General features: G+C 36.7%; 1 protein-coding gene and 1 pseudogene across 4 annotated transcripts; both read left to right on the plus strand.

Annotated features, from left to right (window-relative positions):
- Positions 1 to 19,459: 19,459 nt before the first annotated feature.
- On the plus strand, positions 19,460 to 824,175 carry TMTC2 (transmembrane O-mannosyltransferase targeting cadherins 2). 4 transcript variants are annotated; one of them, XR_010835847.1, is made up of 14 exons: positions 19,839 to 20,611; positions 179,004 to 179,574; positions 220,693 to 221,521; positions 244,929 to 245,043; positions 280,407 to 280,492; positions 280,958 to 281,142; positions 282,222 to 282,300; positions 302,216 to 302,337; positions 335,091 to 335,172; positions 355,339 to 355,453; positions 366,906 to 366,969; positions 451,425 to 451,519; positions 772,038 to 772,103; positions 823,370 to 824,175. XR_010835847.1 is itself a non-coding variant. In XM_059080819.2 (13 exons), the coding sequence occupies exons 2-13, from the start codon at positions 20,529 to 20,531 to the stop codon at positions 423,160 to 423,162; spliced, it is 2,511 nt and encodes an 836-aa protein (XP_058936802.1). In that variant the 5' UTR covers positions 19,460 to 19,677; positions 20,502 to 20,528; the 3' UTR covers positions 423,163 to 425,627. The 4 variants fall into 4 exon arrangements, 3 of the variants coding, with proteins under 3 accessions (XP_058936802.1, XP_066865933.1, XP_066865932.1); XM_059080819.2 differs by lacking the exons at positions 451,425 to 451,519; positions 772,038 to 772,103; positions 823,370 to 824,175 and adding exons at positions 19,460 to 19,677; positions 422,983 to 425,627 and having other exon boundaries at positions 20,502 to 20,611; XM_067009831.1 differs by lacking the exons at positions 451,425 to 451,519; positions 772,038 to 772,103; positions 823,370 to 824,175 and adding an exon at positions 422,983 to 425,627 and having other exon boundaries at positions 19,839 to 20,367; positions 20,502 to 20,611.
- On the plus strand, positions 325,481 to 325,581 carry LOC131767494 (U6 spliceosomal RNA; annotated as a pseudogene).
- Positions 824,176 to 1,153,433: the final 329,258 nt, after the last annotated feature.

The following is a 1,153,433-nucleotide window of genomic DNA, read 5'->3' on the forward strand; positions in this document are numbered from 1 at the left end:
GAATTACCTGCAGCAACCATGACAGGCTGAATATGAAGAGTTCCCCTCCCATTTCTGTCAAACACATGAGTCATGGGATTCCTCAGAGAGCCCAGGGAAAAGAAGCAGTTGGCCACCAAATGACTGTTTTAATCTCCAAATAATCCAGTGCGGTAGGACTCCAGTTAGGTTTCTTTTTTATTTGAATTATTTAAACAAGGTGATGTTCCTTACATACCTTGTTTGGGGAACTAAGATTCTCATCCACCAAAATAGCATTGGAGGGAGAGACAGGAAGGAAGAGAGATTTATGCCAAATGTGATAGACCATTGGAAGAGGAGCAAAGTCTTCATCTGAGAGAAGGAGAGAATGCCAAAATATGCCTGAAGAGCAGGAGGACTGAGGGGTTAAATGCCAAAGGGCAAAAGTCATGAATTCCCATTAATCCTTTTAACCCTCCTGAGGGGAGTTACCATAACTTCTGCATAATAGTCACCTACTGGACAACAATTGAGCAAGTGCCTATGTTCTTAGAAGACTGGCTTAAGCAGTGGCATCCATGGCAAACTACCAGAAGGGCAATGATAGCCACCTCATTTTTGCATTCCTTGATGATAGGAGCTGTGTCACATCATACTCATCTTTATACCGCTAGCATCATGTAAAAGAATGTTCTCAAAACTTCCCTAAGCACACGGTAGGTTGAATTATCTAATGAATCCCACTTTACACAAGAACTTTGGGACATCTCCTACAGATACTTCACTATAACATTAAACAATGGTCCAGGATTTGTGTAGCAGAACTAAATGGGCCGAAACTCCCACTATTATTTTATATCTTTGATAATCTGAAGTTGTGTCTTGCTCAGCCTAAGTGATCACTGTTTACAAATCCAAACTCAGAGAATACAGATTAATGTTTATTTGCTTTAAAACAGTCAGCAGGACCTAGAACACATAATCACTCTCCATCTGTTTCTTGATGATCACACAAAAAAATAACAAGCGTCCTCCTTTTGAGCCATAGTTCTTTTATGTGCATCTGGTGGTAGAGAAAAGGAATGTGTTGCCCTCTGGTTTATGATTCCATTTTAGTAACTGAAAAAGAAATAAGAAGTCTGTGTATAAATAAGTAACTATAGCATGTTTCTCTCCACTGTTGGTACTCATCACTTTCTAATAGAGTTAATGATTTTTTTTAACACATGCTTTTATTAGCATATGGACTTTATCATAGAAGCCAAGTGTTTTAGAAAAAAAAAAATCAATGCTTAAATTGATACATTATTTTAAACTACCTCTTGTAGAGATAAATGCAGGGAAAGGGTGCAATAATTCAGTCCAGTGAATACTTACTATGTAACCACTGGGTGCCAGCACTATTTTGGGAATTTGCCTTTAACCATAATAAGAGAAGAAAATGTCTGTGTTTTTTTCAGTCTACTTGGATATTTGCAGGCTGTTTGAATTTTTAAAAATCTTTATGCTCAATGTAGAGGTGGAGGAAAAGGTAAAAAAATATGCATACTTAACTGGTCAGAACATGGTTCTGAACATGGATCACAGCTTCTCACACGTCAGACACAACAGCTGTTTTAACTGGCACATCAACACGACCATTCCTGACAGAAAGTGCATTAGGACAGTGAACGTAATTGAAGCTGCAGAATTTAGAGAGACAGCATACCATTGACCAACTGGGAATGTGGCCAGAATATTGCAGGTAACATTTTTCTTTAGAAAAATGGATATATCGCTGCTCAAAGCCACCATCAACTCAGCTGAAGTCCTTCTCTCCCAGGCAGTCCTCTGTCTCTCCTCATAATGCCTTGTCATGGCCTAGGATTGTTCAAAAGTGCCCTGCATGATCTATGAATGCCATCTTCTGAAAATGTACATTTTGCATACAGCCATTTTCATAGTTTATAAAACCAGATGTGTACAGGATACACAGGGAAAGATAAATAACAGAACAGATCAAATAGTTGGGTTATAGTATGCTGAAAGGATTAAATAAAATCTTTTTATTTTACAAATTAAAAGTTTAAAACAGATCACTTGATAATTGGATGACTTACAACCTTAGTCGAGTGATGAGAATTCATGGAGCAGGTGTTATGCAAAGGACCGGAGCAGGAAATGAATGAAGCTGTCTTTCAACATTTTTACCTCAAGGGAAATCTTACAGAACAAACAGCAGATATGGATACTGAGCCAACGGATGACAAGAGGACTTGCTCCATTCTCTGGAAAATATGATGATAAGAAACAGATTTCAGCTGTTCCTTAAGTTTTCCTTCTATTGGACAACAAAGCTGCCAAGAAATGAGGATACACAGATTATGACACACACGAAAACCCTCCACCTGCATCACCTCCTGACAAGTCACAGTATGTCTTTGATTCAAGTACGGGAGACCTACCCATAAAGCGAAATCATCTTCTCCTGTGAAATACTGTATTCCGTAGAAGAATCAAGCAAAACTAATGAGTATTTCTGTGACATTCTTTAGAAAGCAGCTCAAAATGCCTCTTAACATCAGTAATCAGAGGCTCACATAAACACTACTCTAGAAAGTAGAATCCCACTGTCACCTCCACCAACAAAAACAGACAAATAACAACAACAACCAAAGCTAAGAGAAGTTAGGTACAAAGTTTTGTCACTCTATTTTAAGTACATACTATTTTTCAGTTCTTCTGATATAAAATGGAACTTAGGCCTGCCCCTAACATTCGCGGAACCCAAGGCAAGAGTATAAATGGAGAATAAACACATACCATCTACCTCTTAAATCAAGCAAACAGTTTTCCTTTTGCAACAAATGTACTTTCATATCAACAAAATTGAAAAATATGTGTAAAGTTCTGTTTTTCCATATGACTGAAATTTGGCAAAATACCAAAGCTGAATGAATTTAATTACTATTGCTCACACTGGGTGTTCACAGTGATGTTTTTGTAAGTCATAAAATAAACAATCGTAATATATACATTATTATATGTTTTCTATAATATTATTTCCTTGTATTCATGTTTCATCCCAGCAAATTCATTAATTATGTTTTTGAAATCAAGATTTTTACATAATTTGTTTCCTAATAACAGTAATGATCTAAGGAACTAAATATGCAATTATTATTATTTTTTTTTTTTGTGGTACGTGGGCCTCTCACTGTTGTGGCCTCTCCCGTTGCGGAGCACAGGCTCCGGACGCGCAGGCTCAGCGGCCATGGCTCACGGGTCCAGCTGCTCTGCGGCATGTGGGATCTTCCCGGACCGGGGCACGAACCCGCGTCCCCTGCATCGGCAGGCGGGCTCTCAACCACTGCGCCACCAGGGAAGCCCTGCAATTATTTTTAAAGTGTACAAAATTTGAATGTATTTTCATCAAAACTATACATTTCTGTAAAACAATAAATACAAATGATTTTGTTTTCAAAGTAAATGATATTTCTTCTAAAATACTCATAAGGAAAAATATAAATTATAATTAGTAAATATAAATACTTTAAATCAAAATGATTTAAATAAATCTCATTAAATAATTTTATAAAAATCCATCAGTTAATAATCCCACCATTCAAGGTTCCTGTGGCTGCCAGTGTAAAGAGTCAGTATCACATTTTATTACTAGACTTCAAATATAAATATAAAAGAAATGAATTGTTTACTATTCCACAACATTCTTTAGCTGCCATGTGCAAGAGTTGAGACTATCACACTAAATTTGTGAGAAGGGACAGAATGGCAAATGGAAATATATAAAGAAGCGAGGTGCACTGGGACCTAATCAGCACAGGAAGATTGAAGGTGGTGAAAAAACTGTTACCATGAAACAAAAATTTCCCCCAGCTGTTGGGTGACTTCATAAGGGGACTCTCTTGTCCAATACACAGAGTCCAAAGATGTTTGATGAACTTGGGCTTGATTCCAGCAGGTATGGTTATGCGAGGAGACCCAGTTCTGCTGAGTGGGAATACAGCCAAAGGAGTCCATAGGCATCAGGCTCTACTAGAAGTCAAGAGACGGACGGAACTGTGGTTTCACATGATATATAGCAGAGCCTCCTTGAGTAGCGGGAGGGTCCAGGTAACAGAGCTCAGCCTCCAAAGACAATCCTGTCAAAGGTAGGCAGGATGTCAGGGCTCCAGCCAAGTGGGCTTGGGTGCAGGGAAAAGCTCTACATCCGGATGGGTTTTGAAATGATGAGAGAAAACCAGAACAGAAGTCTGGATATATACATAGATTCAACCAACACAACCAGGGTGAGGGGCAAAGCACTGATTCAGTAGGCAAATAGAAGGGGTGAAACAGGAAGCATGTGGACCCCAGGTCCCCTCCACTTGCTGATGCTGCAGTTGTATTTTCTGCCATGGTGAGAATTGTTCCTGGTTTTGGTTGAGGTCAAATCTGAATGGAAAGGGCATTTGTGATTATCATTGAGTGGAGCTCAAGAAGACATTGGCTGAATAATTTTAAAGTAGTGCCATGGTATGGCATACTCTTTTAAAGTGCATATATGTGATTGTTCAGGAAATTATTTATTCTGGTTTTAATCTATAGGTTCAATATATTAGTGAAAATTAATTTATTTTTTATTTTTTAAAATTAATTTATTTATTTTTGGCTTCATTGGGTCTTCATTGCTGCCTGCATGCGGGCTTTCTCTAGTTGTGGCAAGCAGGGTCTACTCTTTGTTGCGGTGCACGGGCTCCTCATTGTGGTGGCTTCTCTTGTTGCAGAGCATGGGCTCCAGGCACGCAGGCTTCAGTAGTTGTGGCACATGGGTTCAGTAGTTGTGGCGTGCGAGCTCTAGGGTGCTCGGGCTTTGTTGGTTGTGGTTCACAGGCTCTAGAGCACAGGCTCAGTAGTTGTGGTGCACGGGCTTAGTTGCTCCACAGCATGTGGGATCTTCCCGGACCAGGGATCAAACCCGTGTCCCCTGCATAGGCAGGTGGACTCTTAACCACTGCGCCACCAGGGAAGTCCCATAGAGGTTTAACTATGATGACAGTTTGACCTGATATTTATGAGTAAATTTCCTATTAAAATATTATACACATTTTCATTAATTTAAGTGAATGTATATTATAAAATCAATTTTGTAAAATCTTTATTATACATCTTAAGACTCTTGAAACTGCTTTTCCCTATGAGTCAATCTGGGGTCTCATGAGTTGCAATTTCCTTAACATGGATGGCTTTTTTGACAACGTTGAATGGCTGAAATTGTGTGCTGCGTTTTTAGTATCAACTATAAAAACATATCTCTATTATGAAACTAAGCTGATCCATGGATCAGCTCTGTCCATGAAAATGCAAATTTCTGAATACAAGATCTTTAAAGAAAGACACGGTGTATTCTTTCATGTCCTGAAAAGTAATTCTAGATTACATTCTAAAGATGGCTTTCAATTCTGTCAGTAATACTGATGTTATATGAGATTTCAAAAAGATCTTTGGATTTGGAATTTGGACTTCAAGGTACTGGCAAGGAGAGTGGAGTATTTGCCTGTTCTCACTGACTTTTACGTTCCAAAGGCTTTTTTGTTTTTATATGACACAGGAGAAGCATAATCAAGGAGCCAAGCCACTTAGATCTGGAGGCTCTTCACTCTAATAACAAGTGGCAATTAGTGAATCAGAGGAAATGGAAGCTACTTTTATTGATGTTTTTCTTGAAAAGGTCCTATCTTAAATAATATTTTAGCTCCACTGACTGATCTGAGATAGGAAATGACCTCTCCTAAAAAACCACTTGGGTGGTAGCTCTATCTGATATTCAGGCAAACACTTTGATTTTAACTGTAGTTTCATATTATTTCCTGCTAAATGCATTAGAAAAATAGTAAACAGATTAATCTTCCTCTAAATACATGATCTATTTTGCTGAAATAATTCTGCCAACAGTTAGCTTATTGAAATAAGTGTTGGTATTACAGAGATATGCTGTAATGTGTACTTTAAAAATATATTTAGTAGGGTAACATTAAAAAACATATACAGTGAATAGTAATTCTTAATTCCAATAATATCTGACAACTTGAAATGGCATTAAAAGAGGTACTCTATAAGTATTCATTAATTATCACTTAAAGTTGATTTCCCAACATCTTTCTTTTTTTAACTGTGGTAAAAAACACATAACATGAAATTTACCCTCTTAATAATCTTTAAGTGTACAGTACAGTATTGTTGCTTCTATGCACACTGTAAGACAGCAGATCTTCAGAATGTTTTCACCTTGCGTGACAAACTCTGTACCCATTGAAAAGGAACTCCTCATTGTCCCCTCCCCCCAGCCCCTGGCAACCACTCTCAGCATCACTTTTTATGAATGATCCTTTATTTAATATTATACAGTTCTAGAATTTTCTGAAAGTATCTATACATATTATTAAGGATTTTTTGGTTGTTGTTTTGAGTCACTTTTACTGAGTAATTGTTTCCAGAATCTTGAATGCTTTCCAAGGATGGATAGTCAAGTTTTACTTCTTTGTTACCTGGTGTTTCTGTTATAAAAATTATTTTTAAGAGGTGATTTTAATAAGATGAAGAGATAAGAAATGTGATTAGTACATCTTTGTGTATATGTTGTATTCTGTAATGTCTGTATTGGGCCTCAAGGTAAAAGGCTAATTTTTCTCTATAAAAGTGTTTAAATAGGTATTTCTTGATGTCTTTCTCTGCAGAGTGACATATCCTCACTCGGCTCTCAATACTAGATTGAGAGATAAAACTTTGAACAGTGAGAGTTGGTCCATTCTCTGCCTGAAATGGCTTCTTCTTTAAAAAATATTTTGGGGCTTCCCTGGTGGCGCAGTGGTTGAGAATCCGCTTGCTGATGCAGGGGACACGGGTTCGTGCCCCGGTCCGGGAAGATCCCACATGCCGCAGACCGGCTGGGCCCGTGAGCCATGGCCGCTGAGCCTGCGCGTCCGGAGCCTGCGCTCCGCAATGGGAGAGGCCACAACAGTGAGAGGCCCGCGTACCGCAAAAAAAAAAAAAAAAAAAAAAAAAAATTTGGAAATCCCCTGGCGGTCCAGTGGTTAGGACTGGGCACTTTCTCTGCCATGGCCCAGGTTCAATCCCTGGTCAAGGAACTAAGATCCTGCAAGTGACACAGTGTAGCCAAGAAAATAAACTTTTTTTTCTTCTAGTTTTTTTTGAGACATAAATGACATACAGCACTGTATAAGATTAAGGTGTACAGCATAATGATTTGTCTTACGTACATTGTGAGATGATGATCATGATAAGTTTAGTGAACTTCCATCATCTCATATAGATACAAAATTAAAGAAATAGAAAAAGAATTCTCTTTGTGATAAGACCTCTTAGGGTTTACTCTCTTAACAGCTTTCATAGATAATATACAGCAGCGTTACTTATATTATGTTGTACACTACATCCCTACTGCTAATTTATCTTATAACTGGAAGTTTGTACCTTTTGTCTGCCTTCATCCAGTCCCCACTTCCCCGACCATTTGCCTCTGGTAACCACAAATCTGATCTCTTTTTCTATGAGTTGTTTGTTTGGTTTTGAAGTATAATTGATTTGCAACACTATTTTAGTTCCTGTTATATAACTTAGTGATTAGATATTTCTATACATTTCAAAATGATCACCACAATAAGTCTAGTTATCATCCATCACTATACAAAGATATTATATAGTTATTGGCTATATTCGCCACATTGTACATTTTATACCCATGACTCATTTATTTTGCAGCTAGAAGTTTGTGCCTCTTAATCTCTCTCACCTATTGTTCCCCTCCCCCCACCACTCTTCCCTCTGGCAGCTACCTGTTTGTTCTCTGAATCTATGACTCTGTTTCTGTTTTGTTCGGTTTGTTCATTTGTTTTGTTTTTTAGATTCCATGTAAAAGTGAAATTATACTGTACCTGTCTTTCCCTGTCTGACTTATTTCACTTAGCATAATACCCTCTAGGTCCATTCATATTGTCACAAATGGCAAGATTTTATTCTTTTTTTTAATGGCTGAGTAATAGTCCATTGTGTGTGTGTGTGTGTGTGTGTATGTGTACGTGTATATACATTCCACTGTGTATATATATACATACAATGTAATATTATTTATTACATTATTATATTATTTATTACATTATTATCACATATTTTATAATATATGTAATATTCCATCATGTATATAATATATATCACATATTATTACATATATGTGTACATATATACACAATGGAATATGTATATATAATATATATATAAATATATCTCACATCTTCTTTATCTATTTTTCTGTTGATGAGCACTTAAGTTGCTTCCATATCTTGGCTATTGTAAATAATGCTGCAGTGAACAACATAGTGGTACATTTGTCTTTTCTAATTAGTGTTTTTGTTTCCTTTGGATAAATACCCAGGAGTGGAATTGCTGGATAGTATGGTAGTTCTATTTTTAATTTTTGAGGAATATCCTTACTGTTTTCCATAGTGGCTGTACCAGTTTACATTACCACCAACAGTGCACACGGTTCCCTTTTCTCCACATCCTTGTCTTTTTGATAATGCCATTATGACAAGTATGAGGTGATATCTCATTGTGGTTTGATTTGCATTTCCCTAATGATTAGTGATGTTGAGCATCTTTTCATGTGCCTGTTGGCCATCTCTATGTCTTCTTTGGAAAAATGTCTATTCAGATCCTCTGCCCATTTTTAATTGGGTTATTTGGATTTTTTGATGTTGAGTTGTATGAGTTCTTTGTATTTTTGGACATTAGTGCCTTATTGGATATAGCATTTTCAAGAATGAATCTTAGCTTCTTGGTGTTCTCTGTAGGAATTCACTCCCACTAGTGTTTCTATCTTTTATATTCCAAATTCTTCATATCCTGCCCCAAATTCAGTAGCCATCTGGACTTGCCTTCATTTTTTTGTTTGTGCAAAACCTAAACGTGGTTGTGTTTGCATGGCCCATGAGTCTGTCTCCTTTGATTCCATTATTTCACAAAAATCTCAGCAGAGCAAAGAAAACACTTTGAAGTCCTCCCCAAAGATGTTCTTCATCATCTTACAAAGGGCTTAAAGAAAGAGAGAATCTGAAAAAGTCACTTCATTCTGAAGATGGTTCTCAATATTGTTAATAAAATGGACATCGTATACAATTAAAAAAAAATAAAGGCTCTTGGAACAAGAGAGACATGGTATAGAATCCTGGGTCATCACTTACTATTTGTGCCATCATCTAGCGTAAGTTATTTGATATCTTTGACCCTTAGTTTTGTCATTTGTGAAAAGACAATAACAATACCTATCTGGTGAGACAGAGAATTAAGCTACCTAGTGTATTTTAAATAGCTGGCATAGTGCCGGTAGACCGTAGATGCTCCACAAATATAAACACTTTTTTTTCTCTGTCTCTACATCAGAAACCCAGTTTAATTTGACAGTATGTAAGAGAGACAGTAAGGGAGGTGGAGAGGAGAGATAAAGAAAAACAACGTATTCAAACAAGGTAGAAGCATACATGTGGGCAGCCACAACGCTTGGCTTTTAGTAGTGTTATTTGGGCAGTGGAATTGTCACATGTACCCAGAGCCAGGTTAAAAGATGGGTCAGCAGGCAGTTGCCCAGTGCTCTGATCCATTAGGGATACAAAATCACAACTGAAATAAATTGGAAATGTAGTGCATATTTGACTCCTTTCATAACTGGCAAGCTGTAAAGATGATTGATCCCTTGAATTGCAACTAAAAAATCACTTTGGGTCAGAATCAGCCCATCTCGAAATGCGTATTTTTGTAGCCTGCTTCTGTAAGTAGGGGGCCTGGTGCAATAACCCTGAGACTGAGGTCTGTAGTTCCTGTCAGCTGAAAGGGTAAAACTGACTACAAAACATGACATGTGCTGTTCGCTGAGAACCAGTGATTTACAACTAAAGTTTAGATACTGTAAGATGTTTCCAAAGATGTCTTGTTCTGAAACCTCACAAAAGTAAAACTGATGATAGAACAGAAACCACAGAAAAATGGGAAATGTTTTGTTGGCCTGAAAGCGTGAGGGGGGCAGGGAATTTAAATACTAGGGGAAAAAACCTTGTAACTATATCCATTAAATCACTTATCTCTTGTGAAAACTGGTGATTAGTGCAATCCAATGACAGGATAGATATGAGTGATAATCCCAGCTAGGTTAAAGTGTTGTATCACTTTCAAAGTGTACAATATTTTTTTCATTTGGAACACAGAGAAAAATACATGTTGAACAAATATTTTAAGGATATTGGTTAGAAGGAGTGATACCAGCATATCTTTTTTTTTAAGTTTTAAAAAAATTATTTATTTATTTATTTATTTTAATAAATTTATTTATTTTTTGGCTGCATTGAGTCTTCATTGCTGCTCATGGGCTTTCTCTAGTTGCAGTGAGTGGGGGCTACTCTTCGTTGCAGTGTGCGGGCTTCTCATTGCAGTGGCTTCTCTTGTTGTGGAGCATGGGCTGTAGGCATGCAGGCTTCCGTAGCTGCAGCATGCGGGCTCAGTAGTTGTGGCATGCGGGCTCCAGAGAAGCAGGCTCAGTAGTTGTGGTGCATGGGCTTAAGTTGCTCTGCGGCATGTGGGATCTTCCTGGGCCAGGGATTGAACCCATGTCCCCTGCATTGGCAGGCAGATTCTCAACCACTGCGCCACCAGGGATGCTCGATACCTGCATATCTTAATCATGCGCTGCCCATTTTACTAACTGGTATCATAGGCCATAAATATTCACTCTAATTCTCATTCAAAGAAACTCACTCAGGAAACAGATAGAGTTACATTTATATACCTAAATGCCCACATATACATAATCACATACTAACATATAAATATAATTAATAAATAAATCAAGAAGAAGCGAGAGAAAACAAGAGCCAAATTATAAGGGCTCATAATAACAAAGGGAAACACAATGAAAATTTTCGTTAAATAGAGGTAAGGAACAACTTTGAGAAGGAACAGTTGTAAGAACTACACTAGCCAATTTCAAGATTTATAAAGCTTCAGTACTCAAGACTGTTTGATATTGGCATAAAAATAGACAGAAGGATCGATGGACAGATTATATGTTCAGAAAGAGACCTACATATATGTCAGTTAACAAAGATACAAAGGCAATTCAGTGAGGAAAACAGAATTTTTAACAAACTGTGCTGGAACAATTGGATGTCCAAGGGACAAACAAAAAACAAAACCCCAAAACAAAAAAACCCAAAAAACCACCACCAACAAACCAACAAACTTTGAGCCATACCTCATCCCATATATAAAAAGTAAGTCAAAATGGATCATTGATCTAATTCTAAAACCACAAATTACAATACTTCTAGAGGAAAACAGGCGAAAATCTTTGTGACCTTGAAATAGGCAAACATTTCTTGGATCCAACCCCAAAAACAAGATCTAAAAAAAAAGAAAAGAAAAGATAAATTCAACTTAATCAAAATTAAGAATTTCTGCTCTTTGAAAGACACTGCTAAGAAAATGAAAAGACAAGCCACAGGCTGAGAGAAAATGTTTGCAAGTTATTTACCTTACAAAGAACTTATATTTTAAATAAAGAACTCTCAAAATCCAATATGAAGAAAACAATGTAATTGTTTCAATGGGCAAAAAAAAAAAAAAAAAAAAAAAGCAGAGAGATTTGAAGGACATAAAGGACCCCAAGCACCACTGCTGTTTTGCAAATTAAGAGGTCCTCGTGAGAAGGAAGGGGATAGTCTCTAAAAGCTAAGAGGTAGGGAATTCCCTGGCAGTCCAGTGGTTGGACTCCCCGCTTCCACTGCAGGAGGCATGGGTTCGAACCCTTGTCCGGGAACTAAGATCCCACATGCCACGCGGTGAGGCCAAAAAATAAATAAATAAATAAAAATAAAAGCTAAGAGGCAAAGAAATGGGGACCTCAGTCCTACAACTGCAAAGAACTGAATTCTGCCAACAACTGAATGAGTTTGGAAGTGGGTTCTTCTCCAGTGCCTCCAGATGAGAGCTCAGCTGTCTACACCACTTAATTCCCATCAAATGAGACCTTGAACTGAGGACACAGTTGAGTCATGCTGGACTTCTGACCAGAAAACTGTGAGCTAATAAATTTGTGTTGCTCAAGCAGCTAACAACAATGAAGAAGAAGAGGAGGTGGAGTAGGGGAAGAAGAGGAAATGACTTTGAACAGACATATCACCAAAGATGTATGGGTTGAAAATAAGCATATTAAAAGATGCTCAACATCATTAGTATTAGGGAAATACAAATTAAAACTTTAATGAGATACTACTATACACTTAGTTGGATGTCTAAAATTAAAAAGACTGATCCCATCAAGTGTTGGCAAGGATGTGGAATAAATGGAACTCTCTTAAGCTGCTTGTGGGAATGTAAAATGTTATAACTACCTTGGAAAAAGTCTGGCAGTTTCTTAAAATATTAAACACTACCAGTCAAATGACTCAGCCATCCCACTCCTAGGTATTTATCCAAGAGATATGAAAGTTTATGTCCAAACAAAGGCTTCTCATAAATGTTCACTGCAGCTTTGTTTGTAGTAGCCAAAAGCTGGAGACAATTCAAATGTTCATCAACAGATCTATGGATAAACAAATTGTGGTATAGCTAGCTATACAAATAGAATATTACTCAGAGAAAGAGATGAAAAGAAATGAACTACTAATATGCACAAAACATGGAAGAATTTCAAAACAATTACGCTTAGTGGAAGATAGCAACCCTCACCCCTGAAAAAGTACATAGTGTTATTTCCATTTATGTAAAATTCTAGAAAACGAAAATCCACCTCTCCTGACAGAAAGCAGATCAGTAATTGCCTGTGTCACACGTTTGCAATATAAATTGGGGGAGACACTTGGCCAAAATTATCAAAGGTAGTGGATCATAACCTTCCAGCCTAGCACTGGCATGTGATTAACTTCAGGCAGGAGGTGTAGAGGAATGAGAGGCTCCTGACCCAGGTTCCCATTGGTGCTCAGCTTGGAATTGATTAATTCAGTGTTGTCATCATTTGTCCATTTCAATCCAAGGACTGTCCCTCTGGAACTGACTGCCAAGAAAATAAATGTCTTAACTTCGAATCTACCATTGCAGACAAACTGTTTTCTTATTAGTTTATATATCTCAGGGCAAGATCTTCACATGTGGGAGGGTGACTTGTTTTGTGCACTGAGATTTAAATCCTTTTGTTGGAGCAAAATATGCAAAAATGAAAGAATAGAATGAAAAAGACAAAAAGAAAGATGAAAGAGATAAAGAACCTTTGGAAAGAAAAATACAGGATGGTGGAAGGCTATATGTAAGGCCATAAATATATCATTTATTTGTAATTATTAAATAAAGTATTATAAATGTTAAGAAATTTATTCATTCAAATGGGCAAGTTAATTAAATCTATTGCAAAAGTTTTAAATGCATTGATTTTTCAGTCATTTATTATTAGATGAATAGGCCAAACTGCAAAAAGACTTTCTAATCATTTAATAGGAATAATAAGTGGATTAAACATGCTTTATGATGTGCAAATTTGTAGTGGTGTTTTTAACATAATAATATTAAGTCACTTTTATAAATGCTTTACTTGATTTTCCAAATTTTAATTTACATGAATACTTTCATTATTGTGTTGGAATTTGGGTTCTGCCTATCCTAATTATTTTTCTCATAAATGGTGTGGATTATGTTAGGAAGAAGTCTATGCATGCTTTGAATACATTTATTCTTAAAAATGTGTGTGTGTCTATTTTATGGGGGAAGGTTTCTATCACAGGTTAGAGTATAGTGTTTGCAGGTATCTATATCAGATTTGGGAAAAATCATCAGGCAAAAGTGGTAGACAAAGAAAGACTTCCACGGCATTTTATCCTGAATCTTCTGAGGGACAGTAGAGCAGGAAGAATATGAATTTGATCAAAGCACCTTGGTTCTAGCCAGGAATTCCCTTTCCTGAAATAGATCCTAATGGGGATGTGGCCTTTTGAATGGGAGACTACACTGAGTAACAGTTGAAGCATAGATTTTGGAGTTAAAGGACATATATTCAAATGTCAGGTCCATCACTTAGAGACTGTAAGACTACAGACAATGTATCAACCCCTCTGAGCCTCCAGTTCCTTATCTGTAAAAGATGGTGGTAAAGGTACCTAACTCCCAGGGCTATTGAGAGGATTAAATGAGATCATGAACATAGATTGTGCTCTGTAAAATGCCTAATACCTAAAAAGTGTATTTTATGAAATAGCAGGTAGCTATTTCATAAAAGTAGGTCACATGTGGGTGTGGAGGAGAACAGAGCAAGAGGTTCCAGGCTAAAGCTTTGACCACTGGGAGGAGTAGGCTTTTAAGTGAGCTCATTGTGTAGTCCAAAGTAGTAGTCACTAGCCAATGTCACTATTTACATTTAAATTAATTAAAATGAAACAAAATTTAAAATTCAGTTCCTCAGTCACAGTAGCTGTACTCTACGTGCTCAGTAGCCGCATGTAGCTGATGGCTACCACACTGTGGGTACAGGTATAAAACCGCCTTTGCAGAAAGTTCTACTGGATGATGCTGGCTCTGAAGAGTCCATGTTGGGCTAAGCATGAAGGCAATGTTCATGAATAACTGGTTCATTTACCTAAGGTCCACCTCAGAACTAGTCTTCTACCTACTATTTGATTTATCTTTTATTTTACAGAATCTGAGGCTTATCAAAACTCTGTTACTCAAATTCTGTGCCATTTTCAAGCCGTTAGAGTATTTTTGATCACTGTTTATACCAGTGCATGTGAATGCGTTCAGAGAGATTCTATGAAGGAGGCTGTCCTTGCTTTTCTTGATTGAGTTTCTGAATTCTCTCATTAGCCTCATCATCTCTGCAATTATCCATATCTGGTTATCAACATGTTATTTCCACACTCTTCTTCCTCCTCCTCTCCTCCTCCACCCGGACACCCTGTGAATTGGAAGCTGGGAGACTGGGAGATTCTTAAAGTGATCTTTATTTTAGTAGCAGCTGGTTCTTAACAGCCCTGGTTTTGTGGCAGAGGCGACAGGATCTCTTTCCATGGCTGCATCATCCTAATTATACTCCTTATGTATCACAAGTTTGGGGATAAAGCGATGTTACATTTGTAATGTCTACAGGGTAGCATTTTAAGGTATGCTGGGAAACATCGAAAGGTAACATGTATACCCGATGCATTTACTGTCATTAGTTAACCAAGCAGCCCTGGTGCCTCTTTCAGCTCCCTGACCCACATTTCATCCACGCTCTGCTGTTTTTCTCCTGCAGGGTTATTTCCTGAGTAAAGCCCAGAGCTTATGAGTCCCACAGCAGACAGCTCTGTTCTGACCTCCCTAAACAGGCAGTTTCACCTGCTGGGCTAGTGCTTTTCTGCTTCCTAGTCAATCTGTTAAGATTTTAGCAGGAGATTCTTGGATACCTTTTCACAAAACATATGGGAGATTGTAATTACTTTGGCCTGGTACATTTTTAGAATTGAGAGAGCAAGGAAGAGGTGCAAATCTTCTGTCCATAAATAACCAAATCTGTGGGCACTTTAAAAGGCATTCTAGGCAGCAGGAGAATTTATGTGCCACATTTCACCCTTGGCACACTTTACAAATGAGTTGTTCAAAGAGAAATTATATTAGGACAAATAGAAATGACGACCAAGACCAGATGTGGATTTTTAGTTAATATTTATGCAACACCCAAAGGGAAGAGAGTATTGCACAATAAACTAAAAATGTCTTAGGCAAATAAGGATATCTTTACCCCAAGGAACTGGCACTGCAAGGGTATGAATTGTACAACAAAGGGCTGGAAATGCAGAACAAATGCAGGGTAGGTCGGGGCAACTATAAAATATAATTCACTGAGGAAGTGGTGAGGTAGCAGATGTGTGGAACCTACCTGGGGAAAATAAAGGCTTAGCACATTTTTGGATAGTCTGGTGTCTAAGGTAGAAAATTCAACTCAGTCAGCCTAATTTCCTTCATCTGTGGAGAGAAACAGTAGCTTTACATAGAATATACGTGTGTGTGTATATATAAATATATATATATATATTTTAAATTTTAAAAATAATATATATATATATATATTTTTCAAAACCCAGGCAGCAATCTCACAATGGGTAAGTATACCTTAATAAATTAAGTAGAAATGTCCTCAGGTTTGAAATGATCTGCAAGGAAAGTGATGACATCTTTACTTTTTTTTTTTTTTTTTTTGGCGGTACGCGGGCTTCTCACCTATGTGGCCTCTCCCGTTGCGGAGCACAGGCTCCGGACGCGCAGGCTCAGCGGCCACGGCTCACGGGCCCAGCCGCTCCGCGGCATGTGGGATCTTCCCGGACTGGGGCGCGAACCCGCGTCCCCTGCATTGGCAGGCGGACTCTCAACCACTGCGCCACCAGGGAAGCCCCCCATCTTTACATTTTAAATCTGATTTCCCCCCAAAGTTGTTCAAGGAAGGTCAAAAATGCAGGCAATGGCTGCTTCTCAGCCCTTGGAGAGCAGTGTGAAAGAGACCAAGGCTTAATGCCCTGGAAGAATATTGAGACCCATGTTAAATTATAGTAGGAAAATTTGTTACAAGCAACTGGATTTCTCAAACACAGCTGGATTTTCAGCCTTCCATTCATCAGGGATGGCAAGACGTGCCCCTTTGTGGCATTTCTCAGTCTCCTGTGCTTCGAATTCAGAGGAGTTGGGGGGTGGGGGGAAGAGAAGAGGAGGAGGTGAGGGAGGAGTGTAGAAAATATTTCTTTAAATCTGTTGGCTCCTTGAGAAAGAAGACAGCTCTGGAAAATGCTTACAAGCTTTCAGCAGACTGAACCCACATCTCTCTCATGCTTTCTTGCCTCTGACTCCTTCCTCTTAATTACTAAAGGGAGCCGCCTGTGACTTCCCACCACTCCCACTTTCCTGAAGAGTCAATGCATTCTTAAGAAGTTTTAACCTACTTCCTCCCTCGCTCCTTTGCTAAAACTTTACTATCTTTAACATTGACAGTTAATCCGTTTACCCTATTCCCTCATGATGAAAATTCGTGGATTTTCAGCGGTTCTACAGTTTCTGCTGAGAACATTTACTTCTTCATTAACTGTGAACTTTTTTTTCTTCTACCTGTCCAGATGTTTATAGGTGCTGGGCATTACATGGAAAACAAGACTGATAAGGTCCCTGGCCTCTTGGGGCCACAATTTGGGTGGTGATTCCAGATACTAATGTGTACTATGAAGAAAATAATGCAGTCTGATGGGATAGACATTGCTGGGGGAGAGGCTACCTCCTAAAGTGTGGGCTGGAAAAGCCTTCCTGTGATGACCTTTGAACTAAGACTTGAATGCTGAGAAGGAGCTGGAGAAGGTCTGGCTAGAAGGCATTCCACGTGTGGGGGAAGAAAAGTGTAGATTCCAGAGGAGCAGGATGTCTCTGTGGCTGGAACACAGGAGCACAGTGAGACAGGCGAGCGTCATTGGGCCAGACGAAGGGCTGGCTAGCTGTGGTAAGGATTCGAGTTTTATTTTATGTATAACAGGAAATCATTGAACATTTTCTTTTAGCAGGGAGATCATAGGGTTTCAAAAGCATCCTCTGTCTAATACCTGAAGTTATGACTAGCGAGGGGTGGGAATTGCAGGAGTAGAAGTAAGGAAAGCACTTAGAAAGCTTCTGCATTTGTCCGTGTAGGGAACATGGGTAGCTTGGATTCGGGCTGGAGCAGCGTGGATGTGAGGGGCGTATGTTTTGGGGGTAAACATCTAGGTGTTAGTTGACAACCTAAAGGATAAGAGGAAGTTGGAGAGAATAATAATAATAGTAGTAGTAGTAGTAATAAATAACAGCTACCACTTCTATTGCATTTAGGACGCTTCTAGGTGCTTTACACATGTTAACTACTTTCATCTTCATAATAATAGTGCCCATGGATAGGTATTATTATCATCACTGTTTTATAGGTGAGAAAACTGAGGCACAAAGAGGTTAGGTGACTGGCCTAAGGTCACCCAGATGGTAAGCAGCAGAGTGAGGACACAAACTCAAGCATCTGATTCTAGAGCAGCGTGCCCTTCTTCCAGTGTCCTAGGATCCAGTATCAACATGTAAATGCAGTGGAGGGACACAGAGGACCTTGATGGGCCAATTGATATGATTTTAAAAACTTTTTGACATCAGAGATTACGGGGTTAAAAAAAAAAGGTAAAAGATCAGTCCCTGCCTTTAAAGATACAGTTCAGGGGCTTCCCTGGTGGCGCAGTGGTTGAGAGTCCGCCTGCCGATGCAGGAGACACGGGTTCGTGCCCTGGTCCGGGAAGATCCCACATGCCGCGGAGCAACTAGGCCCGTGAGCCATGGCCGCTAGGCCTGCGTGTCCGGAGCCTGTGCTCCGCAACGGGAGAGGCCACAACAGTGAGAGGCCCGCATACCGCAAAAAAAAAAAAAAAAAAAAAAAAGATACAGTTCCCTCTTATGTGCGTTTACTTACGTTTTTCCCAGGGCACAAAAATGGGCCCTTCGTGCATGGCATAATAGGTATAATAAATATTCATCATTTCACCTGTGAATACATAGATTTCCTTGTGAAATCAGGAAAAGATGTTGCTTTGTTTTGCAGACACCCAAACCACGGTATTTGCTTTTCAGGCCACTGCCAGACATCCGGGGGGCTCAATTTCTTGCCGCCATTTTGGAGTGCTTGCTGGTTAGGTGCTGCCTTTGCAGCTACGGCCGAGGTATGGGCGGAGTGGGGGGAGTCAGCCCTCTTCGGGTCTGTTTTCCATGCATTGTGGCTGCCATGCAGCAGGGGGCGCTGCAGTAGTGTTCATCGCGGTCCTGGGAGCCACTCGTCCAGCCAGAAAGGGGCCAAGCCGGGAGATGTGGCAGGCAGCCCACGGTCCTCTTTGGTCTTGCAACTTTAGTATCCAGAGCTCGTTCTACACAGAACATTCTTCTACACCATATTTCATTAAGTTGGACGCCTTCCATCCAGTCCCGCATCCGGGCGGAAAGAAAAGGGCATTAGCTTCCCGCCTTCCTAGGTGTAAGGGTAGCGCTGTACTCGGTTGTACAGGCGTCTCTTCTCCGTGTTCTTGGGGTCAGCCTGACAGTTCCCCTGAAACCACGAAAAGCTCCTGCAGCTGCGGGGTATGGATGTGTGTGCGCTAGTCTTTCTTTCCTCTTCGGGGGTCCTTTCCTTTTAACCTGACTGCGGGAATATTTCCCTCCCCACACGTCTCTCCATTGACATTCGGGACAACGGTCGGCTCGGAGCTGAAATCTCTCCCTCCTAAAACACCCCTCAAGCCCTCCCACTCCCCCCACGCCCCCCGCACCGTTTCGGTTCACGCACAGTGAGGGTGTGTGACAGGTCGCGTGTGTTTTTGTGGCAACCAAGTCTGCAGCACTCGCCAAACCTGTTCTTCCTCTCCCAGTCCCCAGAAGTCTCTCCAGCTGACCGGACCTACGCCTGGCAGCGCTTGGCACACGCAGCGCTGGGGTTGAGATCCAGTCGGTGCTAGGCGCCGCCAGGCAACAGCGGAGCGAGCGACTGCGTCCTCCTCGGTCTCGTTCCTCCTCTAGCTGCCCCGCCCAGGGCTCACTCCAGCTACCTCTTTGGGCTGTCTTCCAGCCGTCGCCCCTGGGTACCCTGGGCTTCCCAGAGTGAAATCGAAGGTGAAAGAAACAAGGGGTTGGCGGGAGGTGGGGAGGAGGAGCCACCGGCCGGGGGAGAGAGTAGGAGGAGCCTTCAGCCCAGGCGGTAGCGTGGGCGGCACCTTAGGGGCGGATCTGGGTGGAGAAAGGGGCTGGGCAAACCCGGTGGAGGGTTGGCCACGCAGGCGCGGGGGACAGCTTCGAGAACCCCACGCGGGAGCTTCTAGAGTCTCCAGCCACGGCTTCTCACTTCATTGGAGAAGGGGCTGGGGCCGGGAGGGGAGCTAATAAAGAGTGAATGAGCTGCAGCCGCTGTGGCGGCCGGAGACCGCCCGAGCGGCACCGGAGCGGTGCGACCGGGAGGCGGCGAGGGGAGGCGGTTCGCCTTGTCCCTCCCACCCGCCCTTCTCTCTCTCTCTTCCTCCAGCTGGTCTCCGAGCCCGGCTCGGTCCGGTCCCTCTGTCCCCACCCCGCACTCTTCCACCTCCTCCGAGTCCCACTCCTCACCTAGGGCGCCCTGCACTGCCATGGGTTAGGGTGGGGGCGCGAGCCGCGCGAAGGACTAGCCCTGTGCATCCGCCGGGGGGCGCGGAGCCCGAACGCCGCTCGCCGCTCGTCGCTCGTCGGCGCAGGGCATGGGGAGCGCGGTGTGAACCCGCACCGGGGGAGGACGCAGGAGCTGTGGAGACGGGCGCGAGGAGGAGGAGAACGGTGGATTGGAAGGACCCGAGGGAGGAAGGGAGGGTGGGGAAGCGAGGGAAAAGTGAAGCTGGGAGGAGAAAGCGGCGGAAGGTGGGGATTGATGCTTCTGTTTTTTGTTGCCGCTGTTGCCCTCGCGCTGGTAGCCGAGCCGGAGGGAAGGCGGTGGAGAGATGATTGCAGAGTTGGTGAGCAGCGCTCTAGGGCTCGCTTTGTATCTCAACACCCTGAGTGCGGATTTCTGCTACGATGACAGGTAAGGGGGTGAGAGGAAGGGGTGGCGGGCTGCTTGGGGACTCCGCGGTAGCTCTGAAGCTTCCTGCTTTAAGGTTCGAAGTGCGTCTTGGGGTCCAGTACCTGAAGGTTTAGGAGACGCGTAAACATCAACACCTAAAGCAAACGCCGGGGACGCGGGCGCACTGGGCGGGCTGAGGGAGTTTGGGTTCCTAGTTTGCAGCAGGTTCCTCTCCCTTGCTTCTAGGCTGTTGGCAGACGCTTAAGTTTCTTTGCGGAAATCACAGCAATTTGGGAAACTCTTTAATGAGCGTATTAAAAAATAATCTTAGGTATTCCATGGTGCAACAAAAGCACATTGAGCGATTTTACGTCTGGACTGCAAGGAAGCTGCTCCCCGTCCCCTAATAGATCTTCCCTGTAATGTTTCCTTTTATTGATGGGACACTTTTATTTCCCGAGGTTAAAACACACGTTTGACAGTTGCCAAAATAGTGGAGAAATCGCACTCTGTTTCAACTTTCCCTTTTGACGTATGGTGTACTTTACTTTGAGCCAGGATAATGCTGCTCATCTCTTCCCTTCCCCCGCCTCCCTCGCCGATCGATGGGGTAGCACTTTAGTATAAAAGCCTGGGTTTACCTTTCTGTTTGGGAGTTTTACATTAGACGTTAGCGATTCTTTTGTGCTAAATGGGGAAGAAGACGCCCCTAGAGACTGAAGTTGTCTTCTGCGTTTGGGTTAGTTTGGGTGGCTAATGAGACCTGAACTGTGTTGTCAGAGAAACTGCATCGATTTCTGGGAAATGTGACAGTTGTGCTCGTGTCTCTACCTATTTTTTAAACGTTGTTAGTGTTTCAAAACTGATGAAAAGCTCTAATAGCCATTAGGGAAAATTCCAATTTGTGCCTTTCCGGTGACTTAATCTGATTACAATTAAAACAGATGCATAATTAAAATATATTGGGGAGAACAGCACGCCTGGCTAAACTTATTAACCGTCCTGGGGTGTTTCATGCTCCATTGAAATTAAACCATCCAAAAAGTGAGCACAGATTTACTTTGACAGCTTTTCAGCAGCCTCTCTGGGTTATGGAAAGTGAATGGATCCTCAGGGTCAGGGCGAGGCAGTGAGTGAACTTAAGCAAAGTGGTTGATAGTTAGGGGAGAGGAAGGCAGAATTTTCTCCTGGTGGTGCTTAGCCATATTCTGTATCCTCTTGTGTGCCCACCCTCCAGCTAAAAGCATGTTAATGGATGTATGCCTTCAGTCAGCAAATCTTGGTTCACACCAACATGTCTGTTATGAAATCCCCTGATAATAGGTACAAGAACATCCAGCAAACCCTTCTTAATGCAGTTTATGTAGTGTCTATCAGAGACTAGTTGATAGGAAGCCACTTTTACACATAAACTTTTCCTCAACTTTTAAGCAGTGTACACATTTCAGCAGTTTTGCTACGTGCTTCGAGAAGTAAATGGTCTGTGTGTAAGAGTGAGGTGAGCTGCTTCTGTACCCTCCAATTTTGTGTTACTCTGCACCTGCTATTTCTAGAATATTGGCAGATAAAGCTCTTGCTTCCAAAGTTGGGTGACTTTTCACTAAAGCGAGCTCAAGGAAGAATCTGGGCAGTTACTGGCACTGTTGGGGACAGTTTGAAGAGTAAGCATTTAAAGCAATAATTTAGGACTTATATAAAAAAGTAACTTACTGTAATACTGTAAGTATTGTAGAACACTGTGCTAAATCAAGCAAAGAGCATGGTGTGGCTATTCTTTATTGCTGTCCAGTTCTTTCAAAAGTACATGTCAGAAGAAACTATCCTAATAAAGATTAAGGCTGTAACTAAACTACATTTGCATGTACATATGTAGACTTAATGCTTATTTTGTGTTCTTTAATCATCAGCCAGAAGTGTTGGTGTTGTAACGCGGCAGAATGGTGTGAGTGTGATGATAAATTAGTTGTGCTTTGGTAATTGGCAATTGTTATAAGTTCTTTACCTGCTATAGATTGAATGGAGCGTCAAAATTCCTGAGTTATACCTAGCTGCAGAGATGAATTTAATGTGATGATTTGCCCGTATCGTCTAATTGATAGCATGCCCAATGTATGACATATAGACAATATATACCATTATGATGTTGAAGACCTGTAAATATATATTATACTTAGTTACAATTTGAAAACTATATTTTACTCTAATTTTCTTGGTAGCAGAACTGCATATGCAATCACGTACTCTTGAGAGTATGAAATCTTACAAGTGCCACACTTGGTTTTTATGAATCCTAGAGATTATGAAATGTGTACTAATAGGAGCATGGCACGTATTTGGTGTCTGCATAGAATGTTCAGGTGATTCAGTGCCAAGGTTTCTGTCTCACTGCTCTAACTCGCTTGTGTGAGAAGCAGGGAAAAAAGCTGGGGAGTCAAGTGGAAACTGTAGAATGATGATAATGTGTTTATTTCCACCACTCCATTTCATACTACAAAGACTCAAGTGTAACACTTTGTTTAAACTACATCTGTGGCTTCTGCCGCAACACCACCCACTCCCTTTCACCCCTCGCCCCCCCACCCCAGGAACTTTTGTGAAATATGGTTCTGCAAGGAGAGGGCAGTGCTGGGAGTGAAAGGGCAGCTCAAGGAAGGGAGGTGGCTCTTAGCTCGACTTGCTTAACTAAAGCAAGACTTCGCATTTTAGCTGAAGAATCTGGCATTTACTGTAGGAGGGCTTTCTATTGCTTCAGCTTAAACATTATTGATGTGGTACTTCTCCAAGTTATCATTTCTTTTAAATGTAGTGCTCAGGTTTACTTTATAAACTATATATGTAATTATATTCAGTGTTTGATGTAGCTTGGTTGAGATTAAGTGGTAATCTGAAACCTTCTTCTAGCAAAATCAATTTCCCTATGGTAAAATTGAATATTTTACCAGTGTTTCTGTGCTAAATGTAAGACTATGGCTCTGATGTGATGAAACAAACAGTAGAAGAGTAGAATTCATCATATCTGATGAAAAAGCATATACAATTTCAGCTTCTTCCTCTCTCCCCTTGCCTTCAATCTAGTAAAGACTGTACTGAATCTTAAATTGTGGTTAGAGTAAAATTGGAATTATAAATATGCAGTCTTTGCCAAAGTTGAAGTCATGCTGCGTGTGACTTCGTGAAGGACGGTCTCCCTTTCTGGAGAAATTTGATGTTAGGTCAGTGGGAAAAATTTGCTGACCCCGAATTCTCTGCTTTCTTACATATTTGTTGAGGATAACATTGCATCACTTTCCCTGCATCCTCTTTAGAAGTCCTGCTATGTTCTGCACAGAGATAGCGCTAAAAGAAGAGTCAGTTTACTTCAAAGCAACAAAAGTAAACTATAACTGCTGTTTCGTAGTGTGATTTCATTTGGCACATATCATCTAATTGACGGCATGCCCTTTGTGATAGATAAGTAAGAACATAATGCACCGAATACATCTTTTTAGTCTCATCTGAGTAAAATAATGCATTAGTTAAAAAAAAAAAGAAAAAAGACAATTTGAGTTTTTGAAAGTGGGAAATGCGTTTGTGGCTGCTTTGAAAATTTTTTTCCTTATTGCCCATTCTACAACTGTTAAACTCACCCATGATCATTACCATTACCTTTAGGTTCCTTAGTTATGGGTGTGCAGTAATTTTGTGAAACTTGGAGAAGCAACTCCACAGCAGGAATTTCTACTCTTGAAATCAAACCTACTCCAAACTTTCAGTAGCACATCCCTAGTTTAGTTATTCATTTAGGTGTAAATGTAAATCTCAGTTTTATAGAAACACTTGTTAAGGTTTTTTTTTCCTTAATGTTATAAAGAGTTTGGTTAACAGTATTTAAAATGAAGGAATGGAGGATTTAAGGTATATTGACAAGCTTTTTAAAAAACCTTTTTTTTTTTGTCCCCTGAAGATATTCAACTATACTTTCTACTTGGTCTTTTAGTGTTATTATCAGTTTGGTTTTGACCTGGTATAAGAATAGCTTGTGAAATGATCAGTCCCTCTAACGTCTCTCTGAAAAGTTCTCTCTAATAAACTTGCCTTGGACCAATCGGGGTTTGTTACCTTAAAATTCTAGTATGTTTAACCACTGAAGGCATGTCTGGTATTTAGTAAAAGCATGTTTAGAAAGAATTACTATAAAATCAAAGTAAATAAGGGAGAAGTTTGCTTTGCATCCAAGGTTGTCTCTTCAGATCTCTATTGGAAGAAGGTAATGTGTACAAGAGTGTTATTTTACTCTCATTTCCTTCCCAGTTGATAATGTACTAAAAAAAAGACCAGTGGGTACAGTTCATAGTTTATGAAATATTTTATGTGACATTTTATTTTCTAGCTAGTTTGATTGTTTAATCAAATCTATGTGGAAAAGGTTCATTTTGCTGTTTGAATAAGTACATCTCTTAACAGTAAATTAAAATTAAAATTTGGTGAAGCCGGTATGGACCACTTTGCCTTACCTCCAACGAGCTTGTCACATGGGGTTTATCCTAGCAAATGACCCAGATACAAGCACTGAACGGACATGTGCAAATGCCATAGGGGAAATTGCTTGCCAGCCATCTGTCTCTTAGTTTTTCTCATTTATAAATACACTATATTTGGCGGAGGGGCTGCATTTATTGCACATTATTAGTTTACATCATCTCATCATCTGCACTTAGTTTTTCCGAGCTAACGTGTCCATACGGTAACACTGAATTCCCTACTGCTATAGTTCTGAAATAGCTACAACCTTTTGGATTCCAACATGAGTTAAGAGCAGTTTGTCTTCCTAATCTCTTTGTTGCTGTTCAGCGCGCTAAAAGCACTTGTTTAAAATGCCCTTGATGGTGCAGCTGTTTATCATAGGCGAAGGGTATGTTTTCTCTAAAACAGGCACCTTCATAATATTAGGAAAGGACAAAGTTTACCCTTAAGGCGCTCCGATAAATCTGTGGCTGACAAACCTACTTTCTTATAACTTCATTATTCTCACCCAACATGCTTTCAACTCAGTAACATTCGTCTCTTAAATTTTTTGGTCCTCTCTTGCAAGCTAAGTCTTACATGAGCTTTGGGTCCTTCCTTTAATGGCTTCACAAAAGTGACAAGTGTGGCAGCCTTGATAGAAAGGACAAGTGGGTTGCTGAATGTAACAACATTCCCTCTATGAATAGCTGTCCTCATTAAGAGCCTAGCTGAAAAAAGTGGAGGCCTATCACCAGGAGCTTCATCCTATTTTTCATGGGATGAAAAAGGCATAATATTTTGAATCATTACAGGTGTAATTATGCACAACGCTAGGTGGTTTCTTTGAAGATTGATTTGTATGTGCTTTTTTTTTTTTTTTTTTTTTTTTTTTTTGCTGTATGCGGGCCTCTCACTGCTGTGGCCTATCCCTTTGCGGAGCACAGGCTCCGGACGCACAGGCTCAGTGGCCATGGCTCACGGGCCCAGCCGCTCTGTGGCATGTGGGATCCTCCCAGACCAGGGCACGAACCCGTGTCCCCTGCATCGGCAGGCGGACTCTCAACCACTGCGCCACCAGGGAAGCCCTGTATGTGCTTTTGAGGAATAAAGGACTACATTCATTAATTCACTAATTATGAACACCACTAGACATGGGCTTCCCTTATATATGGTGCATAATACAAACAGCAGCTGTTCTCCGTTGTCAGTAAGCGTCCCTGTCTGTCTTTTCCTGCCTGTACTTTACCAGGTACTATATAGTGTTTGAATCTGGGAATCTGATGATAGACATAAAAAATGCTGATAACTTGTCCTTTAGCAGAATTTCACTTGCATTGACTCATGTTTATTTTGATTGATACTCATATTTTTAAACTTTTATTGGGATTCTGTTGGCTTCTTTCCCAGAGCATCTCTGCTGAGGATCCATGGTTGACGGTTTGAACTGGACTTTTTCTTGATCTGGTGCTCATTGGCACTTTATTCACATCTGTGGAGGCTTTAGAATACCTTTCCCAAATGGCTCCTTCCTAATTGTTCAGGTCAGTTGTTTTCCTTGGAGGTCTGCAGTGGCTGAACTCTTTGAGTTAACTAGATTTGCCTTGACTGGTCATAGGAATTGAAGACTTTTGCCTCAGAGATTATTTTGGTTGTATTTTCTAGGCAGTTAATTCTAACAAGATGCAGCACTATCAAATTTCTATTGATCTCTTTTCCTCCACTCTGACAGTTTAGTTTTTCAGTTACATTTGTCAGTTTCTCTGGTACTCAAGGTTTCTTAGAATAAAAGTTATAGATGTTCGTTTCAGTCTTTTAGAAACTTCTGGGAATTATAATTTTGGGTTCAACTGTGAGCTTTTTTCTTTACAGGTAAGTAGGAAAGAATTGAGTAAGCCTATCTATTCAGGAGAAATTTGAAGAAGGCGGGAACACTGAAATGATTTGTTTTCAAGATTCTACATTAAAAGTTTCTGTTTTGTTTTTAAAGTAATTTATTTTATTTAAGGGCACTTCATAAGATACAGTTAATTTGAGTAACTAGAAATGATTGTTTTAAAGATGAGATGGAGAGAGATTTTGACTTGCTGATGTCTAAAAAATTAATTTGGGAAAGAGATTAGAATTCAAAACCCTAACTCCACCTTTAGATTCCATTTTATCATGGAAATAAGTGATATTATATGTACATTTACTTATTCCAAGGCTGTAAACATGCCACATTGCTTGAGGGCAGTGCTACTGTATTTGTTTTAAAAGTACCTTAGTACATGGCAGAGGAGATGCTGTTTGCTTATGATAAATTGGTGTAAGCTTTTGCTTCTTGATTTCTTTGCTGGGGCATTTTGTGATATCAGGGTGAGGCAGGGTCTGAAGTGTGGCACAGCATATAGTTATTGTCAAGGAGACTGACTAAATTACATGATTTGTCAAATGAAACACACATCGGTGCCCTTGGAATAGCAGCTATGTGGTAGGTACTGTGTCCAAATAAAATGTGTCTTTCCCTTTGTCTTTGATGACTACTCTGTATTTCTGTGGAATTTATTATAATAAATGTGTGATTATTCCTCAGGAGCATCAAGTTAAAAAAAAAAGCAAGTTCACTATAGTCTTTTGATTATGGTTTAACTAGGAAACAATTGTATATTGTCATTACAGAGCCATTTGGGAAAAGGGGCATAAGGCTGGCAGCTGTGTTGTTCCCCTGGGACAACATTGTTTTATAAACTATCTTTTGTGTACCTCTGCCCTCCTATCTTCAGGTTTTTAAAGGTATTATAAATACTGAGACTGCTGCTTTGGGCTGTAAAAGATGTCTGAAGGTAGAATACTTGGGTCCGAATAGTTTGTCAGGTGTACTTTTAGAATAGGATGTTTCTCTCCTCCTCCAAATAATTAACTACAGGACTGCTCTCCCAAAGAAATTGAAAAGAGCTCATTTTGACAAAGCAAGCTTCTAATGGTAAATTTTCCAACTACAAGTTTGCAGAAGAAAAGTTCTCCGATGATGAAGAAGTTTAATCAGGCAAAAAGACATTTTTATTTGCAGAAATAGGCCCTTTAGTGGGAGGAAATTACTTCTAACTGATGTGAAAAACTAGTATACCTGAATTCATTTGATAAACCATATTTAAAATAGGAAGGTTATTCTTGTTATTCTATTGAAAGAAGAAAAAATGGAGCTGAGTTGTGTCACTGAATTTATATTAAAGAAATAAGGTTTTACAATTTAACCCACTCTTATAGGGATATGTACTGACTTGACCAAAGAAAATGAATTTGAGATTTGAACAAAAATGTATTATAAAGACACCAGAGTCCAGCCTGAAATTACCAACTGTAGTTTGCCACAGACATCTAGCCTTCTATTTAAAATATCCTATTGAAATGATCTCTTTTGGTTTCCTCCACCTCTATATTTTTAAGAGTCTTTGTATTTTTTCTTTTAGAAACAGTGGTGTTTTTGGCTTTCATTCCATGTTGAACAGAAAATGAAGTTTCACTGTTTTAAAACCTCTTGTATGTCATTAACATAAAGTAAACCATTTCTGTGAGAGAGTATTTAGTAGCTACTTTTAAATTCAGGCCTGATATGATACTGAGGATGCCTGTGGTAGGTCAGGGGGCTTTAGACCTGGTCCTCTCTCATAACCCCCCACCTCTACACCCTACCTCATCGTTTGATATGGATGGTTACCTTTTAGAAAATCTTTTAAAATGCAGTTCAAATTCTCAGTTTCTTTGAATCAGACGGATATTTTGATACCTCTCCTAAAAGGACATTTTTGAGCTGGGCTTCTTGTTGGATCTCTTTCCATCTATGTATATGTGTATATATTTCTAGATCAGCTCTTCCCAAACTTCAGTCTACCTGCACATCACCCGGGCTTGTTAAAATGCAGATTCTGCCTGGAGTGGGTCTAAGAGTCTGCATTTCTGTCATTCCCAGGTGTGATAGATGCGGCTGGTTCATGCAGTGTACACATTAGTTCAGTGTGTTTTACAGATATTCGGAAAAAACTGCCTAAATTCCTGTATTAAAAAAGATTTAGGATAATCTTTTATATCTCAGAAGGGTATGAGTTTAGCCATTTTATTTAATGTCTCTGTTTTGTTTTATATTTGTTCAATCGTGACATCTTTATTGTTTTTTTTTTTTTTTTTTTTTTTTTTTTTGTGGTACGTGGGCCTCTCACTGTCGTGGCCTCTCCCATCGCGGAGCACAGGCTCCGGACGCACAGGCTCAGCGGCCATGGCTCACAGGCCCAGCCGCTCCGCGGCACGTGGGATCCTCCCGGACCGGGGCACGAACCCGCGCCCCCTGCATCGGCAGGCGGACTCTCAACCACTGCGCCACCAGGGAAGCCCCAATCGTGACATCTTTAAATTGATCTTAAGAGTTTAAGATACTGTGTACATTTTGATAAGGTAGAGAGCCTGCTAAAATCTAGGAGATGATCTCTATTGAAATAGCTGTCACCAACTTGTATTACAATATCATCTTCTTTGTAGTTACTATGGAGACAGATGTTGGATTCTGAGTTTTACAAATAAACTGATAGGCGGTTGCCTTAGGCTTATGGCTTGAATAGATGCTGATGCCTAAACTGAGTCTATAGTCAGTGCCTTGATGAGTTTGTACTTTTGTTGAACAATCCCTTGTAAGGAAACTTGGCTTACACTGAATGAAGATTATAGACGTCAGGCAGGTGGCAAAATATAGGCATTAGGCAGCTGAGAGTAGAAAAGATAAAGATTTATTAATGATATTCAGGCACGGTGATGCTACTGGGTAAAGGTATATCTACATAGTATTAGAAATGCTTGGGCCCCTTTGATTTTTTTAACCTGGTACACTATACCTCAGCCTTTGGGCACTTTGGTGGATTTCTGAATAGGTGAATATACCATATATATGTGAAGTTTTACATTCTTACTTAGTAGAAATCTTTTTAAAGAACTTATTCTAAAATAAGTTATAATTATTTCTTTCTTTTAAAAACACTGTACTCTGTACTACAGGCAATATTGTGAAAGAACACTGGGCTAAGATAAAAGAGGAGAGGTCTTTACTCTCGGAAATAACACTTTATTAACTAGTACTTGAGCTACTAAGCCTCTAAAACTTGGTCTTGTAATGGGTCAGGAAGTGCAAATGATGGTAACAACTGCCAACCACAGAGTGAGGGCCGAATGGAATAGTCTGATGAGTGTTTTCTGTGTGTTTAAAAAGCTGCATGATGTTACAATCAGATGTGGACGGTGTTGGACCAGAGGATGAATGACTCAGTTATCCCCGTACATTAGCATCTCACTCCCTTCTCCTCTGAGAACAGAGCTGTGTTCTACTCCATGTCCTGGCTCACTCGGAGTCAGTGGTTGAGCTCCTGTTGTCTCAGCTTCTATTGCCTGCCCCATCTCTGCTTCTAATCTCTGTCCACCCTTTTGGTCAGCTGTCCCTGGTCTCACCGTAGAAGCAGGTTTTGCTTTCCTGTATTTCTTTTCTGCTGCTTTCCCTTTGTTTCTGGTCTCTGTGCTTATTTTGAATAGATATTCTGGCCAATCTGAGCACTTCTTTCCTTCTGCAGGGTAAAAGGACCAATTGCAGTGCATCGGGTGTGAATAATCTTTGGTACTCTGGTTCTGCTTGGCAGGGTATATTGTTACTGGGTACTCATGATCTCTCTCTTCAATGAAACCCCTTTTCTTTAGGGAGTATGTTCAGATTTAGAGCAGTTCTGGCAGCCCAGTGATTAGGAAAGATAGATGTCAGATAAGCTGAAGTTTTTCTGCATTGAAGTGTTTGTGTTAATCAGTGGTGTACTGAAAATCTGTAGTAAGTGTGCTTAGCACATGTATTAGATGGTGACATCTAATATCTAAACCTGGTGATACATTTTTGTAACTAATTAGAAAATGTTTTTTTCTTTTAGACCTTTCCCAGCAACAAGGTGGCAAAAAGTAAAAAGACCACAAGAGATTTGGAACCAAATAAGTTAGGGATCTAATCCCAGAACTGTTACTTGCTAATTGTGTAATTTTGATTGTGTTACTAAAACTCTTTTAGCTTCTGTTCCTGTTCTATAGAATGAGGATAGTAATACCTAGAGTTCTTGGGAGAATTTAATAAGTTTTATAAAATGCCTGGTACAGTGGTGTCTGGGATACTTATTAAGTATTTCTCTTGATCAAGAAATTATTCATTAACTTTATAGCTGATATTTAAAAATCATTATATAATAACATCTAAAAATATTATAGAGCACTTAGGGAATTTTCTTTAAAGCCAATATTCAAAATTTAAACTTATTTCCAATAATATTTAACTTGGTATTGCAGATAGATTTAGTGTCACTGAAAAGTTTGGTGAATTATATTAAATAATTACTAATTTATAATTTTAATTTTCATCTTGGGTTATAGGTTTGGAGAAATGATGTTGAAATTTAACCATTTTATATACACACATATGTGTGCATACACACATACAAATTTTGCCAATAAAATGTTTGTGGTATATACTTGATTAACTGTATAACTGAATCACTTTGCTGTATACCTGAAACTAACACAACACTGTAAGTCAACTACACTCCAATAAAATTAAAACATAAAAAAAAATTAATTGAACAACCAATTAAAAAAAAAGTACATGCGAAAACCAGAACTCAGAATCTCCCATCTTCTTCACTTCAAGTGACTTTCTTCTTTAGATTAGATAATACTTACTGTGGGTAGGAGTGTAGGCAAAATTATGATTTCTTAGCATCATATAAGAATTGTTTCACTCTCTGATATGTGGCTTAGATTTTTAAGGAAAATCATTGTTTAAGGACAGATCTTACTATTAAGTTATTCCTTATTAATAAGAAAAAATCTTAATGAAGATATGGAGTTGTTTCAGTTATGTTGCAATAAATAATGTTGAATAGACAGTTAGCCCAAATCCCAGGAATACTTTTTATATATCTTGTTTTACAGTGAGTAAATTGTATAGAAAAGCTCTGTTCTTTGAAGCCTTTTCTGGGAAGCTTTTTACTCTCTAACTTGCTCTCTCACCAGGACCTACAACTCACATTATTTATAGGTAGTTCTGCATTTAGGAATATTGATCTCTTTCTTGATTAAAACAGATCTTTCACATGTTTACTTACCATTTGACACTAACATTTCTGGCTTTCTCCCCCACTCCCCCCCCCCCCCACAAAAAAAGAAAATGCTTTCCCCCTCAAAGTCCAGGTAAGCTTAGCATGTTGAAGTTTACTGTATTGATAACATGGTTTCCTCTTTAAAGTCAGGGTGATGCTCTAATGATCTTCCAGGGTCCTTCCAGCTTAAAGCAGGTCACAGTTATAGAGTTTAGGGTTTGGGCTCATTTGCCTAAGAAATATATATGAAATTGGCCATTTGGAGGCAATTGATAACGTTTTCAGTAAAACATTGGGCATTTTGCTACACATACCAGATCAACTAGGGATCTAATGTTTTACAGTGAAAATGAAAATGAGGCATTAATACACCAAACAGTATCAACCAAAGATGTTTTTACCTCAGCCATGATCATCATTTTATTTCTCATGTGTTACCTTCTTATTGGTTGGAATATTTATTACTCTGTTCCTATTGATAACTAAATTCTAACAGCAAGTGGCAAGCTCCAAAAAAGGAGAGCACTTTTGGTTCTTATTGGGTAGCAGCCTAGTTTTCTCTAGTGCACATCTGTTCCTTGGAACATTTTTAGAATGTTCAGGTGGAAATTCACCCCGTATTTTAATAAACCAGATTCTGTTACTGATGGGTTAAACAAAAAATCCATCATACTGTTTTAATTTATTAAAGGGAAACGACAAATGGTTTCTGTACGATGGCTCTCAACTCTCTGGGATTAATTTAAATGAGTACAAAAACCAGTAATTCAGGACCTTATTAAACATGCCTCAGCAGCTGATTTTTAAGACTAAAGAAAAGACCAACAGCTGGATTTCTCCAGGGTGAGGAGTTGGCTGGAAAGGAAGGGTTATCTACTATGAAGGAGAAGGTTAAGTTTGACATCCCTATAAATGAACTTTGGTGAAATTGAGAGGAGTTGACTTGAAGAGTATTTTGCCCCTTTCTTGTTTATGATACAGTGCTTTCCTTTTATGGTATAGAGGAGGGATCATTCTAGAGAAATCGGGATGACCTTTCTTCGTGAGGGGAAAACAGAGGCACTGCAATGGAAGATGGGTCATTTTGATTGGTACCTCTGTGGATTGGAACCAGAGCAGCAACTGATTGACAGCTTCTTGAGGTTAAATCAAGACAGTTTGTTAGAATGGAAATCCTCTGAATTCAGTTGTATTTGTGGAAAGTAGGTCTTTGGTGCTTCAAAAAATTCTGTGTAGATTTTGATTGCATGCTGAATTTGGGGTGTGTGTTATAAAATAGCAGCTTGTTTGTATTTTTTTTAAAAGGCAGTTATCATAATAAATACCCAGGTGTTCATCTTTGTATACTTAGAATTTGCATTCTGCGAATTTATGATTTTGGGGAGGGGGTTGGGTTTATTTTTCAAACTAAAGCCTGAGAGAATTAGCAAATTTAATGTTAAAATGGACACTTTATTCATATATGCAAACCTTGTAGATTTAAGGTAGACCATATATGATATTTAAAAGTTAATATTGTTTTCAATACTAAGAATAATCTTAAGTTTAGATTTTCACTTTTATTTCTTTTTATGTCATCATTATTTATGAAAACTGGTTGAAAATGAAGATGAAAGATTTCCTGTAAAACCTATTCATATATGCAAACCTTGTAGATTTAAGGTAGACCATATATGATATTTAAAAGTTAATATTGTTTTCAATACTAAGAATAATCTTAAGTTTAGATTTTCACTTTTATTTCTTTTTATGTCATCATTATTTATGAAAACTGGTTGAAAATGAAGATGAAAGATTTCCTGTAAAACCTAAGATATGACAAGAACGTTATTTACTTTAAAGTTTTCTCTAAACCGGAATAAAAACTTAAACACAAACCAGAACTTAGCCAGAATGTTTTTTCTTTGAGCATCACTGGGAATCTCTATAAAAATAGAGTAAATGCTTTGCATGCAGCTTACCTACTGCATTTGAAGAAGATCTTTTGTGTATGTCTGCAGGCTATTTGTGGGTTCAGAAAGAGTTTACCAGAATCAACTGAAATTGGTAGAAAGTGGCCAAAGTAACACTGTAGCTATAACTTTATTGAAAACCAGAATGGTATTCTCTGTCATAATCTTGAGTAAATGGAAGCTAATGAGTGATTTCTTTTGTGAAATATTATCAGTTTTCCTTCACTTTAAAGGAGATTAATTTTATTTTAAGGATTTTTTTTCCCAAGAAAAATCATATCAGTTCCTGCTAACTTCTATCAGCATTGATTTTAGAAAAAAGGAGATGAATAGAAATTAAGAAAGCAGCAAAACTGGTAAAGAGATAATTTCCTCATACACATACCAACCGAAAGATTTAAGGATACTTAGTAATAACATTGTAAATTGTTTTGTGTATTCTGGTCACTTACCTCAGAGACCAGAAACAGCTGTTGTTACTAGAAGTGATGGAGAGAAAGAAAAGGTAAGGGTATGTTGACCATTTAAGTAAACTGATTTCTGCAGATTACAGTATAAAAAGATGATAATTCTATTCAAAGTTTGGGAGAAAGATTTGATGTGGTTTATTTTAAATTCAGGAAATCCACTCAAATAGACATTCGCCTTTGATTTAAAAGTGTTAAGTCATTCTTATCTAGAAGTGTGTTATCTCCCAAGAAAGCATCAGTGTGGGATGCTTTCAGCTCCTGTCATTCCTGTGTTCCTTTAGCAAGCATTTGTAAATGCTTAGCTGTGTCAGGAACCATGTTTAATATGGGGGGCACTGACCCTGAAGAAGATGTGGTCCATAATCTCAAGGATCTTAGAGTCTGGTGGGGAGACCAAGTAAACAGACAGTTTCCCTAACAAGGAGACATGCTTATGATTGTGAGTACGTAAGAGGGGCACTTGACCCAGACTGGGAGGGAGGATGAGGGAGGCACTTGTGAGAACTGATTCCTGAAGAACAAATAAGAAATAGCTTAATAAAATGAGGGAGAGGGAGGATTATTTGGGGGAAAAAATGTGCAGAAAGAGAAAGGCATGGTGTCCAAAGAGCAGGGCATAAAGCTAGAGTAGAGGATAGGGAGCGGGAGGGAAAAGAGTTGAATTGGCAAGGTAGGTGAGAGCCAGATCACCGAGGGTCTTGTGTTCCCTGATAAAATTTGGAGAACTGTCTGAAGAAGGGTGAAATCCAAAGCAGAGAGACCAGAAAGGGGTCCATTATAGGATTATATTGGAGGATTTGTATTTCTGTTCGCGATGAGGGCTAAAATAAGGTAGAAACAGAGGTGAAAAAAATTGGGGTGAAATAGAAAGGAAAAGGTGAAGAAAAGTTGATGTTACTTGGTAACAAGCTGAATGTGGAGGGTTGTAGGAGAGGGACTATTCTCAGGTTTCTGTCTGGAGCAAGTGGGTGTAAAAGGAAGCAGACATGTAGATCAGTTTGGGGTGAAAGATGGTGGAGGGATGTGCTTTTTTTCCTCAGTGAGTAAGAAGAAGCAGTGAGATGTCACAGCATGGAGATGCTGTGGGTGTTTTGGAGTTTGGCATGTCTGGACTGCTGCTTTGAATTGCTGCTAAAACATTGTCATCACCCTTTATTTTTGCTAGCATGTTTTATTTTGATAATAAGGTTTCAAGTGCCCAAAGCCCAGTTCAGGAAAGGTAGAACCTCTTGCTTGTCTGAACCTAAGAGCCCTGATGAGGCCTGAAGACTTCGTTTCTTTCTCCATCTCTTGGTATGGCCATCTTGGTGGGCATTGTGGCCAGTGGCAGCCTAAGATCTCTTCCTTAGCTCTCCCAGAATGCTCCAGAGGGGATCTTAGTTATCCTGACTCAGGTTACAAGCTCATCCATGAAATGTACTCTGTTCTGGCATCGGAGTGAAGAGGAAGCAGGTTTGCCTAGCCCATGCCATATGCAGTATAGGAAAGAGGGCGTTCATTAGAAGGAAGGAAAAGGGATTCTGCGAAGAGGGGGAGACCACAGATGTCCATGGAACCCGTGATGTCCACTTCCAGTCTGTTAGTACCCTTAACCATTTGAGTAGTACTCTTTGGTGCCAACTCGATCATAAATGCAATGTCAGAAGTCATGTGGCCTTACTTAGTTATGAGGTGGTCACACATATGAGGTAGAACATTCATTCATACGGGTGTGTGTGTGTGTGTGTGTGTGTGTGTGTGTGTGTGTATTCTGGACTATCATCTAAATTGGGAGTAGGCACTACAGCCTGTGGGCCAGTGTACCCTGTAGCCTGTTTTTTAAACAGCTACACCCATTTGTGTACTTGTTGTCTCTGACTGCTTTCTCTCTACAATGGCAGAGTTGAGTAGTTCCAACAGGGACCTTGGGGTTCGCAAAGCCTGAAACATTTACTGTCTGGCCCTTAACCAAAAAGTTTGCCACCCTCTGATCTAAATGGAAACACATGCCTTTAAAACTCTTCCAGCAATGATCTTACTGGTCCCTGAGAGCAGGGGACGATCTTACTGGTCCCTGGGCCCTCTCAGGGGTTCCCTGACATTTGGTGGGAAACACAGGTCTAAAAGATACACTTGTTAGGAGTTAAAACTCAAGGTCAGTCTTACAGATGTGAAATGTTACTGACTTCCCTTTCTCTTGGATGACACTATAGTGAGTCCTCACTGGTGACTTTTGGTAGAACTTGGCAAACCGCGGCCTGTTTGTCTAGAATAGCAGTAAGTGACTAGATGGCATGGATGCCACATGGGCTGCAGTCGTTTATGGGTTTTGTCCTAACTCGTCCCTGGATCCTGAGTGAGTTCGTGAGCAGTGGGTTTTCAGGCAACAATATGTCTTTGTGAGCTGTGCAGCCTGGCAGTCCCGTTGGGCCTCAAGGAAGCGCCCGCTGCTTTCATCTCAGAGCAGCCGCCTAGGGAACGCTGCCGGAGCTGTTTGTGAACCTGGCTCCCCTGCCTCTGGAGCCGCAAGCCTGCCGTTTCCCAGCAGTTGTTGCCCAGCTGTCTGCTGCTTTGTTACATTGTTTCAGGCTTTGATTCAACCTGCTCTCCGAGTGTTTTGCTTGACCTCCCCCCCCCGCCACCCCACCCCGGGTCGGGGTCTGGGCCTGGCTTTAGCTCAGCCCTAAGCAGCTGTTTGATATTCTTCTGGTATCTAGTTCTCACAGGGTCGGCCCACTGGTCCTGATTTTCTGTGATTGAGCTTTTGGCACCTACAGAGTGCGTCACTGCTTGGTTGTTGACAGCCTCGTCTTGATGCTTTTTCATTCTCTGGGCTCCCCAAGGGGCACCCTTGATAAAATGTGTTCAATAATGTGCTGTTTTTTTTTCTTATTGGCAAGGAAAAAGGCCGTATGTTTCTGCTTTGAACTGGATTGCCATTTTACACGTTCTGTTGAGTCTCCGCTTGTCAAATGGTTGCGGTTCGGATGTGGTTGTCCTCAGGTAGAAAAATCGGTGTCAGGACCAGGACTGCCTACTGCAGGATTATATCTGATTCTTAAACTTTTCAGGAGTCTTGTTAACTTGTGAGGCTAGAAGTGTAAGATTTACAAAGCAGGCGTACCTGGCTTTTCAAAATTTGTACCTCGAAGGTTGGTTTGCAAATTGAAAATAATAGATAGATTAATCCTTACCGAGTGGAAAATGCTGCCTTTGGTATTATTTTCAATAGTTAATTTGAACGATAACTAATTATGTTTGCATGTGAAATGAACTTGGGAGGCCTGATAAGTAGAATACATTTTAGCCAGTAGCCACCTGTTCTGCTTAAAAGCAACACCAAATAACCTGTTCATTTGATTTTCAATAAGGGCCTATTAAAAATTCTTAATTCATAAGCCAGGTAATAAACAGTTCCTGTGAAAGCAGACATTTAGGTAGAAAGGTTTTGACCTGGAGCTAGTGAAATCAATTAAAAAACATTAAGCTAGAAGAGACACATTAAATCAAACATGTATTGTAATACTTTGTTTAAAGGGTATCACAATATTCTGAGTTTGGGGCAAGTTCAATCCTAATGTTAAATTTTATGAGTAGATATGTAATATAGATGCATTTATATGCAATTCTCTACTTGCCATAAGCCAAAGAAGAAACAATCAATTTACAAATAGCACAGAGGCAGTAAATTTGTTGGCAGCAGTTCTAGGCCTGTGGTAATTCTGTAGTTTTTTCAATATGCAAGTGGTGAATTGATGTTGCTCTGAGCCAAAGATATGGTGATATGTGAACGTGTCCAAGCACTTACATTATGTAAGGCTTGGAGGTATTTAGATATCAGTGAAATACTTTATGGGAGTAATAGGAAAATGTGTACTGTTGAAATCGTATCCGTAAAATCAGTGTTTATATTGAAGTTACCCTCCCAACTCACATTTCAAATTTAAGGGTTTGGCTTGGTGCTGTGTGATCAATTGAGACACAGTTCCCCACTGGCAGGGGTTCATGTCTGAATCTAGACATCTTATTGGCTCTGCTCTAATCACATTGATCATTTTGAGCTACATCAAGGAGAATGTGGCTTCCAACATGGGTACCCTGTTTTCTTCCACAAAGTTCAAAATACATTACAGTCTCCCTTTTAATTGTTCCTCTTTTGATCCGGCTGTCGTAGCTTGGGTTCTTTCTTCTTTTGCTTGGATTCTTGCTTTTGCCAGCATGCTTCTTTCTTTTCTAGGCAGTCCAGTATTTCTACCTCAAGTCATTTCCAGCTCGCCTATTGTGTACTTAACTCAAGATCTGAATGAATCATGATCATTATGAACATAATACCTGAATAATGCATTAAAAAGGGAAATATTTAGAAGTTGTATATTTAATTCTCCAGGGGAATAAGAAATGGAGAAAATGGGCTAAATATTTCTGTTAATAAAGGGAAGAAAAATCAAGTATGATGGATCATTGACTAGTGGGAGTCCTTGAGTTTATTCTTCAATTTTTTTACTCTCTGGCAGTGTTACAGGCGGCAAGTCGTGCCTTGTCTGAACCTGGGCTTGCTCATTTATGAAGAGGAGAGTAATTCCTGATCTCATAGGGTTGTTACGAGCATGAAATCCAATTCAGCTTCATACACTTTAATTTTCTGTCTAATCTGTCAGGTGCTCTGTTAGTGGAATGGCATGCAAATGGTGAATCATATGGATTCATGGAGGAAATGTCAGGTTGTTAGAATGATGGAGACTTCAAAGCTGTTACTGCAGAGTTTTGCATGTGTCTTCAGCATGGATAATGATAGCCCAGGATGATGATCAGGAGGGAGTAGGCAGGAGGAAGTAGTGTGACTTAATGTGGGGCTCAAAGATGGACTTATTAGTAGTCTGAAGATGGAAACTAGAGTCAGGGCCACGGTGCACTAGCTGTTACCTTCAGATCTTCTGGGGCCATGAGTTCTTTTGAGAAGAAAGTAGGCCCTGATTTTGAGGGTTATGTGGAGAGTGGCATCATACTGTAAAGTATGTAAAGTATGTTTTACAGTAAAGTTTTAGAGAATGGTAAAGCTATGTGGGATATAAATAGTATTTTGAAAAACTCCATAAAGATATTTAGGCGTGAAGTAGATTATTATATCTTGTATTTTAAAATTTTTTAAAAATTTTTGGTTGTGTTGGGTTTTTGTTGCTGCACATGGGCTTTCTCTAGTTGCAGTGAGAGGGGGCTACTCTTCCTTGTGGTGTGCAGTGGCTTCTCTTGTTGTGGAGCACGGGCTTTACGTGCGTGGGCTTCTGTAGCTGTGGCAGGCGGGTTCAGTAGTTGTGGCTCACAGGCTCTAGAGTGCAGGCTCAGTAGCTGTGGCACATGGGCTTAATTGCTCCGCGGCATGTGGGATCTTCATGGATCAGGATTGAACCCATGTCCCCTGCATTGGCAGGCGGGTTCTTAACTGCTGCACCACCAGGGAAGTCCCTATTATATCTTCTTAATAATTAAATTATGTGCAAAATATCATAGTAAGCTCTTTACATATTTCATTGCAGTTCATCCTCTCAATCCAATAAGGCAGTTATTATAAACATGGAAACAGGTTCTGTGAGGTTAAGTAACTTGCCTGAGGTCATTGGCCATTAAATGATGAATCAGATTTGAAACCACACATGTCTGTCTCCGAAGCTCAGGCTCCTGACCTTCTCTATGAAAGCATCGGAATACATGAGAGTTTGGGAGATCTGAAATTGATTCCTGTTTTTCCCTCTAACTGTGTTAGATTGCACGATTTACTCAAAGAAGCACTTACTTTTTATTACCCCATCTTGTTATTGCAGGCTACACCGAGATGCATTTGAGTGAATTTTGCTTTCAAAGCAGCTTTTTTTGTGTGTCGTGGATCCTTTCGTCCATCTGTTGAAACCTATGGACTTCTTCCTTAAAAATTGTATTTACTTGCATAAAACAAAACATATAGAAGCCCCCCAATTGAAATATATTTCTCAAAATACTAAAATACCAAGTGATTGTATAGTGAAATATATCCTTCTTTATTAATCTACTTAATAACAAAAGCAGGTGGTAGATCCATTAACTGCCATAATATCGAAGTGGTGATGAGGGTAAATGATTTTTTGAGAAATTTGCAACAATTGTACTGTGATAGAAAAGCATCTGTGATTCCTACTGGTGATGAAATCACTGCTGTGGTTAGTTGCCTTTATTCAGAATTAAAGGCATTGCTAAGTTTCTTTACGACTAGTGAAAGCTAAGATGTACTTTTTTTCCATCCAAGTTCATGGACTCCTTAAATTCTCTTTGTGCATTCCAAGATGAGAACAAGATAAGAAGACACTTATTAAGGTCCTGTGAAGAAACATTGCAGAAAAGAAGGATCATCAGCAGTATTGAGAGCTCTAGGATTTCTTGGGCTTTCACCTCTCTAAACTTGGAAGAGTTTGGCTGTAGTCAGTAGCTTGAAGCCTGGGAAGGGACATGGAAATTCACAATCAGAATCTACCATCAACTTCCATTAAAACCGCTAAGCTTGTAGTTATCCAATATGGGATCGTATAGGCTAACAAAATGTTGAGATTTTGTTTTGTCTTGGGTTTTGATCAATAATTATATAAATTCAGAGGTCTTAGCACTGAGCAGCTTATGTTTGTCAGAAAATCTGATTGTTAGCTTTGATTTTTGGTTAATAAAATTGAAAGCTGCTTTGTGAAAAGACAAAGTTAGGTGTAGAAACTATTTGAAAGCCAGGCCTTGGGTTGAGTGCAGGTGGATATACTTAAAGGGGCCTGTGGAGAAAATATTGGAAACTGCTGATTTGGATAACCTCTAATACCTCTTTTAACTCTGATTCTTTCACCCAAATATCCTTGATATTTATGGCGTATTGAAATAAGTCTAGTTTTCCATGGATTCTGATGAAAGAAATGAAAAAAATGAAAACAGATGGAGAAGCTGAAAAGTAACTCTTGGTTGATTGACAGTTAATGTGGAGAATGCTTTAGAAAGGAAATGAAATGTTGTCTCCAGCAGATGGAAGTGTGTAAATTTTTCCTCCACTTTAGAGCTAGAATCACTGTGAGTGGTATTGTTTCAGAATCAGAAAAATAGAAAGAAAAATGGTATGGTTATCATCACAGGTAGGGGGAACAGAAAGGGTTCACATTGTTACTAAAGGCTCATGCCCAAAAGAAAAGCCTCCCCTCAGAGATGTGGGTCTTACCCCTTCTTCCTCTTTCTCCTCCAACATCCTTTGTCCTCAGGGAGCACGCATTACCTTTATCATCTTCCATTTTCCCTCCTCCCTTCCTGTCCTTTCATATCCTATTTCTCTTTCCTCTCCCCATTTCCTCTCTCTGCTTCTCCTCCCTTTCCCACACACCTTCCTCCCTCCTCCATACTTTCCCCACCCCTACCCTTCACCAAAGTCAAGGGATGCTGAACTGGGGCTCAAGAAGAGCCACTTCACTGATTTGATGGCACTGTGAGAGCTTCTTTTTGAGTATTACCTCATTCAACTCTGGACAGAGAAGGTATCTCCAAATCATGCTTGGTGATTCATGACCTGGAATCTGATTAACAAAGTGACACTTGAGCTGAGCTTTGGGAAAGGCAAATGGCGTCTCGGGGGTGCTGTGAACTGACTAGCTTGCCTGAAGCCCTAAGACTGTCTCACACATTGAGAAAACCGCAGGTTGTTCAGAACGACCAGTACCAAGGGCATATTTGGGAGACTGGCCAGGGATGGAAATACAGAAGTAGGTAGAAATCAGTTTGTGATGGGCCCTGGGTATCATGTTAAGGAGCTCAACTGTAAGCTAGGGGGACCCTTGAAGGAGAGAGAGATGATCAGACTTGCATATTAAGAGAGAATCCTCTGACAGAAGCAGGATGGATTGGAGAAAAACACCACTGAAGGTAGAGAGAACAGGTAGGAAGCTTTTGCACTAAATCAGGGAAAAAAAAATGAGAACTGTGACTAAAGCTCAGGGAATGAAGATAAAGAGGCAAATTCAAGGGAGGAAAGAGGACTCTAGAACTTGCTGACTGGATGTGAGAATGGGTAGGAAAGAATGAAAGAATTTATGGAAGTTTCTGATAACTGTCTGGATACTCAGTGTTCTCTGTGTGAAGAGACTTAGGAGAAAAGCAGTTTTGAAGGGAGAGTTCATTTTTGGACATGTTGAATTTGAGGCTCTGCTGACATAGAATCTGTAGTAGACAGCAAACCATAGTAGGGTATTAACTACTTTAAGTTAGTGTATTGTTCCTTTGACATGAGCCAGCCAGGGTTCTAAGCACTTTACATGGATTATCTCATTTATTCCTTATAATAGCTCTGTGAGATATAGGTACGATCATTGTGAGGAAAATGAGGCATAGCAAAGTTAAGTGATTTTACATATTTAGAAAGTGATAGAATATTGTGTGATTCCATTCATGTGAAATGCCCAGAAAAGGCAAATGTCTATAGAACAGAGAAAGTAGATTAGTGGCTTCTTGGGAGTGGGAATGGGATTAATGCAAACAAACATCAGGGATCTTAATAAGATTGTGGAAATATTCTAAAATTGATTTATCATGATGGCTGCCCCACTCAGTAAGTTTACTAAAAATCATTGAATTGTACACTTGAAATAGGTGAATTTTATGATATAAAGTAAAACTCAATAAAGTTATAAAAGAAAGTGCTTGGAGTTGGGATCATTATAAATATTTTATTTTAGCTGTTGTTTTCACTGGACTGTAAGAGAAAAGTGCTCTTAGAGGTATCAAGGCATGTCAGAGTGCTTCAGAAAAGGCGCCCCGAAAATTGTGCCTGGACTTTAAAAAAAAAAAAAGATGTTTTTGTCTTTTTTTTTTTTAATGCCAGTCTTTCAGCTGTTTGCTTGTTTAGGATCTGTGAAGCATTTTCCTTTTGCCTCTTGTGACTTGCTGTTTCTGGTCTCCTTTTGGATAATGTGCAAGATGGCTAAGCTGGCTTCTACCTCCCCCAGATTCGCTACTTGCTCCCTTCCTTCTATATTCAAGATCTGTGTTAGGGACTAGGAATTAAAAAAAAAAAAAAAACAGAAAAAGATAATTAAAATATTTTCATAACTGGCATTCTAAAGTTAAATATTAAAAATGACTCAGTGGGACTTTGAGTCTTCCCTTAGAGAAACCAGGAAGGATCTTTACAGGATTGCTCCTCTGTTTATTGGTCTTGGTTTGTTTCTTGGATCATGGGACTTGAACATAAGTAGGACACAACCTTGGTTAGAAAGTTCACATTCTGTTACCATCAATGCAAAGGGTGCCTCGTGACTGTATTAGTGAAGGTACCTCTAAAAGATAATGATGACAAAAGCAATTACTTCCTCCTCTCCCCCTCCCCACTCCCTCCCAAATCCGATCACGTTATTATCATTTAGTTATATTTTTGTCATTATGAAATAGTGAAAATTAAATTATCCAATATTATGTAAAATTGAATAGGAGAGGGGTACTAGGTGTTTTGGTTCTTTTGCTTTATTTCTTTTGGAAAACTCAGTGTGTAAATAATTTTTCTTTTTTTTGTTGTTGTTGTTGGTCAAATGAATCCAGTTTTGAACGCAATAGACTTTTCTGGTAAATCTTTGGCAAATCTGGTACATCTTTGGGCAAAATGTCAACTTTTCATTATATTTTATTACACAAAATGTAAATATTGTGTTCTAAGGAACAAGCTTTTACTTCTAATCATCTATTCTTATTTGCGCCATCAGAGAATGGCACAAATTGCTGGTGGTAGAATTAAAAATGGTAGTGGTGCTATTATCAGAATTAGTGGACGCTTGCCAAGTTTTAATGGTGCCTTCATATTTGGATGCTTTGGAATATTTGGTAAATTGTTTCTGAGTGCCAGTTAACTGTGGGGACAGACATATGTCAGGTGTCTGGATTTATCATTGAATCAAGTAGAGTGTTCTTTAAGGCTGTGCACCACAGTACCCTGTGTTGCATCATTCATTACGTAGAAAATGAGGAGGTTTATACGTAAGACCAAGGCTTAGTTATTGAAATGCCCATGAGCCTTTTCTGCTTCTCATATACAAGCATTGTTCTTTACACAGTCTGCTGAGAAATTAACATATTCATATTTAAAGCATCACAAATGTAAGGGTGGAAGATGAGAGGGTGATTTAGAATGCTGGGGTGTTTGTATCCATGAGGAATTTATCACCCCTACCCTGGTATGCCTGGAAGTTGAGCACCTTAAAGCAATTCAGTGATAAAATTCTTCACCACATTGTGAACCTGCTCCCAAGGCAAATTTATTATCTGCTGATTTTACTCCTAAGAGTAATAGGTGAAGGGTAATTTTATATTGTGTACTTTAAGAGACTTATTTTAGGCACCTAAATTGAACAAATAAAAATCGGCTCTTTTAAAAATTAGAAACAATTGGAAAATCCAAAGCAGGAAATGAACAACACAAAACACCTTGAAATCTTCAAGGGACCTCTTTTAATTATCCAGAGGGCATTCATTCAGTAAATTGTTTAGCACTGACAATATATCAGGCATTTTGTACATTTCTGAAGTTGTAAATTGGCAGCCTAGTTCTTTGGTTATTCTGCATTGTGTTACAAAAAAATAAAAAGCAAAGGAAAACAACAAAACAAAAAAACAGTAGGTAGCCAACATCTAAAAATTAGGACACTTTACTCCTCTGTTCATATTTATACCTTTCTTAATTCAAAAAAAATTTTAAAAAGTTGACAACCGTGGGCTCATATTCCTGCATGGAACCAATTATCAGGAGCAAAACAGTGGCTGCCCGCTCCTTACCAGTTTTATAGATGAGACAATTTAAGGAACACTGTTAGGCAGCATCCCCAAGGACACAAAATGGGTTGTTGTGGAGTTAGATTTCAAACTTCATCTAATCCGGTTAAAAACCAAAAAAGTTCCTCTACTCTTTCATGTTGCAGAATATTGTGGAAGTTGCAAAGCAAAGCAAGATAGAAACTAATATTCCCTACATGTGGCAGTGCTTTAAATCTATGAAATCTGAGCTTTCCTAGTATATCCCAACAATAAACCTGTAAATCCAGGCCGATGTTTTAATTCCCAGGTTTCAGAACGGGGAACTCTGGAGGCTCAGGGCATAATTTACTTATGGTTACAAGTCTGTTAAGTGACCGTGTTGGATTAGAACTCTGGTCCCCTGGACTCTGGTGCTGGAGCTCTTATACACAATGAAGGTTAAGAGTTGGCCAACAGTTTGAATATAAAGCCTGAACTCAGAAAATGTGTAATTCTTTTTGTTTGTTTGTTTTGCAGTATGTGGGCCTCTCACTGTTGTGGCCTCTCCCGTTGCGGAGCATAGGCTCCAGACGCGCAGGCTCAGCGGCCATGGCTCATGGGCTCAGCCGCTTTGCGGCATGTGGGATCCTCCCGGACCAGGGCACGAACCCGCATCCCCTGCATCGGCAGGCGGATTCTCAACCACTGCGCCACCAGGGAAGCCCAGAAAATGTGCAATTCTTAAGTGTAGTATGAACCATATGGCAGTGCCATTTTGTCTGTCCAAGAATGGTCAAAGATCAGCAATTTCATGTGGTTTAGTGAGTAGTTCTAAAGAGATCCACCTATTTACTGTGATTTTTTTTTTTTTTTTGGCTGCATTCAGTCTTCGTTGCTGTGCATGGGCTTTCTCTAGTTGTGGCGAGCGGGGGCTACTTTTCGTTGCAGTGAGTGGGTTTCTCATTATGGTGGCTTCTCTTGTTGTGGAGCACTGGCTCTAGGTGCATGGGCTTCAGTAGTTGCAGCATGCAGGCTCAGTAGTTGTGGCGCATGAGGCTTAGTTGCTCTGCGGTATGTGGGATCTTCCTGGACCAGGGATTAAACCTGTGCCCCCTGCATTGGCAGGCTGATTCTTTTTTTTTTTTTTTTTTTTTGACATCTTTATTGGAGTATAATTGCTGTACAATGATATGTTAGTGAATCAGTTATACATATACATATGTTCCCATATCTCTTCCCTCTTGCGTCTTCCTCCCTCCCACCCTCCCTACCCATCCTCTAAGTGGTCACAAACCACCTAGCTGATCTCCCTGTGCCATGCGGCTGATTCCCACTAGCTATCCACCCTATGTTTGGTAGTGTATATATGTCCATGCCACTCTCTCACTTCATCACAGCTTACCCTTCCCCCTCCCCCTATCCTCAAGTCCATTCTCTAGTAGGTCTGTGTCTTTATTTCCATCTTACCCCTAGGTTCTTCATGACCTTTTTTTTTTTTTTTCTTAGATTCCATATATGGAATCTAGCACACAGTATTTGTTTTTCTTTCTGACTTACTTCACTCTGTGTGACAGACTCTAGGTCCATCCACCTCACTACAAATAACTCAATTTCATTTCTTTTTATGCCTGAGTAATATTCCACTGTATATATGTGCCACATCTTCTTTATCCATTCATCTGTTGATGGACACTTAGGTTGCTTCCATGTCCTGGCTATTGTGGATAGAGCTGCAATGAACATTTTGGTACATGACTCTTTTTGAATTATGGTTTTCTCAGGGTATATGCCCAGTAGTGGGATTGCGGGGTCATATGGTAGTTCTATTTGTAGTTTTTTAAGGAAGCTCCATACTGTTCTCCATAGTGGCTGTATCAATTTACATTCCCACCAACAATGCAAGAGTGTTCCCTTTTCTCCATACCCTCTCCAGCATTTATTGTTTGTAGATTTTTTGATGATGGCCATTCTGACCGGTGTGAGATGGTATCTCATTGTAGTTTTGATTTGCATTTCTCTAATGATTAATGATGTTGAGCATTCTTTCATGTGTTTGTTGGAAATCTGTATATCTTCTTTGGAGAAATGTCTATTTAGGTCTTCTGCCCATTTTTGGATTCAGTTGTTTGTGTTTTTGTTATTGAACTGCATGAGCTGCTTGTAAATTTTAGAGATTAATCCTTTGTCAGTTGCTTCATTTGCAAATATTTTCTCCCATTCTGAGGGTTGTCTTTTGGTCTTGTTTATGGTGTCCTTTGCTGTGCAAAAATTTTTAAGTTTCATTAGGTCCCATTTGTTTATTTTTGTTTTTATTTCCATTTCTCTAGGAGGTGGGTCAAAAAGGATCTTGCTGTGATTTATGTCATAGAGTGTTCTGCCTGTGTTTTCCTCTAAGAGTTTGATAGTGTCTGGCCTTACATTTAGGTCATTTTTGAGTTTATTTTTGTGTATGGTGTTAGGCAGTGTTCTAATTTCATACTTTTACATATACCTGTCCAGTTTTCATAGCACCACTTATTGAAGAGGCTGTCTTTTCTCCACTGTATATTCTTGCCTCCTTTATCAAAGGTAAGGTGACTATATGTGTGTGGGTTTATGTCTGGGCTTTCTATCGTGTTCCATTGATGTATATTTCTGTTTTTGTGCCAGTACTGTACTGTCTTATTTACTGTAGCTTTGTAGTATAGTCTGAAGTCAGGGAGCCTGATTCCTCCAGCTCCATTTTTCGTTCTCAAGATTGCTTTGGCTATTTGGGGTCTTTTGTGTTTCCATACAAATTGTGAAGTTTTTTGTTCTAGTTCTGTGAAAAATGCCAGTGGTAGTTTGATAGGGATTGCATTGAATCTGTAGATTGGCAGGCGGATTCTTAACCACTGCACCACGAGGGAAGTCCCTACCATGATTTTTGATATGTTTTTCTTTATGTTTATAGAGATTTAACCTTACATAGGAAAATAGAAATAGGAAGTTTGGGGCAAGTTTATTAAGATCCAGTTCTAAGTTGTGGATCCAAATAAGCATACAGACTTAGGATTTAGACCTGCAAATACTGCATTCATAACCCTTCTGGATTCTGGAGAGTTTAATCCTGTTGATTACAAATAGGAAGCATCACTTTTCTATTTTGGCATATATATTTAGAATATTGAGTGCTTACTGCATTTGGAGTGATATGGAGCTTACTACATTTCTGTGGCTTTTTGATGATTATATTTGAAATAAGCCTGAATCATAAGATACATTAACAAGATAAATAAACAAAGACTGCAAATGAATAAAATATTCATTTAAAAAGGTTTTACAACCATCTCTCTATTTTGCAGATAGTAGACTCTCAGGAAATTCATTTAAAGAATGAATGAAAATATCATGTAATACAGGTACAATTAACACTGGGTGAATGCTTTTTCCCTTCTTTATACCTAAATTACTCATATAGTAGTTTTCTTTGGGCCTGATAGAGAGAACATGATTCTGTCTCTTTTAATTATGATGTCATAATGTAGGAGAAAGAGCACAGCCTTGGTGTCAAGTAACCTTGGGTACGTGTTCTGGTGCCATTGGTTTTCTAACTGTGTGACCACAACTTATGCTTTCTCTTAGATTCTCATTTAACTGCATCATGGAAATAAAAACATCTGAACGTTAAGAAAGTTTGAGATGAAGTGTGTAAGGTTCCCAGCAAATAGTACATTCTAGATAAATGGTAGTTTTTATTATTATTTTTGTTGTTTGTTGAAAAGATTTTTATAATGAAATTACTACAATTAAAGTGATTTGAATTTTGAAGTACAATTATTAGTTTACCTGATCTCTAAAATTGCATACTTTCTTCTCTTTTTTCTTTCTTTCTTTTTTTTTTGGCAATAGCTTTATTGAAATTTAATTCACATATCATACAATTCACCCATTTAACTTGTACAAGTAAGAGTTTTTCCCATTTCTGTATTTTTAATAAAAATTGTATATATTTTATGTGTATAATATGATGACTTGATATATACATACATAGTGAAATGATTACTATAGTCAAGCCCACTAACATATCTCCTCATATGTTACCATTTTTATGTGTGATAAAGTACATTTGAAATCTACTCTCAGCATTTTTCCAGTGTTCAGTACGGTAGTAAGTATAGTCATCATGCCTGTACATTTGATATCTACACTTATTTGTTCTACGTAACTGCAACTTTGTACCGTTTGACCAATAAATCCCCATTCTCCCCACTACTGCAGACCCTGGTAACCACTAATCTACTTTGTGTCTGTGGTTGGATTTTTTTCTTATTTTTGGATTCCATATAAAAGCAAAATCATACAGTATTTGTCTTTCTCTGTCTAGCTTATTTCACTTAGCATATATTCTCAAGGTCTATCCATGCTGTCACAAAAGGCAGGGTTTCCTTCTTTCTCATGGCTGAATAATATTTCATTTTATACAGATATATATTTTTCTCTATCCATTCATCAGTTGAAGGGCATTTGGGTTGTTTCCATATCTTGGTTACTGTGAATAATGCTACAGTGAACATGGGAGTGCAGATATCTCTTTGAGATCCTGATTTTATTTTCCTTGGGTATATACCCAGAAGATGGTTTTTAATATATTCACAGATCTGTGCAACTGTCACCACAATGATTAGAACATTTTAATCATTTCAAAAAGAAACTCCATATCCTTTAGCTATCACCCCCTATGCCCTCATCCCCCCTGTCCTATGCAATCATTAATCTTTTTATATAGATTTGCCAGTTCTAGACTAGTCATATAAATGGAATTACATAATATGTAATCTTTTGTGACTGACTTCTTTCACTTAGCAAAATGTTTTCAACGTTTAACATGTTGTAGCATACACCTTCATTATGTGTAGCAAGTACTTCATTCCTTTTTGATGGCCAACTAATATTTCACTGTGATTCCATTGTATGGATACACCAAATTTGTTTTATTTCACTGTGATTCCATTGTATGGATACACCAAATTTGTTTAGCCATGCATCAATTGATGGACATTTGGATTGTTTCCACCTTTTGGTGATCATGAATAGTGCTGTTATGAACATTCCTTTACAAGTTTTTGTTTGAGTACCTATTTTCAGTTCTTTTGGGTATATTAGGAGTGGAGTTGCTGGTAATGTGATAACTCTATGTTTAACCAGTTAAGGAACTGCCAGACTATTTTCCTAAGTGGCTGCACTATTTTACATTCCCACTAGTAGTCTGTGAGTGTTCCATTTTCTCCACACCTCATCTATACTTGTTATTTTCTGTCTTTGTCATTCTTGTCATTGTCGTGAATGTGCAATGGTTATCTTGTGGGTTTGACTTACATTTTCTTGATGACCAGTGCTGTTGAGCATCTCTTTATATGTCTCCTTGTCATTTGATTATGACTTGTGAAGAGAGCAAAAACCGAATTTTTGTCTTGTCTTGTCCACCTCCCAATGGCTGAGGTGAGGGTTGGAGGGGGAGAAGGATTTGTTTGGATCTAGAAAGCTCAGCAAAAGATAATTTAATAAATGTTTCTTACCTCTGCTGTATTTTAGCTGTAAGTAGATCAGGAAAGGAAAGCAAGAATAAAACTAATTGCTCATCAAGAGAAGAGTTAAATATAAGCGGTTCCGATACGCATTTAAATTAGATTACATTTAATGAGAGGTTTTCTAAATGGAGTTAATTTGAAAGGACGCACAAGTCATTCGGTTTAATCTGTGTACCTTCCAGCAAAATAGCTAAAGTCCCTCCTCTCCCCTCCAGTTTCTGGTAAGTAAAAGTTACTCTTCAGAAGATCATTTTACTTCCTTGTTTCCCATGCTTTCTGTGAGTGGCAGTGCTGGGTGGGTTCACTAGTGTATGCCACCCAGTGAGAGAAGAAACTCAAGCTTGTTTAGTTTTCATCTGGACCAGAAAACATGGGCATTTTGACAAAGTAGCAGAGAAGGTTTAAAAAAAAAAAAATTTCTACTTACTTCAGTCTTCATAATAGCTTCAATTATGTTTTTTTTTTTTTTTTTTTTTTGTGGTAGGCGGGCCTCTCACTGTTGTGGTCTCTCCCTTTGCGGAGCACAGGCTCCGGACGCGCAGGCTCAGCGGCCATGGCTCACGGGCCCAGCCGCTCCGCGGCATCTGGGATCTTCCCGGACCGGGGCACGAACCCGTGTCCCCTGCATCGGCAGGCGGATTCTCAACCACTGCGCCACCAGGGAAGCCCTTCAATTATGTTTTTTATTTTCTGTTTTTTATTTTCTGAATTCCACAAATTCTCTTTTGGTGCTTTGAGTATTAACATTTAAAGAACTGAGAAATGACTTCTTTATTATAGTTTCCTACTGAATAGAAACTATGTCTACAATTTAGAACTGAGAAATGACTTCTTTATTATAGCTTCCTACTGAATAGAAACTATGTCTACAATTATGCAATGAACCCATTGTCTGAAAAAGACTCTGCATCCAACAGTTGACTATGAGGTAATTTCTAAAAATTGTGAAGAGGACAATTGATTGATTTTAGCAAACTCTGCAAAAAAATTTCCAAGTTAATTTTGGTGAGAGTGACAGAAATAGAGTTTAAAATATCCAAGCTATTTAAAGATTTACTGAAAAGTCATTGCCTTGCGCTAAATTTCTGAGATTTCTGTGATGATATGTGTGACCATTTATGTACGATGTATTTTTTTCAAAGTGCTTTCCCATCCTCCATAGTGTTTGACTCCTCATGAGAACTGTGTGATGTAAATAGGCCAAGCAGTTTTTTTTTTAAAACATCTTTATTGTAGTGTAATTGCTTTACAACGGTGTGTTAGTTTTTGCTTTAAAACAAAATGAATCAGCTATACCTATATCCCCATATCCCCTCCCTCTTGCATCTCTCTCCCATCCTCCCTATCTCACCCCTCTAGGTGGTCACAAAGCACCGAGCTGATCCCCCTGTGCTATGCGGCTGCTTCCTGCTAGCTATCTATTTGACATTTAGGCCAAGCAGTTTTATCCTCACTTTGGAGATGAAGAAATTGAGGTCTCAAGATGGTAGTGACCTACCCAAATCTGTCTTCTGGTTACAGGAAGGATTAGAATCTGGGTCCTCTGACATCATCAGTGCTTTTTCTCACACATTCTGTGGCTGTTTTCACTTGCTGGATTGCTGCTGGAAAAACTACAAGGTTTTTTCCTTTGTGTATTTTGCAAATTGGTCACCAGCCCTCCCAACCCCTGCCATTATACTCTCCTAATGAATTATGCATCAGCATTTGACTTAAGAAAGAAAAATCAAAGGACTTGGATTTAAGTAGTATTCTCACATGGAAACATACTACTTCTTACATGTTTTTCTTTTCCCCTAAAATTGTTTGTGAAAGAATGATTTAAATACCAATGTGAAACCTCATATAATGTTGCCACCTCAAGAAGATGTGATTTACTAAGCTGTGGAATAGAGATAGTTTCAAGAAAAATTAACTTCAGTGGCATTAAAAAAGTCTATTCTAGTTCCTTCACCCTGATTTTATCAAGTGTCAATAAAATCCATCCTAAGAAACAAAGCACATTTTGACAAGCATCCCTCACTTTTTGCCTCTTGTTATAATCCTTTGAATTTAACATGTTCCATCTAGCTCATCTATAAGGCTGTAGGTTTTTCATGGCAGGTGTTGTACATTGCATCTTCATAGCACCTACCACAGAGCCTGATGCATCGTAGGCACTCATTAAATACAGGCTGCATGAGTGAATTAGGATTTATAGCCATAGAATTGAAGAGAAATATATAACTATAGCAATTATGACACCTCAAGTCTTATAATTTGGTGCAAGAGTGGGTTTGAAGCTGAGAGTTAACTGGTACAGTTAACTTACTCAGAAGCGGGATCCTGCTTGTGAGGGGAAAGCTTGTGGCATGGAGGTTTCCATTTGTTTCAGCTTAGGAACTCTCACTGCAGTTTTCTGCTCCCTATTAGCTGTGGCTGTGCAAGGCCTTCTGGGAGATAAGATCTAATATGGCCTTTTGTGCCTTACCAAACCAAAGCACAGGCTGGAGTACATTACAAAGCATCCTAGGACTTTTGAAAACACACCTAGTCTGCTCAGTGCACTGAAAGGTGGAGTATAGGCTTTCTTGCCAAGTAACCGTCTGAGTGCCAGCCTTTGCCACTTACAGCCCGAGATATTTCAGTTAATTTCTCTGCGGTCTGATTTCCTCATCAGTAAAATGAAGACACAAAGAACTTCTGGATTTGTTATAAGAATCAATTATTCTTATAATTTGTTAGGAGAATTAGTGATGATAAAGGTTAATTGCCCTGGGGAAGGAAAATCTTGTCCAGTTTCCTTTTGATGTAGCTCAGTTTTGAGCATTGAGACATGCAAGCTAGACTGGAAATTCAGAAACAATCATTCATTAATTTTGGAGTCATATGAAAGTGCCATGGTGTGCATTAAGAATCTGTCATTACCTTAATGAGGATTGAAGGGAGATTGGCTATTTAGTCAGAGCCTGTCATCTGTCAGTCTTAAATAGGAAGGACATAACAATTATGTTACTTGTTAGACTTGAAGGAAATAAAATTGTTGGATGGAGACTTGGAAAGATACTGATAATCAATTGTCAGGCTTATATTCCATCATAAATCTTTTAGAGGTAGAACTGGTATGACTGAGAACATACGACTATTGTTGAGTGACGTTATTATCTCATATTTTGTTTCTTATAGATAGCAGTATCCATTTATACTTCCCTAGGAAAAATATTGAGTGACTTCATGACCTTTGATGCTATTATGCTTGTACAATAAACATCTCTCTGCTCTTGGTGTTGAGGAGATGATACCTGTGAACCATAGGGAATCAGGAAAGGCAAAGGTCATTTTAAGCTAACCGCCTTGAATTTTTGAGAGCTCTTCCTATTAATTATCCAAAATTTCAGAATGTTCTTTTCTAGTGTAGCAGAGCAGGAAGGGAAATTATAAACTAGATTTAGAGCAAGAAGCCATTTTCTTTAAAAAAAAATGTTAATAAAATGTCTTTTTTAAAAAACCATCACTAGAAAATATTTTTGGAATACATCCAGATTTAGAAATGGAGTTAGGGGGAATTATTTTTTCAAAAGATGTTGCTAATCTGTGTATTCAAAGTAAGTTTTCTTTCTACCAGTCACTTTTCTAGACTTTTTAATTTTCTGTCAGCTTCCTAATAGCTGGAGGTGTTTTCAGTAAGTGTGAATTTATTTGTTCTGAACATTAATTTTCCTTTGATCAGGTTGCTTTAGAAAACTGAAATTATGATTTATGGATTTCATTTTTTTGATGAGTAGTTCACAAGGTTTGTCAAGAAAAACAGTTCTGGGTCTCTTTGCCCCTGACTGGAAGTGGTCCCCAATTCTTTATAGTGCCCACAAATTGAGATTAAAAACACAGAGAAAGCCATAGATGACTGAATAGTATGTGTGAAGCCTACCTCCCAGATGATGATAGTGAGATAGTAATGACAGTGCAATTCTTTTTCCTAGCAAAAAAACATTGTTTGAGTTTTTCACGTGTGCCAGGTATTGGCACAGGCACTTTACTAGACTTCCAAATGACCCTGGCAAGAAGGTTCTGTTGTTACCTGTATTTTACAGATAAAGAAACTGAGGCCACCAGATGTAATGTAATTTGCCCAAGGTCACATAGCTAGAAAGTTGCAAAGGTAGGATTTGGGCTCAGATAGTCTTCTTTTAACCAATTATACCATACAACCTTTGGATTGCTCTATATCCTTAGGAAAGTCCCTTTTCTTGACTGATACACAGTTGAGTGACCTGTTAAATAAGGAAAGTCTGATGTTTTCTTTGTTTGCCCTCTAATTCTGATCTTTTATGTTGGTTTTCTTCAAACAATTTTTAAAAAGCACTTGTAACATTTATTTTATTTTTTCCCAGTCATAATGCTTATTATAAAAAACAAACAAAAAAAAGAGGAGTTAAACTGTAATTCTACCACCTCAAGCCTATCATCATTCTTAACCCTCTGTTATATTTTCTTCTAATCCTTTTTATATGTCTTGATTTATCTCTTGTACTGAGATTAAACTACGCTACTTATTCAGAGCCATTTGCATTTTTGTTGGGCCTTTGAATTTTCCAATTTGATTCTCTTTTATTGGTGTGAACGAATCTTCTCCAGAAATGACTGTCTCATTCTCAACACAGGGGATACACAACTTTAAAAAAATCTAGTTTTAATTCAAGACTTTACCCAGAAATCTGATGGGTGGGGGAAGAGATCACTCCATAACACAGCTCCACTTGAAAGCACACCAGTGACAGGGTAGTACAAGTTAAAAAAAGGAAAAGAAAAGGAAAAAGAGAGAAAGGGAGGGAGAGAGGGAGAGAAAAAACAAAGTGGCAGAACAGAATATTAAGTTGCCATACAAGTTATAGCTGTTAAGCACTTTTATGTTTGTTATTTTGGCGTCTCCTTTTAGCACTTGAGGTCGAGTTTTGAGAACCTAAATCAAGAATGTAAAATACCTCACATAGTGGCAGAGCCACAACTAAGGATGTGGTCTTCGTTTTCTTTTGATTCCTGGTGGTACTCGGAAGTCTCCAGCATTTGGAACACACACACATCAGAATAACTGGAAATACCGGGCCTTCTTGTCCCCTCGCAGCCACCATTATCACTTCGCTAACTGGAGTGCCTGCTTCTGTGCTGGCCCGCTGGTTTTGAGAACTTTGGTAATAGAGATGGAGGTCCTGCTCAGTTTCCTATTTTGTGTACCCCTGGAGCCTGTTAAACAGTAGGAACATTATTACTTAAAACTGGTTTTGAGATTATTTGACTTCCTTAATTTTTATAACAAGTTTGTTTTTATTAAAGTAATCCTTCTAATTTGAAAAGTCAAAGATACTGTAAGACTTTTAATGAAAAACAGATCCTGCCTCATCCACTCCCTGTCTTAGAGTTGTGTTTCCCCCAGTCAGCTACTTTCATCTCTTCGAGTTCTTCTCCTGGATGATTATCTGTGCTGAAAAAATAAGAGGGTGGCCCCAGGGCCACTTCTCAGTTATGTGCCCTAGGAAAGAAGTGGTGATGGGTACCCAGCCCACAGCTCTGTCCACTTACACAACATTGTTTCAGCAGCGACAGATTTTTGAGTCTCCAGTAAATGCTCTTGACTATCGCCTGTTCTCTTCAACTCATGTCCACTACAGAGATTAACAATCTTAGCCTATTAATTGTATGGTTTTATATATATCACATAAATATTCTTCAGTGAAGCCATTAGTTTAAGAGAGAACTGGTTAAGTAATCTCAGAATCAGAGACAACGGGATGAGAAAAATTTAGGAGAGACATCCTGAAAAGGAAGCTGTGACCATACCTCAGTGCCCTCTACATTATTGTAGCCACCTTATCCTGTAGAATTCTAATGGGCACACTTGCAAAGTGAGATCTGCTTGGAAAGAGTGGAATAAAATTTTCTAGGGAGGTAAAAAAATGAAGAAGTGCGGTATACAGATATCTATATTGCCTTTCCAAGTATATAAGTTGTTCTGATTAATGTGTTTGCACATGGAAAGCTATTGCATTCCGAGTAGCTCTGCAGCTATTTCTAGTAGCTTGTGGAGAAGCAGCCATCTTCAATAAGGTAATTATTTTAAGTGTATCCGTAGCTATGTAATGCGCACATGTGTTTGTAATTACAGTTGGCAAATTTAGAATCAAGTGCCAGAGCTATCAGTGTTTATATATTCAACAAATGAAAAAAAAAATCTATTGAATATTGGCTGCTACCTTTACAAATGTGCATTGTTTCAGAGTTTGCAAAGCGTAGTACTTGATAGTTGTAACCACTTAAATTTGCTGTGTAATGTGTAGCACAGAAGATTGTGTCAGGCAACCTAACAGGCTTATCGCTGAACTGAGTGAATGTGACTTTGTAGGTTGCCAACGTGGGGCTCCAGAGTGTCTGGCCGTGTGGTGGTAAGGCTTGGCATGTAGGAGTTCAGGGTTTTTCGTCATCTTTTTAAGAAAGAAAATTATATGTTAGTGAGTACAGTAATATTTTCAGTAAGGAGAAATAACATGCTGTCAGGATATAATTTGTGAGAAGTATTTAGTAGGTCATATACAAATTTTAGAACAGTGGGAATTTAGGGCTAAAAATTTATAGCTGTGTGTTCTTAAAACTGTAGGCGTCAGAAGCCTCTATTTAAATAGTTGGTATATGTATTAATTTGTTTACTTATCAATTTGTTGAAAGTTTCAGGCTTGAACTATAAATAATAGGCTTTATTTTTGGCCAAGTCAAGAAAAAGAACAAATGTGGGATTTGGCAAAAGTAATATCTTAGCTATACAGTTTAGTAATGCATCTGTACCGCAATTAGACTGCTGTGTATTCAGGAACTAGTAAACCAAGTTAAGTGTTTAGCTGGCAAGGTTCTATTTTATGAGGAATAGTGTGTGTAATAAATGACTAAATGGCTCGGCTTTAGTTCTTGGATCATGCTAATATATGCAAAAACAACATAGAGCCAATTCCTGATTAATAGGAAGTTTAATTTGTAACTCATGAGGGCTTTCTCTTTTTCTTCCTTGTTCATTGCCTTGCCCCCTTCCCCTCTTATTTTCATGTCAACTGGGAGGTAATGATTAGAAATGTTGGGGTGGGAGAGCAATGGAAATTTATTTGGTAGCGATTGTGGCTGGTATTTTTGGAAGCTAAGAATTGTTAAAATGTTTTCCTGGTGTTAAATTTCAGGATTTGTTTTTTATATATTTGAAAAATTATTCAGCCTTCTTTACCAAAGGCAATTTCAAGTTGACTCTGGCTGTGTAATACTGGTTCTGGAAGTTTAAAAATCTCTATCATGCTTTACTATCGATTTTTTTTTAACATCTTTATTGGAGTATAATTGCTTTACAATGGTGTGTTAGTTTCTTCTTTACAACAAAGTAAATCAGTTATACATATACATATGTTCCCATATCTCTTCCCTCTTGCGTCTCCTTCCCTCCCACCCTCCCTATCCCACCGCTCTAGGGGTCACAAACCACCTAGCTGATCTCCCTGTGCTATGCGGCTGCTTCCCACTAGCTATCCATACTACGTTTGGTAGTGTATATATGTCCATGCCACTCTCTCACTTCGTCACAGCTTACCCTTCCCCCTCCCCATATCCTTAAGTCCATGCTCTAGTAGGTCTGTATCTTTATTCCCATCCTACCCCTAAGGTCTTCATGCATGACATATGTTTTTTCTTACATTCCATATATATGTGTTAGCATACGGTGTTTGTTTTTCTCCTTCTGACTTATTTCACTCTGTGTGACAGACTCCAGGTCCATCCACCTCACTACAAATAACTCAATTTTGTTTCTTTTTATGGCTGAGTAATATTCCATTGTATATATGTGCCACATCTTCTTTATCCATTCATCTGTCGATGGAACTTAGGTTGCTTCCATGTCCTGGCTATTGTAAACAAAGCTGCAGTGAACATTTTGGTACATGACTCTTTTTGAATTATAGTTCTCTCAGGGTATATGCCCAGTAGTGGGATTGCTGGGTCGTATGGTAGTTCTATTTGTAGTTTTTTAAGGAAGCTCCATACTGTTCTCCATAGTGGCTGTATCAATTTACGTTCCCACTAACAGTGCAAGAGTGTTCCTTTTCTCCACACCCTCTACAGCATTTATTGTTTCTAGATTTTTTGATGATGGCCATTCTGACCGGTGTGAGATGATATCTCATCGTAGTTTTGATTTGCATTTCTCTAATGATTAATGATGTTGAGCATTCTTTCATGTGTTTGTTGGCAATCTGTATATCTTCTTTGGAGAAATGTCATTTAGGTCATCTGCCCATTTTTGGATTCAGTTGTTTGTTTTTTTGTTATTGAGCTGCATGAGCTGCTTGTAAATTTTGGAGATTAATCCTTTGTCAGTTGCTTCATTTGCAAATATTTTCTCCCATTCTGAGGGTTGTCTTTTGGTCTTGTTTATGGTTTCCTTTGCTGTGCAAAAGCTTTTAAGTTTCATTAGGTCTTATTTGTTTATTTTTGTTTTTATTTCCATTTCTTTAGGAGGTGGGTCAAAAAGGATCTTGCTGTGATTTATGTTGTAGAGTATTCTGCCTATGTTTTCTTCTAAGAGTTTGATAGTGTCTGGCCTTACATTTAGGTCTTTAATCCATTTTGAGTTTATTTTTGTGTATGGTGTTAGGCAGTGTTGTAATTTCATTCTTTTCCATGTAGCTGTCCAGTTTTCCCAGCACCACTTATTGAAGAGGTGTCTTTTCTCCACTGTATATTCTTGCCTCCTTTATCAAAGATAAGGTGACCATATGTGTGTGGGTTTATGTCTGGGCTTTCTATCCTGTTCCATTGATCTATATTTCTGTTTTTGTGCCAATACCATACTGTCTTGATTACTGTAGCTTTGTAGTATAGTCTTAAGTCAGGGAGCCTGATTCCTCCAGCTCCATTTTTTGTTCTCAAGATTGCTTTGGCTATTTGGGGTCTTTTGTGTTTCCAAACAAATTGTGAAATTTTTTGTTCTAGTTTTGTAAAATATACCAGTGGTAGTTTGATAGGGATTGCATTGAATCTGTAGGTGGCTTTGGGTAGTAGAGTCATTTTCACAATGTTGATTCTTCCAATCCAAGAACATGGTATATCTCTCCATCTATTTGTATCTTCTTTAATTTCTTTCATTAGTGTCTTATAATTTTCTGCATACAGGTCTTTTGTCTCCTTAGGTAGGTTTATTCCTAGATATTTTATTCTTTTTGTTGCAGTGGTAAATGGGAGTGTTTTCTTAATTTCACTCTCAGATTTTTCATCATTAGTGTATAAGAATGCCAGAGATTTCTGTGCATTAATTTTGTATCCTGCTACTTTGCCAAATTCATTGATTAGCTCTAGTAGTTTTCTGGTAGCATCTTTAGGATTCTCTATGTATAGTATCATGTCATCTGCAAACAGTGACAGCTTTACTTCTTTTCCAATTTGGATTCCTTTTATTTTTCTTCTCTGATTCCTGTGGCTAGAACTTCCAAAACTATGTTGAATAAGAGTGGTGAGTGTGGGCAACCTTTTCTTGTTCCTGATCTTAGTGGAAGTGTTTTCAGTTTTTCACCATTGAGGATGATGTTGGCTGTGGGTTTGGTATATATGGCCTTTATTATGTTGAGGCCAGTTCCCTCTATGCGTGTTTTGTCGACGGTTTTTATCATAAATGGGTGTTGAATTTGGTCGAAAGCTTTCTCTGCATCTATTGAGATGATCATATGGTTTTTCTCCTTGAGTCTATTGATATGGTGTATCACGTTGATTGATTTGCGTATACTGAAGAATCCTTGCATTTCTGGGATATACCCCATTTGGTCATGGTGTATGATCCTTTTAATGTGCTGTTGGATTCTGTTTACTAGTATTTTGTTGAGGATTTTTGTATCTGTGTTCATCAGTCATATTGGCCTGTAGTTTTCTTTCTTTGTGACATCTTTGTCTGGTTTTGGTATCAGGGTGATGGTGGCCTCATAGAATTAGTTTGGGAGTGTTCCTCCCTCTGCTACCTTTTGGAAGAGTTTGAGAAGGATAGGTGTTAGCTCTTCTCTAAATATTTGATAGAATTCGCCTGTGAAGCCCTCTGGTCCTGGGTTTTTGTTTGTTGAAAGATTTTTAATCACAGTTTCAATTTTAGTGCTTGTGATTGGTCTGTTCATATTTTCTATTTCTTCCTGGTTCAGTCTTGGCAGGTTGTGCATTTCTAAGAATTTGTCCACTTCTTCCAGGTTGTCCATTTTATTGGCATACAGTTGCTTGTAGTAATCTCTAATAATCTTCTGTGTTTCTGCAGTGTCCGTTGTTACATCTCCTTTTTCATTTTTAATTCTATTGATTTGAGTCTTCTCCCTTTTTTCCTTGATGAGTCTGGCTAATGGTTTATCAATTTTGTTTATCTTCTCAAAGAACCAGCTTTTAGTTTTATTGAACTTTGCTATAGTTTCCTTCATTTCTTTTTCGTTTGTTTCTGATCTGATCTTTATAATTTCTTTCCTTCTGCTAAATTTGGGGTTTTTTTGTTCTTCTTTCTCTAATTGGTTTAGGTGCAAGGTAAGGTTGTTTATTCGAAATGTTTCCTGTTTCTTAAGGTAGGATTGTAATGCTATAAACTTCCCTCTTAGAACTGCTTTTGCTGCCTCCCATAGGTTTTGGGTCGTCGTGTCTCCGTTGTCATTTGTTTCTAGGAATTTTTTTATTTCCTTTTTGATTTCTTCAGTGATCACTTCGTTATTAAGTAGTGTATTGTTTAGCCTCCATGTGTTTGTATTTTTTACAGATGTTTCCCTGTAATTGACATCTAATCTCATAGCGTTGTGGTCGGAAAAGATACTTGATACCATTTCAATTTTCTTAAATTTACCAAGGCTAGATTTGTGACCCAAGATATGATCTATCCTGGAGAATGTTCCATGAGCACTTGAGAAAAAAGTGTATTCTGTTGTTTTTGGATGGAATTTCCTATAAATATCAATTAAGTACATTTTGCTTAATGTATCATTTAAAGCGTGTGTTTCCTTATTTATTTTCATTTGGGATGATTTGTCTATTGATGAAAGTGGGGTGTTAAAGTCCTCTACTATGAATGTGTTACTGTCGATTTCCCCTTTTATGGCTGTTAGTATTTGGTTTATGTCTTGAGGTGCTCCTATGTTGGGTGCATAAATATTTACAATTGTTATAGCTTCTTCTTGGATTGATCCCTTGATCATTATGTAGCGTCCTTCTTTGTCTCTTGTAATAGTCTTTATTTTAAAGTCTACTTTGTCTGATATGAGAATTGCTACTCCAGCTTTCTTCTGATTTCCATTTGCATGGAATATCTTTTACCATCCCCTCACTTTCAGTCTATATGTGTCCCTAGGTCTGAAGTGGGTCTCTTGTGGACAGCATATATATGGGTCTTGTTTTTGTATCCTTTCAGCCAGTCTGTGTCTTTTGGTGGGAGCATTTAATCCATTTACATTTAAGGTAATTATCGATATATATGTTCCTATTTCCATTTACTTAATTGTTTGGGGTTTGTTGTTGTAGGTCTTTCCCTTCTCTTCTGCTTCTTGCCTAGAGAAGTTCTTTTAGCATTTGTTGTAAAGCTGGTTTGGTGATGCTGAACTCTGTCAGGTTTTGCTTGTCTGTCTGTAAAGGTTTTAATTTCTCCATCAAATCTGAATGAGATCCTTGCTGGGTAGAGTAATCCTGGTTGTAGTTTTTTCCCCTTCATCACTTTAAATATGTCCTGCCACTCTCTTCTGGCTTGCAGAGTTTCTGCTGAAAGATCAGCTGTTAACCTTATGGGGATTCCCTTGTGTGTTATTTGTTATTTTTCCCTTGCTGCTTTTAATATGTTTTCTTTGTATGTAATTTTTGATAGTTTGATTAATATGTGTCTTGGTGGTGTGTTTATCCTTAGGTTTATCCTGTTTGGGACTGTCTGTGCTTCCTGGACTTGATTAACTATTTCCTTTCCCTTATTAGGGAAGTTTTCAACTATAATCTCTTCAGATATTTTCTCAGTCCCTTTCTTTTTCTCTTCTTCTTCTGGGACCCCAATAATTCAAATGTTGGTGCGTTTAATGTTGTCCCAGAGGTCTCTGAGACTGTCCTCAGTTCTTTTCATTCTTTTTTCTTTCTTCTGCTCTGCAGTAGTTATTTCCACTATTTTGTCTTCCAGGTCACTTATCCGTCCTTCTGCCTCAGTTATTCTGCTGTTGATCCCTTCTGGAGAATTTTAAATTTCATTTATTGTGTTGTTCATCGTTGCTTGTTTCCTCTTTAGTTCTTCTAGGTCGTTGTTAAATGTTTCTTGCATTTTCTCTATTCTATTTCCAAGACTTTGGATCATCTTTACTATCATTATTCTGAATTCTTTTTCAGGTAAACTGCCTATTTCCTCTTCATTTGTTAGGTCTGCTGTGTTTTTATCTTGCTCCTTCATCTGCTGTGTGTTTTTCTGTCTTCTCATTTTGCTTATATTCGTGTTTTTGGGGTCTCCTTTTTGCAGGCTTCAGGTTCGTACTTCCCATTGTTTTTGGTGTCTGTCTCCAGTGGCTAAGGTTGGTTCAGTGGGTTGTGTATGTTTCCTGGTGTAGGGGACTAGTGCCTGTGTTCTGGTGTATGAGGCGAATCTGGTCTTTCTTGTGGGCAGGTGCATGTCTGGTCATGTGTTTTGGGGTGTCTGTAGCCTTATTATGATTTTAGGCAGCCTCTCTGCTAATGGATTGGGCTGTGTTCCTGTCTTGCTAGTTGTTTTTCATAGGGTGTTCAGCACTGTAGCTTGCTGGTCATTGAATGAATTTGGGTCTTGGCATTTAGGTAGAGATCTCTGGGAGATTTTCACCGTTTGATTACGTGGACCTGGGAGGTCTCTTTTGGACCAGTGTCCTGAAGTTGGCTCTCCCACCTCAGAGGCACAGCACTGACTCCTGGCTTCAGCACCAAGAGCCTTTCATCCACACGGCTCAGATTTATCAGAGGGGACTTTCTGGCTCTCCCTCGGGCTCAGGGTCGGCAAGAATGGGAGTGAAGCGTAGAAGGATGCGGAAAGACTGAGGTCTAGAATTTTGATTCTCTTTAATAAGAAGTGTTCTAAAAAGAATTCTTGCGAATTCCCTGGTGGTCCAGTGGTTAGGGCTCTGCACTTCCACTGCAGGGGTCATGGGTTCAGTCCCTGCTTGGGGAACTGAGATCCTGATGGTAGCAGAGATGTCAGAGAAAACAAGTAGCTAGAACAAGCTTGAATTTTTCTTGCAAAAAAGAAAGCCTGAGGTGTACTATTGATTTTTATACAGATCTTTGTCAGAGTAAATGTCTCCTTGGGGCTTTAAAAAAAAATTTATTCTGGCTAGTGTTTTATTGAAGGGCAGCTATAAACTCTTTGCATTTTGGTTCTCTTGATCTTAAAGTCTCAGTGAATAATTGAACATGGTAGTTATTCACAGATAGAAGAGCACTAATTTAGGTTTTCAGCTGTGTGGAAGCATGGTTTATCTGTATTTCTGTAGGTCACACAATTAAGTAATTTTTTAGTTCTAATTCAGAATATTTCAGCATCTACCTAAAACACTGTTGGCTGGAGCTTAGGGTATGCTAAAACATAGATTCCTCTTGTGTGCCATCCAAAAAGGTTAATTGCCCTAAGAGGGCCTTATAAGGGAATTTCAAAGCATGGATACTAATACCAGAATCATGATAGTGGGCTATATTCACATAATTATAGCAATTAAAGGCTTTGCCTAATATATTAAAATAAATTTAAAAGAAAATTTTTTTTTTTTGAAAATCACTTTTAAGATAGAATTTATAGTAATGGTCCCTTATATTAAGGAGCTTTGGTCACACTGTTGGTGGGAATGTGAATGGGAACAACGTTTTTTCCTTCTTTCTTTTTTTTAAAAATTAATTTGTTTTATTTTTGGCTGCGTTGGGTCCCTGTCGCTGCACACGGGGTCTCCCCCGTCTCGGCGAGTGGCGGCCACTCTCCGCTGCTGCGCCTGGGCCTCCTATTGTGGTGGCCTCTCTGGCTGCAGAGCATGGACTCCAGGCGCTTGGGCTCCAGAGCGCAGGCTCAGTAGTTGCGGCGCACGGGGCCCAGCTGCTCTACGGCACGTGAGATCTTCCCAGACCAGGGCTCAAACCCATGTCCCCTGCATTGGCAGGCGGACTCCCACCACCACGCCACCAGGGAAGCCCCCCAAATTTTTTTATTTTAATTTTTCTTAGCATCTGTTTAGTTGCTTCACAATACTTTCCACTGGTGAAGCACTTTCCCTATTCATTATGTTTACATAAATGCAGTTAAGAAAGCAAGTTGAATAATAGAAATGCAGTTAAGAAAGAGTGAATATTGGAAAATATAATTTGTTTTAAGCCTGCTGAATTATAAATAGTGAATTCATTGCTGTAAGGTGATGGTAGCATATATGTTTAAGGATACCCAAAATCATCACAGATTTTAGTGCTATTTGAGTTCAATAAACATGAATTGACAGCAATTTCACATCTGGATATATATCTGAAAACAAAAACAAAAACAAAACCACTAATTCGAAAAGATACATGCACCCTAGTGTTCACAGCAGCATTATTTACAATTGCTAAGCTATGGAAGCAACCTAAATGTCCATCAACGGATGGATAAAGAAGATGTGGTATATATATCTATATGTAGATATACACACACACACACACAGACGTGCGTGCACACTGGAATACTATGCAGCCATTAAAAAGAATGAAGTTTTGCAGTTTGCAGCAACATGAATCGACTTGGAGGGCATTATTCTAAGTGAAATAAGTCAGACAGAGAAAGACAAATATGGTATGATATCACTTACATGTGGAATCTAAACAACATAACAAGAAAGCATCAGACTCACAGATACAGAGAACAAACTAGTGGTTACCAGTGGGGAGACGGGGGAGGGAGGTACAAATTGTCGAGTGTAAGATAGACTACAGGGATGTATTGTACAACACAGGGAATATAGCCAATATTTTATAATAACTGTAAGTGTAGTGTAACCTTTAAAAATTGAATAAAAATAAATGAGATTACACACATTTTCCAAAAACATGTATTGAGTACCTACTATGTTACTAGGTATCACAATAAGTATTTGGGATTAAAAGATGAATACATACACAGTGTTCATGCCAGCTCCCTCCTTTGTGTAGAATTTAGGGTTATGGATGGAAGTCAACATTAAGCAGCTAATTCAGTGGTTTGAGTTTTTCTTTTTGTGTGAGTGTGGCTTTACCTTTCTAAGGACTGCTTATGGGCAGTCAGTCTAAGTTATTAGCTTTACTTTTTACTTTTTCCTTCTTGTAAATGACATGCCTTTGAACGTACTTTCTTAGAAAATAGAAGTTTTTCTTTTTCTTAATTGAAGTAAAGTTAACATACAATATTGTATTAGTTTTAGGTGTACAATATAGTTATTCAACATTTAAATACAAAATGATCACCACAATAAGTCCAGTAACCCTCTGTCACCATACAAGTTATTACAATATTATTGACAGTATTCCTTATGTTGTATCTTACATCCCCATGACTTACGTATTTTATAACTGGATGTTTGTACCTGTTAATCCCCTTCACCTATCTTGCCTCCCATTCCCTCCTCTACCCTCTGGCAACCAACAGTTTGCTCTCTGTATCTATGAGTCTTTTTGTTTTGTCTGTTTGTTTGGGTTTTTTAGGTTCTACATATAAGTGAGATCAGATGGTATTTGTCTTTCTCTGACTTATTTCACTTAGGATAATACCCTCTAGGTCCATCCATGCTGTCAAAAATGGCACGATTTCATTCTTTTTTATGGCTGACCAGTATTGCATTGTGTGTGTGTGTCTGTGTATGTGTATAAAACATCTTTATTCATCCATCTATAGATGGACACTTAGGTTGTTTCCATATCTTGGCTATTGTAAATAATGCTGTGATGAATATAGGGGTGAATATATCTTTTTGAATTAGTGTTTTTGTGTTTTTCAGGTGAATACCCAGAAGTGGAATTGCTGGATCATATGGTAGTTCTATTTTTATAGTGGCTGCACCAATTTTCACTCTCACCAACAGTGCACAAGGGGAAGGTAGAAGTAGTTTTGAGGGAAGTTTTTTCAGAGATTATGATTTTGGGTGTCACCCTGATGGCAGTGATGAAGCTGGAAGGCAGGGCAATTGGAGTGAAGAGAAATAAGGAATGTGGTGACATTAAGGATATTTTGTCTATCTTCTTTGTGGGGGATACAATGCAAAAGTCATTCTATATCTAAACTTCTGTAGTTCTTTATAGATTATAAATTGAAGGTGAGATTATATCCAAGTAAATATCCCAAGTTTGCATAGTTGTTGAACTGGTCTTCGAAATGTGTGTTCCTTCAGTTATATAACATGGTATGGAATGGCAGTTTAGCCCATGAATACTGATTGAGGGCCCATGTTAGATGTAAGTTGCTTCTTTTTCATCATTACTGTCAATACCTTAAATCTTTATTGAAGAACTAGTGTGCACATTCATTCATCTCTTCAACATCAGCTGTGTGCCTCTAACGTGTCTGGCCTTGGGCAAGTCACACCGGGGTGTGTGGGTTAATCCCTAGGCCTTGATAATAAGGAGCTCAGATGAACAATTATCTAATTGCCATGCTTTGTAATATTATGAAGTTATGCAGGGGTTGATATATAAGTTCTATTGCTGCATAAACAATTACTGTAAGTCTTAGCAGTCTCGGCTGTGTTCTCTGTTCACAGTCTAACAAGGGTAAAGCATAGGAATCAACTGGATTTTTATCTGGAGGCTCTGGGGAAGATCTGCTTCCAAGCTCATTCTGGTAGTTGACCGAATCCAGTTTCTTGTGGTTGTGGGTCTGAGGTTCCCATTTCCTTGCTGACTGTCAGCCGGGGGCAGCGCTCTTCAAAGCCAGCAATGGTGTGTTTAGTCCTTTTGTTTCAAATCTCTCTGACATCCTGTGTCACCAGCTAGAGACACTCATTGCTTCTGAAGGAAGGGCTCATGTGATTATGTTAGTCCCACCCATATAATCACCCTTTTGCTGTGATCACAGCAGTGACACCAGGGGGCAAAGATTGTGAGGGTCATTTTAATATTCTGCCTACCACCCTTGTTACTGGAAACAGAAGAGGAACACCAAAATCCAATGAGAGAGGTTTAAGAATGGCTGTATGCGGTTGATGATTGCTGAGCCAGAGGAACAAGTACTTGGGTTAAAGTCTAGGTCTCTGTGTTTTGCCTTTGTCACTATTATCCCACCAATATTTACTGGGGGCCTGTGTTAGGAGAAAGTCACTGTCAGAGACTTGTTTTCCTCAGTCATAAAATGGGAAGAGTTATATTTACCTTGAAGGGTTCTTGTGAGAATTAGAGGTAATATAAATAAAGTACCTGACAGAGGGGTGCTCATAAGCGGAGCTATCAAGAGAGTATATTGGAAAGAGTCTGAGATTTGTTGCAGGTGCCAAGGAAATATTGACATAAGTTAATTCACACATCTGTCCTTCATTCAACAGTTATTTATTGAATCCTAAACAGCAGGCTGGAACTAGGAGGAAGTAAGGGAGATATTTGCCTCAAGCACAAAATTTTAGGGGCAAGAGGTAGTGCCAAAAACTCAGTAATAAGGTAAATTATATGCTAAAGTAATATTTTAAAAATCAAATTAATGCCAAATCAAAATAATGAACCAAATATCCAAATAAAGGCAGAATCAGTAACCACTTGTGCTGAGCCATATTTCAGTCTGAGGCAAAAGAAGTCAGCAATGTAATACTGTTACCAAACCAAACTTAGGTCTGCTCACCCATGTGCAGTAAAGCCAATCTACTGACACCAGGTTGTGGTGAAGGAAAGAGCAGCGTTTATTTTAAGGCACCAAACAAGGAGTCTAGGCAGCTGATGCTCAAAAATCCTGAACTCCTGGATGTGTTTCAGGGAAGCATTTTTAAAGGCAAGGTGAGGGAGGGGTGTCACAGGGTGTATGATCATCTCATGCACAATTCTCTGCTTGGCTGATGGTGGGGTAATAACGTGGTGTCATAGGGGTTAACATTATCAATTCTTGGGCTCTAGCAGGTCTGTGGGCTATATGCTCATGGTCATCATGTAGTTAACTTCTTCCATTTGGTAGGAGTTTCAGTATCTCTAAAACAACTCAGGAATGTGTATCAGATACTGTTATCTATGTACTTCAGGGAGGAACTAAAGATTCTGTGATTGCCATATGGAGGATTTACTATTTAAATTGTTACCAGTTCTCCTGGCCCAACTGCTTTTTTTGTTACTACCTGTTCATATCCTTTCAATCATTAATTCTTGAACCAGGCTGTTGTGACTCAGGGAAGCCCTGGGCAACTAGCTTTTCTGCAAAAAGAGACAGGCAGAGGATATAAAGGGGGTCTGTCCTAGGAGGGTCCCATAGGGTCCTGCTCAGTTACAATATTGATCCTGTGTTTATTTAAACATTTTTTTTTGCATTAACTTGATTTTTAAAATATTGTATTAATTCCTTTATCTTGATTACTGAGTTTTCAGTTTTGCACCTGAGAGGAAAGCCTTTCTCACCTAACCCTAGCCCAGGCCCTGCTCACTCAGTATAAGTCTTTTCTTTTCCATTGAGGCACCTCGGAAGTGAGTGATAGAACATAAATGGTGAATAAATGGTACTGAAAATTTAATCAAAGTTAAACTTCACTTTAAATATTATTTTGACTACATTTAAATATTATTTTAGGTTAGCATTCTGGCATTCTCAATATTCTCCCATTTCCTCATTTATTAAAATAATTATCAACAATTGTCCAGGTGATTAACTTATTTTTTGACAAACACGTCCTGTGTATACAAATAGAATTTCTTTTGTCTTGGAGTTGCTTTAAACATCTTCCAGTATCAATAAACTACCATGAGAATGTTCATATAGTAAAAAGTCTGCTAGTTTTGACTTTTAAAATTCATCTTTGATTTCAGTGGCTTTATAATCGTTATTGTTTTTAGCTGTTGCATTCTATTTATTATGCATGCTTTCCAGTAATATAAATGGTGAGGGCAACTGCAACATAATATCAGAATAATTTTTTTATTACAAACCTTTACTCCATTGCGCTTTTCTTCCTTGGCCTTGTCTGAAGAGGCTAACATTTTCTATGGTCTGGGCATTATTCCCATGATGCATATTTAGTCCCATGATTGCTATATTACTGCTAGCTTTTTAACATTTCTGGGAAGTACAAACCAAGATTGCCACTTGCTGTTTTGAATGTATTCCAAACAATAGACTTTACCTAAGAGTAGACAGTTGGAAAAGGTAAATATTGGTTGCTTTCAGCTAATCCAAAATGAAATGAAGTCTTTAACTTTAAGGAACGTTCCAGCTACACAGCTTTTAAGATCTAGTAGAGAGATTTATTAATCTCCCTTTTACCTTACAGATGAACAAATGCTCCACTTTTATACACTAATGTATCCATGATTTGAGACATTCTTAAATCATATGAAATGTAAGCAACTAAAGATTAGTTAGAATTTACGACCATTAAAAGAAAATGTCCAAGGGGAGGTAATATTGATTGATCCATTTAGAAATTGTGCTGAATGGTGATAAGCTTTGAATGACTAATGCCGTGAGTCTTTTCCCTAATAAAATTTTGACTAAAGTTGTAAAATTATGGTATTGTTTAATCTCCATCCTTTTGAGAAACTTAAAATCACATTGATGTAACGATAAAGTTGAATAACGGTAAATATAACACTAATTTAGCCAAATAATTTCTTCCTATGTTATGTCCAACTGAACAGTCTAACGTGTGTTTTTTTAAAATGTCAGGTCTGAAGTGACACTACAGGGAGAGTCAAGTTAATAATTAAAATTGTTATGTGCAGCTCTGTTTAGAAATGAATTTGAACCTACACTCAAAGCATCCACACTGGGAGACTAGACAGTTCTGTTTACTTCTGTAGAGCAACCACTCTGTGGGAAACTTTTAAAAATAGCCATATATGATTAATATATTTATTTAAAATGGCAGGCAGCTCTGCCTACCCCAGGAAGGGAACAGGAAGTAGATGCCACTGTATGCAACATAATAGGCTTGCCTCTAGGCTTTGTTTATATACATATTGCAAATAGTTCAGGAAGTAAAAATGGATAAATAGTCAGAAGTTAAAGATTAAAAAAACACAGAACTTTCCAACTACAGATTTGATTGATTGTGAAGAAATTTGAGGTTGATTTAAATCTGTGATGCTCAAGCTTCCTAAGAGTAAGCCACAAGCACCCTATTGAGCTTTTCTGTATGCATTTTAAAGAGGGAATATATTACTCTAAATACCAGCGCCCAAAGGAAGACTATCCCCTGATGTCCTTCAAAGGATCACATTCAAAAGAAAGCATTTTAGGCAGTGATGTGGAATAATAAATATATGTTGGGAGAAGGGAAGAAAGTGCATTGGTGTGGAAAGCAAGCTTTCAATTCTCAGCTTTCCTAATAGTAATTTACAGGAGACATTGAGTTGCTGTGGTATTTTTCTTTTTGCCTCTCTTAGAAGTTTCTAATAGTTCCAAGTTAAATAAAATACTCTAAGTCATTTGATCTAATATAATTAAGTACTTTCTTTTTCTTTTCTATCCATTTGCAAGTTTGCAAAGGACAAATGGCAAAAATGATTGTGTTCCCTTAAATTAGTATGCCAGGGACGAATCTATATTATCTTTAGTGGGTAAAGGGGAGTGTCTTCTTTATTCATAAAACTACATGTTTCCCCAGGGTGAGTTGTTGGCCTGGATGTCATGGAGGAACTGATTTTTATCCTGTGGTTTTAGCTGCTTTATCAGACTTTCTACCTTTCAGTTAGTTTATGAGAGTATTTCTTGTGATTTTGATTAAGAAGGGTGATCTGTTGCCTTTTAAATTTTGTGATCACTTGCTGAATACAGAGACATTTGCATTCCAAATCAACATACTAAGAATTGTTAATAGTTACTTATGTTCTCTCTTACATAGATATAAGCAATGGGTTGGCTCTTGTGTTCATTTTAGTTTCATAGTATGTTTCAAGTTTTAATGCTGTATGATGAGTTTTATTTAAGACTTGGGAACATTTTCCTCTGACTCACTTGGAATAAATTGTCTTTTGACCTAGTAGGAAAATGTAAGAGTTGAATATGTTCTCATTCATATGGAGTGAGAATTCCAGATCACTCACCACCAAATATTTAAACATTTTGAGGCTATTGTGGCAGAGCAGAACCAACTCTTGTTGTTAGTTATTTTAATGTCAGTGATAGCTGTTCTGATCAGTGATGAAAAAAATTAGTAAAATGATCCTTAGTAAGTCTTCACTTTAGTTAATTAAAAATGATACATAAAAAGTTGTTTAATAAATGCTTGTTGTGTGAATGACTGTGGCAGTGATTGTAAAAATCTTAGTGGCCAGTGTCTTAAACAGTGTCAGTTACATGTTGAACACTTAAATAAGACACATCTCTCTGCTCTGTAAGAGCTCAGATTCTCCAGCCTCTTTGTGGGTAGATGTGGCCGTATGATTTTGTTCTGGCCAATGGGATGTACGTAGAAGAGATGTGTGTAACTTGACAGGCCTCATTTTCTTTCCTTTTTCCTGCTGGCTGGAGTGTAGGTGTGGTGGTAGGACCAAGATGGGCCAAAAAGCAGATGTTTTGAGTTGAATATTGCAGAGCAACAAGATAGGATTCTGTCTGGGTCCTGTATTATCAGGAATCTGCCGTTTCTAGCACTGGACCATATATTTATGTAGATGGAATGAAATCCCATCTTGTGTGCGTCACTATTATTTTGGAATTTCTATTTATTTTTGCTGAACTTAATCCAGTGTTAAATATGAGACAAATTTCTTAATCATTGGTCAGGAAGCCACATAGGCTAAGTCAACTGAATAATGGATGAAAGAGCCATCTGTTAGGAATAGCTGCGGTGTAATTAAGGCAAGTGTCCGAGGTTATCTATCTTTATGTGGATAGGAGAGGCTAGATAGGGATCCAGGAGGAATGGCTCAGAAAATCTTAAAGGAAAACAGGGGGTGTACTGGAAAGAGTACAAGAGGTGGCTTTACAAATTGTGTATCATAGAACCAGTATTGCTGCTTACTGTTCATTGAGCCCTAGTTCCTTAAACTATGAAAGTGTGATGGATTGATATAAAGATGAAATGGAACATGTGTGGCAAGTTGCTTTGTAAACCATTTCCTGGCTAATTAGTATACTGAACACATATAAGTCATGGGATGAAATCATAAGGCAAATTTAAATTGTGCTTCCTACTATCCATTTAAAATGTATTCATGGGACTTCCCTGGTGGTCTGGTGGTTAAGACTTTGCCTTCCAATGCAGGGGGTGCGGGTTCGATCCCCGGTCGGGGAGCTAAGATCCTACATGCCTCGCGGCCAAAAAACCAACACATAAAACAGAAGCAGTATTGTAACAAATTCAATAAAGACTTCAAAAATGGTCCAGACTGAAGAAAAAAAAATCTTTAAAATGTATTTAAAGGGCGAAGTTTATCCCCTGTTATTAATCAAAATTCTAGCAAGTCCTCTGACTTTTCTGGTACTAGAAAGCCTTATAACCCCTTTGACTTGCAATAATAGTCTCATTTGGGAAATAAATCCTCTGCCTTTGGTGGACTTTGCTATGGAAGGGAATCTGCATTTGGCACAGGGGGAGTGTGATGGACATTCATTCATTGCACCTATTAGTTCTAGGCTGAGGATACACAGTAAGTAACAAAACAGAGAGGAACCCCTGCTTCTTGGAGCATACTTCTTCTTTCTTCCTTGCTGTTTCTTCTCCTGTCTGTCTTCTGTCAAAGACTATTCTGAAATAGAAGAATCGTGTAAAGCGTCCACAGGAAAGTTCTTTCTGTGTGTGTTGTGGATTCACACTGGCTTTGCATACTTGAGACCTAGCAGATACTCAGAGCTGAATCATTTTCTTATGGGTGTGTCTCTGAATCCATCAGAGCCTTCCCTGCTGGGATCTGCCGACCACAGCTCCCCTGGGGTGTTGTGTGTTTCCCTCTGGCTGACACTTGCCCCTCAGCCTTTGTTTTTTGATGGTCTGAGTCAGTCTCTGCTGGTGACCCTACCATGTGGACTTCTTTTTTTTTTTTCTTTTTTTTTTTTTTTTGCGGTAAGCGGGGCTCTCACTGTTGTGGCCTCTCCCGTTGCGGAGCACAGGCTCCGGACGCGCAGGCTCAGCGGCCACGGCTCACGGGCCCAGCCGCTCCGCGGCATGTGGGATCCTCCCGGACCGGGGCACGAACCCGTGTCCCCTGCATCGGCAGGCGGACTCTCAACCACTGCGCCACCAGGGAAGCCCTGGACTTCTTAAGAAAATGCAAAACCGCTCCAAGCTGGCTCTTCCTTCTGCCAGACCTGCTTCTGATCCACAGGGAACACTTGCCCATCTGTGACCTCCCTTTGGAAAGGGAAACCATTGGTGCTTCCCAGGTACAGCACTGTCATGCCGCCCCAGGCCACCTGCTGTTTCTCAGGTTAGGGACACCACTAAATGGTGACTTCCAACCCTGAGACAACATAAGAAGCTTTGAATGTGCCCTTGAGGTTCCTCTTTCTTGAGGTGAAGGAGGTATCGCTTTTCGCCTTTTTCTCCTCTCTATTACCCGGGACTTTTGTGCCCACTACATCAGGGACGGGTCAGGTACTTCTGTGATGCACACTTTGAAATTTGCATTTTAGTTTGCACCTCCCTGTGTATCTCATATTTATCATTGGGGGCCTTGACCAAAGCTTATTTTAATATCCAGTTACACAAGCTTTTCAAAAGTTATTTATTTGTATTCCCTCAAGAGGGCTTCCCTAGGGGTAGCTTTGATTGCTTTTTTTTTTTTTTTTTTTTGAATTTCAATGCATGGTTAAATGACTCAAACTCAGTCCAGATGTGCAGAGAGCTATTTTATTACTCTGTTAACTGATCTGGCCTTCCTTGCTTCCTGGATAGTAGGGAAGGGAACCCACTACATAGTCAGGTAGAAGAAACTTAGTCCAAAGCAATTAAGTCATATCTTTAGGTAAAATGGGAGGCTCTAGGTTTTGCCTTTCTATATCTCTTCTCGTCTTCAAGAAGTCATTTGGGAGGCTTCCCTGGTGGCGCAGTGGTTGAGAGTCTACCTGCCGGTGCAGAAGACACAGGTTCGTGCCCTGGTCCGGGAAGATCCCGTATGCCACAGAGCGGCTGGGCCCGTGAGCCATGGCCGCTGAGCCTGTGCATCCGGAGCCTGTGCTCCGCAACGGGAGAGGCCACTACAGTGAGAGGCCCGCATACCGCAAAAAAAAAAAAAAAATTGTGATATCCAATATTTACATTGTATGCCATCACTACATGGTAGATTGGAACATGAAGCAACTGGGTAGTCCAACTGAGAAAAAATTAGTTTAGAAATAGCTGACTTCTAAAGAGGATGACTTTCCACTTTATCCTGTACATTCTTCATTCTCTAGATCCAGTCTATTTTTATTACCACTCGGTCATCATCCATACCTCGACCATGTGACCACCTTTCCTCTAGTATTTACCCATTCTAGTGTATTGTGCTTGCTTCATATGTAGACAGTTACCTTTCTATGACTATTTTGACTGTCTATACCTTTTCACCATCTTTCTTATGAAATCTGTTTTGCCGCTACAATAGTTGCTGTGTGGCATTTGGCTGGTTAATTCTTTCTGAGCCTTGGTTTATCCATTGGTGAATAAAGGTAATAATACCTGCTTCATACAATTATTGTGAGGATGAAATGAAAGAGCAGATATATAGCCTTTAGCACCATGCCAGGTAAGGACTACCAGGCGCTCAGTTAGTGGTAGTTTTTATTATTCCTTTTCATTGCTTCCCAGCACAAGCCTTCCCTTTTAGCCGGGGTGGTAGTGTTAGTGTCTTAAACATTTTGTGTCCCACTTTGCCTTTAGAATTCATTGCAAGTCTTATTTATTTTACTGGTGCCTTTCTGATAGTTTTATTTCCCAATAACCTGCCTGCCCTTTTAACTACCTTAACACTATAGAAAACATAACTCTCATAGCACCATAGAAGATAGGACCCCTTAGTCACAATGCATTGTGACTTATGTATTTCAAGTGTATATTTTGTATTTTTTCTCATTGTTTCCAATTATTTTCCTGTTTTCCATGGTTTTCCTTAGCTGTTTCAACTAGATAGTATGCTCCTGGAGAGAAAAGTTTTGTTGTCTTTTTGCCCTTTTTTTCTAATTAAGCAAGCATATATTAAGTGCTTGGTAACCAATTGTTCCATAATATTTTTTGGAAATTTTGACTTTGACTACTGTTGACCAGCAATAACTATTAAATGACACGTGGTAGACTTCCATAACCTTCTTTATGGAATATCTATCAAAAGTAATATTTGTGTGTTTGAGAGAAATATTAACAAATATTATGACAACCTTCTGAAGTGTGAACTTTTAGTACTCTCATCAAAGGGAATAAGAGTCAAGTACGGTTTCAGTTTGAAATGCTTTTCTTTGCGAATAATAGGAAACCTATCTCTGGAGACTTTAAACACATAAGGGGTTTATTTTCCCCAAATAAGAGATTCGGAGGCCAGTGTTGGGGGCTTCTCCACACTACATACAAGGGCCAGCCTCTCTCCTCCAGCATCCTTGGCATGTTGCCTTAGATCCTCACCATGTCACTTCATTCTTGCATGGTGGTTGTTACACTTATTCTTTTTTTTTTTTTTTTTGTGGTACTGCTGTGGCCTCTCCCGTTGCGGAGCACAGGCTCCGGACGCGCAGGCTCAGCAGCCATGGCTCACGGGCCCGGCCGCTCTGCGGCATGCGGGATCTTCCCGGACCGGGGCACGAACCCATGTCCCCTGCATCGGCAGGCGGACTCTCAACCATTGCGCCACCAGGGAAGCCCGGTTGTTACACTTCTAAGGGTCAGGTCCATATTCTGGGCAGAGAGGAGGGAGCAAAGTGTAGGAAAGGGCATATCTGCCAGGTATTTAAATTTTATTTTTATTTTATAGAGGCGTCATAAACTTTTATGGAACTTCCACCTGCATACCTCTACTTACGTTTCCTTGCATGGACTTGTGTCACATGGTGACCCTTCACTGGAGGGTGGCTGAGAGCAGGGAGCTGACGGGGCTTGGGGCAGACACCAACAGTACCCCACCCAAATATTAAGCAACAGCTTAAGTAGTTATCTTCCCAACTAAAGCCCCATTTTGAAAGTGCCCTCTACTAGGTATCTCTCAGAAAAAGTAACTTTTTAGGCTAATGAAAGTATTAATTTAACTTTCTGAAGGGGCGTTTATACTTTTTTTGGGGGGGGGATTCTGATGCTTGTTGGCTTTCTTTTTATTGTCCAAGACTGTCTGCAAAAGATATTGCAATCTCAGGTTTGGATTGGAGAAATGCTTAGAATATAAATCCAGTTTTATTTCTGGAAGGAAAAAAATAAAACAGTAAGGCATCAGTGATCATCTTGAAAGACACAACAGGGATTTATTTTCCCTTCTGTTCATGTGTGTGCCCTTTAATTTTTTCATTCCTCAAGCAGAGCTCAGGCAACCCCAAATTAAAACAGTTCATGCCGTGCTGCACATGATGATTAAATCTGATCTGGCTGTTCTGGAGATGGACAGATAACAGTTGTTGCAGAAAAACCTTTTGTAGAATCTGAAAAGACGACTGTCACAAAGAATGCTCTAACTCCCCTGTGTTACAAGATAAAGTTAAATTAGATCAGCTGAGGTCCTTTGCAGGTAGCGATCTCTTTAATAGTATTTGATATGTGTCGACTGAACAGAAATCAATCGTGTCCTGAGTGAAGTTTCATTATCCATGGGAGCCTGTTGTAACTACCAGAGTGTTTGATGTGTGTTTAGCTAATTTCATGTCCTTTTGAAGCTGCTCTTCAATAGCTCGAAATGCTTATTACCAGTAAACATTGTGCATTAGCACACAAGAACCTAGAGAAAACACCACTTGCCCTTTGGTAATGGACAAATAGATAATAGCGGAAGATGGGAATTAATTATCTTTATGCAGATGTCACATCAGCCTGCAAAAGAACAGGATTATTTATGCTTTGGAAAAAATACCATTTTGTTTTCATGAAGATGCAAAGCAGGCAAGTAGGGGCTCAAGAATAAATTATTTGGGTTGATATGAATTCCGTGGCTTATTCAGAGCATCTAGGAATATAGTGCATACTTTTTAACCTTCCCCCTTTTTAAATTTAAGAAGTACTGCAAAATGCTTCAGCCTTCTGAATTAGGAACTGTGGCTGAGTGATTTGTTTCTTTTATCCTGCTCTTTACATGGGCTGTTTGCTTGTTGGCACTATTCAAGGTATCGATTCTAAATTGTATTACTTATTGGCCCTGGCTGGAGAGGGCACTACTGTGCTACTGAAAACATTATGAATCTTTGTAGAGAGGTCTTGCTTTTACATTAGAAGTTTCTTCTGGTGAAACAGAGTTTTTATTATAACGTTAGAAAAAGATATGGGACACTGGAGTTTTGGAAATAACCAGGAATTGTATGTTCATTTTATTTTTAACATCTTTATCGGAGTATAATTGCTTTCCAATGGTGTGTTAGTTTCTGCTTTATAACAAAGTGAATCAGCTATATGTATACATATATCCCCATATCCCTTCCCCCTTGCATCTCCCTCCCACCCTCCCTATCCCACCCCTCTAGGTGGTCGTAAAGCACGAAGCTGATCTCCCTGTGCTATGCGGCTGCTTCCCACTAGCTATCTGTTTTACATTTGGTAGTGTACATCAGTCCATGCCACTCTCTCACATCGTCTCAGCTTACCCTTCCCCCTCCCTGTGTCCTCAAGTCCATTCTCAATGTCTGTTTTTATTCCTGTCCTGCCCGTAGGTTCTTCAGAACCTTTTTTTTTTCTTTTTAGATTCCATATATATCTGTTAGCATATGGTATTTGTTTATCTCTTTCTGACTTACTTCACTCTGTATGACAGACTCCAGGTCCATCCACCTCACTACAAATAACTCGATTTCATTTCTTTTTATGGCTGAGTAATACTCCATTGTATATATGTGCCATATCTTCTTTATCCATTCATCTGTCGATGGAACTTAGGTTGCTTCCATGTCCTGGCTATTGTAAACACAGCTGCAGTGACCATTGTGGTACATGACTCTTTTTGATTTATGGTTTTCTCAGGGTATATGCCCAGTAGTGGGATTGCTGGGTCATATGGTAGTTCTATTTGTAGTTTTTTAAGGAACCTCCATACTGTTCTCCACAATGGCTGTATCAATTTACATTCCCACCAATAGTGCAAGAGTGTTCCCTTTTCTTCTCACCCTGTCTAGCATTTATAGTTTGTAGATTTTTTGATGATGGCCATTCTGACTGGTGTGAGGTGATACCTCATTGTAGTTTGGATTTGCATTTCTCTAATGATTAATGATGTTGAGCATCCTTTCATGAGTTTGTTGGCAATCTGTATATCTTCTTTGGAGAAATGTCTATTTAGGTCTTCTGCCCATTTTTGGATGGGGTTGTTTGTTTTTTTGATGTTGAGCTGCATGAGCTGCTTATAAATTTTGGAGATTAATCCTTTGTCAGTTGCTTCATTTGCAAATATTTTCTCCCATTCGAAGGGTTGTCCTTTCGTCTTGTTTATGGTTTCCTTTGTTGTGAAAGAGCTTTTAAGTTCCATTAGGTCCCATTTGTTTATTTTTGTTTTTATTTCCATTTCCCTAGGATGTGGGTCAAAAAGTATCTTGCTGTGATTTATGTCGTAGAGTGTTCTGCCTATGTTTTCCTCTAAGAGTTTGATGGTGTCTGGCTGTACATTTAGGTCTTTAATCCATTTTGAGTTTATTTTGTATATGGTGCTAGGGAGTGTTCTAGTTTAATTCTTTTCCATGTAGCTGTCCAGTTTTCCCAGCACCACTTATTGAAGAGGCTGTCTTTTCTACGTTGTATGTTCTTGCCTCCTTTATCAAAAGTAAGGTGGCCATATGCATGTGGGTTTATCTCTGGGCTTTCTATCCTGTTCCATTGATCTATATTTCTGTTTTTCTGCCAGTACCATACTGTCTTGATTACTGTAGCTTTGTAGTGTAGTCTGAAGTCCGGGAGCCTGGACTTCCTCCAGCTCCATTTTTCGTTCTCAAGATTACTTTGGCTATTTGGGGTCTTTTGTGTTTCCATACAAATTGTGAAATTGTTTGTTCTATTTCTGTGAAAAACGCCATTGGTAGTTTGATAGGAATTGCACTGAATCTGTAGATTGCTTTGGGTAGTAGAGTCATTTTCACAATGTTGATTCTTCCAATCAAAGAACATGGTATATCTCTCCATCTGTTCATATCATCTTTAATTTCTTTCATCAGTGTCGGATAGTTTTCTGCATACAGGTCCTTTGTCTCCTTAGGTAGGTTTATTCTTCTAGGTATTTTATTCTTTTTGTTGCAATGTTAAATGGGAGTGTTTCCTGAATTTCTCTTTCAGATTTTTCATCATTAGTATATAGGAATGCAGGAGATTTCTGTGCATTAATTTTGTATCCTGTTACTTTACCAAATTCATTGATTAGCTCTAGTAGTTTTCTGGTGGAATCTTTAGGATTCTCTATGTATAGTATTGTGTCATCTGCAAACAGTGACAGCTTTACTTCTTGTTTTTCGATTTGGATTCCTTTTTCTTCTCTGATTGCTGTGGCTAAAATTTCCAAAACTATGTTGAATAATAGTGTTGAGAGTGGGCAATCTTGTCTTGTTCCCAATCTTAGAGGAAATGGTTTCAGTTTTTCACCATTGAGAACGATGCTGCCTGTGGGTTTGTCATATATGGCCTTTTGTTATGTTGAGGTAAATTCCCTCTATGCCTACTTTCTGGAGGGTTTTTATGATAAATGGGTATTGAGTTTTGTCGAAAGCTTTTTCTGCATCTATTGAGATGATCATATGGTTTTTCTCCTTCAGTTTGTTAATATGGTGTATGACATTGATTGATTTGCATATATTGAAGAATCCTTGCATTCTTGGGATAAACCCCACTTGACCATGGTGTACGATCCTTTTAATGTGCTGTTAGATTCTGTTTGCTAGTATTTTGTTGAGGATTTTTACATCTGTGTTCATCAGTGATATTGGCCTCTAGTTTTCTTTCTTTGTGACATCTTTTTCTGGTTTTGGTATCATGGTGATGGTGGCCTCGTAGAATGAGTTTGGGAGTGTCTCTGCCTCTGCTATATTTTGGAAGAGTTTGAGAAGGATAGGTGTTAGCTCTTCTCTAAATGTTTGATAGAATTCGCCTGTGAAGCCATCTGGTCCTGGGCTTTTGTTTGTTGGAAGATTTTAAATCACAGTTTCAATTTCAGTGCTTGTGATTGGTCTGTTTATATTTTCTATTTCTTCCTGGTTCAGTCTCAAAAGCTTGTGCTTTTCTAAGAATTTGTCCATTCCTTCCAGGTTGTCCCTTTATTGGCATATAGTTTCTTGTAGTAATCTCTCATGATCCTTTGTATTTCTGCAGTGTCAGTTGTTACTTCTCCTTTTTCATTCCTACTTCTGTTGATTTGAGTCTTCTCCCTTTCTTTCTTGGTGAGTCTGGCTAATGGTTTATCTATTTTGTTTATCTTCTGAAAGAACCAATTTTTAGTTTTATTCATTTTTGTCATTGTTTCCTTCATTTCTTTTTCATTTATTTCTGATCTGATCTTTCTGATTTCTTTCCTTCTGCTAACTTCAGTGTTTCTTTGTTCTTCTTTCTCTGAAAGCTTTAGGTGTAAGGTTAGGTTGTTTATTTGAGATTTTTCTTGTTTCTTGAGGTGGGATTGTATTGCTATAAACGTCCCTCTTAGAACTGCTTTTGCTGCATCCCATAGGTTTTGGGTCCTCGTGTCTTCACTGTCATTTGTTTCTAGGTATTTTTTGATTTCTTCTTTGACTTCTTCAGTGATCTCTTGTTATTAAGTAGTGTATTGTTTAGCCTCCATGTAGTTGTATTTTTTACAGATTTTTTCCTGTAATTGATACCTAGTCTCATAGAGTTGTGGTCAGAAAAAATACTTGATACGATTTCGGTTTTGTTAAATTTACCAAGGCTTGGTTTGTGACCCAAGATATGATCTATCCTGGAGAATGTTCCATGAGCACTTGAGAAGAAAGTGTATTCTGTTGCTTTTGGATGGAATTCCCTATATATATTAATTAAGTCCATCTTGTTTAATGTATCATTTAAAACTTGTGTTTCCTTATTTATTTTCATTTTGGATGATCTGTCCACTGGTGAAAGTGGGGAGTTAAAATCCCCTACTATGATTGTGTTACTGTCAATTTCCCCTTTTATGGCTGTTAGCATTTGCCTTATGTATTGAGGTGCTCCTATGTTGGGTGCATTTACAATTGTTATAGCTTCCTCTTGGATCAATCCCTTGATCATTGTGTAGTGTCCTTCTTTGTCTCTTGTAATAGTCTTTATTTTAAAATCTATTTTGTCTGATATGAGTATTGCTACTCCAGCTTTCTTTTGCTTTCCATTTTGCATGGAATATGTTTTTCCATCCCCTCACGTTCAGTCTGTATGTGTCCCTAGGTCTGAAGCGGGTCTCTTGTGGACAATATATATACGGTTCCTGTTTTTGTATCCATTCAGCCAGTCTGTGTCTTTTGGTGGGAGCATTTAATCCATTTACATTTAAGGTAATTATCTATATGTATGTTCCTATTCCCATTTTCTTAATTGTTTTGGGTTTGTTTTTGTAGGTCTTTCCCTTCTCTTGTGTTTTCTGCCTAGAGAAGTTCCTTTAGCATTTGTTGTAAAGGTGTTTTGGTGGTTCTGAATTCTCTTAGCTTTTGCTTGTCTGTTAAAGTTTTAATTTCTCTGTCGAATCTGAATGAGATCCTTGCTGGGTAGAGTAATCGTGGTTGTATGTTTTTCCCTTTCATCACTTTAAACAGTCTTGCCACTCCCTTCTGGCTTGCAGAGCTTCTGCTGAAAGATCAGCTGTTAACGTTATGGGGATTCCCTTGTATATTACTTGTTGTTTTTCCCTTGCTGCTTTTAGTATTTTTTCTTTGTATTTAATTTTTTTTTTGAATCAGACATGTTTACATGTATATATTCCACACCATCCCTGAAACCATTTGTTTGTAGTTGGGTAGGACCCCTGCCCTTGCTGTGAGCCTGCAGGAGAGTCATTGGGTAGTCTCTTTCAGATTTGACAATGGCAGGGCAGCAGAAACATGTCTTGGAACTACAGGGTTTTTCAGTCTCCTCAACTTCTGATATTTCTGCCCTTTGCACTCTTGAATAGCCAGTGGGCAGCATCGTTTACTTTCCCTCCCTCCCTCCCTCCATCCCTCTGTCCCTTTTCTTTTTTTCTTTTGAAGGCCTGGTCTCCTCTTTCCTGTAACCCTCGCCATCTGTACTCTTCCCCCAGTAACTGCAGTATGTTTCAGTATTGCACTATGCTCCCTCACTCTCATTGATTCTCACCCTGGCCCTCTGAACTGCATCCCCAGAACTGTTTTGATAATTTGATTAATATGTGTCATGGTGTGTTTCTCCTTGGATTTATCCTGTGTGGACTCTCTGTGCTTCCTGGACTTGATTGACTATTTCATTTCCCATATTAGGGAAGTTTTCAACTATAATCTCTTCAAATATTTTCTCAGTCCCTTTTTTTTTCTCTTCTTCTGGGACACCTATAATTCGAATATTGGTGTGTTTAATGTTGTCCCTGAGACGTCTAAGACTGTCCTCAATTCTTTTCATTCCTTTTTCTTTATTCTGCTCTGTGGTAGATATTTCCACTATTTTATCTTTCACGTCACTTAATCCATTCTTCTGCCTCAGTTGTTCTGCTATTGATTCCTTCTAGAGATTTTAAAATTTCATTTATTGTGTGGTTCATCATTGTTTGTTTGCTCTTTAGTTCTTCTAGGTCATTGTTAAATGTTTCTTGTATTTTCTCCATTCTATTTCCAAGATTTTGGATCATCTTTACTATCATTACTCTGAATTCTTTTTCAGTTAGACTCCTTATTTCCTATCATTTGTTTCATCTCGTGGGTTTTTACCTGGCTCCTTCATCTGCTGTGTATTTTTCTGTCTTCTCATTTTGCTTAACTTACTGTGTTTGGGGTCTCCTTTTCGCAGGCTGCAGGTTTGTAGTTCCCGTTGTTTTTGGTGTCTACCCCCAGTGGCTAAGGTTGGTTCAGTGTGTTGTGCAGGCTTCCTGGTAGAGGGGCTTGCTGCCCGTATTCTGGTGGATAAGGCTGGATCTTGTCTTTATGGTGGGCAGGACCACATCCGGTGGTGTGTTTTGGGGTATCTGTGACCTTATTATGATTTTAGGCAGCCTCTCTGCTAATGGGTGGGGTTGTATTCTTGTCTTGGTAGTTGTTTGGCATGGGGTGCCCAGCACTGGAGCTTGCTTGTTGTTGAGTAGAGCTGGGTCTTAGTGTTGAGATGGAAATCTCTGGGAGAGCTTTCACCATTTGATATTACGTGGAGCTGGGAGGTCTCTGTTGGACCAATATCCTCAACTTGGGTCTCCCACCTCAGAGGCACAGGTGTGACACCTGGCCGGAGCACCAAGTCCCTGTCAGCCGCATGGCTCAGAAGAAAAGCAAGAAAAAAAGAAAGAAAGAAAGAAAAATAATAATAAAATAAAGTTATTAAAATAAAAAAATTATTAAAAATAAAAAACTTAAAATTAATTTAAAAAGAAAAGAAAGAAAGAAGAGAGCAACCAAACCAAAAAGCAAATCCACCAATGATCACAAGTGCTAAAAACTATACTAAGAAAAAGAAAGAAAAAACGGACAGACGGAATCCTAGGACAAATGGGAAAAGCAAAGCTATACAGACAAAATAACACAAAGAAGCATACACATACACAGTCAAAAAGATAAAAAGGAAAACAAATTATATATCTTTTGGGAAGTCTGAGGTCTTCTGCCAGTGTTCAGTAAGTGTTCTGTAGGAGTTGTTCCACATGTAGTTGTATTTCTGATGTGTTTGTGGGGAGGAAGGTGATCTCCACATCTTACTCCTCCGCCATCTTGAAGGTCTCTGTATATGCATTTTTAAAATTCTTTTTCCTCATTTGCTCAGTTATTTAGCTTTTTATTCATACCTGGCATTTTCCTATTGAAACAACTAATACATAATCAACATTTTATCCATCTGGCTAATAAAGTATCTGCTTTGAGGTAGGTACATCACATTTCTGTTTCATCATGAGTGCTAGGGCTCAATTAATGGCAGCATTTAGCAGCATGTGTGTTTTTGTCTACAGGGTAGTATTTTGCTGAATTGAACAGATATTTATGGGACGCATCATATTTCAGCCCTTATGTGTATAATGGAGATACAAAAAATGACTGGTTTCCAGCTTTGTGAAGGGACACACACATGTATATATCAACACACACACATTGTAGGTGAAATTCTAAAGATGGCCCTCCTAGGTTCCCATCCCTTGGCTATTCAGTAAACCGTGAATCCAGGCACTAGTGTGAAGGGATTTTGCAGATGTAATTAAAGTCCTAAATCAGTTGACCTTAAGATATGGAGATTATCCAGATGGGCCTGACCCCAGAAGGTGAGCCCTTTAAAAGCAGAGAGGGCCTTCCCTGGTGGCGCAGTGGTTTAGAATCTGCCTGCCAATGCAGGGGACACAGGTTAGGTCTCTGGTCCGGGAAGATCCTACTTGCCACAGAGCAGCTAAGCCTGTGTGCCACAACTGCTGAGCCTGCGCTCTAGAGCCCACGAGCCACAACTACTGAGCCTGTGTGCCACAACTAGTGAAGCCCGCACACCTAGAGCCTGTGCTTTGCAACAAGAGAAGCCACCGCAGTGAGAAACCTGCGCACTGCAGCAAAGAGTAGCCCCCACTCGCACCTGGAGGAAAGCCCACATGCAGCAACAAAGACCCAATGCTGCCAAAAACCAATTAATTAATTAATTTTTTAAAAAAAGAGCGTTTTCTCTGGCAGTGGCAAAGGAGGAAGTCAGAGAAATTCAAAGCCTGAGATAGACTTTACTCACCTGGCCATTGCTGGTTCGAAGGTGGAAGAGCCATGTGGAAGGAGGTGTGGATAGCCTCTAGAGGCTGAGAGCAGTTCCCAGCTGACAGCCAGCAAGGAACTGGTCAGTCTTAGAATAGCCAGGAAACAGAATTTGTCTAACAACCTGAATGAGCACAGAAGTGAATTCTTGCCTGGACCCTCCAGATAAGAGGCCGATGTAGCCATCACCTTGGTTTTGGCTTTGTGTGAGACTCTAAGCAGAGAACCTAGCTGAGTCATGCTGAACTGCTGACCTACAGAACTGTGAGCTAATATATTGGCCTCATTATGAGTCTCTGCAATTGTGATAATTCATGCAACAATAGAAAACTAATACACATACAGATAGACAGGGTGGTCCTCTCCTCTGTGCTAGGAGATGTTAGCGATACCGAATTAATTTCAGTTTTCAGGACAGCAAAGAAAAAGTGTTGGATAACATTATCAGAGTTTTATTTAGATTTACCATCAATATTCTAATTGTACACATGAGAAAATAGAAGTCCAGAGAAGTTATGAGTTTGTCTAAGGTTTTAGAACTAGCTAGAGGCAGAGCTGGGACAGGCACTCATATCCTGATTCAAGGTTCAATGTTGTTTCCATTATATCTCACTGTGGTGCGTAATAAATTCTAGCTTTAAATTGGAACCAAAGTGCAAAGTCAGTTAATGGCATTTACTCTGTCATAATGCCAAATGTAAGGAAGGAAAGGAATAGGACAAAAAGGTAATTTCAGGAAACCATTGTTATTTTTTTCCCTAAAGATTCTAAAGCATGGAATGAAGTACGGTGTATATGCTTGTGACTCGTTTGTAAGCCAGCAGAACATTGACTCATTCAGTGAATGAGTGGAGTAGTGTTCCCTTCCAAACTGAGCCATGGCTGAGCTCTCCCAGTGATTCTGCAGTTATTTGATGTATTTTTTTTGCTTTAAACACATTTAGCACTTTCTTTTGAACATTCTCAGTGATGGCAGCTGCTTTACCCTTGAGGGTTTATTTGATATTGTTTCCAAATAGCTTTTGTATTGGTTCTAATATGACAAATCAGATTTGGTAATCTAATGAAAATCAATCTGGGTAATACATAAGAAAATTGGTCTGGGTAATATAAAAAAGAAAATACTGCTATCGTGTATTAAGGTGGACTTTCCTATTTGTTTCTTAAATCTAACGGACCACAGTTTTAAAGAAAGTTTAAAAGTTGTTTGCAACAATGTTCACATGATTGAGGTAAGTACCCAGTTGCTTCTGGTAAGTAGTTAAACAGAACATGTGCTTTGGAGAGAGTTGAATCCTGACTTGACAACTTTCTAGCTGTAGGATCCTGGGAGAGGTAACCTCTTCAGACCCTGATTTTTTAATATGTAAAATGCAGACAGGAGCATCAACTTTATGCCTGACACAGAGGAGATACTCAAGAAATGAATGGATTAAATATTAGTTATGTAGAGCTCTTACATATAAACCTTATGCATAGTTTGTGCTTAAGCATAGTTTGTTTTTCAAAATGTTATTTTTAGTGAAAGTTAAATTATATGTTCAGGTTTGATGAGTAAGAGTAGCTTCTTGTTTTACTTGAACCCAAGAAATAGAATTCCCCAGTGAATTCCTTTCTTTGTTGATTTGGTGCTGAAGCTGTGTAGAGCCTCTTTGGTGGTGGCCTGCTGTGTGTCTGCTCATTATAGGAGGTAGACTGGGCTGTTCTCTGTTTTTGTAACCATCTTTTCCCTCTTTTCCAGTGGACCCATGTTAGTGCGGGATCATTCTGGCTTCTCTTGAGTGTGCCAAACTCTTTTTTTTTTAGATTGAACTATATTTAACATGCTACATTGTGTAAGTTTAAGATGTACAACATACTGATTTGATGTAGTCATAGTGCAATATGATGGCCATTGTAACGTTAGGTAACGCCTCTATCACATCACATCATTATCATTTCCTCTAGTGTTGGCAACAATTAAGATTTGCCAGACTCTTTCAACTTCGACTTGCTTCCACTTTAGACACAGATATTCATTCATTTATATTATGCAGTGAGAAAATAACATCTTTGTTGGCCTCCTCAACTTACATTCTAGTGAGAGAGACAGATGAAAAACCATTTTTTCTTATCACAATCTACCTGCTCAGCCTTTCTCACCTGAGTCTGAAATGTGGGCACAGCTCCACCTTGTACACCTGGTGCTTTTTTTGTGTATGTATAGCTGCTGAATTCCTGACTTTGAGGCCCGGCTTCAGCACAGACAACTCAGTGTCTCCATTCCTTTCAGCCAGTTCTGATGCTTGTATGACGTCACACCATACACTTATTTGTACTTTTGTTTTCCTTCCCTTTAATTGTATTTGGTTCAAGTTATGAGGTGCCTCCGAAGTTTTATATCATTGAGCTCTAAAAGTTAAAACCATTTTTTTAAACAAAGAATGACAGATGTTAAATACTTCCTGTAATACTGACCCAATCAGGCAGGCTTCTGTTAGGGACCAGCATGCATGATTGAGAGGAAGGAATGCGATGGCCCTTGACATCCTTTCCTCATGTTTTTGAGAGGTAACCTGACACAGCATGGGTTTGCCTTTTTTTTTTTTTTTTTGCGGTACGTGGGCCTCTCACTGTTGTGGCCTCTCCCGTTGCGGAGCACAGGCTCCGGACGCGCAGGCTCAGTGGCCATGGCTCACGGGCCCAGCCGCTCCGCGGCATGTGGGATCTTCCCGGACCGGGGCACGAACCCATGTCCCCTGCATCGGCAGGCGGACTCTCAACCACTGCGCCACCAGGGAAGCCCTGGCATTTCTTAAAGGACTTGAAAGACCCTCCTGGCAATCATCACCCCATTCTCCCCACCTACCACCCCCAGTGAATAGAGATTATATTAGAAGTAATCATAATGTTAATTATTTTATAATAATAGGTGGTATGCATAGAGATTTTTTTTTTTAACCTAAGGCTAACTGCTTTGTATGAATTAGCTCATTTAATTTTCACAACAATCCTGTGAGGTAATTATAGCTATCATCAGCCCAGTGAGATAATAATAACTATTATCAGTCCTGTGACTTTAGAGCCCTCATCTTTTGAGTGTATACTTGTTTCTGACACCACACAAAGTGCTTTATCTGTATTATTTTTCTAGTTCCTCACCATAGCCTTCTGAGTTATTATCTCACCAGTGTATAAGCTCTATGAGGTCAGTGACTTTGTTTTCTTCTTCTGGGCTAAATCCTGGGACAGCAGCTATTATAGTGCCTGGCATACTTAGTAAATAGTTAATGAATGAACAAATTTGTAGTTTTTGGATGAGGAGACTGTTAAAGAAAAGTTAAATAACTTGCCCAAGGTCAAGTGGTGAATCTGGGGTTTGCACCAGGCAAGTATGACTTCAGAGCTGTGATCTTTACCTGTGTTCTATGAGAGTTATTTTTTTGTTAACAGATTTCTGGGATAATGTTAAATTCTGAGGGACAATGTTGCATAATTCCAGGTTTCTGAAATAAAAATAAGTATAATGTTGTTTTGGAAACTGTGCAAAAATTTATTTTGTAACTGTCGTAAATCATCTCTTAATGGAAAAGCTGTGGGTTTAGAATGACTGATTTTGAAGAAATCATGAAAAATGTGTGTATTGCTTACTTATGGGAAAATAGGAATGTATAGGAATATACTAATATGTATGTGAATGTATATGACTATATCAAGATTCTGTGACACACTCAATAATGTTTTTAGTCTGTTTAAAGAAGGAAAATTTGAAAGTATAGTTTCAGCAAATTTGCCAGTGTTTTGCATAATTAAATATGGATTTTCAAAATTTATTGATTTTAGCACCTACCATTATTCCTAATGCTTTTTTTCCCTTTTAGAAAAAATATTTGGAATTATGAACACTTACATTATATGGAGTGTGAAATATGTTTTTGAAACTTACATATTTAGGGCATCTGCAGTTTTGTGTTAAAGGGTGAACAGAATTGCAAGGTATTTCAGAAACAGATTGCACCAATTTCCACTGCTTCTAGAATATTGTGAACATATACTTTATTCTAACCAATATTATTGGCTATTGGTTTTCAGAATTATTGCAGTTTTTACAGGGGAAAAATGGCATTCCATTTTAACTTGCAGTCTGTATTTTTGATGAAGTTAAGTATTTTTCCAAATTGTTGTTAACTAAATACACTTCCTTGTAGACTGTCAATTTTTTCATTTATTGGGAGTTCCTTTTTTTTTTTAAACTCTAGTTGGTTACCTTAGTCAACATGAGTAAACATCTAGTATGTAGGACTCTAAAGAAACTAAGGACTACAGTAGGGCTTTGCTTTAAATAGGAGCAACGAACTTCATAAATAATAATCTAATACTTTGGGGAGTAGGTTTAGCAATATATTAAGGTTTATCCCTCTGTCTTCTCTTTATCCCTCTTTGTAGCTGTGCTGTGGGATAGCACAGCTGGCTCTGAAATCTCCCACGTCAGATGCTACTGTCTTGTTGTCATTAGACACACAGGTTCCAGGCACCTGGATCATTTGTTCCTGCTGTCCTTGAGGGCTTCGATAGTGAGGGTTTCTCTCTCCAGGTATTTTCTTCACCTTTCTGAATGCGCTCTGTTCTCTTAAGCCAACAAGTTAGAGCCCTATACCTACCTGGTTGGCCCCCCTGGCTTTTCTATTCTGGTAGCCCGCAGCTACAGATATACAGTTGGTCCTGTAGGCAGCTTATCTTTTCTACTCATTACTCTTGCCCTCCTACCCCCAGGAGCCAAGTAACTCCACAGATTAACTGTGTAGAGTTTTTTTGTTTTTTAAACAAAATGTACGAGGAGGAAATCACTTACTGGTGCAGTCTTGATATTGTCATGCCAGTTTGCTCCCTGAAAACAGAATAGCTTTTTTTTTTTTAAATGAAGGAAAGAAGGGAATTTCCTGGCAGTCCAGCGCTTAGGACTTCGTGCTTTCTCTGCTGTGGATGCGTGTTCGATCCCTGGTTGGGGAACTAAGACCCTGCAAGCCTAGTGGAGTGGCCAAAAAAAAAAAATTAAAAAAAGAATAAAGGAAAGAAGAAGTTTTGTAAAAGTAAAAAGACCAACCATGTGTAAACATTCTTTAAATGATTTCCTCATTTGTGGCTTTACTGAGTTGAGTGTAGGGTTAAAGTTTAAAAGTAAATATGATGTTATTATAACAAGTGTTTATGACTAGTTTTATGTATTGGCCACTGTTTTATATATTGAGTGGCTTAGTAATTTTAACTGGAGGAAACTGACTAGGAAAATAGTCATTCATTTCTGTTTGCTGAATTGAGAAGAATCTATAAAAAACTGAAACTTCAAGAGCTCATTTATTTTAAAGAAGGTTTGAAAACTTTACACATAACTTCTGAAATTTAGGTCTCTCATGTGAGACAGCCAAAGGCATAATACATTCTCTGTGAGACCCAATTGATTGTGTGTAAAGCTGTTCAAATTTTCAAAGGTCTTCTAAAATGCATTTCTAGTTTTTAGATGCAAAAGTTAATTGATTTCAAATGTCAACCTGTGTCTTGTGTCGATGAAACTGGCCCTCCTAGGAAAATATAGGTAAAAATAAATTGTACTACATTAATTAGAAAAGCTTGATGGAATTAGAGCCATCATTGAGCAGATTCTCTCAGGAGTCTTAGTAGGTCATGTTTTGCCAGGCATTGGGACATGCTGGAATCCTACAGTCACATCTGTGAAAGGGACAAATGGAGATGTCACCAGAATGAGGAGATTGAGATTTATGCCTGGAGTCCACCTGTTTTTCCAGGAGATATCCTGAGAGAATGACATCTGCTCATATTTCCATTATTCTGCCTTTTGTTTATCAGATAAATGGAGAGATGATTGAGAAACTAAGGCATTTCTTTGACAATAGTAATCAAGAGTAATTGCATTGTTTTAAATGCACTCCTTTCTTAGTGGCTTCTAGAAACAAATATTCTGTTATTGATTTTCTCACCAGTAGTTTAATTCACTGAGTTCAGAAAACTGTTATTAAAAAAACCCCCAAAACCCATGGGGCATTAGGCTTAGTAACTTTGTATTATAAGAAATGGACGGAGCTTCCCTGGTGGCGCAGTGGTTGAGAGTCCACCTGCTGATGCAGGGGACAAGGGTTTGTGCCCCGGTCTGGGAGGATCCCACATGCCGCGGAGCGGCTGGGCCCGTGATCCGTGGACGCCGAGCCTGTGCGTCTGGAGCCTGTGTTCTGCAACCGGAGAGGCCACAACAGTGAGAGGCCCGCATACTGCAAAAAAAAAAAAAAAGAAATGGACAGCCCTCAGTTAAAACAATAGATAGGCTTTGCTAATTTATTTGTAGAACAAAGCTTTGTAAATTAAGTATTTGGATTGTACTAGAGATACTTTAAAAAAATACTTCAGCTGAGTTAGTTCCTGCAATGCTGTATCATTTTGGAATGTAAAACACTCCTGAATTTATGTGGCCTGGAAGTTGGATTTTCTTGTATTTGATTTTCTCAAAGTACAGTACAATTGCACTCATCTCCTTGTGAACAGGAATGTTTGAGGATGGGTTAAATGAGCTATAGAAAGCATCCCAGAAAAAAATGTCATGCGAGGCATAATTATTTTCCAAGTACTATCTGTAAGCAGCTTTCACAAATCAAAACTTCCTCGAAATAAGAGATTACAATCAAAGTTCATCTGTATACTATTGTATTTGGAGTGCCTACCAACATTCCAACTTGCAGTCACTTTGAGGGGAAAATTCTTCAGATTCATCAGTGTTGTAAGCAAATGTAATTTAAATTCTGATTACAGAGGCGTCCTTAGGCAGGTAAGTTGAGCTGCTCAGTGCCTCTGTTTTTCCTTTGTTCTTTTAAGGTTTGGAGCAGTGGTTGATTATGGTGGGTATCTATTGTTTGTGCTTTTCCAGCATCAACATCAGTTTCCCTTTCTCCTCCTTATAGTATCTGGAATTTCATTTGGGAAACATCTCCTTGTATATTCTGTGTAGTTCAAGAGGGGCTTCCTGCACCCCTCCCCTTGCTATGATGGACAAGGGACCCATCCACTACCCACAGAGACTAATTGATGGCTAAGTAACCAATATTGGTCAAGTGAGACTCAATTCTTGGACTTTCTGTTGCAATTTTTGGAAAGGAGACTTTAACTTTTTCCCCTGGAATTTCTTAGCATATAGTAAAGCAAGATAGTCAGGTGTTGGTGGGAGCCCCCATCATTCCTGAGGGGAAGGCAGAGCTTGAGCTGGAAATACAGACTCCTGACAGCCCAGCCTGAATATCTTATCAGTTATGTGAGTCAATGAATTCTCTCTCTCTCTTTTTTTTTTTTGTAAACCAGTTTGAGTTGGGTTTCTGTCACTTGTACCCCAAATAGACCTAATTGATTCATTCTTATTAATTTAATGTTGGATCCACCTTCATCCTCAAAACAAACTTGGTGTATGTATTGTCAGCTGAAGAAAAATGCACAACCCTAAAGGTGCAAATTGTGTTTTATTCAGTACCTTACTGAAGACTATAGCCTGGGAGATTGCCTCTTAGATAGCTCTGAGGAACCGTTCCAAAGAGGTAAGGGAGAAGCCAGGATATACGGGAGTATTTGCTGGAAAAAAAACCCCAAAAAGCAAAAAACCAAAACAACAAAAAGAACAGAAAAATGTAGTTGAACATCCAAAGATTACTGCGAGTCACAAAAACAGACATCTCAAGTTAATGATTTTATTGCTTTTCTGTGTATGCAAGAGTCTGGGCTCATGGAAATTATTCCTTAGATATGCATCTTAACTCTCTAGGGCCAGTATACTGGGGTTTTTTTGTTTTGTTTTTTTTTTTGGTCAGTAATTTAATTTTTCTTAAAAAATAAAAATGTGGTTTTTTATTACAATACAAAAAGTAAATTACTAAAGGTAAAATGGCATAATAGAAAAAACCAAAACTCTTACATCCATGCTCACAAGTGACATAGGTGGCCTTTGTCTAGTTTGGGAGACAGGGTTACAGTAGCTCCTAAAATGAGTGGAGGAAGCATTTCCTCTTCTATTCTGCAACATAAGTTGTGTAAGAGTGGAATTACCTGTTCTTTGAATGTGTGGTAAAGTTATCTCTAAAACTACCTAGTCACAGCTATATCATTTCCTTGTATTTTCTTTGTTTTTTTGGTCTTATTTTTCTAACTTCTTAGGTTGGATGCTTGGTATATTTTCTCTGTGTACTAATAAAAGTATGTAAGATTATTAAAAAATTGAACAACCCAGCCCTCCATGTGCCTCCCATCTATAATTATTTACAATTCCAGGACTTTGAGGTATATGAAACACTTCCGAGGACAGAGTAGTCCTTGATTAACAAGAGTAGCTGGGTTATTAGTCTGTGTCAAAAAGTTAAAGGGAGGGCTTCCCTGGTGGCGCAGTGGTTGAGAGTCCGCCTGCCGATGCAGGGGACACGGGTTCGTGCCCCGGTCCGGGAAGATCCCACATGCTGCGGAGCAGCTGGGCCCGTGAGCCATGGCCGCTGAGCCTGCGCGTCCGGAGCCTGTGCTCCGCTACGGGAGAGGCCACAGCAGTGAGAGGCCCGTGTACCGCAAAAAAAAAAAAAAAAAAAATTAAGGGGAAACCCTGTGTTTTCTTTATAAAAGAAGAGGTTGGGTGTGCTTGGGAGCAATCATCCTGCCAATAAAGCTGTGGGAGGATTTCACCTTACTGATGTGGCCTTGCTGTTTTTGGCAGGTATTACTGCTTCCAGATTTGGTCACAGCATGGGACAAAGGAATATACAGACCTCCTTCCTGCCTTTGAATAATTAGCTCCAGCGTAGTAGTATCCTGAACAGTGATGGGATATAAATAAAGCAAGCAGATAGAGAACCTAGAGAGATTTGGCTTTGGGAAATTATTTAGCAATCATCACCAGCTCCATTGAATGTGGAAACATTTGTGGATTTTGATAGTATTTTCCTTTGGCCTAACAGCTTTTGGGTTTTTTTGTTGAAGGGAATCAACCACATAGCATAAGTGATAGCCCTACTGCTTGTACACACAGATGGGCAGCTACCAATCCAAATATCACACTGTTACAGGAGGATTCGTGCAAATGGCTCTAAATTAGCCCTTTGCCTTCAAGGCCTTTTCCTTCTTGTGAAGAAAATTTGAATCCTTGTGTTAGCAGTGGTAATAAAAACATTGCTATTTTAGAAGCTTTTTTTAACTTAACACCTTGTGTTTTTTAGTCCAGGTTCTTTTCTTAAAACAAACCCTGATTTCCAGGGATAAAAAGAAAACGCATGACAAAACCTAAATATTCTCAGTTTTGTCCTGGCTTACAGTATGTAGATGACCTTAACTTTATCTAATATAGGTATGTTCCTACAAAGTTGAAAATAAGTCGATCCGATTTTCCACATAGTTGAAGAGCTTGCAGTTTCAATAATTTTACTGGGACTCTATTAGGAAGCCAGTGAGAGCCTCTTCTAGTGAAAGTTGGGACATGCTTAGCAGTCGTTGTCTCTGGGTATCCACTGGGGATTGGTTTTAGGACCCCAGATGCTCAACTCTCTTATGTAAAATGATGTAATATTTGCATATAACCTACACACATCTTCCCTTGTACTGTATGTTAAATCATCTCTAGATTACTTACAATACCTAATACGATGTAAATGCTACATCAGTAGTTGCCATTGTGGGGCAAAATCAAGTTTTGCTTTTTGGAACTTTCTGGAATTTTTTTTTTTTTAAATATTTTCAGTGCACAGTTGGTTGAATCCACAGATGCAGAACTTGCGGATACGGAGGGCTGATTTTATTCCTTTATTATTTGTTGTGATGTACTTTGTTCATTTGGTTCCAAGTTGAAATAAACATTGCTTCATTTGTGTAATTGCCTTCTCTGGCAATTTGCTCATGAATACAAATCTCTTTAAAATATTAATATTTGATTAAATGTGCTTGAATGTTTACAGAGTTTTTCATATAAATTGCCTCGCCTTCTTTATAGCAACGTTGAGGGGCCAGCAGTTTATTAATGTTTCCATCAGTCAGTTCACTGAAGAGCAATTTGAGGCTCTACAAAGGTTAGGAAATGTACTCAGTGCTAGGAATCCAACTTGTACAGTGCTTATTATCATAGTTCCTACAGGAATGAGGTTGCTTTCCAAACCAAGAAAATATTTATTAATAATTTGTCATTAATAAATGACTCCTTATTCATGGATTCCTCTCTGCTTAATCCCACCAGCATCTCTGCTCTTTGGCATCAAGTCGATAAGTCTTCTGCTATCTTCTGTGAACATCTCAAAATCGCATGCAGACGCAATACAAAATGCACACAAATTAGACATCTTGCAAAGTACTTGGGATTCCACGAAGTTAGTGGAAGTGGCTCAGTAAGATCTGAGTTAACACGTAAACCCGTAGATAAATGGGGTTATAACGGGATTGGATCAGGCAACTATCACTACGGATATGACAAGAGAGACCCCTCAAAAGAGTATGATTGAAATACCAAAGGATTAGTCAGGAGTCTCTAGAAGATCCAAATTCTTGACAACTTCGGCAGAAATAGTGTTTTCTAAGATTTTACTGTAATGTAAAGTAAGACTTGTATGGTACTGTTGTCACTTTAAAAAATACAAATTTTGATAGGTAAGCAACAAGGTTATACTATATAGCACCAGGGAATTATAGCCATTATCTTATAATAAACCATAATGGAATATAATCTACAAAAATACTGAATCAATGTGCTGTACACTTGAAACTAACACAATATTATAAATCAACTATATTTCAATAAAAATACAAATTTTACATGATTTTATACTTACAAAGGAATATAGTAAAATATATTTAATTACTGCACCCAAATCCCATATCCCATATTTCTGCTTTCACCAGGAAGAAAACCCCATCCAGAATTTTGTGTTTATTCTTCTGCTGTTTTTTTTTTTTTGCGGTACGCGGGCCTCTCACCGCTGTGGCCTCTCCCGTTGAGGAGCACAGGCTCCGGACGTGCAGGCTCAGCGGCCATGGCTCACGGGCCCAGCCACTCCGCGGCATGTGGGATCTTCCCGGACCGGGGCACGAACCCGTGTCCCCTGCATTGGCAGGTGGACTCTCAACCACTGCGCCACCAGAGAAGCCCACTTCTGCTGTTTTTTGAAAAGTAGTTTTATTATGTATATCTCTCTATTTACATTTTTCTGGTTTTGAGCTTTATAAAAATGATATTGAGCTCTATAAAGCCTTTTGTCATTTGCCTTTTAAAAACTCAATGTAATATTTAAAAAATTCATCCTTGTGATACGTGACTCTCTTACTGATTTATACTACTGTATAATATTCTGCAATATTACTGACAGTACTAAGATTTGGTATGGATCCGTGGGAATTAATATATTTACAAGTGTGAGTATAAATTGGTATAAAACTTTGAAAAACTATTTAGCATTAACTTATTAAACTATTTGTATAGTTCCTTCCTAGGTATAGATCCTAGATCTAGAATGATAAATTTGAATTATAAATTTTATAAAATTATCCATGACAGTGTTAATAAGTGTTATAAGTGTAGTATAGAAGGTTAGATGTGTGACTTATAACTAATATTGTTAATGTGAAAATAAAACTGTGGAATAATTATTTTCTATTCAAACACCAATTTAAACTCAAAGCATATTATCCCTTATAGTAAAAACAGATTTTAACAATAATAAAACACTGAAGATTAAGGTAATTTTGGTTAGTTTAGCATTATTTGATGTAAATATATATCCAGTAGAGCTTCCCATCTGCTAAATATTTACCATGAACTTGACTTGAGAAATGCATACCGTTGTATAAGATGTCACTGTAGGAGATAGCATAGCCATAAGGGATGAATCCTGGATTGGGTGTCAAGAATTGGAATCTATACAAGTGCTTCACCTCTCAAGCCGCATCTGATCTTAACCTTTTAACATCAGTTTCATCATTGGTAAAACAGGCGTGATGATATCAGACTTGCTTCCATGGCTGTATGTCAGTTAAGTGAAATGGAATATGGGAAAATTCCTTTAGTGATAAAGTACTGTGTAAACCACTTACTAGTATTGTTACCATCACTGTTGTTTGAAGAACCCTGCTTTAGGAAGCAAATCCAGATCACGTATTTTGAACATTTATATCAAGAGAATATGTCTCAGTGGCCCAGTGTATATTGAAACAGGCTTATTTAAAGAATGTCTTGAACCCTGCTTAATACCTAATCTTGCTTTTATTTTGTTACATAAAATGAACAAGAGCTGTCTTAAGAATTTAAAGTAACTTTTCCTCCTTCAAATGGATTTTTTTAAACTTATCTTAAAGGAGAGATAAGATTCCATTGTAAATTTTGAATAATTCTTGCTCTTTAGGGAAAAAAGTCCCAAGGATTATACAAAAACACTTTTATGTAATGAGAATGTATTGTAATATTGAAATCTTTATCCTATGTGTCAGTAGCTATCTGATGTGATTAGTATATATGCACTGAGTTCTACTCAAGTACTGGGAAAATTACAGTACTTGATTGATATATTATAAACTTTGTTAATAATAATTTTAAAATGTTGCTGTGTGAAAAGCTGGAAATATAAAAAGGTAAAAAAATTGACAATTCTTCCAAGCTCTGGTAACAAATAAGAACCATGCCCTTTTATAGATGACAACCCCAAAACTAGTTTGTAAATTCTAAATGACTTGTAAATGTCAACTCTGGGTGAACGAGTGCCTGTGGGTTAGAAACCTGGGAGTTGATAGATAAAGTGATTTAGATAAATGTGAAGGTGTTTAAACTTTTGGTGCTCCTCTAAGCTAAATGCAAAGAGTATTATTTTAACAGATTTTGGGGTACTTCACTAACCTAATTTTTAGAGAAGTATATCTAAAATAACTATATGGTGAATGGTGATGCCACTGGATTATTTCTTGTGTTTTGTCCTTTCCTAACTCTAATTTCTTCATTACTCAAGTCATTCTATCACTTCTGTCCAAAGTTGGGTCTCAGAATTAGAAAAACAAATTATTAACCAAGTTAATTTGGGAGATAACTAATTTATATTTTAAAAAAAAACACAAAAAACCTAGGTTTTCTAGTTTTTCTAAAATGTGTAGTCAGCATTTTTGAGGTGTTCTCATTTAGTTGAATCTCTACACAGACATTTGTAGCATCTTCCTAGCAAGATTTCTGACATCTTTTGGCATTATCTTTTCATTTGCAGCCAGTGTAAAAAACCGCACAAATGCATATTCTCAGATTTTCATTCAATAACTATATTTTCTTAGCTTTAGGAGAATATTAAATCATCTACTAAAATTATTCCTCACTGGGCTTTAGCCTGCACTGTGCCCCAGGTTCCTTTGGAGAGCCTTCAGTGGCAAATTGGTAGTTTGAAGTCCAGGATTCACCTATAAAAGGGACATCTTAGTTTGAGGATACAGTACAGGGAGCAGTAAGGAACATGGTTTGTCTCAGGGAGATGAGTTCAGGTTTTATCCTTGCCACTTAAGCAGCAATGTGATCTTGATCAAGTTTGGTAACTTTCTGAGTCTCCATTTTCTAACCTCTGACAGAAGGGAGTGTATTTTTCACTGTACTAAATGTTAAAGGAGATGCTGATACAAAGTGCTTATCTGTCTGCCTGGCATGTCATGATGCTCAGTAATGGTTCATGAGGCATGCACCTGATCAGGTAGGAGAAATTGCAGAGCAGTGAGGGGTGGGGACAAGTATTGTGTTGGCTGAAACGGAGATGGCTCAACAGGGAGAAACGTGCAGTCCAAGCTGTGGCTACCCCATTCTCAGATTCAAATAAGTATTAACTTGAATCCCTGTCCAACATAGGTTGGAATTCCCTGTGACTTTACTGTCTGTAGGATTCATAGAAGGCTCACATTTTCCTAGTTGCTGCCAACTCTAAGTTTCTGCTTTCGCTGTGATCTGGATCGCATTACCCATTGTGTCTCCTACTCGTGGTGTCTCTTTTCCACCCCCTGGCAACCCGCTTAGGTGAAGTGTTCTCTTTATTTCCCAGAGCCCTGCTGATGTTAGTGCTCTGGACCTCGACTTAAATGAAGGTTTGATGTGAGCAAGGGGGTTTACACTACAATGCAGCAACAACTTAAAACGGACCCTTAGAAATATCAGTCTTTTAAAGCCCCTCAGTGGTTACTGCTTTGGGAAATGTTCATTCATTGCTTCTTTTGGCTGTGTGCTCAGGGACTGGCCATCTACCAGATTGCTGGCCATCTTCTCTCTCCTGATGACCTCAGTCATCCTCATTCTCCCAAATGCTTGTGCAGGGCTACTGCAGAGCTCCTTAAGTGTTTTGTCCCAAAGCATCCTGGTCTTCACCACATACATCGCACCAGCCTTATTCCCCAGACAGTGTCCCAAGGGGAATGCTGTGGCCACTTAACCTCTTTATTTCCTTTGATAAGACTTGAGAGATTGAATATAAGGGACAAAGAAGAAAGAGTCAACAATGAATACAGAATTTCTAGACTGGGGGACGAGAAGAAAAGTATTGCCTGCAATGCAGAGGGATAACTGGTAAAGGAAACTGACATGGTATCTGAATATTCAGGAACTCTTTGCCATGTTTGACATTTTCATCAGGCTAGATTTAGAATACATAATTATCTTTATAAGAAGTAGGCGAAAAATGCAACTTTGGAATGGCAGGTAGCTGTAGAACCTATTTGCTGTTAATTGTGGTTCCTCTAAGAAGGAAATGAAGTGCAGGAAGTAAGTCTAAACAGTGTAAGGAGAGTGATCAGTCACCTGGCAGATGTTTGTCTGCTCTTCCCGGCTTAAATAAGGATCATCACAGGAATTGGCACTGAGTCTACACCATCGTTTTTCTTTGGGGCTTTTATTTGTTGAAAAACAGGAAGCTGGGAGAGACATAGTAACTTGGTTGGGTTTCTTCCCAGCAATAGGAGTGTGTAGTCACAGATAAGAATACACGTTTGTCCGGATGTTCCAGGAAGCCTACAGTGTAAAGTGTGCAGCCCGAAGGCAGAAGGAGGGGGTGGGAGAACATCTGAAACCTCCTCAGCCCTGTGATGTAGGAAACTAGTGGAAGGCTGGAGCATTTTCTGCATCAGCACTGTAAGCCCAGACACAGAGAAACTTCTAAGCCTTCATGATCCAAAGCAGCAAGAGGCTTTTAACTCTAAAGCTGTCACAGAGTCCTAGGCCACCAGAACCTGGGCCAGGACCTGAAGCTCTTTTAGCTTGGCTTACAGTGCTAGTCTGCATCCAAAGGAAACCTCACCCCAAAGAATCCCTGTCTAGTGAGAGCTCAATGATATTGAGACCCACTGAATTCGTGAACATTTTACAGTGTTTGCAATTAAAAATCTGAAAAATCTTGTTTGATAATCTCTTTTTTGAGTGCTTTCTTTTGCTAGTTAGATTCTAACTTTTCTTCCATTCTTTTTTTTTTTTTTTGACAAATACTTTTTTGAGCCCCACTGATATGACCAGGATGAGAAAATAGTGAACACGATGACAGGGTACCTGCTTTAGGAAGCTAATAATCTGGAGGAAGGAGAGAACACCTAACATGCTATCTGACACGGACTAAAATTTAAAACATATTTATTAAGTGAATGATTAAATACCATGATACAGAAAGTTGCTGTGAGTATGTGGGCAAAGTGTGGTCTTTCAACAAAGTGTCCTTGAGCATTTATGCCTCTTTACTGTTGTTTCACCGGGGTTTTGTGAGACAGCAGAGGTAAATAATGTGTTTTCACTTTGCTGTCTTTAACAAACAGCCTCCATTAAAAAAAAAAATACATACACATCTATTTTTCTACCAACACGTGTTGATGTAAAAACTATGCTAATAGTTTTCCTATAACTAAATGAATATTGTACCTGAGACTAAAACCAACAAAGTACAGGGTGATATATTCATACATTGCTAGAGTCTATATGCAGGTGGTTTTTGTATTTGTTTTCATGAGTGAGATCAGACTGTGGTTTTCTTTTTTTAAGCCGTATTTGTCAGGATTATGCTAGCATCATAAAACCATTTGGGAAGTTTTTATGTTCTCTGTAACGTTTTATATGACACGAGTATGTGTCCTTTGGGTTTGTATGCATTTATCTATGTAACCGTCTTGGCTTGGTGTTCCTCAGAAGGTATTTCATTGACAGCTTTTTACTGCTTTTGTGGCTATTGATATGTTCAGTTTTATTTTTCTTCTATAATCATTCATTTTCTTCTTTTTTTCCTGGAGAGTAATTTATGTCTTTGAGTGTTTGAAATTTATTAGGATAAAATGGTGAATAGTGTTCTCTTATACCTTGAGATATCCTTGCTGTATTTTTGTCTGTCTCCTTCTTTTTATTGAGTTGTTTTATTATTTTATTTATCTTTAACAGACCTGAGCTCTGGGTATAAAGCATTTTCTTAATTCTCAAAGGGGTGTCCTCAGACCACAGGTATCAGAACCACTGGGATGCTAGTTTAAAGTGGACAGTCCTGAACACTATCCTTTGCAGGTGAGTCTATGTACTTTTAATAATTTCTCCAAGTGATCTGTAGGTGCAGTAAATTTTGAGAACTACTGATCTAGAGGGTTTTCTTTTTCATACTTTTTTTTCATAACCCTTACTCGTGGTTGTACTAATCAGTTCTACAATGTTTTTTCTATATTCTAATGAATGTCTGACTTGATTTTTATGTTAGTTTTTTTCTTGTTATGTTTCTAATTTCTGTAGTTGAATGCTTATTTACCTTTTCCTACTTTAAAGTGCTTAGAAATGAAAGCTTTTTGTCATAAATTTGCCTCTCACTACTACTTGGCAACAAAGCATAGGTGTTAATTTTATCATTATTTTAAAATGTTTTTTATTTTTATTATTTAATAAAGTAATATTTAATTTACAGATTTTTAATTTATACATCTTAAGGCAATTTATAGTTTCAATTCATTGTGATAAAGGAAAGACTTCTTTTTTCAAATGTGCTGATTTTTTTTCTGTTATAATACAGGATTAGTTTTTAAAGTACTCCATAACAATCAAAGGTATACCTTTTATAGCATATAGAACTTAATATATATTTGTTAAAGCAACCTTATCTGTTCTAATATTCAGATTATCTGTATATCCATTTCTTTTGCCTGTGTAAATGGAAAAAGAAAGAGGTCCCTTAATATTTCCTTCCCTCCTATGTTTCTACATTTATTCTCTTTTATTATGTATTTTTCGTACTTTAGTTTTTGCTATGTGAAACCTCTCTAATTTGCAAATTTTTCATTTACATTTACCTACCTTTAGTAGGTAATGCCTACTGCACAGATTTTAGTCATGCTCAAATGCCCTATGTAAACATTCTTGTCAGTCTTTACATTTGTTCAATAGGATAGATTATACATATGTACGTTCTCCCTTCCTCCTTCTCATCTTACTCCATCTGTACACACACATCCCTATTTACCCATCTGTGTGTATGTGTATCTTCATTTGTATTTTATCTTTTCATTCTAAGAAACTGTCTTTAAATATAGGAGTATAAGTCACATATATTGCCTTGACTAAATCTGTGTCTTTTTCTCTCATGTAGTTCAATGCTCTTGATGGAATTTTTTTTCTTTTTTTTTGGCGGTACGCGGGCCTCGCACTGCTGTGGCCTCTCCCGCCGCGGAGCATAGGATCCAGATGCGCAGGCTCAGTGGCCATGGCTCACGGGCCCAGCCGCTCTGCGGCATGTGGGATCCTCCCGGACCGGGGCACGAACCCGTATCCCCTGCATAAGCAGGCAGACTCTCAACTGCTGCGCCACCAGGGAAGCCCGGATTATTTTTTAAGTTATTTGAGAGGAATGGTCATCTTTTTTAGTTTCCATAATACCTACCTTAAGTTTTTAAAGCACAGGAACATATATTTTTGTATTCATTATTAATATAAGAAAAGATACATTGGTATCCTCTTTTAAAACTGGCAATATTTACTCAAATTTACTCTTTTACCACTCCTCACTCTATTTCTTTTTGTCATTTTATTATTCTTTTTATGTTTTCATGTATTCATATTTGTTCTTTAACATTTTTTGTGTTTTTGCATTCTCTTTTTTTAAAAGATTTATTTTATTTATTTTTGGCTACGTTGGGTCTTTGTTGCTGTGCATGGGCTTTTCTCTAGTTGCCGCTAGTGGAGGCTACTCTTCGTTTCAGTGCGTGGGCTTCTTATTGTGGAGGCTTCTCTTGTTGCAGAGCACGGGCTCTAGGCACGTGGGCTTCAGTAGTTGCAGCACACAGGGTCAGTAGTTGTGGCTTGCGGGCTCTAGAGCACAGGCTCAGTAGTTGTAGCTCACGGGGCTTAGTTTCTCTGCGGCATGTGGGATCTTCCCAGACCAGGGATCAAACCCATGTCCCCTGCGTTGGCAGATGGATTCTCAACCACTGTGCCACCAGAGAAGCCCTGCACTCTCTTTCATGACCACATTTACAATAGCTATTTTTTCATCTCTCTCTCGACTCTGTATGTGTATGACTACCACCTTTATATACAAATATCTAAGGTTCTTTGCATATCTGTCACTTTTTTTTTTTCTCATCACAAATGAACAACTTGTGTATTCTAATCTTGAGTTACATACAGTGTTGCTTCCTTGGCTTCTGGGAAAGTTTGAAGCCAGTCTATTGGTAGTTTAAACATTTTTCTGTCTTGATGCTTTTAGGATTCTTTTTAAATTCTTACACCTCAAAGATGAACTAGGATATAGCTAGACCTTGGTTAGTTTTCCTTAATTTTGCTGGTGTCAGTCATTACCTTGTCCTGAGTCCTCAGCTTTGTATCAGCCTCTGAAAGTTTCTTCCTCCCAAATGTTTGATATTTTCTTCCTTTTTCTTGGTTTGTCCCTCCAGGGTTACCGGTAGGTTGGTATCCGTTCTTTCAATGCCCTACCCAGCTTTCCCTTCTTCTTCTGATTTTTCTTTCTCTTTTCCTTGGGATGGAGGAAGTTTGTTTTCTACTGATTGATTCTGTTTATTTCATCCTGTGAGGATTTAAATTCTGGTATTGAATTTTTAGTTTCAGTAAACTACTTCCTAAAGAAACCCAACCACCTTTAAATCCTGCTGCTTTCCCAGCCAGTCCTATATAAACTCTCATTCTAGACTCAGATCTGGTTCATAGAGACCATGTTTTTTCAAGTGGTATTGAAAATACAAAGGTGAGTTTAAGAATTTGTTACCTGAAGTAATTCTGTTTCAGAAATAAGTTTTTCTTTATGTTTTAAAGTTACTTTGTATATATATTTTTCCTCCTACATTGTCTTTGCAAATGGAGAGGTCTGTTCAGAGCCATAGTTTACCTCACTGTCCCGTCCTGTAGGATTTCCATGAGGCTCCTTCTCTGAGAACTTGTGCTGGGGAGCAAGGGGATAAAAATTAACAGTATAGGATGAAGGTTTTAGAAGTTAAAGGAGAAGCGGAGAGGAAGGTGGAGCTCTACATAGTCCAGCAGAGGAATGTTGTGTCTCCTTTTCCCTCTGCTGTTTTCTGTGTCTATAGTGTCCGAATGCGTACTTAGTATCTGTATTTTTGCTTTGACCTCAGAGCCAGGTTTGAACTATGGCTGTGTCTAACCCACTTCCTTGTACTTCAGCTCTTTGTAGAAGGAAAGGCCCTAGGATACTTGTTTGGCTGTGCGAACAGTGGGCCTCCCAGCACAGCTGCTCTGTGTTACACTGAATAGTGCGTGCCCCATCTCCCAGGGCCTGTCCACACTTCCAGCTCCCAATGCTGCAACTTAAGATGCATCAATGGAATTCTGCAAAACCTGCTTTGTGTACTTCCTACAGTACTGGGTGGTTTTCTGGTGGTGTGGGCAGTTTTTTAGGTCTTTAATGTCTTTTTAATTAGGCCTGCTTGGCCACTGAAGGCTTAGGAGTTCAGTACCCTTGCTTTCAAACCAGTCCTTAATTTCATTATAAATAAGAGCAAATAATGGTTTGGCTTAAATGCAATACCTTTGCATTTGACAGCAATACAAATTATATTGAGAAGGGTAAGACAAAGATAAATAATTGAGTAGGACAGAGAGGTTATAAATAAATAATGAACAATAGAAAGTGATAAGCACTATTTTAGTGGAACTCCATTACCTGCATTTAATTTGCATGAATTCAAACATCTAGAATGGTTGCAGAATAGAGAGAGGGAGGCTGGAAGGGAAGTAGGTAGTTAAGGAAGAAAGGTAGGTAAGCTTAAAAAGGGGAGTAGCATTAGATAAGGAAAGAGGAAGAGATGCTGTTGCATGGGTTCCTCTGTACTGCATTCACATTTGCACCAGAATACCTGTGATTCTCACCTTAGTTTCATTCACATCGTGTCTCTCCCTCTGCTGCTGTCAATTGGATATCTAAATGTGGATTGCTCTTATTTTGCGGCCCTTAAATGTAAATCTGCTACTGCATTTGGTGTTTAACAAATCAGGAATGGTGTTGAACAATTGGGAATGTGTTTCCAACTTGGGAGAAAAACTGGCTTAGGAATTACTGGTCTTCTTTTTTCGGGATTCTTAATCATTTTGATTAAACTAAATTTTTGCCTTATTTGCTGACCTAACCCATGCAACTTCTCTCTGTATATTTAAATTGCTGTGGCATACCAGAGGAAAGAGGGCTAACCTCTAGGCTGAAGGATCTGGAAATATTTTGTAGAGGAGATAGTGTTTGAGTGGAGACTTGAAAGATGGTGGAAATGGAACTCCATCTGGACTTGTGTTTCCAGTACGGTAGCCACTGGCCGAATGTTCCAATTAATTCAAGACATAAAGAATTCAGTCCTCATTGCACTAGCCACGTTTCCAGAGCTCCTTAAACTCTCTTGACTAGTGGCTTATACAGTGCAGAACATTTCCATTATTGCAGAACGTTCTACTGATGGTTCTGCTGTCTAGTGATGGTAGACATAGGAAGTAGTTTACATCATTGCAGGAGGTAGAAAATTTTGACTTCTGTTAAATGAACAGTGAATAATTAATTTAGAGTATTTCCTGTCCCCACCCTCCCTACCCTCAAATAAACTGAATTCTTTTTCCCCTGGAATCAAAAGCTAAGCCAAATAATGCTAATTCCCCAAGAAATTGTGGAATTTTTTAAGTATTCAGATTCTCTGTTGGGTCTTTGTTTTCATTAATCATCTGTTGAATTATTCAGCTATTGAAAGTGATGCTGGGCTAGGTGAGGATATTTCTCTCCTAGGTGTAAAACAAAGAGGCAGGGTAATTATTGATTACTTTAGAAAATTGTCCTTGTATTTCTTTATTGACATAGGTTGGAAAGAAGGTGGTTTTTTGTTTTGTTTTGTTTTGTTTTAAATGTAGTTTGGTATTCTGATGTATGTGTAGATTATAGTTTTTCTTCATATCATTTATATGCCACGTTGTTTTTTTTTTTTTTGAAGCAAGAATTGAGCCCAAGTGAAAATGTTATATGTTGCTTGGTTGTTTCTAAACTCTCTCCCACACGCTTCTCCCACAGTTATTCCTGAGTTAGTTATATTGGTTGTCACCAGGGACTACCAGCTTCTATGTCTTTTTGGCAGTTTTAGAGTCTTGTTTCAAATTATATACAGTCCAAAGCTTGGCAGTGATCTGTTACTGCTCGACTTAACGTTCTCTTGATTGTATTGCAGATTGTGATAAAATCTCTGTTGATTTGTGATAAATAATGAATATTGTTTGGACTGTTAGAGTTTCCTAGGTAGTGGTTGATGTGCGGAGGAGGAAAGAAAACTTTTCTAGCATGTAACTTACCCACAGCAAAATGAAAAAGGATATTTCTTTAGCCAGAACATTAATGCTTGAGCCCTGAAGTGGCCCCTGGAGACCTTTTTTTTTTCTTATTCCATTTTCTTAAAGTAGATGTTACCTTTTCTTTTTCCCAGGCAATTTCAGAGATGAGAATTTTAGGGAAGATGTTTCTGTGTCAGAATGAAGAGTAATCCCTTGTTGTGCTGTTAAACGTAAATGTAGTTTTTAAGTGTGAGAATTGCATTTTTTTAGAATTGGTATTGCCCTGCCAATGGTTAGGAAGGATATTTCTTTCATCCAGGATATCTTTACCTTTTTCCTCTATTATTTTACCTAGAAATGAAGAGACATGAAGAGAACAGTTGATATAGTCATCAATTTATAGATTGAAGGTGCTATTTTATTTTATTTTATTTTTTAAAAAAGATCAATTTATTTATTTTTTATACATTTAATTATTTATTTAATTTTGGCTGCATTGGGTCTTCACCACTGTGCACGGGCTTTCTCTAGTTGTGAAGAGCGGGGACTACTCTTCGTTGCAGTGCGCGGGCTTCTCATTCTGGTGACTTCTCTTGTTGCGGGGCACGGGCTCTAGGCATGCGGGCTCAGTAGTGGTGGTGCACGGGCTTAGTTGCTCTGCAGCATGTGGGGTCTTCCCTGACCAGGGATCAAACCCGTGTCTCCTGCATTGGCAGGTGGATTCTTAACCACTGCTCCACCAGGGAAGTCCCAAAGCTGCTATTTTTAAAATAAGCCGAAGTAACAGTGACCTCAGGGTGATAGAAGTTAATTTTGCTCTCACATAAAAATTCCAATCGAAAGCTGATAGAACTCCTTCCATCCATCCTCAAGACTGGGCTTTTATCTCATTTCTTATATGGCTGCCATGCCCTCTAGCACTGTGTCTCCACTCAAGGCAGTACCGGGGAAGAGGAAGTGGGTGGCACCACTTTCCTCCAAAGGCAGGACCTGGAAATTGTCCTTATCAATTCTACTGGGTCCCCTTTGCTAGAAATTGATCACATGGGCACAGCTAGCTACCAGGGAGGTTGAGAAATAGTCTTTGAGTCTTCATGTCCTTGGCCCAAACCGGGTGTTCTGTTGTAAAGCATTAAGGGGAAATATATCAGCAACAGCATGGTGTTTCTGCCACAAACCCACTACTTGATTTCCTTTCAACTTCCAAATAAACTGTGAATATTGCGATTGGTAAGATTGACCCCAAAATGCCATTAGTAAATAAGATTTTATTTTAGCGTTGATTTTGCTACTAATGAAAATATTAATTTAACTGTAAGGAAAAAAATTAAAGCGGGGCTGCCTATTTTTTAGGGCCTGAATCGAATAGTTAGAAACAGGATTCCCATACTCAGGAGCCATGGGTGAGGGCCTAGAAGAGTAAACCTTTTGAGAGGTGCAAATGAAGGGAAACTGAAGAGAGAACTTGAGCTGTGATTATAGCTGATTTTAGGTCTCATGAAGTACATGGAGTTCTAGGTAACTAATAATGGTCACTGAACTCTTTCGCAATCTCAAAAAGAAAAATATTTTTACTGGAGAATAAAAATGTTCTGCTTGAGGCCAGCCTTAGTCTCTAGTAGCAGTAAAAGCCTGTGATGTATAATGATGCTCATATTTCTTCCTTTTTTAATAACACTGTGGTAGGGAATGTAAATGTACCAAGTCATACCTAGTAGAAGGAGACAAAACTCAGCCCATTTTACTTTTATGCTTGATTTGATTTGTCTCTGACACATTTATAATCTTTCAGTTTCTTTAGTCTCAAGTTGAGGGCTTGGCAGATTTTTCTTTGAGAGGATCGTGTTCTTTCCTTTTAAGAGGAAACATAATTTAGGAAAAAACTGGAAATGAGTTGTCTGTATGTGTGTGTGTTAAACCCTGTTTCTGGTTTTACCAAGAAAATTAAGTATGTGTATGTATAGAGTATCCCATTGAATTGAACCAACTTTTATTGAGTTTCCAGTGATATGTACATAAATATCAATATTAACTAATGTATGTTAGGAATGTCTTGGCTTATTAATGTTAACCTTTCCTATAGTACCTGTTTTATGTTTAGAGTGTTTTTTTTTTTAACATATATATGCTAAACATAACATAGCACGGAGCAAAGAGAGGAAAGGACCAGTGTAGGCCTTCCTGATGGTTCCTGGGCGTTACCAGTTGTGATGGATACAAGTCTCCAGGGAATGCTAGTGTCCTGTTTCCACTCTGGGTGTATCCTAGTTTTGAGGTCACCTGCACATTTTATTTTTGTTTGTTTCCTGCTGGGGATTTAGTTTAGATACTAAAATCTGTGGGACAAAGGTGTGTCATGTAAAATAAGCTTTGAAAAGTATACCTTAAACTGTTCTGAAGGTAGGAGCCAGCAAGCATGCTTTGATCTCTTGGTTCCCTCTTCCTCTGTGTGACACAGCTCCAGGGGTGCCATATTCATAGATTTCAGTATGAATGGTGCCCCTTAGGGTTATGTAACAGGAAGTCGTCTGTCACAGCCTTGAAATTGCTGTGTTCATTGTAGCATCTTCTAGCCAGAAAGACTTTATCGTTTATTGTCTAAGCTAGATTTTGAGAGTGAAAGGGGGCATAATTAATAACTACAGCAGAATAGCAAACACGGACTCAGATTTTTCTAGAAAACCAGGCACTCACGGTTCTCCTGCTTGTAGCAATCAGTATATACCACTTGGTTGGTTATTAAAATAGGTTAAATAAGTTGTTCTGTTTGAAACATTTCCGTTGACATAATAAGGCAGTGAAACAAAGGAATCAAAGTGAAATATCCTAAGAATGCATTCCTCTTTCCATACTGTGTAATGTCTAAAAGAAATCTTTAGAGGGTGCATTTATTTTTTTGTTTTGCGGCCATCTTTACAAAGGATGCAGGATGTTCCACTCCTTTATGTGTTTAAGTCCAAGTTTCTCCAGCTGTTAAACTGTTAAATTCATAGTGAATCCTGGTGAGGTTTTCCCAATGAAATGTATTGGAAGCAATTATTTAAAATGTCTTTCTCAAATTTTTAAATCTGATGTTGACTTGCTCACAAACTGCCAGTTGCAGACTTATATACTATCTCATTCCAAATGCTTTTTCTTGACTTTGCATCTCTTTAGGTACTGGTTCCCAGCTGAATGTTTCACTCTTGCAGATTGCTCTCTTCACTGTCTCCAAAATTGTTGACGTTCATACTATTTTCACTGTTCTTCCATAGAAAAGCTTAGCTATTTTCTCCCTTTCCAGATCCTTCCCGTTCTCCAAATGGTCCCTTGTATCAGGGTCCCTTTCCTCTGTCTGCTTTCTCTATGGGGTTGTACCATGTTGAGAAAGTGAAGTGAGAATGAGTTATATTAGAATCATGTCCCAGATCCATCCTAAAAAGAGTTGTATAACCTTTTGACTCATTTTTACTTTGAGTAAGTTGGATATAATATAAAATCACTCCTTCATTCAGTTACAAGGATTAGATTTGGTAATATATGGAAATTACTGTATACATTGTAAAATAGTATATACATCTTCATCATTCTTATTCCTATCCCTTGTTTTTCGGTCACATTTGTTAGTGTCTACTAATTATTTTATGTACAAGAATCTTACTGCCCCGATGGTATTTTACATAGTTTAAAAGTGGAGATGGTATCTTACAGTGTTTCATTATCTCTCAGCCATGCCTAGAGAGCTGTGATGGGCACGTTATTAAGTATTGAGCGTTCTAGGTCTGTCCAAGGTCTTCTCTCTTCTTCAGCTTCATCTTTCTGAAGAAGTTTGAAATAAGGCTTGCTAAGTATTAAACTGGAGAGTTCCTTTTATTGTGGTTGTCGGTCACTTAAGAATGCTTACACTTCAAGGCTGAGTAGCTCTCCTGGCAAGCAGTGTGGCTGAGGACATTCCAGACAGAGAACATAACACGATCAGGCAAAGAATCCTAACATCGTGGCAAAGTGGAAAGTGTAAGGAAGTTGGAAATGGTTGCAGTGCTGCATAATTATGTTGGTAGTGATGGGGGCGAGGTGGGAGAGGTTGGCAAAAACCAGATGCTGATGGGTTTATGGTGACCTTGCCAATGGGGAGGTGCTGAAGGATTTAGGGAGGGGACATAAAGTATCAAATAGGATCTATTAAATAGATTATTCTAATGTAATCACTCATAGAAGATAGCAAATAAGAATATTTCACATAATAAGCCTTTCAGATGTAACTCAAATTTATTACAATTGAGAAACTTAATATTCAGGGCCTAGCTGTACATTGTAAAACCTGCCAGGATGAGCTTATGATGAAGATCTCTGTTATTCAGAAAGTATATACTAGCAAGTATAGATTGTACTGTAATCAAGAATAGTGAAGATGTGACAATAGAGGGATCTTTCATCAATTTCACTTAGCATAGCAATGAAACAAAATAGCTAGCTACATTCTTAGGATGTTACATGCAGTAGTTCTAGCATTAATGGAATCTCACTGATCAGGTTTCTCCTCCAGGGTAGGGGCTGTTCCTTCAAAGATGGATGTTTTGTTAAGTTCCTTTCTGAACCATTTATCTGTAAATATTTAATTACAGGAAAAGTTATTTTGAGTAGTTATCTGCTCTCTGTCTTTTCTGTTTCCCTTTTAGCACATCCACACCCACTGTAAGATCATTAATGAATTGAGCAAAGCACAATATAAGCATTTGCCAGTATCTGCTTTTTAAACCTTTAAGTGTTTAATGCAAATCTGCTGCTTACTTGTCTGCCTTGAATAATCTTAGAGTGAAGGAGAATATCTTACTCATTTTCATTAATCAAATGAGTTTAACTGATCATTCTAACATCTAAGAAAAGTAGTTTTCTGTAGCTTCAAAGAGCAATAAAATGACTTTATTTCATTTTTCCCTTTTGTGAAAAATATAGAGTAGATGGCTTTGAGATAAGTTCCCTAAAATATCAGACTCAGTGCTGTTTTTTGACAGCAATCCCTACCTCTTTTATTGAAAGTTCGTATAATACAGATACTATTGAATACATGGTATAAATTCTATGTATTATACTGATACCTTGTGATATGAATATATAAAAAGCATAAATAGCATATAAGGGAAGTTCATAAAGTTAATTTGCATATTCTTTCACAGTCAAATGGAATGATGGAGGACGATTAGGAAATGTACTTTTTAAAAAGTATCTTAAAAATATAAACCAAAAAAATAGTGTTTTCCCCAAGAGAAATTTGAACTAACACTTTTCAGTTTTGTGATAAGAATGTATCTGTGTTCTCAGAGAATGCATGGGACACAAAATGTACTTACATATTCGAATAAAAATGTTCTATCTCATCTTCCTTTTTGTTGTTGATTTTTCAACATATCAGAAGTTTTTTTTTTTTAAGTAGAATTCATGGGCTTTCTGGCTGCAAACACTTGTTCTTAAGTTGCTGACTAGTTGGAGGAAAAGTTTTAGTAGGGTTGTCTCATTTGTTTTTGTTTTAAAAACAACTTTCTGTTTTAGAAAGTAGGGCTAGAATAATGAATGACTAACGAATGTTACATTTTATTTTGAGTTTTCTGAACTTCTGTTTCTTTTTGTGTTATCTTGGAAAAATTTTGCCTTTGCAGTTATAAATATTTTCTGACCTTAAGCAACTTGATGGCTGATATAAAGTCTATTCTCATTCAGGACAGCTAAAACTTTCCCCAAGTTGGCTATGAACAAAAGGATTAAAAGGAAAAAAAAAAAAAAAACCCCAACAAATCAAAACTGGGCAGGGGATTATGGTTGATGATCAGATCAAAGTTAACAGGGTTCCAAATGTTGAAAATATCTCTCTCAAACTTTTCCAATTCAAATTCCTGTAGTTATCTTGCAGTAATTTGAAGAAAGAAGGGTTTTTACTGCTTGGAGAATGAAAAAACCAACAGTCCCACAGTACATTTTGAAAAAGGGGTTCTTTGTCACTTTTGAATAGAGGATGTGTGTGGAGTTTGTTCTTTATTATTTTCTTCAACGGAAAAAAAATTCAACAAGTTGGCAGTTAGCGGCACCGATTTCCTCTTTGTGGTAGAAATACTGGGATGTTGTGGGAGAAAACTGCCGCCCATCTTAACACGGATGCTTAATTGTATTCTCTAAATCTTCTTAGTTACCATTGCAATGTTCTTAGCTGCCTTTTATTTGTTGTTTCTCCTGGACAGAAGTGATTACTAATTATTGCTGCACCGAAGAAGTGGGCCATTTGGTTTTCTTTTCTTTTCTTTCTTTCTTTTTTTCTTTTATTTTTTAGGAGACAAAGTGAAAGGAGGATTGGAGGTTTTCTGTCCAATTGCTCATCCCCTACATGCTTGGGCTGCTTCCCTAATTTGCATGGGTACCTTGGGCATTGTGCTGTGGGACTGGGGTACCTTGACCTCTCCTTTAGTTTAGTGACCCTTGTCATCTTGCTGTTCATTCGTGGGGCCTGTTTAATGCTAATTAGTCCTTCAACCAGTTGCTGTTTACAACTGTGTGCTTTAGAAAGCAGGGCCCTCTCCAAAGACCACATTGGTGGTCTTAAACTGAACTACTAGGATTGAAGGCCCACCACCCCCGGAGAAGAGCCTCTTAACATTTCTATTTATTTCAAAATAAGTAGCAATCACATCATTATCATAAATAAACAAACAGTGAAGAACTGAATTTTGGGCCTCAATGCTTCTTAATGATGGACAGATGCTCCTTAGGAAGTTGCTTTAATCCTTAATCTTTAACTCTGGGTTCCTAAAAAAATAGATGATCTCAGCCTCCACATTAACACTGCGGACCATGAATATTGGATAAAGGTATGATAAGAGTGCTGAAAAAGAGAAAGCAGGTTCAATGACCTCAGGTTTAGGAAATATTTACAATATGGTTATCTACTATTTGATGAAACTGATTGAACAAAAAGAAAAAATTCTGTGGACCTCATGCTTGGTGTGTGTTTGACCTTGGTAAATATAGGCCCCAGAATTTATTACTAGCTTTATTTGAAAGACACTGAATCTGCATTTCAGCTGAGAGTTCTGTGCGCCTTCCTGCTGTTTGGCTAATGGAAGGATCAGGAATGCGTTACAGACCTCTTTGACCAACACTGCCATTCTCGTCTTACGGACGTGTTGACTGAAGCCAGTGCAAGTCAAAGGCCTCTCCTGCCACCACTTTGGGGTGCTGGTTACAAAGCCACATTCTGAAACAGAACCTCTGAGATCAGTGTTTGGCATAGTCACTGAAGCACACTGTCTCTGAAAAGAGGACAGTGGAAAGAAATCTGTGTCCTGTGGCCATTGATATTCTTTATCCTTTCCTGACGAAGTATGATGTAGATGGCTGTTTAAAGGGTTGGGATTCAAGGCTTGTGTGATATACAGTACCTTTGAGTTACTTCTGAGTAGCCTCTTTATTCCTAATTTTGATAGTGTGACATATTTATTGCAATGAAATTAACAAAAAATATTGACTGCCCCTTTATGTACAGAAAGAGTATGTGGAGTTTAGGGCGGGGGGGGGGGATGCTTCCACTTCTTTCATGGGCGCAGTAAATCTCATGTTGACAGGCTAGTTGGCTTGATAAGCTTGTTTATGCAATTTCTTTTACAGTGAAGATTGGTAATGCTTAATTGAAGCATTTTTGATTAGAAATGCTTCAATTAAGGGCCAATGAGATTGGATGGTAAATGGATTTGAGTAACTTCCTGGATTTGGGAGAAACTTAATAGGCCGTAAAAAGTAAGTAAGGCAGGTCATGTATTAAATAAAAGTCCTTACTTAGTTCATGGCATGAGAAGACAAACCTGTTTTCTAGTTGTAGGGCAGGTTTTCGGCTTTTTTTTTTTTAGGTTGGTTTTTTTTTTTTGCGGTATGCGGGCCTCTCCCATTGCGGAGCACAGGCTCCGGACGCGCAGGCTCAGCGGCCATGGCTCACGGGCTCAGCCGCTTCGCGGCATGTGGGATCTTCCTGGATCGGGTCACGAACCCACGTCCCCTGCATCGGCAGGCGGACTCTCAACCACTGCGCCACCAGGGAAGCCCAGGTTTTTGGCTTTTAAGTAATATTTTGGTAGCTCTTTCTACAAGAAGTTGGATGTGTGAGTGTGTGAGTGTGTGCGTGTGTGTGTGTGTGTGTGTGTGAGAGAGAGAGAGACAGAGACAGAGAGAGAGACAGAGACAGAGAGAGACAGACACACAGAGACAGAGAAAGAGAAGGGAAGGGAGAGAGAGGGACAGACGGACACTGAGTGGTCCTAAGATCCTCCCTTGCCTCTTGCCCCTCTGCTTTGTCTCCTTCTCAAATACAAACATGAAGCGGGTGGATGGAGACAGACCTTCTTTTTCATTGGCCGTGACCTGACAGTAGGGTATTTGTAGCTCAGAGAGTAGAAGTGTGTCCCATCTGTGGAATTATTTTTTTTTTCACCTGTGGAATTCTGATTGTGCACTTCCTTTAGTAGGTCACTGATTTTTTTTCTCTACCTAAATTTACATTCTTCTCAGTGAGGGACTGACCCTCGTGATTTTTAACCTGGCTGGAAGAATGGTTATGTTGTTGTGAAAATCTTGGGGAGGAAGGCTCACTACCAAATTATCATTTCAGGAGGAGTATATTTTACTGTTGTTTTTCCAGCACTTGAAGGATCCTCAAGGAGGTGATTTTGTACAGGAGTACAAACCTCTAGCAGAGGAGTGAAGGAGCAGGCTGGGGAAGAGGACCGAATCAACCTCACATTGTTCTTCTCATTTCTTGGTTTCCTCACTGTTCAAAACTGGGACTGCACCCCATCTACCTGCTATGTACAGAGTTGAGAGAAGTTGTAACGAGATAATGTTTATAACAGTCCTCTGGAGACTTTAGAATGGAACATACAAGGATGAGGAGAATTCTGACTACAGCCATTTTGACATTAATTACCCTCAGCTGACAGGAACATATAGAGTAGGCCTGCCTGTATGCTAGTAGTTATTCTTCCCTTGTTTTGAAATATTTTGGAACACATGTACACTATAAATATTTGGAAAACACATCATATACATATAATACTGTAGTAATAAATCTTGTATATGACAAGCCTATAAAAATGGAAACTAAGAGATACAGATAGAAGCCTCAGTGTATTTCTCCCATACCCCAGTTGATTATCTTGTACCAACTTTCCTCCTTGGGAGTATGAAAACCCCCTTTAAAGGCATTGGTTAGGGCATTGTACCCAGGAGAAGACGGGCTGTGTTGTAGAAGGACTGCATATTTAGAAAGTAGAATGAAGTTGACATGGTACGTTATTGATAAGTATACCCCCTAGGTGGATTTGGGTGTTAGGTCTGATGTAATTGCTATGCTCCTGTGGCTTGATAAAATTCATGTTTCCTCCTACCCTGTCAGAAATTAATAGAGGGCCACAATTTGTTCATGTGCCATGGTGTCCTGCTTCACTACCAATGGCCTGGCTAATTTGGTGGACATTAAAAGGAAGCAACACTCTAGCCTTTCTCTCTCTCAGGTATCCTAAGGCCACCTCACTTCTTTCTCCCTCCAGCTGTAGACCAAGGCTGACTTCCTTTTGGATTCTATCTGGAAGTTCAAAAGTGGTTAGGAAATGTGAGGTTAGCATTTTGTCAGGGTAATTCCATGCTTCATTTATTGGTTTTTGGTCTTTAATTTTCCCAGCAAATATTGAGCTAGAGCTAATAGCATATTAATTTCCTTAGTGGAGAACATCAGCTTTATTGCAGAATTCTGCCCTGGAGCTTTCTGTGTGTCATCGATTCATCTTCTGTGTGTGTGTGTGTGTGTGTGTGTGTGTTTTGTTCCAGTCACATTAGATTTTTCAGAAAATAACCTATAATTTTTATGTCTTCTTTATTTTCCATTTCCATTTAGGAATGATAAGAGTGAGTAGTCGAAGGCTCTTACCTGGCACAGAAGGGAAGAAATTTACCCTACCTTCCTTGTGGTTTTTGTTTCTCTTAAACCTACAGCGATGGAGGATTCATCAAGATACAGGTCAATGGGAAAGGACTCAGTTTTACTTTGCAAGTTCTCCTTAGGGCCTGAAGCTGCTGGAGAATTTCTTGAGCACCAAAACATTAGATGGGGAAGATGTAGAGAACAAATTCCATTTTGCTTTGATTTTTGTCAGAATTGGGAAATCTATTGGAAAAGGAATTCCCCTGTCCTGTGCTTAATCCTGAGCCCTCTTCTTCTTTCTCTTTGTATCAGCTATTTTAATTTTTAATCTAAAAGAAAAAAATTAAAAACAAAACAAAACAGAACAAATCAGAGCATGTTCTTCTGCACTGGGATGTGAGAATTTAACTTTTCTTTTCTTTGTGTCTTGTGAATATTAGTTGGTTTACCAAGTCACTGGCAGTAAAGCTCTTTGCTTTCAAACAGAGCTGGTTCGTTTCTGCAGATGTTTGTTTACTCTCTGATAGGTGGAAGGCCTTGGGTAAGAGTTTACATCTCTGTTTCAATTTGAGATTTAAGTAAATACTAAAATTCTGAGAGAAGGCAAGACTGCTTTTTGTTGTATCCTCTCTGATTTTTAGATTTCTTTCCAAGTTTTGGTCACTGCAGAGACAGTCTTTAAGGTGTTTCTAAATTTTTTGACTGTAGAACAATATAGAAAATTAAGCTTCCCTGATAACCTGACTGTTGTTTGGCTGATAGCTTCTTCTGATTTCCTTGTGTTCTGTTTGCTGAGGTTTCTGTTCTGTTAAGAAGCAATAGATCAGATGGTTCTATATGTTTCTATCTCTATGTGTGCAGAGTGTTAGGGGAAAAAAAAATAAGCATCTAAATTTCTACTTTGCTTCTTCAAAGGAATTATAATCTAGTTGAGAAATTATGACATATACACCTGGAAAGGTAATTATATCCCCCTCCCCAATTTTAATTACAGTATATGGCAATAATGGAAAGATGTCACAAGGTGTAATACACTAGATATTGCCCAATAAATTGTAGTGGTTCTCACAGTTCAGAACTGAGGATTATTTTATTTCTTTCATTGCCATCATTTTATTCATGTTGACACTGAGATCAGTGATACTGAATTAATTTCCTTCAATTTGTACTTTGAGAGTCATTTTCACCAGCTGGTATTTCTGATGGGGAAACAGATTTTGGTTACTTTTTTGGGGAAAAATGAGCCTCTGTCATTATTTTGAAGTAGTGCCTATGATGAGTGTTGAAATGTGGACTTTGCTGACTCTCGTTTACTGGGGATTCCTTGATTAGAATATTGCTTGCTACATCTCTTCTTTTTGTCTCCAGCAGTGACTTATTCCATCACATTTGAATAAGATGTCTCAGGCCCCTTAGAGCTCTTCCTGAGAGATTTTCCTCTGTCTCTGTGAAGACCTTGGAGAGGGAACAACACCAACTCCAAAGGATCCTGTAGATTTTTTTCTTTCTAAGAACATTTTTACTCTTCAGTTATGCTGTAGTTGATTTTTGTCTATAGCATTTAAAAATGAATTCCTTGTGCAGTTTTCTTATCCCAAGCTAGAGAAACTGGAAAGTGCTTCATTTTTAAATTTTTATTTGTCTTTATTGTGCTGTAGAAGACTATATAACAATAGAGTTTGTGTTTAGCTCTGATGCTGTTTTGTTTGCCCAGTGATCTTCATCTGGCTGTTTCTTTCTAACACATGTTATGTCTTGGTTCGATGGTGGGTTTGTACATTTTAATGATTATACCCAATGAAAACCGGTAAAAATGTTTTTCCTTTTCATAGTTTTCACTATCTACCAGGCGAAGCAGTTTTTATCATTTTCTGTATTCCTGTGTTTTTTCCTCCCAGAGTTAATTTTAGGTGGTCTGAGTTAGATGGGATGGCTGACAGGTATTATTTATGAAATGTCATTGGACTTATTTTCTGAACGGAATTTTCACTTTACGTATAATACCTTTTTTGCTATTTAACTGTTTCTGAATTGGAAAGGAGATACTATTAAGGAATTGTTTATAATGATGTTTAGACTTTCACTCTAAAAGGGTTCGAATAATACAGAATCCATCTGTAAATGTAAGTGAATTTATATTTTTCCCTGTAGTGTTAGGATTTGCTAAACCTTCCGAGACGGCTCTTTGCTACATTTACTTCTTAAGGTCTTTATCTTTTATAGTTATCTTTGAGCTAATTTATTTTATCATATCGGTACAGGTTTGTGTGTATATAATTCTCTTGTCTGATTAAAAACAGGCATTGAACATTAACATATCCTTAGAGGAACAGTGGGCTGAACTTTTCTTTCCTCGTTCCCTTCTGATAAAGTGTGTTTCCTTTTTTAAGAGAGTTAAATGTGCTTTCCCAAAATGGCATTTTGGTGTGAGATAGGAATAGACTAGCCAGTATCCCAATAGTGTTCCAGTGATTTCTGTACAAAAAGTCTGTCATGGGTTTCCTTAAAAAAAAAAAAAAAAAAAAAGTCAGGTCTGCTTCTGTATTTCAAATATGACTTGATAAAAAGAACCCCCCAAACCCTTATATTATTCTGTAACATTTTAGAAGCATCTTTTGGGTAAAGTGCTTTTTATTTTATTTATTTATTTATTTATTTGCGGTACGCGGGACTGTCACTGTTGTGGCCTCTCCCGTTGCGGAGCACAGGCTCTGGACGTGCAGGCTCAGCGGCCATGGCTCACGGGCCCAGCCGCTCCGCGGCATGTGGGATCTTCCCAGACCGGGGCACGAACCCATGTCCCCTGCATCGGCAGGCGGACTCTCAACCACTGCACCACCAGGGAAGCTGTAACGTGCTTTTTATTTTGGGAAAGAATAGTTTATAGCAATATTATTCTGGTACAGAGATGACATGACAGGACTTCTTCTGACCCTTTATATAGATATTTGGAATAAGAAAAATAAGTATTTTCCCACAAATTCAATGGAAATATTCAACATTCTTACATCATTGCAGGTACCTGTATCTACTAGCAAACTTGAGGTTAGATGGCATATATTTATTGAGGACGCAGTTCTCGGGGTTACGGTGTTTTTTTTTTTTTTTTTTTTTTTTTTTTTTTTTTTTTTTTTTTTTTTGTTTTTTTTTTTTTTTGTGGTACGCGGGCCTCTCACTGTTGTGGCCTCTCCCGTTGCGGAGCACAGGCTCCGGACGCACAGGCGCAGCGGCCACGACTCACCGGCCCAGCCGCTCCGCGGCACGTGGGATCTTCCCGGACCGGGGCACGAACCCGTGTCCCCTGCATCGGCAGGCGGACTCTCGACCGCTGCGCCACCAGGGAAGCCCCGGTGTTTGTTTTTAATAGCAATATTTGGTAGGCTGGGAACTGCAGGAATGTGCATAGCAGGGTTGCCAGGGTGCGGGATTGGCAATGCTGGGATTGTAAATATGTACCCTTTCCCTTTGCAGTCTACCCCCACCCCTCCCACCAATAGTTCCCCTTCTTACACGCTCTTTTGTGTTTTGCATATGTCTTTTTACCTTTTTACAGTCTGTTCAATTGCAATCTTCCTAGTGTAATGAGAAAAACATGACTAGCTTAGTTTGCTTTCCTTTCTTTCCTTCGCATCTCTATCAGAGCCTTTTCATGTTTAAGAACTAATGTCTCCATCTTTTCCAGCTGGCACTTTAGGGACTCTGGAAAATGTATGCTTTAATTATGCTGTTAACATCTCACACTGCATTAACCATGAGCACTTAACTGCTCTTGGGTTCTTGGCCTATTCTGTGTCTCCTTTGCCTAGAATTCTGAAGTTCTAAACCCCACAGCTTTTCCCTCTCTTCACTTTCAGAACCAAGGAGCTTTGAATTAACTTTTAAAGGAAAGCCTGTTTCCTATTTCTGTCTGTCACCAGATGTTCCTAACTCACTGAGGGATGCTCCTTTCAGGTGATAAAGCATTTCCTTTTGCCAAATGGCTTCCTAAAATCTCTAGATTCATTCCTTTTGTCTTTTTGAAACCAGCCACTGAAACATGGGATAAACAAAGTTAAGCGTTTTTTTGTTTTTAATCTTCTGAATGGCAGGTGTAGGAAGTAGCGTTTTGCCAAATGATCTAGAGCATCCAAAACAGTCTGGGGAGAAGAACTGAATCCTGTAGGCTCTAAATATGCATATGCTGAATTCCAGAAGTTGTTAATAAAGAGGGAAGATCCAGTAGGTTTACATATACTATTATGGTCAAGAAACATTTGAAATAAGAAATAAACACATGTGGACCTATAAATAAATATTACTATGGAATATTAATGGCATTAGCAACATGAGCAATGAACAGATTCGTTAAACAAAGTTTGTCTTTCCATCTAATACGAACAGTATTGACTTGAAGTGCAATGCCATACCTGATTCAAAAGTATGTAGAAATATTGACTGAGTCAGTCTCTCTACTAAGATATGCAAACAACTCTGGTTCTTGATCACCTCTGAAGAAACAGCAGTGATGAAAGAAGCCAGGGAATCTAAAGAAATTTGTGCTGTTAATACTATAGAAAGAATTCTGACTGATGGGCATTTGATTCATCCTCCCTTCTTTGAGTGTAACCTTGAGTCTTTTGTGAGATCCTGATAGGAATGCATAAGAGTCTGTGATAGATTATGCTTTCCATTTGCTTTCTATGTTGCATTGTATTTGCTTTCCACGTTTAACCTGTGGAGTAGGCAAGGCAAGTATTATTAATATTATCCTTTATTTTACAGAGGAGGAAACTGCTCAGAAAAATGAGTCAACTACCCAAGGTCATGCTGTCAGGGCCAGAGTACTGTGCTTATTGATGTTGAGCCCAAGACTTTGTCACATTTGTGGCGGGATGGGTTGGGCTGGTAGGAGTTAGTTTTCTCTTTGGCTGTAGTTTCCTGTTCCTGTTTGAAAGATTCAAGATTTGAAATTTCTCTAATGTTAGTAGCTTGTTTTGCTTTGGTTTGGAATTGTCATTTGATAACACTTTATTTTTCCTCCTCTCATGGATTCCCTTTAGAAGAAGGGGATGCTGTGTGACTACAGGTAGGTAGTTCTGTTTCCTTTTTCTCTTGCATTTTTCCCCTTCTTTCTTGAACCTTCCTTCTTAAGACATTGAAAATTGAAAAAGAAAGGAGAGAAAAAAAATCTCAACAAGAATAATTTCGGTGACAAAATGATGTGAGTCACTGGGTGTGGCAGTCCTTTATACAAATATGAGTAAAGTAAGGAAGTGGAAATTAAGCAAATACCATCCTGTTATCATTTGCTTTATGCTTATTTTTTCTTGAGGCTGTCAGGAAGGGTGAGTATATCATTACGTACATTCTTACGTAGAATGTAATTTATCTTCCTCTCCAAATGGTAGGGGCTCAAGAGGGAGAGATTAGTCTATTCATCCATTTGGCACTCCAGTGAAACAACACCAGAAATTCTACCTTTCAAATGGCGCTGGAGTTTTAAAGTTTTTTTTTTTTTTAATAAAATGATAAAATACTAAAAAAAAAAAAAAAAAAAAAAGAGAGAAGAAAAAAGAAGGGGATGCTGACTTTGCTGAGGAGAAGGAAATTACTGGACCAGGTTCAGTGTGTTTGAAAAAATTCCTTCTTTTCCTTCCCTCTCTGCCTTTCTTCCTTCTTTCCTTCTTTAGACAGACAAGTCAGGAGAGGAATATTATCTTATTCATCTTTGATTTTCTAAAGATGCAGAGTGCTTGCCATGTAGTATATGTACAATGCATCTTTAAATTACGATAAATTAAAATGTGCTGAGTATCTGAATCAGACCACAAAGCATGGTCTATTTTTTGTCAAGTGAAATTAGTATATGTTGTGCAGTCCTTATAATCCCTTTGTGATTTCTGCAAGTGTGCTGTATGTTTATCTTTCCTTTAGCAGGGCACCTTTTGACTGAATAGATACAAACATACATAAATTCACACAACCATTTCACTGTTTAGTACAGGATAGCTGTATGGGTTAATAATTCTGAATAGTTTCCAGGATGTCCTCACTACTTGGTATTTACACAAATCTGACTAATGGTGTGTAAAGGATAAAATACTATTTTCTTTTTTAGAATCCCTTCTCTTTCACCTTCTAGGTCCTGGGTTCTTAAGTTCTCAAAATAACATTTAGTATTTGTAAAGGACTGTGTATTTTGTATAGTTCTTTCATTTACATGTCTCATTAATCTTTATCCCAGGATAATAAAGTGATTGACTCAGTCTTTTTTTTTTTTTAATTAAAACACAGCTCCAGTTCTAAATTTAGGCACATATTTACTTTGAAGATAATAACATCTAAGAAGCATTATTTAATTAATGGTGATGGAGTTTTCCAATGAAATGATACAAATTCAATTTATCCTTAATATTTTAGATGCAGAGGAACGTGCTTTCATTCTAAATGACTAAATTAGTATTACTGCCTCAAATGACACTTGATTTCCCTTTAAACGTATTCATTGTAATAAGGAATTAACAGCATGAGGATTGAATTTTTACACGCCTTCTTCCTGCTCCCCTTGGAAATGACTTAGGAGTTAGTAATATGGTGTTGGGGTGGGCATGGGAGGTTTTCAAGTTGGAACACTGGAGCTCATTAGCATCTTCCAAACCCCAATGCTGTTTTGTTTCAGATAGATTTATTACACTGTCTTTCTCCCCAATTCACTGCAGTGTGTGAAGGCTCAATGGGAACAAACAAAAGCGATATGTAACCCCTGAACCAATTAGCATCGCTTACGATGTTCTTAATAGGCTTATCTACTGTATATGAGACTTGGGAAAGTGACTTGACTTTTATGCTTGCTTGATCTCTTGGGAAGTTTTTCAGCGTCAGCTGCTTTGTAGCCACAATATAAATTTCACGTGTTTGATTTCCAGCTTTCTGATAGAAAACCTTCTTTACAATTTGATGGCTCCAGGGTGCCATAGTCACTCACTTGCAGCTGTTCACTTATTTGCACAGGGTCTGTTGATGCGTGAGAAGAAGGCACATGTGACTTGGTCCTGGGGCAACTGTCTGCCCTCGGCTGGTGTGTGGGACAGGGCACAGCCCTGCAATTTGTTCAGCTAGTGCCAACGCCTGGGGCTCACGCCTTCTTTCTAGCTCCTCCCTTTAATCTTTGTCCTCTCGCTTTGGTTCCCCTTTTGTTCCCGAAAAGTATAAATGATTCACGTTTCCCCTCTTCCACTACATCTATCCACTGACACATAAAAAGGGGAAATAAATTGAGGTATATCGTTAGTGACATTTCAGGGAACGGGCCAAGCCCTGCCTTGCCTACCTAGAGAATGTTGATTCCACAGACAAATGGAGGACTGTACCTCCTGTGAATTCAGCTGTTTTACATTTTAAGTAAAAGTGTCTACAGTTTTATTGTGTGTTATGTCAAAAGAGTTACTTGTGTTCCTACTTTATATAAAGGATTATTCTATTATAAAGATGTGAAAATGATCCTTCAATTACCATAATATATGATATTCCAATTTGAGAAGGTGAATCTAACCACCTCTTGACAGTATATTTGTTACAAGATTAGAGTTGGAAGACATTGCCTTAGTTACCGACTGGTTGACTTTAGACACACTACTTAACTACTCTAAGTTTTAGTTTCTCCATCTGCAAAAAAAAAAAAAAAAAAAAAAAAAAGACAGTAATCATGGGATTCTCGTGAATATTCATATAAAGCTACTGGTAAGTCTCTGCCTTGTAGTAAGCATGCCAGAGAAGGTAGCCATAATGCCAATAGAAATCTTTTGGAAAAATAAAGAAAAGGAGCCTAGGATCCTAAGAAATGTAAGGCAACTTGGAATAGTTCATTAATGAATCTCTTGAAATGGAAGAAGTTGAGAAAATTATATGGTAAGGTGGCCTGTGCATTCCACAAATTCTCTCTACAACTCACCCACACCTTGATATCCTGGTCCCGTATTCAGCCTAGTGTAGGGTCGAGATTGGGTTGCCTTACATGAATGTTGGCTTCCGCAGGTTTATAGCTGGGGAGCATGATTAAATAATTTCGCCTGCTTTCTCCTCTTATGTTGTATCCATAGATACAGGTTTGTGTCAGCGATTTTGTCCTTTCGGAAGTAATAAGATGTGCTAGAATACCAGAGTGTTCTGAGCACCAGAGCAGTGCCAGCCACACAGAAGACACCAAGTGTGTGTATCTGAGATGAGTATGAGAGGGCTCCTATGACCATTTTAAGTTGTTGGATTTAATAAGATAGGACAGAGAGGGTGATTGTTGGAAGGAGAGGGTGTCTCTAGCCAAGGTGACCTGGCCAAATTCTTTGCCAGTATTTTCGTGAAAGCACTGAGCATCAGAGAGGGGTAATGCTTACTAAATAGAGCTGGTTACCAAGGTATCTTGAAACAAGGCTGAAGAATGATTTTATTTGCTATTCAAAAAAAGGACTTTTATAGCAGACCGATACCAGCTGAAGGGGCTGGTGGTAAATTGAACTCTTTGGCTTCTGGTTTTACTAGTGAAAAAACTTCAGGGAAAGCTAGTGGGGTTTACTTTAATACATATAACGACCGTTTATTTACAGTCCTTTACATATATTTTAACTTACTCAATGGCCTCCTTTATCTTTTGGTGAAAAAAATTGATAAAATTAACTTCAGCCTCTTCTAGCAATTTAAGTAGTTGGTCTAAGAATAACTTTTTTGGGGTGGTTAGTTTAGGGGAAAAAATGTATTCTGCATAGCACATTTAATAAAGTTGTACTAAGTGACAGATGTGTTCAATTTAATGTGTTTTTCTGAAGTTAGGCATAATTCTATATATCCTAAAAACCAGTATTTTAAGAAGCGATATTTGTAATCTATGCAACCACTGGAGAATAGACTTTAAAATAGTAGCTGGCAAAACATCAAGGTCCTAGTGTATAGCACAGGGAACTATATTCAATATCCTGTGATAAATCATGATGGAAATAATATAAAAAAGAATGCATATATATACTTATGCTTGTATAACTGAACCACTTTGCTGTACAGCAGAAATTAACACAACATTGTAAATCAACTATACTTCAATTTTTAAAAAGTAGGTGGCAATTGTAGAAGAGTAGCATACATTTAGTTGATAAGGCAAATTTAATTTTGTGAGGGAAAAGTGGCAAATCTATTTGTGTTTAATTTTGAGTATACCTTAGATACATGGTTTAGCTTTCATTCTTTATCTTTCTTTACTAGGGCCATGTTAATGTAGTATATTTGAATAATACAGTATTATTTGAAAAATATGGCGAATTTATGGGTTAGAGCCAAGGTGATGGGGTGTGCAGGGGTTAATTGAAATCTCACAGCAGTCCAGAGCCATTTCACGTCCTGGGTAATCATTGTGTTCTCTTGGTGTATGGCACAGTGGTGTAATGAAGTCCAGGTCTGGGTTTAGAGCCTGTGCTCCTTAGTAGCCCTGTGACCCTGAGGAATATGATTAACCTCTGAGAACCTCAGTATACTTATTTGTTAACTGTTCATCATAGTACCTGGCACAAAGAGATCACTGGAGAAAAAAAAGTTCCCTCTATTTCTACTGTATTAGATAGTGTATTTGAAAGTGCTCTGTTCAAAATTTAGCATCTGACCTAACAGATGTAGATACATAGATGTACATTGAATTCATTTAGTGTCTTACCTTTCCCTGTCATCACTGCCCTCACACACCCTTAATATAGCTAAATACCTATATTAACCAAGAATATGCATCCCACTAGATTGTCAGAGATTTTGTTACCAGAAATAGAAAAACAGCTTTGGAGTCATGGGAGGACTCCTGCCCTGCAATCCTCTCTTCTGCTCTCTAGTTGGGGTGTCCCTGGCTGACTCAGGATGATTCCTGTATCTACTGAGGATATGGCTGCTTCGGGGGGTCCCCCACTGTTCAAAGCCATGCTAAGCCCAGAAAGGCTACCCAGGATCAGTTTCAGCATTTTCTTCAGAGACCTTATCTGAGGTTGTAAGTATCATCCTCTTTGGTGAAACCTTGGTTGAAACTTCTGCCCAAGCCCCTTTCTTTCTAGGCTATGTCTGTTAAGAAGCAATGTGGCCTGAAAATCCAGAGCAAGTTAACTTGCGAGCCTGGGATGTAAGTGCAGGTTCTGCAGCTTGCCAGCTACTAGTTATGACCTTGGGCATGTTACTCTACTCCTCTAAGCCTCAGTTTCCACACCTGTAAAATAGGGATATAAAAGTTTCTGCTTCACAATTCTGTGAAATTCAATTTAAATCATCATCTGGTTAGCTATAATCAGATCACAATAAAAGTTAGCTTTAATAATAAATTATTATTTAAGATATGTCTGTGTCATAGAAGGCTACATGTTGGTTCATGCTATGATTTAGATCAAAAGAGTATCTGAAACAATCGATTTAGTTGCCTTTCAAACTCAAACTGTTTACACTATACTGTTCATGTATTATATTGTTTATTATCTTCCCTGCTTTGTTTTCTGCAATACTGATTGCCGTTTTTCATAACATTAGAGATGTTTTGCAAGTGATTATGGAGTTTTTATTTTTACCGTTGGAAAATAATTTGATGAAATATTACTTCCTGTAAAAAGCCTAGGTGCTGCTGTGATGTTATGTGTTGCTAATTATGATTTCAGTAAAAGGGGTGGAGGCTGTCTTCTCATTCGTTGTTCTGTTCACGAAGGCAATCCTTATACTTCTGTAGCATAATGACGGAGATAGTCACTCTTACGGACTTCAGAGAAACAAGCCTCCTTAACCGGATAGGTTAACCATCCTAACCCATCTCCTTAATAGGTTGTTAAAGTGAATAGGCTGGCCGAATTTCTCATAGAAATGACCATGCGGTAGGCTGATACGTGGTTGTTTCAGTATCACTATTTTCTTCAAGTGCCATCATATACATTGGTTGCTGTGTGAAATAAGGTCTACGGAGACCAAAAAAAAAAAAAAAGTCATGTCAGAAACTTATGTGAAAACATACCTCAGTACTTTTGTTGTCCACTTCTGCGCATTGGACAGTAAATCCACTTTCTAAGATAATAGGCTGTAGTTCATCAGCCTTTGAAGTATCTGACCATGGTTGCTGACTTATTCATACATTTAGTATATGTTTTTGAAGGGTTTTACATAGACAGAACCAGGACAATATTAAGTCATTTTAGGCTCGGTGGGAAGATTGGATCATGTGATTTATATGAAATGCTATGAGCTATGACACTTATAGTTCCTAGGTACTGTGGATATCTCTAAATTTTTGTTTGCAGAGCATTTTTTTCAAGAGTAATTCTTCATATAACTGATCTAATTTTTATCATAAAAGATGTAAAGGTTTTCTACTTAGAGAAATTGAGACTAATGAACAGCTAGAGGTAAAGAAAATATACATTTGAAACAAATGCAAGCAATGATGATATTTGCAGGCAAAATTTTGTTTTCAAGAGCAATGATCTCGAGTTGAGACACTCAGAAAAGCCCACATTGCATTCGTAACTCCAGCAACAAATATCATTCCTCCCCGTTATAAAACATGAGGTCACTCCCTTCTGCCAGCCTGTGCATCAGTCTAGCTGAAATTCGAACTTATAACATATTTCCATGGGAGAATTACTACCAGGTAATTAACTTATCTGTAGTAGCTATCTGTAATTTTGAAACTTACCTAGACTTACTACATTCTTGATAACACCGATTAGAAATACACTCAGTGGTGAAAAAAGAACTCAGTCCTGCAAACCAGAGTGCAGATTGGTGCAGACTGATCATGCAAAGCCTACCTTGTTTGGGAATCACTTGGCTCTCCCTTCCAGGGTGCCTATTGCAGGAAGAGAGGCTGTGTCCTGCCTTTTCCCAGAGGTGAGAAGTGAATTTAATATACTAAGAGGCATTTTCTAGGGAATACTGCAGAGGTAGAATGGAAATATGGTCTCTTATTTGCTACTGTGGCCACATGTCTTTTAAATTTTTGGAAGCGAGGGGGGTGTATTAGTTTCTTAGGGCTGCCATAACACAGTACCACAAGCTGGGTAATACAGGAAAAAGACACCTAGTTCTAGAAGACTGAAATCAGGCTGTCAGCAGGGTTGGTTTCTTCTGCAGGCCGTGAGGGAAGGATCTGTTCCATGCCTCTCTCCTAGCTTCCAGTGATTTGCTGATTAGCTTCCAGTGATTTGCTGATTTGCTGGCAATGTCTGGCATTCCTTGGCTTGTAGAAACATTACTCTGATCTGTCTTCATCTTCACATGGCATTCTGTGTGTGTATGTCTGTGTCCTGATTTTCTTTTTGTATAAGAATAACAGTCATATTGGATTAGGACCTACCCGAATGACTTCATTTGGGTTGAACTTGATTACCCCTGTAAAGACCCTATCTATCTTCAGACTGGGTTGCATTCTGGGGCACGAGGGGTTTGAACTCCCCCATATCTTTTGTGGAAGAAAACAGCTCAACCCATAACAGCAGTCTTGCTGGTGAAGTCCTCAATGTTACTTACTGGGGCATTGTATCACCGAGGAGCATGAAGTAGCATCATGGCAAAGCTTTAACCAGCACACGTGCCTGCAGTCAGGCTTGTTTTATTGTCAAGAGTCTCAGGTCAGGTCAAGTTCTCTGGCCTTTTATGAGACACACATAGGAATAAGTAATAACATAATAATGATAAAACAAATAAATATAAACAAAAACTAATATAATCTATGTTTGTAAGTATGAAGCAGAGAGGTTACGAATTTAACATGGCAACTACTAGCTGTGTGTGATCTCAGGCAAGCAGTTAACTTCTTGAGCATCAGTTTCTTCATCTGTAAACCAAAGGTAGTAATAGTATCTTCCTCACTGCGGATTGAATCAGATAATACTCTTAAACTCTAGGTACAGTGCCTGGCCTGTAGTATGAGCATACTAGAGGACAGTTCATAAGAAGGCAAACAAAAAGACTCATGGCCCCTGAGGATGCTGGGAAACAGGCATTTCCCAGAGTGGAAGGAAACATCTGGCTTTTTACCTCGCAGCGCTGCTCACCTGCGTCTACTACAACTCCGACTCTGCCGCGGTCTCTGTTCTCTTCAACTGTGTGTCTGGGCACTTGATCTTAGCACTTGGCACCCAGCTGGACAGCAGGCTTCCTTCTTCTCTTTCAAGTTGTTTTCTTTGTTGTGTTTTCAGAGCTCATATTTTTGTCATTAAAGCAGATTATTGGAGGAAAAGGGGGAAAAAGTATAAACGTCAGAATTCACTTAAGCTCTTAAAATAGTCAAAACTAGTTAACACTCCCCTCCCCCAGATTTTAGTAGTTTTAGAGTTTCCACACTTGAGAACTTGGAAATGTATGATTCTCATTGATGAAATAATAAAGATGTCATGTCCACACTTTTTGCAGGGGTGAGGAGAAAACAGGGTTTGTCCTTGTTGAATTTTGATTGGTAGAATCAAATCATATACAGACACATTTTTCCTGTTAGCATTTACTGGGAAATATGGAATGTGTTTGTGTGTAGTTTAGAGCTGTCCCAGTTGGTTGTAGATCATTTTTAAACAACAAAGAGGGGGTTAAATCATAAACACACGTTGGCATGCTTAGAAGGCAAGTGCATGGAAGTGCTGGGTACCAGGCTATATTCTTGTAAATTTTGTGTATTTTTGTATCGCTGTATTTATTTTTAAACATTTTAAAGGGGAAGCAAGGGTTTTGACAACTTTCAAAATATTTGACCATCATTTTTTTTTTTTTTTTGACCATCATTTTTAAGAATGTCTTATATGCAAGGCTCTATGTGCAGGGTGGGGATGAGGACAGCTTCCAATGTAATAAGGGACATAAGGCAGTAGGCTGAAGGCACTTGAAGGAGAAGAACTGACTCCCAAGTGGGGAATTCAAAGAAACTTTTAAAGTGTTTCTCCTTGAAGGATGAAACTGATTTTGACGAAGAAAATAGGATGAAAAGGAGGGAATTCCAAGTAAAGTGCATGACGTACAGAAAAGTGAATTGCTTGGTTTGATGAATAAATGTTAGAGATAATGTTGGAAAGGCAGAATGAGAATGGATTATGGAAGCTTAGAGTGGCAGGCAAGTGGGTTAGACCTTGTGGTAAGGAAATAAGGAGCAACCTCTTTAAGGAGGCCCTGCAGTAGGAAGGAAGTCTGACAGTGTAGGGTACATAAGAGAAGATGGTCTGGTGATGCGGAAAGCCTTTAAGGAGCTTCTGTAGTATTCCTGGCTTATAGCCATGAGGGCCTGAATGTTGTTAATGGAAGCTGGAACGTAGAGAGAATGGCAAGGTGTGAAATACTGTAGAAGTATTATCAGCAGGACTTGATGCAGGTTAGAATATGAGACAGAGTCAGAGGTAGCCCCAGTGTTTTGATCCAGGGTGTCTGGGAAGACTGGGTACCATTAGCAAATGTCAGGAATATAGGAAAAAGATGTTAAATTGTGGATATGTTGAGTTTGAGTGGCCATGATGACATCATGACATCCAGATGCATACATCTAACAGGTTAGAATTGGAAATATGAAAGAGACTCTTTTGGTGGAAAAAATATTGGACTCATTCTCATTGACAAGATAAGACCGTTGAGTTCTATGTGGTGGTAAATCAAAGAAAACAATATAGTTAAAAGCTTTCTGGTTTAAAGGAGGGAGTGGAAACAGATGAGTAGAGAAAATGAGCTTCTGAGAGCAGAAAGGAGTATAGCTTCACAGAATAGTAGAGGAGAACCTTTTAAAACGAATATAGTAGACGATAGCATTAAATGTTTTTGTGAGATTAAGGATTTACCCACCTTTTAGAAAACAGTTTTGGCCCAGATGGGGGGGGCGGGTCCAAGTCGAAGTATATGGAGTTAAGGAGTCTGTAAATGTTAAAAAAGTAAAATAAAAACTGCTTATACTGACTTTTTTTCCCTAAAATTTTCAAGAATTTCTTTGGTTGAAAAATCAACCCCTTTCAGTTCAAAACAGAGCCTTAATACATAGGACTGATTGAGAGGCTGTTTGAACCAAACAGGAATGTGAGGGTAGATCTTCAAATTCTAAATAATTAATAGAAATATTCTAAGATACAAATGTGTGCTGCCTCACTCAACATACAATTTTGAAACCTATGAAATATCATGTAAGGAGGTGATTGTGTTCATTGCCAAATGATTTTCCTTTTTATAAAAGGATTTACCCACGGTTCCTTTAATTAGGTATTTTACCCAGTTCATTTAAGTGTTGGTTTCCAGACCATTAACTCCTTGACAGAAGACTGGAGGGGCAGAGAAGCTTAAACCGGAGTGTTAGGAACAAGCCTCTAAATTGTATTGTTCATATGGAGCAAAACAGAGGGATAGCTAGTTCCCTTTGGCTCAGTGTTGATTGGTGGGAAAATCTTTCCTTTTCATATCATGTGTGAGTGCTACCTCTATGAGATAAAGTAGATATAGTTCAGTCTCAGTTTCATCTGTGACATATACACCAAATGTAGACTTAGATGTACCAGAAGGGTAATGTGAGGCAAAGCATATTTCTGTGACTCCATGTAAATAATATTCCTTAAATGTGTTCTTGGACCTTAGATAAATAATATATGACTTCTGAATGTGTGGCCAAATTGAATGAGGGTACAGGAGCAGCATCATATGAGGCAAAATCCACCTCCCCTGGAATAACTAACGAACAGAAAATATCCAGACTAATTTATTCTAGGAGATCATAAATAGACCAACGACAGAATATTGGTATACTAGGTGTTGGAGTCACCCTAATACATAGATTTATATTGAGATTTAGGCTAGAAAGGAATTGTATGAATTTATGTGAATATATGAGTGAGTAAAAGTAAAACTATTTAAAATATAGATGGATGATTGAAAGCAGAATTATCCAATTTATATGTGTAGCTATCTGAAAGTGAGTAGCCCATTCTTATAATGGGCTCTAAGAAATGTCAAGTTTTATTTGATAAAGACTTGGGTAAAATTTAATTAGATGTGGAAATTGCCATCTCTAGAGTCAGTCTTCAAAAAATGGTTATGGCCTCTTTTCTGGCGATTAAAAGGCAATAGAGGGCTTCCCTGGTGGTGCAGTGGTTGCGGGTCCACCTGCTGTTGCAGGGGACGTGGGTTCGTGCCCCGGTCCGGGAAGATCCCACATGCCGCGGAGCGGCTGGGCCCGTGAGCCACGGCCGCTGAGCCTGCGCGTCCGGAGCCTGTGCTCCGCAACGGGAGAGGCCACAACAGTGAGAGGCCCGCGTACCACACACACACACACACACACACACACACACACACACAAAAGACAATAGAAATTATTGATATAAATTGAACTAAAATTTTATTAAAATTCTAGATACCTCAGAGAAGATTAAATTACCTAAAACAACATGAACTTTTTTGAAACGCTTCAGGAAAAGAAGTGGATGGTAATATAAGTAGTGTACATGTATCCTTAAAATTTTTTTTTCCAGAATTTTTTATATTATGCTTGCTTGAAAAATAGTTAGCAATATAATTTTATTTCTACATATAGTAAGATAAGTTAATTACAATAAAATGACTTTTATTTGTACATTGCTTTGTAGTGTTAAAAGCTCTTTTATGTTTATAATCTTATTTAATCTCTAAAATTCCTAGATAAGGAAGGAATTTTTGCTTTTGGTTTGTAGATATGGAAACTGAACTGGAAGATCAAATACATTAATCATCAAACATTATACACTCTCATTCCTTTCTTTGTTTACTTATTTATTGCTCAGATACTCACTGATCACCCTCTGTGTGCCATGAGGTCCTTTTTCAGTACTGGAGGCAAAGCTTGTACTGAGTCTTTTATCTAGTCCAGTGTTCTTTTCTGCTGCTATTTGATGCATCTCAAAGGTATTAATAATTCAATATTATAATTTAAGTAATCCCTTCTTGTCTGTTTTGTTCAGATAGTATAACAAACCTTTTTACTAAACAGAGTTTCTAATTAGTTTTATTTTACAATAGATATCTTTTTTCTTTTCTGTTAACACTTTTGCATATAGGTGTTCTATAATCAACTTTTTTCAAATGTAAATTTGTATAAGTCAAAAGTTTTGTCCATTACAATATCAAATTATACTTAAGCTTTTATATAATCTCTCCCTCCATTTGGTATTAGCCACCATTTTCAAGATTTTTTACTCTCTTTAATCCATTACTCATTGATTTATTTTAATGAAAGAAGAAAGATATCTCAATTAACTTTCTACCCTGAATGAGAGAAAATGATTGACTCCGAATTATTCATTTATAAATCTGCCAATATTTAGAAATAGTAAATGAAAGCATCCATGGTGAGAAATAAAGAATATTAACAGCTAGTTATCAGTAATATACAGTGGCATAAGTAATATACATTGGAAGAAAATTCCAAATCTGGTTCAATAGATTTTTCTTGAATGTCTACTCTGTATCATGCTAGGTACTTTATAAGATAAATAAAAAGAAAAAGCCTCAGATCTTTCTTTTAATGTCATTATACCATAGCTGGGAAGAGATTCATTGTATATTATATAGCTAATATTACAAAGGAGAGTAAAACCAGCACAGCAAGCTTTTTGACTGCACAGAAGAAGGAATGCTTCAATCTTCTGGGTGCAGTTTTGGTAGGTTTAAGGAGAAAGTTGCATTGGAACTCGTTTTCAAGGAGATTTTCTGTGGCGGAAATGGACACCTTGAGGTGGTACCACAGAATGAAAAAAAGCACAGAAATAGTATAAAGATATATAAATGGATCTAGAAATAGATTTAAAAATCAGTTTTATTGCTTCTAGACCTTCTCACAAACACTTACTCATTTGCATTATTTCTTACTTTTTGAACCCATGGTCTCTGGGCATAGATAGAGGCTGCAGGTAGGAGTGGATTCTATATATGTAATCAATCGCTCCTTGACAGTTGCCTGGAGCCTAGTGGTTTGGGGGACTGGAATGTGAGAGAGAGTCAGGGATTCATGTCAGGGGTGAGTAATAGACAAGAAGTAATCCTTCTTACACACATTCTCTGGATTGGTGACTTTGAGAAAAAACATAGGAATCCCATGCCTGGGATGTACAGAATTTTCTTCAGCTGTCTTTTGTATTGTGTAGAAATGTGTGTGAAATGGGTTTGTATAATTTGTATATTATCTAAATTAGGCCAGTCCTTTCCATGTACTTTACCTTAATCTCTCCATTTTGGAGGAACTGAAACTGAGAATTTATATGCAGAGTCTTTTTCTGAAGAAACTTGGAATGCTTTGGTCGTGTGTAATGATATTTACCTTTGTATACGAAGAGAAAATGTTGCTCATAATCAAAATCTATACCTGTTTAATAAGAGAGAAGTGAAGTATAATCAGTTGTTCTTACATACCACTTTCTTTAAAAAAGTAAAAGTGGATATTTTTTCCCTTTGCTGTGGTCAAAGGAAGCTTATGCTGATTACTGTCAAATGTTAGAAGATTTTGATTTTCCTTAAAGTATCATGGATGAGATTTTAAATTGTCTTTCATGTAAAAAGTGAGGGTACCATGTACAAATGAGTTCCACATTACAAGCTGTTTTAGTTTTAAACAACGTAGAAATTAACTATAATTTACACTAATAACAGAACTATTAGGGAAAAAACTCAAACATTTCACACGTAACATATTGATCTCCAAATTGGGTCCATAACATCTTCTTTAAAGCATGGGAAATTTTATATTTTCCAACAAGACTTTTATAGAATGGAAGTCAAATGTTTTTCATTCATTTTATGTAGGAAATATTTATTGAGCACCGACTGAGTACTTCTACACATTGTGGTACAGAAAAATCTGTCCTCATGGAAATTATATTCTAATGAATTAGTGAGGCTTGGTCAATTTCTTTTATATTTAATAAGAATGATTTTTTTTTTTTTTGGCCATGCCATGTGGTATGTGGGATCTTAGTTCCCCTACGAGGGGTCAAACCTGTACCCCCTGCAGTGGAAGCACGGAGTCTTAACCACTGGACCACCAAGGAAAGCCAGTATTTCATAAGAATGATATTAATTTGGCTGCTTACTATACATATTTCTTAAGCTAATATTATATGTAAATTATAATCAGTGTTAGAAACAATACAAATAGGAAAAATCAGTGTAAATGGATATGTTATAAGGAATAGTCAGGGAAAAAATTGTTTAAATTATTATTTTCTAACAAAGGACAGGTCTGAAGTTTCATGTTTGCAAATTATTTTAGAACTCAAAATACAGTTTTTTTAATTGCAGTGGTAAGAGCTCGTGTACATTTATCTGAATGAAGGAACTATTTACACAATGATATTAGGTCCTTGCTATAGAAAAATTACTGAATGTTTTTTTTTTTTACTTTTATTTATTTATTTTTGGCTGCATTGGGTCTTCGTTGCTGTGCTCGGGCTTTCTCTAGTTGCCGCGAGCAGGGGCTACTCTTCGTTGCGGTGTGCGGGCTTCTCATTGCGGTGGCTTCTATTGTTGCGGGACACGGGCTCTAGGTGCACGGGCTTCAGTAGTTGTGGCTCGCAGGTTCTAGAGCGCAGGCTCAGAAGTGGTGCATGGGCTTAGTTGATCCACAGCACATAGGATCTTCCTGGACCTGGGATTGAACCCGTGTCCCCTGCATTGGCAGGCAGATTCTTAACCACCGTGCCACCAGGGAAGTCCCACTGAATGTGTTTTGTTGAGGTCTATTTGAAGTTTTCTGTAGCATGCTCTGCTTCCTAAGCTATTTAAACATAGATGAAATTTTAGGAGATTGTTTGATGTCTTAATTTTTCTTCCTCAGTGGCTACTATATCTCACTGAAACATACTAGAAACAAAGTCAGTTACTGTAATTGTCTTAGACTCTCTGTCATTGGATGTTATTTTAGCTGCATCTCTCTCAGAGTGATTATATGGAGAAAAATGATTCATGAATCCTTAAGTTCCTTGAGAATTAAAGAGAAACTCCATAGGAGGTAAGGAATTACTTTAAAATAATGGCCAAACTGGAAATCTGCATGTGTTAGAGCTAGTCTGTTTAATGGAAAATGTCAACAGACTTAACTAATTCTTTTGAATGGAAGGGGCATTTAAAGTGACATCAAATCGATGTGAAATGTAGTCAGAACTAAAATCAAGTGGAGTTTTATTAGCTTAATCTATTGGATATTTTTCTGTATCATGTGGAATAGCTTTGTCAAAGACAGTTATGATAAAATTTTTGAGGCTGTCCTTTATATGTGATAAAAAGTCATCTCTAGGCTCATTGAAATCAATGAACACATTACATTATAAATCCTTGACTGGCTTGGTCTGTTTCCCTCCCTCCCTTTTTTGCTTTCTTTCATTCTTCCTTATTTCTTTTAAAAATATCTTGTGAGCCTGTAGAAAAATATTGAGAATTAGGTGTTTCTTTTATGAAAGAAATGTGACTGATTTAGAGCATGATTTTTTTGTAATTAAAGACAAATTTTAAGAAGCAGTGAAATCACTTATAGCCTCTATCCCTAGAAAAACAATTCTCATTTTTTATTAGATTTAACTGGTATATATAATTTACTTGATTGCAATCATATTGTATACCCAATTTTATCATTCTGTGGAAACTCAAAGTTTAACAGACATATAAGACCAGTACATTCATTTATTCTCTAGCCTCAATGTAATAATATTTACTAGTATCTTTTCCTTAAAATGCCTAGGAACTCAACTACATAGTACTTAGGGCAATATATATATTTTAAAATTTCCTAGCATTTCTGGCAGATGCTATCTAGTTTCTGCTCGAATGCTTATGTTTATGGAGGACTCACTACTTTGTAATAGTAGGCTGATATATTCCTGGGCATCTTTAATAGTTCTATTTTTATTAAGTCAAAAGATTGTTTCCACTACATTTTCCCTTATTAAGCTTTTCCCTGTGAAGCCACACAGAAGTCAGCTATTCCCTTTTACAAGTGACAGTCTTTCAGATATTTCAAGGCAATGGTCCTATCTGCACTTGAGCTTTTCACTTTCAGTTTAATTATTCCATTTCCTTTGTTCAGAAGTTTCTTATTTGGCTTTATTTTTAAATCCTTAACCATTCTGGTCACCTTTCTCTTGACATATTCCATTTAATCAGTACCACATTTAATTAATATGTGGCCCTAGACTGAGCACTATACCATGAAACTACTACTTCCCTTGATTGATCAACTATGTTTTTGCAGTTTCATAAGTTTTTCTGGCAGCCAGTTTACACTACTGGGCTTGGTAAAATTTTTTCCTACCAGTCCTACTCTTTTAAGCTGTATTTCCTTCTATTATCTTATCTATGTGCAGCTGTGTTTTTAACCATCATTTATTGAACTCCTATGTGCCAGGTCTTCTAGTAGGTGCTAGGAGATCATGATGATCAAGATGTAGTACCAACTGTATTTCTTCTGGTGTCACAGTACATTGATTACACTACCAGAGGGAATGGGGAATGGTGATGATGATGATGATGATGGTTGGCAATTATGGCTACTTCCCAGGTGCTGGTACATTTAACTCTCACAACAATCCTTAAAATACAGGTATTATTATTATTCCCATTTTACAGATGAAGATACTATGGTTTAGAGATAAAGTAACTTGCTGATGGTCAGCTAGCGGTTGGCAGAGCTAACTTTAGAATCCAGATGATTCACATGCCAAATCCATTGTCTTAACCACTCTTCTAGAACTCCTTGTTTCTGTCTTAGCAATTTAAGTAAGGGGAAGATTTTGTTTTTCAGCATGAATGACCAAGGCTTCTTTGAGGAAATTAGCTTTTGAGGGAGATGTTTCTAGCTTAGAAAGTTATCACCAGGTAGAGCTACTAAGATGGGAGAGTACAGAGCATCGAAGGGGGTATCCTGTTTATCTAGTTTGGCTATAATGTGACATACGTATAAGCATGTTGAGGACAATAAGATAGAAAAAAGAATAGAGATCGATTGTTGAAGACCCTTCATGTCAAGCCAAAATAAGTGTGTTTTGTTGGCAAGTAAAAGGAAATTATGTATGGTTTTTGAACAGGTATGTTCCATAGTCATCTCATGCCTTGACAATATAATCTTGATGTAGTCTTTAGGGAGGAGTAGAAAGGAAGCATGTAGAGAACAATCAGATGGGAAACAAATTAGGGCTATTTCAGTAATCATACTAAGAGGTAATGAGAGCCAGAATTACCAGTTATTACTGAAAGGAACAGAAAGTAAAGAACAGATACAGAAGACAGGGCATTGTTTGAATTGTTTGATTTTGAAACCAAATCAAATTGGAGTCAGCGAGAACTGAAAATGAAGATGCTGCTCACAGAACTAGTCATACGTGGTTGAGGAATATGAGGAGTATTTTAAAATGTTGAGTTTGAAGTACTGCTTGAAATCCAGATGGAAAGATCTAATAGGAAATTTGAGAATCAGTGATATGGAAGAAAAGATAAAAGTGAAGATGCAGTTAATGAAAAAAATTCAATTGAATAAATTTACCGATCCAATTGGCTTTATTCAGTGATTCATGAATTGGGCAGCATCCCATCTAGAAAGTAGAAAGGTGGTCCTAGGAACTATACAAAATGGAAGACTTTTAGGGATAGAAGACAGAAGGAGGCTGAAAAAGGAAATTTCTAACAAAAAGTGGATTGTTTCAGACAAGGTCACTTTCCTTTGGGGGAAGGGCTGGGGTCTGTCATGCAGATTACTTCACTAGTGCTAATCTGTTAATTCCAGATTACCTGGTTATAGGTCACATTTCTGGGATAGGCTGAAACTGTAATTAGATTAGATATTGTCCTGGTTTGTTGACCTGGGGCTCAGCACAAGTGACTCCGTTCGGGACCTGTTATTTGTTTCTTTTTTTTTAAACATGTAAACCACTTTTATTTATTTATTTATTTATTTTTGCGGTACTCGGGCCTCTCACTGTTGTGGCCTCTCCCATTGTGGAGCACAGGCTCCGGACGCACAGTCTCAACGGCCATGGCTCACGGGCCCAGCGGCTCCGCGGCATGTGGGATCTTCCCAGACCGGGGCACGAACCTGTGTCCCCTGCATCGGCAGGCGGACTCTCAACCACTGTGCCACCAGGGAAGCCCAGTAAACCACTTTTAGATGTAAAGGGGTAGGTGTGAAACAATGTATGAGGGCATGAAGGAGGGAGGGGACATGGCAGGTGCTCCTAAACTTGAGATGACCAATGGGATTTTCTGAGAGTAGTATGTGACAGATAACAGCGTGGCCATTTTCTTAAGGACTTTGTATGTACTTTCAATTAAAGCTGTTCTTTCATTCATTTCCTGATTTTTATGCTTCGTTCCATGAGTGGGTCAACCTCAAACACTTCATTATGAAGACCAGATGCTAATTCCATTATCTTTGCCAATGTTTCAGATTTTAGTTTAAATTTAACAATCAGATCCTTGTCTTATTATCATTCCTTTCATCACTTGGCTGAAATTTGTCATGGTTATTTCTCTGAACTCTTAACTTTTGTAACCTGTAAATTCTATCGTCTCTTCTGATTCCATATACTAAATGCTTCCTTTCTGGTTAGCGTCTTGTAGCCCACAGTCCTTTGTATGGTTTACCATCAGGTAGGCTGCGTCTACTGATTTCACTGAGGTTGCTGTACATGTAAAACATGGTAGGATATCCGTATGGCAAAATGTAGCTTGATTTATATTGTTTGGAAATGATTTCTTTGGGATTTCTTGTGTGGTTTTCAGAGTCTTAGAAACCCATGGCCTAACGTGCCTCTGGCAACCTGTCAAATTTATACTGATTAGTGGTAAGGTTATTGTACTGGAAAATATTTAAAACCATACTCTTTTAAATACTATGTTTTTACTTTTTCAGTTTTTAAAGACACAATTAAGAATTCCCTTGAGGCTTGATCCAACCTTACATTTAACATTGGAGGGAAAAATGTAACTCCTCTGACATTTAGGGTCAGGAATTGAATTCTCTATTATCCTTGAATTTTTAAGGGATCATAACAGTCAGTCCCCATTGTGGGAAATCTCTCTTTCAAGTTGTATTGATGTTGGCAAGCGTTCTGCTGAAGATAAATACGTTGTTGCTTAGTCTAGTCCAAGAAGAAGCAGGAGTGAAAGTTTGGAGGCTAAAACATTTAATTCATTGCACAGTGAAGGTGTGACCCAGCAAATGTGAAGCGCCCCATATGCTTCAGAGTGACATGTTGAATCAGTCTGAAGGATAATACTGCCCATTCCCAGGAGAGAGTATGGGCTTCATTAGCTTCCATAATACAGGATGATTCTTCTCAGGTGCCTGGGTTGAGGTTGGAGTGGGAGTGGTTTAATTTGAGCAAATCTTTACCTCCCTTTACTTCCTTAAGGATTCTGATAGACCTATATTAACTTCATCTCTCTTCCCTCTGTAAGCAGATGGTACTCATCTTTATTTCCATAACTGAGCATAATACTTGATATAGTAGGTATGTATTAAATTATTGTATATATGAATGAACAAATTTTGTCCAAAAGGAAGTTTGCCCCTTTAAAAAATTTTGTTGAGTTGAATGTGCTGGTTATGCTTTCTCTAATTCTTCATTTTAGAAGTGAACATGGAAATTTTCCATTCTAGTTGCTAAAAATTTATAAACCTTAAGACATTAAAATGTTAGGACATCAAGAAAACCTAAATCATTCCAGAATGACCAAACATAGCTCAAGTTCTTTTAGTGAAATTAAGCTTTACTCGTGAAGAATTTATTTAAAATTGAAAGGCATTTATTTGATGCACATATGCAGTCCACATACTCTATTCCCATCACCCTAGAATCAGGGGCTCCTTTAATACTCATTGACTCCTTGAGGGCCACAGAGTTTTTAAGAGTCCACCAGGAAACCTCCAAAAACCTCTTGATTAGATAGTGCCCTGGTGATGGTTTTAAAATGTTGAGACCTCTGAGACCCAGTATGAGTTTGTAATAAGTTAGAGTGTATGTCCAGTACGATAGACTTTCATCTTCCTGCAAGTGTGTGAAGTGGCTCTGTTACCTCAGGACTACTAAGAACCTGCTGGCTTTACTTCAAATAACATTAGGCTGAGGTTAAGACATGTTAAAAAAATGATTAAAGAAGACCATTTAGGTGATACAAACTTTATTTAACACTTCATGACGTGGACAGTCTCCTTTCATAGAACTGTAAAATGGGGCAGAAAGTTGGTAGCTTGTATATGGGATAAAGAGCAAAAAGCAGGAAAACATAGAAAATATCTGATTGGCTGAGGTCATATAGTCAGGCTAGTCTGGGGTGAGAAGGCCCAGAATTGGCCTGGCATTTGGGGATTGACTGACTGGATATACTGAATTTCTGGTCAAGAAGAGCATTTACAGGAACACGCAAGTTATCTAAGTTTGGGTTTGCTGACGTGGCACCCTGGGCAGGAATGGCTCCATCTTGGGCCTAGAAATTTATTTCTACAGATGAGAGGACTGTTTTGACTGTTTGTTGTTTCTAAGAATGGAAACGGCAGGCTTGCAAGTTAGTAAATTTCCAAGTACTGGAAATATTTAGTAGAGATAGGAAAAATTAGAGAAGATTCTAATTGGAATCTTCTCTTGGAAGAAAGATTGGATAAGATTTGTCTAGGCAAATAAAAATTTTCTTCTGCTTATTCCAATCCATACTCTAGAAATAGTTTAGGTTGAATTGTTGAGGTGGACAGAGAACAGTATATGAGCATAGGAACACAAGTTAGAAGAAATAAGAATTTTTCTTTCTTCTATAAAAATCAATTTTGTCCATTTTACCTGGTATCTAAGAAGTTTTCTCCCTTTCCTAAAACCGTCTTGTATTTATTTCACTGTTATATAATATTCTTTTGGGAATTGAGCCTGTAGTTCAGTAATTCTGTATAATACAATTTGGCCTATGTTATGTAATAATTTTTGAATGTGGGTCTCTGTACATGGAATGACAAAAGGCCATTTGTGCTGTTAAACTCTATTGCCCTTGTCAAAGGAAAAATGAATCACTGTGTGTGTGTGTGTGTGTGTGTGTGTGTGTGTGTGTGTGTGTGTGTGAGTGTTTACTACCAGTGACTTGTTTGAATCAGATTCTTCACCCTTATTCATTAGGTCATTTGTGTCTTTAGTCATTAAACTTTGTTTTATTCCTCAATGAGCATGCACACAGTGAGGTAATAAAAGAAGAAATTGGCATTTCAGTTACTCCATAATAAGGACTCCCTTATTTCCAAATGAACCAAGTTGATTAGATGACTGTGATACTGTTAACTTTTTAAACTCCCGATCAGTTAGTTGCCTTTTGCCTTTCTGCAGTAGAGAAAATAGAAATTCAAGTCTAAAATTTTTCATTATCACAAAGATCAATGAATACATCCAAGAACCACTGGCATGTGCCACCAGGCTTGAGCCTACCAGTGAGAAAATGCAGAGAGGCAAAAGGCAACTGATTCTGGAATTTTAAAAAGTAACAATTACTAGGGTCAACTAATCAATTCAGGCTCGTTTGGTAGTAGGGGAGTCCATATTATAGAGAACAAGTGTCAGTTTCTTCACTGGTAGCTTCAAGTTTGGTGGCATATGCCAGCCATTCATGGGTGTGTAGGTTGACCTTTGTGATAACAGAAAATTTTAGGACTCTAATTTCTATCTTCTCTGCCTTTGGTAGCATTTTCTGTATTGTATCAAGCAGCACATTTTACTTACATTTACACTTTAAAGGAAGAAATGAACTGGAGCTTGATTTTAAGATGCAAGTAAAATTGCTAATTTTTCCTTGTGTCTCATCATTCAGTACTTGTATCTCATCTTTTCTTCTGAAAATAATTTAGCATTTCTTATAGAGTCTTAAGTTTTGGACTTCCTGGACCTAAGTTTTAATTTTTTACTTTATTCTACTAATTTTCATAGACCTGCTAAGTGGCTCTTTTTTATATTTTAAGTTAATCAATGAAGGAAAGTAGAACTCCAAATACTTCCAGATGATGAATATTATAGAAGAGTAATTTCTTTTGTCCGTGTTTGTGTTGTGGTCTTTTCTTCTCAATATGAGTTTTCCGTAGTAAATCTTTGCAAAATTAAAACTGTTTCTTATTTATGGGAGGTCTAAAAAAAAATGATGGATTGCTTAACTTTAACGCTTCCATTGTTTTCAAACATGTAACAAAATTTTGCCTAACTCTTCCCATGTGCTTGGCCAGATGCTGTAGACCATGATCCAATAGAAAGGTTAATTGCAGGGTTCTCTAGATCACTGGTAACAATGATCATAGATGTAGGTGAAGTATTTCATGTGTAAGTGTATCGAGAGAAGGATATCCCCCTGTTTGATTGTTAGCATTTTTAGGGTTCTTTGAATCTCTGTAATACTTAGTATGGCAGTGTTCACTAATATCTGCTTAATGAATATGATGTTATATAGTGTTCTGGTGTTTTCAACCATCATTTATTTGCTCTCTCATGTTTAGCCTCTTAGAATTTTATGATGACAGATCCTGAAAAGAGATCTGTTTTGAACCACATGAACTGCAAGCTAATTTAATTTAATTTAATATGAAAATAAAAAGTGGACCATTTGTTGGCTAAATGTGCAGCCATAGACTTCATCTCAAATCTGAAATAGTTACAGTGGATAAGCTTTCTTACCACTATCATGCATTTTTATTATTTTTCATTGTGCTGTATAAAAATAAACTTACAGACCAAATTCACAGTAAGCGTAAAAAGTGAAGATCTAACTTTTTCTAAATAATTCATAAGAATTAGTCTAGTGGGCATCCCATAGTATTTGGGGTGTTTTACATAGTTTTTAGGATTACTTATATTTCATTCTAAATGTGAGGAAAATGCTAGAGTTACAGCATCTTCAGTATGACTTAGAGATGGTCACATAGCCCCTGTTTGAATGCTTTCTTTGGAAGGAAGAAAGGAAGATTACTATTTTAGGACACAATTTTTTCCATTCTTGAACAACTCTTAATTATTAAAAATTTTTATTTCAATTCAAAGTTAATTTTCTTCCTCATTACTTTCAACGTTAATTTCTCATATGACATGGTGGCTCTTTTATCAGACTTATCTCTCATTTTCTAACCATTTAGATAACATGGTTCCTAGATCCTTTATTCTTCTGTTATTCTTTTAGATAATCTCCAATTTATCATGGTTCCCTTTTTTTCTCGTATTTATTAAATGAACTGATTAAAAGTGGGTATATGAGTGTGTATGTGTGCTTACTTATTTATTTATATTTAACTTATACTGTTTCTAGGGATGTAAAAAACACTGGGTAACCTTGGTTCTTTTTTCTATTCTGTTTTTTTCTCTTTTTTGGGGTAACTTTTTTTAGTTCTTTTTTTTGGTCCTTTTAGTAACATTATTGGCTTTTAAGATACTTTTAGTTTTTCTTTTTTCTCTTTAGTATTTGAATTTTTCCTTTATAAACATTCTTTGATATACTATTCTTAATAGTGGCTAAAATTTAACTAGTTTTCTTCACTCCTTTGTCTCTAGTTTCCTAATTGAATTTAGTAGAGGCTATAGAAGATGAAATTTACCCTGCTTAGCGCCCTTCAGAAAAGTAGATATTGCAACCCCCTTTAATAATTCTTACCTTTGTTTAACAGTTGTCTCAGTAAAGTTTTCCTCATTTCTTTTTTTCTTCTAGTTTTATTGAGATATAATTGACATACAGCACAGGTTAAGTTTAAGGTATACAGAATAATGATTTCACTTACATACATCATGAAGTGATTACCACAATAAGTGTGTGAGCATCCATCACCTCATATAGATATAAAATTGAAGAAATAGAAAAAAATTGTTTCCTTGTGATGAGAACTCTTAGGATTTACTTAACTACTTTCATATGTGACATAGACCTGTGTTAATTATATTTATCATGTTGGACATTACCCCCCTTGTACTTATTAATCTTATAACTGGAAGATTGTACCTTTTGACTGCCTTCCATCTAATTCTCCCTCTTCCCCATCACCCCCCACCTCTGGTAACTACAAATCGAATCTCTTTTTCTATGAGTTTGGTTTTTTTTAAAGTATAATTGATCTACAACACTGTGTTAGCTCCTGGTACACAACAACGTGATTTGATATTATGAAAATCTCCATTTATCATCATTCGTTTTGAAATGTAGTATTCAGAACTAGACACTGCTGATGGCCTATTACTAAGAAATATTATTTTTTACATTACATATGTTTTGTATTATATTTATTACTATTTAGTTTTAGTAATTCACCTTATGTATGTAAACAGATTATTTTTGCAAACAGATTATAATATAGATTCTTAATAACCTTGTGAATAATTAAAACACTCATGTTTTCTGCTATTAAACCAGAGCTCCGTTGTCCTTTACTGGTGCATTTGATTTGTGGATCTGGATTCTAGGTTTTTATATTCAAGGACATTAAGTATCATTTTGCTTGTTTTGGTCCTTTTTACTAGTCTGTTGAAAACATTTTGGATCTTGACACAGCAAACAGGAGAGTGAGAGCCTCCTTAAATTTTGTGCCTTAGGTGTCTTACCCTAATTCTGGCCTTGATTTCCTCTTTCCTTCACCATTTTATTTTCCTGGAACTAAAAGATTCATGACCCCAAATTGAAAATATTGTTTTAGTTAAGTCAATTCATGACAATAGTTGCTATTGCTAATAACTCTTTTAAAGGTATTCTTCTAGTTTTCATATAGCGTTATGAGAAACGGTATTAGCCTCTTTTTACAAGAAATGAAAATGAGGCTTAGCAAGAGTAAGTAACTTCATTTGCACATTCATCTAATCAATAATATATTCATTAAGCAATTCATTTACTGGATACCTGTTATGTGATAGGAACATGGAAATTTTTTTAAAAAGTAGATGTGGCCTCTGCCTTGTACCTCTTTCAAGGTGCTATAAAATTTTCATCTGAAGTGCTCTAATACAATGGAATGTTATTCAGTGCTAAAAAGAAATGTGCTATCAGGCCATAAAAAGATATGGAAAAACCTTAAATGCAAAAGTGAAAGAATTTAATCTGAAAAGGCTGTGTGATTCCAAGAATATAACATTCTGGAAACAGAAAAACTGTGGAGGCCATAAAAAGATCAGAGGTTGACAGGGGTTAGGGAGGAAGGAGAGATGAATAGGCACAGCATGAAGGATTTTTAAGATAGTAAAACTATTTTATATACTGTAATGGTGGATACATGTCATTTTACATTTGTCAAAACCCATAGAATGTACAACACCAAGAGTGAACCTTGATGTAAACTATGGACTTTAGGGGATAGTGATGTGTCAGTGTAGGTTCATTGACTGTAACAAATGTACCACTCTGGTGCATGATGTTGATGTGAGGGGACAGTAGGGATATGGGAACACTGTACTTTCTGCTCAGTTTTGCTGTGAACTTGAAACTACTCTAAAAAGTAGTATATAGCCTATATTTCTCCCTTTTTTGGGGGGAGGGTCTGCAAAGATCATGAAAGATTTATGAAAGACTAAAGCTCAAATGCCCCCCTGACAATGTATTCCCTGTGTATACAAATCTAACCTTATCAACCTGTAATACCAAGGAAAATGTTCCTGGATTATTTTGTGACAAACTTGATTTCCAGTGAACATCTCCTTCAAATTCCCAGTAGCAAATGGAAAATTTGACAGTGTTACTAAAAATAGGTGACATCTGAAATAGTTTTATTAAAATGCATGTGGCTCTCCTACTGTGGTGTCACTACTTTGTCCTTTGTACAGCAGAGCACCTTACAGAGTGGGGTGTTTACATTTTCCATGTGGTGGTCTAGCCGTGACCAAACAAATTAGCCTCAAAATCCTTACACAGCCTGAGAGCGATCCAAAGTCTAGAGGTAGGTGTGGGAGAAAATGCTAGAAAAAGACAAACAAGAAGGAGGATGGAGGGGGCATCCTAAAAGCCTTCTTTGAAATGATGTTAAAAGAAAGCCTAGAGTATTCTGAGCATTTTTAACTTTTACTTCAGTGTCCTTTTATGGAACTGAAATTAACCTGTTCATCTACGATGTTGTTGATTTTAGGAAATGATATATCCATAAATTAATTCTCTTATTAATGTTAGCTTTTTTTAATTCTGAAACATTAGCAAATTAGTGGGAAATCCTTACAAAATATAGTCCATACTTTCCATCATAATTGAAGTATATTGGATATATTCTTTCACATGACTCAATACCATCATTGTGATCATTGCATATTGTTTTTTGTTTTAATATGTAGACACATTCAGAAACTCGTTATATGTATAGGAAAACTTTTCACTACACAAAGTGACCCCAGACTGTTAGTTTGATTTTGGTATTTAATTTAAAAATCCTTAATATTTTTCCTTCCTAATTATGCTGCCAGCTGTTACTTACTGCTCTTCGTATGAGTACTCTACCAGGCTTTCCACATTTCCTGATTTGTTAAAACCAAATTGCTGTGGAATGAAAAATAAAAGTATTTAGTTAGTATTTTTAAAAGTGAGTGGATAATCAGTAGCATAGATATTTTCCTTGGCTCAAAGAAGAATGGGTAAAAATCTGCAGTGGGAGAATATACAATTATTTGAGGATTTGGACCTTTGATAGTTGTAATGTTGGTTCCCCATCATTATTTCCACTGAGAAGACCCACGTAGCCCTGGCCCTGAGTAGGGGAATGGGTAGCTATTTCTTCTTTTGCTCTGATGTTCTAGTCCTGAGTATCTTCTTGTACCAAAGAAGATGGGTAGATGTTTCTTATCTTTGCCTGTGTTCCAATCTTGAGTGTCTTCTAATTTCCTTGTTCCTCCACTCTGTTTCTCTCTTCCCCCTGTCCTCCCCCAAAAAAAGAGAGTGAGGAAGAGTAACGTGTAAGTATTAAGTGCTGGTCTAGGTACTGGTTGACATTCCATTTCTTAAATAACGGGTATTCTGTCTGCATCTTATAATTTCTGTTGCAGAGACTTGACCTTTAAAGAGAGAATACATAATAATTATGCAACAGGCTGAGTACATTAGCAGAGCCCAAGACCTTTTGCTAGTGAGTTTGGTGGCCAGACTAGGTCAGAGTGTGACCTTGATACACTAAAAGTGTACATTATTAATTATAATAATTTGGCTCAAGATTGTTCTATAACTCACCTGTTAAAAGTGTCTAGCACATAGTAAGCACTCAGTAAAATGTGTGAATGAATAACAGTGAAATGCTAGTTAGGTATTTGGGTGAAAATCAACTTCTATCACATCTATCAGTGTCTGCAGAAAAGGAATGCTGCCAGTATTTGATAAAGTGAAAAGATACAGAACGGATTACAAAGAAATTCATAGGACTTTCATGCCTGTAAAAATTTGGTGAAATTAAATGGCCTGAGAAATCACTTTTCACTAGGATGTTAGAAATGAATGGCGTGGATCCTATGTTTTGTGATCGTTGAAATTTGCTTTTGAATTTTAAGTTTTCTAGTTAAGTGAGAGGGAAGCTCTCACTTATTAATTATTGATGAGATTGTTTTCTGGAAATATACATTAAAAATAGATGGGTACTTTAGAAGCCACTGTATGTGTTTCATTATGATTCAGCCCTTCCTTTGACAGAAGAGACAGGAAACTACAAAAACTTTATTTCTTACATTGAGTCAGAGTCGTTTTCTGAAGTTGTTTTATTTTATTTTATTTTATTTATTTATTTTTTTTGTGCAGTACGCAGGCCTCTCACTGTTGTGGCCTCCCCCGTTGCGGAGCACAGGCTCCGGACGCGCAGGCTCAGAGGCCATGGGTCACGGGCCCAGCTGCTCCGCGGCGTGTGGGATCTTCCCGGACCGGGGCACGAACCTGTGTCCCCTGCATCGGCAGGCGGACTCTCAACCACTGCGCCACCAGGGAAGCCCCTGAAGTAGTTTTATTTGAAAAAAGTTTGGATTTATTAATAGCACTGGAAATGGAAGATATTTATAATGGGACAAAGACAGTTGGAAACGTGAGGTGGGTTGTCCTCTTTTCTTATTTTCCGGCTGAACCTGAATGGGGAGGGCAGGCAGGACTCCCAGATACAGTTAGCCATGGGAGTAGAGACTTGCAGTCAGTGAAGAACCAAGACACATGGGGGAACAATGCTGCTGTTTTTAAAGTGATTTCAATTTCTCAATTTAACTCAGTGTTTTCAATGCTTCACTGTTAGTTTCTCTTGTCACTGGTGCTTCCTTTTCTGCTTTCCATGCATTTTCCACATAATTGCTTCCTTCTCTAACCCCTTCTCTTCTGAGAGTCTATCTCTCCAACCTGGTAGGATGAAAAAAACCCTATTATGTATTTTAAAAAGAACCACCACCACAACAAAAGAACTCTACCAAATAGATGGGTATATTTACATATGCTATGAAAACATAGTCATCCAAATCGTCGGGATACTCTGAGAAAGACATAAAAAATGGAAGTTTTCCTATAATAAGAAATTTTATTTTGAGTTTTTATATTTAACTTTCCTTAATAAGTCTTCCAGTTTGTTCACTCTGTAATTAAAAAACCAAACCGAACCAAACCAAACCAAACAACCCCCCCCCCCACCAGGTTGCTGGAGATAACCAGGTTTCTTCAATATTTAGTGAGAGAGTACACATAAATAAATAATAACTAATTGAAAATTTCACCACAGGTTCAAAAAACTTTTTTCAGATTGCTGGTTGTAGTAAGTTGAGAGGAAGCGGCAGATGATTCTGGTTTGGGATACATTTACATATATCAAGTTGATCTTCAAACTCCATTTAAAAAAAGATGTTTAAGCAAATTCATTAATCTACCCTGAAATAGAATTTGAATGTCTTTTCATCCCATGAAGGAAATTGGTAAATGAGTACATGTGTCATTGTCGTTTGAGCTTTCATTACAGTACTGTATATCTTATACTCATCCTGGTGTAGCCTTCCTTCTTATGAAGTTTATAGATTAAAAGGATAATTATGAAAGGAGTATACTGACATGCTCTCTGCTTCCGTAGTTAGACCCTTGGAAGACCGTGCTAATGTTGTCCCAATAATGGCTTTACTAAATATGTAATCTTCTGCTTTTTAACTTTGTGCTACCTTTTAATCTTTTTACTCCACGTCTCTAAAGATTTTTCGTGTTCGCTGCTAAGTTTTAGAGCCCAGAGTATAATTTTAATGGTCTGCTTAAAAAAGGTATTTTAAATTTTGCATTCCATTTCAAATCACTTACTCACATAAAAAGACTTGCAGAAATGGAGAGCCTCAATTATGTTCATATGTAATTATACAACAACATTTGCTTCAAATCGTTGCACATCTTTGGTGGGAGTAGAAAGTATTTCTTAATTACTGGATGGACTGATTTTTTCCTCTGGTTGAATATAGGTGGCCTTCCTGATGAGCTATTTGAAATTCTCTCTTACATTGGCCATCTAACGTGCAATCTTGTTTACTGGGGTTTTGAATATCTTTTTGGTGACCAAACCTGTAAGAAGCTTTCAAGCCTAACGCCTAAAGCCCTGTGTGTATTTGTGAAGTATTAGTGCCTGCAATTTGGCCTCCTTTTTTCTGAAAATTTACTTATTAGATCAACATATTTCATCTTAAATCTTATGTATCCATTTTAGAGCTAAAGAAGAGTTTAGCAATTCCCAATTCCCTTATTTTACTGATGCAAAGATTCAAGTGTAATGATGCTAAATGATTTGCATAAAGCAATTCTTAAAATGGCTGACATTATGACTTGAATCCAACACTGAAATTTTATTATGTGAAATTATAAAATAGCTAGGTCTAGTAATATATCAAATAAATGGTCAAAAGGAATATTAGGAGTAAGATGTAAAATATCAAAGACATTGGAAGTTAGCTAACCATGATGTCTTAATTAAGGAACAATATCAAGCTGGTTTGTTTTGTATAGAGTTAAAATTTGTAAAGGTGTAATACCTACTTCTTTTCTCTCTTCTGTAGGGAGGAGGGCAAGAAGAAGGTAAGTCATATTAACTAACTGCTTACCCTTTGTCAAGCAGTTGAGGAAATGGTTCTCCGTGAGTTAAGGAAATGGCCCAAGTTCACTCAGTTAGTAAGGGACCAAGCTGAGAGAGGTCTCGTGCTTGCTGGCTTTCAAACTTTTATTGTTCCTTGCATCAAATATTATGGCCTTTAAATATAAGAGTGAAATATGTATGCAACTTTTGTGAATTTTGGAGGTATGATTTAGTTTGAATAACCCAGGTTAAATTTTATCCTATCGTATTATAGGAGAATAGATCAGAGATACAGAGTTTTATGAGAAGGTGGGGAAGTTTCTTATGGGGGCAAGATCAACTAGTAACCATGCCTTTGCTTGATATAGTGCAAGGATGAACATCTCAAATGCTTTCAATTTTGGAGGGCCTTGATATACTCTAGGGAAAAATATTCTTTGTAAAATAGGCAAATATTTAAGCATTTATCAATATTATGAGTGATAGACTTTACTAGGTTGTTTAGAGAAAAAAACATTATAAAGGGTTTTATCTGTCCTCAAAATGTTTGCAATTTAATTGGGGTACAATATCAGCACCCATAGAACCCTTGGACCATGCATGTAGCTGCCAAACAATGCTAAATTAGCTAATGCACATCATGATACCTGTTTCAACTTGAAAAAAAAAATTAGATGTTAAGATAAAACAGTCAAGAGACTGAAATTCAGAAAGTTGCTATTTTCAGGGGCAGTCATTTGGGAAGTTGTGTACTGCCTAATACAGTGATTAAAATACATGCAGAAGTATTATCATTTATTGAAAAGCAGTAGTGTTGTCAGTAATCTTCAGGAAAACAAAAATGGGAAAAGTAATCAGAACTTGTTATAGAACCAAATTATAGTCATGTGAATACTTTGATGAATAAAGTGTTTAATGTGCAGTCCAAGGGTTTATGTTATTTTGACAATAATATTTTTTAGGTGGCATCAGGATTCTCCAGGAAAGGCAGTACTTTTTTTTTGCAGTATGTGGGCTTCTCACGGGCCTAGCCACTCCGCGGCATGTGGGATTTTCCTGGACCGGGTCACGAACCTGTGTCCCCTGCATCGGTAGGCGGACTCTCAACCACTGCGCCACCAGGGAAGCCAAGGCAGTACTTCTGAAACACTTAATTTCCTGGCTGCACTATGGTTTCATTAACCTTCTTTAGTTTTTGTTATTTTGTTTACAATTGAGAAGTCAGAGACCTGATTCAGATAGGCTTTCAGGTTCCTCACATAAATCCACGGTCAGAACCAAACCTACTTCCTAGTGTCTGGCTTATTTTCATGATAATATTGTAGAAATATAGAGTGCTAGAATTTGAAGGAGACTCAAAATCAGTTGTCTTGATCTCAAAATCAGTTGTCTTGATCCCTTATTTATATAAAGATAAGAAAAGACCTTTTCCTACACAGTTCGTGAGTAGCAATCCAGGGATTATCTGCTGAAGTTTTGTTTATTTGAATTTTGTTTAATGAGTGGTGTTTAAAAGAGAATTTATGCCATCCAAGTTTTTGGTTTTTGTGAATATTTTTAAAAGTATTTTACAAGTGAAGAGATCATTCACTTTAAGAAAAGAGACATCAAAGCAATCCTAGCTTGGTAATAGAAATCAGTACTAGTAAGCATGCCATCAGCTAATTTTGGCAAATATCACCCCTAATTGATCCATATTAGTTTGAAAAAGTTATACATAGACAACTTGGTGCTGTTTATATATAATTATTATTATTATTATTTGTTATTCAACCTCTTAAACCTTAAGATTACATGAGTTCTTATTTGTAAAGGTAGAGCAGTGCCTGGCACATACCAAGGCATATAAAGCCTTTGTTAAATAAATAAGTAATTCTGGGCTTCCCTGGTGGCGCAGTGGTTGAGAGTCCGCCTGCCGATGCAGGGGACATGGGTTCGTGCCCCGGTCAGGGAAGATCCCACACACCGCGGAGCGGCTGGGCCCATGAGCCATGGCCACTGAGCCTGCGCGTCTGGAGCCTGTGCTCCGCAAGGGGAGAGGCCACAACAGTGAGAGGCCCATGAACCACACACACACAAAAATAATAATAAATAAATAAATAAGTAATTCTGGATGTTAACTAGACTTACTGTGGTGATCGTTTTGCAGTATATACAAATATCGAATTATTATGTTGTACACCTGAAATTATATCATGTTATATGTCAGTTATACCTCTGAATAAATAAATAAATATTAAGTATATAATAGATGGTGATATCTATGCTTTCTAGTTCTTTAGGGAGAGGAGATAGGAGAAAAAATTTTAAATCCCAATGTTCTGAATTGCCAAATTAAAAAGTGTAATTTAGAAATAGTAAAGGGTTGCTCTTTTATAATGTACATAGTTACCCTTAACCTTTATTCTGCCCTAATTTATTTAAATTCAGTTTATGTCATTTGCAAATAGAATAAGATTAACTGTCAGTGGAAGTACAGACTGTGCACATATCAGGACAGAATAATTATAGAACATTCACGTCTGTGAATGAGAGTATTTGTAAGTCATTTTATTTAATGATGATGATTGTCATAATGTTATATTCATGTTTCTGAGAAAGAAAAGACCAGAATGTGTCCTGCAGAATTTGTACTTTATAGAGGTGCCAACGCTACATTTGAATTTAAAATTGTGTCTTACTTGGCACTTGGTGTTGTTTGAGATTTGTTTACTCAGCCAGCATTTACAGAGTGTCTGCTGTGTCAAAACCCTTGACAATTTCCCTTGCAGTATTTTTATTGGTTTTGAGAAGTTATTTGAGCACCTAATATGTTTCAAGCACTCTTCCAGGATATAGGAATATACTGGTGGAAAAACAAAGCATAGTCTCTGCCCTTCCAAGCCCATTTGGTCTAGTGGAGGAGAAAATCATTAAGCAAATAATTATCATTGTGATGGGTGTTATAAACGTAAAACAAAGAGACTTCATCTACTCAGAAATGTTAGGAAGGTTTCTGAAATCAACTTTGAAGCTGAACTCTGAAGGAGGAGAGGGAGTTTGCAAGGTAAAGGGATGGGGTTAAGATAGGAAAAGCTTTAGAGGGTCTTTAGAAAGATACCTAGGGCATTATGAACTCTGTTAGAGAAGCGATAAAAGTCTGATGTGGCTGAAGGTTTGATATTAAGGGAGAACTGGCCTCCGATGTAGCCGAAAAGGTGAGTAGAGGCCGTGTAATCCTGAACTATGTAGACAATGTTAAAGGTTTTCTTTTTTACCCCAAGAGCAATGGGATGCATTTAAAAATATTTTAAAGCATGGAGTTAACAGATGAGGTTTGCAGATCTGCTGCAAAAGCAACCTGACAGCTTTTTTTTTTTTTTTTTTTTCCCCTCTAAGGGGAATCTGTTTGTTTCCTAAATGTTGAATGCAAGATTGGAAGATTTGAAACAGCATTTTCACAAGCTAAACTGTATGGTCTCAAATTGAATTCTATTGTGTTTTTATAATTGCACCTTTGTGCCTCTGCCTAGCACAGTGGCCTTAAAGTGTTTATCAATCTAGACTTCCCTTAGCCAATATAAATGTCTGTAGCGTAGGTGAACTAGCTGTTTAGGGCCTTATTGAGGCACATTATATCATGTCCTTCAGTGTTGAGAACAGTGTTTTGGTGATACTGACACTAATTTAAAAAATAGCTTAGAGATAATGTTAGTAGAACATCAGATAACAGTGGTGCTTTCCTAAAGAACAGTATGTCCAGTAGCCTTTTTTTCTTACCATGCCCTAATAGTCTCCCAGGATATGTACTGTGTGTTTTCAGGTTTATTTTTTTCCATATCTAGTGCATAATTGGAAGGCTAAGCAATAGCTTTGAGTTTTATGTGTTAAAAAACCATGTCAAGCAAAAAAATTGGAAATGATCTAAATGTCTACCAGTACTCTTGGGTTGTAGAATCTTCATTCATTGAAATACTCTGCGTAGTTAAAATGAAGAAGTTGTATTGATATGGGGCAAATCTCAGACACCTGTTGGTTGAAAATGTACGTTGCAGAATGAAGCTTAGTTTGTAATATATTTCAGTAAGTTTTAAGTGTACACTGAACAATACCATCTATTTTACATGGAAAATATTTAAGTGGTAAAAATATAAAAACACAGAAACATGGGGTAAAGAATCATACTGACTTGAAGATAGTGGTAACTTCTGAAGGGGAAAGTAAGGAATAGGCTAGGGGTAGGTGAAAAAGTAAACTGTAATTATATCTTTTTGTTCTAAAAGAAAAGCCTAATTGAAATAAATAATACAAAAATTGAATATTTGTTAGTTCTAGATGGTGAGAGATATATATGAAATATCGAATAGATAAATAAGGCTATTGTCAGTTGCTTTGACTTTGGTAACCAATAACAGCTGATTAAAAGTGAATTAAACTATAATAAGTTTATTTCTTAATTTATTAAGAAGTCTGGAGGAAGGTGGTCTCAGGGTTGGCTTGGTGACTTAACCATAATATCAAGGATTCACGGTCCCTTTATCCTCATAGTTCATCAGTTCCCCTCCTGTTTGTTTTTTTTTTTTTTTAATAAATTTATTTATTTATTTTTGGCTGCATTGGATCTTCGTTGTGGCACATGGGCTTTCTCTAGTTGCAGTGAGCAGGGGCTACTCTTCCTTGCGGTGGCTTCTCTTGTTGTGGAGCATGGGCTCTAGGCGTCCAGGCTTCAGTAGTTGTGGCTCGCGGGCTCTAGAGCGCAGGCTCAGTAGTTATGGTGCACGGGCTTAGTTGCTCTGCGGCATGTGGGATCTTCCTGGACCAGGGCTCGAACCTGTGTCCCCTGCATTGGCAGGTGGATTCTTAAACACTGCGCCACCAGGGACGTCCCTCCTCTCCTGTTTTTAAGGTGGCTGCAGCTCCACACATCACGTTCTCATAAGAAGTCACGAACCTGGGAGGGGGAAGGGATGAGGAGTGCTTTTCTCTCTTATCAATGAGAAAATATTTCCCAGAATAGTTTATCGTGTCTCACTGACTAGAGCCTGGGCTAAGTCCTCTCATAGTACAAGGCCTGGTGGATTGTAGGTCCTTAATAATTGGATGAATGGATTTATCTTTAGTAAAGGGTAATGGGATTGTCACAGTAATTCTGTGAGGTGTGGGTTTGTGTGTTATCTTTATCTTTAGGCCAAAGTCTTTATTGATGATCTACTTTTTTTCTGAAATGCTTAGTATAGAAATGTTCATAGTTTTTTTTGTTTGTTTAAATGAGCCAAAAGGGAGTTGAGAGATCACTGGTCTCAAACTTTTTTTTTCCTACATGAGGGAGTAGATGTTCAAACAGGTTATGGTAGTACTAACACTGAAAGTCCAAGCCTTTGATTTCTGCTCCAATGTGCTCTTTCTACCTCTCCCTCCCTCCCTCTCTGTCTGTCTGTCTCTGTCTCTCTCTGTGGACACTCAAAGAATGTAACTGGCACCGTGAATCTCCTAAAGGATTGTACTGAGAACTTTCGGTGAGGCTGAAAGATGTGGTAAGAAAAGTTTTGAAATGTACAGAAGTCCTCTTGGCTCCGTACTATTATTGTGTCATCACTTGCCTAGAATTGGACTCGTAGCTCAGGATCGCCTTTATCATTGATAGGAAATGGCTTGTATAGAATATTTTATGTGTGCAGTACACAACTATTAACATTTTGAAGTGACCTAAAGATATGGGTGAGCTTCTCAGGCTGGATAACCAGTTTAATAACCACTTCTCTTCATGGAATCAAACTTGCTTGGTGTCTTAATTTTTTTTTGTACTCGCCATCTAGCCAAATTCATTTCAAGTGTGACGTTACAAAGAAAAAAATATCCTAAAATGTAACTTTGCAAGCTGAGTTGTCACACAGCAAAATTTCTTGCCAGACTTGCTCCATCATTCCTTCTTTTTCACCCTACCCAGACGTGATGTACATTTGATTTGAGATACAGTTGCTGTTTTTAATTATGTGTGCAATTCTTTTATAAGTGGAACTTGTGCTATACATTTTCAGGCTGAATAAATAATACACTACTGTAGACTGTTTCAACAGTTATTTTTATTGCAAATGTTATCTTTGTAAGTGGCTTAAAGTACCTCTGTGTTTTGTCCTGAGTGATAATTTGTCCTACATTATTGCCTGGGGTATATCTTCTATAATCCCAACAGCATTTCTTTTGCAAAGCAGTGGTGAAGTTTTATTAAACTCTTATTAATTTATGAGGCTTAGACAAAAAAAACAAAAAATCTACTGAAAGGCACAAGTCTTCACTACAAATAAATGGCATGCCAGTGGCAGCTACTAATTCAAAGCAGCTTTTGAAGCCTAGCAGAAAGTTTTAAAATTCTCTGACTTACAGCTTTAACTTAATTTGTCATTCAAAGAAATGAAACCACTTCTTTAAAAGGAGGAAAGAGGGGTGGAGGACAGAGGAGATGTAAAAGGTCTATCTTAGGAAGCAAATGTTTTAGTTCCAGATTTGCAGTGCCAGTTCCCTGCTGTTCCCACCCCCATTGGAAATAGAATATAAAGTTTGGGTCATGGTCAAGGAAGGCGCTGTCCAAGAGATTTAATGCCATCCAAGGACTATCCAAGATGGCTTCAGTCTAGCACAAAATTCCGTCTAATTGTAGTTAGACCTGGCTGCTTTCTCTTAGTGGAGGTTTTCCTCTTACCTTTTTGTCTTCTTTTCCAAAATGTCAATAAACTTTATGGAGTAGGATGTATAATGCTGCCATATTTTCTAAAGTGTTTTTTAATGACCAAGTTGTTTATTTTCTAAGGTAGCAAGGTGGAAAATGTTTTGTTCCACCACAGCATAATAAACCAGGAAAACCAGCTGGACAAACATTTGTCAACTAAAGTAGGTGCTAAAGCTGGGTGAGAATCCCCATTCAAACCTTGATCATGTGTGAAGAGCCTTTTTTTCAGTTTATGGCAGATATTTTCAAAATTGCTAGTGAGACTACAAAACAGTGTCAACTAAAAGTAAGTCTACTAAAAGCTTCAGTGTTTTAAAATATAGGTAGTTTGGGCTCTGAGAAGTCTCTGCCGTTTGTTGAGTCCCTCAAGGTAGTTGTGGAAGAAAAGCAGTTAGACACATCTTATTTCTTTTTCTCAAAATGCTTCTTTATTCATTGAGCTGTTTCACTCTTACTAAATGTATGGGATATTGCCAAATAAGTCTGTAAGGAAAGCGAAAATCCCAAACAAATATGCCAAATATACAGCTGTTAATCTGTTAGCTAATTGGAATATTGATAAATTCAGTAATGTATTCAAGACTTTTGACTTCAACTTTAAGAAAAGTTAATGGTGACCAGAGCTCTGTCTTGACATTTAAGGCTGTTGTCCATTATATGAATAATTGGTTTCCAAAATGTGAGGCAAATACAGCCAAGTAAGTAGGAAGCCTGGGAAATGTTTTTCCATTGTCCGCTCTTAAACAAAGCAAACAAACACAGCAACAATACCAAAACTGTACCAAAATATGATAATTACCCACCAGGTCTCTTAAAGGGGATTTTCAAGGCTTAGAGATAGGGGGAAAAAAATCTCTAAGTGGAAAAATGTATGCACTTTCGTAACTGAGAACTTACAACAGTGTGTTTAAGCGTGGTATGTGTGCTTCTGATTTTAGGAGGTATTCACCTAAACATTTGATTTTAATGTTTATTTGAAGGGTTTTTATTAAAAATATGATAAGCATGTCATATAGTACATGGATACTATTGCTAAGAACAATAATATTACTATTCTAATATTAGCCCTCATCTAATATTATTCTGTCATGACCATGTCACCTCTGTTTTTGGATTTCTGTTCATGGAGAACTCACTAACCCCTAAGGTGGAGTGTTCTATCACTAGAGATATATCTAACCGTTCAAGTTCTTCCATGTAGCTCAACATCAAGCTGTTTGTAATTCCATGATCTCTGTCTGTCTTCATGGTAAGTATAGATCAAGTCTAAATTCTTCTTTGGTGTGATGATAATTTGAAGAAATTCATTCTCTCTCTTCTAAGTTGGATAAATAAGCCTTTTCCAAAGGCATTTTTACTTGGGTAAATAAGTCTTTTCTAAAGTTCCCAAAGTGACATGGTTCTAGGATCCACATGTCATTTTGTTTGCGTCTTTGAATGTTTTCTGGTTTTAAGGTCTCTTCCTAAACGGTTCCCTAAAGTTAGGTAACCTTGGGTAATTGACTTAATCATTCTGAAGATGAGGATATTAATTTAAATCTTACAATATCCTATAAAGTAGATGGTGAATTTGACTTCTTCTTTTATAAAGTCTGTCACAAAAACTAATTAGTAAATATCTCTCATCACTAATTGTTTTTATTTTTTCTTTCAAAAAGCATTTTATTGAGATATAGTTCACATACCATATGACTCACCCATTAAAGTATACAGTTTAGTGATTTTTAGTTCATCATTCTTATTTTTATTGTTAGTATGTATAATTGCAATAGTCAGTAGTAATAGTGATAATAACTCCCTGTAATATATACTAATACTGAGATGTTTTGAGTTTATTTTATCCTTGTAGGTACTGTAGCTTTTGATTATGTATTGTATTTGTTTTTACTGCAGTCTGAGTTTGCATTTGATTTCTTTTTTCTTTGGTGGCCACATTACACTGACTCATTGAGTTTTCCTTTTTTCTAAAATCTCCAACTATTTTTCCATGCATATGTGTAGCTGACTCACCTCTTCCCATCCTGTAGCTCCTGGCTTTGAGCCCAACTTTAGGTCTTCGGATCTAATCCTTATCCCTATTAAACTTCACTTTGTTTATTTCAGTTGGTCATCCATTCTATCAGGATCTGATTGGATACTGCACTCTGTTAATCTAATCATCCCCCTGCTTAAAATAGTATCAACACATTCTTGTTTTTAAAAAATTAGGCATTCTTTTCCATCTGACTTTATTACCCTCATTAGGAATGGTAGGCATACTCATTGTGGCAATCATTGGCCAACTAAATCAGTTCTGTTGAAACACTAATATTTAGCCAGTTATCACTGGTTTGACAGTTGCAGTTGATAAATAGCTATTGCCTCATGCCCCCCTGAGGCTCTTCTCTTCCTTGACCATCTTGTGCCCTCACCCGAGATCACCTGGACCTCCCCAAGGACCAACTACTTAAAACCCTGTTGCAATACTGCCCATTCTCTAGTAGTTGATAATATTTTGAATATCCTCCCTGGGCATAACATAACATATGTGAAATCTACAGCCATGAACTGACCACTTACCTTAATTACAAAGTCTAGTTCTCCAGATTGTATTTGAGGCCCAGGAGGGATTTCAGAGGGAGTTTTGAGTGATGAAAGCTGTGTGGAGCTTTGCAATGAAAATTGTTCCTCTCCTTCAAATCAGGAAAAGCTTTGGGATTTTCTTTGTTCTAACCTATCAACTTATTTTCCACTTTACTTTGTCTTATCAGAGTGCTGCTCCAGCCATTTGTATCATGTTTACCTTTGGTTAGTATAGAAAATAAGAAATGCTGGTAATTTTTGTCAGTTTGTGTGCACATGTAGTCTCTTGCTCCTGTGTGCCTATGGAGATGGAGTACCATGTGTACTTTAGTCAGGAAATAATTTTCATCACCTTGTTAATATGCTGGGTTAAGCCTAGCTAAGTGGGACACCATGGTAGGCAGAAGAAAGGCATCCCCAGTATAGCCACGTCCTCATCCTCAGAACCTGTGAATATGCTGTCTTACATGGCAAAAGATCCTGTAAGGATTTTAAAATGGGAGATTATCCTGTGTTATCTGGGTGGGCCTGGTGCAGTCATGAGGGTTCTTGTATTGGAAAGAGGGAGGCAGGAGAGTTCGAGTCAGAGAAGAGAGTATGGAAGCAGAGGTTGTGTGATGGAATAAATTGCTGGCTTTGAGGATGGAGAAAGAGCCCATGAGTCCAGGAATGGCTTCTGTCAGCTGGAAAAGGAACTGGATTCTCTTCTAGAGCCTCTAGAAGGAGCACAGTCCTGATGTTGATTTCAGTCCAGGGCAACGCCTTTTGGACTTAAGTCCTCTGGAACTGGAAGATGATAACTTTGTGATTTTTTTTTTTGCCCCCAAGTATGTAGTAACAATAGGAAACTCATAATCACATTACATTACAGTAACAATAGGGACATAGTACAGACACCGATATCCCCTTTTTTGCCTATAATTAAGGTTATCTAGCTTCAGCTCTTATACTAATAAGTACAAGCCAGAGGACAGAAGAAACAAAACCTGTTGACCTGACTACCTTCCTCTATCATTGTTGAGACGGGAATGCTTGAGATTTTGTGTGGCTGGTGTTCTCTCTCGCAAATCTACTCAAAATTTTCTTCTACTCTGCCACCTTTTTTTTCCTTTTTCTTTTTCTTTTTCCTCCTCTGATTACTTAGTTTCTAATGTGTGCGCTATATACATTAGTCAAAAGGGACAACAAATAAGACCCTGTTAGATTAAAAATAAAAATAGAAGTCAGTTTTCAGAAGGATCTTTTCACAAAAACTCTAATACCTATTCTTGAAGCCCCCTCTTGAGATGTGATTTAGATGCTGTCTGCTTGTCACAAAAGCAGCTTTTATTCTTCATGTGAGTTATACTTGGAAGCTAGCTTGCCTTGGGGTAAACCATCTACAGAGGTCTGCTTGGTGCAAAATAAGTATTAAGGCTGAAGCTCAGGAAATAGGAGGGATTTAAAAATTAAATGACTTGATTCAAGAAATGTACAATAGTGACTTCTCAGTAGAGTTTAAAAATTCAATTAATTTTCATCAAAGTTGAACTCTAGAAGTGGAAAAACTATAAAGAATAGTTTGGCATGATTTTAATAGTCTGTTTTTGAAGTTGTTATTTAAAGACTGGAAGTCTTTTTGGTCAATAGAAAAGTCAATAAATGCAGGACGCTCCATGGTGAAATCCTTTCTGTTCCAGACAGCTTTCTAGTATGTTACACTAATTCAGCATCATTTAGACCTTTTCATCAGTGCCGTGAGTTGCAAAATAAATGGTGTTGGCCAAAGGGAATTGACTAAAATGCAGTTGTGCTGCTTTATTGTACATTATTATTCTTCAAGTATAACACAAGTTTTTTAAAAAATTTTGATTGGTTTTGTGTGTGTGTGTGTGTGTGTGTGTGTGTGTGTGTGTTTAATTGTAAGTGAAATGGGGGCAGCGGCCTCCCCTGTGCAGAAATTTCATGACTGGAGACATTGGAGTTGCAGAAGTAACACTTGAACGCTAGTCCAAAGATCTGATTTTTTTTCCTAATTCTGCTCCTTCCTCACTATGTGATTTTGGATGGGAGTCTTTATTTTCTTCACTAAAAAGATGGGAAACGCATTTGTGACATCACATGATGCATATAAAAATACATTGAAAACTAGAAAGCTCTATACGTATGTTAAGTCATGTTGGTTCTTATGTAAACTTCCTCATCATTCGTCTCACCTCCTTTAGCCACTTTGGGGATCCGGAGAGTCACAAGCTAAGACAGGATGGTGCGACCAGTATTGACTTTATTGTGGTGGCAGCATGGATGTCACGATGTCCACACACTGGACAACCATGGCTTTGTTTCTTTGTTATTGCATCACTCTCCTAATATCATTTCCACCCTCAACACTACTAATGCACTGTAATCAATGTAAAAACAGTGTTAGTCCCAGAGTAGTTGTGTGAGCATAATGTAGATAATGAAACTCTGGTTTGGTTTGAAAGTTAGGCTTTTGGTGGAGTGTACTTCCTACCATGATGATCATTTTCAGCATGTGGAGCCCATTAAGCAGTGTTGGAGCTGGATTCACAGTTTAATGTGCTAACACTGCATCTGTTTCTACCCTGATGATAACACCTGGATCAGTTTAAAACTGATGTAGAAGTTTAAGATGTGGTGTAGTTAATTTCTAAAACAACTGTTGGTCTTTATACGTGTGAACCCCATGGTCATTTACATTCCAGACGAATTCACTGCCATTTGAATTGATACCTGTGTGCGCTTTCAGAATGGGAAATAAAAAACACATGCCTTCCCCTCTAGAAGCTTTATTTTCACTTAAATTCTGAGAGGTGACAATGATGAGATTATTTTTTTTTTCGTTTTTTGAGGGGGATGGAGAGGAAGTTGCCTTTATGTTGTCCTTCTGTAACGTATTTCAAATGTTCATCCAAAATTAATAGGTGGTGCGTGATTTTCCTTTCTGCTTTGTCAAAATGCATGCATACAGATAGTCTAAGACATTGATGATGCCATGAGTAAGTCATTGATTCCTCTTGAGAGCCCTGAAATGCACAGGTATTAAAAATTAAAGTAAGGTGATTCTGTTGCTGAGACTACATGCCTTATCTCTGTGACTGGCTAAAAGCAGAGTGCCAGTTCACTGGAGCTTTGAAAAATGACTTTTTCCAATGACCTATTGCCTTTTAAAGACAGCAGAGTTTGGAGTTCCTTTTTAAAGTGGTAAATGCCCTTGGAGGGTTGTAGTACAGTTATATTCTCATTAGAAAGATTGAACTTCTCTCCAGGATGCCCTCAAAAAAGAAACCATTAGAAGGAAGGACCGATATAGCACTTGGGGATGCCTATTCTGTTATCCTCCCCAAGGCAACTTTTAATGTTAGTTTTTCAATGTGAAAATCCATCGGCTCTGAGTGGAGTGACCATGACAGAGTGTGTGACATTGCTTTTTTTCACAAGGTGATTACATTTCTGATCTTAAACTTTTCTAGATTGTCTTCCAGGCCATCACAAATTACAGACAATTTACTGCCCACCTGCCTAAGATTGGCTTATATGAAGAATATAAGGAGGACTTTTTCAAATACTATGTTGACTTTTACTTTTTGTTAGCAAAGATATAAGTGGTTTAATATATATTGTCCTGCTTTTTAGAAGTTGCTATCTTTGAAAACATAATGATGTGTGTGTGGGGGTGGGTGATTAGAAATGCCTGGAGTAATCCTTTTCCTACTTTGTGCAACAAAAAATAGGCCTTGGGTAGCTTAAAAAAAAAAAAAATTCACAGATCACATTATAGTTTTATTAGAATTGATGATCTTTCTGTCAAAAAGAAATACCCAAGCCTAGCTTCTTTGATGATATATAACGGTTGTCCTTCCTATGAGGCTGCTTCCCAGAATATCCTAATTAGGCTGTGCACTATGACATATGTCCCGTGACTCTTTTTCTTTCTGTTATGCTTTTTGGTCCCCTCACTTAACCTTGATGTCATCCATTCTTCCAGACAGTTAGACCGCTGTGACCATCATTCTTGAGCTCTTAGTTTGGCTAATGGGCTTAACTTATGATGAATACTGGCACAATTTCAGGTGGCTGTGGTGGGGAAAGAGGAACAAAGGACCTGAAGAATACGCTAAGAGAAAAGATAAACGATACTGAATGCTAGATGGAGTGCTATGTTGTTGAGTGTATGCTCTGGGGTCCAGGAAGGCAAGGGACGTGATTCATTGTGGGAACAGTCATTTGTGAATCAACTACTATGTGTCAGGAGTTAACCTCCTCATCTTATTTAATTATTATTTTATCTTCACCAGGAACAGCAGTTTATAGAAGAGAACACTGAATCATACAGTTAGTATATTCAAGAGGAAGAATTTGAATTGAGATTTGGCTGACTAAAGTGTGTGCGTGTGTGCGTTTTATACTGAACATCGATTTTAGGAGTTGCTTCAGATAAAAGATGTAGATTATTTTTTTACAGACTGGAGTGAAAAATTAGACCCGTTATGCTTAGATTCCTCTGATTTAATACTGTCTCCCATTCTTACACTTAGGTTCTGCTTGTTCACTTCATTACTTGTGAATTTAATTAGCATGGATACTTATGAGTTGAAAAAAATTTTCTTTTATTGGCAATGGACAGGGTGACAGAAACTATGTTTAGTGAAGGTTTTGGGATTTCTAATCTTGTGGAGGATTTAGCAGTCTTACATACAGAGGGCTAAAACTGACCCTTCTCATATCCATCTCTTCCACGTTTGAGGATTGGGGTGCCAGCAAAAGGGTAAAATATAATACCATGCTTAAGAGTCTTAAAGGGCCATGTTGGTGCTTCATAATTTGTCTGCTTATAACAAAAGATCTGAGAGAGCTAATAGTTTCATTATTCAGCATAAGTATTTTGAATGCCTACCATTATGATTTCTTTAAAGGGCCACAGAGCAGAAAGTGTCAGGGCTTCCTGAAATTTGATTTATTTCTTGATAATTAGTTTGGTCAATGAATGACATCTATATTAGAAAGTACTGTATTTTGGAATGCCAATAAATTTTAATGGTGGGGTTAATATCTTTCTCTCCTCCTTCTGGGATGAAATATCTCTTGCTTTCCGTGTCAAATTAGAGGCTTGCTGGTGGTTTGTGGACCAAATGTTTGGGTACTTTGTGTAGGCTCATCTGTGTTAGTTTTAAATTAGAGTGTTTTCCCCCTTGCCTATCTGTTTTTCATCAGGTCTCGTGTATTCTTGTGTCCAAAAAGACTCTCTGATTTAGCTGTGAGGCTGGTTTTATTGTAGGGATGTCTGTGTATCCTGTCATCACAGGCAACCCTGGTGAAACTTCCCATGTTGTGTGTGTGTGTGTTGCTGCAATATGTTTAAAGTCTGATCTTTCTCAGATGTATGTGTGTGTATAACTATTTTATGGCTGAAAAGGGATGCAGGCAGCAACATTTCTGCCAGAGTATGTTTTCTATTATATTTTGTAATATGAAATTATAGGCTAGTTTTTGGCTTTCATAAACCTGCCTTTTTCACCCGTCACTGGGAGACAAGTAACACCTTTCTTTGACTCACGTTTTCCAAGACTCCTTAGTGTTAAAAGAAGACTTTCTTTTTGAAATGCAGAAATTAAAAGAATATGGCACAAAAACATTTTTTATAGCTTTATTGAGTCTCGAGGGCAGATATATGGATTCCAGACAAAATGCCATAATAGACTAGGATTTTACTTTCAGATCATACAAACACTTCTCGTGGGAGATTTATTGTCCATGTGGAGGAACAGGGATGCTTTGAAGGTTAAATGGAGTAGTTTGGAGAACAGTGTTCAAGGTCTTTCTCTAACTCTCCCCCACCCCGGTACGCGGGCCTCTCACTGTTGTGGCCTCTCCCGCTGCGGAGCACAGGCTCCAGACGCTCAGACCCAGCGGCCATGGCTCACGGGCCCAGCCGCTCTGCGGCATGTGGGATCCTCCCGGACCTGGGCACGAACCCGCGTCCCCTGCATCGGCAGGCGGACTCTCAACCACTGCGCCACCAGGGAAGCCCCCCTTCTTTAAAAATAAATTTATTTGTATTTATTTATTTTGGGCTGCATTGCATCTTTGTTGCTGCATGCGGGCTTTCCTTAGTTGTGGTGAGTAGGGGCTGCTCTTTGTTGTGGTGGCTTCTCTTGTTGCGGAGCATGGGCTCTAGGTGAACGGGCTTCGGTAGTTGTGGCACATGGGCTCAGTAGTTGTGGCTCATGGGCTCTAGAGTGCAGGCTCAGTAGTTGTGGTGCATGGGCTTAGTTGCTGTGGCATGTGGGATCTTCCCGGACCAGGGATCGAACCCATGTCCCCTGCATTGGCAGGTAGATTCCTAACCACTGCGCCACCAGGGAAGCCCCTCTGCCTTGTATTAAGTATGTGCTCTTCTTTAACTAGCTTAAGCCATCCAGCATGGTTTTCTATTTTATAGCAGTATTGTGAGGATAATATGAGATAACATGTGTGTGCTTTGTAAGCTTTGCAATCTCAATAGCACTTGTGTTTTATTACATGTGTTTAGTTAGAGTTAATGCCCCATTGGCATGATCAGGATTTTTTTTCCCTCTGGTACAGCATGTAGACAAATCCTGGCAGAACTAAGAATAAGATACCTCTTAAAGTCCTATTTATACTCACAAGGCAGTTCAACCCCTGTCATCAAAAACAGAGTTACCAGACATAGTATTGGACAGATACAGCTTTTGTGTGAAATCTAGTTTCTCTGTAACTCTGAAGGATAAACAGGAGAGTGTATATAATTATGTACGATGGTCGCCATGGTATAGTAGTGTATTTGTTTCTTAGGACAGCCATAACAAAATACCACAGACTAGGTGGCTTCAACAATAGAAATTTATTTCTCACAGTTCTGGAGGGTGAAAGTCCTGGATCAAGGTGTAAGCAGGTTTGGTTTCCCCTGAGGCCTCTTCTTGGCTTGCAGATGGCCACCTTCTCGTTGGTCTGCACATGGGTTTTTTTCCTGTGCACGTGTGCCTCTTGTGTCTCTTTGTGTGTCCAGATTTCCTCTTCTTATGAGGACACCAGTTAGATTGCATTAGGGCCCAGCCTAAAGGCCTCATTTTAACTTCATTACCTCGTTGAAAGCTCCGATTTCCAAATACAGTCCCATTCTGAGCCACTTAGAGATTCAACATAGGGCTTTTAGGGGGACACAATTCAGCCCGTAACATAGGGAGGTCAGTAGACAAGGAACTGAAGTTTGGATTCCAGGGTGGGCGGCTCTGATCTGTACTGATGCAGTTGTCTCATGCAGGACTCCTAACTTGTCACGTCCACATCTGCTTACTCACGGGGCGGTGACAAGGATTCAAGACAGTCGTGAACATGAGCACATTTGGTGAAATTTAAAAGCATGATACAAATGCAAGGTGGTATTGTATCATGGATACCTGTGAGGGATACATTGGCAACATGTGGAAAATTTTAAGTAGAAAAGACAAAGGATCATTGCAAATATTTGGCTAAAGAAGCCTCTTGGCTAGTCTGTTTGGCTGAAGGAGAGGTGTGAATAAAGAAAGGAGGTGATTTGGTTAAGACTTAATTCAGAGAAGACAGGAGTTAGGCTTACAGATAAGCCAAACATCTGGATGATGTGGGTGAATATCTTCCCATCTCCCAATGGAGCCTGTTTTCTTAAAGGCTGTTAGTTTCTTGGTTTAAAAAATTTTCCCCTACCTTCCATGGTCTGGCAGTGAGAACTCTTAGTGGGTTTCCAAGCAGTATCATAGCCAGAAGGCACTTTTCCTATTCAAGGATGTGATTTTTTTTTTCAAGGTAATGCTTGAGTAGTTGGGAAAACTTCCATGTACTTTAGGATATCTCTTCTGAAATTTGTACAGCATGTTTATATACATAGGCAAGTATTTTAATTGAAAAATTGTATTCTCAGCTTTCCATGCCTACCTATTTAGAATGCATTTGTATTCTTAAGCACAAAGCACATCATCTTCTTTTATTCTGTAAAAACACATAGAACAAGACCATGCACAAAATAGGTGTTCTTAGAATCTCATGGTTACACCTGTGTTCTCTTTCTTGGACTCTGGTGTCCAATAGAGCCCAGTCATTTTTGAAAGCTATAATCTCATTCATTTCTCATCTTAAAAAAATCAAATATTTGTAATATTTTAAAAATAGAATTATAAGGAACCAGTCATACTTTAAAACATATCACTAGTGCTCAAGACCCCATTGTAAGGGAAACATAGTATGAAATGTAAGAAAACCAAAAATTTTTAAACACTTTTTTATAGAACTATGAATTTATGAAAACCTATGAAACTGATTGCAATTCATAAATTATATACAGCAGTGTACTAAAGTGGTTCATAAACTTGGAGTTTATGGAGTGAAAAACTTTTGGAGTGAAAAAGCTTCATAGTACCTCTTCCATTGGTTGCTAATTTCAAGTCTGGAAAACTAGGAATAAAGATATTTTCATTAAGCTTTTAAGTTGAGACTGATTCAATTTAGTACAGCTTGAAGGAGGTGAATTGTAAGTCTAATATTTTATGTTAGGGTGGCATGATATGGATATAGTGAATAAATACTTATGTGGAAAACATTAATACTGTTTTTCATTATGCAGATTGCAAGGTAATGAAAAATATTTCAAGTTGTTAAGAGGCTAATATTAAGGTAGAGGATTGGTGTGTGTGTGTGTGTGTGTGTGTGTGTGTGTGTGTGTGTGGTACGCGGGCCTCTCACTGCTGTGGCCTCTCCTGTTGCGGAGCACAGGCTCCGGACGCGCAGGCTCAGCGGCCATGGCTCACGGGCCCAGCCGCTCCGCGGCATGTGGAATCATCCCGGACCAGGGCACGAACCTGTGTCCCCTGCATCGGCAGCCGGATTCTCAACCACTGCGCCACCATTGAAGCCCTAGAGGATTATTTTTATCAGTGACATTAAATGCTTGGAGTACGGTTTTCGTGATTATCTCATGCTGTTAGTTTTTGCTTTAATCTTGTCAAATGCTTTTCATATTAATACTTAAAAAACATTTTTAGTAACAGAAGTGTTAATTGTATAATTCTTTAAAAATAATTTTTTATTTTTTTCATTTTTTTTGGCCACACCGTGTGGCATGTGGGATCTTAATTCCCCCACCGGGTACCGAACCCATGCCCCCTGCAGTGGAAGTGTGGAGTCCTAACCACTGGATCGCCAGGGAATTCCCAGAAGTTTTCATTTTAAATCATCAGCTTTCTTTTAAATAGATTATTAATTTGTTTTCAGGGTTACTTAAAGTTTTTTCTTGACCATTTCCTGTAGAAACTCTGAAAATGGCAGCATTGATTTATTTGGGGAACTAAAGACACTTATTTAGCCAAGGTTCATCCTTTTCATTTTCTCCCACTAAGACAAGAATAGTGTCTGGGCAAACTCTAGACTTGGGAAGCTCTAGAGAGTGAATCCGAATCTCCAGCAGCTTAGTTCAGCTTAGTTCAGCTGCAGCTGGGGCCACATTTAATCAGAAGGCTTAGTTTTCTTTGTTTGCGGGTGGGGGGAACTGGAGAGGGTTGCTGTGTCAGATGTAGCTCATAAAATTCTTTTATTGCTTATAGGAAAAACTCCTAAAGGGATGGAAGAGGAGTCCACTAAGAATATTCCTTTAGTTACAAGGCTGAGCATTCTCAGACTTAACCTTCTCACAAAGCGAGCAGTTACTCGGGGGCCCTGTTCCTTGGATGTCTGACAGCAGGCTCCTTGTTACTCCTGTGGCCTCTTTTCATTCAACAACTAGACAGTGACAATTCACATTTTTTAAAAAGTGCCAGTTGCTTAGGAAGTCATCATCTCTGCCGTTGAAGGGTTTACAATTTAGTAGGAGGAGATCAAGATGGAAATAAGTTTAGGAATGTGTTACATGCGTAATGATAATTTCATGCCTAAAGCATAGTGCCTTCCATTTCTGCAGGGACCAAGAAAGCTAACACCGAAATTTATTTGCCCTACCTGACATTCCTCTTTGAATCTGAAATGCATTGCTTCTGCCAGACTAAGACAGGCTGTAAGATGTTACAATATATCTCTCATTTCCCTACCCTGGTAGCTAAGTATTTGCATATTTACTGGAGCTTTCTAAATATAATGGCTTATCCCTAAAGAGAGACTCTAATGAAGGGATTATAGGTTAAGTGGGAAATGTGTGCCAAAGACATTTGGGTAAGCCAATTAACCTGATGGTTTTTCTCAGTTAATTATCATTGAGAGAACAGAGTTTAGTGCCCAGAGTGAGAGAACTACTTTTAGATGCAAGTGATAATTCCCTATATACTTAAAACAATGTAGTATTTTTCTCAAAGGTGAGTGCAGCTTATCAATACCAATCATTTCTAGTTAGAATTCAGTTCATCAAATATATACTGAATGCCTACTATGTGCAAGGCTCCAAAAGATAAATAAGAGACTGTTCTGTTTCTTAGGAGTTAACAGTGCATTGGGGAGATAAAGCAAGTCCTAACAAGCTGAATCGGACCTGAAGACCATTGCGGAGCTTGCTGTCTAGCAACATTGCTCTCCATCCCATGAAGGACAATAGTACAAGACAGAGTCATGCCAGTGATTCCTGCCACTCCATCCCTCAAACTTCACTCCAGCCAAACCAATCTGTTGCATTTTTTTCAGGCCCCAAGCACATCCCCTTCTTCTCTCCTGCCTCATGGTCCTTGAAAATATTGCCCATCAGTCTGGCAACATCCTAACTCCCTTACTCCTTTGCTTAACCCCTGCCGTGTATGTAGACATGCTTTCCTCCAGGAAGCTCTTGACCCGCTGACTGTCGCAAGTCTGTTCTGTTCTCCCAGGGCAATCAGGATTTCGTGTCAGAGTGGTATTTATCATATTGCAGTGAAATTGCCTCTACACATCTCTGCCTCTTCTACGAGGCTGTTTCTCGAAGTTAGTGCATCTGTTTTACTCACCATTCTGTCTGCAGTGCCTTTTATAGTGTCTAGCCCATCACGGAATGAATGAATGAATGAGTGAGTGAATAATTTTCTTAAGACAGAATCAATCCATTTTGTTGAGTTGTGATTTTCAATAGGGTAGAGAAGAGGAACTGTTAAAATGCCCTGATTTCAATGCATATATTTCCTCCTACTCCTTCTGCAATGTCTTCCACATCTCATCCCATGTAAGATCACTGATGATGGTAGTAAGAAGTCACTGTTATTAATGGGAATGTGTCAATGCGCAATGTTAAAATCGAGCCGATTTGCAACAATAACTAGGAGAGACTTTAGGGGAGACTGGGGCATCACAAACCAGCGTTGGCAGTTGAAGTGTATCTGGACAGATGTAAACTGGTCGAAGAACAGCAATCCAGGCAGAGGAAGGGAAAAAATGATCTGAGCGAAAGCCTAGAAGCTGGGAAGTTAGGTTGACATTAGGATGCATATAGAGAAGTAATGGGAGATTGACCTAGAAGTCATAATGGGGTTGGTTCTGAATGCTGGGCTGGGAAGGGTGTTTATTTTGGTAAGAAATAGGATGTGATGAGGGATTCTTGTGAAGCAGAGTGATGGTGTTAGGGTTATACTTCAGGAGTTATATTTCAGGAAGTTTCTCTATCCACAGCATGTATAATAGATCAAAGGGGGAATGAAAGCAGGCAGGGATGACTATTTAGTTCAGTTTTACAAATATTTGTTATGTGCCTAATATGTATTGGGCATTGAAGAAAACATACTCTTTCCATGAGGGGACTTTGAGCCTAATGAAAGAAACAGAATAATAAACAGGCACTTTTAGTAAGCCTGCTAAGCAATAGAGGTAGGAAATGATGGAAGCCTGAATGGGGGCGGGGGAAAGAGAAAAGAGAAGTTAGAGGTGAATTTAGGGGAAACTTGTGAGTTGGATTTGTCTCTGAGATCCTGACTGCCGTCAGCATATCCATAACCAATTTAAAAGTAGATGTAGGAGCAAAGAGAGAAGGACCCCTCATGCACAACCTTGGTGTCAGTGGGGGAAGAATGATGGTGCTTAATGAGGGCCTTGTATGAAAAAGGAGGTGGTGTGTAAGGAAAATTATTTGGATTCAGTTTATTCAGCTGAAGATACTGAAAGGGCCACTAACGATATTACTTGATAGTTACACAGTGCTATTTTATTTAGCATTCTTCTGGTTGCACATGTCAGAATAACAGTTCAAACTAGTGTACTGGCTTATTGGCTTATTGACTTATTGGCTTATTTAGCAGTGTTAACTTCAGGCATGACGGGATCCAGCTGCACTAAGAATTGCCTCTGTCTCCTTGATCTGGGTGTTTTGTGTTGGCTTCATTCTTAGGCTCTGTCTTCAGGGAATGCTTTAGTAGCCCTAGGATTTCATCTCATTCTTAAAATAAGATGTCCTTTCCCAGTAGATTGTTGGAGCTGTTTTGACTCCGACTGACCTGGCTGGCTGCTAAGTCAGTTCTTGTGGCCGGAAATGAGGATGGAGGGATACAGTATGCTAACTGGCCAAATCAAATGATAACCTTCCATCAGGAGGTGGGGATAACAGCTTCACTCTATGCGCATGGACTGAGGGTGGATGTGGCCTGTTCTCAGAAGGAAGAACAGGACACTGTTAACTAAGAAGAAGGGGTCCAGAAAAACCAGTCTGTGACACCAGGCTAAGTAACTTTTCGAACATTTTAAGTTAACATTGCCTCATTTGATCTTCAGCACAACAATTTGTGAGAAGCGTTGTTATCTACCAACCGTAGGTAAAGAATCTGTGCTTTAGAGAGGTTAACTGGCCAAAGGTAAGACGCTGGTGTTCATAGAGGAACTGGGATTGCAGCATTCAGGTGTGGCTGTCACCTGGGGCAGTACAAGTGTAGGCTTGTGAGCAACACCCAGGCTGAAGGCATCGATGGAGAAAGCATCTCTTGAGTTGCAGGTGTCAAAGATCATGACCACAGAGGTGGAAAGTGTAGAGAGAGGGGAGGTCAGGAGACAGAACCTAGAGAGAAACATCCACATTTGGGAGAAAAATCTGAAAGAGATGCTAGCCAAGGAGAGTTGGAAAGAAGTCAAAATGATAGGAGGGGAATGGGAAGAGTAATGTGTTCAAAGACCCAAGGGTAAGACTTCATAAATGTTTATTATTTTGTGCTGAGAGTGTCATAAAAGCTCAAAGGCATTTTAAGTGAAATAGGACCGTGGTACTTAGATTTTTGAAGGCTATATATATATATATATGAAGAAAGAGCACTGATGTTGCATTGATGGCTAGCACTAGTTGTTTGGTGTTAATGGTGATAATACTAATAATGAGAGCAGCTAACGTGTTACATACATTACACATAACAATGAGCTTTTTGCTTACTAACTCCTTTACTCCTCAAAATGGTCCTATAAGGCAAGTACAGTTATTATCCTTATTTTGCAGATGAAAAAACTGAGGTACAGAGAGGTGGAGTAACTCCGGTCCAGTTGGCTCCAGACTCAGTTTTCTTAACCACTGCATTTCACTGCCCTTTCTGGGCATAGATAGGCATGCTTGGGTAGCACTGAAGCAGGGCAGGTTAACAAAGGCCATGCTCTTTCTTCTCCTGCAGAACAAATTTCAACCCATCACCTAAAAGAAAAAAAGAAATTTTTTTAAAATATAGAGTTTGGCCTTTACTTACTTTTTAGTAGAACAATTTGAAAGTACTTGGGAAGAGTGTGCCATTTGATGTTTGGAGAATCTAAGCATCATTCCTCCTCTGAAGGACTGATGGCCATCAGTTTTGTGGGTGCTCATGACTGAAAGGGTCAAAGGACAGAAAAAATAGTAGTGAGAGAAACCCACACAAGGACAGTTGGGATGGCTGTGTCATATCATTCATCTGTTTTACGTTTTACAATAGCGTTGGCCTTTGTCAACATTTTTTAAAGGAAAAATCATAATGCAGCAAAAAACAAAGAGCCATAAATGAACAAAACTGAAAACAGATTAAGACCTCCTTGAAAGCTTGAGAGACTGGATCGTTTTGCTTTAAAAGACAGTCTCTTGGGCCTGTGTTCTCTGGAGAATTCTGCCTACAATTGTTTCTTTTCCACACCTGCTGCTTCAATGTTCTTCACCTTTCCTGGAGTGGAAAATTTCCCAATTCCTTAGTGTCTTTCTGAAATTTCAATACCCATTCACAGAAGTAACATCAGAAATTATATCAGCATGACATTTTGTTTTGAGTTAAGCCTTTTCATTGACTGAGAAATAGCAGGTTTCTCTCTTTCAGTTTTGGACTTGAATAAGAAAATGCAAATAGATGAGAATCTATTATGTTGAGTGTTGAGCGACCACCTTTACTTCTCATTTTGCTGGCAGATTATTCAGATTCCATTAAATCCCTTTTGGTCTGTATCTTTCTTAATATGATGTGAGGGATGTATAATGCATCCCTTATCACTGACTTGCATATGTGACGTGACTTATGTACTAAAGCCCAGTGCAATTTAGTCTTATTTCATGTTGTTTTGCCGTAACATTTATTGAGTAAATAAAAACCTGGCTAATAATAAGATAACGCCCATCAGAGAATTTTATCAGACTGAAGTCTTCCTTAGTGCAGTATATTTTGAACATGGGTGGGATGTTCCTTTGCTCTTCTATTATTGTTTTATTGACACTGTTTGCCTTTAATTCTTTTTCTACAGTGTAAATTTAGGGCTGTGCCGCATCAAAGGTTTTTCTCACAATGAAATTATGAGATTTGTTAGTTTTATTCTTTGTTTTGAAATTCTTGTTTCATGAGAGTTAGACATAGTATATCTTGTTGGCTGCTGCAGATTACTCGATTTATTGCTACGGATATAAGAAATTCTGGCAGCTTTGAACAGATTTTTAAACGTGTGTTTCTTTTTTTTTCCTTTCCCTCAAAAAGTCTTTACAGAGTTAGTTATGGAGCTGAACTAATAGCATGTAGAAAACCTGGTTTAGGGAACATGTGTCTCCATTCTGTAAGAATCTGCCACTGGAAGGGTGAAGTATTGTCCTAAACAAAATGTGCTTTTCAGCTTTTCTTGCTAAATTGGCCAAGCCTTATCCCACAGTTCTTTGCTGTTGAACTTTCTGCTGCCGTGACTTTGATAGTATGAACGTTTCTGCATTGATATTAGAGAAATTCACATCAATATCTAGGTTAATGTTTAGTGGAGGCCAGTTGGCTTTTCATTCTCAATGGCTTGAAATCAGCTCTAACAACACTGGCAGTTTGGCAGTTTTTCATATTTCTTTAAAATTTTAATTATAACCCATCAAGTCTTAAGCAATTACTTCTGGGGTAGACTCTTGATGAATGTCATAACAGGGTGTTTTAGTTTAATGGATCCAGACTAACATCTGTTTCTAATATTTTAAAAGCCAATTTATATGGAAATTCATTTATACACAGTCAATACACGGAGCCTTGTAAAAATCAAAATCAAAATGGAAAATCAAACCACTGTGATATAGTAGGTCTTCTGTTAACAAAGGATTTCACTGATGAGTAGATTCAGCTGTGCTAACACCCAAAATATTGCAGCTTAAACAAGATAGCAATTTATTTCTCATACTCAGGTAGTTTGCCAAGGGCTGGTATGGTCTACCATGACAGGGACTCGGTTTCCTTCAGTCTTATTGCTCTGCTGGCATGACTTCTAGTCCTAAGGACACCTTATTAGTCACGATGGCTGCTGGAACTCCAGCTATTACATCTGTGCTCCAGCAGGAAGGGGGTAGGGGTAGAAGAGGGAAGAATACTAAGCTTTTTCCTTTTAAGGATACGTTTTTCTAGTAGTGCATAGCACTCTGCTTATGTTCCACTGACCAAATATTAGTCACTGGCCAAATACTAGTCACATGACCATATTTAGCAGCAAGGGAAGATAGGAAATGATAATTTTTTGTCCAGAAGACATGTACCCAGCTAAAAACTAAAGGTGTTTTGAGTATGGGAAAATGGAGAATATAGGCACTGGAGACTGTCTGTAACATTGAGTACTTTTTAAAACCTGATTTTGACAGACTTTTCTGCCTTTTATTGAGCATCTAGAAAAGTCAGCTCATTTTCATAAGTAGACAATATATGCAGAAGGACTAGCATAGTGTTTGGCAGAGTAGATAACCAACTACTATTAATGTATGTTGATGTCTGTTTTAATTCCAGCTCCCAGATGCACCTAATTTCAGAGGTTGTGGGTCAAACTGAATTTTATAAGGGACTTTTTGTAGATTAGAGTACAATCTTTGTAGAATAATAATAGCAGCAGCTCACAGGGCCAAGATGTTCTTTGCACTAGGTCTCCAGAACTCTCATGTATCTGCAAAGCAGTGTTCTTTGCTTTTTTACACAGTAGATAAATGAACAATTACAAGGGTTAGAAATGTGGAATCTCAGGCTCCTCCCCAGACCTACTGAATTAGAACCTTTACATGCCTGTTAATGAGATCCCCAGGTGATCTGCATGTATGGGAAGCATTGCTCTGGGCACAGATGTTCTACCAAAAATTTACTTCTGCTAGCGGGGGGCTAGTCCTTGTTTTAAGTGTATCCCCTGCGCCAGTATCACCTGAGACTTTGCTTTCTTAAAAATGCAGATTCTCAGGCTTCACATCAACCTGGCACCTGAAATCTGGATTTCTAGCCAACATGCCACACGCGGGCAGTTGTTTGGTAACTGCTTTATTGAACCTTAAGAGTTAAGCCTATCACTCTGCATTTATTCTTCAAAGGTATTTGCATTCAAACAAGGAAGAAAGCTTTGGAGGGAGAGAAATACAGCCCTAATAGCAGATCTAGTAAGCATTAAGGGGAGGATCTGAATTCAATCTACCTGTTAAAGCCGGCTCCAAGGCTCATTTGCATTAATCGTGTATACCTGGAATCCCATCATAAAGCCACGTGATGACAAAGCCACGTGATGACAAAGCTATGAAGGAAGGCAGTGTTTTAGCAGTATATTTTAAGTGTATTTTCTCCTTTCTTTCTGTATTTTACATTGTTTCGACATTTTATTTTATAGCCGTGCTATCAAGACTAATCAGGACCTTCTCCCAGAAACCCCATGGACCCACATTTTCTACAATGATTTTTGGGGGACACTGCTAACCCACAGCGGCAGCCACAAGTCCTACCGGCCACTCTGCACTCTTTCTTTCCGCCTGAACCATGCCATCGGAGGGCTGGATCCCTGGAGCTACCATCTTGTCAACGTGCTCCTGCATGCAGCGGTCACTGGTCTCTTCACAAGCTTCTCCAAGATCCTGCTTGGGGACGGATACTGGACCTTCATGGCTGGCTTGATGTTTGCCTCTCACCCCATCCACACGGAGGCGGTGGCAGGAATTGTGGGCCGGGCCGATGTGGGGGCCAGTCTCTTCTTCCTCCTCTCCTTGCTCTGCTACATGAAACACTGTTCTACAAGGGGCGCCTCGGCCAGGACCTGGGGCTGGTTCCTGGGGACAGGACTGTGTGCCGGATGCAGCATGCTGTGGAAGGAACAAGGAGTGACGGTCCTGGCAGTTTCAGCCATTTATGACGTCTTTGTCTTTCACAGGCTGAAAATGAAACAGATCTTACCCACCATTTACAAAGTAAGTGATTGTTGGTGCTTGAGCATTGGATTACTGATTCCTCTCCTTGCTTGGTCCCTTTCCCCCATTTAAAAAGCAAATGTGTTCCTCTTCAAAGAGAATTTAAAGTAAGTTACTTTTTGATCTTCGGGAGGTGGAAGTGTCCTCTCTGACCTTTCCCTACTAACTGGGTGTCAGTCACGGATTATTTTATTTCTCAGGTTTCTTATTTTCATGATTTCCAAGGGGGTAGAAGGACAATTTTGCCTTGTAAAGAATATGCATCTTTATTATTTATTTAGTTTTACTCCTCGATTTCAGCCCAAATTCCCTGTAATCCAATAAATTGCCTCTAAAAGGTGTTTGAAAAAAATAACACAGCTGATCATAGAGCTAGATGCTCGACTCTGTCAAGAGGAAATCCTCTGCTATTTGTTAATATTACTTTTCCTGAGCTGACTTTGGAAAACAACCCTCTCTGCAGTGCACTGGGAACTCACATTTTTAAATCATGAGTCATATTCACCTTTTACTGATGTAGTGTATAAGAATAGAAGAGTCAAAGCAGAAAGTGGTTATTGTTAAGTTTTGCCCTGAGGCCAATTAAGACCTTTGCTTCAGGGCTTAATATATGTTCTTCTGTATTCCCTTAGTGGATGCAAATGCAGTGTCGTCTGAAGGTCACAGAAGCACTTTCGGATCCCATATACTTAAAGAGAACTGAGCAGTTTTCTGCTGGTGTGTTTGGGTGGACCAACACCTCGTGAGAAACTGCCTCCTTCCCATCTCCCCATCCTCCCTCCCTGGCAATAAACTCACCCTTGCTTTAACTTAAGTATAAAGACGGAACTTCGCCAGTGTTTGCAGACCTCAGCTATTTTCTAAATCATGGACCACAGCCAGCTTCTCCATCCTTTTGGATACTCTTAAGCAAGGAATTATGGTTTAGGATACTGACCCTGAGAAAGCTGTCAAGTTTTCTAGTTTTTACCACTTTTTTTCCTCTCAGTTCTTAATTTTACTTAAAATTCAATTGGGGAGAAATTGAAATAAAGAACAAAATTGAGGGAAATGGAAACATTTATTTATGTTATTTTATTTTAAAAATATATTTATTTATTTTTGGCTGCATTGGGTCTGTTGCTGCGAGCGGGCTTTCTCTAGTTGCGGCAAGCAGGGGCTACTCTTCATTGTGGTTCATGGGCTTCTCATTGCGGTGGCTTCTCTTTGTTGGGGAGCACGGGCTCTAGGCGTGCGGGCTTCAGTTGTTGTGGCATGCGGGCTCAGTTGTGTCTCGCCGGCTCTAAAGCGCAGACTTAGTAGCTGTGGTACACGGGCTTAGTTGCTCCGCGGCATGTGGGATCTTTCCGGACCAGTGCTTGAACCCGTGTCTCCTGCATTGACAGGTGGATTCTTAACCACTGTGCCACCAGGGAAGTCCTTGGAAACATCTATTTATTTTTAAATGACTTTTTTTTTTTTTTTTTTTTTTTTTTTTTTAAACGTAGGAGGCAGAGTAATTACTGCTGTGCCTCTGCTCTGCAGGGAACTCCAGTATCAAGTGCTTAATGAAGTTCTTTTGTGATTTCGGTTAAATGCTGAAACTTTAAAAGAAAACTCTGGTTGGAGTTTGATGCTTTGCAAACAACATATGGTTTGAAAGTCAAGCTTTTAATTTCAAATCAATTTTAATTAGTCTCTCAAGGAAATTTAGGGAAAATAATCTTTTTCTTTCCTTTGAAAACCATGCCATCAACAATAGCCAGTTTTCTTGTTTTACTGGAAATACAAATAGAGTAAGTATAAGTCATGGTCCTTGTCCTGTGCAGGGTGAGAACTATTTGGGGATGCAGACTGGGTGTTTTAAGACCTTGCATTGATAGCCTGTGAGACACTGTGGTTTCTCCTACAGAATTTTCATGTTACCATCTCATGAATTAGGAAATTACCTTGGTATGTCAATTCAGGACTTGCTTTTAGGACCTTTGAAGTTCTCTTCTGAGAAATTTTCAGGTCTGTAAGCCTGTTTTCAAGGATTAAGTTGCTGATTGATCTCCTTACTATAAATATGTCCCATGCAGTATTTGGGACATACTTATAATAGAAGATTATTCTCTGTTCATCTGAAATTAAAATATAACTGGGCATCTCGTATTTTATTTGGCAGCATTACTCATGCAACTGCTGCTTCAGAAAACGAGAAGTGCCACTAGTGCAGGGGAGAAGAACTTTTCTCTCCATCTAAGTTCTTTGGCTGACCTAATAATCAAATTGCCATAAGACAGATTAACAGGAGAAAAACAAATTTAGTTTTGTATATACAGGACCCCCTCAAAGACAGGAGAAGCTCCTGAACAGTTAGGCAGTTGAGGTTTCTATGCCATCCTGAGCTAAGGAAAAGGGGGGAGGAGTCTGGAACTTCAGAGGGAGGAAGACAGGAGGAGCAAATGTTTGCCACGCCAGGCCAAAGAGTCTTCCTTATGTAAAAAAGTTATCTTTGGTAATAACTCTCTTCCTGGCACAGGCTAACTAAATTGTTTTAGGCATTTAAGAGGGAAGTAAAAACTTCTTCGTGAGTCTGTTGGGCCTTAATTGTCTTCCGTTCCATATAATCCACATGCCAAAGTGGCACATTTTGCAGCAGCCTGCCCTGAACCCCATCACTGTGAAGGAATTCATAAGAGTAGAGAGTGTGAAGTCCCCCGCACTATGGGAAAGGACTTAATGGCTTTGAATGTTCAGTGTCTTGAGAAGTTTTCAAATGGAAACTTGCCCATGCTGTCTGGAAGCCACTGCTTGCGGACCAGGGAAGTGGTCAGGGCAGCCAAACCCTTCATCTGATAGTTGCTATCTCAACTTAGCTTTTTCTTTCATTCTTAGGTTTTGGGCCAGTGAGCTTAATGAGGACATTGGGATAACAGACTTTACAGATCTGTAAGGAACCCTGAGACCATCTATGCCAGTCCCCTTGTTTCCAGCTGAGGTGTAGAGAACCAGAGAGATGTGAAAGTCACCCAGAAAATGGTGGAATCACTAGGACTAGAAGACATATTTGTGACTGTCTAGTGATCTTACACTGTGAAGGTGTGAACATGAATAAAGAACGTAGTCAGATGACTCCACAGTAGAGAAGAAAATAATAGGCATTGAATCTTAACGTGCACTGGCTGAGTCACCTGGGACTAGTTCAATGACCTGTTTCTTCATGTAGAAATAGAGATAATTAATGTTCTCTCCTAGAGATGTTAGGAAGATTATGTGAAACTGTAGAGTGTTCATTGTGAACTGGGTGCCCAATATTTGGAAGTCACTTAATGCACATTAGTTGAAGGGAAAGAAGAAATATCAGTGGAAATTGTAATTCTTTATCTCAAGAAAGTGAAGGCCAAAAGATAAATTTCTACTAGTCTTTAAACTTGCAGTGGTTTGAAAGCATATGAATTAGGAATCAACTAAAGCTGAAGCATGAATATTTAAGCAAAAACTTTCATTTAGAATTTCATGATTATGGGGCTTATAAACACTGGCATAGATTACATATGGAAGTTATAGAAAAATTCCATATTCTGTCTTTAAAATAAATAGATTTTTATGCCTGGGGTGAGTTAGAAGAGACTCTGAAGGAAGTGGATTAAAAGACTTTTCAACCTTAAACGAATAATCGTCTTAAATGTCTTACTAATTAACTCTGCATCAGAGTTATCATAGTTGGCCAGATGAAATAAACTTCCCTGCCTTATTAAAACATAACTTATATATAAACAGAAAAATCCAGTGCACAAATGTTTACCTCTATTAGGCAAACTAGAGAACCAGCCAAACACTCAAAAATCTAAAGATGGTGGTCCTCCTCAAGCTGGAAATTATTAAAACCAGAGGGGCAAAGCTCTCCAGTTTTATAGTTTTGTCCGTAATGTTTTTCTCATAGCAGTCACACTCAGCTTCTCCCTTCACATTTCTTCAGAAATGTCAGAAGTTAGAGGCCTATCAGATCCAGGCCCCAAAGTCAAATGCACACCAGGACCAGGCAGAAGGGACTGTGGTGAACTAGAGGTTATGCTCTCCCACTTGTACTTCTCTCCATCCCATTATTGCAATAAGCAAATACAGTTTTCAGTTTGGTAGAGGTTAATGTTTTTCTAAGACAGACATCTGGATTTTCTGTGACATCTCCTGTTATTTATTATTGGTTACTAATTTAAGAACAAATATGCCCTGTTTGGGCCAGACGATATCCCTGGGATGACTGAATTTGGCCAGAAGTCTTGGCTGCCATTTTTTGACTTCAAGATTCATGCAGGGGATGCCCATGTCCATATGACATATAAATTTTTTGTAGTTCTGAAAAAGAAATATGAAAGTTTTTTCTTTGATGAAGTGTTTGAAAAACAGTAAGTACCCAGAAAATCATAGATATTTTATTTAGTATTTGGTAACCATGTATATAGTGTTTATATCTGCCAGGCACTGTTCTGAATATGTCAAAAATATTAACACATTTAACTTATTTAGTAAATGCTTATCAAGAGAGTAATATGACTTATGAAATAATGTGGTTGAATATAATATGAAATAATATAGTTTTCAATAGTTAGGAAGATTTCTAAGAAAACAATATAAAATCTTCAGGAATGTGTATGAACAAAATTAGAGTTCCTAACTATTTTTTTGAAAATTGCTAAATGTTTTAGATCTTTACTTCAGCATCTATTTAATATGTTTCCTACATTATTCTTGGCATCTAGTGCACCATTTGGCACATAGTTGGTACCTAGTAAATTATTGAATTCACCCTTGTTTAAGATTGACTTTTGAAAAGGATGTGCCTGCAATGGTAAAGTGGAATCCTGTACTCTCTCCCCTTTCTACAGTGAGGATTTCATTACTGGTTAGTGAGGTCTGGAAGGTAGGATTGGAAGAAATGCATGTCAGAAAAATGTTGAAAAATGAGTTTTCTTGACCTCTCACCAAATGATTATTTTAGCCTTTCTTAGATGATTTTCACTTACTTTTTGACAACATAAAACTAAGTAAAGGGAGTGGGGAACACTTGAGACACACTTACACTAGCCTTGCAATTAAATGCTAGACTTTTATCTGTCCACAAAATATTTTACAAGTCTCCCATGACCCCAGGAGGTACATGGGTAATAAAATCAGTAAAGACAACATTTTTCTTACTTACCCAACATCAGTCATTGCTTGCCTAGTGGCCATTTTCTGTGCTTATTTAACATCTGTTAACTGTTTTAATGTGGAAGCACCCCCCACCCCTTATTAGCCTCATAATCACTTAGTTAGAGGTGGGGGAAAAAAAATTTAAAAAGGAAGGAAAACTGAAAGTGGGTGTAACAATTCTAATTATAGCCCAAAATAATTTGGAAAAATGAAGCCCTTTGAGTTTGATCTTTTTTAAGACTTTCTCTAAAGATGACTGCATTTAATTTTGCTGTAGTTGCTTCCAAGATGTGCATTATCTGGACAGCCTCCTTCAAATAAAATCTTGTGGCTCTATTTCATGTAAACAAGATAAAGAGACTATGTTATTAGAGAGGGAAATGGGAGGCATTGCCACTTTCAAAAAACAAGTCATCTCTGTCTAGAAATAACTTTATTTTAATGCTAAGCAGGATGTGTTTGATGGAGGTTGCCTTTGTTGAGCAAGTTTACCTTTATCTTGGGTATTATGTAAGCTGGGCTCTACAGCCGGGTGCAGTGATCAGACCCACACTAACAAACAGTCCCATATTTCCAAACCATTTACAGGGTTTATCTTGAGAATGGTTTCCAAGGGTTGGGGCTTATGTTCTGTTGAAGGTTTGAGTTTGTCGCTGTCAGAACACTGAAGACATTAAACGTAGTGCTTCTTTATATCAGACTATTTTGTGTGACTCCCCGTGTACCGAAGAGCCAGAGCATAGCCTGCAGGTATTTGCACATGAATCCACATGTGTTTTTTTATTTGATTAGCTGCTCGGATGACATTGGTGGAATCTTATCATTTATGTCTCTGTCCCTTTTCTTTCTAGACCAGGTTGTGGTTTTACGCAAGATGTGACCCTCATATCCATTGCCTTGAATGAAATAGGATATGTTTGCTCTTTCTGATGGTCTTTAATCACCATCTGTGCCACTCCAAGTAGCGTTCCTGCTTTCTGAGGATTGTCTTTTCCCTCATTTGCCTTACACTTGACTTTGTGAGAATCCAGATATAGCAAGCGATTCTGATCACAGTATTTCCTCGCATTATTGAAACTGGAGGACTGTTTGTCATTCACTTACAAATGAATCTGGATTTCCTCCAAGTAAACTTGTTGTAGCATTTAATATTCATGACCTGTAGTACTTTAAAACTTTGAACTGCTGCCAAGACTGCTAACCAGATAACACCACAAATAAAGTCGAGGTTCAGAAATATTTTACAATTCAAAAAGTCAAAGATTAATAGGGCATTTTACTCCTGCAGGTTGGCTTCCTCGCTCAGCTGACTTCAGATGATTCTGTATTCTAGTTGTGGTTTAGGTTCCAGTTATTTAAATTTGGGAAGCTGACTACCCTTGCAGCTTTCTGTAATGCTTGCATTAGAGTGTTAATACCTGGGACAGTGATCTATTCACACATTATGATTGTTTTCTTAAAGATTCATCTTTGTGCAAGGCATTGTGTTAGGTGATGTGGGGAATCAAAGGTGAATCGAAAAAATCCTGCCCTGAAGGACATTTGAGAGCAGTAGGAAGTGGAGAATAGTGCCTGCCAGTGTAGAACTGAAATTCAAGCTGGAGAGTGGTGAGGGCTGGAGGGGAGGCCCTGGGCGCACTAGGGCAGTTTAGAGGAAAGGGAGGTGACTTTCAGCTGAAGTACCTTCAGGAGCAAAGGTGTGTGAGAAGGACCCCGGAGGATTCTTGGGATATGGGCCTTTATAATGGGACAGACGAGGAAGAGCGGAGCCTGAGCATTACACAGAGGGACGCTCAGAGGAAGTTACTGAGGAGCACTGAGCAGTCCTTTTGGCAGGTACACAGAACACCAGAACCTAGAGAGGAAAAGGAATCAGGAAAGGAAGACTGAGACAGCTACTGTGTCTAACGACGTTGGGGCCTTTTAAGATAAGTTGTCACCCCGACAATGATGGGAAATGATGCATGGCTTGCAAATGTGCTAGCCCTTGGACTGGTCCGGGGGAGAAGCCCGAGAATGTATAGGCCAGCTCTTCTTGCCTCTTGGAGAACTTTCTTTTTGGTTCTTCCCCTAAACCTGAGAGAGGGTCCCTTGGGTGATGAGATTGAGGATCAAACTCAGGGGTAGAAGTTGTATCTCATTCAGTGAGTGTGTCTCCTATCAGTGTTTATTTCGTTCTTTATCATTTAAAAGAAAAGCAGTTATTTTCTGAAGGCTAATATTGTCCTACTTTTTACTCTGTAATATTTGGCATATTATTATATACTCCTAATGAGAAAAACAGGGAGTCCTGAAGGGCTCTCTCCTATCCAGTATTCCTGAAATGTGTTCAGATATTACTGTGAATGGCCACAAATACAAAATCCCTCTTTGTTTTGTACTCTTTCACAAAGGAAGACAGAAAAAACATTTTTTACAGGACAGAATAAAACACCCTATCAGCACTCAGTTTCAACCAGTTAACTGAGTACACTGTCAGTGAAAATGACACGCAAATTGGACCTTGTGATGAATAAATAATGAGTCTCATTGAAATCATCTCTGCTGTTCTCATAACACTGTCTGGGATGCACATTACATCACTTGGCTCAATTTTCGATAACCTGCTGCCTCAGAGGAATCAAATTGACTGACGGGATCTCATGACTATCAGGTTACTCATATTCAGCTGGGTTCTGTCAATTTCACAGAAAATGATGTGGTTTGCACAAATTTGAAATCCATTGTCATTGCCTAGAAGTCAGATTCCTGTCTTAAATGCATGGAACAATGGAAATGCTAATTTAGTGTTGATTTCTCAAATGAAACTTAAGCTATAGAAAGCTGGATTTCCAGAGTACATTAGAGATTCCTTAAAAAGGTGTGAGCAGGGTGGGAGGTAGGTTGGATAAAACTGAATATTAAATCAAATTCATTGATCATTAGAATATCTGTGATATATGATACTGTGGTAAAGGTTGCATGGTGTGATGTTTTATTCTTTATATCCAGTTTCATACCTATTGATCACAGTATTCCTTTCTTCAAAAAGGAAAATAAGAAATCAAAAGGGAAGAACAGCACTTTCTAATACAAAAATCTGCAGTGATTTGGTGCTAGGAAGGTCGATGTGCCCTTGCTCTCAGGGTTTGTCTTTACAACTCTGCAGTACCCAGATGGCTCCTGTATGCTCTGTTGGTCTGATTACAACTCTTGTATCAAGTGAAATAGCATGAATTCAGAATTTAATACATGTTTCCTCAGTAATTATGGCCTTGATTAGTGAAGTCAGTGTTTCTGTTCCAGAGCACACTTTCTTTCTTTCTCCACATGTTTATTCATTTCATTTCAGGAAATCAAATAAAATGCAAAGATCATAATGCTTCTCTTTGGTATAATAGGGGAATCTGCATTACCTGCCTTTAGGTACGTGGATAATTAATATAAGATTCAAAGAAAACATCAGGGACAATATGAGAAAAATGAAGGACATGTAAAAACAAATAAATGACTCTCAGCTTTTAGTATATGAAGAAATGGAAGATAGATAGAATTTCCATTAATGTATTGCTGAAGATAACTACATACCAAGTACATTTAATAGTCTTTGATTATATGCAACATCATTTGTGCCTACTTAAAAATAATTAAATTTTATGTATTTAAAAACAGCAAAAAAGAAAAAACCTTAATATTTTAATTTTATGAATTTTGAGTCATTATACCTGTTAGCAGTACCAACCAAGCCTTTTGAGGGCATTATCTTAGTTTTTAACATGTAAGACACTGAGTCTCTTCCCCCTATAAAAGGGTGTGTGTGTGTGTGTGTGTGTGTGTGTGTGTGTGTGTGTGTGTGTGTGTGTTTTGTCTGTTCTATCAGAATACATGTTTATGTAATGTAGTCGGATTATACCAAAATTATACATGAATGATTTGAGTGTATTTCCATAACTTTTATGAAATGGAAAGCTCCAAATTACATAGGATTATTTTTTCTAATTTGAAGATTCAGGCAAAAATTTGCCAGTTTATGTGTTCCATCGAGTGAAGTTTCTTTCTTAAAATCTCATGACATAGTGTGATAAAAAGTTAAATATATCTAATACTATAAAAACAAGTGATGTTCACTTTGAAGAACGAGTTGGTGATTGGCTAGTCTTCTCACGTGTAGGTGCAAGTAAGGCTATTTTGGAAAGGCTGTAGGACTGGAACATGCAGATTTAGATTTAAATGATATGATTTTAGATAAAGTACTAAATGTATTGAACATCAGTTACAGGGTCTGTGAACAAGGAATATAATATTTGCCTTGCTAAGTTATTGCCAGATATGAATATAGTAAGTGTACACTCTTCAGCCAAGTTCCTTTTCTATAGTACATATCATGATCATCAGCATTTTACTGCATTTCCACAGCATTTCAATAGTGAACTTTTTGCCTGTTGTTTTACAGAGCGCTCAATTAGCATAGCTCCGGCTTTTCTAGTGGGATGCAGGGTGAAATGTCAATCAAATTGTTTGCTATCCTATTCACCAATGCTGACAATTTAAAGAATATTGAGAAGAAGACCTTTTTTAAGGATAATTTTTCTGAACAATACAATTTGATCATTTATCTTTTGTTTGATTGAAAATAAGTATACATACTCATTCCTTAATTTTTCTCTGTTGATATCTTGCCACCATCTCATACTTTTATAGCCTGATTTTTCCCCTTCAGGCTCAGGATGGTGCTGTTGCTTATATATATGAAAGTGGAGGGGAGCCAAGCCTTTTCTGGTCTGCCTCCCCCCACTACCCTGTTTCCTTTATATTTCCTTTTGGTAAGGTTTATAGTAAGGAAGATTAGTTGAGTAGCTGCAATAGCTTGCAGCGTTCAAGTCTCATTCTTTGGAGAAAGAGGAAGCAGTTATCACCTAAGGGTGAATGTGCATCTCTTTCCTCCTCCTATTCTTCCCCAGCCTGGCAGCCAATATTGTGGCACCTGATTCCAGAATCTTTTATAACAAACCTTTTCAGGGAAACATTGAGGCTGCTTTTTACTGTTGTTATTGCTGCTGTTCCACAGTTTAGTTTATTTCCCTACCTCCTAGGGAGAGCAGAGTAAGCAAAAAGTTTTATATTTAAAGCATTACTATTTTCTGGCTGCCAAACATTTTATGAAATATTTCAGACATCTTAATAACATTCAGACCAAATTATTTTTACGGAAACTTAAATCTGGTAACTTGGGCTTGCTGAGAAAAGTCTATAGGTAAAATTAGTTTTTGATTTCAGAAAATTCAGTATTTAAAAATCTGGTTTAATTGACAGGTAGTAACAGGGGTGGGTGGGGGATGGTGACTAAAGATTAGGATTCATTATGGGTTTCCAAACTGGGATGATCATCAGCCTCTCCTGGGGAAACTATTTTAGACCAGAGATTATAGCCCCAAACTGGAAGCTACTAAATAATAATATTTTGCTCTACTTATTTTTAGTTTGTTTTTGAGGTGTTGAGGGGGAGCTGGTGGAGAGGTAGCAGGAAAGAAACTACCATTTATTATTTACTTATGGCCGCACCTCACGGTTTGCGGTGCACGACCTTCAGGGTCCTAGTTCCCTGACCAGGGATTGAACCCAGGCCCATAGTGGTGAAAGTGTCGAGTCCTAACTACTGGACCACCAGGGAATTACCAAGAAATTTCTTTTTAAAAGTTCCCGCTGGGGCTTCCCTGGTGGCGCAGTGGTTGAGAGTCTGCCTGCTGATGCAGGGGATGCGTGTTCGTGCCCCAGTCCAGGAGGATCCCACATGCCGCAGAGCGGCTGGGCCCATGAGCCATGGCTACTGACCCTGTGCGTCTGGAGCCTGTGCTCTGCAACGGGAGAGGGCACAACAGTGAGAAGCCCATGTACCACACACACACACAAAAAAATTTCCTGCTGTTGTTACCAAACCCAGGTTTGTTTACTTGCCGTTCCTAAGCCAATAATTCAAGAGGCAAGTGTCAGTAGAAAGCAAAGGTGCTCTAATCAGAAGAACTGGGAATCTGGGGAGAAGGTTGACTCGTGTCCAGAGACCAACTCTGAAGATCCTGCTCAGCCATGGCAGTTTTTATTTATTTATTTATTCTTAATTTTTAATTTTTAAAAATTTTTTAATATTAGTAATTAATTTATTTTTTGCTGCATTGGGTCTCCGTTGCTGCACACGGGCTTTCTGTAGTTGTGGCGAGTGGGGGCTACTCTTTGTTGTGGTGCGTGGGCTTCTCAATGCTGTGGCTTCTCTTGTTGTGGAGCACTGGATCTAGGTGCACGGGCTTCAGTAGTTGTGGCACGCAGGCTCAGTAGTTGTGGCTCGTGGACTCTAAAGCGCAGGCTCAGTAGCTGTGGCTCACGGGCTTAGTTGCTCCGTGGCGTGTGGGATCTTCCTGGAGCAGGGCTTGAACCCATGTCCCCTGCATTGGCAGGTGGATTCTTCACCACTGCGCCACCAGGGAAGCCCAATGACAGTTTTTAAAGGGAAAAAATGAGAGAGTCGGGGAGAATGTCAGTGAATCGTCAAGGCAGGAGGTTGGGTTCTGCATCATTCTTCATTGCGTACAGACTGGGTGGCTGTCTCTTCAGATGTTAGACCTTGCCCGTGTGATCTGTCTGAAGGATTGCTAAGGGGGCTATTGCGGGTAGAGTGCTAATCATTTTTTAACAGATTAATTCTTCATTCTTCTTTTTAACTAGGAAAAAAATCAACAGGTTAAACAAGGCATGGTGTGCATTTAGGAGAGCATAAGTCAGGGTTTAGTTTCAATTGCTTACTGATCTCATTCCTATAATTAGATTCTTTAACTGTTAAGAGGGGAACAGAAATGGGCAAACAGGAAAAGGGCAAAAGAGCTGATTTCACTGTGATTTTGATGAATAGCTGGGTTTGGGACCCACTGGTACACATTGAGAATCTGATACCCCATACAATATTATTAAACATTTTAAGATATTCATAAAGACACAAGATTTTGTGGCTGGAGAAGGATATTAGAAATTATCTATCCATAAGCTACCCCATCTCTTTTCACAGAATTCAGGGCCCACAGAAATTAGTCACAGGATAAGTCAAGCATAGAGTTGGCATGGTACCTCCTCCTCCAGGTCCAGTGCTTTTACCACTGTGCACATTGCTTCCCTGCCTTTAATTTATAAAAACTTGTTACTATGGAAATACTTTTCTATTTGCCACTTTAGACTAGAGACTTGTCATGGACTGCTATGTACCATCCCTCAAGTATGTCATTAATTAAGACTCTGCGCTTCTTATTTCACCCTAGGTTCTTTCTCTTTTGCTGTGTTAATAATTCCAGGGCACCTTTTGAAATTGAGTTGGTTTGTGTTTTGTTATTGTTTTCCTCCCTGCCAGGCCCATCTTTTTCCTATCCCTGCCCCTTCCTCCCCCACCCCCCTGAACTAGCTTCACTTAAGGGCTCAAATATTTTTCTGTTGCTACTTTAGGGCTCCAGCTTGATTTAAGCTTGCTTTCAATAGGAACATATACTTTTGTAGCTACCAGAAGATGAATACAAAGTGACTAAAATCGAGTATTTTTCTTCCTGATTTGGTTAATTTCCTTTACTAACAGGATATTATGTTTGGAATAGTTTACCCCTCAATAGAGGGATCTTCTCTTTGAGGATGCTGAGTCTGAGATTGGTCTAGAGGTGGAGAAGTAATAAATACTGGGGCACCTCCTTTTTTACACCCTCTTCCAACTCTCCAAGGTACCACGACTCAAACTTGGAGAAGAAAAATTTTAGGCATTAGCAGTAGACTCATCAGCTTGGTGTATCATCATTCACCCTGGCACTTGCAATTCCAGGAGTGTGGTGGACACCACTTGTGTCTTAAAGATGCTTAAAGTTTCTTCTGACCATATGATATGACTTTAGTTTCTCACTGTTGGGTGAATATTCGAATGAGCGACAACCCTAATGTCAAAAGTGAGGATGGTTCCAAAAATGAAGGTAAAATTGCCAGAAAGGAGAAAATGCAGAGGTGCCAATTGAAAAATGGGCAGGCTGAGTGAGAAAAGGGCTGAATTTAAGCTGTCAAAGCAACAGCCGAAAGTTTCTGGTTATTGGACAGGGTAATTTGTAGTCTTTGATTCTTTTGCGTTCTGTAGTATAATCTTCTCCTTGGCTCTGCTGACTTCCATATTCTTTAAAGAGGAAGAGAAATACCCAATTTGAATTCATTAGCCTTCATTTGCATATACACAGAGCTGGTGGTAATTATGATAACAACCGCCATTGATCAAGGCTTACCCGTGGTGTGCTAGCAAAATGTCTTCTGTGCATTTCTTTGTTCGATTCTATGAGAGTAGGTATTATTAACCTCATTTACAGATAAGGAAACTAAGGTTTATAGGAGTGAAATAATTTGCCCAAGGATTCAGAGAGTGCCTAGGGGAGAAGGGATCTCCTTCCAAAGTTTTGACACCAAAGCTCATGGTCTTTCCATTATACTGTTTTTGTACAAGTTTGGTTAAAATGGAAGATGCAAATAGGATGGTGAAAGAATCAACCGCTTTTGTATTACTTGGTCTTGGGACCAATGCTGTTTACCTGGAACAGCTTTAAATACAAATAACCTGCACTTCCACATGCAATAGCTGATTTTATGTGTGCTAAAAATACAAATATGGATAAGATATTATCCCAGTCCCTGGGAAGTATAAGACGTGTACAAATGCTATCACTCTGCCTTAATGCTAATAGAATTTCATATAAAGTGCAAACGTGTCTGACAAATTTATTTAGTCGGGTGAGGGAAGAGTCTTGAGTGACAGAAAAGCAGTGGCATCTCAGTAGCTCTGCTCATCCAAGATTTTGTTCTGTTTTTAACTATTTTTAGAAACATTTCATGTGGGTGCATTTAACTTGGGTTCAGAGTCAACTTCCATTTTTTTCCTCCCTCAATACCTGTCATGTGCCTAGAAGTTTGCTAGATGGTTTCTTATTTTTTCATTTTTTGAAAGATAGGTACTGAGTATCTTCTAGGTATGAGGCACCTTTCTAGATGTCAAGGATAAAGCAGTTAAGAAAACAGACAAAATTTCTGTTCTCTTGGAATTTACATCTGTTTTCTAATTTAACCATCACAGTAACACTGTGGGGTCATTATTTGTACCCATTTTACAAGAGATTGAGTGAATTCCCCTGAATTGATTAGCATGCAGTGAAGCTGGATTTCAAAGACAATGCTAATTGTAAATCCAGTGATCATTTCCAGTGCAGCTCATTCTTTCAGTTGAGTTCCTTCACGTAAAATGTGGCCTGATTATTTATACTGATTGTGTGTGTGTGTGTGTGTGTGTGTGTGTGTGTGTGTGTGTGTGTGTGTAGCTGGTTTAGAAGCCTCCTTTAGAACAAGGACTGGATACTCTTTTTCTTTTGCATCTTCCTGTCCCAGAAGAGAAATAGTCATTGAGTATTTTGAGCTTGATCATCAACATCCCATTGGCTTGCAAGGGCATAGCATGTCCACCATGGCTTTGTCCTACACTGAACAGATTTAAAAGAGTGGCCTTGTGCATACCTCCTTTGAGGTTGGACTGGGTTAGATTTGCTTCTGAAGCTCCTTACAGCTCCTCTCCCTCCTCTGAAATGCATGGTGTTTCTCAAAAGCATGCAAAAAAGAATTATCTGGAGTCAGTTCACAGTGAAACATTTGGTTTGGCTCCGAATTTCATATTGCCGCATCACTGCTAATCAACCTTATTAACTTATTTACGTGTATAGGCAATGCATTCCTAATGGCTTTATAAAAGAAAAGATGAGTCTGTGATACAGTGGTTGTCTTATAATTCAGTTTAAAAACTTTTTCCTGTAAATTTCATTAAAATTATAAAACAGCTTAGAACAACTAGCAATGTTGTGATGCCAACAAGTGCCTATGTGTCTTAGTGGGTCCTACCCTGCACAGGATGTCGGGTCTTGTTGGATGAGGATTGTAAAGAGTGTTTTTGGAATCTGAGCTTTCCTCTATTTCTATAAAGAAGGGCTCTAAGTTCCTTGATGCAATACCCATAACCTTTGAGGCCAGATGTAATTCTGTTTTTTAAAAAATTATTTGGAAGTAATGGTGCATAAACTCTGTATTAGATAACACCCCCAATGTGGCAGCATTTCAAGGTAAGAAACTTTTAGTATTTCTGAAGGGAAATATGTGAATATTTATAATAAATGGCATAAAGACTGTAAAGAGCCTCATGTCAGTTCAGGTTGGGCTTTTTTAAAATTTTTTTGACAGTTTTATTGAGATACAATTTGCATATCATAAAATTGGTCTATTTAAAGTGTATAGTTTATGTTAGTTTTGAGTGTGTTTACCGAGTTTTTGCAACTATCACCATAATCTTAATTCCATATTTTGAAATTAAGAATGAGGGAGTTTGGAGCTGTAGTTACTGTTTTTAGAAGATGTAGGGTTGTTGTTGTTTTCCCTTTTTAAAAAAAAAAATGTTCAAGTTTAATAAGATCTGTAGAAAAAAGTTCTGACCTCAATCCACGTAGTTGGTTAAAGTCTTACTGAGACTCCTGCATGTTTTCACTGGTGTCTTTAATATGCTTGCCTGTCTTATTTACTGTTTAACAAATTGGTTATGGAGTTTGGGTAATCAAGGTATCTTCCTTGGGGTTATGTTTAGGTCAGAATGCTTGGATCCTTATTTTGTTTTTTCAAAATTATGATAAATTGTAGGCCCCTACATAAATGCAATTTTCTGCAGTAAGAATCTGACATCAGTATTTGATTGCTTTCTTGACTGTGTTTTGTACATGCAGCCCTTGGTTCTTGAATGAGTAATAACGGCTTATAGTGTAAATAGGAATCGAGGTACTTCTAAGTCTTTTCCATATATTTGCCTCTCAGTGTGTATTACATATGTCTTACACATGCAGAAATAATTGTGTTCTATTTAAGTACATGTTATTGACTTTTTTTAAAGCTGTGACCAGGGGTTTTATCAAAGTGTAAAGGTGCTTTTAAAATCTAAGATAGACCTAATTTCCGTACCTTTACTTTTTTCTAAAAAAGGAAGCATATTTTTAGACAAACTAAACATATTTAAAGATGGAACAGAATTTGGAGTATTTCTTTATCCCTTTAAAGAAATGGCCATCCTAAAATATGTCACAGCTTATTTCCTAGAGGTAGATTTACTTTTGAGCAGCTTTAAAAGAGAAATTACATCAAGTTAATTATGGGAGAACGATTCTATAAAAATTTAATATGCCATTAAGACATTTGCTGATTTACATCAGACTTACATAAAGGTTGTTTGAAGCTACACCTTTGCATCCTGCTGGTGGCCTTTTTCTAGGTTAATTATACTTGAGCCTCTGAAAAATGTTAGATATTTGAGAGAAGTGATTTCAGAGAAAAGGGAACACGCTGTGAAAAGTATGGCCATGTGACATAATGACATAAATCCTGCGGTTCTAATCAGGAGGCCTGGGTTCTCACAGTTTCTGCCACTACCTGCTTGTGTAATTGTGACAAGTCATTTAACCTCTCCAGGGGTTATTTTCCTAATACGGGGTTTCTGGGGATGCTTCAAGAACCAAATTTTATCATACTATTTTTAATCATAATTTTAAAAATAATTTTTTTTGCTAATCTTTTTTTAGTAAAATCATAACTTTCTCTGTCTTTGAAATAATCTGATTGGAAAAATGGAATTATTATGCAGATATTAAGTTCTTCATTCATTGCCAGAACAGAAGATTAGATCCCCAAGTACTTATAATAATATTTTTTGAGGACCAAGCATTTATTGCAAACTGAAGTGGGCTCTGTGTTTTGTTTCACCTTTCAGAGGAATCTATTTGTATTAAAATATCTTTATATCTCCCTTTTATCATGATGATTTGAAGTTATTTTTTTCATGATCTTCTAAACTCAAATACAGTTAACACTTGGTTTTCTGAAATGGATTCTCCTAGAAGTCCATCATACTTTCTAATTCTTAATTCCCTATTCTAGTCCACATAATTGTTTCCTTATGTCATTTCACATGAGCAGTACTGTCATTTTAGGCCCGTAATTAGAAATTGGCTTTGATCCTTTTTTCCGTGCAAGAAAAAGAGCATGTTTTCTTGAAATACCAAATTGAATTTGCTATTCTCTATAGGGAAATTTTAAAAGAAAAAAAAAAAAAACTAAAAGAAATAATATTGTCAAGTGTCAAACAGTGATCTAGACTGAGAGCTTGCCATATTGTATATTCTCTGTCTCAGAGGTCAGCAAACATTCAGTGTCAAGGGCCAGACAGTAAATATTTTCTGTCATTTGGACTCCATGACAACAGTTCAGCTCTGCTGGATTACTGCAAACAACTGGATGTTCTGTGTTTTAGTAAAACTTCACCTGAAAAACAGGTGTGCACTAGATTTGGCCAGTAGGCTCTAGTTTGCTGACTTTATCTAGAACCTTAGCTGATACACACAACCATGTGAGTTAAATCATACAGGCTCTCCAGAGAAACTATTATCCAATTTTGGGATAATATCTTTATAGTAGTATCATTCATTCAGTTTCCTACAAGTCACATGCATTTTACAAAGGAATTTCACATTCATTTTTATTTTTATCTGGATCTTTAATACTTCTGTCAAGAGGATATTAATCTTCTTCCTTTATAGTGGAGGAAATCTAGAGTGGTGAAGTTTGCCTGAGGTGACCCTGAGAAGACAAATCCTCTCATTTCCTGTTCTGTATTTTATCCAAGTACCAGAGAGCTCGCGGAGCAGATATCTCCTATCCTACTTTGTGTTGGTGGGCTCTCCTTTACCCTATATTTTGAAAGTAAATTCAAGTCCAAATTTAGCACTCTGACTATTCTCTGGATACCAAATTCATTCAAAATAATCATGCAAAGTAAACTTTGGTAACAATTCTCCCCTAAAGGAAGCCCAAGTAAGCAGAAGGTGGTTTCCAAGAATAACCAGCTATAGAAGTTCATAGCAGCTGTAAAAATATATCTTCAGTAGAAATTTAGCTTGTAATATAAGGGTACTTGAATTTTTCTTTTTCTGCATCTTTCTTGATTTTTTTTTTTTTTTTTTTGCAAATTATTTAGAAAGAGATGTTGAGGATATTTATTTATTGCTCTTAATACAAAGACCGAGCACTTTTATCGTGAAGGGGAGCTGTCACTGGAAGAAAATTGAGAAGTAAATACCGGTTTCCTAATCTCTTTTTCTTGGCTGGTGTTGTTACTGGTGGTAGTGGAGTGATGGTGTATGTCTTACTGTGTTTACGTCACTAGTAGATAAGAAGTTATTTGCTTTGGCAGTGATTTTTGTTGTTGTTGTTAATATCTTGGTGATCTATGTGTTGGTGGCTGTGACATAGTTCAGTTGGGCGGTAGTGGAAAGTTTGACAATGTTATATTTACTGTGTTATAATTCTCTCATCCTGTCTTTTTGAAAACTGGCCATTTCCTTCTGTCTGAATGAGAAGTACTTGGGGCAATCACACATCATTAGAAGTACTGGTTGAGAATTTTAAAAATCCAAGATAACTAAATATGTAAGGATCCATGTGAATTTGGCATCTCTTTTCTTTTCTTTCAAACTCATCAAGCCAAAATCTCCAGTTCTGAATGTTCTGTAAATACATTCTAATAAGTAACGTTTAATTGTTCTTTTTGAATGCAACGTTACATTTGGCCCTTTTCAAAGTTATTTCAGATTTTTTGGCGATGATTTGTCATATTTTCGTCCCTATCTTAATGAGGCAGCTGGTTGCATGAGGGAATTAATAAATAAAGCCTGCTCTTTTAATAGTGCCCTGACCTGGACATTCCGATTCTACCTCTTTGTGTCTCAGTACACCTCAAATCTAGGGTTTTTTGATGATTAAATGAGTTACTATGTAGAAATCTCTGAATGCCTAGCACACACTAAGTGCTCCATTAATGTGAGCTGGTTTTATTTTTATCCGTTTTAAGACGGTTACTCTTCTCTGCAAATTGGCTAATTTTAAAGTATGTGCCATAAGAACATATGTATGGCTTTTCCTGTTATTTTTTAAAATATTTTTTTAGAAGTCAGAGTTCATTAGAGAATTGCAGTAAATGTGAATATTCTGTTACTATTATCTAACATTGCAAAGATGTTAGTCCATTTTTATATTTATCCTTTGCTAAATTTTGTTATTCTCTATGTATGACACTAAACTAGGAAGTGACTGCATTTTCAACAGGAATGTTTAGAAATGAGGTTAAAAATAGCTTCCTCCCTAGAACCATAGTCTCCCCTCACTGGGAGGTATGCAGTTACCTAGAAGTTTCTCACATCCCACAATAGCATCCTTTTGAAGGAACTAACATTGCTGTTTCAAGAATATCCATCCCTCATACCTGTAATGCCTTACGTTTGTCCAGCGTTATATTTTTTTTTACAAGCCTTCCTAATACTACAGATCACTTCCTGAAGACCTCAGGAAGGGAAGTGGATATTTTAAGGCTCTTCATTTAGAGCTGATGATGCCCAGAGGCTTTTTTTGTAATTTGATTACTGTCATCTTGTTCAGGTGAACTTACAAATCTAATGATTAAAAGTCTTGTCTTCCTGACTCCTTTTCTCCCTGCCTCCTCCTCTCTGTCTCTCCCTCTCATTTTTTCTTTTCTTTAAGACACTATATTCTTCTCCTATTCTTCATTGGTTAAAAAGAGCCCTAAAGATTAGGAACTTGACCTGGCTTCATGTTTCAAATATATTTAAAACACATTTGAACTTTTTTCTACAGTAAGGAAGACAGGTCTTATTAGCTACTGGGACCTTTAAATGCTTTACCATTGTTCTGACTCCTGAGTTAATATAGTACCCACTATATTAACTATATTAAAAATAAACGATTTGTTAAAGAAGGTATGGACAGCGACATAAAATATGTAAGTTAAAGAAATGAGGAGCTGCATTATCACCTAGCCATGTAGACTTCAAAAAATCCCGGGGTAAAGAATCTCCTCTCTGTATTGTCCTTTATAAGTATGTAGACTAGAGAGATCAGATTGGACAGTTCGATCATTGTATCAAGATTCTGGTGTATCTAATACTGCACTCAAATCTGCCCTGCAGCTCCCTTCTAGACTGCTGTCCTGGTTCATTGTTCTTTTGTTCATTCAGTCAGTCATTTACTCAATCACTCATGTGCCCATTCATCCATCTAGTGTTGAGTGCCTGCCCTGTGCCAGGTGCTGGTCCAGTTGCTGTGGATAGTTTACTTCAGTGAAGAAAACAGACAAATCCCTGTCCTCTAGGAGCTTGTATTCCTGTGGGAGCAGTGAGACTTATTTCTGAAGAATGTGATAATCATTAAGATTATATATGCTTCGTGTCACTTTGGGCCTCAACAACTTAGACTTGACCTTTGCAATATATCTTTCACATATGGTATAAATTTGTAAGACTAGAGAACTTTGAGAAGTCAGGGATTAATGTAGCCAGGAGAAGTTGGGGATGTCTTGTGGAAGAACTGGAATTTAAACTGGAGGTGACAAAGAACATTTAAGATAGTGTAGACATTTAAGACATTAGGTAGATGGATGCAGATTTGTTTAATGAGACTGATACCTGGGGGAATTTTGAAGTTTTGAACAAACAAAAAACAGATCGGTATTACTTAGGGCGGGAGGAGTTAAGATGGTGGTGTGGGAAGATATGGAGTTAGTATCTCCCCACAACTAGGGCACCTGCCAGCCGCTGGTGGGGGACTCTGACCCCCAAGGAGACAGGAGGAACCCCAGAGTGAACTGGTAGGACATAGGGGGACTGAGGGGGGAGGGGAAGTGGAGGCCAGACAAGACCAGTGCCCCCAAAGGGCGGGAGATCAGGAGAGGTAGGTGGGAGAGGAGTGGAGGGCGATTGCCTTGGCCCACTTGGGCCCAGGGAGCCTGCTGAGCACCCAGGCTGATCCCCTGCCCTCCAAACCTCCCTCCAGGCCATATGGGTCCTTGAGGGCATAGGAGGGAGGCCGGGGAGATCAGGAGGGACAGGCAGGAGGGGGCCCTCTGGGAGGAATGGGAGAGGAACAAAGGGCTATTGCCCCACCAACTCTGGCACGGGGAGCCTGCTGAGCTCCCAGGCCGGTGCCCTGCCCTCCAAGTCCCCTTCTTCCCTGACCTCCCAGCTGCACTAGTCCTGGGAGCATAGGAGGGAGGCCAGGAAGATCAGGAGAGGCAGGCCAGAGGGGCTTTCCCAGACACCAGACTGGAGAAGCAGGAGAGGAGAGGAGGGTGTTTGCCCCACCTACTTGAGCCCAGGAAGCCTGCTGGGCTCCCAGGTGAGGTCCCCTGCCCTCTGAGACCAGGGGTGGGGTGCATGTCAGGGCCCCTTCTGTTCCTTGAGGCTAAGCCCCAACTCCACAACCCCCAGGGCCTTTTCCAGCCCTGTGGGTCCTGAGCATTGGCCCTGCCCACCACCCAAACCTCTCCCTTGCTTAGGTCCCGCTCTCCACAGCCAAGGCCTCCCCCCCTCCCCCAGCCGCACTCTTTTTTCTTTTTTTTCCCCACTCCACCTCTTTTTTACTATTGTGCTACTGATGTATCTTACAGTTGTTGATTCATCTATATTTTTATTTTTACATTCTTTCTAACATATCGGTAGTTTCCTAGTCTAATTTTATTTTTTACTTTATTATTGTTCTCTCTTTTTTTTTTTGGCCACCCCATGTGGCTTGTGGGATATTGATTTGCGAGCCCAGGGTCGGGCAGAAGCTCCTGCCATGGGATCTCTGAGTCCGAAACACTGGACTAACAGAGAACCTCCGACCCTAGTGAATATTCATCGGAGTGAGGTCTCACAGAGTTCCTGATCTCAGCACCAAGACCCATCTCTAACCAATAGCCTAGACTCCAGTGTTGGAAGCCTCAGACCAAACAACCAGTAAAACAGGAACACAATCCCACTCGTTAAAAAAAATTTAAAAATAAAAAAATAAAAATGCGATGGCAAAAAAAAATGTCACAGATGAAGGAGCAAGGTAAAAGCCTACAAGACCAAATAAATGAACAGGAAATAGGCAATCTACCTGAGAAAGAATTCAGAGTAATAATAGTAAAGATGATCCAGAATCTCAGAAATAGAATGGAAGCATGCATTGAGAAAATACAAGAAATGTTTAACAGAGATCTAGAAGAATTAAAGAACAAACAAACAGATGAACAACACAATAACTGAAGTGAAAAATACACTAGAAGGGATCAATAACAGAATAATGGAGGCAGAAGAACGAATAAGTGAGCTGGAAGACAAAATGATGGAAATAACTGCCGAGGAGCAGAATAAAGAAAAAAGAATGACGAGAATTGAAGACAATCTCAGAGACTGCTGGGACGACACTAAATGCACCAAGATTCGAATTATAGGGGTTCCAGAAGAAGAAGAGATAAAGAAAGAGTCTGAGAAAATATTTGAAGAGATTATAGTGGAAAACTTCCCTAACATGGGAAAGGAAATAGTCACCCAAGTCCAGGAAGCACAGAGTCCCATACAGGATAAATCCTAGGAAAAACACACCAATACACATATTAATCAAACTAACAAAAATTAAATTCAAAGAAAAAGTATTAAAAGCAACAAGGGAAAAACAAAAAAATAACATACAGAGGAATCCCCATAAAGTTATCAGCTGATTTTTCAGTGGAAACTCTGCAGTCCGGAAGGGAGTGGCAGGATATACTTAAAGTGGTGAAAGAGAAAACCTACAACCAAGATTCCTCTGCCCAGCAAGGATCTCATTCAGATTCGATGGCGAAGTCAAAAGCTTTTCCGACAAACAAAAGCTAAGAGAATTCAGCACCACCAAACCAGGTTTAAACAAATGCCAAAGAAACTTCTCTAAAACACAAGAGAAGAAAAAGATCCACAAAAACAAACCCAAAACAATTAAGAAAATGGTAATAGGAACATACATATCGATAATAACCTTGAATGTAAGTGGATTAAATGCCCCAACCAGAAGACACAGACTGGCTGAATGCATTGAAAAACAAGACCCACATATATGCTGTCTACAAGAGACCCACTTCAGACCTAGGAACACATATAGACTGAAAGTGAAGGGATGGAAAAAGATATCCCGTGCAAATGGAAATCAAAAGAAACCTGGAGTAGCAATACTCATATCAGATAAAATAGACTTTCAAATAAAGACTGTTACAAGAGATAAGGAGGGAGACTACATAATGATCAAAGGATCAATCAAGAAATAACAATTATAAATGTTTATATACCCAACATAGGAGCACCTTCAATACATAAGGCAAATGCTAACAACCATGAAAGGAGAAATCAACAGTAACACAATAATAGTAGGGGACTTTAACACCCCACTTATACAAATGGACAGATCATCCAAACAAAATAAATAAGTAAACACAGGCTTTAAATCACACAAGAAACCAGGTAGATCTATTGATATTTATAGGACATTCTACCTAAAAGTGACAGAATACACTTTCTTCTCAAGTGCACATGGAACATTATCCAGTATGGATCACATCTTGGGTCACAAATCAAGCCTCAAAAAATTGAAGAAACTTGAAATCATATCAAGCATCTTTTCTGACCACAGTGCTATGAGACTGGAAATCAATTACAGGAAAACTAAAAAAACACAAATACATGGTTGCTAAACAGTGTGCTACTAAATAGCCAAGAGATCACTGAAGAAATCAAAGAAGAAATTTTAAAAATACATAGAAACAGATGACAACAAAAACACGATGACCCAAAACCTATGGGATGCAGCAAAAGCAGTTCTAAGAGGGAAGTTTATAACAATTCCATCTCACCTCAAGAAACAAGAAAAATCTCAAATGAACAATCTAATCTTACACTTAAAACAACTAGAGAAAGAAGAACAAAGAAAACCCAAAGTCAGTAGAAGGAAAGAAATCATAAAATCAGAGCAGAAATAAATGAAATAGAAATTAAAACAATAGCAAAGATCAATAAAAGTAAAAGCTGGTTCTTTGAGAAAATAAAGAAAATTGATAAAGACTTAGCCAAACTCATCAAGAAAAAAAGGGAGAGGGCACAAATCAATAAAATTAGAAGAAAAAGGAGAGATCACAAATGACACTGCAGAAATACAAAGGATTATAAGAGACTACTACAGACAACTATATGCCAATATAGTGGACAACCACAAAGACATGGACAAATTCTTGGAAAGGTACAATTTTCCAAGACTGAACCAAGAAGAATTAGAAAATATAAACAGACCTATCACAAGTTATGAAATTGAAACCATAATTAAAAATCTTCCAACAAACAAAAGTCCAGGACCAGATGGCTTCACAGGCGAATTCTATCAGACATTTAGAGAAGAGCTAACACCTGTCCTTCTCAAACACTTCCAAAAAATTGCAGAGGGAGAAACATTCCCAAATTCATTTTACAAAGCCACCATCAACATGCTACAAAAACCAGAAAAAAGTATCACAAAAAGAAATTATAGACCAATAATCACCAATGAACATAGATGCAAAAATCCTGAACAAAATACTAGCAAACAGAGTCCAACAACACATTAAAAGGATCGTACACCATGTTCAAGTGGGATTTATGCCAGGGATGCAAGTATTCTTCAATATATGCAAGTCAAATCAATATGATACACCACATTAACAAATTAAGGAATAAAAACCATATGATCATCTCAATAGATGCAGAAAAAGTTTTTGAGAAAATTCAACACCCATTTATGATAAAAACTCTCCAGAAAATAGGCATAGAGGGAACCTACCTCAACATAATAAAGGCCATATATGACAAACCCACAGCAGGCATCATCCTCAGTGGTGAAAAACTGAAAGCATTTCCACTAGGATCAGGAACAAGGCAAGGATGTCCATTCTTGCCACTCTTATTCAACATAGTTTTGGAAGTCATGGCCACAGCAGTCAGAGAAGAAAAACAAATAAAAGGAATCCAAATTGGAAAAGAAAAAGTAAAAGTGTCACTATTTGCCAGTGACATGATACTATACATAGAAAATCTTAAAGATGCCACCAGAAAACTACTGGAACTAATCAATGAATTTGATATGGTTGCAGGATACAAAATTAATACACAGAAATCTCTTGCATTCCTGTATACTAATGATGAAAAATCTGAAAGAGAAATTCAGGAAACACTCCCATTTACCATTGCAACAAAAAGAATAAAATACCTAGGAATAAACCTGCCTAAGGAGGCGAAAGACTTGTACTCGGAAAACTATAAAACAGTGGTGACAGAAATCAAAGAGGACACAAACAGATGGAGAAATATGCCATGTTCTTGGATTGGAAGACTCAATATTGTGAAAATGACTATACTACCCAAAGCAACTTAGATTCAGTGCAATCTCTATCAGGCTACCAGTGGCATTCTTCACAGAATTAGAACAAAAAATCTTACAATTAGTATGGAAACACAAAAGACCCCAAATAGCCAAAGCAATCTTGAGAAAGAAAAACGGAGTTGGAGGAATCAGGCTCCCTGACTTCAAAGTATCCCACAAAGCTACAGTAATTGAGACAGTATGGTCCTGGCACAAAAACAGAAATATAGATCAGTGTTACAGGATAGAATGCCCAGAGACAATACCATGCACATATGGGCACCTAATTTATGACAAAGGAGACAAGAACATACAATGTAGAAAAGACAGCCTCTTCAATAAGTGGTGCTGGGAAAACTGGACAGCTACATATAAAAGAATGAAATTAGAACACTCCCTAACACCATACACAATGACAAACTCCAAATGGATTAAAGATTTACATGTAAGACCAGACATTATAAAACTTTCAGAGGAAAACATAGGAGAAACACTCTTTGACATAAAACACAGCAGAATCTTTTTTGACCCACCTCCTAGAGTAACAGAAATAAAAACAAAAATAAACAAATGGGACCTAATGAAACTTAATAGCTTTTGCACAGCAAAGGAAACCATAAACAAAACAAAAAGACAACCCTCAGAATGGGAGAAAATATTTGCAGTTGAAACAACAGACAAAGGATTAATCTGCAAAATATACAAACAGCTCATGGAGCTCAATATCAAAAAAACAAACAATCAAGTTAAAAAATGGGCAGAAGACCTAAATGGACATTTCACCAAGGAAGACATACAGATGGCCAAGAGGCACATGAAAAGATGCTCAACATCACTAATCATCAGAGAAATGTAAATCAAAACTACAATGAGATGTCACCTCACACCAGTCAGAATTGACATCATCAAAAAAATCTACAAACAATAAATGCTGGAGAGGGTGTGGAGAAAAGGGAACCCCCTCTTGCACTGTCGGTGAGAATGTAAATTGATACAGCCACTATGGAGAACAGTATGGAGGTTCCTTAAAAAACCAAAAATAGAACTACCATAAGACCCAGTAATCCCACTACTGGGCATATACCCTCAGAAAACCATAATTCAAAAAGAGACATTCACCAGAACGTTCACTGCAGCACTATTTACAATAGCCAGGACATGGAACCAACCTAAATGTCTGGTGACACATGAATGGATGAAGAAGATGTGGCACATATATACAATGGAATATTATTCAGCCATAAAAAGAAACGAAATTGAGTTATTTGTAGTGAGGTGGATAGACCTAGCGTCTGTCATACAGAGTGAAGTAAGTCAGAAAGAGAAAAACAAATACCGTATGCTAACACGTATATATGGAATCTAAAAAAAAAAAAAAAAGGTACTGATGAACCTAGTTGCAAAGCAGGAATAAAGAGGTAGACATAGAGAATGGACTTGATGACATGGGGTGGGAGGGTGAAGCTGAGGCAAAGTGAGAGAAGCATCGACATATATACAGTACCGAATGTAGAATAGTTGGCTGGTGGGAAGCAGCAGCATAGCACAGGGAGATTGGTTAGGTGCTTTGCAATGACCTAGAGGGGTGGCATAGGGAGGATGGGAGGGAGGCTCAAGAGGGAGGGGATGTGGGGACATGTGTATGCATATGGCTGATTTGCTTTGTTGTGCAACAGAAAGTAACATTGTATTGTGAAGCAGTTATACGGCAGTAGAGATCTATTAAAATATATATATTTTTTACTTAGGAAATTTTGAAGTTTACATAGTAAAGATGGGCCAAATTTTGGACAGCTTTGAATACTAGGTCCACGACATTGGAGTCTGATTATGCTTGAATTATTTTAGTTTCTTGTTACAGAGTAGTGATTAAAAATAGAAACAAAGGGGTCAAGTTCCTTGCCACAAACACAAAGGCAGATGAAATTTGTGGTCCTGACCTCAACCAAATAGCTCTCTGTCCTTGGGGAACACATTTAAACTCTATGGACATCCATTTCCTCACTGCAAAAATAAACGTTGAGGAGATAATTTCCAAAGTTCTGGGATTTTACAAATAGAGATTTCTGATCTCTAGACCTCTTCTAGCATTTACCCATCTGTGGTTTTATGAGCCTCTCCTGTGGAAGTGATGGTCTTTTATGTTGGATAACACCTGGAGGTTGGAGAGCGTGAGAGCAGGTTAAGGAACCTGGCTGGTGAAGGACTGCAGATGGTGGTTGAAGAGTGGGAACTGTGTGGTTTGGTTGGGGGGAGAGGTAGGGCATAGCACCCTGGACTTTTAAAGGACATAACTTTGAGTCCTAGTTCTTCTACCCATTAGCTCTGGGATTCTGACCAACCCATTTCGTCTCTCTGAGTTCCACCTACCCTTTTTAAAAAAAAATTTTATTATTATTATGTTTTTATTTATTTTTGGCTGCGTTGGGTCTTTGTTGCTGTGTGCAGACTTTCTGTAGTTGTGGTGAGCGGGGGCTACTCTTTGTTGTGGTGCGCGGGCTTCTCATTGTGATGGCTTCTCTTGTTGTGGAGCACAAGGCTTCAGGAGTTGTGGCACGCGGTCTCTGAAGCACAGGCTCAGTAGTTGTGGCCACGGGATTAGTTGCTCCGCGGCACGTGAAATCTTCCTGGACCAGGGCTCGAACCCGTGTCCCCTGCATTGGCAGGTGGATTCTTAACCACTGCGCCACCAGCGAAGCCCCCACCTACCATTTCGTAAAATACAAATTCACAAAGTTTACAAACAAGGTTTTAGAAAGAATCCCTTGAGATAATATATGTAAAAACCTCCTGTAAAATGTTTACTAAACCTTCATAATTTGTGTTACTCCTACTAATAAATGATTTTGCCCTGCATTTCACAGTGACATATAATGACAAAATAGAATGTTGTTTTCTAGGCATTGCTGTCTTCACTAGATGCAGGGGCCTTATCTGGGAGGGATAAAATGACTTAACAGGTGTTTGAATTCATTAGGCAGTTACACACAATTCTTTTTTTCCTCATAATATCTGGTTTCTCATGGAAAAATAGAATGGAGCTTAATTTGTACTCACGTTAGCATATCATTTGGATGACCTGCATTTGTTTAGATTATTGAAGGAACAAGATAATGTGGGTTGATTTGATGGTCCAGAATAGAACAAAAATGGATTTATTGAGAAATATGATCCTCATTGTAAAATTTTGGGAGTGTTTAGTTTAGGAGTTGTTACGGAACCTGTTCGAGAATGGAATTTCCTGATACTCCTTAAAAGGGAATGCTTGAGTCACAGAGGCTAAATAAAGACTCAAGCATATCCTGTAATTTTTATTATTTTCTGGCTACCAAAAGTTATAGCACAGTGGGTTTTATTAATGTTCGATTTGCTGGTGGCATGGGTTGCATAAGTTTGTACGCTTCTAAGTGTTGCTGGTTCGTTGCTGTATTGAAGGTGCCTAACTTGTCACATTATGCGGGGACAGGGATAACTAACATTTTTGAACAAGGGCATGTTAAGTATGGCGCCGGAAGACGGAGCAGCCCAGTCAGGTATTTTAACCAGTCCTTTCCACTTGCCCTTTGCTTCGTCCACACTTACTGAGTACCAGTCACACACCTGGAAAAAAGCTTCTTGCTTGTCTCCCAGCAGGGTTCTTGGGGCCAGGAGCCAATCAAAATGATTGACAGTTTAGTCCGGGAGCATCCACTAAACCACAACTATTAAAGCAAGACAGAATTCCCATAAGACGAATGCTTTTTGGATCTAATCCAATGATAATAATCTATTAAACCAAGTTGTCTAATCTTATGAGTTAACTTGAAAAGAGAAGTGGATGCAGGGTGAATTGCAAAATGTTTGCACGTGGAAGTTCAATTTATTTAATTTTAAATAATTAGGGCATGGCAATGATTAGTGCTAATTGGAGCTGTGTTGGACTGAAAGAATTATCCAAATATGTTTTGAAGACTCATTGAGAGATTTTTGCAGTAAATCTTAACTCTAGGATTTTTTTAAATTGCTAAAAATCAAAGATCTACATCTTAATTAAAAAAAAAAACAGATTTTAACCAGATTTGAACTCTAGTACTTCAATGATAGCTACAAAGGCTGGACATGCTTAAAAAGGAAGATTAATGGGGACAGTTTTAATGGTCCTCAAAATAGGTATTTAATAAATGCAGAATTCTTTTTTTTAAAACTAATTTGAAGTAAGGTCAAACTTTTGGGTTGTATTGAAATCTTATTCAAGTGGAAGACAAATACTGCATTAGTTACATGGGTTTCACAGTTGTCAAATTCCTTTCTGTTTCAAAATCTTCTTGTGAAGCTGCCTATGAACTTTCTGAAACACCTTAGACCACATATATAATCTTTAAAAGTTAGCATATGATTAAAATTGAATTTCAAATCTCACAATAAAAGGGGAAAGAAAAGAAATTAGGTAGATAATATCTACACAAAAATTCCATCTGTTTAGATTGGTAGCCACCACCAGTGGGCTCCCCAAATTGCATTTTGCTAAGTTGCTTCTGGCAAGAAGACACACTTGGAGAGGCCATCAGAACAGAAACTGAACTGAAAACTTGCTAGTATTTTTGTGTGTTCTCAAACATCTGGCTCATGGCCACGTGGCAGCTATATGAATCATTTCTGTGTCTGCATAACATGCAACATGCAACTAGTTTATTATTCATGAAGTCAGTATAATCGGGGGTCACCCTTTTGATGATTAATTTCAGCTAATAAAAGCATGCATTTAAAATGCTTATTTGATGGTACAAATATTACTTGGTGCTCTTAGAAAAGATATCCCACTTCTTTATAATAAGTATTGCCATCTAGGTTTACTATTTACTTTCCAGAAGAACTTCACTTTCAGAGTAATAAGATGCATAGACGTTGAGAGATGACTGTTCTTTTCATGAGAACTCAAATTGTATTTTCTCACATCACCTCATCCCTAGACTCAAATTTTGTTTTTAAGCTATTTTCAAATAACTAGCCTTAGGTTACCGCTGATATCACTACTTTGCTACTCCTCACATGTCTTTCTATATTCAAGGGAACAAACCAAATAGTCCACCCAGAAAAGATTTGAATGTAGAGGGGTTTTTTTGTTTGTTTGTCTGTTTGTTTTCTGTAGTAGATTCTAGTAACCATAACTTCCCTTCCTCCTCGGATCACTTGAAAATCTGGCATGGGCACTTGTTTATTCTGTTTTCAGTTAGGCAAGGATAAAGGGGCGGGGAGGTGATGACCCCCGTTCTCCTTGCTTAGTAAACCCAGAATGTTCTACTCAGGTGTTAGGTGTTATTGATAATTCCAGTTCTGTTTAATTCTGCTCTGAATGGCTAATAATTATAATGCCTAAGTATGTGCCAGAGTGTTGTCTGGGAATTTCTGAATGGTTGTAATCACCAGATATTGAGAGACAAATTTTAAAAATTGATGGATGTTTTCCCAAGTGAACATTTTCTTTCAAAGACTCTAATTACTCTACCTCAGTTTCCCAATCAAAATAAAAGTGTTATTGTATACATCAGTGGGTATTTTGCAAATATAGACAAAATCCACATGAGAATTATATAGATACAAGGCTACATTTTTAACCCTGAGAGAAAGTGAATAATCATTCATCCATTTTGACATTGAATTTACTCTTCATATTTAGCAGAAGACAAGTGTAATTATAGAATGGGAACACATTTATTTCCATGTAAAGACATTAAGCATTAAATTTATGCTTATTAACGAACACCTATTAGGTATGTATGTTTTATATATATATATGTATATATTTATGTATATATATATATACATATATATATATAAAATCTTCCTTTTCTTATTGGTGTCTTTTGTGTCTTCACAGGAAAACTCCCACACTCATTAAATAGCTGTCTATTCTCTTTGAGAGAAGATGGATGTCTCTTGGCCTCCCCACTGAGTGAAGTCTCATTATAATTTGTCTCTTTATGTTTCCAAAATGCTGGACTCACATGCTTACCTCATTAATGAGACTGGAACGCATCTCATAATGGCTGGTTTGTCTCACTAAAGCCACACAGAGTTAAAAGAATGTTGCTGTTTAATCCATTGGTGCAGGAAATGCATTTGCAATGCAGTTGCCCATTTGAGGAGAAAAGGATAGAAAAAGGGGTCCTTTTCCAAATTCAGTTAATTTTGAGCTCTTTTATTTTGATTTCTCCCCCTATTAGGTGTCATCTTAAAGTATAGGCAAAGGAGCCTAATAAGAACCAAAAGTGTTTTGCTAGAGAGGTGTCTTCTTTGGTTTAAAGCTTTTTTTGTTTCTTAGGTCACGAAGGCTATTTTCTTCACATATTTTCTTCATAAAGGCTGGATTGTTTCATGGCTAACCTGATTTGACCATAGCGCACTGCCTGGTGGGAAGTGTTAAACCCCTTATTTTAAGCTAAACAAGATTACTCTGAAGGCTGGCTTTCAGAGGCTAGCTTTTAGTATAATGGGATAGGGGCTGTGGCACACCCCTTGCAGTTTCAGTAATTGAACTCTTTGGGTACTTCAGTTTCTAATAGTTAGCTCTGGAAGCAGCTTGCCATGGGTACACAAGGAATTGCTAACTGCTTGATTTCCCCGTGTTAGCTTAATGAGGAAGACTGGGTCACCATGCCAACCAAAACACCCTAGCTATGTGTTCAGAAGCGTCCTTTCCTTGATATTTGCTTCTTGCTTGGGGGTTTCTAGTAAACTACAGAAGCTGTAGAGTGTCAGACAAAACCCAAACAGGATTTGAAATTGGTATATCAGCTCTCATACAATCCGTATAAACAACTGTGGTCATTTAACCTGAATTAAATGGTCATTTACTTCATTTTGTTGTTCTATCCTTTTAATTGTGAAGACATGTAAAATGTTAATAGGCACTTATGTTGGTGTTAATTGTCAGTTATTAATATTTCTTGGCTCGTAGCTTTCAGATATTGATTTATCAAAGGCCATCTATTTAATTTTGTTTGGTTTCTAGCAGCTTTTATTCTAGTAACAACTGTTCTTTAAAGTAGACTTTATTTTTTAGAACAGTTTTAGGCTTACAGAAAAATTGAGTAGAACAGAGTTCCCGTATATTTCACATACAGTTTTGCCTATTATTGACAGCTCACACTAGTATAGTATCTGCGTTACAATTAATTAACCAATGCTGATATGTTGTTATTAAATAAAGTTCATAGTTATTTCAGATTTCCTTCATTTTTACCTCATGCACTTTTTCTCTTCCAGGATGCCACCTAGGATAGCGCATTACATTTATTTGTCATGTCTCCTTAGGCTCCTCTTGATTGTGATGGCTTCTCAAACTTTATTTTTGATAACCTTAACAGTTTCGAGGATTCCTAGTCAGATATTTTGTAAAATGTTCTCTCTCTATTAGAATTGGCTTGATGTTTTTTGCATGATTAGACTGGGTTTATGGGTTTTGAGAGGAAGCACACAGATAAAGTGACATTTGTATCATGTAATATCAAGTATGATAAGTCATGCTATCAACATGTCTTATCACTGTTCAGGTTGACCTTGATCATTTGGCTGAGACAGTGTTTTTCAGGTTTCTCTACTGTAAAGTTATTCCCTCCTGCTCCCCTTTTTTCATATCATTTTATTATATCATATATTTATCAGTATGGACTCATGGATATCTTATACTTTAGGTTATAACCCAATACTACTTATTTTACTGCTCAAATTGTTCTGGCTTTGGCCAGGGAAGCTCTTTAAGTAAGCGCCTGTGTCCCTTTGGCACTTTGCAATATCCCATGGGTGGGTGCGTGAGTGTGTGTGTGTGTGTGTGTGTGTGTGTTTTGAGCACTTTCTTACTTTCTAGCACTACAAGATGCTCCAGGATCATCTTGTATATTTCCTGCTCCAGTCCTAAAATCAGTACATTTCTCCAAGGAATCTTAGTTCCTTTTATTGGAAAACGGTATTCGAAATCAAGATGTGAACACTAGGTAACACCTTTTAAGGAATACATAAAACAAAATTTTAAGTAAAATTAAGGAGGTGTTTTCAAGTACGCTTAAATGAAAGAAGAATAGATGGTTATCTTAGGTTTCTTCTCTTTACATCACATTTAAAAACTATTCTAAATGTCCATTTTTACCAATGTTAGCTAGTATCATATATATGAAGAAATATGAGAAGATTTCAACTAGGCTAATAGTTGTGGTTATAATTGAAATAAGAAAAAAAAATCCTGTTGTTTCTGGTGGCTTTTTACTACCAAATCGATCCAAATATATTTGATTTTAAACTTCAGATAAATATCCTGTGTCATTCCTTATATCAGATACATGAAACATGCTTCAACACTCTTTGGATTTTTATATAACTATACTCTCCCGTGATGAAAACCTTGTTGGATAAGTTATAATCTGGTCTAAAAAAATCTGTACATTTTCATCAGTGAATTTCAATCTATAACTGATTTTATTGAGATGCTAAATATTTTTCTGGATATGTGAAGTACTTCCTGATAGATGGCCAAACTTAACAAAGTATTATGGTGTATTGTAGAGTCAGCTTGAATAAATGAAAAATTCCTTAAAATCTAAAGTGTTAAGTATCTCACCAACATATGTTCTTTTAAATGCCCTTAGTTTTTAAATTCTTTCCTCACAAAGACTGGATATGCCCACCCATTGAACCTCTTTATAGCTTTTGAAATACCAGACATTAAAATTCTTTTATCTTGTCTGTTAGTTGGTATGGAAAAAAGTTTCTGATGTTGTATAGAGGGAAGGAAACCCATTTTTCCTTTGAAGGGAAACAGAACTACCTGACAACTTGGTTATGGCAAAGCTTTGGTTATAATCACATGAATATATTCTAGAAAAAAATGTCTAATTATACTTTTAGCCATGCATTCCTCCTTGTCACATATTCAGAAAAATCTGCTTTTGTATTCATGTTTTGGAGTGAGTCTCCAGTGAGAACTATTTCAGAAAGGAGGACAGCGAGGAGAAATCCTATATTGTTGATAAAGTGAAAGCTTATGACTTCAGTGATGAATGGTGGATACAAAATAGGGAATGCTCAATTTTTGTTATGTCTGGATAGCCTTTTCTCTCAGTTATTCTTATAACTTTCAGATACTGATTTTTATCTACGTTATTATTACAACTCTACTATCATTGCCAAGGGCTTAATTTGGAATTAAATGGGCGTTATGTTTAAGTAATTTATTTTCATTAGTTTGCCAAAAAGTGAGTCTCATGATGGTTTTAATACTCTAAGGCAGAATGTTTACATTTTTCTTTCATTGAGTGTAAAATCATCCTTTTCAGTTTCCTTTATGTCTCACAAATTGTGAGAGCAGAAGACAGTATTGAAGTTGCCATCATGAGTGGCAGTTTTCCTTGAATAATAGAGAGGGGAGCTGTTGTAGTTGATTTTTGCTTTTCTCTTGTATTATTTCTTTAGTCAAAGACTCCCCATAGGAGAAAATCACCACAGGGCTTCTATAAAGACATCACCACTAATTAATATGGCAGGGTCTTCTCATCAGCTTTGCCTTCATATTTTAGGTGATGTGTGGGAAAGACTTTTATGTTCTATGATAAATTTCTCATTATTTGCTTAAGCTGTAGCTACATTCTTGTATTCGATTAGTGTGTCCAAAGACTAGAGATAAAATTGTCAACCATGACCTTTATATTCTTAGCTGATTTCCTATGTTTGACAGTTCCATAAAAATCCCTCTAAGATTTTGTGATTAGCAATGTATAATTCTTTAAAATGAAATGGAGATTAGATCTGATTTCCCTTTTTATGTTAAAGAAGAATTTTTTAAACGATGAATATTTGAACTTTTAGAGAAATTAGACTTTCATAAAGCAGATATATATCATTTTGTAAGTAAATAGTGAGTTAAACCATGAAGGAACCCTGTCCATTCAATAATTGACATAAAATGTGTCTGATTGGAATTTTTTTAGGTATGCAGTCAATTTCCCATTTCTAATTCTACTTTTGGAATGAAGTTGTAGTCAGAAAACTGTTCCTCCAGAACATATGTCATTGCTTTTGTGTGTACTTTTCATGGAGAAAGATTGAAACAGGCAAAAAGTGTTATGATATAAAGGTGACAAGGCCAAGTTTCTGTATATGATGACAACAAGCTATTTTTAAATAGCCTTGGAGTTGTGTAATATTGTTTAATTTATGAGGCTTCATAAGGGATTAGGAGTGAGGATTTCTCATAACAAGATTCAAAATGTGTGAGATGATAGGTATAAACATACTTTTGGTTTGAGGGTCAGAGTTAGTTTAAGAATAATTTATTTGAATACCTACAAATGTCAGAGTGTGTATTAGCTTTTGGGGATTGAAAGATGTGTCAGTGATTATACCCAAGATATAAAAGAGTGCTTTGAGGTAATATTATCATAATTTTGTATCACAACTAGGGTGCATTGTGAAATTAAGAGATTTTCTAGCAAAATTAAGATAAGGATCACAAAATAATTGTAGATAGATTGAATAGGGACATGGAAAAGTATTTTTTAATTAAACAATTATAAAACTATAGCTACAGTAAATACTAAATATAGAAAATTATAGGAACTAACACATCAGATACTTAAGTACCTATGACCAGAATTTAGATTTGTTAACATTATGTGCATATTTCAAAAAAATATTTTTTTTAACCCAAGAAATATAAGTTTAGGCACATTGAATTGTCAAACCTTGTTTTTTACAATAAATTTTGGGAGGCTGTGAATAAATAGCAACTACTCAGAAATTTGAAGCCCCCTTTGTCTCTTATCCATCAGTCTATCTCCCTGCCCTATCCTGTCCCAGAGATTTCTCATCTCATGTTTGGTATAATTATTTCTAGACTGGGAAAAAAACAAAAACAAGCTGACAAAAAGCCTTTACATATATATGTATGCATTTGTGAAAAATATTTTTTTCACAAATACAAAAAAAAGTATTTTTTCCTGAATAGCCAATATGGTTTTATGATATGAATATTTTACACAATGATTATTCACTAGTCATGTTACTTTAAAATGATTTGGTTTGTTTGTCTAAATTGCTATATAGCATTTTTCATGTTGATATATATGTATACATATATTTAAATATTTGTATCTATTTATATCTATTATATATAGTTTATATATATGGTCTTCCTTTTAATTACCTTATAGATTAGATTATATGGTCATACCATAATTTATTTTCATTTTGCTCTATTGAAATTTTTAGCTATTTCCTTATTTTTGCTTTTATAAATAGTACTGCATTAGATGACATTGTATTTAGATGTAAGAGGTTTTGTTAGAGTGTGTAACTAACTCCAGATTACCAAATGATAGGGAATACAAACTATTAATTTTCCTAAACACTTCCAAATTTTCCACCCAAATTGTACAATTTATGTTCTTCACAATGTGCGATAGTTGTCATTTCAACACAATTTCAGGGACTTTAATATCCAGTTTTTTTGTTTTTTTTTTTTCACTTAGGTTCATTTGAAATATATTCTTTTCACTTCAACTTTCATTTTATTAAGCAATGAGATTGAGCATCTTTTCAAATGTTTATTGTTGTCTTTTCTCTGAATTTCCTGTCAGTAATTTCACATCTGTATTTACTATTGGATTATTTGCTTTTTGTGGTTCATACTTAGAAGTCTCACTTTTTTTTTTTCTCAGAACAAACCCCGTCTTCGAAGGTCACAATAAGACTTGAATATTTCAACCCTGAATTCTTTATTCCAAAGACCTCAATTTCTTTATAGCCTGACTTTCATTTATTATGCTGAGTTCAATTTGTCCCAGAGACTGAAAGAAAGCATTATTTATGTTTCATTATGGTTTCTTCATTTAGAATGGGGAAAATATGCCTTAGACTGTGAAATGAAAGCCAGAGCCCAACAGTATTTTTAGTGGTAGTAATAAGAATTAGACTTGTGCAAATATGTGATGATTCTCAGCCTTGCCTATGTTACAATCTCTTATGGAGATTTTAGTCAGACTAGGGTATCAGTATTTTTAAAAGCTCACAATTGATATTGATGGTCCTTTAGGTTTGAAAACTATCATTGAAAACACTAGGATTTTTCTCCTTTCAAAGTGTTTTTCTAGGCAGAGTAGAATACACAAAGCTCCTAGAGCACATGGGCTCTCATTTCTTCTTACAGGTGTATGTCCAGCACATAGAAGAAGAGTGTCTGCCACATAAAGCAGCCTTAATGATGTGTTGAATGAACTGATTATTTTTATGCTATTAAATTTCAATCATTTTCTAATGCTCCCAGTCAAAGGTTGTACTTAGATCACGTTTAAATTTCCCAGACTTTGGAATTCATCTTCTATATGTGGTTTTTACTAGTTTTGACTTTCAAGTCTATGGTGGCAGTTCATCAGAACTCTCATGCCTTATCTTGGAAATAACTGTGTTGAATCAATTTGACGCACCAAGCCAAGAACAAAACAGTGCAGAACTGTTGAGGCTAATTGTATGGTCACTTGGCTCCTAGTTGTAGCTCAATAAAAAATTGTTAATTTGATTTAATCCATAAATCAAAACGTAAGGATTAAAATTAATAAATAAAATCTTTTCATGCTTTTTTTTTCACCTTTTATGGCCATCTCCACAAGAGTAGTGAATGTGAGGTTAGAAGAGAGATTTGGTTTTAGCAGAATCCCATTTTTATAGGTGATAATTTTAAACAAAATTCTACGAGAAGGCATTAAAGAGACTTGAAAGTTGCAATTTCAAACTTTGGCTACCACTTTTTTAAAGTATCAACCTATCACAAGGCTTTAGAAACTCTTCTACTTTAAACATTTAAACATCAATTTTCTTTTACCTGTTAGCTCAGTTTTCCTTTAATAGTGTAATTTATTTAGCCCTTGTAGACTTCACCATTATGGCAGAATGAGTGTATGGAGCATCTCACTTTATGCAACTTTATGTCTCTTGATCTTAGTTATTATGTCAGTTGTTTAAATCAGACTGTATGTGAAAATGTTTTAAAATGTAAAGTACTTCATGCTAGTATTTTATTTTTATGCTTTTTCATTTTTCTCATTTTCTCAGCACTTAACCTTCTTATATAGTATTTATCATTGAATAGTTTTCATTACTCACATTTTTATTTTGTAGTTTAGTATATTTAAATATTCTTCCAGCATTATTAAACTAGAATCATTTTATCATATCTTAAATCTTGTTTTATTTTGATAGTAATTTATTAAAATTTAATATAATGATGCTTTTATTAAAAATTAATGGATAAGGTAGGTTGGGCTTATGACATTTCTATCTTTAGGAGTCACATAGAATTATGTAGTTATTAAGGCTAACTTCTTCTGGAGTTTCACGCCAGCAAAGAAACCTGAATAATTTCCCTCCCCAAGGTTCTCTTACTCCTTTGCTTTTCTTGCCTGATTACAGCTTGTTTTTTGTAATACCTTCTTCCTTCTGGTCATCCTCTCCGCTTACCCCCACCAGAAGATTCTTTAATAGAGTGGCCCTAATTACACTTAGAACACTTGGTTAATACTTAGTTACAAAATGGACTTCTGGTACAAATTCAAAGTTGAATTGTTTTCCAAGATCTGTCTCCTTTATGATACCTTGATACCTGGCCTCATTTGTCTTTGTCAAATGATGTGTTTGTTTTTCTCTTGCATAATCTAAGAATACTCAGTTTCGTGATTGATCCAACAAGTTATTACAACTTTTAACATATGGTTTTATGTGTTTTTTCCCCTAAAATCAAGAAATTTTAGGACTTTTGCTAGGTAGAATTTCAGGGGAGCCAAAGAATAGTTTGCAAAAGTTATTCTTAGATGAAAATGAGTCTTCAAACATTGCATTTTGATAGGGCAGACCTGAAATTGAAAGCTTGGTGATGAATGAACATATTATTCCCCCAACCTTTACAAATTCCATATAACATTACATGAATTAATTTTGAGCAGAAGTCTGCCACAGATGTTTTTTAAAACACTGAGGCAGTTAATTCTGTGAATTCAGTGTTACTGTGATACGATGTTAATGAACAATTTCTATTTTGGGCATCTTGAGTCTGAGGTACCTAAGGTGTCTATGACTGTGCCCAACAGGCAATTGGATAAATGACCACGGAGATGAAGAAAAGTTAAGGTGGTGTCATTAGTATTTACTAATAAATTTTAAAATCACGATCCTTGCTGAGATTATTCGGTTCAGAGTAGAGATAGAGCAGATGATCCATGATCATCAAAGAATATTTGGCATATTCTTTGCATGGTTCCAAGCACATTTCTGAATGTCTTTGAGGAAGATAGTTTTATATAGTGCCAGCATGTGTGCAGTAAGAGATCACATTAGCAATGGATCATTAAAGTTGGGATATGGTGTCCATCCTTCCCCCTTCCCCACTGCTTCTTCAGGACTTAAATTATTTGAGGTCACTAAATTCTTATTCAGGTTGAAAGAGTTTGCCAGAAATTTCTGATTAACAGGGATGCCCTTTGGCCTCCCTCTCACAATTTTCTGTCTTTCTCTTGAAATAAGTCCATTATTAAAGTCATTTTATTTTTAAAAAGTTATCATCGACATGAACATTTTAGGATTCACGAGGAGTCTAATTAGATGTTTATTGTCACTGATGTCACAGAGAGCACAGGGTAGCAGATGAAAACCCAGTTTATAAATTCTGCAAGGAGATTCAAGACAATTAAATGGGGACTGGCATAGACATACCATGGTTTTTACTATCCAAAAGTAGATTGTTCCTGTGAAACGTTTTGCAAGCGGAAATGGCTTAAAGCAAATAAGCTATTACCTGAGGGCACATCTTGCTAACAGGATGTACCAGATAAATCAAGATAAAGTGCAAATGCTCACAGAAACAGTTTAAAGCTATGGCAGCTTGATGCTGAGTATAGCTCCTCTGCTCACTGGGGTACACACTGCCTCTGTAGATGGCTCCCTGCAAAAACAAATGCTGAACCTATTTTCACTTTTCACCTTTTTTGTAAAAGTGAAAATCCTCTTTGCATGTTTGTTGTTGTTAATGAAAACAGGTACTAATTTAGGTCTTTTGTAAAAGCAAGGTGGCATAAAGTGAACTTTTGAAAAGTGGGGTTACCTGTAGCTAAGTGCGATTGAGCCATGCAGAATCCTGTCATACTCCATATTTTTTGGCATGTCTGCTCTTTGTTTTCCCCAGAATCCAAACTATAAAATGAAAGAAGACATTTATTAGATGTCTACTATATCCCATATACAGTGCCAAGTACTTCCACTTTGTAGTGTCATTTTGACTTGACACCAGTTTCGAGAGGGAAATGTATTCAACCCGTTTTACAGGTCAAGAAATTGAAGCTTTGGTTATTGGTATTTAGAGAGGAACAAGAAGAAAAGATACGCATCAAAAGTTACATGCAGAGCAGAATTCCATAGTCCATTTTTTTTAAGCTTACAATATCTGTAAGCATGTTTAAAGGAGATGGAAACGAAGTCACGTATTTGAAACCTAATGCTCTGTTTTTAGTTGTCCATTTAAAGTATTTTTCATCTCTAAGTGTTGTATTCCTATGTTGTCTTGATGATGATCTTAATTTTTATCCCCCTCTCTTTTGGTTTCAGAGGAAGAACTTGTCTCTTTTTCTCAGCATTAGTTTGTTAACTTTCTGGGGAACTTCCCTTTTGGGTGCCCGTTTATACTGGATGGGAAACAAACCACCAAGCTTTTCCAACTCTGACAACCCAGCTGCTGATTCGGATAGCCTCCTGGCTCGCACACTCACCTTCTTCTACTTGCCAACCAAGAACCTTTGGCTGTTGCTCTGCCCAGATACCCTCAGTTTTGATTGGTCAATGGATGCCGTGCCTCTGCTCAAAACAATTTGTGATTGGAGAAACCTACACACTGTGGCCTTCTATACTGGAATCCTCCTCCTTGCCTACTATGGTTTGAAGAGCCCAAGCATAGAAAGAGAATGCAACGAGAAATTTGTAACAAATGGCAAGCAGAATGCAAATGGACATAGCTGCCATTCAGAGGTGGAGTACCGGAACTCAGAGATTAAGCCCAGCTTTCCATCCAAAGTAGAAAATGGCATTAAAAATAATGTGTCGCAGAGAACACGGCTTCCTTCTACAGAGAACATCGTTGTTTTGTCTTTATCTTTGTTAATAATACCCTTCGTTCCTGCCACGAACCTGTTTTTCTATGTTGGCTTTGTAATTGCAGAGCGAGTATTGTATATTCCTAGTATGGGCTTCTGCCTCCTCATTACAGTGGGTGCGAGAGCCCTTTATGTCAAAGTCCAAAAGCGGTTTCTCAAGAGCTTGATTTTTTATGCTACAGCTACGTTAATTGTTTTCTATGGACTCAAGACGGCGATCAGGAACGGAGACTGGCAGAATGAGGAAATGCTGTATAGGTCAGGGATAAAAGTAAACCCAGCTAAAGGTAATATTTTATTTTATGCTTTTGCCTGGACGGTTTACTTTTTCTGCCTTTTTATATCTTTGCTTCTTGCCTTAAAACACACAGTATTGGGCTTCCCTGGTGGCGCAGTGGTTGAGAATCCGCCTGCCGATGCAGGGGACGCGGGTTCGTGCCCCGGTCCGGGAAGATCCCACATGCTGCGGAGCGGCTGGGCCCGTGAGCCATGGCCGCTGAGCCTGCGCGTCCGGAGCCTGTGCTCCGCAACGGGAGAGGCCACAACAGTGAGAGGCCCGCGTACCACAAAAAAAAAAAAAAAAAAAAAAAACACACAGTATTAAGGAAGAAGAGGTTCTTTTACTCAGTACTTATAATTTTTGTTTTTTTTTTAAGCGAGGGAGCAGTACCATTATTTTAGAAACATCCAGCATTCCATATTTGGAATAGGGAAGTGTTTTCCTATGTTTCTGACTATACTTGTCCAGAGGAATTAGAGCTCCTATTGTGTAAAAATACTGACTGTCGTGAGAATTTAGAAAAAGGCTTGGTTTCCACGTTCCAAAATGCTGATACGGACATCATCTCTTTTCATCATGCAGTGAAAGTCAGGTTATCCCCCCATAAGTATAGTTTAGCTCTTCTGTTTTCCAAGCACCACCTGAGGAAATACCACGAGGCTTACACTGCTATCTTTAAAAGGTTTGGAGGTAAGGCCACCTCCGAACCTTGACATGGTGTCTATAGGTATCAGTGTGTGTGCATGCAAGTGTGAGTCACCCTTAGCTTTGCAGAGACTAAATAATCTGGGTATTGCCAAGCAGTGCTCATATTCTTATTTGAAAGTCCTTAAGTCACTTAAGGAAATGAACTTTTCACTATACAAGGAGAAGATGGAGCATATTTTTCATTACTGCTTTTGATTTTTAAAATTATTTTAGTAAATCTTAGAATCTATTGCTTGAGTAGAAAGTAGCCTTTAAAGCATAAATGAATAGTCAAAAGCTGTTAATTCAGTGATCTCTCTGGTTTAGGCAATGAATGATGAGAAAAGCTAGAGAGCAGTTGAATGAAAATAAGTGTACATTTTAAGTGTAGAAATATATCATAGTAAATAGTGCCAAAGAGTCTTGTTCTTCATAAGGCATTTTTTAGTGTTTTATCCTTTAAAATATGGTTGCTTGCATAGCATTTGAACTGGGCTTTTTCCACCACATTTCTGTACCAGTTATTCAAATACTGAATGTGTGCAACTGTTCCTAATGAATGGAATGGCCTGCTGATACATATCAGGATATATATATGCAAAGATCTAGATGCCCCAGAAATGACTCTGGCATCCCTATCGATTACCAGTTAAGTCAAGAGTTCAGTGAACCACTACTCATTTCTTTCAGCCAAGGGACTAATTGTTGGTACTTATTATGCGTAATAGATTGCAGAGATTTTAATGGGAGCAGAAACATTAAAATTGAGCTAATACAGAGCATAGAATTTCTCAATTCTCTTGGAAAATTCTTTACCATGTGGCTTTTTAGATAGTGAGTGCTGCACAGTTCATTGAATGCCTGAACCCCAATCTTGCTGTAAAAATTGTTGCAGTCAGTTCTCACAGAATGCTTTTCAGCTAGTTTTTCTTCACTGGTACATGTAAATATATAAAACAAGCCTATGTTGCTAGTTTATTTTCCTGCTGTTTGAAAGAGATACACAGTAAGGAATTAAAAGAAAACCCCTGCATATTAATTTCATCACAGGGCTGTTGTAAGGATTTGTTAAATGTATTGGTTAAGTTTCAGGTTAAGCTACTGTAACAAAGAGCCAAGATAACAGTGGCTTAAATAAGATAGAAGCTTTATTCTTTCATGTAACAATCTAAGCCTGTGCAGTCCAGTGCTGATAAGATGGCGCCATGGGTTTTCTGGATCCGTGCTCCTTTGCTTTTGTTCCCTTGCCATCTCAGTAGTGTCACCCTCTCCAAGTGGTCCAAGATGCCTCAGCATCACATCAGCACTTCAGCTAACAGGAAGAGGGAGAGAAAGGCCAAATGGTGGGTGTTCCCATTCTCTTTAAGAGCATATCACAGGGCTTCCCTGGTGATGCAGTGGTTGAGAGTCCGCCTGCCGATGCAGGGGACACGGGTTCGTGCCCCGGTCCAGGAAGATCCCACATGCCGCGGAGCGGCTGGGCCCGTGAGCCATGGCCGCTGAGCCTGCGCGACCAGAGCCTGTGCTTCGCAACGGGAGAGGCCACAACAGTGAGAGGCCCACATACCACGTACTGGGAAAAAAAAAAAAAGCATTGCTCCCAGACTATTGGCCACACCTAGCTACAAGGAAGGCTGAAAAATGTTATCTTTATTTTGGGAAGCTAAGCACCCAGCCAAATTTTATTACTCTTGAAGAAGGGGAGGGCAGATACTGAGATGCTAGTGTAAGTAGCAGTCTCTGTCCCAGAGTAAGCAAAAGCATTTTGTAAACTCCTAGATATTTTCCAGCATTAGCTACTGTACTGCTGACTCTTATGATACGATTTTGCTGAAGTTATTTTGGTGACATGGTTAAGATGACTGATCATTTCCTCATTTATCCATTCACTCAGTAAAACTATTTTTAAGCATGTCTTTGGTTTCTGATATATTTCCGTGTCTCCTTAGTACTTAAGAAGTGCTATAGTATTTAGGTACTCCAAATTTTATTAGTTAAATGAGTACACAGCTGACCAATAGTATAAATCTTTTGAGACATCAGAAATTAAATTCCTGAATAATGCCCCCTCCCCAACCTGCACCCCAGCCAGCTGCTTTACTTACAGCATTTACCATCTCAGTTGGTGGCAACTCCATTTTCTCAAAAGCTCTGACCAACACTTAGGAGTCATCCATACCTCCTCTTTTTCTTCTGCACCCTACCTGCATTTCATCAGCAAATCCTCTCTGCTCTGTCTTCAAAAGTACATCCAGAACTTGACCACATTTTACCACCTCCACTGCTAACATCCTGGCCAAAGTCACCATCATCTTTCATCAGATTATTACTAAAAACCTCTAACGTAAATATCCTTGCTTCTATTTTCTTGCCTGTTAGCATGCTTTTGTGAAAGACATGTTGTATCAGGTAATTGGAACTTAGGTAAATAGGCTTAATGTGAGTTTTAATGTTAATCTGGCTCTGAGTTGGGCGTGGGTTTAATGTTTGCTGTAGCTATAGGTTCCAGAGGCATTGTATTTCCCTGGTGTCCTTGTTCTTGTCTCTCCTGTTGTCTTTGGGCTTCCCCAAGAACTCGGAGTCTGTATTTTGCATCTCCTTCCGCTGTAAATTCACCTTTTTTTTTTTTTTTTTTTTGCGGTAGGCGGGCCTCTCACTGTTGTGGCCTCTCCCGTTGCGGAGCACAGGCTCCGGACGCGCAGGCTCAGCGGCCATGGCTCACGGGCCCAGCCGCTCCGCAGCATGTGGGATCTTCCCGGACCGGGGCACAAACCCGTGTGCCCTGCATCAGCAGGCGGACTTTCAACCACTGCGCCACCAGGGAAGCCCCACCATTTTTATAATGGAGCCCTGTAAGTGCGTTGGTTAAATGTAGGAGAAGGGAAGTGTCCTCTTATTTGGTGATTAAATCCTAGTGCCTCTGGGCTGTAACCTTTATGAGAGTTTCTTAGCTTTCCCTGTGTCTCCTAGTTGGGACAGGAAGGCCTGTTTCTTGGCTCTTCAATGTGAGAATGGGGGTCCCTGGAGGTAAAACCCACAAAAGAGTAGAGGCCCCTAAAACCGTGGCCTCCAGGAGTTTCTCCCTCTTACTGAATGAAGCTCTTCCACAACTCAGCTTCCAGCAATTCCTCTCAAAATCACCAGTTACTTGTTCCTGTCAGTTTCTGCTCCAGGTAATCTCATGTCTGCATGACTGGATTTTCCAGTCTCTCCAGATTTCCTGGTGCTGGGTTTGCCCAGTGACCTCAATTCACTGATGGTTCCAAGAAAAGTCGTTGGTTTTGCAGTTCCTTTAGCATATTCTTTTTTTTTTTTAATTTTTATTTTATTTATTTATTTTTTGGCTGTGTTGGGTCTTCGTTGCTGCACGCAGGGTTTCTCTTGTTGCGGCGAGTGGGGGCTACTCTTCGTTGTGGTGCGTGGGCTTCTCATTGCAGTGGCTTCTCTTGTTGCGGAGTACAGGCTCTAGGCTCACAGGCTTCAGTAGTTGTGGCATATGGGTTCAGTAGTTGTGGCACGCAGGCTCTAGAGCGCAGGCTCAGTAGTTGTGGCGCACAGGCTTAGTTGCTCCGCAGCATGTTTAATCTTCCAGGACCGGGGATTGAACCCGTGTCCCCTGCATTGGCAGGCGATTCTTCACCACTGCGCCACCAGGGAAGTCCCCAAGGAAAGCCATTGTTTTTGCAGTTCCTTTACTGTATTCTTGTTGTAAGAATGGGAGTGATGAGTTCCAAGCTTTTTACATGTCTGAGCTGAACTCCTGCTTCCATTTTTCCATCCTTAGCATCTGCCTGTCATCAGCAGCCCTAATGGTTCCTTTGAAACGTAAGTCAGAGTATGGTGTTCACTGCCCCCAATCCTCTACTGGCACCCATTTCTCCCAAAGTCAAAGCACACAATCAGAGACTTGACACTGTACATCTCCCAACCTTGCCTTCACTTGCTTCACTCCAGCCCTACTGGCCCCCTTTGATGTGCCTTCTCTATTCCAGATAAGCCCCTGCCTCAGGGCTTTGGCACTTGTCATTGCTTCTTCTTGGAATGTGTTTCCCAGGACAGTCTCACCTCTATCTCCCTCACCTCCTCTAGGTCTCCAGTACAGTGTTGCATTATCAGTAAGGTGCTTTATGTAAAACTGTCTACCTTTTGAAAAATTGCAACTACCCCTCTGCTTCTGCCTTGTCTAACATTCCCTATCCTCTTTACATACTTTGTTTTTCCCATAACACTTAGGACCATTTGATGTACTATATTTACCATGTTTCTATGTTTATTGTTTGAATGCATTGTCAGTGTCCATTAAAATGCACGACACAAGAAGGCAGGGAGTTTCGCATTTTTTTAATGCTCTATATGTAGCAACTAGGACAGTGCCTGGTAGAGAGAGGGCATTCAGTAATGAATACACTGACGAATAAACTTTAGTCATAATCCTTCTCCTTAAAGAGTTAAGAGAACCTGTTTAGAGATAAAATGTACATTCATTAAAGGAAGTGAAAGTGTAAAATATGCTGTTGATATACCAGGTACAGAGTCATGCTCCATAATAAGAGGGATAGAATTGGGAGTGGAGTTAGTTTTGGACTCCACGAGTGCCTTGTGTGACATACGTTTCCATTTTGATACAAGGCAAAACTTTTAAAATCCAGGTTCCTGATTTTTTTCTGTTTATAACATGCTAATAACTATAGTTCTGGCTACAGTGACTTCTTTAGCAGTTATGAAACTGGTAGTAATCTTCCTTAAGGTAGATTTTTCTAAGTCTGTGATGTTATTTGAGCCTAGCCAAAGATTAGAAACCCTTTAAAGCCAGTCTTATGTAAGGTTGTCTGAGATTATGGTTATTTCGTTGAGTTAGTTTTTCTTTCCCTCCTTTGAAAGCCTTTGCAAATTTTGGAGTACTTCAGGCTTCCGTGTACTTTAACAGAAGATGATTTGAAGCCTCATGAAGCATTATACATGAAAGCTGCTGCCTTCAGTAATTGGTCCTGCAGACAGATGCCAGTCATTAACTGATTGGATGCAAATGATGATGGGTAGAGCCTGTCATAGTGACTGTGTTGCTAATTTATGGTTTAAATCTGGATAGTGGAGAAATGATAGCTGATTTGGACTATGTAAACCACAAGTCCTATCTCATTATGTGGTTGATAATGTCAGGAAAGTACTAGACATAGTTGATTACCATAGTTTGCTGATTTCACAGTAACTCTTTGCATTTTTGTACTTAGGAAAAAGGAAATTTTCTTTGATGACTGCTTTAATGAGCAAGCCACATAATATTTAAAAGGTTTTTGGGGGGCTTCCCTGGTGGCGCAGTGGTTGAGAATCCGCCTGCCGTTGCAGGGGATATGCGTTCATGCCCCGGTCCGGGAAGATCCCACATGCCGCGGAGCGGCTGGGGCTGAGCCTGCGCGTCCGGAGCCTGTGCTCCGCAACCGGAGAGGCCACAACAGTGAGAGGCCCACATACCACCACCAAAAAAAAAGGTGTTTTTTTTTGTTTTTTTGGAAGCGTGTGTTTAACGCCCCGTGTTTTATAAACTATTGATTAGCATTTGCTTGAAACAAGCGTTTCTTAATTCATTACAAGATGGTTCAATGTATGATCACTTTCGTTCTTGGCCTCTGGCCTTGTCTAAATCCCTGTGTGTCTTTGGCTCTTACAGAATTTGGCACCACTGGTTTCTGCTCTCTGGCTTTCAAGGCCACTACACAATTTTGACTGTCTTCCATTTTCCACAGCTGTCTCTTGTATGGATTTGTCTCCTCCCCAAACTGATTCATTCTGCAAGGTTCTGTCCAAAGACTGCCTTCATTTTCCTTCCTGTATAGAATCCAGACCACTACCTGGGATATAGTGCGGGGTCAATAAATGTGTCATTGAATTTCTAAATTACCTTCCCCGTGACTTCCTATCTATGTGGGACTTCTCCACCTGGGTGATTTGTCCACATCTCAAACTCTTCACCAGTCTTCCCGAAAACCACCTACTCGCTGACTTCCTTAGTGATTAAGGTCATAAGCAGAGACTAACAAAGTTATTATAGAGAAACAGATCAGTGGGCACATATACATAAAAAAGAATGCTAACATATAGGCAGCATAGCTGGTGTGCTAAAAGGCATTTACATTTTTTCAAGTTATAGATTAAAAATCAAATCAGCTCGGGCTTCCCTGGTGGCACAGTGATTGAGAATCCGCCTGCCGATGCAGGGGACACGGGTTCGTGCCCCAGTCCGGGAAGATCCCACATGCTGCGGAGCGGCTGGGCCCGTGAGCCGTGGCCGCTGAGCCTGCGCGTCCGGAGCCTATGCTCCGCAACGGGAGAGGCCACAACAGTGAGAGGCCCGCTTACCGCAAAAAAAAAAAAAAAAAAAAATCAAATCAGCTCTTTAGAATGGTTGGTTTATTAACTCTATCAGTTTGCTTTAGAGAACATGATTATGCTTTTTAATTGTTTGGAAACAATTTCTTAAAATAATTAGGAACAATGAAGCAGGGTTCATCCAAGGAAAATTTAACAAGAAAACATTTATTTTAATGCCTTTTTCTAATGTAAATATGTGAAATGATAGATATAAAAGATGTGTATATAATGATACACGTATTTGAAACTCTAAGGGTGATTGCTCACACATCCTGTATTTGACGCCTCCTTATGCAAATGACAAATATTGCCCATTTAGATACAGAAAAACAGAAACTAAATAGTTGTTTCAGCCATGCAACATTTGACAATTTTTCTTTTTTCCTGGATTTCTGTAAAATTGACACTTCAATTTCAACTTCACATGGTTGCAGATTTCAACAAACAAGTATGTGGAAGGAATATCATTTTATGAAGGAAAGAATTCATAATTTAAGTGAAATCTAAACCTCTAAGTCATGTGAAACTTGACTAATTCCTTATGGATTTTATAGTCTAAGTTTTTGATTACCTCTAATTGACTGTCTTCTTTAACTATGGTAAATTGCAATTAACCAGCTAGCTTTGAGATTGTGTAATAAATCTTATTATATTTCTTAGCTAATTTGTCATGTTACTTCTGAAGATGAAAAACTTTCAAAAGAGGTACAGATATTTATGAAAAATAACATGAAGCAGTTAAGTCAGGAAGGAAAACCAGTGTAATATCTTATCAGATTTGCTGGCCTGAGTTAAAAAGCTGTAAAATACAGATTTTCATTTTTAACAGATGTGGTAGGAGATAGCTAGCAAAAAGCCCCCTAAAAGGCTGATTGAGAGAAAAACAATGCAAAGTGGAATCAGGTTTCCAGAGGGTAAAGAAATTCAGTGTTTCTTCTCAATTTGTCTCTTCTGAGTAGAAAAAAGAAATATAAAATAATGGGACTGACAAGAGTGAAATGAAAATGTCTCATTGCCTCTACCAAAGGAATTAAACAAGTAAATCTGCTAAATTGTTAAGGCCCCTTTTAAACATTTGATTCTTGAGGAAATCAATTACGGTCGTTTCTCAGTTGAGATAGACTAAGTCACAGTAGTTCAAAAGCACGGGGTTTCCTTGCCACTAAGAATGGAGTAACACATAAATCTTTTCTTTGGTTCCAGCTCTAATGGCTGCAAGTACAGTTGTGTAGGGAAGAAGAAAACAAACAAACCAAAAAAACAGACCACAACAGACTCAGTGAAAATGGTCCTATGGTGTATTACCAGTGAAGTAGGTGACATGCTGCTGTTTCTTTGGGATTATCCGTAACAGAACTTTTAGAATCTTTATGGGTTTTTGAAAACCCTCAAACCTAAAATTAGTGTTGCCTTAGATTGAATATATTTACTAGTGGTTATATTTCAAAGGAACTGAAACTCATATAATTAAAATAAGTGTAAAGTTACTTTATTCTGATTTCCATATTAGTTTTGTATTTGATTCTTAAAATTCTCTAACATTTCTTTGCTTTTCTTTTATTAAACATATATGAAATATTTCATTCATTGAGAAATATATACACATACCTCATATTTGAACCGCTTAAACAATGCTACTAAAACATGCATTTTGCAGATTAAGGGAAAGCTATTACCACAACAGTTGATGACCTCCCCCATACCTCTTCTTATTTCACAGTTTTGTTTCTTTCATTTGTGTTCTCTTATTTTATGCTAGAACCCCCTTTACAATCTCAAACAAGAGTGATGACAGCAGGATTTTTGTCTTATTCTTGTGTAAGAAAGAATGTTTTAAATATTTCACCATTAATTAGGTGTATTTTATAGGTTTTTCAGTAGACAGCTTTTATCAGTAGAGTTTTCCTCTTATTTCTAGTCTAAAATTTCTTTTTAGGAATTAATGTTGATAATGATAGTGATTTTCTCCACTCAATCTATTTATGTTATGGTTTATATTAGTAGATTTTCTAATGTTGAACCTACTTTGCATTCCTGGAATAAGCCCCAAAATTACTTATAATGTTTTATCAAATTTATATTCTTCTAAATTTGTTTTTCACCCATGTCCCTGACTGAGACTGGCACTTCCCTTCAGGGGGTTTGAGTTTGGCTTCTCCAATCTGACCTCCCTTTTGAAGCCGACTAAACCCCAAGCCCTGTTCCTCTTAGTTTCACAGATGTATGCAAGGTGAATACCATCTTCAGAACCGTTTAACCTTCTGGATTCCTGCTTTCAAGCAGTTTCTAAGCTTAGCGATTGCCTTTACTTTCCCATCAATTAATACATTCATTAACAAATATTTGTAATTTCTGGCTAGCATGTGTTCTGTACTAGGAGGCAGTCTCTGAACATCGAGTTTCACTGTAGTGTCGGAAAGAGAAACACGTAAGAAATATCCTTCAATCTAGCATCTATTAAGGAATGGGTTAGCTACGTTAGAAGTTAGAGTTTGAGAATAGAGTTGTTTGTTTATGACATAGAAGATATTTTTGAAATTTTAAATTCTCCTTCGACAAAAGAGAACCAAATTGCCTAAGTAAGCTAAAAAGTGTATTAGAACACTGTCTCAAGCAAAATCAAATTACAGGTATTTGACCCTTATAAAACACAGAGAGGTAATGTATATTTGTTTTCTGCTGTAATATAAACTTGCAGATAATGTCACAGATATAGCAGATTTTCAAGAAGACAAACACATGTTTTTTAGTTTTACCCTTATTACACGTGCACACCTATTACTGGTGATGGTGGAAGTAAAAGAAAATTACAGTTAAGTCTCAAGGATTATGGAAAAATCTTAGATGTTACAAGTTGTATAATTATTGAAAAAGACTTGGATGTAGCAGACTGTTTCTATATAACTCTATGGGAGAAACAAAGTGTGAGCCCTATTTTTATGCATATGGGTGTTAAATTAGAAATCTCTCCTCCGTTTAGTTTTAGTTTTTAGTTTAGTGTTACATTTATTTCTGATTTAAAAATAGGAATATTACCATCCAGGGGGATCTAGTGGAAACATACATGTGCTTACTAAAAAATAAGGACCAAACACTAAAAGATGTGATTTAAAAATAATATTATTTACCAAGTAAGACACTACAATCCAACTTGATTAAATAGTAGAGAGAAACAAGCACAAACAAACAAACCACCTTGCTCGAGGGCTGGACTCTATTAGGGGCTTTGTTGTTTCTTGTATTTAGGAGTCTAAATCCCAGTGATGTTAGCTGCCGCTCTGAACATTTATTCGGTCACCTTAAACAGCATAATTCAGTTTCTCTATGTAAAACACCATTGGGTATTATATTAAAATATCAACATTAACATCTTTTGGGGGAGTAGTGTAGGCATACATTTTAATTGGGAGAACTTTCTCTCTAGGAGTTGGAAGTTTAGAAAGAAGGAACTGGATTAGATATGCAATACAATAGCTGAGAGTCAAATTTTGACAAGAACAGATAACTGAGGTGTCAACAAACTTTTTTTTCAGCTCTTTCCTTGGATGGCAGAGGAAACTTATAGTCTTATAAGTTGGGGCTCTGCATATTACAACTGGGAGTTGGTATAATAAAGAAATGTGATAAACTTTCTTTCTTCTCTTCCTCTCTCTTCTTTCCTTGGGAAAAGAGAGTAAATTTCTCAAATTATGTATCGCGACACTACCAGGAAGAAGCAGGAGGTCTGAGATATGTTGAGATAATATCTGGCTTTACTTTCTCAGTTGGCTTATTCTCTTTGAGTTTTACAAATAAGCTTTGGTGGTTTGCAAAACTGGTATAGAATACCTCATTTCTCTACTTAGTCTGTTTTCATATTATCTGAATATTTCCCAAGGACAGCTTCAAGTCGTGTTCACTCTAGTGGTTAAAACTGAATGCTTTGTCCATATTCACGTGAGTGTTGAAAACAATTTTCAAGTAGAGATAAGTTTCTGGGTTTATATAAAGAAAACATGAGCATATTAATTAATGATATTGTACAAATCCATGTGTTGTGCATTTTTCTTATCTCCAATCACTATTTGAAATTACTTTTGCTCTTGCAATTCTATTGTTAGGAAGCAATGGCACAAGATTTTAAAAATCTCTTTGGCTTTTACAGTTTAGGACAATGATTTTGAGAAGGTTTTTTCGGGCAGGTGATACAGTCACTAAAATTCTTTCTGTGTGATACCTTTGGGCTCTGTGGTGCGATTCTAGAACCAAGAGTCTTAAGTGGTACTTTGATCAGAGGCCTGCCTTGCTTTGATCATGGCTGTTGGTTCCCAGCTCATGTCCAAATTGAGCCTGGAGGTTTTTAAGTTAAAAGTTTAGACTTAAAGAAGTAAATCCTACCCCCGATCCTAATGATTTTATAGGGAAATACAGCTTCTCTGTGGGTTTTAATCAACCTAAAATGTAAATCCTCTGAACGTCAACACCACTTAGGACTCATGGATGGAATATAGGGGTTTATGCCTCTAAAACCACATATCTAGTCATAATTTCTAGTTGGTAATATTTATTAAACACTAATATGTATCCAGTAGATGTGTTTGGTGTAAAAGAGCATTTAATGGCCTCTGAAAATTCCCTGTTGGGATCCAGTCCAGTTAAGATTAGAGCTTCAGGAAAATGGGCAGCCCTTCTCTTTCTCATAGTGCTCAACTGATGTGAGAATGCCATTTTAGTGCATTTGCCCTTCTGGTTCTTCCTATTTATTCTACCCGTCTATGTACCAGCTTCCTTTCGCTGTTTGGAAGTAGACTTTCTGAGTTGTACGTTTAAGGCTGTTAAATGAATAACATCATCCTTTGTTTCAGTATTGTTTCTCAAGTGATGCAAAAATGCCTCATACAAGTACTGGCTGCACAGCCTTTGAAGAACCCTTATCTGTCCTGTAGCAGCAAAAAAGGCAAAGAAAATTAACCTCCCTCTTTTTTTCTGTTGTTCGTAGTTAGCTGAAAGTATAGAAGAAAATACATTAAAATGATAGTTGCCCAAGATTTGTGCATATAGAAAGGTAATTGATATGTTTGTTTGCTTATTTATTTATTTATTTTTGCGGTACACGGGCCTCTCACTGTTGTGGCCTCTCCCATTGCGGAGCACAGGCTCCGGACGCGCAGGCTCAGCGGCCATGGCTCACGACGGGCCCAGCCGCTCCGCGGCATGTGGGATCTTCCCGGACCGGGGCACGAACCCGTGTGCCCTACATCGGCAGGCGGACTCTCAACCACTGCGCCACCAGGGAAGCCCAATTGATATTTTTAGAAATTTATTTATTTAATAGCTAATTTTTCTTCTCATTAGCATTCATAAGTAAACATTTTTCTATTCACATAAATATTTTATTCTTGATATTTGTTTTTACTGATCATTTTTCACTTTTTAAAATGCTGTTTTCTCTAGTTATTAACTCTACTTTTTCCATGTTCAGCACTAGCTGCTGAGTTAAGAGTGACTGTCAAAAATTAATATACTGGACTTCCCTGATGGTGGCACAGTGGTTAAGAATTTGCCTGCCACACAGACCAGTACCAGTCCGTGGCCCGGGGGTTGGGGACCCCTGCTATAGTGGACTTTTCGTTTATAACAGCCCCTCCCAACTTTCCCTTCTCCTCAACAAAAAGTTTCCTCTCCTTTTTTTGCTGGACTCACATGTGGTTTGCTATAGTTGCATGTCTCAAATTGCAGTTGTTTTCTGCTCCCAAATTTGCTTTTGCTTTGCTGGTATTAAAAAAAAAAAAAAAAAAAAAAGAATCTGCCTGCCAATGCAGGGGACATGGGTTTGATCCCTGGTCTGGGAAGGTCCCACATGCCGAGGAGCAAATAAGCCCGTGTGCCGCAACTACTGAGCCTGCGTGCTGCAACTACTGAAGCCCGTGCACCTAGAGCCTGTGCTCAGCAACAAGAGAAGCCACCGCAGTGAGAAGCCCATGCACTGCAACAAAGAGTAGCCCCCGCTCGCCATAACTAGAGAGAGCCCGCGAGCAGCAATGAAGACCCAACACAGCCAAAAATTTTTTTTAAATTAATATATTGAATATATTAATGTAATATAGCGTATAACATGGTGTTCTGATGGATATTTGTGATATACTGCATGTTCATCTTAGGAACTGATTTTTTTTTATTAAAATGTAATCTTTGATTTTTATTATTTTTCTCTTCTTAAAACTGGCTTTGAGAGTATTTAATGTTGCTTTGAGATTTGTTTTTCTTGGCCTGGATTTGCTTGGTAATGAAATTCTCAGTAGCATGACCATAGATTCTGAATACAGGAGATATACTGTTAAAATGTATATCTAACTGGTTATGTTTTTTATGGATGATCTATTAATGACATATTATTCCTTTTCCATAGTAATGTACTTTGCAGAGTTCTATTTTCTTATTTAATTATCTCAGTGTTGCTGGAGTTTAACTTGGGCAAGCATTGTTACATCTGTTTTACAGATGAGGAACTAAAAGAGAGGTGGAATGCTTAGGGAGAAAAGGCATGGTAAGTAGGGCAGATTTTACAGTAAGGTAGATCAGGGTCCTAATCCTAACCCAGACCATAAATAGCTGTTATCATCGTCCTTAGAGTGTCAAGTAGCTGATCTGTATAGTGAGTATAGCAATACCACTGTGTGGGACAGAGTGTGTGTAGCACCCTAGCCCAGGGTTTGGCCCATATTACATGTTTATTTACTACTGTTAATAAGAAATAGGAGAGTCCAGTAATTTACTTCAGTGTACCCAGATCTAATTGTTAACAGAACTAGAACTAAAACCTTAGGTTTGGGATATTTTGGTTTATGTTTCCACATCAAATTTCCTTTTAGTGACACATAATAGGAAACTAACCTGGGGCCATTCGATGGCAGGGACCCATCCAAATGATGACAGGATTCACTGTGAGATAAATTAGTTTATGAGATTGGATTGTAAAGGAACAAAAGAGAGAACTAAAAAAAAAAAAATCACTTCTCTCTTTTCCCCCTTGGAGGTGTTTAGAATTCCTAAACTCTTGCCTTTTCTAAAGGTTGTTCATCTTTTAGAGCTGAGCCAGATTCAAATGATACCAAATAAGTTGGAGACAAACTCTAAAAGATTCTTTGGGTCTATTATGTTCCTTATATGAAATCAGAAGCAACTCAACTACTCTGTAGAATTTACAGTCAACCTATGGTAATGGTTGAACAGCCTCATAGGCTAAGAGATCAGCCAGATGTGAGGAATTTCTGATGAGTCTTTACTGAATTGGTATGTCTTTTGTATAAATAGGGTCACTATATACCAGTTATATATTCACCAAGTGTTTTAGATTGACAGTGTAATAGGCAAAAAAAAAAAAAAAAAAGGGTCTATTGGTAAGATTTGAGGAGAGCCTCAAAGCTCAGATGCTTCTAAATTCTTCCTCCTTGTCCAGTCATTATATTTGCAAATGCAATTGTATTTACTGTCTTCATGTATAATGCTGTGGGTTAGTTAATCAGAAACTTCACAGAGAGCACATTGCTATTAGAAAGGAACATAAAGAGATTTGTTTTGTTTTGATGGAGAGGCAATGGGAAAAATTTTGAGCACAGATGGGAAATTAAAGAGTGAAGGCTTCCACAGGTGAGACCCAGCTTCACAGACCATGCGTGGTACTGATAGCAGACCCTGAACTGTGGACCTGGGGGTGGCTCATAGTTAGTCAGAATACAGTAGAGATCGCAGATGGTAAAATGCTAAGGAATAACCCTAGGTGTGTTAAAACCAAAAAACCTGCACTGAACTGTATATGTGGATATTACAATATCCACATAGATAGCGTAGTGACTAACAATGCTGTCAAGACAATGTTAACATATCAGTGGAATACTGAATTTTATCTTTTCATTTTTAATACTTTTTTCCCTTATTAGGAATAAACTTATTTTCAGGTCCGTGTGAAGTAACCAAAGGTAGGGAAACGAGAAATAATTGCATATTATAAAATTGCTCTAATTAGAGTGTAAAAGTGTATAGTATATGTATTCCAGTATCATATGAATCATAATCTTTAAATTATGTGTACTTTTTCCACTTAACATTTTAGCCAGGCAGTTTTTTTTTTACCCACTTAACATTATGTTCGTTTCTGTAATAATCCAAGGTATAATTACTAGGAAAAATAAATTATTGTAGGCTTATAAGGGCTCTTATTTCCCTGGAGTCACTATCATACAATTAGTAAAAAGCCCAGGCTACAAATGCTGACTCCCTTACAATGTTTGCTAATGGATAGAATGAGAAATCATTCTGGTTAACAAGAAAAAAAAACACATTCACATTAATCTTAAGTTTCATGCAATTGAGTGGCTCTTTTTTCCCCTCCTACTTTCTTTCTCTTTTTTCTCTTTTCATTGAGATTAGAAATTTTAACATAATTATCCTTTATATTTTAAAATGACATTTATTTAACTTATATCTTTAGTAACACCATTTTGGGAACACATCTGAAGTCCAAGTTTTCCATAGTGATTAAAACAAGGGCTTTGGAACTGAGCGGACATAACTTTTAGCTCTGTTAGCTTTTAAGCGTCACTTTCTCTGAGGCAGTTTCCTCATCCAGTACAGGTACATTAGGCACTCCTGTATTTATTTTCTTTTGCTGCTGGCCTGCCTTAGATAACTGGCAAATTTCAATGTTTAAACCTTTTTTGGGGGTAGCATTCTGATTTCAAACAAGTAACTTAGAATTGGAGGAAGCAAAATTTAGGATTTATCATCTTATTTAAAACAGTATTAAATGTTTCAATTTTGCCAGATCTTTACATAGAACTTGATGTTGATATAGGGACTAAAGACATATATTAAAGTTCTAAAGTAAAAATAAATGACAGCTGAGGGCAGAAGTCAAAAATGGAGTCCTTGCTGATTTTGGTGGCTGTGTTCACTGCACCAATGAAATGGAAATGCTGGTATGATAACCGTGAGGCATGACTGCATGCCTGAATGTTAAGTAGCTAAAATTTGAATATTAAGAGTTTCATTCATCTTTTTTTTAAACATCTTTATTGGAGTATAATTGCTTTACAATGGTTTGTTAGTTTCTGCTGTATAACAAAGTGAATCAGCTATACATATATCCCCATATCTCCTCCCTCTTGCGTCTCCCTACCACCCTCATTCATCTTATTAGCTAATTTTTCAAAGAGTAATGCATGCTGTAATCATAAAATTATTTAAATTTTTTAAATAATCAATGAATATAAATATCTCCAAACTTTTAGTGTAAAGTAAATATATCCTTGAATGGCCTCCCTGGTGACGCAGTGGTTGAGAATCCGCTTGCCAATGCAGGGGACACGGGTTTGAGCCCTGGTCCGGGAAGATCCCACATGGCACGGAGCAACTAAGCCCATGCGCTACAACTACTGAGCCTGCGCTCTAGAGCCCGTGCTCCGCAACAAGAGAGGCCACCGCAGTGAGATGCCTGCGCGTGGCAACGAAGAGTAGCCCCCCCTCGCCACAACCAGAGACAAGCCCGCGTGCAGCAACAAAGACCCAATGCAGGCAAAAATAAAATAAATAAAATTAATTTTAAAATATATATATCCTTGAAAAAAAATGCTCAAATCTCCCTGCATTGATTTTGTGAAATATATCAAGTGCTATGAAATTGCAGTAGTTACTTCACAGTAAGTTTGAATTAATTTATGAACTTAGAACTGCTGTATTTGCATGAGGGCTTTGAAAAAATTTTGGAGGGATTCATTGCTGTAGATCACTTAACATTTCCAGTAGGGGCTCACATTTGATTTTCTCTTTAGAAGAACTTTTGCAAGATGGGAATATTTAATTGTTTTTCTGCCTTTCAAAGAACATAAAATGAACTGTGGCAGATTGTGGAAGAAGTACAAGAGAAGCTTTCCTTGTGAATTAAGGTCAAGTTTCTTAGTAAGTGGATACCTTTTAGATGCAGTTAAATACCAGTGTGAAGGGCCCTTGAGATATGAGTTATTCTTGCTTCTTTGCTTCCTGATTTTGCTTAAAAGAAAAATTTCGTTTTCTTTTTGAAAATAAAATAACTTTACAGATGAGATTTCCTAAAGCTTATCCAGTGATACCTAGAAGCATCTGTTTGCTTTTCCTTAATGTAATCATCATATATGCTTAGTCCTAAGAACTAAGTCATATACTTGCTAAACAATGCTTTTTAAATCTCTGTCACATGCATATTCAGGGCACTTAGGAGTCCTTGATAAATGTACCTAAATCCCCAGTATCTTTGAGCAACAACCATTTATTTACATAGGTAGACTCTGTTCTCTTTCCATTGCATTAACTAGAAAATGTGACTTTTAAAATTCCATTCCCAAAGAAATGTAAAACACTTAATATATTGTTTGGCATTAATTTTTCTGTGGTATAGAAAATACATTATGAAATATGGGTACTAGATAGCTTTAGTGTGCTGTTGCTGGAGTATTTTGTCTCTACCAGTTCTGAAGGGATGACTCGTTTGGATAATTTATCTTGGTTCTGTATTATACTCTAGTCCCTCAATTAAATATGTGTAAATATTGAGTACTATAATATGTGATCTACTTTGTATTCCAACTCAGTATTGAGAGGGTGAGATTTCGATGCCTGGAAACAGATCTGGTTCTCTATTGTCATTAACTTTGCAATTTAAAAAGTTAACCAGTTTATACATCAATGAAATGGGTATAGTAATGGACCTCAAAGGTTATTTTTGTGTTAAATAAATCCTGGACACTGTCAAGCATATAGTAAACTTTAAATAAATGAAAGCATTTATTTTTATTATCCCAATATACATACATTTTTATTCCTTCTCCACCTCCCCTTCTCCCTTCACCTTTTCTTTCTCTTTTTCTCTACCTAGGCTTGTAGTGGTGCACGTTAAGCCCATGAAATGGGACAGTATTCCCCCAACAAGAGCAGCTTCTTATAGTATAAACTGTGTCAAAAATAGGAATAAAATGAGTACTCTGAATATTTTGAAATGCTGTTTGTTGGGAAAAACTTTCAAAAATTACATTGAGATTTTAATATAAACTGATTACATTTTTTTAAAACTTCAAATAAGTGCTTTATTATCTCCAGTGCTTTAATGTGTGAATTGGATTCATCTGGGCACACTATTAAAATACAGACTTTAAAAAACTAGATATTTAGGCTTCACTCGCAATTTCTTGGAAGAATTTCAGGGATTTTATTCCAATCAAACTGTAGTTTTAAAGGTCACTGCAGTGAAATAAATGCATCAATAAAATATATGAGATTAAAAATGTAAAAAGTGTAAATGACATTAAATATTAATGAAAATACAAGGTCTTTATGTTGGTCCAAAGTATAATTACCAAGTGAAAATTTGAAGATAATCTCAAACATCTGTTTCAAATTGTCTTAGTACAAGAAAAAGTTTAGTGAATGTTAAAACCCTTTATTCCTGAAGTAGGATATAGAATAACCCCATCTCTATTTTAAAAGAATGTGAAGTGTGACCTTCATTTTCCTTTTGTCCCTCTTTCCTGTCCTCACCTCGCCTCCATTCTCCTTTTCATCCCCTGCTACCCAGCTGCAGAAGTTAATTATATTCCTCAGTTTGCAACCAGATTTCAGGGTGATCCCTATAACTTTCCTCTTTTATTTATGTATTTATTCCCTTTTACCTCTATTCCTAACTTGAATTTCCCTTTTGTATCATAGCTAACTGCTCTAATGTACTTGATTTGCATCCTTAGATTTATAATGTACCCTTGTAAAATATGTAGTGATATTTTGGATGGGAATGAATTTTTAATATTTTTAAAAGAATGCATTAGATATTTTGAATCTTTGTAGGCTTTTCAGGGTTCATTCATGTTACAGTATTACACAGAATTTGCTGGTCCTCACTGCTGTATCGTAATCCATGAAGTTTATGTCTCACATGATACTCCCATGATGGACGGGTTGATTATTTCCTACTATTAGCCAACACTAACAGGCTTGCATTAAACATCCTCTTAATGTTCTCTTAGAATTTCTCTGGGAGTGGGATTGCTGGTCAGGGATTATTCATGACGTAGTCAGTAATATTTGCTGATTTGACAGAGTAAGTATTGTCAGATGGCAGAACACAGTGGTTTCCCCAGGCTACAAGGCCCCTGACAGTACACAGGGTCCATTCCCACATCCCCACCAGTATTTGGCCTTATCCAGTTTTCTAATTTTTGCCAATCTCAAGTCTCATTGTTATACTTTGCATTTCTCTGGGTTACTAAGGAATTTGAGTATTAGTTAAAATTATTTAATGTATTCTAGAATTTATTTTGGTTTCCCTTTTTGTAGATTCTTGTTCATATCCTTTGCCCAGTTTTTTCCCCCCCGCTGTTGGGTTTCGTATTTTCTTATTGCTTTGTTTGGAGTTCTTTTTATTTCTAAGTACAGTTCCTTGTTTGTTTAGATGTTTGAAATATCTTCTGGTGTATTAATGCATGTCCATAGTGTCCTTCAATAAGTAGAAGTCCTTCATTTTGAGATACTCAAATTCATCAAGTGTTTTACTTTTTGAGTTCTATTTGGAGGTCTTTTTAAGAAGCCACTTTCCCTTCCACAGAGATAATCTATATATTCTTCTGTTAGCTTTACTTTTTCACATTTATCTTTTAAAACCATCTGGAGTTTACCTTTGTATATGGTGAATATGCTATTAAAGACCCAGTTTCATTTTTCTCTTCTATTATGGTTATTAGAATACATTTTTTGAGTTTGTTAATAAATTATGCTAAAATATTGATTGGAATTATATAGAATTTATAGATTAATTTTGGGAGAATTGACATCTTTATAATGTCAAATTGTCCCATCCATGAGCCTTGGAATATTTGTCCATATTTTTTGAGTTTTGGTTTGGATACTTTCAAGTCATCAGACCAGCAAGGTGTAAAAATTGATCTGATATAAAACAGTTGACTTGGTTGATATGATCAAATTTGTCAAGTAAAGGAAAAAAAAAAAAAACGCTAAAGCTACAATGATTAATTCTATAGGTTAATTATATAGATTTGAAATCATCACATTAGCCCTTTTTATAGTTTATTTTAATGTATTTTCCTTTAAACTATAATATATCTGTAAAAGCTAGATTTTAACTGGTTTATATGTCAACAATGGATTTTTTTCCTACTTTTTGTTTTATCGCTGAAACATGAACAACTTTTGTGAAAAGGTTACTATTTAGTTGACTACTAATAGGATTTTTAATCTTAGGTTATATTCTATAGGGTAGCTTTATATTTTTAGAAGTAATCTTTAGGTTAGCATTGGGTTCTGGTAGCATTGAAGCAAAAATCAATAGTATTTAAATTTAAAAGAATGGAATAGTAACAATTAAAAAAAAGTAGGCAAAAATTTTAGGCTTAGTCTTGTCAGCTCTTACTTAAAAACCTAAACTCTCTTTTGGTAAACACAGTACTAAAGAGCAATTAGGAAGAAGGGATTTTGAAGAATTGTTTTCAAATTTGAATGTGATGAAATCCTCTATGTCGGTGCCTTTCAGGCAGAGACCAGCAGGAACACACTGGTAGTAAGGAAGCTGGCTTAACTACTCCTTGCACTGAAGGAACACTGCACCATTTGGGGTCTTGGGGAATCTCATTATATGTCCTGTTATTGGATTTGGATTTTGGTTGGGTGATTTGGGAAAGGGTCTAAGGAAACAGGGGAGTCCTCTAGATTGGATGCTAGGACAGTTCTATCTATGCCTGGTTAAAGAATTCATTCATTTAGCAAGAGAGGGGGTGTGTGGTATTTTTGTGGGTTGTACAGTGTGCCCTTTTTCTTTTTTGTGTTTGGTAAAATGAAGTGATCTTGCTTGGTGTCATTTACCATGGTCTCAAAGTAACCTTGTCTCCAGCTGGTTTCCTGTTGTATATGTACAACAGGAGAACAGAATGGCCTGTTGATGAGTGTCAGATGAGTTCAGGACATCAAAGTCTCCCCTTTCTTTCCTCTCTCCCCTACTCCGTCTTTCACCCATAAGCAATTAAGATTGTTTAAAAAATACGTACTTAATTTGGAAATTTTCTTCTTTTTGTCGTTACCTAGGGCAATGACTTAATCATAAATACGTGAGTGATTTCTGTTTGGACAAAAGAAACTTAGTCACATGCTGTGGCTTTGCCACAGATAACTTTGCTGATGATTTTTAATTTATAAGTTGTAGTCTTACTTTGAAATAGCCATCTCCTCTGCTGACTTTCCCTGTGGAAGGCATCTTAGATTCTTTGCTCTTACTTTTCCCCCTACCTGGAATCACTGATCTTTGCAAGACTGATTCTTTATCCTCAGTTTTTAGAGATCACACCCATTTCCCTATTTCTAAGATATCCCTGTTTCAATTAGCCTCATTCCCTCCATCTTACTTTGTTTTATATGGTTTGTAGCACTTATCACCTGAAGTTAATTCATTTCTTCTATTGTGTGGTCCTCCCATCCCCACTCCACTCCCCATTTCAAACATAAGCTGTGAGTGGGTGAGAACTTGTATGTATGTATGTACAGTTGTGCCAGCCCCCGGTAATGTTTCTGGCACAAAATAGGTGCTTAATAAACAAATACATTTATGAATTAATAAATGAACCACTAACCAAATGAGTAAATATATATTCTAGACATAATTATGTATTTGTTGACTATTAACTATTAATTGGGCTACAAGTACTTGAAAAAATGTCAATCAAGTTCTCTGGAAATATGCCTTAATATTCAAAGTAATTTCCTGCTATAATTTTTTTTCATCATCTGTGTTCAAAGACTATGGGTAAGATGGTATCCCATCTTACCATTATAATGATGTTTTCCTGGTGCTTAAATTACTAGTTGGATGCATTTCTCCGAAGTGATTCCAGTGTAAATATATTTTCATTTACTAATGCCACAATCAAAGCACAACTTTGGGAGAGGTGAGGTGGGTTGAAAAACAGCCTGGCTATTAGAAGTTTCCATTGAGCCATACTTTGTTATGTTGGTGGTGGGATGGGGGCTTGGATATAAAATACATATGGTGTTCTGCCTATTAAATTTGAAGATAATCAATTTATTTTACTATATGTTTTTCATACTTTGTATTTTTGTTACTTTTATCTTTCAAAAAGATAAGGATTCAATTTTCTATGGACTCATAGTGCCAAGGCCTATTCGTAGCGTGTGAATGTTGGTTTGCAGTGAAAGATGAAACTTGGTGTGAAAATATTTATTGAGTATTTGCCACATGGCAGGCACTGTCTTAAACGCCCTACGTATACAAACTCATTTAATCCTTGTCAACACACCCAGGAGATATTATTCTCCCCCATATTACAGATGAGTAAAAAAAGGCACAGAGTGTTAAATTACAGAGCACAAAAGCAAATTTGGGATTGAAAGAGGCTACACATTTTTATGCATTAAAAAGTGATATCTCAAACCCCCTTTCATTCTTCATATACAGCTATTAATTACCTAAATAAATAGATCTTGACACACATGAGCCTTCTCATCCTCATCTTCTAGTTGGGAGAGACTCTGATTTCAGGACCTGACAACCCATCTCCTTATGGGAAAGAAAGAAGACAAGAGAAGCATCCAAGTTTGAGAGATAGGTCTGTTTGAGAGCCATGCTGTGTGGGCAGCTGTTAATGGGGTGTCTTATAATATTGAGAAATCATGATTATTTGTAGTGAAACATAAAGAGTATACAGAAAGTGTCGATTTTTAAGTGTGACTGTGTGAAAACACTGTTACTGATTTTCCCATGTATGAATTTATTAACAGGAAAGGTATAAAAGAACATTATATGTGAATAAACCATATATACTTAACTGTTTTAAGAAGCAGTGTTTACTGATACATTCTGATGACTATTAAGCCTTTTTATAGCTTTGATCTACTTAGTTACCTTCTTTTTTATTCCCAGTTCTTCTATGTCATTTATCAGTGTTTTAGTATTTGAATGAAGTCTTTAAGATGATTTCTTACAGTTTCTGGTTTAGTAAGTATACAATAATTTCAGTCCATGAAGACCCCTACCAAGATTTGAAAGAGCTTCAAGTCTCTGTAGGTGATCTTAAGATAACATAGTTCTTGGCCTTAGGATGAACTGTACATGTATATCAGCTTTGAGACATAAAAATTTTTGTTTTAGGCTTTCATTGTATTTAACCCCCTAGTTTGATGAAATGTTGGAGTATAAAGGAAATAAATTTGCTTTCTTAAAAATGTTTTAAGAGAGTTTTTTCTCTCATTGTGGTACTTCCTGACGGCCTGATATTATGTCATATATAATTGGAATGACACTCAGCCTGAATACTTCTTTTTCTTTTTGGCAGCATGGGGTAACCTTGGAAATGTTCTCAAGAGTCAGAGCAAAATTTCTGAAGCTGAAAGCGCATATAGAAACGCTTTGTATTACCGAAGCAACATGGCTGACATGCTTTATAATTTGTGAGTATGCATTGCTTTCTCTGGTTTGGTTCATCTTTGAAACATGTGGCGAGAGGGGCTATTGATTTAACTGCTGGAAATGGAGATGATGGTAGCTGATATTCTGAAATAGTCTTTTCATGAATCATGCCTCTGAGTTTAGTAAATGGATGGTATTTGTGATTTCTGTTTTGGGCCACATATTGCTATTCATGTGTATTGATATAATATGGCTGAGATTTTTTTTTTTTTTGAAGTACTATGTCATATAACATAAAAATTGGTTTACATGCTTTAAGCTTTTTTTTTTTTAAGTTCACATCATTAGTACTTGGTTGGGCTCATCAAATAAGGCTGCTATATGTGATACTCAATGTAATTGATATCTTGATTTTTAAAAATAGATTTTATCCTCTGTTAAAGAATTGGTGGTGTCAAAGTATATATAGAACATGTACTAAACCTGGGGAGTTATCAAATAAGATAATGTTTTTCTTTTATTTTTCCACCCCCTCCTCCAAAGGTAGTGACAATTAGGTTGGGATAATGGGATAATTTAGAATGCCTGTGTATGTTGGGTTAGAAAAATCCCTGGGGAAAAATCTGTTCTGTTATTTGAATGGAAAGCCCCGGGGGCGGGGGGGGGCGGTGCAGTTAGATGTGAGTGGATAAAAGCAAATTAAACTGAAATCCTTTTTCTGTTTCTTGTATTTATGACACTCTTTTATTTATTAGTAATAGAAACTTAGTCTAAAATTGCTTAAACACAAAAGAGAATTTATTAGCCCCCCATAACTGAAAATTCCTGGGGTTGACTAGATGAAGGCACAATTAGATCCAGGTGTCTTATTATGTTTCGGGTATTTGTCTCCATTTTGTGTCTTTGGTTTCTTTTGGGTTCACTCCTTTCTCTGTGGGACTCTAAGTTAATGAAATATCTCATGCACCTTTATGCATATAGACTCTTCTCAGTCTCTGAAGGAGTTGTCTTGGTGTCTCTATTAATCCTGGAAAAAGATCTCTGACTGACCTTTCTGGGATCATAGGTCGTTTCTTAAATGAAACTTTGGGCCATGTGTCCAGGGCTATAATAGCCCTGACAGTGCCTCTGGGGTTGGAATAGAAAGGAGGAGGACCAGTTCCCTGTAGGAAGGGACCAGGCATATAAGATGTCTACTACTTGTGTTTAATGACTGCTATGTAATATTGACAATATTAAACTAATTTGTCAGCTTCATTTTTAATGTGCATTTGTGTTCTGGTTATGTCTAATCTTTTGTACTGGCTAAATCTAAAATACAGATGTAAAAAAAATTTTTTTTAAAACCACCAAAATATCTAGTTTTTTTTTTTTTTTTTTTTTTGGTGGTACGTGGGCCTCTCCCTGCTGTGGCCTCTCCCGTTGCGGAGCACAGGCTCCGGACGCGCAGGCCCAGCGGCCATGGCTCACGGGCCCAGCCGCTCCGCGGCATGTGGGATCTTCCTGGACCGGGGCACGAACCCGTGTCCCCTGCATCGGCAGGCGGATTCTCAACCACTGCGCTACCAGGGAAGCCCAATATCTAGATTTTTTAGGGAAAGCAGACGAGATGAGCTCAGTTTAACTTCCTCTTTGTACATTTACCTTTTCTTTAACTTCCTAGACTTTAACCCTGGGGTCTCAGTCTCCTGGCCTGTAGTCTAAATTAGGTCAGCATGTGTTTTGTGTTGACCTGCACAGTGTTCAATTTTCTCTTTTTTACCTGGGATGCCTTCAGGTGGAGCACTCCCTCTCCAGTTTACACACCCCTGATATTCACTCTCTGCTGTGTTTCATACTTCGTCATTTTCCCCGAAGTAATTTGAGATTGCATCTTTTTCTTTATTTGAATGGATATATCTAGATACAACTACAAAGGCTTTCCCCCCATGTCTTCTTCATCTAAATAATGTGATGTTCCTATATTACTGATTAGTATTGATTATTGAATAGTATTTTTATTTCATGAAAAAGAACCTTATCAGTTTGACAAATTTACACATTCTTTTTTTTTTTGCCTCTGAAAGTAATGTTGTCAAAGGGAACTCTTGCCTTGCAATATGGGATGCCAATTTGCTTCTGGTGCCCATTCTTCATAGGTTGTCAAGCGAGAAAGTAGCTGAACAACCAGCATCTCTTCTTTGAACTTGTTTTTCTCTCTCTCATCTATAGCCATTGGTTGAAAAGTTACCTACCTTCTGGTGTTACTTATTGGGCAAGGGTTGAAAGAAAAAGGAAATGTGTCCAACCAGGCTTATTCTTTGCTGAGAGGAGAAATTTATTCAATTAGATGAATATACTTTACATGTAATTTAAAAGCTGCATCTTATAACTTACTCTGTGGATGCATATGTAAACTGTGAAAGCATATAGATACATCTCCCTAAACCCTAATGAAATATTCTTGCTGAAGAAGTGGTTATTAACAAGATTTGGTTTCTTGCCCCCTATTTGTAGGAAAAGGGATATGGCATAATGCCATTTATAGTTTCAAAATAATTTTACTACTGTGACAGGTGTTTTTAACTATACTTAACTGTTAGCTCAAATGGAGGGGCCTAAATTCCATAAGAAATGTCGACAATAATTTTGAAGGATTACATAACCCATGTGGTTGACAGAATTCTGATACATAAATAATTATGTTTCAAAATAGGTGAGTTATTCAATGATTTTTAATCAAATATTAATAAGACACACCAAGATAGATACTTTACAACCTGTAATATCATAAATATGTCTGGCATCATATGTCCCTAGGAGCAATCTTTTTTTTTTTCTGTTTAATTATATAGTTAGGAAAAAAGCCAGGTTTTCTCATGAACAGTTAGAGACTATGTGGCAAATAAATTTTTTTTGAGATATATATATATATATATGCTATTTTCATCACAATTTTTTAAAATTTATTTTATTTATTTTTATTTTTGGCTGCGTTAGGTCTTTGTTGCTGTGCACGGGCTTTCTCTAGTTGTGGCAAGTGGGGGCTACTCTTCGTTGCAGTGCATGGGCTTCAGTAGCTGTGGCATGTGGGCTCCGTAGTTGTGGCTCATGGGCTCTAGAGTGCAGGCTCAGTAGTTGTGGTGCGTGGGCTTAGTTACTCCGTGGCATGTGGGATCTTCCAGGGATTGAACCCATATCCCCTGCATTGGCAGGTGGATTCTTAACCATTGTGCCAGGGAAGCCCTCATCACATAATTTTTTCTGACATACAGAAACTGCTCCTTGTTCTGTTTCAAATCCTGAAAGAAAAGGAGTTTGCTTTGATCAGTTTTACCAGTAAACTTAACCCAACCACATTCCTTTGTGGTAGCAGCAGGTGTTAATCACATTTCATATTATCAGTTAAAGTTAAGTCTCTTAAAGATGTTTTATAACCAAAACCTGAAACTAATGAAGCTATTATGTAAGTTAGCATGAAATACTCATATTTATTAATGAGTTTTAGAAGCTGTTGAGAATCATAAACTCCTGTTAGTTCCTCTACTTAACTTTAAATCAGTAACCTAGATTTTCTTGAACACATTCAATGTTCATAGATCTACGTGCTTTGTAAATTATTGAACAAAATTCCTATTGCTAGAAAATTTTATTAGGAATATAACTTGGAGACATGCATCATTATGTAACTTCAAAACAATAATTACTAAAGAGAGGTACACTACCACTGGCCAGACACAGGATGATTCTAAGAGGACAAGGGTAATCTTTAAATTAATCCCTATAATTTTATATTTATGTTTATATTTTAAAAATATAACTAGCATGTCTAAATATTCTAGGAGAGAATAGAGAAAAAAAGAATGATTTGGAAAAATATTAAATAGGCAATAGTACACATAATATGTGGTTATATCTGAAGTTTAGGAAACATTGTATTAAAAGATTTTAAAACTGAGGACTTTTTTTACAGGATTAATACCAAGTTGTATCCAAGAGGTACATATAAATGGTTATATTTCTTATTTATAAAACGATGGAATAATTTTAACTTTTTTTCTTTCAGAGCAATTACTTGAATTACTTTTATGTGCCAACCACTTTTCTTAGTTCCTTACGTATGTTATGACAGTTTATCTTCACATGAAATCTACAAAATGAGGAAAATGCAGAGGTAATTTGTGTAAGATCACCCAAACAGTAGAGGAACCAATATTTGAGCTTAAGATGTTCTGACTCTATAACCCTGCAGCAACAGTATTTTTGCTCAAGCTGGCAGAAGTAAACCAAGGGTATGGGGGAAAAAAATCACAGTATACAGCTGTCAAATTCAGAAAAAAAATTAGTTCAAATCACTTTTCATATAGAAATAAAATACTCGGAATTAAATCTAACAGAAAGTATAAGTTAATTTTTTTTATGATAGTTTACTGAACTCATGCTGTAGAATTTTGAAGATACTGCAGAAATTGTTTTTAATTGTCTAAATCCATTAATTATCACATTGTTTTAACATCACTTCAATCCATAGTTACAGATTATAGACATATAAAGTGAAATTTAAAACAGTGCTTAGGTTCTACTTTTCTGTGTTGAGGTATAATTGACATAAGATTTTATTAGTTTCAGGTATACAACATAATGATTCAATATTTGTAAATATTGCAAAATGATTACTACAGGAAATCTAGTTAACATCTGTCACCATACATTGTTACACATTTTTTTTCTTGTGATGAGAACTTTTATTTAGCAACTCTCTCTAAGGAACTTTAAAATACGCGCTATGGTGTCATTAACGAGTCACTATGCTGTATATAGGTTACATCCTCAGGACTTATTTATTTTATAACTGAAGTTTCTACCTTTTGACCCCCTTCACCCATTTTTACCTACCTCCCCCCAGTTCTACTCTTAATAGCAATAGATGTAGTACATTTATTGCATAGCCTTATATTTAACCTTTTATTCATATTATCAAATTTATTAAAATTCAGTAGTTCCCACAAGTAATTTTAAGACCAGGTTTAACAGATCTGCCTTATGATGTTGATTTCTCTTTTCAGGTATAATAAATTTTCAGGGACAAAGCAGATGGACCACCACTCAGTGATTTACACTGGCAAATCTTATAAATACTTAGTCGACTTTCAACCTTTTACCTGCACCACTCACTGCCATTTGAAATACAATTGATTTCTCGTCTGAAAAATGCTCTGTTCTTTCACTGTTATAGATTTGTCCCAGTCAGTCTGTTCCAATTGCCACCTAAACAGGGAATTCAATAGAGCGCTGAATATTTCATTAGGCATTAGATTTCAGAATGCAGATGATAAATGTAATGTGGTTTAATCAATTCTTGATTATCTTACGTAACAGAGGGGATTATTTCTGTGCATAATAGAGATTTTGTCACCATAAGTTAGTTGTCATTTTTGTTCTGTAAGCATCTAAGTAATCATCTAATCTGAGAAGCTAGGAAAGGAGCAATACAATAAACTAATAAGTTTAAGGGAAGTAAAAAGAAAATGTTAATGAAGTAGAATATGGAGAAACAGTGGGAAGTAATGAATAAATGTAAGAGCTTGTTCTTTAAAAGATCAACAATATATGGCAAAGGTAATGGGCAAAATAGAAAATCTCAAATATACAGTACAATACTGAGAATGAGAAAGGGCCTGCATCCAGATGTATGGAGGCTTAAAATAACAGAATATTAATTATGTATATGAAAATCTTAGTAATATGAGTACTTTTCTGGGAAAACATAAATGATTAACATTAGTCCAAGAAGAAGTAGGCAACCTGAATCAAAAACCTGGGAAAAATTTGAAAACCATATTAAAGAATTTTCTCTCCAAGGAACCAAGTTAAGGCATTTCACAAGTAAGTTCTGTCAAGTCATTAATCAAATGGTATTTCTTGCATTAGTTACACTTCTCGCTTATTTTTTGTGAAGCTAGATAAAACTGATAGCTAAAGGTCTGATGATATTTAAAACCAAAATACAAAAGAGAATAACAAAACTCAAAAAACAAAACAAAAAGCAAACAAGCAAGAACCAATAACAGAACCAAAACAGGCCAATAGACTTATGAATATAAGTGTAGACATATCTTAAAATTAATATAGTGGATGCAGCAGCATATTAAAGATTAAAACACCACTATCAGATGGGATTTATTCTGAGTTTTATAGTGGAGTATTCAGCACCACAATTCAATTGCTATACTCTTTAAATTTAAAAAGTCAGAAGAGGAAAAAAATTATGATCATTTCCAGAAGTGCCAGGAAGGCTTTCGATCAACATCTGCCTCAGAAAACAAGACATAAATAAACTAGGAATAAATAAATACTTCTACAACATAAAGATTATCTGTCTAAAGTTATAGAAATACCATATTTAATATTGAAGTACAATGGTTATTACCATTCATAGTCAGCTTCATGAAGTAGTGGCAATTTCTTATTGGTCATTATGTCTCTCCAAATCTACAGGAGTTCTGACTATATTTGTTGCTTTTATAAGTGAATTATGAAATTCATATCAGAGCAGAGGAGATTCCATTTGTCACTATAAGTGGTAAGATTAGTAATGGGTATTAGCCACATTCTTTGAATTGTGTAAGTACATGTTGATCATTGTCATTAAACAATTCTGGGTTATGACAGCCTTCTTGAATTAGGTGTCTAGAGTCGTTATCTTGAAGTTTCGGAAACAAAGACACTTATGTTAGCGATGGTTTGTGTATTAGTTTCCGTAACAGTACTGCAAATTAGGTGGTTTAAAATAATAGAAATTTATTATGGCACAGTTCTGGAGGCTAGCAGTTCACAGTGAAGGTGTCCACAGGGCAAGCTCCCTCTGAAACCTTTAGGGGAATCCTTCCTTACCTCTTTCCTGTGGTTTGCTGACATTCTTTGGCGTTCCTTGGTTTGCAGCTGCATGACCCCAGTCTCTGCCTTTGTCATCACATGATGATCTCCCTGTGTAACTTTGCCTTCCTCTTATCTGGATACCAGTCATATTAGGTTAGGGGCCCACCCTTGTTATCACATTACAGCTGCAGTGATCCTTTTTCCAAGAAAGGACATATTCTAAGGTATGGGTGGTTACAACTTCAACATACCTTTTTTGGGAGAGACGTAATTCAACCAGTAGCTGCCTACTGGGAGCTTCATTTTAAGAGGCAAAGTGACACATAGTGGTACCATTCTATCTATCCCCAGTACCAAGCACAATGCCAAGCACATGAGTTTTTAATGGGGGGTGGGGATTGAGGAAGCTAAAAATTTGCATAGAATTTCAACAAGTTTATATATCTCATGATGCCTAGAACTCTGTCTTCAAAGGAAGTCATTTAGGAGGATAGAGCAGTGAGGGAATGCGGGGTGCAGAGTGGCCACCATAGATCTAGTTCTAATGAGAGATTTTTTTGTTTGTTCAGGACCAGCTTTTGAGGACCCTTGAGAGGTTAGAAGGATCAGAGATTACAGAATGGAAGTGGTGGGACTATCTGATAATGGGGCTGAGCCATTCCTTGAATCCCCGTTGAAAACAAGGCATGAGAAGCCTGTGGAAGTGAGGTCTGTAGAAATGAGGGGGAAAGTAACCCTTGGCCAAAAGGCTTGAGTTCAGGGCAGGGTTTCCTGTCAAGTTCCATGGATGTGTGTATGTGTGTGTATAAAGGATGGAGGGAGGTGTTCAAAGGATACCAGGTAAGCAGACTGGTCTCCCAAAATAGACAATTCAGGAGAGGCTATCAAACAGGAGGGCCAGGAGGTGCTTGCCATATCTGATATCAAGTGAATGGGACTGAGAGATTTTGGTGAAATTCCGTTGGCTTGGGGTCACCAGAGATCTGGATACACAACTCATCTGGCCCTGTAGTGATTCCTGGAAGGAGGTGAGACAGCTTGCAGGTACCTACCTACCTGTTCACACGGCAAGAGCAAAGCCTAACACTTACTACATACTTTGATTTTGTTTTAATTGATAATTTTTACCACTTAATTTATACTCAAATAGAATCTCGTTGAAAACATTGAAACAGTACTGAAGAATTAGGAGTAAAGCATAAAAATTATTATTGCATCCTTACACATCTTTTTCCCTTCTCTAGTATATATCTTTTCACTTTTTTCATAAGCATTTCTATATGTAGTTACAACATGTAGTTATACAAGCATACTTTTAACTTTTTACCCTGTGTATGTACATCACCAGTGATTTTTTTACTTCTGGATGTATATACAAATGTGTCATAATTTTCATGACCGTCTCTGCTTTCATTAACATTACATTGTTTCAATTGGGGCTGTTACATAGACAGCATTAATAAATGTCCAATGGAATGGTTTCAAAACTATGTTGCTTCAAAACCATGTTTCCGTACTTACCAGTGGAGTTTATTTTGTTTATTAGCTCTTTGTAATTTTCCTGGGATTTAATTGTTCAGGTTTCTTGCCTAGTTCTTTATTGAGAAGTTTTTTCTTGTTGATTTGTGGGGTTTAAGGTGAAAATGGGTCCCTCCGCCGCACTTACATGTATAACACAAACATCTTTTCTGCAGGTATTTTCTCCTAGTTTTTGCTTGTATTTTTACTTTTCTTATGATAATCGTTATTGTATATAACTTGAATCTCCCTCTATATATATCTAAAAAAATCCACAGACCCTTTCCTTTAAAACCTCTGTAATTTTGTGTCTCTATGAAAACCATTCATAGGCCAATATTTTTTAAAGTTATTGTCCATTTTTTGAATAGTTTTAGAATTTTTTTTTTTTTCTTTAGGTATTTAGTCCACGCTGGATATATTATTTTTTGTATTAAGGTATTCTTTTTTTTCCAAAATGAAAGCTAATGTCCCCATAATAATTTATTGAATGCTTCTCACCTAGGCTAACTTTGTATGTAACACTGGAGTCATTGTCATGGGCTTTATTTTGGTCTTTTGGTAACCCACGCCAAGAACAATTTGTTTTATTTACTGTAACTTCTAGTATATTTTATATTTTAAGGCAAGTTTCCCATTCTTCTTATTTATTTTCAAGCAATTCTTGATTATTCCTCTGTGTTTTCTCTTTAATATGAACATGATCATAGCCTTGTTAAATTGCATTAGAAGTCTGGGCTTTTAGTTGGTTTTCCAGTGACTCTATGTTCAAGTGAGGTAAACTGACATTGTTATACTCTTCAAGTTTCCCTTCTAGATATGTGTATTTCTACATTTATTTCAATTTTTAAATTTCCCATATTGAAAATACTGTATTTTGGTTCAAAAAGGCCTCACATATTTGAGGTTGATGTATTCTTTTTCTTTTTAACATCTTTATTGGAGTATAATTGCTTTACAGTGTTCTGTTAGTTTCTGCTGTATAACAAAGTGAATCAGCTATATGCATATGTATATCCCGATATCCCCTCCCTGTTGCGTCTCCCTCCCACCCTCCTTATCCCAGTCCTCTAGGTGGTCTCAAAGCACCCAGCTGATCTCCCTGTGCTATGCAGCTGCTTCCCACTAGCTATCTATTTTACATTTGGTAGTGTATCCATGTCAGTGCTACTCTCTCACTTCGTCCCAGCTTACCCTTCCCCCACCCTGTGTCCTCAAGTCCATTCTCAACATCTGTGTCTTTATTCCTGTCCTGCCCTTAGGTTCAGCAGAACCATTTAAAATTTTTTTTTCAGATTCCATATATATTTGTTAGCATACGGTATTTGTTTTTCTCTTCCTGACTTACTTCACTCTGTATGACAGACTCTAGGTCCATCCACCTCACTACAAATAACTCAATTTTGTTTCTTTTTATGGCTAAGCAATATTCCATTGTGTATACATGCCACATCTTCTTTATCCATTCATCTATCGATGGACACTTAGGTTGCTTCCAAGTCCTGGCTATTGTAAATAGTGCTGCAGTGAACACTGTGGTACGTGACTCTTTTTGAATTATGGTTTTCTGAGGGTATATGCCCATTAGTGTGATTGCTGGGTCGTATGGTACTTCTACGTTTAGTTTTTTAAGAAACCGCCATACTATTCTCCATAGTGGCTGTATCAATTTACATTCCCACCAACAGTGCAAGCTGGTTCCCTTTTCTCCACACCCTCTCCAGCCTTTATTGTTTGTAGATTTTTTGATGATGCCATTTCTGACTGGTGTGAGGTGATACCTCATTGTAGTTTTGAATTCCATTTCTCTAATGATTAGTGATGTTAAGCATCTTTTCATGTATTTGTTGGCAATCTGTATATCTTCTTTGGAGAAATGTCTGTTTAGGTCTTCTGCCCATTTTTGTATTGGGTTGTTTGTTTTTACGATATTGAGCTGCTTATATATTTTGGAGATTAATCCTTTGTCAGTTGCTTTGTTTGCAAATATTTTCTCCCATTGTCTCCATGTTTTTTATGGTTTCCTTTGCTGTGCAAAAGCTTTTAAGTTTCATTAGGTCGCATTTGTTTATTTTTGTTTTTATTTCCATTTCTTTAGGAGGTGGGTCAAAAAGGATCTTGCTGTGATTTATGTCATAGAGTGTTCTGCCTATGTTTTCCTCTGAGAGTTTTACAGTGTCTGGCCTTACATTTAGGTCTTTAATCCATTTTGAGTTTATTTTTATATATAGTGTTAGGAAGTGTTCTAATTTCATTCTTCTACATGTAGCTGTCTGGTTTTCTCAGCACCACTTATTAAAGTGGCTACCTTTTCTCCACTGTATTCTCCTGCCTCCTTTATCAAAGATAAGGTGACCATTTGTGTGTGGGTTTATCTCTGGGCTTTCTATCCTTTTTCATTGGTCTGTATTTTTGTTTTTGTGCCATTACAATACTGTCTTGATTACTGTAGCTTTGTATTATAGTCTGAAGTCAGGGAGCCTGATTCCTCCAGCTCCGTTTTTTGTTCTCAAGATTGCTTTGGCTATTCGGGGTCTTTTGTGTTTCCATACAAATTGTGCAATTTTTTGTGCTAGTTCTGTGAAAAATGCCAGTGGTAGTTTGATAGTGATTGTATTGAATCTGTAGATTCCTTTGGGTAGTATAGTCATTTTCACAATATTTATTTTTCCAATCCAAGAACATGATATATCTCTCGATCTGTTGGTATCATCTTTAATTTCTTTCAGCAGTGTCTTATAGTTTTCTGCATACAGGTCTTTTGTCTCCTTAGGTAGGTTTATTCCTAGATATTTTATTCTTTTTGTTGAAATGGTAAATGGGAGTGTTTCCTTAATTTCTCTTTCAGGTTTTTCATCATTAGTGTGTAGGAATGCAAGAGATTTCTGTGCATTAATTTTGTATCCTGCTACTTTACCAAATTCATTGATTAGCTCTAGTAGTTTTCTCGTAGCATCTTTAGGATTCTCTATGTATAGTATCACGTCATCTGCAACAGTGACAATTTTACTTCTTCTTTTCCAGTTTGGATTCTGTTTGTTTCTTTTTCTTCTTTGATTGCTGTGGCTAAAATTTCCAAAACTATGTTGAATAATAGTGGTGAGAGTGGGCAACCTTGTCTTGTTCCTGATCTTAGAGGGAATATTTTCAGATTTTCACCATTGAGAACAATGTTGTCTGTGGGTTTGTCATAGATTACCTTTATTAATGTTGAGGTAGGTTCCCTCTATGGCTACTTTCTGGAGTTTTTATCATAAATGTGTGTTGAATTTCTCAAAAGCTTTTTCTGCATCTATTGAGATGATCATATGGTTTTTATTCTTCAGTTTGTTAATATGGTGTGTCACATTGATTGATTTGCACATATTTAAGAATCCTTGCATCCCTGGAATAAATCCCACTTGATCATGGTGTATGATCCTTTTAATGTGTTGTTGGATTCTGTTTGCTAATATTTTGTTGAGGATTTTTGCATCTATATTCAGTGATATTGGGCTGTAATTTTCTTTTTTTTTTTTTTTTTTTAGTATCTCTGTCTGGTTTTCGTATCAGGATGATGGTGGCTTCGTAGAATGCATTAGGGAGTGTTCCTTCCTCTGCTATATTTTGGAGGAGTTTGAGAAGCATAGGTGTTAGCTCTTCTCAAAATATTTGATAGAATTCATCTGTGAAGCCATCTGGTCCTGGGCTTTTGTTTGTTGGAAGATTTTTTTTTTTTTTTTTTGCCTCTCCTGTTGCTGAGCACAGGCTCCGGATGTGCAGGCTCAGCGGCCATGGCTCACGGGCCCAGCCGCTCGTGGCATGTGGGATCTTCCCGGGCCAGGGCACGGACTTGTATCCCGTTCATCGGCAGGTGGACTCTCAACCACTGCGCCACCAAGGAAGCCCTTTTGGAAGATTTTTAATCACGGTTTCAATTTCAGTGCTTGTGATCGGTCTGTTTATATTTTCTGTTTCTTCCTGGTTCAGTCTCTGAAGGTTGTGCTTTACTAAGAATTTGTCCATTTCATCCAGGTTGTCCATTTTATTCACTTATAGCTGCTTGTAGTAATCTCTCATGATCCTTTGTATTTCTGCAGTATAAGTTGTTACTTCTCCTTTTTCATTTCTAATTCTGTTGATTTGAGTCTTCTCCTTTTTTTCTTGATGAGTCTGGCTAATGGTTTCTCAATTTTGTTTATCTTCTCAAAGAACCAGCTTTTAGTTTTATTGATCTTTACTATTGTTTCCTTCATTTCTTTTTTATTTATTTCTGATCTGATCTTTATAATATCTTTCCTTCTGCTAACTTTGGGGCTTTTTTCTTCTTCTTTCTCTAATAGCTTTAGGTGTAAGTTTAGGTTGTTTATTTGAGATTTTTTTCTTGTTTTTGAGGTAGGATTGTATTGCTATAAACTTCCTTCTTATGACTCCTTTTGCTGCATCCTTTTGCTTTGGGGTTGTTGTGTTTTCATTGGCGTTTGTTTCTAGGCAGTTTTTTATTTCCTCTTTGATTTCTTCAGTGATCTCTTTGTTATTTAGTAGCGTATTGTTAGCCTCCATATATTTGTATTTTTTTTTACAGTTTTTTTTCCTGTAATTGATATCTAGTCTCATAGCGTTGTGGTCAAAAAAGATACGTGATACAATTTCAATGTTCTTAAATTTACCAAGGCTTGATTTGTGACCCAAGGTCTGGTCTATCCTGGAGAATGTTCCATGAGCAGTTGAGAAGAAAGTGTATTCTGTTGTTTTGGGATGGAATGTCCTATAAATATCAATTAAGTCCATCTTGTTTAATGTGTCATTTAAAGCTTGTGTTTCCTTATTTTCATTTTGGATGATTTGTCCATTTGTGAAAGTGGGGTGTTAATGTCCCCTATCATTATCCTGTTACTGACAATTTCCCTTTTTATGGCTGTTAGCATTTACCTTATGTATTGAGGTACTTCTGTGTTCTGTGCATAAATATTTACAGTTGTTATACCTTCCTATTGGACTGATGCCTTGATCATTATATAGTGTCCTTCTTTGTCTCTTGTAATAGTCTTTATTTTAAAGTCTGTTTTGTCTGATCAGAGAATTGCTACTCCAGCTTTCTTTTGATTTCCATTTGTGTGGAATATCTTTCTCCATCCCCTCACTTTCAGTCTGTATGTGTCCCTAGGTCTGAAGTAGATCTCTTGTGGACAGTATATATATGTGTCTTGCTTTTGTATCCATTCAGCCAGTGTTTGTCTTTTGGTAGGAGCATTTAATCTATTTACATTTAATGAAAGTAACCGATATGTATGTTCCTATTACCATTTTCTTAATTGTTTTGGGTTTGTTATTGTAAGTCTTTTCCTTGTCTTGTGTTTCCTGCCTAGAGAAGTTCTTTTAGCATTTGTTCTAAACCTGGTTAGGTGGTGCTGAATTCTCTTAACTTTTGCTTATCTGTAAAGGTTTTAATTTCTCTGTCAAATCTGAATGAGATCCTTACTGGGTAGAGTAATCTTGGTTGTAGGTTTTTCCCTTTCATCACTTAAAATATGTCCTGCCACTCTCTTCTGGCTTGCAGATTTTGTGCTGAAAAATCAGCTGTGGACCTTATGGGGATTCACTTGTATGTTATTTGTTGCTTTTCCCTTGCTGCTTTTAATATGTTTTCTTTGTATTTAATTTTTGATAGTTTGATTAATATGTGTTTCAGTGTGTTTCTCATTTTGTTCTTCCAGCATGTTACTCTCTGTGCTTGTTGGACTTGATTGACTATTTCCTTTCCCATGTTAGGGAAGTTTTTAACTATAATCTCCTCAAGTATTTTCTCAGACCCTTTCTTTTTCTCTCCTCTTTTGGGACCCCTATAATTCAAATGTTGGTGCGTTTAATGTTGTCCCAGAGGTCTCTGAGACTATCCTCAATTCTTTTCATTCTTTTTTCTTTATTCTGCTCCATGGCAGTTATTTCCACTATTTTATCTTCCAGCTCACTTATCTGTTCTTCTGCCTCAGTTATTCTGTTATTGATTCCTTCTAGAGTATTTTTAATTTCAGTAATTGTGTAGTTCATCATTGGTTCTTTGCGCTTTAGTTCTTCTAGATCCTTGTTTAATGTTTCTTGTATTTTCTCTGTTCTGTTTCCGAGATTTTGGATCATCTTTACTATCATTACTCTGAATCTTTTTCAGGTACGTTGCCTATTTCGTCTTCATTTATTTGGTCTTGTATGTTTTTACCTTGCTTCTTCGTCTGAAACATATTTTTTTGTTGTTTCTTTTTTTTTTTTTTTTTTTTTTTGATGGGTGGGGCTGTATTCCTGTCTTACTGGTTGTTTTGCCTGAGGCATCCAGCACTGGAGTTTGCAGGCAGTTGGATAGAGCTGGGTCTTGGTGGTGAGATGAGGACCTACGGGAGACCTCACTCTGATTAATATTCCCTGGGGTCTGAGGTTCTCTGTTAATCCAACGGTTTGGACTCGGAGCGCCCACCACATGAGCCTGTGCCTGACCTCTGGCCTGGGAGCCATGATCCTGCAAGATTTGTCATGTGGTTAAAAAAAAAAGGAGGAAAGAAAAAAAAGAGAAGTACAATATCAAAGAGGAAAAAACAAAATAGAATTAGAAAGATAAAAATTATATTAGGAAAAATAAAACTATAATTGAAACAACAGCAACAAGGTAAAATTAACCCACAACAGAAAAAAGAAGAAAAACAGTGGGTGGGGGGCAACAAGCCAAATAGAGAGAACAATAACAAAGTATAAAGAATAAAATAAAATTAGAAAAATAGGGCTTCCCTGGTGGTGCAGTGGTTGAGAGTCCACCTGCTGATGCAGGGGACACAGGTTCGTGCCCCAGTCCAGGAGGATCCCACATGCTGCGGAGCGGCTAGGCCCGTGAGCCATGGCCACTGAGCCTGCATGTCCAGAGCCTGTGCTCCGCAACGGGAGAGGCCCACGTACCACCCCAAAAAAAAAAAAAAAGTTAAAAAAAAATTAGAAAAATAAAAGATTTATTAGAAAAAATAAAAATATAAAAGAATCCACAACAACAAATCAGCAAGGTAAAACAGAACTCCAGTCTAAAAGTGGAAAAAAGAAGGAAAAAATAAAAAAATAAGCCTTGGCTATGGGGGCAGAGTTTAGGGTGGGGCAGAAGTTAGGTGGGTGGGGCAGGACCTAGGCCGGTGGGGGTAGTGACTGGGGGTAGTGACGTTTGAGCATGGGGCGGGGGCCTTGGCTCAGGACCCAGTAGACTGGAAAAGTCCCTGGGGGCAGGGCCTAGGCTGGGAGACCTTCAAGCATGGGTTGGGCCCTCTGCTTAGGATCTTTGTGGAAGGGGAGAGGCAGCATTTGGAAAGGAGGGCCTCTGGAGTGTAGAGTTCTGGCGTTTGGAGGTAGGGCCCTGAGTGTGTGCGGGTGGGGTTTGGGCCCAGCTTGTTGGGAGGGGGTCTCCGAGTGTAGAGGTGGGGCCCTGGGTGGGGGTGTAGGGGCGGGGCTTGGGTTCTGCATGGCCAGAAGGAGGCTCCGAGGGCAGAGGATTAGGCCTGGGAGCCCAACAGGCTTCCTGGTGCCTAAATGGACAGGGAAATCTCTGGCCCATTTCCCTTTGCTCCCCTACCCCACCTTCTCCCCCAGAGTCTCCCCTGGCACTGCTGGACCCCTAACCGTGAGTGGGTCCCGCTGGGTGTAGGAATTACTCCCTTACCCCAGCCCCCCTCAGGGGTTCCTGTCCCCAAGGTCTGACCTTTACTTTTGCTCCCCCTTCCCTCCCTCCCACTCCCTCAGGACCCATGTGGCTGGACGGGACCTCGGTAGGCAGAGGATCAGGCCCAGGATCTCAGCAGGCTCCCTGGGGCCCAAGTGGGCAGGGGAAACCTGGCCACGCTCCCTTTTGATCCTCTGCCCTCCCAGTGGTTCCCCAATTTCACACTGCAGGCATGTGATCCCTTCCCCTCCCCCAGCCATCGCTCAGGGCTGCCAGTCTCATCCCGCCTCCACTTCTCCTCCCCCTTCACTCCCCCCATGCCCCACATCCTACCTGGTTGCTGGGGGTTTTTCCCATCCCTTTAGGTGTCCACAGTCCCCCTCTGGTGCCTGGTAGGTGCCCTAGTTGTGAGGAGATGCGAATTCTGCGTCCTCCTTGTATGCCATCTTGACTTCTCCCTGAGGTTGATTTATTCTAATTTTTTCAAAAAAGTATTTTTGCTAATGTGAATTAGATCCTTTTTTTTCCCCTCATTACACTTTAAACTGGTTGAACCTGATTATTTAGATTTTATTTTTTCAAAAGATGCCTGATTCCAAATTTTGTTGTTGCTCTATCATAAATCTGATTTTTAGTCGAAGGTTCTTTCTTGGAATTTTCCTAAATATGTTATATTCTTATTTGCTGGAAGGCCTCTGCACATGCTGTTTGTTTTGCCTGCAACATTCTCTACTGTTTTCTCCTCTTATGACCTCTTTAAACCCTGCTCCCTATCCTTTTAGCCTAGCCTGATACTTATACATACCTATATACTTCTCTGGGAGGATTTCTCGATACTTTTCCTATTTTCAGAGTTGGAAGAAAGATAGTTGTTACCAATTGTCACCATAATACTAATATCACCATAAAACTAATACTTGGCTCTTTTTAGTGTGGATCATATTTACATATGTAATCCCCTTAATCACAGTGTAATCTCTTTAAGGCCAGGGATTGTTTAGGTACCATTCCATCCCTAGTACCAAGCACAGTGCCAAGCACATGAGCTTTAAATTATATATATGTTGAGTAAGAAAGTAATAAGTCAGTTAAGTTATGATTAATAAACTAATGAATGAGTTAATAAACTATTAAATGAGTTGATTAATGAATTCACTAATGAATGAAAATCAACAAAGTTCAAGTTTGCTGGACAGCATTTCCTGCCCATTATATGTAGCCAATCCACTTCCTTCTCAGCTCATGTTACTGGCCATGTTCACATGCTTGACTCTTCATATTAATTTATTCCACAACTTTTTCCATTATACATATCTATGAAAAAAGTCACTGTCCAAAAAACATAAGAATAGTAAAATTCCCTCACATTGAGTATGGTTATTGTATACATCCTGATGTGGGATAAGGATTCTGGAATAAATCATCTGGTATCAAGACTTGAGTTTTCTTTCCCTTTCTCCCACCAAACCCAAAATATTTTCTTTGTTACAAACATATTGAAAACTGTTTTTCAGAATGGTAAGAGAAGATAATGGATGTTACATAATTGGATAACCAACCAAGGGATGTTTCAGCACAACAAATTCTGATATTTTCATATGTTAATCAGAAAAAAATTAAACAGTAAATAATGAAGCCTATACTTCTATTCTGATTTATTAAAACTGTGGTGCTTCATGGTTCTTAAAATAGTAATAGTCCCTTTAAAATCCTACTTGAGATGTATAAGTGGCTATGCAACTGATTTCTCTTTATAGAAACACATTATTTGTGTCTTTTAGTAATATTCAATTCTAATTTGTAGACTTCCTGTAACATTACCATGTCTACAGGAAAAGTGGATGAACCAAGTATATAAGTGTAGCCTTTATTGAGAATATTTTCAAAAGTAAAAATTAGTGATTATTTGAAACTAGGGCAAATTAACCATGTTTAATGATTTCATCAACCATTTATATGCATTTGTACATGTAAATTCTTGAGTATATTTTAGAATTAAATTATCCTTTCTTGAGTTTTGGCCATGCTACACTATATTCAAGAAATTTGGGAAAAAAAAAGAAATTTGGCCAACCCTGTCTTGTCAAGATGCCAAGATAGATTAAGGCAAGAGAATTAATATATGATGACCTAGACATCTGTAGGATGGTAAAGAGGAAGTCAGAAATAATTTAATTTAATAACCCATCCCGGTCAATTAAAAAAGAAAAAAGCACAAGATGAAAGATTTTTTTATTGCAGGTTTTATAGTATAAAGCATCATATGTAATCATTGGTTCAAATTATAAATTGTAGGTATCATGAAGGCTCATTTTACAGCATTCAAATATCTAGTGAGTTTTTGCAAGTAGTTTGAGGGAAGAAACAATCAGTTTAGGTGCATGGGTGCTTGGTTGCCTGCGGTGATCAGTCCCAGAGCAACCTACTTATATAATAAAAACACACAGAAGAGTGACAGAGTTCCCCTGTGGTAGTAGTGTTTTCATGGGATTTCCCCCACTGTACTGTCACAGGTACTAGAAGGTCTCAGAGTCCAGTCAAATCTGCGTGAGAATCATAAGTCTGTTCGGTAAGCATATGTTTCCATGTGTTAAAAACATTCAGTTTATAAGAACATCAGGCTAAAGAGTATTGGATGGATTAATTTATAATGACATTAGTCTAAGACAGCCTGATGCTATGAAACCTCTTGGCTGAAGCTCTTCCTTCCTTGGAAAGTGCTGGAATAAGTGCTATTGGCATTTGCCTCTGTAAATCCCCATTTACAGACCTTTCTTCCAAGTCACGCCACCTCTCTTTCATGCAGACTTTTACATTTTGTACTCAGTGGTTGTGTTAATATAGTTAAACAAGTAAGTGCTTCATACCTGCTAGCTTCATAGCCATCTTCTTTCCACAGTTCATTTTTTGAACACTGGTTCTCTGATTCATCGTGAGTTGATTTTACAGTTTAGCTTTCAAGGTGAAATCTGTTTTCTTGCCACTCTAAAATCCCCAATGCTTATAACACCTATGTCAAACATTACTAATTTTCACCCATTTATGAGATGTAATGACCAATTATAAAGTTTGATTAATACTGATTATATTTTCTGAGTACATTTGTATATATGAACACATTTGTAGTTCGTGTATTGGAAATAAGGATTCATTAATTCATTCAACAAATATTAGTGCCTTCAGAGTGACAGATATTCTATTAGATGGTAGGAATAAGCTGACAAAGAAAGTATAGTTTCTACCCTCAAGTAGCTTGAAGTTTGGATTTAAAAATATGTTAAGTAATAAAGTAATATCTCTTCTAAGAGAGAGATGCTTGTATTATTAGAAGGCAGGGACTTAACTCAGGCTGGAGAAAAAGGAAGAATAATAAAGAGAAAGACAAGAGGAATCACACTTGAAAGACGAATGAACAAGGTTGTTTAGGGGGAAAATTGTACAGTTTTGGCTACGTAAGTTTCAGATGACTATTGGGGCATCCACTAGGCAACTAGAACGTGTTTCTACCACTCATGAGAGCATTCTGAGGTAGAGGATGTGGATTTTGGAGTAATTATCTAAGTGTGTAAATTGAAACTGACTGTCAATAATATGTGTGTGTGTGTGTGTGTGTGTGTATGTAATATGTATAAGGATAAAGTAAAGAAGGACCATGGATGGAATCCTGGGAAATACCAATACTGAAAGAGCTTGGTAGAGAAAGTGGAAGCATAAAGTATGCTCAAGGAGAAGGAAAGAAGCCCAGGGTACTTTGATGCCATTGAAGCTGATGGATAGGACAGTAAGAAGGGAGAAAATGGCCAAAGATCATGTACTATAGAGAAGTTAAGTATTTCTATGAGGTTTTTGTGTCCCTGTGGGGGAGAAAAATAATGGCATCAATCATGGGTCTAGAAACTTGGAAATATTATTCACTTCTGATTGTAGTAGAGAATAACATTTTGCCATCACAAAGCTACAAGATATCCTAGAGAATAATTTTATCCTATTAAATCCATGGACACAATGACCAAAGAATTGAAATTCACACTAGGAGCTCCTTAGGGACTGGGGATGTAATTTATTTATGTCTTTATTTCTAGCACATAGTGAAGTCCTTGACACCTTCTTGGTACTAACAAGTGCTTTTGGATAGAATTGAATTAAACCACTTATTATTTCACACACATTTCTTTTATAGCAATGGAAACTACACATTGTGGTACTGGTGTCTAGGATTGCTTGCAGGAACTAACTGTTAAACTTTGCCCTCCCCATTGCAACCCAAAGTAAAATTGAGGGCAATCAGAATCCTTTTAGAAATTGGAGCCTGGCAAAGAGAAAGAAGGAGATTAAATCATTCTTATGCTTGTTTGTGTTATAGGTTTTCTATTACAAATGTAGTTTTAAAATGGCATTATATGGGTCATGCTTTTCCATGTAGAAATAATCATTCAAAATTAACTGTATAGAGAGAGTTAAACTATTTTCCATGTTGGAAAAATGATGAAAGGCATTTTTCTGCAATCGCATTAAAATGGCCTTTAATTTCATAGTCATTTTTATCCAGAGCACTGCAGGTAAATTTGAAGACATGTATTAGAAAGCCTATAAAAGAGGTTTATAAAGAAATTCAAATTGCATCCTGTTTTAATGCCTTTTGTTTGGTTTAACTTTAAAACTGATTGAAAGTTGCTCAAATGGTCAGAAGCATTTTTGTTGGTGTTCCTAAAATTATGTTCATATGGAAAGTGCAGGCTGATAGGCAGCAGAATTTCAAATAAATTAATTTCAGTTTTCTCAGGAGGTTTTGCACTATGAAAAAAAAGTGTCTTTTTTCCTCTACTTCTGAAAAAAATGAACAGACGTAAATTTGTTATTTGAGTAGTTCCAATCAGTCCTCTGCAGATTTCCAATTACTATGACTTAAGAATTATTTCCTAGGTACACCAGGAAATATAGTAATATTGTCTTCCATTTAATTTATTTTTTCTCTTACACAAAACGTGACTGATTTTGCCTGTGTTTTGGAGAAGTTGCTTAAAGCTGATAAAGCTTATAATTGAAGTTGGAGGCCATCTGGGTATTCAGATGATGATGAATTTTAAAAATTAATATCTTGTCATCTGCTGCTTATTTTTCTCTTATATGTTATTCATATAAATATGTACTAAATTATTACTGTGGCTAAATTATATCTCATATCACTCCTTTCAATTCTTTGCTCCAGACAATTGCATGGGGGCTCCCCAGATGCTCTATTTAAACTGCAGCCCCTCCACTGCTCTCACACTCCTGTTCTCCTTTACTTAATTCCTTTTTTTACATTACATTTATCACCTTCTAGTGAACTTTATAATTTCTTATTTCGCTCTATATAATGGTATTAAAATAAATACAAATGTATAGTTTATTTTGTATATTGCTAACATGTAAGCTCCCTAAAGACAAGGTTTATATATATATGTCTCCTAAGTGCCTAGCACCGTGCTTAGCTCACAGAAACAAGCTCGATAAATATATGTTGTATGTATATTTATATGTGCTTTCCATGATTTAGGTACATCCATTTTCCTTAAGCTCTTTGTGTGTGAAGAGTGCATCAAGGATTTTTTCAGAGACTTGCCTCCCTGCTTTTTCTTTCTTCCTCTGTCCCTGTTTACCTCTGTAGAATCAGAGACCGAAGGATGCCCTTTCTCTTTACTCCTCCATTGCTTGCAGTTACAGTGCCCCTAAGTTGACTTTGTCCCAGGCACCCTTGTAGTTGGAACTGACTAGATAGGGGTTGGATGAATGGCAAGAGGGAGGAGTGATCCCATCTTGCAGTTCTGATAATAAGGAGAACACTGTGAGGAAATGCTCGCCAATCATCTAGAGAAGAACAACCAGATCCAACCTGGTCAGTGTAACCACATCTCATCATGAGACTCAGAAAATGACAGGCAGACACTTTCTTAGAGAATAGAAATTTCACGTTAGGGGATTAATCTGAGCTGTTCTGAAGTCTAAAGGTAGTCCAATTTTGAACGCCATTTATATTCTCTGAATAGCCTTTGGTTTTTCATTTTAATGACTCTGTGTGCGTGTGGGGGGGTGCGCGCACGTGTATCCCCTGTATCTTTGCCTAATTCATGTAAAATTCTCTAACTCCTCCAAGACCAGATTTCGGGGTGGGTGCAGACCTGGGATGCCAAATGAGTACTCAGTCTCCTGAAACTTAGGGTTGAAGAAGAGAGTGGAACTGTAACCAAAAGCAATAAGTGACATCGAGGAAAGATGAGCAAGCTGGCCAATTTCTAGACTCTGTTCTAAAAACAGTAATGGGAAGCATTCAGAGGTGAGAAGTTTCTCTGGGAAGGGCCAGTACCTTTATAAAATATGAGGGTGGAGTCAACAGAAAAGATAAGAAAATAAAAAGCAAGTGGTGCTGAAAGTATTCACCCATTTTTCTCTTCATTAAGCACCTCAATCCCCAACTTTCCATCATTCCGTTCAAATCTTCTGGCGCTCCTCCAGCTCTTTTTCCTTGTCTCCAGCCACTAATTTGCCTCTGGTTCCCACTGCTAGGACCTGTAAATGATGACTCTTGACACAAATAGATCCTTGCTCTCTTGACCCTTGAGTTGGGTGAAGGGACATCTCTTCTCAGCACCAAAATTAAACCTGCAAGGGCAGTTTTAGGAACACTGTTATAAATGGTGTTTTCTTTCACTTCTTCGAGTACTGCAGGATAAACCCTGGAGTGAATTGTTTCTAGGTTGTAAAATCTGTTCCAGGCCAAAAGAGATAGGCTAAGACTTTCAGTTTGGGAACTGCTCATGCCTGTTCTGAAGTTAGAAACTGCTGGTTTGACCTAACACCTATTCCTGCTGGTCTGTGAGATACATGATACCTTTTCCTCTTTCATAATTTATTGCTTCAACAGCAGACTTTTGTTAGAGCCCTGCTGTTAAGGGACAAAGAAAACACCCACTTTATTGAACATTTATGTTTAAAGTGAGTGCATTGCACTAAATCACTGTGTGCCCATGGGAACATCTCTAACCCAAATTATAACCATATCTGTGATGGGATCAGGCCCTGATTTTTTTTTTTTTTTTCTTTTTTGGTAATATTTTTTTGAGTGTGTTGATTCCTGTGGAATTCACAAATGTTCGTTATTTTTATTTTTTTTCCCAGTGCCTGAACACAAACTAGTTTTAAGTTAGGTTTCCTTCTGTGGACTTCCACAGTGTATCAGACTGTATCATGGTACTCTGTACACAACTTTGTTACTGCTTTTTAAATTATCTCTCTTTTCTGCCAGTCATTAAAATCTCTATAATGGCACTTTCAAAATATATTTTGAATGAATGAAGGAACAAATCAAGAGTCTAATTACATTGACTTTTACTGAGCAGGTCAAGGTTGGGCCTACTCCTGTATCCCAGCTTGGGGTTCCTCCACAGTGATTGTACACCATCCAACTGATAAATGTCTCTCCTTCAAAAAATGACATAATAATTAGTCATCGATTTTGGATAGCCCCTGTAAATAGCAAAGAATAAAAGCAAGTCTGTATATAGGTTTAAAGTTCCATCACTGGTGGTCAATGCCTTTAATTTGTGTTAGGTATGCTTTAGTTCTTAATTTTGCTTGTTTTAAATCACAAAATCCTCTTAGAGAATGAGGAAGTATTTGAAAGAGATTTGACTATGGTCCCAGAAAAAATATATAGACCTACCTGAATAATATTTGTTTTTGTGGGGAGAAAAGGAGTGGGGAAAAGGGAAAAGTTTCATTTAAAAAAAATTTTAACTCTCACCTTTTGCACCATGGAGGCAGCATTGTGAAATATTAAGGGCATGGGTTTTGGAATTAAACAGACTTGGATTCAGATCTCCCGTTTATTGGTCCTGCACTTGGTCAAATTGCTTAATCCTTATTCTTCATCTGCAAAATTGAGCTCTGATATCACCTAGTGTTGTAGCAAGGATTAAATAAAGTTCCTGGAAACTTGATATAATTGTATAATAATAAAAGCTAAAGGGGCTTCCCTGGTGGCGCGGTGGTTGAGAATCTGCCTGCCAATGCAGGGGACACGGGTTCGTGCCCCGGTCCGGGAAGATCCCACAAGCTACGGAGCGGCTGGTCCCGTGAGCCATGGCTGCTGAGCCTGCGCGTCTGGAGCCTGTGCTCCGCAACAGGAGAGGCCCGCGTACCGCAAAAAAAAAAAAAAAAGCTAAAGAGTTTGTTAGCTGTTCATTTCATTCAGTTTCTAACTGCTCACAGCTCTCTTGTGTGAGGATATTGCTTACACTCACTGGTAAACATTTCCATTAAGAGAAGTAGGTCTTGAGCACAAGAATAACTCAGGGAAACCCCGAAACCCCTTTATAAGTTGTATTAAGCAGAGTCTCCAGAGAAACAGAACCGATAGTGTGTGTGTGTGTGTGTGTGTGTGTGTGTGTGTGTATGTATGTATATAGTAAAGAGATTTATTGTAAGTCATTGATTTATGAAATTATGAAGGTTGAAAAGTCTCATGATCTGCCCTCTGCAAGCTGGAGACCCAGGAAGGATGGTGGTGTGACTCAAAGACCAAGAGCCTGGTGTAAATTCCAGTCTGAGTCTGTAAACCTGAGAGCTAGGATTACTGAGGGCAGATCAGTGTCCCAGCTGAGACAGAGAGAAAGAAATCTTCCTATTCTCTTTTTTGTTCTATTCAGACCCTCAACAGATTGGATGATGCCCACCTACAATGGGAAAGGCAATATGCTTTACTCTGTCTGCTGAATACGATGCTAGTCTTCCTGAAACATCCCCACAGACATACTCAGAAATAGTGTTTAACTAGTGTTCTGGGTACCCTATGATCCAATGAAATTGACACATAAAATTAACCATCACACCAACTATCTTGGTTATGATGCATTTCTTGGTGAAGTTGACTTGGCATTGGAGGCTGTAGTTTACCCACCTTTGAAGCAAATCCAAGATGTTTATATATTGGGATGGGCATGTATAAATACAGAAAGAGAGAAGAGAAATTTGTTGATACAGGAAATGGAAAAGCACTGGGTATATGAGCAGGAGAGAGAGGGCAATTATCAATGCTTAAACTAAGAACAGGTACATATTCCCAGTGGACTAATACGGGAAAAGGCATGGAAAGACATGTGAATTGAAGCCTGGCAGCTCTGAATTTGAGTCTGATCTTAAGACTTTCCAGTTGTGTTATCATGGGCAAGTTGTTTAATTTCTATCTCTGATGTTTTCATATCTCTAAAGTAAAAAGAGTAATAATATTTGAAATTGCTAATTTTAATTATGAAAAGAAATAATATGGAAAACACACATCGAGTGTTAATTCTCTTTCTTACTTCCTATTAAGTACTGTTTTTTAACTAGGAAAGTATATTCACACCTATTATTATTGTATGACATGTAGAGGAAAATATAGCCTTAATTATATATTCAGAAGACAGGTATAAAGTGAATTATGCATATATTAATATACAATGTAGTCTATGTATCCCAGATCCAACAAAAATTAGCTACGTGGATTTGAGTAGCCATTCTGACTTGGGGGCTCCTTATTTGTAAAATGGGGATTATACCTTTATAGATTTATTGAGAGAATTACATAAGATAATAATCGTGAAGCATTTTGTTCAGGACCTGTTGCAGAGTAGAAGTGGACTTATATGGGATAAAGGCTTATTTAGATGTCATAGTCCAGGCTCTAACTCAGAAGAAGTATCTTCGTAATGAATGCTCCATTTAACTGAGACTTCATCTATTTTTCAGACTAACTGGTACTATAGTGAGGATACATTTCTCTTTCTTTAGACCCTAAGCAAAAACTAATTTTAAAACAAAAAAGTTAACAAAAGCTACAACTTGTTCATTTTCCCCCTAATATGAATTGATGAGGTTTTTAGTAATGTGTTGGAAATATAAAAACAGTTTTTTGATTGGATGCCTACTGCCCCATATTTGATAGGTTAGAATAAAAAATAATCATCTTTATGAAATAGGATGTCATTACTGTACTTTATTCAGGTGTCAAAGTCTAAACAAAATCCAATTTAGAACAAATAAACAGGTCTGTATCAAAAGAAAGATACCAGAGAGGAGGCTTAACTGTCTTTTCTGAAACTGTATTACTTGGCAGTTTTGTGACACTTAGAAGTGATACCCAGTGAAACGGGTTTTAGCTTTGGGGAGCTATGTAATAGAATCATGTGTGTGCATCTGTCTAGTTCATGTCACATGGTTGTTGTCTTTTTCTCCATCTCCGTTTCCATTCTTCTTCATGTAATAAAAGTATGGAGTGGGAAGACAACTTGCTCACTACTCTGCTCAGTGGGATTTAACCTTTTCAAGAAGTGACATCTTTTTATTTTGCTCAGAGTACATACAGTATATAATTATCATGTATAATAACAGCAGTAGATTAAAATTAGTATCCAATTAAATTATGCTTTTTGTAACACACATATTATTATTCCAATAAATTGAAATTGTGTGTTTTAAGTAAAAAGTTAACTGTTTATATTCCCTTTCTCTCTAGTGCTTTTCTAGTTTAATTAAACGAAAAGGAGAGAAGGAAAGTTGAGTTTATGATTTGAGAAAAAAAAAATATGAATAGAGAGAATTCTTTTCCGTGCTCCTCAAATACAAAATCTATTATCCTAGGCTGACCTGAAAGCCATAGATGTGCCGTGTGAGACCAGAAAATTTATATAACTTTGTCTCTGGAATCTCCCATGGAACTCAAATTCAATCACTTATATCTCACTTACATCTTTTTTTCTGAGATTAGAATCCTACCTATTTCTATTTCACGTGATAATTTCTATGAGTCTTCTTCTTTCTAGTTATTTGAGGATTGAGAGGATTAACTAAAATGCTTTTATATTAAAAAATGCTACTAATGTCATCACTCTTTTGGGCAAAGAGTGATAACTCTGACCACTCTGATGTCTAGACATTTAATTTAAGAGTTCCAATTTCATGCCCCTATTACACTCTAAAATTATATAAGTTTAATTGAATATTTTAATTGCAAATTTCATACTTGGCAAATTGCCTCACCTGGTTTTCACTCAAAACCAGACAACAAATACTTTGTATTCATTCAAATATAATTAATAGAAGTTTTCCTTAAAATTCTCTATAAGAGCCTTACTTGATATTACATATTTTACTTGTTTTTTTCATATTTTAGTTTTTAAAAAAACAAAAGAAAAACTAAACAATGCATGTGCTTTTATATATATTTTTTTTAATTTTTAAGTTTTATTTTATTTTTTTATACAGCAGCTTCTTATTAGTTATCCATTTTATACATATTAGTGTATATATATCAATCCCAATCTCCCAATTCATTCACCACCAACCCCCACCACTTTCCCCCCTTGGTGTCCATACGTTTGTTCTCTACATCTGTGTCTCTATTTCTGCCCTGAAAACCGGTTCATCTGTACCATTTTTCTAGGTTCCACATACATGGATTAATATACGATATTTGTTTTTCTCTTTCTGATGTACTTCACTCTGTACGACAGTCTCTAGATCCATGCACATCTCTACAAATGACCCAATGGAATAGTACTCAGCCATAAATGGAACGTAATTGGGTCATTTACATGTGCTTGTTTATCAGTAAAGAAAAGATAAGAAAGTAAGTGATAAGAAATCCCAAATAACATTAGCTTAAACTAGTTAAAATTGTATTCTCTGTACAGAGAAGTCCAGAGGTGTGCAGTCCCAGGATCATGGGAAATTTTTATAAAGGGCTTAGTTTCCTGGGCTCCTTTCAATTTGCTCTCTACTATCTTCAGAACAGGGCTTTTCTCTACCATCCTCAGAACTGGGCCTCCACCTACAGTCAGCAGGACAGAGGAAGGGTAAGGGAGAACATGCTCCCTCCTCTTTGAGTACTTTTCCTAGAGGTGTTCTGGCTACTGTGCTTTCATTTCATTGGATAGAACTTAGTCACATGACCGAGGCTCCTATACTGATTGATTCTGGTTCTTTGTATGTATTCAGTGGCTTGTGCATATTAGATACTTAATTTCTAAGGTCTTGTGTCACCCTAAACCTTGGCATTACTGCAGTTGATTCAAGTAGTAGTAATTTATTCATTTTACTTACAGCTTCTGTTTTTAAAAAGGACTTTGAGTTTCATTCCATTTATTGCTGGGATAGTCACTTGAGATTTTTGCCTGATACCGATTTTATCAAGCAAGATTTGGGGGCATTTGTGTGTTATGAGTTTGACATGCTATTAATTATCGCTTCTGTCTGATAATAGAGATTAATGATTTATGTTTCCAAATATCCTATTATGCACATAGACTAAAACTAGGCATTAATCTTGGAAAAACAGAAGAAATGCAACTGTAATGCTATTTCACAATTAAATGATATAAAATCTCATTATTAGAGTCATTAGCTAAATTAGCAAAATCAATTATTAAATTTGAATTAATGCAAAGTTTGAATATGATGCCAAGCCAATGCCAATTAATTTCATTTGGAAATTTCAGAGGCATGAATACCTCAGGAAAACATTGAACATCTAAAACATACAATGTCTTATCTCTGAGGGAAGAAATCTTAGTTTCAGAGTACCTACATGTGTTAAAGGATAATCAAACAAAATAAAATTCAGAAAAAAAGTCTCAATTTAACATGGACATGATGTTTTTGTTAGTATTTGGACCTTAGGGATTATCAATTATTTTGTGAACCATTGTTTGTAAACATTAAGCTATCTGATTTATTTTGATGACTAAGAATTTTTGCCCAGGGAATAACCAAACAACTTATTACTGAAATATTCTCGATAATATAATCTTAATTTTAAGTTGTTTTAGCTTTTCAGTTCCCAGAAGGCTTCTAACATAGATCGTCATTTAATTTCCATGATGCTTGTCGTTACTGCTACTGGTAGATTAAAATACTATCCTCTGTAACTTTGAGTTTTCATAAGCATGGTGGCCTGATCTGTCTGGAACTCCGTTCCCTGCATGCTTGCCTTCTCTACAAACCTCACCTGATCTGTAATTGTGGAAAAGTATCCCTTTTGTGGGTTCCCAGAACACTTTATGCTTCATACACTGTATTCTGAGTGTTTGATTGTCTGTCTTCACCATGAGATAGTTCATTCAAAAAATATTTACCTATTGTTTGGTAATCTTATTCTCAATGTTTAATATGGTGTAGGAGTGCCATAAATTATGCTTTAATGAAATTGAATAAAGAAAGAAAGCTGCTATCCTTTAGTATTTCCCTAGTCTTAACAGCTCATGGCTGTGTAAACCACATCCTGTTTCACCCATGTTCTGAGTAGATTTCTGCTTAGTTTACTGCAATTCATATTCTTGAAAACTATGCTTTTCTTCTGTTTAATGCAGTATATATTCTTGAAAAGTATACTTCTGCTGATGTGCTTTATTAATACCAATTTTCAAACATGTCAGATTTCAACGATTTTTAAAGACCTTTGTTTGAACCTGAGGCAAAAGGTAGCTTTACTTGAAGATTTGTGTGTTTTGACAGTTCTGTATTGAGGGCAACCTTCTACAAAGAGCCACTGACATTTTGTTTGGATGTACTGACAGCAGTGGGGAAGGGCATGCTTTTTAAAATAATTTAGAAAATGTATTTTTTTGCCTTTTTAAATGAAAAGTCAGTAGAAATGATGATAGATTCGATTTTTATTGAAAAAAATAATTTATTTCCTGTAGTTTGCTTTTTTACATTCTATATTCTTTACATAGTTCATGTATGTAGTTGGCAAGGACATGAGGACCTTATGTTCTGAACAAATATGTTGCAGTTAGTATGTATGAAATGTTAAATGTGGTTTCTTAACCTCAGCACTATTGACATTGAGGGACAGATAAATCTTTGCTTTGGGGGGCTGTCTTGTGTCTTCTAACATGTTTACATATTTAATGGCATACCTGGCCTCTACCCATTAGATGCCAATAGCATCCACCCAGTTGTGACAACCATAAATGTCTCCAAATATTGCCCAGTGTCCCCTGGGAGACAGAGTCACCCCTGGTTGAGAAACATTGTATTAAAAAATGCTCCCCTTCTGTCTCTGTCAATATTTAGAATCAGCTAGGGATTTGTATGCCTATTTACACTTAATGTTTGCATTTAACTCTGTCCAATCCACTGTTACCATGGGTTTGACTGGTTTTCATTTATCAAGTATCTGGAGTATTGTGATTTTTTTTTAATGGTATTTTAGAGAAAGGGTTGTTAGGGGAGACTGGGGTAAAGATGGGTAAAACTTTTACAAGAAAAAGAAATTCTACACACTTAATGGTAATTCCTAGAAAATGGTCAAAATCAGGTTAAAAAAAACTGAAAGGATTTAAGGGAGGGCATTTTGTTGCTTTTTTCTTGAAGTAAAGTGGTCTTCTGGAATTTAAGTGTTACAGTGAATAGTACTTTTTGAATCCAGATGTGTTTTCTTCCTTTGACTATAACAAGTATTCTTTCTGTTTCTCCAATTTGTATTCTTCACTGGCTGCTTAATTTCAGTGACTGTGGTTATGAAAGATAAATCACTGGGGGAGAAATATGAGAAGTAAAAGATTTGAATCTATTAAAATACACTATAATATATCTACCTATACACAGATACATAAAAGTGACCCAACCATTTATTATTTGGAGATCAATAACATTTTTTCAATTTCTCCCCCAAAAGACACTGAATTCACATTAATGTATAGCATGGGCCAGTTTCCTAATTGTAAAGCAACTTCACATAATATGAATGAAACTATTTATTAGATTCTAGCTTGATGGTATATTAAAATGTGTTGTTGTTTTTAACATACATAGAAACCAGAAGATTTTATTGATAGGATCAGCATGTAAACAAACTGTGTCATCAATTTTAAACAGCTGTGGAAAAGCCCTTGTTATGAATGGTCTATTAAAATACAGATCCTCCTTTACAATTGGATTGCTGGCCTTGAACTGTGGCACACTTCTTGCTAGTTGTGTGTCCTCTGGTATGTTGTAGAACTTTTACTTGCCCCAGATTCATTATCTGTAAAATGAGACTTGTAATAATAACCTACCTCATAAGATTATTGATGAGTAATAAGTTAATATATGTAAATTAAGTTAATATATGTAACACTGTAAGTGCCAAATAGGTTTAGCTGTTGTTGTTGTTCTTATTATTACACCACAACTATTACAATGTGAAGGGTTTCTATCCAGTCTTCAGTAAAATAAAGAATGGGTTCTATAAATGTGGAAAACAGCAATAATAGAAGCTTCGTTGTTACAGTGCTAGAATTGACCCAAATTCATCCTGAACTGTCAAAATGGCATTTGGATTCCTTTTCAGAGCATTAATTCAAATTCATATTATCCAAAATCTGAAGAATTTTAGAGCAAAATGAAACATAACCTAGTACATATGCATCTAGACTTGAATTATCTTCTCTCTCCTCTTCTTTTTTTTCTTTTAGAAAGAGCATGGGATTTAGTATCAGAGAAACTGTGTTCCAGTCCTGGCTTTGCCTCTTATTAACCATAAAACCTAGGGTTAATTGGTAAATTCTCCGTGGACCTCGCTTTCTTCCCTTGTAACATGGGGCTGATGATGACACTCTTTACTGCTGGCTAACTGCTGCTTACTTTCAAGCCTCTGCCCAACGGCACTTGGACTCCATGAACCTTCCTTTGTCCATTCCTGAGCTAGAGTGGTGTTGCTCCTCTGTACCCTATCATAGTAATTTTCCACACCATTTATTTTCTTATTTGTCTCCCTCAATAGATCATGCATCCACAGGAGAGTGCATCTGTCTTGTTCACATTTGCAGTGTGTATACTAGAGCATAGTTGATGCTCAATTAAATCCTTAGCCATGAGAAACTGGTCACAATAGCCGTCTAACTTGGACTCACTCCATTGCTAACTTTATTCAGATGATACAGAGGATGATGTTCTCTAATTCAAAGAGCCACTTTATATATAATCCTGGAGACTTGGCTGCTCCATCCCTCTGTGTGACTAGTTTCTTCCAAAGAATGAGGCAGGCTGGACAGGATTGTCTAGGTGTGGTTATCATGCTGTATTTTATGAGGTGGAAAATGACAGGGCTGTAATACATCAGTATTGGGGAGCCCATGAGGCTGAATACATCATTTTCAAGGTTTATGGGCTTTAGGTACAGTTTCAAAGATATGCATTCATCTCCTCATGTTCTTTTTGTCTAGCCTAACAGCAGATTTGTCCTTTAGAAATGTAATTAAGTGCAGACTAATTAGTGGGCGATTGCAGTTATTTAGGTGACAGGAAAGGTAAAAAGGGCTCTGCCAGATCTGTAAAAGTGAACCTTGAGGGGCCAGAGTAAAGAGCCTTAGAAAATAAAATAAGAATTGGTAGGCTTTGGAGACTTTTTAAACCTGGGATTTTGAGGGTAAGTGAAAAGTCACGAGTGATAACCAGGTTTCTGATTTTAGCAACTGATGTAAAGGATGGTTCTAATTGTTGAGGAAAGATTTTTTTTCTTCTTTTATCTCTTTCACTTATCTCTTTAGTTTTGAGTGGGAAATATTGCTTTTGATTTTTGGATGTGTTGGTTTTGAAATTCCAGCTAATAAGCACCTAGATTGATGTGGTTGAATAAGCTGTTGAATTTTCAACAGATCTGGATGTCAGGAGGGAGATCACTAGTTTTAGAATTGAGAACAGTCAGCATATGAGCTGCATGTATGCATGTTGTCATGCAGAGACAGTACTTACCAAGAAAAGGAGAAAAAGACAAAGACCTGGGAAATACCGACTTCTTTTAAAGGAATACATGAATAAAGATACACTTTTCTTCATTCTTGGAAGGATAGTCTCAGGGATAGAGAATAAGGAAGACTGGTTTTCCAGAAGCCGAGGAAACACAAGAGTTTCAGGAAAGAAAATGGGTTTAATAGTCACAGATGCTACAGTTGAGTAGATGATTCATATAAGCAAACTATTTTGGGAGTTTGATAATTAGTGGAAATTCGATTATGACATTTCAGCAGAATTCTGGGAAAGAGCCTACACTGAACTTAGGGGTAAATGGGATTTGAGTCATTGGACATGTGCACCACAGACTTTTTTTTTTTTTTTTTTTGGCGGTACGAGGGCCTCTCACTGCTGTGGCCTCTCCCGTTGCGGGGCACAGGCTCCGGACGCGCAGGCTCAGTGGCCATGGCTCACGGGCCTAGCCTCTCCACGGCATGTGGAATCCTCCCGGACCGGGGCACGAACCCGTATCCCCTGCATCGGCAGGCGGACTCTCAACCAGTGCGCCACCAGGGAAGCCCAACCACAGACTATTCTTAAGGGAAATCTGACTTTAAAGAGAGGAAACGACAGTAAGAGGTAGTTAAGAGGTGGATGCAGGAATAAGATGGTAGGGTTTTATCTTCCGCTCTATGCTAAGAGGCACACAAACATTTTTGTAGTCTTAAGGGAAAGGAAATCGCAATGGGGAAAAAGATTGAAGATATTGGATAAAAAGGGGCTCATGGAAGGACTTTAGTTCCTAAGGAAAGTAGAAAGACTCGGATTAAGAAGGATTTCTCCTCTGATGACATTGGCCTTGTATCAGAGAAGAAACACCTCTTTATCTGAACCTCAAAGGGAAGTGACAAAGACAATTAAGGTTGTAGATATGTTTCTGAAATGAGATAATGTGTATGAGCTTAGTTAACTGGAAAGCATTTTGTCAAAATTATTTTTATAAAGAATATTATTCCTTTTTGGAAAGTATGTGAGTGTTCTTTCTCTTTATCAGTTTTACTTGCTTTTAAAGACAACCAAACTTTTTCACAGACTCTTGAATACCGCAGGAAGCTTTGTTTGTCCTTGTTCCTAGCAACTGAAAAGTACACTTAACAACAAAGCATATCAATTTCATTATCAAATTGTTGCTCTAAATTTTCTACAGATATGTACATTTCTGTGTATATGTAACTGTTAATGTGGTTTGGAACAGTTTCATTTATTCAGATGGCTCTTTTAACAAATAATAGAAATAATGAGGTTAATATATGCTAATGACACAAGTGAGCAAACTTTAATTTCAAAATGATTTACTTCATTATTTTTCAATCATGCCCATTAAGTAAAAAGCTGAGTATATTAAAATACTCTACAGGGCTTCCCTGGTGGCGCAGTGGTTGAGAATCCGCCTGCTGATGCAGGAGACACGGGTTCGTGCCCTGGTCTGGGAAGATCCCACATGCCGCGGAGCGGCTGGGCCCGTGAGCCATGGCCGCTGAGCCTGTGCGTCCGGAGCCTGTGCTCCGCAACGGGAGAGGCCACAACAGTGAGAGGCCCGCATACCGCAAAAAAAAAAAAAAAAAAAAAAAAAATACTCTACAAAATGATAAGTATTTTTATCAGTGGCCTTCTCATTTTGCAAACCTCCATTTTACCGCCTTTTGGAGGCCTCAGGAGCTGGCAAATGGAATCTGCAATTTGAGGTTGCTGACAGTAGTACTCGGGTCCAAGAGAGGTGCCAAATGTCTGTAAGACACTTGCTGATTATAAGAGAATAGGGATAGGCCAGAAAGCCCTCTATGAGAACTTTCAGAACTTAGTCCAGTTCCTTGACACTGTATTTTCACAGACATGATTATAATTGATTCTCACTTGTCATGAGGGCAGGGCCTGGAAATGCTGGGATAATCCATGTGGCCACGCACTGCCAAAGGAGCCTCCTAGGGAGGCCCAGAGTCTGAGGGTCTGTAGACAAAAGCATGTGTCACAACACTGAACTGAAATTCGCCCAGTGTTCTGAAATTGAAGCTTATTTGACCAAATCCAAATAATAAAGAAATAACAATGTGGTTGGTCTTCAGTCTTTGATGGAATCTGATAAGATTCTGACTCTGTACTATTGATCCAGATTACCTTTTGCCTTTCAGGCAGTCATGGGCCAATATTTCCCAAGCAATATGGCCAGTGGGAGAGGCGTCTCAGGCTTAAACATATATGTGTATCAGGGCCTTAGACAGGTTTCCTTTCTGAAGTGATGAAAAACTGCATGCTCCAAGGAGAAATCCAGGTGGTTTGTAATTCTAGTGGGAGAGAAAAGATTGCTGGAAAGGGGAAATTTCAATGGGGGGTAAAGAGCTTTTTGAAAATACTTCTTAATACTTTCTAATGCAACATAAATGCAGCTGATCCCTCTCTAGTATTTTCTCTCCTGGGTAATCATTTCCTTCTATTTAGAATTTATTTTTATAGTACCTCGTCATTTTTATGGCCCCATTAACCATTTTTATTTTTGAAATATAAAATGAAAATTTGATTTTATGTATAGTAATACAGTCTTGTCTCCAAATTTCTATTTTGCTTGTGCAGAGGGTTACTTCTACAAGAGAACAGCAGGTTTGCAGAAGCACTACATTATTATAAATTGGCGATCGGGAGCAGGCCTACGCTGGCTTGTAAGTAATATTCAAGTCCTTTTAAAATATCCCTCCCTCCCTCCCTTCATGAAAATGGTGACTTAAAGCCTCACAGATTAAAAAACATGGTAACTCTATTTCTGAATACTTGCCAATCAAATTATGAGACTTTAACAATTACATCTCTCTCAATTTTCATATTTTGGTGCCTGTTTATCATGTTAATATATTAAGAGAAATATAACTTTTATTCATCTAGATATTAAGCTCAAAATATTCTGACTCCTTGAAGGCAGAGACTATTACATATTTTCTTTCAGTGATACCTGTACTTCTTACTACGTTGTTGTTCTTTTGTATATTTGTTCCCTGGGTATTTATTTCTTGGTTTTCTTTTAAAATCAGAAATAATGCACAGAAACAAAACTGAAGTAAAGATAACTTTATTGTTTCCATAGTGTACATCATCTTCGCACATTTGTATTTCCACTTGTCTCCCCTCAGCTGCATATTTAAACACCGGGATTATTCTAATGAACCAAGGAAAGACAGAAGAAGCTCGACGCACGTTCCTGAAGTGTTCTGAGATCCCTGACGAAAACCTAAAGGACCCTCATGCCCATAAGAGCTCGGTCACCAGCTGTCTGTACAACCTGGGGAAACTCTATCATGAGCAGGGACACTATGAGGTCAGGCCAAAACCTCTGCCTTATTCCTCCTCCTTGTTCTGATCTAGTCTCAATGTTTCCTACCTGCCATCTCATTGTAGCGACACTGATCATTGAAGAAGCTAATAAGTGTTTTTATTAAAAGAGTTTTATGGTGAAATTCTTTTGGAGAAAAACTCTGCTTAAGCAAAACTTAATGGATTTCTTCACTGTGAATTTCTCAGCGTAATTATGTCTCAGGAAAAGGAAATAACATGCATTGCAGCTCAAGCTTATTTGCTCACCATCCCTTTGATTTTACAATTCAAGACACATTATTATTTTTAACTATGTCCATTTTTTGATGTTAAAAAGTACATTTTTGTACTCTGCGTATTGAGTAAATGATTTGATATAAATCCTACTTGTTTCTTTTCATTCTTTTTAAAACAATAATCCAATGAAAACTAATTTTATTGTGTTTTTGAATTGGGGAGAGAGGAAAGGTGATGGAGACAGGGTCCTGTATGGGAAATTGGGCGATTGGCCCAGTCCTGTGTTCCCTGTCTCTCACACGAAGCCTGCCTGCATGGGTTTCTTCTCTCCCATTCAGTACGGCTCCTCCGTCTCTCAAATGACACCCCCACACACTCTTACACGATGTATTAGGAATGCACCGTGAGGGTAAAAATAGAATTTTTAAAATAATTGCATTTAATGATCTCAGTAGGTCTCAGTAGCTAGAAGATTCGTTAGTTGATGTTTTATTTAGATCCTACTTGATCGCCTGACTTGAAGTTCCTACAGATTTTAGATGACTGCGGGTGACTTCTGGTTATTTTATTGCATAATCTATGGGAACTGAAAAATTTATATTGAGAGAACAATGGTAACATCTGACTCCTTGTTAAACTGATTTTTATATGACCTTCTTCACGGACTGGGTTGAATATTTTTATTCATGAAATGGAGGCAGTATGATAGCAAAGGACAGCTTAATTATTTTCCTCCAAATACCATTTAGAAAGAGCAATGGAAGATTTTAATTTTGGAAGGATGTTGTTATTTTATTTTCAGTGAAGAGCCCTGTACTTTAGCTCTTTTTCTGTTTCTTAAATTAGGATGCGCTTAGTGTATACAAGGAAGCAATTCAGAAAATGCCAAGGCAGTTTGCCCCACAGAGCTTGTACAACATGATGGGTAAGTAAAATAGTAATATGTTAATGGATATTTCAGGGACCTGTGGAAAAATCGAAACCTATAATTCTGTTAAATGGAATTCTAATAAATCATATTGTTAATCCTCACCCTGTTCACAATTGAGTGTCACATAAAAATTTGCACAAAGCATACTTATTCTAAGAGAAATAAATGTGTTAACATAGTGATTTTCAGCAATTGGCTAGATCCCAGAGTTGTTCAGAAGGGGCTCAAAAACTGAAGTGGGTATTGAGTGTTAGCGAGACCCTAGAGATTGAAAATGATGAATAAAGTACAGGTAGATTTTAATGAATTTATCAAATTTGTGATAATATTTGATCATGTTATTTTCTTAATCATAATGTCCTCCTTAAAAATAAACATTGCTATGATGTAGAGATTCATGGTTTTGATGCTTATAAAAAAATGTGAGCAACTGAGCCAACTTGTATGGTTTTCACTGATAAAGGATTGGATCTCAAGAGGTTTTTTTCAGGGTATTATTTTAGAGTAAAAACAATACTGTGAAGGGTATAAATATCCTACTACAATCATTCCTTTTTCTACATTGAATAATTAGCTTAATTTTCTTATTAATCAGAAAGTATATATGCTAGGGCATTGATTTTTCTAGGTACAAGAGGTCAAGAACTAGAATTCCTAATAAAATAATCTGCCTATTACCTGCAACTGATCCGTGGCAGCCTTATAGGAAATTGTTACCACAGCTATTTTATGGTGGACACACCTGAAAATTGCCTATTTGGTATGTGATTCTTGAAAAGAATCCCTAAAGTTTAAGATGTTCTGCTGATTGATTAACTCTGCTGTTTCCAGATAAGGGGTTACTTTTGTCCTCAAATCAAATATTTCTTTTTCTCCCAACAACAAATCGCAAACTCAGATTTTCCTTTTTCATTAAACTTGGTTAACTTGCTTAGTATTTCTAGGCCTTCCTCATGCATATAAGCTAAATGTGACTACATGATCTCTAGGATTATTTCATGCTATTATATTCTGTGATTTGAGACATGTGATAGTAGCTATATGGCTTTGAGTACACATATAAAATCCCGAGTCCTCCCAAACTAGAAAATATATGCCTGGCAAGGACACTCACTTCTACTTTGTTTTAAATAACAGAAAATTCAGAAATAGTTTAGAGCTAGAACAAGGCACAGGTCAGTAAATAGGAAAAAAAAAAAAAAGATTTGGGAGAGGTTTATTTTATATATTCATTCCCTGTCTCTGGGAATCCTGACAGTTAGCCTGGACAGCAGGAGGGTGATTTAATGCTCGCGTTAAAGAGGACACTGGAGTAGTTTTAGTTGCTGTTTCTTTTTCTCTTTGGTATAATTACTGAAAGGTAAAATCTAGCTTCCTTAAATGTACTTTTGTCTTACCCTCTTATGAATTAAAACCGCACCTTTTACTATCTAACATTTTACCATCAATCTATCCACTCAGGTGAAATGTACATGTCCATAAAGTGTGTACCTAGAGTATGTAGATTTATCAGTTGAATTAACTTTGTGTTAGTGCTGGATGGTTATTCATTTCAAAATGAATATTGAAAGAACTGTGTTCTCTAGTTTTGTCTGAGGAGGCACAGTGGTTTTAGTTTATTTTATTTTTAATGCTAATGCTTGGGAAGGACTTTTTCCCAATTTTCCTCAATTATCAGAGAAGATATCTTTCTTTAAATTAGGAAAGGACTCAGATCTATGGCAGCAGACTGCATATGGCATCTTTATTGTTAATAGGAAGTGTGGTATTCACTATAGTTAATGATTTGAGAAAATTCATTTAATTATTTTAAGTAAATACATTTGATTGAAAGTTCAGCTGGTACCTTGAGATCTGTGTCTCATGTGGTTACACAGATGCTGAGCACACACAGGCAGCAAAAGATAAGTGTATCCCTGGGGTGATTGCTTAGTCCTTTGTCTTATTTTCCATTATAGAAGGAGGGAGCCGCTTTGCCCAGACTCTGCAAAGCCCTCTAACAATTTGCAAGGGGAGAATCCCAATATAATTTATAATTCCAGATTTCTGCCATAATTATAGTGGCTGCCTTCTGTTTAATTTTATGTGACGGTCTGTCAGCTGACTAGGTTTTGTAGTTTCAGTTGTTCACGAAACTATAATTTTCTCCAAGAATGAGTTCACCTCCTAATCAAATGGGTGATATCCTCTGAGTGTTGGCTTTAACTCCTAATATATTTTGATTAGCCTCCATTTGACAAGAAAAAATTGGCCCAGGAGATAAGCTGCCCTATCAGTTCATCATTTTCATTAGTCTGTCAGCATGTGCTGATTATCCTATCAAGTTTATCAACAGCCTTGAATGTGTTTTCTAATTCTCACATTTGCATATTATTGGTGCCCTTTAGGGATCAGTGATGGATTATAACGTCTGGCTAGATTTAGCCTGCAAGTATTCATTTTTCTCACAGCTCATTCATTTACCCCTTCAAGACCACTGCCCCCAAGCACTTGCATGTATATATGCAAACATTATTTATTTTCTTTTATTTGGAGGTTAGGAGACATAAAGGAATATGTACAAAAAACAACAATTATATTTGAATGTTATTATTACTTTAATAATTCATTGCAGCTGCTTAAAAAAACAAAAAAAAACCAACACTCCAGCCTTTTGCATTTTCTCTTCCCTTGAACATTTTATGAAAAACATATCACTCTATGCTGCATGCCAGTAGTTGACTTATCCTGAATATCAAATGAGCCTATTTTTCGCATTTGTGTATTAATAGAAAATAACAAGTTTGATTATCGATTATTACTTGCTTCCCAACTTAAATTTTTCTATATTTTATCATAAGACTTCATTTTTATTGTGACAGTTTATAAGTAAACTTAAAAATCTATTTAAAAATACATGCTCGGGCTTTTCTGGTGGCTCAGTGGTTGAGAGTCTGCCTGCCGATGCAGGGGACACGGGTTTGTGCCCCCGTCTGGGAAGATCCCACATGCCGCGGAACAGCTAGGCCCGTGAGTCATGGCCACTGAGCCTGCACATCCGGAGCCTGTGCTCCGCAACGGGAGAGGCCACAACATTGAGAGGCCCGCGTACCGCAAAAAAATAAATAAATAAATTAATTAAATTAAATTAAATTAAAATACATTCTCATTATTCTCTTTGATTTCATAGGATCAAGGTGATTGAGTAACAATAATTGAGGAATATTGTCCCATCCAAAATTAAGTGAATTTACGAGCATGTACAAATCATATTTTAAAAGATACTATATATCATTTTTATAAACAAAAATTAAAGTTTCACCTAGGTGGCAGTTATAATAAGTAAGGTGTGAAAATACATGAAATGTTAAGAGGCCAAATCACACAATAACTGTTAAAATTGCTCCTAGCCAGTTGTGGACCTCAGTTTTCTCTTGAGAGAATGGGTTGGATTCAGTGGAGATTTAGTATAGTGTGAAGTCAAATAGCCCAGGTTCAAATTATGGCTCTGACACTTAACAGCTGAGTGACGTTGGGCAAATTACTTAACTGAAGCTTCAGTTTCCCCATCCATAAGGTGCTTGTAATGGTAGTGTCAGTTTGAGGATTGATTGAGATAATGAAGGTAAAGTATATTGGACCGAATGCCCAACCAAGTAAGTGTTTCATAACATTACCTTCCATTGTAATCATTGTCCTTTCTGTGGGCTTTAAGCTTCAGAAGTCACTGCTTGTATTCTCTCTGGCAGTTCTTTTTGTATTTACCAATATAAATCTGATTTCTCTATAGATAGTTTTGACGTACTGATGGCCTTGGAGTCACCAAAGGGGATTCTGTTTAGTTCTATGCTGTCTAGAATTGCTGCATTTTCTCTCAAAGTCCATTTCCCCTTATCTCTCAACAACCACAGTCAAAATCCATCTTTTATCATTAACTGCATTAACCAAAAGTGAAACAGCATACTTGGTTAATGCCCAATTAAGTTAATTCCATTAATAGAGTATTCCCTTTAAATTGAAATCATCATATTTAGGTTAGAGTTTCTTCTCCTTTTCCTGTCATGACATATTTTTCCCCTAGACTTAGTCAAAATTATTAATTATTCTGACACCTATTGTAGGACTTTATTGAATCTCAATTTCTCCTCTTGTCAAATTGTAAGTGATTTTTAGAATCATAGAATGTTAGAGATGGAAGATTCATATCTTTAAAATCCTGCTAACATAATCTTTTATTTTACAAGCTAGAAATTAACACTCAAAGAGTTAGGTTGATCTGAGCCTGAACCAAGATGGCAGAGTAGTAGAAGGATGTGCTCTCACTCCCTCTTGTGAGAACACCAGAATCACAACTAGCTGGTGGACAGTCACTGACAGGAACACACTGCAACTCACCAAAAAAGATACCCCACATCCAAAGACAAAAGAGAAGCCACAATGAGAAGGTAGGAGGGGTGCAATCACAGTAAAATCAAATCCCATAACTGCTGGGTGGGTGACTCACAGGCTGGAGAACACTTATACCACAGAAATACACCCACTGGAGTGAAGGTTCTGAGCCCCATGTCAGGCTTCCCAACCTGGGGGTCCGGCAACGGGAGGAGGAATTCCTAGAGAATCAGACTTTGAAGCCTAGCAGGATTTGATTGCAGGACTTTGACAGGACTGGGGGAAACAGAGACTCCACTCTTGGGGGGCACACACAAAGTAGTGTGCACATCGGGACCCAGGGGAAGGAGCAGTGACCCCATAGGAGACTGAACCAGACCTACCTGCTAGTGTTGGAGGGTCTCCTGCAGAGGCCGGGGGTGGCTGTGGCTCACCATGGGGACAAGGACACTGGCAGCAGAAGTTCTGGGAAGTAATCCTTGGCGTGAGCCCTCCGAGAGTCGGCTATTAGCCCCACCAAAGAGCCCAGGTAGCCTCCAGTGTTGGGTCACCTCGGGCCAAACAACCACCAGGGAGGGAACCCAACCCCACCCATCAGCAGTCAAGTGGATTTAAGTCTTACTGAGCTCTGCCCACCAGAGCAACACCCAGCTCTACCCACCACCAGTCCCTCCCATCAGGAAACCTGCACAAGCCTCTTAGATAGCTTCATCCACCAGAGGGCAGACAACAGAAGCAAGAAGAACTACAATCCTGCAGCCTGTGGAGCAAAAACCACATTCACAGAAAGATAGACAAGATGAAAAGGCAGAGGGCTATGTACCAGATGAAGGAACAAGATAAAACCCCAGAAAAGCAACTAAATGAAGTGGAGATAGTCAACCTTCCAGAAAAAGAATTCAGAATAATGATAGTGAAGATGATCCAGGACCTTGGAAAAACAATGGAGGCAAAGATCGAGAAGATGCAAGAAATGTTTAACAAAGACCTAGAAGAATTAAAGAACAAACAAACAGAGATGAACAATACAATAACTGAAATGAAAACTACAATAGAAGGAATCAGTAGCAGAATAACTGAAGCAGAACGGGTAAGTGACCTGGAAGACAGAATGGTGGAATTCACTGCTGCAGAACAGAATAAAGAAAAAAGAATGAAAAGAAATGAAGACAGCCTAAGAGACCTCTGGGACAACATTAAACGCAACAACATTTGCATTATAGAGGTCCCAGAAGGAGAAGAGAGAGAGAAAGGACCCGAGAAAAGAAGAGATTATAGTTGAAAACTTGCCTAACATGGAAAAGGAAGTAGCCACCCAAGTCCAGGAAGCGCAGCGAGTCCCGTACAGAATAAACCCAAGGAAAAACACGCTGAGACGTATAGTAATCAAATTGTCAAAAATTAAACACAAAGAAAAATTATTGAAAGCAGCAAGGGAAAAACGACAAGTAACATACAAGGGGACTCCCATAAGGTTAACAGCTGATTTCTCAGCAGAAACTCTACAAGCCAGAGGGAGTGGCATGATATACCTAAAGTGATGAAAGGGAATAACATACAACCAAGATTACTGTTCCTGGCAAGGATCTCATTCAGATTCGATGGAGAAATCAAAAGCTTTACAGACAAGCAAAAGCTAAGAGAATTCAGCACCACCAAACCAGCTCTACAACAAATGCTAAAGGAACTTCTCTAAGTGGGAAACACAAGAGAAGAAAAGGACCTACAAAGAGTTAGGTTGATCTGTTTAGGATTACACAGTTTGTGTTAGAACCAGAAGTGTAGTTTACTGATTTAAATTTAAATGCTTTTTGTATTCAGTCCTTCTGTATTGCTAAAACTGGCACATTCTTCACTATGTCAATATAGCTTGTCTTTACCCATTTAAAAACCAGCATATATATCTATATGTAGATATAGATATATAGATATATGGATATAGATATCATTCCTTGTCCAAATATATATTAAAAACCTTTTCATCTTAAAAGAATGAAACACCTACAAAATTGTGCTTTCATTACAGATGCATGAAATGTAGGATATTAAAATTCTTTTAATGTAGGTTAATTTTTAACCACCCTCGTTTTTTCTCTTCTTTCTCTATAATTGTTTATTTCCCTTACTATGTATACTTAAGCATTGCTTTTGAATAATCCTAAGAAATTATGGGAAACTAAGATAGGCTGTAACTTTCAATTTTATCAGTTTGAGCCCTTCCAATCCCAAAGGTCATTTTAAGCCTATTTACTATTTAATATAAAATTACTTGGCTTTCTCAGTGCAAAGTGATTGTTGGGCTTAATTATAATATATAAGCAATTTAGGCCATTTCATCTTGGTAATATATCTTGAGAACAAAAAGCCACGATGTATTCATGGAGTAAGAGTCTAGAGTTACAGTCTTGTTGTTGCAGTCTGCAGTCACTATGTTTAGAATAACCTCTGTGTGCAGAAAAAAAAAAAAAAAACTTTAAGTCACAGGTCCTGAGTTGGGGGGGCATGTAGTGGTGGTAGGATGAAATGGAAATAGTCCATGTGGTTTCTGCTCTCATAGAACTTTGTAAGTGATTTCACAGTTGGTCTAGTGCTCTTTAGTATCTTTCCTTAATAAGTAAGTAAATGCCTATAAATAACATGGATAATTGTATTACTCTAGCCTCGAGAGTATTTTGTTTATAACCATGTAGCCCTACTATGTTGACTAGACCAAACAAACCAAAACAAACAAAAATCTCAATCTTTTTTTTTTCCTTTTTTTATGTGACAGTAGTGTCACAATTTGCATATATATTTATATATCCTTGTTCTTTAAAAAATATGTGTCTGTGGGTAACATGCTTTTATCTTAGGGAGAGGTTACATTCTTCCAGGGGAATTCCATGATAATGATCATTGCTATTATCTCATTTGCCTTTATTTTGATCTTACCATTCCCATTCTCTTATTTCTGATAATTCCTAGATCTTTTTTTATACACATCCCTGTTACTTATGAAATCCTAGCTCAGTATTAGAAAATATATTTTCCTCCATCAGCCTGCAACTAACAAGTCTTTTATTTACATAGGTTTAAAATTGACAAGATGCTTTTTCCTCACATTCTCTCATAAAAAAGAAGGAATCTTTTGACTTAATTTTCAGTTTCGTGAAAACAGCTCTTCAATTATGAGAGATTTCCCCAATTTCATTGAGCTAGTTAGAGAGAATGGTGAAAGAACGAATAAATAGGAAACACAGTTAATTTATTATAACAACTTTTGGAGTAAAGAGCTTGTCCAAATTTTAGAATTTGTATTTTTGAGAAAGAAACTTGTGGAATGAAAAAGTTTTGTCATAAATGGCTACCAGGGACCTTTAGATTCCTTACTTTCATTTAGGTAAGAACTGACAAAGAAGATGTCAAATGTACCTCCTGACATCAAAACACAAAAATTCTCACTTGTAAATGTATCCTAACTCTACTCGAAGGATGTATACTCTATGCTGAATTCAATTTAGTAGGTTGGCTGTCAGAGAAGTCTGTTTTTCTCTCAGCCTCTGTATGGTTGGTTTTTTAGTGCATAATTTCTTTTTGTTGGATTTTTCTAGTGTGCACATTTGCGTGTGTGTGTATGTGTTGACCTCACTTTGTTCCAGAATATATTTAGAATAGAAAAATTCAGAGTAAATTTTTGATAGGATGGTTCACATGCTTAATGTTTTCTTCTATGACTGGTGGTTCTTAAGTGGATTGCTCAAGGCATTTAGCATGCTGACTGTGAAAGAAATGGTTTTTAACTGTGTGAGATTTGAACTTCACATCTTTCAAGTGTGGGAGCATTAACACTCCAGTAGTGTTAAGCTTTTTATACCACCTGCTTCCCCTATTTTGAGTTCTGGTGATTTTCCTATGATTGCTTCCATTGGCACTCTTGAAAATCTGTGAGTCAACCCTTCAAATATGATACGACTGTATAACTGGATTAGCCATTGATCTGTGTACCTCTACAAGAATATTAACTTCTAATTTTTAAGATAAATCTTTTCATTGCATTTTCATTTTTCATTCGTCAGAAAGGACAAGACCAGGAGAAAGGATAAGACCAGGGCCAGGAGATTTTAGAAATTCACTTTGTAAGATATGGAGCCAATAAGATAAGGAAATATGAGCTTTGGGTTGTGTATCAAAAAGAATAAATTGGGGGCTTCCCTGGTGGCTCAGTGGTTGAGAGTCCGCCTGCCGATGCAGGGGACACGAGTTCGTGCCCCAGTCTGGGAAGATCCCACATGCCGCGGAGCGGCTGGGCCCGTGAGCCATGGCCACTGAGCCTGCGCATCCGGAGCCTGTGCTCCACAACAGTGAGAGGCCCGCGCAACCGCAAAAAAAAAAAAAAAAAAAAAAAAAAAGAATAAATATATGAAATGTATGTGCATAGTTTGCTCCTAAAAGTTCATTTCTCATTATAAAACTAGTGGTTTATTTTTTTTTCTTTTTACCATTCACGCTTGATATAAATTCTACATTATGTACTATGGTTACAGACATTAATTTGCTAGGCATTAGTCTATACACTACAAAGGCCAGCCTCCAGTTCAGCTGCATTAAATAGGTAATATATTTTGTTTAAAGTTTCAATTAAACCCAGGACCAGAAGATATATGGTCCCTACGGGGAGTTTGAACATTTTCATGCCAGTGCTGGGATTGCCTAAGGGTCATACTTAGGTCTAGATGTTGCTTGCTTTCCTGGAAATATGATATGAGACAGTTGATTATATTTCACTGCTCTTAAAACCACACGCGCCCACCTGTTACATTAATTCATACTTTTGCCAGTTTAGTGGTAAAGGAAAAGACTGAGACTTAAAAACTTTATTTTTAAATTGAGTTATAAGGAAATGAATATATTCAAATTAATACGTAGTTATATCCTTATTTCTCTGATTCCCAAATAATTTCAATATGTTCTGCTTGAAAAATATGTTTTCTGAGGCTTCAGTAGAAATAAATGAGAAAAAAAACTGTATATTTTACTCTCTTACTGGGCACTATCCACGGAGTGGATCTTTTACTCAGTAATAAATATGGGTTGGATTGTTCTCAGAAAATTAAAGTGATGCTATGTTATACTTGGAAAATTAACTAAACTTCGAATTCTGACATTCTTAAAAGATGCCAATTTTGATGACATTTGGATGAAATGGACATAATCATGAGGAAGGAGAAAATCTTGTATGAAGGATACAATCTTGAAAATCAATGTCAAGAAAACGATAAATTGTTGCACATATTTAGAATAGGCCAGTAATACAAATGAAGTTAAAAATTAAATGCATTACTAATTGTACATACTTTGCTCTGTGTGTATTTATATCGGCTTTTCTTAATAGGTAGGGAAAAGTTGTTTCCTACATGAAAATCTTATTTAACTTCCCCATGAACTGTTACTTAGTTGTGATTTTATTTACACTGAGTGAAGCTATTGTCATATTCAAATTGAAAAAAGCATTAAAATAGAACATGCAAAGTTTTGTTCCAGATTACAAGTCTTTTTTTTGCCAACATGTAAATTATGAGTATGGGGTTCTGTGAGCTATTATAGAATCTTATTGTTAAGTATTCATTAAAAATAGAATGAATTTTTAAATTTTTGATATATCTTAGTAATTAACATTAATATAAAAATTTATAGTATAAAATAAATTATTCATTACATATTATAGAGACATATTGCTTGATCCGGGAATACATATGAAATGTAATCCTAATATGTGTATAAAACTGAAAATGCTTTTATTCTCTTCTGATGTCTTCCTGCAAATATTTATATCCTATTTCTCTGAATACTATTATTTTCATTAATTCTTTCCAAGCTAGTACAACATTTACTCATTCTTTTTTCTTTTTTATGGTGTAAGCTTTGGGTTTTTCTAAACACAATTTAGAAATTCCTTGCATATATTTTAAGTATTCCCTAAATATTTCAGTTGTATTAAGCCGTTTTATTTTATTGCATTGTAATTCTCTTGACAACAGTATTATATTTTGGGGGAGCAGATCATCACCTCCAACATATACAGACACACACAAACACACACAGTCTCACTTTCTCTTTTTTTTGAAAATCTGAACATTTTATGGGATTGTCTCCAACATTTGTTGATTGATTGATTGCTCTTAGTGATTTATTTCCTTGAAAACGTAAAGGAAATTGATTAGCCTAGAGAACTTCAGGATCCCCAGTTGCAAAAAGAGACATAGTAACATAGGCTCCTGGCTATTTTCCAAGTTAAATTTTGATGACACATCAGATGTTACCGGTATGTAACACTAGACATTAGCAACCTTTTTAACTTTCACTGAAGTTTAACCTCTTTCTTCATGATTTGTGTTTTTACTTAATGAAACACATTTTCATTTTTTTCCCCTGCATTTCCTCTCTTTGCTTTAAAACTACCCTTTCTGGCTTCAAGCGTTTCCCCTTAAGTTTGGTGCTGTAAGGACTTGCTACAGAATTACGTATTGAACCTTTTCATAACCTTCAGTTTAAGACTTGGATTATATTTCATTTACTTCCAATCACTCCGCCCCAAAGGAAGAAGTTATAATTGTTAAAGTCTGTTGTCAGATACTAAGTAGCCTTCCTAATTTCTGTAATCATTTTAATTTTTGTCTTTGTCTTTGCCTGCTCTGTTCACTACCTCTTAAGGATTTCCAATCAGGACTAATATATCTAAGGTAACTGGACTCTGTCATCTTTATGGTACCATAAGGCTGAGGAAAATATTAGGATGGAAATACAAAAGATTCACAAAATTTGACAGCCAGTAGTTACAGCAAGTTTATGACATAAATAAATAAAGACCAGACTCCCTAATGTTTCTATGTTAATGCTAATACCATGAAGTAAAAAGTGAGAATTAAAATCACAGCAAGTTAAACTCTTGACACAGTAGGCTCCTGATGTCATGTGGTTCTGTCCGACCCATAGATTCTAGAAAAAGAAGTTACTTGGAAATTTTTCTTTAGTGACATACTGGGCAAAAATGCAACATCTAAATTCAAGTTGATACATAATGTGATCAATTATTTCTCAGGTATTTATCAAGACTCTGTGGAGCCACTTCTTTTTTTTTTTGGAGCCTCTTCTGAACTTAGGTTGGAGGACAGATAAAGAGATGAAGTGTCTTCTCTCTGGCTCTACACATCTCATAGTCTAATTTAAGATCAGAAAGATTATAATTGGTGAGGTAAGTCCTATAGATACATTAAAAAGATGGGGGACAGACAGGAGTTGGAATAAATGAAAAATTGAGTATAATCTTAAATAAGAAAAGTCAATTTTGTAAAAATTGCCATCTTTAATTGATCCCTGGATTATAATTCAGTAGCAATAAACATCTCAAAAATTTATCAAAAATTTAACAAAATGATTCTAAAGTTTATCTGGTAGACTTAACAGGGAAATAGAACCAAGAAGGTTTAGAGAAGAATAATGGGTGAGACTCGCTCTACTTGATATTAAGACATTAGTATCAATAGAAGCTACAGTAATTAGAGCAGTGTTGTCCTGGCACAAAAACAGAAAATCTGACTAGTAGGACAGAATGGAGACCCCAGAAACAGATCAAAATGTACTAAATCTTTATAGATAATAGATGTGGAATTAAATATGATTGAGGGAAGGGAGTTTTTGTAAAAGCTGATCTGGGAGAATTGATTAAGCGTTTGGAAACAATAAAATTAGATATCTGCCTCACACCATATGGTAAAATGTATTTCATGTGGAATAAGTAGCTAATTTTAATAATGAAACTATATAAGTAGAAGAGAATATATGTCCCTATGATGGAGAATAATTTTGTGCAAAATAGATAGTGATTAAACTACAGAGGAAAAGTCAACTTGATTTGCATATGTAAAAATTAAAATAGTCTGAAATGAAAAGCTATTACCATCTTTTGCCTATTATAAGGAAAAGATAAATGTCTTAATTAAAAACTGGTTTTTAAAAATGGTTTAAAACCATTAAACAGTGACCCACAATTTTTAAAAATTGCTGGTTAAAATTTTATTTAAAAAATTTGTGAAAATATATGCATTTTCATTAGTTCAAGAATTCTACTGCTATATATGTATTCTAAGATAATAAGATACAATTTTTTTTAAAAAGGTAATTACAAAGAAGGATGATAATTGCTGAAGTAGGTGTTGCACCTGCAAAAAAATTGGGAGGGGAATTTGAATACACAAAAAAATTATCTTGAATGAGAAGATATAATTTTGGAAAATTTATCATATTTTTTAGTATAGTTTTAAAATGCTAGAAGGAACATAAATATTTAAAACTAGCAAAATATTTTACTTATAATTGATTTTTTTCAAAAAATAAAATAAATTCTGGAAAAACACCAAAATTTTACCAATCACTATCTATGAGTGATGGGATTCATCTGATTTAATAAAATTATCATCTTTCAGATTTTCTACAATGAGTAGATATAATGTTTTTAATTAGATAATAAATATAAATATTAAAAAAAAATTTTAAGGATTAATCAGGACTTGGGCTAGTCAATCTTGAGTAGATCATCTAGAAAATCCATGAAAACGACAGTTCCTTTTTAAACTAACTAGGATATTGCCACTGGTTTATGAAACGACTATGTAAATTACTGGACAGTGATGAATCTACAAATGATTATATCATTTAGGGGATTAAGTAGTTATTTAGTCTTCGCCCCTCATTTTGTGGATGATAAACTAAGATCTTGTCAAATAACCTTTTTGTCTATAACCATACAGAGTTTTAATGGAAAAGTAAGAATTAGAAACGCAGACATCTAATTACTCTTTTGGTATATAATTCATAATTCTGTGCTACATCATAATTATAAATAATTTCAACAGGTAGATGGACAAACCAAGTTAATCAGTCAATTAATTAAAATGTGTTTATTTCATTTTAAAATTATGTGGCAAAATTAGTTCCTAAGGAAAGAATTAAAAGTAACATATAAAAATAAATCATAAACTTGAAGATGGGTAAAGTGCTCATTAAAAGAAAAATGACCAGCACAGAAAAACACTACTTATAAAAACCATCAATATAGGACTTCCCTGGTGGTGCATTGGTTAAGAATCCACCTGCCAATGCAGGGGACACGGCTTCAAGCCCTGGTCCAGGAAGATCCCACATGCTGAGGAGTAGCTAAGCCTGTGCGCCACAGCTACTGAAGCCCACGCGCCTAGAGCCCGTGCTCTGCAACAAGAGAAGCCACCACAATGAGAAGACCGCGCACCACAATGAAGAGTAGACCCCTCTCACCGCAAATAGAGAAAGCCCGCGCACAGCAACGAAGACCCAATGCAGCCAAAATAAAGAAAGAAAACAAACCTGATATCTTAAATGGAATAGAAGCATTTCTTAAAAATGGAATGATTATGTTAGTGACCAGCCAAGTCCTTAAACTGGGAGAGCTTAGAAATTAGATTACCATAGAACGCCTGACCTTCAGGCAAAGTATCCTAAAACACTTGCAATATTGACAATCAGATGCTTTCACCATATTAGCAGCAGAAAGCCTGCTAGAAATCATGTAGGGCTATTTTCTGATGCTCCTATTCTTTACAGGCCAGAAAAATGCTATAACCTACGTGAGCCCTTTTAAAAGGTAGCATTTCTCCCCAGTGTGCTGGTGTCTCTGTATTTTACAAACATTCTTCTGAAACTTTTAGAACTTCTCAACTTATAGCTAGGCACATGCAATTCAGTGTTGTTCGCACCTTTTGCACTCATGTTCCATTGTTCACTCTGATTTTGCTCATAACAACTTAGCATCTGTTTTATTATTTACTTGATATTTTTCTTCATTCCAAAACATCTATGAAATCACATTTTTAAACACAGATTAAATGAAACGTATAAGTACTAAATTAAAAAAAAAATTTTGTGTTGTTTCATGTGCACCTAAAAATCAAACTTTGGAAAATACTGATAAATATATTTCTCTCAGAAGATTGTTAGTACCCTGAAGGCAGGAATGAATGCTACCTCATTAGCTTTTAGGTTTACCATCACATGCATTATCCATGTTGGCTAACCTAAATTGATATGCAAGATATGTATTTAAGAATTTTTTTTTTTTTTTTTTTTTTTTTTTTTTGGCTAAGCCATGTGGCATGCAGGATCTTAGTTCCCTGACCAGGGATCAAACCTGTGCCCCCTGCATTGGGAGCATAGAGTCTTAACCACTGGACCACCAGGAAAGTCGCTATTTAAGAATTTTTTAAAAGAGATTTAACAATTACTGTAAGAATTGAGAAAGGGGTGATTACTTTTGGTACATGTGGTCAAAAAAATTTTTTTAAGTTGGGGAGGAGGGATAGATTGGGAGTTTGGGATTGACATGTACACATTGCTTTATTTAAAATAGATTACCAACAAGGACCTACTGTGTAGCACAGGGAACTCTGCTCAATATTCTGTAATAACCTAAATGGGAAAAGAATTTGAAAAATAGATACATGTATATGTATAACTGAATCACTTTGCTGTACACCTGAAACTAACACAACATTGTTAATCAACTATACTCCAATATAAAATAAAAATTTTTAAAAATAGGGAATTTGGAGGGTGGAGGTATTGCATAAGGTGGTCAAAAGATACAAACTTCCAGTTATAAGACAAAGACGTACTAGGGATGTAATGTACAACATGATGACTGTAGTTTACACTGCTGTATGATGTATTTGCTTAGGGAGTAGATCCTCAAAGTTCTCATAACAGGGAAAAGAGCATTATTTTGTATCCATATGACATGATGGGTATTAACCTTACTGTGGTAATCATTTCACAATATATATGTCAAGTCATAATGCTGTACACCTTAAACTTTTACAGTGCTGTATGCCACTTATATCTAAATGAAGCTGAAAAAAAATAGGGAATCTAAACTGAATCTTAACATAGAAATATATTCTCTTGTTCAAGGGCAGGAGAAACAAAAGGTAACACTAGCAGATAGGGGTAGTATGCACCCCTACATGCTCTATTCTTTATCTGGTAGCTGGAGCTGTCCAGTAACTTGAAACATGAAAATTAGTGAGATCTGGACTCTTACATCATCAATAATCCAGCATTCCTTCCTTTGAGGAGTTAGTCTTTGCCTGGATTATTTAGATTCAGGGCTTTTTAGGGAGGAAGAGTGACATTATTTGTTCTACATCTGAAACTGGTTTATATCTGCCTGAAGCCAGCCTGGAGACATCAAAATCCTTTTTGTCTGTGAGTGAATTGGAAATAAATCTGGATGATGAACCTGATCACTACATCATCACACTGCAAATCTTTGAATTCTTATGAAAGTACCTCTATTATGTCATTTTTTTGTGTGTGTATGTAGGGTGAGAAAGAAAAATAGTCATCATTGCTTCTTTCCTCCTGGGTAGTATAAACATTCTTTTTCTATTATTGTAAGTTAAGAAGAATTATAGTACCAGAGAAGATGACTTAACCCTCCTCCCTCCACCCCATTCCCAATCAAGTATCTTCATTCCCTTCCTTATTGAATTTACTGAACTTTCTTTTCCTGTGGCCATTTCCTTTATGGGATTTTTATGATTTTAATATTTTAATCAAGCTTGAAGGATTACATGTATACTATTCTCTCCTAATACTGAATCCACTGATGGTACTTTATGCAGTTATTTTATCCCTTCTCCAATTATTTCTTTATAGGATTTGGACAGAGTGGAATAGTAGAAAGAAAAAGAGAGAATCCAATCTGAATCCTGAATCTGTCATTTGCTTGTTTTTGAACACTGAGCAAGTTGGTTAAGCTTAATGACCCATAGTCACTTCGTTTGTAAAATGAGACCAATACTAATTAGAGTGTAGGCATAATATAAAAAGTATAAAGATAATGGGGGGGGAGTGGGAGGGAGGCCCAAGAAAGAGGGGATATATGTATACATATAGCTGATTCACTTCATTGTACAGCAGAAACTAACACAACATTGTAAAGCAACTATACTCCAAATATATATATATATATATAATACTTTAGTAGCTATTCAATAAATAATAAACTTTATATAGTAGGTAGCTTAATACATTGGCAAAAAGTATGGGCTTTCAAGGCATTCACACCTTTTAAGATAGGATTATTAACTATTCAAGTCACTTATTATTCCTGTACCTTCTTCCACATTCACAAATGAGTGTTCTAACTCCTTGTATGAATTAGAAATGAGAAATATGAGGCTCCTACCTTGGCAGTGCCAGGGATACAGCAAGTACATGGGCTTGTATTGTTTGTTGCCTGAATCTTTATTGAGTTGACTTTTAAACACATTTAAATTCATCCATGATCATTTTTCTTGCATTTTAGATTTTGCATCTTGATTTTATGACCACTTTTATGGGTGGTTTTGTGTTATGGTTAACCTTAGAACTAAAGTACATCTTATATGCTACATATTTCCCTCTTAATAATTGAATAAAGTATGAGGCAGAAACGTTTTTAAAGGTCAGCTATGGATTATTATTACTCTTCCTTATTCCTTGAATTCAATAGAGAAGCCCAAGGCAAAGTGAAATGAACTTGATGGCCAGTGTATCATAAGCTAGAAAACAATTTTCCGTGAGTGAGGCAGAGTATAATTTTCACCTGAGCTGGAGACTTGGAAAGTTTGTGATTGTTCACCACCAACAGGTTAGCAATGCACTGAGGTCAGGTCGTCCTGGGTTTGAATTGCAGTTTTACCACTCTCTACATTTATGGTTTTGTGTGTTTGATTTAGCCACTGTGCTTTTCAATTTTCTTATCTGTAAAATCCAGGTAATTAAGGATGTTCCTTAATTTAAAAAATGAGATACATAAGCAACTGATGTAGAGATTGGAAAATATGTTTCATCTCATAAACCTAATTTGAAAAGTTAGTTGGTACAGGCTGAATGAGGGTGATGCGTTAAGACCCCTTGTGGGGCTAAGTGAGAAAACATTCTGTGTGCCCAAAGGTATAGAATGGGAGGAATGGCTGCATGTAAGTCAGACAGTTGCTCCCTATAGCTTGCTACCCTATTTTGTAATAAACATTCAATGAATGTTATTGTCATTGTTATTACTGAGATGCACTGAATGGTTCCATGAAGTTTTTCTAAGTTGTAATGAGTAGTACCTAAGTAAGCTAGTTATTTACATTTTTCATATACTTGCCAAGATGCATTATGGCATTATATTTCTTATTTGTGGTCCTTTGGTATTTCCCCACCTCACAAGCTTTATAACTTAATAAGTTGCTTATGAGTTCTTACTGAACAAAATGGTTCAACCTAAGTAGTTAGCAAATTAATAATATTTCATTTCAAAGTGGGTTTTAATAATGACAGATTTCTGACTTGGAAAAAAACAGTGTACTTTCTGAAATGATTTTTAAAAAATCAGACACTTAAATATAAAGATTTGAATCTCGAAAGCACCCTGGAATTGGGGTTCTCCTGCACTCTCTTTCTGTACAGGTAACTTACCTGTTACTATTCTACAAGTTAGTTGAATTTTTAATAAATGAAAAGTAGAAGCCATATTAAATGTAATGATTGTAGAACCTCTAAAAAGTGATCTATGAGCACTTGAAGACCCAAAGTAGGATTTCAGGTAAATTCCAAACAGAACCTATAATGCAGACCCATCTTTCAGCTCTAACTCTGAAATTAGTATGTGTTTTCTTCTGGCTTTAGAATCCCTTTTAGAAATAAAAAGTTGGATTTGGTTTATCATTAATTGCTTTACAATTTTTAATATTCAGGATTGTACATCTTTTCTGTTATATAAACCATATCTAGTATCGTTTTAGTATGAAGGAGTGGTTCACTCTCCCTAAGGAAAATTACTATTTGTTTTGTTTGGAAATACTTATTAGTTCAACATGCCAAAAAGAAAATTGTATGACATTGTTTCACTTATTAGGAGATATTATAATTAAAAAATATAATTATAGCAGAAACATGTAAAAATTTGTTTAAATCCATGCCTAATCCTACCACTCTAACAACTGTGAGTATTTTGTATATTTTATTCTAGTGTTTGGTCTTTGCTTCAGGAATTCTTGCACCTCACCCTGAGCATTTGATTAAATCTAACCAAATTCTTCTTAAATGCGAACACATTTTAAGCTTTAGGAAAAAATTTTTTTTTCGAGCTATCATTTTTATGATAATATAGTTTAGTGACTTCTCTCAGAACTAGAAACACATAGATGTGTGTGAGTGGTACCTACATTTTTATGCATGTTACATATAATTTGTCACCAACATTTTTACTAACCGGTCAAGAGAAGGGCACTCAGAAGGTCAGGAGACGCAAATCAGTTCAATTCATCAGACGTATTTCTATTGACGATGCTGCGTTAATGCAAAAAGAATTTGATTAAAATAAAAGGAAGCTAGCTCTTCTTTTGAAGCAAAGATGTACAACCAGTGTGGGTAACACATTTAGGAAAAGCCTCTGATTATTCCTCTAAATGGAAAAAGCCATCATAATTATGATTAGTTAAGCTATAAAAGTCTGCTTGAAAAATAATGCAGGTCACCAGTCTGTTGCCTGGTCTCAGAAATTAAGTAGCTTCAACATTTACAGTGTTTATTATAACTATAATATTTAACTTAAATACACAAATCATCTTAAAATATACTTTTACCATCAGGTGAATATTCTTCCATACTATGAGCATAGAAGGGAGAGGGGGATGATAGTAAGCAGGCAACTGATACAATTTTGGCTTTATTTCAATTTTTTCTCTTGCTTGGCTGTTAGTGAAATGCTATTTGGTGGGCAAAATTTGTGTAATTTGAAAGTAACAGCTGATGGCTGAAGGGCCTTAGACTAGCTTTGCACATGGTGATGGGCATGCTAAATAACTGTCATATTCACTGGATTTTCCAAAGGAAACTGGTAAATTTTATTTACTTATTAAAATATAAAATGCAAATAATTTCTGAAAAACACTAAAATCTAGCACCAATGCTTAAACCCAAATATTTTTAACTCTTTCATTTAATCTTACTTTTCTCAACAAGGTTGTCAACCTTAGAGAGTAGGACCTTGAACTTCTGTTGTCTAGGTCTTGCATAACACTCTCCAGTTAGTAGTTATTCTATAAATACTTGAGTGTCTGAAGGAATGAATGAATGCGAATAAAAAAGAACAAATGATTGTACATAAGAAAGACCCAACCTTAAAAAAAAAGAAATGATGACAAAGCACATATTCTTGGGAGTTAGATGTTTCTAAGTTAAAAAAAAAAAAAAAAATCAAAGCTATATCATGTACTACATTTTTTACTTTTAGGCATTTCACTTAATTTCTCCAAACACAAGTTTTCTCATCTATGAAATAGACATGATGGTAACTTTTGGGGAATCAAATGAGGTAACGGATGAGAGTACTTGCCACAGAATCTGAAAATGTGTGGCACATAAACATGCTGATGTGATCTGTTGCAAATGTTCTTGGAAAGCTGTATCCTCATACTGATTTTCATGATTCTCTTGCCAGGTGAAGCGTACATGCGACTAAGCAAGCTCCCTGAAGCAGAGCATTGGTATATGGAATCACTGAGATCCAAGACCAACCACATCCCTGCTCATCTCACCTATGGGAAACTGCTTGCTCTAACAGTGAGTAACTCCCTTTCTCACCCTTTAGAAACTGCTTCTGCCTGTGCAGACTGAGGCAGATAAGGTTTGAGGTACTGGTTCCTGGCCAATTAACCCAGATGGTTAGGATTTAATGATGATAATACTGAGTTAGAACTCTGTACAGAAAAATATAGAAAAATGCATTCCTTTGGCTATGGGGTTTGCCATAGATAAAATATGATATGTATCCTTGATGTAACTTAATTGAAATGTATAAATGGAAAACTCCAAATGTGTGATTATATAATAAACTTGTCAGAATAACAATATTTATATAACGACTGTGTTCTCCAAGCCAGTGTTAACCCCAGATTGGCTGTAATGTGGAATTAAGTCTGATTCTTTCCAAAAAGCCAGCATTATATGAGATAACTGCGTGTGTGTCCATCACTGTCACCTAGAATTCGTACTACTTGGAAATCATTCTGTAAGAGACGTGCAGCCATCATTTGGCCACCCACTATGTGACAAGCTCTCTTGGCCACATTCCTGTGAAAGTGGTACTATTCGAAGCATAAGAAATTGTTGATATTCTACCTTTGTGACTTACAAAAACTAATTTTATGTGCCTCAAAGTAATATTAATGTTTTTATTTTATACAATCAGGGATTGTTCAAAATATTTAAGTAACTTTTCACTCAGCTAGTAAATGGTACAACTAGCCTCAGTCCTAATCTGAATCTATCTGTGTTATTTTAGTTATATCCCTTAATCTCTCTCCAATATTACTAAAAATAAATGAACACTAGCAAAACGTAGAGCAAATGGTCAGGAAAGTGATTTCTAAGTGAATTCGTAGAAGGGTGTCTTATAATTATTTAAAAATAATAACATTTTTATTTCCCACAGATGATAAGCTAAACACTTAAAAGTATTATGTATCCATTCTAAGATACCACTAAAATGTTACTAAAGAAATTATATAGGCAGACTAAGTAACCAGAAAACATCCCACTAAAAAATATCTCGATATGTCTAATAAACTACAACAGATATACTCTTAATGCATGGCTGATCTCAAGGTGTAGAAAGAGAATTTCCCAGGGATGGAAATGAAGCAATAACTAAACACTGGAACAGTAAACAGTAGGCTGTTCCTACAGCTGATTTGGGATAGTTTACCAGTTTCAATAACCCATGGGAAGGAGCTTATTGTTTGTTTTCCTTCTTGTTGGAATAAGAGTCAAAACCTTGGACCAACAGAAAGCCAGGAATTAGACGCCTAAATAAAACAGGAAAGTTCATATCCTCAGTGAAAGAATAATGTAGAAAAAGTTCACATACTGATACAAGAGGGCAGCATGAAAGTTTGTCTGTCTCAGCATGGAATCTGAAATCTTTGCAGAGAATTTGTCACTATCATCCTCCCTTTACCAGGCTTTGGGTTTTGAATTTACTTTACTTGAATGATCAGGGAATTCCTAGGCCAAGAAATTGAAGTCAGTCCACTAAAATCTCTAGCTGAAGACGTTACTGAAGGTGTCCTTTGAAAAAACACAGTTAAATCTAGAAGGAGTTACTAAGTGGGGCGCAAAAAGACTGGTGAATAGGGGCTTCCCTGGTGGTGCAGTGGTTGAGAATCCGCCTGCTGATGCAGGGGACGTGGGTTCGTGCCCCGGTCCAGGAAGATCCCACATGCCGCGGAACAGCTGGGCCCGTGAGCCATGGCCGCTGAGCCTGCGCGTCCGGAGCCTGTGCTCCGCAACGGGAGAGGCCACAACAGTGAGAGGCCCGCGTACCGAAAAAAAAAAAAAAAAAAAAAAAAACCCACAGACTGGTGAACAAAAAAATGGCGATTATGTGGGTAAATCAGAATAAACTTTTACTGAATAAAACTATTCAGAAGGAATAACCTCACAGGAACAATCAGAATGGGAGGGGAGATGAAATTGAAGCTGATTTTTGGAAGTCAGAAAGTAGAAAGAGGGCTTCCCTGGTGGCGCAGTGGTTGAGAGTCCGCCTGCCGATGCAGGGGACGTGGGTTCGTGCCCCCGTCCGGGAAGATCCCACATGCTGCGGAGCGGCTGGACCCGTGAGCCATGGCCGCTGAGCCTGCGCGTCTGGAGCCTGTGCTCCGCAACGGGAGAGGCCACAGCAGTGAGAGGCCCGAGTACCGCAAAAAAAAAAAAAAAAGAAAGTAGAAAGAGGTATTACAACTGATTCGTCAGAACAGAGTAAACCACCATCTAAAGGGAGTTTGGAACGGGATAACAATGTGAAGAAAGCTGGAGAGACTCGACGTGGCGGCAGCTGGCATGGAAGAGAGTGAGTTAAGGAGTATAAAACAGGGTAATCAGTTCTAACTTACATATGCGGCAGTCAAGTTTCTCCCCATGTGCACCGTGCTAGCCAGCAGGCACTCACCTCCAAGTGGGGAAGGGTTGCTCACAGTGGTGGAGCAGTTGGGTGAGAGAGCTCCATAACTCAGGAACAGCTTGCCCAGTCAAAGGTGGAATGCAGTGGGCACTGAAAAGAGGATTGAATGTTTTCCAGTGGAGTACTCAGATTGTCAGTACTGCTTCCCTGCCACCCGCAGAACACAGGCTACACAAAGTTCATACCCCTTCAGCAACGCATATACACACACCTCCCCTCCCAAGAAGTGGTTGCATTCTTATCTGGAGACACTGAATCACTGTAGGGAAAAGATTTCCATATACCTACCTTTGGAGGTCCCTGAAAATGACTAGCTCCCAAACCAGACAAACAAAAGTGACTCCAGTCTAGAAAGCATACTTATGCCTAAGGAGTTCATTCAGCTTTTATTACTTTTAAATAACAATGGGCAACCAAGGATCATCAGTCATATTAGGAAAGCCTCAAATGTAAAAGATTGGAACGGAAACAAATGATTAACAAAAGGAAACTGAAGGAAACAAAAGAAAAAAAATCCTTAGAGATGGTAATATAGCATTTTGTGAAGTGCAGGATGCCGTAAAAAATAAATAATGAAAAAACAAGAAAGAGCTTTTAGAAGTTAAAAAAAAATGATGCCAAAACAATTTTCATTTGAACGGAAACAAATGATTAACAAAAGGAAACTGAAGGAAACAAAAGAAAAAAAATCCTTAGAGATGGTAATATAGCATTTTGTGAAGTGCAGGATGCCATAAAAAATAAATAATGAAAAAACAAGAAAGAGCTTTTAGAAGTTAAAAAAAAATGATGGCAAAACAATTTTCATTTGAAGGATAAGAAAATAAAGGTGAGTAAATGTTTCCATACATAAACATAAAGATGAAGAAAAGATATATGAAAGAAGAAATTATGAAATAAATTAATATGAGGGCCCAACAAAAAGAAGGAACAGAGAAAGGGAAAGAACATTACTTAGAATTGGAGGGTATAAGTTGCTGTTTTGGCCATCGATAGGATCATAATATGTCTAGTTTAATCAGTTAGAAAAAAATTATTTTACCTTATGAAAACCTGTTCCATATCCTATTCTGATAGGCTGATAATTCACACAGCTCCATATTAAAATGGAATTCATGTATACTTTGGCCTCAACTACTGTCTTTGAGATATCCTTATGGAATTCAAATGGAAACATTTTTAATTAGATTGAGAAATGGCCACCTTCAAATAATCTAGAAGTTTCAAATGCCTGATTTACCTCCCTGCCAAAAATATCATTTAGAAAAAAAAAAACCTGAATGCTTAAATGTACTTAATTCTGATTATACCTAGATTGTGACACTAGTTTGGATATAGAAACTACGTGTCTTTAAAAAAAATTTTTCCTTCTTATTTTCACGCCTGAATAATTTAAGTTTCCTGTACCAAAAATATGATTTTACAGGCTGCTTTATTTTTCAGAAGGTATTTTTAAAAACAAGATTTAGCAGTTTTAATTTACTGAAACATATGGAAGGAAGGGAAGGAAAGACATGTATTACAATCAAATTTGAATCCCCCCCACATCAAGAGAACTTTCATAGTTTCCAACTTGCTGATTAGATGAAATACAAATCCTATTATGGAATGGCTTAAACTCAAAGTGCCCAAAACTCCACAACCATCCTTAACAGTCTCTTTTTGAATTATGAAATTTGGCAAATTTCTGATCCCAGTGGATTGCTTTTGTCTGATTTTGGTTTTCTTGGCCTGGTAATATGCCATTGACTTAACATGGAATTGGCAAGGTAGAAAATGCCACACATTTGACTTCTGAATGCTTTAAATATAAAATATTATAAAATGGAATTGGTTATTACTCTCAAGGGAAGAAGAATAGAAATGGAATTCTATTCCATCAAAACTGACCAAAGGCAAAATGTGTAAAACTGACATGCAACAAAATTAATCTTAGGCTATAGAGTAGGACTTCATATAAAGAATTACATTTTTCTGAGGCAAATTAGACAAAAAATTGATTATTGGTGCTTTTCTTATAGCCAGTGGAATGATTCACTCAAAGCATTTTTGTACAAAATTTTCTTTAAGAATTTGTAGTATTTACAAAAGTTCAGAAAGATTTTGAATTTCCCAGAATGCTCTGACAAATTCCATAGATCAAATCCTTTTTTATTTCTCTGACAAAAATGTCCCTTTCCTCTCTCTACCTGTTCAAATTTTATTTCCTCTGTGAAGTCTTGTCTGAGTCTTTCAAGCAATTATATTTTTCCTTTCTCTATACTTCCATGGCACTGGTTTCAGTATCTCTATAATAGCACATTTTAGATTGAATGGCAGATATAAAATCCATGTCTTTTGACCCTGGACGTGGGACAGGGACTAAGTCTTAACTTATCTTTTTATATCTTTAGTATATGGCATTTCAGTATCTTGATAACTATCCCTGTACCCTCCTTTTGCATTTCCCTTGTTAAGTTACATAAGGGCTGGGCATAAGTCATTTTTTCTTCCCAGTTTTATTTAGATATAATTGACATATAGTACTGTATAAGTGAAAGGTATACAGGGTGCCTGACTTCTTAATATTTCTGTTTCCCTAGCCTGATTCTCATGTCCTCATTAGTCCCTTCATTTTGCCAACACATGTATTAAGATTTGTTAATCCATGCTAGGCATCACTCTAATTCCCAATGATATAAACTGAATAAATGAATGAGAGTAGCATGATTGTAGAGTGAATACAGTGTAATCTTCCAAGACCCTGGAAGGGGAGGGGTCACAAGAGGACTGTACATCTTTTGAGTGCCTGTGATTGATATATGTTATTTCATGAAGCTTTACAACGAGTACTGTCCTCTTTTTATAAATGAGGAAACTGAGTTTCAAAGATTTAAGGAATGTCCCCAAGAATAAATAAGCTACTAAATAGAATTGGATACATCCTCAAGGATTTCTGAATTAAGCATCATTAATTTTCATTCTATATTAAATAATTTTGTGTGGAGTTTTTTCCCCCCTTTTATACTTGATCAGAGATTCTAAAAGGAAGTTAGTGCTCCTGCCTCCCCATTTTTTTTTTAATTAAATTTATTTTTTGGCTGCGTTGGGTCTTTGTTGCTGCACGCGGACTTTCTCTAGTTGTGGAGAGCAGGGGCTACTCTTCATTGCAGTGCGTGGGCTTCTCATTGCCATGCATGGGCTTCTCATTGCGGTGGCTTCTCTTGTTGCAGAGCACGGGCTCTAGGCATGTGGGCTTCAGTAGTTGTGGTGCGCAGGCTCGGTAGTTGTGGCACACGGGCTTAGTCGCTCCGCGGCATGTGGGATCTTCCCAGGCCAGGGATTGACCCTGTGTCCCCTGTATTGGCAGGCGGATTCTTAACTACTGTGCCACCAGGGAGGTCCCATCCCCGTTTTTTATAACTTATTTTTAGACATTACCTCTAAATGCTAGTTTAGTTTGAATGGGCAAACGCATTTTTATTATTAGGCATTATAGGTCATTAAGAGTTTCGGCTATTGGCAAAACTTTTAACTTTTAACATTAACTTTTGGCTATTGGCACTTTTGGGTCCTACATTACAACTCAAATACAAATATTCCAGGGTACCCTAGAGAATAGTTAGTTCTGCTTTAGGGTCACTGGTAACCTCCATGGTTACATATAGTTGGGCCTGGCTGACATCTCTTTAGAATATATGGAACTTTCATACCAATGTCATATCCAATTAAAATACTAAACACAAGCTCTCTTTAACATTGATTTATTCCTTGTTTGAACTTTGTTACCTAGGGCTAATGCCATGAATTTAAAATTGGGCATGCATTAAGAGAGAAAAGAAGGAATAACATTTCCGTTATTATGGTGTTTCAGATGGTTTTATAGTTGTTTCTAAACCCGTGTGTGTTCTCTAGTTGTGTGTACATCCTTACTTTGATTTTTTTTTTTTTTTGGTCCTCCTTCCTTTTGTCTTTGTTCAGTTTATTTCAGCCAAATATTTTGCAGTTTTTGTGAGCCAGTAAAATTAATATTGACTTAAATTGTAGTAAAAGCATCTTGGCTGTTAGCTTATTTTCCAGATTTAGGTTAGTAAGAGAGAAGGAAGGATATGGGAGACTCTGACAGTAATTCTTGATACAGCAAACCTTTATTTTGGCTACTGTATGAAAATACTGAGCCAGATTTCTGTGTCTAGCCAAAGTTAATTGGGCTACATAAAACTCCAGTTGTGAAAGTACTTGAAGTTCCATGGAAAAGTTCCATACCCCAGGCTAAAATGGTGTCAGTGTAGTCTATCTGGAGCACAGCGCTGTGTGTTTCCTTGGGCCTTTTGTCATAATCATTACTATTTAGAGCTGAGATTATTTTTCCATTTGCTCCTCTTTAAAGCAAAGCTCTTCCCATTTTACACGTTCACTAACATTTAGGTTCCTTTGTTTTATTATAATCACTGCACAGTCAAGTTTAGATTGGAGGGAGCAGGGAACAAAAAATTTTCCTGTGACTCTTACTGAATGATTATTATGGATATATACCATTGAAGTTGCAAACTTATTCCGTGAAAAGGGAAGGCGTATATCACATGTATCATGCTACTGAAATATTGGATAACATATAGAAGAAAATTTAATTTAATATAGTGCTCAGCTAAACATTTTATATGAAATTGCCTCATCTAAACTTTATGATTTAGCATTGTGGAAGTTATCATTGTATTATTTTTACTCTGAAGCATAATGAATCTGATAGTTCTTTTTTATGCATTTTGATATACAGAATCAATTTTTTTTTAATTGAGGTATCTTTATAGAATCGATCTCGTAATTATGCTATTTGTTGCCATTGAGTGACCTAGGAATCCAAGTATCTCCAAAGTATTCCAGAGTTTTATTCTGCTTTTTTATGTCAGTTACTAAAAGTCATTGTTACAGATATTTTCTTTTGCCAGAAGTAACATTATTCTCAGAAATAATGTTCTCAGAATAATAATATTCTCAGAAATAATAAAATCAAAATACTCAAATTCTCAGGCATTGAAGGTCATGTGGAATAATTCTACCTGCTTTATATCTACATATCATGATGCTATATGTTTGAAAAGAAATGTTAGCTTTTTACTTGGGGGTAAACAGGATGCTGCTGCTTTGAAACTAACTTAAATTTCATTGTTATTTTGTTTGCTTTCTATATTTGGTCTGTAGTTAACATTTAGTGCAATTTAAATAGCCCAGCAAAAATAAATAAATAGCCCAGCAGCCTCAGGCCTCAAAATCCCCCAGGACTCTGCTATCCCATGTTATTGGAGGGATGCAGATGGAGAAGCCGTAAGCCCTTAAATATAGCTTGGCTTTCTTGCAGGACTCTAAAAAAGCAATCCTTTATAAAAACCTGAATTCAGTATACATTTTCTGAACCTGAATGTTGTGTCATGTTCTGTAATAAACGGTGGTGATACAAAGACCAGCAGGGCATTTCTTTGGTCTCAAGAAGACCTCAGTGTATTCTCTTTAGGGGAAATTATAACAACTATCTATAGTTGCTTCAGTGGTGGGCTACCATGCTTAAGACTGGTGGAAATGGTTTTTGTTTCAGAAAGGACGATTATGTAGGTACCTTAATCTTATTTTCTTTTTAATTTTTATTAGAGGCATGGGATTCCACACCACTTAGTAGGTATTTTTCTCCCACTTTGCAGTCCTTTAATTTGTTACATGAGCCTGTTAACACACGAAATGACTTGGCATCACGATTTCCAGCTTGTTATCCTTTCTCCTACATCATGTTGACTCTCCTGTCGTGTAATCAAGCATGAACACATTTTAATGTGTTTTAATGTGAGTTAGTGTGAGTTAAACGTGAGTTAAACTGTTTTTAATTTTAATGTGAGTTAAACTCTGTTTGTAATTTATGTTTTATATTTTCGTAGTTTGATCATTGTTTAATAGAAGAAATTTTGAGTATCTTTCCTTGTTAAAACAGCATCCTTGTCTAAGCCCCTGTTTACCTTTGAAAAAGGTGGTACTGACCGCATACATTTTCAAAAGCAAGTATCTTTCCTCCCAAGGGGTTGGATCAACACTTCACAAAAAAAAGTTGCCTATTTTTTCCTGTAGCCTCTGGATGTGTATACATCTATTCATACACACAGATATACACACACACACACACACACACACACACACACACACACAGAGGCATATACATAAAGGAAGCCACGTCTGTTCTAAGATGTGAAAGTTTTCATTTTTGCAGCCTCGTAAATAGATTTATCAGCCCATCCATGAACATGTTTACAAACCCATGACATTTTGGTCATTCCCCCTTATATTCATCTACACTGCATATGAGGCCACTTGAGCCTCAGCAGCCTGAAGCGTGACATCTGCAGACTTGTAGATTTTATCCTTAGTTTTTTATTAAAATTATACTTCTTCCAAACAATAGTTAATTCTGAGTTCAACTTTTTTTTTCCCCCAAGTCCTGAGCTTCTAGGACCGTCTGAACTTCTCATTCATTTCTTATCCCCCTTGACATCAATCTTCATCTCTTGCTTTCCTACCTACAAAGAATTAAATATTACCAACAGGGTGGCCCCTGCCTCTGCCGCTTCTGTGATCAGGTTAATCACAGTACTTCCTGTAGTTAGCTCGTACTCTTTATCATGCAGTAAACTAGACATTGTGAATATGCTATTCTAATATTTCTCACATAATCCCACGATTTAGGTACCTACTCTAGAGATGAGGAAACTGTGGTTCACAGAGGTTCAGACCTGTGTCCAAAGCCTCTTGCATTATAGTCGGCTTTTCTGAGAGCTGTACTTAAGTTTCTCTTTAACCTTTTGTTAATTATGATCAAATATGGATATATGGTGCCTTGTGCTCATAAATGCCTAACTTCAAAATATGTAAAAATTGATTTTTAAATAAAATCTTTATTCAGTTTTTAGATTTTCTTATAATGCAGTTCTGAAGTGAAAAGACAACTTCTATGTATATCATTAAATTAAAGAAGAATTTTAACTTGGGTAATTGAAAAAAGGATTTAGGTATCTATATATGTGAAGTAACACGAAAATAGTAATAGTGAAGTTGAAAGTTGAATTTTTAATTTAAATACAGTTTATATCGTGTACCTTATATGGTGTATAGTTTCTCTTGTACTTTAAGTCTTGAAGGAAACATTACGATATTCCAAACTGAAGGGGAGCACAAGGTCAGATGCCTGAGTGAAGTGATTGCTGACCTTTTCCTGGTTAACTTTCAACCGATAGATAGTGAGTTGAAGCCAGAGCACCTGAGCACATACTGGCCTACAAATTTATTTAATAAATGTATTTATTTCTTCTCACAGTGAAAAGCATAATTCCTTTAAAAGACTTAAAATTGCGGGACTCTTATTTCTGAGATGTAATTGAGGCTCTTTGTCAAAAGTGACAGGATGGTGTACATTCTTGTGCTGACACTAATTCAGTGTGCATTGTAGTAACAGTACTTTAGGTGGAAGATGGTAACATGCAGAAGGATTGACTCTTAATATGACCTTTTGGTCCCTTTGACATTAACCATGTGGCACTGGGTTTAAGATGGGCACTGGCCATTAAATAATGCCATGTATTATAATGCCATATAATGGAAAAGTAGGTAGTGTAATTGGTAGATGTAATGGTCAGTCTGGGAAAGTTTTGTCCCTGAGCAATGGAACTTAAAGATATTATCCACTGTAAAGTTTGTTCTATTTCTCATTTTGGGGGATGAAACAACACTAGCTAGAAGAAGAACAGAATTTCCATCTGCTTGAATCAGAAATTTACTCACTTTAAGCAGAAAATTACTGATCAGGAGTATTTTATTTTAAGGTATCTTTGCATATCTCAAAGAGATTACCTCAGTAGAGGTAAAGGATTAAGTTGAAATCTATTGCTTTGGCTAAAGGTAGTTTTCCTGAAGGTGTCTGTTTTTCTCTTTCCACCCAGGATGCACATTTACCACAAGTGGTAATTATCTTCTCCACTCTGTTTCCACTTGTGTGGAAGAGGGGTCCTCCATCCTCTCCCCCTCACCACTTCAACAGTTCTCAACTTATTTATATAAATAACTGTGTATACATGGCACTTATTAAATTTGATACCTTTTAATTATAACAAAGCTGATTCAAATAGTAATGCTACATGACAAGGGTTGCTTTTACTTGATTATAAGATGGGGAATTTCAAATACGGTGAAGTTTAAGGGTACCAAGAAGATTTTACCACTGCCATTATTGCTTTGATAGTTTCTATTAAAGCAGTATTCCCAGAAGGTACAAAATACATTCCCCAAGTGTATTCCATAGACATTAGCACGTCTAGGTGTTCCCTAGAAAAAATTAAGTAAACAAATAGTGTGGGAGATACTGTAATAATTTTCCTAGCTCTGAAGTCTCCTTTGTCTGAAATTAATACTCTAGCTTTCTTTTGATTAGCATTAGCCTGGTTTATCTATATCTGTCCCTTTGCTTTACCTATTAGAGTCTTTATATTTAAAGTAGATTTCTTGTAGACAACATATAGCTGGGCCCTTTATTATTATCATTATTCACTCTGACAATCTCTATCTTTTAATTGGTACATTTAGACCATTCATATTTGAGTGATAATTGATATATTTGAATTAACATCAACCAGGTTTGTAACCGTTTTCTATTTGTTACCGAAGGCTTCTTCCTTCTCTGTTTTTTTCCCCTTATTTTTTTTATTGTAGTAAAAAAAAAACACACAAAAATTTCTATCATAACCATTTCTAAGTATATAATACAATAGTGTTAACTATGTGCACACTGTTTTGCAACAGATCTTGCAAAACAACTTTTCATCTTGTAAAACTGAAACTCATTACTCATCGAACAAGTTTTCAGTTTTTCACTGTTGAATATGATGTTCGCTATAGGTTTTTCACATATGGCCTTTATTATGTTGACATAATTTCCTTCTATTACTAGTTTCTTGAGTGTTTTTTGTCATGAAATGTTATTGAATTTTGTCAAATGCTTTTCCTGCATCAATTGAGATGATCATGTGAATTCCCTCAGTTTTTATTTGTCCAAAAAAATCTTTATTTCTACTTCACTTTCTAAGGAAAATCTTGCTGGATATAAAATTCTAGTTTTGTAGTTTCTTTCTTCTTTCAACATTTTCAGTGTTTTACTCTATTGTCTTCTTGCTTGATGGTTTCTGATTAGAAGTCCAATGAAATTCTTAACCTTGTTGCTCCATTGGTAAGGTGTTCTTTTTTCCCCTCTGACTTTAAGATTTTCTCTTTGCCTTTAGTTTTCTACAGTTTTTACATACTCTGCCTAGGCTTATTATTTTTGGAATTTATCTGGCTTAGTGTTCTCTGAGTTTTCTGAATCTATGGTTTGGTGTCTATCATTAATTTTGGAAAGTTCTCCATCATTATTACTTTAAATATTTCTTCTGCCCTCTTGTCCTTCTTCCCTTTCTGATATTCTAGTTACTCATGTGTTACGTTTTGAAATTTTCCTATAGTTCTGGGATGTTCTGTATGTTTCATTCATTTTTCTCATTACATTTCAGTTTGGGAAGTTTATATAGACCTATCTTCAAACTCATTGATTCTTTCCTTGGTCATGCTGAGTCTTCTGATGATCCCATCAAATGCGTTCTTCATGTCTGTTATGATTTCTACCATTTCCTTTTAATTCTTTCTTAGAACTTCTCTCTGCTTACATTACACATCTGTTCTTGAGTATTGACTACTTTTTCCATTAGAGTCCTTAACATATTAATCATAGGTATTTTCAATTCCCTGTCAGACAATTCCAACATCTGTTTCATATTCCAACATCTTATTATGGTTCCAATGCTAGCTTTGTCTTTTCGGACTATGTTTTTCTTTCCTTTGGTCATGCCTTGTAATTTTTTTGTTGAATGTTGTATATGTTGAATTCATAATAGGAATTCAAATTATTAGGCCTCTAATATGAAGATTTATGTTAATCTGGCTGGGATTTCATCATTGTTTAGTGTTTGTTGTAGCTATTGGTGCTAGCAGCTTCAAATTTCTCTAGTGTCCTTGTTTTTATCTCCATCTTGGTGTTAGGCTTTCCTTAATCCTCTTTCTCAGAGAGACTGTGTGTCTTCGAAGCTGTTTCAGGTATACTTCAGTATTATCATACTGGAGCCCTGTCATGGGGGTGTTAGGTGTGGTGGAGGGGGAATGTTCTATAATCGTTCAGTTAAATCTCAGTCTTTGATTCAGCCTGTGTCTCTGTGCCATGACCTTCACACGTTTTTCTGCTTGTAGAGCTACCCGCCCCTCACCACCTTAGATGAGACAAGAAGGCTAGAGGAGGATGAAGTCAGAGAGTGCCTTTTTGCCGCAGCTCTTTAAAAGGCTCTAGTAAAGTCTTTTACCTTGGAGAGTCAGGCCTTTGTTATTGAGAAGGCTCTGCATATATTTCACAAGGATTACTCTTCTTCCCTTGCCCTCACCACGAGGGGATCTTTTTTGGTTCTCCACTATGAGAACCTGGTCGAGTTCTTGGAAATAAAGGCCATGAAAGAGTGGGACCCCCCCCGCCCCCTCAGGACTGGCCTTCAGGAATTTCTCACTCTCAAGCTAGTCCACGGTCCACCTCCAGCGAGTCATCAAAAGTACCACTTGAAGTATGCCTACCTGTTCATGGCTCCATTGGTTTCTGCATCAGATAAGCAGATCTTGACTGTAACTGTCTCTGTTTCTGTTTGTTTATTCAATCTATGTCTGAATATACTGGGAATTGCAGGTATTCATGGGACGTGTTGTATATTTTTGTTTTCCTGTGGCTCGAAGAATAATGTATGTAGTAAATGCTCAGTAGTTATTTTCTTAGTATTTCAAAGGTATAGAAACAGATGTTTAGAAAAATATATTTAATCACATAGCTTGCCTCTCTTCTCCATTAGCACTCCATCACCTTAGAGGGGATGCATCCGTAATATATGAACACTGGCTCCAGATTGCCTGGCATATTCTACCACTTATTAGCTCGGTGATCTTGGTTATGTTATTTAACTTCTCTCTATCTTATTCTGCCTGTTTGTATAATGAGGGCAAAAGTATTTCCTTCTTGAGAGGGTCCAGAAGTTAAGTGAGTCTAAATGTATTACAAAAGCATTTAGAATACTACCAGGTATGTATGTTGTAAGGACTCAATAATTGTTAGCAATTAACAGTAAGAACAATATCATGATTCTTACTCAGTAAAATCTTTGTCTTTGTGTGACATGGAACATTGTTTATTATTTGGCCACAGCCTTTCTCATTAAACCTCATCAGCCATTATCCCCCCACAATATTAAACTTCTAATGGCTCCCTAAGTATGTTAAGAAAGAACATTTCATTCTTTGTCTTTTCCAAGCATGCTGCTTGCTGCCTTGACCTAGAATATCTTTTTCCCTTGTCTCCGCTTGGCAAAGCCCTATCCTTCCATCCAGTTTCATCTTTAACACTTGTTCCATAAAACAGGGACTGATTCTTCCAGGCAGCCTTCATGCTTCTCTTCCAGGGTTCTTATTACACGTGAATATCTGTGATAGCTGAATACTAATGTATTACTATTGGTTGCTTTTTTTAGGCAATGAGAGTAGAGACCCTGTCTCTTCATTACTATTACTAGCTTGGTGCTTGGCACATAGTTATTCAATAAATATTTATTGAATGAATGTAAGTGAAATGACTCGGAAGCAGAGATTGACTGAATTCACATAAAATTTTCTGTCAGGGCATAGCACTGATACATCACTACCCTTCCCCACTGACTCGATTCTTCTGTTATCTGTGCTCTCATGAAGGTGGCTCCATAACCTTCTGTTACTGTTAGTCATTTTCATGTCTGTCTTCCCCACTAGACTGAGAGCAGCTCGGTCTTACTCATTTTTTTCAGATGCCAAGGGAGGGTCTCGTACAGCAATAACTATTTGTTGGACACATTATTTCAGTGTTGCATGGTGGAAGGAGAGGGTGAGAGAAAGGAACAATAAAAGTTTGAAGGAATAAACGACAAGGGGGTTATACAAGTAATTAGGAAAGAGAAGAAAAGTGATGTTTTAAGTAGGTTCAAGTAAATAAAAAACATCAGAACTTATTTTTTGTTCTGTTGGTTAAAAATGTCAAGGTCCTCAGCATTAAAAAGGGATTGAAGAGTGAATTTAAAGGGTCAAATAATTGGATAAGAACATTTTGGGGAGTGAAATTTCTTTCTTTTTTTTATCTCAGTAAAAATGATATGGTAATCCCACGAATATAGAAATCCTGATTACTACTATTGAAAGATAGAAATGGAAAAAACACAAAATTGCATATATTCCTTTATTTTTTTCTGTTTGGTGACGTAGCGAAGCATGATCTTCTGGCTATCTGTTTTGCTCTGATAGCCTTGGAATGTAATCTCAGCAGAGTGCATAATATAAATCATTCATTCATAAATCAGGGGACTTTGTAGAATTTCATGAACAGTGATAGTGATGATAATGAATATGTGCTCTTCTGACAGGTACCATAAAATACAGATAATCTTTTGGTTTTTGGGTTTTTTTTTTTAACTGTTGAGTATCATGTATGGCAGCCAGGAATAATAATATCTTTTATATAAACTACCATAATATCTGTAATTTTACTTGAAGAGTCAGCTTGATACATGAATTTGATTGGGCTGGAGAGCAATATGAAATATTTTCACTGGTAGTGATTAGGTTGAATTTACACTGATGATGACTATAAAAGAAGCAAGCTTTTCTTTTCATGGTTTTGCTTTAGTTTTGCTGAACTTCATTTGTGATGTTAGAAAGTATTAACACAATCTCACTTACTCAATTTGAAACAAATAGTAAAATAGCTACTGTACTAAAAGACATTTAAGAAATCTTTATTTGGAACTCTGAGGAATTTTTCTTTTCATAATGACATCTCAGATATCCAAATATTTGTGAAATGAATGGATTACTGTTATTCTTGTAAGCCGCCCAAATCTAAAACAGTCACTATCCCAGAAAGACTGAATATTTCCTGTTGTATAAAATCTTTCTTAAAGGTAATATGATTTATTTTAAGTGACTCTTGTTTAGGTACTTAGCTTAGTCTCCTTATGCTTTTCTAACTTCATTTGATCATTAATCTAGTAAGTCCAGCAACACCAAAAACTGCCTTTTCTACTCTGTTTCTTGCTTATCCTTCAGTACAAAAGCTATTTGCTGAAAATAATGTCTTCTCTGGGTGTTGTCTGTACTTCCTTTTATTTTCCCTCCATTGCCTATCCAGTACTTCTTATTTCATTATTATGTTTTTAGAATCAAAATTTTAAAATATTAATATGATAATCTTTGGCATTTACTTTGAAAAAGAAGTGTGAAGAAGGACAGATCTGAATAAAATGATATTTTGATTAACTCAAGTTTTGCTTCCAGGAAATACCAGGTATCGGAATATTGCAGTAGTGAAGAGTCAGCTATAATTCTTCTACTTTCTTACTGTTCTAAGATTGGTAACAGCTTAAGCCACACTAACTAGTTCAACATGAGCTTGCCAAATCATGTCAAGATTTCAAAGTGAAAAGGGACCTTTTGGAAAGTACATATTTCTGAATAAGGGGAAATATATTCTTAAACTGTTGCCAGTATTTATATGTGTTTTCCAGTTTGATCAGAAGTGGTCGTAAGTACTTTTTACTGTAACTTCAGTTTCGAGCTTTGGTATTTTCCCTGTTTTCTCTTTTCTTCAAATTCTCAGAACTCAAAGGCAATTTTTGCCTGTGATATTCTAAGACATTCAAGAACAAGAGATAATATGGTTGTTAGCAAAGTATTTGGGATCACAAAGTTCTTAATGTGGGTGTGTTACAAGAATGCTGCTTAAAATACATGAAAAATAGTCATCTACTTCCATGAGCCACCTTTGAGTAAATGGATTTAGGTATAAGAGGTCTAGTTAGGAGGAGAACTTTTTCCTTGAGTGCTAACAATGTGTTGCTGTGCTATGCTTTTAAAAATGTATTTTACTTCATTTAATCCTTTTAAGATATTGCATGAGACCAATGATGACTTCCCTGAATTGAATTCCATTTTTTAAACAGAGAATTGTAACCAGTAGAGTTCAGTTAACCCAGGTCCTATTGCACAGTCATCATGGCAGTTAACATTTGTTGAGCACTTATTATATACCATGCGCTGTTGTAAAAGCTTGACATGTACTGTCTCAGTTATAAACCTTATCAGGAGGTATCATCTTATCTCTATAAGGTGCTGAATTTCTGTAGACATTAAACAATTTGCCCACGTAGCCTGGCTATTTTAGGGATCGTTCTTAAGGAGATGATCAAACTCAGGCCTATCTGATTCCTAAGCCTGCAATCTTTCCTCTATGCTGTTGCTTCTCTTTTTATAACATATCTATGCTTATTTAAAAAGTAATACCACTTTAAATGATTTAGTAATTTAATAGCTTATATTTTCCCCCAAGTCTTCAAAGTGCCATGTTTGTGTTTTTCATGACATGGCACCATATACCCCAACATGCACGTGTATTCCATTTTTAGAAGTTGAATAGGTAAATATGTTTCTTCCAAAGGCTGCTTTGTATTTATAGCAGTCATGCAAGGAGTATTCCACCACCCTCCTATAGACCTCTGCATGGCTTTTAAAGATGCTCTTGTGATTGGGAGTGTCAATTCAGCCCCTCTTGAATCTCACAGATAAACCTGTCGACTCAGGTGTCAATTACACAGCAGACTGTGACGAAGACAATTTGGGAGGTTGCTGTCTAATGAGTTCTATTGCAGCCTTCATGGCACATTTTCCTACTAAGGTCAGGAGGGTCTGAGATGTTGACAGTGATAATTTAGCCCTGAGCCAAACCACTATTAAATTTTCTATCTAGAGGAAGAGAAGTTCAGACTTTCTATTTTCCATCTCCATGTCACCTCTGTATTCGATTTTTTCCTGTTAGTGACCCCATCTTCTTGTGACATTATGCATTTTCTCTTACTGTAAGAAAAAGAGAGAATCTTATTCTGTGCTAATGCCAAAACCCAAGTGTGTATGCTTCTTACTTGCACACTATTCTGCTAGGACTTGGGAAAGATCCAGTTCGGCGATATGCTTGTCATATGTATTTATACATACTAACTTGTTCTGCTGGTAATGTGCCAGCTTCTGACCATTTGCTGTGTGTGTTTGTGTGTGTGTGTGTATTTTTCCCATTTTTGCCTAAAGTTTCCTGTAATTGTATATGTACTACCTCTGGTCCCTTCACACTCTAGAAACGAAAGTGAATGAGCATTGCATACTAAACAATGCTGTTTTCAGTAGATCTTTCTTTCTTTGTAAGTCACAGATAATTATTATTCACAGAAGGTGGCTCAAGAATCATTAGACTAACAGAGGGTAGAAATTTGGTAACTGGAGTTGTTAAATAACCTTATTTTCTCAAATAGATGTGTTTGGAGTTGGTTGATATCAAATGAACCTTTGTAAGCTATAGGGCCTTTGAATGTTGTTAAAACAAGGAACATTTTCTCCATTAGACTGACTTTCTAAACAATATTCTTAATTTGGATCTTGTATAGAGAACTTGGAAGTCACCAGCACTTGGACTTAGCAGGTAGTCTGTTGTCTTGATGCTTGGCCAACTTTTCCTCCATCTGTGAGCCAGCTGAAGTATGCCACCTCTTTTATGAGACCTCCCCGAACTCACTCAGGCACAATAGATGCCTTGGTCTCTGTTTTCTCCCTATGTAGGATGCATATGTCTAACGAGCGCCCTTTCAAGTATGATCTTGCAATTGGTAAATGCCCACTTCCAGAGTTAACATATTATTCAGTCTAAAGAGCAGGAGTCCTTTCGTTATCCAGTGCCTGACACAATGCTAGGCATATGGAAGTTACCCTCTGAATACGTGATGAGGGATGGATGGGTGGGTGCATGAATGTATGGGTGGACCTACTCCATAAAGCTCATCTTTAAATAATGTAATGATTCCTGGTGGTAAACTTCTGAACCAAGTCGATAATTCAGTACCACAAACTGTGAAGCCAGCTTGTCTCTGTTTGAACCCCAGCTCTGCCAAAACAAGCTTCTGTACCTTGGGCAAGGTACTTAACCCCTCTGTCCCTCAGTTTCTTATTCTGTAAAGTGGATAATAATAATATCTCAGGTGTAATATGAGGATTTAATGTGATGATACAGAGAAAGCTCTTGGAACAGCGCCTGGCACATAGTAAGCTGCGTTTATAATGTTTCTGTTCTTATCATATAACCTGTAAAGACAAAGTAAAATTGCAATGTGCTAGGACAACAGACACCCAGAAAAATCTGTTTTGGGGAAGCAGAGATGAATGGAAATTTCATTACTCTCGACAAAGATCACATGGTCTTGTGCTGTGAAAGGATGTCTTTGTTCATGCCTTCTTTGTTAGGAATGGGACCGGGATAGAACCTCCTGGTTTCATCTGCTGGGACATCTCAGTGTCATAAAGCCATCGTTGGACTCGTCTGATTTAGGTGAATACTTGTGAGAGGGAAACAAGAATTAGGGTAACTATAGAATATTTGTTCAAACCAGGAATGGGGTGCTGTTATTTTTCCGCTGGAACAGTGGACATAGAATAGTTTCAGGCAAACCAGGATTACTTCCAAGAATTACTTACAAAACCCAAAACACAGTATACACTTTCAATATGTATGTGGTCTAATTGGCGTAAGAACCTTTCTAGGACATTCTGCCTTTGATAGGCATCTTTACCTTGAAAGTCCTTTCAGAAAAAGATAAATGGATCATTTATTCCAACTCCGTTTAGTTTCATTTGTTAGTACATTAAACTACAGTTGATTTTAGGTCTCAGCTACTATCCCCAATCTCAGTGTCGGCTGGCTGGATCTGGGGGGAGGCCAATTCCTTTTCTCTGTCATGGATTGGAAGGCAGTGGAAGCAAAGGAGTATGACATGAATTAAGAGCTTAACTTTGCTTTAATCTGAATTTTTAACCAATGATGACTTCCCTGAATTGAATTCCATTTTTTAAACAGAGAATTGTAACCAGTAGAGTTCAGTTAACCCAGGTCCTTTGATTGGCAAAGGAGAAAAATGAAACCTATCCAAATTAGGGGTTTTCTTTGGTGGTTCACCTTCTTGGTATCAGAACCAGATTAGAACTCAGGTTTCTGTGACTGAATCCAGTGTTTTATTCAGCACCCTGGTTCAATCATCAAAGAATTTTGCATCTAAATAAATTAAATAACCCTCTATGTCCTTTACTGCTGAAGATTTCTACCAAAAAAAAAAGTATAAAATTAGGGAATTATTTACATCTGGCTTTATCCTCTTGTGAGTGCATTTGGATTTGAGAGCCAGTGGCACCCTGCCAGTGACAAATGGAGGCACAGAGATTGCCTTCCCATCGTCTGCTACCTTTTATGGTGTCGAGGGATTTGCTTGCTCTCCTTTGTGACCCAGCTGCAAAGCAGCTGTTGCTGGGGCTCCTGCTTTTCCACTCTCGCAGTGCAGCTTTCCTGACTATCCCCATGGGGTTTAAACTTCTGCAGCACGAGTGTCAGCCCTGAGCTCTGTGAGCCAAGGCCAGCTCTGTGGGGACCAATCAGCATAGCCGCTTTCCAGGCTGTTGCTAAGCAGTTTGGGCTGGAGTGATCCCGCAAACTCTCATGACAAGCAAGAAGCACCCATTTGCACAAACAGCGCAAGAAAATGGTTGGAGTTGTTGCTAATAGCTCAGATTCGGGGACTTTCCCATGGCACTAATTCCCTAAATGGTGATCACCTGGACCACTTTATCCATCTAAAGTTTCCTATTGGAAACTATTTTCTACGAACTTGTGGTGCCGTCTTATGGACCACAGAAGGCTGATAAAAATTGTGGCTTCTTTTTTCCCCCTTGTGTAGAGGAGGTGTTGACAGCAGTCCCAGGGGTGACATTCTGGGTATCACTTGGGCCTCATGATGTAATCATATTTACCCACTGAAACCTACGCCCTCATTAAGGCAACTGGACTTCCCAATGAGAGCGTGCATTCATGAAATGTGTTTTGAGTGTTTGCTTTTCCAATATATTTAACGTTTTCATGCATTTATGACCCCCTACTATGCATCTGGCCCTTAGCAAAGTGTTGACTAAACAATTCCCCTAAAGTGGTTTACAATTAGAAGAGATTACAAGTGGTAATTAGAGTACATATGGTAAGTGTCACAACAAAAGCAGGAATCAAGTGCTGTTTGGGCACCCAGGAGGAACAGACACAGTTTAAAGAATTATGGACTGGTTTAAATTTGGCCATGACCAAATTGGAAAGTTACCTAAGAACTCTAGAAATGGAATTTTGAGGTTTTCTCTTCTAATTTTCAGTTAAACTAAGGGGGGAAGAATACGCATTAATTTTTATGCCCAGTTGTAATTTATGTTTTGACTTTCTGTTTTCTTTTTCAAAACACTTAATATTCCCTTCTGCTGACATGGTCACTTTCCCTCCCCTTCAGAGCCAGACTATTGACTGAGGGTATCCATTTCCTTGCTCCACTCCCCAAATTCCCCCCCACTCCTTCTGGCTTTAAGACCTATTATGCCATAGAAATACACCTTACTGAACTTACCAATGATCTGTGTGTCATTAAATCCACTGGTTATTTTCAACAATTGACATAATTGACTCCTTCTGTCTTCTTGAAATACTGTTTTACCTTACCTCAGGCCTCTTGAGTCAGCCTAACAAACCACATCTTTGACAGCTCAGATGTCTCAAAGGTACCTCAATCTCTACACTTCTCAAAACTGAGCTCATGATCTTACCCCCTTAATCTGGTCTTTCCTTTTCTGTTATTTACCAGCTTTGTCTCAGTTTCAGAATCAGAAACCTAGAGGTCATCTTTGTGACCTCTGTCTCACACCCCATCCCTCTCCTATCCATCATGTAATCCTATCTGTATTACCTAAATATCCCTCCTGTCAGTCCACTAATCTTCATCTCCATTATCAGCCCCATCACTCTCTTTTAAAAGCCTAGATTAATCTGCCTGCATCCCTTCTGTTCCCATTACAACCGTTATCCACACAACCCTCAAAGCGATATTGACAAAACAGATAAGGACAAATTCCTTCATGTAATCTATTGGCCAGGTGGCCTCTACCCCTCTGACCTTTTCGCATGGCCCACCTCTACTCCTTCTCTCTTGTCTCCCTCACCCTGGGCTCATGCAGTGTTTTTGCTACAGAGATTTTACCTTTGCTGTGTCTCTACTTCAGATACTTTTGTCTACCCTTCAACTAGATCATACAACTAGTTAATCATACACAGCTCTCAGATTGTTAGAGCAAGCAGGAGTTCTTTTGGAAACCTTTTCTGAATACTTCAGCTAGTTCTAAGTGAAATGTACAGCCCTTATTTGTGTTGTACTCCTAACAGCTACAGTTTTGGACTCTTCATGAGGGCAAGGGTTATGTCCTTATTCACCATTTTCATCCTAGTGCTTAACACAGTTCCCAATAAATATTTGTTGGATTAAGGAAATCAATGAATAAATTTAATGAACTGTTAAAAGTTCATTGTTTTAATTACAAACAGATATTTTTCTATTTAATTTGTGAGTCAAAGATAAATTCTGTGTATTATTCTGAAGTCTAAAAATAGCTGATTTTGATATTTTAAAATGATTTGCATAATTTTACAGTAAATTTTAGGATACATTTATCTGCAATTTAATTATACATTTGATCCAAACAAAATTTCTACTTACTTCACTGCAACTTCCTTAGACATTTTAATAAAATATCTGAATTCTCTTCTCATAAATTGATATTATGAGTGGAGAAGAGTTGTGGTAAGATATTGGCTTTAACTTGACTTTGACTTTAGTACAGCAATGCAATGTAACAGCCTAAGCAATTTCCCCAGATGGAACTTAAGATGTGGTTGTAGTCTATCAAATTAATTACCTTCCACTGAAATGTTATTACAGTGTGTGTGGATGACCTCTTTAAGCTTGAAGGGAAAATATACAAGTGAACAGATGTAGAAAGGAAGTAAAAACTTGTTATGTAACAACAAATCTGACTAGGTTAAGCACCTTCAGTTATATAATGTTTCAGAAATTAGCTATTTGTGTTTATACCTTAAAATCTAACTTTAAACTCCTAATGTCAAAGCTGTGTAGAAAGCAACATAGAATTTAATTTTTATTAATCAAACATTTTAAATATTTATGGAAAGCAAGCTACTTATTTTAAAGTTATTTAAAATCTTATTCTTCTCTTTTATTGAAAACATGATTGAAATAGAAGAGTTTTTTGTTTTTGTTTTTGCCCTTTTTTTGCTTTCCTCTTGGCGTTCTTCCAAGTTTTCTTTTACTTTCTTCTCAGAGAAGGTACTAGATATCTGGTGTTCTTGCCAAGGCTTGGTCTGTGACCTCCTTTCTGGCCAGTCTTTCTAAATTAGTCCTCCATACTCTCCTGCCCTAGCATTTCACTCAAACTGAGCATACCCGATCCATCAGTCACCTATCTGCGAGATATTCTGAATCTAACCACATCTCACTGTTTCCACTTATTTCACCCGTCTTAGCCATGGAGTATTAATAACCCCCTACGTGGTCTCCCTGTTTTCTGTGCCCCCTACAGTTAGTTTTCCAGCCAAGATCTCCAGTGTTTTTGTAAAAATATGTGAGATCATGTACCTCTGTTTAAAATCCTCTTGTGTTCCTTCCTAGTCAAAAGAAATTCCAGGGCTTGCCTCAGCAGCATGTACCCTAAAACTGAAATGACACAGAGAGGATTAGCATGGCCCCCACGCAAGGATGACACAAATTGATGAAGTGTTCCATATTTTGTGCAGTTCCCAGAGGCTGTTTGATGCTTTGCTGGTTAACAACAAGGAAATGAATGAGTCAAAACTACGTGTGGCATCTGATGTTGAAACTGTGTTTTTTTTTTTTTTTTTTTTTTTACTACCAAAAAAGAAGAATTAATTCCAAACTCTTACAGTGCCTACTTTGCTCTATACAGTCTGGTTGCTCCTGTTCCTCACACTCATTTCCTGTGATTCTTTGTGGCATTTACTCCCCTGTCACCATATTGGTTTTCTTGTTAGTCCCTAAAATTCCAAACATGCCAGATCTTTGCATGGTTCACTCACTCCCTTTACTTAGGTCACTTCTCCAGTGTTACCAGAGTCCTTTCTTGACCACTTTATCAGACATCATCCCACCCCACTGTGTGTTGCTCTCTTCCCTTAGCCTGTGTTATTTTTTGTTTTTTTTGGTACCACCTACTTTAGACAGACAGCGTCACCTGCTCGTGTGTGAACTGTCATTTCACCACCAGAATGTGAACCTGCAAAAGGGCAGGAACTTCGTCTTGATTACCAGGATCTGGAATACAGCCTGTTACATAGCAGGAGCTTAATCCATTTCTGTGGAGTGAAAGTCACATCTCTGAAGCATTCTCTTTCCCTTTTCAGCGGACTAAGTTGTTCTGTGTTCTCAGGACACTTAGTTTGGCACTAACACAGCACTGTTTTTTAACAGTCTAATCTAGAAGTGTACTTCCCTCCCTGTCAGTCTTGAAATACCAAAGGACCAACCCTCTCATTCACCTTTGAAATCCTGCAGTAAAATGAGCCAGTGATACAGGTAGTGCTAGCCTCCTTTTTATTTATTTATTTTATTTTATTTTATTTTTTTGTGGTATGCGGGCCTCTCACTGTTGTGGCCTCTCCCGTTGCAGAGCACAGGCTCCGGACGCACAGGCCTAGCGGCCATGGCTCATGGGCTTAGTTGCTCCGCGGCATGTGGGATCTTCCCGGACCAGGGCACGAACCCGTGTCTCCTGCATCGGCAGGCGGATTCTCAACCACTGCGCCACCAGGGAAGCCCTAGCCTCCTTTTTAAAGTATTCTGTTTCTTAAATGTAATTAGGACATAAACAGAAACTTGCAACCTGCTTATTTCATTTAGCAATAGATCATGGAAATCTCTTGTAGTTTCAATAATTTCTACAAAATCATTTTAGTAGATGCATAATATTTCATTGAAATGACATTTGGTTAACCAAGTCTATGCTGGTAAACACTGAATTTGTATAAACAATACTGCAGTGAAAATAAATAGCTACCTCGCAGTATTTACAGATATTTCCTTAGGACAAAGGCCTAGAGATAGAACTGTTTGGCCAACATGTACCTATGACTTAAGAGCTTTGATGCATATCAAATTGCTCCCAGGAAGATCTTATTATCTTTCACTATATTGTAGCTATGTGTTAGCTGAGTGCTGGTTTTTATGAACCCTCAGGAATACTGAGTTCTATAATATTGGGGCAACTTCACGGATAGATGATTAATAACATCTCAATGTATTACTTTACATTTTAGGTCAACTGAATATTGAGTAAGTTTAATATGTTTTTACAAGGATATCGAACATTATTTTTTGGTATTTGCAAACTGCTTATTTGTGCCTATTGCTCAGGTAACATGTCTGACATTCGAGCCAGAGCCCCAGCTGCATGCAGATGATCCACTTTAACTTCTCTGAGGGAAATTCAGTCTACTGCAGTCTTTCATCCCACTTGGTCTGCCATTTCATTTCAGCCAGTTTTGTGGCCTCCTCCCCTTCCAAAAGTTCACCTAAATCTGGGAGGCTTAATGGTGTTCAGAAAGCTGGGAAGGAGGCTGCCCTGGGCAGCTTGGTCTGAGCAGATTTCTTCACCTTGAAGTCTGATGACTCTGCAGTAGGACCCAGGACGGGTTTCAGAGAAGCTTTGCTCAGGTTGGGAGTTGTGGTTCTGGGGTCCAGCCTTGCTCTAGGTGTACCCCAGAGCCATGCCTCCCTGCTGAGGTCTCAACACCTACTCTGGATGCAGCCCCTGGACACTGAGAGGGCACTCCCTGTCACCACTAGCTGCCCTGAATGTCATTTGACATGCCTTTTTCGTGAGCTTAGGCTTATGACAGTATACTCCAGGTATCTTTCAGGCAGCTTCTGCTTTGGGACGTTTAGGAAAAGAGATCAGGAAAAGGCCTGACATTTATAGAAAGTGAAACTTGAGGGACATTTCAGGGAGGAGAAACACAAACTATTATCAGTAAGCTATTTAGCCACATTCATTTTTGTTTATGGTAGCCTTATTCTGTTATATTTTAAAGCTTTCCAGAAGAAATGCTATTCTGTCCCTAAAAAAAGAATGTCATGGTCAAGTTTTAGGCCCCTGATAATTTGATGGGAAATATTTTAGTAGTATGGAGATGAAGTATTTCATCATGAAAGTTACCACTGCCCCTATCCCTTCACTTTGCCTCTAAGGTTATCTCTGGCTGATTATATATAATGACTTGGAGGGACTTTAGAACTAAATGGTTTGATGTAAATCATCTTGATTAGTAAGAATTGGTTCAACTGTTAGATTTTTTTTTATGATATTTTTCTTGTGATAAGGAAAACCTTTTTTATCCTGAAGACACTTCGCATACAAACACTGTGATGTTAAGATAGACCATGAAACAACACTTCTATTTGTAAATGGTGGCCTTCACAAATTAATTTTTCAAGGCTATTTGACTGCTTTTCCTTTTGCACTCATTAAACTATAATGCAGCTGTAGACCACACATTTACCAAACTACATATAAGCTTTTGGACCCATTTTATTGGCTGCTTCTCTTTCTTATTTCTTATCTGTGTAGATACACTCTTGAATGTGAAATGAAGATATGATTTTCATTGGTTGTGAAAAATGACTGACATTCACCATGGTCAGACTTTCCCCAAAAGTAGACACTAAATGTATGGGAGTGACTGCTGGATACACAATTGCAGAAGGAGACACTTTACACCAAACTTACAGCAGCCTCTAAATATGAGTAGGGCCACCTAAGGGAAATCCTCTGGTTTGTTCTTTATATTATTCTAACTGGTGTTCCTACCAATGCTGAAGACACAGGTAGTCCCCTATTAGTATATAAATATTTGGTTGAGAATCAGGCTAGTTCTGAGGAACACTTCTTATAGTTTTATAGACCTTGGTTCATGTGACAGTTTCCAGAAGTAAAGTGTAGAAATCACTGCTTTATTCAAAGCTCTGTAGTTTACTGAAAACATGGAACCATGTGAACTAAATAACTAAGGAGTAACTATATGCTGTTAAGTTGTATACAAGAAAATGGTGGTAGCCTGTTCATTTGTTGACTGGCAATTATATTTATAGAACACTTGGATGGCTATAGATGAAAAAGTAAAGTCTTACGGGAGTAATCTACTTTAGAGGACAAGATTAATACACTAATTATATTATATATTATATATTTATATATATATTTATAATGTAATGCAACAATGTAAAGTCTTGATATTTTCAGGTCATTCAATAAAATAGCAGTTCTGAGCTGTGGCATCAAAACACACTGTGTGTAGGGTGGTAGGTATAATAAGTGATTTGTTACCAAAAATAAGTACAAAATTTGGTATATGGTTAACTTTTAAAAATAAGACAATTCAAGCTGAAGCCGTTAATAGTATAAAATTTTCTCATGTTTAATATTCCCGAGTGCTTCCTTAAGTAGTAGCTCCAGGTTTGTGTGTGTGTATATAAATATATAAGTATCTATTTTTATATTTCTTCACTTCGTAGTTGGAAAAAACGTTGATCAGCCCTCAGAAGAGAAACTGTTTGCCTTGTATACCCGCTCAGGTGGGCACCTCTTTCTGAACAAGGGCAGTAGCATCCAGTTTAATTATAAGACAGAATAAATGTGCTGAAAACTAATCTTATGCTGTGGAACAGGCTATCTAAACTTTACTGAATATTTATCTTACATGTGTATGTTTTATTGCTGCCAGTCAGAAGAGGACCTGACCAAGCCTAGTCCTGATTGAGGATGCTTTTTTTCATGAGTTTAAATGATATTAATCTTGAATCTGTTTTTAATATTCAGTAGAGTGCTACAAATATTATATGAATATAAGGATAAGTATATTGATCATCTCAAATCCCTAACCCCTAGTTACTCATGCAGCCCTTGCCAGGAATATGTCTCTGCACTGGTTCCATTCAGTTCTCCTCTTTTCTCATCTTTCTAGCTCTTTCCCTTCATCCCATAGTCATTTATGCTGCTTCAGATCCAACCAGTTAATTATTCATATCAGCACTAATATGCTAACTTCAGAGAATGTCTAATCTAGAATTGTTCGAAGTTCTGATAGTAACATTTCTAAAGTATTTGCCAAGTATTCTATAGGTAGGTCTGTTTGAGATTGACTTTCTAAATTTTTCCACTGTCAATTGCTCTTTGCTTCCACATACTGGGTTTTTGCAGTTTTAACTGACTCCTGCGTGAATACACCAAATTGTTATATACAAACTGTAAATACTTTCTGAGAATTACAGTTCGCAAATCTGAAATTCTACTTGCCAACCACCTTAGTTTATAATGAAAGCCCTTGGTCTAGTATTTTAGGGTTCGAGTTGTGTGACTCCAGTGTGATAGTAATGACTCCAAAAAAATAATCATATAAGCACAATTAAAAGAAACTGGAAATTACTGGGAGTTGGAGCCATCACAGAGGGCTTTATAAAAAAGTGGGATTTCAACCAAGGCTTGAAGCATAAAATATATATGAATGAATGAAAAAAAAAATAACATTACAGACCAGAAGAAATAATTCAGGAAGAACATAGGAGCTACAGTTAAGGTACATAGGAAATTGGCCTGATAAGGTACAGGAATTTATCCAAGAAGATTTGAACTAGATTGTGAAATATTTTTAAAATTAGACTGGTTATTAAATAAAATGAGTGGAAACAGGGTGCTATTAAAATAGTTTTGAGGGCTTCCCTGGTGGCGCAGTGGTTGAGAGTCCGCCTGCCGATGCAAGGGACATGGGTTCGTGCCCCGGTCTGGGAAGATCCCACATGCCGCGGAGTGGCTGGGCCCGTGAGCCATGGCCGCTGAGTCTGCACGTCCAGAGCCTATGCTCCGCAACGGGAGAGGCCACAACAGTGAGAGGCCCGCGTACTGCAAAATAAATAAATAAATAAATAAAATAAAATAAAATAAAATAAAATAGTTTTGAGCAATGGCATAACATGAAAACAGTTCTGTTTAAGTATTATTAAGCTGGTAAAAAGAAGTTCAGTGAGTCAGGAAATCTGAAATCTATTGTAGCATTGAAGATGTGAGCCGGAGGCTTCCCTGGTGGTGCAGTGGTTAAGAATCCGCCTGCCAATGCAGGGGACACGGGTTCAAGCCCTGCTCCAGGAAGATCCCACACGCCACGGAGCAACTAAGCCCGTGCGCCACAGCTACTGAGCCTGCGCTCTAGAGCCCACGAGCCACAACTACTGAGCCTGCGTGCCACAACTACTGAAGCCCGTGCACCTAGAGCCAGTGCTCTGCAACAAGAGAAGCCACCGCAATGAGAAGCCCCCGCACTGCAACAGAGTAGCCCCCCTAACCGCAACTAAAGAAGGCCTGCGTGCAGCCACGAAGCCCCAAAAATAAAATAAATAAATAAATTTATTTTTTAAAAAAAGAATATTTAAAAAAATGATGTGAGCCGAAAGAGCCTTTTATTGGGGGAGGGGGAAGTATTGTGAATGAGAGACATTTTATAGGAAAATCGTGAAATTTAGTTTGTACCATGACATAAAATTCTGCAAAGGATTTTTGAATTTTGGTAACTGGGAACCAGACAGTGGCATTCAAGGTGGAAAGAATAAAATTTTTTTGAGGAGATAGATGGAAGAAAAATCAAAGAATGTCAGAGCTCTCTATGCCAGGTCCAAAGCTAGTTATTTCCCTTTGACTTATGATTTTAGCAACCCCTCAAAATTGGTATTATGTTCATTTTTCCAAAGGAGACTCAGAGTCACACAGCTAAATAAGTAGAGGCAGCAAGATTCAAACACAGGCTAGTCTGGCTCTGGGCCGGTTCTCTCAATGAGAATTGAAGAAATTCATTGTTAGCCCTCAGTGCTCTATGACTGATCCCCTTGCTTATTGGGTTATTTGTTTGCTATGTGCCTCCTGCAAGTAGCACATGCAAGTGAGCAGTCTGTGTTGTTCAGTTATATGGTTATATCCCCAGTACTTAGAACAGCACAAGGCATTCGATACAAGTTTTTTAACCTACAAAAACAAGTGAACACCCAAATAAATCATAGACCTGGCAGTGGAAACCGAGCCTCTCCACTCACATTTCCCTATTTGTCACAGCTGACCACAGTCTCTTTTTCTTGGTTTTCTCAACCACCACTTGTGTCCAAACATCCCAACCAATATACAAAATGAGTAACCATGCTTGATGTGAGAAGTTCATATAACCAGAGACTACTCCATAACGCTTGCTTGTAGAAAATGCTGATATAATCTAAAAGACTCCAAGAAAAACCTGCTGAGACATGATGTTTTTCTTCTTCTCCACTTTCTTAACTGCTACCTACCCCTCTATAACAATAATAGTGAAAAGAGTAAACCTGATTAAACATAGTGTGACCTCCTTACCACCCTTCCTAGGACCCAGTGATGTGTGTGTTTGGTTGGCTTATGCATCTGCTTGAATTAATTTTATATAGTGTCCTGAGAATTTTATTTTCCTCATAATTTGGCACTTGACCAAATAGTGGTCAAAGTAGAAAAATGGGCCTTTGCATGATGGTTTGATACTTCCCCCAGAAAAGAATGTTCTGGCCTTTGATGTATTTGTTTTGTATCTAGGAGGTGGTGGGACTCATTGTCTTTAATAACCTGGTTCATTTGAGTAACCTGAGACTACTGGCCTTTGAGTTCTGATTTATTTTTTAAAGCTATATACTATTGCTTTGCCAGTGGACTGCACATAAGAATTTTACTACGTTGTTTACTGTGACATTGATGAATGAGCCAATTTCTTCTCTTCTGTCCTTAAAACTGAAGTGGAAGAAAGTTCACAGACCCTTTTATATTTTTGCATATAACATTTGTACAGACTCTTTACCAATGATAGTTTTCATTTTGCATCTTTTCTTTTATCATTTTCTGCAAGTTCTTTGTACAATATTTTCCATGGTGATTTAAAGGCTAACCATGTGTTTTGAGGCTGTGTATATAATAAAACATATTCTTTGTCATTCAGAACTCTGCATTCTATTGCATACTATATATGTATATGTATATAAATATCTACATATAAATAATAGTTAACATTTATTATAAACTCAGAATATGCCTACGTACTGTAATAGCTACTTCGTGTGTATCCTTTCAGGTAATTCACTAATCTTATGAAATAGATTTTATTATCCTCATTAAAAAATAATAGACTTTATTTTTAGAGCAGTTTTAGGTTTACAAAAAAAATAATGAACAGAAGTACAGACATGGCATATACTCTCCTACCCTCCTATACAGCTTCTCTGGTTGTATTAACTTGAGCTCATGTTGTACGTGTTACAATTAATAAGCCAATACTGACACATTATTATTAATTAAAGGCCATAGTTTACATAAGGGTTCACTCTTTGTGTTGTATATTCTATGTGTTTTGAAAAATGTATAATGACATGTATCTGCCATTACAGTATCATGCAGAATAGTTTCATTGCCCTAAAATTCCTCTGTTCTCGGGGCTTCCCTGGTGGCGCAGTGGTTGAGAGTCCGCCTGCCGATGCAGGGGACACGGGTTCGTGCCCCGGTCCGGGAAGATCCCACATGCCGCGGAGCGGCTGGGCCCATGAGCCATGGCCGCTGAGCCTGCACGTCCGGAGCCTATGCTCCGCAACGGGAGAGGCAACAACAGTGAGAGGCCTGCGAACCACACAAAAAAACAAAAACAAAATCCTCTGTTCTCCACCTGCCCTCTTTTTTGTAACAGAGAAAATTATAACTAGGAGATGAAATTCTTTTCCAAGGTTCACATAGCTACGTAAGTGTGAGAGCTGCTCGGCCTCCTGGCATCTGTGCTCGTAACTGCATGATCATTTAGTGAATCCTAACTGGGTAAGATTCTTGTTAATTCTTACTAACTTCATCAAAGTGTGATATGTGTAGCAAGTATTTTGCCTGTGCTTTCCTTTGAACTTAAAGTGCTGTGAGAAATATCGCAAGAGATTTTTAATTTTTAATTATTGGAAATTTGACAAACCTTGTGAATTAAAGAGGAGTTATTGACTGGAGTAGCATTATTAGTAAAATGAAAGAGGGCAACAGTGAATTTTTTAAATGAACGACTAAAAAGGAGAAGTCATATGGAGAAATGAGTCAAAGTTGCATGAAATGTAGAATATTAGCTTAACCATACACCTCTATCTTTGGAAGAATTATCTCCTTAAAAGTGGTTTTAAAAATATATGCGAAGGGGAAAGAAAAACATCACCTGAAGTTTATCTGGTAGATGCGTTTAAATTAGCAGGAACAGACAGATAAGATTGTTTCTCTTTACTCTAGACCCACAGCTTCTGAAACCACCCCGTGCCTTGCTTCCACCCAGTTAGCATAGATCTTCATTTTAACCTTGCAGGACGAAACAGAACTGTTTTAGGAAAGGTCTTCTTTGGGTTGTCCTCCTACCTTGAGTCACCCCTTTTTGTTACTCTGGAGTCAATTTTGGTGCAGAAGCTATAGCACAGCAAAGAATGTCTAGTTTTAGAATCTGCCTGGATTATGATATTATTTCATGAAAAATCAGTTTATTGCATATAAGCCTTTGCCCCTACTTTTTGCTTATTTTTTTCTGAGGATTACGGTGATGTTTACTTAAAACTGTAGCTAGGGAGAAGATCTAGCTTTAGATTAAATCCTGATTTAGTAGTATTGTAGTCCTGAATGACAGCAGCAAGGATAAGCAGTAGTTGCTTGAGAGTCAACAAATTGTGACCTAGTTTCTTCCTATATAAAGTGAACATTAAGAAATAAAATAAAGTGAACATTAAGACAAAATCATCTCAAAGCTAAAGTAGTCATCATTCCTTATAAGGAAGAATGAATGAATGAAGAGAAACAGATCAAAGGGAGAAAATAAAATAGAAAATGAAAATATGTTTCCCACCATTCCTGAAAACTCTCTTATCCTTTTGGTTTCCGTGAAACCATTTTTTCCCTTTTTTCTCTTGCTCTCCTGGTCTCTTCTCTTTGACGTCTTTAATGAACTCACTCTCACTGTCTCTTCTAATTTTGATGTTTCCCAGGATTCTGACCTCAGTCTTCCCTCTCAACATATTCTCTTTGATCATCCTCGTTTAGATAAAAACAAAACACTGTTTTTTGACAATGATTACTAAGTAGACATTAGTCTACTTCATTTGGGCCCAGGAGGTGAAGAATCCCTTATGATCCACTGCTGAATCATCCATTTTCTCTGTTTTTCAAGGGTCGTAAGAGTGAGGCTGAAAAATTCTTCTTGAAGGCTATTGAGCTGGACCCCACCAAAGGAAACTGTTACATGCATTATGGTGAGTGGTTGATAGTTTTTTTTCCATGTCCCCCACATTTACAATGAATGTTGATATGAGATTTAGGTTGTGCTACCAAAGAACATTTTGAGAGGACATTGACTTTGCTGTTGTAGATGTAGCCTCATGCTATAGTCTTGCCTTCTTGTTCAAAGCAGTCACGTTAACAAGGGCTATGCCTTATGGTTACTTTTAGTAATTTTCATAGGACTTCAGTGGGGAAAGGTATTTTCACAGTTTTTTGTTTTTTTTTTTTAAGTTCAGTTTGGAGTTTAAATGAGGTCTCGTCAGAAAATCATCTTGTTCCTTGCCTGATGCGTGGTATATAATTAAAATATTAGCTCTCTTTTCATTCTAAATGATAATGTATTGCTCACTGAATATATCATTTTGAAGTTTTAGAGGCTTACATTTTGGCCTCAGAGTCTTGCTTTCTGGAAGGTATGGAATTACCCCAGCCTGTTCTCTAAATGCCTGAGATTGAGGTCAAGGATAAAAACTGTAAAGGCTGTAAAGGATGTGTCTCTCACTCGGTTTATCTTAATCAGTCTGGAATGAAGTTACATAACAACTCTGTCACACTCCATGCTGTCATTAGTAGTGAGTCATGTGTTCAGTCAGGCGAAGTATGTAGCTGGTTTGGTGTCGGGTAAGATGTGCTGATTTCTACCATATTTTCATTTGGACTGGCTTTCAAAGAGCCTAAAAGCATTTACTTTTGCTGATCCCTTGGAAAAGAAAAACAAATTTTTGACCACTGTTGGCTTTGATGTGTTTGTTTTATCAAGTAGTAAACTTAAAGATGGATGGAAATGAAAAATCTTAGGAAAATAAAGCTAATATGCTTGTATAATATTAAATTTCTTCTTCCATTTCCCAACTAGTAAAAATAGATCAGTGACAGGCTATGAGTGTGGAAAATGGAAATTAAAAAATGGAGGATACACTTAACAAACCACCGGTCCATTTGTTTATATTGTGTGTATATGTTTATAAACCTAGGGTTGTGATACTTTATCTTTCCAGCATAACATAGCATGTAATTTCACACAACTTATTGCATCACCACTCCTGATTTTGTTTCACAATGCAGTTTTATTGCCATGTTAAAATAGTAGTCAACTAATTTAAGTTTGCTGTAGAATTTAGTTTACTTCTTCAGGTTTTCTTACATGAAATATTTTAAATTAGGATTTTCTCATGCATATTATTTTGAGTGCCCCTACTGAGCTAAAGTAATTCCCTGATTATTTTCTATGAGTGCTAAAGAACCTCTTGTCATTTTATGAAATAGGATTTTTTTTATCCTGTCTTGCTGCTTGCATTTTCTGTACCTCAAACTAATCCTACTTACTGCATCTTCTAAGCTTGTTTCCCATAATTTTATTATATGCTTTAGATTTTTCACATTCAATTCCTTTAAACTTCATCATTGCTTCATCTGAAATGCCACTGAAAAAAGTCACTATTTATTAATTTTAAGAGCCCCTTATTTATTATTCTGACTTGTCTATCTTTACCCACTTCTATCTTTTTATTTATTATTGTTTTTTATGTTACAGTATTCTCCTGAAAATATTTTTTTTTTCCAGTGGTAGTAATAGGGAGTATTACTCCAATGAGAAATTTGGGGATTTAGTTTTAACAGAAAGCGAAACAAATTCTTTATTTTGTATGTTATTTGGAAAACAGTGATAGATGTTCTGTAAATGCATGTGTATAACCGATTCTTCTTAGTACTCGGGTTATTTTAATTTGGGGGCATATACCCATTATTAGAAGTACATTTATTTTCCAAGGGAGGAATGAGTGCATAATTCAATATATTTTTATGAAATAGTTTCAATATTTTTTCCCCACTCTGGAATAGGAAATGGAAAGGACTGAAGCATCAAAAAGTAGTAGTTAAGGCAAAATAACCTACGAACAGACAGGAAGCCCATAGCTGAGGGCCTCATATTCCTATCTCACTGTCCTCAGGTTATTTTAAAATGTACATTTAAAGGAATATTAATGATTTTTATTTGGAAAAAGTCTGCTTCAAATGACTAAAATTTAGAACTGAAAAGTTCTTTTAAAATTATCTAATATAATCCCGGTTGTACAAATAAGTAGATTGAAACCAGGAGAAATGAAGTTGATTTGCCCAAGTTAGCTATAAGTAACTAAATTTTGGGTCCCTTGATAACCATCATTGATTTTTCTTCTATAATATATATTCCATTTCTTTCACAACATTGTAGATAGACAAGTATGTAGATAGGTGGCTGGGTAGGTAGATAGATATTTTTGATTAGTCAGCCCTTCTGTGCAGTTTTAGAATGTCAAATTCATATAAATCATGACTTAGCTTAAAATTCTTAAGGAAGGGTTTTTATTAATTTTAATATGTATAAGATGCAAAGCACTGTTCTGTTTTCAGAAAGTGAGTCTGTGCAATGTAGGCAATAAATAGGATGATGTCATTTTTAGAAGGTGATGTGGTGGGCAGTAGGGTACTTCTTGAAACCAAATAGTCAGGTTAAGCATCTTTGAGGAGGTGATATATGAAATCTTAGCTTATGCCAACTCTTTGAAGAGCCAGATAAGAGCGTTTCAGACGAAAGAAACAAAGTTCAAAGGTCGCAGGCAAGAACTAGCTTGTGTTCACAGCAAAGAAAGAGGCTAATGTGACTGGAGCATATTAAACCTGACGGGAAAGTGGGAGGAGATGAGCTTGGAGAGGAGGCAGGGTTAGATCCCAGGGGCCTTTGTAACCAAGCTAAGGAGTTCGCATTTTATTTTAAGAGCAATGGAAGGGACCATGTGGCAAGACAGGATGAGAGAAAGGTCAGAGTAGAGCTAGGGGAACTCTATTGCTGTCTCACAGACAAGAAAATGGTGGTGGCTTAGGCTGGGGAGTGTTGTGGGAATGCAAATATTTAAATTGAAATTATACACTTACCTTCCTTAGAAAATTCTAAGGTAATTAATAGGGAAGACCTATTTTCCATTTTTGTACCATCAATATCTAGCATATTGCCGTGTCACAGTAATGTGCAGTAAACGTTGAGCTCAGATATATTCTTAATTTTAGAATTGGATGGAGGTTCCAAAACTGACTGAAAGTTTGTTCCGTTAGAATTTGTTTTACTCTTTCTCCAAGAAGATGCATACTATGATTTTTATATCAGTTCTTCTCCAACTTACTGGTTATGGATATTCTTAGGGTATTTATGCCCATGGATTGAATGAATAATAATAATAACACTTCTTCAGCTTAAAAATAAATGTTTAAATGAAATGTTAATGTTAAATGAATGTTTATATAATATAAATGAAATGGTAAATGTTGTTTTGAGTTTTGTTGTTTTTTTTTTAATGCTTTTGCAAAAGCCAATGAAAATGCCAGAGTCGGTGAGTTTTGTTCTATTGGAAATTCACTCTGCTGAGTGATTGTGTGCTTTTCATTTGCTTGTTAATGATACAAGTGACTTGGAATATGCCATTCAGTTGGGAATAGACAGGAAATTACAGGAATTTATACTGGCTGCAATGGCAATTAGAAGGCAGTACTTAAAAGTACTATTAGTTATTTTTGTTTTGAATCCACTAGTTTTATGTCTTGGGAGAAGGTATTGCATTAGAGATTGCCTTTTTTTCTTCATGTGGCTTGCAAGAAAGAAAGCAAGGCAGGTTTTTTTAAACTGGTTTAATAAGTTGGTTAAATGTAGGCCTCTGTGGTACCTATAGTCTCTGGGATTAAGATTCCCCATCTGTAAAGTGAAAGGGTTAATGTGGGCTTCCATAATGTTTTCCAACTCATATTTCATGTTGTGGCTAATATATACTTAATTTCTCACTGGTCTTTCATCAAAAGTTTTAAGGAATGTATAAAAAATAGGTTTTAAACTATGCTATCAGTAATAGTATGATGTTGTATTCATATCTCAGCAAGCTTACAGTGTACTCCCATGTCCATAAAAAACAAATCATGTCTAGTCTTTACAGAATTGAATTTATAAATGTCAAAGGTGAACATTTGGTGCCCTGATGTCTCATGTGGGCCTGTTATTCAAGGGATTCTCCATGAATTTCCTTTTGGCTCCAGTAGAAAGCTTCTGCCAAAAGAATGAAAGTCAAGACAAGTCCCTCCTTGTCTCTTTGTCTTCCTTTGTTTTTTAAAGAATTACTGGAAAAACGACTTTTTTGGAAAATGTATATTATAAATCTTTTCTTTATATGCATAATAGTAAATTTGATATAGACTGAAATAACTAAAACCAATACATATTTGTTATAAGGTACCTACTATGCATAAATCTGGGGCAGATGGAAAGTCATTAGATATTAAGCACCAAAGCATAAAAAGTTAAAAGGGAGCAGGTTGTGACAAATGGTAATGAGTAGAAGTACTCTTTTATGTAGATGTTGGATGGTTCTTCTTTTCCCATCTACCTCTTAACCATATGTTTCTAAGAGCAAAGACTTTATTGTCTTTTTCTTCATTATTGATCTTCTCTCTGGGTGATGTTCATTTCCAACAATAGTGACAAGTCCTGATCTTCTTCCTCCAGTTCAATATTTAGCAAGCAGTATACTAGATGTGTTACCAAACTCAGGTCCAGCTGCTTGCTGCTCAAGAGGCAAGTATTGGTAGAAAGGAAAAGTTGCTTTAATCAGAAGCCTGGCAATCTGGGGAGAATGTGGACTCATGTCCCAAAACTAACTCTGAAGATTCTGCTCAGCCATGCTAGTTTTTAAAGGGAAAAATCTCAGTGAATCATCAAGACAGGCGGTCAAGCTCTGCATCATTTTCCATTGCGGGCAGGATGGCTGACTCCTCATGATCTTTCTTCAGATGTTATCTTGCCCATGTGGACTGCCTGCAGGATCGCTAAGGGAGCTGCTGGGGGTGAAAAGCTAGTCATTCTTTAACTACTTAATTGTTCATTCCTACTTCTTTTTTTTTTTTTTTGGTGGTACGCGGGCCTCTCACTACTGTGGCCTCTCCCGTTGCGGAGCACAGGCTCCGGTCGCGCAGGCTCAGCGGCCATGGCTCACGGGCCCAGCCGCTCCGCGGCATGTGGGATCTTCCCAGACCGGGGCACGAACCCGTGTCCCCTGCATCCGCAGGCAGATTCTCAACCACTGCGCCACCAGGGAAGCCCCCTACTTCTTTTAATTTAGGGAAAGAATCAACAGGTTAGGCAAGGTATTGTGCACATTCAGTAGAGCATAAGTCAGGAGTTAGGTCAAATGTTACCTAGTGATCTCATTTCTATAATTAAGGTTTAAGGGGAACCGAAATAGGCAAACAGGAAAGGGGCAAAAGAGCTGTTACAAATCCCCACTTGTCAGACATCATTCCATTTCTGTGGGATTAGGGATGAAGGTCCATTTTCTATAACTTCTTCATGCTGACATAGGGCACCATCTTCTCAGAGTAGAAGATGTTGACATGGCTCTGTAGCATCTCTTTGCTGACAATTTTAGTTGCCTGCTTACATATACGGGCACAGCAAGCTACAATTATTTTGATGCCCACAAAGATATAGATTATTATGAGCAACAGTGTTAATCCCATTCACTTGAGGCCAGTTCTTGGAATTGTGCTACTCATAGATTCAGTACTGCTCAAGATGGAGCAGCTTATGTCATGGCTACAATCTGGTCATCGTGCAGGTAGCTTTTTCCCCTCTGGTAGTAATTATCGTCTCTGTAAAACAACTCAGGAATGTGCATCAGACACTGAAAGATTCTGTGACGCTATTGTCCTTATCATTAACTACTTGAGCCTTCTCTTTTGTGACTCAGGGAGGCTTGGGAAACTTCAGCTTTTCTACAAACAAGAGGCAAGGGACATGGAGGGACCTTTGTACTTGGGTAGGAATTGGGGTGGGGAGCCACAGGATTCTGCTCAGTTTCATGGAGATACCACAGGGAACAAGACAGGTTCCAGTGTAGACTGCAAACTGAAGAGGGAGGCACAAACTATAAAAATAATAATTTAATTACAATTACAATTCGTTTTTAAAAGGAGACACTATCAATTAAGGGGCCTTGACCCGGGTGTCTGGGGTGCAGGAGAGCCGTGCCTGGTGCATGTAAGCTTTATTTAAATGATGAGTAGAAGTTCTCCAAACAAAAGTGTAGAACTGAGGGGATACAATAAAGAACATTAAAGCAGAGAAAATGCTTGAGGCAGAAGGCACGGCATGTGTCTGGGGACAGAACTAGGACCATAGTTAGATGCTGAGAGAAGATACATAGAATGTACATCCAAATTGAGGAAATCCAAATTATGAGAGATGATCATTTTTCATCTTGGGCCCACAGAGAAGTGTGGACTTTTTAAAACTATAATTTTCTTTACTATTTTTTAGAAGTATTACTATCAACAAGATTAGAATCCTGAAAACTTCTTACTACATTTATCAAACAATTTGTGATCTAACCCAGTGTTTTCAGACTCTGATCTTCTTTGTTCATTATCTAACCCCTGTGAGGTAGGAATGGGTCCCAATACATTTGACTAAGATAATAGAAGTTCAGAATTTTCAAGTGACTCTCCAGATCAGAAATTTTCAACATATGTCTGTAGTGGGAGAAGAACTTGAAAATCCATCTCTTTCAACTTTTTAAGTCCAGAACTTTCTGCTAATGTTGTAGTCTGTTTTTCTCCAGCATGGTTTATATATTAAATTTCATTTTAAAAAGTAGTTACTGGAGAAAATTGTTAAAATATTGGGTTTGACTTTTCATCAGTGAACACTAAAAGAAGAAGCTTGAAAACTATGTAATGGGTTGAATTGATGAGAGGCCTATGGTTTTTATTATTTGTAAGTAAAATAAAATATGGCAGTGAACTGAGGTTGGTTGTAACATTTCATTTTTAATCACTTCAGAAATTGTAAGAGTAATTTAAAAAATTAAATAATGACCTAAATAGTGGTATTTCCTTGATTAAAAATGGAAATATATTTTTGGCCTTTGCAAAAATTACATTGAGATTTCAGTTATATTCAATTCTTAGGATGAAAACATTTTGCTAAAATATTAGTGCTTTGTGTGCTTTTACTGCTCCAAGGACAGTACAGATAGTCTACAGGGGTGTAATTAGAATTGGATTTTTCTAAATGTTGTTCCAAACTATTTCACTTCTTGCCTAGGATTTTTTTATTTTTAAATTCCCTCTTATAACAATGTGTTTGGTAATTTAATTTAAACTTGCTACCTGTGTGTATTTTATATGAGATACTTTCCAGAGACGTTTAGAGTTAAAACTTTCCCATGAGTAAAATGGGAAGAAATAGGGAAGGGATTAGCTAAGCTTACAAAAAAAAAAAAAAAGATAGGTAAACATACAATTTCATTAGAAATCAAAGAAATTCAAATTCAAGTAAAGAATTCAATGAATTCTTTTCAGCTGCTCTAGCACTTATTCTCAGTAATTCTTCTCTTGGTAATATACCTTAAGAAAATATAATTTTTTTCTATGTTTATCAATAAAGATAGTAATCAGAGCACAGCATTGCTATTTATTAGAGGCAAAAATTTAAAAAGCATCTAAAAGCCCCAAAAAGGAAAATAATTAAATAAATTATGGTTATCCCCTTTTGAGGAAATATTATAAACCCTACTTTAAGTTTATAAAGAATAATAACAGAGGCAACTATCTATGTTATGGTACATGAAGAATGATTAAATTATACAAAATAGCTATATCATTAAAAAAGCAAACTAAAACAAGTAAACAGTGTTAAGAATGGATATTTTAGCTTTTTGGACTTTTACAGTCAATTTTTTTTTTTCCTGCGGTACACGGGCCTCTCACTGTTGTGGCCTCTCCCGTTGCGGAGCACAGGCTCCGGACGCGCAGGTTCAGCGGCCATGGCTCACGGGCCCAGCCGCTCCGCAACATGTGGGATCTTCCCGGACCGGGGCACGAACCCATGTCCTCTGCATTGGCAGGCGGACTCTCAACCACTGCGCCACCAGGGAAGCCCCTACAGTCAATTTTTTGGGGAGCGGGGGACGGGCTTAATGTTTTCTATTTTATGTTTTCTTTAATGAGCATATTAGTTTTGGAAGGACTAAATTCTTTAGCAAAATGTGAAAGTACAAGCATCTTAATCTATTGCTCAAATAGTCTGTAGAAAAGATAGGAAAATTATCATAGTAACCAAATAATTATCCAAAAAGTATTTAACAGAACTCAACATGTAGAACTTAAGACAGAAATTAAGTGAGAAAGGAATAAAAAGTAGAGCAAGGCATCTTGTCTGAATTCTCTATTAAATACTGTATTTCCATGATGAATTCATCAAATATAATAACAGTACAAACATTTACTAAGTGCTTTTGTGTCCTGAGAAATTCGCATTTAATCCCTACAAAAGCCAGGTGATTAGTTATGTGTCTCCATTTTACAATGAGGAAGGTGAGGTCATCAAGCTGTAAGGTAGATTACCTAAGATTTCAGTGCTGCTTAGTATAGAGGCAGCATTTGAACCAGAACACTCCTGACTGTTGTGTTGCACTGTCATCAACTCTATGTCAGTGTAAGAAATGAACACAGATATTTTACATCCATGGATGCTTCATTGGTGGATGATGCAATATGTATCAAATACACTGAAAGTTGGGAATCACTCACCTTTTATTATCATTCAGGACATTTAGAGGTAGAAGACTATTTCTATTTATCTTGTCAAACATGGACAACTCATTTAAGGTCCAAGCTTCAGTGAATGATGAGGTGGTCTTTGTTCTTCTGTTGTTTTTTACCTTTTTTTTCTGAAGCCATAAAAGACTTGAAAATAAGAAGGAGAAGTCTTTATGGAATTCATGCATTTATGATGAATATTCCATTCTTGGTTCCATCTGAATTTTCTTCTGAGGAAGGAGAATAAGTAAGAATTTTGTATACATATAATATTTATTATTTTGAATCTACTACTTATTGGCCTTTTAAATTTCATTTCCAATAACCTTTTATAGAAAGTATAATATAAAATACTACTTAAAATATAAATACTTTATATAAAATTTTAGTTTTCACAGTACAACTAAAACTCTTAATATATTAAGCACATAGTATATCAATCTATATCCCCTATGCAGTGTATACTTGACCCTTATAAGCATTTTTCATAAAACATTTAAAAACCAACTCAGTGTGGTGATAGCAATCAGGCATCACGAAACCTGGTGCCATTGTCATACAAATGGCCACTTGTTAGTAGTACAGCTGTAAGCAAATGTCTTTACCTCTCAGCATTCCCATTTCCCCGTATGGGAGATGCTCATAATACCATGCTTCTGAGATTCCAAAATGACATAGGTCTGACTCACTGTCTTAGTCTATTCAGGCTCCTATAACAAAATACCACAGACTGAGTGGCTTATAAACAACAGAAATGTATTTCTCACAGTTCTGGAAGCTGGAATTCTGAGATAAGGGTGCCAGCATGGTCCGGTGAGGGCCCTCTTCTGGGTTGCAGATTTCCCCTTGTATACTTGCACGGTGGAAGAAATGAGGGATCTCTCTGAGGCCTCTTTTATGAGAACACAAATCTCAGAGCCCTCATGACCTAATCACCGTCCAAAGGCCCTACCTACTAATACCCTCACCTTGGGAGTTAAGATTTCAACCTTTAGACCATAGCACCCACCAAGTTTTATTATATTTATTATATTTCAAAAAAGAAATGAATACTGTTGTTATACAATATACAAGGATTATAAGATGCTTCACAGTACTAGAATGATTAAATCAATTCAAGTAATATGGCATGGCCTGACTCCAGAGTTTTCAGAATTTACATAAAGGAAAGTGCTTGGTATCATGCCAGGCACATATGTATCCATTAATGCTAGTACTCTTATTATGGAATCTCAGTGTCAAACAGTTACATTTCTGACCCAGTGCTGGGTGCTTTTATGCACAGTTTGTCACTCCAGTAATCTAACCCTGTTAGATTAAAATAACATTATCCCTGTTTTACAGGTGCAAGATTTAAGGTATCAAGAGTGTAAGTGACATATCGAAGGCCTTTACGCCTAGTAACTTGGAAGAGCAAGGATTTGAACCTTGTCTGATCTCCCGCCCATGATATTTTTATGGTTTGCCTGGTGCTTTCAAAGATTCACTCTTAGGAAATATGAGCCTGGTGGGTCTTCAAAGGTGACACAGATCCAGAATGCTGAGATTTTGGAGGACTGCTGGGGGAGAAACCCACGGAGCTCTCATAATCATGTACTTGAAAGCCCCAGGGAGGTAGGGCAGCTTGAGGTCATCAAGGCAGAGAAAGAGCCTGAAAGGGGCAGATGGAGGGAAGGAGCTTAAGTAGAGGGGAGTGAAAAGAAAAGACAGGAGACAAGGCACCAACCCCCACCCTGGGCAGTTTTATTCATGCTGCCTTGTTTATTCCTTCTGATAACACAGTGAGGTTATCCTTGTTTAAAAAATGAGGAACCTGAGGCTCAAAACCAGAGAACCTTGAAAATAACCAGGTGGCCTTTCTCCAGCACTGAACACAATACCTCACACAAAGAAGGTGGTCAGTCAGTATTTTGTTCAATAAAAGAATGACTAAGGGAGGATAGACTAGCTTTCAGCTAGTTTTACTCTTTCCTTTTCTTATCTCTGCTTCCATTTTTTGCATGGGAATAGAATCTACCTTGTTTAAATCATTTGTGACTAAATCTGGTTTTGCTAAGAAAAAGGTACAGTTAAGTTCTTGTCTTAGTCCACTAGGGCTGCTATAACAAAATACCATAAACTACATGGCTCATGAACAACAGAAATTTATTCCTCACAGTTCTAGAGGCTGAAAGGCCCAAGATCATGCTCAGGTCGATTTCATGCTGGTGAGGCCCACTTCCTCATTTAAAGCCATCTTCTCTCTGTGTTCTCCTGTGGTGGAAGGGAAAAGGGAGCTCTCCGAGGGTCTCTTTTATGTGGGCACTGATCCCATTCATGAGGGTCCCACCCTCACGAGCTAAGCACCTCTCAAAGGCCCCACTTCCACATACCATCACTTTGGGGGTTAGGATTTCAGCATATGAAGGGGAGGAAGGCACAGACTTTCGGACCATAGCAACAATTTACATATATTCTTTTGACGATTTTGTATAGGACTCAAACAGCTATAAAAGCAAGATGACGAGAACTGAATTAAGTTTTGGATTAGGGCACAGAAAATGCACTGGATTTGGGACAGCAGATCATGGATTTTAGAATGAGGCACACCCAGCCCTACTGCTGATTATCTCCTTGAGCATGTTCCACCTTCTGCTAGCCTCTCCGCTGCTCAGTATCTTAATCTGAAGATGATTGCTACTGCCTCAAGTTGTGAGGATTCACTTACAATTTCATAAAATAACTGGCATGTAATAAATGCTCAGTAAATTGTAATAATGGCCATTTATTCTTTTAAAATTGTACTGGAAACCATACTAATGTCCTGGAATGAATGAATTGTATAGAAAAATTTTTGAATAAGATATATAAATAAGGGACAGAAATTAGGGGAAGAGGAGACAGAATAAAAACCTAGGAATTAAGAAAAAGAATAAATTCTTACCTGTCAACGTGCAGACAGGACCAGAGAGAAAGGGAATAATTGCTTATAAGAAGAAAGAGTATAAGTTACAAGTAATTGGGAACAGGGGAAGAAAGGGTAGGGAGGAAAGAGACAGAGACAGAGACTGTTTTTCCAGTCTTAGCTATTTGATTTAGTGACTGAATGCACTTGGGAGATTCTTGTTTGCATTCTGCCTCTGCGTAATTAAAACAGTTGTTCGCAAAGGTACGTTCGTGTACCCTGCCACTGACTCCTCGGTGCCTTCGTGGATGCATCTGTAAGTGAATACCTCCACAAAGCCCTTAGAGATGGTGTGGAGCACAGTGAGAAGACTCTGAGCTCTTCTTAGGAAGAGGATGTAAGCTCTTTGGCCACCTCTCTCCATTCTCATTACCGCCTGCCTTAACTTAGTCTCAGAGGCATGTTCCTTTTTGTAGTGACTTCGGTGTCTGCGTTTGAGTCCTCTGTCTGCCTCATCTCTTTCCTTACAGCTGCTTTGTCTCAGGTTACACAATATCCTAGAACAAAGTGAGGCTGCTTACCTCTGTCTTTGATTAGGTTGTACCCCTCATTTAGTTATGTCTTTCTCTTCATCTTTAGGTGATGAAACTCAGATTGTTTCAAGTCTTAACATGAATGTCTCACTCTTGATGAAGCACACCTGATCTCTATTGAATCTATGTATTACTTAAACTTATAATGGGATTGAGTTGCTTCCCCCTCCGTGCCCCTTCCCCCACTCCCCCACTCTCGCTGATCTCTTCAACTCCTCCCCAGTCTCCTCTCTTCTCCTCCTTGCTCCCCGCTAATTCCCCTTCCCCATCTGACAGTCTTCATAACTCCATCAGTTTCGTAACCCTTCTGGAAAGAGTCAGGGGAGAAAGCAATGCAATAAAGCAATGCTAACCTTCCTGGCCTCCTTTTCAGGTGAGCACAGAGCCCTGGCCTGCTGTTCTTCCACTCTCCTTTGCACTGGACAGCTTTCATGCCACCTGTCCAATTCAAGGCAAATTCTTGGCCTCATCCATGTCCCTGCATCTTAGGGACGGATCCAGGGCCTTCAGCCTCAAAGTGAGCAGTCCAGATTGATCTACTGGGTGTCCTTTTCCTTGTTTCCCTGGCCCACCTGTTTTCTTAGCCAGTAACTGTGGCACATTTATCACACTGAGTCTGTCTCAGTAAACCAGAGCTTTTATTAACTCAGGCAGCAAACACACAAAAACATAAAGCAACAAAACTCATAGAAGGGCAGGGGAGAGAGATTGGTTTGAAGAGTGAGAGCATACCTCACTCAGACATTTCAGCAAGCTTCCCTTCCAAGAAGCAAGAGAGAAGATTCTCCTCCATAATTTTATTTCTCCCAGGCATAATGAGCGCACATTAACAAGTAGCCTGTCTTCAGCAGACTCTCTTTTCAACAGCTCATCTAAATCCTGACCATTGGGTTATTACCCACGCTGTCTTACCAGGAATGCATTACTCACCTCCCCTAATAGAAGCAGCCCATGAAGGGCTCACCTCAGCTCCACTTTACCCACTCTTCTTATCGTTAGATGTCACCAAAAGCAGTCCGTCGAAATCCTTCCACTGTGGCTTTTTCCTTGTTCCAGTCATCTGAATCTTTGGAAAAAGCCCTCAGGTATAGATTGCTTCTGGATACTAGTAATGTTCTTTTTCCTGATATGGCTTCTGATTATATGATCATAGTCACTTTGTAAAAATTCACTTACTTGTGCCCTTTATGTATATTTAAATTTGATTATAAGTTGAACAAAGCCAAACATTCCACCTCCATCCAGAAATGATGCACTTAGCTTGATACCTTGCACACCTCCCTTTTCAAATTTATATCCATTTTATAGTTAAACTAGTTAAACTATCTCCATAATCTCCTCTTTCCTCTGCTAGATGGGAACTATTCCAAGGATAAATGTTGCATTTATCTTCATATCCCCCATATCTTGTACAAGGCACAATGTACATATCTTGGGTTGGATACTTTAACCTACAGTTCCTTCTTTTCCCAAACCGTTCAAGTGATTCCTTAGTACAATGGAATATAATAAATTTTAGCCACCTTAGGTAGTTTGAACTGTTCTGGAATTAAGATATCTTTGAAGGTATAATTGATGTCTGGATCACTTGTTGTATTCCAAGGGAAATTCAAAGCACTAAAACCATGGCCACAGGCACCATGTTGCTTAAGTCCAAGAGACACATTCATAGAGACATCATTGTGAATGGCACCCTGGAGAATTGTGCAGTGCCCAGCGTGTGTGGCCATTCACTGCAGCCCTGCCTGAAAATCACTGTGAGATGAGAGGCTATGAATAGGCAAGTGCCTGGTGACCTGGGCTAACTAGGTTCTAGCTTGCTCTGGAAGATTAAGCAATCTTAGTTAATTCAGTCCTGCCATTAAATATGTATTTATTAAATCCCCACCATGTGCCAGGAAGTAAGAGAGTGAGCCACTGTGATACCTGGGCGAAGAGCATTCCAGGTAGAGGGAATGGCAAAGGACTGTGGAGCATGGGTCTTTGTTACTCTGGTGTGTTAGATGAACAGCAAGGGGCTAATACAATTAAGTAACCAAGAAGAGGGAGAGTAGTAGAAGACAAAGGAGATGAGGTCAGAGAACTGATGCAGCAGTTGCGGGGAGAGCCCCATGCTGGTCATATCAGGCAGTGTAGTCCAGTGTAATGACTTTCACTTTCCCTGGGTCAACTGTAGAATGACGGGATGTGACAGGATCTCTTTGACTGCTGTGCTGAGAATAGCTTGTAGAACCAAGGGCAGAAGTGTGGAGACCCATTAGGAAGTTATTGCTATAATCCCGGGGGAGAAGATGGTTTGAGACAGGGTGGTATCAGTAGAAGTAAGACAATTCTGGATACATTTTGCTAATCTGATGTCCTCTCTAAGGGGAACTATTTTAACGCAAATGCTATGTTTTAACTGTTATTTTATAAATAAGATTTTCATTTGCCTTTGACCATTTTTAAAGCTATATATGAATAATTTTTTACTGAAGAGAATTGGATCATTATGACACTTATTACAGATCATTTTAGCTCCTTAATTTAGTAGCATTGATCATAAGAGTGACTTTTTCATAGTATTTTAGTAAGAAATGACAGTTCCACTAAGCTAGGGAGTTTATATGCAGAACTTTTAAGCAGTATTTCAGCCTACGGCTTAAGGCCAGCTTACAATTTTATGGATTTCTACCTTTCTGACAGCTTTTTAAATCCAAGAATTAATGAAAGATTGATCTTCACAGGCTTGTCATATTGATATGTTGGTAAAACTCTACCAAGTAATTTAAGTTGTTCAGTTAGAGAATTGTCCAGAGAAGAAATGGTATCCCTTTAATACTGAAACAGTTGAATCTAAAACTGTTGACTGCTTTTCCCCTTTTCCCACGTTAGCCTGTGAGACTTACACTCTTTGTATCTGGACCTCTAGAGAATGCTTTCTCTTTTTGTATCCTCTTCTGTTTTTCCCTATTCAAACGTCTTTTCTTTCTTTCTTTCTTTCTTTCTTTCTTTCTTTCTTTCTTTCTTTCTTTCTTTCTTTCTTTCTTTACAGTTTCTCATCTTGTTTTTTTCTCCCTTTGATTGGAGAAATGAAATAAGATGATAATAATTAACTTGGGTAAGACAAATTACAAACCAAAGAAATAATGATAAAGTGTGGTAGCACAATACACCTCGGAGAACAAAATGTATTTTACTTAAATTTTTGTGGTTTCTTTATTTAAAAGTCTACTCAGGTATCAAACACAAAGAATGTGTTTGTCTACTATATCTGAAAGAAAAGTGATATCTCAGAGATCTAGTCTGCAAATGAGGGATAAAACTCTTAAATCTCCTTATTTTGAGTTTGAGAGAGTAAACTTATATGTAATGAGTATATCTTATTCATACACATATGTATTTCTAGCTACACATGTATGTGTAACCTGGTCATTATGCCTGTAATATGAGGAAGGGTGTGCCACATGAAGTTGATTTCCAGAAAAGTTCAGTCTAATTGGTAGCCAATCCCAGACGTGGAGTCCCGAGTATGGTGCAAAACATTTATTTTCTTGTTCCCATAAGGCAACTGGTTCTCAAACTGTGGGCACTGGACTGGCAGCATCAGTTGGAAACTTCTTAAAATTGCAAATCACAGGCTCTGCCCCAGACCCGCCACATCTGAAATTCTAGGGATGGGACCTAGCTCTCTGTTTTATCAAGTCCTCCTGGTGATTGTGATGTGCTGTAAAGCTGGGGAACCACTGGGAAAGGCAACCTTTCAGGTCTTACAGAATCCACCAATGGGGACGCACTCCCCAAAGTGCCTGCCCTTCTCAAGTTTTCTTGCTTTCCTTTTCTAACACCTCTCACTCCTCACAGTGTCCTAGCTCCATTGTGTCTGAGACTGAGGCACCCTCAATCTCAGAGCCCCAGTAGCGGCTCCTACCCACAGAACTTCAGGATCTGGCTCGGTCTTGGTGGGCGTGACTGTCGACCTTTATATTCTTCAGTGAAGAGTGCCTCTGGCTCACTTGCTAGTATTGATCGCTTCTCCTAAAACTGATTCAGTGCCTTATTGCGTAAAACAGTTCACTTCCCAATAGTGATCAAGCCAAGAGGACTGAGATCAACAGCCTGTCGCATATGCTGTAAGTAGGGCAGCGGTATTGGGACAATTCTAGTTGATTCCTCCTCGTTCCAGCACAGTTGACAATACCATTCTCTTTCACTCTTTGAAGTACTCTAGTTTAGATGGATAGTACAGTGAACTTAAATCATAAGCAGTTCTACCACTATTGGAAAGTGGTCAAAGAAGGATTCACCAAGAAGGAAATGTTTTAGGGCATAAAAATGAAAGATGTCCAAGAGGTAGGCAAGATAGGCCTGGAGCTTGGGGTGGGACAAGGCAGAGAAACCTTAGAGGCTGGGGGTTCAGGACAAATAAGGATGTGAAGCAGCAGGTTACACTAAGGGAAGCGGAAGTAGTTCAGGGTCTGGAGCCAGGGTCTGGTAGGAGCAATAACAGAAGAAGCTGGTGGAAGAGGAGCAATTAAGGTCATCTTTTTGTTTGTTTGTTTGTTTGTTTCTTATTCCCCCAACAATGTATCAATTTAGGCTCTTTGGATAATTATTTAGAAGAAACCTAGTATGTCTTTGTTTCCTTATTTATGTTGATTCTATGTATTTGAAATGCTTATTGCTCTATTTTCCATCAATTCTGGGCCCTCTTTCAAACAAATGATTACTATATAAACAGCATAATAATAACGTACTTTCAACTTTGGTTCAGATTTTCAAATTCACTTTAAAAAGAGATACCAAATGATTCACATTCCATAATGTTTTATGGCTTTATCATAGTAAAACACTAACCCTGGACTATTGAGATCTATGGCCTGTCGAGAACAGAGTGCAGGGAATTATGCAAATACCTTACTAATATGCTGTGTTATTGTTTTTCTGAATGTTAATATGATGATTGAATCCTCCTGTTATAAAATGATCGTATAGGAATTCTTTCTGTCACCATTTGCAATACTAGAAATTTATGTATTTCGTGTAGTTTTGTGATCTTAGAAGCTGCTTACAAAGTCTGTTCTGTGGCAAAGCTTACCTAAACCATAAGGAAATGTTTTTAAATATTTTTAAAATTGTATATTTGATTTTACACAATTAGTTAATGTTACTCTTTTTTTGTTGTTGATGAACACAGAGATGTGTTCGGCATTAATAGACCTTGCAAGGCTTTGCCCTGGACATTGCATATCAACTGTCCTCTCAGGCCATTGAGTATCATTGTCTTCATCACATAGACTTCTTGTCACTGTCCGTCTCTGTTTATGTATAGACAGTATAGATTTCATTCCCTTCCTTCTTTCTTTTTTACCAGAGCTAATATTATCTCCTTTTCCCTCTACCATCTGGAGTAATAAAGTTTAAGAAAATAACCTTCATTGTTCCATTAATTATTGCATTTTCCTACTATTCATACAGAATACATTTCAGGATTAATAGCTGTCTAGAAAGGAAAAAGAACAATTAATAAATTCCTACATTATCCTTTGTTTAAATATCACATAAGTAGTATATTTATTAATACATTTCGTTAGGTAAATAGGCCTTGAGGACAGGTAGCAATTAATATTATGGCTTTTAAAAATCAATTTATTTATTTTTGGCTGCGTTGGGTCTTCGTTGCTGCGCACAGACTTTCTCTAGTTGCGGCGAGTGGGGGCTACTCTTTGTTGCAGTGCACGGGCTTCTCATTGCAGTGTCTTCTCTTGTTGCAGAACACGGGCTCTAGGCACATGGCTGCAGTAGTTGTGGCACTCAGGCTCAGTAGTTGTGGCGCACGGGCTTAGTTGCTCCGCGGCACATGGAATCTTCCCAGACCTGGGATGGAACCCATGTCCCCTGCATTGGCAGGCGGATTCTTAACCACTCTGCCACCAGGGAAGTCCTAATATTATGTTTTAATTTTTTTTTTTAATCTGTAATAAGTACAGCTAACTGAAATATGGGTTTAGCCTGGTATCCTGTACTAAGATATATGTGAGGAGATATTAATTATTCAGTACGCCACAGATTGTCTAATTTTTGTTTTACTTTTTTAAAACCTCGTATACTTTAAATTGTATCTCATATCAACATATCTGTAGGGTTAGGGTCTACATGAATTTCATAAGTAATGTGTTTTTCTGTTTATCAACATAACCATTTACAACTCTGTTTTCTTAATATTTTTCTGATCCAACAATTATATTTGTTTTGGGAGATGAGAAAGGCGCCAAATGTTAGGTGGCAAACTAAGAAAGTGATGTAAAACTTTTTGTAGGAAGAACTGAAGGATCTCCAACTCCCGGTCTGAAAGTAGGATTAAAATCCTAGGCCTATCTTTATGCACCACTCTTTACCGATTGAAGTTTAGAAACGGTTAAGTACAAGCAGTGGCTGTGGTTTATTATAAATCCTTAAAAACAGAAAACTTCCCTTGTATTTTAAGAACTGGTCCTTTTAGTAAGGTCAGAAGACAATTTGTAATATTTAGTAGATAAACAGTAAGCGAGGGACGCACAATATTTTAAGTTTTTCAGTTTCCATGTATGCCTTAGGACTTGGAATCATTTTTGTAACTATTTTCATGTTGTTAAAGTCTTCAACTTTAAGCAAACAGGAATCTGAAAGCAAAGAGAAATAACAAATAGAAAACAATTCTATAAGCCTGTCAATTGCACGGGTGGTTTCTGCATATCTCTGTCCTCCCTTGATTTGGTTTTCTTTGATTATCTGTATCAGACAAGGCTTAACATCATTACTTTTGCTGCTAATAAATCCTTAGCTATGAAAAAGTAGCCTGCTCTCTCTGTTTGCATGTTTACAGCCTTAAAATTGGGCCCAATTTTTATGTTGTTTTCTTTGCCTTTACAATATGATTCTAGGATAGCATCATATAACAATTCTCGAGATACAGTTTTGAAAAATTGTGTGGCTATATCTGCAATAATTCTAACCTTGCCAAGCTGACCTGAAAGTAATCTCAGAAATCTGTATTTGTTCATATTCGTTCATGTTTATTAGTCAATCTCTAAGTTAATGCTAACCCAACCTTTCTACGTTCTTCCATTAATTTTAGTGTTACTTAAATATAAGAAATAAATATATCTTAATATGGGTAGCCCTGTTTGTGAATATGCATCGGAGACAAAAACTGTTTTAAAGGACCAATAATTAAAATCAATTCAAGTCATATTTGTCATATATCTTTTTTTCCTACAAAGCAACTCTCATCTTAGGATCTCAGAGGTTTATAGCTAATAATTAAATTTTATACTAGTGATGCAACATAATGATTATAGTGACTTACATCGGTGAAACAACTAATGTTTAAACCAGTTGATGGGTGACTTACTGAAATATATTGCGCCCGAGCTGTAGATTCAACAGAACTAATATAGGGCCTTAATCCCCAAACTCTTTGACCATCAGAAAACTAAAATCTCCCCAGTAGTCTTTTTTATATTGCTTTACTTTTTAAAAACATTTTTACATATCTGTAGTATATCTTTAAATTTGTTCATTTTATTTCTTGCTTCAATAGTCTTTGGAGGATTTTTAAGAAAAAAAAATTGTTAACGTACCAGATTAGGTGCGCTGCGATGCCCTGCAATTAAGGGAAAGGTATACAAAATGTGACTAAATAATGAGCACAGGGCTTCCCTGGTGGCGCAGTGGTTGAGCTTCCGCCTGCCGATGCAGGGGACGCGGGTTCGTGCCCCGGTCCGGGAGGATCCCACATGCCACGGAGAGGCTGGGCCCGTGAGCCATGGCCGCTGAGCCTGCGCATCCGGAGCCTGTGCCCCGCAGCGGGAGAGGCCACGACAGTGAGAGGCCCGTGTACCGCAAACAATAAATAAATAAATAAATAAATAAATAATGAGCACGTAGATGCACGGTACACATAAATCTTAGCTTCGTATCACCCTTACCACTGTTCTTACGTTTTTCTCTATAGCAGCTTTAATTGTTTCACAGGATTATTATTTTCCAATTTTCAGCTCACTTGACTTCATGCTTTGCAGGTCAGTTTCTTCTGGAAGAAGCTCGCCTCATAGAAGCAGCTGAGATGGCAAAAAAAGCGGCTGAACTGGATAGCACAGAGTTTGATGTGGTCTTCAATGCTGCCCACATGCTCAGGTTAGTTTTTGCTACTGTGCCTGAGAAGACCAACACTGTAGCTTTATTCTTATTAAATTAATATAATATAATTAAATCAATTATACTAATTCCCCTTATATGTCACCTTATTCCATATTCTAAAAGTGAATTATACTGCTTAACCATGTTAAAATCAGTCAGGACTATTTAATTCATTACAGTTTATGTGCATAGTAGATAAGGTATATGAACTTTTATGACTCTGAAAATTATTCAGGCCCCTTTTCTCTTTCCTTCAAAAATTATTGGCCATAAAATACAAAAGGAAAATTGCAAAATTGAAATTAGTAACTGTCTAATTAAATGTTTCCAAGACAAAACATTATGTCAGTTAGTCAACTGCATCTCAATATTTTTGTTTTTGTATTAATTATATTGAATGGGTCATGTGGATACATTTTATTATGCTTGGTAGTAGAGAGGATTATCAAATACAAATATACTTAAGGCCTATCAAATTCTCAAAATGGCCCTATAATTAGCACTGTTGCTGCGTGTTAAAACAATATATGTTTTTAGACTGTTAGTGCATCTGTTTTCAGAAAGACTATTTTGAAGGCTAATTACAATAATAGCAAAACAAAAGGCAGATGAACAGTTTTTTGTGTGACTATAAAATGAAAGTCAATGCATTAAAGGAGGATGTTTTTAAGAAACTCGAATGATTTATACAGTTGTTTAAAAAGCATTGTTTGTTCTGTTAGCCATACGTATACCCCTTCGCACCTGCTGTTACCTGAATTTCACTCTATTAAATCTCCATGTAAATGCTTCCTTGGGTGACATTCACACTATGGGCTCTGAACTTGGCTTCTAGGGGCAAGTTTCTAATTATGTAGATTACTCTTACATGGGAAGAAAAATAGCAGAGAATTGGTCCACATTTGGATGGTTTTAAAACATGGACTTTTTGAGAAAAGTAGAGGAACATTAAAAAAAAATTTTTTTTGAGATCATTGTAGATTTGCATGCAGTTAAGAAATAATACAGTCCCTGTACCATTTATCCAGTTTCCCCAGTGGTGATATCTTATAGAACTACCATACAGTATCAAAACCAGTATTTTGACATTGATGCAGTCCACTGGTTTTATTGGGTTTCCCCAGTTTTAGTTGTACCCCTGTGTGTGTCTGTGTGTTTTTAGTTTTGTGCACTTTTATTACATGTATAGGTTTGTGTATCCATCACTCAGTCAAAATACAGACTATTTCCATCACCACAAGCATCCTTCATATTCTCCTTTTATAATCACATACCCTCATCTACCCCTGTCCCCCAGGAACCAATATTTAAAGCAAGTTTTGTAAATTACCTTGGATTTATAATTTGAGATTATTACTATAACTGTATCTTAGTGGTTTCCTCCTTGGCTTTTAATAAGTTTTAAATAAGAAATTCGAAGTCTGTTTGAGAGGAAAGAGTGTACTGTGAGGTTTCAGTTGAATACCCTCATTCCATATCAATGCTTAGCGTTCCTAAAGCAGGTACCTACAAAGAGAAATCGGGATTCAATAGACTATTAGGAACCTTCAAAAGAAGGATAATTTTTAAAAGATACTTCAATTTGCGTGACAAGGTTAGGTGCTGTGATGGGAAGAGGACTTTTTTGTTCTTCATGAATAAAACACTGTGCTTTTAGTTACAATAAACCATTTAGAATGTGAATGCACAAGTTTCTAGAAACTAATTTATCTTAATCATAATAGATACTTTCATCAACAAGGCATTTTCCTATATATGAAATCAGTATCTGAAATTCAAGGTCTACCAACAGAAACTCGGAAAGTCGTTATAAGAACATTACAAAAAACGTCCTTGTTAAATATATAGCTTGTAACTTTTCCTTAGTTACCATAGTGCTAGAAACCAGTGGAAAGTTTTTGTTATACATTGGCGACGTGGAAATCTTTAGGACTTATTTTTCAGAACATTCTCTCTAGCTTTCTACAGTCTGCATTCCTCATTAAGTTGCGTTCAGTCAGCGCTTTCCTATCTTGATTGCGAGTACAGCAACCTGGTCATATCCTTATTCAACTTGGTGGCAGTCCTTATGAATGTTTTCACTTATTTTTTTAGCTCTGTCAAATTCAACAATTTCTTGAATGCCTGTTGTGCAAGCTGAACACCAGCCTCTTTCCTTATTAATCAAGAGCATGTAGGACCTTGTTTGCTAAAAAGAATAAAAATGGTTATTGGTTTTCCCTTGAATGCAACCGTATCAAAGTGGTTAGCTGTCAAGATTTTGCTTATTCAGTGTTACATCTAACATTTCCCTTGGGACTGACAAATTGTTGTAAATTGAGTTTGATATTAATTTTTTTCCTTCAAGAGCTCTGTTCTTTCTAAGATATTTAGGAGACAAAATTGGCAAGGTTTGGTGATCAATTCGATGGGAGGGAAAGGGCAGATGTCTCCCTGGCTGTGTCTTGGTTAGCTGGATCAATGGTTGACCTAATATACAAAATCAGCAATTTAGGAAATGTTATAGTTCAAGATATAATTTGAAGCATACTTATTTAATTTCCCTTTCCTTGGGTAATTCCCAATGAATTTACACAAAGAATCTATTAATAAGGAAAAAACTGCTTATCACAAAAGCCAAAAAGAAAAAGGAAAAGAAAAATCATTCCGCCAGAAGAGACTAGTTTGGAAGGTCCCATCAAGGGGCAAATCTTTAACTTATTAGGACCTTCAAGAGGCTTGAAATTGGAGAAATGTCTAACAGATCCATTTTATTTCTCAGTAATGGATAAAGATCTTTTTCTATAGAATTAGAACATTTCTAATGCCTGTTGTCAAGGTGATTCACCAGAACTCTGTGTGGGGTAGAAGTATTAATGCTGTTCACCAAATCTATTTGCCCTTCCCACTTCAAGAAATGTAATAGGATTGCACTTTCCTGCCTTCTTCCAAGTTGAAGACCTTCCTGGGTCTTATTGGGTCGTTGAATGTGTCTGAATGTGATGTATGTTATTTCTGAGCCCAAATTGTAAGAGTCAGTGCCTTTCCCTTTTTCTGACTTGGAAATTGTGGAAATAGATCCAGAAATAAGCAAAGGGAGACAAACTTCCCTTCTCACCTGCATTGGATAGGATGAATGAATGCAAAATAAATTTTGTCTTAATTCACTGAGATTTAGGATGTGTCTGTTATCGCAGTGTAATCTAACCTATCCTAACTGATCAGAATACATCTGTGAAAATAAAATACATAGTTGGAAAGAGGAGCCATATAACATCAGAAAAGATTAAGCAATTAATAGGATCTCTGAGTTTATAACGACAGTGGAGACAATGTAAAATTGATAGATTGAAATTTAAATAGAAATTATAGATATTTTCCCAGAACTTAATGAAAAATACTAAAGACATGAAAATGATGACTGAAAGGATAAAAGATTGACAAATAGATTGAGAATAGTATATATACACTAGTAATTTTATTTATATATGTTTGTATAATTATTTATAGTATACAACTATGTATATATAGTTATATATACATGTATGGTATATAGGCGTTATTTATGTAATATGTGATACTTTTATCTCTGTATATATAAATATATATAATTATGCTGTATGTATGTGTATGTAGTTAGATATGGCATATATACATATTTAATTTTATTTGTTGTATAAATGTTAATATAAATAGAAAATTTCTGAAGGAGAACATAGTGCAGATGAGCAATTATCAACAAATAGAAAAACTGTCCAAGATAGGATGGAGGTCTTTAATCATCATTATTAAAACCAAAATTAATGAAAATAGATGTACTCCTAAACTTGTCTTCTTTCATGGGTCACCATTTTTAGTTGCAAACTAGAGAATCCACTCTTGCCAGTTTAAGCAGAAACAGAATTTATTGTAGAGAATTATATAGCCCACAGACTCTCCCATAGGCTTGAGAGTGCTCTACATAGCCAGAAATAATTTCCACCACCTAGCTTTCCTTGGGGCTCAGCAGCTTTTAGAATCCAGAGCTCTGACACCATCACCCACAAGGAAACAAGAAGAGGAAGCACCACATTCATTAGAAGATGAGTCTTCTGAGTGCAGCTGCCTACCCATTATATGCACTTCTGATTTTGATTCTCTTGAGGTTGCATCTGATTGATGGAACCCGAGTCATGTACTGATACCTTGGCTGGAAGAAAGTTGGAAGATGGGGGAATTTTCAGCTTCTGCCTTGTTTGGGAAGACAGGATGCACACTGTGGCTAATTACTAAATATATTTCCAGGGAGGGTGATCACAGATGTTGAAGGCCTCACATAATGAATGGTTGACTACACGTGTTGACATTTTTAGTACTTCAGATAAAATGGAAAAAGTACTGGATATTTCCAGATGAGAGCATTTAAAAAAAGCAGATTGGTTATCATCAAAGGAAAATATCAAAGGAATTTAAAATACTAAAACTCAGTGGAGTTATGTCTATAGAGTTGTGAGAGGAAAGTATTGAATCAATTATTCTGTTAGAAACACTTTGTATGAATGGATTTATTCAGTGTTCTCTCAGACCTGGAAGCTAGAAAGCGCACAAAGGTATTTGACACCTGAGAGGAAGTCTTGAGGCACTGAAAACAAATTTAACTCATTCACAGCATTCATGGGCTCTGGTGGAAAGTTGTTTTTTTTCTTTTCTTTTCTTTTTTAAAATTCATTTACAGGGTAATGAAGGAAAAAAAGTAGCATTTATTCAAATATCTCCTGTCTACCTAGCACCGTATTTTGCATTGTATATGTCACCCTCTTAATTATAATTTCACATATATGAAATAGACACTAATATTCCTGTTTTACAGATGAAGGTGCTGAGGCTCAAAGACAGTTGGTATTTCCCATACTTGGTAAAGCTGGGATTTAAACTTAGCATATTCTTGCCAAGTATAATACTGTTTTCACTGTGTCACATTGGCTCCCTCATAGCTTTATAACTGGGTGATTACCTAGAAGCTGTGATTCCTTAATTTATTGATGGAAAAAGGATTTATAGTGAGTAACAGGTTTTCAAATGTGTAAATCCTAAATAGTAAGATCCTTCCAGTATTATTAGATTATCCCTCTGAGGTAAATTTCAGAAAGTAGGTATATAGTCATAGGAGAGAGAACTCCAAGTTTGTATTCTCAAAGGAACATTAAGTTTATAGACATACCATCACGGTGTATTGTCTGACGAAGGACACACTGCTGAGATAAGTGTGCAGTTTCCTTTTATCCAGGCCTAAGGGCCCAAGTTGTCGCTGCTTCCTAAGGTAGTAAGAAAAGCACAACTGTACTGTACCAACTGGTTCCCAATGCTTCCCTAATATCTAGAGAGCAGAGTGAATATATGAGAAAAAATTATCTTTCAATTTTCATTCCCAAATAATTTCACTGGAAATAACATAAAATAGACATTATTAAGGAATAAAGGAACAAAATCAGATTATTTTCTCAAAACAGATTGTGAATGTATACATACACACACACACACGTTGGATATTGGAGATATATATATATATATATATCTCCAAGACCCTGTAAGTAATATGCTTTCTTCTTTAACACTCCCCAAATTACCAAAGACCACTCAAAGAGTTATTGGGTTTTCTACTTAAAAATTGTACATTACTGCCAACTTTTGGTCAAGAGAGGCCTATTTCAACTAGGCTATAGTGCGATGTAAGGTCTTTAGAGCAAAGGGGTGTGGCAGATGAGGTTAAAGGTAGGACCTTCCTACTCTGTGCCTTTCCAACATTAAGGTTCATGTGAATCACCCAGGGATCTTGTTACATCACATGTTCTGATTTAGTATGTGTGGGTGGTACCTGAGGTTTTACTCTTCTAACAAGTCACAGGTGTTGCTTATGGTGTTGGTTCTTGGACCACTCTGGCAAGCAAGTTCTAGTTTGCCTTTCCTCGTTATCCCTCTCAACCCCTGCTCCCCACCCAAGCATTACAACTTGAACATAAGTAGTAATTTACTATATAGGAATATTATAGTGGACATTACCGATACACATTTCCTTCCTTTTAATCTTTCCAGTACATTTCATTATGTAATCTTCCTAGATATAGGCTTAACCTGTCCTTAGCAGCCCTCAAAGATTTGAGGCCATGAAACAATGGGCTCAAATTCTTACGGGACATAAAGAAATATCTAACTTCAAGGAATCATATTGTAAAACTTATACCGTCAGCATAGTCTTTTCCTCTGTTATTGCTACATTTCCACTATGCCTCTCTATCCTTTATATTTAGTATTGAGACAGATGCCTACAGGTCTGGAAGCCATTTTTGATATCTTGGTTGAGAAGTTTTCATTTAAGAAGCCTTGATGATCATAAATAATTTATTCTAGGAGTTTCATTACAAGGTTTTTTTTCTACTCCATTATTTTTACCTATATGTGACTCTGGTTTTGCTATTTTAAGATTTTCAATACATTTTTATGTCCTTGTTTATTTCACTTCTACTTCTATTACTACTGTACAGTTTATCAACTAGAATTAAAATTTACCTCTGCTTTGAGTAACTTAAAGCTAAGTGTAAGTTTAGCAGGTTGGCAAGAACACAGGAAACATCAGCTACTGTTTCACCTTATTTTCATGATACAGGAACAAACGGCTCTCTGGTTAAAAAAAAATCCTCATAAGTTATCCTTGAAAATGATCACCAAGACTTAAATAAAATATTGTCTTTCGTATGAGTCAAACAGTGGTTATCATCCATATTAAATAATTTTAATTCAAAACTGACAATTCACAACCATTAATAACTGTAGTTAAAGAGAGTCTTCTAAATGCTACTTGAGTTTTTATTTCCTATATTTTTTCAAGGAAGTAATTTAAAATTTACCAACCTTTAATTTTATAATTCTCACAGAATACATAAAAATGTAGGTAATTGCAAATGATTCTTTTAATCAGAGTCTCCTCAAACATTTTACGGGGTATATTTAGTTGTTTCATAACGTAATTGATTCCCAAATTTCTTTTTTTTTTTTTTTTTTGTGGTCCGTGGGCCTCTCACTGCTGTGGCCTCTCCCGTTGCGGAGCGCAGGCTCAGCAACCATGGCTCACGGGCCCAGCCGCTCCACGGCATGTGGAATCATCCCGGACCGGGGCACGAATCCGTGTCCCCTGCATCGGCAGGCAGGCTCTCAACCACTGCGCCACCAGGGAAGCCCCCAGATTTCTTGTATATATCTTTTCTTGTAAGAATATTGGGCCCTAAACCTGTGTTCCAAAAGACACTTTTATGTCATAAAATAATACCAAAAAGAAGAATTAGCTGTATGAAATATATTTCTATATTTTTAACAGATGTAAGTTTCATAGTCCCATGTGCAAAAATGGAATTCTGTAGTAATCAAATGATGACATTTGTTTGTGACTTTTGTTACTATTTGTTTTTACTCTGAACCTACTTTTCACTGATGGCAGAAAAACTGAATCTAAAGACTTTAAAAATATAATCAGCGCAACCCAGTGATTTCTTCAGAAGTCAAAGTTTACTTCATAATCTAGTTTACAAATACCATCTGGCTGTTTCTACCTCCTTACCTTTTGTGGCCCTGAGAGGCCACAGATAATATGCAGAGGGAGAGGGCCTTACATATGTGATGGACAGGAGTTAATAAGAAGGGAGCCGCTGTATCAGTCTCCAATTGATGTCTATTGTTGGCATGGTGATTTAATCTTTATTCTCTATATAAGGGACATAATGCTGACTCAGGGTGACATGTTAGATGAGGGCAGTCACCCATCTGGACCCAGTGTAGTTTCCTGGTAAGAGTAATTTTTCTTACCATCTCATTCCTGGCTTTTGTAAAGTATATTGTGTCCAGAACACAAGGTTGTCTACATACGGCCTGGGAGATCTCTTGGCAGAGCCAACTACCCCTTTACTCACCTTCTGAGTCTTCTACTTGGACACGTGAGAAACTTACAGTCCCCTTCTCTGTCTAGTTGTGACCACCGCCCCCTAAAATAGGAGATTTGGGGGGTAAGAAAGTAAGTATCCAAATACTTTTCTTGCTTTTTCTCATTCCTTATTTCCTTGCCTTTTCCCTGAATTCCTACTCTTCCCCTCCTTTATGGGAGAGGGTGAAGTACATGCGGCAAAATATTATAGTGCATTTCCCTGTTTGTTCTAAAACTATCCTCTGCTCAGCTGGGTCTGGTGAAGTTCACTTCTATCAGTTTGGGAGTTAGAATTGGAAGGATGTAAAACCTGTCACTGCAAATATTCTCCATATTCTCCCCTTTTCTTTTTTTCATATTCTCCCCTTTTCAAATCTCATTCCTTACTTTAAATCATCACTTTTAAGCATAATAATCAAGAAGCATGTTTTATTGCTTTCTTAGTATTTGATGTAAGAATTGTTGTGGTCATCTGCCACAGAACAATGTACCACATGTCATTCTGATACATCCGGCGCTCACAAAGATAGCAGCATGATCCTGTGATTCAGATATTTTATTTTAGAGCCCTTGATTCTGAGCTCAACCACTTACCAGCTGCGTTGCCTTGTGGGACTGTCAGCTTCTCTAAGCCTCATTTTAACCATCTTTGAAATGTGGTTAATAATAGCAATAATAGCAATAGATTCATAATATTGTTGAAACTGGAATATAGAGTAATCAATCCATGGAATTTTGTAAGTGATACATAGAGAATTTACTGTCTCAGAAAAGAAATAGCGAACAAAGAAAAGAAATATGGGTATTCAGGAAAAGTATATTTTATCAGCTTCTTTAAATAGTTTGATCCCAATAGTCTTTGGAACCTGAGTCCTGTAATCAATCTCTAACAATCCAGTGGTTGAGGTTCTAGGGTGTTTACTAGAATCCCCTAAGCAACTGGCAGAATATTGCTAATATCCTCAGTTTTCAAATGTTGACTAATGATTCAATCATTTTTGCATTAAGATTTATTAAGTACTCCCAGGATACTTCTTGCAGAGGGGGGAGTATGCAATACAGCTTACACCATAAAGTAGACGTTGGACAGCTCCTCATGAGTTTTCTCTGTAGAGAGTAAAACAAGGATATACAGGAAGATTCAGTGGGTAGAACTGACATACTCTTTCCCCTACAGTTTTCCATGTGTTGCCCTAAGTGCCTAGTAGTCAGTAAAAGACGTTTAATATTTGAAGAAAAGGCCTAGAGTCAAAATTAATTTTCACTGTTATATGACAAATAAATTCTATTTGTATTTTCTTATTTCATTAGAATATCATCAATTCTACTTTTAGCTTAAGAAACTAAGTCTTCTAAACTAGATATTTCCTTTGGGAATTAAAAAGACTGAAGACAGTGAAGGCTTGAAAAACTAATAACCTTTTTAGGGGGAAAAAACCTTTTTTCAATTGCATTGATTATTTTAAAGGCATTTTACCTAGTGAATTCCTGAGTTTCTCTTTTGATCCTTATCTACTTCATGAATCTGAATGTCCATAAAGATGAATATTAATGGTCACCATACTTTATATGTTAGATTGGTTGATCTTGCTTCAAAGTAACTTACTTCTTTGTAGAATTAAGTTACTCTAATTTCCTACTGCATGCCTTTTATTTTCCTCTGGAGAAAACCTTTCCAGGGCATGACCTAATGAATTCTGGTTCAAATTTCAAAATGAATCTGAACCAAAGTGATTCTATAGTTTGGTTTAGGGAACCTTCATTAAATACCCTAGTGAGAGAATTTTTACTGTTTCATACCAGACTGAAGTACTTTTCTTGACATAGTGAAATTGAACTTCAACATTTATGAGAATATAAATTGCAACAGCACTTTGTAACATGTCGTAAGTCCAGTAGAGTCTTAAGTCAAGGACTTTTACTTTCTCTATAACCCCATTAAAAATAGCAGTGTTTCTAATTATTTTTCCTTTACAAATTAAAAAAATATGTCCTGCTCTCCAGAGAAACGTTATCTTCACTTATTCCTGTAGTTTATATGGTTGCATGCCATATGTCTTTATAGTTTTTATGTGGCTTGACCAAAGTGCAAATTCAATTTTATAAGTATGGCTAGTTTGCCTTCTCTTTTAAAGAGAGAAGTGGTTTTCTAATTGAGAAAGTTAATTTTTGTTTCTCCTCTTTATTCCTGACCTCTTTGCAATCTTCTTGTCTCAAAAGGTTCTTCACATCACAGTTTCAAGAGAAGACTCCATGACCGCACGGCTTTAACTACTGTTGTTTACACTATAGTTGTGCTATACACATCATCTGAAGTTGAATTTGTTCTTCTTCTCTAGCATTTCTTTTCTACACAAATATGGTCACCAGACTACAGTGTAACCTGCAAGAGTTTCTAGCTTTTATTATCTACCATCTTGGAAGGTTTTCAGAAAGCAGCATGGCATGATCAAAAAGCATAATGTTTTGATGGCTAATTGTCTGGGCTTCTTCAAGACTCAAGAGATTTGATTTCTTCTGTTAACCAGTTGGCTGAACCAAGGAGTTTGCTGTGAATTGCAAGAATAGACAGTGCACAAACTTATCTATAAAGTTTAGTCTGCATCTTATTTGTATAAGTCACCTGTGCCACTCATGGTATTAGGTAGTAATTAAGAAAAACTGACTGTAGCTATTTGAAGGCTATGGGAACTACAGAATTCACTATAGACTGGGAGACATAGCTTGAACTGGCAGGAAGTAAAGTAGCCCCAGACTCTTTCTGCAAAGAAGCAGGACAACCAATAGCAGTTCTTTACACGAAGACTCTGACCAGGATAAAGCCCTGTTGCCTCCACCACTGTCACTGTGAGCAAATTCTAGCCATCCTCTCCTCTTTCTGTCATTTGCTCAGGAATGAAAGTCCTAAGCAATAACATCCCATTAGCTGAGGCTGCATCATGTGCCCACCCTGGTGGGGCGAGAGAGCAAAGAGAGGGAGAGGCTGGCCTTTTTTTTTCTTTTTTTTTCCTGGTAAACTACACACAATGGAAAGTTTCCCTCCTGGACTGTAAAGAAAGTAGCTTTCTAGATAGATTTTTTTTTTTTCTAAAACCTGAAAATGTTTACTATTTTCATAAAACAAAAGCAACTAAATAGTAATCTTGACAGTTTATTTTTAAGAGTTAAGATTTTTCTAGGACATCATGTTGAAGCAGGAGAATTCCAACCCTGTGACATACTATCTACATTAGCTTGGAAAAGGAAAATAACATTTCGAATTCCTAATGTGTAAATTTAAAATAATGCCTACTAAGTAGGATTAAGTTGAGGTATTATTTACAGTGCCTTAAAGATCATGACAAGTACATTTGTGCATTCAATTTTTACTGATCTTTTTCTGCTTAGTCACCTTATTATTTGATTGGCATGATTGTAATTTTTTAAAAGTTAATATTATTTTGCTACATAGTGATTCTGTTCACCTATCTGAAATTTTTAAATAAATGATATAGTTTTTGTTTTTGTTTTCTTTAACAGGCAGGCTAGCCTCAATGAAGCAGCCGAGAAGTATTATGATCTGGCAGCCAAGCTGAGGCCTAATGTAAGTACCTTCCTAATGAGAAGCATTATTCAAAGGGATGGACTCACAGCATGTGAGTTTTAGACATAGAAGCCTTGTGATACTGGTATTTTTCTCTCTGATCTCTTGTTTTGAATACGTGTTAGCTGATTCAACCATCAAATATGCCTGTCTCAAGCTGCTTTCTTTTTCCAGAGGTGCAAACTGCTATTTACTCTACCCTGTGTGAAGCACCATACGTTTTTATCATTTGGACACAGGTTTTAGCATTATTAGATATTTTGCATTTGGATGACTTTTTAAATGAGGTCTTTGAAAGTATTTTTGCTGTGGTGTTACATACCTTTGGACTTCCTAACAACTCAGTCATTCTTACGTGTTGTCAAACCTCAAGCTGTGAGCCTCTTCCCTATTCCACAGTCCTCATTTCTAGTAATGGTGCTTTTCAACTTTATCAAGTATTTTTTATTAGAATTTTTCCCTGGGTAGTCACACTTCCATAAATTAAATCGTTGCTATTGAAATAGAGTAACCATTTACGAGAGAATAAGAACTGGTTTTGTATCTGTCTTCTCAGCACTTTTTTATTCACAGTACATCGTTGAATTCCAGGGCGTTGCTTTCACTCTCATCCACACTGCTCTGCATCACTCTGCAACACTAAAACCTCTACCCTGCTCTCTAGATCTACACCGTCTATGGAGAAATGTAATTTTCAAACAGTAATGAAAGTGCACGTGTGATGGGACTACAAATAATGGAATCAGTCCCATTTCTTTACAGTAACTCATTTATTGGACAAAGGTCTATAGAGTACCTGCTTTGTGATAGGATACAGAGATTTCATACCCTAAAAGACCACACAATGTAGCAGACAAGACTGAACATAATCAACTAATTGAAATACAGTGTGGAACAAGGGGAGGATTAATGCTTCCTGAAAGCAACCCACACAGGAAGTAGCGTTTTGATCAAGAGACTCAACCACATGTAACCTTAGCCCTTGAATCTAAATGTCCCAGTTTCGGGCTTCCCTGGTGGCGCAGTGGTTGAGAGTCCGCCTGCCGATGCAGGGGACGCGGGTTCGTGCCCTGGTCCGGGAGGATCCCACGTGCCGCGGAGCGGCTGGGCCCGTGAGCCATGGCCGCTGGGCCTGCGCGTCCGGAGCCTGTGCTCCGCGGCGGGAGAGGCCACAGCAGTGAGAGGCCCGCATACCGCAAAAAAAAAATAAATAAATAAAAATAAATGTCCCAGTTTCATTAATTATGAGGTACTTTAAGAATCGGTAAGCTGTTTGCAACAGAAGAAAATAATTTAATAGTTGTAAGAAGAATAATAAGCACTAAAATTTATTAAACACTTGTTATGTGTCAAACATCATGCTAAGTACCTCAAGTGAATTCTCTCATTGATTTCTCACAACAACCCACAGATACTTCTGTGATCCTCGTTCTGCTGAAGTTCAGAGAAATGAATAACTCACCCACTATCACAGCTAATAAGTGGAATCACATTGTAACCCAGGCTGCTGTGTGTATAAGAGAAAGCTTGATGGAAAAAATGCAGTTGTATCGTAGAGAGAAAATGCAAGCCAGAAGTCTAGAAAAACAAAATAATAATGGTCCTCTCATTCATTAAATATTTACTGAGCATCTACTAAGTGCCAGACACTATTCCAGGCACTGGATACACGGCAGTGAACAAAATGGACAAGAGTCTCTGCCCCTTAGGAGCATATAGTCTAGTGGTGAGGAGACAGAGCAGAAGCAGTTAAATAAAATATATAGTGTGTCTGACAGCAATAAGCGCTTTGGAGAAAAATGGAGCAGGAAAAGGAAATTAGGAGGTGAAGGGGGAGGTATGCAGGAGGCACAGCTTTGTAAATGCCCGAGTTGGGCATCTTGTGTAGCATTTCTAAGAAAAGGGTTGGACTTGAGACCTTAAACTTATAAGTTCTGAAGACAAGAATCAGAATTTTTTTGTCTGACTGACTGACTTCCCTCCTTCCTTCCCTTTCCTTTCCTTTCCTTTCCTTTCCTTTCCTTTCCTTTCCTTTCCTTTCCTTTCCTTTCCTTTCCTTTCCTTTCCTTTCCTTTCCTTCCCTTCCCTTCCCTTCCCTTCCCTTCCCTTCCCTTCCCTTCCCTTCCCTTCTTTGATTAATAGAATTGATTGATAGAATCAATAATAGAATGATTAATAGAATGATATAATGCTCTTACTGTATATACTAAATGATGTAAGTTCAACCTTTATTCATCAAGTAGCAGTCCCTTGAGTGTCACTTTTATTTTTGTTAAGTGGTTGATCAGATGGCCGTCTTCAGCACATTGTAATGGATTAGGGAGAAAAGGGCTATCTGAACTCTCTGACGTGACCTCAAAAATGAAAAAGAAAATGAGGCACCACAAGATTTAAACCTGACTTATAAGATTATTTATTTTAAAGACTGACCAAATCATAAAATCAATATTTAATCTCCAACTCGAAGCCACTTTTTCTGAAACCCCAAAAAGTTTCTTCATAAACATGTAGCAGATTGCTTTTGAAAACTGCATCTATTCAAATGATATTTCTCTTATCTGGTAACAATAAATTAAGTATTTTATAGACTTGGATAAGATATGATGTCTATATTTAACAATAAGTAAATGATGTTACAGTTGATAATCAACAAATGTGATCTTTCCCTAATCTTTTTATGAATTGTGTTTGGTTTTCTGTACACAATTTGGTAAGTAAGATGCCACCAAGACAAGACTGATAAAATGTAAACCTTAACAATAACACAGGTTTCTATTCTGAAATGAAGAGACCTATTTAAACAATAGCCCCATGTCATGAATTATTAGCAGTTAGCATGTGATCTAAATTAAAACATGCATCTGATATTTATCTTGCTCATAGCTGTTTATTCCCTTTGTCATAAAAACATTCTTTGTTATTTCTGTACTTAATAAATTTCAGTTACTTGTTTATATGAGAACATGGTAAACAGACCTCAACTCTTATTCCCTGTTTAAGTAGTTTCACTGTCTTTTCTATTTTCCTTGTCTACATGGTAATCTAATCTTATTCTTATTTTTCCTAAAGCATTTTCTTCTGTTGTTTAGTTTCAACTACAACAGTCTGTAGCTGTAAGTCGGGATCCTCTGTGGATTTTTCAGCAGTGCTCATGTCAGATCATGACTATGTGAAGTAAAATTTTTTACTGCAACCCTGTGTACTACCCACTTACTGTATTAAGAAGATTGCTGATTATCTGTGAGATGAATTCCTCTCTTAGTAAAATGCCTATTCCATTTCTTCAGTATGTCCCATGATGAACTGCTTTTTTTTTTCTTCTACAAAAGTCTTATTTTTCCATACAACTTACTTGAAAACTATTAATTGACTTTTAGGGTTATTCATATTCAAAGAATTCCAGTGACCAAATGCTAAAATAAATCTAAATTAGCAGGCACATATAACTTTATTTATTTTTTTAACATCTTTATTGGATTATAATTGCTCCACAAGGGTGTGTTAGTTTCTGCTGTATGACAGAATGGATCAGCTATACGTATACATATATTTCCACATCTCCTCCCTCTTGCATCTCCCTCCCACCCTCCCTATTCCACCCCTCTAGGGGGTCACAAAGCACCGAGCTGATCTCCCCGTGCTATGCAGCTGCTTCCCACTAGCTATCTATTTTACATTTGGTAGTGTATATATGTCCATGCCACTCTCTCACTTCATCCCAGCTTACCCTTCCCTGCTCCCCATGTCCTCAAGTCCATTCTCTACATATGCGTCTTTATTCCTGTCCTGCCCCTAGGTTTATCAGAACCATTTTTTTTTCAGATTCCATAAATATGTGTTAGCATACGGTATTTGTTTTTCTCTTGCTGACTTACTTCATTCTGTATGACAGACTCTAGGTCCATTCACCTCACTACAAATAACTCAATTTCATTTCTTTTTATGGCTGAGTAATATTCCATTGTATATATGTGCCACATCTTCTTTATCCATTCATCTGTCGATGGACACCTAGGTTGCTTCCATGCCCTGGCTATTGTAAATAGTGCTGCAGTGAACGTTCTGGTGAATGTCTCTTTTTGAATTATGGTTTTCTGAGGGTATATGCCCAGTAGTGGGATTACTGGGTCTTATGGTAGTTCTATTTTTGGTTTTTTAAGGAACCTCCATACTGTTCTCCATAGTGGCTGTATCAATTTACATTCTCACTGACAGTGCAAGAGGGGGTTCCCTTTTCTCCACACCCTCTCCAGCATTTATTGTTTGTAGATTTTTTTGATGATGTCGATTCTGACTGGTGTGAGGTTATACCTCATTGTAGTTTTGATTTACATTTCTCTGATGATTAGTGATGTTGAGCATCCTTTCATTTGTTTGTTGGCAATCTGTGTATCTTCTTTGGAGAAATGTCTATTTAGATCTTCTGCCCATTTTTGGATTGGGTTGTTTTTTTGATATTAAGCTGCATGCGATGCTTATATATTTTGGAGATTAATCCTTTGTCAGTTAGCAGGCACATATAACTTGAAATGTTAGACTCTGATATTGTTTCTTCATCAGGGATATTGAATACATCGTTATTTACTGAAGTGCACATTTAGAGAAATATATTTATTTAAGTGCACATTTAGAGAAACATTTTTGTAGTGGGAAAACTCTTTACCAAAATTGCCATTTTAAGTTTTTCCACTTTCAGTTTTCCATTTTTATAAATAAAATTGTTCTTTCTGTGGAGGTTACTTTAAAAAGACAACACCTTTCTCTGTCTTCTCTCCCATTTATGCACATCAAAAACTGCTGACTCGGGCTTCCCTGGTGGCGCCGTGGTTGAGAGTCCGCCTGCTGATGCAGGGGGCACGGGTTCGTTCCCCGGTCCGGGAATATCCCACATGCCACGGAGCAGCTGAGCCCGTGAGCCATGGCCACTGAGCCTGCACGTCCGGAGCCTGTGCTCTGCAATGGGAGAGGCCACAACAGTGAGAGGCCCGTGTACTGCAAAAAACAAACAAACAAACAAAAAAAAAAACTGCTGACTCTTGAGGACTAGAGAGAACATATTATGAAACGGTTTTGTTCCTCCTGTGGGAAGTGAGCCAAATTCTGCATTAATTTATAGGTTTTTAAATTTTCCGTAAAATGCGAAGAATGGGGAATTTGCATAGTACAAAGTCACCCAGTTCTACTTGGCTTTTAGTAAATTCCAAAGTTAGAAGAGGGTAATTCCTAATAATGAGGAATTATATTTCTTTATATTTTGTATTTTTCTGCATGTAATTGTTTTTGGTCTGAATTCATTCAACTTTTTAAAAATTATTATTAAGTTCTAACATTGTATAAAATTCTACGCCAAGTGCAGTAGGATTTCCAACTTGTGTAAAATTAACCCTGACCTTGAGAAATGTACTATCTAAGGCAGGGGGAAAGTGGGGGAGAGAAACAGGGATCCAAATCGTCATACTTCAAGGCAGTAAAAGATGCTGTATAATAAGTGCTCTGTGAGTGATAGAAGCTAGGTGCTGGAAAAGTGCACAGGAGAAAAAAAATACTTTCAGCTGGACTGATCCTAGAAGACATTGAGTCATAGTTGAAAAACTTAAGATTGAAATGATTGGAGGTTTATAGGTGAAGTTTTTAGCAGGAAGAGGAGAAAAGAGAGAATTCTGGCAGGTAGAGACATATGCATGAACAAAGACATGAGCTCAGAAAGCATGAACTATACCCAAGGAACAGTAAGCAGATGTGGTTAATATTGCCCATGGTGGGGGGCAGAGATGAAGAGTGGGGGAAGATAGAACTGAAAAATAATATAAAACCAGATGAAGGGCATTGAATACCGTACTGAGAATGAGGAGTTTGTATTCTAGGATTGTGTTCAGCAGGATGACGTAATGAAAGTGGTAATTTAGGATGGCCATTTATCTGATGTGATGAAGAATGTGTATTTCGGGCTTCCCTGGTGGCGCAGTGGTTGAGAGTCCGCCTGCCGATGCAGGGGACATGGGTTCATGCCCCGGTCCGGGAGGATCCCACATGCCGCGGAGCGGCTGGGCCCATGAGCCATGGCCGCTGAGCCTGCGCATCCGGAGCCTGTGCTCCGCAGCGGGAGAGGCCACAACAGTGAGAGGCCTGCGTACCGCAAAAAAAAAAAAAAAAAAGAATGTATATTTCATTTGTCATTTCGATAGAAATGACAGATGCAGCTTTGAGAAAACCAAAAGGTCATTGAAATAGTATAGGCAGGACTTACCTGGTGGTGCAGTGGTTAAGAATCCACCTGCCAATGCAGGGGACACAAGTTTGAGCCTTCGTCCGGGAAGATCCCATATGCCGCGGAGCAACTAAGCCCATGCGCCACAGCTACTGAGCCTGCGCTCTGGAGCCCATGAGCCACAACTACTGAAGCCCATGCACCTAGAGCCTGTGCTCCGTAACAAGAGAAGCCACCACAGTGAGAAGTCCGCTCGCTGCAACTAGAGAAAGCCCACACGCAATAACAAAGACCCAATGCAGCCAAATATAAACAAATAAAATTTATTTTTTTTAAAAAAAGGCTTCCCTGGTGGTGCAGTGGTTGAGAGTCTGCCTGCCGATGCAGGGGATACGGGTTTGTGCCCCAGTCCGGGAAGATCCCACATGCCGCGGAGCGGCTGGGCCCGTGAGCCATGGCCGCTGAGCCTGCACGTCTGGAGCCTGTGCAAAAAAAAGAAAAAGAACTTGCCTTCTCTCTTTAAAAAGAAAAAATAATAGTATAGGCACAAGGCATAACATAGATCCTAAAATACAGAAACACAGTAGAATGGAAAAGAACATGCAGGGAAAGTAAGCATATTATTTGATAGGATATGAGTAGGAAAATTAATTGGCCCAATTAGTGTTCCAAAATTTTAAATTTAGGTAACTTGGGAAAAAAGAAATCCCCTAAACAGAAATAGGACAGGAAAATGTGTTTATTTCAAGAAGAAAGTGTTAAGTTTGAATGGAGCAGATTCTAAGTGAGAGGGAAGATATTCTAATTTTTTACAGGACATTCCTATCAAGTGGGCAGTTGGGGAAAAGGCCACCATTAGGCATAGAGGTGCAGGAATCATTTACAGAAACGGCATAGTACCAAAGGAGAGGTTAAGATCACTGAGGGAGGGAAAGTACAAAAGGAGAGAAGAGAGCCCACTTCACAGCCCTGAGCCTCCCTCCATTGGGAATATAGGGTAAGGAAGGCATAAGACAACAATAGGACGTAGAAATCAACATTGGTGAGCAATTTCCACTGCTGCTAAACAGTAAAGAAAAACAGGGACTGAGAAAGTCCTTTGACTTCAAAGGATAAGATGAGGAGCTACCTTCATGAGTTCAATTTCATGCAAGTGATATGGGTGGAAGTTGTTAAGGTGTTAAGGACATGAGAATTGGGAGCAGAGCGTGTAAAGTGAATCTGTAAATAAGTGTGGAAGTAAATGAAAGAGGGCAATACCAAAGAAATATTAAGTATGTGTTTATTAAATATTAAACATAGGTGTTAAAGGGTATGTGTATGTGTGTGTGTTTAAATATGAGATTTAAAATGTGTCCAAGTAGAGGGGAAAGCAAAGGAAATATAGAAGATCTTAAGGGATTATTTCCTCCCCAGGGACTGAAAAAGAAAAAGTAGACTATGAAGATGTAAGGAGAAAAAAAAAAAAATTAGAAATTGAGCATGCATAGGTAGTAATTTACTACTGTCATCTTTATTTGGCTGTCCGTTGGTCCTGTGGCAAAAGGCAGAATTTGAAGCCAAAGGCCTGTGGATAGAGTTGAACATGCCAGGCCAGGCAGTAGAAAATATTTGCCATAGGTCTGTACCATCTATATATGATCAGTTAGTGCCAGGAGAGAAATTCTGGCCTTAAGCCCTTTGTCATCTTGTGATAATTCTCAGTGAAGTTCTGAAATCACTGGTCGATTGCTTCTAGCTTTAATTCAATTCTTGACTTTTACACTGATTGTTATATTCACCCTTTATATTTCTAGTATGTATAATATTTTATAAATGTTTCCCAGTGCACATTCATTACATATGAATTCAAGGGGAATGTGTTCCAAGGATTGGACTGTCCAATAGAAAATTACATATATGCATTATACCTTTCCTGGGCACTTAGAACATAAATTATTTCAGAGTATTATTATAAAATCAAAGCTGATATTATGCATTTAGGGCTCTTTGGCAATGATTATATGTCAAAGAGCAAATGAGAAATATGAGATTCAAAGAAATGAGCTTACTGTAAGAGAGTGCAGCTGTGTTATCAGCTAGTACATAGATTCTACAATATATTCCTTTCAACTTGGACTACCCTTTTTATGGTAAATATGGTTGTGGGATAGGGTAGGGAGAGATGACTATGCAGTAGAAATAACCACTAAGACTAGAATCTGGGGGGAAAGGGTAAGAATTAACTTCTGATGGAAGAGTTACCTTCTGGTAGAAGAGAGAGAAAATATTCTGAGTTATAGTTATTTTCTGATGGGGAAGAATATTCCTCAACCCTAATTAGAACAAGAGACCATGAAATTCAGTTAAACAGGACAGATTCAGATTTGACCATATAGGGGGTTTTGGTGGGGGAAATTGCTGAGATTGCCATCTCACTGGGGAAAAAAAAATGGTAGGGTAAATAATAATTTGTCTGGGAAGCAGTTAAACCACATTTCTGCTTGTAAATGGAGGAAAAAACATATGGCCTTTTCCAAAACTTTCCACAAGCCTCTGTGATGTGGGAAAATTACATACCATGTGTCTCTTGACTTTCAGGCATTAATAATATATGGATCCCAGAATCACCAGATTGACTTTATGAGTAAAATGCATTTTAATATTGTAAATATATTTCCCACTCTCACTAGTCGTTTCAGTTTCAAATACCTCTATATATTTTACAGTCAAAAATAGAGTAAGTTGACAAACCCGGGATAAATAGGTTTCCATCAAGAGAGAAATTGCCATTAGTTTACCTCTATATTTTATCTGGTTGTATTAAAAGGGCCCAGACATATCATTGAAACAAAAACTGTTGGTTATTCACACATACCCAATTAAGTCAGCAAACCCTAATTCTACTTCAGTTCATAAATAGGCTTAATCCTTTTGATGTTATGGACATTTATTTCACACAGCTGTAGAAATCAAATATCTAATTCTTATGTCTGATTTCAGCAAAATAGGTGCTTACTTCCCTGAGAGCTTCAGTTATGCCAGGATCGATTTTAGCCCCAATTTTAGATATGAGAAGACGTTCATATCTGTCTTCAAACTCCTTTCTACTGTAGATCTTCTTTCCAAATTATTTAGATGTTGTTTTTCTTCTAACAAGTTACAAAGTCGAGTTTCTGGTGCATTCATTTCTCTCTGCTTACATTGTTGTTGCTTTATGTTATACTTCTATTTCGAAAATGTGAGATAAACCAGAAAAAATGTATTTCTGAAGTGATTACTGTTTTGTATATCATCTGTATAATTCTTCATGCTTAGAAGACAAAGATGGTTAGTATAATCCACTTGTTTACTAGCTGTTGATGTGGGGTAGTTGTCGCCTAGACTGGGATCAGATATTTGGGCTCAACTAAGCTGAATTTACAGGTTTTCCATCCTTGGGATATTGTTATTCATCACAATCCACATGCAATCATGTTTGAGCACCATTTTTTGAAAATATATGTATGTGTTGTGTGTGTGTTTTAGATTCACAACCAGAAAACGATGAGGGGGTGTGAGATGTGGGCAGGAACTTAGGTGGCTCTTGGCTATAAAGAAAATGAGCCTGAGTGCTTTAGGGTTGAGGAACATCAAAAACTTTGGGGGAATTCCACTTAATTATGTTCTCTGATTCCAAACATGTTTATTTTTACTCACATTTCTTTGTGAGGGTATCCTTTGCATCAATTTATAGCTATAATTGTTTGAACTGTGGGACCACACACTAAAATTACTTTTAGTCCCTTTTCTTCCAGAGAAACTAGATTCCTGTTTTGTTTTGTTTTGTTTTGAACTCAGCTAATCTAACCACACTGGCCCATGTTCCTACCTGGGAATAGCAACTAAGGTGGACCAGTAGCTGCTACCCTGAGAAGGATATGACCTTCCCTCACCCCCAGTTACCACATTCTTCATAATCCCCTTTGGTTATTTCCACAGCTGGCCTCTCTCATTTCTTTTTTTTTTTTTATTTTTTTTAATTGAAGTATAGTTGATTTACAGTGTGTTGATTTCTGCTGTACAGCGAAGTGATTCAGTTCTATACATATAGACTTTCTTTTTTATATTCTTTTCCATTATAGTTTATCACAGGATATTGAGTATATATGCTATATGTATATTGAGTATATATATATATATATATAGAGAGAGAGAGAGAGAGTATATATGCTATACAGTAGGACCTTGTTGTTTATCCATTCTAAATATAATAGTTTGCATTTGCTAGTCTCAAACACCCAATTCATCCCTCCCCCGACCCCATCTCCCCTTTGGCAGCCACAAGTCTGTTCTGTATGTCTGGGAGTCTGTTTCGGTTTTGCAGATAAGTTCATTTGTGTCATATTTTATATTCCACATATGAGTGATATCACATATTTGTCCTTCTCTTTCTGACTTACTTCACTTAGTAGGATAATCTCTAGGTCCATCTATATTGCTTCAAATGGTATTATTTTATTCTTTTTTATGGCTGAGTAATATTCCATTGTATGTAAAATTTCTTCCCCATTTCTATTTCAGACATTTATGTTTCTCATCCTTGATTGGTCTTATGGGGCCACGTTTTTTCTAAATATAACTGAAACATTAACAAAAAGCCATGTTTGTGTATGATTCTTTATCCCCTCCCTCTTCTCAGTTTCCTGTAACATTCCACTCCTCTTTTTTCTATTTTCTTACCTTTCTTCTACTCCTAACTCTTTGTTATCTACCTGAACTCTCATTTACATCTACAGATAAAATTATATTTTACTTTACCCTAAAGACAAGTAAAAGTTGGGCAGATCCTGAAAAAAATAGTAGATTGATAGATTAATTTCTTCTTGAAAGTCCTGTGTCTTTGTTAAAGAGAAAAAAAAAATATTCCAATGCTTCTTTTAAAAAAAAAATTTATTTATTTAATTTTTTGGCCACACCATGCGGCACGCAGAACTTCCCCACCCAAGGATCGAACCTCTGCCCCGTGAAGTGGAAGCGCAGAGTCTTAACCACTGGACCACCAGGGAAGTCCCCAGTGCTTTTAAAAATAGTAATGAAGACTTTATTCAGGGCTATTGTGATAAGTGTCTTGACTATGGAAATAAGGGAGACAGATCAGGTTCAACCTGGCATACAGCAGAGACAGCAGGGGGTGGTCAGTGGATGGAAAATTACTAAGAAGAGACCTCAAGGTAGGAGGATTCTTGGTAAACCAACTTACAGAATTCTTGCTGAAGACAAGCCAGTATGATCACATAGAGAGGGTGGGGGGATTCTCGCTAAATTAACTTAGCAGAATTCTTGCTACAGCTGGGCTAGGCAGGCCTAAGGCCCAAGGATGAGGCCTAGTCAAAAAGAGGACTCAGAGGAATGTCTTCTTTGGTCAAGGAGAGTCTGTGTCATTCTGGATGTTATTTTCCCAGACTGAGTTGTTATAATGTTAAAGTTCTTTTCACTAGATAATGTCAGAATCAGGAGTTTCCCTTTATCAACTTGAGAAGAATTGACTTAAATATATTGCTGTAACATCTTTGCTAACAAACCCTAGAAGAGAGCTGAAAAGAATGACATCTTTAAGAGAGGGAAAAAAAATGTGTATGCTACAAAATTGTCTCAGTCTTTGTCTTATTATCAACTGTTACTTCCTTAGATACCAAGTGCCAACAAATGGCCACTGTGGTATGGTTTTCATAGTTTTATCAGTTGTCTGAACCTGCATTGTGATTACAGCAAAAAATAAAACTACAGAGAACTCAATTTTTTAAGAATAGGACCTTTATATTTTACTTACTCTCATTATTTCTGTGTGGTTTTCATCTCCGTTTTGTTGTTGTTGTTGTTGTTTTTGTCACTTTCTTAAATGAGATCTGTACTGAAATAACTCCCAGAAATGCAGCTTTAGCACATACTATGACCTACTGAGACACTGCCCTTTTGAAGAGCAAATGGCAACTTAAAGAGGGCAAATGTGGTGCCATTAAAGGTCTTGTGACCAGAGTTTGAAATGGTCAATTCACTGAATTGGTTTCATTTTAAAAGTAACTTCTTCAGATTAGGAATACTGAATTTTAAAGAGAGAAGCAATTTTGAAAAGATTTGTTAGAATGATTTACGAAATATATATTTATATATTTACATATATGTATATATACATATACAATTTATACTAAAGAAAATAATTGCTTAAATTACATGTGGAAATAATCAACTATGTTTTTGATAGTATCATATGATAGATCTCAACAAGCTCAAGAATGGATAGATGTAGAACATTTACTGCTACTGTTTTCAAACACTTTGTTTTCCTTATTCTCCAATCTAAGTTACTCTATCCTTAACTGTTCTACTTAACTGTCTAATCCTATAAAAGATAGCTGGGGGCTTTCCTGGTGGCGCAGTGGTTGAGAGTCCGCCTGCTGATGCAGGGTACACGGGTTCGTGCCCCGGTCCGGGAAGATCCCACATGCCGTGGTGCAGCTGGGCCCGTGAGCCGTGGCTGCTGAGCCTGTGTTCCACAATGGGAGAGGCCACAACAGTGAGAGGCCTGCCTCTGCATACCGCAAAAAAAAAAAAAAAAAAAAAAAAAAAAAAAGAAGATAGCTGGATCTTCCCCATAGAATCTATATTTGAACTACAGTTTATTTCTTGATTCCACCTGTAATTTTTACTGGTTGTTTATATACAAATCCTAATAAAAGCTACTAAAACAAATGAATAAAAATCCTCAATATGTATTAATTTAGTTTGCCTACAAGACAAATTATTTTTCTTAAATATATAGTGCATTTTCCACTATTGGTTTACAGAAACCAATGGTAGTTTTCCCTTTTTCTTAACAAGGTTCAACTATCTTTTCCCAAAGAGTCAGACTATTTGTTAAATTTTTGTAATCATAGCTTTCATCTGTTTCAACTAGCTGAGCTTTTATTTGTAACCACAAGTATGCTAATGTACATATCTATCAGAAAATCAAAGCTACTATAATAAATAAATCCTTAATATGCCCTGATACTTTTCTTTATCCATGATTACATGCATTATTAAAATGATACCAGAAATTGTGAAAAACTGTATTTGAAAAAGTGTCAATAAGAAAATATTGAAAGAACAAAGAATTTTTAAAATGCATGTCTGTAGGTCACTGTACTTAAATGACACACCGCAGATACATGGATATCTGTGCTTATTTTCGAATTTTCTTATGGAGAAAGAGATTCCTACGTTGAATTTATAATTTCTCACTTATGTTTAGTTGCTTTTCTCCACTTGAATATCTTCTTTTTGATATAGTTTTCTTAGGCTAGCATTGAGAGCAATAGATTCCATAAATCTGGAAGATGGAATTATTTTGCTGCCGAAGGAAGATTATGTACTTTGATTAGCCTTGGAAGTCTTTACTGGATACATGCACATATGTTTATTTTTCCTTTCATTGAGTAATATAACATTATCATTTTCTTTTCTAGTGTGCTGATTGACACAGTAACTCCTAAACATTTCCTACTTGTAGGGAACTTTTATGGTGAACAGATGATGGATTATACCATAAGCACTGTAGTACCACATGATTGCTTTAAATCCATTGTTTACATTTGAATTTGTTTAAACTGTGTCTCCATGTTTGGAAGTTAGGAACCTTTTTTATACACACTTAATGATGTAAAAAAGAGAGCATTCACCTAAATGGAGGTGATAATATTGAGTGGGTTAAAAGTTGATAAACAACTGTTATAGGTCCATATTTCTGCTTGTATCTATTATGAATTATTACCAAAAAAATTTTGTCTCTGTAACTTGTAGAAGAATAAACATGATAATATTGAGACCAGAAAAACGTCTTTTTTAAAAAATTAGGAAGTATCAGCCTAACAATATCTACACTAGTTAAACATTAAAAGTTAAATTCTACCCCACTTTTACAGATGGAGAAACAGAGGCAGGGTAGTTTGTCTGGGACCTCACAGGTAGTGGTAGAGTCAGAATACAAATCCAGGCAAGCAGAGTGCCTATTATATGTCAGTATCTAAAATGAATACCAGGGGTATAATGAGAAACAAGGAAGTTGTGATTCCTACTCTCTCAGAGATGTAGCTGATGCAGGCTTAGCATTTAATTGTTTCTTAATTTTTTTCATGAGTGGTTTATATAGTTTATGAGTCTTGAAAGTTTGCATCTTCCACACCTTATACAACAATTCTTAAAAATTCATGAACTCACTGTGTTATCTTCAGAGAATATTCAGGGACTTCAAGAAACATAGCAAACAAATTGCTGTTTTTGTATTGCTTGAAATGTGTTGATTACTTTGTCTTGGGCTGACTCATACAACCACAGTAAATCTCATTTTTTCATAAAGGTAATTTATTTCCTTTCCTTTAATAAGCTGAAGCAAGCAAAATGATTTAGTGAAATGTTGGTTTAGGATTTGGAAGGCCAGATACTTTGGACAGTACACTCTTACTTACCTGGCAGTTTGTTTGTGAAGTTTTGCTGTTAACTGAATTTGTGTTCTTTAAATGACAGTTATGGTAGAATGACCTGCAGGTATCATGTCAGATTTTATTTCATTCCTACTATATGTGTATTACGGTCTAGAGATATATTTGACGAAAGTTCGTATGTTAAGGTTATTGTGATTTCGAGTACAATAATGTTTAAATACACAGGAATCTAAAATTCCCTCACATATAAATAAAGTAATATTAACATTCTCCTTTAAAAAATCCCTAGAAGAGAAAAAAAAACTACTTAGAAATATGCTAAATTGATTGTAGGTTTTTAATCTGTTCAGTGATGTGTTATGAATAGAGTATTACAGCAAAAAGCTTTTTTTGAGTAATTCAGAATTGATCTTTTTGTTCTTAATTTATCCAATCCTAGTACTTCTCTTACATGTCTAAACTGAAGCTGCTGGATATGGTGAAGATGTTTATGTAAAAGGAACTACAGCATGAAGATACTATATGACTCAATTCCTTTTAAAACTTGGTTTGAATTTTCAACTCTGCTCTAATGGAAATTTATTACCTCCTCAAATATGTGCGTGCTGTAGCACTTAAAGTGTGCTAGAACATGCTAGGCTCTGGGAATAACCAAAGGTCTGCCAGATGCGTGTTGGCAATAGCCTCAGAACGAGTCAAGATCCCTAGTGAAGGCAGGAATGGTGACAAAACATGATACACACCATCAATAAAGTTGATAGTCAAAGGGCAATTGATGACTGCAGGTTTTGAAAGCCTTTTTTGAACTAAATGTTTTCATAAAATTACAGTGTATAGTGCTAAATGATCCTTGATATAGTTTAGATTTTATTTAGTGTAGCACCTTCAAATATATATCAAGTTTTTATTTTAACATGTTTTCCAGAACCTATATCTATTCCCACCCCATCTGATCTGGCTTATATATGCTATATCTCAAAAAGTGTAGCACGTGATCATGAATATATATTTTGTGTACCTTAATGGCATCAAAACATTTTTAATGTTTAGGTGTAAAGTGTATTCCACTCATATGGTGGCAGTGAAAAAACAGATAGCTACTTCCAGCATGATATTTCACAAAGAAACTTTGGGTTTTGCTTTCCTGACTGTACAGAGACATGGGTAGCACATAGGTTTGTCTTTTTACTAGATGTTGCTATAAATAGCATGCTTCAGTGACTTCACTGGTTTGGGAAGAGCAGTCTCTGCAGTGAATTTCCAGTGGAATCATGCCATTTTCACAAGCCCTTGTAGGCCACATAGCTTAGCAGTGCAGGCTCTGGAATTACGTGGCTTGGGTGTACTAAACAGGGCTTCACCTGCCTCTGGCTCTGAGATCTTGGGTGTGTTGCTTACATCCCTAAGCCTCATTTGCTCACTCTGTAAATGGAGGTAATAATAACTACCTCAGAGGGTTTGTTATGGGAATGCAGCAATACATACAGAGCACTTAGAATACTGCTTGGTCCAGAGCTACTGCTAAGTTATTTACATTGCAGGAATTTGTCTATATATTCTTTACACAGAGAGAATAATTTTTTTTTTTTTTTTTTTTGCGGTACGCGGGCCTCTCACTGTTGTGGCCTCTCCCGTTGCGGAGCACAGGCTCCGCACGCGCAGGCTCAGCGGCCATGGCTCACGGGCCCAGCCGCTCCGCGGCATGTGGGATCTTCCCGGATCGGGGCACGAACCCGTGTCCCCTGCATCGTCAGGCGGACTCTCAACCACTACGCCACCAGGAAGCCCGAGAATAATTTTTAAATAAGTCAATTCCACTTGCCAGGTTACATAAACAATGAACAAATTGGTGTTGCCTGTCACAGACTCAAGCATGCTCCTTCCTCCAGGCTTTATAATCATACTTTTTCCTCCAGCTGCTGTGCTTTTCCTCCGTATAGCAGCATGGCTAGCTCTGGCACTTTCTTAAATATCTGCTCAAATAGCAAATTGTATCAGTAAGATTTCCCATCCTGCTTCATAGGAAACATCTCTGTACTAGTAATATACCTTACCTCTTTTATCTTGTCCTGCTGTACATTTTCTGCTTGGTTTTTATCACCATCTACAGCCTATGTATTCTCTTACCTATGTGCATTATCTGTGTCCGCTCTCCAGACCATGAGCTCTGTGGTGGCAAGGACTTTATTTTCTGTACTTCTGCTTTCCCCAGCACATGCGGTGGTGCCTGGAAGACAGTAGGTGCTCGGTCAGTGTTGTGAAGGGATTCACAGGAAGCTTCTGTCCTCTCAGTCTGTTTTGCCTTCCTGTCCTTTCCTAGCGTGGACATCTTGCAGCGCTGAGTATGGTTCTCGTGTTTGAAACATGTCGTGTTCAACATGTCCCCTCCCCCAATGAAATTCAGCCTCTAAATGCAAGCCAAGCACAACATGGGCTGCTCAGCACAAAACACGTTGATCTTTTACAGTGCTGGAAATAAAACCAAAAGCAACGAGACTGGCTGCCAGGAACACACTGAGAGGCTGTACTGTAGTTTACTTCAAGAGCCATCCAAGTGATTTTTTAAGAGAGATGTTTAAGAATAATGTTGATTTTTTTTTTTTTTTTTTTTTTTTTTTTTAACTCTCACTGAATGGAGAACCTTGAAATCTTCTCTGTCTACCCGCAACTTGGACCCACCCTGGGTCTTTTGGTTCTCTCTACCTGAGTCTCAGGAGACAGTGATCACAATGAACTGGAACTCTGTCGAATTTTGAATGACTTCATACTCTCAGGAAATGCAGAATCACTCTTGATAAGTGTTCATATATTCAGATTCTGAAACTCAGCCTGTGGTAGAAATGACAGCCGATCTCATAGAATGAATAGCTATAAACCTTTGGAGCAGCTGCTATAGTGCTATAATCCAAATAAAGTACATTTGTTATTACCTAGAAAAGCAGTATAACCCTTAAACTTCTTTGTTTGACCTAATGGTACGCCTACCTCCTTTACAGGCCTCACTTTCCTCTGCAAAACACAAAGTAAACCATAAGGTAGAAGCTGATTTTATAAATCCATTCAGACCTTATTGAAAACTGGCCAGTGATTTTCCAAAAAGTAGCTCCTTTAAAGGGCATATCTCCCTCTCCACAGGTAATTTACCTTATATAAGATTTCCTTTTTAAAAAACAATGACAAATATTTCGATGCTAAAAATAAGAAGGGTATATGAGGAAACTTAGAATAAGAATAATAAGCCAGAGCTTCCCTGGTGGCGCAGTGGTTGAGAGTCCGCCTGCCAATGCAGGGGACATGGGTTCGTGCCCCGCTCCGGGAAGATCCCACATGCTGCAGAGCAGCTGGGCTCGTGAGCCATGGCCGCTGGGCCTGCAAGTCTGGAGCCTGTGCTCCGCAACGGGAAAGGCCACAACAGTGAGAGGCCCGCGTACCAAAAAAAAAAGAATAATAAGCCAAAAAATTTTCCTCCCCATTAGTCAATTTTATGAAGGAAAAAAAAAAAGACTGGATTTTGTGGTTTATTTCCCTGTGCTGTTGTCTATGGATGACCTATTTTGATATTGGGAGCCACAATAGGAGGAAAATACCAGTGAAAGGGGAAATGACAAGCAAACAAAAAAAAATGGTGAAGCACCATACAGAGAGGGCAACAGTGCCAAAACCTAATATGACAAGCCGCAGCCCTGGGGATCAGTGGTTTGTGTCACCATAAGAATGAGCAAAAGGCCAATTTTTCTCCAAAAGAAAAACTGCCTGCATTTCAAGAAACCTGCCTGTAGTTAAGAAATAATTTTAAAGACAAAAATAACAAATTGGCTAAACTAGTATGTGTGCTTTCCAGAGAGAGGTTTTTATTTTTCCCCCAGACTCTTCCTGCCATCACTGTGTCTAGCCTGGTAGTGAGTCTCTTGGAACAGGAAGCAAGGGCCCGAGTGTTGACCACACGTCCTATGTCGCGATTTGGTGGTGATGTTCTGTTTTCGTTTTTATTTTTTAACATCTTTATTAGAGTATAATTGCTTTACACTGGTGTGTTAGTTTCTGCTTTATAACAAAGTGGATCAGTTATACCCATACATATGTTCCCACATCTCCTCTCTCTAGCATCTCCCTCCCTCCCACCCTCCCTATCCCACCCCTCCAGGCAGTCACAAACCACTGAGCTGATCTCCCCGTGCTATGCGGCCGCTTCCAACTAGCTATGTATTTTACATTTGTTAGTGTATATATGTCCATGCCACTCTCTCACCCTGTCACAGCCTACCCTTCCCCCTCCTCATATCCCCAAGTCCATGCTCTAGTAGGTCTGTGTCTTTATTCCTGCCTTACCCTAGGTTCTTCATGGCATTTTTTTTCTTAGATTCCATATATATGTGTTAGCATATGGTATTTGTCTTTCTCTTTCTGACTTACTTCACTCTGTATGACAGACTCTAGGTCCATACGCCTCATTACAAATAACTCAATTTCGTTTCTTTTTATGGCTGAGTAATATTTCATTGTATATATGAGCCACATCTTCTTTATCCATTCATCCAATGGTGGACACTTAGGTTGTTTCCATCTCCTGGCTATTGTAACTAGAGCTGCAATGAACATTGTGGTACATGACTCTTTTTGAATTATGGTTTTCTCAGGGTGTATGCCCAGTAGTGGGATTGCTGGGTCATATGGTAGTTCTATTTGTAGTTTTTTTAAGGAACCTCCATTCTGTGCTCCATAGTGGATGTACCAATTCACATTCCCACCAACAGTACAAGAGTGTTCCCTTGGGCTTCCCTGGTGGCGCAGTGGTTGAGAATCCGCCTGCTGATGCAGGGGTCACGGGTTCGTGCCCCGGTCCGGGAAGATCCCACATGCCGCAGAGCGGCTGGGCCCGTGAGCCATGGCTGCTGAGCCTGCGCGTCCGGAGCCTGTGCTCCACAATGGGAGAGGCCACAACAGTGAGAGGCCCGCATACCGCAAGAAAAAGAAAAAAAAAAAGAGTGTTCCCTTTTCTCCACACCTTCTCCAGCATTTATTATTTCTAGATTTTTTGATGATGGCCATTCTGACCAGTGTGAGATGATATCTCATTGTAGTTTTGATTGCATTTCTCTAATGATTAATGATGTTGAGCGTTCTTTCATGTGTTTCTTGGAAATCTGTATATCTTCTTTGGAGAAATATCTCTTTAGTTCTTCTGCCCATTTTTGGGTTGGGTTGTTTGTTTTTTTGTTATTGAGCTGCATGAGCTGCTGGTAAATTTTGGAGATTAATCCTTTGTCAGTTGCTTCATTTGCAAATATTTTCTCCCATTCTCAGGGTTGTCTTTTGGTCTTGTTTATGGTTTCCTTTGCTGTGCAAAAGCTTTTAAGTTTCATTAGGTCCCATTTGTTTATTTTTATTTTTATATCCATTTCTCTAGGAGGTGGGTCAAAAAGGATCTTGCTGTGATTTATGTCATAGCGTGTTCTGCCTATGTTTTCCTCTAAGAGTTTGATAGTGTCTGGCCTTACATTTAGGCCTTTAATCCATTTTGACCTTATTTTTGTGTATGGTGTTAGGGAGTGTTCTAATCTCATACTTTTACATGTACCTGTCCAGTTTGCCCAGCGCCACTTATTGAAGAGGCTCTTTTCTCCATTGCATATTTTTGCCTCCTTTATCAAAGATAAGGTGACCATATGTGTGTGGGTTTATCTCTGGGCTTTCTATCCTTTTTCATTGGTCTATATTTCTGTTTTTGTGCGAGTACCATACTGTCTTGATTACTGTAGCTATGTATTATAGTCTGAAGTCAGGGAGCCTGATTCCTCCAGCTCCGTTTTTCGTTCTCAAGATTGCTTTGGCTATTCGGGGTCTTTTGTGTTTCCATACAAATTGTGAAAAATGCCAGTGGTAGTTTGATAGGGATTGCATTAAATCTGTAGATTGCTTTGGGTAGTAGAGTCATTTTCACAATGTTGATTCTTCCAATCCAAAAACGGTATATCTCTTCATCTATTTGTATCATCTTTAATTTCTTTCATCAGTGTCTTATAATTTTCTGCATACAGGTCTTTTGTCTCCTTAGGTAGGTTTATTCCTAGATATTTTTGTTGCAATGGTAAATGGGAGTGTTTTCTTAATTTCATTCTCAGATTTTTCATCATTATTGTATAGGAATGCCAGAGATTTCAGTGCATTAATTTTGTATCCTGCTACTTTACCAAATTCATTGATTAGCTCTAGTAGTTTTCTGATAGCATCTTTACAATTCTCTATGTATAGTATCATGTCATCTCCAAACAGTCACAGCTTTACTTCTTTTCTGATTTGGATTCCTTTTATTTACTTTTCTTCTCTGATTGCTGTGGCTAAAACTTCCAAAACAATGTTCAATAAGAGTGGTGAGAGTGGGCAACCTTGTCTTGTTCCTGATCTTAGTGGAAATAGTTTCAGTTTTTCACCATTGAGAACGATGCTGGCTGTGGGTTTGTCATATATGGCCGTTATTATGTTTAGGAAAGTTCCCTCTGTGCCTACTTTCTGCAGGGTTTTTATCATAAATGGGTGTTGAATATTGTCAGAAGCTTTCTCTGCATCTATTGAGATGATCATATGGTTTTTCTCCTTCAGTTTGATTGATTTGCATATATTTAAGAATCCTTGCATTCCTGGAATAAACCCCACTTGATCATGTTGTATGATCCTTTTAATGTGCTTTTGGATTCTGTTTGCTAGTATTTTGTTGAGGCTTTTTGCATCTATGTTAATCAGTGATACTGGCCTGTAGTTTTCTTTCTTTGTGACGTCTTTGTCTGGTTTGGTATCAGGGTGATGGTGGCCTCGTAGAATGGGTTTGGGTGTGTTCCTCCCTCTTCTATCTTTTGGAAGAGTTTGAGACGGATGGTTATTAGCTCTTCTCTAAATGTTTAATAGAATTCTCCTGTGAAGCCATCTGGTTCTGGGCTTTTGTTTGTTGGAAGATTTTTAATCACAGTTTCAATTTCAGTGCTTGTGATTGGTCTGTTTATATTTTCTGTTTCTTCCTGATTCAGTGTCAGCAGGTTGTGCATTTCGAAGAATTTGTCCATTTCTTCCAGGTTGTCCATTTTATTGGCATAGAGTTGCTTGTAGTAATCTCTAATGATCTTTTGTATTTCTACAGTGTCAGTTGTTACTTCTCCTTTTTCATTTCTAATTCTGTTGATTTGAGTCTTCTCCCTTTTTTTCTTGATGAGTCTGGCTAATGGTTTATCAATTTTGTTTATCTTCTCAAAGAACCAGATTTTAGTTTTATTGATCTTTGCTATCATTTCTTTAATTTCTTTTTCATTTATTTCTGATCTGATCTTTATGATTTCTATCCTCCTGCTAACTGTCAGGGTTTTTTGTTCTTCTTTCTCTGATAGCTTTAGGTGCAATATTAGGTTGTTTGTTCCAGATGTTTCCTGTTTCTTAAGGTAGGATTGTATTGCTATAAGCTTCCATCTTAGAACTGCTTTTGCTGCATCCTGTAGATTTGGGTTGTCGTGTCTCCATTGTCATTTGTTTCTAGGTATTTTTTGATTTCCTCTTTGATTTCTTCAGCGATCACTTTGTTTTTAAGTAGTGTATTGTTTGCCTCCATGTGTTTGTATTTTTTACAGATCTTTTCCTATAATTGATATCTAGTCTCATAGCGTTGTGGTCGGAAAAGATACTTGATACGATTTCAATTTTCTTAAGTTTACCAAGGCTTGATCTGTGACCCAAGATATGATCTATCCTGGAGAATGTTCCATGAGCACTTGAGAAAAATGTGTATTCTGTTGTTTTTGGATGGAATGTCCTATAAATATCAATGAAGTCCATCTTGTTTAATGTATCATTTAAAACTTGTGTTTCCTTATTTATTTTCATTTTGAATGATATGTCCATTGGTGAAAGTGGGGTGTTAAAGTCCCCTACTATGTAAGTGTTACTGTCGATTTCCCCTTTTATGGCTGTTAGTGTTTGCCTTATGTATTGAGGTGCTCCTATGTTGGGTGCATAAATATTTATAATTGTTATATCTTCTTTTTGGATCGACCCCTTGATCATTATGTAGTGTCCTTCTTCTTCTCTTGTAATAGTCTTTATTTTAAAGTCTATTTTGTCTCATATGAGAATTGCTACTCCAGCTTTCCTTTGATTTCCATTTGCATAGAATATCTTTTTCCATCCCCTCACTTTCAGTCTGTATGTGTCTCTAGGTCTGAAGTGAGTCTCTTGTAGACAGCATATATATGGGTATTGTTTTTGTATCCATTCAGCCAGTCTGTGTCTTTTGGTGGGAGCATTTAATCCATTTACATTTAAGTTAATTATCAATATGTATGTTCCTATTACCATTTTCTTAATTGTTTTGCATTTTTTACTGTAGGTCTTTTCCTTCTCTTGTGTTTGTTGCCTAGGAAAGTTCCTTTAGCATTTGTTGTAAAACTGGTTTGGTGGTGCTGAACTCGGTCAGCTTTTGCTTGTCTGAAAAGGTTTTAATTTCTCCATCAAATCTGAATGAGATCCTTGGTGGGTAGAGTAATCTTGGTTGCGGGTTTTTCTCCTTCATCACTTTAAATATGTCCTGCCACTCCCTTCTGGCTTGCAGAGTTTCTGGTGAAAGGTCAGCTGTTAACCTTATGGCGATTCCCTTGTGTGTTATTTGTTGTTTTTCCCTTGCTGCTTTTAATATGTTTTCTTTGTATTTAATTTTTGACAGTTTGATTAATATTTGTCTTGGCTTGTTTCTCCTTGGATTTATCCTGTACGGGACTCTCTGTGCTTCCTGGACTGATTAACTATTTCCTTTCCCATATTAGGGAAGTTTTCAACTATAATCTCTTCAAATATTTTCTCAGTTCCTTTCTTTTTCTCTTCTTCTGGAACCCCTATAATTCGAATGTTGGTGCATTTAATGTTGTCCCAGAGGTCTCTGAGACTGTCCTCAATTCTTTTCATTCTTTTTTTTTATTCTGCTCTTTATTCTGCTCAGTAATTATTTCCACTATTTTATCTTCCAGGTCACTTATCTGTTCTTCTGCCTCAGTTATTCTGCTATTGATCCCATCTAGAGTATTTTTAATTTCATTTATTGTGTTGCTCATAGTTGCTTGTTTCCTCTTTAGTTCTTCTAGGTCGTTGTTAAATGTTTCTTGCATTTTCTCTATTCTATTTCCAAGATTTTGGATCATCTTTACTGTCATTATTCTGAATTCTTTCTCAGGTAGACTGCCTATTTCCTCTTTATTTGTTAGCTCAGGTGGGTGTTTATATTGCTCCTTCATCTGCTGTGTGTTTTTCTGTCTTCTCATTTTGCTTATCTTACTGTGTTTGGGGTCTCCTTTTTGCTGGCTGCAGGTTCGTAGTTCCCATTGTTTTTGGTGTCTGTCCCCAGTGGCTAAAGTTGGTTCAGTGGGTTGTGTAGACTTCCTTGTCAGGTTGACTAGTTCCTGTGTTCTGTTGGATGAGGCTGCATCTTGTCTTTCTGGTGGGCAGGTCCACGTCTTGTGGTGTGTTTTGGGGTGTCTGTGGCCTGATTATGGTTTTAGGCAGCCTCTCTGCTAATGGGTGTGGTTGTGTTCCTGTCTTGCTAGTTGTTTGGCATAGGGTGTCCAGCACTGTAGCTTGCTGGTCGTTGAGTGAAGCTGGGTGTTGGTGTTGAGATGGAGATCTCTGGGAGATTTTCGCCATTTGGTATTACGTGGAGCTGGGAGCTCTCTTGTGGACCAGTGCCCTGAAGTTGGCTCTCCCACCTCAGAGGCATAGCACTGACTCCTGGCTGCAGCACCAAGAACCTTTCATCTACACAGCCAGGTACGTGGGGAGTTTCTTGCCTTTTGGGAGGTATGAGGTCTTCTGCCAGTGTTCAGTGGGTGTTCTGTAGGAGTTGTTCCACGTGTAGATGTATTTCTGATGTATCTGTGGGGAGGAAGGTGATCTCCACGTCTTACTCTTCAGCCGTCTTCCTGCAGGATCTTGGGTTTGTTTTTGTAGGTCCTTTTCTTCTCTGTGTTTCCTACTTAGAGACGTTAATTTACCATTTGTTGTAGAGCTGGTTTGGTGGTGCTGAATTCTCTTAGCTTTTGCTTGTCTGTAAAGCTTTTGATTTCTCCCTGATGTTCTGTTTTTAATGGGGCTGTTGAATCAACATTTCATCATTGGAAAAGAGCACTCAGTTTGAGTCCCCTCCACAGTTTACATTTGCTATTAATTCTTCTGTGAGTTCCATCAGTTGAGGAAAAGTAAAATAAGAGTGGAAAACCAAGGAATACACTTACATTTTTTTTTAACTATGCCTTTGAGAAAAGGTCTTGGTGGGGCCAGTATTTGTCCTCACTTCCCTCAACAGGTAAGGTTTACCAAGCATTATCCTTTTTCTACCTTGCCTTTTTCTCATAGCCTTTCGCTTTGCCATGGAGAGAGGACACAGTTTGTTTTATTTATTTTTTTAATGGCTGTCCATAGACAGTTTCCATCATGCTACAAAAAGTTTTGCATCCCAGATTTCTCTTTGGGACTTCATTTGTTGTTTGAAATCCTATTCATAAAACAGTAGTAATATAGTGGTATGTATTCACTTGGACTGAGAGGAATATTTCTTATCCCTTGAAAATATCGCCCTCTGTGTCTATCAGAAATAAGTGCCATGAAAAATGGAACCCACAGAATGAAATTAACACTTTAGAAATTAACCATCTATTTGAGCCCAATTGAAAAAAGATCCTGCAAGGCCTCTCCTAACATGGTATTCCTGGACTGTTTCTGGAAACAATAGAGTGAATTTACTTTCCAATTAAAACTGATAAGAAAGTCAGCTTTGACATCCGTTAAATAAACCCAAGATTCTGTTTTCACTCTAGGACTCTGTTTTAAGTTATCTATAATGTTTTTGCTTACGATCAATGTTACGATCAATGTTAATAATTTTCTAACACAGCTAAGGCAATAGTTCTATTATTTATTACTGAGTTTTTAATCTACCTCCTGCCATTGACCTTGAGCTCAAATGTTATTTTCTGAGAATAGAAATAATAGTCTTGACTTTATGTTGTACGGTGGTTCTCAGCCCCAGCTGCATTAGAATCACCTAGGGAGCTTTTACAACATCCTGAGGCCTGCGTCTCACCAGACCCTCTGATTTTAATTGGTCAAAGACAGAACCCCATCATCCTAGTTTTTAAAGCTACCCAGTTGATTCTAATGTACCATGAGACTGTGGACCCCAGTTTAAAAGCTAGCATTCTTTTCTCGATTGGCTTTACTTCCATCAGCCAGTTCCCACTAAACCATTTACTTTGTGACCTCAAGTATGTTACTTAACCTCTCTGTCTTTCAATTTCCTCTTCTGTCAAATGGGGGTATTAGTAGCACTTAAATCATAAAATCATCTTGAGAATCCAAGGAGTTATAGATTTTAAGCATTTAAAATAGTGCCTAAAACATAATAAGTGTACAGCAAAGGTTAGCTGTCATCAGCATTATCATCTGTTTTTAAAATTTAAATGATAATAATGAGCCTTTGAATTGCTTCCTGCTGTATACTTCCTAACTTGGGCTCTTAAGGAACATCTGCTCCTTTGTGCTTTCACTATATTATAAAACTGAGTGAACCCTTTGTTTTTCTTCTGGTTCAGCCACTTACATGTTGCATTGCCTTATACAGATTAACTCGAATTCCTCATTTTATTTTTCGCATCAAGTTGGTGGGAGAATTAAGTTTAAAAAATTGAAGGGTACATCATAAGCATTCAATGAATGTCAAAGTATGGCACGGTAGTGAGCAAAAGAAGCTCCTTTCAACTCCAAGTGCTGACCTCTCAAGTCATGACCTTTTTGTAGGCAGTGCTGACTCTGGGGGTTTTCAGTGATGCATCTTGACTTGATAAAGGCAGAGCAAGCGGTTGGCTTGATAGTGTAAAAACCAAGAGGCAGATTTTTATGTTCTTTTTTGTGCTTCTGTGCATGTGCTTTCTGCTTCCTATATTTTGCAGAATTCAATGCATACACCCTAGGATTACAGTCAACATGGGCTCGTGGGCTCAAATTTGAGTTGTGATAGAGGACATGGAGAGAAAAAAGCATCTTCCTGTACCCATGTTTAGCGTTTTTTATGCCTTTCTTTTCACATCAAATCCCTAATAAGTTGGAAAGACTAGGCATAGTCATAATATACTGTAAGATGGTTACCATGGTTTAGATGTTTTAAGTGAGGCATTAAAACATCTAATTTTCAGAAGCATTAGAAGAGAAAGATTAGATGTAGATATATTTTCCTGGATTTAGTCTGTGTCTTGAAAAAAATTACTTAAATCCATGTGCTGAGTGAAGGAGAAAAGAAAGAAACGAATTACAGTTGGAGAAATCAAATGAAATGTAATCACTAAAGTACTTTATTCTATCATCATATCCTGCTATGAGTGTCATGTCCATGCCCTTTAGAGAGAAAACTCATTTGTACTAATTTAATATTGAAGGTTCTATTTCCATTGTTATGCATTAAGAGTCATGCAACTGACATATCACAGGTGTCTGCAAAAAGTTAACTTCTTTGGATAAGATAGTTTTCTGAGATCAGCTTTTATCCCTGAATTCCCAGAGTATATGAAGGGTGCCATCATCTGCCTCAGCACTGAGCAAGAGACATAGACAGCAGCAACAAGTCTTCCCTTTTGCTGGGCATTCCATCTCTCATTTCTCAAATCTGTCTTCCCCCCTTTCCATCTCTTCCCACATTGCCCTTGTACAGGCCCTCAGAATGATCCTACCATTGCATGAGTTGTCTGCTTCCTTCTTAGATCCATTTCCTGGGTTGCTGCCGAGTGATATTTCTAAAATGTAAATCTGTTCCTATTACCCTCCTGAATGAAGTTCACACTTGTTAGGTTCCTCTTACACCCAGCACTCCAAGTGTTCCTCTTGTGCTCTACTCCACTGAAACATTGGTAGATCAACTAATACATTCAGTCATATCAAGTATAACCCAGATACCCCCAAACCTCAACATAATGTGACTGCCAAATAAAGTCACATTTCCTTAATATACAGATTTCAATTCTGAACTTAACCATTCATATAATTTTCAGGTTTTCCCCAAAGAATGGCTACATGTTCTATACAAGTGTCTGGGTGGTTTCCTAGTCACCACAGAAAGCCTTTCTCTGTCCAAACCCCCTTTGTTCTAAATCTCAGCACATCATCTTTGCCTCTCTTCACTGCTCTTCTCCCAGCATACTTTGCCCCCAATTCCCTTTTTAAACTACCCTTTGCACAGGTGACACTACTATGTGGCTTTAAACATTTTAAGATGCTAGAGTATAACTGAAGGTCATTTTAAAGAAGGGTAAAACTTCACTAAGGTATTGCCATCAGTTTGTCAAATTTTACCCTATTGATGAACATTTCATTTGCTCCTTTCTTGTCCCTTTCTCTAAATGCTGTTATAAGCAGTGCTGCAATGCTCCTTTTACATAGCTCCTTAAACAATTTGTTTTTACTTCTCTAAGATAAATTCCTAAGAGTATGGTTGCTGAGTCAAAGAAGATGAACATTTTAAATGTTACTAGTTGCTATACTGCCAGATTATTTTCCAAAAGAGTTACAGCAACTCACATTCCTACCAGCCCAGTGGCCAGATCGGAGTAATAGCCATCTTTTATAATTATTAACAACCTGAAGACTAAAAATTGCTATTTTGTTGTTTCAAGTTGCATCTTTCTGCCTATTCTTGTGGTAACACAGCTTTTCAAATGTTTTATATATTAATTATTTGTTAAGCATCTTCTGTGAGACTTGCCTGTAATATATCTTTTGCCCACTTTTCTACTAGATTTTCTTGTTACCAAGATGTCTATCTTCTCCACTATGGCATGTGAGTTTACACACACATAGAGGAAGGGGGATGAAAGAATATGTGTGAGAGAATAAGTACCAACATGTGTATGTTGGTTTGGATGGAAAGGAAGACATGGACATTTTGACCCTCCTTTGGAAAAGTACATTTGTGTGCCTTTGAGAACCATGCTTCTGCTAATGGGGCATCCCTAACTGGCCTACTGCCTTCGTGGTTGCCACTGTGTTTTAGAGATGATCTTGCTTTTCCCCAAAGGGTATACTTTTGCAGTATTCTCGCCTAGACAGAAGCCAGGCCCAACTCCTCCCAGCCTCCAAGAGAGTCTAAGGGACTCCTCCTTGCATTCTGTCCTGCCATCCCAGAGAGCATTAGCCTCTTCTACAGGGTCGCAACTGATTATAGGCACGGCTCTGTCCTCATGTGTTGGAGAACAAAAGAAAGGAACTTCAGGGTAAGGATTTCCTTTTACACAAGTTACACACATCCATTCTGCTTGCATTTCATTGGTGAGAATTTAATTGCATGACCAAGCCTGGCCACAAGACAAAGTGGGGAATATTGTTTCTAGCGGGTAGCGCTGTACCCAGAAAGAAGAGCAAACTAGATTGTACTGGGGAAGCAATCAGCAGTCTTCATCATATTATTTATATTGTTTTCATCATGTACTCTTACCTTTCTAAATACAAGTCTCTATTTATAATAGGTTGTTTTGCATAGTTCAGTTAAATAAAAATAGCTTCCATGTTCTTGCTATCCCCATGATTAAAAATGAACCTTTATCATAGGTCCCCTATCAGGCATCCCTCTATCAAGCAGTATCAAGTTGTATTTACTACAACTATAAAGAGACAAACAAGGCGTGGATGTCCCTTGTCTTGAGAAATAGACAAGTGGCAAAGTTAAATAAAAGCATACCATGGGGCTTCCCTGGTGGCTCAGTGGTTGAGAGTCCGCCTGCCGATGCAGCGGACACGGGTTTGTGCCCTGGTCTGGGAAGATCCCACATACCACGGAGCGACTGGGCTTGTGAGCCATGGCCGCTGAGCCTGCACGTCCGGAGCCTGTGCTCCGCAACGAGAGAGGCCACAACAGTGAGAGGCCCACGTACCGCAAAAAAAAAAAAAAGAGCATACTGTGTTCTTCCCCCTGTGGTTATGCAAACATTAAATTTGAAATTTAATGGTGGAAATGTGGAACATTTTTAAGATACGATGTGTTCAGTATTGAAGTACTGTTATGCTTCAGAGATCCCCATACTGTCTCTTGGGAGGCATGCAAGGAGCTCTGTTGCCCATTCAGGATGTCACTCTGTGTGTGTGTGTGTGTGTGTGTGTGTGTGTGTGTGTGTGTGTGTGTGTGTGTACACATTTCTCTGTCAGAGTATATTACTTTAGCATGTGGAATAGCTCAACAAGATAATGAGTAACAACGTTAGAGAGGAAAATCCTTGAAAAGGTAAGATACACAGATAAATTTCTTGTGATCAAGTCTGTAAGTGATATTTTACATATTTTTATATTTTCTGTCCTGGCTGAACTTCACCAAAATAAAGAAGGAAAGAAAAGGAAAAAGACAGACATCTGCAGACATTTCCTTTTTCTTTGTGTCTGCGAGTTACAACTGCCAAGTTCAGTGAATGAGACAGGAACTCCAATGAATTCCCAAAGGTATCATATAAAACAGGGAAGAAGAGGCACCAAAATATTTCTTTAACTCTTGCTTCAGACTTTTTTCTGTGTATTAAATAAGTTGTCAGCTTGTTGGGTTTGTTTTTGTGAGAGTCTGGAAGGCAGCGAGGGATTGCAGTAGCTGAGTTTATACTAAGCTTGTACCTACTACATCTCTACAGAGGAACCTCCTCTCCTGCCCTTCTTGCCTGAACAAAGGACATAAATTGAGGTCTAGGAAACGAAGAGAACACTAATAAGCTCCCTTAAACTAGGGCATTGGTAAGTAGGAGAGGGATAAGAGGCATATTTGAGAAATATTTAGGCAATCAAATGGGCAGCATTTGATTATTCCTTAATACGGACAAGGAAGTAAGGAGGAGGGAGGAGTCTGTGGCTTGGGTGATCAAGTGGATTCTGCCACTTGTTATTTAAATAGGGAATCCTGAAAGATGAGCATTCTGATAGGCAAGACAATGCATTGACGTTGACTGCTGGATGTCCTTGATGCTTATCAGGCAACTGAATGCAAGCCTGAAAATTAGGGGAGAGATCAGGGCTAGAGATACAGGTGTTGAAGTTATTTTTAAAACCCAGAGAGAACAAGTAGAATAAGTGTTTTAAACCTAGAGTCCATGGAAAGATATCAGGAGGGTTTGTGATTCCCAAACTTGACATATTAGTGCCAATTAAAAGTGAAGTTTAGGGCTTCCCTGCCCATGAGCCATGGCCGCTGAGCCTGCACATCCGGAGCCTGTGCTCTGCAATGGGAGAGGCCACAACAGTGAGAGGCCTGCATACTGGAAAAAAAAAAAAAAGTGAAGTTTACAAAGGTGACTAAGAAAAAATTCTTGAAGAGGTGGGATGATTGTGGGTGTGTGTATGAGTGTCTGTCTGCGTGTGGCTGATGGATTTGATGTACGGTGTGAGAGAGAAAAGTCGAGAAGATTCCATGGTTTTTGTCTTGAGCAACTTTCATAAGGATGGAGTTGCCATATCCTGAGATGGGGAAGACTCCCCAAGGAGCAGGTCTAGTGAGTGAGTGAGTGAGTGAGTAAATGAGTGAAAGAAATAGAGAATGAATGAATTTTAATAGAAAATGCAGCTTTATAACTTTATCATAGTGACTTAACTAATGATAGTGCATTTCTAAGCCTTACGAGACCATTGTAGTGAACAAACTAATTTACATTTTGTAGCTTCTCATTTGCATGTAAGCCATATATTGTAAAGTAGTTGGCCTTGCAGGTAGGTTAAATATCCCTCCAGGAAACCCCCTCCACAATATTAATTTGCTTAACAAGCTCTTTCTTCTTAAATATTAGAAATGGAAATTTACACTCAGATGAGGAAGACTGCTCTAGATCTGAAGTCATGACTGATGATTTCTTTCTATTATAAAAATTTGACATCATGAGCATGTATGTGATTGAGAGCAAAATCTTACAAATGGCACAGATGCATCCCTTTTAACCAACACAAACCAAGTTGCTTTTATTCAATTCACTTTACAGATACTTTACACATTATTCAGATATGCCTTCTGTATATGTGGAAGAGTTTATGGTTTTTAGAGACACTGTTTGGAATAGTAAGTTTTCGGGCACATTCAGGAAGTTTACTATACCTACACCAAAGTATTCATGGTGTTATCAGTGGGAGAAGCTACCAGGGAAAGGCAGCATGTGGGAGCCCTTCATTCACTAAGCCCTTAAGATGGCCTTTAGCCCCTCATGATAACAGTCTTGTGTGATCTTTTTAGTCACATCTCACATTTCTCTCTCCTTTGCTCTCTGAGCACTCATCAGACTGGTTTTCTGTCAGGTTTTTACACGTGCCATGCTTCATCCCAACTCAGGAATTTGGACTTCTACCCGTTCCTCCCTCATCTGCGAATTTCTACTCATTCCTCTGATCTCAACTTGGCAATCATCATCTAGGGAAACCTCTTCTGAACTGCATTTGCCTCCTACAATTTGCTTCATATTTATAGTTTGTATCATAGTTGATCTTCATTTAGTTGTGTGATGATTTGATTGTTCATTACCCCCGCAAGAGTATAGACTCCATGAGAGCAGAGTCCCAGAGTATCTTTCCACAGCGCATGCTTAGTAAGTAGCTATCAAATAAATAGATGAAGATGGGTCATCTGCCTGAAGTCATACATCTAACTAGTAGTGGAGCCAAGGTTCCGATTCAAGCTACTAGCTATTGAAAGAGAAATCAAGGAGAGATGAGTTTTAGTTTGTTTCTGAGTCCTGGAAAGGGTACAATGAAGTTACTTAAAAGTAATTATTATGGGGATGTCGTTCTTTTCAAAAACGCTCTCTCTCTCTCTCTCTCTCTCTCTCTCTCTCTCTCTCTCTCTCTCTCTCTGTCTCGCTCTCGCTCTCTCTCTCTCTCTCTCTCAGTCTTTCTCTCATACATGCAAACACAAGTAGTAACTTAGCCTACAAGATGTAAATCAATCATTGTACAACTGTTCCTAATCCTTCTAGCTGTTTCTCTAGGCTTTCTCTTTCCTCTGGGCTCAAAACTACTTTCGAGCTACTATGCACATAGCTGTGCCACGGGGCACTTCAAGCACACCATCTATTCTTTCATTTACCAAATATGTATTGAATATCTGTTCACAGTCAGCACTGCCCTAGGCCTTAGGAATGAACAGTAACAAGGGAAATACAGTCCCTTTTATTTACAAAAAGGATTTTTATTCTGGTCGTGGAAAGGACATAAAAACATGAAATATTATTGAATGATGCATGTTATGAAAAAAAAAAGCATAAGCCATAAAAAAAATAAGAGCAATTGACAGGCCACATACTGTAGTTTGGATAATCACTGTTTAGTATATCTAAAAAGTGAGATGTAATCTGGGACTGAAATACCAAGGAGCTAGTCATGCAAAAAAGTGGAGAGGAACAGCTTGTGTGAAGGCCTGAAGACAAGATGGGAGGAAGCCTGGAGCAAAAGGAAAACCCTTGTGGGCAAGGAGCATCAGAGAGATGGGGAGGGAGGGACAGGAGCCGAGGGTGGAGAGATAAGTACGAGGGTGGAGAGATAAGTACGGGTAGGCAGGAATGACTTTGGTTTTAAGTACAGAGGGAAATCTCTTGGGTAATTTAAGCGTGAGGAAAATAATTTTATTTATATGTTACAAAGATGTCTGGCGTTACTGCATGGAGAATGAATTATAGAGACCAGCTGGAAGCAGAGAGACAGTTAATCAGCCATTGGAGGAGTCTACTCTGTAGACGGTGATGGCTTAGTCCTAGGTAGAGATGGGGAAAAGGGACATATTGAGAACAACTGATTCCATCCTGCCATCCCAGCATATCTCTTCCTCATGGATTCTTCACATCAGTTATTACATTTACCCTCACTCAAGTGGCCAAGCTAATAATTTCCAAATTAGCTTCACCTTTCTTTGCTTTTTCCACCCCCCTCCCCAAGGAGATCACCAGATCCTATCAGATAACAACCAAAGTGGCTCACTGTAATATCTCTTCTTCATCTCTCTTTTGACCGCCTTAGCTTAGGGTTCCACAATTCCTGGCATGGCATTTTCAAGAGGTCTCTAACGGCTCTCTCTGCCTCAAATCTCAGGTTCCTCAAACTGATCCTCTAATTTAGCCACGAGAACTGCATCTAAAACACATTTCTTTCCAATTACCAATATAGATAGTCTTTGACTTCTCATTGCTGATCATTTTTCCCACATTTTTTTGGGCAGAAACAAAATCCTTTTTCTAACAAAAGTTTTATCAGAAACCAAGGATGTAAAAGATGAGCTCACCTTAGCAAATGTGCCCCTACCCAATGCCGGCAACCCCGGTACTACAAGGCACCTTTTACTACCTCCCAATCTCCCAGTACCGCTGCCATCCACGAACGCAACATGCTGTGAAATTCCATGCACTTTACCCTTTCATTCCCCTGAAGTTCTTCTCCTGCCCATAGGTCCTGCCCTGTTCTTCTCCCTGGCCCCAGGAATTCATCCTTGAAAATCTATGTCAGATGCCATCTCTGGGTACTGCAGCATTGTTTCTAACAGCAAAGAAAGTAGAAACAACCTAAATACCCACTGAGAAGACTTGTTAGGTAGATTAGGGTATGTTATACCCTTTTAAGGAATTTAGAATAAATTAGAGTAATGTCATATCTTTTTAATGAATTCTTTTAATGAATATGCTATACTAAGAGAGAAATCTATCTCTGTTGCTGGAAGAGAGTGATTTTTCTCCATAATCATCAGTTTCTCTTAATGCCAATATCCTCCTATAAAGGTCCAATATTTTTTTCAGGCTTTCCAACTTTGCAAAAGAATGAAATATGATGCCTCCTCCTTTCCCAGCTGTTTCCCAGGGAGCTCCTATTTTCTTGATTAAAAGCTTAATTTCATTCTTTTTTCTTACACCATAGGTGTTATTCTTTAGCATTTATGGTAAAGATTTATAGCAGGAATGAAATTTTCCAAACTAAATAAAAACAACCCCATAGGCAACCAGATGAGTTCAATTTAATTTTTTTTCTCTAATAAGATTCTTACTGTACACAACGTCCACAGTCCCCTCACACTGGATTTTAAATGTACGCTTGTGATTTAGAGCCAAAGTTTAACCATATGCTGCTTTGAATTTCCTTGTGCTACCATTAGTATAGTTTGCTTTTTTCCCAGAGTCCAAATTCCTCCAACGTTAGGAAGGAGATGAAGTATACTTGTATATATGCTCTATGCACATACATTTACATCTCCTCACATGCCTCTTGAGAATAAGTGAGATTAAGAGATTCTCCGAGGCTTATTATTGTTCTTCTTCAACTGAAGAATTTACAAAACCGAATTTTCCCCCACAAATTAAAACAAGAAAAATGTTAATTTTCTTTCAGTTTGGGGTTGGTTACCTTACCCTTATAACTAATGTATTTTCACCCTTGATCTAGTTTTTTTCCTACTCAGACAGTACCATCTGGAAGTTTGCACATTACCACTGAAATATTACAGCTTTTCTTTTGGTAACATGCTGTACAATAATATCTAACATTTCTGTAGGGTTTTATAAATGTGCAAATTGCTGTGTACCTACTTTATTATTCCTCATAATATCTAATGAGAAAAACAACAGCTATTTTTGCAGGGTTTTTTTTGTTTTCATTTAGGAAACTGACTTAGCAATTTTGGGTAATTTTTCCAAAGTCATATAGGTAGGAAATGCTAAAGTAAAAATTAAAATTTGGATTTTCCTACTATTAATCCAGAACTGTTCCTACTTGCCATTTCGGAGATATACATACATGTATATTGTTTTGGTATATTTGTCTTAAAACATTTCCTCCTCACTGGGGAATAACTATATCAACACCTTTATAATTTGAGGTCTGTTTGTTATTTTCAGCAAGAATGATCTGTCTGAACAAAATATAATTATGTAGATCAGACAGCTTGGGAAAAAGCCCCACTGTAATGCATCTTAGCCTAGATAATGTACATGGCGCTAATTCTATATTTTACATGTCTAGAACAGTATTTTTTTTCCACTAACAAATACTAGCAAGAATGGCTGCAGTTAAGATGATCTTTCTACTTCTAATACCTAATAAACACTGAAGTAAGCATTATAAAATCTCTGGAACCTTCTCCCAGAAAGTAAGTATGGCACTACCAGCACATCCTAGATGCTTCTAATTGATTCATAGTTATTTTATTATTGAATTGCTTTGCAGTTCGTGTTTTATAACTAGTTTTCCCTGTACTTTGGTGGCTAGCTAAAAACAATATTGATCATATTTTTAATCAGTCTTCATTGAATAGAACTTGATAAATGAAAATTAAATTTATAAATCAAGTAAATTAAAACAGGCATTTAGCATGATTGCTCGTGACACGATTTTGCATTCAAAGATAAAACTTCAATAGAGTATTTGGTGTGATTAAATAATCTTGGACAGCAGTGTTTTATTTTTAAATATCAAAGCATTATAATTTTAACCCCACTGTTTGTGAGCAGTAGACCAATTATAAAGATATAAATGTTGTCTTTCTTCAAGTAGATAGTGATTTATTTTCACTCTTAGAGTGCATGAAGCAAGAAATAAAGGCTAAATTAAGAATAATTTCATTGACCCCAAATACTGTTTAGTGTTTCAGGAAAATCATAGAAAATTCGTGCTGGTGCACATAGATTCTCTGTATCTGTCAATACCTCTGTCTCATTCTCTCCATCTTCCAGTTACCCTTATACCCTTAAATTATAGTTACAGGATATTGTCAGTGCAATCTATCCCAATGTTTGTGACAGACATTGTGAATCACTGCCAGTGTTTACCAAAATGAAAACAATCCCCGTATCATCATCATGATAAGTTGGAATAGTAGATTGGAAATAGAGTGGAGAGAATTGGGTTTTGGACCCCGTAGTACTGATCACTAGCTGTGTTACTTTGAACAACTGAATCCTTCAGGATGAAACCATGTAAGTATATGTGCTTTGAAAAATTTTAAAATAGCAAAAAAAAAAAGTAAAGTACCTGTAGTATAAATAATGGAAGACAGACTTTCAGACCCATTAAGACACTAAGACTAAAAAAAAAAAAAGATCTGGGAGCTTTGTATATACAATACCTTTGAACAAAAAATTGCACTGAGGATGAAGTTGATTTGTCATGCTTAAGGTGAACAGTGGGCTAATGCTGTTTTCACTAGGGAAATTGTACTAGAAAGCAGGTGACAAATTCATATTACAAAGATAATTCAAAAACTTGCAGTTGACAGCAAAGCGTATGTGACTAGCTTATGTATTGACATTAGCTCCTTGCAACTGGGTAGACCTTTGCAACTTTCAGGCCATTAGGGTGCAGATATTCCTGTAAGTGAGTTTGTACCCACATGAGAAAAAGCTTGATTTTGGATAGACAGCAAGAAAAGTAGATACATGAGTCCTTCATCCATCCCGTGAACATCAATCCTAGCAGCATAGAAAGTATGCCACGTCTTACTTTGTCTATAAGTGAAGAAAGGAACAAAATATATTTGGTCACTAGTCTAATTTGCTACTTAATGATGAAAGGAGAGAATAGAGGAAGGAAAGCAAATTTCTTCTCATTTTGTGGGGATGAAATTAGACTTTATCTTGGCAAGAAGTCGAATTGCTCTGCTGACAACACCATATCAAACTGAAATATAAGAAAAGGGTTGTGTCACAATGCAAATCAGTCAGTGTTCTTTATAGGAAAGGCACTTACATACTTCTGATAAATAAACTGTGGGTTGTGTAGTGGTTCTCAGTAGTAAGCTGAACAAGGTGGAGTACTGCCAAAAGTGGTTAACATTCCAGGAGGATGTCAAAGTGTTTCATTAGATGTCTGTGTGCTTTTATCTGTTTATGTTGCTTGTCTGTATCTGCCACTTCCTCCCTTCCCTTGAGTTTGAAAGTTTGAAAAACATTTTGAGAGCAAGATCCACTTTCCTTTTTACTCCCCGTTACTTGGAATGGTCTTCACAAGATGCAGACTCCGTAGTTGTTGATAACTAACTTCATTAATATGACACCTTTGAGTTTTGAAGCCAACTCTTAAAATTTCAATGACTTTTATAATCACAAAGACTTCCACTTCAGTCAGTATAGCAGAGCATAGAGATTCTCTCTTCTGGTAGAGGATAGAATAATGTTCTCCTTCTGAAATGCTGTTGGGCTTTTAAGACGGAGATGAGAACCACTCTTCTGAAGTGGGGAGGGGTAAAAGAAATAACTGCAAACTGGAGTTGGAGATTAGAGAAGTGTGGTTACCAGGAGGGACGGGTTGGGGGGAGGGATAGTTAGGGAGTTTGAGATTGACATGAACACACTGCTATATTTAAAATGGATAACCAACAAGGACCTACTGCATAGCACAGGGAACTTGCTCAACATTATGTAACAACCTCAATGGGAAGAGAATTCGAAAAAGAATAGATACATGCATATGTATAACTGAATCACTTTGTCTGTACACCTGAAACAAACACAATATTGCTAATCAACTATACTCCAATATAAAATAAAAAGTGAAAATGAAATAAAATTTTTAAAAAGAAAAAAAAGTTATCCTAACTAATTGCCCCTCCTTGCTAGTATTTGTTAACAAAATTGTTGTGTCATTTTTTTTCCTTGGTACCACCGGGACAAATCTCAGTCATGTTTTCTATCCCTGTTCACAGAAGTCACCCCAAAAGGCCCCGTCCTCACAAGTCGCCCCTCTTCCCCAGAATCTAATTCCCATAAGATTCTATTTCCCTCCTTTGCCTGCATCACCCATCAGTCACTCCCCAACTCTTAAAATACTGTATTAACTTTGGTCTGTCAAGAGAGCCCTCTTAACTAGTTGCTCTTTTCTCTACCTCCATGATCTCATTTCAGACAGCCTAGTACCTGCCTACCATCTCTAGCTCTGGCACCAATTTCCCAAATGCTTCAGCCACACCCATGACCTACAGTCCATTGAAATCAGGAGTGTTTCAATCTTCTTGACCATTATACTTCACATTCCTCTTTATTGAGATTACATTTCAAGGTCAATCATTATCACTCCCTTGCATGCAACTTCAGCTCCTTTGCTTATTTTTGCCCATCATACTTTTCGGGTGCAATCAACACCTGGTTAAATCCATTGCCTGTTCCATATCTGCATCTTGAAGCTAAATGTAGCTCGAGAAGAAGATAACACACTTTAAGCTCAATATCACGGGCTTCCCTGGTGGTGCAGTGGTTGAGAGTCTGCCTGCCAATGCAGGGGACACAGGTTCGTGCCCTGGTCTGGGAGGATCCCACATGCCGCGGAGCGGCTGGGCCCGTGAGCCATGGCCGCTGAGCCTGAGCGTCTGGAGCCTGTGCTCCGCAGCGAGAGAGGCCACAACAGTGAGAGGACCACATACCACAAAAAAAAAAAAAAAAAAAAATTAGAGTAAGCTCAATATCACTACTTCAAGTGCAACCACAGTGCTGGGTGGCAAACCTACTATAATTTTCTTGTCTGTTCTGTCTGACATTTTTCTAGATTACTGTTCACACTTTACTGTCTCATCTGAAATTTCCAACAGCTCTTCTTCCATCATCACACTCAACTGATGGCCTTGCTTCCTCTTTCACTGAGAATATAGAAGTAATCAGAGAGAACTTCCACAGAATCCCATCACAAAATCGAACCATCTATTTGCATCTGTGCCTTTAAATGCTACCTTTCCTCCCATTATTGTGGATAAACTGTCCATACGTGTAGCTCAAACCAACCTCTGCATTTCTTCACTGAATGCCTCTGTTCTTGACTGAAGGATGTTCCCAGTCCCTCTTCCTCTGTCTCTCCTCCCTCTCTCCGTTTTTGTTTCTGTATCTCTGACTCTCTCTTATATTAACAAATTTTTTTTCTCTCGACCAGGTTTTCTCCATCAGCATGTAAACATGATATTATGTCTCCCAAAATTGAAAAACAAAAAGCATGTCAAGCCCATTTCTACCTCTAACTACCACTCCATGTCCCTCCTTCTGTTTATAGCAAAACTTTCTATGTTCATTAGGACCTACCCCATACAGGCTTTTTCCCCAATGATGTCACCAAAACTGCTCCTGTCAAAGTTACTAGAACAGCACAGAACATCATTAAATCTGTTTGTTCTCAGTTTAACGTTATTTGTCGTATTCATCACGTTTGACACAGATAATTACTCATTCCTCCTGGAAGCACTTTCTTCACATGGTTACCAGCACACCCTCTCTCTGCTACCTCCTAAATCTGGTCCGTCTTATCACTCATTCCCTTGGCTGATTCCTTCCCAACCATCCAGTCTCTTAACCTTGAAGTTCTTCTCTTCTTGAACAGTTTCACTCTTCTCTGTATACTCAGTCTGTCAGAGATCCCAACCTCTCTCGTAGTTTTAAATACAGTGACGACTCCCAAATTTATATCTCAAGGCTGAGATCACTTCTTTGGACTCCAGACTAATCTATTCAATGTGTACTTAGTATCTTCACTTGCAGGGACCCCCTCAAGCAACTAGTCCAAAACTCAGCTCCTGATCTTCTTCCCACACCTTCTTCTCACATGGTCTTTCCCACTGCAGTAAATCATCTCATTCTTCTAGTCACATAAGCCAACTTCCACTGCAACTACCCTTGTCAAAGGCAACAACGTCACTACTGACCTATAATACTAAACTTGAGTCCTTCATTAGTCTACTTTCAGCACAACATTCAAAGCATATGTCAGATCATGTCACTCCTTGAGAAGCTTACACCTTCACCTCCTTCAATTCTTCAGTCAAGTGCCATCTTCTCTTAAGACCTTTCCTGATCTCCCTATTTAGTATTGGCAAACTTTGGTTGTAGCAGACCAGATGGTAAATATTTTAGGCTTTGCAGTCATAATGTCTCTGTTTCAACTATTCAGCTCTTTGCATGCCTTTGCAGCATGGAAGCAGCCATAGACAATAAATACATAGATGATTGAATGTGGCTATGTTCCAGAAACATTTTATTTATGGGCATTGAAATTTGAATTTTATGTAATTTTCATGTATCATAATATATTATTCTTTCTTTTGAGTGTTTTCAGCCATTTAAAACATGTAGGTTTTTAAATGGGCCAGCAGTGGGCTGGAGATGACCCACCGACTGTCGTTCATTGACCTCTTTCCTTACATACATTCCTTAAACCCTTTGTTTGGTATATTTTTTACCCTATCATATATCGCAATATAACATGCTATATATTTTACTTATTTTTGTGTGTATGTCTTAGAAGTAGCATTTAAGCTCCTGAGGCCTGAGATTTTTGAGCTGTTTTGTGAACTGCTGAATCCCCAACATAGGTGCTCAATAATTGATGAATAAATTAGTGAATGAACAAATTTCATTAATAAAGAAAGTAAAGGGCTTCCCTGGTGGCGCAGTGGTTGAGAGTATGCCTGCCGATGCAGGGGACACGGGTTCGTGCCCTGGTCCAGGAAGATCCCACATGCCGTGGAGCGGCTGGGCCCGTGAGCCATGGCCACTGAGCCTGCGCGTCCGGAGCCTGTGCTCCGCAGCGGGAGAGGCCACGACAGTGAGAGGCCTGCGTACCAAAAAAAAAAAAAAAAAAAAAAAGAAAGTAAAGAAATTTGGCTATAATGGATGAGATCACTGAAGAACTCAAACGTATTTTAGAAATGATAGTCATAGAACTACGGGAGAGATATTTTAACCATTTGCAGCTTACAAGTCTCCTTTAGTGACTTTTTTCTAGAAATTTTAATTATTTCATTGTTATAGATTTTTTTTTCAACCTCCCTAAACCCCCATTTATTTAGTAAGAGATACTTAATGCAGTGATCTACTTACACTTGTGATGGCCATGCTTCCTGTCCTGCTGTGGTTTGTCGACTGTAAAAAATTACACAACCTGAAAGTAGAGAGTTATGTTTTATTCAATGGACGTTCTGAGGACTTCAAGCCTGGGACACAGCATCTCAGATAACGCTGAAAAACCGTTCCCAAAGAGGCAAGGGGGGATCCAGGATATATCAATATATGAGATTTTGCAACAAAAGACCAGGTAGTCTAAACATTTCTTTTATTAACATTAGTGTTAATAAAAGAAAACCAGATATCTCAAGTTAAAAATTCAGCACTTTTCTATGTATAGGAAGATGCAAGAGTCAGGGCTGACTGAAATCATTCCTTTGATATGCACTTGAGCTATCTGGGGCCAGTATCCTGTGTTTTCTCATCCTGAGTTGCCTCAGGGTGCATCGTCAGAGGTGGTTGCAGCAGCTGATTTCTAGATGGGCTTGGCAGTGGGCAGCCCATTTGTCTCCATCCTGAGTTCCCTCAGGGCTCACTCTCTGGGCAGCTGTAATGTGATGGCTTGATGGCTACAATATTCTTTATTTACTGATATGGCAGGCGATATTTTAGTTCACGGGTTCTTCAAGTTCTGGCATTAAAAAGACCTGTAGGGCTTCCCTGGTGGCGCAGTGGTTGAGAATCCGCCTGCCGATGCAGGGGACACGGGTTCGTGCCCCGGTCTGGGAGGATCCCACATGCCGCGGAGCGGCTGGGCCCGTGAGCCATGGCCGCTGGGCCTGCGCGTCCGGAGCCTGTGCTCCGCAAGGGAGAGGCCACAACAGTGAGGCCCGCGTACCACACAAAAATAAAAAATAAAAAAAAAAAAAAAAAGACCTGTAGATTCACCACATGCCCTCCTGCCTCTCTGCTGGAGGCTGCCCTTTCACATGGCTGTCTTGTTCACTTAGCATCTAGGACTTAATTTTCTAAGAATATTGCCTTCATAATTACTACTTAATTTCTGCTTCTCTTGGATGAACCAGCTTCTGTCTTTGACTGAAGTAAATAAAAGTGTTAAATTATAGGCATTAGAGCATAGCTTAATTTCTATGAGCCTTTTCAAGTTACTGAAATTGGATTTAGTTATTATATGTAATGGACATTAAGCATTTATGAGACAAATGGCCTTTAATTTAATTAGATACTTAGTGGAGTATTCATAAGATACTTTAAGACTAGCTAATATGTAATAGCAGAAAAGGATCTTGCCTCTAATTTCTTACATGAAATAATTGAGATGTGCCTCTCATACTTCTAGAGAAGGTCTTTTTGTTTTCTTGTTCAGATACAAATCATAGGTAGAGATGAAATGTAGCCAAGTTTTTTCTGTAGTCAAATATCAAATCACTGTTCAAGGCTGTTGCATTGTCAATACAAAATTATGTTTTTTGAGTAGGTGAAAATGTATTACTTTGTGATTTTGTAGACATATTTGACATGTATCACATATTCATTATGGTTTCCTAACTCAGTATTGAAGATGAGTCTATAAGAAATCAAAGTTGGCATATGAGAATTAATCATTGGAATAATTTATTTTGTTCTACCTTCCTTTTCAAGTATTTTGGTTGTTATTTGTGAGTATGGGTGAATAAGTATTCAATAAATATATTTGAGGTTCTCAGTTGCTTGGACTCTTGGTCTGTGCATTTGCTTTATTGATTGCTTATTATTTGATCGCTTGCTCACTTGTTTTACATTAATAGGTTAGACCAAGGAAGGGAGTTAAGAAAATAAGTGTGTAGCATTTTCAAAAATAGAGTTGCTCAGAGAAGAGATAAGATTAGGTCAAGGTGATACAAAATCTGTTTTATTTACAATTTTGGAAGCTATTATGCAGAAAAGTGTCATCAAGCCAGTATTTAATGCCTTCCTATAATGTGCTGACTGTACAGGCTTTAAGTTAGGTTCAGTCTGAATGTGACAATTTCAGGTGACGAACGTTTCAGAAATAAAGACCAAGTGTGCAAATGAATGCAGAGATCTTGAGGGGGAGATGTGAGCTTAGACTACGTGAGTGGCAGAAGTTCTGCCATTTAGCCTCCCTTGATTTGCCATGAGTGTAGATACACACAAGCCATGTTTATTTTTACATTTTCAGCAGGTGTGACACTTTGGCCAGTATAATGGCTTGGAGTACAGCATGGCTTCACCTTGATTGGTGTGTCCTGATGGAATATTTTCTGAAATGATGTGTGAAGACCTTGCATCATTATTTTTACAAGCATGTATCAACAAAGTCTAGGCCCTAGGAAAGTGCAAATAGAATGCCATGCAGCAGACAGTGTGTTTACATTTTATTTTTAGTCCCTGGAAAGATTTATAGTTTCTGGAGGAATTGCTTTGCTCCTGGTCGTTACGTTTGATCTGGTCATCCTAACTTAGAGCATGCGCAAAACTTTCCACTTGCTGTGTGCCTGAATTCTCCCAGGGAAATGTGTTTCTTCCTATTCATTCAGTGGATGTACAGTTGCTGCCTTCTAATGTCATGGTGAAATGTGATTGCTCTGAATGACACTCTCAACCTTGCATTAATCCTGCTTGTTCACACCAGGGTCCCCATCTGCTTTTTGAAAGGGAAAAAAAATGTGTTATCCATCTTTAGAGAGTGTATGCCTAACCTAAATTTCATCTGAATCCACTGTTTTAAGGTCTCTGACATGCTTATTTCCATAATTAAAAAGTGAATATTTTCAGTTAGTCCCATTCAGGAACAAATCTGTCATTTCCCCAACTTGCAAACTACTGTCTCTCAGTTGACCTCCATCAGATCAAAGCTATTTATTGCAAACATAGAAGTTAATTATGAGAAGTGATGTACATAGTTAAAAATAATCTCCTGGACCTGTTTGTGTGGCATCTGTCAAGTCTCTATTCCAGTATAACTTTGATTCTGTCAGTGTGGTATGTCCATACCTCTTGCTGTATTGTATTTTTTTGATCAGATCAATTTACCCAGCAAAAAAAAAGGCCAGCCGCTGCTGCCACCGCCCCCCCCACCTCCCGCCCGGCAAAAAAAAAAAAAAGAATTAGCTCTCTGCTTCCATCTTCCATGGCAGTTGAGTTCTTAAATATTATAAGTCTAAATCTCAACTTCCAACATATCTCTGAAAATACATTTTAATAACAACATGATTATTCCAGTGACATGTTTCAACTCCTTGGAATGAGCAGTCATTGTATTAGATATATTCAAACTCATGCTTCACACATACACACTTGGATGGCCTGTACAGCTGGAAATCCTTCTGTGTAATATGACTATGATTGAGAAAGCATGCACGTGTTCCTCCCTCCCCTTCTTGCTAAAAAGAAACGAATAAAGTGTAGAGTGAATTATGTTGCTTAAATCATATTTGGACTAGAAACAGGCAAGGACTTTGGTTCAAAGAAAAGGAGAAGATGCTATGGGCTTTTGTAGCAGCTCTCTAGATTAGTAAGAGAAGACAGCTCTTGGTGTTTGAGAGACATAATGTTTGCCTACCGTGCAGATCTTTTTCTAAATTTCTTTCCTTCATTGTTTTTAACCTTCAATAAATTCTTCTTACTTTCATTTTTCTAATCTTCATGCACTTTAAGTCATCGTATATTTTCTCACATAGGTAGAAATTTATTTAGTCATTTTCCTTCAGATGATTAGCTACGTGCTTGTTGCAAATCAAGATAAAGTGTGCCAATTGCAATTTTTAAATTTATTTATTCATTTATTTAATTTTTGGCTGCATTGGGTCTTCGCTGCTGCACACGGGCTTTCTCTAGTTGCAGTGAGCGGGGGCTACTCTTTGTTGCAGGGCACAAGCTTCTCATTGCGGTGGCTTCTCTTGTTTCAGAGCACAGGCTCTAGGCACGCGGGCTTCAGTAGTTGTGGCTCGCAGGCTCTAGAGCGCAGCCTCAGTAGTTGTGGCGCACGGGATTAGTTGCTCCGCAGCATGTGGGATCTCCCTGGACCAGGGCTCGAACCCTTGTCCCCTGCATTGGCAGGCAGATTCTTAACCACTGCGCCACCAGGGAAGCCCCCCAATTGCATTTTATAAAAGCTGTGAGTGAGGGATAGGGGGAGAAGAGGGTTATTATGGGACTGTATGAAATCATGTGTGTGTGAAACTTTTGAAAACTGTAAAGCACTATACAATTTAAAGAATTTTTTCATTCAATTAAAAAAAGTTTAAAAAAAAAAAAAGCTGTGAGTGAAACTTAGGTGACCTGGGATCAAGGTTTTCCATTTAGATCATGTGAGAGACTTCCTGTGAAATTAAAGACATAAGGAAAACCTATCTTTGAAATAGGATCATCCTCAGTGAAGAATAATTTCTGAGGTCATATCCTTAATTTAGTAGATATACTTTAAAATCTCTTAGAAATTGCCACCACCTTTGAAATGACTTTTTTACAGTCACTGTTTGCTATCCCCCAAACCACAGCTGTTGGCATTTTGATTGCTATTGAAATGAATAGCACTCCACATTGTGGCAATCACAACCATCATAAAAGTTAAATGAACATTCTTGTAATTCCCGCTGGGATGGGACAGAGGTAGGAGATAAGGATTGAGCACACAGGATAAAATATGTCACTGACAGATTGAAACTACTGCCTTAATACAGTGTCATATCTTGCTTGTCGCCTATATCTGTTTTGTTGTATTCAAAGCTATTTCAAAAACACAAATACTGTGTTGAAACTGAGAATCAGAATGAATCATTTCTGTTATCTGTCAGAATTTGCCTTGCCATTGCTAGACTCCCTGTGTTGTTTTCCCTTGCTGGATGTACAGTTTGATAAATCTTTTTGCAGAGATGCTTTATTCAAAATATGACTGTAGTCAGAATGTGACTACAAAGAACTATCATTTCTGAATTGGGAACATTGCATTGCTTGTGGGTTTTTTTGGTCATAAAATTTTGTGAAAGACCTTTCATTTGTTGTATTAATATTTCATTTTTTAGTAAATTTGTTTCCATTTTGGTTTGGTCTCAGAAGGGTTAACATCATGGCTGTCACTACTAACATCTGAATCTCCAGACTAATTGAAATGCAGACCCTGCTCTGTGAGGGCTTCTCTCCATTGCACGCTCTGCTCTCCGCAGTTTGCTTTAAAAAGTAACAAGGGCTTCCCTGGTGGCGCAGTGGTTGGGAGTCCGCCTGCCGATGCAGGGGACGCGGGTTCGTGCCCCGGTCTGGGAAGATCCCACATGCCGCGGAGCGGCTGGGCCTGTGAGCCATGGCCGCTGAGCCTGCGCGTCCGGAGCCTGTGCTCCGCATCGGGAGAGGACACAGCAGTGAGAGGCCCGCGTACCGCAAAAAAAAAAAAAAAAATTCTGACGATTTGAAGCAACCTGATCATTTATCTTGTCTAAAAGCTTCACACCCATAAGGAAGGAATCTCCCTTTACCCCTTAGCTCAGTCTTCGTATGTCCTTTGTAGACATGTCTGATTCTTCTTTGGCATAGAAGAATTTGTATCTATGCCCTGGACTATAAACTCCTTGAAGGGTGGTGAAGCCCTCTTCTGTACAATCCCCTGTAGTTCTTAAAACAGGGCATGGCTATCAGTTTTGCCTACCTCACAAATTTCAGGAGCATAAATGATATATAATAGAATGTACACCTTCTAATAGTGATAAATGCCAAATGTGCAATTAAAGTGAACTCAAGACACATACAGACCAAAAAAATATATTGTTCTTTTTCACCACTTACATAGCATATCTGGCAGCAACCTTGATATATAGTAAGTGCTTAATAAATGTTTGTTAAATTACGCTAAGATTGGAATAGAATTTACCTCTCCTAGGTCGCCTCTTTTTGCTAAACCATACAAACTTTCCTTCTTTCAGAAAGCATTCACTGAGAGTTTCTTTCACATGCCAGAGCCTGGCCCTAGCACTGTGAAAACAAAGTAAATTCACTATCTTACCTTCCAGCATAGAAGACAGACACAAGTAGATATAATTCATTGTGGTAAGTGTTGCAATTAATGTATGTAGACAGTACTGTGGCAACATAGAAAGTAAGCTGTGAATAAGAGATTATTCGGTTCGTTTTTGAAATGAACAGAAGTTTGTAAAAAAAAAAAAAAGAGAGTGGAAGAAGAGCTTTGTCAGAAGAGTAGTTTGATAAGAAATGGATGCTCAAAATAGCTAGCACATGGCAGAAAAAGAAGTTTCACGTGGCTCATGAAGAATGTATATGGAGGGCTTATTTGGGGTGCCAAGTTGTAAAGGGTTTCTTAGTACTGGGAGGAAGAGCAGATTCTTTTCTGTCGGCACAGGCTGACCCTCTAAAACCCCATTACGCTTAAGAAGGACAGATGGTCAGGTGGAAGGTATTGGAGTAAGGAAGAAATTGAAAGTGGGGAGAATAGGAGGCTGATAGCATTTAGGAATGCGATGAGATGCTAACCCACGCAGTGCCAGTAGAAATGGAGGACAGTAAAGAGAGGAAGAATATGAAACATATTGTTCATCTTAAATTTGCTTGTTGCCCCTGGGAAAAGGAACTAAGAAGCCAGAAAGCAAGGCATCTGAATAGAGACAGAGAAGGAGGCCATAAAGAAAAGTCTGTTCTGCATGCTAGGAGCACCGGCAAAAAGCCATCCTTCTCCCACATACAGTGGTTCAGGCTTCCCATAGTCACTGTGACACATTTTGGTGGCTCCTGCTTCCCTCTCGCTGCCCAGATTTCTGTTATCCTCCTCTCACCGCATTGAAAGTGCACCTATATCAAGGATTTTCCGTTTTGTGTATAACAGATTTTTCACCTTAGAAACAGTGGTTATCTAGTTGTTAGTCTTGAGAAAGTGACTCTGACCAGGAAAACACCAGGCCAGACAGTCTTATTTACCAGCTTTTCTGAGGTGATGGGAGCCCTGAGTAATTACCTTTCAAATATCACCATGTAGTTGACAATCCTTACAGAACGTATTCTGTCCAAATGTTAAAGAACAGGTGGATCGGGCTTCCCTGGTGGCGCAGTGGTTAAAAATCCGCCTGCCAATGCAGGGGATACGGGTTCGAGCCCTGGTCCGGGAAGACCCCACATGCCGCGGAGCAACTGAGCCCGTGTGCCACAACTACTGAGCCTGCGCTCTAGAGCCTGTGAGCCACAACTACTGAAGCCTGCATGCCTAGAGCCTATGCTCCACAACAACAGAAGCCACCGCAGTGAGAAGCCAGCATGCCGCAACGAAGAGTAGCCCCCGCTCGTCACAACTAGAGAAAGCCCACGTGCAGCAATGAAGACCCAACACAGCCAAAAATAAATAAATTTTAAAAAAAAACAAACAAGTGGATCACTGAAGAGGAAATGTAAAAAGCTAGTAAGCTTCTGAAAATATTATTAACCTCTCTAGTAATCAGGAAAAAAAAACTAAGCACAGAATAAGATACTGTTTTCCAACTCTCAATTTGCAAAACTTAAAAAGCCAGACAATACTAAGTGGTATGAAGGATAGGAAGCAGAGAGACCCCTGTTACATGTTGATGCTAATGCATTTTGCTACAGCCACACAGAAGAGCAATTTGGTGATACCTGGCAAAGTTGAAGATCCCCCATGTCTAACAACTCCAGTCTTAGAAACTCTCCCATAAGTATATGCAGAGATATTCACAAGAATATTGATGGCAGCCTCCTTTTTTTTTAAGATGAGGGGTTTTTTTAAATTGAAGTGTAGTTGATTTACAATGTTGTATTAATTTCTGCTGTACAGCAAAGTGATTCAGTTATATATATATATATATATATATACACACACACACACACACACACATACACACACATTCTTTTTTATATTCTTTTTCCTTTATGGTTTGTCATAGGCTATTGAATATAGTTCCCTGTGCTAGACGGTAGGACCTTGTTGCTTATCCATTCTATATCTAATAGTTTGCATCTGCTAACCCCAGCCTCCCAATTCATTCCTCCCCCATCCTCCTTCCCCTTAGCAACCACAAGTCTGTCCTTTATGTCTGTGAGTCTGCTTCTGTTTTGTAGGTAGATTCATCTGTGTCATATTTTAGACTCCACATATAAGTTATATGGTATTTGTCTTTCTCTTTCTGGCTTACTTCACCTAGTATAATAATCTCTAGTTGCATCCATGTTGCTGCAAATGGCATTATTTCATTCTTTTTTATGGCTGAGTAGCATTCCATTGTTTATATGTTCCACATCTTTTTTATCCATTCATCTGTCAATGGACATTTAGGTTGTTTCCATGTCTTGGCTATTATGAATAATGCTGTTATGAACATAGGAGGGCATGTAGCTTTTTGAATTATAGTGGCAGCCTCTTTTAAATAGTCTGTAAGCCAATCCTTCAGAAAATGGGTAGTCATTCAACAGAATTTATGTGAAACAACAAAGCCTTACATATATCAATAAGGATAAATCTGAAAAACAAAAAGATGAGCAGAAATTTCAAGTTCCAAGTGAGTGCTTGTCAAGATGACATCCCATGATGGATAATGACATATGTATAAAATTAAAACTTATAAATATATAAGATCATGCATTTGCTATGGGTACACAAAAAATAAAAGTGTGAAACGTACATGGGAATGATAAATACCAACTTCAGGATAGTGGCTTTCTTGGAAGGAAGGGGGGTTATTTCACTGAAAGATATTTGGGGGCTTCAATTGTCTTTATAAAGTTTTATTTGTTAGGCAGGTACACAGTTCTTATTGTATTCTCTGAAATTCTTGTATGACTAAAATATTTACAATAAAGAAAAAACCCTGCATGTGGTTTTACTTGTGTGTTCATTCATTTAACCTGTCACCCATCAGTCTTTTCAGCTACCCATTCATTTATTACTCTTTTCTATCAAAATAATTTTATTTAAACAATCTCAGAAGTTGATCACAGCTTAAACCAAGTTGAGAGAAAGGAGCATAATTATAATTGAAAGACAGATTTAAGGGAGATTTGAGGGTGAAGTTGCCAAGACTAAACGACTGGATGAATGTATATGTGTGCATGTGGGGGAATGTATTCATTCCCCAGGAATCAAGGGTAATGTATTGAGGTTTCTAGCTTGATATCGGCCCACTGCGCATGCCAGTGGGACCAAGGAGAAGGAGTGATATTGGAACCGAGGGGAATAGGGTATCTAATTTTGTCTCAGTCCGTGTCACACTTTTTTCCCATAAATCTGATAGATAATCCTAAAAACTTTAATTTGGTAATTATTTATTAAATATTTGCCATGTACAAGGCACAGTAAATATAAAGAGAGCCCTTAAATGTATGCATAAATACTCTTTTTCATGAATATGTTTCTTTAAAGTTTATACCATTCATTTTTAAGCATCATGTACAGTTACTGCTCCAGTGAAATTAAATTGGCAGTAGACAGCCTTCATTAAGTTATAGGGTAACTATTTGAAAAAGAGTGAGAAACCATTAAAAACTTCAGACTGTGCAAACTCATTTAAGTTTGCAAATTCCGAAGGGAAGTTAAAGGTGGTTATCTTGAAAACATCCCCCAAATGTGTAGTGTATTAACTGAGTAACAGCTGGGTAAGGCTAACTTTAGACATTCTTTCTTAAAAGTTATTTAGTTCTTACAACAGTAAATGTACAACTATATGGATAATTTCAGCAACACTTTGAGTGAAAATTGATATATTTATAAAACTAGAGCTATTGGTCTGTTATCTCTGTCTTCATCTTTTTCATAGCTTCTCTTGCCTGTTGATTTATTTTCAGAAAAGGGAAGTGGTCTCAGGGACTAATGGGATACAGAGAGGCCAGTTACTGTGTGGGTTTACAACTCCAGAACATTTCAACCAAGTCCTTCTTTTCCTTTTCCTAGGCCTCACCCACGTCTTCTGTTCAAAGTTCTATATTTTAGTCCTGTTCCCAGTAGAAACATGGATTCCCAATCTTAAATCCCTTTATGGTCTCACTATTCCTCTTCCATAGATATCTTTCCAAGACTATGTAATAAGCAAAGGCTAGGAAGATGATTCTGTGTTCCAGTGCTGTGTGATCAGCTGGGTTCCTTGCGAGCCTCAAGGGCATTAGATTAGAATAAGGCCTTCATAATCTTAACCTTTGCTGTACCCCATCCCAATATACATCTACATATATATTAATTTTAATTTTGCTTATTGCCTCCAATGTTAGAGAAGTAAGCCAAAGACCACAGTAAAGTAACAATAAAGCCATAATTCCCTAGAGACTTGGAAAAGACATCATTCGTTGCCTCATTATGGCTGTTAGTCAGCCCCTTTGATGTAAAGCATCTGTCCTCTTCAAGGCAACGAGAAAGGTCTGGTTTTCCTTTCTAGTCTGTGAGGAGCCACAAGCCCCACGTTACTGGGTTGCAAGCTGCTTGACTGCCTTTGTTAACATGCTGAAAATTTCATCGGCTGTCTTTAATAAAAGAGGATGTGTGTGAGGGAAGACATCAGCAGATGTGGTTGGGTTTCTGTTCCCCAGTCCATGAGTCATAGCTGGCAGAGAGCAATGACACCACTATGTAATCAGACAGCCAGTCAGTCACCTGGACTTCTTGCATTTCAGTTATATAGTGAGGTAGTCTTTAAATCTGTTTAGAAACCTTTACATGCTCATATGAAAAGGCTTTTCATTCCCTCTCCTTCTGTCTAACAATATTTAGTCATTTATGGCTTCTGTTAATAAAGCTTCATTTGAACATTTATTACCTTAAATAATTACATGGCCAAGAGAAGAATTCTACTTTATGGAAGGATAGACATGTGATCTGATACACTTTTGTTCTGTAGGAACTTCATCTTCTTATAGGAAACTTCATCTCAAAAACCCTAAAAGGGGGCTTCCCTGGTGGCGCAGTGGTTGAGAGCCTGCCTGCCGATGCAGGGGACACAGGTTCGTGCCCCGGTCCGGGAAGATCCCACATGCCGCGGAGCGGCTGGGCCCGTGAGCCATGGCCGCTGGGCCTGCGTGTCCGGAGCCTGTGCTCTGCAACGGGAGAGGCCACAGCAGTGAGAGGCCCATGTACCACAAAAAAAAAAAAAAAAAAAAAAAAAAAAACCTAAAAGGACGTAATCTAGAATCTGGAAATAACCTCTAGAACCATGCTTCTCCAATTTTAATAAGCATACAAAGCATTGGGAGATCTTGTTGAAATTCAGATTCTGAGTCAGTAGGTGGCAACTGAAATTCTGCATTTCTGTCAAGCTCCCAGGTGATGCCAGTGCTACTCCTTGCAATTTTTGTAGCAAAGCTAGAAGACCTGAAGGCATTCAGTCCAGTGGGCATCCACTAAGCTACCCTGGTCATTGCTGTGGAGGAGAGACATGACAGGCTTAAAAGATAAAGAAGCCCTTGTCTTTGAAGAGAGAAAATAACCATATAAGAAGAAAGTTTTCTATATCTAGTTTTATTCATAAATGTTTAAGAAACACATGACATTTTTTATCATAATATTGGTTGATACTATCAAAGCAGTTACCTAAGGCAGTGATACTCTTATGTCACCTTTGAGCACACCAGTATGTAAATTTCATCAGTTTCTATTTATTCAAATAAGAAGCTATAGCATTACATAATGTATGTCCATAGGCTTTTAAAATTTTTTTAAAAAACTTTTTTTTTACTCTATTAAAATAGACATATCTAAACCAAAATGTTTCATCTGAATGTAGAAATCTATAGCTGCTTAAAAATATTGAATGATGTCCTTAAATATGCACATTTTTAGTTTATTTGGATTTTGACTCTTTAGGGGACACAGTTAATGAGTATATGTGAGCTTTCAAGAGATCGGTTATCCCACATCAACTTCATAATGTCAATTCTTGATTATTTTTGTTTAATGAATAACACTAACACGGATAATGCAAAATTAGAATCATTCCAAACACCATTATAATTAGCATTCCGAACTCATTTTGATAACAGATATAACTTCCTAATTGTGTTTTCTTCAAATAATATTAACTTTTTTTCATCACTTGATAGCAGAAAGTTGACTTCAAAGTAGTCTAAGGAGAGAGATGGACCCCAGGCTTCAATTTAGTAACAATAGTAAAGCCTATTTATGTGGCTTGGTATGTACTTCACCATCTGTTTTCACAGCTGTCTTTTCCAGGTTTAACCTAAGAAAGGCTACAAACCTAGTATAGGCAGAGCCAATTCACAAATCCTCAGCATTTGGACTCAGGGGTCATTCAGGCATATTGACAAGAAGATCCTACTTTGTGTGTTTGAGATGATGAGGAGACAGAAAAGAAGAGGGAAAAGACAATCTCATTAACAACCCTGTGAAGCAAGTACTGTTCTCATCCCGTTTCCAGAAGAAACTGTGGTCTCAGTGCTTCCTAAGTGCACATGTCACTGGAGTAGAACTGGCATTGGAACCTAGGCAGTGTGATTCTGTAACCTCTTGAGTTGTTTTTAATAATCCCCTTGAGTTGCAATTATAGTTAGGTACAGACCTGATAATAAAGTGTTTCAAGAAATAACCACTACCCCACAGAGCCATCTGGTTTCTCTCAGACCCATCACTGGGCCTTTTCTATTTCTGGTTAGTAGGGAATGGTCTCCAGCCGTGGTTCTCCCTCCCCATTTCCTCTCTTCCCACTCAGGATAGCAGGCAGTCTGAACATTTTATCTACTTAGCATCTCCAGTAAGGCAGTCTGTGAACACACTTCGCCTTCAATTTAGTAGCTGTTTTTTGACAGTCATGCTAAGCTCTGGGAGTGGACATAATTCAGAAAAGTGTCCCAGCATCAAGAAACTCAGTATAACAATGGGTGGTATGATAACAAAGTTCTTTTAGGAAGACAGAGTAGGTGGTGTTATTTTAGGTTTCCAATGTGGAGCTATTCACTGCTCATGTAATTTAGAGCTATGTTTATTTGGATTGGTGTTTAAAATTAGAAGTTGACCATCTGTATTTTTCTTGATAAGTATGGAGTTATCCTGACCCAAAGGTTTTTGAAGGTCAAGAATAGCTTATATTTGCAACATTATTTTTGGAAAAGAAAAAAGGATACAGAAGAGTCGGAAAATAATACCCAGCAGTTGAAGACTTAAGACAACTTCGGTATACATCCAAAGAGACATGTTATGCAGCCATTGAAATAAAAATTATAAAGTATGTATAACAACATAAAAATCATAAACATGCATGTGCTAGACCTCAAGCAAAATGAGACAAGAAAAAGTGAACTTGACGTTTGTAGAGTGTTTATTATGTGCATGTATCAATACTATGCTACATTTATTTTCTCATTTTATCTTTCTAACAACATGCAAAAAAAGTTGATGTTTATTCAGTGTTTCATAAATGAAAGAATTGGGACACAGATATGTTAAGCGGCCTCACCAAGGTCACAGCCGGTGGTCGAGCAAGAACTCAAATCCAGATCTCTTCAAATCCAAATCTGATCATCTTTTCCCAGCTGATTTGCTCTGAGCTCTTCATCCCTCCCCCCAGCATTGTTTTTGATTCAGAAATAATTGTATTTACAGTAAAGAATGGAGTCAAATGAATTCAGCTGAACAAAATGCTTGCATTGTGAAAACACTAAACCATAAAAATAATTGTGAATTATTTTAGGCTGTATCATAGTTGCCAAGACAATTAATAGTTGACACCATCTATAAAATGAAAATATAATCTTAGCATAAACAATTTTAGTTTTATCGGATGTTTGAAATATGCATTTATGTAACTGCCAAGGTATCAGCTGCCCTTTGTTAGCCAGAAAGTTCCAGGGACAAGACAAGAAGAGAACAGCCCTTATTCGTAGATAACAAGCAAAGTGTTATTTCCTTTGGGAAGGCCTTGTTGTTGTTAACTAATGTTTGAGAATTTGGGGATGGAAACCCTTGTATTAAACTAGTGCTACATACTATATTGCTATATTGATTGTAAACATCGACCATTACAAGTTTAAAAGCTGTTTGACTTAAAAATTAGAACTTTATCTCATTAAACTACATGAGTTAAATTTGGAAAGCATTTTAGCGGTTACATTTAAATTTTTTTCAGGGTTTTCACCCTGAAAAACATCAGTAAAATTTAACAATATATTTTACTTATTTATATATGTTTGCAGAAATGGCCTAGAATATTGCTAAGGAGAGAAAGCAAAGAATGGGTAGGCATAGGTTTGTTAACTTTTCCCACTTAATTTTTTATTTCTTGGCATTGAGTTGAAAAAAAGTTCAATTCTTTCCATCTAAAATTGTATCCCGTTTAACTTTTTTTTTTAGGAAAGTAGAGTGTAACTAGGTTACTAGGTCTCCATAGGTAACCTATACTTTCTCATTAAAGAAAAAGCTATTTCCCTAACTGCCTGCCCTCTTTAAAGCACAAAGTACACAGCAGCTGTTTGAAAACCATTTTTTCCCTTCCTGTTTTATCTATTTGTATAAATTGCTACGTTGCTTCCATAAAATGCCTCCAGACATAAGGGAGCCATTTGCATAAATGGATGAAGATTTTTGTCTTCCATGAAGGAAAGCTTCCCATGGCCTCTTAATCGTTTTCCTTCCTCTCTCTGGTTCCAGTATCCGGCTGCTCTGATGAACTTGGGAGCCATCCTGCACCTCAATGGACGACTCCAGAAGGCCGAGGCCAACTACCTGCGGGCGCTGCAGCTCAAGCCGGATGACATCATCACGCAGTCCAATCTCCGCAAACTCTGGAACATCATGGAAAAGCAAGGCTTGAAGACTTCCAAGACTTGACACAGGAGGGCCGTATCTCATCCTCCTCCATATTTGAAAGCCAGCTTCATTAACGAACAGAACTTCCCAGCAGTGCTATGACAAGAGCTAGTTTGGACTTCAAGACAGGGGGCAGAGGTCGCTGAGGTCACTGCCACTTCTGGGAGTATCCACTTTGCTGTGGGCACAGCCGTGAACACCAAAAAGAGGAACATTGGAAACCTTCTGCAGGATGTAATTGTTACCCATAGAACTGTAAACCAGAGCACTTAAAACAGGATCTTTTGGCATTCTTAAAGGGGGGAGGGGAGTCTAAGTTTCAAATTTTGTTCAATTTTGAAAGCTAACTTAGAAATTATACTATTCCTTAAACACTGTGAGAGGAAGTCAGAATTTCTGTTCAGCCACGGTAAACTATTACAGTCAAGTGTTCACACGCAGTGATTCAAGTGTCGTGTGAATCCTGGTGAGCTGGCCGGTTGTCCTGACGCTGCTGTCTTCCCTCTTTGGGACAGCCTGCTTATCAGTGTCTAAAACTTAGAAAACTTTTTTTTTTTTAATACTGTGTCAGGATCTGTCAGAGTCTACGTTTGTTTCCTGACTAGTGCACATAAAGTTTTATTATTTAGATGTCACCATCATTTCATGTTCTGAAAAGGGTATACAGAACAGAGCAACCCATGTTTCTCACTGGTGTTGTAGGAGGGACTGGGGAGGCCTTATGCGTTCCAGGCAGGCATTTTTTACTTTGACGTCACTGACGTTTTCCCAAAACTGCCTAGGAGGATTCATTGTATCAATTCTTAGGCTTTTGAAATTGCCTTTTAAAATGGCTATTCCTGGTTAACGCTCATGCTAAGGCAGTAAATCAAAAGGAAGCTTAACAAATGGTCTCGTTCCAATAACTAACCAGCAGCTATTAGACAAAAAGGGAAGATGCTTTGTGCCTTCCAGATGCTGCTGGGTTAAAAATCAAGTCTGTGCGAGGGTGTATAATGATGGTTGCCAACGATTTTATATTTTGAAAAGAGTTGGTATGAAATGCTAATCACTTTCTAATAGGTACCTAAACAGCAGTGCTGATAAGTTTTTGAGGAATTATTTTTAATCATACTTTGTTCTTCCCAAAAGACATAAAAAATGACTTATTTTAAGCTGCAGTAGACTATAGCATTAGCCCACGTGATTCTAGGTCTCCTGCCAAGTGCTTTTCACAGTTGAAAACTATTTTTCACTAGCAAATTTGGCATTTTATTTCATTACCTATTAGTAACCACTTCAGTGATAATTTCACAAGTAAAAGACTATAAGGGAAGTAGAGAGAAACATTTACTGAACATTTTTTGACTTGCAGTCAAACTTTGCTACTAAAAATTAACTTTGTAAAAACAACAATCCACTCTCAACTTCTTCCTAGAGAAAGTAGCTATACAATACCCAACATATTTATTTATTTATTATTCTACCATAGCAAAATAACAAAACTTGATTCATTAAACCAGTTCTTTGCAACTTAAAATTAGCTTTTTTTCTTGTCCTTTCACATTCAGTGTATATACGGTCAGCGTCCCCATTTCAGGGAAGCTGGACATGCAAATAGATCATATTATGTTTTCTTCATATTTTATATGTTTTGCTGCATATCTGAATAAGGTGGGATAAAGAATTAAAGTAGTGTTCCTATGGCATTAGTGTTTTGCTGAGAAGGGCAACATAGTGAGATTTGTTGATGGCATTAAAAGAAGGCCCTCCTAATGTGTATATTATTTGGTAAACATTTCATTGAAGGGCCAAAAGTTAAATTATAATGAAATCACTGTGTTTTCAGAATGATATTTAATGTTTAACAACAAACACGTGGTCAAACCAAAAGCATGGGTTGAAGTATATTTTTCATCTTCTAGTACATTGGCAATTGCAAAAAAAGAATTAAAGGAAAGAAGGAATTTAATATAAGGATATAGAGGTGAATTCAGTGTCTAACATTTTTATTTATTTAAATAGTTATTGACCTATGATGACTTCCTAGTCTTAACATTTTGTGTCTTTTTATTGTTATTGTTCTTCTTTTCACACACTTGGTTCTTGGTAGGTTCGCTGATGGCACAGCAGAGGCACTTCATGTTGACCCAATTCCCAAGTAGCATTAATAATTGGGCCTGTGTCATAAAATGCATGGATCATTAACAACTAAATGTCCCTGACACCTTTCACTACAGGGCTGGGCTTAGTAACTGACCAACTTGGGGGGAGGGTTGAGGGGGTCTATAGAACATGGTCAAAAAATGTCTCCGCTCAGGGATTTATGGTGGATTATTGCAGACAGTGCTAAAAATATAGAGCACAAGTTTACTAAATTAAAATTTTATTTTTTGAGAAACTGTTGTTTGTATAAATTATCAAGATTTGTAGGCTTTCCTTTTGTAGAAATAACTGTTTTATGTGCCAGAGAATTTCGATTTTGTTTTCAACAATAAAGCATTGATAACAAATACGTTTATAAGCCTTTTTAAAATCGTCTACAGCAACAACACTTATACTGTCCTGGATTTTAACAGACCGATGAGAAAGCTGGAAATCTCCAGAAACTTTTCCCAAACACCATTTTAGATATTAACTTTGAAGATTCCTTTAGGTTTTATTTAATGACCTCATCAAGTTGTCTCACATATTTGGAACTTTTTCATTTGGTCCACGATTTACTTGCTAAACAAAAGCTCTTCACTCCACTCTTTGGAAGTAGACAATGAACTAACACAATAACATCAGAGAGCAGTTGTAAGAAGTTGGGGGCATGTTTTGGAAAACTTAAGAGAAAAACTTTACAGAAATTTCAAGTGAACAAGAAGCTTCAAATTCCAGCAGTACCCCCAGGGGGCAAAATACATCTCAAATCTCTATGGAATAACAACATCAAGAGGTCAATCAATATGTGGTGAAGTGGCAGAGGGAATGAAAGCCAATTCAAAGTCTTCTCTGATTGCATTCTGCAGGAAGACCACCCAAAATCACACTGGAAGAAGGTTAAAATCCTGGTACGCACCTTTCTCCACTACAAAACTAAATATAAAAAAGTTACCCTGGTTGCATTGCCATTTCAGCTTGTGGCGGTTCCAATGCTTAAGCCAAGTTTTCTAGCAATACCCCTTCATTAAACTGAGTTGAGTGTTAAATAGTACGAAGCAAATTCTATAGTATTGGAAATAATACTTAAATTAAGTGAAAAATCATATTCCAAAGGTACATAGAAATGAATTGGAATGATTACAATTCGTAAATTATCCACAGAAACCCAGTTTTTCCCTTGTAGGAGAATAACCAAGCCTTAGATGCATTTCCTTTCTTTGTACTGGAAATGTATGCTATGTGAAAACTGTCATCACTTTCATTTGTGAAAGCATCAAATGAAAAGTCATTGGATCCCCAAATCTCAACTTTTTAGAAAGTGATTTTCAAAAATATCATGTTGATCATGAGCAAATAGTAGATGTAATTTTCATTTATGGTCTATTTTATGTTCTACTCAACAGTGTGCCAGGCTAGAAAAACAATGTGAGAAAAGAAAGACGTGGCCCCTGCCTTCACTGGTTTCAGAGCGTAGTGCCTCAATCCAAGGTAAAACTCTACCCTGATTTTAGAATAGAATCAGTTATGCAATTATTTCATATACTAAGACAACTTAATATCTAACATTTCTGTAGCCTGTTGTATAACTGCCACTAACTAGTTTTGGGAACTTGGTTAAATCACTTACCTTGGGGACCTTATACTCCTCAGGTGGAAAGTAAATGGCTTTAGTTACATGTTCACTGAAGTCTTGTTTGGCTCTCACAGTCTAAATTGTTCAGATGTTTTTCATGCCTTACCTGTCTAGTCTGTCTGGATAGCTATAACAAAACACCACAAGCTGGGTAGTTTATAAATAACAGAAATTTGTTTCTTACAGTTCTGAAGGCTGGAAGTCTAAGATTAGGGTGCCAGTATAGTCGAGTGAGGGCCCTCTTCCAGGTAGCAGACTTCCTGTGCCCCCTCACATGATGGAAGGGGTGAGAGTATAAGGGCATTAGTTCCATTCATGAGGGCTCTGCCCTCATGACCTAATCACCTCCTAATACCATCACCTATGGGTGTTAGGTATTCAACATATGAGTTTTGGTGGAATGTAAATATCCACACCATAGCAACCTCCTTTCATCTTCATGATCAATCTGTAGTAAGAGAGGTAGAGAAGGTGATTTGTGGGAGATGGAATAGCTAGAGAAATACCAAAGGGGGTGGAGAAACCACCTCCGGACTCAGGTTCACTGCCTGAGTGCTCTCATGACACAGGACATGTGAGCATAGGGCAGCATGGGGACAGGCTTGCTGCTTGCTAGCTTTGGGACATGGACAGGTTATTTCATACCTCTGAGCCCTGGTTTCCTTAACTGTGAAGCTGGAACATAACCTCACACATCCACAGGGTGTTTGGCATAAAATAAAATCCTTATAGCTAAATTTTATCCTATACTCAAGGAATTAGGCAATGTATAATTTTGTTATTATATAAACATTTTAACAAGATAATCGAATTCTCTGTCAGTTTTTTTACCTTGTCTACTGTATTTTATGTTCTACTCAACAACAACTCAAGCTTTCCTTATAACTGACTCCTGAATGTGCTGTACCCATGTCTCTCAGCAGAATAGAGTCATGCTTTTCTCCAGGATCAGAACTAGAGAATCGGGGTCTTCTAAATATGGCCATTTTTATCAGAACAGTGGTTGAAGTAGGGAATTTGGCCCTGCTTGGGATATTAACATTTTTCTATAGGTCACCAATAAAACAAAACTATGTCATCTTTTCTGTACACAGAAAATCTGATGATATCAGCAACCCTTATTATAACTACTACAAATTAATGATTATTATTGATTATACATTAGCCACAATGTGTCTCTATTTGACCTTCAAGCTCTACATTTTTGAGAAAGCCAAGGTGGAGAGAGAAAGGATGGGCACATGGGAAATGGACAGTTAATTGCCATTAGAAATAATTAAGTTTTTGTTGTAGAAGAAGAGAATTTGATTGGAACAGTTTGTGTCCTTTTTGGTTGCTTCATAACCTGCCAAGATTGAGCCACTGTATTATAGGGGGGAAAACATTTAACAAAGAAGAGAATGGACAGAACAACCACAGGAGAGGTTGGAAAAATGTTCAACCAATTTGAAGTTTAGTCTAGAACTGTCTGTCTATTCTGATTTGAAATATATTTAATTTCTCTCCTACATCCTTTGGATTTGACAGGAATATCCCTCATTCAAGACAAAGCTATCAGCCATTCTCAAGTCAGATGGAGAGAATAGAGTTCTATATTTCAGTAATAGCTCAAGACTCCTAGAAGCACTTTTTCTAATAATTTTCTATCATGTATCTTTCTTTTCCATCCCAGAAGACTCAAAATAACTCCTCTGAGAACTTTCTCTTGGCAACATCATTGAGCAGCTAGAGACTATAATGAAAGTTTAAAAAACATATTGAGAGAGAAATCAGCAAAGTAATTTCTTTCCAAAAATACTAAAAATGTCATAAAAGAATTAAAATGCCTTGTTTTTTTCAGCTGGACACTCCTCTAGTATTGTGTAAAAGATCATTTGCTACCAGAGAATCAGAATTGGTGAGGGAGGAGAGGGGTGAGTTTGTGTGTGAGGAATAGAAATAAATGATTACCTTTTATTTTTTTTTAATTTATTTATTTATTTATTTTTGGCTACATTGGGTCTTCGTTGCTGCGCGCGGGCTTTCTCTAGTTGCGGAGAGCGGGGGCTGCTCTTCGTTGTGGCATGCGGGCTTCTCATTGCGGTGGCTTCTCTTGTTGCAGAGCACGGGCTCTAGGCACACAGGCTTCAGTAGTTGTGGTGCACAGGCTTCAGTAGTTGTGGCGCACGGGCTCTAGAGCGCAGGCTCAGTAGTTGTGGTGCACAGGCTTAGTTGCTCCACGGCATGTGGGATCTTCCCAGACTAGGGATCGAACCCCTGTCCCCTGCATTGGCAGGCGGATTCTTAACCACTGTGCCACCAGGGAAGTCCCTACCTTTGATTTTAATGTAGGCCCTTTTCTAATCTCATTTAGCAAGTAATGGCCATATTGACTCTGGCAATAATTAGCTTTTTAATTTTGCAGACATCAATTTATTAAATTACATTAAGCCAATTAGTAATCTCAATATGTTTTCATTTTTAGTTCTTTTTGTGTTATTTAAAAAATGTTATGCTTAATGTCTGGATATTTTGTTTCCTTTGCAATAGACTATTATTCTGTAAATGTTCCTTTGCCTATACTTTGTGATGATGGCTGTTTGGGAAATTTCACTGGAATTATGATATTTTAAAGTATCTTTTTAGAAATCTGTCCTATACCACCAAGTATTTAGCTGTTAATACATAGTATTCTATTAAGTTTCAATTGAATAATTTTGCATTAAATGATAGAGAAGGGTACATCAATATTAGGTTTTATTATATCCCATTGGGTCTATTCTCCCAATTCCCTACTGATGATATTAATAAAATGTGATTATACTGGCAAAGCATATCTTTCTATAATGTGAGTCAAGAAACTTTATCAGTTAATTTTTTGTCACTTATGTTTATAGAACTAATTTTTGCTTGGACTTGTATTCATTCCAAAATTTTGCTCTGTGAATGATGCTAAAGATGTTAGTCTGCTACTATTACTCAAGTGGCCACAAAGTGATATTCATGGAAATCATAACAGCAACATGAACCCACATGCCGCAGAGCAACTAAGCCCGCACGCCACAACTACTGAGCCTGTGCTCTAGAGCTCATGAGCCACAACTACTGAGCCCTCATGCCACAAATACTGAAGCCTGCGCACCTAGAGCCCATGCTCTGCAACAAGAGAAGCCACCACAATGAGAAGCCCACCCACTGCAATGAAGAGTAGCCCCCGCTCACCGCAACTAGAGAAAGCCTGCATGCAGCAACAAAGACCCAACACAGCCAAAAATAAATAAACAAATAAATTTTTAAAAAAATTATAATATTCTCTCCTGCTCACTAGCAGGAGAGAATATTAGGTTTGACCTCTGCACTTTGAAATGAAGAAGCTGTAGCTTATAGCAGTCACATGACATAGCTTAGCTTACACATTCACAGGGATCAAACGTAGCAGGTAAAATATCGAGTCCTAGCTACAGGTTACATCCTACATGGCTCAATGCCAACCATCTAGAGTTTGTGAAACATCTCTTCTTTGGAGGAGAGAGTAGACACAAAGCTCACCAGCAAAGGTTTGCTCATGGATTCTTTATGGATTGCATACGTGGAAGATATTACTACCTGAAACTTCTAATCACTAAACTCAGTGAGGGTCCCTGATTTAAGACATGAACTCTTCATTTTAGGATAAATTTATGAACCATGCCTAACAAAACACAGCTGGTCTAAGTAAAAGTGGTACAGAGAAGCATTAGGGTCGATGAAACCATTTCCAAAGATCCATTCCTGTCATCTGATGACACTGCTTGGTTATTTCTTCTGACCTGGCCATGATGGATCAGTGATCCAAAGTTCATTAGTGATTTCAGCAGGCACAATGTGCAAGATTTCAGTAGACATAACCAAATTGGACGTGACCCTTCATGACGAAACTGGCTAGCTTTTTTTTTTTAATCTTTAAATTTTTGGCTGCGTTGGGTCTTTGTTGCTGCACGCAGGCTTTTCTCTAGTTGTGGCGAGCGGGGGCTACTCTTCATTGCAGTGCGTGGGCTTCTCATTGGGTGGCTTGTTGCAGAGCACAGGCTCTAGGCGTGCGGGCTTCAGTAGTTGTGGCACTTGGGCTCTGTAGTTGTGGCTCACAGGCTCAGTAGTTGTGGCGTGTGGGCTTAGTTCCTCCACGGCATGTGGGATCTTCCCAGACCAGGGCTCAAACCCATGTCCCCTGCATTGGCAGGAGGATTCTTAACCACTGCACCATCAGGGAAGCCCCTGGCTAGCGTTTTATCCTTTATTTTACTTGAGGCTCTTCTATTTGGAGTGCACTAGCTAGATGAAAGCTTTTTATAGGCCAGAGAATAATTATAAAATATGAATAACATGCCATTTCCCTGTTGCAGTGTAACAACAGTAAATACATTTGCTACAAGTCTTTATGATCATTGACTAATCTGTGTGATTCCCTTTCACCAACCTTGTCCACCTTCTTTCTCTCTGTTATACACACACACACACATGTGCTTGCACACACATCCATGTACACCCACACACACACAGTCACACTCTGACTCACTCACTATGTGGCTGGAAAATCTACAACTAAACTTGAGTTCAAACATAAGTGTTCATTTGATCCTCCAGGAGAGGAAGTCATGAGGATTGACACATACTTTGAAATGTTTTGATTAGCGGAGGAAATAAAGTGAGATCAAAGCTTTTGTCCTTCAGTGAGCAATTTAAATCCAGGCAAGCAAGAGTCCAAAGGAGATGAGGGCAGGCACTTCTTAAGCTACTGTTGTAAACACCTTGGCGTATCTCTTCACGCTCTCCTCTGTGCCTGTCAACAACCAAGCTGAATCACTCCTTTATCTAGGGCACTTTCCTGTCCTCATTCTGGAAAAGAAATACCACTCAGATCATGAGAAGACATGGCAAATGTAGATTTGTTGCTCTCCATTTTCAGGATAAGAGAAATTGCCAAAATGACTTTTAAATTTCTTTGTTTTAAACGTATTTCATCTTGGAGACATTAACCAAATGATTAAGCAATACGAATTCTCTAATACAGGAAGCACTGGATGAGGTGACCACTGGAGCACCCCAATTATATCACCTTTCTCCATTGGCTTTAGCTCCCCGGGTGATGTTATATGCCACACATAGCATTCGACTTGCTCCTTGGAATCGCAGGTCAGTGGGGTCCTTCCCATAGATATAAATCTGAATGAAGAGAGTTAATTATTTCATTTTTTCACTCTCAAGATTGTGTTCCTGTTGTAATTATCTTTTTTGCATGCAGAGCGTTTTGCAGTTTTCAAAAGGCTTCATATTATTTTTATACTTAGCTCTTGAAAACAATTTGACAAAGTAGACAAGAGAATCATAATTACCCTCAAATCCAAACTCCAGATGAGGATTCAGAAGCTTAGAATGGCCGTATGACTCACTCAAGATCACGTTCAGTACAAAAGCAGGTCTTTCTCTCTCCTAATTTTATGACTTTAGTCTCAATCCTGGGTGGGCATTGATGGGTATGGACGCAATCAATACACCATTATTCCCTTAGTCTCTGAGGATCAGATGTGATTGAGGCGTGTTTCCATCTGAAAGACTTTCACTGAAAGCTAGAGGCCAATTCCACCTACATCCCTACATGGTGAGAGGGTAGAAAGAGGAGGAGAGGATCATTCAATTGTACAACAAGAATACATGGGTCACAAAAATAAGTTAGCTTTTTTCCAGTCACTCTGTTCTCTTTCTGTACTTGTCAGTAGTGGGGGGTTGGCATGAATTGCTTCTAATTAAAGTGTACCAATTGCAGCTTTCTCCTGCAATTCAGGCGTCAGCTGAGCTCAGCCTATGTTTGGCCTCCCCATCTTCTATAGAATGTTTGGTGCAGTTCTCTAGTTCTTGTGAATACCTGCCTCTCACATCCTGAGGCTCTGAGCCTCGGCTTCCACTCTTCTCTCTTGGCTTTTTCTTCTTACTGCTCTGCCATTCAGAGCAGACTCTTTTCTGATTTCCCCTAAAACCATTTGCATTTGTGTATGTGGCCAGCTTTAAGGGTTTGGGTGGCACAGTGGTTTTAATCAAATAACTTAAAATTGAATACAAACATCCTTGTTTTCTGTATTTCTCTAGCCTCTCCCGGCAAGTGGGATTACTCACTGATGACCTCTCTCCGTGGGTTTCAGTCCCCTCTCGGGGGTGCTCTATCCTGTGCTCATCCTAATCTCAAAACTCCCGTTACCTGCTTATGCAGACGCCTCCAGACCTGTCCTCCTATAAGGAAAGCTGATTATCCAGGTGTTTTTCGTAAAACAGAGTTTGAAAACTGGCAGCCTATAGGCTGAATTTAGCCTCCACACATGTTTTTTAAAGTGTGAACAAATATTTAGGAATCTAGAGTTTTGAAAAAAATTAAAAACTTGGGTTTCTGGTTTTCCTTGAAATACAAAATACCTGGCGACTGGGACCACATCTCTGTGGGCAGCTGCTGTTCCATTCAGATAGGACTTTACTCGCAGGTGTGTCACGGTCCCCCCCACCCCACCCTCATGCCCACCCCGCCTCTGCTCAGCCTCTAGAGGCATTTGAGTTCAAAACTCCTGCTCTGGGCTTGCCTGGTGGCACAGTGGTTGAGACTCCGCCTGCCGATGCAGGGGACACCTGTTCGTGCCCCGGTCCGGGAGGATCCCACATGCCTGGCCGCGTGAGCCATGGCCGCTGGGCCGGCACGTCCAGAGCCTGTGCTCTGCGACTGGAGGGGCCAGAGCAGTGAGAGGCCCGCGTACCGCAAAAAAAAAAAAAAAAAACAACTCCTGCTCTAATCAAAGTCAGTTCCTCCCTTACCAGGTGACTCTGACATCTGCTGTTAATATATTTTTTTCTCCACTACATGATCTTATAAAAGTGTACTCGAAATGGGAGAAGGGGGTGGTGGTGGTGTAATGAATTGGGAGATTGGGATTGACATATATACACAATATGTATAAAATAGATAACTAATAAGAACCTGCTGTATAACAAATAAGTAAATAAACAAAATTTTTTTAAAAGTATACTCGAAATGATCAAAGATGATGATTTACCTAGAATTTTTTAAATATTTGAAAATTTCTTTAGGACTAGGTTCTATCACACCATTTTACAAAAACTGGGTTGTTTCCACTTTTGGGATATTATGATTAGTGCTGCTATGAACATTTATGTACAGCTTTCATGTGAACATGTGTTTTCAATTCTTTTGGATAGATACATAGGAGTAAAGCTGTAGGGTCATAGGACCATTCTGCATTTAGTTTTTTGAGCAACTGCCAAACTGTCTTCCACAGTGGCTGCCCCACTTTACATTCCCATCAGCAATATATGAGAGTCTAACATCTCCATGTCCTCATCAATGCTTGATATGTTCTTTTTTTTTCATTATAACAATCCTACTGGGTGGGAAGTGGTATCTCATCGTGCTATTTATTTGCATTTCCCTGATGGCTAACATCATACCATTTTAAAAATTTTTTAATTTTAGTAACAATGAAGTTTGCAAACGAATTGAGGAAATAATTGACAATATTATGGAAACTTTTTCTCTTTTCTCTCAATTTGCTTTAATGTCATTAACTAACTCAGATAATGCCTGGCTTATAAAACTTAACTCTTTGTTGGTGTTTGACTAAATGGACTGTTGCAATTCATCATGTCAGAAAAAGACCCCTCCTGGGCTTCCCTGGTGGCGCAGTGGTTGGGAGTCCGCCTGCCGCTGCAGGGGACACGGGTTCGTGCCCCAGTCTGGGAAGATACCACATGCCGCGGAGCGGCTGGGCCCGTGGGCCATGGCTGCTGAGCCTGCGCGTCTGGAGCCTGTGCTCCGCAAGGGGAGAGGCCATAGCAGTGAGAGGCCCGCGTTCCGCGAAAAAAAAAAAAAAAAAAGAAAAAGACCCCTCCTAATGTACCATATTGCCCCAGAACAAAGTTATTTTTCATATCCCTTATCTTGCAACCTTATCTATTCAGCTATAGTTATACAAATAGTTTTAAACGCCTCCTACTGTAGAATTTAATTTTGATGGATGGAGACCCAGTCTCAAACCTACAAAGAGTGTGGTGCTGAGGGAACCAAAAAAATGAGACAGATGTTTAAGGACAGGCATATTCTGTTTCATCTTTTAACTTTAACTGGAGATAACAAATGAACACCAACAAAAAAGTCCATATGCAAGAATTTTGCTCTTGAACTTGGCATATTCTTTGGGGTTTTTTCGGTTAATAACAAGCGGTAACTTTGGAATCCATAAATACCTGATATATCGAATTTGTAAATTGATTAAAGTTAGTTTACTTCATCACTTTCTATGCAGAAGTCTATGCCAAACCCTATTAAAAGTTTCATCAGTTTAGCAATTTCTTATCTGAAGGGTCTGTTTGCCCTCTGTCTCTCCATAATTGTCTTCAATAGAATGAACATGATTAATGGGCTGTTTCATTTTTCAGGATAAAGCTTTTTCCTTTTCCCAGCAATGCTAGCAAATTACTTGATTAATATCAAAAAGCTCATTCACACATAACCTTTGAATAAACAAGTTGTGATACTTTTGGCAACATGTGAAGAGGTATTACTGTAAGTAGGCTATAAAGGAAATTGCCTTTGTAATTAAATATATAAAGAGGGCGCCTATTTTTTGCTTGTTACAAATCTTTTTTTTTTCTTCTCTCTTATAAGTGGAGAATGTATAATGAGATTGGGCAAAAGTAGAATGCAAGAAATCTCTCTCTATGCTAGGTTTCCATTTGTATTTCCCTCACCACTGGAAGCCAGGAAGAAAACTGTGAAACATTTTTGAAACTTAAATAGAGTTTCTAGTTCATAAATTTTAGGGCTCTTTAGCTGTCCGTTAAAGAGCAGCAACAGGAAGTAATCAATCCCTTGTTGACTGAAAGATAGATACCCCCCCAAAAAAACAAAACTTTCCTGATATTAATTCTTTAAAAATCAGAGTCTGGATAACAGCTGTTTTCATGGAGCAGAGAAAAGGCCTTTATGAATAAGAAAGAATTTTAAATGAAAATGGAGGAAAGTGAAAGGAACTAAAATATGTCCTCATCATACAGAAGATACTTTATATACATCCTATTTCATAGAGAAAATTAAAGCTACCCTTTATTGCAGCATTGTTAGTTCCCTATCCAGTAGTCATTTCTCTAATAGTTCAACTATTAGAACACCAACTTTGTCATAGATTTTTGCCCAGATCCGGTTGATGGGTTATCATGGGTCCAAGCCAGAGGTCAGCAAACTATGGTCTCCTGGACCAAATCAGGCCCGCCATCTGTTTTTATACAGCCTGTGAGCTCAGATTGTTTTGTACATTTTTGAATGGTTGAAAAAAATCAAAAGAATAATATTTCATCATATGTGAGAGTTATGTCAAATTTCCATGTCCATAAATAAAGTGCTACTGGAATACAGCAGCACTCAGTCATTTATAGATTGTCTAAGGTGGCTAGAATGGCAGGATGGGGTGATTACAGCAGAGACTGTATGGGCTACAAAGCCTAAAATATTTACATCTGGCCTGTTACAGAAAACGTTTACCAACCCCTCGTCTAAGCGAATTGTGATAGTACTGTCTCTGGCTTTTCCAGGCTCCAGTCCAGCTGGCAGTGCCCATGTGTCAATGAAATGCAAGCAGAGGTCTGCTAGGCAGAATTCTGGAAAGGCTTTGCTTTCTTCATAAAAGGCTGGCATGTTAACTGCCCCTTCAGGTCTTGAATAGGAAAGTGAAATCTGAAGGTGAGAGCAGCCGTCTTGCAACCTTGGGGTGATGAATATAAAAGCCAAAGCCAGCACCTTAGAGGAAAGGAAAAGACCTGAGTTCCTGATAAAATTGTTAAGCAGCTGAATCAAGGCCAATACCTGCTTATTGCCAGACTTCCTGTTTTGTGAGAAGAATCACCCCCGTCTGTAAGGCAGTCTTCACTGGGCATTTAGTCACTAGCAGGCAAATGCCTTTCTGACTGACGTGCCCTCTTTCTTTCCTTTAGGCCTAGAACCTAGTTGGTCTCAGTTGCATAAGAAGAGTTGTGAGGGCCAGGAGACCCGTCCTGGCATCCGTTCAATAGGCAGGAGGTAGGTAGCCGTCTAATCTTTCCACCGGTAAGGTCACACCTGAATTTGCTCATCCTAACAAACCAGTGTCCTCAGCAGCATTATCTTGATATTTGGGGAAATGGTTATGAGAACAGTCTATTTCCCTTAGTTACTACAAGTAGCTCACAGCAGAAGGTCGTTTACATTGCCGCTGGTGGTAGCCCCCTCCCCCTCCCTCCCAGTTAGAGAGATGTTCCACCCTCTGTCCTCCCATAAGGTTCAGGTTAGAATGTTATTCCACTCATGACACCATATTCTGTGTATTATGTCAGTTTATGTACTCAGCTCCAAGTGCCTCAAGGGCAACATCATGTCTTATTCGCTCTGTCACCCTAGCCTCTAGCACAGTGCCTCATACATTATGGGTGATGAAGGGGTGAATGGAAGGAAAGTGGGCAGTACTGTTGTCAGATAGAAGAATGCAATGTGGAGTAAAACAAATATATTCTTTAATTTATCAGATAGCTATTGAGTCTCTATTATATGCCTTTTACTGGGTGGTGGGAACGGATAAATTGATGAATAAAACCAGCATCATTAGAAAAGCTAACATATACTGAGTACTTACTAAATGCCAAATACTGTTCTAAGCACTTTATAAGTGTTGGTTTATTTAATTGTAACAAAAATCCTGGTGAAAAACCTGAGGCACAGAACGGTTAAGTAACTTGCCTCCAATCACACAGTTAAAAGTTATTGGGTTAGGACTGGGATTCATGTCCAGTAGGTCTAGTTCCAGGATACTACTTACTTACTTACTTACTACTATACTTTCAAGCTACTTTTCTGATGTATTAGGTGCAGAGAATATAGTGTGAAGACTACTGCCCTCCATTATGGAATTCCAAAGCAAAATAATATAAGCTACAGTTTGCACGATAGAGATCTAGGTCCAGCCTGCTGTGTTTCAAGCCCAGGCTGCAGCATGAATGTGGCTGGCCAAAATGTTCGTTCGGGTTTTTCTGTAAGACATTACAGAAAATTTTGGCCAACCCAATAGTTGAGTATGTTAATTAACCTCTCTGTGCCTCAGTTTCCTTATTTGTAAATTCGAAACATAATGAAATCTAACTCACAGGTTTGTTGTAGGGATTGCATGAATTAATACATATAAAGTACTAAAAACAGTGCCTGGCATTTTCTTAGGTGTAAAACAACAGTTGGATGTCATTACTGTTGCTGTAGTGTGTAGTTTGGTAATTACTACATTGTAATAATACTAACAATACCTGTTACTATTGTAATACACTCAGGGGACATGTAGTCAGACCATAAATGATCTCACAAATAATTTTATTTAAAGTGACAAGTAGTGATTAAGTGTTGAACAGGTATGTTAGAGTTCTCCCAAGAAACAGAACTAGAATGAATAGGATATATTGGCTCATGAGGAGAATTGGCTCACAAGATTGTGGAAGCTGAGAAGTCCCAAGATCTTCTGGAGACTTAGGGGAGCTGATAATACCATCAGCTGGAACAATACAGTTCCAGTCCAAGTCTGAGTTCAAGTCCAAGAACCAGGAGTGTGAAAGGTGTAAGTTCCAGTCTGAGTCTGGGTCCAAAGGCAGCAGAATAGTTATGTCCCAGCTTGAAGACAGTCGGGCAGAGAAAGCAAATTCTCCCTTACTCAACCTTTTGTTCTATTCAGACACTCAGTGGATTGGATGAAGTTCACCCATGGGAGGGCACTGTGTTTTACTCAGTCTATAATTCAAATGTTAATCTCGTGCAGAAACACCCTCAGAGACACATCCAGGATAATGTTTGTCCAAATGTCTGAACACCCCATAGCCCAGTCAAGCTGACATGTAAAATTAGCCATCACAAGTTGTATACTCACACACACACACACACACACACACACACACACAAATATCCATACCAAAATAAGGAGGAAATACTCATGACAGTACAATCCATGTTTCTGTAACTGGTCACATGGTTGTAGCCGATGATTATGCCTATCTTCTTCTACTACCGATTCTGTATTTTCTTTGCCTTCAGCAAGTACCTCAGCTGGTCGTGATTCTTTACCTGGTGGAGTGACCCAAATCTTCATTCCTGAAGCTTCTGAGCCATTAGTAGTGCTGCCTGGATTAGGTTGTTGAAGTTTTCCATTGATCTTAATCACAGAGCATGGTAATAGTAAGAGATGCCCTACAGGGTCTCCTGTATTCTAGACATGCTCTTCCTTACCTCCATTATAGAATAATAGTCCAATTTCCCTTGATAGTCAGGGTCAATCACCCCAGCCAACACCATAATTCCCTTCTTTGCCTGTTGATTCAGAGGCATAAGGAGTATAAAGTGGCCAGGTGGCAGTCTTAACTTCCAGTTCAATGGAATTATTGTGTCTCCTGGTAAAAACATTCTTCTCTCTGGATAAGACCTCTAGGCTGGTAGGGCATAATGTCAAGAGAACAGGAACCAAAAACTTTGCCAGTGGGTCACTAGAAGTAATGATGTGTAGTGAATTTCCCATTTTTACCCTTTGATTCCTGGGCTCATGAATCCTGGCTATTGGAGAGGCAGCACCATATATTGGATGCTGATTCTGAGCATATACAGCCTTCTGGAGAACTTGGCTGCAGTCCTGCAAGGTATTGCCATCTAGCTTTCACTGTAACTCAGTCTTCAAAAGGCCATTTCAAGGGCTTCCCTGGCGGCGCAGTGGTTGAGAGTCCACCTGCCGTTGCAGGGGACATGGGTTCGTGCCCCGGTCCGGGAGGATCTCACATGCCGCGGAGCAGCTAGGCAATGGGAGAGGCCACAACAGTGAAAAAAAAAAAAAAAAAGGCCATTTCACCAGTTATCAAACCAGCTGATTCAGGATAATCAGTGAATTACATGAGCCTGGGCCCGTTGCCAATCTTCACTTGCTGTGAATTGAGTTCCTTGATAAGAAGCAATGTAAAACATGACAGTAGATAAGGCATTCTATAAGTCCATGGATGGTGGTTTTGCAGAAGCATTTCAGGGACAGTAAATCCATATCCAAAGTAAGTGTGTATTCCAATAAGAAAAAAATGCTGCCCTTATTATGATGCAAGCCATCCAATATGGTCCACCTGCTACAGGTAGCTGGCTGATCACCCTGAGGAATGGTGCCATATGGGGGACTCGGTGTTGGTCTTTTGCGGCTGGCAGATTGGGCACTCAGCAAGGCCATAGCCAGCTTGGCTTTGGTGAGTGGAAGTCCATGTTGCTTACACCATACATGACTTTTATCCTTGCCACCATGGCCACTTTGTTCATGAGCCCATTAGGTGAGGACAGAGGTGGCTGGGGAAAGAGGGTGATTCATAGCCACAAAATAGGTCATTTTTTCCACTTAATTATCAAAATGTTCCTTTGCTGAGTCACCTTTCGGTGAGCATTCACGTGGGACACAAATATCTTCACATTTTTGCCCACTCAGAGAGGTCTATCCAAATATTTGTCATCAATTTTCCCCAAATTTCTTTGTCATCAGTTTTCCAATCATATTCCTTCCTGACCATCCAGCCAAACCATTGGCCATAGTCCATGAATTGGTATATAACTGCATGTCTGGCTAATTATCTTTCCAAGCCAAGTGAACATCCGGGTACACTGCCTGAAGCCCTGCCCTCAGCGAGGATTTCCCTTCACCACTGTCCTTCAGGGATGTCCCAGTGAGGAACTGTGATCCTGCAGCATCCAATTCTAGGAGGTTCCTGCATATTGTGCAGAACCATCTGTAAACCAGGATTCTCTTCCTCTGTCAACTGAATGTAGGGAACTCCCCGTGAGGCCATAGATACAGGCTGAGAGAGAAAAGGTGGTGTAGCAGGAGTGGGCACCATGAGCATTTGGGAGGTAAGATAGGTGGCACAATATACTTCTACTTCTTTTCCCCTTGAATTGGAGATGATCCCTGGTGCTGTGTGATCAAGTGGTTAGCTATGTCTATTACACCCACATCAAAGTTACTGCTCATGTAAAGACTTTCATTTTACTTTATGGCCACATTCTTTACCAACCTCCTGGATTTTTAAAAATTGTGCTTTGCATTGTGTTAATGTTTATTATGCTGAGGAGACCATATAATGTTGGAAAGACATGGATAAATTCATCACTGCCTTGGAGAAATATGTCTGATGAACAAAGACCAACAGTCTTGGCTTGAACACATTTCCATTGAGCAGAGAGCAGGATTTTGAGACCTGGGGGCTAGGCCAGGAGAGGAATGGATCCTGAAAGAGAAAGGAGAACGAGGCTCTAGTAGAATGCTTCAGCCAAGGCCTGGAAAAGCTGGGAAGACCCAAGCCCGGAGAGTCAGACTTACTCAGCCATCAAGTCCAAGCACTGGAGGTAGAATCAAAAGCCAGCGTAAAGAGCCCTAAATCGGAACCTGGATCTAACCAAGCGGTGGGTGAAAAGGCCTGAGCAAATCAAGGTGGTTCACGCAATTGCTGTAAAAGTTCCCAAAGTGTTCCTGGTTACTTCTTGTGGACCTCAGCCTGGCTGTACTTCTCCAGGACATGCAGTGGACTATGATGCTTTAACATATAGAGGAGAGTGAAGTATAGGGCAGAGAAGAGAAGAAGCATCATTTATATTCAAAACATCACATTTTTTAGAGCCCTAAACTATTTCATTTGCTCATGCATTTTTCACTTCTCTATAGGGCTATTTATACTTCATTCATTCATTCCTTACCTATCCCTTAAGTTATAGAGAAGATTTAAAAGGCCCTATGTAATGAAAAGAAATAATACAATGGAATTAGAAGTGGAGAATTATGAGAAAGAAAACATGAACACAAATGGAAAACTGAGACAAAGTAGAAAGTCAGGGAACCCTGTTTGTGTTTAATTCCTCAATATAAATGAAAACCCTCAAGAAAAATATGATGGAAGCCCATCTCATAATATCTTAATGGGTGATAAGGTCAAAATGCAGACTAAATTGGGTATTCAAGAGCCGAGATGTCTCATCCCAGCTCCGTCACCCCCTCCCAATCAATGACGAGCCCTCGGTTTCAGTTTCCTCTCACATAAAACAATAATCATTGCTTAGTGAAAAGAGCCAAGGTTAAGAATCAGCAGTGCCTAGATCTTTCTCTGCCACCTGACCTTGGAAAATTTAGTAAACCTTTCAGATCCTCAACTTTTTCATCTGTTAAAGGGAAATCATGTGGAATTCAGACAATATGCGATGCTTTTAGTAGAACACACCATGACATTTGCAAATGTTCTATCATGGTAGCTGTTTAAAAATAAGGTATCGAAGCGAAGCAAGTGATCTTGAAGGTCTCATATAGTTTCAAATTCAGATTCTTTGAATTAACTCTTTATCATATGAAATTTTAATAACCATTACTCTTTTATCAGTGTTTGCTAGAAAAATTTATCTGTGAATCACCCAAGCAATTATATTCTTGACATAACCACTAGGGATCTCAAGAAAAATAAATGCAAACTGACAGCAAAACTGACTATAAACTTTTGTAAATCCTTATAAAAAAACAGGCTGCAGATGAAAAGCTTTCCTTGGTTTCAAATGAAACTAAGTTTGAGACAAAAATTTATAAACCAAAATGCTGCGGTGTAAAGGAAAATCACGTAAGAGCTCTTTAGCTCTTATGGGAGATGCTTTCTCCCATCGTCTCTTTTGCAAAATACAAGAATAATCCTAATAAAGACTTAATTGGAAAGCTACTTTGGATCACAAGAAATTATGACAAAAGGATAACTTTTTCAATGAATGTCATTGAAGTTTATAGGAAGAAAAACCAAACACTTTTTCTAGGGGAGATGCTGGTTTTGGGGGGATGGGCTGAGGAATACTGGTTCAGAGAGAAGGAGTCTGCAATGAATGGTCCTGATAGCTTCTTGAATGCTGCCAGAAGAATAGAAAAAGAATTGAAGATGGAATAAAGACAGGATATAGCATGTATTAAAGACCTATTTAGTGATCAAAACTGCATCAGAAGCTTCACTTTGATTTCTTACTTAAGCCTTACAATATCCTAAAAAGGTAGTTCAGTTCTTTTTAATCTAGTAGGAGGGAATCAAGATTACAAGAATTACAAGGATTGAGTAACTGCCCAGGATTCAACTGGTGGTAGATAAGAGATAAACCATGATTAGAAAATGAGCTTGTCTGACTATAAAACTTATGCCGTTTCCCCTCTGCCAGGCTGAGAGAAGGTTTCTCTTGGGAAGCCAGCTGCAAACCTACTTCAGCCGGCTGGACTACTATTTATCACCACCACAGTAGCTGCCATCCTCATGATCGGGATACAAAGCATGTAGCTGACCAAGCACAGGGAAGAGTGTACATCTTTTCCTTTATCTCCTTGGGGGGTGTGCAGGAGGGAAGCAGCAGTGGTGAAAACCATCTGGGGCAGGGTACAAGGATACCCGTGGATGGCATCTTACCATTCCTTTCTCTCAACTTCTCTGAAGAGAGGGGAGAGGTTACTGACAACAATAATGTTAAAAATATCTTTACACAGTATTTTTATCATTCATAGAGAACGTCTGAATATATATGGAATGTATCCACATTATTATATATATATTTATATATATTATTTATGTACACATTATTTTATTTATATGATATACCTTATTTTATATATGAATATATATAATATATAAATATTCATATATAAAATAATGTGTATATATTATTCATATACGTTATTATACACATATGCTATTCTATTCCTCTTCATGGCCGTAACTTGTAGTTATGAAGAGGATATGAAAACAGAGAAATCTGAAGTCTAAAGTGCTAGCAAGTGACAGACACAAACACAAACCCAAGTCACCTAACTACCTTCTGTTACAATCCCAGCACTCGCTAGAAGATGTCTGCCTGTTTCAATATAATTTGCCAGTTTCACAGGGCAACTGCAAAGCTGACTTCCTATTTGAAATTAAGATTCTTTACTTCCTCAGAAGAAAGCTTCTATATACAAAATATAATGGCATAGTAATGAGCTCCCCTGAGTGTATCAACCCTCTATATTACCTCAAATATTACCCCTCTTTTGCTTCCTGTAGTGTCCAAAGTAAAAATCAACAGGAACAGTCAGTGGCTGGGAGAGCATAGAAATTGGAAGTTCAAAACAATTGAATAACGTATAAGAATAAGTCCTTATGAATGTTGAAATTTTGGTTTAGAAATACTTCCTTTTTGGAAGAGATGCTAGAGTGGGGAGAAGGACCCTGTTATTTAGAGACAGACTGGGGTCTATGAACAATCTCTCCTTTTCAGTTTCTTGTCTTTGAAAATGTGCGATCCTGCTAAAATAATTCTCAGCCAATTGAATATCCATTGAACCAAAAACATAGATGACATTTTTTTAGGTGAAGCCTCTCTGTTTCGTGCTAATTATATCTGACCACCACGGTATCTTGAGAGCAGTGCAAAGTATTCATGGGAGGTGGATCAGAAGTTTGGTGTAAGAAATAATTTCTATCCACCTTGTATTTGCTGACAACAGATGAGAACGCAAACAATAGGAAAATTCCTTTGGGGACTCCTGATCAATCATGTAGTAAAATGTGGGATTTGGGTACAATAATTTATTCATCTTTATTTCTTTGTTGAATAACTTTAAACATAAAAAATTGGAACGTCAATGCAGTTCATCTTAGATGTTCAAAATTATAGAAGTGGAGAAAAGAAAACATCTATGGCAATGATTCTGAACTAGTACTGAATCTGAAACATTGCTTGATCTCAAATTACTTCTTTTAAATCAACTTGGGAAATGACGTAACCATATTTAATTCCTCCGAGAAGAATTGTTCAGTTCCAACCATCTGCTAAATTAAGCAGCAGTGATTATAATGAACATTTACAACAGACCTGATACAAAAGGGGATAATAACTTTATGCATAAGACAAAGTCCTGGGAGGCTACTGCAGTCTCAAAGATGAAGATGGAAATTAGGAGAACAGATTTTTACAGTGTACTGGAACTCTAGGAGTGGTGAAGGTCAAAGTGCAACATCACATTTCCTTAAATTTTTATTTCATTTTAGGAAAAATGGTCACCAAATTCTATCAAACTACCAGTTTTCCAGATTTTTCTTTTACCACGTCTCATCAGATCACTAGTTTTTCTTTTTCCTGATGGTAACGGAGATTTTGTTTTCTTGTTTATTGTCCCTTCCTCTGTGAAGGTACAAAAGTTTTCAGCATAACTTCTAACAAATGTAAGAAGACCAAAAAATTAAAATCGCTGGTCTCCTAAGGAACAATAACCCTGAAAGATGTGTCATTAATGAGTCTAGCGTTTCCTTCTTTGGTCCTTGAATGGATGTTCAATATTTCTGCAATTTCTGGCAGTGTTTACGCGTGCAGGTCCACACACATTTTCCATGAAACTAGTTGCCTCAGACTAGTATTATTGAGGTGAAATAGTAATAATAATAATGTTTTTCAGCCTTGCCTGCCCTGGAATGTTGCCTATGTTTATTCTTCAACCGGAGAAACTGTGGGTTTTTTTTTTGAGGTACGCGGGCCTCTCACTGTTGTGGCCTCTCCGGCTGCGGAGCACAGGCTCCGGACGCGCAGGCTCAGCGGCCATGGCTCACGGGCCCAGCTGCTCCGCGGCATGTGGGATCTTCCCGGACCGGGGCACGAACCCGTGTCCCCTGCATCGGCAGGCAGACTCTCAACCACTGCGCCACCAGGGAAGCCCGAGAAACTGTTTTTATAGCACAGGATCACATTATTAAATATTAGCAGGGACTCCTCATCAAAAAAGAAAAAAAAAATTTGTATTTGCATTTGCACGTGGCTCCAAGTTCACAGAAAATAAAATGCCTTAGAAGTTCTTTTCCCTCCAAATGCCAACAGAGCTAATATGATAGGGGCACTAAGGCATCTGGGAGAGAGCTAAGAGATGTTGTAGATTTTCAAAGACATAGCTCTGATTGTGTTGCTGCCTCCACCACCGACAGGATTTGAAAGCTTGAGAACAGGGGAACCTCCCTCTCCTTCCTCACGCACACGCCCACTGCTGTGGAAGATATGAGTCTTCACAACAGTCTCACTCATGAAATGCCTTCCCTGAACTTTTGTCTATGGAACAAAGAGATCTGGAAATTGATTAAAGGCACTAATTATTGTAGTTGCATTTAGAGGTGTGATTTACAGGGCAGATCCCAGGGAAAACACAAATAGTCTCTCCTACTCTAGCAACTGCTCATATGTTAATTTACTAGAATTAAACATGTTCAGATTACATAATGTGAATAATATTCAGTTTAGGAATACTAGTGAGGTTAATAAACACAGAGGTCTTAAAGGGCCTTTCTTTTTTTATATATCACTAATTGTACCTAGCGGAGTCTTTAACAAGGCTTTCTTCCTCTTTCTTAATGCCATTTTGTAGGGATGTTGGGATGATTCATTTCAAATAATATTGAACTCTGTGAAACCCAAAGACCCATGAGAAAATGTTTGCCCATCACCCATTCATTTATCCATCCACCATCCATTTATCTATCCATCCATCCATCCATCCATCCCCTAAACATCTATTCACTCACCATATATTTCTTAAATCACTACCATGTTTCAGTCACATAGTGAGCAAGAAAGATATAGTTTCTGCCCTCATGTGGCTTATATTCAAAATAGAAAAGACAGAATATTGAAAAGAATGATTGATATGGTATTTTTGACAGACACTGTGTTAGGTTCAGCAAAGAGGCAACGATTTCCCTCGGATGTCACTCCCAAGGACTTAATATCCTAGGCAGTTGGCCTCCTAGCTTTTCTAAAGTTTCCCACATTCCAGTAGTGACTCTGAGGCAGAAGTCTCCAGACCCGAGAGACCACATGGGCAAGTCCAGCTTATGTCTCTGTGGTAACCAGGGAGGACAGATGCCAGACTTAATGATGAGCAGGAATGGCAAGAAGAGGGAAGTGCCCAGTGAAAATGCTCGCAGTGTGCCAAAGCCACACAGATGATCGTTATTTTTGCAGAAAGATACAGTATGCCTCACGTGAGAAATGTTAAACTGAATACAATTGCACTTACTTAAATGGCAGGTGACAAGGATTTTTACCTGCTCTTTCAGTGAGGCTACCTAGAGAAGCAGTGAATGCACGTCAGCTGGAGAGGAGGAAATAGGTGACACACTGATTCTGGATCACCCTCACCTCTAGAGGCCACAGCCATCTGGGGGTTTGGCTTCCTCCCTGGGCCATCACAAGGAAGTGCTTGTAGGATCCACAAACTTCTATTCATTCCCCAGTCTGTGGGTTCTCTCCCTGCCTCTCCCACCCTGTGGTTGCAAATGCTGCTCTGGAAGACAGCAATACAATTGCAAGTTAACAGGCATGTACAATCTACTTTAATATTTGTAGACTAAAATTTGTCTTTCTACCTCAGCCTTCCCAATAGGTGTTCCATGTTGAACTAGCTCTTCAAGTTTGAGGCAATATTTGCACTGTCTTGAAGAAGAACCAGGTTCATAGTAGAGTGCATCTTCTGGAAATGAATGCATTCAATGAGTTATTTATCGAGACTCTTGGGTATATTACTGCTGCCTTGACAATAGCTTTAGCTTTTGAGTGAATTATGGGGTCTAGGGTACTGGCCCCAGAGAATATCTTAGAAGGTCAGGAAAGTAAGATGTTTTACAACATCACTAGGGTAACTGCAAGAGGTGTGAGAGAACGGGTGGATTTAAAGAGTTGCTTCTTCAGACAGCTTATGTTTTCATTTCCTATGCCAGGTTTATGTCAAAAATGATATTTTGGCAGTGAAATAAAAGAATAACTAAAGCAACTAGCTAAAATATGGGAATCCAGTCAATTCAGTGATTTAGGATCAGGTAGACAAAATAACTCATTTCTAAAAAATAATTTTTGAAGGGAAAGATATTTCTGGATGTTTTATTCAACTCTGCATGTATACATAGCATAAATAAGTATTTTCTGGGTGTGGATAACTTGCAGCAACTTATCAGGTACAAAGTTAAAAACAGATGTTTTATTGAAAGCCATAGATTGTTTGCAAACTTGAACTCTCTCTGCCTTAGATCTGCCCTGACTTAAAGATCTAACACACTTGATATTTCTGTATTTTAGATAAAACTAATAGCATAGACCTATGATTTCCAGCTCTGCCACATCACATAGAATTATGAAAATATTTCACTTATCTAGTCTTCATTTTGTGATCCAGTGACAAAATAATCAAGTGTTTGTGTGATAGAGCAGCAATAATAAGAAGAGTTCTTTGTTTCTATGATTCTTTTCCTACTCACTCTGTGATAAATTGATACCCTCTCACAAGGGCTTGTAAATGTAGAGCTCCTGACTAAGACATGACATTCTGCCATTCTGGTCACTTCTCTGATCATCCCAATGATGTCTCCTTTCCCTCAAAAGTCTAGTGTTTGGTTTCACATCTGGTTGGTCTTACTTGTGGCTCAGACCATTGTGTGTCCCATTCTTGTTCCATCCTGTACCAACTATCACACCAGATGTGGAAGTTGACTTAACATCAACCTGAACCACATGTATTCATATGGGCCCCAAGGTCTTGCTGCTTTATGCTCTCAGTATCTCACAGATCTGTGGCAATGTGATTCTCATTTTATTATTTTTTAAAAAAATTTCACGCCCCTTGCCCTAGATCTCCACAGCTCTATTGAGGGTTGGGAGCTGATCTGGAGGATCTAGCATACCCTGCCTAACACTGTTTCTCTGACACTTTCATTCTCCAGTGACTATTGATTGAACATGTATGTGCTTAGCATTGTGCTGGGTGCTAGAAATAGAGTTTTGAGCAAGACAGACACAGTTTCTGTCCTAAGGGGGCTTAGAGTCTAATGGGGGTGATAGGTGCAAACAAGTAAATCAATCAATCAATTATTGTTTAAAGATAGATAGTGAAGAAATAATTACAAATGTAAGGGATGTTGCAAAATGGGAAGTAAAGAATGGTATGAAAGGTATATTGAGGGGAAATTAAACAGCCTCAGAGGGTCAGGAAAGGATTCCTGAGGAAGTAACATTTAGGCTGAGATCTGAGAGCTGAGAAGGAATTAAATAAGTAAGTGACTGTGGGAAAAATTGGAGGAAAAGCAATGGTGCCTCAAGCCATGTTCAAAAATGATATTCTGGCAGTGACATAATTAACAGAATAACTAAACAACTAGCTAAAATGTGGGAATTCAGTATATTCAGTGATTTAGGATCAGGAAAATGTGTGAAGACCCTGAATTCCCAGAGATCAAACCCCATTTGAAGAGGTCAAATGAGAGCACTGTGTTTTTCTTTAATAAGCCTGGAAATACCCATGAAAACCAGATCAAGGGGGGGCCTTGTAAGTCACAGTAAAAGTCTTGACTTTTATTCTAAGATAATGAGAAACACTGAAAGCTTGATTTAAAATATTTTAAATCATTAAATATTGTAAAAGGACAAAATAATGTAAAAAAATAATACATTAGATACCTCTGTAGTCATCATCGAGCCTAGTATTTTGCATTTGCCTCACAGGGTTTGAAGAAATAAAATATTTCACTTCAGCTAAAATCCCAGACTCATGTCCCTTCTTCCTCCCTGTCTTTCCAGATAACCACAATCCTGAAGTTGGAGTATATCAGTCCTATGTAGTGATGTAGTATCTAGTGAAGATCAAAAAGTACAATCCCCATTACCTTGCAATTTGTCTTTTGGGTATCTGTTTTAGAGACATCACATATATGCACAAGAGACATTTTCAAGAAACTTAATCACAGCATTTTTTATTGCGATGAAAAAGTGGGACTAACATAATAGTCCTCAGTAGAGGGGTAAATAAAGAAACCCTGGTTTAGCCATACAGTGGAACCCTGTTCATGAGTTGGAAAAAAGTGCCTTGGAGCTTATGAATTGTTGAGGATAACATTTAAAAAATAAGATGTTTAGGGCTTCCTTGGTGGCGCAGTGGTTGGGAGTCTGCCTGCTGGTGCAGGGGACACGGGTTCAAGCCTTGGTCTGGGAGGATCCCGCATGCTGCGGAGCGACTAGGCCCGTGAGCCACAACTACTGAGCCTGCACGTCTGGAGCCTGTGCTCTGCAACAAGAGAGGCCACGATAGTGAGAGGCCCGTGCACAGCGATGAAGAGTGGCCCCCGCTTGCCACAACTAGAGAAAGCCCTCGCACAGAAACGAAGACCCAACACAGCAAAAATAAATAAAAAAATTAATAAACTCCTATCCCCAACATCTTCTTTGAAAAAAAAAAATAATAAGATGTTTAGTTAAAAAGGCAAGTTCCAAAGGAATATCTAGTATATAGTTCATGTATAAAAAATTTAAATACATAAATAAAATGTTATCTATTATTTATGGAAGCAAATATATATAGTGAATATGTAAACAATATTCAAGCTTCTAAGCAGGGAGATATACAGTAGAAATTGCATTTTATAAGCTCAATCTGGCTACAGTTTTAAGAATGCAATCACAAGGATATATACCAGTAGAGTATATTACAATATATTATTCTATTATAGTCGAGTAGTTGAACAGTAACTGGAACTTTGATTAGAGAGCAATGTAGACAGATTCTAGAGCTATTAGAAGGTAGAATTTTTAGGATACGTGTTTGGCTATGAGGGTGTGAAGGGCGGAAAGGAGGCGAGTGACTTCCAAGTTTCTGGCTTGAATAACTTGGTCACTTGTGCTTCTATTTACTGATGCAGGGAACAACGATTGCATTGACAGCTCTGGGAATGAGTGGAGGTCATAAATCCAGTGTTTGAAAAGTGAATTTGGGTTGCTTTCTTCAACTAGAGAAGTCAGGGATAGATGGGAAATGGACCTGATGGTCAATAGAGAATTCCGAAATGGAGATACGTTTGAGCATCCTCAGCATATACTGTGGGAGGTCATTCAATTTGTAAGAGTAGGTAGAATTGATTAGACACACGGGATGAGAAGAAAACATGGCCTAGGACTGAGCCCTGAGAGACATTAAAATGTAGTGCTGTCAACGGAGGCCGAGAGGAAGAGGCCGTAGAAATATGGGGAGAAAAGAGATGGGAGAGAATATGGAATCAGAGAAGACAAGGAAGCAAATTATTTCCAGAAAAAGGGAGCAGCTAACAATTTTGAATGCTGATGATACTTCAAGCAAGAGAAGGGGTGAAAAGTTGGATTTGGGGATTTGCTCTGTTGGATTTTGCTCTATAGAAGTCATTAGTGATATAAAAGTGAGCATATTCAGAAGAATGGTTGGGCTGAAAGCCATTTGCGGTGGGTTGAGAAGTAAATGGAGGAGTAGAAGTGGAGATAAGCAAGAGGAAGCGACATCTTATATGAGTAGTTTGAGAAGGAAAGTACAACCATGGGTAAGAACTGGGGGACTAGGAAGCTAGGGTGAAAGGAATAATTGTTTTGTTTTTGTACATTTGTTTCTTTCAGATGAGGCAAATTTGAACGTGTTTAAATGCTGCTGGGAAGGATTCAGTAAGGAGAAAGAGACTGAAGATATAGAAAAAAGAGAAGATAACCAATGGGTGAGTTTCCCCAAAGGTGAAATTCAAAGCATTCTACAATGATTTATTGTTGAATTAATTGATGCATGAATAGGAAGAAAGATGTCATTTCTCCAGAAACAGCAGTAAAGCATAAAAAAAATGGCCGTGGTCATCAATAGGTTTACTGATTTGGGTAGCAGTGAGCCAAGGGTTTTGATACCTGATAGCTTCTGTTATCTCTCTTAGGTGGGAAGTGAAACCATCTGCCGAGAGAAAGGAGAGGGGTAGGACTTAGAGATTTTAGGACAGCAGAGTTTGCAATAGTTGTGGAGTGTTGGAATGAATTCTGGATCAGGAAACAACATAGGATTTCTGTCACGTTTTAGTTCCAAGTTGAGGTTGGAAATTGTGAATTCATGGTGGTGCAAATGTCCTTGGACCACACTTGTGTAACTATGCTCTATTCCCTTTAGATTAATTCTTTCACAAGAATCTCCTCATTTCTTCCTACAGACAGACTCCCTTTCCAGGTGTGCCACACATGTCTGAATTTGCAGTCAATATAAGGCATAGGTCAGTTTCATGGAGTCAATGCTGTTTTCTTAAACTATGTCCAGCATATATGAAAGAACCTTATACAATGGCGACATTCTAAGGCTTAGCTATCTATAACTGTGTCAGAAGCATTCATAGACTCCCAAATTTGTTGGGTTTTTAAGCCCTGAAGGAAGAATTGGGTATTTAACATTTTAGCTCTCTATAAATGACAGTGTGAGAATAGAGTTCCATTTTTCATGGACAATGTATATAGTCTGTGACACAGGCTTCATCAACCCTGGACTGGAAATACAGAACCTGTGGTGTGCTTTCTTAAGTGTGGCAGTGTTTATGTTATGCAAATATTTATTGTTGTCATTTGGTCATAGTCTTAGTATGGGAAAATGTCAGAAGTATTCCGAAGTCTGGGAACACTGCAGAATATTCTCATATGGTTACTGTGGTCTGACTGAGTCAGCAGCATATTGACACACATTCGCTTTTCCATAGATTCAAAAGAACCAATGTTTTCTTTTTAAAAGTGACCTCATCTTCCATCATAAATGTCTCTACTCTAAGGCCTGGTGAGAGAATTCCTTGGAAACCAAAGAACATTTAGTCATTTACTGTGTATGTGGGTGTTTTTCTCTTTAATTTATGAAGTCCTTTGAGTGAGTAAATTAAAAAGTGGTGTGTTGGTATTCCACAGTTTGTCATTTTTGAGGCGAGTTTATTTCATAAGCAAGTCTATAATTTAAACAGTGTTCGTGATCTTCTATGAAACTTTTAGTTATATCCATGCCATGCAAACTGGTTGAACCGTTTTCACACGATTTTGATCAGAAGGGTATAGGGCAGTAGAACGGTCACCAGTTGTGGAATAAGAACTCTTGGGTTCCACTGCTAACTCTGCTACTAACAAATATAATCTCGAGTAACTCTTTATCTGAGCTCCAGTTTCCTGGCCTGTGAAAAGAGGAGTTTTATTAGGTGATTCTTAAAATATTTTCTAGATCTTAATCTCAGTTTTAGAAGTTGACACAGCTGTTTGGCAGCATGAAAACAAAAAAGGCTAAACATTATTAATTCTTATATGGTACAATTAAAAATGTGCACGTTCAAGCCTGGGGTTTAAGTTCATAGGATTTATTCATTCATGCATATGTTTTTTTTAAACATCTTTATTAGAGTATAATTGCTTCACAAGGGTGTGTTAGTTTGTGCTTTATAACAAAGTGATTCAGCTATACATATACATATATCCCCATTTCTCCTCCCTCTTGCATCTCCCTCCCTCCCACCCTCCCTATCCCACCCCTCTAGGTGGTCACAAAGGCACCGATCTGATCTCCCTGTGCTATGCTGCTGCTTCCCACTAGCTATCTATTTTACATTTGGTAGTGTATCTATGTCCATGCCACTCTCTCGTTTTGTCCCAGCTTACCCTTCCCCCTCCCTGTATCCTCAAGTCCATTCTCTAGTAGGTCTGCATCTTTATTCCCATCTTGCCCCTAGGTTCTTCATGACCATGTTTTTTTTTTTTTTAGGTTCCATATATATGTGTTAGCATATGGTATTTGTTTTCCTCTTTCTGACTTACTTCACTCTGTATGACAGTCTCTAGGTCCATCCACCTCACTACAAATAAGTCAAGTTTCATTCCTTTTTATGGCTGAGTAATATTCCATTGTATATATGTACCACATCTTCTTTATCCATTCATCTATCAATGGACATTTAGGTTGCTTCCATGTCCTGGCTATTGTAAATAGAGCTGCAATGAACATTGTGGTACATGACTCTTTCTGAATTATGGTTTTCTCAGGGTATATGCCAGTAGTGGGATTGCTGGGTCATATGGTAGTTCTATGTTTAGTTTTCTAAGGAACCTCCATACTGTTCTCCATAGTGGCTGTATCAATTTACATTCTCACCGACAGTGCAAGAGGTTTCTCTTTTCTCCACACCCTCTCCAGCATTTATTGTTTGTAGATTTTTTGATGATGGCCATTCTGACAGTGTGAGGTGATACCTCATTGTAGTTTTGATTTGCATTTCTCTGATGATTAGTGATGTTGAGCATTCTTTCATTCATGTGTATTTTTATTCAATAATGAGCATCAGAAATTTGGTGGACAATGATGAATAAGAAACATACCAGTCCTCAGGTGGTTCACATTGATGCATGGTACAGATATGTCAGCAGGTTATTGGAACAAATATGATAAGTGATCCTGCTATAATGTCTACATAATGTTCAGAACTTTCAATTCCCATGGATACCACTCTGGTCCAAGCTACCATTATGTCAATACCTCGTCTAGACTGTTGTAAGAACCTCCTTATTGCTCTCCTTACTTCCATTTCTGTCCCATTCCAACTTATTCTCAAAAAGCTTGGATCCTCCACTGACTTCCCATTGTATCTCAAATGAAGTCCAAGAATTGGCACGATCTTCCCCTCCCTACATCTCCAACCTCATCATGGTGCTTTACCCCTTGGTCCTAAACGTCAGCCATGCTGGGTCAAGTTCTCATTCTTCAGGTTTCAATTCGGAGATCTTCATCTCAGAATGATTTCTGTTACCATCTAAATAGATTGTACATCCTCATTTCTTTTTCTGTTTCACTACCACTTGCTCTTATTTTTCACAGCACTTAAAGCAACATTTAATTTGATTATATTTTATTCCCTTATTTATTGTTTAACTCGCCCACTAGAATGACATCTCCATACGGGCAAAGAATTTGTCAGTTTTACTCACTTAGCATCTAGCATAGTCCTTATTATATAGCTCATTAAATATTACTTGAAAAAGAACCAGTCCAATTATTATGATTTTTTCTGTTTTGCAATCTGAAAATATCAAGGAAATGGAAACAAAAGACATTCTTTGATGTTTCTTATCAATGATGTGTCTAACAGTTACCAATTATGCAAAGATTGGCATGATTAAAATAATAATTTGCAATTTATAGTATTATTACATTCTTTGTTTTTTTAAAAACAAGGCATCTATGAAGAACCATAAAAAGAGAAATTCTTAATTGAACTAAGTCAAGTTCTATTTAAGTACTTATTCATACAGTAAGTTTTGGAAGAGTTGTAATTAGTAATGGGCTTAATGACTGTCTAACAATGTTTCACACCGTTCAGCGTTTACTCTTATACTGTTAACAAAATAAACAATAAATATATTATTCCTTCTTATTAATTTTTCACTCATAAAAGCCTAAGTACTAATGTGCTGGTAAATTGCCATCAATTTTCGTGTGCAATAATTTACTTACTTTTTGGTCTTTCCTATTACATTGTGATCTTATTTATTTTTACATAAGATTGAATATCAGATCATGATGATAAATCTTATGTTTATAAATAATTAATAAAGGGAAAGAAGGAAATATAAAAATAATAAAGTAATTTTTCCTTCTATAGCCATTTGAAATTAATAAAAAACTTGTGAGTGATACAAATGAAATTATTAAGAAATATGGCTATATATAGTTCAAATTTTATAGCAAAGTGTTTATTTTCTATAGTAGATAATACAGTAGGCTACTTAGACTCTATTAATACAGAGCTGTCTCTTTTTTTGTGTTATTCTCACTTCTTGGAATATTCGTAGTTCTCCTTTGAAGACCCACTACATCTCTAGAACTCTTAGTATATAAGAATCTATCACAAAACAGGTAGATATTAAAATTTTGTTGACCTGAAGTGAAATATTTCTCCAAATTATTAAGTCCTACAGTGCTTATACTCTACACCATAGGAATTATCAAAACAGATCTGAATTCTATTTTGTGTTTTAAAAATAGGATAATCACTAACATTTTGTTATTTACAGTTAAATTTTATTTAGTTTTTGGATAGGTAATACATACACACAAGTTAAGCTTTTAGGGAAATGGAACCACTATTAATAATCTTGACATGCTCTCTTTCTTTAGTCTTTTTTCTAGGTATATTTAATTTGTTAAGGTCATACCATAATATAAGGTTTTGTTGTTTGTACTTAATGTGTTGTAAATATTATCACAGTGCTTTTTAATAACTACAAACTATTCTGTCTGCAGTTATATCTTACTTACTGTTATGTTATTTTTAAATACCTGGATTATTTCTACTCTATGTTAATATAAACCATGCTGTGACTAATATCTTGTGGTGTATATCTTTGTCTGCATTTTCTTCCCATTGAGTAAAATGCCTGCACCTCATGATTGGGATATTTTTATGCATTTTGAGATGTGTTGAAATAGCATTTAAAAAATTTGACAACTTTTAATAATAGCTAAATTTACTATGAATACTTCAGGCGTATTTTCTCATAACTCCCTTTTTGTAGGTATTATTATTATTCATCACGTAAAACCATTGGAGAGCTCAAGTAATGCAGCCAAGGCCACATAGCTAGTTTGTGCTAGAACCAGGTCTTCAGCATAGTTTTTTCTGACTATAAGGATGTACAATCTGAGTTGTCTTGCTTGGCTGCCATAACAAAATACCAGAGACTAGGTGACTTGAACAATAGAAATTTATTTTCTCCCATTTCTGGAGGCTGGGAGCTCAAGATCAAGGTTTAATGTTCCAAGTTCTCTCTCTTCGGCTTGCAGTTGGCTGCCATCTCACTGTGTCCTCACGTGGTCTTTCCTCTGTGCATACATGCTATGTTCTAATCTCTTTTTCTCTTAAGGATACCAGTCATACTGGATTAGGACCTTCCCAATAAAACCTCATTTTACCATAATTACCTCTTTAAAGGCCCTATTTCCAAACACAGTTATATTCTGAGGTATTTGGGATTAGGATGTCAAAATACAAGTTTTGGAGGGATACATTTCAGCTCATAACATCCTCCTTTACAGTAAATAAATAATATTTTACAATAAATAACATTTTCCTAAAGCAACAATCTACCTTACACTCAATAGTGAAATGTCATTTCTTTTACAGTGTAGAATAAAACAAAATATTTTATTTTTTAATTAAAAAACATCTTTTGTTTTTAATTTTTCTGGAACTTCTAGATTAAACAATTTGACATAAAACAACAACAGCAAAAAGAACTATAGCAAACAGGAGGAAACAAAATTATTGATATATGCAGATGATATGACTATACAACTAGAACTACACCCCACCCAAAATTAACAAAAAAGCTCTTCAAATATTGAGGTATTATTTAAAGTCTTAGATATAAAATATTCAAGACCAATAATTCTTCCATTGTTAATTAAAAGAATGTTGTTCCAACAACAGTAATTTCACTGTAGAAATTTTTTTATATAAAATATACATACAAAAGAGTACATATAACCTGTACATATAGTTTAAAGTATAACAAAAAACAAACACATACACTCCACATCAGCATAAGAAATGGAAACAACACACTTCCCTAAATGTCTGTGTGTCCTTTCAGGCTCCAAGACGTAATCAGAATTCTGATGTATTTACCACCCCATTCCTTTTTTAAAAAAAAAAGTTTTCTCGGGCTTTCCTGGTGGCGCAGTGGTTGAGAGTCCGCCTGCCAATGCAGGGGACACGGGTTCGTGCCCTGGTCCAGGAGAATTCCACATGCCACGGAGCGGCTGGGCCTGTGGGCCATGGCCACTGAGCCTGCGCATTCGGAGTCTGTGCTCCGCAACGGGAGAGGCCACAACAGTGAGAGGCCCGCGTATCGCAAAAAAAAAAAAAAAAAAAAAAAAGTTTTCTCATATCAGTGTATATCACTAAGTCATATATTTTCTATTTTGACTATTTTAGTACTTTATATAAGTGGAGTAAGTCTGTGTATGCTCTTTTGTGAGCAATTTTTTCATTTGACATGTTTTTGAGATTTATCTGTGCTGTTTTGTAAAGCTGTAGTGTATTCATTTTTCTTGCAGTCTAGTATTCCATGATATAAAAATACCACAGTTTATTTATCCATTTTCCTGTCTAAGGATGTTCAGAGTTGCCACTTTTTTAGGGTATAAATAATGCTGCTATGAAGGTTTGTGTTTCTTAGGATACATGTTTAAGAATATTCTAGGGCAGAGGCTTTTAAACTGTTTTGACTCCCACCCTCAGTAAAGAATTCATTTTACATTGTAGTGCAGTATACAGACAAGCACATACAAACACCCACACATGTATATGCACATATAACTAAAACAATATTTTTGCAAAACAATAATACATGCAGTGCTCATTGACATTTTCTATTCTAGTCTATTTTTTTAATGCTGGTGGTGGACCAAAAAATTGATTTTATGGTACAAAAAATATCTCTTTTAAAAGCAGTAGAGAATAATATGGAATTTTACTCCATATTAATAATGTGGAATGCTTTGTATTATTCTCCAGGAGAAGGATGGCTTTAAAATTCTATTAATATGGTAAAACTTTCTTTAAATCCATTTAAATTATATCTGTTCTTTTCTCAAAGTGCCTCTTTTTAAAAAAAATAAATTTATTTATGGCAGCATTGGGTCTGTTGCTACGTGTGAGCTATCTCTAGTTGTGGCGAGTGGGGGCTACTCTTCGTTGCAGTGAGCAGGCTTCTCACTGTGGTGGCTTCTCTTGTTGCGGAGCACGGGCTCTAGGCGTGCGAGATTCAGTAGTTATGGCTCATGGGCTCTCTTAGAGCACAGGCTCAGTAGTTGTGCCGCACGGGCTTAGTTGCTCCGCGGCATGTGGGATCTTCCCAGACCAGGACTCAAACCCGTGTCCCCTGCATTCGCAGGTGGTTTCTTAACCACTGCACCACCAGGGAAGTCCTCAAAGTGCCTCTTAATCTGGTAGATATTACATCATCCACCTCCCTCCTCTCTCTCTAATCAGTTTTTCCTGCCTCTTTCTATTTCTAATGTTGATCCACCAGTCTCCTTGCCCTTTCCAAATCTTTCTCTTTGTGTGTCTCTAATCTTTTTTTTAACATCTTTATTAGAGTATAATTGCTTTACAATGGTGTGTTAGTTTCTGCTTTATAACAAAGTGAATTATTTATACATATACATAGGTCTCCATATCTCTTCGCTCTTGCATCTCCCTCTCTCCAACCCTCCCTATCCCACCCCTCTAAGTGCTCACAAAGCACTGAGCTGATCTCCCTGTGCTATGTGGCTGCTTCTCACTAGCTATCTATTTTACGTTTGGTAGTGTATATATGTCCATGCCACTCTCTCACTTTGTCCCAGCTTACACTTCCCCCTCCCATATCCTCAAGTCCATTCTCTAGGAGGTCTGCATTGTTATTCCCATCTTGCCCCTAGGTTCTTCATGACCATTTTCTTTTTCTTTTTTTTTTTTTAGAGTCCATATACATGTGTTAGCATACAGTATTTGTTTTTCTCTTTCTGACTTACCTCATTCTGTATGACATACTCTAAGTCCATCCACCTCACTACAGATAACTATATTTTGGTTTTCTTTATGACTGAGTAATATTCCATTGTATATATGTGCCACATCTTCTTTATCCATTCATCTGTTTATGGACACTTAGGTGCTTTGATGTCCTGGCTATTGTAAATAGAGCCACAATGAACATTTTGGTACATGACTCTTCTTGAATTATGCTTTTCTCAGGGTATATGCCCAGTAGTGGGATTGCTGGGTCGTATGGTAGTTCTATTTGTAGTTTTTTAAGGAACCTCCACACTGTTCTCCATAGTGGCTGTATCAATTTACATTCCCACCAACAGTGCAAGAGCGTTCCCTTTTCTCCACACCCTCTCCATCATTTATTGTTTGTAGATTTTTTCATGATGGCCATTCTGACCAGTGTGAGATGATATCTCATTGTAGTTTTGATTTGCATTTCTCTAATGATTAATGATGCTGAGCATTCGTTCATGTGTTTGTTGGCAATCTGTATATCTTCTTTGGAGAAATGTCTATTTAGTTCTTCTGCCCATTTTTGGATTGGGTTGTTTGTTTTTTTGTTATTGAGCTGTATGAGTTGCTTATAAATTTTGGATATTAATCCTTTGTCAGTTGCTTGATTTGCAAATATTTTCTCCCATTCTGAGGGTTGTCTTTTGGTCTTGTTTATGGTATCCTTTGCTGTGCAAAAGCTTTTAAGTTTCATTGGGTCCCATTTATTTATTTTTGTTTTTATTTTGATTTCTCTAGGAAGTGGGTCAAAAAGGATCTTGCTGTGATTTATGTCATAGAGTGTTCTGCCTATGATTTCCTCTAAGAGTTTGATAGTGTCTGGCCTTACATTTAGGTCTTTAATCCATTTTGAGTTTTTTGTGTATGGTGTTAGGGAGTATTCTAATTTCATTCTTTTACATATAGCTGTCCAGTTTCCCCAGCACCACTTATTGAAGAGGCTGTCTTTTCTCCATTGTGTATTCTTGCCTCCTTTATCAACGATTAGGTGACCATATGTGCGTGGGTTTATCTCTGGGCTTTCTATCCTGTTCCATTGATCTATATTTCTGTTTTTGTGCAAGTACCATACTGTCTTGGTTACTGTAGCTTTGTATTATAGTCTGAAGTCAGGGAGCCTGATTCCTCCAGCTCCGTTTTTCTTTCCCAAGATTGCTTTGGCTATTCGGGGTCTTTTGTGTTTACATACAAATTGTGAAATTTTTTGTTCTAGTTCTGTGAAAAATGGCAGGGGTAGTTTGATAAGGATTGCATTGAATCTATAGATTGCTTTGGGTAGTATAGTCATGGTCATAATGTTGATTCTTCCCATCCAAGAGCATGGTATATCTCTCCATCTATTTGTATCATCTTTAATTTCTTTCATCAGTGTCTTATAATTTTCTGCATACTAGTCCTTTGTCTCCTTAGGTAGGTTAATTCCTAGGTATTTTATTCTTTTTGTTGCAATGGTAAATGGGAGTGTTTTCTTAATTTCTCTTTCAGATTTTTCATCATTACTGTATAGGAGTGGAAGAGATTTCTGTGCATTAATATTGTATCCTGCTACTTTAACAAATTCATTGATTAATTCTGGTAGTTTTCTAGTATCATCTTTAGGATTATCTATGTATAGTATCATATCATCTGCAAACAGTGACGGCTTTACTTCTTTTCTGATTTAGATTCCTTTTATTTCTTTTTCTTCTCTGATTGCTGTGGCTAAAATTTCCAAAACTATATTGAATAATAGTGATGAGAGTGCGCAACCTTGTCTTCTTCTTGATCTTAGTGGAAAATGGTTTCAGTTTTTCACCATTGAGGATGATGTTGGCTGTGGATTTGTCAGATATGGCCGTTATTATGTTTAGGAAAGTTCCCTCTATGCCTACTCTTTGGAGGGTTGTTTTTGTTTGTTTGTTTGGTTGGTTTTCCGATACATGGACCTCTTACTGCCGTGACCTCTCCCGCTGTGGAGCACAGGCTCCGGACGCGCAGGCTCGGCGCCCATGGCTCATGGGCCCAGCTGCTCCATGGCATGCAGGATTGTCCCGAACCGGGGCACAAACCTGTGTTCCCTGCATCGCAGGCGGACTCTCAACCACTGCACCACCAGGGAAGCCCTGGAGGGTTTTTATCATAAATGGTTGTTCAATTTTGTCAAAAGCTTTCTCTGCATCTACTGAGATGATCATATGGTTTTTCTCCTTCAGTTTGTTAATATGGTATATCACAATGATTGATTTGTGTATATTGAAGAATCCTTGCATTCCTGGGATAAACCCCACTTGATCATGGTGTATGATCCTTTTATTTTTATTTATTTATTTTTTTGCGGTACGCGGGCCTTTCACTGTTGTGGCCTCTCCCCTTGCAGAGCACAGGCTCTGGACGCGCGCAGGCTCAGCTCAGCGGCCATGGCTCACAGGCCCAGCCGCTCTGGGGCATATGGGATCTTCCCGGACCGGGGCACGAACCAGTGTCCCCTGCATCGGCAGGCGGACTCTCAACCACTGCGCCAACAGGAAAGCCCTGTATGATCCTTTTAATGTGCTGTTGGATTCTGTTTGCTAGTATTTTGTTGAGGATTTTTTCATCTATGTTCATCAGTGATATTGGCCTGTAGTTTTCTTTCTTTGTAACATCTTTGTCTGGTTTTGGTATCAGGGTGATGGTGGCCTCGTAGAATGAGTTTGGCAGTGTTCCTCCCTCTGTTATATTTTGGAAGAGTTTGAGACGGATGGGTATTAGCTCTTCTCTAAATGTTTGATAGATTACGCCTGTGAAGCCATCTGGTCCTGGGCTTTTGTTTGTTGGATGATTTTTAATCACAGTTTCAATTTCATTATTTGTGATTGGTATGTTCATATTTTCTATTTATTCCTGGTTCAGTCTTGGCAAGTTTTGCATTTCTAAGAATTTGTCCACTTCTTCCAGGTTGTCCATTTTATTGGCATATAGTTGCTTGTAGTAATCTCTCATGATCCTTTGTATTTCTGCAGGGTAAGTTGTTACTTCTCCTTTTTCATTTCTAATTCTATTGATTTGAGTTTTCTCCCTTTTTTTCTTGATGAGTCTGGCTAATGGTTTATCAATTGTGTTTATCTTCTCAAAGAACCAACTTTTAGTTTTATTGATCTTTGCTATCATTTCCTTCATTCCTTTTTCATTTATTTCTGATGTGATCTTTATGATTTCTTTCCTTAAGCTAACTTTGGGGGGTTTTTTTGTTTTTCTTTCTCTAATTGCTTTAGGTGTAAGGTTAGGTTGTTTATTTGAGATTTTTCTTGTTTCTTAAGGTAGGATTGTATTGTATAAGCTTCCCTCCTAGAACTGCTTTTGCTGCATCTCATAGGTTTACGTCATTGTGTTTTCATTTTCATTTGTTTCTAGGTATTTTTTAATTTCCCATTTGACTTCTTCAGTGATCTGTTGGTTATAAGTAGTGTATTATTTAGCCTCCATGTGTTTCTATTTTTTACAGAATTTTTCCTGTAATTGATATCTAGTCTTATAGCATTGTGGTTGGAAAAGATAATTGATATGTTTTCAATTTTCTTAAATTTAACAAGGCTTGATTTGTGATCCAAGATATGATCTATTTTGGAGAATGTTCCATGAGCACTTGAGAAGAATGTGTATTCTGCTGTTTTTGGATGGAATGTCCTATAAGTATCAATTAAGTCCATCTTTTTTAATGTATCATTTAAAGCTTGTATTTCCTTATTTATTTTCATTTTGGATGATCTGTCCATTGGTGACAGTGGGGTGTTAAAGTCCCCTACTATGATTGTGTTACTGTCGATTTCCCCTTTTATGGCTGTTAGCATTTGCCTTATGTATTGAGGTGCTACTATCTTGGGTGGATAAATATTTACAATATCTTCTTCTTGGATTAATCCCTTGATCATTATATAGTGTCCTTCTTTGTCTCTTACACAAATCTTTGTTTTAAAGTCTATTTTGTCTGACATGAGAATTGCTACTCCAGCTTTTCTGAAATTTCCATTTGCATGGAATATATTTTTCCATCCCCTCACTTTCTGTCTGTGTGTGTCCTTAGGTCTGAAGTGGGACTCTTGTAGATAGCATATATATGGGTCTTGTTTTTATATCCATTCAGCCAGTCTATGTCCTTTGTTTGGAGCATTTAATCCTTTTATATTTAAGGTAATTATCGACATGTATGTTCCTATTACCATTTTCTTAATTTGGGGTGGTTGTTATTGTAGGTCTTTTCCTTCTCTGTGTTTTCTGCCTAGAGAAGTTCCTTCACCATTTGTTGTAAAGCTGGTTTGGTGGTGCTGAATTCTCTTACCTTTTGCTTGTCTGTAAAGGTTTTAATTTCTCCATCAAATCTGAATGCGATCCTTGCTGGGTAGAGTAATCTTGGTTGTAGGTTTTTCTCTTCATCACTTTAAATATGTCCTGCCACTCCCTTCTGGCTTGCAGAGTTTCTGCTCAAAGATCAGATGTTAACCTTATGGGGGTACCCTTGTGTGTTATTTTTGTTTTTCCCTTGCTGCTTTTAATATTTTTTCTTTGTATTTAATTTTTGATAGCTTGATTAATATGTGTCTTGGCGTGTTTCTTCTTGGATTTATCCTGTATGGGACTCTGTGCTTACTGGACTTGCTTAACTGTTTCCTTTCCCATATTAGGGAAGTTTTCAGCTATAATCTCTTCAAATATTTTCTCAGTCCCTTTCTTTTTCTCTTCTTCTTCTGGAACCCCTACAATTCGAATGTTGGTGCGTTTAATGTTGTCCCAGAGGTCTCTGAGACTGTCCTCAGTTCTTTTCATTCTTTTGTCTTTATTCTGCTCTGCAGTAGTTATTTCCACTATTTTATCTTCCAGGTCACTTATCCATGCTTCTGCCTAAGTTATTCTGCTTTTGATCCCTTCTAGAGAATTTTTAATTTCATTTATTGTGTTGTTCATCACTGTTTGTTTGCTCTTTAGTTCTTCTAGGTCCTTGTTAAACGTTTATTGTATTTTCTCCTTCCAAGATTTTGGATCATCTTTACTATCATTATTCTGAATTCTTTTTCATGTAGACTGCCTATTTCCTCTTCATTTGTTAGGTCTGGTGGGTTTTCACCTTGCTCCTTCATCTGCTGTGTTTCTCTGTCTTATCATTTTGCTTAACTGACTGTGTTTGGGGTCTCCTTTTTGCAGGCTACAAGTTTGTAGTTCCCGTCGTTTTTGGTGTCTGTCCCCATTGGCTGAGATTGGTTCAGTGGGTTGTGTAGACTTCCTGGTCAAGTTGACTAGTGCCTGTGTTCTGGTGGATGAGGCTGGATCTTATCTTTCTGGTGGGCAGGTCCATGTCTGGGGGTGTGTTTTGGGGTGTCTGTGGCCTTATTATGATTTTAGGCAGCCTCTCTGCTAATGGATGGGTTTGTGTTCCTGTCTTGCTATTTGTTTGGCATAGGGTGTCCAGCAGTGTAGCTTGGTGGTCATTGAGTGGAGCTGGGTCTTGGTGTTGAGATGGAGATCTCTGGGAGATTTTCGCCATTTGATATTATGTGGAGCTGGGAGGTATACTGTGGACCAGTGTCCTGAACTTGGCTCTCCCACCTCAGAGGCACAGCCCTGATGCCTGGCTGGAACACCAAAAGCCTGTCATTCACATGGCTCAGAATAAAAGGGACAAAAAAAGAAAGAAGGAAAGAAGAAGATAAAATCACATAAAAGTTATTAAAATAAAAAATAATTATTAAAAAAAATTTTAAGTAATTAAGAAAGAAAGAAGAGAGCAACCAAAACAAAAAACAAATCCACCATTGATAACAAGTGCTAAAAATTATACTAAAAAACAGAAAACAAAAAAAACCGGACAGACTGAACCCTAGGACAAATGATAAAAACAAAGCTATACAGACAAAATGACGCACATAAGAATATACATACACACTCACAAAAAGAGAAAAGGGAAAAACATATATATATCATTGCTCCCAAAGTCTACCTCCTCAATTTGGGATTATTCATTGTCTATTCATGTATTCCACAGAGGCAAGGTACATCAAGTTGATTATGGAGATTTAATCCGCTGCTCCTGAGGCTGGTGGGAGAAATTTCCTTTTCTCTTCTTTGTTTGCACAGTTCCTGGGGTTTAGCTTTGGATTTGGACCTGCCTCTGCATGTAGGTTGCCTGAGGGCCTCTGTTCTTCACTCAGAGAGGACAGGGTTAAAGGAGCAGCTGATTCGGGGGCTCTGGCTCACTCAGGCCAGGGGGAGGGAGGGGTACTGATGTGGGGTGAGCCTGCGGCAGCAGAGGCCGGTGTGACGTTGTACCAGCCTGAGGCTCGCCGTGCGTTCTTCTGGGGAAGTTGTCCCTGGATCCCGGGACCCTGGCAGTGGCGGGCTGCACAGGCTCCCGGGAGGGGAGGTGTGGAGAGTGACCTGTGCTCGCACACAGGCTTCTTGGTGGCGGCAGCAGCAGCCTAGCATCTCATGCCCGTTTCTGGCGTCTGCGGTGATAGCCGCGGCTCGCGCCTGTCTCTGGAGCTCCTTTAAGCAGCGCTTTTTATCCCTTTTCCACGCGCACCAGGAAACAAAGAGGGAAGAAAAATATTTCTTGCCTTTTCGGCTCCAGACTTTTTCCTGGACTCCCTCCCGGCTAGCTGTGGTGCACTAACCCCTTCAGGCTGTGTTCACGCTGCCAGTCCTCTCCCTGCTATCCGACCTCTGAAGCCCCCGCCCGCCCTGGCCGGTGAGCAGACAAGCCTGGTGAGTGCTGGTCGGCACTGATCCTCTGTGTGGGAATCTCTCCGCTTTGCCCTCCGCACCCTGTTACTGTGCTCTCCTCCGCAGCTCCAAAGCTTCTCCCCTCCGCCACCCACAGTGTCTGCCCGCCAAGGGGCTACTAGTGTGTGGACACCTTTCCTCCTTCACAGCTCCCTCCCACTGGTTCAGGTCCTGCCCCTATTCTTTTGTCTCTGTTTTTGTTTTCTCTTTTGCCCTATCCAGGTACGTGGGGAGTTTCTTGCCTTTTGGGAGGTCTGAGGTCTCCTGCCAGCGTTCAGTAAGTGTTCTGTAGGAGTTGTTCCAGATGTAGATGTATTTCTGATATACTTGTGGGGAGGAAGGTGATATGTCCACGTCTTACTCTTCTGCCATCTTGAAGCTCCTCTCTAATCTTTTATTATGTAGAAAAATTTAACTTTAGGATCAATGCACCTTGAAACAGAAGGTTTTGTGTAACATAGTTTCCAAAAGATAGGTATTTATCAGTTATTGAATCCCGAAACCAAGGTGGGTAAGACCAGTGTTTTTTCACTGAAATATAATAGATCAGAAAATAAGTACGTTTTGTTTTGCAAGACCTTTGCTACAATTGTGTGTGTGTGTGTGTGTGTGTGTGTGTGTGTGTGTGGACTAGGTTGCAATAATATGTATTTCTTATTTTAGGTATGTAACAAAATATTTTTTCCATCGTATTCTTCTTAGTCAACAAAACAAAACAGTACAATAACAAACAAAAAACAATAACAAGAACAAAAAAACAAAACTTCTTAATCTTCTTTACACTGAGCTACACTATTTACTGCCAACCTCTTCCCCGCTTATCATTGAAACCTCCAGAGATGTTATAGCAGAGAGTGACCCTGTGATTCAGGCAAATCCATTGGTATAAGAATTTCAATGGTTCTGCATGTAATAACTGCCCAGTTTAGCTCTTAGCTCTACCTATGTCTTCAGTAGGAATCATATAGTATTTTTCAGAGTTACTTTCTGACAATGAAATCTGGGAGGATTTCCGTCTCCCAAGAGTTGAGCAATATTGGGTTCCTTAAACTCTTCCCATCAGCCTTGTGGTCTAGTTCTAAGCGAACAGGCCTGAGTGATCATGATGATCTTGCTTTCATCATACTTCACCACATTTAATGCAGATTCCAGGGCCCAGTCTGGCTCTGAGGAGCCTTTGGAATCAGGTTGGAAATTGACCCTCCTGCCTAGGTGCCTCGGTGGTAAGGAAGCCCACCTCAGGTCTCTAAGGCAGGCCTACAACAGCTTACTGCACTGGTGCTTCACATGATCTTCTTATTCTTTCAGAGTAAACACCTTCTGTTCTTCTCCCTCTTCTTTCTGATTTGGTTTCACTCATCTGAAAGAGCTGTACAGGCTCTGGGGAATCCTCAGCTTTTTCAGTCCCTTGTGCCAATGTGCTGATACGTTGTTGATTCTTCCTTGTTCCAGTCATTTCCAGTTCTTTAAACTACACTCCATATCACCTTCAAATCTTGCTACCAGAATCTTTTGATTCTGCGTAAACATTCAGGGCAAATCTCTCTCTAAAGTTTATATATGCTTATAAATATAAGAATCTGCACATCTCTCCATCTTTTCTTAAGCTCTTTTGAATGAAGTGCAATGTTATTCTATAGACCTAGAGCTTTGGGGCATTAAGTTCTCATATAATTACAGTACTGAAATCCTCTAAACTCCTAGGTCATCTCTGTTACTTATCTACCTTTGAGGCTTGATATACATTATAATACCCAGAAGTATGTTCTAATCATGACTCGGAAGGCAGCATCCCATGCATGTGTGTTTTTTCACATTTCAGTGTTTTAGATGTGTAGCATACTAACTCTAAATATGTTACATACCTAAAATAAATTTTTGCCAGAGCCCCAGCGTTTCTAGTTAGTCTATACCAGATAATAACATCCCCAGTGATTTCGGTGTTAAAGATCACTAAATTATTCTACAAAATGAAAGATAAGAGACACCAAAGGGGAAGATTTTGAAATGGCAAAGAGACTAGTGGATCAGTGTTTTTAAAACTGACTTCATAATATACCCCACAGCTTCTCTTTCCAAGGGATCACTTTTGAGCAGGTGAAGCATAGCAAGGCTGTGAACCAGCGCAAACATGCCTGCCTCAGACCTACTAGTGTGTTAGCGCCTCCACCTAAATGACTCAGGAGAGTCAATGGTGTGCAATTATTTGAAACCCTGCCTTCAGTGACATCATGTTAGTGACAATATCAATGTTGAACTTGGCCATGGTGGTAGTATTTACACCGCAGAAATCGGCAAATGGATGTTACAAGTGAGTGCTTCTTTTCTTTTTTAAAATATACTTTGTTAACACATTTGCCAGCATACATCAGCTTATACCTGATCTTTCTTTGCTTTTCTTTTCCAGGAAATAATATAATTTGTTAAGACACATCATGTATGGAAAGGTTGGGTTAAACTGCAATTTTCAGTCTAGAGTTTCACATGGATTCCCTTGGATTATTTTATTAGAGTAAGATTTTCTAGCATTGTGTTCATCTGCTTTTTCAATGGAAACGGCCAGTCCTGAATACTTCCTTAACTCTCTAACCTGTGAAAAACTGAAAGCATGATTGAGGAGTGTTTTCCACTCTCTTATTTTACATTTGATGTGGTCTGTCATCACACCTCTTGTCAGTTCAATATCCACTGACTTGCCCTTCACAATAGTTACAGGGATGCAATGTTGCCTCAATTCTAAGTTGATAATTCATATTGAGTTGTGGCTGTACTTGCATTTTAGGGTAAATATTCTAGACAGAAACCCTCAAGGGTTAATCTGAATGTAATTGGACTGACTCGGAAACTTCTGCTCTTGTCCTGTGCTGCACTGAGACCAACTTGCACATCCAAGGAAACAAACAAAGGAGAACATTAACATAAATTAAAGCGTTACACACATATACCTACTAAACCCTGAAAGCACAGATAACCAGTGTAGACCTTTATCAAAAGGTTTGAGATTAGATCAGTGGTTCTCAAGGGAGGGTGATTTTGCCCCCCAGGAGACATTTAGCAATGTCTAGAGACATTTTGGTTGTCACGATTAGGGGAAGAGTGCTACTATCTCTAGGGGTGAGCACCTGCTGCCCATATTAGTAGGATGCATAGGAATGTCCACACAGTGAGGAGCTATCCAGTCCCAAATGTCAATATGCTCAGGCCAAGAAACCCTAGATTGGAGGCATATGGACCTTATAAAATCTATCACTTTATAAAACTTACTTAAAAATCCATTTTGGAAATTCCCTGGCGGTCCAGTGGTCAGGACTCTGTGCTTTCACTGCCGGGGTCTGGGTTTGATCCCTGGTCAGGGAACTAAGATCCTGCAAGCCATACGGCGTGGCCGGAAAAAAAAAAAAAATCCATTTTAATTACCTCTGCTCTCTGTCCTTGGCAGCTGTAACATCTATTTCCACAACTCCAATCTTCTGGCTGACCCACCCTTCCTCTCATAAAATTCACACTTCCATTTCTTTGGAACAATTTAGCAATGGTTTATTTCGCTTCTTACCTCCTGTCTCCCCTTCATTTTCCAAAATTATCGTTACTTGTCACTTTACTCAGGAGGGCAAATGAGTTTCCCTAAGATCTATTCTCCTTAGAGAGGAAAAGAAGAAGAGTTGTGAATAATAAATGTCATTTTCCTCTCTCATACACGGGAGAGCTAAGTTAACCTTAGAATGCATGAGTAATATCTCTCTTAACTTTAAATTCACTTTTTCTATTTAAGTCTGTCATGCTTTCTACTTTGTTCTTTATTCGGGTAATTAAAAGGTAGTAACTCAGCAAATGGGTTTTTCCCAGATGTCAGAATTCCTGCTAAAATATGGTTTAGAACACCTTGAATCAAAAACCACCTGACAATTAAAGTGGTCTTTTAAAGAACTGTGCAATGGATGTGCATCTTTGGAAAGTTTATTTTCCATCCATTACTATACTTTGAAGTAGAATTACTGATTGTTATTCAACAATATTTCATTACAGTTAATTGGCTTCCAACATTTGAAAATGATTTTCTCCCACTGCTCCAGAAGTTACTACCAGTAGCCCCTAAATCACAACCTTGATGGGAGAGCTTCATGTTCTTTCCTGATAACATTGTTTTTGCAACTCCAAATTTAACAAGGTGATTATATCCTTGAATTTTTGTACTTTGTGGATTTTTTTAGGAGGAGTGACAGGGTCATGCTAAAAGAATCCTATTTTTTAATTGGAATGTTAAATCTTCCTCACTCCTAAAAGATATTCTCCAATTTTACCATTCAAATGGTCTCTGGGAAAATCCATGCAGGGTTTTACAAGGGCTTTTATACATGCACATGAGTGGATATAAAAGCACTTCAAAGATAAATTAGCTTCCTCCTGGGCGACTTCATCCGCAACTCATGGAAATCAAATGCAGAGTTATGTACTCCAAAATCACTGGAAACTCTGGCATCTTCTAAGGAAAAATTAAGTAAGCAGACACTGGAAAATGGAGCAGTTACTATCCTTTGTTAATAGCACAATCAGATTAAGCTATGATTCTGACAGATCACTTTACTTTTTGGAACTTCTGTAAAGTTGGAGCATAGTGTTTGCCATTACTCTCTCCCAGTGCTGCATGCATGATTTGGGGAGCTCATTATTCTCTTAATAAATATTTATTTAAAACCAAGCATGTAATAGACCCTACAGTAGATAAAACAGATGTGGTGATGAGCAAAGATGTCAAGGTCTTTGCTCTTTTGTAGCTTTTACTATCTACCACTCTGCCATTGAAAGAGCAGTGCATATTATAACATTGGCATCCTCCAGAAGGTTGTTAAAAATCCAGAATCTCAGGCCCTCCTCAAGCCTACTGAATCAGAATCTATATTTCAACAAGATCCCTAGGTGATTCATATGTACGTTAAAGTTTGATGAACATTGATCTAGCAGATATTACAAAAACTAATTCTAAAGTTAGGAAAGTGCTATGCAAATATTTTTAAAAGGCCAGTTACTCCTAAAACTAAATGCAAACTGTATTAAAATTTCAAAGAAATATATGCACGTGTACTTACTTGTCAGATACTTTCTGTTAAAATTATAGATGAAAGATAAATTGTAATTATTATTTATAGTATTAGACCTTTTAGCACCAAAGGAGTTCAAGAAAAATGTCAGAAAAAATAAATGAGATTTCCGGAGGAAACTATCCTTTGAAGTTCACATATAAGAAAATAAGAAGGATGGAACTTCTGGTTCAAATCAGTTGAGCCATGGAATCATCCTTAGGTTATTCTTGGAAAACGGTATTTCATAGCACTTGCTCTTTGTGGAATCATAAGGAAAAAATGTCTTTTCTTTTGGGAAAGAAAGTACATTTAAGGCAGAGAATAAGAAACAGAGGGATAAGTAAGGAAATAACAGAGTTTGCTTGAGACAAGAAATGAGCCTGAAAGGGAAAGAATCAGTTAGAAAGTAATTAGTGTGTCTCTAGACATCAAAAAGAAGAGTAGAATATATTTCAGGGCTTGATATTCCTGAACAATCAGAACAGCCACAAGCTACTGTCAGTAATTTAGCAGAGACATTATGTCAAGGACAAAATCCACACCCACAACCTCATACTCAACCAAATTGCATGCAATTGCTTGTGACAAGTCCTTGCTGGAATCCTCTTATGGCAAACATCCTCAGTGTTCTAAACAGTGTCATGAAGGAAGAAAAAAGAAAAAAGTCCGAGACTGGGGCACAGGTTTTCTGTGGAAACAAGAAAAATAATTGAACGGCTCTACAAGAAACTGTTGTCCATGTGCAAAGATGGTTGTAAATTTTATAGATACTATGCATACAAAATACACACATTCAAGCATTGTTTCCTAAAAGGTATATAAATAAGTAGACAAAGGTGACACTTTTTTATTACAGAGCAGTCAATTTCAGTTTAAGGATTGAGAAGATTCCAGAACTAACCCTCCTATTACTGATTTTAAACTTGCTAGAAGAACACAGTACTGGAACACAGCCAAAGGATTGTGCCAACAGTGTAGGATTAAACACTTGCCAAATTCTGCTACTCAGGCAGTACACTATTCATTGATGGAGTGCTTAATAACAGAAGAGAATTGAATCCAGTTCACCTGTCCTTGGGAGGTATTTACAGTGTGATACTGATAGAGCTTCAGTCCATTTATTCACCAAATATTAATTAGGCCACTAATATATACCAGTCACAGTGATTTGAGGAAGTTTATAATCAAATTGAAGATATCAAAACGATAGCAGCAACTGAATGAATGTGAATCATCCAAGTAGAAACCCCAGACTTATTTTAGTTCTATAACTGGCCTCTGTAATATCTCCATCAATAATGTTATTGCCTAGACGTCACCAGTGGAGAGACCAGCTAATTGTAAGTCTATTGCATTGCTGGAATGTTGTATATACAACATTGACATGGAGTGTGGAGGTGAGAACAATCTCAAATAGGGAAGGCAACAAGTGATTTAATAATATGGACCTTCAAACATTTGGGGGTCAACTGTAACAATAGTCATTACCGTTAATTCATACAACGATGCAAACTGCAAACTCTCTGACCCCAGAAAAAAGTGATAAGGTTAAAAAAAAAAAAAAAAAGCATTGCACACTATATTCCCTTTAACATACAGCTTGCCACACTTATTATAGGGTAACTTCCTATTTTGTTATTCATCTTCTCAATCGTAAGCTCCCTGAAAGCAGGGATTGTATTTATATTGGTTGCCATTCTATTTGTAGCAAGTAGCATAATGCTTGACATTTATTCATTCTAAACCTTTAGTAAGCATATGTTATGTGACATCATTGTCCTAGCTGTTCCCCGAAAACTGGGCTCACTTCTTGTTGAGTGTCAAGCCAGTAGGCACAACCAAACCAAAGATAGGGAGAAGGAAGGATTTATTATTACTTGCAGCAAGTAAGGAAAACACTTTCCAAAGAAGTGTCTCCTCAAACAGCGAAATTCGGGAAGTTTTAAGCTAAGGGTACATGCATTTTCATGAAGGGGCCTGAGCAGAGGAAAATTCAGCATAGAATTGAGGCAAAGGTTGACAGTGTCCAAGCTTTAGTTGATTGAAGTCAGGGGGGTCAGAAAATAGACTTTATTTTTTAGAGCACATTTAAGTTCACAGAAAAATTGGGCAGAGAGTACCGAGTTCCCATGTACCCCCTGCCCCAACATATGCACAGCATCCCTCACTATTAACATCTTGAACCAGAGTGGTACATTTGTTACAATCCATGAACAATCTATATTGTTCATACTCACCCAAAGTTCATAGTCTACATTAGGGTTTACTCTTGGTGGTGTTCATTCTATGTATTTTGGCAAATGTATAATGACAGGTATCCAGCCTAATAGCACACAGAAAAAAGTAGTCTCACTGCCTTAAAAATCTTCTGTGCTCTGACTATTCATTCCTCCCTCTCTCACAACCCCTAGAACCACTTGTTTTTTTTTTTTAAATGTATCCATAGTTTTGCCTTTTTCAGATGTCCTATGGTTGAAATCATACAGCATATAACCTTTTCAGATTGGCTTCTTTCACTTAATTGGCATGTAAAATTTCTCCATGTCTTTTCATGGTTTGATAGCTCATTTCTTTTTAGTGCAGAATAATATTCTATTGTCCAGATGTACTGGGGTCTTTTTATCCATTCACCTACTGAAGGACATATTAGTTACCTCCAAGTTTGGGCAATTATGAATAAACCTGCTATAAATATCAGTGTGCCAGTTTTTGTGTGGACATAGTTTTCAACTCATTTGGCTAAATACCAAAGAGACTGATTGCTGGATTGTATGGTAAGATGTTTAGCTTTTGTAAGAAAGTGCCAAACCCTCTTCTAAAGTGGCTGTATCAGGGAAATCAACTAGGTGGTTTGTGACCACCTAGAGGGGTGGGATAGGGAGGGTGGGAGGAAGGGAGACGCGAGAAGGAAGAGATATGGGAGCATATGTATATGTATAACTGATTCACTTTGTTATACAGCAGAAACTAAGACACCATTGTAAAGCAGTTATGCTCCAATAAAGATGTTAAAAGATTAAAAAAAATAAAGTGGCTGTATCATTTTACATTCCAGTTCCTATTGAGCCCCATCCTCATCAGTTGTTAGTGTTGTCAGTGTTTTGGATTTTGGCCATTCTAATACATACATAATGGTATCTAATTGCTTTAATTTTAACTTCCCCGATGACATATGATGTGGAGCATCTTTTCAAATGCTTATTTGCCTCTATATATCTTCTTTGGTGAGGTGTCTGCTAGTCTTTGGCCCATTTTTTAGACAGGATGTTTGTTTTCTTATTCTTGAGTTTAGGGATCCTTTAGATATTTTGCATAACAGTCCTTTATCGGATATATCTTTTGCAAGTTTTTTTTCCCAGTCTATGGCTTATCTGCTCATTATGTTGACAGTGTCTTTTGGAGAGCAGAAGTTTTTAATTGTAATGAAGTCCAGCTTATCAATTATTTCTTCCACTGATCACAACTTTGGTGTTGTAGCTAAAAGTCATTGTCATACTCAAGATCATCTAGATTTTCTCCTACATTATCTTCTGGGGGTTCTTATAGTTTCGTGTTTTACATTAGGTCAGTGGCGCATTTTCAGTTAATTTTTGAGAAGGGTATAAGGTCTGTGTCTGAATTCACTTTTTTGCAATATGGATGTCCAGTTGTTCTAGCACTATTTGTTGAAGACACTATCTTTGCTCCATTATATTGCCTTTGCTTCTTTGTCAGAGATCAGTTAACTATATGTGGATCTATTTCTGAGATTTCTATTCTGTTCCATTGATCTATTTGTCTGTTCTTTCACAAATACCACACTGTCTTGATTACTGTAGATTTATTGTAAGTCTTGAAGTCTGGTAGTGTCAGTGCTCGAGTTTATTCTCCATTCATATTGTGTTGGCTACTTAGGTCTTTTACTCTCCATATAAACTTTAAAATCAGTTTGTCAATATCCACAAAATAACTTACTGAGATTTTGATTGGGATTACATTGAATTTATAGATCAAGTTGGGAAGAACTGACATCTTAACAGTACTGAGTTTGCTATACATGAGCATGGAATATCTCTCCATTTATTTAATTCTTTGAGTTTTGTTTTGTTTTGTAGCAGAGCTTGATTGTTTTTCACATATATATCTTATCCATATTTTGTTAGATCCAACAGTATTTTTCAAAATTTAGTCATTCAAATATTTCTAAAAATTTAAAAACTATCTACCTTTCCAGCTAGACTGTTACTGCATGAGATCAAACCAATGACTGCATCGTTTAATACTATATCTCTAGTGACACACAACAGACACCTAAGATAAGAAGTATTTATTAAATAAATGAAATAATGAATACCATATGTGCTGAAATATGTAGTAAATACTAGAGTTTTCTCCCCAACATCCCTACCCCAAATGAATAGGCTAACCACATGGTATTAAATTACCCCTTGTCAGTGACTTGTTCCAAAAAGAATATGGCCATTTTGTCTCATGAAATATTAGAAGTTCTGAAGGATTCTAGGGAAAATATTTCTTACTCTCAAAAGAGCCTTCTTTGTAGGCATGTTGCTGGATCTAGATCCAGCACCTGGAAATTATGCAGCCACCTTACTATGAGCCCTAACATGAAGACAACACGAAGGATGGAACTACAGAAAGGTTGAGAAAAAGGTAAGTCCCAAACTGAGCCTTGAAAAATGTAATTGTGCTGTTGCGTCAACCAATCTGGTGTCTGCTTCTCCTCTGGATGCCATGTTATGTGAGATAGTCAATATTCTAGTTGTTTGAGCTAATTTTAGTCTCTAAATTATCAGAAAAAGTTGGACATTTAAAAGTTGTTTTAGTTTGAGATGTACCTATTTGAGGTCTACTTAAGCTAAAAGCAAATATCTCCAATTGTATAGAAGCATAAAGATTCTGACACTTCCTTGTTGCCACTATTTGATATATTCACCTTCTTCTCACATCCACTTCCAAGAATACACTATGTGCTTTAGTTCTGCCCTAGGTCATCTTTGTACGTATCTCACTGGATTCTACTAAGTAATTAAGTAGGTATTTTTGTTTATCCAAGTGTAATGTTTATATATATATATAAAAATCCAGGATATAATACTCATCACCACCTTAAATTATTGAGGCATAAAAATAATGACCTCAACTTCAACCTTCATTAAAAATGTATCTTTATAGGGTAAACATCTCCTCACATAGCCTTGTCTTTTTTACTTTTAATTACCAAATCCTCTGCACACAAACACACACACACCCCACCATAATCTCTCTCTTTCATAAAAACCTCTTTTATTTTTTTTATTTTTTATTTTTTTGCTGTACGTGGGCCTCTCACTGCTGTGACCTATCCCTTTGCGGAGCACAGGCTCCGGACGCACAGGCTCAGCGGCCATGCCCACGGGCCCAGCCGCTCCGCGGCATGTGGGATCTTCCCAAACCAGGGCACGAACCCGTGTCCCCTGCATCGGCAGGCAGACTCTCAACCACTGCGCCACCAGGGAAGCCCCATAAAAACTCTTTTAAACTCCAACTTTTGGAGTTTTTGTGCTGCCTGTATAACTTTAAAATGAAGGGAATTTGAACTGGTAAGTGGATTAAAAGTTTAATTGCCTAATCTTAGTTTCATTGCTGAAAAGACTATTTTGACCTATACAAGTTTCCTGTCTGGAAGTTAAGAATCTTTTGAAAGATACTTAAATGAATCAGTCTTATCTCAAAGGTTAACTACTTTTACGTAATTATTCTAGTTTCTTGGCAACTGGTATTTTTTTTTGTTATGCTATTATGTTTGGAAAACTATGATCTCTAACCTTTGTTTCTATTAAATATTTTGAGAAAATGTTTGGAAAATGTCATAAATATTTGAATAAACCTTGTATATTTCCTTCTTTTCAAGATGCTTGCACTCTGAAAATAAATTAAAATATCTGAAAAATTAGAGCCATTTCAGAAATTATTCAATTTCTATTTTTATTAACTATTCAGGATGACAAAGTGGCCTTTCAAAGGTGTTAGAAAAATATTTCATTTGGAATAGCTTGCATAAGCTATGAAATGTCCCAGTATAGTTCTCAAAAATGCTGGTGAAAAATCGCAGTTATTCTCAGCATACCGTTAACATTTAAGCATCCCACATTCAGTAGTGGGAATTTGAAATGTTTCATGTCTTAAATTTCCCCAATGTGTTATTAGCCTGAATGTTCACACTTTGCTTACATGATAAAAATAAAGCTAGTATTGATTTTATTGGGCTTAGTTCCTTGAGTTTCATCCTAAATGATCATACTTTCATTTTTACACATTTGATATCTTTGATTTGGATTCAAGAATATTTAAAATATACTGTTTCTTAGTGATATTAAAGTACCATGCTGAAGAAGTGACATTTAAGATCTTAGCTATTGATTCCACTCCTGTATAATTTTTAGGAACTTATAAAAGTAGAGAAAAACCTGAGGCAGGGCTATCAGAGTTAATATCCTCATTAAATTATTTTTTTCTTTTACCAGTTCAAAAGACAATGTCCTTAGTTAATGCATTTTAACTCTTCTTTTCTTTCTAAAATAATCTTCATTTAGAAAGAGACCTATGTCAATGTTTAGACATTTCCATGAAGGAAAGGTAATGGAAAAAGCACTAAATGGGATTGTCAGCAAGGGAAGAAGAAAGCCACAGTGGTATAGCCTGAAGGCATAAAGGCAGGGAAAAGTGAAATAATAAGAGAGAAAAGAGAAACATACAAAATCAGAGAATACCTAGAGAGCACAAAGAAAAATGCCTGTGTTTTTGATGTAGGAAGTTTGCTAAGCCAGGGTAGAATTCATCAGCAGATGAGGTGATGATTAAAGAGGAGCAAACGGGGTTGACTGAGTTAGGCTGGGAATAGTCATTACCTCATGAGAACATTTATGTGGCTTGTCTCTAAAGGCCAATAAACTAACACATGACCTGGCTGCCATGGAGCATGGAGCATAATGGGTCAATACATCACAACAAGTCTAAGTAGAGAATTGTTTCATTTCCGGTATCTTTGGTCTTCTACAAAAATATGAAATATATTAAAATACAAAAGAGTATATTAAGAGTGCAAAGCAATGTTTCTCAAACCTAGTTATGTATTAGAATCACTTGGAAAGCATTTGAATGCAAACACCTCAGGATAAATCAATCAGTGCCAGGGCATCAGTTTTTGGGTTTTGTTCTTGGTTTTTTAACCTGTTTAGATGAGTGCAAAGTGTAGCCTGGATTGAGAGCCACTAACAAAAAGAATGACAATAAGATTAATACTCATATATGCATTATAAGCTTAAGAAATATAACATCACCAATTCCTTTGAAGGCCTCTGTGTTTCTCTAACAGAATTACCGCCACTGCTCACCCCACATGTACCAAAGCATACATATCCTACACTTTGTATTAATCATGCCTTGCTTCTCTCTCATGTATCTCCAAATATTTTAATTTTTAGTTTTCTGGCCTTATAAGTTTTTATAAATGGAGTTATACTAAATATACTCTTCTACATAAAGTATTTCAACGATTTACATTTTCTAGATGAATCTACTTGATGCATGTAGTTACCATTCATTCATTTTTACTGTTGAATAGTATTCTGTTGTATCAACATAAACCATTTTACTGTAATATCTTGTGGTATCTTCTTAATATTGTCTGTAAACCTGGCCTATGCTTTTTCTTGTCAATTGATCATTAAGGAAATCTTATAAGGCTGTAAGTGTGGGTTAAGGCAGAAGGGGCAATGCAGCAGGATTAGTTGCTGCAGACATCTGAGCCATCCAACTTACTTGTGCCTTTGAAGGCTTGCTTTAGCTTGACATCTTTTATACCATTTCCACTTGGTTTTGAGTTGCTGATTTGCATGACTGAACTAAAACTTCCTAAATCAGTTTAAAAAAAACAGTCCATGACATGTTTCAAGGTATCTGGATGCTCTCTGGTTGGATATTCAGTCTTTTCCAGGACCTAGTAGCAAGCAGAGTTGTTGTTTGCAGAAGAGGATATGGTTTTACTTCTATTGCTTGGGGGTTTGCAATGTGATTCTCCTATTTGGGTTGGCTAAAGGCTCTGTACAGAGCCGTCCTTGCCCTGGACAGTTTAAATATCATTGGACTTGCTGGGTCATAAAATCCAATTGATAAACACATTTCACTATGGTCAGACTTAATGTGGAGTCTTCTTTTGCTTTAAGCCCCGTAACTCTCAGAATTATGGTTACTTGTTTAATGGATCAGAGCCGAACACTCAAATGTGATTTTTGCCTTCAAAATCCAAAAATGCCTAGTAAACATTATGACTCTTCTTCAGTGCTAAATGGAGCTGGGTATGACAATTTTTCTTAAAGGGAATTTCCTAGCACTTTGTAGATCATTGAACTTCTAGAAATTTGACTAAGATGCTGGGCCTCAGAAATGGTATAGAGTTTATTTCCTTCTGGTACTGATAATTTCCCAAGGTGCTAGCTATATCCTACTCAGCCGATCCAATTGGCATGATGGCCACAACATAGTGAACCAGGGTGGGATGAGAAAGTGAACAAGTTCTCTGTGGGTTGATTATGGTAGAGAATATGAAATTTGAAATAGTTTTGAGGCAATGCAGTGAAGATGCACTAGGCCTATGACTGAGGTAGGCTATTTGGATGTCTTCCCCTCCACACTGCTGACCCCCAGCCCACACTGAATATTCCAGGAATTCTCTTCTTCCTGTAAGATTTCTCTAGCACCCTGTACCAAGAAAGCTTAACATCAAGCTCATTTTTTTGGTTGTTGTTGTTTTTTGCAGTACGTGGGCTTCTCACTGTTGTGGCCTCTCCCGTTGCGGAGCACAGGCTCCGGACGTGCAGACTCAGCGGCCATGGCTCACGGGCCCAGCCACTCCACGGCATGTGGGATCCTCCCGGACTGGGGCACGAACCCGTGTCCCCTGCATCGGCAGGCGGACTCTCAACCACTAAGCCACCAGGGAAGCCCCATCATCAAGCTCATTTTAAAGGAGAAAATCTTAAAGGAACCTGTTATTTGTTACAACGCATATATTGAAAGGGACATTCAGAGCTAAGAGGCAATACATGGAAAACTGACACAGCAGACATTAAACAGCAAAATAGACAAAAAAAACTTAATGCCAGCCAACCTCTGTCACCCACCATTCTGCTACTAGCACAGTGGGCTCAGACATGAAATAGCAATGGTGGCTAGGATGGGGTTTGCATGGGCTCCCATTCACCAAGGGTGCTACTGGTGAATGAATGTTTTACCTGCCAGCAAGAGACCATTGTTGTACCTCAGTCTGGCCCCATCCCTGAAGGATACCAAAGAGTTAATTGGTAGGAAATTGAGTACACTGGATTCCTTACATCTTGGAAGTCAGTGATTTGTCTTGACAGTGATTTGTCTGGAACTGACATGTATTCCATACTCCTGTTTGTTTAACTTGCCTGCAGAGAGCCTTAGGCAGCACCCCTCTATGAGGGTTTATAGTTGTTTGATTCTCCGAGAAGATATGTGATATAACGTGCCTCATACTAAGAACCCCTCTAAAGCAGAGGAGTTGTAGCTGGGAGCACATGACTTGATATCCACTGGTCCCATCACCTACCAAACCACCCAGACATTTTTGGCCTGCTATAGCAATGGAATGGATTTTAAGGGTATGACCTGAGTACTGCCTGGAAGATGGTATTCTACAAGGATTGGGCCCCATCCTCCAGGACACAGCATACACCCTATCTAGCAACCATGAAAAGGTGCTCTGTCCTGAGTAGTTAGAATGCAAGGAACTACAACCAAGAACTGGAAACAGGAGTGGCCTCACTTACCATCACTAGCGATGATCTACTTGGGGATTTTATATTAACTGAACCCCCAATTCTAAGTTGATAGAGAGCCTGGTTCCCAGGGAAGGAATGCTTCCATCAGGGGACACAGATTCCTAAGAACTTTTATTCCATGGTTGCCATCTAATCACTTCGTGTTTCTCATTCCAAGAGACCAGCAGACAAGAAGTCACTATATATTGGCAAGGGTAATTGACTCTAATACTTAGGCGAAGTTAGAGCTTCTGTTACACGATAAAGGTGGAAGAGACTATATTTACCACCCAAATGATCTAGGTGTGTGTCCTTTGTCATTTCTTTGTCCAATGTTGATGGTGAATGGATGAGGGCAGCAGCCACGGCTAGAGAAAGGCTTAGTGAACAGATGCTCAGAATAAGTGTTTGTCACCCCACACATAAAGCACCTAAACCAGTAGATGGGGTAGCCAAGGGTGAATCTGGAATGGTCAGTAGAGTAGAGAGACAATGAATGTCAATTATATCTCCAGGAACTGTTGCAATCATGAGGGCTGTAATATGTCCACTAACTTTGTCCTTGCAAATTTACACAGGAAAAGAGATAAACCAGAATCCTGGAGTTGTTTCCAAGGAGGTGAACTTATAGGAAGCAGGTAGCTCCAAGTGTGGGCAATCCTGGAGGCTATGGGGAGCTTCTAGTGAATCCAGATGTCTCGCTCATTCCCCCAGCCGCTAGGAATGTTGACTTCTGACAACTCACAGCTGAGGCCCTGCTTGGCATGGCTGGCAGCCAAAGAGAGCAGCTCTGCCCAAGTTTATGGCTCCTTCGCAGAGAATACTGCATTCAGTGACAGGTGCAACATGGAGGTTAAAATGCCCAGCTTCCTTGCCTCAATGTGGGACATCTCTGAAGGGCCATCCCAGTTCGAAAACTTCTACAGGATTGACTAAGGCCTCTGTTGCAATTGAATTTCAGTTCAATTTCTCCCTCTGCTCAGTCATGCTTAGCTTCCTAACAATGTTTTTCTGGAGAGCTCTCACTATTAAATGTCCTGAATGCAAATCTTTTCATCAAAGTCCTTTCTCTGGGGCACCTGAACAAAGACAATGTCCCACAATCTGTTACATTTTTGTATGTGTGTGCTTTCTCATCCCTTTTTTTTGGCTTCAGTTTTTTAAAAACTAATTTCTAGTTCACTAGCACCTAGTTCCAGTCACTGTTTTCAGCTGCGTTCAGTTTGCTGTTCGACTCATTAATTACTTAGCTTCAGATATTTTCTTTCTTTCATTTACGGAATGTTCATTTCATTCTCTTTTATAGATTTTAATTCTCTTTTAAATTCTCCACCCTTTGATCTACTTTGCCTCTCTTTCTCTTGTTGTTTTTTTTTAACATTAACCACGGGTTTCTGAAAGGCCTTGTTTGCTAACTCCAGTATCTGGCTCATCTCTCCTCTCCTTTGCTCATGAGAGTTGGTCATAGTTTCTCATCTCTACACTCGTAGTAATTTATTGATGCATGTTGGACATTGCGCTATAGCTCTTGAGGCTCTAAATTATGTTATCTTCCTTTGTGGGTAAATAGAATGAGGGTTGGAGCACCTGAATCCAATCAGACGTTAATTAAAGTTGGGGCTGGGTTTCTGCTTTATGTAAACCCAGCCTACTTCTGCTTTACGCGCCTGCTCATCGTGTTTGTGTGCTCCGTCTCTGCCTGCACAGGGTTTTGATTCTAAGTCGGTAAGTCTCTGTCTCCTCCAGTTTGGAAGACTGCAGAAAATTCAACTATATGTCCTTCAGAGATATCAACCCAGCTCTTCAGTCTTCCAGCTTACCTTGCTTCAAAATACGGCCAAGTCCTTGAAGGTAAGACTAGTAGTATATTTGAGTTAGGTTATTTCCACAAGACTTCTGGAGATTTCACTTTGCCTGCAGGAAGCTTTTGGCCTAGTTCTCAGCTTCCTGTATCGCACCCAAACTTAGCAAATGCTTTGTGAGGAAGAGCAGTTGCGAGTTTGAAAACCCCCAGGTTTCCAATTTGTTCCACTACTCCTGCAGAGTCACTAAAATGTTTGCTAGTTTCTCTTTTCTGTAGCCAAGGCCCTGACTGATCAAGCCAGAGCCTCCACAAGCACCCAGGGTTAGAAAATGCCTGCAGGAGAAAGAAAGAGAAAAAAATCCTTGCTCACAAAAAAGAGTGTTTCTTCTTTTCGGAATTTTAGTTTGTTGCTTCTAAAGTTCTCTGATGCTTTTAAAATATATTTATAACTTATCTGGTTTTGGGCAGTTTTGCAGCAAAAGTGCTTTTTTGTCCTGACATTTAAAAACAGAACTCTTGTCATTAGTTCTTAACTACATCAGTTATACGTTGTTAATACTGTGGTTTGGTAAAATCAAGCTGTCAATGTTTTATTTGAATTGAATTTATTTATTACAACTTAGCTTTTATTCTGGGTCAGTTTCTTTCTTCTTGAAGTACTTTCTTTAAAAGTTCCTTTAAGGAGTGTGTGTTGGTGGTAATATTCTTAGTAAATGTTTACATAGAAATGTCTTTAATTCACCACAATTCTTGAAATATGGTTAAATTGGGTATACACTGAATTTTCTCTCTTGAAGGTTTAATCCAATGCTCTCTTGCCTTCCGTTGTTAAGAAATATATTGTTGGTGAAATGTAAGCTCTTTGTAAGTTGTTCTGTTTTTCTGATGGGCTTTTAAAATATTTTTACGTTTGGTGTTTTTCAGTTTCCTTGGATGGTCTGACTATAGATTTATTTATTTTATTGTGCTTAGGATGTATTTTGCTTCCTGAATCTAGAATAGGAGGCTTTTATCAATTCTGGAAAATTTTATTATGTCTTAATATTCCTTCGGCCCTTTTTCTCTGGGTTTCCTAGAAGTCCAATGAAATGTTTATTATATTGCTTCACTACATGTTCTAAATCTTTTACTCTCATATGTATTTTGCATCGTTTCCCGCAAGTTTCACTAGGAATAATTTCTTCTGACCTACCCACCAGCTTACTAGTTCTTTGTATAACTGTGTCTATTCTGCTGTTAAATTGATTCAAAGAGATTTAAATCTCCAGAGTTTCTGTTTAATTCTATTTCCAATCACTAGGGTCAGCTTTTATAAACATATTTTAGAACACATGACTATCTTATTTTCTTCAACCTTCTTTTATATTTTATTTCTTGTTTTCTGTGCTACATTCTAAATATTATTTTTATATCTCTTCAATTCATTTATCCTCTCTTCAGAATTTAATTAGTGTCTAATCTGGAGTTTCTAAATTCAATTATTACATTTTTATTTCTAGAAATTACATTTGGTTCTTTCCAAATCTGCATGGTACATCTCAAAACTCTGTTACTGTTTAATTACAATTCTAATGTAGCATTTAATATAGTATTTTATTAATAGAAACATATTATCCCTGTGATAATTCTAATAATTGTTGCTTTTGCATTTCTACTTCTGCAGTTTATTTTTTCTGCTCTCTTGTGCATGGCGGCTTATCTCCTTCTTTGTTTTATTATTTTTATTGCAAAATAATCCTGGACTTGTATCTTTGAGAATATTTGATCCTAGAGTTAAAGTTTGTTTGCAGAGAGAGAATTTGTATTTCATCTGCAAGGTACCTGGGGGGTCTAACAATTTGAGGCCACTCTAATTTTTGTTTGGACTCTTTTTTTTTTTTTTTCCCCAACACAACTGTGAGTATTAATTTCAGCATCGTATCCTATTGAGGGCAGATATTCCAATTATTTCTCTCTGTGGAGCATGTTTTTTTTTTTCCTGGTTGAATTATTTTAATAATCAAAATTATTAGACTAAATGTAGTTGAAAGTAAACTCCCAAATTTCAATGGCTTTAAGAGAATGAAGGTTTATTTTCCTCATGCCAAGTCTGATGTCAAGTGGGCTGTCCTCTCACATTTTTAAATTGTACTATGTGGAATACATTACCTCTAGAGGGCCAGGTCTGGAAATAGAGAACAACATTTCCACCCGCATCCTTCTGGCTAGAATGCTGTCACACAGTCCCCAAAAAACTGCAAGGGTGGGTGGAAAATGGGCCTTCCTCTGTGCCCAGGAAGAGAAAGGATTATGATCAACATATAATACTGTTTCTGTCGCATCCAGCAAAGTTGAATGCTTTTCTGGTGTCCAGCATTATGTGGAGGTCTCCATTCTGACTTCCCAACTTTCAGGGGACCTAAACTTTTTTTTTTTAATGCTCCCGTAAGTCAGGCTTATGGTCAATTAAAATCAAATCCTTGGGATTGCCATTTCTAGTGCTTCAGGGCTTTATGGATTTGTACTTTGTTGACAATTCTGGCTTCAGAGAATTGCCCTTATTTTTCTGCCAGCTCATCAGTGAATATATTTAAGGGTTTTTGGTTTGTTTGCTTTTTTAATTGGGGTATAGTTGCTTTACAATGTTGTGTTAGTTTCTGCTGTACAACGAAGTGAATCAGCTATATGTGTATATATATATATATATATATATATACACATATAAACCTCTGACACCTCCTTCCCCACCGCCCCATCCCACTCGTCTAGGTCACCACATGTGCACTCTTCTTAGGTATTGTGTACCAGAAGATTTCTTAGGACTAGTCTGATATATTGTTAAAAATGGAAGTCAACCTCAGTCTTTTTGAGAGGTTATTCTGGGCCCAGCTGATAGCCATACACTGTGATTTCTCAAATGGAAGAAGAAACTTAGTGGTTTCTTCATTTTGAAAGTGTATGAAATGTTAGGGCTGCCAGATAGCTGCTTCCTAGTCATACCTCCTCTCTCAATTTTATACTTTATGTGAGAATCCAAGTTATTCCCATACCAAGTTATTTGAATTGTTTCCAAGGGGCTGCTGTTATCTAGCTTTCATTTAAATCAGTACTGTGTCATCTTTCTCATTATTTTTCTTTCAAGCTGTCCTTCAGGGACATTTAATCTGTGGGGAAGAAGAACTAATTTGATAACAGAAGATAGAGTTGACACTTGAACAACACGGGTTTCAACTGCATAGGTCCATTTATACACTGATTTTTTTTCCATAGTAAATATGACCCAAGTTGGTTGAATCTGAAGATAAGGAGGAAACCTGGATACCAAGGGCTGACGATAATAAGTTATATGAGATTTTAGATTGCTCAGAGGATGGGCATCCCTAACCTCCAAATTGTTCAAGGGTCAGCTGTAAATTCATAATTACTCACATTCCAGTTACAACTAAGTAATATAAATGACATCAAATATTGAATTTATAGTTAGAGTATTAGCATTTCCTTTTTTTATAAAACTTTAAATAAAGCTCCCTTGTAGTAAAAACACACTGAAAACTCAAGAATTAAGATGTGGTCCAATCCAAGATTATTTTATTGTGAATTGTCAGTTATAGATTTAAAGATTATTTTGTATTTTCTTTAAAAAAAAGATTACTATGGCATAGTTGATTTTATTTATGTTAAGTTGTTATTAATCAGAGCTATATATTCTCATATAGTGTTAAACAAATTTCTATTGCAAAAAATACTTTAAAATTACTTTTGAAAATTTTTGCAAACCTTAAGAGGCAACATTGGATGAGCTCGATTTAGGATTTTAGATCGAAATTAGCTTTAATTAATTCAGTGTCTTGATAAAGTCTCTTCTGTTTTTGTTATAATATTTCTAAAAGAATTTCAAATCGAAAAAATTGCTTTAGCCCAATTTTCTTTTTTGTTTTTGTAAACTGACTTCAGGAAATCTACCATAAATGTTTGCTAAACAGTAGAATCAGTACTACATAAGGCAAACTTAAAACTTTTTCAAACTCTTTTTCTCAAATTATATCTTTCAGCTTCTCAAATGATATTCCCTGTTAAAGATTGATATTGCCTGTTAAAAATTGTTTTTCTATATTGCTCCCTTTAAATGTTTTACTTTTCTTTCAATTATCAAGAAAAGTTGATTTTATGAAGCTAATTTATTTGAACTTACATTATTATAGTCTCAAATTGTCAAATTCATGACGTGTACTCTAATACCATTGTCAGTTTGGTTATAGAAGGTAATTGTTGCTTTTAAACATTATTATTGAAACTTTTTCTTGTCTTTAAATTTAATAGATAATATTCCATTGTTTCCCTCATTTCTTTCCATGACAGTATAGATTGTTGCATGACTAAGACACTGCAGCTTATAAACAGTACCTTTAGGTCCAATGAAAAGAGAACATGTATTAGTTAAACAAAATTCAGCTGAGTAAATTTGAAAATCTAATTGGCTTTATCCAATGGTTCATGAATCTGGCAGCAACCCACCTAGTAAACAGGTTCTCCAAGGAGTTTTGCAAATTGGAAGGCTTTTCTAGATTTAAGGTGGGACAAGGAGGTTATCAACAAAAAAACAAAACAAAACCAAAAAAAGAATTGTTTCAGGCTGGGTAACCTTTCCTTAGAGGGAAGGGCAGGGAGTCTTATCATGCAGATTACCTCATTAGCGCTGACAAGGAAATTCCACCCTGATTGGTTTAAAATTCCATTCCTGGGAGAGGCTGAAACTGCAGTTGGGTTAGATACTAAGTCTAGGTGAGGTTTAGCATAAGTGACTCCTTTCCAGGCTTGTTTCTTTTTAATGTAGTGTTTGCATTAAAAAAAGAAATCCTGTTCTGTAGCCATTGTGCAGGTTTTCTCTCAAACATTGTTTTGACTTTATTCACGTTTCCAGCAAGGCTTCCAACCTGCATCTTATTAGTATTACAAAGGTGAAGGAATATCTGCTAATGAGAGCTAAACTGGCAATAGCTGGATATGGAGTATAAGCCTCAATTGGGCAGCACAAACAGAAGAAAAGAGTATTTGAGGAACAGATGACAACAAGAGTTCAGGAAAGATCCAAGGAGGCGACAGGACTTGAAATAGTCTATTACACTTGTTCTTATTTTTCCTTCTCTATGTTAAACCCTAAGCTTCTAAATATTTTATGGGTGACTTTTTTCTTTTGTCGTGGGACTATTTTACCAGGTTAAGTTGAAAATGAAAACTTTTATTCATATATCTAACACCTGGAAAAGCACATTCTGTAATTCAAGTAGGTAGATTTTTATACCTTAAGGGAAGTCTTGTCAGTAGATCCCATTGAGATTCTTTCACCAGAGAAACTTCTATGTACCCAACATTTTACAAACAATATTTGAGTGTTCTTGGAATTTATGCATTGATCCCAGGCTAAGAATATAATATTTCAGTACCAATTGAATCCAATTTGAAAGTCTTAAGAAGGAAAAAGTAGACTACAATGATAGTGAATGATTCAGCCACTTGACTAGTTTCTACCACTTTTTCTGTGTATTTCTATAGCTTTGTGTCTTTTTGTTATGCAGATTTGAAGTGTTGAAAACTGTACTCCATGTATTACATACCCTAGATGAAATAAAGTATTTAGGGAGCCAGGTAGGTTAATGAGTTCATTAAAGAATAGTAAGACTGGTCTGAAGAGATTAGTTGTCTAAGGAGAGGAACAAGTAGGAGGAGGCTGGAGAAGTTTCCAGGGATCCAGAATGAACAACTTCTCATGAGAACTGTATATATTATTCTGTTTGGACTGCCACAGTAAAATACCGCAAATTGGTTGGTGTCAACTGAAAAAAAAATGCACAGTGTGTGAGTTGTGAGTTAAGTTTTATTTGGGGCAAAATGAGGACTATAGCCCAGGAGACAGTATTTTAGGTAGCTCTGAGAAATTGCTCCAAAGACGGGCGGCGGGGGGGAGGTCAATATATATGTGCTTTGGTGAAGGGGGAGTACATGCAATCAAGCACATATTTTCTGCAGAAGTTTTCTGCTAGTCTCATGAAGGTTATTGCTAGTCACAAGGAGCAGATATCACAATGAAGGATTTTAGTGCTTTTTTAGATATGAGGAGATGCAAGAATTGGGCTCATAAAATCTTCTTCTGAAAATATCTATCTGAAAGACCTGTTCTGCCAGATTTCCCAGAGCACAGAGTGCCTCATTCCCGATCTCCTCCCTGAACTCCTTTCAGGGGGTGTTGGTCAGTAGCTGCAGTGGCTCATAATTTGATCCTTGTAGAGGTAGATGTCAAGTGCCCATTTGTAGGTGACAGTGGCTTCAAAAAAAAGAAATGTATTTTCTCACTGTTCTGGACGCTGGAAGACCAAGATCTAGGTTCCAGCTGATTCCGTTTCCGGTGAGGACTTTCTTCCTAGCTTACAGACAACCTCCTTTTTGCCATATCCCCAAATGGCCTTTACTAGGTGCATGTGTGGAGAGAGAGTACGTTTCCTGGTGTCTCTTATAAAGACATTAATCCTATCAGAGCAGGACCCTACACTTATGACCTCATTTAACCTTAATTGCTTCCTTAGAGGCCCCATTTCCAAAGACAGCCACACTGAGAGTTAGGACCTCAACATATAAATTTGGAGGGGAGGGAAACAATTCATTTCATAACCCTGTGTGTCTCATAGTAGGCTGTAAGTCAATAAGGAGTAGCCGAGGGAGTTTCTCAAGTTCAGTTTCTGAGCTGTCTCTGTTCAACTCATCTGACCAAATGCAGATTCAGGGGTTTCTGAACTCACATATTTACTGAAATAAAATCTCTAGGATTGTGGCAAAAATATCAGTTTTAAATAAGACCAGGTAATTAATTTATATATCAAATATTAAGATTCATAGCCTAAAATACGTAAAAAGAGTTGATACTAGGAGAAATCAGTAGTTTCCATCAGAGAGGCTATTTTATTGAGCACTTGTTAGACTTCTGTGTATAAATGGAAGTGTTGATGAGGACAACATTTTCTTCTTCCCTTTTAAGTTCTTCTGGCTGGTCTAAGAATTAAATTGACATGAGACAGATTAACAGGAGAAAAAAAACAATTTAATAATATGTGTACATGGGAGAGACCCAGGAAAACTGAGTAACCCCTGAAAATGGCCAAAACCCTCACCTCAAATACCGTCTTCAGTTAAAGACTGAAGAGGATGTTGGGGGTAGGGGTTTGGGACTTCAGAGGGGAGGAAGGCAGATCACGCTGAGATGGAACAGCAAATTTGAGGTAAATGTTTGGTGGGCCCTGCAGAGGCAATAGGACAGAGTGGACTTTGATCCTAGGCCATGTTGAATTTTCCTACCATACCTGGATCATAGTCTCTTTAGATATCTCTCTGATAGCTCTTATCTGGAACAGGCCCTTTATCTATATTCTGTGAGGCAGTTAAGAAGGATGTAACAAGAAAAACTTTCTGAGTCATTGTTATTTATTTATTTATTGAAAATTGATTTTTATCTAATTTTTAAAAATTGAAGTATAGTTGACTTATGTAAGTTTCTGATGTACAACATAGTGATTTGATAATTTTATAGATTACACTCCATAAAAAGATATTATAATATTACTGACTCTATTCCCTTTGATGTACATTACATCCTGTGAATTATTTATTTTATAACTAGTAATTTGTACCTCTTAATCCCTTTTACCCATCCCCCAACCCACTTCCCCTCAACAACCAACTGTTTATTCTCTGTACTTATGAGTCTGTTTCTGTTTTATTTGTTCATTTGTTTCGTTGTTTAGATTCCACATATAAGTGAAAACATATAGTATTTGTCTTTCTCTGACTTATTTCACTTAGCATAATACCCTCTAGGTCCATCCATGTTATTGCAAATTGCAAAATTTCATTTTTTTAATGCATGAGTAGTGTTCCATATTGTGTGTGTGTGTGGGGGGGGGGGTATAGAGATTTTATATATTTAAATATTAATATATATTATTATTATTATTTATTCATCTGTCCGTGGACATATGGGTTGCTTTCATATCTTGGCTGTGGTAAATAAGGCTGCTATGAGTGGAATTGCTGGATCTTATGGCAGTTTTATTTCTAATTTTTTGAGAAATCTTTATACTGTTTTCCATAGTGGCTGTACTAACTTACTTTCCACCAACACACCAACAGTGCATGAGGGTTCCCTTTTCTCCACATACTCACCAACAACACTTGTTATTTCTTGTCTTATTGACAATAGCCATTCTGAAATGTGTGAGGTGATAGCTTATTGAGGTTTTGATTTGCATTTCCCTGATGATTAGTGACATATGAGCATCTTTTCATGTCCCTGCTGGCCATCTGTATGTCTTCTTTGGAAAAATTCCTCTGCCCATTTTTTAATTGGATTGTTTGTTTTTTTGATGTTGAGTTGTATGAGTTCTTCATATATTTTGGACACTAACCCTTTATCAGGCATATCATATGCAAATATCTTCTGCCATTCGGTAGGTTGCCTTTTCATTTTGTTGATGATTTCCTTCATTGTGCAAAAGCTTTTCAGTTTGGTATAGTTGTCCCATTTTTTTCATTTTTGGTTTTGTTGCCCTTGCCCGAGGAGATATATGAAAAGAATAGGCTAAGAGCAGTGTCAAAGAGCATACTGCCTATGTTTGTTTTTTGTTTTTTCGGTACCCGGGCCTCTCACTGTTGAGGCCTCTCCCGTTGCGGAGCACAGGCTCCGGAGGTGCAGGCTCAGCGGCCATGGCTCACGGGCCCAGCCGCTCCACGGCATGTGAGATCTTCCTGGACTGGGGCACGAACCCGTGTCCCCTGCATCGGCAGGTGGACTCTCAACCACTGTGCTACCAGGGAAGCCGTGCCTATGTTTTCTTCTAGGAGTTTTATGGTTTCAGGTCTTAAATCTAAGCATTTTATCCATTTTGAGTTTCTTTTTTGTACATGGTGTGACAAAATGGTCTAGTTTCATTCTTTTACATGTAGTTGTCCAGTTGTCACAGAACTACTTATTGAAGAGACTGACTTTCCCCATTGCCTATTCTTACCTTCTTTAGTGTAGATTAATTGACCACATGTGTATGGATTTATTTCTGGGCTCTCTAGCTCTCTAATCTGTTCCATTGATCTATGTGTCTGTTTTTATGCCAGTACCATACTCTTGATTACTATAGCTTTGTAGTATACTTTGAAGTCAAGGAGTGTAACGCCTCCTGGTTTGTTCTTTCTCAAGATTAATTTGGCTATTTGGGTCTTTTGTGATTCCATAAAAATTTTAGGATTATTTGTTCTAGTTCTCTGAGAAATGCCATGAGTATTTTGATAGGGATTGCATTGAATCTCTAGATTGCTTTGGATAGTATGGCTATTTTAATATTAATTTCAATCCACAGTACAAAATATTATTTTCATTTATTTGTGTTGTCTTCAATTTCTTTCACTAATATCTTAATGTTTTCAGAGTACAAGTCTTTCACCTCCTTGGTTAAATTTATTCCTAGGTATTTTATTCTTTTTGATTTGATTGTAAATGGGATTTTAAAATTTCTGTTTCTGATAGTTTATTATTACTGTATAGAAATGCAACACATTTCTATATATTAATTTTGTATCCTGCAACTTTACTGAATTCATTGATGAGGTCTAGTAGTTTTTTTTTTTTTATAACATCTTTAGGATTTTCTATGTATAATAATCATGTCATCTGGAAGCAGTGAGTATTTTACTTCTTCCTTTCCAATTTGGATTTATTTTATCTCTTGTCTGATTGCTGTGGCTAGGATTTCCAATACTATTTTGAATAAAAGTGGTGAGTGTGAACATCTTTGTCTTGTTCCTGATCTTAGAGGAAAAGCTTTTAGCTTTTCACCATTGAGTATGGAGTTAGTTGTGGGTTTGTCATAAATGGTTTTTATTATGTTGAGGTATATTTCCTCTATACCAACTTTGTTAAGAGTTTTTTCATGAATGGATGTTGTATTTTGTCAAATGCATTTTCTGCATCAAATGAGATGAACATGTGATATTTCTTCTTCATTTTGTTAATGCGGATATCATGTTGATTGGTTTGCACATATTGAACCATTCTCACATTCAGGATAAAAACTCCCTTGATTGTGTTGTATGATACTTTAATGTATTGTTGAATTTGGTTTGCTAATATTTTGTTGAGAATATTTGCATCTATGTTCATCAGGAATATTGATCTGTAATTTTTTTTTTGGAGTATCTTTCTTATCAGGGAAAAGCTGACCTTGTAGAATAAGTTTAAAATTATTCTCTCCTCTTCAAGTTTTTGGAATAATTTGAGAAGTTTAGGTATTAACTCTTTTTTAAATGTTTTGTGGAATTCCCCTGTGAAACTGTTTGGTCTTGTACTTTGGTTTGTTGGAAGTTTTTAATTATTCAATTTAATGCCTAGTAATCAGTCTGTTCAGATTTTCTGTTTCTTTCCAATTCAGTCTTGGTAGGTTGTATGTTTCTAGGAATTTATGTATTCTATGTTGTCCAATTAATTGGCATATAATTGTAGTATTCTCTTATGATTGTTTTTCTGTGAAACTGGTTGTAATTTCTCTTATTTCTATTTTTTTCTATTCCCTCTTTTTTTTTTCTTGATGATTCTTACTAAAGGTTTATCAATTTTGTTATCTTTTCAAAAAACCAGCTTTTAGCTTTACTGATATTTTCTATTGTTTTTGGTCTCTATTTCATTTATTTCCACTCTGATATTTGTTATTTCCTTTCTCCTGCTAACTTCGGGGGTTTTTTGGTTCTTCTTTTTCTAATTCCTTTAGGTGTAAAGTTAAGTTTGAGATTTTTCTTTTTTCTTGAGGTAGGCATGTATTGCCATAAAATTCCCTCTTAGAACTGCTTTTGCTGCATCCCATAGATTTTGGAAAGTTGTGTTTCTATTTCCATTTTTCTCAAAGAATTTTTGATTTCCTTTTTTATTTCTTTGACCCATTTGTTTTATAGTAGCATGTTGTTTAGTCTCCACATGTTTATGTTTTTCCCCATTTTCTTTCTTAAATTGATTTCTAATTTCATACCGTTGTGGTTGCTAAAGATGCTTGATATGGTTTCCATCTCTTAAATTTATTGAGACCTGTTTTGTGGTCTAGCATGTGATCTATCCTGAAAAATTCAACATGCACTTGAAAGGAATGTGTTTTCTGTTTTTGGATGGAGTGTTCTATAGATATCTATTAAGTTAATCTTCTCTAATGTGTCATTTAAGGCCAATGTTTCCTTATTGGATTTCTGTTTGGATAGGATAATTTATTAAGTGATGTAACTAAGGTATTAATGTCTCCTATTACTGCATAACTGTCAATTTCTTACCTTATATTTGTTAATATTTGCTTTATATATTTAGGTGCTCCTATGTTAGGTGCTCATTTTCTTGGTGCCAGTCCCCAGGCCTGGAGTGTGCAATGGGGGTCTTGAACCTCTTGTTCCTTAGGGAGGATTTCCAAATTTGTGATATCTGCTTCTCAGTATGGCTTTTTCTTTATATCCTTAATTGTAGAAGAGCTGTTCTGCTTTTAGAGTTGCTTTTAGAGTTGTTGCTTTTAGAGTTGTTCTATTTGTAGTTTTGATGTATCTGTGAGGAGGTAAACTCAGAGTCTTCCTACTCTGCCATCTTGATCCTACCATTTCTGAGTCTTATATTTTTAAAAAATAATCAGCCTAAATTAATCTTAATGTGAAAACGACACATTTTGGGGTGGCAAATTTTGCTCCCCTACACTCCCACCTTTGAAATTTCTCCAAGAAATTTCACAGTCCAGAAGCTGAGTTGATAGATTGTTCCATGTTATTGAGTCACTTAGTCCTGACAATAGGTCAGTCCAGTTAAATTCATTTCAAGAGGTGCTGGTGCAGGTGGGCTCTCAAAGTTAGGCCTATAATTTGCAAGCAGTCAGGATTTTAGTAAGATGCATTTCTGTGGAGGTGAAAGAAAAACAATGGTTAATGATTGGAACAAATTATAAAACCAGTCTTTGGATCCTGAGAGCTGCCAGTTGAGATTTCTAGATGTCAGGCTCAAAGCATCTTCAGCTGGAGTGAGGGCAGGCAGCGACAATCTGACAGATTTTCCTGTTTTATATTTTAAGTGTCTCTGATGCTGTCATCGAGTGTTTGGGTAAATTTTCTGAGTGGCTTACATAGCAACAGGCTCAAATATTGTCTAAAGATGGACTGTTGTTGTGGTCTTTCTTAAGTCTATATCAAATCGTTCAGCTTCTGTTTGCAGGGCTTCAGGAGAAGGACAGCTTTTTCTCTCAATCATTCTAAGTAAAATGTGGGTGAAATATTGGAAACACTAGTTTGGAGAGTTGTAGCCAAATATTTGAGGAAACTAGAAATAGGACCAAGTTCAGTTTATAGGTAGAAAAATGAAAATTATTTACGGAGCTAGAATTTAATATCCATAATTGTGTATTATTGTTTCTACTGAAACACATTGTTTTTTTTCTCTCTAAAATCACACTTATTTTTACCAAAGAGAACCAAATTAAGGCTAATCTGTTTGTAAAATAAATCTAGTTTTAATAAACCTGGACTGATTACATAATTCCAGCAAGAATAGTGATTGAGCATATAGACTATTAAAAATGCTTTGCTGGAACTTTTCATAAGGACTCTCCAGACTGAACTTTTAAATGCCTCTGAGGCTAGGAAACCAAGTCAATAACTTGAAGCAGACTCATCTGTCATACTTATGGATTTGGGAGAACTACTCTCTTCTTGAGGTCCCCCAGATTTCCTATGGTTCCTGTATCTTCCAGGAAGTGACCTTCTTTAATCACCTGGTAAGGCTGCTTACATCCTCTAAGCAATGTACCAGGCTCTTTTTCCAAGGGACTTTTTGACTTCATAAAGTCAACCTTAGCTTCTTAAATCTGTCTAGTCACATGTGATTTAAGGCACATTCTCAGTTATGACATTCCAGTCAAATCTTTGGTAATAGAACCAGTGTTCCCAATTGTGTCCTGTTACAAGCAGAACAGATTCTTAGTGAATTTATGTAAAAAAACTATATCACCATGAAAATAAGAATATTAAAATTTGCCAAATTCTGGAGGGATCAGGTAGGGAGGAAAAGATAAATGTTGCAGTTCTGTTTATAAAAGTATAATTTGCCAAATTGCTGCAAGTCATAGCATAAGGGGAAAGGTTTCTTTATATATGGAAACAAAGATTAAACAGCAGTAATATTTCAAACAAGAAGTCATGAAAATTGTAATCATATTCATTAGTTCATTGACTCCCTTGTAAGTAGTTTTTGTTGTTCTTGATCTGTTTTTAACAGTTTTATGAAGCCATCAGTTTTCCATTAGAGTTCTGTATTTTCTTTCCAAGTTCAGTGGTATAAAATGAAAGTTTTCAGAAACTTGTATTTGTCAAAAGTCCTTTCTATGAATCTTATTGAAGATGAAATATTTTTGCAAAAGTGTCAAAGTAAAAAAAATAATTGTCTAGGGCTTCCCTGGTGGCACAGTGGTTGAGAGTCCGCCTGCCGATGCAGGAGACACAGGTTTGTGCTCCGGTCCGGGAAGATCCCACATGCCGCAGAGTGGCTGGGCCCGTGAGCCGTGGCCGCTGAGCCTGCACGACCTGTGCTCCGCAGCGGGAGAGGCCACAAATAGTGAGAGGCTTGCGTACCACCACCAAAAAAAAAAAATTGTCTATAAATGCCAAAAGTATAGTAAAGATCTGATTCATTATAATGCAATTGACAGGTAAATTTAGTTATTTCTGCAACACATAGAATTTGAAGATAAGTAGAATTATGACTGATAACATTTTACTGTTACATTAGCAGAATTTTAGGAATTTCATATAATTTCTAGAACATTAGAAATGTTCTTACAATGTAATGTAAGGTTATTCCTCGTATTTTTCTTACCACAATACACATGTACGTTCTTTACATACAGATATGCTTTCCTTATTTCTAGTAGATTTAATCACTTATTAATTAGATTTCTTAACCCTTAGAAACTTCTAATTTCTAGTGAAAAGTAAGAGGTAAACAATTACGAACTGTCTTCTTTTTTTTTTCTTATAAATTTATTTATTTATTTTGGCCGCGTTGGTTCTTTGTTGCTGCGCGCAGGCTTTCTCTAGTTGAGGGAGAGTGGTCTACTCTTCATTGCGGTGCGCAGGCTTCTCATTGTGGTGGCTTCTCTTGTTGTGGAGCATGGGCTCTAGGCACGTGGGCTTCAGTAGTTATGGCATGCGGGCTCTAGAGCACAGGCTCAGTAGTTGCAGTACACAGGCTTCGTTTCTCCACGGGATGTGGGATCTTACTGGCCCAGGGCTCGAACCCGTGTCCCCTGCATTGGTAGGTGGATTCTTAACCACTGCGCCACCAGGGAAGCTCTATGAACTGTCTTTTAAATTAGCATTCTGTGGATTGGCATACTTGTAAATTGGGTTGGCCAAAAATTTCGTTCGGTTGGTGTATAACATTGCTCAGTAAAATTCTTGGTGAAAGTGAAAAATGTCTTATTTTTACTTAAAGCCGAAAGAACTTTTTGGCCAACCCAGCACTTCTTAGAAATATGTGTAGTTAAACCTATATACAATAACCAGTGTTTCATTATTTAATCTTATTTGGAAATGATCTAGATATTCAGTGAAGTTAACTTAATATTTAACTTAACAAAACTTTAAGGTTTCTAGTAACCAGAAAGATTTTGGAAGTTATTTTTACATACACACATACCGTGACACATAATTATTATTAAAATGTTCACCTCAAAACATTTTATCCTGCTTAAATCTATTTAATTTTACTTGTTCTGTTACGGAGTCCAAGCTTGCCCTGCTCTTCACATGACAGGCCAATGAATCGGGAGATGAGGTGTTGAGGCAAGGAATGGGACTTTATTCGGAAAGCCTGCAGACTGAGAAGATGGCAGACTAGTGTCTCTGAAAAACCATCTTAGCAAGGTCTGAATGCCAGTTTCTTGTATAGAATCAGAGAGGGAGAGGTGGTGAGGAAGTAAAGTAAAAAAGCAGAATAGAGAAGGAGAGGTGGTGAGGAAGTAAAGTAAAAGGGCCATCAGTCTTGCAAAACATCTCCTGGAATGACCAGCCTTGGTGGGTGAGGGGATGTGTTAGTTTCTTCTTTCTTGCAGCCATCCACAGGTAAGCAGGGTCAGATTGTCTCCCGTTGAGCTGAATTGCAGAGGGGCAGAGTTCCTGAGGCAGGCCATTATGTATGATCATAATAACAAAAGCAACTAAAAGCAAAGGTTAAAGTCAAAGAAACAGATCCAACATGGAGTCCGATTTAGCTCTTCCGTGTTATAGTTCTTTACAATATGTTTAGATTACCTATTAAAATTTCATAAGACATCAAAGTCAACTAAGCTGTTTTTCTTTTTCCTGACACGTTTTGTAACATATAACATGAGCTTATTTGACTTTTAGTAGACCTAGGTAGAATAAAAGAATTGTACTTAATGCTGATAACTCTAAAGACATCTCTATTTTAATTAAACCAAAACCTTAAACTTGTTTTAATTTACTGAAGTTTAATTCTAGATCACGTGAACTTGAAAAACAGTTGGCTTGGTTTCTATTATACTTCTGAGATTTAGAAATGTTTAATTCATAAGTGCTCACTTTTAAGCTTAATAAATAGAGCTCTTTTATAAATTAATTTGTGATACCATCTGGGGGATAAAAAAACTATTGTGCATCTACAGTAGACACACAAAAACATATAGACAGATGCAAACAGATCTTATAGCTTTCATTTAATTTAAAAAAAAAACAAAAACCGCAGACAGGAGACAGGTACAATAGTACAAAATTCACTAGTTTATAAATAACAGTTGGAATAAGTTAAGTTTATCTGTTAAGTTTATCTGTTTATCTGTTAAGTTTATCTGTTGAGAAAGCTAAGGCTTTTTACTGTTGGTGGAAAAGACTTGTATCATTTGTATTTGTCCTTGACATCTAATCTTGAATTAGATTTTGAGTGAGGGAGCCTTTCACTAGTTTGTGCTTTTAAAAGGTCTTTTTCCCCCTCTTTTTTTCTTTGGTTTTAGGTTCTACTGCTTGAGTTAACTGGTCTCAGTCTTAGGAGATTGTGGGCTGTGTTTACATTTCTGATTTTGTATAGATTTGCCAGACGAAGGTAGTTGCTTCCATTAACCCTTGAACATTGGCCCCAAGCTTCTACTTTACACTCTGAGCTCAGGCAATCCCACTGGTTCCCTTGAGCATTTGTTTAACTAACAAAGATTGAAGGGGGGGATTTACATACTCTGTTTTATAATACCAGGGAGGGGAAATGTTCCCCAGTGAGACATGACACCCATCCTGATAACACAATCATGCAAAAAATAGGCAACCACGTTACATAAAGCCCATTCAAATACTTTCACCTCACTTCCATCAACTCTTATACTTTTAACCATTGCCTTCACTAGGACCCCATCAACAAGTCTTGGTCTTACAACACTAGATAGGGGAAGTGTTACTGGCCAGACAGAACATCCACTCCCATAAAACACGAAGGCAATGTTGACATAACCTCCTCATATAATACCCACTTAAATATTCCAACCTTTATAATCTTATCAACCCTAATTGTAGCCAGGCCCCACCAATAGATTTTGGTACCAAAGCTCATGGGGGTTACTGCATCAAGGAATCCTGGAAACTTCTCCTTTTTACCCCCAGGCCCTTTTACCTACTTTTGTGTAAAAGGCCTTAGGTCCCCAGTGAGGGGGCAAGCCAAGGGACCCAGGTTCTTTTGTCAATCTTTAATTAGATTAATCAGCCTAACTGCTGCCCCAAGCCATTGCTGGTTAGATTTCTCATTGTAAATTTTGCCTTCTGCATTTTTAAGTTTTTCTAAACTGGGGTAAATAGAGTGCATTTGTTTGGGACCTGTTAGTGTTAGGCAACCAGCAAGATGTCCCTTTGACTCGCCCAACCTTTAATAGTGCTGTATTAAAACTTTTGTTTTAACCCCATCAATGTCTGTTTTATTTATCCCATTTCTTAATAACCATCTAAAAATTTTTACCCTGCGGGAGTGAATACCATGATTCTTCCCTTTCTGATTCCTTTTTGTTCTGCCTCTTTGAATATTTACTTTATTTACCTTATTTCTTAATAACCCTTCAAAAATTTCCAACTTGTTGGGAAGAGTCCCTTGGTTTCCCCTTGGCCTCTTCCCATTCTTTTGTTAATTAACCTAATTAGCGTCTGTAAGGCCCATGAGGAGAAGCTGAGAGGCAAATTTGATGAGATTTCCTGAACTTTTTTTTTTTTCTAGAGAGTTCTTAAGACTAGCTATTCTATTTCTTTGTATCCACCTTTTAATTTGATCTTTTCCTAGGTACCAAGAAAAGCAGCTGTTTGTAATGAGAGCTCTCTGAAAAATTTACCAATTTAGAAGTTTTTCCAATTTAAGGGACTCATTGGCCATCGATGAGTAGACTCTTAATAGTGACTCAAATGATAAGCTTTTTTATGGCTTAATCATAGTCACAAGAAGCATACCCAAAGGAGAGTGCAAAAAGATGCAGCCCTCAGATGGTCCAGAAAGTCCACTCCCAAGAATAGTTTAACAAAGTTGCACAAGTGTACTCACAAAGCAACAAAGGTTGAGATGACAAAGATCCCCTAAGGACTAGGATCCCTTATGACAAACTCCACTGAGAGCTGACATGGGTAGACAAACAGATGTCAGTCGCTTTGTTACCTACTTCTGATCAGCTGGCTACACCTGCTTAGATCTCAGTCTATTCAATTGACCACCAAATGCACATCAGTACGTGCACCTTCCAGATGGCAGAGACCAGAAAGTATATTCTCACTGGTCATAAAAGTCAAACTCTCAGGATATAGAACAAGACAAAAAACACAACAGAGACAAAGAAAAACAGTGACCATCTCCAGGAGAGAAATGATCAATAAAGCCATAATTACTCTATGAAATTTACCAGAGTTGCTAAGTCCAAGGAACTAGTTCCACAAATATTTTCTCCTGCTAATCTAATTTTAGAAGAAGAAAAAAGTGTCTTAGCACTCATTCTTCTTTCCAACAGGACCTGCAGGCAGAGATCAGGGAGACTGACATGGCAAGCATCCCTGTCCTTTGTCATTTGTCTCAGGATCTCCTCCTGGCTGCAGCAGCCTCAGGGAGAAAAACTGTATCCTGCCGACTACACCAACTGTTTGCAAGGAAGAAATTTTCCTCTGCTTTGTTAGGTCCTTCTGGCTGATCTAAGAATTAAATTCACATGAGAGAGATTAACAGGAGAAAATTTTAAAAGTTTAATTACGTGTATACATGGGAGAGACCCAGGAAGACTGAGTAACTTGCCAAAATGGCTGAAAACCTCACCTTAATTACCACCTTCAGGTAAAGGCAAAGGAGGATGTTGTGATTAGTGGCTTGGGACTTCAAAAGGGAGGAAGAAAATTCACATGGAGGTAATAAAGCAAATGTTTGGTAAACAGATGTATGCTGGGCCACGCAGAGACAGTGGGACACAGAGTTGACTCTGATATCTAGCGCTGGCCACCACACCTAGCCCCATATTCTTGACAGATAACTCTGGTGATAGCTCTATTCTGGGGACAGGCCTTTTGCCTCAATTCTTTTAGGCAGGTAAGAGGGAATTAACAAGAAAAATTCCTGAGTTTTCTGTTCCTTAAAAATAATCAGCCTAAATTAATCCTCATGCGGAAGAGACACATTTTTTGGGTGGTAAATTTTGCTTCCATAGACAAACTTAATAAGTACTCATTTTAATAAATAATTTTTTTGCACCAAAATAACAAGAATGGTTTTCTTGTCCTTTGATAGTTTGCTATAATGTTTAGCAACATAGTTAATTTGATGAAGAGTCTTGTCATTTGGACCCATTTAAAAAAAAAAAAAAGCCTTGTTCTTAGGTGTTGTGGTTGGCATAAATTCCAAAGAGTGATTTATTCAAATTCAGTTTAAAAAATTGAGGAAGGTAACAGATTTTCTTATTGTGTAAAAGAATGCTAATGCATGATTAAAAAACAAAACTTTTCTTTGAATTGTAAATATCCATCTGAAATTGCCAAATTTACTGGTGGGGAAGATGAAAGGGAAACCTGTCTTTTATTCGTGGATTGATTATTGCTCTGTCGGATGTCCAGGGGCAAAAATCAAGCAGAAGAAACAAGTTGCTATTTGCAAAGTGTTAAAACAACAGCCAGATTGTTTCTTCTTCACTTACTGTGCACAGTATGGGCTGGCACCCCTGCTGTAGCTTAGAAATCTCAAATGCTGTCAGGAAAAAACAAAGGCAGCCCTCCAGGTAGAATTAAAGGATGGAAAAACAAGCAAAGAGGAAGACCAAGAATTTATTGGTAGTTAACAAAAGAATGATATATTTGCTAACAGTGGTGGAAACTGCTCAGAGAGGAGGGAGTGATCTCAGGAAATGTCTTTCTCCCATTTTGCTGTCTTTGTTCCTCGTGTAGCATAGATGTTGATTTAATTACCAGTGCATTCTTTTAAGATGTAAAATTTCCTTTATGACCCTAAAGCCTGCATAGCCTGCATGATGGTGTTGACTTGAAGAGTTCATATATTACTTAGATACTTATTGAAAGAGTGTCTTAGGAAGCTTTTTCAGTGAAAACTGAGTGGTAGAAAAGAACATTTTTTAGAAAGTTTCTTTTGTTACACTAAACTAGTTTTAAGCTATTTACCTGGATTATGTGCAAGGCAAACACTTGGTGGTAAACACTCTGTTTCTCTCTCTCTCTCCCCATAAGAAATATTAAATTTCTGGAATTTTGGAGTCATTGTAGTATCAATCACCCATATTGTATAGACAATTTTAGCATAAACACGGGTTTAAATTGTTAATGATACTCTGGTCACAGTGACTGAAAAGATAAACTAATTCACTCCAAAAATGGAGTCCATTAGCCAGTTTTACTGACACTGTGTGTTGTTTGACTGAAATGACCAAATGAGCAGTTTTATCTTTTCTGTTGTTTGATTGGCTTTCTGCATTTCTTTGTTGTCTTTTCTTACTAAGTATAAATCAGATTTTATCCTGATCATTTTCATAGCATTTTTAGGGAGGTGGATTGGTGGTAAAAATCTGTCTATTCCTCTAAGAGAGCTCCAAACTGATTTTCACTTGTAGTAGTTTAGCGTGTCATGTATTTTAACTTAATAACTGGAGATGGGGAAAGGATTGCTACTACTAAAACACATTAACTATAAATACTTACCTAGAAATTTCTTGGTAATGGACTCTTTTGCTAAATAATAAATTCCTCAGGAAGTAAAAGGTACTATGTTAAAAAGTTTTAGCCACAGGATGACTCATCTGGACTATGGGATAATCATTTATACTGGTATATCAATTAGACATTTAGAAAGAGTTCTTTCTATATGAACTCATAAAAGATGATAGAAAAAATGGGAAAATGATTGTAAAGTTAATGAACTGGTTAACAATACATGTTCATATGCCAATTCTGCTTGTGTTACCACAAGCGTAAGATTCTAAACTTAAGGACTTAGTGAAAGTTGTAATAGTTAGATTTCTGTGAATAAATGCACACCCTTCAATCCTTTTCAACCACTAAATCAGGTATCAATAAAGGGAACCAGATCAGAGAAGGGAAGTAACTCAAATTATTTTATTATTTTACCGTGTATGCCTACTTCATTGTTTTAGCACAGTTGTCTTGAAACCTGAGGTTATCAAATGTTTCTGTGTTCAACAGACTTTTCCTGATTATGCTTTTGACTAGTAAGTAGATGCTCAAAAAATTGTTCTTGAAATAATGAGTGAATGAATAAATGAAGCCTCTTAAACATCTTATGAAGAAAAAATGTATACATATCGTTACATAGGTCTGATATGTATTACATTTTATAATATATATGTTTGCTAGTGTCTAGTAATTTGAATTGACTTTATATTTTTGTATCTCTTTACTCATTTACATTCCTTTCATTTATGGACATAAGTCCCTCTGATTACTTATCCCCTTCAGAACTTAAATTATTTGCTTTCCTCTATCCAAGGTTCATTCTTCCATTTCTAATTTTTCACACAACTCTTTCTATTGTTCCCATACATGTTTTACCTCTTCACAGAATGCTTCTCACATCCTTTCTCCTAGTTGACTTAATTTCCTTTGTGCATTGAAGACACTACTTAATTTCCTTTGTGCATTGAAGACACTTGGTCTATACAGTAATTTAAACTAAATGCTGCTCATTCTCCTGCATGCCCATGTTTTTTATAGATTTACTATATTTTTTTAGATCAATTAAGCATTCTTTAAACATTTTTTTGAATAATTAAAGAGGTTATCATTCTTCCATCTCTCTGTAAAAACCCATTCGTTATTCCAGGCTAATGGAGTCTGAGTCTGGTTATCTCTCCTACTTTTAAACATGTCTCTTTTCTAACATCAATTACTCCCCCATGTATATTAAGAATTTTGGTGATTTGCCTTAATCTCTCTTGTCATCCCTTCACCTGGTTCAATATTCCTGTTGCTGGCCCAACTGATGCCTTCAGAGTTTGCTATTCCATTCCAATCCATGTAAGCTATATGCTTCTACTCATTACACGGTCAGACCATAGATTTTTATATCATCTGAAATTCTACAACATCTGAAATTCCAAACTTCTCCAATCTCTTCCATAACTAAATCTTCCAAACACCTCATCAGAATCCTACCTTTCTCATTATATTATAGCCACTCTACCTCTTAAAAACTAGCTATATTTTTTCCTTAGAGCACTTATCACTATTAAGAATTATACTATTTATTTGTTTGGTAAATAACTTTATTTCTCTCTTGAGAATGGAAACTCTGGGAGGGTAAGAGTTTTGTCTTGTTCATAATACATGCCCCAAGTTTACAACAATGTACAATGTAGAGTGAGTGTTAGATAATATCTGTTGAATTGATGAGTAAATAAAATAATTCTAATGAATTAGGGAGTCATTTTTTTCCCTTAAAATATTATTGTATATCAGATTAACTATGTCTCTCCATCATATCTACAAGATGGTTTCCCTGAAAACCATCTCAGAAGCATGCACATTTTGGGGTAAATATTTTCTTTAGAGTAAGTTTACAAATAATAAACTGTAGTAAATTAGGCACATTATCTTTTATGATGGAGTGACACTTTTGTAGACCTGTCTACTTACTTTGATCACCCTCTGTAGGAAGACTGCAAACATTAAAGTACCAAAAGAACAACACATTTAGTTCTTTGTGACCAAAAGTAGGATTTGGGAAGATATATATACACACATATATATGTATATATAGCTATATCTATCTATATATATGAGAAAAATTTGAAACAAAGCCTAGATCAATAATATATGAAAACTTCTTTTACATTTTACCCAGAAACGAACTCCCTCTAATGCATTTTATTTGGGGTCATCTATCTAGGTTGCTTTATTTCCTTCCTTTTGCACGTTAGGATGTAACTCTGCTTAAAAGAAAAGAAAGCACAATTGTAAACTGAGAATTAAGCAATGATATAAGCTTTCTATCAGTGCTGCTATTACTTATTTACAAAGTATTATGTAGAATGTAATTGAGAGGGATAACATTGTATTAATCTTTGCATCCCTCCAAAAGCAAAACACTGTGTCTAACATTTGGCAGGAAACAGTGCTTGTAAAATGATCAATCAGGTTGATTATACTCTTGAGAGCTGGCATTTAATATTAATTTTTATTCATTTTCTGAAAATTAATTTTTGCTTTTTTGTTTGTCCTTTGTCATCATTAAAGCCTATGATAAATTATTATGTAATTATGATCAAATAATACATAGCTGTAAATTCATAGTCTCATATGAAGAACATCTTGAAACCAGAATTTTAGGGCTAGATAGACCATTAGAGATCAGCCAGTCCAACCATTTTATTTTACAGATGGGCAAAAATGTTCCTGAGACGTGAGTTGACTTGCCTGGGATTTTACAACTTTTTAAATTGGATTAGAATCTAGGTCACTCAGTGCTGGGCTATTTCCATTTTATTAGATGATTGTGCACCATAAAGCATGTTCAGAGAGTAATAAACCTATGTTGTGCAACATTCTCTATGGCAGTGATACCCAAACTTCTTTTTTAACACACACTAATGAGCAATTTTGAGAATACTCTTAGTATACCTAAAATTGTTTTAAAAAAATTACTTACTAAAGTACAATATATATAATTTTCATAATAGAAATTTAAAAGAATAATATAGAGTAATAACATTTAAAAATAATTTCATTCATTTTTATTGTTAACACAAACATCCTTTTTTGTTTTCATCCAACATTATTATTAACATTGCAGAGAATATACTATGTTTTAATATGCTTTATTATTTTGAAAATCTTTGTTTAAATATCATTTAAAGTGATTTAAGAGTCAGGTTTGGGGGCTTCCCTGGTGGCGCAGTGGTCGAGAGTTCACCTGCCAATTCAGGGGACACGGGTTCGTGCCCCGGTCTGGGAGGATCCCACATGCCGCGGAGCGGCTGGGCCCGTGAGCCATGGCTGCTGATCCTGCGTGCCCGGAGCCTGTGCTCCACAACGGGAGAGGCCACAGCAGTGAGAGGCCCGTGTACCACAAAAAAAAAAAAAAAGTCAGGTTTTGAATTCAGTTTGATTCTTGGTTTTAATGGCTGTCATAGAAGTAGGACATTTAAATGGAAGAAATAGTGTACAAACTTCCAGTTTTAAAATGAATAAGTTCTGGCAATCTAAACTATAGCATGGTGACTATAGTTAATAATACTGTATTATCTGTTTGAAAGTCTCTAAGAGAATAGATTTAAATGTTTTCATCATACACATACATACACAAAATGGTAATTATGTGAGGTGATGGAGCTGTTAACTAATCCTATTGTGGTAATCATTTTGCAATGTATACATGTATCAAATCATTATGTTGTACACCTTAAACTTACACAATAATATATGCCAATTATATCTCAATAAAGTTCAAAAAATTTAAAAACACGTGTAAAGAAAAGGAAGAAATAATTCATTGGCTGCAGCTAATACAACGTGATATTCACTTTTAAACTGCTTTCACTAATTATGCAGAGATTCCTAGACTGAATTCATTTTATAAATTCTAATCTTTCCCAGGAGTCAATAATTAATTCTTGCAAACAAAGTCTAGATTTCGAACAAATGGCTTAAATATCTAAAACCACTTCTTTGAATGAAAGTGTACAGACAAACTTTTCTTTTAACATATTGATATGCACACATTTTCACAGTAACTGCACATCAGGAGATATTTCCAAAAATTTTTTTTCCTCCAAAACGTTCTCTTCATAACATGAAGTTATTTTGGAAACTAATTGCTTTCTGACTCATTGTTAAAGTCACAAACACTCTATAAAAATGTTCATTGTAAATAATATACGAATTCACATTTCAAAAGCCTTCTAGATAATTTCAACATTTTGGGCAGCTTCTTCTCTGATTTGATTAGGTTATCATTATTTATCTTTCAATGTGGCTGATGAGGAGCTGGTACTAGAGATTAGAAGAAGATTTAGTCTGCCATTCTTTATTCAGTTTTACCTCTTCCCCATATTACCAATTGATGATTTTTTACAAAAATAGTCTGTAGTTTTGTACCCATTTAATGAGGATTAGTTTACTTACAACTGGATAATATAATACACAAATCTCCTTCTTGGTTACCTGTCCACTGATATATGATACTCTCTGTTGAAAGCAAAAGGGTGAGTGGGACCATTATGTCAAACTCACCATTGTGGAACTTCTACTCTTTCTTTGGGAGAGAAATCCCACATGACATGAACTTATCTGAATTACGTAATCAGATATAGACTGAGTGAGGACATCAGTATGAAATCATATTAATAGCTAATTACCAGTAAATATTGGTTTTTCTCCTTCTTTAAATTGAAAATGTTAAATAGAGATTCCAATTTTTTTTTCTGTCATTCTAATAGATCATTTTGCATACACAGATGGGTGCCTTCACCCCTCTTTACAGATAACTATCTTTTGTGAGGCTGTTTACCTGGTTTGCCTAATATTAAAACTGGAATCAAGACTGTAACAGTCTAGAGAGAGTTTGCTCTGAGTAGGTACCTATCCAGTTATAACTATGATTATCTCTATTGAAGTTCAGTCTTGAATTCTCTTTGGGAGTTGCCTATTTTGCTCATGCTTTGAGTGTCTTGCTTTGATTTGTGCTAGGATACTATTTTCTTGAATTGAGATTAAGTTACTATTTACAAAATAATTAAGCTTTTGACATTTGTAATTGCTCAAAGTTTGTTTCGTTGATACTTAGATGCACTTTACACAATATGGTTAGCAAAATACCCATTTCTAGTTGTTTCTTAAGGGATTGCTTTCTTTCTTTGCTATTATTTTGTAGCTAGTTTCTCTGCTGTGAATACTCTGTGAGCTGCTTGAGATTATGTGATCTGAAAGGTGATTAGCTCAGATTGAATGAAATGCTAATAATATGACACTCCCTCTGTAGCTCTACTATGTACATGTCATTTAGGATAATTTTAAAAAATTTTAAACACTTAAAAATTGCAATATACATATTTTCCATTTTCCCTTATGTAAAACTGAAAGTTATTATACTAAACCTTTGGTTAGAAGAGATTTTATGTATAATAATGTAGATCATTTGGGTATCGGCTTCAACTGTCTCATAGTGTATTGCATTAGTATTCCAGAGGGTGTATTCCTACCTTGCGGACATATACATACAAATAAATTTAAAACAGGGCACAGACTCAAATGTAAGAGCAAAAACTATAAAATTCTTGGAAAAACAATAGGTGTGAATCTTCATGACCTTGGATTAGGTAATGGTTTTTAAAATATGCAGCTAAATCACTTCTCAGCCTTTTGGTTAAGATCAAGTGTAAAATATGACATCTAAAGTATAAACAATCGAAAAATTGATAAATTGGATTTCCTAAAAATTAAAAACTTCTGTGCTTCAAAGGACATCATTAAGAAAGTGAAAAGACAACCCACAGAGCAGGAGAAAATATTTCATATCACATTTCTGACAAGGGTCTTTTACTCAGAATATATGAAAACTTTTACTACTAAATCAAAAAAGCTAATAAACCTGACAATCTAAATATACCTTTTTTCCCAAATAAGATATGCAAATGGCCAATAAGCACATGAAAAGATGCTCAACATCATTATTCATCAGGGACTTGTCTATCAAAACCACCGTAAAATATCACTTCACACCCACTAAGATGGCTATAGTTAAAAAAAAGAAAGGAAATAACAAATTTTGGCAAAGATGTATAGAAATGGGAACTGTTATACATGGCTAGTCGGTATGTAAAATAGTGTAGCACCTTTGGAAAACAGTTTGGCAAATCCTCAGAAATTTAAGCATAGCGTTATCATTTGACTCAACAATTCTCCAAAAGAATCACCAATAAATGTTCACAGAAACACTAAGACACAAATATTCATAGTATTATATATGAGAGCCAAAACGTGGAAACAACCCAAATGTTCAACTGATGAATGAATGCATATAATGTGATCTATTCATATACAGTTGACCTGAACAACACAAGGTCAATCCGTGTGTTGCTTACAGTTGGCCCTCCATACCACTGTTCCTCTGCATCCACAGATTCAACCCACCATGGACTGTGTAGTGCTATAGTCTTTACTCTTGACAAATACCTGCATATGAGTGGTCCCACACAGTTCAAAGTTCAGCTGTAATGGAATATTATTCAGCAATAAAAAGGAATGAAATACTGAGACATTCAACAACATGAATAAACCTTGAGAATTGATGAAAACTATCTCTTCTCTCCCCAGAAAAAAAAATTTCCAAATATACAGACACAAAAACTTTACCACACATTTCTGGGCGTTTATGAGCCTCCTTAAACACTTCATGAAATCTTAAGACTCATTGACCCTAAGTTAAGAATCCCTGGTTGACAAGATGCTGGTTGAACCGATATGATCATAAATAATTCTGGCACCTATCTTTATAGTAGTTACAACATTTGAGTGATAATAACAATCAAAACAGCTACAACAAGAGCAACCACAAAAGTTGGCATTTATTGATTATTATATTTTGGGCATTGTACTTTATAAGCATTTTCTCATATAATAATCCCTACTCTCTATCCCACAAGTTAATTGTAAAATATTTAATGTGAACAAGGCATTGGAGTAGAAGTGAGGAGTTCCTGGTATCAGTTCAAACTGATTCTGCTATCAATTAACTTATATAACTTTGAGTACTTACCGAGTTTCTGGATATCAGTTGCTTTATCTATAAAATGAAAGCATGGTTAGCATATTATTCTTTTAATTTCCTTGCAAGCTATTGTATGTTATTCTAATTTAACTTAAATTTGTGTTTGTATGTGTGTATAGTACAAGCACACGTGATATTAAAAGCAAGGGATTATTATTGTTAAAATACACTTAACAAATACATTATTTTCCAAATCAAATAAGCTGCTTTTCAGAGCATATTTTAGGGAGGGATACTAAAAATATCACACCTGCATGGGCTCCAGGGTCAGAACATTGTGGGGATTAGAGATGGTAGGAGGGCTTCCCTGGTGGCGCAGTGGTTGAGAGTCCACCTGCTGATGCAGGGAACACAGGTTCGTGCCCCTGTCCGGGAAGATCCCACATGCCGCGGAGCGGCTAGGCCCCTGAGCCATGGCCGCTGAGCCTGTGCGTCCGGAGCCTGTGCTCCGCAACGGGAGAGGCCACAACAATGAGAGGCCCACATACCGCAAAAAAAAAAAAAAAAAAGGAGATGGTAGGAGTCCAAAATAAGAAAGTTGCTGCTTTGTAGATCTAGTTTATTCTTCCACGAAAAATGTTTTCCCCAAGGTGGGAAGCAATTAGTGCTAACCATTTGCTTAAGCACCAGGGGGACTCTGCAAAAGGATTAGCTCTAGAAAGTTTCAAAGGAAGCTTAAGTGACTTTTGAATATATTTATAGAATAAAAGCAAAATTTAAACTGGGCTATTCCCATAAAATCTTATTTTGTGAGTGAAAATTTGCCTTGACTAAGACTTGTGTCTTCCTTCTCTCTGAAAGATTCCTAAGTCACATGTTGAGGCAGAGACAAAATATCCAGCTGAAAAACTAGGTCCTCTCTATGGGCCCAGTTGGAGTAAAAGGAGAGTAGAATTCATGCCTAAAGAATAAAAGTCTCTCCGAACTAAATTTATTTCCTCTGACAATTGGACAGAAGTGCTCTGGAGGTCAAGTTGCACCCAATCAGATATTTTGCTACTGAGATAGCAGTTACATGGTTAGAAATGGAGAAAGATATGTCTGGATAATTGAAGAGTAGTTGTCAAGAAAGGGTCCAGAGAAAATTTAATTGAGGAAATGGGGAAGAATATAACGAGCTGAAGGAAAAAGGAAGAGAGATCAGAGACACTGGTAGTTTTTATTTAGGGAGTAAATTGCATCTTACACAGAGATTGAGGGAATAGTATAGTATTATAGAACATTTTAAATAGAAGATCTAATGAGCACAGTCTTTTTCTCTTTTGTTTACAAAAAAAGTTTTCCAGTTTTAAAGTATTCTTGTTTTTGAAATAAGAAAGTGTAAATGGAAGACCTCTTCCCTTTGCTTGATAAACTACTACTTCAAGTATTTCAAGACCCAACTTGTTTCCCTTTCCCCTGACTTTCCCCTCTCCTACTCCTGTAGGATTGACTGCTGTCCCCTTATGCTTCTATTACAGGTGTATATTTCAACATTCTGTGTATATATTCAGTATACCATATGTCACATTGTATTAGCAATCATTTGCTTAACTATAGGTTTCGTGTAACAGAATATAAGCCCTGTGAGAGAGGATAATGCTTGTTTTATGAGCACCTAGCCTGGGTCCTGGTGGAACTGCACAACTCAGATTGGGATTCAAACCCAGTCGCACCTTAGTTGGGATTCAAACCCGCAATCTCAGGCTTAGGAGGGGACTCGAACCCGCAATCTCCCAGCAGAAACTGCACACCTGGTCACAGGACTTAATGAAACTCAGGTTCTTTATGTCTCAGTACAGAAGGAGTTCAGCAAAAGGCAAAGTGATAGGTAAGAAGCAGATTTATTAATAAAGGATGCTTGTGAAGGATACAAGTGGGCAGGCAAGAGGGCTCTGCCCCAAGAGCTAAGTGGGAAAGTAGGTTTATTTAGGGAGATAGAAAGTCCATAGACAGAGTGTGGGCCATCTCAGAAGGCGAGCGGCCCTGAAATATGGGGTGGTTAGTGTTTATGGGCTGGGTAATTTCATAGGCTAATGAGTGGGAGTGTTACTCCAACTATTTCAGAGAAGGGGTCGGAGATTTCCAGGAATTGGGCCACCGGCCACTTTTTGGCCTTTTATAGTCAGCCTCAGAACTGTCATGGCACCTGTGGTTGTATCACTTAGCATATGCTAATGTATTACAATGAGTGTATAATGAGGCTCAAGGCCAACTGGAAGTCGAATCTTCTGCCATCTTGGGCCTAATCGATTCTAACCAGTTTTTGTCATGTCCTCAACAGCTGTGTCATTCTTTTAACGGTTGTGCACTGCCCCCTTCCCTCCTGTCTCACTGGCACATTACAGTCAGCCAGTTGGTTAGATGGTTTAATGAAAATTCATAACCTATGGTCTTTAAATTTTAGTAACCACAATCTTGATAGTAACTGTGATGTGATTTTTGTCATCTCTTTAAAAAAATATCTTTATGTTAATTCTGAGCCTCCCACAATTACAGGTCTTCCAGAATTTCATCTTCTTTGGAGGCTGAGGTGGCTATTCTGCTCTTCTAAGAGGCAGCAGAAGCTTATATAGTCTAGAGAATAGGATGTCAAAGAGAGAACAAAGTATGTATTTCAGAATTTTACAAAAAGATAATTCACACAAAGTAAAGAAACTTAGCAAAGTCTCAGCAGGAGTAGGATGAGGATACTCTGTGGGGATGAAAGGATATCACACAGATTCTAACTTGGAAATAGCATAACTCTGCTGGACTTGTGTGTTGAAAATGGGTCACCAACTGTCCTTCCCATTCTCACTTTCTTTGCCTGCCTTGTGTATCAAGGCAAGTGAAGATGCAAGGAAACTTTATAAATAGTCAGAGAAAGATTTGTTGTTGACCTAGGTCATTGTGGTTCTTGTAGATCAGAAATAATAAAATCAAACCATAGGAGAACAGAGGAGAGTTTTCACTTGAAAACTTCAGTGAAAGGGAGAGAGACATAGGAGAGCAGAATGGTTGGGTCAAGAAAAGATTTTCTTAGTCATAACTGAGAAAATGCTTTCAAGTTTGAAAGTCCCATGAAGAGACCCATACAGGTAGTAAAAAGTGAGCGGGGAGATAATCAAAACTGAAACTACAGGTTATAAACTACTATGTGAAACTATCATGAAATTCAAAATAGAAAAAAAACAAGTTTGGAAATTAATTTTTTTTTCAGAAAAAATATTATTTATCTTTCTTGTAAGATGAAATAGTCTTTTGTGATAACTAAGACCTATGTCAGTGGTTATCTACTTTACCAGTAGTCATTATGACTTCCACTTGTCCTTTCCTCCATTGACCTTATATTTTGAAAAAAAAAATTGCTAGTTCAATTACATTTATTAATAGTCATTTCTCATATATTATAATAAAAGGCAGTTGCCAATCAGAGCTTCTCATGAGCAGGAAAAGCAGCATCACACCAATTTATTAAGAATTCAACAGAAAACAAAATAAATTTAAATTCTGGTTTGCTTGTGCATTGTGATCTTAGATAACACATATTTTATTCAACTTTTAAATGTTACTAAAATGTACAGCAGAAACTAACACAACATTGTAAAGCAATTATACTCCAATAACGATACAAAAAATAATAATAAATAAATGTTACTGAAAACAGCTTATATAGAGGAGCAAAATTTGCCACTCCAAAATGTGTCTCTTTGACATGAGGATTAGTTTAGGCTGATGATTTCTAAGAAGCAGAAGACTCAGGAAGTTTTTCTTGATACCTCCCCCTTAACTGCTTAAAAGAATTTTTATAAGTGATCTGTCCCCAGAATAGAGCTATCACAGAGGTATCTACAAAGAATATGGGCAAGATGTGGTAGGGGAAACTGCCAGGACCTAGGGATCAGAGTTCATGCTATGTCCCATTGTCTCTGCATGGCGCAGCAAACATTTGTTTACCAAATACTTGCTTTTCCATCACCCTGTGAATTGTCTTCCTCCTTTTTAAAGTCCCAAACCACTACCCCTTGCTTCCTCTTTTGTCTTTAGCCGAAAATGGTATTTAAAGTGAGGGTCTTGGCCCTTTGGTGAGTTACTCAGTTTTCCTGGGTCTCTCTCATGTATACATATTGTTAACCTTTTTTTGATTTTCTCCTGTTAATCTGTCTCATGTCAAATTAATTCATAGACAAGACAGAAGAACTTAAAAGGGTAGAGGAAAATTTCTTTCTTTCTTTCTGACACTTAAAATACCCATTGCTTACTTTTTGTGGAGTTTCTCAACAATGGGACTATTGATATTCGTGGTCTCAGAATTACTTATTGTGGGGGACTGTGCTGTGCATTGTAGGATGTTAAGTGGTGTTGCTGGGCTCTACCCAGTAGATGCCAGTAGAGCCCTTTAGTCGTGACAATCAAAAATAACGCCAGGCATTGCCAAATAATCCCTAGGGAGCAAAACTGGCCCCATTTGAGATTTGACAGAGAGGTCTAGGGTCCTGGTTTGAGAACCAGAAACAAATAGCACATAGAACCAAATAGTGCAGCTAAAGGAGGAATAGAGGAGATTGCTAGAGGGAACTGTCCATTTTCTTTCGCAGAAAGCCAACCTTGGTTATAAGAAGATTCTCAAGCTGGGCTGTCATCTTTCTAGTATCTGAACTGGGGTGTACTCTGCATAGCATCAATTCACATAAATTCAAAGTAAGATCACACACATTGGAAAGTATGGAGGATACTTCCTTGAGATCCTCCAAACTGATCGCTTAATTCAGGAAGAAGTGATTACAAAGAAAAAAGTAGGTGACTATGGATTCATCAGTTCAGATTGTTTCTAATTTAGTGGAAAATGCTATCACAGTTTTGCAAAGGCAGAGGACTAATAAGAGTTCCCAAGCTTTACAGTCCTGTTAGGAACAAACTTTAAATTGCTTGATGTGCTGTCCAAATGTAAAAAAAAAAAAAAAAAAAGGCCTTTTGCAATAATGTGTGTTGGGAATTTTCTTTCATTCTATCACTTTCTGAATTTGAGGGTTGAATTCTAATCAAAATCTTTCCTCCCACATGGTTCTGTTATACAATATAGATATTGTTTAGCAATTTTTAAGTCTTTAGCTATAATTATGTGACTGGGCAGACTTAATAGTGGTTGTCAATGCCCGATTGTATTTTTTTGCTACAATTCTCTGCAGAATTAAATATTGAGGCATGGTCTAAGAAAAGGTATAAATTAAAACTGAATTTGAAATTTTGTTCATAGTCACTATCATTCTATCAGCTGGGGAGTGAATTACTGGGGAGTGTGACCCTAGCTAGGTTTGGACATGGAGCAGCCCATCTGTCACAAATGGGAAAACTGGCTTAAGCACCACATAACCTGAGACAAAGTAACTAGAAGTGGTCTCGGACTATGTGATTAGGCCATTAGTTTTAAGGTACATTGAGGGAAACTGGAATTGTCTAAGAGGAATGAACTCGAGACTCTGACACCATAATTTCCATATACAGGAATGGGGAAGAGAAGGACCTGGTTAGCTCAGCACTACTGAAGTCTCTTTTTACATAATAAAGGGAGAGTGCATTCTAGTGTTATTAGCTAAGTAGTTTACTACTACTAATGCTACTACTATTAACTACTATTACTACTATTACTGCTACCACTATTATTACTACTAATAACAAGAAGAGCAGTAGTTTTAATCAATTTAGAAGCATCTACTCTATGCCAGTGCTTGACATTCAAAATCATTATTTCAGATCCTCCCAACAAACTATAAACTTGCACTATTTCCAGTCTCAAGAGGAAGAAATTGAATTTTGGAGAAATTACTGTCCTCAAGTCAAATTATGTGGTAGCGGCTGGATTGACCATTTTGATTATCTCCAAACCGCATGTTTTTTTTTTGTTTTTGTTTCTTTGGTTGCTTTAAATACATTGCACAGAATCTATAACAAAGTTCCTGTGATGAAGACAAGAAAGGAAGCAAGAAGAATGCCAAAGAACTAGCCTGCACCTCTGGCATTTCACAGAGGATCACGAATCTTCTGCTGTTCCAGTCTACCTACCCAGCTGAATACTTGGGTGTAGGAGTTTTTTCTTTCCTTTACTTGTCTCTACTTGTTATATGCCCTTTTTCCTAAGCCCATTCATTCCTGGCAATGAGATCATACAGATAACTCAACTTTGTGATATTTTATTTAGGTTTGAGAGACCAACTGTTTGCTAGTCCATTGTTCAGTTCCTGTTTACTCTTAGAGACTGATATTACTGCATACATTAATGAGAAAGCTTGGAATTTTAAACCTGTTCTATTCAGTTCTAAAAATGAAATTTGGAGTCCCAATGGAAAAATGACAACCTCAATAGGTGCAAATTTCTATTTTTAAATATAATCTTTGCCCCATTACAGCATAGTGAGGGAATAATCATTTTTGAAGAGAATGCGAAACATAAGCACCATTTTTCTAATAAATGTATTCCTCTCTAAAGCAGAAAGATCATCTAAATGATAAATCCAACTGGTACATGATTTTGGTGAAGTTAGCCAAGAATAAAGTCTTCTGAGATAATTGACAATAACTCTGTTTTCTTTGCTGCTTTGTATATTTATGCATTATCCTTCTCTGACAATTTTGAAGCTAAGTCCAATTAATATTCATTTTAAAATGTTCAAGCTCATATTTTCTTTAAAAATTTTTTTTTCTATTTATTATTTTGGGGGGCTGTGTTGGATCTTCGTTGCTGCACGCAGGCTTTCTCTAGTTGCGGTGGGCGAGCGGGGGCTACTCTTTGTTGCGGTGCGCGGGCATCTCATTGCGATGGCTTCTCTTGTTGTAGGAGCACAGGCTCTAGGGGCGCAGGCTTCAGTAGTTGCAGCACGCAGGCTCAGTAGTTGTGGCTTGTGGGCTCTAGAGCGCAGGCTCAGTAGTTGTGGTGCGCGGGCCTAGTCTCTCCGCAGCATGTGGGATCTTCCCGGACCAGGGCACGAACCAGTGCCGCCTGCACTGGCAGGTGGATTCTTAACCAGTGCACCACCAGGGAAGCCCCAAGCTCATATTTTCTTATATCTACTTTTGTAATATTCAACATTTCTTTCTTTTTTTTTTTTTTTTTTTTTTTTTCCGGTATGCGGGCCTCTCACTGCTGTGGCCTCTCCCGTTGCGGAGCACAGGCTCCGGACGCACAGGCCTAGCGGCCATGGCTCACGGGCCCAGCCGCTCCGCGGCATGTGGGATCTTCCCGGACCAGGGCACGAACCCGTGTCTCCTGCATCGGCAGGCGGATTCTCAACCACTGCTCCACCAGGGAAGCCCCAACATTTCTTATTGTGATAAACGTACAACCCTGCATATACATGTATAATTTTATATTTATTTTACTTGTTGATTTTTGTCCATGATAAACATAAAAGGCACTATGTAAAGGTGGGAGGAAGAATATACCAGTAAACTATCATTTATGTAGCAATGTCTAGGAAGTGGCTACAGTGTCGCCAGCGAGGTGCTGTGAATAGCAACAGCAATCCGATTCCTGCTTTCATGGGACATTGGTTGGGGGAGCAGCATATATGTACATTTCTTTGGATTTGTTTCTTCTACCTCTCTTTCCTGGTCTATCTATGCTTCTGGAATACTCTGAAAGAGCAGAAGTCTCAGAGTCAGATGGAATTTTATTCAACCTAGCTAGTTCTGAGCTTGCTCTGAATCTCACTTTTCCCATTTGTAAAATGGGGGTGATGATACCTTCTAGTTGTCAGATTACATGCAATACTATATATAAAGAATGCAGCATAGTGCCAGACAGGGAGGCCCTTAATATTAGCTTTTATTACTACCATCTCTGTTTCTTTATAACATCTACCTCCCTGCCATTGCATACTATCCTCTGTGGAACTCTTGTCTATGAAGTCTTAAGAGATAAGTACCTGTGGATTCTAGGACTACTGATCCTAGCACTGAGATCCAAGGACTTTGGATTAGGAAACCGAGTGGCTTGGCTCAAAGATCAGAAACACGGAGATCAGAAGATCATACCTGGGGACTGAGGGTCCTCAGCACGATGAGGCATTTAGGTTTACTACTTTATGGAGGTATAGTTTTCCATCTGTGTTTTAAAGATACAGGCATACCTTATTTTAATGCACTTTGCTTTATTGTGCTTCATAGGTCCCGCATGTTTTTCACAAATTGAAGGTTTGTGGTAACCCTGCATCCAGCATGTGTTAATTTTCCAACAGCATTTGCTCATTTCATGTCTCTGTTTCACATTTTGGTGATTCTTGCAATATTTCAAACTTTTTCATTATTATGATATTTGTTATGGTGATCTGTGATCAGTGATTTTGATGTTATTGTAATTGTTTTGTGGCACCGCTAACTGTGCTATATTTTGACAGACTTAATTGATAAATGTGTATGTTCCAGCATCAGAAAAGCATCAGAAAAGATGCTTGATATGATTTCAAATTTCTTAAATTTTCCGAGGCTTGATTTGTGACCCAAGAGGTGTTCTATCCTGGAGAATTTTCCATGTGCACTTGAGAAGAAAGTGTATTCTGCCACTTTTGGGTGGAATGTTCTATAAATATCAGTTAGATCTATTTGATCTGTTGTGTCATTTAAAGCTTGTGTTTCCTTATTTATTTTTTGTTTGGTTGATCTGTCCATTGGTGTAAGTGGGGTGTTAAAGTCGCCTACTATTATTGTGTTACTGTCAATTTCTCCTTTCATGGTTGTTAACATTTTGTCTTATGTACTGAGGTGCTCCTATGTGGGTGCATAGACATTTATAATTGTTATATCTTCTTCTTGGATTGATCCTTTGATCACTATGTAGTGTTCCTCCTTATCTCCTGTAACATTCTTTACTTGAAAGTCTATTTTATCTTATACAAGTATTGCTCCTCCAGCTTTCTTTTGATTTCCATTTGCATGGAATATCTTTTTCCATCTCTTCACTTTCAGTCTGTATGTGTCCCTAGGTCTGAAGTGGGTCGCTTGTAGATAGCATATATATGGGTCTTGTTTTTGGATCCTTTCAGGCAGTATGTGTCTTTTGGTTGGGGCACTTAATCCATTTACATTCAAGGTTATTATCGATATGTATGTTCCTATTATCATTTTCTTAATGGTTTCAGGTTTGTTTTTGTGGGTCTTTTTCTTCTTTTGTGTTTCCCACTTAGAGAAGTTTGTTTAGCATTTGTTGCAAAGCTGGTTTGGTGGTGCTGAATTCTCTTAGCTTTTGCTTGTCTGAAAAGCTTTTGACTTCTCCATTGAATGTGAATGAGATCCTTGCTGGGTAGAGGAATCTTGGTTGTAGGTTTTTCTCTTTTATCACTTTAAGTATATCCTGCCACTCCCTTCTGGCCTGCAGAGTTTCCACTGAAAAATCAGCTGGTAACCTTATGTGGATTCCTTTGTATGTTATTTTTTGTTTTTCCCTTGCTGCTTTTAATATTTTTTCTCTGATTTTAATTTTTGTTAGTTTGATTAATATGTGTCTTTGTGTGTTTTTGCTAGGGTTTATCCTGTATGGGACTCTATGTGCTTCCTGGACTTGGGTGACTATTTCCTTTCCCATGTTAGGGAAATTTTCCACTATAATCTCTTCAATATAATCTCTTCAAATATTTTCTCAGTCCCTTTCTTTTTCTCTTCTTCTTCTGGGACCCCTGTAATTCAAATGTTCATGCATTTAGTGTTGTCCCAGAGGTCTCTGGAATTGTCTTCAATTCTTTTCATTCTTTTTTCTTTATTCTGCTCCTCAGCAGTTATTTCCACCATTTTGTCTTCCAGCTCACTTATTCGTTCTTCTGCCTCTGTTATTCTGTTATTGATTCCTTCTAGTGTATTTTTCATTTCAGTTATTGTGTTGTTCATTTCTGTTTGTTTGTTCTTTAGTTCTTCTAGATCTTTGTTAAACATATCTTATAGTTTCTCAATCTGTGTTTCCATTCTATTTCTGAGATTCTGGATCATCTTTGTTTTCATTACTCTGAATTCTTTTTCAGGTAGATTGCCTCTTTTCTCTTCATTTATTTGGTCTTGTAAGTTTTTACCTTGGTCCTTCATCATCTGTGACATATTTTCTTGCCATCTCATTTTTTTTTTTTTTTAATGAGTGGGATTGTGTTCCTGTTTTACTGGTTGTTTGCCCTGAGGCTTCCAAGACTGGAGTTTGTAGGCTATTGGGTAGAGCTGAGTCTTGGTGCTGAGGTGAGAACCTCTGTGAGACTTCACTCAGATGAATATTCCCTGGGGTGTAAGATTCTCTGTTAGTCCAGTGGTTTGGACTTAAGAGCTCCCACTGCAGGAGCTTCTGCCTGACCCTGGGCTCGCCAACCAAGTTCTTGCGAGCCACCTGGAGTGGCAAAAAAAAAAAGAGAGAGAACAATAACAAAGTAAAAAATAAAATTAGATTAGGAAACTAACAGGTATGTTAGAAAGAATGTAAAAATAAAAATATAGACGAATCAATAATGGAAGATACATCAGTACCACAATAGTAAAAAAAAGAGGAGGAGGGAAAAGAAAAAAAAAAAGGAAAAGGGTGGGGGGAAAGGCCTTGGCTGTGGAGAGCAGAGGCCTAAGCAAGGGAAAGGTTTGAGTGGTGGGTGGGGCCTATGCTCAAGACCCACAGGGCTGGAAAAGACCCTGGGGGTTGTGGGGAGTGTGGCTTAGTCTCAAGGAACAGAAGGGGCCCAGCCATGCACCCACACCTGGTCTCAGAGGGCAGGGGACCTAACCTGGGAGCCCAGCAGCCTTCCTGGGCTCGAGTGGGTGGGGCAAACACTCTCCTCTCCTCTGCTGCTCCTCTGGTCTGTGGTCTGGGAGGGCCCCTCTCACTTGCCTCTCCTGATCTCCCCAGCCTCCCTCCTATGTCCCCAGGAACCACATGGCTTGGAGGGGGCTTTGGATTGCAGAAAACCGGCCTGGGAGCTCAGCAGGCTCCCCAGCCCCAGTGGGCCAGGTGATCACTCTCTGCCCCCTCCCACTCTTCCGGGAGAGTCCCTCCAACCTGCCTCTCTTGATGTCCCTGGCCTCATGGGAGCTGATCTTGTCAGCCTCCACTTCTCCACCCCTCAGCCCCCTATGTCCTACTGGTTCACTTTGGGTGCCTCCTGTCTCCTTGGGTGTCAGAGTGCCCTTCTTGTCTTTTTTATAATAGCCATTCTATCAGGTGTGAGGTGATATCACATTGTGGTCTTTTTTTTTTTTTAATCGATTATATTTAGGTCTATGACTAACTTTGAGTTAATTTTTGTGTATGGTATGAGGTAAGGTAAAGTTTCATTTTGTATTTATTTATTTTATAAATTTATTTATTTATTTATTTTTGCTGCGTTAGGTCTTTGTTGCTGCACGTGGGCTTTCTCTAGTTGCGACAAGTGGGGGCTGCTCTTCCATGCAGAGCAAGGGCTCTAGGTGCGTGGGCTTCAGTAGTTGTGGCATGTGGGCTCAGCAGTTGTGGCTCACGGCCTCTAGAGAGCAGGCTCAGTAGTTGTGGTGCATAGGCTTAGTTGCTTCGTGGCATGTGGGATCTTCCCAGACCAGGGCTCAAACCCGTGTCCCCTGCATTGGCAAGCAGATTCTCAACCACTGCACCACCAGGGAAGCCCCCACATTGTGGTCTTGATTTGCATTTCCCTGATGATTAGTGATGCTGAGTATCTTTTCATGTACCTATTGGCCATCTGTATGTCTTCTTTGGAAATATATCTATTCAGGTCCCCTGCCCATTTTTTAATCAGATTGTTTTTTTCACTATTGGTAGTTTTATGAGTTCTTTTATGTAATTTGGATATTAGCCCCTTACCAGATATATTATTTGCAAATATTTTCTCCCATTCAGGAGGTTGGCTTTTCATTTTGTTGATGGAGACTATAAATTCTTTATGGAAAAGAATTACATTTCTTATATTTAACCTTAAATCTTTTGGTACTGTACTATGTCTTGGCTACTGAAAATGTGAGTCTTAGACTGACCACATTGGCATCACCTCTAAGTTTGTTAGGAATACGGGATCACCAGGATCTCAGGGCTCACCTTAAATTTAATTTTAAATTAAATTAAAAATTTAATAAATTTTAAATTAATTAAAATTCAATTAACACAGTGCTGGGGGATATAGTGTACCATACCACAGGGTTTCTCAAATGTAATTAAAGGATCATCAGTAGTAGAATCATTGAATTTGGGTTAGGATGATTGGTAGTGGTGGCAGTAATGATTGGTGGTGGCTTATGAGTTTGTAAAAATTCACTTTCTTTGGCCTCATCTCAGAATCTGCTAAAAACGATAGCATTCATGTTCCCGTATTTTTAACAAGTTATTCAAGTGATTCTTATTCTAATAGAAGTTTGAGAAGAGTCTGGGTGAAGTGTCCAACCTCCTTTATAATATGGGATAATGATAGTACCCATCTATTTGACTTACAGAGCTGGTAGAAGGGTTGTATGAGATCATGTATGCACAGTGCTTAGCACACTCCTTGATGCACACTCCTTGATGCCTAGTAATCATATGGTGATATTAGCTGCTAATAGCTGGAACACATACTTGTTGTTCAATAAATGCACGTCTGCCTTATAAAGTTGCTGGCAATGCAGAGATTATTTTCACTTTCTTTATCATCTTCTTATTTACTCCATTGCCCAAAATATATTTTATTTTTTTTCTTCCTCTTTTTCTTCCCTAAGACTTTTCTTTTTCTGTATCCTTTGTGATGTCCTCCATAGTGTTTAGTATGAAGAAGTTTCTTGATAAACTTGGTTGCATGATACATTTGCAGACTTTAGTAATAAGAGATATGAAGGAGCAGCAGGGCAGAGAAAGAAAATACTGTGACCCTGAGAGCAGAAGTGTAAAGGAAGACAATATGTAGATAATAAAGAAGCATGCTTTTGCAGCCAGTTTGAAGAGGTAGCCACAAATCGGTAGGCTCTTAGAGTCAAGGTAAAGTGGACTTAGCATTTTTGTAGTCACCTACTCTTGGAAATTAACAGTCTGGACTGAACTTAAAATCTCCTGGCTCGAGTGTGCTTCCAACTATATCTTTCCTAAATTATTTTCAAAGGTCATGTAGTTTAGGTCCTCAAACTTTCATATCATTAAATGTTTAATTGGTATAAAAGTCAAGGTTTCCACATGGAAAGAAGTGTGCCGCAGAGAAGGAAAAGTGCAAGGTATGTTTTAGTAGAAATTGTAAAGTAATTTTACTAGAGCAGAAGGTTCAAAGTTAAGAGTAGATTGATTTAAAACAGGTTGATTTGTATCACATCCTTATCTAAATACATTTGAATAGGTTAATCTTGCATTTGTAAGAAAATCTGAACTCTCTCCTATCCCAACAAGGCCTTCTGGATGGGCTTCTGCCTACATTTCCAACCTCATGTCTTAGCACCAATTCCCTAGTTCACTGCTCTAGCCAGATCTCCTTTCCAAGCCTTGGGCAGACCATGTGGAAGTTACTCAATAGATACTTATTAAATGAACTGATTGGATGGATAAGTAAATGCATGATAAATGGATGAATGTTATGTAAATGAATGAAGAGTGTTTGCTTTATTTTTTAAATATTCATTTATTTATTTATTGCTGCACCTTGCAGCAGGTGAGATCTTAGTTCCCCAACCAGGGATCGAACCCATGCCCCCTGTAGTGGAAGTGTAGAGTCGTAACCACTGGACCTCAAGGAAATTCCCTGTTTTGCTTTATTTTTCCTTTAACTAAATCTATGCCTACAGAATTGAATTTGAATAAAATTGAAAACAAAGCATTTGCTAGTATAAATAGTGATATTGATAGAATTGGAAAGCTTTGTCTGTAAGACTATATCATTTTCCCTGTAACCAAGTCCCTTTTATGAATTTGAGCTTTGGTTTCTTGTTCTATAAAAATAAATCTACTTTATTTAGTTAATCAGTTTCCTTCCAAAAGAAACATTTGCTTGTTTCAGTTATTCCTTGTTATTTTTGATTGAAACTCAGCTGATTTTCAAGAGTATCTAGATCTATACCTAAATGCATTTCAATTGGATATTTTGTATTAATTTTGTGTAAAAAGGAGGAAGAAACTTTTTTTCTAACTAAATTCATGGAAGGTTTGAATTGACAATTAGAAAGTTATTTTAGTGTTCTTCGGTTATTTTTTTTAATTAGCAGCCTCTACCCTGGCAACCTCAAAATGTTAAACATGGAGATTTAAGCTGCAAGAAAAGGTCTGGGTTTAGCTTTGAATGAATCCAGAAATATCAACAAAGGTTTTTTATTTTTAAAATTTTTACCACAAGCAGATAATTTATCAGAGCCAATTCTATTGGACTGTCCTTTCTTCTTACCTTATACATTAATTCTTCTGGTAGATGACCTGGTTTGGAAAGAAGGTAAATAAGAATAATCTTTATGCTTGTTGGATCAGCTCTTTACAAACAGATGATTATGTAAGCACAACAGGGCATGCATTGCTAAACTTTAAGCTAACTGTGGTAAGTTTCTAGAACTTACTTTGTGCCAAAGGCAGCTGGCCCATGACAAGGGTATTTTTATCCACAGAGAAGTATATCTCCAGAAAATGTTCACATGTCACTGAAAACTTTTTTTGTGCTGCTGTCCTACAGTTGGACACCACAAATACAAATTAGGAGACTCTGTAAACCAGATGTTCTGACTCTGTGGTAGTATTTAGTGGTCTGTGGATGAATGTTTGAGGGTCCTGGAAACCTCTGCAATTGTATACTAAATTTTGGTATAATTAGAATATGCATTTTCTTGGAAGGGAGTCTATAATTATTATCAGATTCTCCAATATCTTCAATATCTCTGCAATTGCTTCTGCGTCAAATGTGGTTTACTTGACTATACTCACTAGACTCTAATCACCATCAAACACAAGGCTTGTTCATTGTTAAAATCCTGGTGCCAAGCTTAGTACTTAGTACTGAAAAAGGTACTCAGGGCTTCCCTGGTGGCACAGTGGTTGAGAATCCGCCTGCCGATGCAGGGGATATGGGTTCGTGCCCCGGTCCGGGAAGATCCCACGTGCCGCGGAGCGGCTGGGCCTGTGAGCCATGGCCGTTGAGCCTGCGCATCCGGAGCCTGTGCCCCGCAACGGGAGAGGCCACAACAGTGAGAGGCCCGCATACCACAAAAAAAAAAAAAAAAAAAAAAAAAAAAAAAAAAGGTACTCAGTGTTATTGAATAAGTGAATAAATGACTGTATGGTTGAGAGAACAAACAAACGGACTGTATCATCTGTTGCTAGCATCTAGTGTCTTGTTATGATGGTATGGCCTTTCCATTCCATTTTTTCCTTGGCTTGGGAAGTGATTATCTTCAGATTGGTTTTACTGTAAGTGTTCCATGCCAGAGTCCATTTAATAGGGTGTTTATGCTCCTAAAATTTCTATAACAGAGCTAAGAATAACTTTTAGCATATCGTATAACAAAACCATTTAAATTCTTGTTCTTATGAGAATTAACAAAGCTGATAAAGTTTTCCAAAGATATCTTCTCCCCAAAATTGTTATTATATTTTTTACCATGCAACCCATCATTAAGTTGATATCTGATTTGTTGTTTATTATATCAGTTAAGGTAGTTTACATGTGGGCTATCTTTCAGACTTCTGGGATCTGGTCCTCTCCTCCTCTATGACACATTTGTGAAACACATGATGAAAACGTGTAATATAATTAAAGCAAAATATTCCCAACATTCATTATTTAATTGATACCCCATAAATTTAATGAGGACTTGATAAGGGGACTAACTGGGAACCAAAGTGCATTCTTGTGTTTATCTGTATATTCAACTCAATAAATATTTGTAAACCAATATTTGATACCAAACTATTTTGCCAGTTCAACAAAAACTTTGTGAGTTTGATGGGAGAAGGGTATGTGTGTGCAGGGGAAAGGAAGGTGGTTCAGAGTGAATACTTCTGATTAGAACCAGGCTCATATCCAGTCTTAGAGGATTTCAGTGGTCTATCAATTTCTTTAGAGTGAGAAAAGTGAGAACCCATCGTCTTTCAAACCTAATTTTGCTGTGTTCTCTTTATTAGAGACAAGTCACTAGGTTCAGGTCATGCATCAGGATGTGAATAACAGAAGATAGGGATCACTGGGGACCATTTTAGATGCTGCCTGCCACATTGACCAAATTCCCTTGCTCTCTGCTCTTATAGATCAGTATAACTCCCCTTGTAGGACTTCAGTGATTATAATATTGTATGAATGGAAAGATGGATTGAAGGAGAGGCACTAGGTTGGGGTCTTGTTCCTGGGGTCCTCCTTTGTATAGTTTTTCATAATGGCTATCTCCTCCCTTGACTGAGTTCCATGAAGACTAATGCCTTGTCCTGCTGATCCCTGCCCCCTCCCCCTCCCCCAGCATATACACTATTATATTTCCAGGACCTCTCAGAGTTAATGGCGCTCACAGGAATATAATATTTAATGAATAAATGATTATTATCCCCAGAAAATATTAGCCTTGAATACACATCTCTGCTGGAGGCAGAAATCTGTACTAAATCAAAAGCCAAGATAAAGAAATTTCCATAACCCGTTAGAATTCTTTGGTGCCTTACTTCTTTACACATCAGACACCCCATGTAGCATATATTAACATACCAAACATCATTATAAGGATGAAATTTATGCTTAAAAATTAAGCAGACTCTTGGGAGCAAGGATAGACTGCTATTTAATCATTCACCCACTCATCAATCAGTGCAGAAATTTTGAAGATGTTATGTGTTTTGAGGCTTAGTCACCGCTTTCTGTAGTCTGCAGTTAAATGTGCAAAATGTTCCCTGATGCAAAAGAACTCATTATCTAATCATTGAATTAAGACTGATGTATGGAAAGACAATTAATGTTGTATATACATTTCAAGTGTCAAATGAATAGGAAGGACAGAAAGGGGAAAGATGGAAGGGAATTTTCCATTGAACTCATCGAGGAAGGCTTTACAGTGGTTCTGGTATCTTATCCATATCTTTAAGGATGGTGACGATTTAGATGGCTCAGGAGGGCAGGGGAGCAAGAGCCTTTTTTAAAGAAAATACTCTGAACAGTTAAGGAGCTGTGTGGGAAAGCTCGATAAATTTTAGAGGAATAATGAGAAAAAAAAATGTTTAAAGGAGATGCAGTAGCATTAAGTTTCTTCTTACTAGTTTTATTTTGAAAGGCAGAAACTTAATGGTCATGAAAAAAAATTTTTTTTGAAGATCTTTAACTCTGGCCTGTCTCTAAGGTGCAGGGGATAGTAAGGCCAATCCTAGATAAATTTTGGAAGAAGTTCTTATATCCCTAGTATGTTTCTTTCTTTTTTTTTTTTTTAATTAATTAATTTATTTTTGGCTGCGTTGGGTCCTCGTTGTGCATGGGCTTTCTCTAGTTGCGGCGAGGGGGGGTTGCTCTTTGTTGCACTGAGCAGGCTTCTCATTGCAGTGGCTTCTCTTGCTGCCGAGCATGGGCTCTAGGCGCACGGGCTTCAGTAGTTGCATCATGCACACTCAGTAGTTGTGGCGCATGGGCTTAGTTGCTTCACGGCATGTGGGATCTTCCCGGACCAGGGATCGAACCTGTGTCCCCTGCATTGGCAGGCGGATTCGCAACCACTGTGCCACCAGGGAAGTCCCCTAGTATGTTTCTGAATTAAGATTATGTTAAATTATTCTCTGTATCATCCTACTAAAGATGTTTTGATTCAAAATTATTTTTTTCTCCCGCTTTTCCTCAGATTTCAGTTATTTGAGAAAGCAGATCACAACAAATTCATACTGAGGTGTGAATGACTGGTATTCCTAAAACTTTTCTGAGGTATTTAAATTCAAAAAAGAAAACAACAAAATATCCCAGGAAGGGGATTATGCCATTTATTACTTTGGGAAAATGAAAGTTTGCCTTGTGTTCTGCAGGTTTGGAAAGGAAGCCAATGTGCGTGCATCCACCTCTTTTAGATTTTTATTTAGTTTCCTCAGAGGGACCTCATTGCAATTTCTGCCCAGTCCACATGTCATACCAGCTCCATTCAGTTGAAACCAACTGTGCTTCCTTCACTGCAACTTTTACAGGCCCCTATCCTGACCCAGAGCCAGGACTAGACTGGTTTGTTTGTTAATGAATTGGGGAACAGTGTCTTGAAGGGTATATTAGTCTGCCAGGACTGCCACAAAAGAAAACACCACAGACTGGGTGACTTAAACAACAGAATTTTTTTTCATGGAGTTCTGGAGGCTGAAAGTCCAAGATCACGTTACCAGCAGGATTGGTTTCTCCGGAGGCCTCTCTCCTTGGTTTGCAAACAAGTCCCTTTTCACTCTGTCCTCATGTGGCTTTTTTTCTGTGTGTTTGTATTTTTGGTGTTTCTTCATCCTCTCATGAGGACACCAGTCATATTAGATTAGGGTCCCACCCTCATGACCTCGCTTAACCTTTATTAACTCTTTAAAGGCCCTACCTCCAAATACAGTCACATTGGGGGTTCGAGTTTCAACATATGAATTTTTGGGAGACACAATTCAGTCCATAAGATATGGATACCTTTCACTAGGTAACTTCACAAGGAAGAATCTTAAGGTTATACTGTGTAGTAGTGTAAAGAAGTACTGAGACAAGACACAACATTTTTCAGTTTAATAAATATTTATTGCACACTTTTTGGGGACTGAGTACTAGGCTAGGCCTTAAATATTCAAAGGCAGTGAAGACACTGTCATACCCCTTGCTTCCTCAGTGTAGCAGATGAAATGGAGCTGTAAGTACATAATTACAAGGTGTGATGATGAATTTTATGTGTTAGTTTGGCTGGGCCACAGTGCCTAGCTATTTGGTCAACCATGACTCTGGATGTTTCTGGGAAGGTGTTTTTGTGTGGGTGAGATTAACATTTAAATCCACAGACTTTGAGTAAAGCAGATTGCCCTCCATAAAGTGGGTATGTCTCATCCAGTTAGTTGAGGTCTTAATAGAAGAAAGACTGACCTCCTGAGCAAGAAGGAATTCTGCCAGCAGACAGCCTTCTGACTTGAACTACAACACTGGCTCCTATCCGGGTCTCCAGCCTGCTGCCCCACCTTGTAGATTTTGGACTTGCAGCTTTCATTGGTTACTTAAGCCAATTCTTTAAAGTAAGTCAGTCTCTCTCTCTCTCTTTCTCTCTCTCCACACACACACACAGACACATACACATTCTATTGGTTCTCTTTCTTTGGAAATCCCTGACTAATACACCAGGTAACCTTTAAGAGCAGAGTGTACTCTGTTCCTTCAGTCACCTGCCCTCCCCTCTATGGGCTTCACCTGTTCAGAGTGTGTCTCCTGCACAGGCAAGGAGCTAGAATGTCAGTTTAATTGAACTCTTCTTCAGACCACTAGCCAGAATGAGCCCATGAGGCCTGGTTTTCATACTGTGTAGTTTGATTCTATGGTTAGGAATTTACAACTTTACAAAAAGCAGAATGAATAGATGATCAAACTATTCTTCTTTCTGATCTAATTGGGCTGGATGTAGGGCAGAGACTTTTCTGTGTGAGGGGCTAATGAGAATTGTGCACATGGATATGGTACAGCACCATTGGGAGGGGGCTTGTATGTTATACAGTGCAGGGCTGGGCCAGGGGTATGCAGTAGGCTCTGTAATTTTATTTCTACAAGTAGCAGGTTTGTTAGTAGTCGGAGGCTCTGTATCTCCAGAGCACCTTTTTTGGTAACTCACTGATTTATAGTCTTTTCTCGTTAGCCCCCAACCCTGTCTGAAGAGGATCAGTGATAAGCATTATTAACTCCTTAGTAGCATCTAGGGATACTAAAATGCAAGGAAGAAGGTGACCTGCCATATATTATGCTGCAGACCTGGGAGGGTATGCTGCTGCACAGAGCTGTCTTCTCATTTGTTCATTCTTTGAAGTCACTGCTGGTGTCTGATAGGTTTTTCTTTTGTTCTGTGGGAAATCTCATTGTTGTCATTTGTGGTATGTAAGTAGAGGGCAAAAAAGCTTCTTAATGAGTATATAAATGGATGTTCCATTTTTCATTCCTGAAATGGCATGTCAACCAGTGGAGAACAGTATTGACTTGAAACAAAATAAAAAAGGGCGCTTGAACATTGTGGTACATGACCCTTTTTGAATTATGGTTTTCTCTGGGTATATGCCCAGTAGCAGGATTGCTGGGTCGTATGGTAGTTCTATTTTTAGTTGTTTAAGGAACCTCCATACTGTTCTCCATAGTGGCTGTATCAATTTACATTCCCACCAACAGTGCAAGAGGGTTCCCTTTTCTCCACACCCTCTCCAGCATTTACTGTTTGCAGGTTTTTTTGTTGATGGCCATTCTGACTAGTGTGAGATGATATCTCATTGTAGTTTTGATTTGCATTTCTCTAATACTTAGCAATGTTGAGTCATCTTTTCATGTGTGTCTTGGCCATCTGTATGTCTTCTGCCCATTTTTGGATTGTGTTGTTTGGTTTTTTTGATATTGAGCTGCATGAGCTGTATGTAAATTTTGGACACTTATCCCCTGTCGGTTGCATCATTTGCAAATATTTTCTCTCATTCTGTGGGTTGTCTTTACATTTTGTTTATAGTTGCCTTTGTTGTGCAAAAGCTTCTGAGTTTAATTAGGTCCCATTTGTTTATTTTTTAAATTTCCATTACTCTGGGAGACAGATTGAAAAAGATATTGCTGTGATTTATGTCAAAGAGCATTCTTCCTATGTTTTCCTCTAAGAGTTTTATAGTATCTGATCTTATATTTAGGTCTTTAATGCATTTTGAATTTATCTTTGGGTGTGGTGTTAAAGAATGTCCTAATTTCATTCTTTTACATATAGCTGTCCCATTTTCCGAGCACTATTTATTTATTTATTTATTTATTGCAGTATGTGGGCCTTTCACTGTTGTGGCCTCTCCCGTTGCGGAGCACAGGCTCCAGACACACAGGCTCAGCAGCCATGGCTCATGCGCCTAGCCGCTCCGTGGCATGTGGGATCTTCCTGGACCATGGCACGAACCCACGTCCTCTGCATCGGCAAGCAGACTCTCAACCACTGTGCCACCAGGGAAACCTAGCACCATTTATTGAAGAGACTGTCTTTCCTCCATTTTATAGTCTTGTTCCCTTTGTTGTAGATTAATTGGCCATAGGTGTGAGGGTTATTTCTCGGTTTTCTATCCTGTTCCATTGATATATATTTTTGTTTTTGTGCCAGTACCATACTATCTTGGTTACCATAGCTTTGTAATATAGTTTGAAGTCAGGGAGCCTGATTCCTCCAGCTCTGTTTCTCTTTCTCAAGATTGCTTTGGCTATTTGGGGTCTTTTGTGTCTCCATACAAATTTTAAGATATTTTTGTGCTAGTTCTGTGAAAAATGCCATTGGTAATTTCATAGGGATTGCATTGAATCTGTAGATTGCCTGGGTAGTATAGTTATTTTGACAATATTGATTCTTCCAATCCAAGAACATGGTATATCCATCCATCTGTTTGTGTTGTCTTCAATTTCTTTCATCAGTGTTTTATAGTTTTCAGAATACAGGTCTTTTGCCTCCTGAGGTAGATTTATTCTTAAGTATTTTATTCTTTTTGATGTGATGGCAACTGGGATTGTTTCTTAAATTTCTGTTTCTGATCTTTCATTGTTAGTGTGTAGAAATGCAACAGATTTCTGTGTATTAATTTTGTATCATGCAACTTTACTGAATTAATTGATGGGCTCTAATAGTTTTCTGGTAACATCTTTAGGATTTTCTCTGTATAGTATCATGTCATCTGCAAACAGGGACAGTTCTACTTCTTCTTTTCCAATTTGGATTCCTTTTATTTCTTTTTCTTCTCTGTCATGGCTAGGACTTCCAAAACTATGTTGAATAAAAGTGGCAAGAGTGGACATCCTTGTCTTGTTCCTGATCTTAGAGGAAATGCTTTCAGCTTTTCACCATTGAGTATGATGTTAGCTGTAGGTTTGTCATACATGGCCTTATTATGTTAAGGTATGTTCCCTTTATGCCCACATTCTGGAGAGTTTTTATCATAAATGGGTAATGAATTTTGTCAAAAGCTTTTTCTGCATCTATTGAGATGATCACATGGTTTTTATTTTTCAATTTGTTAATGTGGTATATCACACTGATTGATTTGTGGATATTGAAAAATCCTTGCATCCCTGGGATAAATCCCACTTGATCATGGTGTATGATCATTTTAATGTATTGTTGGATTCAGATTGCTAGTATTTTGCTGAGGATTTTTGTGTCTATGTTCATCAGTGATATTGGCCGGTAGTTTTCTTTTCTGTGACATCTTTGTCTGGTTTTGGTATCAGGGTGATGGTGGCCTCAGAATGAGTTTGGTAGTATTCCTTCCTCTGCTATATTTTGGAAGAGTTTGAGGAGGATGGGTGTTAGCTCTTCTCTTAATGTTTGATAGAATTCACCTGTGAAGCCATCAGGTCCTGCTTTTGTTTGTTGGGAGTTTTTTAATCACAATTTCAATTTCAGTACTTGTGATTGGTCTGTTCATATTTTCTATTTCTTCCTGGTTCAGTCTTTGGAGATTGTACCTTTCTAAGAATTTGTCCATTTCTTCCAGGTTGTCCATTTTATTGGCATAGAGTTGCTTGTAGTAGTCTTGTATGATCTTTTGTATTTCTGTTGTGTCCGTTGTAACATCTTCTTTTTCAATTCTAATTTTATTGATTTGAGCCCTTTCCCTTTTTTTCTTGATGAGTCTGGCTAAAGGTTTGTTAATTTTGTTTATCTTTTCAAAGAACCAGCTTTTAGTTCCATTGATCTTTGCTATTGTTTTCTTTGTTTCTATTTCATTTATTTCTGCTCCAGTCTTTATGTTTTATTTCCTTTTGCTAACTTTGGGTTTTGTTTGTTCTTCTTTCTCTAGTTGCTTTTGTTGTAAGGTTAAGTTGTTTATTTGTGATTTTTCTTATTTTTTTGAGATAAGATTGTATTGCTATAAACTTTCCTCTTAGAAATATTCTTGCTCCATCCCATAGGTTTTGGATCATTGTGCTTTCATTTTCATTTGTCTCTAGGTATTTTTTGATTTCATCTATGATTTTCTTCAGTGATCCATTAGTTGTTTAGTAGCATATTGTTTAGCCTCCACATGTTTGTGTTTTATACAGTTTTTTTCTTGTAGTTGATTTCTAATCTCAGAGTGTTGTGGTTCAAAAAGATGCTTGATATGATTTCAATTTTCTTAAATTTACCAAGGCTCACTCTGTGGCCCAGTATATGATGAGTCCTGTAGAAAGTTCCATGTGCACTTGAGAAGAATGAATGTGTATTCGGCTTCCTTTGGACGTAATGTTCTATAAATATCAATTAAGTCCATCTGGTGTACTGTGTCATTTAAGGCCTATGTTTCCTTGTTGATTTTCTGGACAAGCTGTCCATTGATGAAAGTGGGATGTTAAAGTCCCCCACTATTATTGTGTTACTGTCGATTTCTCCGTTTACGGCTGTTAGCATTTGTCTCATATGTTGAGGTGCTTCTATGTTGGTGCATATATATTTACAATTTTTATAGCTTCTTTTTTGGTTGATCCCTTGATCATTATGTAGTGTCCTTCTGAAGACAGCTTCTATTCTTTTGTGATTATTGTTATTTATTGTTATTATTATGAGCTTTTCTCCTTTGATCTCTTTTCATATAATTTTTCATCCCCTCTGTGTTTTTTGGCTAAACCTAAAATGTAGACTGGAAGAGGGAAATGTTATGGTCAATATAAAAGCTGGGGGCTGGGGTGTATCCCAGGGGTCAAAATTGATGTACCCAAAAGAGAATCATCTCTGCTTACTCTCCTGCAGATAAATGAAACAATAACACCAAAAATAATGAAAGCTACCAATTATTAAGTGCTTATTATGTGCACTTCAATTTTACTTACAATGTTTTATTTCTTAAGCTGGTAGGTGAGACTTCATTTTATTTTCCTTATACTTTATTTTTTTCAGATTTTTTTTTTTGATGTGGACCATTTTTTAAAGTCTTTACTGAATTTGTTACAACATGGCTTCTGTTTTATGTTTTGGTTTTTTGGCTGCGTGGCATGTGGGATCTTACCTCCCCAACCAGGGATTGAACCCGTACCCCCTGTGTTGGAAGGCAAAGTCTTAACCACTGGAGCACCAGGGAAGTCCCCCATTTTCATTATACTTTTGAGTTACTTAACTATTTCATAATAGTAAAAAGAGTTTAAAAGGGGGGGGTAACTTCAGGACGATCATTAGGAGGATGAGATATACGAAGAAGAGGAAAGGAATGACCTGACTATCTAACTACCAGCGTATCTACTCAGAAGAAACCATGGGATCATTGAAGAGGTGAGCTCAGGGAGAAGATAAATATCTGTTTCTCTTTTCCTGTTTGAGAGTCATATATTCTCACTTCTGCTTGTCCTTAAAGTACTCAGCAAAGGGACGATTATAACAGCTAATGCCATATAGGAGATTTTTAACATACTGCATTCCACAAGACAATATCCAGTAGTTAATAACTTGGCTACTGTACATGACAGCTGCTCTCCCTTCTTGGGGAGGGTGTTGGTTTTAAATGAGTAGGATTGTTTTTTAATTGTTATACTGAGAGGGGAGCAATACTGTCATTTAGCGGGTAAGGACCAGGGAAACTCTATGTCCTACTGTTCAGCACTACACAAAATGCCAAAGAGCTCCTTGGGTGGGGGTGAGGTGAGGGCAGGGTTGGAGATACTGGTAGAACTACACTTCATCTGATACAAGAGGTGTGTGTGTGTGTGTCTGTGTATGAATCACAAGGATTTTATCACCTTAGAACTTTATTTTCTATCAGAATGACAGGAATATAAAGGAATAAAGGAAAAACTCCATAAACTCAAGGAAATTATTACACTACCTTCTACACTAAAGATGTGTACAACCAGATTTTATAGACTGGTTTCACATAGTTTTTGTTCACCCTGACTTCTTGGTCTATCGCATAAACTTGTAGTTTCTAAAGACCTAAATTTCACTCTTGCTTGTTCAAAAGAAAAGATGAAAACAAAAAAGAAATCAAAGAAGACTATCCACATAAACCATAAATTTATTGAAATCATGTAGATTTGATTTTATTAACCCCTCAATGACACTTTAAATTTTCTGCCATGCTAGCTTTTTGTGTAACAAATGATCTTATAGTACAAACATTTAGAGCAAGTGTTTAAAAACCACTCTTTGAAATAAACAAGAGATATTTGAATTGGAAACTTTATCTCTTAATTGTTGCCTGAAAGTGAGAGCTGTGTAGTCGAAGAGTCTATTATTGTTACCAGAGAACTTTAAATCTGCAGAAAGAGCAATTTGCATTCACTGTGGCTGCTACCATAGTGGCTGATTCTTAAATTATTTATGCAAGGAAGCAAATTGTTTTGTTCTTTATCTGAAATTAGGCCAATTGCATGCTTAACAAAGCTAAACTTTTTACTGAAAATTCAGCTTCATTTTCAAGCTCGTATTTTTTATCTTGTCACTAACTGTTCACACTGAGAAAGATGAATCATGAGCACATAGCACAATGCTCTACCCAGACTCTTGAGAGAGTAATAACTAGAAGCTGTGATAGCAGATTCCATAAGCAAAATCCAACAGGTTCATACTGGGCTCGTAGGGCTATTAATGTGTCTTGAAGTTATACTGCTGAATAAACAAGCTTGGGACATTATTATTTTTGCTCAGCAGAATGTATTCTCAGTCAAAAAAACTTGGAGGTTAAGACTGTCACCCAAAATCCGTTTGCTACAAAATTAATGAACTTTATGTGCCAAAGAAAACTCAGACATATCAGAATTGGGATTTGGTTTACTAAGGAAATAGAAAGGAACATAGCCCAAGTGGTTTATAAGAAACATAAAATTTTAGAAAATTAAAATTATTTTGGACATTCATCACCAAGCCCAAAGGAAACCAATACATTTACAATTTTATATATGTTAGGTATTATGTTCAGGGCTTTTTACATAAATTGTCTCGTTTATTATTATCAACCCTCTTTGTGGTAGGTATAACTGTCCAGACTCAGACAGGAGTGATGGCTCAGCCATAGCCAACAGTTAATTGATCATGGAGCAGAAATGGATCTCTGAAGGTTTGGTACAGTGGGTCTCTGACATGCAGCTTGAGAAATTTTAATTTCCACTGTTTTCTGCAGTACAAGAAAAAAGTTTAATATCTTTTTTATTTTTGGTATTTCTTAGTATCATTAACAGGATATTAATTGGTACCAACAGGTACTTTCTTTGGTTACTCAAGCTGCAAGTGTGGTTAGCTCTTTTCCATAAACTGTGTAATCTCTTGACGATGTAATTTTGGCTAAGCTCGCATCAGGAAACAAAATTCTCTTCAGAAAAAATAAAACAGAATTAGTCTCCCTGGGTATGATTGGGCAGGACTTGCTTCATTTTTTTCCTCTTGTTTGCTTTCTATGCCAGCACCAAACAGTTTTTTATTTCAGTGGCTTTCGAGTACACTTAAGTTGTATCTAAAGTAAAGCTACCTACTTTCATCCCTCTTTTGATTTTCTTTGTTTCCCTCTAAATATTCTAAGCCATTTTTGCTAAATTTATTCTTCTATGTTAAATTGAATTTTCAAGTTTTAAAAACAGAAAAGTAAACAAATACACCTTAGGTTTATAACTGACATTACATTAAATTAATTTGGGGGAGAATTGGCTTTTTCATTACAGACCGTCTCACCAAAGACATGATATTTCCAATCGTTTAGTTGTTATCTCATCCTTCAATAAGAGTTTATAGATTTTTTTCACTCTTGCAAATTGAATATTTAATATCATTTCCATTTCTAACTAGCTATTGCCATTAGGAATATATTTTGTTAATGTATCTACCATCATCTTTATTATCTTATTACATATAGTACTTTTGCTAGAGATTCAGAAATATAGAAGAAGGAAGGATTTACTGAGTGAACTAACCTAAGCTTTGAGATATCGTATATGAAAGAGGAGGAATCTACTTTTAAGAAGTAGATTTTGGTCAAGAGTACTACATATTTTCAAGAAGTGAAGGAAATTGAAGACTTAGAAAATAGGAATATGATTAGACACCCAGAGTGAAGTTTCCATAATATGTCAAATGCTTGTGTTAAAGAGTTAATTGTTTTAAGGAATTCTTAAAGTGGGATGGGAAGATATGGAATGGCTGCTGGAGAATGAGCTGTATCAAATGACGGGTTTTCGTTTGGGGACGTGTTCTTGGGTAGAAGGGTATGAATCTGTGGAGAGATGAGATTGAAGATAGGAATGAGAGGAAATAACTGGGCAAGCAAATGCTTGAAGGACAAATTGTTGTCAAAATTTCTGTAGTTATGCTTCCTAAGTGTAAAATAATTTATATTAGGTGTATCGTGTGATACCACCCTCTCACTCAGTCCAACCTATATATGATCTGACCTCAATTTTAAACTTGATTCTTCCTGTTGGAAAATGCATCAGACATACTCATATTAGATTCTTATATTAGTTCATTGATTACCTCTTGACCTATTCAAATTGATTTCAGTGGCGTTTTGCAAGAAAAAAATTTCATGCAGGTAATTATTTCTCACATACAGGATGCCAAGTAATGCTTTGATCATATTTGAATTTTCTAATAAGTTGTTTCAATGTCACCTGGGAGATTTCATATCAACTTCAGACCATCATCTTCACTTACACGGGTCTTCTTACGTTCCAGCATGGATTCTAGTGCATTTCTGTGTACTATCTCATTTACATTTCATAGCAATACTGTGAGAAAGATAATATTACTATCCTTGTTTGATGGGAAAACTGAAATACAGAAAAGTTAAGTCAGGTGGTCAAGTTTTCATAGCTAGTAAGTAGCAGAGCAGATATCTGAAACTGCTGAAGTCTGGTCCCAGCCAATCTGCTTTTCCTTTTTTTTTAAAAAAATTTAATTTTATTTACTTTTTTATACACCAGGTTCTTATTAGTCATCCATTTTATACACATCAGTGTATACATGTCAATCCCAATTTCCCAATTCATCACACACACACCCCCACTGCTTCCCCCCTTGGTGTCCATACGTTTTTCCTTCTTCTGTGTCTCAATTTCTGCTCTGCAAACGGGTTCATGTGTACCATTTTCTAGGTTCCACATATATGTGTTAATATACAATATTTGCTTTTCTCTTTCTGACTTACTTCACTCTGTATGACAGTCTCTAGATGCATCCATGTCTCTACAAATGACCCAATTTTGTTCCTTTTAATGGTTGAGTAATATTCCATTGTATATATGTACCACCTCTTCTTTATCCATTCGTCTGTCAATGGACATTTAGGTTGCTTCCATGACCTGCCTATTGTAAATAGTGCTGCAATGAACATTGGGGTGCATGTGTCTGTTTGAATTATGGTTTTCTCTGGGTATATACCCAGTAGTGGGATTGCTGGGTCATATGGTAATTCTATTTTTAGTTTTTTAAGGACCCTCCATACAGTTCTCCATAGTGGCTGTATCAATTTACATTCCCACCAACCGTGCAAAGAGGGTTCCCTTTTCTCCACACCCTCTCCAGCATTTGTTGTTTGTAGATTTTCTGATGATACCCATTCTAACAGGTGTGAGGTGATACCTCATTGTAGTTTTGATTTGCATTTCTCTAACAATTAGTGATGTTGAGCAGGTTTTCATGTGCCTCTTGGCCATCTGTATCTCTTCTTTGGAGAAATGTCTATTTGGGTCTTCTGCCTATTTTTGGATTGGGTTGTTTATTTTTATATTTTTAAATTTTTTTTTTGGTGGTACGCGGGCCTCTCACTACTGTGGCCTCTCTCACTGCGGAGCACAGGCTCCAGACGCGCAGGCTCAGTGGCAGTGGCTCACGGGCCCAGCCGCTCCGCGGCATGTGGGATCTTCCCGGACTGGGGCACGAACCCGTGTCTCCTGCATCAGCAGGCGGACTCTCAACCACTGCGCCACCAGGGAAGCCCGGGTTATTTATTTTGTAAATATTGAGCTGCATGAGCTGTTTATATATTTTGGAGATTAATCCTTTGTCCATTGATTTGTTTGCAAATATTGTCTGCCATTCTGAGGGTTGTCTTTTTGTCTTGTTTATGGTTTCCTTTGCTGTGCAAAAGCTTTTAAGTTTCATTAGATCCCATTTGTTTATTTTTGGTTTTGTTTCCATTACTCTAGAAGGTGGATCAGAAAAGATCTTGCTGTGATTTATGTCAAGGAGTGTTCTTCCTATGTTTTCCTCTAAGAGTTTTATAGTGTCCAGTCTTACATTTAGATCTCTAATCCATTTTGAGTTTATTTTCATGTATGGTGTTAGGGAGTGTTCTAATTTCATTCTTTTACATGTAGGTCTCCAGTTTTCCCAACACCACTTATTGAAGAGACTGTCTTTTCTCCATTGTATATCCTTGCCTCCTTTGTCATAGATTAGTTGACCATAGGTGCGTGGGTTTATCTCTGGGCTTTCTATTCCTGTTCCATTGGTCTATATTTCTGTTTTTGTGCTAGTACTGTATTGTCTTGATTACTCTAGCTTTGTAGTATAGTCTGAAGTCAGGGAGTCCGATTCCTCCAGGTCCATTTTTTTTCCCTCAAGACTGCTTTGGCTATTCAGGGTTTTTTGTGTCTCCATACAAATTTCAAGATTTTTTATTCTAGTTCTGTAAAAAATGCCATTGGTAATTTGATAGGGATTGTATTGAATCTGTAGATTTCTTTGGGTAGTATAGTCATTTTCACAGTATTGATTGTTCCAATCCAAGAACATGGTATATCTCTCCATCTGTTGGTATCATCTTTAATTTCTTTCATCAGTGTCTTATAGTTTTCTGCCTACAGGTCTTTTGTCTCCCTACGTAGGTTTATTCCTACGTATTTTATTCTTTTTCTTGCAATGTAAATGGGAGTGTTTCCTTAATTTCTCTTTGAGATTTTTCACCATTAGTGTATAGGAATGCAAGAGATTTCTGTGCATTAATTTTGTATCCTGCAACTTTACCAAATTCATTGACTAGCTCTAGTAGTTTTCTGGTGGCATCTTTAGGATTCTCTACATATAGTATCATGTCATCTGCAAACAGTGACAGTTTTTCTTCTTCTTTTCCAAGTTGGATTCCTTTTATTTCTTTTTCTTCTCTGATTGCCATGGCTAGAACTTCCAAAATTTTGTTGAATAATAGTGGTGAGAGTAGACATCCTTGTCTTGTTCCTGATCTTCAAGGAAATGCTTTCAGTTTTTCACTATTGTAAATGATGTTTGCTGAGGGTTGTTGTATATGGCCTTTATTATGTTGAGGTAGGTTCCCTGTGTGCCCAGTTTCTGGAGAGTTGTTATCATAAATAGGTGTTGAATTTTGTCAAAAGCTTTTTCTGCATCTATTGAGATGATCATATGGTTTTTATTCTTCAATTTGTTAATATGGTATATCACATTGATTGATTTGCATATATTGAAGAATCCTTGCATCCCTGGGATAAATCCCACTTGATCATGGTGTATGATCCTTTTAATGTGTTGTTGGATTCTGTTTGCTAGTACTTTGTTGAGGATTTTTGCATCTATATTCATCAGTGATATTGGTCTGTAATTTTCTTTTTTTGTAGTATCTTTGTCTAGTTTTGGTATCAGGTTGATGGTGGCCTCATAGAATGAGTTTGGGAGTGTTCCTTTCTCTGCAAATTTTGGGAAGAGTTTGAGAAGGATGGGTGTTAGCTCTTCTCTTAAATGTTTGATAGAATTCACCTGTGAAGCCATCTGGCCCTGGACTTTTGTTTGTTGGAATATTTTTAATCACAGTTTCATTTTCATTACTTGTGATTTGTCTGTTCATATTTTCTATTTCTTCCTGGTCCAGTCTTGGAAGGTTATACCGTTCTAAGAATTTGTCCATTTCTTCCAGGTTGTCCTTTTTATTGGCATAGATTGGCTTGTAGTAGTCTCTTAGGATGCTTTGTTTTTCTGCGGTGTCTGTTGTAACTTCTCCTTTTTCATTTCTTATTTTATGGAATTGAGTTCTCTCCCTGTTTTTCTTGATGAGTCTGTCCAGTGTTTTATCAATTTTGTTTATTTTCTCAAAGAACCAGCCTTTAGTTTTATTGATCTTTAGGATTGTTTCTATTTCATTTATTTCTGCTCTGATCTTGATTTCTTTCCTACTGCTAACTTTGGGTTTTGTTTGTTCTTCTTTTTCTAGTTCCTTTAGGTGTAACATTTAGATTGTTTATTTGAGCTTTTTCTTGTTTCTTGGGGTAGGCTTTTATAGCTCTAAACTTCCCTCTTAGAACTGCTTTTGCTGCATCCATAGGTTTTGGATCATCGTGTTTTCATTGTCATTTGTCTCTAGGTAAGTTTTGATTTCCACTTTTATTTCTTCAGTGATCTCTTGGTTATTTAGTGACGTATTTTTTAACCTCCACATGTTTGTGTTTTTTACTCTTTTTTTCCCCTGTAATTCATTTCTAATCTCATAGTGTTGTGGTCAGAAAAGATGCTTGATATGATTTCAATTTTCTTAAATTTACTGAGACTTGATTTGTGACCCAAGATGCGATCTATCCTGGAGAATGTTCCGTGCACACTTGAGAAGAAAGTACAATCTGCTGTTTTTGGATGGAATGTCCTATAAATGTCAATTAAATCTATCTTGTCTGTTGTGTCATTTAAAGCTTGTGTTTCCTTATTAATTTCCTGTTTGGATAATCTGTCCATTACTGTAAGTGAGGTGTTATAGTCCCCCACTATTATTGTGTTACTGTTGATTTCCTCTTTTATAGCTGTTAGCAGTTGCCTTATGTATTGAGGTACTCCTATGTTGGGTGCATATATATTTATAATTGTTATTTCTTCTTCTTGGATTGATCCCTTGATCATTATGTGGTGTCCTTCCTTGTCTCTTGTAATGTTCTTTATTTTAAAGTCTATTTTATCTGATATGAGTATAGCTACTCCAGCTTTCTTTTGATTTCCATTTGCATGGAATATCTTTTTCCATCCCCTCACTTTCAGTCTGTATGTGTCCCTAAGTCTGAAGTGGGTGTCTTGTAGACAGGATATATATGGGTCTTGTTTTTGTATCCATTCAGCAAGCCTGTATCTTTTGGTTGGAGCATTTAATCCATTCACGTTTAAGGTAGTTATTGATATGTATGTTTCTCTGACCATTTTCTTAATTGTCTTTGGTTTATTTTTGTAGGTCCTTTTCTTCTCTTATTTTTTCCCACTTAGAGATGTTCCTTTAGCATTTGTTGTAGAGCTGGTTTTGTGGTGCTGAATTCTCTTAGCTTTTGCTTGTCTGTAAAGCTTTTGATTTCTCCACTGAATCTGAATGAGATCCTTGCCGGGTAGAATAATCTTGGTTGTAGTTTCTTCCCTTTCATCACTTTAAGTATATCATGCCACTCCCTTCTAGCTTGTAGAGTTTCTGCTGAGAAATCAGCTGTTAACCTTTTGGGAGTTCCCTTGTATGTTATTTGTTATTTTTCCCTTGTTGCTTTCAATAATTATTCTTTGTCTTTAATTTTTGACAATTTGATTACTATGTGTTTGGCATGCTTCTCCTTGGATTTATCCTGAATGGGACTGTCTGTGCTTCCTAGACTTGGGTGGCTATTTCCTTTCCCATGTTAGGGAAGTTTTCAACTATAATGTCTTCAAATATTTTCTTGGGTCCTTTCTCTCTCTCTTCTCCTTCTGGGACCCTATAACATGAATGTTGTTGCATTTAATGTTGTCCCAGAGGTCTCTTAGGCTGTCTTCATTTCTTTTCATTCTTTTTTCTTTTTTCTGTTCCACAGCAGTGAATTCGACCATTCTGTCTTCCAGGTCACTTATCCGTTCTTTTGCCTCAGTTATTCTGCTATTGATTCCTTGTAGTGTAATTTTCATTTCAGTTATTGTATTGTTCATCTCTGTTTGTTTGTTCTTTAATTATTCTAGATCTTTGTTAAACATTTCTTGCATCTTCTCGATCTTTGCCTCCATTCTTTTTCCGAGGTCCTGGATCATCTTCAGTATCATCATTTGAATTCTCTTTCTGGAAGATTGCCTACCTCCACTTCATTTAGTTGTTTTTCTGGGATTTTATTTTGTTCCTTCATCTGGTACATAGCCCTCTGCCTTTTCCTCTTGTCTTTCTTTCTGTGAATGTGGTTTTTGTTCCACAGGCTGCAGAATTGTTGTTCTTTTTGCTTATGTTGTCTGCCTTCTCTCCTTTTTTTTTTCTTTTATTTTTATTGGAGTATAGTTGATATACAGTGTTGCATTAGTTTCAGGTGTACAGCAAAGTGAATCAGTTATACATATATCCACTCTTCTTTTAGATTTTTTCCCAAATAGATCATTACAGAGTATTGAGTAGAGTTCCCAGTTAATCTTTTAAACAATAGAATTATTACCTCATTTTAACTTCTAAAATGTAACAAAATATAAAATGTAAATCTAAAATATAAAAGTAACAAAAGAAAGAATGTGCATAGTAAAATGGGGCCAACATGTTTAGAATTCTGGGTTAAATTGAAATATTGTTCACAGACATAGTAAGTACATAGATAGCTCCCCTGTTCATGTTTTTCATGTGGAAAGCCTTTTAATTTGGAACGATCAATTTCATAGAGTGTACAGTGTATTCTGGCCAGTGGAAAACTTATGTTTACATATCCTTAACTCAATGCAACAGTGTGTGGGCATTGAATAGGATGTTCATGTATTCCAATTTTTCTTCCTGTAGAATCCCCACTCTGTGGTGTCCCCTTCCTGTGGGAGAATATTCTGTCCCAGTCCTTCTGAATACAGGAGTGGTCTTGCAACTTTCTCTAGCCAGTGAAATGTGGGTGAAAATGACTGTGTTAATTCCAGGCAGAGCTTTTAAGGGCCTGTGTGTAGTTTTCCATATTTTGTTTTTCTCTGCCAAAGATCATCAGTATTCCAGATAGAGATGTGAGTTCTGGAAAGAGACGACATGCATCTGAGCTTTAAAATTCTTGACATATACATAGCTTGGGTGAAAATTGACCTTTGTTGTCATAACTCAGAGATTTTGGGCCACATTATCTAACTTATTCTAGCTGATTCTGAGTAATAAAGAGTTATAATTCATTGATGTAATTGTTTTAAGTTAAAATTATTTTTTATGTCATTACAGAGAATATTTCTGAGATGGCTCTAACTTAGGTGACCCAGTTTCTGAGTGTATTTCAGATTTTGTTCAGACCATTAAACAGGTTTTAAACCTGCAACCAATATTGTCAAGATGATGAAATATCCTGAAGGGACATGTTTATATTCTTTTTCATTTCTAGTGTCTTATAGTCTTAGTTTACCAAAGAGACTTTAGATTGATCTACTTCATTTTCATGTTTGTTTCTGGTATGAGATAAAATTCATGGTTGATAAAGTTTTGTATAAAAATGTAAGTGCATTCACACATCTTGTATTTCTTTCTAACCTAATTTGTCTCACTTAATTCCCAGAAGCAAATTTTTTTGGTGAATGAATAAGCTAGAACCAGTGTGTTTAGACATGAACTTTATGTCATCTTTGGGTAGTTAATAAATACTTTGATCACCAGCTCTCTCTCCGTTGTTTAGAGGAATCATCATAAACTGGGTGTAGCAAATTCTGTTGCTGTTAACTTTTAAACAATACCAAGAGTTCCCCATTTGAAAAAGACTCTGATAGCAAGTTATTGCCAATTCCAAATGTCTGCCCTATGCTCAAATTTAAAACTGTCTTGTTTTCTCTGACTTATAATGTTTGGATGGTACATGTTGACTGGTAGTTCACATGCCCCACCCTTGACACCCTGCAGGATTGCCTATCTTTGGGGTGCCTAACATGGACATCCCAAGAGACTTTTTGCATATGCTAAAGAGATTATACTTCAGACTTCAAAAGCCTCAACTTGGGTGAAAATCCAACCAAACTTTTTTGTTGTCATGCAGTAAAAGAACAACAATCAAGACATGACTTTTATTGATTAAGGATGTAAATATAGAGATAGATAGGGAGTTAGATAGATAATTGATAGTTGATGATGTTGTTTATTTCAAATAGATGTATATTGCCTTGTTAAAAATTTCCATTTAGGACCATCAGTTTAAAACTACTTAGGATATGTGTTTTGATTTATATTTTAGGTTTGATAAGAAATGGAAAATTTGATTTTTATACTTTAGGTTTGTTAAGTGATGGAAACTTCTGATGAATAAATGGAGTGGCAGAAACAGATTTTCAATCTGAGGATCATATTCTTACTAACACCCTACACACTGTGCTATTTCTTATCCTTATTTTTGCATGTTGTAAGTAAAAAACACATATTCTATAAGCAATTTCTTTTCATTTTGAACAACAATAAAATGTTAGAGCTAGAAGGGTTAGTGTTTATCTGGCTGAATCCCCTCTGAAACTGAGACACTGAAGGACTTGTCAAGTATCTCATAACTAATTAGGGGCCTGATTCTTAGTCTAGTGTTCTTTCTCCTCTGCTACTAACCCACGCCCCTGTATAGGCTGAGAAATTTAAGAATAATGAATTATTGTTTGCATTTGGGTGGTACTAGAGGAGTATTTTTGAAAGAAAGTAAAATATACAAGAACGTAGTGAGGAAATTTGTTATTGCATTTGACTTTCAATGAGAAAAGCAACTTGCCAGAGGTATATTAGAAAACAAATCATGTATGCAAATATGGCATGGGAGGAACAGAAGGGACAGGGTCGGGAGGGACAGTGCTTGTCTCTTAGTTACACAACCACAGTGACTCTTTGAGAGAAAGCATAAACTGGCCTGCAAATATCTGTATTTAAAGCTGCTTTTCCCAAAATATTAGGATGTAACAGATTAGAAAGAAGCAATTCAGTCTAGATATGTCACATATGACCAGAAAGAGTAAAAGACTAGAAACATTTAAAAATAACTCCAGACCCTTAACATATATTATATTTTTAAAGTGAGGATACAAAATTATAGGAATTCTTGAATTTGGAATGGATCTAGACATACAGTGGAGTGCTATTATCCTCATGTGAACACATGACTAAATGGCCCCACCTAAACAGTTATTATAAGTTGGTTTATTTCCTAACCTCTAATATTGGAGTAAATATATACACTTGATGTACTTTCCAGGGCCCTCGGGAGGTCAGGATGAGCTAATATCTGAGGTGGTTCTGAAAAAGGTGTAAATACTTGTAAATTTTAAGTAGGTGTTTTGTAAATAACAGTACAAAGGAATTTATTGCTTCTGTTAAGAACTCACAGTGGCTCTACTAGGGGTAGAAAGTGAAGCTGGCAGGTTGTTTATAGTTTATCTCTTTGAAGGCAATTTTTTTTTACACTGCATAGCCCTTGTCAAGAAAGCTCAAAGCTATCTCTGATATATGCTATGAGTTCTTCATTACATATTTTACATAAATTTATAAATATTTCTTATAAAATATTTGAATATGGTAAGACAAAAACCTAAAGTCTCATTAGTTAAATTTAATAAACAGACACTTCGTATTAATATGTAGGCTTATTATTACCCACTGCAAACTGAAGAGATTTAAAATAGTATTTGGTACCCAGTTAAGGGTGGAAGTTGGGGAAAACATTTGTAGCCAGTTTTTATAAGATTATGGTGATGAATATTGCTGTTGGATGTGAACCTGTTTCCAGGTTCAAATGATGCTTTAATAATTTGTTTTTGATTGTTTTTTCTTTGATTATTAATAACCTCACTCATTTGGGAATATTTGTATTTTATAACCCAGTGTATCAACACCATCTATAATATTAAATAAGAAAAATGTTTGGATAAGATCTTATAAACTTTTATGATGCTTTTTTGAGATATGTTTATGAGACAAAAATAATTTGATAGCAAGCCTGGTGATATGAAAAACATAAATTCTTCCACTTGCTATATGGCTATAAAACAAGCACTAACACATTATTATTTTTTTCTATTTCTACTAGAGACTGACTTATATGGGTAGAAACTTCTTTATATATTGGTCATAGCATTTTGAAAAGGCATTTAAAAATTAAAATTGGTATTTTCTATGTAGAACACCACACATAATAAAGTTTTCAACTCTGCAAAAAGTGACTTATTAAACCATGCTGGTTTTCATAAAGTAGATGAATATATAATATATATGATGGGCATATGTAATAAACATGGGTACCATTTTTATTAGGACATTCCAATTTACTTTTCTGTAATTAGAGCTACCAATAAAATATGCATTATATATATTTCTACATCCACATACACACAATGTTGTAAGAAAAAAATTCTTCAGCTTTTGGCAATTTGTTATTGAATTCTGTTTGTTTATTTATTCCTCAATCCATGTATCTGTTTGTTCAAACATTAATTCATTTATTCATTCAATATATATTTATTAAACATGGATATTTGCTCTAAAATTTCTAAATTTTACTTGTTTTTATTTTACTGAATTTTTGAGTTAAAAATTTTGGGGGCTTCCCTGGTGGCGCAGTGGTTGAGAGTCCGCCTGCCGATGCAGGGGACACGGGTTCGTGCCCCGGTCCGGGAGGATCCCACATGCCGCGGAGCGGCTAGGCCCGTGAGCCATGGCCACTGAGCCTGCACATCCGGAGCCTGTGCTCCACAACGGGAGGGGCCACAGCAGTGAGAGGCCCACATACCACAAAAAAAAAAAAAAAAAAAAAATTTTTGTTCTCTCCTCATCTATTCATGTCTGTATCATGTCTATTCACGTCTATATCATTTTCCAAATTATTTGTACATATGAATTCTAATACATGTGAATTTTCATTAAGGTAACGTTGAATCTTGATATATTTATTCTCTGCTGGATTCTGGCAAATGAGAGCTTTTTATGGATGGTGGGTTGGGGGAATCAAACTCAAAAAAAATTTTTGGATATTTTTCTGGAGAGAAAAACAAAACCTCAAGATATATAGCGTGCATCCACTCTGTTATACGGCAGTTTCCTATCGGATCTTACTATCAAACTGTGATTTCACAATTTAATCTAGTATTAAGGTCTTTCATAAAAATATACACTTTAAAATTACATTCATATATGTAATAGTCCCCAAAAGACATTATATGTATATTTAATTTTCTGTTCCAGATTTTGGTTTGAAACTTGATGCTTTGTAATTACGTGAAAACTTTTACTGACAATTTGTTTGCTGTCAAGGTCATTCTCCCTGCAGGCCACTCCTAACCCCCTTTTTTTACAGGTTTGTTATTTATCACTTATTCTGTAATTAATGCTTATAGAATGGATTCTTGTTTCAATAGTCAGTAAATTCCAGACATACTTTTATTTTGAAAATAGTAGACAGGCTTATTGAGATGACTGTGAAAATATCCATGAAAAATTCAGCTTTTAAACATTATCGAGGTGTCTCAAATTTCCTTGGAGACAGAGTAAGAAAGGACTGAGAGAATCATAGAATTTAAAAGTTATGATTAATTGAAATTCTAGTAAGAGTCAGCAGGGCTGGGTGTCATTTATCATGCTGATTTGATATGAGGGATGTGAGACTTCAAGGTTAGGCAAGGTGAGGTGGGAATTTCAAGGGAGCAGTGCTTTTCTTTATTCTCTTCTGAATGCAGGTTGACAACGCATAATAATCAAAAGAAAAGAAAGCCAGTCTTTAAAGAGGCTATACTCTATGATTCCAAAGCCTGTCTTTCGTTCATCTTCTAAATTCATTCTTATTCTTATTACTTTATTAAAATGTCTTTGAACCTTTATAGGAAGAAAAAACGGAACATTAGAAAAAATGTTACTTAAATATCTTAAAGTCACAGTGCTTTGATAAGAGGATACTTGTACATTTTTAAAAATTAAACTGCCATATTATTTATCAAATTGAAAAGAAGATTGATGCGGTTGTTGGTGTCTTGGTAGGTCAAGGCATAACACAACTCCCTCTGCTTGTACTTACCTGAGAAACAGATATAAGAATTATGTCTGGAAATCATATTTGGAGAAATGTGGCTTGACCTGTACCAAGGAAGCCCTGCTATTAATTCATGTGTGAATTTAACCTACCTACAAAGTCATGGGCATTGTTCAAAAGCCTCTGACGTCCTGTCTGGGCACCTGACTGTGTAAAATTCAGGGCAAGGAAAAGCAGTGATGATGTGCTTCCTGCAGACAGCTGCCTCTCAGGAAGAGAAGGGAGAGATGAAGGAGAATGCTGGGCTCCTCCTTCCAAACCGACCAAGCAGATGAGGTTTCCTTCTTCCTGCTGGAAAGTGAGTAAAGGGTAAAACTACAGGCCAGGAATTTTTTCCAGCAAAGCCCCTCCACATGGAAACCTGGGGGGTGAAGAATGTATGTATGCCTTTAATATTTTAACATCTTGGAGGTCTGAAATGCATTCAGATTCATTAGTCGTTAAATCATGTCTTATATTGTGGAAGGTAATTAAAGTCACAAGGAATATTATTAATTTGTATCACATTAAATCTAGAAATAACTTCCTTCAGTTAATATAAAAGGTACAGCAACGTTTCAAAAAGATGGAATTTTTGAGCTTGTTTCTCTTTGTTTTATTTTTTGGGTGAGAATAAAATATTTGCAGTAATAATTGTTAACGTGGAGGGAAAATTTACCAAAAGAGAAAAAATCCAAACATTTCGGGTGCTATAATTCTACCAGAAGTCGTCTAAGTCTTACCATTAGACTTTATTTCCAAAACAATTGGGCTGATCTTTCAAGTGTGTGCTTGTTGTGAGGGTAGATATACAAATAAATGTCCTTGCTTTGTTTATCATTGAATACCAGAAAAAGTCTCTGCCCTCAAGGAACTGATATTTTGGTAGGAGGGGTACATAATAAACATAAATACATGTATCAAGTAGTGATAAGTGTGTAAGGACCAGAAGATGGCAGGAGGTGATGCTATTATAGGTAGTCAGATTGACAGGTGTTCTTCAAGGTAGAGCTTTAGGGCAAAGTCCTGAGGAAAACCATGTAAATGTCTTTGTGGAAGAGAATTCTGGGATAAGAGAAGAGGAAGTGCAAAGTTATTCAGTGGCTGTCAAACATGGTGGGTGTGCTCAAAAAGCCGCAAAAAGCCCATGTGGCTGGTGTGGAATGAGAAAGAGGAAAAGCAGAAGGTAATTATATTAGATGGTGTCCAAGGGCCAGGTCACCTAGAACATCGTAAGAACTTTGGACTTTATTATAACTGCAGGAAGAAGCTATTAGAAAGCTTTGAGCCCTAATGACCTGATTTACATTTAGCGTTATCTCCTAGCTGCTGTACTGAGATGAGGTTTTTGGAAGATATGGGAGGAAGCAGGGAGAAAATTCATTCATTCAGAATATTTGTTTAGAGTCTATTTTATGCCTACTCTAGGAACTGAAGATACATTAGTGAATAAAAAAGAAAAAGTCCCTGCACTCATGAAGTTTATGTAAAAAATAAATGTGATCTATTACATGTCAGTATGTAGAAAACTAACAAAGTGTAGGGATGGAGAATGGTGGGGGAGGTGTACGGCCTATTTTATATAAAGGGCCAGGGAGAATGATCCAAGGAAAGTAACATTTAAGCAAAGACCAGAAGGAAATAAAGATATTTGGGGAAGAAAACTTGAGAATGGGGAAGCATCAAGTGCCAAGATCCTGGTGGAAGTGCCCCTGAGATGGGGTTGGATTGGAGGGAATGAAAAGGAAGTTGTTGAATGAGGTCACAGGGAGAGTCAAGGGAGAGGTGGTAGGGGCTTCTAGGCCATGGAGTTGTATGTTGAGTGACAGGAGAAAGTATTGGAACAGAGGAATGACATGGTCTGCCTCACATTTTATTTATTTATCTATCTATTTATTTATTTATGGCTGCATTGCGTCTTTGTTGCTGCACACAGGCTTTCTCTAGTTTCTACTTTTCATTGCCGTGTGCGGGCTTCTCACTGGTGGCTTCTCTTGTTGCGGAGCACAGGCTCTAGGCACACGGGCTTCAGTGGTCATGGCACGTGGGCTCAGTAGTTGTGGCTCGCAGGCTCTAGAGCGCAGGCTCAGTAGTTGTGGTGCACTGGCTTAGTTGTTCCACGGCATGTGGGATTTTCCCAGACCAGGGATCGAACCCGTGTCCCCTGCGTTGGCAGGCGGATTCTTAACCACTGTGCCACCAGGGAAGTCCCTGCCTCACATTTTAAAAATAACACTGGCTGCTGTGTGCAGAATAAATGATACAGGAGTAACACTAGATGGTGAGGAGCACGGATGCTCTGGAAGATGGAGATTTATGCTACTCTAATTCCCTTTTAGAAGGGACCCACTGCCCAGCTTGAAGCGTGTGGTTGGCTGATAAGCTCTAGATGTGACCTTCATCCAGATTCTGCCTCAGTTTTAAGTGGGGTCACACTCTTCTTGGAGTGACCCCAGCCAATTACTAAGCAAGGTGGTTGTACAAGGGCCTTGCCATTTCTGCTCAATGTGAGACACCTCTAGTGGGCAACCTTTGCTTCAGACGCCCATCTTGGGCTGGCAGAGACTTTATCAGGTCATCAGGTGGCCATCACTGTACAGCAACAACTTCTGCCCAAGGCACTTTTTGCATTACTGATTCCATCTCCGTGTCTGCTTGCTGGAGAACCCAACCTGCAACATATGGGAAAAGGGAGATGAATTAAGAGACTATTGTAATTCAGGTAAGAGATCATGGTTCTTTAGATTAGGTTAGTGGGAGAAGAGATCTTGAGAAAAAGATTGTGGATGTACTTTGAAGGTGAAATAAACAGTAATTGTTAATGGGTTGAATGTGGGATGTGATAGAAACTTTGGAGTCAAGGTCGACTTCAAGGTTTTGCCTTGAAAAACTGGAGTTGCTTCTCTGCCAAAATGGAGAAAACGACAAAAAGAGCAGCCTGGGGAAGGTTAGAAAAGAAAATCAAGAGTTCAATTGTAGGATGTTCCTTTGGCCAAATTGGATTTACAAGTCTGGATTTTGGTGAATGGACAGTAAGGGAGGTATGCATTTGGACATTATCAGCCTATTGCAGTATTTAAGCCATAGGAGTGGATGAGCTCACTTAGGCAATGAGAGTAGATAGAGAAGTACCACATTTTAGAGCACTGCACAGTGTAGAGATCAGAAAAACTAGAAAAAGCCAGTTAAAAAGTCTGAGAAGACATAACCACTGAGTTAGTAAAAGAGGCAAGAGAGCATGTACCAGGGGCCAACTGAAGAAGGTATTTCAAAAAAAAAGAAAGATCATCTCATCTGATTCAAATGATGCTGAAAGTTATAGTCTAATGAAGACAGATATCACTACTGGACTTGGAAACATGGAGCAGTTGATGACCTTGGTAAGGGTGGTTTTAGTGTGGTGGTGAAGACCAGAGACTGGGTGGTGGGAGTTCAAGAGAAAATGATGGGTATGAAAGTAAGGGCAGTGCAAACACAGCACAGCTCTTTAGATAAATTGATCAATACCCAGAGGCGGGTGTATTGCTAAAGGGATTTATTTACATGATTACTATTATTTTAATAAACCTACCTATCAGTTACAATGTGCCAGACATTTTTTTAATGTTTTCTACAGACATCTAATTTAATACTCTTAACAACTGTAGGATGGAGACAATATTATTATTTCTGTTTTAGTGGAAATTTGAGGACAGAGATATTAAGTATGCTGCCTAAAGTCACACAGCTACTAAGGTGTGCAGGTGGTAATCCAACCCAGGTAATTAGAAACAATAGCATTCTCCAGGATCAATCCTTCCAACCCTGTTGCTATGGTAGAGGATGTTTGTATGTTGGAGTTCACAAACTGATGGGAATGTTAGTATGAGGAAAATTTGAGGACGTAAGAGGGAGAAGGCAAATCATAGAAGCAAATTCCATGGGTATGCAAGAAGGGATCTAAGTGCAGTACATAAATAGAGAGTTTGTCCTTAGATAGGAGCAGGGATAGTTCATCCATTGTAATAGGACAGAAGGCTAAATATTTGCATGCAAATGCATGTCAGTGTTAATTTGGTGCTAGGAGAATGAGGAAGTTCTCATCTAATTATTCTTAATTTCTAGTGAAACATGAAGCCAAGTCTTCAGTTGAGAGTGAGAAAGGGGTAAAAGTAATGGAGGATTGAAGAAAAAACAGATGGTGTGAAATAGTGGTTGGTGTGTGTTGTGGATGGGGGAATTAAATAACTAGGAAAATGGGAAAGGATGCCTTGGAGTGGTGAGAGCCTACCTGATATTTCATGTCATAAAAATAAAGTGAGTCCAATCAGCACAGTCTTCAGAGGTGTTTTCCTATCGCCAGTTCAGCTACTTATTCATGCATACAGATAAAATAGGTGAAGAATTATATGGGGTTGGCCAAAAAGTTCGTTTGGGTTTTTTTCCTTAGTATGTTACAGGAAAACCTGAACGAACTTTTTGGCCAACCCTATATTTAACCAGGTTTGAGGTTTTGCTAGGTGAGTGTTACAACAGGAGAAAAGGATGAGGGACTTGAGTTTTTACAAAAGGGACCTTAGGAATTTCACTGGTTAAGGAAGGAAGTGAGGAAGTGAGGGAGCTGGTAGATAGTGACAAGTGTGTAAGTCACTGGACCAGAGGTCCTAGTTTTGGCACGTAATTGATGGAAATGGGCGTATTAGAAGAGTGAGTGGACTTGAAGGCAATAGTAGTAAGTCCAGCAAAGAGCAGACAAGATCCACTCATAAAATTAAAATTAACTTCCAGAGTCATTAGAAACTGTTTCTTTAATTTCTGAGAAATGCAGTTATTTAATCTCAATAAATAGCAATTCTACTGGAGTCAATTACTGTGTTTTACATTTGGTGAAGTTGTGGGAATGCATCTCTGTGTGTTCAAAATATGAAGTGATTCTACTGCATGAATATTTAGTACTCACTAGTGCTGATGGTGTCACAGGTAAAGCCATCGTTTGTCTATTTTGGTGTATAAGATTTAAATATGTAAAAAATAACTATCATAATTACATGTAATACTAATAAGCACTTCCTATATGCAAGCAGTGGACTAAAGCCTTAAATGTATTAATTCATTTACTCCTTTCAGTAGAACTATTATATCAGTTTTGCAGATAAGAAAACAAAGACATAGTAAGCCATAGAGCAGTTTATTGGTTAGGATTCTGTCAACAAGGCACAGAAACCAAAAACACTCACAAGCTTTTTGGCTTATGTAGTAGGAGTGTCCAGGGGAGTGTTGTCTAGCACAGCTGAGTTCAGGCTCTTCAAAGAGGTTATATAACACTTACCTTCTCTTTGCTTCCCTCTGAGTTGGATTTATTCTTAGCGTGGCCCTTTCCCAACTCTCCCACCTCCCAAGACTTTCCCATGGTGGCTTCTGGTAGCTTCAGACTCATACCCTTAGAGCTTGTTAACCTTGGTGGGAAGAAACATTCTCTTTTCCAGTAGGTGCTACACAAGTCTTAGGATGACCTGGGAAAAAATATCCCTGAACTGATTGCTGGAACCAGTGGGATGGAATTCACTTATTCGTCAAACTTACATCAAGAAGGGGGGCTTCCCCGGTGGCGCAGTGGTTGAGAGTCCCCCTGCCGATGCAGGGGACGCGGGTTTGTGCCCCGGTCCGGGAGGATCACACATGCCGCGGAGCGGCTGGGCCTGCGCGTCCGGAGCCTGTGCTCCGCAACGGGAGAGGCCACAACAGAGAGAGGCCCGCGCACTGCAAAAACAACAACAACAACAACAACAACAACAACAACAACAAAAGAAGGGGGTAGTATTGGTTCAACCTGAATTTCATAGATTAAAAGTTGGGGAGGGATTGCTTCTTAAAGGAAATTTGAGATGCTTTTATTACTTGAAGGGGGATTGGAGGCAAGGCAGGGCAAAAATGAAAGTCCATTGTTTGTTTTTAATTTTTGATTAATTAATTTATTTCTGGCTGTGTTGGGTCTTCATTGCTGCAGGCAGGCTTTCTCTAGTTGTGGCGAGTGGGGGCTACTCTTCATTGCAATGCACAGGCTTCTGGTTGTGGTGGCTTCTTTTGTTGCAGAGCATGGGCTGTAGGCATGCGGGCTTCAGGAGTTGTGGCACACAGGCTCTGTAGTTGTGGTGTATGCGCTTAGTTGCTCCACGGCATCTACCCAGACCAGGGCTCAAACCTGTGTCCCCTGCATTAGCAAGCAGATTCTTAACCAATGCACCACCAGGGAATCCCTGGTCCATTGTTTTTATTGACTGTCTTCAGTAATCTCACAAGATCATTTATCAGTTCTAAGGTCATCAAAACCAGCCTAATGAAGGATCATGGAAGGCTTGTCAAGACTAAGAGCAATATTTATGTTCTTGTAGGTAGATGACTGGTGCTATCTGAGCAAAATTATCAAAATTTTTACTTGTTCTTATACTTTTTAGTCATCTTCTGAACATGTGCCAATTTGCAAGGTTTTGCTCAGTTTGTTTTACAAAATTGTGTTCCGCTTTTATTTAACTACAACTTGCACTTACATAATGACATCACTGTAGGAAGCATTTTCAGTGGTGTTTAGAATAAATAATAACTATAATTTGATGCACATGGAGACTGTTCTCAAAGGTTAAATAATTCATTTCAAGATTCACATGGGCTGTGATAGAAATAGAAACTGTTTTGGTTTCTTATTTTGCTTGTTCTTCCTTATTCCTATTTTCCCTTCGTGATTGATTTTTCTCTAGGGAAAAGTTGAAATTTGATTTATTAATATGAATGATCAGGATGCCATTAGAAATCTAAACTAGGGTATAAAATACATGATTCTGTTTGATTCTAGGCAAAGCTTCTAACATCAATATGTATCTTAAAAAAATGTCTGTGAGATGCAGTTGTCTCATCCAACAGTTATCATGTAAGGTGGTTTTGCAATTATTTATTTACTTATTTTTTGCGGTACGCGGGCCTCTCACCGCTGTGCCCCCTCCCGTTGTGGAGCACAGGCTCCAGACGCACGGGCCCAGCCGCTCCGCGGCACGTGGGATCCTCCCGGACTGGGGCACGAACCCGCGTCCCCTGAATCGGCAGGCAGACTCTCAACCACTGCGCTACCAGGGAAGCCCTTGCAATTATTTTTATGAAAAGTTTCATATATACAAATCCTTATTATAATGAACTTCCATTTCCATATTACTCATCTTCAAAAATTGTCAGCTCATGGCCATTTCTTTCTTCTATGTTATGGTCAAATTTGTACTTTATAGAAGTAACACTTTTTAGTGATAGTAACTCTAGTAGAAATGGTTTCAGATACGGTCAGAAACCATTTAGGTTAGCTATTGTGTTGATCTAGGCAAGAACCTGAATTTAAGTAAATGAGAAATTGGTTTTAAAAAATACATATGGAGAATATACAGAATCTACCTAATCTTGCCATGGATTGAATGAATAGTGTTTTGAAATATTCTGATAAGGGAAATTGTTGGTGTCATTTGATTCTTTAATCAAATGATACCAGTTTAAACATTACCAGTATGCTACTTAAACTATCTTGTAGTAATGTATAATTCTCCTTTGTGGTAGTGAAAATCATGATTATATATTAATGTAATTTTCTGATTAAAATTTATATTCAGATTAAAATTTTTATAAAATTTCCTATTTTTTGAGAGAGGAAGCAGAAATGCAGGAATGTACCTGACACAAAATAGAAGCTTAGGGCTTCCCTGGTGGCGCAGTGGTTGAGAGTCCGCCTGCCGATGCAGGGGACACGGGTTCGTGCCCCGGTCCAGGAAGATCCCACATGCCGCGGAGCGGCTGGGCCCGTGAGCCATGGCCGCTGAGCCTGCGCATTCGGAGCCTGTGCTGCACAACGGGAGAGGCCACAGCAGTAAGAGGCCGGCATAACGCCAAAAAAACAAAACAAATAAAGTTAAAATAGAAGCTTAATAAATGTGCTTTTGGAAACAAGTAAATACATTGCACAAAAAATAGTTTAAAAGTGATACTTTACTTTTCATTTTTATTTTTTACATCTCACCTACCTCTAGAAATTGTTTGGGGTATGTTTGTAGTGAGAATACAATAGAATATTTTATTTGTCAGTTATACCTCAATAAAGCTTAAGAAAAGAGAATACAATAGAATAAGACTGTAAAAGTACAAATTAAAGAGGAAGAAGCCCAACAGAGAGAAGGAAGCAAATGGATAACCCTTTGCCTTGGTTGGTTTAGTTAAGCTCCTGTGACAAGTCAGAGGGCTGGGCTGATTCTATTATTGTATCATCCTGTGAGTAAAACAAAAAAAAACCTTTTAATTAAATGCAGTATATATATAAAATCAGTATTCAGTGACTCCGGAGGTTAAGTTGCAGCAATACTTGGTTTAACACTTAGATATCACAAAGAGAAAAGAGAAACATGGCTTTGATTTCTAAAATTTTTATTGGCATACATTTTGGCATTTCAAATACAGCGAACCATGAAAAGTGACTCCTCTCCTACTCTCACTTCACCACTTGTAACAATATCAGAGAGGAGAAGAGAAATCCTGTGCGTTGATCATCAAAATACAGTGTCTGCATAAATTGAGCTCTTACAGGATGGCATTATGGGAGTTGATACTTACAAAAACACATTGGGATAGATAAAGTGCAAGCTTATCTTTTCACCTTGGAAGTTGCTTAATTCCCACTGTAAGAAAAACTCTCCCCATCACCTTCCCCTGCCCCCACCCCAATACTCTGAAGAAATGTAGAACCTCCGGTAACATGTTTGGTCACCAAACTGCCAGGAATTGGAGTGCAACTCTTTTTGTATACAAATCTGATTAGTATTCTTTGAAGAGTTATCTACTTCATTGGTTCTACTCTGTCTGAGAACAGATGGAGTCCTAAAGTAAGACTATTCTTATTTTTTCTTTTTTTATTGAAGTATATTTGATTTACAATGTTTGTTCATTTCTGCTGTACAGCAAAGTGATTCAATTATACCTATGTATACATTCATTTTTAATATTCTTTTCCATTATGGTTAATCATAGAATATTGAATGTAGTTCTCTGTGCTATACAGTTGGACCTTGTTGTTTAGAGACTATTCTTGTTTTTTAAAAGCGTAACTTTTTCTGGAAGCTGTTTTCCTTTAAATGAAGTGAGTCATCAGGATGTAAAAGAATCTTTTACTTGTCTTATGATGAGTATACGTGGATAATTGATTTCCTCATGTGAAATACATAATAATGCTTCTGAAATCATGTTTTTCTCCAAACGGTGTGCAACGATTTATTTTAGACTTTAAAATATCATCTGTTTTTGTTTTCCTTTTAATTTAAATTGTGTTAAGATTTTATGAGTCCTTTTACTCTGAACATGCTGCTTCCTCTGAGTTGATTGTTTTGCGTGCCTTTTGGCATCCAGGGAAAGGAAGTTAGATAAATCATGGAAGGGATCCTTTTAAATTAGAAATCCCATCCAATGCAAAATCCTCCTCCAATTCCAATAAATTAGCAAAACTTTAAGGTTTCCTGTATCCTTAAACACTTTTTTTTTTTTTCTGGATTACTCGGGCTTCTCACTGCTGTGGCTGCTCCCATTGTGGAGCACAGGCTCCGGACGCGCAGGCTCAGCGGCCATGGCTCACGGGCCCAGCCGCTCCGCGGCATGTGGGATCTTCCTGGACCGGGGCACAAACCCATGTCCCTTGCATCAGCAGGCGGACTCTCAACCACTGCGCCACCAGGAAAGCCCCTTAAACACTTTTTAAAAAGTCATAAGAGTAGTGGGCACATAGCAATGTGATTCTTCATTTATATTTGCAAACATTAACAAAAATAGCCATATGATAACAGCCTTTCAGTTGGTTAAATATACTATTTTAATTAAGAAATTAGAGCTCCAGAAGAGACACATGCATTTATTTATTCACTCCATTATTTACCTCAATAAGTGTTTATTATCAATAATGTGTTATGCCCTGTGTTAAGATGCTAAAACTTAAAGTATGGATAAGATACATTCATAAATTATACCATACATATGCCATAATTAAGTCTAAAATATAACTGATTGTCATGGCAAATAAGGATTTCATTTGTTTGGGGACTTCAAATAGAATTCCCTTAAAAGGAAATAAATTGACTTTAGGAAGCATCGTGTCAATAAAGTTTCTACAATAATTTGATAAAAGTAGTGAGTGCTATAAACACACTAAAAAAGAACCTGTGACAGTAGCCTTCTCAGCTTTTCAGCAGCTGTCTTACCATATTCCATTTGTGTTGTACTTTTTCTTAGCAATAGTTTCATTAACTAAAAGAGTGACCGATACACAATAAATATTTGTTAAATGAGTGAATGAAGCAGTAAATTACCACCATCAGCTATAAATACCCATCCGAAAAGTTTTCATTAGGCAGCATTTGTATTTTGGATAGATGGTTTCTCTTGCTCAAAATTAAAGAATCAAGTTGACAGGCGACCAATTAAACTCATAAATATACCTTTCTACTTTAAAATTCAGAACTGGTGATGTAGTGTCAGGAATACAACATGATCTATGACATTAAATGATATTATCAACTGAATTTTAATGGTTATGTGGTCTTTTCCATGCCTAATTTATGAGTTTGTTTTGGTTTTATAGTTGTATGAGTTAGCATAAAGCATTTATAAGTACCTGTGATTGTTCAATATTATTCTCCTAGAAGGAGTGAGAAAACTAACCTGTCTAGACTCACTCTTGGAGGCCACAGCAGATTGTAAAGGGCAAAGAGTGACATTTATAGTGAGTGCATGAATGGACTGGAACAACCTTTAGAGGTGTGGGTGAGGATAGAGAAAACTCAATAGGTTATTTTACTGTTTACATGATCTATTTCTGCATCCTGAAAAACACTGGAAAAATTCCTTTTTTCCTTCTTAGTTTTCAGAGGTTGCATAGACTGAGAGCAGCAGTGAACATTTTTCCTTATTGTTTATGATCAGAAATATCAATTTGGAAATGGAGATTAAAAGCATTGCTTATAGTCAAAAGTACTCCAAAGTAAAGTACAGTAATCCAAAGAGTATTTTTCGTCACCAAATAGGAGCCTGCCACAATTGTAGGCACTTGGATTCAGCAGTGTAGACAACAAAGCCCCTGACCTTATGGGATGATATTCCTTTTTACTTGAGGACAAAAGAGTGGAAAGAAGACTGGAATGGTAAATTGGAATTGTAGTGCCTGCTCAGATGTTAATTAGCTTTTTGACATGGCAGACATTTTGCCTTTGCTTCCTTGTCCATAAAACGTTATGAAGTTGGACTTTGTATTTTGAAATAATTTCCAAGTTATAGAAAAGTTCTAAGAACACTATAGAAAACTCCCATAAAATGCTTTTTCATAAAAACAATTTCACCCACTGTTACAATACGGTCTTTTACAGTAAAAGGATCCAATCCAGGATCCCATGTTGGATGTAGTTGTCTTATCTGGAACTGTTCCTCATTCATTCCTTGATCTTCATGACCTTAAGATATTTGAAGATTACAGGGCAGTTATTTTGTAGAATTTGGCAAGGTCTGGTGTTTCCTCTCACTAGAGTCAGGTTATGAATGAAATAGTAGCGATTCTGTGCCCTTTTCACTGCAAGACATCAGATGGCTCTTTGGGTTGCTTTGTCTCATCATTGGTAACCTTAACCTTGATCACTTGAGTAAGGTGATGTCTTCCCCTGTAAAGCTATTCTTTTCTCGTTTATAATTAGTATATATTTTGTGGGGAGATACTTTACATAAATATCCTATTCTTCATTCAACTTTCACCCACTAGTTTTGTTGACGTTTCTTGCCTAAATTAATTATTTTGATTATGGTTGACAAATGGTAATTTTCAAATTACCATTTCAAATTACCATTTCATTATATCTTCTACATTTATTTGTTGTCAGTTTACTATATGGTAGACTTTGCTATCTATATATTTATTTATTTTAGTGTGGACTTATGGATTCCTGTATTATTCAGTGGGATATGATTTGTTACTATCACTAAGTGTTTTGATACAAAATTGTCCCAGATTATGCCAGTGGGGACAAGCTAGCTTCTGTGTCTGTCTGACATGTTTCCATCTTTCTTTGTGCATTTCCATAATTGCTGGCATAACATTTTCCAGGCTTATTCTGTGATTTTCTTGCCCTAGCTTTAGAATTAGTTCTTTAATCCAAGGAGCCCTAGTAGGTTTTAGTGAGTGTGTGCTCATTGCTATTGGGGTATCACTGTTCCCAGACCCTCTCACTCTCCAGAGCTAGTGGAGATATGTATCTTATAAATAGATAAATATATATCTATTTATCATCTAGGTTTCCCTTTTTTCATGTTTACAATTTTTTTTTCTCTTTCAGTGAGAAAGCTCTATTTATTTATTTGTTCAATTTCCCAGTCCCAGTGGGCTGCTATCCCACTTGGGAGTTTCCATGACCTCAACCCCTGCCAGGCTTTTCTCCTTCCTTGATTGGGACTGTCTAATGGCTCTTTGTCTGAATTATTAAGGAAAGAAAGAAAGAAGGAGGGAAGAAAAGAACTATTAATTTTACACAAGGAAAATAGTGGCTATATAGATTATTTTAAAGCTAGGGTAATACGATACTTTATCAGGGTAATGTAGCGATTGGATTGGGTTAATAGAGTAAAATACAGGATATATTTTTAGTTTCCATATGTGTACCTTCAGCTGGCTTGCCCCTTAAAATCTAACATTCTTCTCTAATGGCGGTAGTAGTGTCTTTGGACTCCACATTTGCTGTTTACACTGTTTTTCAGTGTAATCTTTGAGGGGGAAATCTTTGAAGGGGAAAGGAATGATTACATGGATTTCTTGATTTCATTTGACTAACTACCGAGAGATATGCTGTCCAATATTTTTTTTTAAATGAGCATTTTAAATTAAAACAGTATGAGTAAATTAAAAAGAAACTCTCTAAGGACAAAAGAATCCAGAAATTCCCAATAGTTTGTGAGCCTTGAAAGAAGTTAAAAATGGAAATGCCCTGACATTCTTATTTTGAAAGGTTGAGCTTAAAAATAAAAGTGACCTGACAAACACAAACCTTGATTAGACATTGGACCATAACTTTACAAAAACAAATAGGCTGAGAATAGATATGTCTGAAAAAGATAGAGCAGTGCAGAGAGTCAGGCAAGATTCTCGTAAGGAAAAAATAATGAGTGGGGGATAACTATTTCAGTGGACATTTATGAGGAGATAATACTCTGGGGAGGTGGGAAAGCATATGTAGTGAGTGTTCTAGCTAACCATAGAACCACAACTTGAAAAACTTGCTGTTTTGATTTTCTCAGCTATTATTTATTCCCACAATCTTTCCAACACCTGGAAACACACAACTTTTTAACTTATGGGGCATTTTGTTTTCATGGTTTTTCCATGGTCATTCCTAAATCTTCAAATTCTTGTTCTTAGTTTTTTTAAAAACCTCATTTTTAAACACATAGTGAGTTTCTCCAGCTTGTTCCAGCTTCTCTGTTCCTGATTTTTCCCTCTGCCGTAATTATAAGGTTTATCACAGACTTGTTCGTGCACTAGCTAGTGGGTGTCAAGTTTCTCGAATGAGAAAATGTATTTAGTCATTGAACAGCTGCTTTTTTTAGCACCTACTGTGTGCAATGATCCCATTTGACATCACTGCCTCAGAAAACATACCTGCAGTCATGGAAAAGATTTGAAAATGCATAGTAACTATAATATCTCAGAATTCTCCTTGTTGATTTGGCTATTTTAATCAGATTCGTAGTTGTAAGTAACATTAATGAATTCAGCTTAATTTAGAAAAGGAAGAATCATGGGAAGAATCATTGGAAAGTCAAGAAAATCCAGTTGAGGAAACCAGAAGGGAACAAATGTGGCTCAGCTGTAGGATACACAGCTAGGATCTGGATAGAGCTGATCTGGATAATGGGTAGCTTATACAGAGAGAAGTGGATTAGGCAAGGAGGTAATAGTGTGATTATAGGCATCTAGAATACCAGCTCCAGTTGGCTTGAGATAATTGTGGTTTTAGCACTGAAAGTCCCATGTTCTAGGTAACTCCCTAATCCTTAGGGTGGATTGATATAAAAAGAAAGATTTATATCACTTTTTCAGTACCATTTGGCTGAAATTCTATCCTTGTACTAGAATGAGGTTTAAATATCTCAGTTAAAATCATAGAAAAGGATACTTCATAGTCAATAAATAAAACCCCGAATCAGGAGGGTAAATTCTTTTCAAAGAACAATTTAGCAGGTGCTTTAACTTAATTGGTCACTGTAGTTAACCATATTGATTCATAATTCTGTGTAGGCACAGCTACAGTTAGATTTGTATAACATTTCTCCACATATTTCCTGATCCGTGTTAAGCTCCCCATTCACCTAACAGTCTTGGCTGGAATCTTTTACTACAACTATTTGTTAAATAACAATATAGACATTACACGGTCTCTAATTTGCTGGTTAATACCTTCTGACATTTAATTCTCACAACAACTTTTTGAGGTATTGTGGCGTCATCATTTTGCAGATGAAACAATTGTCTCTGAGATGTTTACTTACTTGCTCTTGGTCACATATCTAGTGAGCAGCACAGCCCAAAATTAAATGCATATTTATTTGACTGCAGAGTGCATGCCATATCAAAATTATCTCCCAGGGGTCACTAACATTTTTTTAACCATATTATCTTTTCAGGGAGATGATAACACCCTGGAGGGCAGGTCATATTTACTGCAAGAGCTGTATATTGAATAGGGTAGCAGTTCTCAAGCTTAAGGAGCCTTTAAAAGTATTGATATCTAGATTTTCCCCACAGAAATTCTGATTTTGCTCATTTGGTATGGATACTGACCATTTAATATATTTAAAAACAAATCTCCACCAGGTGATTTTTATGTACAGTCAGACATGAGAAACCACTGTTACAGTGTAGTAACTAATATCTTTCTCACCGTGAGACTAGGAACCATTGAGGTCAAGGAACTGATCCTAGGGAAGTTTAAGCTGGCTTGAAAGATCAGGTAGGTATCTGAATAAACTTGTTTAATTTTAATTTTGATATTTAAGCTAAATCAAGGTATACATAGACATATGTATACATAGGCTTAGATCACTTCCTTGCCCAAAGCCACATGGACAGGCAAAAATCAAGCTTATCAAGCTCCTCATCTCAATAGATAGATTTATAATTTTTTAAATGCTTTAGGCAGAAAAAGATGTTAAATTGAAAATTTTAGGCTCAAATCATAGTTTAAATATATATATGTATTATGGAGGATTTAAATGTCACCAAACAAATAGCATTTGGTTACATCAAGGTTTTTCTGAAAAATAATCATCTTTCTTTTTATATCAACACCAGACTGTATTTATTTCAACTGCTTTTACATTTTTTCACATCCATTCCCTTCGTCATCCACTGTTTAAAGAAAAATGCATAGACCCATTGAAGCAAAGCAACTTATTAACAAACTACCATGTTGCTCCCTTAAATTAGATATCTTCCCTACATGAAATTGCATTGTATCTCATAATGACCGAGCATAGTGAAAACCACATCCCTAACTTTGATTGCTAAAACTCCAATTCCAGTTTTGAACTTTTCCCAGGTAAGAGAAAAGTAATTACCAAGAAACAGAACAAGGAGAGGATTCTATGTCTAGACAGCTGGGAACTGAGAGAGAAATCAAAATTCCAGGCAGATAAGAAGGTGATATATAGTCACTGAAATAGAAAGCAAGATAAATAGCTAGAAAGGCAGCAACAGTCACTTGAAGATTTTTTGTAACTGGTACCCTCTGTCCTAGGACAGTAGCATGTCTGGAATCTGATTAAGGCAGGACCTGATTCTTAATTTAGCTAATTTGATTGTCAGGTTGAGCACTTGAGTGCTGTGGTCTGAGAGGCAGTAGGAGGGAAGTGATTTTTGACAACATAATGGATGACCCCAAATCCTTTTTGATTGAATTATGTCAAAGTTAAAGATAGGGGCATTATATTCTCTTGAAACGACCAACTTCCACTAAATTATCTGCATAACTGTTGATGCGTCAGAGCTCTTAGTGCTTAAAAAAAAAAAAAAAGCACATTGAATCTTTGAATGTTTTCCTTCTAGATTTGAAATGACCACATTGAAATCTGAGTTGAAAATACTTTCTAGTATAGGACTATATATATATATATATATATATATCACTTTACAGGAAAAACACAAACTCAGTGTGAAAGCAGATGTGGTACTTCAGAATAGCACCAACAGGGTAATATAGTTGTTAAATTGGCCCCAAACACCAGCACATACATTAAAAAAAAAAAATCTTGACAGGGAAAACATATCTCTTGGGAATGCAGACTAGACCATCTGTCAAAGGGAGAATTGAAACCATATTTCCGTTAGAGGTGGTCATTGATCATTTGGTGAAGATTTCTGTAGACAAATTGCATAGACTATGTCATCTTCCACTATCTTATCTTACATGTACAGCCCTCGGACATTTTTCAAGGAAAGGCAATTTGGTGTTCAGAATTTGAGCAGGATTGTTAAAAATGTGATTCCAGGAAAGGCTCTCTGTAAACATCAGTTGGAGAAAAAGTAGTTGGAGAAAACAGAAGCTGTGTGTTGGATCTGGGAACCAGTAAATTAGCTACAGTACTCTGTAAAGCTGAAGACCAGGAAGTAGCTTCAATTTAAAAAATGAAGAATTTGATTTATTTAGTTGGTAGATAAGGGGATAAGAAAAAATCCTGTAAATGAATTAACTTGAAAATCGATAAAGAAAGAAATCAGTAATTTTTTTGATGAGAAGTCCTAGAGATAAGCATTGCTATATTAATAGAAATACCTTGAATTACCTAATGGCTTTTTTCAAATATAAATATGCATACAGGTGGTATATTACAGCATTATTATCCTTGAACATTGATAGTGAGCAACAGAAAAAAAATATATCCCTTCTCAGAAAATGTAGTTACCTGCAAATTCCTACAATAAATTTGGGGCAATTTTTTGGAAAAAATCATATAAGTCCCAGCACTTTCTGCATGTTAAATCTCCCATAGGTATGATATTAATATCTCCCTTAGTATCTGCATAGTATTAGCATCTTAAGTTTGTGTACAGGCCAAATAAGAAGTAATGTTTATACTCATCATTATTAACATATAATTACCATTTAACTTTCCCCATGGATATATTTTGTTGTCTCTCTAAGAAGATGCAAACTCCTTGAAGGTGTAGATTGTATGATATACTTCCATATATCCTCTATTTTATTTAACACAGTGTTATGCATCTAGTTAATGTACACACTTATTTGTTAATAATCTATAATATGCAAGAGGAAAATATGTATGAAAAAGACTAAAGGAGTTTTAAGTACTCAATAAATATAAATTATTAAAGTAATTGTTAGTTAATCCCATTAATTCACCTCTTTGGCTGTAGCAAATACCCTGAGTTAGTAAACTAAAGAGACTGTGCCTTTATTTGGGAGTAGTACACAAACATTTTTATTTCTTTCTCTTGCTATTGAGCTTTAAGGATAACATAAACTAACATTTGCTAAGCGCTTTTTGTCTTGATTAGTTGTCTCAAAAAATATTTACACAGCATTTAATGTCTATATCCTACTGTCAGTGGACTTGTGGCACAACACATAAGAGGAAAAACACGTTTTTACCTGTGAACACTATAACTTGCTAACCTCATTGATTCCCACTGAGAGTGGACACAAATCTGTTCTTTTGTGTATCTTCAGCTTGAACAATTTACGTTACCCATGTCTCTATGTACAAGAGTAGCCAGGGCTGTGTGTACTGAATAAAGTAGGAGCTAAAGGTCAGGGGTGGGATGACGTCAGAAGAGGATAAAAAGGGAACAGTTACAGCATCTTCCTATGATTGCTGACCATGTACCCTCTTCCTCTGTCTACCCCTCTGGGTTGTGACTGACAGGGTTTAAACTGCATTACAAATGTTTTTAATCTTTGCCATATTAAGAAGCACCTTGGAGATAAATGTTTCCCAGTTGGCTTTCCGTGATCAGTCTTGCTTGCATACATTCGTCATGCCTTCATGCCTTGGTAAGTCCCAGTGTATTAGCTTAGGAAAAAAGATAAGGAAAATGCATTTAGGGTCAAATACAATGGTAATGTAGAAACACTTGCCTGATCATAACTTTGACCTGGAGTGTCAGTGTAGGAGGTTTCAAATTATTCAAAGTCGAATATTTTAACTCATGCGGTTATTTTCACAAATCCTATAATATGGACTGCTTCCTCATTTCATTCTGCATAACTTTTTACCCATCTGCATGCACATAAAACACATGAATTTTCAAAATGTTTATATTTTACAGAGTATGAAAATCTGGACAATCGCAGTGTCAAGAACTCTTGTCACTGGCATTTTCTATTTAATTATTAAGTGGGTCTTTTTTTCTTCATACTTGAGCATTTATGAAATGAGCAAACTGATCTTACAACATTGAAAAAAAAAAAGATTCCAGCACGTATCCACCTTTCCTATGTTGACTTTAGCACAAGCTTTTCTAATTCTAAAAAAACTTTTGACAATATGATAATTTCCATTGTCCCCCAATTTTATAATTAACTATAGACCTTAGTGATTAATTGGAGTATTTTTAAAGGTTGTTCTGATTATAAGATTACCTCTTTCTGTGAAATAAACTAAAAAGTGGTTAAAAGTCCTCCCCAAAATTTAATTTTTTTTCCGTCTTATTATGAAGAACACATTTCTAATTAACTTTAAAAATTCCTTTTAGCTCATTAACTCCTGTTTCTTAACTCCTACCACTGGCTTTTAGAGAAAATCTTACTTTCTAACACATCTTTCTAACATATAATAATGCTAGAATATCAGGCTTAGTGTCTGTTTTAAGCTCAAAGATGTATTTTACATGGAAATCGTTCTTTAGTCCTTCCTGAGAATGACTCTGTACAGTTTTAATCAAATCTGACTCAAAGAATGGAATCTCCCTGATGGTTACTTAATACAGTTAAGGTGAGTGAGAGTCCAACTGTAGGAAATGTAATATGAATTTCATTTACATTTTCATACAGCTGCTCCGACTATAAAGAATGATTCTAAGATAATGTAAAAAGCCAAGGATTTAAAAGTTTTCAAAAATAACCTAACTGAAGACAGTCATTCACTTAGATTTTTAAAAATAAAATCATTTAATTTATATTTTAGAGCTCTCCTGAGTATGGTTAGTTGTAAAGAAAGGAGCTTTAGGAAAACAAAGCATTATTATTATTATTATTTCCATTATAGAAATGCCAAATCTAAAGATACATTCGCACGGTCAGTCCAAACAGCATTTCACTGAATGAACAAAGACAAGGCTGTCATGGCATTTCTCTTTGGGGAAAGCCTTTTCCACTACTCAGGCGAATACATCACATTTTGAAAGGCTAGATCCTGAGAATCGAATAAAGCAATAAAACATGACTGGGAAGAGCCTTTTTCTTATGCTGTTATTAACATCCATCAAAAACCCAGAGTCTTTTTTAATAGTACTTTCAAACGGACTTCTTCCCATCAAACAGAATTACGTATGACTTCATTCATGAAAACAGGCTTTTTGGTTTCCTGTCAATAAATGGCAACGTTTTTGCCAACCCAACCAACAAGTCAGTGTATTTTCCATTTGATATAAAATGCAGTTTCAGTCAGTGAAATCATTTATAGGTATAAGGCAAGGGAAGAAAGCTTAAAGTAGACAGGGGCTAATTATATTTAATCCACCATGTATACTGGGCCCTCCCAATGGAATCAGATGCAGGTATTTCCCTCACTAAGACTTCCTTCACCATTTCGAATGGAGCTATGAAGTATGTTTATTATGAACTTTTGAACTGTCTGAACTTATTCTATCCACTGAAATATTGCCTTGAAAATGCCTTTTTCAACTAGTGACATGACAGCTAAAGCTCTTGTGCTCTGTATCATTCAGCTGGAAGATATTACCTCGAGAACTACATTTCCTAGCGTTAGCCCAGGTTCCCTGAAAATGATAAGCTGCATGGTGAATAATTAATATTGGCAGAGTCATTATAAACCTCTGTAGATAGACTCTATCGTACATATCCTGAGTACAAAGCAGCTTTGATTTAATTCATTGTCCATTCCACATTTGTTTTTCTTTTACTAGCCTGCCCTCCATTCTATGCAAGACATCATATAAATAAAATTACTGTTTCTGGCTTGAATCATCACTAGATTTGAGTTAGTGGTTGCATGAAAGGCTAATTTAAACAACAGGCAGGGCCACTGCCTTACATAGAAGACAGGAAGGAGCTCTATCCACGACCGTCCTTGGCAGTAATGCTACGTCCAATTAGAATGAATCATATTCACATTATATGTAAAATATATCATACTAGGTTAAACGAAAAATTTGCTGTTACCAAGTCAAGAATGAAAGAAATCTTCAAAGGTCATTAGCCTGTCCTCTGGCTCTCTGAGGGCTACAATTAAAAAGTCCTTGAGAATTATCTGCCAAGTCCTTAAAATTAGTCAGACAAGTAGGCACCACAGTCTCCTTCTGTAAATCATTACCAGGTCTGCCAGCCTTTATAGTCGGTAAGATCTGCTTGCTATTTAACCCAGCCATGAAAATAGTCTCTGGACGAAATACAGAGGTCCCAGAAAGAGATAAGCAGTGGATTTAATTTTAAAAATGGGATGTGAATTAAAAAATTAACTTTTTCTTGCAGAACTTTTATTTTTCTTGGTTATCAGCCTTTTTGAAAAGTCTTAACCTATTAAACTAGTGAGGCAGTTTCTTATTACAATGTGGAACTTTCGCTGGACCGAACTGTGCCCCAAATCAAAATATCTTCCTTGAAGAAGAGCACAGAGTGATGAACAGCCAGCCTGTAACACAAACCCCTGTCCTATTCCCCAGATACAGCAAAGTAATGATAATTTACGTTTATTGAGAGCTTACTATGTATTAGGCATCGATTTAAGACCTTCCAATGTATTAAATCTGCAATATCCCATGAAATGATGCTTCCCACTTGACAAGTGAGACCATGAGGTTCCAAAGAGGTAACTTGCCTAAATCATCCAGCAGTCCATGGTAGAACTTGGGTCTGAACTCAGGCATTTTGGAGTCAAAAATCTGTATCTAACCTTAACAAAGTAAATACCATTTGGTATTTAAGAGTTTATGTATTTCCAAGCTTTAGGAGTGAAAAACCGAGATAAGAAGTACAGAGGAAAGTGTAGAGGGTCATAGGAAATATTAGGAATTTGTGAAGGAAGACAATATTTACATTTCTGATAGAATTATTCAATGTGATGGGAAGCCACTTGTCCCGTCTAGGCAGGAGAATTCTAAGGAGTATTTCTGGCAAACTGTAGCTTGCCATTTATTTTTACTATCACATTCCTGAGCTATATAATTGATTGAAATGGGCTGTTCTAAGGTAAGGTTTAAAATAGGATGATGAAACTTTTTGTGGTTTCAAGGAGGAATATCCCAACAGGGAGTGATTCATTCTTTTTTTTTTTTTTTTTAATTTTTATTGGAGTATAGTTGATTTACAATGTTCTGTTAGTTTCTGCTGTACAGCAAAGTGAATCAGTTATACGTATACATATGTCCACTCTTTTCCCATATAGGTCATTACTGAGTATTGAGTAGAGTTTCCTGTGCTATACAGAAGGTCCTCATTAGTTATCTATTTTATATACAGTAGTATGTATATGTCAATTCCAATCTCCCAATTCATCCCTTCCCCCCTTCCCTTTTGGTAACCATAATTTTGTTTTCTACATCTGTGACTCTCTGTTCTGTATTTCTGTTTAGTTCATTTGTACCATATTTTTAGATTCCACATATAAGCAATATCATATGATATTTGTCTTTCTCTGCCTTACTTCACTCAGTATGACAATCTCTAGGTCCATCCATGTTGCTGCAAATGGCATTATTTTGTTCTTTTTTTTTTTTTTTTTTTTTCGGTATGCGGGCCTCTCACTGTTGAGTCCTCTCCCGCTGCAGAACACAGGCTCCAGACGCGCAGGCTCAGCGGCCATGGCTCACGGGCCCAGCCGCTCCGCGTCATGTGGGATCTTCCCGGACCAGGGCACGAACCCGTGTCCCCTGCATCGGCAGGCGGACTCTCAACCACTGCGCCACCAGGGAAGCCCTATTTGGTTCTTTTTCATGGCTGACTCATTCTTGAATTAGAAATCCTTCTACCCGCTAATCCCATCAGTGAGTTACTTTACAGTGTCTTCAAATAATGTCTCCAAAAGTTTGTTTCTCAAGTCAGCGGTCTTGTACTTAATTTCCACAAAACATGATTTTAAACCTTCTCCATTCTCTTCAAACTCCTGAGCCCCCTTCAGTTTTGGCAATGGCTGTATATCCTATTTTAATGAGAACAGGGTGATGTAAAATAGCAATTTTCTCTTCCCTATCGTTAAATGACAAACACACTCGTCTCTGATTTTCACTTCTCCTTTCCAAGACTAATCCTTCCACTTGTTTTCCTAGGAACTATATTCTGTGGAGTCCTCCCTGTCTTTTTCCTTTCCTTCCTCTGCTTCCCTTTTTCCTTTGCATCAATCTGTAAATAGGACTGTCTCTCTTATTATAAAACTAAATAAGCAGGGCTTCCCTGGTGGTGCAGTGGTTGAGAATATGCCTGCTAATGCAGGGGACACAGGTTTGAGCCCTGGTCTAGGAAGATCCCACATGCCATGGAGCAACTAGGCCCATGAGCCACAACTACTGAGCCTGCGCGTCTGGGAGCCTGTGCTCCGAAACGAGAGAGGCCGCGATAGTGAGAGGCCCGCGCATCGCAATGAAGAGTGGCCCCCACTTGCCGCAACTAGAGAAAGCCCTCGCACAGAAACGAAGACCCAACACAGCAAAAATAAATAGATTAATTATTAAACTCCTACCCTCAACATCTAAAAAAAAAAAAAAAAACTAAGCGAAATAAAATAACATTCTTTGACCTACTGCATACCTCCTGTCACCTCCCTAATTCTCTCTTTGTATGCAACTGTCTTGAAAGAGTTGTCTACTTACTTTTTAAAAAAAAAATATTTCTTTCTTGGTTTATTCTACTTGCCTTCTTGGCTTGTTAACCTCCTCATGCATTTCTCTTTTAATGCCATCTGATTTCTGTCCCCCAGTGTTCGCATTACTATATCTGTTGTCAAAGTTACTGCATTTGTTTTAGAAGCTGCACCGGGTATTTCTCAGTTGCCTTTGGCATCATGTACTACTATTGAGTTTGCCCTTCTTGAAGAAGCCCTTCTATCTTCTGGGCTTCTATGACACCATACTAGTTTGTTTCTTTCTTATTTCTTTGCTCTTAGACAGTTTCCTTACATGTTCTTCTTCCACTTGGTACTGCAATTTTTATGTTCTGTTCTCATCTTCTTAAGGGAAAATTCCCCTGAAAAGTTGCATCCAACTTCATGACTCTAATTCCCAGCTCCATGCTAATGATTTCCAAATAAATAATTTTAACCAGGTACTTCTCATTAGCATCAGATCTATTCATCCAACTTCCTGTAGGATACTCCATGAAGTTATTCTGTCTGACTTTTCAAGTTTAGCATACAACAAAATAAGCTCATAGTTTCCCCACAATTCTCTCTTCTTCCCGTGTTTTGTACCTCAATCAATGATCAATGGCAAATCCTTTACTCAGTTGCCCAACCATAAGCTTTGATGTTATTCTTGACTTCCGTCTTCTTCATCCCTTATGTTCATTCAGTCTCTGTGTTCTGGCTGTTTAGTCTCTTACAAATCTTTCAGCCTAGTCAGTTTTTCCCCATAGCTACAACTCAAACTTGGGCTGCTACCATCTCTCACCTGGATTTCTGCAACAGTATCCCCATTTGTTTTCCTTTAATGTTGTCCCATCCCGTTTTCTGGATTGCACATTTCCCAAAGGCATCATGCCATGCTTCTGATTAACATTCTTCAGTTGGAATCCATTGTACTTACACTGAAGTTCAAATGTATTAACAGAACTTCCTGATCAAGCCCTTGCTCAGTTCTCCAGCTTTGCCTTATGCCAAACTGAAGTGCTTTCAATTTCTCAAATGCATCGTGTTTCTTTGAACACAGGCTTTTCATTCATTGTTTTCTTGAACTTGAACAGTCATTTCTCTAACCTTATCTGGCCTTCTTTAACAAATTCCTTAGAGAAACTTTTCCTTGAATTTTTAATTATTGAAACGCTGTCTCAGTTATTAAATCTGGGTTAAGCATTGTTGCCATGGGTTTTCAACAGCACGCAAGCCTTCCCTCATAAGAGATTTTTTTTCCCTTCACATTTTTTAAATTTATAATTATGCTATTCTAAATTATAAGCTAAATGAAGGCAGGAAGCTCATTTGGGTTTTTTGTCATAAATTCAGGATATTATACAGTTTCAGGCAATCTGTAATTACATTTACTTGTTCAGTACAAAACTAATAAAAGCAACTGCATCTTTGGACAGTAACGTTTATTATTATAAGGAAAATGTATATGCTTTATTTGTATTTAGAATTTATTGATAATTTGCAATATGATATGTAGATTGGACTGCAACCATTTGAAACTTTACATGATGTACCATCATAATTTATATGATCCTGTGATTCTAAAGTTTAAATCTCACCAGGTTGAGATGGGAATTTTCAGAAGTCATTTAATTTTGGGTGTTTTGGGTTTTCTGAAATATGTGGCCGGATCCCTGAGAGAAGGACTTTAAGACATCTGGACTGCTATCCATTCATTTCTTTTCCCCAGAGGAAAAAAAAAGGAGTCATTGTTTTGTCAGCTGGCCCTCTGGGTAAACAGACTAATGATATTTGTTAGGAAGAAGAAACCTTTTATCAGAAATGCCTTTTGCAGGATATCTCTGGCAAAGAATTACCTATGGGAAATCGAACCCAGGTTCTAGAGACAAGGCTCCTTTGAGAATGCCATGTAAGCCATGAACTTCTCTGGGATATAAGATGAAGATGTGTTATAATTGAAACCTAACTGAAACACCTCTAGTTGGGTGAAGAACGCAAGAACCTCATTTAGAGACCACATCTATTCTGGGCCAAAATACCCACATGTGATACGAGAGAGAAGGACCTGAGGAACTGCTTTCAACGTCCTAAACCTCTCACTGCTGCTTCTGAGCCTTTCAGTATTATTTTGTATGGGTAAGAGGTCTGATTGTTCACAACTGATTTGACAATCTGATCCTATGTGGCAGTGATCCTGTGCAGATTCAGTCCTCCTTTAGACAAATTTAACAGTCTTCTGTTGATATTTATAACACAGTATATGATGTAGCTGGAGTCATAGTTCTTCTGTCTCCCTCTAAATTCCCTTGAGCAGAGCACTTTAAAACACTTTAGTTTTCCCACTTGATTATAACATATTTGAAGGAAAATTCAAGGTCATTTTTACAATCCACTGGTAACCCTAACAGTCTGTGCATTTTAAACAGATTTAAATTGCATTCATAAGTTTTATTTCAAAAACCATATATCCTCTTTCAGAGAACAATGCTAAGGATATTAGGTAATTGCTGAACTGAGTATTAGGGTTGGGTAATTTCGTTAGATATTTTATTTGGGTATCTGTGAATAAAGACTCCATCATACATTGTACTTAGCCGTATAGTATCAAAAAGCTAAGTATCCATTTATTACAGGTGGACTGTGGTGACTTTAGCTGTTCTGGGAGTTCCTGGAAATATGGTTATTCTATCCACCTCTTAAAGGGAACAATTGATATTTACTGCCTCAGAGGCTCTGATGAGTGGGTGGAAGAAGGAATGGAAGAGGCCGGGGAGGGGGGTGGCGCGGCAGGAGCAAGTTATGAGAACAAGATATGTTGCCATGTTTGCAGCAAAGGCAGATGAACACAATGAGTCTCAGAAGAGAACATATAAATCAGGATATTCTGACATAATAATATCGGAGAAGTCTTTAAATGGAACTGATTTCATAGTCTTGGGGAGTCATAAAAAGTCTATTTGAAAAACTGCAATAATAATTAGACATCTGCCAAGTTTTCAGTTTTGACATTTGTTGGAGGATTGAAAACTTTCCTGAAATCTATTTTTTTGTTTTTTTGTTTGTTTTGCGGTACGTGGGCCTCTCACTGTTGTGGCCTCTCCCGTTGCGGAGCACAGGCTCTGGACGCGCAGGCTCAGCGGCCATGGCTCACGGGCCCAAACGCTCCGCGGCATGTGGGATCCTCCCGGACCGGGGCATGAACCCGTGTCCCCTGCATCGGCAGGCAGACTCTAAACCACTGCGCCACCAGGGAAGCCCTGAAATCTATTTTTTTAAGACATTTTCTCAGCTAATCACAGAAGTTTTTTTTTCAGAGTATTCTGTGTGAACCCGTTAAACAAAAAAATATGAACACTCTGATAAGGAAGGGGAAATGTGACACAGTTCCCTCTTAGAATTTCTGCCCCCCTAAAGAAGCCAGGAGAGATTTCAACTCTATCAAAATGCAGTTGAAATTTTAAAACAGCCAAATTGTTATAAGCACTTTAAAAGTTCTTGTGGCAGTCTCTAAAATTTTGCTTTGTAACAATCAAATTGGAATTGAATCTCACAGAAATAACTTCTAAGAAATTAGCAAGCAAGAGTGGAAAGAAACATATTTGTGCAATTCAACACAATAGAAAAATTTATGCTAAAGGCATTAAGTTTTGAGAAGTGTGAAAATTCCATTTTTGACATCCCATCAGCAGAATTTTTTCATTCATTGCTTTTAAAAAAATGAATAGATTGGACTTTTCTGAATTGTACTCAAGGAAAGATCTTGAATTGGAGTCTTGTGAAATGATTTTTTTTTTCTCTGCCCAATCACAGCAATTACCATTTTATTTTAGCAGCATGTTTTGATTTGTACACATGTGTGTATACCACATAGTCAGAGATGGTGAAAAATATGCCTTATAGTAGTTTAAGAAAATTCTGTGAATTTAAGAATATTTCTTTGCCTCCAACAAAAATGCTGGAGAAGTAAGTGTGTAAAACTGGTGTGTTTTGGACTACAAGTGAATCTTGAAATGCATCTTGAGTGCAGGATAGCTGTTCAGTTCACACTCTTTCTTTCTATGACTTTAGTCTAAAAGGCCCGAGCAGGTAATTAAAATGAGCGAAGGGGGTTAGGTGACAGACAAAAGAACAGCTTCAAGTGGTATCTAAAGGGTGCAGTCCTTACTCAGCTCCAGCTGATGGTGAACATATAGGAGTGCAAACCCAATGGGGGAGAATCTTCTGTTTCAAGAGCATTTGTGAATCACTACTGATGTGTGAATTCTTTCAATTTTAAATGTTGGCCAGACAAATCATGATTGTAGATTATTTGTGTCCCAAGATCTGCTAGTTTCCATATCTAATACAGGAAGTCTATATGCTATATGTCCCTACCAAGCTAATAAAACCTGAAATGTCTAAACCAAAACTTAATTAGCTTATCTTCTTGAAGTAAAATCTACACTGAATTGTGTTTAACGTTGTATATTCAGTTCTCATTGAGAATTGATACATAAAACAACACTATGAAGACTATACCTGAATAAGCTATAAAATTTGTCAGGAGATGTGGTATATTAGGTGTTAAATGTCTGTCACTTGTATAAGGATTTGTAAGACAAATTTATTTTAGAAGTTAATACCAGTAGAACATTTTTTAAAGATATGAGCATTGCATAACACATACTTTACTTTAAGCATAAGCAAATAAACGAGGAAGTGAACTCAAAATTCAGTCTCAATCATGGTAATTATATGCATTCAGAGAGTGATCATTTGTCTTTCTCAGTGTAGAGAATTTTGGATTTCTTGTTCTCATTTTTTATTTTATTTTATTTATTTTTTTATATAGCAGGTTTTTATTAGTTATCCATTTTATACATATTAGTGTATATATGTCAATCCCAATCTCCCAATTCATCACACCACCCCCACCCCACCACTTTCCCCCATTGGTGTCCCTACATTTGTTTTCTCCATCTGTGTCTCTGTTTCTGCCCTGCAAACCAGTTCATCTGTACTATTTTCCTTGGTTCCACATATATGCGTTAGTATACGATATTTGTTTTTCGCTTTCTGACTTGCTTCACTCTGTATGACAGTCTCTATATCCATCCATGTCTCTACAAATGATCCAATTTCATTCCTTTTTATGGCTGAGTAATATTCCATTGTATATATGTACCACATCTTCTTTATCCATTCATCTGTTGATGGGCATATAGGTTGCTACCATGACCTGGCTATTGGAAATAGTGCTGCAATGAACATTGGGGTGCATGTGTCCTTTTGAATTATGGTTTTTCTCTGGAAATATACCCAGTAGTGGGATTGCTGGGTCACATGGTAATTCTATTCTTAGCTTTTTAAGGAAACTCCATACTGTTCTCCATAGTGGCTGTATCAATTTACATTCCCACCAATAGTGCAAGAGGGTTCCCTTTTTTCCATACTGTCTACAGTATTTACTGTTTTTAAATTTTTTGATGATGGCCATTCTGACTGGTGTGAGGTGATGATGCCTCATTGTAGTTTTATTTATATTTCTCTAATGATTAGTGATGTTGAGCATCCTTTCATGTGTTTGTTGGCAATCTGTATATCCTCTTTGGAGAAATGTCTATTTGAGGTCTTCTGCCCATTTTTGGATTGGGTTGTTTGTTTTTCTAATATCGAGTTGCAAGAGGTGCTTATAAATTTTGGAGATTAATCCTTTGTCCATTGATTTGTTTGCAAATATTTTCTCCCATTCTGAGGGTTGTCTTTTTGTCTTGTTTATGGTTTCATTTTCTGTGCGAAAGCTTTTAAGTTTCACTAGGTCCCATTTGTTTATTTTTGTTTTTCTTTCCATTACTCTAGAAGGTGGATCAGAAAAGATCTTGCTGTGATTTATGTCAAGGAGTGTTCTTCCTATGTTTTCCTGTAAGAGTTTTATAGTGTCCAGTCTAACATTTAGGTCTTTAATCTGTTTTGAGTTTATTTTTGTGTATGGTGTTAGGGAGTGTTCTGATTTCATTCTTTTACATGTAGCTGTCCAGTTTTCCCAGCACCACTTATTGAAGAGACTGTCTTTTCTCCATTGTATATCCTTGCCTCCTTTGTCATAGATGAGTTGACCATAGGTGTGTGGGTTTATCTCTGGGCTTTCTATCCTGTTCCATTGATCAGTATTTCTGTTTTTGTGCCAGTACTATATTGTCTTGATTACTGTAGCTTTGTTATATACTCTGAAGTCAGGGAGTCTGATTCCTCCAACTCTATCTTTTTCCCTCAAGACTGCTTTGGCTATTTGGGGTCTTTTGTGTCTCTCTACAAATCTTAAGGTTTTTTGTTCTAGTTCTGTAAAAAATGCCATTGGTAATTTGATAGGGATTGCACTGAATCTTTAGATTGCTTTGGGTAGTATAGTCATTTTCACAGTATTGATTGTTCCAATCCAAGAACATGATATATCTCTCCATCTCTTGGTATCATCTTTAATTTCTTTCATCAATGTCTTATAGTTTTCTGCATACAGGTCTTTTGTTTCCCTAGGTATGTTTATTCCTAGGTATTTTATTCTTTTTGTTGCCATGGTAAATGGGAGTGTTTCCATAATTTCTCTTTCAGGTTATTCATCATTAGTGTGTCGGAATGCAAGAGATTTCTGTGCGTTAATTTTGTATCCTGCAGCTTTACCAAATTCATTGATTAGCTCTAGTAGTTTCCTGGTGGCATCTTTAGGATTCTGTATGTATACTATCATGTCATTTGCAAACAGTGACAGTTTTTCTTCTTCTTTTCCAATTTGGATTCCTTTTATTTCTTTTTCTTCTCTGATTGCTGTGGCTAGGACTTCCAAAACTCTGTTTAATAATAGTGCCAAGGTTGAACATCCTTGCCTTGTTCCTGATCTTAGAGGAAATGGTTTCAGTTTTTCAGCATTGAGAATGATGTTTGCTGTGGGTTTGTCCTATATGGCCTTTATTATGTTGAGGTAGGTTCCCTCTATGCCCACTTTCTGGAAAGTTTTTATCATAAATGGGTGTTGAATTTTGTCAAAAGCTTTTTCTGCATTTATTGAGATGATCACATGGTTTTTATTCTTCAATTTGTTAATATGGTATATCACATTGATTGATTTGCATATATTGAAGAATCCTTGCATCTCTGGGATAAATCCCACTTGATCACGGTGTATGATCCTTTTAATGTGTTGTTGGATTCTGTTTGCTAGTATTTTGTTGAGGATTTTTGCATCTGTATTCATTAGTGATATTGGTGTGTAATTTTCTTCTTTTGTAGTATCTTTGTCTGGTTTTGCTATCAGGGTGATGGAAGCCTCATAGAATGAGTTTGGGAGTGTTCCTTCCTCTGCAGTTTTTTGGAAGAGTTTGAGAAGGATGGGTGTTAACTCTTCTCTAAATGTTTCATAGAATTCACCTGTGAAGCCATCTGGTCCTGGACTTTTGTTTGTTGGAAGATTTTTTATCACAGTTTCAATTTCATTACTTATGATTTGTCTGTTCACATTTTCTGTTTCTTCCTGGTGCAGTCTTGGAAGGTTATAACTTTCTAAGAATTTGTCCATTTCTTCCAGGTTGTCCATTTTATTGGCATAGAGTTGCCTGTAGTAGTCTCTTAGGATGCTTTGTGTTTCTGCATTGTCTGTTATAACTTCTCCTTTTTCATTTCTAATTTTATTGATTTGAATCCCCTCCCTCTTTTTTCTTGATGAGTCTGGCTAATGGTTTATCAATTTTTTTTATCTTCTCAAGGAACCAGCTTTTAGTTTCATTGATCTTTGCTATTGTTTTCTTTGTTTCCATTTCATTTATTTCTGCTCTGATCTTTATGATTTCTTTCCTACTCCTAACTTTGAGTTTTGTTTGTTCTTCTTTCTCTAGTTCCTTTAGTTGTAAGGTTATGTTGTTTATTTGCGTTTTTTCTTGTTTCTTGAGGTAGGCTTGTATTGGAAAAGCCATATATTTTAATAAGAATATTTTTTTACATCCTGAAGGAATATGAAACAGGTAATAGTATACAGTATCAGAGAAAATACATGAAGTGTTTATAGACATATAAACACTGGTTTACTTTGTGTTGTTACCTACATAGCTTTAGAAAGATCAGCATGTTGCAGAAAATTATATTTACTGTTGAAGGTAATTATGTGGGGCAACCTTAGCCAGAAAATAAATCTCCCAACAAAATTTTGACATTTTAAGATTACATTTGCTTTAAAATGAACTTTTTCTATTTGTTTAAATTCACTGGGTAAAACTTTTTCATCAGAATCATATTTTGGGAGGGGGCAATTTTATGTATGATTACAGAGGGGCTTAAATTTTGTGTTTGGGGACAGCTTCAGCATCTTTTTCATCTTTGTATCTTAAGAACAGTGGCAGACATGTTGTCTGTTTTCTATAAAGCCTTGTTGAACTCTATTAAAGATACATTATTAAATAATTTTGAAAAAATAGTGACATCAGAAAAATATTTTGTGCATTGCTGTATACTTTTGATTTAAGCCTGACATAATTTTTTGTTGATAAACTTTATTATTAATATTTCATGTAGAAACAAAGTTTCTGGATGGTTATTGAGTAATTGCCTCTTTTACATTTTGATCATAACCAATGGAATTAGATAAATATTGTGTTAAATTTTTATACTTAATATGACCAATAATGGTTAATTACTGAAACATTCATAAAATATAATAAGAATGCTATATATTGGTCTTGAACAATATTAAGAAATAGCACATTTCCAAACTTGATATTTTACTTATTTTTGTATATGTTTCTGCTGGAATCCCACTGATCCTCTGGCTTTTCAATGACTACAGAAGGAATGTTTTCTTTCAGTGATTCAGAGAAAGTACTTTCCCTAGTAATGCTAGTCTAGCACAGTAAGATAGGGTTTTTTGTTTTTTGTCTAAAAGAATCCGAATTCTCCAAGGTTTTATTCCTGTTCTGAGTGAAAAATGGATTAAAAGATGGACTTGCCAGCCTCCCTCCTCAGGACCCTTCCCCACTTCTTACTCTTCACAGTAGGAAGATATATACTTAGGAAAAAAGCTCAGTAGTCGTAAATTTGTGTTACTTTTTAGAAAGTTAAAGTACATTACATTTTTAGATTTCCAAATGGCATCAAATTTGAGTATTCCAAGGGAAATTTTGGAGTGAGTGTTAATGGATTTATCCAAATGCTACTTGTCATTGAGACCTGTTGTGATGAAGACCTGACCCTCTCTTCATAGAATAATTTGCAGTGTTCTTTTATTAGTTCAACTTGCTGCTGAGCCGTTTACTTATATTCACACATTATTTGAAGAATACTGCACTTTCAGTTCTCTATTCAATTCCACGTTTCTCTGCCAAGTCTCATCTAGGCATCTGACATACAAGCAGCTACGTAATTGTGCAGAATAATAGCTAATGAATAATTACTTTTTCTTTTCATTCAGCGTAAGGAACATTTCTGTGGTAAAAAAACATGCTACTGTTGTCAGAACGTAATAACATATTGTGTGGGGGAAGGGAAGCAAATACATGGATTTGTCATGAATATCTAGGGGTGTTTGCCAGTTAAGTTGAATTAAGAGGCTAATGGTGAGTTTCTAATTTATTGTTCATTTAGGATTCTGGCTGTGCAGAACTACCATCTTTGTATACAAAATGTTCACTTTTCCATGTGGTACAGTGAAAGAGTCAGATTGTCCACTGAAGATCTATAGTTTCATTTCAGCTTTGCCTTTTTTTACATACTATCTTTGAGAGCTTAAAGAAGTCACTTGACCTCCACAAACTTTTGTTTCCTCAGTCGTGCCAGCCTTCCTTCACAGAATAGGACAGGAGATTCAAATAAGATGATATATATCAAATTGTTTTTAGTCTGAAAAATAGTATATAAACATGTCAGGGCTTTTGCTACTGTGGTTAATTGTTATTTGTTTGACTCTGTAAACATTGTGTGAGATAATCAAGGCAGATTCATTCATTTATTCCACAAATAATCACCCACAGTGTTTTCAGTGCTGATCATTCAACAGTGATTAAATTAAGCAGGGGCTGCTGCCTTCCTAGAGCTCCTATCCTAGTACTAGAAATAGATACCATCTGGTTAAACCAATCCTAAGTGAAGATCATTTTAATCACATATACATGTAATGATGATAATAAAACAGGGTGATGTGTTAGTGATTGCTTAAGATATGGACTCAGAATGTTCACTCTGAAGAGTGGACATTAAGTGAGATTTGAGTGCTGATTGGGAACCAGTTACTTGAGGAATTGTAATAAGAACATTTCAATAAAGGAAGGGCCCTGAGTGATCAAGGAATAAGAAAAAAAAAGGCCTGTGGAGCTGAACATAGTGAGCTAGGGGGAGGATGGAAGGAAATCTTCCTGGCACCCCAGCTTCTAGATCTTCTTGAGCATCCCTATATGCATCCCCAGTAGAGCTCCTATTTCTTCTATGATATCACATGTAACTGTAGTTACTTGTTTAGTTGTCTGTTATTCTCATTTGACTCTGAGCTCGGAGAAAGCCAGGAATATTTTCTCTTGCTCATTATTGTATCCCCAGCACCCTAGTGGATGCAGAAACTTATTTGGTGAAATGGAAAAATTACACAATCAGTTAATAAAGTATTGTCAACATCAGCTAGGTTTATCATCTTCAGAATATTTAAGCCAGTATTCTTTCCACTACTTCTTACTACCTTCATTAGAAGGAAGTGATCTCTCTCTTAAAGGTCTGACAAATATTTTCTATTTCCTAACCTAATACAGACTAGTGAGGCTGTAAAAATATTTGTTAGTGAAATGCTTGAAGTAAAGGTAAAGGCTTGTTTCACTTAGGGTGGCACTTGTGGAGAACTTCTGTGAGATGAGATAAGAGATTTGTAGAGTTTGTGTGAATTAACAATTATTATTAAGATGGGGTTTCTTTTATATGTTATGAATTAATTTACATAGCATCCTTTTATGGCATTTTTAAAACAAGGAGCAGAGTGGTTGAGTCAATTCTTGGAGTGCATAAAGCTGCCAGTTGTCCATGTACGTTTCACACCTAGGTTTGCTGACTTTAGTAACATTACTGTTTTCACCCCACTTGCCTATGCTGTCCTTTGTATTTGCTGCTAACTGAACCATCATCAAAATGCCACATGTTTTGTGTCTTTGTTTAGGATTACAGATATGTAGATGTTGATTTAGTTACTTCCACCCTCCTCTTGCTGGTTTCTCTACTTAATTTTTTTTTTTTTTTTTGCGGTACTTGGGCCTCTCACTGTTGTGGCCTCTCCCATTGCGGAGCACAGACTCCGGACGCGCAGGCTCAGAGGCCATGGCTCACGGGCCCAGCCGCTCTGCAGCATGTGGGATCTTCCTGGACCGGGTCACGAACCCGTATCCCATGCATCGGCAGGCGGACTCTCAACCACTGCGCCACAAGGGAATCCCCGTTTTGCACTTTTGCATTGTCTTTATTTATAGAAAATTCTTTCTCTATATGTAGTCAACTAGAAGAAGGAAAATTGATTTTAGAGGACAAGTCTTGAAATTTGGAAAACATTGATATGGAATTCAGATCTATGAAATATTAATATTATAACTTTTATTAGGTTTTAGAAAGTAAAATGGAGAAGAGCATACATAGTAGCTAACAATAATAATATGTATGAAACATTTTTAATGAGACATTTAAATTAACTGTTGCCTTTTTTGATATAGTGATTTATCAAAGTAGTTATAAAATAATAATGAATTTGATCTTTATAGTTTTTAGGAAAGCAATTTTATTTAGGAAAATTTAGTGTAACATAATATATAAAATATAATGACAATTCAGACTATTGAAATTATTTTGGATGATAAAATTACAGTTAAGTAACTGGTATTACAATACAAAATAAAGCATTTTCCTAAAAAGTTCTGCTAAAAATGCTTTCAACCAAAACCTATGATTCACAAATACTAAGTAAGAAAGGATGAAGGAAGAAAGTCCTAACCATCTTGCATGTGAGACAGAGAAATTATACAGTAAACATCAAAGAGATTGAAGCACACGTATTGAATGGGAATTTTCCAATTTGTAATTGCTGATTATACTTCAAGATACAGCCACAAAGTCTTCTAATTTAAATTATAGTCACTACTGATAAGCTATCTTTCTCATAATTAACAACCTTATACCATGTTCTGTTCCATCTTGTCCCTTGTCTCTGTGTCTCTGTCTTACCTGAAACTATAGTTACAGGCCAGACATACCTCTACTGGTATTGGACCTGCAGCTCTTCAATAAGTGACTGGCCAAATGCACCTGTTGAGGATTAATTTTATGTGTCAACTTGACTCCACTAAGGGATGCCCAGATAGTTGGTAAAACATTATTTCTGGGTGTGTCTGTGAGGGTGGTTCCAGAAGAGATTAGCATTTGAATCAGTAGACTGAGTACAGAAGGTTGCCCTCCCTAGTGCAGATAGGCAATCATCCAATCCACTGAGGGCTCCAATTAAACAAAAAAGTAGAAGGATGAATTTGCCCTCTGCTTGAGTTGGAACATCCATCTTCTGCTTTTGGACCACAGCACTCTTGGTTCTCAGGTCTTTGGACTTGGATTGGGACTTATACTGGGGCTTCCCTGGCTCTTGGACATTTGGACGTGGAATGAATGACATTACTAGCTTTCCTGGTTCTCTAGCTTGCAGACGTCAGATCCTGGGACTTCTCAGACTCATTATTGTGTAAGCCAATTCCTATAATAAATCTCCTATTACATGTATTTATATTGCTATATATCCATATTTATAGCTACGTCTGTATATCTATATCTCTATATAGATATCCTATGTATGGATGTATCTTATCTATTTTATCTATCTATTTTATTTATCTATCTATCCATCCATCCATCCATCCTATCTATCTATCTATCTATCTATAGATCCCATTGGTTCTGTTTCTCCAGAGAACCTTAACTAATATAGCACCCGTATCCAGTCGTGAGCTCCTTGCCAAGGAAAAGATGAAGCAGAGGAGGCTGATGTCTCATGGTGCAGTAACAGTGATAGCTGGCAAATGTTCAAAAACATTCACTCTAAAAACCCATGTCCTGATTTGTAGGATTTACCAGTTTCTCCCACCATGGTCAATTTCAGACATCATTTAATGAAAAATTGGGGAGAGGTATACAGTGGTCTTTCATTATATATCTGTTTCCATGCTTACAGATATAATAGTTTTAGATAAACTCAAGACCACAGAAAATAGTAAAATGTAGCAAAGTGGGAAGTGGTGAGATATGTATATTTATTACCTTTATTTTAAATATAATTTCTTTCAGTGTAAGTTTATATATGTTAATTTTTAATACTTTGTTAAAAACCAGCTGGCACAATTCCTGAAAACTTAACAAACCACTCTCATAAACTGTTACAAACTGACTCCAGCACACAACTTGTGGGAGGGGCAAATGGCAGGGATATCATGGAGGAGGGTGTCGCCTTAATTTAGACACAGAGTAATGAGAGCTTGGACCATAATGGTGACTGAAACATGGAAATGTAGAAAAGCTTAGGAGATGATGCAAGAGAGGATCAAGAAATGACTCAAGGGAAGGGTGGTCTATTTGAAAGAAAATAGCACATTTTAAGACTTGGTAAAGTGTAATCAAATGCAAAGAAGAGATCTGGAATTGCGAGCAAAGTCAGAAAGTCCACTTGGTTTGGATCAAAGTGCTGTTAAATTTCTGAGTTTTGGCAGAATAATATAAGATTGAAGATGGTGGTTTAAGGAGGGAGTCAAGGCTAATCATTTAACCATATTGGGAGTCAAGGCTATGAGAGGGAAGTTATGAATATAAATCTGACTTTCAGAATAATGCGTGTATTGAAATGGAGGAGAGATTTGAATTTAAGAGAAAAAAAAAAGGAAGAAACCATATAGAAAGTGATGTTAAGGTACCAGTCTCATAGAGTGGTACAGTTTGCTGTGTTTTGAATCTAATTTTTCTGTTGAGAGCTCAGGAGATAAAAATCAGTGCTAAAATGAGCTCTTTTGAATGTGATGTTTTATCATTTGAAAATACAGTAGCTAATAGGGACTCATTAAAATGGACAAAAATGGGGCTTTCCTGGTGGAGCAGTGGTTGAGAGTCCGCCTGCCGATGCAGGGGATACGGGTTCGTGCCCCGGTCTGGGAAGATCCCACATGCCGTGGAGCGGCTAGGCCCGTGAGCCATGGCCTGGCCGCTGAGCCTGCGCGTCCGGAGCCTGTGCTCCGCAAAGGGAGAGGTCACAACAGTGAAAGGCCCGCATACTGGAAAAAAAAAAAAAAAAAGGACAAAATTAATGCCCAGAGAGATTGGAAAAGCTGGCCTTGTGAGCACACTTTTTTCTTCTTTTTTCTTTATACTTTAAAAATATCTCTTTAGGCTCATCAGGTTAAAGTGGACTCAATTAAATTTGCTGGCTGTTAATTAATAATCTGTTCAGTACTATACTATTTCTTAAAGAGAGTTCTGATAATTTAGCTCGTTTTGAGATTTAAGAGAATTAAAAAAGGACTCAGAGCAGCAGAGTCATTTATTGGCTAGCACTTCAAAAACAAACTGCAATTTCTTTTGATACCCTATTGTTGCGGAGCCCTGGAGATCTGGTGTGTTGTGAGGTCGTCTGTCTTCTTTCAAAGACTGATGCTCCACATCTCTCATGAGTGAGCAAGAAAGTGACAGCAGGCCTGCTGTAAATTTACAGGTCAAAAGAAGCTCAGTGGTGTAAATTACATTACTTTGAAGTCTACCTCTATTGCTGATCCCTTTGAAAATCTAATTTTACTCAATAAATCCCTTCCACCATACAAATATCATTTTCAAGGAAAAGATGGCATGGCTTTAGAAAATAAATGTGACTATAGTAGGCTATAACAAAAGGGAAAAAAAAGTAACTTTATTCTAACTTTGTGTTTATTCAGTGGTTCCCAACAGAGAGTTAATCTATACCCAAATGAGTATATAGATATTTTTGCCCACCCTGAACAGGGGGATGAAGACCAGAGCAAGGAACTGTATACAATTAGAGATTCCATTAGAATGTGGACTAGGATTGGTTACTTAGCAATTCATGTCAAGAAATTACTGATTGAGAGTTTTGTGTAGACCCAGATTCTTTTTCCTTTCTTTATGCAATGATTTTCATTTAAAAGTGGTGCAGTGCAGTTCTAATTGATATCTATATCTATATCTCTATATATCTTTGCAGTGAGGGTGTTAGCTGTGTTGACTTCTGATGTGGAAAGGGAGAGGTAGAAGTGTTTGTAGGCCATACTCTCAAAAGTCCCTACTGGTAGTTCTTGCAAACTGCAGGGAGGGACCCAGCAAGAATGTTGGGCAGGTTAGGGGATATAGTAGGCAGCTTCTGAGATGTATCCCAATGAGGCCTGCCTCCTGATTTTCCTGTCCATATATGGTCCCCTTGCCTTGACTGTGTGCTGAACCTAGTAACTTGCTTTTGGTGAGTAAGATATGGCAAAAACAATGAGAAGCCACTTTAGAGACTGGGTTACGGAAAGATTCTGTCTCTGTCTTATTTGTTCTTTCTTATTCTCTCTTTTGCTTTCTCTGAACGTTGCCAGCTGCTATGTATGAGCTGCCCTATGGAAAAGTCCATATGACAAGAAACTGAGGGTGGCTTCTCACGAACATATAAGTGAGCTTGGCAGGAGATCCTCTTTTAGTCAAGTCTTAAGATGACTGCACCCTGGTTGCCAGCTGGATGGTAGCCTGTGAGGGACCCTGAGCCAAAGGACCCACCTAAGCTGTACCCAGACACATTACCCAAAGAAACTGAGAAATATTAAATTTTTTTTAGCCGCTAAATTTTGGTATAATTTATTGCACACAATAGATAACTAAAACTGAGACAATCCCTTTTTATTTCTATTTTATGTACCCCATATTTGCACAGTCACCTCATAATTATATATTGAATCAAATTAAGTCCACCGAATGATTGTATCAATCAAGGGCAAGATGGGAAGTAGATGACATCTCAAAGAGTTTAACTAACAACCATTTAATGAAGGAACTATTTAGAGAGGGGTGGGAAAGGTTATGACTACCAACAAAAAAAAAATAGAGAAATACTAAGAAACTAGCCTTAGTGGGAAGCTGTTAACACCACAGACCTAAAGGGGCCAGAAGAGGGAATGGTGTTATTGGAGTCCAGAAGGGACCGGAGTTATGGAAAACTGGCCACCCTCTAGAAGCTCCAGCCTTAGGATGAAGCTGCTGCTAGAGCAACAGCAAAGCTGCAAGAGAATAGGGGAAGGGAATCAATACATTGACCTCTTTCCTTCTACCTTTAGATCTTCTCTCTCTGTCTCCCACTGGACAAACCCAACCAGAAGCCAGAGGGCAAGCGAGCCTAGGGGATGAAGCCCTAAGATCAGTCTCTTCAGGGCACAGCTCAGGACAGAGAAGGGTGCATTGTGAATCTCCAGGGGGTGTGAAGAGAGACTAAACTACACAAGTGATAGTCAGAGTTGGAGATTTGCTGTACCCTAACAGTAGGAAGATGGTGGTTGCTAAAGAGTTGGTGGAGTGTGTTTGGGGGAAGTTGGATTCTACTTTTCAAGAAAATATATGGCCTCTTCATCGTGGGAACAAACTATGCTACTATTCCTATCCTTTTTTGCAATTACGTATGCCATATTACAGAGTTCTGGCAATGGAAACTGAGTAAACTCAGACCACTTCTAGATCTGGCCTATATACACCTTGTAAGTACTTTGTTTTCTACTTCCCTTTCTACTTCTTGCTGTGTTGCATGGTGCCCCTGCAAGAATACTTTGGAATTCAACTATTGAAGATGGTAGACCGTTCCTAAAGACATGGATCCCTAAATGACTACATGGAACAGAGCTAACTATCAACCAGAACACTCAGAAGAAAGCATGGAATAGATGATTATTTTTTAGAGACACTATATTTTTGAGCCTTTTTTCCTCTTTCATCCTAGCCTGTCTTTACTAACACAAGGAAAAAGGGGTAAATTTTTTTGAATAGGGCTTCGTATTACATATAGGAAGTCGCTGGCCACTGTACCTCCATGTAAGACTGTCTCTACACCTATATATACTTAGTATTAGCTAAGCTGGATTAAGATTCCGAAGATTGAGTCAAAACCCTTCAGTTTAAAATGACCAAACAAACAAAGAGAATCCCCAGTATGGCTGATCATATTTTCCAAAAGTGCCTTAAACATTTTGTACAATCCCACAAGCTAATCTCAAAGTTTATCTTTAACACAGGTGTAGGGGCTATGGTGTTCCCTATTCTAAAATCTGGAGAGCTTGTGACTATAGCACAAATGATGCTATGTGGTTTCCAAGGCTAGGTTATAAAAGGCAACACAGTTTTTTTCTTGGTTCTCTTGGGACACTCACTCTTGAAACCCAGTCACTGTGATATAAGGAAGCAGGCTGAGAGAACTACTCAGCTGCCAACATGGGCTGTTTCTTATAGAAAAGGAAGACTTGGGAGGCAAAGTCAAAAGCCCAGAAGGTAGAACCAGGAACTTAGAGGGAAGAGCCAATGCCATAGAGAACATCTCTCAGGCAATAGGACTTAATTTAATAAAGAAATGTGCTAGATTTCAAAATAGCTGTAGGACAGTGCTTGCTCTGTGTCTTCTGTTTTCACCGCTTTTAAACGGGAGTATCTATAGCAGTTATCCTATGAATGTCCCACCACCATATGTCGGGTGTGTTTAGGGCAGATAACTTTAGTTCGCAGTTTTTCAGATTGATAGAAATGGTACTGAAGGAGCTGTATCCAAGTAGTCACATTTAAAGAGCCCCATATGTATTTGGACCTGATTTAGATAATAAGACCCTTAACTTTGAGGCTCATGCTATAATTGGATTAGATTTGGAGATTTTAGAGGGAATTAGGAGCACATTTTCCACGTGAATATATGAATTGGGGGGCCTAATGGGCAGACAGTGGGAAATTGTGTTTCTTCAAGTTAGTTGCAAATATATTTACCTCCCACGTGCTCTTCTTAAAATGTGTCCTTGACACTCCTCCCATTGAGAAGGAGGGATCGATTTTCTTTCCCCAGTGAATTGGGGTGCACTTGTGATTGCAGTAGAAGTCACATGCATGTCACTTCTGAGTGTAGGTTATAAAAGGCAGGAAAGCCTGGTCCTCTTGGGGTTGATGCTCTTAGAACTCAAACAAAATTGCCCTACCCAAGGTTGGAGCCTGCTGCCTTTATTTCCTATCAGAGTTCCTGTATGAGTTAACAAGCCTTCAGATGATTTCAGCTTCCAGACATTTTGTTACCTCTAGCCTTTGAGTTTTCCTAGCTAAAGCACCAGACATTGTTTGTGTGTGGAAACAGAAAAAGAAAAAAGCTCTCCTGGCTCTGAATGCCTAACCAAACAGAATCTGTGAGCATAGTACATGGTTATTTATACCACTAAGTCTGGGGAGGTTTATTTTGAAGCTATAGTAATTAAAATACCCTGTTTCTGTTCACAGACCCATAGCCCAATTCTATAATAGGCTGACTTCTGAGTTATCCAAAAGTAAAGACCTTAGAAGTTTCAGCAACTTCCCAATCCTTTGGTCATTCTTAGCCATCTGTCTACTAATGCTGGATTGCAAGGTGACTAGTTACCAAGATCATCATCTTAATTACTTTACTTTTACCTCTTCATCAATTAATTTTGTGGGACTGCTTGACTCTCACAAGTATGTTCATCTTGAGTATACAAGCTAAGTAGTGTAGCCTTGATGAACTCCACATACCTAGGGCTTTACAGATACCACTCATAAAACCATACCATCATTAATCATATCTGTATGTATGTATCTATCTATTTATGTGTATGAGAGAGAGAGAGACTCCATTAAGAAGTGAAGGACACATAAATGAATACCTGTAATAAAGAAATGGTGAGAAACCAGAAGACTTGCATTTCGTTTGTAGTTTGAAGATGTTCAAAGGTACACAGAAATACTACACAGGTAGTACAAACATTAGATGAGGGTGGTAAATTAAATTTCCTTTTAATGACTTGCCCAGCCTGGAGGCTTGTTGTGTAGCATTCTGCTTGAAAAACTAGGATGCACCCCAAACAAGAAATCAGTTTATAAAAATAATGCTGTGTCTTCTCTGAGGTCCTGCAAGTAGGTCTCTCTGTGCAAAACTCACTCAAGTATTATAGCCTCCCTCAGCATAGCAATGCTGAGGGAAGGCAAGAGGAGCCATGACTCCACATGATTGGCTTATTACCTGTTGTCCCAGAGTGAAATAAAGATTTTTGTAACTCTCAGAAATGTGAGAGTTAAATCATTAAGTCACCTATATAAATTACGAGTCATCTCATTTTTCTCCTTGTTACTGTGACAGTGAAAAATCACAAGATTTTTCTCTAGGTAGCAAATAAAAATAAAGAATGATGAATGCCATTTCATGAAGTGACTCTCACTATTGTATCATTTACCTGCATCCTAAGCGATAATTTATCGTTTGTATTTGCTCCTCTTTGTAGAAGGGGAACATTCTCTTCCTTCCTCAAGGATGCCCTCTGTTGGTTAAAGCAACTCTGCATTTTCTTGTCTTGCTGTGAGCTCTGTGCATTTCAAGATGATGATTTATGGGACAAAGCCTAGTTAGATAATAGTTTTGTCTCAGGGACAAAACTGAAGTTGCTAATTCAAAACCTGCACATGAATATAGCTTATTAATTATGGTTCTCTGGACCAAGGGATAGCCTTTCGTTTGTTCAAAGTATAGGTAGGTAACCAGATGTGAGAAGCTCAGTTGTGTCTGTTGCACCTAGATTCAGACTTTTTTTCTTCCAAATTCTATTCAATGTGCAATGACTGAACATAATAAGCCATGCCTCATTTCATCTTGTTTTCTAGTGGGAGATCCTGCTTGAGTTTACAGTATTTAAAAGGCACGTTGAAATTGTACATGAGGGGCATATTTGCAAGAATGCTGAAGGAACCTCCCAGTAAAGTATCTCATGCTCAAGAAAGACAGAGTCAAGGTGCCCAAGCTTGCTCAGGGCACAGGGAGGGACCACTGTGGAGTATAGTATCAACTGGGACTCTTTCAGTCTCAAATATCAGAAACTCATTTTCAACTAGTCTTCATCTCTCAGCTAAACTCAGTTGTGTGCTGGAGCTGACTGGTATCAGCACATGAGAACTAACTTAAATTTTTAGGAACTTGGTGAACTAGTCGCTAAACTATTGGTAGCTTGAAATTGGCCATGGTGGGAGGTTTTATACCACAGAACTTGCTGAACATACAAATACTCCTTTCCTCTGCCGGTAGCAGGTTGCAAACCTTTATTGGAATACCACTGGTTAGACTTGGCTCCTTTCCCAACTTAATTACCACCACAATGGTCATGATGATGATTTTTAAAAATTAGATGATGTAATTCCACTGCTTAACACTATCCAATGACTTCCCATTATACTCTTGTAGTGGTGTTGCACTGTGTCAACCAAGTTGGGACTGTGTCCCCCAGAATTCCTTTCCCTATATGGCTCTGGGCTAGCATTGTCCAAAAAAGAGTTTGTTTGAGACTTGGAAGAGAGGAGTGAAGCAGCAGCTGTTTTTATGATCCAGAGATCAATGTAGAGAGAGGTATTGTTGCCACAGCCCGCTCAGTTTGCCCTTGCGGTGTCTAGCTCAATCTTGGTTATCATCATTAAATCCAATTTGTCCTTTTATACCCTTACTTTATACCTGTCTTTTCCTCTCAAATATTTCTTCTAATAAGCTCAAGCTCAGCCAGACAGAGAAGCAACAGCAAGACAAACTGTTTAACAAGCTCCCACAGATGCACTAAGATCCCTTGTATTGTAGCATTCCTAGTGGTTCTGCTTCTCTGACTGGCCCAAACTGAAGCAACTTACAAGGGAACCAAACTTCTCACTCTAGCTTAAAAACTGTACTTCAACATACCTCTGCAACCATCTCTGACCTTGTGATGGACCACTTTTTCCTTTACCCCTTATTTTGCCATACTGGCCTTCTTCCTGTTCTTAGAACTCATAGTGATTCTTACAACTTTAGGGCTTTGTATTAGCTTTTGCCTTTGCCTGATCTGGCTGACTCCTTTTCTTGAGCTCTCAGTTCAAATGTCATCTTCCAAGACAGGCTTTACTTGTCCATCCAATTTACAGTCTGAGTCAAAGCCTACTGTAATTTTGGGTTTTTTTTTTTTTTTGCAAAGCCCTGGTCATTCTATAATATTTTTTTAAAATTTATGTGTTATTATCTTTCTTCTCCCAGCAAAATCTAGATGCCCTAGAGGCAAAGATCTTTCTGGCCTGGCCAATAGTACATGTTCAATGCATGTTCATAAGTTTTATATTTTTGTTTTACGTTGTGTGGAAAACATAGTGAAGGTAATTTTTGATGAGCAGAAGTCTTCTTGGAAAACAGTATTTCTTAGTAAAAATAGCTTGATGGCTGTTTGGGGTGAAGGAGGTAAAGAGAGAGATGAGTGAGAGGAGTTGAGAGAAAAGGGAAATAATGTTATGTTATACATATAGTGTTATGTTATAGGTAGGAACCTCTCAGATTCCTACCTATGTCTTCATTAAAGATTAACTCGTTAAAATTGATTGAAGAAAATTTTTCTTCCTAACTTGAGTTTGAGCTCAGTTTTACATACATGATAACAAAGAAGCAAAACAAGATTTAGAGATAGTAGAGCCCAGAATCAGAGGGAACCACAGGAACCCAAGCCTCTGGGAAATTAAAATTATCTGCAACAGTTTCTAGACCTACAGGGGCACAGCTGGGGATATCGAGGGAATCCTAGTGTACTCTGCTGGGGCAGGGAGACTTCAACTAACAACTATATCTCAGAAGTCAGGAGGAACTTTAGCTTAATAATTAAGAGTGTTGTCTTCAGATCCAAATTTGGATCCATATTTTCTCTACCATTTACTGATTCTGTGACCTTAACTATCAAGTTATTTGTACCCTCTATGCCTTCATTTCCCCATCTGGACTTTAAGACTAATAAAAGTACCTACCTCTTAGGTTTATTGTAATGATTAAGTAGATGAAAATATTTCAAGCACTTATAATAGTGCCTAACACATAATGATCAATCATTGTGTTAGTACATTTTAAAATCTGGATTAACAGGCATGTCTTTTTCTCTAATCAGAGTACGTTTCTTGAAGGTGGATGTATTGTAAGTCTGTGTTCTCCATATCTAACCCAGTTCTGTTTCCATATTGGCCAGGCAGAATGTTTTTTAAATTGTATGTTTTAAAGTCAACTTTACTGGTTTTAGCATGTAATCACTATATCATAGCTTATAATTAGCTATTATGTCAAGAAACTCTTTTCCCATGTATCATGAAGAAACATTTTGTGCATTTGATAAAAATAAATGGTAATGATTTTGTACCATAAAAAACTCTTTGCTGGTATGATCTAGACAATAATTTTTTCCCCCAAATTTTAAACACTTTAATCATTATCATTTTTAAAAAGGTAGATAATACCTGTATGTGTCATAAAATTCAGAAGATAAAAAAGGTCTTACAGTGAAACATCAACTTTCCTCCCATACTGGTTTTCTATGTCTTGATTTCTTTCTTCTGACTGTACAACCAAAGTTACCTTCTGGAGATAATCTGTGCCTCACAGGAGTATAAAGGCAATGACTGCAAGACACAGACTTTTGCTTCCCTGACGTAACAATGACCAACTGACTTTAGATGTACAACCACATGTTCACACATCCCATTGAAGGCTCCTTAAAAGGAGGAGCAGCCAGATAAAAGCATCTGGGGTCTTGTTCTGCTTTAAACACGTGGAAAATTAAGAACTAAAAATATCAACAACAAAAACAACAAACAAAAACTGCTCAACATTAAATCCAGCTGTTTTCTATGTGAGCTTTTCAGTTAAATGATAGAGAAGAATTTCTATAAGCTCTCAAAGAAGGAACTGAGAAACTTGAGGTTTATCCATTTCAAATTTTAATAATTATACATTATCATTCAATTATTTCTGTGCAATATAAATTATATGTGAAATGGAAATTAAAATACATTAAAATACAAGCTAATTATGATGTGTTAGATCAAATTTTTCTGTGAGCACTTCTATATAATGTGAGCTGTTTTCTGTAGAAACTTTTATATTTCATAAATGTATTTGTATTGAAAAATTATTCACCTGAAAATTTTAATTCCTCTATTTTTTCAATAGATGTGTGACTATGTAACAGGAATATAGATGAGTGATGCACACACATATACATACTCCTGTTAGACATATTTTAAAACATCATTTTAATGACTACATTCACCTGAGATGTTGTTTCACTTGATGTTTAATAGCTTGGCTTTTAAAATCCAGTACATCTGGATTCATACTGTGTCTCCACAATCCTCTAGCTGTCTGATTTGGACAAGTTATCTAATTCCTGGAGATAATAATGGTTTACCTTTATTGAATGTTATTTGCCCCCCTTTTCTAAGTGCTTCACATGCATGAAATCAATTTTTCTCTTTTGACAAATGAAGAATTTGAGGCATAGATAAGTTAGTAATTGCTTAGTGATATTGAGTTAGAAAACGGTGAAACCAGGCTCACACTTCAGGTAGTTGGCCTCCACAGCATGTGCTCTTAACGACTGCATTATACTGTCTCCTTGTATAAAAACAGATGAACCTAGGGGCAGGGCAGGAATAAAGATGTAGACATAGAGAATAGCCTTGAGGACACGAGGGGTAGGGGGAGGCTGGGGCGAGTGAGAGTATCATTGACATATATATATTACGAATGTAAAATAGGTAGCTAGTGGGAAGCAGCCGCGTAGCACAGGGAGATCAGCTCGGTGATTTGTGTCCACCTAGAGGAGTGGGATAGGGAGGGTGGGAGGGAGGCTGAAGAGGGAGGGGAGATAGGGATGCATATGGCTGATTCACTTTGGTGTACAACAGAAACTAACACAGTATTGTGAAGCAATTATACTCTAATAAAGATCTATTAAAAAACCAAAACCAAAAAACAAAGAAAACCCAGCATACCTCCCAGAGTGAGTATAAGGATCCTAAATGGGAAAATGCACAGAGTAAACACACCTTAGATAATACTTCATGGTTTACTTGTTTTAAAATTTTTAATTGTAAAATTCACATTACATAAAATTTACCGTCTTGGGCTTCCCTGGTGGCGCAGTGGTTGAGAGTCCATCTGCCGATGCAGGGGACACGGGTTCGTGCCCCGGTCCGGGAAGATCCCACATGCCGCGGAGCGGCTGGGCCCGTGAGCCATGGCCGCTGAGCCTGCACATCTGGAGCCTGTGCTCCACAACGGGAGAGGCCCACGTACCGAAAAAAAAAAAAAAAAAATTTACCGTCTTAATCATTTTTAAGTGTGTAGTTTAATGATATTAAGTATGTATACATTGTTGTGCAGTCATCACCACCATCCATCTCTAGAACTCTTTTCATCTTCCAAAACTTAAACTCTATACCCATTTAACAATAACGTCCCATTCCCCTCTCACCTCGCCCCTGGCAACTGCTATTATATTTTCTGTCTCTATTAATTTGACTACTCTAGAGACCTCATATATGTGGAATCATATTGTATTGATCTTTTTATGACTGGCTTATTTAATTTAGCATAATGTCCTGTAGCGTGTTAGAATTCCCTTCTTTTTAAGGCTGAATAATGGTCTATTTTATGTATACACTACACTTTTTAAATTCATCTGTCCATTGAGGAACACTTGTATTGCTTCCTCCTTTTGGCTATTGTGAATATGAGTGTACAACTCTCTCTTTAAGACCCTGGAATTTCTGGATTACATGGTAACTTAATTTTTAATTTTTTGAAGGAACCACCATACTGTTTTCCACAGTGGCTGTACCATTTGACAGTTCCACCATCAATGCACAAGCATTCCAATCTCTCCAGATCGTCACCAACATTACACTTCTTTTTTTTTTTAAATAGCCATCCTAAGCGGTATGAAGTGGTATCTCATTGTGGTTTTGCTTTGCATTTCCCTAATGATTAGCGATGTCAAGCGTCTTTTCATGAGCTTTTTCGCAATTTGTATACCTTCTTTGGAGAAATGACTATTCACGCCCTTGACCTACTTGTTAATTGGGTTATTTGGTTTTTGTTGTTGTTGTTGAGTTATAGGAGTTCTTTATATGATATAGATATAAATGCTTATCATATATACAACTTGCAAATATTTTCTCCCATTTTATGATTTATCTTTTCATTCTATTAATTGTGTCCTTTGATACACAGAAGTTTAAAATTTTGATGTAGTGCAATTTATCTATTTTTCTCTCTTGTTGCTTGTACTTTTGGTGTCCTATCTAAGACATTATTGCCAAATTCAGTGTTATGAATTTTTTCCGCTTATGTTTTCGTCTAAGTTTTGTAGTTTTAGCTCTTACATTTAGGTCTTTTATCCATTTGAGCTAAATTTTGTATATGATTTAAGGTAAGGGTCTAACTTCATTGTTTTGCATGTGGATATCCATTTCTCTCACATTGTTCCTTCAAAAGCTGTCCTTCCCTTACTGAATGGTCTTGGCACCCTTGTTGAAAATCATTTGAATATGTATGTGTATGTGTGTATGTATATATTTTATATGTATATATATTTATTTCTGGGCTCTCTATTGTGTTCTTTTGGTCTATGTGTTTGTCTTTATGCCTGTCTTTATGCTAGTATCACACTGTGTTGATGACTGTAGCTTTGTAATAAGTTTTGAGATCAGGAAGTGTGAGACCTCCAACTTTGCTCTTCATTTTCTAGTTTGCTTTGGCTATTCTGGGTTCCTTTAGAATCCATATAAATTTTAGGATGGATTTTTTTTTTTTAAATTTCTGCTGAACATGCTGCTGGGATTTTAATAGGGGTTGTGTTAAATCTGTAGATCACTTTGGGTACTATTGACATCTAGAATTTTAAGTCTTCCAACCTATGAACATGAATATCTTTCTATTCATATCTTTAAATTCTTTCAGCAGTGTTTTATAGTTTTCAGTGTACAAGTCTTTCATCTCCTTGGTTAATTTTATTCCCAACTATTTTATTCTTTTTGATGGTATTGGAAATGTATCTTCTTTTCTTCTCAATTTCTTTTTTGGTGCAATTAATTTTTGTATGTTGATTTTGTATCCTTCACATTTGCCGAATTTATTTATTAATAGTTCACTTTTATTTTTGTGCAGAATCAAAATTTATTTAATAGTTTTTCTAATTTTTAAATAAATATTTCCCAAATAAACATTTTGTTATTGTAAACAATGTTGAAACAAACATCATTGTAAATATATCTCTCACTATAACTTTAGGACAAGTTCCTAGAAGTGAAGTTATTTGGGCACATAGTCTGAAAATTTTTATGACTGTTGGTAACTGTAGTCAGCCCTCCATATCCTCCTGGGATTGGTTCTGTCCGTCCGCAGATACCAACTTCTGTTGGTGCTCAATTCCCTTAAAATGTCCCATAGTTAGCCCTCCATATCCCCATGTTGGGCGTCCATCGATACAAAAGGCCAGCAGTCCTGCCAAATAATTTTCCAGAAAGGTTTATTAATAAATTTTCAGTAAAAGGTAAAATCACATCTTTCACACAGATGTAAAATGAATACGTACTAAATAATTTATTTATAAGAAATGAGGGAACCAGGCAAATGTTATAACTATTTCAAAGGAAATGTCAAAATAACACAAATGTATATGAAGAAGTAAATTAATCCCTAGCTGAACAGCAAATTGAGACAACACTGATTTTTTTTTTTTCCCACAGAGAGGGGGGTAAGGCAATTAAAATCAATAGCAAGATAGCATTTATATATTAGTTATCTACAACTTACATAGAGTTGCAAAAATAACTTCAAGACAATAGACAGGGCTAGAAAATGATAATCCATAAGAATGTGCTATAGCAGATACAGTTTTCCACTGAAACACAAAAAAATTTTCTTAAAGGTTATACCAGTTTACACTTCCAATAGCAGTTTATATTAGGTCCTGACTCACCTTCTTATCCTGGCATTAAATATTATCATTTAAAAAATCTGCTCAATTAATAGCAGAAAAAGTATTATATAATTATTGATTTAATTTATATTTATTTGATGACTGCTAGGACAGCCATTGAAGATTTACATAGGAAAGAACCTTAAACTAGAAATTAAATTCTGAAACTGCTATTCCAAGCTCCTGTATCTCACTTTCTAAAAGAAAGATAATAAGATAAATAAATTTAGAAAATATTTTTATTTATTTATTTATTTAACATCTTTATTGGAGTATAATTCCTTTACATTGTTGTGTTAGTTTCTGCTGTATAACAAAGTGAATCAGCTCTACATATACATATATCCCCATATCTCCTCCCTCTTGCATCTCCCTCCCACCCTCCCTATCCCACCCCCCCATCCCACCCCCACTAGGTGGTCACAAAGCACGGAGCTGATCTACCTGTGCCATGCGGCTGCTTCCCACTAGCTATCTATTTTGCATTTGGTAGTGTATATATGTCCATGCCACTCTCTCATTTCGTCCCAGCTTACCCTTCCCCCTTCCCGTGTCCTCACATCCATCCTCTACGTCTGCGTCTTTATTCCTGTCCTGCTCCTAGGTTCTTGTGAACCTTTTTTTTTTTTTTTTTTTTTTAGTTTCCACATATATGTGTTAGCATGTGGTATTTGTTTTTCTCTTTCTGACTTACTTCACTCTGTATGACAGAATCTAGGTCCATCCACCTCACTACAAATAACTCAATTTCATTTCTTTTCATGGCTGAGTAATATTCCATTGTGTATATGTGCCACATCTTCTTTATCCATTCATCTGTCAGTGGACACTTAAGTTGCTTCCATGTCCTGGCGATTGTATATAAGGCTGCAATGAACATTGTGGTACATGACTCTTTTTCAATTATGATTTAGAAAAGAATTTTTTTGAAGAGTATGAAACACTTGTTTATAGTTAAGTGGCTGAGAAATTTTTAAAGGTAAAATTAAATATTATAAATCATAAATGTAAAATATTTATTTGCAACCAGAGTTTTTAAAAATCAGTGCAATGCCAGTTTGATTATCCTTAATATTCTCTCTTGATAATTAGGATCAGTTTCCCTTTCAGATACTACTTTATCCTGGAAAGTGTACTCCCTCCAAATAAGGCAAAAAAGAGAAAGAATATTGAATGTTTAGTGAAAGAAAAGCTTTCTAAACCCATTATTAAGAAATGGCTCTAACAGAAGCCATTTTCATTACTGTGTACTAAGAAATGGCTGTAATAAAAGCCACTTTCATTACTGTGTACTCCTATTATATATTCTAAGTTAGTTAAAGGAGAAGTGCTTTCTCTGGAATTTTAATCTTTTCTCTGCTGTTTTTTGTTTGTTTGTTTGTTTGTTTTGTGGTATGCGGGCCTCTCACTGTTGTGGCCTCTCCCGCTGTGGAGCACAGGCTCCAGACAAACAGGCTTAGCAGCCATGGCTCACAGGCCCCAGCAGCTCCGTGGCATGTGGGATCTTCCTGGACCGGGGTACGAACCTGTGTCCCCTCCATCGGCAGGCGGATTCTCAACCACTGTGCCGCCAGGGAAGCCCTCTCTGCTGTTTTTAAATTATGTGACCTTTGGTGAAGTCACTGGACCTTTCTCTTTATTAGTACAAGTGGTTGCTCTATCTCTTTGCAGGACTGTTTGAGAATCAAATTAATCAATATATATGAACACATTAAAAATGGTGCTTAAAAGAGATATGAGAAAAGATTTTAATATATTTTTTCAATTCTTTTTATTAACCTCTTTTCCATGTGCAATCACCTATCTGGCCTGCCCTTCTCTCCCCAATGCCATTGAAGCAGTAATGTGGAAATGATGGCTTTCTTTTCACTGCTGTCACATAGGAACACTAGAGAACCAACAATGAGTTAAATTCTTGACTTTTGATCCCTTAAGAAGATTACAGGAAAGATCTAGAAAAGGCCTTGCACCAAGAGCCCTGGTGTTCAATTGTATAGGGATGCCACTATCTGCTGGGAGAAGATATGGTTGTTACCCTGGTTTTAATTCCAGAATTTTTGCTTTAAACTTCCAGCACCAAATCCTAAAGAATCCAGAGCTTAGAATAGACTCCATAAACTGTAGAATGAGAAACACTTTTGATACAAAAGCTCCCTTTTTTTCATTAAAAAGTGGTAAAAGAATCAGAGGGAAAGTAATTGGGGTTTACTGGTTTAAGAAATGATCTAGTGTCCTATTTGCTATGGTAAATTCTGAAGAAAAGCAGAATGACAGAAAGTTCAAAGGAAACACCAGAGAACTTAGGGGAGCCAGCTTCTTTAGCACACAGACCTGTTGTCTGGCTAAACTTGGTGTAACCTGGTCATGTGGAGATGGCCAGAATCTATTTTACATTGGGATGTTGGGATGGCCAGAATCCAGCATGTCTGAGGAGCAGCATTCCAGAGCCCACTCCACATCCCATTGCTGTCCCTAGGAGGGGTCTAGAAATGGCTAGGAGGGTGGGGTGCCTGGAAGGAACCTCACAATGTGCTTGTTCCTGATGACTGGAGCTTATGGGCTACAGCAAACATAACTTTTTTAGTTGGGGCCGATGACTTAGCCCAACACCTAGGGTAACAAAGAGCAACTCAGCAGAGGCCAGAAATGACAGAAAATCAAAGGTCCATTCATCATCTGATAGGGCAAACAAGTGAGTTAAAAAAGGTTATGCTAGGGCTTCCCTGGTGGCGCAGTGGTTGAGAATCCGCCTGCCGATGCAGGAGACGCGGGTTCGTGCCCCGGTCCGGGAAGATCCCACATGCCGCGGAGCAACTAAGCCCGTGAGCCATGGCCGTTAGGCCTGCGCGTCTGGAGCCTGTGCTCCGCAACGGGAGAGGCCACAACAGTGAGAGGAGTGAGAGGCCCGCATACCGCAAAAAAAAAAAAAAAAAAAAAAAAAAAAGGTTATGCTAGAAATCATCTGCATCTTTGAAGTCATTCCTAGTGACACTGTATTTGATTTCCACTGATGATTATATACATATATATTATATGTGTGTGTGTATTGATATACACACATATTTATATACATACATATATTTTGGTAGAAAGGGCACTTTCATGGACTTACATATGGCTCTTCTGATTTTCTGAACACTGCAGCTCTCACTTTCACGGATCAGAGAGTCAATATGGTAAACCTTCCTATTGCTGAGCAAGCTCCTCCCAACCATACACTCAGGTATTGGGGAAAAATTATAGGGTAGTTTTTTAGAGTCAGTTAACCTATTATGAAGATAAATTAATTTCAGAACTGCATCAGTCACCTGATCCACATAATTTGTTAGTCTTAGCAACCCATGAATGCCACATTATTTGTGGTAGAGTTACCAAATTCTTTTTCCTGGTTCTAGAATCACTTTCATTTAAGGGAAATATGCAATAACATGGAAAAAAGATTTGGATAAAGGGCTATGATTTTTCATTGTGTGAAATCAAACAAGGCCTCATTTTCTTAAACCTAGACTTTTTGTCTTTGTGTTTGTTTGTTCAGATCCTACAGCCCTCCCTTCCCCCCACCTTTAAATGCTATCCATCTATTTCAGTGTTAGGAATTCTCTTCTAGTTTTCCCTTATTGCATAACAGATTGCAACATACTTAGCCATTTAAAACAACACACATCTATTATCTTACAGTTTCCATGGGTTAGGGATCTGGGCATGGTTTTGTTGTGTGTGCTGCTCAGGGACTCACAGGGCTGCAGTGAAGATATCAAACAAGCTGTACTCACATCTGGAGGGTCAACCAGGAGAGAATTCACTTCCAAACTCATTCAAATTGTTGGAATTCATTTCCTTGTAGCTCTGTGTTTGAGGGCTCCAGATTTTTTTTCTGGCTATCAACTGGAGCTTCCCTTGGTTACTAGAGGAATCCTATAGTTTCTTGATTTGTGGACTTCTCCAACCTGACCATTTGCTTCATCAAAGACCATATAGTGAGTCCGTAGCCTGTCTTCTAGCAAGATGCAATATATATATATATATATATATTTATTTATTTATATTTATATAATGGGAGTGGCTGCCCATAACCTTAGCCATATAATGTGTAACCACCAAAGAGACATCCATTACTTTCACTATATTGTATCTATTGGAAGCAAGTCATAGGCACCATCCATACTCATGGGGAAGGTATTACACAAAGAAATGAACACCAGGAGGTGGGACTCATTAGGGTTACCCCAGAGTCTGTCTGAAACAGATCCCATGTTGAATTAGCCATCACCAAAGACAGTGCAGATAGTATCCATTTTGTGATCCATAAAGGCAGAATGGATCCCTTCTCAATTAATAGGTAGGATGTTGGGTCTGATGGCATGAAGGTCTGTTCTACAGGGGACAGTGAACTTCTCAAGGCATGCTGGTGCTTCCCTCCCCTATTAGCTCTCAATGCTTTGATAAGGAAAGTGTTCTGAGCCATCTAGGGGATGCATGACTAGTTCTTATATGGTAAATCCATGTCAACAATCCTATCTTCCTAAGTCTTTGAATTCTTTCATCTACATTTTACCAAAGAAGTTCTAGAACCTCAATTATTAAGCCTAGGCCTTGGGTGAGTTCATTTCATGCAGTCAGTTGAAGAAATATCAGAAGTGTGCTCAGTTGCTCTAACACATTCAATCCAGAATTCCTGTTAAGTATAACTGTATAGATAACTTTGGCCTAAATTTATGTTCTTCATTCCCTGGACTAGCATTTTTTAAAATCCATTTCCAGATATTTTATCTACACTTCTATGATTAATATTAGTAAAATAGTATAGCTGTTTTGGTTTATAAATTTTAGGACAAAATTTGGCTATAGGCTGAGGCAAATACTCTAAGGATTGCATAGCAAATGTAATAATATATTAAATAGCAATATGTGTAGGCACAGTGACAGTGTGTAGCAGAGGAAGAGTGAGGCCATTGACTTGAACAAAATCAAGTATGTGAAATTTTTCTTTCACTAAAGAGCTTAGTGAAGTTCTGAGAAGAGGAATAAATATGCAGCGTTTTCCATACTTTTCAGACATTGGCCCCTGTTTCTCCCTTACCAATTTATAAAACCTTGGCAATAACAAAGTAGTGAAAAGAGAAGAGCTTTAGGTGTAAGGAGACCCTACTTTAGCCTTGCTTGGTCGCTAAATATCTGATTTTGGATAAGTCACTTTACCTCAATGTGCTTTGTTTCTTTCATCTATAAATCGAAGAGTGCAGATACATGGATTCTAAAGTGTCCCCTCACCTAAAGTTACATAATTAGAATGTTTCTTAAAGCAGTCAAAAATTATTCATGAGACTTTTTGATTTTCATCTATGTTGTCTTTTTTCAGTTAAATATTTTAATAATAATAAGTGAAGAAGGACAGAAAAATCTGACATTTTGTTAAGTTTTGTAGTATATGTAAGGGACAGGAAAACCTTTCCACATTTGCAGATAATTCAATTACAGACAACTGGGGGCAAGCAAAAACCTAAATTATTTTTTCTCAAGCCTTTACTAGCTTAATATTTGAACTGTTTATACTCTTATACAATTTAACCCACATGCTGGAATCAAATACTTAAAATCAGTAAAATGATTTGTAAGAACTGTTTGAAGTCCTAAAGCCCTTTCAACACTCTTTAATCAGCTAAATTTTCTTTCCATTAGATGCTGAAGAGTATGTTTTTATCAAAATTAAATCAACATAACATATTTCCAGTAACTTGGCTTAAGAAGTAAGATTCTGAAGTGATTCTGAGTAGTCTCTTGGAAGTTATTTTCTTTTCCTTGTTTGCTAACCAGAGCAGGCATTTCTTTTTATGAACTGCTCAATGAAAGTAGCAGTAAAAACCCTTCTCTGATTAATCTAGAATGAGTCTTCAACTTGTTAAAGTACCTAGAGATTGCTGACAGTAATAAACTTATCACTAAAGATAAGGAATGTAAAGTCTAAAGAAAGTAAATGAGGTTCCAGGTCATGCACCTAGTTTGTCAAAAACTTAAAACTAGAATCTAAGTCTCTTTACCATGGTTTTATAAGTGCTGCCTATGACTAACAAATAATCCCCTGGCTATTAAAATATCCTGCTTCTACCTATAATCTCTCTCTTTTTTTTTTTTTTTTTTTTTTTTTTTTTTTTTTGTGGTAAGTGGGCCTCTCACTGTTGTGGCCTCTCCCATTGCGGAGCACAGGCTCCGGACGCGCAGGCTCAGCGGCCATGGCTCACGGGCCCAGCCGCTCCGCGGCATGTGGGATCTTCCCGGACCGGGGCACGAACCCGTATCCCCTGCATTGGCACGCGGACTCCCAACCACTGCGCCACCAGGGAAGCCCTGTGTTAATGTTTAATAGGAGCTTTTCATTTTTTATATTAGACTGAGTCATGTATTCATAAATTTTAAAGGACAAATCTAATTTCTCTAGTTGCCTCCTTCCAAAAACTTAAACTTCGCATTTTCTGCATTATGACAGGAATGGTGAAGATATATTTACTATACCTGATGAAATCCTTGATTCTTATTACCAGCTTTGGTTTATATCTAGTATGATCTGAGGGAAAAGAACAATCAGTATGAGTGCCCTGAATTCTGACAAAGCTTGACCTCTTCTGAGAAGCACAATTGTAAAAAGGAAAGGCATGGTAGGAGGGAGTGTTTGTTACCACCTCCCTTGATGTTTGTAAAACACCTATCTTAAGAGCTAGGGTTTACTGAGTAAAGGAAGTGGCTCTAACTGGTTTCATAAGTATAAATAAGAGTAGACTGAAAGAAATTGCTTAACCTCCAAAGGAGGAGCTTGGAGGGAATTTCTCATTAAAAAAAAAAAAAAAAAAGACTTTCTCATAAAAAAAAAAAAAGTAACTCCATATTTGGTTACTATTCACAATACATTCTTTCTTGCAGCATCTTGTAAATGAGCAAATTGGACCTAGCAGGCATACGATGGTTTGCACTCTGTCCAATGTGTTCAACAAACAAGCCATCTGATATGGAAATGAGCATTTTAAGAGATAAGCTTTCTGATTTTATTGGGAGTCAGAATTGGATGATCCAGAGAAAACATTACTCTAACGATCTTTGTTTGAAACTGCATTTTCTGATCTAGTGAGAAGAGGTGTCAGCCCAGGCCAAATGTTACTTTGTTAGTATTAGGACCAAGAACAGAACATGGATAGTTATATTTTCCATTTATCTTTAGGAGTGAATTCGGGTGTTTGTGGCACTGAGACACCTAGTTGGGAACATGTTGTACCCAAGTACACCGCTGTTTTCTTAAGTCTGCTCTGTAATTTTCAAAAGTGATATTGTTTGAATTAAATAAGTTAACTTTTAGTTTGAAATATCCAAACTTTTAGTCCCGACACTACCTAAGGTATTTGTTAGAATGCAGATTCCTGAGTTACATGACCAGTCTATTGAATCAGAATCTATGGAGTCTAAACCCTAAAATAAGTATATGTAGAGAAGACTGTTGGTTTTATTGTACAGATCTTCCTTGACTTACGATATGGTTATGTCTTGATAAACCCATCTTAAGTTGAAAATATTGTAAGTCAAAAAAGCATTTAATACACCTACCCTGCCGAACATCATAGCTTAGCCTTGCCTACTTAAATGTACTCAGAAAACTTACATTAGCCTATAGTTGGGCAAAATTAGCTCAAACAAAATGTATTTTATAATAAGGTGTTGAATATCTCATGTAATTTATTGAATACTGTACTGGAAGTGAAAAGCAGAATGGTTGTATGGGTACAGAATGGTTGTGAATGCACTGCTTGTTTACCCACATGGTCATGTGGCTGACGGGGAGCTGTCAGTCACTGCCTCTGTCTAGCATCACAAGGGAGTGTGGTACCATATTTTGCTAGCCTGGGAAAAGGTTGAAATTTAAAATTCAAGTACAATTTCTACTGAATGAATGCATATCGATTTTGCACCACCATAAAGTTAGGAAATTGTAAGTTGAACCATCGTAAATAGGGGACTGTCTGTACTTCCTAAAGTTTGTGAACGCTTACCTAAAGGTCTGTTCTGGCATGCTTTTCAGAAAAGCCTTTCAAAAATCCCTCCCTTTCTTTAAGAAATTACTACTTTTTTTAGTTCATATTTTTTTTTTCCTGAATATGTTATGTTCTCCTTCTGTACTGTGATCATCCTTGCATCATGGAAAATTAATTCTAACTTCTCACTTGATGTGTTGAACAGTGATAATGCTATTGATGGTGACTATGAATACTTTATGTAAAATTTTACCTGACACTCTTTTCCTTCTTTTCTGGAGTTTTTGTCTCTAGGAAAGTGGAGAGAAAGAGCAGGTATGATAATTTGACAAACCAATAGTGCTTTTGAAAATTTTGTTTCAAATAAAAATAAACAGGGAAATAATCATCATGAGAAACAGTTCATAAGACAACATTTTAAAAAATTATATTTAGAACTAGTTCATTTTTTGATAGGTCTTTATCTTGTTTTTTCTTTGAATTAAGGTAGACAAACTCCACAAAATTAAAACTTGTGTCTAAAGTTAGCATGGCTCTATGGATGTATGAACATCCGTTGAGAAGTAGGCAACATTTGAGAAATACACATTATAGTTGAATTTTGGCAAATTAACATGAATTCCTAATACTCTCAAGCTTAACTACAGATAGCTGAGATTTTTTGAGATTAAACTTTGCTTCTGTCTATAGATTCTGAGGACTTTCTTTGCACTATGAAACTCAGAAAAAGAAAGCTAGAGAGAAGGGGGATGGGGAGAAACAAAGACGTATCCTCTGTGGCTTGAGTACAAAATATTGAAGCATTAATGATAAGTCATTTGTCTTATGGCTGGTGGGTGAGAATTCATCCTGAAGTCAATTGTGCAATTTTTGGTTCTTCACTCTTCATAACAGGTCTGTTAGCAAAAATAGTCTTTTTAGTTGTTGTCATTGATGGGTTGTGGGACCAAAAGATATGGAATTACCTGGCCTTTGTCTATTTTTTCCCAATATTGTCTCCCAAACTAGGTTAAGTTCAATCAGTGGGGGTACATGTTAAAAAGACATATTTCTAGGTTTTGCTCACCTTCACACTCTGATTTGCCTTGTCCATGATGGGACTTTAGGGAATATGGATTTTTTTAAAATTATGTAAGTTTGGAAACATTGTTCTATTTTCTTCTTTGTCAGAATTGTCCCTTTTTTTTTTTTAAAAAAAAGGACGATTATACTTCAGAATAACTAATTCTTATAATTCTCATTTCAGCTTTCTACTTCTTCAAGTTATTGCTGTGAGTAAAAAATCAGGAGGGCTCGTTCTATTCCTGCTTCAGCCACTTAATATGAATTAAGACAAATCATATAATTGTTTTCAATTTCCTTAATTTTATTCCTCAAACATTTCCTTACTGTCTCTTATATGCTGGACATTTATGAAAGGAAGGAATTAGGGAAAATGCTCTCCTTGGTTCTTTCCAGGTCCAAGATTATATTTATAGAACTTGTTTTTTTCTATCCTAGTATCAGTTCCTAAGATAGAATGAGCTTCACCTTTTCTTTTCAATTGGCAGGGAATGCCATGACACACTCTTGGCTTTTGATTTGCAGTTTATAATATTTCAGTAATCTTATGTGTAAATAGTCCAGTAACCTTGAATGGAAGTACTCCTATAAGTAGGTTATCTTTTGGACTGTAAACATTTTGTATATCACAAAATCTCTGGCTGCATACAACAGCTTTAAGAAATCAGTATTTTGGTAGAGTGTTCTTTAGTGGTTGGAAGGATGCTCAGGTATAATCCAGTGACAGAATAAAGGGTAAAACCTGGAGTCAGAGAATTTTACAGCTCAGACTTTGTTGTACAGTATTTTCATCATTTAAAATAAAGCAACTTGGTCTCAAGATTTGGCCATCTTGGAAGTGACCAAAAAGGAATAATCAGTGTACCGCATTTTCAGAAGTTTGCTTCATAAGAAGCAATCCTCTGGTGTGTTTATTAGCAAGAAAATGAAATACTTTTTGATTCTTAAATTTGATTTTTATTCCACAGTCTTCCCAATTCAACATACTACTAGATATTTTGAGTGTCTTCTCTGTGCCAAATGTGCTGGGGGTATAAGAAAGTAAAACACAGATGTCCTCCACCTCAAATCCCCTTTCTTAAAGGGCTTACAATCTGGTGGAGAAATCAGGCAATACATTAAAAACTAAGGAAACTATATAGTAAGTTATAAGGTATACGGTCTATTAAAGAGAAATAAACAGAAGGGGAGGGTAGGGAGTGCTCAGGGGTAGTTAGGTAAGTTGCTAGTGGCACTGGATGTTTTCACTGAAAAAATCTACTCAGCAAAGACTTGAAGAAGGTGAGGGTTTGAGCTACAGTGATATACCTGTGGCACGAACGTTCCAGGCAGAGGGAAGAACAAGTGCAAAGTCCTGAATGGGAGTATACTTGGCAAGTTCTTAGAGCTTCTAGCCTTGCAGTGGGACTGGAGATGGAAAAGCAAGGGGTGTGTAGAGGGTACAAGGTCACAGAACTCATGAGGTCAGATCATGTAGGATATTGTAGGTTATTGTAAGAATTTCGACATTGACTCTGAGGGACATGGAAAGCCACTGGAGGGTTTCGTGCGGCTCTCACTCAAGCTTGCTAGTCAGTTAACAAGATTGAGAGGGCGATTGTTTGCCCTGGTTCCTCCAGTGTTTCTTTGCCCCAGTCTCTGTTCTCCATGACCATGTTGTTCCTTGGATAAAATGTGAAGCTGGCTAATGACAAAACTTTACAGGATGGTTCTAGTCACGTCATAATGATAAAGTCGTGTGATAGCGGTGAAACTGGTGACATTAATAAATCAGAGATTTTCCCTTTGCACAAATAACCACTAATGCATTATACACATATGTATATTTATATACATTTGAATTTATTTTTATTTTAATGACTCTTAGGTTGTCACTAATAAAGATGTATATTTTTGTACTTATATTTTGCTTGTATTTGGTTACATTTGGGATTAGGAAATGAGAAGATAAAACAAAAAATGAAAACCTCTGAAATTTATTTTGAAAATAAAAATACTTCCACTGTATAATGTTTTAAATGTTAAATATTTGAATATTTTACTAACTATTAGGTTCAGTTTTGAAAGTTTTTAATACAAGATGTTACTAATGGTAGGAAATTCAGTCAGATTAATTTAGAGAATTTTTCATCTTAAATATTAGCAGAAATTTAAGAAGATATTTCATTGCATCTGCGGTATTCAAACTAAGGATAAAAATTTAACATTCATTTAACATTGAAGTTTTTTCTTTTATTTGAAAAATACTCTAACCACTACTTTCTTCATTTCTTAGTAAGCATTTGCAAAGTCATATTAAATCTAACATGAGCTACTGGATATATTTTAAAATCGGTAGAACAATAAAACTTTAATATATTTTCCAACATGAAAAGCAAAATCTTATTTCTATATAAAATTTAATACAAAGGATTCTTATATTGCATAGAATGGAATCATTTCATTACCAGGTTTCTGTCATTTTTTCTAGGAATATCTTATATAGGTTTGAATAATGACTTATTTAATTACAAAAAAAATCTTTGTGAAACCATGTCTTTATTTATGAGCCGTCCTAAGTACTAAAACATATAATAAGGTATATGATACTATTTTTAAATTAAAGCAAACATTCAGGGAAACCTAGAAAGTTTATAGGCTTCATTTCTGTTGTTTAGTTTTAAAGAACAGCTTTTCTTTCATCTTTTTTTTTCCTATTAGGAAAAAAAAGAGGGATATTAATCCCTCTTATTTTCAGCTTAATCTTTTTCATCCACTTGGATGCCAAAAATGGATATAGGGCATATAAATTAGTAGGGCCTGTCAGTAAGGTAAACTGATTAAACTATATATACAAAGATATAGTCATTTTCTAGAAATACATCTTGTTGCGCAAATATTGTCTGATTCCACCATGTGTTTGTTTTAAATGCAAAGCACATTTTCCTGTCTGATTTTCCTAATCTTACTATAACAAAGTCGAATGCTTCCAATTTTTATAGACTTCAGAGAATATTGTTCAGAAACACCCAGTCATTTATTTTTACATTATTTTGCAGTACAGCAAGATTACCTCACAGATGACTTCGTCTCCACACAGTTTGCTGTTATGTCATCAAACACAAAAATACAAAGAAATGCAATAAGAAATGTATATTCTTTTCTCTCATAACATTTATCATAATCAGTATAGTATTGGAGTAATGCTAATACATCCATGGTCCTTTGAGGCTGAGAGTGTTGTTAGTATGGCAGTGGTGCTATGAGCTGGTGCCAGGACATATTCATGGAAACACTTAATGATAATACTGCTTCAGTAGAGGCAGTAATGGTATAAACAGGGCAAAGGAAATACCAAGATTGCAACAGATGCAGTTGATTATATGCCTTGGGGAATATTCCACTCATTTATTTTAAGTCCTGTCCATGTAAATCAAAAGACTGTGATGTTGTCAGGAAGACAAATCACAGACGTCATAATATGCTACGACAGTGCTCCCACTTTACTGACACAGCGGATCCGGCCTTTGGACATGAGAAGCTGTCTGAAGCCTAGCTCTTGCTCTGTCAACCGTAGAAAATAATGTGACTTAAGCATCTGTATCACTGTGAACTGTGATACAGCTTGTTCCAAAAGTAAAAGGTGATATGAGTGCTTTAGGTAAAGCTAACTTATGTATTTGAACCCAATAATTTTCAGTAATACTCCTTGTCAATCTACACTAGAGCAGTAAATTTTAGACATCAAAATAGTCGACTATGGAAAATAACTCTAGAATCAGGATTTCAAAAGACATGTTCTCTTGAAGAGATGCTTTCAGTACAGGAGAAGTTGCTTCATGAAGACTAAGAGACTTTTCCTTACTCTTTTCCAATCATTAAGTGGGTACCTTTGGAGTGAAAAATTTCTCTTCCTCTGTCAAGAGATATAGGTTGTGCCAGACTAAGAAAGTTATGCAACATTTCTCTAATATGATGCTGGGAGAGCACAGAGATTAGGAAAAACAATTTGTATTTCCTTTTCTCTCTTACTGATTGAAAGATCTATCATACACCAGATTCACCTTGAAAGTAAGAGAATGGCCAAGTGGTTCTTTGAAAGCTGGGACTTAAAGGGGATTGCTGGGCATTTTAATAGATGAAGGAATTGAAAGTCTTATAATTAATGCTTAATGTATGGCCTCACGTCTATGAAATTACAGATTACATGCACATTAATTATGATTATCATTCCTTCAATGAATAGCAAAGGAAATCATAATGATTTGTTACTTATTCTTCAATGCTGTCACACAGTCTTTTGTAAAGAATGGGCTTGACTTGCTCAATAGATAATAAAGGATGCTAAATTTCAGTATTATGACTCCTTTCACTAGATAGTTCATAAAATACACAAGTAGTGTATCATTTAGCTTCAACTCTGCTCCTTTAAAAAAAAAAAATCAATGTGACAATTTAACTTGTGACTTTGGAAAGAAACCTATCATTTTCTTTAAAGTGGAAAATAGAATGCAATCATATTTTTATTATTACCCTTCTACATTTGATCCAAAGACAAAACATAAGCTCTCATTCAGTCTTGCAACAACTTGGGAATCATGGAGATAAAAGTTTGGAACTTTTCATATGTGTTATGAGTATGCTTCTCATATGCAGTCATATTGATATTTATGTTACATTTTTATAAGTTATGAGTCATCATCTATAAATTCAGATAGGCAAGAAATGTTATACATACACGCATATACACATATGATTAAGTCAGACTTGAAACCTATAGGAAGTCAGACTTGTAAAATTACAGTCGTTTGATTATTGGGGGCATGCTCTCTTCTTGATGTTGTACGAAAACCTGGCAAATAGAAGATGGTCCTCAGTCTGTCTGTGTAGCTGCTGGTACACTGCTTGTTGAAGCTTGGGGATAATCACATCTGTTGCTTTTATTACAAATGTGGGGACGGGTATCTTTTCCAAGACTATAGTCCATGTGGTAGGTCCAACTTCCCTAATGCAGTCTCCAGCTGAAGTCCTGCCACATAATGGGGTGCTGCCAGAGATAGAAAATGTGTTCCCAACTATTCTCAGGATATGGCAACCTCCATTACCCTTAGTTGTGATGACTCTCAGCATTTTCCCTCTTATTTTTGCTTTTTCCTACATTTGTCAAAAATATTCTTCTTCCTCTTTACCCTATCATTACCTTCTCATCCTTGAAATCTAATTTTCAAAACACAAAAACTGAGAAGGGAATATGCAGGCAATTAATGCTTTGAGCCCTGTAACCACAAACCTCTTTTGAGATAAAGGGGCAAAAATATTTGGATACCTGATGGGAATGTGGGGATGGAAAAATTCAGTGAGAACAGAATACAAATTAACAGCTCAATAAATTACCTTGCCTCATTGCTTGAAAATTCCACATGGAATTTTTAATGTCTCTGTACCCATAGTTCGGTTTGGAATTATACATTGACAAGAGAACATGGAACACACACAAAGGGGAAAATGTGCATTGGTTCAATCATTTCCAATCCAGAGGTTTTGTGTCTTATTCATAGAGAAATGTCAACAGGCAAGTGAACCACGTAGGAGGTGTACGTTGTGCTGTTTCTAGTACATGCGTATTTCTAAATGAGCTGTACCTTTCAACAATCCTGATTTTATCAGAAAGTTCGTGGCTATGGAGCCATATGTTATTAAATCTAGTAAATAGTAGTCTGCCATCCACCTTCCAAGTTACTCAGACATCTGTTAAAAAAAATTCTTCCTGGGGCTTCCCTGGTGGCGCAGTGGTTGGGGGTCCGCCTGCTGATGCAGGGGGCGCGGGTTCGTGCCCCGGTCCGGGAGGATCCCACATACCGCGGAGCGGCTGGGCCCGTGAGCCACGGCCGCTGAGCCTGCGCGTCCGGAGCCTGTGCTCCGCAGCGGGAGAGGCCACAGCAGTGAGAGGCCCGCGTACCACAAAAAAAAAAAAAAAAAAAAATTCTTCCTTTGAGACAAATTTGGTTTCACAGAGCATATAAAACTTAGTTGCCAGCTTGATCTGACTTGAATTAATACTGCCATCCACCACTGTGGCATGATGTTCCTAATACATTTTCACTCCTTAAAATAATATTCAAAGCACAAGATTGAGACTAGGCATTGGGAATTGGAATAAATGACTGCCCGAGGGTTCTGTCAGTTCGGTAGAGTTGTGCTAACAATGATAATAATTGCTAACACTTACGTGCTGCTTGCTATGTCCTAAGATAGTTTTAAGAGCTTTATAGGCATTAACTATTTCAGTGCTCTCACAAGTCAATGAGGCCACTATTATTATTATTCCCACTTTACAGGTAAGAGAACTGAGGCAGAGACTCTCAGTGATTACCTGAATTCACAAGCTGATAGGAAGCTGGTTGGGGTGGGAGCCCATAGTTTGACTCCTGAATCACTCATCTTACCCACTCCACTTAACACCATAATTTCTTAGGATGGAAAGAGGACACAGTCACCTTTATTCCCATCTTTCCCCAACCCAACTGATATAAAATATATTCATAAACTTCTGTTTCAAAACCGAAATAAATTAGTATGCTTATCAAGAAAAATAGCTCGCAAAAGCATTTAAAAACAATAATTTCTATTTAGTGCTTATATATTAGGTACATCTAATAGCTAATACATATTCGTATTGTGTAAAATTAAGATCATCAGTAAGTACAATGCTGAGGTCCACTTTTTCATTTACCTTTACATCATGAGAATTTTCCTCTTGCAAAGTCCTTAAAAATATAAGCTTATATATTATATTATTTATATAAAGTTTTAGATTGTTTCCAACTTTTCACAGTTCTAGATAAAAATAGTAAAAAATATTCTTATATTCTTATGATCATGTTCCTGAAACATACTTTCCAAAGTGAATCTATGGGTTAAATCATAGAAACAATTATAAGGTCTTGAAACACTTTGCCAGATTGTGTCCCCGAAGTAGTCTTGCTTGATAGTCCCACAAATAATATGCAGGTGCCCTTTGTAATGTAAGCTCAGCAGCACTAGGTACTCCATTCACATGTCTTTGTTCCTCGTAAGGGAAAAAGGTTTGTAATATGTTACAGGGTTGTTTTAATTTATTCTGTGAGTATCTATTTTCCTGACATAGGAGGTAAACATATTTTTCTTATTTTTTTCCAAGTACAATTTCCATAGTGAGAGTAAGCAACCTTTGGCTTTCCCATATGTTACAAATATTTCTTCCTGGTTTGTTGTCTGTATATATTTTGCTTAACATGATTTTTAAATAGGAGTTTTAAAATATAGTTTAAATATATCAAAATTTGCCTTTGTGGTTTCGGTTTCTTTACTTTCATGTTGAGGGTAGCTACCCTAACTTTAATATTGGAGAAATAATTTTCTTTCTGCTTATTTTTAGTTTAATCTTTTAATTTTTCATGGTGTAATTGATCTGGAATTTACTCTGGCCAAAATTAATATGGAATTAATTTGCATATAGTGACATCTTAATAATATTGTATTTTCTCATCAGTTTAGTAATGCTTTCTTTTGTTTCTCACTGAGTTTTCATAGTTTTATTCATATGAAGTCTAATTTCTTTTAAATTTTATCTTAAGATATGTATCTTGGATGCTATTGTGATAAGGTCTACTGGTCTTCCAACTTTTTATTCTAAAATATAAGTGAGATATGAATTATTACATATACTTGGTCAGCTTATTGATATCCCTAATGAATATTAATGTTTCTTTATTCTACTTTTGTATGTTGTATGAAAGCTGTAGGTTATAATACAAAAAAGATGGTCATAACCATCTAAAAACATGTTATTTTCTTCTTTCTAATTGTTAGATGTCATTGTTTTGTTTAATAGCATATATAGAACTCCTGGAACAATATTACATATTGATAAAATAGGTATCATTTTCTTGTTTTTTATTTTAATTGTTCACTTTTAAGCAGAATATTGGCTTCTGTTGAAGTAGTTTACTCAAAAATATTTATGAAGCACCTAATTATGGTCCAGGTAAACTTGGAGATTGTAGAGGAAGAGGCAGAGAATAAATAAGATAAATAAGTAGATTTATTAAGTTAGTCAATGGTAAACATTAAGGATAAAAAGTACCCAGGCAATGGATTGAGATGTTTGGATGGGTTGATTTTGGATAGGGTAGCCAGGGACGAAATCACTGAGAGTAAAGACCTTGAGGATGTGAAAGAGTAAGTCCTGGGCAAAGGCTGTTTCTGGAAGAGGAAACAGCAAATGTAAAGGCCCAGAGATAATAGTTTATCTGGCATATTTAAAGAAGAACATGATTGTCAAAGATCTGAAAGCTAATGGGGCTTCAGACTGTCTAGATTTAGACTTCGTAATAAGCACTTTAGTTTTTATTTTGAGTGAGGCAGGAAGTTGTTAAGAAGGGATTTCGTGAAAGAACCTTGATTAAGAGTTTTGTTTTTTTTAATTAGGAAGAGGTATTGAATCAACCTTAAAATGAAAGATTTTATTAAGAGGGTTTGCACAAAAGGCTCATGTATTTTCTGTATCTGTCTTAGAGTAAAAAGAAAAATGAAAGTCAATTTTAAGTGGGTTATTTCACCACAACAAAGGGCAGTGCCCTTAAGGGAAAACAGCAATATACTCACCTTAAGGATTATTATGAGATTTAAATGAAATAACATGTATAATATTCAGCTGACTTTTTGGCAAATAAATAGTAAATATCCAAGCATGTTAGCATAATATTATTAAAGTTATGTGAATATGTTATTATATGGCAAGAGCATTGACATAAGAATATATACAATGTGTATAATAAACTTAAATTTGACTTTTATAATAGAATTAAATTTTATTAATCAAGTCATATACATTATTCCTTCAAATTTTCAATCATGTAACTTTAGGATTTTTCTCAGTAAGCTTACTTTAGCCTCACAGAAAACCTGGGTCTGCCTGGGGATAAATCCCATGTACTTTTTATTTTTTAATAAAAATTTTTAGAGCAATTTTAGATTCATAAGAAAATTGAGTGAAAGGTAGAGAGATTTCCTCTATACCACCTATCCCCACACATACATAGCCTCTCCCATTACCAGCATCCCTCACCGGAGTGGTATGTTTGTTATAACTGATGAACTTACAATGACACATCATTATCACTCAAAATCCATAGTTTACATTAGGATTCACCTTTAGTGGTACCTCCACGTCTTTTCATGGCTTGATAGCTCATTTGTGTGTGTGTGTGTGTGTGTTTGTTTTGTTTTGTTTTAGTTTAGCATTAAGGAATATTTCATTTTCTGGATATACCACAGTTTAGCCATTCACCTGTTGAAGAACATCTTGGTTGCTTCCAAGTTTTAGTAATTACAAATAAAGCTGCTGTAAACATTTGTGTGCAGGTTTTTGTATGGACATAAGTTTTCAACTCCTTTGGTTAAATTCTAAGAAGCACTATTGCTGGACTATATGGTAAGAGTAAATTCAGTTTTGAAAGAAACCACCAATTGTCTTTCAAAGTGTGTATGCCATTTTGCATCCCCACCAGCAGTGAATGAGAGTTTCAGTTGTTCCACATCCTCTTCAGCATTTGGTGTTGTCAGTGTTTTGGATTTTGGTTATTCTAATAGGTATGTAGTGGTATCTCATTGTTGTTTTAATTTTCATTTCCCTTATGACATATGACATGGAACATCTTTTCATATGCTTATTTACCATCTATCTTCTTCTTTGGTGAGGTGTCTCTTAAGGTCTTTGGTCCACTTTTTAACCAGTTGTTTTTCTTATTGTTGAGTTTTTAGAATTCTTTGTATATTTTAAATAAGTCCTTTATCAGACATGTCTTTGGAAAATATTTTCTCACAGTCTGTGGCTTGCCTTTTCATTCTTTTCACAGTATCTTTCACAAAGCAGAAATTTTTAATTTTAATTAAGTCCAGCTTATTAATTCTTTCTTTCATAGATCATGTCTTTGGTATTGTATCTTAAAAGTCATTGCTGAACCCAAGGTGATCTAGATTTTCTCTTACTTTTACTTCTAGAAGTTTTATAGTTTTTCACCTTACAAATGGTCTACCATCCATTTCAGATTAATTTTTGTGAAGGATGTAGGTTTGTGCCCACATTCTTTTTTTTTCTTTTTCTTTTTTTGCCTGTGGATGTCTAGTTGTCCAGCACTGTTTATTAAAAAGCCTATTTTTCTTAATCATATTGTCTTTGCTCCTTGCTCAAAGATCAGTTGACTATATTTATGGGTTCTGTTTCTGGGTTCTCTATTCTTTACCATTAATCTGTCTTTTTTCCCCCGCCAATACCACACTGTCTTGATTACTGTAGCTTTATGGTAAGTCTTGAAATCAGACAGTGCCAGAACTCCAACTTTGTTCTTCTATTTCAATATTGTGTTGGCCATGCTGGGTAATCCTAGTAGGTACTTTTAAATATGAAAATATGGGTAGGGACACTAGTCTTTTTATTTTTTTCTGGGCATTCTTTTTTTTTTAATTAATTTTTATTGGAGTATAGGTGATTCACAATGTTGTGTTAGCTTCTGCTGTACAGCAAAGTGAATCAGTTATACATATACCCACTCTTTTTTAGATCCCATATAGGTCATTATGGAGTATTGAGTAGAGTTCTCTGTGTTATACAGTTGGTTCTTACTAGTTATTTTATATATAGTAGTGTATGTATGTCAATCCCAATCTCCCAATTTATCCCTCCCCACCCTTTTCCCCCTTTTGTACATCTGTGACTCTATTTCTGTTTTGTAAATAAGTTCATTTGTACCATTTTTTTAGATTCCACATATAAACAATGTCATATGATATTTGTCTTTCTCTGCCTGACTTTAGTCTTTAGCACTAAAAACTGTGCATGATAAATCAGAGATGCACTACCTCATTGTTTTTGAAATCTGCCCTTACATTGTATTGGGTTGGCCCATAAGTTTTTTTGTTTTTTTCCATAAGATGGCTCTAGTAGCACTAGTTGTCTTTAACTACATTCGAAACAATTTTGTTAGATTGTATTGTGACAGCGTCATAACAGCATGAATTAAAAAAAGAAAACATCAAAATTGGTGAATTTTTCTGTAGCCATTTTAATATTGAAAATGACATAAAAGAATATTTTTGGCATATTATGCTTTATTATTTCAAGAAAGGTAAAAACGCAACTGAAATGCAAAAAAGATTTGTGTAGTGTATGCAGAAGGTGCTATGACTGATTAAACATGTCAGAAGTGGCTGATGAAGTTTCGTGCTGGAGATTTCACACTGGACAATGCTCCACTTTTGGGTAGACCAGTTGAAGTTGATAGAGATCAAATCGAGACATTAATTAAGGGCAGTCAACATTATGCCATGTGGGAGATATCCGACATACTCAAAATATCCAAATCAAGCGTTGAGAATCATTTGCACCAGCTTGCTTATGTTCATCGCTTTGATGTTTGGTTTCCACTTAAGTTAAGAGAAAAAAGCCTTTTTGACCGTATTTCCCCATGTGGTTCTCTACTTAAACATAATGAAAACATTCCGTTTTTAAAACAAATTTTGACAGGCGATGAAAAGTGGATACTGTACCATAATGTGGAATGGAAGAGATCGTGGGGCAAGTGAAATGAACAACCACCAACCACACCAAAGGCCGATCTTCTTCCAAAGAAGGTGATGTGTATGTGGTGGGATTGGAAGGGAGTCCTCTATTATGAGCTCCTTCCAGAAAACCAAACGATTAATTCCAACAAGTACTGCTCCCAATTAGACCAACTGAAAGCAGCACTCAATGAAAAGGGTCTGGAATTAGTCAACAGAAAAGGCATAATCTTCCTTCAGGATAACGCAAGACCGCATATTTATTTGATGACCAGGCAAAAACTGTTACAGCTCGTCTGGGAAGTTCTGATTCATCTGCTGTGCTCATCAGACATTGCACCTTCATATTGCCGTTTATTTTGGTCTTTACAAAATTCTCTTAATGGAAAAAATTTCAATTCTCTGGAAAACTGTAAAAGACACCTGGATCAGTTCTTTGCTCAAAAAATCAAAAGCTTTGGGGGCTTCCCTGGTGGCGCAGTGGTTGAGAATCCGCCTGCCGATGCAGGGGATACGGGTTCGTGCCCCGGTCCGGGAAGATCCCACATGCCGCGGAGCGGCTGGGCCCGTGAGCCATGGCCGCTGAGCCTGTGCGTCCGGAGCCTGCGCTCCGCAACGGGAGAGGCCACAACAGTGAGAGGCCTGAGTACCACCAAAAAAAAATCAAAAGCTTTGGGAAGATGGAGTTATGAAGTTGCCTGAAAAATGGCAGAAGGTAGTGGATCAAAACGGTGAATATGTTGCTCAATAAAGCTCTTGGTGAAAATGAAAAATGCGTCTTTTACTTTTACTTAAAAATCAAAGGAACGTTTTGGCCAACCCAATAATATATGGAGTCAAAAGACAGAATATAGCAGGCTTTTACAGGAAAAGTAAGAGATGTTTGTTTTTATTAGCATTTATGCAGCATAAAATGTGATAAGGGCTACTTGCATTATCTGCTCTCTAATGTGGAAGGGCTTTCGCTGAAAGCTGGTACAAGAGGCTTGATCTCTTGATCTCTTATCTTATCCCAGATAAGAAATATCTTTAGTTATGCAGGTGTCCAGAAGTTTCCCACAGTGTTCCCCCAAAGGAAGAAGATCTGAGATAAACAGGGTGTCTCTCATTATAATCCTGAAAGGATAAAGAAGTAGTTATTTTTCCAGTTGTAAAAATACTAAGAAGAAAATAAGCGATTATCGGAAACAAAAGAACTCTCAGTAAACGTATTTTCATTAATAGGTTTAAGCATTTCAAATATTGTGTGTGTTCTTGTTAATGCAAGGTGACCAGCCCCATATATGAAAGCCAGGCTCTTGTATCCATAGAACTCGTTCACTGAGCTGTGTTTTAATGTTAATGAAAGTTGGCATCTTGTGAAATGCTGTTGCTCTCTTTGCTTTTTGAATAATTTAAGGTTTTGTCCATATGACCACTTAAGGTCGTGGAGTTTAAAGCAGCATGTAAAACATTTTCTTTACACTTTAATCCTATCAACAAAAAAGACTTTCTGAGATATATAGTAAATGACCACATTATTCTCCTTTCACTTTAATTATCAAGGAGCTTAAATACAAAAAACGACGCTCAGTTTTATATACCCTGTTATGACTTATATATTGAAATTCTTTTTGAAACTTGACTTTCTCTTCTAATAGTTTTTTTTTAACATTACAATGGTGTGTTCGTTTCTGCTTTATAACAAAGTGAATCAGTTATACATATACATATGTCCCCATATCTCTTCCCTCTTGCATCTGCCTCCCTCCCACCTTCCCTATCTCACCCCTCTAGGTGGTCACAGAGCACTGAGCTGATCTCCCTGTGCTATGCGGCTGCTTCCCACTATCTATCTATTTTACATTTGGCAGTGTATACATGTCCATGCCACTCTCTCACTTCGTCACAGCTTACCCTTCCCCCTCCCCGTGTCCTCAAGTCCATTCTCTAGTTGGTCTGCTTTGTTATTCCCATCTTGCCCCTAAGTTGTCCATGACCATTTTCTTTTTCTTTCTTTTTTTTTTTTAGAGTCCATATACATGTGTTAGCATACAGTACTTGTTTTTCTCTTTCTGACTTACTTTACTCTGTATGACAGACTCTAGGTCCATCCACCTCACTACAGATAACTCAATTTTGTTTCTCTTTATGACTGAGTAATATTGTATATCCACATTCAAGCTATAGTTGCAACCAGTGAATATCTTTCCAACATGACGGTTGGTTGATATTTTCATTTGCATTAAGAATAAGACAAAATGAAACTACAAAGACGTATGTTGGAATTTCACTCATTTGCTAATGACATTACCAACTTCTTTGCTGAATCAGATAATGGTTTTCAAATACTGGAAGAATATTTCCTCAATATTGTCTGCTATTCACAATGGAACAGATACAGCCATAGTATACTTTTAAGTTTACCCTGCAATATTAACATTTTCTCTATTACTTAAGTCTGGGCCATTAATAAATCAATTAATCAAGCCTTGGTTTATAGGGTTTGCCAGTTACTCTGGTGTAAATATTCTTGCAATGGCTGACTTCAGGCTACCAACATGATGACAAAGCATGAAATTGGGAAGAGGTGTGTAGTGGCACACTATATTTTTCTGACATATAGAAATAAGGTAAATAATATCAAAATCAAAGATAATTGTAAGATAACACTAAGATAATTAGGAAGTGATGAGGTTTGAGCATTTAATACATATAAAATTTACTGAATTGTAAATTTATTTGATGTAATTTTTAGTAATAGCAGTGTTTAACAACCAGCTTGCAAACTTCCTGAGAATGAATCAGTTTTTGTGAGTTGGTATGGGCCAGCGCAAGCACACTGCTGCACCATATGTTTCATCACAGAAATAAGTGATTCATTTTCCTGGTCCAGTTTAGCTAAATTTGAGTAACAAATTATTTAGAACCCCCTGTTGCTATCAGATGTATTTGTTTTTAGGCAAATAACTCTACTGGCAGACTGTTTTTTCCTTTTGAGAGTTAATGCCAGTATAGACCGAATAAAGTAGTTGAGGACCAAAATCTAATTATTTTAATATGTTCATGAGTGCCATTTTGCCCAAATTTAAAATTTTACCCTGATTTACCATAATTTAAACTATTATGACTGCTATTATAAGTAATAATTGAAGTCCCCTTCAAGAAATATATGTCAATCAAAACCTTGGAGTTGGGAATTTGTTGTTTTGAGGGTTAAAATTTGGTAGATTATTTTTTGTGATAGTGGAATAAATATGTCTTACTTAAATTATGTTATTGTAAGCCTGAAACGTCATATAATTTTACAATTTTTGTTTACAGATCAATTCAGGACTTTTTGTTAAATCTGATGAATATGTGTGAGTGATTTTCTTTTCATTCAGTCTATTAAATTTAGTGATTTAAGATGAATATACCATCGACTTTTCAGGTTTATTTAAGTCAGACAGGGAACAAAATAAAGGGGTTGGAAAACGATATCAACAGTTTTACAATATTGTCCTATAATTTGTCTTCTTCCAATTTAGGTTCAGAAATAACATCTCATTATGTTCCTATTCCTTTAGAGAATTCCTGATATTTATAAAACTTTCCTTATTGGGGATGTTTTTCAAAGTCTTGATTGTATGCACCATTTCATTTGTTTTGTTTTAAAATACATCAATGGAAAGAAAAGAAACTACAGAAATAATCTTTCCCTCTTTAAATTTCATATTAAATAAAAGAGGATTTATTTTTGAACCTGATCAACCAGCTGGTGTAGAAGAAAGGATACATAAATTTGGCATTAGATAAAACAATAATTCTGCTCTAAGCTTTTGAGAAACACATGGGAATTAAGTGTACTGAAACTGAGCCCTCTCTTATCTCAGTAGGGTCAGGAAGCAGAGAAATAATTCTTTTTTCCATAGCTCCAGACTGGGATCTAGCTGAATTTGCCCATTCTGGCTTACTGACTTGTGTTTACAGATACATCACAGTTGAATGCATGAGCAACTACCTACATGGATTTTTAAATAGGAGAAAAATAGTTTGGCTGTACTGTCATGAATGTATTCCAATTGCTATAGACATAATACTGTTAATCTTGGCCAGTTTGACACAAGTGTCTGGGCAATTTAAGAACAATCTTTTCGATTGCCTAATTATTCACATAATTGAGGAAAATGGGGTTATTATGCTAACCTCTGTATTTAAACCCACCCTTTCATTTTGTTGGTGTTTACAGAGACTTAACTTGAGAAATTATTCTTAATATTAATTTTATACATGTTTTCTCAACTTATGGTCTTTATAAATATATAAAACAGATCTTTTTTCCTAAGAACTTTTCTGCTTCTAATATCTCTGTACTGAAATCATTATGAAATGGTTAGGTATTTCCTCAGTAATAATTTATAAACATCTCAATTTGAGAAACTTTTAAAAACAAACTGTAAGATTCAGAAGTTCTATCTTTAAGTATTTCTATTGATTAGCATATTCATTAAGCTTTAATAATTTTTCCAAAAAATATATTAATAATTTAAAAGCCTTTCTCCCCCAAAATGATTCCTCTAGAATATGTCTTTTTTTTTTTCTTTTTATTTTATTTTATTTTTTTTTAATTTTTTTTTTTAATTTTTTTTTTTAACATCTTTATTGGAGTATAATTGTTTTACAATAGTGTGTTAGTTTTCCCTCTACAACAAACTAAATCAGTTATACATACACACATGCTCCCACATCTCCTCCCTCTTGCATCACCCTCTCTCCCACCCTCCCTATCCCACCCCCCCCAGGCGGTCACAAAGCACAGAGGTGATCTCCCTGTGCTATGCAGCAGCTTCCCACCAGCTATCTAATTTACATTTCATAGTGTATATATGTCCCTGCCACTCCCCCACTTCGTCACAGCCCACCCCTCCCCCTCCCCATATCCTCAAGTCCATGCTCGAGTAAGTCTGTGTTTTATTCCCGTCCTACCACTAATCTCTTCATGACATTTTTTTCCCTTAGAGTCCATATATATGTGTTAGCATACGGTATTTGTTTTTCTCCTTCTGACTTACTTCACTCTGTGTGACAGACTCCAGGTCCATCCACCTCATTATAAATAACTCAGTTTCATTTCTTTTTATGGCTGAGTAATATTCCATTGTATATATGTGCCACATCTTCTTTATCCATTCATCTGTTGATGGACACTTAGGTTGCTTCCATGTCCTGGCTATTGTAAATAGAGCTGCAATGAACATTTTGGTACATGAGTCTTTCTGAATTATGGTTTTCTCAGGGTATATTCCCAGTAGTGGGATTGCTGGGTCGTATGGTAGTTCTATTTGTAGTTTTTTAAGGAACCTCCATACTGTTCTCCATAGCGGCTGTATCAATTTACATTCCCACCAGCAGTGCAAGAGGGTTCCCTTTTCTCCACACCCTCTCCAGCATTTATTGTTTCTAGAGTTTTTGATGATGGCCAATCTGACCGGTGTGAGATGATATCTCATTGTAGTTTTGATTTGCATTTCTCTAATGATTAATGAGGTTGAGCATTCTTTCATGTGTTTGTTAGCAATCTGTATATCTTCTTTGGAGAAATGTCTATTTAGTTCTTCTGCCCATTTTTGGATTGGGTTGTTTGTTTTTTTGTTATTGAGCTGCATGAGTTGCTTATAAATTTTGGAAATTAATCCTTTGTCAGTTGCTTCATTTGCAAATATTTTCTCCCATTCTGAGGGTTGTCTTTTGGTCTTGTTTATGGTATCCTTTGCTGTGCAAAAGCTTTTAAGTTTCATTAGGTCCCATTTGTTTATTTGTGTTTTTATTTCCATTTCTCTAGGAGATGGGTCAAAAAGGATCTTGCTGTGATTTATGTCGTATAGTGTTCTGCCTATGTTTTCCTCTAAGAGTTTGATAGTGTCTGGCCTTACATTTAGGTCTTTAACCCATTTTGAGTTTATTTTTGTGTGTGGTGTTAGGGAGTGTTCTAATTTCATACTTTTACAGGTAGCTGTCCAGTTTTCCCAGCACCACTTATTGAAGAGGCTGTCTTTTCTCCACTGTATATCCTTCCCTCCTTTATCAAAGATAAGGTGACCATATGTGTGTGGGTTTATCTCTGGACTCTCTATCCTGTTCCATTGATCTATATTTCTGTTTTTGTGCCAGTACCATATTGTCTTGATTACTGTAGCCTTGTAGTAGAGTCTGAAGTCAGGGAGCCTAATTCCTCCAGCTCCATTTCTCGTTCTCAAGATTGCTTTGGCTATTCGGGGTCTTTTGTGTTTCCATACAAATTGTGAAATTTTTTGATCTAGTTCTGTAAAAAATGCCAGTGGTAATTTGATAGGGATTGCATTGAACCGGTAGATTGCTTTGTGTAGTATAGTCATTTTCACTATGTTGATTCTTCCAATCCAAGAACATGGTATATTTCTCCACCTATTTGTATCATCTTTAATTTCTTTCATCAGTGTCTTATAGTTTTCTGCAAACAAGTCTTTTGTCTCCTTAGGTAGGTTTATTCCTAGATATTTTATTCTTTTTGTTGCAATGGTAAATGGGAGTGTTTTCTTAATTTCACTCTCAGATTTTTCATCATTAGTGTATAAGAATGCCAGAGATTTCTGTGCATTAATTTTGTATCCTGCAACTTTACCAAATTCATTGATTAGCTCTAATAGTTTTCTGGTAACATCCTTAGGATTCTCTATGTATAGTATCATGTCATCTGCAAACAGTGACAGCTTTACTTCTTCTTTTCCTATTTGGATTACTTTTATTTCTTTATTTTCTCTAATTGCTGTGGCTAGAACTTCCAAAACTAGGTTGAATAAGAGTGGTGAGAGTGGGCAACCTTGTCTTGTTCCTGATCTTAGTGGAAATGGTTTCAGTTTTTCACCATTGAGAACGATGCTAGCTGTGGGTTTGTCATATATGGCCTTTATTATGTTGAGGAAAGTTCCCTGTATGCCTACTTTCTGCAGGGTTTTTATCATAAATGAGTGTTGAATTTTGTCAAAAGCTTTCTCTGCATCTATTGAGATGATCATATGGTTATTCTCCTTCAGTTTGTTGATATGGTGTATCACATTGATTGATTTGCGTATATTGAAGAATCCTTGCATTCCTGGGATAAACCCCACTTGGTCATGGTGTGTGATCCTTTTAATGTGCTGTTGGATTCTGTTTGCTAATATTTTGTTGAGGATTTTTGCATCTATGTTCATCAGTGAATATGTCTTGATTAAAAGAATATACATCCTGGACCTATTTTCACTTGTCGGACCAATGATATGTGATGTGCATATAATTTTTGATAATTTCTGAGGCATTTAAAAAGAGAATTTTATTTACCAATACAGATTATTTGCCACATAATGAAACAGTAGAATCTGGTACAACTGGAGAATCCTCCACACACCAAACATCAAGGAGAAAAAGACATTTTTAGGACTAAATGCTGGAAAGTTTTTTTCTTACTGATGGGTTGATGCAAAATAAGCCAAAAGCAGAGCTAATGGCTTAGGGAAACACTCCAATATATTAGGTTACAGAACCTGCCAAACTGCCTTTCCCCTTTCCTCTCATTAAAAGGCCAGGAGAGGGCTTCCCTGGTGGCGCAGTGGTTGAAAGTCTACCTGCCAATGCAGGGGACACGGGTTCGTGCCCCTGTCCGGGAAGATCCCACATGCTGCGGAGCCGCTGGGCCCGTGAGCCGTGGCCGCTGAGCCTGCGCGACCGGAGCCTGTGCTCCGCAACGGGAGAGGCCACGACAGTGAGAGGCCCGCGTACTGCAAAAAAAAAAAAAAAAAAAAAAAAAAAAAGACCAGGAGACTGTATAAATGGCTAGATTTTTATTTAACACCTTGGTTGCTATTTTTTGTACCCTCAGGATAGCTGCTGTCAATTTTTTCCTCTCCCTCTGCAACACAGCCATAGTGACTAAGAGCATAGATATGGAATCTGTGATGATGAATTTCATGTGTCAACTTGACTGGGCTAAAAGATGCCCAGAGAGCTGGTAAAACATTATTTCCGGAGGTGTCTGTGAGGGTGTTTCCAGAAGAGATTAGCGTTTGAATCAGTAGACTGAGTAACCAAGATCTGCCCTCTCCAATGTGGGATTGCATCGTTCAATTTGTTGAGGGCCGAAATAGAACAAAAAAGATGGAGAAAGGGTAAATTCTCTCTCTCCTTGAGCTGGGTCATCCGTCTTCTCCTGCCCTTGCACATCAGAGCTCTCGGTTCTTGGGCCATCAAACTCTGGGACTTTCACCAGCAGCCCTTCTGGTTCTCACGCCTTTAGTCTTAGACTGAGAGTTACACCATAAGCTCCACTGGTTCTTCGGATTCAAAAGGAATTATATCACCAGCTCTCCTATTTCTCCAGGAGATTGTGGAACCTCTCAGCCTGCATAACCATGGGAGCCAGTAATGTGAGCCTATAATATGTCCCTCTTTATAGAGATCTCTATATATCCTATTGGTTCTGTTTCTCTGGAAATTTCTGACTAATATAGGCTTGGACTGCGTGGCTTCATATTTTTACATATTTGCTTTTGTATTTGTAATTGTCCTTTATTTATATAGTGATTACTATGTGCCAGGCAATATATTAAGCACATTTACAAATATTAACTCATTTGGTCGTCATAGCAGCAGAGACAGTATTCCAAGCTAGGCAGCCTGTCTCAGAACCACACCCTCAACCTGTTCTCAGCTCTAAGATGTTGGGCAGGTGCTGCAGTTTCTGTAAAGTGCAGATAAAAATAGTATCTTTCTAATATGTTTTGGGTTTTATTTATTTTCCTTATTTTTTTTGGCTGTGTCGGGTCTTAGTTGTGGCACACTGAGATCTTTGTTGAGGCATGTGGGATCTTTTGGTTTTGGCACGTGGTCTGCTTGGGTTTCTCTCTAGTTGTGGCGTGTGGGTTTTGTCTCTCTAGTTGTGGCATGTGGGCTCCAGGGCACACGGGCTCTGTAGTTGTGGTGCGTGGGCTTAATTGCCCCATGGCATGTAGGATCTTAGTTCCTCGACCAGGGGTCAAACCCTCATCTCCTGCATTGGAAGGCAGATTCTTCACCACTGGACCACCAGGGAAGTCCCTCTAATATGTTTTTTTTTTTTTTTTTTTTTTTTTTTTTGCGGTATGCGGGCCTCTCAGTGTTGTGGCCTCTCCCGCTGTGGAGCACAGGCTCCGGACGCACAGGCCCAGCGGCCATGGCTCACGGGCTCAGTCGCTCCGCGGCATGTGGGATCTTCCCGGACCAGGGCACGAACCCGTGTCTCCTGCATCGGCAGGCGGACTCTCAACCACTGCGCCACCAGGGAAGCCCCTCTAATATGTTTTTGAAGAACAAATGAATCACTACATGTTAAGCACATATAGGGTGATGGCTGGCCCTTAGTAAGTAATGTGTCACCACTCCTACCGTCCCCCACCTTCCATCCTTCCTCCAGGTCAACATCAGAATGGTGACTTGATTACTCTTTGGCCATTATCAACAATTCCATTTCTTTTTTTAAATATGATTTTTTGTTTCTGTCTTTTTGCCTTTTCTAAAACCTATTGGCTCTCTCTCTAGGTTATACATTCAAACTCCCTCAGAAAGAGAGTCCCATTGATTTCATTGATCCATCAATCTGTATAAGATTGCTAGCTTCTGAGTGAGCTTTTGAGTGATCTACATAGATTGCTAGCTTTTTAGTCTGATACCCAACCCTGGACCCGTGATCTGTGGTGAGGGTGGCAGAGTCATGAAACAGCTTTTCTTTAATAAAAACAAATGCATAATATATTCTAGCATTCTTCACTATGAAGATATATTGTGTGCTACTTTTTTTTTTTTTGCGGTACGTGGGCCTCTCACTGCTGTGGCCTCTCCCGTTGCGGAGCACAGGCTCCAGACGCACAGGCTCAGCGGCCGTGGCTCGTGGGCCCAGCTGCTCCGCAGCATGTGGGATCTTCCCGGACTGGGGCATGAACCCTCGTCCCCTGCTTCGGCAGGCGGACCCTCAACCACTGCGCCACCAGGGAAGCCCTGTGTGCTACATTTTTAACTATGCCTGACTTATACTCCTTTCATGGTAAATATGCTTTATTCATCAATTTAACTAATTGTGTTGCTTTCTTGAGATCTGGCCAAAGCATGCTCGGCCAGTAACACTCTGATCTACCTCAACGTGTAATTTCCTCATTGCTGCAAATTGCTTTGGCCTGTTTGCAAGGTAGCAAGCCTGATATTATTTTAGATTAGATCCTTGTTTTTCTTAATTGAATAATTTTATTTATTATTTGTATTAGGCAGGTAGAAGGTAACTTTTTATACAATCAAATATTACTTACTATTTATATGAATCAGTCTTGTTACTTAAAGTGATATATAAGTTTACAAGTAGAGCAAAGTCCTCTCTGAGGCAAAACTGTCATTCGGAGTTGGGAATGGGTGATAAAGTGGTAGGACAAATGGTTTCCAGACTTTTATTTGGATGCATTGATTTGAATTAGAGAAAGAAAACTGGAAAAGGTAAGCTCCTGAAGACAGAGACTGAAGGAGGGTGGGTATTTTCTATCCCAACTCTCAGGTGTGCGTATGAGCCTTATTAAAACAGGGATGGCAAGCAGAAGCTGAAGATTCTAATTTTTATTAGGGATCTGAGGCAGACACACAAACTGCATGGCCTTAATGGACAGATAATGAGAGATGACACAGACCTTCAAAAAATTGGGTATTTTCCCCATATCTGTAGAGGACAAGACAGCTCAGCCCAGTGAGGGTGGGTGAAGTACACTCAGTTCCCTTTTTGTCACCTCTTTCTTTGGAACCTCTGGGGACAAATGGGAGACATGAATAAATAATCAGAATTGTTTCAGAATAGATCAGTGGAAGGAGTTTATGGGAGTCAACATCCTCAAGGGGTAAATATTAATGATGGGATTTACTTAGTACATGCAAGGTGAACAAACATATGTCTGGAATGAATGATGAACTGAGGCAAAATAGTGTCAATGAACACATTTGAAATACCCCTAAGGATAAGGGGTATGATAATGTAGGGATGGGAGTAGAGATCAGGGCCTAGACAGGTAGTAGCAACATATGATTGAAATTTGAGTTATTGTTTGTGTGACTTATTTTGAATCCAGGGTTTGGTCGAACCTGAGAAAATGTTAGTTACATATTGATTTCAAATAGGGTATTTCTTAACCACACTGAGAAAAATGTGTAATTCTACAAAAATGAGAGATATAATCTCAGAGAGCATAAATGGAAACAGTGAAGTAACTTCTGAGGCTGGGTAATATGTAAGGCAACTATTTATTTTTCATTTTACTGTATGCCCCTGTTGGATTTTTCTTTCCTCAATATTGGACGGATTTATAAATCATATAATCAACTTTTTAAGCTTCCTATCGATATTGTTTGTTTATAACACGTACAGAGTAAAAAGTTAATTCACATATTTAATATTTATTAAATATCTAAATACCTGGTAAAAAAAAGTGTTTAAGTATAAACTTTTGTATCATGAGGATTATGATTGAAGCTCTTTTGCACATTTGGACTTAGACCCTTCTGATATAGGAAAAAAGACAATATTTGATGAGTATCTCTATTTTTGGTATTTTCCAAGATTCACTCCACTTAATGAGTTAAGATGTCCAGGACTTATTCTCATTCTCCCTGTAGCTATGACTCCTGGAGTTTTAAGTTAATGTAAATTAAAGCAGAAACCAGGTGGGTGGAGGAAACTTTGATGATGATGATGATTAAGCCACATTTTATATTGTGCCCTAGAGAAGTTAAGCAGAGTTTCATTTAACAAATTATCATAATTTTTTCAGTCTCCTTCTTGCATAGTAGCCACTAGATTCATAAGAAAGGGTGAAGGTAGAGGAAACACCTTAGGAATTTGTTGTTTCAGATTTCACCTTGTATCTTAATAGGTTTCAGATCCTTTCTTTTCCAGTTACCGTGTTCACTTTTTTCATTTTCCAAACACAACATGACTTGGTATCCTATGCCATACCTCTATAATATGAAACACATAGGGAAAAACATTCTTTACCTCTCCCAGTAACCTATGGGTTTATCCCTACAATATGCAGGCAAGTCAGATCACAGCTTGGAGATAAGATAGCAGTTCTGGGGAGCTTTTAAACAAACAAACAACAAAAACAGTGTCCTAGGCACAACCCAGATTAATTAAAATTAGCAAATTAGCTAATCTAAAATTAGTTTTAGATCAAGGAGCAGCAAGTTAGAGACCCACTCAGCTATGGTCTGTGTAGTCCTTAAAGGTACCACTTTGCTTTTTGATTTATCTATGACTCCATAGCTGACCAACTCTTCTTCTAATTCAGGCATGTTTAGATATGTTAATAGACTTCCTGACTTGGAAGTCATTCAGAACTCTTAAGGTGACTTTTTATATGTCTGTCCAGATTTATTGAGTTGATTTATAGACTTAAGGAGGAAACCTTGTTTTCTTTGGGGATAGTTGTTGGGCGGAGAAGGGGTGTATTTATGTCATCAGTTGTAGAAAAATGTAGAAAGATAATAACAAAAGTATACCACCACAGGAATTATTTTCAAGTAATATGAAAATGAATGGTGCCTAGAACATAGTAGGCTCTCATTAAATTTAATTCCTTTACCTCCTAGCAGTAGAATTGGCTGAGTAGATTTTAGGTAGAAACAAATTTGCCTGATATTTGTCTTATTAGAACTCTTTACTTTGCTATAAAAATACTTGACATTTGCAGTTTCACAGGGAAATATTAGGGGTTTCTAGAACTTTCAAAAATTGTGTGGTTTGTGCAAATAGGACAGAAGATTTGGGTCAGATTATTTATGATCTCTTTGGCTGGCCATCCTAAAAGACTTAGACCTGTGGAAACAGCTCTGCTACTTGGGTGGGTGGCTATGCAGACATTATTTCCCATCACAGAGGGGAAACTCTGATCCATTTTCTCACTAATGAGGGCTTGAATATCCTTTCTTTGTTCTTTTAACTTTCAGGATTTATTTTTCTTTTCATTCTTTTGGATAATGTAGTCTAATAGAAATTTTTATTAATAAGTTGGGGAATTAGGAGGAAAAAAGTATAATATTGAATTGTTTGAAAATTCTCTGAAGTTATGGAAAATCCCCCCCACACACATATTTTAGACAGTTCAAAAGCTATTTAAGCTTCCATTCAATTTCCAAACCTTCTACACAGGGGGCATTTTTATTTTTCTGTGTAAATAGACTTCATGGCTTATCTTCAAAGAAAGTTGGCTTTGAGGCACTTTATGTGGCTGCTTCAGAAGTATCCTTTTATATGTGTTGACTTTGATGTTTAATTATTACAAAGCAACTAAACACAATTAAAATGAGTGACATGGACATATATAAACTACCAAATGTAAAATAGGTAGCTGGTGGGAAGCAGCCACATAGCACAGGGAGATCAGCTTGGTGCTTTGTGTCCACCTAGAGGGGTTGGATAGGGAGGGTGGGAGAGAGATGCAAGAGGGAGGAGAAATGGGGATATATGTATATGTATAGCTGATTCATTTTGTTATACAGCAGAAACTAACACACCATTGTAAAGCAATTATACTCCAATAAAGATGTTTAAAAAAAGCTTTTATAAAAAATATTGTGTTAGTGTTTTCTTGAATTGTTTACCTGCTACTTTCATTGATGTTCATTCTAGTTCAATTATCATATATCAATATTTAGTTGTATTATATGCTTTTTATGTCTATTACTGTTATGGGAGGTATATTTTATCACTTAATTGGAAAAGTTTCCGGGTGCTTTTTAAGGCCTTTTAAAATTCTTAGTTTTAATTAGTCAAATGTGTGAGGAATGCAAGAGTTATGCTATTCGGGGTAATATTAATGGGGTAAATTATCAGTCAACTCATTTCATCCTAGGTTAAATAACAATTAATTTAACTGAAAAACCCAGAGCTTCACTCACTTCAAGCAAGGCTTGATCTAGTGTCTGGTAATATCATTGAGGACCAAATTTCTTTCTGTTACTCTGTCTGTTTTGGATTCAAATTCATTGTAAGATTGCCTCCCTTTGTGGCTCCAAGAGGGTTATCAGCTACTCCAAGGGCTGCATGATTCCTTAAGTATGTCCATCAGCATTCTCTGCCATGGCTTAAGATTCACTACGAATGTCCAGTTTAGGTCACATGTCTAATCTAAGTCAGTCACTGTGCATTTAGATATGAAATATACTGATTGCTTTGCCTAGGTTGTGAGCCATTGATCTACCCCTGGTTCCAATGATGGTATCAGCTTCCTGGGAACATTAGTGTACATGGTATTAGTGATCTATTGCTGTATTAAAAAATAATTCAAACACTGTTTTGAAACAACCACTTTTATGATTTCACAGTTTCTGTGAGTCAGGAATATGGGCATGTCTTGACTGGGTTCTCTGTTTCAGGGTCTCTCACAAGCTGGAATTCAGGTGTCAGTGGGGACTATAGTCATCTCAAAGCCCAACTGGGAAAATATCTGCTTCCAAGCTCACTTGGATGGCTATTGGCAGAAGTCAATTCCTCATACATTATTGGCTTGACGGATCCTTGTTAGCTATTGGATGTATGCAACTCTCAGCTCCTTGCTACATGGGCCTCTGCAGCATGACACCTTGTTTCATCAAAGCTGCAAATCAAGAAGGCAATAAAGAATACCAGCAAGAGGGAGGTCATAGGATTTTTACAACCTAATAACAGAAGTGTCATTCCATCATTTGGGTCATATTCCATTTACTAGAAGAAAATGACTAGGTCTAGCACACATGCACAGGGAGGGTATTACACAAAGGGAAGAATATCAAGAGGCAGGGATCCTTGTGAACTATGTCAAAAGCTGCATACTATACTGCCTAAATTCACCTTGTCTAGATCTTAGCTCTTTTACATATGATTGACAAATAATGTTGAAGTTATGTCCACTCATAAACTCAGTTTATACATACTTGAGTTAAAAATTTCAGTTATGTGATTCCTTTTAAAGTAAAAATATTTATCTCTTTTTCTATCAGGCATGCAAAGGTTAAACAAAGATCAGTTGCAACAAGAAGAAAAGTAATCATCAAATTACTGAGGGCAGTAGGCTTGGAAAATGGATTTTGTTTCATTCAGTAGTGTCTAAGTTTTAAATTGCTAATTGTAAGTACCTAGAGGCCTTTTAACAGATCCTAGGCAAATATCCTAAAAATTGGACATGTTCTCTTAATTACTTTAGGGTACCCGAATTATAGCAAAATAAGTGATTGATCTATGAAGGGCAGTAACCCTGACATCTATCAGTCATCTCTGATCTGGAGCCAATTCTGGCAATAGAGATATGAAAATGTTTCTTCCTTAGCATTAACTTTTCACCAGTAGTTGAGGTTTGAGGTCTGCATATCTGTTAGAGAAGTGAGGTAGAATATTTGAATTCTGTATGCCTCCCAGCCCATATCAGAGGAAATATTTTAATGATTTCATAAATAAATAAAACCACATGCCAATACTAGCTTCCTGACTCCCCGTGTTCTCTGACTTTTCCTGGGACTGATTTTCAGTGGGGATATTGAGGCATGTGAACTACTCAAATTAAAATCAAAACAACTTACTATCATGGGAGAGTTCAGAACCACTCTGTTGGAGGCTTAGAAATGGCTTCTTAGAGGTATGGCTGAGTGGATGACGCCATTGGCCTGAATGTGTAGCTCTGATTTCCACTGTGACCAGGTAAACCATATAGCCTCTCTGCATATACATTTTCTCATTCATAAAAGAAAGATGCTAAAACATCCACCCTCTTCACCGTGACTTATCAAGCTTTTCTGAATCAAATATGAGTGTTTCAGAACTGAAAAGGACTTTTCAGTCCTTTCAACGCAGCACTGAGATTTATAAGAACCATTTTTTCTCTTCCAGTTTAATTTCTACCTGAATTTGATACATTTATATTAAATTTTTATGTAGGTGAAAATTTCAGCATCTTAATTGCTGGTTACTTTAAGTAATATTTACTAAACATTTATTATGTATATAAGTGTTTTTCGAATTCAGTACATTGGCTTACAGTCTAGTGATGAAGGAAAAAAATGTCTAAGAAAGAAAGGCAGTTCAAAGCAGTGAGTCTTAGGTTTATGAAAATAGAAGTCACATTTGATGCATGACTTGAAGTATAGGTGGATTTTAAAATGTGGAGATGATGGGATGATGGGTTAGAACTTTTACTTCAGAGGGAAAAATAGCAGCTAAATATGGATGGCAGAAGTGCACAAGAAGTGAGCACAGCCCACCCTCTCAATCTGACTTGACTTGCACAGAAGGTACATACAGTAAAGTCCTAAAAATTGAAGTTATTAAGTGGGCTTGGAGTCAGACTCTGGGTAAGCTTGAAGGCCAGATGCAGTTTCCATGTTATTTTGTGAGATGAGAGTGATTAGGGGTTCTGAGTGACACGGTTGAAAGGGGAGAGGCAGAGTTAAGAGGCTGGTGTCATAGTCCATAAGTGGGCTGCTGTACTAAGTATGGTTTTCCGTACAAGCAGCTGCTCAGTTAAAAATAAATAATGGAATGACTAGCCCTGAAAATAACTTCCAGCCTTAAGTAGCTGACATCACTTGAAATTATTTTCTCATAAATTTGTATCTAATAGGTCAATTGCAGCTTTCAAACTATAGTCTTTCCTGTTGGAAAAACTCAATATTTTGAAAGAAAAGGTCATTTTTCGGTTGTTTCCTATGTCTTCCTTGTTCCTGCTACAGGATTTTTTTTTGTTGTTTAAATAGAGCTCTATTCTTTCAGCCAAAGAAGATTTTCTTTTCTTTTTTTTTCCACCATCAGACAGTGAATTTATAATCCTGTATTTGTGACATTGTGTGTCTGTTTCCATGGGAATGAATGTAATAGAGCATATTTAGCACTATGGACTTGATCCAGCTAAAAATATTTGTTAGAGCCTGAAATATGAGGCAGTATAAAGCCATGGGTGTTGGCTCTGCCTGGGTGTTGATGTCTTCATTGAAAATGCCAACTTTCTGTGAAAGTCAGAAAGTAATTTAAATGGCGTAGAAAGGGACAACCTTACAAATGTGGCTGTAGGGCCACCTGAACTAGGTTGTTCTGTTTGTTTCTAAGGATGCTTAGGAAGGTATGTATGTAACTAACTATACCCAAGTGGGAAGATCCTTCAAGCTCCCTGTTTCAGAAGTATGATTTTAACTGCAGTAGAAAAAGAAGTAAGGAATACTAGCATGTCACCTTCTGCTAAGAACCGATTGCCTTTAAATTCTTGTTCAAGCACACACAAAAGTTACAGAGAGACAGGGTTGCACTGTTTACCAAGAATAACATTCTCTAACATGAAGTGCAAACTAGCCCCAAACTAGGGGACCAAACTAAAGCCCCCAAACTAATTTTTTGGTGATATGGAATATTGACATGGTATACCAGTATTTGAACAAGAATAGTATTTCAGTACTTTTATATTTAGTTCAAGTAATTATCCTTGAGAATACCTTTAATGATTTTTTTAATAAATTTTTTTTCCAGATTTATTGAAATATAATTGACATGTAACATTGTGTAGGTTTAAGGTGTGCAATGTGATAATTTGATACACTTATTATTGAGAAATTGTTACCATAGTAGGGTTGGTTAGCACCTCCATCACCTCATGTAATTATCGTTTCTTTTTTCTTTTTTTTTTTTGTTAAGAATATTAAAGATCTAGTCTCTTAGTAACTTTCAAGTATATAATACAGTACTGTAACTATAGTTACCATGCTGTACATTAGATTACCCAGAACACATTCACATTCTTCTTATAACTGGAAATTTGTACCCTTTGACTGACATCTCCTCATTTCCCCTCCTCCCTGCGCCTGGCACCCACCATTCTAATCTCTGTTTCTCTGAGTTTGTTTGTTTGTTTTTTACAAACACTTATATAGTGTGATATCATATCGTATTGGTGATATGATATCACCAATACGATATGATATCACACTATATAAGTATAGTATTGGTTTTCCTCTGTCTTATTTCACTGCATAATGCCCCCAAAGTCCATCCATGTTATTGCAAATGGCAGTATTTCCTTCTTTTTTGTGGCTGAATTATACTCCATTATATCCATCTATCTGCCTATCTATCTGTCTGTCTATCTATCTATCATCTGTCTCCCATCTTCTTTATTTGTTCACCTGCAGAGGGACACTTAGGTTGTATCCATGTCCTGGCTACTGCAAACAATGCTGCAGTGAACATGGAAATGCAGATATCTCTTCAAGTTTCTGATTTCAATTATTTTCGCTAAATATCCAAAGGTGGATTGCTGGATCGTATGGTAGCTCTACTTTTAATTTTTTCAGGAATGTCCACACCATTTTCCATAGTGACTATACTAATTTACATTCCCATCAAGAGTGCACACGGGTTTCCTTTTATCCATATCGTCTCTGATACTTTTCTATCCCTTTTAGATAATAATCACCTAACAGGTGTGAGGTAATATCTCATTGTGATTTTGAGTTGCACTTCTCTCATGATTATTAATGTTGAGCATCTTTCCATGTACCCATTGACCATTTGTATGTCTTCTTTGGGAAAATGTCTATATAGTTCTTCTGTCCATTTTAAAATCAGATTGTGTGTGTGTGTGTGTGTGTGTGTGTGTGTGTGTGTGTGTGTGTGTGTGTTTTCTTTATATATTTTGGGCATTAACCCCTTATCAGATATGTGATATGCGAATATTTTCTCCCATTCTGTAGGTTGCATTTTTTATTTTGTAAGTTGTTTCTTTTGCTGTGCAGAAGCTTTTTAGTTTGATGTAGTCCCATTTGTTGATTTTTGCTTTAGTTGTTGGTGCTTTTGGTGTCATATCCAAAAAATTATAGCCAAAATCTATATCAATAAATTTTTCCCTATGTTTTCTCCTAGGAGTTTTATGCATCTGAGTTTTCTGTTTAAGTCTTTATACATTTTGAGTTAATTTTTGTGTATGCTGTAAGGTAGGGGTCCAATTCATTCTTCTGCATGTGATTATCCAATATTCCCAGTAGAATTTTTTTTTAAATTTTCTAATAGAGTGTAGTTGATTTACAATGTTGTGTTTCTGCTGTACAGCAAAGTGAGTCAGTTGTACATATACATATATCCACTCTTGTTTCAGATTCTCTTCCCACTTAAGTCATTACAGAGTATTGAGTATAGTTCCCTGTGCTATACACTAGGTCCTTATTAGTTATTTATTTTATTTATATTTTTTGTATTAAAATTTTTTTTCTTTATTTTTACAGTAGGTCCTTGTTGGTTATCTATTTTAAATACAGCAGTGTGTACATACAAATCCCAAACTCCTAATCTATCCCTCCCTCCCCATCCTTCCCCCCATAAGTTCATTTTCCAAGTCTGTGAGTCTGTTTCTGTTTTGTAAATAAGTTCATTTGTATCTTTTTTTTTTTTTTTTTTTTTGTGGTTCGCGGGCCTCTCACTGTTGTGGCCTCTCCCGTTGTGGAGCACAGGCTCCGGACGCACAGGCTCAGTGGCCATGGCTCACGGACCCAGCCGCTCCGCGGCATGTGGGATCTTCCCAGACCGGGGCACGAATCCGTGTCCCCTGCATCGGCAGGTGGATTCTCAACCACTGCGCCACCAGGGAAGCCCTGTATCATTTTTTTTTAAAGATTCTACATATAAGTGATATCATATGATATTTGTCTTTCTCTGTCTGACTTAACTTAGTATGATAATCTCCAGGTCCACCCATATTGCTGCAAATGGCATTATTTCATTCTTTTTAATGGCTGAGTTAATTCCATTGCATATATATACCACATCTTCTTTATCCATTCATCTGTCAGTGGACATTTAGGTTGCTTCCGTGTGTTGGCTGTTGTAAGCAGTGCTGCAGTGAACATTGGGGTGCATGTATCTTTTCGAACATGTTTTTCTCTGGATAAATGCCCAGGAGTGGGATTGCTGGTTTATATGGTAGCTCTATTTTTAGTTCTTTAAGGAAACTCCATACTGTTCTCCATAATGGCTGTACCAATTTACATTCCAACCAACAGTATAAGAGGGTTCCCTTTCCTCCACAACCTCTCCAGCATTTGTTTATAGGTTTTTTTTTGTTGCACCATGTGTCTTGCAGGATCTTTGTTCCCCTACCCAAGATTAAATCCATGCCTCTGCAGTGGAAGTGTGGAGTCCTAACCACTGGACTGCCAGAGAATTCCCTATTGTTTATATATTTTTTATGATGGCCATTCTGACTGGTGTGAGGTGATATCTTATTGTAGTTTTGATTTGCATTTCTCTAATAATTAGTGATGTTGAGCATCTTTTCATGTGCCTCTTGGCCATCTGTATGTCTTCTTTGGAGAAATGTCTATTTGGGTCTTCTGCCCAGTTTTTGATTGGGTTGTTTGGTTTTTAGCTGTTGAGCTGCATGCGCTATTTGTAAATTTTGGAGACTAATCCAATTTTCCCAACAGAATTTATTGAAGAGATATGCCTTCCTCATTGAGAATTCTTGGCTCCCTTGTCAAAATAAGTTGACCGTATATGGGAGAACTTACTTCTGGCCTATTGATTCTGTTCCATTGGTTTATGTTTTTATTTTTATGCTAGTATCATACTGTTTTTATTTGTAGTATCGTTTGAAATTAGGAATTGTGATGCCTCCAGCTTTTTTCTTTCTCAGGATTGCTTTGGCTATTTGGGGTCTTTTGTGGTTCTATATAAAGTTTAGGATTGTTCTTTTCTATTTCTGTGGAAAAACACCATTGGGATTTTCATAGGGATTGCATTGAATCTATAGATGACTTTGTGTATTATAGGTATTTTAGCAATATTAATTTTTCTGATATATGAACATGGGATATTGCCGCCAGCCGCGGCGGGTCCTCAAAGTGCAGCAACGATCGATGAGAGGGGGTAGGGAACAGAAAGCACCAAGGTATGGGATCAGAAGGGCACAGACAACTGATGGTTGCAAGGCAAATTTAATAACAAAACATAGCCATATATACACCCCTAAAGCAGGGACTTTGCATAGTCATTGTAAAGTAGAAACTTTGCGTAACCTTTGTTCTGTGGAACTAATCTTTCATCTTAGGCCTAGTCGCCACCATAACTGCATTAGCATCGTCTCTCGGTTTAGTCCCACCTTATCTGCATTATCTGCATCAGCGGATCTATCGCTTGTTCCACAAAGGCACCAATTTCCGCTCCAGCATTGCATTTCCTAGCTTTAGGGAACAACCAGGGACTCCCATTAACTGAGCAGGTCCCTGGAGCCATCTGGCCAAAGGCCATCTCCTTTTTTACGTTCATACCATAAAGTCCAGGATGCATACTGAGGAGAGTACAATCGGGCCCTGAGGCTTATGAGGATCTTAATGGCACCTTCCTCAGAGGGCAATGCTCGCCACAGGATATCTTTTCATTTATTTGTATCTTCTTCACTTTCTTTCATCAACATCTTGTATTGTGGTTTTTAGTGTACAAAGCTTTCACCTTCTTGGTTAAATTTATTCCTAAGTAATTTATTGTTCTTAATGCTATTGTGCATGGGATTATTTTCTTTATTTTTTTCATATATTTTGTTGTTATTGTATAGAAATGAATTTGATTTCTGTATGTTGATTTTGTTTCCTGCAACTTTACTGAATTTTTAATTAATTCTAACAGGTTTTTTTGTGGAGTCTTTAAGATTTTCTACATATAATGTCATACCATATGCAGACATATAATTTCACTTCTTCATTTCTAATTTATTTATTTATTTATTTATTTATTTATTTATTTTTTGCGGTACGCGGGCCTCTCACTGTTGTGGCCTCTCCCGTTGCGGAGCACAGGCTCCAGACGCACAGGCTCAGTGGCCGTGGCTCACGGGCCCAGCCGCTCCACGGCATGTGGGATCTTCCCAGACCCGGGCACGAACCCGTGTCTCCTGCATTGGCAGGCGGATTCTCAACCACTGCGCCACCAGGGAAGCCCTTCATTTCTAATTTAGATGCATTTTATATCTTTTTCTTGCCTAGTTGCTCTGGCTAGGACTTCCAGTATTATGTTGAACAGTAGAGGTGAGACTGGGTACTCTTGTCTTGTTCCTAATCTTATAGGAAAAACTTTAAAACTTTCACCATGGACTTGCCATGTACAGCTTTTATAATGTCGAGGTACCAAATTTGCTGAGAGTTCTTAATCAACAAAGGATGTACTTTTTCTGCATCTTTTGAGATGGTCATATGATTTTAATCTTTCATTCTATTAATGTGTTACATCACATTTATTGATTTATGTATGTTGAAACATCCTTATATACCAGGGATAAATCCTGCTTGATCATGGTCTATAACACTTTTAATGTGCTGTTGAATTTTTTTTTTTTTGCTACTATTTTGTTGAAAATTTTACATCTATATTCATTAGGGACTTTGGCCCATAGTTCTTTTCTTATAGTGTCCTGTCTGTCTTTGGTATCAGGGTAATGCTGGGCTCATAAAATGAGTTTAGAAGTATTCCCTCCTCTTCTATTTTTTGGAAGAGTTGGAGTAGGATTGGCAATATTTTTAAATATTTGCCAAGGAAACTATCTGGTCCTGGGCTTTTCTTTGTTGGACGATTTTTGATTACAGATCAACCTTCTTACTTGTTAATGGTCTCTTCAGATTTTCTATTTCTTCATGGTTAAGTCTTGGTAGGTTGTATGTTTCTAGAAATTTATCCATTTCTTCTAGGTTATCCAATTTGTTGGCTTTTAATTGTTCACGGTTGTCTCTTATGATCCTTTGTATTTCTTTGGTATGTCATAATGCCTTTTCTTTCATTTCTGATTTCATTTATTTGAGTCTTCTTTCTTTTTTACTCAATAAAGGTATCTAGCTAAAGGTTTGTCAAATTCATTTATCTTTTAAAAATTAGCTCTCAGCTTCCCTGGTGGCAGAGTGGTTGAGAGTCCACCTGCCGATGCAGGGGACATGGGTTCGCGCCCCGGTCCAGGAAGATCCCACATACCGCAGAGTGGCTGGGCCCATGAGCCATGGCTGCTGGGCCTGCACATCCGGAGCCTGTGTTCCGCAACAGGAGAGGCCCCAGCAGTGAGAGGCCCGCGTACTGCAAAAAAAAAAAAAAAAAAAAAATTTAGCTCTTAGTGTAATTAATCTTCTATTGTTTTTCTATTCTCAATTTCATTTATTTCTGCTCTGATATTTGCAGTTTCGTTCCTTCTACTGACTTTAGTAAACTAAACTGGGCTTAGTTTGTTCTTCATTTTCTAGTTCCTTGAGGTAAAGTTAGATTGTTTATTTAAAATCTTTTTTTGGTCTTAATGTAGACATTTTCCCCTGTAAACTATCTTCTTAGAACTGCTATTGCTACAACCCACAAGTTTTGGTATGTTATGTTTTCATTTTCATTTTTTCCCAGATATTAAATTTTTTTCTTTTTTATTCTTCTTTGACCCACTGGTTGTTCAGAAGTGTATGTTTGATTTCCACATATTTGTGAAATTTCCAGTTTTCTCCTGTTATAGATTTCTAGTTTCATATGATTGTAGTCAGAAAAGATACTTGGTATGATTCTAGTCTTCTTAAATTTACTAAGACTTGTTTTATGACCTATCACATGATCTATCCTGGAGAATGTTTACTGTGCACTTGAGAAGAATGTGAATTCTACTGCTGTAGGATGGAATGTGCTATATATGTCTATTAGGTTTATTTGGTCTAAAGTGTAGTTCTAGTCCAACATTTCCTTATTAAGTTTTTTGTCTGTATGATGTATCCATTGTTGAAAGTGGGGTATTAGAGTCCCCTAATACTGTTGTATTGTCTGTTTCTCCCATCACATCTGTTAGTATTTGCTTAATATTTGTAGGTACTCTGATGTTTGCTGCATGTATATTTACAATTGTTATATTCTCTTTATGAATTGATGCCTTTATTATTATATAATGACCTTCTTTGATTCTTGTTACGGTTTTTGGCTTAAAGTGTATTTTGTCTGCTATAACTATAGGCACCCTCACTGTCTTTTTGTTTCCACTTGCATGGCATGTCTTTTTACTTCCCTAAACTTTGAGCCTATGTGCATTTTTGAAGTTAAAGTGAGTGTCTTGTAGGCAGCACATAGTTGGGTCTTTTGAAAATTTTTATCCAGCCACTCTTTGCCTTTTGATTGGAGAATTTAATCCATATACATTTAGAGTAATTTTGTTAAGTAAGGACTTACTAATGTCATCTCAATGTTTTCTTGCTGTTTTGTAGTTCATTTGTTCCATCCTTCCTCTCTTGCTGCTTTCCTTTGTGAATTGCTGATTGCTGTAGTGATAAACTTGATTCCCTTCTCTTTATCATTTGTGTATTTACTGTAGGTTTTTGCTTTGTGGTTACCATGAGGCTTACATAAAACATTTTATAGTTATAACAGTCTTTTTATGCTGATAACAACTTAACTTTGATTACATGCAAATGTTTATCCTTTTATTCCTCCCACATATATTTTTGATGTCTCAGTTTTCTTCTTCTTTATATTGTGTATTTATTAACAAATTATTGTAGCTATAGTTATTTTTAATACTTTTGTCCTTGAGCTTTTATGCTGGAGTATATGTGTTTAATATACCATTACATTATTAGGGTATTCTGAATATATATTTTAATGGTTTTTTGTTAATTTCTTATTGAATAAATTTAACATGTAACATTGTGTAAGTTTAAGGTGTACAGTGTGTTACTTTGATACATTTATATATTGTAATATTGCCAGTGTAGCAATATTTATCACATTACATAATTATACCATATTATTATTATTTTATTTTATTTTACTTTTTTTTTTGCGGTATGTGGGCCTCTCACTGCTGTGGCCTCTCCCATTGCAGAGCACAGGCTCCGGAAGCACAGGCTCAGTGGCCATGGCTCATGGGCCCAGCTGCTCTGTGGCATGTGGGATCTTCCCAGACCAGGGCATGAACCCGCGTCCCCTGCATTAGCAGGCGGACTCTCAACCACTGCGCCACCAGGGAAGCCCTATACCATAGTATTATTTTCTATATTCATTATGCTGCTCATTAGAGCTCTATGGCTTAGTTCCTCCTCATTACAAAGTTGTATCCTTAAATGCCATCAATCTTATCCCCCTGTGGTAAGCACCATTTCCTCTCTGTTTTTTACAGGTTTGGGTCTTTTAGATTTCACATATAAGTGATATCATACTGTACTCACTTAAAATAATGTGCTCAGGGTCCATCCATGTTGTTGCAAATGGCAGGATATCCTCCTTTCTCATGGCTGAATTATATTCCAAATAATGGTATTTGTTATTGTTAATAACTTAAAAACCTGATTACAATGAACATATTAATAAGTGTACTGAGTATTGACCACTTAGTATATATCTGACTCTGTTCTACATTCTTGCTGTAAACTATCTGTAACTCTCATAATAATCTGAAGAAGTGAGTGTTATAAACCCTACTTTTCAGAAGAGGAAATGGAAATTCAGTGAGATTAAACAGGTTGTCCAAAGTAATACAACTACTAAATTGCAAAACCAGCACTGCCCAGGTCATGCCAAAATCAGGGTTACATGCTGAACCATTTGTATGTTTAAAGCATAGAGAGTACTTGAGGGATAGTGAACTGGAAGGGTAGGACCTTATGTTGTCAGTTATGTAAGTAAGAGACAGCCTCTCATTCACCCCTTTACTTCTGATACAATCCTTGCACAGGTTCCAGAGAGGAGGAGCTCAGTAATCATCTGCTGAATAAGGAAAAGGTGCTGGACCACAGACTGGCAGCTCAGTGCTGTTCCATCACCCTAAACCTTGGAGTTGGCCCCTCATTACTAACCTTACCTCTCACTTTGCTGCCAGCATTCCAACAGGAGATATTTTTCCTTTTAAAAAATATTTTCATATATTTTATGTTACTGATTGGTGTCCTTTATTTTCAGCTTGAAGAATTCCTTTCAGTATTTCTTATAAAGCAGGTCTAGTGGTGATGAACTCCACCAGCTTTTATTTATCTGGGGAGTTTTTATCTCTCCTTTGTTTCCAAAGAAAAGTTTTGCTGGTATTCTTGTTGGTAGCATTTTTTTTTTTCTTTCAGCACATTAAATTTAGCAACCCACTCTCTCCTGGTCTGTAAGGTTTCTGTTGGGAAATATGCTTATAGCTATATGGAGGTGCCCTTGTTAGGTACAAGCTACTTTTGTTGCTTTTAAGATACTTTCTTTGTCTTTGATTTATAGTAACATGTCTTGGAGAAGAGCTATTTAAATTGAGTTTGTTTGGTGACCTATGAGCTTCATAAATTGTGGATACCAAATGTCTCCCCAATTTGGAAAGTTCTCAGCCATTATTTTTTAAAAATTCTCCCTCTCTTTTCCTTCCTAGGACTACAATAATTTGAAGATTATTACTTTTGATGGTATCCTATAGACCATGTAGTCTTTCTTCACTCTTTTTTATTCTTTTATCTTTGTTCTCATCTGATTAGACAACTTCAAAGGTCCTGAACTCTAATTCAGAGATTGATTCTTCTGCTTGATTCTTCTGTTGATGCTCTCTATTACATTTTTCCCTACTTCATTCATTGTATTCTTCAGCTCCAGAATTTGTGTTTGGTTCTTTTTCATGATTTCTATCCCTTAATTAAACTTTTCATTTTTTTCATGTATCATTTTCATTATTTTATTGAATTGTCTCTGTGTTTTCTTGTAGCTCATCGACTTTCCTTAAAGCAGATATTTTGAATTTTTGGGGGGGTAAACTGCACATCTCCATGTCTTTGTGGTCAATTATTGGAAGATTATTGTGATCTTTCGGTGGTGTGTTCTTTCCTTTATTTTTCACTTTTCTTGAAGTCTTGTGTTGCTGTCTTCACATTTGAAGTAGTGATTATCTCTTCTAGTCTCTATTAACTCACTTTGGGAAAGAAATACTTTCTATCAACTGCTAGAAATTCTGAGGCTTTCTCAGACCTCCTATGGATATGCCTGCTTGATGTTTCTTGCTCACTCTTGTGACAGAATACTTAAGCTTATATACCTTTTCTCAGTTCTGCAAAGCACCAACCTGGGTGCTGACAGGCTCCCTTTTACTTTCCCAAGGGCAGAGGTAAAGCTCAAGTTTGTTGTTTCTCCCTGGTCCACAGATTCTGGCTGGATTTCTGTAAATGCTCACTAGGTGTCTGTCAAACCTTGCTGTCATTGCTGTTGGGAGCATGCATAAGGAGCTGGCTACAGGATGGTGGTATATATGAGTAAAATGTGTAGAGCACTGGGGGTGCCCATTGCCTGGTTGGGGGATCTATGTACCAGGCATCCCCAGTGGCTCATGAGCAAGCTTATTAATAATCTGCGATGTAATTTGTAGGATCCATGTCCCTTTAACACCTTCTGAAGGTCCTATCTGCTGCTTTCTCAGTCTCTTCTCACTTCCCAGTTATATAACTCATGGATGGGGTGAGAGAGAAATGGGCCTCTTTGGCAAGATCCTGTACAGCTGGGGAAGCCAGGTACTCACTCACACACTTTTACTTTTCCCTGCAGGAGAAATCATAGGCTGAGATGATCTCTCTTGGCACTGAGCAGTGCCATGTTAGGGGAGAGGATAATGCAGATAAAGTCAAACTGTTCCTCTTACTCTCTCTAATGTGTCCAAACTTCCATTTTTTTTCCTCCAATGGTTTTCTGAAACTTCTACACTGGAAAGCTATACTTCCACAAAAGCTCTTTGTCTGTGGGTGATTATCTAAGACTGTGTTCTGCAAAGGCTCCTGGACTCTGGCGGAGAGGGGCTGAAGCCAGTTCATAAGACACTGCAGGGTCCACAGCTAGGACTGAAGTTTGTGTGCCTGTTACCCAGTGCATGGATGGGCAAGGCTCCTTCTGGGTCCTGTGGCGTATTGTGTTGAATTCTGTAGCTCCTACAAAGGTACTTTTATCTGTGGATGGATGCCAAATTATTGTTGGGGAAGGCATACAAGAGGGTGTTTTGTTCAGCCCTGTTGCTGACATCACTCCAAGGAGCTCTTTGATTCTGGATTTTTAAAAAGGAATGTGGAAAGATGATTTAAGGACAGTTGAAACTTTGCTATGAAATGAACAACTATTTTATTTGTTACCAATTAATCATGGTGAACACCTGTGAGTCACTGCTTCTTATAGATTTTCCTTGTTTTCTTGTAGCCATATCTTGAATTCACTCTGGAAAATATCCTTCCCATCTAGTCAGTCATGTAACTTGAGTAAGATTGTGTCCATCCTCAAACCTTTCTGAGGGTTCTCAATAGTAAATCCAAACATATAACCTAGTGATTGCTTTAGGGATAGGTAAGGATGGTAGATTATATTATTTTGACAAGTATTCACACCCTCATAACCACATTCAAGGATTCTTGTGTATATCAGTGATGTTCAGCTTGGTCATGTAATATGTTTTGGCCAACGCGAGTGGTATGTGAAGAGTGATGATCTATGCCACATCCAAACGATTACTTTAAATGTCCTGTCTGTTAGAGAATGGGTGTATCAGTCAAGATTTAAAAGGGGAACACTTACTATGAGTTTTATAAAATGAGGAATTTATCTTAAGAATTAGAACTTAGTGGAAAGAGATGAAGAACTGAAGATATAGACAGAGATTTTGAGTATCAGAGAAGTCATTAATGAATCTCAGAAGTTAAGTACATCTGGCCATAGAAGGGGAATTTTGTGGGGAGGTCTTTTGCCGTGTGCATCTACAACCAAATGTTTACTGGTGAGTCTGACACCACTATTGGTCAAAAAGATTACATTCAGAAAGGTTACTTAAATGCAAAGCAAAAAAGAGCAAGAGTAAATTACAGTGCACCCAGTCTATCCATAACTAGTCTATCTGTATTGAGTCCATAAAGTTTTGACTTCCTCATCTATCCATCATGGTATCTTACTTTGATGTTCTTCAGAGAGTAATGGCCACAGTTTCACTTCTGCTTTGCAGATATAAAGCAAAATCTTCCTCTGGCCAACTCTAGTATGGCACTTTAGAAGGAAGTAGATTCTGGAAAACAATTCTCAGTTTAACAGATGGATAGTACAAGGCACTACAATAGATATTTGCCAAATTGGGAATACTCCTTCAACCTGGATCAGAATAAAGAATACATGGAGTGGAACCACAGCTGAATAGAACTTCAGACAACCAGCAGCTCTTATAAAACATGAACAAGAAAAATATTAAGTCATTAAGATGTTGAAGTTGTTTGTAATTAAAGCACACTTGACTCATAGGGAAACTGATACTGGAAGTGAGGGGCTGCCCAAACCCAAAGCCAAAAATATATATCATTTCTTCTGTTGTTAGCTAGGGAAGAAACAGGAATTTGGAAAAGAGTGACCTGTGTTTTCAATATTTCATAAAATGTACAATGGATAACCCGGAGGACAAATAATGAAATAATAAATTGTCCTAGTCACTCCAGGAATGCAAGGGAAAAAAGAGACATAATTAGAGACTGTCATACAGAGTGAAGTCAGTCAGAAAGAGAAAAACAAATACCATATGCTAACACATATATATGGAATCTAAAAAAAGAAAAAAGAAAAAAAAAGTGATCAGAAGAACCTAGGGGCAAGATGGGAATAAAGAGGCAGCCCTACTAGAGAATGGACTTGAGGATACAGGGAGGGGGAAGGGTAAGCTGGGACAAAGTGAGAGAGTGGCATGGACATATATACACTACCAAATGTAAAATAGATAGCTGGTGGGAAACAGCCACATAGCACAGGGAGATCAGCTTGGTGCTTTGTGACCACCTAGAGGGGTGGGATGGGGGGGGAGGGAGGGAGATGCAAGAGGGAGGATATATGGGGACATATGTATATGTATAACAGATTCACTTTGTTATAAAGCAGAAACTAACACACCATTGTAAATCAATTATACTCCAATAAAGATGTTAAAAAAAAAGATTGGAATGGAAGAATTAAAACTCTGTATAAATAGACAACATTATGTAGAATATCACAAGACATTTCTAAAATATTATTGGAATTAAGTCAAATAGCAACCCACAGGATAGAAGGCCAATATGAAAATAATAGTATTTTTAAATACTGCAACTAAGAAATAGAAAATCAAATAAAAATATAGAAGCATTTCCAATTTAAAAAAGATATAAAATGTGTAAGATTAAACAAAAGATGTTCAAGACCTGTGAACTGAACACTACTAATCATTGCTGAGAGAAGTGAAAGAAAACACAAACAAATGAAGAGATATACCAAATTCATAGAATGGAAACCTCAACATTATCAAGATGTCCATTCTCCCTCAATTCATCTGAAGAGTCAAGGGAATAACAATGAAAATTCGAGCAGATCCTTTTTGTCCTTTTGGTAGAAACTTGAATGATAGTTTTAAATTTACATGAAAATGCCAAGGACCTAGAATAGCTAAAACAATCTTTACAAAGAAGAAACAATGGAGTAGTATTTCTGCTTGACCTATAAGTTGATGGAACAGAAGAACAATTCCAGAATTAGACCCACACATGGTATATTAATTGATTTTCAACAAAGTTACCAAGGTAGGTCTTTGTAAGAAATGATAATTTTCAACAGGTGATGCTGAGACAACTGAATAGCTGAATTAAAAAAAAACAAAAACAAAACCTTGACTTAATGCTTTACAAAGAATACATTTGCTGTGGGCTATAGACATAAATGAAAAAGCAAAATAAATATAGTTCTAAAAAAAAATAGAGATTCTTTATAACCTTGGAGTAGGCAGATTCCTTTGGTCACATAAAGCACCAAACATTAAAAAATGATAAATTGGGCTTTGGTAGAATTAAACCCATATAGCCTTTAAAAAATACCATTCTACTTATATTATAGCACTCTATATTATATTTGTAATATATATGTTATATTCTATTATTTTTAGTAGCCAAAAACTTAAAATAATACAAATTTTAATCCATAAAGGAGTTGATAAACAAATTGTTATATTCATACAGTGGAATACTACTCAGCAATAATAAGGGGTGAATAAATGAAACAACATAAAGATATGTAACAACACAGATGAATCTTTAAAACAAGCTTAGGGGCAGAAGCCAGACATAAAGAGTTGATGCTGTATGATGAGGATTGGCAAAATTTTTCTGTAAAGATTGTAAATACTTTAGGTTTTTTGAGTCACATGGTCTCTATGGAAAGAGTTGCTAGAATGCTGTTGACCCCTGCTTCCACCTTGAAGAGGCTGTTTCCTCCTATGTAAGCCCTAAAGGGGCTTCAAAGAGACAAACTGAAGAATTTCACCTGTGTCTCCAGTTGGCTGAATGAATATAGTTTCATATATGCACCTGAGAAGGCTCAGAGATACGAGACTGTGGCCAGGGAGTGGCTCTCATAATAGAACAATGAGAACACTTTGTATGCCCAGAGTTATTCCAGGCCAAGGATGATCCATTTTCCAGGAAAAATGTAAGCTTTTGTTCAAGAGGAATGAGGTGACCCCCAAATAAAATCTTTTTTTATAAAATATTGAACAAAGGGCATTCATCCACAGGATGAAGAGCCTTGGCTGAGGCAACTGCTAGTGAGAATCCCCAGCAATGGAAGTGCTTTGAAGAACCCATAAATAAGCTCCTGTAGAAAGAATATATATATATATATATATATATATATATATATATATATATATATACTTTTTTTTTTTTTTTTTTTTGCATTGGCAAGCCTAAGGGAAACCAAAACCAAATTGTATCTGTGCCAGCCAAGGGAGGTTTTTTTTTTGGTCCTTTGCCTCTTTTTCTTCCCCTGTTTCAATCCTGGAGACCTAGATATAGACTATGGAGTGGGGAAGCAGAAATGAGAGACTCAGACAATAAAAATAAGAAACTGACCACATCACCTTTTCTGTTGTGACATCCAGCCAGAAAGCAGGCCCACTTTGAAAATTCAGGATAATTGGACTGTAGACATGTGGATTTGTGAACCTGTTGCAAAAACCTTGCCTAGTTCCAAAGATCTGTGGCCTGTAGGTTGGGAATCACTTCTTTGAAGAATCTGTATTTTAGTTTAATCCAAAGGGCTAACTTTCTAGTCATTTTTAAAGTAAATCAAAATGCTTTAAGCCCTCTTGCCTCTTCAGCCTTATCTCCTACTCTACCTTGTCATTTCTTGGACATATCAGAATCATTTAAGCCCTCCTATAGCTCTGTTCTTCTCTCTCTTGCTATTGTGTTAAATACTTCTTCAGATCCCATTAAGCAGTTCTTTGCTGTTCCCTGTATTCATCTTGTACTTACTTTTTTGCCCTTTTTTCATTCCTTTTGAGGGTCTGTTGAAGTACTCTCTACCTTTTGAAACCTTACCCATCTTTCATGGCCTATTTCAAATGTTACTTCCTTCATAAATGATTTTTATTATTCAGTTAGAATTCTTCTCTCTCTTCTTTGAAACCTATTACCACATGGCTTGTAGTATTTAACATGTTCTGTGTTGTAGTAAAACTATTTTGGTTTTTTATTTTTAATTAGTAAACTAACATATGCATGCTTTCTTTAAAATTCCAACAATATAATAGTAAAAATTATAAATAAATCTACCTTACTTGGATACTCACCCTCATCCCTAATTCCACTCCACAGTGTAATATTGTGGAAACTTGGATGTTTATCTTCAGGTTCCATATTTATTAAATAGTCCCACATAGTCACAAGGTTGATAGGAGGATTAATTGAGATAATCTATTAAAAAAATACAAAATACAGTACCTGGCATATAGTGATTACTTGATCTTAGTTATTTTTATTATTATGCTTATGTTACTGTTAACGTCCTTTCAGATTGTTCCCTATGCATTTATAAATTTTTTAATAGCATGCATATCTTTATGTATATTCACATGTTTCTTTTTTAAAATATAACAATACAAACAACCTATATATCATGGGCACATTACCATCCCTTTGTCATCCATTGTCAGACATGGAACTTTACTGTTCTGATGCTTTCCTGTAAAAATGTTGCATTGAATCTACTTTTATATTTTTCTTTCTGAAGGATAGATTCTGAATAAGAATTTGTTATGTCAAAACATGTAAGTATTTTAGACTTTGATAGATACTGTGAAACGTTACCTGTTGATGCCTATTTCACTATACCTCTACCAGCATTGGGTTTTTTTTTTTTTTTTTTTTTTTCTGGACGAATTGAGTGGAAAAATGATATCCCATTACTATTGTAATTTGCAATTCTATGATCACTGGCAAGTCTAAGGATCTTCTATATATTTCTTTTTCTGCAAATTACCTCTCTGTTTAATTTTCCCAGTTTTAAATAGGGTTGTTTTCTTTTCCCTGTATCTGGAGTATTGTCCCACATTATCTAGTACAGCTATGTGTCAGCACCATCTTATTAAGTTTTACAAGAAAATCTCCTATGGATTTTAATTATAATTAGATGGTTTTATAAAATATATAAAGTATAGTGGAGAGAATGAACTTTTTGGTAATATTGAGTCTTGCTATCCAGATTCAGAGATTCTCTATTACTCATCTATTACTTAACACCATGCCATTGAATATTGCCTAGCATTCTTGATTAACTGAATTGTATGAAGTGCTATATGTCCTGGCTTCTATATGTGTATGTCTGCGTGTGTGTGTGTGTGTGTGTGTGTGTGTGTTTCTAATTTGGAAAATTCAGTTATTTGCGCTCTCCTTTTGTTTTAAGGGAAGGAGGATAAGAAGATATTAAATTTTAAATGTTGGAAACAATGCTTTTTTTTTTTTTTTTTTTTTGCGTTATGCGGGCTTCTCACTGTTGTGGTCTCTCCCGTTGCGGAGCGCAGGATCCAGACGCGCAGGCGCAGCCGCCGTGGCTCACAGGCCCAGCCGCTCCGCGGCATGTGGGATCTTCCCGGACCGGGGCACGAACCCGTGTCCCCTGCATCGGCAGGTGGGTTCTCAACCACTGCGCCATCAGGGAAGCCCTTTTTTTTTTTTTTTTTTTAACATCTTTATTTGAGTATAACTGTTTTACAATAGTGTGTTAGTTTCTCTTTTACAACAAAGTGAATCAGTTATACATATACATATGTTCCCATAACTCTTCCCTCTTGTGTCACCCTCCCTCCCACCCTCCCTATCCCACCCCTCTAGGTGGTCACTAAGTACAGAGGTGAACTCCCTGTGCTATGCTGTAGCTTCCCACTAGCTATCTAATTTACATTTGGTAGTGTGTACATGTCCCTGCCACTCTCTCACATCGTCACAGCTTACCCTTCCCCCTCCCCATATCCTCAAGTCCATGCTCTAGTAGGTCTGTGATTTATTCCCATCCTACCACTAATCTCTTCATGACATTTTTTTTTTTTTTTTTAGATTCCATATATATGTGTTAGCATACGGTATTTGTTTTTGTCCTTCTGACTTACTTCACTCTGTATGACAGACTCCAGGTCTATCCACCTCATTACAAATAACTCAGTTTCATTTCTTTTTATGGCTGAGTAATATTCCATTGTATATATGTGCCACATCTTCCTTATCCATTCATCTGTTGATGGACACTTAGGTTGCTTCCATGTCCTGGCTATCGTAAATAGAGCTGCAATAAACATTTTGGTACATGATTCTTTTTGAATTATGGTTTTCTCAGGGTATATTCCCAGTAGTGGGATTGCTGGGTCATATGGTAGTTCTATTTGTAGTTTTTTAAGGAACCTCCATACTGTTCTCCATAGTGGCTGTATCATTTTACATTCCCACCAGCAGTGCAAGAGTGTTCCCTTTTCTCCACACCCTCTCCAGCATTTATTGTTTCTAGAGTTTTTGATGATGGCCAATCTGGCCGGTGTGAGATGATATCTCATTGTAGTTTTGATTTGCATTTCTCTAATGATTAATGATGTTGAGCATTCTTTCATGTGTTTGTTGGCTATCTGTATATCTTCTTTGGAGAAATGTCTATTTAGTTCTTCTGCCCATTTTTGGATTGGGCTGTTTGTTTTTTTGTTATTGAGCTGCATGAGTTGCTTATAAATTTTGGATATTAATCCTTTGTCAGTTGCTTCATTTGCAAATATTTTCTCCCATTCTGAGTGTTGTCTTTTGGTCTTGTTTATGGTATCCTTTGCTGTGCAAAAGCTTTTAAGTTTCATTAGATCCCATTTGTTTATTTTTGTTTTTATTTCCATTTCTCTAGGAGATGGGTCAAAAAGGATCTTGCTGTGATTGATGTCATAGAGTGTTCTGCCTATGTTTTCCTCTAAGAGTTTGATAGTGTCTGGCCTTACATTTAGTTCTTTAACCCATTTTGAGTTTATTTTTGTGTATGATGTTAGGGAGTGTTCTAATTTCATACTTCTACAGGTAGCTGTCCAGTTTTCCCAGCACCACTTATTGAAGAGGCTGTCTTTTCTCCAATGTATATTCTTGCCTCCTTTATCAACGATTAGGTGACCATATGTACGTGGGTTTATCTCTGGGCTTTCTATCCTGTTCCATTGATCTATATTTCTGTTTTTGTGCCAGTACCATACTGTCTTGATTACTGTGGCCTTGTAGTATAGTCTGAAGTCAGGGAGCCTGATTCCTCCAGCTCCATTTTTCGTTCTCAAGATTGCTTTGGCTATTCGGGGTCTTTTGTGTTTCCATACAAATTGTGAAATTCTTTTTTCTAGTTCTGTAAAAAGTGCCAGTGGCAATTTGATAGGGATTGCATTGAATCTGTATATTGCTTTGGGTAATACAGTCATTTTCACTATGTTGATTCTTCCAATCCAAGAACATGGTATATCTCTCCATCTATTTGTATCATCTTTAATTTCTTTCATCAGTGTCTTATAGTTTTCTGCATACAAGTCTTTTGTCTCCTTAGGTAGGTTTATTCCTAGATATTTTATTCTTTTTGTTGCAATGGTAAATGGGAGTGTTTTCTTAATTTCATTCTCAGATTTTTCATCATTAGTGTATAAGAATGCCAGAGATTTCTGTGCATTAACTTTGTATCCTGCTACTTTACCAAATTCATTGATTAGTTCTAGTAGTTTTCTGGTAGCATCCTTAGTATTCTCTATGTATAGTATCATGTCATCTGCAAACAGTGACAGCTTTACTTCTTCTTTTCCTATTTGGATTCCTTTTATTTCTTTATTTTCTCTAATTGCTGTGGCTAGAACTTCCAAAACTAGGTTGAATAAGAGTGGTGAGAGTGGGCAACCTTGTCTTGTTCCTGATCTTAGTGGAAATGGTTTCAGTTTTTCACCATTGAGAACAATGCTGGCTGTGGGTTTGTCATATATTGCCTTTATTATATTGAGGAAAGTTCCCTCTATGCCTACTTTCTGCAGGGTTTTTATCATAAATGGGTGTTGAATTTTGTCAAAAGCTTTCTCTGCATCTATTGAGATGATCATATGGTTTTTCTCCTTCAGTTTGTTGATATGGTGTATCACGTTGATTGATTTGCGTATATTGAAGAATCCTTGCATTCCTGGAATAAACCCCACTTGATCATGTTGTATGATCCTTTTAATGTGCTGTTGGATTCTGTTTGCTAGTATTTTGTTGAGGATTTTTGCATCTATGTTCATCAGTGATATTGGCCTATAGTTTTCTTTCTTTGTGACGTCTTTGTCTGGTTTTGGTATCAGGGTGATGGTGGCCTCGTAGAATGAGTTTGGGAGTGTTCCTACCTCTGCTATCTTTTGGAAGAGTTTCAGAAGGATAGGTGTTAGCTCTTCTCTAAATGTTTGATAGAATTCGCCTGTGAAGCCATCTGGTCCTGGGCTTTTGTTTGTTGGAAGATTTTTAATCACAGTTTCAATTTCAGTGCTTGTGATTGGTCTGTTCATGTTTTCTATTTCTTGCTGGTTCAGTCTTGGCAGGTTGTGCATTTCTAAGAATTTGTCCATTTCTTCCAGGTTGTCCATTTTATTGCCATAGAGTTGCTTGTAGTAATCTCTAATAATCTTTTGTATTTCTGCAGAGTCAGTTGTTACATCTCCTTTTTCATTTCTAATTCTATTGATTTGAGTCTTCTCCCTTTTTTCCTTGATGAGTCTGGCTAATGGTTTATCAATTTTATTTATCTTCTCAAAGAACCAGCTTTTAGTTTTATTGATCTTTGCTATTGTTTCCTTCACTTCTTTTTCATTTATTTCTGATCTGATCTTTATGATTTCTTTCCTTCTGCTAAATTTGGGGGTTTTTTGTTCTTCTTTCTCTAATTGCTTTAGGTGCAAAGTTAGGTTGTTTATTTGAGATGTTTCCTGTTTCTTAAGGTATGATTGTATTGCTATAAACTTACCTCTTAGAACTGCTTTTGCTGTATCCCATAGGTTTTGGGTGGTTGTGTCTCCATTGTCATTTGTTTCTAAGTATTTTTTGATTTCCTCTTTGATTTCTTCAGTGATCACTTCGTTATTAAGTAGTGTATTGTTTAGCCTCCATGTGTTTGTATTTTTTACAGATCTTTTCCTGTAATTGATATCTAGTCTCATAGCGTTGTGGTCGGAAAAGATACTTGATACGATTTCAATTTTCTTAAATTTGCCAAGGCTAGATTTGTGACCCAATATATGATCAATCCTGAAGAATGTTCCATGAGTACTTGAGAAAAATGTGTATTCTGTTGTTTTTGGATGGAATGTCCTATAAATATCAATTAAGTCCATCTTGTGTAATGTATCATTTAAAGCTTGTGTTTCCTTATTTATTTTCATTTTAGATGATCTGTCCATTGGTGAAAGTGGGGTGTTAAAGTCCCCCATTATAATTGTGTTACTGTCAATTTCCCCTTTTAAGGCTGTTAGTATTTGCCTTATGTATTGAGGTGCTCCTATGTTGGGTGCATAAATATTTACAATTGTTATATCTTCTTCATGGATCGATCCCTTGATCATTATGTAGTGTCCTTCTTTGTCTCTTGTAATAGTCTTTATTTTAAAGTCTATTTTGTCTGATATGAGAATTGCTACTCCAGCTTTCTTCTGATTTCCATTTGCATGGAATATCTTTTTCCATCCCCTTACTTTCAATCTGTATGTGTCCCTAGGTTTGAAGTGGGTCTCTTGTAGACAGCATATATATGGGTCTTGTTTTTGTATCCATTCAGCCAGTCTGTGTCTTTTGGTGGGAGCATTTAATCCATTTACATTTAAGGTAATTATCAATATGTATGTTCCTATTACCATTTACTTAATTGTTTCGGGTTGTTCTTGTAGGTCTTTTCCTTCTCTTGTGTTTCCTGCCTAGAGAAGTTCCTTTAGGATTTGTTGTAGAGCTGGTTTGCTGGTGCGGAACTCTCTCAGCTTTTGCTTGTCTGTAAAGGTTTTAATTTCTCCATCAAATCTGAATGAGATCCTTGCTGGGTAGAGTAATCTTGGTTGTAGGTTTTTTTCCTTCATCACTTTAAATATGTCCTGCCACTCCCTTCTGGCTTGTAGAGTTTCTGCTGAAAGATCAGCTGTTAACCTTATGGGAATTCTCTTGTGTGTTATTTGTTGTTTTTCCCTTGCTGCTTTTAATATGTTTTCTTTGTATTTAATTTTTGACAGTTTGATTATTATGTGTCTTGGCGTGTTTCTCTTTGGGTTTATCCTGTATGGGACTCTCTGTGCTTCCTGGACTTGATTGACTATTTCCTTTCCTATATTAGGGAAGTTTTCAACTATAATCTCTTCAAATATTTTCTCAGTCCCTTTCTTTTTCTCTTCTTCTTCTGGGACCCCTATAATTCGAATGTTGGTGCGTTTAATGTTGTCCCAGAGGTCTCTGAGACTGTCCTCAGTTCTTTTCATTCTTTTTTCTTTCTTCTGCTCTGCAGTAGTTATTTCCACTATTTTAGGTTCCAGGTCACTTATCCGTCCTTCTGCCTCAGTTATTCTGCTATTTATCCCATCTAGAGTATTTTTAATTTCATTTATTGTGTTGCTCATCATTTCTTGCTTCCTCTTTATTTCTTCTAGGTCCCTATTAACTGTTTCTTGCAAATTGTCTATTCTATTTCCAAGGTTTTGAATCATCTTTACTATCATTCTTCTGAATTCTTTTTCAGGTAGACTGCCTATTTCCTCTTCATTTGTTAGGTCTGGTGTGTTTTTATCTTGCTCCTTCATCTGTTGTGTGTTTTTCTGTCTTCTCATTTCGCTTATCTTACTGTGTTTGGGGTCTCATTTTTGCACGCTGCAAGTTCGTAGTTCCCGTTGTTTTTGGTGGCTGTCCCCAGTGGCTAAGTTTGGTTCAGTGGGTTGAGTAGATTCCCTGGTTGGGGGGACTAGTGCCTCTGTTCTGGTGGATGAGGCTGGATCTTGTCTTTCTGGTGGGCAGGTCCTCGTCTGGTGGTGTGTATGGGGATGTTGGTAACCTTATTATGATTTTAGGCAGCCTCTCTGCTGATGGATGGGGCTGTAGACCTGTCTTACTCTTTGTTGGGGATAGGGTGTCCAGCACTGTTCTTTGCTGGTCCTTGAGTGAAGCTGGGTCTTGGTGTTGAGATGGAGATCTCTGGGAGATTTTCACCGTCTGATATTACGTGGAGCTGGGAGGTCTCTTGTGGACTAGTGTCTTGAGGTTGGTTCTCCCACCTCAGAGACACCACCCTGGTGCCTGGCTGGGGCGCCAAGAACCTTTAATCCACACGGCTCAAAATAAAAGGTAGAAAAAATAGAAAGGAAAGAAAAGGAAGGAAGGAGGGAGGGAGAGAAGGAAGGAAGAATGGAAGGAAGAAATGAAGGAAGGAAGCAAGAAAGGGAGGAAGGAAGGTGCAGAGGAAGAAAGGGCGGAAGGAAGAGAGGAAGGGAGGAAAGAAAGGGGGAAGGAAGGAAGAAAGGAGGGAAGAAAGGAAGAAAGAAAGGGAGAAGACAGAGTAGTATAAAGTATAGTTATTAAAATAAAAAATAATTATTAAGAAGAAAAATTTCCTTAAAAAAAAAAAACAGAAAAATGGGTCGGTCTAACCCTAGGACAAATGGTGAAAGCAAAGCTATACAGACAAAATCTCACACAGCAGCACGCACATACTCACTCACAAAAAGAAAAAAAAGGGGGAAATAATAGCATATCTTGCTCCCAAAGTCCACCTCCTCAACTTGGGATGATTCGTTGTCTATTCAGGTTTTCAACAGATGCAGGGCACTTAAAGTTGATTGTGGAGCTTTAATCCGCCGCTTCTGAGGCTGCTGGGAGAGACCTCCCCCTCTCCTCTCTGTTCGCACAGCTCCTGGGGGTTCAGGTTTGGACTTGGTCCCGCCTCTACGTGTAGGTCATCCGAGGGCGACTGCCTTTCGCTCAGACAGGACGATGTTAAAGGAGCAGTTGATTCGGGGGCTCCAGCTCACTCAGGCTGGGGGGAGGGAGTGGCACGGGGGCGGGGCGAGTCCGCGGCGGCAGAGGCCGATGTGACGCTGCGCCGGCCCAAGGCGCGCCGTGCGTTCTCCCGGGGAAGCTGTCCTTGGATCCTGGGACCCCGGCAGTGGCGGGCTGCACGGGCTCCCGGGAGGGCCGGTGTGGAGAGTGACCTGTGCTCACACACAGGCCTCTTGGTGGTGGCAGCAGCAACCTTAGCGTCCGACACCTGTCTCTACTGTCCGTGCCGACAGCCGTGGCTCGCGCCCGTTTCTGGAGTTCCTCTACGCGGTGCTCTTAATCCCCTCACCTCACGCCCGAGGAAGCAAAGAGGCAAGAAAAAGTCTCTTGTCTCTTCGGCAGCTCCGCGCCCGCTTCTGGGGCTCCTTTAAGCAGCGCACTTAATCCCGTCTCCTCGTGCCCAGGCAGCAAAGAGGGAAGAAAAAGTCTCTTGCCTCTTCGGCAGCTCCAGATTTCTCCCGATCTCCCTCCCGGCCAGCCGTGGTGCACTAGCCCCCTTCAGGCTGTTTTCACTCTGCCAACTCCAGACCTTTCCCCGGGATCCGACTGAAGCCTGAGCCTCAGCTCCCGGCCCCACCCACCCCGACGGGTAAGCAGACAAGCCTCTCGGGCTGGTGAGTGCCGGTCGGCACCGATCCTCTGTGGGAATCTCTCCGCTTTGCCCTCCGCACCCCTGTGGCTGAGCTGTCCTCCGCGGCTCCGGAGCTTCCCCCTCCGGTGCCCGCAGTCTCCACCCGCGAAGGGGCCTCTAGTGTGTGGGAGTCTTTCCTCCTTCACGGCTCCCTCCCACTGGCGTAGGTCCCGTCCCTATTTATTCTTTTTTCTTTTGCCCTACCCAGATATGTGGGGAGTTTCTTGCCTTTTTGGAGGTCTGAGGTCTTCTGCCAGCGTTCGGTGGGTGTTCTATAGGAGAAGTTCCACGTGTAGATGTATTTCTGATGTATCTGTGAGGAGGAAGGAGATCTCCGCGTCTTACTCTTCCGCCATCTTTAAGCCGTCTCCTCTATTGACATTTTAAATGTAAATAATTCTCTAGGATTATTTATGTTTTTATCTAGTGTAAAGTTTAGAGCCCATAAGCCAGTAGAATTTATGATAAAAAGTAAGAATGCTGAAAGTATAAATAAATATGACCTTCTAGGAGGAAATGAACCTGGTTTTAGTAAAATGAAATCATGCTTGACTACTATAGATCTTTGAGTGGGTAACTAAAAAAATGAATTACTGAGGGTTAGGGAATATGTGTTATTTAGACTTCATTTAGATTTTGGCAAAGTTCCTCATCAAGGGCTGTTTTCTAAGAATGTGAGTTACTATGAAATTGAGGTGGGTCCAGGGAGAAATTGTTTAGTCATGGATAGGCAATTAGCTTAGTGACAGAAAACAAGGATGAACAGGCACTTTCCTACAAGGATAAGAATAAATAGTAGAGTCCTCCTCTGAAGCGGCTGGGCCCAAACTTACTTACCCTAATCTGGGAAAAGGGCAAGACCACAAACACTCCCAATCTCCATATGTTCTGGACTTCCTCTACATAACAAAATGCCCTTTTAATCAGTGTACAGCTGCAGAAAGAGCTCCCAAGGCAGGGGGAATAGAGAGAAGTTTCATAAGGCTTTACATATGAGCAAGGTTACGGAAAAATAATCGGGATTCTGTGTATATTTACAAGAGAGTGGGCCACAAAGTAGCTTTATGACAAGGAGTTTTGCAATAGCCTCCATGTGAAAACATTATGGAATTTCCATGTATGTTATCACCTGCATATAATATTAGACTTTCAGGGTAAGAAGATACTAGCCTCATTTTGAATTCAGAAAAATTAATGCTGTGATTTTAAAGCTTCTGCAGATTTCTGTTATAGACTATTCTCATAGTGATTCCTCTTGCTGTTACAGATAGGTACCAGAGCCGTAGCACAGCTTAGAAATAGGTTTATTCAAAATGGTATACTAGGTTGAATAGCACCCTCCTCACCACCACATTCATATCTTTTCCAGAATTTCACAATGTCATCTTATTTGGAAATAGAGTTGTTGTAGATATAGTTTTCTAAGATGAGGTCACACTGGATTAGGATGGGCCCTTTATCCAATATGATTAGTGTCCTTATAAGAAGAAAGGAAGAGACACAAAGATAAATACACACAGAGGGAAGAACAAACACCATATGACAAAGGAGGCAGAGATCTGAGTGATGAATCTACAAACTAGGAAATGCCAAAGATTGCCAACAACCAACAGAATCGAGGAAGAGGCAAGAAAGGATCTTCCTCTAGAACCTTCAGAGAGCATGGCCTTGCTTGACATCTTTCAGCTTCTAGAACTTTGAGAGAATAAATCCTATGCTTTAAGCTACCCAATTTGTTGTAATTTGATACAGCAGCCCCAGGAAACTAATATAGATGGGTAGTGATGGAGTCTAACGTCCCTCTGCATAACATTGTAGTGATATCAGTGGTTTATGTAAGAGGGTAGAAATGTATCCTGAGTTAAATGGGGCACAAAAGCAGGAATGGTTGACTTTACAGAACAGGTTGGAATTTTATGAAGTTGTTCCATAGAAAGGATGACACTTGAACTGAAAATGTGAACAAAGAGAAAAGGAAGCAGAGAAAATAAGTTGAATTACAGAAGGGTGAAACAAGTAGCACATTCATATTCTCTTACTTTGGCATCTATATTATTGCTCTTCCACCTCTGTTCTGACAAATTCTCTATATTATAGCCAGAGTACATTTTTCCAAATGCAAATATGATATATGGATGTCTTCCCTTAGCCTTAGGATAAAGCCTCAATTCCTTATAATGCTTTCAGAGGCCTCTGAAGTTACGTGAAATATGAAGTTTAAGATATTTATGTATCTATGTTGAGTTCTCTTTAATTACTCTCAACCCTTGAGTTTTCACTCAGCCTCTTTGGAGAAATGCTAATTCATGACATACAGCAGTACAGTCATATAACGTGAAAATTCCAAGTAAAAATTTCCCTGAAATACCTAATCAATGGGGCAGAAAGATTTACATTTTTGAGCTTTAATTTTCCAGATAATTACTTCAGTTCTCCACTTTATTCTGGAAACTTTTATACACAACATTAGTTTGAACTTTTATTCACAACATTAGTTTGATTTTTTTGGTTTTAATTTGTTGTCAGTTTTTCCACTTGATTGGTTTTCGTTTCCTAAATTAAACTGGCCACTATCTGTTCCTCCATTATCATTCTGAACAGGGCATTAAATTTTTTCTTGGCCTGATACTGTTCATTCTATAGATATGGCTATTTTTCTTTTTTAAATAAAGTTTTTAAGTCAGTTTATGTGATTATTACATACTTCTTGATAGGCTTTTTTGGGACAAATGCAAGGTTTATTTTCTTAAGGCAGTTTTCTGGTATGTTTTGCTTTTATGAGATCAATAACATTTCTGTATATTTTTGCATACATCTTGATATTTTTCTTGCCATTTAGGTTTAGTCCATGTTTGGAAACTTTTGACCTCTGACACTGTTACCATTGTGGAAAGAATTGTTCAAATCCCCCAACTACCATGGCAGACAATCCAAGAAAAAGAAAACATATACAATCTGTAAGAAAAATAAATTCCCAATCATAATTTTTTTTTGCCACAGTTACTAAAAAGTCTGAGAGACTATATTTATGTGAACTCTACTGAAGAAAATATTTCATGTAAAAATATGTCTTTATGCGGGACTTTGTGTGGGGGCTGACTTGATTAAAATCCATTCAAAATTGGAAAGGATCTTATTTTATATTTTAAAATCAGTGTTTAAGTATGTGTGTAGTTTACTAAATATTAGAGAAAACAACACATTCTAAATGTATCTATAAATATAGACATGTTTTTGTTGTTGCTTTTTAGGGGGAAAATTTAGACAGTACATATGCAAGCACAGTTCCCTTTGAAATTACTGAGACCTTTACCTGTACATCTTAGGATAGACTATTTTACTAAATTTGCATTATTTATAAGGCAAGAATTTAAATTATATTAAATGATTTTTATGTAAGCCAAACCTTTCTTACATCTCCCTTTGGTGTGTACACATTTATTTTATCCTCTCCCATCATTCCATTTTTTTTAATGGGTGTAAGTGCCTTTTTTGGTAGAAAGCACCAGAATTTTATGTTTTCGGTTTTAGAATTACTAAAAAATAGTGTTGAATTTCATTTTATGCCAGGAATTAGTATAGCAAAGTTGGATTTTATAAATTCCCCAAAGAAAATATAATTTATCCCTGGTGTCATCTCTTTTCTTTGCTAAATTTTGCATGGAATTTAGAATTCAAGTCTGTCTCATCTGTATTACCTTTCTATGCTATGTAACGAATTACCACAAATGTGATGACTTAAGACAACACATGTTTATTATCTCACAATTTCTATGGGTCAGAAGCTTGGGCATAGCTTAGCTGGTTCTCATTTGGAAGGTCTACTAAGAAAGGATCAGCTTCCAAGATCCTTTTAGTTGTTGACAATATTCATTTCCTTGTGAGTATAGGATTCATGTTAGCTTGTTTTTTCAAAACCAGTGACAGAGACAGAGAGGGAACTCCTGAGACTTGAGAGTGAGTTGACTAGTAAGACTGAGTCTTATATAATCACAGAAGTGACATTCCATCCCCTTTCCCATATAAGGCAACATTATCATGGGAGTGACATTATATCACATTTGCCACATTCTGTTGGTTAAAAGCAAGTCATACTCAAGGGAAAGAACACCAGGGATGGAATCAAGGAGACCATCTTAAAGTCTGTATTCTCTACACCACATCAGTTATGTCGAGTACAGTAAGAAAAATAAAAATATTTTGGCTTGATACATTGACATCTTTCCTTATTTTCTGTTTCAGTTTGTCACAGTTGTATGATATATACACTATTAATTCCTGAGCAGAGAAAGAAATAGTAAATGGTATTAGATCTTACTCCCTCTTCTATAGTAGATTGATTTCACCTTGACTTAGGCTAGAAAAAAAATGGTACTTCCATGTTTTGTTGCTTCTATGTCTTTATTTTTAAAAAATATACCTTTATTATAAATTTAAGTACATGTTCATGGTAAAATATTTAAACAGTACAGATGAGTATAAAATAAAAAGTATGCCATTAAATGAGAAATCGTGAAAGTAACCACTATTCACTATTTCATCAATTTTCTATACAAGTCTATGTAAATATATATGTATATAGATTTTAACATTTTTTAAGTGGCACTATAATATACTTTTGTTTCTAGAACTTTATTATATCCTGAATATGCATCTGTCTATAGAAATATCTATAGCTGTATCTTATTATCTTCAATAGCTGTTTCATATTCCATTTAAGTATGTCATAATTAAAATTCTCCACAGAGATGATTTTTTTCCACTTGTGTGCTAAAATACTATATTTTTATTGGGCTTTTGGTTGTAAAGTGTTATAAAAACCCAATTAAAATTGGCTTAAACTAAAAAGGAAATTTTTGCCATCAGAGCTCAAAAAGATCAGAAGTACAACTGACTTTGAGTGTGTTTGGGTCTACAGCTTCAATTAATATCGTCTGTAACTGGTTTCTCTCCATCCTTTGGCTTGCCTCCCCTCTGGGCTGATTCTCTCATTAGGCTGGCTCCCTTTTCAAGATGGCAGAATGGCTGCCAGCAGTTTCAAACTCAGAGCCTTGTCCCAGGAAACCAGCAGAAAAGAGACACTCTTCTGTTTCCTCAAGCAAAAGTGATAGAAATTACTCTGTTTGGGTATGACTCATTCATAAGCCTTTCTCTTGACCAATTCTGGGGTCATGGAAAGTGATTCTCTGATTATTCAATTTTGGGTCATATGCTGCTTTGGGGGTATGGGATGTCAACCCTACTGAAAGAACATGAACTAAGATGGTAGATGAAACAGGAAAAAAATGCTTACCAGTTTAGTTCCTTGTAAGAAACTGGTAAGTCTTATAAATTTGTGTAGTTTGTACACAAATCTTTGTAAATTTTTAAATTTGTGTATTTTGCTGTTTGCTAGGTATATTATTAGAAGTACTAATGCTGGGTAAATGTATATATACATTTTAACTTTTCCTGGATATTTCCAAATTTTTCTCCACAATGAGTACTTCAATTTATACTTCAGCCAATAATGCACACTTGTGTCCATTGTAGGTTTCATCAAACTTAATGTTTTCTAATCAAATATGTGAAAAATTTGAATCTCATTGTTGTTGCAAGAGGTTTTTCCTTAATAATGACTACAGTTAAGCAAATTTTTTTTCTATTTATCATGTGTGTTTCCTTTACTGTAATCTCCCTTCATATATGGTTATCTAATTGTGCCAAAACAAGTGACATGATGGAAGTGCTAAAAATAAACTTAGATATATCTAAATTTTATTTAACTTGAAGATAACTTTGACAGTGCAAGGGTTAGATTAAGTCTTGGTAACCAGATGAGACGGAGGGGCTATAGGAAGGAAGGAAGTTATTTCCAGGGCCACTTTTTTTTTTTAATGACATCTCACTCTTACTAGTATATTACTTTATCAAGTAAGGAAAACTAAAGGTTAAAATGGAGCGATGCAGTGTTACAGTCTGAGCAGACTTGATTAGTCACTAAGAGACTTGATGTAGACTTTTCATGGCATGGCAAGGGGTGAGTATAGCCAATGTTTTCAGGAAGCCCAGAGGAAGACAGGTCATGCAATGGACATAAGGCTAAGGGTTCAGTCCTTTTGAAAACTGGAAACCCTGAGACCTGTCTCAGGATAAGAGATGGTCAAAGACAAACTTCAAAGTAAATATAGTAAAAAACAAAGAGAAAAAAAGAAAACCCTGTGATCTAAAGACTAAAACATCCTTCTGCAGAGCTCAAGTATGCAGAGGTCAAGAGAAAATGTTGCAATTTCAACAGTAACAACAGTAACATAGAACTTTGGCCTAAATTTTAGAGGCCTTTAAAGTATAACACTGGTATCTCTGAAAGATAAGATGTGGTCTGAAACCCTACAATGAAAGCCCCTGATGATACATAAAATACAGAAGCCCCATGTTTAAGGATAAAATTTATTAAAAGTAGAGAATAAAGAGAAAATGAAGTGTAAATGGGTCTGGTGACTCATGGCTAAAACATTTTAAGTTTAGTAAGAGTGAATTTAAGATTAAAAACAAGAGCATAGTTACATAATAAAATATAATTCTTTACATGTATATGTATGTTAATCATCAGTGAATGATTAATACCTGGCTAAATCAACCACACATTTTTTTTCCATAGTCAAAGGAAAAACAAAACCAGATGTATATATGTTTAAGTGTGAGTTTGTAAACCCAATTCAAAAATAATTTCTTGATTCAATAATTGTTTATTACACATCTACTGTGTCCTGGATATTACATTTGCCACTGAGTTTACAATGATATAAAAAAGAATACACATAAATATACCCTGCTTAATAGAGTCCTTAGTCCTCTGGAGGACACGGACTATAAACTAAAACAAAATCAAGCAAACCAAAAAATGAGTAATTGCAAATTGTGAAGTGCTGTGAAGAAAACTAACATGAATTGAACGTTGACACAACAGTGCCAGAACCAGTTCTCATTAATCTTCTTAGTAATCTAGGAGGTAGGTACTATTGTCATTTGTGCTCTAAAAATGAGGAAACAGAGGTACAAAGAGGTCAAGTGAGTTGTCCAACATTCTACAGTATGAAGAGGTAAAACTGGGATGTGAGCTTGGGTAGAGCCTGTCATCTTCATTCTTCAGCTTATCTGACTAGAGAACTTTGGTAGAGCATAATGGCATGGACAGGGTGGTTAGGAAAGGTCTCATTGTTGAGGTGATGTTTAAATTGAGACTTGAAGGATGTGACAGAGCCAACCATGTTCAGAACCTGGAGAACAGTAGCATTTCAGGTACCATGAAAAATAAGTACTATGTCCCTAAGTAGGGAAGAAAAGTGATAAAGTGACTATTCTAGGAGATGAAGTGATGCTAATAGTAATTAAGAAGATATGTAAAATTGGAGACACAGTCAAGAGTCAGACTTTTCAAAAACTTGTAGGCCAACATTAGAATATTTGATTTGAAGTGCAATGGGGAAATGTTAAAGGATTTTACAAAGAGGCCTGACCTGATCTTGTTCATGTTTAATTGGCTGCTGTGTAACAATAGGATGGAGGAAGACTGTGGGAAAAGCAGAGACACCAGTAAGGAGGCTATTTTAGTAGCCCTGGAAGGGGTTTCAACAAAGGTGGTAGGAGATTAGCTGAAGAAAAGCAGACGTAATCAAGATATATTTTTGAGGCAGAAATCATGAGATATGCTGATAGATTGAATGTGAGTGGTGAGGAAGAGGAAGGAATTTAGGATTACTCCCAGTTTTCTGTTATCACCTACATGATATCACTTTCAGCAATTTGGACGTGTGATGGTACCCTGTATACCTAGAAAAGACTGGGAGAGAACAATTTGCTGAAGGCTGGGAGATAAGAGTTTTGTTTGGGACTTATTTGAGATGCCTGTGAAACATTCAGTTAAAAATACTATATAGAGGGGCTTCCCTGGTGGCACAGTGGTTAAGAATCTGCCTGCCAATGCAGAGGACACGGGTGCAAGCCCTGGTCTGGGAAGATCCCACATGCCGTGGAGCAACTAAGCCCGTGAGCCACAACTACTGAGCCTGCGCGTGTAGAGCCTGTGCTCCACAACAAGAGAAGCCACAACAATGAGAAGCCTGCGCACTGCAATGAAGAGTAGCCCCCGCTCGCCGCAACTAGAGAAAGCCTGCGCACAGAAATGAAGACCCAACACAACCAAAAATAAACAAATAAATTAATTAATTTAAAAAAATACTGTATAGAAAATTGGATATGAGTGTCTGGAATCCAAGGAGAAGTCTTAATAGGAGATACGGTTTTGGAGTTGTCAGCATAGAGATAATACTTAACACTATGGGAACAGGTACAACTAACAAGTATAGGGCTCACTACCAAAAACAGGGAAACTCAGCAGTAGAACATGGTAGAGAAGGAATAACTGGTAAAGTATTTAGAAACCTCCCTAAAAAAATTAATATATCACAGAAGGGAAAAGAGTATTTCAGGGAGTAGGGATTTGCCTTTAGGACCAAACAGTTTTGAGATATCAAACAAGCTGAGGACACAATAATCTATATACATACTTGATATCTAAGCAGCAGCTATCTTATATTGACCCTTCCAGGCCATAAATTACAAACCAATAAGCAGCAAATTAGGGTATGCCCTTGAGTTCATATGCTTCAGTTTGTTTAATTGCCAGTCAATTACTATCTGATATATTTCATTTCTTTCTCCTGTAATTCACTGCAATGTTTCCCTCTCAAAAAAAGTCAACACACAAGCAAAAACACAAAAGCTATGAAATATTTGTGATCAATGTAAGCTAATGCTATCAAAATATCTTTCAGTGAATAATGAGTCCAAGAGAGCAAATATTTGGAGCCCTTTTAAGAAGTCACCAAGGAATTGGCTTAGAGACTTAGGATTCACATTCAAGAATGATACTGATGGAATCAAACAAAAAGGAGTCAGCACTTTCTGAGCTAATTGTTTAGAACTAGATTTTTGCTCCAGCTGCTATAAATTGAAAGATGGATGATATGAGAATTTGTAACTTAAAACTTCATGAACCATGAAACTTTCTGGAGACTTTGGTCAGTCAGTTGATTTACTAGAAATGATGAGACCACCATAATCCATAAACTCTCTATTTTCCCACCACTATGGCAATGAAATAGAGGAGAAAAACATGCAAATTGCTCATTTATGGTTTTTTAAATTTTGCTTTCCAAAATTACTTCTAAGCTTGCTGAGTCGGATTTCTATAACATCTTTAATTATGATGAAGTCTTGGCTTAAAAAAAGAAAAATTGTTTAGTTAGAACTTCATAATTGGCAATGAAACATTTAACCAAAGTGCCAGCTCTCAAATATTTTATATGTTGTTTTTTATTTGGAATATGGGAACAGCATCATGGAGACTTGAAGAATTTGATATTGAGACCTTAAAATGTTAGTATGGAGATTTGTAAAATAATTCCAAACAAAACTGAGCATTATGTATATATAACAGTTAAAATTGCAAAACATAGACAAAATTCTGAATGTATTTAAATAATACAATACATTGTAATATAATAAATCATAAAATATCAGAACAGCAATGGATTATATAGGTTCTGCTCTCTTTTAATGGGAGAGACAATGTGATTTGTGCTGTAAAATCATCCATTTATGAAGTATCCAGCTGTTCAATTAAGAGCTTTCATGTCTGTAAAGTGAGGAAAACCAAAGAGGATTCTTTTGAAAAACTATGAATTGACTAACACATGACACATGTGGCCTTAAAACATTTTCAATAATGAATTATTTTATAGTAGTCTCACAAATATTAATGAGGAATTAGAGTTCCAGACAATGTTCTCACACTAGTATTTAAAATAACTGATTTTTCTTCATTTTTAATAAATTATTAAACATTTAAAAATAAGGACTTAGATTCTGAGAAGAAATGATTCTGATGATAAGTCCTATTGTTTCAACAGGGGCTGTAGTAAAATTAAAGGAACAACTATTCTTGTCCAAAATTTGCCTTCCAACGATGAAGCAAAACTAAGGTTTCCAAGGCTGTGGGTAAAAATTGCACTTTGATCTTTTCTCTTTGTTCAAACATTTGAGATTAAAGATGCTATAAATTCCATATAATTCCTCCTATTTAAGTAGAATGCTTTTTCTCAATCCAAGATGATTCATACCATGCTGATTTCTGAAACCTTAATCCTGTTTCTGAGGAGAGTCACAATGTCCTGATGACTTATTCTAATTTGCTACAGATGATTAAGGCAAAATTCAAGGCTCAGAGTAACTTGTGGAACTTATTTTGCTCTTCCTCTCTCCTTTCCTCTTTCTCTTCCTCCCTCCTTCTTTCTCTTCCTTCCTCTTTTTTGTGTTAAACAGAGAACAGAACCCATAGATGACATAGGAACCATCTTATGAGAAGGTACTTTAGTGTTTCTAATTACATATTGATAATAAAGGCAAAGTAGATTTTTTTTGAAAAAGAAATTAAGCATTAAGACACACATTAATTGTGTTAGAGGGAGGACAGAAGTGGCTTGTGTTTACTCTCGTTTTAAAAAAAAGTCTTGAATTAGTGTTTTTTTCTCTAAAAGATAAACTGGTCTTTTGATTCCTGGTATTTAAGTACATTTCTCCTGTAAGTGCTCTCCTAAGTTGCTGACATGGGGGACCTTTCACAAGAGGTGATCTCCTCTGTCTTGTATTTACCAAAGTATGAAACTGGGTGGATCACGGTATCCTCTTTGTGAAAGACCTATGTATGGTTCAGAGCCAAAGAGCTGTTCGGGAAGTAATTTGATTGTAAAGATAAGTCCAAATACAGTCAAGAGTAACAGTATCTCAAGTTTACACCTAATAAGGGTCTGTAATCTTATCCTCTTTTCAGAAAATCCAGAGGTTTTATTTTTGAAAATTGTGCATGTTCAATGCTTATTTTTAAGAGTTAGAGATTGTTTCCTTCTCCTTTTTGTCTCTCATATGAAACTTCTTGATGATTCTCAGAGTTTGTTGATAAGTGATAAGTCTTGAGTATGTTTAATTCCTTAACTTTATACTGAACTTTGAATCTATTTTTTTATTACACTATCTGAATTGATCATTAGTATTCCCTGATTTAATGTATTCACCTTTTAATCTATATGGCCTCTTATATAATGATAATATAAAGCTATCTTGTCATTTACTTGACCTTTACGATTATCATAAAAATTAAATAGCATCTTATATATATATATAACAGATACATTTAAAACCTAATATTACGAGTTACAACAAACAAATAACATAATTTTGTCTTAAAGAAAATTGATGGCTTTTTAGATATGCCATCTTCTGCCATATTCTTATTTACAAAAGACAGAAAATGATTCCTAGTTGTCTATAGTTCAATACCAATAATTAAAAATCATTTGAAGTTTACCTGATCTTGAAAAAAATCATGAATGTAGAGCACAGTAAATTACTTTATTTTGGATATCAAAAGCTTCTGAAATATATGGATTTAATAGTTTTATTATTTTTTTCCTGTTACTTTTTAAAACATTTTTATTGGAGAATAATTGCTTTACAATGTTGTTTTAGTTTCTGCTGTATAACAAAATGAAGCAGCTATATGTATACATAAATCCCCATATCCCCTCCCTCTTGTGTCTCCCTCCCACCCTCCCTATCCAACCCCCCTAGGTGATCACAAAGCACGGAGCTGATCTCCCTGTGCTATGTGGCTGCTTCCCACTAGCTATCCACCCTACGGTTGGTAGTGTATATATGTCCATGCCACTCTCTCACTTCGTCACAGCTTACTCTTCCTCCTCCCCATATCCTCAAGTCCATGCTCTAGTAGGTCTGTGTTTTTTTCCTGTCCTACCCCTAGTCTCCTCATGACATTTTTTTTTCTTAGATTCCATATATATGTGTTAGCATACGGTATTTGTTTTTCTCCTTCTGACTTACTTCACTCTCTATGACAGACTCCAGGTCCATCCACCTCCCTACAAATAACTCAGTTTCATTTCTTTTTATGGCTGAGTAATATTCCATTGTATATATGTGCCACATCTCCTTTATCCATTCATCTGTTAATGGACACTTAGGTTGCTTCCATGTCCTGGCTATTGTAAATAGAGCTGCAATGAACATTTTGGTACATGACTCTTTTTGAATTATGGTTTTCTCAGGGTATATGCCCAGTAGTGGGAATGCTGGGTTGTATGGTAGTTCTATTTGTAGTTTTTTAAGGAAGCTCCATACTGTTCTCCATAGTGGCTGAATCAATTTATATTCCCACCAGCAGTGCAAGAGGGTTCCCTTTTCTCCATACCCTCTCCAGCATTTATTGTTTTCTAGATTTTTTGATGATGACAATTCTGACCGGTGTGAGATGATATCTCATTGTAGTTTTGATTTGCATTTCTGTAATAATTAGTGATATTGGGCATCCTTTCATGTGTTTGTTGCCAATCTGTATATCTTCTTTGGAGGAATGTCTATTTAGGACTTCTGCCCATTTTTGGATTCGGTTGTTTGTTTTTTTGTTATTGAGCTTCATAAGCTGCTTGTAAATTTTGGAGATTAATCCTTTGTCAGTTGCCTTGTTTGAAAATATTTTCTCCCATTCTGACGTTTGTCTTTTCATCTTGTTTATGGTTTCCTTTGCTTTATAAAAGCTTTTAAGTTTCATTAAGTCCCATTTGTTTCTTTTTGTTTGTATTCCCATTTCTCTAGGAGGTGGGTCCAAAAGAATCTTGCTATGATTTATGTCAAAGATTGTTCTGCCTATGTTTTCTTCTAAGATTTTTATAGTGTCTGGCCTTACATTTAGGTCTTTAATCCATTTTTATGTACAGTGTTAGGGAATGTTCTAATTTCATACTTTACATGTAGCTGTCCAGTTTTCCCAGTACCATTTTTTTAAACAGCCTGTCTTTTCTCCATTGTATATTCTTGCCTCCTTTATCAAAGATAAGGTGACCATATGTGCATGGGTTTATCTCTTGGCTTTCTCTCCTGTTCTAATGATCATTATTTCTGTTTTTGTGCCAGTACCATACTGTCTTGATTACTATAGCTTTGTAGTACAGTTTGAAGCCCAGGAGTCTGATTCCTCCAGCTCCGTTTTTCTTTCTCAAGATTGCTTTGGCTATTCGGGGTATTGACCTGTAGTTTTGCGGGTTTTTTTGTGACACCTGTGTCGGTTTTTTTGTATCAGGGTGCTGGTGGCCTTGTAGAATGAGTTTGGGAGTGTTCCTTCCTCTGCTATATTTTGGAAGAGTTTCAGAAGGATAGGTGTTAGCTCTTCTCTAAATGTTTGATAGAATTCACCTGTGAAGCCATCTGGTCCTGGGCTTTTGTTTGTTGGAAGATTTTTAATCACAGTCTCAATGTCAGTGCTTGTGATTGGTCTGTTTATATTTTCTATTTCTTTCTGGTTCAGTCTTGGAAGGTTGTGTTTCTCTAAGAATTTGTCCATTTTTTCCATGTTGTCCTTTTTATTGGCATATTGTTGCTTGGTGTAATCTCTCATGATCCTTTGTATTTCTGCTGTGTCAGTTGTTACTTCTTTTTCATTTCTAACTGTTGATTTGAGTCTTTTCCTTTTTTGTCTTGATGAGTCTGTCTAATGGTTAACTAATTTTGTTTATCTTGTCAAAGAACCAGCTTTTACTTTTATTGAACTTTGCTATTGTTTCCTTCATTTCTTTTTCACTTATTTCTGACCTGATTTTTATGATTTCTTTCCTCTTGCTAACTTTGGGGGTTTTTTTGTTCTTGTTTCTCTAGTTCCTTTAGGTGTAAATTTTAGGTAGTTTTTTGAGATTTTTCTTGTTTCTTGAGGTAGGATTGTATTGCTATAAACTTTCCTCTTTGAACTGCTTTTGCTGCATCCCATAGGTTTTGGGTTGTCGTGTTTTCATTGTCATTTGTTTCTAGGTATTTTTTTTATTTCTTCAGTGATCTCTTAGTTATTTAGTAGTGTATTGTTTAGCCTCCATATTTTTGTACTTTTTACAGATATTTTTCCTGTAATTGATATCCAGTCTCATGGTGTTGTGGTCAGAAAAGTTACTTGATACGATTTCAGTTTTCTTAAATTTACCAAGGGTTGATTTGTGACCCAAGATGTGATCTGTCCTGGAGAATGTTCCATGAGCACTTGAGAAGAAAGTGTATTCTGGTGTGTTTGGATGGAATGTCACATAAATATCAATTAGTTCCATCATATTTAATGTGTCATTTAAAGCTTGTGTTTCCTTATTTATTTTCATTTCTGTCCATTGGTGAAAGTAGGCTGTTAAAGTCCCCTACTATGATTGTGTTACTGTCAATTTCCCCTTTTATGGCTGTTCATATTTGCCTTATGTATTGAGGTGCTCCTATGTTGGGTACATAAATATTTGCACCCAAATCATTATGATCATTATGTAGTGTCCTTCTTTGTTTCTTGTAATAGTCTTTATTTTAAAGTCTATTTTGTGTGATATGAGAATTCCTACTCCCACTTTCTTTTGATTTCCATTTGCATGGAATATCATTTTCCATCCCCTCACTTTCAGTCTGTATGTGTCCCTAGGTCTGAAGTGGTTCTCTTGTAGGCAGCATATATACAGGTCTTGTTTTTGTATCCATTTAGCCAGTCTATGTCTTTTGGTTGGAGCATTTAATCTATTTACACTTAAGGTAATTATCGATATGTATGTTCCTATGACCATTTTCTTAATTGTTTTTGTTTTGTTATTGTAGGTCTTTTCCTCCTCTTGTGTTTCCTGCCTAGAGAAGTTCCTTTAGCATTTGTTGTAAAGCTGGTTTGGTGGTGCTGAATTTTCTTAGCTTTTGCTTGTCTGTAAATGTTTTAATTTCTCTGTTGAATCTGAATGAGATCTTTGCTGGGTAGAGTAATCTTTATTGTAGACATTTCCTTTTCATCAGTTTTAATATGTCCTGCCACTCCCTTCTGGCTTGCAGAGTTTCTGCTGAAAGATCAGCTGTTAACCTTATGGGGAGTCCCTTGTGTGTTATTTGTTGTTTTTCCCTTGATGCTTTTAATATGTTTTCTTTGTATTTAATTTTTGACAGTTTGATTATTATGTGTCTTGGCATGTTTCTCCTTGGATTTATCCTGTATGGGACTCTCTGTGCTTCCTGGACTTGATTGACTATTTCCTTTCCTATATTAGGGAAGTTTTCAACTATAATCTCTTCAAATATTTTCTCAGTCCCTTTCTTTTTCTCTTCTTCTTCTGGAACCCCTACAATTCGAATGTTGGTGCGTTTAATGTTGTCCCAGAGGTCTCTGAGACTGTCCTCAGTTCTTTTCATTCTTTTTTCTTTCTTCTGCTCTGCAGTAGTTATTTTCACTATTTTATCTTCCAGGTCATATGTCCATTCTTCTGCCTCAGTTATTCTGCTACTGATTCCTTCTAGAGAATTTTTAATTTTATTTATTGTGTTGTTCATGTTTGTTTGTTTGCTCTTTAGTTCTACTAGGTCTTCTTTAAACATTTTTTTGTGTTTTCTCCATTCTATTTCCAAATTTTAGATCATCTTTACTGTCATTGGGCTCTGCATCTTTTTCAGGTAGACAGCCTATTTCCTCTTCAATTTTTTGGTCTGGTGAGTTTTTATTTTGCCCTTTCATCTGTTGTGTATTTCACTGTCTTCTCATTTTGCTTAACTAACTGTGTTTGGGGTGTCCTTTTCTCAGGCTGCAGGTTCTTAGTTCCTGTTGTTTTTGGTGTCTGTCCCCAGTGGGTAGAATTGGTTCCATGGGTTGTGTAGGTTTCCTGGTGGAGGGGACTAGTGCCTGTGTTCTGGTGGATGAGGCTGGATCTTGTCTTTCTGATGGGTAGGACTGCATCCAGTGCTGAGTTTTGGGGAGTCTCTGAACTTATTATGATTTTAGGCAGCCTCTCTGCTAATGGATGTGTTTGTGTACCTGCCTTGCTAGTTTTTTGGCATGGGGTATCTAGCACTGGTGCTTCCTGGTCGTTGAGTGGAGCTGGGTCTTAGTGTTGAGACAGAGATCTCTGGGAGATCTCTCGCCAGTTGATACCATGTGGAGCAGGGAGGTCTCTGGTGCTCCAATGTCCTGAACTTGGCTCTCCCACCTCAGAGTCTCAGGCCTGACAGCCAGCTGGTGCACCAAGACCCTGTCAGCCTCACTTCTGAGAAGAAAAGGGAGAAAAAAAGGAAAGAAAAATAAATAAATAAATTAAGTTAAATTAAAAAGTATTAAAATAAAAAAAGTAATTAAAAAAAAGAGAGCAACAGACCAATAAACAAATCCAGCAGTGATAACAAGCCCTAAAAGTTTTGCAAAGATACACATAAAAATAAGAAACTACTCAGTCACATACAGCAAATCCCGAGTCTACAGTTGCTCTCAAAGTCCACTGCCTCTATTTTGGGATGATTTGTTGTCTATTCAGGTATTCCACAGATGTAGGGTACCTGAAGTTGATTGTGGAGATTTAATCTGCTGCTCCTGAGCCTGCTGGGAGAAATTTCCCTTTCTCTTCTTTGTTTGCACAGCTCCTGGGGTTCAGCTTTGGTTTGGCCACGCCTCTGCGTGTAGGTTGCCTGAGGGCATCTGTTCTTCGCTCAGACAGGACGGGGTTAAAGGAGCAGGTGATTAGGCGCTCTGGCTCACTCAGGCTGATGGGGAGGGAGGGGCACAGGGTGAGCCTGTGGTGGCAGAGGCCAGCATGAAGTTGCACCAGCCTGAGGCTTGCTGTGTGTTCTCTGGGGGAACTTGTCCCTGGATCATGGGACCCTGGCAATGGTGGGCTGCACAGGCTCCCAGGAGGGGAGGGGAGGATAATGACCTGTGCTTGCACACAGGATTCTTGGTGGCTGCAGCAGCAGCCTCGGCATTTCATGCCTGTCTGTGTTGTCCATGTTGATAGCTGTGGCTCGTGCCCATCTCTGGAGCTTGTTTAGGTGGTGTTCTGAATCTCCTCCTCTTGCACACCCCGAAACAATGGTCTCTTGTCTCTTAGTTAGGTCTAGAGTTTCCCTCAGACTCCCTCCCGGCTAGCTGTGGTGCACTAGGCCCCTTCAGGCTGTGTTTATGCAGCCAACCCCAGTCCTCTCCCTGGGATCTGACCTCCAAAGCCCAAGACTCAGCTCCCAGCACCCACCCACCCCAGCGGGTGAGCAGACAAGCCTCTCGGGCTGGTGAGTGCTGGTCGGCACCGATCTTCTGTGAGGGAATATCTCTGCTTTGCCCTCTGCACCCCTGTTGCTGCACTTTCCTCTGTGGCTCCGAAGCTTCCCCTCACCCTCTCATCCCCCCATTTCTACCACTGAAGGGGCTTCCTATTGCGTGGAAACTTTTCCTCCTTCACAGCTCCTTCCCAGAGGTGCAGGTCCTGTCCTTATTCTTTTGTCTCTGTTTTTTCTTTTTCTTTTTTTTTTTTTGCCCTACCCAGGTACATGGGGAGTTTCTTGCATTTGGGAAGTCTGAGGTCTTCTGCCAGCGTTCAGTAGGTGTTCTGTAGGAGCTGTTCCACATATAGATGTATTTCTGATGTATTTGTAGGGAGGAAGCTGATCTTCACGTCTTACTCCTCTGCTATCCTGAAGGTTCTCTCTGATTTAATAGTTTTAGATTCATGTTTCTTTTAATCCAAAATGCCATTGAAGTATAACTTCATAATAAAAACAAAAATAATTGTAAAAGACACAAACACATGTTTAATTCTCAGAGATTCAATGCTTAATAATTTGGACAAATATATATCTACAATTTGGAAAAAGACATCCATACATTAGATATCTTGCTAATGCTGTTTTCTTAAGGGATTCTGAGGTAGTTACCTTGAGAAAATAATATATTTCTAAAAACAGTGATTATTTGGATAGAAACCAAAATGAATGAAAAAATTCTATAAGTAAGAGTACAGATATCAAATTATATAAAACCTGGTTCTTTTAAAAGATGCATAACCTAAACAAACTACTTGTTCATTTGATTAATCAAATATGAAAGAAATGAGAAACCTTAGGAATGAGCAGAAAAACATAACTCCCAAATACAGAGAAAATGAAAAGAGTTAGAAGAGGCTACTACAGTCAAATCTATTTTGTAACCTAGAAGAAATGGATGATAGCCCAGCAAACTAAAAAATAATTGCCCAAGAATATGTAGAATACTTCAGTAAATAAATTAACCTGGAAGATAATGGAAAGGTGATTCAGGATCAAGCAACAAAATGACTAAGTAGGTTCACTGCTGAGTTTACCTAAGTTTAAATGACAGAGAAACCCATACATGCTTACACACACCCATGTTCATTTTTTGTGTTCACTTTGTGTGTGGTTATTCCAACAAACAAAAATATGGAACGATTCATACCACTAAACTCTTTGGAGGGAGTTTATGTGACAAGAAGAGAGAGACGAGAAGAAAATAGAAACATCATAACACATAAAAGATCAAGGTAATTTCAGATGGTGATAAAACAAGTGTCAAAAAAGGGAGGAAAAGGTAGCACAACATTTAAAAGTAATGTGACTTTTAATGTTGTGTTTGTTTAAAATTTATATCTATATCTATCTATGTCCATATATCTTTATATCTATATGTATATGAACAAATGAAAGAGGAAGGAAGGAAGGCAAGAAGGGAGGAAGAAAAAGAATGAAAACAAGACTGCAGCAACACTTCTTTTCCCAGGATAAGGCCCACATAAGATTTTCTCTTTTATGGGGGCAAGAGAGAATAGTAAAATATCTCTTGTCTTATAAAGTGAATTTCAGATGTAAAAAGTCTGAACCCCTTTTATACTTGAACTATTCACATTTTCTGTTTAAGACAGGGGGGTCCTCATCTGCACAAAAAAATATCAGAGTTTATCTAAGTCTTCTCCTGTTCTTATTCCCTGAATTTTGTTCCTGTGTCACGCTTTGCCAGGGGTGGGTGTTGGGCAGGAGACATATGATTGGTTTGTGTCGCCATGACTCTTAACCTTGTAGCTTTAGTGACATGACCACTTGTCTCATTTTATGGCTTTCTTTCTTTTAAAATTTTGATATCTATAAATCTTCACTGACAATTATGGATAATCTGAGAAAAAGGCCAGTGTATATTTAAAAATTAAAATGCTTGAATCAACCATCAGAATTTCTTAAATTGTAGCTTACCTTTAAAATAGAGTTGTATTATAGACTATAGCTTGTGAAAGGCAAAGTCACTTGTAAGTAAAGATAATGCAATTTCTCTTACCCCTGAAGAAAGAAAAATGTATCAGTGACTTGGGAATCTCTGGAGGAGAAAAAAAATCTCTAGATGGCCTAAAAATTGTGAATTACATGTATATCTTTCTAATGTATTTAGATTTGAGCATGGAAAAAAGTCTTCATTTTATTTTAGAGAATATATTGATGATGAAATAAGCATAGGGGAAAAAGTGAACTAAGAAGAAAGCAAATGAATTCTCTTTTATGTACAGTTAAGAGATTTATATGATGTGAGTGGTGGTTTGATTCTGTCTCCTGAGAGCTGACAGTGTTATAATTTAGACACAATAAACTTTTCCCAGCAGTTCGTACAACTTTTTTCTTCATAATTTGATCATTCACTTGTGAAGATTAGTCCAGTTGGCCCTTGATTAAGGGCAAAGTTTTGGATAACCTACTCGATTTAATGTTTTCTCAGTAGAAGCAATACTTTCATTTCCCCGTTTCTGTGAAGTTTAATATAATAATTTACTATCTTCATATAGTTTCATATCTCATATAGTTTCATAGTTAATCCTTTTAAAATACCATTGCACGCCAGGCATTGATCTAAGAACTTCTTTACTTGTATTAACTCATTGAATTCCAGCACAACTGTGTGAACTATTTCCCAATTAACAAACGAGGAGATGGAAGCACAAAAAGTGAAGTAACTTACTCGTAAATGACAGAACTGGAATTAATACCCAGACAGAGCTGGGCCTTAATCTTATATGTCCCTTGTCAAAATGATGAGATTTCCTAAATTATTCAAATACACATTTCTCTGAATAATAGTCACAGCATTTATATTAAGATGTTGATTAACAGACAGAATCATCATTTAACAACTTGTGGTATTTATCATTTGATTTATAAGAGTCAGAATTCTGGGTTTTTTTCCAAGGTATTTAAGGCATTAAACTATGTAATGTTAAAAAGTGGGAGTCTGAACAAGAGACATATGGTTCGAATGTACAAAAATGTCAAGGGCTGCTTACAGACCATATTTTAGGACTCTGTAAGAAAGATAAAATGTTCTGAAAGTTCTCAAGCCAACAGATTAATTAAATTTAGATCTCTATTCACTGCAAATTTGAATAGAGCTTTTTAACAATGCCATTTTTAAGTTAGGGTGCTGAATAAAATAAGACTTTTACACATTTCAGCTTGATCTTTTTTCCTTCTAAGGTTTTAAATATCTCTCATTCTGTCCATCTCTCAGCAACAGATCATTTTACAGATGAATTCTAGTATATATCACAAGAAACTATGAATAATAATTATCATTATCCTTTTTGCATTTATAGAGCATGTTTCCTCTGAAAGTGTGTGTGTGTGTGTGTGTGTGTGTGTGTGTGTGTGTGTGTGTGTGTGTGATGTATGGCATAATGAAGAAAGTCAGTGCCTAAAGGAAAAATAAATTATCTATGTCTTTCAAAAAAGTCTTCATAGTTTATAAGGCAAGGAGAAAAAAACAGTCCAACAGCAGAATTCCTGTGAAAGACAGAAGTATCATTTAAGGAAAAACCTTGAGGTACTCTTATGATGTGGCAGCTATGGGGATAACTGATTTTGATTTCCTTTGACAATCCTGAGAAAGGGACTAAGGTGATAGAAGAGGAGTAAAGAAATCAGAGTGCAACATTTTTGAATGCTAAGAGAACAGTATGAACACTCCCACCCCCCAGGTGGGAATGGCCAACATCATTTGGAACAGGGATGACCATTATTAAGTTTGGAGTAGCTGCAATATTACTCCTGTTTCTTTCCTATAAATAGCCAGTCTGTTACAATTACATATAACTGTTGGGGGGGGAGGAATTTGAGAGTGCATTTAAAGAAAATTAAGGATAATGTGTTCTTTTCCTAATTGGGGAGGAAGTAAAAAACCATCAGAAGACAGATATAAGTGAAATTAAAATTTAGCAGAAGCAATAAATTAGGGCAAACTGACTTGAAGAAACATGAACTCTAAAGATTCGTGGGAATGGGCCTGAGGAAAAAGAAGAATTCTTAGTTTTCCCATTACACATGGGACATGGACATCTTTTCCATGAAGGAATATGTGTTCTATTTACACTTGAAGGAGAAGAATGATTTTATAGGACTAGGTGGGCTTGGGAACATTTGAGTGAAATTAATCATTATAACTTTCTCTTTCAGCTATAAGTTTATATTTGATTGAAATACTGTATCCAAGCAGACAAGTTTGGTGAAGTTTAGTTTGAACTGATTATTTGTATGTTTTATGGCTTTAAAATTAGATTGTAATTTTTAAATACCTATATTGATAATTAGAATTTTAAAGTGTTGGGCAAGTGATCTGACCTCTGTCCCCCTCTCTGAATTCATCTGGTACCTTTCTCCCATTGGTCACTTTTTCCCAAGCTTGTTGCCATATCATTTCAAACTGGTTCGCTTCCCTGTGGATACATTCTTCGACTGTACCTTTACCTGTAAGGTTCAAATCCTACCTCCTTAGGGAGATGTGCCCTGACCGGCCAATCTAAAAGAGAGCTGCCTTTTGCCTACCTAGCTCTCTGGGTCCTCTCCAAAACATAACTCTGTTTTATCACCATCTGAAATTACCTTGATTTTTAAGTTAACTTGCTTATTGCTTGTCTGTTGGTACTAGTATGTAGGCTCCTTCATGGCACAGGACTCTAAACTGTGCTGGCCAAGACTGTATCTCTAGCACCTGAAATTGTGAGCATGTAAAAAAAAAAATGTGAAATGAAAGTATAAATCAGAGGATGTGTTACTTAACAAAGAGAATAATTATAAAATTTTAAATATATGTATAGAAAGTAATTTACATATAAAGGCAAACACAAATTGCATGCTTACATAATATTTAAAAATCATTACAGTCATGTTTCTACCATGACTTGCTTCAAAATTTCTTCAGCACTATATAGAAGTAAATGCAAAGTTCCTTTTAACATGAAAACGTAACATTCATAGGCTCCAGTGATTAGGGCATGGACATTTTCGGGGGGCAATTCTACCTACCACAGAAAGACATTAAATATTACTACTCCAGACTTCTCTAATTTAGAAGTTTTGATAGACATATATGACCCAAATACCATTTACTTCTGAATAGTTCTGAAGAAATTTTGAAGCAGGTCATGGTGTAAACACGACCGTGATGATTTTTAAATATTATGTAAGCATACAATTTGTGTTTGCCTTTATATGTAAATTACTTTCTATACATATATTTTAAAATTTATAAGTGGTATGAGTACTTGACTTCGATAAACCTGTAAGAGCAATACTTAGGAGGCTAACTTCTTTCAATTAAAAAAATGTATGCAGCTCCAACAGCAAAAAGGAACTTTGCAAATATAATTAAGGTGTAATTAAGGTTATGAACCTTAAAGTGGGAAGATTATTCTGGATATTTTGGGTGGGTCCAACTTAATCACATAAGCCTTAAAAGCAGATAATTTTCTCTGGCTGGAGTCAGAGAGATGTGGTGGAAGAGAAGGTAGGAAAGATGCTGCAGAAGGGGAAGGCAAAGATTCCGAGTGAGGATTCAGGGCACCATTGCTGGTCCTGAGCTATAGGGGGCCAACGGCAAGGACCAGAGAGAGGCTTCTGGGAGATAAAGTCAGCCCATAGTTGGCAGTCTTCAAAGAAACAGGGACCTATTTTCTATGAGTACAAGGAACTGAATTCTGCCAACAAACTAAAGGAGCTTTGAAGTGTCTTCAAAAATCTGCCTCTAGAAAGGAACACAGTCCTGCCAACATCTTGATTTGGTTCTGTGAGACCTGGACCAGAGGAACCAGCTAGGCCACACTGTGCCCAGACTTCTGACCCATGGAAACTGTAAGATAAATGGATGTTGTTTAATGAATGTTGTTTAAGTTGCTATGTTTTTGATAATTTGTTATGGCAACAGAAAACTGGTAATGTCTAATAAAAATAATCATAAGAATAACAAGTTCCTTACAGTGTGTAAGGAACTTTGCTAAGGATTCCAGGAGCATTTCATTTAATTTTTATAATTCATGAGATAGTTACTTGACCCATTTTGAGTCCATTTACCCCAAACCTTTTTACATTGAGAATCTCCCCTCTTGACTCACACATAGGAGTGGGCCTTTGGCAATGATTTTAGTATTTTGTGATCTCAGTGCTTTGTTCTAAAGTGGACAGATGGTAAACATTTAGCCTAAGATGGGTCAAATAGATTCTATTCCCTTGAGTTTGAAATTGCAATTGAGAGATATTATTTTCTTGAACATGGGTATGTAAAATCAACCTGTGGAGTGGCATTTACATGGAAAGATAGAATAATGAACATATACAGAGATAAGAGATATTTTTAAAGTGGTTTCTTAGATTTTAAATGACTTTTCTGATTGTTTCTATTGCCGCTAGAGAGAGGTATTTTCCTGGATTACCACTTCATTACGGAAAATTTCTCCATTTAACTTAGTGTAGCTTCAGTGAAGTTTTACTCCTTCCAGCCAAGACAATGTTAATTAAGGCAGGTAGTGGTATTATACTTTCATTTAAACAGATGTTGTATTCATTTGGGTGGGCTGAACTGATGTAACAGATACGTTGAAGTTCAAAGACAGTGGACTCAAGGAAGTCAAAGTGATGGCCTTGGTCTGCAGGTGACTGTTCTCCTTGTGGTGATTCAAGGAACCAGGCTTGTTCCATTTTGTTTCACCATCCCTCGGAGTCTTTATTGTCATCTGAATCTGTATTTCAGTCTGTACTGAAAAAGGAGAATGGAGGATGAATACTGGCTTCTTAACATTCTTAGCCCCAAAGTAGCATCTGTTGCTTTTCTGTTCCATTGCCAATATTGGGCAGATGAGAGAGATAGTCTAGCCAGAAACCGAGAAGAAGTAAAAGTCATTATGGTGATCAGCTGGCAGCCTCTGCCAACAGATGTTCAGTAACTTGTTCAATATCATACAGCTGATATTGGCAGATGTGGGGATTGAAACACATCTCTGGTTCAGGAAGTCTAGATCTTAACCATTTTCCTCTACTACATTTTTGTTTTACCAGATGTCTTCCATTTGATTAATTAGTTGATTTAAAATTCTACTCACCCTGTTAGCTAGCCAGCTCATGTGTTCTATCTTTGTTGATTTACTTTTAATTTAGATAATATCAGAGAAAAGGAACTCAGTACTCAGTATGGTTGGAGAGAGACAGTGACAAATTACACAAGAACAGCTGTGCCCTCAATTAGGCTACTCACTGCGAAGCTCAGAAATAAGACAACCTGCTAGACTATTTAACAACAAATGGTAGCCCCAAAATTTGAAACCTGTAACCTTTCATATGAGTGCTTCTGATAGTTTAATAACATGGAGTCATTTGTCTTCACACTATTGGTATGAAACAATTTATTGGTAGTCAGTAATCAACTTAATTTGATGTTAATTGACCTAAAATACAAAGACTGTAAATATATTCTAACATTCTTGATTTTGTCCTGTTATTTTTTACAGTTCTTTAATGATGTATTGGTGACATATACAGGATCAGGGTCTGGCACTAAACCTGTACGTTTGGATCTTGTGTTGAGCACATAGTGAGAATAGGTATGGCAATGTTGATGGCCTACTTGAACAGGGAAGTTTACTTACACACACAGACACCCTGCTGGGGATGGGCTGGGTGGATTCCACAATGTACAAGTCATTCACTTTTATAGTTCAGGTACAATAATTGACAAAGAGGTTCCAAGATGAAGAAGTGGAGTGTGAAGAAAGGAATCATGGGTAATCTAGATAGGTGTGCTGGAGCTACTTTTATCTGCTCATGCCAGCCACCAGTGCACAACTCAGCATTCAGTAATGATACAGTGATAGATTTAAACTGGTCAGGGTAGGAATATTTACAGAAATTGGTTTATACTACAAATCATGATGTGATTATGGAGGCTGAGATGTTCCACGATCTGCCCTCTGCCTGCTGGAGGCCTGTGAAAGTCTGTGGTAAAATTCTAGTCAAAACTCAAAGCGCTGAGAACAAGGAGAGCCAAGTCTAAAGGCAGGAAATGATGATGTCCCAGTTTGAGCAGGGAGCAAATTCACCCTTCCTCTGCTTCTTTGTCCTATTCAGGCCCTTCACAAATTGAATGATACCCACCCAAACTGGTGAGGGTGATCTTTTTTATTCAGTTGAACAATTCAAATGTTAATCTCTTCTGAAAACACCCTCACAGACACACCCCAAAATAATATGTTACCAGTTATCTGGGCATCCCTTAGCCCAGTTGACACATAAAATTAACCATCACACCTGCGTATCACTGGTGATACCTATAATCCAGGTAGACGAACAGAGCTCATCTGAGAAGGTTTTCTTCATGTGACATTGTTATTGCCCTGGGTCAGGGTTCAGAGGCAGACCTGCTGACATTAGAGTAGGGGCCTGACGAAAGCAGGTAAGTCTCAGTTAGTGGGCTACTAGAATCAGAATTGACAATCAGTATGGCATTAGAAATTCTCCTGTAACAACTGAGTAAGGTTGATTTGCACCCCATTGTCAGAATGGATTACCACCATGTAGGTTGTAGAGTAGAAGGTAATGCATATGGGCAGTCTCTACAGAGATCTCAGAGCTGGTGATAATCCATTATCCCAGGGGAATGATGGTTTCATACTAAATTCTACCTTATATACTACTTAGAAAGCATGGGGAGAAAGTATATCCACCTGCAATAGTGGCCTGAAATGAAAGCCTTGTCCTAACTACAGAGTTGGCTGGGAAGTCTTTGAGCCGAGTCAGCACCAACCCCATTAATCTGGGGGGCCCTTTCATGATACACAGATGTAACCTTGCCATGTGCCAGGTAAAAGCTGTAGGCCCTGTCTCTTTTGGTCTATCTTTCCATCTTCTTCTTAGGTGATTTTCACATCTGCTCACCTTTCAATGTAGAAGGTCCTGAGTAAAACCTGAATTACTTCACAGTAACATTACCTCTAAGCTGGAATTAAACATATTTCTCCTTCTTTAGCACCAGGTTCATACAGGAATAATGCATAGGGATAAAGGTCAACTTTGATATTCACATTTCTGGTGATAGGAATAATGACTAACTGTGAATAGGATCTATGGGATGTTGCAAGCATCATTAAAATCATATTAGACATGGGTACTTAGGAAGGCTGTACCAAAGGGAGTAGTTTCTATGCAGTTAATTATCTACCTTGTGTGCTAGCCTATTGAAATAAAGAGGGTTTGTTGGAAGCTATCCTGGGGTCCAATAAAAGGTGATCAGATTTTTCCTCATGCATCCTGTAAAAAAGGAGAGAGCCTCAAGCCAGGTAATCTGGAGGAGTCAGAAAATACTTTGCCAAACTGATGAATGCATCTTGGCTTCAGGATACTTATTTCCTCTTTTACTGGAAGAAACCATAACCAAAAGCTGGGATTGGTTTCATGAAATCCTACCCCAGTATCAGGTCAGGGACCTTTTGAACTGTGCCACAGCATGTTTTCCTGAGTTGTTGCTAGATACAGAAGTAGCAGAGTTAGAAAACTCTGTACTTGACTGCTAGGCCAAATCAAAACAAATCAAAAAAGCAAGAAAGTCAGTAAATGTGGTAGAATGTGTAAATGCCTTCAAGGGGGCATTTTGGTGTGTAGAGAGCTGGAGGGCAGTTCTAGCTAATTTCTTAATAACTTCCCAGAATGCTAGGAGAAAATATGTCTTTGCAATCTAAAAATTCGTTGGAATCTGGATATGAGTTCAAATTTTTTTTTGGATCAGTTCCTAGCTCATACTTTTCCAAGTAAATTGCTCTATCTAAAAAGTAGAGTATGATTGCTCCCCCCCACCCTACAACTTTTTTAGTTGTTAAAGTTGAGCAAGGAAGGCAAGGAGGCAGAAGTTGAAGGCAAGCTGAGAGAGGGTATAAAAATATTCCCTAGAAGGGCATGTGGAAATGATACTGGCTAAGATCTAAACCTACTACTGCCATTGAGAATATATCAAAACAAATATAAGTTCCAATAGTGGTGTTACATGTCTTAAGATAGCCCAGGGGAGATACTTGAGGTATACCACCTTGATCCATGATCATGAACTCAAGTAGTGAAGCAGTATGGTGACAGGGAAGAAACTCTGTGGTCCCAGAGAGCAGTATTAGTTCTTTCAAAAACTGAGAGACATCTCCAGATTTAGACGTTGGCTTTATTTTGTTTTTCTTTCTTTCTCTCTTTATGCTGAGATTCTGGAACCCATCCATATCTAGGTAACGGTATCATTTAATTGGAATTTCCTTACTAGATAATAGCAGCATTCAGTAGGTAGATACTGCCACACTTATATTCCCAGACTTGGAAAGAGTTCAGAAGCGTAGACACTTCTGATTGTAATGAGTTCCAACATTATTTTTTAAGTTCAACTCTGTCAGCAGCAGGAAGGCATCCAATACCTGGATGCCCTTTCTTTCCACATTCTGTGTACTAATGCAAGAGAGGCAGAACAGATAGACTAGTCATTATGTCCTAATTCACTCTCATCCTGGGTGGTACCTAGAGTATTCCCCATACAAAAGCCTAAAAACTGATTTTGGAAGGCCTCCTCAATATGTTCAGAGTGGAAAGAAAATCTATGGGAGACACTCCAAGACAAAGAAATGGCTTCTCTTTCCATGGGGAAATATAGGATGAGTTGAATAAACTTAGGAAATTTGGGGAGAACTTTAGGGATATTGCGTTGTCTGAAACCAAGAAGGTGAAGAAGCACATTGAAAATTTGCAGTTTAGCAGTAAAATCTCCATTGACGGTGATACAGGAAAAAGAATCAGGCAAAAGAGAGTTGCATTAAAGTGAATGAACACATCACACCCTAAATTTAAGATACTTTGAACTCTTTACTTGGGAGCCAGTAGCCAATGTTGGACATAAGTGATTTTTAGCAGATACCCAATGGCTAGTAAGTACAAATAAGCAAACAAAAACTTCACTACCACCACCAAAAGAACTTCCTCTTATAATTTATTAATCTAAATTTTATTAATTTTAATTTTGAGATATGAATTTTTTGAAGTATTATTCATTTAAATAACATTTGCTAAGATACTAAAAACACAGCAAAGATGTTATAGGTGCTAGCTTACACATGGCATATAGGTTTATGATGTCTGTAGATTTAGGCATGGATTATTCCATAGTTCCATGAAAGATAGGGTTGATAGTATCTAAACACTCGTTGAGCACCAACCCTTAAAAATATACACCATCACTAATTATATTGACCTACTAATTACAGATATTTCAAACATTTGGGGTATTAATGACTACTAAAGGAGCTTTGGGGAATATAACTTGAACACTAAGTGATTCAAAGACTTACCTCAGAACTATGAAAAGAAGGCCCAGTGGCATCTAAAAAAGAAAATACTGTGTTCAAGACCTGCAGATCTTTTTGAAACTTGGGAATGGATGGAAGAAGATTCTGACAGGCATTTAAAGAAAGTATGGGAAAATTGTGTTTTATATGCTCTGGTTTTGGCTTTCATGGATCTTACTAACTCACCATGATTAAAGATGGCAATTTTGAGAATGCAGAGAAGTTGATGTCCATTAAGATGAGGCTGGGAAATGGGTTCTATTAGATTTTGCTAATTATGATCAGTCTGAAATTAAGACTCAGTTCTTTACATGCAAGTTAGAATTATTTACCATAACATGGACCAATACAGACAGATTTTAGAAGTTTATAAATTGAATTGCTTTTTGAAAAATAAACTACAATAATTCACTTACAAATAATCACTGTCCGTTCAGATGCTAAGGTTCAGTGATGAATGGCCATAAAAGCAACTTTAATTTCAATATTCGTAACAGGTCATGTCTTAGCAAACAAAATTTCTATACCATTTTATTTGCCTCGTTAGTTGGAAAGGAGTATCAGGTCATATGATATGCAAAGAAAATAAAAGATACTCATGGTAAAAGAGACATGGTCACAAGCTGTCCCCAAATAGAGGTCAATTAAATGGGGCATGGAAAGATGGACCTTTTATTTCTAGGATCAGAGAGATAGTAAATGCTGCTTTAGCACTGAGCTATCAATGAATGAAGACTACCAACCACCAATGACTATGCAGTGTCTGCCTAGTCTTTGTCTGCCATTCCTGATTGACATATGATTTGTGGACCACATCTTATCCAATTATCTGAACACAAGTAAGCTCCATGAACACACAGTATGTTTTGGTGAGATTGGAAAGCCTCAGCACTACTGACAATGAGATTGGACAGAATAAGGTGGAGGTAGATACTCTACGAGTTAAGGCAGCAGTGTATATGCAGCTCATACTATCCTCCTTATTACAAGAAATTGTTTTCAAACCAGTGAGCCATCCAATTATAAAACATTATCCCAAGGTTCAATTTTATATAACAATTTCCAGTATCAATTGTCTTAGGCTGGGTCCTCTGGAAAATTGTGTCTAAAGTAAGGATTAAAGGACTGACAGGTATCTGGGAAGTGCAAACCCAGAGTACTGACTAAGAAAAAGGACAGTCAAGTCAATAAAGGAAAGATGATATGCATTGCCTCTAGGTTCCTGTCTCACAATAAGCTGGAAAGAGAGACAGCAGGCCACTCACTATGCGTATTTGCTTGGCAGTCAGAACTTCATCAGAGTGCAGGGAGAAACTGTCACTGGGAGTAGTCAACAGGAAAGTAAATCTCTCGTTTCCTGTGGTCAAAATTTACTCTTTTCTACTCCCAGAGAGAAAGTGCCTTGCTAGTTAAATCAGAAAACCAGATCCTATAACCCACGGTGTGATATTTCATCCGAGTCCAGTGTGGTTTGTAGGAGAGGAAGAACGAGGCAATTGAGGGAATCTGAGAGTATTAAACAGTGTTTGTGTCCCAATACAGGGCCATAAACAAATTGAGTTATCTGAATGCTCCTAGATTCCAGGCTCGTCTGGCAACTTTGCATCTACTTGTCCTCGGTTGTTTTCAGACTGATCCAGGAATCTCTTCATTGTAATGTCTTCTGCTTGGAGAAGATCAATTGTTCCTTAGAATGAATATAAAGATTTGATGGTTGTGTATCAATTTAAGTATAAATATATACATACAACAAAGATAAGCAGTGTACTTAGAGTTCTTGTTTCAGTATTCTGTTCCTTGACATGAAGGGAAGAGAAAGGTAGTACAGTGAAGTGGGCAAGAACAAGAGCTCTGCAATCATACGGATTTGAATTTGCACATTGGCACAGATATTCCCTTACCCTTTTGTGCCTCAGTTTCTTCACATGAATAATGAAGAAATTGCACCTAAGAGGGTTTCTGCGAGGATTAGCATAGTTCCTAGCTCATATAAATGTTAGACTTATTTTTAAGAAAGGATTCAAATGCCACTCTGATCAAGGGTCCTCTTACTGCTTTCCAGTCTCAATTATTTTTCAAAGCACTGATATTTAAAAATAACTCTCAAACTTATAGTTGTCCCATCAGGAGCCAAATTATATTTCACAGTAAGCATTTATTATTTATTGTTTTTGCCAGTGTTTAAAGTCTAACTCGCATTGACTATTTTTTGTTTTCTATGAAAGACTTTCTTTCCTCTAATATGTCTTATAAAATACTGACTTCCTGTTCTTTACTTGTTAACCACAATTTCTCTCTGCTAACTCCATTCTCTATCACAGAGCACCAAAGGGAAAGCTTTTATTTTTGCTCCATTTGTCAAGGAAGAGATGCTTCTTTTGAGCCCCCAAATAGAATACATGTCTCCTATGCAGCAACATCAGTATACTTCCAAGGGTACCAGTTTGCATGTTTCCTGCTTGGCAATGTTACTGTTAAAGTATACAGTTGTCCCTCAGTATCCAGGTAGGATGAGTTCCCGGACCTTTCTCGGACACCCAAATCCACAGATGCTCAAGTCCCTTATATAAAAAGATGCATTTGCATGTAAGCTATGCTTATCCTCCCATATACTTTAAATCATCTCTAGGTTACTTATAATCCCTAAAAATGTAAATGCTACGTAACTATTTACAGGTGCATGGCAAATTCAAGTTTTGATTTTTGGAACTTTCTGGACTCTGTTTTTGGAACATTTTTGTTCTGTGTTTCATTTTGTCCACAGATGTGGATCCCAGGGGTACAGAGGTAGCCATGGGTACAGAGCTTGCCAGTGGGTGTATTACCCTAAGAAGACCAAGAAAAATCAAAGTTTTAATCAGTTAAGATCTTAATAACAGTCTATATAGCAGGCATTCAAAGTAAAATGCCCCAGGACCAAAGCAGGGAATCTAAATGAATGAAGCTCACAAGAAACATTTTTTTCCCTCTTTACTGTAAAGAAAATAACACTGTGACTATGATGGCAGATGGCAATTAATACTCAATGAACAAAATCGAGCAGCTACTGTAGAATTGGCCAGTGTAACTGCCTTAGTTGGAAAAGTGACAAAGGTGTTTCCTTGGGGGAAAATGTGCCTAGCATTGCCAGATTTTCACAGTTTTCAGAACAAGGCAAACAAGCAAAAACAAAAAAGAGTATTTGTCTTTATCTGTCTGACTTATTTCACTAATCACAATACTCTCTAGATCCATTCACACTATTGCAAATAGCAGAATTTCACTCTATTTTGTGGCTGAGGAATATTCCATTGTGTATATATACCACATCTTTATCTATTCATCTGTTAATAAACACTATATATATATATATATATATATATATATAAGTTGCTGATCTCTTAGTTTCAAATGCATTTTAAAAACCCCAATATTTTATGTTCTTACAGATATTTTGTCCATTTGTTCCATAATTTATTGAGAGAGCATTATTGAAGTCTCCAGCTGTAATTCAGATTTGCTTTTTTCTCTTTGCTGTTCTAGTTTTTGCTTCATGCATTTCAAAGCTCTGTTAGTGGGTGCATAAATATTATGTTATTGGGTGCATAAAGAACACTGTTATGTTCTTTTGATGATTGACTCCTTTATTATTATGAAAAGACTTTCTTTATCCCTGATGATATTCTTAGCTCTGATCTACTTGACTGATATTAACATTGAGACTCTACTTGATTATTGCTGTCATGTTATATCTTTATCCATTCTTAGACCTGTTACCTATATGTCTTTATATTAAAAAAGAATTTCTCGTGGTTGGTGCTTTCTCTTTTATTCAATTTGACAATTTCTGTCTTTTATTTGAAGGGTTTTAAACCACTTACATTATATGATAATATTGTTATTTTTAATAACATTTTTAGTTAACCCAGAAAATCCATAATATTATCTGTTTAGAATATAATCCACATCAGAACCATGAATTAGGTGTGTTAGATTTTTCTTCATAATGACCTTCAAAATCCAGTATTTTACAGTTGCAACATGTGCAATTAGGAATTTTAATTAAATTTAATCAGACATATCAGATTTCATAGGTTTTTATAAAAGTTTCAGAAAATCAATTTGCCAAAACATACTTTGAAAAATCTTCCAATAACTTAGTCAAGTATTATGTTTATAATTTATTTTAATTTTTTGATAAAAACTGTATACATTTAAGGTTTACAGCATAATTTGATATATATATAAACATACACATTGTGAAATTATCACTACAGTCAAGCAAATTAATATATCTTCTAACATAATTACCATTTGTGTGTGTATGTAATGAGAGCACCTGAAATCAACTCTCAGCAGATTTCCATTATTCAGCACAGTATTGTTAACTATAGTCATCACGTTGTACATTAGATATCTAGAATCATTCCTTTTACATAACTGCAATTTTGTACCGTTTGAGCAACATCTCCTCGTTTCCCTCACCTCCTTGTTCCTTGTAACCACCATTCTACTCTTTGCTTCTATGTATTTGACTGTTTTAGATTTCACATGTAAGTGTGATCATGCATTTTTTCCCCCTGTGTCTGACTTATTTCACTTAGGATAATGTCTTCCAGGTTCATTCATGTTGTTGCAAATAGCAGGATTTTCTTTTTTAAGTTTGAATATTTATGTATAACATTTCTTTTTCCATTCATCTACCAGTGGATACTTAGGTTGTTCTCATATCTTGGCTATGGTAAATAATGCTGCACTGAACATGGGAATGCACATATCTCTTCAAGTTACTGATTTCATTTCCTTTGGGTATATACCCAGAAGAGAGATTGCTTGATCATACAGTCATTCTATTTTTATCTTATTGAAGAACCTCTATACTCTTTTTCACAATATCTGTACCAATTTACATTCCCAGTGACAGTGCATGAGGCTTCCCTTTTCTCCACATCCTTGCCAACACTTGAATTTTTTTTTTCAATAATAACCATTCTGACAGGCATGAGGTTATATCACTTCACTGTGTTTTTGACTTGCATTTCCCAGATGACTAGTGATGTTAAACATTTTTTTTCATATACCTGTTGACCATTTATATGTTTTCTTTGGAGAAATGTTTTGCAGATCTTTTGCTCATTTTTTAATTGGGTTAGTTGTGGGATTTGTTTTTTGTTTGAGACTGAGTTGTATCAGTTCTTTGTATATATTTTGGATATTAATCCATTAACAACTGAATTGCTTGCAAATATTTTCTCCCATATTGTAGGTTGCCTTTTCACTCTGTTGATTGTTTCCTTTGCTGTGCAGAAGTTTTTTAGTTTGATGTTATCCCATTTGTTTATTTTTGCTATTTTTTCTTTTCTTTCTTTTTTTTTTTTGGTGTCATATCTAAAAAATTATTGCCAAAACCAAAGTCTAAGAGATTTTCCCTATTTCTTTCTAGGATTTTTATGGCTTCAAGTCTTATGTTTAATTCTTTAATTCATTATGAGTTGATTTTTTAGTATGATTTAAAAGAGGTCCAAATTTATTCTTTTGTATGTGGTTATCCAGTTTTCCCAACACTATTTATTAAATGATTCTCCTGTCCCCATTGTGTATTCTTGGCCCCCTTCTCAGAAATTAGTTGACTGAATATGCTTGGGTTTATTTCTGGGCTCTGTATTCTGTTCCATTTTTTAACATGTCTGTATTTATGCCAGTACCATACTATTTTGATTACTATTGCTTTGTAATCTAACTTGAAATCAGGAATTTGATGCCTCAGGATTGCTTTGACTATTCAGGGTCTTTTGTGGTTCCATACATATTTTAGAATTAAAAAAAAAAATTTCTGTGAAAATGCCATTGGAATTTTGATAGGTATTGTGTTGAATCCTGTATCACGTTGGGTAGTATGGACATTTTAATACTATTAATTTTTCTGATCCATGAACATGGGATATCTTTCCATTTATTTGCATTCTTCTTCAATTTTTTTCACCAGTGTTTTACAGTTTTCAGTGGATATTTTTCACCTCTTTGGTCGAAGTTGTTCCTAAGTATTTTATTCTATTTTATACCAACATAAAATGGGATAATTTTCTTGATTCCTTTTTTGGATAATTATTGTTGGTGTAAAAAAATACAACTGATTTTTGTACATCGATTTTTTATTCTGCAACTTTACTGAATTTGTTTATTCTAACAGACTTTTTTGGAGGCTTTAGGGTTTTCTACATATAGAATCATGTCATTTGTAAACAGAGAATTTGCTTTCTTTCTAATTTGGATTCATTCTATTTCTTATCTGATTGCTCTTGTTTGGACTTTCACTACTCTTGAATAGAAGTGGCAAGAGTAGGCATCCTTGCCTTATATAAGATCTTAGAGGAAAAAGCTTTCCGTTTTCCCCATTGATTAGCATGTTAGCTGTGAGTTTTTTATAACATGGCCTTTATTGTGTTGAGTAAGTTTCCTTCATCCCTATTTTTTGAGAGTTTTTATCATGAATGGATGTTGAACTTTATCAGATTCTTTTTCCTGCATCTATTGAGATGACCATGTAGTTTTTATTTTTTAATTCTGTTAGTGTGTTGCATCACATTGGTCAATTTTTGCCTATGTTAGACTAACCTTGCATCCCAAGGGGTAAATTCCACTTGATCATGGTTTGATGTGTTGTTGAATTCAGCTTGCTAGTATTTTTTTGAGAATTTTTGCATCTATGTTCATCAGACATATTACCATGTAATTTTCTTTTCTTGTGGTGTTTTTGTTTGGCTCAGTTATCAGGGTGATGCTAGCCTCATAAAGTGAGTTTGGGAGTATTCCCTCTACTTCTCATTTCTCTCTCACTGCCTTAAAGTGTTTTCTCTGTCTTTATTTTTCAGAAGTTTGATTAAAATGTGTCTTGGTATAGATTTCTTTTGGTTTATACTGCTTGGGGTTTGTTCGAGTTTATGAATCTCTAGGCTTATGTTTTTTGCCAAATGTGCAAAGTTTTGTCATTATTTCTTTGAATATTTTTCCCATCCTGCCCCCTTTTACTCTCCATTCCCCAAATATCACAAATGTAATATCTCTTGTTCTAATTCCACAGGTCACTGATGTTCTGTATGTGTATTATTTTCTCTGTTGTTCATGTTAGAAAATTTCTATTCTATCTTCAACATCACTGATTCTTTATCCTGCCTATTCTATTGTTAATCCCCTCCACTGGGTTTTTGGTTTTGTATTTTTCAGTTGTAAAATTTCATTTTATTTCTTTTTATTATCTACTATTTTCTCTATTTTTTGATAATACTTTTAATTTTTTTATTGAGAATTTCTATTTTTTTTCATTTGCTCTTAAGCATGTTTTTGTTTGCTCATTGAAGCATTTGTATGATGGCTGCTTTATATCTTTGTTAGATAATTCTAAATTATCTGTCATGTAGACTTGGCATCTATTGATTTGTGTTTTTTTCCTTCAAGTAGAAATTTTACTGGGTTTTGGTATGACAAATGATTTTTAATTGGAATCTGAATATTTTGTATGTTATGAGTATCTGGATCTTGTTTAAACTTTCCATTTTAGCTGGCTTTCTCTGACCTTAACTTCAGCAGGCAAGAGGGCATCACCTCATTATGCAAGGTGAGACTTACAGTGAAGGTTCCCCACAAAGCCTCTTGACACAAAAGAAAATGTTTCCTAATTATTGCTGCATGGAAGTGGGAGTTCTAGCTCCCCTCTGGGCCCCCATTGGTATCAGCCTGGCTGGAGAGACAGGGGTTTCTTTTTACTGCTCTTCCCATGGTTTTCATTGATACCTCTTTGGGTGGAGGCTTTTCACCACCTAGAAAGGATAAAAGTCCTGGCTTCCTATTTGTGCTTCTCTGACACCACCCTGGCAGTGGGGAGGGGCTGTGATGACTCATTACATCCTGGCTAGGTTAGAAGTCTAGATTCTGCAATCAGCCTTTCCCGGAGTCAGTGATATGTGACCACGGGGTTTTTTTTTTTTTTTTTTTTTCCTATCATGTTTGGCTGGAGTAGAACAGTTATTGTGTAAAAGTTTTCTGTCTTACTAGGCTGCCCCTTTTCTCTGCCTTATCACTAGACACACAGACTTTCTTTGAAGGTGTGTGTGTGTGTGTGTGTGTGTGTGTGTGTGTATTCAGGTATGTGTGTTATCACACTTAAACATCTTTGCCACTTGATGTCCAATGTTCTTAAAATCACTGCTTCCTATATTTTGACTGTTTTTCACGTGCTTTTAGGTAGGAGGGTAAATCCAGTCCCTGATACTCCACATTGGCCAAAGACATAAATCCCATCTTACTTTTTCAAAAATAATAACTTTCTACATAAATATCCTTTCTGTGGGTTGCTGGCTTCTATAGCTCCAAGTTTGTAATGTTATAAGGCAAAAAGAAAACTTAGGGAACTCACCACCATGTCATTCCTTGGGTCCCTATTTCCCTACCCAGTCTGACTTTTCTCTACCTTTCAAAGTCTTTTTTTTTTTTTTTTTTTTTTTTTTGCGGTACGCGGGCCTCTCACTGTTGTGGCCTCTCCTGCTGCGGAGCACAGGCTCCGGACGAGCAGGCTCAGTGGCCATGGCTCACGGGCCCAGCCGCTCCGCGGCACGTGGGATCCTCCCAGACCAGGGCACGAACCCGTGTCCCCTGCATCGGCAGGCGGACTCCCAACCACTGCGCCACCAGGGAAGCCCTCAAAGTCTTTTTATATTTGTGTTTTACATAACATTCAGAGTTTTTAGTTGTACTTAGCAAAGGAATAAAGAAATGTGCTTCTACTGCATCTTCCTGGAAGCAGAAGTCCAGTTTTCTCTTTTAAGTAAATTTACAAAATGAAAAAAAAAATCATATGTATTTACCAACATAATATTTCTAGTGCTCTTCAATATATTGTTTAGATACAGATATTGTGAATTTCACCTTGTTGGATGTTGGTTGGTTTGTTTGTTTGTTTTTGTATTCCTAGATGTATTCTTGAGCTTTGTTCCTGGGATATAGTTGAGTTACTTGGAAAACTGATACTTTTAGGTCTTGCCTCTAAGATTTATTAGGTAGAACCAGAGCAGTGTTTAGTCTATGGCTAATTATTTATTCCCCACTACCGAGGCAAGATCTTTCCGAGTATAATCTCCAATGTCCTGTGAGTTACATGTTTTCATTCTGGCAAAAGGATACACATTATTCCTGTTCCTTTGTGTGCTCTGAGTACTATTTCCTTTAATCTTTTTGAGTGGTTCTTTCCTGACTTTGAGTAATTTCACACACATGTGCCACTCAATACTCTGTGGAATATTCAAAGGCGGGGGGCCTCTGCAGATCTCTGGGGTATTTATTCTTTGCAACTCTACCCTCACCAGGAGTCTGCCCTGTGAATTCTAGCCACTTTGGTCCCCCTGGCTCTCAGTTCCATTTCCTCAATTTAAGGAGACTGTTGGGCTCCATCTGGATTACTGTCTCTGTGTCATGGTCTGGAATGACTCTGAATATAGTATGTGGGTTCAATCCTGGGGCTCACCTCATTTGTTGCTCTCAGAGATCACATTGTCCTTTGTCACTTGATAGCCAGTGTTTTAAAAGTACTGTTTCCTATATTTTGCTTATTTTTCATGTGGTTTTAGACAGGAGGATAAATCTAGCCCCCATTAGTCCAAATTGGTCAGGAGCATAAATCCCATCTTATTAAAAAAAATATATTTCTAGGGCTTCCCTGGTGGCGCAGTGGTTGAGAATCCGCCTGCCGATGCAGGAGACACGGGTTCGTGCCCTGGTCCGGGAAGATCCCACATGCCGCGGAGCGGCTGGGCCCGTGAGCCATGGCCGTTGAGCCTGCGCGTCCGGAGCCTGTGCTTCGCAACGGGAGAGGCCACAACAGTGAGAGGCCCGCATATCACACACACACACACAAAATATATATATATATATATATTTCTACATAAATGTTCTTTCTTCTCAACTTGATTCTATACATTTTGTGCGGCAGTGACTTTTTTTTTTCATAAATTGTCTTGTATATAGATCATTAGCTATTTGTTGTTGAACCTGAATATAGGAAATATTTACTGACCATTTGAATAAATAACTTTTAAATAATGCTCTATCAAAATGTTGAAGTCCACTTTTCAACACTTTTCTGTTGGTTCATGTTTTTGTTAACCTTCCTTCTATCTAAGACAGCTTTATGTTATTTGATTACAAACATGTTTTGAGAGCTTATTATGCTCAAAGTGTAAAATATGATGCTAAATTTCAAATGTAATGAAGGAACTGTACTGATTGATCCTCGAGGCAGTTATGTATCTGTCATCCTTCATAAATCTTTGAGAATTTATCCTAATGTGACTTTTTCAAGTTTATTTTTAGTTTTCATGTGAAAAATAATAATGTGGCTTTATCTTATATAAGCTTTTGTCATTCAATTATTAGGATTTCAGCTTGAGATTTATTCCTATTATTTTTCTAGGTATGACAGTTCTTTATATGTTTCTTTTCCTCTTACTTCCTTTTGTCTTTCCTTTCTCCTTTCCCTTCCCTTTTCTTCCCTTCGTTCCACACACTTCTATTTTTTAGGGTCCCTTCCAGTGCTTATATTCTGTACTTCTCAGAAATTTGAAAAACTTGTTGTAAAACTAACAGTTTACTTATCATAATTCTGAAAAAGAACTTAAAATTTGTTAACTTCCAGACAATTAGTCCTGGAAAAATACTTTTTACTCCTAAATTAAGTTAGCTTTGATTTGTAACATAAATCAGAGTATATACATTTTCATATTTTAGTTTTAAAACAATTTCATGACATATTCTTACCACTTCCTTATGAGACAGTTTACTATTTTCCTTTTACAGGTGAGGAAACTGAGTCTTAAGAAAGTTCAGGCAAGGTGGGCTCCAACTCAAGAGCTCATCCTCACCTGCCTGCTAAATAATACGGTTTCTGTTACAAATCAAGTGGTACAAAGCCAAGGATACAGCTGGCCTTTCCTTGAAAGATAAATAAATAAGGGAGGGATGGACTGAATTCAGAACTACTGACCTACTCTCCTCCTTCTGACTGAAGAGAATTTCTGAAAGGAGACATATATTCATGAGGGATGGAGTCCCAGGGAAAAAGCTATTCATTGGTTGACCTTCAATGCTATTATCCAAACTTGAACACTTTTGATAATGAAAGGGGAAGTGGTTAATATTTATTCTGCTACAAGAGGCATAAATTATGCTTCTCTCAGTTGACTCAAGATGTATAGTCACCACTGATAACAGCCATGAAGAGTCTCATTTAAGTGAATGAAAGAAGTAGCTTTTGCTGTCACTTTGGTGTTCTCTCACAATCTTTGAAAGGGGATTCATCTGTTGGTAGGAGATTTAGGTGTGAATAATATTGGAAAGTAAAGATAAAAGTTCTTCCTTTCTTTCAATAAATTAATAAATAAATATGGAGTGCTTATCATTGGAAAGTCAGTAGAAAGACATGGGCTTGGTTGTTACAGTGTGCTCCAGTTATATGGAGATTAAAGAATGATCAAGGATTTAGAAAATTATGGGGGAGTTGTGACATATGATTCTGTAAATCATTCATGAGAAAAGCTATATTTGGCTCCTGATTTTTATTCCTTGACTTTCTGTGTCAATTGCATTAATTGGAAATTTGTCATTTTTTTCTCTCACTTTTCTACTTCCTGTGAATGTCACAAGAGTTAATGAGTTAGTTAATAAGTTTATCTCCAAAGAATTAATGGCAAAGCCAATATGCTAAAAGAATAGAACAACAGGTAATTAGTCAATGCTATAACCGTTTTTTTCCTCACTTAGAAGATAACTCACAGGTTAGAGGTTGGTCATGTTCAAATATACAGTATCTAGTATTCTCCAGTGTCATCTAGTTCCTATATCATCATTCATAAAAGATCCTTTACCGCTTCAAATGTTTGCTTTTAAATTGAATTTATATAATACCACACTAAGGTGGCATCTTTTCAAAGTAAAGCACCAAATAGAGGCAATTTCCTTACATATTTAAAAATAAATACACAATTGCTGATATGAGACCAAGTTAAATAGATAACTACTCACTCCATTTTATTATATGGATATAGATGTACCTAAAGGTATTCTGTACCAAAAAGACTTGAATCATGTTTGCAAAAACGGATAATGGAAAGCTGGATGACTCAGTCAATGTAGACAGCCAATCTGAAAATGTTAAACGTCAAACCTCTGCTTTTTCTTAATAATAGGGTTTGGGAATTGATTAGCCAGATAATTGTCTCAACTCTGTGTTTAATTTAGACCTGTTCTTACAAAGCCTCAGTGTCAAAGAATCTGTACATTTCACTTAAAACTAGAACACATCGAAAAATGTATTAATATAATAATTAAGGATCCTGGGCACCATTATACTAACTCTTGCTACATATACAAAAGGGACATTAAAATGTTTCAGCTATTCAAATAATCAGCAGAAGTTGCCAAAAATTTAAATATTAAGCACACATGTATGCTTGTGTGTGTGTATGCACACACACATCACTTGAAGGAATAGCTGAAGAGTCTTGGGAAATTTTTTAATACCCTCCCAAAAGCTATTGTGTAAATAAAGCTAGTTCTTTTGTTTGTTTGCTTGTTTGATTAGTTAATTAACTTAATCTATTTTGAATTGAAGTATAGTTGATTTACAATGTCATGTTAGTTCCAGGTTTACAGCACAGTGATTTAGTTTATACACACACATACACACACACACACACACACACTTTTTCAGGTTGTTTTAGTTATTTATTTTATATTTAGTAGTGTGTATATATTAATCCCAACCTTCTATTTATCCCTGCCCCACCATCTTTCCCTTTGGTAACCATAAATTTGTTTTCTATGTCTGTGGGTCTATTTCTGTTTTACAAATAAGTTCATTTGTATCTTTCTTCCAGATATAACTGATATCATATGATATTTGTCTTTTTCTGTCTGGCTTTCTTCACCTAGTATGGTAATCTCCAAGTCCATCCATGTTGCTGCAAATGGCATTATTTCATTTGTTTTTATGGCTGAGTGATATTCCATTGTGTGTGTGTGTGTGTGTGTGTGTGTGTGTGTGTGTGTGTGTGTGTGTGTATATATATATATATATATATATATATACACACCACATCTTCTTTATCCATTCATCTGTTGATGGACACTTAGGTTGCTTCCATGTCTTGGCTATTGTAACAGTGCTGCAATGAACATTGGAATGCATGTATCTTTCCAAAGTATAGTTTTCTTCAGATATATGCCCAGGAGTGGGATTGCAGGATCATATGTTAGTTCCATTTTAAGTTTTTAAGGAATATCCATAGTGTTCTCCATAGTGGCTGTACCAATTTACATTCCCACCAACAGTGTAGGAGAGTCACTTTTTTTCCCCACACCCTCTCCAGCATTTATTACCTGTAGAGTTTTTGATGATAGCCATTCTGACTAGAGTGAGGTGACACCTCATTGTAGTTTTGATTTGCATTTCTCTAATAATTAGTGATGTTGAGCATCTTTTCATGTGCCTGTTGGCCATCTGTACGTCTTCTTTGGAGAAATGTCTACTTAGATATTCTGCCCATTTTTAGATTGGGTTGTTTGTTTTTTGATATTGTGCTGTATGAGCTGTTTGTATATTTTGGAAATTAATCCCTGGTTGGTCGTGTTTGCAAATATTTTCTCCCAGTCTGTAAGCTGTCTTTTCAAATCAAGCTAGTTCTTGTTTTCAGAAAATCAGAAGAGCAAAGGGTTTGGGAAAAAAATGGAAATAAGCTGAAAAAAGCACTTTGGGTGAATTATATTTAAAGTAGCATTATATATTTTTCATTAACTAGAATCTAATTTTCTTTGTGTTTCACATTTTTAGGAACCCAAAACTACTCTAAGACTGCATAAGATTTCCATAACAGTTGTCTATTTCTGTGTAAAAACTCACCCGAAACTTAATGGTTTAAAACAACAGTGACTTATTATTTCTCCATATTGTTTGGGATGAATGAGAGTTTCCTCTCTTGGTTTCCTCTAAGCTCAATAATGAGGCTCCAGTCAGCTGAAGATTGGCTGGGCTACAAAGTGTACAGGATGTCCTGACTCATAAGTCTGTTAGTTGGGGCATCTAAGTTCTCCACAAGGCCTCTAATCTCGTAAACTAGGTGTGGTTTCTTCAGGGCATGGTGGTTTTGGAATTCTAAAAGAGCGAAAGCAGAAGCTACAAATTATCTTAAGACCTAGTCTCGGAAGTCATAGACTGTCACTTCTGCTGCATTAGTCTGGCCAAAGCAAGTCAAAAGGCTAGCAAATATTCAAAGTTCTGATATAGACTCTATTGTTTAAAGGAACTTCAAAGAATTTGTGGTTCTATGTAAGATATTACACTTTAAAAATATCTAATATGGTAAATATACACAGGCATAACTCACAGGTTAAAGTTCTTTGAGGTCTTCAGTAATTTTTAAGGGGGTCGGGGGTCCTAGGATAAAAAAGTTGGAGAATTTTTACTCTAGACCAGATGATACCAGATACACAGATACCAGCTTTATCCGTTGCTGGGCTAAGATATTTCCAGGCAGGTTTAGAGCTTATATCTATTTATGTAAGATGTTTAGGCATCTTATGCATCTGAGCATTTATACATAACACTATATTTTAATTTTGTTTATATGCGATTTGTTTTACATTTTATTGCTAACAGTTAATGTAAATAATGCTGAACATTTATGTTGTAATTGCATTGTTTTGGTTGCCAGTATCTACCCCTGTATTGAGCAAAGTAACTCAATCTTGGGAAGAAACTTGTTCCAGAGAGAAAATCAGATACAACAGGCTTAGCTCTTTAACGCAGTATCAGGGTTGTGGGGTAGAAAGATTTTGCATAGAACATAGTCCTTTTCATTTGGATTTCTCACAACACAGCAGCTCATAGACTCACTTAGAGGTTAAGAAAGGGCTTTAAATAAAAGCAGAAAGAATGTTTCATGAAACGTCTGTAAATATTTAGAAGCATGGTTCAGAAGCTGAGTTTTGGAGTCAAACGTAGGTGGGGAAATCAGCACTGCTGCTTACTGAGTGATCCTGAACAATTTACTCAATAATTTTAGCTTCAGATTTTAATTTTTAAATAATGAACATTGGATGAGATGATTTAGCAGAGTGCCTAGCACATTGTGAGTGTTGAAATAGTGATGCCTGTTATTAAGCATTGCTCTAGAACTTGGCTCGGAATGTAACACTAATGGACATTCTCTAATTTTGTCTGTCACAATACCTGGAACAGATAGTGCCTGATAGGTTTGATACTGCCCACGGGGAGTCATAGCTGTGTCTAAGGGTAACTGGAAGTAGAGCCAGCAGTCGAGCTGGCTTTGATGACCACTGGACTTTAAGGCATACAAAGGAAATAGTTGTGTCCAGAACAGGTTAACAGTGCGTGGTGAGAACAGCACCACCTGAAGGATTTACAGTGTAGCCACAGAAATTATGGGTAGAAAGATCCTAAATTTACTTGAGAGATGGCCTCAGCTACCTCTTGGGAATTCTGCCTAATTCTGCATGGAGAGTAAGCCTGAGGGGACCAGGGGACTGCACCTTGGTATATGGTGGTAGCAAACAATGAATGGAGCTTTTTACTGGTAATTAATCCCCGTATCAATTCTTGGGCTGGTGTGGCTTGAGGTGACAGTTAAGTTATTGGTACATGGTTGGTCATTATATACCTACAAAAAATTATCTTCTTAATTAAACTTTAGGAAAGAGTTATCCCATGAAACACTCCTAGGTGAAAGGTAAACTGAGGAAATGCAGAGAAAAATCTGAAAATATAGACTTAGGTTTTATAAATGTTCAAACACATCACAACTTCCTACTCATATAATTGAGATGCACAGAGTCCTCCTTTTCAGCAATATTGAGCTGTGGAAAATTTTTCTTGTTTCATTGACTGGAAGGCAAGGTTCTTCACCTTCACTCCACCCAGCTAATGTAGAAAATCACAATATTGCCACAGAGTAATTATTTCTAGTACAATTGCTTCTCCGAGGTGATAATCTCTGGAGAGAGATTATAAAAGTAGATTACTTATAAAAGCACCATGCTAAATATACACCTTGGTAGAAGAAATGTATATCAATAGTAAAAGATAATTTTTTTGTTATTCAGTTTTTCTTTTATTGAGTTATCACTTTGAGTTATCTATATACGATATCTGTATTCATTTATGCTGGTATTCTACAAATGCAAATGCCAATATGATCCAGAATATCAAAATGATGAGTGGCATTATTATTAACAAAAATAATAACCCTAAAGCATATTGTTTTGAAAATAATACTTAGGCAAGATTAGCAGAATTCTTTCAAAGTGAATATAGATTGTGACCATTTAAATTTTGAACAATTAGCGACAAATTATGAGTCATGATTTTCATGTCAAGGTAAGACCTTGTTACTTTAAAGATATTTTGTATTTTAATTTCAGAATAATCTTTTAGAAAATAATTATGGATAATAATTATTAATTATTATTAATTATTAGTATTTTGCAGTGAAAAAAGGAGAGAGAGAAATAAAATGATCATGTTCACTTGTGTGAGCATATATTTACATAACACTATATTTTGATTTTGGTTATAGGCAACTTGTTTTACATTTTTATTGCTAATAGTTAATGTAAATAATGCTGGACATTTATGTTGTGATTGCATTGTTTTGATTGCCAGCATCTCCTCCTCTATTGAGCAGAGTGACTCCATCTTAACTGTAACTTGTGGTCCAAATGAGAACTAATATATTTTCTATGGAACTTGCCCCCTGGCCATGGCAGTGGTTTGAGAAGTGGCCACGAACCTAAGCCCAGCCAGTCACCCCTTCACTGGGGTGTTTCCAACTTTTGATGGAGGAAGAGCTCTTTCAATTCTGTCACTAAGATGTGAAAATTTGAGCCCAGTATTTGTTAATGCCATGCCCCTGACTGGCAGAAAGTTTATCTTAGCAGCAAGAGAGAATTAAGCCAACATGAAAAGGAATGCAGAGAGGAGAATGAAGGAGACAAACCTGATGGTTCCAATACCTGAGGCCTGCAAAATTGTCCTAGCCCTCCTGACTTGCCAAGAATCCAAATATTACTGACGTCACAACCAAATCATTTACATACTACATACAATTTTATTTTGACATAACAACATAAAAAAATTTAAAATACATATGTAAATATATAAAAAATATATGTAAATTCTCAGTCAATTTTTCCTGCATAGTTTGAGGAGTGATTCTTCTTTTTATGACAATGGTTTGCAATCTTTTTTTTTTTCATGTATTCACTCCATAAATATAAATACTCCAGACTTTCCATTCAGGCACCAAGTGAACATTTTAAAGCATTGTTTATACTGAAAGGAAAGATAAGTGATAAAGTATCATCCCAAGGCACAGACTGAATCACATCATTCTCTTCCACTAGAAAATGATTATAGTGGAAATAGCCCACGTATAAAGTGTATAAGGACATTAAACTACTAATTTTGAAAGAAAACATCAGAATTAGGTACCAGGTATTTGAGGAAGTCAAGGAATGGAAATAAATCAAAGCTGATGTATTATGTGCAGATCTCAGGCTTTGGAAATCAGAGCAAAACACATCTCATTCTCTGTATATTTTGAGGCCTGGGGTTTTACTGTATTTTTCAAAGACAGTCTACTGACATTTTGCTTTATCTTCTTTGACAAAAGAACTTCCGTGTGGTTTAACATTGATGGTTGATGCATTTGTCTCTCTTTTGAATTTTCCAATAGAATTAAAATCCAAAATTTTTAAAATTCTGAAATCAAGAATTTAAAAAACTACTTTGTGATCTGTTATTTCACAATAGCATTGATAACTATAAGAATAGTTAACACCTTTGCATCACACTGTATGATTTTATTGCATAAAATCATTTTATTGCATTATTTTCTATTTACTTGATTTAAACCCTTTTGCAAGTCATGTAATTATCTCATCTCCAATTTTCCAATTTTAAAAGTGAGTATAGTGATTAACAAAGACCCTTACGGGGATTTAGAAAAACACATTTAAAAGAAATTGGGAATTCTGATATACACGTACATGTTCTACAAACAAATACTTTTCATACTATTTATATAGGTTTGTAAATAAACCCATGATTAGAAACATCTGTGATAGTATGGTAGCCTCTTACTTGATTTAGATATTAAGAACTGAGGGGTGAATCATGCATCACAAAGAATTACTATACAGCATGATGTTTTGTTCTCCTAATCCCAATGTCTGTGTTGTTATTTTAACAATATGTTAAAGGCAAAACAGCACTATGTTAGACACCTCTTCTTTTTCTCCTAGTAAATTTTGTAGTTTCAGAGAGGTCAAGATCTATCCCTGTAAAATTCTCTCACTAATTTACACATTCACTCATTTGTTTGTTAATGCCTTCATCTATTTTTTTATTCAAGAGATATTTATTTTGTTCCTTTATGCATCAACTACTGGACTGGTCTCCGAATCAATATGTTAGATTCAACATCTTAATAAAATATGTATATACATATATTATATACTGCTGAATGATGCTCAGGTAAATTTAAAATACAGTTATTCTGGAATTTTTTAATTGTTCTAAACTTATTAGCACATGAATGAAAAATGATTCATGTAAAAACCACTTTATTTGTTCCTTAGGATAGCAGAAGACCCTTTTCTTGCCTTTATAAATATCTCAGATTATTTCAGTATGCTAAAATTTTTGTGAAATCTATGGTTCAAGACAAGGAGAAAAATCCTATAGGAAGATATAGCTTTGGTCAATTTAAAATGAAATCTATAATTTATAATTAGTTTTCCTTGTCCATAAATGTTCTAAATGTCTTTAGCAAGATATTATTTTGTGGCCCTTTATATATGATGAGTACAAAAGATTCTGCATCAGATTAGGTGGAAAATTGTTCATAACAGTATTCCATTCCACAGGGTTACATATGTCAGCCCAATACAAGTTGAAGTTGACCAGTAATTTTGAGGATTCAGACAAAATTATGATCACATAGACTTTGTTGGTACCAGATGTCTAGGTATTCAAAGTGTTCTAATTCAGAAAAAAATGATAATGAAATGATTTTTAGCACATGTATGTCAGAGGCCATTCTAAGTTAATGTTTTTAAAGTTAACCCTCTCTGGGTGACCAAAGGCTGTGGGAAATCATGTTAGCTGCAAAGTAAAGCAATTTACCTACATTATGATAAATCTACATTTTAACAATTGTTCTTGGTTTTCATAATAGTTTCTAAACGGAGCCATTTACTTGTCTAAATGGCAAAGGTCTTCAAACTATCATAGAAGGATCATAGCTTCCTGGGGTATTTAGTTTTCAGAGTTCAAGTTTTATATCAGTACAACAAATTGAAGTGAATCTGTTGACCAGTTAAGAAGAATGATGGCTTTGGGGAATGTGAGATTTGTTTTGGAGCAGGAACACCCCTGTGATTTTCTCTGCCTTAGAGGGCTTTAGTGATCCAGAATAAAAACCATAAAACCTGAAATAGTCAGGCAGCCAATAAAATAAAAACACAGTACTTTGCTTTATGTTGAGAATAAACTACTGACATAGTAAGTTGATAGTGAAAAACGGGAAACATAGTATGTTTTCTTTTGTTAAAAATATTTATAGGCAAACTGGATTTACCTGTACATGTCATTTACATTTCCTTTATTTAAAAATATCTTAGTGACTCTTTTACCTTGCTTAAAATATAATTCAGTCAAATATTTAAACAGTTAAATCATTCTTTAATAAATATTCCCTGATAGCTTATTATGTGTAGGGCACAGTGTTATATTCCGTGGGGGAAAATAGGTCTGTTAAGCTTAGATCTTTCCTTAAGGAGAGCTTTATATCCTTGGAGAATTAACCAATACTATCTCCTCATCTCTCTGAAAATATGCTGATCTATGTCTGAGATGTACTAATTGCCCTTGGTGACTCTTGAGATCCATGCTCTTTTGCTCTTGCTAATTGGGATGTATGCTCACTAAAAATAAGTTTTGTGTGTTCCAAAATCAACTGTATTTATTTTAGTAATATGGTAATTTAATTTTGAATTGCTTTGTGTTTTGAGTCCCTAAGATTGCTCCCAACTCGGGTGATTTGCTGGAAGGACTCAGTATTTAGTTGTAATCACAGCTAAGATTTATTCCTGGGAAGGACACAAGGCAGAGTAAGTAGCAAACAGAAAAGGTGAATGGTACAGAGTTAGGAGACCTGGCACAAATTTCTAAGAGTCTTCTCCCAGTGGAATCACACAGGATACACTTAATTTCTCTTGAAACTAGTTGTGACAACCCATGTAAAGTGTTATCTACCAGGGAAACCTATATGAGTCTAGGAGTCCAGGGTTTTTGAAAGTCAGTCACATAGGCATCCTCTACCTAGCATACACCACAATTGCAGACTCTCGGAAGGAGAGCAAGTGTTCACCATAAACTACATCATTGGCACAGTTTAAGCACAGAGAGCCACTTTTACTATTTTGAGACCACTTTATACCAGTGTAGAGAGTTGTTTCCCTGTCAAGCATCCTAACACCAGCCAAGGGCCAGCTTTGCAAGCAGGACTTTCTAAAGAGACCAGTCTCAGGCCTGCTATGTTATTAAGTCATTTTTGCAGATTCATATACAAATGACATATGAGTGCAGAAGAAATAGAGATCAAGAGAGAAAGTAGTTGTGTCTATGAAAACTAAGGTCAATATTTTGAAGAGATTTAGTAAAGGTAGTATTTTAAAAATTGCAGTTGAATTGGATAAGTGCTACACCATTATTTAGCCAACTTTTGTTTATAAGAATCACTTGGAGATTTTGTTAAAGTATGGATTCACATTAAATTAATTCTGATGAAGATCCGGAGATTTTGTGTTTCTAATGAATTCCAAGGTATGATGATGAGGATGTTGGTTCATAAACTATACTTTGAGCAGCAAGATTCTGGAAGACACTAAAAGACAGAAAACTGATAAACTTTTAAAGATTTTACCTTGAGATTTATATACAGTTTCTTTAAGTTGCTGCTCAATATTAAGTAAAATTGAGACGAGTAGGCACAGCATTATGAGCATGGTTTAGGAGAGAGCATTATGCAAAACTTTTTTTTTTTTTTTTTTGCTGTACACGGGCCTCTCACCGTTGTGGCCTCTCCCATTGCGGAGGACAGGCTCCGGACGCGCAGGCTCAGTGGCCACGGATCACAGGCCCAGCCGCTCCGCGGCATGTGAGATCTTCCCGGACCGGGACACAAACCCGTGTCCCCTGCATTGGCAGGAGGACTCGCAACCACTGCGCCACCAGGGAAGCCCTATGCAAAGCTTTAATCAATAGATCCACACTCAAAGAAAAGGTCTTGGTCCTACACTAAAATATTCATGGATGTGTAATTACATATTTTAATTTACTATAAAATATGATGTGAATGTCTCAATGTTAAAAATTCCACATTTTTATAGAATTTTCAATTATTTGACTGATTACTGGACAGTTGTATTGAATAACAGGACCTCTAGGGAATAACATAGAAATAAAAACTCATGGAGAGATCAAAAAGATAAAAGGTGGAAGATGGAGAAATTATTCCAATCAGAAATGTTCCTTTGTAAAGGAGGTGGCATTTATCCTTGGAGGCCTTGAAAGATGAGAAGATTTTGATAAGCAATGACAGAAGTAATGGGAAATGATGACAGGATCTTTTCCTAGAGAATTAGGATTTATGGAATAATGTTGTTAGGATAAGTCTGGAAGGTAGATTGATTGGTTCCAGGTTGTAGAGCTTGGATGGACAGAGTAAAAGCATTCTTTAATAACAAGAATAATGACTCACTAACCTTCTACAACCACTATTCAAAACCATCCAATGACTTTTCCTAACACTTAGGAGGAAATTCCAAATCTTGACAAGGCCTCGAATGGATCCCCTACCTGATCTGGATGCTGGCTCCCTCTCTGGTAGCCACTCTGGCCTCCTTCTTTATATTCTTAAATATGTCAAACATAACACCACTACAAGGCTTTTGTATCTGCTGTTATCTCTGTCTGGTAGAGTCTTTTCTCAGGTATTCTCTTGGCTTTCTCTCTCCCTATGTAATTTTTACTTTGTTCAGGTGTCCCCTGGTCTATCATCTTGGATAGATCCATATAAAATAGCACCTACCCATCACAGTCTACCCTTTAACTCTGCTTTAGCTTTTCTGCATAGCACTTATAGTAACCTGGAATTATTTTTATATTTATTTGGTTTTTGTCTATAACTACCACTGAAACGTTAAGCTGAGTTTACTGAAATATCTCCGGAGCCTAGAATAGTGAATGAAACATAATAGGCACTCAATACATATTAGATGAATCAACAAGTATCAAATGTATTATGTATTGAATTTTTCCTTATGTCAGAGCTGATTTAATGTGATATGATAAAAAGTCCATTGAAATAGATGGTTTTAGTGATATAAGGTTTCTTCCCAGAGCTAGAACAGTTCTCGATGTACAGTAGGTGTTCAATAAATATTAGATGAATGCATAGCTATCCTAATTTGTTATGCATTGAATTTTCCATTTCCATGTCATAGCTAATTTTACGCAAATAAAACACAGCCATGTGTTCAGAAAGGTTGTATAGCTCTTCAATGATATTCTCAGGTTTTATATCTCAGGCCATTGAACTATTTCTTGGAGTACTGCATATCAGAATATATGGTCCAACAGGAAGAGGTGAAAGACACTAGCTGTACTAAAAAATAGGAAGGTAGACTTAGGGAATAAAGAGGGAGGTTACATTGAAGAGGCCAAAGTGTTAGTCGATCAGTGTGCAGAACAAATACGTGTGTTGAGTGTATGTATATATATATATATATATATATGTATGTATATATTGTACCTATATATACTGCAGCTCAGTACACATTTACATACACTTTATTTATATCACTGGTAAACATGAACATATGCACCAGATATTCCCTTGAGTAGCCTTTAGATTTCCTAGGTACTGGCTTTATGAAAGCCCATAATTGTTTCTGGAAGGAGGCACTCCAGGTTGAAGAGATAAATTAAAAATGTAAAGATCCTGCAGTTGATGCATCTGTGGGTGTTAGGATAGGGCTAATTAGCTTCCTTTGGCCTCTAGCTTTCAGGTGGGATGTCAGATGTGAAGATGAAATGACCTCTCATTCTGATTCTGGGCTCAGTGATATGATTCGCTTTGGCTAATAGAATGAGGCAGAAGCAGAGTTGTGCCTTTCCAAGCCCAGGCCTCAAGAGGCCTTAGGTATTTGCACTTGCTCTCTTTACCTCGGCCATTGAACAAAGAGGACATGTTGGCTAACCTACTAATCCCCGGAGGAGACTGAGAGACACATAGAAGAAAGCCAACCCACAGATGCATGAGGGAATAAGCAAGGATCAGCCAAATTCAGCATAGAGAGCAGCTGAATTCCACACACATGAGAAATACATGTTTCTGTTTTAAGCCATTGAGATCTGGGGTGATCTGTTATGTGGCAAAAGCCAATTGATACAGGCAGGATGCCAACTGTGTATCCTCTTTGTGTTGATATCTCTCCTTCCCTTCATATTCATTGCACTTCTGTCTTTCTACTTCTGCAGCAATTATTTACACAGCTTCCTTCTCAAGTTCCATTTTGCATTCACACTACCACCACCTTAACTTCAGATGCTGTCTACATTTTGCACCTTAATTTTTCCCTTTTGCCTCTTTCTTATACTGTTTTATAAGATGCTAACAGGAATATAGTAGTAAAGTGTTCTTCTCTAAAAAAAAAAAAATAAGAAGAAAAGGAATTCTTAAATAAAACCAAAATTAAATGCTATTCTTTTGTGGTATTCTAAAAGATTTTAATATGCTGTAATGGGTTGAATTGTGTTCCCTAAAAATTTATTTGTTGATATCCTAATCCCTAGGACCTCAGAATATGAACTTAGTTGGAAATAGGGTTATTGCAGATGTAATTAATTAAATTGAAGAAGGTCATCCTAGAGTAGGAAGGACACCTAATCCAACATGACTGTGTCCTTATAAAAGGGAAATTTGGACACAGACATGCACACAGGGATCACACCGTGTGAGAATTGGAGTGATGGTGCCACAAGCCAAGGAACTTCCTCCCAGAAGCTAGGAGAGAGGCCTGGAACAGATCCTACCCTACACCTTCAGAGGGATCATGGTCTTCCTGATACCTTAATTTTAGACTTCTGGCCTTCAGAGCTGTGAGACAATGAATTTCTATTGTTGTAAGACACCCAGCTTGTGGTATTGTTACAGCAGCTCTAGTAAAGTAACATATTTGCTAATATGCATATTAACCTTTAGGAAAGAAGTGTAGAACTTTCCATGATTTCATTAGCTACTGCACCCCTCACATGTATTCTTTTATCATTGTCTTCAGGAGGAATGTTAAGTAGAATTCCAGGTTCATCAAATTATGGACAGGAAACATAGATTTCTTTTCCAAGACTTCCTATCAAATATTTGCTTGATGATGTATGTAATACTTGGGTGGTATTTGACAAAACCCATGATTCTAAAATCGAGATTAAAGAGTGGTTAAGAGTGAAGGTTTCTTCCAGAACCCTTTTAGTACTAAGTATGTGTCATCCTACCTTTTATAAAAATATAGCATTATTCATATGCAGTGTCTTTAAAATATAAATCACAAAGGCTGAAGTCTTTCACATAGTTTTTTCTCACAGAGCTCTCAGAAAAAGAAATCATCTTTTATTCGAGCAAAATCTCCCACCATCATTTCCCATTGATGCTTTTGTTCACGTAGCCTATTAGGAAAGAGAAAATAGATGTGACTCTTGGCCTTTCCATAAAGGGAGAATTTTGTTAGCTTTACCACTGCTTGGCTGGAAATGAATTTTAGAGAAAGAGTGGGATGAAGTCCCCTGCAGTGCCTTTTATATAACTTTTCTTTTTTATCATCAAACTTGAAGCCTACACTGATAGATCACCCAGAATTTATAGTGTCCTTTGTGTTTAATAGGATCCAACCTAGGTAAGACCAGCAACTGACAATCGTTTTAAGTTATTAAACAGAAATTGTTGGTATAACACTAATATATTCTTCTTGAGCAAGCATTGTTTGAAGATGATCATAAATTACCATACCTGCTATTCAATTGGCCATGACACCGTGATTCTCGAGAAGGCAGCTTCTTACACATTCTCATATATCCTGTAACCCCACTACAGAGGAGGTGTCCAATGATATCTTTCTAAGCTTGTTTCAAGGTCTTGTATATTTTTATTTTGAAGATTTCACATATGTTACTTAGGAACAATAATGTCTGGAGGCAAGGTGAAATAATTTTTAAACTATTTAAAGTAGTTGGTTGCTAAATGGATTCCAAGTTGGGAATGCATAGGCTCCAATCCTGACATGGGAGTAGACTTTGAACATCTTACCTAACCTCTGAGGCTTCACTTTTCTTACCTGTAAAAGGAGAGGTTTGGATGAGATAATTTCCAGCTGTAAAATGTTACAGCTTGAGCTGAAGTAGAGCTTGTGGTTAAGTCTGAGGTATGTCTGAATATATCTAGTGAAGAGGTCACACATACCCATCAAGAATATATCCCATGAGCTGATGGGGATGGATCTTTATGGGAATGTTTGACTAAAGAACCTTAGAGGAAATACAGTTGTTCGTCAGAGTGCTATCTATTTCTCAGCTTGATTGAATGAATTGGTTTTCAGTGCTCCATGAGAGCTGTAGCAGGCAGAACTTAAAAGTGGTGTCTTCAGAAGGGACTGCAATATTTCCTTCCACTTAAGAAGCCATTCTTCATCACAAACACTATCAATAAAAAGTTATCACAGAAAACAACTTAAAACGATGCACTGCATTAAATTTACATATCAATGTAATAGACATCCTGATTTCAGAGCCATAAAATATGAAGGCAACTTATGACTCATATTGAAAGAAATGAGGCATTTGAGATATGGAGCACAGGCTGTGCTATATCACTATCTAAAATCATAGATTTGTCAAGTATTATCATCTCTCGTCTCACTTATATTTAAATGCCATGAGAACAGGTACCTTTGCTATCTTCTGCATTATTTTACCTTTACTATTTTGTACATTGTTTGATCTCCAGTGCCTTGAGCAGTGTATAGCACCTAGAAGACATTCAACACAGCTTTGTTAATTGAATACATGAATTAATGATGACAATGTCTGTCATTTATTTGGAGAGAACAGAGTTCAATTTTTATATGGAAAACAGTAGAGCACATGAACAGTATTGACTGAAGGGAACCCAGTACTGCTTTGGTAGCTTCAGGGTTTAGCTTTGGGAAATTAATGCCCTAAGCAAGAAGACTGTGTCATTGTGAATGGTAGCCATAATGTTCCAACAACGTGCAGCTTCCATCTCAAGTAATTTTTTTTTTTTCTTTTTGTGGTACGCGGGCCTCTCACTGTTGTGGCCTCTCCCTTTGCAGAGCACAGGCTCCGGGTGCACAGGCTCAGTGGCCACGGTTCATGGGCCCAGCAGCTCCGTGGCATGTGGGATCTTCCTGGACCAGGCCACTAACCCGTGTCCCCTGCATCGGCAGGCGGACTCTCAACCACTGTGCCACCAGGGAAGCCCTCAAGTAATTTTTATATGAAGGCAACAGCAACACTGTTTATGAGCCCATGTGAGTCATCACCATATATAACCACACACCACAGTAAGAAGCTGAAATTCCTGCAGTAGATAAGTAAATAGAGCAGACCAGTGACATTTGGGTTATAACTCTGAATATGATCTCCCTGGGGAAATCTAGGTTTAAATTCAACCATTTCATTTATTCAACAAATATTTCCTCAGTGCTTAGTATATAAATTAACTTGCTAAGTACTGAGAATACAAAATGAACAAGAAATAATTCCTGTTTATCCTACCCTACCAGATCCTGCCAAAAGCTCACAGTTTTGAGGGAGGACAAATAGTTTTTTATAATAATATTTAATATAAATATGATAAATATATTACAAACAATGTTTTATAGAACCATAGAAAGATGAGGGCTTTATCTTATATCTTTTAGGAAGCAAAAGGCAAAGAAAAACTGGCCAACTTGTTTCTCAAAGAATGTTTACTCTATCACCTTCCAAAAGTTAAGTCTGAGTCCGTTATCTATAAGAAAACTGACTAGTGATGCTGAAGATCTCCTAGGAAAGCAAAGTATTGATAATACATGTAACTATAAACAAAGTCAGTGTTTTTTTTTTTTCCTGAAAAGAGTAAGACCTTGACATGATTATTAAAAAACCTGCAACTTCAGAGGCAAACACTCTTCCACAGGGCACCTATGAACCAAAGCTTCTGTGCAGTCATGAGAAGCAAGGAGGTGCATACTGAAATACTGCAGTATTTGAAGGATTCCCTAGGTGCACAGTTACTAAGCACCAGCCTGATATGTGTGAGAAAAAACAAGAGAAATTTGAGAGGACAAGGTACATGCAAATGTTAATCATTTCCACGAATAATTACCTTATTCTGATAGACAAATACTGCATACTTGCTTTTAGGAACTACTAAATTTGAAAAGAAAAAGGTAGTTTTTGCCTGTTTCTAAACGTGGTAGAAATGGCAATGTTTTGTAATTTTTCCTTAGCTGATAGGAATTAAAGGTTTTTCCAGGTTCTAAAAGCACTTATTTCCATCTTCACTGAGTAAAGGAAAGAGATGTCAAAACAAATAAATCAAGATTAGCTTAAATGCTGAGCAATGGTGATGGAATGAATGAAGGACAACATAACTGACTAAACTTTGGAAAATTTCTGTATTATTAGAGCGCTTGTTATAGAAAGCCATTAAGTGGCGTGGCAATCATTTATAAGTATCCATACCTGGGAAAATCTGAAAAAGCCATTCATCATGTTGAAGAGGAATGAAATACAGAGAATTACATGCTATTTTGTACAATCCACCTACCCCTATCATTGTATTTCTCCTATAGATTAGAGTATAATGTTAACCAGCAGATTTCTTTACAAAAGTTTAGATTTTCAATAATATAATTAATCATCTCTTAAAATTTCCACAAATTGTAATAAATACTCATTTTATTCTCAAAAGTGGGAGAAGGGGAAATTGGATAGGGAACAGAAAAAAACTATTGCTTCATCCCAGAGCTTTAATCTTTCTAAATTGGAAACTTCCTGGGCACATATATTAAAATGTTATGACTACATAAGCATATTTTGTGCATCCTACCTTCCTATGTCCAAATATGTAATCAAGCAAGGTTAACCCCAAGGATAAGCCTAGCCATATTCTTTTCCTTTCTTCTCTTTCACACACAATTACACATGCTCCACCCTCTCTATTTGTAAACTGGTTTAAGGGTTGGTTACATAATTTGTGGAGTCCAGTGCAAAATTAAAATGCAGGAGCCCCTGTTCAAAAAGGAGCAAAAATACAATTAAAGGTAACAGAACATGAAGCTTTTTCTTTTCTTCCATAGTCTCTCTCTTGACTTGCCATTGTGTTTTGTATTGGTTATTTAAAGTAAAAAAAAAAAAAAAATTAAATGTTTAATTATTAGTTTGAATTTTACTGCTCATATTTACATTACACAATGCCAGTTTATAACGTAGAAATAGCAACATATTTAATTTGTTAGAAATACCAAAAGTATACAATTCATACTTCATACATACGGAAATGCAGCACAAAATTTGTTCTTATATTATGTTTTGATACGCACACATTCTATTAATCTTATTGCCTTCAGCTCTCTGGTGAGTAAGGAAGTGAAAAGGAACTACAGGTTGCTCTATCTTTCCCTTTTTTTCCGTATGTCATTATTTTCAGTGTAAATGTGTAGCTCATACATGGAAGTAGCACATATATGAAAAGATACTGTAGGAGTTCTTGGTTTTTCGTGTTTTTTAGAATACCATTGCCTTCTGTCTGCATTTGAAGCAAGTTCTTGTTCTAATAGTTAAGTGTGACCTCTCAGGTCTGGCATGCTCTGCTTATTCAGTTGTAGATGTAACACAGGTATCTTGGGCTAACTTTGAGTCTTACGGAACTCACATGCATTGTGTGTCCACCAGAATTCTGTGTCATGAAGTATTGCAAATGACGTGAGCAGGACCAGAGATGCACATGTACAGTGTGCATATCTTTTCTGGTAACATGCGTGCTCCATTGTCCTGTTTTCACTAGCAAAACACAAGTTCAAAGACAAAATTATTAGGAATTTGAGGAAGGCAACAACAGAGCATTAAAGCATGCTCAGTCCCTTCAGAGCATGAGGCTCTTTGTGATTGCCCAGGTCACACACTATGAAGCTAGCCCTGACTGGTTGTGTGTGTGTGTGTATTTATATGTATATATTTATATATTTTAACATGTCTTTATTTTTATTATCATTATTATTATTATTATTTGCGGTACGCAGGCCTCTCACTTGTCGCGGCCTCTCCTGTTGCGGAGCACAGGCTCCGGACGCGCAGGCTCAGCGGCCATGGCTCATGGGCCTAGCCGCTCCGCGGCATGTGGGATCTTCCCGGACCGGGGCACGAACCCCGCGTCCCCTGCATCGGCAGGCGGACTCACAACCACTGCGCCACCAGGGAAGCCCCCATTATTATTTTTTGGCTGTGCCGCGCTCCATCCAGGGATCTTATTTCTCCAACCAGGGATCAAACCCGCGCCCCCTGCAGTGGAACCACGGAGTCCTAACCACTGGACCGCCAGGGAAATCCCATGTATATTATTTTTACTTAGGGAAAATTAGAGGCTCTGTTTATGTCTTGAGCCCACATCAGTCATATCTTGTCTTGTTATTGTAACATATATAATCTCAACATTGTACTGTGTGTATCTTTAAGAAAGAGGGGTAGCTACACAGCTATTGTTCCCTGAACCATATACCAAATAATAAGATCCAATCCTCCATCATTAATACCATCTGATAACTAAATATTTATAACTACTGGAGTTATAAATAAATAACTCCAGTGACTTGTTAGAGAAGACATAAGCCTCAGAATAATGATCACAAGAGATCACAGCCCATCTGATTAATGAACCAGCCTGTGCCAAAGCTTTCCAACAGGTGAACTCAAGGGCATAGAAAGGGGCCCAGTGTGGGTAATAGGATCTATTCTATCCCTGGCTATTTGAATATAGCCAGCTTTCACATATATGCCACAGAGATCTTATATTCACCCAGATCTCTCTCCTGTTGGACTGCTTTTTCTGATCTTTTTTTATTCGTGTTGTCCTGGTTCTTTTCTATCCCAGTATTTCATTTTGCCTTGCTGCTGTTATTTGTGTCCATCTCTCCTTGTTTTAGAATCACAGTGACCTTTTGCCAGTTATCTCGGCCCTATCCACTGAGGCTCTGTATGTTCTCTTTGCATGCTGTAGCAGACTCTCAAGAGAGATATGGTGAGGATTTGATTGAAGTGCATGTCTATGGTAGAGAGGTTGAGGAAATAGAGTTAAGTGAAATAAAGAGTTGAGGATAGCAAAAATAAGTAGGGGGATGAGGGATCATGAGGAGGTTGATGATCAGATTCTGTAATATTAAAGAACTGGTAAAGCGGAAAGACAAGAAGTTGTACTCAAAGGGGGGAAATAAGTTTGAGATTATAGAGCTTGTAATGAAGATGAGGTTGAAGATGTGACAACGTGGGTGGGTTGGCTGACCTGGATTGAAAGGGTAAAGCTAAGTAGGGCAAAGAACTTTTATTTTGTTTGATTATTAGAGCATAGAGAACGCTTGTCAGAGGTTTTAATAATCACTGCAAGGTTTTTAAATCTTGAAATGTTTTTCTTCAAGCATTCAAAAGGTAATTTTGTGCTTAAAGGCACCCCATTAAGAGAGCTATTATCTTACCTTCTCAATGCCCTAATCACTCGTAAATTGAATTAAAGCACTGGATGCCAGATTTTCTTTTGGATTAATCATAATTACCCAGCAAGTAGTTTTCAAAAATCATTAGGCTGCAAAAACAGTATTTGGTTTGTACAGTTTGCTTTAATCTCATCCACAGTTATTAGTCAGCTGTGTCCCCTGCTGACCCCCTTTTGTATTTCAGAGCAAGCTTGTGTAACTAGGCTTACAGAGCAAGAACATCTTGCAGCATCCACTGTGTCCATGTCTTTGTGTCATCAAAATAACTGTTTGAAAGTATAAAAAAATTCATTCAACTCCTGTTTGAACTTTAAGGTTTTAAAAAGTATCATTTTTTTTTGATTGTTCTAATAAATGAATTCTTTTAGTTACGGTTTTCTCTAGAAGTTTTCTACAAAGACTAATCAGAAAGTAAATATTATGAATGGAATAATTTGTCTTAACTGGGTTGATCTGGTGCTGTTTCATTAGTAACATTAATTTCTTCGGGGGACACATTTTTTTCCCTGAAGGATCAGTTCAGAGAAAATAAAGATGTTTGCCAGATACATGTTAGAAGTTAACATACAATTTTACTCTAATGAGTTCCATAGAAAATGCATATTCTTACAAGATATATTCATTATATATTGAATAGAGGAATGCCATTTTGAAAAGTAGCACTGTATTTGTACCACTAAAATTTTTAATATCTGGGCGTATTTGAGAAGTAACATTAAAGATATTTTCTAATTTTAATCCTTTATATTTTTTAGCACTTTAAAATAATATGTCCACTTAAGGTATTTCATTTCAACTTTGCGAGAACCCTGAAATATAGATATTGTTTTCAATCATAGGTGAATAAACTGCTTAGAGTAGAGAGATAACTTCACTTAAAATAGTTTAAAACAGGCTTAAAGTATTTTATTTCATGAAATGAATTTGTGGGGGAGGGATACTGGACTGTAGATATAAACTTAGGAATTAGCAGGATATAGATGTTATAAAATCATGAGACAAGAGGCAGAGCCCAAAAATTACACCCAGGAGAACTCCAAAAATTAGAATTTGAGAAGATGAGAATCTGGCAGAGTAAAATGCTAAGTCAAGGCGCTGTTATGAGAAGGAGACCATGATCAACTGTGTCAAATGCTGCTGCTAAAACAAATAAGATGACCCAAAGAACAACCACAGTATTTAGCAACAATGGAGGTAACTGCCAAGTTTGTCAACTATTGTTTCAATGGAAAGCAAAAATGAAAGCCTGATTGGATTCAAGAGAGAAGTAGAACAGAGATGATAAAACTTTTAAAATATTTTTTTGCTAAACAAGGAGCACAGACATTGGATGTTATCTGAAGGAGAATATGAATATAAGAGGAGGGTTTTTGTTTTGTGTTGATATGGGAGATATTTCAGAATGTTTATCTGGTGAAAATGATTCCAGACAGAGGGAAGCATTTATGATTAAGAAGAGAGAGAGGGGGCTTCCCTGGTGGCGCAGTGGTTGAGAGTCCGCCTGCCGATGCAGTGGACACGGGTTCGTGCTCCGGTCCGGGAAGATCCCACGTGCTGAGGAGCGTCTGGGCCTGTGAGCCATGGCTGCTGAGCCTGCGCGTCCGGAGCCTGTGCTCCGCAATGGAAAAGGCCACAACAGTGAGAGGCCCGTGTAATGCTAAAAAAAAAAAAAAAAAAAAAAAAAAAGAAGAGAGAGAGGATGGGTAGGATGAAGGAAGATGTGGAGGCAAAATGTAGCATAATGGTGTGTCAGAGGTACTGAAGTGTTTGTAGAGTCTAGTAGTTCCCTTGGTCACCTGGGCTTACCCTTCAACTGATGAAGGAATGGCACATGGGAAAGTGTATTATGAAAAGCAGGAACAACACAATTCCCAGTAGACTATATTCAGTAGATCACAATCATATTCTTTTTTTTTTTTTTTTTTTTTTGTGGTACGTGGGCCTCTCACTGTTGTGGCCTCTCCCATTGCGGAGCACAGGCTCCGGACGCACAGGCTCAGTGGCCATGGCTCACGGGCCCAGCTGCTCCGCGGCATGTGGGATCTTCCCGGACCGGGGCACGAACCCGTGTCCCCTGCATCGGCAGGCGGATTCTCAACCACTGCGCCACCAGGGAAGCCCCACAATCATATTCTGAAGTGACGTTGACATTTTGCCACAGATAAGCATGAGGAGGCAGAATGACCTGGTATGTTAAGTCATCTATATCTGCAGTACTCTCCCTCCCAGACCACTCCTGGGTGACAGTGGAGCCGAGGAGACCTTTATGTGTGGCCATTATTCTCTGCCTAGAAGTGAGGCGATTTATTTTCATATTATTCGAAGATAAGTCATGTAGGAGCTGGCTATACACCTTATCCTTTACTTTCTCTTAGAATGGGTTTAGTTTCTCTAAGGTGGTTAAGGCAGAAATAAAACACACAGAGTTAAATTCCATTTATCCAACCTGGCTGAATATGGATACCTTGCCCTATTATTATGTCATCCATGCAGAACAGGAGATTCTAGATGCTCTGCTGGGTGATTGACAGAGTATTGCTCAAGCCAGATGCACCTTGATGTACTCAGACATGCTTAGGATCATCTGAAAGACACATTAGGCATCCAGGTATAATGATGAGGAAGAGGGAGAATGGGGAGAAAAAAGAGGAGGAGTGGAGGACAAGAGGGAAGGAAGAGGGAAGGGGAGGAGGCAGAGAGAGGAAGGAAAGGGAAAGAAAGAGAAGGAAAAAACCCAAAGCTCAACATGACCTCTTGTCCTCCAAGGAGCCTGTGGTAAGGAACCAAGGGGAACACTTACAGTATACGTGTTGAGACTGTAATATCTATGGAAAAAGAGAAACTCCCTTTTTCTCTGCTCAGGTTTTCTTCTTTACAATGAGTACCAGGGCTTCTATGAGTGGAGGTCTGGTGAACTCCTGATGAAAGGTACTGACAGAGGTTAAATGCCTTAGGTCGGAGAGTAATCTTGTTCAGAAAGAGCAAGACTCTACTTACCAGCTAGGATAGGTAGTATTCTAGGCTTCCCCATCTGAAAACATTTTAGGCTGGAAAACCTATTAGCCTGTGATTTCATGCAAATGGGGTGTCACATTTGAGCAGGCTTCGCAAGGGGAAGGAAGGGACAGGTTGTATTTGTAGCAGAAGCCAGGTGTACAGAAGAGGAATATTCTTTCTGTTTTGGTTTTGTTTATGAAGAGGGTAGAAGAACACTGGGATATGGAGGTAGAGACAGTAGGAAGTGAGGGTCAGAGGCTCGGTGACAGAATGAAGATGGATAGGAAAGGAGAAGGAAGGATAAATATCATAGTGTTGCTAAGGAAAGGTGGATAATCCTGGTGATAGTGATACTAGCTCATGTAATGAATGCTTCCTATGTTAGTTTGCATGTATTATTGTGATCTTTACAAAAATGGAGTAAACAAGATATTGTGATCTCTGTTGTGTAGAGTAAAGAAATGGGGCTGAGAGAGGTTAAGTAATTTGCTCAAGGTTAAGTAATAACCCCAGCTAGTGACATAGCTGGGCCTCGGGTGGTTGTCTAATTCCAAACCTGTGATCTAAACTGCTGCTTTCAAGATTGGAAGGCAGGAAAATAGTGACACCATTAGCAGAAACAAGTAAATGAATAACTACTGTGTGAGTGGAGGGTAAGAAGGGATGAGAAGAGAGACTGAGGTTGATTGTTTTTATTACAATAGTGATGCATGAACCTTTTACAGATCATTACTGCCTTCATATCACAAATAAGATTACTCCGAGTGTGTGTTTGCAAGTATTCTTTAATTAATTAATTAATTAATTTTTGCCTAGAATACATATTTTATTTTTAACTTTTTATTTTATATTGGAGTATAGGTGATTAACAGTGTCATGTTGGTTTCAGGTGTATAGCAAAGTGATTCAGTTATACATATATATGTATCTATTCTTTTTCAAATTCTTTTCCATTTAGGTTGTTACATAATACTGAGCAGAGTTCCCTATGCTACACAATAGGTCCTTGTTTGTTGCAAGTATTCTTTATGCATAAAAAATAACCAGTGATCCTTCCAAGAAAACTTAAGCATCAAACCTAAAAATTCTTCAACTAAACCTATTCTTATTTATTTCTCTAAACATAAATTAGTGGCCTGCCACAGCTGACATCTGTAGAAAATCACTAGGACAAAATGTCTCTTCCTCAGTATGATTTAGCAGTATTTGCTACTTTTCACAACACATTGCGGAAATATGTTTTTCCACATGGCATATTTTTACTTTTCTCTTTGATGCTTATTTTTACAGTAGATTATTTTGCTCTCCACCTAACCTATTGTTCTTTTCCTTCAATTTTTCTTCCAAATAAACACTATTGCTTTTCTGAAGTAGTATTTTCAAATCCAAAATTAACTTCCAGTGTGCCTTGGGGTACCTTTTAAAATATGTCTCCTTTGAGATACTTTCAGCAGATGCATGTTTGGTCATTCACTTCTTTATTTATCTTCTGACTCTGTCACTGAGATGGACAGAAAAAAACTGTGCTGATCATAGTCATATGTTTAGGCAATTTAAGAAAAAATAAAACAAAGATAATACAGAAGCATGTCGGAAAGTTGAATCAGCAATGAGGATAATAGTCTGAGTGAACTGTTGTGAGATAAAGGCGTACATTTCCTCAAGTAAAATTTCTGTGACATCACACAGAATGAAAAATAAAGTACAGTTGACCCTTGAACAAAGTAGGTGTCAGGGACTCTGACTCTCCCTGCAGTTGAAAATCCAAGTATAACCTATAGTGGCCCTCCTTATACACATATTTTTCCATATCCATGGTTCCACATCCATGCATTCAAACAACTTTGGATCGTGTAGTAGTGTAGTATGTACTATTGACAAAGATTCACTTCTAAGTAGACTCGAGTATTTGTACAACCCGTGTTGTTGAAGGGTCAATTGTATTTCTTTTGAACTTTTGGATTAAAATATAGCAGAGCCACCTTTGAAAATATTGTTTGAAAATAATGCCAAAAAAAGACTTGAAATCATTCATTTAGTCCCATATATACATTATTTTTTTATCAGTACCACAATTATTATGTTTTGATTGTCATTTTAAGAGCATAGTGAATCTATTGCAGTGACCACATTTCTGATTGTGCACAAAAATAATGAGCGACGTTTTACCCTCCCTTGCTCCCGGATAGAACTATGCATCACTCCTTGAAGCATTCTTATGCTTTCTACCATTTTGTGACATATGTCATACTTTATATTAATTGTGCAATGCTTCCTGAGAGCAGTCTACACATTCATGTCTAGTTCACTATTATTTATCTACCCATTGGCTAGAACATCTGAAATGTAAGTAGGTATTCAGAATATGTGTAGAATGAATTAATGAATGTGAGGCATTAGTTGAGAAGATTATATACATAAACACAGTAGCTCTGGGTGCAGATAAATATATGATAAAAATCCTCAAGCTGTGGGCTTGAAATATGTGGTTATGTTTCTCATAGAAGTTTAAACCTTAACAGGAAATGAAATTTTCAGTCTGAATTACCTTGTGTTTATTTTCTGATGCAAAGCCTTATTAAATCTTTAGATACATTTTAAACATTTGACTCATGACCAATATTTTATGATCATTTCATATTGAAGATAGTTTATGGAATTAAAATTGATATTTACTAATTACATGCAATTACTAATTGCATGTATTTCTACTCCTAATAATTATAATTTTAAAATTATTTATTTTTTATTGGAGTATAGTTGCCTTACAATGTTGTGTTAGTTTCTGCTGTACAGCAAAGTGAATCAGCCACACTTATACATTTATCCCCTCTTCTTTGGATTTCCTTCCCATTTAGGTCACCACAGAGCACTGAGTAGAGTTCCCTGTGCTATACAGTCTGTTTTCACTAGTTATCTATTTTATATGTAGTAGTGTATATACGTCAATCCTAATCTTCCAATCCATCTCCCCACCTTGGTATCCATACGTTTGTTCTCTACGTCTGTGTCTATATTTCTGTGTTGCAAATCAGTTCGTCTATACCATTTTTCTAGATTCCACATATATGAGTTAATATACAGTATTTGTTTTTCTCTTTCTGACTTACTTCACTCTGTATGACATCTCTAGGTCCATCTACATCTTTGCAAATGACCCAACCTCGTTCCTTTCTAATGGCTGAATAATATTCCATTGTATATATGTACCATATCTCCTTTATCCATTCGTTTGTTCATGGACATTTAGGTTGCTTCCATGTCCTGGCTATTGTAAATAGCGTTGCAATGAACATTGGGGTGCATGTATCTTTTTGAATTACGGTTTTCTCTGGGTATATGCCCAGGAGTGGGATTGTTGGGTCATATGATAGTTCTATTTTTAGTTTTCTAAGGAACCTCCATACTATAATTAAAAAATAATCTTAGTGCAGCATTTCTGGGAGTTTCTCTTGCATTCACAGTAATTGTACTGTGTGTCCTTCTAGTTCTTTTTGCACAGGAAAAAGTTATTTAGGAAAAATCAAATTTTATCTACATATTCATGTGATTAGTCCATGATAGAGTTATTATTATTCATTTTATATCTTGTTTAATAAATATAAACAAGTATGCTTAAGAAACATGCCTCATGTGTTTTCTGCATAGACCTTAGTCCCTCTAAATTGCATATAATCTCAACCCAAGTTGGAATGTTCAATACCTGTAATTAAACACTGAATGTGCATGTATTAAATCTTTTCTCCTACCCCCCTTCCCTATTGCAAAGGTCTGTTTCAGACTGGAAATTATCAGGAAAAAGGGAGCAGGGATGATCAGTGAGACAGGTTTCTTCTTCTAACAATTGCTATTTTGACCTCAATAAAGGGAAGGAAGATTTGTTCAGGGAGTAGGACAAGAACAACTTTCATTTGGTGTGATCTGGTAATAAGGTCTGTCCTGCACCATGGCTTGCACACTGGGGTATGCTTTTGGGTTCCTCCCATGTTTGTTTCTGGTCCCCCTTTTCTGTGGAGGAAACCTCTCTATTGAGAAAGGTCCCTTAGATGACTTCTTTGGCCTCTGAGCATCCACTGCTACAACTCTGGCCTCTTTCTCCAGAGGTCTCTGGTCCCTCCAGACAGTCTTATAGGGACAGACCCAAGATGGCTCCTTGCCTGCTCTTTTCCTGGTATGGCCTTCGTTTGTCTGTAGGTAACACTTTTTTTTTTTTGGATCTCGTGACCTATCACACTCTGAAGTGCAAGCTGATCCTTCTAAAATCTCACTCTCCTGGCTTCATCCTTTAAGCAAAGATGGAGCACATCTCTTATAGGGAGGAGCCAGATCCCATTTATAGTTTAGACTTCTCAAGCTTGAACCAAGTACCAGCCCTCTCTGTATCCAACAATTTCAGCAAACATATTTCAAAAACAATTTTCCTAGGTAGGGGACTTGAAGCCCTATCTCCTCTTACTAGTGCTAGGAGTTAGAAGTAGGATTTCATGACTTTTAAGCAGCCTTCCCGTCTCTCCTCTTTAATAAATATCTTTGATCTGGATCAGGTGTCCCAAGGACCACAGAATACGTTCTCTTGCATTCCTATTTTAAAATCCCTTTGGGTGGGTGGTAAGGTGAGTCTGACCCATATCATTATTGGAGCCTCAGATGAAACTGAGAACCAGGTACATTCTAATAGCTTGTTACACCAGTAATTGAAAGTATGAGGAATGAGGAACAACTAGGTTGAACCATATAAAAGTGTTGATATTGGATTATTTTGATCTACACAAAGAATAATTTCATCAATCTAATATTATACTCTTTTAAATTTGCAGTTGTATAATTTACTAAATTATAAGGGTCTATCATTCCTTATCTGAAATCTTTGGGCTCAGATGGGTTTCAGAATTCAGAAGATTTTTTAGGTCTTTGACTTAGATTTTTAAAATGTAATCCAGCACATATTCTGTATATTACATATCTTCCCAGTGGGTCTAGATTACGAAGCTCTCCGATTTATGTACTGGGAGTGTTTGGTTGTGGAAAAATCTGTTTTATTTATAATTGCAACTGTGGCTTCAGGCTTACAATTTGCATTTCCTAGAGACATTTCAGTCATCTGATGAGAAGTCTAGGGAATATGTGAACTACAGGCAGAGGATAGACTATATTCTGCTCAAGGTATTTTTAAAGCTCAATACTATGATGACATCATCATAAGACCTCTGTCATGAATTCATTTCATTTCACGCTGTCTTAACAACCGATTTCACCCTCCAATGTGTGAACCTCCAATAGTTTATAGAATCATAACAAACAAATTGATTACATTTTAGAGGTTTAATGTTGAAAATAAAATGAAACAAGCAGGGATATTTCATAGTTCTAAATTTGCCCCTCAGTCATTTGCTGCTAGGAATATGATCAATATATAATAGTCAAAACTATTTGAATTTCTGGCTGCTATACCTAGATTTTCTTCTTATGCTAGTTTAGACTTTATCTTATGCTAGTTTAGACTTTAATTCTTTGTCAAGAATTATTCTGTAAGAGCACACGCAGAGAATATGTATATTGTTAAGTCGTGGGTGATAAGAATTTTTTTCTGAGGTAAAGTTTACCTTCCTGTGGCTTTCACTTAAGGCTTTGATTTTAGAAAATGACCCATGCCTCTACCTAAGAGGTGGCATCACCCTGACAGGCCCCCTAAGTACAATGATATAATCAATGATCAGTGTGGACTTGAATGGCAGTTCCTCTTTGTTAAGTGTACATAAGCAGCTGCTGCTCACAGGCATGTGACTTCTCCTTCTAGGTGTGCTGTAAGCAGGGACATCCATTCGGCTCTATGTCATTACACTTGGTATTGTAGGACCTCATTTATCCTGCTTTCTGTAAATGGAAACTGTATAAACTTTGGGAACTGCATAATAGGAGAGGTGTGATATGAACAAAAGAAAACTGTCATCAGGCATTCAGGAAGCCTATTCCTCGTGCCTGCCACTATTAGTAATGCCATCTTAGGCAAATCACTTCAAGTCTGCCTTTTTTCCTGAAAAGGCATAATGCTATGTATGTGATTCATGTGATTCCATGAAAACTAATGAACATATTGTGCTGCTTCCATTTTGATTTTTGGTCATGTCTGCATTAGGATGGCTATATGGATTCCTTTAATCTTTTCTATTTTTGTTCTATAATTAATGTCACCATTATTTCCTTTATGTAGTTTTATGTAGATATACAGTGATACTCACACTCACAACGAAAAGTGCTCCAATCATAAGGATACACACGTGCATAGAATTTTACTAACTGAATACAGCATTTAGAAGCATCTGGATCAAGAAACGGACCATCAGTAGCACCCTAGAAACTTCCTCCTGTCCCCTCTAGTTCCTACCTTCCCTGAGAGTAACTCATATGTTGACTTCTAACATCTCAGGTTCGTTTTGCCTGTTTTTAATTTGATAACAGAAGAATGCATCAGGTAATGCACCAGGTTCTGTTTAGTACTGGCTTCTTTCCCTTGACAGAATACTTGTGAGATTCACATTGTTATGCATGCGGTGTTTACCCTTTTTACTGTTAATGGACATTTGAGTAATTTTCAGTTTTTTTCCCACTACCAAGAATATTGCTCTGAATTTTCTTGTACATACTTTTTGTGAACATATGTATGCATTTCTGTTTTGGTGAATGTCTAGGAGTGCTATTGTTGGGTCAAAGGAGATGCATATATTCTACAGTTTAGGGGAAAAATTGTTTTATTTAGTTTTCTTGTCTTCTGCCAGTCAACAGTGATTTGTCATTTTAACTGCATTCCGATTTCCTTTTGGAGAAAGATCCACCATCAGTACATGTTCTTTTTTAATGCAATAAATCAAGTTTTCCTACTCCAGAAACAGAAGGGGTCTTTGGGGCCTTTTTTACTAGGATTTAACTAGAATTCTCCTTTCTCTAGGAAAAAGATAGACGTCTATAATCTAAGCTTATTCAGCCAGATTCTCTCTTTCTTTTGGGGGGTGGGGTGGATTTGAAACTTGAGCAGAGTAATTCAAAACAGAACTAATGATTGGCATTTGATCCTAGTAGCAGCAGTGGTGACTTGGAAGGTCTGGTAGGATTTGTAGTTGCCTGTTTCTTGTCAGTTTTAAATCTGGTTGTTTACCTTCCCCAGATCTTGTGAGCTCTTGTATCTTCCTGCAACACATTCCTTTTTTTCATTAGAATGTCCACATTGGTTTCTGTTGCTTGCAACCAAAGAAACCTGTGTCATATATAAACTCATATACCACACATTAGTAACAACTTTTACAGTGCTACAAATAATGTTTCATCTTACTATGTTGAGTGTGGTAGATTTCAAAGTAAACTTGGCAGCTTCATACAGATGAAGACATCCATAAAAAATATGTATTTATGGTTTCTGGACATAGTGGAAATGCTTCCTACAAATGAGGCCTAGGGGAAAATAGTAAAGATTAAATCCCTATTCTTAGCCACATGGGAGAGGTGGATAATCAAAGAGAGGGAATTTGGTGGTACAGAAAATTTTGTCTTCTATAGTTGGTGTTTACTGACTGTAATTATAATTACGTTATTTTTAATGTTATATTTCAGAGTAAGTGCATTAATGGTAGTGTTCACAGTATCACTTCTTTATCAGGAGTGATGAGAAGAGGTAAATAAGGGTCATTTGCCGTGAAATTTAATAGAAAAATTCCTGTCAAGTATTCTGAGATGTCTTTCACTTGTCCAAATTATGTTAAATTTGCTTAAGGATTTAACATTGTGTATTTCACCTAGTTCTTAAGTTTTAACCCTGCCTGCTAAACTTTGAAGTTTATGTTCTTTTTTCTTTTCTTTTTTTTTTTTTCCCATTTCAACTCTACATAAAGAGGCATTGTGAGACACTGAGGATTTTATGTTACAGTTGTTTGTAAACTTTAGCATATTTGTAGTACATATTTTTGGATTTGAGTAAAGGTTGCTTCAGTTCATAACTGTTGAAGATCAGGTATCAGTCCTAAACTAAAAGGGAACTTCAGATCACATTTCATAGGATTATGTGAACAGAGATGATGACTGCTTGAGACACCTTAGCTTCAGTCGTTTCTCGGCTGACTGACCATGCCATCAACTGTCACCCTTCTCCTGCCTTGCGTTTCCCAATTACATCTCAGCACACAAAGAAAAGGGCTTAGTTGAAAAATCCTAGGGTTATTTTCTAGAAAAGTTGTGTCCTGGGGCTATTATATTAGCCCTGGTGTTCCAGGCCAGACAGGATAAATCAGAGATGAGTTATAGGAGGCAACATAAGCAAAGGCTGAAAACAGAGATAATGGAGAGAAAGCCTTCTAGAGTCCAAATTCTGAGATCATTCATTAGCTTTGTGTTCTTAGGCAAATTACTTAACCCGTTAAGATTTGATTCCTGATCAGTAAAATGGGGACTAGAATTGTGTCTGCTTTGCTGTGACAATTAAATGAGAAAACATCTGTAAAGCACTTAGCCCAAGTTACATTGGCTATTAAGCATTATTACAGGTTCCCCCCTTGCAGTTTTGAGAGGCCTCAAAGAGTGTGGACTACTGACTATAAAATGTGAAACCTCAAAATCAGGCACGATTTTCCTGGTTACTCTTTCATAAAGCCACTTATACATATTTTTAATATACTTATCACAATGTTTATATTCATAATGTTGTGAGGGTTGTTTGTTTTGATGTCTGTTTTCCTAAGATTTAAGTTTCATTAGGGCAGAGATTATGTGTGGGTTTTTTTTTTTTTTTTTGGATAATGAATGTGTGCTTAATACCTAGACAAATATCTGGCATGTATCAAGTGCCAGATAAACATTTGTATAATGAATGCATGGATGAACCAATGGATGGATGGGATGGACTGAAAACAGTCATCCAAGGGAGATATAGACATACTAAAAGGCCATGAAAACTGAAGAGGATTAATTTATTTACACATCAAACTCTAATTTTGCTCACATTGTATCCTCAGTGCCTGTAACTGATCCTCAAACACAAATGTGATTGAATAAATGTTGAATTTAACAATATGAAATCACCAATATTCAACTACTTCTGCACTACAAAAATGACAATTTCATATAGTTCAACGTGATATTTGTAGAAGATATTAGTAAATAAATGTATCAATCCTTGAGTAATTCTCCTTCATAGCTTTTAATTTAAAATACATATTTACTTGTATTTGTGTATATTAATTGTGTATCACAAACAATTGGGAGCCATACAGTAAACATTAAAGAGTGCCATCCCATATTTTTAACCTTAAAATTTCTAGTACTAAATACTGAAACTTGGTATTTTAAATAAAGCTTTATAGTTCTTTCTAACTTCTTCAGGTACTTACCAAATACGAGAACTACTAATCTTAATTTTGTCATTTGTGGATCATCCAAACAAAGTTAAGCCTGCTTAAGATGGTCTTCTTAAAGAGTAATTACCTTTTTTTATTATTATTATACTTTACTTCAGGTTAAAATATTTGGGAACAGATAATCTAATTCATGGAGATTTGTATAGCAATACCTGGAGAGTATTTATTTTCTTCTTAGACTTAGGATTTATTGAAGATGACAAAAAGATTTGTTGGCAATGACTGAACCCATTAAGGAATAAGAAATAAGCATATTTTCTACTCAGGTATCATGATGAATAACTAGGCATCTACAGATTGGGATTTTGAAATCAACTTCTAGTTTCCTCTCATCTGGAAAGTACTTATAATTATTAACCTCAGAACCAAGGGACTGGTCCCAATTCTGGTATGATTGAGATTATTCTTCTGAATTCTACTTTTTCCACTTCTGAATCTCACAACTATGATTTTCTGGACTGGTATATCTGCTTTTGAATTTGGTCCATTATGAATAATCATGTTTAAATGTAGTATTATTCTTATGTATTTAATAAATACATATTAATAAAATAATGATACATTATTTGTGATTTATATAGAAGACTTTGTGTCCCTCCTATCGATATGCATATCACAAAGGCTGGGAGCTTATTTTTTTTAATGTTTACTTTATATATGTATTTATTTTTTGATGAATGGTAATGGCTGTGGCTTTCTGGATGTGTATGTCTGTCTCCTTGACATAAGTGTGCATGTCTGTGTTCTTTCTTCTCACTAACAAACAACTTTTACCTCTTTATACTTCTGCCATCATGAGTGAGAAGAAACACTGGTTCAGCTGGAATTCAGAATCAGGTTCACTGACACTAAATTCTAAGTTTTATTTTTTGGAATTGCAAACATATTCTAAGTAGTCTGGTGAACATTTTAGCATTTTTGAAAGAACTATGTTCCAGCTATGTCATCTATGAAGACCTAGTCCACGCTAAAATCTCTCTAAGCAAATGACTCCACAACTTAAAGTTAGTCTTGTGTTTAACTATACTTATTGTCAAAATATTTCACTATATGACCATCTTGTGCTCTTCCTTTATCATATATCTTGTTCATTCTGCAATCTACCTTAGGAACAATTTTTCATGATTCTCTGATGTATTATGAAGTCTTTCTAATGTCTTAAACTCTTATTCTAGATCTTTCCTCTGACTCCTTACTAACCCTTGTATGTTTTTCTTTGCTTAGGTAATTTAGAAAGCTTCACTTTACATCTGTGCTACTATTCTAAATACTGTAAAAGCACCTCCATAACTCATTAGCTTTAAAAGCTGAATCACACTATTGATTGATATTTATTTAGCATGTAAATCAGCATGACCTTCCATATGTCAGTTGCACTTGGGGAGATTTACAACACACTGTTCTTCTTATTTATGTGCTTGGGTGTTGTAGTTGATATGCATTCAGTTTCATTTCTGCTGTCTACTTGTATGTTGTTTGCTAATCCAGTTAAAGTACCAAATGCCTGCATTTCCACACTGTAATTTAGCACTATGAAAGTATTAAATCTTAGTGTAAAATTTATGGTGAATTTTATTCTTGCTTTTCACTCTTAAATCTTACATTACTTTTTGACCTTCAAATTTATAAATATGTAAACAGTTTTAAAATTTAGCGACAAGCATCAGTGGGTAGTGTATACATTGAAATAGTTATGCTAAAGTATTTTTTTTTTCAAATTTTCAAGTAATATGCTCACTTAAACATGAAAAAAAATGCCTCTTTATGACCTTGTTCTGACTTAATGTTTCAAATCTATGCAATAAGACAGGGTTGTTGAACTTTAAGAGTGGCAATAGAAATATATTTTGGAAGACTGCATTTTTAATTTAGTAAATAACCTATAACTATTTTATTTGTTTCACTTCTAGTTTAGAGATTAAATCAAGGAGTAATAGCACATACTAGATTTTAGGAGGAACTAGCTAGTTGCTTGAGAATAACTGCCCTCTCATAAAATATTTTGAAGAAAACAAATGAAATCCATTTTAATAGAAAAATCCTCTTGATTAAAAAAAAATTTTTTTTAACATCGTTATTGGAGTATAACTGTTTTACAATGGTGTGTTAGTTTCTGCTTTACAACAAAGTGAATCAGTTATACATATACATATGTTCCCATATCTCTTTTCCCGTGTGTCTCCCTCCCTCTCACACTCCCTATCCCACCCCTCTAGGTGGTCACAAAGCACAGAGCTGATCTCCCTGTGCTCTGTGGCTGCTTCCCACTAGCTATCTATTTTACATTTGGTAGTGTATATATGTCCATGCCACTCTCTCACTTCGTCACAGCTTACCCTTCCCCCTCCCCATATCCTCAAGTCCATGCTCTAGTAGGTCTGTGTTTTATTCCCGTCCTACCACTCACTAATCTTTTCATGACATTGTTTTTTCCTAGATTCCATATATATGTGTTAGCATACGGTATTTGTTTTTCTCCTTCTGTCTTACTTCACTCTGTATGACAGACTCCAGGTCTAGCCACCTCATTACAAATAACTCAGTTTCATTTCTTTTTATGGCTGAGTAATATTCCATTGTATATATGTGCCACATCTTCTTTATTCATCTCTTGATGGACACTTAGGTTGCTTCCATGTCCTGGCTATTGTAAATAGAGCTGCAATGAACATTTTGGTACATGACTCTTTGTGAATTATGGTTGTCTCAGGGTATATGCCCAGTAGTGGGATTGCGGGGCCATATGGTAGTTCTATTTGTAGTTTTTTAAGGAACCTCCATACTGTTCTCCATAGTAGCTGTATCAATATTTACATTCCCACCAGCAGTGCAAGAGTGTTCCCTTTTCTCCACACCCTCTCCAGCATTTATTGTTTCTAGAGTTTTGGATGATGGCCATTCTGACTGGTGTGAGATGATATCTCATTGTAGTTTTGATTTGCATTTCTCTAAAGATTAATGATGTTGAGCATTCTTTCATGTGTTTGTTGGCAATCTGTATATCTTCTTTGGAGAAATGTCTATTTAGGTCTTCTGCCCATTTTTGGATTGGGTTGTTTGTTTTCTTGTTATTGAGCTGTATGAGTTGCTTATAAATTTTGGATATTAATCCTTTGTCAGTTGCTTGATTTGCAAATATCTTCTCCCATCCTGAGGGTTGTCTTTTGGTCTTGTTTATGGTATCCTTTGCTGTGCAAAAGCTTTTAAGTTTCATTAGGTCCCATTTGTTTATTTTTATTTTTAGGAGATGGGTCAAAAAGGATCTTGCTGTGATTTATGTCATAGACTGTTCTTCCTATGTTTTCCTCTAAGAGTTTGATAGTGTCTAGCCTTACATTTAGGTCTTTAACCCATTTTGAGTTTATTTTTGTGTATCGTGTTAGGGGGTGTTCTAATTTCATACTTTTACATGTAGCTGTCCAGTTTTCCCAGCACCACTTATTGAAGAGGCTGTCTTTTCTCCAATGTATATCCTTCCCTCCTTTATCAAAGATAAGGTGACCATATGTGTGTGGGTTTATCTCTGGGCTTTCTATGCTGTTCCATTGATCTATATTTCTGTTTTTGTGCCAGTACCATACTGTCTTGATTACTGTAGCTTTGTAGCATAGTCTGAAGTCAGGGAGCCTGATTCCTCCAGCTCCATTTTTCGTTCTCAAGATTGCTTTGGCTATTTGGGGTCTTCTGTGTTTCCATGCAAACTGTGAAATTCTTTGTTCTAGTTCTGTAAAAAATACCAGTGGTAGTTTGATAGGGTTTGCATTGAATCTGTAGATTGCTTTGGGTAGTAGAGTCATTTTCACAATGTTGATTCTTTCAATCCAAGAACATGGTATATCTCTCCACCTATTTGTACCATCTTTAATTTCTTTCATCAGTGTCTTATAGTTTTCTGCATACAAGTCTTTTGTCTCCTTAGGTAGGATTATTCCTAGATATTTTATTCTTTTTGTTGAGTGGTAAATGGGAGTGTTTTCTTCATTTCGCTTTCTGATTTTTCACCATTGGTGTATAGGAATGCTGGAGATTTCTGTGCATTACTTTTGTATCCTGCTATTTTACCAAATTCATTGATTAGCTCTAGTAGTTTTCTGGTAGCATCTTTAGGATTCTCTATGTATAGTATCATGTCATCTGCAAACACTGACAGAGTTACTTCTTCTCTTCTGATTTGTATTCCTTTTACTTCTGTTTCTTCTGTGATTACTGTGGCTACAACTTCCAAAGCTATGTTGAATAATAGTGGTGAGAGTGGGCAACCTTGCCCTCTTCCTGATCTTAGTGGAAATGGTTTCAGTTTTTCACCATTGAGGATGATGTTGGCTGTGGGTTTGTCATATATGACCTTTATTATGTTGAGGAAAGTTCCCTCTATGCCTACTTTCTGCAGGGTTTTTATCATAAATGGGTGTTGAATTTTGTCAAAGGCTTTCTCTGCATCTATTGAAATGATCGTATGGTTTTTCTTCTTCACTTTGTTGATATGGTGTATCACGTTGATTGATTTGCATATATTGAAGAATCCTTGCATTCCTGGGATAAACCCCACTTGATCATGGTATATGATCCTTTTTTTTTTTTTTTTTTTTGCAGTATGCGGGCCTCTCACTGTTGTGGCCTCTCCCGTTGCGGAGCACAGGCTCCGGACGCGCAGGCCTAGCGGCCATGGCTCACGGGCTTAGTTGCTCCGCGGCATGTGGGATCTTCCCGGACCAGGGCACGAACCCGTGTCTCCTGCATCGGCAGGCGGATTCTCAACCACTGCGCCACCAGGGAAGCCCTATATGATCCTTTTAATGTGCTGTTGGATTCTGTTTGCCAGTATTTTGTTGAGGATTTTTGCATCTATGTTCATCAGTGATATTGGCCTGTAGTTTTCTTTCTTTGTGATGTCTTTGTATGGTTTGGTATCAGGGTTATGGTGGCCTCATAGAATGAGTTTGGGAGTGTTCCTCCCTCTGCTATCTTTTGGAAGAGTTTGAGAAGGATAGGTGTTAGCTCTTCTCTAAATGTTTGATAGAATTCGCCTGTGAAGCCATCTGGTCCTGGGCTTTTGTTTGTTGGAAGATTTTTAATCACAGTTTCAATTTCAGTGGTTGTGATTGGTCTGTTCATATTTTCTATTTCTTCCTGGTTCAGTCTCGGCAGGTTGTGCATTTCTAAGAATTTGTCCATTTCTTCCAGGTTGTCCATTTTATTGGCATACAGTTGCTTGTAATAATAATAATCTTTTGTATTTCTGCAGTGTCCATTGTTACGTCTCCTTTTTCATTTCTAATTCTATTGATTTGAGTCTTCTCCCTTTTTTTGCTTGATGAGTCTGGCTAATGGTTTATCAATTTTATTTATCTTCTCAAAGAACTAGCTTTTAGTTTTGTTGATCTTTGCTATCATTTCTTCCATTTCTTTTTCATTTATTTCTGATCTGATCTTTATGATTTCTTTCCTTTTGGTAAATTTGGGGGTTTTTTTGTTCTTCTTTCTCTAATTGCTTTAGGTGAAAAGTTAGGTTGTTTATTCGAGATGTTTCCTGTTTCTTAAGGTAGGATTGTATTGCTGTAAACTTTCCTCTTAGAACTGTTTTTGCTGAATCCCATAGGTTTGGGGTCATCTTGTCTCCATTGTCATTTGTTTCTAGGTATTTTTTTATTTCCTCTTTGATATCTTCAGTGATCCCTCCGTTATTAAGTAGTGTATCGTTTAGGCTCCATGTGTTTGTATTTTTTACAGATCTTTTCCTGTAATTGATATCTAGACTCATAGCGTTGTGGTTGGAAAAGATACTTCATATGATTTCAATTTTCTTAAATTTACCAAGGCTAGATTTGTGACCCAATATATTATCTATCCTGGAGAATGTTCCATGAGCACTTGAGAAAAATGTGTATTCTGTTGTTTTTGGATGGAATGTCCTATAAATATCAATTATGTCCATCTTGTGTAATGTATCATTTAAAGCTTGTGATTCCTTATTTATTTTCATTTTGGATGATCTGTCCATTGGTGAAATCGGTGTGTTAAAGTCCCCTATATGCTTGTGTTACTGTCGATTTCCCCTTTTATGGCTCCTATGTTGGGTGCATAAAGATTTACAATTGTTATGTCTTCTTCATGGATCAATCCCTTGATCATTATGTAGTGTCCTTCTTTGTCTCTTGTAATAGTTTTTATTTTAAAGTCTATTTTGTCTGATATGAGAATTGCTACTCCAGCTTTCTTCCGATTTCCATTTGCATGGAACATCTTTTACCATCCCCTCACTTTCAGTCTGTATGTGTCCCTAGGTCTCAGGTGGGTCTCTTTTAGACAGCATATATATGGGTCTTGTTTTTGTATCCATTCAGCCAGTGTGTGTCTGTTGGTTGGAGCATTTAATCCATTTACACTTAAGGTAATTATCGATATGTATGTTCCTGTTACCATTTACTTAATTGTTTCGGGTTTGTTCTTGTATGTCTTTTCCTTCTCTTGTGTTTCTTGCCTAGAGAAGTTCCTTTAGCATTTGTTGTAAAGCTGGTTTGGTGGTGCTGAACTCTCTCAGCTTTTGCTTGTCTGTAAAGGTTTTAATTTCTCCATCAAATCTGAATGAGATCCTTGCTGGGTAGAGTAATCTTGGTTGTAGGTTTTTTTCCTTCATCACTTTAAATGTGTCCTGCCACTCCCTTCTGGCTTGTAGAGTTTCTGCTGAAAGATCAGATGTTAACCTTATGGGGATTCCCTTGTGTGTTATTTGTTGTTTTTCCCTTGATGCTTTTAATATGTTTTCTTTGTATTTAATTTTTGACAGTTTGATTATTATGTGTCTTGGCGTGTTTCTCTTTGGGTTTATCCTGTATGGGACTCTCTGTGCTTCCTGGACTTGATTAACTATTTCCTTTCCTATGTTAGGGAAGTTTTCAACGATAATCTCTTCAAATATTTTCTCAGTCCCTTTCTTTTTCTCTTCTTCTTCTGGAACCCTTATAATTCGAATGTTGGTGTGTTTAATGTTGTCCCAGAAGTCTCTGAGACTGTCCTCAGTTCTTTTCATTCTTTTTTCTTTATTCTGCTCTGCAGTAGTTATTTCCACTATTTTATCTTCCAGGTCACTTATCCGTTCTTCTGCGTCAGTTATTCTGCTATTGAACCCATCTAGAGTATTTTAAATTTCATTTATTGTGTTGCTCATCGTTTCTTGTTTCCTCTTTATTTCTTCTAGGTCCTTGTTAAATATTTCTTGCATTTTGTCTATTCTATTTCCAAGATTTTTGATCATCTTTACTCTCATTATTCTGAATTCTTTTTCAGGTAGACTGCCTATTTCCTCTTCATTTGTTAGGTCTGGTGGGTTTTTACCTTGCTCCTTCATCTGCTGTGTGTTTTTGTGTCTTTTCATTTTGCTTACTATGTTTGGTTTCTCCTTTTTGCAGGCTTCAGGTTTGTAGTTCCCGTTGTTTTTGGTGTCTGTCCCCAGCGGCTAAGGTTGGTTCAGTGGGTTGAGTAGGTTTCCTGGTTGGGGGGACTAGTGCCTATGTTCTGGTGGATGAGGCTGGGTCTTGTCTTTCTGGTGGGTAGGTCCATGTCTGGTGGTGTGTTTGGGGATATTGGTAGCCTTATTATGATTTTAGGCAGCCTCTCTGCTAATGGATGGGGCTGTAGTCCTGTCTTGCTATTTGTTGGGCCTAGAGTGTCCAGCACTGTACATTGCTGGTCCTTGAGTGAAGCTGGGTCTTGGTGTTGAGATGGAGATCTCTGGGAGATGTTCGCCATTTTATACTGCATGGAGCTGGCAGGTCTCTTGTGGACCAGTGTCCTGAGGTTAGTTCTCCCACCTCAGAGACAGAGCCCTGATGCCTGGCTTGAGCGCCAAGAGCCTTTAATCCACATGGCTCATAATAAAAGGGAGAAAAAATAGAAAGGAAAGAAAGGAAGGAAGGAAGGCAGGAAGGGAGGGAGGAAGGAAGGAAGGAAGGAAGGAAGGAAGAGAAGAAGAAAGGGAGGAAAGAAGGGAGGAAGGAAGAAAAGGAAGAAAGGAGGGAAGAAAGAAAGAAAAGACAAAATAAAGTAGGATAAAATATAGTTATTAAAATAAAAATAATTATTAAGAAGAAAAATTTTATTAAAAAAAAATGGGTCCGTCAGAACCTTAGGACAAATGGTGAAAGCAAAGCTATACAGACAAAATATCACACAGCAGCACTCACATAAACACTCCTAAAAAGAAATAAAGGGGGGAAATAATAATATATCTTGCTCCCAAAGTCCACCTCCTCAACTTGGGATATTTCGCTGTCTGTTCAGGTTTTCCACAGATGCAGGGCACTTCAAATTAATTGTGGAGCTTTAATCCGCTGCTTCTGAGTCTGCTGGGAGAGACCTCCCCCTCTCCTCTTTGTTTGCACAGCTCCTGGGGTTCAGGTTTGGACTTGGCCCCGCCTCTGCGCGTAGGTCGTCCGAGGGCATCTGCTCTTCGCTCAGACAGGACGGGGTTAAAGGAGCAGCTGATTCGGTGTCTGTCGCACAGGCCGGCGGGAAGGAGGGGCACGGATCCGGGGCGAGCCTGTGGCGGCAGAGGCCGGCGTGACGCTGCACCATCCCGTGGGGCACCGCGCGTTCTCCCGGGGAAGCTGTCCCTGGATCCCGGGACCCCGGCAGTGGCGGGCTGCACGGGCTCCCGGGAAGGGCGGTGTGGAGAGTGACCTGTGCTCTCACACAGGCCTCTTGGTGGCGGCAGCAGCAGCCCTAGCGTCCCACATCTGTCTCTGGTGTCCGCGCCGACAGCCGCGGCTTGCGCCCGTTTCTGGAGCTCCTTTACGCAGTGCGGTTGTGATTTTTAATCATGTAAATTATTTAGTGTATTCAATAAAGAGCATTCGTTTCAGAGATATGTAGAGGGATAAAATTTATGTAAAGGAGAAAAGAATCCTCTGAAAAATAAAAATAAAATAGATGAAGAAACATTAACATAGATGCTGACATTAGTTTGAATTTAGTTGTTTTTCTATCTCTGACTAAATTTTCCAAAGAGCATAATATAAAATTATGCTAAGAAGTATGTCATATTGACCTATCCGAGTAAATACACAAACTTGTAATGAAACATAGTCAGAAACAGAGCCAGAAATATGATTTACAAAGATTGTGGCAGAGAGATAAAGGTGCTAGATTTAAGATGTACAAAGATCTGGCAAATGGCAGGCAGTTGTGTTTGACTATCAAGTAAGTATTCGGTAGATAAAGGAAAGTAGGCAAGTCCTGGGAGGACTCCTGAATAAAGAGAAGTTGGCAGATCTCTGAGGTAGAAAGGTAAGCAGAATTCAGAATCTGAGGATCAGATATTCAGAACCTAATATCATAACCAAGTAACACTGGCAAGTTTTAATCCTAGAGCTCCTGATTTTTTTTTCAATCCTTTTCTACCACACATGTTCACAAAATAATTTATAGTGAGAAGGAAGCCAGTGCCCCCAGAACCTTAAGTCAGGGACAAAGCAGTCAGGACCTTCTGAAATATATGTGTAATAATACTTGACATTTTTTGAGTGCAAGTTGGGGACCAGGTACTATATGTAGGTACCTTATATGCATTATATCTCTTAATCCTTTATATTATGGGAATTTTCTCCATTGTACAGATGAAGAAACAGATACAGAGAGGTTAAATCATTTGTTTAAGGTCACACAACTAATAATGAGTTAAGTCTATTGGAGGTCAGGTGGTTTGACTCAAAACTACAATGAAATACTCTTCTAGAACAAGGGCAGGTGAGACCCTAGGGTAAATGTCATTATATTTTAATGGGATTCATCTTTGAATATCATGCTAAAGTAGTGAGACTAAAGAAACTCTAGACAACTCCTATATTTGAAATTCATAGTTAATGATAAAAATACTAAAGAACATTTTACTTAAGCCACCAGGGATGCACTACTTATGACACATGAGAATAGGTAATAGAATCTTAAATAGAATAAGTTTGAATTGTTGAATTTTGTAATGGATTTATCTAAATTCATTTGTTTTATCATCATTTGTTCATGCAATACATAATTATTTTGCTCTCACTGTGTGTCAAGTACTGTGTTAGCGATAGGGGAATTAGCAAGACAGAGTAAGTACTTATGAGTCTATAGTCCATTGGAGAGGTTAGTCAATAAATAACCAAATATGTAAATATGTATACTATTATAATATTTCTTGGAGATAAGTGTTATGTAGAAAAATAAAGCAGATTAAAGGTAGAGAATAAATGGGAAGGTTATTTTAGAAAGGATGTTCATGAAAGGATTCTCTGGGGAGGTAAATTTGACAAAAGACCTGAGTAAAGTGAATGAACAAGTCTTCTCAATATAAGGAAGAAAGGAATTAAGGAAGAGGAAATAAGTGTAAATATGTTGAGTTCAGAAAATAGGGGAGGGGCATTAGGAGATAAGGTTAAAGGGACAGGTAAGAGAGAAGTCAGAGAATATACTAGACCATGATGTAAGGTCCCCAAGGTGAACCAGATGGGAAGCCTTTGGGAGTTTTTGACATAAGAAGTGTCACAATTAGATTTTTACAAGATTGATATCCCTCCAGCTACTGTGGAAGGTAATATCTTAGAATAAGGTGCTAGCGGTGGAGGTAAAAAAAAAAAAAAGTAGTCAGATTCAGTTGTATTCTAAAGACTGAGCACACTGTAATTGTTCATGATTTAGGATTTGAATTTTGGATGTAAAAAAAAAATACTCGAAAGTTTTTGGCCAGAGCAACTTGTGGTGCCAGGTTTGAAGGGATAGAAATAATCAAATGTCTATTTTAGAAAAGTTAAGTGTGAGATGTCTATTAAAAATCCAGGTGAGGAGAGAGATTTGGCAGTTAGATGAACAGTCAAGAGATAGTGGGGGCATTCTAAGATGAGGATATAAATTTAGGAGTTATCAAATTATATAGATGGTTTCCAAAGCCCTGAGACTGGATGACATTACCTAAGAAGTGAGGGTGGATACAGAAAGCAGAGGCAAAGATTGAGTTCTAGGTCATTCCAGTACTTAATAGTCCATAAGAGGAAGAAAATACAGAGAATTAGTCTGAACAGAAACAGTAAAATAAAAACCAGGATTATGTAGTGTCTTGTAATTGAAGACAAGAAAATGTTTCAAGAAGGAGGAAATATCTAGTCAAAAGCTGCTGAAACGTTGAGTAAAATTTAAACTACATATAGACCATATAACTATGGAATTTGCCAACTTGGAGACTGTCATTATCCTTGAGTAAAACAATTTCAATGGAATGGTTGTGATCAAAGCCCTGAGAGATCAAAAGGAGGCAGTAAACATAAATAAACCCTTTGAGAAAGTTTGCCAAGATGCAAGCAGAGAATTTAAGCAGTGACTAAATGGCACATAGGTATAGTTTTCTTTTTTCTTTAGTGAAAGTTATTATAGAACATTGGTGTGCAAATAGAAACCATCCAATAATCTGAGAAAAAATAAAATTTATGTTTGAGAGAGAAGTGATGACTAAGGAACAAAGTCCTTGAGTTGGAGACAAGTTTGAAATGCATATAAGTGAATGGGTTGACCTTAGATAGATGTAGAGATTTGTCATCCAGTGTAACAAAAAGGGTCTTCAGGATTCATCAATAGAGACAAAGGCATGGGAGGAGGAGATGGTCTGTTTTGGTTGCTTCAGTTTGTTCAGTGAACTGAAAATGTGGTTATCACCTGAGAGTGCAGAGGAGAAGTGGGTGCTGAAAATTTGAGGAGATGCAAAGTGGTATGAGATAATCTTCGTAATTGGGAGAGTGAACTCACTGGGGATGTATATTAGAATTCCAGAGCACTGCTGAGGTCCAGAGTGAGATAAACGGTCCCGAATGTAACGTGAGACTAGCCCACGTGATTGTGTGTGCTTTCTACAGTCATGTTGAGCAGCGTGGGTACAGGCATGGTATGATAAGAAAGTTGGATTTAATTAGGATTGAGGGCTGGTTTTTTTCTTTTTCTTCAAGTAAGTACAGGTGAGGGCATAAGTACAGGAGCTCAGGTTTTGTTCAAAGACTAGATGAGAGTTGTGGACCAGGAATCTAGACTGGATATTTTAAAAAATAAGAAAATGAGGGGCTGGTTGCCAATGAAAAAGTGATAGATAAATAAATTAGTGGTCCCAGTGGGTTGAAGAGTTATTGGAGTGGGACTGATGATTAGAGTTAAGTGAGCTGGAAAGATAAGAATTTGTGTTTAGAGGTATGAACCCATCTAAGACATAAGCCCTTTGAAAGAGAAGAATACTGTAAATTAGCTATTACAGGATTCTAAGTCATAAGCTGCTGGACTTGCCACTGCAGCCGCCTGCACTGAGAGGTAACATTCTTCCTTCTCATATTAATAATTTTAAAAGATGAATGTGCAATTCACATGTCATATGAACCTGGTTTTTGAGATGGCATTTGTATACTCTAAAATAATGATAAAGGTAAAAATTTATACTCTCGTGTAAATGGCTCTTCATTGAGATATTCTGTATTAATGTGATTTCTAAAAATCTAGTCCATAACTCAATTTTGAATAATTTTTTACTGAAGCCATAAAGGCTTGGAGGATTAATGTGCAAAGTTGTCTTTATGTATAAGACCCTGCAAAACATTGACACACATGAAGGCAATACAGTAAGAGATGATTTAACGAGTTTCTATAATTTTGAGACAGTGGTTAAGCCAATATTCTATCAGTGCAAAATGATTCTTAGAATTGATCTGATTTCTCCTGCTTAATTTTATTTTGATGATCTTTATAAATTAGCCTTTGGCCTTGCCTATAGCTTTTATGCATTTATAAGCTTCAAAAGTACATTTAAAAATTTTTGCTGTGACTCTTGATTTTTGCTTGAATGCATTCTCAGTACATGGAAATAATTGATGAAATATTAAGAAGTTATGGGAGTTTGATGAAAATGTTATGGTGTTATCACTTATTTTACCTACATGTGTATACGTATATGAGCATATAAATGGTACTTTTTGCGGAAACTAAATGGCAAATTCATTGAACTTAGTTATTTTCCAAAAATACTCTGTAAACATTTTCTTGATACTAAACAAAATAACTTAATTTTATTTCAGAGATTTTTTAAAAATTAATTTAAATGCACATTTATTGTAATTTCCTAAATGGCATACAATTTAAAACAATTTAAAATATTTAGGAATCATAACAAGTTCTTGGCACTAGTTTGTTCTTATGATTCAAAGCATATTTTTTATACAAATAACATATCCAATGTTTTTATATGACTGCTTTCCTAGCAATCATATGGTTGGATATGGTTTATCAAGTAAGCAAATCTTAACATTGCCAACCAGTACTTTGTGAATGCCTTTTGACTTCAGTGAATTGTAAGATGGTTTCTATAATATATATATATATATATATATATACACACACACACACACATATATGTAATATATACATACACATATATACACACATATATATACACAAATTAATCTTTTTTTTCTGACGTTATCAATGATAGTCTCACTCATGTGAAAGCTTAAACCCAAAATGGGAAATCTGGGGAATTTGGTAGAAAAATATTGGTGTAGAAGCCCAAGTTTCCCTTCTTTGACAGTTTTGGCATGCTTTTTGATCCTAATTTGGTTGTGTATTGCTGCTTCTCTGAGCTTCTTAGTATTAATGGGTTATGTATTTGAATCACAGATTGTTAAAGGTTGAAGGATGAGACTCAGAAGCCTTTCATTTTACAGAGGAGGAAATTGTAGTCCAGAGTGAGACTTGCTCAAGGGCCACATAACTAGCAAAGGGTGAATTCTGAACTCAAGTTTTATGACTTTAAAAGTTGTGCCCTTTTCATGTTGAGCTGGAGTGGGCCTTGAAGGATTGGATGGGTTTATTGAAGGAGGCTGTTCCAGAAGAAGTTCATCTAGGAGAGGAAAGCAAGAGTTTTATGGCATACTGCTAGGGAAAAAGCAAAATAAAATGCAGTGTTACTTGAAGTTTGGAGGGAAAAAGAGTGAATAAAGTATAGATAACATTAAAAGAACATCATATAAAGCTGCTAGTACATCATCCATAGTGTTTATTTTGAGCAGTTGGTGACATTTAGAAATAAGTGAGGGTTCCAGCCATTTTCAGTAGGTGGTCATTTTGACATTTCTGTATAATGCCTCTCTGGGCTAATAAAACTTGTCTATTACTGCTGGTTCCCTTTTCATTTTATTATTTCTGTTCTTTTAAAGTAACAATTTAGTAAATCACAGTATATAAGCAAATGCTGGAAGTCAAGTGTTTATATAGACTAACATTTTTTAAGCCTGGACTTTTTTTGCATAACAGATGGGAAAAGTGTGAGTAATTTCACTGGAATTCTATAGCCTTAGTTTTCAAAAAATTTTCTACTTCGTGACATTTAACTATTCAGTTTATGTCTAATAACACAAATAATATTTTTAAATAAGCACCAGAGTTATCAAAACAGAATCATGTGGTTTGGCAACTAGCACATAACATGGACATCTGTTACTAGGGAAATAAATTCAACCAAAATAAATTGAACCATGGTGAATGTTGCTATAATTTGGTAATTAATGATTTTTAAACTACGAATTTATGCTACCTAATTTCAGCTGGACCTTTGTAATATGTCTTACTTAAAGCATGTCATATTATCCAAGATTCCCTAAATTTCTCAAAACCCAAAACATAGACCAGCCATCCTCCCAACACCATCTTCTCATAAATTATCTAGTTTCCTATATTTATGTGAATATATTGATAGTTCCCTCACTTTCCTTGTTTGCTCTTCTGTATTTTAATTCCCCTTGATTCCTTCCCACCTCAGAAGAAGCATGTTCCTGCTTCCTCATATGTGAGTTGACATATACCTTTGCTCTTGATTAGATCGTCCCTCCTAAGATCTTTTTACATCAATTGTCCTCTTTTTAAAAAGTATAACTGGAATAGACTTCAACACTGAGCCTGTTGGGGAGTGTGGGGACTCTGGAACTGGCTCTGCTTATCCCCCTCCAAGCCTAGGGGCATATGGAACTTTGTCCTTCCCTCTACTTTCCAGTGCCTCTCTGGTTATCCACGACCATATCCTCTTTGGAGAGCATGTCAGTGTTGTAGGACATTGAAGAACAGCTTGTCTAATGGGAATAGTCGTGGTGGGAATTTATCCTGCTGAAGATTGGCCAGCATCATGCTGGTTATCTATAAAGGCTATCTTCCCCTTACTACCTGCCGTATGAAGGACTGCTTACATAGCTCCTCAGCAAGGCAATGTCTCCCTCTTACCGGGGCTGGTATAGATAGTACTTGCTCTTGGAAGAAGTGGGGATTCCCTAACAAGAATGGTCCACTTTGGTTGGGGAGACTCTCCCTTTTCTGCCTTATGGGTTTTCCTGGCCTTTCTGTCAGAACTAACACTATCAAAGAATAACTATAAAATATTGCTCTTTCATCTACCGCTTAAAACTATGTTTATGAATCAAGTTAATGCTGTGTTCCTTCAGGGCTTTGATTTTTGATCCTCGATCTTCATCCTGTTTTTCCTTCTTGATGATCTCTGCTGTTGCAAAATAAAAGTTTTTTTGCTGTTACTTGTTCCTCAATGAAATGAGCTTCACAAGACAATTTGAAAGGCAAAGCTGTTCATTAACTTTTTCCTTTTGTTTTCAATTTTAATTCTCTCCAAGATACTTGTAGTTGAATGGAGGAAGGTCAAACACAAGGATTTACACATGAGAAAAGCAAGCTAACCTATTGAAAAATCCCATGTATCTAAAATTGCACCACTACTATTTTTATTGCATTCTTCATCTTTTCATGCTCTAACTGTTCCCTCTGAAATACCCCAACAGCAGAACAACAATGATAATGACAAACAACAAAGAAAAGTCTTTGAACTTCTTAATCAGTAAAAAAAATCAATCTGTTTCTCCATCCCAAATATCTTGAAAAGTGAAGTCTATTTATGGCTACAGTCTTCCACACTCATATTCATCCACATGCTCCTAAGAAAACTCCCATTTTATTTCTTACTATAGATATTTAAAAATAGATAATGATTTAACTATCACCAACATGACAATGTATGTGACTTTTTTTTTCCTGAATTCTTCTACTGCCATTCCTGCAAGGCAACATCCACATCCAAATCCATCCATACTTAAATGTTTTCTATGCAGATGAGGTATTTCTTCTTCTAGTCAAGGTTAATTTCTATACTTTATCCTCTGGCTCCCATGACTAAACCCCTTTCCTCTCTATCTCCAAAACATTCCTGAATCAGTCGATTCCTTTTTTTCTCTGTATCTTCAAACTCGCTGGCCCTCTCTACTGGCTCATTAGCTTTGTCTCCTTTTCTGTTTGTTGTTTTGTTTGACCCCTAAAAATAGTTTTCCCCAAATTTCTCCTTTCACCTCTTTTCTCACTATGCTTTTTTCAGTTTGTCTAAGGGTTTGCATTTACTTTGAAGGTTTTAATGACCATGTACTTAGTTGGTCACTCCGAAATCTAAATCTAAAGTAATAATACTTTAGTAGTATTATTTAAACATTACTTTAGTAGTAATATTAAAGTTGTAATGATACTAAAGTAGCTTAGAATGTTAAGAAGAGGTTTAAAAGAAAGCACACACAAAACCCACACATTTTATTTTCTCCCTTGGAGCAAAACAATTTGCTAACTGAGGCAGCCAATGAAACAATATTTTAATTTTGCATTTATGTTTTTGTATCTTCTAGTTTGAAAACAAAGTGCATGTTAACTCTGGATTTCAGTCTGACTTACAGCAATATGTTGTATAAAATGCTTTTTGAGCTGTTCTTGAGCACAGCATGGGAGTTTGTTATTAACATTTGCTTACTATGGATTTAGACCTTCATAAATTATTAAAGTACAAGTGATTTCTCCAAGGTACCATTTTAGGATGTCGCTAGAATTTGAGCTGTTTTTTGACCTTCTTTCTTTTCACACAATGTTAAATATCCTGTTAGATTCTAGAAGCTTACTTGTAGATCATCTTAAGGAATTCATTAGCATTTTTGATTCAGGTATTGACATATGAAAAATGAGCTTCATATCTTTACTTATAATGAAGAAATAAATTCCACCTTTGCTACTGCTGAATAAATGTTAAGTCTTTTTCAAGCAATGAGTAAAGCAGACATATTTCTGATTTCCATAAAGTTATCCATGGCCTAAATTAATTATGATTTTAGCAATATCAAAACTATGAAGTTAATCCTTTCATTAGGTAAAGATAGTGAAATTAATGGAGATAAATAGATATGAACTGACACACCTTAATCTTAGTGGAATTTTATGCACATGAAGGAATATGAGTAGGAATGTAAAATGAGAAGATGAGAGAATATTAGTTAATGCTTGACTTTGAAAAGCCTACCAACTTGCCCAAAGTCACACATTAAAATATATCCATTTTTCTTAAACAATAATTTGGTGAGTATTTCAAGAAAGAATAATTAATAAGCAATATGAAGTAGATAAGGCATTGTAGAACCTCATCTTTAGACTGGACTCAATTTGCTTAAATTCCACTATAGGAAAGGAAAGTTACTAAAAGTTATATCTGTAGACATGGAAGGAGTTAATTAATGTCGAGTTTTACCACACGGAGAGAAGAATATTCTCAATAGAATTACATATTGTACTATATGTATTTCAAAATAGGAGGGATGGTAAGAATTAAAATGTTTCAGAGTTCATGTTTCTTAGTCTTCTAAATTCCTAGCAATATTTACTTAATTGTAAAACATATAGCTTTTTTAACCTTGTTTTTAACATGTATTATTCCTAGAAGGAACAAGCGAAACCTTAGATATAAATAAAATTATAAAACTATATTTGCATTTGGGGTAAGTGGGGAGGTAAAATCAAAACAATGAAATGAACATTGACTTCACAGGAAAACTTTTTGGTCCCGTTAGAGAAGACAGCATTCATTTCTCAAAGAACAAACAAAAGAACATTTGTCAGGACTTGAACAGCAGGAACATTGAGACAGTGCTCACAAATTGATTGAGAGTTTGAATGCTTGAAAGTGCACGTTTTAAACGTAGTAATTTTTTAGAATAAAAATTCAGAATTCTTTTTTAAAAAACACTATTGAAATAAAACAAAAATGGATTTTAAAAAAGTATTATCAGGCCATCGTTTCATAGCCTAGAAATAAATTATTTAAATTGATGGAGAAATTGGAATTTCAGATATCAGTAATAACAGGAGAAGAGGTATTCTGCTTCCACAGACTTAGTGAGGAAGTTACTGTTTACACTAGGGGGTGCTAAAAAATTATACCACCTTATTTGGTGCTTGGCTACCTCAGTATCTGCAGATCAAGGATTTTTGTATATCAATGGGGTGATGAAATCTCAGAAGAGTGCTTCTGTAATATTCTATCTTTTGTTAAATCATAGGTTCTGATTCAGTAGTAGCAGGGCACACACACAAATTCCTCAGGAAAGACTATTCTGCAGTTAATAGTTTCCCATGGAACTATTGGGAAACTATTAATTGGGAAACTATGATGGCATAACTATATCCATTCACTATGAATTTAGCTTGCAAGATTTGAACACATAGTTTTGCTTTTATTCAGTATAAATTCACTTAGCAGTTCAAAAGGGGGCTTATGTTTTAGATGAATTATTAGGTATTATAGGTGATACATCGTTGAGTAGGCCATAAGAATTTTTTTTAATATAGAAGAGTTAGGAGCAATACTTCTATAAATAGAACACAAAGTAGAATCATTTTGTCCAACACTTTTACACTATTGCCTGAAATAGTGTCTATCACATAGTCATATTCTATATATATATATATATTTGTTGGAGAATGGATATGATAAATATTATAAGAGAATAAAAGTGTTCAAAGGGTGGTTGGAAGTGTACAATATTTGTGGAAAGTTTTGGAAGTCACATTCCTGGCCATTGTTCAGTGGTGCTGAATTTAAAACCCTGTGACACATAGTAAGCAGGATGTGAGACATTGCATTTCTTCTCTCCCCCACTGATTTATTCATTCATCATTCTTTGGTTTATGGAACACTTCCAAGGTGAAAAGACCAGAACACAGAAGTAAAAGATAAGACCTACCAGTAGTGAGGTATCTATGTTTTGGAGGAGACAGGCAAATAAATAAGCACTTAAATGATTATGATAAATGCTAAATGCTCTGATAAGTTATGAGAGAGACAAACAGACAGAGGCAGAGACAAGGAATAGGCTGTGTGTCAGGGTTCGGTGCATCTGATTTTGTCTCCTGACTTCTGAATTGAATTAGGATAAATGGGAATTAGTCTGTTAAATTTCTCTCTCAGAGTGACATTGATGCTCAGTTTAGTCCCAGTTCACCTCTCAAACCACATAGTTAACATAACTGTTACACATTTTACGTTGAACGGATACAATTATCCACAACACACTCCACTTTGTGATTTCTGATTGGGTGAACCACAATTAACACTGCATTCCATACTTTGTAAGCTCTTTGATTGGACCTGTAATGGCTTTACATGATGATGTATCTATCCACTTCTGTCTTGTTCATTGCTAGGATCGAAGCTCCTAATAAATAGCCTGATACAGGCTATGACTAAAAAGTATTAAACGGCAGACAGAGAAAGACAAATACTGCCTGATATCACTTACATGTGGAATCTAAAAAATACAGAAAACTAGTGAAGATAATAGAAAAGAAACACACTTACAGGGGCTTCCCTGGTGGCGCAGTGGTTGAGAATCCGCCTGCCGATGCAGGGGACACGGATTCGTGCCCTGGTCCGGGAAGATCCCACATGCCGCGGAGCAACTAAGCCCGTGAGCCATGGCCGCTAGGCCTGCGCGTCCGGAGCCTGTGCTCCGCAACGGGAGAGGCCACAACAGTGACAGGCCCGCATACCGCAAAAAAAAAAAAAAGAAACAGACTTACAGATATAGAGAACAAACTAGTGGTTACCAGTAGGGAAAGGGAAGGGGGGAGGGACTTGAAAGGGGTAGGGGTTTAAGAGGTACAAACTACTATGTAAAATAAATAAGCTACAAGGATATATAGTACAACACAGGGAATATGGCCAATATTTTTATAATAATTATGAAAGGAATATAACCTTTAAAAATTGTGAATCACTATGTTGTACATCTGAAACTTATATAATATTGCACAATTAAAAATGAATCAAAAAATTTATTAAATAGGTGAGTAAATTCATGTGTAATGTAATTTAAACTCATTGATCTAAAATAGAAGAATAACACCAGGTTATATATTTCTTTTGTGCTCTCCTACAATCTCTCTTACTTGAACAGAAAATTAATAACAATAATAACTTACTATATGTTACGTATTGTTGTAAGGACTTTGCAAAATTAGTACTTACAATACCGCAAATTAGGTATTATTTCCATTTTGCAGATAAGTAAGGTGAAGAATAGAGAGGTTAAGTCATTTGTCTAAGTCACAGAGTTAGACAGCTGTTGAGTTGGGATTTGAATTTCTTTAAGTAAACTTGAGAACAAATTCTCTTGTTAAACTTCCCGCTGCAATCATCACTTTTCCTATGTCAAAGCAGCCATTGCTATGAACTACTCGAAGTTCTTGAACCAATTGTTAATTCCTTTTCTCAACGTTACAAACAAGTCTTACCCTCTAGGCTTCTTGGGCACTAGTCGTAACTCTGAGGGGAAAGAATACATTGTGTAAAGAGATATAATCATCATATTTACTTGGGTTGGAAAAACAACTTTTACTTTGCAAAAATGATGTTATTAATTTTTTTTGGCTTAGACAAAAACACATGGACTCAAATCAATACAGCTATTACTTCTGTTATGTTCAGATATTCTACTGCTGGAAGCGATGATAAATGTAAACTTTTCCTCTTTAGTATTATGTCACAGTTCATTAGAGAGTTACCAGTCATATTTAAGAGTCTTTACATTGCAACATTAGGTTTTACTGATTAAAAAATGATCATTACTTGTAAGGTATTTACTAAATAAAAGCTTACCAAGTTTGATTTTCTCTTAAAAAGTAGTGATAGGAAGGTGTATGCCATGGGTTATGCAATTGCATTTCCTTTTAAAACTCTTTACAAGATAAAAATCAGGTCAAGATAAAACTTCTCTCTACAACCACAGAACTCAAGAAAACACCAGATGTATTTCTAACCTTTAATTTATAACGAGAAAAACCTCTTCCAATTCTGAAGTTATTTTCATATTGTAGGTATTCTCTTTGCATTACTCTATTTGTAATAGTTTGTTTTGTTTTGTGGTACGCGGGCCTCTCACTGTTGTGGCCTCTCCCGTTGCGGGGCACAGGTTCCGGACGCGCAGGCTCAGCGGCCGTGGCTCACGGGCCCAGCCGCTCTGCGGCATGTGGGATCTTGCCGGACCGGGGCACGAACCCGTGTCCCCTGCATCGGCAGGCAGACTCTCAACCACTGCGCCACCAGGGAAGCCCTGTAATAGTTTTTAACTGAGTTATAAATCTATCTTACCCTGTTAGTTTTGAGTTGTATGAATATAGGCACATAAAAAGATTATAGAATTGCAAAAAGCATTTTCATGTATCTCAGCAGAACACAATTGGAGTTCCAGGAAATATTAAGGAAATTGTTGCTCACTCCTAATAATATAAATATGTTTGTTTAAGATGGATGGTAGACAGTTTTGGTGATGAGACACTGGCCTTTGTAAGATTTGGAGAAATAAAATGGCAATCTTTCTCCTTCCAACAGCAGATGTTTCTCTGCTAATATTGAAATAAACATTTCCCTTGGAAACATCTGTCAGAGTAATATGTCTATAATTGAAATGAACATTGAGCATATTAGAATGTGCCAGTTAAAAAACCCACTCATTTACTGGAAAATATGTCACTTAAAAAAAACCAGACTTTGAAATAAATTTCCACTGTAAATCTCAGTTAACAATCTTTACCATGAAATATGTAGAGTATTGCACCACACGGTAGGTGCAAAGCTACTTTTATGTGATATTTAACTGGAAATGCTGAATATGTCTATGGATTCTGTTTGTATGCCTTGCCAAACAATATCACTAGTCTCTTATTTTGCATAGTTTTGACTTAACACAACAAGGAACTACAACATTATCTATGAAAAAATGTAGGCGAGGTATTTAATATTGGGGAAAATAGGATTTAAAATAAAGAGTCCTCCTTTGCAGGTCTAACATGAAGCTATAGCTCCACAGAGGCTCAAATTAGAAAAAAATAAATTTAGTTTCCAAAAAAAAAGAATGGTTTCCCAGAAGTCACATTAAATGATGAACAAAACTGAAGAAAAGAACTTGGATCCCTTCAGCCAGTTCAATGTGTTGATCTCATTTATCTTATTGGCAGAAATGCTTAGTCAATATGATGCATATTTACAAAGATTAGTTTAATACTAATATACTTTAAAAATTATATCTACTCTTTCCCCATATGTATCAAAGAATTATAAAACGCTGTTTAAACTTTGGCTTTTTCATGTACACACACTTTTTCAAAATCCCCACCTATCATCAAGTTTTCACGGTCACTTCCATTCTGCGGTTCAGGTTCACATCACAATTCCTTGCCTCTTAACCAAACAAAACATGGCAGAGATTCTGTGTGTTCACCTTTTACTCCTAGGCACACAAGTAGACTATATTTTCCAACCTCCTTACAGTTTTACACAGTGGTGGACAAGGGTGATTCATGTATGTCATTTCAAAGCCCAGCTTCTAAAAATCTTTCATACACAATACTTGACTTTCCTAATCTTTATTCAGCAAATAAATGGAGATACTGGACATGGTCTGAGCAAGAAGATATAAAGTGCCTGCTCCTGAATAATCACCTGAAGTGCTTGCCAACAGGAATATCTGCATTGGAGCAAGGAATACATGCACTGTATGAAGCTACTAAGATTTTCAGATTTGTTATTATAGCAGCTAGCATCATTTACTTTATTTCAGGCACACCAGTAAGATAACTACAAATTATCTCCTCAATCTTTATCTGTATAGTATAATGTTAATTAAAATGCTAAAGTCTCAAAACAGAATCTTAACATTCCCCTCAAATCAGTTCTCCTTTGCAACATTTCTGTTTTTCTGTTAACAACATCATTCCAAAAGTTAGTTGTCAAAAAAGAAAATATGATGTAACCTCTCTAGTTTGGAATTTTGGTGAGACTGAGAACAGGGTCATTTCAAAATCTGACCATAGGCGAATTAACTCTTTTACAGGTATTTGATACATTCAGTTGTTAAATTTTAGCAGATAGGATTTGGCAGCAAAATCAAATTCCTTATTATAATATTTATACTATAATACATCACTTTAGAACTTGGAAAGGCAGCTGGCTAAGGCTACAGCAAGCTACTCTATGGTCCAGCGTAATATGATTTGAAATTTGTGAGATTATTGTATTAGTTCTTGCTCATCAGAATTCATTAGAATAATTTATTAGTATCATCATGAAAACTATCCAGATATTCATTTCCTGAGTTCATGGCAGTGATTACTCATACGGGTATCATTGAGTAGTCAGATATGTAAGAAAGCCCCCAGTCACAAATGAGTCATGGCACCTCTGCACACGTAGGAGATATACGTAATTCTTTCTCTCTCTCTCGAAAATAATCAAAGGAATAGCTCCAGACAATCTTATTACAAAGGACTGGTAAGTTTCTACCACTGTGGCAGGGCTGGCAGCTGGGCTACAGTGCCAAATTCTACAGTTAGAATGCCAGATCTCAGATGTGGCATGATTAAATCCAGTGTCTAATCATTTTGTTATAGTAAATTCACAAATCAGCCTGATTACAGCATGCCCTGTCTTCATGGTGGTTCACGTGCTATAAATTTGCTATGAAATTACTAGTGTGAATTTGTAACCAAAAAGTGTTGTTTACAAAAGAATTTTTTCCTCTTCAATATTTTAAAAACTGATTTATGTATTCCAATATACCTGTTGGAAAAAGCCATGATGATAACTGGACTTTTCACTATTTTACTATTAGTTTTTTGCTTTCTTATTTAGCTATAATTTTATGTTTTCTGAGGTTTTCTTTATGATATTATAAATTTCTTCTACCTTAGAAGCAAAAGTCAGCTGTTTGAAATTACAATGCTCAAATACCATTTAGGACAAATATTCATTAATTAATTTTCTCAAATACAAATATTAGAGTCGTTTAATATGTACATTTCAACAAGTTTACAAAAATAGATTCTGTGGCTTTAGGCTATAATGGAAGAAATATTTAGAGTTACAAGTTATTTCAATAACTTGGCCAGGAAGATATATAGAAACATTTTAAGAAAATATATTAAATCATTTTATTTGTTTCTGCATACTCTATTAATGGGCAATAGAACACATTTATTAAACTCTCTTGACAATATGTAATACATTAAATAAATCATTAAAGCTTGGCTGTAGATCTATGAGTTTTTGTAAGTGTTTTTAAATTAATAATAGTATATTTGCTATAAATATTCTCTTCTAGCCCTTTATCACATATAAAAACACACATCTAAAATTTTACTATTTTTCCTTTGAGGCAGTTTTCCTTCCCCATTTTGTCTTTGAATTAAAATGTTACCAACCCTGATTAATTGGCAGAAAATCTCTGAATTTTTGCACTTCACTGAAAGGTGATCATGGAAAGAAAATGTGAGGTCCTATTGATCTAGTAATTTATCAAACTAGGCAGACACACATTTGTGAACAGAGTCACACTTGTGAACAGATGTCAACAAATATTATTGGGTGCTTACCTGAAATCCTGCTCTCTAGTTTCTTGGTGAACATTTACTTTCACACCAAAAAAGTTCAATATCTCCCCAATTACCTACAAACTCTTTCCCTCCTTTCCTCCTATGGATTGTGTTGTCTTCAGAACTATTCTCTCTTAAATCATGCATTCCTCCCAATTTTTCTCACTAGTCTTGTCTTTCCCCTCAGCACCAGCATGATATATACAACTCTCTACTCAACATCTCTACTTGGACAAATTTAACATGCCAAAATTGACCTCAGTATCCCCCTCCAAGCCTGCTGCTGCCCTACTGGTTCCCAGCTCAATAAAAGGCACTATCAGGTTTGCAGTTTTTCAGCCCCCAAACCTATAAGTAATCCTTATATCCTTATTCTATCACACTTCATGCCCAATCCATCCATAAATTGTTAGTTTCACATTTAAAGTATACCTATAATCTGACCATTCCTTTTATCTCATCTGCCACTTTCATCCAAATTACCACCTACTCTTGTTTTGACCTCTACACTAGACTTCTAAATGGTCTTACCTTTTTTCTACTCTTGTTACACTTAGAGCTTCTTCACACAGCAGTTGAGTAAATCATGTCAATTCTCCCACTGAAAAATTTCCAATGAGTTCACAACAAATTTGGAATAAAATCTGACATCCTGATGATGTCCTCAAAGCCTTCCATGATTCGGCCCTTCCCTCTACTTCTATCTCCTACTTTCTCGCCTTTTGCTAATTGGCTGCAGCCACACTGGCCTTCTTGCTGTTCTTTGAAATGTATAAGTTCAGTCCAGTCCAAGGTATTTGCATTTTTCTGTTTTCTCTGCCAGAATCTATTATCCCCAAACTGAAGTCTACATCCCAAACGTCATTCCTTTTTCTGTTTAAATATTCTTCTTTTCTGCTTATCCATCATTTAGTTCCAGTCATCACTCATCCCTTACAAAGTTTTCTTTATCACTCTTACCACTCCCTAAAATTATACAATATTTAGTTTTTCTTTCTTTGCTATGAAGGAATTCAGAGCATATCACCCCAAAATATGCTGCTTTGGCATAGTGATTAAGTTAAAGGCACTTGAGAAACAGCAGGTACAGGAAAGGTACTCTGACCCTCCTTTCCTCTTCCTGAAAGCCAGAGATAAAACTCCCATGTGAAAGGTACCCTTCCTGTACCACAAGGAAGGAAGACTTTTTTATCACCAGAGATGGGGAATTGAGGCTGAAAAATCTGTACAAACCAGCCTTGTTAAATTAAACCTTACTTCCTGATCACTTCTCAACAGTTTATTGTTGTAGCCCAAACTCCTTTGTCTTGTCAACTTTTCACAAATTTATTCTCTTTGTCTATAAGGTCTAAAAGCTTTCTGTTCAGGTCACTTCTTCAGGTCTTCATTCTCTTGTAAAGGCTTCCATGTATACGTAAAACTTTGGTTAAACTTGTATGCTTTTCTCCTGTTAATCTATCTTATGTCAGTTTAATTCTTAGGCCTAGCCGGAGACTCAAAGAGGATGGAAGAGATGTTCTTTCCTTATATCTACTAGGATTTGACTTCATGAAGTAAAGTCTCTGTCTTCTTGATTGCAGTATCCTCATTGTCTAGAAAAAGTTTCAAGAAATATTTGCTGAGTAAATAAATGACTATATCAAACCATAAGTAGAAATTTATATCTTTTCATCATAACCAGTTGATAATGATCCTTTTACTTATTCTAATTAAAGTACAATTTCTCCTTCTACCTCTGTGAGCCATTTGAATAAACATCAGGAAAGGAACTACAGTGCATAGGTCTAGCTTTTTCACTGTTTCTCTCTTAATTAACCATGTTGATTTATTTCTAGATCACTCCTCTGACTCAGCTACTAACTAGCTTTTATACATGGAGAGTTAATTTGCTGAACATCATCTACAGCAGTAATTCTTAAACTTTAACATGCATCAGAATCACCTGGAGGCTTATTAAAACAAAAATGGCAGGACCTCAAGCCCAGAGTTTCTAATTTAGCAGGTCTGGAATGTGGTTAGAAAGTTTGCACTCCTCACTTATCCCCAAGTATTACTTTTTCTGCTAGTCTGGGGCACAGTTTGTGAACCACACATCTATAGAATGTCTGGATGATGGCCATCTCCTTTTGTTGTTTGTCTTTCTTCCAGAGAGACCTTGGGAAACTGGGGTGACAGTTTTCTACAGAACAGGTTAAGGGGTGAGACCTGGGCCCTCCTAGCTGTATATACTAGCTGGAGAAGTGGGCAGTTGCCAGAGAAACTGTCCTGAAGTGTTTTCTGGGCAATATTTCATACTTAAAATTTGACAAAATAAGAAAGGAGTGGCAATAATAAAAGAGGTAGAGATAGAGACAAAGATAAAAGAAGAGGGAGAAGGACAGGAAGGAGGAGGAAGGAGCGGGAGAGGATTTGGAACAACTAGCGTGCTGACATTTTTAGAGATTCTAAAAGTATACAGAATGCCTGAAATGCCTGAAGGAACCAGCTGAAGCTGATTTGGAAAAATTGGTGTTTACAGTAAATTTTTCTATTGTATTTATGGATTCAGATTTAGAGAGGATTACAGTTGATCCTTGAACAATGAGAGTGTTAGGGGGTGCTGACCTCCCCACCTCATGTGTGTTCGAAAATCCACATATAACTTTACAGTAGGCCCTCTGTATCCATGCTTCGGCATTTGCTAATTCAACCAACCCTGGATCATGTAGTATTATAGTATGTATTTAGTGAAAAAAAATCCACAATCTACATATAAGTGGACCTGCACAGTTCAAACCTGTGTTGTTCAAGGATCAACTGTATTGGGGGCATGAGAAAGACCTAAAGAAACTAACACAAAGCTGAGATCTTCCATCTCCATTGTGTTTAGAGGTCTTTATATAACAGGCAGATTCTTATAACCAAAATATATATTCATTTTCTAGGGTCATCTTAATGAAGTGCCATGAACTTTGTGGCTAATACAACAGAAATCTATTCTATTATAGTTCTAGAGGGTAGAAACCCCAAATCAACATGGGGGAAAGGCAGGCTCCTTCTTCGCCTTGTCCTAGCTTCTAGATTGCCTGCAATCCTTGGCATTTCTTGGTTTGCAGTTGCATCACTCCAATCTCTGCCTCTGCCATCACATGGCATTCTCCCTGTATCATTCATTTTTCATGTTGTTTCTGTGTCTTCTATTGGTGTTATTATGAAAGTTAAGTTGAAAACAAAACTCTTTTGGTAAAAATCTCTTAAGTGGTGAAGGAACTAGTTGGGTCTTCCTTTCCTTTGGGTGTGATTCCCCCAAAGACTAGCTTTTTGCAAAGGATCATTTGTGATCTATTTCTTAATATCCTCATGTTGTCTCATGTGTCTGCTCTATGTTCTTTACTCTTTCATTAATCTAAAATTGAGAGTTTTCAATTCTCTGTCATAATTCTTCAGTAAAGCAAAAGTCTCACCATCAAAATTAATAAACTAATGGACTTTGTTGGAAATATGTAAGCTCCCCTACATCCCAGCCATTAACCATAGTAGCCAAACATTTACATATATTTAATGCTTGCTACATATATTTAATGTTTGTTACACTACTAAGTGTTTTATATGTTAACAACCTGATTTAATTTGTCTTTTTGAAATAATGCCTCCCCCACCCCAGCTGCATTATCCTACTCCCAGAGTGGTGTTAATAGCAATGTTGAAAGATGAGAAAATCAATTTATTATTCAATAAATGGAATAGGAAAAATATAATTCTGCATCTGTAGATGTTTTGACATTTTTCAAACAGCACTGTGGAGGTGGTGGTCCACCCTTTTTTATTGCGTACCTTTTTTAAAAATTCACTTTTATTTGTATCCCCCTTATATAACGTAATTCACATGAAACTGAATGAAAAGAGGAATATTTAAGAACATAATTTTTATTTTGCTAAAAATATGACTTAGTTTCCAAATTTTGACTACGTTTGTGTATGACTGTGTGTGTGTTAAGACATATCATCTTTAGAAATTCCTGTGTTTAATGAAACTATATTGGGCAAAAGAGTCATTTTTAGTAGTAGACTGTTTTGTTACAGCAATAAAATCAGTTATAGAATAAGCCATTTTAAGTGAATACTGTTTTCTGTCAAATGTTATTGATTTTTTTTTTGACTTGATGAAAATATTTTAAATTTTGCAGAAGTTTTTCCATCCAGAGCCATTTGAGTGCCACAGCCTGCCTCTCATATGTCAAAGCTCTTTATAGCTATGTGTAGTATAACAAGTTTATTGGAGAGTCTGAGCTTTATAGTGTACACACTTGAAAAGGATTTATTTTTTCTCTAATCATTGCTCCCAACTGTGTGATGTCAAATCTTCCTTCTCTGCTGGGTAGCAGATTTCTTGATGATGTCTTGGGCAGATTCTAGAACTTCTCTCTACTTTAAGTTATTAAAAAGTCTAGTTTACAACTCTAATCTATATCTTCTCCCCATCATAATTCAGCCCTGGTTTGGGGCCAAAGGACTTGGAGTGGGGAGGAAGTGTGGTCTGCTCTCTCATTTTCTTACTATCACCGGGAGTCAAATGGAAGGTGATAGTATGTCTCTTAGGATACCTCCCCACCTTCTACCTTATGCTTGTATGTCTCTAGCTGCTCTAGGAACAGATAATAAAGAGACAAGTCTCTTTATTGGGCTTGCATGAGCAGTACTCTTTCTTTTACTGTCACCTTCCTTAAGGCTGATGGGTCATCAAAGTCCTGGGTGACAGATATCTAACTGTTGGCTTTCTAATGAAGCACATGGATAAGTTCCTTGGAGGTCCCCGTTGTAAATTTCCCTTATTTATTATTATTTATATTTATTTAACACTTAAATGGCTCTTACTCTGTCTTATAACCTGTTGTACATGATTTATAAATATTAAATGATTTAACTATCTGGAGAAACTGAACCACAGTGAAACTGAGCAACTTGTGCAGGATCACATATTTAGTAATTGGCTGACTTGGGATTTAACCCAGGCAGTCTGGCTCCAAAGCTCTTAACTACTATGTTAAACTGCCTTCATGTGGTTGTCTCTGACTTGAGACAACAATTTATAGCAAATTGGTAATAACGGTTTGCAGCTAAAAGTTTTCTAGACTAAAGATATAATTACAGGTTTTGGAGTCGTCAATTTATATTTTTTTATTTTTGAATTATGCTTTTGAATTATGAGAGCAGATGAGATCTCTGAAGGGGAGGACCCAACTGGGGAAAACAGTAATATTTAAAAACATTAAAGACCCCAGGGAAGAAGACTTTAAAGGACCAGGGAGATCTGAAGATTTAGTGTCTACAATACCAGACAATAGCTGGATGTCTATTCCAATGTCACTCTGTAAGTGGCTGTTTCTCATTTATTCAGAGAAGAGGCTAAATCCTTGAATGGGAGGATGATGGGAAAGACATGCCTCAGTTTGTCTAATCCTCAGCAAAACAAACCTCGGAGTTTAAAAACCTACCTCTGGGGCTTCCCTGGTGGCGCAGTGGTTGAGAATCCGCCTGCCGATGCAGGAGACACGGGTTCGTGCCCTGGTCCGGGAAGATCCCACGTGCCGCGGAGCAACTAAGCCCGTGAGCCATGGCTGCTAGGCCTGCGCGTCCGGAGCCTGTGCTCCGCAACGGGAGAGGCCACAACAGTGAGAGGCCCGCATACCGCAAAAAAAAAAAAAAAAAATTAAATAAATAAAATAAAAACCTACCTCTGTAAAACATTGTTTATGAAAGGTGAGTCAAGGAAGAATTTCCCTCAGACTCAAGCAGTTTAATCAATAATATACCTAGGAAATATCTTGGGAATTAATTTTTCTTCTCATCACTTATTCAGTGATATTTTAGTGTTCTTTATATACTGACATCTTGAACAAGTAACTGGCCTGAGTCTGCATTGAACACTGAAGTCACTGAAGCCAAAGATTAGAGGGTTTCAAATGGAAATGAAGAGCTGCAAAATGTTCAAATATGTCCAGTGGTTCAAGAATTAGGAAGTGGGATTCTGTAATTAGGTCATTCTGGTTTTGCAAGACCAAATTAGGGGCATTCGTTTCACAGCTGTACCACATGCCATTGTTAAAATTTGATATTTCAGTACATGATTCATTTTGAAATTTTTTCTAATGTATGATATGGAGTACAGTTCCAAATTTATTTTTATATTGATGGTTATCTACTTTTCCCCAAACCTTTTATAGAATGAGCTATTTTTTCTTTACTAACCCAAATATTTTCATATATTAAAATATGTTCATGTTAGTGTGTGTGTATTTCTGTATGTTTTCTTCTACTCCAATAGTCTATTAATGTACTGTCTTGTTTTAATTATGAAAGCTTTATATTATATTTTTATTAGTGGGCTAATGGCCCTCATTGGCTTTCTTTTAAAGAATTTTCCTTGTTATCCACATTTATTATATTTTCCATCTGAGCTTTAAAACAGCCTGCTTAGTTTTTTTTTTTTTTTAATATAATCAATCAATGTGATGCACCATATTAACCAACTGAGGGGTATACAGCATATGACAATCCCAATAGATGCAGAAAAATCTTTCGACAAATTTCAACACCGATTTATGATAAAAACTCTCCAGAAAGTAGTAATAGAGGGAACTTACCTCAACTGTTAAAGGCCATATATGACAAACCCAGGCCAACATTGTTCTCAATAGTGAAAAACTGAAAACATTTCCTCTAAGATCAAGAAAAAGACAAGAATGCCCACTCTCACCATTATTATTCTACACAGTTTTGGAAGTTTTAGCCACAGCAATCAGAGAAAATAAATAAATAAAAGGAATCCAAATCAGAAAAGAAGTAAAAGTGTCACTGTTTGCAGATGACATGATGCTATACATAGAGAATCCTAAAGATGCTAGTAGAAAACAACTAGAGCTAATCAATGAATCTGGTAAAGTAGCAGGATGCAAAATTAATGCACAGAAATCTCTTGCATTCCTATACACTAATGATGAAAACTCTGAAAGAGAAATTGAGAAACACTCCCATTTACCACTGTAACAAAAAGAATAAAATACCTAGGAATAAACCTACTTAAGGAGACAAACACCTGTATGCAGAAAACTATAAGACACTGATGAAAGACATTAAAGATGATACAAACAGGGCTTCCCTGGTGGCGCAGTGGTTGAGAATCCGCCTGCCGATGCAGGAGACACGGGTTCGTGCCCTGGTCCGGGAAGATCCCACATGCCGCGGAGCAACTAAGCCCGTGAGCCGTGGCCGCCAGGCCTGCGCGTCCGGAGCCTGTGTTCCGCAACGGGAGAGGCCACAACAGTGAGAGGCCCGCATACCGCAAAAAAAAAAAAAAAAAAAAAAAAAAAAAAAAAAAAAAAAAAAAGATGATACAAACAGATGGAGAAATATACCGTGTTCTTGGATTGGAAGAATCAACATTGTGAAAATAGTCGACTATACTACCCAAAGCAATCTACAGATTCAATGCAATCCCTATCAAACTACCAATGGCATTTTTCAGAGGACAAGAACAAAAAAATTCACAATTTGTATGGAAACACAAAAGACCCCGAAGAGCCAAAGAGATCTTGAGAACGAAAAACGCAGCTGTAGGAATCAGGTTCCCTGACTTCAGACTGTATTACAAATCTACAGTCATCAAGACAGTATGGTACTGGCACAAAAACAGAAATATAGATCAATGGAACAGGATAGAAAGCCCGTGAGAATGGCCATCATCAAAAAAATCTACAAACAATAAATGCTGGAGGGGGCGTGGAGAAAAGGGAACCCGATTGCACTGTTGGTAGAAATGTAAATTGATACAGCCACTATGGAGAACAGTATGGTGGTTCCTTAAAAAACTAAAAATAGAACTACCATATGACCCAGCAATCCCACTACCCTGAGAAAACCGTAATTCAAAAAGAGTCATATACCGCAATGCTCATTGCAGCACCATTTACAATAGCCAGGAGATGGAAGCAATCTAGGTGTCCATCGACAGATGAAGGGATAAAGAAGATGTAGCACATATATAAAATGAAATATTCCTCAGCCATAAAAATAAACGAAATTGAGTTATTTGTAGTGGAGTGAATGGACCTAGAGTCTGTCATACAGAATGAAGTAAGTCAGAAAGACAAAAACAAATACTGTATGGTAACACATATATTTGGAATCTAAAAAAGAAAAATGTTTCTGACAAACCTAGGGGCAGGACAGGAATAAAGACGCAGATGTAGAGAATGGACTTGAGGACATGGTGGGGGCAAGGGTAAGCTGGGATGAAGTAAGAAAGTAGCATTGACATATATACACTACCAAATGTAAAATAAAAAGCTAATGGGAAGCAGCTGCATAGCACAAGGAGATGAGCTAGGTGCTTTGTGATCACCTAGAGGGGTGGGGTAGGGAGGGTGGGAGGAAGATGCAGGAAGGAGGGGATATGGGGATATATGTATATGTATAGCTGATTCACTTTGTTATACAGCAGAAACTAACACAACATTGTAAAGCAATTATACTCCAATAAAGATGTTGAAAAAAAACTAAAAAAAAAAAAGATTTCAGTTTTTTTTGTCATCAGTTTCAAATGTTATAATGGTGAATAGCAATATATACTTTGTGAAATGAAATGAGATATTTAGAAACATGTAGTCTTTTATTTTGTATTGTCATATGAAAAAGTTCATAGTTGTGAAATGTATTTATGACTAATTCTTCCTTTTTCACTCTTTACCAGTATATTTTCTCACTGAGGTATAGAATTAATATGAATATTCAAGACACTTTATTTATGGTTCTTTAAGACTTATATTACACTTGCAAGTGGAAATGCTCTCGAAATTATTTATATCAAACATTATCTCTGTACTACTTTCTCATGCATTGCTATGTTGTAAATGCCATATGGATCTCTTACCATGGCTATAAAGAATTTTTTTAATTAGAGTATAGTTGCTTTACAATGTTGTGTTAGTTTCTGCTGTACAGAAAGTGAATCAGACACATGTATACATACATCCCCTCTTCCTTCGATTTCCTTCTCATTTGGGTCACCACAGAACATTGAGTAGAGTTCCCTGTGCTATACAGTCTGTTCTCATTAGTTATATATTTTATACACAGTAGTGTATATATGTCAGTCCCAATCTCCCAATCCATCCCACCCGCCAATTCCCCCTTTGGTATCCATATGTTTGTTCTCTACATCTGTGTCTCTATTTCTGCATTGCAAATAAGTTCATCTATACCATTTTTCCAGATTCCACATATATGCGTTAATGTATGGTACTTGTTTTTCTCTTTCTGATTCACTTCACTCTGTATGACAGTCTCTATGTCCATCCACCTCTCTATAAATGACCTAATTTCATTCCTTTTAATGGCTGAATAATATTCCATTGTATATATGTGCCACATCTTCTTTATTCATTCCTCTGTTGATGGACATTTAGGTTGCCTCCATGTCCAGGCTATTGTAAATAGAGCTTCAATGAATATTCCTGCATGTAATTTTTTGAATTATGGTTTTCTTCGGAAATATGCTCAGGAGTAGCATTGTTGAGTCAATGGTAGTTCTATTTTCAGTTTTGTAAGGATCCTCCATACTGTTTCCATAGTGGCCATATCAATTTACATTCCCACCAACAGTGCAAGAGCATTCCCTTTTCTCCACACCCTCTCCAGCATTTATTTTTTGTAGATTTTTTGATGTTGGCCATTCTGACTGGTATGAGGTGATACCTCATTGTAGTTTTGATTTGCATTTCTCTAATGATTAGTGATGTTGAGCATCTTTTCATGTGCTTTTTGGCCATCTGTATGTCCTCTTTGGAGAAATGTCTGTTTAGGTCTTCTGCCCATATTTGGATTGGGTTGTTTGGTTTTTTTGTTATTGAGCTCCATGAGCTGTTTGAGATTAATCCCTTGTCAGTTGCTTCATGGCAAATATTTTCTCCCATTCTGAGGGTTGTCTTTTGGTCTTGTTTATGGTTTACTTTGCTGTGCAAAAGCTTTTAAGTTTCATTAGGTCCCATTTGTTTATTTTTGTTTTTATTTCCATTACTCTAGGCAGTGGGTCAAAAAAGATCTTACTGCGATTTATGTCAAAGAGATTTCTGCCAATGTTTTCCTCCAAGAGCTTTATACTGTCTGGCCTTACATTTAGGTATTTAATCCATTTTGAGTTTATTTTTGTGTATGGTGTTAGGGAGTGTTCTAATTTCATTCTTTTACATGTAGCTGTCCAGTTTTCCCAGCACCTAAATTAATTTGAATGGTATTTTAAAATAATGCCAACTATAAGTGATACAACTGGAAAGAACTTAATATTGTGGAAGTTTAGTACTTTGCAGTAGGAATGTGATAATATTTAATCATTCACTCTTTTGTTTTAAGCAATTGTAATTGAGATCACCACTCAGATATCATTTCATCCACAATATTAATTACTCACCCTTGAATTTTTATATCAATAACCACAAATACCATTTATTCGGTGCAGTGCTATTCAGTTTTCACAGCTAGATTTTTAATATTTTTATGTCAGTACAGTGATGTATCTCATAGAGATGCTTAACAACTATCTAGACACAATGTAAGGCTGATAAATATCCATTATCTTCAGTCATTTGCAATGAAATTGAACAGCTGAACCAAGGGCTTGGGTTAAGAGAGGCAAGTGAATATATTGTACAGCATCATTTTTATCTCTTTTCAGTTTGATTTTTCTCTGTGATGTGTAATGAAATAGATTAATGGGCCCAATTCCATTACTGATTAAGTGGATTTGATTTGGACCTTTAACAGGAAATTCACAGTCGCAGTCAGTTTCAGATCAAAAGCTTTAAAATAAAAATGAAGGACGTTTTTAGGGAGAATGTGAACTACTAGAGAGTAATATAGAGGGAGACTTGTTTAAATTCAAATGGACCATTTGATTAATGCAAGGATCATGCTGCTACATGTTGCTGATAAGCTGGCATATATAAAGTAGGTATGTTAAATTATGAAAACACCTCATTTTTAAACCAACTGTTTTTTATTCTTCAAATATATTTTAAATATTTACTATGTGTCAAACATCACCAACTGTTGTTATGGGTTGAATTGTATCTCCCCAGAAAGATATGTTGAAGTCCAAATCCACAGTTTCTATGGAATGTGGACTTATTTAAAATAGGGTCTTTGCAGATATAATCAAATTAAGATAAGGTCAATAGGGTGGGCCCTAATTCAGACGACTGGTGTCCTTAAGAGGGAAATTTGGACAAAGACACACAAAAAGGAGGATAGCCATGTGAAGACAGAAACAGACAAGGAGAAAGCCATGTGACAACAGAGGCAGAGATTGAAGTAATGCAGTTGTAAGCCCAGAAACACTATGGATTAACGGCCACCACCAGAAACTAGGAGGCTAGGAAGGATTTCACCCTTACAGGTCTCAGAGGAAGCAAGGACTTGTTGACACCTTGATTTTGGCCTTCTTTGCCTCCAGAACTATTGAGAGAACAAAATTCTGTTCTTTGAAGCCATGTAGTTTGTGGTACTTTGTTACAGCAGCCCTAGAAAACTAACATATAATTGTGTATTCTAATATTAGAATACATACTGTGTATTTTAATAGGCCCTGGAGAAAGCTAAATGGTTTGATCAGTTTATGAAGTAAACTGATATAATATCTCATTCAGATATAATCATGGCTACTGATAAATACAGGACTCAAACACAATTACTACATTTAGGGAACTTAAAATATTACTAAAGAAATATATAAGAAGAAAACATATAACAAGAGTGTTCCAATATAAGTCTGAAGTTTTCTACTTCATAACAGTGGTAGAGATATGACACCATAATAATTTCTAGTGAAGAAGAGACCATCTTGACTATTTCTGTTGACTAGAGATGCTTCATGGAAGAGGCAGCATTTGACTTGAGCTTAGAATAGCTTGGATTTGAATATATAAACCTGGAGGGAAGAACTTGAGGGAACCCTGTGAACAACTACAGAGGCAAAAAGCTCATGTGAGTGGGTCATTAAATACCCACGCTCTCGAGTCTAGTCTAAATTACTTTGACAGTGGCAAGTGCACTGGGCAGAGTTTTGATATTGAAACCAAGTTTTTCCATTCCTTTCTCATGGGCTCAGCCTCTGAGGCAGCAGGAAGTGTTTCTATAAACTGTATCTTCAGGGCAGAGATGATAAGAATACAACAAAAGGGAAAAAAAACAAGGAGTCAAATTCTTCATCTCTCAATGTCTGAAAACCTATGGTGGAGACAATGTTTTGAAAAGACTGGATTTTAATTGTGAGAAATTTGTGCTTGAGGTAGAAATGTGTATTTTTCTTTCACTGCCAGAAGCTTCCATTTAAGTATGAAGAGCCAGTGCCTGAAGGAATTTGAGCCAAGAATTGATATCTTAGGGTAGGAAAGTGAGGTTTAGACTGATTAGCTTATGGCAGGAGAGATCACAAAGGAATGTGACTAGACCTTAGAAACAGTGTTTCTCTGGGAAATGCCCATCCCCTGAGTTTTGGACCAAGCCCCAAAGAGTGGACGAGATGAAGTAAACCCCCAGAAAAGACTAAATACTTGGCTTCCCACAGTATAATAAAGAAATCAGCAAGTTTTATGGGAAAACCCACTATCCAAATGGCACCCAGGATTAGTGTAGCAGTGATTGAAGGAGATTCTTAGTCACATCAGTATGAGTTCAACTATATAAACTCATGAACTCCCAGAGTAGTGTGGGACAATAACCAATGTTCCTGAAGCAACCAATCCCCACCAAAGGTTCAGAATTGTTGGGAGGATCAAGGTACCAGAATAAGACTTATGTTTTGGACAAAGAAGATGTGCATTATATGGTTCTGACAATTAAAACAGTGTTATGGAGACATGAACTGGATCAGTGAAGGTAACAGAGTAGTGAGGGCCGGATGAATGTAAGCTACATTTCTGTGTAGACCAGAGAAGCCAGAAACTGGCATGAGGACCAGATGCCTTGCTTCTAATGCACCCTAGGATTTCGAAGACTCAGTGAGAAATTAAGGCGAACCACACCTCTATGTTTGTGTGTGCTTGGTGATGGTGGTGGTGTGTGTGGGTGTTGGAATTCCGAGAGACTCATTTTTAAAACAGAAATAATTTAATTACCATGAATTGGTAGAGTTAAACATTTTTGATATCCATGGAAGTCAGATCTCAATAACAGTAACTGCAGTTATAAACAAAGTGGTATTTTCTGTATCTGATTTTGTGAACTTTTGACTGTGTTCGGTATCTACTATGAAAGAAGTTGACACAGAAAGTGCAATAAATGAAAATATACCCAAGGTCCCTTAAATATATTCCAGTACCCAAATTTAAAGAACACATTGTTTCTGAAATGGAATCTGGTTCTGCCTGTAAAAATGAGCAGGTAATCAATCCATTTTGGTTGCTATGGTCTTGATACTACTGATGTCAAAATCTATCTAATTCAGGAAAACAACCAAAAGGTTTTGATGATTCTGTCAAAATCATAAGGTGATTTAGAGTAAGAAACAATGATCATGCTTAATATTAATAATTATGATTATAGCTCAAACAAAATCCATTAGTATTAATTGAAAGAATGGCTGAAATATCACACTCCATAAACCATGTTTCCTATGAGTTCTTATCATTTTTTGACTATAAACAGTTATATGTGTCCCTGGCATATTTAGACCATATTTTCCAAATTCAACAGATGCTTGCGAAATTTCAAAATATTAAAATAAGACACTGTAGCATTTTCTTGGGAGAAGAATACAAGATAGAAGTGTGTAGTTAATGTTTTCATTACTAATAACATCGTTTTAGAGACTGATATTGTGAAAAATGAAGTCAGGATAAATTTTCTCACACTATACCTATTATGATAAAATATGGGTAATTTTATATTTTAGAGCAGAATTATTTATATTGTTGATATCCATACTTCCACTTTAAACAGCTTCTGTTTCTGGTTAGTAAAGAACACATTTTAAAGTGACTTGTGTGATTATTTATTTTTTCCTATTCAGGAATATAAAACATTTGGTGATAATTATGGAATATAATTTGAAAACAAGTACCCATAAAAGATTACGTCTATCTTGCTCAGCTCAGCATAGCCGAAACATTGATTTGAATGCTTTTTTTTTTTTTAACTTTTTTGATCTAATTTTTCAGTCTTAATATTTCCTTTGCTCAAGTTCTGCATTTAATGGATAAATATGTGGAATACCTTTTTTCATATTTATGTAGTCTTAGATCATATCTGTTAGAATAATTCTCAATTTTTCAAACTCCTGCAAAGTTATTTTTTAAAACATGCATTTTGCTACTTAAGGTGAATATTAAAATCTAAACTTGCCTTTCAGTATTAATGCTTAAATCAGTATGTTTCAAACTTGGAGAAAACTAATTTAATATACTTTATGTCGAGAAATGTACGCATACTCAAAACTCTCTATTCCCTGTCTTTAAAAATTATCTTATCTTTATTTCCAGGGATGGAATTCTGCTAGGCTTCTTGCTGGATAAGTGACCACAGCAGGCACAGTTCCAAGGAGCAAGGTAAATCAAATTTGGGAATTTTGGTCATTGGAGGAGTAAAGTTTAATGTCAGATATGAAAGTTGAGTATAGAGCAACCAATAGTACGTGAAGCAAGTGATAAAATATCAAATTGTCTGGAAGTTTCAAGAACTCAAGGGAAGAATAAGGAAAACACCAGGACTTGGCCATGAGCAAGGTAAAGAGGTCAAAACTGTTCTCAATGGATTATGATTTTGAAGCAAGGGTCCATGTCAACCAGGTCATAGGTAGGTTTAGAATAGAAAAGTTATTTGGAGAAAAAGAATCTTCAAAAGGTTATGTGTGGCCTTAGAGTCTATACTGATAAGTGACCATTTAAAAAAAAGTTTGTGTTCCTATTTTGGCTTTGTGGATCATGATGCTGTTTTCTTAAATTAAAAACTTTGGAACTGCATTTTTCCTTTGCAAAATTTTCTAGTATGACAAAAGACAGTTATCAAATAGGAACTGAGAAGTATTTACTATGCTTCACACAGGTAAGTTAGCTCATGGCCACTTATCGGTTTGTCTTGTTTGGTGAGAGCAAAATCTTCTAAGATGGTCACTCATAAATTATTCTTGTAATTTGTAAAACAAATAATTCTGATTCCTGAGAATTGACCTTCCTGTGAAGAATGACAGATTGTTGAAATTGATTCACTAGAAATTAGAGAATATGCTCTGAACTGCTGAGCTCAGTTCAGATTATATAAAATAAATTAGGAAACCAAACCATTTTTTATTCCATTTATTCTTATATAAGTAAGTACACTGATATTTTTAGTGACCACAATGTATACCACATTTTGGGCCATTCATAATATGCTTAATTAACACCTGAATATTTCATGTGAGCACACTAGAAAATGTAATAATAATAATACAATATATAATGCATATTAACTAACTATATATATAACAGTAGAATATCTTTTAAAAATGGAAATGATTTTTTATTGAAAATATATCTAATTTATATGAATAATGATGCTTTAAGAAATGATTATTTATTCTGTTAATAACAGTAAATTTACAATTAAGACATATTCAAATTCCCATAAAGCGTAATTTATCTCTCTTCAAGGAATGTTTATTTCTGGTATTTACAATAGTTCATTTCTTCAGCAAACAGTAAATAATGGGATGTAAGCATACAGCCATGTTAGAAAGGCACTTTTCCTTAATTTATTAATACAAAGGAAGAGATTTTTCTCAGTGTCCATATTAGTCCTTGTTTCATATAGGTGCTTTCAGATCTCAGATGAAATGTACTGAAATTTATTATTACATCTACTTACTTCATTATTCAGTATTACTTGAGCAGCAATAGACATTAGAGCAACTGCGACATATTGGCATTATAAAAGCAAACAATAGAAGGCCTTTGATCCAAGGAGCTCATAGTATAGTAGGCTATCAAGACCTCTATGTTAACAGCTAACAGCTGTCATGCTACCTCCATATTAACAACTAAAAGTTGAGTGTTAAATGCTTTACATGTATTTATTCCTTATTACAATCCCCAAATGTGACCCTTTTAATATATGTCCCTAATTTTACAGATGAGAAAAGTGGGTCAAAGAGAGAGTAAAATAACTAGCTTACAGGCACACAACTAATATCAGAGCCAATATTTGAACCCAGGCAATCTACCCAATGTCTGTGCTTTAACCCATATACGAGAGAGGAAAATGCACAGGATGCTATTGGAGCATAGAGAAAATCCATACCAATCAGATTCAAGTCAATCTTTACAGTGGAATTCAGTTTAGTTTTGAAGAAGGAATAGGAAGAAGAGCTCTCTGAACAGTGGGAACTACCTGTGTGATAAAGTGAGGAATACAGTCTATTTGTTTGAGAATGGCAAGAAGTTCTGTGGGGTTGATTGGAAGTGTTCACATGGGCAAATGGCAGGAAACAGAGCTAGGATTTTAGGGCAAGCATCACGACATTATGGACCCTGGATGGTAAGCTGATAAATCTGAACTTTATTCTGGAAGCTAGGGGCAACTATTGAAGGGCTTTGAGCAAGGCAGAAATATGATCATGTTTGCCTTTTAGAAAGGCAACAGTCTGGAAGAGAATTGAAGAGAGGCTAGTTAGGAGAAAAATGAAGTAAACCAGGCAAAAGTTGATGAAAACCTGGACATAAGTATTGATAGGGGAAGGAAAAGGAGACAAGGGTAAAAGATGTCTAATTTTAGTATTTAAAATGACTATCATTTTAATAAGCACTTTCCAGTAATCTCTCTAATTTGTAAGAAGTTCTATGAGAGAGATTTTATTAGTTATGTTTTATGATGAGGTCATAAGGGCTTAGAGAGGTTAAGTAGCCTACTCAGGGTTTACAGCTAGTCATTGATAGATTTGGGATTCAAATCCATGGCTAAAATTCCTTCTACTCTAAGATGCTGCTTGCCATGAAAGTCTTTAAGGACAAAACTTTGCAGATTTCAAATCAAATTGAGAGTAGCATAGTAAATTAGAAGTATGAATCTTGATTAACACTCATGTTTCTAACATGGGTATGAGTTTTGGTGTCATTTCACCCAAATGTAGAGCAAAAAAAATCCTAAAGCAGTGTTCTCAAACGAGGTGTGTATGATTGCTGCATTCATTTATTATCTTACTCCTCAAACTGATCTGGCATCAGGCACCTCATCTCTACCAAAACAGTTACTGAGAAGATCGGTAATCACATTCCTGTCTCTAAATCCAAAGACTATTTTTAATACCCTTCTTAGTCTGCTTCTCAATAACATTCAGCTCTATCTTCTACTTTCTTGCATTGTGAAATTCTCATCTTTTGAATTTCTTGCAGCAGTACACTTTGATTTTCTTCCTACCTCACTGTATTTGTTGTCGGGCTCATCACTATAGGCCATTAAATATTGAAGTTCCTTAAGCTTAATGGTAGAATCTCTCCTGTTTTCACCTCTTTTGTTTTCATTCACCTTTATGACTTCAATTATTATTAGCTATACAGAGAGAACAGATGCACTTACCCAGGCCCCTTCTCTGATATCCCTTTTTGGCAATCTTAAAATCACCTCAGATATAGGATATAAAAAATAATAAACTCATAATATTCTCCCTCAGTTCTATTCCTTTCTCAGCTTTCCTGATCTCCATGAATGGCACTGCAGTCCTTTTATTTGTACAAGCAAATAACAGCTGTCATCTTGGACACAGCATTCTTCCTCACCTTCCATATCTAAAGCATCACTAGGCCCTGTCAGTCACATTTCCTAAATGTATCTCAGATTTTCTTTTTTTTCATGTCCATGGCCAACACAACATTCCCTTCTGTACTTATTGCAATCTTGGGATTCTCAATAGCCCACAAGCTGATTTCCCCAAACTTCTCTAAACTTTGCTTTAATCCATTCTCCATACAGTATTGCAGAGTGATCTGTCCAAATACGTTTCTGATCGTGTTCCCCCCTCTGCTTGCTACCCTTTAATGATACATACTGCTTTCAGGATAAAGGGTAGACTTCTTACGATGGCCTTCAGCATCCTGTGTCATGCAACCTCTACCTCCTGCTCTACCTTCATCTGGTACCAGTCTTCCTCTACTTCCTCTCATGCAGCCCAACTGGCTTTCTTCCCGTCCTTCATACTCACTATTCGCATATATTGCTCCTTTTGGTTTGAACACTCCTTTTCCCACTATTAACTAGATATTTTCTATTCATCCTACAACTTTGAGTTTACATATCACTTCCTCTAGGAATTATTCTCTGACCTCTCTATGTCAAATCCCTCTATTTAGGGCCTTAGAACCTGAAGAGAAGGTCAAAAGAATTTCTTTATCTGTTATAATTTTCATTGTGCAATTTGATACATTTAATATAAAATGCCAGTGTATTAGGTTTAAAGAACACAGATTTACAGATTAAGTTTTCTTGAACACATTATCTTTTTTTTTAAGCATCTTTATTGGAGTATAATTGCTTTACAATGGTGTGTTAATTTCTGCTTTAGAACAAAGTGAATCAGTTATACATATACATATGTTCCCATTATCTCTTCCCTCTTCCATCTCCCTCCCTCCCACCCTCCCTATCCCAGCCCCTCTAGGTGGTCACAAACCACAGAGCTGATCTCCCTGTGCTATGCGGCTGCTTCCCACTAGCTATCTATTTTACGTTTGGTAGTGTATATATGTCCATGCCACTCTCTCACTATATCACAGCTTACCCTTCTCCCTCCCCATATCCTCAAGTCCATTCTCTAGTAGGTCTGTGTCTTTATTCCCCTCTTACCCCTAGGTTCTTCATGACCTTTATTTTTCTTCGATTACATATATATGTGTTAGCATACGGTATTTGTTTTAGTCCTTCTGACTTACTTCACTTTGTATGACGGACACTAGGTCCATTCACCTCACTACAAATATCTCAATTTCATTTCTTTTTATGGCTGAGTGATATTCCAGTGTATATATTTGCCACATCATCTTTATCCATTCATCTGATGATAGACACTTAGGTTGCTTCCATGTCCTGGCTATTGTAAATAGAGCTGCAATGAACATTTTGGTACATGACTCTTTTTGAATTATGGTTTTCTCAGGGTATATGCCCAGTAGTGGGATTCCTGGGTCGTATGGTAGTTCTATTTTAAGTTTTTAAAGGAAGCTCCATACTGTTCTCCATAGTGGGTGCATCAATTTACATTTCCACCAACAGTGCAAGAGGGTTCCTTTTTCTCCACACCCTCTCCAGCATTTATTGTTTCTAGATTTTTTGATGATGGCCATTCTGACCGGTATGAGATGATATCTCATTGTAGTTTTGATTTGCATTTCTCTAATGATTAATGAGGTTGAGCATTCTTTCATGTGTTTGTTGGCAATATGTATATCTTCTTTGGAGAAATGTCTACTTAGTTCTTCTGCCCATTTTGGGATTGGGTTGTTTGTCTTTTTCTTATTGAGCTGCATGAGCTGCATGAGCTGCTTGTAAATCTTGGATATTAATCCTTTGTCAGTTGCTTGATTTGCAAATATTTTCTCAAATTCTGAGGTTGTCTTTTGGTCTTGTTTATGGTTTCCTTCGCTGTGCAAAAGCTTTTAAATTTCATTAGGTCCCACTTGTTTATTTTTGTTTTTATTTCCATTTCTCTATAAGGTGGGTCAAAAAGGATCTTGCTGTGATTTATGTCATAGTGTTCTGCCTATGTTTTCCTCTAAGAGTTTGATAGTATCTGGTCTTACATTTAGGTATTTAATCCATTTTGAGTTTATTTTTGTGTATGGTATTAGGGAGTGTTCTAATTTCATACTTTTACATGTACCTGTCCAGTTTTCCCAGCACCACTTATTGAAAAGGCTGTCTTTTCTCCACTGTATATTCTTGCCTCCTTTATCAAAGATAAGGTGACCATATGTGTGTGGTTAATCTCTGGGTTTTCTATCCTATCCCATTGATCCATATTTCTGTTTTTGTGCTAGTAGCATACTGTCTTGATTACCATAGCTTTGTAGTATAGTCTGAAGTCAGGGAGCCTGATTCCTCCAGCTCCATTTTTCGTTCTCAAGATTGCTTTTGCTATATGGGGTCTTTTGTGTTTCCATGCAAACTGTGAAATTTTTTGTTCTAGTTCTCTGAAAAATGCCAGTGGTAGTTTGATAGGGATTGAATTGAATCTGTAGATTGCTTTGGGTAGTAGACTCATTTTCTCAATGTTGATTCTTCCAATCCAAGAACATGGTATATCTCTCCATTTATTTGTATCATCTTTAATTTCTTTCATCAGTGTCTTAATAATTTTCTGCATACAGGTTTTTTGTCTCCTTAGTTAGGTTTATTCCTAGATATTTTATTCTTTTTATTGAAATGGTAAATGGGAGTGTTTTATTAATTTCACTTTCAGATTTTTCATCATTAGTGTATAGGAATGCCAGAGATTTCTGTGCATTAATTTTGTATCCTGCTATTTTACCAAATTCATTGATTAGCTTGAGTAGTTTTCTGGTAGCATCTTTAGGATTCTCTATGTAGAGTATCATATAATCTGCAAACAGTGACAGCTTTACTTCTTCTTTTCCAATTTGGATTCCTTTTATTTCTTATTCTTCTTTGATTGCTGTGGCTAAGACTTCCAAAATTATGTTGAATAATAGTGGTGAGAGTAGGCAACCTTTTCTTTTTCCTGATCTTAGTGGAAATGTTTTCAGTTTTTCACCATTGAGGATGATGTTGGCTGTGGGTTTGTCATATATGGCCTTTATTATGTTGAGGGAAGTTCCCTCTATGCCTACTTTCTGCAGGGTTTTTATCATAAATGGGTGTTGACTTTTGTCAAAAGCTTTCTCTGCATCTATTGAGATAATCATATGGTTTTTCTCCTTCAGTTTGTTAATATGGTGTATCACATTGGTTGATTTGCGTATATTGAAGAATCCTTGCATTCCTGGAATAAACCCCACTTGATCATGGTGCATGGTCCTTTTAATGTGTTGTTGGATTCTGTTTGCTTGCATTTTGTTGAGGATTTTTGCATCTATGTTCATCAGTGATATTGGCCTGTAGTTTTCCTTCTTTGTGACATCTTTGTCTGGTTTTGGTAATAGGGTGATGGTGGCCTCATAGAATGAGTTTGGGAGTGTTCCTCCCTCTGCTATCTTTTGGAAGAGTTTGAGAAGGATAGGTGTTAGCTCTTCTCTAAATGTTTAATAGAATTCTCCTGTGAAGCCATCTGGTCCTGGGCTTTTGTGCGTTGGAAGATTTTGAATCACAGTTTCAATTTCAGTGCTTGTGATTGGTCTGTTTTGTGCATTTCTAGGAATTTGTCCATTTCTTTCAGGTTGTCCATTTTATTGGCATAGAGGTGCTTGTAGTAATCTCTGATGATCCTTTGTATTTCTGCAGTGTCAGTTGTTACATCTCCTTTTTCATTTCTAATTCTATTTATTTGAGCCTTCTCCCTTTTTTTTTTTTTTTGATGAGTCTGGCTAATGGTTTATCAATTTTGTTTATCTTCTCAAAGAACCAGCTTTTAGTTTTATTGATCTTTGCTATCATTTCCTTCACTTCTTTTTCAATTATTTCTGATCTGATCTTTATGACTTCTTTCCTTCTGCTAATTTGGGTTTTTGTTTGTTCTTCTTTCTCGAATTGCTTTAGGTGCAAATTAGGTTGTTTATTCGAGATGTTTTCTGTTTCTTAAGGTAGGATTTTATTGCTATAAACTTCCTTCTTAGAACTGCTTTTGCTGCATCCCATAGGTTTTGGGTCGTCGTGTCTCCACTGTAAATTGTTTCTAGGTATTTTTTTATTTCCTCTTTGATTTCTTCAGTGATCACTTGGTTATTAAGTAGTGTATTGTTTAGCCTCCATGTGTTTGTATTTCTTACAGATCTTTTCCTGTAATTGATATCTAGTCTCATAGTGTTGTGGTTGGAAAAGATACTTGATATGATTTCAATTTTCTTAAATTTACCAAGGCTTGATTTGTGACCCAGTATATGATCTATCCTGGAGAATGTTCCATGAGCACTTGAGAAAAATGTATATTCTCTATTCTGTTGTTTTTGGATGGAATGTCCTATAAATATCAATTAAGTCCATCTTGTTTAACGTATCATTTAAAGCTTGTGTTTCCTTATTTATTTTCATTTTGGATGATCTGTCCATTGGTGAAAGTGGGGTGTTAAAATCCCCTTCTATGATTGTGTTACTGTCAATTTCCCCTTTTATGGCTGTTAGTATTTGTCTTATGTATTGTGGTGCTCCTATGTTGGGTGCATAAATATTTACATTTGTTATATCTACTTCTTGGATTGATCCTTTGATCAATCCAAGAAGAAGATATTAAAAAAAAAGGACACTTGTAGTGTCCTTCTTTGTCTTTGTAATAATCTTTATTTTAAAGTCTATTTTGTCTGATATGAGAATTGCTACTCCAGCTTTCTTTTGATTTCCATTTGCATGGAATATCTTTTACCATCCCCTCACTTTCAGTCTGTATGTGTCCCTAGGTCTCAGGTGGGTCTCTTTTAGACAGCATATATATGGGTCTAGTTTTAGTATCCATTCAGCCAGTCTGTGTCTTTTGGTGGGAGCATTTAATCCATTTACATTTAAGGTAAGTTTTGATATATATGTTCCTATTCCTATTTTCTTAATTGTTTTGGGTCTGTTATTGTAGGTCTTTTCCTTCTCTTGTGTTTCTTGTCTAGGGAAGTTCCTTTAGCCGTTCTTGTAAAGCTGGTTTGGTGGTGCTGAACTCTCTCAGCTTTTGCTTGTCTGTAAAGGTTTTAATTTCTTCATCAAATCTGAATGAGATCCTTGCTGGTTAAAGTAATCTTTGTTGTAGGTTTTTCTCCTTCATCACTTTAAATATTTCCTGCCACTCCCTTCTGGCTTGTAGAGTTTCTGCTGAAAGATCAGATGTTAACCTTATGGTGATTCTCTTGTGTGTCATTTGTTGTTTTTCCCTTGCTGCTTTTAATATGTTTTCCTTGTATTTAATTTTTGATACTTTGATTAAAATGTGTGTTGGTGTGTTTCTCCTTGGGTTTATCCTGTATGGGACTCTCTGTGCTTCCTGGACTTGATTGACTATTTCCTTTCCTATATTAGGGAAGTTTTCAACTATAGTCTCTTCAAATATTTTCTCAGTCCCTTTCTTTTTCTCTTCTTCTTCTGGGACCCCTATAATTCGAATGTTGGTGTGTTTAATGTTGCCCCAGAGGTCTCTGAGACTGTCCTCAGTTCTTTTCATTCTTTTTTCTTTATTCTGCTCTGCAGTAGTTATTTCCACTATTTTAGGATCCAGGTCACTTATCCGTCCTTCTGCCTCAGTTATTCTGCTATTTATCCCATCTAGAGTATTTTTAATTTCATTTATTGTGTTGCTCATCGTTTCTTGCTTCCTCTTTATTTCTTCTAGGTCCTTGTTAAATGTTTCTTGTATTTTCTCTATTTTATTTCCAAGATTTTTGGATCATCTTTACTATCATTCTTCTGAATTCTTTTTCAGGTAGACTGCCTATTTCCTCTTCATTTGTTAGTTCTGTTGGGTTTTTACCTTGCTCCTTCATCTGCTGTGTTTTTTTCTGTCTTTTCATTTTGCTTATCTTACTGTGTTTGGGGTCTCCTTTTCGCAAGCTTCAGGTTCGTAGTTCCCGTTGTTTTTGGTGTCTGTCCCCAGTGGCTAAGGTTGGTTTAGTGTGTTCTGTAGGCTTCCTGGTGGAGGGAACTAGTGCCTGTGTTCTGGTGGATGAGGCTGGATCTTGTCTTTCTGGTGGGCAGGTCCACGTCTGGTGGTGTGTTTTGGGGTGTCTGTGGCCTTATTATGATTTTAGGCAGCCTCTCTGCTAATGGATGGGGTTGTGTTCCTGTCTTGCTAGTTGTTTGGCATAGGGTGTCCAGCACTGTAGCTTGCTGGTCCTTGAGTGAAGCTGGGTCTTGGTGTTGAGATGGAGGTCTCTGGGAGATTTTCACCGTTTGATATTATGTGGAACTGGGAGGACTCTTGTGGACCAGTGTCCTGAAGTTGGCTCTCCCAGCTCAGAGACACAGCCCTGACTCCTGGCTGGAGCACCAAGAGCCTTTCATCCAGACCGCTCAGAATAAAAGGGAGAAAAAATAGAAAGAAAGAAAGAGGATAAAATAAAATCAGATAAAATAAAATAGTTATTAAAATAAAAATTATTAAGAAAAACAATTTTTTTAAACGTAAAAAAAAATGGATGGACAGAACCCTAGGACAAATGGTGAAAGCAGAGCTATACAGACAAAATCTCACACAGAAGCATACACATATACACTCACAAAAAGAGGAAAAGGGGAAAAAATAATATATCTTGCTCCCAAAGTCCACCTCCTCAGTTTGGGATGATTCCTTTTCTATTCAGGTATTCCACAGAGGCAGGGTACATCAAGTTAATTGTGGAGATTTAATCCACTGCTCCTGAGGCTGCTGGGAGAAATTTCCCTTTCTCTTCTTTGCACAGCGCAGTTCAGCTTTGGATTTGGGCCTGCCTCTGCTTGTAGGTCGCCTGAGGGCATCTGCTCTTCGCTCAAACAGGATGTTGTTAAAGGAGCTGCTGATTCGGTGACTCTGGATCACTCAGGCCGGGGGGAGGGAGGGGTACGGAGTGTGGGGTGAACCTGTGGAGGCAAAGGCCGGCGTGACGTTGCAGCAGCCTGAGGCACACCGTGTGTTCTCCCGGGGAAGTTGTCCCTGGATCACGGGACCCTGGCAGTAGTGGGCTGCACAGGCTCCCGGGAGGGGAGGTGTTGAGAGTGACCTGTGCTCGCACACAGGCTTCTTGGTGGCGGCAGCAGCAGCCTTAGCGTCTCATGCCCATCTCTATGGTCTGTGCTGATATCTGCGTTCGCGTCTGTCTCTGGAGCTCCTATAAGTGGCACTCTTAATCCCCTCTCCTCACACACCAGGAAACAAAGAGGGCGGAAAAAGTCTCTTGCCTCTCCGGCAGCTCCAGACTTTTTCCCAGACTCCCTCCCGTCTAGCTGTGGTGCACTAGCCCCCTTAAGGCTGTGTTCATGCAGCCAACCCCAGTCCTCTACCTGGGATCCGGCTGAAGCCGGAGCCTCAGCTCCCAGCTCCTGCCTGTCCTGGCGGGTGATCAGACAAGCCTCTCGGGCTGGCGAGTTTTGGTCGGCACCGATGCTCTGTGCGGAATCTCTCCGCTTTGCCCTCCACACCCCTGTTGCTGCGCTCTCCTCCGTGGCTCCGAAGCTTCCCCCCTCCGCTATCCGCAGTCTCCGCCCGTGAAGGAGCGGAGAAAGAAACCTTTGCTCCTTCACAGCTTCCTCCCACTGGTGCAGGTCCCATCCCTATTCTTTTGTCTCTGTTTTTTCTTTTTTCTTTTGCCCTACCCAGGTACTTGGGGAGTTTCTTGCCTTTTGGGAGGTCTGAGGTTTTCTGCCAGCGTTCAGTGGGTGTTCTATAGGAGCAGTTCCACATGTAGATGTATTTCTGATGTATCTGTGGGGAGGAATGTGATCTCTGCCTGTTACTCTTCCGCCATCTTCCTCAACTCCTCTCGAACACATTATCTTTTAAAGCCAAATTTACCAACACAAAGGTGTGGGGCGTTGTGTATATGATAATGTGTACATATAATTTTTTGAGTTAAATCAGTGGCAAAAAAATATCAGAAGGCGGAGGTAGCAGAGATGAGAGGGAAGATACTTGGAGAAGGATATATTTATGTACAAGGAACTTGGAAAAGATCAACTAGGGCAACCAGGGAGGAAAAAGACACAAAGAGAAATGATGTTGAAGTAATGAAAAGGATAATAACTCCAACCCCGGCCAATATGAAATAATATACATTAATCTTGTTGTATTGGATATACAATTTATTCCAAATATATTTAAGCTTGATTTGGTGGAGAGAGGCCTTTCTAGGCAATGGTTCTTTGATGTCCTACCCTCTGACTTTGAATTGCCTAGCCAGCTTCAAAGGAATGGCCTAAACTTGCTCTCATTCTCTTTTTATTAATTTAAATTTCCCCTATGGTTTTTATAAGCAAAAATGTTTTTCTTTGTCCTGCCAAAAATTTTAGAAACAATAAACACCACTAGACATCTCCCTCAAAACTTAGACAGAAACAAAATAAACTCCTTTTGGCTGAGAACTCTTTTTTTTCCATTTAGGATGGGAGTTTTTTCAAAGGAGTGTTAAGAGAGGATAAAATACAAGTATGTGGTGTTTCCTGCCCCACACAGAAAGAGATCAAAATATCACAGATAAACGTTTCATTCACACTTCAACTCAGTTTTTATAATTCATATTATCTAAATTGCATGGATAATTTTCTGAGGAACCTTTGTTCACTTCCCAATTAAAATAATTTTAATTATTAATACAGCCTAAACTCAGATGATAACAATGGACTCTTGGTCACTTACAGATAAGCGCATTTGAACTGGAATCGAATTCTAATACCTTGAACTTTGCAAGGCTCTCTGACTGGTAACCCAACTGAGTTTTCTTCCAATTATGGAAAATCTAACTCTTGGATTAAGAGGGAGTTAGCAAGTTATATGAGACACCAAGGTGAAGCATAATGCTGGATATATGTTTATGTTTTTAAATCAAAATTCTGTACTTATAGAAATAGTCATATTATGGAGTAAAATGAAAGATTATATACAGTTTTAAGACCAAAGATTGACTTGAAAAAAGTTTGATACTCTTGGTGGGTCCTGGGTTTACCTTCTCACAATCCTTTGATGTCCCAATGTCTTGACAGAAAATTTTAAGTAGCCACAAGTAGGCAATCTCCAAGGTTTCTTTAAAATTTAGGTATATGGATTGTTTAAATATTTTAAATAGAATAATACAAAGGCAAGCATAAATATGGTTGTGGTAACTCACAAACATTTTCTTAATTCCTGACTCCTTCCTGACACATCCAACTGAATACCATCTCTTCCTCTGGAAAATACACAGATTCACATTGTGACTAAAAGGGATATGGCATAGTGAAAGAATGTGGGTTGAGCTCCGATAGCTCTGGCTCCAAATCTTCATACCATTACTCAACATCTTGGATAGTTAATTCTAGCCCTGTTTCTTTGTCCATTAAATGGAGATAGAAATCCTGTATTTCACATTGCAAGAACAGAGACTAAATGTGTACATTGTAAAGCAAATGGCTGTTGCTACACATAAGGTGGACATCATCATAAATACACGTTATCCCTTTTTTAAGTGGATTGAAATTCTACTGATAGTAGTTGACTGTGTAACTTATTCATCTTGATATCCTTAGGACATGACAAAATGGTATACAAGTTGTTCATATTCAAAGAAAAGTTAGGTCTTAAGCACAAGAATACATAACGACAATTAACACACTGTTTTGATCATCTGGGTACGTGATGAATAATTGTTGAATCTCTCTCTTCAAGCAGCTCTACCTCCAATTCTCCCATTTTGGTTAATGAGGGTTAGTGACAAAGAAATCATTAACCAAATTAGAAAATTAGAGATGGAGCTGTTTGAAGAGAGAGATTCAACAAGTATTCATCACCTACCCAGGATGACCAAAACAGTGTGCAGAGTATGAGGACAGATAAAAACAATTAAGGTATGACTCTTATTTCTCACCCTCTTATCCAAAATTCAATCCAAATTTAAGCAGCATCAATTTATTTCTCCCAGTATTTCTCACGACTTTCCAGTTCCACTTACTCTCTCCTTTCTCAAACTGCTTACTGCCAGAGAATAAGAATTTTGTGATTATTTTTAATCCATTTTACCTCCTCACTCTTTTTCCATTACACTGTTTTGTATTCCACTCACCTATCAGTCTAAATTGCCTTCTGGATCAATACTCTCTCAGTTCTCTTTCTATTTTACTAGTCATTCCTTCTGAGGCTTTTTTGCTGATTCTTCATCTCCCTATTCTCTGTAGACGGTGATGGCCCAAGACTTAATCAGATCTCTACTAATATTTACTCTTTTTTTTTTTTTTTTTTTTTTGTGGTACGCCGGCCTCTCACTGTTGTGGCCTCTTCCATTGCGGAGCACAGGCTCCGGACGCGCAGGCTCAGCGGCCATGGCTCACGGGCCCAGCCGCTCCGCGGCATGTGGGATCTTCCCGGACCGGGGCATGAACCCTTGTCCCCTGCATCGGCAGGCGGATTCTCAACCACTGCGCCACCAGGGAAGCCCTACTCTTTTGATTTTAAATACCATCTGTGGTGCTGCTGACTCCCAAATACACATCTTCAATAAAGATCTCACCCTGAACTCCAGATTTCTTTATCCAACTGCCTATACAACTTTTATAGTTGGATGCCTAATAGATATCTCAATTCATGGCAGTGGCACCCACAGGACTTCTCATTATCTGACAATCTAGACAGACAGTACAACTACATTTTGTTTACTTATTATCTGTATTCCTCTACTAAAACATAAGCATCACAAGGTAGAGATGTCATTTGTTTTATTCTTTCCTTATTGCAAAAGAATTTTGCCTGACAGACAATAGTGCTTCACACATATATGTATTGGATGCATGAAGAAAGAAAGGAATCAATCAGAGACTAGTATATATTTTTAAAGTCAGTGAAATACTTACGAGTTCCCTTGGATGCAGAGTCTGAGATGAAGACTAATGGTTAGGAAGTTTATTGGAGAGTACTCTCAAGGTAAACTCCTGGGAGTCAAGTGAAGAAAGCAGCATGAGGTCAAGGGAGAAGTCAGTCCGTGGTTGTAAGAAGAGCTCTGGAGCTGAGTTGGCAGTGTAGAGTTGTCTAGAATTGGGATCAGAATAGGGGGAATATTTATAACCCACATCAAGCACTGAAAGCAAGCTTCCTTGGTGGAGGTGGCACTTTTCAGATACAGGTAATGTCTGCCTTGGTCTCAGTTACCTGCTCAGCATCAGGACGAACACGTGTTTTAGCTCCAAGAGTCCCCACAATCTCCAATATGCTATTATGTTCAAGGTCAGATGATACAAATAAATTATCAAAGTGTTTCAAAAGAAGCGATTATAGGGACCCACATGATTAAATATATTTAGTTCACTAAGACATTAAAGAAGTAAAGATCATCATAGAAGACAGAGAAACACGTAGAGTAGAACCTGGAAAATATGCAGGATTTCAAAAGATAGAGATAAAAGAGCAGTTTTTCAAAGTGAAGGACAGTTCATGTGCAAATTAAATAGAGCAACCAAGACAAGTTACTCTTCTCAGAGCATTTTCAACATACGTTTTCATCAGTTCTCTTGTATATGAACTCCACACACATACATACTGCTGCTCACTTCCTATTTGTTTGAATTATATGTCATAATTCTAAGATTCTCATGGTCTTTTGGGCTACTCCTTTTCAATATACTTCACAAGGGCTGCCTCTTCTGGTAATTGTTGGAACAAACTTCTTTTACTTTTTTTGGAGACTATGAATTGCCTACTATTAGCACTGACTACTCTTTTCCTTAATAATAGAAGTGGCTTTGAGTAGCAATGTGCTGATGTCAAAATACAGTGCTTTCCTTTCTTTCAGGTATAGTCACATGACGATTTTGGTCAATGAAGTATATCTTAGACTTTTTGAAAAACATATTTTCCTTTTCTTATATTGAAAGTGCCTCTTAGTCTTTTGTTCTGTGTAGAATGTGGATATGAGACAGAGGGGCAGTGCCATCTTACAACCATCAAGAAGCAAGTGTGAACATGAAATCCAACACACTGGTAGATTCAGAGTAGAAACATAGAAACAACCCAGGTTCTTGAAGGTGGTGTTAAACCATTGCAAAACCTCTGGAGTGGTTGCCTCTGGATTTCTAGTTATGTGAGAGGAATAAGCATTTTCTTTTTTTTTTTTTAATTTTATTGAAGTATAGTTGACTTACAATGTTGTGTTAATTTTTGCTGTACAGCAAAATGACTCGGTTATACATATATATATTCTTTTTCATATTCTTTTCCCTTATGGTTTATCACAGGATATTGAATATAGTTCCCTGTGATATACAGTAGAACCTTGTTGTTTATCCATCCAATATATAATATTTTGCATCTGCTAATCCCAAACTCCCAATCCACCCCTCCCCCACCCCCACCCTTGGCAACCACAAGTCTGTTCTCTGTTTCTGTGAGTCTGTTTTTGTTTCATAGATATGTTCACTTGTGTTGTATTTTACATTCCACTTATAAGTGATATCATATGGTATTTGTCTTTCTCTTTCTAACTTATTTTGCTTTGTTGCTGCAAATGGCATTATTTTTAATGGCTGAGTAATATTCCATTGTACATATATACCACATCTTCTTTATCCATTCATCTGTCAGTGGACATTTAGGTTGCTTCCATGCCTTGGCTACTGTAAATAGTGCTGCTGTGAACATAGGGGTGCATGTATCTTTTCAAATTACAGTTTTGTCTGGGTGTGTGCCCAGATCAGAATGGCCATCATCAAAAACTCTGTGAATAGTAAATGTTGGAGAGGGTGTGGAGAAAAGGGAACCCTCCTACATTGTTGGTGGGAATGTAAATTGGTACAACCATTATGGAGAACGGTATGGAGGTTCCTTAAAAATCTAAAAATAGAACTATCATATGATCCTGCAATCCCACTCCTGGGCGTATATCTGACGAAAACCATAATTCAAAAAGATACATGCACCCCAATGTTCACTGCAGCACTATTTACAATAGCCAGCACATGGAAGCAACCTAAATGTCCATCAACAGAGGAATGGGTGTATGCCCAGGAGTGGGATTGCTGGATCATATAGCAACTCTATTTTTAGTTTTTTGAGGAACCTCCATACTGTTTTCCATAGTGGTTGCACCAATTTACATTGTAAGAGAGTGTAAGAGAGTTACACAACAGGGTAAGAGAGTTTCCTTTTCTCCACATCCTTGCCAGCATTTATAATTTGGATACTTTTTAATGATGGCCATGCTGACCAGTGTGAGGTGGTACCTAATTGTAGTTTTGGTTTACATTTCTCTAATAATCAGTGATGATGAGCATATTTTCATGTGCCTATTGGCCATTTGTATGTCTTCTTTGGAGAAATGTCTATTTAGGCCTTTTCCCCTTTTTTCAATTGGGTTGTTTAGGGGTTTTGTTGTTGTTGTTGAATTGTATGAGCTGTTTGTATATTTTGGAAGCCTTTTTAAAGGTTACTATTTATTGGATATCCTATTATGTTATTTGTTCCTAACCACATTCTTTTTTTTTTCTTTTTAAATTTATTTTTACTTTTGGCTGTGTTGGGTCTTCGTTGCTGCGTGCGGGCTTTTCTCTAGTTGTGGCAAGTGGGGGCTAGTCTTTGTTGCAGTGTGCAGGCTTCTCATTGGGTGGTTTCTCTTGTTGCAGAGCATGGGCTCTAGGCACGCAGGCTTCAGTAGTTGTGGCACTCGGGCTCAGCAGTTGTGGCTCACGGCCTCTAGAGGGCAGGCTCAATAGTTGTGGCGCACAGGCCACAACTGTGGCATGTGGGATCTTCCCACATGTGGGCTCTTCCCGGACCAGGGCTTGAACCTGTGTCCCCTACATTGGCAGGCAGATTCTTAATCACTGCACCACCAGGGAAGCCCCTCTAACCACATTCTTAAATGATAACATTTTCTTGGTTATGTTCTCCTTTCATTCTGTTTTCTCCAAATTACCTTTCATAAACCCCATATGCTAATAACCTCATATGCTAATAATCTATATTGCCACTTGGGTCCCATCTTCCAAGATCCAAAATGATCGTACTGAATAGCTTTTCTTGCATTTACTTAAGCATTTGAAAGTCAGTAGCTTTGTTCACAAACTCATTGTATTTTCCCCACATTTTTCCATTTCTCCTTATTATGCCCATAGGCATTGGTGTTCAATCAATCATAAATAATGAAATCTAGAAGTAAGCCAAGACTCCTTCCTCTGATCAAGTCTTATGTCATCTCCTAAACATCTCTTAAAATTTAACTCCTTATTAACACTGACTTGTCCAGATTCTCATCATTTCTCCTTTGGGCCTGGGAATAGTCTTCTAATTTTCATTACTACACTCTCAGTCCTGCAAACTTTCTATCCCTCATTCATAAAGGAATTAAAATGATCTAATATTGAAATCTGATTTTCAAGTCAGCTTAAAAACTGCAATTTTTCCCGATGGCCTTTGTAATAACGCTCAAACTCTTTAGCTGGCATGTAAGGCCTTAAATGAACTGTCCTCTTCCTGCTTGTTTTATTGCATTTCTGCCAAATCTTTCCGCCAACTGTGTGTTTAGTTCACCAGTCATGCCAAATTACTTACAGTGCCCCATGCACACACTGCTATTTTATGCTTCCATGCTTTACCCATGTCAGTTTCTTTCTGTGAAGGACTCTTCTGCATGGGCCACCTGATGGACTTCTAATAGTACTTTAGAATTCTGAAATTTATGCAACCTCCTCTAGCATGCTTTCCTTCAAGAAAAATCGATCATTTGCAACTTTATTTCAGCTTTGCAATGAGCATTGGTGTTCTACAGCTTTTAAGGTAGAAAGGCTTGTCATACATGCAAAGGCTCCCCACCAGAACAACACTCAGGACCTCTTGCTCCACTTTTACTCCTCCTCAGGAAGGAGTGACTTTCTTAGTAGTGGAATGACAAGCATCAGTACATATTTTTCACTTAGATAGAGCTAATGTGTTTAAAAAATATGAGCATTATGGATTTGGTCTCTGACGTCTCTTTCCACCTCAGATTAATGTGAGCAGCCACTCTGGCTATGTGCATTTGCTCTATGGAGCCAGAATTTCCTGTGGCTATTTTTAAATTGTTTCAAGAAGAGCCAGCTAACTCACAAGAGTCTCACTGTTCATGTTCTCCAACAACTTAATAGGAAAAAAAGAATCTAGGTTGATTTTTATTGTATTTCTCTCCCAATTGGTTCTGAAAAAAGATATTATTTATTACCAACATTTGGTATATTCACTATAACATTTGAGAAATAGACACAGAATAGACGTTTTTGAATTGTTTGTATTTTGTTGTTGAGTTTTAAGTGTTCTTTATATATTCTGGATATTAATCACTCATATTATTTGCAAATATTTTATCCCATTCTGGAGATTGCTTTTTATTCTGTGGATAAATTATTTTTAATATTCATAAAGTCCATTTTGTTCTTTTTTCTTTTGTCACCTGTACCTTTGGTGTCATATCCAAGAAATCATTGCCAAATCAGTATCATGAAGCTTTTATACTATGTATTTTTTTAAGTGCTATATTGTTTTAGTTTTACATTTTGAGTTAATTTTTATATATGGTGGTAAGTAAGGGTCCATCTTCATTATTCTGCATGTGGGTATCAAATTTTCCCAGCAATGTCTGTTGAAAGACTGTTCTCTCCTCATTGAATGGTCTTGGCACCCTTGCCAACAATCATTTGACCACTGGTTTGTAGTTTTTCTTTTCTTTCTTTCTTTCCTTTCCTTTCTTTCTTTCTCTTTCTTTTTCTTTCCTTCTTTCTTTCTTCTTCTTCCTTCCTTCCTTTTTCTTCCTCCCTCCCTCCCTTCCTTCCTTCCTTTCTTTTTCTCTTTCTCTCTCTTTCTTTTTCTTTTCTTCTTTCCTTCTTTCTGTTCTTGTATCAATAGTATCTTTTCTCTGGCTTTGGTATCAGGGTAATGCTGGCTTCACAGAATCAGTTAGGATTCGTTTCCTCCTCTTCAATATTAGAAATGTTTGATAAGGATTGGCATTAGTTCTTTAAGTATGTTGTAGAATTCTCCAGTGAAGCCAGTGGCTTTGTTGGGAGATTTTTGATTACTGATTCAATCTTCTAACTACATATGCATCTATTTATATTTCCTGTTTCATCATGTTTTAATCTTACAGGTTTTGTTTTTCTATGAATTTGTCTATTCCATCTAGGTTATTCAATTTGTGGGCATACAAATGTTCATAATACTTTCTTATAATCTTTTTTTATTTCTGTAGAAATGATAGTAACAATCCCAGTTTCATTTCTAATTTTAGTAATTTGAATCTTCTCTATCATTTTAGTCCAGCTGGCTAAAGGTCTGTCAATTCTGTTGATCTTTTTGAAAACCAACTTTTGATTTCAATGATTTTCTCTACTTTTTTTCTATTATTTTCTTCCTCCTGCCACTTTTGGGTTTTATTTGTTCTTATTCTAATTCCTTATGTTGTAAAGTTAGGCTGTTGATTTTAAATCTTTCTTATTTTTTAATATAAGCACTTACAGCTATAAATTCCCCCCTTAGTGCCACTTTTACTGTGTCCCAGAAGTTTTGGTATATTTTGTTCATAGATTGTTTAAAAGTATGTCATTTAATTTCTACAATTTTCCACTTTTCATTGTTATTGATTTCTAACTTTATTGCACTGTGATTGGAAAAGATACTTTGCATGATATCTATCTTTTTGAATTTATTGAGGCTTACATCTCAATCTTTATATTTATTTTAATATTTTAAATGTTTCAAATATATTGAGGGCTATCATGAAAATGTCCCATGTACACTTGAGAAGAATGTGTATTCTGTTGTTGTAGTGTAGAGTTTTCTCTATATGTCAGCTAGTTAAATTTGGTGTATTGTGCTAAGTCCTCTATTTTATTATTAATCTTCTATCTGGTTCTTCTATCCATTATTGTGAGTGAGATATTGAAGTCTCCAACAATTATTATAGCAGCATCTATTTCTGTCTTCAAATCTGTCAATTCTGCTTCATATATTATGATGGTCTGTTATTAGGTTTATACATGTGCATAGTTGTTATATCTACCAAACTCTCTTTTGATAGGAGGGTTTAGTCTATTTATATTTATAGTAGTTTCTGATAATAAGTGATTTATTTCTGTCATTATGAAATTTATTTTCTATATACTTTATAGCACTTTTGTGTCTCATTTTCTGCATTACTGTCCTGCATTTGTGTTTGGTTAATTTTTTGCAGTAAAATATCTAAATTGATTTCTCACACCCTTTTGTGTACACTTCATAGCTATTTTCTCACACCCTTTTGTGTACACTTCATAGCTATTTTCTTTGTGGTTTCCATGGTGATTACAATTAACATCCTAAAATTAGAATACTCTAATTTGAACTTATACCAGTTTAACTTCAGTTACATACAAAATTTCTGCTCCTTTATAGCTCCTTCCCCACCCCATTTGATTACTGATGACACAAAATTACATCTTTATACATTATGTGCCCCCAAACATAAACTAATAATTCTCTTAAATGCACCAGTCTCTTAAATTATGTAGAAAACAAGGTTTGGAGTTATAAACCAAAATTACAGTAATACTAGCTTTCACACTAATACTTTTTTTCCCCCATGTAACGTATCAGTCTCTTAAATCACATAGTAAAAAAAAAGCACAAGGTACAAACCATGGTTACAACAATACTAACTTTTATAATTGTCCACATATTTACTAATATAGCTATTTTTTCATATGGCTTCAGACTACTGTGCTTTCACTTCATCTTGGAAGACTTCCTTGAGCATTTCTTTCAGGGCAGGTCTAGCTGAGGATAGTGTGCCTCAGTGTGGGTTTCTTTGAGTTCATCTTAGAGTTTGCTGAGCTTCATTCATATCTTTTGTCACATTCGGTAAGTTTACAGCCATTATTTCTTCAAAGATTCTCTCTGCCCCTTTTTCTCTCTTCTCCTTCTGAGACTCTCATAATGAGTATGTGGTCTGCTTAATCGTATCCTACAGGTCCCTTAGGCTCTATTTACTGTTCGTTCTGTTCCTCACGCTCAATGATTTCCATTTTTCTACAGGTTTTCTGCTGCCTGCTCAAATTTCCTTTGACTCCTTGTAGTGTATTTTTTATTTCAGTTATTGTACTGTTAAATTCCAGAATTTCTTTTTCATTACATTTTAGCTTTTTCTATCTCTTATTGATATTTCCACTATGTTCACATGTCATTTTCTTGATGTTATATCTTTGGTTTGAGTATTTTAAAGGTAGTTGTTATAAGTCTTTATTTTTAATGTCTTTAACATCTTTATTGAAGTATAATTACTTTACAATGTTGTGTTAGTTTCTGCTGTATAAAAAAGTGAATCAGCTGTATGTATACATATATCCTCATATCTCCTCTCTTGCACCTCCCTCCCACCTTCCCTATCCCAGCCCTCAAGGTGATCACAAAGCACCGAGCTGATCTCCCTGTGCTATGCAGCCGCTTCCCACTAGCTATCTATTTTACGTTTGGTAGTGTATATATGTCAGTGCTACTCTCTCACGTTGTCTCAGCTTACCCTTCCCCCTCCCCGTGTCCTCAAGTCCATTCTCTACATCTGCATCTTTATTCCTGTCCTGACCCTAGGTCCAGCAGAACCACTTTTTTTTTAGATTCCATATACAGGCGTTAGCATATGGTATTTGTTTTTCTCTTTCTGACTTACTTCACTCTGTATGACAGACTCTAGGTCCATCCACCTCACTACAAATAACTCAATTTCATTTTGTTTTATGGCTGAGTAATATTCCATTGTATATATGTGCCACATCTTTATCCATTCATCTGTCGATGGACACTTAGGTTGCTTCCATGTCCTGGCTATTGTAAGTAATGTTGCAATGAACATGTGGTACATAACTCTTTTTGAATTATGGTTTTCTCAGGGTATATGCCCAGTAGAGGGATTGCTGGGTTATATGGTAGTTCCATTTTTAGTTCTTTAAGGAACCTCCATACTGTTCTCCATAGTGGCTGTATGAATTTACATTCCCACCAACAGTGCAAGAGGGTTCTCTTTTTCCCACAACCTCTCCAGCATTTATTGTTTGTAGATTTTGATGATGGCCATTCTGACTGGTGTGAGGTGATACTTCATTGTAGTTTTGATTTTCATTTCTCTAATGATTAGTGATGTTGGGCATCTTTTCTTGTGCTTTTTGTCCATCTGTATGTCTTCTTTGGAGAAATGTCTGTTTAGGTCTTCTACCCATTTTTGGACTGGGTTGTTTGTTTTTCTGATATTGAGTGCATGAACTGGTTGCATATTTTGGAGATTAATCCTTTGTCAGTTGCTTCATTTGCAAACATTTTCTTCCATTCTGAGGGTTGTCTTTTCGTCTTGTTTATGGTTCCCTTTGCTGTGCAAAAGCTTTTAAATTTCATTAGGTCCCATTTGTTTATTTTTGTTTTTATTTCCATTTCTCTAGGAGGTTGGTCAAAAAGTATCTTGCTGTGATTTATGTCATAGAGTATTCTACCTATGTTTTCCTCTCAGAGTTTTACAGTGTCTGTCCTTATATTCAGGTCTTTATTCTATTTTGAGTTTATTTTGAGGTATGGTGTTCTAATTTCATTCTTTTACATGTAGCTGTCCAGTTTTCCCAGCACCATTTATTAAGAGGCTGTCTTTTCTCCATGTATACTCTTGCCTCCTTTAACAAAGATAGGTGACCATATGTGCGTGGGTTTATCTCTGGGCTTTCTATTCTGTTCCACTGATCTACATTTCTATTTTAGTGCCAGTACCATACTGTCTCGATTACTGTAGCCATGCAGTATAGTCTGAAGTTTGGGAGTCTGATTGCTCCAGCTCCACTTTTCTTTCTCAAGATTGCTTTGGCTACTTGGGGTCTTTTGTGTTTCCATAAAAATTGTGAAATTCTTTGCTCTAGTTCTGTGAAAAATGCCATTGGTAGGTGATAGGAATTGCATTGAATCTGTAGATTGCTTTGGGTAATATAGTCATTTTCACAAGGTTGATTCTTCCAATCCAAGAACATGGTATATCTCTCCATCTGTTTGTATCAGCTTTATTTCTTTCATCAGTGTCTTATAGTTTTCTGCATACAGGTCTTTTGTCTCCTTAGGTAGGTTTATTCCTAGGTGTTTTATTCTTTTGGTTGCAATGGTAAATGGGAGTGTTTCCTTTATTTCTCTTTCAGATTTTTCATCATTAGTGTATAGGAATGCAAGGGACTTCTGTGTGTTAATTTTGTAGCCTGCTACTTTACCAAATGCATTGATTAGTTCTAGTAATTTTCTGTTAGCATCTTTAGGGTTCTCTATGTATAGCGTCATGTAATCTGCAAACAGTGACAGTTTTACTTCCTTTGCAATTTGGATTCCTTTCTTCTATTTCTTTCTCTTTGATTGCTTTGGATAAAACTTCCAGAACTATGTTGAATAAGAGTGGTGAGAGTGGGAAACCTTGTCTTTTTCCTGATCTTAGTGGAAATGGTTTCAGTTTTTCTCCATTGAGAATGATGTTGGCTGTGGGTTTGTCATATATGGCCTTTATTATGTTGAGGTAAGTTCCCTATATGCTTATGTTCTGGAGCTATTTATCATAAATCGGTGTTGAATTTTGTCAAAAGCTTTTTCTGCATCTATTGAGATTATCATACAGTTTTTATCCAATTTGTTAATATGGTGTATCACATTGTTTTGCATATATTGAAGAATCCTTGCATTCCTGGGATAAACCCCATTTGATCATGGTGTATGATCCTTTTAATGTGCTGTTTGATTCTGTTTGCTAGTATTTTGTTGAGGATTTTTGCATCTATATTCATCAGTGATATTAGTCTGTAATTTTCTTTCTTTGTGACATCTTTGTCTGGTTTGGTATCAGGGTGATGGTGCCCTCGTAGGATGAGTTGGGGAGTGTTCCTCCCTCTCCTATATTTTGGAAGAGTTTGAGAAGGATAGGTGTTAGCTCTTCTCTAAATGTTTGATAGAATTCACCTGTGAAGCCATCTGGCTCTGGGCTTTTGCTTGTTGGAATATTTTAAATCACAGTTTCAATTTCAGTGTTTGTGATTGGTCTGTGGTCATATTTTCTGTGGTTCAGTCTTTGGAGATTGTACCTTTCTAAGAATTTGTCCATTTCTTCCAGGTTGTCCAATTGCTTGTACTAATCTCTCATGATCCTTTGTATTTCTGCAGGGTTAGTTGTTATTTCTCCTTTTCCATTTCTAATTCTGTTGATTTCAGTCTTCTCCCTTTTTTTCTTGATGAGTCTTGCTAATGGTTTATCAATTTTGTTTATCTTCTCAAAGAACCAGATTTTAGTTTTATTGAGCTTTGCTCTTTTCCCCTTCATTTCTTTTTCATTTATTTCTGATCTGATCTTTATGATTTCTTTCCTTCTGCTAATTGTGGGGGTTTTTTTGTTGTTCTTCTCTAATTGCTTTAGGTGTAAGTTAGGTCATTTATTTGAGCTGTTTCTTGAGGTAGGATTGTATTGGTATAAATTTCACTCTTAGAATTGCTTTTGCTGCATCCCATAGGTTTTGGTTGTCGTGTTTTCATTGTCATTTGTTTGTAGCTATTTTTTGATTTCCTCTTTGATTTCCTCATGGTTATTTAGTAGCATATTGTTTATCCTCCATGTGTTTGTATTTTTTACAGTTTTTTTCCTGTAACTGATATGTACTCTCATAGATCTAGTCTCATAGCATTTGGTCAGAAAAGATGCTTGATACGATTCCAATTTTCTTAAATTTTCAAGGCTCGTTTGTGACCCAAGATATAATCTATCCTGGAGAATGTTCCATGAGAACTTGAAAAGAAAGTATATTCTGTTGTGTTTGGATGGAATGGCCTATAAATATCTGTTAAGTCCATCTTGTTTAATGTGTCATTTTAAAGCTTGTGTTTCCTTATTTATTTTCATTTTGGATGATCTGTCCATTGGTGAAAGTGGGGTGTAAAAGTCCCCTACTATGATTGTGTTACTGTCGATTTCCCCTTTTATGGCTGTTAGCATTTGCCTTATGTATTGAGGTGCTCCTATGTTGGGTGCATAGATATTTACAATTGTTATATCCTCTTCTTGGATAGATCCCTTATCATTATGTAGTGTCCTTCTTTGTCTCTTGTAATAGTCTTTATTTTACAGTCTATTTTGTCTGATATGAAAACTGTACTCCACCTTTCTTCTGATTTCCATTTGCATGGAATATCTTTTTCCATCCCCTCACTTTCAGTCTGTATGTGTCCCTAGGTCTGAAGTGCATCTCTTTTAGACAGCATATGTACAGGTCTTGTTCTTGTATGCATTCATCCTATGTCTTTTGGTTGGAGCATTTAATCCATTTACATTTAAGGTAATTATCGATATGTATGTTCCTGTGACCATTTTCTTAATTGTTTTGGTTTGTTGTTGTCAATCTTTTCCTTCTCCTCTGTTTCCTGCCTAGAGAAGTTCCTTTAGCATTTGTTGTAAAGCTGGTTTGGTGGTGCTGAATTCTCTTACCTTTTGCTTAAGGTTTTAATTTTTCTGTTGAATCTGAGAGATCCTTGCTGGTTAGAATAATATTTCTTGTAGGTTTTTCACTTTCATCACTTTAAATATGTCCTGCCACACCCTTCAGGCTTGCTGAGTTTCTGCTAAAAAATCAGCTGTTAACCTTTTGGGGATTCCCTTGTATGTTATTTGTTTCTTTCCCCTTGTTGCTTTTAATTAATATGTGTCTTGGCATGTTTTTCTTAGTGTTTATCCTGTTTGTTTGGTACTCTCTGTGCTTCCCAGACTTGATTGACTATTTCCTTTCCCATGGTAGGGAAGTTTTCGACTATAATCTCTTCAAATATTTTCTGAGACCCTTTCTTTTTTTCCCTTCTTCTTCTGGGACCCGTATAATTTGAATGCTTGTGAGTTTAATGTTGTCCCAGAGGTCTCTGAGACTGTCCTTAATTCTTTTCATTCTTTTTTCTTTATTCTGCTCTGCAGTAGTTATTTCCACTATTTTATCTTCCAGGTCACATCCATTTTTCTGCCTCAGTTATTCTGCTATTGATTCCTGCTAGAGAATTGTTATTTCATTTATTGTGTTGTTCATCACTGTTTGTTTGCTCTTTAGTTCTTCTAGATTCTTGTTAAATGTTTCTTGTATTTTCTCCATGCTGTTTATGAGATTTGGGATCATCTTTAGTATCATTACTCTGAATTCTTTTTCAGGTAGGTTGCATATTTTATCTTCATTTATTTGGTCTTGCAGGTTTTTACCTTGCTCCTTTGTGTGTAAGAATTTGTCATTTCATTTTTTATTCTTTTGATGGGTGGTACTGTATTCCTGTCTTTTTGTTTGAGATGTCCAGCACTGGAGTTTGTAGACAGTTTGACTGAGCTGGGTCTTGGTGCTGTAATGAGGACCTCTGGGAGGCCTCACTCTGAGTGATATTTCCTGGGGTCTGAGGTTCTCTGTTAGTCCAGTAGTTTGGACTCTGAGCTCCCACTGCAGTAGCTCGGGCCCTACTTCTGGCCTGGGAACCAAGTTCCTGCAGTTTGTAGCACAGTTTAAAAAAAAATGAAAAAAAAGGGAGAAAAAAAGAGTACAATACAAAGAATAAAAAACAAAATAAAATTCGAAAACTAAAACATATATTGAAAGTAAAACTATATTTGTAACAATTGCAACAGGTAAAATAATCCCACAAAGAATAAAAAGGGCAGGGGGAAACAAGCCAAAAAAGAGATTACTAACAAAGTATAATGGCTAAAATAAAATTAGAAAAATAAAAGATTAGGAAAGATAAAATTATAAAAGAATCAACAATGAATCAACAAGGTAAAACAGGACCCCAATCTAAAAGAGAAAAACAGAAAAGAAAAGAAAAAAGCCTTGGCTATGAGGGTGGAGTTTAGGTGGGTGTAACCTGGGCACAGTTGGGTGTGGTGGGACCTAGGCAGGTGTGGGGGCAATGTTTAAGCATGGGGTGGGGCCTCTGCTTAGGACCTGCACAGAAGGGGAGAGGCAGCACATCAAAAGGAGGGCCTCTGGAGAGTGGAGCTCCAGAGTTTGGAGGTAGGGACCTGAGTGAGGGTGGGTGGGTGGGGTTTAGGCCCAGCTCGTTGGGGGGAGTCTCCGAGTGTAGAAGTAGGGGTGGGGCTTGGGTTCTGTGCAGGAGGGAGGCTCTGAGTACAGAGGATTAGGCCCAGAGCCAAACAGGCTCCCTGGTGCCTAAGTGGACAGGGAAAGCACTGGCCTTGTTCCCTTCCCTTCTTTCATGCCCCTCCCCCAGGGACTCCCCATCACTGCTGGACCCCTAACTGTGGGTGGCTCCCACTGGGTGTAGAAACTCCTGCCCTCCCCAGCCACCCCTCAGGGGTGCCAGTCCCTGAGGTCCGGCCTTTACTTTTGCTCCCCCTTCCCTCTCACTCCCTCAGGACCCGTGTGGCTGGAGGGGGCCTCAGTGGGCAGGGGATCAGGCCCGGGATCTCAGCAGTTTCCTGGAGGTCCAACGGGGCAGGGGAAACCTGGCCACACTCCCTTTTGATCTTCTGCCCTACCAGTGGTTCCCCTATTTCCTCCTTTGGGTTTGGGATCCCTTCCCCTCCCCCAGCTGCCCCTCAGGGGCACCAGTCCCATCTCACCTCCACTTCTCCTCCCCCCATGCCCCACATCCTACCCAGTTGCTGCAGGTTCCTACTGTCCCCTTAGTTGTTCATGGTCCCCCACCAGTCCCTTGTGGGTGCCCTAGTTGGGAGGAGATGCAAATTCTGCATCCTCCTAGTACACCATCTTGACTCTGCCTGCCCTCATTGTGGTTTTGATTTTCATTTCTGTGATGATTAGCAATGATGAGCATATTTTCATGTGCCCATTGAACATCAGTATGTCTTCTTTGGAAAAATATCTATTCAGGTCTTCTGCCCATTTTTTAATTGGGTTGTTTGCTTTTTTGATATTCAGTTGTATGAGCTGTTTATACATTTTGGATATTAACCTCTTAATGGTCTTATCATTAGAAAGAAGTAATTTTAATGGTTGCTCAGTTAGGGAAGTCAATGATAACTCAGAGAGATCCAACAAAAGAAGAAAGGAGAGAGCTCATGGGAAACCTGGAATAAATAACCCAGAAAAAACTAATGTCCCCCCAAATTGACATTTACTATGTCAAAATTCAGATAGAAAATTCAGATAGAAAATTCATAAGAAAACCAATTGATGAACAACTGTTTGTTTGAAGATTGGGTCAACTACAGAATATGAATACATAAAATTTGGATAACTAAAATACTGAAAGTAATATTGGGTGAGTTTCAAGGTGACTCAGTTATTGAAACTCAGATGTTGCTTGTGCCCTGAGGAAAAATGTTTGAGACATTTATGGAATTAGAAATCTAAGAGAAGTTATAGGAGCATGATGTAAAAGTAAAGGGCAAACAGGCAAGGCTACAATTAGTAGAAATAAATCCTGGGCTAGATTTTGGAATGAGGGGATTTCCTCTAGATCGAACTACCCAGAAGAGGTAAGATGTTTCTGAACTGTGAATGGTAGTTCATGACCAGACCAGGTGTTAACCTCATAATGCATTAGAAGCAAAACACAGAAACTGTAACTGAGATGCAAAAAAGAACCTTTAAATGATGAAATGACCCATCACCTAGTCTACTGCTGCAAGAAATTATGACCTGTGTTCTACATACTTCTGATCTGGCTGTTTACTCAGAGCCAGATCATTTATCATTAAACTTTGTGCACATCTTTCTAAGTAGAGAACAGGAATATAGATCAGAAGGACCCAAAAGATGAACACTCTTTCTAAGGGAGAAGAATAAATACAATAAAACTGATGGAATTTAGAAGCCTTGGGAAACTGAAGATAGCCTTGAATGCTTGGATGAGGTCAGAGCACCATTTGGGCAATAAATGACTGGGGTTATCCATGTTTTAGAGCTATAAATGTTGTCAATAGAATTATCTGCTATACAGCTGACCCTCAACACAATGGAAAATCCATGTATGAATTTACAGTTGTTTCTCTATATCTGTAGTTCTGCATATGTGGATTCAAACAGCTAGGAATCCTATAGTATTGAAGTAAATATTGAAAAAAATCCACATGGACCTGTGTTGTTCAAGTATCCACTGTAATTATAAATTACCACACTCAGGTGAAATCGGTGTTTTTAAGAACTGGTAAGAGTCCAACTGGGATAACATAAACCCAATGAGAGAGAAAGCAGACCAGATCTATGGTCCTCACACTTTGCTAGGCCTGGGATGTCTACCTTAAACTCAGGGGATTGCACATAAGTGAAATCTATGGGACTTTACTGTTGATACTGATGTTTTACTTTCCACAGTTAAAGGTATCTTTCTAAAATTAAAAGATTTAAGACAGGATGAGAATTCACAATGTCTAGTTCAAAGAGGCAAATTTAAACCTGAATGTAGAAGATGTAGGCTTGTGAGGTCCTCTTAGCCTAATAATTGTTAGGGGCCTAGTTGAATTAAAAATCATCATAGATTTGTGCAACAGATAAATTGATAGAGGTTGAATAATGCATATCCATTTCTTGTGCATCCATGATTATTAAATCCTGGGAAGTTGAGAGAGATTTCAGATGAATACCATGTAAAGAACTAGATGTCTGGGTCCAGTAGTGGTCATCTCCTTTATATAGGTGGAAGTTCTAGGAGGCCACCCAATGAACCATGAACAGTATACCATAAGAATCAATAATTGAAATGGATATACAAAAAAAGGATATTTCTTGCTCCTGCACCGTATATTGACTCAATTGTCTGTACAGAAGCCAAATGGGACTTTAGAGACTTATGGTCAATTTTAGGGAGGGTAATCTTGTACCCAGTTTAGGACTGTCTTGTCTTACTCTCGTTTCTGCGTGAGTATTAATACAGCCATGTTTTACTCTTAGACGTGTCCCTCTTTAGAAGACAAATCATTTGGTTATCACAGTTATAGAGGACTTAAAGCAAATACCAAGTCTAACTGCTTCCGTGGTAGACAGAAATTGAAATGGGAAATTTTTATAAATGGGAAAATCCTGGGGAAACGAATTAGATTTAGCAAATAAATGTTAATCTATACCCCTGAAACATATGGCAGCGCAAAACTGCATTTGGGAGTAACTTATACAGTTGATATGATTGTTCTTCTCTACATTTTCTGGTGTATGTCAGGAAATTTCAATAGATGTATGAAGGAGGCCATCAAAGATAAAGCAAATGATAGAATTATTCTATTAATGTCCACATCAGAGGATAAAGATCAGGAAATAAACAGACTATCTTAGGGACTTAAAGAAAGTTGTTTGGAAGTAAATAGGGAAGTGGCAAGTAATACTTGGGAATTAACTCCCTCCTGGAGAGAAAAGGATAGAAAAGTTAGTTAGTTTACTACTTAGGCCACCAGTGAAATATCTACCACTGTTAATATTTTTACTGGATTCTGCCAGGAATTTAAACACAATATAGTGAAATATTCTTGCCTAAATACATAGGTTGAATGTAATACCCACTAGGACTGGATAGTCCATCACACATTAATGGAAGGCAGCTTTCTTGGGCAACTCAGATGGGACAGGCATCCGATGTATATTCCTATAGGTGCCGAGAATGGTAGGACTGGTCTTTGGACTTTAAGACTAAGTTGCCTTCTCACAATTTTATTATTAACAAAATTGATATTTTGGCCTCTTTATCTCTGCATTGGTTCTGAGTTTAGAAGGGGAAAATGGGTATAAGTATACCCTCTTAAATTCTAACATTAGTCCATGTTCTTTTATATACCAGTCTCTAAAATACTGTCATTGCAGCCCCAGTGCCTATTCTAAATCCTGGAACACAGTAATGTTTGTTGGAAAAATGCATGTATTTTAGTACATTTTATTTTAATCTTTATAATAACTTGAGTGAAGTATGAAAAACCTGTTTTAATAAAATGGCAAACTGTGGCTCAAGGGGGTAAATGACTGAGAATCAAACTCATTTTTGTTCCCAAATTTTATCCTTCTTTTCTTTCTGTGGAGAGAAAGCAAGATAACCATCTTATTGAATAACCTGGCAATGACATAGTAATTTGAGATAAACTAAACAGACAGGTTGAGGGACACTTTGGAAGTCTTAAATGCCAGATTAAGAAGTTTGAAATTACACTGGTAAGTTATTGAGAGTCAAAAATTTTTGAGGAGAATCACGGGATTTTAGTTGTAGAGAAAAATAGTAAATTAGAAGGTGATAGATTGAAACTTAGTCACTATTAGGGAGGCTGATGCACTGTTTTGCTGCGTGAGGTTGTAGCAGCCTGAATTCGGTTAGTGATAATAGAAATGGAAAATGATGGGAATTATAGGATATTTAATTTTTAAGTAATAACTTTTAAATGTTATCAGTATATTATTATTAGTTTGGATTTACATTATGTATATGTTACCCAAGAAGTCTATTCAAGTAATTTATCCAGTTGCAGATTATTCATAGGGTACCTAACAGATGCCAAAATGTGCTTCATTACTCATTATAAATCTGAGTGGAACCATGAAGTAATGCTATTTCTCAAAAGCATACTCAATACTCTCACATCTTACGTGATTCCAAGGTTATAGTTTAACAGCAGTTTAGTCTTCTTCTCCTTAAGGCACCACTTTGATTTTACCGTTCCTCTGCTGGAAAGCTTTCCCTGCTCCCTATTATTTTCCAGAGTCCATAATTGGTTCGTCATAATGTCAGCTCAACCAAACTTTTACCCTGTATCTTCAACTCCCCTATATAAAATCCATATAATTGAGGGAAAACTCATAAAGAATCAAAATATCTTATTCTGCATCTAAGTCTTGGAATCTTATTTTTGTAGCTTTGCTTATAAGATCCCCATTTTCAGTCCCAGCACTGGAGTGAGTCTGTTTACGTTCAAAGCCATGTCACCTGGGATAAGTTCTGACTTCCCTGTACCTGTCCCTTGATTTCTTCTTCTTTTTTTTTTTTTTTGATAAGGATTAAATAGGTAATATTGTAGTAAGAGATAATTATGTCTACAGGTAGTAGGCACTCAAATATTAGCTATAATAAATATTGTTATTTTGACTAGCAGGTCTGATCTACTCCCAAATAAGTAATACTCCTTGAAGTACAGAATCTACAGATTTTTCCATTGAAGTTTTTCCAATTGATTTAACTAAAATATTACTGGTGTCATATCTTTGGGTATGAGGTGTTTGTTAGAAACAAAAGGACATGACTCATTCATTTAGTTATTTTGAAGCTAAAAACATCAGATTTTTTTCTCTAAGCAACCACTCAGTGTGTCAAAGGTAACTCTAATAGCATTCTTTTCTCTTCCACATAGATTAGCTAACTCTTGATGTCACTATTTCTGTTCCCTGAGGAAGCATAAATGTACATCCTAGTTAACATAAATTTATTCCTGCTGACTTGACAATTTTATATCAAATGGAATTCAGAGGCTCACCCTGATTTTCTTATTAATGGCAAAATACTCTAAAGTTATTCTATGAGCAATTCCTCAGGTGAGTATAGTAAAGGATTTTTAATATCAGAGTACTTAAGGAATAATTGGAGATGGTGAGGTGTCTTAAGCAGGAAACATTAACTGTGAAAATAAGTTATTTTATAAATTAACTACTCAAATGCAACCTTTTCATTTCAAGTGAAAAAGCCTGTTGTTTTGTGATGTTGATTTTGACATGTTTTCATTCTTATAAATATTTATAATGTTAGATCTTTTTAGTACCTTCTGGTGTGAACTAATTTGTCCGTTTTTGTTGTTCATTTTGTTCCATAGACAAAATTATGTTAATTAAAGAAGTCAGGTGCCATGCAGTCATTTATAATAGACCTGTGGTTGAGTCAATAAATTATCTCTATATTAAACATATATGACTGTTCGCAGTCTGAGATTAAGATGGCAGAAAATGTATGTGAATATCTTTTGAGTTTTAGCAAAAATAGATGAATGTTTTATTTGGTGTATAAGAACATTTTTAAAAGAGTGAATACTTTTTTTAAAAGATAAAACTAATATTTGCTGATAGTAAGGAGTTAAAAAATGTAGAAAGAATCTAGATGCCAACTGAGATCTTCCCCTTTGGGACATTGACAGGTCTTGGCACACCCTCGTCTACTGAGAATCACTGTAAATAAAAAATAGGCTGCTTGGAAAGTCACACAGGTTTAAGAGACAACCAAGAGCTAGGGCAGTACTGAATGGTAAGGTTTATATCTTACATGAGATCACTCCTTCCTGACAGAGAGAGGTGGCTGTTTTATCAAATGCATGAGAGCCACACAAAGTCAAGAAAAATACAAATAAATAGAGGAATATGTTCCAAACTAAAGAACAAAATAACACTTTAGAGGAAAAAAAACCCTTAATAAAACAGAAATAAGTAATTTACCAGATGAAGAGTTCAAATTAATGGTCATTAAGATGCTAACCAAACTCTGCAGAGGAGTGGATGAACAGAGAAAATCTAAGAAAGTACCAAATAGAAGTCACAGAGCTAAAGAGACAAGATGGCGGAGTAGAAGGATTTGAGCTCACTTCCACTCATGAAAACACCAAAATCTCAACTAACTGCTGAGCAACTATCCAGAAAAAGACTGGAAACTACCAAAAAAGATGTTCTACATCCAAAGACAAAGAAGAAGCTACAATGAGATGGTAGGAGGGGCACTTTCGTGATGGTCAGTGGATGGGTGACCGACAAACTGGAAAATAATTATATCAAAGAGGTTCTCCCACAGGAGTGAGAGTTCTGAGCCCCATGGCAGGCTCCCCAGCCTGGGGGTCTGGCAATGGGAGAATTACCAGATCATTTGGCTTTGAAGACCATCAGGGCATAAGTGCAGGAGCTCAACAGGACTGGGGGAAACAGAGTTTCCACTCTTGGAGGATGCACACAAGTTTTCACATGCACTGGGACCCATGGTAAAGCAGTGACCCAGTAGGAGCCTGGGCCAGACGTACCTCTGAGCCTTAGAGGGATCTCCTAGTGAGGTGCAGGTTGGCTGTGACCCACTGTGGGGGCAAGGACACGGATGACAGAGGCCCCTAAGGAATATTCCTCAGTGTGAGCTCTTTCAGAGGTTGGCATTTTGGCACTGAGGCCTGGCCCCACCCAACAGCCTGCAGGTTCCAGTACTGGGATGCCTCTGCAAGCAACCAACTGGTAGGGAACACAGCCCCACCCCTCAACAGACAGACTGCCTAAAGTCGTCCTGAGCCCCCAGCCACCTCTGTACACACCCCTGCCCACCAGATGGACAAGACCAAGCTCCACCCACAGTGGGCACACACCAGAAGCAAGAAGAACTATGATCTTGCAGCCTGTGGAATGGAGACCACAAACACACAAAGTTAAACAAAATGAGATGGCAGAGCAATATGTTTCAGATGAAGGAGCAAGATAAAAACCTCAACAGATACACATAAAAGAAAAAGCAACCCAAACACACTAAAGATAGTCATCAAATCACAAAAGAGGAAGGGAAGAAAACCTACAAAAACAAATCCAAAACAATTAACAAAATGGCAATAAGAACACATATCAATAATTACCTTAAATGTAAATGGATTAAATGCTCCAACCAAAAGACATAAACTGGCTGAACGGATACAAAAACAAGACCTGTATATATGCTGTCTACAAGAGACCCATTCAGATCTAGGGACACATATAGACTGAAAGTGAGGGGATGGAAAAAGGTATGGAAAAAGGTATTCCATACAAATGGAAATCAAAAGAAAGCTGGAGTAGCAATACTCATATCAGATAAAATAGACTTTAAAATAAAGAGACAAAGAAGGACACTACATAATGATCAAGGGATTAATCCAAGAAGAAGATATACCAATGGTAAATATATATGCACCCAACCTAGGAGCACCTCAGAACATAAGGCATATGCTAACAGCCACAAAAGGAGAAATCAACAGTAACACAATAATAGTGTGAGACTTTAAAACCACACTTACATCAATGGACATGATGTAATGTAAGATCATTCAGACTGAAAATTAATAAGGGAACACAGGCCTTAAATGACACATTAGAGCAGATGGACTCAACTGATATGTATAGAGCATTCCATCTGAAAGCAACAGAATATATTAATACAGTTTTCTCAAGTGTACATGGAACATTCTCCAGGATAGATCACATGCTGAGCCAAAAATCAAGCCTCAATAAATTTAAGAAAATTGAAATCACATCAAACATACTTCCAGACCAAAACACTATGAGATTAGAAATCAACTACAAAAAACAAAAACCAAAAAAAACCTGTAAAAAACACAAACCCATGGAGGCTAAACAACATATTACTAAACGACCAATGGATCACTGGAGAACTCAAAGAGGAATCAAAAAAATACCTAGAGACAAATGAAAATGAAAACATGACCATCCAAAACCTATGGGAACACAGCAAAGCAGTTCTAAGAGGGAAGTTTATAGAAATATGGTCTTACCTCAGTAAACAAGAAAAATCTCAAACAACTTAACCTTACACCTAACACAACTAGAGAAAGAAGAACAAACAAAACCCAAAGTTAGTAGAAGGAAAGACATCATAAAGATCAGAGCAGAAATAAATGCAATAGAGATGAAGAAAACATTAGAAAAGATCAATGAAACTAAAAGCTGGTTCTTTGAAAAGGTAGACAAATTGATAAACCTTTAGCCAGACTCATCAAGAAAAATAGGGAGAGGACTCAAATCAATAAAATTAGAAATGAAAAAGGAGAAGTTACAACAGACACCGCGGAAATACAAAGGATCCTAAGAGACTACTACAAGCAACTCTATGCCAATAAAATGGACAACCTGGAACAAATGGACAAATTCTTAGAAAGGTACAATCTTCCAAGACTGAACCAGGAAGATATAGGACAGACCAATCACAAGTACTGAAATTGAAACTGTGTTTTTAAAATTTCTATCAAACAAAAGTCCAGGAACAGACGTCTTCACAGGTGAATTCTATCAAACATTTAGAGAAGAGTTAACACCTGTTCTTCTGAAACCATTCCAAAACATTGCAAAGGAAAGAACACTCCCAAAGTCATTCTATGAGGCCACCATCACCCTGATACCAAAACCAGACAAAGATACCACAAAAAAATGAAAATTACAGACCAATATCACTGATGAACATAGACACAAAAATCCTCAGCAAAACTAGTAAACCAAATCAACAACACTTTAAAAGGGTCATACACCATGATCAAGTGAGATTTATTTTAGGGATGCAAGGATTTTTCAATATCCACAAATCAATCAGTGTGATACACCACATCAACAAATTGAATAAAAACCATATGGTCATCTCAATGGATGCAGAAAAAGCTTTTGACATATTCAACACCCATTTATGATAAAAACCGTCCAGAAAGTGGGCATAGAGGGAACATAATCAAGGCCATATATGACAAAACTACAGCTAACATCATATTCAATGGTGAAAATCTGAAAGCATTTCCTCTAAAATCAGGAACAAGAAAAGGATGTCCACAATCTAGATACCTTGATTAAACGTAGTTTTGGAAGTCCTAGCCATGGCAATCAGAGAAGAAAATGAAATAAAAGGAATCTAAATTGGAAAAGAAAAAGTAAGACTGTCACTGTTTGCAGATGATGTGTTAACTGTACATAGAAAATCCTAAAGATGCTACCAGAAAACTACTAGAGCTCATCAATGGATTTGGTAAAGTTGCAGGATACAAAATTAATACACAGAAATTTCTTGCATTTCTATACACTAACAACAAAAGTTCAGAAAGAGAAATTAAGGAAACAATCCCATTTACTATCCATTCACTATCCATGAACAATCCATTTACCACTGCATTAAAAAGAATAAAATACCTAGGAATAAACCTACCTAAGGAGACAAGAGACCTGTACTCTGAAAACTATAAGATGCTGATAAAAGCAGTTGAAGGTGACACAAGTACATGGAAAGATATACCATGTTCTTGGATTGGAAGAATCACTATCTTCAAAATGACTATACTACCCAAGGCAATCTACAGATTCAATTCAATCCCTATCAAATTATCAATAGTATTTTTCATAGAACAAAAAATTTTTTTAAAATTTTTATGGAAACACAAAAGACCCCAAATAGCCAATGTAATCCTGAGAAAGAAAAATGGAGCTGGAGGAATTAGGCATCCTGACTTCAGACTATAATACAAGGACAGTAACCAAAACAGTATGGTACCGGCACAAAAATAGAAATATAGATTAAGAGAACAGGATAGGAAGTCCAGAAATAAACTCACAACACCTTTGGTCAATTAATCTATGACAAAGGAGGCAAGAATATATAGTGAAGAAAAGACAGTCCCTTCAATAAGTGGTGCTGGGAAAACTGGATAGCTACAGGTAAAAGAATGAAATTAGAACTTTCTCTAACACCATTCACAAAATAAACTCAAAACTGATTAAAGATCTAAATGTAAGACTGGACACTATAAAACTCTTAGAGGAAAACATAGGCAGAACACTCTCTGACATAAATTGCAGCAATATCTTTTTTGATCCACCTTCCAGAGTAATGAAAATAAAAACAAAAATGAACAAATGGGACTTAAGTAAACTTAAAAGCTTTTGCACAACAAAGAAAACCAAAACAAAATGAAACAACCCACAGAATGGGAGAAAATATTTGCAAATGATGCTATGACAAGGAGTTAATCTCCAAAATATACAAACAGCTCATGCATCTCAGTATCAACCCCCCCCCAAAAATGGGTAGAAGATCTAAATAGACTTTTCTCTAAAGAAACATACAGATGGCCATAAAGAAAAGCTGCTCAATATCACTAATTATTAGAGAAATTCAAATCAAAACTACAATGAGGTATCACTTCACAGGAGTCAGAATGGCCATTATCAAAAAATCTACCAAGAACAAATGCTGGAGAGGGTGTGCTGAAAAGGGAACCCTTCTACACTGTTGGTGGGAATGTAAATTGGTGCAGCCACTATGGAGAACAGTATGGAGGTTCCTTAAAAAACTAAAAGTAGAGTTACCATGTGATCCAGCAATCCCACTCCCAGCCATATATCCAGAGAAAACCATATTGAAAAGATACATGCCCCCCAATATTCATTGCAGCACTATTTACAATAGCCAGGATATGGAAGCAACCTAAATGTCCATCAATAGAGGAATGAATAAAGAAGATGTTCTACAAATATACAATGGAATATTTCTCAGCCATAAAAACAAATGAAGAAATGCCATTTGCAGCAACATGGATGGATCTAGAGATTATCATACTAAGTGAAGTAAGTCAGACAGAGACAAATATCATATGACATTACTTATATGTGGAATCTAAAAAAATTATACAAATGAACTCATTTAGAAAACAAAAATAAGAGTCACAGATGAAGAAAACAAACTTATGGTTACCAGAGGAGAAAGGACAGGGGGAGGGATAAACTGGGAGATTGGGAATGACATATACACACTACTATATATACTATACTATATATAAAATAGATAACTAATAAGGACCTACTGTATAGTACAGGGAACTCTTCTCAATACTCTGTAATAACCTGTATAGGAAAAGAATCTGAAAAAGAAGGGATATATGTATATGTGTAACTGAATCACATTGCTGTACACCGGAAACTAACAGAACATTGTAAATCAACTATACTCCAATAGAAGACAAAAATTAAAATATATAAATAAGGAATACAATAGAGGGGTTCAACAGCAGACCAGTTGAAGCAGAAGAACGAATCACTGAACTGGAAGAGAGGGCAGTAGAACTTACCTAATCAAGAAGCAAAAGTAAAAAATAAATAAGTAAATCAATAAGAGTGAAATAGCTTAAGGGATTTAGGGGACAACATCAAATGGAACTACATTGGAACTATAGGGGTTCTAGAGGGAGAAGAGAGAGAGAATGGGGCAGAAAACTTACATTAAAAAGAAAAACTGCTGGGCTTCCCTGGTGGCGCAGTGGTTGAGAGTCCGCCTGCCGATGTAGGGGACATGGGTTCGTGCCCGGTCTGGGAAGATCCCACATGCCGCGGAGCGGCTGGGCCCGTGAGCCATGGCCGCTGAGCCTGCGCGTCCGGAGCCTGTGCTCCGCAATGGGAGAGGCCACAACAGTGAGAGGCCCGCGTACCACAAAAAAAAAAAAAAAAAAAAAAAAAGAAAAACTGTAAACTTCACTAACCAGATCAAGGAAATAGACATCCAGATCTAGGAAACCCCAAAGACTTACAAGGATACACATACTATTAAAGCAACAAGGGAAAAACAACCTGTTATGTATAAGGGAACCCCATTAGACTATCAGCACAATTTCCAGCAGAAACTTTGCATCTCTTAAGGGAGTAATACAATATATTCAAAGTGCTGAAAGAAAAAAAGTGCCAGCCAGGAATAATATATCCAGCAAGGTCGTCCTGCAGAATTGAGGGAGAGGTAAAGAGTTTTCTAGACAGGCAAAAGTTAAAGGAGTTCAGCACCACTGGACTGGTCTTGCAAGAAATATTAAAGGGACTGCTCTAAGGTAAAACTAAATTGGCTTTATTCTTTGTGTACTCTTGTCATGTTTTGAAACTGTTGCTATTATGTTTTGAAGTTGTCTGGTGTCATAAAAGATAAATATTCATGGTAGTTCATATTTTTAGCAATAAAAATTAACTACCTATTATTTTTGTCTGGATTTATGTTTCATATGACGTCAATGTTTTTGATCTCTCATTTCTGTAAAAATACACATGCATAACTATTTTAGATAGGTTTTTAGAAACGTTTTGAAATATACCATATTGGAGTTTGTTTAGTCTCATCACATTGTAGTATTCCATTGTGTGACTCTGCCATAATTTAGCCATTCTGTTGTTTATAAGAATTTTGGTAGGCTTCAACTTAAAGCTATGTTACCAGGTACATAAAGATTTAGCATTATAATATCCTCCTGAGAGGAAATTCCTATATCATTATGAAATATCCCTCTCTGTTCAAGGAAATATACTATAGCTAGTATAACAGCAGCTATGATTAAGAAAGTTAAGAAGTCCATTCTACTGAGCACTAAGGTAACTCCCAATGATTCCTGCTTACTGCTATTCATGATCTTATATAAGCTCTTCCTTTTACTTGTTTCTAAACAATGAAACATGGCAAAGATACTGGGATGTCACTACTGTAATTATGATATATGTGAACTCCATCTTACTAACCAATGTACTAGAGATACCCCCTTGTTGGCTTGAAGAAGCAAGCTGCCATGTTAGAAATCCCACATCCAAGGAACTGTGTGTAGGCTCTTTGTGGAATAGCATTCTCCAGCAAGAAACTGAAACCTCAGTCATGCAAACACTTGAAATGAATATTGCCAATAAGGGGCTGTGAAGCAGATATTTCCACAGCTGACCCTCTAGCCTACACATGTATTATAGCCTCCTGTGACCCTGAAACCAAAGGCCAAGTTAAACTGTGCCCAGACTTCTGACTTACAGAAATTGTGGATAATAAATGTGTGTTGTTTTTAGCCACTAGGTTTGTGGTGATTCATCTTGCAGCAATAAATATCTAATACATTCACCATTACCACCATTATTCTTCTGGATTTTGCAGGACTTATACTAGTAAATTAAGAGCTTTATGATAGGGACAATTATTCACGCACACTTTAGTGACACTTTACAGGGTGATAAAATTAATCTCTGCCATTACACCTGGAATATGATATCACAGTTGATCCTTGAATGTAGGTATGAACTGTGCAGGTCCACTTATACACAGATATTTTTCAGTAGTAAATATTACAGTACAACACAGTCCATGGTTGGTTGAATTGGCACATGCAAGAAACTGCAGATATGGAGGACCAACCATAAATTACATGTGGATTAACCCTTGTGGTGTTTAAGGTTCAACTGTACTTCTTACTATTTGGCAAGGGAAATGTGTGCATTTTAAGGCTTTCCACTTGGACTTTGTATCACAATAGCTCTTAATCCATAGTTCAGGAAATTGAGACAGTTCACCAAAGGAAATAATCAACAAAATGAAAAGATAACCTATTGAATGGGAGAAAATAATGATAAGGAGTTAATATCCAAAGAATTCATACAACTCAACAGCAACAACAGCAACAATATAATTTTAAAAATAGGCAGAAGATCTGAATAGACATTTTCCAAAGAAGAAATACAGATGGAAAACAGGTACATAAAAAGATGTTCAACATCAATAATTCTCAGAGACATGCAAATCAAAACCACAATGATATACTACCTCACACCTATTAGAATGGCTATTATCAAAGACAAGAAATAACAGATATTGGTGATGATGTGGAGAAAAGGGAAACTGTGCACTTTTGGTGGGAATTTGAATTGGTGCAGCCACTATGGAATACATTATGAAGATTTTTCAATAAAAGTAAAAACAGACGCAGCAATCATACTTCTGGATATGTATCCAATGAAAATGAAAAAAACTAGCTCAGTAAGACATATGCACCCTCACAGTCTTGCAGGATTATTTACAATAGCCAAGATACAGACATAACCTAAGTGTCTATCAGTTAACAAATGGATAAAGAAAATGTGGCATGTATATATACAATAAAATATTATTCAGTCATAACAAAGAAGGAAATCTTGCCATTTGTGACAACATGGATAGACCTTGAGAGTGTTATGCCAAGTGAAATAAGTCAGACAAAGACATAAAAATATCTTATGATCTCACATATGGAATCTAAAAAAACCAACAACCTCACAGATACAGAGGTGGGGGCATGGGGGTTAAGTAAAATAGGGGAAGGGGGTCAAATTGTACAAACTTCCAGTTATGAAATAAATAAATCATGGGGATGTAATGCATAGCATGCTGACTATACAGTTGATTCTTGAACAATGCGGGGGTTACGGGTGCCGAAACCACATGAAGTTGAAAATCCACATATAACTTATAGTCAGGTTTTCATATCTGCAGTTTCTCATATCCACAACTCTGAATTTTTTGATTCAACCAACCACAGATGGCATAGTACTGTCAAATTTACTACTGAAAAAAACCATGGATAAGTGCTTCTACATAGTTCAAAACTGTGTTCTTCAAGGGTCAACTGCAGTTAATATAATATACTGTATTGCATATTCAAATATTGCTAGAGAGTAGATCTTAAAACTCTTTATCCAGATGCAGAAAAAAGGTTTGGACAAAATTCAACACCCATTTATGATTTAAAAAAAAAAAAACTCTCCAGAAGGTGGGCATAGAGGGAACATACCTCAACATAATAAAGGCCATATATGACAAACATACAGGTAACATCACACTCATGGTGAAAAGCCGAAAGCATTTCCTCTAAGATCAGGAACAAGACAAGGATGTCCACTCTCTCCACTTTTATTCAACATAATTTTGGAAGTCCTAGCCACAACAGTCAGAGAAGAAAAAGAAATAAAAGGAATCCAAGTTGGAAAAGAAGTAAAACTGTCACTGTTTGATGACATGATACTACACATAGAAAATCCTAAAGATGCTGCCAAAAACTACTAGAGCTCATGAGTTTGGTAAAGTTGCAGGATACAAAATTAATACACAGAAATCTCCTGCATTCCTATACACTAATAATGAAAGATGAGAAAGAAATTAAGGAAACAATCCCAATTACCATTACACCAAAAAGAATAAAATTCCTATGAATAAACCTACCAAAGGAGGCAAAAGACCTGTACCAGAAAACTATAAGATATTGATGAAAGAAATCAAAGATGACACAAACAGGTGGAGAGATGTACCATGTTCTTGGATTGGAAGAATCAATCTTGTCAAAATGACTGTACTGCCCAAAGTAATCTACAGATTCAGTGCAATCCCTATCAAATTACCAACAGCATTTTTCATAGAATTAGAACAAAAATTTTTACAAGTTGTATGGAAACAGAAAAGACCCCGAATAGCCAAAGCAATCTTGAGAAAGAAAAACAGAGCTGGAGGAATCATGCTCCCTGACTGAAGACTATACTACAAAGCTATAGTAATCAAAACAGTATCATACTGGCACAAAAATAGAAATATAGTTCAATGGACCAGGATAGAAAGTCCAGAGATAAACCCATGCACCTATAGTCACCGAATCTATGACAAAGGAAGCAAGAAAATAAATGGAGAAAAGACAGTCTCCTCAATAAGTGGTGCTGGGAAAACTGGACAGCTACATGTAGAAGAATGAAATTAGAACACTCCCTAACACCATACACAAAAATAATCTGAAAATTGATTAAAGACCTAAATGTAAGGCTGGATACTATAAAACTCCTAAAGGAAAACATAGGCAGAACACTCTGTCATCACAGCAAGATCTTTTTCAATCCACCTCCTAGAGTAATGAAAATAAAAACAAAAATAAACAAATGGGACCTAATTAAACTTAAAAGCTTTTGCATAGCAAAGGAAAACATAAACAGAAGGAAAAGACAACCCACAGAATGGGAGAAAATGCTTGCAAATGAAGTGACCGACAAGAGATTAATCTCTAAAATATTCAAACAGCTCATGCAGCTCAATATCAAAAAAATCAAACAATCCAGTCAAAAAATGGGTAGAAGATCTAAATAGACATTTCTCCAAAGAAGACATACAGATGGCCAAAAAGCACATGAAAAGTTGCTCAACATCACTAATTATTATAGAAACTATAATATATAACTACTATATAACTATAGTTATATAACTATAACTATAATCAAAACTATAATGATGTCTAACCTCACACTGGTCAGAATGGCCATCAACAAAAAATCTAGACAATTAAAGCTAGAGAGGGTGTGGAGAAAAGGGAACCCTCCTACACTGTTGGTGGGAATGTAAATTGGTGCAGCCACTATGGAGAATATGGAGGTTCCTTAAAAAACTAAAAATAGAGCTCCATATGATCCAGCAATCCCACTCCTCAGTATATATATATGGAGAAAAACATAATTTGAAAAGATACATATACCCCAATGTCCATTGCAACACTATTTACAATAGCCAGGACATGGAAGCAATCTAAATGTCCATCAACAGAGAAATGGATAAAGATATAGTATATATGCAATGGAATATTACTCAGCCATAAAAAAGAATGAAATAATGCCATTTGCAGTGACATGGTTGGACCTAAAGATTGTCACACTGAGTGAAGTTGGTCAGACAAAGACAAGTATCATATGATATCGCTTATATGTGGAATCTAAAAATATGAACCTATTGACAAAACAGCAATTGAGTCACAGATGTAGAAAACAAACTTAAGGTTACCAAAGGGGAAGTGGGGGGAGGGATAAATTGGGAGATTGAGATTGACATACACATAGTACTATATATAAAATAGATAACTAATAAGAACCTACTGTGTAGCAAAGGGAACTCTACTCAATACTCTGTAATGACCTATAATGGGAATAGAATCTAAAAAAGAGTGGATATATGTATAACTGATTCACTTTCCTGTATAGCAGAAACTAACACAACACTGTAAATCAACTCTACTTCAATAAAAATTAATTTAAAAGTGTCTTTATCACACAAAAAAAATTGTAACTATGTATGAGGACAAATGTGACCTAGATTTATTGTGGGGATCATTTTGCAGTTTATACAAATAACAAATCCTTATGTCATACACCTGAAACTAATATAATGGTTTATGTCAATTATACCTCAATAATAAAAATATTTGAAAAGTTAAAAATTAGAAAATTTTTTTAAATTTATAAGTCAGTTGTTAGCTGTTGGTAGCTTGAAATTAGCCATGGTAGGAGGATTTATGCCTCAAAAATTAGCAAACACTATAAATTAGGAATTTTTTTTTCCCCCAGAAAGCTAGCCTACCAGTACACCATGACCCATTCTCTTCCTTTTAAATATAGACATATATGTATGTATACATATATACGTGTGTGTGTATATATATATCACCTTATTTCTTATAAGAAATAGCCATTGAATAATCTGATCATTCTTCTTTCCACAGAGAGTTATTCTGGTAAATTGCCATAGGTCTCTCTGGGGAAATGTGAAAGTGATCAGTATTGCCTAACTTGCCGGGTGTTGTAGGATTCTTCCTCAAGAGAACACAGCCACCGCTTTGATTGGCTCTAAGATTGAGAACTGAGACAACTGTAAAGACTAGGGGAGGGTTTCATTATTTTCCATTGGAGTAAACTATATCATCTCTCTGTTCCTGCATTGTTGATACTTTTTGTATTTTTAAAATTATTACATACTTTTAAAAATTAAGAAAAAGTTGCAAGGATAGTACAAAGCTCTTATTTGCCTTTTACTCAGATTCACCAATTGTTTATATTTTGCTCTCACTGCATTTTTATTCTTTTTCTCTCCATGTGTGTGTGAAATTTTGTCTGAATTATTTGAGTAAGTTGGAGATAAAACATTTACATTAAAGTGGGTGCATTAAGTGTTTATTTCTTAAGAACAAGGACATTCTCTTAATAACGATAGTGCAACTATCAAAATAAAAATGGACAGTAATATAATTCTGCTATTAAATCAACACCATATGCAGATTCCATCTCCATAATGTGGTCTCAATAATGTTTTTCATATATAGCTGTTATATCTTCCAGTCCAGGATCTAATGCAAGAACATACACAGCATTTAGTATCCTTTCTCCTTAGTCTCCATTACTGTGAAAGAATTCCACAGGCTTTGTCATTTTTGAATTTGACTTTTGTGAAAAGTAGAGGGCAATTATTTTGTAGAATGTCCTTCAGTTTGGATTTTTCTAATATTTCCTCATGATTAGGCTTAGATTATGTATTTGGGACATGAATATGACAGAAGAGGGGTTGAATATTTCTCATGACATTATATCAGGAAATGCATGGTATTAATTTACTCCAGTGTAGTAAATTTGATCATGTGGTTAAGGTGCCATCTGCCTATAAGCGTTTCTCCACTATAAAATTCCACTTTCCTCCTTTGTTCTTAGGTAATGTGGGAGAGATATATACTTTGATTTTATGCAATTATTCTATCCTTCATTTAACTTTTACCCTCTTGTTTAAGTATCCACTGACGATTTTCTCACAGCATCAACTTTTTCTATACTTTTTATTTGGCATTCAACCTCAGTAAAAAAAACACATCCATGCATGCATGTAAGTCAGTATGGACTTATGGACCATTGTTTCTTGAATGAGTTAAAATGTATTGTTATTATTTTTTGATGTTCCTAGAGTAACCAGTATGAGTCCCTCAAGATAATCCCTGTGTCCTTTTGACATGTCCCATCATTCTTAGAGCATTTTCTCATTTTCTAGCATGACAAAATGTTCCAGTCTCATGTACCTTCCCTTCCTCAGCCCTAAAATCAGTCTTTTCTTCTAAGGAGCCTAGGGTTCCTTTTAGTGGAGAATTGTATTTAGAAAAAAACATTTGACCTGTAGATGTTCTTATTGTTATATAATTGCTTATAGACCTTTTCAACAGGCGGAGCAAGGAAAAAAAAGTTACCCAACCCTCTGCCCCAGATATGGTATTTCCTTAGTTAGGCCATGCTGAGACTTGCCCCCAGTTATTGCTCTAGAAACAAGGAAAGGTAAGGTTTTAAGAATGGCAAGCATCATCTTTCAAGGTGCCTGCCTTAGTTGAGGACCTTGCATATTCTTAATTTTGAACAAATCAGCTTCTTTGTTGTAGTAGTCTAATTTTTAAAAAGCTGCAATGGGTTCATAATGACCTAAAGAATTTAAAATTGACTATTTTTCTCTCTGGAATAAGAGGCTCTAAAAGATATTTTCTACCAGTATTTGAAATCAGAATTTCACAATTGTTAGAAATGACAAAAATGACCCTGAAAATTATCTTATTTTACAAATAAGTATACTAAGACAAAAAAATTATTTGTTTACAATCTTGGGACTATGAGTAGTAGAATCCAAAGCAGATTACTTTGCTTGGCTTAATGGTTATTTGTTTCGTATATTTTCTCTTCATAGTGGCCGTTGTATGTTACATACTGAATGAGTGCATGACTGTTTCAGAGAAACAATTATTTTCTTTGTACATAAGACAAACATAATCTTTTCTGCTCCAAATAGTAAGTGTTTGATTGTAAAGTCACATATCCTAATTCTGGGTGGAATTTGATGTCTATATGACACATATCATCTGGTTACGAAAGGAAAATGCAGTTGGCAAGTAGATTGGTGGTTCACAGCTATATAGATATAAATATTATGAATGAGGTAAAGTTTCATTTGGGGGTTATTTTGGTCTCCTACATGTTTGCTGCTTTCAATCTGCTGCATTTTAATGTCATCAGGCAATCTTCTACCTCCTCTCCAGAAAAATTGATGGCACTATATTTGTAGTGAAACCTCCAGAGCCAATTTTATTCTTCACACCCACATGTTCTCTTTCCATAGTTACTCTATAAATCTTTGTTTTCCTTGTTTATTTAGAGCTCTCTGACACCACGCTTCAGTGACTTCTTTAGCTTTCTTTCTACTTGGTAATAGTTTTTGCCAGTGGCTCTCTAAGGAACATGAGAGTATCTGGGAAACGTAACATCTATGGAACAGCAAAAACTTTGCTTCATAAATAAAGATTTCTAGTAGCAGAGTTAATTAACTCAAATATCAGACCTGGGCTGTATATTTAAAAATAAAGCCCATATATATACACATATGGGCTTTATTTTTAAATATACATATATATGTATACATACATATTCATATTTTAATATATTATATATATATATGAATGTGGAATGATGCTTAGGTTAGGGTCAGTGTATATAGTGAGTTCAAGCTTGTAAAGAATCTGTATTTTACACTCACTATATAAGGATATAACTACTTCACCCAGACTTTAAATGTTAGAGATGTAAGCTGATATCATAGAATGATAAATGGGATATTTCTTGTTCCTCCTTAATAGACAGATGGGGCCCCAGCTGAAAACAAAGGCTTTCTAAAGAGACCAACAGACAACTGGAGACATAACTACTTTTTAGGATTTGTTAAGAGGCTGTACAATGAACGCTGCCACACTCAACAATTAGCCAAACACTATCTCCTCCCTTACTCTGACCATTCCTTGCCAGTTGCAGAGAAAAGGAGGAATGAAAGTATAGATTGTATTCCTGCTCCTACTTCAAACTCCTTAAGCCATGAGTCTTGCCTAAGGTGGAGAACAGAATTGTGTGTATTTGTGCGTGTGTAAATTGGAAACATGTTCTTTTTTAATTGAAATATAGTTGATTTACAATGTTGTGTTAATTTCTGCTGTATAGTGAAGTGACTCAGTTACACATATTCATACATTCTTTTCCATTATGGTTTATCACAGGATATTGAATATAGTTCCCTGTGCTATACAGTAGGTCCTTGCTGTATATCCACATGTTCTTTTACCACTAAATCCTTCCACTTTTATGCCTTAAGAATAAAAACATTCCCTTACATAATGATTGAATAATTATCAAGATCAGGATATTTAACATTTTACATAATTCTCTAATACACAGTGTGTATGCATGTGTGTGTGTATACACACATATATGTCACTATCTTGTGAAATACCTCAACATGAATTTGTCTGATGTTTATGATCAGTTTCAGCTATTACATTTTTCTCAGGAATATCACAGAAGGGATATTGTGTCCTATTCAAAGCATCATGTAAAAGACATGTGATAGTAATATGATCATATGGTTAAAGGTTATCTGCAAAGTTTACCTACTATGAAGTCACTATATTTCCATTTTCCCTTCATAATTATTAAGTACGTTGTGAGGAGATACTTTGAAACTATGTGAATATCATTTTTCTTAGCAAAATTATACTCAATCATTTTAGCATTCACTAATTTTCTAATTCCATCATTTCTATTTTTTTTTTCCAATTTGTAGGAATGAATTTATTTACTTCAAGCATACTAGTTAACAACCATTTACAAATTTGGGAAAGAAAATCAGTTCTAATCTTTCATTTAACAAACAACTCTTACTTACTGAGCCCTACTGTATACAGAGTGCTGAAATGAACCAACTAACTGCTGATGAGACCATTTTTAATTCATGTATCTATTTAACAAATTTTATGTGTCAGGCACTGTACTTTAGGCACTGGGAATCCAATAGTGAATAAAAAACAGACATGATTCTGTCCTTTGGAGTTTACTGTCTACTGAAGGAAACAGTTACTAAATGAACGGTCATAGACATAAATATAGAGCTACTTTTAAGTGAGAGTGATACAGTACAGATGCCTGGTGCTGGGAGGGTAAAATAGTAGAGGGACTGACTTTGTATTGGCAAGAATCCTTCCCTGCTGAAAGGATGACTGACCTGAAATGTGAAGGATAAGGGGCATTAACTCTGGGTAGACGGGGAAAGAGTATTTCAGGCAGGTGCAAAGGCCCTGCAGTTGGAGTGAGTGTAGTGCTTTCGGAGAATTGAAAGGACAATATTTTTTGACCTAGAGGACAAAGGCAAGTGGATGTGTGTGATAAACCTCTAAATTCCTTCTCTTGTAATACTTCAAGCTGCCTTTTTTTTTAGTTTTGCTTTCATTTGTTCATTTATTCATTCTTTGATTCATTCAGGCATTCAACAAATGATTATTCCATATCATTCTGTGGCAGGTACTTTGTTAGGTACATATACAACAGTGAGTAAGTCCACAGACCCTGGTCCCAAAGATCTCACAGGAAAAGAGAAAAGGATGCCCAGGTGCTATGGGACCACAGAGGAAGAACATTCATCTTGGTTTCCCATCACCCATCCCTCCATTTATGCCCTGGTGATTTGTTACTCATCATTCAAGTCCCAGCTCAATAGCCCTGCAATGCCTTCTCTGACATGCTTGGCAACCACTTTGTCTCCTGCTGCCAATGGCTACCTGCTTCTATGCAACCTTGTACATAAAAATAATTGCTGCTGTTTATTGAACATCTCTGTGCCAGGGATTTAGTTCTTAGTGTAGTATAGGCAACCCTACAGGATAACTAAAATAATGCCAACTTCACAGATAAAGAAACACACAGATTAAGAAACTCACTTTTTCTGTGTTTTCTACCTTTTGAGTAGTACTCACTGTCCATCAAGCTGTCCAAACCAGAGAACCAGAACACCTTTTCCTCTATCCTTCATCTAGTCAGATGCCAAGTCCTATAAATTCCAGCTGCCTAACAGCCATTAATCTGTCCCCATCTACCCATTCACACTGCCACTAGTTCAACTAGGGCCATTATCATCTCTCAGCAATATTCCTGCAGTAGCTTCTTTGCGAATCTTCTGTGCTTCACGTTGACATGAATATGATCATTCTAAAGTACAGATGTGATCATGCCAATGCCCTGCTTAAAGTACTTGAGTGGGTCTCCATGACTCTTAAAGGAAAAAAAATTCCAAGACCCTTCACTCAGCCTATAGGACCCTTTAGGCTACTACCTACTTCTTTACCTTCCTTTCATCCAGTCAGACTTCACAGTCTACAATGGAAGCCTCAATGAGCTTCTCAAGGTTTCCCGCCTTGCCAAGTATTCTTTTGCCTCTAGGCCATCACTTCCTCTGTTATTATTTGTAAACAGTCTACTTCAAGGAACGACCCTTCCTTCCTTCCTTCCTGTCTGCATGGCTTCATGGATTCTTGTTTTATTCAATGGGTTTTAGTTCCTTATTGTTATTTACATATTTTGACGTTCAAAATATCCTAGATTGTCCAGTTTAAATGCCTTAAAACTAGCATTGATATACTTTTCATATGTTCCCATCATTATTTAGACATTTTATTAACTTATGGCATAATAAAGTGTTCCAGGAAAGATTCACTTTTCCTATACTTAGATTGAGTCTATTTTCCAAGAGCCCTGTTTCCCTTTATTGGAAAATGACTGTTGGAAACCAAGATCTGAGTTCTGAATATGCACATTGTTATTGGTATGTCACTGTTTTATACCCTCTTAGTGGACAAGCTGAGAAAAATTCTTCAATAATGTTTTCCCTGACTCCTCTTTTTTTTTTTTTTTCTGTACCCAGGCCTCTCACTGTTGTGGCCTCTCCCGTTGCGGACCACAGGCTCCGGACACGCAGGCTCAGCAGCCGTGGCTTACGGGCCCAGCCGCTTCGTGGCATGTGAGATCTTCCCGGACCGGGGCACAAAACCGTGTACCCTGCATCGGCAGGCAGACTCTCAACCACTGCGCCACCAGGGAAGCCCTCCTCTTATTTTTAATGGATTTACTTATTTGGTCAAACCTATATGATATACAAAAAGTAGTTTGAGAATTGATAACCCATGCCATTGTTAAAAACAAACTTACTAATTAAAAAATTGTTTGTAGTTCCTTTTTTATAATAAAATTTACATATAGTGAAATGTTCAAATTTTAAATGTACAGTTTTTTAAAATTTCTGACAAATGCATACACCAATGTAACTCACATCTCTATCAAGACATAGAATATTTCCATACCCTATAAGGTTCCCTCCAGCCTCCTCCCAGAGGAAATAAATCAGAAATAATATTAAAATTTTAATTTTAATTAGAATTTTAATGCATTTTAATAGCTAGAGTAATTGAAAAATTATGAGATTTTTTCCAGATATAATTTACAAATAAGAATGTGTTTTTGTTCATTTGTTTGATAGCAAATGATTAACAATTTATTGGAAAATATTTTGTTTACTACATTTCTGAAGAATATGCCATTACACAAGTTTTAACTTCAATAACTCTAATTTTATTTCTTTACAGATGAAACTACGGAAGCTAAGAGAGAATCTAGGCTTATCCCAGTTTACAAAGTTGCTTTGTACTATCTATAGGATTAAAAGTTATATATTTCCACATATAACTTGAAAATTGTTTTTGTATCCTTCTCAAACAGAAGTCTAGTTCAACTCCAGTTTTAAAAAACAAAACAGAATGCAGGTCATCAGTTCAAGCTTATGACTTTCTAACAAGCTCCAACAAGATCTCATTCATTTTCTCAGTAACATATCATTGGACACACAGAGTAAGATAAAAACTTGCAGCACAAAAAGCCCAGATTGACAGATAATTTAGTGAGAGAATCTGAAAGAAATTGACATACATTATAAAGCAGATTAGATTTATTAACAATAAAATCTGCTTATGCTACAAGATGAAGCTTGGGTTTGTTTCATGAAACAGAATGTGGTAGGTGTTGCCAATTGATTACCAGTTCTTCACTCCCTCTCTATAATAGAATTAATTGATGCATGTTCCTATTTGACTTTGCAGTAGTTTGCTCTCACTAGAATGGGCAAAGTGTCTTTTTCTGCCCCATTTATTTTGAACTTGACCATGTAACATGCCTTGGCCAATGAAATGTGGACAGTTATGATAGTGTGCCACTTCTAAACCAAGATATTTTGAAGTATACTGTTTCTCTACTTGTTCCTCTTACACTTCTATCAGTCCCCATGAGAATGACATGTCCTAGAAACAAGGATGGTGGGAGACACATGGAACAGACCTGAAGCAGCGCCACCCAACTGACCAAGGAACCAAGAACCAAGCAAATTACATGTTACTTTAAGCCACTGAGGTTGTTTGTTTCATAGCAAAAACAGTTAAGGTACAGAGGTTGCCTGGAAAAAATGCACATGGTTGGGAGTGAATTTCTAACTCAGGAACACAAAGTATTTCTTTCTATTCCTCAACAACTGTTTGGTGATGATGGTGCACCCTCTACACTGTTATTTTCAGCTCTCATGGAAATGATTGCTGTACACATGCAGAGTCTTCAAATTTAAAAAAATAATAATAAAACAAAAAACAGAAAAACTTCTTGGTTTGAAGTGGCAATTGCTAAGTGACAGGATGGACCCCTGGGTAGTTCAGTTGTAGATCTGAAAAAGGACCACCATACAAATGTAGGCTGAGATCAAGAAAAATTTCTCCATTCTTTCTGTTGGCAAACACTGAGTCTTGGCTGATGATGAGTAAGAAGAAAAGCAACACAAAACAACATAGGGCCCATGAGCAAAAAGTGCCATGGGTATGAGGAAAGATATTGGACAAAGCACTCAGTAATCTAAAAGGAAAAAAAATCCTCAGAATATAATATACTGCTGAATAGAAAATAATTTCTATTTGATGAACTGCATAGTATAAAAAATGCAGAAAAAATAGGAAAGGATAAGAAGAAATTCACAAGCAGGAAGGAGGGTAATAAAAGAAATAACACTACAGAATTAGATAAAAAGACAACAAAAAGATACCTATATCTATATATTTAGATAAATGGCAAAATAAAAATTAGAATAAATAATATTTAGTGCTATGATGGTATTGATATTTTTTGAAAGCATGTGCCACAATTTAAAGTTTCATATTATTTAATATTTTGTTTCCAATTTTTGAAATTATAAGTATTTTATTTAAAGTATATTAATATTTATATTTTAGATGATCATTTATGCTTTATGAAGTTAAAAAATATTTTGGATATTTTTAGATGGCTATAACTTTTTATATGTATAACTCTGGAAAACAGCATTATAATAGCACCCTTGAAGCTCTTTCATCTAATGATAAATAAGGTTTTGATTAACTTTTTGATGAATAAAATATTTTTATTCAGATTACTTCTTAAGATTACATTCCAGAAATTGGATATTTTGGCCAAAGTTTCTTAAGTTTAGAGATGCTATTTGACTTCAAAAATTTTACTCATGTTCCTCATAATATCCTGCCTCCCTCTCAGATACTGACAAATTACTCTTTGCAATGGTTCTGCTAATTTCATTTCCCATAAACAATGCAATTTGTTAGGCTTTAGCCAGCACTGAGAATTTTAACTGTTTAAACGCTAGGAATTTGATAGAATTATAGTAATGCAGGGACCTTTTCTGGAACTCCTGAGAATGAGAAGCTCTCTTTCTTATACTGTGGAGCAAGGAGGCCATATAAGCGTATAGTAGCCAGGGTCCCCTATGGAGGGCAAAATAAATCTAACACAGAGAAGAGACATGTTTGAGGAAAATCTAAATTCTGATGATGTCACCTGAATTCTAGTATTTTCATATTACTTTGAACAGTATCTTGGATTATTTTATTTACATGTCAGTGAATTTCTTTCTTTTTTTTTTTTTTTTGGTGCTTAAAATAGTTTGAGTTGGACTTCTGTAGTGTACAACAGAATAAATTATCCTAACACATAGGCAAATTGTTCTTTTATATTCAATTTGAATATTTTTTCAACTTGTGATAACACTGTCAGTATGTTAAATATGCTCAACTGTACATTTGCAGTCTAAGCTTTTCAGAGTTTTGATCACAGATAGTCTTTTAAAACCTCTTGAATGTGATTGGTTCAAGATGGCAAAGTAGAAGGACATGCTGTCACTCCCTCTTGTGAGAACACTGGAATCACAACTAACTGCTAAACAAACATCGAGAGGAAGACACTGGAACTCACTAAAAAAGATACCCCACATTCAAAGACAAAGAGAAGACACAATGAGATGGTAGGAGGGGTGCAATCACAATAAAATCAAATCCCATAACTGCTGCATCAGTGACTCACAAACTGGAGAACACTTATACCACAGAAGTCCACCCACTGGAGTGAAGGTTCTGAGCCCCATGTCATGCTTCCAAACCTGGGGGTCTGGCAACGGGAGGAGGAATTCCTAGAGAATCAGACTTTCAAGGCTAGTGGGATTTGATTGCAGGACTTTGACACGACTGGGGGAAAAAGAGACTCCACTCTTGGAGGGCACACACAAAGTACTGTTCACATCGGGACCCAGGGGAAGGAGCAGTGACCCCATAGAGACTGAACCAGACCTACCTGCTAGTGTTGGAGGGTCTCCTGCAGAGATGGGGGGTGGCTCTGTCTCACCATGAGGACAAGGACACTGGCAGCAAAAATTTTGGGAAGTAATCCTTGGCGTGAGCCCTCCCGAAATCTGCCATTAGCCTTACCAAAGAGCCTAGGTAGGCTCCAGTGTTGGGTTGCCTCAGGCCAAACAACCAACAGGGAGAGGAGCCAGCCCCACCCATCAGCACACAAGTGGATTAAAGTTTTACTGAGCTCTGCCCACCAGAGCAACAGCCAGCTCTACCCACCACCAGTCCCTCCCATCAGGAAACTTCCACAAGCCTCTAAGATAGCTTCATCCACCAGAGGGCAGACAACAGAAGCAAGAAGAACTACAGTCCTGAAGCCTGTGGAACAAAAACCACATTCACAGAAAGATAGACAGATGAAAAGGCCGAGGACTATGTACTAAATGAAGGAACAAGATAAAATACCAGAAAAACAACTAAATGAAGTGGAGATAGGCAAACTTCCAGAAAAAGAATTCAGAATAATGGTGGTGAAGATGATCCAGGACCCTGGAAAAAGAATGGAGGCAAAGATTGAGAAGATACAAGAAATGCTTAACAAAGATCAAGAAGAATTAAAGAACAAACAAACAGGTGAACAACACAATAACTGAAATGAAAACTACACTAGAAGGAATCAATAGCAGAATAACTGAGACAGAAGAACGGATAAGTGACCTGGAAGACAGAATGGTGGAATTCACTGCCACAGAACAGAAGAAAGAAAAAAGACTGAAAAGAAATGAAGACAGCCTAAGAGACCACTGGGGCAACATTAAACACAGCAACATTCGCATTATAGGGGTCGCAGAAGGAGACGAGAGAGAGAAAGGACCCAAGAAAATATTTGAAGATATTATAGTCAAAAACTTCCCTAAGATGGGAAAGGAAATAGCCACCCAAGTCCAGGAAGTACAGAGAGTCCCAGACAGGATAAACCCAAGGAGAAACATGACAAGACACATAGTAATCAAATTGGCAAAAATTAAAGACAAAAATTATTGAAAGCAGCAAGGGAAAAATGACAAATAACATACAAGTGAATTCCCATAAGGTTAACAGCTGATTTCTCAACAGAAACTACAAGCCAGGAGGGTGTGGCATGATATACTTAAAGTGATAAAAGGGAAGAACCTACAACCAAGATTACTCTACCCAGCAAGGATCTCATTCAGATTCAATGGAAAATCAAAAGTTTTACAGACAAGCAAAAGCTAAAAGAATTCAGCACCACCAAACGAGCTCTACAACAAATGCTAAAGGAACTTCTCTAGGTGGGAAACACAAGAGAAGAAAAGGACCTACAAAAACAAACCCCAAACAATTAAGAAAATGGTAATAGGAATATACATATTGATAATTACCTTAAACATGAATGGATTAAATGCTCCAACCAAAAGACACAGGCTTGCTGAATGGATACAAAAACAAGACACATATATATAGTGTCTACAAGAGACCCAATTCAGACCTAGGGACACATACAGACTGAAAGTGAGGGGAAAAAGATAATCCATGCAAATGGAAATCAAAAGAAAACTGGAGTAGCAATTCTCATATCAGATAAAATAGACTTTAAAATAAAGAATGTTACAAGAGACAAGGAAGGACACTACATAATGATCAATCAATCCAAGGGATCAATCCAAAAAGAAGATATAACAATTATAAATATATATGCATCCAACATAGGAGCACCACAGTACATAAGGCAACTGCTAACAGCTGTAAAAGGGGAAAGCGACAGTAACACAATAATAGTGGGGGACTTTAACACCTCACTTACACCAAAGGACAGAACATCCAAACAGAAAATTAATATGGAAACACAAGCTTTAAATGATACAATAGACCACATAGATTTAATTGATATTTATAAGATATTCCATCCAAAAACAGCATAGTACACTTTCTTCTCAAGTGTGCACAAAACATTCTCCAGGATAGATCATATCTTGGGTCACAAATCAAGCCTCAGTAAATTTAAGAAAATTGAAATCATATCAAGCATCTTTTCTGACCAAAATGCTATGAGATTAGAAATCAATTACAGGGGAAAAAATGTAATAAACACAAACACATGGAGGCTAAACAATACGTTACTAAATAACCAAGAGATCACTGAAGAAATCAAAGAGGAATTCAAAAAATACCTAGAGACAAGTGACAATGAAAACACGATGAACCAAAACCTATGGGATGTAGCAAAAGCAGTTCTAAGAGGGAAGTTTATAGCTATACCAGCCTACCTCAAGAAACAAGAAAAATCTCAAATAAACACTCTAACCTTACACCTAAAGGAACTAGAGAAAGAAGAACAAACAAAACCCAAAGTTAGCAGAAGTAAAGTAGTCATAAAGATCAGAGCAGAAATAAATGAAATAGAAACAAAGAGAACAATAGCAAGCATCAATAAAACTAAAAGTTGGTTCTTTGAGAATGTAAACAAAATTGGTAAACCATTAGCCAGACTCATCAAGAAAAAGAGGGAGAGGACTGAAATCAATAAAATTAGAAATGAAAAAGGAGAAGTTACAACAGACACCGCAGAAATACAAAGCATCCCGAGAGACTACTACAAGCAACTCTATGCCAATAAAATGGACAACCTGGAAGAAATGGACAAATTCTTAGAAAGGTATAACCTTCCAAGACTGAACCAGGAAGGAACAGAAAATATGAACAGACCAATCACAAGTAATGAAATTGAAACTGTGGTTAAAAATCTTCCAACAAACAAATGTTCAGGGCCAGAAGGCTTCACAGTTCAATTATATCAAACATTTATTGAAGAGTTACCACATATCCTTCTCAAACTCTTCCAAAAAGTTGCAGAGGGAGGAACACTCCCAAACTCATTCTATGAGGCCACCATCACCCTGATGCCAAACCCAGACAAAGATACTATTAAAAAAAAGAAAATTACAGACAATATCACTGATGAATATAGATGCAAAAACCTCAACAAAATACTAGCAAACAGAATCCAACAACACATTAAAAGGATCATACACCATGATCAAGTGGGATTTATCCCAGTGATTCAAGGATTCTTCAATATATGCAAATCAATCAATGTGATACGTCATATTAACAACTTGAAGAATAAAAACCATATGATCATCTCAATAGATGCAGAAAAAACTTTTGACAAAATTAAACACCCATTTATGATAAAAACTCTCCAGAAAGTGGGCATAGAGGGAACCTACCTACACATAATAAAGGCCATATACAACAAACCTGCAGCAAACATCATTCACAATGGTGAAAAACTGAAAGCATTTCCTCTAAGATCAAGAACAAGACAAGGATGTCCACTCTCACCACTATTATTCAACATAGTTTTGGAAGTTCTAGCCACAGCAATCAGAGAAGAACAACAACAACAAAAAAGGAATGCAAATCAGAAAAGAAGAAATAATGCTGTCAGTGTTTGCAGATGACATGATACTATACATAGAGAATCCTAAAGATGCTACCAGAAAACTAGTAGAGCTAATCAATGCATTTGGTAAAATAGCAGGATACAAAATGAATGCACAGAAATCTCTAGCATTCCTATACATGAATGGTGAAAAATCTGAAAGTGAAATGAAGAAAACACTCCCATTTACCACTGCAACAAAAAGAATAAAATACCTAGGAATAAACCTACTGAGGCAGACCAAAGACCTATATGCAGAAAACTATAAGATACTGATGAAAGAAATTAAAGATGATACCAACAGATGGAGAGATATACCATGTTCTTGGATTGGAAGACTCAATATTGTGCAAATGACTATACTACCCAAAGAAATCTACAGATTCAATGCAATTCCTATCAAATTACCAATGGCATTTTTTATGGAACTAGAACAAAAAAATCTTAAAATTTGTATGGAGACATAAAAGACCCCAAATAGCCAAAGCAGTCTTGAGGGAAAAAAACGGAGCTGGAGGAATCAGACTCCTTGATTTCAGACAATACTAGAAAGCTACAGTAATCAAAACAATATGGTACTGGCACAAAAATAGAAATATAGATCAATGGACCAAGATAGAAAGCCCAGAGATAAACCCACGCATCTATGGTCAACTAATATATGACAAAAGAGGCAAGGATATACAATAGAGAAAAGACAGTCTCTTCAATAAGTGGTGCTGGGAAAACTGCACAGCTATATGTAAAAGAGTGAAATTAGAACACTCCCTAACACCATACACAAAAATAAACTCAAAATGGATTAGATACCTAAATGTAAGACTGGACACTATAAAACTCTTAGAGGAATACATAGGAAGAACACTGACATAAATCATAGCAAGATCTTTTTTGATCCACCTCCTAAAGTAATGGAAATAAAAACAAAAATAGACAAATGGGACCTAATGAAACTTCAAAGCTTTTGCAAAGCAAAGGAAACCATAAACAAGATGAAAAGACAACCCTCAAAATGGGAGAAAATATTTGCAAACAAATCAACAAAGGATTAACCTCCAAAATATATAAACAGCTCATGCAGCTCAAAAGTTACAAAACAAACAACCCAATCCCAAAATGGGCAGAAGACCCAAAGAGAAATTTCTCCAAAGAAGACATACAGATGGCCAAGAGGCATATAAAAAGCTGTTCAACATCACTAATTATTAGAGAAATGCAAATCAAAACTACAATGAGGTATCACCTCACACCAGTTAGAATGGGCATCATCAGAAAATCTACAAACAACAAATGCTGAAGAGGGTGTGGAGAAAAGGGAAACTTCTTGCACTACTGATAGAAATGTAAATTGATACAACCACTATGGAGAGCAGTATGGAGGTTCCTTAAAAAACTAAAAATAGAATTACCATATGACCCAGCAATCCCACTACTGGGCATATACCCAGAGAAAACCATAATTCAAAAAGACACATGCACCCAATGTTCATTGCAGCACTATTTACGATAGCCAGGTCATGGAAGCAACTTAAATGCCCATTGACAGATGAATGGATAAAGAAGATGTGGTACATATATACAATGGAATATTACTCAGCTGTAAAAATGAACGCAATTTGGTCATTTGTAGAGACATGGATAGATCTAGAGACTGTCATACAGAGTGAAGTAAGTCAGAAAGAGAAACAAATATCGTATATTAATGTATATATGTGGAACCTAGAAAAATGGTACAGATGAACAGGTTTGCAGGACAGAAATTGAGACACAGATGTAGAGAACAAACATGGACACCAAGGGGGGAAAGCGGCGGGGGGTAGGTGTGTGATGTATTGGGAGATTGGGATTGACATGTATACACTGATGGGTATAAAATGGATGACTAATAAGAACCTGCTGTATAAAAAAATAAATAAACTTCAAAAATTCAGAAAAATAAATAAAACCACTGGAATGAACTTGAAGTTGCCTTTTGTTTTCAACATTAGAAGCTTAAATCTAATACCCATATATTGGGATTTAAAAATATATTTTGCTGTTTTGTTCTTGTAAATTATGCATATAGTGCATGGCTGTCTAGTAATAAAGTATATGTGAATTTTACTTTATCTTTTTCTGCTTTTTACATGAAGAAAAATAAATTACAAACTTGGTCTCTAAAGAGAGAAGTAAATGTTCTGCTTCCTTAAACACTAAGCTTATTTTGTCATTTCCATTGAATTCCTTTTTTGTTGTAAACAATCCTATTATTTATTTCAGGAAATTACTGTTTTCCATATGAAATAGGATTTGCTTTTGTTTGTTAAAAAGATATTGGAGACTTAAGGAAAGTCTTAGAAACATCATTCTATATGTGAGATGTTGTGCCTTTTATTTAGCTATTTCTGTTTTCTGTACAGCAAATTATTTTGTGATTGATGTTTCAGAGCTTACCAATTCCATTTTGACCTTGCCTATATTTGCACATTTCAGTAATTTTTATTTATGCTATATTTTTGCACAAATTTAATGCCAATATATATGTGTTGCCCCCTAGCATGCTTAGAATCTTTGCCTATAATGATCTACTAGTTTTTCCTTTTTTAATAAAGTTTTCCTGAAATCTTGAGCTCTCCTCTTTCTTAGATATACAAAATTTTTGAGCTCAGTAGAGCAGGAGAAGAATCTTCATGTAATTTCAATAACTTTTCATTTTACTTTCTTCTCATAGATCAGGGGTCAGCAATTATTTTCTGTTAAGGGAAAAATAATGGATACTATAGGTTTTGCTGGCCATGGGTCTGTCACAATTACTAATCTTCTGCTGTTGTTAAAGAAAAGCAGCCACAGATGACATGTAAATAAATGTGTTGCTGTGTACCAATAAATCTTTATCTATTAAAAAGAGCCATGATCAGGATTTGGCCCATGAGCTGTAGTTTTCTAACCCCTGTTATAGGTGACTACTTTTCTCATTGCTAATGAACTTAGGAAACATATTATATTATGAGGATAATACTATGCTTCAATAATTGCAATATTTGTAGACTTCAAGTGTCCATAGACACAATTCTTGCCCTCAAGACATATGCAGTATTGCTAGACAATTTCTGCAAAAACATGCAGTGTATTCAATCTTATCAATAGAAAAAAATAATACAGTTCACTTTGATCTCTAGCAGGATAAAAATTTTATAAAACTAATTAAGTTCTGAAAGATGTAAAGAAACTTTGAAATTTAGCTATAAGGAGTAGGGATATGGGAGAGAAGTTATAGGAGAAACAACTAAATTCACTGCAAAGTTGAGAATTGGAACTGCTACAGATACCCTAGTTTTTCCCCTCTCATTCATGAGAAGCAGGCTGAAGATAAAAAAGTACAGAACAGAAAGAAACTTGTAGTCAGCCTCCCACCTGCTAATCCAAGTCAGCTGATCAGATAAATAGAAACACTAAATAATTGAACAGAAATGGCCAGACAGGGTATCCTTTTTTTTAGTTTTTCACTGTTGAGGAAAATGTTAGCTGTGGGCTTCTTGTAAATAGCCTTTTTTTATGTTGAGGTACACAACACAGTGAAATATAATAATAATATTAATCATGATAATAAGGAAGAGGAGGAGAATGAAGTATTATTCAACATTTAAAAGGAAGGGAATACTACCATTTGCAACAACATGGATGGACCTGGAGGACATTATGCTAAGTGATATAATCAGACACAGAAAAACACTATAATCTTACTTATATGTAGAATCTAGAATAGTCAAGTTCTTAGAAGCAGAGAATAGAATGATGGCTGTCAGGGGCTGTGGGGCGGCGGGTATGGGGAGGTGATGGTCAAAGGGTACAAAGTTTCAGTTATGCAAGATAAATAGGTTCTGGAGAGCTACTATAAAACATTGTGCCCATAGGTAATAATAATAATAACACTATTGTACACTTAAAATGTTCTAAAAGGATAAATCTTATGTTAAGTGTTCTTACCACACAGAAACAATAATGATGATGGTGATAAAGGGAGCAGGAGACATTTTTGGCAGGTGATGGATATGCTTATGGTCTTGATGGTTGTGGTGATTTTCTGGGTGTATACTTATATCCAAACTCATTGAGTTGTACATATTAAATATATACAGCTTTTTACCTGCCAATAATACCACAGTAAAGTGGTTTCAAACCCCTTCTATTTGTATATGAATAATAAGCATAAGGATTCAACATGATATCTACTTCTATAAACTAACAGAAAAAGGAGGTATCGTGACAGAAGACTAAAAAAACCAAGAAAGTTTTTCCAGGAAAAGATGACATGTTAGAAGCAAATAATACCCTACATTCTTAAAACTATTGAAAATAAGATATCCCTTGATTCCATAAAATATTGCTCAAAGAACAACTAATAAGATAAAAGAATAACATCAAAAGTGAGAACAGAGAGCAGTGCTCATCAAACTGTAGATTACAATATTGTCATTACCAAAATGAGTACACGCTAGAAGCAAGGAGAAATGTGTTGCCTGCAAAGTCAATTATGGATGACAGACTTGCAGAATATATCACCATAAAAATTTTAAAAGATCAACAGAAATTCTTGATTAAGTAACTATGACATACAGAGGAGGTCTGACATAAACATAATTGTGTTCCCGAAAAAACTACAAACAGAACAGGCATAACATTTAAAAATAAAGGAATAGTTGTCTTGCATGAAAGAGGGCCTTCAATTGTTGTTTAAAAGGTCAGAGCTTCGTCATGATAAACTGATAAAGAACAAAAAATAGCAAAGCATATCTTGGTGAAGTTAATAAAATTCAAGTACAAAGAAAGAATCTTATATGCATTTAGCTATGTAAAAGAACTCAGATATAGGAAGAAAAACATATTGTGGCTACAGCCTCCTCCACAAGCAATAGAAAAGTGCCAGAAAATTATTTTAAATATCTGCTACAGAAGTAGTTCTCAAAGTGAGGTCTGAGTTCCTTTGGGGGCCTCTAAAAACTTTTTATAAATCAAAACTAATTTCACAAAAATACTAAGATGTCCTTTGCTCTTTTTCATTTTCTATGAATGTATAATGGAGTTTTCTAGAGACTATATGATGTGTCTTATTGCAAGAGATGGAGGAAACAGATACGAGATTCCACGCATTTTCTATTAAGCTGAACATTGAAGAGATTTGCAAGAATGTAAAATGATGAGGTCGGAAAAGATGATTGATATGATTTCAATCTTCTTAAATTTATTAAGACTTGTTTTGTGGTCTAACATAACATCTATTAACTTAATAACCTTGAACTAGATATTTCAACTTTCTAAATTGTTGTAAAGTAAGCAGTGTGCTGTGATTTTATAATTCCCAACACCACCTTCTCTGTGGCTCTTCATGGGGTTCCCTTTCTCAGCAGCACTATCAGAATTTCCCTTCCTCTTCTGTACCTCGTTCTTTTCTAGAGCCTTCTAAGTGAAGGCTTCAACAAATCCATTCATTTCCTCTTTTAGTTATATTTGCATTTCAAATCAGAAGTACTGTAGAGATTTATGCTTACCCCTCCTCCATACTATAATCTAGAAATATGGAAAATAACTTAAAAAGTAGAGGACATACTCTGGATATTTTTAGTATTTACTATATGGCAACTATTCTGCTAGATACTAGGAATATAAACAAGGAGTTGGCAAAAGTATAACGTAGAAGAAAAAGGCACCTAACAGAGTAGGCTAAATGTCATTAGAAGAATATATAGAAATAAGTGAAGCTTATCGTTGGGGGTTTGTGAGGTTTCTCGGAGAACCAAACCATGAAATAACATGTTCTGACTTCTAACAAAAATAAGAGTATATTTTATCCCAAGGAAGGGAAACATTAAAATTCTTTTTCTAATATCTAGCTTCTCCAAACAGAGTTTTTTAAATATATGCCTGATATTCCAATAAAATACTCATAGCCTGTTGATTCATTCCACAAGAATATGAAATATCCAAAGAGTACCAGAAAAAGTAGAGCAAAACATGATCCAATTCTTACCTTCAAGAATACCTCAATTATCTCTTTGTTTCAAATTCAACTTCCTGTTCTAGATCTAACATTTCTGTTAGTGAGCAAAATGTGCCTGACATTTAGTCTTCTCAACTTGCATTTTCTTTCTTGCTCACTTTGTTAGAATTGACTCCATAGCCATCTTTCCCAAATTTCCATAAACTGCTGTTCATTTCTAAATATCCACCTCTCCTCTTATATATTCTCACCATGAGTTTTGAAGACAGAATGGCCAGGCTCAAATTCCAGATTTGTCAAGGTCATGCTAGGGAAACATGGGCAAGATGCGTAAATATTCTAAACATCCATGCTTTATAAATTAAAGATACTCTATGTACATTTTCAGCACAATGCACAGTACATAGTAGACATAATAGTGAATAGATCAATTATAGATATGTAGTCTACTCTCTCACCAGTGCCAGATGGAGAATGTTCTTTGCCTTCACAACTCTCTCAGTCATTTGCAATCTAAGATAGTACTGAGGGCAACTCCTGTCAAGTTTTCCCTGTTCCAAACTGAGAGATACGGGAGGAATATGCAGTCTGATTCTGCGTAATCATGCATTCTTCCAAAATTTTTTATATTACATCTGGAGCTCAACTTTTGAAATTTGAGCCACAAATTTGTTGCTATAAACATATGCTATGATTTTGCCATTAAAAGATGCCTGTTACAAAAATGGTGGTCTCATGCATGAATTAAAGAGAGCAGAAGGATATTAAAACTTCACAATATCATCTCTCTTCCTCAAAATGTCATTTGCTCTCATGATCCTTTCTTTAACTTAGATTTCTAGTATTCTCCTCCCATAGGAAACACAAGTTCTATTTTGGAGTGGTCTTCACAGATATTTTCAACACCGTCTCACTTCACAGAAGAAAAAAAACGTACACAGTTTGTGAGCCACACATACATGTGTTTGGTATTTTATTTAAATGCCGATTTGATTTGTGAAACTTTTTCATTTATACAGGAAACATACAGTACAGCAAATAAAAGTAAAAATTGTTTTCAGTATCACATGGATTTGACCACATAAGATGAAAATAAAACCATCAGAAGGTTTATTAATTATTGGTGCTTAGGATGGCATGTGCCTCCTTTGGCCTGAAATGAGTTCGGCATTTGCCCTGAGACATCATCAAGTGACTTGCTGAGTAAGTAAAAAAGTGTTATTTTTCTATCAGCTTCATTTTATAACTCTATAAAAGATTATCATGATATTTTTAAACTTATTTAATAGTCCCAATACTATTTTATGTTAATGTCATAGTTTTACTAGGAGTTGAAGTTGGACTCAGAGGAGTATAATTTCCAGGGGCATATTTCATGGTACTTTATAAGTTATTTTATTCTTTCAGCCTTACTTTATTGGCCTTTTTAATATATTGGCTGTATTATACTATGAGATTCAGAGTACGTCCTCACAAAGACCCTGTATTTATATTTACTGTGCTCTAATTAAAGCTGCTTAAAACTTTAAGGGTCCTGTCGTTCAGATGACAATGTGAAATCTCCATGACTATCTTAGAAGGCAATTGATGTTACTACAGTGGAGAACAGCAGTTGGAAATAGACATTATTGCACATTTATTTTAAAATGATTGTAGATCAGATCCACAATGACTTATCCACAGTTCCAAATCCACAGAGCTCTAAAAACTAAAGGACTTTTAGTTTAAAAACATTAAAAAAATTTTCTTTTTGTTAGTTTGATGCCAAAATTCATGGAGCAGCTAAATCTGACACAAACAGAAGTGAGGCTATTTGTAATTTTTATTTATCACACTTAGTCTGAATAGCCATATGATTTGCTATAGATTTACCAGTGCAGTTAAAGTGTATTACCCTAGACTTTCCTGAGTATTACATAGTAAGTGGTATACATGTCATAATAAGTTTTTTTAAAGTGCAGTATAATATAAAGAATATTACACATGTGTATTAGTTTGCTAAGGCTGTCATAACAAAATACTATAGACTGGGTGGATTAAACAACCTAAATTTATTTCCTCACAGTTCTAGAGGCTATAAGGCCAAGACCAAGGTGTTGGCAGGTTTGGTTTCTCCTGAGACCTCTGTCCTCGGCTTGCAGATGGCTGCCTTCTCCCTGTGCCCTCACATGGTCTTCTCACTGTGCTCTGGTGTCTGTTGGACCTAATGTCCGCTTCTTATAACAACATCCATCGAATTGGATTAGGGTCCAGCGTAAGGTCCTCATTTTAACTTAATTACTTCTTTAAATTAATTACCTCTTATCTCCAAATACATCCCCATTCTGAGATACTAAGGGTTATAGGGCTTCAATATATAAATTTAGAGGGGATACTATTCAGCCCATAACAACATGTAGAGATTTGTGAAATTTTCACACACAACCACATCATTGCCAGCACGACAGAAGACCCTCTTATGTTCCCTTCTGGCCACTACCCCTGTGCTACCAAGGGAAATATATGCTGATTTCTATTTGCATAGATTCAATATTTTCCTCTTTTGTTTTATATTAATGGAATCATATATCATATGCTCATTCATGTTTAGTTTCTTTCAAATAGCTTCACCCATAATGACTTGTATAGTTATAGATAATTCATATTGTTGTACAATAATAAATTGTGTTATAAATCAATTTGTCTATTTTATCACTAATGGGCATTTGGATAGTTTCCAGTTTTGTGCTACTACAAATAACAGTGCTATGACTCTTCTTGCACGTGTCTTTTAATGAACATTATTGAGTAGGGAGATTGTTGGTCATAGGGTAAGCTTATGTTGAGCTTTAGTAAGTCTGCTATGCTGTGTTTCAAGGTTGCCAGACCAACTGAAACCTCCATTTGAACAATTTCGTGCATGTGATGTTTATTTCATAAAGGCAGATACTGTAATTTAGAATCAATATAGGAAATCAAAAATAGTACAGGAAAAGCATTAGAGAGAAAATGGGAGCCTCCAGAATACATATTATTTTTAGATACGACACATACATCAGATAAGTGTGCAAAGCACTACTGTACCAACACTAAGAAGTCAAGGATAAAAATGAACATGGCTGTGTTTCATAATCATTTTTCTTAACTGATAAGAATAATAGATATTGGTTTCAAATGATTAAGAATCAGAACTAAGAACTTCCTGATTCAAGGAGCCATGATTAGACCATGTAGCTAATTACCAAGGAAAGTTTTGAAGCAATCTTTCTTCCAGAACAAAATGATTTTTAAAATTAAATTATAAAAGGTTGTGACCATCTCTTACAAACTCAAATATATTACTATCCTTTAATCTTTGAAAGTGGTCTTGACAATGAGCATGCTTGTCACTTACCCCATTTGCTCTCAGTTAATTTCCTGAATTTCTCCCAACCTAATTTGAATTGATTGGGACTGAATCCTTCACACTATCTTTCTAAGGATCATTTACCAAGAGGATTCTAGTTGAGTTTGGCCAATAGACACACAATAAGGAATTTGGAGGATTTGAGGAAGGAAATAACCAGCACTTCCCGCTTCTACTCCATTTTTCCAGCTCTTCTCAGGCAGCCTCCCTCATAGTTCCAATTTCCACTAGCTGGACCTGACTCTGGTCACACCGTCTCCCACTTCGGCTTCTCCAGTTCCAAAGTGATCATGGTCTCCTGCTGTTAGTAATTGTTGGTTACCTCACCATCCTTTGGTTTTCCAGCACATCTATCATTTTGTAATACATTCATTCTGTTGAACTACTTAGGATGGGCTGTTTTGCTAATTATACCTTTACTAATACAGGCTTAGTACCAGGAATAGCTCCACAGGAGACTCTCAACATGGGATTTGGGGATTGGATTTCTCTCCTCTTGGAGTTTGACCACATAAGAGCTTTTTTGGCTAAAGAAAAATGCATTGCTAATATCTATGGCTTGCAGATGCATTGGGATTATCTATATTATCACATAGTATTACTTTTAGTTATTTGAGATGAAATACCAATATAGGGAAAAGCTTTGAGGCATCCAGTATTTGTTGGCTGCTTCTAACAATTATGAAGACCTTTTAAAAAGATAAACTCACTTTCATCTCAAGAGATCAGAGAACAAGAGAGAGTTTCCCTTGTTGCCTTAAATATCCTTTTTCTTTTCTTTGTCAGTATAAGGCAGACATGGTTCAAAGTCTTACCCACAATTGAATTAGGCTGATTGTGGAATTAAAACAGAACTCAAATGCTCACCATTGCCATGATTTTTATGTTAAGATTTGGACATTGCGTTGGAAAGAGTGGAGCCCAAAGAGTGGATGAGAAAAGCTGAGAAGACGGACAAATCTAAAAAAAGTTGGGTACCAGCAGAAGTACCCTTCCTCCACTGTCTGAGGAGATCAGACTTCCCTTTCATAAAACTTTGTAGTAAGTTCATCTGAGATATTTGTTTGTAATAAAAATCTATCATGCTCAATTATATCATCCTTTGTTGCCTCAAGACTGGCAATTAGAATAATGTTGGAAGAAATTTTGATGAATGAGTGACTCTTACAATTCTCCTTGGATTAGGTATCAAAATGTGTTCACTTGGTTCAGATTTGTGAAATTGATAAATGATTAATCACAGGCTTACAGAAAGTATATGAGGGGGGAGCTAGAAGATGGCGGAAGAGTAAGACGCGGGGATCACCTTCCTCCTCACAGATACATCAGAAATACATCTACACGTGGAACTTTTCCTATAGAACACCCACCGAACGCTGGCAGAAGACCTCAGACCTCCCAAAAGGCAAGAAACTCCCCACGTACCTGGGCAGGGCAAAAGAAAAAAGAATAAACAGAGACAAAAGAATAGGGACGGGACCTGCACCAGTGGGAGGGAGTTGTGAAGGAGGAAAGGTTCCCACACACTAGGAGCCCCTTCGCCAGCGGAGACTGCGGGTGGCGGAGGGGGAAGCTGTGGAGCCGCAGAGGAGAGCACAGCAACAGGGTGTGGAGGGCAAAGTGGAGAGATTCCCGCAGAGGATCAGTGCCGACCGGCACTCACCAGCCCAAGAGGCTCGTCTGCTCAGCCACCGGGGAGGGTGGGGCTGGGAGCCGAGCCTCAGGCCCCAGTCAGATCCCAGGGAAAGGTCTGGAGCAGAGTGAAAACAGCCTGAAGGGGTTAGTGCACCGGGAGGGAGTCCAGTTGAAGTCTGGAGCTGCCGAAGAGGCAAGACACCTTTTCTTCCCTCTTTGCCTCCTGCTGCGCGAGGAGAGGGGTTTAATTGCGCCACTTAAAGGAGCTCCAGAAACGGGCGTGGAGCTACCGAAGAGACAAGAGACTTTTTCTTGCCTCTTTTCTTCCTGGGGCGCGAGGAGGGGGGGATTAAGGGCACCTCGTAAGGGAGCTCCAGAAACGGGCGCGAGCCGCGGCTGTCGGCACGGACAGTAGAGACGGGTGTGGGATACTAAGGTTGCTGCTGCCGCCACCAATAGGCCTATGTGTGAGCACAGGTCACTCTCCACACCGCCCCTCCCGGGAGCCTGTGCAGCCCGCCACTGCCGGGGTCCCGGGATCCAGGGACAGCTTCCCCGGGAAAATGCACAGTGCACCTCGGGCCGGTTCAGCGTCAGGCCGGCCTCTGACGTCGCAGGCTCGCCCCGCATCCGTGACCCTCCCTCCCCCCCGCCTGAGTGAGCCAGAGATCACGAATCAGCTGCTCCTTTAACCCCGTCCTGTCTGAGAGAAGGGCAGACGCCCTCTGACGACCTACGCGCAGAGGCGGGGCCAAGGCCAAAGCTGAACCCCAGGAGCTGTGTGAACAAAGAGAGGGGGAGGTCTGTCCCAGCAGCCTCAGAAGCAGTGGGTTAAAGCTCCACAGTCAACTTGAAATGCTCTGCATCTATGGAAAACCTGAATAGACAGCAAAATATCCCAAGTTGAGGAGGTGGACTTTGGGAGCAAGATATACTATTATTTTTCTCTTTTTTCTTTTTGTGTGTATGTGTGTGCGGCTGTGTGAGATTTTGTCTGTATAGCTTTGTTTTCACCATTTGTCCTAGGGTTAGACCAACCCGTTTTTTGTTTGTTTGTTTTCTTTAATAGAAATTTTTCTTCTTAACAATTATTTTTTATTTTAATAACTGTATTTTACCCTACTTTATTTTGTATTCTCCCTTTCTTCCTTTCTTCCCTCCTTTCTTTCCTACTTCCCTCCTTCCTTCCTTCCTCCCTTCCTTCCTTTCTTGCCTTTCTATTTTTTTCTCCCTTTTATTTTGAGCTGTGTGGATTAAAGGCTCTTAGCACTCCAGCCAGGTGTCAAGGCTTTGTCTCTGAGGTGGGAGAACCAACCTCAAGACACTGGTCCACAAGAGACAACTCAGCTCCACGTAATATCAAATGGCGAAAATCTCCCAGAGATCTCCATCTCAACACCAAGACCCAGCTTCACTCAAGGACCAGCAACGAACAGTGCTGGACACCCTATACCCAACAAAGAGCAAGACAGGTCTACAGCCACATCCATTAGCAGAGAGGCTGCCTAAAATCATAATAAGGCTACCAACATCCCCATACACACCACCAGACGTGGACCTGCCCACCAGAAAGACAAGATCAAGCCTCATCCACCAGAACACAGGCACTAGTCCCCCCAACCAGGAAACCTGCTCAACCCACTGAACCAACCTCAGCCACTAGGGACAGCCACCAAAAACAGAGAGAACTACGAACCTGCAGCCTGCAAAAAGGAGACCCCAAACACAGTAAGATAAGCAAAATGAAAAGACAGAAAAACACACAGCAGATGAAGGAGCAAGATAAAAACACACCATACCTAACAAATGAAGAGGAAATATGCAGTCTACCTGAAAAAGAATTCAGAATAATGATAGTAAACATGATTCAAAATCTTGGAAATAGAATAGACAAATTGCAAGAAACAGTTAACAAGGACCTAGAAGAAATAAAGAGGAAGCAAGCAACGATGAGCAACACAATAAATGAAATGAAAAATACTCTAGATGGGATCAATAGCAGAATAACTGAGGCAGAAGGACGGATAAGTGACCTGGAAGATAAAATAGTGGAAATAACTACTGCAGAGCAGAAGAAAGAAAAAAGAATGAAAAGAACTAAGGACAGTCTCAGAGACCTCTGGGACAACATTAAACGCACCAATATTCGAATCATAGGGATCCCAGAAGAAGAAGAGAAAAAGAAAGGGACTGAGAAAATATTTGAAGAGATTATAGTTGAAAACTTCCCTAATATAGGAAAGGAAATAGTCAATCAAGTCCAGGAAGCACAGAGAGTCCCATACAGGATAAACCCAAGGATAAACACACCAAGACACATAATAATCAAACTGTCAAAAATTAAATACAAAGAAAACATATTAAAAGCAGCAAGGGAAAAACAACAAATAACACACAAGGGAATCCCCATAAGGTTAACATCTGATCTTTCAGCAGAAACTCTACAAGCCAGAAGGGAGTGGCAGGACATATTTAAAGTGATGAAGGAAAAAAACCTACAACCAAGATTATGCTACCCAGCAAGGATCTCGTTCACATTTGATGGAGAAATTAAAACCTTTACAGACAAGCAAAAGCTGAGAGAGTTCAGCACCACCAAACCAGCTCTACAACAAATGCTAAAGGAACTTCTCTAAGCAAGAAACACAAGAGAAGGAAAAGACCTACAAGAACAACCCGAAACAATTAAGTAAATGGTAATAGGAACACACATATCAATAATTACCTTAAATGTAAATGGATTAAATGCTCCCACCAAAAGACACAGACTGGCTGAATGGATACAAAAACAGGACCCATATATATGCTGTCTACAAGAGACCCATTTCAGACCTAGGGACACTTACAGACTGAAAGTGAGGGGATGGTAAAAGATATTCCATGCAAATGGAAATCAGAAGAAAGCTGGAGTAGCAATTCTCATATCAGACAAAATAGACTTTAAAATAAAAACTATTACCAGAGACAAAGAAGGACACTACATAATGATCAAGGGATCGATCCATGAAGAAGATATAACAACTGTAAATATTTATGCACTCAACATAGGAGCACCTCAATACATAAGGCAAATACTAGCAGGCATAAAAGGAGAAACTGACAGTAACAGAATCATAGTAGGGGACTTTAAGACCCCACTGTCACCAATGGACAGATCATCTAAAATGAAAATAAATAAGGAAACACAAACTTTAAATGATACATTACACAAGATGGACTTAATTGATATTTATAGGACATTCCATCCAAAAACAATGGAATACACATTTTTCTCAAGTGCTCATGGAACATTCTCCAGGATCGATCATAGGTTGGGTCACAAATCTAGCCTTGGCAAATTTAAGAAAATTGAAATCGTATCAAGTATCTTTTCTGACCCAACGCTATGAGACTAGATATCAATTACAGGAAAAGATCTGTAAAAAATACAAACACATGGAGGCTAAACAATACACTACTTAATAACGAAGTGATCACTGAAGAAATCAAAGGGGAAGTCAAAAAATACTTAGAAACAAATGACAATGGAGACATGACGAACCAAAACCTATGGGATACAGCAAAAGCAGTCCTAAGAGGGAAGTTTATAGCAATACAATCATACCTTAAGAAACAGGAAACATCTCAAATAAACAACCTAACTTTGCACCTAAAGCAATTAGAGAAGGAAAAACAAAAAAACCCCCCAAATTTAGCAGAAGGAAAGAAATCATAAAGATCAGATCAAAAATAAATGAAAAAGAAATGAAGGAAACAATAGCAAAGATCAATAAAAGTAAAAGCTGGTTCTTTGAGAAGATAAATAAAATTGATAAACCATTAGCAAGACTCATCAAGAAAAAAAGGGAGAAGACTCAAATCAATACAATTAGAAATAAAAAAGGAGATGTAACAACTGACACTGCAGAAATACAAAAGATTATTAGAGATTACTACAAGCAACTGTATGCCAATAAAATGGACAACCTGGAAGAAATGGACAAATTCTTAGAAATGCACAACCTGCCAAGACTGAACCAGGAAGAAATAGAAAATATGAACAGACCAATCACAAGCACTGAAATTGAAACTGTGATTAAAAATCTTCCAACAAACAAAAGCCCAGGACCAGATGGCTTCACAGGCGAATTCTATCAAACATTTAGAGAAGAGCTAACACCTATAGTTCTCAAACTCTTCCAAAAGATAGCAGAGGGAGGAACACTCCCAAACTCATTCTATGAGGCCAACATCACCGTGATACCAAAACCAGACAGAGACGTCACAAAGAAAGAAAACTACAGGCCAATATCACTGATGAACATAGATGCAAAAATCCTCAACAAAATACTAGCAAACAGAATCCAACAGCACATAATACACCATGATCAAGTGGGGTTTATCCCAGCAATGCAAGGATTCTTCAATATATGCAAATCAATCAACGTGATACACCATATCAACAAACTGAAGGAGAAAAACCATATGATCATCTCAATAGATGCAGAGAAAGCTTTTGACAAAATTCAACACCCATTTATGATAAAAACCCTGCAGAAAGTAGGCATAGAGGGAACTTTCCTCAACATAATAAAGGTCATATATGACAAACCCACAGCCAACATCATCCTCAATGGTGAAAAACTGAAACCATTTCCACTAAGATCAGGAAGAGGGCAAGGTTGCCCACTCTCACCACTCTTATTCAACATAGTTTTGGAAGTTCTAGCCACAGCAATCAGAGAAAATAAAGAAATAAAAGGAATCCAAATAGGAAAAGAAGAAGTAAAGCTGTTACTGTTTGCAGATGACATGATACTATACATAGAGAATACTAAGGATGCTACCAGAAAACTACTAGAACTAATCAATGAATTTGGTAAAATAGCAGGGTATAAAATTAATGCACAGAAATCTCTGGCATTCTTATTCACTAATGATGAAAAATCCAAGAGGGAAATTAAGAAAACACTCCCATTTACCATTGCAACAAAAAGAATAAAATATCTAGGAATAAACCTACCTAAGGAGGCAAAAGACTTGTATGCAGAAAACTATAAGACACTGATGAAAGAAATTAAAGATGATACAAATAGGTGGAGAGATATACCATGTTCTTGGATTGGAAGAATCAACATTGTGAAAATGACTCTATTACCCAAAGCAATCTACAGATTCAATGCAATCCCTATCAAATTACCACTGGCAATTTTTACAGAACTAGAACAAAAAATTTCACAATTTGTATGGAAACACAAAAGACCCCGAATAGCCAAAGCAATCTTGAGAATGACAAATGGAGCTGGAGGAATCAGGCTCCCTGACTTCAGACTCTACTACAAGGCCACCGTAATCAAGACAGTATGGTACTGGCACAAAAACAGAAATATAGATCAATGGAACAGGATAGAAAGCCCAGAGATAAACCCACACACATATGGTCACCTTATCTTTGATAAAGGAGGGAAGGATATACAGTGGAGAAAAGACAGCCTCTTCAATAAGTGGTGCTGGGAAAACTGGACAGCTACCTTTAGAAGTATGAAATTAGAACACTCCCTAACACCACACGCAAAAATAAACTCAAAATGGGTTAAAGACCTAAATGTAAGGCCAGACACTATCAAACTCTTAGAGGAAAACATAGGTAGAACACTCTATGACATAAATCACAGCAAGATCCTTTTTGACCTATCTCCTAGAGAAATGGAAATAAAAACAAAAATAAACAAATGGGACCTAATGAAACTTAAAAGCTTTTGCACAGCAAAGGTTACCATTAACAAGACCAAAAGACAACCCTCAGAATGGGAGAAAATATTTGCAAATGAAGCAACTGACAAAGGATTAATATCCAAAATTTATAAGCAACTCATGCAGCTCAATAACAAAAAAACAAACAACCCAATCCAAAAATGGGCAGAAGAACTAAATAGACATTTCTCCAAAGAAGATATAGATTGCCAACAAACACATGAAAGAATGCTCAACATCATTAATCATTAGAGAAATGCAAATCAAAACTACAATGAGATATCACCTCACACCGGTCAGATTGGCCATCATCAAAAACTCTAGAAACAATAAATGCTGGAGAGGGTGTGGAGAAAAGGGAACCGTCTTGCACTGCTGGTGGGAATGTAAACTGATACAGCCACTATGGAGAACAGTATGAAGGTTCCTTAAAAAACTACAAATAGAAATACCATATGACCCTGCAATCCCACTACTAGGCATATACCCTGAGAAAACCATAATTCAAAAAGAGTCATGTACCAAAATGTTTATTGCAGCTCTATTTACGATAGCCAGGACATGGAAGCAACCTAAGTGTCTATCAACAGATGAATGGATAAAGAAGATGTGGCACATATATACAATGGAATATTACTCAGCCATAAAAAGAAATGAAACTGAGTTATTTGTAATGAGGTGGATAGACCTGGAGTCTGTCATACAGAGTGAAGTAAGTCAGAAGGAGAAAAACAAATACCGTATGCTAACACATATATATGGAATCTAAGAAAAAAAATGTCATGAAGAGATTAGTGGTAGGATGGGAATAAAACACAGACCTACTAGAGCATGGACTTGAGGATATGGGGAGGGGGAAGGGTAAGCTGTGACGATGTGAGAGAGTGGCAGGGACATATACACACTACCAAAAGTAAATTAGATAGCTAGTGGGAAGCTGCCGCATAGCACAGGGAGATCACCTCTGTGCTTTGTGACCACCTAGAGGGGTGGGATAGGGAGGGTGGGAGGGAGGGTGATGCAAGAGGGAGGAGATATGGGAACATGTGTATATGTATAACTGATTCACTTTGTTGTAAAGGAGAAACTAACACACTATTGTAAAACAGTTATACGCAAATAAAAATGTTAAAAATAAATAAATAAAATAAAATAAATTTTTAAAAATTAAAAAAAAGAAAGTACATGAAAAAGGCCAATTATTTCCTTGCTTAAGAGATGAATTTTTAATCTAAGAATGTGGTTTTTAAAGCTAATTAAGCACGTGTTTAAAAAAAACTTTTATTTGATATTTTATAAAATATTTGAGTATATTTATAAAAATGGAGTTTTCTTTCTGAAAGTTGAAATCATTGTTCTAACCATAGTCATATCTGTCCTACTAGTTTTAATTAAAATTTATAACAAAGAGTGTGGGAAACAAAGAGGTTGAAGGATTTTACGATGGCACACATGATCAATGACCTTTAAGGTCTCATTTTCCAGAATGGTCCACTTTTTATATTCTGGTTGGTTCTGCTTCTATATGTCCATATTATGGTGAAATCACATGATTTATCTATAAATCCTGTACCAACAGAACTACTTACTTCTCTAAGATTTATGAGGTTAGGAATTGTGTAGGTATTATATTTTACACTTTATTCAGCATACTCTTACATAAAGTTGGCTCCTGTGGTGGTCATTACTACTGTTTGCTCATACCTCCAGTTTTCCTCCATCACACACAGAGTAGAAGCAAACTTTCACATGTTTTGAAGTTAGGCATGACGGTGTGATTTGCTTGGCTGGTGAAAAGTCAGCAGATACACTCAGCAATGTCACCCTTGGAAGGTAGTGACTAATTTACCATCTATGTTTCTCTGTCAGAGTAAACAGAGATGCCATAGGAAGATCTCTAAACATGGCCAAAATGGAGCACAGCCCTCTGTGGAATATATCTCATAGTTTAAAGCCCCTGAGATTTTAGGGTCGTCAGTTAACTAGACTTACTAAATTTTTTGTTGATCTGATTTCTGAGGATGGGTAGTTTTTAAAAACCCTTTTTCTATTACCTACTATAGTAGTTTTCAATCCAGTTTTAACCATGGCATCTTTTCTTCAAGTGAAATTGTAAGCCAGATAAAAACACTTGAAATTGGATTATTCTGGTAAAGGGGCTGGTTGCTCAGAGTTCACTGCTCTACCCACCCTCATGAGCTGAGCTGTCCAGGGGCATCTCTGTGGCTCTACCAAGACTCAGTTGAGCACAATTTTAAGAATGTAATGGGTTATCAGGAGATTTTGGTTTAATCCAAACTAGTAATTGATGATACATACATTTTATTCTGAACATTTCAAAAAATACCTCCAAAATTCTGTTTGTTTGTTTTTTTTTTACATACAGGATGTACATACTACAGAAATCATTCTAAATCCCACCTCATATTAGTTGTAGAGTAAGATTTGGAATGAGGGGTAAAAAATATTTGGTTTGGCTTTATATCTGTGTGGGTGTGCATGTGTGCTTAAGAAATGCTGTAGAATAGTAAAAATACATAATGAGATGGTACCTTATGGCTTCTGATCAAATGGATTTTCTGAATCATAAAGCACTATGAGAATATAAAGTATTATTATTTTAATTAGGATAATGCATTTAGAGAAAACAAGTGTAAACACTATCTTTTTAGATGGTGGGTTCTGAACTCTTAGATCCAAATCCAGGAAAAGGAAACAATGATTTAGCGTTTTTTCCCCTTAGGGTGCACAAAAAGACTAAAAAGCTTGGGCAGCATTAGGAAAGGTAAGGACCTGACACAAACATAAGCTTATCCTACTCTGAAATTATTGAGGACCGCTTGCAATGTTCTATACTGTGATTGCTAGTGAAATGAAAGATGTAATGCAGATAGAAGCAGCTCAGGAAGATGTAATTTAAATGGCCAAGGTGATGGAATGCCTCCATGAAAAACCAGAAGATTAGGACTCTTCAGTCTTAGAAAATTAATGTAAAAAGAGTAATGATTAAAATGAATAAACTGGTCTCTGAGGTCCATTCTAGCTCAAGGAAATCTTGAAAGAAATGACAAATAATAATGGTAGCTAACTTTATTGAATACTAAAACCTTCTAGACTCTGTTCTGAGGGATTTATACCTGCCTATTTATTTAATCCTCAAAATAATTGTATGAAACAGATACTTTTATTTTCTCTCCTTCGTAGATGAGGAAACTGAAGGCAACCTAGTTAACTTACATAATATGATGTTAAAAAAAAAACTGGGCTAGCATCTGGATTCTTATAGATAATGGAATGGCTTTCAAATTATAATATATATATTATACCTATATATAATATATATATATATCACAAAGTAATTAATACATATTCTTTTTTCTTCTAGCAAAGCCAGCTATAGCTGCAGAACAGCCGTAGTACTGTATAAAATTGCTGCTGCTTCTTACGTCCATAAATTTTTAAGCAACATAAACATTTTAACTTTTCCGTACAAATATGCTAAATTTATTACGTGGCTCCATTCTCTATTTGAGTACTTTTCTAGGTTTGTTGTTGTTGTTCAGTTTGGTTTTTAATTTGATTTACCTTTTTCTCCTGTGTAAAACTTCCCTTAGCTGTTCCAATCCACAATGATCACTAGCTAGATACCTTTTATGAAATCCCTGCATTAGCCATCCTCCAGATCTTTAATCCCCGTAAGGTAAGTATTACTATCTAAGCTTTATAGCAAAGTCAGACAATGTGCGTGAAGGAGAAGCAGGAAATTCAGAAACCAGAAACATAACGAAGTTCTATCCATGAAGCTCAAGTTCAGTTCACCCACTATCTCTTTGACTCACTCAGCACAACCCTCTCTACAACTTATTGGGGTTTACAATTTTCTCATATTGCTGAACAATTTTTATACATATTTATGAATAATTACCCCAAAACCTATAATTCACATACATTATTTTTAATCATCAGAACTACCATATAAGTTAGATGCATTTATTCCCCAAAGGCCTGCAGTCAGAAATTTAGTAGTTGGAGGATATGATGGTTTGAACCCAGGTGTCAAAGTCTACATTTTCCTTCACACTCATTCAATCATTTAGTCCTTTACTCAATAATTACTTGACTGCTTATTAGGAACAAGGCTTTACAAATAGCCTGGAATATACTCATGGACAGAGCAGAAAATCCCCTGTCCTTATGGAACAAACATTTTTTGAAACGTGGCCTCTCATTTCTTTGGCTTCATTGTGAACTCTTTAAGGGCGGCAGCTAAGTGACAGACCAACAGAGCCAGTTGTAAGATTTCTCAAACAGAGCTGCCTAAAGTATATGTATTTACTGAGTAATCTTGTAGTTGATTAACTCAAAGGATAGGCACACACTATTTATTAGGCCAAATTAGTAATTAATTAGCTTTAGTCTATCCCAGAGCTTCAGTATAATCTCTTCTTCCAGGCTGCTCCAAAGCAAGGCAGAATGAGAACTGCCCCAATTCCATAACAGTTTTTTTATACTGCTAAGGAAAGTATTTAACCACTGCATTACAACTAGTTGTTTACTTGTATTTTTTATTGGGCTTTATGGTTTTGAAGGCTAGATTCGGTTTAAAAAAATTATATCCATAACAATATATATCTGGCAAATAATAGGAAGTAAACACAGTTCTGTTGAAATAAAGGGAAAAAAATGTCACCTAGTAATCTTATAAATGCATGGCATGCTCAAAAGGAAGAAATATACAAAAGCATATATATGAATCAGTATAAACTGAACAACTCATACAACTAGAATAACAGCCCACTCCAAGACATTCCAATCGCAGGGTTTAAGCTTACATTTCAACTCTGCTACTTACTCTCTATTTGATCTGAAACAAATCTAGCTTAAAATCTAAACTGTATTATCTATAAAACTCATTTGAGATTAGATAGTTACAGATCATTTTAAAACTATAACGAGACAATATAGAGTATATGTAATTACAGATATGTTGCTGTATGCAAAAGTAATAAGATATAATAATTTTTCTCAGGTTATCAATATGTTCTTATATTAAAAGTAGTATATGTTAGTGATTTAAAATGTAAGCTCTCAAATCCGAAGACTGAAATCAAATTCCAACTCTACCAATTTATAGAAGTGTGATCTTAGACATAATTCTTATTATCTTTAAGCCTCAGTCTCTTTGATTGGAGAAAAAGAAATTTTATTAATTGTACCTTACCACCATATAATTATGCTATAAGAGTTAAATGATAAAAAGTACATAAAGTTATTAGCATAGAACTTTGAACTTAAGAAGTTACAGAGATCAATATCCTATTTAGTTTTACAAAAGTTTACAATTAAGCATTATTTAGCATGTTCAGAAACCATGTTAAAGGAACATGAAATACTTTCAAAAATTTCCCCTGCATTTTCTCTGCTTCTAGTTTTATTATTTGTTTGGTAAGTTCTATCACTTCTAATCTCTAATGATATGTGATTATTATACAGGTGTTGCTCCAAAGGAACTAGATTTGCTTTTTCTGCTTGATGTAAATAAAAATTTTTCGACTCTTGAAATATAGATATAATCAGTAACCTAACTCAAATCTTAATTGGATTTTTTCTTGCCTCATGAAAATTATAGAAAAATAAATATTTCTTTTTCTATTTACTCATATTTAGTAGTTTGAGCAAAAGTGAAATCAATGCTTTGAATCCATTGCTTTTCTTACTCCTAAATATGCCAGGCCATGAAAAATCTGCATTTAGTTTTCCTTATACATCTTGAATGTATTTCATGTATTTTTAAAAATGTTTTCTTATGATCTATTTTCTCACCAACCTCCACATGCTTGATGGAAGATGTAAAAAAGCTATTCCATATGCTGTGTGTAAAATGCATTGAATGGAGAAAATTGGGCACGAAACTGTCTACTTAGAAAAAAGTAAGCAGAACAATTGCATGAATTTTCCATATGAACAGGTGAATTATATTTAATTGGTCTTTTCAGGTTTAAATTTCCAGATTCAAAATTCAAGTGATAAAGATACAGCAAAAAATTACGTAATTGGTCTTTTACTATTGGTTTGTAACGATAAACATGTGTTACATGAGTTGCACTTTCTAAGGTAACTTATTACACAGGTATGACAGAATAGGAATCATGAAAAAAACAGGAGCCAGATTTTATCTAATTCATTAGTTTACAACGTATGTACTACATAGCTCCCACAAAGAATTTAAAGTAACTTAAAAGGATCATATCCAATAAGTTAATAAGCATATATTAATGAAGTAAACCACACACCAAATACTTTTATTCATGGAATTCAAATTATTTAGGGCTAAATTTAGGTTCTAATCTTTATGTAAAGTACAACTAAAGAAAATTAAAATATTTCCCATAACATATAGTTTTAGTTTTGTTCAAGAACATATGGGGTCATGATGTAAGCCCCATAATGTGTTTCATGAATTGTATCTTAGTTGATATTCCTCATAAGCCAAGAGAAAGTATTATTGTCCCCCTTTACAGATGAGGAAATTGAGCTGGAAATTAAAGAAGGCATGCAAGTTTCTACAAAATTAAGTGACCAAAGTTAGGATTTAAATTCTCATCTAATTCAAATGCAAAGCTCTTTTTCACTACTTAACACATCCCTCTGTGATTTCTCCTGAAACACATTGCTGGTAAGTCACAAAGTCCTCCAAGAAATGCCATGGATACACGGAGAGAAGAAAGTCTAATAATAATAAATAAAATATAATAATAAATGTCTTTAGTGAAATATCTACATTTTAAATATAACCAAAGATCTTCATCTAGGTAAACTTATTATAGGATATTGGCCTAAGAAGTCACCAGAACAATAAATGATTTATGGATTACTTATGGTCCATAGTAATCCTTACTCTTGAGAAATGAATCAATTAGTACTCCCCAGTTTCCTGACTAAAATCATATTAATGACATAATATTACATGACCAAAATTGTCTGTCTTCTGTGTAGCTTTCTCTTGTACTGAAATTAACTTATAAATATTTAAAATAGATATTAATAATTAATATTACTATCACATTAAATCACCATTATTAATGTCTGAAATAATGGGAATTTGGACTAGAATGGTCACAATGAAAAGGTGAATGGATGAAAGAGATTTGAAAGACACATCTGATAAGATTTATAAAAGACTGGATACAGAGAATAAGGAAGAGTAAGTTGTCAATGATGACCCACTTTCTGAAATGTGAAACTGGAGGAATAGTGGGGATGCTCAGGGGAAAAGTGAAAGAGAATGAGGTGTGAGGTTACTTTAAATAACTGGGCAGTAATGCCAAATAAGGGGTGACTATATCCATCCATGCTGAGAGGAAGGATTAGAGCTGGAAATACAAAGCAATCTTCCTCAGCTGGAGAAGTTCATGAGAAATATGTGCATATGGTTAAGAAAGAGAATGTGAAGTGAGGAGAAAGGAGACTTAGGACTAACCTTTAAGGAAGTCCAACTTTAATGACCAAGTAGCAGACAATGAGCCTACAAAGTAGACGACCTAGGAGACACCAGAGATGTAGGAGGAAAACTGGTATAATTCCACCAATGCAGGTGAAGAGGAATCCAAATGAGAGAGAATATTTAATAAGTCAAATGCTGCTAAAAACAAAATAAATTGAAACCTGAAATGTCCATTTTATTTATTATAAAGAAGCTTCCATATTTATGTTTGTTTCCAACTTAACCTATTAATGTAATTTTCACCATTTTTTAAAATGTAAAAGTGTTCTGTTGGACAATTAATTGATAAATTCTATCAACTCTTCAACATCTAAGCATTAATAAACTGATTTCAGTGAAAAAAAATTGTGAGGGAGAATTAAGAATACAGGTCTTTGAGGTTTAAGAATTTCAAAACAATTGCTTTATGTAAACACAGATTTATCTTTGAAAAATATTTGTGAATTAGTATACACAGTTTTAATATAATGTTATCTCTTGAAAACCAGAGAGAGATATTAATTAGGTTAAATAAAATACTTTAAGTAAATTTGATTAAAATAGTTTACAAAGATGAAGATTATACTGAAGGATCAATTTTCTCTTTGAAGTTCTTCTTAAGTATATATATTTTTTTTTTTTTTTTTTTTTTTTTTTTCGGTATGCGGGCCTCTCACTGTTGTGGCCTCTCCCGTTGCGGAGCACAGGCTCCGGACGCACAGGCTCAGCGGCCATGGTTCACGGGCTTAGTTGCTCCGCGGCATGTGGGATCTTCCCGGACCAGGGCACGAACCCGTGTCTCCTGCATTGGCAGGCGGATTCTCAACCACTGCGCCACCAGGGAAGCCCTTTAAGTATATTTTCATCTAAGTTCTTTTATCTCATCTTCTTAACATAAGTACAATTTAAATACATGGAATCTTTGCTATGAAAGTATCTTAAACATTTCAGGCAGAAGGAAAATAAAGTCACTGTTAAGTTACATATAACTGAAATCTATGGAAATCAAGTTTCAGTCAGAACAGAAACTTGTAAATTATTGTTCAACTGAGTTTCTTCAATATGGAAAAATATTATCTCAGAAAATTTTTATGTGGATTCCTAAGTGTGTGGATGCCTGTGTATGTACAAACACACATTTTAGTGTTTCCACATGTGCGTTAGGTGAATATGTGAAATATTCACCATAGTATTGTAAATGAAAAGTAAAACTGAAATCTGTTTCTTTGTGTTGGGGTTTTTAAGTTTGAATAAATAACATCTTTTTCTTCCTCTCTTGGGTTGGGAATTGATTACGATATAAAGCATAAGAGTCAAAGACACTGAGATGAAAATATCAGCTTTTAATCACAGTAAGGCTGTTTATAGAATTAGCTTTAAATCTTCAGTGTAGAGGGCCTGCTAGTACTTCAAACTCTTATTAAATATACTTGAATAGATCTGAAAAATTCAAAGCTTCCCCTGGCAAGCTTCATACTAAAGGCACAGGAATTTGTGATTTTTGAGGCTGGCACCAAAACAGAGAGGGGAAAGGGAGAGGGATTGAATGTATATAATGCCTACTACAAAATTTAGCAGATAATTCATCCTGTGCTTATAGAGATGAGCATGTGAGTAATGGGGAAAGAGGCCAAGTATTCCTCTAAGCTCTTCTCTGAGCGGAGGAGAGAGGTGGTTTCCCTCTCAATACTGTACATTGATAAAATACACTTAAATTAATTTGAATAAAAACAATACATACATGTGGACATATCAGGCATACCATAGCAAATTCCCATTCTATTAGTCCCTTATGTTATATTTTTAGAAATGGTTAAATTCTTCCATTTCAGGGGGAAGAAAAAGGAATTTAGACTAGTAACAAGACTAATAAGCAAGTAAAATAGCCTTTTATTGCTATAATGAGCTTAAATTTCAGCAAGATCATGTGGCCAATGAGAAAAACAGTGGCAAAAATATATATATTTGCAAGATGCAGAATGATTGTAAGACCATACAAAGAAACAATTGGCAAATATTTTATTTTTTTAACACATCCATATCACTTATACCAAAAAAGTGTTTATAATATATACCACCCCTTTCATTTTGATATTTGCTAACTCCAATGTTACTGTTGACCTACTATAATCTACAAATTACATACCAATCAAAAGTATTAAACATCTAGTAAATTCCTGATATAAAGGCATTCTTATGGTCCAAACCAACATTTTCGATCTTAACTGGTTTTTAGCTTTCACTACAACTGCTATAAAGAGAAGGCACTAAGAGTTCTTGCCTCTTCCTTACACTTTTGGCCTCTTCTTTCAATTGCTTATGTGATTTCAGGCAACTCAAAACATATACCAGGGGGCTTCCCTGGTGGCGCAGTGGTTGAGAGTCCGCCTGCCAATGCAGGGGACACGGGTTCGTGCCCCAGTCTGGGAGGATCCCACATGCCGCGGAGCAGCTGGGCCCGTGAGCCATGGCCTCTGAGCCTGTGCATCCGGAGCCTGTGCTCCTCCACGGGAGAGGCCACAAAAGTGAGAGGCCCGCGTACCGCAAAAAAAAAAAAAAAAAAAAAAAAACCATATACCAGGGGTACTGTATGATGCTCTATGGAGAATCTAAGAGCCAGTTTCAGTTCAATATGAAACTGTAACATTTTTTAATTAGAAAATGATAAAATTTGAATTTCTAACTCAAATATGACAAATGGATTCTAAGAATCATAAGTTAGGAAGAAACTGAGGATAGAAACATGAGAGGGATAGAAATGCTAGTAGAAAACTCAAGGCAGTGCTGGCAATCTAACTGCCAAGTCTGGAGAGGTCTCTGGCTTCCTTGCCAACTTGTTCTTAGAGGCATCTCCTAACACCTCACATAGTCACTGACATGTCCTTGCTGCACTCCTGCTCATCACCCACTGGAGCTATGTTTTTCCTTTTATGGCAACAGAAAAATGACACAGAACATTATGCATGAATTTGGCAGTCTCCCTGATTCTTTCTTTGCATCTAGCCCTTTCAATGTAAGAAGTACAAGGACCAATCTCAAAACCAGTGAAATTATTTTAAAAAACCAGGCTGACTCTAATTTTCCAACCCATGAATATGTTGGCAGGTTGTGGAGGTCCATAGGAAAGGGTATATACTCCTTGAGAAAAGGGAACACATCTTGTTTTTTTTTTTTTTACTATACTCCCAATTTCTGGATACATAATAGATGCTAAAATAAAATTTGTAAGACAGGAAGAGAGGAAGTCAGACACTAGTATAAAATTGGGGTGAGATATAGGAGGAAGAGTTAGGAGACAGATCTTGACTATGGCAATTAGAGAAAAAACCCTCAGAATTTATTTTTCAGTTGAATGTCCAAATAGACCTTATGTTGAGAGAATAATCAGAGCTTGTTCTCATGGCAAGAAGTCTCCATCAAATCTTACTTATTTTTGGCCACCATTTTCTATGAAATCTTTGCCTGGAAAATGAGCTGATTTCAGCTCAGAAAGGACATATATTAATGTTTTCAAAAGTAGACGAATACTCAGAAAATTTTAGAGGAAGCATTTCCCGCACACTTCCTCGCTGCCCTACTCAGTCTCTTCTCTCATTTTAGCTTTCCTTATTAGGAAATCTCCCAGCCTTCTTGAAACTCCTTCCAGGAGATAGCTTTATTAAGCTCATAGCTTGAGTGAAGAAATAGAATACAGTATCATATCAGCAGCCATTGGCTCAGTTCATTCAAAGTTACTTTGCTAATTTCTTGCATTGCAGTAACACCATAATTTGCTTCAATTTTAGCAAATGACTGCTATTGCTAAATACAATGAATATACCACATATGAGCCTGTTGTTCATCCTTCTGCCATCAAACACTTATTCATTCCAGAGTGTTTTTTCAATGCCAAGCACAATGCTAGGTACTAGGGAGTCAACTGTGAACTTGACAGACATTACCTCTCTCCATAGAACTCCTCTGGTGAGGGAGGTAAATTTAAAATTCTTAAGCAATAAATATCATAATTCAAAATTCTAGTAAATGCTATAAAGGAAACAAAAAAGAGGCTAAAATAGAAGATAACTGAGGACCTACTTAAGAGAGAGTCAGTCATCCAACTATTTACTTGGTAGGCAAAATTTAATCTGAAAAGTGAAAGAAGAATGAAGTTGCTGGCTAAGATCAGTGTTGGGAAAAGAACATTGTAGTGTGTACCCTGATGCAGTCATGGGAAAGTACTGTGTCCCATAAAGAGCCAAGAGTAGCACATGGAGAACTTTTTGATGGATTTCTGACTAAAAGAGCCAGGCAAGTTTTCTCATACTGCAGACCGTTTATACTTGCAGTTTTAGATGTCTCAGACATTTCCCATCTGACTCTTGGGCTAAAGCCTATTCCCACAAAGCCTTGTTTCCAGCTAGCTAGCTGTCAATCCAACCACCAATAGTTTCAAACAATTCTTGCTAAGGACCTAGATAGCAATGATCTAACACTCTGGGGTAATTCTATTTTAAAAGTGGACACAAGAAGACCATAAATCCATTCAGATTCAAAGGAATGATGTGCTAATGGAGTACCCAGCAAGATTTGGGTAGGTCATGCCTACCCACTGTTACAGAAGTTAGTTTTGTAAATCTTTTCCCATTAGGGTTCATATAAAATTGAGACTTACACACTGAAGGAATTTGAAATCTGTTGATTATTTATACAAAAAATGTGTTTGGTTCTAATTTGAGTAAATTGTGCGCACACACACACACACACACACACATCGATCAATGTTCTGCTGTGACCAGGTCATTCTTAAAATTGTTTCCTTTCCCCTTTAGTCAATTAAAGCTCTTTTCATAATTATTAGAGTCATTAAGTTTGAGAACATGTTTTTGTTCTCTAAAATGACTATCTATGCTACTTCTCTGGAAAATAATTATGTGGCTGTGCTGTTCTATAGCTATTAGGTTGAGCAGAGGACACTTTGTATAGCTTTGTCAATCTTTGACCGCTGCTAAATTACCAAATACTTTAATTAATATTCTGAATAGTTTGACACATTGCCCCATAATCACTTAATTTGTACCAATGTAATATGACTTATGATTCAATAAATAAACATAGATTTTTAAGGAATGTGTACACTCAGTAGCATTTTGATTCAATAAAATGTTTTAAAACTATTTTTTCAAACATTTGGGATTTGGCAAAACATAAAATGCCTTGGCCAAGCGCTCTTCCTCCCAATTTTTAAACCCAGTGCATTTCAAGGGAAATTTAATTCATATGTTTCCAGTATATTTACACTTAGTTTATTTAAATGGTGTTTTGTTAGAGCTCTGAGCAGTCCAAGAAGCCAATAACCAGTTTATAAAGTGTTTTAAATTTCCTTTACATTGAACCAGGTGGGCGAATTCTGTTTGAAATAATAAAAATTCATGAATTTACCTTAAAATGTGATATTCTATAACACTCATTGTGTTCAAACTGTGTAAAAGTTACATATTATTGCAAAATAGGTCTCAATTATATGGCATTAACTGCCACCCAAGCATCCTGTGTAGGTCTGGGCTTTAACAGAGTTAAAGGAACTGGTTGAGATCCATTCAGGGTGTGAAACATCTGGCCTGTGGCTTGATGACCAAGCTAGCTACACAAAGGAAACTTCTCAAACGCTTCTGGAAGTAACTGGCTCTACTAACCATATCCTAGTCCTCCCATTTACTAACAGTGACTTCAGACAAGCCACTTAACTTTCCCCCAGCCACTCTCGATTTTTTTTAGTCAAAATATTGATGATGATACAGAACTAATTTCATAGGGTTAGAATGAAGAATAAGTCAAAGAAAAGGGTAGTGTTATGTCCCTCAGGGTGGGTCTGCCTACAGTAAGTGCTCAATAATAAAAATGATAGCTATGTGCATTTGACTTAAGATTGCCTACAAGAACTACTTTAGCCAAACTGCCTTTAGTTAGATGCCCATTAGTTGAAGACCATTTAAAAAAACATTTGAGTGATTCTGGCTTATGTGGAAAAATGAATAGGACAACAGGAAATAAGCTAGAATTAGAGGAAAAATGAGAGCTTTCTAGCTTGTCTATAGTGTTGGTTAGTGAAAGGAACACTGGAATAGGAAAGAGGAAGAGGACAAGAGTCCCCATTCTCTGCAATTAGCTGGATGATTACAGATAAGTCACATACTGGCGCTGGCCTCCAGCTTAAGCTACAGAAAGATGTGGTGAGACTAGATGACCTCAGGTTCCTTTAAATAGAATGGTTCTATTGTTTACTTCAGCATTAAAATAGGCTCAAAATTTATCATGAATGTTAACTAATGATAATTATTTTTTTAAAAAATATATTGGGTTAGGGACACTATAAGTTGGTTAAGCTTTAGAAAGATGCCTTCTGTTGTTAGATATAATGAATGTATACCATATATGAGCCTGCTCATCTTTCTGCCTTTAAACATTTACTCATTCTTTCTAAACTATTACTCAAAGCCAAGCACAATTCTAGGCACTGAAGAAGCAACTGTAAACTTGACTGACATTATTCCTCTTCACTTTCTAAAAAGTATCGGGATAAGTAGTCAAAAAGTATATCTAAACTAACCCATATATGCAAGTATGCTTTATATTCATATTTTCAAAAGCTAGAGATATAGAAAGGTATACTAACACAATTATAATTCCAAATATCTGACACGGAGCAGTGTGGAAGTATTCTACCATATCAGCCCATTTTGCTTTTTCTAATTTTTAATTCAGAAAAACATCAAAAGTAAGGAGTCAATCTATTTTTGTTGTCCATAAGAGCACAAAGATTTTCCAAATGTACTTTTATCCTCTGTCTACTATTTTTTGTTATGTTACCATTTTTAATCACATCTCCTTGATGTAATTTTGTCACTCTGCAATTGGAGAAACAGAGCGTTTTCTGAGTTAGTCAACATCAAGCTGAAAGTTCAGACCACAGTCAAAATAAGTGCCCTGAAGTCTTTTTGGCCTATCAGCCACCGCCCATGACTTATGCCATAGCTAACCATTATTCAAATTAAGAATGAATTATAAATGCAAACAAAGAAAATCTTACATGATGAGGGAAAGCAATTTATCAAGGATCTGAGAATAATAAAGGCACAGCTAAAATTGTGACTAAAACGTCTCTCTCTTAATCCAGAAGTATTTCCATTTCCACCTCAAACATCTGTCTTTTAGGGTCTTTTTCTCACACTCTTGCCAAGATAAATTCAGGAGGAGTGTACATTCTCAGCCAGATTGAGGCAGGCATGTAATTATTTTTAGATTTTACATTGAGGCACCAATGTTATTGTTCTCTTCACAAACACCTTCCTATATTCCCCTCCTTGAAACTTCTCCTCAGGTTAATAAAATAATCATAACCTGATGTATACAGTATGGTGTTTGCCACAATATCACTTCTGTGAAAATAAATTATCTCATTGTTGCCACCTTAAAATATATCCATACTTATATATCAGTTATATAACTTCTGTTTCCCCTTTTCCTAGATATTAAGGGACATAAAAGTTAAAGAAACGAATCTGCCTTCCAGATGCTAATGTTCTTGTTAAATAGAGGATATTAGCATATATGATGTACTGAAAGGCAGACTTCTGACCATACGTGCAATCAGGACCCGGAGCAGAGAGAGATTCTTCTGGATTTGAGGATTCAGAATTACTTCTGGACATCCCCAACAGATGTCACACACGGATCTACAAATCTGTTTGGTGCCTAATGTCACAACTCAGATTTTGCCCTAATGTGCTTCATCCTTCTCTGGTCTTACCGACTCGTATCTGCTGCCTGAGATGCTTGCTAACGAAGTTTCATTAGCATCAGAGCCCATCAGGAGAATTCTGACATCTCAGCTGCTGGTGTTGGTATTGATGGTCCCCAACTTTCTATTCTCCCCGGTACCAAAATAGTGCTGGTGTGCATGTAAAAGTAGAGGGGGGAGGGTCTCTTCTGTGTCTATTGTCACCACTGGCCCCAAGCTTTTCTGTGCCCAGTTATAATAAAGATTTTGAATGCTCTATTAGCTCTGCCTCTAAACATACCTAATCCCTACATTCCCTGGTTCAAAAACCAGTATAAGGAACCTGCTGGTAGGTAGGTACTCTATTATATACACATGGTGTCTTCCTCTTCTCCCCATGAACCCCTCTCTTGACAACCTTCTCTCTATAAAATTAAAATTTAAAAATCCCACCAATATGAATGAACTAGGGAAACAAGGGAAGGCAGAGGAAGAAGCTGTTATTGACATGACTGGTAATCTCCCCAAAGAAATGAGATACATTCCCTTACAGAATTAAAGATTGAGACTTAGACAAATTAAGTGACTTCCTGAAAATCACATGTCAGCTACGGGATAAAACAATGCTTAAAACCGTACCACCTTCCCCAATTAAATTAGAAAGAAGTTTTACAAAATGAAAGTGCCAATCTGGTAATGCTTGATAGAATTATTCAGAATTCAAATTAACATTCTGAAACAGACTTAACTCATTGGAAATATTATTAAAGCAGAACATCAAATTGGTCAGATTCAAAGCAATATTATTTTTTCACTGATAGAAGTTCATTATTTATTTTGTATTCATTAATTTTTCAATTTATGTATGTTTTGTTCTTTAGAACCATTTTTTGTATCAGAAACCAATTTACATCAACTGCTATTTGGATAAATAGGCAGAAATTTCAAATATTTTAAAAATACATCAATGTATTTCCAAAGTTTTATCACTCTGAGCCACAGTTTCATTAGCTGTGAAGGAGATTTTCTAGATGATCTTTAAGAACTCTTATCTTTAATACCTAATGACTTCATATAATCTATATTTAAATAAAATGTATATAATGAATATGTTCCTGATTTCTTGTAAATTTCTTACAAAGAACATTTTGAAACAAAAACCAAATTTGATACTAAAGAAATAAAAATAAGATATTTTGGAGAGAAAAATATACTCTAATTTCTCAGAACATTTTCACCCTGCTTGTAGAAATCTACCTCTCCTTGACAACATACAATTTTAGAATTCTTATAATAAATTTGAGCTTTTAAATTTAATCAGATAGAGAATAAATTTGTATTAATTTAACATTATAATTACTAGAATAAAATAGAATACAGCAATATAATTCAGTTATTTTGTTACAAAATATTAATGCTATAAAAGAGTTGCCTTTTGATAGATCTATTTTTGATATATTGGGGGAACATTACCTCTAGCTGTATTGTAAAATGCCACTAAAATACACCTAGAAAAAGAAAACAAAAACATAGCAAACACATAGCTCTCTTCAATGGGCAAATTTGAAAGCTCTGCTTCAAGTACTATGTTTCTTTTAAGTCTCATATTATTGCAGAACAACATCACATGCTGTATTTGAAAGCAGAAGCAGAACAAAGAAGACATTAACATCATGATGGGTTATTACTTTGCTTTCATATTTAGGAATTTTAAATGTACCCACACTAAGGTTTCTCACTTGGTTTTTGTTAAATATTATCAGTGACTATTCTTTCTTTCTACCTCCATTACATTTCACACATGAAAAAGATTAACATAATGTATCATGTCATTCTTTTGTATGTTAGTCTTTCTACTTTTGACAACTTTATTCAAAAACTTCCAAAAACAGTTTAAACATGCATGGTTTTGGAGAGATTCAGGTGAGAAATTCTAGACTGTCAGTGGACTTCTGCCTGGAAATAGAAATCATTGTGACTTATTTCAGAAAGCAATTTCCACTGCCTCAGAAATACCTGGTTATGAAAGATTATCTGGCTACTGGGGTTTAAATTCACTTTCAGTGTTCAAAGAGACACTTTTTATGAATTGTGGAAGTTTTCATTTGCCAATTTTTGAACCAAAGTATCTTTGTACAAATTAAATTCAACTCAATAACCACTTATTGAATCCTACGGTATGTCAGAGAAAGTGCTGTGGATACATAGCAAAAAGAAATATAACTCTGATCTCAAAGTACTCAAAATCAAGCATAGGAAACAGAAATGGAAGTGACTAACAATCTCTTCTTCTTCCTCACCTCCCCTAGCCAATAAAATGCACCACCTCAGTCACTCTTGCTAACATTCTATGTCCTCATTTGTTTGCCTTTTTGTCTCACAAAATGCTACACTTTCTAATTTATGTGATTCTATTTCCCTTGCTCCTAAATCTGGGCTTCTGGATGATGTTACAGAACTGTATACAATCCTGGAGACTGAAGGCAGTCCAGTCACCAATTCTCTGATATTTACTAGTTGTGAACACCTCTCAAGCACTTGATTTCAAGTATCATTAACCAGTTGGCCCTTAAGTTTAAAAAATGATTTTTAACACGTAAATTTTATATCTCTAGATAAAACTTTTATAATCTCCACAAATTCTCCATGCTGCCTCACCTCTTACAACTAGTTACCTTCTACATTCACTGAAACAATCATGGCTGTTAAATTGAATTAATTTAAATAGCCATCCTCTACAACTGTACTTGCCCTTACTTCCTTTCCTCCAGCCTTGGAAGACCAGGTGCATCTTCTGTTTTTTAAGGATGTTAAATTTTACCTCTTTTTTTTTTTTTTTTTTAAATAACATACTCTCCAATTCTTCAATTCTCTTTTTCAACAACAGCCTAAGTTCTTTGAGGAGAGAACCATATTTGAGTCATAAGTGTTTAAAAATGGATTCATTGTACATAATACATATGGAAGTGACCTAAGAAACACTAGTAACATCTTTCAGAAGACTGTTGATAAACTGGTACAGCCACTTTGGAAAATAATATGGAGGTTCCTTAAAAACCTAAAGATAGAGCTACCATATGAACCTGCAATCCCACTCCTGGGCATATATCTGGAGAAAACCGTAATTCCAAAGATACATGCCCACAGTGTTTGCTGCAGTACTGTTTTCAATAGCCAAGACATAGAAGCAACCTAAATGTCCATCAAGAGATGAATGGATAAAGAAGATGTTGTAGGCAGCCCTGCCTCCCATGGGGACCCAGCCTGAGGAGCAGGGGCAAGAGCTCCAAGACTAGGGTGGCATGAAAGTCTTGTGGATTAAAGGCTTTTGGTGCTCCAGCCAGGCATCAGGGCTGTGCCTCTGAGGTGGGAGAACCAAATTCAGGACACTGGTCCACAAGAGACCTCCCAGGTCCACATAATATCAAGTGGCAAAAATCTCCCAGAGATCTCCATCTCAACACCAAGACCCAGCTTCACTCAATGACCAGCAAGCTACAGTGCTGGACACCCTATGCCAAACAACTAGAAATACAGGAACACAACACCACCCATTAGCAGAGAGGCTGCCTAAAATCATAATAAGGCCACAGCCACCCCAAACACACCACCAGACATAGACCTGCCCACTAGAAAGACAAGATCCAGCCTCATCCACCAGAACACAGGCACTAGTCCCCTCAACCAGGAAACATACTCAACCCACTGAACCAACCTTAGCCACTGTGGACAGACACCAAAAACAATAGGAACTATGAACTTGCAGCCTGCAAAAAGGAGACCCCAAACACAGTAAGATAAGCAAAATGAAAAGACAGAAAAAAACACAGCAGATGAAGAAGCAAGGTAAAAACCCACCAGACCTAACAAATGAAGAGGAAATAGGCAGTCTACCTGAAAAAGAATTCAGAATAATGATAGTAAAGATGATCTGAAATCTTGGAAATAGAATAGAGAAAATGCAAGAAACATTTAACAAGGACCTAGAAGAACTAAAGAGGAAACAAGCAACAATGAACCACACAATAAGTGAAATTAAAAATACTCTAGATGGGATAAATAGCAGAATAACTGAGGCAGAAGAACGGATAAGTGACCTGGAAGATAAAATAGTGGAAATAACTACTGCAGAGCAGAAAAAAGAAAAAAGAATGAAAAGAACTGAGGACAGTCTCAGAGACCTCTGGGAAAATATTAAATGCACCAACATTTGAATTATAGGGGTCCCAGAAGAAGAAGAGAAAAAGAAAGGGACTGAGAAGAAGATGTTGTATATTTATACAATGGAATATTACTCAGCTATAAAAAGAATGAAATAATGCCATTTGCAGCAACACAGTTGGACCTAGAGATTATCATACTAAGTGAAGTAAGTCAAACAGAGAAAGACAAATATCATATGATATCACTATGTGGAATCTAAAAAAAAATGATACAAATGAACTTATAAACAAAACAGAAATAGACCCACAGACATAGAAAACAAACCTATGGTAACCAAAGGAGAAAGTGAGGATAAGTTAGGAGTTTGGGATTAACATATACACACTACTATATATAAAATAGATAAACAACAAGGACCTACTGTATAGCACAGGGAAACACACTCAATATTTTGTAATAACCTATAAGGGAAAAGAATCTGAAAAAACATATGTATGTATAACTGAATCACTTTGCTGGACACCTGAAACTAATACAACATTGTAAATCAACCATACTTTGATAAAAATACATAAATAAATGTTTTTAAAAAGAAAATACATGTTTAAAAATATTGCTAAAGAAATGACTGATTTATGTGTTTGTTGCTAATTATCTATGGAATGTCAAAACACGGTGTGCTTCATAAAATTACGTATCTTAAGAAGGGGTGTAATTTCTGTTTGATATTGTACAGTGAATTAAAACTTAATCAGAAACAATCTGTTCCATACACAAAGCAGTGAGGAATAAAATATAAAAATGGAAAGCCAGTAGGACATATCTGTACCTAAAAATAATATTATTTTTTCTCACTGGACTTAAAAAAGACCATAAATGGAAAGTAAAGAGCAAGGCTACTGCCACAGCTGTGCTAGGTTCAAGTTCTGGAAGCATGAAGTGGCCACCAGAAATTTGAACCACCATGTGGGGTAAGAGAACTAAAAGGGCTTCTGGTCAGACAAGACCTCAGAGCTAGGCCCAAGCATTTGAGCTGGGTTTGATCCCAATCCTGCTCAATGAAAGAAAGCAAAGAAAAGAGGCTTCAGTGACAAGACTGGGGCTTTGTCAGCAAAAAGACCAACAATTAAACCAAGGTGCCCACTTTCTCGAAGACTGGGTCTGCAAAGTCCTTAATACCTGGATATCATGATGTGATTGATTAGAAATTTTTAAATGTGAAGTATATTATACCTAAAAACATCCATGAGTTTAGAAGGGTAAAATTTAAATTACTAAGGGGTTAAAGAGAAAAATAAGACTAAAATTCTAAAATATTTAGAAGACTAAAATTTCTTAATATAAAAACTTGTAAGATTTAAGGGGAAAAGCTTTTAAAGATCAGAATGTATAGGCTTAAAAGCATATAATAATACTTGTATGCTCTACACAAAATTTATGAAAAATAGAATGAAAGAAAAAATTTTAATTAAAAGAAATAGCAAAGATTAAGAAACAAAATAAACTAGAAATGAAACAACTGAAATTAAACTTGAAATAAAACAGTGGACAAAATTTTAACACCAAAAGCTGCTTATTGGGGAAAAAATAAAAACAAATCAGAGAGAAACTCATAGCACTCCCACAATTATAAATTACTAAGAAAAAGAGGAATAGCCAAAAAATAGCACTAAGAATGAAAAGAAGGCTATAACTACAGATTAAGTAGATATTAAACAATCATAAATGAAACATGTAAATTTTATGTTTTAGATAAAATACAAAATTTTCTAAAAAACATAACCAAAGCTGATTCAAAATGATACAGAAAATCTAAATAAAGCACTAAGTATTAAAGAAATCAAATCCATTTTCAAATATATTCTGTGGCCCCTATTCCCTAAAACAGGCCCAGTCAACTTTATAAGGGAGTTTTCTATCTCATCAAGGAGTAGAAAATACATGTTATATACATTTTGTCTTTCCAGAGAACAGGTAAAGAAGGAAAGTGTTCCAACTAATTTTACAAGTTAAACTTTGCTAACAAACAACAGAAATGAACACATCAAAGAGAAAATGTATTCAGAGTAATCCCACTTATGAAACTATATAAAAAATCTAAATAAAAGGCAAAACAATTTAATCTAGCAGTAACTTAAAACAGTAGACCATAGTCAACAATGTTAAAGGCAAGCAACATCAGAAAATTGAATAAAAATTAGCATATTAACAAAGGGAAAAACTCTATGCAAAAATGCCCAAAACAGTGCCTTTGATAAAATCAAACACTTATTCATGATTTTAAAAATAAGCCTTTGCAAACTAAGAAAAAAATGTAATGTCTATAATCTGATAAATTTATTCCCAAACATACAACAATCATCCTTCTTAATGGCAAAATTTTAGAAGCCAGCTATTTAAGCTCAGAATAAAGCACCACTTTTATTCAACTTTGTAATAGATGTTCCAGTCAAGTTGATAAAAAGGGAAAATTATAAAAATTGGAAAAAACTCTATGTTGAAAATGTACATACCCTTTGACTTAACAAATCCACTTGAAGTGTAATACTTTAATAACACATAGTTGTACTGGAAAACATGCACAAAATGTTTACCAAAACATTTGTAACAGCAAAAATAGGCAAATGAAGCAAAATCAGTTTTTAAAAATAGAAAATTTTAAATGTTCAACACTGTGTAAATGGATTAAACAACTGTCACTTGTTCACACAATGGAATACTATACAGTAGCTAAAATGAATGAAACTAGAATTATGTATATTAACATGGAAAATATTTTAGGATAAAAAATAAATTTGTAGAATGCTATACATACAATAATATTTCTATATTGATGAAAAATTTCACATTTGTACTTTCTTGCTTAAGTACTCACATCTAGTTAATGTGTGCATATGCATGAAAAAGTGAAATATTAATTTCAAGATAGTAATTAACTCTGGGAAAGAAAAGATGATAATGGTATGAATGGTAAACAGTTAAACATGGATTCCAACCATCTCTGAAAGGCTTGATTTATTAAAGAACAAGGTCCATACCAGACATGGAAGAATATTTAATCTTGCTAAAACTTGTTGGATGGCATATTGGTTTATGTTATTTTTTAATAGTTTTATTTCTGTTAGAAATATTAAAAATTTAAAAAATAAATAAACAAAAACAATAACCAAAGTGTCCTTAAGGTAGATTTTCTTACTTGCAAATCTTCACTCTCCCCTTGCCACACTCATGGAAAGAATATCCTTCTCAACACATTCATGTGCCACTTTGTCATAAGGTTTGCTTTGGTCAGTACAATGTGAGTAAAAGCTGTGAAAGGTAGGACAAGTTTCTGTGCCCCATTTGTATTCCTCTACTTTCCCATGAAAACATCACATCTCATATGTGAATCTGCATCATGTTGGTCTTGGAATTAGAGAACATATTGGAGCAGACCTACATCTGACATTGAATTTGGACAAGAGTCAGCATCTAACCCACAGGCACTGACATAAAATGTGAGAGAAATAAATCTACAGTTACATAAGGCACTGAAAGTCAAAGGTTATTTGTTACAGAGCCCTTTTGCAGCAAAAGCTGTCAAATAAAGCCCAATATTATTATAGTACAGAATATTAATGCAAAACATCATAAATTTACATATTAGTGTATAAAACTGCCTCATGTATTCAATATCAGAGACATATTCATAAAATATACCCAATGACCTTCATTTTAAGTTGGTTCATGTTCATTACCCCCAACCCAATATACAAGAACACACGCATCATGTAAATTTCTACAATGAATGAAAAGCAAAAATTAATCCTATAGCTAATGTGTAAAATTCCTTCTAAGGAAGAAGAGAATAGCATTTAAATATTGTTAAGCTATAATGCATAATATAAAACCAGCAAAAAAATATAATATGATTTTGAATTTAGTACTGTTAAGGCTTTTCACATCTTGGTAACAGATTTTTGTGGTTAATTTTCATCAGCCAAATACCACCCATATTTTGTCATATAATTTTATTTGTAGAGAAAATAGTCTCTGAAGTACAGGAATTTCTATAATAAGTGATTATGGGAAATTTCTAAGCTAACAAGCAATGATGTCAACCTCTAGTTTTTGCTAGTTACTACTAGAACAAGAGAAAAGATTGTCTTAGAAATTCTGTGTAATTTATAGCGGAGCTAAAAAGAGTGAGGAAGAAGCAAGTCTTTGGATTCCACCTAATCACTGAGTCACACAATTTCAGAGCTGGAGCCCTACCAATCCACCCTACTCTGAGATATTGACAATGTGAAAAGTTGTCACCCTGTCTTTGGTAACCATCAGAATTCCTATTCAGATTATTCCTCCCTCTGAAATCAATTAAAAGGATGATTAAAATATTTTAAGAAATTATTTTAAAAGCTTCACAGAATAGAGATAAAAGAAATTAATGTGTCAAAATCTTAGTATAAAATTATGCAGAGAAGCAAGCAGAGCACAGAAACCCACTTTATTCCTAAAGATATTTTCCAACCATGATAATATTGTACTGATGCTTTTTTGATCTCATAAGACACTGAAACAGAACCCAAAGCCTGGGACTTCCTTGGTGGTCTAGTGGTTAAGACTCTGTGCTTCCACTGCAGGGGGCATGAGTTTGATCCCTGGTCAGGGAACTAAGATTCCTGCATGCCACGCAGCATGGCCAAAACACAAAGCCCTAGGCTTTCCTTTGATAGGGAGTGTAACAGGAGACATTTATATACCTCCATCAAGAAAGCCAGTACTTCAAAGTCTATTCTCAATGTAAGTGTAGTGTGAATCGAGAGTAAACTCATCCCAAGGGACTTTAAGAAAAGTGATTTGGCAATAGCAGAGCTGAGAGTGTATATATATATATATATATATATATAGAGAGAGAGAGAGAGAGAGAGAGAGTGTGTGTGAGAGAGAGAGAGATAAATCTCAGTCTCACTGTATCAATACAAACACAAAAGTACTGACTGCCACCACGAAAAGACATCACATCTAATCAACATCACCATAGAATGTCTGCCAGTTTTGCATGTACATAAAACTGGAGCTAGATGGCTGGGGTATAAGAGCCAGATGTACATAAATCACACCAAGTGTTAACACTTTAGAGTTGCCTGATTTACATACAGGTGAAGCTCACAACCAGTTGGGTAGGATTAACAACAAGCCTGTGCACTTATAGCTAGGACCACCTTATTGTGATTCACTAAGTATATAAAACCCAAATATTCATAACTCAATGATACTTGTTCCCCCTACAAGGATTTCTCCCCTTTACAAGAGTGGAGATTCACACCTTTAGTGAGAATCTGAAAACTTATTTTAAGTATGAAGGTAAAATAGAGATACTTTCAGACAAAAACTAATAAAGTTGATCACAAGTGGAGTTGCACTGAAATCTATAGGATACACTCTATGTAAACAGAAAGAGGTCCCAGATGAAGGGGCTGAAATGAATGGAAGAAAAGCACAGGACGTAACAAACATGTGAATAAATTTAAACAAATACTTACTGAAACAAAGAGATAATACAATGTTTAATGGGATTATATATGTAGATTTCAAATACAGAACAGGAAAAACTTGCCAACAGGAAGATAAAGTGTTCTGTGGGTCTTATATTGTTTTGGAAGGACAATATAAGTTTTGCAGTAGCTAAAACTTCCAATAAGAATTGAATAAAAGTGGAAGAGTGGGCATACTTGTCTTGTTCCTGATCTTAGAAGAAATGCTTCCAGCTTTTCATATTGAGTATGATGTTAGCTGTCGGTCATGTATGGCCTTTTAATGTTGAGATCTGTTCCCTCTGTAATCACGCTGTTTAGAGTTTTCATCATAAGTGGATGTTGAATTTTGTCAAAAGCTTTTTCTTCATCTGCTAAGATGACCATATGATTTTTATTCTTCAATTTGTTAATGTGGTGAATCAAGCTGATTGATTTGTGGATACTGAACCATCCTTGTATCCCTTGGACAAATCTCACTTGATCAGGATGTGTGACCCTTTTAAGGTATTTTTGAATTCTGTTTACTAATATTTTGCTGGGGATTTTTGCATCTACATTCAATCAGTGATATTGGCCTGTAATTTTCTTTTTTGTGTGCATTTGTCTGATTTTTGTATCAGGGTGATGCTGACCTCATGAATGAATTTGGAGGCATTCATTCCTCTGTAAATTTTTGGAATAGTTTGAGAAGAATAGGTGTTAACTCTTCTCTAAATGTTTGGTAGAATTCACCTGTGAAACTGTCTGATCTTGGACTTTTGTTTGTTGGGAGTTTTAAAATTACTGATTCAATTTTATTACTGGTAATTGGTCTGTTCTTATTTCCTATTTTTTTTCCTGGTTCAATCTTTGGAGACTACATTTTTCTAGGAATTTGTTCATTTCTTCTAGCTGTTCATTTTATTGTCATATAATTGTTCATAGTAATCTCTTACAAGCCTTTGTATTTCTGTGGTGTTTGTTGTAACTTCTTTTTCATTTATGATTTTATTGATTTGGGTCCTCTCCCTTTTTTTCTTGATGAGTCTGGCTAAAGGTTGATCATTTTGTTTATCTTTTCAAAGAATCAGCTCTTAGTTTCATTGATCTTTTCTATTGTTTTTTAATCTCTATTTCATTTATTTCTGTTCTGCTGTTTATGATTTCTTTCCTTCAACTTTAGGTTTTGTTTGCTCTTCTTTTTCTAGTTCATTGAGGTGTAAGGTTGGGTTGTTTTTGAGGTTTTTCTTGTTTTCTGAGATAGGCTTGTATCATTATAAACCTCCCTCTTAGAACTGCTTTTCCTTTGTCATATAGGTTTTAGATCATTGTGCTTTCATTTTCTTTTGTCTCTAGGTATGTTTTGATTTCCTCTTTGGATTTTAGTGACCAATTGGTTGTTTAATAGCATATTGTTTAGCCTCCATGTGTTTGCTTTTTTTTTTTTTTTTTTTGCGGTATGCGGGCCTCTCACTGTTGTGGCCTCTCCCGTTGCGGAGCACAGGCTCCGGACGCGCAGGCCCAGCGGCCATGGCTCACGGGCTTAGTTGCTCCGCGGCATGTGGGATCTTCCCAGACCAGGGCACGAACCCGTGTCTCCTGCATCGGCAGGCGGATTCTCAACCACTGCGCCACCAGGGAAGCCCCATGTGTTTGCTTTTTTTGCAGATCTTTTCTTGTACTTGATTTCTAGTCTCAAAACATGTGGTCAGAAGAGTTGCTTGATATGATTTCAGTCTTAAATCTACTGTGACTTGTTTTGTGGCCTAGCATGTGATCTATCCTGAGGAAAGGCCATGTCCACTTGAAAAAAATGTGTATTCTGTTGCTTTGGGTTGGAATGTTTATATATACATATACAAAATTTATCTGGTCTAATGTGTTGTTTAAGGCCAGTGTTTCATTATTGACTTTCTGTCTGGATGATCTGTCCATCGACATAAGTGAAGTGTTAAAGTCCCCTACTATTATTGTGTTACTGTTGGTTTCTCCTTTTATGTCCATTCATATTTGCTTTACATATTTGGGTTCTACTATTTTGGATACATGTACTTTTACAACTGCTGTATCTTCTACTTGGATTGATCCCTGGATCATTATGTATTGTCCTTTATATCTTGTTACAGTCTTTGTCTTAAAGTCTATTTGGTCTGATATAAGTATTGCTAACCTGGCTTTCTATTCATTTCCATCTGCCTAGAATACCCTTTTCTATCCCCTTTCAGTCTCTGTGTGTTTTTAGATCTGAAATGACTTTCTCATAGGCAGGATATATATGGATCTTGTTTTTGTATCCACTCATCCACTCCATGTTTTTTGATTGAAGCATTTTCCCATTTACATTTAAAGTAATTATTGATAGGTGTGTACTTGTTGCCATTTTGTTAATTGACTTTGGGTTGTTTTTATAGTTTTTTGATCTTTCTTCTTTTGCTCTTTCTACTGTGTTTTAATGACTGTCTTTAGTGTTATGTTTGGGTGTCTTTCTCTTTTTTTGTGTTTGTATCTATTATCGATGTTTGGTTTGTGGTTACCATGAGGCTCTATTTAGCAATATATACATGATTATTTTAAGTTGTTGATCTCTTAAGTTTGAACACACTTTAACAATCCTGTATTTTTACTGTTTTTACATGATATTTACATCCTTTTGTTTTGTGTATCCCCTAATTGCTTATAGTGGATATAAGGGGATGATTTTACTATTTTTGTCTTTTAATCTTCCTACCAGCTTTATAAGTGGCTGAGCTATTACTGTTACTGTATATTTGCCTTACCAGTGAGATTTTCCCATTTGTAATTTTCACACTGTGGTAGATGTGGCTTTTTCTTTTCCATTTAGAGAAGAAGTCCCTTTAACATTTCTTTTGAATCTTCTTTTGTGGTGTTGAACTCTTTTAGTTTTTGCTTGTCTGTAAAATTTTGATCTCTCCTTCAAATCTGAATGAAAGCCTTTCCAGGTACAGGATTGTTGGTTGTAGGTGTTTCCATTTCATCACTTTAAATACATTGTGCCACTTTCTTCTGGTCTGTAGAGTTTCTGCTGAAAAGTCATCTGATGGCAGCATGGAAGTTCCCTAGTATGTAATACTTCTTTTCCTTTGCTGCTTTTAATATTTTCTCTGTAGCTTTAATTTTTGATATTTTAATTACATTGTGTCTTAATGTGGTTATCTTTGGGTTGATCCTGTTTGGGACTCTTTATGCTTCCCTGACCTGAATGTTTGTTTCCTTTCCCAGGTTAGGGATGTTTTCAGCTAGTATGTCTTCAAATATGTTCTTTTCCCCTTTCTCTCTCTTCTCCTTCTGGGACCCCTATAATATGAATTAAATTGTCCTCATATTTTTAAAAATTATTTTTCCTTTTTTCTGTTCAGCTTCAGTGATTTCCACTACTGTGTCTTCCACTATGTTGCACTGATAAATTCAGTAAAGTTGCAGGATGCAAATTTAATATACAGAAATCTGTTGTGTTTCTATAACAATAAACTATCAGAAAGAGAAATTAGGAAAACTATCACATTTATAGTTGCATCAAAAAGAATAAAATACCTAGGAATAAATCTAACTAAGGAGGTAAAAGTCCAGCACTCAGAAAACTGTAAGATACTGATGATAGAAACTGAAGACAACATAAACAGATGGAAAGATTACCATGATAATGGACTGAAAGAATCAATATTGTTAAAATGACCATATCACTCAAGGCAATCTATGGATTCAGTGCAATCCCTATCTAAATATGAATGGTATTTTTCACAGAACTTGAACAAACAATTCTAAAATTTGGATGGAAACACAAAAGCCCTGTGTAACCAACCACTCCTGAGAAAAAAAGAACAAAGTTGGAGGCATCATGCTTCCTGGCTTCAGACTATAATACAATGCTATAATAATCAAAACAGTATGGTACTGGCACAAAAACAGACACATAGATTAACAGAACAGAATGAAGACCCCAGAAATAAATCTACACATATATAAGAATTAATCTACAACAAAGGAGGCAAGAATATACAATGGGGAAAAGACAGCCTCCTCAATAAGTAGTGCTAGGAAAACTGGACAGCTATAGGCAAAATCATCAAACTGGACTACTTTCTCACATCTTATAGAAAAATACACTCAAAATAGATTAAAGATTTAATTTTAAGACCTGAAACCATAAAATTTCTAGAAGAAAACACAGGCAATACACTCTTTGACACTGAGCTTAGCAAAATTTTTGGATCTGTCTCCTCAGGCAAGGAAAACAAAAGCAAGAATAAACAAATGGAACTACATCAAACTAAAAAGCTTTTGCACAGTGAATAAAACTATCAATAAAATTAAAAGGCTGCTTACTGAATGGGAGAATATATTTTCAAACAATATCTCTGACATGGGGTTCTATCCAAAATATACAATGAACTCATACAACTAGACATCAAAAAAAAAACAACCCAATTAAAGAATGTGCAGAGGACCTGAATAGACATTTTTCCAAAGAAGACATACAGATGTCCAATAGACACATGAAAAGATGCTCAACATCAGTAATCATCAGGGAAATGGAATTAAGGCCACGATGAGTTATTACCTCACACCTGTCAGAATGGCTATTGTCAAAAAGAAGGAAATAAGGGTTGGCAAGAATGTGGAGAAAAGAGAACATTTGTGTACTGTTGCTGGGAATATAAATTGATGCAACCACTATGAAAAGCAGTATAGAGATTCCTCAAAAAATTAAAAATATAATTACCATACAATCTAACAATTTCATATCTGAGTTTCTATCTGAAGAAAATGAAAACACTAATTTGAAAATATATATGCACCCCTATGTTCACTGTAGCATTACTTACAATAGCCAAGATATGGAAGCAACCCAAGTGCCCATTAATAGATGAATGGATAAAGTAGATGTGGCATATGTACACAATGGAATTTTACTCAGCCATAAAGCACAAAATCTTGCCTTTTGTGATAACATGCATGGACCTAGTGGGAATTAAGCTAAGTGAAATGAGTCAGACAGAGAAAGACAGACACTGTATGATTTCATTTATATGTGAACTCTAAAAGACAAAGGAACAAACATAACTAAACAGAAAACATAGTCATAGATACAGAGATTAAATAGGTGGTTGTCAGGGAAAGGGGGTAGGGGAGGGCAGAAGCAAATGAGAGAGATTAAGAGGTACAAACTTTCAGTTAGAAAATAAATGAGTCATGGGTATGAAATGTATAGTGTGGGGATACAGCCAGTAATTATGTAATATCTGTGCTTGGTGACAGATGACAACTATACTTATTATAGTGATCATTTTGAAATGTATAGAAATGTCAAACCACTATATTGTGTACCAGTAACTAACATAATGTTGTAGATCAATTATACTTCAAAAACAAATAAACCAACAAACTCATATAAAAAGAGATCAGATTTGTGGTTACCAGAGATGGGGATTGGGGAGGACTGGATGAATGTAGTCAAATGGTACAAGTTTCCAGTTATAGGTTAAATGAGCACTAGGGCTGTAATGTCCAACATAATAAATATAATTAACACCGCCAAAAATTACATATGAAAGTTGTTAAGAAAGTAAATCCTAACAGTTCTAATCACAAAGAAAAAATACTTTGTTTCTATGTCTTTAATGTTGTATCTATATGAGATGATGGATGTTCACTGAATTTGTTGTGGTAATCACTCCGTGCTGTATGTAAGTCACATCATTATGTTATACACCTTAAACTTACACAGTGCTATATATCAATTATATACCTCAATAAAACTGCAAGGAAAAAATAAGAAAAAGTTTTAAAAAATCAATGTATATAGAAAGTAAAAGAATGGAAAGAGATGAGTCAAGAAAATTCTAACCAAAAGGAACAGGGGTTGCTGTATGATTTACTGAGAGAACAGAAGGTAAGGAAAGGCATTACCAAAGAGAAAGAGTTTCTTTTTATAGTAAATAAAAATTCAATTTGTGAGAAAGATATTGCAGTGTGGAATGTCTATGTACCCTAATAACAGCTATAAGCATTAGCATTAATGATACTTAAACATATAAATGTTGAGCAAAATAAGTAATAGAGATAAACCTATACTATGATTCCATTTTTATAAATTTAAAAATCAGACAAAACTAAATGATATTTTTAGGGATATATAATATATATGAGGGTATCTCAGGGGGTTTTAAGTGAAGGGTAATATTTTCACTATTAAACCGAGTGGTAGTAACAAGGGTGTTTGCTTTATTATTTTTTCTAAAGTATGTGTGTACATTTGTACATCCCTATCTATTCCTATGACAATTTTTTTAAATGTGAAACTTAAGGTCCTAAAAGAATAAATGGCATAGTTAAGGTAACACTGTTAGTGATAATATCTACAATATCTGTCTCCTACTGCATTATTTTTTTCTTTTACAATATCACTGATTTAACTTCCTTAATAACAACTCTTATGTTCCTCAGTGGCCCATTTGTACAAAGATATATGATATGTTTATACATACCTTATTTCTTGGAAAATACATGTGAGTAACATTTTTATTTTATCAACTCATTTAGTAACTCAAATATTCATTCCTGAGTAACTACACAGTTACCTAGTGTTGTAACTTAATTTGCAGTTATCTTGGAGTCATTTTGCCTGACTTAAATCTCTCTCCCCTTCTTCTATAAACAGAAACCTTCTTTACTATGGGCATATTGTTTCATGAGTTTTAGGTCTTCTTGATCCTGCTTGAGATGAGCAGATAACCTAGAATCTGGACCTGGTGAATGAAAATACCACAGTCCGGGCTTCCCTGGTGGCGCAGTGGTTGAGAATCCGCCGGCCGATGCAGGGGACACGGGTTCGTGCCCCGGTCCGGGAAGATTCCACATGCCGCGGAGTGGCTGGGCCCGTGAGCCATGGCCGCTGAGCCTGCGCGTCCGGAGCCTGCGCTCCGCAATGGGAGAGGCCACAACAGTGAGAGGTCCGCGTAACACACACACACAAAAAAGAAAATACCACAGTCCCCATAGCAATACTGATTGGTTGGGTTGTGCATGTGGCCTGACACAGGCCAGTGAAAGCCCTCCAAGTTGTCATATTGGAATTACTGGGAATTATACTCTCCTTCCATCCAGAATTATGGAAATTAAAGATGCAGTAAGCCTGGGGGGACCAGTTGTTTTTCTCATCTCACAGCTAAAACCAGACTGAGAATGTAGCCAATAGGGAGCACAATAGCATCAGTAAATGAAGAACAAAAGAAATAGATTACTGATGACTACTAGAACAAATAATGTGAGCATTAACGTCCCACTTTTTGTGTGTTTAAAGAAATTTGAGTTGGTTCCTGTCACCTATGACCCCAAAGTATTGACTATTTCAGTCCTTCTAAAACCTTAAATCAGGGATTGAAACCAAAAGGCCTAGAGGAACCAGGCAAGCAAATAGGTTAAACAAGCCAGGTAAATATTACAATAGCTTTCACCCCCTTACTTCCTGATTTTCCAAAGCCCTTAAATCTCTAAATTTTGTCTCTGCAAAAGAATAAAAATATTACTGTTAAAAAACAATTTCTAGGGCTTCCCTGGTGGCGCAGTGGTTGAGAATCCGCCTGCCGATGCAGGAGACACGGGTTCGTGCCCTGGTCCGGGAAGATCCCACATGCCGCGGAGCAACTAAGCCCGTGAGCCATGGCCGCTAGGCCTGCGCGTCCGGAGCCTGTGCTCCGCAACGGGAGAGGCCACAACAGTGAGAGGCCCGCATACCGCAAAAAAAAAAAAAAAAAAAAAAAAAAAAACAATTTCTAAGTCTTAGCCAAATGCTATAAACAATAGAACACTTGATGTTGATGGATCTGGAGAGTTCATCCCCCATCAGAGGGTGCAGCTATTATTAGGCTTTAGCAGACATTTGTAATTCAAGCATGTAGGCCCAGTGTGGATGTATTTTCTGATTTTTCAAGAGAAGATAAATTTTTTTCATTTTGGAGAAATTCCCATTTTTAATTGTGATTAAATTAATTTAATTAATTAATTCAATTTTGTTTTAAATTAATTCAATTTTAATTCAAATTAATTAATTTGTTTTAAATTAATTCAATTAATTCAAGTTTGTTTTTAAAAATGTGTATGCCAAACAAAACGCATCTCCAGACAAGATTCATCTGCAGAGCCAGCAGTATGGAATATGTCTCTCATTGTAATCACCTCAATATGACCTTTTAGATAGTTCTCAAGGGTTCTTCAAGAGTTCTTCTTTCTCTCTCTGTCTCCTTCCCTCCCTCTCTCCCTCGCTCCACTCCACCCCTCTCTCTCCTCTCCCACACCTACAGGTCTGTATGTCTACTTGGTAGTTAAAAAAACTATCTTGGTTAGTGAAGTCAAATAAAAAAAAATTGTAAGCTAAGTTTTTCATATGGTAAGGAAAAGATACATTCATGGCTTATATCAGTTAATCACTATTAATTGTTAGTCATTTTGATTAAAAGAGTAGATGAAGAGTAATAGTTTTAAACAATAGAGATACATTGTTAAATATAGAGAAAACACCCTATTAGCAGTTACCTAGGTAAAATGTTATAATTATATGATGTGGTCAGGCATATTCTGGAATAAACACACACATGTACTTACATACATCATTACTTTTGAAATAAGAGAACACACTGAATTAGAATTAAACAATCTTGATTTAGTTCACAAAGGGAATGGCTGTGTTGAGAAATATTGATGATGGTTCCAACAAGGTGTCAATATTTTTTTTTTTTTTTTTTTTTTTGTGGTACGCAGGCCTCTCACTGTTATGGCCTCTCCCATTGCAGAGCACAGGCTCCGGACGTGCAGGCTCAGCGGCCATGGCTCACGGGCCCAGCCGCTCCGCAGCATGTGGGATCTTCCCGGACCGGGGCACGAACCCGTGTCCCCTGCATCGGCAGGCGGATTCTCAACCACTGCGCCACAAGGGAAGCCCCCAAGGTGTCAATATTTTGACACTCTATAAAAGTTTTGGCATTCTTAATATCATAGAACAGAAAGGGAAACTGGGGTAGAGATTCAAAATATATTTTCAGGAGAAAAATGTCAGAGCTCTTTTGGTTGAAAAACATCAGTAATGGATAAAAGGGGGTGCATGGGCCTGTTACTCAAAGTATATTTTAGCAAAAGCACACGTAATTAAAATAATTAAATTATAATTAAAATAAACAAGGATTAAAGACCCAAATTTAAGGCCAGACACTGTAAGACTCTTAGAGGAAAACATAGGAAGAACGCTCTTTGACATAAATCACAGCAAGATCCTTTTTACTCACCTCCTAGAAAAATGGAAATAAAAACAAAAATAAACAAATGGGACTTAATGAAACTTAAAAGTTTTTGCACAGCAAAGGAAAACATAAACAAGACAAAAAGACAACCCTCAGAATGGGAGAAAATATTTACCACTGAAGCAGCTGACAAAGAATTAATCTCCAACATTTATAAGTATCTTATGCATCTGAGTATCAAAAAAACAAACAACTCAATCCAAAAAAGGGAAGAAGACCTAAACAGACATTTCTTCAAAGATATACAGATTGCCAACAAACCCGTGAAAGGATGCTCAACATTACTAATCATTAGAGAAATGCAAATCAAAACTACAATGAGGTATCACCTCACACCAGTCAGAATGGCCATCATCAAAAAATCTACAAACAGTAAATGCTGGAGAGGGTGTAGAGAAAAAGGAACCCTCTTGCACTGTTGGTGGGAATGTAAATTGATACAGCCACTATGGAGAACAGTATGGAGGTTCCTTAAAAAACTAATAATAGAACTACCATATGACCCAGCAATCCCACTACTGGGCATATACCCTGAGAAAACCATAATTCAAAAAGAGTCATGTACCACAATGTTCACTGCAGCTCTATTTACAATAGCCAGGACATGGAAGCAACCTAAGTGTCCACCGACAGATGAATGGATAAAGAAGATATGGGACATATATACAATGGAATATTACTCAGCCATAAAAAGAAACAAAATTGATTTATTTGTAGTGAGGTGGATGGATCTAGAGTCTGTCATACAGAGTGAAGTAAGCCAGAAAGAGAGAAACAAATACCGTATGCTAACACATATATATGGAATCTAAAAAAAAAAAAAAAAAAAGTGGTTCTGATGAACCTAGGGGCAGGACAGGAATAAAGACACAGACGTAGAGAATGAACTTGAGGATGCGGGGAGGGGGAAGGGTAAGCTGGGATGAAGTGAGAGAGCGGCATGGACATATATACACTACCAAACGTAAAATAGATAGCTAGTGGGAAGCAGTCACATAGCACAGGGAGATCAGATCAGTGCTTTGTGTCCACCTAGAGGGGTGGGATAAGGAGGGTGGGAGGGAGACGCAAGAGGGAGGGGATATGGGGATATATGTATATGTATAGCTGATTCACTTTGTTATAGAGCAGAAACTAACACACCATTGTAAAGCAATTATACTCCAATAAAGATGTTAAATAAATAAATAAATAAATAAAATAAACATGTGTAAATACATTTAATATTGTTTCATTATGGGTGAAGGCAAAGGACATTATCTTTATATCATTTATCAATTGACTTGGATTGCTAGCCATAACCCATCAGCAGAAAAATTGGGGACACAATTCGGAGTGACTAAATAAACCAAGAAGATATGGTTCATGGGATCTGAAAAACTTTTCAGGGTACAACCAACCTATAAAGTCACAGTAATCGCATCCACCTAAGTGATGGTACTAAAATGGTACCTCTATACTTCTGGCACATAAAGAACTTCATCAGTCAGCTATTGTTGTACAAACCATGCCAAAACTTGGTGGCTGAAAATGATATCTGTGCTTTATTGCTTACTAGTCTATCCTATGGCTGGCAGTTCTAGTTTTATCTGGGCTTTCTCATGCATCTGTAGTTAGCTGTGGGATGGATATGCAGCTGTGCTAATTTTGTCTGGACTCACTCACATGTTTAGAATCAGTCTACCATTGACTGTGCAAATCAGCTCCCCTCCATGTGCCTTCTCATCCTCCAGGAGGCTAATATAGGCTTATTCCCATAACAAAAGCAGAAGAGAAAGAAGGAGAACAAAAGCATGCAAGGACTCTTGAGTCTTAGGTTCTGAACTGGCACACTGTCACTCCTACACATTCTGCTGGCCTAGGCAAGTCACAGCTCAGATTCAAGGACCAGGGAAATAAACTCCAGCTCATAAGGGAAAGAACACGAGAAATTTTTCACCTTGCAAAATTTGTGAATGCAGGGAAGGTTGGAAAATCTGTACCATTTTAATCAGTCCACCAAAAGACACCCAGCAGACATAATGGACATGGAAGGTCTTTGAATTTTGTTTAAGAGAGAAAATACAATTTACAAGCATCTTACCACAGTCCATCATACACACACAAACACACACAAACACATACATATACACACACACACAATCCCCCTCCCTCCTTGCCTCCCTCCCTCTCATTCCTCCTAAAATTTGTGCCTTTTACTACAGCTCCAAAATATCTAAGGAGAAAAGCTTTAGCTAAATGCTATTTTTAATGCAACATCAAAGAGAAAGTAAAGAGCAGTGGTGGATCAGTTATGAAATGGTGCTTCTTATGAGCTCAAGCTGCAAAGGTAGAACATTGCCTATGGCAGACAGCATCCCATAGCAAAAAGAATGCCATGACCATGGCCTTGAGATGTCTGAAAGCTTCAGAAATCCAGGTCTGTACCATATAACCAGACTGGCTTCATACATAAGAAACAGTGTGTCATTGTCAGGGCACATAGTCTAAGTATGTATTATACACACTTTTGTGTGTTTTGTTATACAGCAATACCTGATGGATGTTCAGGGAAATACCAGGTTTCAGACGTGCAGATTCCACATAAAGCTTTGTTTAAATAGACAATTTCAGCATTTAATATTCAGAGACTCTTTAAATGCTAACTTGTACTTCATTGACTATGTTATCTATGAATAACTGAGTCAAATATCTTCCTTACATTTCAGGTATCATTTATTTACTGAGCATGTTTGGAAAAGTCACAGAGGTATTCTGAAACTTACTTAAAACTCATCTAAGGGAATGTCATAATCATATCCATTATCCCTATGGATATCCTCAGACCTTGGTATGAATTATGTTTCCTAACCCACCCTCCTAATTCCCACCTTTCTCTCACAGAATCAATCACTATGTTCTGTCTTCTTAATATTTCTTTAAGTTTGCTCCAGTTCATCCTTTTCTCTCATTTCCCATATCACAAACCTCAGTACAATTATATATTTTCTTGCCCAGAATAGCTCCCCAAATTTTATTTAGAGTTAATCCTTTCCAATTTACCTGCATTATTTTATCCACATGTATTTTCATAAACACAAATCTGAACAGGTTATTTCACTGTTTTGAATTATTCCAATACTTCCTGAAAATATTTGGGAAAGCATCATTATTAAGACATCAAAGGCTTCCATAGCATATTTCTAGCCTGCCTCTACACTCCATTTCCCTCCCCTTGCTCTTTATTCTTCATCTGGATTCAAATCCTTGGAGATCTGTAACACTCACATCCAGCATTTCCTATGCTGCTAATATGCTTTTTTAAAAAAATTAATTCTAATATATCCTCCTGGTTTTATCTTCAGAATTCCTTCCCCAAAGAACCTTTCTTTGACTCACTGAATCTGCATTAGAGTTCTTCATCTGCTTGTATGTCTTCCATAATACTTACTACCCTACATAACTGCCCCAGTCACCAATAGACTATATATTGCTTGAGGAAAGGTCTCTTGTGTTCGGGTGTATGTGTGTGGCTTTAATAAATTCATAAAAATGACTGTCATTTCACCAACAGAAGCCAGAGACAGAATTTGAGATTCTCCTTACCCCATATTTTATTCTCAAAAATTGAATCTTAATTAAACAAAATATCTCAATTAAGTTTTATTCTAAGAGTACCCAACTTCCAAAATGTAGAAACTAAAAAATGGATGGTTTCAAGGAAAGACAATATAATTCTGTGTTTAATAAAGTGACAGAGAATCAAAGAGTTGGAGGAAACTCAAATGTATCTAGTATAATGTAATCCCATCTACTGAAATAATGTCTTTATAATGTCTATATTCTATTTTGAGTGTGTTCTTAGTTGTGTTTTATGAATAACCATTTAGAGAGCTGTTCAATATATTCATCTTTACTAGGTAATTATTCTTATACTGCTTAAGTAATTCATATTATTTTTAGAACCTCCTTGAAGTTGATATGTTTTGTTAACTTCACTATAAACAAAACTAAAACCAAATTGTCCTAAGCAAGCTTATTCTGTCTGTTTAACAGATTGCAAAATGTCTTAAAAATGGACTTCGTTAATAAAAAAGGCATGATTAGTCATTTGAATGTGATGAAAATGAAATGAAGCCATGAAAGAAGTAAAATGGCCTCTTTTATTGTACACCTGCCATTATGAAAATTCATCTGTTTATTACTTATGGTAGAATGTTATAAATTGGATCATAGCTTTAATCCATGTAACATTACAATGATTTCTGGAGCCATTCAATCACAGACTAAGGGTAAATGATAGCCACTCAATTTTTAATCACTTTAGAAAGCTATAAACACATATTGAAATATAAAATACTAGTGCCTATAAAATAATGTTTTTTTTCTACTGTTAAAGCAATTTCCAGTCAGTCTTAGGAGATATTTCAATAGAAATTAATATATTGTCCTTGAAATAATAAACAGTAACTCTGAACTTGGAATTTTTATGTTATTTTTTTCCAGTGAAGATTCTGTACTTCCTGGAAATTTTTATTGACTTATTTTGTAAAATTTTATTTACACATATATACAAACCACTTATTTGTTGTGGTTCACATATTTTCCTTTCCTTTTATCTCTCACCTGTATGTCCAGCTCTCCCATAGAACATTATATCCTGTCTTCTAATCTCCCCCATGTGCCCCCATTGTCTTAGGGAATGACAGGCAAATGCTACATGGGGAAATTGGTGCATTCTCCAAATCAAAGTAGTTGTCAAAAGAACAGAATGACTCACATTCCCCAAAGAACTGCATATGATGCATTTTTTGTTGAAAATTTCTCAGGTGAGACTATGTAGTAAATACAGGTCATACAAAAAACAAGATATTATTCTTGAGTAGTACCAGATATTACAGAATATGTGTGGGCAGAAAAGTTGCAGAGGTGAAATACAGGCACCTCTATATGATCTTTGAGCAGAGCTAGTAAATGCTGGAATTATTTTCTGTAGTGTCTATTTGTGAAAACAATCTTGCTCAAGACATCCTTGATTTATGTCTACAGCTTTACGTGGGTACATTTCTTGGTAGCAGAAAATTCTGCCTACTTAAGCAACAAGGAAATGTATAAACTCAAAAATAAATGACAGGTAATGGAGCTCCAGGCAGGGTCTGCTCGTACACTGTTCCCACTCCTCAGTGTTCCTGTTGGTCTGTACTTCTCCTTGTGTGTGGCTATTTTATTGGGTTGATAGTGAGATAGCCATGGAACTTCCAAACTGAACATCTTTGTCAGTGTCCATATGAAGAACATGTACATATTTTTTTTCACCTCTCCTTTTCAGAAGTACATAAACCTTTCCTAGAAACCTTTAGCAGATTTCTCCTTAGTTCTCATTGGTCAGGGTTGTATCATGCATATAACCTGGTTGGATCATGTGAAAATTATCACCAATAAAGTAGTAATGCCAGGATTTGCTTTGATTAATCACTGGGGATGAAATGGATATTAGGAAATTAAACAAGAACATACTACAGCAACATATATTTGGTAATTTTGTGAGCTAATTTATGAGAATAAACCTTTAAAAGAAAGAGTTTGTCTTTATTGCTTATCATTGAATTTGTCACCAAGAACAATGTGTGTGTGTGTGTGTGTTTTCCTAAATGATTATGAGAACGGATATTTCAAAATAACTGCATTTTTTCTTCAATATCTGCAAGTAGCCAACTCATTACTGAATGGTGAGAAATAAAACACACACTTTTCACATTGAGTATCTGAGATTTAACCTTCCAGATATTTTCCAAAAGCAATGATACTTTAGGGTAAATACAGAGCTCTCCTTGTAAAGATCTGAGATGACTAAATGAGGAATGAATGCATCTGAAACTACAGGTACATTCATTTTACATTCTTGTTAACTGGGTTAGGTGGGTGTGACTCAAAGTCATGAAGATGAGAGGGGAAAACAAGATTACCAAGGGTAGGCTGGACACTCTTCCTCAGTGATGTCCCTATCCTACCCTCTCTGAAATTTCTTCAAATGCCAGATAATTTTGGACTGTTTTCTTTTTTGTTGTTTTTGTTGTTGCTGCCGCTTTACTGGTTTCTGCTTTTATCTCTATTATTATTATTATTATTATTATTATTATTGACTGCATTGGGTCTTCGTTGTTGTGTGCAGCCTTTTTCTAGTTGCTCTGAGCCGGGGCTACTCTTCGTTGCGGTGGGCCGTCTTCTCATTGTGGTGGCTTCTCTTTCTGTGGAGTACAGGCTCTAGGTGTGCAGGCTTCAGTAACTGCAGCACATGGGCTCAGTAGTTGTGACACGGGGCCCTAGAGCACGCGGATTCAGTAGTTGTGGTGCATGGGCTCAGTTGCTCCGTGGCATGTGGGATCTTCCCAGACCAGGGCTCAAACCCTGGTCCCCTGCATTGGCAGGTGGATTATTAACCACTGCACCACCAGGGAAATCCCTGTTTCCTTTTTTAAATTACAGATTTAATAATAAGCTAAAAGCTTATTTATACCTTCAAGCACATATTGAGTTCTTGATTTTATTTGTCATCCTACTAGAAGAGGAACCTATCTAAATCCTTCCTGGTTTTCTGAGGCTTGTTGTCCTTACTCTAGGAAGCTGAAATTGTTTCCTTGGTCACTGAAAGCTTTTCTGATATAATGCTGCAGGTCACACTATGACCACAACATTGCCACCCATGCCTCTTACACATATATTTCTTCAGTGCAGGCACAGTGACTCTCCAAAACATCATATTCATGCCAAGAACCAGGTCTGTGTTATATCCCTCTTCATATCTACTGTGATCCTTGTTAAATTGTCTGCCTCATAGAAGATGCCCAGTGAATAACTGTAAAGTATACATAGGAAGAGATAATAACTGAAAAATTTCCCCAATATTATACCAACTAATATAGTGTTCTGGCTTTGGAGTCAAAAAGAGCAGACATCATATCCTAAATTCCCATTTACAATCTACTGACTAAGAACAAGCTAATTTCATCAAGCACCAGTTCCAGACCCACAAAATTGGCACAATAGTACCCTAACAATGGATACATAGCAATAGAACTGTTTGACAATCAAATTAGACAATAAATAAAATAAATTTGGAATATGCTTGACCTATAGGACACACTCAATATAACATAGCTCATGATTATGCAAATCCTAAGTAGTAAAACTTTGATTAAGATGTCTTTGAAAATAATTCTACTATTAAAATATGGACAATTCTTTCTTCTTAGAAAATCTCTTTCGTAGGCATGAAATGTGTAAGTTCCAAGAAGTTATTCTAAATTGAGAGCAGATGGGGTATCTTAATCTTCATATCTGCTCTCAACTCTCTTAAACCTTGCTCTCTGGTCTGTGAGGCACACTTGTAAGAACATTAGCAAGTTCCGATGTCTTTTGGTTTCAGATTGGGTTTGGCCAACAGGAAAGCCTAATAGGAGAACAAAGTGGCCAGGTTATTTTCCCCCGGATCCCTCTCTGCAGGGAACTGGCTATTTCCTTTGACTGAAGGCCCATGCTAACTCTATAGAATTATTTACTTCCAGGTTCCCAAAACCACTACCCCTACCCCTTTTTCCAGTGGGACTAGGAATGATAAGAGGAGTGATACTACTAAGTCCAGCACTAATCCTCATGGTTCTACCACATGCAGACTTTTATAAATAGTCTCTCTGAAAACAAACTATCCTTAAATGATCCTGAAAGTGCCAACAATCTCCTATTGAGGCCCTGATTGGTAGGGTAATTGGTACATGAACTGACCCCAGGAAAGAGACACTTATAATGCCATTCTGGGATTGTATTGGTAAAAGAGTAAATAATACTGGCATAAATTCACTGCTAGTGGAGGGTAGGGTGGAGAAAAGAGCCATGCATAATCTATGTCAAGAAGTGGCATCAGATCCAATTAAATTATTATCTCTTGTGGCATGAGTGGAAGCATAGGTGAAAGAAAGAAGGTTGGGAGAACAAGTTCCTGTAGGTACAAGAAGTAGTGGTTATAAAGCTTGTGCAATCAGTTGCCTGTTTCCCATAGCTCTAGAGAGTTTACACAGGGAAAAAGAGAATTAAAATCTACAATCTTAAAATAAGAAGCAGAGAGCCTGCATGAAACCTTTGCAGAAGCATCCTATCTCCAATAATAGAAGAGCAGATATGGCTGAAGAAGTTTAGACTGTATTGCAGCAGTGGCAGATTTACAGTGCTAATTGGGTAGGGGAACAGAACTTGGGATGTGGGATAGGGATTTGGGGGCATACATGGAAGAGTCTGAAAACTTCTAAATTCTCTTGAGTTCTTCCTGGACAAGGCAGCCCTTCTCTTCCCCAGGAAGCTGCTCTCCTATGCCTAAAAGCCATTCCATAGTTAAATCTGAGAAAGATACCTCATAAATTAATGCCAAATCTCCTCAAGATAATCTCTTCCCAGAGTATTGCCTTCAGGTGTATATATAGACTTAGAGTCCTATTTAATTCAAACAGATATGCTTTTCTACCTGGAAAGAGATCACTATTACACCAAAAATGTTCTAAGCTCTAAGCATCTGTATCTGCAGGAAACTGGGGAGTATTATGCAGTGCAATCTAAAAGTGTTGGACTGTATGGAAGAAGAGATGCGTGACATAATCATACATCATGATCATATATCATGACTTGATCAGGATGAATTCATTAAGTTGGTGAGCACTCACTGAGAATTTGGGTTTTAATGTATTGTTGTAAGCACCTGTGATTGATGTTACTATTAATAGTCTATTGGATTAGTGAGCAAAGCCTGGACTAAGCAATTATTTACAGTCAATGTGGTTGAAATGCAGCAATTTCAAAAGCACAGGATTGGGAAAGGAGTTCAGAGGCTGCTGAAAGAGCAGGCTTTTTTGGAGTAACCTGCCCGTCCAACCCTAAGAAAGTCCAGAAAACACTTCCTTATCTAAAGCATTAAGAGATACCTTGGACTGGGGCAAGACTGGGGTACCAGAATATTTGAAGAGCTCCGTGTTAGTTCTATTGTGCAAGCTATGACAGTGGGAAATGTTTAAATGCATTGGTTCCCCTATCTCAAGAGGAAAAAGGAGATCCCAGAAGGGTAGAAATCAGGTGTCATGATTCAATGCTCAGCGATAAGGTGGGTGCATGTGCACTATAAGACACAGAGACAAAAGGGTAATCCAGTTGTTTCCAAACTTCTCTGCACATTAGAATCACCTGGAGAGTTCAAAAAAGCATCTGATTCCCAGGTTACCCTCCATACAAACTGAATTACGATGTATGCAGTGAGAGCTAGGAATCAGTATTTGAAAAAAGATTTTCCAGATGATTACAATGTGAAGCTGACTTTGGAAAACAATGGATCCATCAGTTTTTGATCCCAGAAATCTGTGGCAAGAGCCTAGTGATCACAGTCTCCCTAGAATTTAAACTTAAACAGGTTCACAGCCTACTAAGATATTATTTGATATGTATTTAGAAGAAAAATTGAGTCTCCTGGGCTGAAACCTACTAAGTTATCACAGTGAGAATTTACAAATTATAAATTGGAAAGAGGGCAAACAAGTCTCAGGAAATGAAGGAAAACACCAAACATAATGAAAAGATGTATGACTGAAAAGAGCAATAGAGTTTCAAGGGGTTAAATTGTCACATTTATTAAGGGGCTGTTGCTGGTTTATGCTGCACATATTTCAAGTCATGTCCAGTTCTCTTTCATTACAACACCTTTGGCTATATATAATTCTAAATTTACATCAGTTACCTTATGCCATAATTAGAAATGCAAATATATGCTCAATCTTATATACTGTAATAAAGGATATTGTTTAAATGTCAAAATGCTATATAACCAACTGCTACAACTGAGATTAGACACTGGAGAGATCATAGGGAAGCAAAAAGAGTCCAGGAAATTTCTCAGAGAGTGTGATACACACAATTGTGAAGCTCTGTACAGACAGTGTGAGCATGCCTGCTTCTCCCTCAGCTAACCAGGGCTCTATGTATTACGTCTTCCATTTATCCTGGGGATGGCAGAAAGATCAAAAGTCCCTGGTTATCTTCCTCCTCTTGTCTTCCTTACTATGGACATTCCCTCCATGTACTTCTTAAACTTTTGCTATTCACTCCTTTTATCCTTAGCTTATTCTTGCACAGGGCTCCAATATTGCAGGTAACTTCTGTACAGTTAAATTCACTTGTTACTTATTCAGAGCTGCAACAGACTCTTTTATTATACTCCAAAGAGCCACCACAATTTTGAGTTGGGGGTTTGCCATAGCTTCAAATTTCCTGTTCAAAACCAATGTAATGTTTGCTTTTCCTCTCCGATCAGAGGGACTCAGTTATATGACATTGTTACTCAAAACATTTCTCTTAATCTGTCTTTTTCTTTCCATCCCCTATGCCATCCCTTTCATCTCTTGCTGGGATTAATACAGTAACCACTTTACAGGTCTGCTTGTCTTCAGTCTCTCCTCACTCCACTCCCATAACATATGGCCACTTGATTAAACTTTCAAAAACATTGATTTTATTAAAGTATGCCTTTGTACACAAACATGCCCTCAGGATAAAATGTGAACTCTTTGAGTGTGGCTTTCAAAGTCCTTCTTTAACTCTCCCCACCTATTCTCCCTCCTCCCACCAGCTTTAGCTAATCACTGTTACATACAAACATTCTATGGGCAATTTATTCTCATTTTGCTTTTAGTATCTTTGGTCCTTGAGACAATTTCTTTGATGACTGCTTCATACACTACTATATCACTGCCTGCCATCTGATAATTTTTTTTAAACATCTTTATTGGAGTATAATTGCTTTACAATGGTGTGTTTGTTTCTGCTTTATAACAAAGTGGATCAGTTATACATATACATATGTTCCCATATCTCTTCCCTCTTGCGTCTCCCTCCCTCACACCCTCCCTGTCCCACCCCTCTAGGTGGTCACAAAGCACCAAGCTGATCTCCCTGTGCCATGCGGCTGCTTCCCACTAGCTATCTATTTTACATTTGGTAGTGTATATATGTCCATGCCACTCTCTCACTTCGTCACAGCTTACCCTTCCCCCTCCCCATACCCTCAAGTCCATTCTTTTATGATAAAGCCATAAAATTGACTTCTATGAAGATAAATGGATTATTTGGTAATATATGAAAATGTTCATAGTTCATTGGTAAGTTTTTGTCATAAAATGTAGAAAAAAATAGAATACATTGTGCATAATATATGTATAATCATTATACTACATATGATAATATACATAGCTACAGTTTTTGTAGAGATTTTCTTTTAAATGGGGATGATGAATGACTAACTTCACTTTTTATGCTTTTCTGTAATTTCAGAGTTTTCAGCAAAAAAATATTAGTATATTTATATAATCATAAAAAATGTTTAGGCTTAATAAATACATTAAAAATGTACATGTCACATTTCTTTAGCTATATTGAAATGTTTCTATCTTATATAAAATTTATTTTTGAAAGTTTTTATAATTTCATTTTTATTACTTTTGATATTTATTTTAAATTCTCTCTCTATACCTATTATTAATGAATCCTAGTTTTATGGTTTTCATCCTGAGCTTTGGTCCTGGTGTTATAGTCAAAATCTGGCTTTGAGGTAGTTATTATGTGGAATATTAGAAAAGGTTTTCTGCCCTCTGCTATAAACACTTCAGGCTATTATACTGACATTCTTGAGGAAGCACTCCTTAAAATTTTTCTGCAAATGGTTTCTGGGTCCCTTAATACTAATCCTCGAATTGATCATCAAATGTCTAGTTACAAAAAGAAGGAATCAAAAGCTAATTTTTTCCTTCAGTGGTTACTTTGATACTTGTAATGAAAAAGCCTGTTGTTATACATTCATTATATCTTTAAAAATCTACATTTTGGGCTTCCCTGGTAGCGCAGTGGTTGAGAGTCCGCCTGCCGATGCAGGGGACGCGGGTTCGTGCTCCGGTCCGGGAGGATCCCACATGCCGCGGAGCGGCTGGGCCCGTGAGTCATGGCCGCTGCGCCTGCGCGTCCGGAGCCTGTGCTCCGTGACCGGAGAGGCTGTGAGAGGCCCGTGTACCGCAAAAAAAAAAAAAAAATCTACATTTTGTTTAATACAAAGAGCAACTGGAAAAGTAGGCCTGAAGCGCTGTACAATTTACTCATACAAGCAAATTTTCATTATCCACACTGTCCCAGTATATGTGATTTAGCTCAAAAGGAGAAGAAAGACAAGATGCAGCCTCTGAATCAATGAACTAAAAGACAATTGTTGAATATATATTACATATTTAGCTTAGGATATTTCCCCCCTACTTATTCTAATAGGAACATTTTTCATGCTATTTAATTTCTTTGAGAACATTGTTGAATAAATTTACAGTCCTACAGTAATATATAAAACTGCCAGTCTCATCCTGAGTAATGCTATTTTCCAAAGCACTTTCTTGATAACTGCAAAATCTGTATTTCTATCCTCTCTTTCTCTTTCATGCTGAGAGCCATATTTCAAAGTACACAGAGGTACCAAAGCCACCTCAGATTTGGTTAAAAACTAAACTGGACTTGTTATCTTCCCTCCCCAAATTTTATGCCTTTTTCTGTTTTGTCTCCATGAATGATATCAGAACTATCTACTTCCCCAAGCTTAAAGCTTCAAACTCATCCTCAAACATGATCTCTCCTATTTCTCCCTGAGACCGTCAATGGAGTCCTCTTATTTTGACATGATGCCTTTCAATGTTCTTTTTTTCCTCCAATAATGTTACTGCTTTATATCTGTCTTTTGTAACCTCTCAACTAATACATGTCAATGGCATGCTTCCTACCCCCAAGTTTCTTTTATCCAGTTGCTAAAATTACATTCATAAAAAACCCGACATTTTGAAAGTCAATCTTCTGCTTAGTATATTTCATTACCTTCCAATGATTATTAAAAGTCAAATTCCTGAACATGACATCCAAGCTATGATCTAATTTTTTAAACCTGATTTTCTCATTTACCTATCTTACCCATACTGTGTAAATCAAAGCTCTCTCGTGGAAACCATGCCTGAACCCCCAGCCAATGCCAGCACCAATTGTAACTTACATGAGTAAGTCATCTTGAATATCTCAGCCCTGATTAAGCCACTAGATGAAAGCAGTCCAGATGGTAGAAAAGATCTTTCTCGATTTACAGTGAGGTTACATCCGAGAAACTCATAAGTTGAAAAGATTGTCAACTGAAAATGCATTTAATACACCTAACCCACTGAATATCAGAGCTTAACCTAGCCTACCTTAAACGTGCTCAGAACACTTACATTAGCCTACAGTTGGGCAAAATTATCTACACAAAGCCTATTTTATTTATTTTTATTTTTTTGCGATACGCGGGCTTCTCACTGTTGTGATCCTCCCGTTGCGGAGCACAGGCTCCGGACGCGCTGGCCCAGCGGCCCTGGCTCACAAGCCCAGCCGCTCCACGGCATGTGGGATCTTCCCGGACCGGGGCACGAACCCGCGTCCCCTGCATCGGCAGGCGGGCTCTCAATCACTGCGCCACCAGGGAAGCCCACAAAGCCTAGTTTATAATAAAGTGTTAAATATCTTATGTAATGTATTGAGTACTGTACTGAAGGTGAAGAGCAGAATGGTTGTATGGGTACAACCATTACCATTACCAAGTGTATCAGTTATTCACCTTCGTGATCACTTGGCTGACTGGAAGCTGTGGCTTGCTGCCACTACCCAGCATCGTGAGAAAGTACGTACCTCGTATTGCCAGTTTGGAAAATGATCAAAGTTCAAAATTTGAGGTATGTTTTCTACTGAATGTTTACTGCTTTCCCACCATCATAAAGTCAAAAAATTTTAAATCAAACCACTGTAAGTTGGGGACAGTTTGTATATGGAACAAACAAGACTAGTCCACCTAAGCCCAGTCAATTCCAGAGAATTATGACAGCTAATAATTGGAAGTTATTTTAAGTGATACACCAATAAATGGATAACTAAAATAATAAGAATCCAAAAAATTTCATTACCATGTATTTAACTATGATACACTTATGTATAATGCATTTATGTTCAACCCAAGTAACCTAATTTATGAATATTCCTCACGTCATTCAAAATTCCACCTATAAAAATCTGTTTACATTTTCCACCTCTGAAGATCTGTTTATTTTATGTTTAGAATAAAGGTAATATTTCCTATATACTTTGCCTAGGAATTTTGAAACTTAGAATTTTAATTTGTATAATGTAATAGAACTGAGATTTATTTTGTTAGAGGAAGTGAGTTTTCCAAGCGTTGTCTTGTCAAATATTTATTGCTCTTATTCAGTTTTTATTTATTGAAAAAAAAGACAAACAATAATGTAAGCAAACAAATAAAAACAGCAAATATTAATCCTGAGTCCATGGAATACACATTCTAGATGGAGATTCAGACAAGCTAGCAAACAACTGTGGTACAGTGTTAATCCAGCAGAGATATACAAGGGGTTTCTATGGGAAACAAGTAATAACAACAATATAGTAAGCAAGTAATTAAGTCCTAAAAGGTGGGGTAGTAATGGGAACAATTTCTTATAAGGAGGAAACTATTTCATTCCGAAGGACAAGGAAGAGATAGACAGGAAGGAAAATGTGAATAAGTATATTTCCTGACAGAGGGATTAATATATAAAACCTAAGGACCTAGTCTATAAAATATTTAGTACAACTTTATTATACATGCATGACAGATGTCCAGCTATGACAAGGGTCAGAAATGTAAACAGGAAGCTGGGTGAGAAGATATGTATGCCACAAGAGGAGTTAATTATTGGTATTATCAGATTTCTATTTGACAAATAGAAACAGACTGGGAAGTTGGTATAAGGGTATCAGAGATAGAGATTGGTGTAATAGCTGGGTAAATAATGTAGTAAAGCAGGTTAAAATACTACATATAAAATACTGTATACGAACAGTGACATTGGGCATGGAGAGAAACATATGCATGACAGTTTTTTGGAGGTAGAATTTAAAGGGCTTTATGACTGGAATTGTGAGTTTAAGAAGTTAACAATGGTTCCTAAGTTCCTGACAGGCATGAGGGAGGGAATCATGATTCCATTCCCTAAGAAATTGAACTTGGGAGGAGTAACCATGGTATAGGTGGAAACTGATGACTTTGAAGTGCCCATGGATATTTGGTAGATTTTTAAATAGAATAAATAAGATTTTTACTATACCACCTGGATTTTTCTATCTTTTTCTCCATTTCACTATCATTGACCAAAAAAATAGATATCAGTATTTAGTATGTATTAGACAAAGTGTTCTGTCTGGGTTAAAAGATCAATTACACACTTATTTCTGCCCCCACAGGAATCATATTTCTAATCTCTTGTCCACCTCCATAGTTTAAATCTATTGGAAGAAATTTCATTAGCCATAGATAGATTGTGCTTTGCTTTCCCTTTCAGAGTGATTTATTGATAAAAGGAATACAACTAATTGTATACATTGCATGTATCCATTGATGCAATGGAAGCATGTATTCAAGTTAGTGTTGTATATATTAAGTGGCAGGGAAAAGGGGCATGCCCACCTCATAAATAGAAAACATCTATCCAAAATTTTGTCCTTCTTTTATGGACTGAATTGTGTTACCCTCCCCCCAAATTCATATGTTGAAGTCCTAAACCCCTGGTACCTTAGAGTGTGACTATACTTGCAGATGGACTTTAAAGAGGTAATAACTATTGAATGAGGTCAGATGGATGGGCCTTAATCCAATACTACTGGTGTTCTTATAAAAAAAGATTAAGAGATACCAGGGATGTCCACAAACAGAGACAGGCCATGTAAAGACAGAGAGAGAAGGCAGCTGTCTATAAGCCAAGGAGAGAAGCCTCAGGAGAAATAAACCTGCCATCGTCTCAGACTTGGGCTTCCAGCCTCCAGAACTGTGAGAAAATAAATGTATGTTGTTTAAGCCACCTAGTCTCTGGCATTTTGTTATGGCAGCCCTAGCAAATGAACACACCTTCTTTTGTTAGGAGGAAACAACTGAAAGAACTTTTGATGTTTTATTCATGGTTATCCTCCAGAAAATAAAATTAATGAATTTGTTCTCAATTTTAGTATATGCTGTGTTTTGCTAGTAAGCTATATCACTCTAGTCAAAGCCAGTGTTCATGCATTCTGTGCTCTCTCCCCGCCACCCCTGTAATAAGCATACATCTTTTATCCCTTTAAGAAGTCTGCTCATATTTGTTCATTCTGCTACTCAGAAAAATGAACTTGTCTGTCTTTCAGATGCATTTATTCTCATTTTAAATCAGAATAAATTAGGAAACCCTGCTTAGGTCTCTTATATGAACTGTATCTCAAGTCTACACTTGGAATATTGGATATTGGGAAATTGGTTGGTGATTTATAAAAGTATTACCTTATTTGTTATATTTGTTTGTTTATTGACTCAGAGAAATTTTGAAAAAAAGGAATAAGAAGTAGGGTCTGGGCTTCAATACTTTCCCTAAACCCCCGAAAAATAAATATTATATTTCCTATTAATGTGTCTGCTAAAGAAGGCCTATTATAAAAACACAGCATCTATTTTCCATGTGCTCATGAATAAGGAAAACTTCATAGCTAGATAGAATTTAGGGTATCTTTAAAAATGTAACTGGGAAGTGCTTAAAATTGAGTTTTATTAAAATGTCAAAATGATTTGTTTACCATAGCCAATTACTTGATTGCTTTGTTCACCCACCAGAAAATTTTATCATCACATTAAAGATAATACTTTTTGAAAGTAAAACAGTCATAAATTGTTATACAGTGTGGTCTTCAAAAGTAGGCTCTAAAATCAGAACTGATTTAATTGGAATTTCATAGACCAAGAAATTGTTTTATTTGTGTTAAAGTTATTGACTCAGTATACCGCATTTGTGTGATCAGAGAAGTGAACCTGAAGGACGTAATTGCATTGTAGTTATGTTAAAATTAGCAACAAAAAACAGAGCATTATCAAGTCTAGATTTCCTGAATTTAAAATATTGTTAAAATTGTAATGGATCTATTGGAAATAAATGCACATAGACTAAAATAAGTTTAAAATAATTCAGAATCCCTAAAATATAGGAAGTTAAATTATTTCTACCTAATATAATGGACTTTGCTAGAGCAAGAAAGGAAAGGTATATTTAATGTTAAGTATTTCTTTTGAAAAAACAAAGTATTTCACTTAAGAATGATACTTGCATTGTTTTCAGGGTAAGTGCATGTTTATTGCATCTCTCATCTCTTTTTTAACTGAAAATGGTTTAATGGACATCTAGTGAAAGATAGATTGTGCACATACATTTAACTCCATCCCTTGTCAAAACCCTCATAAATAACATTAAAGAAGTTTTTAAAATGTATTAACCCATGATGGGTAATGTAACATAGATATAATGGCAGAAAAGAAGCAAGCAAAAAAACGACAAAAAAATAAAAACCCATAAATTTGATTGACATGGTAGAAGGCTAAAAAAAAGTTAAGTTGTACTGGAAACTACACACACTAGAGTGACTAAAATGAAAAAAAATGAAAAATACCAAGTTTGGGCCAGAATGTGGAGAAACTGGAATTCATATATTCCTGGTGAAAGTGTATATTTCTATGAACACTCTGGAAAACTGTTTAATTATCCACTAATTCTGAACTTATGCATATCCTATGACCCTAAAATCTTACTATTTGTATTCTCAACTCAAGCCTCTACTCCAACAGCTAGGGAGCAGACACCATCTCTGACAGGGCAGTGACAACAACAGAGCAATGGGGAGGCCCTGCTGAATATCCAGTGCTGACTCAGGTCACCACATCAGTCACACCTCCTACCAAGGGGATAACGGCCAGCATACACTGAGGAAAAAGGTGGCAAACATCCATACTCAAAGCAACCCTTGCACCAAAAAATATTAACACATGTAGGTTACAGAGGGACATTCTCACATAAAAATAGCCAGGAGAGTCTTGAAATATTCATGGGAAATTTTCCTGTACACTGAAGTTAATGTTTTTTATTATGAAAACCTGAGTTATTTTATTACTGCAGGTCTTCCGGATCTTTGTTTTACATTTCAACTAAAATAGGTATGACAGGATTAATTTATTCTGCTCCCAAATATGAAATGGTAACAAAATTATTTTTAAAAACTTCAAAACTGAAGAAAATTCAAACTAAAAGATGAAAAATATGTAATCTTATACTCAAGATAACAAAGTATGACTGTTTATCACAACTAGAAAACACTGTTCTTCATGCATTAGTCTGATTTTTTTTACCTGGGAATTCAGAAGGACTAAAATTTTATTGTGTGGGTACTATTGCAGTACGGTTACTTCATTTCACAGCCTAGTTTTGAAAGTTCAGACGACTCTGGGTCTTTTAACTTTCTTAAAATTTCTGGTGCATCAAGAACATTAAGCAATTCAGGGCTGTTGGATGCTAGTTTTGTTTTGCTTTTCCCTTCCTGTGAACAGAGGGGAAAACATGGTAGAGCACTTGCTTATATGATTACTTGAACTTAATGAACACCATCTGGAGGAAGAAAAACCTGAATATTTGCATACATCTGGGCATAAATAACATGTTGCTGCAAAACTGATTAATAATTGCATTTAGTAGGCCACAGTTAGCTATATTTACATCTTGGTGCTGTGGGAAAGTAATGAATATTTATCATTGCTCCCTTACCTTAATTTGAACAGGCTGTTAACCAGTGTAGTAACCTGTGTGAACAGTATTTCAGAAAAGTTTAATTTAAAAATGGATGCTTTCCTTCTTTTCATTCTCTGTGGTAGAGGGTACATAGGCACACTAGATGATTTATTCTTAAAATGCTTTAAACCCTGTTTTTATTTATATATTTGATAAAAAGAAAATAAACTCTTTTTATGGTGAAAGGAGTCAATGTCTTTCCTATTAAGATTTATACAACCATAGGAATATTGTCAATCTTAAGTTTTCAGAAATACAAGTGTATATTACTTTCTGTAATTCTCTACCAAAGTGTGGATACTTTGCTTTAAATAATGTATCCACACCAGTCATCACGTGAAAACTCTTGATTCAACACATCTGACAAACTAGAGAAATGATAAGATGATTCTTTTTAAAGTAGTATAGGTAGAATTTTAAGGGCAATTTAAGACACTCATTCACTAATCTTTTTCTAAAGAGAATAATTGGAATCAATACAATAACATTTTTTTTCCCTGACTATGAAGTCTTATATTTTCCCTTTACCTGTCTCCCTCTCTCTTCCTCACTTTCATACACATGCACATGTGTGCATGCACAACTCACAACCCAACCCTAAACTGTATAACGTTAGTGTAAACAACAAGATAGTGGATAAAAAGAAGCTTTGAACAAATTTGTTTCTATTAATAATACCACACTTTTTCTCTACCCATATTTTTATAGTATAATTAGAACAGCACTTAGTAAGGACACATTATACATAAACAGTCATGTTTTACATGTACTACCAGTACATCTCAAAATTTAACATACATACAAATCACCTAGGGATTGTGCAAAAATGGAGATTCTGATTCAGTAGGTCTGTAGGGAGCTCCTTGCTAACATACTCCCAGTGTATGTTTCAGATATGTGGTCTAAGGACTGTGTTAGAATAGGAAAATTCAAAACCACTTATTCCTCCTAATATCCCTCAAGGTAGGTATGACTAACATTTCCATCTTACAGGAACCTCAAACACAGACAATTTAAGCACTTTTCCCAGGGAAACAAGAAAAATTAAAAATTAGCAAGGGATGTAATGTGTGTTCACATCCAGGAAGTTCATCTCCAGGCCCCCACACTTTTCATCCCAACCCTATACTGTCTGGGTGTTAATAAAGACTAAGTATCAGAATGTGTACTCACAAGGTAAGGCAAAGAGAATCTGGCGCAGAGGAGCAAAAGGGAAGAGACAGACATAAGCTAGAGAGGATGGGGAAATGAGGGGAACAGAAAAGGGAAAACAAAGACCAAGTTTATAATTAAAACATATGCACTGAGTTTTTCCTTTCCATTGTAAGAAACTGAAATCTATAATACAATCACCTGATAATTACATGCAGAAACATTTGCTTGATAATCCCTGAAAGACAATAATTAGTAATGGTATTGGTCCATTTCATCTAGATTATCAAATTTGTGGGCAGAGTTGTTCATAAATTCATTTATTATCCTTTTAATTTCCATAAGATCTACAGTGTTGTCTCCCTTCTTATTTCTGATATTAGTAATTTGTTTTCTTTTTTTCCTCTGGCTTGAGACTCATTTATTTTACTGATCTTCTCAAATAACAAGCTCTTTGTTTCATTGATTTTCTCTATTTTCTGCTTTCAAATTCATTTATTTCTCCTCTAATTATTATTATTATTTTAATCTTCCTACTTGGGATTTAATTTGCTCTTTTTTCCCCCTAGTTTCCTAAGGTGGAAACTTAGATGATTGAATTTAGATTTTTCTTCTTTTCTAATATAAGCATTCAATGTTATACATTTCCCTCTAAGCACTGCTTTTGCTGAACCCTGCAAATTTTGATTACTTGTATTTTCATTTTATCTCAAAATATTTTACAATTTTCCTTGAGATTTCTAAGACCCATGTGTTATTTAGAAGTATGTATAACCTCCATATATTTGGAATTTTCTAATTTTTTTTCTTATTGATTTCTAGTTTAATTCCATTGTGATCTAAGAACTGACACTGTATGAGTTCTATTTCTTTGAATTTGTTCGTGTGTTTTATGGCCCAGAATGTGTTCTTTCTTGGTGAATGTTTCATGAAAGCTTGAGACAAATGTGTTTTCTGCTGTTGTTGGATGAAACAGTCTACAGATGTTAATTATATACAGTTGATTGATGGTATTATTGAGTTCAATTACGTTCTTACTGATTTTCTGCCTGCTGGATCTATTCATTTCTGAGAGAGGAGTGTTGAAGTCTCCAGCTATGAAAGTGGATTTCTATTTTTCTCCTTGAAATTCTATCAGTATTTCTCCCAGGTAGTCTGATGCTCTGTTGTCAGACACATATAAGATAAGAATTGTTACGTCTTTTTTGGAGAATTGATCTGTTTGTTATTATATAATACCTTTCTTTCTTTGATAACTTTCTTTACTTTGAAGTCAGCTCTGCCTGAAAATAATATAGCCACTGCTGTTTTTATTTTTGACTAGTGTTAGCATAGTACATTTTTCTCCAACCATTTACTTTTAATTCATATGTGTCTTTATATTCAAAGTGGGTTTCTTTTAGACAGCATATAGTAGGGTATTTTTTTTTTGATCCATTCTGACAATCTTTGTCTTTCCATTGATACATTTACATCATTGCATTAAAAGCAATTATTGAGATGGTTGGATTAATTTAACATATTCATTACTGCTTTCTATTTGTTGCCCTTATTCTTTTTCCTATTTTTGTCTTTCACTATGTTTTCTTCCTTTTGAGGTTTGAATTGAGAATTCTGATGATTACATTTTTCTCTCATTTCTTAGCATATCAGTTATACTTTAAAAAAATTTTTAGTTGTTGCTCTAGAATTTGCAATATATATTTGCAGCTAATTCAAGTACACTTTTAAACAACACTATACCACTTCATGGATAGTGTGAGTAACTTATAATAACAAAATAATCCTAATTCCTTCCTCCCACTTCTTGTATCATTGCTGTCATTCATTTTACTTATATATACATCTACATAAGTATACATATATATATACAGATATATGTATATATATATATATACATAAATGTATACAAACAAGATATATACCTAAAGCTACATAATTGAACAAACTTTTCTGTTAGGTCAGTTAAGAGTAAGAAAAATAAGTTTTTATTTTACTTTTCTACTTATTCCTTCTTCAATGCTCTTCCTTTGGTTAATTAGATCCATGTTTCTGATATATATTATTTTCCTTCACTCTAAAGAACTTATTTTAACATTTCCTGCAAGACAAGTCTACTGGCAACATATTCCCTCAATTTTTATTTGCTGAGAAAGTCTTTATTTCTTCATCACTTTTGAAGGATAATTTTGCAGTGTACAGAATTCTAGGTTGGTGGGGTTTTTTTTCTCTCAGCATTTTAATTATTTCACTCCACTCCCTTCTTGCAAGGAGAAGGTAGAGGTCTTATCTTTTTTCCTCTATAGGTAAAGGTATTTTTACCTTCTGGCTTCCTTTAGGATTTTTTCTTTAATTTGATTTTCTGTAGTTTGAAGATGATATTCCTCAGGCCTAAGTGTAGGGCTTTTTTGGGGGGTGGGGGAGGGCAGAGTATTTATCCTGCTTGATGTTCTCTGAGGTTTGTGGATCTGTGGTTAGTGTTTGACTATAATTTGGGGAAATTCTTAGGCATTATAGTTTCAAATATTTCTGTTCTTTTCTTTCTTCTCCTTCTGGTATTCCCATTATGTGTATGTTACAATTTTTTTTTTTGTAGTTACTCCACAGTCCTTGGATACTCTGATTTTTCTCAGTCTTTGCTCTCTTTTCTTTTCAGTCTGAGGATTCTATTGATATCCTCTATATCATAAACTCTTTCTTCATCCAATGTCCAGTCACTAATGTGCTCAGTAAAGGCATTCTTCATTTCTGTTAAGTTTTAAATTTCTAGCATTTCTTTTTGTTTCTTTCTTAGGATTTTCATCTCTCTCTGCTTATATTGCTCATCTCTTCTTGCCTGTTGTCTACTTGATCCAAGAGCCCTTAGTGTGTTAATCATAGTAGTTTTAAATTCTTGGTCTGAAAAATCCAACATTCCTACTGTGTCTGTTTCTGATGCTTGCTCTGTGTCTCTAAATTGTGTTTTCTGCCTTTTGGTACACCTTGTAATTTTTCTTGATAGGTGAAAATGATGTACTGGGTCAAAGGAGCTGCTGTAAATATGCCCTTAGCAGGACTTTCCTAGCAGTTCAGAGGTTAGGATTCTGCACTTTCACTGCTGAAGGTCCAGTTTCAATCCCTGGTTGGGGAAATAGGAACCCACAAGCTGCAAGGTGCAGCTAAAAAAATAAAAGCGCTTAGTAATGTGGTAGCAAGGTGTGGGGGGAGGAACGTGTTCTAGAGTCCTTGATTAGCTCTTAGTCTTTCACTGAGCTTGTGTGTCTAATTATGAACTTCAAAAGCATTTCTCAGTTTTTTCTCCCCCCTTAGGTAGGTAAGATGGCTGGAGTTGGGTATTCCTCTTCTTCAGATCAGTTCGGCTCTGATAATACCTCAGCAGGTTAGGCTCTGGTTAACTAGTTTCTCTTAACGCAAGCCTTGTTAAAAAGAACTGAGTGCTCTGGCATATTTCAATTTTTTTTTTTTTCCTTTCTCCCTTCCAGAAGGCTGAGGACATTTTTCTCTAATATTTACTATGGGAATCTAGTAAAGCTCCTGGAGGTGGATCTCAGTATATTTTGGACCCTCTATGAGTGGGTCCCCTGGAGTTTTTAACTCTCACTGCTGTCTGCACTGAGCCTCTAGCAATTTGTCACTTACAGTTCAGGTTTTCCTACCCCTGCACTAGTTCCCTAGGGCATTTCCAATAATGAGACTCTGCTCTGGTAAGACAGACCGCCTGTACAATCTTGGGGGCAGTGGCTTGCCCTGTAAACTCATTTCTCTTATGGCTCTAAGAAGAGTTGTGGATTTTTCAGCCTGTGCAGCTTTTTACTGATTAGGACAGAGTGGCAACTTCCAAGTTTTTAAACTCAGCTTAATAGTAGTTAGCTTAATGAAAACTCAATATAAGAAATAACTTCAAATGGAGCTATACAAGGAAGGCAGGCCATTCTATGTAAGTAATGGTTTGTAGCACTAGAATTTCTCAAGCAAAAATTAACTACCTATCAGTGATCCCATGAAGAGACTTCTGACATGTGACAGAAGGGAAAAAATGACATCTAAGTCAGGGGGCCAAATAAATTTTCATTCACATTGGGAAAAGTGAAAAAGACTAAATGGGAGCACAATAATTATTCTGATGGGCGATAAATGTAAATCTGGACTGTCTCAAGTGAAAAAGGATGTATGGTCATTGAAATTCTTAAGCCCCTTTCAATCTTATGATTTAAAGATTAAGACATGGCAATACATAGCTATATTATTTTCAGAAAGTTTTAATTAGCTTTTATTGGGACTAGATATAGCATGAATTCCTCCTCCAATGAATAGAAAAGTCATGGCTCTGGCAGCAAAAATTTAAGTCCCAAGATTTAAGTCAGATGGACCAAAAGACCAATTCTGGACCTTTGTCTTTGACGTCATTACCTAAGACTGAAAAGCTGATACTGGAAAATAAAATCATTAAATTAGAAACACAGCAATGTTTAAAAAATTAAAATAGGATGTGGCTCCAAATACCATATCAGAAAATTGCAAAGCATATCAAGAATTAAATTATAAAATTAGCATATTTATAGATGACCCTTCTAAATACATGGGGAAAATCAAATCTGTGTAACTACGAAACTCTATATATATAGTAGACAAATAGAGGAACTAAGGAAATAGAGGAAAAATGCAAAGAATCAGAAGGTTCTAACTGCTTAAGATGAATTATTACTTTGTGCTGTCAGCTAGAAAGAAAGCTCCAGGCTACCCAATTTTTCTTGATTAATTGGCCTAAGGAGGTAATCCTGCTTATTGTTCTCACCACTTGGTAAGAGGTGTAGGATTGTAAAGCAGAGGTTCCTTTAGTCTAGTCCCAGAGCTGTCTGCATTTAAGGAAACACCTAACAGGAATGCATACCCTTATTGAAGCTGCTCTAAAGTATCTAAGGGCGAAGGCACAACTAGAAAGATATTAAAAAGAAGTGATGTGTGAAAAAGGAATCTCTTTTGTACAGCTGTCCTTTTCATTTTAATCATAAAAGGATAGGATCAAATTTCAAGGCCTTTGTTTTCCAGTATTTTAGTCCTGAGTAGCAGGCAAGAGAAAGGTTTAACATTTTTTATCCTTAGGTACTCTAAATTTAAATTTCAAAATCTTCCATTTCTTTGAGAAATGTTTATTTGCTTCTGTTAAAAGTGTGGCAATACATGTGATAACAGTACCAATAAAAATGTACAAAATAATTGAAACAATGATTTTTTGAAATAATCATGGGATCTGAAATATGTAGTATTTATCACAAGAATTTGCAACAGACTATAGTGGTTATATAAAATGCTGGTAATGTTCCAAAGTAAGTTCCATTGTCATATTCTTTATAACAGACTCAACTTTAATGGGTTAATTACTTTTAAAAGGCTGGTATCAACCAAATAATCCAATTTTTTTCTTACTTTATTTTATAAGGAGAACTCTATACCCCCATTTCTTATTCCAGAAACTCTAGTTTCTGGCTTTTCCTAAATTCCCAAATTTAATCTTACATCTCTGACATTTTCCTGGCTGCTTGTATTCGTGCATCTTTATCTACACCTGAGGGCATTAGGCTTTTCCTTATAAGGCCAACTGCAGGCTCTCACTGTGTCCTTTTTAAGGCAATGGTTACAGAATTCACTAATGATACTTCTTTACCTCCATAGTAGCTGATATCACAGCCAAGATATTACTCTCTTCTCAACACTTTCACTAACCTCCTAATGCCAGTAATTTGGTCTTTGTCCCTTGGAGATGGTAGAGCTACCAATCAACATTTCTGTCTAGGCCAAAAATTAAATAAAATTGGGAGGTTCATATCTGAATCTCTTCAGCTCTATTTTTACTTCTTAATTCATAAAGCTGAAAATGAGCAACCTTGGAGTCACAGATTTTTTTTTTACCCTCTATTCCACAATGTCAAATACTGGCCTTGACAGAGTGGGAAGCGGGGCTATGCAGATGTCACAGCGGTGGTTATTTGCTCCCTTGATTGACAGTCTCCTCATGGAAAGTAACAAACACTTCACCAAGTATTATATATTGGGGCCTCTATCCATTCAATTGTTTCCTCAACTCACAGCATGCACAGGCATTTTAAAAATAAAAATATACAATACACATTACTCTAGGCCCTGAGAGGAGAGTGAATAACAAAACAATGTGTACTGCCCTCAAGAAGATGACAATCCAATGGGGTACAGAAAATTAAATGATTATATAAATAGTTATTAGGATGTGTCTGAATGAAAAATAGAGGATGCTTCTGTAAAGTAAATAATGAGTTCCCTGAGGAAGTGACTTTTAAAGTGCAACCTGGAGGATAAATCGATGCTAAACAAATGGAGAGAGCAGAATGTCGAAAAGCCTAGCAAAGGTTCTAAGTCAGGAGGTGCACATACCAAAGGTCTGGGGGGAGACTTGTAGGTTTATGTTGTTATTCATGTACCCCTATTACCTCTATTGTGTTTACAAATTATGACATGTTTTTAGAGGGCAATGTCTTACATTTTAGTACCTTTAATTGAATTTTTTTTCTTTTTTGAATCAGAGCTTATATCACTTTGTATTTCTTTTTTTTTTTTTTTTTTTTTTTTTTTTTTTTTTTTTTTTTTTTGCGGTATGCGGGCCTCTCACTGTTGTGGCCTCTCCCTTTGCGGAGCACAGGCTCCGGACGCGCAGGCCTAGCGGCCATGGCTCACGAGCTTAGTTGCTCCGCGGCACGTGGGATCTTCCCGGATCAGGGCACGAACCCGTGTCTCCTGCATCGGCAGGCGGATTCTCAACCACTGCGCCACCAGGGAAGCCCCACTTTGTATTTCTTTATACATAGCCAGCCCTGACTCCCTAATCTGTGTAGAGAATAAATTCGGTGAAAAATAAGTATAGAGGCAGAAAAAATATCTGAATAACCTCAATGTTGCATCTTTCCAGTAAAAAAAAAAAGTCAAAATCTTTAATATCCCCTGACTTGGGCTGCTACCCTTCAGAGAAGATGCATAATTAATGAGGCCTTTAATCAGGGCATTTCTAGTTCTAGACCACTAGATTACATATGCACCTAAACTTTTCAGTTGGTGTGGTCAATTATTTGTATAATAATTCTCAATTATTCTCAAAATTAATTCTTAAAAATATTTCAGTATAACAATTTTTAAATTACTTTTTATAAAATATACTATGTATTATTCAAATTGAATACAACTAAATTGAATTTTAAGATTAAGAAGAGAAAGCATATTTTAAGAGATTATGGAGGAAGTTTATGACATAGAAATAGATGCCACATGTGTAGAATCCACTTGTGCATTTTTTTTAACATGACGAGGCTAGAGAAATGAGTGTGAAAACTAAAAGGTGATATTGCTTTAATTATGACTACATTTACAAAAATTTAAAAAATGTTTCAAGGTGAATATTTGAGTACCAAAACTATTTGACATATTGTTCTATGGATCTCATTACTTTCCATAAGACGAGGAAAAGAAATATTTGTTTCTAGGTTTCAAAAGTCAGATATTTTGGCATCTTCTATAAATTAGTGTTTGTTACCTTTTATAAATTGCTTCTGAATGCTCAATCTAAAATCAGAAAAATACCTTTAATCCAACATGTATTTTCTTTACTCCAAATCTTCTCTAAGTCTATAAATATTGAGTTACCTTATATAATGCTTTATTTTTCCAACAAGAATGTTTCTAAATAAAAATTGCTTTTTAGATTATGGACCACAAAGCAAGACACAGCACATGTAGGATATATTATAAACTGATGTCCACAGAATGTCATTTTTCTATTCTTATTCTACAAGGCAAGGTATAGCCTGTCTCTGCTTTTATGTCTCTTCAGAACAACAGAACAAGGTGGAATGACTATCTTGTGATTAGAATATGAAGAAAGGAATATTACATTAAAAATAAGATAGCATGTAGAAAAAATAAACGGAAAGAAATCAGGAGAAAAAAATCAGAAGGGTAGTAAGAAAAAAAAACATATCACAGAATCTCTCCTTTTCTTTTTTCTTATTCAACAATTACTCAGTGCCTACTCACTGCTCCTCTTTGGAATAGGCACTTATGACATATGCACAAATAAAATACTGATCCTGGCCTTGAGACTACCTCTCTAGTAAGAAGATTGTGTGGCATGTCTTGTAGCACATTTTGAACAGTGGCAATACCTCATGCAAAGCACAGATCTCTCAGAAGGCTGTCAATTCTTCCCAACAACCATTTTTGTCCATAAAAGATGCAAAAAGTCAGTATGATTTCAAAGGACATTATAATTTAGAGGTAATTATACTTAAATAAAATATATTTATTTAAACCTGATTTATCTAAATAATCAAAATATAATTTAAAAGTAATAACCTTTATTCACTTAGAGGCTTTTAAAAATATAAATATCAGAACTTTAGATTATGGAAATATCAATGAAGAACTACTTTTAGTCCACATTTTTGACTCTAGATTAACTAGCCCTCTCCATTCTCTCTATGCGAGATACTAACAATAAGTTAGTGCCTTGACCTTGGCGGTGGCTCTCCAGCTAGTCCACACAACTCAGTGGCCTCCAGCAGACTTGAATGCAATTAATAGACTGTTATGTGTGTTCCTTAAACTGTTTTATATTAGATAAACATGTTATTCTATTACATATTGTAATTAAAACTACTTTAACTAAAAATGTTATTTTTATGGTAACAAAGTTGAATGTTTTGGAATGGTTTAATAAAGATGAGCCGTTATCTAATTAGGTGTGGGTGGCATAATCATAAAAGTTTGAGAAAAATAAAATATTTAAATAATTCCACATGTGCTCTCTACAAGGATAACAAGTAAATTTGTGATTTTCCATTAAAAGTGATAAAATAATTCTGCATGCAAATTGTTTTATATTATATCTTAAGATCCTGGATCTGCTGTGAAAAATCAAAAAAGAGTGCATTGTGGGTGTAGTTTACATACCAAAGATGACAGAATTTTTTAATCAACAGACATATTTTTTAAAAAATCTTGAACATTCATAAAACAATTGATAAATAAAATGTACATTTTTACATTTTAAGATAAAATATTTGATCATGAATATTTTTTATCCTGTATTTTAATCTTTGTTTCTAAATTAATTGATTATTCACCCTAAAGATGCCACCCAAAACTACTAGAGCTAATCAATGAAGTCTATAACGTTACAGGATACATAATTCATTTACAGAAGTCTGTTGCATTTCTGTACACTAACAGTGAACTATAAGAGAAATTAAGAAAACAATAAATCTAAGAAGGTAAAAGATCTGTAATTGGAAAACAATAAGACACTGATTTAAGAAAATATGAAGACAACACAGATGGAAAGATAAACCATGATCATGAATCAATGTTCTTAAAATGACCATACTACCAAGGCAATCTATAGATTCAATGTAATCTCTATCAAAATACCAATGGCATTTTTCACAAAGCTAGAACAAATAATTCTAAAACTTGTATGGCAACACAAAAGACCATGAATAGCCAAAGCAATCTTGAGAAAGAAGAACAGAGCTGGAGTCACTTTCTCTGACTTCAAAATATACTCTAAGGCTACAGTAATCAAAATAGTATGCTACTGGCACAAAAAAAGACACACAGATCAGTGGGACAGAGTCCAGAAATAAATGCACACACTTATGGTCAATTAACCTATGACAAAGGAGGCAAGAATATACAATGGGGGAAAAGTCTGTTCAATAAGTGGTGCTGGGAAAACTGGATAGATACTTGTAAAAGAGTAAAATGGGGACATTTTCTCACACCATATACAAAAATAAACTCAAAATGGATTAAAAAAAACCCCTAAATGTTAAGACCTGAAACCATAAAACTCCTAGAAGAAAATACAGGCAGAACACTCATTGACATGAATCGTAGCAATATATATTTTTTAACGTCTCCCCTAAGGCAAAGGAACCAAAAGCAAAAATTAAGAAATGGGATCTAATTAAACTTAAAAAGCTTTTTCACGGCCATGGAAACCATCAACAAAAGGAAAAATCAACCTACTGAATGGGATAAAGTATTTGCAAATGATAAAACCTATAAGGTGTTAATATCCAAAATATATAAACACCTCATACAACTCAATATAAAAATAAATTTTTTTAATGGGCAGAAGACATGAACAAACATTTTTCCAAAGAATACATACAGATGGTCAACAGGTACATGGAAAGATGCTCAACATCTCTAATCAGAGAAATGCAAATCAAAACCACAATGAGATTTCACCTGTCAGAATGGCTATCATCAAAAGACCACAAATGACAAATGTTGGGAAGGATGTGGAGAAAAGGGAACACTTACACACTGTTTGTGGGAATGTAAATTAGTGCAGCCACTATGGGAAACAGTATGGAGACTCCTCAAAAAACTAAAAATAGAACTAACATATTATCTAGCAATTCCACTCCTGGTTACACATCCAAAGAAAACAAAAACTCTATTTCAAAAAGATACATGCACGCCAAGGTTCATAGTAGCATTGTTTACAATAGCCAAGCTATGGAAGCAACACAAATGTCCATCAAGAAATGACTGGATAAACAAAATGAAAGACACACACACACACACACACACACACACACACACACACACACACACAGAGGAATAATACTCCACCATAAGAAAGAAATTTTTCCATTTGCAACAACATGGAAGGAGATGGACCTGGAGAGTATTATGCTTAGTGAAATAAGTTAGAGAAAGATAAATACTGTGTGTTATCACTTATATGTGAAATCTAAAAAATAAATGAATGCATATAACAAAATAGAAACAGACTACAGATATAGAGAACAAAGGAGTGGTTACCAGTGGGAGACAGAAGAGGAAAGGAGTAAGATGGGGGTAGGAGATTAAGAAATACAAACTCTTAGGTATAAAATAAATAAGTTACAAGGATACATTGTACAGCACAAATTTTATAATATTTTATAATAACCTTAAATGGAGTATAATCTAAAAAATTTTACACTTCTATATTGTATACCTGAAACTAATGTATTATAAATCAACCCTACCTTAATAAAAAATAAAAAAATAAAGTTTATAGTTTCTGAAAAAAATAAATTGGTAATTTACTTGTTCTAAAAGCATCAGCAAAAGAGTATTGTAATAGAAATAATGATTTGGTTCTAGACATACAGAGATGAAATACTAAAGAGAGTACACATACACAATTTTAAAAGATTTCCTTGGAGACCTTCAAGATGGTGGAGGAGTAAGAAGTGGAGATCAATGTCCTCACTACAAATACATCAGAAATACATCTACATGTGGAACAACTCCTACAGAACACCTACTGAACACTGGCAGAAGACCTCAGACTCCCCAAAAGGCAAGAAACTCATGTACCTGGGTAGGGCAAAAGAAAAACAGAGACAAAAGAATAGGGACAGGACCTGCACCTCTGGGATGGAGCTGTGAAGGAGGAAAAGTTTTCGTACACTAGGAAGGCCTTTCACTGACAGAGATGGGGGGTGGCTGGGGGGAAGTTTCAGAGCCACGGAGGAGAGTGCAGCAAAAGGGGTGCAGTGGGAAAAGTGGAGAGCTTCCTACACAGAGGATCGGTGCCCACCAGCACTCACCAGCCTGAGAGGCTTGTCTGCTCACCTGCCGGGGCGAGTGGGGGCTGAGAGCTGAGGCTCCAGTTTTGGAGGTCAGATCACAGGGAGAGGACTGGGGTTGGCTGAACACAGACTGAAGAGGGCTCTTGCATCACAGCTAGCTGAGAGGGAGTCTGGGAAAAAGTCTGGACTTGCCTAAGAAACAATTGTTTCGGGGTGCGCGAGGAGAGGGGATTCAGACCACCGCCTAAACAAGCTCCAGAGATGGGCATGAACCACAGCTATCAGCATGGACACCAGAGACAGGCATGAGATGCTAAGGCTGCTACTGCAACCACTAAGAATCCTGTGTGCAAGCACAGGTCACTATCCACACCTCCCCTCCCGGGAGTCTGTGTAGCCCACCACTGCCAGTGTCCCAGGATCTAGGGACAATTTCCCAGGGAGAACACATGGTGTGCCTCACACTGTTGCAATGTCACACCGGCCTCTGCCACTTCAGGCTTGCCCCACATTCCGTACCCCACCCTCCCCCAAGCCTGACTGAGCCAGAGCCTCCTAATCAGCTGCTACTTTAAACCAGTCCTGTCTCAGCAAAGAACAGATGCCCTTAGGTGACCTACAAACAGAGGCAGGGCCAAATCCAAAGCTGAACCCCAGGAACTGTGTGAACAAAGAAGAGAAAGAGAAAATACTCCCAGCAGCCTCAGGAGCAGCAGATTAAATCCCCACAATCACCTTGGTGTACGCTGCATCTGTGGAATACCTGAATAGACAACAAATCATCCCAAAATTGAAGCGGTGGACTTGGGAGCAACTGTAGACTTGGGGTTTGCTTTCTGCATCTAATTTGTTTTTGGTTTTATGTTTATCTTAGTTTAGTATTTACAGTTTATTATCATTGGGATGTTTGTTTATTGATTTGGTTGCTCTCTTCCATATAAATATATATATATTTATATATTTCCTTTTTCCCTTTATCTGAGTGTGCATGTGTATGCTTCTTTGTGTGATTTTGTCTGTATAGCTTTGCTTTACCATTTGTCCTAGGGTTCTGTCTGTCCTTTTTTTTTTTTTTTAAGTATAGTCTTCAGCACTTGTTATCATTGGTGGATTTGTTTTTTGGTTTGGTTGCTCCCTTCTTTCTTTATTTCCTTCTTTTTTAAATTAATTTTTAATGATTTTATCTTTAATAATTTTTGTATTTTTTATTTTAATAACTTTATTTTGTTTTATTGTATTTTTTTCTTTCTTTTATCTTTTTCTCTCCCTATTCTTCTGAGCTGTAGTCCTGACACGGTCTTGATGCTCCAGCTGGGTTTCAGGCCTGTACCTCTGAGGTGGGAGAGCCGAGTCCACCAGAGACCTCCCAGCTCCACATAAAATCAAATTGGGAAAGATCTCCCAGAGATCTTCATCTCAAAACTAAGACCCAGCTCCACTCAATGACTGGCAAGATACAGTGCTGGCCACCATATGCCAAACAACTAGAAATACAGGAACACAACACCAACCATTGGCAGAGAGGTTTCCTAAAATCATAAGGTCAGAGACACCTCAAAACACACCACTGGATGCAGTCCTGCCCACCAGAAAAACAAGATACAGCCTCATCCACCAGAACACAGGCACCATTCCCCTCCACCAGGAAGCCTACACAACCCACTGAACCAACATTAGCCACTGGGGGCAGACACCAAAAACAACAGAAACTTCGAACCGGCAGCCTGAAAAAAATGAGACCCCAAGCACAGTAAGTTAAGCAAAATGAGAAGACAGAGAAACACACAGCAGATGAAGGAACAAGGTAAAAACCCACCAGACCAAACAAATGAAGAGGAAATAGGAAGTCTACCTGAAAAACAATTCAGAGTAATGATAGTAAACATGATTCAAAATCTTGGAAATAGAATGGAGAAAATACAAGAAACATTCAACAAGGAATTAGAAGAACTAAAGAGCAAACCAACAATCATTAACCACACAATAAATGAAATTTAAAATTCTCTAGAAGGAATCAATAGCAGAATAACTGAGGCAGAAGAACAGATAAGTGACCTGGAAGATAAAATAGTGGAAATAACTACTGCAGAACAGAATAAAGAAAAAAGAATGAAAAGAATTGAAGGCAGCCTCAAAGACCTCTGGGACAACACTGAACACATCAACATTTGAATAATAGGGGTGACAGAAGAAGAAGAGAAAAAGAAAGGGACTGAGAAAATATTTGGAGAGATTACAATTTAAAACATCCAGGAAGGGCAGAGAGTACAATTCAGGATAAATCCAAGGAGAAACACACCAAGACACATATTAATCAAACTATCAAAAATTAAATACAGACAAAAAATATTAAAAGCAGAAAGGAAAAAAGAACAAATAACATACAAGGGAATCCCCATAAGGTTAACAGCTGACCTTTCAGCAGAAACTCTGCAAGCCAGAAGGGAGTGGCAGGACATATTTAAACTGACGAAAGAGAAAAACTTACAACCAAGATTACTCTACCCAGCAAGGATCTCATTCAGATTCAATGGAGAAATTAAAATCTTTACAGACAAGCAAATCTAAGGCTATTCAGCACCACCAAACCAGCTTTACAACAAATGCTAAAGGAACTTCTCTAGACAGGAAACACAAGAGAAGGAAAATATCTACAATAACAAACCCAAAATAACTGAGAAAATGGTAATAGGAATATACATGTCAATAACTACCTTAAATATATGTGGATTAAATGCTCCAATCAAAAGACACAGACTGGCTGAATGGATACAAAAATAAGATCAGTATATATACTGCCTACAAGAGCCCCACTTCAGACCTAGGGACACATATAGACTGAAAGTGAGGGGATGGAAAAAGATACTCCATGCAAATGGAAACCAAAAGAAAGCTGGAGTAGCAATTCTCATATCAGACAAAATAGACTTTAAAATAAAGACAATTACAAGAGACAAAGAACAACAGTACATAATGATCAAGGGATCATTCCAAGAAGAAGATATAACAATTGGAAATATTAATGGACCCAACATAGGAGCACCTCAATACATAAGGCAAATGCTAGCAGCCATAAAAGGGGAGATTGACAGTAACACAATCATAGTAGGGAACTTTAACACCCCACTTTCACCAATGGACATTTTATCCAAAATGAAAATAAATAAGGAAACACAATCCTAAAATGACACATGAAACAAGTTGGACTTAATTGATATTTCTAGGACATTCCATCCAAAAACACCAGAACACACTTTCTTCTCAAGTGTTCATGGAACATTCTCCAGGATAGATCACACCTTGGGTCACAAATCAAGCCTTGGTAAATTTAAGAAAATTGAAATTGTATCAACTATCTTTTGCGACCACAGTGCCAGGAGACTAGATATCAATTACCAGAAAAAATCTGTAAAAGTACAAGTGGATGGAGACTAAAAATACACTACTTAACACACAAGAGATCACTGAAGAAATCAGAGGAAATCAAAAAATACCTAGAAATAAATGATAATGAAAACACAACAACCCAAAACTTATAGGATGCAGCAAAAGCAACTCTAAGAGGGAAGTTTATAGCAATAAAATCCCACCTTAATAAAGAAGAAACATCACAAATAAACAATCAAACGTTACATCTAAAGCAATTAGAGAAAGAAGAATAAAAACCCCCCAAAGTTAGTAGAAGGAAAAAAATCATAAAGATTAGATCAGAAATAAATAAAAAAGAAATGAAGGAAAAAATAGCAAAGATCAATAAAACTAAAAGCTGGTTCTTTGAGAAGATAAAAATAATTGATAAACCATTAGCCAGACTCATCAAGAAAAAGGGAGAAGACTCAAATCAACAGAATTAGAAATGATAAATGAGAAGTAACAATTGACAGTGAAGAAATACAAAGGATCATGAGAGATTACTACAAGCAACTATACGCTAATAAAATGGACATCCTGGAAGAAATGGACCAATTCTTAGAAAAGCACAACTTTCAGAGACTGAACCAGGAAAAAATACAAAATATAAACAGACAAATCACAAGCACCGAAATTGAGAGTGTGATTAAAAATCTTCCAACAGGGGCTTCCCTGGTGGTGCAGTGGTTGAGAGTTTGCCTGCCGATGGAGGGGATACAAGTTCCTGCCCCGGTCCAGGAATACCTCACATGCTCTGGAGCAGCTAGGCCTGTGAGCCATGGCCACTGAGTCTGCGCGTCCAGAGCCTCTGCTGCGTAACAGGAGAGGTCACAACAGTGAGAGGCCTGCGTACCACAGAAAAAAAAAAAAATGTTCCAACAAAAGCCCAGGACCAGATGGCTTCAGAGGCAAATTCTATCAAACATTTAGTGAAGAGCTAACACCTATAGTTCTCAAACTCTTCCAAAATATAGCAGAGGGAGGAACACTCCCAAACTCATTCTAAGAGGCCACCATCACCCTGACACAAATACCAGACAAAGAGGACACAGTGAAAGAAAACTAAAGGCCAATATCACTGATGAACATAGATGCAAAAATCCTCAACAAAATACTAGCAGACAGAATCCAACAGCACATTAAAAGGATCATACACCCTGATCAAGTGAGGTTTATCCCAGGAATGCAAGGATTCTTCAATATATGCAAATCAATCAATGTGATACACCATATTAACAAATTCAAGAATAAAAACCATATGATCATCTCAACAGAAGAAGAAAAAGCTTTTGACAAAATTCAACACTGATTTATGATAAAAACCCTCCAGAAAACAAGCATAGAGGGAATTTACCTCAACATAATAAAGGCCATATATGACAAATGCACAGCCAACATTGTTCTCAATGGTGAAAAACGGAAAACATTTCCACTAAGATCAGGAACAAGACAATGTTTTGCACTCTCACCACTATTATTCAACATTGTTTCGGAAGTTTTAGCCACAGCAATCAGAGAAGAAAAAGAAATAAAAGGAATCCAGATAGGAAAAGAAGAAGTAAGCTGTCACTGTTTGCAGATGAGATGATACTATACATAGAGAATCCTAAAGATGCTACCAAAAAATGACTAGAGCTAATCCGTGAATTTGGTAAAGTAGCAGGATACAAGTTTAATGCACAGAAGTCTCTTCCATTCCTGTACACTAATGATGAAAAATCTGAAATGGATATTAAGGAAACACTCCCATTTACCATTGCAACAAAAAGAATAAAATACCTAGGAATAACCGTACCTAAGGAGACAAAACACCTGTATGCAGAAACGTATAAGACACTGATGAAAGAAATTAAAGATGATACAAACAGAAGGAAAGATATACCACATTCTTGGATTGGAAGAATCAACATTGTGAAAATGACTATACTAGCCAAAGCAATCTACAGATTCAATGCAATTCCTATCAAACTACCAATAGCAGGTTTCACAGAACTAGAACAAAAAATTTCACAATTGGTATGGAAACACAAAAGAACCCGAATAGCCAAAGCAATCTTGAGAAAGAAAAACGGAGCTGGAGGAAGCAGGCTTCCTGATTTCAGACTATACTACAAAACTGCAGTAATCAAGACAGTATTGTACTGGCACAAAAATAGAAATATAGATCAATAGAACACAAAGTTTCTGCACAGCAAAGGAAACTATAAACAAGATGAAAAGGCAGTTCTCAGAATGGGAGAAAATATTTGCAAATGAGTCAACAGACAAAGGATTAATCTCCAAAATATATAAAAAGCTAATGCAGCTCAGTATTAAAAAACAACCCAATCAAAAAATGGGCAGAAGACGTAAATAGACATTTCTCCATAGAAGACATACAGATGGCCAAGTGGCACATGAAACGCTGCTCAACATCACTAATCATTAGATAAATGCAAATCAAAACTACAATGAGGTATCACCTCACACCAGTTAGAATGGGCATCTTCAGAAAATCTACGAACAACAAATGCTGGGGAGGGTATGGAGAAAAGGAAACCCTCCCGCACTGTTGGTGGGAATGTAAATTGATACAGCCATGATGGAGAACAGTATGGAGGTTCCTTAAAAAACTAAAAATAGAACTACCATACAACTCATAAACCCCACTATTGGGTATGTACCCTGCCAAAACCATAATTCAAAAAGAGTCATGTACCACAATGTTCATTGCAGCTCTATTTATAATAGCCAGAATATGGAAGCAACCTAAGTGTCCATTGACAAATGAATAGATAAAGAAGATGTGGCACACATATACAGTGGAATATTAGCCATAAGAAGAAATGGAATTGAGTTATTTATAGTGAGGTGGGTGGACCCAGAGTCTATCATACAGAGTGAAGAAAGTCAGAAAGAGAAAAACAAATGCCATATGCTAACATATATGTGGAATCTAAAAAAAAAGAAAAAAGAAAATGGTCATGAAGAACCTAGGGGCAGGACAGGAATAAAGATGCAGACCTACTAGAGAATGGACTTGAGGACACAGGGAGAGGAAAGTGTAAGCTGGGACACAGTGAGAGATTTGCATGTACATATATACACTACCAAATGTAAAACTGATAGCTAGCAGGAAGCAGCCGCATAGCACAGGGAGATCAGCTTGGTGCTTTCTGACCACCTAGAGGGGTGGGATAGGGAGAGTGGGAGGGAGGGAGATGCAAGAGGTAAGAGAAACGGGGATATATATATATATATGTAGAGCTGATTCACTTTGTTATAAAGCAGAAAGTAACACACCATTGTAAAGCAATTATACTCCAATAAAGTTGTTAAAAAAATAAATTAAATGGATAACCTGGAAGAAATGGACAATTTCTTAGAAAAGCACAACCTTCTGAGACTGAACCAGGAAGAAATAGAAAATATGAACAGACTAATCACAAGCACTGAAATTGAAACTGTGATTTAAAACCTTCCAACAAACAAAAGCCCAGGACCAGATGGTTTCACAGGCAAATTCTATCAAACATTTAAAGAAGAGCTAACACCTATAGTTCTCAAACTCTTCCAAAATATAGCAGAGGGAGGAACACTCCCAAACTCATTCTACGAGGCCACCATCACCCTGATACAAAAACCACACAAAGATGTCACAACAAAAGAACATTACAAGCCAATATCACTGATGACCATTGATGTAAAAATCCTCAATAAAATCCTAGAAACAGAATCCAACAGCACATTAAAAAGATCATACACCATGATTAAGGGGAGTTTATCCCAGGAATGCAAGGATTCTTCAATATACACAAATCAATCAATGTGATACACCATATTAACAAATTGAAGGAGAAAAACTATATGATCATCTTTTCTGACCCACCTCCTAGAGGAATGGAAACAAAAACAAGAACAAACAGATGGGACCTAATGAAACTTAAAGTTTCTGCACAGAAAAGGAAACTATAAACAAGACAAAAAGACAGCTCTCAGAATGGGAGAAAATATTTGCAAATGAATCAACAGACAAAGGATTAATCTCCAAAATATATAAAAAGCTAATGCAGAGCTTCCCTGGTGGCACAGTGGTTGAGAGTATGCCTGCCGATGCAGGAGACATGGGTTCGTGCCCCGGTCCGGGAAGATCCCACATGCCGCGGAGCAGGTGGGCCCGTGAGCCATGGCCGCTGAGCCTGCACGTCCGGAGCCTGTGCTCCGCAATGGGAGAGGCCACAACAGTGAGAGGCCCGCGTACCGCAAAAAAAAAAAAAAAAAAAAAAAAGTTAATGCAGCTCAGTATTAAAAAACAACCCAATCAAAAAATGGGCAGAAGACCTAAATAGACATTTCTCCATAGAAGAAAGACAGATGGCCAAGTGGCACATGAAACTCTGCTCAACATCACTAATCATTAGATAAATGCAAATCAAAAACTACAATGAGGTATCACCTCACACCAGTTAGAATGGGCATCATCAGAAAATCTACGAACAACAAATGCTGGAGAGGGTGTGGAGAAAAGGGAACCCTCCTGCACTGTTGGTGGGAATGTAAATTGATACAGCCATGATGGAGAACAGTATGGAGGTTCCTTAAAAAACTAAAAATAGAACTACCATACGACTCATAAACCCCAGTACTGGGTATGTACCCTGCGAAAACCATAATTCAAAAAGAGTCATGTACCACAATGTTCATTGCAGCTCTATTTGCAGTAGCCAGGACATGGAAGCAACCTAAGTGTTAACTGAAAGATGAATGGATGAAGAAGACGTGGCACATATATACAATGGAATATTAGCCATAAGAAGAAATGGAATTGAGTTATTTGTAGTGAGGTAGGTGGACCAAGAGTCTATCAAACAGAGTGAAGTTAGTCAGAAAGAGAAGAACAAATACCGTATGCTAACACATGTATATGGAATCTAAAAAAATAAAATTGTTCTGCAGAACCTAGAGGCAGGACAGGAATAAAGATACAGACGTAGAGACTGGACTTGATGACGCAAGTAGGGGGAAGGGTAAGGTGGACAAAGTGAGAGAGTGCCATGGACATATATACACTACCAAATGTAAAACCGATAGCTAGTGGGAAGAAGCCACAGAGCACAGGGAGACCAGCTCGGTGCTTTGTGACCACCTAGAGGGGTGTGATACGGAGGGAGGGAGGGAGATGCAAGAGGGAGGAGATATGGGGATATATGTATATGTATAGCTGATTCACTTTATTATAAAGCAGAAACTAACATACCACTGTAAAGCAATAATACTGCAATAAAGATGTTAAATATATATATATATATTCTTGTCTAAAGTACGTATTTCATCCAAATCTTTAAGGTAGTTTTAACTGTGCCTTAAAACTGAATGCCTATTACTGTTTGCACAAAGGTTGGAAGATGTGGATCTTAAAACATTAAAGAAACTTTAAATATTCTTCAAAGACGTTTCCAGCTTGTTATGGTAGACAATATAGGAACTGATAGACCTGTCAAAACCTTTCCTTGATAAAAATCATTTGGTGCTCTTGGAAGTTTTCTCACCAATCTAGTATACACAACAGTAGAATTATTAGCATCGAATATGAATAATTTTAAATTTTAAAAATGTTATCCAAAGCTAGAGTCAGCCTCTCTTTTAAAATTTTTATATTTGGTTATATAGATTTCAACTACCTACTACATGGTAGGATATGCCACCATGTGTTTCCCAAGAGCTTGATAATTCTTACTTTGCTTTCATGTGTCCTTAGCAATTTAACACCAAATTCCTACTTGACAGATTTCTTAATTTCTGCAGCATCTCACCTCCTATAACTGTCCCCTTTTTTCTGCTCCACATAAACCTAGATACAGAATAAGACAGTAGTTCTCACACTGTACCCTGTGTCAGAATCACCTAGAGGGCTCCTTCAAGCACAGAAAGCTAAGCTCTACTCAGTTTCTAATTCACTAGGTCTGGTTAAGCCCTGATAATTTGCAATTCTCACAATTTCCCAGGTGATGTCGATGTTGCTGTTCCAGGCACATATGTTGAGAATCACTAAAATATAAGAATTTTTTCTTGATTTCCCCCAAATCATTCATACAAAGCATTTGCTTAATTGGTATACTCCATTAAAGACTGGGCCTAAGACTTTTTATTACACCTGCATGTATAAGTTAATAGTAAATCTCTGGATTCTAATTGATTCTTTGGCCACAGTATAATGAATCTCTTACTATCCTTTATTTACTGTGAGTACCAGCTTTCCCCACTCCAGCTTGGTGATCTCCTTTCCCTCTACCTTCTCCCCTCTTGCTGTTTGATCCAGTACCAACATTCTTCTTAATTCTTTATAAAGAGAACTTTAACACTGTTTACACATCATCTTTACAAACCATCAGTTCAGGGATCAAAACTCCTCATCCAAAATGGACTTTGAAAGTATTTGGGTGGATGGGGTCAAGCCTCCTAAAAGATTAATACCAGCTAATTCAATAACATCTTTCACTTTTCTATACACTGATGATGAGTCCAGGTTTGTTCATCTTTATTTGGAATGCTACTCTTGTAATATGGGACTGAGATAATAGAAAACTAGTTCCTGCCTCTTCTTGTGAACTCAGGGATGGTAGGAAGGAACCAACTCCCAGGTGAATGAAAGAGAGAAATGCATTTTTTTTGGCAGTTATTACAGTGGTGGCACAGCTGGTAGCAGACTCGATTCAACTGGGTCACTAATAGATTCATTAGTTTCAACATATTCATAAAAAGTGGACAGAAATAACAACATACAAAGTCAGTTCTGCATATGAATGAGCCAAGGGAAGAGCAACCTACAAAATAAGATGAAAAACTTGCCACTAAGCTGAAGGACGGGTAGACAAGGTTACCCGTACAAATTCACTAGGACGGTGGAGGAGACACGCTCACTTATATTGACTACATTACACTAGTAGGAAACAAGGACATTTGATGGAAAAAACTAATAATCCCACCTACCAAGTAAAATAGCATTTTTATTCTGATCTATGAATGAGTATGTGTATTTGAAGGTTGATTCCAGTTTATAGCAATAATTTCACTTTCTTATTGAAAAATATTTTAAATAATCACATGAAGAATTTTTACATGTTTTAAATCATATTATAAATCTTTGGCCCAAGGCCTCTTACCTGTTTCCACCAGGATTCCTCAAGAGGAGAAGAGAGTGAATTTTTGCAGCAGGAAGTCTGAGGACAAAATCCAATGCAGCAGTAAGCATGATATTCCTTTGAAATAGCATAATATATCCTAAATTTTCATTGTAAGTTGGTATTTTACTGCCTAATATATTTATTTTTGACTTAATATCAGTTTAATCAGGAAAAGATAAGTTTGCTCTCACGTTGGTATTAACACCTTGGAACTGAATTGCATTCAAAGATATACTTTACTGTCAGTTAATGCAATGAAAAAGCAAGTTAAATATTTATTGATCTTTCTTAGAGAATGCCAAATGGATATCCTAGCTATAACACATAAACAAACAAACTTGCCGAGTCGACTTACTTCTTTCTCACCTCCCGTAGTGGCTTTTTCCCAGAATCCTCTTCTTTCCCCAGATGTAGAAATTCACTGAAATTAATTACCCACCATGATTCAGCTGGTTTGCAGCAGGTCTATGTGAGCTCATAAGAAAGATGAGGTCTAGCAATGGCCCAGCTGCACCTTCCTTTGTAATAATCTGCTTGTTTGCAACACTAATTATAGGGACAATATCCTTTCTGAGACTGAATTTGTATCTTACTTATTATTTTTATTTCCTTGCAAGTACAATGTTTAGGTTTGGATTCAAAAGTCCTTAATGTTACTTTTGGCTGTTTCATTTACTAGGTGTGTAATGTTAGGTAAATCTCACAGTTTCTCTAAATTTCTTGTTTGCTCTTACACGAATACAGAGCTAACAAAACAGGACCCTCAAGTTAGTTAATAAGTATGAAAATGTGTGTAAGGTAAAATACTAAACAATTTAAGTTATTATTTCTGAATATTATACAGGAATGTAAGGGTAATCACATAAATATGAAAGTATGGTGATAAAAATCATGTGTATTTTCTAAAATATAGTAGAGCTTAATGGAATTTTTTTTTTTTTTTCGGTATGCAGGCCTCTCACTGTTGAGTCCTCTCCCGCTGCAGAACACAGGCTCCAGACGCGCAGGCTCAGCGGCCATGGCTCACGGGCCCAGCCGCTCCGCGGCATGTGGGATCTTCCCGGATCGGGACACGGACCCGTGTTCCCTGCATCGGCAGGCGGACTCTCAACCACTGCACCACCAGGGAAGCCCTTAATGGAATTTAAAAAGTACCGTTTATATATATAGCAGAAAAGGGAAAGTCTCGACATAATACATGAATGAGAATATAGTATTTAAGTAGTGTTGCCTATTCCAACGTGAAAAAATAAAGCATTTTGCCATTTGCAATATTTAGAAACTTTAAAAAATCAGAATTTTTATAGAATTAAATAAGATAAATTGAGTGTCAGAAGTCAAAATCACTCAGGATGAGACATTTTAAAAACACACATTGAGATCAGTGTTTTTAAGTCAATATAATTTCAACAAATGTCTTCTATTAATGACTGCCAATTCTACTTTACTAGCTTTTTTATATAAAGCCATTTTTCACTAATTTTATCATGCACTGGAATCACCTGGAGAGACTGTTGAACCACAGATCTCTGGGCCCTACTGGGTATTTTTAATTCAATACAGCTGTGCTGAATTTTTAACACTTTCCTAGGTGATTCTAATGTTGCTGGTTTGGAGACTACACTTTGAGGTCCACCGATATGAATGCTAATGGATTTACAATGATGAAGCAAAGCACAGAGGAATGGCTATTGAATGCTATGAGGAATTTCATCCCAATGCTCACTACATGTGCATTGTGATCTTAGAGGTATATAATGTACGTTGCTCATTCTTCTCAACTTGCAATAGGTATGTATTATTATTCTCAAGATACATGATTTACTTTGACTATACAGTATTCCTTGTGGAATGCAAACTAAGTGTACAAACTGCTGAGAATATCTTTGGGGGGAAAAAAGCAAATGCTGATTTTGCTTTGCACTCCACTTTTTAAAATACTGTGTTTTCACATCAGTTTTATGCACCAATAACTTAAGGCTCAAGAACACTATTACTCTAAGCTTATACTTTGGTGTGTTATAAGTCAGGATACAGAGTCAGCTACTACAAGAAAGCAGCCTAAAAATACAGTTGAGTAAATAAACTACAAGTTTGTGCCTTTCTCATTTTAGAATATAAGTGTAGGCAGGCTCTGGCTGATGACTACTTCTGGGCCAGCCAGCTCTACATGAAACATGACTCCATCTCTGTATCAAAGTTTGCATCTGCAGTTGTGGTTCCTTGGGCAGAAGAAGAGGAAAAAGTGGAGTCAGGGCACACAACTTGTCTTTAAGTTGAAAACGGCCAGTGAATTGTACACGTCACTTCTGTTTACATACCATTGGTAAGAACTTAGGTAGACACACCTGACTGCAAGAGAGGCTGGGAAATAAGCCCAGCTCAAACGCAGGGAGGCTGGGGAGCAAGTGAAGAGGGAGAAGGGAAGAGTAGATTCCACTACTGAAATGAAAAAGGGTGAGAATGGATCCTGGGGGACAGTTAACAGTTCTACTACAGGTGGGAATCTAACAGGTGAAATAAAGCAGTTTCAACTTTCATGGAAATAAAAGACCTTGAATAGATTGAACGGATTCTTTAAAGCATTTCTGAAGGAGGCTACTTGCCTAAAGAGGATTGCAGTATTTTAAATTTAACATTCCAGAGATGAATTAATGGTGCACTTTATTTTTAAAGAAAACAATTTAACTTTAGAAAAGACACTTCTCTTCTTTCCCTGGATGGTTATATGTTTCTGTGTATGGGTATGTGTTTAGGAGGTGCAAGGAGAAATTAGTGATAATATTGTGAGGTATTTCCCATTTTATTTATGATAAGATACAATTCATATATTTAATAATAAAGAGAAAATTTTATTTTTTATTTTATTTCATTATTGATAAGTAGAAATTGAAATTATAGTAGAATTTTAAAGACCATCGTTTTTCCCTATTTTTATGTGTTTAAATATGTGCTAGGAGACTTATGTGAAAGCACGCATCATTGCAATTCTAGTTCCTTCACATAAACCAGTCTAATCACCTTTATTTTTGCCTGAATGAATGTCCTGTTCAAAAGTGACGTTTATTACCTTTCTCTACCGCTATTTTTTTCCTCACTGTTCTTACACCTAGATTTCATTCTCATTCCTCTGAAGAGATTAAAATTTAAAAGTTCATTAGAGAAACTGTTGCCCATATGTTTCCCTAAAGCAAGGTAAACTGGTATTTACAGGCACACTGACTCTTTTCCACTGAGAAAACAAGGAATCATGTTAGTAGAACGAGAGCCTAAACTATACAGTCTGTTCTACAGTGCATTTAATTGTAAGGGTGGGTCATGAATATCTGAGTATGTGATTTCTTCTGAGAAAGTCACAGGACATTTATATATCAGAATAAAAATACTTGTCTCAACTCAATTTTTATGACTTTGTAGAATTACAGGGTATAGAATAGCTCCTTCCAGGTGTATAAACTTCCTCCTGTGAAATCTGACACTTTACATAGTGCTTTAACACCTATAAACTCCAGAGGTAGTGACAGTTTTCTGTACTTTTGTACAATATTCCATTAGCAAAATCTTCTTTCATATATGTGAAAAGCTGAGAAGAAAGTTGGGACCCATGACAAGATCTGATTCACATGATAGTCTGAGCTGTGTGACAGACTGGGAGCAGCATTGTTACATATATTTTACCACATAAAAAGCTGGAGGGCTTCCCTGGTGGCGCAGTGGTTGAGAGTCCGCCTGCCGATGCAGGGGACGCGGGTTTGTGCCCCGGTCCGGGAAGATCCCACATGCCGCGGAGCGGCTGGGCCTGTGAGCCATGGCCTCTGCGCCTGCGCGTCCGGAGCCGTGCTCCGCAACGGGAGGGGCCACAACAGTGAGAGGACCGCGTACCGCAAAAAAAAAAAAAAAAAAAAAAAAAAGCCAAAAAAAAAGCTGGAAAGCTGACGATGGCAACAGTGATGGCAATGCCCTGCCTCCATCACTGGCGAAATTCTGGCTCAACTCTGGCAGAAACTACAGAAAGCATCACCAACCATTCCCTTTCAAATCATGGTAAGAGTTTTAAACTCCAACCCAGCACAGTGGACATTATCTCGGCAATGATTCTGCATCTGCTTAAGGAAGAAACTCCGATAAACAGTCGACTCAAGTAAACATGTGTCACCATGAGAAGACTTAGTGGGCCCAAAATTCCTTTTTAAATCTACATATAGAAATAGGATGGAGAATGGGACAGCCAACCACTCAGAACAATAAAAAAATGTTGACTTTGGTGATATGGAAAACGTTGTTGGGGATGTGATGAAATATCATGAATTGCACAGTATTAATTACAACTCACATTCAAATATATCTCTAGCAATATCTATAATATTTATACCAATATCTGTATCTATAACGATGATCACTTCGAATTAAGCATCAAGCCAGGAAAGACTGCTTTATCTAATCAACAAGCCACAGGTGCACAGTAGTGAAAAGTTGAAGCAAAGTTCTTCAAATTTAAGGATGGATTATTATCATGATGACCTCATGTCTGATGGCAACTATCAATCAACTCTCTAGAGTTTTTTCTTTAAAATATCAGGTTTTATAATTGTCCTCAAAAAGTAGTTTAATTGTAGAAAGGATAGTTTAATCTGTAAAATTCAGAATGCTGTTCCAACTATGAATATTACATGGCTTGAGGAGCCTTTAAAAAACTATTATTTCTGAAAATATAAAATTGCCCAAGGTAACTATTGTCTACGTTGTAAAGGGGTAAACAGGCAAAACAATAAAATGCAATGCTGAGATAATCAAAGGAGATGTTTAATGGTATTGCATATGAAAGTTATGGCATCAATATTTCTGTGTAATGGGTGGTCTGTTTTTATATATAACTCATACCCAACCTAGAATGTAATCCAAAATCAGAAGACACTGCAGAACACTATCTTCCATTGTTCTTGCAACATACGAAGGCGAAAAAGAAGAAAAGGGGGGAGTAGGAAGAAGAGACAGAAGAGCAGATGAGAAGAAGGCAGAGCAGCAGAAGAGGAAGAGGAGGAGGAGGATAGGAAGGAGAATAAAGCATCAAACTAAAAGGAATAGAGAACAGAGATTACAGAAGTACTGAAAGCCCCAGAGTCACAGAAGTAGTGAAAAAAAAAATCTATTGAGAAACAAGAGGCAATAAATGCCTAGATCTGCCTGATCCAGGGAAGTGAAATCTATTTAACAACACACGTGTTAAGAAGTTTGGAATAAATTTGAATTATTGCTGTGGGAAGGCAGTTTCTTTATAGAAAGAGCTTGGTATCTTACTTAGGAATCTATTAAAATACAGGAAACTACTACCTGATGCAAGCAGTATAAGCCATGTTTAAAATCACTAATATTTAGTGAGCATTTTCTGTGTTCTTGCCTCTGTTGAAAGTGCCTGAAGAGTATTACTTGTTTAGTTTCCATAACACCCTATGAGGTAGAAAACTGAGTAAAAGTAATACACAATGAGGCAAAGTTCAGTAAAAGTGGAGCCTGATCTAGACTTTTCCAATTGATAATTGAGCTGAAATCTGGAGACTGAGCAGGAGTTAAGGAATGAAAATGGTTGGACAGTCTTTGCAGAGGCAAACGATATAGTATATGCAAATGTTCTGTGGTCACAGGGAGCATGCCTTCTTCAAGAAACTGAAAGAAATCAATTTGCCTGAAACAAATTTACCTAAGGAAAGAATAATGTGTGAGAATGGAAGAACATTGTTACAGGCTATAGAAATCTTAAGTCTCAACATTTTTAACAGTCTCTTAGTCTTGTCATGTTATAATAATACAATATTAGAAATACCCAGTTTTGTTCTAGGTTATTGTTCTTTTTTTTATACCATAAGAAAAATAAACTTCACAAAAAATATTTATTAAGAAGATCTTTTCATAGGCTTACTGACTTAATACCCCAATGGTTATTTTCAGTCCCTACTTTATTAAAACATAATTATTATTATTATTATTATTTTTTTTTTTTTTGCGGTATGCGGGCCTCTCACTGTTGTGGCCTCTCCCGTTGCGGAGCACAGGCTCCGGACGCGCAGGCTCAGCGGCCATGGCTCACGGGCTCTGTTGCTCCGCGGCACGTGGGATCCTCCCGGACCGGGGCACGAACCCGTGTCTCCTGCATCGGCAGGCGGATTCCCAACCACTGCGCCACCAGGGAAGCCCAAACATAATTATTTTTGATTTGGCTAATTCATGTGAAGTTTTTCTCCCATATTTGGATCTTTGTCCTCTAACCTTATTTGCCTACATTGCACAGCTAAGCTTTATTCCCTTTTTCCTGTTAATAATTCTCCTGGCCCATGAAATCATTAGCATTAATATGTCCAGCATTTACCTCTAATATTTATAAAATAGCACTTATTTAGAAAACAAGGGTATATCACTAAGTAAAATTACACTTGAGGAGAACTAATTATTCATCTATGGAGAACTTTGAAGTTAAGTAATATATTAAAAGATAATAATTTAAAATGGGAAACATGGAGAGAGAGAGAGAGAGGTGGAGGATGTCACTTGAAATTAACATAGGATATGTTCTAATAGATAAAAAAAAATAGTATTCTCTAATTTCAGAGAGATTAAAACAGAGACAATTACTTTGATCATTACTTGTCAATCAGAAATGTGGGCACTTGAAAGTGCTACCATGACCACTGCCACCAGTAATCCCCATTTCTCATTACCAACAATCTGCATTATCTGGTAGGATGTCTTATACAACACAAACTTTGATATTCATTGAATCAGCAGGAGCTCTTGTTAAAATGCATATTCTGATTCAGCAAGTGCTGGGAGTAGCTGAGATATGTATCTCTGACAGACTTCCAAATGTTGCTAATGCTGCTGGTCAATGGACCACATTTTGAGTAGGGAAGCAATAATTCACATTCCACTTTCCATGACAGCATCAAAATGGAATCGTACATACATATTTTATCGTGAACTCTGGGTGGAAAGGAGGTAGTCACGAGTAGAATTTTGACTAGTATCACTCAGTCCTGAGGGTCAGAGTGCAGCAAAGACGATACAGGAACAAGTGGACCGAGAAAAGCAGTACTGCTGCCACTTACTCCACTTGCTTCTTAGCAGAATAATGATAGGGACACTGTGAAGTCCGAAAGATATAACTTTCTTCTATACTCCATTTGGAGTGATACTTGTATCAAACTTAGAAGACAAGCGAATCAAAAATTTACCTTATTATGATGTTATAAAATTAAAAAGAGTTAACATTTATTTATTGCTTCAATGTTCCAGATATTAAGTTTGGTGTGTCATATGGATTATCTCATTTATTCTTGACAACAACCCCCTGGGATAAATTAAATGATTATGTCATTGTAATGTTGAGGAAATTAAGGCACAGAGAAGTTAGATCGCTTACTCAATGAGCAGTATGTGGAATGTTTGTAATTACATAGTCTGATATCTCATATAAATACTTACGATAATTACTTTCTATGACATATTTGGATTAAATAGAACTAAAACACTTTTACCCATCATAACTGAATTCATGTTTCTTCTGGGGGTTAGGTTATGGCATTGCCCTCTAAAGTCCATGTCAAGTTAATTCTTGCTAAGATAATAGTATTTATCTGTTCCTTAGAAGAGAGCAAAACTTTAAAGGAATGGGACTTAGGGCAGAGAGGCTGGAAAACTATTTTGGAGTACATAGAAGGTATTTTGTGTATTTAAATACACAAGCGTTGTTCTCTTATTTTTTTTTCCAACCTTAATTTTACTTTCTTTACCATTTTTTTTCATCTTTTTAGCTTTCTTAAATTACTTTTGCAATAAGACAGCATGTAGCTAAATAAATGCAAAATCAAATAAATCCACATTCTGCCCACACAAAATGAGCAATTTACTGAGAAGCAGAGGATGACAACAAAGCCATTCAGCAAATTGAAAGTGTTAACTATGTCTCTGATCCATGTTCTAGACCTGCTGGTGGGCATCAAACACTCATCAAAGAGCAAAGGGGCTGACACAAGATCAAAGCTCAGATGTCATTGCAGTTTCTTCCACATTTTCAGTACTTTCTACATTTTGTTACACTCCAGAACCAGATGAAATCACAGACCAATTCCTTGTCAATTCTGTAGGACACAACCGTCTCATTTATTCTTCAAAGTCCAGTTTAGGTCACATCATGGTGCCCTAGATTCATCTTTTCCCTTCTCACATTTCCTACTACCTATTGTGTGTATCAAGTACTTAGGCACTGGAATGCTAATATCTTTTATTATCTTTTCTTTGCTTTCATTATCTTTTCTCCACAGGCTGATTATAAACTCTGTGAGGAACAAGTGTGTCATAGCCTTCTCTTGCTTTACTCCGTAACACTTTAAACAATGCTTGTAAGACTTAAGATTAAGTCTTAAGATTAATTAAGGAATAATTAATTATTATTAAGATAGGAATAAATGTTCTCTAGTAACCAGAAAAAGAAACTCTTTGGTTTCTTCCTCAAATATTTTGGTATAATCCTCTTTAAAAATATATTTCTAACAGTGTTGTATGGAACAAAAATTGTTATTATCTTTCCCCCTTGAATTAAAAAACTCATAAACAGGGCGGTCTGGGAAAAAGATATTTTCATAACAAAATATGTTTCCTCAGTCAGAAGGCTTATTTCACCATTAATTTTAATTGAGGTAATTCAGTTTTAGTCCATTCTGCCTTTTCAAATGTAAATCAAATATATATAATTGATATGTTATCTTAAAATAATTGATAAATGTCCTAGTGAAGCTTTTTAAAGGTATATTTGTTTGACATAACAATATTAAGTAGAAACATATTTTAACTGCAAAAGGAAAGATGATCATATTCCTTACCTAACTAATTTAATTACTATTATTTTTATCTCATATTGAATTTATTAAGTTTAAATACTTTAAGGAGATCATTCATTAAAATATTTTATTATTAACATAATGAAAAAAATTTTTAATGAAAGTAAAAAAAACAATGAATAATTTGTCAAAAGTGCTTATCTAAAGTGTCTACCCCCTACATGTAAGTATGTTTACAAATGTTGTGTTTTACCTTTAAATCCCTATAAAACCCTAAAACAAAGGAAAAATTGATTATTGGCCAATTTGTTAAAGGATTGTCAGTTCTGCATTACTAATAAAAAAAATGAAGAAATCCTTTTTAAGCAAGTATTCCATTTCCTACATGCATGCAATTCCTAAATGAATACTGAAAATAGCTAACATTATAATTACATTTAGGAAAAAAGAGATATTATTCAGCTTCCTTGTTCATCTCTTAATAGCTCACACCCTACTAGAAAGTACTTGAATACATGCTGAAGAGCAATAGTTCCTGGTTTACATCTCAGTCAGGTTAATAGGTCTTCAGACTTCATTTAGCACCACATTTTCAGACCATCATAAGTTTTAAATTTACTTCCATGCTGACAGTTTAATGTTCGAATGAGCAAGGAGTTAACTTACTTTTAACTTCTAAACCTTAGGACCTCTCTCTTAGAGCTATAAAATTGACATTTCAGCATGAATTTTTTTTCATGATGTGTCTTTCAAATGTGCACACATTACAATGTCTAAAACAGCTGTCCATGTTTACGTTAAACATGGACGTTAAAAGCCTTTCAAATATATATATTTTTCTTTAGGATGCTATTTGTGCAGAAAGGAAAATAAGCAAATTGTCTACTTTTTTACATTCTTTCCTCTCTTTCCCTTACCTTCTTTCCTTCCTTTTTTTGCTCTTTCTGTTTTTTGTTCTGATGTTTCTTTCATTTCTCTTTTCCTTCCTTCTCTTTTTTCTTTTTTTTCTCTTTCTAAGGTACTTCAAAGTAACTTTAGCAATTATTCAAGCAGAGTGAGGGATGCCAGCAGTTTAAATCTGCACTCTGCCTTTAATTCTTGTCAGGGTTTCACATGCATATATCAGAAGTGAAATGTTCTACTATATATCATGCTTAACCAACTAGAGGTCAAAGAACTAAATCATTGCATTCATGAAAGTATAATGTTGTGCTTACAAATTGCCATCATTTTGGGAGACTCTCACTTCCAATTACCAAAGTGACCTTCAAATATGATATTGACCATTTTGTAGTAAAATTTATCATAATTGTGACATGACAATACAAAATAAGAAATGACATGGATAAAAAAGCTGTTATGATGGTAGTAAGATTTTTTTAATCTCAAATAATTTTACATTCAATTTTCTGCTTGGTTGTGTTTTTCCTGATTCTTTATATTGCCTTTGCCAATATACCATTTATATATTGTTTATAAGATTATATCACTACTTAAATGTGTAAACTTGTTAAAGTTTTAATATGGAGTCATGGATGCGTAAGGATTCACACCTTTTGTTGAAAACTGTTCTATATAATATATATTAATATTTCACATTTTATTAATGTGCAAGAGGGGAGCACTTGTAAATTCCAGGTTAGACAATGAAATATTACATCAATCTTTCATAGAACTAATTTGCAATTTCCTTACAATACAATTCTAGGATGTCAGTAAGAAGTAGAAACTAATAATCATCACCTGCCTACTATCTGCTAGAAAGATGAAAATAAATAATAATAATTTTGTTCTATAGGACAGAACTTAGATTTTCCCCAAGTGCTTTACTGGGAATAACTCAGTGATTTACTGGGAATTTACTCAGAATAACTCAAGTTGTATTAAAGAGAAACACACTTCCAAAGAAATCAGGTAACTGTCGAAATCATATAGCTAGGAAGGAACAGAATTTGAAAGTAGGACTAGATTGCCTGTCTTCAAAATATTTCCATTGTTATGTACTTATGACTGGTAGGGGGCCTAAAATCATCCAACTCTAGTTTAACAATTTTATTTGCAGATGAAGCCTACAGATGTATCAAGACTTGACAAAAGTCAAAAAACAAAAACAAAAACCAACCAACCAACCAACCAACCAAAAATAAAAAAACTGAAAAACCCCAAACTTTTTTGTGATCTTTTCACTACTCTAGCCTTTCTTCCTATATCACATTTACTAAGAGCTCATCACTTAATGAAAACAAAGGGTCATGCAAAGTCTAGAGCAGTTCTGAAGACCCTGTGCCAGAACCCAGTGAAGCCACTTTGCATAAAAAACACTCAATGATATGCTGAGAAACATATTATAGAACTACATTATTTTTCTGTGAATGTTTTTGCTATGTAAATTACATTTATGCTATTAGGCATGAGAGTAAGTAGATAGTGGGGAAAATCTGAACAGATAGTCTAAAGTATTCAAGGAATAAACAATATCTACTTGTTTTTGCATGCATTTTTTGAATTATCTTTTAGTAGAATTACTGTAGTCTGCATATCTGGTTTCTAAAAGTCAGTATAAAAATATATGCCCAGTGTAAAAAAAAAATCAAACCAAACAATGTAAACATCAAATTTTGAAGCTCCTTTTTACCTTTCAGTGCAGTTCTATTCCCCTGGTTAAGTTCTATTTACAATTTTGTATCCTCTCAAAATATTTGCTTGGTATTTAGTCCAACAGATAGATATCAGGAAAATTACATTAATAAAAATTAGTACACTAGTTCAATGAAAGGTTAAAAAAATAGCAAAAAATATGTCCAAGAGAGGGACCAATAGAAAATAAGATGGTGGACTTAAATCCAAATAGAGCAGTAATTAGCAGTCTAAACACTTTGCTATGAAGGAGGGGGTTGTAGACTCTGCTAAAAACCAAATCCAATTGAATGCTGTTTTAAAAAGTCATATCTAAAACAAAGGGCACAGAAGGTTTGAGCATTAAAATATGGAAAATATGGACAAAGTTAAAAGATGGATAGAGGATATATCTATTTGTAGACATTTTAAAGACCATTTAGAAGTTAAATTTTTAAAAAAATAGAGATAAGGAGAAACATGGTAGAATGATGAAATGTTTAACTTTCCAGAAAGATATACCAAATTTAAATTTGTATGCATCCCATAACATAGCCTCTAATGACAAGAAACTTAGAGGAGTGTAAGAAGATATAGCCAAATCCAAAATCAAGTGGTAATCTTGCTCAGTAACAGATGAAAAAAACTTCATAATAGCAGAAAAGAAATTTTAGGAAAGCTCTAGAAGGTCTGATTAATTTGATGAAAACAAGAGCTAAGGAACATAGTTAGAATCCTACCCACAACTGCAGAATACCATTTTTTTCTAAGCAAACGCCAAACACATAAAAAATTTGATCATCTGCTAGGCTATAAAGTAAGTTTCAACAAATTTCAAAGGATTTTGAAAATGTACACATGTTTACAAACCACAATGCAATCAAGTTAGAAATATACAATAAAATATAACTGAACATCACTATATATTTGCAAGTATATATATCTAAATAATCCATGGGTCAAAGAAGAATGCATAAAGGAATTTTAATGAAAATACTACATATCATATCTTGTGGGTTGCATCTAAAATTGTGTCTAGAAGAAAAGCTATAGCTTTAAAATTAACATTGGAAGAGCATGAGCTGAAAAGTAACAAGCAAACTGACCACCTTAAAATGTTTGAAAGCAAGCACAAAATAAACAATTGTAGATGGAAAGAAATAAGAAACTAACAGCCTAAATTAATGAAATTTTAAAAATAAATTAAATAGTGGGATAAATAAAAAGCAAAAATACTTTTTAAAAGTAGGTGTTAAACAGCTAATTAAATAATAAAAGGTCCTTGTTCTTTCATATACCAAGATTTGTTTTAAAATTACAGTAATTAAGAGAATGGGATATTAGTGGAGAGATTAAAAATAAACCAACTTAACCTATGGAGAAAAAAGACAGTCCCATATATTTGTCATTATGTGACATGACAGAGACTGCAAAGTGGTGCAAAAAAGGCAGAATTATCCATTAATTATGCTGATATAGGGGAATAATATGTAGTTATTAAAATAATAAAAACATTATTTTCTACTAATATGAAAGACCTCTGAGATATATTATTTGTTAAGAAAAATAAGTTGAAGAACAGTGTAGATATGGTATGCTACATTTTATGTAAAGTAGCTGAAGGAAAGAATCTATATTTCTATTTGCCTCTATGTGAATTAAAATTATACACAGAAGAATATATAAGAAATTAACATCCATGGATATTTACTGGGGGGTGGGAGAAAGAAGGTAGATATTTTAAAAATATATTAAAAATTGAAAGTTGTCACTGGCATAAGAGGCTATCAGTATAAAATAGTAAAACTAGACCCTTAAATCTCAAAATTAAATTTAGAAATATTACAAGCCTAAAGTGAAAGGCAAAACAATAAAGCTTTATAAAATACCAGGAAAATATTTTAATCACCTCGATTTAAGGAAAATCTTTTAATATAAAAACAAAAAGTATTGCCCATAAAATAAAGTGTTGATAAATTAGACAACATAAAAATTAATAAATTATATTCATCCTAACATATATTAAAGAGTGAAAAAATAAGCCAAAGAACAAGCAATGATATCTGAATTATATATTATGAGAAAAAAATCAGTATACCAAATATATAAAGAATTCCTATCATTTTGTAATTAAAGAAACAGTTAAATTAAAATTGGGACAATACATATTAAGACACTAGTTTTAACTGCCTAATATTTGGCACCATATTTAAGATTTCTTTGGGTCATTTATACTTTTTATTCTAATTCTCATTTAAAAACTGAGATTAAGTCCAAAAATTAGATTGTAACAAAAGAAGAGTTTAATTTAAAAATCTGTGGACTGCTGATTCCACTAAATTGCACTACTTTCATCATTGAAAATATATGTTGAAAGGAATTTTTCAGAAATAATGAAGAGTATCTATTCATGGATTTTGACTTAGTCTCACTTTTGTCATAAAAAGTTTTCAACTAGGTCTAAAGTCCATTGAAATTCATGTTTAAAGAAAATTCTTGTTTGATGTTGACCAGGTACATAAGAAGTAAATGAGAAAAAAGATAAAACTTGGAAATTAGTGACAAAATGTAGAGATAAATGGAAAGTTTGAGAGAATCAAATAAGAACAACAATCAATTGAAGTATTAACTTAAAACAATTATTTGAAGTATATGACAAAAAAAAAATCACTGTCTCTTTCAAAAGACTATTTCTATTGCCTCTTTATAGTCTGCCTAACATTTAAAAATAAGGTTGTATTGAATATCATTATATCATAGCCTGTTATGTTGTTTATTTCCTAAGAAAAACAAACATCATTGCCATGAAATATTCACTTTTGTCAAAGAACAGATATTGTAGGGAAAATAATAAACTTTGCTAGAAATATCTGTACAGACTACTCCCCTATTATAGGTTAGTAAGCAATGATCATTCTTCCAGATCCTCAAGCATATTTCAGTCAGTATTTTAGAAAAGCTTTCTTGAAAAACTCCAACATTTTTCCTTTTAAGTATTCTACACCGTTATTTGAGGTCATAAAAACAAAAGGAGAGCCAGTTCCTAGGCCCTTGTCGTTTGTTAAAATAATTTAAAATTACAACAGGATTCAAAAAAGTAACTGAGCCTGCAAAAGGCATTCTGCAGTAGGAAAGTCTCTGATTCAAAATACCTCACCATTTAATCACCTAGAACTTGTCCTTTAATTGAATTTTCAACTTTTCTTTTTTCTTGGAGACTGACTTTGCTTGGACTGAAATAAACAGCATAGAAAGAGGATGATTTCATTTAGGTAGATTTCATATCCTGATGGATTATGAAGGAACACTTACACTTCAGATTTAAATTTTAAAAGGATTTAACAACATTCTACTTAATATTCAAAGAATAACTCATGATTCATAATGATCTTTATAAATTTACTAAAGATTATTTTGTAGGATATCCAATTAAATCTGACAGTAATTTGAAGTAGATTTCCTTTTGATAATGAGACTTGCTGATGACACATGATAATAAAATTACTACATAGAATTTGGGGTTTGGTGATGTAAACCACCCCTTTTCTATTTCATATTAGTGTTTTTTGGTGAAAGGAAAAAATGATTTTGGAATAATCTTGAATTGTATTTTCACATTTCAACCTTACTAAGAGGTTATTATTAAACAAGTCCAAAGATATTTCACGTTAATGCTATTTAATAGACAAAAATCCTCCTTTTGTAGCAGTTTGTGCTTTAGGGTTTTAAAGTAGACACACAAAACACACGTTGAAATACCATTTAGAGGATGGATGGTATGTTCATTCCCTGGACACTGAGGCAATCCTGTAGCATAACAAAGCACAGAAATAATGCTGACTATATTCATACCCAAACCATAGACCCTCTCTAGAGAATTTGATTATTATGTCTCACCTACTTCACCTTAAAATGAATTTGTTACCAGGAGAATACCTGATTCCAAAGGAAAAATATATATGAGTGTTAAAAAGAGAGAGAGAGAGAGCACTCTAAACATCTTTTCATTGGAACTTAAGTTTGGAAAAGAGGAGCCAAAGATAATGTCTTTGGATAAGAGTTAAACGATCAAGTTTAATCATTTTGTCAACTGATTTAAGAGTTTTATTGAATGTCTCCACTTTCCTCTTTCCCCTCAAAATTCTTGGGCTTGGCAATATAACAGAATGTTTACTGCAAAGATTCTGGACCTAATATTCCTAGGTTCAAAACCAAGCCCTTTTACTTCCTATGTAACTGAGACAGTTCTTTAAAATTCTTGAGTCTCTCTTCCTGAGAAAAATAGTGATCATGATGATAACCATAGTACCTACCTCCATAGTATCAGATTAAATGAACAAAATTTGTAAAGCACTGTTGGGAAGGTAACATTTACCTCTAACCTCTTAAGGCTTTTCAGATGGACCTGAGAATTAAATTTACAGAAGACAGATTAACAGAAGAAAAGCATCCACATTTATGTTTTAGGTGACATAAGAGCCCTCATAAGCAAATAAAGACCCAAACAAGTGGCAAAACCTAAATGCTTTTATACTAGATTGACTAAAGAGAGGCAATTGTGGAAAAGTGACTAAAATACAGGGAGGCTAAAGGAAGATAAGAATTACTTTAACAAGGTCTGTTTGTATAGAATTCTCTTGGCTTTGACTTCCTATTGAAGAATGTTTCTTTTCTCCTGGTACAGAAAGGGCATCTTTTACATGGGAGTTTTTAATCTCCTGCTTTCAGGAAGAAAAGGGGAGATTAGAGTGCCCTTCCTGCATCTGCTATTTTATTAAGTGCCTTTGGTTCAAAATAATTTTTATGCCAAAGTGGCATATATTGAGGTGGCATATTCTACCACCTTTCAGCACTTAGAACAGCAGCTAGCCCATAATACATGCTCTATGAGGGTTAGTTACTATTCATTTGGAATATGTTTAGAAAATCTTTGTTTTTATTTTTTACTTCTGTTATAAAATTGGAATAATAAAATGAGACTCTATGTTGAAAAACTCTTGCAAGGAAGATCCTAAACTTTTGGAGACCTCAATAATAGCAACAATAATGATAACAACAAACATAACAACAGTTGAAGATAGTATAATTTTTAACTGCCAGGCACGGTGCAAGATGTTATATATATACTTAATTCTTCTTTAAACTTTACATCTATCTTGAGAAATAGCTTTTATTATTCCTATTTTACAGAGTAAAAAAGAAAAACTTAATCATTTTTATTAATGTCCAAGTAGTCAGACAGTTAGGAAGAAGATAGAAGTAAATAGCTTACTACTTTTCAGGCTTACTTCATGATTTTATGCCATTCCACCATGGACCCTAGGTAACTGTTGTACTGATCCCCTGAATAGCTCTCCATTTACAGCTACATTCCTTTGTCTGGAATGCAATAGCTACCTTACTTAGTCTAACCCAGATATCATCTATTTGTGCTACCTTCTCTGATTTCTCTAGGCAGAATAAATTATACAGCACTAGCTGTCCATTGACAGTATATTACTACTATAATCCATTTTGGAACCTGGCTTACATCAGAGTTGATGGTGAACAACTAGAGGATTAGACGGTATTTTCAGGTACTTAATTTATACAGTAAGACTCATAAAGTATACAATATATTTGTTAAATAATACCTTGGAATGATCATATTGAGAATTCAGAACAATCAATACCATGAGGAATAGAGAGGGACATTGCATTATGATAATGGGATCAATTTACCAAGAAGGCATGATGATCTTAAATGTGTATATTCTCAACAACAGAGCTTCAAAATTCATACAGTGAATACTGGTAGCCTGAAAGGAGAAATAGGCAAATCTACAATTATATTTGGAGATTTCAACATGCCTCACTGAAAAATCACTAGAATAAACAAACAGAAAATAATAAGGCTATGTAAGACTGAAACATCATCACCTTGACAATTGATATTTACAGAACACCTTATCCAAGAAAAGCAGAACATAAGTCAACCCAAGGACACTAAAATGAACAATTTACCAGATAGACAGTATCTGTGCCATAAAAATAAATCCAACAAAGTTAAAATAATTGAAATTATACAATATATTTTCTCTCATCATCACTAAATTCTGTAAATCAGTAACAGGAAGATATCTTAAAATGTCCCAACATTTGGAAACTAAACAACATACTTCTAAATAACTCAAAAATCAAAGAGAAAATCAAAGTTAGTTTAAAAATATTTTGAATTGAGTAAAAATAAAAACAACATATGAAGTATGCAGGTCTTATGGTTCTGGGACCCAGTTCTAACCTGTGTACGTGTGTGTGGGGGGGTGGATGTGGAGGTTTCCTCACACCAACAAGCAGTTCTTGGATACCCGCAGGCTGTCTGAGAATTCATCTCAATTCTGACACTATGTACCTGAAGATAGCATCAGATCCCACCAGCTAAGGGCTCCATCCTACAAAACTGATATAGACTGTAAAGTTATAATCAGATTTTCAGCTGCATGGAGGGTCAGTGCCCCTAACCCCTTGCGTTATTTAAGAGTCAACTGTAATTCAGGAATCGCCATATAAAAGAAATGGATAGGGCAAGGTATGAGTAAAGGGAACAGAACTTCCATGCTCTCAGAGCAACACTTTCTTCAGTCAATTCACCAACTGGGAGCTCTAAGAATCCTGTCCTTTTTGGGGTTTTATGGAAGCTTCATTACAAAGGAATGATTGGTTAAATCATTTGACCATGGTGATTGATTCAACCTTCAGCCCCCCTCCCCTCTCTGGAGGTCAGGAGAATAGGATTTAAAGTTCCTACCTTGTAATCCCCTGGCAGCCAGCCCCCATCCTTAGGTGGAATCCAAAAGTCACCTCATTAACAAATGAAAGACACCTTTGTTGCTCTTATCACTTAGGAAATTCCAAGGGTTTTAGAAACTTTGTCCTATAAATGGGAATGAAGAGGAAATATATATATTTCTTCTTATAAATCACAACATCACAGCAGGGCACAGATAAAGCAATATTTAGAAGGAAATCAATGAAACTAAGAACATAATGGCAAGAGTGAAAAAAATCAATGATATAAAACTTGCACATTAAAAATATCAACAATTAATCTGAAATGGATTATAGACCTAAATGTAAAACCTAAAATTCTGGAAGAAATACAGGAGAATATGTTTATGACCTTGGAATAGGCAATTATTTCTTAGGAAATAAACTACAACATTTTTTAAATTGGGTATGATCAAAATGTAAAAACTTCTCTTTAAGAAGCATTATTAGAAAGTCTAGATACAATCCTTAGACTAGAAAAAAATTTTGCAAAATCCATATAGGGTTAAAGCCTCACTTCAACAATATATAAAGAAACCTCAAAACTCATTAATAAGAAAATATACAATGCAATTTTCAAAAGAGCAAAAGCTTTGAACAGACAGATCAAAGAAGATATAAGAATAGCAAATAAGCACACAGAAGGAATGGAAGGATGCTTAACATCTTTAATCATCAGATAAATGAAAATTAAAACCACAATGTGAAACCACTACAGACCCACTAGAATGGCTAAACATAAAACCAAACTGAAATAAAAGAAAGAGTAAGAAAAGATTGAAAGTACTGAATACTGACAAATATGTGTAGTAAGCAGGGAGAACTCTCAGGCACTGCTGCAGAAGATTCAATGAAATCATAGATCCACAAAAAGCCTGTAAAAGAAAGTTTATAGCAGCTGTGTTCTTAATTTCCCCAAACTGAAAATGGTCAAAATGGCCATCAACTGCTGAATGTATAAAACATTGCTGTATATCTATGCAAGTAAATTCTACTGAGGAAACACAGACATGAACTACTGAAACATGTAATAATACTGAAGAATTTAAAAAGCATTATTCTAATTAAGAGAAGCTAACATTAAAGGCCATGTATTGTATGATTCCACTTATATAAAATGTCCAAAGTAGGTATGTCTATAGAGGCAGAAAATAGATTAATGGTTGCCAGGGTCTTGGGTGGGAAGAGACAATTGTCTGCAAAGCAGTATGAAGGAACTTTTGGAGGTGATAGTATTATCCTGTATTCTGATTGTAGTGGTGATTTCACAACTTTATATATTTGCTAAAATTCATAGATTTGTGCAGCTAAAAAGGGTGAATTTTACTGTATGCCAATTATATAGCTATAAACCTGATTTTTTAAAATATTAGAAAAAATACAAACTGTCATTTAACAGTTTTGATATATAAATATTAGAATTAATTAATAAGAGCTCAAAAATATGGAGGGAAGGAAATTATCAAAGATAGAAAAAAAATATTTCAACAACTAGAGAGCATAATTCTCCACATTAAAAAGATCTACACATGTACCCGCCCCACACAGAAATATAAACACTAGATCCACACCAATGCATTCTTCATGAAAACTCAGATCAAGAAATATAGGGCTTCCCTGGTGGCGCAGTGGTTGAGAATCTGCCTGCCAATGAAGGGGACACGGGTTCGAGCCCTGGTCTGTGAGGATCCCACATGCCGCGGAGCAACTGGGCCCGTGAGCCACAACTACTGAGCCTGCGCATTTGGAGCCTGTGCTCCACACAAGAGAGGCCGCGATAGTGAGAGGCCCGCGCACCGCGATGAAGAGTGGCCCCCGCTTGCCACAACTAGAGAAAGCCCTCACACAGAAACGAAGACCCAACACAGCAAAAATAAATAAATTAATTAATAAATTCCTACCCCCAACATCTTCTTAAAAAAAAAAAATTAAAATGTTTTATCCTGTGATATTCTTAAGGAAATATTAACATACAAAACTCTCTAAAGTGTCACAAGGATTTCTTTCAACTTCTACATTATAGAATACACAAAGTTCAATTTTTTTATGCCATCAAAGGGAGACCTAATTTAGGAGCTTAGATTTCCTTAAAGAAATGCAGGTAGGTGAGGGCCTGAAGAATACAGCTAAAGCTGTATTCACCTGGGAATCATTATGAATGATCACGATTGGAAATGGAAGTTACTGGGAGTTAAGAGTGGAACTGTCTCTCTTACCAAAAACAAAAACACAATTTTAAGGATCAAATACTTTATTTTATATTTTTTTCAATTTCCATTTATTTATTTATAATTTTTATTTTATATTGGAGTATAGTTGATTAACAGTGTTGTGTTAGTTTCAGGTATATAGCAAAGTGATTTAGTTATACATATACATGTATCTATTCTTTTTCAAATTCTTTTCCCATTTAAGTTATCACAGAATACTAAGCAGAGTTCCCCACCACTATACACTAGGTCCTTGTTGGTTATCTATTTTAAATACAGCAGTGTGTATAAATATTTTAAAAAGAAACTGCCTCATGTTAGAATATGTAATTGTAGTGTTCTCATTAAAAATTTTTCAGAGCCTTAAATTATCTAAATCACATAATGAAGTTCACACGTCTAAATAACAAAGTAATTTATAACTTCATTAAATTAATAGTCTGAATATGGAAATTCCATGAGTTACAGGCAGACTTATATTGTCCTATAATTGATCAGTGTGGCTTGTTAATTAGATTTTTCACACACATATAATCATCATATAAATGTGATACTTGGCATTATCAGACTATATTACTTTATAACTCAAAGAAATCCTGAATCACTTAAAATGTGTTTTAATTATTAAATGTGTTTAATTACCATTTAGGCATATTTACAGTTAACATTACATACTGAATGTATTTTTTAATTTACTGAATGATCATATTAGCCCATGCATACTGGCAAATCAACCATGAGACTTTTGCTCTATGACTTACATAAAAGTTACATTTTTAGAAGCTAGGTTTTGGTATATATGTATTTCTATACAGTTCATATATTTTTTTCTTTTTTAGTTTTTTAAATTGGAGTATAGTTGCTTTACAATATTGTGTTAATTTATACTGTACAGCAAAGTGAATCAGCTATATGTGTACTTGTATCCCCTCTTTTTTGGATTTCCTTCTCATTTAGGTTACCACAGAGCATTGAGTAGAGTTCCCTGTGCTATTCAGTAGGTTCTCATTAGTTATCTATTTTATACGTAGTATCGATAGTGTATATATGTCAATCCCAATCTCTTAATTCACCCCTGCTTTCACCCTCTGTATCCATACGTTTGTTCTCTATGTCATATTTTCTTAGTGATATTTTTGTGATACAGAGGTGATTTTTGAATTTAGATTTTTATATTGTTTGTGCAATAGAAATGAATGCTTGCATTGCTAAATGATAATACCATTTTTATTTCTGCAGTATTTCTATAGCAACACTGGAAATTATTTTTAAGAATAGGGACTGTGTCAAATTCCCTGGGTTGACTATCCAACTGCATCACTTATGAACCTTGTGACACTGAACAAGTTACTACTTAACTTCTCTAAGCATTTTTTCCCCATCTTTGAAAAGTAAAATGTAGTAACACAACCCAACAGGTACTTAACCCAACTAAGAGTAAATGAGATATTCACAATATCTGGAATATGGATAATGTTCAGTAATTATTAGACTTTATTTTTCATTGTATGTTTTTACCTTTACCAAAATATAAGTTCCAGTTAATACCACTACCAAATTTTACTTCAATCTATTAAAAAATATTGTGAACAATTCCACTTTCAAAAACATACTCAAAATTTTAGTGCTATAAATCAAATAACTAAAGTAAGAAATTACATTTTGAATAGATATCACAATTAAAAGACAAAATATTCCCTTTGAATGTTTATTTCAATCCTAAGTGTAATGCACACTAAACTTTACTTTTGCTTAACCATACAGAAATAGTAAAGGGAACATGCATTTTCCTGTCTTCTTTTGTGTTTTTTCTTTTTCCTTAGCCTTGTGGGAAGTTTCTTAATTTTAACAGATTTTGTTCACAGCAGACTTCTATTGAATCTTATATAACTGATTTGACCCATGTTCAAATTATTAACTGTATATTTTTTTAGATCAAATCTTTGTTTCTTCCATTACAATTTTTTAGCAGACTTTATTTTCTTGAACAGTTTCAGGTTTCCAGAAAGCTTGAGCAAAACGTATAGAGTTCCCATATATTCCTCTTCCCCACCTTCTGTTTCTCCTATCATTAACATCTTACATTGGTGTGCTACATTTATTAAAATTGATGAGTCAATATTGATACGTCATTATTAAGTAAAATCCATAGTTTACCTTAAGATTCACTCTTTCTGTTATACATTCTATGGGTTGTGACAAATGTATAATAACTATCTGCTGTTAAAGTATCACACAGAATAGCTTTAATTCCTGAAAAGTCCTCTGTGTTTTACCTATTTATCATCACCTCCCTTCCCCAGACCCTCAGTCAGCCACAGATCTTTTTGCTGTGTTCGTAGTTTTGCCTTTTCTACCATGTCACATAATTGGGATCATACAATATGTAGCCATCAGGTTGTCTTCTTTCACATAGCAATATGCGTTTAAATATGCTCCATGTCTTTTTGTGGCTTCATACCTCATTTCTTTTTATTGTTGAATAATATTCCATTGTGTGAATGTACCACAGTTTATCCATTCACCTATTGAAGGACATCTTGTTCACTTCCAGGTTTTAGCAATTATGAATAAAGCTGCTATAAACATTTGTGTGCAGGAGTTTTTTTGTGCACATAATTTTTCAACACCTTTAGATAAATACCAAGGAGTACAATTGCTGGATCATATGGCAAGAGAATGTTTAGTTTTGTAAGAAATTGTCAATATATTTGTCAAGATGAAGGTACAGCTCTGCATTCTCATAAGCAATGATGAAACAGCTCACAATTTTTTTTAGGAAAGAGAAAGGGTTTTTTTCCTCTAATTCTCAAAAAATGTATTTAGATTCCAAATTCTAAAGAACAAAGAGTTTTTATAAGGTAATGGAATAATTTATTCAGGACATTGTTTTCTATAGAGAATTGTCACTTAAAAACTGAAGATGAGGAGACAATGCTATTGGAGTCTGGTTAAAGGGTGATTTAGAGAGACACAAAGTTTTCCTAGGTAAAAATGTATGAACTTTCAAGGAAACTGCTCAAAATAAGTGCTAATTAATTGAACTTTGATCCTAAATACTTAGTTCTTTCTCAGATGAAGTCACTACTTCACCTGTGCAACATTTTTATGGTTGTAATTAGATGAAAACCTTTTTTTGGTCAGTTCATAATTATTTCAATCCAGGGACTTATTTTTATTTCATATTTAAAACTGGTTTTGGTGCTGGGTAAATTTAATTTTTATGTACCTAGAGCTTTATTTGCTTAAGAGTGAGAAAATTGAATATTTATGCTCTGTAGCCATTCAAGTGGTCTACTTATACAGGTTCTGCTCAAATCAAAGAGTCAGTCATACCACATTGTGCATTTCAGTACAGCTGTAGAAGGAAGTGGAAAATAAATTATTTGCTTTAGTGCATGTAGCATATTGATATAGTGAATTACCTAATACAAGTTATTATTTTTTAAAATAATGATAATTAATAAAGTGACTCTGGCATGCCAGATTTTATCATGTCCCTTTTTTTATGGATTTCAAAGCACTTTCCTTTTATTTCCTTGTGAATTACCTATAAATGTTCTATGTCTTTGATGATGGAATAATAATCTCTGTCTCTCTTGAGACACAAGTTATTTATAGGGAGGGAAGTCATCAAGGTTTGGGCTATGAAATGAATATCCTGAATTCAAATATTGGTTCCATAAGTCTTAAAATCACTTCCAAAACCTCGCTAAGTTGTACATTCCTCAGCTGTAAAACATGAACACTTCCCTCAGTTTTCTTGTGGCTATAGATTGGCATGGAGCACTTATCTTGCTAAGTGGCATAATAAAGGCTGTGTAAATGCTGACTGCTGTTACTATAATATGGCGCAGTGTGTGTCACATAGCACATATTTGATGAGGGCATAAATGAGCATATGGAAAGGCGAAAGAGATATTATTTATTACTGCAAAAAAATCTTTGTTATATTTGAAAAGAAACACTCTACTAAAATATTTTCTTTGATCTTCTATTTTCCAAAAGAAATAAATAGACAGCACTGGTAGTTTTCATCTGATGGAAAATACCCTTGCTATGACTTCATCAATTTTCCTCTAAAAACCATCCCTACATGTAATTTTTTTAGTGAGTTCCCTGTGCATGTTTGCTGATACTTCCTTCACACATTGGAACATTTGAATCAACAAACTCTTCCCACATAAAATATCAATGTAAACTGTATTAAAAGTACATTTTAGTTCCTGTATTGGGCCCATAAAATATACCCTCATATCCCACATGAAAGTTTTGAAAATGCTGACCATCTTCTTTGATGGCAAGAAACCTTCTGTCACTCACCCATACCACATCTTTTGCAGTGTGGAAAATAAGTTCCAATTGTGCCATATTCCAAATTTCCTATCCTTTGAGGACCCTGGCAAAAGAGATTTTATCCTTTGCTGTTCGTGTGATAATGCTTCCATGATTTCCTTGAAGTTATCTCATAAAATATAATGATAAACAGAAGGGTTACCCTTTTTTCTAGTGGGAATGCTTCATATAAAGAAGTATAATTTCCCTTGTGGTTTGGAGTACCATATGGCCTTTTCCCACTTGCTTTAGACTTTTTTTTTTTAAAGACAATAAAGATTAAATTTATCTTTTAAGGTTTAAGAGACCCCAAAACTTATCACAGTTTTCATCATCAGGCCACAACACATAGCTAATATTATATACCCACTCTGAGGAAAGTTAAGATAAAGTGGCAATGTTAACAGGTTCTAAGAGCTGTCAAAAATATTAAACCAGCATGTGGGTTGTTCAACATCAGGTTTTTTTGTTGTTTCTTTTCCTGTAAATAGGTTTTTCAACTGTGATAGGTTGAGCTTTTAAACAACATTTGTAAATGGGCACTTACTTGACTGTATTTTCAAAAGCCACAAAAGGCCACATGAAAGCCACCTCAGTTTGGCTAGCAACATAACTGGAATATACTGGCTTTTCTGGTGCATCTTCTTTAAATTCAAAAGAAATATTTCTCTGATTAATTTTAAAACGAGGCTTGGCAGGAGCATACCACATGCTTACAAGGTCAGAGTAGCTGAGTAAACCTCTTTTTTTCCCTAAACGTATCTGCCTTGATTTGTGACCACACACTCCTTACCTTAACCACAATTTATCTATTTTTGAAGTTCACTGAATTTTTACCACTAAAACCTGTTAGCTCAGCCATGAGGCCCTCAAACATTCACTGTCAATGTAGCATGATGGTGCTACAGTAGCACTATAGGTGGCATTGATGCTCTCGTGGGCTGTAGTGTTCATGCCATGCTCTTGTATCATTACCTCCTTGATTCTGCTTTGGCTCTAAATAACATTCATTTAAAAAAAATGTAGGGGAGGCTAAGTTGCAATGGTTTATTATTTCATATGTCAAATCTCTATCACTTGTTCCTGTATGTCATTAGGCTCATTTCCTTACTTGTCACAAGTTTCTGTTTACTCCTTTACATCTAACATAAAACCTATGGCTCTCTTGGGCTGTAGTGTTCATGCCATGCTCTTGTATCGTTACCTCCTTGACTCTGCTTTGGCTCTTAATAACATTCATTAAAAAAAAAAAAAGCAAGCCACTTGAGAGACATCTCTGTGTGCCATTATCAAATCTTTGAACTTCTATTGACAACTTCATGTATTGGTATACTTTAAGACAAAAGTGGTGCAAGAGAGTGCCCTAGAGTGGTTTCTAAGAACCCTTGAAACCACTTGGTCAGGAACAACATGGAAGCAAAACACTACGTATTACAAACTTACTCAGGAAGTTCAGTCCTAAAATGTTTTATTTAAGGACATCAATACATAAAATTACCAAATATCTTTGTGCACTTTTTTATCCAGTAGGATGACTATTTTATTTTTTGGTCTTCAGCGTTCTTACTTTGCTCTTCTTGTAAATATCCTTCATGCTTCATTACTCTGACATCACTTAAAAACAATTTTCTTAAGCCAAACCATTTGAAAAGAAATGTGATCGAAAATAGCTAAATAAGGTAAAATTTGCATAAAGTACATGAGCCATGTGTGTGTATATGTGTACATGTGTCTATATAAGTGAAAATTTAGAACATAGGAACAGCTATTTGCCCAAATTCCATTCTAATTTATGACTTCATTACTCCCCATGTTGAATATTAAATCAACAAAAGGTTTAAATTTGTTCCTCTACATTTAAATATTCCATAGTAGGAAAGGTTTCTATCAGACAAGAGAATATAAGCATAGCAGTGGCTTAGGAATAGAATTCATTGCAGAAAATCAGGAAATGGTTCAGATTAATCATTGTACATATATGTATACTACACATGTTCCATAAAAACTTAGGTTGACCAAGGTTTATATAAACCCAAAAGGAAAACAGAATAATAAGAAACAAAGAATAATATAAAAAATTCTATAAGAACTATTACATTTATTCTTTTTTTTTTTTTTGCTGTACGCGGGCCTCTCACTGTTGTGGCCTCTCCCTTTGCAGAGCACAGGCTCCGGACGCGCAGGCTCAGCGGCCATGGCTCACGGGCCCAGCCGCTCCGTGGCATGTGGGATCTTCCTGGACTGGGGCACGAACCTGTGTCCCCTGCATTGGCAGGTGGACTCACAACCACTGCGCCACCAGGGAAGCCCTACATTTATTCTTTGTACCTCAGGTAAGAACCACTCTGAGACATTATAATACATGAAAACTTTGATCTTTTTTGTTTTAAATTTTAACTTAAGGAAATTTTTATCATTCCAATATTTAACAGTCCATCTATTTTTCAACATTCATTAAGTATCTATTTACATCAAACATTGGATTATGTTTGTCACAATAAAGGCACTCATAAAAGTCCTTAGAGTTAGCCTAAATTTGTAGAGGATCATTCATTCTCTCTCTGCATATTGATTTTCTTAGATGTAAAAAAGGGCATTATATGACTTTAAAGTTATTTCTTTTTTCTTTTCTGCAATTTGATGGCTCTAGTTTTTTCTCTAAGACATCATTTCCAATGTGGTAAATCCCAGACCATTCTCTTTAGAACTCCATGTACCTGGAGAAGCAAAAGTGTTCTAAAAAAATTCCCAAGACACTTAAAGGAATAGAAGGAAAAGCCAATGAAAAATTATTTTCACTCATTCTTGCTTTTGATTTTCATTAGGCAAAGCCCAGCTTCCTTTCAGAACTCTCCATTCCGTAAGACCTTAGACAAAGACTCTGCTGTGTCACAGAATAAACATTAGCCCAGAATACGTGACACTTGGCTTTTAGTCCCAGTTCTGGCTGTGTAATTCCCAAGTCTTTTAACTAATGAGGAACCCTGTTTCCTCATTTTTAAAAAGAAAAGATTGAACTAAATGAACTACACAGTTCATTTTCTGTCTAAAGTATTGAACAGATATTTATGAGATGATTTTAGAATTTATACATTCAAAATCCTTCCTCTTTAAAAAATGCATATAATCCCTTAGAAATTAAAGAACTCATTTGGTAAGTTCAGTGCAATTTAATAATTAATTTTAAATAATAAAAAGGATAGGGCTTCCTTGAACACTATAGCTAAAGCTATGAGGTTTGTTTATTTTATTTGTTTTTTTGTTTGTTTGTTTTTTTTTTGTGTGGTACGCGGGCCTCTCACCGTTGTGGCCTCTCCCATTGCGGAGCGCAGGCTCCGGACGCACAGGCTCAGCGGCCATGGCTCACGGGCCCAGCCGCTCTGCGGCATGTGGGATCTTCCCGGACCGGGGCACGAACCCGTGTCCCCTGCATCGGCAGGCAGATTCTCAACCACTGCACCACCAGGGAAGCCCGAGGTTTGTTTATTTTAAAATTGTTTATTGTTTGTTTCTCTTGCTTGAATGTAGGTCCTCAAAAGACAAAGACAATGTCTTCTTTATGCCTCCATTGAATTCACAATACAATGCCTGGCATACAATGGTAGTTTGATAATTTTTTGAATAAATAAGTGAAGCTTAAAGGAGCAATCCCTTATCACATATTTTTAAAACTATTAGAAAAAAAAATTATGGGATCGAGATGGGCAGAAGGAATATTATAACTTACTTACTTGAAGGACAGTATAATAAATGGTAAATATGTTTCACTTATCTTTTATCACATGTTTCTTATATCAAAAATTGAATCTAATTCAATTCACTTTTTTTAGTGCCTACTTTATTCCTGGCACAAAAAAAAAAGGGGGTTTTAGAACCAGAAATGAATACCAATTCTGACTCATTCACTCTTGTATGACTCTGGGCAAGTCTTACTGTTCTAAGCTGCAATATTCTCAACTGTAGTATGGGGATGATTAAATTAGGTAATGTATGGAACGTGCTCAGAACAGAGCTCAGCTCTGAGCAAGTCCTTGATATATCTTTGCAAATAGTGTTACTAGTATTATGCAGTGTATATAGTAGATCTCCAATGGAATGAACTAGGTCTTAAGGGTTAAAATTGCTGAAATATTTTTATTTAAATAAGTAATAACTTTTTGTTTCCCACATCCTTTACTGCCATTTAAAAATATTTTTGATTCACAGATGCTTTGGAAATTCTTTCAATATATGTGCATGCACAAACAAGCACAGTCCACAGGCACAAAATTTTATTAAATATTAAAGGAGATTGATTGTCTCATTAAAGTCCTTCCCTTAGTTTATGTCTTCAACAAGTAAAAGTTAAATTAAATTGGTAGTACTGGAAATTTCACAGAGAAGATCAAGGAATGTTCTTCCATTGAAAAAAAATTTGAAAATTACATCTGTTGGGGATGCTGCTAATATTGTGCTTTCTGTCCTTCTTAGTAATGAAGCGATAAGGACAAAAGGCAAGAGAGTGGAGATGCTATCTAAAGTCCAATGAGACATTAGAGTTCATTAAGCAATATCCAAAAGATTTACTGAGTATTCACTAGACATGGGGTGGTAAGTAAGTGGAAAGTTAAGCCTTGTTCATTGCTGACATTTAGCAAATTTACTTCTAAACATTATTTTGGGATCAATTTCATAGTTTATGTTTCTTCAGCAGAACAAGTCCTGTTACATCACTTTTCTAAACCTTTACAAATTCATGGTCTATTTTTGTAAACATAAAAATAGTAAGGTCTCATTTAATTTAATTTAAAATTGTAAAATATTGCAGATACTTGATAAACATTAAAGTACTGGCAATTTTTACAACATTTTTGAAATTAAATTGGTTCCCAAAGATTCACTAGGCCTCTCTCCATGCCCACTTCCCTCTTGCTTTGCCCTTGTTAATGCCAAAGCTTGTATATACTTAAATTATTTCTTATACCTCTACCCAGAGGGAAGAAAAATATAGAGAACAAAAGCAGTTATTCAAATTATTCTAATCAACATGTTCATTTCAGTTATTGTGGTGCCTACTGTCTTTGTCTGCCCAACACTCCTCCTCTCTTCTGGTGACAGAATCTAATCCCTGACCCCAGGCATGTGACCTAAGTTGGAAGACTCAAAAATCTATAAACTAGCTTCAAAAGATTTATCCAGAGGTGGACATAATAATCCAAGAAAGGACAACTGGAATCATTTCCCTGATTTTTAACTGGAATTAATGTACCTGTATAATGGGGTTGGAGGTATTGCGCGTCCATGCATGTGGAGTGGGGTAGAGATACTTTGTTTTTCTATGGTCATAGAGCTGTATGGATATAATCCCAGAGCACATTTCCCCATCACACAGAGAGCATGAAGCAGCAAAAGAAGAAAATCAGAGAGAGAGACAGCAGAGACCATCCCAAGAGTATCAAGTTTCAGTATTTCAGAAATGCACTGATGCCTACAGTTCTTCCTTCAATTCTATGAAGTATGCTAGTGTCCATTCCATAAATTTTCATTTCACTTAAAAAACAAAATATAAAATAAAATAAAGTAGGGGCTTCCCTGGTGGCGCAGTGGTTGAGAGTCCGCCTGCCGATGCAGGGGACACGGGTTCGTGCCCGGGTCCGGGAAGATCCCACATGCCGCGGAGCGGCTGGGCCCGTGAGCCATGGCCGCTGAGCCTGCGCGTCCGGAGCCTGTGCTCCGCAACGGGAGAGGCCACAACAGTGAGAGGCCCGCATACCACAGAAAAATAAATAAATAAATAAATAATAAAATAAAATAAAGTAGGAGAGATGCCAGATATCTAGAGATAGGAGACAGGACTCTTCATGTCATTTTACTTCTCCCTTGGCTCCCATGTGTCCACATACTGACTCTAATCATTAAAAATATATACGCATACTATTTCCAAAACTGCAAACCTTTTGTTTCTTTCCCCGAATATTGTACACAAAGAAGGAGTTCTATCTGTTTCTCAAATATTCAAATTGTAAGTATGATAATATAGACCACCTTCATTTAATCTTAGGCCGGATTCTCTGGATACAGACTCTGAGATGGAGAGGAGTTGAATGCCACAGGTATTTTGGGGAATGTTCTCAGGAGCAACACCTGTGAGGAAGGAGGATAGGCCAGCAAGAAAAGCTGAATTGTAAAGCAGTTACAGCAGCACCCTCAGCCCATCCCACAGTGACCTCTGGAGAAAGATCAGTACTTTGGAATTGTTCTCAACCAAGACAAATGGCCAAGCATTGTACCTCACTGTTGGCCTGTCACTGGATACAGGTTTCTCTTGGGGTAAGTGTTGTGTCTTGGGCAAGATAGCTCCGTTTTAGCCGAGGGCAATTTCCAGAAAGATGCACCTATAAGTTATAAGAAGCCAATATTCCTACTCACAGAGGCAACATGTGCACTGGTCTTAAAAGAGGAAGAGGAAGTACACAGAGCATTATATTATTTTACTAATCTATCATATTAGATATTGTTGTTAATTGTGTTTTCCTAATTAGAATACAAATGTGAATAATCATAAGAAGGTGAAGAAATAGCAGTAGAGTTATATATATATATATATATATATATATATATTGAGAGAGAGAGAGAGAGAGAGAGAGAGAAGCTGATACAAATTTAATCATCAAAAGCTTTAGCAGGAACACCTTTATCTTCAGATCTTATATTTATGTAGCCACCAAAGATATTACTTAAAAATTTTCTTCTTGAAAGTCTTATCACAGTACAATTTAAAAAGAATCATCAAGGTGGCCTCATATAGAAAGCTATGACTGATTAACTCTATTCAGTTTCATCAGCAATGTCCCTACTAAATTTGTATCCAATTAACTCACACATTTGTAATTTTATAAATGCTAAATATATTTCATGTATTTATATATTCATGTAGTATAAATATATTTACATTAAATATATTTATACTAAATATGTTTCATTCATTTATATTCTGCCTGCCACCTAAAAATAAAAGTTTATTTGAGAATAGATGCTGAGTCTTCACTTTCATTTGTGGTTATACACACTCAACATCAATCATTTATTTAATTACCATGTTGACTCACTGGTTTTATTTTACTTTTTAAATTCTGTTTTACCACAATTATGTTCTGTTTTTACCACAATTCAGAATCTCTGTCCACTTTCTGTGTGTGCGCTTGAAAACAACAGAAATGTATTGTCTTACAAATGTATTTGTAAGACAAATGGAGGTTAGAAGTCCAAAATCAAGGTGTTGCCAGGGCCACGCTCCCTTTGAAATTTGTAGGAGGAAAATCAATCCTTCCTTGCCTCTCCCTAGCTTCTGGTGGTTTGCTGGCAATCTTTAGTTTCTTTATCCATTTTTTTTTATACTAAAAGATACTATATACTCAAAGACAATAGATGACTTTAGAATACATATAAATTACATTAAGTAAAATCACGGTTGACTCAATTCCATGGCTCAATATATGAAAAATAATTCTAGAACTAATGAACGCATGATAATAGGACAAACTCAAGTTAATCAGGATGAAATTTTTAGTGCCAGGTCTGATTTAGCCATGGATATATACATTTATAGCCTTTTCAGCTGACCATAATTGAGCAACTTATGCTTGGTATTAAATCATAGATCCATTGTTGCTAGCTCATTTAATATTTGTTCACCAAATAAAGTCAGTTACAGCCATTAAGAAATATCATTACTGACATAAAAATGAACAACTTAAAGCATCATAGGTAGCTTATACCAATTGATGTTGTTTTGTCTTTAAGTCTCCAAACTATTCACCAGTGTTAAAGGAGTAACTTGATTCAGTCTTGAGGAGCTCAAATGATGTGCTCTCTCCATTTTGTTACACACAGTACAAAACTTACTGTTTTTCAGTAACATTTGTCATTACCAGATTAGTATACTGTTTTCTCTTGAAAATTACATTTTCTCTCCATTAAATAATACTCCAGTGACCTAAAAGCTGATATTCTCTTGCTCTTCAGACACTACCATACCTTGAAGTCTTGATGGAATTAAGGAAGAAAACCAGTGAAAATTAAAGCTGTTTCCCAAAAGGAGAATTTTTTTCTTCTTTTGTTGCTTCATTTCTTTATCTTGGTTTTATAATAAGTATGGGTAAAGATAAATTTTATGACAAATGTAAAAGTATGAAAGCCTGATCAATCAATTTTTCTTGATTTTCCTTTCTCATTCCCTATTAAAAATAAAATATACAGGTAGAAATGAGATAGATATGAAATACTTCACTTCCATGTTTTGTGAATTAGTCAAACTTTTTACCAGTAAGATAAATGTTACTGCAAGTCATTAACTGACTTAACAAAAATATTCATTAAGTTTTTGTTGTGTGCATTGTATTGCTGAATATTGTTAAGAAAGTAACAAAGTACAGGGTAAGTTCCTGCCTTTGAAAATGCTATTAATCTGTTGGGAAGACAAGCTGTGCATATGGAAAGATGTAATAATAATTCTAAGCAACAATATGTGATAATGGCGATGAATGATAAAAACTGAGTTCTATATTAGTTTTCTAGGACTGCCATAAAAAAAACACAGACTTTGTGGTTTAAATAACAGAAATTAATTTTCTCACATTTCTGGAGGTTGAAGTCCAAGATCAAGGCATTTGCAGATTCAGTGTCTGGTAAGGGCCCATTTCCTAATTAGTGATGGATGCAGAATATGAACAAATTCCCTTCTCATTTGCAGAATGGTGACAAACTCAATCATGTGCAGACTCTATAGACAGAAGAAACAGCAGTGCTGTCCGTGCACATTTCTTGGACATACAGAGGGCCAATATAACCAGAATATTGAGAATAGTTGCATAATCATACTAGACAAAAGTTTGACCAACAGCATCAATGCCCTTAGGCCCAAGGGGAAATTCTGGAAGGCAGGAGGTCATCATGCAATGATAATGTGACTAGAACTGGTTGTCTATAATCTTACCGTTGGAGGAAGGCGTCAGAAGAGAAAATGCAGATTTCTAGCTCTCCCACATGACAAAGAATCCTCTCTAAAAGTCTTGGCATGACAAGACCTAATGTACAGAAGTATGAAGTGCAGAGAATGCAGTGAAAGATGACCAAAAGAGCAGAAACAAGAGTACAGAGAGCTTTTAGGGGTAAAGCATATTTGAATTGTTTAATTCTTTGAGCGTCTGTCGAGCAGGCTGAAGGCATCAGATGCAATGCAGGATGTGGGGAACATAGAGTTAAATTAGACATGGTCCTAGGAGTCAAAGATCTTACAGTTTAGTGGGGCAACACTAAGTGGATTATAAATTTTAAAGTGCTCTAGTTTCTATGATAGAAGTGTCTAGAGGTACATCAGAGAAAGAGTGGTCAAGTTTAGGTATCGACAGAGACTCTCCCAACATGTTTTGTGTAAATGAAAAAGTATGCAAATGCTGTAAGAGTCTGAGAATCCTATATACCAGAAAAAATACTGTGGCAGGAGGAAGGGCAGTGTATGGAACAGCAGGGCAGTTAAGGACTAGTACCAGAACCATGGCCAGAGAGCACAGGGGCTTAGAGCAGGAGATATGGAGACTGAATGGCTCCTGGAACTCTGGGTTTGCCATTTACCATGCTGGCAAACTCAGTCAACATCTCTGTGCCTCTGTTTCCTCATTTGTTAAATGCTTTTGTAAATATTAAATGATTTGATATTTATATGCAGTCACACTAGAGTGGCCAGTTAATCTGAGATTACTCTTCTCAAAGGGAACAATCACTGTGGGACACAGAGGAGGAAGGTTCACTAAGACACCAGATAAACACTTCATTCTTTCTGGTGAGGCAATTTTATTCAAATATTGGGTAGTATGAAGTGAGGGAGTACTACAAGCTGCATAAGATTTAAATATAATGCAAAATTCTCGGAATAGTTGCCCATTCTCCTTAGCTCTAAGTATTTCTTTGTTGGAAAAAATAAAGAATCACAGCACTAACCATGTTCTGGAGAGACACTTATTCTTAGTATAAAGGAACTGGCAGTCAAACAGGATCAGGGCTGTATAACAAACATTTAGTTATGACTACATTTACAAAAAAGCATATCTATGTAGGACTTCCAGAGTCTTGTTTGGTATTCTGCATTATTTTCTGAAGTCTCAGATTAATGAATTCATCAGATACTTCCAACCAAAATTAACTAAATTTAATACAAGCAAATGTAGGGAATTTTTCCTGTTATTCTGGAAATTTCTGTTGAGCTCCAAAATTGTGATTGTCAATAGTCACAAAATAACTCCACAGAGTGTCAAGGAACTGCCAAAATACTTCATCTAGGATTACTAAAATATAGCCAAGCTAAGCCCTTACACATCACCCTTTCAACTACATACTTTCAGCCTATATAAAGAAGAGACTAGGAAGATAGCCTTTAAAGAAAAGCAACTGGAATGTTAATATTAAATCAGTGTTTATACGCACTGGTGGCAACAAAGCTCTATGGTCATAGTTCACCTATTGTCCAGGACAGACTGCAATGTGTTGTCAGATCTCTGCAGGGAGTCTGATGTCAGTTTCTGAAGCATGCAAACTGATAGACTGGTGCTAGCTAGTGAACAAGGACAGACACCAGGATAATTTCAGAGAAACAAGGACAGGCACTGAGATAATGAAATGTAGAGATGGAGTCAGGGTCAGAATGAGAAGATAGAAAATTCATTGCCCTCTGTGGCTCCATAAAGATGTAAAATAGGGAAATAAAATTCATCCAACAGGGAAAGTTCTTAAGCGGTTTCATAATTTCTGTCTTGGTATTTAATCTGATCTAAAACTTACTTAGATGGGAACTCACATTCAAAAATAATAGGCTAGACTGTCTGAGACTGTAGCTCCTGCTGAGAATATTTCAATAAACTGGACAAAATATGTTTTTTAATCTCTTTGGAAGCCTCAGGAAATTATCAACAGTGAGAATATGCTGGACTAAGAAGAGAAGAGAAGACGAAAGAAGTTAACTCAAACCTTAAGGCCACTTTTTTCCCTTAAGCAACTGCTGATTCTAAAAGTGAAATTGGTGTCAGAAAAGATAATAAACCAAGTGGAGTTTTTAGAGGTCTCATAGGGCTTGAGAGAAAAGTCAGAAGTCTGAGAAGGAGAAGGGCCTCTGGTAAAAATTGCAGGCTACTAGTAGGAGCCCTAAAGGAATGAGGGTGAACCAGAAACAGACTAGCTGTCAGTAGGAGTAGCGTACGTAACCCACTCAGTCCATCTTCGGACTCAGGATAATTTACCTCAAGAAGTGTTTCAGGCCATAAACAAAAATCAATCTGCTCTCAAGGAAAATATTATTGATCAGACTTGCCAGGAAGTTTTACACATTTTATTACTACATCCTCTCTTTTGTGTGTTTGATGCTGTTTCATTGATTGCTGTCTTTATTTATTTTTTTGGCTTTTTTTTTTTTTTTTTTTTTTTTTTTCAGTACGCGGGCCTCTCACTGTTGTGGCTTCTCCCATTGCGGAGCACAGGCTCCGGACGCGCAGGCTCAGCGGCCATGGCTCACGGGCCCAGCAGCTTCGCGGCATGTGGTATCTTCCCAGACCAGGGCACGAACCCGTGTCCCCTGCATCGGCAGATGGACTCTCAACCACTGCACCACCAGGGAAGCCCCGGCTTTTTTTTTAAACTTAATTTGCTGGGATTTTTTTTTCCTAACTTCTTGAGATTGATGCTTAGATCACTGAATTTCATCTTTCTCCTTTTCTCATATATGCATGTAAAACTAAAAATTTTCCTCAAATCATGGATTAAGCTTAAATTTTCGGAGTGAAAGTTAAAAGTTCACTATTATATTTATATACATATATATATACACATACAGTTAAAATCTAATAAATCATCTTAATTATATAATTCTAAGCTTTTATGACTTTTCTTATTTCATAGCTACTTGATTTGGCCAAATGTTGAGAGGAATATAGTTAAATTTCCTCCAAAATTACTCTATAACTCTTGATTTCTCTTTTATATGTTATATAGTTTTTGCTTTACATATTTTGCTCTGGAATTACTCTTGCCAAAACTTTCTTGGCACCTATATTACCATTGTTCATTTTGCTCTTGGTTATGATAAAGTGCCTTTCTTTGTTTCATTGAATGTTTTGTACCTTGTAGACAAAACTTTTAATACTAATATCACAACTGTTAGTTTCTAATATTAAAGTATTTACTTGGGTTATTAGCCATGACTCCTGCATTTGCAAGTACCAAAATAAGTCTAACTTGTTTAAGGATAAAGGAAAATTTCTTGGTCCAAAGAACTAGTGCAACTCACAGGATTGAGGAAGCAGCTATCAAAATGTAGCCTTGATGACTAAACTAAGATTCAACTTAGCCAGTATTTCCTTATATCCAACTTCAATCACTCCTTAGCCCTTCTTGGCTTTATTTCTTCCCATTTCAGGAGCTTTTTCCCACACGACAAGTAATATAACAGACCCCAAATCATATTCCTCCAGCATGGACCGCAGAGGCCAAGCCCCCAAATCTGGACTGATAATGAAAGGGCAGAGCATTCCTGGGCCTGCCTTCCTGATATTGCCTGTAAATTTAACTTTTATAGTGTGGCTAAAAGAACTAAAAAATTATGCCACATCCTTTTTAAAAATTTTAAACTGCCTAGAATTTACAACACTCTATTATGCCCTCACTGTGGATGTATACAAATATGAGATATCACTGACATTTTTATATTTGTAAATGATCTGTTTTTTCTGTCTAGATGTTTATAGTATTCTTTTGTTTTTGTTTTAAGGTTCAGTAAATTCATCAGGATGTTGTGTTGTTTGTGGTTTACTATTCCTTTCATTTTCTCTCATTTCTAGTACACATTAAACCCTTTAAATCTCCTGTAAAACTCTCTCTTAAATTTGCAAAAAAATATTCTTCCATTATATATTTTAATATCTCTTTTTCATATTTTATTCTTACTTTTTTATGGTATGCGGGCCTCTCCCGCTGCGGAGCACAGGCTCCGGACGCGCAGGCTCAGCGACCATGGCTCACGGGCCCAGCAGCTCCGCGGCAGGTGGGATCTTCCCGGACCGGGGCACGAACCTGTGTCCCCTGCATTGGCAGGCGGACTCTCAACCACTGCGCCACCAGGGAAGCCCCATATTCTTACTTTTTTAAAAATACACACTTTTATGCATTAAGTGTTTATATCATTGTCTGCTTTCCATGTATCATTTTCTCTATTTTCATTTTGAGCTTTTCGTACTTCTTTACTGAATTTTGACAGCTTTTTGATCTTTTCCCATTTTTCTCGAAGTTATCCTCTTTGACTAACTTTATTTTTATCATGTGAGTTTACATTTTGCTGCTTCTAATTTTTCTTTTATTTAATTTCTGGAATGGTTTTAATGTTTTCATCGTTATATTTAATTTGTACCCCCAGCTATCATTTCATTCCATTGTCTTTTCATCTGTCCTTTTAGATTTTATTTTCTTTTATGTTTTGTTTTGTTCTAAAAAGCCTGTATTATTTAAAAATTTTTTTAGAAAGTAGAAAAGTTTTAATCTAAGATTGTTTTTAATTTCTTAGACAAATTCTTCTTGCAAAGTAAATAATTTTTAGGCCTTTGATGCTATTATATTTCTCTACTTTTTATTCTGTGTGTGTGTGTTGTTTTAAAATGCCATTTATGATAGACCCCATTTTGGATTTATTTCTGAGCACGCTTTATCTTTTAATGGGGATGGCTATATCCACATATGCCATTTTCTCTGGGACTTTATGTGTGTGTTCTCTTTAAGTCCTACCTTCATTTATGGAAATGCTTTCTTTTTTTTTTTAGTATATGTGCTGCCGAAGCGAGCACTATGGAAATGCTTTCTTAATTTTATCCTTGGAACTTGAGCAGGAAAGTGAGCACAGTTATCTGATCCTTCAGCATTGGAACTGGTGAGAAGATAGGGAGGGTTAAAAAGAAGAAGCAGCAAGGCAGAAGAAATATGATGTTTAATAATTGAACATTCCCATGAAATCTGATGAATACTCTGATTAGCCCTTCTGGTTCTATGTGAGAATCCTTTTGGATTTCAATTCTGACGCCAGTTTTAGAACAGAACCATTTTTAGTCTATTGTTATAGGGAAGCTGATTTTAAAAAAACAAGTGGCATTACATACTCCCCCTTCATCCTAGTATAGTATGACTGTCACTCTGCTCTCAGTAGTAACCTGACTCATTGCGAACCAAGTTTAAGAAAATTTAGTGGGACCTTTTTGTAGCCTTTTAATTCTGTTTCCAAAGGTACGCTGTGCTCAAGATAAGAGATGGATGCCATCATCTTTTAGATCCAAATTTTGATATATTTATGCATTTATTATATACAAGCTTGTCATGTTCATATTCTCATTCTTAAAAAAATTTTAAAGATATTTTCATTTCTTTGAATGAAAAAAGCAACATAAACACCCTCATATTTCTACAAAACCAAGTATTTACTTTTTTATTCTTAGAATTCACGATTTTAATATATTTATAATAGTTTTTTAAATCTTGTCATAAACATGGTGACCTTCAAACTAATGACCTGTATTACATTAAAAAAGCCTTTCCCCCCTATTTTAAGTTAGATCAGTTTCTGTTACATTTTGTTCTTTTACTGTCTTATGAAAAATAAGGGAGTAAAGATTTTTTTTAAAAATTTACATGCATTTTGTTTTCTACTTTCTGTTTTACTTTTTCAATTTTTATGTTTTCCACAGTCTCTTATCTTTGTTGATTAAATATCGTAGGCATTCTTCTCAAGTTTGTTTTCCAAATCACTGATTACCTTTGGAACATTGCTGATTCTATTTTATTTGGCTTCCAGCAATCTTTTAATTCAGGTAATAGGTGGGCTGTTTTCCTTAGAAACACCTGCTTATAGGGATGGTCCTTGGCTCCCTGGGACATTGGCTTTTGAACACTTTTGGGCACTAAACACTTGCTTTCCTTTCTGGGAGTATAGAATTGCAGTAGTTATGGTTGATTTTGTGTCTGTGTAACCAGCTCCCAGTGAAAACAATAGAATCAAACAGCTCTTTCCTGAGTAGAAACACTGTGCATGTGTTAACTACATTTCCTTGCTGGAAGGGAGGATGTGCTCCGTGAGGCCCTCTCAGGGAGCGCTTGGGAAGTCTGCTGATGAATTCATCCAGACTTTGCCTGATGTGTCTTTTTCCCTTACTGAATCAGCTATGTATCCTTGCTGTGTCACTGCAATAAATCTTAGCCATTCAGTATTACTATATGCTCAGTGCTGTGAGCCTTTTAAGCAAAGCACTAAATCTGTGGCTGGTCATAGGGCCTCTGTCATAATTCTCACTCTAACAATTTTTATTTAGTGCATCCTGTTCTTTCTTCATAATATAATCGTAAATCTTTTCAGGAGCAAGGAACTAGTATTTCCTAAAATGTTCGATCCTTTCCTAAATGTATTTTAAAGAGAAGTTCAAATACTCCAGAGCTTAAATAATGTATTGTCGTCAGAGTAATGATTTATTGTTGTCATTGTTTTGTTATTGATGAAGGCAGTCCTTATGCTATGGTTCTTTGCCTATTCATCTTATAAAGAGAGATGAATGCCGGTCTAATGACTCTAAACTTTGTAAAAAAAAAAAATTGATGATAAAGAAATTTATGCTAGGACACTGAGCAAATTTAAAATACATGACTAATAAATCATTATGCCAGTTCTGAGACTAGACCTCAAGGGGTCTAGAGCTCTTCTATGCTTTCTTAGAATATTGCCTCTGCCATGAGAACAAACCCAGACTATTCTCCTCAAAGATGAGATGAATCAATCATCCCAACTGATGTTCTCACTGTCCAGATATCAGATACATGAAGAAGGACAAAAAGTTTGGTGATCCAGCCCAGATCGGCAGAACAATACAGTCAATATGTAGCCTCATAAGTAATGACAAGGATTGTTTTCTTCTTTTTATTTCTTTTGTTTTTTTTCTCCTTTTTATGTATTTTGTTCTTCTTTTTCTGTTTTGTTTATTTCTTCATTTTCTTTGTTTATTGTAATTTAAATTTTAATGTTGTTTCTCTTATTTTACTTGTTTAATTGCTTTTTTTTTAAAGCCACTAAGTTTTGGGTAGCACATTATAGCAATAACTAATATGGTCAGGAAAGGTATCAAACACATTATTGTGTCTAGAAGATTGATTAACAATTTTATGAACTGTAAGTCAAAGAAATTAGCCAGAAACATGTTTTACATTTGGGGTATTTAAAAATATTGAAGAACAATTATCAGTGTATCAAGTCAGGAATAAATCTCCCAAGAGTCAGGGTATAAACAATCTCACACATCACAAGTCCTCTCATTCCTCTTTATACTGGTATTTCAGCTGGCTGTACTAGTCTCAGTAATACACTGCCTGTTAAACGACGTATGTGAGTATGTCAGTGAGGAGTTCAGCTGAAATATTTGGACTTAAGATATAAATTCAGAAGTGGTAAGCATGTAATTAAGTCCATGGAGACAAGAACAGGAGACACGATTCCCTTTGAAATCAGCTGAGGGTTTTTATCTGTTTCTTAGCAAAGTGGAACAATATGATAACGTTGGAACTCTATTGTTTATACTTTCTTTTTATGAGCTTTACTGCAAGGCACTTACTGTGAGAGAGGATAACAATAGGTGAGGAGATCTGAGGACAACTTCTAATTCTGCAACAAACAACTTAACTGTTGGACCTGACACATCACATTGCTTAATCCAAGCCTCAATTTTTCTCATTATATTAAATTTTTCAAATCCTATCCTTTATTATTTAGGATGGCTTTGTGTGTAAGTAACAGAAAATCCAACCCAAATTGGCTTTAAAATTAGAAATTTGACTCTTTCATATAACGTGAAGTCCAGAGGGATAGAAGATCTCAGATTCTGATTCTAGTTCCTATGATTATATTGAGTCTGTTTTCTTTGTGTATTGGCTTTGTCCTCACATGGGTGATAAAATAACTGCAGCCATTTTGAGTCCCACTTTAATGTATAACACCTTCCAGAAGAAGGAAAAATAGAGAGGATGCTTCAATCTCAGTGTTCCAATCAAGCATCCTTAACTTTATAGGTCGCTCTGACCATATGCCTCTATTGAACCTGTGACTTTAAGGTAATGCAATGATTAATTCGCTGAAACCATCTGAGGCTAACTCCTGGGGCTGATTTCCCCTGAGCCAAATAGATTCTGCATGAGAAGAGTAGAAATCTAGAAAAAGTCAGAGTTCTGTTAGGATGGAGGAATGGCATATGGGAGCTTAGTTGGTGAGCCAGAGTGCACACTATACGGTTTATGTAATTAACATTCCATGTTTGCTTTAATACAGCTGTGATTGACTATATTGTGAAGCATTATGAAAACATCCTTCACATTTCAAAGACTGAGTCAGCTTTTAAAGAATTTCTTAAACAACGAAGAACATAATATTTTAGCTGTCACTATTGTTTACTGGACTTACGGAGGATAAAGAAAGTGGTTGCCCTTTCAAACTCTGACCAACTCTCATACTGGATTTTTCCATCCCTTCTTTCCTGTGAAATGGCTTTGAAGAATAAGTATAAAGGCAACATATAAAGAAGGAATAAAAAGCAAGAAAAAAGGAAAGTGATAGAGAAAACTCCCTGTAATGGGTAGCATATGTTTAAAGTGGAAACCAATTTAAAAAGTAACAGAATAATGATAGTAATTCTCCTGTTCCCATATCCTCTAGTCACCCTGCATGAAATAATCTAATATTTGAAGTAGGCATGAATTTTTCCTTTTCACAGATGATAAATCTGAGACACAGAGAGGTTAAGAATTTCCCATTGACCCATAATTCTGGAAAATGTCCCATGTATGTGATATACCATCCTTTCTCTTTGCACTCCTCACATCAATACATTTAAAAACTAATACAAAGCCCAAATAATAATTTATAATTTTTTACCCAAATGAATATAGTCTCAGGAATTTTCCTTTTCAGAAATTAGAAGGTTTCTATAGTATTAGAAAAGTTTATAGGATCATCAGAGTATACTACTGGATGTGAAATGTTGAGCAAAGTATTGGGTTGGCCAAAGAGTTCGTCCGGGTTTTTCTGTAACATCTTATGGAAAAACCCAAATGAACTCTTTGGCCAACCCAATGTATCATACTGATTTCACAAATAAGAATAAATGCTGTTGCAACATAATGTAGCAGTGTGTTCTTTAGCCCATTAGAATATTTAGTTTCAAAATCAATTTTTCTAAATATTTAGCATTTAGAAAAATTTACCTCAGACTCTGAAATTTATGTTAGGGAGTGGGGGGAGTGTAAATATTTTATCAGATGAGAATAGACTTCACTGGATATTTCAGGGTGTGTGTGTGTGTGTGTGTGTGTGTGTGTGTGTGTGTGTGTGTGTCCCTATTGTGCTGGTTTCAGCCTATCAATAACATGCTGTGGTTGGACCAGCTCTTGCGGTTCTTATTATGATTGTGAGATGCCCTTCAGTAAGAACCATCAGGTAACTTTGAAAAACAAATTGAGATTTATTACTTACAAGACCTGGAAATTACAGAGCACACCTGGGGCCACACAACAAAGTCAAGGGTAGAGAGAAAGAGAGCACATGGGCCTAGAGTTCTGCTTTTATTGGGGTCGAGGGTGGTGGTCTAGGGTTTGGTGGCCTCACTCTTTATTGATGAATTTAAAACATGAGAGCAATAATTTAATGTGTGGGAAGAGAACCGAAAACAAATAGCCCAAATGGTCCGTTAGTAAAATCAGCCAAGATCTCTAAAACAAAAGAGGCTTAGATTGGGGAGGCAACCTGCCCTTTATCTAGTCCTGTAGCTGACAGTATGTTCAGTCTTTGAAGGGGCTGCCCTGTTGAACAGATGCATCTGCAATCAAAGCCTAAGTCGGACACTTGTGTTACAAAAAAGAAAAAGAAAACTGTCAGGGGTTACGCTGCAGTGTGTGTGTTGGTTAGTTCTGGTAGCAACGTAATACCAACCATAATATCACCATAATACCATTGGTTTTCTTATCCTAGCAATATATCTGGGGAAAAAGTTAGAATGAGTTTGATCTTTTAAGTTTAATGGTTAAAATTCCCCTAGAAGATATTTCTAATTCGTACTTATGATAAGATCTTCTGATCATAAATATAGCATATGATAAAATAGGTAAAAGAAAATGGAGGGTAGTGCAGTAATATCAAAACCATCTTGGTCTCTTTGAGAAAAAGAAGGAATAATATAGATATCTTATCAAAGCAATGGACATGATAATATGAAATGTACTTATTCACACCTCTGCCTTTAGGGAACATTAGGATTTCAAAGACAGCCTGTGTAAAATGAGAAATAGATTCAGGAGATCTAGGTAACCATTCCCTCACCAGCATAATTTTGAAACATTTCTTTATGCTTTCTGATTCACCAATTAGCATCATTTTTGTCATCAAACACAATCATTACTTGAGATGGTTGAACGAATATCCTTGGATTGTGTTTTGGTTCACTAATAAACACCGTGGACTATGTCTATGAAAGGCAAACAACACATTGCTAGGCACACACACAAAAAGATCTTAATATATACTTGTTGATTGACTGAAATATTTTTAACATTGCCATTTATTTGCCTCAACCTCAGCACTTAATCCCCAACCACACACAAATACTACTGACAAATAGTGGAACACATGGTATTACTGGCCAAATAATGATTCTGCCAGGCTATAACAATTATCTAGAATTCACTCACAAACACTTCAGATTTGAGATTTCTTACTTTACCATCAAGTTGCACAAGTGCAAGACACTGAATCATATATGTGTGTGGTTTAAAATTATTTGCTTTGAATTCCTTAGAGTCTGAAAAATTAAAAGATATTTATAAGTATTTTGCCTCATTAATTCTAATTCTTTACTGAACAGTACAATTTGTATATTCAAATTCCTTAAATTCAACACGCCTGCTACCTCAATGTCTTAAACCAAAATCATTCTTTTTACTGTCAAAGTAGTAACCCCTTAAGATTATTTCTTTTTGCCATAAGTCTCTTATTTTCCTAGGTTTTAAAATCTTGATATAACATCCCTTATCACATCCTTCTTACCCATCCTTTCCTTTCAATTCCCTCTTCAATCACTGCAGTCAAGCCTTCCAGTTTTGATGAAAACCATTACTTTGCCTCTCTATCTCTTGAAATATACTCTTGTAGAATCACCTCTTCTTAACATTCTACTTTGCCCTCATAATATGTACCACATTCATTTATTAGTTCATTCATTCAACATATATATTTAATTGCTATAAACAAAAAAATAAAATACAGTAGCTTACAGGAGACCTGATGGTGAGGGAAGACTTTACATAAGAAATAATATTAGAGCTGAGATTTAAAGAATGTATAGCAAATCAGTACAGGAATAATAGAATTAGAAAAGACCCAGAGACTCAAAGGAGCTTGAAAATGTTGAAGCACACTCAGAAAAAGAGAGAGTGATACACAATGAGGCTTCAGAAAAAGTGAGGAATTTCTGCTTCAGGTTTCCCCATTGCTTTCCAGATAAAACCAAATTCCTTAAACTGGCATCAAAGGATCTTCTACATTTTACCTTCTGGCTCTTTCTATTTGTACTAAGATAACATGGTATAGTTATGAAACAAAGGCAGATCTAACAGACCTGGACTTGAATTGTAATTTCAATACTTGCTGTGCAATTTGGGGCAAGTAAATTTACCTCTTTGATAATTAGCAAGTTACTTTACTTGATCCTAAACTGTAAAATGGAAATAATAATATCTTGCAAGGGAGCTGAGAGTACAGAATAATTCAGCATACTTTAGGTCTCTCACTTCTATTATTATTAAATAAGATAATACATAAAATTAACAAAGTTTCTGAAATAACAAAGCTCAATAGCGGTAATACAATTTTTACTCTATTTGCATTCAATGTCAGAGCACCAGAGAGCAATTTTTAAATAGTTCATGTTATTACAGTTGGAATGACCCACTAAGAACTTAGATACTGACATCAGACTCTACTCCTGGTGTTGGAAATTTAACTGAAAATTTAGAACCATAATCAAGGGTCCTTAAGCCCATACTTTAGCAATTTTTGAAAAGAAATCAATTGCATTCTCAATGAATTCTTTAGCGTACCCTTAAACATTTTCAAAAGGAAGCAATTCTATAATACTTAGCAATAATATTCAGATATAAAATGGCCTTAGAGAGGCAATGAATTTATTAAATCATGCTATTTCACACCACAGTTTTTCATAACACTGTCCTAAACTTACCATTTAATATTTTCCAAACAATCAGACTAACTACATAAAACCCAAAAATTTAGAACAATTTTATTTCTGTCATTTGAACAATTTTACTGAATATCAATTGACTAAAATTAATTATTAGGGCTACATATGCAATTCTCTTTGTATCTGGAGAAGCATCCAACACGAAGCCCACTTAACAGACAATTTATTTGAAACATGGAAGAACATGTGGTAAAAGTTTAAACAGTATAGTTAATGTTGCAGTTTGAAGGCCATGATGGGGGGAAGAAATGTGCTTAAGAAAGCCCTATCATCTGGCCATGTCATGTTTCACAGGGTGGCATTACCTTGATGAAACCATTATGTCCAAATCTTGTTCTGGCCAAGCAAGGCCTACAAAAGTAAATCAATGCAAGTAAAATGCACAAATCAAACCGAAACAAACCAGTAAATAAACACAAAACAAAATCTGAATTTTGTCATTTATACTTTGAATATTTCTTTCCTGTGGCTAGGTTATTCACAGCTATTTTCCCAAGTGTGCATTCTGGGAATACCACACTTGTAAAGGCTAAGGCCTTTGATAGCTGGAGTCAGATAAAAGGAAATAGTTAAAATATTTAAATTAATGAAAGTTAATGATAATAATGACAGTTAGGCATAATTGCAAGGGAAAATTGTCTCTCACTACAAAGCATACACCATGAGCATATAATTTGTTGCTCTTTTGATTTGTGGATATGCCCAGACCCTAGAATAGTGCATTTTCTGGTGCCTGTTAAATATTTTAATCAATTAATAAGTATTTTACTTCCTGTAGGGCAAGCTTAATGGAATAATTGATAGTTTGTAAAAAAAAAAAAAACAAAACAAAAACAAGAACAAAACCAAAAAGATTTATAGGTAACATTAAAGTTTTTAAAATATTAAAGGAACATAAAAATAAGAGTGATGAAGAAATATTTTTATACAGTGATGACTCACTAAAGTATTGTAAACTTTGATTTAAAATTTTTTGAGTTTTTGATATACAATAATATACCATAGAACCATGTTTCTGAAACAGTCTGTGCTATTGTCAATCCTCTCCATTTACATGCAGCCGTATTTTGATTACATTGGCAAACAGAAAGAAAATTAATCTCCCAAGAAAACCCTTTAAACCACTTTAGGAAATAGGTGAAGAAAGTAATAATCCTTACTTTCAAAAAATATTTTTAAAAACCTACCACATTTACCTTTATATTATATTCTTCAGTCATAGAAATAGAAAACAGACATATTTGAAAAGTAAATACATATCATCCTCTTTGCCTTATTATAATATATTTTAATCTTGCAAAATTGCTCTTCTGATATCACATTATTGGGATGAATAATTCCACTGGTATTCACTGACCCTTAACAATTCTGCAATATCTTTATGTGCTTTGGTATTCAGAAAAAATACTACCAAATGTAAAATAGATAGCTAGTGGGAAGCCGCTGCATAGCACAGGGAGATCAGCTTGGTGCTTTGCGACCACCTAGAGGGGTGGGATAGGGAGGGTAGGAGGGAGACGCAAGAGGGAGGAGATATGGGGATATATGTATATGTATAGCTGATTCACTTTGTTATAAAGCAGACACTAACACAACATTGTAAAGCAATTATATATCCAATAAAGATGTTAAAAAATATATATTTAAAAACAGTGAGAAAAGAAGAGCCATGAGTTTAGTTCCTGGCCTGCAACTTACTATATGTGTGATCTTGTGCTAATGATACCCTAATATCTCCTGGCCACCATTTTTTCTTCTCTGTAAAACTGGACAGAACTCAATTTAGCCATTTACTGTGGGGACTGGATAAAATAATGTAAGAAAAGCATGATATGGCCCACCATGTCCTCAGTAAAAAGCTTACAACCTCTCCATTTTCCTTCACATTATTAACAACAGTCATGAAAGTTTCCAGTCATGCAAGAGATGCTTCCTTTATTTTCCTTAATTTACTTCCCCCTCTCTTAATATGATTTTGCTTTGTGTGCTTTTGAAACGCACTAGGTATTTTTTGTTTGTTTGTTTTTTGTGGTACGCAGGCCTCTCACTGCCGTGGCCTCTCCCGTTGCGGAGCACAGGCTCCGGACTCGCAGGCCCAGCGGCCATGGCTCACGGGCCCAGCCGCTCCGCGGCACGTGGGATTCTCCCGGACTGGGGCACGAACCCGCATCCCCTGCATCGGCAGGCGGACTCCCAACCACTGCGCCACCAGGGAAGCCCCGCACTAGGTATTTTTAAAACTGTGGTGCAACAACGCAAAATGGAATAATAGCTATATGAAAAGATTTTCTATTGTGCTCCAAAATTGTAAAGTCATTACCACATCAATATTCTAATAAAGTACTTTTTTATTTTTCAATTTTAGATGCCCATTTTAATAATGCAAGTGAGGCTTTTTACAAGGTCTGCTTTTCAAATCTATTAATTTTCAGAGTAAGAAATGAGATAATTTGCTTCCTACAGGGAAGATTAAACTGCTAACTCTATTTTTTATTTCATTATTGACACCTTTTGTCAAAAAGAAGCATTATTTTTAATGCAAATCTCAAGATTTGGAAAATACTCAACTGAATTTATATGTTATTCCTCAAGAAATCATAATTATAACCCTGTCCTTAAGATTTTAATTACTTCGGCTTCCCTGGTGGCGCAGTGGTTGAGAGTCCGCCTGCCGATGCAGGGGACACGGGTTCGTGCCCCGGTCCGGGAAGATCCCACATGCCACGGAGCGGCTGGGCCCGTGAGCCATGGCCGCTGAGCCTGCGCGTTCGGAGCCTGTGCTCCGCAACGGGAGAGGCCACAGCAGTGAGAGGCCCGTGTACCGAAAAAATAATAATAATAATAAGATTTTAATTACTTTTCTAGAACTTATGTAGTACTAACCTTGCTAAAATTTTGAATTTAAAAAAAGAGGCTGATGAATATCCCTTTTGAGATTAACAACCAAATTTTCTCCTCAAATGCATGCACACCTCACCTAATGGCTTTAGCAGTTAAGCCAACGTGTAGTAATAAATTGTAAGACGTGAAGATGACATCAAGTCCTGAATGTATTAAACTTATACATAGACAAAAGGAGACAGACAAAAGATGCAATAATATAGGTTCTGTTTTGATAAGGGATAAAAAAAGGAAATACCTTCCTATAACTTCTGTGTCAGAGTGTGCTAAGGAGTGAATAGCAGATAAAAGCATGCTTGGAAATTTGAATGGAAGACAGCTATGGATCACTGAGGAAAAAATATACATACTAGGAAATTTGGTCAACTCTAGAATACCTGGGGGTCTAAAGTTAAAGAGACCATGAATGCATGAGATACATTATGCATATCTTATCTTTGTTTATTTCTGTTAACTTCTTATTTGACTTGAAATGCATTAACTGATTCTTAATATTGATGAAAACTCATCAAACATCATACTATTATTAAAAGAATCCTGTAGATAATCTAATTTGATTAATCTTACCAATTTCTAAAAGTATTATAGCAGTCAATTATTCTTTTTCATATTTGCTTTAGCACAGAGCACAAAGCATCTGCAGGGTGGGCGAGAAAGATGTCTAAGGTCTCTGAAAAGGTGGCATTAGAATAGAGATTAGCATAATCACAAGTAATTATGATATAAACTATCAAATAAGTGCCACAAAAAGGTAAAAAAAAAATAGTGCTTTATAGGAGGAGCCAGCAATTTTTTACTCTGATTAGATAGGAAAAAATCTGTGGAGTCAAATGGCAAATGAGTTAGTCTGGGAGACATATACAGGATTTGATTATTAGAGGCAGAGAGGGAAAGTCTGGAAACTTTAGGAAATCCTGTACTTTATACCCAACATATTCTTGAAACTCTGTCTGAAAGCCAAAAGTATAAAAGTTGAACAGTAGATTTATATATTATAAAAATGAAACAGGGCTTCCCTGGTGGCGCAGTGGTTGAGAATCCGCCTGCCGATGCAGGGGACACGGGTTCGTGCCCCGGTCCGGGAAGATCCCACATGCCGCGGAGCGGCTGGGCCCCTGAGCCATGGCCGCTGAGCCTTTGTGTCCGGAGCCTGTGCTCCGCAACAGGGGAGGCCACAACAGTGAGAGGCCCATGTACCACAAAAAAAAAAAAAAAAAAAAAAAAAAAGAAACAAATATGTGTACATATAATAGCATTTAACATACTATTTTAACAAAATAATTCTGTTTCAGCAGTATTTGAAATGGCTCGGCCAAGCTTAAGCAATAAGGGCAGTGATCAGAAAGCATCCCCACTGGCTAGTCTTATAGATTCTATTAACTATTCCAAAAAGGGGACAATCTCCCCTGATAGGACACCCACACTGCTTGGACATCCCTCTCCCTTAGTGAGGGTCCTTCCCTTTCCCTCTCTCCACTCTGCCCTAGAAAAGGGATATGCCTGGGTACTGCTGGAATATGGGAGAAAAACAGATCATGGAAGATGTATATGATGAAGAACAGAAAAAAGAAAAGGAAGAAGACAGGAAGAGGAGAGTATGGGGAATGATATGACTTCCAATTTTTTTTTTTTTTTTTTTTGGTACGCGGGCCTCTCACTGTTGTGGCCTCTCCCGTTGCGGAGCACAGGCTCCGGACGCGCAGGCTCAGCGGCCATGGCTCACGGGCCCAGCCGCTCCGCGGCACGTGGGATCTTCCCGGACCGGGGCACGAACCCGCATCCCCTGCATCGGCAGGCGGATGCTCAACCACTGCGCCACCAGGGAAGCCCAATGACTTCCAATTTTGATGCAACCTTTTTTATATCATCTCAAGGCAAAATACTTTTCCCTTTAAAATTCAATAATTACAAGTAAATTTATGAATGTATGTATGTGTATGTTTGTGGTAGTGTAGCTTCTTTATCTGCACTAGTACAAAGGCCACAAACTGGCTGGACTCTGGAAGAATTTGTCTTGTAGATAAAGTTTGAACTGGCATGAACAATTATATGGATGGCTGGCTAGATAGATAGATACAGAGGTAGAGAAGCAGAGATACTGAGACACAGCTATAAATTTAGATGGAACCTCCACTCTCCAATATGCCTTTGTTGCCAACACTCCATGTCTTATCATACTGGTCTACTGCCCTCCATTATATTATTCTTCTTATCCTTGAAAACACTTGTTTTTGGGACCATTGATCTAAATAGTTTTAATATAAGCCAAAAATTCCTGAGGTTTGAACCTATCTACTCAGTTTGCTGATATGAATTTCTAGACCATTATATGGAACTCCTTCAAGGCACAATTTTTTTGTTTTGTTTTGGTTTTTTTGTTTGTTTGTTTTAATTTCCTTTAGTAAGGGAAACCTTACACAGAAGCCTGATAATATAAGCTACATAAATATGCTCCTATCCCTTCAGGCCACTGGAATGTGGTCTGAACAGGAGAAAAATCTTTATTTTTATTACAGTCTTGAAAATATTTGGAAGATCCAGTTTAAAAAATTCTGTAGAATTTTTTTTAAAAAAGGAGAAAAAAACCAAAAACCCGAGAAACATAGGCATTCTGAGTAACAGAAATTTACTGATGGGTAGTCTCTTTTAAACAACTCAAAATGATTGTTGGTCAGCTGACTTACAGAAAGACTGGTTTTAAATTGACAAAGATTTAGACACCTTTTCACTTTTAATGTGAAAAAGTAGGAATTGTACAAAATATAAGAAAGTCAAGGACTACTTACCAACCAATTTAGTGAAAGTATCACTTTTGAAAGGGGCATTATAGGACATCAAGCTGGAGGAATGGGTAAAAGCAGGTTAGGGAAGGCCTTAAACATTAGACTAAGACATTTTCAGTAAGGGATGAAATATGGAGCAAAGACAGAAACTAGTACCGATTCACTGCTTTCAATGTGGCAACCAATTCATTTCCTCTTATCTTAACCTCACAAGAGGGATTTCCCTGGTGGTGCAGTAGTTAAGAATCTGCCTGCCAATGCAGGGGACACAGGTTTGAGCCCTGGCCTGGGAAGATCCCACATGCTGTAGAGCAACTAAGCCTGTGTGCCACAACTATTGAGCCTGCGCTCTAAAGCCTGCAAGCCACAACTACTGAAACCAGTGCACCTAGAGCCCTGCTCCGCAACAAGAGAAGCCACCACAATAAGCCCACGCAGAGCAGACCCTGCTCCCTGCGACTAGAGAAAGCCCGCGCACAGCAACAAAGACCCAAGGCAGCCAAAAATAAATAAATCAATTAATTAAAAAAAAAAACCTCACAAGAAAAATACGAAATTGGTGTTATCCCATTTTGCAACTAGAGAGAAATCAGAGGCAAAGATAAGCAACTTATCTAGAGATGCACATCTACCAAGTGGCCAAATCAAGATTTGTCCTCACGTGTATTTGTCTTCAGATCCTAGAATTCTTCCCACATCGGTGAAACTAGACTCATATGACACAATTCTTGCCACTATCCCACATTCTTGTGGATTAGTGCATGTGCATGCACATTACCTTAGATTTAATTTATCCATACATTTTCTCTTTTCCTTTATCTCTGACTTGATTTACTGTAAACTTTTATATCCAACAAATAAATTAACTTGTTTCTTTGCCTGATACCAGAAAAGGATCCAGAGTCTTCAAATATAATTGGGAATTATATTTCATTTATACAGAGTAATCTTAAATCATGAGTTTCAGACTCAGGCACGTCATCTTTGTATGCTGTATTCCCTTTACATTTAAGATTATTGCTCTCAAGTTTTTCTACTATTCATTAGTGTACTACATATAAGTTAATAGACTCAATATTGATTGTGCTTATAGGGTTTAGAGCTGGTCCTAAAAAATATGAATCAATATCTTCCACTCCATGTTCCCCTCCAGTGTGCTTTGGCTATATGCACTTTAGTATAAACAGCCACAGGCTGGTTATAAATCATTCTACCTATCTTCCTACTGACAGTCTGCAACCAGGTTGGTGGATTTCCCGAAGGGAAAGAAAGCAGGGCAACTATCGGTCATGACATGCATTCCAACTGCAAGTGCTTATGGCTGGAATGTGCCTGCCTTTTAAGGAACATAAAGAAATGTCCACAGAGAGCTATATTAAAAGATGCAATTCAATTTTAAATGTATCCATGCATTTCTGTTTAGGGACTTTAAATTAAATTTCCATTTAAAGTTAACATAGATATTAATGGCATTGAGATCATCAGCTTTTGAGTGTTTAAAGAGCAGGCCAAGAATGTTAGCAAAGCAGTGTATATAACTGCAGTTGTGTGCAAATATAATTATACATGTCTATCATATCTCACTTGCTAAGAGTATATATTTTATCAATCCTCTAAGAAAGCAAGACCTAATGATGATAAAAAGCTATTCTATAAATTGCAAGTGTTAATAAACATTAGGCTAACCAAATGTGCCATCTTTCAGATATGATATAACTTAAAATTGCACAGAGCTTTTACCTTTTTTTTTGGCCATACCACACGGCTTGTGGGATCTTAGTTCCCTGACCAAGGATTGAACCCAGGCTCACAGCAGTGAAAGCACTGAGTCCTAACCACTGGACTACCAGGGAATTCTCAGTTTTTACTTTTTTAAGTACTTTCACATCACTGTGACAAGTACTCTGGTTGTTTTAAAGGCGAAGTGCACTTTTGTCAAACTGGTCTGACCTTTGACATGCATCTTTTTTTTTTTTTAACATCTTTATTGGAGCATAATTGCTTTACAATGGTGTGGTAGTTTCTGCTTCACAACAAAGTGAATCAGTTATACATATACATATGTTCCCATATCTCTTCCCTCTTGCGTCACCCTCTCTCCCACCCTCCCTATCCCACCCCTCTAGGTGGTCACAAACCACCCAGCTGATCTCCCTGTGCTATGCGGCTGCTTCCCACTAGACTATCCACCCTACGTTTGGTAGTGTGACATGCATCTTTAAGGATCAGGAATACCATCTCTCACTGAATAACATTTTCTTCTGGAGAAGCTAATGGGTCAAGAAAAGATCAGATGCAACCTTGATCTCAATATAACCACATTCTGAGTAATCTATCCTGACTGTATAATCTACTGTAATAGAAATATAGTATGCAACTGCATCATTAATTAAATAATCAACCTATGTCAAGGTAATCCAGAACATCAACTTCCAGAAGAAAATGGTTAAAAATGTAGTATATGCAGAGACGAAGCTTATGGTAAACCGACTTTGACCACCTGCATTCAAGTTCCTGCTCTGACACTATCTAAAGTAAGCCTGAACAAAATTTTTATTCTCTAAATATTAGTTTCCTTATTTTCAAAACAAAGATCAAAATTTTACCTACCCAAGTTTGTGGTTATGTAAATTAAACATGAAAATGTAAAGCACTGAGCATAGGAACAAAGTTAATGTTCAATAAATGCGCTGCCATCAATGAATTTCCATGTTACATTTGTAAAGAATGAAAAACCAAAATAAAGCTGGTGTTTTATTGTTTTTTTTTTTAGTTTAGATGGGACATATTTTGGTATCTTATTTAATGAGGGCTTTTGACTGTCAAAGGCTATCATGTGAATGCTTAGTATCAAAGTTCCCCAGACTGCTGTCTTTCTCAAAGGCAGATGGTAAATCTGTCAGCAGTAGCATTCAGAACAGCAGCAACCCAGATGCTTGGAAGCAGTGTGTGTGAAGCTGCTCCTCCCACGAAGAGTACATTGGGCAAGATGCCAAAGGAAGGTCCCCAAGGCAATTAGCTGCTTCTGAATCCAACTCTGGCTGTCTGGGAAGTCAAATGAATCCAGCCTGCTTAGCCATACACCATTTAATGCAAAGAGCATGCTCCTTATTTATAATCAAGCCAATCTTTCAACCAAGCTACATTCTGACAATCTACATTCTGTACATTCCTTTGTACAGGAAAAGGGACTTGACTATGGCCACAGAGCTTAGCAAGTGCTAGAGGGGAATATTTGAATCCTGAGAGTTTTTTGTTCCAAAGACAGTACCCTTTTGATTATACCATCCAAAGAGGAAACAAGACATTCTTAACTTTTACAATGATGTGTTTCTCATGTTTGAAGGCAGAGTTCATTAAAAAGAAAAAAAAAAAAAAGACAATCAAGAAAACTAGCCTCATGCTGAAGCTATGGGAAGAAGTCTGGAGGCATTAGAAGTAGACAACACAACTGTAATTACTGGCTCCATGACGTCTCTAGAGTACTCTGTCCCCATCTATGAAAAGAGATAAAGATACTTATTTTAGAGGGGTGTGGCAAGGACTGAAGAGGACAAGTAAGGGTTGTATGGTACCAGGAATATACAGATTGCTCAGAGGATTTAAGTAACTCAGTTACGGTCACATATATTAGTAGCAGAGCTGCCTTCAAAGCCATATCTTCCAGGTGCCTTCAAACTGAGAAATTATGGAGGGTAATAGCAGATTATAAAACTTGAATATATTATAAACACATTAAACAGTATTCACTATCATAAGCATGACAATATTATTAAAAACAATAAAATAATAAAAGGAAACAATGTCCCACAGAATAGTTAATAAAAGTATTATAATGTGTGATATCACTTATGCTATATGGGTGCTATTATATATTCAGTAGAGATATCATAGCAAAAGAAGAAAAAAAAGCAGTCTGGAAAGACATACCACATTATAGCTTACTTTTATTTCTTTCATATTTTTCTTATCTGTAGTTTGTATCCATATATTTTCAATAATAAAAGCATATTACTTGGATTCTTGCTCAAGGAACATGATCTGAAAATAATTACATTGTGAATCTCAATTTCATTTCTCTAAATACGCTTTTTCATTACATCCTGCTCACTTTACCTTGAAAACACTGAAATGTTCTTAAACTTCTAATTTGCATTGCAAGTTAATTTTTTGTTGTTGCTTATGGTTGCCATTTACCAAAAAGATATTAAGGCAAAGCCTTGGAATAACTCCTGCCATGCCTCAAGAAGGAAACTGAGCCCAGGACTTAGCTATGGAAATAAATGTTGCCTTCTACTATCCATGGCATTAATTCTCAAACTTTACTGTATGTAACACTCCTTTAAGGTATCAGTGAATATCAAGATTCAGTGGCCTACTCTCAGAGATTTTGATCTGGTAGATTTAGGGTGGATTGCAGACTCTGTATTTTTTTAAAAGTTCCCAGATGATTCTGGTAAAAGGGTCCTCAAGTCTCTCAAGGGGGAGGCGAGAAGATGGCGGAAGAGTAAGACGAGGAGATCACCTTCCTCCTCACAGATACATCAGAAATATATCTACACGTGGAACTTCTCCTATAGAACACCCACCGAACGCTGGCAGAAGACCTTAGACCTCCCAAAAGGCAAGAAACTCCCCACGTACCTGGGCAGGGCAAAAGAAAAAAGAATACACAGAGACAAAAGAATAGGGATGGGACCTGCCCCAGTGGGAGGGAGCTGTGAAGGAGGAAAGGTTTCCACACACTAGAAGCTCCTTCACGGGCGGAGACTGCGGGTGGCGTGGAGGGGGGAAGCTCCGGAGCCGCGGAGGAGAGCGCAGCAACAGGGTGCGGAGGGCAAAGCGGAGAGATTCCCGCAGAGGATCGGTGCCGACCGGCACTCACCAGCCCGAGAGGCTTGTCTGCTCACCCGCCGGGGTGGGCGGGGGCTGGGAGCTGAGCCTCAGGCTTCAGTCGGATCCCAGGGAAAGGTCTGGGTTTGGCGGCGTGATCACAGCCTGAAGGGGTTAGTGCACCACGGCTAGCCGGGAGGGAGTCCGGGAAAAAGTCTGGAGCTGCCGAAGAGGCAAGAGACCTTTTTCTTCCCTCTTTGCTTCCTGGGGTGCGAGAAGAGGGGATTAAGCGCGCCGCGTAAAGGAGCTCCAGAAACGGGCGGGGAGCTGCCGAAGAGACAGGAGACTTTTTCTTGCCTCTTTTCTTCCTGGGGTGCGAGGAGAGGGGATTTAGGGCACCGCGTAAAGGAGCTCCAGAAACGGGCGCGAGCTGCGGCTGTCAGCGCGCACACCAGAGACGGGTGTGGGATGCTAGGGTTGCTGCTACCGCCACCAAGAGGCCTGTGTGTGAGCACAGGTCACTCTCCACACCGGCCCTCCCGGGAGCCCGTGCAGCCCGTCACTGCTGGGGTCCCGGGATCCAGGGACAACTTACCCGGGAGAATGCACGGCGCGCCTCGGGCCGGTACAGCATCATGCTGGCCTCTGCCGCCGCAGGCTCGCCCTGCATCCGTGACCCTCCCTCCCCCCAGCCTGTGCCAGAGCCCTCGAATCAACTGCTCCTTTAACCCTGTCCTGTCTGAGCGAAGGGCAGACGCCCTCGGATGACCTACACGCAGAGGCGGGGCCAAGTCCAAAGCTGAACCCCAGGAGCTGTGCGAACAAAGAGGAGAGGGGGAGGTCTCTCCCAGCAGCCTCAGAAGCATCGGATTAAAGCTCCACAATCAACTTGAAGTGCCCTGCATCTGTGGAAAACCTGAATAGACAGCAAAGTAGCCCAAGTTGAGGAGGTGGACTTTGGGAGCAAGATATACTATTATTTTCCCCTTTTTTCTTTTTGTGAGTGTATATGTGTGTGCTGCTGTGTGAGATTTTGTCTGTATAGCTTTGCTTTCACCATTTGTCCTAGGGTTAGACTGACCCGTTTTTTTTTTTTGTTTTTTTTTAATAGAAATTTTTCTTCTTAATAATTATTTTTTATTTTAATAACTATACTTTATCCTACTTTATTTTGTCTTCTCCCTTCCTTTCTTCCTCTCCTTCCTTCCTTCCTTTCTTGCTTTCTTCCTTCCTTCATTTCTTCCTTCCTTCCTTCCTCCCTAACTTTCTTCTTTCCTCCCTTCCTTTCTTCCTTCCTTCCCTCCCTCCCTCCTTCCTTCCTTCCTTCCTTTTCTTTCCTTTCTATTTTTTCTCCCTTTTATTTTAAGCCATGTGGATTAAAGGCTCTTGGCACTACAGCCAGGCATCAGGACTGTCTCTGAGGTGGGAGAAACAACCTCAGGACACTGGTCCACAAGAGACCTCCCAGCTCCACGCAGTATCAAACGGCGAAAATCTCCCAGGGATCTCCATCTCAACACCAAGACCCAGCTTCACTCAAGGACCAGCAACGAACAGTGCTGGACACCCTATCCCCAATAAAGAGCAAGACAGGTCTACAGCCCCATCCATTAGCAGAGAGGCTGCCTAAAATCATAATAAGGCTACCAACATTCCCAAACACACCACCAGACGTGGACCTGCCCACCAGAAAGACAAGATCCAGCCTTATCCACCAGAACAGAGGCTAGTCCCCCCAACCAGGAAACCTACTCAACCCACTGAACCAACCTTATCTACTGGGGACAGCCACCAAAAACAGAGAGAACTACGAACCTGCAGCCTGCAAAAGGAGACCCTAAACCCAGTAAAATAAGCAAAATGAGAAGACAGAAAAACACGCAGCAGATGAAGGAGCAAGATAAAAACACACCAGACCTAACAAATGAAGAGGAAATAGGCAATCTACCTGAAAAAGAATTCAGAATAATGATAGTAAAGGTGATTCAAAATCTTGGAAATAGAATAGACAAATTGCAAGAAACTGTTAACAAGGACCTAGAAGAAATAAAGAGGAAGCAAGCAACAATGCGCAACACAATAAATGAAATGAAAAATACTCTAGATGGGCTCAATAGCAGAATAACTGAGGCAGAAGGACGGATAAATTATCTGGAAGATAAAATAGTGGAAATAACTACTGCAGAGCAGAAGAAAGAAAAAAGAATGAAAAGAACTGAGAACAGTCTCAGAGACCTCTGGGACAACATTAAACACACCAACATTCGAATTATAGGGTTCCCAGAAGAAGAGAAAAAGAAAGGGACTGAGAAAATATTTGAAGAGATTATAGTTGAAAACTTCCCTAACATAGGAAAGGAAATAGTCAATCAAGTCCAGAAAGCACAGAGAGTCCTATACAGGATAAACCCAAGGATAAACACGCCAAGACACATAATAATCAAACTGTCAAAACTTAAATACAAGGAAAACATATTAAAAAGCAGCAAGGGAAAAACAACAAATAACACACAAGGGAATCCCCATAAGGTTAACATCTGATCTTTCAGCAGAAACTCTACAAGCCAGAAGGGAGTGGCAGGACATATTTAAAGTGATGAAGGAAAAAAAACCTACAACCAAGATTACGCTACCCAGCAAGGATCTCATTCAGATTTGATGGAGAAATTAAAACCTTTACAGACAAGCAAAAGCTGAGAGAGTTCAGCACCACCAAACCAGCTCTACAACAAATGCTAAAGGAACTTCTCTAGGCAAGAAACACAAGAGAAGGAAAAGACCTACAAGAAAAACCTGAAACAATTAAATAAATGGTAATAGGAACATACAAATCAATAATTACCTTAAATGTAAATGGATTAAATGCTGCCACCAAAAGATACAGACTGGCTGAATGGATACAAAAACAAGACCCATATATATGCTGCCTACAAGAGACCCACTTCAGACCTAGGGACACTTACAGACTGAAAGTGAGGGGATGGTAAAAGATATTCCATGCAAATGGAAATCAGAAGAAAGCTGGAGTAGCAATTCTCATATCAGACAAAATAGACTTTAAAATAAAAACTATTACAAGAGACAAAGAAGGACACTACATAATGATCAAGGGATCGATCCATGAAGAAGATATAACAATTGTAAATATTTATGCACTCAACATAGGAGCACCTCAATACATAAGGCAAATACTAGCAGGCATAAAGGGAGAAACTGACAGTAACAGAATCATAGTAGGGGACTTTAAGACCCCACTGTCACCAATGGACAGATCATCTAAAATGAAAATAAATAAGGAAACACAAACTTTAAATGATACATTACACAAGACGGACTTAATTGATATTTATAGGACATTCCATCCAAAAACAATGGAATACACATTTTTCTCAAGTGCTCATGGAACATTCTCCAGGATCGATCATATGTTGGGTCACAAATCTAGCCTTGGCAAATTTAAGAAAATTGAAATCGTATCAAGTATCTTTTCTGACCCAACGCTATGAGACTAGATATCAATTACAGGAAAAGATCTGTAAAAAATACAAACACATGGAGGCTAAACAATACACTACTTAATAACAAAGTGATCAGTGAAGAAATCAAAGGGGAAATCAAAAAATACTTAGAAACAAATGACAATGGAGACACGATGACCCAAAACCTATGGGATACAGCAAAAGCAGTTCTAAGAGGGAAGTTTATAGCAATACAATCATACCTTAAGAAACAGGAAACATCTCAAATAAACAACCTAACTTTGTACCTAAAGCAATTAGAGAAAGAACAAAAAACCTCCAAATTTAGCAGAAGGAAAGAAATCATAAAGATCAGATCAGAAATAAATGAAAAAGAAATGAAGGAAACAATAGCAAAGATCAATAAAAGTAAAAGCTGGTTCTTTGAGAAGATAAACAAAATTGATAAACCATTAGCGAGACTCATCAAGAATAAAAGGGAGAAGACTCAAATCAATACAATTAGAAATGAAAAAGGAGATGTAACAACTGACACTGCAGAAATACAAAAGATTATTAGAGATTACTACAAGCAACTGTATGCCAATAAAATGGACAACCTGGAAGAAATGGACAAATTCTTAGAAATGCACAACCTGCCAAGACTGAACCAGCAAGAAATAGAAAATATGAACAGACCAATCACAAGCACTGAAATTGAAACTGTGATTAAAAATCTTCCAACAAACAAAAGCCCAGGACCACATGGCTTCACAGGCGAATTCTATCAAACATTTAGAGAAGAGCTAACACCTATCCTTCTCAAAATCTTCCAAAAGATAGCAGAGGGAGGAACACTCCCAAACTCATTCTATGAGGCCACCATCACCCTCATACCAAAACCAGACAAAGACGTCACAAAGAAAGAAAACTACAGGCCAATATCACTGATGAACATAGATGCAAAAATCCTCAACAAAATACTAGCAAACAGAATCCAACAGCACATTAAAGGATCATACACCATGATCAAGTGGGGTTTATTCCAGAAATGCAAGGATTCTTCAATATATGCAAATCAATCAACGTGATATGCCATATCAACAAACTGAAGGAGAAAAACCATATGATCATCTCAATAGATGCAGAGAAAGCTTTTGACAAAATTCAACACCCATTTATGATAAAAACCCTGCAGAAAGTACGCATAGAGGGAACTTTCCTCAACATAATAAAGGCCATATATGACAAATGCACAGCCAGCATCATTCTCAGTTGTGAAAAAATGAAACCATTTCCACTAAGATCAGGAACAAGACAAGGTTGCCCACTCTCACCACTCTTATTCAACCTAGTTTTGGAAGTTCTAGCCACAGCAACCAGAGAAAAAAATAAATAAAAGGAATCCAAATAGGAAAAGACGAATAAAGCTGTCACTGTTTGCAGATGACGTGATACTATACATAGAGAATCCTAAGGATGCTACCAGAAAACTACTAGAGCTAATCAATGAATTTGGTAAAGTAGCAGGGTACAAAATTAATGCACAGAAATCTCTGGCATTCTTATACACTAAGGATGAAAAATCTGAGAGTGGAATTAAGAAAACACTCCCATTTACCATTGCAACAAAAAGAATAAAATATCTAGGAATAAACCTACCTAAGGAGACAAAAGACTTGTATGCAGAAAAGTATAAGACACTGATGAAGAAACTAAAGATGATACAAATAGGTGGAGAACTATACCATATTCTTGGATTGGAAGAATCAACATTGTGAAAATGACTCTACTACCCAAAGCAATCTACAGATTCAATGCAATCCCTATCAAATTACCACTGGCAATTTTTACAGAACTAGAACAAAAAAACTTCACAATTTGTATGGAAACACAAAAGACCCCGAATAGCCAAAGCAATCTTGAGAACGAAAAATGGAGCTGGAGGAATCAGGCTCCCTGACTTAAGACTATACTACAAGGCTACAGTAATCAAGACAGTATGGTACTGGCACAAAAACAGAAATATAGATCAATGGAACAGGATAGAAAGCCCAGAGATAAACCCACACACATATGGTCACCTTATCTTTGATAAAGGAGGGAAGGATATACAGTGGAGAAAAGACAGCCTCTTCAATAAGTGGTGCTGGGAAAACTGGACAGCTACATGTAAAAGTATGAAATTAGAACACTCCCTAACACCACACACAAAAATAAACTCAAAATGGGTTAAAGGGCTTCCCTGGTGGCGCAGTGGTTGAGAGTCCGCCTGCCGATGCAGGGGATGCGGGTTCGTGCCCCAGTGCGGGAGGATCCCGCGTGCCGCGGAGCGGCTGGGCCCGTGGGCCATGGCCGCTGAGCCTGCGCGTCCGGAGCCTGTGCCCCACAACGGGAGAGGCCACAACAGTGAGAGGCCTGCGTACCACACACACACACACAAAAAAGGGTTAAAGACCTAAATGTAAGGCCAGACACTATCAAACTCTTAGAGGAAAACATAGGCAGAACACTCTATGACATAAATCACAGCAAGATCCTTTTTGACCCATCTCCTAGAGAAATGGAAATAAAAACAAAAATAAACAAATGGGACCTAATGAAACTTAAAAGCTTTTGCACAGCAAAGGATACCATAAACAAGACCAAAAGACAACCCTCAGAATGGGAGAAAATATTTGCAAATGAAGCAACTGACAAAGGATTAATCTCCAAAATTTATAAGCAACTCATGCAGCTCAATAACAAAAAAACAAACAACCCAATCCAAAAGTGGGCAGAAGAACTAAATAGACATTTCTCCAAAGAAGATATACAGATTGCCAACAAACACATGAAAGAATGCTCAACATCATTAATCATTAGAGAAATGCAAATCAAAACTACAATGAGATATCATCTCACACCAGTCAGATTGGCCATCGTCAAAAACTCTAGAAATAATAAATGCTGGAGAGGGTGTGGAGAAAAGGGAACCCTCTTGCACTGCTGGTGGGAATGTAAATTGATACAGCCACTATGGAGAACAGTATGGAGGTTCCTTAAAAAACTAAAAATAGAACTACCATACAACCCAGCAATCCCACTACTGGGCATATACCCTGAGAAAACCATAATTCAAAAAGAGTCATGTACCAAAATATTCATTGCAGCTCTATTTACGATAGCCAGGACATGGAAGCAACCTAAGTGTCCATCAACAGATGAATGGATAAAGAAGATGTGCCACATATATACAATGGAATATTACTCAGCCATAAAAAGAAATGAAACTGAGTTATTTGTAATGAGGTGGATAGACCTGGCGTCTGTCATACAGAGTGAAGTAAGTCAGAAGGAGAAAAACAAATACCGTATGCTAACACATATATATGGACTCTTAAGAAAAAAAAAATGTCATGAAGACATTAGTGGTAGGACTGGAATAAAACACGGACCTACTAGAGCATGGACTTGAGGATATGGGGAGGGGGAAGGGTAAGCTGTGACGAAGTGTGAGAGTGGCAGGGACATATATACACTACCAAATGTAAATTAGATAGCTAGTGGGAAACTGCCGCATAGCACAGGGAGATCACCTCTGTGCTTTGTGACCACCTAGAGGGGTGGGATAGGGAGGGTGGGAGAGAGGGTGATGCAAGAGGGAAGAGATATGGGAACATATGTATATGTATAGCTGATTCACTTTGTTGTAAAGGAGAAACTAACACACTATTGTAAAACAGTTATACTCCAATAAAGATGTTAAAAAAAAAGTCTCTCAATTCTCCATAAGAATTGGCCTTCCAACTATTGTGGCATATCAGTGAATAAAACATTATAATCATGTATCTGTCCATAAATAGATTGCTGTTCAAACAAGAAACAGGTAACTGAAGAAAAATGCATGGAAAAAGATCTTTTACAAGAAGAGTTTCTTGTTATATCAGGATGGACTTGGTTAATTTGCAGTAATAAACAACCCCATTATGTCAGTGACTTACAATAATTTTTTTTTTCCTCATTCATGCTATAGGCACAACATAGACCAGCATTAGGGCTATGCTTATTGTAGTCACTCAAAGGCTCAGACTGATGGAATTTTCCAAAATCACATCAGCAGTGGTAAGAGAACATGACAGATCACAAACTGGCACTCAAGTCCTCTGTAAGAAAGGGCACCATAGCTTCTGCTTATGTTTTATGGCATAGGAAATCACATAGCCATGATAAAATCAAGTGAGGTGGGAAAATTCAATTGGATCATATGTCCACAAGGAAGATGGCTAGAATGATGAACATTAATGACTATCTCATATGCCTAACTCAAGCAGTTACAACAAAGTATAGTACAATAGTTACAAACCCTATATGGGGAGCTTTAAAGCTCAGGAATTAAATACTATTTGTACCACACCCTGAATCTGGACAAGTCTCTTAACTTCCATAATCCTCAGCTTCCTTATGCTTTTGAATCTCCCAGCTCAGAAACCAATGCAACAATGTGTATGAAGTATGCTGCACAGAGCCTGATGTAGTAGGAACTCATGATTATTAGTCTTATTCACAACTATGAGTTATAATAGATGCACAAAAATATTTATATTCTAAAGTAACTTAGCATAATAATGTAAATGATACTCTTTATCACTAACACATATATATTTATTTATCTCTGACTATTCACAAGGCACTAGGTGAGGATAAATGAAGGATAAAAAAACAAATAAAATATGGTCTCTGCATGGACTTGAGGATATGGGGAGGGGGAAGGGTAAGCTGTGACGAAGTGAGAGAGTGTCATGGACATATATACACTACCAAACGTAGGGTGGATAGCTAGTGGGAAGCAGCCGCATGGCACAGGGAGATCAGCTAGGTGGTTTGTGACCACCTAGAGGGGTGGGATAGGGAGGGTGGGAGGGAGGGAGATGCAAGAGGGAAGAGATATGGGAACATATATATATTTATAACTGATTCACTTTGTTGTAAAGCAGAAACACACGATTGTAAAGCAATGGTACTCCAATAAAGATGTTAAAAATAAATAAATAAATATAAAAATATGGTCTCTGATGTGAAGAATCTTAAATCTATTTAGGAAGTCAGGAAATTAGGCAAAACCACTAGACAGAGGGCTTCCCTGGTGGCGCAGTGGTTGAGAATCCGCCTGCCGATGCAGGAGACACGGGTTCGTGCCCTGGTCCGGAAAGATCCCACATGCCGCGGAGCAACTAAGTCCGTGAGCCATGGCCGCTAGGCCTGCGCGTCCGGAGCCTGTGCTCCGCAACGGGAGAAACCACAACAGTGAGAGTCCCGCATACCGAAAAAAAAAAAAAAAAAAACCAAAACAAAACAAAAAAAACCACTAGACAGATAGTCTAGTATGTGATATAATGGAGGAGCCATAGAGAAGTATGGAGATGAAATAAGACTTGAGAAAATGGTAAGTCTTTTCTTGAAAGAAGTGGCATTTCTTTTAGTACTATGCAGCAAAACATTAAAAAACCTTTAACGATAAATTGGTAGCTAGTAGAGGCAAATGAAGAAACACTGAAAGGTTTTACAGGAGGTACTTCTAAGGAAAATAGATTTACGTAAATAGATGATTGATAAGATATAGGTAGGTAGGTAGGTAGGTAGATAGACAGACAGACAGACAGACAGACAGATAGATAGATAGATAGATAGATAGATAGATAGATAGATAGATGCTTGGATGGATGAATTGTAGGATGGATGGTTGTAGGATATAACCTGCAGACATTCTTATCGAGAGAATAGTTGGCTTAATTAACATCGTGTCATAAAGAGGATTGCACTCACAACTTGGCTAGAATATTACCTACAGAAGCAGTAAAAACTCTAGATTTCCATATTCATCTTTGAGTATAAATAGATAACTGCTGCAAGTACATTGTTTTCACTTTGATAATAGAGTTATTCTGTTTTCCAAATTCTATCAATATTTTCATGCTGAGTGGTGTCTTGTGCAGTCAGACCACACTACCAATGTTACTGTTTCTTTATGCTGCACTCTCTGCACTTGAGTTAGGAGAAAGAGGTCCTGCGGAGGGATGGAAGTTGCAGAACAGTGTCTCACGGATTCAGATATGTGACAATTTCCACAGATGTCAAGCATGGCAATTTGGCACAGGGAGAAACGAGGTCATTTTGTGCACCATTATCAGGATGTGGTGCACAGACTGTGAACAGACAACTTAATGCTTCTCTGATTCAACCAGACATTCTTCTTGTCTTCTAAGTGCTTTGTATTCAGTCATCACTGAACTCTATGAAGTTCTTTGAATACACAGAAACTATTAAGTTACACTATCTCCTTTATTAAATTGAAAGATTGAAATCATTCAAATTCTACTTATAAATGTCTGCCAGCCAGGGAACTATTTAACTTGATATATAACTTAAATGGGCCCAGACACCATCAGATATGAGATTGAGGCCTCAAGCTATCTAATGCAGGAAGAGAAATTCCCCCTTTTCAGTAGGTGAGGTAGTAAATGTAAAAACCTTTATTTTCAATTATGGCACTTGAGCTCCTGATTGAACCCTTTCTATTGCTGCCTAGGAGGCATGCCAACCTTGCCTGTAATATAAGTCAATCAATTATATTTCATTTTGATGTTTTTAATTTTGTGATTCTTGGGGTTCCTTAACAAGACATTCACATTATAAACTCCAGTATTCAAAGAGTGAACATTAAAAAAATAAGGAGAAGCAAAAATTTTGATTTAAAAGATAAAATGAAATGGAGGGTAGGAATTGCAAAAATGTGGTGCACAAGACCTACTAATTGAAATAAGCATTTATAACTAAAATGTAACCATTTTTCTCTGTACTTTCATTTTTTCTGTAAACCTAAACTTCTCTAAAAAAAATAAAGTCTATTAATTTAAAAAACATGCAACCATCAATTGCCTACAATGCATATCTAGAACTGTCAGATCTAGAAAGTTAGTTGAAAAAAATGGCTACTCCTAACTTCCATACTGCAGGATTACTCGTGCATACACACAAATGTTGAATATGTTCATGGTATCTGAAAAAAATGGAAGAAAATGGTGAGGTGAATTGGAAAAATATTAACAAAATGTTTCCTTCCTCATATATCTTAAGTAATTTGAGGATTTCTAATGCATCAGAAAAGTTTCAGGTCCAATTATCTTCCCCCCAAACTCAGATCTCTACCTTTGGTAACATTTGCATGTTTTATTAAAATAATGTGATTTATTGAAACAAATGAAATATCTAGCATTACTGAATATGGTATTCAGTAGTGTATTTGCAAATATTTTCTAATACCTTCCTTTTGAAAGTTTCTGTGGGGAAACAAAGATGAAAATGACATATTATACACTTCAGACATTTATAATCTAGGAGTTTAGATAAAAAATGAACATCTGGGACTTCCCTGATGGTGCAGTGGTTAAAATTCCAAGCTCCCAATGCAGGGGGCCTGGGTTCTATCCCTGATCAGGGAACTAGATCCCACATGGATGCTGCAACTAAGAGTTTGCATGCCACAACTAAGGAGCCCGCCTGCCGCAACTAAGGAGCCCACCTGCCAAAACTAAGACCCAGTGCAACCAAATAAATAAATAAATATTTTTTTTAAATGAACATCTAAGACTAAAGATGAATCTGTCTATGGAAGCTTTAATGGTTAAGTGTCATGACAGTGGAAATCATAAGCACTGTTCAAAAGCAAACCGTAAACATGGCTGCTTCTCTCAATACTGAGCTTCAAAAATCACTGCTTCAACTTGAATTCCAGACAGTCTACACTGAAATGATCAATGTACAAGGAAAATTATGAAAGAAAGGAAAAGAACACATTTTGCAAGACAAAATTCTTAATGGTTAAAGAGTCAGTACTGCCAGGAACTAAAAAATCCCAAGAGACCTGAAGTATGTTCATCATTTAAGTTGGAGGATACGGACATATGGCAATCAAATTCCTGATCAAAATGTTTAGAGGCACTTTGATGCCAAAAATATTCTCTTGAGCGTCATCTATTTAAACACTCATATGCCTCCAGAACATGTTGGCCAATGAAACATATTTCCATTTATGTCCTGCCAAGTCTCACTCATTAGCTAAAAATTCTCATTTTGCAGTTTTTATAAAAAGGATTTGCAGTACCATGTTTCAAAGTTAAAATTTTTATGATTTTTGTTTTTACGTGCAATATTACCCAAAGTACTATAACTTAATTTTTAAACATTAAATTCATCCTTGTCCTTCACTAAATCTTTGATCACTGATGCTAATAAATTTTAAAAGATATTCACAGAGAATTTCTCTGGCACTGCTCACTTCTGCTCATAGGCAATGATATAATCAGAAATCAGGAAGAAAGAAGAAAGAAGTAGTACAAGGATAAGAAACAAATGGATCTGAATAATCCACCCATAGGTAAATCATAATAGAATTCAAATGTGTTTGAAAATAATTTAATTACTTGGTTATTTGCACTAATTTTTTTAATCTTACTTTATATTTTTACCCCAATTTTTGAAGTATTGATTAAAAAATAAATTCAGGTCCTTCAGTTTTTCCCTTGTAAAGTGAGTGTCTGACCCAATATAAGTTAAGACCCCTTTTTAAATTTCTAGGATGTTACATACTTCTAAACAGGATAGATCTAGGCCTTTTATTCTCTCCTTTACTACATTTAAACACAGGTTCAAGATTGAACATAAAACTGGGAAATGACAGGGATGATTCCTTGAAGTGACAAATTTCATTGAGTTTCTGTCACACTTTAGAAATGGGAATTATTAGAGAAAAGGTACAATATTTGTCTTCCATTGCTGTGTAACAAGCTACCTCAAACCTAGTGACTTTAGACAAGTTACTCAAAAGTGGGGTTTAAAACAGCACCCACTTATTATCTCATATTTTTCTATGGATCAGAAGTCCGGATATGTTGTAACTGGGTTCTTTTTTCAAGGTGTCATTCTAGCTATATTTTCATCTGGAGCTCAGGGTCCATTTCCAAGGTCATTGGTACTGCCAGAATTTAGTTCCTTGTGGTTGTAAGACTGAGGTCTCTGTTTTCTTGCTAGATGTCAACTAGAGGACATTCTCAGGATCTAGCCACATAGCCTTCTCCACAATATGGCAGTTTGCTCCTGTAAGGCCAGTAGGAGAATCTCACTTCAGATCTCTCTGATCACTTCTAAGACCTGAGTTGAGTAGACCAGGTTACCCAGGATAATCTCCCTCTTGATTAACACAAAGTCAACTGATTAGGAACCTAAGTTACATCTGCAAAATTTCATATGACCAAACATAATCACAAAGTGATTTGTCATTCTGCACAAATTCAAGGAAAGGTGACTACACAAAGGGGCAGGAAACTTGGGTCACCTTAGAATTCTGCCTACCACAGACACCAAAAAATAGGTATTGGGCTTCCCTGGTGGCGCAGTGGTTGAGAGTCCACCTGCCAATGCAGGGGACATGGGTTCGTGCCCCGGTCTGGGTAGATCCCACATGCCACAGAGTGGCTAGGCCTGTGAGCCATGGCTGCTGAGCCTGCGCATCTGGAGCCTGTGCTCCGCAACGGGAGAGGTCACAACAGTGAGAGGCCTGCGTACTGCCAAAAAAAAAAAAAAAAAAAAAAAAGGTATCATGATAATGATAAGACTCTTCTGTGTAAAAGTGAAAAAGATGTGAATTGAAGATAATTTTAGGCAAAGAAATTAGGAAATCTTTGACTATGGAAACAAACTAGATCTCATGATTTTTTTCTTCTCATGTAAATATAGACTTTAGGAAGATATAGTAAAGCTTAGTAATATCATGGCAATCTCCTTTTATTTTACAGAACTCAACTGTAAATCCTATAACTTGATTAAGATCAGGTACTTACAATAACAATGATTAAAAAGATGAAGCATCAGAAATCAGAAACCATCTTATCCTGACTCAGTATTTTTGTTTATTTGGCCATAGAGATAAATAATTCTTAACTTCCCCTTATATTTAATTTGTGACTAATAAAATATGTTTATTTATGAAATTTCCACTTGGGCCCAGGATATATAGGTATATTATTGAACAAATGTACTTGTTTGGGAAGCATGCTATTTAATTTACCTTAACTGTCTCTGGAGTCTTAATGCAGTAGTTAGGGTCCATTCTCTTACTTACTTCTAGATATAGATAAAATAGAATATCAGTATCTAGATTCAGGAATAGATTAGCCTCAGTTTGCCAGTGTCCATACAGCATAACTCTCAGATAACCACTGTGCCTGAAATTATAATTCTTTCTTGTCTTTGAATGTGTAAACAATATGTTTTATCTTCCCATTCATAACATTATACTTGGAAATATCACACAATGGTTTTATCACGCAATACAGAGAAACAGCCTTAGGTGAATTAATTATTAAGATTTATAAGCTGCATATCTTTAATTTCAACACTTATATAAAATTATTAGCAGCTGAAAAGGTTCATAAGGAATAGTAAACTCAAGGAGAAAACATGGAGACAAAATCAGGAGTTTAGGGCAAAAACACTTCAATGAGACATCAAAGGGATGATCAAAGCCAACTTAATATGAAAAATGAAATTTTCATAGAGTTATATTTCTCGCTCAGTGGCATCAATAAGGTGCTAAATGCCACATAGCCCATAAGAGTTAATTCTCTAAATATGTTAAATAAAAGTAATGTTTTTGAAAAGTCTGGAATTCTTGAAAAAAACATGCTATTTAAGAACCAAAATTGGGTCCTGACTAAGTTTGTGTTTTTTACAGAGTACAGTATGTTTACAGTATGTTTACAGCAACTATAACATGCCTATTCTAGAATATGGGAATCACATCTTTAAGCATAATCTTTGATGAGTTATTCATTTAGAAACCAAGAATGAAATATAACAGGAATGTGGCTGGAACCAAGTTCCATAGAAGGGAACTTGGAACTTCTATCTGTAATCCTAAATTCAAAATTATGCCAATCCAAACTTAATGAAGTGAAAGTTTCTTCACTAAATGTATTATACTGGCTTGTGTAATATCAATATAATAAACTGTGAAAACAAAAATGGTAATAATAACCATTAGCTATGTGTGACACTATAATTCTTGTAGTTCTTTCACATGCAGTGCCTCCTTTGACATCAGGTCTAGAAATAAATGTCAATATTATTCTCATACACTTATCTATTCAACACATAATTAGTGAGACCCTAATGTATGCCCGAATTTCTGGTGGTAAGTAGACATATCAGAGTAGAAGAAAAGGAAAAGTTTTTCTTCTACTCTGTTAGGTTCTATAAATGGGGCCTTTGACTCATATTGATAAAAGACAGAATGACAGGAGAAAAGAATGACAATTTTACTTAATGTTAATATATTTTTATGTGTACAGAGGCTTCACAAAAGTGAAAAACTCAAAGAAGTGGTCAGACATGAGAGCTTATATATCTTTTTAACAAGGAATGATAAATTGTGGACAAGCGACTAGAAAAAGGAAAGGGGGTTTGGGTTTATCAGGGTAGTAAATTGTGGGAAGGTAAATATATGAGGGAAACTAATGGTAAATAAGGTTATTTGATATGGTTACTTCATGCAGAGTCATCTCCGTGCTGCCCCCCTCTCTGGTGATAAGAGCTGTTCCCCTCTTCCTGTTATGGGAGATTGGAGGACATCTTCACAAGGGGAATTGATGTCCTGTTTAGGTTGATGAGGGGAGGGCATAGAGCTCTTCCTGTGTCTCAACTTCCATCAGCTCAAAGTAATCCATATGCCAAAGTAGCAAATTTTAGTGTGACACTCTGATCTCCTTCAACAAACAGATAAAATCTCTATAGAATAGGAGAAAAATCACATGTACTTTTAGACAAAGACCTTGAGGTCTTTGTACTTGCTTTTTTTTCCCTCCACAGACCACTCTTCATCCTCTTAATCCCAAGACTTGCATTTTTATTCTTTCAAGTTTCATTTTACATGTCACCCTTGAGAGGTTTCTTTCTGACCAGCCAAATTAAATTAGTTTCCTTAGGTTAGTTTCCCTAATCATAGATTGTGTTTTCCTTCAAAACCATGTTAAGGAGTTAGCATTTGATTCTAAATTTTCTAAGCAGTGGATGAAGGTAGCCCTCAAATTTTAAATGAGAAAATAAAATCCCAAAGAATAAAGTGACACACTAAAAGTCAAAGCTAGTAAGTAGCAAAGTTGAGATTAAATTCTGGTATACAGACTAAAAACTCTTGTTATCTAATATGCTATGATGTTTCAGTAAATTCCTTAGAGCCATCATTCTTAACTGCACGTGGTCTTTCTCCCCAGAGGCCACTGGCATGGCTGGAGACACTTTTGGTTGTTACCACACAGTGTGTATGTATGTGGGGTGGGGGGTGTGGGGGATGCTGTCCTACTGACATCTAGTGAATACTGTATAAGGTTGCTGCTGGTCATCCTACAAGGCACAGAACACCTTCCACTGGCAAATACTACCCAGCCCAGAATAACAAAGGTATTGCTGTTAAGAAACCCAGCCTTAGAATGCTTGAAAGAATAAAAGCAATACTTAATCATGTCATAATGTATTTTTTACATACAAAGTATATAAAAACACCCAACTCCTTTTTATTACTTTCCAAAGACTAATCTACCCATATCATTCTATGTGAATTAACATCAACAAGATAAATTACAAAGGCAATTCGAAGTTTCAAATTGAAGTCATGGTTTGACTTGACAAGTATATGTTAACTCCTAGGTGTCAGAAAGTATGGAATGTATACGTGCATTTTGTAACACTTTGCTAAAGGATTGTTCTGAGTCTCTAGCATCCTGAAAGTAATCTAAACACACATATCAGATCTTTATAGGAAAGCATATGTTAATTTTAAAATCAATTTTTAATTTTGCCATACAGAAGATTTGAAAATGAAATTGTCAGTCTTCATATCAAAGTATAAGTGAGACATGTATTTTAAAATCAATCATCTATTATAAACTATCGTGTAAAAATCACTCACATTTCAAGCCTAGGATGTGGCCCAGAGGCAATTCTAGTTTTTTTCCTATCATTTATTACTGTGAATAAGTGACCAAGTCATGTAAGAAATGGATGAAAAGATTCATCCAGAACAAACAGAAGGTCGGGTGGTGTAGGACACCTGTGCTCACTTTGAAAGGTGTAGTGGCTTATGCACAAGCAAACTCTCCTGTGTGCAGACTGCCTGAAGATGCTGAGAGCAGATAGGCAGCCCTGAAATCACCATCAGAACAGAGTGGTTCAATGCTCAAAGAAAGGTTCAGGACCACCAGAGTCAGAGAGGTGAAGGGTCGGCAACAGCAGGCTCTCCATCCCACATTGTTCACTAGCAAAGCATAGTCCTCTTAGCTTTAGCAAGGAAAGCCTGGTTTGTACATTTCTCTTCACACATTCTCTCTAATTAGATTTCCCCTACAACCTCTCAAAATCAGCCATCAGAGAGATGAAGAAATCAGCTGAAAGGCTTAGCATAATGGGATAATGGGAACCTAATAGATATGTGTGTGTGTGTGTGTGTGTGTGTGTGTGTGTTCAAAGGACACAGGTGATTTACTTGTTTACTGGATTAAGCCATATCAATTTGCACATATATCCACTGCTATAGAAAGCTGCTATTAACACTTTAATTTTTTTCACTAAAAATATGATCCAGATACAGTCACATTCTGAGGTACAGGGGGTTGAGGCTTCAACATATTAATCACATTAATTTGGGGGGACACAATTCATTCCATAACAAAATCTATCACAAAGTAATTGCACTCTCTGTGCAATATGCAGTTGTTATTCATGTAGCTGTTAGGCACATATCATTTCACTACTGTACTCAAGTATCTGAAGTTTTGTAGATTAAATTTAGTAATGTATACTATACTAAGTGATTGCTTTTGTTTTACCGGTTTCATAATAAATAGTAACCATTCTTTTCACAGTGTCTAAAACAGTAAGATCAACTATTAATTAAACTTAAAGCAAACAATGTAAGTTTTAAGAATTGGACTTCTGAAAACATGTATGCTTAAATTTGCTGGAAATTCTTAGTTTATTATTTGGATATATATGTATATTATATATATAATATACAAACATTAGAGATTATAAAGCACAATGCCTAGAATAAATAATGGATGATTTAAGTAAATGCACCATGTATCTCATTAAACATGTGAAATATCTGATGCAATGCATAAGAGGAAAGTGCTTTATTTACCCACTTACAATCCTGTATTTATAGAAAATAAAAAGTATTTGGCATTCATTATAAAAGACTATGATCACAATCTTAGATCACTTTTGGTGTTATAAAATCACAGACAGATATTAAACAACTTAAAGTATCTCCTTTTTTTTTTTTTTTTTTTTTTGTGGTATGCGGGCCTCTCACTGTTGTGGCCTCTCCCGTTGCGGAGCACAGGCTCCGGCTCCGGACGCGCAGGCTCAGCGGCCATGGCTCACTGGCCCAGCCGCTCCGCGGCATGTGGGATCTTCCCGGACCGGGGCACGAACCTGTGTCCCCTGCATTGGCAGGCGGATTCTCAACCACTGAGCCACCAGAGAAGCCCAAAGTATCTCCTTTTTTAAAAAACAAATTGTATTGTCTCAAAAAGACAACCAACTATATCTTTTGGAGAAAGATCATAGTTTTCAGACTTAATGTCTTAAAATTTGAAATGTAAAAACTTGACACACTAAAAAATTTTAATTCTGGTAAATTTTTTTTAAAGCTACCCCCCAGATGAGAGACGAGTTAGTAATTATGGTTATCAAAGGAAACAAAAAGTTAGAAAAATGACATTACCTGAAAATACAGTGATAAATTATTTAGAGATGTAATAGTGATAGTTTACAAAATTAGTAATAAAACTATATTCTCTATATGAACCATTTGCAAACATACTTCCCAGAATAAAGATGAAACAAAGTGATACATTGTATATAGCAGTCACTACTACACAGAAGAATCTAATTGTGGGTTAAATGAAAATGACACATATCATTTTATAGTTTACAAGTACTTCCTGTAGCAGAAAGCATTCATTGTAATAATCATCACATCCAAGTCTTAGCAGCATCCTTCTAAAAGCTCAGAAGATTTTCAGTTGAATTTGTCAGTTGTGATCTAGGTTTAGGTTCCTTTAATTTAGCATTTTGGAAAGGTTAAGAAAAAGATAATTGAGGAATTTAATGATCTAAAATTCATATGTTGAAGTCCTGACTCCCAGTACTTCAGAATGTGACTATATTTGAACATATGGGTGGGCATTAATTCAATATGACTTGTGTCCTTAAAGCAGAGAATAGATTACAGATACAGAGTGAGGGAAGAGAGTGTGAGGACACAGAGAGAAAGCAGCCATCTGCAAGCCAAGGAGAGAGGCCTCGAGGATACCAAACCTGCTGACATTTTGATCTCAGACTTCTAGCATCCAGAACCGTCAGAAAATAAATTTTTGTCGTTTAAGTCACTCAGTCTTTGGTATTTTGTTATGCTAGCTCTACCAAACTAATAGAAGGACCTCTGAACCTACATTATAAAAACAAAAATATATGTATTTAAATACATAACTAAAGGAAGTATGAATATTTATAAACAAGGTAAAAGTAATACACAATGTTGTTCTGATATTAAATTCTAATTGCTCCTTTACAAAGAGTTGTGGAAATTTTTATCCAGGTAATATCTTCATATCATTGTCTTGTTCTCCATCAGATTTTCTTTTTTGCAATCTATCTTGACATCATGCACAAACCTATGTCCACATTGTCTACATCCCACTCTAGCCTATACCAAAAGAATTCTTTAAAAAGACTATATATGATATGATTACATTTCTATCAAATTCCAGAAAATGCAAACTAATCGGTTAGTGAGAGAAAGCAGATCACTGGTTGGCTGCATCTAGAAGGGCAGGGAGGTGCAGGGGGAGAAAAATTATAGCATGAGTTCTAATATCAATTGCAAATTATTGTTTTGCTATTACATCAGTCCTCCAAATTTGTTTTTTAAAAGATCCTTGATTAACTTTCTCTGTAATTGATTTATGCATTCATATAATATTGGAATATAAACTTCTTTCAGTAGCACTGAAAATGCCTATACGTCTGCTTATTAGCACACACACACACACACAGACACATGCACACTCACACACTATGGGTTTTCTAACTCTGGGTCAAGGCTATCTACTTCATACCATTATCCTTGTATATGCCCACTTCTACATTTCTTTCAATGCACTATTATGGGAAATAGAGTTTTATAGCATCTGATTTTGTTCTGATGGGACAAAAACAATTTTCAGTTTGAGAAAAACAACTGCCAATAGTTTGGCTGATACTTAGAAAATCATGTCACTATGCAGAAGTTTTTGAATTCTTTGATAAATTTTTGTACCTAATGTTCAAACCTCCCCAGAATAGAATTCACTGGACTTGTGTTTAACTTTTTAGGCTGCTTTCTTATGGCCTATACTATTAATGCCACTGTAGAATTTTTCCATTTACTAAGTTTGTAAAGTGCAATTTGCTATTCCTATTTTACACTTCTCTGTAACACCTTCCGAGAGATTGTGACTTGTAGTAGCTTACCTGAAAATTATGGTAATTAGCAAACTTGTCTAATATAATTTATTCTAATATACTTAATTTTTTTTCTTACATCAGTTTATAATATTTACCACCCCTAACAAATGTTCTGATGTTCATTTTAGCAATCTGTGCTTAAGGTCAGTAATATATGTCGACAAAAACAATTTTAAAGACCATTCAGGTGTCTTTAAATTTTTTTTACCCACAAATAGTTATAATTGACATGACAGTTATTATGCCCTTGAATAACAGAATTTTTACTCTTTATCCTTATGCTTTGGGCCTTCATTTCCTGAAGAGGAACAGAATTTATTTTTGAACAAGCTCCTAATTCCATAATGTGTATTGTGACTTCATAAATTTTGTAAATCTAGTAAGGGATATTCCATAAAAATCTATAATTCCCCAAAATAACTACATTGATTTCATAAAATTAATAATGTATACGATAAACATTTCCACCATTATCCTTTTGTAGGGACATTAATACTTTATTCATTTCTAAGAGAGAGACAAGAATTAGGGGTTTTATCTTTTGTATTCTCAATGAAATGCTTTTAAACTATCTGAATAATAAACCTAGACAAGTCACGTTCTAGGCAGAGGCCTCACTTTATTTCTACTTTAAAATTACATTTTAAATATCTATTCATACTTTATAATGTACCTCCAAGGGCTGAGTTCTCCAGAAGAAAACCAAGGACAAAATAGGCCGTTAATTATTAAATATGCCTCATACATAGTTCATAGCTAATCTGACTTATCAAGGATTCAAAAATTGCAAGTGCTTTTTTTTTAGAACATGCCATTCTAATTGTAATTCCATAAACTTTGGTTTAAAACATTGCAACCATCTCTATGAGTTAAACTGCCATTAGCATCACAACATATGAATATAACTTTTTTCAAAACCCAGAGAAGATTTGTGATTTAGAATATCTTTTCTTTGCTTCTCAGAGCCACAGAGTCCTTCTCACCTGATCTGAGATTAGCACCATTATTTTCCTTTTTGGTTAAACAAAATCTAAGTCACAGTATTTTAAAAGATTCTCTGGGGCTTCCTTGGTGGCACAGTGGTTGAGAGTCCGCCTGCTGATTCAGGGGACGCAACTTCGTGCCCCGGTCCGGGAAGATCCCACATGCCGTGGAGTGGCTGGGCCCGTGAGCCATGGCCGCTGAGCCTGCGCGTCCGGAGCCTGTGCTCCGCAACGGGAGACGCCACAACAGTGAGAGGCCCGCGTACCGGAAAAAAAAAAAAAAAAAAAATTCTCAGAAAAAAACTTTTTTGAATTTTATTTTATTAACTTTTTTATACAGCAGGTTGTTATTAGTTATCCCTTTTATACATATTAGTGTATATATGTCAATCCCAATCTCCCAATTCATCCCACCACCACTCCCACCATGAAAAATATTTCTACCAAAAGGGGCATGGTGGTCTTTAGTGGCCACAGTAGCAGAGATGAAATTATCAGATGGACGAGTCAAACTTTGAAAGGCTCAGAGGAAAAAGCTGTGTGCCCATGGCCTGGTGAGTCAAAACACTCAAAGCCTCAGCTTCATCATCCTCAAATTGAAAGTGGCACTAAGTAGCCTAGAGGCTGATGGGATGAGGTAAGATGATCTGTGAAAGTGCCCAAGAATACTTGGGACTTTTATTATTATTATTATTATTATTTTTTGCGGTACTCGGGCCTCTCACTGTTGTGGCCTCTCCCATTGCGGAGCACAGGCTCCGGACACGCAGGCTCAGCGGCCATGGCTCACAGGCCCAGCCGCTCCGCTGCATGTGGGATCTTCCCGAACCGGGGCACGAACCCGTGTCTCCTGCATCGGCAGGCGGACTCTCAACCACTGCGCCACCAGGGAAGCCCCGGGACTTACTACTGTTGAATCTTGAACCTGGTATAGGCACACTGATAATGAAGCACTGGAGGCAGGGGAAATGAATTCAAGCCTAGATAGTCCTCACAGGTTCAAACTCTTGACATTGGGAGAGCAACCGAATACCTGGAACACAGCAGAGAAATCCTGGATGACAGGGTGACACGTGAGAAAGCAGAGGAGGCCTGATAACAAAATAATACAGACACAGACTAGGGAGTGTCAACTGAAAAATAATGCACAACCTAAGAGTTGAGAGTTTTATTTTATTTAGCAGACATACTGAGGACTTAAGCCCAAGAGATAGCCAATCAGATAGCTCTGAGGGACTGTTCCAAGGAGGTAAGGGAGGAGTCAGGATATATATCACTGAAATCATTCCTTTGATATATACCTTAACTATCTAGGACCACTATCCTGCTTTCTCCATCCTGAATCCCCTCATGGGGTAGGGCGTGAGGGGCAGCATGGCTGCCATGGCTGATGGCTTGATGGCTGCAACATCCTTTGTTTACTGATATAGCAGTGACATTCTTTGTCCAAAGGGGTCATCCAAAAGACACATTCTACCCAAATATAGTGTTTTTTAACTTAAAACAGAAGTTTCTCTAAATATTGTTGTAAAGATTTTCTTGATAGTCTGAAATATACACAATTAAAATCATATTATAATGTACTTAATTTTTATTTTATTACTGCTCAGTGGAAGCAACAAATAAATGTTGAAATCTCAATAATAATGCTATACACATAGAGAACTCTACATTAGAAACTACCCATGTGCTTTAATTTAATGTCACTCTTTCTAGTGTTAATTGTCAAGGTGTAGTGTCCAAGAGATAAATCCAGCTTTAACATGTATTAACCTGATATTTAGCCTTTGTAAAATGGATCTTTAATGGCTAAGGCACCAAGAAAAAACATTCAGTATAGAAAGTAGTGAGGAAACAGTGAAGAGTTATTACTAGGAAAATATAAGCTATAACTAAAACTGTAGCTATTAGAGCAAAGGTGATTCATTGTTGTCATGGAAACATGGTTTTATTAATTCATGTCTTTCAACAGATAAAATCAACTAATGCTCTGTAATTGTCAACATAGAAATGTAGGTTTTTTACACTGTTTAATATTTTTAACAATATTAGCATACAGTATAAACTGTTTTACATAATAGAATACCTCAAAGCTAATAATTGAGTTTGAGATGCAAAGGTGAGTTCATTTCCTGATGTTTCTGTATCAACAGACTTCTAAAATACTATACTACACTGCACATATATTATGAAAATAGAGTATTAAGTAGCTATGGTGAGGCAACAGCAAACCATAAATGGACCCCAAATTCATAAATTGCCCCAGTATTCTTTCACTCTTCCCTGAGGTAAAAAGAAGCAAAGCCTATCATAGTTGCCATTCTAGGAGAATCTAGGTTTCAAATGTCTCATTGTCCTGACACGTACTTCTCTGCTTAGTAAGTTATCTGTGACAATTATAGGTTTGGAACACATGGATATTGCATATATATGACTACTGTTACACCGATTTTCTTACTTTTAGGATTATGTTTTCTAATGTAAAATAAAATGCTGTGTTTATATTCCCTTTATATTTCTGTCTAGTACTGTAAGCCCCCAAAGTCCCAAACTATCCTGAAGATCATTTGTTCTCGATGACTATTGGGTGACATTTGGCAATGTCTAGAGACATTTTTTGATTGTCACACTCTGTGAGACTGGTATCTACTGAGTAAAGATCAGGGATGATGTTGAACATCCTATAAGACACATAAGACTGCCTGCCACAATAAATAATTATTTGATTCCAAATATGAATACTCTCATGCTTGAGAAATCATGCTGCAGAGTAAACAGTTAAAAATGAAACAAAAATTATCATCATCAACAACAAAAGAAATCTTTTTTTTTTGCTTGGAGAATAGAATGAACAGGTCAGTTTTCAAGTTAAACAATAATTAAGTTGCCCTATTTTTTAGGAATGGCAATGAGTTCTACTTCTTCCTTATTATCAAGATTTGAGATTGAAGAGGAAAGTCTTACCATCAAAAGTAATGAATAGAAATGAGGGAATGAAAAATGGCCATAACAGTTCTACACCTGAAAATGTGTGGCATCAAAAGAATTTGTGAGGGCTTCTCTGGTGGCGCAGTGGTTGAGAGTCCGCCTGCCGATGCAGGGGACGCGGGTTCGTGCCCCGGTCCGGGAAGATCCCACATGCCGCGGAGCTGCTGGGCCCATGAGCCATGGCTGCTGAGCCTGCGCGTCCGGAGCCTGTGCTCCGCAACGGGAGAGGCCACAACAGTGAGAGGCCCGCGTACCGGAAAAAGAAAAAAAAAGAATCTGTGACACACTTTATTCTTTGCTAAGTGTATGAAACTATTGCTTTATTTTGCAAGTGTCATTTGAGTTTAATTTTCTCTACATTTAAAGTTGATATCTTGAGATTGCCAAAGCTTCCCAAATCAGAGAAAATTAGTTTCATCCTTTATTTCATCCTCTGCAGAATCTATAGCTGCAAAATTCTGTCCTCTTTATCAGGAGCAGTTCTTAAAAGGTTTTACCATATTTATACAATGTTTAGACTTGATAGCTGATGTAAATGATTACATTTTCCCCTCACAACCACACTGACATTTACTTAGCATCGGCTGCAGCTTTTAAATTTATATAATCATATATGCTAACAACTCACAAAGCTATAAAACCTCTTATACAAATCTCAAAGCAGGATACATTAAACATAAATATTATTTTTAGAATCATACCACCATTGCAAATGTACTCAAGTGAGGAACTAGCTGGGAATTTGCTTTCATATATTTTGAGAATCTCAAGATATATTTTTAGAAACTGTAAAAAACTAGGGAAAAATTGTTGCCAAATACACTAAAAGAAGAAAAAAAAATACAAAATAACTACTTTGAAAAGTTGCCCTTGAAAGTCACATATATACAAGTTCAAAATTGGGACCTATCTCCAAAAAATATTCTAAAAGTTCAAAAATGTTACAAATTAATTCTTCTTGTCCTCTAATGTAAGCGGGAGCATTTTCTAGCATCTGCCTGTATGTTATTACAGTGGTTTCATGTGCTTTTACATATGTTCACCAAATTTAAATCTATATATATCAGAGAAATATAACTGCCTTTACAGCATTTTAGATCCATTGAGTAATACATTGTTTCAAAGACATGATATTCCCCCATCTGTGAATAATAATATAAGCCCTATTAAAATAGGTATTGAGAAAATAATCCCCAACACACTAGCATAACAAAGGTCAAATGAATAACACTTTTAAATGAAGTTATATTAAATAAAAAACAAAGGAAGACTAAACTACACATATTCAAAATGATGTGCCAACATGGCCAGGCAATGCCAGGTTCTACAGAGAAATGCAAAAGAAAGAAAAAATTATTTATACTTTAAGACAATGTCCGTGCTGTTTACGTATCAGTATGCTGCCTAAAAATAAGTTGAGCCTCAAATGTCTTAGGGATTAAATGGTTAGGGGGCTTGCTCTTTGCTAAGTGTGCATGGATCATGGCATAGGACATGCACTTAGCATGGCTCTCTAATTGCAAGTTTATCATATTTCAGTATTGATTAATGGAATAATATCCAGAAGCAATTTCATGATATAAAGCAAGAAGACAGAGAATGAATAGTTAATTGCTACTATAAGGCAAAAAATAATTATTTCCAATCTTCTTATTGTCAGCCCTAATACTAGGTCTCTAGTAAAGTCTTGTGATCTGTTAACATATATGATTATATACATGTAAGAAGCTGCAGCCAATGCTTAATCAATGTCAAACACCACCGTTACAATGCCAGAGGGTCTCTTGAAACTTCTTTGGCTGGACTCAAAAATCTGTGCAATCCTTTGACACTTTCATTGACTCTTACAGCTCTAAGAATATTGAGGCCTAAATATTACTGTTGCAGAACCAGCTAGTTTTAGCTGACCTTTCGTTTCTTAAACCCCAAATAAAATTGTTCACTGGAGAGATTGTCAATAGAATGTTCAGGAAGGCAATGCTTCAAACTTTATTTTCCGTCTAAGGTACTCAATGATCTGTTTCTGTTTTAAGTCACATAGGAGTTTCTGTTAACCTACCTCAACTTTCACATATTTTATCTCACTTTTAAAGAAGTTGAAACAGCTAAACTGAGTGAAAATGGGGCTGGGTCAACACTCTATTTTCAGAAAAAAAAAAAAAATTCCCTGCTGCCAAAACTTTTGTATATGTCAGAAATATTCTGCCAACTTTTCACATTTCCAGAGAAAAAGGATAATATTTTTGATGGTGATGAACATCATCATCTTGGAAAAATTATTATTTTCTAAGCATTACTTGACTAGATGATTGACTTATTCAAAATCTAGATGTTTGTTGTTCTAAAATCCCAAGTTTCTTGGCTCATGCTAAGAGACATAGTTGCCTCTTCCAAAGGTTTGATTTCTCCTGAGGTGTTTATCACTTGAAATCCTGTTGAACTTGAAGAGTGCACACCACTCAGATTATCAAAGTCATTGCCCACATATTAAACTGAACCAAATATGGGAAAGTGGCATCCCTCACCGCATTCTATTTGGATCAGCAATCCACTTATATGTCATTTACTTCAAATTATCTCTTTTCATTCCTCCATTAGTTCTGCTAAAGCAGATGGCATCATGTAAGTGTGACTATTTGCTATTGGCATACTATATTCCCTTCTGATGACCAGATGTGTCTTTTGGGCTTCAGTTCTCAAAGGTCTGCATGTTGTTAGTCCTTATTCCCTGTATACTAACTAGGTTAAGAGGTCAAAACCACAGAATTAGCAAGAGAATTGTCCCTGACTATCATGCTGTGGAGAAAAAAAAAAAAAAGAGCTCTTTATATTTCACACAAATTGAAAAACACACCTTATAAAGAGTAAATATCCAGATGGCTAAACAGAGATTTTTGTTGATCTATTGACGTATGTTTAGAAAAGTTTTCAATGTTTTATTTTATCATTATTCTCCCCTGCCCCATGGATGTTGCCCACCGACTGTAAGAACACAAAAGATAAGACCCACATTTACCAAAAGAATTTTTAAATTTCAAGTAGAATGTAGTTTTTAGGGACAAAATAATAAAAAATTCTTGCTCATAGAAGTCACTTAGTTGCATGCTCACATCTTTCCATGACTAAACTTTAGAAATGTAAAAAGATGTATATTTTTGCAGAAAAATTAGCCTTGTCTCTTCAATAGTCATTTACATTTTTAAAAGTTTAATGTTAATTAAAAGGGATTTATCAGACATAAAAATCAGGAACAACAGGTGGCCCTGGATTAGAAACTAGCTTATGCAACTCATTCAAGTTTTATTTTGTTTTGTGTATTTTCTCTAAACAGAAACCAAAAAACCTAAAGGTGCTGGTAGTTGAAGAAGAATGTGAGCCTAAAAGAGGGTTGCTGTAGGATGAAAGAAATAACAAATGATTCATATGCTCATAGGGATGATCCAATCAATGGGAAGGAAAAGTGGATGATTTAGGTTAGAGTAGGAAAAGTTGCTGAAGGGATGCTCTTGTATAAGGAAGAGAGATCTGGTGCACATGTGAAAAGTTTGGTCTTAGCAGAATGGAGAGATCATCCATTCTATAGGTACAGAGAAAAAGATGAAGGTAAATTTCTATGTCTATTTTACCAGAATAAAAAACACAATTGGAAATGTCAATAGAATTTCATGAAAACAATTAATTTGAGAAAAAGAGTTGACATCTTGTAAAATTTAGTTTTCACACTAAGAAGAGAGTTTCATGGAAAGAAATAGGTTGGTGTGGCAGTGGAAATGCAAATCATTTCTCTTCTTTATTTTTCAATGAAAGAGAAAGCTTAGTCATCACTTGGAAGCATGGATGAGACGGCAATACTGGATGCTGGAAGGGAGAGAAGTTTTTTGAGAGAGTGGCAAAGTGCCTGGACCAGGCAATGTTATAGGACTCTTGGGCAGCACAAAAGACTGACTTGAGCTTAATGAACCTGAATTTAGAATGATTCTTGTCATCATGGCCAGATGATTTTCAACCACCACACTCAAAAAAATTATATGATGGATTATAATTTAGGTAAGAAAGACTATACAAAACTAAAATTAGCAGATCCACACTCAGAAATATGGCCTTTGCCTTATCTAAATGGAGTGGTGAGTAAATGCCCATGTGTATGTTTTCATTAAAATGTTTAAATATAGGTGCATTATTTTTAAGATCTCTTGTTTTAACTAAAGTTTTCAATTGATAACCATATAACATTGAGAATTTTCTTGAATAAACAAGCTTCAGGAAAATTCAAGATATATGTTTACAATATAAAACTTAATGAGTAGTCAGACAAGAAAAATCTTTTATTTATACTACCAATAAACTACTAGAAACTGTATTTAAAAATATTATTTATATTAGTTATATAAGTGTAAAAGAGATTGGAATAGACTTAAAAAAAGAAATATTGGGAAAACTACTATAAAACTTCAATAACAAAACTAAATTCAATGTCAAATGAGACAGAATTTTCCTTAGTGTGAAAACTAATTTTACAACATGTCAACTCTTTTTCTTAAATTAATTGCTTTCATAAAATTCTATTGGAGTTTCCAATTGTGTTTTTTACTAGTTTTTTTATTGTGGTAAGATATACATAACAGAAATTTTACCACTTTAATCATTTTTATGTGTACAGTTCTGTGGCATTAAGTTCATTCACATTGTTGTGCAACCATCACCATAATTCATCTCCAGAACTTTTACATATTCCTCAACTGAAACTCTGTCCTGAAGTCCCTGGAAACCATCATTCTCTTTCTGTCTCTATGAGTTTGACTACTCTAGGTACCTCATATAATTGGAATCATACAATCCATTTGTGACTGGTTTATTTCACTTACCATCAAGTCTTCAAGACTCATCCATGTTGTAGTATGTGCCATATTTCCTTCTTTTTAACAGCTGAATAATATTTCATTTTATGTGTATACCTTGTTTTCTTTATCCATTCATCAACTGATAGACATTTGGGTTGCTTCCACCTTTTGGCTATTGTGAAGAGTGCTTCTACTAACATAGGTGTACAAATACTCAAGTTCCTGCTTTTGTTTCTTTTGGATAAATACTTGGAAGTAGAATTGGCAATTGCATTTTTCAAACCATGAGAAATAGTTCTAATGTTAATCTAAAACAATTAAGAAACAAGGATGTATACACAAGAAATGTGTATAAAAAGGGTTATACTGGAAACTGGAAATGAACATTAAAGCATATTATAGAACTATAGTAATTAATCAAACTATATATCAGGGGCAAGGAAAGATATATAAATGTGGCAGAATAATAGAAATAGAATATAAACTTTAAACACAACTTTTTAGCCATCAGGGAAATGCAAATCACACCACGATGAGATACCACTTGACACCTGCAATGATGGCTATAACAAAAAACACATATAATAACAAGTATTTGCAAAGATGTAAAGAAATAAGAACCCTGATACCGTGCTGGTGGGAACATAAAATGGTGCAGTCACTTTGAAAAACTAACACCTCCTTAAAAGGTTACACATAGAGTAACCATATGAGCCTGCAATTTCACACTTAGGTATATCCCAAGTGAAACAAAAACATATTTTCACCCACAAAATTGTACAGGAATATCTATAAGAAGCATTATACTAGTAGTCAAAAAGTAGAAAACCTCCAAATGTTCATCAACTGATGAGTAGATGAATAAATGTGTTATACCTCTATAAAGGAAGATTATTTGGTAATAAAAAGTAATGAAGTACTGATTCATGCTACAACATGGATGTACCTTCAAAACATTCTAAGAAGCCAGTCACAACATAATGTATGATTCCATTCATATGAAATATAAAGAATAAGCCAATCTCTAGAGATAGAAAATGGATTAGTGGTTGCTAAGGGTTAGTTGAGGTTTGGGGGAAGTGATGAGTGACTGTTGAAGGGTATGCGGTTTCTTGTTGGGGTAGTGAAAATGTTTTATTGATTGCGGTGTTGGTTGCACAACACTGTGAATATACTCAAAACCATTGACTTGTTCATGTATGGGATGTGAATTATCTTTCTTTAAAGCTGTTAATCAAAAAAATAACTTTAATATTTGAAAAATGAAATACCTAATCAAAAGGGAAAACTAACTAATATTCCTAGGTAATTGATTTTTTAAATTTGAAATAAACATTATTTTGAATTGTTGCCATTCACAAATAGATGCCCATGAAGTATTAGACCAAATCTGAGGTGAAGGGGTATATGACAGGGAAATACTATTTTTTTTTTTTTTTTTCGGTACGCGGGCCTCTCACTGTTGTGGCCTCTCCCATTGCGGAGCACAGGCTCCGGACGTGCAGGCTCAGCGGCCATAGCTCACGGGCCTAGCCACGCCGCGGCATGTGGGATCTTCCCGGACCGGGACACCAACCCGTGTCCCCTGCATCGGCAGGCGGATTCTCAACCACTGCGCCACCAGAGAAGCCCAGGGAAATACTTTTTAAATTAATGTCTGGAGAAAGTCACAAAGAAAATTATCAGCTAGGTGGTTTGTGACCACCTAGAGGGGTGGGAGGGAGGGAGACGCAAGAGGGAAGAGATACGGGAACATATGTATATGTATAACTGATTCACTTTGTTGTAAAGCAGAAACTAACACACCATTGTAAAGCAATTATACTCCAATAAAGATGTTAAAAGAAAAACGAAAATTATCAGTAAATTTGACCATATGGACTTTGTAAAAGTCTTCTTTGAAGTATTATGTTAACATATATCAAGTACCTTTAATCATTCATATTATCCCAGTAATTCTACTTCTAGTTGTAAATTCTAATAAAATAATATAACTCATAAGCAAAAACATATGCAAGCTCACTTTCATTATGTAATTATTTGTGATGGTAAAATAGTAAATAAATAAATTAATAATCTTACCCGTGAGTTATCTAAGTAAATTATCTCATATTTACTTAGTTAAAATATTACTATTACTTAATAGATTACTAAGTAGCTACTAGAAGTCATACTTAAGTTTTAAGGACATGGGATAAAACTGACATTTTAATGATAAGTGGAAAAATACACAATTGTATATAAACTATTTATTTTGCAAAGATAGAAGATGAGAAAATTATAACAATGAAAACAGTGATTGATCTTAATAGGATTTAGCTAAAAATTTTTCCCTATTTTATTCTATTTTTCTATCGTTTCTAAGTTTTTACAATAAACAATGAAATAAATAAATAAAACATTATTTATAATTTTTAGAATTGTTTTAACTAGAATTATGCCAGTACATGGTAAGCATATAAGATTCTAATGTAATTTTTTTTTTTTTTTACATTACGCGGGCCTCTCACTGTTGTGGCCTCCCTCCTTGCGGAGCACAGGCTCCGGACACGCAAGCTCAGTGGCCATGGCTCGCGGGCCCAGCCACTCCGCGGCATGTGGGATCTTCCCCGACTGGGGCACGAACCCGCGTCCCCTGCATCAGCAGGCGGACTCTCAACCACTGCGCCACCAGGGAAGCCCTCTAATGTAATTTTGGTTACAAAAAAATTATTTAGGCAGCTATATACAAGAAAAGATGAAAAAGAGGATGATGATCAGGGGTATCTTCAACAGGTTTAAGAATTTTTATACAATCTTTTTTCAATTTTATCTAATTTTCTAAAAGTTTTAAATTAAGTATATCAATTTTCATATTTTACCTTAAGATGTAAATTTTATTTAGAAAAATTAAATTATGTGCTTTGACCATGGTAGGAAGGAAAACAAAAATGGATGAATGATTCATTTTTTCTCTATATTTTCCATACTTGTCATGCCAAGAAAGACCTCTCTTCTGAGGTTTACCTTGCCTAAATGTCTAAGATGTGAATGACTATATCTAATTATTTGCCATAGAAAGAGTTCTATGACCCATGAGTAGTAAAATCACAGGGGAAATGTTGTAGATAGATGCGTTAAAGACAGAAATAGCAAAGAAATTGAAGAAGATACATTATACCAGAGAATATAGGCACCATCAAGATCAAACGGTTTATCAAAGAGAGATGTATAAGTGCCCAAGACAGACCTCATCTACTTTAGTTTCACTCTAATATATCCCACTTAATACAGACTTGTTAAGCAAAGATCATGATTATAACACCTGAGAAATCATTATAGTGAAAGGAAGCATAATATATTTAGAATAACACTTAGTAATAGAAAATGATAATGACCAAAAATTAGCATGGATTTGGCATAGATAAAACCTATAATGATCATTTTAATTAAGCAGGTACAACATAGCTTATAGTTTTAAATTTCCTTAAGGGATTCTCCCAAGGATCTGGAATAGTATAATAAACAACAGAGGTCTCCTTTTAGTCATAATTTTAGAAAGCATAATTTACTAATCCCTAAATTAAATGGCTAGCCACATGGGCAAAGAGTGGACAAATGGACAAATGGATTGGGTGCATTTTTACTGTATATTAAAGCCTCCTGTCAATGTGTACATAGGTGGAGTTTTTATAGACATAGGCAAAATTACAATTTTTATTACACTTTAAAGCATTAGTACCAAGACAAGTAGACAGTTTAATGACTTCCCAATCTACATCAAAATTACTAAAAATACTATGATTTTGAAATAATACAATCTCTCAGGAAGAAAGGTAGAACAAGGGGGCATGTGTTTCCATCCCTAAGGAACTCTCAAATATCCAATTATACTGTCTTCTACTAGAATGATAAAGATATAAAAGAAAGAAACAATGTCTGGTCTATTTATCATCAAATGTTAACAAATGTTCAATAGCCAGAAAAATTTTTCAGATAAAATATGAGCACAATATAATATCGTAAGGCAAATGTATTTTACTGCACAGATGGCTCATAGAAGATTACTGAAGATGGTTTGGAGATTTACTATACAAATGTTAAGTTAGGGTCTTTAAAATGAGGTAATGCAAGAGAAGAACTTAATAAAATGAACAAAGTAGGTATAGAAAAACGTGCTATCAAAAAAATTTAAAAATTAAAAAAAAAGAAAAATGTGCTATCATAAAGAAAATTAGAGTAGACATGAAACAGAACAGTATAATTTGAAGCATCATCTTATTCTAAAATAATGATGACCCATATCACTATGACTTAGGTTGACAATATTGAAGCTATATTAATAGGTAACAGCAAATGAAGATTAATGAGTAAGTAATCATTCAGCTTATTAAATTAATAAATTGCTACATCATGGTATGATCACTAAGAATGATTTAATGATACAGATCTATTTAACCACATTGGATATAGTGCTTCAAATATGTGGTAGAAGTTTCACTGTCTTAAACACAGTTGTCTTTTTTAAATTAAGTAATTGTCTTGAGAAATTAAGAAACATGTTCCATTTAAGATGATAAAGCAGTACAAAAAGTCCCTAATAAAGATCACAGGTAATATCCTACTGATTAATGAGAAAATTAGTCACACAGGCATCCTATTTAAGGTCCTCTGATAAAAAGTAACTATATAGTCTTTTAAAAATTTATTGAAAATGATATGGTGCTTTCCACCTGCTTCATTGTTTGCATTGTCAATTTAAAATCATATTCATTATGTATTCAAGCATTCCTATTTACCAGCTGTCTGGCTAACAAATTTCTCTACAAATATGGGGGTTTTTTTTGTTGCTGTATTGTACACAACAAAATTGAAACCAAATCATTATGTAGTTAATGCATACAAACCCAGATATTTAAGGACCCTAACTATACAGAAAATGTTGATGTATAATTTTAATATTTCATTGTTTAAAGTAGATCAATTTATTTAATGGAAATACATATTCATAAGACATTAAAAGAGTGTAGATATGCATTAAAGGAAAAGCAATAGACAATTTCTTGATTCACTGTACTCACACACCTAACCATTTCCATCTCCCATAGGTAACAACTGCTAACAATATCTTATGTAGACTTTGACTTATATATGTATATATGTATATTTAGAGGAATAAAAGTCATATAATTATTTTCATTTACTGTATTTTATTGTACCCTATGGTTATACAATAATTGGTTTAACTGCTTTCTTAGAGTTTTAGATAAACCCAGTTTGGCATTATAAATAATGCTTCAATGAACATCTTGCTATAAATTTCTTTGGATAATTGTGTGACTTCATCTGTAAATGAGTTAAAATGGAATTTCTTCAACAACTTTTATGCATTTATAAACATTTTATATGCACTGCCAAACCGCCTTCCAAAATGATTGTACCAATTTTTATTCTTATCATTTTTCCAAACCCTTAAAATTTTCTCTGCTTTCACTCTCCAATTTTCATATGACACAGTGACCACTTTAAAATGTAAATCTGTCACTTCCCTACTTAGAATCTTCCAATATTTCCCTACTGTATTAGTTTGTGGGGCTGCCAACAGAATATTACAGACTGCGTGGCTTAAACAACAGAAATTTATTTTCTCATAGTTCTGGCGGCTGAGTGTCCAAGAAGAATTTCTGGCAGCACTGGTTTCTGGTGAAACCTTTCTCCTTGGCTTGCTGAAGGTCACCTTCTCATTTTGTCCTCATATGGACTTCCCTCTTTGTGTGCATGAGAGATCTTTGGTGTTCTTTCCTCTTCTTAAAAGGAGACCAATCCTATCAGATTACAGTCCCACTCTTACGACTTCATTTAATCTTAATGACCTCCTTAAACTTCAGTTATATAACTAGTAAGTCCTGGAATGTAAGGTACAGCATGGTGACTGTACTTAACAATGCTGTATTATATATTTGAAAGTTGCTAACAGAGTAGATCTTAAAAATTCTCATCGCAAGAAAAAAATATATGACTATGTGTGATGATGGTTGTGAATTAACTTTATTGTGGCAATCATTTTGCAATATATACATATATTGAGTCATTATATTGGACACCTAAACTACTACAATGTTATATCTATTATATCTAAGTAAAAATCAATTTATAATACAACTATTCTGAGGCTGTGAGGAAGCCTAAGCCATAAGAAGGAACCATACATAGGCATTTCAGTTAATAGTTCCAGCTAAGTCTAGCCTTCAAGTATTCCCAGCCGAGGCACCAGACATGCGAATGAAGAAACCTACAGATGATTCTCCAACTGTGAGAGTCTCCTTTAGCTATCTGAGAATTGGCAGCTGATGCCCTAGACATTGTGAATCAGAGATAAAACATCTCTTCTGTATTTTATCTAGATCCTGATGCAGAGAATCCATAATGATAGAAAAATAGTGTCATTTTGTCTGACAAAATTTTGGAATGGTTTACACACAAATTTGGATTGTTAACTAGAATGCTTTAAATACAGTTTCATTTTATTTTTTAACTTAGATCACTCTAGATCATTGGCTGCAATGGCAGATGAGGAAGACCTTGAGCTCATCTTCTCCCATGGACACACCAAAATTACAAGTATTTATGGAGTAGCTATTAAAAAGTTTCTTTTAAAGAAACAAGGGCTCCAAGCCCACCTCAGGCTCCCCAGCCCCAGGATCCTGCACCAGGAAGATGAGCCCCAGAATGTTTGGCTTTCCAGGACAGTGGAGCTTACTTTTCAGAGACCCAGATGGCTGTGGTAAATAGACACGCCACTCTTAAAGGGCACATGCAATATTGCAAATGCTCCAGGACCCAGGGAAGAAATAATTTCATAGGTGCCTGGCTCAGACCCACTTGTGATCTTAGAGAACCTCCTGGAGAGGCAGGAGGCAGTAGGGACTCATCCCAGGGACATAGACACTGGCAGCAGCCATTTTGGGGAGCTAAGCCCACTATGGGGACACTGCTGCTGGCAAGTGCATTTTGGAAATCCTCTATCTACCTTATTAGTGCTGGGACACAGACATGCCCACCAGCCAGGCAGCACCAGTCCTGGGTCACCCCAGGCCAAGTAGTTAGCTAGGCAGGAATCAGCCTCACCCACAGCAAGCCAGCTGCTGTTGGACCTCCTAGGCACAAGCAGATCCAGGGCATGGACCTGCCTACCAGCAGGTCAGCACTAGTCCAGGGACCCAGCCTCACACATTAGTAGGTAGGCACCAGCCCTGGGGACCCCCCTGGGCACTGGCTCCACCCACCAATGGGTCAACAGTAGCCCCAGAACCATCTCAGCCACACAGTAAGCTATGTCAAGAGCAGGCAAGACACACCAGTAAGCTGGAACTAGCTCCAGGACACCTGGACCTGAAGCCCATCACCTAGGATCTTGTTCCACCTACCAGTGGGCCAGAACTATTCCCAGGAAATTTAGGGGCTCCACAGCCAGTTGCCTGATGACCTGGCTCTGCCCACCAGTAGGTAGGGCCTGGCAACCAAAAGGACCAGGAGCCAGCCACACCTAACAGCATGCCCACAGTAGTGAGCCCACACAACAGCAGGACACATGTAGCCCACATAGAGGGCATGCCTAGATCATGTAGCTCTGGTAACCAGAGGGCAGTGTGCTGCTGAGCCCCAGAGTATGTCTCCTGAAAACGGAAACTTCTCCAAGATCAGGATACATAAACACCCTACCAAATATGTAGGAATAAAAACAACAAATTAGGCAAAACGTGTTCAAACAAAGGAACAAGATAAAACCCCAAAAGAAGAACTAAGGGAAGTGGCGATAAGCAAGCTATCCCATAAAGAGTTCAAGGTAATGATAATAAAGATGCTCAAAGAACTCAGGAGAAGAATGGATGAACACAGTGAGAAATTTAACAGGGAATTAGAAAATATAAAGAACCAAACAGAGCTGAAGAATATAATAACAGAAATAAAAACTACACTAGAAGGAGTCAACAGTAGATAAGGTGATACAGAGGAACTGTGAAGCGAACTGAGACTGAATAGAGGAAATCACTCAAGATGAACAGAGAAAAAGAAAAAATAAATTTAAAAAATGAGGAAATTAAAAAGACCTCTGTGACAACATCAGTTGTACTAACACTTGCATTATAGGAGTCTCAGAAAATGAAGAGAAAAAGAATAGGGCAGAGATCATATTTGAAGATAATAACAGCTGAAACCTTTCTTCCAGGTCCAGGCAGCACAGAAAGTCCCAAACAGGATCAACCCAAAGAAGACCACACTAAGACACATTGTAATTAAAATGGCAAAAATTAAAGATAAAGAGAGAATATTAAAAGCAGCAAGGGCAAAGCAACAAGTTACATACAAGGGAACTCCCATAAGGCTATCGGCTGACTATTCAGCAGATACTCTGCAGGCCAGAAGGGAGTGGCACTATATATTTAAAGTGAACAAAGGGAAAAACCTACAGCCAAGAATGCTCTACCCAGAAAGGCTTTCATTCAGATTTGATGGAGAGATCAAAAGTTTTACAGAGAGGCAAAAGCTAAAAATGTTCAGCACCAAAAAATCAGCTTTACAAGAAATTTTAAAAGGACTTTTCTAAGTGGAAAAGAAAAGGTCACAACTAGCAATATAAAAATTACAAAAGGAAAAATCTCATTGGTAAAGGCAAGTATACAGTAAAGGAAGTAACTCAACCATGTACAAAGCTAGTAGGAAGGTTAAGAGACAAAAATAGTAAAATGATCTATTTCCACAATAAATCATTAAAAGATATTCAAAACAAAAAATGTAAAATATGATGTTTAAAACAGTAATTATGAAGGGAGAAGAGTAAAAAATGTAGGGCTGTTAAAATGCATTTGAAATTAAGAGATCATCAACTAAAATAATCACACACACACATATATATATATTTGTATAGAAGCCTCATGGTAATCACAAACCGAAAATCTATTATAGATACACAAATACAAAAGAGAAAGTAATCCAAACATAAACTAAAGATAGTCATCAAATCACAAGGGAAGAGAACAAAGGAACAAAAAAGAACTGCACAAACAACCCGCAAACAATTTAAAAACTGGTAATAAGTACATACCTGTCAATAATTACTTTAAATCTAAATGTACTAAATGCTCCAATCAAAAGACATAGAGTGGGCTGAATGGATACAAAAGCAAGTTCCATATATATGCTGCCTACAAGACTCATTTTATATCTAAAGACACACACAGACTGAAAGAGAAGAGATGGAAAAACATATTTCATGCAAATAAAAATCAGAAGAAAGCCAGGATAGCAATACTTATATCACACAAAATAGATGTTAAAACAAAGACTGTAACAAAAGACAATGATGTTACATAATGATCAAGGACCAACCTAAGATACAGCAATAGTAAATATATATGAACCCAACATAGGAGCACCTAAATACATGATGCAAACATTAATAGACCTAAAGGTAGAAATTAACAGTAACACCAACCATATAGGGACTTTAACATCTCACTTACATCAATGGACAGATTATCCAGATAGAAAATCAGTAAGGAAACATTGGCCTTAAATGACACATTAGATCAAATGTTCCATATATATATGGAACATTCCACCCCAAAGCAGCAGAATATACATTCTTTTCAAGTGCACATGAAATATTCTCCAGGATAGATCACATGCTAGGCCACAAAACAAGTCTCTGTAAATTTAAGAAATTGAAACATATCAAGCATCTTTTCTGACTACAACCCTATAAAACTAGAAATCAACTATAAGAAAAAAAATTGCAAAAGCACAAACACGTGGAGGCTTAACAATATACTACTAAACAACCAGTGGATCACTGAAGAAATCAAAATAGAGATAAAAAAACACTTGGGGAGCAATGCAAACTAAAACAACAATCCAAAATCTATCGGGTACAGCAAAAGCAGCTCTAGGAGGGAAGTTTATAGGGATACAAGCCTAACTCAAGAAAGAAGAAAAATCTCAATTAAAGAAGCTAACCTTTAACTGAAAGGAACTAAAAAAAGAACAAGCAAAACCCAATTTTAGAGAAGGAAAGAAATCATAAAGATCAGAGCAGAAATAAATAAGATAGAGACAAAACAAATAGAAAAGATCAATGAAACTAAGAGTTGGTTCTTTGAAAAGATAAATAAAATAGATAAATCTTTAGCCAGACTCATCAAGAAAAAACGAGGGCCCAAATCAATAAAATTAGAAGTGAAAAAGAAGTTACAACTGACACCACAGAAATTCAAAGGATCATAAGATATTACTACAAATAATTTTATACTAATAAAATGGATAACATAGAAAAAATGTACAAATTCTTAGAAATGTACAATTTCCCAAGACTGAATCAGGCAGAAATAGAAAATGTGAATAGACCAATTACCAGTAATGAAATAGAAGTAGTAATTTTAAAAAAAAGAAAAACTCTCAACAAACAAAACTCCAGGACCAGATGGCTTCACAGGTGACTTCCACCAAACATTTAGAGAAGAGTTAATACCTATCCTTTTCAAACTATTCCAAAATATTGCAGAGGAGGGAATGCTTCTGAACTCCTTCTACAAGGCCAGTAATCACCTTGATACCAAAAACAAATATATCACAAAAAAGAAAGTTATAGATCAATACCACTGATGAACATAGATACCAAAATCCTCAACAGAATATTAGTAAACTGAATTCAATGATACATTAATAGGATCAAAAACCATGATCAAGTGGGATTTAGCCCAGGGATGCAAGGATGGTACAATATTCATAAATCAATCAATATGTAACAACACATTAATAAATTGAATAATAAAAATCATATGATCATCTCAATAGATGCAGAAAAAACTTTTGACAGAATTCAACATTGATCTATGATAAGAACTCTCAACAAAGTATGTATAGGGGGTACATATCTCAACATAATAAAAGCTATATATGAGAAGCCTACAGCTAAAATATACTCAAGACTGAAAAGCTGAAAGCATTTTCTCTAAGATCAGGGCCAAGACAAGGATGCCTACTCACAGCACTTTTATTCAACACTGTATTGGAAGTGTTAGCCACAGCAGTCAGAAAAGAAAAATAAATAAAAGGAATATAAATTGGAAAGTAAGAAGTAAAACTATCACCGTTTACAGATGACATGATACTATACATAGAAGATCTTAAAGTTGCCACCAAAAGACTACTAGAGCTCATTAATCAATTCGGTAGAGTTGCAGGATACAAAACTATATACAGAAATCCGCTGCATTTCCATACACTACCAACGAAGTATCAGAAAGAAAAATTAAGGAAACAAGCCCATTTACTACCACATCAAAAAGAATAAAATATCTAGGAATAAATCTACCTAAGGAGGCAAAAGACCGGTACTCCAAAAAATATAAGACACTGATGAAAGAACTGAAGATGGCACAAACAGATGGAAATATATACAGCATTCATGGCTTGGAAAAATTAATATTGTTAAAATGACCATACTACCCAAGGCACTCTACAGATTCAATGCAATTCCTATCAAAATACCAATGGTATTTTTCACAAACCTAGAACAAATAATTCTAAAATATATATATGGAAACACAAAACCCCCGAATAGCCAAAGTAATCTTGAGAGAGAAGAATGGAGCTGGAGGTATCATGCTTCCTGACTTCAGACTATAAAACAAAGGTACATTAGTCAAAACAGTATGTTACTGGCACAAAAGCAGACACATAGATCAATGGAACAGAATAGAGAGCCCAGAAATAAAACCACACACTTATGGCCAATTAATCTACAACAAAGGAGGCAAGAATATTATGGGGAAATGACAATCTCTTCAATAAGTAGTGCTGGGAAAACTAGACAGCTACATGTAAAAGAATGTAATGAGAACATTTTCTCACCCCATATAAAAAAATGAACTCAAAATGGATTAAAGACCTACATATAGACTGGAAACCATAAAGCTCCTAGAGGAAAACAGGCAGAACACTCTTTGACGTCGATTGTAGCAATGTATTTTTGGATATGTCTTCTAAGGCTAAGGAAATAAAAGCATAAATAAGCAAATGGGACCAAATTAAATTTAAAAGCTTTTGCACAGCAAAGAAAACCATTGACAAAACGAAAAGACAACCCACTGAATGGGAGAAATTATTTGCAAATGATATCACTAATAAGGGATTAATATTCAAAATACAGAAAGAGTACATACAACTCAACATCAAAATAAACAAACAACCTAATTAAAAAGTAGGCAGAAGGTCCAAATAGACATTTTTCCAAAGAAGACACACACATGGGCAATATTCACATGCAAAGTTGCTCAAAATCACTAATCATCATTGAAATACAAGTCAAAACCACAATGAGACATCATCTCACACCCATCAGAATGGCATCAAAAAGACAATGTACAACACGATAAATATAACTAACATTTCTCTATGGTATATCTGAAAGTTATTAAAAGAGAATAAATCATTAATTCTTATCACAAGCAAAAATTATTTTTTCGTTTCTTTAATTCTATATCTACATGAGAGGATAGATGTTTACTAAACTTATTGTGGTAATCGTTTCACAATGTATGTAAGTTGACATTATGCTGTACACCTTAAACTCATATAGTGCTGTATGTCAATTATATCTCAATAAAACTGGAAGAAAAAAATGTTTCTTTATATATAAAGAAAAAGCCACATTGAAAAAATATGTCATCTAACTTTTAGGCCAATATTGTGCCACCACTGCTTCAGTAGTTGACTTTGCATATTGAAATATCATAACTGTAGGTACATGACCCAAGAGTGTCTAGTCCTGTTTTGATGACAGGTTTATCAAAATATAATTCTAAGTTTTAATTCTGCCTTTGATTTTTATTTTTCTATTTCTTATTCTACCTTGAAATTTATCAAATTCTAGGATCTTTAAGGGTCACAACAACAAAGGAATACTCTTACTTGAAGTCATTGGCCAGCAAATTACAAAAGATGATAAAGGGGAAAAAATTAAAAGTTAGCAAAATGAGAGTAAAACAAAGTTTCAGGGTTAAAATCACATTTTTCCCATCCTTGAAATGTGATGATAAACCCCTTTCCTCTGTCTCCTCTCCTTTTACTCCCTCCCTCTATCGATTCCTTTCCTCTCCTTTAATCTTTCCCCTCCTCTCTCTCCCCATCTCCTCTTTATTTATTGTAGCATGTATTATTTAATGTAGAATATTTCACAAGAATCTTGTATTGCCATTTGCTGAACACTTTCTCTACGTCAGTGACTGACACGTTATCTTACTTAATATCTACAACCGTCTGAGTTTGTAACTTTAAAATTCCTAATAAGAGTGTGTGTGTGTGTGTGTGTGTGTGTGTGTGTGTGTATTAAGATCCTGACACTGTGCCAAATGCTTTATGTCCAATATTTCATTTAATCCTTGCAGTAATTCCACAAGGTTGATACTATCATCAACTATTTTGTAGGAAACTAAGCCTATCAATTGATGAATAAACTGTCTGACTCCTGTAGTAAATTCCACTACCAAGATGTAGTTTCAGTACTGCTTGATTTCAGAGTTCTCATTCTTAACTACTGTAATTCTCTCCTGAATCTCACTAAAGGAAGGTTTAGCATTATTGTCAACCTAATTTAAAAGAAGTCACACAGTAAGTAACTGACAGAGCTAGCTAGCACTTCTTACAAATAATAAAAAGTATTTCTTCATAACATGCTATATTAATTCCTTGACTATCAAAAAGTCACTATAAAACTAAAATGTGTACTGTATACTTCTTACCATCAGAAATGTATAGTCTGATTGTGAAGCCTGGCAGATACAAAGGATTTCAGAGATTATAGGGGTGAATTTCTAAGTCACTGAATTTTAACCTCCCCTCCACTGACTTTCAATTCTAACTTGTAGTTACCTTCCACTGTCATATCATGTGGCTGACCAGATTGTGTATGACATTCTCTGTGCAGCACCAGGAGGAGGTCCTGTCTTGATTTTATCTATTATTTATTTATTTTTATATTTTATTCAATTTTATAAAATAACTTATTTGAGGAATAGAATAAACCATACATGGAGAAAATAAAGACAAACTTAAACGTAGAATTATGTATAAACTATACTGAGAGGAAGATTCAGACTGAAATAGTTAAGTGGAAAATCCAGCAATTTTAATTTTTGAATTGTACCCCTATTCTATCTTGGACTTATTAGTTATTTCCCTTGGATTTATTAGTTATTTCCAAAACATTTATTGAGCATCTTTTGAGATGCACCAGTGAATAAAATAGGAAAATCAGTGAACAAATGAACCAATAGGGCAGATTCCTGACCTCATGGAATTCCTATTCAAGTCGGTTTAAGAAGTGGTAATCAATAAGCAGAAAAAAATAAATTTAATTAGTGCATTAGAACAGAGAACTATAAATAAGAACGTTAAAGAATAAGTGGTGTATAATGGGATGGAGGGCAAAATAAATACTATGGGAGGGAAATAAACAATTTTTACAACATAACACCTTTTATGGATCACTCTGAGGCAAGTTCTCATCACAGTGTCCCTAGAACTTGGGGAGTTCTTTGGTGTGGTTGCTATTCCAGTGATACAGGGAATCACAGATTTTGTCTGAAGGTTGGAAAAAAGTACCTGTGAAGAGTGGCTGTAGGGATATACCAGCCTGAATAATAAGAAAAGATGACATCTGTTGAGTGCTCATTATGCAACATTGTGCAAAGTTCTGTGAATTATTTTTAAAAATAAATCCTATGACATTGGCAAATAATACATGCATTTTGCAGATGAGTAAAAAGAGGCCAATGGAATCAGTGGGGTCAGAAACTTAGTATGTGGAAGAGGAAAGTTTCCTGAGCCATAATGCCTGACACCAAGTTTTTAACTACTATTACCTCTCATGTAGATGGGTATATATCTTTATACCCCAGAACCTCTAAGACTCAAGTAAAGAAAGAAATTATTTAGATCTCCATCGAATTATATTATGCTGAAGTGGATGTGGTGATTTATGTTCCATCAGAAGAAGTGTAAAGGTAAAATTTGTAGGGCCTTTGCCTTGAACCTTCCTTCCTTAATATGATAGTGGCAGTGAAAGTTACTTTAGCAGTAATAGAACCAGAGTGGTGGTGGGGTAGAAGTAGTAAGGGGTCCTTTTTTTTCTCCGAGTACTTCTTTAGGTCTTTTATTTTTAATCAGCTAATGGTGAACAATAGTTCTTTTTAAACAAAATAGTTTGTGTCTCTGCCCATGTGCTTATTTCATTCTATAGGTAGTGTAATAAAATTTCAAAATTTATATATGGCAGCAGTTTGGCTTAACAAGCAGGCTGAAAATAGAAGTTCAAAGCTGTTTGCATAGGGAAAAAATCAGTAATTTGTATCAAACACAAGGATATGTTTGTTGGAGAATATGGTCTCTTCATTTTCCCAAGATTAGAGTGTGTATTTTAGAAAACTCCTCAAATAATTTTCAGGTTGAAGTTTGGTGTACGTGAAAGTTTGATGCTCCATCCAAGATGTCTAGGCCAACATCTTGTTATAGACAAATCACTTCACATTTTTCTTTCAATAAAACCTTTCCCATTAGTGAAAAGAAATATATCATCTTCAGATAGAATTTATCAAAATAAGATTATTAGTACATGAAAATAGTTAATAATGTAGGAAATGCTCTAGGAGTCAAAAGTGCCCCCAACCCAGCTTCCCTCCACGCACTGGAACAGTATGGCAGTACAATGGATAAGATTAATCTCTATAACTTGGCACAAAAATCAGTGTCAGAGTCTAACATTTCTAAAACAAACCAGCTCATTCTTATTATTTTAACTATAATTTTTCTTTGTTTTAGGAATTTGTTTTGGAATTTAATTTCTGCTAAATTAAATGCTTTTCTGAATATTTTCATAAGGATATGTAGGATACTCTTAAGAAGAATAATATCAAGATTTATAACAGGAGTGGGAGGGGTGCTTCCATTTTTTATTCACCCTATCTAAATTTTAAATTCAAGAATATATATTTATTATATAATGCAAACCCTTTATTAAAAGTAAAAGGCTCTTGGATGGAAAACATAGCTCTGACCTGAATTTCTATACCATTATATACAAGAGATTATCATTACTATGGCTGCCAAGAGTTTCTTAATAAGCAAAGTATATTTAAGATGTTATTATTAGCAACATCTCTGTTGCTCAAGATACTACTGGCTGAGAAATTAAAGCTTTCTCAGTACCTTTGGCAATGACATAGCATGCTGTTCTTCATGTTCTTGGCCCTTCATGAGTAGAACATATGCCTTGACATGTGTTTCTATAAATATGGTAAGTTGTGCTGTTAGCTACACTAGTGTCTTTTTAAAACTCATGTTTTATAAAGAGGATTTATCTGGGTTTCAGATGCATTTATTTTTCTATCACATTTATTTATTTAAGCATCACATTTCCATTTATTTAAGCATCACAATCTCAAACCCACCTTTCCACATTTCCAGCTCATTGTCTCTAGTACCCAAATTTGAACAATTTTTCAACTCCATCAAGAACTAAAATCCATTAATCCTACAACTTTTCACTATTTTTACACAACATTTCCCTCCTTTCCAGAATAAGCCATAGGCATTTATTTTATTAATCTTCCTGCAGTCATCTTCAACTCCCTTGAACCTGTTACTTGCAAACCTGGTTCTATTCAGATTTCTATTTTGTACCTGCTCTTTCTGGACTAGTTAGATATAGCTGGACAATCCTACAAAGTAATGCTAACTCTTATTATACATTCATTTATGTCAAGTAGTCTCTTCCTGTTTGTACATTCATGCTCCATTTCTTAGATGACACTCTTACCTCTACTTTTTATGCAACCCTATAATACCTCCAACTTGAGGACACTTGTCCTAGGAATAACTAGTGTATGCTAAAAATACTTGTTGATGAATGAACCTATATGTTGATCATTTTATGTTTGTTTTGATTTTTGAGTTGTCTTTTCACATTGAATTATCCAAAAAGATAAAAAGAAAAAATCTTGAAGATACATTTAAAAAAATATTTTGTGTTTTTTAAATGTTTATTTTTATTTTATTCATTTTATAAATTTTCTTCTTATGACTTAGTTGAGTCTGATTTATCTTCTTTCTATTCTATTGTTTTGTTTACGTTGTTATGGCTTTACTCAGTCAAGAGTTTAAGTAAATATTTTCAAAGCTTCTAAAAAATGTTATTTTTATAATGTTATTGTCTTAACTGAGAGCCAGTTCTTTACTTCAGATAGCATTTATAGGCATGTGGCACTCATTAAACACATTAGGCAAATTCACATACAGCCATGATGAAAAAAAATTCTTTCTTTTTTTAATAAGGTAATGCTGAGTGAAAATAGGAGGTTATTACAGAATGGCAAACATTTGTAAAAATAAATTCCAGGAAAGGAGACCACTTAATTGTCTTTTGACTCATCTACTGAAATAAAGACAAAGAATGTACCTTGAAAGTGGGTGATAATTTTAAAACATACAATTTATTCTATCCTTTCCACTTAGTGGCAAATAAGAAAATTATTCTGATAAAAGCTAGGAAGTGATAACTTACTTTTAATTTTTATGTCTTCTATTGTTATTTATCTCTGTGCTATCAAATTGCTTCCTTAAACATTGCCAATAACACAATGGAAAAAAGAGAACTTTTCCAACAAATAGTTCTCATTTTGCTTTGTGACTTTTCTTCAAAATAAAACAATACAATCTCAGAGTAAATTACAAAATAGTTCCCAGAAAAATAATACGTCCTATTCAGCTGTAGGCAAATTTTTCTTTTAACTTTGTGTTTAATATACCATTAAGTGCCACAAAATTTGAGAATGCCTGTATAATCTCCCATTTATAGATGCATTTTCCTTTAGAAAAATTGTTATATTGCATGCATCTTATTCCTATTTGTATTTTATGTTTTTTTCTAAGTGGAAATTGATGAAAACAACACTTTTCACATTTTACTATATCATTTGTTGAAAGTCATACTTATCAGGTATTGATAATTTGTTAATAATTTTAAGAGCCCACTATAATAAAAAGAAGTAAATTACATAATCAAATCTTTGTGCATGCCACATGAATATACTTTGTATAACATATCTTCAAAGTCTCATAATATATGTTAGAGTAAATATAACAACTCTAAAGGCAAACTGATATAAAACTATGAGAAAGTGACAAGTTATTATTCATTATTTTTACTTAGCACTGAGATGTATTGGTTATAGGCATGATTGCTGTAAGCAGGGGGAACTAAATCCTAGAGCAGAAAAGAACTGAGTCATCTAATGTTATAATTTGTAAACTTTTAAAGGACATTTGATAAAATGCTATCTTATGTCAAATGTGAACAAACAGACAAAACGAATAGCTGCTATCATGGAAACTTTTCAGTTCAGCTCTGAGTTTAAAAATATTGATTTAACAGCCCTCCTTCTGATGCATGAATATCATCTATAATAAACTTGATAATTGGCTATTGCTTTGACTCCCCCTAATAGGGAACTCCTTTTTCCCATGATAGTTTTCCTTCACCTTGCTAATTACTCTTCATTAGATCTACTAGAGTTTGACTATACGCACTTAAAGTGATATATTTCAAATGTGGTCTCACTGGATTAAAATAGATTTTTTTCTCATTATCCTGAAGACTCTATGTCGATTAATGCAGCCTATACAATCTAAGCATACTTCAACTTTTTGCCAACCACCAAATAATTTATTAAAGCTATGTATCAGAAAATATCCTAATAGTCATAAGGATATTAAGTAAATGTCCCCATCTTCCTTACCTTTTTCCATACTATCCCCTGCCCCTATTTTGTTTCATACACTTATATCTAAGTAGACATGGATATAGATTTATATGTAGATATGATATAGTAAATAATCTTTGGAGTAGCTGCCAAAGCCATGATTCATGCTTTTCTGGAATCATTCTGAAACTAAAGATGGGGCTCTCGGTGTCCACATCTGTACTGCTTGACCACACCTCCCTGTGCACAATCAATGATCCATGAGTAAACACTTCACTTAGTTGAGACTCTCGGGATTCTTGACCAGTACCTTTAAGGCAGGATTTGGAAAAGAAGGCTGGCCTCTCTCTGGTCTATCTGCCATGTGATTTCATTCCCTACCCTCTGGAGGAAAGTCATGTCTGGAGGTTTTCTTTTTGGGTGGGAGGATTTAAATTCTGCTCTAGGGAGGAACAGTGGCCAGCACAGAGGTTTCCAAACATCAGATTGCGTGTATTCCCCAACGTGAGTTTTTAGTAAAAGCAGCCAAGAGTCACTATTGGAAAAGAGGAACAATGCCACTTTTACCAGTCTCAGCTCTGCAGTTCATTTGATAGAAGCAGGATTAATTGAGTGTCAGGTTGGAGAATCCTGCTCTTAATATTTTATGATTCACTGACTCAAGTTCCACGAAGTCCTTGGAAATGACCCTCCTAATGTAAAAGACCTTGAGAATAATAAATATGAGATTAAAAAAAAAAAAAAAAGCAAGCTTTGGCCCTGAGTGTAACAGGTTCATTACCTTCCTAAGGGGAGCATGTGAGGGGCATTGGGAGACTTCCAGGCTGCCAAGACTTGGGGCTGGAAAGAGGAAAATGTAAAGCAACTCCTGGAATCTTTTAGTACTTTTGCTCTAAAGCAAACAGAGCTATTGTTGTTTTTAATGTTTCTTTTTTTTTGGTTTTTTTTTTTAGCTTTTGCGAAAAGGATGGAAATCCAGATTTGATCACATAAAGACAATTTCCCAACTAAAGAGTAATGAAACACAATCTTTCTCAATGATTTATTGAGATGCTCATACACCTCAATAGCACAAAAACAAACAATCCAATCAAAAAACAGGCAGAGGACCAGAACAGACACCTCTCCAAAGCAGACACACAGATTATCAACAGGCACACGAAAAGGTGCTCAATATCACCAACCATCAGAGAAATGCAAATCAAAACCACAATGAGATACAACCCTCACACCCATCAGAATAGCCACCATCAAAAAGACAACAAACAACAAATACTGATGAGGATGTGGAGAAAAGGGAACCCCCTGTACTGTTGGTGAGAAAGCAAACTGGTGTAGCCACCACGGAAAACAGCATGGAGGTTCCTCAAAAAATCAAAAATAGAACCACTGTATGATCCAACAATTCCACTCCTGGGCATCTACCCAAAGAAAACAAAAATGCTAATTCCAAAAGATACATGCACCCCAACGTTCACAACGGCACCACCTACAATGGTCAAGACACAGAAGCAAGCCAAATGTTCATCAACAGATGAATAGATAAAGATGCAGCACATATACACATACATAAATACATCCACACAGTGGAAATACTACTGAGCCATAAAAAAGAAGGAAATCTTGCCACCTGCAACAACATGGATGGATCTCAAGGGCAACATGCTAAGTGAAATAAGTCATATCAAGAAAGACAAATACTGCATGACCTCACTTCTGTATGGAATACAGAAAACCCAACTCATAGAGAACAGATTGGTCGTTGCCAGAGGCAAGAGTGGGGGCTGTGGGTGAAATGGGTGAGAGGGGTCAAAAGATACAAACTTCTAGTTAGACAGCGGTCCCCAACCTTTATGGCACCAGGGACTGGTCTCATGGAAGACGATTTTTCCACGGGCCTGGGCACAGGGAGGTGTGGGGATGGTTCAGGCAGTAATGCAAACAATGGTTCAGGCAGGAAGGCAAACAATGAGGGGGGTGGTTCAGGTGGTAATGTGAGCAATGGGGAGCGGCGGATGAAGCTTCCCTCGCTAGCCCGCCACTCACCTCCTGCTGTGCGACCAGGTTCCTAACAGGCCACGGACTGGTACCAGGGTTGGGGACCCCTGGGTTAGACCATAAATAAGTCCTGGGGGCGTCGTGTACAGCACAGGACTATAGTTAACAATAATGTATTATATATCTACAAGTTGTTAAGAGAGTGGATCATAAAATTTCTCATCGCAAGAAAAAAACTTTAATTCTGTGTGGTGGTGGACATTAACTAGACTGATTTTGGAGGTCCCTTCATGATACACCAGGCATCAAATCATCACGTTGCCCACCTGAAACTAATGTCCTATGTCAGCTACACCTCAATGAAAAGCAAAACTGGTCCCTCACCTCAAATTGCTACAGCTGAAGGATGAGTTGATCAAGAGAGTTGTTGACAACCATGATATGAACTAACAGTGATAGGTGATATTCAGTAGGAAAGAATCAAGTGGTTTTGCAGATAGAAGCAGATAAAAGAGAGAGAGAGAGAACTGAATATCTGGTTCTACATGTCCATAGCACCTAAGCAGTTTCATGCCTTGCCTTTGGCTTAGTTATTACATGAGAAAATCAAATAGGCTTTCAATAAAATTCCTTCTCTTATTTCAGGAAGCTCAAGTCAGCCTTCGGACATTTAGGATCAAATGAGAAATGCCTAATATTATGTATATTTGTTCTCTTTATACAGAATATTCATACTATATATATTTATTCTGTTTCCTTTTATTTTTTTCAAATTTAACTATGTGTCCTGTATATTATTCTAGGTAGTTGAGTTTTTTGGCATTTATTTTTAGTAGCCTTCTATCTCATCAGAGCCTGCCCCTCCTGTCACATTCACCTCCTTCCCTTATCTTTATCACCCACAGTTAGTTGTTACAGTGTTGTTCCTGAAAGAAAGAAATGCACTTACTATATGACAAGAGTGTATATTCTTAACATATACATATTTTAATTTTTACCAAAACCTTCTAAGTTAGGTATTATTTTCCTTATTTTACATTAGGAAACCAGCTCTAACAAGACTGTATTTCTTGTTCTAGGATATTATGACAGATATAAATTCAAACCAATGTTTTTCTGACTACAAATGTTTATTGAAACAATGTACAGTGAATTAACATATAAGGCAGCAGACATCTCTGAGATAAATTATAGATGGTAATTTAAAATTCACATTTTGTAATAAATCTAATGTAGGGTGATAAATTCAATTAAAAATAAGTTAAAATCAGACTATTTGCCTCTAAATGTGTTTGGAATTCAAACTAATTCCTAAATTAACTCAATTGGCATCCTTTTCAGTTGCATGGATTTCAGAACTCCATAGGTAACTTGTTTTATTGTTTTTAAAACTGTAAATTATGATCATTAGGGATGTCTCAATTCTCAAAAAAAACCCTGTAATATTAAAGTAATGCCTAAAATAATGTTTAGAATGGAGGAAGTACATTGTGGAAATAAGGGACAATATAAGAAAACTAAGTGAATAGTGTACATTTTTCTGGTCGACAAAATAAGACATAGTAACACAAAAAAGACTGAGTGTGAACAATGTGGTAAACTGAGACAGACTGCAGTACAGAAGTCTCCATTTGTAAAGAATTTCCCACTCTATCTTCCCCATTCAACTCCTTTCTCTCTGTCTCTCTCTCTCTGTCATGCACACACTCATTACTATAAACGGTTTCAGAAGCATCTCATGAAATTCACAAAGTCTCCAAAAACATCAGTAAATAAGGCAGTTCACTGAAATTGTTGTAGTACCAAAGCAGAAATATAGTCAACATGATAGCTTTAGAACCTAATTTATATCACCACTTTCAGAAATTTGAAATTAACGTTTTTGCTCTTTCAAAGTTTACTAGAACATTTGTGTCTCTTTCACCATACTTAAATCTTATATATGCATGAGATGGTATGGGAGAACATTTCAAGTAATAATTGACTCTAAGGAGAAATATTCTGCAATGCATTTGAAAATTACAAAAGGCACAGTCCCGTGTGGAAAACACATGTTTGGCGTTTGAAAAACTGGCTAACTTTGGCTTCAAATGCTGGTTTGACCACTTGCTGTCAGTGGGATTTGGGCAGGTGAATTAAATTCTATGAACCTTGGTTTGCTCATGTGTAGAATGCAACTTATAATCAAGTATAATACTGTTAGAAGGACTGAATGCGATAAGGTAGATAAAGAACAGAGCCAGGGAATTCCAGAAAACATGATACCTAAAAAGTCAACAATTATTAAGTTCTTACTATGTACTTGTTATAATAAACTCAGTATATGAATGGACATATTTAATCTTCAAAACAATACCATAAATTCGTTACTATCATTATCCCCATTTAAAAGATAAAAAAACTGAGACAGAGTTTAATAACCATTCTAAATCACAGAGCCAGGATTTGAACTCAGACAGTCTGCCTGAGAGTGTAAAATCTTAGCCAAAATGAAAAAACTCGACATTTATTTTATACTAAGGAGCATGGAATCAACAAATATACTCAGCAAATAAAATATAATTAAAAAAGAAAAATTTCACGTGTTTACATCTACACATAAACAAGATTAATTGCCACATATTAAATGTGGACATAACCAAAACAAGATTTCCATATTGAATCACACTTCCCAGCTTAGAAGCACAGTGAGTCATGGCAGATTGGAAAATAAAATAAATTCTTAAGATTCCTACAATAATAACAAGATTGCCAGGACAGAGCTGAAGATGTGTTGAATATGTTGGTTATATGAAGATCTGTAAACCTCTCTTTTGGAGCTAATTATTCCACTGCAGTTGTCAGAGAAAGAAGCCTCAGAGAAGAAATTGCTCAGCTAGTATGCTTTTCTCTCCTCTCGAATCAGTTTCCTGACTGGGAGGGGTGAGCTGTGCACACAATTCTGCTTTTTTCCTGCAGAAAAGAGGCATCCATGCAATGAAAATTATGTACTGAACTACAAACACTACAGCCCATAAGCTGCAGGGCTGTCACTATCACCAGACCTAACCAATCTAACGAAATTGGTTGTTATCCCTCGGCAAGAGACCAAACCAAACCCAAGTGGAATTTCCCATCCCTCAGAGAACAGGTTAAGCTTCCCACCTGGAGGAGCAGGCCGCACGCTTAAGGCTCAACAAAAACTCAAATAACAAAGAACAGAAGAGGGCACAAAGTTCTCACACAATTCTTCTCCCTCTCCTGACAATTTTTATGATACTGGCATTATTGAATTTCACTGGGAAAACAAACAAACAAACCCTGAAACTATCCAGCTAGAAACAGAAGCTCATTTCAAAAGGGTAAAAAAGTAGTTTGGGATAACTTTAACTGAAAAGAAGAAAATAAAACAATATCCATATTGTTTGCCGTGCAAAAGCCACCAAGAATTATAAACGTAACCAAATTCCTAATGAACTAAAAATAATTCTGATATAAAAGGAGAAAACGTTCCTAAAATACAGGAATATACCAGGAGCAGATTTTGAGATGAGGAACATATGCAAAGGATTATCAGTGTTTCCAAGATAAAAACAGCAGGGTAGTGGAGAAATGGGCACGGAAATGGAAGGAAGCTAAACAGTGGTATGATGCCTAGTAAAATACCAGACAGCGGAAACATGAACACAATCCCACTTGGCAGCTCAGGATAGCTCATTTCTGAGAGTTGTCCCAGTCAGAGGCAAGGGAATTGCATTATTTAGACCCTTGCATGCTTCAGTCATTGTTTAACAGCTAATCCCAGGCCAGGTGGGGATATAAATTCTCAGGACCCTTAGTTTTTCAAGAGCAGGTGAAATGAGTTTGGTAGCCTAAGGACAGTCTTCCAACAGAGACCCTGTTGCTCACTGTTGTGAGTGAGAACACACTGGGAGTTGGTGTGCATGAAAATGATAAAGGGAACTGAAATGATATAGGTGAAACACAGCCTTTGTTGCCACCTGCATCTTTAGACTGAAAGGAAACCAAGTCCCAAGAAACCTTGGTATAGGATGATCAACAAGATGATATAATCTCGTATTGCTTTTTTCCATCTCAAAGACAAAGAAAAATTCTATGGTCTCTAAGTACAGAAAGTCAACCACTTACTAGTGAAAACAACAACAACAAAAATAACAATCTGAGTTCAAAACTTTTACAAAGGATTCATTGGTCAATACTAGAAGATACATTTACCAGACCTAAAGACTTCGAGACATGAGGTATGACTGAATAGTTTTATTCCCAGCCAAGTTATTATCAATTTAAAATGTAAATTAATAAAACCTTGTGGTTAAAATTCAGTCAACTAGGGATATATCAAAATAATAATAATAATACCTCATTTTTTGAGAAACTGTGGTTAAAAGAATGACAATGAACATGAAAGGCATTTAAATAGAAAACTATAACTAAATATTTCTGGGAATTTTATGTACAGAGAAGAATGCAAATGTCTTAAATCTTGACAATATAAAAATAATAAGTGAGACTATCTGGAAAGAGGTGGTAAAAGGGAAATGACAGAACTATGTAAGTGTACCAACTTCCTTACTTTTTTAGACGAATCAACAAAATTTGTCTGAAATCAGAAAGTCACAAAATAGAGAATTATGTACATTGTAAAATAGAAATATCTCTATGCTGTATTATTAAGTTAAAGTTCCAAAGTACAGAATCATGTGAAAAAGGAACCTAATAAAACTTTCTTGAAGGATCAAAGAACTTGTGGAGGGTGGTTACTTTTTAGCAGTGGGGCGAGTTGAAGTCATGGTGCAGAAGAAAGAGGCATTTAATTTTCACTTTATCTCCATTACTATGTAGATTTTAACATACTTATGCATTACTTTAAAAAAAAGTTGTAGATACATTTATTAAAAATCTTCATTACTGTGTCATGATGACATTATACATTAAAAAATACTAGAGTATTTTGGAATTTTTCTTTCAAAGACTCATTGCTACTGGCAATATTATTGCTTAGAGTTTTGGGGAGTCTTCTTAGTAATCTGATTAATTCTCAGCATTACTAAAAGTTTCTGAAAGAAGTCAATTTTGAGTACCCAGAGCATTCTATTTTACTCAAAGATTATTTAATCGTTTTCGTGAAACAGTTATTTTTGAATTTCCAATTTAAAACAATATTATACACATCACATAGGATTTTTCAGCACCTCTAAGCTTTATTAAGGATTAGATTAAATCATATACACTGAATCTTGATTGACAAAGGCCTTCAAATACTATATAACTTATGTGAAAAATTTGCAGTTGTTTCATGTAACTGCAATAGTTTTATCAACAAACTTTATGTTTACACATAGAAATTATGCCTTCAGTGAAACTGTAGATGTTTCCATTAAAGAATGACTTCTTACTCTCAAAAACTTCTGCTAAGAAAAAAGCAATTTTAGTATTTAAAAAGTTTATTATATTATGACAAATATACCAAAAAAAGTAAACTTGTATTATTTAAAATAACGTAGGCTATACTAAATATTAGTCCCTAATAGGTAATAGTTTAATATAAAGTAAGTTTATAATTTACTCACATGCAGTTTAGGATTGCTTCAGGAAGGCGGGATAGGTGTGGCGATAAGGGGTAGATGGGGATGCTCTGTTTACACAGTTATTCAGAAACTTAGGCTGAAGAAAGTTTGATCTTCATTACCTGGTTTCATGCCACCTTAGGTATTGCAATCTCGATGAACTGGAAGGGAAAAAACATGGCAAATCATCTGTGGGAGGTGTTCTTGGTTATGTCTGAAGATGGCCATCACTTCATCTTAATATTTCTCAGGCTGGAACTCAGTCATATGGCCACATTCAAATAGATTAGAGGGTGGAAAAGCTAGAATTAATCATATACCTATGTTAGATCTAAAACTGTCTACACATTTCTGCAGTCTCTCTCATCAAGGAATGGGAGTCTTTTTTCCCCCACACCTTGAATCAGATCTTGTCCAAATGAGTTGCTTTAACCAAAAGATCTGATGTGACTTGTGCACATTTTGAACCTACAACTGAAAAGGCTTGCTGTTTCTGCTCTTTCTCTCCTGCAATATTGCCAAGATTGGAAATCAATCTACAGTGGATGGAATGACCACATGGAGGAGAACCTGGCCAATAGCCTGCCAACCATCAGATATGTGAGTGAGGCCATCCAGCCCCAGCAGGTGTATCAGCTGACTGCAGGTGCCTTAGTAAGCCAAGCCCGGTGCATAAAAACTTCTCAGCTGAATCTAGTACAAATTGCTGACTCACAGACTTAGGAACACGAAGAAAAAAAAAGATTGTTAATTTGAACCATTAACTCTGCCGTGGATTGTTAGATAGCACAGGCTAACTGATTCAGTGCCCATGAAGAAAAGAAAAAGTTAAACAGATTGTGGCAAAAAGCCAGCACCTTGGGGCTTCCCTGGTGGCGCAGTGGTTGGGAGTCCGCCTGCCGATGCAGGGGACGCAGGTTCGTGCCCCGGTCCGGGAAGATCCCACGTGCCACGGAGCGGCTGGGCCCGTGAGCCATGGCCGCTGAGCCTGTGCGTCCGGAGCCTGTGCTCCCCAACGGGAGAGGCCACAACAGTGAGAGGTCTGTGTACCAAAAACCAAAAAAAAAAAAAAAAAAAAAGCCAGCACCTTCGTGATACTCATCAGAGGAGAAAGATCTAGAATTTCAGGATTTTCCGAGTTTCTTAGTGGTAAAAAATTAGTTTCTTACTTATGATTTTCAGGTTCTATCAAATACTAGAGGAAATAATATAAAGAAAGACTGTGATGCTTCTTAATTTACCACATTCACAAATCTATACTCTGCAATGTAAAGGATGTTAAAAGCTGATGCATACATAACTTGCTATTTGCAAAATCTCTTATTTTCTGCCTTACATTTTTATATTTATGTAAGAATCAGAGGCAATCCACTCAGTGCCTAGATTTTTTTTTTTTTTTTTTTTTTTTTTTTTTTCGGTACGAGGGCCTCTCACTGTTGTGGCCTCTCCCGTTGCGGAGCAGAGGCTCCAGACGCGCAGGCCCAGCAGCCATGGCTCACGGGCCCAGCCGCTCCGCTGCATGTGGGATCCTCCCGGACCGGGGCACGAACCCGCGTCCCCTGCATCGGCAGGCGGACTCTCAACCACTGCGCCACCAGGGAAGTCCAGTGCCTAGATTTAACTGTAAAATATTTTATAGACTAAATGCTTTTAATTGAAGGGAATATATTCAGAAGTCTTTTAATTGAAGGGAGTATACTCAGAATATGCACACTTGGCAAAATATATTCAATTTGAAATTCACAAAACAAGGATAACTTAACCAAGAAGAAATAAGTATAAAAAGAGAGTGGGATGTAAAGAAAAAGAAAGTTTACAATAACATTCCTAAATCTTTACCAATTACCCCTAGATATTTAGCAATATATGGTGGCAACATTTTCCAAACTAAATATCAGATATACAAATGTATGAATAAGGACTATTGGACAGAATATTTGGATTCAGGAAAATACAAGATAGAGGCTCTTAGATTAAAAATTTTTTGGATTATTACATGTAATGTATGATTCATATTCATACCTTGTTTTGAGCCACACAATATACAGAGTTGATATCTTACAGTACAATTTCTAACTGATCTATGGTATGACCCCAATTGAGGGCAATAAAAATAGTTTCTTTCTTACCTAATATAAATGAATATGTAATTTCTAGACTAAAAATAAGACGCATCACCTTAAATTTATATTTATACATATAATAACTCTGGAGATAGATATTTATAAACGCAAGTAAAATTTTCCTTGTTTTAGTAAATGATTAGGTTTTGCAAATGACTTATATTGCAACAAAATAAAATCTGTAGCATTCTGTGGGCTACCTTGTTTCATTTATAGAATTGTCTCATTTCTCTGGACCCTTTCATTTAAACGTGGTTTCAGTAAACATAAACCATTGTGATTTTACAGGAGAAAGTTTATTCACTAAATCTATGCCCTAAGTTTAGCACTAAAAAGTTCAGCCAGACAATGGGGTTTATATGTATGTATGTATGTATGTGTCTGTGTGTATCCTATGACTTATGTGTTTCTGGAGAAGCCTGACAAATACAGATATGCTTTATACTTAATTAAAAATAAATTATTAGATGAGCAGAGAGACAGTGAGCTCTTGATGTATTCTGACTATATCTGCCTTACTTTTCTCAACTAGGGTGTGAACAAATAATTCCCTCTTAGCACTTTAGCTCTAGCACTATATTTCAATCAGAGATTTTAAGGAAATTTTCTTCATAGCAGAAACCAGCTTAAATCTCCCTGTTAGAAGCTTGTAGATATTTGGATCTGCTATGGCTGTTGGGGTTATGGGGTAGAGGTGTAACTTTTACTTATTTGTTTTTTTACATTTTTAAAACATGCGGTAGGTAGATATTATTAGTGTTAATATTAATATTCTTATCATTTCCATTTTAAAGATAAAGAGGTAGAGTTTATGGAAATTAAGTACCTTGCCCATTTATAGCAAAACATCGCCCAAGTCAGAATTTTAACCAACGTCTATGTGGTTACACAGGTAGTATTCTTAAGTCACACCAAATTAATAAAAACAAGTAAAGAATGGTGCCACGGACTTCCCTGGTGGCGCAGTGGTTGAGAGTCTGCCTGCTGATGCAGGGGACATGGGTTCCTGCCCCGGTCCGGGAAGATCCCACATACTGCGGAGCGGCTGGGCCCGTGAGCCATGGCCGCTGAGCCTGCGCCTCCGGAGCCTGTGCTCCGCAACGGGAGAGGCCACAAAAGTGAGAGGCCCGCGTACCGCAAAAAAAATAATGGTGCTACATATCTGTATGTCATAAAGAAACAAAATTCCCCCATTTTGATTGTGCTTCTTAGTTAACAAAAAGGAATGAGAGATTTCTTTCTTACGTGCAATTACAAGAAAATATGCCATTTTAAAAGTTGTCCTGATTTGCTCTGAAATGAGGAGATAAGGTTTTATAATCTTATAAATGTCATTGGATTCATGAAGATTAAATGAAATGAAACTTTAAAATTTATATCCAGGTTTTAATATTATCTCTTTATTATGTGAGGGCTATTACGAACTTAATTTAGGAAAAATGACATATTTCACTTTGTTTAGAAAATATTCATTATAATGGAATTATCATAGAAGAATGCTTATAATATTGGAGTTATAATACATACATTTTCATATAGATATTAACTAAAGCATTTAAAAACATTATTTCATTAGCTTTACTTCAAAGGAAAAATGAAATATGAATGTATATATACACACACACACATACACAGAAGGAAGTGGTTCAACTAACTTATTGTACTCCAGTTTTTCATTGGTATTTGACATTGCGTTTTGGAAATTTGGGATGTTTTTGGTTATTGCGATTTTTTAAATCAGAGAATTCTGGTAATATAATTAACATTTCATTTTAATTTTGCTCCTGTAATGTATCTTCCTGAGCTCAGAACATTGAAGTGTGTTGAGTTTCTTCCATCGCCCCTCCAGATCTACATTACACCTTTTTCCACTCTGATCTCTAACCAGGATGTAGATATTTATAAATTACATCACTGTAATCTGTACCATCTGCCTTCAGTTTGAGTTGTGTCAATAAGACACTGATCAGAACACCTGGGAAGGAGGCAAGAGAAGTCAGGTAGTCCCCCCTTTTCATCTGAAGATCCATTTCAAGACCCCCCGGGGATGCCTGAAACCACGGATAGTACCAAACCCTATATATAATGTTTTTTCCTAGGGATACATATATATGATAAAGTTTAATTTATATATTAGGCATAATAAGAGATTAACAACAATAATGAATAATAAAATAGAACAATGATAACAATATACATAATTAAAGCTCTGGGAATGTGGTCTCTCTTTTTCTCTCTCTTTCAAAATATCATACACACTTAATACTTTTTCCATCTTAACTAAGCGCTTACCTCTCACTGTGGCCATTACTTTTGCAGTCTGGGTTGCAACAGCAAAAGTAGCACAAATTTCTTTTTCCTTCTTCACAGTTTCATGGATAGAAGATTTTTTCTTATGGTAGATCTTGGCGGCCGCAGCATACAATTATTTTCTTTCCTTAAGTCAACAACTTTCACCTTTTCACTTAAAGGAAGCACTTTATGGCTTCTCTTGGCATCTCTGAATTGCCAGCATCATTACCCTTGTGTTTCGCGACCATTTTTAAGTAAAGAAAGGGTGACTTGAACACAAGCACTGTGCGACCCCGCAGTCCATCTGAGAACGAAGATGGCTACTAAGTGACTAATGGGGAAAATCTGGACAAAGGGATGATTCACGTCCTGGGTGGGAACAGCGTGAGATTTCATCATGCTACTCAGAATGGTACATAACTATACAATTTAAAACGTATGGGGCTTCCCTGGTGGCGCAGTGGTTGGGAGTCCGCCTGCCGATGCGGGGGACGCGGGTTTGTGCCCTGGTCCGGGAGGATCCCGCGTGCCGCGGAGCGGCTGGGCCCGTGAGCCGTGGCCGCTGGGCCTGCGCGTCCGGAGCCTGTGCTCCGCGGCGGGAGGGGCCGCGGCAGTGAGAGGCCCGCATACCGCAAAAAAAAAAAAAAACAAAACAAAACCGTATGAATTATTTCTGGAATTTTCTATTTAATATTTTCAGACTGTGGTAGACTTCGGGTAACTGAAACCTCGGATGAGGGGAGCAAGTGTATTTATTTCCTGTTTTCTTGAGGTCACCAGGACCGACTTTTCTCAAAGGGAGGATCACTTCTGCTCTCAGTGAGGTCAGCTGTACATGGACTTCCTTCCTTCTGGTTTCCAGTAATATCTCTCCCCTGTGTAATTAATTTCTTATCCATAAACTCTCTTTAACTATCCTAATGTGAGAATGTCAGCTGTTTCCATTTTGTTTCCTTATAGACTAACAAAAGCAAAGTAACTAAGCTCAACTAAGATGTAATTTAGAAACTATATGCTTTTCCTTAATATTTTGAACCTAGCAGATATTACCAAGATTAATTCCTCCAGAATATTGTGGAATTGGAGATATTAATTTTGATTCTTTGAGTCACTTCATCCAAAATATTAACAAGTATTAATTATGGTATAGTTTATGAATAGCAAGCATAAGTGTAGCTCCAAAGGCAATATGCTTTTGGTAAGAAATCACTTGTTATTTGTCCATATTTTGCAGACAGAAGAGTATGAAACAACAGATGTTGAAATTATTAAGAGTATTCTGACAATGTCAAAATTTTGGCCTTTTATTTAATTTGGCTGGAGACCATGAGCTCAGATTTTATCTGAACCTTGTCTGAACTAAAGCAAAACTTACAGGATTTGGTTCACAGAGATGGAGCTGAAGCTTTTCTTTGTGTGTGAATTCATTTTGCCATCCAAGAGTTTTGCTTAGAAGTTTGGGTTTGCCTCCACAATGATTTTCAAAAATTACTTCTAAAACCTTAGAAACTTTAATCTTCTATCAATAGCACACAAAAAAAAACTGAACATAATAGTCTTTAGAAGAAAATATAGATTATTGCCTTTTAAAAATTTTATTATGAACCTTTTCCATTTATTTTATAATTATCAATTTGATTACCTATTTCACTCATGCATTATGTGAGCCAAGCATAATAATCCAGGATTATTTCAATTCTAACTTTTTAAACACACTAAGTTAAATATTACTGTTATTGTTTTATATGATTAGTATTTAGTTTACCCACGGGTTAAGCATTTTATGTGATAACCGTTCATTTTTGTATCTTGGTCCTATCTTTAGGAATTGCCCAGAGCCAAGTTCTAGGTGGGTGCGCCCCCTTTCTATGGAGCAAGTTCCTTGCTAATGTACACACTAAAACTGTTCTGCACAGAACTTGACTTTTTGTAAGTGATTTTGTGTGAAACTCCCTTTTTCCTGCTGAACCCTGACCCTTACACAAATACCTCAGGTGCCAGGCTTTGACCCTGTACTAGGTTCATTTGGTTAATCAAAGGCAGATTTTAGTGCTCCAGAAATAGGTAGATTCATCCAGGCTGACACGGTTTCCAAAGTTATCTTAATCCTATGGATTTGTGCTTTCTTGCCTTTTTTTTTTTTTCTTTTTTCCTGCGGTACACGGGCTTCTCACTGTTGTGGCCTCTCCCGTTGCGGAGCACAGGCTCCGGACACGCAGGCTCAGCGGCCATGGCTCACGGGCCTAGCCGCTGCGCGGCATGTGGGATCGTCCCAGACCAGGGCACGAACCCGCGTGCCCTGCATTGGCAGGCGGACTCTCAATCACTGTGCCACCAGGGAAGCCCTCTTGTCATTTTTGACTTCAGTAAATATTCTTTGTTTACCTCCACATAACTAGAGACTAGAAACTGTGTTTAAAACTGTATTTTAAAACTAAAGAGGATTATAAAAACAAAAACAAGCCCCTATATTTAAAGATATTTTTGTATTTTATCCAGTGTTTATAGCTGTGTTTAAGGTTTTCTCTGAACATCTGGCTCACTATATTGCTGGAAATATAAGTCTAAACATATATGCTTCTGGAGTATATTAAATAAATATTTTATGAAGTCTATATACTCTGTGCATGTATAATTCTTAGAAATAAATTTGAACAATATGTTCATGAATGCATTCTCAAATATACACTTAATACAAATAATTCATACTATAATTATATGCTGTGTGTATTTATATGAAATATTTTTAAAGGAAATAGTTAAAAGCAGCATGTAAATTTAGCCAATTAATCATTTCACAAATTTACCATTTAGTAAATTAGCCATCTGGAGCAATTAATTGGTTTTCCATGAGTTGATTGTTGTAGAATTGGCCATGTAGTGAATTGAAAAGGTGAATTGGTGTTCTGGTAATGTTCTTTTGTTGAACGAGCCTATATTTATCTACAGAGTTAAATCTTTTTTTCATCTGCCGAGTGCAGGTGGACAAGGACAGTTTTCCTTGTTGTAGGGGCTAATGGAAGAGATCTGAGATTCTGAACTGCTCCTTACACAAATTTTCAAACCTTTTTGATTTTAATTCAATGTTCTCTCCATCCTCTAAAAGTTCTTGTTGAGTCAGTTACTCATCCTTCCTGGAGTTTTGGGTCATAAATATACTTGCTTCTTGCTGACTTTGTCCTGCTGTAGGCACTTAGATTCCAGATTCCTAACTCTGGAATTGACAGTTGCTAAGTCAACTGTCAATTCTCCATCTCCATTTATCTTTCCCAGTTTTGCTGTCATCCCTCCTCTGCTATTATCTTTTCTGCCATTTCTTTGTTAACAATTTTTTTTAAAGATTTCCTTCCCTGCTGTTTTAATGTAGTTATGACAGGGACTAGAAGTAAGAATTTATTTAATCCTCCAGGGTTACTTGATGTCTTTCCCCACTAGTTGACTGGCTTAAAACGTATACTAAATAATGCAGCGATAAACCTCTTTGTACCAACATCTTTTCCATAATGATTTTTAAAAGAGGTTGACGTTCTAAGTATTAACTTAAGCATTTTGATTAAATGTGTTTTTAAAAATGTATTTGGATAATTATGGTGCATATTTTATTTTCATACACACATTTAATTTCATAAGAATAATAACTAGTTCCAAGTGAGTTCAAGACCTCTTGAAAATTTATGTGATGGGTTATATATCTTAAATATTTTAAATGTTTGTTCATTTTCTAGGAATAGGGTCTTTCATTATAGATTATCAAGGAATTCTATAACAGCAACAACAATGAAAGTTGATATATTGGATAAGTAGAATTGGGATTAAAATTCCCCAATTCTTTCTGTTTTATCTACTAAGCCTTGGAACTATTAATGAACAATTACTGTGCATAAGAAAATTCCAGGGCTTAATACAACTTGAATTATGTGTGTTTAAATTTTCATGGGTGTCACTAGAACAGATGACTGTCAAGATGCTGTGTTCTCAACTGCTACCTACTATAATACAATTTTGGATAAATATTTGATAAAATTTGGTCCAGATTAACAGTTATACAATTATTGCCCATTGTAAAACATCTTCACTGGATTATTATTTGTATCAAGAACTTAATTTGTATAGCTTGTCATTAAAATACTTTCTTTTTCTCATACTGCTATGAAGTGTTTTAAAATGTACCTCTAGCAAATCTGCTCATTATTAAAACCAGCTGGGAAAAATGTTGAGATTGGTATTTTCAAGACTTTTAAATGATTTACTGGATGCAATTCATCATTTATAATATTTATTTCTCTTCAATTAATTAAACATATGGTTAAATTTTTTTAAAAACTTATTTTCATGAAATACATAGACTATCTTCATTTATTCATGACTTAAAATTTGTGATTTTATTTTACCACCATGATAAAACTCCATCAACAGATTTAGTTATGGGGTAAACAACATTCTGTTCAGAATTTATAGTAAATCTTGACAGTAAAATTAATAATAGTGATATATTTGAAGTTTTTTTTAAATAAAATAAGGAGCTTTTAATTAAAAATGTCTATGGTGGTGCAGTGGTTGAGAGTCCGCCTGCCGATGCAGGGGATTCGGGTTCGTGCCCCAGTCCAGGAGGATCTCACGTGCCGTGGAGCGGCTGGGCCTGCACATCCGGAGCCTGTGCTCCGCAACGGGAGAGGCCCCAACAGTGAGAAGCCTGTGTACCACAAAAAAACCCCAAAAACATGTCTATGGTAATATAATAACTTGTAGATAATACTGCTTAATTGTATGAATCACTCATACTTCAGGTAGGACAAAAAGCTCAAGATTGGTAAATCCAAATTCACTTATTGTAGTTTTTAAATATAACATTTAGGAGGTATACAAAATTTTAACAAGATGATTTTCATAGCTTCCCATTTAATAAAATAATACTGTTGAAAAGTTATAACTATTTTATCCTGTAATAAAAGCAAGTTGGCACACTCATTTGTCCACTCTACTATCTATTTCTAGTTGTTTAGTAGTAACATCTTTAAGTTTTTTTCTTTTTTCATAATTACTTTTGTCAAATGAAAGAAACCAATACATTTTTTATTTGATAAAATGAAATGTACCACTTCAATTAAAATAGCACTGAAAAGTAAAGAGAAAGAAAATCCCAAATCCTCATAATATTAAAACTAAGAGATGGTTATTATAAACATTTAGCATATTTTATTTTGCTTAACAACATATACACATTCCCAAGGAATGACTATGTACTTACAATCTTTTTATGGTCTCATTTTTTTTAATGTGTAGGATTGTATTTTATCCTATCTGATGAACATATTATAATTTGTTTAGCCAAATTTATTTTTTACATTTTTTGTCTAATATAAATAAGGATAGTAAATATCTTTAACATAATTGGCTTCCACTTACTGACAGCTCACTCTTCTCACAGTTACCCTATAACATGAGGGCACTTATTCTTATTGTATAGGTGGAACCAAATCTTGCCAAAGTCCTATGGTTTTGTAAGTGACAGATCTGAGATTAAAACCTGAACTAAAAATTTTAACAGTCTATTCTTACTCTTTGTGAATAAATTTTTCCTGAAGTTGCAGATTAATTCTTTATGACAGATTCTCAATCAAGTTATTAGATATGAATATTTTTATGTCTCTTAGAAACTACTAAAATACTCTTACAAAATAATTGTAATAACTTACATCTCTATGACCTATTTATAAGCATGGCTTCGAGTATTACTAGGGCGGAGAATGTTCAGTTTATAAGAAAATGGTGAACATTTGTTATTTTGTCTAATTATGCTTTCATTTTCTCTTCTTGTGGTAATATTGCTGTAGCTTTTTTTTTTCTTTTTTTTAATTTTAAGAAAACTAGATACTCTGCAGTTGTCTTCATTTATGGTGTCTTGTTTTCTCCCAAGTAAGACACATGACCAAATTTAGAACAACTGGGCCCTCTGCTTTGGATTTTGAATTTTTTTAAACTGTTCATTAAAAAATAACTTTTATTGATTTATTTTTCTTCCGCTTACTTTTGGTTTAATTTTTTCTTCTTTTTCTAGTATCCTAAGGTGGAAGCTGAGATCTTCGACTTGAGATCTTTCTTCTTTTCTAATGCAAACATTCAAGCTAAGCACTGCTTTAGTAGCATTCCACAAATTTTGATACGATATTTTTATTTTCATTCAGATCAAAACATTTTCTAATATCTTTTGTGATTTTCTCTTTGATCCATGGGTAAATTTCCAAATATTTGGAAATTTTTGCAGATATTTTTGTTACTGAGCTCTAGTTTAATTCTCTGTTGGTCATAGAACATACTTTGCATAATATTAATTCTCTTAAATCTATTGAGACTGTTTTGCAGCTCATAATAATGTCTATTTTACTTAGTGCTCTGGGTTCCCTTGAAAAGAGTGTGTATTTTGTTATCAGATGGAGTGTTTTATAAATGTTAATTAGGTCATTAGTTGATAGTGTTGTTGCAGTCTTCAGTATCCCCACTGATTTACTGCCAAAACTTTTGCTATCGATTATTGAGAGTGAAGTGTCAAAATTTCCAACTATAATTGTTACCATAAAATGTCAGGTATCAATATAGCCACACCAGCTTTCCTTTGCTTAGGGTTTACATGGTATAACTTTTGCCATACTTTTGTTTTTAATTATTAAAATCTATTTGTTAAGTGGTATCTTTCAGGCAGCACATAGTTGGCTATTGTCTCTTTATCTAATCTAAGAGTATTTGTCATTTAATTCAAGTGTCTAGACCTTTACATTTAATGCAGTGATGGATATCGTTGGTTTTAAATCTTCCATATTGTTATATGTTTTCTCTTATTTTCTCTTTGTTTATCTCTTTCTCTATTTTCTTTTGGTATTAGGTGGGCATTTCTATTATTCTGTTTTATTTTCACAATTGGGTTATTAGCTATAAATCTTCCTTTTTTTTTAGTGATTGTTCTAGGGTTTACAGTATAGATTTTCAATTTATCCCAGTTTACCTTCATGTAATATACCACTTCACACATGATGTAGACCCTTACAACATTACATATCATTTCCCCTTCCATACTTTATTTATTTCACTTTTATTTATGACATAAATTCCAGAACTCACCACTTTTTTTTTAAACTTTAAAGAGCTGTGAAGAGTTGCTCATCTTTTAAAGAGGTGGTGAATAACAGAAAAAACTATCTGTTCTGTTTATACCTGCATATTATCCATTTCTGGTGCTCTTCATTCCTTTGGGTAGGCTCAATTTCCACCTGTTATCATTTTCATCTGCTTAGAGAATTTCCTTTAATATTTGTTGAAGTGAACATTTGCTGGTAATGAATAAACCCCCCCCATTTTTTGCCTGAAAGTCTTTATTTGGCTAATTTTGGAAAAATATTTTCACTACATAAAAAATGCTTGGTTGACGGTCTTTGTCTGTCAGTACTTTAAAGACTTCTTTCTACCATTGTTTGGCTTGTATAGTTTCTGACAAGAAGTCTGACTTCATCCTTATTTTGTTCCTTTCTATATAATCTATCTTTCCCCCTGGTCGCTTTTAAGATTTTACCTTTATTACTGTGGTGGGATATTTTCAATCTCATTGTGATTTTTCTTGGCTTCTTTTTAAAAAATTTTTTTTTCTTTATTCTGCTTGAGATTCATTGAATTTCTTGAATCTTTGGGTTTAAAGTTTATAGTTTTCATCAAATTTTGGAATTTTTAGCCTATATTATTTAAAATATTCTGTTTCCCATTTCTCTTCCTAGAACTCCAATGTTATGTATGCTTCCCGATGGTACTGTCCCATATCTCACTGATTTCCTGTTCATTTTTTTCCTCTCTGTGTTTATTTTGGGGTATTTATTTTGTTCTATGTTCAAATTTACTGATATTTTCTTTTACAGTGTATAGATGCAAATCCCCCTAGTGTATTTTTAAAATCAGATATTATATTTTTATTCTCTTGAAGTTCCATTTGGGTATTTTTCATTTCAACTTTTCCCTTTATCATGTTCATCTTTACCTCTACCTTACTGAACATATGAAGAGTATTTATAATAGATAGAGTTTTGAATTTGGAACAGAAAATGCAAACACTAAAAAATGTAGCAGCCATTCAAATTGGCAAGGGCACCCTGACACGACTATATTTATTTTCTGCTACCTCAATTGCAGAGCCTCTCTAAACTTGTCATTCCTTAGGCCTGATTTCTTTACTCTTTTAAAATTCTTTTTTGTTAACACATATTTGTTGAAAAAAATTATTTTTTTTACTTAAGTTGGCTGCAGTGAGTTTCTATAGCACATGCTAAAGTTGTAATTAAATTTTTCTAATTAAATTTGTTTATTAGATAATCGTTCACCACAATTCTTTACCAGTGTTTTGTACTGTCACCGTCATAAGATGTTAAATCTTTCATTTATGCTTTTATATTTCTTTGTATTTTCCTCTTCTATTTAATACGATTAAATTATCTATTTTAAAGTATTATAGAAATTGTTTCCTCAGACAATTCTTCATTAGATTAATATTTTAAAGATTCATTTTATTCCCTTTTTATGGAAATTTCTCCATGTAGCACAATATTAAAATTATTCTTTGAATTTTACAAAAACCCTGTATTTTTACTCCCTACCTTTTTTAGATTAATTTTTTAGCTATTCTTTAATTGCCTTTAAAACTATTTTATAATTATTTAAATTTATACAGGGATTTATGGTAAGCTAGCATCTTTATAATATTTATTCAAGAATAGTTTTATTTGGAAGATATCTTCAAAATGTCCTACATACATGGATATACACTTCCTTATGTTTTATTCTATGGGTATTTTTATGTGTGGCTATTTTAATCAAGTATTCATCATGTAAAAACTTGGATTACTTAGGATGTGAATAAAAGCACAAATATCCAAAACACATATACATATGCACATATATAATCATATATATACAATCATACATATATAAAATACATATATATGATCTAGGCTACCTTATTCCCAGGAGCTGCCTTGCCTGATATACCTTCCATGTGTACAACTCTTATCTAATGATTGATCAATGTGGGCAGATCACAAGCCCTGGTTCTGTTGTCAACATTTTGCTATTGCAGCTTCAGAGCTTCCCAAGGCACCAGGTAGTATCTTACTTTCCTAATATTTTTACCTATAGTAATCCTAAGAGCACTCTGCTATAAATCCACGAAAGAAAAATCTACCTCTGAGTTCATTTCCTGGGGAACCTGACTGAAAATATGAGCATTTACACATCTAGCCAAATGTAAACTTTTGGCTCTGATGGTGTAGCAGTGCAAACTCAGGGCCTCTCTAAGGTGGAAAGACTGACAGGAAAAAGTCTTCACCTTAAACTTGGACCTAATGGTCTATATCCAAAAGCAAAACCAGTCTGAAAACAAAATAAAAATGTTCTTCCTAGGCCCTCAAATATACACACATGCACACACATTAATATAAAAATGTTGCTTTGATGCTAAAGAGAGCCAAGGGGGAAAAACATTTATCCTTATGTTATTGTACACACAAACTAATAAAGTGAGATTTTCCAGGGCAAGGACCATGTTTTTTATATACTTATATACTTAACACACTGTAGGAGAGCATTAAATATCTGAGAAATGAACACTTAGAAAAACATATATGTTTTGTACTGAGGCCTGAAACCAAATAAATATATTTAAGGTAGTAAAGTACATTTCTGATTGCTACAAAGTATTATAATGATAAAGTGATGGTGTGAGTTTTCTTGTTAGCATGGTAATAACAAACCTAATTTTTTTAAGATATTGCCCTAAGCTTCCAGGTTAAATAACTCAAGTTAATGTGACAACATGTACAATGTAAATTTTCTTGTTTGAGAAATAATTTGTAGTAAATTGAATGACAGGCCAGAGATGGTCTGGATAAATTAGTATAACATCTTGTCATTATACTAAGTTCATATTATATTTTAGATGAGCAGCAGAAGGTAAAATCATTTTACAAAGGAAAAATAAAAGTAATAGCTCTCCTTCCTTGAAGAGCATTAAAAATTGTTGTCTAATACAAACACTAATACAAGCACATTTGTCTCAATAAATCATTAAAACAAACAGAAGAAAAATACTCATAAGGTCATTGAAAAGTTTGAGTGCGTGCACATGCATTATAAAATTTCATTTTCCCATTCCATGAATATTAACTAAATTTAAGTCTCTAGAGAGAAACTGAAGAAACTGTATCATTGTTCAGGAAGCAGGAACTGGCTTTTGATAAAAGGCTTCCCTTTCTCTTCCACAATGCATCTGGGACTGTCACTGTTGATTACTGTAATATTTATATAACATAGCTTTGACGTACAGTTGAGAACTATAACACATTTAATAGTGGGAAAAGTTGGCTAGTATCAGATATTCTTAATGAATTGGAAGACAGCCTATTTTGTTTCGTCTGAAATCAAGAAAGAGTGCCAGGTTGGTCACTAAACACTAGTCAGTTTCTTTTAAAAAGAATGCTTTGGATTTCAAAAAATTTTTGGATGTGGATTCCAAAAATCCTACATAATTACACTATAAAATGAAAATGAAAATGGTGGCTTTTTACAGACCCCATTAACTGGAGCATCAGATTGATGGCCTTCCTCTTACAAACACAAAGATCATTGTACTGTTTGGGTTTTTTTGCTTTTTTTGTTTTTTTGTGGTTTGCGGGCCTCTCACTGTTGTGGCCTCTCCCGTTGTGGAGCACAGGCTCCGGACGCACAGGCTCAGCGGCCATGGCTCACGGGCCCAGCCACTCCGTGGCATGTGGGATGTTCCTGGACTGGGGCATGAACCTGTGTCCCCTGCATCGGCAGGTGGACTCTCAACCACTGCGCCACCAGGGAAGCCCCTGTATTTTTTTTTTAATCACTACTTTTCTTCGTATGGATATAGAGGGAAATTTTATTTCACTCATTTGGAAGGCTTAAAAGTGATGGGAATCCTTTTCTTTTTGCCATGTCTCTATTCATTTTTAGTAAACACTATTCTATTCTGAATAAACACTCTTCAGATAGGTATTCAAATAAGAAGATTAAAAAGGAAAAAAACAACCCACAAAACCAGGAACCTATTTAGTATCTAGGGCTTTAAACAAAGTTAGTAATTTAATTACTGCACCATCTCCGAACTTTCATTTACTGCCCCTTGTTTTCATTGGTTATATAACTTGTATAGGTTTATTATAAATATATATATGTAAGAAATACTTTAAGAAAATGAAAAAAAAAATTTTAACACCTTTATGGGAGTATACTTGCTCTGCAATGCTGTGTTAGTTGCTGCTTTATAACAAAATGAATCAGCTATACATATACATATATCCCCATATCTCCTCCCCATTGCGCCTCCCTCCCACCCTCCCTATCACACCTCTCTAGGTGGTCAAAAAGCACCGAGCTAATCTCCCTGAGCTATGCAGCTGCTTCCCACTAGCTATCTATTTTACATTTGGTAGTGTATATATGTCCATACCATTCTCTCACTTTGTCCCAGCTTACCCTTCCCCCTCCCTGTGTCCTCAAGTCCAATCTCTATGTCTGCATCTTTATTCCTGTCCTGCCCCTAGGTTCATCAGAACCATTTTTTTTTTTTAGATTCCATATATATGTGTTAGCATATGGTATTTGTTTTTCTCTTTCTGACTTACTTCACTCTGTATGACAGACTCTAGGTCCATACACCTCATTACAAATAACTCAATTTTGCTTCTTTTTATGGCTGAGTAATATTCCATTGTATATATGTGCCACATCTTCTTTATCCATTCATCTGTTGATGGACACTTAGGTTGCTTCCATGTCCTGGCTATTGTAAATAGTGCTGCAATGAACATTGTGGTACATGTCTCTTTTTGAATTATGGTTTTCTCAAGGTATATGCCCAGTAGTGTATTGCTGGATCATATGGTAGTTCCATTTTTAGTTTCTTAAGGAACCTCCATACTGTTCTCCATAGTGGCTGTATCACTTCTCATAAGTAATATTGACGTCCTGCATCCCTGGTAGGATGTATTGAGAAGGGCATATCACCCCTGCAGTACTCTTGGCAAAAATGTGTAACTTCAATTCAGTTATGAGAAACTATCAGACGATCCCAAATGAGGATGTTCTGCAAAGATAACTGGCCAGTATTTCTCAAAAAATGTGAATATCTTGAAAGATAAGGAAAGAATAAGAACTGTCACAAACTGCAGGAGACTAAGTACATGAGGACAAAATGCAATTTGTGATACTGATTGGGTCCTGGAAAATATAAAAAATAATAGTAAAAAAAGCAACAACAAAAACTACTTGAATACAAATAAAGTCTGCTGTTTAGTTAACTGCATTGTTCTGATTTTCTGTGTCCACATTCAATGCATGTCTTTGTAGGAGATCATCTGTGCTATTTTTATGATTGACAACTTTTAAAAAGTCATTTCTACTTGCTTTCTTAAAATAATTCATCCCCAAAGGAAACAACTAAATGGGTTTCCTTCTGCACATTTCTATATATAATCCTACACAAAAATTGTCACACACACACACACACACACACTTACAGAAGATATAGTGTTATTGTTTTTCAACAGTAATACATCACATATTGTTCAAGCAACATTTTGCCTAACTTTAAAATTACCTTATGAAAATCTCTTCAAGTCAATGGCATAGATACAAGTAATTATTTTTATAGGGAAATATTCCATGTTTTTCAACAATGTTTCAGTGTTTTTTCAACCCTTCCCCTATTGATGGGCATTCATTTTGTTTCTAATTTTTTTTTCCAACAAGCAATTCTACAGCAAACTACATTTTACATTTCTGTGCATATTGGTGCTTTATTTTTCTGAGATAGATACTCCTGAATTGGAGAATTGGAGTAAAGAAGGTACTTATTTTATCTATAATTAACTATATTGCTATTGCTAAATTGTTTCACTTGAGATAATGAACTAAATTTCTATGAGCAATATATGAAAGTTCATCTTTCCACTTATTAATGCCAGTCATCAGTGTTGTAATCTATTATCATTCTTTTGTATTGGTAATAAGTGAGCTTTCATTATTACTTTAATTTTGTTTTAAATCAGTTTTGTCCCCAACTTACAGAGTGCTTTAACATCTGCTGGTATACTTACAGGTTATTGAAAGCAGCTTTTTGAATTGTTAATTTGTACATTTTTCTATTGGGATATTTATTTTATAGTTTTCAGTATGCAGATGCCTTTGAGTAACATTGGTATGAATACATCATCCACCGACTGTGGTGCAAACTTTATTTTCTTTTGATTTAGTATCTTGTACTACATAACTTTAAAAATTTGTTTATATATTTAAGTAAGGATGGCTTTTCTTGTATTGCTTTCAGACTTAATTAAAATGATCTTCCCAAATCCTAGGTACCATATATATTCCTAAATTTTTTTGTTTTATTGTTTTCTTTTTTAAAACATGTAAGCACTCAATCCAATGGCAAGTGGTTTGATAATGCACTCATTTTTGTTTCCCTTCCTTGACTTCTAACATCTCAAACGGTGTTTCCATTACCTCTTAAATAAGCTACTTTCATTCAAGTCTTTGCTCAGAATCTGAGTTCTAGAGTAACCCAGTTTGACACAGAATTTTAAAATATTTTTGATTAAGGTTTTTGAATATTTTAATTTTCAGATACATAAGTCCTCAGATAGTGTGGTAAATCATCGATCCCCAGTATTAAAAAGAAAAAGTTTATATTCGCATTTAAGATCAGTCTGACAGCAGGGGACTGACAGTGAGTTTGAAGATATTAATCATTTCAGTTTAAGCAATAATCTATGATTGTCCAACCAGAAGAATTCTAAATATGAACGAGAACACATTTGACCACCTAAATTTAGGACATTAAAAAAGAAAGTTAAATCAATTGGATAAGGGATATGATTAAGTTTGAAAGTACAAATGTTATTATTAAAAACTTTAAGCTTATTTCTTCTTCTGCATTCCAATAATGAAGTGTTATTTATCGAATTCCAGGTGGCAAAATTGATTTTTTCACTTTATATGTGCATACTTTCACTAAAATACATATTTTTTTACAACTAACTTTTATTTTTATAGCCCAGACCCTACAAAATTGCACTGAATCTAGTATGTTCTCAATAAATGTCTACTGAGTAAATGAATGACTTTTACTCCTATAATTTACTTTCTTATATTGTTACCTCAAATTTTCATAGGTCTTATTTTAACCATTTAATTTTACAGTCAGTGACTTGTGAGCAAGAATCATTGTTAACTATCACAATGCTAAACTATTTATAGCTGACTATTAACTAACAGCTGACACAAGCAAATTTATTAATTGACTTGTTTATTGAAAAAATATACTTCAGCTACTTAGTAAAGGTATATCTTGGCCCACAGTGTGAAATTCTCTCTCTTAACCACTATATTTATGTTAACATTTGCATATATTTTTGTAAATCACCTCAAATACCTTCTCAAATAAGGCGGGTTTGAGTGGTAACTCTCTTATTGTTAAAATTGTTTGATTTGTTTCTCACATCAAACATGAAATACTGTCAAACACTCCTTCTATATACTTCCTCTTATTGCATTTCTTCCTTCTTCCTTCCCTACGAATACCACTCTGCTCTGCTTCAGAAGGCCATTACTTCCTGCTTGGATTGATACAATTGTCTTCTAGCTGCTCTCTTAATGTCTAGTCTCACCAACCTCAATTTTATTTGCATTAATCACTATTTTGAAAATGCAGATCTGAATTTGTTCATGTCATTCTCTGCTTAATAACTTTTAATGACTTCCCTTTGTTCTTAAGCTAAAGAACAAGACTCATTTTATAACTGTTGGCTCAATTTAATTTTCCTGTGTTGTCTCGTAGTACTCCTCCCTCTACATTCCAGTACTCTTCAATGTTTTTCAATAATCAGAAAATATCATTCACATTCTTTTTTCATGTTTTCTATTCCGTTTCTCTTGAGCATTCTAATACTGCCCTCCTCACTCTATGTGATGTATTCAAAACCAGAGTCAATCTTTATATCTCAGCATAGATGTCACTTTGTCAAGGTCACATTCCTTCAGCTTTCAAAGATAGGTCAGTGGCAGTGTGCTTCTTTACATACTGAACTTCCCCATCATGTGAACTTTCACCAACAACTCTCAAAGATACAAAGAAGAAATCAAGCAATCAGGACGATGTGGTATTGATTGAATACAAGGTCAAGTGAAAAGGCAAGTCTTTATATTGCCCAACATCTCTGAGTTAATCAAATATATTATTCATCTCTATATTCCCAGCACTGATGCTTATGTGTACTTTGTAGAAGATGCTCAAATAATTGTCTTTGTATGAAGATCATTGTGTTAACCTTATAGTTCATTCATTCATTAAGAATTTATCAAAACTTACTATGAATGGAGCTCTATGCTATGTTCATCAGCAATAAACCAAGCTTGAGACACAGGCCAGGACTTCAAAAAACTAGGGTTAGGTGGCAATAATATTATTGTTTCAAGTATAGTATGATAATCTCTTTTCCATACTGAGAAGTTGGTAAGGCCTAGATTTTGTTATGTGGGATCTTGATAATTATATGACATTATCAAATTCTCAGTAAGAAATTCTGAGCTGAAAAAAAGAGTTAAATCTTTGAGGCCACTGCTATGATATTTTCCCATTGTATCACCAAGACATTCATTTAAATAAATACAATAGAACAAATAAATCAAAAAGCCATTGCATCAGAATTGAGAATAGACACTATTCATTTCTTAATTAATTTTTAACAGGTCACTGCCTTTAGAGTAGCAAGTATAATTTATGATTAATTATGAAAACAATTTCCTCAGATTCATGTCTCTTTTAAGCAGTATACTGGAAGATCATTTAATATGAAACCCCAGCAAGCAAAGTCCACAAATATTAACAACTTAGAACCTGAGGAATTATTATTGTTTTAAACTAAATTGACATCCCTCACTTTTCTAAATTAGCACTTACTGAATTCTTTCTTTTGTTTCCTTTCATAAGTGGCATAATAGCTCATGTTTTAGAAAATGGATTCTTTAAAAAATTACATTAACTTTTGTGAAATTTGTAGTAGATAATAGAATTAAAACAATGTTAAATCAAAGATTTTTTTTGAAGTGACCAACTTCCATGTAACTAAATTCATATTAATGCAGATTTTCCCTAATTGAAATTGTAGTATTTCTAATCTCAATAAAGAAATAAGAATCAGAATCAATATAACTTAAATCCGTCTTGATGTTTGCACTGAGTGTTTTTCTTGTAAAAAAACTGAAAATTGTAGATAATTGCTAGTGTTAATTTTTTTCACTTTGTTCAATATAATTCCAAACTTGAAGAAAAGGTACAAAAATGATAGATAACCTCCCCACGACCTTTATCTAGATTCACCAGTTATTTACATTTGGCATGCTATCTCTCTCCCTCTCTCTCTCTCTCCACCTTCTTTGCCTCTCTCCTTCTCTTGCTCTTTTCTCTGTCCCTCTCTCTAGATAATTAGATAGATAGATATCCAATATCTATTTGGATAGATATATAAAGAGAAAATTATCTATATCTATCTATCTAACATTGGTAAAATAAGTGTAATCTACAGATCATATTCAAATGTTGTCAAATGTCCCAATAACATTTTTTTTTAAAACCAGGTTTTGGATCAAATCCAGGATCATGCATTTTATTTAGTTTTATGATCTTATAGTCTCCTTTAATTTGTAACACGTCAACTTTCATCTTTCTTACCTTTGATATTTTGAAGGGGCTGCTATTTTGTAGAATGTCTTCAATTTGGGTTTCTTTGTCAGGAGTAGTATTGAAGTAATGTATCCATCTCAGGGCATTGTTATTAGGAGGCACACAATGATTGACTGTCCTGTTATGGAACATGGTTTGTTTTATCAACCGGTTAAGGCAAGGTCTACCAGATTTCTCCACTGAGGAGATAATATGTGTTCCTTAGGAATTAATTAGTAATTTATGGGGTATATTTTAAGACTATATAAATATCTTGCTTCTCACTAAACATTCAATTCCTTTTAGCTTCTAACAATGATTATCTAACCACATTAGTCCTTCTATACTTATTAGTTGAAATTCTACTCTAAGAAAGTGCTTTCCAGTTTCTTCTATGTATTGTTTTTTCGCTTAACTTCTTTCATGAATTTATGTATGCATCTTTGCCCAGTGAGTGCCTCTTCAAATTGACCCCATTAATATTCTATCCAAAATATTAAAAATATTCACACAGGTTGGAATAATGGAAAGAACTCCTAAGACTCCACAGAGCATATTTATACAAGGTTTTAATAGATTTCAAAATACATAAAAAGCAAGTACAGGCAAGAATCGGGGTCCTAAGACACTTCTTTCAGGGAGCTTTGTGTCTGGATTATCATCTATCAAGATATGTGTGAGAAATCTTTGTTTCAGGAGAACTTAGACAAATATTTCAAGTAGGGTCTTTGATGCCCTCCTGGTGGGGTTGCCTGAATTAGCAAATAAAATATAGGATCCCAGTTATAATTGAATTTCAGAAAAACAATTTAAAAATATGTATATAAATTAGTGTAAAATAATTCACAGGTATTCTCTCTTTTATCTGGCAACTCTATCCAGTGGTCAAGTAGCCAAGCCAATCAAGATACCAATTAAAATAATTTATAAGCCATCAATTAACACATCTTTAAACAATGTAAACTAACTTGTCAATATCTCATTCCTTTCCTTTTGGGATTCTCAGTATACAATACACTGCTTGATATTGTCCAACAGTTTATTGAGGCTTTGCTTATTTTTCTCTAGTAATTTCCTGAGCTTCAAGTTTGATATCTTAATTAATTATCACGTTTAGGCCATCTCAGACACTGGATTTTATTAAGTATTTTTACTTAATAAAATTTTTAGAATACTTTCTAGGTGAGTAAAATTTAACTTTTTCTTTCTTTTTTTTTTTTTTTTTTTTTGCGGTATGCGGGCCTCTCACTGCTGTGGCCTCTCCCGTTGCATGCTCGGGACACGCAGGCTCAGCGGCCATGGCTCACGGGCCCAGCCGCTCCGCGGCATGTGGGATCTTCCCACACCGGGGCACGAACCCGTGTCCCCTGCATTGGCAGGCGGGCTCTCAACCACTGCACCACCAGGAAAGCCCTAAAATTTAACTTTTGAATGTCCCATCTGCTAAATTAATATGATATTAATTGCTCCACCTCAAGTTTAAAATGCAAACCAATGGCTTACTTTGATATACAAGTATTAATTTAAACTAAGATATTTTTCTTCAGTTTTATTTATCTAGTACTTATGTATGACCTGAAGTGATCATGGAATACAGCATTGCAAATTTTAAACTAGAAATTCACTTACTCTTTCTCCTAACTTTTTCCCCTTTGTCAGGGGTATTTTATGAATAGTGAATATATATTTCTATATACATATTTTTTCATATAAAGTCATATGTTTCAAAGATATTTATGGACAATAATTTAATTTTAAACTTGTTCTAAAAGAGGTTAGATATCTATCAACATATTTAAGAAAATCCTTTAAAATTATGCAATATTTTAACATCATATAAATGCCAATTTTAGTTTACAAAAGCAACTCATTTTCTTTAATCTTGTCCCAAGTAAACCAATTAAATTCACAGCTTTAATTATCTGTGCATATGAAAATGATGGAAAATTAATCCCAAACAACAGACAATGAAACAAATTACTTAATAGGCTCTGAAAATATCACTTTGTATTTTTCTCTCAGTAGATTTACCTTCTCAGTTGATCATGGCAGTTAATTTTATCATTGATTTTGTATTCCTTAAGAACATAGTAGCTAGTGGAACCATCATGGTGCATAAGGGAGCACTGAGTAAGTATGTGCTTTTGTATATACATGGTGGGGGTTTTGGAAGGGGGTTTTTGATGATAATCAGATAGCATTTTCTTATTCAACACATTTATTGAGATCCTTTGTGCTTGACTTTAGTCTCTCTACTAGGCTTTAGGTTTTAAGAGTGAAAACAACAGTAAAGAAAAACAAATCTCTCTCTCATGGAGCTTATGTTCCAGTGGGAAGAGGTAAACAATAAGTAAATAAGCAGACAACTACTACCATATGTTCTGCTACTGCTAGTATCTTAGGAGCTCAGGGAATAGGCACCATGGAGCCCGCTGAGGAAGTGATATGTCCCAAAGGTGCTGGTATCAGACAAGAAGCAAATGTGTTCAGATGGTAATAAATGTTATGGATTAAAATAAAGGCAGGGAAGGGATACATGGAGTGCTGGTGAAAGCAGTGTTACTTTATTTTGGGTGGACAAGGAAAGCTTTAGTCTTCGATTATCATTTGAGAATAAACTTGATGGAAGTGAGGAAGTAAGTATGTGAATATATAAGGGAATTACACTCCAGACAGTGGGAAAAGCTAGTACAAAGTCTCCAAGTAAAGAGAGTTCTTTGCCTGTTTGACAAACAGCATGACTTCATCAGAGAGAGGATATTGAGAATAATAGATTATGAGGTCAGAGAGACCATAGGGGGGTCAGATGACTTAAGCAATAACTTTGGGTTTTACTTAAAGTGAAATAGGAAGCCAAAGTAGTGTTTGAGCAGAGGAGTAAATTAACTTATTTTACATTTCAAAACAATCACTGTGGCTGCTTGGTTGACAACAAGCTAAAGGGGCAAGTTTGGAAGCAGGATGCTCTTGCATTACTTGAGGGCACAGTTGAGAATGCCTTGGACTAGGGTGTAGCAGTAAATACAGTAATTCATGACTGGATGATATAACTAAGGCAGCTCCTGTTTAATCTATTCGTGAAAATCAGCCACTTTGCAAGAAGATGCTAAGTTCCTATTTCTCACTATTTGAAATTAAAAATGTTGTAATGGGTCACAATCAAATCAAAACAATCAACATATACCCTAGACATAATTGCAACCCAGTAAAACATCTGTATAAACATAAAAGCTATCGAAATAGCATATAAAATGCATAGCAAATTGCTTCCTGATCATCAGTTAATATGCTTTCAACAAATTGAGTCTTAAAATAATGAAAATGAATGAAGTGAGAAAATATAAAGACAATTAGAATCAGGATGTATACAGAGGACATAAAATAATTATGAGATCACACTAGGAAAACCTCATGGGAAGATTGCCAAGAAACATTTGGAAGATAAGAATAAGGTTAGAGAATCTAATCTGATGAATATATATTTTGAAAACATTTTAAACACTATAGTAATTAAAAGAGTATAGCTCTGAAACCAAATCCCACCCAACTAAAAAAGTGGAAGAGACTAGATAATAACTGAGCAGATAAAATGCTCAGCATTTTATCTTGAGGTGATAATTAAAGATGAATGCAAGTCTATCAATGTAAAATTATTGAAAATAATGATGAACTAAATGTAATTTAAATTCTATACAAGGGCATGTCAGGGTTGCTTAATAAAGTAGCTTTAACCACTTGATAGGTTATTCTGTAGGTTTTATGTATGTTTTCAACACATTTAATAACATAGAAATATTATGATGTAATAAAAAATAACAATAATAATAGCTATCATATTTTCATATTTAGAGTACTTATTGTGCTAACACACTTGCATATATATATATGTATATATATTCTCACAATTTTATAAGCAAGAAGACAATCTTTGCAAGGTTACATAAGGCTTCACAGCTTCTAAAATGCAGCCAAGTCTCAACTCCAGGCAGTGGAGCCCCTAAGCCCCATATGCTCTACCAATCTCCTTTGACACAATTCCACCATCACCAAAAGCAGAACACAATTGGGTTTTTTTTCCTATCAATTTAAGCCTACAATGTAATGTTTGTACCAAGGATCAAAAAAAAGTTTTTTTAAGTGCTAATCATATTACAGTGTTAAGTATCACAAATATTTATTTTCTCTTTTGTTTGATTTTTCCTTTTGAATTCTATAAAGAGAGAAAAAAGATAAAGATGAAGTAAAAAAGTGCAAAAAGTTTTTACCAAGAAATGACTAATAGTTAAGATTAGCTAAATGCTAAGTTTGAAGAATAAAGGTATTATTTGATTTTACAAGGTGAAAATATACAACTGTACTTCTATACAGTCAGCCCTCCATATCCATGGGTTCAGCATCTAGGAATTCAACCAACCACAGATGGAAAATATTTTTTAAAAAATTCTAGAAATTTCCCCAAATCAAAACTTGAATTTGCCATGTGCAGGCAACTATTTACATAGCATTTATATTGTATTAGGTAGTATAAGTAATCTAGAGGTGATTTAAAGTGTACTAGAGGATGTGTGTAGGTTATATGCAAATACTACACTATTTTATATTAGGAACTTGAGCAGCCACGGATTTTGATGTTCTTGGGGGTTCTGGAACCAACCCCCCATGGATACTGAGGGATGACTGTATTATATTTTAAAGGGTTTCCAAGTGTCTGCAAAACTATCAAGGAAAAATGGAGAATCAGCTGTGTGATGGGTATGAACTTGCTTCCTGAAGTAGACACATTCTCCTAGTAAAGGTTTTAATGTAAGTTAGACCTCATTGTAGAAAACCTATGAATATCAATATATAAACTGATGTTTTAAAAGGTATATAGCTGATTCTTACTTCATCTGTTTCATGATTGTGGCACTTTGGACATCATGGAGTCCAAGCCAGTAAACAAGGACACCAAGCCCCATGAACTTCAGATGTTTTCAATACAACCAGTTGACTCTGGGACTCCCATCTCTAAACCCCTTTACTACACCACTTTCTTCTTTACCAAATGGTTTCTGACGTAGGATGTACCATAATGTAACACAGACGCATATGCTAGTTTCCAGCTTTCAGCATAATATCAGTATGTCAGTGTTTTTATTTTTGATGGTGTTTTTGTTGTTTTTTAGGGTGCAACAGAATATATGTGGTTTGAATAAAAACATTTCTCTTTTCATAAACTCCTAGTAAATAGTAGCACATTTAAATAACAGGGACATATAAAAAAGTAAGCTGCATAGAAACAAATTACCAGTTACATAATTAATTTGAGTATTTTCCCATCACTGAAATATTTGAGTTTTCCCAAACGTTTCAATCCAGGAAACATTTGTATTTAAAATGTTGTGTCTATAATATCCAGTGGGGAATAATAAGCTTATATCTTCCTTGGTTTTATTCATGAGACACTTGACTCTCCAGAGCTATTCAACTGAGGCCACACTTGAGGACAACTGTAATTTTCTTTAAAGAGGAGAAAAACATGATTTTATTCTATGGATAATAGATGTAAATTACATAGATTTAGGTAGGATCTGGAGGCACAGGGCACCTATTAACGATAGAAACATTCTACATGTGTTTTTACATGGCCCAGGAGAGCCCTGCATATGGAAACAAATAAGGGAAATCAGAGAGTAATGAGTTCCTATTACAAGTGAATCTCAAAAACACCAACTGATTCAGAAAGAAAAGTAAAGGAGGAAAAAAGGAAAAACTGGGATAATTTTAAAGCATATAGTACTCCCCAAAGTTTATCCACATGCACCGGAGTTTTCTTGTGCTGACAATGAGTAAATAAATTACCAACAAGGGAAGAAAAAACCTGTTTTTTAAACAACAGTAAAAAAATATGTATATAAACAACATATAGTATGAGTCACTCATATATATCAATGAGGTACTGTGACTTTTTCCAATAATGCAATTTTAATCATAAAGAGTCGATATATATTTTTTCATAATTATTAAATTCAGGTATGAAAGAAGGAAACATTTCTTAAACTTTATGGTACTTTGTATTTATTTTTGACTGTAAACTTAAATGGCAATTTTTCTTTAAACCATTATTCTTAATATATTTTTAACTAAAAAGCTGCCATGTGCATGTGTCTTGCAATGCTTAACTTGACTTCATGTGTTCAGTTATACTGCTAATCATTTTTCCTGCTGTGACTTTTAAAATTGTGTTCTTTCATCATGCCAGAAAACTTTTTATGTAATATTATCATTGCTGGAAACTCATTCTTTGTGGAAAGTTTACATGCCTTATGCCTTAATCACTATGGCTTCACTAATTTGTCTCTCATATATAAAACAAGGATACACACACACACACACACACACACACACACACATTCTGTAGGTTTCCACAACAGATATAAGAATTGAGTTTCACTTTACTATGATGATTTCACATACTATTTTTACTTCATGTTTAGAATTGTTTTCAATATTCAGATTCTTCATGAATTAGTGATAACTGAAAGCATTCTTGCTCACTTATTAGTTAGATTTTATGTGCTCTGCAATTCCCAAATTTGTTATTTGAGAGAATGAAATATCGTGAATCCTTACCACAGTGTTTTACTGAATATATTCCATTTATTGGTTACTTCTGTCCTTCCTTTCTTTATTTACTATTCATTGAGTATCTACTATGTAGTAGGTTCACTGCTAAGCAAGGAGTTAAAACATTAACAAACCAACATACTATAAGGAGCTTATGATAATGAAAGAGGAATCACTGTTTACAAGGCAGAAAAAAAATCATGTTGTGCGTGTGTGTATGTGTGAAAGAGAGATGGGGGAGTAACAGGAATATGATTCTAGGCAGAAGGCCCAGTATGAGCTGGAGCCATATTCAGGAAACATATGTAGTTTGGTGTGGCTGGAGTGTAGGGTGCAACTTGTTTTGACAAATCCTGAATAGCATCTTATATTCTCTTTCAGGAAAAGATAAACATAAAAATGCATTTCTTACACATATACTTTATTGATATATAGTGCAGAGAATCCAAAGGGCAATCTGCATCTATGATAAACACATTTACTCCTCTTAATAAATTAATGATTCTCTTCCACTTAAATTTCAGATGTTTTCTTCAGCTACTTTATCAGTGGTATACCTAGGGTTCAACTTGTAAATTGCACAGGGCATTTGGTAGAATTCACAAAGTATATCTGAAATTGTACAAAATTCCAATTTAAAACCAATCACTATCAACTGCAATTTGTTTGTCTGACAGTGGATCTCCCTGGTAGGAGCATTTCAGAAAAAAAAGAGTTTCCAATGAGATCTGAGTGGCTTGCTCATGTTGAAAAAGCAGAGGAGCCAGAGCTTGAGGGTATGGAAAGACATTGATTACAGCTGATGTTGGCCTTCACGTAGAGCATATGCCAAGTTCTCCCTGGGGATCTCAATGTCTATTATATTTTGTTTTTAGTTAGAATTATTGGCTGATCTGAATAGGGGCTGGCCTTTCCACATCATCTCCTGTCTTGAAGCATAGGCCTTCACTGAGAAAAGCCTACATGCTTTACTGCATAATGGGAAGAGTAGTAATTTGAAATTCCAGAAAGATTAAAGCATGTAATCCCAACAACTACACACATATTTACACATAAACTCAATTTTCTCTTACTCCTTTTGAAGAATGAAAAAGACTAAGTCATGAATAGAATAGAAAAGGGGGATGTCTCTTTTTTTCCTTTTTTAAAAAAGCAGTCAGTGCCCCTTCCCCCAATCCCCCACCTCTGGTAACCACAAACGTGATCTCTTTTTCTATGAGTTTGTTTGTTTGTTTTTGAAGTATAATTGACTTACAACACTATGTTAATTCTTTTTTTTTTTTTTTTTTTTTTTTTTTTTGCGGTATGCGGGCCTCTCACTGTTGTGGCCTCTCCCGTTGCGGAGCACAGGCTCCGGGGGCCATGGCTCACGGGCTTAGTTGCTCCGCGGCATGTGGGATCTTCCCGGACCAGGGCACGAACCCGTGTCTCCTGCATCGGCAGGCGGATTCTCAACCACTGCGCCACCAGGGAAGCCCTATGTTAATTCTTGATACACAACATAATGATTCAATATTTCTATACATTTCAAAATGATCATCATGATAAATCTAGTTACAATATGTCACCATACAAAGAAATTACATAGTCATTGAGTATATTCCCCACACTGTTCATTTCATACCTGTGACTCATTTATTTTGCAACTAGAAGTTTGTACTCTTAATCTCCCTTACCTGTTTCTTTCCTTCCCCCACACCCCTCCCCTCTGGCAACCACCAAATACTGTTGGACAAATACTATATGATTTCACTTTTATGTGGAATCTAAAAAGCAAAACAAATGAACAAACATAAGACAGAAACAGAGTTATAGATATGGGGGATACCTTCTAAACTAAATATTTTTTAGATTTATTTTCTGAATGTTCCTAAATTAGAAAACAGTCCTGTGATTTATTTGAAGGCAATGGGTTATGTCTTAGCAATCTTTGTACATCTGTAACTTAGGGTAGGTAGAACCTGGCACATGACAGGAATTCAGAAATTTGTTGACTAGTTGAGCAAACCAAGTTTTAAAATTTTTTCTAACACCTACCTACATCCTAAATTTCCAAAGGAGTATTAAAAATTCTAGAACCTAAGCATCATTTCCTATATTTTGGAGAAGGCCATCAAGGTACTAATGTTCGAACTGTGTGGGATTGAAAGTCAATTCAAGGCAGGGTTAGTCACCCCATCCTGGATAAAGCCAAATGGGTAATAAACTTTCTCCTTCAGCGCCACGTGGCTAAGTATACCAATTGCAAGTTTGCTGTTGGAGTGTCTATGGGTTCAGAGCTTCACATCTTAAGTCCTATACATGTGTCTGATATGAAATTAGCAATATCAATAATTAAATAATAATACAAATAATAGCATCCTAGGGGCCAAGCCAGAGACAAGGCAGTGTGTTTACCTAGAGGTAATAGAAAACATTTCACGGGCTTCCCTGCTGGCGCAGTGGTTGAGAGTCTGCCTGCCGATGCAGGGGACACAGGTTCGTGCCCTGGTCCGGGAAGATCCCACATGCCGCGCAGCGGCTGGGCCCGTGAGCCATGGCCTCTGAGCCTGCGCATCCAGAGCCTGTGCTCCGCAACGGGAGAGGCCACAACAGTGAGAGGCCCGCGTAGGGCAAAAAAAAAAAAAAAAAAAAAAAAAAAAAAAAATTTCACCAATAGGGTAATAAGATCTATGTCACACACTTCTGTATGAGTCCAAAATCAAATAATTTGTTTGAAATGATTTTGTAAATTATACAAATAAAAATGCTGCACTTTCTTTTTCATCTCATATTTTTGAGAGATCTAATTTCCTCTTTTTTTAATAGGAGATCCACTCTTTGATTTTAATACTATGACAATCCTGCTTCTATTGTGAACACAACATTCTTTGTGAAAATTGATAGTTTAATCTCAAATATCCTTTGACTTATCCTTTGATATATGCAGACTTCCTATGAATTTTATATTCCTTCTCACAGAGGCAATGCACTAGTTTAAATGGTGTCAGACTTGAGTGAATTAAAAACAATGACATTCAAAAAAGAATTTAGTGTGAAAAACTTTATACTTCCATTTATCCATTTTTAGTAATAGAGTAGATTAGAAAATGAAAATAACCAAAAAAATTAAAATGCTAAACTAGAAGACAGCTCTAGGAAATTATTTGTAAATCTCTTGTTAGCCACAGCTTTGTTTTTCACTTTTTGGTTTGTTTTGCATCCTATTGAATTATAGCACAATACATATAAGTGTACAAATTATAAATGTACCCATCAGTCTTCATAAAGTTAACTTAGCTATTTAACCAATACCCATATCAAGAAGTAGAACATTTATAAAAGCCCAGAAGCTCTCTCATTGTTCCCTTGTTGTCACTACTCGACTCTTCTCCAAGGGTAAAACCTCTCGTTTAGGTTTTAAAAGGCATGGAGGGATGAAAAAGAAGGCCTAGAGTCTACAATTTGATTAGTGCAATGTTGGGAGATTGAAACAGGCAACCCTCCCTAAAGAAAGACTGCTGTTTGGGCTTCCCTGGTGGCGCAGTGGTTGAGAATCCGCCTGCCGATGCAGGAGACACGGGTTCGTGCCCTGGTCCGGGAAGATCCCACATGCCGCGGAGCAACTAAGCCCGTGAGCCATGGCCGCTAGGCCTGTGCGTCCGGAGCCTGGGCTCCGCAACGGGAGAGGCCACAACAGTGAGAGGCCCGCATACCGCAAAAAAAAAAAAAAAAAAAAAAAGAAAGACTGCTGTTTGATGAAATGATAAACTTAACCAGCACCACCACCACTACCATGACAAAATCCAATCCACAAAGGAAACTTACATGTCTTGGTCTTGATTTAGAAATGAGATTCCCCTGAAAACTTGAAATCATAAGTAGGTTCAGAACTCATATCCATGTTACCTGAATCTCCAAAATAAACTATAGCCAAGGAAATTTTCTGAAAAGTTATCAGGTGGCTTGGATTCTATTGTAATTTCCAAATTTGGCCTCACCAATATAAACTCCGTCTCACAACCTCTTCTAAGAAACTTCCCTCCTCTTAAACCTGGGTATTTCTCTTAAACTTCCTGTGATAGAGCATGACAGAATTGATACTATGTGACTTCTGAAGTGAGATTATAAAAGGCAACACAGACTCCACCTAGCCCTTTCTTTTAGAACAAGTGCCTTTGGAGCTCTAAGCTGCAGTGTAAGAAATATGAGTACCCTGAAGCTTTTAGGCTGGAGAGAACACATACATATGTCGAGAGCTAACTGAGGAGTCCCAACTGTTCCAGTTTCCAACTGTTCAAGTCTTCTCATTCAGGTACTATACATGTGAGGGAGTAAGCTTTCAGATGAGTACAGCTGTTGAGCTGCCTAGGCAGCTGGCCAAAGTAATACACAACTTTTTTTTTTTTTTTTTTTTTTTTTTTTGCAGTATGCGGGCCTCTCACTGTTGTGGCCTCTCCCGTTGCGGAGCACAGGCTCCGGACGCGCAGGCTCAGCGGCCACGGCTCACGGGCCCAGCTGCTGCACGGCATGTGGGATCTTCCTGGACGGGGGCACGAACCCGTGTCCCCTGCATTGGCAGGCGGATTCTCAACCACTGTGCCACCAGGGAAGCCCTACACAACCTTTTGAGTGAAGATGACATCAAGCAAGATGTCATGGTATTTCCATGAATCCTCAAATTCATAAAGTCTAACACATCCTAAGTAAATCAGATTGTATAGAAACTTCATTGCATCAAAGTCAAGAAGAACATCTTAATAGCATACAGAGAAAAAAATCAGTATTGCCTACAAAAGAATCAGTTAGACTGATAGCTGACTTCTTGGCAAAACACAGATGGCAGAAGAAAGAACAATATCTTCAAGTGCTAAATAAAAATATCACACTTATAATGTATAAACAGAGAGACTATATATGATACTAAACACATAATATCAAATTTTATAGGCTGAAACAAAAATCTTCATAGGAACTCACAGCACAATGCATATATTTTTAAAAGAGACTAAAAATAATATCCTTTGATGCAGATTTAGATGTTACAAACAAAATAGAATAAAATACAGGCATTCCTCTTTTTATTGTGCTTCTCTTTATTGCACTTCACAAATATTGTTTTTTTTTTACAATTTGAAGGTTTGTGCCAACCCTGCCTTAAGCAAGTTTATTGGTACCATTTTCCCAAGAGCATTTGCTCACTTCATGTCTCTGCGTCACCTTTGGTAAGTCTAGCAATATTTCAAACTTTTCATTATTATTATATTTGTTATGGTGATTTGTGATCAGTGATCTTTGATGTTACTACTGCAAAACGATTATGACTTATTGCCCTGAAAAGGAGTCACATGCTACTTTTCTGTACAATAAGATGTACATGAGCAAGAGGTGATCATGAAATGACTTTTGCTTCTTTATAAAAGGGATAGTTATAGCTTGAACCACTCTTCTCCCGTCTTCCTGCCATTTAAAGGTTATTTTTGCTAGAGCCATGGTGGTCATCTTAGGATGTTCGAAAGGCCATGAGAATTACAGTTACAGAAGACTGGAAGATTATTGAGCTGTTCCAGCTATTACCATCACCACCTCTTCTTGTTATGTAATAATAAAAAAACCCTAACCATTGTTAGGCACAGATTTCTTGATAATGACCAAGATAATATATACTATAAAGACTAAGTTAACAATAATGTAATAAAATATTTGAAAGCCAGGTTGTAGATAGCACTCAAATACAGTGACTGCATCAACTCACTGTCATGTCATGTTGCCTCTTTTTCTCAGTCCTCTGATCTCAGTCTCCCTCAAAATATAACACAAAGCCAATGATGGTTAAGATTTCCAAGGTCTCAAGTGTTGATCAATGTATGTAATTTTTTATATACTGAGCAATATGTGTAAGTTTCCACACCCTTATATAAAATTATGTAAGGCAGAGAATTAAATCTATTTAGATGCTTAGAGAAAAAACTGGGTTAATATAATTTGAGGATACAGTCCATTCCTATAAACTCAGAGCCTTCGGATGGTATGATTTTTATTTTTAGGGAAGAAATAATGGTGAGAGGCATTTAAATCAACAATCCAATGTTTTTAATCACTCACTTCTTGTCTCTACTATTAGAAAAGAAATGCAATGAGAGATGGAACTTGAATAATGTTCTAGTAACTATTAATGTTCACGATTTCAGTAATAATTATACTTTAATTTTTGTCAAGGTCTTTTATTCATTTGTTTCTCTCCCAAGTATGATAGCTAAGGTGTGGTTTGACATATATTTTGCAATATTTGAAATATAATTTGTGAACACTGACACTTTTCTTTCCATGTGCAGCTGCCAGATGAGGGGTTTCCCCAAAAATGGATTTCCCAGACCTCCTGTCTGCCCATGTATGGTAAAATTGTTCCCTCCAGGTATTTTAGCAGATTTAGGAAACAATTTTGCTACCATTAGCTTCACTATGTTGGGTCAGAGGTGCTTCATAAACCCTTGCACGGTCATTTTAATTTTATGGTTTTTACTGAGAGAAAGTCATAAAGCAGTCTAAGCCATAGAAAGAATCAAAGACTAACATGCCTATGTTTTGCAAAGGCATACTTCCCATTATTTGACTATTTCAAGGTCTGAACAGATTTAATGACTATGTCAGAACCCCTTTTAAATTTCTGGATCATTAAGACAAGCAAAGAACAATGAAAAATGCCAACTGAAACCACATAGGAAGTTGCCTGAGCTAATAGAGCAGAGAAATATTTAAAAATGTTAATATTAAAATATAGTTATTTTATTTTATAGTAAAATGCTATCTGTGGAATATTTATTGTATGAACTATCCCAATAAAAATATGATTTATGTTTTAGTCAGGAAGAAGTTTTATTTAAATTAATTAAATCTTTTGTAGTGAAGAGAAGTTGTGTGATGGAATAGTCATAGATAAAATATTCAAAATACAAGTTGTTTTCTGCAATGCAAGTAATCATAACTATATTAACAGTTACATTTTCTTCTACCTCCAAGCTAGATAGCCAATTAGAAAGACATATAAGTATCATGTTTTCTGAATTGACAGCAAAATATGTTCATATAGTTAGAGAGATTCACTTTATGAACCTATTATCCTTTAAAAAATGATCACTTAAAAATTTCATTATGAAATATCTCGTACACAAAACAGCATAAATACAATATATAACATATACCATGAATACTTGTGAATTCATCAAACAGCCTAAGAATAATAGAACATTACATAACTTTTGAATGTCCTTATCTTCATCCCTTTCCTTCTCTCTGCCTAAAATTTATTATAATTTTGTTTCTTATCTCGGTCATTTTAAACAAACAATACATTATAAATTTTACCTGTTGATTCCTATCTACTTGAATTATATAATACATAGTTTTGCCATGCTTGTTTGTTTGTTTTTTATATTATTTTCCCTACCGTGTCTGTAGTTATCTCTTTTCATTCTTTTTTTTTTTTTGTGGTACGCGGGCCTCTCACCGTTGTGGCCTCTCCCGTTGCGGAGCACAGGCTCCGGACGTGCAGACTCAGCGGCCATGGCTCAGGGGCCCAGCCGCTCCGCAGCCTATGGGATCCTCCCGGACCGGGGCCCGAACCCACGCCCCCTGCATCGGCAGGCGGATTCTCAACTGCTGCGCCACCAGGGAAGCCCCTCTTTTCATTCTTAATAATTTGTTGTTGTTGTTTTTTTCTTGTCAACTCTTGTGAGAGTTTGTTAAATTTTGTCCAGCTATTCAAAGATGCAACTTCCCATTTGTTGATTCTATTTACTTATTGATTTAATTCATTAATTCCTGCTCTTTATCATTTTATTTCTTATATTTTTGCATAGTACTATATTTTTGTTCATAAGAAAAAATAAAATATGGGATAGCAATATGCATGAATTTATAATCTGAAAAACTTTCTATTATAAATACCTGGATATACACAACAAATTATATCAAGCATGCACAACTGAGATCTTACAAAGGAAAGCACAATTCCTCATTTTCTACAAAGAAGAAAGAGCTCAAAACAAACTCAGTAAGCAACCAATGCTGAGGCTTGTGTTGTAGCTTTTCTAAGTTGGTGGGTATGTGAAGATGAATGGGAGATTTTCTAGAATCTAGAGAATTGGGACTTACTATCTATACAGAAAGAAGAACTCTGTGTCAGGACCCTGAAAGGTTAGTTTTTGAAAATAAAACCCCTACTGTAAAACTAACCTTCAGTGAAAAAAAAATAGGCTAAAATATCCACCTACAAACAAGAAAAATGAAAAATAAGTATTTATTTTTTTTCTTGGGCTCCAGCTGGGATGTCTGGAGAATTTGTAACTACATGTGTGCCATCAAATTCGTATGGTTTCAGTGTCCACCAGAACTTTACTCAGGAAAAGTCTAGCTGATAAATAAATATAAAATTAAATTCTAAACTAACTGCATTTCTGTGGCAGCACAAACTCTAAACCCATGCCATACAAGAGTTTTAGGATAAAGTATTACAAATTTTTAGCTTGTAACATAAATGTAAATTTACAAGCCTGTTAGGGTTACTATTGCTATATAACACATTCTCACTAAACTATTGGCTTAAAACAACCTTTTCAGATATTCATGGATTCTGTGGGTTTAGAATTCAGAAAGCTCTTAGTATAAGAGGTTTATTTGTTGCGTAGTGTCTGAGACATAGGCTTGTGAAGACTTGTCAGGAAGGGGTGACTCCATGTGATGGCTGGAATCAACCAGAGTCTTCACATGTCTGTAAGTTGATTTTGGCTGTTGTCTAGAAACTTAGCTAAGATTCACAGAAGCACAAACAGGTGACATTTCCATGTGACCTGGGCTTCTCTACTACATGGTGGCCTCAAGATTCCAAAAGGAAGTGTCTTAGCAAACAAGTCAGAATCGACCTTGCCATTTATAATATAATAATATAGCTTCAGAAGTCCTGCAGCATCACATGCACTATATTCTATAACAGTGAGTTATTTATATCAGCCAAGATTCAAAGGAAGGAAACACAGAAACTACCGTCAGTGAGAGAAGTGTTAAAGGATTTGTGGACATGTTTTAAAACTATCACAGTCTGCATTCTGGCTACAAATTATTTGTATTCATTCCACTGAAAAACATACCTAACTTCTCCCAAGACCCCTCAAAAATTATATTTCACTATAGCATTATGTTCAGGCTCAAGGACCAGATCTCAAAATCCAAATCAGATCCAGGTCAGATGAAATTTGTCAGATACAGTTACTCTTGATATGAAGACCTGTGAAGCAGAGATATGTTTTCTACATTCTCTGCCCACACTTTTCTCCTGAATGTATGCAATATCTATGGTGATACAGGCATGGATAACTTCTATTGATACACCCACTTTAAAAAGATGGCAAAAAAAGTTATATAACAGTGGCAGGTCCATACATCCAGGTACATGATGGCAGTTCTTTCATTAAGACCCAGTCCTACTCTCTGTACTCTCTGAAGGTTTTTTTGTTTGCTTTCCCTGTCATACTTGGCTTTGACTCCTGGGTTCTTGGTTCTGCTCTCTGACAAGCTGTATTATACAGTATTTTCATAGATAAAGCATGACAGGTTATGAGCTAAAAAAACTGAAATTACAAAGCCCATTAGGAAACAATCTAATATGATTGAATTCAATGAATATTAAATAAAAGTAGGTTAGAGTGCCAGGAATTTATAAAAGTGTTATGATAGATAGTAAAATTAATATTTTAAATGATTGAGACACAATCTTAAAATCTTAAAAATAAGATACCATGAGACAATGGATATAGGCTTAAAAATAGAATTTGATAAATAAAATTATTATTAAAATTTAAAACGTATTGCATGGGTAAAAACAGCAGTTTAGATACAGTTGAAGATAGAATTAGTTAACTGGAAGAAAGGACTAAGGGAATGCAGATCAGAGTGAAAAGGGCAAAAAAATGTGTGAGGTTTCAAAGACTTGTGGGATAGAATTACATGGTCTAACATAGGCTAATGGAATCTCTTTAAGAGAAGGATAGTAGCAATTTATGATGTAAAAATGATTTACAATATTTCAGAACATCTTAAATTGTCAAATACTAGGAGTATAGTCAGTCCCCATAAGGATAAACAACAGTAAATCTATACCTAAAAATATTCTAAAGGATATTTCAGAGTCAGAGGGATCTTTTTAGCATACTGATGAAAAGGACAGGATAACTACTCAGAACAATAAGTTTGACATTAAACTTGACATCAGCAAAATGTCAAAAGACAACATGATATATTCATGGTGATCAGAAAAATAATTATTAGTCCAGAATTCCAACCCCAGATAGACTACCATTAAGAGCAGCCATGAAATAGAAAATTTCTAAAGAAACAATGAGTGAGAATCCACCACTCATAGACATTAATAAAAAACTTACTAAGGATGTTTAAGAGGAAGGAATTCTCTATACACTAGGAATGAGTATGATGCTATGTGCAATAATGATCAAAGAATATGTTAAATATATGGATAAATCCAATTAAGGCTGACCTGAAATTTGGAGATATGAAAAATTATGGACAAGAAAAATGTGTAAGACAGGAGGCAGTGGCATAATTAGAGGTAATAGATAATAAGCATATTGTATATCTTGGCAGGAGATTAATAATAACAGCTAACTTTAAACATTGTTAGATAAATTATGTTCATTGAAGTTGTTAAACTATCATGAAAGTAAGAGAAAGAAAATACAAGAAAACACCTTGTTTCAGAAATATAGAAGACAGGTACTTTGAAAATCTCTTATGACAAAACAGGATGTTGAATAGAATATAGTAAACATTATTGCAAATGTATACTGAAATTCTCAGGATTTTAAGTGCAACATCATGGGTCCAAAAACAAATAGCGAGTTGAAAGCTAGAGTAGAAAGTAAGAACAACCGCATCACACAGAAAGTGAGATGCAGCAGCTGTGCCAGGAGGCATGTCTTTATACTGGTAACCAAAGGCTTGGCTGATAAAGGTCCAAAACACAGAATGTAGGTAAGTTGAAAAGTAGGGCAGAAAGTGAGCACTGATGCTCCAACAGTGCTTGGTGGCATTTGCTGATAGTGATAATCAAAGAGCTTGAGTGCTTATGGCTATGCAGGTACAGGGTCAAGGTAGGATATGACAATTTGAGAAACAGAATTTGGCATGAAGCCTGTATTTTCAAAGGGTCTCAGCCGTCTGTGTAAATGTAGACAGAAAAAAATCCCACTTTTAAAAGGAAATGAAAAGAAATATTGTGGGTTTCAGTTTTGGCTGTGGATAGGTTAGAAAAAAATATTCCCCATGACATTTTGTGACCACATGCTTCACATGGATTTTGTATTAACATTTATACTACATTACTTGTAAGGTCTGGGAACTCAGACAACATAGAATTTCTGAGATAAAGTCCCACCAAATATAATCTTTTAATCTAAAATAACAAAATACAAGAGGAAGCAAGCTACCATAAAGTCAGCAGCAGACAGAAACAAATTGCATGATTAATCTGTCAAGAAATGCAGAACAGAATTATTGGATAGACTATGTGGTATTGACTGGCTAGCTGTTGTTCCAACCTATGCCATCTTCCTCTTGGATTCAGAGGTGAAGTGACTACATCCGTTATATGCAAAACACTCAAATAGTAGCTGAGGACACTATTTGATAAGTGAATAAAGAGACGAGCTCCTAGCCTCAGAGAACGTAGACTCTAGAAGGTAGTGACAAAAAACATTTCAATAAAATATACAGTGCTAAGTGCCATGTTAAAAATTAAAGCAGAGGATGGAAACAGAGAATGTTCAGAAGGAGCTTCAAGTTTTAAAAGTGTGGCCATGAGAGTTAAATATATTTTTCCCCTTTGTTTGCTGGCTAAAGGCAAAGCTTTTCCTGTGCTCTTACAATATTCTGACACCAAAAATGTGGGGATTTTCCCACACCAACTGATTCTACAACTTTCTGTGGATGCCAGCTTGTTGTCTTACAATTTAATTCATTCTGATACTAACTGCCCAAACAGACAACTACAAACACAAATACTACAGATCAGCCCCACAATACTACTCCCCACTTCAGAAGCCAATGGTACAGATACCTATTTGCAGGGCAGGAATAGAGACACAGACATAGAGAATGGACATGTAGACATGGGGGCAGTGGGGGAAAAAGAAGGGTGGGATGAACTGGGAGATTAGGATTGAGATATATACACTACCAGGCGTAAAATAGCTAGCTAGCAGGAACTTGCTATAAAGCACAGGAAGCTCAGCTTGGTGCTCTGTGACAACCTAGATAGGTGTGATAGGGGCGGGGATGGGAGGGAGGTCCAAGAGGGAGGGGATATAGGTATACATATAGCTGATTCACTTCATTGTACAGCAGAAACTAACACAACATTGTAAAGCGATTACATTTCAATAAACAAAGTAATAAAGAAAAATGGTTATCTCATATACATAAAAAAGAAAAATGGTTATCTCCTATACATAAGATTCTGCAACTTGCTTTTATCACTCAGCATTGTGTTATCTAGCTCTGGCTCCATTGTCACATATAGATTGGATCCATGTATTCTAGTTGCTGTATAGTATTCCACCACACGGATGCTCCACAGTTTATTCATTTTATCCATATCTCACTGGTGGGCATTTTGTGGTTTTTAAATTTTTTGGTTTCTATACGTAATGTTTATAAAACATGTACGAAATTTTCTCTAGGATATATCTTGGAAGTGGAGTGCTCAGTCACTGGGTATGTGTATTTGCAATTTTATTAGAGTTTGCCAAAACAGTTCTCCAAAGTTCTTTTACCTACCTGCTGAATTCCTGTTTCCCTGCATTTTCACCGATACTTTGTATTGTCATAATTTTTCATTTTTACCAAGAAAAATTGAATTTCCTAGTTTAAGTTGAATACTCCTGTTTACTGGTGAGGCCCAGATATTTTTTCATATGTTTATTGGATATTCAGATGATTGGATTTCTTCTGTAGATTACTGGTTTATAGTCTTTACTCATATTTTAGCTGGGCTCTTTGTCCTTTTTAAAAATTGACATAAAGAATTTCTTTATAGATTTCAAATATTAGTCCTTCCTTATGACTTGCCTTTATTTTTTTCAAAGCTTTAAATTTTGACATTTTCCTTTTTGATGTCTGATTTTCATGTCTTATAAAATAAATCTTTCCCTGTCTCCAAGTCATAAAAACATTCTCTCAGGCATCTGGGTCTTTAAGGCATTTGGAGTTTATTTTTGGGTGTGGTGTGACGTAGGGATCTAATGTAATTTTCTTCCATAAAGGAAGCTAGTTGTCCTAACATATTTATTAAATGTTTCATAATTTCTCCACTAATTTATAATGCTTATTCTATCATAAACTAAAGTCTAATTTATGTTGTATCTATTTCTGGGTCTTCTATTCTGGTGTGGTTTTTTTTTGGCATGTCACATGGCATGTGAGAGATTAGTTCCCCAGCCAGGGATCAAACCTGCGTCCCCTGCAGTGGAAGCGGGGAGTCTTAACCACTGGACCGCTAGGGAAGTCCCCTCTTATTTCCCCTTCTATTCTGTTTTATTGATAGATTACTCTATCCCTGATCCCCCATTCACTTCAGTTGAAAATGCTAGCTAAACCCCCTAGCCTCGTATCTTCACTGCCCATCTCCATCTCCTCCCTCAGTTTTGCCCTGCACTCTGCACTCATCACTAGAACCATCTTTCCAAGAATCATCATCACTTAACTTGTTGAGTGCCAATTGTGTGCTAGGCAGTGTGATACACATGTTAAAAAAAAAAAAAGGCTAGGTTGTCACCTGTGTAGTTGACTGACCAGCCATAAATTGGAAGCACACATGACGCCCTTCCTTGGTTTGACAATTTGCTAGAATAGGTCATAGACTCAGGAACACATTTATTTACATTTATGAGTTTACTGTAAAGGATATGACAAAGGCTACAGATGAAAGACCAGATAAAGAGGTACACAAGACAAGGTATAAGTTAGGGGCATGGAGCTTCCATGCCTTCTCCAGGCATTCCACCTTCCCTGAACTTCAGTGTGTTCACCAACCCAGGAGCTCTCTGAATTCCCTTGGCTAGGTTTTCTATGGAGGCTTCATTACATAGGCATGATTAATTAAGTCATTAGCCATTGGTGATTAAATCAATCTCTAGCTCTTTAATCATGTGGTTCGTTTCTCCGGTAACCAGCCCCCATCCTCCAAGAGTCACTTAACTACTATAAACTCAGGAATGGTTGAAAGGTGCTGATTATAAAAAACAAAAGACTATCCTCTCAATCCTATCACTAAGGAAATTCCAAGAGTTTTAGGAGCTCTGTGCCAGGAACCAGGGATGAAAACTAAATATATATTTCTTACATATATCACGATATCACACTGGCCAATACATATTTAGAGAAGAGCCCAAAGCTTAGCTCAACTTCTTCTATGCAGATATTCATTTAATTCATTTAATTTATAGTTCAAACGGGCTACATTTAAGCACTGAACTGGGTGCTATCAATAATTATTTTGGTACAACAGGTGAAAATAAGGACTGTACTGGCAAAGTTGGACAAAGCCAACATACCTATATATGGAAAAAGTTTTGACCATCACTTTTAAACTATGTCCTTTTCCTTCTGGAAAAGTGAATTTGGCCCAAATACTAGAATCCTAGCTTAAGTTTAATGCCAGGTGATCAAGACTGGAATGTACATATAAAGAAATGTTTGTATTATTCTGCATAGTCTTAAAGTGAATGAAATTTAAAATGAAAGATATATAAAGAAAAATATTAGTCTGCAACTAAGAAATATCTGGAATAATTCAAAATATAAATTAAGAGCAAAATAAATTGATCTAGGTAAATTTAAATACAATTTTAAGTAAGATAAACATAGAAGGCCAATTAAGAGATTAAGCAAATATTAATAGAAGTAAGGCTAAAATGAAATGAACCCTATTAGGTAAGTAATAATCTAGGATAACTAGCAGAAAAAAAATAAGAAAAAGGACGAAATAAATTAACCAAAGAAAATAGCTCATAAGAGAGTCCCTGGAATGGCTCACAGCCTTAGGAAGTAGCTCCTGTTGGGGCTGTGGCTTGCTCCTCTTTAGGTTCCCATCACTACATAGCACCCTCATCCACTTCCATTGTCATCTGTGTGCATCCTTTCTGCTTTTACCCCAATATAGATATCTCTTTCATTTACCTATGGAAAAAAAGACTCATATTTATAAATTCGAGGACACAAACAAATCGCTAAGAATTATTTTGAGTGAGAATCTTTCTCTCCTTAAGGAATGTATAAGATGTCCACTCAATTTTTCTCCACTCTTTTCTCCTTAATTATAAGCTTCCCCCCCTGCCCCCGCCGGATCAGGTATTGAAAGTCCTTCCAAATGAACCTTTTCTAAAAAAGGGGTATTTTCATTATGAGATGCAAATTTCAGTTAGGGAGAGTATCAAAAGATACACAAAGACTCTGGTTCTCAAATTTAGCTAGAATCACCCAGAAGCCTTGTTAAAAACACAGATTGCTGAACTGCAACTAGTTTTGATTCAGTACATCTGGGAAGGGGCCCAAGAATCTACATTTCTAATAAGTACCCAGGTGATGCAGACATTGTTGGTCCAAGGACGAGAACTGAGAATGACTGCACGGGCACTGAGAGTTAATTCTTTCTTCCACTCTGAACCACATTAACACAGTCTTTCTTCTGCCTTTTACTGGAATATTTTATCCCTAGAATCTGTAAAATCTGAGTATCTTACAGGGAATGTTGTTAACTCCAATGAGGCAATATTGCTCACAAGTTGAGTTCATTTATATTTGGCAACTATTCAAAGGGCTGTGAGTTCATCTCCCCAAATTTTGATTTCCTTCTCAATAAAAGAAGAAAGATGCATCTGGATTGTTAGTGTTTGTACATGTGGTGAAGTTTAATAATAGACTCCACATAAAGTGTTTGATATGATGCCACAGAATATGTATTTATCACTGGTAAGAGGATGAAGAGAAAAAGAAAGAGGAAGAGAAAGAGAGCATTAGGAGGAAAAGCATTCAACGTGCTACACATTAATTTCAAGAGGAAACACTATATTATAACTTTTCAGAAAACACTAAGCAGCACTTTTATATTTCTTACCCAATTCTGCACTCTAAAAGTAAATAATAGTATTAATAAAAATCTAAAAGTTTTTTCTATAAAAGTAAAAGCAGTGATTAAACATTTTTATTAAACTTACAAATACATTGCATATACTGTATAAAACTAAGCAAATACTATGCAAATAATCCTTATACACTGAGATAAATATATTATAAATTCTAAGTATGGGAATGATTATGAAAATCTTTTCTTTGGCTTAAATACATATGATATATTAATATGTGGTAACTATTTCTCATTTTTCCCCAATTTTGAGATTTCAATCTGAGGTTAGTGAGAATGAAGATTCTGCTAGCTTTAAAGAAGTAAAAAATTGCCCCCAATTACAGATAGATAGAAAGGATTAAACAAATCCACTTCCCATATGACTATTTTTACAAATTAAAAATTCTTAATGATAAACTCCATGCTGTTTTTTAGGAATGTATTTCTTATGTTAAAAAGGCAAGTGATAGGGCTTCCCTGGTGGCGCAGTGGTTGAGAGTCTGCCTGCCGATGCAGGGGACGTGGGTTCGTGCCCCGGTCTGGGAAGATCCCACATGCCGCGGAGCGGCTGGGCCCGTGAGCCATGGCTGCTGAGCCTGCGCGTCCGGAGCCTGTGCTCCGCAACGGGAGAGGCCACAAAAAAAAAAAAAAAAAAGGCAAGTGATAATAATGTTATCTCAAACCCATTTTCCTAAATAAAATATGTTACATCACATTTACTTAGCACTACTTTTTTTTTTTTTTGGCTGTGTTGGGTCTTTGTTGCTGCGTGAAGGCTTTCTCTAGTTGCGGAGAGCGGGGGCTACTCTTCCTTGCGGTGCACGGGCTTCTCATTGAGGTGGCTTCTCTTGTTGTGGAGCAGGGGCTCTAGGCGGGCAGGCTTCAGTAGTTGTGGTTCACGGGCTCTAGATCGCAGGCTCAGTAGCTGTGGCACACGGGCTTAGTTGCTCCCTGCATGTGGGATCTTCCAGGACCACGGCTTGAACCTGTGTCCCTTGCATTGGCAGGAGGATTCCCAACCACTGCACCACCAAGGAAGCCCTACTTAGCACTACTTTTAAATTCTGTTTTACATCTACATCTGTGGAGTGTTCAAAACTTTTCTTCTGATACATAGAAATCCGAGTAATTAATGTTATCTGTTTTTCTCAATCTTTCTTGAATGAAGTGAATGAAAGTTGTATTCTCTGCTAATGCAGTTGAAACAATTTACTCACAGTGAGATGGGAGGAAAGAAAAAGGAGACGAATACACAGCCATTAATTCAAAGAATCCTTAGAAAACATGTGTAGAATAGTGATTTATGAGAATATACTGACTGGGGACACGCCCAAACTCTGTTGATATGTAAAATAAATAGCCCCAACCTACTATACTATGAATTCCTTCCAGTTCTCAGTGTGGGTTAGAGCTGTTTTGACTATTAAATAGCAAATAGTAACATCTGGAAACGTGAAGGTCAAAGGTCATTTTACTCATAAAACTGCACCAGCATGATTCATAATAACCTGTATCTGACCTTTGCATGGGTTGAGGACTGCTGCTGATATTGCTGTATAAATAAATAAAAACCTATTCTTTCATTCTGCTGTGATTTTATTTTGGTGACTTGTGTTACTTAAACAACTAGTATAGAATTCAAAAATTCCAAATGCTGCATCTTTAAGTTGAAAAGTATCTATTTTTGCTGAAATTCATTCCATCATACATATGTTATAATAACATTTGGCAGACAAGCTTTATTAAAGTAAAAATGTTTTCATATTCAGAACTTGCATGTTATTTTCCACTTCTTGGGTTGATAATTGAATGTATTATATTTTCATTTGAAAGCATGTACTGCTTTAAAGATATTTAAAACAGAACTCCTGAATTTTCTTTTTTCCTCTCATTATTTCTTTCATCTCCCACAACATACTTGTTAAGGACTGAATGTTTGTGTGCCCACTTGGGGTTATTCAGATGATGGTATGTATAGGACTACCCTCCCAATGCAATAGGGCATGTAGTTGGGGTATATGTTATTCACAGATATTGAGGGAGAATGGGCTATTTTCAAAGAAAGCTAATAATGATGTTTTGAATGATCATCTCCATATTTGTAGATCTTAGAACTGAGCATTAACTGTAAGGAAATCTTAAATTTTAGCTGGTCAATTTCTAAAGATTATATGTAACTGAATAAAATGTCATTTTGTAGAAGACAGTAATAAAAATATCTTAAGAATGCCATATATAGGAATATTTTTGCAAGTAATTAGGGCAGAGAAAATTTATTCTCCTTCTCCCTCCCTCCCTTTCTAGACAAAATGTGCCCCAATCTGTCTCAACTGAGAAGGCTGCATAAATATAAATATCCTTTGACTGCAATTCTGTTGCATCCTTGATCTGCAGAAATACATCGGAAAAATTTTAACAGAAGTTGTGGGTTCATTTGGAAAAGCAGAACTTCCAGAGAGCAGATGTTCCATAAGTGTGTATATTAGATGCCATTGGCAAATCAGTGTTCTACTTCTACTCTCAGCTTCTTTCTTTTTCTAGTCTAATTAGTCTTTAACTATTAGACCACTATTTAACTGCTTCCAATTTACTAAAAGGATGACTCTCTGATTGGGCAGATTGACTTTTAAAAATCATGGTTTTATCTCAGTTGAGTTGTTTCTTGCTAGAGAGAAGGACGTTTAGACATTCAATGATGGTGATCTCCATATTGGCGTGTGGTTGATTTGTTACTAGATTGCATTGGGTGGATAATGGTTAGTTGCAATGGGTTTGCTGAAGAGATTGTCATTCTAGCTGGTGAGCTAATGATAGCAGCAATTGTTCCTGATGAAATTAAGAGGTTGTTCCTAAGGTAAAAGTGTGTGTGGAGGGGCATTAACAGCATTAAATTTTATTTTAGAAAATCATGGGTTTATTTACTCATATTTCCATCATAATAATAATTTCCTATATTTGAAAATGGCTTTAGTCAGTTTCTTTGTGCTAAGTTTTTTACTGAAAAAAAAGGTATATGATCTATGATTAATTGTAGATCTTATTTAATAAGTATCAGATGCTTGTCAGTTGACATTTGTCAGTTTTCTATCATTATCTCTGAACAAATGTTCTGAGTTAAATAAAATAGGAGAATTGGGGACTATGAAAGGGTAAGCCTATACCTGGATCATAGTTGGCTTCATCTGATATGTTAAAGCTGATGTCCGGTTTCTTTAACATATTAAAACCAAAGGATTGAGAAAGAAATAACAGGTTTTGACCTTAGAAGCATTAGCACATGGATTTAAAACACTGCTTCTGTAAAATTTTAAAAATACAAAAAACCTGTTTGACAAAAGAAAATTAAAAATGATAATATGATTACATATAGGTCAGCATATTTTTGGTAACGAATATACCTTTCATATCATTTTGGCTTTTTATGTGTTATTATATGGAATGTCTTCTTAAAAACTACACGTTACTTAATTGGAGTGCTAAAACCCTTGATCAAATATCTAAGGAAGAAGACAGAAATAAACAGTATAAAAAGAACTATAATCAATAGATTCTGATAATTTTTTTTTGAGGTTGTCTTTAAATTGAGGGTTTTTGTGTGTGTGTGTGTGTGTGTGTGTGTGTGTGTGTATCTGTGTTGTGTAGCAGATTTCCAACATCCCACTGGTAAAGACTAAAACTGGTGAGAATTTATTAGCATATAGAAGTACTTAGCTCTAGAATCACTGCATAAAGTTATAGATTTTTCTCTAGTATCTAACTCACTTTGAAAAAGAGGCTTACCATCTGGATCTTATTTTTTTTCTTTTTACAACTTTCTGCTGTTGCTCTTTTTTTCTTCACCTTTAGTCTGTTTTTCTGTGCTTCATTTCATGAACTAATCACTGAATCTTACTTTCATTTTAAAACACTAAGAATTCAGTGTATTGGGAAGGTTATTATCACTAGGTTGGACTTAGAAGAAATAATTCTGTTGATTTCCACTTTTTCATTATTATTTTCAATTTCTAACCAATGCTCCAAACACACAATTCAAATGCTCACTTGATATCTTTATCCAGTCTACTTCTAAATTGCATAAACCACTCCCACCTTCCTTTGAAATTTTACACACTTTAGTCAATTGCTGTACCTTGTGCTTCACAAATAGAATTTTAATATTACCCTAAGTGTAATGTAATTTAAGTTAACACAAAAAGTTCTTTCTCCCATTTGGAGAATAGATTTGAGGGGAGCTAGAATATGGAACGTTGCAGCAATTGAGTAGTGAGATGAGTTGCTACAAGTAAAGATGCAAAAAAAGGGGGACATTTAAGATAATTTTGGAATTAGAATAAATAGCACTTCAAGTAGGACAAAAATTTGGGAGAAGCGAGATTAAACGTTAATAATATCATCTAGATTATTGGCGTGGGCAACGTGGAGAAACAGATAGCATTGATTAAGGGGGAGAAAAATGAGGGAGAAACAGTTTGGGGCTTATTATTTTTCTTCCAGCATTAGTGGACAAGCATGGACTTCAGCAGACACACGACTTGCAGTGCTTCTTGTTGTTTTCCCCATATTGCCTACCTCATTGGCATAAGCAGCTGTAAACATCCTTTGAAGCTTCCTGTGATTCCTGCAACAGCCTGACATCTTGGGAGGAAGCAGCAAACTGGGAAAATCGTAAAGAAAATACGATTAAACAGTGACTTTTTGTACCTTTATATATTCATTACTCAATGATTTTATAAACATCTAATTATCTGTATTAAAGCTATTCTTGTTTTAAATAGCTCTAATGACTTCTGTTTTACTGGCACAAAGGACTTATTTTTCATCTCAATTCTTTAAAATAGAAATATACTAAAAGTATCCTGAATGAAAGTATGCCAAAAAGTTTCAATAATATTATCTCTTGGAGTAAGGGTGGGGAATGATGATTCTTGACAATATAATTTTTGTCACATACTTTATTTTCGGAAATTTATAAGCAGTTACAGTTCAACAATCAGAAAAAGAAATGTATACACTCTGGATCTTATTTAGATAATAATTATAATAGCAATTAGATTAATTAATTAATTTTAGCACCTACTGCATTCCAGGCACTGTTCTAGGCACTGGGATACAACTTTGAATAAAAAAGAGTACTTCTTCTCATTAAGCTCACAATATGTCAAGCAGTGGCATATAAACAGAATGACAGAGAACAGTAAGGGAAAAGAGAGTGTATGAATTGTGACCAGAGGCCTGAATGAACTGAAATAATGAGTCATATATTATTTCTGGGCACTAATCAACCAAACCAAAAGTGGCAAGTGCAAAGGTCATGATGTGGAAATTTGTCTGAGTTATTCAAGGAAGCTCAAGAAGATGAAGGTAGATGGTTTGTCATAAACAAGTGGAAGAGGAGCCAGATCTTATTAAAGACTTTCAGTGTTATTCTAAATGCAATGAGGAAGCACTGCAGTTCATGAATAGTTTAGAGAAGAGATGTGGAGTAACAATTTAACTCACATTTTAAAACCATTTTCTGGCTCGTGTGTAAGAATAGACTGAAAAGGGAGGGGGTGCAGGAGTAAAACCAACCGACCTGTCAGAACAACTTTGCAGGGACCCCAGCTTAAAGCTGTTGGAAGCTTGAACTGGGATATTTCAGTAGAAATGGTGGGGAAAAGTGGAGTTCAGAGCATATTTTGAAGATAGATCTAAAATGATTAGTTCAGCAAAAAAGAGGAATAAATGATGGCAACTCAATTTTGGGTCTGAATAACAAGTTCAATAATTGAATGTTGCTATATTAGAGTTGGTAACTGTTTACATTTGTCATCTCATTATATTTTCACAACATTATGAGAAACATCCTATGTTATCACCTTTTTTTGGATGAGAAACTGAAATAGAAAAAAAACAACTAGTACAAGGTCACACAAACACTAACTAGTGGAGAAAAAAAAAATTTGTCCCGGAGATAAAGTTGCTTTCAACTGGTAATGAGGGATGTAACATTTTGTTATATTCTATTGCTCTTGTAAAATATTTCTGCTGTCTTATTTCCTACCACATTGTTCAAAAACATCAAATGACATAATCTTTTTCTACAATTTTTTAAGAGTGGTTTTTTTTTTTTTTTTTTGGTTTACTCTTGGTACACTAGACACATCTCATGAACTTATGAGGAATTATGGTTACATCCTTTGTGCCAAATTGGCTCAGTACAATATGCCTTGATATTTAACCAGGAACATTTTTAATTTTTTTGGCCTGTGCAGTGTAGCATGTGGGATCTTAGTTCCCTGACCAGGGATCAAACCCGTGCCCCCTGCACTGGAATCACAGAGTCTTAACCACTGGACCGCCAGGGAAGTCCCCAAATGACATAATATTTTATCCATGAAGACTATTATTATAGGTTCACTAATATAATTGGACTGAAGGAAAACATTAACTTATTGACCTGCTCCAAGACTTTCACATCATCAGCTAGAGACACCTCTTCTAAAGATGTATTAACTGTGGCAGTCCAGAAATTCCATAATTTAAAATGTGATGTGGGGGCTTCCCTGGTGGCACAGTGGTTGAGAATCTGCCTGCCAATGCAGGGGACACGGGTTCGAGCCCTAGGTCTGGGAAGATCCCACATGCCACGGAACAACTGAGCCCGTGCGCCACAACTACTGAGTCTGCGCGTCTGGAGCCTGTGCTATGGAACAAGAGAGGCCGAGATAGTGAGAGGCCCGCGCACTGCGATGAAGAGTGGCCCCCGCTCGCCGCAACTAGAGAAAGCCCTCGCACAGAAACGAAGACCCAACACAGCAAAAATAAATTTATTTTAAAAAATAATAATAAAAAAAATAAATAAAATGTGATGTGGAAGTTTTATTATGGAAGGATTACTAGTTCATCAGAAAAAATTACCCGCAAAATTTCATAGGCTTCAAAGCCTGTGCACATATGCATTTGTATATATTAATAGAAGATCATGCTTATTGTGATTCTTGCGTGCTTACTGTTTGCTAGCCACTGTTTTAAGTGCTACGTATGCGTTCATTCATTTAATACTCATAATAGTTCCAAGAGTTGCATTACTATTATAGGTAATTATAATTATTTTCCTCTTACACGTGAGAAAACTAAGTTGCAGAGAGATTAGGACACTTGTACAAGGTCATACAACTACTAAGTTGCAGAGTTAAATCCAAAGACACTACTCTGGCTATAGGGTCCATTTTCTTAAACGCGGTGAAATAATACTTACCTCTTGGTTTCTTGTTGCCCATAAAAGAGAAAAGCAAGCTCTGTTATTATAGAATATATAATTTTATCACAATAACTAAAATAATATTTTAGCAATGATAGTAGAATATCAATGAGTATATCTGATTTTGACCTGGAATTCCTAAAGGGAACTTGTTCTCTGACATGATAACATTTCTATATATTCTTCAGGAATTGGTAGGATTCATATTACTGTGAAGGGAAGGATAAGCATTTGAGATACATGATATACCACTAGGGTGCCTTATTTTGTTTGAAAACAAAGAACAAACAATAGTGACAACAATAATTTTATAGAGTTGTTTTGTACATTCACAGATATATTTGTTTTTTGCATTGTTTTCCTATTTTTGTATCTTAGTTTTACTCCTTAGTTTCTGAAGGATTTAGTTTATTATATGTAGTTGTGAATAAACTTGGTTACCCTTGACATTTCTCATTTCCTATTTTTTTATTCAAGTGTGGAAATTGTGGAAAGCTTATCTTGCTTAAACTTAATGTTACATAACTCTGAGACTGCATTTTCTTGAGTATTCTTTCTCTTTTTTAAGATGGTATGTGCTTACTTTCTATCATAGAACTCATAAACATTAAAAGTCAACATATAATGCACAAAATGTCAAGAATATGAAAATAAATAGTCTGTGATCTCCCAAGTTGAAGAACAGATCCTCACATATATTTTAACACATATACAAGGTAAGCTTAAATATCAATGCACAATATTATACAATATAGTGATTATACACTATTTTTTGTTGATTAATGAAATTGGTAAAAAGAAATTGGTTATCTTTGACCGTCCAGAAAGCTCATATCAATACTGTTTTTTTTTTTTTTTGGCAGTACACGGGCCTCTCACTGTTGTGGAGCACAGGCTCCGGACGCGCAGGCTCAGCGGCCATGGCTCACAGGCCCAGCCGCCCGGCGGCATGTGGGATCTTCCCGGACCGGGGCACGAACCCGTGTCTCCTGCATCGGCAGGTGGACTCTCAACTACTGCGTCACCAGGGAAGCCCCTCGATACTGTTTTTGTTGGATGTTTCTCTACTTTGAATTTGTATTTCAAGAACAGTGTATATTTTTAAAACATTAAGTAAAAAAATAAATGCATAAAATGACCATTTTACAGTAATTATTAAAATTTATGAACATTAACACAAAGTTTGAGTTCTATATATGTAAAAGCACTATTCTAGGTTTTATCTTCTTCAATTTTCACAACACTCCTATTGGGTAAATGCTACTGTTATTTATTATTTGATGAAAGAGATTAAGTAATTTGCCCAGGATGTAGAAATTTAACTAATAGAGACTGACCACAGTGTCTACTCTCTCAGAAATAGCATTCAACCATCCAAAAATAGCAATTTATTTTCTCTATTTTCTTCCACTAATCAAAATTAATAATTATATCTAGCAGTTGCCAAATGCTAGTTATGTTCTAAACACATGAATTATCACATTTAAAACTCTCTACAAGATAGAGACACTATTATTATTCCCAATTTACAAAAGAGGAAACTGAGGCTTAAAGAAATAGGAAACCACCTACAGGAGTCAGAAAATATTGTCAAAGTTTGTATTCAAACCCAGATAATCTGGTAATTGAGCCCATATTGAAATATTTCCTTCTGTTTCCCAACAGTTATTTATATGATGACATTTTTATACAATGTAATCATAGTATTACATACTACACAGCACTTAGTATTTTATGATTCCATGTTATATTTAGTCTAGTATTATATTTTCCTAATGAATATATAGTGTGCAGTCATTTTATGATTCAATTATGATCTGTGGAGTTTGATATACAAACATTTTCTTAGTTTTCTTAATTTATATTTTGGGATTGAGGTAGGTCAGGAGTCCGCAACCCATGGACCGTGGACCGATACAGGTCCGAGGCCTGTTAGGAACCGGGCCACACAGAAGGAGGTGAGCGGCGGGCGAGCCAGCAAGGCTCCATCTGACGCTCCCATCTCTACCTATCACTTGCATTACCACCTGAAACATTCCCCCTTCCACCTCTCCCATCTCTGGTAAAATTGTCTTCCAGGAAACCAGTGCCTGGGGCCAAAAAGGTTGGGAATAGCTGAATTGTAGATAATTGGATAGATGATACAAAGAATGTCCTTTTGCATTTTTGGTTTTTAAAATATATTTCTTTGTCTTACTTAACTTTCCAAAAAAATTTGAGAACATTGAGCCATAGGTCTCTACCCTTAGGGACTTTTGTGGCTCACTCTCTGCTTTGTTAATTGATTTCATCCTTCTTATTGGCTCCTCCTTCCACCTGTAATATGTGATTGTCAAATCTCTTTCCCCAGCTCTGGTCTTTCTCCTAAATGTCATCGCCACATATTTCTAAATACTCCCTAGACATCTTCATCTCACTGCTTCACAGGCACCACATGTCAAGATTTCCAAACTAATTTTTTCTTCCTACACACATGGTTTTTTTTCTTATAGCCAGTATCTCAAGTATAACACTTTTTATTCTCCCAGAAAGTGAACGTATTATTTCAGTCATTCCTGAGTTCTCCTTTATCTCACATGTAATTACTTTCTCTTGAATGTTTCTAGAATCTATCTCCTTTGCTCCAAGCTAATTGCTTTTGTTTTAGTTGGTACTCTTACTCTTCCTATTTACTGCAATAACTTCCTAACAAGTCTCTCTGGTTCCAGTCTGTCTCTCTTCTAAATGCTGCCAATTATCTTTCTAAAAGACATATCACATGATGTCATACCTTTAATTAAAGTGTCAAAAGGATCCCCATTTCTTATAGATAAAAATCTGTATTTTATGATATGATAAAGGTTAGTTAATCTTTTCATCAGGAAAAAAAGAAAAACAACTATATTTCGTGCTTTTGGTCATGAAAGGCAAGCCCAGATAAAAGAGGCTTAACCAACAATAACAAAATATTGCACTGATATTATAGTTATTTTGTTATATGAATTTTGATTATCTGCTTAGAGGTTCTGTTAACAAGGCTTGGGGACCCTGGAACTAACTATAGAAAAAAAGTATAATCAAGAGAGGACAGAACTGAGTTGCCAGAGAAAGGGACCCAAGTAAAGAAATAAAATCTTTGGAAAGAAAAAAATAGAAAGAAATATCCAATAGTGAGAAATGTAGATGTCACCTTATCTGTGATTCTTTTTTTTTACAATTTCTCTGCTATATATTCTTACTACTTGTTAATTTATAAAAAAATGATTGAATGTCACGGATTTTTCTAGCTACTACCTAATAAGGTAGCCAACAAAATTGGTAAACCAACCAACAAAGAACACTTCACGGAGCTTGCATCCTAATAAGCAGCATAAATAAAGAAAATATGATTAAACTTTTCAATTTCTAGGGCATATTTTCAAATATCTCACTCTCTTTACTTAATTATAAATAATTAAGACCAATAGTAAAGAAAAGAAAAAGTTTTAAAATGATTGGCGGGCTTCCCTGGTGGCGCAGTGGTTGAGCATCCGCCTGCTGATGCAGGGGATACGGGTTCGTGGCCCCGTTCCGGGAAGTTTCCACATACCACAGAGCGGCTGGGCCCGTGATCCATGGCCGGTGAGCCTGCGTGTCCAGAGCCTGTGCTCCGCAACGGGAGAAGCCACAACAGTGAGAGGCCCGCGTACCACAAAAAAAAAAAAAAGCTTGGCATTTCAAAGAAATGCATATTTTTTTTTGATATCTCAGAAAAAGCTACTGGTATATGAATAATTGAGCAAAGCCATTAACCTTTGTCAACACACATCTATGAATTCTCTCACACACAAACTATACACATACAAACATACAACATACATACACATATACACACAAACACCTGGAAAGGATATGGCTGCCCACATATATACACTATATTTTTCTGTTTGGTGACTATCTGAGTCTCAAAAGATCTGGGTGATATTAGGAGATGAGGTAGAATAGCTTGGTGGAGTCAGAAAAATATGGGTTTTGAAGTGTCAAACTAATTTCTATTCCTGTGTGTCACTGGACAAGTTACATAGCATTCTAACTCAACAGTTCACAAACTTTTGGGTCTCAAGACTCTTTTACGCTAGTAAAATTACTGACAGCCCTAGAGAATTTTTGTTTTGTGTGGTACTATGTTGACAGTTATTATGTTAAAGATAAAACAGAGACATTTAAAAGATATTTATATATTAATTCATTTTAGAATAACAATAATAAACTTATTACATTTTAATAATCTTTTCCAAACCCACAAAAATTTAATGAGAAAAGTAGCATTGCTTTTTATTTTCACCAAATCTCTTGAATGTCTTGTTTAATATATTGCCATATCAGTTTTGGTATTTATTATGTTGAAAAATACTATTTTGCTTGGAGTATATGAAATAAATTCAGCTTCACACAGATATACAGTTTTCAGATGATTATAGATATTCTTCTTTAATACTACACCTTAACTCACTATATATAGTTTCTGAATGGTCATTGCAATATAGAAACTGAAACCATATGAAGGACAAGTTCCTACTGTTATATTAAAATTCATCAGTCTATCTTACACTTTGAATGAATTCTTTACCCATGTATGATTTTGGAAAATATTGGTTTATTGAATCATGTATATCTTCCAAGCATTGCCACATTTCATTGCATACTTTCAAAAAATTGTATTAATATAATGCATCATCATTCTAGTAATTCCTAGAAAGTTGTTTGGCATGAGAATTAAACTTTTATTAAAATTACACAAGTATTTTAAATTTTGTATTTAAAAATATGATTTAGTCAGTCTCCTAAGGGAATAGAAATAAAAGCAAAAATAAACAAATGGGACCTAATCAAACTTATAAGCTTTTGCACAGCAAAGGAAACCATAATCAAAACAAAAAGACAACCTATGGACCAGGAGAAAATATTTGCAAACAATGCAACTGACAGGGCTTAATTTCCAAAATATACCAACAGCTTGTACAACTCAACAGCAACAACAATAAAACAATGCAATCAAAAAATGGGCAGAAGACCGAAATAGACATTTCTCCAAAGAAGACATACAGATGGCCGAGACACACATGAAAAGATGACTCAACATCGCTAAGTATTAGAGAAATGCAAATGAAAACTACAATGAGGTATCACTTCACACTGGTCAGAATGACCATCATTAAAAAGTCTACAAATAACAAATGCTGGAGAGGGTGTGGAGAAAAAGGAACCCTCCAATACCGTTGGTGGGAATGTAAATTGGTTCAGCCACTATGGAAAGCAGTATGGAGGTTCTGCAAACAACTAAAAATAGAGTTTACATATGATCCAGCAATCCCACTCCTGGGCATATATCTGGAGAAAACCATAATCCAAAAAGATACATGCACCCCAATGTTCATAGCAGCATTATTTACAATAGCCAAGACATGGAAGCAACCTAAATATCCATCAACAGAGAAATAGATAAAGAAGATGTTGTACATATATACAAGGAATATTACTCAGCCATAAAAAAGAATGAAATAATGCCATTTGCAGCAACATAGATGGACCTGTAGATTATCATACTAAGTGAAGGAAATAAGACAAAGACAAATATCATATGATATCACTTATATGTGGAATATAAAAAATGACAAAAGTGAACTTATTTACTAAACAGGAACAGACGCACAGACAGAAAAGAAACTTACGGTTACCAAAGGGGAAAGGGGGTGGAGGGATAAATTAGGAGTTTGGGATTAGCAGATGCAAACTGTTATATATAGTGGATAAACAACAAGGTCCTATTGTGTAGCATAGGTAACTATATTCAATATCCTGTAATAAACCATAACGGAAAAGAATATAAAAATATATATAAAACTGAATCACTTTGCTGTACACCAAAAACTAACACAACACTGAAAATCAACTAAACTTCAATTAAAAACTAAATTAAAAAAAAGAATGCTTGCAAATTCTAAAAACAAAATATGATTTAAATAGAATCACACAGAATGTGGGTGAAATGGTAGAAATGATCAAAATAATGAAGTGTCCTAGAATATTTCACTTTGTCTTAAATAAAGGTAACAATGTTACATATTATTCAATAGCATATGAAAATGACATACATTTTCACTTTTTTACACTATCAGGTTTACCCTCACTTGTATGTCTGCCTGTAATAGTAAGGATAGTTAAATCTTTTCTTTTTGTCCTCTTTTGTCAAGGTTGGAAATCTGTAGAATAACCTGTGACTTTTCAAACCAAAAATTAAAAAAAAAAAAAGAGATTGGAGAAGGCTAAAGAAACTATTGTAATTTATGGAGGGCAAAAATCTAATAAGCTTATATGTAAACAAATAATTTTTTTGAATTTATGCTGCTGAAATCTTTTAAGTGTAAAGACAAAATATAGATTGCATGGTGTCACGGCTGCTTTCCACTTATATTTCAGGTAGAACCAAGGAAAAATAGTGGGAATGTAGAATAGATGAGATGTTGAGAATATTGACAGTGAGCAGATGTTCAAATCTGTTGAGAAAGTCATTGCTTTCAACCCTCAGTTCTTTATGATCTGTAGTCTTGGGAAATGCCTCCAGATTTCCCTGACTGTACTAGAGGAAATTTTTAATACAGATGTCTGTATTATAAAACAGGTCACCATGTAATTTCTCTATTTATCAGTTTTTCAATAGTTCAGAGGGAAAGTTTCATTCGACAATGTGGCACAAAGAAAATCTGGATTACTTTTAGTTATTTTCTATCATTTTACCAGTTCAATTTAACCCAAGAACAGTGAAAAGGAGGGCAATTGGTTTTTGTCTGCAGTGACTTATGAGATCTGATTCCTTCTGAGATATGGTACTGATTAAGGAAGTTTTTGAAGCATTTGGAATGCATTACCGAGTGATGTTATGAAATATCTTTTCTTAAGAGCTTTAGGAACATGGTAGAAAACTGTTTTTTTTTTTGTTTGTTGTTTTTTTTTTTGTATATCAGACAATGGAATGAACAAAATCAAAGGTCCTAAACCCTTTGAAACTGTATACGGAAGTTTGTGGGTGGGAGTCTTAGTGTATTATTCTGAGGAGAGGGTGCACAGCTTTCATCAGCTTCTCAAAAGGGTAAGAAACCCACACAAAAAGACAACAAACACTCGAACACAAAGTTTTTCCAATCCTATAATTGTAAAATTATGCTTATATGTTCAGGTTAACAAAGAATAAGTAAACTGGTAAATAGAAAGAAACAGCTTGACTACATGGGACTTTTCAAAAAGCAAATATTTAGAAATAAAGACATGTTTCCTTAGAACACTTGACACTGGCAGATTTTTATAATTTAGAGAGGAATGTTATTTACTTCATTCACTGCAAAAGAAACATATAGAAATGTACACTTGCATTTCACAATTCCTTTGTTATGTTTTTAAAATCCTTACAAAAGCTGTTAATTTCCTGGGTGACCAATGGTGTTCTAACATTGATACTCTTTGACCGAGAGGACACCAACACAACTAAAGATAGGGCTTGCTTTCCTTTTGTATTCTTTTGAGAAACTACATGCTATTGTGCAGAAACCATTTTCTGTTTAACACAAGGAAGGAGAAAAGTCACTTAATGAACTTATTTTGTTAAAGGTGATTTATTTCACATTATTCACAATGACCCAAAGAACAAAGTTTTATGAACCATCAGGAAATAAAATACTACACACTGAAGCCCACATATTTGAAATCCACACTTAGAGACTTCTGTATATGTCAGTCATGTTTACAAGACTGGAAGAAAATACTATTACTCTCCTCTTAAATTTTTCCATGTTTATTAAATGCATTTAACTTAATGTCTCTCATATACAGCTCTATCGACTTGACTTACCTTGCAGTAGAACCTTTCAAATACAAATTTAGTGTTCTTTCAAGAATATAGCAGTATTCTTATCATTACATCTTAAAGATTGGGACAAAGAATCTGAACACTAAAGACAACAAGGGCTGTAAAGTTTTATTTCCCACATCATTGATTTACCTCATCCCTGAAATGTAAGCAAGTTCTTGGCATTCAATAATCTACTCTCCTTGTACTTCTTCAGAACTGATATATTGCATCTGCGGTATTTACTACCCTGAGTTTCCTTTAATTAATTTTATAGAAGTTGCAACACGCAGATTTCCATTTGAATTTATTAACTGTTAAAATTGCTTTAATGTCTAAAGTAAGTATGCTAATGAAGTTTGATGAGATAAAGTCCCATACTTCAGTAAATCTAACATGTCCTTAGACACTATTTTACCAGTGTCATTTATAAGAACCTCAACGATACTTTAAAGTAAACAAAGTATCATGGATAACATCAAAAAAACTCTTCACTGAATAACAACTTGCTAGAATATAGTAAATCATGCCAGTTAATCCAACAAAAATTCTTTTCAGATTAATTTTATAAGTAGCAATATATTCCCAAGATACTAAACATGGCAAAACCAATTACTAATGCATGATAAAGATACCAAATTAAGTGTTTCAAGGATACATGAATAAGTGATATGGTCCTCAGGTTCAGGGAGATTATGTGCTAAATAACTTAAAACCCTGCATGAATAACATGGTGTAGAGATCAGTAAAATCCATAATTAAATTGCAAAATGATAGAAGGGTTCAAGAGATAGAAGACACTATATCAACAAATAACTATGAAGTTTTATTTTGATGATGTTAGAGAATGACTTAACTCATATGGCATCTACCCCTACTTTGTGACCATACTGAACACATTTTAGAAAATGTGATATCTACCTGTCTGTCTGAATTCATTTTCTGCTACTTTTTTCCATATTATGTTCCAATAGTATATATCTTCTTTCTGATACTGAGATAGCTCAAGTTAGTTCCCATGTCAGTGTCTTTGTAAATGCTGTAACCTCTGTCTGGAATGTGTTCTGTTCCTACCTCTACTACCAGTTTCAGCTCAGCTGGCTCCTTTTCAAAATTAATGCCTTAATTCAAATATTATCTCTTTAACCAAGATGAGCTGACCACCCTGTCTCTTGGTCTGTCCTGTGTCTGAGTTTCTTTCAGTCATATTACTCTCCTATATTATTACCCATTACCCTCTTTTATTTCTTCATATCACTTTTTACTAACCAAAATTATAGTATACTTTATTATATTTATTTATCCATTTGTTTGTTTACTGTATCTTTCCCAATTAGAATATTTAAACTTTCCTGAAATTTCTCATTTTTTTCCAATAAAGAACCTCAGCCCCATTTCCCTCACTTTTTAAACCCCCAATGAGTTTTTCACAAACAGAATTTACTAATTCATATAGGTCTTAGAATATATTGAAGGGATTTGAAAGACTAGAGAATCAAGGAGAGGCAGAGAAAGACAACTCCATACAGTGGGCATAGCTTATGGAAAGGGAAGACAACAGAGAAAGTGAGGAATAGCAAGTAATGAATTAGGCAGGATCACAAAGTTTATAGAGCAGAATAATGGGAGATAAGACTGAAAGGGAGAGAGAAAAGAAGATGGGTTAAATTCTTTTAGGCTAGCATATTAAAATTTTACAGCGATGACATTTGAATTCATGCATAAAAATGGATGGAACTTAGGAAAAGTGTATTTCAGGTATAAGAAAGAATCTTGTAAGTGTGGAATGAAGTAGAAAAATATATGCATGCCATTAACACAATTTGAGCAAACACTGAAGTTACCCAACTTTTATGTCCAACATAATAGCTGTACCCATTTTTACCCACCTCCACTGTGAAAACTTAGAAAAGTTTTCCCTTGTCTATATAGTGTCTATCATCTCTCTTGCTACTTATTTTTCTATGGGAATTCCTCTTTCACAGAACAGTTTTTTTTTTTTTTTGGTTTGTTTAATTTTGAAAAAGATTGTTCATGTTTAAAAGCATAGTGTTTGTTTAGACATAGAATTCTCCTTTTGATGGTGCTTAGGATTAACTCTTCTATCCTGTAGTTAGACAAAGACTTCTTCATCCTCACTCCCACACACTCTCCACCATGCTATGCTCTGATTTTACCACAGTCCTTTGTCCATGATTATAGAATGGTGTTCAGGAATATTATTCTCTGGAATAATGTTCCTGAAAATCATTTTTATTTGATTTTTTAAAAAAATTTGTTCTGCAATGTCTGGTATAAATTTTTCTCTCCTTCCACATGCTAATTATATTAAACCGAATGTTTTCATGAACATATGAAATCTCAGAAGAGTCCATCTCCCTTATAACTTTTTTTTTTTTTTTACTTCCATTAGGAAACCATTCTAAGATTCCCACCAAGGCAACCTAACCCTCACTGACACCTAATCTTTGCTGGTATATTTTCCTCGAGATACCTACTGACCTTGAGTGAAATACCTGTTATTTCTCGATCTTCACACTGGTATTTCATAGTTTATAGTTAGTATGTGTGAGAATGGCATTGGCATTTAACATTCATTATTTTTCACCTTGACCATGACAGAAATGATGTATTCTTTAAATTCAACCAGCAAAGTAAGATCACATTTTAATGACATATAACATTGAGACAAGGCTGTAACTATAAAAATTAAGTAAGTAAATAAATAAATCTCTAGGAGACAATGTAAAAGCTGATTAAAATGAATGCACTTTGGGTTTTATAAAGACTCAGCACCTGTATGGAATACATATTGCAACCAATTGATTTTGAAATGATTAAGAAACATCTTATAAAATATGATGTATCATTTGCCTAGATTTTAAACTGAAACTATCCATTTGAACAAAACAAAAATCTAATTGCCCCTAATTTTTGGACTACTAAATACATGTGCTTGAAAAACTAATCAGAATAACAACTCTCTTTATTAGCTTAAGCATCAAGAAGATTTTAGAAACAATGCAAAATAGGGAGAAAATTGAAAAACAAAGTTTGGAATTTGCTCTGGCATGATGGAGTGAAGAGGCTAAAAATTCTTTCTCCAAAAAGCAACTGTAAAGTTGAATAAAACTATCAAATCAACCATTATGATGCTCTGGAAATAGACTGATGAGATTGAGACAGTGGAAAAGTGTTTATTCATGAAAATTACTGGTCTTCAGATAAGGAAAGTTTGAATGTGTGGTGACCTCAAAAAGATATGTCTACATCCTAATCCCTGAAACTTGTGAATGTTACTTTATTTGGAAAAAGGGTCTTTGCAAATGTAATTAAGTATTTTGAGACAAGATTATCTTGTATGATCCATGTCATCCCTAAATCCAATGACAAGTGTTCTTACAAGAGTCAAATACCAGATGAGAAGACAGACATAGAGGAGGAGGTGATGTGAGGACAGAGGTAGACTGAAGTGACGTGGCTACAAGCAGAGGAAGCTGTCAACACCAGAAGCTAGAAGAGGCACAAAATGGATTCTCATCTAATGTTTCTGTAGGGACTGTGGCCTTGCTGAAAACTTGATTTTAGACTTCTTGCCTCTAGAACTGTGAGAGACTAAATTTATGTTGTCTTAAGCCATCAAATTTGTGGCCATTTGTTATAGTAGCCTTAGGAAGTTAATACAGATATCAAGAAGTTATTTGTAACAAAAGTATTTTAGATCACATGGTAAATAATAATTAAGAGGAATTTGCTTCAGTGAAATGAATATATTTCAATGAAATAAAATGTAAAGTCAGTTTGTTTGATAAGTCAATTAATATTAAGGAGTGAATCACATGAACACATTAAAAATGTAAACTCTTATTTATTTGACATGAAATACTCACATAGAGATTTGTATAATTTAAAAAATGCTTCTAGGGCTTCCCTGGTGGCGCAGTGGTTGAGAGTCTGCCTGCCGATGCAGGGGACGCGGGTTCGTGCCCCGGTCCGGGAAGATCCCACATGCCGCGGAGCGGCTGGGCCCGTGAGCCATGGCCGCTGGGCCTGTGCGTCCGGAGCCTGTGCTCCGCAACGGGAGAGGCCACAACAGTGAGAGGCCCGCGTACCGCAAAAAAAAATAAAAATAAAAAAAAATAAATAAATAAAATAAATAAAAAATGCTTCTATAACACAGACATCTATGATAAACAGGTTAATGAATGTTACCAATTTAAAGACTACTTAGAATTAGTCACTGCCAAAATGAACTTGAAATACATGAATATCTTAAATCTTGATAAAGGTTTCCCAGATTTGACAATAATCCTAAAAATATAGATACTATTATTAATAACAAGTTTTGAAGAATTTAAGCTACCAATGACAAAAATTAAATTTTGATTGATAACCTTGTAGAAAGACTAACTTTTCTTTCTCCTCTATACAGAAACCATATTTTAAAATAGTTTTTATATAAGGAGAGTATATATATATATATATATATATATATATATATATATATATATTTATATACATACACATACACACTAGAGTATATAGCCAAAAATAAAGACCAAAAATGTATTACAGAGATATAACAGGGTAGTTAACACAATCTTATTTTCTTATTTTGAATTTGTATCATGCTATTTGTCAGTCTTTAAAAATTTATAATTTGTTGGGATTCTTTTTCTTATTTAAATAAACATGTATTTTAGTACTGTGTTCATAACTTTCGGTTTTTTCTTGAAGAGTTTCCTTGTTGCATTTTGTATAAGCTTCTCGACTTACAAACTCTCCATCTGTCCTTGCCCTTAATGACATTCTAAGTCCGTGATGCTTTTTATATCAGCATCCAAAAATAATCAGTTTATGATTTGCTGAGTCCTGGTCTCTGCACTAGAGGAAAACCTCAAAGTTTTCTTCTTCCTTCCCAAGGTCTGAGTTCCTCTTCCTATTTCTCATGGCTCAGAATCCTTGGCTAGTATGAGACAGTCCTATCTGGCACAATACAACTATTTGCTTTTTTGATCATAGTCTTGGAAGAACAAAACCCCCTTATCTTTCTACTTGGTGCAAAGGAACCCTATTCCTTTCTCATTCAGAACGTTTCCCCTGACCACCTTCCCATCTCCACATCCCATTCCCTCTCCCTTTAGTAACCTTTGATTCTAATTTCCTAATGAATGCAGGAAATATTCATTTTGGTAGTAATATCAATAATACTCTTTTATTTTGAACCTATGCCATTTGGAATTGATAAGATTTCAAATCTTAAATTTATTATTTATTTTTGTCTCTATAAGAAACTAAAAAAAAAAATCCACAGTGTTGCCTTGACAGCAATTAAAATTAGCTGCAGTCCTTGGTACTCATCTACATACATTTATTTGCCTCTAGTCCTTCACCAGCTGTTACAAGTTCTGCCTCATGGTTCATGCTTGATAGTACTATTGGCACATAGCTCTCCATTCGTTGTCACACAGGCATGGCTCCTCCTGTCACTGCCAATCTTCCACTGCAATCCTCATGTCACTGCTGAGCTGCCTCACAAAAGTGACTGAAGCACCCTTCCACTTACGTGACTACTGCTCTCTTGTTTTCAGCTTCCTATGTCAAGAAATTCAGCTCATTTCCTGGTCAGGGGTTATTTGAGTGTCACCCCACAACATGTACTAGAAAGTATTCTTCTCTGTGTTCTTTTAATCATTCATAGCGCATAGGTCTCCGTTCTAAGCTCAGGTAAGTTTCCTTTCCCTTCATCTACAGGTATTATCTAATAGAGTAGGGGTGGTCTTGCCCCAGTCATAACATTTATTTAAGAGATTTTGCATCAAATTCTAACCTTATACATTTCCATGTATTTTCGATTTTCCTTACAGGAAGATTATCTGGTACACATGGGCCACAAAGAAAACATGATGGCTCATCCATACAGGCCAGTAGAAATGTAGAACAGTTTCTGCCAGAAAAGTAAATTGTTCTTCTTTTTTAGATAGAATCTATGCTTTTATAATTGTTATATCTCCACAGAAATCATTTTGTCTTAATGTTTATGTATATACCAGATATATATATACTATGAATCAATTATACATATATTAAACAATTATGTGTACATATATATGTAGAATATCCTACCAGACTGTCTTAATGATATTTCTCACCTCATTTAAGCCTCTCAGTAATCCAAAATTAAAATTTTACCACGCCCTATACAAGAAAATAATATTGACATTTTGAAACACTCCATAGTTGTAAAATTGCATCAAGTTTACATGATATGAACTACAAATGTTTGAAAAAAATCATTGTTATAAAAATAAAATTTTAGAGATTAGTTTTAAAATTAATAAGAATAGCATTCCTTTTAGACTTTTATAGATTAAAAATATATTAATTGAAGAAAATTGGGGACATATGGAAAAGTACAAAGACTACGTGATCAATATCTAAAGTTCTACTTTATAGAGATAACCACCATTGTTAATATTATCTTTCATGTAGATCTATATCTATACCTACAAATATGCACACAACTGGAATCAATCTGGACCTTCCTATTTACAACTTACTGTAACCATTTTTTCCACTTAAATACTGTGAACTTTTCCTCAGTTTATTAAGATTCTTCCAACTTACGGCTTTTAAAAAGTAATGCTATTTTTTAAAATTTATAAAACAATAAATTATTATTTGAGTATATGTGAGGAATGGGAAAAAGCCAAAGCCATAGCTAATTGAAATGATACTTTGATGAGATATATATTTCAATTTCTTTTTCCTTAAAGACTAGTTGTTTGATTAATAAACCTGTACCTAGGGATTCTAGCCCTAAAATCTCAAATCACACAGATTATCAGAAGCAAAATTCCATAAAATCAAATCATGCCCAGTATATGCCAAATGCTTTTAGTGATTTGTAAATCTGAAAGAAAAGCAAACAAACAAACAAAATCTTCCCAGGTAATTGGTTGCTGTTCGAGGGTAAGTATTATTAAGCAAAAGTTCATAGGTATTTATTTTGCACATTTTGAAAAACCGAAGGAATATATTTGAGTGAGGTACTAACTTACTTGACAGTAATATTTATAATTTCAGATTTCAGAATGCACATCAAAAACTAATACCTCCAGGTATTATGGCAGTCATATTTACAATAAATATTTTAGTATTTATCCTCATGTGAATAGCAAACAAGTCTAAACTTAGTAAGGAGAGACTTTTATTCAAAAGGATTATTGCAAGGGGAGAAAGGGACAATTGCAGTAAGGAGAATGCTCTGACCACAAGGTCTGCAAGCACCTCAAGAGTTAGAAAAAACATTTTTTATTGTTGTTGTTTGGTTTTTTATAGAGAGGAAAGAATGCTAAGGGGAAAGAAACAGGTGTGAGGAAGTGGGAGGAAAGAAACGGTGGCACGATTGATAGTAGATCAGAGAATATTTTACCTTGAGGACTGCCTGTTTTCAGAAGGGGCTGTATGCTGGCTCAGGCTGAGAGTGAGCCAAAGTTCAAGGTCCTGAAGGAAGGAGAGAAGCTTAACCAAAGTTTGGTTTGAAAGCATTTTGTTGTAATTGATCAGTGGGGACAAGCAGTTCAGAAAATCATTTATGAGGCAAAGAAAGGGAACATTGAGAGTCTGTATCTGGTCCTATCATAGATAAACAAGGGTGGCATCTAGTCTAACTCCTTTTGGGAAGTGTAGTTCTTTGCAGGAAGCTATTTTCCAGAACACAAAGGGTGGGGAGGGTGGTGGTGGTGTTGCAGTAGGCAGGTAGCTAGGTAAGAGCAGAGAAATGGGGGCAGGAGCCAGGTGGCAGGAAATCACTCAGCTTGTAAACAGCGGGGGTCCATAGGCAGACAAAGGAAAGCAGGAACCTCCAGACTGACAGGAAACCACACATTCTGGGTGGTAAGTGTCGGCAGCAGACAAAGAAAGGTGGGGGAAAGGCGGGAATCTCCTGCATCCTTATGTAACCCGTTTCTCATTATGCTCTCATTACAATACAATTAGCTTTAACAGGTAAGAAGTACCCATCATGCACCGACGCTATGACACTTCTGACCTAAGCTAAATAACGGCAAAAATACCTCCTCCTCTTGGGAAGACGGAGCTGAGATTGTTAGACCTAAACGGTCTCCGAAGAATCCCAGCTCGCCCAAGAACCGCCAAGAGTCGAGAGTCGCTGCAACACGCAAGAGGTTTATTAGGAGCCGGTGCACCGGGGTTCCTTGGTCCTCACGCAGGAGGCCGAAGAGGAACCCCCCCAAGCGGAATCACATACATTTTATAGTTTTCATTTTTCATTATGCAAAGTGTGGATATATCAAGGGTTTTTTTCTCATTGGTTTGTTTGTTCCTGGACCGGAGTGGGGACTTGGCTCTAGTTCCTTGATTGGTTAGCTGTTGGATGCCTACTTTACATTTTCGTGTTTTTGTGGTGGGGGGTTGAGTCACATGAGTTATGGTTGGCTAGGGCGACCTTTAAACTCTGGCTTAATCATTCTTATCACCCGCCATACTTGTTTGCTCGAGGTTTCATCCCCAGCCATACTTGTTTGCTCGGAACGGTTTCTGCCCAGGGGGGACATTCCAGTATCTTATTGCCAGCCGAAAAAGCTTAAAGCTCAAAAGTATCGATAGGGAAGTAGGGGTGTAAGTATAGTTAAGGCCCTACAAGATGAAAATCAGGGAATACAACCCCCAAACTCCTCTTTCCCCAGTGAATATTCCTCCGTTTCATTTGTGTGCCCCTCAAAACCAGCTTGCCGAAGAAACAGGGCAGCAGTTCCTCACCTGTCTGCCCGCTCTTCCTCTGAGAGCCTATCCTTGCTTAAGTAAACTCTTACTATACTTTCGTAACCTCTCTGCTTCGTCTCCAAATTCTTTTGCGACAAAGAAAGAACTTCAATTCGCCAGGAACAGTGGTTCTTTTAACCTCTCCTGTTTCCAAGAGCACAGGGCTCAGGTAAAATTCAATATTGTTATTCAATATAAAAAAATCCTGACACTGCTGCTATATATAATTGTGTTTATAAAGCACCTACCCAAGTCCACTCCCCACAAACATGTGCACATAAAAAATCAGTAGATAACGTGAAGGTCAACTTTTCCTTGTAATCAAAACTATGCTAAAGTCACCCTTCCACTAACTCACAGTGACTGAAGTCAAGGAACCCAATGGCTGAGCTGTATAATAAGAGTATGTTTAGTTTTGTACAAAACTGTCAAACCATTCTCCAAGGTGGCTGTACTCTTTTGCATTCCCACCAGCAATGAGAGTTCCTGTTGTTCCACATCCTTGCCAGCATTTGATTCAGTATTACTGGATTTTGGGCTTTCGAACAGGGGTGGTATGTCATTGTTAAATTCAGCCTTTATCAATTACAATTCAGGTTTTCCTACCCCAGCACTGGTTCCTGGTGAGGTTGCAGCTTGTGGGTTTGTTCTCTAGTAAGCTGTGATTCTCTGTATTAGCCTGTAGGTCTCTCTAACTTGGGGAGCAGTTGTTTGCTTCATGATCTCACTTTTCTTATGGATGTAAGAAGAGTTGTTGATTTTTCACTTTATTTAGTTTTAACTTTAGCGTGCAGTAGTGACTTCCAAGCTTCTAACTTGTTTCTAACTTAAGTACTGTGTTGCCATATCTTTTTATATGTTTCTTTTTCTGTTCTCAGTCCCTTTGGAGTCTCTTCATCAATCAACAGACCTCTTTCTCTAGTAGCACCTTATTTTCCACACAAGTCCTGGCTTGGTATATAGTTTGCTAATTACAATACAACCTAAGGATATTTATTAAGCCAAAGTAAAAAAAATGTACTATATTTATGAATTCATTTGAGTTAACTAGGCACTTGTTCATTTCTCTTTCCTCCACCAAAATCATTCATTATTTTTCCTATAATTATTATTGACTAGTTCTATCAAAAATAACAGAGATAAAAGAAAAAAATGGTTTTACTAACTCTACAGACAAATCTCCTTTTCCCCAGTTGTAACTATATCTCTAGCTAAATGCAGACATTCTTAATATTTCAAGAACATGCTGGGTGGCATATTGAAAGGCATTCAGAACTCCACAGAGTTTTAAAAGTGGAGCAGTTTGTCCAGGCATAGGCCTCAGGCTTAGCTTTTCAGAAAAACAACATAATTGAATCTAAGCCAAAAGCTCTGTCTTCCACCTTATTTAAGGGAGAATCGTATTAGTCAGAGTTCTCCAGAGAAACAGATCCAATAGGATATATATATACATATATAAGTAATACCTTAATTTTAAAATATTATTTTATTACTTAAAAAGGCTAACCATCATCTGAGCCCTCGGAGAGTTGTAATTTTTTTTGCAATAGTAACATCAAAAATCACTGACCACAGATCATCATAACAAATATAATAACGAAAAAGATTGAAATGTTGCAAGAATTACCAAAATGTGACACAGATACGAAATGAGCAAATACTATGCCTGTGAGGCATGCTTTGTTTTATTGTGTATCACTTTACTGTGCTTCACTTATATTGTGTTTTTTACAAATTGAAGGTTTGAGGCAACCCTGAATCAAACAACTCTATTGGCGCGATTTTTCCAATGGTGTGTTATTTTTAAATTAAAGGTATGTGCGTTGCTTCTTTTAGGCATAATGCTATTGCGCACTTAACAGACTACAGTATAGTATAAACATCACTTTTTTATGTGCTGGGAAACCAAAAAATTTGTGTGACTTGCTTTATTGCAATATTCACTTTATTGCGGTGGTCTGGAACTGAACCCATAATATCTCTAAGGTATGACTGTGTGTGAGATGTATTTTAAGAATTGGCTCACATAGTTTTGGAGGCTGAAAAATCCCACAATCTGCTATTTGTGAGCTGGAAAGCCAGGAAAGTTGGTGGTATAATTCAGTATGAATCTGAAGGCCTGAGAATCAGAGGAGTTGGTAAAGTAAGTCTTGGAGTCCCAAGGCCCTAGAGCCAGGAGTTCCATTGTCAGGAAAAGATGAATATCCCAGCTCAAGAAAAGAGAAAGAGAGAATTCACCTTTCCTTTTTTTGTTGTTTTTCCATTCAGACTCAATGGATTGGATGATGTTCCCACTTTGGTGAGGGCGTTTCTTTTAACTCAGTCTTCTGAATCAAATGCTAGTCTCTTCCAGAAACACCCTCACAGACACACTCAGAAATAGTTTTACCAGCTATTTGGACATCCTTTAGCCCAGTCAAGTTGATGCATAAAATTCACCATCACAAGGATTAAGCTGTACACTTGAAGGAAGTTTACATGACGCCTACTCCTACCCACTAACTTCATCCAGGGCAGATTCCTTCGGTTGCCCTCTCTGGTCAACTGCAGTGCTTTAGGGAGTTGTTCTGGGTAAATTAATAAGTGTCCTATGTCAATATTGAGGAAGCCCATTCCTGTTAATATTATTTCTTAATCCAAACCTGAACTGTTGACTATAAGAAAACAACAACTGAAGAAAATTTACTTCCAAAAAGAGGAGAACAAGTTATCAGAGAAAATGTTTCTCACTGAAATAGAACTAACTCAGGAAATAAGCTGGCACTTTGAAAATATTAAAGTAGTATCCAAAGTGAGAGGTAGGAAGACAACATATTCATAAAACATGAATATTCGGCTATGAAGAAGGAACAATTATATCTTTAAAATTAACTGAAAAGTCTGACATTTAAGAGAAATCTGTCAATAGGATTTGTATTCAGAGCATGCGTTCATTTAGATTTGAAGGCATGAGTTAGGGAAGGGCATCTGAAATGAAAACAGAATTATAACTAGGAAATAGTCCAATGAAGGACTAATGAAAGAATGCCCCATAGTTGAAGAAAACAGGTGCTGAAAATGAAAAGGTTTTGGCCTGCCTGAAAAACCATTAAAAAGCCAGTTTGGTGGGTGAGAGTAATATTGCCAGATAAATTTCAAAGAGGAAGGAAGTCTAGGGTTAGACTTTAGTGCCTTGTAGTTCTCAAAAAAGAGTTTGACTCTTACAATTGTAATGGTACACCACTGAAGTAATTAAAGCAAAGGATCTGACTTTTTGTGTTTTGAAATCATGCAGTACTCATTGCAGAAAATAGACATGGGGAGGGGCAAGACTGAAATGGGGGACATTGTTTAGAAAGCTATTATTTAGCCAATTTGAAAAAAAAGATAGTAATTTGGACTAGAGCGATATCTGTGGGGATCAAGATGAATTCCAGCTATATTTTAGAAATAGAATTGGTAGGAATTTTTGATGGCTTGGTTATGAAGGCAAAGAAGGTGTCAACAAAACAAAATAGGAAGTTCAGGAAGATAGCCTATTATTTAGAGAAATTTAGTATATTATCAAGATGACAGTTCAGATCTATGGAGATATATAAATTAACCTTTCAGTGACTTAGAACAACTGACTCGCTATTTGAAAAAATAAATTATATACCCATTGGACATCATTCATAAATCTCAAATGGATTAAACATTGAAGGTTAAAATTTTAAGACTACAGGAAAATATAAAAAATATATTTTCATAAAATTGAACTGGAGAAACCTATAATTTTGACACAAACCCAGAAGCCATATAGGAAAACTTGGGTGGAATTAATTATGTACAAACTAAAAACATCTGTATAGCAATGAACACTCTAATAAAAGTTTAAGGAAAGCTACAAACTAAGAAAATATCTCAAGATATATGGTAGACAAATAATCTCTTTTCATAATATATGAACTGAATCTAACCAATTACATGAAGATAAAAAATGATAGAAAAAAGGACATTAATTGTATGCCTATTATACTGTTTTGTGCTAAACATGTCATATACATTATTTCATTTATTCCTCACAAACCATCTATGATATAGGAACTATTTTGAATCCTTATTCTACAGATGAGGAAATCGAGGCTCTGTAAGTAAAGTTACTTTATTTTTAGAACATGTACATTAAAATATCTCCTCTTCCCTGTTGGCTAAAAGTGTATTTCCTATTTCTACCTTATCCTTTGTGTATAAGCACGTGCATGTGGGCGTGTGTGTGTGCACGCACACACACACACACACACACACACACACTGCCTAATATCTATCAGCAGCACGACAGAGATTTAATGAAAAATAGCTTATGACATTGTGCTGAGCACTGTTTGTAATGATTGTGTATTTCCAACATGAATTCATTGTTATATATAAGAACAGCAAATGATATGCACTGATAATCTGAAGTCAGCCAGTCCAAGAAAAGAATTATTCTATATTAAGATGTTTTATTGACTTTATGAACTCAAAATATTAATATACTCCTTAATAAAAAACACATGGCTTTCTTGATGTGACAACACTCCTTAATATAAAAGTATTAGTTTACTGGTTTAATAATGATTTTGAAATCATCATTTATACACCATAGTGCTGCATAAGCATCTCAATATTACTAATCATTTTATGATCAAAGAACAGTTTTTATTACCTGGGTGAATATACTCAAGAGTTTATCACTGACCTATTAACATATTTAACCTACAAACACTCTACAGAAATATTTTCTCACATGGAAGTATTCTCTAGAGGAAATAGAAACTAAATTATACTTCAGGTTCAACAAACATAGAAATTAACATGGAGTTTAATTGTCTTGCTCTTGCATTTCCTTTACATAAAGAGAGAATCTAGCTGGGTGACTTGGCTGTGAGACAGATCACCTCACCAGGTAATTTATTAGGTTCTTATCAGCATAATCTATCACTGTTCCAGCCAAAACATTTGATTTGGCAGAAAGCCTGGCACTTATGAGTTTACTAGAGATGCACTTTTTTAATTTGGGAGAAATATGCTTAGATTGATAGCTCTAGGCTGGCCTATGGAAAAAAATAGGGGATAGTTGTTCATAAGCATTTCCTAAGCTTATATATTTGGAGTTAAATAAGCATCCCTAAAGATCTTTGTTTATAACTGTCACCAAGTATTTAATATTTAGAGTAAAAATACTAGTATTTTTTGAAGTAGAGTCCCTCCTGTTTTATGGCATCAATTTTTGGCATAAGGCCAACAAATTGCAGTTTGAATATAAATAAACCTCTTCCAAAATCTCAAATGGATTGTCAAAGTAGTTTTTTTTTTCCTAGTGGTCTAGCAAATATTATCACATCACAATGCTCATAATAAACTTGATGCTATGAGAGTATGTAATATTATTCTAACCCAAGAAATGGGAGACAAATGAAAACAGTCTTAACAAATATTTGATGTCCTCCAGTGGCCAAATAAATTATAATAGCAGAGGAGATATAATTCCTTTGGCAGAGCATCCTATTTCATTTTTTTTAATGGCCTGATATTTTTCTTGGGCCTGATGTAGTTCTTATGATAGAATGTAGAGAAGGCTAAATTCTTCACAATGTCTGATTGGTTGCTTAAACATTTCAAACATTGTGAATGTGTGTAAAGTGCAGGGCATGGCATTGAGCTGAGTGTATGAGTAGACTGAAAGAACATTAAGGATGTCCTTTTATCACAAGTGAGAATAATTCATGTAGCTATATTGAATGCTAAAATATTGATAAGTTTGATTTAGTTCGAGAGATCTTTCTTTCTATAGATGAGAGACTATATAATTTGATGTGAGCTAACATAAACCAGAGTAGGTTTCTAGACAGCTAATATTATTAATTTTTTTCTTTTTTCTAAATCACATGTTATTCTAAGCAAGGGACTTAACATTTTCCTTTCTCAGATTCTCCAGCAAAATTTTTTTTTTAAAAAGACATGTATCTGGATTGCCTTATACAATAAGTTTGTCTAGCTTTCTCCTTTCCCTCAATCAATTCTAGTTTCTCTAGAGGCAAGATAAAGGATAGCAAATACAAGCCCTGGGCCTTTATTTAGCTTGTTAGTAGGTACTTATTGATCATACACTTTAAAGCAGTTTTTTAGTAGTTGTACTCTTAAGTAGAGTACTGCATGTTTGGACCTTAGTATAAATTGGGGGCGATTATTCCCAATTACTGACAAAGTAATTTTGTTTTCTTATATATGAGAGTGTGTTAGGGACTTGAGCTAAAGAAGAAATACATATAAATGAAAAGAACTATCATTAAGTCTTATAATTTGATTTCAGGGAAAAATATTTATAGAAATACAATACAAAGCATATAAGAGCAGTAAGAAAAAGCAGTGATGGAATGATTTGATGGACTTTTGTTAAAGAAACTTTCAGACTAATACATCTTTTATATACCTTCCTAGTGACTACAAAATAGAATCCAACCTCAGGATATGTTATATGTCTTTTACTTATGCCTTAGTGTAGTTTTATATTTCTAAAACATGGCTTCTAATTATTTACAAAATAAAATCCAAATTAATTCACAAATTACCCAAGGCCAATTAATAATATCTGTCTTACCTCTAGATATTTTCCTTGGATATATCATGTAATCTAGACAAACTGGACTACCTGCTATTTCCTGGTGATGACCCAGGCTTTCACTACACCATTTCTTGGCCAATAGTCTCCCCTTTAAGAGGAATGTTCTTTCTCCAACCTCTCCCATCAAAATCCCATAAATACAGTAAATTCTTCAGCATTCAGATCAAATATTATATCTTCTGTAATACCTTTTATGTTCTTCTGATTAGAAATAATCTCTCCTTTCTGGAATCCAATAGCACTTGTAAAACTTTTTTTTTTTTCTTATTATACCAGTAATACCAGGCATGACCTCCATAGGGGAGGCATGAATGTCTCAACAAACTCAGGATGCTGTTAGGCAAAAACTATGTGAAACAAGGCTGGATAGGATGCCCAAGGTGACCATATCACCTAGTTAAACAACAGTCCTTGGGGAGAATTCTCAGGAAGCAGTAGGGTACTGCTTGTGACTTCTGAATATACACTGCAACAACAACAACAAAATGACTTTAGCCTATTAAGATGTTGCTTTCTTTTTTTCCAGTTCAATGGCAATATGTACCTATTATTTTCCTTGGAATTCTTTAGTCGCCTGTGAGAGTGTTTGTGTTCATATGATTTTTGTATGTGTTCATGCGTGCTTTTAGAATTTGGGCATCACTAATGATTCCCATGACTCCTTTCATTCTCTTCATGGAATCCTCAGAAAGTGGAAAGGTGAGCACTGTAGATAATTTGGTGACTCTTGGAAAACAAAAGTAAACAGACTTCCCTTTGGTCCAATGACTGAGAGAACTCCAGGTTTTAATCTAAAAAAATACAGCGAGCAAACTCTCTAATCAATCGTGAGCTTGAATTCTGAGCACAGTAGAAAAATCACACTTACATTGTTAAAGATAACTGAAACAAAATAAAGGGAAAACCAATTAAACAAACAACCTTCATAATCATAAAGGTACTGATATTTTATTTTGATCTTTTAATTAAAAAATTAAACAACATTTGGTCTATTGTATTTCTTAGTTGTTAAATTAAAGCAATAGTATTCATCCTTATCTCTTAACTTGCAAATTTTGATTCTTTTGACCTTTAGTTAGCTTGATAAGATGTTGAGTAATGAGTAACAGCAGAATAAATGTATATTATTTGCATGCTTTTAAATTCTATGTTTGAAGAACATGACTTTAGTTCTATATTTTAGTTATCAAAGCATTCCTTCAGGTGCCGTTTGCAGAATTAGTGTTAAAACAGTAAGGAAAACATGAAGGACAGTTAGTTCTATGTCTATAAAATAAGCACCTCATTTGGAAAAGAATACATGCCTAAAGATAAAACTCTGGGCAAAGAATGAAGACAAAATAACTGGAGAATTTCATTGACTCAAGAATTTAACTAAGTTATCTTAATGCCCATGCAAATTAAGTTATCATCATAAATGAATCCTTGATAATATATAAAATCCACAAAATGTACCACAGAAAAACTGTGCACTTAAGAATGAAGAATTGTGCTTGATAACTTGTTGTATAGCCTTCAAAATCAGCTTCCAAACAAATTAGAATTTACTTGCTCTAAGGATTGAATTTTAATTCAAAATCATGCAAATTTCATGGAACAGAGTTTGATTGTAATTATTCCTCAATCTGCAGGAAGAACTAAAAGTCTATTATTTAGTTATTTAATGAATCTTATTTTGATGACATTTAGTTCTGCTCATCCAATTCTTATTTCTAGTTCTGCTAAATACAGTTTGTAACTGGCACTAAGTAATTTTGGTTTAGTAAATAATGTTTTACATATATATGTACATATATGTATATATATAATTTAAACAGTATAGCTTAGTAGAAATTAGAAGTTTACTCTTTTCATTTTTTCTTTTTCTCTAATGCTAGTGAGAGCAATTTGAATAGTAATGCTAGTAAATCAACTTGAATTACAATTGAAATATGAAATTTAAACCACATCGACAGAACTGTTTAAAGGAAGTAACTCCAGATGGCCCTACTGGTGATTATTCAAACTTTAAAACTGATTACATCATGATAAATGAGTAATATATCAACACCCAAAGGTAGTTTATTTATGAATATAGTTTCAAATATTTTAATAAATATTCCTTATTTATGCTTCTACATTCAGCTAGCTGATGAGAGTGCTTTTTTTTCTAGGCTTAATATAATGAGGTCTATTTCGTATTTCCTACATTATCAATCAGATCTAGAGAGAGAAAGAAGTCATTTACACATTCGAGGAGAAATCCTCTATGTAGAAATACCTGTAATCATAAAATTATCATTAAATGATGATATTAAGATTTTCTGATTCTCTCAAAGTAGAGAGATAATTGAATCTCAAAGAAAAAGAGGATGAACAAGAGACTTTAAGAATAAAACACTTGAAACATTACAGTGACTACAACTCATACGAAAGGGTATTTTTCAACTCATTTAGTTTTTCATACATTGTGCTGTGCTTACTGTGAAAAAAGAGTTTGAGGCAGGTTGCATTCAAAGACAGAAAGTAAAAGTTTTAAAGGGAAATACTCAATAAACAAAAACATGAAGAAACAAGAGAGATAAGCTTTCCTCAATATTTGCACCCTGACTTAAAAGATGCTTAAAAACTCAAACTTCTGGGTGAAATGTAACCCTAAATTCAATGTCTCCACTGCTTCACTGCATGTTCATTCCTCTATTACAATCTACCCTCACTCTACTACTATATTGAATCTGCCCTTTCTGGGGTTACCAAGTGCTTCCCTGTTGATAAATCCAGGAGCATTCTTCAGTATTTACATACGCGACTTCCATTTAGCTTCCCCTCCCTCCAGTAGTAAGCATCCCTTTGCTTTTCAAAATAGGCTGTTTCCTTGCTGGTTTTCTCTTTTCTTTTATAGCAGTGCATGGCATTGGTCAAGAATAGCATGCTTTTTCCTGCTCTGGAAGCTAGGCACATGACTTTTTCATAAAGGGCATGAAAGGGTTATACTAATATAGTTCATAAACAATCCACCTGGCTTGTTAGACAATATATGAACTATATCTAAAGCTAGTAAAAGTTCACACATATTGCTAAATTACATTGTGTACATGCTTTGTGGTGAGATTGGCTGAGAAGTTAAGTATGGTCAAGAGGTTCAACTCTGAGATAAAGAAAGACATTGAATCAACTACTGAAGAAAAGAATGTGGTACATAGTTGCAGGGGATGTCTGTGCTTGTGTCCAGGTGAGGGAAAGTCTAGATTTCATATTTCTGTCACGTTACTTGAGAAAAAAGTATACTACATGATAATGTGAGGTGGATAGTTGCATCACTAAAATTATGTTTAGCAGGCCCCAGCATAGCTGGCTGTTTAACCACCTGTAATGCAATGATGGCAGAAACCCTAAATTAGTAGAGAGATATTTTGAAGATTTATTCTCATTGCTTTATTTTAAAAACCTCTAGAAAGCTCTCCTGCCTGATTTGGAATAGGGATGTCTATGTCCCTAGTTTTTCTAAGTCTCAGCCAAACCCAATGTAGAGAACAGTAAAGAGGCTTGTGCATTTCAAGTAGCTTTTTCCTCACAGAGAGAATGGTTTTAACATTTGAGCCTTTTCCTTGGGTTTAGGGATTAAAAAGCAAAATGACTGCAATCCTGAAGTGTGATCCCTTGGATTGAATCTGCTCTGTGTGGTGCTACCGGGGTGGAGTAAAATTGAGGTGTCTCACAGGCCATTGCTGTATGGATAACTACTGTAAATGTGAATGGTATGAAAACATCAATGAAACACAGAGACTAGCAGGGTGGATAAAACAGCAAGGCCCAAATATATGTTGATTACAAGAAGCCCACTTTAAATACATAAGGACACGGACAGATTACAAGTAAAGAGAAGGAGAAAACATACACCATGCTAACACTAATCAGAAGAAAGCTAGTATAGCTATATTAATTTCAGACAAAGCCAACTTCAAACAAGGGAATTTATCAGGCTAAATAGGGTCATTTTTCTTAAGCTTCATCTCTGTCCTACATCAGCAACAATAGTCAAAAATCATTTTGATAAGCATGGACCTTTGATATGATGTGATGAACATGACAATATAACTCTGTGGTTCTCCTTTCCAAAACACATAACATCAGTCTAATTGTGAGAAAAACACTGGACAAATTTCAACAGAGGGGCTCTGTGATATATACGACCAGTACTCCCCAAAACTATCAAGGTCATCAAAACCAAGGAAAGATTGAGAACCTGTCACAGTTAAGAGGAGCCTAAGAAGACATGACTTTTAAATATAATGTGGTATCTTGGTTGGGATCCTAGAACAGAAAAAGAGAATTTGGAAAAGCTAAGGCAATTTGAATAAAATATGGACTTTAGTTTAATAATAATGGATCAAAATTGGTTCATTAATGTAACAAATGGACCATACTATTGTAAGATGTTAATAATAGAGGAAATTGGCTGCAGGAGATATATGGGAAACTCTCTGTAGTATCTGCTTAATTTTTTTTGTAAATCTAAAACTATCCTAAAATATACAGTCTTTTAATAAAAATAGTAAAAGTCAATAATACAACAATATGTCCTTGAAATGTGTTCATTTAGTTACCATGTTAGTCAGGGTTCACTTACAGATTGCTATGGTTCAGTTCTCAGGAATAAACTCAAGATTCTTTTATAATTGTGGCCAAATCTTTTAAACACACATGGAAGAAAAGAAAGCTGGCTCCCTTTTGAACATGTGGCATTTGAAGAAAATCTAAGGAAGACATTTTTTAGCATCAAAGAAGATTAAATATTTAAATTGTTGTCAAGAGAAGCTGTGGAATCTCCACTTTTGCAGGTGTTTATAAATAGAATTATTGTGGAATCTCCACTTTTGCAGGTGTTTATAAATAGAATTATTTTAGATGTAATCTAATCAGAAGACAGATTGATGGATGAGATGACTGCTTAGATTTGCCTCTTCTAATAAATTTAATATTACAGAGGCAAGTTGCCATCCTAAAGAAAATAATTGAACATTGGAAAATGATGAATAGTGGGAAGGGATGACATAGATGTGTTAGACCTGAACGGTCTCCGAGGGATCCCAGCTCGCCCAAGAACCGCCAAGAGTCGAGAGTCGCTGCAACACGCAAGAGGTTTATTAGGAGCCGGTGCACCGGGGTTCCTTGGTCCTCACGCAGGAGGCCGAAGAGGAACCCCCCCAAGCGGAATCACATACATTTTATAGCTTTCATTTTTCATTATGCAAAGTGTGGATATATCAAGGGTTTTTTTCTCATTGGTTTGTTTTGTTCCTGGACCGGAGTGGGGACTTGGCTCTAGTTTCTTGATTGGTTGGCTGTCGGATGCCTACTTTACATTTACCGGAGTGGGGTCTTGGCTCTAGTTCCTTGATTGGTTAGCTGTCGGATGCCTACTTTACATTTTCGTGTTTTTGTGGTGGGGGGTTGAGTCACATGAGTTATGGTTGGCTAGGGCGACCTTTAAACTCTGGCTTAATCATTCTTATCACCCGCCCTACTGGTTTGCTCGAGGTCTCATCCCCCGCCATACTTGTTTGCTCGGAACGGTTTCTGCCCAGAGGGGGACATTCCAGTATCTTATTGCCAGCCGAAAAAGCTTAAAGCTCAAAAGTATCGATAGGGAAGTAGGGGTGTAAGTATAGTTAAGGCCCTACAGATGAAACAGAGGCTAACACTGGCCTTGAAACTATAACATGATGAAAAGCCTACATTTTGGTACTGGACAGATATTTGTGTCCATTTCACAATGTCAAAAACCCATTCATTCAATGATCCATTTGCTGCTCAACAAATATTAAGCGGCTATAATTAATACACTTTGATAGTTGATAGATGCTAGTTAAATTTTTAATAAAATGCTTTTTCATGAGGGAGAATGTTTGGAATTGAACAAACAAAAAAAACCAAATTAAGATTTCTTAATTTTCTTTTATTAAAACCCAGTAAGAGTTTATTCAAAAAATTTTGTCTTGGTTAGTTAAAATATAGGAACAAAGGAAGGATAAATCTATATTGTGAATGCTCTATTTATGAATTGCTACTCTCTCAATTTCAACTGATCCTGCAACATGGCTAAACAACCCTATGGCTTTTAGTTTAGTTTTTTTTTTTCCTAGTTCTTAATTTTTCTTCTTAGTCTCCTCTCAATTTTTATAAATGTAACCTCTTTCCTCAAGACTATCATGCAAGACCGAGCTTCTTATGTTTAACAGATGATTAAGATTTCCATTGAAATCTGAGAAATTGAAGCTTCTAGATAGGAGCAATCTTAAATTCCTGGCCACACCACTCACCCTTACATATTTATCTGGAACTTGATCTAAAGTATCAATAGTTCCTATTCTGCAGTTTCAAGGGCTGAAATCACTTTCCATTTAGTCAAGAAGGAATTCAAAAGCACTTGCTCTGTGCCACACATTGTGAGTAGGACTGTTTAAAGCTGGATTGCCTTCTTCCTTCAGCCTTCTTCAGAATTAATTATTCCTTTCCTTTTTCGCTAAGCCATTCATATCAGCTTGTAAGTAAGCCTATTTATTGTCTGGGATTTCAAATAACAAAGATGTGAACTTTATACATGTTATCCCCCAATTATTGGACTATTCTGTCCCTTAACATTCAATTTTCATAAAGTCAAAATCATTGACTCAAAGTAAAGCAATTCCCACTGCAACACGCGCACACACACACGCACACACACACACACACACACACACACACCCCAGAGAAACTGCTCTTATGAAGAACACCAAAACTATCTTATTGGCAAAATGAACAAGCATATTTTTTCAGGTTTCCTACTGGGCTTCTATACTATGTTCATAATTGTAATAGGTACTGCCTTGTTAAATATCTCTATACCCACAAGTACAGAGTTGTTATTCTCTCAAAGTTCTCTGTCCTGGCTTACGCTCACTCTAAAATTCCTGGTTTGTGTTCCCCTTAAAATGTGTGTTTCACTACAATTACTTTTTTTATTAAGGTAACATTGACTTATAATATAACTTTCATATGTACAACATTATATTTCTACTTCTGTATACCGTACAATGTTATAATTATTTTGTTTTTATTACTGAGGCCTTCAAAATCTTGGCCTCTCCTCTGAACTTCACATTTAATATCATACTTTGTTATAGCAGTGGATAGGGAAAAATCAACAATTAATACAGATAATTTTACCTATGGAATATTTCTATTTTCCCTTAATAAGATTCCTATTTCCATTTCTATGCTTAATACCATTATTATACATATCTTGAAATTTTGCAATAATTTCATTCTTGTTCACCTTGTCTTTAATATCATCTCCTTTTTAGTTATTCTTTACCTAACTTCTAGATAATTCCATTTAAAAGAAGTCTGGCCTATCCTAAAGTTTTATAAAACATTTCAATGATTCAACTTTGCTTTCAGAAAAACATATATATGATCTTTATGACATAATTCAAAGACTTTCAAAGCCTAATCTCTACCTATTTCTTCATCCTCATATTCTGAAACAGCTTTTTTATAAACTGTGCCAAATTATCTTTTTTCATGTAAGCACATTTTTGATTGGATTTCTTTTCTATTCTATTCATCTGGTGAATTTTGCTTATATTTTAAGTCTCATTTCAGTTATCATACCCTATAAGAAATAGTCTCTGAACTTCTGGTTTTAGCTGAGTAGCTTTCCTTCCCCTGATCTCTAGACAAGTATACATATCTATTTCTTCCCACTTACATCATTTAGGAATAACATACATAGGTTTGTTCCTTCTCTAGTAGAAAATAATTTCCTTGAGGGCTAAACTTTCCTTGTATAGCACAATACAGGGCACATAAGAGATGTTAAATTATAAACTTATGACGCTGGCTTCAAGGAAGATGGAATAGATGTACTCTTCCTTTGTACCCTATTGGGTACACTGAAAGACTGAAACATCATATGTAAAGCAACCGTAAGAAGAAGCTGAAAGGTAAACAGAAGACCTATGGGATAATCACCCAAGGAATGCACCGTGGTGAGTATCATGGGTTTTCTTTTTGCCTCATATATCTCATACTTGGGTCTGAATAAGCTGGCAACCCTAAAACACCAATAGCACAGAAAAAAAAAAAACCACTCTAACAAAAACCTGTAAACCTGTTCTCTGTAGCCATGAGACCAGGAAAGGAGCTTAGCAAGACAGAAAGCTTTTAGAAAATAACTGCTTTATTCTAGCTAAACACCACAGAAAAATACTGTGTCCCCCTACAACTTTGCCAGTAAAGACTGAGAAGAGAGCCTAGTTACTCACCTTTGCTAGGCTGTAATAACATAGCCCAATCCACCACCGGTGTCAGAGGATGTCTACTGGGGAGCAGGGATTTCCTCCCCACTGGACAGTAAGATCCCTCCATCTCTCTATAGTGTAAGGAGAGACCTTGAGGAGCCTGGACTTTCACTCCCACCAATTTCTTTCAAAATCTCAGCAAGATTTTTTTGTAGTTATAAACAAATTTTTCTAAAATTTGTATGGAAAGGCAATTTTGAAACAATTTTAAAAAGAAAATGTGAGATGAATCACTCTATCTGATTTCAGGACACAAGCTATAGCTATAGTAATCAAGATTCTGTGTTCTTGGTAGAGAGATATATGCAGAGATAAAAGGGACAGAATAAAGAACCCAGAAATAGCCCCACAGAAGTAGGGCCAAGTGATTTTTGTCAAAGATGCAAATGTAATTCAATGGAGGAAGGATAGCCTTTTAAATAAATGGTGCCGGAACAAATGGAAATCTATAAGCAAAAAAGTGAACCTCACCCTGAACCTTACCCCTTTTATACAAATAAACTCAAAATGGATCACAGACTTAAATGTAAAACGTAAAACTTTAAAACTTTTCAAAGAAAGTGGGGGAAGGTCTTCAGGAGCAAGGTTTAGACAAAGAGTTCTTACACTTGATACAAAGAACATGATCCACAAAGAAAAAAAAAATGTAACTCGGACTGCAGCAAAATTAACATTTCTGTTCTGTGAAAAACCTTAATGAGAAAATGAAAAGACAAGCGAGAAACGTGGGGAAAATATTTGCAAACTACCTATATGATAAGGGATCCATATCTGGAATATTTAAAGAACTCTCAAAACCCACCAGTTAAAAACAAACAATCCAATTAGAAAATGGGCAAAAGACATTAAGGGATATTTCACTGCAGGTGACACTAAGATAGCAATAAGCACTTGGAAAGGTGTTCAACATAACTAGCCTAGGGAAATGCAAATCATGACTATGATGAGATTACCTATTAGGACAACTAAAATTTTTAAAAGTAACAGTATCAATTGCTGGCAAAGACACAGACAAACTGGATCACTCATATACTGCTGCTGCAAATGTAAAATGTTACAGTAACTCTGGAAAAATAATTTGGCAGTTTCTTTAAAAAAAAAACCCTAAACATATATTTACTATATGACCCAAGTATATGATATTGTACTTCTGAACCTAGAGAAATGAAAACTTATATCCACACAAAAACCTGTATACGAATGTTCATAGCAGCAAATAACCAAAATCTGGAAACAACTATAGTAAACAAAATATAGTATAGTTGACCCATGGATAACATAAACGTTGGGGTGCTTACCACCCCCCCTGCAGTCAAAAATCTGTATATAACTTTATAATCAGCCCTCCAAATCAGCAGTTCTGCATTCTTGCATTCAACCAACCATGGATCTGTGTAGTACTTATTGAAAAAAATATATAAGCATATAAGTGGAACAGCACAGTTCAAACTTGTCTTGTTCAAGAGTCAACTGTACTACCATACCATGAAATACTACTCAGGAATAAAAAGGATAAAGGATAGACCCTGGATGGATCTCCAGGATGTTATACCAAGTAAAAAACCCCTAATCTAAAATATTGCATCCTGTTTGGTTCAGTTTACTGTAACATTTTAAAAATGACAAAATTATAGAAATGGAAAGCATTTTAGTGTTTACCGTGGGTTAGGGATGGTGGGGGGAGGGCGATGGGTGTGACTGTAAAGTGTAGCATGAGGGAGATCTTTGTGGTTATGAAAGAGTTCTGTATCTTGACTGAATTGGTGATGACACAAATGTACACATGGGTCGAATGGCATAGAGGTAGACACACTTTGTACCAATTCCAGATTCCTGGTTTTGATTTTGTACTAGAATTACGTAAGAGGTCATCTTTAGGGCGAACTTGGGGAAGGGTACCTGGGTTCTCTCTTAACTTTGGAACTTGCTGCCAATCTATGTGGAGTGTGAGCACCTGACAGTTGGCTTTTTTGATTGTAACGCAGGTGCCGGATATTAAGCTTTTCAAAGACAACTATCTCAAATAAACACATTGCCAGCTACATGACTAGAAAAAGAGCCAGGCTGCCGCAGCCCTGAAGTTTCCTTTGCACTAGTGGTCTCAAGTTGACGTAGATGACTGATGCTTCGTCACTTGTTTTTCCCACCCTGGGCTTTATTTCTCGCCCTTAGGTTTTGAATTCACCAATAAAGAGTGACCCCTGAGACCGCCCCCGCCCCTCCCCTCGCCCCCGCCCCTCCCCTCGACCCCGCCCCTCCCCTCGCCCCCGCCCCTCCCCTCGCCCCCAATCAGAGCAGAGCCCCAGGCGCCCATGCGGCAGCTCTCTCTACCTGTGATTTGCGCGAGTGGAATCCTGTGGTACGTGTGAGTAATAAAGCTCTCTTTTTTTTTTTCAAAGCTCCTTGAGAGTTGGTGCTGATGTGCCTCTTGCAGTCATAACGGGAACAACAAGGGCTGGTCCACCCACAGGTCGCCTCTGAGGGGGAAATGTCTTTGGAGGCCCCACTCGAGCCCTGGGAGCGGGGCCCCCAGGCATTTCTAGACGATAGCCATGCAATCGATAGGCTGAGAGCTGCGCGAAAGCACTAGGGCTGTTTCAAAATGAAAAGCTAAAACATATACCCAACTTAAAAACTTGAAATAAGTTAGATCTCACTTATATGTAGAATCTAAAAAAACGAAACTAAGGGAAACATAATATTGGTGGAGGGGGTGGTGGAGGGAGAGAGGAAAATGGGTGAAGGTGGCACTTACCTTCCAGTTATAAGGTAAGTGCTGGGGATCTAATGTACAGTGTGGTGACTATTGTTAATACTGTATCATATGCCTGAAAGTCCCTGGGAGAGTAAATCTTAAAAGTTCTCACCGCACACAAAAAATGATAATATATATATATATGAAATTTTAAAGTTGTACACTTTAAATTGACAATGTTTTATGTCAGTGATATCTAAGTAACGCTGGAGAAAAAAACCTTGTTGAATATGAAGGTAGATTGTAGGTAAATGAGGCTTTTATTTTATTTTATTTTTTTTGTGGTACGCGGGCCTCTCACTGCTGTGGCCTCTCCCGTTGCGAAGCACAGGCTCCGGACGCGCAGGCCCAGCGGCCATGGCTCACGGGCCCAGCCGCTCCGCGGCATGTGGGATCTTCCCGGACCGGGGCGCGAACCCCCTGCATTGGCAGGCGGACTCTCAACCACTGCACCACCAGGGAAGCCCTAAATGAGGCTTTCAGTGGGATGATGGGAAGCACATCGAAAGGCGTCAAGGCCATTTACCTTCCTTGTTTGAAAGATGTGCAGGTCTTCATGCAGAATGGTGGAAATGAGATTATATATGCATAGAAACTCAAGTGTGAGATGGGGAATGAAAGGCAAAACCAGATATTTAGATGTCCCACAGATGCTGAATCACACAGAGAGCATCTAGGAGGGTGTGTGTGTGTGTGTGTGTGTGTGTGTGTGTGTGTGTGTGTGTCTGTCTGTCTGTCTCTCTGTCTGTCTGTCTACACATAACTGAGCTGTCTACTCACTGCCAGCTGATGTTGAGAGTAGTCCTTCATTAAGTCCTGGGCCAACTGGGCAGATGCCTGGTTCCAATCTATAAGGATGATAAGCGATCACTGGAATACATTTAAAACATGAAGCCAGTTAATAGGGTTTCTTATAGGCACAAATTAACATATCTGGCAGAAACTAAATTTTTTCTGCTCCAATTAAAGTAGCAATTTAAAACTTGGTGAGGACCGATATATCCCTAAGTATTTTGGGGGATCAGTGTCTTCGTGTTGCACGTTATAACTAAGGGCCACATCACTGACTTAGAAACAAGCCTGATTGTAGTATTATCTTGGCAGTTACAGCTGGCTGAAATTCTGAAATTGAATTTAAAATGCATGGCATACTATTATTTATGGTGAATCGGTGACTTATTTTATAAAAAACTAAATTTTATACATATTAATATTCCTCTAAAAATATTGCCAAATGCAGAAAGCTAAAATTGAAAAATAGAAGTTACCCAAGAGTCTATGTATTTTGTCAAATTGAAAATCTGAAAAATATGTTTTAAACATGTTTAGTCCCAATGTATACCAGAGCCCAAGTAGTTATGCCTCTGAATGGTTTTCTATCATTTTCTGCAAATAAAATAAAAAGCAGTTGAATACTAATTGAAAATGTTACCTTATTACTTGTTTCTCTCAGGGCATCAAAAAGGAAAGAATGCAGTTCATAAATAACAGCACTTAAATGTTTTTCAGAGGGTGCTCTTAATTGTTTAAGTGTTAGGAAATTTGGTGTCCAGTCTTTCACACCTTTACCAAGTTCTCCTTGTTTCCACATATATATTTATATATGTACACAAATACGTATGGATTTTAATTTTTTTGTTTTATATGAATATAATCATATGAACTATATGAATAAATCTAAAACTTGCTTAACAATGTATTGATAGCAACTTTATATATAATGGATATGCCTACAAGTAAATTGATACAAATCTAATTTTACCCTTTCTTCCACCTACTTTGTCATGCATATACTCACAGTGCATGACACAATGCATTATATATACCTTATATATATGTTATATGTTTATATATATACACACACATACACATAGATGTACACATATATAATTATCCTCCTACCTCTTAAAAAGCTACATTACTTTTTACACAGCAAATCTTTTTTCCCCTCTTTTTCTGTTAAAAGCATGCTCAGCAATTATTTTGTCACAAGAATTTCCTATCCGAGAATATCAGGTGGCACATGTTTTCTTTCACATGCCTTAAACAAGTGATAGGGTTAAAGAGGTATAGCACCTTCTTAAATACTTCAACCCCTGTGTAGTAGGCTCTTTGACACTGAAGCACCCTCATATTTAGCCTTTATGTTTCCATAAAGCTGTTTTTCTGAGCTATAATTATTTTTAACTGCAATTACAGTGCAAGATAACAATGGACTCACAAAAGGTTCAAAATTGGTGAAAAAATCATAAAGATGCTTAATGAGTATTCCTGAAATTGAATAAACAGACAAAAGAGAAAAGACTGTCATAGGCTGAAATTAAACAAATAAATGCATCTCAACAAAACTCAGGATCCGGTGTAGGATTAGATTATGAGGGAGGGGAGAATATGGTGCAAATATCCCATCTGTTGGTGGAAAGAAGAATCAGGAAATTAAAATCCTGGGTTTCTTGGAGTTTTGTTGTTGTTGTTTTTTAAAGATGAAGGATGGTATAGATCAGCTTGTGGAGACAATAATTGGTATTTTGTTTCTCTACAAATTAGAGACACAGGTGTGTAGTGAGCAACAGAAAGAGGATGATACCATTAACAAAATGGAAATATGAAGTTGAATGCTTTGTTGCCACAGGCATAGGATTGGAAACACAGATGACTTTTTCAATACAAAACCACCTGGAATTTTAGGTACCAGGAGGCTTCTCAGGAGAAAGTCAGAATGATTACTCAATTTTAGCAAAATCAGTCTACCTATGGAAGTATAGCAAAACAAAACAAACACACAAACAAAAAAAACCTGTTGTCATCCACTAAAATGTAAGCCACATGAAGGCGGAGATTATGTGTGTGTGTGTGTGTGTGTGTGTGTGTGTGTGTGTGTGTTTTCACTTAGGAATCCCAGTGCCTAGAACATGCTGGTGCCTAATAGGAACGCAAAGATACTTATTTAATCAATAAAGTGTTTTTATTCTTTTTAGTTTAATTTATTGTCTGTTTTAATTTTTGTGTAGTTCTCTCAAAGCTGAGTCTCCATGGATTTAATTTTATCTTTTTGTTCTTTAAAGTGTCTCAAGTACTTCTTTCAGAAGTTTTTATTTTGCTGCTCAGAATAAATACAACATTTTACAGGTTGTTTACAACTGTAAATGACCATGTGACTAAATTTTTACCAATAAGATGTAAGTGGATATGTATCAACTTAAGAAATTACTTTTTTAAGGAGTTGAGATTACTGGCCCAGGACTAGTGATATCTATACTTCATTTATGTGACAGAGAAACTCTGTCTTGTTTGAGACATTTTTGAAATTTAATTTTCGAGATTTTAGATAAATCTAGTGAATCTAATCCTAACAAACGAACCACCCCTTCTCCAGGTTCTGTATCTTAGTAGGAGTGCATGATAAATGCTACCCAGGTCTGCGTAACAGACACATGAAAGTTGGAAGATAATTCCCAAATAGTTTAAATATTATGTAGTATTTATTTTTTGTAATATAGCATATCTTTCAAATATCAGCATGTTTACTATTTCTATCAATAGAGAAATGTTTTATTTCCATTCCTACTTAATACATGTAAGTCAAAAGTACAAGCATATGGGTTAGAAGTGTACCAAGAGATAGTCTTATAATGTGCTTATATGTTTTTGTCTGACATGTACATTTTTATTCTGGGGTGAAGAGGTATTTGGCAATAAACTATCCCTATGATATGACTATAAAATAACTGCATCTTGAGGTGAGGAGTGATGGGAAAAATGCCAGGATGTGCTGCTCCTGTGCATGCCCCCCCGCCCCCCCCACCCCCACATACCCAGTAGGGCAGTGAAAACCCTGGATCAGTCTGTAAGGATCTATCTTCTTCCCATTCCCCCTAGGTAGTACCACTATATCAAGAAAACAGAAGTGAAATCTCCTAAACTAGAGGACAAATTAGCAACAGTTGGAGAATTTAGATTTTGCTGATATCAGATACTGATGCAGATGAAAACAGATCCTTGAGACAGATCAAAGGCCAGACCTTCTGTTACCAGGATTAATTTAAAGCCTTCCATCATCTTCATTGATCCTTAATATATTCTACATTTGACATACTAGGAATTTTACATACCAGAAGCTAAGAGTTAGGGACGTGGGGAAAAAGGTTGTATATTTTCAGTTTTGCCTTGTATTTAAGACAAGTCTCCTGTGTTCTGGTTACACAACTGCTGGTTTACAAGAAAATATCACGTTGACATGTGCCCTGAAAACTGGCCCAGATGAACTAGTACAAGATTCTCCTAAACCTAGATTTATAAAACTGTAGCAGGCCAACGGATTTTTGTTTCCATTTGCAAGGCAATACCTTTTAGTCTGCAAGCTACTCTTATGACTGACAGCCACAATAAAAACAACTGCTTGGTTTGAGAGATCCCCAAATGCTGACACTAGAGAACTTAGGGTGGGGTAGAGATATGGTACCCACTGGTATAGTTCACAGGTAGCTACAATCATATATCATAAAATTTTTGATATATTTTTATGTCACGATTATTGTATTCCATAGTTGTTAATGTGCTAGAATTATAAAAGTTTGTTAATGGACCAAGTAATGCAGAATGTTTCAACACTTAGTTTGTGCCAAATTATCTTAAACCCACTTATCCTGAATCAGATACCAAGACAAATTCCGTGGAATTCTGCCTCTATATATGTCATAGACTGTTTATAAGATATGTTACTTCGTAATGTTTCATTATTGAATAGTAACAAAATAAATCTGGTGATGAAAGTTGGCATAAAATTTTAGACATGTTTACTGGGTCATGAATGTCAATATTAGAATTAGCTCAGTCTGCTTGAAGAAAGATAGATAAGTAATTAATAAACACAATGCTAATTTTTTATTATAAGGGGAATAAGCTCCCTACTTCTATTAGAGAATTTGAAAGGACTAGTTATATATTTAAACAGATATTTTATGGATGTTAAGTAGAGTTACTGTGGTAGTCATTCTGCAGTATTTACAAATATCAAATCACTATGTTATATACCTGAAACTAATATGTTGTTTCAGTTATAACTCAATAAAATATAATATTTTATTAGATTCTAAGATTCTGAGTATTCAAAATCATATTTATTTTATTGTCATAATAATAAGCATAGGTAATGGAATTTCTAAGAAATAAATCAGTTCAAAAAAAAATAAATAAATAAATAAATCAGTTCATGTAGACACTAGGGCCTGATTAAATATCAAGGGACCTTAGGAAGCTCACATATTTAAGAGCTTATCATGGTGTGTGTGTGTGTGTGTGTGTGAATGTATGCACTGCCTGTGTGTTTTTCTCATAGCACCACCTACCTGTTCGTTCTTTTTTTTTTTTGAGGTTATATATATATATTATTTTTTATTTTTTATTTTTTTGGCGGTACGCGGGCCTCTCACTGCTGTGGCCTCCCCCGTTGCGGAGCACAGGCTCCGGACGCTCAGGCGCAGTGGCCATGGCTCACGGGCCCAGCCGCTCCGCGGCATGTGGGATCTTCCTGGACCGGGGCACGAACCTGTGTCCCCTGCATCGGCAGGCAGACCCTCAACCACTGCGCCACCAGGGAAGCCCTTGAGGTTATATTTAACCACTGTTTATTGTGTTAAAGTCTATCGTGTAATGTAAATAGATGAATAGCAGTTTTAAAAGATGACTATATAGTTAATGTTAAATACACAAATCTAAGAAAAGAAAGTACACGAGATACTCTAAGACAACTTTCTGTTAATATATCAGAAACTGGTGTGTGCTGTGGGCCATGTTTTTATGCAGACCTTCTGGAAATGCACATTTAATTAAACTCACATCCTCTTCTAAGCTTCCATCATCTCAATCAAAAATAAAATTCTAGGTGTTCTGTGGGAAGTATAAAAAGTATAGCAGTATATGCTGTCCTTCCCCAAATTACTCTTTTTCCCCTAAAAAGTGTTGATAGGTTGAACTTTTATGACTTGGAACACATAAATAATGCTATTCATGGTGGTTTGGTTTCAGGCCAGTTTTCAAATACACTTGACCCAAAATGTAATTTAAAAATTGATTCTAATCTCCATATGTAACTATATTTTTATGGGAAAATAAATCAATATGTCTTTCTCACTGAACCACTAATTCCAGACTAGTTACTATTTTACTTCTTTAAACTTTTAACTTTTGTAAAGGGTTTACAAGTCCTCTACTGGTGTGATAGATTATTGTTCAGCAAATACTCACCATTTAGCTCCCAGATACCATCCCCTCCATGGGAAGAGTATACTTCTTCACCTCTTGACTTTGAGTTTGGTCATGTAGCTTGCTTTGGCCAATGGATCCAATTCAGCCAGAACCTTTAAATGTGCTTGTTCTGTTTCCCTTGCTGTACTGCATGTTTGCCATTGTCGTAGGAAACCATGCCTTGAACAGCCCCTGCCCTTCCATCCTCGGGCCCAGAACAAAACATGTGGAGCAGTGTCTCCACAGGCAGCCCTTAGATGTGGGAGTGAGAAATACATTATCTTTTCCCACTTTTGTAGCACTCTGTTATGAATAATTACTGAAACAATAGTTAACACATACATCTACCTTCAAGTACATGGAGATTGCCTCAAGGAGACTCAAAGGTTGAAAAAAAATACTATAAAATCCATGTGAAAGTTAAGCTAAGGGTTTAAAGTTTTGCATGTGAAGGGGATGACACTAAGTTTTGTCAGTTTAATTAGTCCTGACTCTTACAAAAAAGTAATATATTTCAAATTGAGTAATATCTTGAAATTGAGTCATATATTAAAAATGAATGCATTTTTGGAAAATACCTCTTTCATCCACACTCCCTTTCTATAATTTGTTCTGGCTTAAATGACCGAGAGGAAGATGGATAATAATAGAAAATTAATGATGGACATTAAAAAAACTTTGATCAATTATAATAAAATCAATGAAGGACATAACATTGAGAACATAATATTGGAAAAACAAACAAAAAAACCCCAGAGGCTCTGAAAACAACATCAAAATATTAAAAATCTATTTGATAGTCAAAGGATAAAAGTTTTTTTTGGTGATATGAAGTCTAGACAGGTGTCAGGGGCAAGGAGAATTAGGGAAGTATTCTAATATTAATATATTAGCAAGTATATTACTAGTACTGGGAAAGCTAGAGAAACATTACAACTAAAAGTATTATGCCAGCTGATTACCCTGATGAGTAAGCTTAAGAATGGTTCACCATCATCAGAGGTTGAACATTCTTAGTCACCCATAGGATGTTTTTCATAATAAGGATAGAGTCAGGGAGAAGGTATATGGGAGTGTCCCTGATACCATGTAAGGAATGCACAGAGAAACAAGGTTTCTAGCTCTTAGACTGTTTATTTCTGTCATATTTTTTTCTCAGAATTGTTCTGCTCCAAACCACACTTTGACTACTGAGACAAAATTGGCACTTGCTTTCCGTGAGCGAGTCATCCATTTCTTTGATTACTAGGGAGGCAACAGCAATAATAAGCACCAACATTTAGAACATTTAGAGGCACACTGATGGGCTAAGCTTATTTATGCTTATTTTTTAAGCTTGATGTGGATGTTTTTTCAGATGTTATACCACTGAAAGCCAAAGCAGTATAAAACAGAACATCCCTAAGAGATTTGTGGGAAAAGGTCATTGTCTACAGTTTTATTAATTTTGACATGATGTATCAGAAATATCCCTAGGTAACTTGTATAAACCTTTTGTTTTTGCCAGGACATAAAACATGGATTTTTATTTATCAGACAATGTTTTCTCAAGAGGAATCATACTAAAAAAACAAATTCCATTCTAATGTTGCTTTTTACCACAAACTAAAATCCATTTCAAGATTCAGACATTCTTTCAAATACAGATACACACCTCAGACATTCTGTAGCTCTTCCCAAAATGTGTATTTCTAGACTAGGATTGAGGAAATAAGAAAATAAATCTTAACTTGCACAGATGTATGCATGGAAAGTTGCAAAATGTTATATTTTTTCTACATGGAATAAAATTGATGGTGAGTAGTATAAGTAAATACCCATTTTTTAACTTTCCAAAGGTATGTTAAACAACTTATGTTTGCTATCAACCTGGATATAGAAATTAAATATTTATTTCATAAATATTTATTATGATTATGATGACATAAAAGAGGTAAAAGCTGAGGATTTGTAGTTATATCTCTTAATTGTTCAGATTCAGATGTCTTTGTACTTTCAAATTATTTTCCTATACATAAGTCAAAAGTCCAGACATTTCGGTATTTGTAATCCATTAATTGAGGATTTCCTATTGTTTTTGTCATTTTGACTGCATGACTGTTTTAAAAGCTTCAATGAAGCATAACTGACATAAAAGACATTGAACACATTTAAAATGTACACGTTGATGTGTTTTGACATATGTATACATCCATGAGCCCATCACCACAATTTAGATAATAAACATAGGTAAAATCTCCAGAATCTATTTGTATCACTTTTTAACCCAATTTGTCTCTGCACCACTACCCCTTCCCCAGACAAAATACTGCTTTGTCTCCTGTCACTATAGATTGGTTTGCATTTTCTGGAATTTTATATTAATAGAATACTAATTTATGAATTTTTTTTGTCTGGCTTTTTTCACTTAGTATAGTTATTTTGAGAAACATTTCAATAAATTCTTTCTATTCCTGAGTATTGTTCCACTTATGGATAGATCATAATTTGTGTATCAATTCACATTTGATGGACAGTCAGGTTGTTTCTAGTTTTTGGTTACCACAAACAATGTTGTTATGAATATTCATGGACAAACCATTGTATGAATATGTGCTTTCATTTCTTTTGGGTAACTAACTAGGAGTCTGATTTCTGGATCTTACAACAGGTGTTTGTTTTACTTTTTAAGAAACTGTTCATCTGTTTTCCAAAGTGGTTGTACTATTTGACATCTCTACCAGAAGTGTTTGAAAGTAAATCTTTGTGACCTTGTATGTGACAAAGAGTTGTTAGTACAACACCAAAGTTATGGTCCATTAAAAGAAAATTATAAATTTGATTTAACCACAATTTTGAAATTCTCTTTTTTGATAAAGTTAACAGAATGAACAGTCATAGAGTAGAGAAAATATTTGAAAATAATAAAGGATTTGTATCCAGACTATATAATGAATTCTCAAAACTCCATAATGACAAAAACAAACCAAATTTTTAAAATAGAAAAAATACTAAGAAGACACTTAACCAAAAATATATATAGATAACAATTAGTGAAAAGATATTCATTATTAGTTATCATGGGATTGAAAATTAAAGCCACAATGAGATACCATTTTACACCTATTAAAATGGCTATGTTAAAAAACAAAGAAACAAACAACTTGAGAATATCTAGTGCTAACACAGATCTGAAGCAGTTAGAACTCATACATTTCCTGTATGTGAAATGGTACAGCCAGTTTGGAGAAGTGTTGTGCCTTCTTATAAAGTGAAACATGCACTTATTGTATGACCCAGTTATCTCACACATAGATATTTACTCAAGAGAAATGAAAACTGATATTTACACATAAACCTGTATGGGAATGTTTATAATAGTTTTATCATAATTACCCCAAACCTGGACACAACCCTGATGCTCTTTCAATGGTGTTTGGATAAAGAAATCATGCTAAATCCCTACAAAGGACTACTATTAAGCAATAGAAAGCAAAAATCTATTGATTCATGGAACAACATGTCTGAATTGCAAATGTGTTAAGTGTAGGAAGTCAGACTCTAAAGTCTTCACATTGGATGATTCCGTTTATATGACATTCTGGAAAAGGCAATTATAGGAAAAAACATTATTGATAGGCGGTAGAAGAGGAGGAGAGAGGGTCTGGCTACCAAGTACCATAAGGGGATATCTCTGAGGGCTGATATAACTTCTGTCTCAGTTGTGGTGGTTGGTTACAAGACCTTATCACTTGTCAATACTCATGGAACTGAATAGCAAAAAGAGTGAATTTTACCATATGTAAATTTAAAAATACATTTAAAAAATCTTGGTGACTCATAGAATTTTTAAACATTAATGTGATGAAATTTATTTTTCTTCATTTTTGCATTTTGTTTCTATTAAAAATGCATTTTTATTCCGAAGTCATAAATAAATTTAACACTTTTAAAAGTTTTTTGTTTAAGTTATTAATTGAAGAATTATTTTTAATATAAAAAATAATATTTTAATATGAAAAACATAACCTGTTCAGATATGATACATACTTAGAATTGTAAGAGAGTATTTTCTTCTACTTTTTAAAATGTTTTGATAAATACACAGTTTTTGCTTCAATATTCTTATTAAATAATAGCTTCCCTTCTTATGTAATTTATGTTTTTCAATTGTATTTTTTAATTGGTTATTGCTGTTATATAGGAAAATAAAAGTACATGTGTACATTTGCTCACATATATTTGCAGCGTGGGGATCCTATGGATGCTCTTAATAGTTAATTTGGAGGTACTTGTTCTCTATTATGGTCTTTATTTGCACTGTCATTTTTTGAGGTATGATTGACATATCAGTTTCAGGTTTACAGTATAATAATTTAATATTTGTGTATGTTGCAAAGTGATCACCACAACTTAAGTCTAGGTAGCATCTGTCACTATACATTGTTACAGAAATTTTTTTCTTATGATGAGAACTTTTAAGATCTGCTTTTTAAGCAACTGTCAAATATGCAATACAGTATTATTAATAGTCTCCATGATGTACATTACATCCCTATGATTTATTTATTTTATAATCGGAAGTTTGTACCTTTTGAATCCCTTCATCCGTTTTGCCCATCCTCACCACCCACCTCTGCCAACCACTAATCTGTTCTCTATAAGCTTGTTTTATTTTGCTTTTTTTTTTTTGTCTTGGATTCTCCATGTAAGTGAGATCATACAGTATTTGTCTTTTCTGTCTGATGTATTTTACTTATCATAATGCCCTCAAGGTCTATCCATGTTATTGTAAAGGGCAAGATTGCATTCGTTTTCACGGTAAATAATATTCCATTGTGTGTTTATACAAACACACACACACAGACACACATATGCCACATCTTTATTTATTCATCCATTGATGAACACTTAGGTTGTTTCCATATTTTAGCTATTGTTGATTTTGCTGCAATGAATATGGGGGTGCATATACCTTTTTGAGTTAGTGTTTTTGTTTTCTTCAGATAAATACCTAGAAGTGAAATTGCTGTATCATATGGTAGTTCAGTTTTGAATTTTTTGAGGAACTTCCATACCATTTTCCATAGTAGCTGCACCAATTTACGTTCCCACCAGCAGTTCACAAAGGTTCTCTTCTTTACATCCTCACCAGCATTTGTTTTTGATAATAGCCATTTAATGGGTGTGAGATGATATATCTTCATGGTTTTGATTTGCATTTCCCTGTTGATTGGTGATGTTGAGCATTTTTCATGTACCTGTTAGCCCTCTGTACCTCTTCTATGGAGAAATGTCTGTTAAGATCCTCTGCCTATTTTTAAATCAAATTGATTTTTTTTTACTATTGAGTTGTATGAGTTATTTATATATTGTGGATACTAACTCCTTATAAGATATATTATTTGCAGATATTTTCTCCAATTCAGTAGGTTCAGGTCTTTAATCTATTTTAAGTTAATTTTTGTGTATGGTGTAATATAGTGGTTGAGTTTCCTTCTTTTACATGCAGCTGTCCAGTTTTCCCAGCACCATTTATTGAAGAGATAGTCTTTTCCCCATTTTATATTCTTGGCTCCTTTGTTGTAAACTAATTGACCTATATGAATGGATTTATTTCTGGGCTCTCAACTGTTCTATTGATCTATGTGTCTGTTTTTATGCCAATACTGTGCTGTTTTAATTACTGTAGCTTTGTAATATAGTTTGAAATTGGGGAGTGTGATGCCTCCAGCTTTGCTCTTTCTCAGGATAGCTTTGGCTACTCCCAGTCTTTTGTAGTTAGATACAAACTTCAGGACTGTTTGTTCTATTTCTGTGAAAAATGCCATTGGAATTTTGATAAGGTCTGCATTGAATCTGTAGATTGCTTTGGGTAATATGGACATTTTAATAATGTTAATTCTTCTAGTCCATGAACATGGAATATCTTTCCATTTATTTGTTTCTTTTTCGATTTCTTTTATGGATGTCTTAAAATTTTCACTGTACAGGTCTTTCACCTCCTTAGTTAATTTATTTCTAGGTATTTTCTTCTTTTTGATTCAACTGTACATAGGATTATTTTCTTTCTTTTTTTTAAAAAATAAATTTATTTTATTTATTTATTTTTGGCTGCGTTGGGTCCTTGCTGCTGCCCGTGGGCTTTCTCTAGTTGTGGTGAGCGGGGGCTACTCTTCGTTGAGGTGTGCGGGCTTCTCATTGCAGTGGCTTCTCTTGTTGCGGAGCATGGGCTCTAGGTGCACAGGCTTCAGTAGTTGTGGCACATGGTCTCAGTAGTTGTGGCTCGCGGGCTCTAGAGTGCAGGCTTAGTAGCCGTGGCACACGGGCTTAGTTGCTCCGCGGCATGTGGGATCCTCCTGGACCAGCACTCGAACCTGTGTCCCCTGCATTGGCAGGTGGATTCTTAACCACTGCGCCACCAGGGAAGTCTTGATTATTTTCTTAATGTCTCTTTCTGATAGTTATTGATGCATAGAAATGCAACTGATTTCTGTATATTGATTTTGTATTCTGAAATTTACTGAATTCATTTGTTGGTTCTTACATTTTTTTGGTGGAGTCTTTGGGGTTTTCTATATATAATATCATGTCATCCACAAATAGTGACCGTTTTACTCTTTCCTTTCCAGTTTGGATGCCTTTTATTTTTTTATTTTCTTGCCTAATTGCTCAGGCCATTACTTCCAATATTTGAATAAAAATAGTGAGAGTGGTCATCCTTGTATTGTTCCTGAGCTTAGAGAAAAAGCTTTCAGCTTTTCCTTATTGAGTATGATGTTAGCAGTGGGCTGTACTGTTATTTTAATCTTAAGTGCAAACCTGCAAAAGTATATTATTTCCTCCTGCTTTACACATGAGGACACTGATGCCCATTGAAACTAAATAACTATCAAAAGAACCTATTCTATAAATGATGCTACTCAATCAGAAACTAGGACTAACTGCTTCGAAGCTTTCTCCCCATCCAATAGTAATGTTACTATTTATATTTCCTATTACTGATTCTAGATGCTTTTTATTTGAGTTTTTAAACATTTTCCAAGTTATAAGCATGTGAAATTAATTTTGTACTTTTTAATTGAGATATAATTGACATAAAATGTTGTGTAAGTTTGAGGTGTATGGTATACTGATTGTTACATTTCAATTTGAAGGGTACGTACTTCCAGTTAGAGGGTGAATAAGTTCTGGGGATCTAATGGACAACATTGGGATTATAATTAACAGAATTAAGTTGTATACTTGAAAATTGCTGAGAGTGATCTGAAATGTTCTCATCAAAAAAGAAAGAAATGGTAATTATGTGATGTGATGGAGGTGCTAGTTAATTTTGTATTTTATTAATCAAGCTTATCCTTCCTTTCATGCCGTGTTGCGTTATTAGACCTTTCAAAAATATATTAACTATGGTGCAAGCAAACATCTTTATCTGTTACAGACACCAATGGATCATGTCACTTCAGTGCTTTTTACCCACAAAGACTTTTCTCGTTTTTTACAATAAAATCTAAACTTTTTACTTTGGATGTTTAAAGAAGCTACACTACATTTATATAATGGACTAAAATTAAGTAATAGGAAGGGCAAACTATCAATTCACATAATACATCCGAATTTCACATGTGTTTTTCTAAATGAAAGAAGCTAGATCTGGCTCCTACATAACTGTTCTCTCATCTCTCTCATCCTTTCCATGTGTCCACTATGTTGAACACTCATTGGCCACTTTATATTACTTATATACAACATGCTTTTCATGCCATGGGCTTTCGCAGTTTCTGCATCCTCAAAAATCCTATCCATTGTTCTGGGCATGCCTAGTTTCTTCTGTCTTTTTCAATCTTAATTTTTTTAAAAAAATATTTATTTGGTTGTGCCAGGCCTTAGTTGCAGCAGGTGGGCTCCTTAGTTGCAGCACGTGGGCTCCTTAGTTGCGGCTCACCAGATCCTTAGTTGTGGCACATGAGCTCCTTAGTTGTGGCATGCAAACTTTTAGTTGCGGCATGCATGTGAGATCTAGATCCCTAACCCAGGATCGAACCTGGGCCCCATGCATTAGGAGCGCAGTCTTAACCAGTGTGCCACCAGGGAAGTCCCCCAATCTTAATTTAATGTTACCTCCTTAGAGAAGTCTTCAGAAATAAGGAAAATAGCTGCATTAAGCACTGCAACAGATAGAACACCATATGCACTATTTATCTTGAGAAATATGGGTCTAAGCCTGTAGCATAAGACTTTCATGGGCATGGTTAGTACAATATATAAAAAGTGACTCTCAAACCCTAGCACCATCAGAGTCACAACCCAAGACACTGATTGCTGGGCGCCTGTCCCAGAGACTCTGATTTACTAGGTCTGGGGTGGGGCCTGATATTTTCCTTTTGTAGCATGTGGCCAGTTAATACTGATGCTGTTGGTCTGTGGACCACATGTGGAGAATCACTGTAATATAGAGGAAATTATGGGCATGGGAGAGGGGCAGGATGGAGGGAGAAGTACTAGATTCTGACTTAAGCTAGAAGGGAGAGGAAGCCAATAGCTGGCAACTGAAGAGGCAGCATGGACAGAAGAATCCAAGTTCCAAGTTTCATTTTTGACTTAGAATTTTTATTTATGAAGATTTTAAAACAATGAGTGAATGAACTAATAAAATTGCCACTCATGAAAATATATTATTTGAGATATACTCAAGGAACTGTAATATACTGTGTAACAAAATGCTTCCTGACCAATATTAGATTTAATCAATTTATAACACATTTCAAAAAATTGTGTAATCACTAACATCTGTCTTCATGTGTGAAATGCTCTAGAGAAACCTATCAAAATTTAATTTGAATCCAGTGTTTGAGCAAATCTGGTTTAAATAATTTTTCTGTGGATAAGGGACAGCTTCCTTTCCACCTCTGTATGTGTCATTATTTAAAAGCTTTATCTATGTGAAAGGTAGAACAGAAAGTGCATGAAACTGTAGTAGAAATACATGACCTCTACTTTTCTCACAGGGATATTTTGAAGGTTAACGAGATTTTCACTTGTTGCATGTTTGATGTCTTTTGATGAGAGGAACTGTATAAACATCAAATATTATTCTAGACAAAGCATTCATTAGTGCTTTATTTTCCATTAATATTTGCCAAAACCAAATTGGCACTGAGTGTAATTCTACAGAATGTTTGGCAACCACTTGTTTTCTGTCAAAGTCATGTCAATATACAGATGGATTCCATTTTCACAGGAACCAAAATAAAGTGATATTAAAGATTAAAATTTGGGATGAAATAACTATTAATGTGTGAAATGCCTTAAGGAATTTATGCAGTAATGCAAAACTGTGATGAAATATAATAAAAGCTAACTAAATTATAAAACTACTCAGGAAGATAGATGAAGTTGGATGTGTTATTATGATGACTGTTGGCAATTTCATCACACTATACCAATAGCAAAGGGAATATTTTTAAATTACACATTGTGTAATTTTTAGAATGAGTAAATTTAGCCAGAAATAACTCCTAATGTTTGTATAAAGAAATTACATTTCCCTTGGGAAAAGTGGTGTTTGTTACTGTTCAGGCACATTGTAAAACTCCAATGATAGATTGTGAAAAATTTTGTTTGTGTGTGAGAGTGTGCACAAGGGTGAAACTATTGAGAGTCATGAAGGAGATTCTGTGGAAGTGAGCTAATCTGGCAATATGAGGCATGGAACGCTTGATCTTTCACAGGGCTGAGTGATAGTTAATCTTCTATGCTTTTGAATTATCTGAGATTAATGGATTTAATCATATTTAACAAAAGAAACTTAATAGAGAGTCTATGCAAAGAGAAGCAAACAGTCCTTACTTCCTTCATTCTTTCAATGGCTGTTTATTGACGGCAAACCATGTAGGTAGTACAGTCTTAGGCACTGGAGTTAAAGCAACAAATGAAACCGGGTATGTGTTCCTGTAGAATTTAGTGGCACTTAACTTGTAGTCCATTAGGGGAGGGATCTAATTTAAAAAAATACGTATATAATATATAACATATAATATATAATATAAATATATGTAAAATGTATTGTAAGGGTCATAGTTTTATAGAAAAAAATGAGCAGTTTAGATAATAGGAATTGAGAAGATGCCATTTTAAGAGGGTGATCAGGCAGGAGTCTCTGAGGGAGTGATATTTGAACAGACATCTGGAAGTAGATGATAACCCTTGGAAAGAGATTTCCAGTTCAAAAGAATAAGGCAGTATGAGTGGAGATATTTTTCAAAGACCAGCAATAAAGCCAGCACGAGCAAAGGAGTGCATGGAGGGAAACAGTGATGGTCTGGGGCAGATCATGGAGGCGTGCAGTAGACCATGTTGGGCATAGTAAAATTTAGATTTTTAATCTGAAGTGAATGTAAATCCATTAGAGGGTTTTCAGCAGGAAAGTGACATGATCTGACTTATTTATAAGTGAGAAAATCTATCTGAATGTGGAAGGTTGCAGATTTAAGTAACTTTGCTGGAATACAGACATATGCTTTTGAGTCTACTAAGGTGATACTGTTATCCTGATGAAATACTCATTTAGAATACTACCTAAGTGGATTTTACCTAGAGGGAATGATAACTTACTGTATGCTAGGAATTTTCTATAAACACTTTACTCTTCCTGTGAAACATATGTATTATATCTATGCACAGATTTTAAAGTAGTGATAAAATGAACATGTGTAGTCTCTACCCGGACTACATTAAAGCCCCACAAGCCCCCTCTAGAGGTCTTTCAAGATGTTTGTTAAATATATTACTAAGAATTTTTTATGTCTGATTTTTAAAATATAATTTGCAATATTGTGATGCCAGCATATAAAAATGGATTATTAAAAGTTAACCTACTGGTATCCTGTGATCTTGCTAAATTGATTTAATAATTTAGTAGCTTCCTTAGGATCGTCTATATGAAGAATCTTGTCCTTTGTAAATAGAGACAGCTTTATTTCTTGCTGTCTAATCATCACTTCATTCTTATCTTCTTTTAGTAGTTATTACCTCCAGAAAATGTTGAAAAGTGGTGAGACTTAGCATTCTTTCCCGTTTTCCTGATTTTAGGGGCAACTTGTCCATTTTTACCATTAAATGTGTTACTAGTGTGGTTCACTAGTAACAACCTTTATCAGGCTGAAAAAGTTTCCTTCTATTGTTATATTTCTGAGAATTTTTATCATGAATAAACAATCTAAAATCATGGTTTTTCTTCATCACATCAAGGCCATCTTAATGTAGGTCTTTCATTGTCTTTTCCCTTAAATGTGGATCGTTTCTTGGTTTTTGTATTCCAAGTAATTTTGGATTGTATTCTGTACACTCAGAATGTTATGTTAGGAAGACTCTAAATTCTGTTTTGTTTTATATTTTTTTCTTCTGAAGAGCGTTGATTTTGGTTTGTTTGTCTTAGCAGGGAATAATCTGGCCCTATGCAAACTGAAAACTGTCTCTTAGGTGGAAGCCTAAATCTTAATTCAGTTTTTTCATTCTCAGAAAGAGTGGGTATAGTACATTTGTAGTTCAGAAGTCAGCCAGGTATTTGGGAAGACTTTGTACATAACATTTGAGGTTCCCAATCAATGCGTCTCTCTTTTAAAAAATAAAAACCTTATATTCTAGCAAATATGGATGCCTTACATTCTACCTCTGAATTTTTAGGCCAGAAACACTGTGGGTTTTGTTTTTTTTTTTTCTTTTTTTAGGATTTTTATCCTTTACACAATACACTGACTTTAGCCAGCACGCAAGCTAAAGCTGGAAAAATGTGTAACCACTTCCAAGTATTGACTTGCCTTGAGAATCTTGCTGCCTTTGGATAGTTTTTGTAAGTTTGTGTGTATGCATTTTTCTTTAAGCTTATATTTACTATCTGTGGCATAGCTGGGTCTGGTAGGAACTACTTAAATGGGTAATAAGCAAAAGTCTTTATACCTTTACTTGTAACCTGAGTTGTAAAATTTTAAGTAGATTTTGTGTGGACAGTTCTTAATCTTGAAAGTCTGTAACCGTGTTTATTTTCTTCAAAATCTTGCTTGACAATTTAGCAGGGTATTACATCTATTTAGATAGTTATTTCTCCAATTGCAATTTGAAAATATCACTAGAATATCAACCGGCCTATCTTGATTTGCAGATGATATTTTCGTATATAGAGAAAAATCCCAAAGAATCTACCAAAAACTTATGGGAACTAATAAACAAAGTCAGCAAAGTTGCAGGGTACAAGACAAATACACAAAAATAAATTGCGTTTCTATATACCGGCAATGATCAACAAAAAAAGGAAATTAAGGAAGCAATCCTATTTATAAGAGCATACAAAAGAATAAAACCTCTAGAAATAAATTTAATCAAAGGTGTGAAAAACTTGTATACTGAAAATTATAAAACAATGCTGAAAGAAATTAAAGACTTAAATAAAATGGAAAAACATTCTGTGTTCATGGATTGGATGACTTAATATTGTTGAGTTGGCAAAACTCTCCAAAGTGATCTACAGATTGAGTGCAATCCCTACCAAAATTCCCAATGGCCTATTTTGCAGATATGGAAAAGTAGATCCTGAAATTCATATGGAATTGCAAGGTACCTAAAATTACCAAAATAATACTGAAAAAGAACAACAAAGATGGTAGTCTCACAATTCCTGATTTCAAAACTTGCTTCAAGGCTACTGTAAAAAAAAAAAAACAATATGTTATTGGCATAATGATACAAATTTAAACCAATGGGGTAGAATTGAGAATCCTGAAATAAACTCATACATCTATGACCCTATAATGTTGAACAAGTTGCTGAGAACATTCAATGGCCAAGAGTAATCTCTTCAATAAATTATAATGGATTGGCTGGATATAGACAGACAATAGAATGAAGTTGAACTCCTATTTCACAACGTATATAAAAATCAACTCAAAATATATCAGTGACTTAAATAGAAGAGCTAAAATTATAAAACTCTTAAAGAAAACATGGTATAAATTTTCATGATCTTGACTATGAATCCATGGCAGTAGATTCTTAGATGTGACACTAAAAGCATGAGCAACAAAAGAAAATTGGGTATATTAGACTTCATCAAAATTAAATACTCTGTGTATCAATGGACATTATCAACTCAGTGGAGAGTCAGTCTTTAGAACAGGAGAAACTATATGCAAGTAATATATCTGTTAAGAGTGTATTATCTAGAATACCTAAAGAATGCTTACAACTCTACAACAAATAGACAAACAAACCAAAATTTAAAAAAAAGAGAGAATCGAGAGTTTTGTCTCTAGAGGAGAGTGATTCCTCTTAAGGGTAAGAGAATAAACATCCAAAAACCTTAAAAAAAGGTGGCCAAATGACTTGAACCAGCATTTTACAAAGAAGATATACAAATGTTCAACAAACATTGGAAAAGATGCCCAACATCATTAATCATTATGGAAATGTAAGTCAAAACCAAAATAAGGTACTATTTGGCACCCATAGGGTGGCTCTGATGATGAGGATAAAAATAAGAATAAAAAAATAGGAATTAGAAGAGAAGGAGAATGAAAAGAAGAGGAGAAAAATAGCAAGTGTTGGTGAGGATGTGGAAAAGTTGGAGTCCTCATACGTTTCTGGTTGGGATATAAAATCATGAAGCACTGACAAGCTGTTTAACAGTTCCTCAAAAAGTAAACAATTTCTATATGACCCTGTAATTCCACTCCTGGGTACAGATACAAAATAACTGAAAAGATACTGAAACAAATACTTGTAGAAGAATGTTCATAGTAGCACTATCCACAACAGTCAAAAGATGGAAGCAACTCAAATGTTCATCAAGTGATGAATAGAGAAACAAAACTTGGTATACACATTCTTAATTAGTTTTTAAAAAGGAATGAAGTACTGACACATACTACAATTGTGAATAAATCTTGAAACCTATGTGAAAAAACAGACACAGGAAGGTCATATATTGTATAATTCCATTTATATGAAATAGCCAGAATGGGCAAATCCATAGAGACAGAAAGCAGATTGGTTGTCAGGGGAGTGAGTGGGGGTTGAGGATGGGAGAGTGAATGAAGAGTGAATGCTGAAGAGGTACGGAGTTTTCTTTTGGGGTGATGAAAATGTCTTGGAACTAGATATAGAGTGATGGTTGCACAGTGTTGTAAGTGTACTAAATACCATAGAATTGTGCACTTTTAATGGTTAATTTTGTGTTCTGTGAATTTCACCTAAAAATGGCACTGAATTACCATTTTTTACCTATCAGATTGGCAAAAATTCAAGTTTTACAGCATATTCTGTTGCGAAGACTTGTGGGGAAACAGGTGCTTTCATAAATTGCTGATGGGAATGCAAAGTAGTATAGATTCCATTGAGGGTAATTTGGAAATAGCTAGCAAAATTAGATGAGCATTTACCCTTTGACTCAGCAACCCGCTTCTAAGACTAGATCCCATAGATGCATGCAGTAGAAAAAAGACCAAACGATGTATGCACAAGGCTATTCAGTGGAACTCTTTGTAATATAACAGCAAAAGAGTAGAAATGGGATAAATCTCTATCAGTAGGGACTCAATTGAGTAAGTCAGGGTTCATGCACACAATGGAGGGCTCTCTGTCTGTAAAAAGGTTGACACACTGCTATGGAGAAAATTGATGAGGTGGGTTGCTCTATGAAAAAAATCAAGGTAAATGTCCAGAACAGGCAAAGCTATAGAGACATGAAGTAGGTTAGTAGTGGCCTATGGCTGGGAGGAGGGAGACCAGGAGTTGGGCAGATTGGGGGTCTGGATAGTTGAAAATATTCTAAAAATTAGTGGTGATGAATGTACAACTCTGAAAATTTTTAAAAATATATTGAATTGTATAGTTAAATGGGTGAATTTTATAGCATGTGAATTGTATCAATAAAGTTGTTATAGAAAAAGAGAAAAAGGGATAGATTTGGTTTGTGAACCCTGGACTCTGTCAGATTGCATATAATCAGTGATTGAGCTACAGTAAATAATCCAGAGGCAATGGTTCAGATTAATAGAGATTTTCAGAAAATATTGCTATTTGGGTGGGAGGAAGTGATTTCAAGTCTAGGGTATATTAACAAGTCAGGGAAATAATTTTTGAAATAAAACAGGAAGTGATTCCTTATCGAGAAGGCCAAGAACCAAACTACTGGTTCTTGTGAACGTGAAATGGGTCTAGAGAGTTGTTTGAAACCTCTTTCTTACCTGATGAAAAAAATATTTCAGGTTGGCTCCTGAAGGGACAGAAAAGCCAATGAAAAATTACCAGCCAGAAGTTTAAGTAAGTTGATCTGGTATCTAATCTTGACAGGATTGTCTATACTGTAGGTGATTTATAAGAAAAAGTCCAGAAGATTCCACAAGGGAACATTACCAATACAATTAGAAAAGGTGCCTAGGAAAGAGCTAGGCTTGTTGGCCAACTTTTCTTTGTTTAATCACATCTGAATCTTTATTCTCAGCTAGAATTCCTGTGGAATGGGTTATCTGTGCACTATTCACAGTCAGCAAATTGGAGGAAAATGAAAAAACTGAGGTGAATCCAGTGGCACAGAAAGTGATGGTAAAAGAAAAGAGTAAGCCAAATTCTTGGAGGCTGCAAGATGTCAGATGATAATATAAGTAGACAAAAAGTAGTTCATTATAAATGAGCCAACAAGAATAATTTTGCAGTGATTTAAAGCAATTAGAGTCCCATCATCACATTAAAATCACTTTAATATTCAAATTATCTGTCACCTGTCAAAACAAGTTTTTAGAAAGAATAGCTTTCATGTGAAATATTCCATAATAAATTCAAGGTCATTCAATCCTTGATTATATTTTCATGAGTGAAGGGCACATGAATGAAATGAGTCCTATAGATAATTTGACTGATTTTTATATAGTAGGTACTGATGATTGAATATTTGTGGGGTTAATTTATGATTAAAATTTACTTATGCACCTTAAAGTTCATACACTGGATAAGATATGCACAGAGAAATGACTCACCTTTAATCTGGCAAATTAGATTTCTTGATTTTAAGGAGTCTGTATCAGATGCTTTCTAAAGTAGTGTTTTTAAGGGGCGCCGGATACTGGTAGGGTGAGCTGGTATGGAAAGAATGATCATTCCCTTTTTTTAGAACCCTGACCAATATCCAAGTCAGTCCATTTTTTAAAAAGGGGGAGAAATAGGAGCCTTTATGATTGCAAATCAGAGAAAATATGAGTTTTCTCATTTCCTCACCTTATTTCCTCCTCAAAACATTTTGGATGCTTCCCAAGTATTATTTCATATGCTAAAATCTAAGATGTTATAGGTTATTAGGTTTCCTTGTTGATTTTAAGTCTAAAATGTGGATTCAGGATTAAACTCTGCTGCTAGTTTAGCTTCTTTCAGCATATTATCTTCTTTTCAAATGTTATCCAAATGGAACACAAATGTTCTCTAAGAATTCACAGGAGTAAAAAATATTTTTGATGGTTTGCTTAATGTTTTAAAATTTATTCTCATTTTTCCTACTGTATAGAGACAATCTAAAAGCTATATTTTAAATCTGAGGAAAGAAATCCCACATGCCAGAGACCAGGAAATTTACTTATTTAATTTGTGATGGTTGAAAATTATGATCTGAACGTCATGATATGGCAGTTACTTTTTATAAACAGTAATTATTCTATTATTACTGTTATTGTTATTACGTTATTGCAGTTTAAGAATATTATCTTAGTAATTTGCTTTTTCAGGTAAAATGTTATCTTCTTGGTAGGTTTCATTATACCAAGCCATGAGCTTAATGTTTATATTTCACTTGATACACAATCATTTCGTTAGTTTTCTTTATGAAGAGCTTTCACATATTAGTCTACTTTAACATTAATCAACAGTGTACAATTTATGTCTGAAATCTAGATATGTCTCACAATTAACACTATGTGTGAATTGTCTTATTTTTTATCTTTTTTGATGAGCAATGTATCTCTCATTAACTTTATTATTCTTCAGCATAGATTTTCAAAACTAAATTATGTTAAAACAAAATACATTTATACTAGGGCTTTAATGGTTGGCATTTCTTCTTTTTTATTTTCTAAATATTTATTGTTTATTTACCATGTGCAGTTATTAGTCTAAGCAGTGAAAATGAATGGTAAGCCAAATGAAAGTTGTCTTAGCCCCTCTGGCGGCTATAAATTCTGTTATATAATGAATTACAGAAACATAATTTTTTAATTTTTACATTTTTCGCTGTGTTGGGTCTTCATTGCTGCGCGTGGGCTTCTCACTGCGGTGGCTTCGCTTGTTGCGGAGCACGGGCTCTAGGCACGTGGGCTTCAGTAGCTGTGGCACGCAGGCTCTGTAGTTGTGGCTCGCAGGCTCTAGAGCGCAGACTCAGTAGTTGTGGTGCACGGGCTTAGTTGCTCTGCAGCATGTAGGATATTATTGGATTAGGGCTCGAAGCTGTGTCCCCTGCATTGGCAGGTGGATTCTTAACTACTGTGTCACTAGGGAAGCCCCAGAAACATAAGTTAGGAAAAATAAGGGGTGCTATAAATTTAAAAAGGGGAACTGATCCATCATGGGTGTAATGATATCGATAAATGTCCTGAATATGTAAAGTTTTAGTTGACCTCTAAAGGAAGAGTAAAAGAGTAGGTGTTAAAGTAAATAGATGGAGGGATCCCATATTCTAGGAAAGTGGAAAGTTCCAAGGGAAAATCAGAAAATACTAGCTGCAAATCACTAAAAGAAAGTTGATATCAACTCCATTTTGACATTATTTGAGAGTATCTTACAGTGACTTTATCAATATCTCACTCCTGACCAGATGGAAGTATAGTTGGTGGGAATGTAAACTGGCACAGCCACTATGGGAAGCAGTATGGAGGTTCCTCAAAAAACTAAAAATAGAGGTACCATATGATCCAGCAATTACACTCCTGGGTATATATCTGGAAAGAAATGAAAACACTAATTTGAAAAGATATATGTACCCCAGTGTTCGTAGCAGAACTATTTACAATAGCCAAGGTATGGAAGTAACCCAAGTGTCCATCAACAGAGGAATGAATAAAGAAGTGGTAAATATATACAATGGAATATTAGTCATAAAAAAGAATGAAATTCTGCCATTTGCAGTAACATGGATGGACCTGGAAAATATTATTCTTAGTGAAGTAAGTCAGACAGAGAAAGATATCACTTAAATGTGAAATCTGAAAAATAATACAAATGTATATAGCAAAACAGCAACAGGCTCACAGATATAGAAAACAAACTAGTGGTCACCAGTGAGGAGAGGGAAGTGGGGGACATATTACGAGTATGAGATTTAAAAATATAAGCTGCTATGTATAAAATATGTAAGAGAGAAAATATATTGTATGGCACAGGGAATTATAGCCATTATCTTGTAATAACTTTTAATGGAGTATAAACTGTAAAAATACTGAATCACTATGCTGTAACCTAAAATTAATATAATATTGTAAATCAACTATGCTTCAATAAACAACAACAAAAGAACTTGGCCTGTCTGATGCTAAACCTCCTGATGGTATAAATAAATATAAATCTTTATCATAATATGGAAGAATTGTCATGATCTGGCCCCAGCCTCCCTTTCAATCTAATTTTCTATTCCATCACATTATATAACCTACATTCCTGACAAATAATATGGGAAAATCTTAGAGGTCATAAACCAAATTTTATTTACCTTTCTATCTCCCTCAGGATCTGGCAAAATGTCTTGCTCTAGTAGGAACTCAATAAATATTTATTAAATTTTCATTAAAATTTCTATTGCCATGGAAGTGTAGTTTCAACTGTAAAAAACAAAACAGATACTACTTATCAGATAGAAAAGCAGAAGAGTTTTTGTGTTGTTTCAATTATTAATTTATTTTGAGAATAAAAACCAACTTAGCCAAAATAATATAATAAATAAATATTCTGTGAAAATTATTGCATAACACAGAGTGGTTAGTTTTCAGTAAAAGTTTAATTAATCCTTTAGCAAAATAAGTATGGTGTCATATATGTAAAGCTATTTGAAATATTTTAAGTTTTTGTTTTTATAAACACATAATTTATTTCATTTTGTTTTGTTTCACATAGTTTATAAGAAGGCTTAAATGTTAAATATATTTGGAACTTGGTGATCTATGAATAAATAAAATAATAATTAAGGTTTCTTTATCTCAGAAACTCATTACTATTGTCTGAAATTCTGTCATTTGCTTTATGTAGTCAATTTGTAATGGGGAATTGTCATATAAATTAATAAACGGATAAGTTCACTTTTCAGTAATACTAACAAATTATATTACTAAATAAAAAACAGATTTCTTAATTATAAAATGCAATTGAGATATTATTTGAGATACATTCTTTAGTAAAGTTTCTAATGAAATTCTAAAGCCAGATGGTTGGTATTTTTATCATTATGAGATGATTTACATTCTTGGTGTTCTGTGGTTTTGTTTTATTATTCTCTGTGCTGTGTCCCTGGTGAATTTATGCTTTCTAACCAATTATGTAACTCTAAGCTCGGTTCACTTAGGGAGGAATCTGTGGCAAAGCTTAAGACAACAACTTTGTCTTTATGCTTCACCATGATGAGGAAAGAGTTTTTATTACTCTGCTGGCGGAAGGGGTGGGGTGTGGGTACCTCACTGATGTGCTAAGTACATTAAATGAATTCCTTACTTAAACCCCACAATAATCTTTTAAGGAATGAATTCTTTCTGTTCCTATTTAATATGGAGAAAGTGGCATTCCTCTGGTCACACAGCAGTAAAAAATCCTGGGCTGTTTTTCTCCTATAATTTTCAGGTTCATGTAGTTGGAATCTTCTGAGTTAGCCATTAAGCTCTTTTGCTTCTAAGGGAGGTAGACCCACTAGCTGTGTTTTTAGGTTGAGCAAGGTGAAAGGTGCTCACACTTCCATTTTCTGTTTCTGTGACCTTGAGAAATGTATGTAATCTTTCAGTTTCATTCTCTAAAAAATGAGGATAATAATAGCACTTATCTTTTGAGGTTATTGAGATAGATAAATAGCATAAAGTGTGTGAGATAGATAAATAGCATAAAGTGTGTAAACCATACTGCCCAGTGCCTTGCACCGAATCACTTTTACTGTTATTATTCTTAATGGTAGAAACACTGAAACAAGTAACCTAGTCAGGACTTGAGGCTTTCCCCCAACAGCCTGGTTTAGGTGAGTTATCTCTAATCTAGTCATCTGTGTAATCAGAATAAATTTACTACCTCTAAGGATTTTCATGAAGATTTTAAACTGAAAGTATATATAATGCTCCTAGGATAAAGTCTGACATAGGTCTTTGCATATATTGGTTTCTTACTCTTCTCTGTGTGAATTACCTTGGCTACAATCTTAATATATGGGGAATGGAGCCATAGGAAGATGCAGGGACCACCAACTGATTTTAAAAATCTTTATGAGTTTTTAAGTCTGTGTGGAACACTATTTGGGTAACAGTATTTGGACTGGGAGAGATACCCTGAGGTGCCAAGTTGCAAGTGTACAATTTATATGGCTTTTCAGATTAATATGTTATAAAGGAACTTGGACACTACCATGCCAATTCTGCTTTTAAAAGTTTAACAGCATTACATAATGAAAATAAGATCCTGTGATTTTAATGTCTTATAATACAAATTTCACAACCTTTTGAAACATAGCTTTTTAAATTAATTTTAGCTAGAGAAAATACCTTAAAATATGTAGACTTATTTAAGTAATTCTTTAAACATATTAAAAAATGATCTATTAAACTGCCCTCAGTGAAAATATAGTTATATTAAACAACTTTAATATTGAATATGAAATTTTTTTTGTCTCTGTGGAAAGGCCCTATTAATTGCCAAGTAAGATCTGTGAAAATACTGCGTATAAGTAAGCATCGATGTGATCAGCCACACTAAAATCAATTTTGGTGGTCAGTTGTAAAAATTTGATGATAAAAATTAAATTTTATGTAGTTTTATAGAAACAGTTTTAAATCATTATTTATACAAAATAGATTACTAAATTCTTTGTCATTTAGCAGAAATTTATGTTTTGTTATTTTAACTAAAAGTTTTATATTAGTCCATTGAATCATATTCAGAGATCTGAATCATTTGTAAAATTTCTAGGAAATAATCCAAGTGTTTTAGATTATATCCCGTATCTGAACAGTGGGATTACAACATATGTTTTTTTAACTGAAGTCAGCTATATATGATCACTTGCTTATATCTATATTTTTAAACACTTAGACTTTGCATATGCATTCTGCTAAATACTACAAGTCAGTTTATATATTATTAATTTATATAGAATATCACTCAACAGGCTAGATTTTATACTTCAAGGGTTATTTATAAAATTATGAAGGGAAATTTTTACCATATGTGCCGTACATACTTGTTTTAGAACCTAATAAGGTAAAATGAGTCACCTCTGGGTTGGAATTCAACATTTGTGTAAAACAATGTAATTTTTTGATCAACATTTTACTACTGTACAACACTACAGAAAAAATGTAAAAATTTTCAGTAATATAAGAAAATGTATCAGTTGTGTTTTTTAGTTGTTTGGTTTTTTTTTGTTATTTTATACTTTTCCTTTCAAGAGTACCAAACCTGAGGCCTTTTTGTTAATAGCATGTTGATTTAATATTATAACCTTCTCATTGATAGAGTTAACTAATTATTCTTTGTCTATAAATTCAAACACTATGGAAGCAGCTAAAATAAATATTCATAAACACTCTAAAATCAAATATAAAATTTTAAATAAGATGTAAAGAAACTGTATTTCCATCACACTTCAGAATATTTCTGTTGACTATAAATGATCAGTCAACACAAAAGAGCAATATATACCAACATTTTTCTTGGCAAAGGAGCTATAACAATGAACAAAACAAACAAAAAATCATTGCCTATAGGAGCTTTCATTTAGTGGGAAAATTAGGCAAAGAGCAAGGAATAGTTAACATAATGGTATGAAAATGGTGATGTGTACTAAAGAGAAAAATAAGAGGGGTTTTAGGAGGAGGTTAGGAAGTTGAATAAAAGAAAATACTGGTTTTGCAAAATTAAATAGAACAGTCAGGGAAGATTTCATTGAAAAAGTGACATTTTATTAAATATCTGAAGGTGGAGAGGGAGTCAGCCATGCAAGTCTATGAAGGAAGAACATGTTAGGTAGAGGAAACAGAAGTGCAAATGTCCTGAGGCATAGAACAGTTAAGAGGTCAAAGTGAGCCAAGAGGATAGTAGTAGATGTTGAAAACAAGACAACAGGGCCAAAATGGAGTTGCTTATGCTAAACTCTACGTCACTACCTTTGAGTGATCTACCTAAAAAGGAAGGATTTTGTAACTTACCAAATAATTTACTGTACTTCATATTGTCTCTGAGTTTTTCACCCTGAGCAACTTGGAAAATAAAATTGTTTTTTGCAGAGATGATGAAGAAATAGATATGCATTGGGAGGTGGGGGAGTGGAATAATCAGGAGCTCAGTTTTCAGTATATTGGTTTAATAATTCTATTAGATATTCAGGTGGAGATGTCGGGTAAGTAAGTTGGTTACATGAGCTAGTTGAGAGAGCTATGGGCTTGAGATAATAATCTAGGAGATTTCAGTATATTTAAAGCAATTACAAGTTCACCAAAGATTTGATAGAAATTAGAATGTAGATGGAAAAGAAATCTAAAGAGATAAACTCTGGGCCCAACAACTTGTAGGGTTTGGGAATAAACAAATGATTGAGAAAGAGACCCTAAAAACAGAAGAAAGACAATGAGACCATGGGTTACAGAAAATTGAATGAAAACAGGAGGTGGGAGTGAGTGAAGAACTCCTACTAATGGAGCAGGGAGAAGGGGAATAGAGAACTGATTTTAATCTAAACCTTTAGTTCAGAATTGTCAAATTCAAGGGAATCTTATGTTATTCAACACAATAAAATTATTTTACAAATTAAAACTACATGTCCAAGAATGCCAAATAATTAATTCTCAATCTACTAATATGGAAATAAAATTTTCTGGCCCTTGAAGAACGAGGAGATTGTTCCTGGCCCTTTTAAAATAGCTCTGAGACAGAAACAGCCACTTTTTGGGGAGATTTGTGTTACTGTTACTTCATACTGTGCTCATTATCTCATCTGCTTTTTATGTTATTTTGGGGGGAGGAATATTTTCCCTGGTTGATTTTAGACATTTGCTACTAAACTCATAAGTGTAGAACTTGGTGGCATATTGAAATTTTTTCCTTTGACCTCTTAATTAAATCTGCAGTTTACCAGCCTCTTTTTGGTCATTTGACCCCTTGTAATTCCTCTTGTTTCAGTTTTACTGAGCACCTCATTTTGACAGGTAAGACTGGTATTCTTAAGACATGATAGAATACTAGCCAACTGACATTTAAATCTCGGACTGCTGGACGTTTTCCTTAACTTCCTAGCCCTTAACATGCTTTTATGAAAGGAAAAAAAATCCTTTTGGCCACATTAAGGGTCTCTCATTGTTTGGTGTCATCATGTGACAAGTTCTGATCAATGATCTGTTACAGGAAGTGTGACGATTTAATTGCCAGTACAAGGTGGTCTAGAGCTTTTCTTACTCTTGCACATCAGTGGAACTTTGAGATGGTGGTTGCTCTATTAGTCTGGGTTCCTGCGAAACTAAGATAAGCAGAGCACTCTCTTCCCACCTGTTGACCTCTGATAGATATGTAATAAAACACAAAATACACCTTTGTTGTTTTAAACCCCTTAGTTCGAGATAACATTTCATTTTTTGTTTTGTTTTGTTCTTTTTTTTTTAAGTACAGTGTAACCCAGCTAATCTGGCTGAAATAGTTTTGTAGGAAGTCTGCTTCCACAGTTTTTCAAAGGATCTATAAATCAGTGATCAGTGATGGTTTTTATCATTTACATTAATTGTTAAGTGTATTTTCACATTTCTAATTTTTATTTGTAAAATATTGGTTTATTTGTAAATATATTTAAAAATTAAAAAAAATGAAGTTAATAAATCTTAAATAAAGCCATCATTGGTAATATCAATGTATATTATTGTATATCAATTACATTTAGTAATTATTTTAATGTTTTTATTCTTGTTTATTTCAAAGTTGTTAAGATATTACTTTAGAGTTAAAATAAAATCCTCATAATAGCTCATCTTTTTTGAGCATTAATTACCTTCTGAACACTGGTCAAAGAGCTTAATGTGCCTTAATTTATTAAACGGATTAGCTACATTTGGTCCTGTCCAAATGTTTATTGAGATATTTGGTCTGCCAAAAAGTTTTTGATGTTTGGTCCTATCCACAACATCCATTGAGATATTTGACCCATGCCAAAAGTCTTTGAAATTTGGTCCTGTCTAAAATATCCATTGAGACATTTGGTCTATGCCAAAATGTCCTTGAAATTTGGTCCTATCAAAAACATCCATGAGCATATTTGGTCCATGACAAATGGTCCTTAATATTTGAGCCTGTTTAAAATGTCCATGCTTAGAAAACATCCCTGGGTTCAAATAGCCCCTAACATTTATTTATATTTTTTGTTGACAGGATTAATACATAAATACTATTATGATTTATTGGTCCAATAATTGTGTTGTGGTTGTATTGCCAATAATAACCCTTCTTGCCTTGGTAGACTTGGTAATCACATGTAGGGCTAAGTAGATGGGTCAGGGTTTGAATCTTGCAGAAGAGTGTAGTTTATATTAACTATATATACTGAGGAAGAGTCCTATAGTTTGAGAAATGCACAGAGGACGACAAGTCCAGGACAGGATCTCACAATGCATGATGTGTTAATATGCTGTTGGGCATTTGTTTGGACATGGCTTGATCATTCAATAAATGTAGAGTTTAAAAGGAGGATCTTGGTCAAGTTGCTATGTAAAATGGGCTGGAAACACATTGAGGTAAACACTTTACAGAGTCTCACTTGTTTGGGAGGAGTGAGAATGGGTATGGTTCTCCTACTCCTTAGTGGTTGAGTGTAATAGACACCTTGAGGGTGATACCGGGCGTCTAATTAATCCTTCTACAATCATTCCCAAGGTTAATGGGCAATATTTCCCTTGAATTGATGTCTTATAAAGGTATGATAGCAGTAGACCACAATAAGTGTCTGCTGCTATTCAGAGAGGTTTTAGTGGGTGTGACTCCCACACATACCTGCTAATCAGCATGGACCATCACTGGCTGGTACCTACTTACTAGCTGATTCAGTCCAGATGAACCTGGGGTTGAATCCATAAGACATTAGTAAGGTTTTTCCTACCTAGGCAATCCATCCATCCATCCATCCATCCACCATTTTTCTGTTGCTTGTCAATATGACATCTTTATTTGAAAATTCTTAGTGGAATATGGCAGAAATAGTATACTCACAAAAAGAAAAGCTGGGTTTCCCTGGTGGCACAGTGGTTGAGAGTCCGCCTGCTGATGCAGGGGGCACGGGTTTGTGCCCTGGCCTGGGAAGATCCCACATGCCGTGGAGTGGCTGGGCCCGTGAGCCATGGCCGCTGAGCCTACGCGTCCGGAGCCTGTGCTCTGCAACGGGAGAGACCACAACAAGAGGCCCGTGTACCGCAAAAAAAAAAAAAAAAAAAAAAAAAAAAAAAAAAAAAGAAAAGCCAATGCTACCTTATAATGGCTTTTGTTACCTTTTCTATTTCTTTAACAGAGATAGGAGTAAAAGGTACAGTTGTTGTAAAGAGAGGGGAACCTGCAATGTCCAGTGTACAACTAGTCAGGGTTTGGACAATATTACAACCATTCTAGATGGGACAGGAAAACATCAGCACAAAGTTGGTATTGAAGAGGAAGTAAGGAAGACTGAATAGGTTAAAATGACAGCAGAAGAAGGACCAAACGCAGTACCATCACAGTTACTTCAAAGAACTCTTCATGATATTCATGATGAAGGGCAGAAAGAAACTCATTAAAGTAGCAAGTAAATAGAATTCAAAACAGACAACAATCTTTGCACGGAATTGAAATTCCAGAGGAGTGTATAG

Source organism: Kogia breviceps, chromosome 12 (genome assembly GCF_026419965.1).
Source record: "Kogia breviceps isolate mKogBre1 chromosome 12, mKogBre1 haplotype 1, whole genome shotgun sequence".
In the NCBI taxonomy this organism is placed as follows: domain Eukaryota; kingdom Metazoa; phylum Chordata; class Mammalia; order Artiodactyla; family Physeteridae; genus Kogia; species Kogia breviceps.

Excerpts from the sequence above, each read along its gene's own strand:
- TMTC2 (XM_059080819.2), top strand. The coding sequence starts at position 20,529 with ATGATTGCAGAGTTGGTGAGCAGCGCTCTAGGGCTCGCTTTGTATCTC. Across the intron at positions 179,575-220,692 it reads TCTTACCCACCATTTACAAA|AGGAAGAACTTGTCTCTTTT; the intron begins GTAAGTGATTGT and ends TTTTGGTTTCAG. Across the intron at positions 366,970-422,982 it reads CAGCCAAGCTGAGGCCTAAT|TATCCGGCTGCTCTGATGAA; the intron begins GTAAGTACCTTC and ends CTCTGGTTCCAG.